At 37.1% G+C, this 1153433-nt stretch overlaps 2 protein-coding genes and 1 pseudogene across 7 annotated transcripts; 2 read left to right on the top strand and 1 right to left on the bottom strand.

The window, feature by feature from the left end:
• Positions 1–196687: 196687 nt before the first annotated feature.
• HDAC9 (histone deacetylase 9) lies at positions 196688–804815 on the bottom strand. 2 transcript variants are annotated; one of them, XM_054564529.1, is made up of 20 exons: positions 804723–804815; positions 508434–508496; positions 426194–426435; positions 422821–422962; positions 421679–421805; positions 419285–419406; positions 389106–389237; positions 384840–384955; positions 374605–374727; positions 371618–371828; positions 370954–371171; positions 353770–354033; positions 292068–292245; positions 276707–276840; positions 263816–263936; positions 259378–259427; positions 232977–233084; positions 202899–202954; positions 202567–202654; positions 196688–196870 (listed from the first exon to the last, which is right to left on the bottom strand). In XM_054564529.1, exons 1-20 carry the CDS (start codon positions 804745–804747, stop codon positions 196688–196690), a joined length of 2703 nt encoding a protein of 900 aa, XP_054420504.1. In that variant the 5' UTR covers positions 804748–804815. The 2 variants fall into 2 exon arrangements, with proteins under 2 accessions (XP_054420504.1, XP_054420505.1); XM_054564530.1 differs by lacking the exons at positions 196688–196870; positions 202567–202654; positions 202899–202954; ... (5 more) ...; positions 389106–389237; positions 804723–804815 and having other exon boundaries at positions 353401–354033; positions 422821–422971; positions 508434–508513.
• Positions 778565–778675, top strand: LOC129063586 (uncharacterized; annotated as a pseudogene).
• Positions 804816–972727: 167912 nt separating the features above from the next.
• SNX13 (sorting nexin 13) lies at positions 972728–1078365 on the top strand. 5 transcript variants are annotated; one of them, XM_054564158.1, is made up of 27 exons: positions 972942–973477; positions 1004898–1005010; positions 1008870–1008972; positions 1011557–1011646; positions 1012676–1012797; positions 1026598–1026719; positions 1026810–1026911; positions 1028184–1028272; positions 1032291–1032374; positions 1033854–1033992; positions 1034372–1034460; positions 1035478–1035516; positions 1038144–1038243; positions 1039130–1039323; positions 1041291–1041395; positions 1041989–1042121; positions 1046651–1046688; positions 1050990–1051059; positions 1055212–1055384; positions 1058105–1058212; positions 1059852–1059962; positions 1064921–1065082; positions 1066703–1066774; positions 1070080–1070225; positions 1070486–1070554; positions 1072289–1072401; positions 1074858–1078365. In XM_054564158.1, the coding sequence occupies exons 1-27, from the start codon at positions 973466–973468 to the stop codon at positions 1075103–1075105; spliced, it is 2946 nt and encodes a 981-aa protein (XP_054420133.1). In that variant the 5' UTR covers positions 972942–973465; the 3' UTR covers positions 1075106–1078365. The 5 variants fall into 5 exon arrangements, with proteins under 5 accessions (XP_054420135.1, XP_054420133.1, XP_054420134.1 ...); XM_054564159.1 differs by having other exon boundaries at positions 1055245–1055384; XM_054564160.1 differs by lacking the exon at positions 1035478–1035516 and having other exon boundaries at positions 972728–973477.
• The last annotated feature ends 75068 nt before the right edge of the window (positions 1078366–1153433 follow it).

Consider the following 1153433-nt stretch of genomic DNA (forward strand, 5'->3'; position numbering starts at 1 on the left):
GTGTAGGTCTGTGGATGTGTAGTGAGGGTGGGAAGTTGGACCTCTGCTTCTAAATAGCATAGTTCACTGGGATGAATGTCTTCCTCTTCAGTTCTTTTCTCTTCCTCGGTAAATCCTACTCACTTGGCAGTGCCTCAGAAACAAGAGAGGTAGACATGGCTGGTGCCCAGCATCAGGAAGGGCTATAAAACTGTGTTTGACTTAATAATGGGAAGGTTCCTGTTGGGTCAGGGGAGGAGCCAGGCTGAGTCACCTTTCTAACATCTAAAACAAAGTATTACCCAACAAGTCTTTTATGTGAGCAAGTATTACAAACAAAACCAAAAAATCAAAAAACCTTACTGACCAAAGTTTTAAGACAAACTTAATAAAAACCCCTATTTTCTTGGTTACTGACCAAAATGACTAGTTTCTGGATTGATTTAAGAATGGAACACCTTGGCCAGTGTTCACAAAGAGTGTTGGAATTGCTGTCATTGGGCACAGGCGCAGGGATTAGAAAAACAGAAGGATACGCCTGTCACTCTTCGCAAGCTCTGCTAGTCCTTTTGACAATACTCCTGCTACCAATGTGCATTGAAACACAATCAACGACAAGAAAAACCTAGGTAGCAGAGCAAACTGTCCAGGTGGAGGGCCATTCGCATACCTTTTGATGTTGTGAGGATAGTTAGCACGCTTGCTACTCCAGGAAATGACCGGAAAAGCACAGAACACACACCCAGCAAAGGAACCGAGAGGAACTGTTCCATGGAGCATGTGCAGTGCTGTCAGTCTGGGGGCCTGGCAGCTGGGGGCTTCTAAGTACCCCCCAGTCAATGTCTCCGCTTTGCTTCATTCCTACAGTGAAACATCACAGTCATAACATCACCGTTTTTCCCTTTCCCGCTGAGAACCCACATCACTGCCCCTCCTCCACAGTACAGTTTGCTTTTATCATCCTCCCACGAATATAACTCATGTAAAGGGTCTAGCAGAGGGTCACCAACTGAGCGACACTAAGTTAGCAATTGCCGTGACCGTCCCTCTTGCCTTTTCTAGGAAGGACCCATGTGGTAACCCTCGTCCCCGCCACCCAGGGCTCAGCCCCAGGGAACAGAACTCGGGCGAAGCGCGCTTTAGATGCTGTGTTTCACTTCACGCGCGGCTAAAATCGCCAGGCGTTTGAACCTGCTCTCTTTCTTGCTGGTCAGTGTCACATGTAATCGCCTTCATCATTCAAATCAGAGGAAATAGCATGTTCCGCATTTTTTACAAAATGTAGGACTCCCTTGCAATTTTTAAGATCTGAGTTTAGAACTGGAAATGAACCTTTCCAGAACTAAGTTAAAACTAATGTCAAGCATTAACATCACAGTTCAGAGGGAAAAGAGGAAAACATCTAACCAAGGTTCACCAAATAAAAGATTTATCAGTCCCATTAGTTATCAAATGCTAGAAACCATGTTGATGAATTACATGCAAATGAATCATAAATAGAGGTATTATTAATACAAAGCTTCAAGAGGGAAAATATTTGGCCATATGTGCTTTTCAATTTTCTAAATATTGTTCAGTTCTACACCAATATGTTAAAAGTAGATTTTTTTTTTACTGCTTTATTGAACTATAGGTCACATGATATAGAGCTCACCACTTTAAAGTGTATACATCAATGATTTTTTTTGTATATTCACAAACATATGCAAAGACCACCACAGTCATTTTTAGAATGTTTTCATCACTTCAAAAAGAAACCATCTATCATTTAACTGCCACCTTCCGAGGCCCCTAGGCCTCCAAGCCCTAAACAACTACCAATCTACTTTCTGTGTCTAGAGATTTGTCCTCTTCTGGACATTTCATTTAAGTGGAATCACATAATTTGTAGTCTTTTGTGACTGGCTTCTTTCATTTAGCATAATATTTTCAGGGTTCATCAATGTTGTAGCATGGATTAGTATTTCACTCATCTGGATATATCAGCTGATAGAAATTTGGGCTCTTTCAACTTTTTAGCTATTGTCAGTAACGCTGCTATAAACATTCATGTACAAGTCTTTGTTTCTCTGGAGAAAATAGCTAGGAGTTAGATTAAGTCAAAAATGATGCACATTGCCCTGGCTGGTGTGGCTCAGTGGCTTGTGTGCTGGCCTGCAAACTGAAAGGTTGCCAGTTTGATCCCTGATTAGGGGACATGCAAGAGGCAACCAATCAATGTTTCTCTCGCATATTGATGTTTCTCTCCCTCTCCCCTTTTCCCTCTCTAAAAGTAAATACATAAAATCTTTTTAAAAATATTCATGTTTAAACCATTTGAAGAACTGCCAGAGTGTTTTCCAAAACGGCCTTACCATTTTACATTCCCATCAGCAGTGCATGAGGGTTCTGGTTTTTCATATTTGCAATTACTAATACTTGTTACTATCTAACATTTTGATTTTAACCATTCTAGTGGGTATAAACCAGTATCTTATTGTGATTTTGATTTGCATTTCCCTGATGTGGATAACGATGTCAAGCTTTGTTTCTTGAGCTTACTGGCCATTTGTAGTTTATCTTCTTTGCAGAACTGTGTATCCAGATCTTTTGCCCATTTTTAAATGGGGTTGTCTTCCTGTTATTGAGTTCCATGAGTTTTTTGTATGTTGTAGATACAAGTCCCTTAATCACATATATGATTTGCAGTTATTTTCCCCTATTCGGTGAGTTATCTTTTGTTTTTTCTTGGTAGTACCTTGAAGCACAAAAGTTTTAAATTTTGATAAAGTCCAATTTATCTATTTTTTTCTTTTGTTGCTCATGTTTTAATATCGTGTCTAAGAATCCATTGCCAAATCCCATATCATGAAGATTTATCCCTATGTTTTTTTTCTAAGAGTTTTATAGTTTTAGTTCTCATATTTAGGTCTTTGATCCATTTTGAGTTGATATTTTTTGTATGTTGTGAGGTAAGGTCCCAATGTCATTTGTTTTATGTGTGGCTATCATGTAAAACATGTCCCAATATCATCTGCTGAAACAACTATTATTCCCCTACTGGAACCCTTGCTGAAAAATCAATTGACTATAGGCTCATGTGTTTCTTTTTGGACAGTCAATTCTATTCATTAGATCTATATGTCTGTTCTTATGCCAGCAGTACTCTGCTTTGATTAATATAACTTTGTTGTAAGTTTTGAAATGGAAAAATGTGACTCCTCCCACTTGGATCTTTTTTTCAAGGTTGTTTTATATCTTCCAAATTGCTTGAATTCCCATTACATTTTAGAATCAGCTCATTGATATTTACAGAGAAGTTAGTTGGGATGCTGCTAGGGCACACTGAATCTAGACATCAATTTGGGGACCATTGCCACCTTAAAATATTGTCTTCTAATCCATGAACATTTTTTTCACATATGTGGATATTTTAATTTCTTTCAATAATCTCCTATAATTTCAGAATAAAGCATTGTACTTCCTTTGTTAAATTTAATCATACATATTTTATTATTTTTGGTTCTACTATAAATTGAATTTTTCTTAATTTTATTTTAGGTTGTTTATTCAAGTGTATGGTAACACTATTGACTGTTGTATTGTGATCCTGGAAACTTGCAGAACTCATTTATTTGTTCTATTAGTTTTTTTACTTGTTTGTTGTTTTGGTAAATTCCTTGGAACTTTTTATAGTCAACATCTGGGTGATTTTTATGTCTTAGAGTACCTATTTGCCCTGGACCCTGCAGTATAATTTTAAATGAAAGTGGTGAAAGCGGGCATCCTTGTCTTATTCCTGATCTTAGAGGGGAAAGCATTCTGTCTTTAACCATTAAACATTATTTTAGCTGGGGATTTTTCATAGATACCTTTTATCATGTTGAGAAGATTCCCTTCAATTCCTAGTTTGTGGAATGATTTTATCATGAACACATGTTGGATTCTGTCAAATGAGTTTATTGAGATGATAATTTGTTTTTTTTAATTCAGTCATTATGGTGCATTATATTAATTAATTTTCAGATACTAAACTAGCCTTACATTTATGGGAAACATCCCATTTTTGTCATGGTGTATAATTCCTTTTATGTGCTGCTAGATGGCTAGTATTTTGCTGAGGACTTTTGTATTCATGTTCATAAAGGATATTGGTCTGTAGCAGTGATTTTCAAATGGTGTGCCACGAGAATTTTTAAAACATGTCATGCCTGTGTAGTCAGGGGCACCGCCTGCTTTCCCCTTAGGCTGTCAATAAACAAATGACATCAGCCAACACAAGAATAACTGTCCAGTGTGAATGAATCAAAATTATACCAATTTTTTGTCAGAATACACAAAATACCTTTTTTGGTGTTTCATAGGATTTTAGTAATTAGTTTATGTGTGCCATGAGATGAAAAAGGTTGAAAATTGCTGGCCTATGTTGAATGTCTGGTTGTGGTATCAGGTTACTACTGTCCTCATACTGAGTTGGAAAGTGTTCTCTTCCATTTTTTGGAAGAGTTTGTGAAAAATTGGTATCAATTCTTCCTTAGATGTTTGGTGGAAATCAACCTTGGAGCCATCTGAACCTGGCCTTTACACAGTGGGTAAGTTTTTGATCACCAACTCAATCTCTTTTCTTGTTATAGTTCTTTTCAGGTTGCGTATTCTTGAATCAATTTTGGTAGTTTGTGTCTTTCTAGGAATTTGTCCATTTCATCTATGTTATCTAATGTATTGTTCAGAATATTACTTCATAATCATTTTTTCTTCTTGTAGACTCTTATGTTTCAGATTAGAATATCTATCCTGATTGTTAAATAGTATTGACACATGGCATGTCAATGATGTTTACTCATCCTTTTTGGGCCAGTGTGATGGTTACTAGATTTTTTTCCTTGGGGAGATATGAATAAGAATTTATGTATAAAATATTTGGAAAATAATTAATTATAATATCAAGAACAGAATTATCTTTAATATACTATGTTGGAATAAATGAATCTGTCACCTTTCATATGTTGAAATGTTATATAACAAATTACTTTTAGAGATAATTTTAATGTTATTGAAAGTGATTATGAGATAAGTGAAAAAGGAAAGATGTCGAATTGGTAGTATATGTAATCATTTCTTTAAAAAATTGAGGTATAATTGACATATTATATTAGTTTCAGGCTCACCACATAATTCAATATTTGTATAAGTGTGATAAGACCACCAAAATAAGTCTAGTTACCATTGTCTTTGTATATGTGATCTTAACTATGAACTTTAAAAGTATTCATAGGAAAATACTAAAATATGGATATGATTATGGGTATTACTTTTCATAATTGCTTGTGTTCTTCATTCCAATAAAAGTTATTTCATAGCACTGCAAATTAAGATCTATATAAAATTCTTTTGCTATGACCATCAAAATTTGAGTTGTATATTATAAAAATATTTTAGATGATTTGTATAAATTGCTTTGTTTGGGGCTTATAAAAGGATGAATTTCCTGAATATTAACTACCTAGTTAGATGAAGAATTCCAATAATTTTTCATGCTACTTTTTAAAAACTTGGTTTGTATTTAGATGTGGTTGACATTAAAAGCCAAATTCTTGTTTGACTCTCTCCTCCTACAATGAAGTCCTACACAAAGTCCTACAATGTGGAGGAGACAGGAAACTCTGGAATTATCCTCTCAAGATGACAGAATTTATTGTTTAAAATGTTTTCTTAATAAAATAGTTTATTGGGTGGATACTGTTTAAATGCTAACACCTTGCCAACTGTCAATTTTTGACATTGCTTTGTTTCTTGTCTCTCCTTTTTTTTTTGTTTGCTTTATCATTATGTAGTCAGTTTGGAAGCAATTTCTGTTGAGCTTTTATGTCGTAACATGGTTTTGCAGCTTATTGAGCTCTCTAAAATATCCTTAGCATGAGTGATTTCAAATACTATTAAATTTTCTAACTGACGAAAACATTTAGAGTACTGTTAAAAAGGATTTGCAACATTGATGTCTTATAACATCATCTTTAGGTATAATTATAAAAGGCAAAGAAAAATGAGAAGTAGAGAGTTAGAAAGATAGCATGTTACAGTTTCAGATGGTGGAGACTGTTTCCTCTGCCAGAGGACTATAAATACTATTGTTCACATATATACACTTTTGAGATCAATTATTAATCTGCATACTTTTTAATAATCACTATGGATAGTAGATATTTATGATAGTCACATCAGTTCATATGCTTGTTAAATCACTTTGAAGTATCTCTATTACATTCTTCAATATTTTCCTCTTTCTAGGTTCCTTCTCCATTTTATGTTTAAATGGATTTCAGTTCAATGTTCCCTGTGTTCACTGAAACAGAAAATGTCCCTGATGAAAAATACTACCATAATGTTTTTTTCTAGGGATCAAGGCCATTTGTAGTAAAGAGTCAAAAATGCAAAACTAGAAATTGGAAACAAGAAATCTAGACTGGTAATAACTGCTATTTACTTAGCATTTACTATTGAATACTTGATTGTCAATGTGTATCCATTTATTTAATCTTCAAATCAATTCCATGAAACAGAATGTTGACGAAACTGATTATCACAGAAGTTCAAGGTTACGTGACCAGGAAATGCAATACCTAAGCCTGGGACCCAAGTCTGACAGGCGTCAGAGCACACTCTTAATCAGTAATCTATGTAAATGGACTGGGATGTAAACTGAAAGTCTAGAAACTCTTCCTTTTGTCAGAGAGGTTGCACCTATCACAAACAGAATTACTGGTCTCTCAAAAACTATATTTTTGTCACACACTGTGCAGTAAACAGGATCCTTAAAGTGAGATCTTAGAGCACACAAGTTTCCGTGATGAAGAGGAAGTATTTATTATGTAGAAGATGCCTGAGATTAGCCTGCCTCAGGGGCTGTTGAGTAGAGGAATTAAGTGTGTTGATCACAAATTACATGTGCAACAAAGTCACATTAAGGACAGGTAGAAGTGTATGAGTTATATTGGTCCGTGTGCTTGGTAGAATAAGATGGTAGAAAAATTAAGGCCTTTCGAGTACAAATCATAGCTGTTTTTCACTCACATTGTGAGTTTGGACCAGGTACCTTAAAAAGTCCTTAGTATTTTGGCAATGTAACCTCATATGCCTGTTGGGAAGGTTATTATGATGATTAGTGACACTAGTTTGAAAGCACCCAGGTTGGTGTCTGATACACAACACATTTGTGTTATTATTATGTGTACTATAAGTAATAGGTACAATTTAGAATGAAGAGGACCTTCATTTGCTCTGTTTTGTGTTATTATACCAAGAAAAGTGGTTGTGCATTATATAAGGCCAAAAGATACAAATGCAGATGCTGGTCTAAGCATAAAAAGTAGAGAGAGGGGTGTGTGTGTGTGTGTGTGTGTGTGTGTGTACGTACATATGTATATCAATTTAAACATTTTTCTCATTATGGAATGGTGTGCTGATAATGTGCATGTGAAAAATGACAACACTCATTTCATCATTCATTCAATAGACTGTTATCCAAGAGCCTAGTCTATTCTATGTGGTTGAGACAGATTCAATCTCTTTACACATGGGATCTACAGATCAGAGTAATCTTTGAAGAAAGTAATATGGGCTTATTTCAACTGCAAAATGACAAGCAAGACCTGATGGAGAAAAAAAGAAAGACTTTAGGGCTTAAAAAAATAAAGTAAAATATGATATTAGTGAATAAGAAAATGTTTAAAATTAAAATTTAATGTATTAAACCCTGACTTAATTTCTTTGTAAATGAGATAATCAATAAAAAGTAAAGCCAAATTTCTTGCAAAGTGGATTATTTCTGATTGAAGATCTTGACATGTAAACATACTCTATTATGCAATCCAATAGTTAAGGTTACACTACTTGTTATAATAGATGATCCTCACAATTTCAGTGCTTTAATACAGTAGAAATTTATATTCTGTACACATAAAGTCTAGTAGAAGTGCTTATGTGGGCTAACTAAGAGCACCAGGCCCTTTGCCTAACTACATCACCTTCAGCCCCCGGCTCCAATGTCACTGCATGGTGGGGAAGGACGTGGGAGGTTCATATATGCAGCCCTGGAAGTGGTGAACCTCCTTCTCAACCACATGCCAGTGGTCAGAACTTAACTACAAAAGAGACTGTGGTCTAGGTCAACAGTATTCAACCTGTGGCCCTTGGGCTGCCTGCCAGTCTAAAAACTGTTACTGAACTTTGATAAGATAACTTGTTCTGTATATAATCAACTCATATATTAGTAAAGGCACTGTTGGGTGCAGTAAAAATATTGTTTTAATATTTTATTGAATTGATTGGGGTGACATTTCTTAATAAAATTATATAGGTTTCAGGTGTATAATTCTATAATACATCTAGTATATTGTATTGTGTGTTCACCATCCCTAGCCAAGTCTTCTTCCATCACCATTTAGCCCCCTTCACCATCTTCCACCTCCCTCCACACCCCTATCCCTCTGGTAATTGCCATTCTGTTGTCTGTGTCTATGAGTTTTTTATTTTGCTTAATCCCTTCACTTTTATCACCCAGGCTCCTGACTCCCTTTCCTCTGACAGCTGTCAGTCTGCTCTCTGTATCTATGCATCCGTTTCTATTTTATTTGTTATTTTCCTTATTAGATTCCATATATGAGGAAAACCATATGGTACCTGCCTTTCTCTAACTGGCTTATTTCACTTAACATAATACTCTCCAGGTCCATTCATGCTGTTGCAAAATGTAGCATTGCCTTCTTTTCCCTTTGGACACGCCACTTGTGAAACCAATTGGATCTTGCTCTGACACTGTCTGAAGCTGGCCACTGGGTGTGTTGGTTCTGGGAACTCTTGGGAGGGACTTTGGTGCAGACCAGTGTCAGACATTGCTTGTGACAGGCCCTGGGCAATCATTTGGAGCTACAAAGCAATCCAGTTTGTGGCTGCCTCCACTGGTCCTGGGTGTGCATGGGAAGGACAAGCTGCACACCAAGGTTGGCTTTTACCAGCACTGGGTCTGGAGGCAATTCAGCTAAAGTTCCAAGGCACTGCGAGAGCCGCTTCCACCTGCCTCTGCTGGCTGCTCCCTGTTAGTCTCCATCACTGCAAGAGCCTCTGGTGGTACTCAAATTGCATGAGGTAGGTTCTCAGTGAGTCACCAGGTAGGGGCAAGTGGTGTTCATCAGACTGATACAAGTTAAAACTCAGTGCCAGTGCTGGGTCTGAGGCCACTCAGCAAACGCCCACATGTATACCAAGTCTAGCTGCTGCCTGCTGGTTGCTCACACATGAGTGTAGTGGGGCAGTGTCTCAGGGAGTCATCAGGGTGAGGTCATCCAAGTTTATCAGGCCCAAAGAGACCGAGGTTTGGCCCTGTGAAGGGTGGGCTCTGAACCAGTCAGCTGTGCAGGGGAAAAATGGCTCCCTTCCCAGAGCCACACAACTCAGTCTGTCCCAGATTCTGCCCAGACCTTGGTAGGCAGAGCCATCAGGAGTCAGGAGGGTGGGGCCACTGGGAGACTCGAGAGTGGGGCTAGTGAATCTTTCATGAGAGGGAGGTGTCAGTCAGGTTCATGGGTGAGCAACAGCAATAGACCCACCCCAAAGCCACATAACTCTGTCACTGTACCCTCTGAGTCTTCCCAGACTTCTACGCCCTGGTCCAGGCAGCTGAATCCTCAGTAGGGCAAAATCTCCACAGGGTGGGCTGACATAGAGTTCAGAGAGTGGGGCTATTGCACTCCCCCAGGCTGATGCCTTATGGAGGTGAGTCCTCCACCCAAGAAAGATGGAGCCTGTGGTGTGGGAGAGTGAGTCAGCAGAGGGATTCTGGCTGCTGTCCCTTCAGCTCTCTCCCCAGATCCATAAACCCCAGCCTCTCCTCATTCAACTCTAATCTGCTCTGTGCTCCCTCCACCAGAGCCCAGGGTGACTGGCTGTGAATGAGATTTTATGTGTTGGCCCTTTAAGAGGGTGCCTGTGTCTAGAGCAGACTCTTGTCTCTACTTTGCATTTCCCCCTGATGGACAGAATCCCTGTGATTTTCACAGCCAGATGTTACAGGGAAGCCTCTTTCCTGGCTCTGATGCTCTGGGCTGGGGAGCCTGGCTTGGGTTGAGACTCCATGCTACTCCGTGGAAACTTCCGCAGTTGAGCTATCCATCCGGGACCTCTGCTGCTGCCTGTGGGAGTGCAGCCAGCCTTTTTTTGTGTCTCCACCCTTTGTACCAGTCTCAATATGGCTTCTTCTATAAATCCTTGGTTGTAAGATTTCTCTTCACCTGGTTTTCAGTTGGTTATTCAGGTTGATTGTTCATTTTATTGTAATTCTCGTTTGGTTCTGAGAGGAGGTGAGTTTAGCTTCTACCTACTCTGTCACCATCTTGGATCTCAAGGTCCTTTATTATTAAAATGTTATTTAAATGAAAAATAATTTGCAGGAAATCAGTGTGTATAATGCTCTTTGAACATATGAAAGCATAAACAAATTAAGAATAATCTAAGATAAAAATATTAAAATAATAGTCATCTACAGGGTACATTTTTAGAATCACATCTTGTCATTTTAACATGCAGCATGCATACAACTAAAGAATTGAGACTTTTGACACTAAAATATTCTACAAAAAAGCATTATAGATTTGCACTCTAGACTTAACCAAAGGTGCATTATTGGATGAGGAGGGACAGTCATCAGGAAAAGTGTCATTGACTAGATGACGAGTGTCAAATAGGTTTTAACTATTGTGTTAGTTGGACACAGCTGTCTGAGAGCGCTACGCTGAGAAGAATTCTGAAACAAAATGTAGGCCCATAGGTCAAGAGTACCACCATCGGTAAGAGATTATCTGCGAAAGATGAAGGAGAAGAAATAGCTGCATTTGAAGTAAATATCTGCTATATCTCAACTATATAATTTACCAACGTCTTTATATTTCAAAATAAGGGTGCTTCTGAAGGATTTAGACATGGTTATCATGAACTATACCAAAGGAAGGGTATGAGATAGGATATGGATAATTAAACAGCAAAAACAATGAAAAGGGGGACGTTCAGAGAGTGACTTCATTTGTTTGAAGAGAATTTTCAAAACATAATTATGTCCATGTTTAATGTTAGCACAAAACACATTACAAATTTAAATATCTTTTGGATTAGTCACAGGTTTTAATTATCCACACCATTTTCTTTCTTTTAATGTGGGAAATCAAGTGTGTTCTGGATTGCACATTGTACCATTATTGTGACCTATTAACTGGAGCATGGAAATGGGCTAGCACAATAATATTTGAGAGAGAGTACTGCCACACTATAAGCAAGGGTCATACAATACATTTAAGGGGGGAAAAGTGACTTACACTATGTAGGAAAAAGCAAAAGTGGCAGCAGATGGAATTAATGAACTAGGACTTAGGCTGCACATGCAGATGATGTTTGACATTCCCCTTTAAAACATCTCATATGACAAAGCCAGTCTGTTCTGATTAATCTAGCTTTGACATAACCAATGAATTTAAATCTAGATTGCAGTACATTTACATTGGTCAAAGCTATTTGGATGATTTGGGATGAAATGACTCTCTTGGTCTCTGGGATAAAAATTTTAAGGTGTCATTTTTATATTCATAAAAAACTACAGATTCAAGAGCCAGGAAACCCAGATTCTAGTGTTAGCTCTGCCATTGTGTGGGCAAATGATTTCCCCACTCACAATTTTGTTTCTTCATTTGCAAAATAAGTTGATTTAAACAGAGAGTTGCTGATACTCATGCTGTCCTATGTTTCAATCACAGAACACCAAAGGCTTCCTGGTTGGTGCTTTATAGGTAGACACCTTGAACATCACATGAAGGCAGAGAGCTAGAGCTCAACAGTAATATTATAAGTTTTGGAAGGTCCATAAACTTACACAGTACACTTAGATATTAAGCCAGACCCCAGAGTCACCCTTTATACTCCTTCATTTCCTTCAAATGGAAATTCTTTACTCTTCAGCATCTTTCGAGTGCACTCCACCTGGATCAGTAGAAGACCTCTTACTCCCTTTCCTCCCTACACTCCCACTTCCTTTCTACCCCTACTATTAGTGCTTGTTCTTCTCAGCAATTCATATTATGGCTATTTTGCTCCCTATAATAACATAAAGTGAAAAGGTTCATCTTCAGCCACTCTGTCCCCTGAAACACTGAACAGAAGTTTAACAACTCAAGAGGCAGTTATCTGAAGAATGGCCCTCATTGGTTTTCAGCCTTTCTTCTTTTCTAAAATTTCCCAGTGGAAAGTTAAACTCTCTATATGGCCTCTCTTGGGTAGCCAGAATCTCTTGAGATCAGGGTAACTGGTTCTTAGAAATTATTGAGCACCTCAAAGAGGTTTTGCTTATCTGGTTTTGCTATGTATTGATATTTACTTTATTAGAAATGAAAACTTTGAACATATTTTCCTAAAGAATAACTATATTTTCTAAAACTAATAAATTTAGTGGAAAAGGTGACATGATATTACAGATTTGCAACTCTTTTGATATCTGGTTTGAGAAAAGATGGCTAGAATGTGCTTCTGCATTCAGTCTATTGCAATATGTTGATTGACACATATGGCAAAAATCTGGCTTTACAAAGATATGTACGTAGGCAAAGGAGGAATATTTTACGAGCCTTTTAGATGATTGTCAACATTCTTCTTTGCTATTACACCAAAACTCAACAATAGTGGTTTCTTAAACACTAATTTTAATGTAGAGTTTGAAAGCACATCAATGAACTTTACCTTTTTGCTACATGAAAATCTATTCATATCTTCTACTTTGAATACATTGTTTACCAATGTATGATTTTGTCACATTATGCATTGATAATTTGAAAAATACTGGTTCACTAAGTTGTGCAGAATTTCCAAACATTGACATATTTTATTATCCAGTATGAAAACCCCAGATTCATTAACACAGTATTACCAAGCTCATCCAAAATGTCTTAAGTATTGGGAAGCTGTCAAACTCAGAGTGGTTAATACAAGTTTCCAAAATTTGAAATTTTTATTTGAAAGATTAAATTTTATCATTGACAACAAACACTTTAGTTGCTTTGGAGTGACAGGCTCCTTTTGGTAATTTTGAAGAAAACGTCTGCCAAATACCTATGTATGAAGAAGCAGTTTGTCTGGCAGTCACTCTTTCAAGTAAAAAATGACCCCAATTTGTCTTCCCTATCTCTTTTCTTGCCCCATATACTTATCAGGAAAGAAGAGTGTTTGTTTTTACACCCATTATCTTACACAGAACACATGTTCAATATATGTTTTTGAATAAATACTGAGAAATATTGTGATAGTATTTGACATACCAGATCAAGTAACTCACTTGTTCTTTTGTTTAATGCTAATGTTATGTAAGTCAGAAAATCACCTGCCCTGATTCTACATCATTTATATTTATATTATTGATTTTAGGTAACATTTATTTAAAAGAGTCAAAGTGTTCAGAATCATAATATGCTGAAGTTTGCTAAGAGACTAAAACTTAATTATTCCAAACACTAAAAAGAAAAGATAATTAGGTAATGTGATGGAGGAGCTAAATATTGCTGCGACGTTAATCATATAACAATACAGAAATATATCAAATTAATATGTTGTACATTTTATGTTTACATAATCCTATATATCAAATGTAAGTCTGTAAATAAAGCCAGGAAAAAAAACTAGGAGAAACTAATTAGAAATTCTAGTGCTTCCTGTATAAATGTTTGCTATTTTGGATAAAGAGATTTAACACTGTAATATCACTCTAATGATAATTTATACTAGATTTTAAAATTTTCCATTATACAAGTAAATAAATAAACTCAAGAATGACCTGACATAAATGTTTATGTTCAGATAATTACTAGAATTAGTGGGGTGATCACATTATAAGGTATAAAAATGTCAAATTACTATACTGTATACTGAAACTAATATAACTAATACAATATTGTTTATCAACTATATATAAATTAAAAATTATGTTCAACATTACAGAAAAGTTTGCTTCCCATTATTTAAGTCCCACAACTCCAGCAAGATCTTGGGGTTACTTTCATATTTTGTAATTTAAAAAAATCAGAAAAGGATCCCATGGATAATGAGTAACTAAAGTAGCACGTTACTTACGAATTAGGATAATAGAAACATATAATAAATGGAGGCAATTTGTGTCATTTCTTTAGCTTAACTTTACTGAAAACTATGTTGACTTAGTTTCAAAATTTTGTAGACACTATACTGAGTATTATTATTATTGGCTTTATTTTAGATGTGTCTATACAGGTCAAGCAAAATGTAGAACTAAGCACTTAACAGGGAAATTTGATCAATGCAGACAGGCAAACTAATTTTTTTTTCATAAACAGAAGATTTGGAGGCCCAATTTGGAAAATTGCCTCCACTCTTTTTACTTAGTTCTGGTAGATGGACAAATCACAGATGAAAAAACAGCTATTGCTTTGGGGTAATGGGGTGTAGAGTAGCGTGCATCTATGCAGGTGTGTGTATGTGTAAATTCTCCGGAAGCCAACATACAGACCTCCATTAGCCTGGAAGAACTTAGGGTATCATTTCTTAGGCTGGGAGAAAGATTGCTGGCCTCAGTAAATCCTAAAATATGTTATAGGTTAGGACTGCACCTTCAGATCTTTGGTAAATAATATTTTTGACTCTACCATGCCTTTCTAAGAAAATATGCTTATAGTGGGGGTAGCAGTATAATTCTCAACCTAATTGTTATGGTCTTCTAATTTCACATTCACCTACCAAAATTGAGTTGGATGTAGGAAAATGTGAACTGTTTCTACAAATAAATGAATCATCTGATAGACTTCAGTACAAGCCTCTTTGATGACTGAAAGACTATAGAAATAGCATGCAAACTTGTTACACCACTTTATGTATCATGGGTGTATAACACTTGTTAAAATCCAAAGAACCCCTAGTTATAAAGAAAAATGAGGTAGATTAAGGCCTACAATTCACTTGGACTTTTATTTGCTATCTAATCTCAAGTTCCTCAACTTTTTTGAGCTTCAGGTTCTCCATTTTTTTTAATGAATAATAATATTTTGTGAATATCAAAGAAGATATCACGTTTAAATACATAAAATAGCCCCTGGTACAACATAGAAATTTGGTAATTTTCATTCTTGTTCTTTATATTTTCTAAGGTAATAGTCCATATACAAATTGTCTTAATTAAACAAATAAGGCTTATTAAATGGAATTTCAGGACAGCGATGGGGCTAAAATACTAGGAGGTACCCCTAATAACACAGAACTTGAGAGTTTAGAAAAGAAGAATATAATTTCTGAGCCTATAAGAAATCTACCCTTTTACTAGAAAAGCAACACCCTTCAATGGTTTGGTTACTTTCTGATGTAGCAGAATTACTCTCCTAATTAAGTGGCATTTACTGCCATTATACATCATTATGTTTAAATGGAGTATCTGGAAGATGTCTCAATTAGACAGTCTTCCCAATTAAGTGCATTCTATAGGTTAATAGGAATAACTTCCTCTCCCTTGGATAGTGCAGTTTGGGAAAAATACCTAAACTAAAGTCCAATCATGAAAAGGTCAAAATTTTGCTTCTCAACAGTCCATAAAGTGGAACTGGGATAATCTGCTGTGACTGCTGTGCTTTTTGTCAGTCTGGCTGCAAATCAGTCAAGACAAGTACAGACTGAGTTACAGTGTGATGCACACTTTGGGGCAAAGCAATGCACAGGGAGATCAACAAAATTTTAGCAGTTAGAATAATTCACCATATTATTATTATTTGGGTTTGATACATTTCCTAAAACATGTGATTTTAAAAAATTAAATAAGATAGGGTAAAAAGAACAAATGCTGAGGTTGTGAATTCTACAAGTCAGAAAGAACATCTCACAGGAGAAGGGTGAGTTCACAAACAATCATATATGTAAAGCACAAAGCATGTTGCTCTCTGGCATTACACATCAAGACACTGTGAAACATTTTTTGGCCATGGAGCAGAAGATGTGGAACATTCTTTAATGATTACTATTGCCAATAACATCTGCAGATTCTGGGGGCTCTTAAGTCACTGGAAATCTTGGATTTCATGTGAAAAATTTATAGATTACAAATGTCTAGGCTAAAAATTTTAAAAGCACCTAAGAGGTGGCGTTTCACTTGACTTATGCTACTTTAAGCTACTTATAGTCTGGGAAGGAGCCACAGAAGGCAAACACACTTTTTGTTTTTGAGCTATGCTGCATAGAGTCCTTCATTTCTTTGGCTAAAACAATGAAAACTTTTCAAAGACAAAGATTGATAAGAAAGGTTTTAGAAGATGATTCTGCACCCCCACTCCACCCCAGAGATGACTATCTTTAGGGCCTACACAACAAGGAAATATAAAGGGAGAAAAATTATCAAGAACATTCTTTTTTTTAAATTATATTTTATCGATTATGCTATTACAGTTGTCCTGATTTGTTCCCCTTTGCCTCCCTCCAGCCAGTGCCCCCCGCTCCCTCAGGCAGTCCCCCACACCGTGTTCATGTCCATGGGTCATGTGTATAAGTTCTTTGGCTACTCGATTGCCTATATTGTATTTTACATCCCTATGGATATTCTGTAACTACCTATTTGTACTTCTTAATCTCCTCACCTCTTCACCCGTTCCCCCACAGCCACCCCCCCCCCACACTTGGCAACCATCAAAATGTTCTCCATATCCATGATCCTGTCTCTATTCATCTTGTTTGCTTAGTTTGTTTTTTAGATTCAGTTGTTGATAGATATGTATTTTTACCATGTTATTGTTGACAGTTTTGATCTTCTTTGTCTCAAATAAGTCCCTTTAATATTTCATATAATAATGGTTTGGTGATGATGAACTCCTTTAGTTTTTTTCTTGTCTGGGAAGCTCTTTATCTACCCTTCAATTCTAAATGATATCTTTGCTGGGTAGAACAATCTTGGCTGTAGGTCCCTGCTTTTCATGACTTTGAATATTTATGCCAATCTCTTCTAGCCTGTGGTTTCTTTTGAGAAATCAGCTGAGGATCTTAAGGGAACTCCTCTGTAGATAATGAACTTCTTTTCTTTTGTTGCTTTTAAGAGTCTCTCTTTATCTTTAACCTTTGGCATTTTAATTATGATGTGTCTTGGAGGGGGCCTCTTTGCACCCATCTTGCTAGGGACTCTCTGTGCTTCCTGGACTTGCACGTCTATTTCCTTCACCAAATTGGGGAAGTTTTCTTTCCTTATTTTTTCAAATAGATTTCCAATTTCTTGCTCCATTCCTTCTGGCATCCCTATGATGTGAATGTTGGACCTCTTGAAGTTGTCCCTGATGCTGCTTATACTATACTGTTTTGTGGATTCTTTTTTTCTGTTCTTCTGATTGGTTGTTTTTTGCTTCCTTATGTGCCAAATCACTGATTTGATTCTCAGTTTCATCCACTCTACTGTTGTTTCCCTGTAAATCGTTCTCTACTTCAATTAGTGTATCATTAGTTTCTGACTGGATATTTTTTATGCTGCTGAGGTCCTCATTAAGTTCCTTGAGCATACTTATAACTCGTGTTTTGAACTCTGCATCTAATTGATTGCTTATCTATATTCCATTTAGCTCTTTTTTCTGGAGTTTTGATCTGATTTTCCTATTGGGTCATATTTCTTTGTCTTCCTGTGTTTGTTTCTATGTATTAGGTAGAGCTGCTTTTACTCCATGTCTTGGTAGCATGGCCTGATGTAGTAGGTGCCTTGTAGTGTCCAATGGCACAGCCTCTGCTATCACCTAAGCTGTGTACTTGAGGTGTGCCCTTCATGTGGGCTGAGTACACCCTCCTCTTGTAGCTGAGCCTTGGTTGCTGTTGGCAGATCAATGGGAGGGATTTAACCAGGCCAGCCAGCTGCAAGGGTTGGCTGTGACTAGTTACCACCAACCTCCACCCTGTGTGGAAGATCAGCTGTGCAGGGACAGGGTGGTGGTGGTCTGACATGGTCTGTAGCTGCCCACTGGGTGTGCTGGCCCTTGAGTTTCCCAGGTGGTACAGGCTAAGGTCAGTTCCAACTTGTGTTTTGCCCAGGGCTACTCTGCCTGAGCTATAAAGCAATCTGAGATGGCTGCTACTTGTGCTGGGCTTGGGCTCACTGAGGCCAGCTGTTGCTTGTTTGAGAGGATTTAGGAAGTTGTGCAATATGAGCCAAGATCAACCATTCATATGGAAAAGCAGCTTGAGTGAGCCCATAAGTTGGGTGGGGCAGAACCTCTGGAGATGTCCTATGCAGGTCAAACATGATAGCCTGGTTGATGGAGTCTCAGATATAGCACTAGCTTGTTAGCTCTGTAGGGGGAGGGTTTAGAAAATGGACAATGGCCTATGCTCACCATGATGCCAGACACCTCAGTTTCTTCCAGTATGCCACTGGTGCCTTTCAAGCTTCTGCCCTGGTACTGGAGCTCAGAGGGAGGGTGGGTCCCTATTTGGGTGGTTAAAGATGAACTACTTGGGCCTCCAGCAGTTTTTTCCACTGACTCAATACTCACTGGCTTTTGTAGCCAGAAGTTGTGGGGACTTACCTTCCTGGGATTGGAACCCTGGGCCTCCAGTCCTGATAGGGGATTGGGACTCCTTGCTCCTGAGGTATCTGTCCCAAAATTTTATCCACCACACGCATGTGGAACCAGCCTGTTTTGCATCTGCACCCCTCCTCCCAGTCTGGATGAATGTAGTTTCTTTAATTCTGTAGTTGTCAGACTTTCATTCAACTCAATTTCTGATTGTTCTGAGTGACGGTTTTTAGTTATAATTTTGATGTGGTTGTCATGTCTGCCTTGTTGCCATCCTGGGACTGGAAGTCTCTGAGAACATTCTTAATGCAATCTTGCCAAATATTCTAGAAAATCATAAGATATTTGCATCTTTTATCAGCATACAATCAGAAATGGAAAATAGTGTAAAAGTTTTAAAAATATTAATTCATTTATTATGGACTTATAAGTTAGATTTTATATTATAAAGATGTAATATGAGTACATTCTTAACTATCCTCCTTATTTATCTCTCAGCAGCTCAGTCTACTCCTGGGCCTTGTTTATATGCATCCTTGATATGCTTGTGATAAAGCTGCATATATTCCTTATAATTTTCTTTGTTCTCAAAGCAGATGTCATTTTTTAGAGTTAAGGAATGTGAGAAAATCTTTTATTTCTTCATTTGGAAAATATAACCTTTTCTAACTCACCAGGTGGTGGCAATTCTCCCCTGGCATTTTGTTTCAGAACACACACACATGCACACTTAATACGGAGAGCCCAAGTCAGGAACAGCGCGCGAGGCCTGTCAGTGTGACAGGGCCCGTCTCCTGGCGAAGCGGGCATTCCAGTCCCTAGATCGGGCTGAGTCTCGGCGAGCAAGGTGAAGCATTGCGGTGGATGGCTGAATAGGAACCTCCAGGGACAGGAGAGAATGAACAAAAACCTATGTCGCCATCTTAGAATGGCTTTCTAAGAGGCATGTGCGATGGCACCATCCAGAGAGTCTGACACGGTGTCAGGGATCAAGTTGGAGCACTGTGATAGACAAGGACATGTGTCGTGGACCTCATTTCAAGGGAGGACATGTTACCTTGTGAGCTGGCAGCCCCTTCAGGGTTTTCTTCAGTTACAAAGGACTGGCTTGGCTATGGTCACACTTTTGCTGAAAAGCCCACATCCAATTACTGATTAAGGTGTGAATATAAAAGCTTGCCCATTTTAGCTCACTGCTCGATAACTCAGAAGGGCTATTCTAGTTCTGCATCTCCTCGCGGGGCTGGCTGAGGTTTTGCTGGGCCTGTGTCCCAGTCTGAATTCACCACTGGCCTTTGCTGCCTCCTTCCTCTCCTTTCCACAGTATCTACCCCTCCAAGCCATCTCAGTCTTTGTTTCCAGAGACCCTGACCTGCAACAAGCACATAAAAACTTGCATTTCTGGGTTTCCATATCTCTATTTGCTCCTTTTCTTCGCTTGATTGTTTGTTTGTGTTTAATGGCTCCTGTTGGATAGAACTTAATTCTTAGGTATTGTTTTATCTAAAGATTCTCTCTGAATTATGTAGCAAATCATATGTTCTAAAGCAGGACATTTTTTGGTTCTACAGTGCTATTATCAAAACTGAACTCAATAGGATATATGTATATTTGCACTTATGAAAAAAAATCAATGAAGGTACATAAGTTATTTTTAAAGAGATGGACTTAACTACATTTTAAGTGGCTAATTTTTATGTATTAAAAATCAAAAAATAAACTTGTAGAATTCCAGTAAAGCAAAATATTTTAAAATAATATTTTGTTATAAAGAGCAGAAATTAATGAAATAGAACAGAGGAGAGTGAGCTGTAGCCTGTGGGCCTGTTGGCTCTTTTTGTATATAAAGGTTAATTGGAACACATCCTTATCAATTCCTTTAGTATTGACCATGGCTGCATTCATGTCACAATGTCAGGGTCGAGTCATTTTTATAGAGATCATATGGTCTATAGTGTTGAAAGTATTTACTGTCTGGTCTTTACAGAAATAGAAAACAAGTACGATTCAGAGAAATAAAAATCATAAGAGTTTAATATTCAAAAAGACTTATAAATTGACAAACTTTTGGTGAGATGGATTAAGAAAATGAGAAATAAATAAACATTACAATAAATGATAAAGAGGGCATAAATAACACATAGTAAGAAGGAATTATGAAGAAATACGTCATTAAGTTTGAAAACTTAGCAGCAGTGGACAAATTCCTAGAAAGGTGTAACTAACTAAAACTGCTAAAGTATAAGACATATGAATGGTCTTGGTACCCATTAAAAGAAACTGAATTAGCAGTTACAATTTTTCCCAAGTAGAAAACATTAAGTCCAGATGGTTTTCAGGGCAAGTTCTTACAACACTCAAGAAACAAAAAAGCTGACGTATAAATTACCCTAGAGTAAAGAGAAATAGAAAACACTCCCCTATTCATCATCTTAAGTACCTTAAACAACTATATTCCCAGATGTAGATGAGGGTACAAGAAAACAAAATTGCAGGCAAATCTCATTTAGAAAGATATATGCGAAAATTTGATAAACTACTAGCAAAAAGACTCAAGTCATGTATATAAATATAATTCATGAAGTAGGATTTATCATTAGAAAATCAATTACCACTCACCATATTAACACATGACAATAGAAAGTCAAATGATTATCTCAATACATGGATGTGATGGTTAATTTTATGTGTTCACTTGGCTGGGCCATGGGGCGCAAGGATATTTGCACAAACATCATTCTGGGTATTTCTGTGAGGGTGTTTTTAGATGAGATTAACAAATAAATCAGTAGACTGAGTAAAGCAGATTTCCCTTCATAAACTTGGGGAGTCTCATCCAATCAGTTGAAAGTCTGGGGGAAAAAAAAGGCTGACCTTCCCCTGAGTAAGAGCAAATTCTCCTGCCTGATGGCCTTTGAACTGGAACATCAGCTCTCCCTGCCTGACAGCCTTCACACTGAGAAATGGACTTTCCTTGGTGTAATAGCAGGCTGACAACCTCCAGTCTCCGACTTGAACTGGGACACTGACTACAGATTTTGGATTTGCCAGCCTCCATAAGCGTGTGAGCCAATTCTTATTCCCAATTAACCTATAGCTTCAATTCAATTACAATAAAAATTTCAACAAACTTTTTGTGTGAATTGATAAGTTGATATTAAAATTTATGTGAAAGACAAAATGACCAAGGAATGTTAAAATTCAAATGAAGCAGGACAATTTGGTGCAGCTAGCTTCATAAGATAGTATTAGAAATAAACCAATGGAGCAGATACATATACAACAGGAGAAATCTATGGAATATTCATAATAGTATTGTTCACACTAGCAAAAACCCAGAAACCGTGCAAGCGTCCATCAACTGATAATGAATGAATGGTATATGTTCACACAATGGAGTATTATATAGCAGTCAAAATGGAAGTACTATTTAAACATAAAATAATATATATGAATCTCAGCAATGTAATACATGAAAAAGTCTCAAGACATTATGCATCTCCACCTTTTATAAATAAAAAATAACTTACATGAAAATATACTTTTAAAGGAGTGCTAATGGATGCACTAAATCTATTTAAAAAGTAAAGCATTGAAAGAATGATAAAGATCTAAAAAGATAGTATCTTGGGTAGAGGAAGCCAACGGAGTGGAGTGGTAGGCAAACTATATTGCTAAATTATATAATTTTCAAGGTCCTAACTTTTGTTTTGAGTGCTGGATTTTAGGTGGGAGCTATGGGTGATGTATATAAATAGCTATATAAATAAAAGTAGACCATGCAATGCTAAGAGCAAGTTATGAACTAAGGATTATGATTAAATCAATTTTTGTGTGCCCCAAATTTCCAAAAAGTGAAACCTAAATTCTGATTTGATAATGGAATCCTGTGAAAAGAATGCAAATCAAATTAAAATTACTAAAGTAGATACATACTACTTTTGATCATTATTAGGGTAGATGGGTACTATGTCCAGCTAAACATAATTTTATTAGAATGTAAATTCTATAGTTTTAAATCCTAGATGCCACATATTTAGGGTGAGCCAAAAAAAATCATTCTGTAAAAAGAAATGCTCCTCAATAAGAAGAGATACTGACTCCATATTTAACATACTTTCTTTAGGACACTAGAGTGTCTTCTAGGACACTACACTCCCTTAACTTCTGACCACTTTGTTTCTCCTTATCAGTTTCCTCTTTTGAGCCCTTTCGTTCTCTCGAATATGAGATTACTGGTTGAAATGCTCCACAACTCAGTCCTTGGTTTTCATTTATCCATACTTAACTCCCTTGACATTTGCCTCCAAATGTCTGGCTTTAAATAGCATCCATATTTTAGTGACTCCAGATTGTATATCCCTAAACCAGACCTCTCTCTCAAAGTCCAGATTTATGTTTCAGGCTGTCCACTTGATATCTCTGCTTGTTAGTCTGATAGACATCTCAAACGCAAGCTGTTAAAAACTCAGCTCCTCTTTCCCCTGGAACCTCCTCCACCCTTGAGCTTCTCGGCCTAATTCAGAGGTAACTCCACCTTTCCAATTCTCGGCTCCCAAACTTTGGAGTCATCCCGACTCGCCTCTTCTCTTTCTCTTTCACCGTACATCCAACCCATTAGTAAAGTCAGTTCGTTCTGCCTTTAAAAGTGTACATCACCACCTGGATTAATGGTTTAGCTGCCAAATTGGTCTCCCCATTTCCAAATTTGTTCTCTTAAAATCTGATCTTCACAAAGTAGCCAAAGTGATCCTTTGAAAATGTGCTCATTTCGCTCTTTTACTCAGCACTCTGCAGGGGATTCCTGTGCTCAGGAAAAGTCGGTCTTTGCGAAGGCCTACGGGGCCTGACAGATTCTGAGCCCTTCCCCGCCCACCTCTTTCCGCTGCTGCAGCACACAGGCTGACTTCCCGTTCCCAAATCCTCTCGGTACTGCCTTGCTGGAAAGCCGCTTTTCCCAGATGTATGCTTGGCTAACACCTTCAATTTCTTTAAGCCTTTGCTCAAAATTTGTTCTAGAGCCAGCTTTTACCAGTTCATGAGAGCCAATCAGTAAGTATTCAGGAACTTTGCAAGTCACTTTTCAAAGCTTTTGTAGCTTGAAATTGACCATGGTGGAGGCATTTACACCAGGTCTACCTGATGGCTTTATTGAAAATTTCAATTTTCATACTCTCTGCAACTCCTGATTCCCCTTCTCTTGCTATACTTTTTCTTTTTCCCATAGCATATGTCACCTAATAGTTTACTGTTTAATGTATTTATTGAGTTTTACTTTTATTGTTTGTTGACGATCTCTGCAAACCAGAGTACGAGGTTTATTAGAACAATGGTCGTTGATTAGTTTCAAATAGCTCCCAAGATATAATATCTGACATATAGTAGGAATTAAATATTTGTTGATTGAATTAATAAAAGAACATTTTACTGTGAGGCAGGCATATATAAAAATTATAATCAACTCTCAATGTTTTTACAACACCTTTAATTTGAATAAATGGCAAATTGAGGGCAATGACTTTTTGAATTGCTAGAAAAAATCTACCCCAGCTTTGACCATTTCTCAACTGTAGAGAGTATTCGTTGAAAGTCAGTCAATTATTCCTTATTTGTATATTTTTTACATTGCTGGGGTTTTCATAAGCAAATATTGGATTAAGTATAAGGTTAAGTGCCAGCAGTGCCACTCCGTGCGCACGAGAGTGCGCGCACACACACAAGGTCTGTCTACAAGGTATCCATCCATGTAACATGAAAAAGAGAGACATTTATTGAAGAAAATACAAGGAAATTTGTACATAGGACAATGACACCTCAGTCCCCTTCAAAGCAGGCACGTTGGGCCCTCACACAGTTCTTGCAATCACCATCAGCTGCTCCATAGTATTTTCCAGAAGCTCATTGATGGTCTGTCATTTCTTCTCTTTCAAAGGTGATTTTAGATTTGGGAAAAGCCGGAAGACTCAGGGTGCCAAATCTGGGCTCTATGGCAGCTGAGTCACCTGGGTCACTTGGGTCACCTTAGTCACCTGAGTCACCTGGCAGCAAGGTAACTTTTGGTCTTCCAAGATGACATCATTTTCAAAGGTTTCCATCATGTTGACCCAATAAAGAATAGTTGAAGATATAAAAAGATGTAAATAATGTCCTTAGGTAAATGTTTTTTTGATCGTATGTCATTGAGATTCTTAGATGCCAGTGGAAGTGGCTTGTCTTTTCATGTGCTTTTAAATGTTCCTTTATTAGTCTCTCATGGACTCCCTGGCTAAGCTGTAGTCTAAAGTTATTTTCACACTGTAATTTGAGAGGTGCCAAAACATTAAATTCTATGCACTTAAATAATTACATTTCTCTAGCTACAAATGATAAAATAAACTTATTAAATTCATGCACTTTGCTTGTGTTAACACAAATGTGTGTTCTCCAAGGTCAGAAAAACAAATAACATTTTGGATATATTAAGCATTATATTCATATTTTTTATTTTTGGAAAATGGCCTATATAAATTAGAAGTTTTATATAAAAGTATATCAAACGAAATGGGAAGACACCCTTTTAAAAAGACAAAAACCTACATAAATGTAATTTACCCTTATTTCCAGGAATATTGAAATTCAATTAAATACTTAAAATGCATTTCAAGAATCTTGAATATGTTTCTCAGTAATTGTTTTATTTTATTGACTTTTCTAAGCATAGAGACACTCCCCAAACTATTTCATTGGCTTATTATGTTTGTGGGGAAATAATACAAATTAATAAAGTAAAACTTGAAGTAGGAAGGAATTCATGCAAATAGGATTGTATCATAAATAAAATTGAAAATGTTTTGAGATGAAGATAGTGAAGCTCTGAACTCTTCCATAAATATAACACTAACAACAATAATCAGTAATAAGTCTCATGCTTACAGAATTCTGCAACTCCAAGTTCTCTTTCAGATTACTCAGTCATTTCTGCCAACGTTACTATGGACTCTTTTCAAAGTTGTAGGTATTTATTGTTCTAAAGTGTATCATAAATTCTTAAATCAACCTGCTAGCCCAAAGCCTATGATATTTCATGACTTTAACAAATACCCTGAGGTTGCTGAAAATCATTAGTGAGACCCCTCCTTCCTCTGAATGCAAAAGCACAGAGTCTAACTCAGGATTCAGGCTGGATGAGAAAGAGCTTGCTGGTACCGTGTGGTAGGAATAGATTACTTAGAATACAACATAACATTTTGCACTGTTGGAGGTTGCTTTTGTTTCAGAAAGTTCCCCCTACCCATTGTCATATAGCATCAGTCACACTCACTGAAGATGGAGATAATGTTTAAATTTTTTCCCCTACATCTGCCCCACCACCAACTTCCACATAGGTAAGGTATTTCCAACTACTCCTCTTTGGTTTTCTTTTGTGATTTTCTGAACTAAATGTTTGGACACACACTGAATGGTTTCCATTTTTAAATGAAAATATAAGTCACCTGTTCCTGGTACTCTGCGCTAAGGCTGCCAACGCTGGGAAACTATGGCTCTCTTGGTCCCGGGAATGAAGACCTGTAGTTGAACCACATAACCCACATGTGTCAGTGGCAAACATTTTCAATAGAGAAAGGCTAGGGAGGGTGATAAGTGTGTGTTATTCCCACTTTGGGGTGCAGTTTCAGGAAACCAGGGCCAATTGACCTTTTGCCAGTTACGTAAGAAGTCCCACGTGGAAATCAGTGTTAACTGACATCATACTACTATTTTTCCAGGGATCTTTTAGTACCTTTTATAGTTGGCTTCCAAGGCAGCTGCCCAGTTAGACTACCCCTTTGTATGACTCGGCTCACAACCATCATAGTTATCGAATTAACATTCTGGCAGTGCTTCCCTCTAATGGCAGGAAAATCCCACAGTGGCCAGGGCTAAGGGCAGAAGCTCTTCATGGAGAAATCAGCAGCCAATAAGCAGTGGTGTTTTATCTATCACACAGTCATAGGCATAGGCTCCATATTTCTTAGAGTCTTGGAAAGCAAGACCCCTCCTTTTCAGTGTGGGAAACTTCCATAGACCATACGTAGATTTTTCTTCCTACGTAAATAGATGGATATAAGGAAAATTTTTTCTACTAAAAATTCTTGATTCGGTACAGATGAACAGGAAGGCAAGCAATTCCATTTTCTACTAGAACAAAGATTATTAATCATTTTCAAAGGGTTCTATGTAGCTCCTCATTTTGAAGGTTTTTCTACAGGAATGATATAAAGCAGAGGTTTATTCTTAGCTCTTTCAGCTTTACCAAGCATTTTCTGCTCTCCTGGCATTTATCCTTCAAGCGTTTGTAGGTATTTCTATTTTCTAAGTTCTGCTGGCACAAATTACCCTTTGGAGAAGTGAGTTTAAATTTAATGCATGAGCCTGGCCGGTGTGGCTCAGTTGGTTGGAACTTCATCCCATAACCAAAAGGTTGCAGGTTCAATTTCCAGTCAGAGCACGTAATTAGGTTGTGGGTTCAATCCCTGCTGCAGGCACTTATGATTCTCTGGGTCTGGGCACTATGATCCCTGGTCTAGGCACATGGGGTGGGGGTTGGGGGCAACCAATTGCTGCTTCTCTCTTGCATTGATGTTACTCTTTCTCCCTCTCTCTCTAAAAAAAAGCAATGGAATAAATGTCCTAGGGTGAGGATAAAAAAATATTGATGCATGGTTTTTCCTAAGGGTATGTGTATTGTTCCTTATGAAGTTAGTGATCTTCTGTTCAATACATGTCTGCTGTATGACTGGGAGGGAGATAATTCGGGACAGAGGGCTGAAGTGGCCTTGATGATACAGTTTAGGAATTACTTTGGCACAGAGTTTAATATAAGAGTTTATCTGAGCTGCCCAGTAAATTCTCACAGTAGTCTCCCATATGGAAATTAGGTCCAGAGAAATACTGAGGCAAAGCAAAATGGTTTAATATGGTGTTATATTTGAAAACAGAAAGCAAATCTTGGTTCTTCCTACCAGATACACCAATGGCTTGGATTAGGATTGCTGTGTGGGTCCCAGACTATTGATAGTGATGCTACCGGCTAGGAATGCTTGAGGCACTTCCCCTGGCCTCGATGACTTGCAGCGACTCCTCACAGACATTTTCCCCACTGGGGCTAATATTGTGGCTGGCCCAGCCCTTGTGGTTCTCATTATGATTGCAGAATGCAGTTCAGCAAAAACCATCAGGGGACTTTGAAGAATGAGTTTCATTACTCTCATGTCCTGGAGGGTACACCGTGTGCCCAAGGGCCATGGAGCAAGGTCATGGGTAGAGTGTGCGGACCTGGGGATCTGCCTTGATCAGTATCTGAGGCTGGGGTAGCTCAGGTTTTCCAAGTTCACTCTTCATGGTTAATGGAAAGCGTAAGAGTTGGAATTAGGGTGCAGGGAAGCAAAAGTAGGGTCGCTCAAAGGGTGCGGGTTACCCAGAGCTTTCTGCACTAGGTATCTTCATGGGTGGAGGTGGCCTAATTCCTTATCTGGTTGTTTTGTTAGTAGCTGCCTCTTGACCTTGGCAATTGGTTTATTCAAGATGAATGTTTTGGAAATGGATGCCTCAGCAATCAAAAGTTTAATGTCAGGTATTTACACTGCAATCAACAAACTTAATGTCAGGCACTTATACTACAAGGATATTTGCTTTATTTATTCTCACTGCCTTATGTATAAACTTTGTAATGTTTATATGTCTTGGTAATGTTTATATATATTTTGTGTAAAATAATGGTGCAACATTAAAAGTATCTTGTAAATATGGGAAATAAAATATTTTCACTCTCACCCTCAGAACTCTTAGTCCAGCATCCTACATTTACACAATAAATTCACTCAGAAGAGTGAAGTCCAAAGTTAAATGAGAATTAAATTAATGAGCCATTTACTGCCAATGTTCTTTCCAATCTGCCCACCCACGGGTTCTCATTCCCTTTAAGATTTCTCCAACTCCAAATTTTTTCCAGAAGTTTTAGGTAATATTTAGAATATGTTTTTATTGTGGTAAAATATATGGAATATAAAATTTACCACTTTAACAATTTTTAAGTGTACAGTTCTGTGGCATAAAGTACATTCACATTGTTGTGCATCTATCACCACCTGTCTATCTCCAGAACTTTTTTATCTTCTCCAAATGAAACTCTGTACCCATTAAACATTAACTGACCCCCACTCCTTCCAGCCCCTGGCCAACTACCATTTTATTTTCTGGCTAAGAATTTGACCACTCTAGAAATCACATACGGAGTCATATACAACATTTATCTTTTTGTGAATGGCTTATTTTACTTAGCATCTTAGCAGGCCTTCAAAGTTCATCCATATTATAGCATGTGTCAAAGCTTCATTTAAAGGCTGAATTATTGTCCATTACATGTCTGTACTACATTTTGCTTTTTACATGTTATACTATATTAGGTATTATAAGTAATCTAGAGGTTACTTAAAGTATATGGGAGAATGTGCATAGGTTATATGCAAATACTATGTCAGTTATATAAGAGATTTCATTGAGCTCCTGTGGATTTTGGTTTCCAGGGATGGGGGAATGTCCTGGAATTAATTCTCCATGGATATTGAGGGACAACTGTATATCCTACTGATTCTGTTTCTCTAGAGAACCCTTACTAACACAAGCATGATGTTGGCTGTGGTATTTTCATACATGGCCTTTACTAAGTTCATGCATTTTCCTTCTATTTCTAGTTTGTTAAAATTTTACTGTGAATGTGTTGAATTTTTTTTCTGTGATAATGGAGGTAATCATATAGGTTTTTCCCCCCCTTCTTCATTTTCTTAGTGTGGCGTGTTACACAAATTATTTTTTTATATGATGAACCATCCTCAAATTCTAGGAATAAATCCCATTTGGTTATGGTGTATAATCTTTTTAATATTCTGTTGAATTCTGTTTACTAATATTTTATTGAAGATGTTTGCATCAATATTCAGAGGGATATTTGTCTGTAATTTTCTTTTAGTCTTTGTCTGGCTTTAATGTCAGGGTAATGCTAGCTTCATGGAATAGGTTAGGAAGTGCCCCTGCCCCTTTAAATTTTTAGAAGAGATGGAAAAGGATAGGTCTTCTTTGAATGTTTGGTAGAACTCATCAGTTTAGCCATTTGTTCTTTGGTAGAATACCTTTTTATTAGAAAGCTTTGATTATTGATTTACTCTCCTGATGAGTTAGAGGTCTATTCATATTTTCTATTTCTTCATATTCAGTTTTGATACATTATGTGTTTCAGCATCTTGTCCATCACATGTAGGTTACTCAATTTGTTGGAGTACAATTATTTATAATACTGTATTATAATCACTGTTATTGCCATAAAATCTCTAGTAATTTTCCCTCTTTCATTTATGACTTTAGTTATTGGGAGCTTTCTCTCTTTTTTTTCTTCTTTTTAGTCAGTCTGATCTTTTCAAAGAACCAATTATTTATGTTGATTTTACTCGATTGTGTTTCTATCCTCTCTTTTATTTATCTCTGCTCTTATCTTCATAATTTTTTTTCCTTCTGCTGGCTCTAGAATTAGTTTGTCCTTTATTTTTGTTTCTTAAAGTAGAAAGTTAGGTTGTTAACTGGGTGCTGGTGACACCTGGCTGGAGCAGTGTGAGCACACTAAGGACGCTGCCTCCTGGCCTGGGGGCACCCGGCTGCGCCAGGTCATGCAGGAGCTGCTCAAAGGTGAGGAGAAGCACCAGGACATTTCCTACCATTTTGAATGTGGCTTTTTCTTGACTGGGCATTTGCTTAGTTGCTGTAGATCTTTAGCTGGTTTCAGACCTCATATGAAGTTATTTTAGTCAGTCTGTGGTTGATTATTTGATCGTTCTTTAGGGAAATAAGGGCCTGGAGCTGCCTACTCCACCATCTTACTGACATCAACCCTCCTTTACATAATTTATGTTTATTTTGAGAAATAAAGTATACTGTATAATAAATCCAAGTACAATACATCAATTTGAGTATATCCCTTTACCTGGAAGTTTTGAAAGTTGGTTAATCATATTTAGGTAGTATATTTAACTAATATTTAATATTATAAATTTATAAACATGCTTAATTTCTAGCACTTCATGAACTTGATTCCATAGTTCAGTATGTTCACTGTCAAATATCCTGAAGAGTACATGATAAATTGCCAGGTCTCATGCCTAAATATATGATACACACACACACACACACCCCCCCCAAAGACATTCCTGAGTAGTTACAAAATATGGTTCTGAAACAAGCACTATGTTTTTTCATATATAACAAATGCATTATTTCCTTGTGCCCAAAATGCAAATTTGCAAATTGTATCCAGGAACTCATCAGATCTGCTAGATGAATTACGTAATTCAATTTGGCAAAATTTTTGCTCACAGCACAAATAGTTTTCTTTGGTTTTCTTGGATTCTGTTCTAAGAAGGAGGTAGCTGGAAAAAAGTGAAAAATTACAGGATATGATTCATAAAAATCCCACATCTTTTTTTGTGCGTGTGTGCTTGTACATTCTTTTTTGAGGGAAAATGTTTTTGTCCCATAGCAATGATTCCTCCTCCTTCTCAATAAATACTTGTCAGTTGGAAAGAAATCCATGCACAATATATCCAAGGTATTCAAAAAAGGGTAGCCAAAATGAGAGGAAGACATGTGTCATTTAGCATCTAGAAGAACATGTAGCATAGTGCTGAAACCCCTTTTTCACTAGAAAGAAATGTGAAGCCTGAACTTTAACATGGCCGCAGTATGTACTAGAGAGCAAAGAACTGAAACCTCAGCTATGCATGTTCCTGCCAAGCATCAGCCCAATCTTTTGCTCGCTGACATGTGATGGGTATCTGTTTCCCTGTCATGTTTTGAGAGTAAAGAAAATGCTGCCCATGTAACCCTATCCTCACTCCTAAAGTTCAGACAAGTGGCGCTCACTGCTATCCCTTCCTCCTTCCGTTTGCTGCCAGCAGTGAGATTGAGCGCACACACAAATAGAAGACTACCAGCACTGCATCGTCAGAGGCAGTTTTCAGAGGGTGCAGGAAACACCGGATCATTAGTAGCCAAACCACTATAGATGGCCTATGTGCTCCTAACCTTCCTTTCTCTCTTGGAGCAGCCTGAAAACTTTCTCATCATTTTCCATTTCTGAAAAACCCTTATGGCAATAGCTACCCAGTACCCAGAGTGAGGAGCTCTCTTAAGCAATGGAACAACCAGCAGTTCCAGAAACTAAAATATCAATTTCATGCACAGGAGGAATTCACATAATATCAGAGCTAAAGGGAACTACAGAGAATAGATGCTTTCTTTTCATAGACAGAACCTGAGACCACTTCTAATACTGTCAATGTGAAGGAACAGTTAAACTGCAATGCTTCTGCCATAAAGATCAAAAAATGTTGCATGAAATTTTCATTTCAATATATAGATAAATTTACCGAAGCCAGGAAAACCTAGTTCCAGGATGGAGGGAGGCATGGAAATAAGAGGGGCAGGTCGGAGAGGGGATGCTGCCACTGGCTTGGGATGGGGCTGCGGGACGTGGCGAGTGTCAGTAACCCAAGGGCTTATGTTTTAATACTTACGCAGAGACAAGGGATGAACACTTGGGACTTCTTGAGGAAGAGAATTGGAAATGAGAAACCCATCCTGTGCACACATGGTCACAGTTAATTCAAGATCCTTGAAAGGCTGCCCCCTAAGTTGTAGGATGGATTAAAAATATATCTGCCCACTGACAACAGGATAACAACAAGGAAGCTGGTTGTTTCTCCATGTACACCAAGAGGGGAAAAAGTTTCTCCTGAGGCTGCACGTAGATTTGCGATTTAAATTCATATTAGACATATGGTCGAAGGACCCACAAGCAGCAAAATGGGCATGAAAATGGCCTATGTGATCAAACCTTTGGGATTCCTGTCAGAAGAAAATACAAAATGGTCCAAGAGGGATTATATCCTCAATCCAGATATCATGGATTTCTCACCGGTAAAAGCCTCGTGAAAATAAATTCACAATGTAAAATTTTCAGAAGAGAAAATGAACTAATATAAGCAATGCTCAAGTACTTGAGATCATAGAGAATGCTAATACACTATGAAGTAAATGTACAGAAAATGATTAAAGAATAAAGTAAAAAGTTTAAGCAATGAGAAAATAAGACATGAGAATAATGAATATTGAAAAAGAAGCGAGTACATTTCTTTTAAAAATGAATAATATGGTCTTAGAAAGTTAAAATTCATAGGATAGAAATGCACAAAATAAGACATGAAAGATTAGAGAAAAATATGCAGATGGCTGCATAAGGAGACAGGGCAATGGAAAATGGAAAAACCGAAAGTACAGGGTGAGGCCTATCAATATATGTCTAACAGGAGTGGTTATCTAGTAAGAGTTAGGGAAGGTGGGTCTAGAAGTTTAGGGGAGCTATGCTCAACCACAAAAAAATTAGAAGAAAAAATTAATTTACAGATTTAGGAAACATTAAGTGCCTTGCAGGATAAACATAAAGATCATATGTGCTCACAGAGATCTTAAAAGATTTAAAGAAAAAAACACATTACTTTCAAATCAATTACAGATGTTTGGTAGTGAAAACAGAAATAAGAATACGATAAAACAATGTTATCATGGTGCTGAGAAAAAATAATTGACAACCTAAAGTTCAATACCTAGTCAATATATCATTTAGCGAGGAAGCCAAATAAATAAATACATTTCAGAAGGAAAAGTGGGAGAAAATTAATCACTCCAAGCCTGAAAAGAGAAAGAAATGGGGTGCACATAAAGTTATCAAGCAAAGAAATTGGTAAACTTGATAAAACTCAATAATTATTGACTTATTATTACTGTTAAAAATAGAAAAACATTAATAATCACTGATAGGTAGCACTAACTGTTAAAAATAAAATCAAGGTTTAAGAACAAAGTGAAACTAAATAATCGGACAATAATGAGATATAAAATTAAATATAGTATATAGGAATCAATGCAATTTAAGGCTTTTATATTCTGCAAATGAAAAGTAGAGATGTGTGATTAAGAAAACTGACCTTTAGCTGAGTGGGCATTTTATTTTTATTTTTAAAATTTTTTGGCTTTAAATAATTTTTATTTTTCAATTACAGTTGACATTCAATACTATATTAGTTTCAGGTGTACCTCCCCGTGATTGGATGTTATATAACTTAGTAAGTGGTCACCTCAGTAAATCCAGTGCCCATCTGACACCATACATAGTTCTCACAATATTATTGATTATATTCCCTAAGCTGTACTTTACATCCCTGTGACTATTCTGTAACTACCAATTTGTACATCTTAATCCCTTCACCTTTTTCCCCCATGCCCCCAACCTCCTTCCCATCTGGCAACCGTCAAAGTGCTCTCTGTATCTATGACTCTGTTTCTGTTCTGTTTGTTTATTTTGTTTTTTGAGTCCACATATAAGTGAAATCATATGGCACTTGCCTTCTCGGAGTTATTTCACTCAGCACAGCACCCTCTAGCTCCATCCGTGTTGTTGCACATGGCAAGATTTCATCATTTCAAATAATTGTTGATAGATGTGTATTTATTGCCATTTTATTATTCATGTTTTTGATCTTTTATATTTTTTTCTTCTTTTTCTTAAAGAAAACCCTTTAACAATTTTTGAATACTGGTTTGGTGGTGATGAACTCCTCTAGCTTTTTCTTCTTGGGGTAGCGCTTTATCTGTCTTTTGATTCTAAATGGTAGCTTAATTAATTAAAATGGGCTGAAATTTTAAACTGGGGAAAGTAAAACTTCAAAATGGCATCAAGACTATTTATCAATGCATTCTGTCTGATGAGGATATTATGGTCTACCAGGGTTGGGGGTCTGACAAAATTACCGAAAGTACTGCTTATCTAGATCAGTATTTTGAATGTAAAAATTGTTTGAAAATTATGTTTCATTAAAAGGCAAATGAAATAAAGCAGAAATTGTAATTAAAGAACTTGATTATTTTCACTTAATTATACAGGAAATTATAATTAACTAATTTAAAAAAAGAAATAATAAGAGAAATGATTACAATTTAGAAAGCAATTTGTAAGGTGATTTATTTGATCTCTATAAATTTTATTTCCTATCTTTCTAGTTCTCAGCATTATATACTTTCAATTAAATGCTGACATAAAGAAGGTAGACATTAGAAATGAAATGGACATTAACAAACACACTAAATCCTATGTACTCTCTTGACAGGACTTTGCACAAATCTTCCTATGAAGGTAATTATATGTAACACGGTTGGGTGGCCAGGTGAAAAAGGTAAAGAGGTGAAGAATTATGATTGGTAGTCACCAAATAGTCCTGGGGATGTAAAGTACAGCATAGGGAATATAGTCAATGATATTGTAATAGTTACGTATGGTACCAGGTGGGTGCTTGAAATATCAAGGGGACCAATTTGTAAAGTATATGATTGTCTAACCAATATGCGGTACTCCTGAAACTAATACATAATAATACTGAATATAAACTATAATAGAAAAATAAAGTAAAATAATAATTACATGTAAGTTAGAGAATGAATATTTCTTGAATGTATTCTATGTCTGTTATAATTCTATGGAGGAAGAAGACAGGTCACACCTTTTTTAAAGCCTTAGTATCACACAGTTCTAAATCCAAATCTATTCTGTGGTATTATTCCTTTTGCAGTTATATAAAAGGGAGCTTTAATGAAATTTTCATTTCTTTTATATAGTTATATTGCCATTTTTTTCCTAGGTTCCATGCTAGTATGAGAATAATACTGAATACATGTGACATATAGTAGGCATTCAGTGAGTATTCATTACATTGAATAAGATAGTTTGGATAGCAGTAAAGAGGAATTTTTTTTTTTTTATTCTTGGCATTTAAGGTTCAATTTCCTCTTCTATTAAATTACTCCCCTCACAGGAGTGTTTTGAGATTTAAATGTGAGCACAGGGTTTGGGCTTAGTAACTATTAATATTTTTTATTTTTAGAATAAATAAAATAACTATAATAACCAAATGTTTGGCAAAAGAGAAAAATTAGAAATAGTGCACTAAAAATATACATTCGTACAAGAGACAAGTTCATTTAACATGGATATAAAGTATTAGTATCCAATTTAAAATAATAGATGATTAACTGTTTTTCAAAATTTATTTTTATTATATTACTAAATTCATTTATTTTATCACATCTTAAGTTTTTATATATTATTCTTTTGGAAAAATTACTTTGGAAGAAAAAGCAAAATTATATGTGGGATTACATCAGATTTTAATGTACTGTATATGCTTTCAGTAAAGTGAATAGTGTCTTTTGAAGATATACTAAGAACTTTAAAGTTGACTTGATCTAATGTAAATACAATCTCCATTTCATTTTATTTATTATACCTTCAGTATTTTAAAGATTAAAAAAGGAATCCATGCACCTCTTTCCCTGAATCTTATTTCTCTATTCTTATGACATTTGAAAGAGTAGCTGTAAGTTTTCCAAAGTTCCTATTAGGATACATGGGCAATGATCCATTTATGGTAATCTGGGATGACCATAAAAATTGATATTGCTATTACAAAGCTAAGGAGTAATTACAATATTTGGAAGACGCTGAGTAACACAAACTATTAAGTAGTGAAAAAAATCTGTACAATTCTATTTTTAACTGCAAACTACTTTTTCTTTTTTCTTTTTTAAAAGATTTTATTTATTTTTTAGAGAGAGGAGAAGGAAGGGAGAAAAAGGGGGAGAGAAACATCGATGTGCAAGCAATCAGAAGCCTCTCTCACATCCTCCACTAGGGACGTGGCCTGCAAACCAGGCATGTGCCCTGACTGGGAATTGAACCAATGACCTTTTGGTTTGTAGGCTGGTGCTCAACCCAATGAACCGCACCAGCTAGAGCTGCAAAATACTTTTTAAAAATAACAATAACACACTAATTCTTATTTTTTACTCATACTCCACTTTTTCAATTGCTCCTTTTCACCAGAAAAACTTAAAAGAAACAAAGAACCACGAAGTAACATTTCCCATTTAACAAGTCTGATTAAACTAAGGGTGTTCACCGTTAAAACTGACTTTACCTACCCACTCTATGACCATTTACTTTTTGTTAGACAAAATATTACTATCTTTTCCCAGAAGAAATGCAAGCCATTGTCCACTGGAAACGGTTACATTTTAGAATGCTAAACATTGCAGGGGGGTATTAAATAGAAAAATACATATTGAGCTTGGAATAGATTTCAAGAATTTTTGGAATATGTATTCCACAGACATCTTGGGGTTCTTGGCTACATTAAAGAAAGACATTGAAATGGGAAAAAAAAAAACCTGTTTTGTAACTTGTGCTTACTATACAAACCTAGCCACAATTACCAGATCCATTTAAAATGATAATTTCATAAAATCATAAGATTAGCAGAGATTGAACATATAGTCTATACTGAAGGTTAGTCATAGTTCTTATAGTTTAAGAATACCTCTAGTATACCATCTTTGACATATCATGTATTTCATTTGCAGTGAAAACAGACATTAGAACTAGACATAGATAAGGACTTAATTTTATCTCTTTCTATCTGTAATGATAAATAAATGAGTTAACATTTTCCATGCTCCATGTTCTCATCTGTAGATGGGAATAATAATACATAATGTGGGGTTCATGTAGAGAACAACCTAATTTTAGTAACAGGCATAAGTTTGGTGCTTTATCAGTGTTAGCTATTCTTCTTTTTTTTCTTTTTTAAATCTTCATCCCAGGTAATGTTTTTATTGATTTTAGAGAAAGAAGTAGGGGTTGCGGGTGGGGGGATAGGGGAACAGAGAGAGAGAGAGAGAGAGAGAGAGAGAGAGAGAGAGAGAAAGAGAAGCATCTGGTTGCCTCTCATCCTTGCCCCGAATGGAGACTGAACCCACAACCCAGGCATATGCCCTGATGGGGAACAGAACCTGTGCCCTCCCGGTGTACGGGATGATGCTCCAACCAACAGAGCCACCCAGCCAGGGCATCTATTATTATTTGTTTATCCTGACCAACAAATTACATTCATATAACAACTCTGTTTTCATTTACTTTTTCTTTTGTCAATTCTTGCATCATTAAAATGGAGATTTACTAGCAAGTAACCCTTTCGTATTTTGCAAGTGGAATAGTATATGTCACAGTAATTTATTATTAGTAGTATTTTATTTACTCAACGAATATTTGTCAAACATCTAGTATTCAGAGTCTAATGGTAGACACTGAGAGTAGAAAAATAAGAACACTTTTATTTCAAATAGCTTTTATTCACACTAATACTAGAAGAAAATCTAATTCAGTAGAAAACACAAGACAGAAGGGAATCTTTCATCCTCTTCGAAGGAGAGTCATGTTAACAACATCAACGACAATCTGGAACACACCATTGAATTTTCCATTGAATATATTCAAATACAAAAAAAAGGAATCAGAAAGAAGGTGAACATTACATGAAAATGTTTAATAATGGTACTGTTATTAAGTATTAATCCTTTATTGGATAATTATTTTTCACATCTGGGAAAACACCACTGGCAGCACAATTTTAAGAAAAGAGGTTTGGCAACACGTATTTTTCTCAGCAGCACTGGATGACAGATTTTGGTGAAGGCTAGCCAAAAAATTAAGGGCAAAACCACTGGTGCACAGAGGACAACACACTGATCTTATTACAGAAACAGATATAAGACCACGATAGAAAAGACATTTAAATTTTACACTAAGCCAGAAACTCCGGATTATTGGCGTATATATCAAGCCTGGCCTAGAGGGTTTAATCACAAGAGTAATAAATATTGGATTCCTGCCTGCCCTGCCCATCTTACTTAAAAATATCAGGGTATTTGCTTTCAAATGGCATAAACTGCCTATGCTATAATCTACTAAACAGTCGCTCATTTTTAATAGCATGCTCGTTATGCCCAGCAACCACCGAAAGGGCAATTTCATGTGACTCAGTTGTTGTGAAGACAGGCACTGACATAGCTGATCTGCAAAGAGTTCGAACATCTTCCCATTTAGGAAGAGCATCTGGAGATTTTTTTAATCTAAAAACAATGTTTGCATACCCAAGGAAATTGCCAGTCCTCCTCCGATTTTAGAATTCTTAATCCTAAGGTTTTTTTTTTTTAATTACTCCATTTTTACTCAATTTTAAGTTAATAAAAGCAATAGCCAGAAATTTATGCAAGACCTCTATCAATTGTCCTAAGATGCCAACTCCCAAAAAGGGCACCACAATGAAGCCTAAAGGATGTGACCGCAAGGTCTCACAAAACATCATTTGACCCTCCTTATTTTATTTGATGTTGCAACATGTGCCTCCAGTGTATGCCTAAGGCCCTAACAGGAACACAAAAGGACTTGATTTCCTTTGAATAGCCTGGAAATATCTTACTGCCAAATTATATTAATTTAAAAATTCTTTTTTGCTATTTTTTTCTTCAGTTTGGAGTTCGTGCTTGTGGGTTTGACTCTTAAAGACATTATCCAAAGGGCAAGAATATTCTATGTACAATCTGCTCTGTGTGATAGCCAGCAGAACACAATGGATAGTCACAAAGATGGTGGAAAATCTATTTGAGACAGAAAGAGAAATTTGGCATTAACAAAACAGTGTGCCCAGCCCAAAAGTGTATACCAAAAACACAATAACTTCATCTACCTTTTAAGAACAGTAAAAAAAGCCAAGTGGTTCTTAAAAAGGAAGAGATAAAAAGGAAGATAAAAAGTAGCTACTAGAGTGTTTATATAAAATGGCAGGAAAGAAAATATACTTAGTGGTATCTCAAAAAATAAATAGCCAAGGTTGTTTCCACTCAGGAAACATAAAGTAGAGATTTAGACAATTATTCTGATAGATTAGATATGGCAATTTGGTATTGGCAGTTGAACAGGGGAAGGCGAGAAGGGTGGAAAGGGAATTATTCGTTAGAATGATTGGCACTGTAAGGTGAATTCACCATATTATTTGCTAAATGTTACAGGTTGAGAATTAAGACGGTTTGAGAAATTGTTACAACCCTATTTATTCTGTCATCGGCATCAAGTCCAAACAGAAGAACATCAATAGTCGCAAGTTTAATTGTCTGACCCAGCTCTGTCCAGCATATTAATAACTGACTCAGTTGCTGCATAAACCATGTAAAACTTGTCAATATACATCATAGAAAAAATCTGGACTGCAGTTGGTTTGGAGAAGCCAAACTGTAGAATCTTTGAGTATACCATGTTCATCTACAAAATTTATACTCTGGCCATGCGACAATCATGCTGCGCTTCAGGAAACATTTGATGGAGTACAAGAAAGCTGTTAGGAGGCAAGGGTACATATGATTTCCAATGTAAATATGACCAGGAAAAGAAGCCCCGCCTAGGCACTTCCGTATTTTAGCGATGGTGTGATGAAGGTGATGTCACACTCATGATGCTTCATTGAAAAGGCAGTGAATAGGACAAAACACTGCTGGAGCCCAAAATGTAATTGTGTCCTTTGAGAACACAAGAAATATTTGATGATGATCATGACCACGGTGATGATCAGTTTTGAAGAGCACAATAAAATGCCTTCATTTCTTAGCAGAGATCATCTGGTTTTCATTTCTTTTGGAGCTGTAAGGGCCCTCTTTATGGAAAAGTCCAACAGGTATGTTGTTTTCTCCTTTTTTTTTTCTTTTTTTCTCAGCACATCAAGTGACTTCATTTCTGAAGCAGGGAAAGAATGTTAAGAAAGATGCTGCCAGCAACGACAATGTCACACTCTGACAGAGTGTGTGTTTCAAGCTCAGAATGAATCACTTTTAAGACAGAAACCTTTGGCTTGTTTGTTTAGTGACTGTTAGACATTTAATAGATTCATTGAGACAGAGAATAAACTTTCAAAAGATAAATAGGAAGAAATATTTAAATACATTGTCCTAAACATAAATGCTGGGATAAAAAAAATAAGTATAAAGTGCTGATTGACAAGAAATAGTCTCCTAAGAGACTTTCCACATGATTGTTCTATTTTATTCCCATATGGAGTCTGTAAAGAAACCCAGTGAATGACCTTGAGAAATAGAACAGCACTGAGTTCTTCACAGAGTCCAGCCTCATAGTTTCTGAAACCTTTGTATGACATGGGTTGTTTTCAAATCTGCCATGTTGTCATGGAGACATGTGGAAGAGCTTTGCAAAGGGTTATAGTCAAAAGTGAAGGTAAGGTGTCAGTTCCTAGGATTGGTAATAGAAATGCGATTGTTAGCAGTTTTTCATAAGTATCTCTGTTTTTTCCAAAAGAGGATTTCTATCTCCACTATTGATGACGTAAATGTGTTAAAATCTTTTAAAACATTTTATCTCAAAATATTCTTCCCACTTACAAAGCCTGGATAAATAGCCTCTATTACATTTGAGGTCACTTGCTTATCTAATAAAACTGTTTTTCTATTTAGTATACAAACACAGATTATACTATATAATTGAGAAAATTAATTTTCTTTTGTACCTATAATCAAATCTTCTTAAACTCCTACCATTGTTTACTCAATAGATATCTCAAAAAATATTATTTTTATTCATCATGTATGAGTTATTATGAGATTGTGAGAAAGTCTGTGTGATTATCCTTCAAAGTATGGATCGGAAAGATATACTATTGATAAAGCTTTGGGAAAAATTGTTCTACTAGCCTTTTACTGGGAACTATTATGAACAATAAAAATTAAAGGTGTATGACAAGAAAACGATACCAACTGAAACTACCCTTTGCAAAGTGCCGGCTATTTCAAGACACGTTGCTGTTCCCCCAAAGCCTGTCCTGCCCTGTAGGGCTGCACTCCGCCTTGCATGGGGATAATCAGAAAGCACTGCCTTCTGTTCTTACAGCTACATTCAGCTGTGATTCTTCCTCTCCATAGTTTATCTGCCTCTCCGAGTGTCCTAGAGACTTTCAGTGCAACCAATTGGGTACAGTATCACATGGAAGGATGCATAATTAACTCATTAATGCATCATGTTTGAAATCTAAATAACCATGGAGATGTCCCAGGGATTTGGCTCTATCCGGCTGATGGCTGTGCATAAGGATGTGGCAAAATTATTGTAGGAAACAGCAGTAAATTAATATGTTTGCACTATACTGTTTCATTTTTTTATTCAACATCTAAAAATGTCTGGGAGGATTGAGAGCGATAATGGAGATTGGTAATTATCAACTTATTTTAAATAGTCACAATTAAGGTTCTGATTAAAATGATATAACTTTCCATTTTAAAGCCTTTAAAAAAATCCCTTTGGGTCCAGTATTTGGTTTTCTTTAAGTAAATTTCAAGGAATTACAGAAAAATAGCAAGAGCTAACAAATGATTGGCATGAATTTCTCTGAAAATATCGTGATTTTTTTATAAAAAAAAATCATTTCTATTGTGAATCAAGATTGACCTCACTCTGATTCAATGAAAGTAATTTTTACCTAATACTGAGTTACATTCCACTTCAGATTTTCTATTTCAAAGGGCGGCTCAAATTTCTAAGATGTTAAACCAAGTATTGAGCCATTTTTGTGTATGCAATAAAAGTCTTTAAAATTAAAACGGTAATCCTAAAAAAACCATATGAATGAAAAATATGGTCTGACTGTATAACAAAAGGGAGTTATATAATTCTACTTGAGTGAAATCTTTCATCTTTGATTTACAGGTTAGAGTCCTCTTTAACTAAAACCACATTGTTCCATATCTTTCATATCATGGCCTTCCTTAAAACCTTGTTTTAATTAAGGTTTCTTTCAGATTTCTGAATAAAAGCATGACAATCTTCACTTATGGCTTTAATATATCCTTTGAGTTAGGAAAATATATAAAAAGAAACATCAACTCTTTCAAAAGCATTGTCAGATATTAAATACTGCAAAGTATTCTATAGCAATGTATTTATGTGTTCGAGTTATACATTGAAGTAGAATTTGGAATGGTAGGGAGATAACCTACTTATATTTAGTAAGTTACTTTTAATCTCAGAATTAAATGTCCATTATGTCTAGCCTTCGAAACTAAGGCAACATGTGTAAAGGTTAAGTTTGTGATTTTTTTTCACATAAAGGTACAACTTCAAGGTTAACTCAATTCAAGGTGACTTCGAATAGGCAATGCCTTCATTAACACATTTCAAAGATCTAGAAAATTCAGTAACATTGCTTAAGCCATATTCACCTCCATGATTTCACAGCTGTAAGAACACTTAGACCCAGCACTGTGTTAACCTGGAAAAGTGTAGAAAAAATCAATACTCAAAACTCCTGAGAAATTGGGGAGATTATGGGTAATCGTTAGCTTTTCTATAGGAAGGATGGATGAAAGGTAAGAAAAGAAGAAGTGATGGAGGGTAGAAAAAGAAAAGTGAGAGAATAAGTTCTTGATAGATTTGGAACAGATTAAGACCACCTTTGAAAAGTTTTCAAAGATGCTGGAAATCCTCCACTGAACATACGCCAGAGCTACTGTCATCAGAGCAACGGATCGGGGGGGAGGGAGATCTCACCCCCAAATACACTCGCAAGTCTCCTCTGCGTGTAAGAATGCAGAAAGGGATGTTAGGGAAATAAGGTGATTTTTTTTTCCAAAAAAGAAAAAAATGACATGAAGCATTGCACCATTATAGACAGTGTTTGAGGTTCCTTTGGCATTCAGACTTTGAGATGTAGTGCGTTTATGCCACTGAAAAAGCCTCAGCCCAGTTCCTCCATCTTGAACTCTTAACTAGCAAGAGTTGAACCATGTGTCAAAACCAAGGCCAAAAGAGAAACAAAACAAAACAAAACAAAATCCCTGCGATCTGTCGGGAATTGCTATCCGTTCATAGCTGAAAGCAAATCCCGTAAACAATTTGAGACTGTTTGATGAAAAGTTACCCAATAAAAAACTGATCAGAATGTCAGGAATGAGTATTTCCTAGGTTTTGCCCCAAATTTCACTGGCTGTGATAGCATTTGTAATTAACAGTATCTAATGCTGTATTGGATGTTTCTAGTTCATACTCTCGGCCTGGGAGTGGGTCACCCAGCATATTAAATGCATGCTGGAAGCAGTTTCTTCCAATCGTGGTTTACTGTAACTTTAGAATCACAGTGGTTACATTTAAGGAATCTTTAATGCCCTTTAAAGTCCATCCAAAGAACAAGTGAAGCTGCTGTTCAGAATTTTGTGCCCAGTGTTTATGTTCCATCGAATCTGTGCCACCCAGGCAGCCGACACGGCATGTCTGAGGGTGCTGGGGTGGGGGGATACACAATGATGTCACACACAGGAAATATCGGTGGGGGGGAGATGGGGGGACTTGGCACTTCACAAGGCTGGCTCCTCTTCCATAGGCTCACCAGCGATTCTGTAAAAATAAACAGGCAATCAGAATACGGCATAAGAGTACACAATGACATTGTAGATTTTCATGCATAATCAAAGCTGATTTTTCAGCTCTTTCTAATGTTTATTTGTGTTATTCAGTTATCCATAAATAGAGTTTCTTTCCTAGGAAGTATAAACAAATGTCAAGTGGAAAAACATTTTAGATCCAAGCAATCATTGGAAATGTTCCTGTTTATATTAAAACATGTCAGAATATTTTATAACTCTCGATTCCAAAATGTACATGTTTTGTGTCTAGTACAGTCCAATAATTTATTGAAAAAATTAACTATGATATTTTATTTTAGGAGCAATTGCAGTGATTTCCTATGGAACCAGTTTGCTAACTAGAGCAAAGGACCCAGCTAACTTCTGGAGGAAACTCACCAGGGCTCTGGTTTTTGCTTCTGTTCTTTCATAACTGGATTGGCTGCCTGCCGGAGGCACTTCAAATCGCATTCTGAATTTGATTAGCAAGTCGCTGCTACAGACCCAACGCTTTTACAAGAAACGCACTATGGTAGTGTGTAAATAGTTTTTATTCGGCATCATCTGCGGGGTGTTCTGCTCGGGTAAAACCAAAACTAATTGCTTGAAAATTTATACTTGAGATTTACCCTTAATTTAGTAACACTCTGAGGGTGTTTTAAGGCAAACTTTTAGAATGATTTTTTTTTTAATTTAGCTGAAAGGACAAGTGGTAGTAGGAATCCACATACTTGAGGTGGCTGGATTGTCGAGGGGACAATACTGGAATTTCGGGTGCTGGGAGAGCTGCGTTTGGGTCTGAGTTCTGCAGTTTGCTAATGTTGCAACTGTTAAAGTTGTGACTGCACTTTTGTGAGGCTGTGGTTTCAGGTTTAAGGCCACGAGGAAAAAGGTGTTTCTCACAGAACTGGTACAGGTTAGAAAAATGAAGGAGGTAAAACTGACTTGTAAACAACAAACACTAATACTTTGGATCTGTCCCTTCACCATCTAGCATATGCATAAAATTGTGTTGAATGGCATCAGATACAGGGATATGACTATGCCACTATAAGGAAATACCACATAGACATGGATGATGGTTTTCTTTGGGTTATAATAATTTACACAATAAACAGCAGAAATAATTTAACTTGAGATAAGATATAGCATAAAATTAAATTCTTAATTTTCCCTTAAGTGGGTATTCCATATCCTATGACTTTTAAAACACTATTTGTTAATTAATATTAATAATGTTATTTAGTAAGACACATCTCTTATTTTATCGATTTAATTTAATCCTTATATCTTACGTGCTCTTCCTTTTCCAAGGCAAGCAATCTAGTGCTTGCCTTGTACACGATTTTGTTCACGGGGCACTCTCCAAAGCTAAGTATTACTCTCTCATGAGCATATATTTTTATTTTATGTAAACTTGATTTTTAAATACACAGGCATAATTTATCTTGCTTAATTTTCTCACCCAGTACTGTATTTATGCCTTCTTGTCTGTTTGTGTATATTCACCACCTTTTAACTATTCACGCTCCCACCGCTGGGCTCCGGGTTTGACTCCTCCTATCCACCCGTCATTAATAAGGCTGCAGTGAGCTTCTTAGCCCATGTACTCTAATGATCTCAGGGGAAAATGTCTTCAGTAGACATTGCCAGGAGCAGGATTACTACGTCATATGTTTTGCGAGTACAAACTGGTAGCATATTGCCTTTCAGCATGGCTGATATAGTTTACCTTCCCACAGCTGTGTGAGCTTGTTTCAAAGCCCCATCTCCATAAATGTTGGTATGCCTCAGTTTACTGAATTTTCCATGGATTCAAGAAATAATGACTGAGCACATATTATGCATCCTGGCTCTGCTCTAGGCCATTAGAACTACAGGGGAAGCACAAAAAGAATAACAGGGGGACCTGACCTAATTTTGGGACTGATGGTCAGTGAACCTTTTCCAAGAAGAGACAGAAACACTGGAGCTGAGCTCTAAAGTCTAAGTGGAAGAGAATGGAGAAGCTAGTATAGGGTTAGTGGGAGGATAAGGAAGACAGGAAAGGTAATCCAAACAGAGGAAGGGGTAGGTGCCAAAAAGGCCTGATGGGAACATGAATATGGCTCTTTGGAGAAAATCTGAGACCACAATGAGATACCATTGAATACCCGCTAGAAAGGCTTAATTATAAAGACTGATTACACAAAGTGTAGGTGAGGATATGAAGCAATTGGAACTGTCATTCATTGCTGGTAGGAATGAAAAATGGCACAGCCCTTTGGAAAGTACTTTGGAAGTTTCTTGCAAAGTAAAACATATGGCTCCCTTACAACTTGGCAATTCTACTTCTAGGTATGCATCAAAGCAATGGAGTGCTTGTGTTCACAAAGTAAAAACTTGAACAAAAATTTCATAAAGACTTAAGGTTCCTCAAAAAATTAAAAATATAATTACCATATGATTCAGCAATTCCACTTCTGGGTATATATCCAAAAGAATTGGAAACAGGATCTTGAAGAGATAATTGCACGCTCATTCACTGAAGTATTCAGCCATAAGAAAGCTAGGAGTCTTGTCTGATGCTACCATATGGATGGACCTTGAGGATATTATGCTAAGTAAAGTAAGCCAAGTCACAAAAAGGCATTTACTGCATGATTCCACTTATATGAGGTATCTAAAGCAGTCAAATACTTAAAAACAGAAAGTAGAATAGTGGCTGCCAGGAGCTGGGGACAGGGAGAAAAGGGAAGCTATTGTTTAATAAGCACAGAGTTTTCAGTTTTGCAAGATGAAGAAGTTCCAGGGATATGTGGCACGAGGACACACACGTAGTTAACAATAGTATTACTGTACAATCAGAAATAGTTTGGATGATAAACGCTATGTGCTTCTTACCACAATCAAAAAAATCACAGCAGTTTTATTCATAATAGTCCCCAAAAAGCAGAAGACCTCAACATTTTTCCAAAGAAGACAAACAAGCTGAACATCACTAATCATCAGGAAAATGCAAATCAAACCCACAATGAGATATCACTTCATACCTGTTATAATGGTTATTATAAAAAAAAAGACAAGAAATAACAAGTGTTGGTAAGGATGAGGAGAAAAGGAAAGCTTGTGCACTGCTGGTGGCAGTGTTAACCGGGACAATGACTAGGAAGAAAGGTGTGGAGGTTCCTCAAAAAATTAAAAATAGAACTACCATGTTATTCATCAATTCTACTTCTGGGTATTTACCTGAAGGAAATACAAACACTAATTCAAAAAGATACACACACTCCCATGTTCACTGCAGCATAATTTACAATATGCTAAGACATGAAGTAATCAAAGTGTTCATCCATAGATAAATTAATAAAGAAAATGTGAGATATATATATATATATATACACTTCAGCCCTAAAAAAGAAGGAAATGTTGCCATTTGCAAAAACATGGATGGATATTGAGGGCGCTATATTGAGTAAAGTAAGTCACACAAAGAAAGACAGATGCTATATGGCTCACTTATATGTGGAGGCTAAAAATCTCCCTAAACTTATAGATTCAGTGAATAGATTGGTGGCTGCCAGAGGTGGGGCCAAATGGGTGAAGGTAGTCAAAACGTACAAACTTCCAGTTATAAAATGAATCAAGTCCTGGGAATCTAACGTAGCACGGTGACTATAGTGAATAATACTGTGCTGTACACTTGGAAGTTGCTATGATGGTAAATCTTAAAACTTTTCATCAAAAGAAAAAAACTGTATCTATGTGTGGTGATGAATGTTAACTAGACTTATTGCAGTGTTCATTTCACAGTATACACAAATATCAGGTACAGAAAGTAATATAATGTTACATGTCAATTGTATCTCAATTAAAAGAATCAGAAAAAAAAAGAATAGCTCCAAATGGGAAACAAGTCAAACGCCCATCCACAGGTACATGAATAAAAAAATTAGGGTTTGTTTACACACTGTAATAATGCACAATAAAAAATGAACAAACTGCTGATTAGGTGGATCTCAAAAACATTAGGCTTACTGAAGTAAAAGACAGATAAAAAGTAATATATATTACATTTTCCCCTTTTGATTAAATTCAGGAACTAGTGAAACTAATCTACAGTGTTAAAACTAAAAAAAAAAAAAAAAAAAGAGTGGTTAATTCTGGGGAGCGGTATTGACTAATAAGAGGCTCAAGTGACTTTGTGGGTGACGAAACTGTTCCTGATCCTGTTCTGAGTGGTATGTATATGTCTATGGAATGGATAAAAATAAATATTTTGATCTGTGCATGTTATTATATATAAGGCATATCTCAGTTTAAAAAAATAAAACAAGGCCATTGTTGGAAAGCAGATCACGAAACAAGAGGAATGATGTCAGAGATAAGGCACACAAGGAAGGTGAGGGTCTCATCAGGCCTGACTAATGGGTCCTGTTAAGACTGATGGTCTTTTTGCTACTGGAATGGAAAGGCATGGAAGGGTGTCAAGCAGAGACATGGCAAGATTTGCTCTCTCGTTGTTTTTTGTATTGTTTTGAAGAGCTCCCTGATTGCTGTGTAGAAAACAGATTCGAAAGGAGGCAAAGTGGATACGGGAATGAGTAAAGAAACTACTGTGAATTTTGAGGAAAGATGAAGGTATTTTGGATGAGTGTTGGCAACAGAAGTTTAAAAAAAAGAGCTGATTTGCTCAAGGTACTGTCTCTCTCTTGCATGCCTGCCTTCTTATTTACTAGGTAAAATCACCCCTAGCTCAGTTGTCCCGGCCCTGTGATTTGTTCCCCAGTTCTTGGCCTCTGTTAGGTCTTCTTTCAACATGCAGCTCAATCTATTACATGACTCGTCACTTACTATAGTTGGTTGTTCATGTCTGATTCTGGGCTAGAAAGGATAATAGCCCCAAAGATATCTACATCCTAATTTCTGGAGGCCATGAATATGTTGCCTTGCAAGGCAAAATCATCTTTGTAGATGTGATGCAAGGTAAGGACCTTAAGATAGAGAATTATTCTAGATTGTCCTGGTGGGTCTAATCATATGAGTCTTTAAAAATAGGAATTGTTCCTAGCTTTTTTCCTTTAGTTTAAGACAGATGTGGTGAGTGAAGAAAGATCAGAGAGATAGAAAGTTGTTGACTTTGAAGAAAGAGGAAGGCGCTCATGAGCCAAGGAATGTAGGCCTCTCCTAGACGCTAGATAAGGCCAGGGAACAGATTCTCCCCCGCAGTTTCCAGAAAGGAACCAGGCCCGTCCAACCTTTTCATTTTAGTCCAAGAGACCTGTGTCAGCTCTCTGACCTTTTTGTCATCTTAAGCCACTAAGTTTGTAGTAACTTTTAAAAATAGCAATTGAAAACTAATATAATCCCCAAGTATGTGAATGTTTTGAGGACTGCAAGGAAGCTTCGTGACCCTGGCTCCCAACATTTGTCTTGCAGACAGGAAATAATCAGGAAGTGTCTAAAGAATGCATAAAATGGATCTTCTCCCTCCTCATCCTGCAAATTAGAGGATAATCCTGTAATCTGCCAGCAGCACTCCTGCATTTTCCTCTCTCCATAAAGATAATCCCTTTTTCCATTCAGACACTTTACCTCCCTCTCCTTCCTTTATGTTCCCTCAGTCAATCCATGTTTATGATATGAGTACTATAGCTTTTGATTAGTCAACATATTTGAAAATGAACATTGTCAATTAGTACTACGAAAGAAAGTAAATGTAAAATACACATTTGAAAAGTCATAAAAATATAAAAGCACCGGTTTCCCCAGAAAGCATAAATAGAGATAAGAAGAGCTCAGGTATCATTACAAAATGTCATGTTACCATTTTCACAATGTTTTACCTGTCTTTGGATTCATTCATTCATTCATTCAATCAGTAAGTAAGTATTTGTTTATTACCTACAATGTATTTGGCATTATGAAAGTTCTTAAATCAACTAACCAACTAATTGAATCAATTTATTGCTTAGCAATGATTTGTCAAACTCCTGTTTTTAATGACTATATTATTGATTTAGCTGATGAACAGTTAAACATATAGATGCCCAGGTACAGCCTTTATATTCTAATATTATAGATCAATGGAGGATGAGCAATATATTAAAGGAAGGGGGAAAATAGGGGGAATTGAGGAAGAAGAAATACGATAGAAAACAATAATAAAAATCACCCTTTATTGAGTGCTTACTATGTGTTGCTGTTCTGTTAAGGTCTTAAGATGTATTTGTGTCATTTCATCCTCAAAACCCTATGAAATTTTCCCTTACTTTTAAAGACAAAGAAAATAAAGCCCAGAGAAATAAGTAACTTGCCCCTGACCGCACAATCATTAAGCTGGAGGTTATTGTTATTATCGAGACCAGCTGATTCTAGAGTCGCATTCTGCTCTTCCTCTGTAATTGTAAGGAGATGGCTGTGAAACAATGCAGACTAAGAGGATATGATGGGAAGCTCAAATTAGCATGCCTCTCATTTTAGTTATGGTTCACCTTAATTTTGCTTCTATTTCCAAATTAAACACTTCTTAATAAAGAAATCAGAATGGAGCTCTGAAATCCATAACTGGGCACTGGATTTAATCCCTGCACACAAAGGCAGGCCTCATATGTGCTGCTAGACTACATGTTTGGCACTCAAAATGGAGATAAAAAGTCCCAGGAAGAGTAAGAGGACGACATGGGACAGGGTGCTTTTCCTTTTACCAGGAGTCTCCAAATCTCAGTCCACCTTTTACCTAAGGATTTGCTGACACTGGATGAAAATTAAGAATAAAATTTATCTTGGTATGCTTGCCCAGTTAGATAGACAAGGGTTTAAAATAATGGTGTTATAGAGAAAAAAATCAGAAACCTGTATAATCTGTCCAACAGTTTAGCTCCCAGAAGCCTTGGAGGCACACTCCCAGTGGATGAAAAACAAAGTTGATTTTCTAAGTACATTACACATAAATGTATATTTTTAAAAATATTTATTTATTTTCAGAGAGAGGGGAAGGGAGGGAGAAAGAGAGGGAGAGAAACATCAATGTGTGAGAAAACCATCAGTCGGTTGCCTCTCGCACACCCCCAACTGGGGGCCTGGCCTGTAACCCAGGCATCTGCCCTGACAGAGAATCGAACTGGCGACCTTTCAGTTTGCAGGCCAGTGTTCAAACCACTGAGCCACACCAGCCAGGGAAGAATTTATCCTTTTAATAGTGGTCTATATTTCTATATAAATCTTCAGATATAGGAAAATGGGGTTATCAATGTCCTTGGCAGATAGGACATTCAAAGCTAAGGCAGATGACACGGGATTTTCCAGTTTATTGTTACACCTTTTTTCATACTCATGAATAAAATAATTACTCAAAAAACAAGATGGCCAGACACAAAATCATATATTTTCTCATGCTTCTATATTATATAATGACTTGAAACCATCTCATTCATGATAAAAGTTGCCTGAATTTGAAGGTGGAATGATTAAATAAACAATCAGATTGGATTGTATTAAAAAATATATAACGTGACCCTGACCCATACTATAATCAATAGGTAAAACTCACATTTGGAAACCTAACTTTCAGCTGTGTTCCCAATAACTTACTTATTGATCATCCTGAAGTCTTAGTTCACAGAGATCTTTTTCTTGACTTTCAGCAGATCCTAAACTAGTCTCCAAGAATAAACCTGGATACTGCACTGATTTCTTCAAAGTACAAGCATTTGAAACATACATCCAAGCAATGCAAATCACAATCTTTCAAAGGTACAGTCTCCTGGCAAACAAATCCCTAAGATCATAGTTCTTTTTAAAAACAGTGTGCTGTATAAAACCAAGCCTAGCTACTTAATATTCTTTGAACATATAACTTGGCCCCACTTAGTCTTTTTCGTGTTTTGTTTTTGTTTTTGTTTCTGCTGGTCCACCAAATCATTTTTTCCCACTCAAATCCTTTGCCACCTGAAACTTAGGTCTTGAAAACTATATTTCAGTCAATCATCCCCAAAATGAATGTCCACATATTGTTTTCTAATAATTTATTCTTCATGGTCCATTAATGAGTTATAAAACTGAAATGACTGTTTGCACTGTGTTGTCATCTCCACCCCCCAACCCCCCATCCAAGAAAAATGAACAAAAAATACTTACAATGGTTCTTAGCCAGGAGCATTTTATCCCTTATTCACTAGTGGTAAATGAGTCAGATATGAGTTGGCCAGGAAAAGAGCTGCTTTACCCAAAATCTCAGTACAAAATGAGTCATCTCACTCCAAACACCAATATATCCTCCAAAATAACTGGCAAGAATATCCTATAAAAAGAATCTTGCCTTCACCCTTTTCCATCCATTTAGCTCTCTGATTTTTCTGATTTCTCAATTTCCTGTGCAGTTATAATATCATATTTATAACAAAGGCCCCAGAATATTTCCACCTTTTTATCTCATTCTGAAAGTCACCTTTCCTTTATTGAGTCGGGGGACAATTCTGAGAGCATCCCCCTGAAGAGAACAGACGCTCTGCGGCTTTCAAGGTTTCTCTCCGTCCCACTCTCTCTGATGAAATTCATGCATGGTTCAATAGAGACGCAAAAGCCAGTTCTAAAATAATTTTTCTTTCCCTCTGCTGAAAAAAGAGTTCAAAGCCATAGAAAATATTTCAAGGAAAACTATTCTCCTTCCCACAAGAAAAATCAATCGAAATTGATACAATCTGTCTAAAACCGATAAACAAATATGAATGGAGGCCACAAACTTCAGCTCTGCTTCCCCAGACGTCAAAACAGTCCCACTCCCGTTCTCTCTGCCATGAGATGAAGTTTGAAAACCACTGTGAACTGAAGCCAGGGTCAAGTCCCTCCGGATCAGCGGGAGTCAAGCACACTGGTTACCTGGATAAACAAGCACGCTACACAGCTAATGCCTGCCAAAGTGCTGGGATTTTACGTTACTTAGGGCTCATAATGTGACTTATTAGTCTTAATTATTCTAAGCTCTGCAATTTAATGGGCAAAATCACTTACAATTCATTTCACCCAGGTTGGGATTTAGCTTCATTTCTCTATATTAAATGAAGTTTCAAGAATAGCTATTCTCCTTTTATATCCAACACTAACAGATGCTAGGTTCCTCAGTTTTATAGCCCTCAAATGACAGAAACTAACCGTATTTGGCCTTGGGAATAATTGCAACACCTTTGGATTATGAACTTGGTTCAGTTCTTAGCTGGGAGCGGCAGGGGGTTAGTTCATATTATCAAAGACGTAAAATAAGTTTTCCCTTATATTCCAGATGCCCGTATGATGATGCCTTCTAATACAACACTGTACAACTTTTTTTTTCCCCTTCTGGTAATCTGCTATTTAAGTGGTTATGGTAAGAAAAAATAATTGCTTAAAAGTGAAATATCTTATTCAACGTATCTCCTGCTCTTGGCCAAAACAAGATGTTAAATCCATTACACTCTGAATATTCAGTAAAAGCAAGAAATCTAAAACTGTTCAAATTTGTGCATTCTTGGGAAAATTGCCAATCTATGTGCTGGTAGCAGGATCTGTGTAATTAATGGTGATGTTATGTACAGAGGGAGTCCGATTTCATTCTCAGAAGCAATTTTAAAGTGCAAGCTGGCAGAGCTTTAGCAAAGCCTCACCTGAGTCGTTTTTAAATTGAGAAAATGTGACTTTGAAGTCAGCTGTAGAAAGCCCCAATATTAATGTATGTACATTTGTGGTGGCTTTGGTCATAGTAGACTTAAAAGAAATTCAGCATATAGCATCATCTGTAGGATAGGATGATGAATACCAAAATGCATAAACCAATGAGCATTCCTTAAAGGGAGAATAAGCAAACCCAATCTTAGATTAAACTTATTTTTTCCCCCTGAAAACTATACTCATCCATACGAAGACTAGTTGAAATCAACCCATTCTTGTCATCATGTAAGATAAAATCAGACTCAAGCCCACACTTTCCTGTCTCCTTTGAAGGCAAATTCCATCTTTATCTAGTTGTACCTCAAGGACAGTCATATAAGGAGCCTGTATATACTTAGACTATGCAACTGGCTAGCAGTGCTTCCAGCTTCCGCTCTCCCTTTTTCCTTTTGTTACATCAGCACTTTCAAAATGATGAGAGAAAGAAAAGAACATCTGGAAAGATAGAGATGACTAGGGAGAGAAGGCAAGCCCATAAGCAGCTCTTTCCATAATAATCTGCACTAAATTATCCACCAAGAAGTGATTTTTCTCACATCTATCTCATCCCTTCCATTTCTCTGTGAACTGCAACCACATGCTCCAGCTCTGTGTTTCCCATGAAGAATGAAACAAATGAATGAATTCCTGACAGCCGACAGCATGTGCTGTGGCATCTGTGGCTTTGGAGAAGACAGGTGGTGGAAGTGGAGGAGGCACGTGAAGGGAAGTCTGGAGAGAGCTTCCTGAACATTAACAATGAGCCTGGATGTTACTGACCTGCCTGATGCGCGCACGCTCGACCCATACCTGCTGTCTTCTTGAGCAAAGGGCTGCTCCACATCCACCGTCAGGGAGGCCAGGGCAGAAACGGTCTCTGTCTCCTCTTGCAGCTGAGCCCCTGCTGGAGCACAGCTCCTTGGCATAGCTGCCATCCTTACTGACTTCCAGTACTTGCCTGGAGCGGGGGGAAATAACACGCATCATACTTTATTGGAATTTTAGTTAGAGCAGTATTAATCAGAACACTCATATAGGTCCAACTCAGAGTAGTTGTTAGGTTAAAATTCACCATGTTATACCCAGTTGTAATTTGGTTTCTTGACCGTTATGATTGTCTTTTTTCTCAGTCTAAGGATGCCAAGTCGTGAAGTGCTCACAAACCCAACTCTGAGTCCCTCCCAGGCTCGGAAGGTAATAAGCGAGGAATAGTCAGACTGACAGCTGTCCCTGCAACTAAGTCAGCAAATTCTGGGCACCGTGCCCCTGGGAAAGCCTCAAGAGACTGGGAGGTAGAAGTCTCCTGGAGAAACTGAATGAAATAGTAATGTTAAAAATTGCTACTTGAGCCATTAACTTTTTTTTTTTTAAATGAGGCTGGAATATTAAAGAAAAAGAAAAGGCCAGAAATGCCAGCATGAATCGAATGGCGACTTTGCCAGAACCATCAGGTTTGTTAGTCCTGGATGTTCTTTCTTTCTTTCTTAACCCCAGGGTGTGTACTAGAACAATAATTGATTTAAAACTTTAATATACACACTGGCTGATGTTGGAACCCTTCCATACGTCACAGGGATGTTTCTTTTTCTGAGGCAGGGAAGGAGAGTGAGAGGAAAATAGGAGGTCATTTCATGAGAACATGCCAGTGGGATACATATGAAAGAGCAGAGTTAAAGCCTTCTTGCAGCCCCCAAGCTCTTTCTTGTGAAGTGTTTTGTAGCCCCAAGTCAAAGCAGGAGAATCTCCCTATGTGCTAACATGACTCACCAGGTTAGAACTATCTTTGTAGCTTGACCAATTACGCAGGGAGTTGGCATGCATTGTTTGCTTACTTCAAAAAAAAAAAAAAGAAAAGAAAAAAAAAAGTTCCACTAGCAAAGGAAAGGCAAGTGGATAGAAAGAAAGATAAGTGGGTTCTGGACTCAGCTCTGCCACATGCTGGCAATCCTTTCTGGCACTTTATTTCTGCTTCTCAAAGCAAGGGGAGGGCTTCAAACTGTTCCAGCTCCAACTAATATTTCATGACTGGCTTTTCCTTATCTTACTGCTTCACAAAGGAATGAATGTCGCGTTGGGGGAGGAGCCCCAGTCTCCCCGTCCAATCCCATGCCAACAGAACCTTCTGACACAACTGTCTACTACTGTTAATACTTTACTTGCTGTGATCACCTGTTCTGACCAAAGACTGAGAATCACGAGGCTTTTAATGTGGACCACCTAATAGCAATTTTAACTGTAAATGAACCCATGAACTACTCGTTTTTGTAGGCTAAGCCTGTGCCAGATGCGGAGGACACAAGGATGCTTCCCTGGCATCAAGAAACTCATGGTCTGGTTGAGACAGCACTTTTAGTTCACAAACAACGACAACTCTGTGTAGAGAAGGCTCACGTGTTCCTGAGAGGAAACAAGTAGAACACATACTTATGGTGACAGCAGGGTGAGAGAAGGCTTGCCAGAAAAAATAACACTTGACCAAGTACTTGAAAGACCATTGGAAATTAGTGAAGCTGAAATAGAGGGAGGTGCTGACAATGAGGTATCCTTGGCAAAGGAAGTGGTATATACACATGTGCAGGAACTTGTGCTTCTGTAGTTTATTGGGGACAACGTCCACTGCTAGGCACAACTAGAGCATAGGAAATGTCTGGATGTGATGAATGATACTGCTGGGATAGGCCTGGGCTAATTAACACACCGTTTTCAGGAACATGCTAATGCTATTGGACTTCGGCGTGTGGGTGTGAGGGTCCTGTTAAGCAGAACATGCAGGGCATCAGGTTTAAGTTTGTACAAGATCCCTCTGGTGCAGTTATGGACGGTGGATGGGAAGGTGAGGAGAATGGTGGCAGAAAGGCAGTTTCTAATCTTGGCCAATGTCCAGGGGGAAAGGATCATTTCTCAATTAAAAGGAAGTGACAGAATAGAAATGAGGAGATGAGGTTTGGGAGGTAGGCAATGGAAATGTATCTTGGCTTATTATTTCTTTGTTAAAGATAGAATCTTTATTCTATTTTTTCCATTACCATTTAGTGCCCTTATGCCCCCTTCCCCCTAGCAATCACCACGCTGTGGTCCATGCATGCCCCCCAACCTCTCTCAACTTTGAACAATGACCCTGAATTGACAGTTCCATTACAATGCCCTAAGTTCTCCAGATCCCTATGTCATCTTGCCCTAGTTGGAGATGCTCTGTTCTATCTGTAAGTGCAATTGTAATGAGTTCCAGAAAATATTATTATTAAACATTATTTTAGCTCATGATATTCACAAAGCTGGTGATGCTGGATGACACGCTTTCCTTGTTCTCTGGAATGCCTAATATGGAGCCTCTGAAACAATAGGTAGCTGGTGGCTGACAGGTTAAATTATGTTATAAACACTAGTGGGAAGGGAAACTACTGTTATCGAGCTTCATATATACCTGCATATATGCACGCTAAGGACTGTGCTGGGTGTTTGCACATTTATAATTTACAATTTCATTTAATCCTCATGGCTATGCAGGGAATGTTAGGTAATTATTTCTAAGGTCACATGGCTAGCAGGCACAGGGGCCAAAATGCTCAATTAGGACTGCTTGCTTCCAAAATGTCTCTTTCTCTGTACTCTGTGGTCCTCCTTTATTTACTCCTTCTCTTTCCTCCTCCTAATAGACTTTGCAAAAGAATTATATATATTCTTTACAAAGACATCATCTTCAGTAATGACACATTACCCTTGTTCCTTAGATATATGACTCAGTCGATCCACCTTTTACTGGCTTAGTAGCATGAGTTTATTGCACCAACTGAGACAAGCATGTTGAGACTAATTTTTGTCTACTCTTCCTTTCTCATAGCTTTATACTTTTGAAGCCCTGGTTACCAGGTATAAGTCATTGACAAAGCTAGTATAAAACTGGATACAAGTGCTTATTCATTTAAGAGTACGAATAAGAAGTCCATCGAAAATGGAGACCTGAGCTAAAAGTCCTGATTTCCAGATTGAAGACACTGCACTAGTTCCAGAGAAATCATTTTGATCACTCCTGGGCACAGTTTCCACATTTATAAGGTATGGGTGTGGTGATAATGAAAGGTCTCTTTCTGTTCTATTCTCAGTGGTTGTAATTCTTCTGCTCTCATATTATGTATCACTTTTGGTTATTAGAATACATTTATTATGGCAGAAAATCTTACTTTTCTGTGAGCCTATGAACCCTTGAAGAGGTCAGGAGACACTTCAGATAATATGGCACCCCTAGAATAATCAAGGGCTTTAATTCTCAAGTAGTGTACTTTTTCTTCAAGAAGAGAGCTCCTGGTTATAGAGAAAACAAACATCTTTATCCTAAAATACAACAGAAGGTGTGAATCATTAATAACAGTCCTTCAGCAGAACGACTGACAATGAACCATCAAAGTCTATTCTTTACGTATATAAGTACTAAGAAAAATTTTAAGTGGCTGTGACCTTTCTGAATAATGTGTATAAAGTATTATGCCGTTAGAATAAATGTTAGAAGTTTGGCTTTCATCCAAATGTATATGAGGTTCCTGACTCAGAAATAACCCAAAACTTAAAATTCAGTATGGCCTCCGGCAAAGCCTATAAAAACAAGGGAAATGCTGTACATTATTAATGCATTTATAGACCACTATCTCTCTTTGTAAAGGAGAATAATTAAAGTGTGTATAGCACTGTCTGAAATATGCAGCCAATTCAAATCCTATGGGTTATATTTTCATATGATGGGTAGGGTCTTTTATTCTTTTAGAAACATGTGAAAGAAAATCATATCTGTTGGCATGGGAGTAATATGCCCATTCGTACATAAGAGAAATGAACCAAGGTTTATTAATAGAGTTTTCTGGAGCTGTTGTTCATAAAGTAAGATATTAGTAACAAGCTACCACTGGGCTGCTCTCCGAAGGCAATTAAGCTGGCCAAATAGAGTTTTCCAGTAAAACCGGACATGCAAACTCCCTCTATGGCCATATTCTCTATCCTTATTCATTTTTCCCACTATGTAAATCTTCCCACTTTTCAGCACTTTTTTCCTCTTTTGGACTACTCAGCCTTCATTAATGTGCATTTTTGTTTTGTCTGGTAAAGGTAAAGCAAAGAATGAATCTAAAACAAAGGTGAAAGCTAGCTAATGGAATGCAGAAAGTCAAGGGTTAGAGGTGGAGGCCATAGATGGGGTGTCACTGAGCCAGAGAGGAGTTACGATAGGATATCTTGCAGGTACCGTATAACCAGACTTCTGTGTAAACTAGATTGTCCTTGGTAATGGGCAATCTGGAAAAGAAGGTGGTTACTGACATAAGAAGGTCTGTGTTAGAAATAATCCATCTACCAAAAGCTTTTTCATCCCAAGCCCTTTGACACTTTCAAAACCTCCTGACCCCAGCACAGTCCCCCGCCTTCAATAATTATTTTGGGATCCTTAGGGTCCCTTCTCAGATTTGTTCTTCCCATTTGGATGATGTTGCTTTTTGTCATTACACACTATGTTCTTCTAGGAAAAGAAGCTGACGCTGACCGAACCTTCTTCCTATCCCCTTCCACTTTAAAAAATTATTAACACCTGGGATTTACAAGCGGCAACAATTCACGAATTTTCCAGAACTCAGAGCTTCTTAATACTTTTTAAAGATACATTTTATGGAGCCCCATGAAGAATTTTGTTGGGATCCAAAGTATTGTATATATGAAAAAATAAAGGTGCATTGAAAATGGGAGTATATATAGAGAATATATATACTCTCTCTCTCTATATATATACCTACATATATATACATAGATATATACAAATACAAATACAAATAATTTTCAATTTTTCAATTTATTAGAATTAATAAATTACCTATATATATATACCTACATATATATATAGAGAGAGAGAGAGAATATATATATAGAGAGAGAATACATAGAGAGAGTATATATAGAGAAAAATATACAGGTTATTTTTCATCCGAGTTGAGGGAATTTTGAGGTTAAAATGTGGCTAAAAACAAAAGTGGTATGTTACAGAATTTTTCACTGATTGGTCAACTAATTATTATCTGTGGATTAGTCCTATTCAGAAATTATTTTTACAACTAAAATTAATTCTAATAAATTGAAAAATAGCATAATGCATGTATAAGCACAGTAAGCATCTTCTTTATATTATCTTAACATTAGAAAATAACATAAGCAGAATTATGATTGTTGGTAAATAGTCACATATGTTAATCAGTTTTGTGGCCATCTCTCTCACTGTTAGAAAATTATTTGTATTTTTATGAAGAATGTATTTTTGGCTCTTAAGTGCTCTAAATATTTAAGACTTTTTCATAAATTTGCCTTCAATCTTCTTCATAGGGGAATTTAACCATTAAGCAATTTGAAATTGTGGCATCTTTAATTTACTCTTCTCAAGAGACTATACTATTTTGTTTGACACATGCTGCCTCTGCAAGTACAGTGCTACTTGTAAGTTCAGGGCAATTTCTGCTAAATGCCAAATATTTTCACTTTAATTGTTAAAATATTGAAATGAGTAACTATTTCATAGCAAACATTTTCATGACAACTGTCTTTTCTGTCCTTTCAGAGTACCTTTCTTTGGCAAATATATAGGCCAAACGTTTCAAAACAATTTTGTTCATTTATGACTCTTCAATATTTTATTTACTGAATTTAGATGCTGCAAAAAAATCATATGACTTCTCAATTTCATTCCATTCCAGAACAGAATATAAATTTCCCAAGCTAGAGAACTGTTTTATCAAAGATTCTATTAACAAATAGACATTTTTGAAAGTCCAATTACAGATTCTTAAAATCAAACCTGGTGCATCATTTGTCGGCTTAGCCTTCCATTTACTCATTTATTACTGTGCTTTCTTAGGGATCAACTTAAATGTCTTCCTTTTGGAAACACTGTTCATTGTAATTATAAAAGCTTCAAAAGCTGATATTTTGGTTCATTTCATTTCTATTTCTTCTCAGCTTCATTGAGGTATACTTTATGGCCAGTAAAATTTACCAATTTTAAGGGCAGGTTATGATGCATGTGGACAAATGTGTACAGTCAGAAAACTACTACAACAATGAAAATACATAATATATTTTTCACCACAAAGAGTTCCTTTTGGCCTTTGGAGTCAACTTCTTACTTCCCTGCTTGGCCCCTAACAATCACTGAAATTCTTCCTCTGTACTTTTGCCTTTTCTAGAATTTCATGTAAATGGAACCATGTAGTCTTTAATATCTGGCTTCTTTCATGTAACATGATACTTTTGAGATTCAAAAGATTTCTTATCTTTATGTTATCATATCTATCTTTGTTTTCTCGTATGTAATATGATTTTCTTTTCCCTCTGGTTTCTTTTAGATTTCATTATGATGTTCCTCAGTGTGATTTTATTCATATTTATTCTGCTTGACATTCACTGAGTTTCATGGATATTTGGATTTGTAACTTTCCATTAAATTTATAAACCCTTTTTCATTATTTCTTCAAATATTCTTTTATATTTTTTAGAAATTAAAAAATAAAATATTATTAAATTTTTAATTTTTATTGCTTATAAAATTTACAAGTTTCATATACAGTTAATGCCAAACACATTTCTGTTCTTTATGATTAAGCTGTGCTCCTCAAAAGCTTAAATTTGCATATTAATATAAAATAGTTATTTTACTGTCTGTTAAATTTTCACAATTATTTACAACAGGATTCACAACAGTGCCCTTTTTTGGCAGATTTATTTACAAAGCTTTCCTTTGATTCCATGAATAAAAAAATATAAAAACCATTATTAGAATTGATTTTTCTATTTGAAGTATCTGAGGACACTGCATCATTTAACCAAAATATTCTTCTAGAGAAATTAACAATAACAACTAGCAATGCACTTTGGAGCTTGAAAAAGAAAACTTGAAAGTGATTATTTATTTAAAAATTTAGAAGCATAGAGATTTTATCCAAATAGAAAGTCATGCTTCATAGAATGATACTCAAATGCACTTTATGCAATTGCAGTTGTTAAATTATCTCCTTTGGCTTTAGTTTCTCTTTTTATTTTGTTCTGAATAATTAATAAAGTAAATACTGTCACTGAATCAGTAGCTTCTGTCTTCAGTGTTCACATCACTCATGGTATCACAATGTCCCCAAGATGAATGACGAGTATTGACAAACATTTTGTGCAAGTTACATATTAATTACCAACTTATCTTGAGAAATAACAATTGAGCACTACATTTTTTAACATGCACATTTGTTTTTGAGCACATTTCCATCAATAGTGTTGATGGCAAAATTAAAATACATAACTAACCATTAAAATAAATAGTTGTGAAGTTGCAATGTAAAATAATTGACAAAACTTCTGTAGAAAAATATTGAGAGTATAAGCACTGCATGTAGGACTGCTCCCCCTACTTCCTGAACATATTTTATCTGTACCTAACCTCTGATTCCCTATGTTCCCCACAACCCCACCTTCTGGCAGCTTGGTGGCTTCATGCATGTCACAGCTATAGCTACAGCACACCTGTCTGATGCACCAAGTGGCATCAATGTTGAATATTTTTTCCTCTACTTCTCAGACCAGAAAGTTAGCTGTCTTTTTAAAAAAAATTTAACCTTTATTGTATTATTTTCCATTACCATTTAGTCCCCTTATATCCTCTCCAGCCAGCAATACAATCAATGTCTTGGCTGATGTCTGTTATTTCAACATTTCATCCAGATACCACTTATTTCAGACTTTTCATTTTCAGAAACCAAATTGTTCTCACACCCTGTTTTTGTAAATAAAGTTTTACTGAAACACAATTATGCTCATTACACACTGGCTATGGCTGCCTCCTTGGTACAACGGAATAGTTAAGCCGTTGAAACACAATGCCATATATATTTACTATCTAATGTTGTACAGAAAAAAACCTTGCAAACTCCTGGTTTAAAGCAAGCAAGTGTACAGACTAGTGTGCCTTATTTAGTAAAAGATTGCTCTGGCATCAATTAAGAGAATAAATTGGAGAATACTAGCATGGATGTGAGTAGACCACTTTGCAGGATACAGAAGTGGTCCAGGAGAAAGATGACAGAAGCCTGATTTGGAACAGTGGTCATGGGAATGGAAATAAGTAGACAGATAAATGAAATGTTTAAGGAGTACAAAAAAAAACAACAAAACCCAAAACCTCAGATAATGGACTGCATGTAGACAGCACTGTCAATGACAACATGAAGAATAATGACTACATTCCTGTCTAGTCAAACCAGAAGGATGGGGTGCCGACTACCTGAATCAAAACACCCTAAAGAGTTTGGGGCAAAAATAATGGCAATGGCTTTGGACATGTTGACTAGATGTGCCTTTGTGATACCAAGGCAAAGATATTGAGCTAGAACTCGAATAATCATTTGGAATTTAGATCTGATTTCTGAGCTGACCTCAGATATACGTTTTTGGAGTTGTCATGTATAGATGACTATGAAGCTATGTCCTGGGTCAGAAACAGCAATAAGTAAAATGATAAGAAAGGGTTCTTAAGTGCCTGTGGTAATGTGTGTTAACAAGCAATTTCATATAATTTTAGAACTACCTCTGAAATCAAGTCTTTCGTTTTCTTTATTTTACAGATAACAAAACTGAAGAGGGTTGGAATAAATTAGGAAGAGAACATACGGTGTGAAAAGGACTGAGGTAGAGGATGGTAAGCTCAGCTCACTTAGCAGGATACTGAATTTAATGCTGCAGCTAGTGGAGCTATGAGGGGCTCTAACAGCTCATTTGTTTGATTGGCTAAAACATGGGCTAAAAGGTGGCCAGCAGTGAGTGATTTAGAAATATCAGACATGCCTTGGTTTAATGAAGGGGAAGGGCTTCAAAGACTTAGGAAGATTGGAATGTTAAAGTGGACTCATCATTAAGACTGACTCACTCATTCTGGGAGGGCCCAGAAGACATGTCTTTCACTATGGCTATGAGAAATAACTCCGTGAGCAGAGTCCTGGCGTTCCTGAAGAGCCCTGTGTTTTCTGTAGACCATAGCCTATCGTGGGACTGTGCTTACTGAATTGGGGAACCTAAATGCAATGGGAGTGACTGGGTCCCAGGGTGGCTGGAGCCAAGTGGCAGCACCCAAATGCCTAAGGCAAGGTGGAGTACCTAATGGACAGCAGAGTTGAAGCAGCTGGTTTGACAGAATTGTTGAAAGGCCTTTAGAAGACTGGGTTTCAGTGCAAGCTAGGTGATAACATCTTGCAGGACTGGGGCAAGGTTCTCCAGAAGGATGGGTATGCTCTAGATCAGCATCCACTACATGGTGCTGTTTCACCCATATCCATGATTTATATATCCAGGAGTCAAGGGGTGGAAATGAGAGAGGCATCTATTATACTTAGTGATCAATGGGAAAACATTTTTGCTTACTGTTCCAGTGACATTATGTTCTGCTAGCCTAAATGTCTTAGTTCCAAAGGGAGGGAAGCATCCACCAGGAGACACAGCAACGACTCCATTGAACTGGAAGTTAAGATGGTCACCTTACCACTTTGCATCCCTTATGACTATGAATCAAAAGGCAAAGGAAGGCATCTTCTTCTTCACAATGGAGGTAAGGAAGAGTATGTGTGGAATACAGGTGATCCCTTGGGATATCTCTTAGTACTACCATGCCCTGGCATTAAGGTCAATGAAAAACTACAACATCCCAATCCAGGCAGCACTGCTAATGGCCCTCACCCTTTAGGAATGACGGTTTGAGTCACTCCATCAGATAAAGAACATAGGTAACATGAGTAGCTGAGGTCCTTGTTGAAGGCAAAAGGAATACAGAATGTATTGAAGTGGGTGGCAGTTACACATACCAACTGCAATCACATGACTAGTTACAGTAACAAGGACTCTAATTGTCATGAGTATTGCCTCCTTATTTTGTCATGAATATATTGGTATGCAAATATTTGTTTTCCTCCATCCCTTCCTCCCTTATCATGAAACATAAAATGCATTGACTTTATATCATAATATTGAAGTATTGTTCATTTTACATCATAGTATTTAAGTTATGGGGTATTGAGGAGAAGGATAAACATCACTCCAATCTTTACCTCCTCTTCTGGGGAAGGGCTTAGGTTTGTTTGTTTTTTTTAGTTGTACTCAGGATAGTTATAACATGTTAGGCAGAACTATTACCTTGTTATTGTCTTTAATTGAAGATTAAGTATGGTTTAAGGAAACGTATATGATGTTAAGTTGACAAGAAGTAGACTTGTATTGGCTAATTTTATGTGTCAACCTAGCTGAGTTACAGAGTGCCCAGGTATTTGGTTAAATAGTGTGTTGGCGACGGTGTTCTGAATGAGATTGAAGACTTGAATAGGTACACTGAGAAAAGCAGATCACCCTCCCCAATGTAGGTGGGCCTCCTCCAACCAGTTGAAGGTCCTGATAGAATAAGAACGTGAATAAAAATAATTCTCTCTCTCTGACTGTCTGTCTTCAAGCTGGGACATTGATCTTCTGTGGCCTTTGGACTTTTTTGTGGTTGGAACTTTGACCACTGGTTCTTCTAGTTCGCAGTTCTTTGGACTTGGACTAGAACTATACTATCCACTTTTCTGAGTCTCTGACTTGCTGACTGCAGATCTTATAATTCTTAGCCTTGATAACTGCCAAACTACTGCTTTACAGTATATATATTCTTTTTCTCTGGAGAACCCAGATGAATACAGGCAGAGCATGCTGCGAACTTGAAGCTTTCTGTGGTACCAGACAGTAAATGCTTGCAGAAAGATGGAGCCATGTGTAAAGAATGCAGGTGTCTGCCTGAAAGAGCTCTGAAGGGCCAGAGCTGGAACAATCTGAGCAACGAAACAATGATAGTACTGGATTTGAACCCATAGAATAAATAGCTAGGAGTACATAATGCTGTTACCATATAATGAATAAATTAATGAATGAAAGAGAACAGTTCTACACTGTAGATTATTTCTAAGTAATAAATGTAGAAGGAGTGAGGAAAATAGAACATCTGCATAACACTTTTGGCAGGCAAGATCCACCAATGGCTGCTGAAATCAGTGAGCAAAAGTTTGAGGGCAAATAGGATATTTGCATGATCTCAAAGTATCTTCCCAAGATGTAGATTAATTCCAAAGGGAAACATTATAACATAACACTGGCAATCTCCTTAAGTGATCAAGGCTAACTGCACCAATAATAAGATATGTTTACATTATATAATACAGATCTGATGTGCTAAGAAGGGGACTGTATCCCTGTTGTGATAATCTTGTAAAAGATGGAGTCATGAATGAACATCAGTTAAAACCAAAGATGGGAGAAGGCAGAGACATGGCAACTAAATGCAATGTGTCAGTCCTAGACTGAATTCTGGAACAGAATAAGGAAATCAGTGAAAATACTGGTAGAATCCAAAGAAAGTCTACATTTAGTTAAGAGTATTAGTTGAGAACCAGACTAGAGTGGTTCTGACAGGGATTTGAAGGTGAGGGAATTGAGATAGCTAGATAGAAACATTTTTCAAGAATTTGTTCCTAAAGAGTCAAAGAACAAGATGGTAAACTGGAAAAAGGGAGAGGTTACCGGAGTTTGTTTTTAAGGTGGGCAAGATTTTGGAGTGTTTCAATGTGGATAGGAATAAACACTCACAGAAAGCAGTGTGGCGGCTACACTTGCAAGGTTTGTTGCTGAGACTAAGGAGGGAGGTGAGCCTGGTCGAGGTCCGAGGAGAGTGAAGTTCGAAACAGGAGTTGGATAGAGGCAGAGTTAATCGTCTAAGAAACACAGAAGGATTGCAATGGGCCCATTTGAGTTTGGTGGTCATAAATTTATAGGAGGCCAAATTGCCACGATTCCTGACAGCCTTGGCAGACCTGTTTATGTAGGTCCAGTGCCGGAGAAAGCTCTTTGTAGAATACACTGAGGGTTGAGGTTTTATTGGTAAAGCAGAAGAGCAAGGTTTTGAAGGCACATTGAATGGTAGAAGGATATATCAATTTCAATGTTAGTTGTTTTAAGCTGGATCATAGTAAAAAATCAAGAGAGGAAGGGAATAATGAAGTAGAAGAAATGGTAAGTTAAAATAAACAAAATAATATAAAAAGCCTTAGGTGTGTGGATAATCGATTAGATGGCATATGGGTCTGCTGCTTCTCTTTCTGGCAGAGATATGCCTGCCAGTACTGTCTTAGGATTCACTTTTTTCACATCTGCTGAGACAGTGACAGATGGTCATCTGCTCTCCAGGTTCCTATTCTTTCCTTTTTCATGCCTTATCTCTATAAGTGTATGTCGTAAAAACAAAACAAAACAAAACAAAACAATCTCTCTTTATCATTATTGTGTTTTCTTGGAGTTTCCTGGAAGAGTGAAAGTAAGTGACTATTTTTAGTCTATTATCATTACTTAAAAATAGTGCCCTTCCTCTATTTTAACTCCACATTTAAAGCTTATTATTTCTTGTTTCTCCTTTCTGCTGACTTTCCCTGTTGGCTTGTGTTCTTGTGTATTTGATCTGATTCATTTACTTAAATATGTATATATTTATTTATCAGAGCTCATACTACTGAGCTTGATCTCTGTGTATATTGAGGGTCTAAATCAGGGATATCTCCTCCAGAGGGGAATTGCATCTGCTTCCTCCAGAATCTGAGTGTGGACCAATTTATTCATCTTTAGAAGCTTTCAAACTCATATCCCCAATGTTGATGCAGACCTAGGCTTTCTTGTGCCTTAATAGTTCTGATATCAATATCTGTCCCAGGCATATTCAACTTTTTTATGTTACTGACTGCTCATTGCCCCCTCTTAAATTTCAGCGTATGTTTTCTTTTTCTCTCCCATTCCCTTATATTGTAGCAAGTCCAGTAATGTATTAAAAAAGTCTGGTTTAATACATGCAGAAATCGATCACATTTTAGAAATGGTCTATTCTAGTGTCTATCCTGGGATACTTGGGAATAGGAAGGCTGGCGGAGCTATGTTTTTGCATGTGAAATAAGGTGGTAACAAGAACGTCACATGCCTTAACAGAAAGTTGGCTTTGGCAGAACAGCCAGATCAGGGTTCAAATCTTGGTTTTATTGCTTACTAGCTGAAAGACCTTCAACGAGCAACCTAAACTTTTTAAGCCTCAATTTATTCATGGTCAAGATGAAGAAACTAATTATGCATTGTTAGTTGTGTGAGAATTACAGAATATATGTATAACCTAGCAAATGATCTTTCACCAAACCTGACCCTCTAACATGCGCTGTCTCAGTAAATGGTATTACATGTGTGTGTGAAGCTCATATGGGTATTTAGTATGTAATTGCAAAGCATTCCTTGAAGAGTTTTAAGTCCTGGAAACGTGCATAGTTTTACTTATTCTCTTGGTTTGATTAGCTTTGCCTTAGTAGAAATGTGAGTGAAAGAAAATTCATAGTTACAGATGCAGTTGGAATTTTTTTAAAAATCCACACAAGTTAAGTTTCTAAGCAGATTGCAGATTTCCCTTTTTATTCTGGTACATTCTAGTATTAGGGCTCCACCAAACAATAATCAGAGTTTCAACATTTCAAGAGAATGGTTAATTAGAAGTTCAAAATCAACTTTTGAAAAGCCATGTGTACAAGTTTGACCTGGCTCTGGTACAAGAAGGGTTGGCGGGGTTAATAGTGGGAAAATGTCTAACGCTGCTTTTCTTCAATGAAGACCTGCCTGGCCCAGGACTGCAACGTCAAGGCCTCTGTCTAAAGCCAAAGAATCTATGACAAATAGCAGCTCACACCTGACAACAGTCAGGGTTTTAAACTCAACAGGGCAGGGATTTGAAATCCTGCCAATCCTTGCATTTTTGTGTGATTAGATGTATTTTGCAAGTTTATAAGGAGCTCCAAAGTGGATTCATGGCTCCATGGCTCCTTGTAATTTGGCGCTGCCCCTCTGAAACCAACTGTGGCTAACCCTCAATTAACCAGAACTTCCAAAACTCCCAATCTTCAGTAAAAATTGATTTTTAAAAAATAAACATATCCCTTTGGGAAGAAATGGGGAAAAGTATATACAGTAATTTCAAAAATAAGGGATTTATTTGTAAGGTATTATAACATAATGGCTAAGACTGCTGCTAGACTGCTCAATGTCTGCTCTTGCTTTTGTCCACTGTGCAAGCTTGGGGGAGTCAATTAATGTAGATGTGCCTCAGTTTTCTTTCTGAGGAATAGGAATAAATATAGAATCTACAGCATAGCGTTGCTAAGAAAATTAAATGAGTTAATTTTATATTAACAAGAGTGCTCAGAACAGTGCCTAACACATTGAAAGCATTCAATAATTGTTATTATTGGCTAACAGCTTACCGGGTTTGCATTGTGTATATTATTTCATCCACTGTCCTTCTATAACTTCACTATACTGAAAAACAGATATTTAGGATGATGTCTTCTCCCCTTCTTACCAAGCTTTCAAGTCTTTCAATCAGGGGAGTTCCTTTTTCGTAAGTCTAATATTCATCAATTTCCCTTCCAAACCTTTTCTTCCTCCACTGTTCCTTCTCACAGCAGGTGATACCGCCATCTATCCAGCTGTCCAAGCCTGAAACCTAGAAATCACTAATGATTTCCGTGCCTGTTAATTACGATACCATGCCACTTCTTCTGAGTTAAACTGTTCACATCTGAAAATAAGCCCTGATAAATCTCCCGTCCTTACTGCAGGCACAGAGATCTTTTAAATGCACTTTAATCATGTTCTTCCCTGCTGGAACTGAAACCTCAAATCCTTACGAGTTAAAAGCCTCTTTCCTACATTGTGGGCATCTCTTGCTCTTCTCAACAGACTGGAGAGGGGGGAAAGAGGGGGGAAATAGATTAGAAAAAGATCAAAATGAAATAGGACGCGACAAAAAAGGAGAGGAAAAGTTGAGTGTGGATCAGTATTGGGGCGAGGAATCAAGAAGCTAGTAAAGTTTGTGAGATGGTTTGTGCAGTGCATGTTGCAATCTGGGGAAATGATCCTTTGAACTGTGTGCACAGTCCCGTGAGGTCAAAATATTGGACAACTGCCCCACAAGAGATGTATACAAATTCCTTTCAGCTGAGAAACAATCTGGATTTTTGCCTTTATTGTGTGACGTGAATGCCCCTTCTCCCTAGGAAGGGAGTAGGTAGAGAGTAGTATAGTAATGACTGGAGGCGGCTGAGAATGGCATTTTACATAAAAAGACAGTTGTCATCTAGCAAGTCTTATCTTACTTTAAGACCTTTTTTCCATTAATTACCATCCAGATCTCTTCATTACCAAGAGAACTGAATAGCACCTTCTAATTAGCATCCACTCTAATACAGCATCAACATTGTTTTTATTTAATGTTATCAATGGGTTTTCTTTCATTGAACTAAAGTAGAAATGAACTCAACAATATTTACATTTCTTTACTCTTTTCTAATATCCATGGTCAATTCTAAGGATAATTTCCAGAACAGAAGATATGATCATATTACATTAATGAGATGCAGAGAACAAGAAAAAAAATGAGAAGCAGGAGGAGGTGGGGGAAAAGGAAGAAGAGAAAAGAGAAGAAAGAATAACAATAACAAAAGAAGGAGGAAGAAGTCATTCCCTCAATAACACATATGCAAAGCAAATTAAGCACCGTTTTGATAAGGACTAGGTGTCATGCTTGCCTCTGATCTCCCAGAGAAAATTTGATCTCATTTACATTTCTCTAGAATGCATGAAAGGGTGGGCTCTGCACACTGTGGATAACTCACAGTCACAAGCTACATTCACCTGCAGTGAGAAAATCATATCCCTTTTCCTCCTGGCTTCAAAAGCTGGATAACAGAGGACATAAATTCACTTCTCACTGACCTAAATAATACTGTATGTATGGGCTTTAAAGAAATAGACAACAGGCACAATGAGAAATTTCATATATAGGTGACATCAATGTTGTTCCTCAATTTATGCAGAACAAGTCTGACATGAGTGTACGGTGACATTGTAAAGACTGTCCCTTTCTCATTCTAGACTGGGTCACTACTTTGTCACAGTTGGCATAATAAGGGATTCTACGAAGACCCAATCCACTGAACAAGAGAAGGGTCCCCAGAGTGGGAAAAATATAAAAGTGGGAGTAAAGGGAGAAAATTCTAATTGTTCTTTTCTAATTCGGTTTCTAGTTTGCCATTTTGTTGCCACAGTAGCACCAACTTAGAAAATGAATGGTGATAAGCCCCGTCATTCCTTTCGAAATTCCTTGGAAAATGTTATGTGGCTTGCTCACTGTCATGGGGTTGATGACTGGAGAACAGAATTATACTGGAATTCCCATCATTTTAAAATCTTCTACACTAGTGTTTTTCAACTTACCAGATGCAAACCACTGGAGGCTTGCAGTAAAATTTTAAAAGAGTCCTTATATCCTTGTGTACATACATTTTCTTGATCCACAAATCAAAAGATACCATGATTATCACTATTATCATGCAGGAAATCTACAAAAATTGGTTAACACTTAAAAGAAGTAGGCTTCCTCCTAAAAAATTTAAATAAATAAAAGAAAACCATGGCTCCATACTTGTGGTTTTTGCATTTTGGGGTTTCACAGATTGATATCAATATCATTCATTATATGTTTATAAGACTTAAAATTATAGTATTTCAAACGAAGTAAGTTAAGTTTTATAGAAAACTTACTTCATGATTCCTCCCCTCCAAAACTCAGTGAACATGTTATCATGGGCCAGCACGGCAATAAAAAAAATGGCATTTGGGAACCAAGTGTCTCCCTGTGTCATGGCACAAAAGGAAACAGTTCCATGGACTCTGCACAGCATTACAGTGGGTATCAGGAAAGGACACTTGTACCTGGGGGCCCCTTCCGAACTCTGGGCTGACGCCTGCCTAGCATCGCCTGTGTGTGACTACAGCCAGCCCACCGACTGCCAGGTTCAGCTCCGAGCATCACCACCTCCAGGCTCAGCCATGGAAAGGGACCTCACAAATCATTTATGTTCTTCCTAACTTAGAGTGGATTCCTCCGTGTGGGTTGTGAAGGAAAGAGAAGAAATGGGCTCTCACAGTTTTGCCTGCTCTTTTTAATCTCTCATTCTGCATGGGCTCGCCAAGGAGTTTAAGTGCCTTAGGTTCGTTAAAATATCAGTCTGGGCTTTAGGAAAAAAGTGTGGCAAATATTGACAGACTGACTGATTCATTCATTCAATTTGCAGAGCACCCACCATGTGCCGGACACCATACAAAGGATATGGCAACGAAAAACACAGTGTCTGGAAACTAACACCAAATAACATTGAATGTAAACTGTAATTAAAAACAAACAAACAAACAAACAAAACCAAGAAACAAAGAATCACTACCATGAAAACACACAGGAACTGTACCTAATCTAGAACAGAGATGAATAGGGATTCAGAGATGGGTTCATAATAGATAATGTCTGAGTTAAGTCTTGAGAACTTAATAGGGACAAGGCAGAAAACTGTGTCATCTTCACTACGGCTGATCTTTGTATACACCCACCATCTTGAGATGAAACCAGACACGGATCTGTCAGATAGGGTCTTTACCTGTCAGGAGAAATGTTTGCCTTGCTGTTTGTGCCTTGTAAGATCTTTTCTTCTCAGCTAAATGAGTAACATAAACAAGGACAGGACAACAGGGATGATCCTGCCGCAAAAGACTCACGTACATGTGGCCAGGCAGAGGGCCAATGCTAATCACGGCCTCCAGCACCTGCATACCCTCAGCTGGGGGGCTCGGCTCTCAAAGAGAAATTCCCATACGGCCTGTCAGCACCTTGCTGTCTGCCTTGGGACAAGGCTATCTAGGAACTTGCCTGAATGTTTCCCACATGCTGCAAGGCCGGCTTCTCTGCATTGACATAGTTTTCTGAGACTGTAGCCCCAACTGTAGCACAAAAGAATCCTTCAGAACCTGGGCTAGGAGGTGGGCTGAAATTCAAACACCTCCTCAAGTTAAAAGGAGGCACCTGTGTGATACTCAGAGACATATGGGAAGAGAAGGGTCTCCTGTTGAACAAAGGCTACCTTTAAGGCTGACTTCATGAACAGGCTACCTATACAGTCCCAAAGCATCCCATGCTCCAAAGGGCCCCCATGCTTGGTTCAGTGCTCTGCTGACACCTTCATGACATTATTACCTATGTTTTTTTTAACAAAGAGGCACTAACACATTTTCATTTTGCACTGGGAAACACAAATTATATAGCCAGTCGTGGCCACTTTTTCCACCAAAGGAGGACGCGGGAGCCCAATCAACATCCTGGCGTCCTACAGGAACACTTGAAATGGAAGAGTGGTTATAAACTAGAGAACATAAAAGTAGAAGTGTAATTTTTTATTCTGTAAAGAAATCCAGCATTGTTTTGCTTACCCAAGGGCCCATTGTTCTAATCTCTCAAGCCATTATGAAGTTTGCAACGCTAAAATACTGACTACTGTATTGCTCTATGGACCTTACACAGCCCTTTTCTGTTTCTTTAGTCTGGAAGAGAAGCCCCAAAGAGACACAATTCAGTAGAACCACATAAAAATGTATCACACAGTGGTCAAAGCCACAGCATCAAACCACTTCCTTGGTACTGATTTTCACCCCATATTCTAAATGGCAAGATATCACTGTCATCTTGTGTTTGTTTTTCACTTTACAACCTCACCCTACCATTCAGTTCTTTCTCAGTCACAATTTGAGTTTGCCTTGTGGTGATGCTATCAGTCTTTCTTGGAAGTAAATTTTTTTTTTTATCACCAGAGCCTTGATTTTCATCAGCATTGGCTACATAATTTGTGGGGCCTGTTGCAAAATGAAAATGCAGTCCCTGTGTTCAAAACTTAGTAAGAATTTCAAGGCAGCAGCAACAGCAATAGCATTAAACCATGCATATAACCCTCGTAAGTGTGGAGCTCATGTGACTGGATAGGTTGACCAACCATGAAGCCGGCCCTGATTCTTACTGGCCACAGCTGGGTCATGTACCCACTCCTTAATGAATTACTGTTAAGCTTTTGCTTAATCTGCCTGGTAACTGTTAATCATGGACTAGTTTGGCCTTAGACTAAGAACAGCTGCCCTGGAGCTGGGCATAAGTTCATCTTCCCCTGAGCTGCATGGTATCTGGTGTCAGGATTCATGAGTAAAACCAGGCTTCTTTTGGGTGGAGGTGAGGAAGGTGTGCTGAGTAGCCAGCTACAGCACCCACCTACATATATCCATGACTCCCCACTACATCATATATCCACAAAAGGTGGAGTTCTTCAAAAGCTCCCTTTGATGCAAGCTGAGGTTCTTTAGAGCCTGAAGGAGTTCTTCAAATCCTTCCTACTAAAATCTGCCTACTCTCAATTCCTAGGTTCCCTTGCCCTTCAAACCTCCCTGTTGCCAACCTGTCTTACAAGTACACATGGGGGTGAGAAGATTCGATTCCTATTCTCCTAACAATCATCTAATTAAGGAGCCACAATGAAAGAGACTGAAAAATATACAAGAACTCAAATGGTAGAAAAATTTACAATAAAAATACACAAATTAACATCCTCATGGTAGTGCTGACAGTTTGTGAAAGTATTCAATTAGCAAGCAGAGGGTAGAACCCTCAATAGGAGTTGAGGAGAAAATGGAGTATGGCATGGGGAAGGGGTCGGTGTTTGGTGGTATGAAATTTTGGAGCAGAAGACAGAGATTCAGACTCCAGAGTGGCAGAATTCTCATGCAGTGAGTTTTGATAGCCTATTGAATTCTTTTTAAGAGTCCAACAGTGTTTGTTGGGCTAGTGTGGACTGCACAAGACACTCAAAAATATCAGTGGTGAAAGGAAACAAATTGTGCAGTGGTGAAAAGAAAAAAATCGTACTAGGAAATTATATCCAATACAAAAAGCAAGAGTACAGGCTCTAAAGATATATGATGATTCATTTTGATTTATCATACCTAGATGAAAATGAAGTCCTTGGCTTCTGTTATTCCTTTCAAAACATTCACTCTGTCTTTCATCTGACCCAAATCCTGTTCAGTCTTTAAGATCAAGCTCTGGCCCTATCACTGCCAAGAAGTCTTCCTTGAACCTTTCTTGAACCTTCTTCACTCTCCAGTACCTCTCATCCCAGCTCAAAGAGGCTTAAGAAAGGGGCTGCTCCTCCTTCATGGCCTCAGTGCACCTTGTAGCCCTGCATTAGAATCATCTATTGCTGTGTCTCTCATTTGCTGGGCTGCAAACTCCTTGATGCCAGGAACTCCGCCTGAATCCTTCTCATAAACTCCGTGCCTTGATGACTTGATCGAGTTATCATGTATCAACATCTAAGAAGTTCTCGAGAATGCCCATCGAAAGTGATATGATGAGACTATGCAGAGGAACAGTAACTTTTAATAACCTGTGTCTGTAATAGCAAAAGAATGCTCAGAATAAATGAGAATAGTATGTATAAAAACTAGATATTTCTATATTATTTGATGGATGACCTGAAGGGAGCACTGGATTGGATGTGGATGAATATGAGAAGGCTGTCATGTGAAGATTCCTCTCCTTGCGATCTGGAATACCATATAACAGAGCCTCTAAATCCACTCTCAGGGGTACTGAGACATACAGTGACAGGGTTTATGCAAGCTTTTGAAAACTCCTTTCAGCTTTTTCTTTTCTATCTTTGTCAGTTTCGTTATCTGGGCCTTTTCTGAGAGGCTTTGGTTCCTATCGTGAATTTTTATTATTCTGTACTCTGAAAAACCTTCTTTTTAATTAAAAATTGATTGATTTTAGGGAGAAAGGAGGGGAGAGAGAGAGAAAAAATATGAATGTGAGCATGAAACATCGATTGGTTGCTACCCACACATGCCCTAATTGGGGATCAAACCGACAACCTAAGCATGTGCCCTGACCGGGAATCAAACCAGCAATCTTTCAGTTCACAGAACAACTTCCAACCAGTTGAGCCACACAGCCAGAGCTGTACTCTGAAAAATCTTTGAAATTCATAGTTTTTTCCAGATAAGATATATAGTCAATAAATATTTATTGGGTATGTATGGTCCTCAATCCAGGCATGAGTGAAATTAAGTAAGGTGGGAAATTACTTCCACTTTCTGTCTGGCATGATTTATAAGTAGTCACGGCATTACATAAATGGATAATACAGAAGCCCAATCACACTCATATCTCCAAATTACTACTGAGCAAGCAAAGGACACAGAGATGGCTGGAAAGTGACTTCTTCAGTGGTGTTTAAAAAGTGATTTAACAGGACAGTAGCAAAGCCAAGGGTTTCCCTGATCCTCCTTCACACTTAATTTTGCCCTTTGGTTTTCTTCTTCATGCTAAGTTTTGTGTTGACTTATGCTTGATTTCAACCTGTGTGTGTGTGAGCACATGCATACTTATGCGTGTTATCATCTAAAAAGTATAACTCTTGACAGGAAACAGCACAGTGAAGGGAACCGGAGAGTAATAAAGTCTCTGACTTTTCCTGCTTTGTTTGGTTGGATTTTCTCCTAGCGGGGCTTTCTCGTTAACTGTTTCTCTTCTGCCAGACTTAAAGCCGGTAAGTGACTGCTGGATTCCAATGTCATTAGGAAACAACTTACCTTAGTTAAGACTGGACGGTAATTGCAGTTTCTGTACTAATTTGAACGTTCTGGGTAGATGCTTAGTGGTAGCGATGGGAAAAAAATCCAAGTACTTAGAAAATATGAGAAAGAGCAGGATTCTAAATCTAGAGTCTTGGAGTTACACAGTATCAATAGAAGATAAGGCTGCCCTGTTAAGAGCGAGGCAAGAACACACTGAAGCATGAATATATAGTATGTGCAAGTTATAATACCTCTAAATATAGTTCTCATATTTGAGAAACTCAAATATACTGTTCATATGCTCACATTCTCAATATAAACTTACTTGATTATATCTGATTACAAATTAAAAGAGAAACCTTTAAGACATACTTTGAATTTCGATGGTCTTCTGTAAAGAAATAATGGCATTCATGTTCGGGGCTTGGTGGAGAGTATCTTCTGCAAGCGGCTCCAGCTGCAAGAATAGCAGGTAATAACATGAGCAGAATATTATGATTTTACAGTAAGTCTGACAGAAGCAAAGCAAATTGAAACACATTTAAAAAAAAATAAAACTTGCTCCAAGAACTAGTTAACATTTTGCTGATTTCAGTTCTGAAAGTGTAGCCAGTTTTATTTTCTCTTTTGCAGCCTTGTAATCGAATTCCAAAAGGCTTTTCTATTGGTCACCAGCCTAATCTATGAAGTCCCTGAAGCAGGTGCATGTCTGTGTGTTGTTCATTAAGATCGGAGTTATTTGTGTAATTTTTGTAGGTTCCTCACAAACCAAATTCCATCATGTCTGTATATGCAGCTGGGCTCTGCAAAGGAAACCTTAGGGAAGGGGTGGCAGACAGACAGTGGTCAGTCTATTGTCCAGTTTTGCAGTGTTTTTCCATCTAACCACCTTATACTTTTGGGCACTTCGCAGTAGAAAACCATGAGACACAGCTGCTCTTATTCAAATGCTAGCAAATACTCATAAGCGGCAGCATAAATGGTCAAATAAAATGAAATGTAAAATAACTGTACATTTTAACTTCCCCTGGAAAAATTCCTTTCTTGCAAATCTATCATGATCTTATGGAATTACACTGATTTTTCATGGAGAGGCTCAGCACACACTGGTTTACAAGAAATGAAGAGGAGCTTTAAATAATTTATGGAGTGTTTTGGCAGAACTGATTCTGCTGATACATCCTTGGGAATACCTTTGTGATGTAGCTTGGTGTGCAGCAGCAGAAACTGCTTCATCAGAGTGCTTGCACACAGAATAGCCATCTAGCTTCAGGGACCCAGGTAGCAAGGAAAGTAATAACAGCAAAGAGATTAACAAAAAAAGGAGTTTTCTTAGAAAATGTAAAGGTAGTAGTCTCACATACAAAAGGATGGTCAAACTATCACATGGCATGAATGGGAACCAATGTCACTAGACGTTGTACCAAAGCATGAACTCATCTACGTCTCTTGGTCTGTAGAAACAACTAAAACCCTCAGGGATTCCAAGTTTCCACAGCATCTGTGAGTGAATCTTCCCCCCAGGGTTTTTCTGAATTGATTATTCTATACTTCAATCATGGCATCCAAGACAATAGCACCTTTCTTCCAGATGCATAGGATAACAGACTAGCTCAGGGATATTTATACAGGGGGAAATTCTCTAAATATAACTTTCCAGAGTGTTTTTCTTAGTTGACAAAGAAAAACCTTTACAACATCAAAAGGTTTATTTGCAATACAGTTTGGCGAGAGGAAAAGAAAACAGCACAGTGTTCAGTGAAAGGTTCTGCAATCTTAAACCCTTAAAACTTGTTAAAATCATTTTTTAAAAAATCTGGTATTTCAGGCAGTGTCTTCCAGAATATGTTATCCTCATAATAACCTCTTAACTCAGAGAAACTACTGAATCACGATGGAAGGTTACTTGGAAAACTCTTACTCAAGAATTAGACAGGGTTGAGCTACCTTCCACATAAATAATCTTTCCTTTCACTTCTGTCTCAGATCGTAGAGAATATTTTTAATAGAAAACAGGTGGATTTTATTAATAAAATGTTTTGAAACCTCACTCTATGTTCAAATATTGAAGGACAGACCCACAACGTGCTATCAGCCTACTTGGTTCTTCACAAGCCTTTCCTGTGACTTTAGAGTAGAAAGACTGACAAATTCAAAGATGCTGGCTACCAGAAAGAAAGCTACAGACAGATCATTAATGCAAAAACCTCACTTCTGGAACTCTTTCACTAAAACCTGTGGGCTATTTATAAGACTTGGGTTATGTAGAAAGTAAACGTGATTCAGGGTGTTGAAAGTAAAAATACAAACAAGCCTAAACCCCCAATTTGGAATCGTCAGTTAGATTCGATAAAGTTGTGTCTGCTTATAAAAGCAACCTGGAGAATTAAGGCAATTACATTGATAATTTGTCTCCCAAACCATTTCCTAGCATGTTTTAGGTAAATGTCATTTAGAGGATTTAACCTTCAGTAAATTGCCCCAATTTGTTTCATTTTGAGGATATACACACAGACAGAGCTGAATTCAGAAAATTCTCAATGTAGGTTCTTTATTTTCTCTCGGGTAGCTCTGTAGAGAAGGCAATGGGGTAATAGCTCAGTTGGCAAGATGGCGAGCAGAATTTCGAGTCCGTTTTCATAAATTAAAACCTTTATAGAGGGGCCACAAAATTCAGGTGTCTCTTCTAGAGTTTGTCAATTTAATCATTCACAATTATAAGCACTAAAAACATCTGATGGAAGCATCTATTTATACATTTAATAAATATATGAGTGCTGGTCATTATTAGTAATCTAATAATTAACTGTAATGAAATACTAAATAGTCTTTTTATAAATTTGGAACAAAAATAAGAATATTCAATAAAACTATGTTATGTATTTAGTTTGGCCATAAAATGTAGCAAAAAAATTGACTACTGAGGCTAATCAATGTCAGTAAGAATTTGTTGAGCAATTCCATCATGTAATAATAATTATCATGGAGTTGTAAGACACACAAGATAATTTTAAGACAACCTCTTGACACATAAAGTGCTTATTCAGCTTTACTGTGTCTTAAGCTTAATTTTAACCATTAGTTACAGCAATTCTTTATACAAATTTTTGGGCTGTGTCAGGGAAGTTTATTTTTCTACATCTTTTACAGAAAGTTGCAGTAACTTATTGATGAATCTCGGATGTTTGTAAAGTTGTACATACCATGTAATTTCTAATATTACAGCTATTTTAAAACACCATAAAATGTGACCATTACCGTGTTGTGAATAAGTAATTTTCATATTATTTAGAATCAGATCATTTAAATTAAAATCATTTTAGTTGGCTAAGATGCATTTAGGGAAATAGAGGATATCCTTGGAGAAGCTCTTGAGTAAGAGTTTTAAAACTCACTCTGTACTTCTGAGACATTAAAGTCAACTCTATTATTTTCATGACTCATAACAGAACAAAAAAGAAGCTAAACAGAGATTTTGAAAATATAATAGGTACATGATAGTAGAAGTATACATCAACCAAGCAAAAGATCTACTAACTACTCTTGTTAATTTTTATATCATGTTTCCCAAATATGCCAAGTATTTCACATTTCCATACCTTCATTTATTCTGTTCTCTCTGATTTCTATTTTTTACACCCTTCTTTGAATTGGTGATACCTTACTACATCATTCAAGTACTAGCACAAATATTGCCTGCTTTGTAAAATCTTTCCTGAAGTTCTTTGTGGAGCAAATTGCTTCCACTTGTGTCTCAAACACTCTTTTTTTCACTCTGCTAAACACATTATATTGTAATCAGCCATGTCTGCCACTCTCTACTTCTTTGTGAGCCATTTAAAGGCAAATATAGAGCCTGGTATACAATAGGAATTTTTTAAAAATGTTGTATGAAGGAAGGATTAACTGAAAAAAAACATGGAGAGGTAGCCTTTATTCTGTACTCCGTAGCTAACAAATCTAAATGGAATAGGTTCTTCCTCTTGGTTGCCTGCTGTAATCAGGACATGGTTTTATAGTGAAAGACTAGAAAGAATGACAGTAATAATTCATTTTTAAAATATAGTTGATTTTTTAATTAATATTTTAATTGATTTTTAAGTTTTAATTAATTTTTAAATTGCCCATCAATTGTATTAAACTTATTAATTCTGATGTATATACAAATACTTTTGTATGGATTTTCTACATACTCAATTACATAATCTGTGAATAATAAAAGGTGTGTTTAATTCCTCACCAATCTTCATGTTTTTATTTTCTTTTTCTTGCCCTATTGCACTGTTAGGACCAACAGTGTAATTTTGAAATGAAGCAGTAAGAGTGAGCACCTTTGTCTTGTTTTTGATTTCAAAGGAAAATTTCACCTTTAAATCTAATGCACACTATAGAATTGTAGATAGGCTTTATCAGGTTAATAAATTTTCTTATTATTCCTAGTTTTCCAAAAACTGTTCATCATAAGTGAATGTTTAACTTATCAACTGGTATTTAAATATCTATTGAAATGGTTTTTATTTCTTCTTGATTATCTTTATGTGGTGAATTATAATGACTGAATTCACAATGTTAATATGTTACATTCTGTTTTGGGCTTTTTAAGATACTGATGAACTGCTATTAATTTGTTTAGAGTTTTAGCTACTATTCTTATGATCAAGATTTTCCTGTTATATTCCTTCCTTATAACATGTTTTTGTCTTGTTTTGTTTTGTTTTAGTTTTAAATATCAGTATTATACTGGTCTCAGAAAAAATAATCCATTGCAAGCTGTTCTCTCCCCTCCTCTTTACCCTAAAACAGTATAAGATTGGTTATTTTTTATTCCTTAAACTAACAGTAGAATTCCCTGGTGCAGCTATATGGGAGTCTGGTATTTTCTCTTGGTAAATTTGGTATTAAAGATTCAGTTTGGTTTATAACTACATTACCATTCAAGTATTCTGATTTAGTTTTTGCAAGGTTGTATTTTTGTAATAATTTTTCTGTTTCAAATAAAATTATAACATTTTTTATATAAAGTTCTTTTTAAGATAGTCTCTTGTAATTATTCTCTTGTAATCTTTTTAACACATTAAAATCCATAGTGAAGTCCCTTTTTTCATTCTGAGTGCTAGTAATACATGACTTTTCTTTGTTGATCAGTCTTGTTAGAGTTCTAATGTATTTGTCTTTCACTCCCTGGTGTATTTTACTTAGCATAATGCTCTCCAGTTCCATCCATGCTGTCACGAAGGGTAGAAGTTCCTTCTTTCTTTCTGCTGCATAATACTAGAGTTCTATTTATTTTGTTAATATTGTATATTAATAACTAAACTTTGACCTTTTAAAATCTTATATATTGTGTTTTTGTTTTCTATTTCTTTATTTTTTCTTTATGTTTCCTTTGCTTACTTCATGTTTAATTTGTAGCTGTGGTGCTGTGGTTTTCTAATTTCTTGATATGTATGCTACTATCTTTAATATTAAACTTTCTTCTATTCTAATATATACATTTAAAGCTTTATATTTTTTTCCTAAATTCAGCTTTATACACATACAAGTTTTGATATTTCATATTTTCATAATCATGCAGCTTAAAATATTTTCTAATTTTCATTGTAATTTCTATTTTGAAATCTCCAGCTATATGTGATTTTTCAGTTGTCTCTTTCCAGTAGATGTATTTCAAATTAAACACCTACTTTATGTTTTTTCAGTTTTGCTTTTATAGCTCATCATTTCATTTTACATCATTGGTATTTTAACTTCATTTAATTTTAATTTTATTTTATTGTACTATGAACACAACATGAGATTCAACCATGTAACAAATTTTTACGTGTAAAATACATTACTGATGACTGCAGGTGCAATGTTGTAGAGCAGATCTCTAGAAATTATTCATCCTGTTTGACTGAAACTTTAGGGCCATTAATTATTAACTCCCCATTCCTCCTTCCCCAGCCTCTGACAACTGCCTTCCCACTCTTTTATTCTATGAATTTTATTATTTTATTCCATATAAGTGGAATCATCCAGTACTTGTCTTTCTGCAGTTGAATTATTTCACTTAGCATAACATCTTTAAGGTTCATCCATGTCGTCACATACTGCAGAAGATCCTTCTTTTTAAATGCTGAATAGTATTGCATTATATATATACACTATATTTTCTTATCCATTTGTCTGTCAATGGACATTTAGCTTCCTTCCACATATTGGTTATGGTGAGTAGTGCTGGAAAGATCACAGGAATTTCAACATGTCTTCAAGATGTTGATTCTGAGTCTTGGATAAATCTCAAAAGTAGAATTGCTGGATCAATATGGTAGCCCTATATTTAATGTTTTGAGTACTCTCTGTTCTCTTTTCCCTAGTGGTTGCAACATTTTGCATCCCCACAAACAGCGTGCAAGGGTTCCAACTTCTCCACATTCTTGTTAACACTTGTTTGTGTTTTTGATAATAGCCATCCTGACAGATGTGAGGCGATAACTTTCTTTTTTTTTATTTCTATTTCCCCGATGATTAATGACATTAAGCATTTTTTCATATACCTGTTGGCCATTTCGTATGTCTTCTTTGGAGATATGTCTATTCAAGGCCTTATCCTTGATTATTAGGTGTGTTTGTTTGTTTTATTACTGAGTTGTAAGAGTTTCTTACGTATTTTGGAGATGGAACCCCTATCATATACAAATATTTTCACCCATTCCATAGATTGCCTTTGATTCTACTGATTGTTTCCTAGGCTGTACATAAGCTATTTGGTCTGAAGTATTCCATTTGTTCTAGATTTTGTTGCCAGTACTTCTGTTGTCATACCCATAAAATCTTTGCCAGTACCAATGTCATAAAACTTTCCCCCTATTTTCTTCTAGGCATTTTGTAATTTTGGGTCTTATGTTTAAGCCTTTAATCCATTTTGAATTAATTTTTGCACATGGTGTGAGATAAGAGTCCAGTTTCATTCTTTTATAAGTAGACATCCACTTTTCCCAATACCTTTTGTGCAAGAGACTATCTTTTCTCCATTATGTGTTCTTGGCACCCTTGTTGAAAATCAGTTGACCACATATGTGTAAACTTATTTCTGTGCTTCCTATTCTGCTCCATGGTCTTTATGTCTGTATTTATGGCAATGCCATGCTGATTTGATTACTATATCTTTATAATATATTTTGAAATCAGTAAGTGTGAGGACTCCAGTTTTGTTCCTCTTTCTCAATATTGATTAATTTATTTGTGGTATTTTGTGGTTCCATATACCTTTTAAAATTGCTTTTCTATTTTTGTAAAAAAATGCTATTTGGATAAAAAAATTTCTTTTTAAAAATTTTTTATTTTTAAATCATGTTTATTCTATTACAGTTGTCTCAATTTTTTCCCCTTTGCCCTCCTCCACCCATCCCACCCCACCCCCCTCTCCCACAGTCAATTCCCAGTCTGTTGTCCATGTCCATGGGTCATTCATACATGTTTTTTGTTTAGTCCCTTCTCCCTATTTGGATTTTAATAGGAAGTGCATTCAATCTGTTGATCACTTTGGGTAGTACAGGCACTTTAATAACATTAAGTTTTTCAGTCCATGAACAGGAGATGTCTTTCCATTCATCTGTGTTATGTAATAGTGATTCTAATTAAATTTTACTGTGGTAAGAGATTTTACTCTGCATGAATTCAATTAGCTGAAATTTTTTGAAACTTGCTTTATGCCTCAAATATGCTCTATTTTTGAAATATTACAACTTTCCTTGAAGAGAATAATATTATGCAGTTATTCAGTGTGTTTTATTATATAGTTCAATCAGGGGAAGTTTATTAAGGTATTAAATCTACATATCCCCCCTTTATTGTCTCCTTTTCCTATAAGTTACTGAGACAGGTGTATTAAAATCTGTCACTAAGATTGTGGTTTTGCCTAGTTTTCCATTTGTTTCTTTCAATTTTTACTTGATATGTTTTGAAGCTTTGTTATTAGACACACAAAATTTGAATTGTTTTACCTTCTCAGTTATGTAAAAGATTTACTGTGAAGTGTCTCTCTTCTTCTCTAGCTCCTTCCATGTCTTCTAGTCTACTTTATCTGATATTAATATAACCATATGGGCTTTCTTATAGTTATTTTTGCAGTTTAATTTTTGCTTCATTTTTGTATTCAAACTTTATCATTTTAATACAGAAATTGTCCCTTAAACAAAATATTTTATCACCATGTGTTAATCCTTGCTTTTATTAGTGAGCTAAATCCACTTTAGAATCAGAACAAGCTGATTCTAAAATTTTATATGAAAATGCAGAAGGGACAAATTTAGCAAAGGCTGACTTGAAGAAAAACAAACTGGAAGGTTTGTTCTACAAGATATCAAGACTTCTTATAAAGATACGGTAGTTATGATGGCACAAGGATAGACAAAAAACCTATGGAACAGAAGAGAGTTTCCATGTACATATGGACAAAGACACTGCTGCTGATCCATAAAGAATAAATGGGTCTTTTCAGTACATGGTACTGGATCCACTGCATATTCACATAAAAAAAGACTTAACTTTTATATCATGCTAAATACTTGTTCATAATTGACTCCTAATGAACTGAGCATCTCAATGTTGAAATAAAAAAGAAAGCTTTAAGGGAAGAACAAGAAGATTTTCATGACTTTAGTGTACAGAATGAATACTTAAACAGAATACAAAATGAACTGATTGGAAAGGAAACTACCGATAAATTGTACTGCATTTAAAAATTAAATTAAAGACACAAATTAAGAGGGTAAAAGACAGAAAAGATATTTTAACACATGGAGCCAACAGAGTTTGTAAGGAACTGCTCAAATCAGTAAAAAGAAATTGACAATCTGAAAGTGGACAAAAGGATGGGTGTTTCAAAAATAATATGCAAATAATAAACAGGAAAAGGCTGTTACTTCATTAGTATTCTCGCAAGTCAATACCATAATGATATACTACTATACATTACACAGAATGTTTAAAATTGTACAAGACTGACAATACCAGTTTTGGGAGGATATGGAAAAATGGAAACAGTCATACGCTTCTGACAGGAGTATGAACTGACTGAGACAGCCACCATGGAAAACAGTTTGGTATTACCTACAGCGATTAAACACATGCCTATACCCTGATCCAGCAATACTACTTTTAGATGTATACTAAACAGAAATGTATGCGCAAATGTACCAAGAAACATATGAATATAAAATGTCAATCACAGCATTGACATTTGGCCCCCAAACTGGAAAAATTCCCTAAAACTATTCAATGTAGAGTAGATATATAAACTGTGACATCTTCCTAGAATTTCATTCTATGAAATGGAATGCCATATCAACAATGAAAATGAATAAACTATAGCTAGCTACAACAACATGGGCGAATCTCAAAAACATAATGTTGAGCAAGGAAGTCAGGTGGAAAGGGATATATATTTTGTGATTTATTGCCTATAAAGTTCTAGAACAGGTAAGTTAATCTTTTGTTAGAAATCAGAAAATTGGTTACTTTAGAAATGAGAAATGGAGTACTGATTAGGAAAGGTATAATACAGGGTCTGTTGAGGTACAGGCATTGTTCTATTTCTTGATCTGGTTGATGGTTGTATATGAGTTCTGTTTGTGATATTTAATTGCATTGTACATCTGTCTTATACAGTTTTCCATATAAATATTACATTTTAAAACTAAAAGCAATTTAAAAAGCGAATAAATTTTCTGACATAAGGGAATAGCGAAACTAATTCTGGTTCTTAAGCCCATGTTCTTTCCACTGTTTTATGGTGAGTAAGATTACAGGTTTTGCAGCAAGAACCAAAATATATTTGATACAGGATACACATTCATTTACAATAGGAACTGAAAGTCTCCCTATGACATGCAAAGCAACTCAGAAAAAATGCAGAAAAGGTTCAGTTGTCAGGATCAAAGTTATTGTGGGACTTTGGAAGAATACGATGAACTAGACCGAGAGGATAAGGGAAGCAGATTACAATATAGTCCTGACCCTCAATGCTAATGAACTATTATAAATTCCCTAGTGAGGAGGGATTGGTGGTTAAAACTCAACTTTCATTTAAATAATTGTCTTAGAGATGTCTGTAATTAGTTGTATATGTTTAATTTGATTGCTTAAGTAGATCTGGTTATAATTTTATCCATATTGTGGTTCATGAGTCATTCTCAAAATAACTTCTTTTGTTCATTTACAGTAACTAAAATCCTCGACCAAGTAGACTGAAAAAAAAAAAAAGAAGTAAATCAGGGTAGATTCTATTCACAATACAGTGACTACACGGACAGACTACTGAGATTATTCATATTGAAGTCTGCCTGTAGCCTATGTACATGTGGATGACGAAGGCTTACATCACATAGCACTAAAGAAACATCCCTAGCCAAGAGGAGCGACATAAACCTAACGAGCCTTATGAGAGTATCGGGAGGAACAAGGGACAAAGTTATGGCCATTCAGCTCACTTAAGATCTTGAACGAATTCCTTGAATAAATTAAGTGAGACAAGTGGGCTAGACTCTGAGATTACTATTGTGGTTCTTATTCTATTAAGTTTTATCCAAAGCTACCACATCGTGGAGAAATGTAGGTTACACAATACATCAATCATTGAATAAGCAGGGAAGAACTATGAGGAATGCCTCCATTCACTATCATATCCAAATAGTATCCCATGGTTTCCATGACACTTACCTGTGGAAAGTTTGGATGACATGGCATATTTAAATACTATGGCAATAATTAGCCAAACAATAAAAGCTGATTTTAAAGGTAAAAAGAAATAGGCATAATGGTCTACTGGAAAGAAGATAATGAATGTAATTAGTTGAGTAATTCAGACTATCAATGTTTTTGTTTAAGCAATGAGATACGATTGTAGAAACACATTATAACAAGAAGATATTTCAAACCTCATAGTTGAGTTAGGGAAATATTATATATAAATATTGAAAGGTGCATGTTAAATTTAAGTTTCAGTAACATTGAAGGGAAGTTTATTTAGTGCTACATGTATAGTTTCCTAACATAATGTCCACAGTTTCAACATCAACTGTTACAAAGGAGGTTTCTTCATTTTATATGCCTCAAAACTTGTTTCCTTGTCCCTATTTTTGCAAATAAGTTTAAATGTAATGGCTATACTTGGTAAGTCCTCATATTTCATTTTCTTTGATCCCTGGTTTTCTTACCCTCATTTGCTTTTTTAATTTTCTCTTCTTTAATCTGCTAATTTGCATGTTTTAAAACTGTTTTTCCTTAATTTTTTGTTTAGTAAAAAATTTGTACTCATTTCCAAATGTTGATTTTTCTTCTAAGAAGAGCTGTTTCACATCATGTAGCAGTGGTGTGCTGGTAAATGTTTAACAGCTGGCTGCCTAAAAAATAACTGCAATTTGTAGTATTTGCTGATTTCTGTGGTGTAAATATTCCTACCATGGCCTATTTCAAGCTACCAAAGTGATATCACTGAATTCAGATTTGGGTAGTGATACACAGACTTAGCTCTCATAAGCTATCAAGAAAGAGCCAGGTCCAGAATATCACTGATAGACTATTATTTTGTTCATTGATAATCTAGGGAAAACTATTCCTAATGATAGTTTTCTTAATACATTTTTGTTTTCTTGATTATGAGATTCTGCTGTCTCCTAAAATCATAACACTATTTGGTTATTATAGTGCCTCAAAGCATGGGACTCATTTGTTCAATGCGACTATATTTTTCACAGAAATTCTCCTTCCTTGTGATATTCAATTCCACTGATCCAGCCTCATTATTTATTTTTATTCCACTTAAAGTAGCCTCTCTTCTGCCAAAAACAAAGCAAACAAATCCAAAAGGGAGCCATCCACTATTTCAAGAAGTCTTAAGGTCTTTATCTATGCATTTCCACAACAAGAGATAACTCCTTTCCTTGTTCTTTAGCTTATCAAAATCTCATTTTTATTCAAGACCAATATTAAATGTTACTTCCTCTCTTAGAATACCCCTCCATCCAAACATAGCTAAAAACAAAGGGTCATACATTCCCAAAATACTTTGTTAACGTTTCTTTTATTTTTACTTGTATTTAGAACTTTTAGGCACAAAATAGATGCTTAATAATAGACTACTGAATGAATGTACATTCCTAGCAACACTTTCTGAAAAGCCTAAAAATAGTACAAGAAGATCTGCATAATGGACTTTGAATTATTGAGGTAACTTCTACTTCATTTAGCATTTGCTAAAACACATAAACAAACAAAAAAATCCACAATTACTTTGCTTTTGCTTCTCATAAACTTTGTTGACTATAACAAATGCAACAAGACCATATCTACAATGGAAAATATCTTCAAATGATATTTTCTAAATATTTTAATCTCTTTAAACTATCCATACATTCTCTTTCAGAGTGTGGATAGGTCTCAAAGCTTAAGAGAAGATCATGGAAAAACATTATTTCAGATTATCACACATTTTCCCTGTATTGAGTTCCCCTTCCCCTACTCATGAATTACAAGCTCCAAAATAGGAGCTTGTAAGCTTTCCCAGATTCACACCAATTCCCCAATGGAGTCAGCCATACATAATCTAAAGGATGAAAAAGATGACAAGACTGCTTCCCTATTCAAAGTCTAATGAAAACAAACCCCTGATGAGCAACTTGGACAACAACATCTTAAGGGTTCACCGCAGGGGTGGTTGTCAAAACTTACTAGAGTCAATTCAAGAGACTTTTTCAGCAGCTTTAGAGCAAAAAGTCATCTTGGAAAGATTATCAACATACACAATCACTAAGTTTAGCCACTGTTGCTGAAATCCAAGTCAAATGAAAGCAGCTGAGCCTACTCAACAGGAGACAGCAGTTATTACAAAGAAAAGGAGGAAAAAGGGAGTGGGAGGAAGGAAGGGAGGGGGGAAGGTAGGGAGGGAAGAAGGAAGGAAGAAAGGAAGGAAGGAAGGAAAGATCTAGTAACCAAACCTCACAAAGAATGGGGAGATTGAGAGAAAATATGCTATAGACTCAAATATGTGCTGAACCTTCAGTACCATAGCCTGTCGCATCATCTCAACAGCTTCCATCTATGGCGATTTGTTTTTTTCTCTAACAAGCTTAAAACTGTCATTTATTCTGTTTTGACAGGTGGTCTTTTAATGGCTATGTTCTCAACTCACTACACAAGGCTCTTACCTACAATATGTCCTCTCCTTTTACCTGCCTGAAGTTTTTCAATGTTTTCCTTTCAGATTCCATAGGAATGCCAAATGCTTAAGCTCTTCTCACCTCTTGAAAAAGTTTCTTTTTCCGGGGAAGCAACCCAGGGTGTTGCTAATTGGCTTTGCACAACAGTAGGCAAATTTGTCCTTAAAGCAACTCTGACTTTGTTTGCCGGCCAGCACAAACCCAGATTACCAAAATCGGTTTCTCTGAGAACCTCAGGGATGTTTCTATAACTAATTCTGAAAAAGATGTGACTATTCACATTAGAACCTCTGAAGCCATTCCAAGCAACCTAATGAGTCTTCTCATTTGGGCAGTCACTTCAGTTTCTTGCAAACTCCAAGCTGGTGTTTCTAAGTGCTTCACTGAAGAAGTTCAAAAATATTCATCATACACTGATTGGACTGATAAACCTAAGTTCTAAACTTTGCCAAGAAAAAGAAAAAAAATGGACTTCTGGTATGTCTTCAAAATCAGTTGCCTCTAGGAATTTCCTGTACCATGCTCAAATTAGTTTTAATCCAACAGTATATTATTTTGACTGACCTTGTGCATATTTTTTTAAAAAATAGTTAAAAGATATTTTGCTAACTAGATCGCTTTCATGATAAAAAATATTTAAAAATAAGAAATGCCTACTTTGGGTGCAACACCCAGATCACTTAATTTTTAAAAAATAAAGCTTTTTGGTACCCATCTACGTATCTACACCAAGCTGCAGTGCCAAGAGTTCCTGCTGATTTTACAATTCCTTTGGGTTATGTAGTTCTTATTATTCTGCTGATAATAAGCCATATGAAGCAGCATTTTTGCTGTATTGACATGGCCTGGCCAAGAACAACAAGGAAAAGAAATAGCATTAAAAAAACTGGCAAAATGTTTATAAATTCTAATCCTCTGCACATGAATAAATACATCTGACAAAGTGCAGAGTCCCTCAAAAAGGCCCTTCTTGACCTTCCTAATTTGAGTTCAATTGCATGTTCAGTGTTGAGAAGCCAAAGTAGGTTCTGCCAATGTTTTAAGCTCAACCTTTACTACATTTTGTTATTTGTGAAAGTGAAATCCCAGATAATAAGTTATAATTGCCCTATTAATCACTTGAAAAGGGAGTTTGAAGGAAAATTAGGATTTGAAATTTCACAACTGGTATCTGAAAAAGTCCCTTTTGTTTTCTTACCTATAGCTTACCACATAAGCTACTATAAAAACTACATGTATGCAGTTTTTGAAATGGTGAGGTATTAAGACCTCATGTATAAGACATGAATATGCCTTATACATTATTTTTCTAAAGGAATGAAATTTAAAACTTCAATGTTGTCATGGCTGTTAGTCATGATGACCTTTGAACTAGAAAAAAAATACAGAAAACCAGGCCTTGGATTATAAATTATATTGTCAATGAAAGTGAGAAGAACTCTTTGTTCCTTAAGTTGTTTCAAATATTACATTTTCATTTCCTTTTCTCAAATGAATTATAATGTACAACACACACGTATTTTTCTTCCATTTTTCATTTTTAAAAATCCTTCTTTCTCTTAGGTTTTTTTTTTTTTTTTTTTTTTTTTTTTACTGCGTATACTGTTAGACCTGACACACCGAGATTTACCTCTCACAGTTCAGTATACCAAATCCATCCATTATCCTTAAAGTATCTTGTGGGAAATCCATAGCCTCATTACTATCCCTAAGAAATCTCAATGGAAAAAATACAGAAAGACATAGATTCTTTAAACCTCTTTTTTCTTTAGTTCATGATGAACAAATTTTAGATTGTGTTTATATAATTGAAGATAGCCAATGAAAAGGGACAAGATGGTATTTAGGGTATTACAATAACTAAGTCAAATTTACCTAAGACATGTAGATAACTAAAGCTGATTAAACAGTCAGTATAGCCAATAAGCATCTCAGTTATTACTTATTGGAATTTTTAGCATTTATACACTCACATGGCCTTGTTTAAGATTGGCCAATGATACCTTTATCCCTCCCTCTATCTTAAGCACGGTCTTTCTAAAAATGTAGAGAAAAAGCATAGATTTCAAACTTTAAATTAGGTGACATTCTTTCAATGTCACTAATTGTTCTATGAAAACATTCTACTTTATCTCTAGGATTAGGTCATATAATAAAATGACCACAGAGACCTCAGTCCAAAGAGCATACAGAGAAAGGAAGATAGAAAATATACCCATTTTGTTTTTTAGTGAACTCAGATAAATTAAGAATACCACAGAATTCTACACAACTGATTTGAATGTGTTCTGAAATATGGTCATTTCTAAAAGAAAGAGACTACAGGGAAAATGACATCATCCTCACTGGAAATATTCCCTTGGAAGAACAGAGTGGACAAAGTGTAGAGGTTATAAGAGTACTGTGCTCAAAGAGAACCGGTGACAACCATAATTTCCTTTCACAAAGTTGGGAAAGTAGCTGGCTCTTGTAAGTGGGTAACACTTCCTTCTGCACAGGTCAATCATCCCTGGAGCCAGAGTCCACAACCTATAGTTAGATTTTCTGCACATCTGGCATATGCCTTCATAATACAAATGTTAAAACCAGTTGGCTTCCTTAAAATGTTTCTATATTTAAAATCAAATAAATAACTTGAGAATATGGGTGAATATGTAAAATACATTATCTGGTAGGCAAAAAGAACAGCCAACATTAACTGATAAGGAGAAATACCATGTATATTTCACACTCCTTAATCAGCACAGAAACTCCCCCAAATTCTGTTTGACATTATTTGTTCTTAGGAATCTTAGACTCTAATATTTAGAAAATCTTAGACACCTTGAATTGTGTGATCTGAAATAGCACACATAACAATAACAATAACAATAATAATTAGACAGTTACATCCTTCGGGTTATTGAGCTATCTAAAATTATACATCAAAACAAGTTTTCCCTCTCATATTTTCCTTCAAATTAAAAATGTACACATTTACTTTAGTTAATATGGCACAATAATCATGTCAAAATACTATATTTCATAAGATAATGATGACAATAAAACTTCTATGTTCAGTGTGCAAAAGATACTGTTTTCCCTCCGTAAATAGTATAGGCATAAGCACAAGCTACTGTTAAAAACATTACGAATCACAGATTTTAAAAATGATTATATATGCCTATTTAATTAAAAAGTGGAGTTTCAAATTCATAAAAAATGAAAAATATATTTAAAAGTCATAATATCTCTACACATTCACTATAAAAAGAAATTAATTGATAACATGAATATACACAAACTTGGAAATACATATGGAATTATAATCAATTGGTACAAAAGTTTGATCTAGAAGTGAACCTCATGATAATTTGATGTGAAATCCACAGAGAAGTTAGAAAAAATATATATGATATGAAAGAAAAAAGAATGATCTTTGGCAACAGATTCAAGTTCAAATCTTGGATCTAATGCACTCTGGTCACATGCTTTTGAATGAATTCCTTAAACCTCTTTGACTCATTATCAAGGTCTGTAAGATGGAAATAATATCTATCTTTTATCCCAGAGAATTAATAAATGGAAACAGGAAAAAAGAGTTTACCAATATTTTTAAGACTTCACCAATATGGTGACATAGGAGGCTCCTGAATTTTCCTCTTCCTGCAGATGCACCGAATGTACAGCAACACATAAAGCAATTCCCTCTGAGAGAATCCAGAAATTAGCTGAATCACTCCTACACACTGAGTGAATGAGAAAATACCCACATCGGATGGGTAGAAAAGGCTGAGACACACTTTCACCATAAACTCACCCTTGGCACATAACCATACAATTGGAAGGGAACCCCAAGCTTCCAGTTTTCCCCTGAGAAGTGAAGGGTTTGGACCATACATCTAGCATCCCATCTTTTAAGTTTCCCACCCAAGAATGGTCTCCCAAAATACCTAGCTATGAAAGCTAGTCCTCATGAGTCCCATAGGACTTTACCAAACAAAGAAGCAGTTCTTAACAGGTGTGAGAGCGCTTGCCAAGTCTATTCCCCCAGGGCTCAGTGCAGAGGGAGTGAGGGGAAAAGCCCATCTCCCCATCTTTCCCTGGAAGGGGAAGTACATATTTTACAAGCTGCTGCCGGGGGAGTCTGGCTTCTAATTAGCACGCATCAAGGTGCTGGCTGTGATTTTCCCCAGAGCCTAAAAGAGCTGGTAGGCACTTCTCCTGCCTTCTCTTTCTGGTTTACTTCAACAATAAAACCAACTCACCAATATCTACCTGGAAGGAGCTTTTTCACATATCTAGCACCCCAACTTTTATGGCTGCTACCCAAAGGATAAGCCCTCAAATTACCTAGCTCTGATAGCCAACATAGCAAGCATTCAAGAGTCCCACAGACTGTGGCAAACAACAAAGTTTTTAAATTTAAACTTGTGCAGGAGCAACCCACACCCCCCGGGCTATACGTCCAGGCCCAGTGCAGAAGAAACAGGCAAATAGTCCCATGTCACAGTTTCTTTATGGAGGGGGGCCAGCTTTTAGTGAGCCCACATCTAGGGCCTGACTGTAATCCTCACTTTAGGGACACTGACAGGTCTTGGCACACACTCAGCCACTGGGAGCCACTAACAACAAAGCCTGTAGCTTGTGCAATCACAAAGGTTTGAGTGGTAAACAGGAGCTTGCACCAGGCTGTTCGATGAAGTTCATCTTCCACATAAAACCAATCTGTCAAGACTGAGAGTGGTGGCTGTTACATCCAATGTGCACAAACCAACAAAGCGAGTCAAGAAAAATGAAAAACAAAACAAGCAAAAACCCCCAGGGGAATATATTATAAATGAAAGAAGACATATCCTCAGAAATTAATGAAATTAGTCTTAATGAAATGAAGATAAGTGATTTACCCGAAAGTATTCAAAATAGAAGTCATAAACATGATCGCTGAGGTAAGGAGAGATATACATAAACAGAATACTTAACCCAAGAGATAGTAAGTATTAAAAGGTACCAAACAGAGATTGTAGAGGTGAAGAATACAATAACTGAACTGAAAATTTCAACAGAGGTCAACAGTAAACTAGATCAAATGGAAGAATAGTGTACTCTCAGATTTGACATTGAAACTCATCCAATCGGAGTAACAAAAAAAAAAAAGAAATATGAAAAACAGTGAAGATGGCTTAAAGGATTTATCAGACACAACAAAGCCAACCAAAACACACATTATAGGGGTCCCAGAAGAAGAGAGAAGGAAAAAGCCCAAATGTTTGTTTGAAGAAATAATGGCTGACAATTATCCTAATTTGGGAAAAGAAACAGACATCCAAATCCAGGAAACCCAAAGACAACAATTAAGATGGTACTAAAGAGTGTCACAGCAGGCACATTATAATTTAATTCTAAAAAGTTAAAGATGAAGAGAGGGTCTTTAAAGCAGCAAAAGAAAAGCAATTTGTTATATAACAGGGAAACATTAAGATTATGGATAAATTTTTCAGCAGATTGCATACCAGTAGGAAGTGGTATGATGTATTTATAGTGCAGTAGGAAAAAAAACTCCAGACCAAGAATACTCTACCCAGTAAAGCTGTCCTTAAGAATAGTTTTGTAGACAAACAGAAGCTGAAGAATTCCTTACCAGTAGTTTGGCCTTAAATATCAAGGAGAATCCTTCAAGCTGAAATGAAAGGATAGTAACTAGTAATATGAAAACTTATAAAAATATAAAACTCACTGGTGAAGGTAGATATGTATTTAAATTTGGAATACTCTAATATTGTAATTGTGGTAGGTAAATAACTCTAGTGTAAAGGTTAAAAGATAAAAGTATTAAAATAACTATAACTACAATAATGGGTACACAATATAAAAAAGATTTTATTCGTGACTTCAAAAACATAAATTGAGGGAGGGTACTGTAAAAATGTAGAGCTTTTGTATGTATTAGAAGTTAAGATATTATGAGTTTAAAATACACTATAATAACTACAACATGCTTTATGCAAGCCTCATGGTAACCACAAAGCAAAAACTAACAGTAGATAGGCAAAAGGTAAAAAGAAGAGAATCAAACATACCAATATCGAAAATCATCAATTCACCAAGAAAGGAAGTAAAAAAACTACAAAACAGCCAGAAAACAACAAGTCCACAAGAGTTAGCCCACATATATAAATAACTACTTTACATGTAAACGGACTAAATTTTCCAATCAAAAGACACAGAGTGGCTGCATAGATAAAACAAATGAGACCTAACTATATGCTGCCCTACAAGAAAATCACTTCAGTTTTAAGGACACACAGACTAAAAGTAAAGGGATGGAAAAGATATTCCATGCCAATGGAAACCAAAGGACAACAGAGTGATGTATATGCGAAAAAATGATATTTAAAACAGAAACTATAATTACAGGCAAAGAAAGTCATTATATAATGATAAAATTGATTCATCAAGAAAATGTAACAATTGTAAATCTGTGTCCAACATAAGAGTACTTAAATTTATAAAGCAAATATTAACGCATCTAAAGGAAGAAATAGAAAAAAATTACAGTAGTAGTAGGGGACTTTAATAACCCATTTTCAACAACTGATAGGCATAAAATCTATAAGGAAACACTAGACTTTATACATTAGACCATATGAAGCTAACAGACACATACAGAGCATTCCATCCAACAGCAACAGAATATATACATTCTTCTCAAGTACACATAGGGTATTCTCCAGGATAGATCATATATGAGGCCACAAGACCAGTTCTGGCAAATTTAGAAAGTTTATTAATATCACCTCAGGCATTTTTTCTGACTACAATGGCATGGAACTAGAAATCGATTACAAGAAGAAAACTTTAAAATTTACAAATAGATAATTTAACAATATGCTCCTCAACAACCAACAGGCCAAAGAAGAGGTCAAAACAGAAAATCAAAAATACTGAGATAATGAAAATGGAAACACAGCATAACACAATTTATGGGATGCAGTAAAAGCAGTTTATAGAGGGAAGTTTATGGTGATAAATGCTTACATTAGGAAATAACACTCATAGAGACAAAACTGATGGCCACCAGATGGAAGGTGGTTTGGGAGGTTGAATGAAAAAGGTGATAGGGATTAGAAGTACAAATTGTCAGTTATAAACATCATCATGGGGATGTAAAGTACAGCAAAGGAGTATAGTCAATAATATTGTAATAACTATGTATGGTATCGGATGGGTACTAAAAGGTAAACAGTGTGATCATTTTCTAAGCTACATAATTGTCTAATCACTACATCGTACATCTGAAACTAATATAATACTGCATGTCAACTGTAATTGGAAAACAAATTAATTAAAAAGTGAAAGGTCTTATATAAACAACCTAACTTTATGCCTCAAGAAATTAGGCAAAGGAGAGTAAACTAAGCCCAAGGTAGTAGAAGGAAATAAAGTTCAGAGTAGAAAAAGTAAAATAGAAACTAAAAACACAATAAAAAAATCAATGACATTGAGAAGTGGTTTTCTAAAAAGAAAAAAAAAAATTGACAAGCCTTACTGAGACCAGGAAAAAAAGGAGAAGCCTCAATTTTCTTAATTGATTTTATTAATCAAAAAATGAAAGAGGGCATGGCAACTGATAACATAGGATTACCAATGATATTAAAACTACAATGAAGAATTAAATGCTAACACGTTAGTTAGCCTAGAAGAAGTGGATAAATTCTTAGAAACATCAAATCTACCAAGCTGAATCATGAAATTTAAAAAATTTGAACAGAGCAATTACTAGTAAGGAAACAGAATCAGTAATTACAGGTCTCCCAACAAAGTTCAGAATCATATGGCTTCATTGGTGAATTCTACCAACTTTAAATGGAAAATATCCCATGTTCTTGGCTCAGAAGGCTTAATATTTTAAAACATTCATCTTCTCCAAAGTGATCTATATATTCAATGCAATCCTTATCAAAAGGAATTTTTCACAGAAATAGAAAAAAATCCTGAAACTAATGTGAAACCAGAAAAGACCCCAAATAGCCAAAGCAGTCTTGGGAAAGAAGAATAATGCTGGAGGCATCACACTTCCTGATTTCAAACCACACTACCATAATCAACACAGTGTGGATGTGGGCATTAAAAACAGACACACAGATTAATGGAACAGAAAAGAGAACCCAGAAATAAATCCATGCTTATATGGCCAATTACTCTTCAACAAAGGAATCAGGAACATACAGTGGGGAAAGAACAGTCTTTTCAGTAAATCGTGTTGGTGAAACTAGTTTGCCATATGCAAAGAATGAAAGCAGACCTCTATGTTATATTACACAGGTGTAAATGTAAGATTTGAAATCATAAGACTCTTAGAAAAAACATAGTGGGTAAGCTCCTTGACATTGGTCTTGGCCAATGACTTTTTGGATTTGATACCAAAAGCAAAGGCAACAAAAGCAAGAATAAATTAAGTGGGGCCACATCAAACTAAAAAGATTCTGCACAGTAAAAAAAATCCTCAAAATGAAAAGACAACTATGGAATGGAGGAAATATTTGTAAACCACGTATCCAATAAGGGGTTAATATCTAAACATATCAGGAACTCATACGACTTAATAGCCTAAATAAATAAATAAACCAGTTAAAAGTGGGAAAAAACCTGAATCCAAAATCCAATTAGATGTTTTTCTAAAGAAGACTTACAAATGTCCAAGAGCACACGAAAAGATATTCAATGTCAGTTATCATCAGGAAATGCAAATCAAAACCCAATCAGCCATTCTCTCGCACGTTGTTAGGATATGCATTATCAAAAAGAAAAGAAAGAAATGTTGGTGAGGATGTGGAAAAAAGAAACTGTGGAAAAACTTGTGTGCTGTTGGTGGGATGATAAAACAGAAGGAGGTTCTGAAAAAAATTAAAACTAGAACTCCCATATGACCCAGCAATCCTCCTTCTGGGTAATATTGAAAGGAAGCAAATCACTAAAACATAAGTGTCCACTAATAAATGAATGGATAAAGAAAATGCGGTATAGCTATGTATCAACACACAGATGTGCTCAGCATTAAAAAATAAGGAAATCTCATCATTCACAATATGGATGAAATCTTGTCATTTGCAGCATCATTGAGGGCATTAAGCTAAGTGAAGTAAGCCAGACAGAGAAAGAAAAAAATACTGCATGGTGTCACTTACGTGAAGCCCCCTCATCTCTGCCCCCCCCCCCCCAAAAGTAGTCAAACTCATAGAAACAAAAAATAGAATGGTAGTCACCAGCGGAACGGGGGAGAGGGAAAGGTGTGGGATGTGGTGGCAGTAGTACGTGAAGATATGGAAAAGTTGGTAAAAAATGTTTTAAATGTTTAATTGTAAGATAAAGAAGGTTTGAGGATCTAATGTATAACATGGTGACTATAGTTTATGATACTGTACTGTATAATGGAAATTTGCTAAGAGAGTAGAACTTAAGTGTTCTCACCAAAAAACCCCAAAAAGTAAGTAGGTGAGGTAATGAATGTATTAAATTAACGTAATGGTGAAAATCATTTCATAATGTATATTGTACACTTTAAATATATTACAATTTTATTTGTCAATTATACTTTAATAAAGCTAAACTATTTTTAAAAACTTCCCCCCCATGAAGTAACATAATCCTACCGAAAATGTCAAGAGATTTTCTTTGAGTTATCTCTTTTTCAATATTCATTACATCAGTATGCAAAGCATTTCTCTTCCCGAGGGTTATCTTATTTATTGAGTTCTGCCACTAACTTGATTGAAGAAGGTGCAATGTAGATTCTGTAATGGGGCAAAAGTTACTGCATATCGCATGAGAATATGTTAACTTCTCTTACCTAGGACTTACCTTCTTAGAATTGAAAGAGCAACACTGCTTTCTGAGTACATGGAATTTTTTTTTAAAGACTTAAAAATATGCATGCATACATTTCTTATCCTTGACCCCTGTTCTTTTGTACTTTTAGTTTTGTTTTTTTTACCTCATTTCCAAGAAGGGCATTTACACAAGCTTCTGATGCATCACAGATGGCTGTGAGATCATGTCCTCCTTCTAGAGCCAACACCACGTGTCCGTCAGCCAATGTCATCAATTGCTTCGTCAAATGACCAAAGCCTACCATAATACAAACAAAACATTTCAAAGTATTAAATCAAAAGAGAACATCCTCTAGAATTTAATATTAATTGAGCATTTATTTTGTGCATGTCCTTTCTCTGTACTTTCCATGTACTAACTCATTTAATACAATAACTTGAAAAAGCGGATCCTATTATCTTTATTTATAAGTAAGGGAACTAAAACTCAAGACCCTAATAGATTTGCACCGGTCAATATGGCTCTAACCATGGCACAGAACATTCACAAATCATTCTATATGTACCTGGGTGAAAAAATTAGTCTATGGCCAATGTTAACAAGGTAAATAATGCCATTTCCTTGACATTTGTTTCCTGTCTCCATCATCTGCCTTTATCTTTATTATAAAGGAAGTTTCCTATGTATCACCTCAAATTATTATCACATTAGACTTTTACAAATATATAAGAATTCCAGTTTAGGCACAACCTTCACAATATTTGGTGTGATTTGCCAAGTGGGTAGGTGAATAATGGCATGTCACTGGGTTCTCATTTAGTGTGAGTAGGGACCTTTCTACTTCTAGACTTTGAATTAGATTTTATTATGAATAGATGTTCAATTTAATTAAATTGTTTCTTTACGCCAAAAAGATGGCTTTTCTCCTATAATTCTGTAGTGTGAGTTGCATTATGATTTCTAATATTAACCCACGTTGAATTTATGGATTAAAATGTTTATTTGTGATGTATAACCCTTTTTATACACAGCTGGATTTGTTTCACTTTGCTTTGTTTAGGTTTTTTCCACCTGTGTTCATGAATAGGCTTCATCTATTATCTTCCATTCGTGTACTTATCACGTTGACTTTTGATGTGGTTGAGATCCTCTTTTCCCATTATCTGACTCTAGAGTGTTGTGTAGAAATCTTCTGTAAAACTATTTCAGCCTTGTATTCTCTTTAAAAAAGATTTTAAACTATTGATAGAATTTCTTTAGGGATTTTAGGACCACTCATGCTTTCAATATCTTCCTAAGTTAGTTTCATAGAAATTTCTTTTTTATTTAAGTGTTCAAATTTATTGAAATAAAGTTTTAATTATCTCCATTTTCTTATTTTGGAGCTCTAATTAGACATACATGTTCATTGTCATTATATCCTCAATGGCTCTTAAGTTTTCTTTCATATTTTCTATGTAAGTTTTTGTCCTGCATCGTGTATACTTTTATTCAGATCTGTCATCCAGACTTGTTCTCCAGATGTGTCTAATCAGCTACTTAACACTCTTAATATTTTCATTTCAGTGATTATATTGTTCAGCCCTAGATGTTTTATTTGGTTTTATTTTATATCTTCCTAGTCATTTTTATAGTTTCTTACTCTTTGCTTATGTGTTTGTTTCTTCCTTTAGATATAATTATTTTATATCCTGTATCTGCTATTTGAAGTCTTTATGGTTTAGTTTTAGTGTTTGTTGTTTCTTCTGATTAATCACCATGCTATCTTAATTTTCCTGTATTTCTTGACTTTTTTTTAGCTCATATTGATTGGAACTTAATATGTGGGAAGTATTTAAGGTCTGAGTTGAATGTGATATTTATTTTTGAAATCTAGGATGAGTGTGATTTTGGTTGCTTCTGCTGGATGGCTGGGACACTACCAACTATGATCCATTTTAAATTGTTAGATTGAAGGGCTATTTTTTAATGGCAAATGTAGACCCCAAAACTGATTTAAAAATCTTATGGAAAAGAAATTCAGGGTTTTTTCCTTTTTAAAGTTTCCTTTGAAATTCTATTGATAACCATAGCTGAGATAGATTTGTAGTTTCTCTTCAGTAGCATTTCCTTTTCTCCTGTTCACCCTTTCTCTTAAATTTGCCCATTTGACATCCCTTATTTATTTTGGTCTCCAATCTCCTTCCCTTCATGGACACAAGGCTTTGACTCCCTCTCCAGTATACAATAGTCTATAATATTCAAGCTCGAGTCAGCAGGGCTAGCTTTTGTTCATGTTCCTCCATCTTTCTGGAAGCCATTCATAAACTCAAAAACAGTAGTTTTGATATTTCATGTAGGAGAATTTCAGGCAGGATATGCAGTCTTTCATATTGCCAAATGTAAATGTGTCTCATTTAACATTTTAAAAAGTTAAGATTTCATTCAACCTGCCAAATTTTAGGGGCAATGGCAAATGATAAAAAAAAATCAGTGAAAATTAAAAAAACCATAAATTTAATGTGGCATTTTATTTTCTTAATATGCTTTAAGAACTTGCAGAAAGTAAACATTTAATTTTTAAATCAATTACATTTTAAAATAATTGATAGATTTTATTTTTAAAACAAAAGTAAGTAAGCAAAAAGTACAGAGTTCCAAAATACCATCCCACCCCCTCAATGTCATTTCCCATTATTAACATCTTGCATTAATGTGGTATATTTCTTAGAACTGATGAGTCAATACTGATACATTATTGTTAACAAAAGTCTATGGTTAGGATTCATTATGTTGGATGGTTCTATAGGTTTCGACAAATGCATAATGTCATGACCCCATCATTCTATTATGACTACCCTCAAAGTCCCCTGTGCCTTACTTATTCATCCCTCCTCTCCGCTGCACCAACCCTGCAAACTAATAATCTTTTTTGTGTCTATAGTTCTGTCATTCATTTTTCAATATTTACATTAATTCTGATTTTTAATTTCTTGCATTACTCATTTTAAAGTACAAAAATTATCTTATTTTTTCTTTTTATACAATACTTAATAATATTTAGAATACTTCTATATCTATGAAAATTGAAAGAATAACCTTATAGAAATGCATGTTCTGCATTCTGTAAGTGTACCTGGGCTGTTTGCAAACCCAACCTCCGTTCCTTTCTTAGGCTTGTAGTCTCTTATTTGAAAAAGAAAGAAAATTCTTGGAATAGAGTTAGAAATACTAAATGAAAGTCTATACAATTGGTCAAACAATGAGATCCACGCCCCCCACCCCCAACCAAACTAAGTTGCTTCCACCTTGGGACAATTAAATAATATCATCTTAAACCTTGGAATGTATAGAGATATCTCTCCAATAAGCCAGAAATATCCAGAAGTTCTAGTTTGGCACTTGAGGCTAGCCATGGACAAGATGTGTTCATTTCCCTACTACCTTGAAACACTTCAATGTGTTGAGTCTATCCACTTAGCCATTATTTTGATGGAAGTCAAAATAGTCACTTTTTAATTATCCTATGTTTCTAAATAGTTGGCAAAAATATTCTAAAAGTGATTTAAAAATTAGGTAAAAACTTCTTTCAAGTATTGAAATATTTCTCATTTCCTATGGCTCTCATTTTGACATTAGCAAGAATCTTTTCCACAAGCCACTTAAGAATGAGGCTGACCACACTTAACTCCACCTTCTTATCTGAATGCTATGAAAAGAATAGTAAGCTTTTAGAAAATGTGTAATGCAAAGATATGATTCCTAAAGCTTAGAAATGTTCTTGGCCTAAGTCAAGGTTAATAGCATATAGTAATCAGTTCCACTCTAGATGATTAAAAAACAAATAAAACTCATAATACTCATAGGCAAATTTTTCTGTTAATCATATTGCTAAATATTCTGAACTTTTCCTATAACCTAAACCAGGCTACAGTGATAACTTAAAAAGATATAATAATGAATCAAGCCAGAACACCGTATCTTTCTTACTGAAGGATCCTAGCAACTGAGAATCCAATGATCTGAAGTCACTAATGAGCAAATCCAATCACATGAATTTAGAAACAAAATGGAGTGAAAAAGTCCCAAATCTGATTTAAATTCACTCTTTCCTCTGGGAATAAAAAAAAAGAAAGTCCCATAAAATACCAAACTTAGATGGGATAGTAAAAAAGAGAAGGAGAGAATGGAATGAAGCTAATCTTTGATCTCTATCCAAATTCCTCTTTCTTTTACCTACAGGGTTTATTTCCATTCACATGTTACCCATGTGATCTCTGGAGCCTCAGAGAGAGGCAGCTGAACTCTGAGTTATGCCTGCATAAGACATTCAAGTGAAGTAAAGAAATTTCTACAACGTTTGTGCCCTCTCTTTTAATCAAAGTAAAGAAGTAAAGAATAATATTTAGTGACCTGAGTTCTACTGTGTCCATGACTGCTGTATGTGTATGTACATACACGATTAGAAAAGCAACATGTGGCTACCAATTTCAAGGGTTTTTTTTTTCAGGACTCGTGAGATAAGAGTTTCAGAAGGGGTATGTTTATTTGTTTAACAGTCATGTAACATATTTTTAATAGACATAATCACAAGCTTCATTTAACAGTTTTTACTTCTAGCTTCACAAAAGGCACAAAAGCTCAGTCTACATGTCACAAGAAACTTAATCAGCACAGCTGAAAAACTATAGCAGAGACCATAACTAGCAATGCTTTTGTCAAAAGGGCTGGAGTATCCTCAGTGTGAGAGCTGATGAAAAAGAAGTAATCAGGTGAGAAAGCATGTCTCTAAACATGACATATCTTGGGCCCAAGAAATGACTAGATATGAGAATTGAACTGGATTCTTGGGTCCAGATATTCCTTAGTGTCTGAATTTTTGTGAGGGGTGTACAGAGCTGAGGGAACAGCCCGAATGCCTGGGGTGACAAAGTGGGCAGCTCAGGTTAGTGACCCAGAACGGGCACATATTCACTGAAAATCTGCCTCAGCCACCTTCCCTACTATGACAGAATTCTCTGAGAAGGGCTCTGTTTCAAAATGAGATTGGGCACCTTAAACTTTGTAAAGAAAATCTAGAACAAGGCATTAACAAAATACTACCGTAACGACCACTATTGCCACTACACTAAAGAATCCTATCTGTTGCCTGGTTGTCTGAAAATGCATTTACTTAACTTAATCTAATTTAATTTAAACAACATTAAATTAAAAGGATGCGCAGGAAGCTATACTGTAACAGATCATTTCTTTTGATGACCATATACAGAAGAACTGGTAACTTGGTAACTACCAAGACCGAGACACCACTGAGAAAGAGAATTAGAAGGGCATTTCAATGAAAAAGCCTCTGATCAGTTCCTTTGATTTACTAGAAGCAAATTTAATATTTTTCTTCTAAAGAGAATATTAAATAAATGGTAAATATGATAGTAGTTTAACAGTTTCAATTTGAATTCCTCATGTTCCATGAAGGCTTGCTTCTGTCTAAGAAGTCATGTTATGTCAGCATCTTTTTTAACTCAGAAACTGTTTGAAATGAAAAGTTGACCTAAGAAGGCTCCAAGAGTAACTTTAGGCTTATTTAATAATTAACACAAAAGTATTCATTCATCAAAATAGCACATCTCAAACCCTTCTCTACAATGCTTCCCAAGTTGTTCCCAGAGAAGAGTGACCCTAAGAAAATGACCCTAGCTAGCTTTACTTTAATTTCCATTTAAAAACAACTATTTAAAAAACCAAAATTAGCATATGTTCCTTTTAGAAAATTTGGAACATAACAGAAAAATAACAATAAAACACTATAATATATAATAAATATATTGTTATATGCTATATAAATATTTGTCTGCTCTTTAATAAATAATAAACAGTAATAAAATAATTATATAAATAAAATAATAAACCTATAGTCCTAACCAACTGGAAGTAGCCAATTCCACCTTTGTGCTACTTTATACTTGTTATTTTTATATATTTTTAAAATAAAGCAGGATCATAGTGGACTCTTTTAAACTTACATTTACAAATATCAATTCAGTGTAAAACAGTTTTTATGCACTCTACAGTATCATTTTAAGTGTATTAATATACCAACCAATTCTCTATTTTTAGGTATTTAAGTTATTACTAGGTTTCCTGTTTTTTATGTAAGGTTGCAGATAACACCCTCCTGTATGGCTGAAGTGTCATTACATACTAGCACTTATCTGATTCTACTGTTACTATGTATTTTTTAGAATGGAAAGAGCCTGCCTGCTCTTTATATTGCTTTTTTTTTTAAAACCAGAGTATGAGCTAGAACATAAATAGGAAAGCACAAATGGGCAAAACTGGAACAGAGTATAGTCAAAACTTCATAAACTTCATTCTTTTACTCAGAAATGGTATTACCTTATTTTCTTACATTACAATGTGTTCTTATTCTAATTGACTGCACTTTTCATTGAATTTATGGGGGTGACACTGGCTAACAAAATCACACAGGTTTCAGGTGCACAATTCCACAGCACATCATCTACACACTCTATTGTGTGTTCACCACCCCAAGCCAAATCTCCTTCCATCACCATTTATCTTGCTTATACCCTAAACGTCATTCTTTTAAAACCTATGTGTTCAGCAATGCTTGCAGGTCACTGAAACATTCTTATAGAAGCTCAGACAAATGAGAGATACTCTGAAAAAATCTGTTTTTATTATGAAATTGCCAGTAGTGTTTTGAAAGTCTCCACGGAGGCCAAAACTGAGTGCATTCTGCTGGAAGCTGAAGAGGGACTTCTCTCCAACCTACAACGAATTCCCATTGCTATTCTGCCGTCCTGTAAAAGATCAGCCTCCGGAATCAGCAGCCGCTTCCCAAAGAAAGGTACCTCAGTCATGATTCATTTGGTTAATATAGAAACAGTGACACAAAGTGACTGATTAGACAAGTCATTTTATTTCTACTTATAAATATCCTAACTTTGCGTATATCAATTTCCTATTTACTACTAGTGTTTTTCCATGAATCTTTTATTTGTTAAGGAAAAGCTTCAAGTGAAAAAAGCAAAACTGGCCTTAGCCAGGTGGCTCAGTTGATTGGAGCATCGTTCCATGCACCTAAAGTTTGCGTGTTCAGTCCCCGGTTTGGGGGGTGCCTGAAAGGCAGCTGATTGGATTTTCTCTTTCCCTCCTCCGACTTCTTCCCTCTCTAAAGTCAATAAATATATCCTTGGGTAATTATTCAAACAAACAAACAAACAAACAAACAAACAAAAACGATAGCAGCAAATCCCTGCCTCCATGCTGCCATTTAGCAGAGGCAATGGAGTGACAGTCAGCACTAGTAATAATCTCTTGAAATATTGACAGCCAATGTTACTAATTTCTATCTTTTTTTTTTAAAGACTTTTTGATATGGCTAAAAAGCCTCAATAGAAATTCATACCTTTTTAAGCAAGTTAGTTTCATTTGAGCCTGAAATGTTTGCAAAGGCTTCATTGCAGGTTTAATGTACTAGGTATCCCATTTTAATTTGAAAATTTCCTTTGCACATCTACTGGCATTTTTCTATAGTCATGTCCAGAAAGGACCATTGCAGAATCCACATACTGTGAAGTATAACTCTAAAACTGTAGCCATTTTCCTCTCTAAACCTCTCTGTCATTAAGTTACCATGTTGCTCTTTAGGAAAATGCAGTCAAACTCAAGTTGAGAGAGGAGTTTGGGTAGCATGTGGCTGTCTCATGTATTGTGAGGCTCTCTAGCAGGACTTCAAAGCAGAATCTGATTGTTGCAGATGGGAAGAAGGCTTTCCACAGAAATACCTTTTTAAGGCCCATGGTGCTGTAATTCATATGGTAGGCACTTGTGATTCATTCCTGATGATGTTGGGATCATTTAACTCACAAACCCATTGTCGCTACCATAAAATCCTTTCATCTGTAGCCAAAAAGGTTTATTTCATGCAAATGAAAAATTTTCATTAAAGTATCACCTTAATAATGGGCAAAGATATATATTTTCTGGTCATGTTTAAAATGTAAATTTATGAACATATTCTGAAGATTCATTTCATGTTATGATCTTTATTTATTTGATGTCCCAGGACTCTTTCCAAGTTCATTGAAGCCGGAAATCAATTTTAGAAGAAATATGGAGATTATTATCATTAAATCTTTCAGTTGGCTTATTCCAAGCAGCCCTGTAAATACTGCATATGTTTCAAAGAAGGCACTTTCAACCATAGTAAAAATCCTTTTACTGTTGTCGTCAGTAATACTCTAGGAGGTAAGTTTATATTCTCAGCGCTCTGAAAAACAGATGAATAGTAGGTTTGTATCCTAAACAAAGCCTGAGACAACAGAAGATTCTAATACCATTACTTCTGAAAAATGATATTTTAAAATATTTATCCTTAGGAATTTCCAAGGGTAAAATGACAAGAAAGGCTGACTCTTACTTTGACCATCCCACCCACCCTTCTATATAACCACCTTCTACATATCATTGATTGTTTACTAAATACTTAATATGTGCCACAGATTTATATATAAATTTGACACTTAAAAAAGATATGTGAACCTAGTTTTCTCACTTGTATATAGAACTAAAGATTATTTATTCAACTTCACAGATTTGAAATGAATATCTAATCATAAAAAGCCACCTCAAAAAAAAAAAGAGGTAAGCACTGTACATTGCACTGTGCTTGACACAAAACAGGTACTTAGTTTTTATGTTTTTTAAAGATTTTTAAAATTTATTTTTAGCGAGAGGGGGAGGGAGGGAGAAAGAGAGGGAAAGAAACATCGATGTAGGGGAGAAAGATTGATCGGTCGCTTCTTGTGCGCCTTCAGCCAGGGTCGTGGTCCAAAACCCAGGCATGTGCCCTGGACGGTTTGTGGGACAACCACCAATCCACTGAGCCACACCAGTCAGGGCAGTTTTTATATTTTTTTAAAAAGAAGATTTTACTCATAGAATTTTAAATCTAGAAATAAATTTCAATTTATGTATTCCAACATTTCATTGGAAGAATGAGGAAATTAAGACCCAGGATGTGAATTATCAAAGCAAACAGTTAACAACAAAAATTGAGGTGAGAACCCAAAGCTTGCAGTGGAGTGCATTTGCCCCCAGTCAGTGAACTCATAGATATTCATATTACCCATATTTTCAGAAGTGATTTCCAGTTCAAAAGGAACTTTAGAAAGAATTCCTAGACACCAAATAGCTTTTACAAATCATTGCTCTGGTGTGTTAAGTGTAAACAAACCAGAAACACTTGAATTCAAATTTTCCTTAAAAAACACAAATATAAAACCAGTGAGAAAATAAATCCCTAGAAAATTCTTTTGGACACTATAGGAACATTCCTTCCCAGCCTTCAACAAAATTGTTTTTGCCAAACCCCAACTGCAATTTGATTTGCCAATCACTAGTTTCTGCTGCTGTTTTCAATAATGCATCAAACACATGGGATCTATTCTCTCATCGATGCTCATGCATAATTGGCCAAGTGGGATGGAACAAGAGCAGGACAGACTCACGCTAAGCAATGATGATCCCATTACAGTAGTTTGCACTGCTCAAATTCAACCAATACTTAGTGGGCACATACACTAATAATAGCTAGGGAAATTCAATGATGAATAAGATATAGTTCCTGCTTCCAGTGAACTAAAATATAAGAAACAAGTACACAGATGACTATAATTTAATATAAAGATAATTGTTGTAAACTAAACACATTTTATAAAGCTTTTATAAGGCTTCATAGAGGAATGTTTACTTGATTCCATTTCAATTGAACAGTATGGTAGGTAGAATTCTAAGAACAACCCTAAATGACTCTTGACCTTGTAAAATCTCCTCCCTTTTGAAGGTGGATGGAATCTGTGAACATTATATACTCCTGTGGTATATAGCAAAGGGATTTTGCAGTGGACTTTGACTAAAACAAAAGAGAGATTTGGGGCAGTGCGGGAGGGGAAATAATATAATCACATGAGACCTTTAAAAGCAAAGAGTGTTCTTCAGCAGGTCATATAAAAAGAATTAGAGAGGTTTGAAGTATAAGATGATTTGATGCACCATTGATGGTTTCAAACTGAAAGACCTACATGAGAAGGAATTCTTGTGGCTTCCGGCCAGCAAAGAAAAGGGGATCTCAGTCCTGAAACTGCAAGGTGCAGACCTTTGGCCAGCAACCTGAATGAGCTCAAATGATAGTCTTCCTTGGAACCTCCAGATTAAGAATCCACCCTAGCTGATATCTTGATATCGGCCTTGTGAGACCCGAAAGCAGAGAACACAATTATTAAATCTGCCGAGAGTTGTGACGCGTTGAACTGTGAGGTGGTAAATGAGCAATGTTTTAGGTTACAAGTTTTCCCACATCTCTGAATATACTACAGATCTATCATAATTCCGCTTTATGAAGTAAATTGAGAGGCAAGGAATAACAATGGTAATTACAACAATTAGTGACTCTAAAATATTTGTTCTGTGCCAGGTCCTACGTTTTCTATGGAGTTTTCATTCAATCCTCACACCAACTTCTTGAAGTAGCTACAGGGAATAGCCAACTTTTTGTAGAGGAGCAAACTACTAGAAATTAGGACCGTCAGGACTCACCTCAGGCTGTCTGAATTTATAGTAGGAGGTCTTAACCACTGAGCATAATGTCTGTTTAAAATAAATGAAAAGAGCCCACATAATAGTTTGAAAACGGCACACATAAAGTATGTTTACTTTTCATTTAGAATGAGATGATGTAATCAATGCTTGTCACCATGTGCCCAAAGAGTTCATCTGTTCTCACTATTATCTACCCATTTCCCCCACGAAGCTCCAAATGCCAATATGCTGAGGAATAAGACAATGCCTCAAAAAATAGTGTGTACAATCTGGGGGAGGCGGGTTGTTGGAAGAAAATGAGGTTGTGATGAGTTTTCAGTTGTGATGAGATACTTCAAATAGAATCAGTGCTGCTGGCTTCTCTATTTCCCTGAAACAAAGCCAAACTCTGTGGGTCACTTTGCTTAAAACAACAGAACTCCACTCCTGGATGAACTTGAGTTCATGTAGATTAGGTGAGCTTTCTCAAGCAGAGATTTCCTGAACTATGAACTCTTCCAAAGAAATACAATAAAAAATGAACTATTAAAAATAAATAAAATATATTTTTTTAAAAGAACCGAGGGCTCCATTAAAGATATATGATCACTGGGCACATCAGGTTGAACCCTGCAAAGCTTTTCTAACTAGTATATCTTGTGCTCACAGAATTCTAGGAGTTTTTATGCGGCTGAAAGACTGTAAGTTAGGAGACCGTGGCCTGTTGATGGGCAAGCCCGCTAGTAAAACTCTAAACGCACTAGTGCTTAGGACAGTGAGCTCCACACGCCAGCCACGAAACCACTTGTCATTGGCTTTTTCACATTTTTCATGATTAAATTCGAAGTCTTCAAGCCACAGTCTGTCTCTCCAGCCCCATCGTTTGACATGCCCACACACTCACACTTCCCTTGCCACAGATTTAACTATTTACACAGTCTGATGAATGCTGTAATTAAATAGGACCCATAACTCTGAACTTCTGCCGATGGAATGTGCTGTTCACATCCAGTCCTTGTCATCCTCTCAATTCAGCATAATCAACCTCCTGAACCCCCCGGGCAATGTAGAATTGTATATGTGTGACCCCTTCCTATCTATTTCTCTCTCTCTAGTCCTTAATTTGTGAGTTCACCCTATCAGGCTGCAAACTGCTAGCAAAGAGGGACTACATCTTGCCTGACTTTGTATAGCCACTGCCTAGTACAGTGCTGGGAATTTTCAATATGTTAATAAAATAACTGATACATACATAATAGATTTGAAGCTGACTTTATGGACCTGGCTGAATGTGTGACGACAACTAAAGTTTATATGGAACTTAATGAAGGGCAGGCTCTGTGCTGAACACTTTATATCTTATTTCATGCACACACACACACACGAGGTATTCCCATTATTCTTATTTTAGAGATGAGAAAACAAATGCAGAAAGGTTAAGTACATTCTCCAAGATAAAAGAGCAAAAGCGTGATTTAAACCCTCTCACTCTGGAGCCTATGCTCTTAAACCGTGGTACTCAACTTTTATGATTTGGGGCCCATAGGGGCACTGGCAGGAGAGCAAGTTTTGGAGAAAAGTAAAACAGAGCAAGGCCCTGAAAAGTGTTATACTCTCAGGATATATCCATAGAAATATCAATCTTCCTTTCTTAAAGAATGTTTTAAAAAGATACTGTGACCATTACAAGTAGAAAATCTTTTTCAAAGACTGGCTAGGACAAATGTCCAGGGAAGAAATTCAGGTCCAAAGAAATATAAAGGCCAAAGAGAAAAGTCAAGTCCTTGTCAAAGACTGTTTCTTACACAGTTCTGTAAAATTTATAAGAAATTTCCTTTAGTTTTACATAAAGTGAAACAAGAATACCTTGTCTTCAAGAGGACTCAATAAAACAATTGTGGTTGATCCATTCAAAAGATATTGTTGAATTCAAGTGTACATTTCTATGAAAAATGATCTATAAATTGCATTGTGTGCCCACCACCCAAAGTAAAATCACCTTATGAATGAATGTCACCCCAATAAATTTAATGAAAAAGATTATTTTTTGAGAAGCTACTAGGTGACAAGGACTGTGATGGCCAATGAGGTATAGTTTTGGGAACTAAGATAATACCTACCCTTAACCCTTATATCACTTATAAACTAATGATAGAGGGAGCTAACTTCACCAGACACCATTGTATGTGTTTGAAATGCATTCTCTCATTTAATCATCACACAACTGCAAAGTGGGAGACAGAGTTATAAAGAAATTGACTTGCCCAAGCCACACAGTCAATGGTAAACTGTGCTAAGAAGTTGGTTGGTTGGCTCCAGGACCTGTCCCTGAATCCACTATTCTGCTTACAAATTCAAATAATGTTGAAGCTCTAGTCTAATGTATTAGTGTTATATTTACAGTACCCATTGTGTCTGAGTAATAATCATCAAATGTCAATGAATGTAATCTATTCTTCTTATTCAAGCTGTAACTTAATTCATCAAAACCAATTTTCAGAAAAAAAAATTTACTTCGATTTTTCAGATATTGTCAGTTGAAAGGGAATATATTCCCGCCCCCAAGACTCACCCCCCCAAAAAAACCCTCCTCGTTCCTTTTCAAACTAACCCTTGAAACTACATTTTCACTTCAACTTCAGTATGACGATTCATGACAGCACCCCCCAATTAAACTCAGACAATGACAGTCACGGCGATACTTGTAGTACCACTTTTCCCCCCACTTTTGATTGACTGTATTGGGGTTAACAAAATTATACAAGGTTCAGGTGCATAATTCCATTTTCAAAAAGTTCATCCACTAGTTTGTACTACCTGTCCTTGTGGTTACTTGATGACTTACAGCTTTTCAAAGAATTGATAGTTCTAACTACCTGACACATAATGCCCAAAGTTATTTGGCCTTTTCTTTAAAAGCAAACAATAAAAACCCCTACTGCTGAATTTCAATGTATATACTCCTCACAACAAATAGATGCCTATAAACAACACAGAATAATTTATTTGCAAAGTACTGATAAGTATCAGCTAAATTTTAAAGGTTTGTTGAGTGGTAGAAAAACAAATTAGTCTTTTCTAAGTAAAATAATGACATATGTCTCTTTGCCAAAACATTCCTTAGAATTTCATTTCCCAAATGACCTAGGTTTTTAATTTCAAGACAAAATACCTGATTTTAAAAGATAAGTATCTACCCTCTGGGAAAAACTGATGATTTTTTATTTTTCTCTGCCATAAAAGGAGGTTAAGGAACCCTCTAAATTAAAAGGTTGCAAGCAACCATTTAATTTAGATTAAATTAGACAGCAATTGTATGTTAAATAAATATGAAATATCTCTGAATATATTTGTTAAAGATTAAGAATTCTGTAATACTTGACTTCTATTACACATTTGTTATTGCTGATTTTAAAAATAAATTACCATTTAATTGAAATACTTAAAGAACATTTACAAAGGAAAGTATAGCATTTAGCAAAACCCATGAGAGCCTAATAAACCTAATAGGGTAGCTCTTTTCAAAAGTATCCCGTTTTCCAACATCGTGGTAGAAAACCTGCGGTGCAAACATGGTCAGGATCTGATACAATCTTTACAAACGCCATAATTAAACTTGCCAATATGGACCCAGAAAGGGTTTCATTTTAAATATTTGTCATCAAAGTGGTTTTGGTCTATTATATGCTATTCCTATTTGCCATTAAAAAAAGTGGAATGAATTAAAGGTAGATGAAAACAGGAACTCCTTCACATATCCATCAAACACTTGGAATATAACTCTCATTCTTTTGGGAAAAAAATTAAATTATTTCAGAGTAAATTTCACTGTGATTTTTATCTTGCATTTTTCTTCCTTGCTTTTCCCGGTTGAAGACCTGTGACACGAAAAAGAAGCGTTCCCTTGATCATGCGTCAGGTCTTGCATCTTAAGCACAGTTCCTCTGTGAAGGAGGCCCTCTATGTCCTCTAAAATACTCTAAAACCTTCAACATGGCAAAAACGGTATTTCAGGGAGGGCAGTGGCATTTTAAGTCAAATATGTCCAGGCACTTAAGGATCGGAAAGAGGACAAGACTGTGGAGCTGAATGTTGAGAGAGCAAAGTATGGAGAGGCCAGATTCAGGACGGGCACATAGACCAAAGATAAAGAGGAGTGGCCACAACTTTTGGGTCTAGCTGGGTACGTATCGGTGTAAATGAGGATGCATTCATAATCTGCTGGTAATTCGAGAATCATTAGGACTTAGAGGCCATGGACATCTTTGAATGATAGTCTAAAAGGAGATTAGGCAACCAGTTTTCAAGCTAAAGATGATCACAGATTCACTTGTCTAGAAGTCAAGCTGCAATACATTTGGGATATGCAGCTGTTGATCCTCCCTTAGAGTGTCAGTTCTGATTTACGAAAAATAGTTAAACGAACTATTTTTCAAACATTCCCTTAGAGTGTCAGTTCTGATTTACAAAAAAATAGTTAAAATTTCAGGATCTGCATGTTAATGGGCAGATCCATAGCTGGAAAATGTGGTAATTTTATTAAGATGTGACCATCAGCATTTTTCTTATCCCAATTACAAGTGTCATAACTTCAGGGGAAAAAAAGCAACTAGGTGCCCAAAATCACCAAATTAAGAATGTAGGGCAAAAGAAATTCAAAGTGACTATTAAAAGAATATGGCTTTTATCATAACCAACATGTATCAAAAGAGTTGTGTCACTCATAACTACTTGCAACCTCCTATTCACTAGAGAAATTACTTCTCTTAAGAGATAACCAGATGTTGTCTGCTAGCTGCTTAAATTTTCCCAAGGCATTTGTCAATTATTACTTAACGAACGTTAGTTTCCAGAAAAAAAATTATCTAGTTTGCTGTGGGAGGCATCAGTGACATAACCAGTGTGGCACCACCGATTCTGAATTTGAATCACATTGGATGACGTTAGATCAACAGTTACAATGGATACTGCCAACTAAATTCTAGTTCAAGTTCTATGACCTGGTGGATAAAACCAATTCCCATCTCTAGGTTTTTATTTCTCTGTGGGTCAAATAAAGTATTTGCACTAAGTCAGTATCTCTTAAAGCGCTATGAACCACTGTCTTATCAGAATCATATGGGTGTTTATTGAATGCAGATTCCTGAGCTTCATTCACAACCAAGTCAGAATCCAGATTTCTGGGGTGAGACCCAGACTCTGCATTAAAGTCAGTCCCTCATCTGAGGACAGAGAAACAACTGACTACAAAATCTTAAAGGATCCTTTCAATTCTGTCACTGGGGTTGATCCGTTGATATCCTTTATAACTTCATAGCACTCTACCACTTAAGCTTTACCAAAAAACAAGCAAAATTGAAACAGTTTTATTTTATCAACAGGACAGATAGGCATTAAAATCAAAATAATAGAGTGCATTATTACTGCAGGTTTGGGCTTCCATGAAACTGCATAGACGGTAGCATTTCAACCTGCCCTCTCACTGTTTTCCTGGCCTGGGCAACATCCCCACCTCCCTTTCAAGTGCTCTCCCCCTCTCCCCTTGGGTCCCTGGGCAATACACCACTTCCATGAAGAGCGCCCCCACAACTTTATGTCAATGGCCTATCTTTGCCAGAAAGCTCCAGATAGGGAGGCCTCATCTCAATATTTAAATGTTAATATTTATAAAACTCATAAAAAATGGCCTCACTCATTGTAAGAAGAGTTATATAGCTGTATGCTAATTCTGGAATAGGAAAGCTTTTTTCTATTATTAGGAAGATCTCTCCAGTGGAACTATGTCCTTCCTAGTTTTCCCCACATATAGTCTTAAAGGAAACTACTTACATTTAAGATAAAACCTTGTTAACCTCATGTTTGGTTACTCTTATGATGAATTATAAAGAGTAAAATGCCAGCATGAAGAAAACTTTCTACTAAGCAAATAGTTTAAGTTAGAATGATAATAGGGAAGCTCTGAAAACAGTAATTTGCAAAATGATACATAAGTGCCCTACTGACTTCATGTTTCTAAAGATAATAAAATATTCCCTCAGCACATTCAATTTTCTTTACGAGTAGGCCTTTAAATTTATTTTATTATTTATTAATTCAATAATTAAGTATTTATTGAAAAGAGTTTTCTATGCTGTGTGTGTATTTTTATTACCTACTACTTCAAAGTGCAATGCTTGATTTGAATAGAGAATGGGAGATGCGGAGACATGTGGTATGTTAAACAAAACAAGACTTGGCTTATGTTCAACCAACCAGAAAACTAGATGTGGGCCATGATTCTCAATGGAAAACAATTTCGCAGAACCCTGGGATTAAAACAAATTATAATAAATAGGAGAACTCTGATGAATACCAACTGCTATCACTGAAGATACAAGGAAATGCAGGCTCTGAGGATACTTCGCCATTTCAATTGGTTGAGTCAGTCAAATATTGGATCTACTAGTTTTGTTTCTGGCTGAAACAACTGAGGTAGTGGCACTTGTAAAAACATATGATCAAACTGGATCTGTGTGAACACACTACTCAAGAATATACTAGCTTGTTCATGGAGAGAGATACAATAAACAAGAAAAGGTAATAAAGCATGGTTATTTTAGTGGTTTAATTTAGGGGCATTTTTTAATGATCGCTTAAAAAGCCTGCAATTCTTGTCTACTGTCAGCATAAATAAGGGAGAGCATGGTAATAATGTATAAAATATCTCACTTAAATGTATTAACCTATAGACAATCTCTTGAATAAACTCTGACTTTCTGTATCATTAACATTTCTTCCGGTTTTAAGGAGCCCTCTCTCCTGGCCCTGCACCATCACACTGCCAGGTTTCCTTCCTTCCTCTCCTTCTCTCCTGTGTCTGCTCGCTGGCTCCTCTGCCTGCTTGCACATGAGACACGTGGGTGCACCCAAGCTTCTGACCTCAGTACTCTGCTCTCCCTCTGCAAACCCTGTCTGTCGGGGAATCTTTTCCTTATCACAGCTACATCCATTATCACTAAGTCAGAGACTCTACGTAGCATTCTTTTCTAGATCTGATTCTCAATCACAAATTTCCAGTAGGACATTTCTTTGCATATCCATACTTAACTCTAATGGAATATGTCTAACTATTACCCATTATCCATCTTCCATAGCGTCTCCTCCTAAACTCCCCTTCGCATCTGCCACTGATAATGCACACACTACCTGGCTTGATAATCCAGGTCCCAAGATGCCATATTGCCAAATGGACATTCCTAAATAGGTTTCCTTCTGGATAGAGAATTGCACAGATTTGGGGGGCTGAATTCCATTTCTCTGTCATCAGTGTTATCTCAGGCATGTTCTTTAATTTCACTGTGTCTCCATTTCTTCTTCTGTAAACTGGGGTTATGGTGACTCCATGGAAGAACGGCCACTATCTATAATACTTTGGCCTGGATACAGTGGCATGGACGAGGATACAGTAAAGCCCCTCAAATGGTTGCTGACATTGGCTTGTGCCTGCCTTTCATCTACTTTCCCTCCTCTTCTCATCCATGTCGAATTCATCATTCAAGAGCCAGCTCTGCTGCCCCCCCCCCATCACTACATTCCAGAAATTTCCCTGATCACTACATGTATTGTCTGCAGAATTCACTTAACCAGATAGTCTTGTTTCTCATGTATATGTCTTTTTTACTTCCAATTTCATTGTATGATTCTGAAACAGTGACTCAACATCTCAATTTTCGACATGACTGCCAGTAAACCAAAACGGTAGTATTTAGTGAATAAAGAAAATGTCAGTGTTCCTCACACTCGTATATACCCAAGGGGACATCCCAACAGAACAGTGCCCACGTGCGTATCTGAGTTCTTAGCCATGCCTGACTGCAAACCGTGGGACGCTTGAGTCATCGGGGAGATCAGTGCTTTGGCATTCTCTTTGCTGTTCCCCCAGGGATGAAGAAAGATTTCTTATTTGTGAACTTTGAAGGCACTTCAACTCATCTTTAACTGGGTTCTTTCCCTCCATTACACGTATGCACAGAACTTTTAAGATAATGTGACAACCGAAGTGTCTCGTGTCCTTTACTTGGGCACTACATACTCTCCAAATGTAACTTAACAGGAACAAAATGTGGAGTCTACTCAAGCCAGGCTTAGGAAAGCTGCTCAGGGTCCGGAAATAAACATTCTGGGATACTCTGCAGGCCAGATGTGCAGACTATGAAATGACATGTGGGAGAGGAGAGAAAGAACCCAAGTCCACGAAATCTAGCATATTCCCAGGGTGGCTTACTTTCTTCGTAAAGATGTGGCAGGGAAACCCTATTTCTCCCGGCTGCTGTTTGCCCAGACTTCCTGGAAATTTGCTAGTATCAGATAAAAGAGGAAGGCAGGGGCAGGTTTGAGAGTGATAGCTCTGCTAGGCAGGTGGAAAGCGGTGCCTGAACCCTGAGCATTCATGTGCCTGTTTCTCTCTGGAGCCCAATAGCTTCTATATCCACTTCACTGGCCGCATGATAGAACTCACCAAAACTCTGCATGTCTTTATTCTATTATTTTGAGCAAACCACGTTGCCACTCTGAGATGCAATGTCTTCACTTCCTCATTCGTAAAACTGAGAAATTTTAGATGATGTGGAACTTCTTTTGCATCTGTGATTCTACCTAGTAAGGTACTCATCTTTACCCCCATAACAGCTCACCCGGTCAAACTCAGAATATTCTCTTCGGCATTCCGCGAGATGACTGCCAAATTTCTGGCTAGTGACTGACGGTTCACTGGTGCACTTTTAAACACAAACCATCCCGGGCCTTTCTTTGTTCTTTGGAGACGTCTGTTTCCATCATCCCAAGAAAATGCAAGAACAGTCAAACACAGGTGTTTGGGCATGGCCTAACAACTATGGTTGTCTTTCTTTGTGGGGGGGGGGAGGCGGGGGATCTGTTTTAATGTACAGAAAAAGTCACAAAGCAGACCCTGCAGTCTGGACATCCCCTCTGGTTGCCCGGATTCCCTCTGAAGTCCATGGGAACGCTGTCCTCCGTAGGCCAGGCCCATGCTGGTAAATGAGGAAATAGCCGAGGGAACAGAATTTTAAAGTTAATAACAACAATTTAAAAAACGCTTAATACAGAAGAAGTGATTTTTGTTGTTGTTGTTTTTGGGGAAAAAAAAATGGGAGTTTAAACAGCACATTTATTTCGTTTTAATTTCTGGGCTGTCAGACATCAGCTCTGAAGCCTGATTCGGAACACATGCGAGGTCCCTTTGAAGTTCTGGCTGCCTTTTTTTTTTTTTCTTTTTTTCTTTTTTTTTTTTTAACAATGGCAGAAAGATATAAAGAAATTAAACTGCAACATAATCATGAAACAGAACTTCTGGGCTCCTGATTTACAAATTGTCATTCTTTCATTATCCAAGGGCTTCATTTTCAAAGCTTCATTGTGGCACATACCTTTTTGTAATTTTTTCCCCCCTTTCAGCTATTTCTTTCCTCTCCAAAATGAAGCGTTCTACTTTTATTTTAATCAACTAAAAAATAGTTTATTGTGGTTTTCGGAAGACAAGAAAGGAAGTGGAAAATCCACAGCAATATACTAAATGAAACCTTTTTGATAAAAGCCATAGCTATATAGGGTTTAGCTCTTAAAGTACCCAATTCTCTTGGCATAAAGACAAAAATGTACCTTACAGTTTCAGGCAGTCCAGAGAAAATGTCTACTTCATTTTCATGCTCTAATAACAAAAGATCCTTACCGAAGACTTCAAGGATCCTTAATAAAAGCTGCATTTCAAATTTAGTCTGGTGGATGCCACATTTGAAAATACACAGACATATACACATACACATAAACAAACACACTCAAATTGATTTAATGTTGTCATCCACTGGTCATACATATTTACTTGAACAAGATACCTAGGAATATTGTAATCCAACAGTCCCTTTTAAATCTATATGCAAATATGAACAGGCTTAAAAATCCTTGGTCCTAAAATCATTTTTCTTATTCTATATTTTTTCTGTAATTTCTTATCGGTTTTCTCATATGAAGTATTCTAATACTTACACTCTTTCAAAATATTGCTACACTTTATTCTATCTCTTTCCACTTTTATAGTGAAACTTCTACTCCAGAGTTTCTTCTCTGTATAGTCTTAATGGTCAACATTTCAAAAATTAGGATTTTCATTCAATATATTGCCCTTGTCATCTTTTACATCAAGTTCCAAATCCAGCCCTGGCCTGGTGTGGCTCAGTGGATGGAATGCGAGTCTGTGAAGCAAAGGGTCTCTGGTTTGATTCCCAGTCAGGTTAACATGCCTGGGTTGCAGGCCAGGTCCCCAGTAGGAGGCATGAGAGAGGCAACCACACACTGATGTTTCTCTCCCTTTCTTTCTCCTTTCCTTCCCCTCTCTAAAAATAAATAAATAAATAAAATCTTTAAAAATAAATAAAAAGGAAAACATTCACAACCATACTTCCTTATTATTTTAGTATATTGCTATTGTTCACACACCTGGGGTTGTTCACATCAACTATATTGATACAGTGGGCATATTACAGACTTTGCCATTGACCATCTCTTCTCAACTTGTGTTAGTGATTACTCAGTGATAGCTGAAATTGGCCACGTGGGAGTGTTACATGAAAGGCTTATTTATTCTTCTTTGTTTATGTTGGAGAAATAGTTTTAAAACACTTACCTGCATGCCACTAATTGCCTACTGTACCTGAATTACTCAAAAGAGCTAGTTTACAATTTATACCTGAATGGTACCTAAAATACCTAAATCTCAGGCCTTTCTAGGTTCAATAATTTATAATGATCACTTTGTATTTTATCTTGAGTATTTCAAGTAAGACTTGAAAACTGGAATTTATTTTTCTTAGTTTTCCTTTTGGGGGAAGGATGGGAGGGGAGAAGTAGAGTATGTGGTCCTATGTCTACTATCCCTACTTTCCTACAGCCCAAAACTCCTCCTTCCTTAACTGCATACTAGTCTGTAACCTTCCCTGTTATTCATTGTATTGATTTTCTTTTCACATCCCTAGAAATTTTAACTTCTCTTCTGCCTAGAATAAAATTACACTTTCATATCTACTGAACCACCTCTTAAAGCCTTAATGAAATCTTACATACTCTGTGATGTCCATACTAATTAGGAAGGTTAGTGTACGATTCCTCTTATCTTCTGGCACAGGATCTGGCACATGTGGTCCAAATGAAACAAAAAGAAAATTGTGTGTGTGTGTATATTTTTTTTTTTAAAGACTGGGGACAAAAGTGTGTGTTGCTAAGTCATTACCTTTGAATCTTGGACTATAAGTGTCTGAAAGGGAGGTGCCAAGTATGTCAAGTAGCCTAATTCCTTATATATTAAGTAATCATCAGATGGGTTGCCAAGCTTCCTCCCATGCTACCTTGACAACAACCTCCATCTACAAATGAAAAACATTCCTGTGTCAAGTAGTTTAAATTCTATTATTCTGATATGAATGATTGTCTTGAATACAAACAGATTTTAGACATAGAAAATTAAGATATCTTTGTCCAGAAGGTATGTGAAAGAGATTTGGACAAGAACTGGAGAAAGTTTGGCCATGGAAATTAGCCATGTGTTGAAAAAATTGGATAATTTAAATAATCCAGTTTGAAAAGAAAATAATTTCCCAAAGATTACTCAGTTATTGTGCTAGATCTAAACATATTTAATTCTAAAGTTCATATCTATATATTCAATAAAAAAATTAAGTAAAAACAGTGTAATTGATGCAGCTCTTAGTTCTCATATTACACTTATTCCCAGAACATTAATCTGTTTAAGCATATACATACATTTGTGAGATACTAAATATTCATGGGACATTTAAAAATGGGCTCCATTTATTTTGTATGTTAAGAGGCAGTATAAAAAACTGTATCTTTTCCTTTGGAATAAAATACATTATATCTAAAATATGCTACATGTACATACTAGGTACACAGAGTAAAATATACTATGACTATGGCATATATTATAGGTATAAATTTGTTTAGAACGAATTCTATGGAAGTCACCTTTAACCTTCACTTTAGAGGTTCTTTTGCATCTGGATGACGCTGAAAATGACCCTACATTCTTATACCTACTCTTAACATATCACTATTCTACTAAAATGTCACTACACAGCCAGGAGTGAGCTAAGCTGTAAGAATGCCTCATATGCTATGCATGCTGCTCTTTGGTGTATTTTGTTTTCTTTCAAGGATTATCTCATTCCACATCACTGGGTTGTATGACACTGAGGATCATTAGTTCACCCTTCTTCTAGCCATGTCTCCAAAAGTTTGCAGCCCTTCTCATAAGGATGAGCCACAATGACATCATTTCTGGATTCTGCTTTGCTCTTTGAGGTTGTGGTATTACCCACCTGTAGCCAAATTTTGCCTGTCAAATAATATGACATCACAAAATCTGTTGGGAACTCTTACACTAGCAGTAAGACTGAACTGGGAATAACATGAGTGATGTGCATCAAAGAACCTTATGATGTGGCCCCTCTTTGAAAACCTGCTTAGAGAAAAACCTTATAACTTAAGAATTACATAATTTAGAATTCCTATTATACCTAATCTAGTGATAAATGATTTTAATAGAAAGTTATTCTGGGCATTATCTATTTTACCTGGGAAATATTTTCCAAATTAGAGTATTCTAGTGATTTGTGTGAAAACTTCCTTCCTCCTCCTCTTCCTTCAAAACATTTTTTTTTCCATTCAAATAAAATTATAAGAAAATTTACCTATTCATGTTCTGAATGGTACCCTGTCCTACAGGTTGGGTTCCCTACCACTGGGATCATTTGTTTTTTATTGGAGCTTGTTTTCCTAGCACCTGCTTGTGCTTTCTAAGCTTTTGGATGCACGTGGGGATGGTTTCTTCTTTTCATGTGAGCATGCTCCTGATGTGAAGAGAGAGATCTTCCCCCCATTCCACGCTCTCTCTTTTGCCAGTTTTACACTCAAACTGTCTCATCTCTGAGACAAGTTCTGGTATTCACTGATCCAAATAAGAGCTTTCAGAGCTTAAAAACTTTAAGACATCCGCGAGACTGTAAATGTCCCAGCATTATCACCATCTCAACCCTGGATACTTCATAATCTTGGGGAGAAAAATGGGCTTCCCAAAGTCATTGGAAAGGAGCTTTGAATACATCTTATGTGGCTTGGAAGGGCTAAGGTAACCTTACTGTACCTCCACCTACTCTAAGATGCTACCAGCTCCCAAGTGTCTACAGGCCAATAAGAGGCATAAGGCAAAATCACAGATGACAGGAGTGCAGAGACAGAGGAACGATCAAGAGAAGGGAGTCCAACAGCATCATGAGCGGTCCACAGGAGCACTTCCGGCTGGGAGATCAGGAGGCTGGATCTCCGGGAGGACACAACATTTACTCTGGAGCTCTAGGGCTGGCCGGCGAAAGGGGGTCAAAGGGCTTTGAGGGCAGAGAGCACACTGAGCAAGTTGTAGAAAAAAGAAAAGGCAGAGGATTTGGGGTTGTGCCACTAGACATAAAGAAGAGCTTTATGTAAAAGAGGGCAAACCTCACAGTAAGGGGAGTGTGCAAAGCACCCATGGAGTCCCTTGCCTGTCATTTCTTTATAACACCTGCCCTAGCCCTGACCATCCTGACTGGAAGAGATCTTCTGAAAGCTTAGAGCACTTCCTTTTGTCACTCATATATCACCAGAAAACCATAAATTCATGGAATCTGAGCACTGAAATAAATCCAAATATACATGATAAAAATGAAAGTAAGGTTTAAGTTATCTTGTATAGGTATATGGAAAACAATCTACTGAGATGCCAATTAGTGCCTCTTCTTCTTTCTGGGAAAATGGAGAGATTTTCTTTTCAACCATCTCCACTCCCCACAGTGCACTCTTCTAGTCACAGAGAAATCCCAGGACTCCGTGTTCTGCGTGCTAGGTTCTCTGCTCTGCAGAGACTATTCATAGCTTTTGTGGGTTAGAGGAGAGAAGCTGCCAGGTAACAGGAGACAATCCAGACTTTTGTTTGGAAGACCAGCCCTGTTAAGACCATTTAATATAGAGCATTACAGACAGGGAGGGCGATGAAGACTGGAGCTTGTGTTAAAGGGAAAGAACCTGGCCGGGTGGCTCCCAGGTGTGGTTTCACAGAGATGGGGAGGAAAACCCTAAACCTAAAGTTACCATCATGTCACCTTATTTTAAGTCCCCTTTAACACTTGAGGCTACTACTATTATCCAGATTTGTTTGCTAATTGTCTGACTCCCACACCCTCATTACTTCCAGAAAATAAGTTTGATGAGGACGGTGAATTTCCTTTCTCATTCTCACAACTGCATCCCTAGCAACGTTACTTAAGGGTTCCAGCAGGAAACAGATGGTACCTCAAAGGGTGTAAGAAGACAGTTTATCCATACAGGGAATTCTCCCCTGTTCCAACTATTGGGAACAATACTTGCTACAGTGGGAGGTCATTGCAACCTGTAGGCTTGAGGGGCTCAGAGAAGGAGAGGGACCATCTGTAGCTGTGGGGAAAAGGCCCCGCGAGAGCAGCTGTGATCTTAGGTAGAAGGATGTAGCCCTTGGCCAAGGCCAGGTAGCAGCATCAGGAGGTACTGGAGAAGAAACACTCTAGGCTCTCTCCCTCTCCTAGCCCTCTGAGCTCCTGCCAGGACACCTGTCGGCCACACTCACCTAGAACCACAGGAGCCTGGTGCCACAGACTGTAGAGGCTGGTCTCCTAGGGCACGGAGCAGGGTGGGGAGCTGATGCAGAGGGGCAGGCAGAGAATGCAGCACACGTTTAAAACTCCCTATGTGAAAGACCAGGTTCTCGAAACAACAGCAAGGGCTACCTTCGCTTAATGTTTTGTCAGAAAGTGAAAGGAGTGTTGACGGGGAAGCATATGCATTTTGACAGCGATGGAACACCAAGGGCTTTGGAAATTGGGAGCCAAAGGGAAACAAACTACATCTCTGTGCTCCTGCCCGGCAGAGAATGAGTCACAGCACTGCTGCGGAATGGATCCCATGAGCCTGGACAGTGGACAAACAGCAGCTGGGATGGTCTAAAGGCTGCAGCCTCCTTTGAAACTTTTTAACTCTGCAACCCTCCTTGACTCTGCCACTCAGGTCTCAGCATGACTTTGGGGATGGTTCGCAGACTCCCTAGTGACTGACGTTGAAGTGGGAAATTCAAAGCCAGGTCAAATTTGGTTTAGAAAAAATAAACCAGTACAATATTTTATATACCCAAGGGTTTTAGCACAAATTCATTCTCACTCTAAAGAAAAACCTAAGATATAGATCTTTTTCTTCCAAATAGACCTTAATCTCCATGAGGGTTACTATGCGCTGAATAGTGTTCTCCCAAATTCAAATATGGAATGTAATCATGTTTGGAGACAAGCTCACTCTATAAAAAGGTGATTATATTAAAATGGTGCTATTAGGTGGGGCTTTAATCTAAGATGGCTGGTATCCTCATGAGAGATATCGACATGCCAAAGAGAGAGGTGTCAGGAGAAAGCAAACCTGGTGACACCTCAGTCTTGGACTTTCAGTTCCCAGAAGTAGCAGAAAAGAAATTTCTGTTCGTTAAGCCCGTGGCACTTTGCCATGGCAGCGCCTGCAAACTAACATAACGCCTAAGACCACATCGTATGTTAGTGACACTTTATTGTCCCAGTGGCAGCCTGATGTTCTGACCGCCATAGCTACACTCTGAATTCTGTGACTTGTTAGCTGCACTGGCTGGGTCTCCTTTTCTAATATATTGGGAGTGTGAAGAACAGTGTGTCTTTCATAATTATCTTTTACTTCCATTGCATGGATATGTGATATAGAAAATCAACCTTACCATTTAAGTAATTTCTACTTCTCACTAAAGTTAAAAAAAATAATAATAAATCTTTATCTATTTAAAAGACATAGGAGAAAATCATGTTTTTAATCTACGGTATTTTAAAGCTTGTACTTGTTCCAATGGTTGGGTGTTTTTGGAAAGATAGGAATTGTGCCTATTGTAATTAAGAGTATTGCAGCTTCAGACAGTCAGCAGAATCGTGTAGCCAGCATTATTCTTAGTCTAGATCCTTTGCCAGTTGTGTAAAGGTCATGCAGAGGTGAGCAGAATATGAGGTATCTGGCTCCAATTCCACGTGAAACATTAAAGTGACTCCAGATTTATAAAATAAAAAGAGGGAACAGCATGCTGAACTACAAAGATCCCAAGCCAGAGTGAGCCAAACGGTACATTCTTGACTAATGGTGACTGACAATGAAAAGGAGAAGAGACCTTCGGAACAGAATAGATGCTCCATTTTAGTATGAGATGTAGGAAGACATATGAGAATATTTGGCAGAAAGATGACTGAAGACATGAGAGTAAATAGCTGGCAAGAAAGACAAGAAAACTGTTAACATTTTTTGCAAGGAGGAAAACTCACCCTTTCATGGTCAAATGGTGGCACTCAGTGAGATCATGGTAAAAGAGAATATTAAGAAAGTTAAAAACAGACAACCTGTGGATGTCCTCAATAGAAGAGAGGAAATTCTACTGAAGGTCTGTTTCAAAGAGTGTCAAGAGTTAGAGTATGTAACAAGGAAGTCAAGAAAGATGAAAACGGATTAAAGCTTGAGACAATTACTGCTAATGAACTAATCTTGGTGTAACACTATTGCTTAGGCATCAAGAGAGCATTTTATATGAACTATGAGTATACTTGTTATTTCTGCCTTATAAATGAGGAAACTTAATTTTAGGGAGATTGACAACTAGCCGAAGATCAAGTAGCTTACAAAAAGCTGAGTCAGAACCAAAATCCAGGTTTCCCTAGTTCCACAGCCCTTGCTATATTTAAGCACCAGGCTGAAATTTGCATCAATTTTCAAAACATCCCCTTTCTCCTACTGTGATTAATAAATTTATACTCTGGCCTGAGTAAGTAAATTGTTTGCAAATAGTTGTTGCAAGCACATGGCTGAATATATTTAATTTCCCCCTGAGTAACAGTGTATAATGCTTCATTATATCAGACTTTCCTTTCCTACAAGGCAGGGGGTATCTCTGCACAATTTGTTTTGTTCAACCCTTTGCAATGTAATACGATGTCCAAATAAGTGCTCTTCCTGTAGATAGTTATACTTGTTAGAAAACACTCCAAGGAATGAAGTCAGTGAGCATCCTGGATTCAGAAAACTTACACATTTAGGGTAGAGAAATGTCTCACTCATAAATAGTATGAAACTTCTTTCTCCTACATTCTCTGTTCTTTGGGTACTAAAGTAAAAAATGTTCCTCTTTTGCTTGTGTGCTAATCTGATTCTTTAGTAAAAATAATTATATTCTGGGAAATCCAACAAGATGTCTAACGGAGGTAAATATATTTTTATTTATCTCAGTGATACAACTTATTCAATCAAGTATTTTCCCCTGCCTCCTTCAATTGCTTCAGTTGCTCTCAGGCAATTCTATTAGGAATGAAATATTGTTAGAGGGGGTTCTCAAAAAGTGCTTTGTCTTCATTATATTGAAAATTCTATTCTAAACGAATCTTTGGGGAAATCTTTTTTACTGACATACTTTTCTTTCATAGTTTTGTTTCAAACACAGGGAGATTTTCCTGCCAAAGCCTCATTTTTCTCTTTCTTTTTGGCTTAAAGCTGTTTTCTGGAGGCTGTTCATTCCCCCCACCCCTCTGTGGATCGCACAATGATGACTCTCCTAAGGACACATTAGAAGGCTTTGCACTAATCCACATTTTACTAAGGGGCCCCGGGAGTGAGAAGGACCTTCACTAGGATTTGATTAAACAAATTCTTAAAGCCAATAAGACCTTTTCGAGTTGCAAGAGGGAGCAGCGTTATTTCCCATTCTCAAGGAGGTCAGACTGTTTGGGATGGGGTGTATTCTCCCCGAGATTAGGTCAGAGGCTTCAGACTCCCTCGGCAGTTGTCCACGAGGGAGAACAGTGCCACACGGTTGTGACTTAGCTATTTCTGCACTTTCAGAGCAATTTCGTATGTAACTTTCCTCTGCCACTTTACAGGATTATTGAAAAGGTAGAAGAAAATAAAAAAGATAAAACCAAGCAAAGCTTCTGATTAAGTTGAATCCAAGGTAAAATGATAGGATTTATCCCTGGAAGAGCTGAAAAAGAAATCTACTTGTTAAATATTGTAGATTGAAAATATCTATATATTTGAAGGTCTGATGATAAAATGATTAGATTAAATGTAGTACATTGATATATGGAGCCCATTTTTATAATTAAACAGGCTTGATTAGGAAAACAATCCTACTGAGTATTTAGAAACTGGTTAAAATGCACCAAGCTGGTTGAAATATAGTAGTTAACGGTCATACTTATATATGCTAAAATACTCATATTATCAAATGAGACGTCTAGCAAAAAGAGTGGTTAATTTGATCACTATCTATAATCACAGAGATTCATTTATTTGAGGGGGTGAAATCTCCCACAGGCACGGCATCTCCCAGTTGTCTGATAATAACAAACAGGCTCCCTAGAAACAAATGGTTGTAGAATCTCCGCTAGATGATGTGTTCAATAGACATAGTTTAAATATCAAATCTAGCTTTTCTTGCTCCAAACATTAGCAATGCAGACAAATAACAGGCCTTTGGAGGATTTTTAAACTTTGAGATGTTTCAATTTTCCCCCAGCAGAGAATCAAAGAATCACAGGAGAAAATATATTATTTTCACACACACACACACACACACACACACACACACACACACACACACACACTAATGAGCGTCTGATTTGTTGCAGTATGGGAGCCCTGGGAATAAAGCATCTTTTTGGGAATCTCTGTAGTATTTTATTAGACAATCATGATTAATGTCATAGAATTTAAGCAATCTTTGAAAAGAAGTCAAAATGTGCCACAAAAATTCACTTGATTGTGCCAGTGGGAATATTTCCTAACATAGTCTCAAACTTCAAAAATAGTTAAAGCGTGCAAATGGAGGAAGGGGCAGGGCCCATCCCCATCTTCCCAAGTATATTTAATTTATTTAACAGAAAAATGTTGGGAAAATTGTGACTCTCATTAGCATGAGAAAGGAGTGTCCAGTGATATCTATATGCTGGGTTGCACACATGTTGTTTTTCCCAGGGTGAGGGAGGTATTTGAATTTCTTACTGCTTCATGTCACCAGTCTGTAACCCAGATTGTAACTTTAAGATGTTATCTCCTGGCTGCTCAGATAAACAGCCCATTATGTTTTTATGGTGGGCAGTTCTGAATCCTCAGGGGATTAGAAGATCTTGGCTAGAGTTTGTGGTTCCCTGCCAGACGATCAAGGGGTCCATGGGATCTTGTTCAGACTCTATCTTTAAGCAAACACCTCTCTCATAATGGTGTCTCACACTGCCTTCTTGGCCATGGACTTCAAAAGCTGATTGCAGGGTGGGCCAAGAAGGCAATAACCCTTGATATAACAGAACCAGCCTAGAAGGGACAGACAGGGCAAAGGTAAGGCGTCTCTGGGGTTGGCATTTGTGTGTTTAGCCACATGGGGTGAATAGGGGCCATCTGTTCTTGAATCTGTTCATAGTTTTCACACTAACCCAGGATCAAGTGCATTTCATGCTCATTGGTGTCAGCACTGTAAAGGTTTCTCAATCCTAATGATACATAGTTTAAGCTTACTTACCTTAACCTCTCTAAAGAATGATAGTACATGTAGGTGCAAGCGTGCCTTTATGTGTCAGTGTGTGTGTGCTTGGGGGACTTAAGTTGTTCTTTGTAGACTTAAGACTATCCCAAATAAAATAAAAGTGAAGTATGCATTTATAAGACTCACACATCCTTTGGGCAGGGAAAACAACTCTGGAATGTTGTGCTCTGCTGCTGGAATTCTTTGTTTCCTGTGAGTGTGTTGTGTGACCATATATTTTTTTAATTAGAGAAACTCTGTTTTAGACCCATTGACAGAGGAATCCCTCTTCTGTAATCTTTTGAATAGTTCTATGTACTATCTATCAACTATTTCAAAGAATACTTCATTTCAGGAAACATACAAAACATTCTCAATTTTGATATGAGATATGGAAATAAAGCATAGAAACTTGAATTTTTCTGTTAATATTTTCAAACCCAACATAAATTTTTTTGTATGCCAAGTCATGGAAAGTGTCTAGTTTAAAATAAGATACTGTTAATGTGAATATTTGCCTTTAACCACACTACTTGATAGTTGACAATAATTATATTGAATATAATTATTCAAAACTAATACATCAATTTAAGTATTAACCCATTGTAATCATATTACTTTGTAAATTAAGTTAGCCACTGTGTCTTCTAAAAGAATACTTGAAATACTACTGATTTTAATTTTGGACTGAAACAATTAAAACTTGTAATCTTCTGGAGCCTATAAAATTTTAAAACCACTCTTCCCTTATCAATATCTTTAACATAACATAGCCTAGGCTGCCAGATTCTTCATGAATCTCAGTAAGGATAATGAAAAAGAAGAGATCAAGTTTATGCTCAGCTATAGGAAGAGTGCTTTTCAGAAAAAATGGTGCTGGTGCTAACAAAGGTGCAGAGTTAACTCAATCATGCTGATTGCTATTTACCACGTAAGAGCTCAGTTCAAATCTAAACACAACAAAGCAAGTGCCCTCTATTGATGGGACATTGAATTAGCATTTTGATTCTGAGAGAGAACAGTCTGTAACTCATCCCAAAGTTATGTTTTCAATTAGTGAAACCAGAGCAAATATATCCTAAGATTAAAACATGATTTCTCATTAATAACAGTTAACTTCATGGAGATTCCAAAACCAAAGTCCATACTTTGGAAGCATTCCCTATGCAATAACTTTCTAATTCAGCAATCTTCATACTTTTTTGATAGTATAATTTTAATAGAATTTGAAAAACTATATAGTCTCTTGCATATTTTAAAGGGATGTCTAACATTTTTATGGGTTAGTATTTTTAAAAGGATGTATTTTAAGCATACTGTATAAGTACTCTAAAAACAGTTCCTTAAAATAGTGGACCTCCCGATGCAGCTCATTCAGTTTTTGGAAAATGTCTACCAAACAATGGAATTAGAAATACAGGTCCTCTTTGTCACACCAATCATCAACTAAATCAGACTTCTTTTTTTGTTTGTTTGTTTTTGGCCAGGAAAAAGTATTAGTCCTTTTTTACATTTAAATATTGTGAAAGTGAATGCCACATAGGTAGAATGATAACGGATGGATGGATGGATGGAAGAGCGGACGAACAGACAAGATAGGCATGTAGGTACACACATAAATACATACGTACATACATACATACCTAGAAGCACACGGCCTTCTTGTGAGTCTGTAACCTAAATGAAAGGAGAGCTGCCTCCCTCAGTACTGCTCACTAAAATTCACTTTGTTTTGTGTTCACAGGAAACTCCCTTAGAGATAATGCCTTCTCTTAATCACATTCCTTCACATACTCTACTATCTACATGAGGCCACTTATCATTTCCATGAAAATACAATGTGCTTTTAGAATTTTTTTCATTTACAGGAAATTTCTTTAGCTGTGTATTCCATTTGGCCAAATGCCACTTAACATTTCATGTCATACTAAGTTACCTTGTCGGCAAGGTCTTCCCTCAGCCAGGTAAACTGATCGACTTCCTCATCCGTGTTCCCACAGACTATGTAAATATTTTACATCTCTATTGCCATAGTTGTATGCATATCTCTCTTAATAGACCATGAATACTTACTGTATTTTAAAGACTCAATAAATGTTTTAAAATAAAACAAATGAGTCAACAAATGATATAATAATTAAGAACCAGTTTCACTGAGAAATACCTAAAACGGTGTTTTGTAAGTACTGTAACCATGTATATAGATTCATGCTCCAGAAGAGGTGATTTCTTTAAATGCACAAAATACGTCTGCTTATTTCTGTATATACAAAAATTTACATGGTAATATAATCCTTCTTTATTCTTGAGGAGATTGAGATATTCATAGGAGACATTTTAAGATGCACAGTACAAAGCAGCGATCTAGAAAGACCAGATGCGGACACAGATTTTTAATAACATTAGATCCAAGCCATTGTGCAGTTGTGGCAATAGGGGACAATGTGAAAAAGAAAACAAATTTTAAAGGACATTTGGATGGTGAAAAATAACATTTGTTTTATGATCACTACTAATGCTTAATTATAACCATTTAACATATGTAACAAATCACAAATAAAATTCTTAAAGAAAAATAATTTTTAAACTATTATACGTAGTATTCTATTCCAGCATTCATTCTTTTTGGTTGCCAAATCAGGCAGCTTAAGCAGACCTCCTCCAGTAGAACATGGTCAAATTGAACACGACCTACAACTTTGATCATTTGATACTCTGCAGATGAAGGCAGTAGAAACCGCTATGCAGCTTCCTTTAAACAATTTGTGGTAATTGTAACACTGGATTAAAGGAGTCATGTAACATTTATCTATTCATATATTTCCCCCTACAAAACAAAGGGGAATGTGTAGAGCCTGAGAGTTTTGACAAACCATGAATTCTCATTTTGAGAATTGTTTAGGTTTCAGAAATTATTCAATAAATTAATCATTTGAGAGACCTTATTAATTTTTCCCCAAATGGCAGCCACGCTTCAATATGCATGCTATATACAGGACTTTTATTTTGGTATTTATTTATCACTCTCTGTTACAAATTAGTATGTAGAAAGTATCACTAAGTCATTTCTGAAAACTTCAGTAAGACCAGATTTTGTTCAGCCAGCATTTTTTTCATAATTTAAATTTAAAAAATAGTAAATGTTAATGGAAATACGCTTTGAGACATTCAAGAAAGTTACCGATCGTGATTTTGTATTAGAAAAAAATTAGTGTGTGACATTTCTGGATTGAATGAACACATTACTAAATCTTTTAGAATGTTATTAGATGCAGAGGTAGTTTAAAACACCTTATTTTACTTTTTTCATGTTTACGGTCTTAGGAATTGAGAATCAATTTTCCTAATTGGACAACTTAGAGCTTACTTTATCTACCGTCATTGTTTCTCAATAGACTTCCTTTGTCCTAAAGTTTCAATAACATAATCTGCACTTTTAAGGTGTTGGATCAAAACTGGTAATTTTAAAGCAATGTTCTTTCTTTTCTAACAAGACACAGGTCCTCAGGAGTGCCACGTGACCCGTTTTTAGCATCATTAAAAAATGATTTTTTTTGTATAAAAGGAAAGAAGACTTTTATACCTAAAAATAAAATCTTGTGACACTTTATGAAAATTATTTGTTCTGACATTGGGTTTTATTATGCTTTGTGTTATTCTCAAGGAACAAAGAAGATCATGCTCAAGAATGAAAAAGAAAACATTTAAGGGGGTCTGGGCAGTTTTAACAGCATGAGTGAAATACAACACCAAACAGGATGTCTCTATTCCCTTTGAACTTGAGGCATCCCATGGACCCTAAGCTACCAATTCTCTGGTTAGTTATGTGGTGCCAGACATTCAGTGGCACTTAATGAAGATAAGGTTATACCTTGTACTTTTAAAGGTAATGGTGAAAGAATCCTGCCAGACAAAATTGAGTGTTTTATCAAAGTCTTTTTAAAGTTGAAGAAAATGCATACATTCTTCTTAGGTCTTAAATATAGCAATTGTCCACTTTCTATTTGTTTTCCCATTGACTGCCAATATATCTTCAAATCAGTAGGCAGAAATATTCCCATATTTATGTTTTAAGAATATAAATATTTGTTCTTTTTCAGAAATATAAATAAGACTAATGGAAAATAAAATTTAAACTTAAGCATCAACTGTATCTCATCAAATATTTCCTTTTTTCACAAATAAAACTTGGAATTTCCTACATATTAGGAAATGTATCTTCCTGATTTTTCCCCCTTTGCATTAACAAAACTTGTACCTGCTCTTTTTTGAGCTTTCCCTGATTATACAAATGGATCAATCATGTCTTCATGGTTGTGGAGTCAAATAGTCCAGAATTTACACCCAGGACACTGATATTCCACTTCTAGAAATACATTCATAAAGAAAGGGACTAAACAAAATTAAATAAGGCTTATTGTTACTGGACCTGTATTGAAGTCCCCATACAAGGAACTTGGAAATTGGGTGGAACAAGAGGCTTAAGCTTCTGATCAAATGCAAATCCCAACATTCCACTGTCTAGCTTCACAGAGATAAGCCAAAGAGATCTACCTGATGCTTTCCGAGGGGAATGTGCTACCCTCTTTTTAAATTTAAGCATCAATGGATTGAGTCTATTACAAATTCTGTTCTTTCATAAAGATATGGCACTGCAAGTCAGACAGAATGTCCACTGACCAAATAGAAATTTAAAGTAAACCTCTTTGTGAATTGATGCTTACAATAGGATTTGGGGACTCACTCCTAGGACCACGGCTTGGTCCCTTTAATCAGCCTTCCATAATACCAATTCCAAGCATTTGCCTCTCATACCATTATCACTCGTCTTTTCAGTTTACTCCACTACTACAGCAACTGCAATAATTTGGGGATCTGCAATTCATTGTTCCTATCAATTTTTTATTTCCCTTACACTCCTCATTTTCTCCCTTCCTGTCTTTAACAAGTTTAAAATTCATGAAATTGCTTCTTTGCCTCGCTGTCTCTAATTCAGCCCTGTGTAAACTAGTGTGCAATGTGGCTGGTGAAAATGAATTGTCTTACTTTGAATTGATGTCCACGAAACTTGTGTGGGTCTTTAAAGTTGCTTCATGCCATCTTCTCTTCCTAAGAGATCCCCTTTTCCTTTCTCTCACCTAATTGTCGTATCTTCTCTTTGGTTTTCAAACCTCCAAAATTTCCTTCCGATTTTCATTCTCAGTGATGACCTGGGTTCTTATTTCACTGAGGAAGAAGTCGATCAGAAGCACACTTCATAAATCTCCTACCACTGCACTCACACACCTGCCAGCATCTGGACCCCTGTGCTCTGCTTCTCTCACTGTTGCTATGGATAAACTCTCCACACATTTGAGTCCAAACTTTCCATTTATGCAACAGGTCACACCCTCTTCATCAAGTCAAGGTCATTTTCCCCGAATTAATTACTTCTCTTCTCACTCTTAAAGAACATCACTTTTTGGCTTTGTACTAGATATGCTCTGGTTTTCCTAATATTAATTGTTTAAATACTCACTCTCTTCCCTCCACCTACTGCTCCATTCATATGATTCCCATCAGAACACAGCTCCTCACAAGATGACTAGTCTACACAGAAAGCCTTCAATTCCCCTCCTGCCACTCTCTCCCCTAATCAGGCTTTTAACTCATCAGACCCTTCATTGCCGAAGTCAGCTGTGGCCTCCGTGTTGCTGAATTTAGCAGCCAGTTCTTCTCTAACTTAACCCATCCACAACATTTGATACAGCTGACTACGCTGTCCTCTTAACCACCGGCTCCAGTCGGGTTCCAAGATCCACGCTCTGCTAATGAAAATCAGCAGCTCCTCATCTGGCTCCTCCTCCTGGCTCTGATGTCATCACGTTGGAGCATCCCAAGCTCCAAGTCATTAGATCTCTCCTCTAACTACACTGGCCCCATAGGGGATCTCACCTGAAGTCATGACTTTAAATACCATCTACATGCTCATAACAACTATATTTATACCTTGCGCTCTGACTTCTGTCCCAAACTAAAAGCACATATATCCCCTTGCGTTCTGGAAAGCTCCTCTCAAATGTCTAAGAAACATTTCTGTCCAACATGCTGAACCCCTGATAATTGTCTCCAAGTGGCTTCCACAACTTCCATCCCATTTTAGGGAACATCACCTCTTTCCTAGCTGGGGTCCAGACTCAAGACTTTGGAGTTACTCTTTACCCTCCACCCCAGCCCCCGCTTACTCCAGATCTAGTGTGGCAGCAAATCCAATGCACTTAATTTTACAATAAACCAGAATAGAACTGCCACTCCCCACTTGCACCTTTCCTCGTCCTTGATCACTCCATCTCAGTCACACTTGCCTCCTTGTTCCTAGAGTGCCCCAAGGAACCTCTGCCTCATGGCCTGGGCCCTGTCTGTTCTCAAGCCGAGCATGCTCATCCCTGTGCTGGTCTCACAGCTTGTTCTCTTGTCACCTTCTGGTCTCTATACAGATGCCATTTGTGAGTGAGGCCACTTCCGATCATTGCCTCTATATCTGCAACTCTCACTTCTCCTATTTTATTATTATTATTTTTTAATTTTAATTGATTTTTAGAGAGAGAGGAGAAGGCAGGGAGGGGGTGCAGGGAGAGAGAGAAACAGCAATTTGTTTTTCCACTCATTTATGCCTTCACTGGACGATTCTTGTATGTGCCCTGACTGGGGATCAAACCTGCAACCTTGGTGTGTCTGATGACACTCGAACCAACTGACCTACCCAGCCAGGGCTCCCTACTTTAACTTGACTCATAGCATATCAACTCCTACTGTACTATATGCTACTTATTTATTTTGTTTCATTTTTAACCACTAGAAAATGCTCTCCAAAAGAACTTTCTGCCATGATGCAAATGTTGTATATCAGCTCTGTCCAGTGTCACAGTTGCCAGCTATGCATAACTATTGAGCACTTGAAATATATAGTTTGATGAATTCAAATTTAAATGATCACATGTAGCCACTGGGCAATCTTTTACACAGCATAGCTTAGATATATAAGCAGCCTGAGAACAGGGAGTTTTGACTTTTTCAGACTTATGCAACCCCAGGACCTACAACATCATCAGGCACATAGTAGGTGGCCGATGTTTATATGTTGAATGAATTAAACACTTTTTTTTCCTGGTTTCATTTTCCTGGTTAAACATTGACCCAGGCCATGGGGTATGGCTGAGGCATAGAGCACAGGTTACGTGTTAGCCCCCGGCCCGTTCCCCGCTTCACCCTGCAGCTCTTAGTATGGAGCACAAACTATAGGTTGTCACACTGAGTGGCTTGGTTTTGCTGATAACTGGCAGCTGTTTAGAGCCTGCAATTTTCTGTCCTTTAGACACCACTATCACTATCAATATAAAAAGAAAAGCAAGGACACAGTGAGAGAGCCCTGGATGTGGAGGTGTTTGCATATCTCTGTCTAGCATCGCTGCCTTCATGACAAAAGTACTTAGGCCTCTCTTTGGTTTTTTTTTCCCTTTAATCCCTTTGCCTACTTGAAACCCTGTGTAGGCTCTCAACACTCACTTCAGAAGAAAGGCCAAATATGAGAGGAATCAAGTATTAAAAAAAAAGTGACTGAACATAAAGTCAAGCTCCTTCAACTCAATAGTAATTATCCTTACAATATAAATCTCATCTCTTTACCAAGAAAGCAGTTTCATCAGTTTTACATGAGGAAGATTTAATACCATTGTACATTTGGGACAACATCAAATACGCTTTCCTGAGCCCTCTGGATTTTTTTTTTCAAGTGCAATCAGGCTCCCCACACTCTGCATTGCCTCTTTACTTTTCTTTTAAGAAGGATCACGAAAGAAAAGGTCCACAGGGCCCAAGTTTGCTTCTTTCTGTCTTCATAGGGCAGGGCCTGAGTTCTTCATGGTAGAGGATTTTATGCTCTCAATATACAAAATAACCTTACAGGAAAGGAGAAAAAAAAGAGTGGAAATAGCAGAAAGGGAGAGAGGTGTAGCTCTTGTATCCAAAAGTATAAACTTAATAAACCTGGATCCGAGTGGTACGCAAATCTTAAATGTGTCATGGTCCTTGCCTCTTCTTATTTTCAATTGTCCAAGGTCAATTTCTGATATAAATATAGACAGAAGAATGCATTTTTACCAGTTTTGAAGCCACCACTTGGGAATTACCAGCTGTAGCTCTTTCATAAATCAGGCCATTTCTAATATTTTCTTTTATGTTTTAGTTTCCTCATCTGTAAAATGGAGATCATAGCAATATTATTTTTATCTTACAGTGTGGTTATAAACATTTAAAAAGTAAATGAAATGTGCTTCTATAGATTATAAGCACTTATTAAATGCCTGTAGCTCTTGCAACTCTAGGTAGAGGATTTTAAACCACCCTATTAGTTGGTCCAAATACTTCGTTTTACAGATGAGGATTGGAGAACATCAATTTTTTAAACAGATATTTTGTGTGTGAATGAGGATTAGAACAAACGGCGAAAAGAAGGGGAAGGGCCAAATCAAGGAACATGTATAAAGGACCCATGGACAAAGCCCAAGTGGGGAAGGACTGAGGGAGGGGGTGGGGAAGGGGGGCAGGGGAAAGAGGTGGCGGGCAGGTGGAGACAAATGCATTTGAACAAATTGAAAAAAAGAACAAAAGTCGCTTTCTTCCTAGTGTCATTTCCAATACACCACTCTACACTCACCACATCCCCTTGTACCTCTCCCTTCTTTTCTTGATTGTTGCCTGGAAGTAAAAGGAATAATCACACCTGGGACAATTGGAGGGCGATATCACGGCTTTGCTTGCAAGTAAGAAGTTACTTAACATTCTGCCCTCGAGTTTGTTCCTTCCCCGACGTGGGAGTCAGCAAACAGGGGAGCACGACGTGCTCTCCTCCCTGCCACCAGAGGGAAGAGATTCATCCGCGCACACACCTGCCGGGCTGTTAGAAAGCCAATGGCTCTGTCCCACACAGAGGGTGGCTCCAAGGCGGCCCGGAGAGACAGCTGTGGCCCATGTCAGGGATCTCAGTTTCTAGATAATGAAACGTCTAACCCTTTGGGTGATCTATTCCATTGGGATCAAGAAGTGATTGCGATCGACTTTCCTCTTGCCCAACACCTGAACAGCACCCCTGGGCACAGTCATGCGATGAGCTGCAGCAGCAGGCACACTGGGAAAATGAAGAGGCTGGACTCTCACACCAGCCTGTGCTAGTACTTTGGCCTGGCACTTAGTAGTTGTTAAGTCTGGTTCTCAATGGTTTACCCTAAAGTGCCCGCCGTGGTGTCTCTTCCTAATTGCTGATCTCATTTTGCACCCTAGTGCCAAACAGTCCCCCTGAGATTACTGAGTAAAACAACAGGAAAAGTTTCAACGACCATCGCGATCCTTAATAAAACAAGGCTCTTAACGTAGACGACCTTCCTGGAACAGTCCCAAGTAGCCTGACGCTCCTCTGTTTTCTTTAGGCCCTTCATGTGCCTGTCAGTTACTGAAAGTAGCTGCCTCTAATAAATGATTCCCTCTGCTGACGACTTGGACAACACAATGATTTTCGGGACTCTGATGTGTGTCTTATTTAGATAATTATCCTAAAACAGAAAGGAACTATTGTGCATAAGGGCAGTGCTGTGGGAAGAAATCTTTGACTAGAAATAACAACATCTGAGGAAACTGTTTACAGTAGGTCTAGAAAACTGCAAAGAAATGAACAGAACTGGCAACTGTTTTTGAATGGGATAAGCGATGCTGAATGAGATGATGGAATTTATACAGTGCACAATACATTGTCCTCTGTTGGGCACATCGCAAGAAGGCAGGGTTCTTTGGAAAAGACAATAATTCTAGCGATAACAGAAGGCAGCAGGAAAAGAGGAAGACCAGATATGAGATGGATTAACTTCTTTAAAATAGCCACAGGCATGAGTCTACAGGAGCTGCGCAGGGCTGCGGAAGACAGGACAGAGTGGACATTGCTCATTCATAGGGTCGCCGGGGGTGGGAGCTGACTCAACAGCATGTGACACACACAGAAATGCGTGCTGTGCCACCCAGATTGGACAGACTTGTCAAAATACCCTACATTGTTTGAGTTAAGTAAGGTTTGGCCAAATAAATTAAATCCTGAGTATGCTACCTTGGCCTGTCTGGTCTCTCTGGGGTTCCTATGTGTTCATCACTAGCTCCAAGTATCCATTTATCTTTCTAATTTCCATTTTATTTAAAATTGTATATCAGAGTATTGATACTATCAAAGGCAAATTTCCATAAGTTGTTCAAAAATAACCACTGTCTGGTATTTTATATTACAATAAATTTCTTTAGAGTGTTACAAAATCTGCTTTTGAGAACATAATGAGTAGCAATAGATGCCATGCATTCCCAATTACCAATAGAAATGCTCCCTTACTTGTATTCCTTGTTTTTATCTTAAGCAACATGAACAGTCTTTTTTTTTTCCTGTATATGAAAATCTTTTAGATGTTTATGGGAATGGTCACTAAATGAATTCTGCTCTCTCTCCCCAAAATTATTGGCCTGTACTACTATGTTATTAGCCTGTATAAGAGCTTGGCTAGATAGACTGATTCCCAGTGAGCAGAACTCAGGGTGATTCCATGCATTGACATAAGTGATCTCCCAAACTCGATGGACTCATGTATTTTGTTAACAATGCTCATTGGTTTAACTTTCGTTGGTAAATTACTTTGAAACAGTAAAAAGCCAGACAGTTATATGTTATTATCAAGATACAGATCTAGAGCTGTTCAACTCCAATAAGAGTAATATGCTATGCATACATTAAACTTGTTATAATCCAGAGCACTTTCAGGGCGCAGGAAAAATTTAAGACTATTTAATATTCGCTGACTTTTGTTGAGTGCTTACTAAATGTCATTCTTTAGGTTGAAAAATAGGCTGTCGTATTTAATCTTCACAAACCTATGAAACAGACAGTCCCATTTGTGTTTGAGAAAATTCAGTCCCACTAAGGTAAAGTAAGTTGCCCAAGGTCACAAACACACACATGCAAAAGTGGCAGAGCCAAGTGCTGAACCTAGAAAGGTTCATTCCAGAGCCTGATTTTTTGAACTACGACCTAAAACTGCTTGGCAGAATGAATAATTTTCTCTTCCTTTTTTCCCCATAGCAATACACATAGCACAATGTGGACACTTACAAAAATATCTTGAACATACACCCAGGCACCAAACTTTTCAAATTAAAAAATAGATTGATTTTATGGAACTTAAACACATTTTAAATTAGGTCACTTGATTTTTTTCTAAAGAGAATAATCATTCAATAATTGAAGGTCAGTAAGTAACGTTTTGAGCCTGGACAATGAGTGAGGTGATGTTTTAGCCCCTGTGGATATGAGAATTAACAACACCCAATAGCCCCAAATAACATAGTTTTGGCAAAGAGAAGTTAGGAAAAGGGACGGAGGATGATCGGGTGGGGTACAGAGCGGGGTGGGCACAGTGCGCAGGGATCTCTCTGAGGTGAGGCCTAGGCTGAGAAGACAGCCAGGGAATGCTGAAGGGGAGTGGGTTCCAGACAGAAGGAATATCCTTTGCAAAGACCCTGACAGGAGTCTGGCAGGTGGAAAGATCTTCAAGGCTGGAGCTTTGCGAACACAGAGGGACACCAGGGAGGACAAGGATGAGGTGAGGGGTAGAGAGAGGTCACGTGTGGTACTAAGGGCAAAGTGTACTAGAGTTGCAAGAAGAGAATATTAAGCAAAGGGGTCATATGCCAGAGATGGTCACTGATTTGGTAAAATAATTTTTGAAGTAGGTATATTTTTCCAGTTTAGGGAAAAATTCTACCAAGTCAGAGAAAGGAGAAAAACTGCAGGGAATGAAGACCTTACCTATAGACCACATTATTATGTGACTAAACATAAGTCATTCTGAAAAAATGCGAACAGTTGAAAATACGCAGCAATCAAAGGGGAGTTTCACAAACTGCATTTTCATAACCCTAGGCATTTGTTTCACTTCCTTCATTAAAATAAATATTCTTTTATACAGGTGACTCATTTAGATCGAAAAACTCCACGCTAAAAATTTGAAGAGAAGAGAAGAAGAGATGAATTAGCGTTTAGAATCTGGTTAGTTCCATACAACTTCTTCTAGAACAAACTGGCACTGAGGTGGTGATTGGATGGAGGTGAGAGTCACAATGAGGAAACTTCCTCAGGAGAAGTATTGCACTTTAGAAACAAGTTGGAAGAAAACTATACGTCTGTCTTGTCATTTTGCATATTGTTTGATTGCAAATGCATCGCATTCTGAGACCAAAAGAAAGCTCATTTCTACGGTTTTTCTACGAAGGAATGTGGCAGAGTTCATGGTGCTCTGCCAAGTAACAATAAGGTTGCTTGGGTGAAGAGATAAGGGGAGGCTCTTGGAAATGGCGCTGGGTCTGAAACTACCTGAGGGAAATATTGGGCAAAAATGTCTAATCCCTGGAATCATTACAGCTGGTGGTAAAACAATCAAGGAAATTCCTGGTGACTTATCTATGACCAAGAGCCCCAGCGTCACATGGGACAAATCTGGAGGTTCTGTTGGAAAGAAGTCAGGGAGAGGAAGAGATATGTGAGATTCTAGCCACCTCCATATAAAAACAACAACAATAGCAAATAAATTCATAGATACAGAGAACAGATTGGTGGGTACTAGGGGCATGGGTGGATGGTAGTTGAAATGGGTAAAGGTGGTCAAAAGGTATGAACTTCCAATTATAAAATAAATGTCATGGGGATGTAATGTATTCCATGGTGACTACTGTTAATATTGTATTGTACATTTGAAAGTTGCTATCAGAGTAGATCTTAAAGGTTCTGAACTCAAGGAAAAAATCTATAACTGTGTGTGGTGATGAATGTTAACTAGACCTATTGTGGGAATCATTTCAAACTATGTACAAATATTAAATCATTATGTTTCATGCCTAAAATTAATATGATGTTATACCTCAATTATATCTCCATAAAAATAATTTGGATATTTTAAAATATCTTTATATATGCTAAATACTTCAAAATGATGATAAATATTTTAACATTTATTTTCATGTAAGAGTGCAAAAGTGTTTTGACATATGAATTCTGACTTACATGTAAGTCTTTCACAGAAAAAACAAATGAATCTGAACCCAGCTTGAGTGTATGAAAAACAACAGCATCCCTAAATTTAATAGATACAATATAATTGATATCTTGTTATATCTACAATGGCATATATTGGAAACTATTTTTTCAAGTCTATTACAACTCATTTGATTCTCATAATATCCCTAAGTTAGTTAAAACAGATCAATTTATATTATTTCTCTTTGAGAAACAAGTACATTAAAACACAGATAAGTAAGGGTATAGCCAATTAGACCACCCAAACTGCAGACTAGTTAACTCAAAGTCCTGTATCTTCTCTCTCTATAACTAGCCCAGCGGTTCTCAAAATGTGGTCCCTACACCAGGGGGAACAGCATCACCTGGGACCTTGGAAATGCAAAATACAGGCCCAACTCCAGACCTCAGGTATGAGAAATTCCCAGGGTGGGGTCCAGCAAGCCTAGCAAGGCTACCAGATGATGCCAATGCCTGATGGGTTGAAAACCACTGTACTAGCCCATAATGACTCTGTAGCCCATGAGAACAGGAAGAGGAAAGCATCCTGTAAGTGGAAAGTGCACATTCACTCCCCATAATTTCCTTGACAACGTCATCAGCTACTCATATGCTAGAAGGTGATTCTCAGCTATGGCCTAGACACTTATTATTGCATTGACCTACGACTTAATCAATTATTTGACTGACTCTCCTTTGTATTGATTTGATTTATGAAAGTAGAAACAAATTATTTCAGTTAGAAGGATCATCAAAATAAAGTCAGAAACTATGGTCATGGAGATTTCAGGCCAAGGAAGGACAATTTTTATCTAACAGCAAACTCACTTAAGAGAACCCACTATCTAAAATCTCTTCCTGATAAGGTTTTTTGCTTCTTGCTACTGTTCTTTTAATTTTTTACTTTCTTGGGATTCTATTAAATCATTGGAAGCCTGGGGAAAAATATAAAATGGAAATCTAAGCTATAATTTTAGTTACGGCCGTTGACTGGTATTTTTAAAACAACATTTCAAAAAGTAAAATACTATATTTCCTTAAATCTAAGATGTCATCAATTATAGCACAAAATAATTGTGACCAGTTTTTAATAGACCACTATAAAAATAAAAAAGAACATTGCTAATCCAATAACGAAATGTCATCAAATGGAAGAGGCATCCCGATTCAGACTTGTTAAAATAAGAAAATGTGCGTTTTAGCATCAGTGAAATTCGGCACACATCTTGCTCCACAGTTGCAGCTGGCATCCTCCCTCAGGGCAAACTCTGCTTATGTATTTTCTTTTCAAAAGCGATGTTGATCTGGCCCCAGTTATGGTACAGTTATAGCAATTTTGCTCTTCAAAGTTAAGTAGTAGTCACCCTAGCCTAAGGATTGCTTCATGACATCAGTAACTAAGCATGGCAGATGGAAAATATTCTTCTACAATTTGGTATCTGAGTTGTCAGGTGGTGTAAGGAAACAGGCAATTGAGAGAGAAAATGAAGGCCGGGTTAGAGGAAAACATGGAGCACTCATTGAACAAATCTTTTGGCTGTCGTTTCAAAATCAAATCATTCCCAAATCTAAGCTTTGTTATTTTTTTATACACGGACATTTTTCTTCCTTAATTAGCTATGTTGCTTCTTTATGTTGGCAGTAAGATATACACAAGGAAATTATGTTGCATAAATATATTTATAAATGTAAATGTCTTGCAAATCCACTTCCTCCTGTCTTTGCAGGGTACCTCATACTTGCTTATAAGTACAATGAAGAGACCACATGTATGTCAAAAATTTTGAGCCAAAGACAAAAATTTTGAGTCAAAGACTAAGTCCCTGACTGGGTCTTCTGCAGGATCCTCCATGACAAATAGAAAATATGACCGGCAAACTGGTGAGTTCCCATGTATATCTGAAAAACTCTGCTTACTTTTTTTTGACTTGAAGAACTTTACTCAGATAAGTAATTTATTACTGGGAGAACTTCCTTTTATTTTCCATACTTTCACAATTCAGAATACACTTCCACAGTAATTAAAAACTCTACTCATTTATTTGGAATATTTTTAATAACTTGTTGAACCAAATGGAAACTATTATAAACTGGAAGTCAAAAGACCTGCGATTGAGTTGTGGTTTTGTTATTCTTCAGCTCTGTGACGGAGTCACTTAATTTTCCTGTCACTTTTTAAAATGACTGCTAAATCCTCTTTAGTGTAGGAGATAAAAAAATCATAATAATAAAAACATACATGAAAAGCATGTCTTTATATATATTAGCTCATTTAATCATAAAATACAAAATGAGTTAATGCAGAAAAGTACTGTGTACTGTGTCTAGCACAGAGAAAATAGCCAATGATTGTCCGCAGGTGTTATTACTCCATTATCAATATCAACAATACTGCCAGGATGAAATTAGTGTTCCCTGAAGGGTGGAGAAAACAACCTTCAAGAGGCTGAGTGACATTCCTGTGGTCATTCTAAGAGCCCACGCCAGGATTATCGCTGGCCTTCGGGAGGACCCGGCTGCACTCCCGCCTCAGGGCCCTGGTGCCCGCCTGTCGCTGAGAGGACAGCCAATCCAACTGGCTTTGAGTAGAAAGGCATCTTTTCGATTTAAAATGAATTCCCAAAGTATTGCGTGAAAACATCTTAAAATAATATTTTTTAATCTATCTATCAGATGACTTCTAGCCCACTTTCCCTCCTTACTGTTTGGATTAGACTTGAAGAATATTAGCACACGGCAAAATGCTCTCTGACAATTTTAACGGCAAATGAAGGGGCGTGATATATGGAGCACAAAACGGTAAGGAGAAGAGGAAAGATTTCATCGAGTCGGTGTAGGTGCTTGCGGAAGCCAAGAGAGAGGGGCTGTGGCCTGAGGAGTGGCTGAGGAAGGGACAGGCATTCCTTCCTTCTTTAGCTGCCTCCCTCATGTTTCCAAGTGCTACGTACTGAAAAAGAAACAGAAACCCACCCGGACTACCACAGTCTGTGGAAGGTAACACGTAGGCAAGAGAAAACGTGGGAGATGATGTTCACTTCAACGTTGTTTACAATAGCGAAAACCCAGAAACAACTTAGCGGTCCATTCATAAGAAGATAGATAAAATACATAATAGTATAGGTCCATAATTGCCTAATATATAGAAAGTAAAAGGATATATAAATATTTATGAGTACATGTCAAAACAAAGATATTAAAAGCAAAGCAAGCAAGTTCCATAAACTGTATGTACAGAACAATAATTTAATACTTACCTTTGGCTATATATGGTAAACTTAAAACCATACTCACTAAAATATTGTAGCGGGTATGTCTGTATGTGTACCAGAAAAAAATACAAATTATGACATTGTTTAGCAGGGAAAGGGGAATAGGACTTAGGGGCAGTGATTTTTATTTCTTTTATAAACAAAAGACTTGGAGTAAATATAATAAAAGTATTTAGCTCTTGCCAATTCTAAATGGCAGAAATAATGAAGTTTGTTAGCACATACATCCATCATTAGCAGATGAAGTAGACCAACATAGCCTCATCTGTTTAACAAAGTTTATTTCTTGGCACTTATTTGTTGACTGGTTTAGCACTTAAACTTCTTAGAGATTTATTTTTGGAGGATTGACTAATCAAGGGATTTTTGTGCTTTCCCAGGAGTACCTCACAGTTAAGTACTAATTCATTTATGCAGGCGTTGGCCCCATGGCAGTGCCCCGTCCCCGCCAGACAGACGTTTATCGGGGGAAAGGAATAAGGCTCGCCACAAAGGAGAAAACACGGTCCCAAGGAGAAGCTGGCAATTCAAGACCCTAAGATACGTTATTTGATATTTTCCCCGACTATTAGCTATTCTTTACTTGTCAAAATCCCACTTATGTATTTGCTGAGGGAAATGGTTTCTATCACAAGAACTGTAAAACTACTTCATGTTTATTAAAGAAACATTTTTAAATCAGATGTGGCTATCATCTTACAATGACTTTTGCATTATTTCAAAGAAAAGGAAAATTTTTATACACATAATGAAAGCAGTTGGCACATGTGAATTTACTACCTAAAGCCAATGAAAGTAGAGAATATGTAAATGTGTTTAATATGAAAAAATATGTACTTTTTGTAAGATGAATTTGAACTAAAGAAACTTCATTATATTTTTTAATGATAACAATACAGTAAAAGCCAGGGAGTGCTGCAATATGGTGAACAAATTTTATTGTTTGAACATGGCACTTAGTTGTCATGCCAACCCTCTTAAGCTGAATCCTGAAGAAAATCAGATAAAAATGAGAGTATTTTGAAAGATAAACTGGTAGCTTCAAGGAAAAGTTTGAGGTAGGGCTTCGGGTAGGACACAGAGGTACTTACTCCTTTTAGCTTAATCCTTGTGGTTCATTGAAAGAACAGCATTGAGTTCAAGTAACTAATTTAGATAATTTATTTAAAACTTTCATACAAACAAATCTGAATTTTTTTTGTTGCAGTTTCCCAGCACAGAACACTTAATATGTAAAGAAATGAGAGAAGAGAAAAAAACAGACTAGCAAAGAACCAACTTTAATTTTAAATCATCTCTGTATTTGGACTGAAACTTTTATCATAGTATTAACCAATTCTTTAAAAAAATTGTGTACCTAATTAAATGTTTAGAAACAAAAATACTATTGGCTTCGACTTTATTTGTCCTTTCCTTTCTGAAGTATCAAACAAAATTATTTTAAAATATTCATTCCATGTGTTCAGAAAACAAAATATTAGCATCTCTGACAGGATCACAAAACCACTCTGGGAAGTCCTTGAATGTTCTACTTGGGGCAACAGTGAGTTTTTTCAGAATAGGAAAACAATAGGATACAAATATGTTTCTAGAATTTCCACCTACTTTTAGATTAAGCCCACTTCAGCCTCATTTTGGGATTCCCCTCACACGAAGGGTGACTTCTGGCACAGGACAGTGAGGCCTGATACAGGTGGCCTGAGCAGGACTTTGAGACCAAAGCAACATAAAGGCATCTGCCAGGTATTAGAGAGCAAAGAGACCCCGGGTGAGCTATGTGCTGAATAACTACACAGCTGTCTACTAACGCTAACCTCTGCCCAGCTAAGGTGGCAGCATCTCAGCTGGCAAACTCAGGCCTGCAGGCAATGATACATATAGACACTTGCCCAGATGTGACGCCCCATTGTTTTTCATTTAAGTATCAGGGCGGTAGTCAGTGTCTATCACAGACTATGCTTGGAAAGTTAAGGGTCCTAGGCACTAAAATGGCCTCTGTAGTAGGCATCTGAGCTCTTTGTCCTCATGTGTTGTACGAAACATTCTTCTCTTTAGTGAAAAAAACCAGCAGAAGCCTCATGCAATTTCATCTAATGACAAGTTCAGGATAAGCACTTTGGTTTTAACCCCAATTATTTCAGAGCATAATATAAATTAGTTTTCTCATCTATAAAATATGTAAACTGCTTTAGATAACCTATGATACAATCTCCTTGGGTTATAAGACTTCCTCTTATTGTGTATCTTTTCCTTATTAACTGCAAGTACTCAAGAAAGGTCCAGTTATTAAATCACTTACAATTTATATGTGTTTTTCTTCGTAAACAAATCAACTAGTAAGGAAGCCTATGGCCTGCTGAGTAGAAAAAGCATAGAAAGGAATAAAAAATAAGAAAGGGTGGGGGGCTGGAGATACTGTAGACAGATATTCTGGCATAGAAAGCAATGAAGAATGTCCCCCCAAAATGGATAAAGAAACACAAGGGAGGATGTGACACATTGTACTGAAGCTACAAGGGGTAGGAACCATGTTTCTTATGGCTATGACCAAAATAAACCATGCTGCTGCTATTACTTTCTATTCTACCTTCCAAGATGACATTTGATATCTGAACTTGGCAAAAAGAAAATGAATAAACAAACAAGCAAACAACAAGATTAATTCCTTCTAGCTAATTCTGAGAAGTGAACTTGCTACAAGTTGCCTCCTGGGCAGGGAAAAAGACCCAAATATATTCCTGTGATATTTCTCCCTCCTGAGGGGGGGTTCTTGGATTTAATGACAAGGAACACCTTTTCTGGGTTTCCATCTTTGTTTCATGTGTTTTCCATTGTTTGTGTTTATCTCCATTTGGGGTATAAGCTCTTTTTTTTTTCTTTATTTTGACTAAACTACTAACCAATCTTGACTCAAATGAGGTTTATCTCTGATGGAAAGACTGACTTCCATTTGAGTGGCATTCACAAAGAAAGTAAAAAGGTTACAAAGACATTTGCTATAACCAAATATACCTTTCTACTCTATTGTACAAAAATTGTGAGTTATGTTTTGTTTGTGTTTGTGGAGTCGCTTCTTCTAATATGTTTTCAATAGGCAACAAGGCATTAAGAACCCTGGGTAAATAACAGAGGTTAAAAATAGCTGCTACCTAACAATGTTACTGGAATAATTAGAGAGCAGAAAATTCTCTCACATGAGATGCCAACCAAGACAAAGGTTGGCATGATGCTGGTCCTTTGGTTCTATTCAAATTAATAAAACACACTTGACCCAAATTCATCTCTCTCACTTAAAACTATTTGGGTCGGTTTTGATTTGTTTGTTTCTGTATCCTCCCCCACGCCCCCCCCCCACCCACTAAAAAACATGAAGGATCCTATTCTTTGTGCATAGCAAACATTTGTATCCATGGACTATGCATATGCCTTGTTTTCACATTCAGATCACATGGAAAGTATTCTTAAAGAAAGCCTCTTTCTAGTCAAATTGCATTAAGTCACATCAATCAAATTAAAATATAATATAAAATTAATTTGGTCATTTGGTGTCCGGTTGCTAAGTAACACAACCAAAAAATTCATCCTCGCAAAAAAACACAACAGAAGAAGACCCTGAACATTGCCTGTAGGCATGCACAGAGCCTATGAGCACACAACAATTTTGTATTCAAACCCAAAGATCACAGTGTTATTGGGAAATAGTGGGATTTATTTTTGTTTTTGTTTTGTTTTGTTTTTTACTCCAAGTACAATGGAGTAAAAACAGCAACTTCTATTCTCCTTGTAAAATGTCCAGTAGCTTTTTTAGACTCATGATCTTTCCAGTCATTCACCATATTTTAAACAGAAGCCTTATCACATCTGCCTTTAAATAGCAACACGGGACTCCTGAAAACATAAAGGTTCTGAATTGTCCCCCAAGTCCACCTAAGGAAACAAATTAACTTTGTTTTTCTTAAAGGCCAATTTCTACAAAGAGGCAAATCTGACAGAGCAGTAAACACCATCTGAAACATTTTCAAAAGTCTCACCTAACATGCTGTCTATTTTAAAGATCTAAAGATGTTATTATGTCATAGTATTTCATAAAGCCCTAAAGGATATACTCACATTTTGCTGTCACTTTGTATCCCCCCAGAGGAGGGGCGTGGCCTTCTAATGCATCAAATCCGGCGGAAACTAGGACCATGTCTGGATTAAACTCTTTGGCCACAGGCGTCACTACAGTCCTGCACAGTAAAAAGGCAACCAGTTACACATGGGAATGGCAAATACCTTTAAAAATTGTGCAGTGAAAAGACTTGGCACACTCTCAAGAACTTCCCAAGAATAAAGAAAAGGGGAAAAGAAACCGCTGTTTGAAACGGATCAAAAACTTATCATTTCCTTAATACGGAATCACTGTTATTTTAGCATCCCAATTTAGTCTTTTATCTTTCATCTTTTCCCCCCTCCAAATTAAAAAAAAAAAATGCTTTGCAGGTACATTCTTAAGCCCATCATTTCCCATGCACATCTGTGGCTGTTTTATCCCACTGCCTATAAAAAACTGCCTCTTCCAAGGGAGTGACTAATGTTTTACAGAGGAAAGCTGAAGCTGTAGTGAAAACCCGGCTTGCTCCAGTTAGTGAGAACTTGGTGTAAATTTGAACTATAAATTTCTTTGGGGAAAAAGTTGCTTTTCCAACTTTAAAAAAAACCCCATTTTTAAATATTTGTCATGGTAGGGGGTGACTCTTGCGAAGAAAAAAACAAGCAATTCCTTTAATAGAATCCAGACTATAATGGGAAGCGAGTCCAAGGTCAGAGACACCAGGAAGGTGGTGGCCTCATCCATGACAGCTGCCCCTGCTGGCCCCACGCACACCCTTCAGGGCTTACGTCCTCCGCCTCCTCAGGCCTCCCTCCTCAGTGCCAGATCTGACAGAGAATGACCAGTGGGTGCTACTTGGCTTCATAATTCTAAAATGCTTTCTGAATGCAGGCTTCAAGACCAGTGTGCCATCATTAGAATTCAAATTCTCAAAGGCAATTTAATGAAATGGGAAGACAGGACAACAGAGGACATTTAAAAAGTAGTAGTGTCTCTACTGTGTGTTTGGGAGAAATGACTAAACCAAATATTAAAATAATTATTCTTGAGGAGTGCAGAATTATTTTAAACTTTTTCATTTATATATTTCCCGTAATAGTATGTTTGATAGGTTAAAAAACTTTTTTGCATGTAAACAAGAAGTTGAAGTTACAAAGTAAAAATTAGTTATTTGAAACTTACCTGGATGGAGACATAAAAATAAAATAGTTTTCTTAATTCCACTACTATAATAAAAGTTTAAAAGCTCAATTCTTCATGCTCATAAATGTACACGTAAATGACTTCTGTGGAAATCTGTCCAGCAACTGGAGAGCCACTTATATCTGAACTGGCTCATCAGTGAAACTAAGTCAAAACATTATTTTGTTTCCAATGCACAATTTCATTATTTTATTCTTCCATAACATAAAAAATCTCTAAGAGAGCTACATTATAGGGAGCAGTCCCGCTAATTCTTTTCCTTCCTAATAATACCACTCTTACATTACAATTTTCATTACAGTGTCACATATTATCAATTTACTACTTTTCATATCGGTGAAATAGCCATATGATATATGCTGGGACATTAGATATTGGAATAAGTTGTCTCAAAGAATCAAGAATGTTTTATCAAGGTACTCTAATTTGATTAATCCTATGTATTCACTTACAGAAAAAACAATACTCTTAAAAAAATAGGAGTAGATGAATGAACAAATCTGTCCATCCAATCCTTTGCCTCCCAGTAACTCATTTTCTATTTCCTTTCCCTCTGTTTGGAAGGTTGCCCCCCCCCACCCCGCTTCTTGCCTCCCCAATCCATCTACACTTGCAAGACTGACTGAAGGGTAAACATCCTTCCAGGTACAGCTCTCTTACCACCTTCTCCAGAAGACTATAGGAGACCTCATTTTAGAACATTGAAAACACAGCACTGATCTGCAGAAGGGAACACGAAAGCATAAATGTGTCTATAGAGGCAAAGCCACAAAAACCCGGCTGACTCCTTTGTCTTCCTGGGGAGACAAAGTGAACAAAAAGAGAACACCTAGATAGACTGACACTTGGGACTCCTCAGACCAACAGTCAGGTATTTCCTTCAAGCTCCCAACAGTGAATTCACCAGTCAAAAAGCCCCACTCAGGCACAGAGAGCTCCCACTTATCTTTTCAGTCCCCCTTTCTCAAACATGATCAACTGTCTGAAGAAAGTTTCTTGCATGAGCGACAAAAACTAACATGCAAATAAACAAATGAAAGAGAGGGAACTCCGGAAACCTGAGAAAATGCAGTCAAGAGACTGTAATTACAAACACCAGTATTATCCCCAAGACACAAAATAGTACAGTTGGCCCTTCATACCTCTGGGTTCTGCATCCACGGATTCAACCAACCGCGGATTGAAAAACACTCAAAAAGAATTGTTGTGGTTGATGCATACTGTGTAGTTAGGCATCATTATTCCCTAAATGATAGAATGTAAAAACTACACACATAGCACTTACATAGTATTAGTTATTATAAATAACTAGAGATGATTTACAGTACATGGGGGTGGACAGGGACAACGGTTCAGGGATTGCCTGAGCGAGTGAGGGGGGACCTGTGTGGAGGGGTAGCAGGGGGGGAAAATTGGGACAGCTGTAACAGGATAAATAATAAAATATTTAAAATGAAACAAAAAATAAAATAAAAAATATGGGGTGTGGACATAGGTTATATGTCACACAATGACACTTTATTTAAATGACTTGAACATCCATGGATTTTGGTATCCACAGTGATCCTGGAACCAATGCCCAATGGATACTAAGGGATGATGGTACCTCTAAGAATGAAAAGTGGATGCTATTAAAATAAAGGAGAAACAGCAAACGAAACGTATAGTAGATTCTTTAGGAGATAAAGCCAAGTTTTCTCAGAAAGTTCAGCACAAAACAAAGACACACACAATTGACAGGCATAGATCAGAAACTTAAAGGACTCAGGAAATCAACATATGAAGGAAAGTCTCAGGGAAATATTTTTAAAATTTAGAAATCTCATATCCATTCAAATTGTCAATCAAAATTGAGAACAGAATAATAGAGTTTAACTTCGAAATCTCAAAAAAAAAAAAAAAACCAACAAAAAAAATAGTATCTCCCACAAACATTTCCAAAGGAAGCTATTAGATAATATACTCCATGGAAATGAAGGCATAAAGTAAAAGAGAATGAAATGCAAACCATTCCTCCCATGGAAATAGTTTTATAAATATCCATTTGTGCCAAAGTTTTTAAAAAATTTACTTTAAAGTTTAAAGCAAAATAGTAGAAATTTGATCTGCAATTATAATGGAGTCAGGTTTCATTCCAATGAAACTATTTTGTTAATAAAGACATCATACCCACTTACAGGAGAAATCTATCTATTTGTGCCACAATTCCCAAATATACAGATTCTACTAGTTTCTGTTTGAAGCAGATGCCACATTTGTTATGTATATCATTCTTGAATTCTCAAGCAATATGGATTTTACAGTTTCACACAGCCTTTCAAAATGTCCTATTAACTAATCCTACATATTTGAAGTCATTCCAAAAACTTTTTAAAAGATAGGAAATGGGAAAAATACATATCACTTGATAATGTACTTCTGTGTAAAGATATACATGCTTATAACTGTGTCAGAGTGGTATTTGTTGAGTAAATTAGCAAGGCATGGTTATATGAGTTGTGTGATGCTTATGGAGTGGTGATACCAGTAAGATTCATTCATTCATTTCAACTGGTATTAAAGGTCTGCCCGGAAAAAATCCAGCCACTGTTAATATAATGAGAATGGTGTGCACGACATCAATGTACTCTGGCAGCCAAGGAGAGTTGATTGGAATGAGCATGCCTAAACAATGATGACTTCACTGTACTAGTCAGTGGGGCCAGCAGACACACCACTGAGTGAGCATGTATGTACATTATGTGGCAGACACATTCAAAATGACATCAAGTAGAGCAAGCACTCTGCATCAAATTTTGTGTTAAACTTGAACATTCCTCTACAGAAACTATTCAGATGATTCAGAAGTCCACAGCTATGGGCAACTAGTGACTGGCAGCTTCATCACAGCAGCGTGCCTGCTCACGCATTACGTCTTGTGTAGAGTTTTTGGTGAAATATAAAATCACCCAGGTGACTCAGCCCCCTATAGCCCAGATATGGCACTCTGCGACTTCTGGCTTTTTCCAAAACTAAAATCCCTTTTGAAAGGGGAGGAATTTCGAACCATCAATGAGATTCAGGAAAATACAAAGCTGATGGCAATTGGGAGAACTATGTGAGATCCCACAGTGCCTACTTTGAAGGGGACTGAGGCGTTATTGTCCTAAGTACAATGTTTCTTGTATCTTGTATTTTCTTCAATAAATGCCTCTATTTTTCATATTATGTGGCTAGTTACTTCCTGGACAGATGGTGCATGTATTAAGTGTCTACCATGTTGTTAAACACTGTTTTGGCTTAAAGGTGGGCTAAATTTTGAACTGAATCTTATTTATTTTCCTATTGTTGATGTTAAACTCTTAAACTGCCAGGTCTCTGATAAATGGATGAAACTAAGTCTCCACATATTCTTTATTGGGGCTACTGCCACTGTTGTATTTATGCCAGTCTAGATTGATTTTTATTCAAAAGATCTTTCATGCCTGAAAGATTGAGAAACACATTTGAGAGTGTTAAGTGGGAAAAACAAAGTAATTTTTCTTATATAAAATAAATCCTCAAAGGCATTCATTTAAAATTTCTACCTGAACAACTGGGTTTTCTGGTTCAAGAGAGCAAACAATGTATGTATTTTTCCTTCATCTTATATCCCACTGAAAGGAAAGTATATGAATATGCATATGAACTCATGGTTTTAAATACAGCACTGTCCAAAGAAGGTTTACAGGTGATACATTAAATATTATAACTAATAAATAACAAGCATAAATTTAGTGTTTTGCCTACTCACAACTATAAACCTACTCTTGCCCGCACCTGTATATATCAGGTAAGTAGACACAGACACAACTTTAGGTGGGTGTGTGCATGCGTTAGTGTGTACTTCCTAACAGCAGGGACAGCCCAGCCACAGAGAGAACAGCTAGTGCCCAGATCTTGTTTTCGAATATCAACCTCCAATAAAAGGATCCAGGAATCCTTGGAGAAGTGGTTGATTCCAGGACTGCATCAGGGAAATATAAGCTATTTCTGGAAGGTCTTGTGATGACAGAAAACAATGAAATGCTCTAAAAGGGATGGGGGCAGGTCAGTAGAGAAAACGAACCAATGTGAAAGAGCTCCAATGGCTGAAGTTGGGACGATTTGAGGAACAAACTAAATAATGACAGTATTGGATTATAATCCAAGAAGTCAAGTTAGTATCCATGGGTCCCCAGAGATACTAAGAAAATAACAAAATAGAGAGAATAGCTCTGTTACAAAAAATTTCAACTGATAACTAAAAAAACTAAAGGAAATAGTAAATCACCAAACAAACAAGACAGATATAACTAATGCAGGGAAGAGCCATGGAAGGTTGCTGAGATCAGTGGGCAAAAGTTGAGAAGAAACACGATATTTACATAATCCCAAAGTATTTTCCCCATGATATAATAAAGCAAAAAAAAAAAAAAAGGGGAAAGAAAGAAACATTACAATGCAGAAACCAGCAGATACAGTGATTCTTAATACAGTGATTCCGGTTAACATCTCTAATGATAACACATGTCGACATCAATATTCCTTGATATGATAAACTGAGAAAGGCAGATGAGTTCTATGGTATTCTTGCTAAAACTATGTAACCTCAAATCTAATAATGAGAAAACACCAGGCAAATCTAAATTGAGGCACATCTGACAAAATAACTGACCAGTACAATTTGAAAGTTGTGGAAAGGAAAGATGAAGACATTTATACATTGGAGGGGACTAAGCAGACATGACATTTGACTGCAGTGTGAGACTCTGCATTGGATTCTGGAACAGAAAACTAGTGGAAGAATTGCTATCCCATATACAATCTGCAGTGAAGCTAACAGCATTGTATACATATTAATTTCTTAACTTTGATAACTGCACTATGTGTAAGTTTTTAACATCAGGGGAAGCTGAGGGTAGGGCGTACAGGATCTCTGTGCTCTTCTTACAGCTTTTCTGTAAGTCCAACAGTATTTCAAAATAAAATGTCAACAAGTATCAGGACACAAAACAGAATCAATGTATAACAAAAAAAGTGGATGAGGGAGTTGTCAACAAACAATGAGTTTTTAAAGAGACTCCCAGAAGAAGAAAATAGACTGGGTGCATATTTTAAAAATGAAACAAAAAAGAAAGCTACCACCCTGAACATGCTCTTCTGGGGCCACTGGAGAGAAAAGTCACTCCACCCAATGGAACCTCTCTGAAAAACAAGGGTAGCGAAGGAAAAGAGAGGCAGGACTGAATACAAGAAACTGAAGAAATGCTGGTTGGTTAAGGAGACCAGAACTGGGTCCCAACACCTTAATTATCTTTCCTCTATGCCAGTAACCACTGTTCAAGGCTAGGCAGATTATTCAGATGACTCTCTCTTAAGAAAAGAATGTGTCTGGAGAAAGTCAAGGCTTCAAGTGCCTTCCTTATTGTATCATTTAAGGAGATTCAGAGACCATGAGCCATCTGCTGGAATGCTTGCTCCAGAGTGGGGTTTGGCTGTCCACACACTCTGTCCCCTTCCAGCTGACGCAGAGCTCCCGACCAACCCATTTACACAACCACAGGGAAAATGACACCAGTTTCTGCTTTCACAAATATCAATGTCAAAGCAGGAGCTTCCCGGCATGTAAGGAGAGCCAGCAGTATGAAGAAAAAGCAAAGATTAAAATGTACACAAATGCAAACAACTCTGGGAAAACAGACATAATTCAGGCAACAGAAACAATAATCTCGAAGAGATTCAAGAAAATATTTAAACACAGATATGCTGTCATGAAAAAGAAAAAAGAACAGAAGCACTTTAAGAGAAAAATCACAACTGCATAAATTAATAGAGGGTCTAAAAAATCAAATTGAAGCAATCCCTCATAAAAAAGGAGGCAAATGGATAAAATATATAAGTGGGAAAATATGAAACTTAGAGGATCAATGCGCAAGTCCCATATTTGATTAATGGGATCCCTGAGAATACTGAGAAAGAAATGATAAAAAGTTTTTAAGTAATAATAGAAAATAATTTTTAGGAACTGAGAAATAATTCAGGTCTACAGATTTGATTAGTCCAACCAATGCAAAGCTCTGTATACAAAAACATATATGCACTTAGGCATTTTCTAATACTTCAAATCCCCAGAGATCCTTTAGAAAGGAAAAAGTCATCCTCAAAAGAGACAAAGAAGGAGATTGACTTCGAAGTCCGATCAGCGACACTGAATGTTTGTTCATAGATTGAGAGGAAAAATTATTTTTAAACTTTAGTTCTACTTCCAGCCATTACATATTAGCAATCAAATGTGTTCCTTAAATAGAAATACTGTAAGACATTTAAGGACTCAGAAATTTAATTCCAAAGCACCCTTTCTGTGTAATTTACTTGAGAATGTACTCTGCCAAGCAAAGAAGTAAACCAAAGAGATAGCTCTCTTTGCACAGGACTGAAGTAGTGGATATATCATAGGAGAACAATAAAGAGGGTCCACTGGTGGTTCTCATATGAATTTATTTGCAAGAAAACAGATGACTGAAGCAAGGACAATGGCATATATGCCTTTTCATCTTCATCTGCCCTCTGGAAATTCTGTCATGCTCTTTTTGAAAAAAAAAAGTTTTTAAGATTATTTATTTATTTATTTTTAGGCATAGGGGAAGAAGGGAGGGAGAAAGAAAGGGAGGGAAACATCAGTGCGTGGTTGCTTCTTGTGCATTTCCCACTGGGGACCTGGCTCACAACCCAGGCATGTGCCCTGACTGAGAATCAAACCAGCAACCCTTTGGTTTGCAGGCCAGCACTCAGTCCACTGAGCCATGCCAGCCAGGGCTGTTCATGCTCTTCTTGAAGGGCAAACCTCCTCCTCCATCCCTGCATGTCCTCTCTCCAGGTAAGACTCACGCTAGAGAGAACATCATGAGCTTGTAAAAATAAAGGGAAACAAAACTACTACTCCTAATAAATACATCACATAACCAGACACTAAAGACAGTAAGGAGAAAAGGGCCCCATTCTGGATCTCTTTCCCAGGAATGTGACTCTGATTCGGAACCTCCTCAGTTAGACTCAGATTCTGGATTTACTTCATCTTGAGTCAATGGCCAAAGAACTGGTCACACTGAGTCATGTGCTGTGCTTCGGCAGAACCGCACTAGCGCTTTCCCATGACTCACCCCTGTGTGTGCTGAGTGCAGTATGTGATGTTACTCACCCATTTGGTATGCTCAGTGCAGGGGAGGACTGCACTGGCTTTAAGGGAAACACGAGCCATTTTGAAGTATGCAAAAGCATTATAACCCATAGAATTACTCAATAATATTTTTGTTTTCATTTGAAAGTCACTCACAGAGCTCCTATTACATGAGAGACATTGGGATTATGCCAGCATTCAAATACATGAATTAAGTTGTAAGTCTGCCCTAAAGGAGTCCATAACCCAGAAGGCAATGCAGGTGGAAAACATTTGTCTTTAAAGTACAGCAGGATACAAACTCAGGCACAAATGATGTACCAACAGTCAGAAGGGACCAGGTAGCCAAGAGGGCTGAAGACAGTGTGAAGAAAAGTCCATCCGAAGAGGGAACACAAAGAGCAGACTTGGACATTAATGCAAGACATTCCCAGGGAGAAAAAGTCGGGAAGGCAGTTCAGGCAGATGGACTAGCAAGGGCAAAGCCACGAACATATGAAAGGGCATGGCGGCTATGATAAACAGTTTGAAGTGGCATGGAGTGTGTTGGGGTAGCAATAGCAGAGAAGGCTTGCAGATCCCAAGCCCTATGTGTCTGAACTAGAACCAGGAGAGCCCGTTGTTGAGGAAGCCAGGGACTGGGGATGGTGGCAGCAAGGATTTCGAGAACTGGAGAGGGTACTGTCGTATAAATGCATCACAAGGGTCATGCCGTTCACGTTCTCCACTCAACACATTTCCACCGGCCACCCATGATATTCCAGACACTGTGGCCAGGGTTCACAGCAAGCAAAGTCCTTGATCTTTTGCCTTCATGGAACTTACATTCTAACAGAGGGGAAATGTATAAACAAGCAAGCAAACCTGCAGGAAGGACGAAGGTGAGAAATCAACAGAACGTTGTAGGAGGTGGCGCACATTTAGAGAGGGGTGTGCAGATGAGGCAGCTCTCAGGTGGGGACAGTGGAACATAAAACTGCCTTATGCAACATGAGAAGGGTGGTCACATGAATTCTGGGGAAGGAGCACGGCCTGTGGGAACAGTAAGTGCATGCAACCTGATGTGGCAGGGTCTTCGGTGTATTTATGGCAGCGCAAGAGGTTACTGTGGCTGACGCACAGCGAATGACAGGAAATATGGTTGGAAATGGGGCCAGAAAGGTGGCATGAAGCCAGTTCGTTAGATTATTGTAAAGACTTTGGATTTCATTCTGAACGAGAAGAGAGACTGGAAGGTTTGAGGAAGGCAGTGACGTGATCTGATATATATCATTTCTGTCCTCATCAATTAAGCTATGTATTTAAAAGTGTCCTTTAGAATTATGAGGTCTTTTTGACCTCGGAGATAGCAGATTCTGAGCCCCTGTGTAATTTATAATGACATATTATAATCATGCAAATATGGATTATAGGTGAAAAGCCAAGCCTATATTTTTCTTTATAGTTTAATTGTAGGTCATTGCTTAAAAGCATCAAATTATAAAATTACACACTTGCAAATCGTACAAGGACTTCTCTTCTTTTTAGATGTTTCTAATGAAAACAAAAGCACACATTACAGTGGGCACGCTTCCCCACCCATCGGCCCATGTTTGTGCGTGACACTCAGGAGAAGGACGCTCCCAAGGAAAACTCCTCACGACAGTTCCTGCTCGGACAAGTGCTGGAGGCAGCACATCGAAGAGCTGCTGCAAAAGAAACTCCAGGCAACGGCTGCGGCTGCTGGTGCTTCGGGATGTCCCTCAGAACCTCACTCACCACCAGACGGTTCCCTTTTGGAGAAGAACCAAAGGAAGGCACGGCAGGGGCATTTGTGGAAAAGAGCCAGCACCGAGAGCCCTAAGCATACCGAGTATCACCGGTGTTTACCAAACTTACCAGCCCAGACCTGAGTGGGTCCTGTTCTTCCTTACTCTTCAGTCTCCATTTCCTCACACACCCAACACACATACGCTACCCTTTTCTCCCCTTCACCCTCATCCTTTTTCTTTATTGCCTCGATTTTGCATCTTCACCAGGCCCCTCTCTTTCTCTCACGCCCATGTCCAATCCACCAGGAAATTCTGTTGTCTACACGTTCCAACTACATCCAGAAGTCACGACTCAACACCTCCTTTGTCATCGCCCTGGCTTGTGCCAACACCTCTTACCTGGATTACAGCTACAAGCTTCCTAAAAGGTACCCCTATTACTTCCCGGATCTGCACTCTATTCTCAACACGGCAGCCAGGCTGATGTTTAATCAGAACCCCATCACTTTTCTCAGGGTTAAAGTCAGAGTATTTTTAAATGACCCACAAGTCTCTATGCAACGAGGCTGCCCCACATCTCTGTGGCCCCATTTCTTACCACTCTCTGCCAGGACTTGATTCACAAATAGGCCATATACACTCTGGCCATTGGGATCTTACTATTTCCTCTGTCTGGAGTGGTCTTTCCCAAATATTTGCTCTTGTTGTTATGATCCTAGTAAGACCATTCTCTGAAATCCTTTCCCACACCTACCCCCACTTTTATCATTCCTAGCTGCTTCCCCTCATAACGCTTATTTTTCAAAGCAATACATGATTATTGATTTATCGTGGACATTTTTTTCTTGTATTGTCCTGTTCTCCCCACTAGATGCAAGCTCCCCAGGGGAAGAAACTGTTTGTCTCTTTGTTCACAGAGGTATCCCAGGGACCCAGAAGTGCGTCTCCCTCATGAAGATGATCAATAAACGGTTGCTGAACAGAGTGTCAAATCATTACCTCTCTGATTTTTCAATTTTCAGCTCAGGTCTTCTTGGTCCCTCACTCTTCCTCAGCCTGTGCACATTTCACAGATATATTTGAAATGCCTCTTTTGGTAAAAGGTTATTCACATTTCTATTGCCACTTCATTAGATACGGCTTTTTGCTTTGAGTACAATCATCAGATAATCCTACTTTCCCCTCTTGGTCTGCTGACTATAAAATTCTCCCAGCACAAAAACAGAGTGGCGGGGCGGTGGGGAGGAGAATACGATGATAAATATGAGAATATGCAAGTGCTCATTTAACTGATTTTTAATTTAGAAATTATACTAATGAGAAAAAAAGGAAAAAGTGGAATAAAAAGTCTTCACAGCTCCAGAAGATGTGGCTTCTATTTCTTTATATAATGTGTCTACATACATTTTCTTTGTCTCTGTAATTCTGCTCAATACGAATTTTCTCTTATCCTGACCTACTTTTGTTAACTGATTTAGACAAGTTCTCAGTGTCCAGTTATTTTGTATTTGTGAAAATCAAGCATTAAAATAGAAACTCTGTCCGCACTGAGGACATTGTTCTCTAGTCACCTTACCTGATGAGCACTGGAACACTGCAGGAATGGGAGGGGGGTGTGAGGTTTCTCCAAAAGCCTGAAAAAAAGGGAACCCAATTCTGCAACATTTTCCACTAGTGCCATCTCAAAATTGAAGTCTCTGGCTTCAGTGCACAATTGTCACAATTGTAGAAAAATCAATGGACTCTCAACTCAAAACATCTGGTTTTGGTTCACTGCTCCTAAATGTGAGACCTTGGTAAATTGTCTCTCCTCAACTATTCGTTCCCTCAACTGTAAAATCAGGGAGGGGGTTCATCTAGATGGTCTCTAAAGTCATACGCAGCTCCCACAAAGTGATTCTGGATGTCTCAGAGCTCCTACATTAAAGGGACATTGTTCCCCCTCCTTAGACTGATTCTCCTTCATTTGATGAGAAAAACTATTGCCTGGGTTGGGGTTGGAGCTATTGGGTAAAGGTGGTCTAAAGGTACAAGCTCCCAGGTATAAGATAAATAAGTCCTGGGGGTGTGATGTACAACATGATCACTACAGTTAGCAATACTCTATTGTATATTTGAAATTTGCTAAGATAAATCTTAAAAGTTCTCACCACAAGGACAACAAAATTGGTCATCTTGTGAGGTGACTGATATTAAGTAATCTTATTGTAGTAATCCTTTTGCAATACAGGGTGGGGCAAAAGTGGGTTTATAGTTGTGAGTACTTGAAACACAGAGTGTATTCTTGTATTATTAATTATTGTATTATTTTCAATATGAAAAACTGTAAACCTACTTTTGCCTCATTCTGTGTATACTTATATCAAATCGTTATGTTATGCCCTGGCTGGCATGGCTCAGTAGCTGGAGCATTGTCCCGTAACCAAAGGGTTGCGGATTTGATTCCCACTTGGATCATGTGCCTAAGCTGCAGATTCATACTCAGTCTAGACGCGTACAGTCCCTGTCCCAACATGGATCTCCCGTCTGGGAGTGTACAAAGGCAACCAATCAATGCTTCTCTCGCATCGATGTGTTTCTCTCTCTCCCTTCCACTCTCTTTCTAAAAAAGCAAATGAAAATGTCCTTAGATGAGGATAAAAAAAAAATCATATGTTGTGTACTTTAAAAGGTTATATAGCAATTATATCTCAATAAGACTAAAAAAAAAAAACCCATTGCCTGGGCTCAACATTTCTAATCAAAATCTTTGTTACATACAATTTACTGATTTGACCTTATCTTTTCTGATTTCAATTCTGAAGTATGTCTTTCCTTTGATGACTCTGGGCTTTAGACACAAATACAAACCATTTCATTCCAAGAACAAAGTATTCCTAGAGCAGAATAATTTTTAATGAGAATGGAGTTCTAAATACGACTTTCAGTGAGTTTATATTATTATTTTGCTACATTAAAATGCTGATTATAGTACTCAGCATTTTCGAAAGAATAAACTCTTGATGAGGATAGGAAAACTATGTACAAACTGCATATTTTAAAAGTTGGCATAATAATAGGTCTGAGATCTCATTAGATTACATTTAAATGTGTGTGCATATATCATAATACCACACAATATATTCTAACTAGGAACATATATAGTCTAACCATATATCTATGTATATATACATATATGTATATAATATCTAATAATACATATTCCTAGTCCATAAATTTCATTCTTTTAATTAGAGTTTTACATATGACATTCAGTAAATTTATTGTGCTTTAATACATTAAAATGGCATTGCTAACTTTAGTACTGTCACTTGAGAATGAACGCTTGAAGGGACAAAGGGACTTTCCTTCCCTAAGATGTGTCATATGGACCAGTAACAATTCTGAGTAATTCAAAGTTATTACTCAATGTGTCTGTGAGCTGAGAGTTGGGTGAAAAAACTTTCTCAACAATAACTCTTCCTGGCTTTTGGGACGTTGTCAATGACATCATAATTTATTTATATTATTCTATTTGATGTTCCTCAAAATGTGGAATGATGCTGGCTTTCTATGCAAAATCTTACACACAAGTAGAGCAAGCTGAGAAAAATGGTGAGATTGCTAGCCTATCAAAATGAACAAAATGATCTTATGTAATTAAAATATACAGATACACTGGTCATTAACAGATTTTTGCTTTTGTTGAACTCTATTTTGAAATGTGGTCTAGAAAAATTAACAAAGCAAAATCAGGAAACTCTGAGACATACTTAATTTGGAGTTTACAGAAGTAACTTAAGAGTTAATATTAAGATTTTATTGAAATGAACATTTTTTACTTTGAAATACAGAATGAAATGTATACATGATTACATATATCCCTTCCCAATCATTATTTTATGAAAGTATATAAATGCCATGCATTTTAATATGCCAAAAATGTGGCTATAATTTTGCAACAGTGGTTTTCAAAAATATTTTATTATGATTCCAAATGTGGGCCCAGTAACTTACAGATGGTCTTAGGTCTTTAGTTTCAAAAGTCTTGCTAAATCATTTCTTTCAAATTTGCAAAAAACTAGAGCTGGAAAGGAACAATTGCTCAGCCACTATCCAATTAACAAAGGACTGAGTCATAGGTAACGAACACCAAGCCAAAAGAGAAAAGACTAAGATCTTCTACAGGGCAATGCCCTGGAAGCACTGGTTCCTTCTTGAACCCCTTCAAAACTGTCTGTAACTGCCCGAGGAGAATGAATTTTTCTTTATGGTCATAGTGGACAGCTATGGAAATGCTAGCTGGCTTTATAGCACTTTAAACTTTAACTTCTCTTACACCTAACTTATCACTCCTCCCTTCTTTCCTTCCTCCCTTCTTTTTCCGTTTCTTTCCTTTACTAATTTTCTAATTCTCTCTCTCTTTTTTAGACCAATATGTTCCTAAAAGACATGACAATACCTTGAGAAAATTTTGGAAAAATTTTACACAAGTCAGATCACAAAATTTTCAAATTTGTTTCCTTAGGTGAAGACCAGCTGGATAACCAAGGAAGAAAGTACATTCAAAGAACAGCAAGATCCACATATTCAGGAAGAGAGGCAAAACAAGCCCCTGCAACACATATCTTTCCAAAGCTGTGTTTATTTTCATTTCTATAGCAACCCTGTGATTGTAAAACATTGCCAAAATGAGTAGAAAATAGAACACCAATGACAGTAAAATGCTCTTATAATTCAAATAGCAGAGAATTGTTTAGAGAATTCACAGAGGCTGATTTTTTAAAAATGGGCTCATAGCAGGAAAATGTCTACCTAAGTCAACAGTAAATTTCGCCTCCAGAGGGACAATAAGATGCTTATGACACGTGCACTTTGGAAACTTAATTATGTGCCCATTTCTTGTTATTACTTTCCTTATCCAAAAAATCCCTGAAGAGATTTTACTACCATCAAATCAGTCATACGGATTTCTTTACTTTCGGTGGGGTGCAATGCAGAGCTTAGTACACATATTGCATTTCCCATCACCCTATGAGCACAAAATATTCTTTCTGTAAAGTTTCAATTGGGCCTCGCTTTGGTCTTTGCACAAGTGATTGCATTCCATAAAATATTACTGCATAAAGCCAAAGGACCCTGGTTAAAAATTAAACTCAGTATTCCAATAAAATCCAATCTAATATATACACACACACACACACACACACACACACACACACACACACACACACTATTCACACACACAAACACACACTTTAAAGAGAATGTTAGCCTTTGTATTTCTTCTCAAAAGAAGAAAAGATAGAGCTTTGTAGGCATAAAAAGGAGAAGGAAAGGTCAAACTTTACTGTAAGTAAATGTTCTGTGGTTTATAGAATTCACAAAACAAATTACAGCATGACATCCTTTTCAAGGAACTGTTTGTGTCTTCGGAAAAAGTGTGTATTATTTTTGGTGAACTCTACCTTTTGATGTGGCCTTTCTGAGGGAGGCGGCATCATCAAGATTTTTTTTTCCCTTTTAATTGCGTAAAAATATGAGACAAACAAGACAAAAGGCAAGCTCATTTAGTAATTTAAATCCCCGAGACTAGCCAGAAAGAAACTGAGAAGGAAGGAAGAACTTGGGACTGAATGGAGTTCTGAGAAGGGTGTCTTCTCGGTCAGGACTAGTCCAAAATCAAGAGCTTTGATTTTATTCTATCTAAAATGGCAGGAGAGTATGATTAGTCCCAAAGCTAAAGAAATAACTCATTTAAGTTGGAGGCAAGCTAACTCCTTTCTTATAGCAACAACAATAAAATTACCAGCCACTTTGAAAAGGTACCACATGCCAAGCACAGAGTTAAGACAGTTTATACTCTATCTTTAATGCTGTAATGCCTACAACATATCTGAAGTTATGTATTTTGATTCCCCACTTTATGGATAAACTGAGACTCAATTAAGTTAAAAGATGTTGTCAAGTTGATTCAGCAAGCAACTGGCATATATTGGCATTCAACCCCAGATTTATCTGAATCCAAAGACCCCGTTTTCAAAACCTGACAATTTCACTGCCTTTTAGTTTTTTCCAATCCTCACCCAAGGATATGTTTATTGATTTTTAGACAGAGAAGAAAGGAAAGAGAGGGGGAGAAACATCTATGTGAGAGAGAAATATCGATCGGTTGACCAAACCCACAACCCCGGCATGTGCCCTGACTGGAAATCAAACTCATGACCTTTTGGTACACGGGACAATGCTCCAACTGAGCCACCTGGCCAGCGCTCACTGTCTTTTAACTGCATTATTATGGATGGCACATTAATGTTCTAAATGTTTTGACTCTAAGAGGAAATGATGGCATATCATGTGTGTCAAACTAATCACTTCAGCATCACTGTGAGTTACAAAGGAAGCAGATATGTTGTGCCCCGCTTTATCAAAGGGGGTAGAAAGGAGACTGGTATAAACTATTATTCTGCAGTAACTTATTCACAGGCATAATTCCAACCGCAGTGTTCATTCCGCCAATGAGCATGGGCTTTCCATGGTGCCCTGATCGAGTAATTAATATTTACTCTTTAATTCATTATGACAAAAATTAACCACAAATGACTTAGTTAGAGTATAGACTGTCAGTGGAATTAGCATAATAACAATTTCTAAGTACATTCAAACATTCCACAGACAAAGTATAAAAAGGTGTTGATCACCCATTTTCCCAAATGTCTGGCTCCACATACACAAATAGCTAGTAGCTATCTGATGCTTTCCATTTTTAAAAACTTGGATGTTATGGCAGCGCATGGATGCTGCCGTACTGATACAGCCACATGCTAAATGAGCTGCTGAACATTTGGCAGAAACTGAGATTCCTGAGGATAAAAAGCTTGGACACTAATCTTCCTTTGTGCATGCATATTTGTCTTACAACCAAATAATCCTCTACAGTCATCTGTCCAGCAGTTCTGCACCTCATATCAAAAAGATTTAAGCTGATTTTAAAAACCTTTCCAAGGAGTAGCTAGTCTATAAATAGTTTCAAATTGGTTTGTGTATATCACATTCCTGTCTAAAAACAAAGCTGAAGCTAACTTTGACAAGGTTTTCTTATGCATAGACTTGTTCATTTGTTCATTCATTCATTTACCCAGCAAGTATTCATTCAGTGTCTACACTGTATTCTTTGCCAGCTGGATTTCATACTAAAGGAGCTCACACGGAATATGTGAAATAGATCTGTAAATAAATTTTCCCGAGTTCAAAGTAACACGTTGTATAATACAGATATAGATTTTTCCCCCATTTCAAAATGATAAGTACCTTAAAAATATAGATCTACCTGTATACATAGAAAAGGAAGTTATTAATTGTTCCAAAGGAACAGAGGAAAGCATTATAGAGAAAATTATTTGAGTAGGATGCTTAGACAGTAGCTCAGGGGGCTTCAAAATTCTCAAAATACAAGCAGCACCAAAAAAAAATTCACTTTGTAAACCAATACTCACACACACTCACTCACTCAAACTAAAGCATAAGTTTCATGAAATAATATTTAAACACCCTTACATTTTCTATTATATTCCACTCTTTTTTATTCCAAAAGAGCCAGTCTTGACTGAGTCGATTTTACAACATTTTAATGAAGGGCAACTCACAGTCAAAAAACTACTAGTTTAAAGGAAGAGCAGTAATTATTCACTTGAAGAAGAATAATTCCAGATGAAGGGAGCATCAATGTGCCAACCATGGCATTACTGAAACCAGAAAATGGTGAAAATGTCAATGGAGTTGAATCATGACAGACAGGAGTGAAGAACTGAGAACTGGGATGGAAGGATCAAAGAGAGACAGAAGATAAGGCTGAAGTAGGAGAAGAATGGAGGACCAGACTCTTATTACTTCTAAGGAATACAGGCTTTAGGGTATGACGACAGTGATCCAGCAGAAATTGTTAATGTAGAAAAAGGCACGCTACCTTTCTTTTAGGTAAAGACAACTCTGTGGTGAAAAGCCCACAATGCAATGCGACAGATGTCCTGAAGAGTACCCTTTGGACACAGCCCCTTTCAGGCAGTCCTTTTTGAGAACTTATTAGCCCCAAACATTGTTCTTTGCCACCTTATTTCCAGAAAAATTTCCTTCTTATGAGACTGAGAACTGTGATACTCGAATGCAGTAATTTTCAACTGGTCTACCACAAGAATTTTTAAAACATGCAACACCTGACTATTTAGTCAGGGGTACAGGCTTCTTTTCCCTTAGGTTGTCAAATAAAAAAATGGCAACAGCCAACACAACAGTAGCCGTCTGGTGTGAATGAATCAAAATTATATCTATTTTTTTTTTTTTTTGTCAGATAGGCAAAACATATAACATTTTTTGGTGTGCCACAGAATTTTAGTAATTAGTTTATGGGTGCCATGAGATGAAAATTATTGAAAATTTCTGTACTAATGTGAGGTATAAATCTTAGAATATATTATACTGCATGATATACAGGCATAGCTTTCAGAAATGTTTTTGCGGCAACTTCTATTAAAAGTTGGAGAGCAAGTATTTTTGATCTATTTGCATATTCCTCCTTGAGGAAAAAATCTCTCTTTAGAATCCTTTTCTAATAACAAAAAATTCTGAAAATCAGGAACAGGACAGAAAATCTGTATTTGGCTACTGGTGTGATTAAAAAGAATCGTACTTTTTATACAGTTGGGAAGCTCTTAGTTGAATAGATCATTAAATATATGTTGATACTTATGATTGAAAATCAAAAGCAATACAAAAGCAGAGTGCACAGTAGAGATATACAATCTAAACTTACCTGTAGGTATCTGTTGTAACTGGGATGGCCTTACCACTTCCAGAAGCCTATTTCATAATACTAATAATAATAGCAAATGGCACTTAGTTTGTGTCACTCTCAGTACATTACTTAAATAAACTCATATATTCCACACAGGATCCTGGAAGTCCTCCTAGCAACATTTCCCACTTTGCATGTGTGAACAACTGAGGCACAGGCGGCTCATCTGACTTGCCAGCATTACACAGGCAGTGAGTAGAGAAGCCGAGGTTTGAAACCAGGCAATATGGCTCCCGAGCTCAGGCTCTCAAAACTTTAAGTAACTGGGCAACCTGCTTTACAATAAACACTGTGGCAAACTGCAAACCTGGTTTCTGCAAAAGAATTGAGGTTTCACCTGATAGTACTGTTAACATTGACTACAAACATGTTACTAGAAAATGATTAAACCACTGTGGTATTTCCAAAGGAAAATACACATGAAATTCTGTGTCCTGCCATTTATCTCACAAATGAATAGCCCAAAATTAAGGGAAGATGCTAATACACTTGTAGAAAACAGTCTTCTTTTTGCCTACTCCAAGTTCCGTTGTAGAAAATGAGGTTGTATCTACACAGTTTCTGAAATCAATCTCATTGACGCCCCTTGGAGGCCATTTTTAAGGAGTGGCCACGAGTCGCGAGGAGACTGCCATTGTCAACGGTCTGCTCGTGGCAATGATCAAAACAGAAAATGGAAAAATGCAATCTGACTTTTAGGGTTGGTTTAGGAAACAGATTTTGAGTTTTAAGGTTAATTTAAGGGTTAGATTCCAAATCTAACCAGTTGCCCATAGTTTCTTGGGGGCTGTAAGCCTTTAGCCTCAATGTATGATGCAATATATCTCAGGACCAAAACATTGTAATAGCACCTTCTTTCCAAAACATGCATTTTAAGAGAACAGCAGGATTCAGTTCCCCCAACCAACACACCCACTGCAAAGACGCAGCATATGTTGGTCTGTGTGCAAAGGAAACTTCAGCCCTCCTAATGTGGTCTGTGCTACATTCTTCATAATTAGACATTTATTTCCAGTGCAGAGTCAAGGTCATTAGAGTGAAAGGCTGTAATGCTTACAATTATTCTGCCCCTCATGTTTCTCTGCATGAAGTCAAGGAAGGCGGCGGTGCACAGGACTAAATAAAGGAATGTTTCCATTACTGCAAAGGTCTCCTGGTACTACAGAGGTTGGGAAACAGAGACTGAGTCAGTAGTAGAATCAGCTACTGTTTGGTCAAACGGCTTGACCTGGTTTTGGCTAAAGATCCCCTTCCCCTCGTCTCTCCTCCCCTGTGCCTTCTGACCTCTGCAAGGGAAACATTAACTGAAGAATAGTGAGCAAAAAAGTGAGAGACTAGCAACCACAGCCTAATTAAATTTAACGTATTAAGAAGTGGTGAAACCGCAGGCAGCTGAAAGGAGCGCTGAAGTTCAGGACGGCCACCATTTCTGAGCGCAGTGGGTGCAATGAACAACATGCAGGGCATCTGCAGAGCAGAGGCAGGAAAGGAGAGCTCACAGTGAAGTCTTAAAGCACAACAATCTGTAACAGCGATAGGAAGGAAGAGGCTAGGGCAGCTGACAATGGTCCAGGTAAAACATAAGTTATTGCAACCTTTTCTCTAAGTAGAATGTATTTATGTCAGGTTCACAGAGAAGAGCCACTAATCAGTTAGTCAAGCTTTCAGCCTCCTTTTCTACAATAATGTGGTGCTGGGGCAAGATAGATCTTTGGCACATGCATATTTAGAAAATTTGCTGTATGTAATCTAGTTTAGAGTGTCCTGGGCTTGAAGTCAATCTGTGTTAGAAGCCAGGCTCTGCCAGTCACTGGCTGCATGATGGAGGTGCGGCCTTTGTTTCTCTGGTTTCAGACTCTGCCTTGGAGAGTAGTGTGTGGTAGGATTAAAGGATCCCTTCTAGTTAATTCCATCTGCATCTGAAACCGGACACCAATCACTTTAGCAACCAATTGTATCAGTTTTCCCAGTATGTTATAAAAGCTTTATTTTTAAACTTCTGTGATATTCAAACTATTTCACAATCACAACACAAGGCCCGACCATTTGAACAGACACTGGACACATTGCCTTCACCGGGGGTTCAGGTATAGTGACAAAATATACAGACCATAAAAGATATAATGCCAATGACCATGGCAAAGCCCCATTTTTATAAATTATTGCAGGAACTGGAAATAATGGCATTTACTATTTTTGCTCTTTTCTTGCTGTAATGGCTCCTTACATTTAAAAAAAGTACCGCTGATTTCATTATTTACTCCTCTACTCGACTTTTTATTTTCCTCCATTATTTTTTTCTTTTAGCACTTTTACCCAAGACTTTCTACCCTGTCCTCCCTTCCTCTCACCTATTTCCTTTTATCCAGCCTCATTTAGCTATTTCAATACTTTCTTTACACACATACTGGCCCTTTTTCTGGACCCCTTTTCTGTCTAATAGATAATGCTCTGAAAGTGTTACAGACTTATTTCCTCTGCTATAAGATGCAATAACAATCTCAGTGCTCACAACGTCACGTGCCTCACAATATCATTTACTTAATTTCTATATCCCAGATAGCAAAAAAAAAAATAAAAAGGTAAGTTTTCAATTGCTAATAATTAATTGACAGAGTAATACTGTCAACCAGCAGATAGAGCGATGCATTTCCTAGGAATGTGTTGTAAAATCCCTTCTCATTTTCTTTTCTTGTCCTGCATAATGGCAGGTGGCTGTCACCTGACATGCCTGCCAAATACCCATCATTCCATCGTGTTAGGCAAATTCTGGTACATACTTGATGAAATCTGCCTACAGCAATGGACAGAAAGATTTTTAAAAAGACAAATTTTGTTCAGTTTTACCTTCTTAAATCTTGCTTTTATTTTTAAAGCTCTCCAGAAATATATATTAGTGTTGTGTATTATATTAAATGCTGAATTTATTCTCCTGACTCCTGGATTTGTATATTACTAGTTTCTCTTATTTAGTTTCTTCCTCTTCCAAACTATTCTTGTACATGAGAATCCACCTTATTTCTATTCAATAACATCTTTTATTCTTATTTATTCTATTACATTTGTTCCAATTTTTCCCACTTTGCCTTCCACCACCCAGCCCACCCCCCATTCCCACAGTCAAACCCCACATGGTTGTCCAGGTCCATGAGTCATTTGTACATGCTCTTTGACTAATGCTTCCCCTTCTTTCCACCATTCCTCCCCGCTCACCTCCCCTCTGGCAGCTGTCAGTCTCTTCCATGTTTCCACCTCTGTGGTTCTGTTTTTCTCATTAGTTTATTTTGTTCATTAGATTCTTCTCATAAATGAGATCATATGGTATTTGTCCTTCAATGACTCGCATATATCACTTAACATTATAGTCTCCAGTTCCATCCATGCTGTCACAAAACGTAGGAACTCCTTCTTCTTTCTACTGCATAGTATTCCATTGTATAAATGTATCACAGTTTTTTAATCCATTCATCTACTGATGGGATAGACCCTGAAGAGCCTCAGCAATCTTGAGAAAGAAGAATCAAGGAGAAGGGATCACAATACCTGATATCAAACTATAAGGCCACTGTAATCAAAACAGTCTCATGCTGGCATAAGAACACACACATAGATCAGTGGAACAGAACAGAGAGCCCAGAAATAAATCCATGTCCCTATGGTCAATTAATATTTGACAAAGGGGACATGAACATGCAATGGAGTAAAAATGTCCTCTTCAATAAAATGAAACTAGACAACCAACTTATACCATATACCAGAATACTCTAAAAATGGATCAAAGATTTAAATAGAAGTCGTGATACCATACAAGTCCTAGCAGAAAAAGTTGGCAGTAAAATTTCAGATATCCCACAAAGCAATATTTTTGCCTATTTATCTACTAGGGCAAGGGAAATATAAAGGAAAAAATAAACAAATGGAATTATATCAAATTAAAAAGCTTCTGCATGGCTAAAGATACCAACATCAAAAGGGAACCAAGTATATGGAAGAAAAAAATTTGCCACTGATACATTGGATAAGGTATTTTAATCTCTAAAATATATAAAGAACTCACATGACTCAACATCAGGAAGACAAACAGTCCAATTAAAAAAATGGAGAAAGGACCTGAATAGACACTTCTTCAAGGACATACAGATGGCCTATAGACATATGAAAAAATGCTCAACATCACTAGCCATCAGAGAGATGCAAATTAAAACCACAATGAGATATCACCTCACACCTGCCAGAATGACCATCATTAATAAATCAACAAACAAGTGCTGGCGAGGACGTGGAGAAAAGGAAACCCTAGTACACTGTTGGTGGGAATGCAACCTGGTGTAGCCACTGTGGGAAACAGTATGGAGTTTTCTCAAAAAATTAAGAATGGAACTGCCTTTTGACCCAGTGATTCCATTGCTGGGAATATACCCTAAGAATCCCAAAACACCAATTCAAAAGAACTTATGCACCCCTATATTCATTGCAATGCTATTTATAATAGCCAGGTATTAATCTTGATTTTAAATAGTCTTCCAAAACTAGGTTACTGTTTATTTGTACTAGTGAAATTAAAACTATATTGATGTTTTCCTAGCAAGTAAACTTTTTTCTTGGCTAACTCTGATTTTTTTTAAATGTCACAATTAGTTGGATAAATTACAATCCAATCAGCAGTTAAGATAACAAGACATTATCTAATATTTTTTCAGGTAGGTAACTTCTGAGAAAAATTCCAATCAACTGATATTTTTTAAATCTATCCATTTGACTAATTCAATTTCCATAGTATTTAATTACATGATTGCATGGTATAGGGATAGGAATTGCATACTAATAAAATATAAGAGTTGAAAATAATCTGCTTATTTGTAAGTTCTGTTTAATTAACTAGTTCTATAATTAGTAGAAACAATTAAACAGTAGAACCTAAACTCTTAAATTATAACATTTTAAAAGATATACTTTACAGGTAAAAATGACACATATTTAATTTCTAATCAGGTAATAAGGAGGCCTAGTATCAGATTTATAAAGATGTTTTGGATATATCTCTGAATCATGATTCGGGGATCACATTTTTAGAAGCCAGACAAAAAAAATTCTAAATCATAGAATAAATTACCTTAGAGTTGATGCACATTATCTGATCTTAATGGCTGTTTAGAAATTTGGAAATTGGTTAGGAATGCCACAACCCATTTTTTCCCCTAATGGACTTAACCCTACTCAGGGTCACCTACAAATTTATTCTGGAATGTATTGAAGTCTTCCATTTGTTTTAATAAATATAATCATACAAAAGTCCTGGACATATTTATTTAATATTTGTTAAAGGAGAGTAGGATGTCAAGGGTATTTTCTGTTTCATTTCATTAACATAAATCACTCTGGTTAAGATGAAACACCCTACATGTGAACTGCATTAAAGCAACTCTACCCCTTAGGAGGGAAGTCAGAGCCAGGCCAGCTCAGGGGATCGCCCTGGTCCAGATTTTGAACATGTTCACAAACAGGTGCAGACTCTTCACACCGAAGTCAATAGAACAGGGTGTCCTCCCCATGCAAATACTCGTTGCTCTCCCCATCCCCACTTTGATTTGTTTTATTTTGTTTGAAGTGACTTTATTATTTTCCCCCGATCCATCCTTTTTTGGGGGGAGGGAGGCAGTTGTTTGTTTGTTTGTTTTAAATCTACCTTAACATACACTGGAAAGACAGAAAAAAAAAATCTTCTACTTTGATCTTATTGGCATGTGCCCTAGGATGAAAAAGGTATATCCCCAGTTAAATTTTTATGTCAAGACCATTCTCTGTCAGCGCAATTTTTCTAAGAAATCTTCCTCCTGGGTATAATTCCTCTACTTCCCATCACTAGTTAGCATAGCCACTAATTTTATCGAAATCTCATTACATGATACGTTGTAGTTTCATTCCAAAGGACAGCAATGTGAGGCATTCAGGTTATATGAACCAAGGCATATTTACCATAAAGCTAGTGAAGGTTATTTTTAGAGTCCCTCACTTACATGGACCCTTTCCAAGGCACTGTGCCTCTTTTTTTTTCCTTTGTAGTGTTTCCCTGAAAGAGAGTCCCTGTAATTGTGCAAGATGGAGACCTGCGCCTCTGAGTGGGAGCACCAGCACACTTGTGTTGTGTGAAATCACCTTCCCCTGGATGCCGGCAGCAGGTTGGAGGCCTGCACATAAGGCGTGGATTAGCATCCCTTTCTTTATCAGTGCTCTCCTACTGCAAGGTCAACATTTCATGCTTTGTTCATTCTCTAATTGTCTCAGATTAATTTTCACTTCTTAAAATTAAGAAGCTTAATTTTCATATTAAGCTTCTCCAGGGAAGCTGCTGAATACTTCTGCATTTTACTCCACAGCAACTAGCTCTGCACAGAGTCCGCAGGGGGTCAGTAGGTGTCAGGAAGGCTCAGGCAGCCTCAGGCACATTGGTACTCATGGGAGATGCCGGGATCACCCAAGGCTGAATGAAGACTCGAATCAGGGAGTCAGAACAGAGCTGGGCCATTTCTGCACCCCTCAGCAGCCACGTCAGGACAGCTTTATCTGGGAACAAGTGTCCAATGAACATCAGTTTCTTTGGTCTTTCTCCCATAGGCACACCTGCCTCCCAGAGAGGAAGGAGGCTTTGCCGAGCAGCTGGTCTTGCATTATAAAAGGGGAAGAAAGTCTACTGAAATCGAAGCATTCAGGAAACCAACTTTAAACTGGCATTTTTGTAAAAGAAAGCAAATGGAAAATGGTTTGCTTTCATAAATGTATTTTAAAAGGCAGCACTAATTACAGACATTCGATGTTAATGGAATTTTAAAAAGTTGATTGGATGATGTAATATAAATCAATATGCCAACTACCATTTCAGAAAAATCACATTATATAAATCCAGGTCTTAACCTTTCACATGTCCCCTTTGAAAATTAAAGATGCAGTTTCATGGGAAGGCAAATTAAGGATGATAATTACTGGGAGATAATAATAAAGCAAAGCACCACAGAACTTGTGGCAGACACAGCAGCCAGATCCTCCTGGCAGGAACGCGGCGAGCCACCGCTGGGCAGATGGAAGCACAGCATCTCCGAGAACTGGTTTCTTCTTGACCTATTTCAAATCCATTCACATCCGTCCTTGGAAGGCACTCAGCTTCCCACTTTAAATTACTGGTGAGGGAATGTCCGAGCTTCTTCTGTTCTAGTCCTGACACTAATTTCCCATCTGATCTTGGTAAGTACCTTTCCAATTTATAAGGATATTCGAGGACAAATAAAATATTCCAATAGATGCAGGGCTTTTGAGCTTTGGTAAGAAGGAGGCTCCATTATCTTGGACCTGGGAAAAATCTATTGATGATTCATGGGAGGAAACATTCTGTGAGTTTATGCCAGGGAAGAATTCCTCCCTCAACTGTCACTGTGGGAAGAGAATTGTCACACTTCTTCATTTCCAGGAACAAGAAGTACCAGTCTGTATCACAAGGAACACTATGCCTCCCAGCCACACCATGATTGCTCTAGCACTCTCCCTACCTGGCACATTGGAACGGGGGCAAATTTAGCAAAGGAAGGCTGCATTCTTCTGTGTTAAAGAAAAGTATTTTTTCTCTTTTGGGGGGAGGGGAATCTAGAAAATGTCATAAGGCTTACATCATAGTGACATCTGAATGCTTTGATATACGTTTTTGCTCATTCATGTGCTTTTATTAGGCTTTTTTCCTTGTACTTATATAATTCGGCTTACATGAACATCTTAAAGACACTGGTTGAGTACTTATGCATGGAGTAAAATGAAAGAACATTTTAGGCAATGAAGAACTTTGATGATTTATTGCTTTGAGAGCTGTAATATCTTTTGAACAAATACGCGATATCCACGGTTGTAGTTTAATAAAGATCAGTACATCTGAACATCTAGAACTACTATCTTTGCAAACAAAGTGACATTGGCACACCATGATACCATGCTCCCAAAGTCACTTTTTTTTTAAACCAGGAAAAGTAATATATTTTATTATTTACTGTCTTATTTCAGAGTGTGGTTTCTTATCATGAAGGGTATTCACTTAATTGAAACTCTCCTACTGACATTAAGACAAACTAAGTTCACTTTCTTCCCCCAGCAAAACATAGTCATGAATAACAAATGAGGCCTTAAAACTTTCTAAGTCCATAAATGGATTTACCCATAAAACCAATTATATGTTCACACTGCAATTAGTTGCTAATTGTAAGAGTTAGAAAAACAAATCCATGTTTTTAATATGTCATATCTGATCTAAAATAAGTTTGGTGATATATGCACATATTTAAGCTGAAACAAAATATACACAGTGACTGTAAAATATCACCAATTTGCTATAATTTTGAATGGCAGTAACTTTACCCTAAGAAAATTCACTGGATGATTTAATAGTGGTATCAAAGGAAATTGACCCTTTTCTCCTTTCCCCTCTCGTATTGGTTCTGTGTTTCTCCTTCTTTGTCTTTATGATTCTGTTATCTAAGAACAACTAGATACAACCAGTGGAAAATGGAAGAGAAAATCTGTAGAATATTGGTTACCCAAGTGCTCAGTTTATCTGATATTAAAATACTATTTGATGCATTATAGAATATATCGCTTTTTATTAGATTAACTGTGAGACTCCTAAAGGTAGATTAGTTTTACTTCTATACTATCACATTTATTTATTAATCATGAACTGTCTAAAACACCCACTAAGCTTGTTCTCTATATATCAGAATTTTCTAAACTGTGTTCTATGGAATGCTAGTTTCCATGATATTTATAATTATTTTTGGGGAAAAAACTGGGGGAGTGGGGAGTTCTATGTTCAAGGAATTTGAGGAAACAAGTAAATAATGTAAGGTTTCCCTACTACTGGAATTCTTAAAGTCTTAAATATGCTTTTTGCAAATTATCTTCAAGACATTTGTTCACCATAGCATTTTTTGTATTGCTCAGAAACACTTATTAATATCCCCTATATCCAGTATTTAGCAAAATGTAGTTTGGGAAATACTTCTATTGGTATCTCAATTTCAGAGCCATTGTGGGTTGCTGTTTGGTCTCCGGAAGATCTGGGCGCCGGCTGCCTTACTCTGGTCAGGCTGCCCTAACAAATACCGCATAGTGGGTGGCTTCTGCAGCAGCAATTTGTTTTCTCATGATTCTGGAGCCTGGAAGCTAGAGATCAGGGTGCCAGCATGGTGGAGTTCTGGTGAGGGCCCTCTTTGTGGCTTGCAGACATCCACCAGCATGCCTGCCATGTGCTCAAATGGCCTTTGCACAGTGCATGCACATGGTGGAAGACGGGGTGGGGGTGGGGGGTGGGGGTGGGGAGTGGACGAGGTCGGGGAGAGAGAGAGAAGAAAAAGAGGACAAACTCTTTGGTCCCTCTTCCTATAAAGACAGTAATCCCTAGATCGGGGCTCACAACTCCATCTAACACTACTTCCCACAGGCCACATTTACAAACACTGTCACGTTGGGAGTTTGGGCATCAAGAAACGAATTCTGGGGCAACACAGTCAGCGCAGAACAGTGCCAAATGAAAAGAAAGACACGGTTGGAACGAGCTGCCTACTCTGACTTCTTTCTGCTGGTGTGAGCTGACAGCATGTTTATCACCAGCAAAAGCCCGCCAGGGCCTTCTCACCTTCCCTTAGGAGGTTGCGGAGCGGAGGTGAGGTTGGGTCTTCCCCAGGGCTGACCTCCCTGGGCTCTCCACTTGGCTGCTTAGGCCCAGACACATCCTCGTGAAGGGCCAGCATCCAGTCCAGCCAGTGACTAAGAACGTTCAGAAAGGAGGACCGGATGAAGGGTCACCAGGATCCAGCATAGACAACAGTAATGTCAAGTTTACTTAAAGAATGCAAAAATAATTAACTTTTTATTTCAAAGAGAGCCGAGTCAGCTGCTGTCCCTCATGACTTTGCTCCCCAACAGGTGATCAACAGGGCAGGAAACAGGCCTGGACTCCACGCCCCTTGGCTCCCACAGCATGACCAGGTCTCCTCATCTGAGAGGGCCAAGGGCTGAAAAATTTCTAATTCATTAAAACACATAAACCAAATTGACCAATTGGCCCAAAAAAGGAGCGGCAGCAAGCTTCAGGAGGATGAAGTCCCTGGTGACACAAGAGCCAGTCTCGAAGAGGGACACTTCCTCATTTTTGCCTCTTGGCTTTGGACCGAATCGGGAGCACTTCTGTGTAACCCCTTTGTGAGAGACTCTGGAAGCTGGGATTTAATTTTGTGGCGTCTCCTGAGGGGTCTTTATTCCTCAGGGTGTCAGGACAACTCTAACACCACAGGAGGGTTCCTCACTTATTTCCACTTCAAAGGGGCATTAATAATAATCCTCCTTATTACAGAACCCGACCAGACCTTTCTGGTGTGATGATTAATTGGGAAGTGTTGGATTTTCCTCCCCCCCCCAATATATCAGGTGCAAGCGTTTTAGCCCCTAAAAAATAAATGTTCTCTCTGCAAAAAACAGGCACAAACAAAAATGTTTTGAAAAGTAATCACTTGTTTAAAAAATGGAAATTGGGCTTCTGTGTTGCAAGGAATGTATGTGCATAACGGTGAAATTCAACACTGGTAAATGATCTGACTACCTCAAAGTGAAGTTTTTGCCTTCCTACAGTGGCCTTTAACCCTGCCCTTTCCTCCAATCTGAGAAGAGCTGATGTTGATGGAACATATAATGGCCCCTTTCCTGTGTAGTAAAGTCAGCAATAAAGCTTAGTAATTAAGGGTACCAGGGAGGCCCAGCCCAGCAGGCTAGTGGTGTGGCGAACACTTTTAGAACTTCAAACAATATCAAAGTCACTGAGAAACGGGCCTAGCTCAGTTCTGGTTTGAATTAAGCCTCACTTCCACACGCACTTTTCAAATCCAAGCTCAAACAAGAAAGCCAAGGCCTTCTGGATTTCATTAGAGCCAATTATCTTATCTGTTTCATCTCAGGCCTGACCCTAAGGCTGGCAAACAGCTATTCAGTGCATTTGTGGGGTTGTTTGAGAAAGCCTCCAGTCAGCCAATGGCCCGAGGACCTGCTAATTAAAACACCGTTGCCCCCCTGCCTCTAGTGATTAAATATTTTCAAGCTTTTGTAAATAATTTTTCCATTCTTTGCCCCAAGCCTCAAAGGTCCAATATATGCAGTAATTTATTTAGTTTGTCAGAGAATACTGTTGGAAATAGGGCCATAATGGAGCCTTTGGAAACTTTTATACGTCTTCATACTTCTGAAAGTGACAGTTTATAAACCAGCCAAATGTGTATACTGTTTCTGATGTAATTACGGCCTAATGGCCTTTCTCCTTTTGAAGTGATATAGTATATAACAGGCTTACATTTTGTCAATAATCATATTTCCTCAAATGTCAATGATATCTAGCATCGGAATTTAATGAGATCATTTAAGTCCTAGAAACTGTATCAAGGTATATTGCCTTCAGGTTTTTTGCTGGAGGGCGGGTCACAGTCACAAAGCCTAGCTTGGGAAGAAGACTAATCTAATTCTTGCTTGCTCTCCGCGGCAAGGACCCGCTAGAGGACACTGGGGATTCTTTCCAGAGACAAATTCTGAGAAATCCATGGATATGATGATGCCACTTCAGGAAAGAAAATATTCAGGAAGAAGAGAGGACATTTAGAATAAAAATTATTAAATTAAAAAACGTTTCCCAGACCTAAATTTTATTCAGAGTGACCTTAGAATGTCAGAATGATACTCGTCTTGCAGTTGCACCGTGGAGAGGGGAGGACATTAAAAACGGGCTCTGCAGCTCTGACCTACGCTGGAGCGGACTTGGGCTTGGTTAACCCCCGGGAATGCCCACCAGGGCCTTCCTGACACGTGGACTACCCTGCCCCCCACGCTCCCGGGATTGCTGTAGGGCCACGTGTACCCAAGTGCCTGGGACTCAAGACCAGCTCCCCCTGGACCAAAACATAGTCAGAACAGCACACAGACACCTCCCTTTCCTCCTGCCCTGGGCGCTGCCACGCAGGCTCGCAGCTCTTCTAGCCAATCCAGTCATGTTTTATCGGAGGGGGGGAAAAAAAAAGCAGGGTTTTGTTTGTTGTTGTTGTTGCTTTTTGAAGTAACACGAGAACAAAATGTCGGCAGTCTCGTTAGCCGCATCCAGGGTTCACTAACACACCTATGAAAAAGAACTATGGACCGAACAGCTCTGCTTCTGCTGTTCTTAAAATGACACTTCGGTCTTATCCTAAATAATAGGCTTTTAATAAAAACATCCACCAAAGGCAAACAATTAAACAATACATAAAGCACCAGGGGGCAACCTTGTGGTTCAGTTACAGTCTGGAGCCATTCCAAAGGAGAACATGTGGGTATTTTACAAGGAACAATACACTTTTCCAAAGTTATTATAAAACAACAAAATTTTAAATTGGACCTCATAAGCTCTTCAAACTTGGTACAGGATTTTACACTCAGTTCTGACAATGGGATGATCTCTTTACATTTCTCAAAAGCATGTTTAGAGAACTGTGTCAAACACAAATTTAATTGCAATGACATAAATCTTTTCCATTTTAAAAGACATGTAATATTAATATGTTATCTTCTTCAAAATTGATACTAGTAAACCTACAGGTAACTGATCCTTCTTTTATATGAAATTTTCATTTGGATTCTACATATAATTATTTGATTTTTATCAACTGTCATATCCTCAAAAAAACTAGATAGAATGGAATAAATTAACAAACTTTTGGCAAACTTGAGTTCTCTGAATAACTTAAAATTTAACCAGATGATTTTAATTAAATCAGTAAAATATGACATACACCAGATTTTATTATCTCTGTCCCTGACTCTTTCACCTGCTGGGGACTTTGGTGTAATTATATTTACTGAAGAGAAAAGCCTCACTGAATAATTTCTGTGGTGATATTTTCAGGTTAGAAATCCCAGAATAGAAAAGTGAATCCTAGTATCAGAAACGTCTACAGGGGAGAGGATTTGGGTACACACAGTCCAGGCGGGGGCCCAGTTTGGCAACTTAAATATCTAAGAGACGTCATATGAAGCTGAATGCACAGAGGATCAAATGACCAATCTTTCTTTGGGCTCAAAATTTTTAAATTCCGTATCTGTGTCTGCCCCATTTTTGCTCTGGATCGAAAGTAAACTCTTTATTTCTTTGCCTTTAACTATTGTTTGAATAAAACTGCTCATTTGTTTCTTAAATTCAATCCATTTAAGTAACTCCAATATTGCTTTAACTTAAGGAAGTTATGAACTAACAAGAAAAAAATACATAGGTGAACTGCTGTTTTGTTTCAAGTACAATGATATGTATGATTCTCTAACTGGTAAGATAATATAGAGTTGCTATTTTCTTGATGGACTTCCCCACAATTGTTTTGGGATGCAAACTATTCCCAAATTGAGCTGCAGACGGATTTAAAATTCTGCTGAGATTGAAAGGTGACTAAATCATCCATTGCCCCCTCTCTTCCTACCCACTTTTTAAATTGTGAAATATAAACTGTAATGGCAAGAAGGTTATTTTCCTAAGCCTCTTCCCTTAGAAGTTATGCAATTCATAAGCCTGCTGCCCTCCGTTGGCTTTGTGACAGCGATGCTGCTCTTTGGAAGAGAAGTTTAGACAAGCAATACCCAGAACTGCGGTGCCCACAAGAAAGATGGGCAGATTCCTAACGGATAGAAGGGCAAGTCCTCACCCTTCTAGAAGAGTGCCAGGGGAGTTTAAATGTCTGCATAAATGAGAACAGATGTTGATACACAAGTTTCATCTCATGACATCAAATCATTGGGATGAAATATGGAAAACTGAGTCTATCATCCAGATGTTTGAACTAGTCTCTGAAAGTCCTGCCTACCAGGAAATGGTGTCAACTTCAGCCCTGCACCTCAGGAGTGACATCTGACCAGGCTTGCTGTTGAATGGGACTTTCCCAAAGATGATTCCTCTCTGAAAAGGTTAATAAGTAAATTCTTATTAATAAACATTGTATTCATCTAGTTCTCAAAAAAAGAAACACAAATTTATGTTAATCATATATTAAAACAAAAATTCTCTATTTTTTCACGTAATGTGACATCTCAATAAATTTATTTATAGTAAACTTTATGTGTGAAATCATGAAAATGCAAAGGAACCACTCAGTCTCAAGAAAACACATCTAAGACCCAAGGCACTAAAATTTAGTTAATAGCTATTTAATAAGACAGAGGATAAGTGATTTTTGCTTGGCTTTATCATACCAGTAAATGGAGCACACTTTTAAAATCCTCACTAAAACGGTGGAAAAGAAGGGTGATTCCACAGTTCTTAGTTATATTTATTTTCCGTTCTGGCTACATCATATCATAATTAACTGCACAACAATTTTATTATTACTAGATGAGATGATTTAAGTGGATGAATTGATCTGAGCTGCCTGACAGTCCAAAAAATCTGCTATTTCTGGCCTCAAAAGCTTCACAATAAGATTTTGAGGAAAGCTTTCATTTCCTGGTATCTTTGAGTATTCCACATATGTTGGGAGGATATTGTACAAAGCAAGGGTTTTATAATCCATTGTTCCATCTTGACAATAAAAACAAATCATTTCTAGTCACGCAAATTGCTTGCTTTCTTAGAGAGAACTGCTAGGAAAAAAGAATTCATTGAACATAGCCACTCTTTTAATTAGTCCTTATTATTTGGAAAACTGTATAATTGCTACACAAAATCCTGGAAATATTTGGCTTTAAAACTGTTCTAAGTCAGAAGGCAAAAATGTCTTAAAATTTTTATAGTTGATCTGACCTTTTAAAATAATATTAAAAACAATGTTGTAGCATTTGAACTATTTTAAATAGTTCTTCACCGAAAATATCATTCACCTTTCAAAGCTTCAAGCACTTCAAGATACTTCCTGGACTTTTTACCTGAGCTCTATACTGTCTAATAATATCATATCTCTTTGATGCTCAGCTCAAAAATGAAGTTTGCAAGTTTCCCAAGGAAGACAGGTGTGCATAAGATCAATTTACTCGCAGGGTCAAAGAGCAGAATTCTAAGGGTATCTAGAGACACACACCTATAGAAATTGTAATTTTTTGATGAAAATTGGTACAATATGTTGCACAGATGAAAGAGAAAAAAAGTGTTCTTAAAGTATACTTATTGGTGAAACCAAAGAGCAGATAGAGCTGACAGCCTTCTAAAAATTCATCCCTATAGATCTTTTTCTTCTGACATGTTCTGGTAAAACTTTTAAAAACATCTCTACATGCTGAATATAAAGAATAGAATCTGGACAATGAATAAGACTGTAGATCACACCAGCAGTAAATTCATATGTATTGCTCTTCATTGAAATAAAATATCAATAGATGAAAATCATTACTGCTTTGTTCCCAAGATTGATTGACAAGTTCAAATTTGAAGCCCACATCTTCTTTATTAGCCAAGTCTCTCAGAAAGAGAAAATGTGGGCTTGATTTGTGAGCTATGATAAATGGTCTGGGAAAGATGGTAGTAGGGCCAATTTGATATGTACAGTATTTCATATTGGCAAATTGTTTCAAGAAATTCCACCCTTTCCCAAAATGTCTTCGACATCCTTGGGAAAATGCATACTATCATGAGCATAATATATTTGGTTGTCACTAACAATTGAGAACCCATTTCAAAGTGGGAAGCATCAACCACAGCTCTTGTAGACAAAATAAGACCCCAAATCATTTTGCAGTATTGAGTATGATTTTTAGATGACAACAAATCATTCTTTACTTCAAAATTGGATCTCAAACCTCATTTATCACTCTATGTTCTATTAAAATTTAATTTGGTATTTCTCAAGTTCAATTACATATGCATTCCAAAAAATCTAAATGTATACATGAGAAGAAAATAGTTCTTTTAACAAAGAATGAAAATGTATTTCCCACTGTAAATAGTCTAAGTTACCAAAAGGAAGAAAAATTATAGAGGTTTCATTTGATAGGCTTAGTATTCAGATGAGAGAAAGGCACAAAAAGAAGTGGTTGCAAGTTATTATATGCTATGGGGTAAGTGAAAATCTAGGCATTATTTTCAATTTTAAAATAGTGTTACCAATTTAGATGTCCCAGCCAAATGCTAGATCAACTGAAATACATTTGCAAAGAATTTCTCACTAAATTAGTGTTTTATCAGCCCTACTTTTGACAGAGGAACTATACTTTTTAGCTGGCGGCTGAAGGCACACTCTCTATACACTCATGCTTGTTGCCGCCAAGTTCCTGATCACTATATACCAACTGCGTGACATCAGGAAACCTACTGAAACACAAAAGGGCTTGATAATCACATCTGGAAACTGGGAGTACTTAGCTCAACAAATGGTAAAGGTGAAAATAAAGGAGCAACTACCAGATATTAAGTCTTCAATGGATGTTCTATATTACTATGTAATTATCATTATATTACTATTTTTACAGTGGCATTACTTGCCATTCTCTTAGCATGACATTACATTAAAATATGATGTAAATAAGAATAATAACCATAAAAATTTTACTTAGTTGTCATTTCCACAGGAGACGACATAAATATTTACAATGGTCCAATTTCATTTCTCAGACAGAATTTAGCAGCCTCTTTTTTAGTCTATGTATATGACAAGAATATTTAGGAGACACTGCTCTAAAATTAATGAGAATAGTGATGATATATTTGATAAAATAAAAAGGAGAGAAAAATAAAATAATTCACTTATTTATGTGCCCTACCCCCAATTACCTGCCATGATGCCACAGCAAAGCCAACCACACCGAGAAAACTCCAGGCTGACCATTACTAACTAGCCATCTGAAGAACACTTGCTCTGTGGACATGACAATAGGGCTCTATTCTCTGCTCTTAACTTAGATTCATTTTTTTTCTTTCTTGCCACAAGCAGGGAAGAATTCATAGAAAGCTATGGTTCCCTTCCTATTTTAAAGATGTCGCCTTTAGAAGAGAATTGACCACTTGACTTACACCCTAAGAATAGACATGCCATCTAGTCAAGTTCCAGTCACCATTTTCTATTAATGGCTTTTAAATTTGCTTCCATCATTAAAGCAAACAGGTCTGAACCAAAGACAGGGGAGGAGAAAGAGATATAGGTGCTCTGGGCTGTTTTTACGTGCTCAACTCATTCAACTGCTTTGAATATGTAACAAATATACTAATTTTTAAATCTTCCAGCTAGTTCTGTGGTCAAAGTATTTTAGCAAAGGCTATATTTGTAAGCACAAAACATGTTAGTTACATAGAAATACTTCATAAGTAAATGAAAAGAAAAAAATAGTTCGTGATAAAAATAATAACAAAGATTTGGCTACATATTTATTTTCTCAGTAGGATAACTCACTCAAATCCCCTTTTTTAGTTGGCAGATTGACAGTCTCAGTGAAACAGAATCATTCTGGATCAGAGTTTTCTGCTGAGGTGAATACCCCTGAAGAGCTGGTATTTATGTGTCATTTTTCTTTTGGAAATCATTATCGTTAAGAAATATTAATTATGGCAGGTACAGATAACACAATGGCTTGATGAGTTGTGACATTTTAATTCACAATTTGTTTGCATCAAAGGAACCCAGATCAACAGTTCTATGCTGCTCTCTTAGTCAGTCCTCATTGTGTGCCAAGCGAGTCATTTAATTTCATCAAAACCTTCTGAATTTAAGGGGTTTGTATTTTTTCATACTAAAAAGTCATACAAGGATTGTCATTCATTCACTCATTTAGTTCATCAGTAAAATAGGCATAATTTCAAGGACTACTAATATCTTTTACATTGAAAAATGTTTTTCCTTTTTATTAAATTTATTGAGATGACACTGGTTACAAATTATAGAGGTTTCAGGGGCACAATTCTACAGCACATCATCTGTACACGATATTGTGTGTTTACCACCCAAGGTCAAGTCTCTGTTCACCACCATTTATCCCTGCTACACCCTCCTCCACCTCTTTGTACTCCTCCTCCTCCAGGCAACCACCACATTGTTGTCCACGTCCATGAGTTATCTCTCTCTTTTTTTTCTTTTTAGCTCTACCCTCCACACGCCCCAGCCCCTCCAAGCACCAGACAACTGTCAGCCTGTTTTCTATCTATGAGTCTCCCTGTTTTGCCCATTAGTTCATTTTCATTAGATTCCACATATGAGTAAAATCATATGGTATTTGTCTTTCTCTGACTGGTTTATTTCACTTAAAATAATGCTCTCCAGGTCCATCCATGCTGTTGCAAAGGGTAAGATTCCCTTCTTTTTTATGGCCCAGTAATAGGCCATTCTATAAATGTATCACAGCCTTTTATCCACTCATCTATTGATGGGCACTTGGGCTGCTTCCAAATCTTGGTTGTTGTAAATGAGGCTGCAATGAACACAGCAGTGCGTATACTCTTTTGAATTAATGTTTTGGGTTTTTTTCATATAAAATCTCAGAAGTAGAATCACTGTGTCATAAGGCAGTTCTATTTTTAATTTTTTGAGAGAACTTTATACATCTTCCCACAGTGGCTGTACCAGTCTGCATTCCCACCAACAGTGCAAAAGGGCTCCCTGTTCTCCACATCCTTGCCAGCACTTGTTTGTTGATTTATTGATTTATTTATTGTGAGCCATTCTCACAAGTATGAGGTAATATCTCATTGTGGTTTTAATTTGCATTTCTCTGATGATTAGTGACATTGAGATTATTTTCATATGTCTATTGACCACTTGTATGTCCCCTTTGGAGAAGTGTCTCTTCAGGTCCTTTGCTTATTTTTTAACTGGCCTATTTGTTTCTTGGTGTTGAGTCTTCTAAGTTCTTTATAAATTTTGGATATTAGCCCCTTGTCAGATGTATCAGATGTATCAGCAAATACGTTGGATTCCATTTAGTGGATTCCCTTTTCATTTTGTTGTGGTTATCTTTTCTGTGTAAAAACTTTTTAGTTTGATGTAATCCCATTTATTTATTTTTTCTTTTGTCTCCCTTGACTGAGGAGATGTATCAGAGAGATTGTTACTATGAGAAATGTCTGAGATTTTACTGCCTATGTTTTCTTCTAGGATTTTTATGGTTTTGAATTTAATATTTAAGTCCTTTAATCCATTTTGAGTTTATCCATTTGTGTGGCATAAGAAGGTAGTCCAGTTTCATTTTATTGCATGTATCTATCCAATTTTCCCAACACCATTTATTGAGTAAACTATATTTAACCCATTGTATGCTTTTGCCTCCTTTGTCAAATATTGACTACAATGGTGTGTGTGCTTATTTCTGTGTTCTCTGTTCTGTTTCATTGATCTATATGTATGTTTTTATGCCAGTACCATGCTGTTTTGATTACTATGGCCTCATAGCACAGTTTGGTATTAGGTAGCATGATTCCTCCATCTTTGTTCTTCTTTCTCAAAATTGCTGTTGCTATTTGGGGTCTTTTGTGATTCCACATAAATTTTTTGAGTATTTTTCCTAGTTTTGTGGAATAGCCATTGCTATTTTGATAGAAATTGTGTTTAATCTACAGATTGCTTTGGGTAGTAAGGACATTTTAATGCTGTTAGTTCTTCATATCCATGAACACGGTATGTGCTTCCACTTACTGGTATCTTCTTCAATTTCTTTCTTAGGTGTCATAATTTTCTAAGTACAGGTTGTTTGCATCCTTGGTTAAATTTATTCCTAGGTCTTTATTCTCTTTTGAGGCAATTGTGAATGGGACTTTTTTCTTAGTTTCTCTTTCTAATAGTTCATTATTAGTATATAAAAATGCGACTAATTTCTAGGTATTTATTTTGTATCCTGCTACTTTACTGAATTCATTTATCAGTTGTAGTAGTTTTTTGGAGTAATCCTCAGGGTTTGCCCTATATTGTATCGTGTCATCTGTAACTAATGTAAACTATAATATAAGACTATAGTTTTACTTCTCCCTTTCCAATTTGGATGCCTTTTATTTCCTCCCCTTGTCTGATTGCTATAGCTACGGCTTCCAGTACTATATTGTATAAGGGAGGTGAAAGTGGCACTCCTGTTTGCTCCCGATCTTAAGGAAAAATGCTTGTAGTTTTTGCCCATTGAGTATGATGTTGGCTGTTGGTTTACCATACATGGCATTTATTATGTTAAGGTCTGTTCCCTCTATTCCCATTTTGTTGAGAGTTTTTATCATAAATGGTGCTGAATTTTATCAAATGCTTTTCCTGCATCTATTAATATGACCATGTGGTTTTATCCTTCATTTCATTTCTGTGGTGTATCACATTTATTGATGTGCAGATACTGTACCTACTTTGCATCCCTGAAATAAATCCAACTTGATCATGATGTGCGATCTTTTTCATGTATTGCTGAATCCAGTTTGCTAATATTTTGTTGAGGATTTTAGCTTCTATGTTCATCAAGGATATTAGCCTATATATTTTTTTCTTTGTAGTGTCTTTATCTGGTTTGAAATTTGGATTATTCTGGTCTTTCTAAATGAGTTTGGGAGGCTTCCCTCCTCTTTAAATTTTGGAATAGTTTGAAAAGGTGTTAACTCTTCAAATGTTTGGTAAAATTCACCTGTAAAGCCACCCCATCCAGGACTTAGTTTTTGTGGGGTTTTAGAATTACTGTTTTAATTTCACTAGTTGCAATCTGTCTGTTCAGATTCTCTAATTCTTCTTGATTCAGTTTTGGAAGATTGTATGTTTCCAACAATTTATCCATTTCATCTAGATTGTCCTGCTTGTTGGCATGTAGTTGTTTGTAACATTTTCTTACAATACCTCGTACAATATTTCCGTGGAGTTAGTGGTTACTTATCCTCTTTCATTTCTGATTTTATTTATTTGAGTCCTCTCTCTTTTTTTCTTGATGTGTCTGGTTAAAGGTTTCTCAATCTTATTTACCTTTTCAATGAACGAGCTCTTGATTTCATCAATCTATTATATTGGGGGTTTTTTAGACTTGATTTCATTTATTTCTGCTCTGATCTTTATTATTTCCTTACTTTTACTCACTTAGGACTTTGTTGTTTTTTTCAAGTTCCTTTTAGTGTAAAGTTAGAGTGTTTATTTGAGATTTTTCTTGTTTCTTGAAATAGGCCTGAAATGCTATGAATTTCCCTCTTAGGGCTATTTTCACCATGTCCCACAAATTTTGAGTTGTTGTGTTGTCATTTTCATTTATTTCAAGGTATCTTTCCATTTCTTCCTTGACCTCATTGTTAACCCATTCATTATTTGATAACATGGTACTTAGTTTCCATGTCTTTTTATGTTTTTCAGTTTTTTCTTATTATTAATTTCTAGTTTCATAGCATTAAGGTCAGAGAAGATGCTGCATATGATTTCATTCTTCTTAAATTACTGAGACTTGTTTTGTTACCTAACATGTGATCTTTCCTAGAAAATGTTCCACGTGCACTTGAGAAGAATGTCTGTTCTGTTGCTTTGGTGTGAAATGCTCTGTAGATTTCCATTAAATACATCTGATTTAGTGTGTTATTTAAGGCTGCCATTTCTTTGTTGATTTTCTCTCTGGAAGATCTAGCCATTGATAACAATGTGGTGTTAAAATCCCCTACTCTGACTTTATTTCTGTCAATCTCTCTCTTTATATCAAGATTTACTTTAACTCTTTAGGTGCTCCCATGTAGGGTGCATAAATGTTTACAAGGTTTATATACTCTTGTTGAATTGTTCCCTTTATCATTACGTTACGTCCTTCTTTGTCTCTTACTAGGGCCTTTGTTTTAAAGTCAATATTGTCAGATATTAAGTATTGCTACTCCAGCTTTCTTTCCATTTCCATTTTCATGAAATATCTCCATCTGTCCCTTTACTTTTTGTCTTTGTGTTGAGCCCAAGGTGAGTGGCTGCAAGTGAAATTTTGTGTGTTGGCTGTTTGAGAGTGCCTTTTTCTCCAGCGGACTCCAGCTCTTTCTGGGGTACAGAATCCCCGTTACATTGCACAGCCAGATGTTATGTGGGCTTCCTGGTTCTAGTGCTCTGGACTGGGGAGACCAGCTTGGGATTTACTCCCCATGTTTCTCAAACAGAACTCCCTGCAGCTAAGCTATCCCTTCAGAACCTCAGCTGTCCCCCCCAAAAAGAGGGGTCAGCCCTTTTTGTGTCTCTGCCCTTCCTACCAGTCTCAGTGTGACTTCTGTAAATCCTTGGTTGTAAGATTTCTCCTCAGCTATTCTTCAGTTGGTAATTCAGGATAATTCATCTATAATTTAGTTGTAATTCCAGTGTGGTCCTGGGAGAAGGTAGGTGTATCTTCCACCTATTAGCCACCACTGTGGATCCCTACATTGGAAATTGCTACTCAATTTTTTTAAACACTTGAAAATGTTTACCTCTTTAGATTCAATAAGGAGCATGAGATACATACAGTTTCTTGTCCACTGTAAACAAACTATTTAAGTGTTCTTACATAAACAATCACTTTAACATTTGCAGGACTCTTAAAGAGGTAATCTTTAAAAAATAATCTATCTAGTGCTCATTTTGGGGTTATGGATAAGACAGAACCATTGGAACAATCAGAACAGAGAGTGCTTAGCAGGCATTAAGTAAAATTATCTGTTGAATGAAAAGAAGACATTTGACATTGTTATAAGCAAATGAATGGGTATTCAAAGTAAACCATACTCTTTCAGGGACCAAGAACTAGGAAGGTTTCAAGTAGCTCCTTCAGACTTTTGCTAAGCTCACCTAATTCCCAGGGTTTCCAGTCCTTCTTTCATAGTCATCATAATTTCTATTCTCTCCTCTGATTCAGTCATTAAGTCACTGATTCATTCAGCCAATATTAAATAGCCCTTCTTTGCCATGATGTACACTAGGCATCTGTGACTTAGGTCAGGTGGGGAGAAGGGCTTATGTTCCAGTAAAAGTTCACTGTGCTTTATTACTCCTTACTCTTTTGAATCATGAACAGCAGAAGAGTAGCAGTGTGGCATGAGAAAAGCTAACATTTTAGAGCCATAACCTGGGTTCATATCATGGCCCTTCTAATTAGTAGTTCTGTGGTTCATACAAACCACTTAAGAATTAGCCATAATGTCTATAAAATTTCTAATCTAGGACTTGGCATGTAAGACCTCAATAAAAATAGCCATAATTATTTTGTAAAATGGTAACCTTGAAAATATATTTTAGTTGAACATAAGAGATATTTGATATTACTGAATATTTTGAAAACTCTTCTGAAAAATCTTAAGTATATCCTTTCTTTATTTCAGGGATGAATGATTAACTGCAAGGAAGAAATAACTAGTTATCTGAACTAATTTAGGCATTCCATTATATTTTTAAAATTATCTTTAAAACTAATAACATGAAAATGTTTGGTTTTTCTGATATTTTCTTTTGCTACAGACATAATAGAACCCACAGGGCAATATATCTGTAACAAATTTTGGCTGGAAAAATAAGCAACCCTCTTATATCTCTCTGTAAATGCAGTTTCAGAGAGAGAGGCTTTCTCTCCAAACATATTCATCACAGTCCAAAAACAATTAAAATTAAGAAAAAAGAAAAGGCACTGTTCCTCCCTCCCCCATATCTTGCTCTCGTAAACAGATGCCAGAAAGATCTTCAGTTTCAATACTGGGAAACGAAGGTTGTGTTCAGAAGGGTAAATAATACAACATTAAAATTATTTGGGATTCTATCTCATTAAAACTCTGAATTAGACTTTATATATTTAGATAGGCAATTATTTGCCTGCAAAAGAGTTTATGAGGCATTATGTGTATTGCTGCCACACAGTTCCACCCTAATGGCCTTGATCCAACAGAGCAAGACCATTTCATGACTTGATGCTTTTCAGTCTACTCTCCCTGCCCTGTATGAATCCCCCTACCCCGATCCCTTGGAAATTCCCACTCAGCTTTGAAAGCACTAGTCAAACAGTACTTGATGAAGCCTTTCCTGAAACCCTTCAAGAAGAGTTCATGATTTTACCCTCTCTATGTCAAAGGACATCTGTTGTCTAGAACAGAAATATCAGTCTAGTACGTTCCCTAAGGGCAAGTCACTTCTGAATCACAAGTGCTTTCACTGTGTCTCGCATATAATATGTGATATATCTATTTATATATACTTATATATATAAAATATTATTTATATATAATCTCCTCACCAGGGACACATTTCCATTGATTTTCAAATGATTTTTTAGAGACAGAGGAAGAGGGCAAGCGAGGGAGCAAGGAAGGGTGAGGGACAGAGAGAAACATCAGTGTGAGAGAGAAACATCGATGGGTTGCCTCCCATAAGTGTTCCAACTGGGGATCAAACCTGCAACCCAGGCATGTGCCCTGACCAGGAACAGAACGGCAACCTTTTGGTGCATGGAACCATGCTCCAGCCAGCTGGGCCAAGCGGCCAGGGCTGCTCAGTCAATGTTTTTGAACGAATGATTTACTTTCTTGATTCTTCCACAACAAGTTCATGAGTTTTTCTAAGTCATTCATGTTAAATAGCAAGCAGACATTGTATAATTCAAAATCAACAGAATTATTACGGTTTAAATCTTGTTCTTAAATAACTACAAATATTAAAAGCCACAATTTTACATTTCTGCAGCCTAGCTAAATAATGGTGCTTCTCTTCTAATTAAACTTAGTTATGGGACCATACCGGAAGTTTAGAATAGGTTGCTAATATATGTGCACATTCCAGGCAAAGAAAAACTTTCAGTCTTGAGGACATTCAGCAAATTTCAGGAACTTGATTTACTTACCATTTCAATCAAAAAACAATAATGTGTACTTACTATCTGTTTCCACATTATTTAATGAAATTGTTGTGTTCAAAGGGGATCTTTAGAAAAAAGAATCTCATTGACCATTCACTTTGCCATGTGAGGACGATAGGAACAAAATATAAATTATCACTCCCTACTGTGAATTCATGATCCATTTTTATGCAAAGCTGTGGTGCTACTAATAGTATTATAATGAAAACCCCCCCGAAGAATTCTGTATTGTACATCTATGGGTAAAATAGTATGCTATAGTAAGGCTGAGAACTTAATGTGTGTGTCATGCAAGTTAATGGTTAACTTGGTAAACAGACAAATTCATATGTGTTATAGTAGTAAAGTCTATTATCCCATTAATGTTTCTTTAAGATAGTAGTAATGCTTGTTAAGTTGCAAATATGGGCAAATGGGATTCTTAACAGTGAAACTACTATAGTTTCTTAGTTGTTTCTTTTTTTAGTTTTATTGCTAATACAAAATATCTTCATGACAACCCAAATTTTAAAATAAATAAACGTATTTCTGTTTCTTTCTATAAATAGCATAGGTAGATGAGTGTATATTTTTTATTTCCAAAGTACAAATCTGGAATGTACTTTGTTGAATAGAATTCAACATTGAATAGAATTTTCCTTTGTATTTCAAACATATTGATTTTTAATGTATTTTCTTGAAAATAGAAATTTTCCATCATTTTTCCTGGGCCCGTTTTCAAATAAGAAATGACTCTCAAATGAGAAATTGAAGTGTGCATGATACTCAGGACAGCAGAAACCCACCAAAACTTCGCTTAATGAAAAACCGCCCTATTATTTCCTTCAGTTTTAAATACCTAAACAGGATTTCGTCCTTGGGAGTTTGTAACTATAAATCTCACAAAAAATACTGCTTCTAAAATTTCTTATTATGTAGTTGTTCGCTTTTACATTTTACTAAGCAAAATGTCCAAAAAATCATATATTACCGAAAGGTTAAAATCTAAAATCTTGCAAATGAGGCACAAATTGGCACACTCTGATTTCTCCTTAAAACAGAGACCCTTCCAAGGACCAACTTTTTTTTTTTTTTAATTTCAGAGATAATTTTTAAAAACTTATATCCAAAAGAAAGCTTTGAATTTGTTTTATTTCTTGCTTAAATTAATTTTAAAAGATCTTCGCTTAGGAAAAAAAAAGTAGCAGAATGCAATATGTATATATAAATCTATATTTCAATTACTGCCTAAATTTTGTAGACAAACTGGAAACAACCAATTATTTAGTTGATGTTTTAATGTGAGAGGGAAACTGTTCATATTACGAGAGGGACAAGTCATTCACTCTACCATGGAATGAGATTGCCTAGGCCAATGTTCCAAAAGTGAGCTACCTCTACAGAACTAAGAATGTTAAGTGGTGCTATGTGCCAAAGGTAGTCTACTGTCTATTGAAGTTCGGAATATGTCTGTTCAATGAAGTTAAATAGGCAGTGAAGGACTTCTCAGAGTGTTTACCTGACTAATTATAATTAGATCTTTTTCTTTTTCTTTTATATTTTTAATTAATAATAATACAATACCTAGGAATATATTTAACCAAGGAAGTAAAAGACGTACACTTGGAAAAGTATAAGAAATTGAAGTTACAAGTAAATGGAAGGATATATACTGTGCTCATAGATAGGAAAAATTAACATCGTGAAAACGTCCATACCACCCAAAGCAATCTACAGATTCAATGAAATCTCTGCCAAAATACCAATGGCATTTTTCACAGAACTGGAACAAATAATTCTAAAATTTATATGGAACCACCAAAGACCCTGAATAGCCAAAGCAACCTTGACAAAAAACAAACTTGGAGGCATCGCACTACCTGATATCAAACTACACCGCAATGGTATAATAATCAAAATAACATGGTACTGCCATACAAACGGACACATAGATCAATATAACAGAATAGAGAACCCAGAAATAGTCCCACATCTATATGGTCAATTAATATACTACAAAGGAGGCAATAATATGCAACGTGGTAAAGACAGTCTCTTCAATAAATGGTGTGGGGAAACTGGACACTGTAAAAAAAATGAAATTGGATCACTTTCTTACACCATGTACAAGAATAAACTCAAATAGGTTAAAAGACTTAACTGTAAGACCCAAACCCATACAATTCCTAGAAGAAAACATAGGCAGTAAAGTCTTTGACACACTCTTAGTAATATTTTTGGATATATATCCTCCGTCAAGGAAAACAAAAGAAAAAAATAAACAAATGGGAGATTACATCAAACAAAAGAGGTTTCGCACAGCAAAGGAATCCACCAACAAAATAAAAGACAACTGATTGAATGGGGGAAAATAATCGCCCGTGATGCAATTGCGTCTTGATGTGCCTTTTTTCTTACATATATTCCTTACTGGCTTTGTAGCAATATCCATGTCCTCAAACCACAACAACATTTTTGGAGCGTTGATGGAAGGCTCCTTTAGCTACTTTACCTTGGTCAGAAATTTACATTTCTGTTTTTGGTGTTGCTTCCATTGACATTTGTTTTCTAATTTGCCACTTTCATAGAAAGAAGTACCAACCTGAATGCTTCAAGGTACTCAATGTCTCCCATGGGGGGATCAAGGCCACCTGTCCAGGCGATATTTATATTATATCCTTCTCCACGGCCTGTTCCAACCTGGGAAGAGAAAAACCACACCACAGTGGGTAGAGGAGGGCACAAGGAAGAGAGCAAGAAGAGAGGAAAACAAACACATGTGAGCTCTTGAAATAAACATCAAACAACATGTCAAATCAGCCCACCCTTGCTTGACAACCAGTGCTCTGGGTTATGCACTTGTTCTGCACTGGTTCTTGCTCCCGTGGGACAATTCAGTAATCTCGTGTAATTTAAAACACCAGCAAAGGACAAGAAAATTATGGGTAATCATGCAATGCAATTACCTGAAAGATACAAATAAAAGTAGGGCTCTAAAGAAATAAACCGAACCTCATTTGGGGCTCCACTGCCAGGGAAAAAGTTCCCTTCATCATAGCGATGGAGTGAAATATACAGGATGCTGGGGTCAGCATAAAAGGCCTGCTGTGTCCCATTTCCATGGTGAACATCCTACAGGGAAAAGAAAACAGATGACAAATACAGTCAGGTCTAACTCTGTGTGGAGACAACTGTTCTGATTTTGAGTTCCCTGTCTTTTGGTCCCAGCCTCCTTCTCATTTTCTGTCCTCTCCCTGTGTCCTCTTTCTCTCCCCTTCAGTTTGCTTCCACACCACCCCCTTTACTTCCTGAACTTTCAGGCAAATTACCCTTTAATGCACTCATTTTTTAAACTGGCTTCTAAAAATCAGGAAACCACAGCGAACATGCCCTGGAGACTCCAGATGAGCAGTCATTGAGAAAGCCCAGTCCTTTGGTACAATTAGATATTTATACACCGGCCCTTTGTACTCTTTGCTTCGGTGATGGAATCTCGCATCCTGTTTTATGGAGGAATTTTATGACTTATTAACTGCCAACAGTTCATAACCCCTCAGGCTTAATTAACTAGCCTCATTGGCCTCTGAAGAAAGACTAATGTTTAAACTACAAACTAGTATTTTGCAGAAGGATCTATGGCTTACAGAGCATTTTCGCATTTCTTGACAGAACACTAAACATACGTGTATGCATTGATTTGCCAAGTCCCACCATTAAGGTCAAAGGCTTTGCAACCAGCTGAGTAAATTGGCTTTCTTGAAGCGTTCAGTTCAGTTAGTAATCCCTCAGCAGTTAGAATCACTTCAAAAGAGATGCCAGATGCAAAAAGGACTTCATACTTTATTTTGGTAAAATCGTGACGGCAAGTCAAAGACACAGGAGCATGAGCTCATTAGCTATTAAATCATTTGGTCTAAAGCAGAAAGATGGCATGGGGCTTTATGCAATCTTGTCCAATCTGCCTAATTTTAATATTATATCATGGCTCTCTTCCCAGCCTCTTTCCTTCCTCCTCTTTTTTCTTTCCCCACACCACTCCCTTTTCCTTTTAAAAAAATACCCTTGTCATTTTAGTGAATGAAAAAATTCATCAGACATGTAAATGATAATGATTCAAAACTTAACAGATCTTTTTTTCTAATTGTTTTAAATGATATAGATATATGCTGGAATTGTAAAAGAAATGGGAAAAAAATAAAACTAGGAGCAGTTTTTAAAATGTCTTCACTACAAGTCCTCAATTAACACACCCTAATAACTTCTGAACAAAAATAAAATAGATGACTCACAAGTGAACAGTCTATATATTTGTACTCAATACAATGTTGCTGGTATATATGTAACATGTATAGCTTCAGGTTCTCTTATTTAAAAAACTTTGGTGGCTTGTAACTCTATCCTTATATAGTACTTTATTTTGTATCGGTAAGAATCACACTATTTTCAACAATGATTCCTACAATTTTTGGTTCAGAACTACATTAAATCCTTGCACGGCTTACTTAGCAATCATGTGATGTATATGGCATTATCCCTAGGTTATTTTAAATTAGTAAATTAAAAATTCATTAATTTAAACTCAGTTTAAATTAGTTTAAAAGTAAACTCAGAGAGTTTCAATAATTTACTAAGGCGATATAGAGAATAATTTGCAAGACTGCAACTTGAATATACTTCTTACTCCAAAGGCCAAACTCATAATCATTATATTGTTAACTTACATTCATTATCTCTTTGATCCTCTTAGCAAACCTGTGAAGTAAGATTGGTGGTCATTATTGCTCCTTATTGAAATGTATATAGCTTGTCTCCACTGCAAACTCCAGCCCAGAACTCCCTCACTAGATACCACCAAAGCCTCCCTTTGGCGGGTTCTGAAAGCCTACACTGCGTTTGCTATCCATAGTGTAGACATACACTAACCCTCTCTCCCTTTTACATAGTACATGAATCCAAAATCAATTAAGGAATCGTAAAATATTGAGGAAGATGTGCATCATTCCAGAAACTTGTTCTGGTTCAAGAAATACTCATCAGGAAAAAAAAAAAAAGCTGACTGAAAAATATATCAATTCCTGGATTTCTGAATGTGCAAAGGAAAGGAAAGAGAGATAGTAAAATTATTTTTCTTTACTTGAACAAAATGAAACAGTTTAAGCCACAGTATCCTTTGAGATAGCTACTGGGTACCTAGAGAAAGAACAAATAAAATTCTTTGAAAAACAACAGTAAAGGAATGTTTGCATATCTACTACATGACAGAATTTTTAGCCAGCATTATAAGAAAAAATGTTTCTCTGGGCGAAATGCACCCATACTTTGAAAACCAAAAATATGTACTGCCTTGATTACTTTTGTTTCTTTAGTGATACTGTAAAAGTTTATTTAAGAATGTTAAATAAAAGATGATCGTTTGTGTTAAATAAAAAAATCATTTGTTAATGAAAAATGTGTTGGGAGCTCATTAACTGAATATATTTCTGAATAAGAAATATAATCATGCCCACAGCACAATGAAGCTTTGACTGATATTTTTCACTGAAATATACAAATCCATTCTAAAAATACTTAGCAAAGTCTTGATTCCATATTCATATTCACAAAGTATTTAGAGATAAAGGTAAAGTCAAATGTGCCTTTTTTTGGTCAGTGACTTATACAACCTTGAAAATAGAAATACATATTTTTTCAGCTTTCTTTGCTCTAAAATATTTATACAAAGTACTAAATGTTCAGGCATGACCTGAGAATTTTTTTCTCAGTGGCAACAACATATACTGAACTGATATAAGAAAATCTTGGTGATTATGAGAAAGTACTATAATAGTGAAATTAATTGAATCATTAAATGCCTCAAAATAGACCTTGTATATAAGATTTTCTTGAAAGGCTGAAAAATCATTTCAATATTTTTACTGTTCAAAAATATACTGTATAAGAATTGTGTATAAGAGTTTAGAACCAGTATGTTTTTATTAAAATGTTAAAATAGCTTTGAATAAATCATGTCTTCTACCAGCTCCAGTTATCACTATAATAATTTAGTGACAGTTCTTTGGTCAAGTTTGGTGCTTGATCAAAAATGGAAATGCCCAAAATCTGACGTTTAGAGTGACCTTTCTTTTATGAAGAAAGCCCAAAACATAGTATTTTCAATTGAAAAGTCACATTATATAAAAGCTACCCGAGTCATGTAGGCAAGTCATACTTCTAGAACAGCTTCACACCCTGAACACAATGACCAGTCCCTTGCAAATTGAAAAGCAAGTGCACCTGCTCCCTCTCCTCGCCAATCTCAGTGTCTTTGGAATGTTCCCCAGAAGGAGAATTGGAATGAATAAGCTCCACAGATCAACTAGAATCACTTCTGCCTAAAATACTCAATGCCTCTGAATTTGGCTGTGGCCCCCAAAAGAGGGGAACTAGAGCTTTGGCTCTCTATGTGCTAGGCATGTAAAACTGCTGATACACCGCTGGACAATAGGGGAGCTTTGTCTTCCCTTGGCCCAAGACTGTGGGGAGCTAGTTTACACGAATTAGCTAAAATTAGTGACTTCGGATATTCAGGAATGAAGTTCTTTTGCCATTGAAGAACCTTCAGTTCTCCTTTGCTAACTTGCAGGATAGACCTGTCAGCCAGGGAGAACGGATGTCTCCGAGCCACGTGGCACTTTAAAACTTCCTTCTCGGCAGCTGGAAGGAACAGGGGAATTTCCTCAAAGTCTCCCTGCAGCTGCAGAATTTGGACGACTTGAAAGTAAGAATACGCAGGCTGGTGGTGATCTCAGAGGCAACCCTTTGGACAGAAGTTCATATATTTAGAAAATCTGAAACAAATACTACTCCTCTACTAGAGCCTGCTGGGAAATCAGTACTCTTTATGATTGGATAATGGAGCAAATTCATAATCAAAGGCCAGTAATCTTACAGGACACTCCTTGGAGCTTATTTTATAAATCTTATTTATAAAGCAACTTATTTTATAAATCATCCTGACTTATCTCCAGCAGTCTTTTATTCTTATATTAATGTACGAAAACAAAACTTCACAGACAAATCCTCCCAGGTGAAAAATATCCATCTATTATAATAAGCTAGGCATTTTAGCATTCAAGTCTATTATACAACTCATTACTTTAGAGTTTGCATGTCACAAGTGTTTTCGTAGAGACTCAATGGCTACTGATTATTTTTGTAGAACCATAAAATGGTAGCAGAGGAGATTCTTTCAAAAGTAATAATAAAAGATTCTTAAGGATACGATGAACAGTTTACCAATCTTCTTCCCCCATAATTTTGACAAATTTAGAAAGCTTAGAAAAAATGTTCCCCATTCCTTGGTCTTTATCTGCTCTCCTTTCTTCAAGGTTTTGGCTAATCTTCCTAACTTAATAGTACTAAAAGCATATTGAATTATTTTTAATTTACTCTCTTATAAGCATATAAACCAATAATTATTAATTATTTAAAATGTCATTTTGTCTGTACATGGGAAAGTGGGTACTACTTTTTTGTTGTTTTTTTGGTTAAGTTTTAAGACCTTGCCGCTGTAGTATATCTGGGCCTTCAACACATTTCTTTAATGGTGAACTATGACCTACATTGAAACTTAAGCATGGTTGCAAAATACATGGAAAGTTGGGTTTCAATATCTCAGCTCCGAAATGCCTGCAGTAAGGCTACACCACTGTATGTGAAAAACATCCATTCCTATCAAGCACTCGAAATGCTTATCAGTTTTTCATTCCTTTTATCTTCATTTTAACTTCACTGAGCATTTCTTCACATGGCTTTGTTTGCGCTCTCAACCCTTGCGGTGTGCCTGCTTAAGTGAATCCAAGGGCTGGATGCTGAGGCCGCGACTTACCAATAAGATTTAATTACGAGTGCAGATATGAACAAGATTTAGACTATTAAGCCTTGCACTTCAAAAAAAACTTTTAACATATTTTGCCTTTAAATCTTTTATCACCTGCAAAAATTAATTAAGTGCAGATGTAGCAGGTTCGCTTTGGATGCCAGGGTTCATTTCCTGTCTATGCTTTGTCAGACAACCTATTACACCTCCTCGTGAACTGGAGGCAAACCGAAAACGGGGCTCATAAATCACCAGTCAGCTCTCTTTCGCCCTTTCCTGGGTTGGTCCTTTTGTATGGGGCAGATCTCCAGCTCATTATTCCTGAATATACTATAGACAACATGCCAAGTGTCATCTGCATTTAAACAAACCATTTGTTAAACAAATTATAACTCTATTGTGTAAGAATGCATCATGTTAAAATGCAAGACTAATCTAATGCCTCTGACTTTAATCACTCAGGGTCCCTGCCGGGAGACATCCCAAACTGGCATACATGATCTGAAATCTTTTCAGAAAGAATGACATGCTGACTTGTTTTAATAATACCACTGTTGCACAACAAGCAACATGATTGCTAACCAAGGGAAGTGGCCAATTGGTTACCAAAGCAACAGCATTCTTTCCAGCACATCTGACTGTTTAAAGTCTATATTCTGTAGGGAAAAGTAAATTCAGGTTCTGTTGGGTTATTTTAACTGTGGAAGTATCAATTCATTTAAGGATCATAAAAGTTGCCCTGATCTGCGCCTTCTTCTCATTAAATTGCAGTTAACACCATGAAAGTGAAACGTGAATGTTTATGGTTTCAGAACTGCAATCCTGAATTTAATGAGTTTCCACATTCAAAGGAAACACACCCTTCAGTTGTTTGCAAGTGCTAAAAGCAAGACAACCTAACAGAGAAATACAAATTCACTCCCTTTTATCTAGAGTCACTGAAAATGCAGCTCTGGCCAGGAATACATACCAGATCTACAATCAATATCTTGCTTATATTTAGTTGGTCTCTCAAGTATTTGGCGGTAATTGCAACTGAATTAAAAAAGCAGAACCCCCTGCGGAATAGAGAAGAACAGAGAAATAAGAAAGCAAATCAGCCGGGAAAACCATTATAAATAATGTTCAGAGCATTTTAAAAAATGCTATATGATCTCTGAAGCCATAAATCTGCTTCTGGGAGTACCTCGCAAGATTTTTCATTCCATCTGCTAACAATTAGAGGCTTCAGAGACATGCACGGGGCAGGTGACTGCCAGGAACCGTGGCGCTTGGAGATGGGCAACCTTCCCTGGTACTTACATGGCTGTGGATTCTTCGGCATGATGGCCAGGGGGCCTCACAACAGCAAATCCATTCTGTAAGAACAAGATATGTTTCCAGTGGTCAGATACGGGAGGATGGCTTGAATTTCCTTGTGCTACAGAGCATCAGGCACACACGAGACTGAAGTATATAGAAGCTTCAGAGCGTGTTTCATTGCCCCATCAGCATTTCACAGAATAAATAGAAACAACATTTGGGATCCCATTTTCTCAGGTTGTGCCTCAGAAAAAGGCTCCCCCCAGAGCCAAGGGAAGAACAGGGATTTGAGGGGTTGTACCTAGCTGGCAAATGTGCATGTCAGCTGTTACACTAGCATAATTCATTTTCAAGAACAACTTCTTATTTTATGACACCAACATCCTACAGAGGGGGAAGAAATTCACTCCTGGTGCAGGCCTGGGTCAAAGTTCGGAAAAACCGGGGAAGATCCAAAGTGAAAATTCTTTAGCTGGATTCCCTCAATGGTTATTTCCACTCCAGTGTCAGCAAAATGATAAATTTACACTCACACACCCACATGCACACAAAAGAAACCCCAGAAAGGTGAAAAAGAGAACAATGGAAAGCCCATATTTCTTCCAGCCTATAAATTTAGCTTGGATGACTGCCAAGACTTGCAACTTTATTGGATTCCCTAAGTCAATTTCTAGCCCGCGTTCTGGAATTTTATAAAGAATTCCAGGGCTGAGTAGCAATCAGATCTATCCATGATCAAGGAATGCCTTAACCTCCAGATTAGCTGGAATGCCTCATGGAAAGCTGAAGTAACTCCAGCATGAAGGCAGGGAACTATAAATCCTTGCAAAGCCAGAATGCTCAGAAACATTGGGTTTCTTCACACGAAAAAAAAAAAAATCATTTATCAGATGGTTTACACCACCTTTCACTGAACTATGATTCAAGTAATATGCTCCAAAGACAATGTTTCTTTAATATACAGTCCTAAAACTTTTGAAGTAATTTTAACATGCCCCAGGGATATGTTTTCCAAATCTTGCAACAAACACAAAGATAATATCAGGAAAAGTCATCTATTCCTCAGGGCTTTACGTATACATGAATTTTTCTAGAATGTTACGGTAATTAACACACAATGAGTTAATTTGTTATATATTTGGATAAACATATACATAATGATTAACTCATAAGCAAATTAGAAGCCAAATAACATAGTATCAATTACAAATCTACGAATGGTGATACACTACTTATTCTTGTTATTAAGGTACTTACTATCTTTCTCATATATATGTATGATAAATACGAAAGAAACTACAGGACTTCTGACAATGGAGAATTCAGTAAAGATTGAGATAGGTGCGATGCATTTTATTGGGAAAACAACAGGGTGAAAATAACAACTATAATATAAGACAATATAATTAGCATGCAATAGCCTTTATAATTAGATTAATATTAATCATGACCTTTTACAATTCAATTGAAAATACTGTTTTATGGGGAAAGGGACTGGCTAGACAATACAAAGAATCAATCCAGTGATCAATAAATACAAGGAAAGTACTCACCCTGTGTTAGTAATCAAATAAAAGCAGATGAAAAGGCCAATGGAAAGGCCTTTTCCCAACCAAGAAACTGAAATTTTTAAAAATACTTTAGGTTGACAATGGAGTTGCTCCTTATACTCTCATAAACGCTGCTTGCAGGAGGATAATTTAGTATTGGGTTTTTTGAAAATAATCCACTCTCTGTATCAAGAGCCTTTAAAAATATTTATATACTCTTTGAATATATAAGTAATATAAGAATAAGTAATCTACTTAAAGGATTTTTGCCCTAAAGGTGTTATTCATTGTGCAGACAAGTATTTATGTAAAAGATAATGTCTCATTTACAGTAGGAAAAACTGGAACTATCAAAGTTAACTAAAAATAGGAGAATGCTTATATGAGTTATGGTACGTCTATACTACAGAATATTAGACTGTGGTTAAAATTTTGTTATAAATAATTAGTGGAACAGAAATATTTATAAATTTTAGAAGTATTAGTGTTAAAAATAATATAGCCGGTATGATATATCAAAATGATGGTATTACGTAAGTTATTTTTAATTTATAATTCCATGTCTTTTTTACAACAGACATTATTTCATAATGAAAAAATTATAAAAAGAGAAAGTGGAGAGGTAGACTTTAATGAGTTGAGTTCAAAAAGGCAGAAAAATGATTTAAAGGGTATTCTGGGCAGGAGGAAAAGCATGAACAATGGCTTAGAAGAAGGGATTTGGGAAAATATGCACAGGAAATCAGTCTAACTAGAGATCATATTAAGGAACAAACTGGAAATGAAACCACATAGGTAATTAGCTAGATTATAGAGGACAAAACAGTCAAATAGAATTTGAATTCTATCTTCCTTTTTTCTCTTATAGCCAAATTCCTTGAACAAAGAAAGGGTCTGCCTTTCACTTTAAAATCTTCCACAGTAACCTCCGTCATTCTACCAAACTGCTTCTGAAAACTGCTTGATTTGGGGTTGAAAAGTATCTTCTTGCCACTAACAAACTTTCTCTTCAGTCATCATGATCCACCCAGACCTTCCGTGGTGCTCTCAGAAATGGCGAACTCCCCTACATTCTCCACGTCTTTTCGGAACGCCCCCTTTCCTTGGCTGAACCCTGGCAGGGCTGCTTCTCCTGAAATCTCTCTGCTCAGGCGGGCTCCTTCCTGGCAACCCACAAACCTGCCTGCGGCAGAAGATGGAGCTGGTGTTCTTGTTCCTCACTGCTGCTCTGGCAGCATATATCCCACTGCACCACCTCCCCGCCACTAACCCCATAAAACTCTCTTGAAAAAAAAAAAAAGGATTAGGTCATCCAGAAAGGGAGAAGATAGAGCACAATAAGGTGACAAACTGAGTTTCAGGCCAGTCCACTCCCTTTCCCGCCTGTTACATGGGGGGAATTAATTACTCCTCCTGCTAGCCATCCTACCACCTGCAGTTAGGATCCCATCCCCTCCTAAGTTTCTACTGTCATTTGCTTTCTCACTAACATATTAAATGCATATGAAAATTCCCAGTTATGTATATTTCATTGAGTTTTAAATAGGCTTAAGTTTCTGCTATCTTGAAAATAAAAGTATATGTTAATCAAGGTAATACAAATATATACATATACAAGGGGGACCCTTAAAAAACAGAATTTATTTATAAAAAAGAGTGTATTTATTCTTACATGTTTAAACTTCAGTCACCTACAAAGTACTCTCTATATGATGCAGTACACCATTCAGGACAGTTTTGCTGCTGCTCAAAACAGTTTTTGAACCTGTCAATTTTAGTGCCTTTTAGTGCTTCTGCCATTTTTTTGTTTCACCTCTTCCATATCAGCAAAATGTTTCCCTTTGAAAGATTTTTCATCCAGGGAAACAAAAAGAAGTTATTTGGGGCAAGATCAGGTAAATAGAGAGGGTGGGGCATGGAGGCCATGCCATTTTGGTCAAAAACTGCTGAACACGCACAGCAGTGTGCACAGGTGTGCTAATAAATCCCCCATCATGAAATGGGCAAACACATTCAAAGAGTCTTCCAAAAAATTCACCAAAGCCGAATGCAGCCTCTCACAACAACGCCAGTTGATACATGGATACACATGGGTTCCTAGAACCCTCATCTAGTGGGGGAAGCCTGCACTACAAGGGGTCCGCCCTCCAGAAGACAATTTCCTTTTTTTGGAGATCCACCCCCTCGTATATACAAAAGTGATATATCTATCCTTAGTCCCATTGATCCCTCCAGCTACCTCACTTTTTTCCTTCCCTTTAGCAACCAAAATTCTTGAAAGGGTGATCTACCTTGCTTTCTCATTTTTCCTTTTTCTCACCTCTGCCTCCATCACCAAACTCTATTTTCTCTTCCACATCCATTAATCCACTAAGGAGGTTTTACTAAGGTCACCAATGGCTTCCATGTCACTGAATCCAAAGACATTTTAATGGTCTCAGACTATTTGGTTCTTCATTAGCTTTCAACAGTATTAGCTACACCTTCTGTTTTAAAACTCTTCTCATGGCTTCTGTGATTTCATACTCTCCTGGTCTTCTTACCTGTCTTTCCACTTCCTCGTCAGTCTCCCTTGAAGGCTCATGCTCCTCGGCTGGCTCATTAAATACTGAAGTTACTCAAGGCATCGTCTTCGACTTCCCTTCTTCTCTTCCCTCCCTTACTTCCTAGGCTATGCCACCACTCTCATGTGTTCAATTACCACCTCCCGTCAGATACTTTCCAGATTTCTATTTCCAGGATGAACCCTCCACTGGGCTCCAGACCGAAATATCAGCCCAGTATTCAGTATCTTCACTTGGCTATCCCAAGGTCACTTCAAATTCAATGCATCCAAGATCGAACTCTTCATCTTCTCCCAGCCTTGTCTAACTCCCCAATGTTACCATGGCTCATCCAACATCAGTGGTCAAGAGCCCGCTATCCCGAACTATCCGTAATATCTCCCTCTGTCTCATTTTAATTCATGACCAATTCCTGTTGATTCTGCTTCCAAATACTACTCAAATCTATGTAGTTATATCTCTATCCATGCCTTGAATATTCAGCCTTCTGAATTTCTGCCTTTCTCTCCATCATTCCTCTGATGGAATTATTCTTAGTGCTTTCAAGAGCCACACAGACACCCCATTCAATACCCTGAATTCTCAGTACTCTGCTTGTCACCTTCAATAAATTTGTCTTCTGTTTACACTCATACTCCTAGATCTTACCACTAATGGTAAGACATCTCCTCCATAACCCCAATGTCAAACATCCAAACATCATACTCTCCTAGTATCCTATTTTCCAGTTAATGTCTCAGGTACATTGAGACTTCCAATCGATTGACCTTACTCAACTTTTGCTCCTTTTTATCCCACCACCGTGTTCCCTACCCTCCTTATCTGGGCTTTAGGGTCCATTATACTCAGTTCTGGTATGTACTTTCAGACACCTTATCCCTGTTTCCCTTCAACATCCTACCCTGATCTTTCAGTCAGCTCAGGCCACTGTAATGAAATACCAAAGTCCTGGGTGGCTTCAACAACAGAAGTTTATTTCTCTAGTTCTGGAGGCAGGAAGTTGAGATCGAGGTCTGACAGGGTTCAGTTTCTCTTGCGAGTGCTCTTCCTGGCCTGCCTTTTCCCTAGAGTCCTCACATGGCCTTTCCTCAGATGCACACGCGCAATTGGCAGAGAGAAAAAGAGAGAGAGAGAGACACGGTGAAAGGTGGGAAGGAGGGGAAGACACTATGGTGTCTCTTCCTCTTCTTGTAAAAACGCTGGCCCTATCAGATTAGGGCCCCACCCTTATGACCTTGTGTAACCTTTATCACTCCTCACAGGCACTTTCTCTACACACAGTCACATTGGGAGTGAGGGCTTCTACGCATACATTTGGGTGGGCACACACCTCCAGTGCATAACAGACTTTCAGTCACTTTGTTCCTTACTTTCTTCAACATATTCATTCCCCTGGTAAAATCACAACACTGATTAAATACAACTCACATCTGCTCTGTTCCTGCCCCTGGGAATATATAAAAGGAACAAAACTGGTCTTCCTTTAAATTCATGACAAACCTCAGGTAGGCCCTTCATGACACCCAGCAATTCTTCCATATCCTTAAGTCAATTAACTCTCCAAGTCTTTCAGAAGAGTGTTTCTAGCTTCTCTTTCTTCAAACTTCTATTAACCCCTGCTCATTCTTTACTCCTTGCCGATGACTTTGCTTCTTGTGCCACTTAGAAAATAGAAGCAATTAGAATAACATTTCCTCATCCTTCCGTAACAAAACCTACCTATCTTTCCCTGCTCCTGCCTGACGCTGTCTAAGAGCTACAGATTCCCCTGCTTGTCTTACCTTACCCCTCTGACCTATTCAAGGACATCTCATCTACGGTCGTCTTCTCTCTCTCTCTCTGGTGTCATCAGTTTTTTTCCTAGATGATTGTTGCGACCAAACTCAAAACATGTTTAAGTATCTCCTGTTAATAAAAGCAAATCAAAATAACAAGTACCAGTATTATATAGGGTAGGGGAAAAGTAGGTTTACAGTTGTTCATACAGAAAATAACACAATAATTAACAAATAATAGTATAAAAATAAACTGTTTCATGTACTCACAACTGTAAACCTGCTTTTGCCCCATCCTGTGTTTAAATCTATAATGTAACATATAAAACATAGAAATCATGTTTGCAAATAACAACATGATAAATAATAAGCTCTTAAATTTTGTACTCACTTAATCCTAAAACCATTTGAGGGCAGACGTTATGCACATTTCATAAATGAAAAAATTTAGCCATAGAAAGATTAAAGAACTTGCTGAAGGTTCTTAAGGTTCATAAGTAGCAAGTGACAGTGCTGGGATTCTATCCAAGACAGCCTGGCACCCCTGGGCAGATACATTTAAAAATAACAAGCATTTAAGACCAGCCACACTGTGCAACCTGGCCCTTGCCCCTCTTCAGCCTCATCTCGTACCACTGTGTTTCCTCCACTCCAGCCACAGGCCTTTGCACACGCCCCTAGTTCAGTGTAGAATGTCTTCCACCTACCCGCGCCCTCCCTTTCCCTGGATGAGACCTCCTCCTCTGCCCATTTCAGCTCCAACATTGCTTCCACAGGGAAACCATCCCTGAGCGTAGGCAGGTCACAGTGAGGTCTTCCGCACTCTTAAAGGTCTGCAACCCTTGTTTCTGAGAACGTGTCTAGTTTGTAATGATATCTCACTTAGTTTTATTGTTTTATTACTATTGATTATTGCAACTTATGATTAATATCCACTAGCCTACTCCCCACTGTGGAGTCCCCACTTTAGGACTTGGTTCCCCATTTTATCATCTCTGCTCACACAGTGCCAGGCACATAGTCAGTGATCGGTAAAGAATGATAAAATAAATTTGTGAATGGATCCTACTGGGGCTCTTATTCCTGTGGCCATTCTTGGGCTCTGATCTTGGCCACCTTCCTACTCTCAAGGGTTCCAACTCTGCAGGTCTGCTTTTTGTGGGAGGTTGCCTATTAGACTTGGTAGCATCTTTCTTAGAAAGACATAAAATATTCTAGTCTTACAGTTAATAGAGTCTTTGATTCAATAAACTATTGTGGAAAATGCCTTAAAATAAGGTTAGTAGTAGTAGTAGTATAGAAACATCTGATTTGCACACTAGATTCTGGACCTCTTGACAGGAATTTGTTTTGTAATTTCCTGTATCCTTCAATGGCATGCACAAAGATTTATTGTATATGATATCACTCGAACCAAAATTTTCCTTGGCTCAAGAACGTATGTGTCTTCAAGGAATATTTTTTAATAGATAATTTATTGTATTTTAAAAGAAATTAATAATCTCCTAGTCTCACAAAATATAAGAAAACTTGTATATAAGTTTCAGTGGCTCAGTTTATTATTTTCTCATCTCATGCTAATAATAATCATTTTAATTTTGTGCAAAAGTATTCTATGCCCTCAAACTTTAGTGTGTGATGTCCTACTAAATCTCTTTTAATTTATGACCATATTAGACTTTAGTAGTTAAACCTACAAATGATTCCATATAATTTTAACTTTTTTCTACACCACTCCATGCAAAATGTCTGCTTTATATTTTATTCAAAGTTATGAAGATGAAGCAGTTAATCTAAACAAATGGATGCTAAAGTACTTTTCTGTGAATTTATATTAATTTAAGGAGGATGTAATTTTTATCTTAATATTCTGATTTTTTGAAAAGTCTTTTCAAATTTAGGTTCACCTCAGTCATGAACATCACTAATCATAGGGCTTTGGCAGTATTTTAACATCACTCAGAGTAACAATGTTTCAGGTACTGAGTGTGCTCAAATCCCATGTTTTCCTGCTGTTGCTTAGTGTTGTGGATGTTTCTCTCCAAGAAGAAGGGTGTGTTCTCTGATGTCATCATAAGAGGAAATGCAGGAGACTATCTGTTCCCCATCTACAGCCATGTGACCTCCAGGAAAGGGAATGTAGGACTTTGTCTCTACATAAAAGTTGATTTGAATTAGAAGGAAAGGAGTATGACTGTTTTCATTACTGATTAAATTTCCATTTTCTGGTCAACTTTATCAAAATGTCAAACTTATTTGTATGTTCCTTACATAGAGTCAAACCCTCCCCACAAAAGTAAAGGGTAGTCAGTGAGCACATCATTAGAACTACTTTAAAGGTTCACTTTTTCATGCCACCTTACCAAAGTTCAAATTCTTCCATATAAACTCAGTTTACTACAATGGCATTAATGGGAAGTGAAAATTTGAAAAGTACAAAAAAATCTGATTATTTTAGTTGTTGCATTCATTAAGATAGTCTCATGGGCAGCAGAAATGTATATTTTCATTTTTCTAACATCCCTATGTTCAAGTGGGTATTTGATGGATAATAAGAACCATTATGAATTTCAACTTTCTACATAGAAATTTGGGTTTCAGAAATCATGATAAATATGGCCTAATCACCACTGAGGAGAGTGGCGTAGAACATCAAGAACATAGTGTATGACAGAATCAGCCAATACATAGAGAATCCAGAAAGAGAAAAGCAAAGATCACATATAAACTCTGAAAAATATTAAGTGATAAACTAGAGCTTAAACTGTTTATAATACCCAGTAGACCCATTAGCCACTTACTAGGTTTGATTTATTTATTCTTTATAAAAGTATAAATGCAGTGCATAGTATAGAAAGTCTATGTGATATTTACAAACTGATGAGATTGTGCTTCTTTGTTAGAAGTAGTTGATCAACTATTAGCTTTTTACATATTTTTTTAAAAAATGTAACTCTAGTTTGGGAAGCTACAAGAATAAAATAATTCTGTCCTGTTGAAAAGGTTTTATATATAATATAACTTCCTACAGTCCAAAGAGCAATTGAGCATGTCAGGCCAGTTGATTGGAATTCTGTTTTTAAAATTTCTCTTTTAGCACATTGCTAATTTAGACCTCAGTAATTACCTACCAATGCCCAAGCATTCCCACTAAAGGATTTCTAAATGTACTAAAGTATCAATCTTCAATGAAATAATATGTATCAAAACCAAGCGCAGCCTGGAAAAACTCTACAGCTTGTATTTCCAAGTAAAGATGTGATGGTTGAATTATTACTTCCAATACATTTGCTGAATTGAAATGTCATATGCAATGACTTAAGTGCTTCAAATATTTCACTAGAAGCCAAAATCCTAGGCACCTCTGATTCATACAGATGCATTATCAACTTTGGAAATAACTGAAGAAACACTCCTTTACCTACACACATATAGGTTGATTTTTAAAAGAATAATTGGGACTACTTTAATCTACTCTGATGTTCAATGATAACTATAATTATCAAATATATTGGTATGTAAGCTATTTGATGCTGGTATAAGGAAGTGCTGCAAACAGCCAGAACCTACAATTTATGTGACTGTGCTAGGAAAGCGCATCTTGTGTCCTCTAACAAATCAGTATGCTCCTACTGCCCTTTCTAACATCTCAATACATGTGGTTGCTAAGTATTCAAATCTTTCACCTGCTGGTATTTGGAAAGAGTAAGGAAAATAAACCCCACATTAGCTGATTTGATACATTTAAAAAATTATTTATAGTAATAACCTTCTGGTTCTTTATATGAAGTTGAACAGTGTTGAAGTCAGAAATGTGGTAAAGGCAATGCTTTTGAAATATTTAATTAGACAGAAGAGCCTAATGTTCTCTTTTTATACTAAAAATTTTTGTTTCGAAAACTCATTGCTGGAAATAATAATGTTGTCTTCTATTGAATCTTGTTTTGGTTTTTGAATTGTTATATGGAGTTTTTCTTTGTTTTGTGTTTTTTTTTTTTGGTTGAGTGGGGGTAATGATATTTGTTGTAACAAGATTTAAAATACAAATACTACCACTCATCTTGCTACATTAAGTACTTCATTAATAAGCATTCCCTTTCTCCCATTCAGGTAAAGTGAACTAAAACAAAAATGCCCATCAAAATTCTCCAGCATCTTGTGAAACACCTATGATGGTTCACTTGAACTTGACTGAACTTTGCTTCGCCCTCCAAAATGGTGTTGAGTACATTCAACAAAGTGGTATCAGAGTCCTTTCTTTTTGCTAAAAAAACTGAAAATTCTTCAATGGCAGTTAAATGAAAGTTGGGTGAATGCTACCTTCCCTTCCTATCACTCTCTGCTAATGGATTTGGGGATTTAGATGATTGGAAACCAAATCCACTGGGGATTTAGGTGATCAGGATAAAGAAAAACAGCTACTGACTCATTCTGCCTTGCTTTCCCTACTTCTGTTGACCTTGTAGGAGCTTGTACAACAATTGTCTCAGCTTTCATTTTTCAGGAATGGCTCAGGAATATCAGTATTGTTAATGACCAGTTAAATAACCTGCAATCTAGAGTTGACCATTATGGATATGATACAGCTATTCATTTTCTCAATATGTCTTATGCGGTAGTTTTCCCTTATCCATCAGGGCCACATTCCAAGAACCCTGTGGATGTCTAAAACTGCAGATAGTACCAAACCCTCTATATAGTATGTTCTTTCCTATGCATACATACTTATGATAAAGTTTATAAATATACATCAGACATAGTAAGAGGTTAACAATAACTAATAAAAATAGAACAATTATAACAATATACTGTAGTAGTAAAAGTTATGTTAGTGTCCTCTCTTGCTTAAAATACCTTTTAAATAAAAAGCGCTCACCTTTTTACTTAAAGGAAGCACTTTACAGCTTCTCTTTGGCAAACCCCAATTGTCAGCATTGCTACACTTGCACTTTGAAGGCATTATTAGGTAAAATAAGAGTCACTTGAACAAAAGTTCTGTGACACTAGGACAGTTGATCTGATGCCCCAGATGGTCACTAAGTGACTAACGGGCAGGGAGCGAACACAGCATGGGTATGTGTGCTGGACAAAAGGATGCTTCACATCCCATGCAGGAAGGAGAGGGACTGCAGGAGATACCAGCATGCTACTCAAACAGGGCATGACTTAAAATCTCTAAATTATTTATTTTCAGAATTTTCCATTTCATATTTTTGGACCGCAGTTAACTGTAAGTCACTGAAATCACAGACAGCGAAACTGCGTTCAAAGTTCCTGTGAAAGAGTAACTGCAGATCTTCGCTGTATTTGGAAGTCTTCCTCTTCAGCTACACTAATACCTGTGATGAAAATGGTTCCACTTGATGTCCCAGCTTTAATTTCTTGCAATAAAATCTTATTTAGAAATAAAATAAATTCATTATGTCCATTCAACATCACAAGGAGTTGGTTTGCCCTATTGTGACAGTCTTTGAGAGAGACAGAGAGAAAGAATGAAATTATATTATCTTAAGGGCCTACTACTGACATATGCTAGACCTCATCTACTTGGGCTCAATTGCACAAGTCTATAAAAAATATTATATAGTATCTTTGTTAATTCTCTATACAAAAATATGAAATCTAGTTTTGTGATCTTTTCTGAAATGAGGGAATTGACTTGGAATATGAGGATAAAAAAATACTGTATTGCAGAATACTTGAACACTCGGTTAATGGGTATCTCCTCATGACATTGGAAACATTTCTATTGGGATAGAAGTTGACATTCAAATTAGTAAATCAAGTCTTTTGGATTCCCTAAAGCTGCAATTCACTGGGATGCATCATATTTTGGAATATGCTAATGTACTCCTTAAAACCAGTTAAACTTTAGTCTTTAAAAGGGGCTTTCTAAACAGACAGTTTGCTTTAGAATCAATGTTATTAATCTACTGCCTCTAAGGGAAAAAACTTTCACAAAGAAAGTTTGTCTCTCACATGCTAAAATCTGGGAGGTTAAAGGAAGTAGGGAGATTTGCCAAGAAAACAATAAGGGACATATGGGAATACCATTTTGTTTCTTTGAGTGAGCTCAAGGGAGCCAGGAAAACAGGAGCCCAGCATTAGCAGTTTAACTGAATGGTGGACCTCAAAGCACACGCACAGCTGCCAGCCCTTCTCCCTGAAGAATCCAGAAGGAAGGAGCCTGATGACAGCACTGGAAAACAGTTCTTAGGGAGCCTGGCATTTGTGGCCCATAATGCTTCGAGCCTTGAGCTTGGCAAAGATGTGGCTACAGATAGGAATAAACACATTCACGAAGAACCAGTCTCCGGGTGGAAGGGAGACAGGGCATTTGATGGTGCTTATATTACACATAATTTAAGTTGAGCCCTGAATGAAAATAATAACAATGGATTCACTATGAAGAAGTTTTTGTTGTGTGTGTGGTGGGGGGAAGACATCAGGATGTGGGTCTTGGTAAGGCAATAATAACCCACTGAAAGCAATTTGCTTAGTTTATCAACCAGTGGTTTCAGTTGACAAAATGCCCAACAATTTAATTCCCTTAACTTTTTGAAACATGACTGGTTTTTGGACCACACTGACCGAAAAAAATCAGGTATTTTTCATCACGTAAAAAGAGCCTCAGTATGAAAACTTTCTGAAAACAAGAAAGTAGAGCAAAGAGTTTTTGCTTTTGCTTTTGTTTTTCTTTAAGAACCAGAAAAGAAAACATTTTTAAGGAAGATGATCAGAGCCTTCTGTGAACATAACAGCATAAAATAATAGCATGGCATTATAATAGTAGTAATTATAATAGTATGATATTATAATAATAGGAAGATAATAGTAATGACTGAGACCTAAGCATAGATAATATTGAGGGGGAAAGACTGTACCAACATATGCCCCATAGTAAGATCACTGTTGTCATTGAACTCCCATCTCTCTACAATAGATTTGCATTCAATCAATGGTCATTTCTCAGTATCTTTTGGTGCATACATATGTTTATTCAATTAGATACATGAAATTTCAAAAATTTTAAGACTAGCAATGTGCATTTTATAATTATTATCAAAATGTCTAGGGTTTATGTATATAATTTTTAACTTTGGCCATATTATTCTTACTGTAATTGTGAATTTTTTTCTTGCATTAAATTCTAATTTTCCATGACCATAGACTTTAACAAGAATAGCTACCAACAATTAAATTGGCTGATTTAGTCAAAAGTAGGCAACTGAACAAAAATATCAAGTAAAGGAATTAAATTATGTACCATTATATACATAACAGTAGCACGTAGAAAGAACACTAAATCAATTGACCGGACTTTCCATTTTAGACGTTTATGGTGTTTGTGTATGAAACTTACTGCCATATAAAATTACAAAGGCGTAAAATACATTCTCCAAGTGTGTATGATATGTACAATTTAGACACTGGTTTCAGAAAGCAAAACTCTTTTGCAGAGATTAAAACAAAAAAGTAAGGTAACATCTGCATTATACATAAAGCAGCAGGTATCAAATTTGATACTATCAAAGATAAAAAATAAACATAAATTAGTTGGGAGGTTTTTCCCCATTATGTAATGTTTGTTCTATACTTTAAATATAAAAAAAAATAACAGTAGAAAATCTTGTAAGTACATGTGAAATTTGAGAATGGAATTTATATCAGGAAGCCCTCTTTCCCTTCTAAGTTATTTTACAAATATCATCAGGACTCAGACTCAATGTGTAAAGTAGGTGTCAGGGACTGAGGAAAGCTCAGCGAGGCTGGGAGGGAAGAGAGATGTAGGCAGAGTCTGAGGGGCGATGCAGCCACTTTTAGTCAGTATGAGCTAAACCACATAGAAGTAATGAAATCTGGACAGTCCGAAGCCAAGAACCAGATGAAGAGGCTAGAATAGGCAGATTCAGTTACCAAGGAGCAGGCAGTTAAAATTACAAACCAGAAAGTGAAATATTAGCCATTAGAAAAGCAGATGGGCAGAATAGAAATCTAAAAGGAAGCAGACTGTGCAGTAGGATCATCACGGACAGGCCAACTGGGCAACAGATCTTGGTTTCTGAGCAAAAAATTTGAGTATTAGGCAGCCTCGCCTTTTAATCTAAGAGTTGCAAAGTATTTGCATATCTGTCATTTTTCTGAGGTGTAAGTAATTTCTTAAGTAGACTAGGTGAAAACTTTCCATAAAAAGTTGGAGCACTCAACAGGAGGTGAGAAGGCCAAGAGCAAGGCAGTTTCCCACAAGAGTAAATATGTGACTAACTGCCAAGGTTTCTCCCTTTTTTCTGATGTTTGGGTAACCATTCACAATGGATGTGCAAAGAGTATATAGGCAACACAGTTGTTCTTTCTTTCATTTAAAGTGAATAGTCAAGCAAAGTAATAAGTCAATGTGCCCCCATTATAATCATGGGCATGTGCTCCCTGTAAGTGTGAGAGAGAAAATGTAAAACCAGAGACAACTTCAACATCCTCTCAGAAATAGATTTGTTTTAGAGATCTACACTTAATTTAGAAGAAAAATGTATCTACAAAACTTCAGTTGTGCAATAGGAACACTATAATATGAAATGAAATAAAAAGCACATTTTTCTTTAAATCACTCAAGAGCTTTGGATACAAAGAAATTTTTAAAAGAATTAAACTCCAAAGCAGGGGAAGAGGGGAGGAGAACCTATGCTAGCTTCTACTGGTTTTTAAATACAATGCTTAGTGTATTGTCAAATATTATAAGACATGTGAAGAAGCAAAATAATGAGATGTATAATCAAGTAAAAAATAAGGCAATAGAAATATACAAGTGACTAAGATGCTAGAATTACCAGATAAAGATTTTTAAGTAATTATGACAGACATCTTAAAGACCCTGTAGGAAAAGATGGTGAAGATAACTATAATGGTGAAGAGAAGGGGACTTTCAAAAGCGAGCTGGAAGCAGTAAAAAAGAATTAACCAGGAATATTAAAAGTGGGTAGTGCATTGTGTGAAATAAAACATTATTTGAATATGATTAATGGCAGCTTGGGTATAAGACAAGACAAAAACAATAGATTTGATTATAGGTGAAGAGAAATTAATCCAAATAAAAGAACACAGAAGAAAAAAAGACTGAGGTAAATAAATAGACCCTCAGGGTACACTGGGATAGTGTGAAGTGATCTAATGAACGTAGAATCAGACTCTAAAAATTAGAGGTTATACAAAATTAGAATGGGGTAAAATAAAGTATTTGGAGAAATATTAGCTACAGGTTGTCCAAATTTTATCAAAACCAGCCAGTACTTACATAGACAATCCAGGGAACTTCAAGCAGGATAACAGAGAAAACCACACCCAATCACAAAACTACTAAAAATTAATAAATAAAAAGTCTTAGAGAGAGAAAAGATGCACTAACTCGTTACATAAAGAGGGCAATGCTAAGAATGATAGCTGATTTCTCACCATCTAAAAGAAAGGAAAAAGGTAACACCGGAAGGGTATCTTGAAAGTGTGAAATAATGGCCTACACAAAATTCTGTATCAAGTGATAATGTCATTCGAAGATTAATGGAAAAGAAAAACATTTTCTTATAAATAAAAGATGAATTGGTTGCCGGTAGGCCGGCAATACAAAGAACATTGAAGGAAATTCTTCTGACTGAAAGGAAACGATACCAGATGCAAGCCTGGATCTGCCCCCACAGGAATACAGAAGACTAAAAAGATTAAATACGGGGACAAATATAAAAGACCTTTTACAGATTATCTCTCTCACCCACACGTGTACACACAAACGCATGAATACACACAAACACTTCAAACTTTTTTCAAAACTTTCAACTATTCCAGTAAAAATAATAATAACTTACTGTGGCGATATGTGTGAAAGTAAAATGTGTTATAAAATTAATACAGACAGTAGGAGGAGATAGAGAGAATTACACTGTTACCAGTCTCCATAAAGTAATTCAAGTCATGCAAAGGATATTTTACAACTGATTATGGAAGGATTATGTGGAAAAATCCCCAAATAGACATTAAGTAACATACTTCTAAATAAGTCAAGTGTCAAAGAAGTCAAATGGGAAACTACAAAGTATTTTGAACATAATGAAAATAAATATGTAATATACCAGAATTTATAGGATACAGCTAAAGCAGTAGTTAGAGAGAAATTTACACTTGTTAATAATATTTTATTGATTTTTTTAGAGAAAGAAAAAAGGAGGAGAGGGAGGGAGGGAGAAACATTGATTTGTTGTTCCACTTATTTATGCCTTCATTGGTTCCTTCTTGTATGTGCCCTGACCAGGGACTGAACAGGCAAGCTTAGTGCACCAGGATGATGTTCTCAGCGACTTAGCTATCCAGTCAGGGCCTGTAATAGTTACTAATGCTGTCTTGAATACCATAAATTTGCTTAGAAAGTAGATCCCAGGTGTTCTTACCATTAAAAAAGGCAACTTTTGAGGAAATAGATACGCTAATTAGCTTGACTGTAATAACCATTTCACTACGTATCAAATCATCCATGCTATACCTTAAATGCACATCATTTTATTTAAAATAATGAAGAAATTCATAGCATTAAATGCTTACATTGGAAAAGAAGAAAAGTCTCATCTATAACTTCAATTTCCACGGTAAAAAAATACTAGAAAAATGCCAATTAAATGGAAAAAAAAAGAAATACACAACAAAGGTTAAATCAGTAAAACAGAAGACAGAAGAAAATAAAGACAGTGAAACCCAAAGCTCGTTCTTCAAGAAGATTAATAAAATTGATCAACTTTTAGCTAGGCTGATCATAAGAAAAGAATGAAGGCACAAATTACCATTATCAGGAATGAGAGATGTGACAAAACAGCAGATAAAATATTATTTACTTTGCAGAACAGTTTGTTGTCTTCTTATAAACTACATATACACCTAACCTATAACACAGTTATTTCTCTCCTAGTCGTTTACCCCTGAGGAATAAAAACAAATGTCCACAGACTTGGAAAAGCATCCTTACGGCACTTGGTATCCATAGCAGTCCCAAACTTCATTGTACTAATCCAACGACTGCATGACATTCATAAAACAGACCACGAGTCAGCTATAAAATTTAACAAGCTAAATGATACATGCAATAGCATGGATGCAACTCAAAAAACATTATATTAAATGAAAAAAAAAAGCCACACAGAGAGTCTACATACTGTATCTCATATAATAGGAAAATGTAGGTGACTGAAAAATATCAGATCAGTGTTTGCCTGGGCCGGAGAGCAACTACCAAGGGGGCATGAAAGAAGTTTTTGGAGGGATTAAATGTTTTATAACTTTTAGTGGTAGCCAGGTAGAGACATTTGTGAAAAGACATCGTACCCTTGTAAATCTGTATATTCTATTCAATGTACATAACATCTTGATTAAAGAATAAATTATGTTACCTACTTTTGAAAAATCTCAAGTGATGACCCAACAGCTTACGGCCATAAGCAGTGAGAATATTTACGGAAGGAATTTACTCTGAATTTTGAGTAACTGTTTAAGGTAAGCGGAAGTTTCCCAAAAAATGCCCCATGTCCAGAATCGGTAAATGTTACTTTAAATGGCAAAAGAGGCTTTGCGGGTATGATGAATTAAGATCAAAGAGCTTGACATAGAAAGGGTACCCAGATTCAGACAGGTTTACCCATTCAAATCATGTGCATTGTAAAAAGCAGAGAAACTTTCCTGGCTGTGGTCAAGAGGGATGTAATGACAGAAAACTGTCAGAAAAATGGCAGCTGGAGAAGGGTTGGGTGCCCTCCCGCCGGCTCTGTACAGCAGCGGCTGTGCGCAAAGACCGGGGAGGGGCTCCCTGGAGTTGGGAGCAGCCCCCCGCTGTCAGCGTCCGGACGTAGAGTCCTCGGACATGCAGCCACATGGAGACGGCTTCTGTCTGCACCTGACTCAGCAAGGTAACCAGACAGGTGTCGCTGGGCTAAAATCAAGGTGACAGCAGGGCTGCGGTAAGACCCGTACAGTTCTTCTGACTTCCAGGACTGAAAGTAATAAACTCATGTTGTCTTAAGCCATTAAACTTGTGGTAATTAGTTATGGAAGCAATGGGGAAGCTAATACATTGGTAAAATGAATGAGCTGAATTAGGAATGGTGTAAGAAGGAAATATTATTTTTCTCCTAGCGCTAACCTATCTTTAGTCTTTATCTGATATATCATGCAGCTTTGCCGATAGCTTTCAGCTATAGGAATGGTATCATCTTTACATGTGAAAAAGTTCAATTCAGTGTATTTAAACTTTTCGGTGTCACATCTGCTTTAAAGCTTTCCCTCAATGACCTGATGACCAGCAGTGAGCAAACGTGATGTCTATGTGTGTAGGGGCGAAAGCTCCGCAGCTGAGACTTTCTACGTTGTCCTTCCTTGCTCCACCACCTTCGTGCTTAATTCATGGAGGCTTCAGCTCTGAAAAGTAAATGAATAACAAAGAATCCTGGCCAGGTGGCTCAGTCAGTTAGAGTGTCGTCCTGTACATCGAGGTTGCGGGCTCAATCCTGGGTCAGGGAACATACGTAGGTTGCTGGCTAGATCCCTGGTTGGGGCACATACAAGAGACAATCAATCAATGTTTCTCTCTCACACTGATGTTGCTTTCTCACATTAATGTTTCTCTCTCTCTCTTCTCTCCGCCTTCCTCTTTCTCAAATCAATACAAGTATCCTCAGGTAAGGATTTTGAAAAGGAAAAGGATCAGGTCTTTGTTTTAGCAGTGCAATTTGGAGCCCTCTTTTGGTTCTTCAAAGGACCTCTGTTGTGGCAAACACTGTCCCTCTTCTATTGGGAACACTTGCAGGTTCCTCAGAAACACAGCAATCCCCCTACAATCGACCAACCTTGCAAGCCTCCATCAGTTTTTTCATAATCTCCAGTCTCATTCTACCGGGGAGTGGCAGAAGAATGTTTTTTGCCTTGGAAGGTAGACTTCGTTTGTGAGATCCTTTCAAAATAATTCAATTCCAGCTTCCATTCAAAGTGACCATTGGCCCACAAGGGGAGGCAAACCCTCGCCTCACCCACAGAGGCCGATTCAGTGGAGCGGCTCAGCCCCCGCTCCACCGCCGCCCCCGGCCTCCCCGTGAGGAGAGCATGGCGGTTTCAGCCAGCTCTCCACTTTGCATTCTCCAGGTGACAAGCTCAGGGACTCTCCTATCTATACGCAGCTCTCAAACCCCTGATAGCTATGCCGGGCCTTCCAGTGAACTCCTTCGTGCCCTACCCTGGTAGTAGTCGAGGGGAGCGATTTTCAACAGGTGTGCTGCAAGAATTTTTAAAACATGCCCCACCTGACTACTTAGTCAGGGGCATTGACCTCTTTTCCCTTAGATTATCAAATTTAAAAAAAATGACAACAGCTATCACAGCAATAGTCATTTCGTGTGACTGAATAAAAAATTATACTATTTTTTGTCATATTGGCAAAAATGTATTTTGGTGTGCTACAGAACTTTAGTAATTAGTTTATATATGCCATGAGATGAAAAAGGTTGAATATCACTGGTCTAGAGTGATCCTACAAATTTATGTAGCTCAACACATGCCAAGCTAAGGACTAAAAAGCCACTCCTCCCATTTGCAGACATAAGGGATTTCCTTGGACACCTTCTCCACCTCCTACACATTTAGCTTAGGTTGGGGGAAAAACACAGAAATAGAAAATACCTAAAATATATAAAGTATGTTTAAAGAATCTTCCATCAAGCACATAAGTATTACCTAGTTTTTTAGGTAAGATAATCACAGGCTTTTTGGACTATCTTTAATGAATTCCTCCAAGTGGTGTCCACCAGACATTATTAACACCCATTGTCCTCATCTTGAAAGCTTGATCAAAATTGGAATCAGAACAAATTTTCCATCCCATGCCTTATTGTTGTACCGTTTTAGGATAAATGGTATAACATTTTAAGAAAGGCCAAGTTGGTGGTAAAATGTCTTTGAAATGACAATGCTGTGTAACGTGTACATCCCTCTTTCCAGCACTCTCTCTCTAAGTTCAACCCCTACTAGGCCCTCTGCAGATAACCAAGATCCACACACACAAACCTTCTTGCAGGTCCTTCAACATGTCAAGACTTACTCACTCTGCCCTACAAGGAAGATTACATATTCATTGTTTCTCTTGTACGGAATATTCTTTTCCTACTTCTCTACATGATTCTTAACTTACACCATTCAGCTCAAATCTCTCCCTATCATTAATGTCTTCCAGAGTTAGCAGAGCTAGTCCTCTTCCTAAATCTCCCTCTAATTCTCTTGCGTGCTTTTTAAAATCCATAACATGTATTTTTACCTGAATTTATATCATATGTATGTTTGTTTATCTATTTATCCTTCTCCACGAGAGCACCTAATTCCCATGTCTTGGTGTTTTCAGTATTTATAGTAGTTCCTGGTATATAATAGGCACGTAATATATGTTTGTTCTGTAAATAAATAATGATTGAAATCAGCAAGGTTAATTTTAGCCTGATGCAAGTGACATCACAAAGTATCGACATAGGTTTGCATTAAAGCATTAAATTTTAGTTTTGCTAATATATATTTTAAATAATTTTGAATCAGTAAAATCCACTATTAGACACACGGTAAGAAAAATATACAATATCAAAGCCAAACAGGCAGTAAAAACAATCAGAAAGAAAAAACACAGTATCTAAAAGAAATGATAGTTATGTTGCCAACTGATATTTTCCTTGTCAAAACTGGAAGCAAGAGAAAATATTGAGAATCTCCAAAGTACTGAGAGAAACTGTCAACCTTGAGCTGTGTACTTAACAGAACTATCTTTCAAGAATGAGGGCAAAAAAGATATGAGATAAACAAAAACTGAGAAACCATTACCATAGTAACTTTTAAAAAATGTACTGGAAGAAAGAAAACAATCCCAGAATGCAGGTTCCAGATACAAAGATAAATGGTAAAGAAGGAAAATGATAAATATGTAGGAAAGTATAAAGTAACAGTCATAGTTTAAAATAGTATTATAATATTATAATGTCTCATCAGTGACTTTATTTTTTTTAAATAGAAAACTAAAATACTGAATCATAATAGCATATCAGGACAGCAAAACTGTCTTTAAAGCATTCTAAGTTTCTTTAATTGTTGGTGAGAATAGGGAGTGATTAAATTTAAGATTTATTAAATAGTTGGGTTAAATTTTAAGAAGCGATTACTAAAACAATAGAAATAATGTGTGTATTTTTTTAAAAGCTAGACACAACATCGAATGAGAAAAAATTTCAATTGAAAACAAAGCAAGTGGTGAGTGAAGGAATGAAGACACACAAACAGTAGGACAAGATGAAAAAATAATATATGGTAGATGTGATAGATATGGTGATAGAAATACATTTGTGTATACTACCAATCATAATAAATAGAAACGAATTTAACTCCTCAGTTAAAATATAAAGTCAAATTAGAGAACAAAACCCAGATATGAGCTATTTATAAGAAATAGATGTTACACATAATAAAGAGAAAGCATGCAAGTAAACAGATGGTAAACGAACCAGGCAAATACTAGAAAAGGGAAAAAAAATCTGGTAATGCTATACACAAAGATTAACTTGAGATAATTATTAAATATTAAGAAAAGGTTTAAGGAGAATATAACAAATTTAATTGACCTATATCTGACAACAGATTGTCCATTGTAAGATGGCATTTTACACCCACAAGACTGGCAAACATTTTGAAATCTAAAAATGGTAACTACAGGAAAGAATGAGGAGCACTGGGAATTTTTCTGTGCCGCTAGTAGGGTCTGACATTGGCACAATGACTTTGGTATTTCTTTTTATGTATTTTTTTTTTTTTTGCAGTTGTGGTTTCTTGATTCTTCACTACTGCCTTCTTTTAAGTTAAATAGGTATTCTCTATGTGCCATTTTAATTTCCTTGTCTTTTAATACATTTTTTAGTTATTTTCTTACTGGCTGTTCGGTGGATTATAATTAACACCCTAGCTTTTCACAATCTACTTCAGACATGAAGAAAACTCAAAAACTTTTTCTTTTGTTTTTGGTTTTAATTTTATTGATTTTAAAAGGAAAAAGGAAGGGAGAAAGAGAAACATCAATTCTCCCTTTTTTGATCTGTTTATGCATTCATTGGTTGATTCTTGTGTGTGCCCCAACTGAGGATTGAACCTCCAACTTTGGTGTATCAGGACAATGCCCTAACCAACTAAGCTACTCAGCCAGGGCCAAATCACTCTGTTTTGTTGTTACATAGCTCCATTGCTAATGCCCTCAATTGTGCTGCTATTGTCCTAAATATTATATCTCTGGGCACCTTGTGTCCCTCAACACAGATTTATGATTATTGGTTTATCCAGCTGTGTTTTAACCTGAGAGGAGAAAAAAAATTACAAACAAAAAATACAATTATACTATCATTTATATTTATTTATTTATGTAGTTACATTTTATTGGTGCTTTTAATTTTTTCATGTGGATTAATGTGTTTCTTTGCATGCCTCATAATTTTATGTTGAAAACTGGGCATTTCAAACAACATACCATGGCAATTTGGAAATCAGATTCTCACCTCTTCCCAGGGTTTGTTGTTGTTTGGTTTGTTTATTAATTTTATGAACTAATTTTATAAAATCTTCATTGTATGTTGAATGTGGTACAGAGGTCTTTGCTTGGTGAACTGAGTGGTAACTTAATGACTGGACAGAGATTTCCTCAAATGCCTGGAACCAGTAGCAACTAGTCTTTTTCAAGGGGTCCTATGTGTGTGCATAGGCCTCCCTTTTAATATTTAGCCAGGTAGCTGGAAGCTCCGTCTTGGCCTTCACTTCCTATTTGAGCAGAGCCTCAAAGCCAGTTTGAGATGAGAACGTAGGGCCTTCTCCAATCTTTCCTGAGTGTGATCACAGCTTTATCACACATGGGGCCTTCTAGATTCTTAGAAATCTGATGGGGCATTTCACAGCCCTTATACAAATCTCATCCCTCAGATTTTCTCTTTGAAACTTTTGGTGAATCTACTGTTTTCTCCACTGTGCTCACCACTGCAGGCAGCCGTGAAGTTAATCAATTGTCCTATTTTTTTTTTCAAGAAATGCTTCTGGGAGACAGGATTTTATGTCTGATGAAGTCCAAATCAGGTCAAATAAAAACAGCCTTTCAAGTGGAGTCTTGTATTGAAGCACTAAAAGGGAAAATAATGACAATTCTCTGCGAGTGAGTCTTTGAAGAAGCTCCAACCTCACTGTGTCCCCTCTGGAGATGGCTAAGTCAGTGGTTTTCAATGCAAACAGAGGCTGCTATTTGTTAAGGCTACGGTGGAACTGGAAAGGGTAAGATAAGAACAGGGTGAATTAAAACACCACAGCTTTTTTAAACCAAGATTCAGCCACTTTTGTTTGGAATACATGCTTCCTGAGTTGTTGCAAGCTTTTGCTTAATTTCCAGAGTTAAAAAAAAAAATTGATCCTGACAGATTTTTTGCCACTTTTGTCATTGATTTTATGAAGAAAAAAATTTCAGAAGTTTAAACTGCCATTTTAACTGAAGTGATTGTGGCAAAATAACTTTGGATTTCTACTTTGCATTACTTATTGGAATTTATTACATTTCTAGCCTAGAAGTTTGCTTGCCAGGTTACTCAAGAGTTATGCCATAGCAAAACAGCAGGCGTATTACAGAGTGTTCATAACAGCATTGTTCAATACAGCAAAAGCCTAAAAACAACTAAAATGTCCAACTGAAGAATGCATAATCAAATTATGATGTACAAGGGAATACCTTATAGCAATGAAAATGAATGAATTATAGCTATATAAACCCATATGGATAAATCCTTATAACATGATTTTAAGCAGTGAAAAACAAATCTGAGAAATGATACATTCAATGAGATTCGATTTATATAAAGGTCTAAAACATATAATTGAAACTATTAACGAAAGAGAAAGGAATAATTTTAAAAATACAACAGATTAATGATTATTCCTGAGTCAAAAGATAAAAATAGATAAATAATGACAGAACTTTAATAGTGTTAGCAAAGTACTATTTCATAAGTTAGATGAACTCAAATGTGTTTATTTTATTATGCTTTATAAGTTGTTAATGTAACTTCTTGTATTTCTGTATGTATTAAATATTTCACGGTGATAAAAAGGAGAGCATATAAAACATCTGAAAGAGGTTGCTTTCACCCTTTCTTTTTCCTCACATATTTGTGCTACCTCTGTAAGAAATTACTTCTAGAGTAGTTGAAAGAGAGCAGAGGATTGATAAATTTACAGGCTGTGCCATTTATCCAACTGTGTACAAAGTCTAAAAAAAGTAAAGATGTCTCTGAGCTTGTATACAACTGGCGGTACATGTCTTGTACTTCAAAGGCCATTGTGAGAATAATGGCAAATGGCATGTAAACTGTCTAGTCTATAGGAGGTACTCAATGAAAAGCAGATAGTATTAGCAACATGAGATCGCAATATCCATTTAAACTTAAAAAAAAAAAACATGTTCAGATAATAAGGTGTTTTGTGATAAAAATTTCCAGAGAGCTAAAGCAATTTTTACTTTTTTTATGAGGACATTATTTTCAGCAATGTGGCCAAAAATAGCATCAAATGAATCCTTAAAAAGACCCTGAATATCCTTAGCAATCTTGAGAAAGAAGAACATTGGAGAAATCACACTACCTTATATCAAACTATACTACAAGGCCACAATAATCAAAACAGCATGATACTGGCATAAAAATATACATAAAAATCAATGGAACAGTATAGAGAGCTTGAAAATAAATTCATACCTATATGGTCAACTAATATTTGATAAAGGAGGCAATAACTTACAATGGGGTAGAAACAGTCTACTGAATAAATGGCATTGGGAAAATTACACAGATACATGGAAAAAATATGAAATGAGGCCATTTTCTTACATCGCATACAAGAATAACCTCAAAATGAATTGAAGACTTAAATATAAGACTGGAAACTTTAAAACTACAAGAATACATAGGGAGTTAAATCTGACATTTCTCTTATAAACATTTTTCCTATATATATCCTTGTGCAAGGGAAACAAAAGAAAAATAAACAAATGAGACTACATCAAACTAAAAATGTTTTGCACCTACTGAAAAGACAACCTACTAAACGGGAGAAGATAGTTGCCAATGGTACATCTGATAGGACTTAATATGCAAAATTTATTTAAAAAACTCATGTTATTCAACCAAAAAAAATCCAATGAAAAAATTGGCAGAGGACCTGAATAGAGACACTTCTCCAAAGAAGATGGCCAATATGCTCCATGTCACTAATGCCGAAATGCCAATTAAAACCATAATGGGATATCACCTCACACCTGACAGAATGGCTATCACCAATAAATCAACAAGCAACAAGTGCTGTGGAGGATGTGGAGAAAAGGGATCATTCACACACTATTGGTGGGACTACAGACTGGTGCAGCCACTATAAAAAACAGTATGGAATTTCCTCAAAAAATTAAAAATGGGACTCCTTTAGACCCAGTGATTCTACTTCTGGGTTTCATCTGAAGAAACTCAAAACACTAATTAAAAAAAACATATACACGTCTATGTCCACTGCAGCATTATTTACAATATCCAAGATATGGAAGCAACCCATCAATGTATAAGTGGATAAAAAATGGTGGTGTGTGTGTGTGTGTGTGTGTGTGTGTGTGTGTTTCAGCCATAATAAAGAGTGAATTCCTACCATTTGTGACAGCATTGTGACAGATGGACCTAGAGGATATTATACTCAGGGAAATAAGTCAGAGAAAGACAAATACCATATGATTTCACTTATATGTGGAATCTAAAGAACAAAATACACAAACAAAATTGAAATAGACTTGTAGATAGAGACAGCAAACTAGCTGGCCAGAGCCGAGGGGCACTGGGGGACTGGGTGAAGAAAGTAAAGAGATTAAGAAGTACAAATTGGCAGTTACAAAATAGTCATGGGGATGTAAAGTACAGCATAGGGAATGTAGTCAATAATATTGCAATTGGTATATATGGTGCCAGGTGGGGTACTGGAAATATCAGAACACTTTGTAAAGTATGTGACTGTCTAAGCACTATGCTATACACCTGAAACTAATACAAAATAATATTGAAAGTAAACTGTAATTAGAAAATTTTTACAAATAAATCTTTAGAGTAAAGCTTGATAAGTGTTAAACCATTTTTTCCAGCTTTATTGAGGTATAATTGATCAATAGAAATTGTATGTATTTAAGGTGTACTTGATATTTTGTAATATCTTTTGAATCAAGGATTGAGTCATTTATAAGTTCTAAAATGTTCAGATTTTAAAGATATTTCTATTTCTAGACATACTTTAAAAAATGTTCCAGAGAGCCCTGGCCAGATGGGTCAGGTGTGCGGAGCACTGTCGTTTACATCAAAAGGTTAGAGGTTTGACTCCCAGTCAGTGCACGTACTTAGGTTTTGGGTTTGATTCCTGGTCATCTACGGGAAGCAACTAATCAATCTCTCTCTCTCTGTCAAATAAAAAAAAAAATCCTTCCCTGACTCATGTGGATCAGTTTTTTGGGCATAATCCTGCAAACTGAAAGGTCACTAGTTTGATTACTGGTCAGGGCACATGCATGGGTTGTGGGTTCAGTTCCTGGTTGGGGCATGTAGGAGAGGCAATTAATCAATGTTTCTCTCTCACATCAATGTTTCTTTCCCTCTCTTTCTTCCTCCCTCCCCCTCTCTCTAAAAAAATAAGTAAATAAAATCTTTGAATATATATCTGTGTATATATATACTTGAGTGAGGATTAAAAAATGTCCTATAGAATAAAATCATTTTGATATAATTATTCTTCCAATTATAGTTTCCAATACATTAAACATTTCAGCATTTTAAGAATATTTGGGTTCCTTGGTATTAGAATATGAAAAATAGCCAATTTGGGCATCTGTAGATTTGAGAAATTTCTCTGTGTGTGTGTGTGTGTGTGTGTGTGTGTGTGTGTGTGTGTGTGTGTGTGTGTGTGTTTAATATCTTTTTAAAACCTAGAAAATGAAAGCCTCCATAATTTTTACTAAACTCCACTGAGCATGTTTATTCTGTACCAAAAGTGCACCAATTCACAGCCGGTTTGCTGCACGCAGTCTAGTTAAGCATCAGCATTAGACCCTCTCCCTGTGCCTGTTCATTCTAATTCTTTCAGCCTATCCGTACTCCCAAATGAAGAAAGGTTGAAATTAGGGTAGTGGTCATGATAAATTCAACAACAAGCAAAAATCACAGGTAATTAAATGTGTATTTGGCATTTTCCCTTTTTGTACATATTTGTCATCTCCTGGATCCCCCTCCTCTGTGAGCTCAGTGACCTCCATCCAGCTATCTCTCACCCCGCAGTTCAGCACTCCATCCAGGCCCACCCTACTGGAAGTAAGTCTCTTAATTCTATACCTTCTAAGCAAAATTAGTGCAGTCTTGCAAAATGCAGTATTATAATATGCCAATGTTGTTTCAATCAATTATTGATTTTTCTGGGAGAATGTGGTAGGGCATGTGAAAACTGAATGCAGGTGCAGAAAAGGAAAAATAAAACCCAAAGTATTTTCTTTTTACATCTCTGATGAGCAGGTAACTTACCAATGTCCTCAAAAAGCCTCTTTATCTTCTTCGTACATGTGAATAAAGTGACTACACAAAGAACCATTATTGCTCTTGGCCAGCAAGTCACATTGGAGTTTGGGACAGGTAGATGCTGAGTGACATTCTTGCTTAGCTCTATACCTCAGTTCTCCACTCTGGCAGCAAATCATCTGTAACTGCTACCTTTCCCAAATGGCATTCCCACAGGTCTCTTGGCCTGTCAGCACCGGTGCCTTTGTTATGATCCTGCCTGTCTTGGACTAAAGAAAAACCAGCTGCAAAATCTGGAATACTCACCAAATGGAGCTGAATTTAGTTTTGGAATATCTACTCTTTGGTGTGCCATAGTATCATTGAGAATCAGAGCCACTTTTCATTTCCTAATAGCTCAGAATGTCAGCACCATGAACTACCTTCAACATGCCGAGTCCACCCTGCTGATCCGGCACAAGAACTGGGGGCCCAGAGAAGTTAAGTGATTTGTCCCAAATGACATGGCATTTAAGTGGCTGAGCCTGGACTAAGATTTCTTGCTTCTTAGGCTGGCTCCTTTGTTCTATTCTTCTCTTTTCTTTTTCAGCTGCATCTACTAATTTCTCAACCAAGGGTTGGGGTGGAGAGCATTTGTATGAAACCTTGTTCTTAACATAAATAGTCCATGTTAGTACAGCTGGTGGTCAGCATGTCCATACTATGTTGCTGACACTTTGTTTGTAATTGGCTATTTTAAATGACTACCTCCAAAAAGTAGAATCAGGTTTTTGTTCAACAGTCTTCACACATACATTTGGCACTTCTGCATTTTGTGAGGCTAATAGTGATGATGATTTTGAGTGTAATATGTGGGCATTCTGCTTGAGATGGTTTCTGAATCACTGATTAAACTTCCACAAAATCAAAACAGTTAGAAATTGTGGATGCTAATATAATCATTTTTCTTTGCAATGAGGTAGGTCAATGCCAGCACAATCATTTAAAAACTAATACTGTGGCCTGGCTATTGCCTGTCATTTGACTTCTTTTGAAACTAAGACCCTCAAATGCTATTCTTTTAAAAAGTCAACTTATTCCAGTGCTACAAGTCACATACTCCAACAAAAAAAAAAATTATTTCTAACTTGCTACTGGGAGACAGCCAAAAACTCTCCATAAGGCTGAGTCCTCTTCTCTTTTCAGTAACTCATTACCAAAGATAAAGACTGAATAGTAAGCAACTTATTAATGGCCCCATAAATACCCTGTGATGCGCAATTAATGTCCTGGTGCTGATCATGTCAACTCTATGGAAGATATCTCTATCTATCTATCTATCTATCTATCTATCTATCTATCTATATCTTCTTTATCAAAATTATATTTCTGTAGATTCTGGCTTCTTAAAGAGTTACAACTAAGACTTGTGGGAGATACAATTCATTATAAAGTATACATTCCTAACCTGACTTTTTAATCACAAGTGGAATAGTCAGGTGAAACAGAGTAATAATTCATTAGACATAAAGAAAAATAATCCTTGGTCAACACACAATACAATATACAGATGATGTATTATAGACTTGTACACCTGAAACCTATATAATTTTATTGACCAATGTCACCCCATTAAATTCAATAAAAAAAGAAAAGAAAAATAATCCAATTAGACTTTATTTTAAATTAACAAAACTCACAGTGCCTATGTTGTTGATCACAATATATTTCCCTTAAGCCTCACAATTGCTAAAAATATCAAATCAATCACTGCCCAGATTTCATTATGAAGTGTGTAAAGTAGTGCATTAAAAAGCCATGTTAGCACCGACAAAGTTTACTGGGCAACTGCATTCAAGATGCACAGCGTACCTTTAAATAGCCCTGTTAAAATACCAAATAAAATGTCAACGTCTGTCAGGTCTCTGGCTTTTATAAATTGTTTAGACTGGGAAAGGTTGGGTTTGGACATTGTTCTTTTCATATGATGTAGAAAAGAAGAGACCGTAAAAAGAAAAGAACAATAAAGCGTAGCTCATTTTTGAAGTTCTTTCGTGGAAAAACATACTTTGGATCATTACCCTTCTAATCAACAATTTCCTTCTTCCTCCCAATCCTTCCCGTCTGGTATTTACCTTTCTCCCCCACCGCCCCCTTCACTCTGGGTGGTATTCTGAGCTTATACATAGTACTCAGTAATCGTATTTTTTAAATCACTTCAAAAGAGAACCCCAGGAGGGCATGACAGATATGTATATACTGGGTATTTTTAACCTGGACCATAGCTTTACTCACCATTTCTATGCTCTTAAAAACACACCAGTGTGCCCTGACCACAGAGCCTCCCCAAGGGGAGGAAGACCCTGGGAGCAGGCTCAGCTGCTCCCGACCTGCAGACCAGTTATCATCACACCTCAGCGGCCATCCCCTGCCCTCTTCCCTCTGCCCCGCTCTTTTTATGACCACACCACACTCCCCACAATTCCCAAACAACAACATGTCTGTTTCAGCTTCTCCTCTGGATTTCCCACACTTAATGCAACCCAGACCTCACCTTCAGCTCTCCCGAGGCCACTTTGGAAGCCAGCTCGATGACACAGCCAACAGCCATGCGTGCAGCCCCGGACGAGTGCAGCTCATTCCAAATGGTGTCACTGTCCACCTGAGCAAACAGTCAGCAGAGCCCACAGAAAGAGAGGGAGAAGGGGAAGGGATACATGAAAGAGGAAAGGAGGGGGAGGGGAGTTGAGGAGCCGGGAAGAGAGAGAGAAAGCAAATTTGTGAGGAAGGGCTGGCAGAGTAACGGCCTATGTACAATAACATTAGTCTTCCGTCTTGGCCAGCTGAAAAGGCCTTCTGGACACAGCTTTGCTTATATTTTTTTCTCTACACTGACTTCTCCAATGGAAACACATTCCTGCCATGCCTCACTGCCATTCCCTGTTTAGATTTCTCGTTACAAACAGCATTACATAGGCTAGATCTGGCGTAGTTACAGGCCTGCTAGACACCAGGCCCCAGTAGTAGATAGAGTAAAAGCTAAGAGCACTTAGCTCTACGTAAAAATCGGATTTGCAAGTGCTCCGGGGGCAAAATTCAAATACCTTTCTGACTGCAGGTTTACAAAGAGCCAAAGACAATTACTAGGCAGGTAACAGTAGCAGCCAGTGAGCAGGAAGTAGCAACTGCACTGCAGGTTCTCCAACTAAACGGAAGGAGTGTGTGGTCCTCACACTTAAAGCATTCACAACATTCAACCGCAAGGAGCCGATTTTATTTTTGAAGTGTCAGGTTAAAATTTCTAGCATTTAGTACAGTTTGGCAGCTGGTCTTCGTGCAAACTGGCGTTGTTAAAATTGAAGAGGCCATTAGAATACATGGTTGCTTCTCTACTAGAGAACGTTACTATCAAAACAAAGCATGAGCCAGTATTTTGGATTTACCTTTATAAAATGCAATGCAGAAGAGAACACTCACAACAAGGACAAGAGAAGTGTAATAGTCGTGGTTTGTAATCATCATATACGTTACATATTTTTATGTACAAAATATTTCATAATGTAAGAAATAACAGTATAAAATGATAAAAGTCTCTTATTTTAGGACACAAATGACTTGAAACACTAAGTAATACAATAAAATTCTTGTGACTGTGCAAATATTAAGACTTCTCACATGGGTTAAAGATGGGAAATTCTACTCAAAATGAAGACATTTTAAAATAATTAAAGAGGACTAATGACATAGACAAATACGGTAAATAATAATGAACACATATTCACAACATACGAAGCAGTTTCCGAGGCACGAGACACTTAACCAAACTTCTATCAAGAACAGTAAATAAATAAATAATAAATGAGAACAATGACTACATAAATAAATAGAAAATTAACATCCTCTCCACAGTAGAATGGTGAAGGCAGAAGTTTCTGGAGTTAAACTGTCTGGGTGATATTATGGCTGACATAAACATGAATGACATCGGGCAATTAATTAATTAATGACTGTCTCTGTGCCTTGGCTCCCTTACCTGTGAAATGGCCACTTTTTAAAGCACCATCAGCACATAATTTTGATGAGGATTAAATGAGTATGCAAATGAGTAAGCAAATATTAGCCACTACAATTTGGGCTACTTTGACGCCCATTTGGTACTGCCTTGCACACGGCAGAGGCCTAACAAGTGTTCATTGAATGAACACATCGTGGCTTAGAGAGGGTACCAGCTCACCCAAGGACTCAGACACACACCTCTAACCCTAACAGCCTCTGTTGGTTCTACCACGCTCCTGAAATAACCCTTGCTGTCTAAGAGCATTCAGCCCATGTCCTGGTCATAACCATAAGCTAAAAAGTGAACGAATCATGAAACGGACATTGGAACCTAATCATTTGCCCTCTAAAATGAAAGTTTTATTTTATTTTATTATTTTATTTTTTACTGAACCAATATAAGTAGTTATTTGAGCTTCACATGAATATATCCTTGAGGAAGATGATTAAGTTGAAAATAAAAACCAACACTTACATTGCATTGCACAGTTTTTAACCAAGTTTTCAACCATTTCAGAGCTGTAGGTGTCATAAAAAAGTCCTTATTAATCAGATTTAAAATTATTTGGAAGGCAAGCCAGCATAAAACAAATACATTAAGTCCCAAAAAGACTTAATGGGTGACTCAAAAACCACATATAATTCCCAAACCCTTTTTACTTGATATCAGAATACAATGAAAGTTGGTTGTTTTTTTTTTAAACAGTGGAAAATTTCCTTCCAAATAGTTATAAACACCACACTTGATTAGAAAAATACTGTAACAGTTGAGAACAATGTGTGTTTAACCATAACAACAAGGGGCACTAGATAGCCACATGTAGCTTTATCTGCCATCCACCTTCCTGTCTCCACCTTTCTCTCTTCCTGAAAGTATTCCTATAGAGATGATGCCCTGCACCATCAATTTTGGTGTCTAAACCTTTACCAATCAAAATATTGACTTTTTAAAATTCAGCTAACATTTGTTGATTATCTACTATATAATGGGTGCTAAGTGTTACATACAATATGATAAGAATGTATTTGTTGATTGAAAAAGTGTTGGGCACTCAATGGATGCTTGAGGTTTTGACATCCTAATTTTAGGCTTATCCCTAAGAGGCTTCCCTTTCAGATTCTGTGGGATTTATCATACATTTATTTACATATATTTAAATTTAAAAGCATTTATGTAAATACCCCTATGTTTTATGCGCATTTAGCTTATGACAATAGTAATGATCAAGTTTTGTGGATGCAATCTATTCATAAATGGGTAATTGTATTTAATTCCGAATTTAGGAATTAGTTTGCCTTAGCTCGTTAGCATTACCAAATACCATAGAATGGGTGGCTTACACAACAGAACTTGATTCCTCACAGTTTTGGATGCTAGGAAGTCCAAGGTCAGATTGCCAGCCAATTCAGTTTCTCTTTGAAATTCCGACTCAATTCTCCTCCTGGCTTGCACATGGCTGCCTCCTCACTATGTCCTCACACGGCCTTTCCTGGGTGAGTGCATTTGAAGACAGATCTGTCTCTCTTCTCCTCCTTAGTAGGCCACCAATCCTCTCAAATTAGGATCCTACCCCCATTGCCTTATTTAAACTTAATTACCTTCAAAAAGCCCTATCCAATTCAATCATGGAGCTTCAATGGATGAATTTTGGGAGGACACAATTTAGTTCACAGCAAGGTTATATCCCAAGAGCTTGTTTATGTGTCAATTTACAAGCATAGTTTCCCAAGACACTGTATTCCAAATGGTTTCAGGGCCATTAGCTACCAAAAGCTATCCACATGTTTTTTCCACCTTTCAATTTAATAATAGCTCCAAAAGTTAAAAACAGGGGGTCATGAATTCTCCCTAGAATGATCTATGTCACTAGAAGATATTCCCCAATCCACTTTCTGCCATTTTCAATGGCAAAAAGTATTTCTCCTGCCCTTACATCTCTCTTAGTGGTGGGAGAGACTGCCGAAAACCTTTCCCCATATTAGCGACAGGCATCAAGGAGGAAACGAAATGAAAGCTCTGATTTCAACTGTTGCAAGACTTCTTGACAGTAGGAAAAACTCTAGGTAAGAAAGGTTGGTTGCCTCCATCCACTGACAGTGGTTCCTGACATGGAATCGGATACAGGGAGGTTGGACAGGAAGGGAAAAGAGCAAAAAGGACACCACAGGATTAAGAAGTTGAGGCTAAAACGACTTAGACTGTAGGAAGACAGGTGCTCTAACATTTGGAAGTTGAGAGTAGAGAGATTAAGGGAGTTGCACAGAGTGGGCTGTGGATATGGAAAATAATGTCATTTGCAATAAATTAGGCCAAAAAAGGGGCAAGATATGGCAGTGCAGTATAAAGCAATCCTGCTGACTACATTAGCTGGTTACTAAGACCTTGCTGGTTGTCAAGACGTGCAAGGCAAATTGTTAAAAATTAGAATTATCGTGATCTGAAAAAACATTAGTGTGCTTTTATTTTTTTTCCCCCATGCACCACACTTAGCTCTTGATCTGTCCGCCAGTTGGTTCTCCTGCTGGATAACTGTGTGTATGTGTGGGCACATGCTCCCACATGTAAGCATGCACGGGGGCAGAGGTACATGAGCTGGAAGGGAGATTAGGATTGATAAAAGAAATGTAAAGAAATTGACATTTCAAATAGGATTTTGCATCAATGCACTAAATATTCAGATTTTGTGGTGAAAGAGATTTTTTTTAATCTCAAAGTTCTTTGTGCATCATGAACTAAGCCTAGAAGCCTCTGATTTAGTCCTATGTTAGTAACAGCATCAAGACAATGCCATCCCTGCTTCTCTGAATGGTCATTCAGGAAAAGAGTCTCTTTCTGTCTATGACAACCAGGCAGAAGGCTTGCTGACCTACCTATAGGTAGAGTATGACGAGAGGAAGAAAAAGCCGAAAGCCATCCCTCTGGTCCTAGAGACTGGAGAAAGGCAAACCAAAGAGGTGCCACGAAGGCAGGGGAAGCAGAGAGTGATAAATGAGCAAATCCCAGAAAGAGGAAAATGTGTTAGGTTAACTAAGTAATGAAGCAAGTCTTTGATCTTATTTACACCTGGGACTTCCAGCCCAAGTGTACCCTAAACTTCAAGCACAACATAGAAAAATCTATGGGGTAGTGTGAAAAGTAGATGGAAGGCCAGACTGAGGCATTCCTAAGATGCTCTCATGTCCTGTGTGGTACAAATGGAAGCCTCTAGTTCCCATAATCCTCCAAGGGCATGCTAGGAGAGGCCTTTGATGGGGTAACTATGGTTGGGGCCACATGGAATCCACAGGGAAAGCTCAGGGGGACCCCAGTGCCAAGGTGGAGCCAAGGTGAGGCTGCTGTAGCCTGGGAACCCCACCAAGCTCCATCTTGCAGTGAAATTAGAAATCAGGAGACAATCAGCTGCTGACCTCTGCTTCTCATGCTGGGAGATCAGGGCCAATTAGGTAGGCCAGGGAGGATGTTATGGAAACCTGAATATGCAGCAGACAGCCTGAGTATCCAACAATACCATCAGGACTCGATCCCTCCCTCAGATACCCAAATACCATCTTGGGAGAAGAAGCTGAGAGACTGAGCAATTATTTAAACAAGACTCTCCAACAGTAAGCTGATCTGGAAGACAGAATTTTAAAACTGAAAGGTGATTCAAACTCAAAGACACATATATTATTAATTGGAGAGATTAGTGTAATTAGGAAAAAAAGGAGAGCACATTTATCACACATATGAGTGAGCATGGGCAATTTTGTGTCTCGTTTCCAAGGTCAGAAAGTGACTCTGCTGGATGACAGGAAAAAAGCTCCAGCCGGGAGCCTGGGCAGAGAAGCACATGAGGCTATGCTTCACACAGGGCTAGCGATGCATCGCTGCATTTTAGAATTAACTTGGCAATATACAACTTACTGCCTCAGAATTCATCTGGAATGTTTACCAAGCTTTTGCTTATATACTACTCTAAAAAAATAAAAAACAGTATGCTTTCAACTTGCAAACATTTCTGACAAGTAACTAATGTACAGAACATGAAGGCAGTTTTGATACTCTGCTGAGGACCTGTCCACAGAGACCTTATTTTACTGCCAGAATTAAAATCAATTAATCTTGAAATAATCCCTCAAATGTTCAACTCATTTTATAAATATGTAGATGTGTCTGGACACAGCTTTGTGTCCAGATCTGGGGTCCAGAAATATTAGGTGAGGCTGTTCCACAAAGAGCCTTTCTCTGCAAGGCAACACAGGGGTAGAACTGAGAATTATACAAGCTGGCCCAGAAGGGAGGCTCGGTCATCAAGCGGGAGGCACCAGAGCCTGGCGACCATTGGAGCCCGGCACTGGCGTCTTGTAGCCTGCACTCCCTGGGCTCATGTCTGTTCAGCAGGGCAGGAAGGGGTGAAGAGACAGAGAACGCTGTAATTAAAACTGAAGTAGGCAATCCATTTTAAAACCTGTAAAAAAATGAGATTGAAGTAGAACTCTTTCATATCACCTTAAAAGTTATAATGCAAGAAATGGGAGAGGGAGAGAGGCACATCTTTCCACTTCATGGTGGACCTCAGAGAACCCAGAGTGACCGGCAACGGGAAAGCCCCACAAGAATCAGCGGGGCCAGCAGGACTCACTGATTAAAAAAAAAAAAAAAGGAAAGAACAGGAGATGGGGAAAAAATAGTCCAGCAATTCAGTAGAATATAGCAATTATTCATATTCGTTATTATCCAAGTCTCCTAAAATCATTAGGAAGATGCTCTCTCTATGGAAACACGGAGGAACTGTAATAATGGAGAATAAGAGCCATTAAGCAAGCACTCTTTACACAAAACTTAGCCACCAGATAATACTATCCACATCTGAACAAAAAAGAACATCACTTTGCAATCTTTCTTACAAGTGGGGAAAGAGAACAAGGTGCAATAAGTAAAACTGCTGAATCAAATGTGATGCATGGAATATGAATGGTAGAAATGTGATCTCATTTACTCGAAGTCACAGTAGAATGAATTTCAGGACAGTAAAAGGAAACCCTGGACATTACAGGTTTTTAGTTTTATTATTACATATTCTTCTACTCTATAAAGTTATGGTTTATTATTAATAACAGGTAATAATGAAAATAATTGTAGTTATCATCTTGTAATCATAGAGCACTTATTAAGATCCAAGCACAGTGCAAAGCTCTTTGCCTGTATCAACCCACACAATTCTTACAACCAGTGATATAGATGCTATCATTACGCAGTTTTGTATATGAAATTCAGAGAGGTAATTCAGCTAGTAATTAGTGGAGTTGGAATACAAACTAGGAAAAAAAGGAGCATGACCTCTTAACCCACACTGATTTTTATGCTAGTATAATCATAATCTAATGACTAAGTAAATAACAAAGTGATTTTAAAAGATTCTAGCCATATTTGTAGAATCAAAGGTTTACCTAACAAAATTAATCAGCTAAGATTTACATGAATATTTTGTCTTAAAGGTACTAAACCTTTACCATGTAAATTTTCTAAAATACAAAACATTCAAATGCCACCAGCTGGATCTCAACTAGTTGGGCTTTCCTGGAGTGCTGTCATTTGTTCGTGTTCTCCTACTGTGGTGGCTCTCAGTGGGGGTGGGTTTTGCCCCAGGGGCTAGTTGGCAATCTCAGGAGATTTTTTTAGTTGTCTAGACTGAGAGGTAGGTGTGCTCCTGGCTCCTGCTGGGTAGAAGCCAGGAATTGCTGCTAAACATCTTGCAGTGCAACAGGACTGCAAAACAGAAAAAGCTGACCCAAAATGTCAATGATGCCAAGGTGGAGAAATCCTGCCCTGGAAACACTGAGAACCATGTAAGTAACAGCGCTGCCTTCTTCACGTTGCCTGCTAGAAATTTCAAAGCCAAATGTGTGGTGGTTCTCTAGTAAATGTAGTAGTGACCATAGCACACACTTCTGTACTGATTGCATCCCTGAGTCCTTGTATTTTCACTCGTGAGTGATTACCACACCTACTTTATAAACACACATCCACACTTCATATTTATTTGTTTCGAAAGCTGCTTCAAATCATTTATGGAGTATGGCAAAACTAAAAAGAAAATAGAAAAAAAGGATGGGAAGCAGAAAGAGAAAGCAGGGGCACAGCCCAGAGTGTATGGAGGAGAGGAAAAGAAGGAACAAAGAAAACAATGCTTTACACTTTCATTGTAACTTTTTAAAGTTGTGCTCCCTCTTGCTTTTTACTTGGAATACAACCAAGAATAATTTTTTTCAATATTGTTCTTTTCCTGAATTTGGCCAAATAATTTTGTCTATTGAACAGAATCAACACTAATATAAACTTATTTTTAAGAATTGTTTTGCCCTTTGGAGTGTCTGAAGTTTCACCAATGTTAGTGACAGAGCCAGGAAAAACCTCTCACAGTTCTTCTCGTTCGTTTGCTCCAATCTCCACTTATCTTTCTTTAATACATCAAAGAAAGAGGCTGCGCTTCCTTTTAATGGCTTTAGAAAGGAAATAATTACATAATATCAGTGGCAAAAGAGAAGACCAAGGACATCATGAGATTATTGGCATTTATACCAAGAAGAAAAAAACCAAAGACACACTTTCTACCTATTGAAAGCTGGGTCCTTGAGCAATAAGTATTCACGAGGATGTTGGGTCTGTCCCTGCGCACATGGAAGTTCATGGGTCGCCTGACACCTTTGAGCAGCCATGGTTTATTTGGTTGAGTGGAAAAATATAAACACCATTTATGAGTATACCCACCCTCCCAAAATGTTCACCTCCTTAGAAAAGACTCTGAGCATCTGAGAGCTACGTATAATATATCAAAAACCATTGTTTTCAGTTTATTTATTCCACCATGGATGAGGAGCACGAATGTAAATGATCAACAATTCATGACATGTATTTTGTAGGAAATGAAGACGTTCCCTGAGTGGCCCGACCCCCACCCCCATGTCTTATTCAAAAGCCTCTCTGTTCTTTTGGGTATTCACCTAATGGTCTTCAATTTTTTTTTAATTCTTTATTCTGAGAATGGTTACACAAAAATGGACAGCAAAATACAAGTGTGACATACAGTACACAGAATAATCCTAATTCCAAGTAAGTCAATTGTCCAAGGCTAGTTCTATCACTGGATAATATACATTAGCATCTAATTTATGGTTTGAAAAACAGCAGTAACAACAGCAATTCTTTCCCTAAATATTTCCTCAGATCTGCAGCGGGTATAATTTAATGTTAACTAGAATATAAGGAATATTTTGGTGTTAAAGGGACTGATGACTGATGTAGACAGAAAGACTCCATGAACAGGGACAAAGTATGACAAAAAAACCTGGAGAGACTCATAGAAGTGGCCGAGATTAGGGCTAAAACAGTAGCAACACGTTCCAATAACTCCGGAGGTCTCACTGGCAATGCAGAAGTGATGCGATGTAGGGAAAAGGAGGTGGGGGCCTAGGTGCAATTTTTCAATTGTAAATATTGAGAATTCACTTTAAAATCTTCAGCCAGGCTAAAAAAAAGGAAAAAAATCTGTTTTTTGAATACGGATCCTGGGCTGCTAGTGCATAACTTCTACTCTCCACACTGACTTATTTTTGCACTAAGTTTAAAAAGTCTCAAGCAGGAAAGGGAAAACAGTGTCTCACAGGAACGAGCTGGGCTGGTTCCTTGTGCACAATGATCACAGCTTCACTCAAGGAGATTTCTTAGGGCGGGACACTTGGCGTGTGTAATTTACACAGTGTGTAATTTTAAAGGGTTCTGGCCTTGGTCTGAGGATACAACTGGAGGACTGGAGCAAGGATGGTCGGGTTAACATTTCAAGAAAATGCTGAAAATATTCACAGCATTACAGAGTCTTATTGCACTATTAAAGTTTGTTATTTGAGAAAATATATAGTGGTGAAAAGTATAATTAACTCAGCAATGATTTTAAATTCATTTGAAGCCTACTAATTGCAGCAACATCTACATGTGTGTGAAAATGTAGCTTCATATTTTTAACACGTAATGTTTACTCAGTCCATGGACAATGTTGGGTGTGTGAACGAGTTCACGGGCTTCTTGTCATTAATAATTTTGTGGCCTTCAACATAGTGAACACGGTTTCAGAATAATTGGTCTAAATTTTCTCTATTGTTTAGGGTTAAAAAGCTGCGAAGAATGACACACTCATCCCCATAATTTAAAAAAGGCTGAATAAATTTTTACTTGAGAGGCATTTGGGAGCTGAGGTTCCACGTAACCAAGAAACCTGAATTGTCTAATACTTTAACTGGATTCTTGAGAGGAGGAAGAGAAAAAAAATGACGCAAAAGAAATATTTAAGAGATGACTGAGATATTAAATAATGAAACCACAGACCTAAACTATTCAAAGCATAACTGGAAAACAAAATAGCAAAAGAAATCAATCACACAAACATACGAGAAAACCATACCAAGACATATCAAAGTGCTGAAACTCAACAACAAAAAAAAATCTTGAAGATGGCCAGAGGAAAGAGACACATTACATAGAAACGAACAAAGGTAAGAAGATAGCAGATTTCTTAGTAGGAAAAAAATCAAGCTAGAAGGCAATGGAATGACATTTTCAACAGGAAAAAAGGCAATCCAGAATTCTATATTACCAAAAAATATCTTTTAAAAATAACTTTATGAGATAAAGATTTTTCAGAAAAATAAAAGACATGCCACTGTATTGCCATCAGACCTGAGTTATGAAAAATGGTAAAAAAAATCATAATAATACCAGGAAAAACAGTATAATAATATCAGATGGAACTTGGATTGATAAAAAGAAGCAAACACTGATGAAAACGACAATAATGAAGGCACATATAACAGAGACATTTCCTTATTTTCATTCCCTTAAAAAAGATATCTATCTAAAGAAAAACTATCTGTGGCATTTATGGCATACGTAACAGTCAGATGTACAACAACAAAAGCACATAGCAGCCTGCAAATAAACCGCTGCAGGAAGCTTACACTGTACATGCGGTAGAGTAATATTGTTTGAAAGCAGACTGTGATGAGTATTAATAAGTATTATTATTTAATGAGCATTAAAATGCTAGAGAAACTACAGCAAAAAATAAAGAGGTACAACAAATAAGCCAACAGTGGAATTAAAATGAAACATTCTTAAAAAAATATTTTACCAAAAGGCAAGCAGAAAAAGATATAAAGGAAAAACCAACCCGTCAAACACTAACAGCAGCAACAAAACCCAGATGGGACAAATATAAAACTAACAAGATGACAGATTTAAATTTGACCCTATTCAGAACCACCGGCCTGGAATATTGCTCTTCAATGTGTGACAAGGGAAGCACAGCGGTCCCCAGGCTATTCCCAGTCCACAATATGATCAACACAAGCGAGCACTTAGAAGCTTTTATAGCAGTCTGTTCAGAATAATTTTATACTGATAGATGTGGAATCTAATAAAAATAATTGAGCTTTTAATCTTGTATGTTTTTTATATCTCATTTTTAGTAATTCTTTCTAATGCATTTTATGAAAGTATACCTTCATGACAGATAAGAAATAAAACATAAGCGAGCAAAATATTGTGCTTCACACACCACTATTTGAGGAGCACTAAGTTCACAGAGAAAGGTCTTTTTCTTCCAAATTGCCCAAAGAAAGAACTCTATTTGGGTAATAGAGGAAGACAGAAAAGGTGAAGCTAGAGGTAAAATTAGGATATGTAATGACTTTTATTAATAAATTAGCCCTATCAAGGTAAGTTGAACCATGAGACACAGACTAGCAATAATTCGTCCAAGTGTTACACCAATAGTTGGTACTTGGAGGCTTCTGTCACCCCAGGATTCAGAGAAGTCGTTAGGCTTTCTAATAAGCTTCATAACAGAAATCCAAAGGAACCAATCTTTGGATAAAGTTTCCTTTATCCCATTCTTTTGGATGGTGGCTTTGGCAAGGGTATTGCCAATGTTTGTAGTTCAATAATACCATATTTATATTTAAATTTAGAGTTAGAGACCTTGAAACCAATCTCTTCCGTTTACAATCTGTTCAAACTTGGGCATGCTCATTAACAACTCCAAGCCTTAAGAAAAATGGAGAGAAACTACCTTCCTCATAATGTTATTATACAATTGCATTGTATTAGTGAATGTATGTAAAGTACTTAACACAGTACAACATAATGGTGAAAGTAGCAAGCTCTCAGTAAATATTAAGTGTGAAAAAAAATCCCAGAATTTTGGTTCCAACATTAGTTTCTATTCCACAGCACATCAAAAACAAAATCATATGTGGTAATGCTGGAAGCCAGAAACTACCTCCAATCAGAATGCTACACTTTTTTTTAGCTACATATGGATCTAGTTCAACTAGAGTTTCCTGAATGAACGTGGACCTTTTCCAAGCACATCCAGCATAGCTCAATCACTGGCACCTGAAACAAAGCTAATGCTCTGAAAAGCTGCACATGATAGAAATTAAGCTACCTGTACTGAAAGTGGACGTGAAAGTATTTAAAAGGGAAATCGAATGACTTAAAAGAAAAGGAATTTAGGCACAGTCTCCTTGGTATAATCTAAATGTAGCTTGTTGATTCCTTTCGGAAATATTCCAGCGTTAAATGTAATACTATTGTGCCCATTAACGAAACAGGTTTCACATGCACTGTGCATGGTTAATGTGGTACATGATTCTTCCTAGGATGCCTTGAATATTTCACCCTGAAAAACGGGAACCGAAACTCCTCAGCCAATACCAAGCAGTTTAATGAGTTCTTACTTCTATGCTGTTGGTAGGGCCATGGGGCATTTCTGAATAATTGAGTTTAAGCTTGAATGATGATCAGATGCCCCTAGAAAGCTCCTGACAGACATCAGACTCAACAAAGAAACAGGTTTCTCATCGTAGTCCTGATTCTGCGCCCCTTTAGCCATGCTGTATAAAGGCTTAACTATAAAAGAAATTAAATGTCTTTTCAACTTCTGTATTGCATCAGGTAAAATGTATTTTTAAATGAATCATCTCTTGTGGACCAGATATTTATTCATACAGCATCTTGATTTTGTAACTTAGAAATTATCTAATATTTTTTAAATCACTAAGATCATTTTAGCTTGATTTGATTTCTAAGGCTCAATTTTTCTCCATAGTTTATTCAGCTTTAAGCTCAATATAGTATGTATAATGGCATCTGTAAGCCGTATTTCTTATTTGTTTGTTTTCGGAAATAAAATAATTCTTTTTCACTTAAGAGGTATTTGAAAAGTTCAACCCTGTTCTACCAATAAGGCTCCATTCTTACTGCTTGAAGATTCCAGTAGATATTTTCTTTCCAGTAATAGTGATAGTGGGAGTGGCGGCAGGAAAGATTCAGAGAGAGAACAGCCTGACTTTTTAGTAGATTCAGTGCAAGTTGTAGTAAAGTCAAATGTACTACTCAAAGGAAGCAAGCAGTAAATATCTCTGCTCAGCATCTAAAGAAAGACACAGGGGAAAGAGTGAGGAACCTGGTATGTGCTGGACACTGTTAAACACTTTACAAACATCACCCAATGTATTTCCCATGGTAGCTTAATAAACTCATTGCTTCGGTCACTTTTACAAAGAGGAAACTGAGCTTTAGAGATATTAAGTAACTTGACCAAAAAGTTCCACAGCTGATAAGGCACAGAGCTGGCATCTCAATCAAAGTCAACCCGAGGCCTGGGTGTTGTTACATGCTGAATTGTATTCCTCCCAAATTCCAATGCTGAAGCCCAATGTGACTGTATTTGAAGACAGGACCTTTAAAAAGGTCATTACGTTAAATGTAGTCATAAGGGTAGGATCCTAAGCCAATATCATTAGTGTCCCTGTAAGAAGAAAAGACACCAGATATGCATACACACACACACACACACAGAAGGCCATGTGAGGATACAGTAGCAAGGTTGCCATCTGCAAGCCAAAGAGAGAGGCCCCATGAGAACCCAATCCGTCAGCACCTTGATCTTAGACTTCCAGTTTCCAGAACTTTGAGAGCATCAATTTGTTTGAGTTATCCAGTCTGTGGTATACTTTATGGATACTAGAGCAAACTGATATAGATAGGAACTTTGAGAAGATTTTTCTATATTGCCTGTTCTATAGACCTCTTTTTAATGATATACCACGAACGTCAGTGTTAAGTATCATGAGTGCAGGGTCTGACATGTAATAGATGCTTAATAAGTTTCTGTCAAGGAAATTAATGAATGAGAACAAATTCATTCTATAATGATATGTGAGGTCTGTCCAGAAAAAGTCCAGCCATTGTTAATATAATGAGAATGGTTTGCACAACATCGATGTAACCTGGCAGCCAGGGAGAGTGGACTGGAATGTGTGTGCGTGAACAATGAAGACTTCACTGTACTAATCAGTGGGGGTGGTAGATGTCATTGAGTGAGCACATTTACTGTGTCGCTGTCACATTCAAAATGACTGAGTGAGTAGGCCAACAAATCTGCATCAAATTTTACATTAAGCTTGAACATTCCTCCATGGAAACTATTCAGATGATTCAGAAGGCCACAGCTATGGGCAACTGATGATTGGCAGCTTCATCATGACAACATGCTGCTCATGTATCATGTCTAGTGCAGTTTTGGGGTGAAACATCAAATGACACAGGTGACTCAAGCCCCCTACAGCCCAGATTTGGTGCCCTGAGACTTCTGGCTTTTCCCAAAACTAAAATCACCTTTGAAAGGGAAGAGATTTCAGACCATTAATGAAATTCACAAAAATTTGACAGGCAGCTGATGGTGACTGGGAGAACTGTGTGAGGTTGTGATGTGCCTACTTTGAAGGGGTCTGAGGTGTTATTGTCCTATATACCATGTTTCTTGTATCTTCTTCAATAAATGTCTCTATTTTTCATATTGCATGGCTGGATACCTTCTGGACAGATCTCATAAAGGGGTGGACAAAAGTAGGTTTACAGTTGTTCAAACAGAAAAAGACATGTGGGTTATGATTATTACAATAGCTTTATTAATTCAAAAGAATGTTACCCACGACTGTAAACCTACTTATGCCCACCCCTGTATTTTTTGGCAGCGTTTTAATGTGACTAAAAAATCTAAAATGTGATATAAAAATCTCTATCCAGTTCAGGTCCCGTAATACATACATAATTTAGTGAAGAATGCTTCTCTCTTCTTCAGTTAGGGCATGCCTAGACTTAGCTCTCATTTGCCAGTACTAGGTTCCTCCTTTTCCTTGCTTTGTGTTCAAAAAATTTCTTGAGTGCCCCTTACACCTGGAGTTGGGTTGTCTTGGTTCACCCCTGCCTCTCAGAGAGGCTTTCCTATCCTGTAACTATTTGCCCAAAGGAAACAGACTGCATTCTAAGTCTTAGTCAACCAAATCCGCAAGTATGCCACAGTTGATCCCCAAAGAGAATAACCAAGCACATTTCATTAATCACCTCTACTTTACAGAAGTAAAGAAACTGAAGCCTATAAATATTAAATGATTTGCTTATTCATGGTCATATAGGATCTTGTCACTCAAAGTGTGGTCCATGGATAAGTAGGTAGCACTGATATCACATGGGTGTTTGTGAGACACACAGAAATTCAGGCCCCATCAGTTCTGTTGAATCAGAACCTACACTTCAGCCCTGGCTGGTGTGGCTCGGTGATTGAGTGCCAGCCTGTGAACCAAAGGGTTCCCAGTACAGGGCACATGCCTGGGTTGCGGGCCAAGTCCCTAGCAGGGGATGCATGAGAGGCAACCACACATTGATGTTTCTCTCCCTTCCCCTCTCTCAAAATAAATAAATAAAACCTTAAAGAAAAGAACCTACACTTCAGAGCTGCAGAGCAGGAAGAACGCTTCTGAAGCAATGACAGTGTGGAGATGTGAATCCATATGCTCTAATTTCTCAGTCAAGGTTCTTTGCCCATATGCACCAGCACAGTGACTTCTGAAAATAAGTGCCCCTCCCCCATTACTAGTCTCCCTAAAGTACCACGATTCTAATGGTAGATCATCATTGTGTAGGTATATCAGATGAGACTTGAGGGTTTCAGAGCTTTGAAGAGTGTTTAAATCATACCCTTGAGACAGCAGCCTATTTATTTTCTGCAAAACCAGACTTAATTAGGGCCACCTGACAGAGTGAGGAAGTGTCCGGTGACCATCACTTTTTCCCTCCTGTAGGATAATAATGAAAGTCATGTTTCTGAGCTGAGGACCTTTGTTGTTCTTCAGTGCATCCTTCTTCAGTTGGCTCTGCAGCCTGTAACAATGGGTGTTCTCCCTCCTCCTATGTGATACAACGTGCCAGCTCTTTGAATGTATATATTCATTTCATGTTAGATGTTCTGCTAAAACCCTGCGACCTTTGAAATGGAGCTGGGATGGATTTATGATGACAATGGGTGGGTAAAGCCACATGCTTTCTCTCTTTTGTTCAGCACTGGGAGGAACACATAAATGACAGCCCATTCCACTGGGACCACTTGTAGGGCATAATGCCCACACCTTAGCTTCTTTAGTCATGGTGAGATGAAAAAGAAACAGAGCAGCTACAGGGAGGACCTCCGGATTCCAAGTAAAACCATGGATATGATGAATGAACACTGTGACCAATATTCCATATGGAAAGAAGGCGTTAACTATTAATGCAGCAGCTGGAAGAGACAAGGGGCACGTCATGTATGTTAATGTTCTACTATGAAGTGCCTTGCAGTATGATCGACTGCTTTCTGGGAGCTCTACTGACCTTGCATGTACAATTTCTCATTACTCTCTATCTTCAAAAAAATATCCTTTACTATTTATGTGCTAGTAACAAGAAGAACACGGTTTTTTTTTTTTTTGTGGCAAAGTATTACACTTTGGGACTTGAAGAATCCTTACTTAAGATTCTGGCGAACCGAAGAATTTGCCAAATAATATATGGACTCCTGGGGGTTACGTGGTGAGCCAAGGAATTTAAGAGTCACCATTGTTGTTACTCACAGTTTCAGTGACCTGCTGCTTAGTCCCCCCAAGGCTGAGTTAAGAGAGAAAACCAAGTAATCCCATTTCAGTATTTTCCCACTGTTTCTTCATTAATCTGATGTATATAGTGTATAAATGGCATTTCATAATATGCTAACCTTTGTACTCTCTAGAGTGCATGTGAGAGCCCCCTGTTCCTACCAAGATCAGCTTAATAAAATTAACTTGGTGTGTAAGAAGATCTTTCAGTGTTCTAGTTAGGGCTGAAATGCAGCGTAGAGCTGCATAATTTTTTACCCTGAATTAATGATGTCTGAGTACATGGATTTAATACTTTACAGGAATTTCAATAAAGAAGAGAATGCGTTTGGCGAAATAAGCAACTTTGCTTTCTTATGGTTAGGGTTATTCTCATTTGGGGAAGGGGTGCTGACAATCATCGAGGTTGAAATTATGGTGAGTTGTATAATATTGTGGTCAAGAGCTAGGGAATCAAGAGATTTCTACTTCACCACCTACTACTTGTGTGACTTGAACAACTTACTCCCCTCCCTGAGCCTCAGTTTCCTTTTCTATAGAATAGGAAGCCTCAGTCACACCTTTTGTACTAAGACTCCTGGAGCTGTTGCAAGGATTAGAACAGATAAGGTAGGTTATCACTGGAAGCTGCATGTAGAGGATAGTCAACCTCTCAGGCGAGGCTGTGAGTCAGTCCAGTTATGCAAGAACCATCAGGGTAAAGAGTTCTCTAGGCCCCTGACTAAGTCAGGGCATTTCACCTGTCCTTCTACCCAGTAGATAATTCCATCATTAAAGTCAATCCTCTGAACCCCATTAGGGCCAAAGTTAAGAGTTATCATTTTACTTATACGTTTACAGTCCTAAGTAACTTAGTTGACATTGCTTATCGGTTTCTTTCATATAATATTGAAAATTCTGAGATTCAAAAACTGAGTTATTAGTAAGAAATGCCCCTGGAGTTCATATTCCAAAGTTTGAGTTCCTTGCATTATATACATGCAACTTATGACTGACCATGAAGAAATTGAGAGGTTGCCATCCGTTGGTCCATGCACTAACCTAGTGCGATCAACAAATCAGTTATCCTGAATTTTTCAACTTGTATATAAATTAGCAGGGACCAGACAGAGACAACTGAGGCCATAATATAACAGCGTCATTCAAAAGCCACTAAAATGAACATGAAAAGGCGCTAGGAAGTGTCGTGCAAATTTCAGGGCATTTTCATTACACTTGGATATGGGCAGGTGTTAGAGTACTGTATCTAATTTGCAGCTGCACAATGTGTTCAGGAAACTGTCTGAATAACATCCCCGGGGACTGTGAACCCCAGAGCACATAATGCTGCTAAGATGTGGAGCCACCCAGGTGTCTCACAGCTCAGGACCTTCTGTTGAGTCCCAGATCTCTGAATCCTTTTTAACTGTGCCCCCAGCCTCAGGCTCCTCTGGATCTCCAAGGTCAGATCTTAAGGGAGTTCTCAGGATCTCAGGCCATGCCCTTAAATCCAACTTGCCTGCCCCCCACGTCATCACACCTCCACCCACAAGTCAAGGAGGCCCAGAGCTCTGCATGTTTTGGATAGGACGGCCCTGCCCCCAGCTCTTCACTTCTTCTTGGGCAGGAGTGAAGATGGGGACTCGGAACTCCTAGCAGTCCTGACAGGGCCCCCTCAGACTCCCTGCACTTTGTTTCCCCATCATTGCCTTGGGCCCTCGGTACAGATCTCATTATTTCCTGTATCCCTCTTTAAGCAGTCACCACAAGAAGCCAAGAATCCCAGGCGATCCCTCACTCATCAGTTCTAATCTTCAAAAGGCAACACTTCCCATCAACCACCAGGTCTGTCCCCAGCCCCACCAGACTCCACACCCCGTTCTTCGTTTTCTTTTCTCCGTAACACTCATCATGACACACACATACAGGGTCGGGCAAAGTAGGCTTAGAATTGTGAGTACACGAAACACAGAGTTTATTCTTGTGTTATTATTTATTAATAATTTCCAAACCCACAACTGTAAACCTACTTTTGTTCTCTATTAACTCCCAGGGCTTTCTCACTAAAATTGATGAATAGAAATAGAGGATTAACATAAGAGAAAAAGTGATAAAAAATAGTAAAAGATATAAACAGGAATCAAAAAGGGAAAAAGCTTCAAAATGTAAGGGAAAATCATGAGGCTAGAGATTGTTCTGTATTTGACACATGGTAGTCTCTCAATACATGTTTACTTTATAAATGAGGGGTGGATGGATATCGAAGTATCTAAAGGAAAGATAACAGGTTAACTAAAAAAAGTGATCTCTTTAGTAGTGAAGAGTTTTAGTACTTGCAGGTCTTTTTTTTTTTTATTTGTTTGAATGATCACATTTCAAACCATTGTAGGATTATTTTGAGAAGGCTTTACAGATTGTTATAAAGGATAGACTGTGTCCATAGTAAGTATTAATTAGATACCACATAAATCATGTTATTTATAATATAACAGAATAAATCAACCAAATGATTTGGGTATCATTCTAAATGTGTTAGTCTTTTAACAGTCTCACTAATTTTCATAAAGGCAACGACTCAATGTATGCTTTGTTTCTAAGATAAGTGAGTCATTGTTTAGTATTTAAAGTCCTTTGTTTTGCTTACTATTTTACATTTAAAATTAAGACTTTGCACAGTAACAATAATGTTGTTGACCTAGAAGTCAGACGCCATGGGATGTGATTGGGGGTTTGGAACGACTGAGTCCCAGGAACTCTGTTGTGAACTGCCCTCTATGTCTCAAGCATTCAGTCAACTAACATATTGTAGTTTTGGATTTTGAAAGAAAAGAAGAATGATTTGAAAATTTAGTCATTATGTTTCACTGATCTTTCTGTCAAAATACTTCACGAGGACAAATCCAATAATGATATGCCAATAGTATGTATTAAATATTAGTTTGTTACAAGGATGAATACCTGGATCTGGAACTATCCCCAGTGGAAATATGACAAAGGCAAAAATTTCTTTTCACATCAAAATGAAAGGCTGAAGTGGGACTGGATTTAGCTGCATTTCAGGCTGTACTACACAGAAGCTGTCTCAAGATTTCTTTTTTGAGGTGGTCCCATTTCCTTGTATCCTCTAGATTTTTGTTTGACCTTGGGCTTTATGTTTTCTTGACAGTCAAAAGTGGCAATCAGTAGATGACTGTATATTCCAATTTATTCAAGTCTGTTTTAGTATTTCAGAGTTTCTGTTTCATAGAACCATAGACTTCCTAAGTTAGGTAGAAGCTTAAAGTTCATCAAATCCATTTACCTTCAGCAACAGCGGAATCTAAGATGTAATTTCTTCTCATTTCAGTGCTTATAATCAAGACACATAGAGGAGTGGGGGAAATCATTATAGATAATCGATAGAACAAGTAATTTCAGAAAAGAATGCTTTTTCTTCCCTGCTATTGAATCACTTCCGTTGATACTGATGCACATATAATTGTTTATAGATATTGAAGTCCAAGAATGTAAAAATACAAATGTGCAAAGCTTTGATAATGATTTCATTTTAACAACAGAAGAATTTAAATACCTTTGCCAAATTCATGTTTATTTTAAAAAAGAAGATGACGATGAAATTTCAAAATGCATCCTGTTGTCTTAAGTTATAACGTCAAAACAAAGGAATCTAAGCACAGATGAGGTGCTACAGCTAAGTGAATTAAGGAGGAAGTTAAGGTTTTCATTTCTAATTTTCCTCTTTTCTGCAATGGACACCCGACACTTAAAAGATTCTACAAAATTGTACATGTTAGAGCAAACAGAGTTATGTACATATGTGTTTCTCTGTGGAAGTGTTGCCTACAACCCTACAAATATTATTGAGTATACACAATTAGCATAACCTATGCAATACTGGAAATTTCCTTTGTCACTTCGAAGATATTCCGTGTCTTGTATAATATTTTGTACTATATTGGCCAAATCTGGGGCAACATGATCTTTTTGTGGAATCCAGAGCATAAAACAAAATTTTCCAACAATTTCATTAAGGTGGTTTACGTGTTTTACTTTTTCCAGGTTCCGCGGAGGGCTCCTGCTAGTATCATTTACATCAAGTTTGAAACTAATGAAAATCCAAGTACAATTAGGAAGGGGAGATGAGGAAAAGAGAGATTCTAAAATCAGGGTGGATCCTCTTATTGTGCTGGAGGGAAGAAGATTGTGATGTAACTCCGATAACAGCAGTGGAGGAAATGAAGCACTGATTGCAAGCCAGGTTTGAGCTGAACGTTAATACGAGGCAAATCAACATTATCCTGATTACTGCATGTGAGGAACAGATGTGACCCCCTCCTCTTCCCGGGGACGTAACACAGGCATTGTGCGGGCTCCACGTAACTGGGAGGGAATAACGCACGATAAGGAAAGGGCTCCTGAGTCATTATCAAAACTTTAGGAACCTCCTCCCCCCGCATTTTGGCATAAGCATTAGGTTTTGTTTTAGGTTTTTATGAAGGGAAAAAATCACTATTAATCAGCAACTTCTTGGCACAAATGTCAAAAATGTGGTGTGTTATTATAGACTAAACAGTTAATACCTGGATGCTCAAACTCACACAAACACACTCGTTCCTGGTTGTTGTTGAAGACTGAGCTTGTGGCAGCCTGAGTAACCCCACATGACCTCTTCCTTCTTTTCTGTTCTGAAGTCCCCTCCACTCCACCCCCGGAGCACAGCGTGTATCCAAGTCAGCCCAATGAGAAGGCTCTGAGCAACTGAGGAAAAGGGTCTTATCTCATTCACCTTATTCCTCCCCTCACTGCTGCACATTGTTGAACCACGGGCAACATGTCTTACCTTACTGTTCCTGCTCTTCACCCCTCTCGTGTTGGCACATGGTATGCCTTCCAAAATGCTAATTTTGTTTCAAAGAAAACCACTCTAAATAGCTGGAGAGACATGTATTGTAACCAACCCGCTCTGTTACATTGATTTTTAACTATATAACTAAAGAGTTGGTGATAAATCATTTCCTGATGTTATAACACAATAGAGAAAGCCGAAGCAGTCCTTAGAAATGCTGGGCACAGGAACCCTTTCTTACTGTTATTGGAGAGATTAAATATGGAGGACCAATGTGGTATATTAAATGAAAAAATAATATGACGGTATAAATGCAGTGTAAAATAACAGGATTTTCTTCTGAATATGTATGTACATATATAACATTTATACATATGCAAATTTTATATATCAGATGGGAGAGATTGTATTTTAAACCTGACAGAATGAAAAAACTTTGGACACTTCATCCAAACCTGCCTCCTGTACAGTGACTGTAGTTAGTATGTAACTGAAATGTCTGATGAAAACCTCAGAGCAATTGAAATGAGCCTTAAATTACCTCCCCACAATCACCTAATTCTTCTCCCCATCTCCCCTTCCCCAAATCACAAAAAATGACATCCCTTACCCCCACAGTGTGTCAGAGCTAGGTGCAATCAAATAGAATACGGACACAGTAAAAGTTTGTAATGGAAAGCTGGCTTCCTGAGCACAGGCTGACCGAGTCGCTGCCGGAGAAAGTGCCTTGATTAAACTCACGGAGCCTCATTTTTGGCACATCTTTGACCAGTTAGGCTGGCCCAGATTCTGCCCGGGCTCTGCAATTCCTCATTCCTCCCAGGGAATTGTTCTGCCTCTTCCACAGTTCCTCCTCCTCCAATCAAGGCTCTGATGCTGCCCATTGACCACGTTTCTTTCTCTGCCTTTTGGCACTGGGAGCTTGCCTGTTGTAGGATAAAAGTGGAATTCTCTGCTGTCTGCAAGGCTTTCCCCAGGGACCGGAGCCTGAAACCCAAACTTATATATAAAATCATATCCTGTTTGCAAACATCATATTCCCTTCGCTTCTCACTAATCTGGGCCTGTAAACCCCAGCACAGCTTGAGAGCCCATTCCTCATCTAAACAAATGCCATAAGCCCCTTTATACTTTTACAACCATGTCAAAAAATAATATTGCCTGCCAATAGTGATGTGATTGGAGTTGCCTCCTCCGAGCCATAAAAGAAGTGCAGAGTCTGTTATCAATTTCTCTAAGTGTATCAGGGGAATTATGGGTCGATTCAGTTCCAAGTTATAAATGACAACTCAAAAGCCGCAGAAGCGTTTGAAGCTGGGAGCTGATGACGACATTATCATAAAAGCCTGCTCGTCCTTGCTTTTGTGGGTTTTTATTCTTTTTTTTCTTTTTTTTTTTTTTGTGGCCTATCAAGTGAAGAGGGAAAAATAATGCTGAGAAATGACTTCAAGATTTCTTCACACAGCAGCAGGTCAGATGGCCAGGAAAATGATCGCTATTTTTAGTGCTATACCCTGAGGAGTGAGAACTAAAGTGGTCCTGCACTGGCTCTTGTTTCCAGAGTCCCTTAATTATCTGTTTCAATATACGATGACCAAGTCCTGGGATTTGGTAAAATGCTCTTTCTACTGGTGCATTTTCTTGTAGTGCAATCACATAGTAATCAGAAATGAGTCATGCCATAGTAACTAAACAAAATGAAAACCAAACAAAGGAATTCAGGAACCTTGAGATTGTTGCTCAAAATGCAACTCAGGAGAGCATGCTTTATAGAGCACCTTAAATACCACTCACCCACTGAGTTACCTGAACAACACTGTTGAATTATCACATGGAATTGTAGGGGGAGATTTCTGATTTCATAATGTCCCAGGTAGTCTCCTCAAAAGCCAATTAATCACCAGCATTCAGCAGATATATAATAAACCCATCTAGTAGGAAGGTAAATGAGGTCTGTCCAGAAGGTATCCAGCCATGTACTATGAAAAATAGAGACATTTACTGAAGAAGATACAAGATACAGGAAACATTGTACATAGGACAATGGTGCTTCAGTCCCCTTCAAAGTAGGCTCCTCGGGACCTCACAGAGTTCTCCCAATTGCATCAGCTGCCCACCATACTTTCCTGAACTTTACTGATAGTCTGAAATTTCTTCCTTTTCAAAGGTGATTTTTAGTGCTGGGAAAAGCCTGAAGTCACAGAGCACCAAATCTGGGCTGTAGGGGGGCTGAGTCACCTGGGTGATCTGATGTTTTGCCCTAAAAGCTCTGCACAAGATGTGATGTGTAGGCGGGTGCATTGTTGTGATGAAGCTGCCAATCATCAGTTGCCCATAGATGTGGCCTTCTGAATCATCCAAATAGTTTCCTCGGAGGAATGTTCAAGGTTAACACAAAATTGGATGCAGATTTGTTGCTCTACTCAGTCAGTGTGAATGCAACAGCCACACAGTACACATGCTCGCTCAATGGTGTCTACTGCCCCCACTGACCAGTACAGGAATGTTGTCACTGTTCGCACATTTACATTCCAGTCCACTCTCCTTGGATACCAGGTTACATCCATGCCATGCAAACTGTTCTTGTTATATAAACAATGGCTGGACATTTTCCAGACAGACCTCGTATATTCTAGGTAACTCGAATTTACTTTAACAATTGGAGATGGTTAAGTATTTTAGAATTTAAACCAGTATGTCTATCTCAGATAATTTGAACCAGAAGAGTGCCCTAAGACAAAAGCAACTTCAATGGTTTCCAAGCTCACTAGGGTGCCCCTATGTTGCCAGGTTGGGCCACTGTAAGTTCATACTGGGTATCTTTCATATACGTAGTATGTCTAGAACTGTCCTGGAGGTAAAAATTGAGACTAGTACAAATCCAAAGGACCCAGAGTTTCTCTTAGGGCTTATATCAAAACCAAAGATCTTAGAGGGCAAAATGGTACCTTGATGCCTAAGAACACAGCTTGATTCCTGAAATCAACGAAAAGACTGAATCAACTTCAGTTCTCTAAAGCATCAATAGCCCAAGCTTGTGTGTACACACAAACACACACACACACACACACACACAGCCACCTAGACCCACAAAAATACCACTTAAGACCTATAGGCCTATTTGAGAAATAGAGGTGCCTCTCTCCAGCTTTTTCCAATATTAATGCAGCCAAGCTACTCAATCTTCCACCTCCTGCCTCTGCTTGCCCCTGCTAGATGTGTCCACCGCCAACGCCACCATCTGAATTAGCTCATTGTCTGGGGACATTACTAAGGACACCCACTGTTTCTGAAGTAGCAGACAGCATTCATTCATTGGGTATGTCTAAGAGTTTACTAGAGCAGTTCTGGACAAAGAAAGAAATGACCTTGTTATGGTTTTAGAGCAGTTGAGTGGAGGTGCTTTGTGTTCAAGGGACAGACTTGGGAGGTGGGTCCTAGGGAGCTGTCCTCATTTCAGCTCTGGGTCGTGAAATAAATGTACTTGTAAATGAGCGGGGCTTTCATGGCCACCACTCCTTCGACAGTTTTCATTTCCTCCCCATGACCTTACCCACTGAGTTGTTCTTAGCTTTGTTTCATTCTTTGCCGCATTTGCCCGTAATCAGCCATTCTCTTAAAATGGCCATTTGGGATGTCAGAAAACAACAACAAAGCCAGTGAAACTCATTTTAAAAATCAGTTTGTCTTCTGCTTCCTAGAGTAATCTTGCAAGCTCCTGGCTTCACAAGAGGTTTGCTAAAAATTAACAAGGATCAATACAAGGTGGTGATCGCCCTGTGCTGGGGATCAAAAAGCAAGCTCCCTGGTGAGCTTCCACAAAGCGGGCCACGCACAGGGGCCACACGGCGGCACGGGCTCCAGGGGCTGCGGCTCGCCTGTGAACGCTGAAATCCGTAGAAGGACGGAAAACGCTCTTTCCGAACTTGTCCCCATGGACATGCCCATCCACTTCAAACTTTCAGCCTTTTACCCTTTACTGTGTGTGTCCTCAGGAAAATAACCCTGCTTCTCTGAGACTTCAGGTTCTCATCTGCAAAATGGTGTTAATAACAATGACTATTTTCACCAAGTTGTTATGAACCTCTGTTGTGTGTTGGTAAAGTCCAAACGGATGTTAGTGGTAGTTGTCATTCTTATTTCCAGAGGGCAGAATCACAGGTAAAGGAATAGAAAAGTTATCCTTTATAAACCTAGCATCATTAAAGTGAAAGAATTTGCTGAAAACATATGAGGATCCCCTGTATAAAATTTAGTTATAGCAAAATATTGCCTAATACATGGCGCACACAGGACTAGTTTTGTTTTTTTCCTTCAATATCTAAAACACCTAAATGACTTAAATTTCTTAGTCCTTGGAAACCTGATCTAGAATTATGTTGTCCTAACATGACTTAGCACTTAGTTCTATGGGATGATGGTTTATTATTGGTAAGGGTTAACTTTAAATAGATTGCAGGCTATAGGGTGTATTCTAATCACCCACAAAAACGTAGACATTTTCCCTCATATGTTGCTGGATTCGAACAAATTTGTCCTTGTGGTATAAATATCCTGGGTCAAAAAGACTTTGTTAATTATTGAAGACAAAAATAGCCCCAAGAGGTTCACAAACAAAATGTCCCACAATGCAAAGCCCTTTGTGAAGTTTATGCTATTTTCATCAGGAATATGACGTATGTACATACTCAGTGTGACTATATTGCAGATTGAATTCAGCGACAAAACTGCATTAAATCCTCTCATATTACCTCCTCTCCAGGTGTATAAAGATCTAGCAGAGCCAACTTTGTGAACCTGTGTCCTACAGGTTCACACTGGGCCCTACAGTTAGAGCGGCCCCACACTTGGTTTAATTCACTATTGCTGCCATCTTGGAATTCTTAGTTTTTGAACAAGGAAATCTGTATTTTCGTTTGGCATTGAGCCTTACAAATTATGCGGCCAGTCCTGAAGTCTAGTATAAGTTTTACTGAGAAACAGCCTTGTACAGAATTACCTAAATAAATAAAAGGAGATAGTTTTTGGAAGTTTGTTATTTAAGAACAGTAAACAAATTCATACTTACCCCAAGTCCACCACAAGGTAATGAAGAAAAAAACTTTTGAGAGGTGTCACCTACACAGTAAGAAGACATGAAAAAATATATAAATTGAAATATAGTTTTTAAAATTTTAAAATTCCTAAAAACTAATTTACAGCTTTTTGTTAAATGTTTAACAGATATTATGTTACATGGTATTTATCATTTAACTCAGGAGGAAACTGATCTAATTTTAGATAGGTAAAAGCTCATAGCAAATGAATAAAAATATTATACATGTAGACTCTATTGCCCCATATGAACAAGTATCTATGGAACTTGAGTTTCAAGATCTGCTTTAACTGCCCTACACACTGTATAGTACATAGCAACATTTTAAAAATTTATACTTTATCATGAGTAACTCAGCTATTCACTGATTATATCCTTCTAATGCAGTTTTGAAAGACAATATTTATGAAATGCATTGTCATTTTCTAAACGTTTCAAATATTAAAACATCTTTTCAAATATACACATTTATTTTTAATTTGTTTCTGATACACCTAAGACTAAGTATCCTTGGCTGCTCCAATACTTACAATGTTTTAAACAAACAAATCAAAAAAACACTACAAAGAGGATAACACTATTTAGGGATCTGTATAATATGAATGTATCTTTTAAAAATATATGTCAAAATCTTACTTGTGATTGTCTCATTTTTAATCATTCTGGAATTTTAATCATTTTGTTTATCTGCACCTTTATTTCGAGTAGAGAAAACAAACTACTCCTATACCTCTTAGGCCAAAGTCTGCCTTGTAAAGTAATTAAAAAGAAAGGCAGTGGGTGTTTCTTTATCACAGTCAAATGGCTCTGAAATAACTCCCATGGGTCACTCAGGAGGTTACTGGTAGAGGCATGTACAAACTTCCATTTCACCTATCCCAGTCCATTTATTCTACTGGTGATCAATGAATGAAATGATAATGAAAATCGAAAACAGGTTTGCGGTGGAATTCACATGCCACGTCAATAACAGTATCTAATTAGATTTTAATGTCACAGAAAATATTTCAGTTTTGAAAACAATAAATTTTATGAGTTGATTTTTCAAATGCAATTGCTAACAGATGGAAAGTGATAAAAAAATCTAAGTACAAATTAAAAATAATGTATTATATATAAGATCTTCATGAAAAAAGAAAGAAATAACAAAAAGCAAGTCATGAAAAAACATTAAACCTGAAACACTGACATCAGTAAAAGACACACAAAAAAAATTTATGGATAGCTTGGGGAAGGGTAGTTTTCTTAAGTTGTTGCTCATAACAGATATTTCGACATTACTGAATATTTTGCAGGGATGTATTCATATGTCACATGGGAAATTACAATATATGATATTGTATATTTTAATGTCTGAACTCTTCATTCCATAGTGAAAAGGAGTGAAGTTAGTATTACAATTCAATAAAGTAATTTTCACAAATTTTTTGAACTTTGAGAATAAGGAAAATGATATGCTGCATAAGACAAATTGTATTTAGTAGTATTTATATAATACAAAAAAGACAAATAATCATTTAAATTTCGCAGTGTGTAAAATATTTTAATTTACTGAATTGACTGCAATTTTTAAAAATAATGCTATATTGCCTTGCCCGTGAACTGAGATCTGGCTAGCCATGTGACAATGAAAACTGGTAATAAGAACGACGGGAATATTAATGTCAAGGAAAACTTTGTGCCAGAAATGACTGAAGAGAATGTTTTTAAAGTGTCACCTTACAGATTCTAGAGTATTTAAAGAGATGAATGGTGTACATTTTCAAAACTAATTATTTTATAAACGATAGCTATCTTTCAAGACACAAAGACTTATAGGTCTGGTCACAATGAACTCCTACTTAAATCCTTCCTCCAAACTCCAGAACCTAACTATCAGGAGCAGTACCAACAATTCAACTTAGAAATTTCATAAAATGAATGGATTTAAATTGAAAATGTGAGCACATTGACAAACCACCGCACACCAACCACTAATCTGTACTGGGAGGGACCAGGGAAAGAATTAATATAGAAAGAGAAATATCTTGATGTTTATAAATTTCTATACATTTACACATGGCAGCTTCAATCTTATTTTTTTTTAGATATTAATAAAAAGCTACAAGAATTCAAATTACATAAAGAACAAAAAATAGTTTGCAAAGTTAAACTTTAAAAAGGATGGCATTATTCACTTAGAACTGGAATTAAGGAAACTTTGCTGTTTCTGGATTCACTTGAGAAAGTGCAGTAGTTAGAAGTGGTTATCAAAGTTGAATTCTGAACTTGACATCAAAAATGAACAATGCAATATCCTTGTTCACGTTTACTCGTGTAGCCTGCACATGACATTGAAATTATTGCACTGATCCCTGAGAGGTGCCTTTGAAACCTCTAAAATCATCCATTGCATAAATATTATCCCACATTAAATACTCAAAACTGAGATAAGGCCAATTTATTTGGATTTAAACTTTAACAATTAAATTATTGGTACTTGGTGTTTTCATTGCATACATACATACAAAGAATTGTCCAAGGTCTAAATTATACATTGAAGTTGATTTTAAGTCATCAAGGTTTTAAATGATATTTATGTTGACTATTCTGAGAAAATTGGTTGTATCCAAGTGTCAAATTTCATTTTTAAAAATGGTGGTACTGCCATGTTTCTTAAGTAAACAGTTCCAAGTTGTCAAAGTTTAAATTTCATTTCTTTTACGAACATGTCTTAAAATGCAGAAAATGGTTGTCTTGTAATATCTCTCAAAAACCTACACTTAAGTTCTTCCCAGTTAAATCCTAGGCTAATTTGTATCTAGGCTGATTTACAGTTTAAGACCATAGTAAAAAAAATAAATAAAATGCATTGGGGAAAGTTGCTACTTGTCTTCTTTTAATTAAATTAAAAAATAATCAAAATGAACATGGCTTCCTATCCTCAAATGTGTGCATATTTTGACCTCATAAAACCATGAAAGTTAAGTTTACTTTATCTTTGGGTAAATTATGTGAGATTATTAATCCATGTAAAAATAAGGACATTTATTGCATAGTATCCACAGTAAATAAATTACTTTCTGTAAAGAATCTGTATGTGTAGAGATTCCTTCTTTCAACAAAAAGAAAAATAATAGGGAGTATATATATTTAGATTGACTTATTTGCCTTTATACTAATATATTGCTTTAATTCTACACCAATTGTTTTTCATCTTCTAATTTTAATAATGTTTTCTAAAAACTGAATAATCTTCGTGTGCTGCCCTTTCTGTCAATTTCCTCTCACACTACCACTACCTTCTCTGCACGCACGTATATATACACCCACATGCCTTTATCTCATAAATTTAGGGATGCCTGCCACTCCTTTTAAAAAGGCAGAGTGTAAGTGTTACAATGGGTAACTGTTAATTTCCCATTATTGTTTTCTAAGATGTGTGCCTACTACATGTCATATACTTGCTTTGAATTGCGTAGAACCAAATAACAAAATCATTTTGAAAAAATAAATTAGGTGAGAGTCCAATGATTTGGAACGGACACAATAGGTTTTGTTGAAAGAAGGAAACCAGAAAAAAGCCCTAAAAAGTCTTTTTTAAGTTAAAATAGTTAAAAAAAATCCTTTCAGTATATATTGCCATGTTATGTATTGTTATTCTATTATAAAAGGTTATTAATACACTTAATAGAATTGTTTCAACTAAAATAAGGTTTTGGAATGAACTTTTTCCAACTCTGTTATTTCCATCTCTCATATAAAGTTTACATAAACCTGTGTGACATTCATTTTATTTTAAAATCTGATGGCAAAGCTTTGAAAAACATTACATTAACTAAAAATTATGTTTATTAGTTTTCTGCTTCTGCCATCTATCTACTTTACTGATTAATTCCACAGTTAAAACATCAAGAAGATTACATTAAGGTTTAAAATGCAATCAAACTATAAAATGCAGTATTCTAGGCATAGCTATATGGAGTTTTCACTTAAAATAAGTCGTACTTTGCCATCTGTCTGTTAGGGTCATAGAAAAAAAGAACTGAATGACACAAAACAAGTGAAAAAGGTGAAGGTAAATCTGCATAAAGCATGCAAAAAACCTTTCTTCTTTTAGTTGAAAAATGTAAGCAAACAAACTCAGCAATGCATTTATTCCTGTATGCCAAAACACAGGGAAGAAATGCTATTAGAATAAAGATGAATTCAAAAGTAAACATCACGGTACTTGCATGGCCATTTTTCTAATGCAAGATTTTCTTAATCTACATTGGCTTCTATTGTAAACTACTCATTCCACAGAGCGATGCTGATGGAAAAGCTGATTTTTTTGTCACACTGCTTGCCAAGTATTTTGAACTGACACCAGCTTTGACTAATGACAGTGCTGGAATGTGCTGTTCTCAGTAGAATGGAGGCCCATACAGACCTAGGAGTGTCCTGGGGTCCAGCTTCTGTCCGTCCAGGGGGTTGGTGCCATACAATAGTGAGTGATGTTCAGAATGAACAAGCTGTATTTCCTCCAGGCTGGCTTTTCGACCTTGAATCCGCTGAAAGAAAACAGCAGAAGCCTGCAGTACTCCACTGACAACATTCAGAAGAAAATAAGGTCCCAAGTCACATTTAAGATGATTAATAATGGGCTGAGTTTCATCATATAGGAATGTGACACTGATGTGCTGAGTAAAGTACCATAGTAATATTTGAAAAATGAGAGTATGCAAGGTTCAGAACCAATGGATTGCTTATGCCTCAATGGGCAATTGACATAAAGTATATTCTTCTTTGGCATAAAAAAAGTCTGTAACAAAAAAATTAATAGTTAACTCCTTTGTGAAAGTTTCAGCTTAAAAACAAATAGGGCCTACTGTTTAGCTGAGAAGTAAGTTCATCAACATCTTATTTTACACTCACCTAAAAAAGTTATTGAAACAAATTCCGTGTTGTTTCTTCAAGGACTTAAGTAAAACAATACATTTTAATGTATTTGATTATAACAAATACGCTAACTACTCCATGTACGTGCACCTCACAGAGTGTTAATGTGACTGGCGTCTCCCAGAGTGTGTCCTATGGGATCTGTAACGGCTCAGAACTGGTGATGAATAATCTGTGATGAGATATGCATAGAATTCAAAGTGAATATTTAGAAACTTTTACAGTAACTTGACAGACTATTTGTATGTCTGTTGACTCTAATATAATTTTATATATCTTTGATTATATTTTTCTTTTGCAATATGTCATTTTAATGTATTTCATAAAAGCACTAGTTTGTGAGAAAATGGAAATTAAACAAAACTGATAACCAATGCTTAACCAGAGATAGCCTGAGACATTCTAGACTTTCTAGACATTCTAGTCAATATTTTTACACGCATGCTAGGCAGAGACTTTCTCTTCAATTAAGAAAGATTGGTCATTCAATACAGACAAATCCATGTGTTAAGTTAAAGCTCAGTTAACCAATATGCACAGTGTATTTCCTGGCCACATTTCTCAGTTGGCGTATCTGCCAGCCCAACAAGGATCATGTTGGTGTATGAAGTGAATTAGCCTAACTTCTGAAAATCACCGCGTTTCTTAAAATTACCCAGACAGAATTAATATTTCACTTAAAAATATGCACCACAATAAGGGACTTGTAGGGCAATATATTAGAAGAGACCTATGTACAGTGAAATTCAAAGAAAACCTGTTCGGAGAATGCTGCCCTTTCATGTTCCTGACCATGGAATCAGCCGTTGACATAGAAACATCAGGTGGCAACAATAACTCTCTTGGGACCAGGACAATTCCATATTCTATCTCCCTAATTTAAGGTGACGTGGCTGCTGCTCTCTGAGGCGTCAGGCCAGGAAACCTCAATTTACTGACACTTCTTAGGGGTTTACTGGGGAAAGGGCAGAGCTGTGCTTGTCATTGAAAATAAGCCATGTAACAGTGAGAGAGGAACGGTGGGAGACCCATGGCGAGACAGGAAGATAACATGAATGGGAGAAAACAAATTTCTTGACACCGTGCCACTATGGGCCAAAGAAACAAACAAATGCTCATGGAATTTTCTTTGCCATAGCATTAAAGTTCCCTCTTTTTGACACCCAACTTACATTTCTAGAAAAATAAAATTATGTGTCAGAGAAATTATTCCCTGATAGGTGTTGAATATTGAAATTAAACTGGATAACTGAAGACCAAGGCAAACTTAATCATGGCCAACTGGTCGGTCATTGTTCTGATCAATAAATGCACATATCTGCCTTGATGGTAAACATTAATTGTGGAAATGTTTATGGAAGACCCGAACAACCAAAGCAACAGAATGACAAGAAATGAGATAAAATTAGGAACCGAAAGTTCAAAGTCAGTATTAAAGGAAAACATTTTAGCTGTGAGATTTCAGCTTGTGGAAAATCCAAGAAAAATAGTCGTAAATCTATGGTCTGAGTCACCTAAAACTGGAATGAGCAGAGCACTGGAAACCAGACTGTGGCAACGAGTCCTATCTGGCCGAATAACGAACACCATGAAATAATACGGCTTCTTGCTCTGAATTCTATGATACTAAGAAATCCTAATGAGCAAAACAAACAAGCAAGCAAATTGTAACCAGAGACACTGAAATAAAGGACAAACTGACATTAATCGGCGGGGGATGGGGGGGTCGGGGGTGATGGGAGAATGGGGGAGGGTCATCAAGGAACATGTATAAAGGACCCATGGACAAGGCCAAAGAGGGGAAGGATTGAGGGTGGGAGGTGGGGGTGGGTGGGGTGGCAGAAAGTGGTGGTGGGAAAATGGAGATAACTGTCCTTGAACAACAATAAAAGAAAAAGAAGAATTAAAGTTATGCAAATAAAAAAAGAAATCTATAGCCACTAATATTTTGTACACTGATACAATGAAACATCTATGTCTTAACTTAAATAATGTGAGTTCTATAGCTAATAATCAGACCCACATTTTGACTGATATCATAAGGCTTCATTGATTTTTTTTTCCTTTTTCCTTTTCTTTAAATATATTTTCAGCTCTAAATTGAATGTCTGCCTCTGGTATGACATTAAATACCATTAATCAGAAATATATCTTTATATTTTCATTAACTAGTCATATATATTTGCAACCACATACTCCATGCTTGCCCCAACTCCTTTTTCATTCTCTCAGTCACATATTTGAAAAATAATCTGCTAACAAGATTCAGTTATTGACAGTAGCTCAAGTGCTGATAAATCATAATAGTACACCTGCTGAACTGAACATCGGTCCTTCCCTTATGTAATGTCAGCTAACCAACAGCAAGGATAGAGCATTTAGCCCAGCCTATTGGACATTTACTTATTCTAAGGGTCTGCTGTTCTAGTTTACCGTCTTGTCCTCCTTGTCACTATTAAAATGTAACAGTTTATTTTCCTGTTTTGATATCACTTTTTCCCCTTCTTTACTTCTTTTTGACTCCCAGGAAGTATTTTACATGGGCTCTTTTTATTATTATAAAGTATATTTCTTTTAAAAATAATTATACTAAATAAAAGGAATACTTATTCTTAACAAGCACCTTCTGCTTCTATGGCTGCTGGAGAATAAGACCCACAAACAGGATGTACATGTTTCTACATAAAGAGCTGTGGGAAAAAAATTCAATATGAAAATGTTTCTACCTAGAGAAAGGATCTGGAGAAAGCATGCTTTGAGATTAGTATCTCACAGGGGCCCTGCTATGGCCACCTGAAGGAGGACTAAGCTAAAAATTCTGAAATGGCCACAGCTCTCCTTCCTCCTTAACTGGTGGGGTCTCCTGGGGTCCTCCCACATTGCCTCACTTTTATCAGATGTCTCAGATGTGTCAACTTCACTTTTCCTCTCGATGTGAGGTCTCCAACAGTTTTCATTTTCTGGTATCATCATGAGTTGTGTGCTATGTTACTGTGTCTATGTTTAAATATAGATACTTTCATTTAATCCCTTCCCATATTTCTATTTCCGGTGCACCCTTTTTCCCTTCATTTCTCTCTCATGATGCTCTCTTAGGTCAAAGGTCAACAGCAAAATGAGTCACAAAATAGGATAAAGTGCTCTCTGATCATTGCAATTTAGGGAGATAGTGATTTCTGTTCTCAGAGACATTTAGTCTGTAGGATGTCTCTCTACAGTCATCCATGAGTCTCACCAGAAGGCTTTTTGAGAATTCTGAGTACATTCAGATACACAATGCATTGAAGAGGTGGCACTCATTTGAGTATTTCCTGAGATCTGACTTGGGGTCCCAATGCAGGTGCTGACTACCTTACTAACACAGGCCTGGGGATAAAAGCTTATAGCTCTTCTTTCACAATCTTAATAGAGAAACCCCGCAAGGCAGGGTGGGTGCATTATTGCATTTTCACTCTCTGTGACTCGCACTTGGGCAGTTTCTTCCCTGACACTCGGAAAGGAACTCGGGCTAAGTACCTGGGGAGCTTATTCAGGTTCAGAACCCCAGTCTACAGTCTGGTTTGAAGTTTGACTGAAGCAGTTTCAAACCACCATATCAATGAGTCTCACAACTTTCCTAAAGAACTAGTCTTCCTGAAAGAAAGCCCATTAATGCAACCTGATTACAGAAGGCATTTTCTGAGCGTGGTCTACAAAGTCACATTGTGACAGGATGAGACGCAGCTTGCCCACACCCACCCACACACAGAGCACACACACGGTATAGATTCATGTTTTCTTCCTGCCAAGGAGCAGGGAAAAAAGGAAACAGTTCTATTCCTTCCCCCCTGTGTTCAAAGCCTGGATCGGGGCCAGCGTCCTAATCAGTTCTCATTGGCCCTGGAGGAATCAGAACCTTTTGTAAAATATAATAAAGGGCATAAAATCATGATAAAATGCATGAAAAAGCAGTGCCTTTGGTTAGGGAACTAGAAATAATTTAGCAGAACAGACGGGTTGCATTGGTTTGGTATTACTGAGGACATGAAAGAGCTCATTTTGCGGCAGTTCCAAACTAAGAGAAAATGTCCAACTTAAATTTGACAAGTCAAAGTACCTGCCTCTGCTGGGGGAGACCCCATTTTCTTTAATCATTTTCAAAGTGGTGACATATTAGGCAAGAATTTCCACTGAAATCTCTCATTTTCTGAAAATATTTCATCCAGTGTCCCTAAAGAGAGAGACACTTTTTTTTCCCCTACAAAAATCCACAGGGCTGCAAATTTACAGAATGAAAGTATCATAAATGACTTACGAGTGTCAAAGTTATCCTTGGTTACAAATTCCATACTTAACATTTCATGAGTCAGTTCATGGCCTGTTCATTAGTCTTGATACACTTTGTCTTAAAAAAAATAAAAAATCCGCTCTCATGCATATGCCCAGGTATACCTAGTGGAGTTTCCAAATACGACAACTGATTGCTTCTTTAAATATTACAATAAGAGATAGTTTTTATCCTTTCCCCAACTGCATTCCCTCCTTCTGTATATCTTTCATCGTCCAATAACCTGTGCTCCTCAGAATTTTCTGATAAAGAAAAGGTAGTGAAAACCGGAAGGGGACAGACACCCCGCAGGCTTCAGACCTTTCTGTTGGTCACATGGAAAGAAAGTGCATTGTAAGTCAGGAGTCCTGAGTTCTGGGTTCTGACTCTCATGTGTCTTTAATGTGCCCATAGCCAGCGGGGCCATTGTTTCTTCATATATAACTATAAGGAGGTTTGACCAAGTTATTTCAAAGCCCACTTTTAGCCCTAAACTAACAAGATTCTATGTGTAATAACCTTAAACACAATAAAAACTCAATAAAATAGCCTTGATTTTGATTTATAGGTTTGCTTTAGGCAAGCAAATATAATAATGAAAGTGACACATTGCAATGGTTGAGGCAAGAGAGAAGATCTGACTATGAGTATTTTCAAAAGGACTCTATTCTTTGAAGCTCATTTGTATATACTTAATTATAATTGAAAAATAAGAGTAATTTTTAAACACATATTCTTAGATTGTGGCAACTAAAATAATGAACAATTTTCCGAATTAAAAAAATGTATGTATGTAACTTTGGAGTTAGTACCACTATTGTTTCTCAGGTAAATGCGAACTTCAGTAAGGCTCCATCTCCAAATATTGGACTCCCTTTATCTTCTTGTCTCTACTTCATTTAGCTGACGATGTTGCAACTTCATATACTTGAGTTGACTTTCTGTGGCAGTGATTTTTAACACCAGCCATAATTTGGAGTCAGCTGCAGAAACTTAAAAAGTATGGATTCCTAGGTCCCACCTCCAGAGCTTCTGATCAACTCTGGGTACAGCTTGGGCATTCAGGTACTTAGAACCACCCCGTGGATTTTATTGAGAAGCCTAGGTTGAGAAACACATGTTAGAGGGACCTGCCCAGTTTTCGTGTTTGCACATGAACTCAACATACTGACTCAGTACTGACTGACCAACATTTGGGACTAAAGAGCAGTTAATATAAACGGTTGGCACAGAGAAGCCTGGGAGGTAAAAAAAAGATCTGTCTGATCTTTAAAATGATAAGTGCTTTCTACTTTCCTGTAACACTGCTTGACTCAGTCATTACAGCTTAATTTAAAAATATTTCAGGGCATAGAGCAATTTCAAAAGCTCTTCACAAAAGCAGCTAATCCTTTTCGGTAATAAAAGTCTGAGTGCTAAAAAGCATTTGTACTATATATTTTTTAAAATTTTATTTCCACACATTTCAAATCATTATGCACATCAAAAAAATTTTTTAAAAGTTTTACCTTAGTGTAATTGCTCAATTTTCACAATTTTTATCCAGCTGAATCTCCTTCATTGTAGTTCTTTTTTAAACATCACTGTTAGTGAGCATTTTAAATGGTTTGAGTCAAAGCATTGCTCTTTAAATATAATACTCATTTATAAAACAAATTGTCACAATAAACATTTTGTGTTACTTTAACACTACAATTTTCAGATAGTTGAAAGCATAACTCCTTTTGTTAATAAATATTTGGTTAATAAGTTGCAGTTTAAAAAAAAACCCTGTATCACTTTCCAAATGGACTCAGAAGGGTAGTATGTCTTATTTCCTTTAATTACTCATTGTCCATATTAATTCTTCCTTTTTTGAAGAAATAAAAATAAGAAATTCCAAATCATCTTAATTCTGATTATAGGCTGCACAAGCATTTTTAACATATTTATCTGCCTGGGTCCACTCTACTGTGATATTCAAATATCTTTCAGAATAATGACAATGTACTGTGGTTTAATCATCTGACCTAGATCATTTGTACTGCTTCCTAAGTCTGCCATGTCTTTACAGACAATTCACAAGACTCCCTGTTTGAGTTCTTTTTACTGCTTTGTGGTTAGATTCTAAAACATAAAAACACTTTTTTTTTTTTTGCAAACTAAACAAAACAGTAAGCTGTTATGTGCTGCCATCTAGTTAGATTATGCTATAAAACAAATGTTTAATTGAATTTCCATTAACCTGCAGTATTCAGTGCTCTGTAGCATTGATGTCAGAAAACCTGCACATTCCAAAAAGTGTCTTCCCAAAGGGCATTGTATTTCTTTATTTAGATTTGCAAGAGGTATTTTAAAATCACCTATGTGTGTGCAGGAAAGTGCACGGGATACTCCAGCCCTGAGCTCCTTGGCATCCTAAGATTCCACACTAAACCTTCTCTCCACTTTTCTTTTTGGAACTGTTGAGAAGTCCCAGAGAGGCTGCAGTAGCTTGGTTTTGTGTCCCAGGATTGTTTTGTAATTACTTTGTGTTGGCACTTGAATACAAGAGTTAAAACATTGCAGCATAGTATGTTGCTTATGCTTTTAACTTAGGAATTAAGCAAAACAAAGTTATTCAGTGCTAGTCACAAAGAAGCAATGCAAATTCCACATAATGTGTAATCCAACAAAAGCATTATACAATGTTATTATTCTCAAAACAAATGTGAGAGCAAGCGAATGTCTGTGGGTGGCTTGGTGGGGCTGAGAGTCATGAGCACTTCTGGAAAAACAACTGCAAGTGCATTTCTAACAGATGATGGGTCCGTCTGCAATGTTTTAAGCATAGAGGACTACATTCTTTTTTAGGGGCACACACACTTGAGAAAGCGGGTACCCAATCAAAGAGCTTGCTCCTGAAAGGAGAGCAAATGACCCCTCCAGATCTATTTCTTACGGTGACAAGAAAGCTGCTGGCTTTGCTTTTCCTCCCAACCAAATCACTAAACTAAGTATGGATGATTCAACAGGGAAAAAATTAAACGATACTGGCATGAAGAACTACTAAGCATCTCAATTTTTTAAAAACAGTGCCACGTCATGCCAAAGGAAGTTAACCCTTGCAACCACAGTAACCTAAAATAATGAGGACTAATGTTTTCTCTGGAAGCTAATCAGGACTAATAAACACAGCCAATTTCCACGATAACTTACAAATGAAAAGCAACATGTTTACTGAAACAGCTTAAAAATTTTGTCTATACTTAACCAAAGAAAGTGTTATTTTTCTAAATGAACTCCTTAGCCATCTAATTTCATACAATACTGAGCTGGAGGAGATCCTAGAAAATATCCTGCTTAACACCCTCATCTTACACTTGGGAAAATCAAAGATCAGTGGGGTTAAGTGATTTGACAAAAGTGCAGATAATTAATGGCAGGACGAAGGTCAACTGTAATGTGAAACAATAACCATTGAAGAATCGTTAATTTTCTACACTGCTAAATGAAACGACACAATACATAAGTTTGATTTGTGGGTAAGGCTATTGTTCAGAAACAACTGAGCCCTTTCAAAGTTTTCAAATTGCTGTCTTTTCCATCATATCATTTGCTTAACTGCAAAGCTGACTGCTCTTATTGATTTAGGAACGCTGACTTTTTTCTGCATACTGGCAGAAATGAAACTCCTTACATGTTGTTCTAGGGGAACAGTAATCCAAACAGACAGAGGCACACAGACAAAGAGAGGAGGGCAAGGTCTTCGCCACATGGCCTGGGATACTTCTTCCTTCTCACTGTGATACACGATGTCTCTTCCTCTAGCTCTAGCTCAGAGGGACCCTCTGCTGCTATTAAGACTATGGAGGCTGCTGACCACAGTCTTTCTCATTTTATTTATTCCTGCAGCTCAATGAGTCTTCATTTTTTCTTAAATTTTCTTTTTCTTCTTTTTTCTTTTTTATTGTTCAAATACATTTGTCTCCATTTTCTCACCAGCACTTTCCCCTCAATGAGTCTTTAGAAACTGCAATATAAAACTAAAGACTCAAAACCCCTTAGGAGTTTGTAATTATCTATCTATGTGATCATTTGATTGTCTGCTGATCCCACCAGATGATAAAACCGCCTTGAAGGTGGGGGATGCACCTTTGCAGAATTGTATCTACAGCTCCTAACACAGAAGCCTGGAAAACTCAAATTCTTTATAAATAGTGTTGAGTGGATATACCACTGTCTCAAAGTGTGATGCCCAGATCAGGATTATGCAGACACATGTCAGGAATAAAAATTCCTGAACCCCACTCCCACTGAATCTGAAACTCTAGGGTTGGAGCCTAGCAATCTGTGTTTTAAAGCCCCCCAAAGTGATTCCGATATATACTAACATTTGAGCACCACTATAACCAAGGTTGCTGCTTGCTGGCCAGGTATGCCCCCAGAGCTCTGTCAGCTCCTTATGTCAAGGCATAGTTGGATCCCTAATTATGGCTGACTGCACAGACAAGGGCAGGAAAACGGTGTTCGAAGATGGCAAATTGCTGTCTGGACATTGGGAAGCAATGCATTACCCAACCGGTGTGTGTTATATCCTATTTGATTATATCCCTTTCTATAAAATCTAATAGAACAATTGAGTTGAGTTCTCATTTTCACAACCGAGAGGGGAATTTGTCTGTATCAGTGGAGAGAGAGCGATAACCTGGACAACAGGGCGAGGACTCAAATCCCTGGGGTCCCACATACACATAGACTTTACCTTCTCGGGAATGCATGCTATAGACGGAACCAAGGAACAGAGCTGGACTTTAACCTCCTGGTAGTCTTCCCTAGACAATTTAGAAAGTCAGACCAGATTTTCTTTGAGACCTTGGGCCATAATGGTAAATATTCATTCACATCCAAGCTGGAACGTAACTTCTTCTCTTGGACTGAAAAAGTCAAACTCAATCAGAAGATACCATCATTGGCCTTGGTTCTTTTCAAAGGCTCATAAACACCAACCAGGAAGCTCTTAAGCATAGGAACCTTCTTTGCTCTTCAACCAGATAATGCACCCCTGTGCACCTGATCACTTGCTACTTATGGTGCGTGTCTCCCATGGCTTTTCAGCAACTGACTGTAATGAGTTTTGGTGAACTGCTCAAAGGTTTGTTGTATCTTTCTGGGTTTGTTCCCCCGCACCCCGCACAGCACTGAAATTTTCAAAATAATTTGGCTTGAGATAGGAAGGTTAGCATCCTTGTAGGAAGGTTTAATACTATATTAATAAATGTGTATATTAGAATTAAAGTGTCAAGTCAAAAATCACAAGAAAATCCACAATGAACATGTATCAATTGTAATAATTGTGTTTACTGGAAAGAGTACAGGCTAAGGAAATAGACTCACTACTTCTGAATGGGTTGATCTGGCTTGCAACAATCTTTGTATGTTCCCATTTTATTTCATTTCCTCTCCCACTTTCTGGTAGAAACAATCAGGACGAGGAAAAAAGTCATGTTTATTTTGGTTCCATGTTTTATACCTTTTGGTACTGTTTTATCTTACATAGAACCTAAAAGTATCTAGAAAAGGATATTGTTTGTTTAGCTAATGATCATTTCCAAAAATGCCACTTTATGTTTCTGAAATCATTCACACAGAGGTAACATGACATTACATTCCTAGATGCCTTAAAGTTAATTGCTTTTTAATGGTTTTAGAAATTCCATTTTATGTTTTGGATTAGGTCAGCATAAAGTCACAGAAAATGTATAATATAGGAGCAAACAAATATATATGGCCAACAATTTCATCACTTAAGAAAGCAAACATTTAGTGAAGTGCTCCCAAACTATTGAGAAAAATCATGTCCTGTTTGTATTATGAAAAGTTTTGGATCAGACTCTTGTGCTTGGTCTCCATGAAGATCTGACCCGTGGACATGGACAACGATGTGGGGATGGATTGTGGGAATGCGGGGCCAGGGGAAAAATTGGGACAACTGTTACCAGAATAAAGAGGAATAAAAAAAGATTAAATCTGCTGATCTGGGCTTCCAAGTGCATTATTTGTTAATTGCGCCATTGTTTGCCAGAGCAACTCTGATTTCGCTCTCTGGTCCGGGGCTAGACTCAGGCATTCTTGCCAGCCCCACAGAGCTTCTGATGGCTCGCCCTGGGCATGCTATCACATCTGTCAGTGTGACGTATAAATTAACTTTGGAGGTTTCAAATTATACATGAGTAAAATAATGTGATGTATGAGGAATTGAAAAGGAAGACTGGTCAGAAAGGGATGGTAACAGATTTTTATGACCAGTGTGGACCCCATTACATTCCATGTATTTCTGCGCTTCGCTCTGTTCACAAACAGTGTTCCTTCAGGCAAAAGATGTAAGTAATACCACAATCTAACAATGCACTTGAATGCTGTGATCAGCCACTGCTAATTTGGAGTGGTTGGGGTAAGGTTCCAGGATGTACCGAAAACCTGAAAGTGAAAATATGTCAGCAGCAATGCCTCAGCTCACAAAAGCACAGAAAGATTGCCAAGCTGGAAAATATTTACAGTTGGTGCAAAAGTGAGACAGGAATGGCCACATGAATAAATGTCCATTGAGACCGGTCGACCCCAAACAGGTCCCCTTGCTGGTTTGTGTACTCCAAAAGAGGTTGTGCAGACAACAGAGAGGTGCGGCCTCCAAACTGCATTATCGAAACCACGAAAACTTTAACAATAAATCTAAAATATACCAAGGACTATGAAAATCTTCTGTGATATAATATGGATGCTACCAATAGAAAATGAATACTACACTTTTGCTCAGGAACAACCAGAGAAATGAATCTAGCTCAATTCCTTTACATTGTGGTTTTGAGGTAAAGAATACATTTAGTCAAAAGCAAAACTTCAAATATAAAAACCATTTGCTAATTCTATTAGAAATATATAATAAAATTTGCAAAACTAAATCTATACACTGCTCTGGTGCATTCATTCATAATCCCAATTGCTGAATGACCCTAGATACTATCAGTTGATATAAATAACCATTCACTTCCCCCTTTCTAATCTCCAAATGAGAAAAACAATAAAGAAAATATAATTTATCACTAGAAATGAATGCACTGAATGAATGACTGCATCGTCAAAAGTCGGTTATTTTTACTATTTTGCAGAGAAGGATCAGATTGATATAATTCACCCAATCAAATACAGGCAAGTGCACCTAACCCTGAAAAACATTCTGTCCATTTTGGCATTTCTATTTCAACTGAAATGTTCTACAGTTTCACATTAAATTAAATTGGTTTTGATCAGAAATTTTCTTGACTGCATTTTGGTTTCCAAAAATTAATTAATTCAAAAATAGTCAAAAAGATTGTGCCTTTATTGCAGCATAGTGAACTTAATATGGTCTCAATGTATCAATTTCCTCATAACTATAATCAAAATGTTATCTATTTAATTTCTCCCCAAACTTGAAAATGGTAGCTTTTTAGAACTGTTATCATTTTTACTTTTAACCTTTGAAAGCCTAAATAAACAGGTTTTTCTAAATACAAATGGAACTCATCAGCAATCCATTGAAATGAGTCTAAAGAAGTACTCATAAAAGTATTCAAATATCTACCATAAATATATGAAAACATCAGTGACTTCACTAAAAAGAAGTGACTTTTCTTGGTAAGAAGACAGTTAATCTTTTAAATATACTCATTTCCATGATGCAAAACTGGCCTATATCTGAGTTTAGTATAACTTATAACAAGAAATAACAACTAATTTAGCATTTAACAGCTTTTGAAGAGTTTCTCACAATTAACTCAATAAATGATACCTATTTGGAAATAAGAATGCTATTGTGTATACAAAAAAAAATGCTGCAATAATAGCACACACACACATCAGGCGGCGGCTCAGTTCCTCAACACTGACTGAGAACCTACTGTGTGCTCAGCCCAGTTAGGCCTTGAGTTCTACACTACCAGTGCTGATGACGATGGTTCCTCAATCATGGTGTTCAGGCTACAGAGTTAATGTTTTTCTCCTACTACCCAAGTGAATACTGGCCTCTTTACATGATTTATTTAAGTAAGGAAAAGAGTGTGGCCAATTCAGGATTACCTCACATTTATTTAGCAGCCCCGTTTCTTGCAGCCGTGACCAGATGCTCTGTATTCGCCCGGCATGCTCAGGGTGGGTGGTGGAATTGCCACAAACGCACTGGTGTTTCAGCATCAGAGGGTCATAGGCGATTCCTTCAGGACAAAGAAAACACAGCACAGGACTGAGTAATGATACAGGTTAGATGACAAGATGATTATTCAACAAGGCATTCCTTTTAAAATAAGTTTACAAATAGAGAGATAATACATATCCACAAACTCCCAGGAGCAAAGAGGAGCTATTTCATCCTGCATATCTGGGCACATAGGCAAAAAAAGCCAAGCCCTGGATCAATCAGCACTCAGACCCTAGCTTAGTAAATCTGTAAAGTGCACGAAGATGGTAGTATTTTTTAAAAAATATTTTAAAATTTTAGATTTAAAAAAACTAATTTTACCAGTACCTTAAATCATTATGAAGTATTTTTAGACAGATAATTCAATTCAGTAGAAGTTTAAATTGTATCATTGAAGCCACAAAATGAGCTGACTCTTTAAACTGTATATTTATTTCATGACTAATTCTAGCCTCACTTTAGATCTGGTTACTTCTTTGTAATAAATAGGAAGGTTTTCCAACTGCTTGCCTGTTCTGCTTAGCAATTCCTTCAACAGTGGGCAGAAGGAGTTTCTCCTTTGCTTTTCTCATAACTCATGCCAGTCTGTAAGCAACATGAATATTGTAGGTCTTAAAATGTCATATGACAATTGAAGTGTTTCTTTTAAAAAATGAGTAAGTCTATTGCAATCCCTTGAGTAGAAATTAGAGGTACTTAATGAATAATATCTGCTTTTAAATTACCACAAATTAACATATTTCATATTTTAGTTAGACTATATAATGCAAAAGATATAAAAATTTGATGAACTACTAGAGATTCAAAATATGACTTATTAAAGCAACAAATTACATGATAATTATGACTGGTTAATTTTGAAAAGATTTGCACCCTTAAACCAATTTCTTGGGGGAACACATGTTACTTACAAAATTGCTTAACATAAGAAATTATTTAACCAATATTCCAATAAATTACCATCAAAATACATTTCTGGGGACATGAAATGAGGGGAGAATCCATGTTAATGAATTAAAAAGCAAAAATAAGTATCTATTCAAGAACAGACAAGTACCAACTATTTTTGTTAAAAGTTTAATTATTTAGTGCATTTTTATTCTCCCTTTAACTTAGAGTATTCCAAGTTAGAATACCCTAACTTATTAGAATAATTCATATTAGAATAATGTTACTCAAAAATGGAAAGTACTTGTCCCAGAATATACTAATATCATGCAGAAGACTGACATATGTTTTGAAACCATGTGGTAAAAATTATGTCTAAAAAATATATTGGGTTGGCCAAAAAGTCCACTACGTTTTTTCCAAATAATGGCTGTAGTAGTGCTTAGTTGTCTTTAACTTCATTTGAAACAATTTTGTTAGATTGTGTTGTGACAGCTGTCATATCAGCGTGCGTTTAAAAAAAATTATCAAAATTGGTGAATTTTTGTGCAGTCAGTTTAATATTGAAGATGGATGAAGATACACAACATTTTTTGGCATATTATGCTTTATTATTTCAAGAAAGGTAAAAATGCAACTGAAACACAAAAAAAGATTTGTTCAGTGTATGTAGATGATGTGACTGATCAAATGTGTCAACAGTGATTTGCAAAGTTTCTTGGTACTATTGACATTTTGGTTAAATAATTCTTTGCTGTGAGGCTGGCTGTCTTATGCCTTGGAAATGTTTAGCAGCACCCCTGGCCTCTACCCACTAGAAGCCAATAGCAGGAGATAGGCAACATACTCAAATATATAAGTCAATCAAGTTATTGGTGAAAATGAAAAATGTGTCTTTTATTTTACAGAAAAAATAAAATAGACTTTTTGGCCAACCCAAGATATCATTTTGCTGGTCCAAATAATATTCATTCTTAAGACTTAACTGAGTCTTAACCTGTTCCTAGACCCCTGACTCTCAAATTTTCATCCTCTGTGCTAATCTCTCTTCTGAAGAGTACACTTGCAAAGTTGCCTATTGAATTGCCTATTCAAAATCTCCACTTGGATGTCTTAGATTTGAGTTGATGATCTTAAACTGCACAGTGTTCCTCATTTCAGGAACGGACATCATGATCCACCATTGCTCCTGCAAGAAGTCTTAACAACCTCGTGACACTCCCTATCCAGTGAAACAACACATAGTGTCTATTTTCCCTGCAAAATACATCTTGAATTACTTCTTATCTCCAATGCCAAAACCATACATAATCCAAGGTACTATTATCTCTAATCTGAACTCCTGAAATAGCTCTGTAATAAGCTACCTGACTTTCACTCTATTCCATTTGCCACTTAACTGTAGCTACTTCTGAAATCCTTTGATGACTTCACTGATGGGATTTCTCAAGGTGAGCATATACAAAGGCCCCTTCCCTTCTCTCCAACTTCATCTCATTAACACCTCCTGCTGCTCTTGATCTGTTTCTCTCACAAAAGCCTGCCATCCATTCACAAAAGGACCAAAATCATACCAGCCTTGAGATCTTCGTACACGCTGTTCAACCTATGCCAAAAGTCTTCCTTCCAGGCCTAATTTGGCTAATTCCTATTTATTTTTCAAGGCTGTTTTAAGGTCACTTCCTCGACAAAGCTTTCCCTGAGATCTCTAAATTAGGTCTCCTACTACATACACTCATAGAATCTTCAAGGTCTTCAGAGTATTTATCACAAGTATTTAATTGTTGTATAAACTCGTTAGTTGCATATTTCTTCATCTGGTAAGATCTAGGAAAATACAGACTAAAGTTGTATTATTTACCTCCAAACTCCTAGTATCTGTAAACATGCCTGAAATATAGTAGGTCCTCAAAAACAGTTTTAATGAATAAATGAAAAACAAATACAGGGTGGGCAAAGGAGGCTTAAAGTTGTGAGTATGCAAACCACAGAGTTTATTCTTGTACTATTTTATATTAGTTATTGTATTATTTTCCATATGAGTATGCAAACCACAGAGTTTATTCTTGTACTATTTTATATTAGTTATTGTATTATTTTCCATATGGACAACTGTATTCCTTTTTCCCCCCACCCTGTAAATACAAGAACTAGGTCAGACATCTCCCTTACCAAGCCCCCCTTGATGAGCCTAACTACTAGGTCTCCTTGGACTCCTGAAGGTCTTGTAGCCTTATTTCTTTAGTATACTACCTTTCATTTTATGTCTTATCTTTCTATAGGCAAGTATCTCCAATATGGGCATTGATTTTTCTCAGCTTTATATTTCTACATGAAATTTTGCATAAAAAGGAGGTGAGTAAATATTTTAAAATAAAGTCCAGATGAAGACATGAAGACAGGCAGTCATAAAAAGTAATATTCCAAAATGTAAAGATATAAAGGACATGTCTTCGCAATTCAGATATACCAAGTATTTATCAGTCACTATTACATAACAGAAATGGTTTCACATTTTATCAACCACAGTTTCATAATACACAAAGAAAAAATATTTAATGATATATGGAAATGAAAAAATATAGTATCTCCATCATTTTAAAAACATACTCTTCAAGAGTAAAGATTCTAATCACTAAGTTGTTTAATTTTTTTTCACTATTTCATTTCTTGACATATCTAACTTCACCTCCATAGTAATTGTTCCTCTTTTAACATATTCTCTATAAACCACTGCCAAAAAAATTATGAAACAGGTTATGGTAGCTGGAAGTTATTGCCAAGTATCTGGAGATTATAAAACAAAGTCCAGGAGCTCTTGGAAAGACATTTGAATTTAAGGGGAAATAAATAAAGTCTGGAACCCTAAACCTCCACTTATTCATCTTAATGATGTACCAATGAGGTGTGAACAGGTAGACTGCAAGGTGAGACTTAAACCTCATCCTTCATTTCCATTCTTTTCCTCTTTTCTTCCTTTTTTTTTTCTTTTCAGAAACAAAGACTTATAGGGTGAGACACAATCCCGCTCTTCTCTTGGGGACTCATATGGAATTCTACTTTTCTTTGGCCCTTTCTGCCCCCCAGTTACCTCTTGCAACATAAACCCATGGATCCATCTCTCTCTCGATCAATTGGCTAAGTTAAATTAGGATTTGGGCCATCCAAAAGAGTCTTAAAGTCTTTACCTGCATTTTAAACCCTAGAGGTTTATTTTCTACCAAAAAAAAAAAAAAAAGAAAAAGAAAAAGAAAAAACACCTCAAAAACTTCTGATATGTATTTTAGACTTTGTGCTTTTTCTGGCTTTTAGTTTTATTGAAAGAGATAAGTATATGAAGTACCTAAATTGTTCTAATGGCTTTCACAAAAGTTGGTTTAGTTGAGCACCATGGTTCTATTTTGCATTAGACTCTGATTAAAGAGATAATATTACAAAAAAATAATTTAACTCACAGATTACATAAAGTAATCCAGTGTTGGAGTAAAAGAAGGCCTTAAGTTGTACAGGGCGATAGGGAAGATAAAGTCAATCAAGATTATTGCTATTAAGTTCTTGTTTCAATGAATCCCATTTGTTATAAACAAGCACAATTACATCATCTACTGCCAACGTCCTATTGTGAAGCCAAGGCCAAGCCTCATCAGATGACTAAGACAGAATACATTGCCCTTCCCTTAGTTATAAGACCACTTCAAAACACCATACCTTAGCTTCAAACAGAATGAATAAAGCACCTCTTAAGTTGACTATTACTATCCAAATTCCAATACAACATAAAATTCATTTGAAAATGTGGCAGCCTGACTCCACAGCACACAGTCTTCATTGTCACTCCAGCAGCTGCAGGATCATGTGCTCTTCTCATTCATCCTGGAAAAATCTTCATCCAGAATCTCTGCAGGGCCACCAGGCAGTAGCTACATCTCAGTCTTTGTTTCCTGGTCCATTCAAGTCCCCGCAGGAAATGAACTAAAGACTTCATCTTTCAACAAATGGCTGAACTCAGATAGTTTCCCCTTGAAACACTGCTTTGTTCTTTACAAAGAGGGGTTGGTGTGGCCACTAGAGTGGGCTCCTTAGAATCCACATAGGGGGTCAATGTTTGAATGGTGTGTCTTGAAAATTATGTGACTTTAGTATTAAATAACTCTTCAGTCATATCAAAAAGTATGGCTCTTACAGGATGGATTTAAGCAAATACCTTTATGCCGCTTTGTTTTCTCTTCCTGTTTTCTTACTTTTTAGTGTAACAACTATTGAGTGTGTGAGATTGTATCACTTTCTTCTGATAAAAAATATTCTAAATATTCCCAGTGAATATAATTGAATGTGAATGTCAGTTCTGATTTTTTAAATGTACCTACAACAAATAGATATCAAAGAGTGAAAAAAAAAAAAGAAAGGAGCTTAATGCTGAAAAACATTTGTTTTCAAAAGCACTACAAATAAAAGCTGTAAGAATTCATCTCTAAAATCAAAATCATTAGAAAAACAGAAATGAATTTTGAGATCATGTGGATTATAAGGGTGTGCAGGCAACAGGGGAAGTTTTAAAGTTTGGATTAAAGCCAGAACAATATGTGGGGGAGTAGAGTCAAAACTGTGCATTCCATTTCCTTTGGATTTGGAAAAGTACTAAATAAAAGTTTGTTCATATATATATATATACATATATATACACATATATATATATGTATATATTCTATCCAGAAAAACTCAAGCCATTGTTAGTATAACAAGAACAGTCTACACAACACCTATGTAACCTGTGAGCCAAGGAGAGTAGACTGGAATGTGCATGTGTAAACAATGACTACTTCACTGTACTAGTTAGTGGGGGCAGTAAATTCCATTGAATGAGCAAGTATACTGTGTGGCTGTCACATTCAAAATGACTGAGCAGATCACTCTTCCCCTAACTGCAGCTGGAGCAAAACTGGGAAAGTCAGCTGGCAATGCTGTTTGCCTAAAGAGAGCAGGAAGAGCACAGCCCTCTAAGGAGTGCTCCTCTAATCTCTGAGGAGAATTCTCTGAAGAATCAAAGGGCACATACTTGAAAGACATCTACTCCTGGATAGACAGAATGCAAACACACTCTGAACAACAACAGCACAATCTCCATGAAGTGCCAGAGGAAGAAGTTTCAAATCAGCCTGAAATTCCAGGTACCCTGGAAAATTCTGTCCACCTAATACACTGATGGGGTTCTGAATATACACTGCCTAGAGAATTCACTTAAATACATAGAGGCAGTCCCCATTTGGCGACGGCAAGCAACGCACCCAAAGAGCCAAAAAGTGGGGAAAACACACAATAGAAGACCCTAAACTGACCAGTGCCAGGGAGCTTGCCGGCCAGGGGGGCCAGATGAGTACGCAAGGTCAGGAATAAGCCCCCTGGTCTGGGGCAAGCACATGCGAGCCCTGGCAGGTGGGGGATTCTGCCGCGCCAGGAGCACGCTCAAGGAGCTGGCGTGAGAGTGCAGAGCGATCCCAAAAAATAGCCCAGCCCTGACCGAAGGGGTCACAGAGCTTCCCCAAGCAGGAGTCAGACACAGACAGTAGACCCCTGGAAGGCTCAAACAAACAACCCAAAGTCCTATAGGGTCAACAACTGACATCATCAGAGGCAGGCCCAGAAAGAAAAGTAAAGGACAAAAATACTTAACAGACTCTCACAAAAATGGGAAGAAAAAGAAGTTCCCCCCAAATGAGTGGAAAACGGGACTCCCCACAGAAAGGGCTAAATGAAATAGAGGCAAGGGAACTATCAGATACTGAATTCAAAACAATGGTTCTAAGGAAGCTCAATGAGCTCAGCCAGCTCAAAGATAACTATGAGAAACTGCAGAGAAACTATCAGGATCTTACAGCAAACTATATCAGCCTGGAAAAGGACATAGAAACTATCAAGAAGACACAAGAGGATATGAAGAATGACATTTCTGAATTGAAGAACACAGTAGAAGGAATCCAAAGCAGGCTGGATGAAGAGGATCGAATCAGTGAGATGGAGGATAAGGTAGAAAGAAGCTCCCAGAAAGAACAAGAAATGGAAAAACGGCTCAAAAAGAATGAAGAGGCATTTAGGGAAATGCAGGACAACCTGAAACACAATAATATCCGTATAATAGGGATACCAGAAGGAGAAGAAGAGGAGCAAGGGATAGAGAACCTCCTCGAAAAAGTAATGATGGAAAATCTCCCTAATTTGAGGAGAGAAAGGCTCTCATGGATCCAGGAGGCACAGAGGACCTCACTCAAGAGGGACTCAAAGAGGTCCACTCCAAGACACACCATCATTAAAATGGCAACTATCAAAGACAAAGAGAGAATCCTCAAGGCAGCAAGGGAGAAGGAGAAAGTAACATACAAGGGGACCCCGATATGCCTAGGAGCTGACTTCTCAACAGAAACACTACAAGCCAGAAGGGAATAGCAAGAAATATTCCAAGTCATGAAAAGCAAGGGCCTACAGCCAAGGCTGCTCTACTTAGCTAGGCTCTCAATTAAAATAGAAGGGGAAATACGGAGTTTCCCATACAAGAGAAGGCTAAAAGAATACATCTCTACCAAACCAGCACTCCAAGATATGCTAAGGGGACTGGTAAGGAAAGGAACGAGAGAGAGAGGAACACAGGTACAAAGAGAAAAGATGAGTAAGTTTCTATCAGTAATAACTCTCAATGTGAATGGACTAAATGCCCCAATCAAGAGACACAGGGTAGCTGAATGGATAAGAAAACATGACCCACACATACGCCGCCTACAAGAGACCCACCTCAGAGCAAGAGACCTCCACAGATTGAAAGTAAAGGGATGGAAAACAATATTCCAAGCAAATGGGCATGAGAAAAAGGCCGGATTGCCATACTTGTATCAGACAAAGTAGATTTCAAAACAAAGGCCGTAAAAAGAGACCCAGAGGGAAACTTTATAATATTAAAGGAAGAATCTATCAAGAAGACATCAACATTGTAAACTTATATGCTCCCAATATAGCAGCCCCCAAGTTTATAAGGAAATTGTTGGATGACTTCAAAAAAGATATAGACAGCAACACACTGACAGTAGGGGATTTCAACACCCCACTGTCAAAAATGGACAGATCTTCCAAACAAAACATTAATAAACATATCGTGGCGCTGAATGACACACTGAATCCAAGAGACTTAACTGACATATATAGAACCTTACATCCCAAAGAAGAAAAATACACATTCTTTTCAAATGCTCATGGCAGTTTTTCAAAGATAGACCACATGATAGGACACAAAGCAAACCTCAGTAAATTCAGGAAAACTGAAATAATACCAAACTTTTTCTTGGACCACAAGGGCTTGAAACTGGAAATCAACCTCAAAGAGAAACTTCAAAAACTTGCAAACTCATGGAGACTGAACAGTAGACTATTAAACAATGAATGGGTCAATAATGAGATAAGAGAAGAAATCAAAATATTTCTGGAAACAAATGAAAATGAACAGACAATAGTCCAAAACCTATGGGACACAGCAAAGGCGATCCTGAGAGGGAAGTTCATAGCAATACAGGCTTACCTAAAAAAGACAGAAACATTTCAAATAAAAGACCTAACACTACAACTTCAAGAACTGAAGAAACAACAACAAACAAATCCCAGAGCAAGTGGAAGGAAGGAAATAGTCAAGATTGGAGCAGAACTGAATGACATAGAGATGAAAAGAACAATTCAGAGGATCAACCAATCCAGAAGCTGGTTCTTTGAAAAGATAAATAAAATTGACAAGCCTTTAAGCAGACTCATCAAGAATAAAAGGGAGAGGATCCAAATTAATAATATCAGAAATGAAAGAGGAGAAATAACAACTGATACCACAGAAATACAAAGGATCGTCAGAAACTACTATGAACAATTATATGCCAATAAATTTGAAAATCTTGATGAAATGGGCAAATTTTTAGAAAAGTATAATCTTCCAACACTGAAGGAGGAAGAAACAGAAAGCTTGAACAGACCAATAACAGCTGGGGAAATTGAAGCAGTAAATCAAGAAACTCCCGGCACACAAAAGCCCTGGGCCGGACGGTTTCACAGGAGAATTTTACAAAACATTTAAGGAAGAGCTAATCCCTGTCCTTCTCAGACTATTCCAAAAAATCCAAGAGGAGGGAAGACTCCCGGACTCCTTCTATGAGGCCAACATCACCCTGATCCCAAAACCAGATAAAGACCCTACAAAGAAAGAAAACTACAGGCCAATTTTGCTGATGAACATAGATGCTAAAATCCTCAACAAAATATTGGCAAATCGCATCCAGCAATACATTAAAAAGATTATCCACCACGATCAAGTGGGATTCATCCCAGGCATGCAGGGATGGTTCAATATAAGCAAATCAGTAAACGAGATACATCACATAAATAAAAGAAAAGACAAAAACCACATGATCATCTCGATAGATGCAGAAAAAACATTCGATAAGGTACAGCACCCATTTATGATCAAAACACTCAGCAAAATGGGAATAAATGGGGCATTCCTCAACGTAATAAAGGCCATATATGAAAAACCTACAGCCAATATCATACTCAACGGGCCAAAACTGAAAGCTTTCCCACTAAGATCGGGAACACAACAAGGATGTCCGCTCTCACCACATCTTTTCAACATCGTGTTGGAAGTCCTAGCCACAGCGGTCAGATAAGAGAAAGAGATAAAAGGCATCCAAATAGGAAAGGAGGAAGTAAAGCTATCATTGTTTGCAAATGACATGATAGTGTACATAGAGAACCCTGTAGACTCTACCAAAAAACTCCTCAACCTAATAAGTGAATTTGGCAAAACAGCAGGATACAAAGTCAACATTCAGAAATCAAAGGCATTTTTGTACACCAGCAATGAAATAGAAGAAGAAGAAATCAGAAAAAAATACCATTCAATATAGCAAGAAGAAAAATAAAGTACCTAGGCATAAATTTAACCAAAGATGTAAAAGACCTGTACACAGAAAACTATACAACACTGACAAAAGAAATTAAGGAAGACACAAATAAATGGAAGCATATACTGTGCTCATGGATTGGAAGAATTAATATCATCAAAATGTCCATACTACCCAAAGCAATTTTTAGATTCAACGCAATCCCTATTAAGATACCAATGACATATTTCACAGAAATAGACCAGACATTTCAAAAATTTGTATGGAACCATAAACGACCCCGAATAGCCTCAGCAATTTTGAGAAAAACAAAGTAGGAGGGATCACAATACCGGACATCAAACTCTACTACAAAGCCACTATACTCAAAACAATCTGGTACTGGCACAAGAACAGACCCATAGACCAGTGGAACAGAATAGAAAGCCCAGAAATAAGCCCAGGTCTATATTGGCAACTAATATTTGACAAAGAGGGTAGAAGCATAAAATGGAGCAATAATAGCTTCTTCAACAAATGGTGTTGGGAGAGCTGGACAGCTACATGCAAAAAATTGAAATTGGATCATCAGCTGACACCATGCACAAAGATAAACTCAAGATGGATAAAAGACTCAAATATAAGTAGCAACACCATAAAAGTCCTAGGGGAGAACATTGGCAGGAAACTCTCAGATATCCCATGCAGCAATTTTTTCACTGATATGTCTCCTAAAGCAAGGGACATAAAGGAAAGAATAAACAAATGGGACCTCATCAAAATAAGAAGCTTCTGCACGGTAAAAGAAAATATCAGCAAAATGAAAAGGGAGCCAACCATATGGGAAAATATATTTGCTAATGATACATCAGATAGAGGTTTCAGGTTTGATCTCCAAGATATATGAAGAACTCACTCGACTCCACTCCAAGAAGACAAACGATCCAATTCAAAAATAGGCAAAGGACCTGGGCAGACACTTTTCCAAGGAGGAGATACAGAGGGCCCAGAGGCATTTGAAAGGATGCTCAGCATCACTAGCCATCAGAGAAATGCAGATCAAAACCACCATGGGGTACCACCTCACACCAGTCAGAATGGCCATCATAAACAGATCAACAAACAACAGGTGCTGGCGAGGCTGTGGAGAAAAGGGAACCCTAGTCCACTGTTGGTGGGAATGCAGACTGGTGCAGCCACTATGGAAAGCAGTGTGGAATTTCCTCAGAAAGCTGAAAATGGAACTGCCTTTTGATCCAGGGATTCCCCTGCTGGGACTATACCCTAAGAATCCCAAAACACCAATTCAAAAGAACCTATGCACCCCAATGTTCATAGCAACACAATTTACAATAGCCAAGTGTTGGAAGCAACCTAAATGCCCATCAGTAGATGATTGGATCAAAAATTAATGGTACATATACACAATGGAATACTACGCAGTAGAAAGAAAAAAAGAACTAATATACTTCGCAACAACATGGATGGAACTGGAGAGCATTATGCTAAGCGAAATAAGCCAGGGGGCGAAAGACAAATACCATATGATCTCACCTATAAGTGGAACCTAACCAACAATACAAAGATGCAAGGAAAATAAGACCAGCAACACTGAAAGGAAAAGAAATCAACAGAGACAAGAGGGAAGCGGGGGGCAGAGAAAGGGAAGGGAAGGGGAAAGTCAAGGAACATATAGCAAGGACTCATGGACAGAACCAAAGGGGAAGAGCTGATGGAGAGAAGGAGGGAGGGGGCAAGGGAAAGTGGTGGGGGGTAGGCAGAGACAAATATATTTGAAAAAATAAATTAAAATAAAATTTTAAAAAAAATAAATAAATAAATACATAGAGGCAGGAGAGATTTCTCCTGACCTCAACCATCTCCAATTAACTAGATTTTAACCTGGTGGCAGGGGTCTGTGTTTCTGCCAAGTAGTGATACCTTCTTTGAATACAAAGATGAGGCCACTGACACTAAATACAAATAGTGGTGAAATGGCAAAACTAGTCTATACTGTTAAAAGTCAGGATAGTGATTTCCCTTATTGAGGGGAAAGAGGTACAATGGAGGCTCCTAGGGTGCAGATAACATCCTGGGTGCTATTTACATAGGTGTGTTCATTATGTAAATGTACAATGTACTGTACACCCCTAAGTGTACTTTGTACACATGTTGTACTTTAATAAAAATTGTAATTAATAAACTGGATTAAACACAGAAAAAAAAACAAAAAAAAAGAACAAAATGACTGAGCAGGTACAAAAACAAATCTGCATCAAATTTTGCATTAAGCTTAAACATTCCTCCTCAGAAACTATTGGGATGAAGAGCCACATACTGTAAGGCCACATCTATGGGCAACTGGTGGTTGACAGCTCATCACAACAACATGCCCACTCATGCATCATGCCTTGTGCAGAGATTTCTGGCAAAACATCAAATCACCCTCAGACCTCCTACAGCCCAGATTTGGCACTGTGCAACTTCTGGCTTTTCCCAAAACTAAAAGCATCTTTGAAAGGGGGGAGATTTCAGACCCTTGATGATTAAAAAAAATATGACGGGGCAGCTGATGGTGCCTAGGAGAACTATGTGACGTCCCAAAGTGCCTACTTTGAAGAAGACTGAGGTGTCATTGTCCTATGTACAATAATTCTTGGATCTTGTGTCTTCTTCCATAAATGCCTCTATTTTTCATAATACATGACCGGATGCCTTCTGGACTATATATATACACATATATATATATATATGTATGTGTGTGTGTGTATATGTGTGTGTGTGTGTATATATATATATAGTCTTCATCCCAATGACAGTGGAGGGGCTATTAATGTATATATAAATTATATACTTTACATATCTATCTATCTATCTATCTATTTATTTATATCCTCACCGAAAGACATTCCATTTGCTTTCTGAGAGAGAAGGAGGGAGAGCACAGGCACGGATGCGGGAGAAGCATGGACTGGTTGCCTCCGTACACTCCCAGAACTGAGTACCTGCTTGGGGACCAGGGATTACACACGTCTGGACCAGGAGTTGCATGTGCTCAGACCAGGGATGAACCCACAAACAAGGAACGTGCCCTCACTGGGAATCCAACGCGCAACCCTTCAGTTCCGGGGAAATGCTCCAACCACTGTGCCGCACCAGCCAGGGCTGCATGATTTTTCTTTTTTTAACTACTGAGCCTTTTTATTTTTAGAATTCATGTGTTAGTAAGCAACATTTTTAAGGTCAAATAAGACAATAAGCAGATTTTCCTCTATTAAATTAAATAACTTTGAAATCAGTTATTCTCTAACCAGAACAATAGTTAAAGAGTAACTTCTACTTTCCGAGTTTTTAGAGTGGAACTATTAAATCTGTAAGTGTTTGACTATATCTATATATACTATAGATATGCTATATAGATTATTATTTGTTGATTTGACTGAAATTTATTGCATGCCTATTAAATACAAAATCCTGTGTTTTTAAAGTATAAATTTATAAAATATCTTATTAAGCAAGAAATATGCCTCAACAAGTTACTTCCCTGCTTGTATTTAGAGTATAAATGCTGACAAATACTAGGATGTTGGCATTAGGAAAAATAAACTAATCATCTGAAATAACTGATCATTACGCTGAGTGATTAGGCTATGTTTATGTCATGGTTATATTAGTAGTACACCCTTTCACCTTGACTCCTCCAAGGCCTACAAAGCCTGTCCATTTGGCAACACTGTTTTCCCAAACATCTAGGATCGTTCTAGTATACAGAGATCTTGCTTCATTCATATTGAAGGAACATATAAAAGTAAAGGAAACCAAAGCATGTCGGAAAAGGACCGATACTCTTAACCAAGAAAAGAAACTCGGTCAGCAGTTATAAGAGTAGATAGCAGCACACGATGAGTACATGGGAACAGCACCACAAAAATTTATTGTTAAGCTCACTTTTGAAACAATGAAATTATTCTGAGTGAATGGAATTGCCATTATGATAGGATGGTTGTGCCTCTGTGTTCTCTGAAAGCATAGGGCTAAATAAAAACCACTTTCAGGAAGAGAAATGAGAAGTACCAGTATGTAATTCTTAAAGCCTATACTCAAAAGTGTTCCTACAAAAACCACTCCTCTACATCACGTATCTGGCTTTGAACAAAGACTCTCTGAAGACCAGGGATAGAACCAGGCATGACTGATCCAAGTCGCTTCCACTCATACTGCGCTGCCATCCTGGGTTGTCTGGGATACTGGGTCAGGTCTGCTCTGCTCCAAGTAATAAAACGATCAGAGGCAGTGGCTGATGTGGTGAAATAAATATATCCAAATATACCCAGCCTGTGCTCCTACTATGGAATGTTGGCTTGTGGTCTAACACATTATAAAAAGTAGCTCCTATACATAGTTTTTAAAGATGTCTGTCAAAGTTGAATAACTCACCCATTTCATTCATTGATTTTTTAAATAAGAGATGATATCAAGACTTCGGAATGTGATTTCAGAAAAAAGTATTTTAACTTTTCCAAGCACAAAGGGTTGCATGAGGTCACCGAAGCCATTAAAAAGAAACTTTGAATCCTGAAAAAGGATTCAAAAATAAATCAGATAACCTGTGAGAGCCTCTGGGGGGAAGGTGCATATGAATTCTCCTCTTGCTGCATCCAAATTATGAGTCCCTCAGGGCTGCGATATCTTTCATTTGATCAGCCACAGTCTGAGAGCCTGGAACAAGAATGGGGTCCAACGAATAGAAAGGGATACCGCACAATTCCTTTGTAGAGGGAATAGCACCCCTTTTGGTGTGTGTGTTCCTGCCTTGACCTTCCTCTGACATTGGAGTTATCTGGTTTGTTTTCCCCTGTAGCCAGATTCTGAAATATCAAACACAGCTGTAGGCAAAGGAATAGGTTGGTTAAATGGCCCACCTAGAGGTGCAATAAGACATGGAAATGGAACTAGGTATACAGCATTCAGTTTGATTTGCCTGGCACCATTGTCTGTTGTGAATCATTTGTATGCATAAGCAAAAGGAAACAGAAAAAAAAGGGGAGGGAGAAAGAAAAACAAACTGGGGGAGGGACACTATTTATATTCAAATATAGCTGAGCATCATAAATTTCCTAGGGGCCAGGACTACTAGCAGGAAGAGGTTGAGGAACTCTGCTAAAAATATGTGGTAGGGATTTTTGTTTCCAAAAGGGACCCATGCACCTGTTGATGTGTTTTCCAGGCCCTTGAATGATAACAATTTATGAGGCTATTAATACTAAGCCCAAGATTTATCAGATGTGCTATTTGTCTTGTGGCCAATATAACCTCATAAAATTTAGGTTGCATTGGGTTAAAATAGAGTGTTCTGCTGTTGGAGTTATTCGGAGCATTTAAATCGGCTAATCCTACAAGAACGGTACATTTAGCGTGCTTATTAGGGAGAGTCTTTAGGGATTCCTACCAGTTGCAGAGCCAGGCTGAAGGGGGCGGTCCATTGCCGGGTGAGGTAAAACGGAGGCAGCTGGGGAGGAATGAGTCCTGGAGACAAGATGATGTTTCTCTAATCCATCCACGCCAACCCCAGCCAGCTGAGCTTGGCGCACCGAGAGCGCATGTGCGTGCTGGGCTTCCAGGAAGGGCTGTTGCCAAGAAAAAAGCACAGTAGAAAGAAACGTGAGATAAGCATTGAGGGAGACACTGAGAGCGACATGTCAACAAATTAAGTTCATCAGGTCAGCGACATAATAAACGGTGTGAAGGAAAAAGAAAAAAAAAATAGAGAAAGGGAGAGGAAAAAACAAGATCTAGTCAATAAATCCATTCAACAGATGTTTTCACACTGACAGCCAGGACCTGTCTGCCTGGCTAAGGAGGAGTAATGGCAGGAGGCCTGTCAGTTTGAACTGATTGAAAGAAATAGACCTTTAACCTCAAGAGGGACAGCAACTTCGACTCATTTCCTATCTTGACACCAACATTTTCAATACAGCCCCAGAGCTGTGGCAACACAACGCGGAAGGGTGACCCAACCCCTTTCAAACAGCCAATGAGCTGGATTCTGAAAATTCTATCTTCATCTTATTTCAGTGATATTGTTAATGAAATCTATGAGATCCTAAAAGTACCAAATAAAGGGCTTTATTTGGAAACCCTTTAGTGTTCTTATAGTGATAGAGGACAAAGAAATTGTTGTAGGTTGTCTGGTGTAACTTCACTACTACAAAAATCATCAAATTCTTTTATAGAGTATGAAATAGCATCTCAATGACTTAACAATGCTGTCACTTTCCATACTTCTCAAGTTATCAAAACAAAGAACCAGAGTTTGGAATCTTCAGGAAGACTCATTCCATCTATTCCTCTGTAGCCAAAAGAAGATAATCACTAAAACACAGATAAACAATTAATTTAACTTCAAATACTACACAGTTAATATTTCCTTTCTTTTCAACATCAGGGAATTCATAAACTTTGAGTTACTTTTCACGTATCTTTCATTTTTAACATGGAAAATCGTTGAACAGTGATACAAAAGATGACCATCACATGCCTTGGATAAGGAAACTGATACTCTGAAAGTTTAACAAAGACTTTTAATGCAAGTCTAATTCCTATAATTTAAAACTTGTATATGCCTTTCTGCTTTGATCTACCTGGCTATATTTACTTTTTCAATGCTTGATATAAACATCACCTCTCCTTAATGAGGACTCGCTTTAAACTTTGTTAGGTTAGGTATTCCTCTACCACCCACCCTAACCACGGTATGTTAGACTCTTCCTGTATTTCTAGCACCAGACTTTGTACATCCTAAGTGCACCAATTACTAAGTGAGAATGCTAACAAATCTACATAGAACACAACTGTACTCAATGCATATTATCTGGTTTTATGTCATTATGTCTGGTTTTATGTACTGTTCTTCATATATGAGTTAATGCTATGTATAAACAAGAGTTATAGATGTATATTTAGTTATAGATCATAGGCAGAGGTTTTCCAATTTAGACACATATTAAGGATCATTTAAGAGTAACTGTAAAACAGGTGATGATTAATGTATATGTTATGTAATGTATTACATAATTATGTATTACATAAATTAATGTATATGTAATGTAATCAGAACAGGATTAACTCCTGTTCTGATGCACAGTATAACTGAACCATCAATCATTTCAAACACATTTGTTACATGCTCAGGCTCTGGGCATTTGCTTCAATGATTCGGATGGTTGATCAAGATCTAGTTCTAGCCTTGACCAGCATGGTTCAGGAGGTTGAGTGTTGTCCTGCAAGTGAAAGGTTACTAGTTCAATTCCCAGTCAGGGCACATGCCCAGGCTACGGACCGGATCGCTGTTTGGGATATGTGTTGAGAGGCAACCTATGAATGTTTCTCTCCCTCTCTTTCTCTTCCCTTCCCATCTCTCTAAAAAAAAAAAAAAAATCAATGAATAAAAATAAATAAAAAGATCTAGTTCTGGTTAAAATAGTTTTGACACTTTTGTGAGAGTCTAACTCTCTTTTTCTTGATTATCTCTATGGTTACAAGGTCTTTCCAGAAATATCCATCCATGTAATATGAAAAATAAATAGAGACATTTATTGAAGAGGATACAAGATACAAGAAACATTGTACATAGGACAATGACGCCTCAGTCCCCTTCAAAGTAGGCACCTCTGGACCTCAAGCAGTTCTCCCAGTCACCGTCAGCTGCCCCACTGTATTTTCCTGAATCTCATCAATGGTCTGAAATCTCTTCCCTTTCAAAGGTGATTTTAGTGTTGAGAAAAGCCAGAAGTAACATTGCGCCAAATCTGGACTGTAGGAGAGCTGAGTAACCTGGGTGATTTTATGTTTTGCCAAAAATCTCTGCCCAAGACATGATGTGTAAGTGGGCTCACTGTCATGATGAAGCTGTCAATCACCACTTGCCCATGGCTGTGACCTTCTGAATCATCTGAATAGTTTCTGTGGAGGAATGTTCAAGCTTAACACAAAATTGGATGCAGATTTATTGCTCTTCTCCCTCAGTCATTTTGAATGTGACAACTACACAGTACACATGCTCACTCAGCTGTGTCTACCACCTCCACTCACTAGTACAGTGAAGTCATCACTGTTCACACACGCACATTCTAGTCCACTCTCCTTGGCTGCCAGGTTACGTTGATGTCACACAAACTGTTTTCATCATATTAACAATGGTTGGACTTTTTCCAGACAGACCTCGTTATCAGCAAGAGTGACATAGTTGCTCCTCTCAAGGACCTTACAATCAAAGGGAATGCAAATACATAATTATAACTTTGTGAGTTTTCTTTCAGGAAAAGGCAGCATCTCTGCATATGATCTAAAACTCTTGGGTAAATATATCCTTGAATGATTGTAATATCCACCCCTCTGTCTCTTCCTACTGTAATCTTCTCTTTACTCATTAAAATAAATGCAAAAGGCCCCTAATTAATCACCCTACTCCTAAAATCAATCCACCCTATTCTTTCCTGCAAGAATTCTCTTCCTAGAGCCCTTCTGTGAGGAAAAGTTGACACACAATTTCCTGAAGGTAAACCAAAGTCTGAAGAAGCTCCCCAGCCTGTCCTTTGGTCTCCCCTCGACCCGAGGCAAGCTTGCTCTGCAGCCTTAGCTTGCTCTGCAGCCTTAGCTCTATTCCTGTTCTGCCGTCTAGCCAAGTACGATCTACTGCATAACAGATTTCATCCCAGGGCTGCCTCATGGCTTTCACAGGCCCTGGGCACCTTTGCCTTCCTGGGACCTCTCCTCTATAAAAAAATAAAAATAAAAATTACATGTTATGCTTACACCGGCATACACTGGCTTCATTATTATATATTCATTTTATGGTATTCCTTTTTCTGATCAAAAATTAAAATGTAAAATATTTTGTGGACCCTTGAAAGCACTACAGGCTCTAGGCACAGTGTTTACTGTGCCTGGTGGTTATGTTGGCCCTGGTCATCCGTGCTCCCATCAATCTGTCTTTTCGGTACCATCCCCTTGAGGTGTGTCTTTGAAGCTTCCTGTTCGGCACTCATATTCATCCTCAACGGTCCACTTCGAAGTTTACATAGAACCTTTTATGAGGTCCCACCTTCAATCTGTTTTCACTTCCCACTAAATTCCCATTGCACTGTGTTTTCTTTCTCCTTTTCCCTGTCATCGTCTTTTCTATATTAGACTTATTACATGCAATAACCACTTACTGCTCATAACCTGTACCAGACACTTGGTTGGTGCCTGGAGCCTTTTTTATGTTTGTTGTCTCTAGTGAGAAGACAGATACTAAATATTTCTAAGTTTAATGTAATTATAAATATAATGAGTGCTACATAGGAAAAATGCAGAATGCCATAAAAAACTACAAAGAAAAACATGATAGGGGAAAAAAGTGCCTGCTAGAGAGGTTAAGGGAACTTCTATCTTAGAAAGTGATGTTTAATTTGAGATGTGACGGGGAAAACTGAATTAGTCAGGTGATGAGTGAAAGGAAGCTCTAGATACATTTTACACGTGTGTGTGTGTAATTATCTTTCCATGTGTAATATTGAAAGATTTTTTAACCAGGGACCATATCTAACATCTGTGAACTTATTTTCTGCTGCATTTTATATCTTTTCTTATGCTTTCTTGAAGCTATATAATTATTTCTGCATTAAGAATATTCAGCAGATACTTGGAAATTAAAGGCCTTTTTTTTTTCCCCCAATAACATAGCCATGTTTTAAATATCTGGGTTACTAAATGTTTTTAATCTCTCAATGAGCAACTCAACACTGTAAGAACACCATGTAAATAACACCAATATCTTCCTTCTTTTTAAATGTGCATATTTATTGCTTTACTTAGGCTTCACTGGAAGACTTTGGGATAACTGAATAACAGTTGCTAATTGATAAGCATGATACATGTGTTACAGTTCAATATAGAACTTGATCATGAGGCAAGCAAAACCCTAATTATCCAGCCTCTATTATTAGAAATATGACAGTGTAGATAAGAGAAAAATAACAACTTATTCAGTAGTCATTATTTATTCATGACATATAAGTGTCCATCCAGCATCTGTTGTGTATGCAGAAGGAAATAGATCCTATGCTGTGCTGTGTAGACAGAAAAATGAATTAATCATGGCTCCTGATCCTGTGTGTTGAAACCCAAAATTCAAGCACTTTATCCTTACTAATTTTCATAAGTATATGAGCTTTCCTCATTGACTCATTTATTTCCACAGTGTCTCACACATAGTAGGTGTTAACAGATATATGCTGAATAGTGAATAGAAAGAAGATACAGTCATCCTTAAGATCTCACTGTAAAGATAAGATAAACCATGAAAGTATATTATAAGCGATCATAATGTAAAAGAACCAAGGAATGGCTATTGGCAAATATAAGAAAATAGATACCAGACCAAAAAATTATCACAGGACGACAATACTCTGAAATTACTTAATGTTGGAGCCAAGAGATAATGAGAGAAATGAGTGGTTTGAGGATTATTTCTCCTTTGTACTTTTATGCAGTTTCTAAATTTTCTTCATATCACCTACATTAAAACTTTAATGAAGAAAAATGGTAAATGTGATTTAAAATAAACAGTTGAATCTTTCAAACTATTCATTAGGAAAGATTCATAATCTTTGGTCCTAAGAACAGACATGGGCCAAATACTTTTGAACCTTCTGCCAGAAAAAAGATTATAAAAGAGAGGATTTATTCACTTTCAAAGAGTTGACTGCCATTACATGCTTTCACAAATTAAGTATGACTTTTCATGAATAGGGCAGATCTTGACACTTCAGTAAGGCACTCATAATTATTGTGCACATTAGTCACCAAAGTATCACAAAATGGTACAACGCTTTTATTTCTGATGGATATGATTCCTCACCAAGAAAAAACATCCTTCTTGAGGTTTAAAATTGAGACAATATTTTTTCAGTTGTAACTGGAATTGACTGAAGTATCTCACTAAACCTTTTTTCTACTAGCAATTTTAATGAGAGAATTTTGTCCCTGGTTATTTTCCATACTTCTATGTAAGTATGAAAGCACATGATTCTGTCTGCATTGTCAAAAAAATAAAATGTCAGACTGTTCAGAACCTATTGTTATTAAAAGTTAGATGGATACCAAAATTAACCTTTTATCTGTTGAATGCCATTGCAAAATGTATTATCCCGTGAAATGAATAAAAAACATCCCTGCTCTCCAAAAAAGCATTTTTGATGAAAATAGCTTTTAAATATGCAATATTGAATATGTTTCTTATGCATACATTGGTTTTTCTTTTCTTGGGTGATGTAGTTGGAGACTTTGGTTTGATTTGTTACTTTGTCAGACTGTTACTCAGGTAAATCTTTCAGGTTATTGTGATTTATTCAATATAAGACAACGTTTCATTATATGAAGTGGTCTAAGGTTACGAGTCCTGAAAAGCATCTGTCTCCTCCCACTGATAAAAACTGTGAATTCCTTTCACAGAAGAGTTAGTATACACCTATTTTATAAATTCTTCAATGATGCCTAGTAAGACATCAATGTCACTGGAACCCAAATCCACCTAAATTATGGGGGATAGACATTGCCATCTATATGGAAAGTCGGTAGGAATAGCCTTAAAGTTCTCTATAGGACGAGCACAGTGTCCTTGCATAGAGTAAAATATGTATTTGAGGGTGACTTACTAATGGTTATTCTGAGTTCATCAAGCCTCTGGGCCAGAGAGACTTCAAGGTTCTTTTTAAATTTTTTTTCATAATAGCAGTCATTTTTTGTTTTGTTTCTGTTTGGTTTTGTTTTGCTTTCTTGTTGCCACTATTTAGGAACCTATTTTATGGCCTTTGGGTTTTCACTTTGTTCTGGATGGTTACATGTGCTTCCCGACATGTGGGTGGTTACTCATTGTCTGCTGTAATCAGTATCATCATGCTATTTCAGCAAGATCAAATACACAAATCATCAATTATGGTTTTTAATCTTTGAAATAATCAGAACTATTTGAAGTAGTTTAATAAAAGGATATGAGCTCAAATTAAAAGAAAGATCATGAAAAATAATTAGAAAAAAATGAAATTCTATGTCTAAAGCCATTTCTTTAAAGTATATGTTCCTCCTTGTTTGTAGTTAAGAGCAAATTTAATTTTCTTTTTTGTTTGCAGTGTTTTGAATTTCAGAAGTCTTGCTTTCATAAAAAATTAGAATCATAAATATGCCTAAGGCTATCTTGTAAGACGCCAAGGGCTAGTGGGAATTTATATGTTCTAAAAATCTTTGTATTGTTCAGGATGAGTGTAGCAGTACCAGTTAATTTTAGGCTTTTTAAAGCTAAATATGCATGTTACTCATTTAAAAGTAACTATTAAATACATAGAAAGAATGTGCATGACTTTCCCATAGACAAAAGATTTTGAAAGAGAAGCAAACCAAGAAGTACTCTATCTAAAAATAAATGGAGAAAAAATACAGCATTTTCTGAAAAAGCTGAATATAATTCACAAATAAAATGCTAAAAACAAATCTCCATATATCACTAAACACAGTGAATGTACTCAACTTACTAGTTAAAAGATGAAGACAGTAAAATTGAATTAAAAAAAAATAGTCTATATTCTTTGACAGAGCAAGATTAAAAGGTTCTATGAAGACATATAAGGAAAATACTACCACCTCCAAAAAAAGAAGTAAGAGCCTTGTGTAGTCATGGTAAAAAGAGACAAAATAAAATTCAGCTGAAAAACATTAGAGACCATACACAGGTACATATAAAAATAAGTGCCACAAAAATTCAGTTAACTAAGAATTTTTTTTCCTAAACCTAATAACATAGGCTCAGAATGTAAAAAGCATAAACAGGCAGAACTCTTAAAAAAAGCTGAAAAATCCACATCATGGAAGGGAGTTATAACAAATCTATAACAAAACTATTGAGATCACAGAAAATTTAAATAACACAATTTTCTAGTTTAGAGAGCCACTGAAATTTACAACCAATAAACATGTATTCTTTCACGCACACATGTAACAAAAAAAAAAGACCAATACCATAAAGCACTGTCAACAAACTTAAAAAATTAATATTTACAAATTTAAGAAAGGCAAACATATATATAAATGGAACTGAACTGAAAACCCAGAAATAAACCCTTACAATTATAGTCAACTGATTTTTACCAAAGGTGCCAAGTCTTTCAACAAATGGAGCTGGGACAACTGCAAAACCACCTGCAAAATAATAAAATTGTACCCCTTCCTCACACCATACACAAACATTACCATCAAATGGATCATATAACTAAATGTAAGAGCTAAAACTATAAAATTTTTAGAGGAAATATAAGAGCAAACCTACTTAGGTACAAGACTGAAAGAAAACTTGGAAAAAAACCAGATAAATTAAATATAATCACGGTTAAAAAATTTTGTGTTTCAATGAACATCTAGTAAATTAAAAGCTAACCCACCAACTAGAGAAAATATTTGCAAACCGTGTATCTGGTAAGAGACTAATCAGTACCCAAAGTATATAAAGAATTCTTATGACTCAATAACCAAAAGAAAACCCAATTTAAAAATGAGTGAATTTTCTGAATAAACATTCTAAAACAGATGTATAGGGGGCCAATAAGCACATGAAAAGATGCTCAGTATCATTAATCAATAGGAACTTGCAAATCAAAACCACAGTGAGACAGCCCTGGTGTTGAGGCTCAGTTAGAGTATCATCCACATACACAAGCGTGTGCCTCAATCTCAGGCGAGGGCACACACAAGAAGTAACCAATAAATGCATAAATAAGTGGAACAACAAACCAATGTTTCCGTCTCACTTTCTCTCTCTCATCAATACACAATTTTTTTTAAACCACAGTAAGATACAACTTGACACCAACTAGAAGGGTTTATAAGCAAAAAGAAAGATCAAGAATAGCAAGTGTTGGTGAGGATGTAGAGAAACTGGAACTTTCACACATTGTAGGCGAGAAGGGAAAATGGTGCAGACACTAGAAAACAATTTAGCCATTCCTCAGAAAATTCAACATATAGCAACCATATGACATAGCAATTTCAATAACATGTATACAAGAAACAAAAATATGTCCCACAAAAACTTATACATGACATAGCAACACTATTCTGATAGTCTAAAGTAGAAACAACACAAATGCACATTAACTGATGGATGGATAAAGTATAATTTATCTATATAAGGAAACACTACCCAATTTATAAAAAGTTTTGTTTTGTTTTGCTCATTTATAAATATATATTCTTATTTGCTACCTTCAGGGGAATCTTAGGCATTAAATTGTAAGCTGATAAAACACGGATACCTAAAAAGTCTAAATACCTTCTTAGAATAAATTTTAGTGAATTCAGTCTTAGTATCTTTAAATTTAAAAAACACCCCAAACCTAGTTATTACGTCAAGGCTGTAAATCCAACAACACTAAGCAGCCAACAGTCCCACACAAAGCACCCCAGGAGGCCAATTTGGGGTGCCCTCCTCCCAGGTTCAACTAGTGGCTAAATGTGTCCTATGGTACGGTGATTGTAAAAAGTTGAAGCCAAACATTTAACATACAACAGATCTGACAAAAACTAGAAGGGTAAGACTTAGGTACTGGAGAAGTTGGTTAATCAGGTTACTGGAAAGAAAAAAAATGCACAGGCAAAAGCTTCCAGAAGCAAACGCAGTTTAGATGTGTTGAACCTCTGACCTACCTGTGGGCAGCCCACGTGGTCAGTGTATCCTGCGTTTGGAGGCTGGAGGTCAAGAAGCAAAGAGCTGCAGGTCCCAGGCAGGTCCCCCAGACCCTGACAGTCCCCAAAACCTGCTAAGGCAGGTCTGCCTTTAGAGCACGCGGGCCAAAGGTTTTAAGGGAATCCTAATTGCTCCATTGTCATATGAGGTGCACAGGGTGAGTGTGAACTCTCAAGCCTCCCAGAAATATTACAGAAAACTACACAGGTACACAACACGAAAGGGTGGCCAGAAAGGAGACATTTGCGGTGTCCTGGGAACATGCTGTTTTCAACGTGACCCGATTTGGGGGCTCCAAAAGCCTGCTGGACAGGCCTCCCGAAGCGACCTCCTTCCCAGACGCCACCAGCTGGTTTCTACCACCCTTTGAACGACTTCACAGATGAATCCATTTTAGTCAATTTCAGGAAAGTACAAACAAGGGGTAGTCTATCCACATTGGAAAAGAAGGGCTGCAAAGCCCTCGCCTGCAAACGAAAACAAACTGAGACGACCATTCCAGGCCAGGGTCAGGCCAGGCTCGGCGCAGAGGCCCGGGAAGTAGTGAGCACGTGGAGGGCGCCGAGGCAGCGGGAAACCCCAGAGCCATTCACACCTGGAGGCTGTGGTGTCCTGACCCGCGGACACAGGGGCCTGTGCTCCAGCAGGTGACAACGGCACCCAGCAGATACCTGGCCCCCAGGGCCACTGTGCTGCACCCACTTCCACCAGGTAGGCCAGGTCTTCATTACAGGCTATTTATGTAATATCAGGTATGCTGCTGCCCACTGATCATTTCCAGTGATTAAAGGGGAAGGTCTGGTGCAGGTACCTCTGGCCAGCATCCCACGGAAAATCCGAGCAGAGGCCCCACAGGCTCGCCCACCAGCCAGCAGCCTCCTCCACGTGGGGATGCCAGCCTCCCACGGTGGCTCTCTTGTCTCGCCACCACCCACCTCGAAAGAAGAAGAAGAAGAAAAAAAAGACGCGCACCCAGCTCTCCAGAGAAATGGACAAAAGCAGGTTTCCTCTCCAGGCCAAGCTTCCTGAACACGGCAGTGCGTTGCGTCTTGAGAAAAGGTGAACTGTTTCTTCTGCTGTCAGCACCGTCCTCCCATCCTGGAACCAGGTCCTCGCAAAATGTTGGCGTTCTCGCCAGGCTTATGGGTCGTGCCCTCCAAGAAGTTGTGCAGCTCCTTGGAAATCACGCAGAGGAACTCCGCCTGGCCTTCACCCACCGCCCGACCCCTCCACTAGTTGTAGGAGGAGCCAGTGCCGATCAGCTGATCAAACTTTCAGCCCTGGAGGATGCCGTTCTTGAATTTCGTCCTAATTTTCCTAGTTAGGCGATATTGTAAAGTTCTGCCTCCTCCAACACTCCTTGCTTTGCAGGGTCTTTGTTGGCCAACTTTTTTGAGACAAAGTGTGAACAGCCCTAGTCCCCCAACACGTGGGGACCCTGTTGATTAAAGTGGCACCTGTTGCATCCTTGTCCGAGTCCCGGTGCGGGTCCACCGGTCGCAAGGGTTATAGGAAAAATTTCCGTTCCTGGCACAGAATGTGCCCCATGGGGAGGAGGGCGGAGAGGAAGTGCCAGCGCAGAGCATCCAGGGCCCGGGATTGGCCTGGAGGCCACCTCCAGCCCCACCCAGCGGCAGACGCGGGAACTGCAGACACTGCTCACAGTTACTCTGCCTTGATCCCGTCAAGCCCCAGGGCCCGCAGAGAACAGGTTGATGGTTGGGAGGGTGGGGTGCAAAATGGATAAAAGTACTCAAACGGTACAGATTTCCAGTTACAGAATAAGTAAGTCCTGGGGGTGTAATGTACAGTATGTTAACTATAGTTAATAAAGCTCTATTGCACACCGGAAAGAAAGAAAGTAACAAAGTAGTGACGCATGCTACAGCACGGTGAATCCTGGAAAACATTATGCTAAGTGAAAGGTGACAGTCACAAAACAGCACATATTATACAATTCCATTTACATAAAATGTCCAGAATAGACTAATTTATGGAGACAGGAAATACATTAGTGGTTCCCTAGAGTCAAGGCGGGGCAGTGGAGAATTACTGCGGATGGATGCAGAGTTTCTTTTGGTGGGAGATGAAAATGTTCTAAAATTGACTGTGTTGATGGCTTCCCAACTGTGTGATGATACTACAAACCATTGAATTGTATGCTGAAATGGGTCAACTGTGTGGTATGTGAATTCTATCTCAATAAAGTTGTTAAAAATAACACTTCTTTCATCATAGTACAAAAGGTTTCTACCCCATTAACTCATAAGATAAAATTTATTTTAAAATGTTTATTTCACTTCTATCTCACCTTTGTTAGTTTATATTTTTGAGCATGTTTTATAACATAATACACTGATAATAATGTATTATATGTTACAATCAGTACAATTATATAATTTGTAAATATATATTATATGTTTATATGTCTATATAATGATTATAGACATAAGTATATGCTAAAATATTTTTATCACTTGTGATTTAAAAAATTGTAGATTAAATGGAATATTACTTCGTCATAAAAAGAATGAAAGTTTACCATTTACAACAGTATGGATGGACCTAGAAGGTATTATGCCAAGTGAAATAAGTCAGTCAGATAAAGACAATTACCATATGATTTAACTAATATGTGAATCTAAAAAACAAAATAAATAAACACACAGAACAAAAACAGACTCATAGAGAACAGACTGATGGTCACCAGAGAGGTGGCAAGTTAGGGGACTGTGTGAAAAAGGTGAAGGAATTAAGAAGACAAATGAGTAGTTATAAAGTAGTCACAGGGATGCAAGGTGCAGCAGAGGGGATAGAGTCAATAACGTTGCTAGAACCAGGCTGTTCCTGGAAGTATTGGGGGCGGGGTGCTATGTGAAGTACAGGATTGCCTAAGCATTATGCTGTCCTCCTGAAACTTATACAAAATAATATTTGAATGTGAACTGTAATTTAAAAATGAAAACAATTATAAATCAATGCATGAGAGTTAGAAGGTGAAGTGCGTTTTTTGAAAGTAAATATTTGGTAAGATGGAAGGTGCCTTTAACAAATCTCTAAGACTGCTGATTATGCCCCCTCTTTCCTATCGAAGGGCAGTATTTCTCGGTTCTAGAGTGCGAGAGGCACACAGCCTAGGAAAAGCTGAACTAACAGGTTGTGCTCACCAACAACACAAAGCACACACCATTTCTCTGCCAGCCCTCTTCCCAGAGTGAGGTGGCGGCCTCGCCTAACAGGCTGGGCTCAAGGCAGATGACTGTTACCCCGCAGCACTCGCTGGCTGCTTCCAGTGCAGTCAGAACAGTTCCACTCTCTTCTCCTCAAGCTCCTCTCTTTCCAAACAACAGTCTTTGTCTAGCATAGTTTTCATGCCCACAAACAATAGGCAAAAACACATGAAGGATAGGTAAAATTTTATATATCAAAAATTATCCTCATTTTTAGATCATGAGGAATCTATAAACAACAATACAGCTCACAAGGCAGGGCTGTCGGTGGGTGAATACTACAAAGCTTTCAGCTACATCATCACCAGCAGAATCAGAGGTAATTGGTTTCAAATATAACCAGTATTTGCCTATGAATACAGTGGGAGTGTGTGTGGTGTGTAGTTAACCTGTGATTATGAATTGAAGTTTAGAGGTTTATTTTAATACTCTAAAACTGAGCTTATTTAGCAACGTTGTTCTTTAATTGTGTACAATATTGGTAAAAGTTACTACCTATATACAAACTATGTAAATAGCTTCCAATGCATTTATAGATATCCTCAGATAGAAGAGTTCCAGGGAAAAATAAATGACTAATTTAGTTACACTATACATTTATAATTGTGAAAGGGTGGCAGGTTTAGAAATGTTTAAGAGCCAACCACTTTGGAACAGGCTTGAAAAAAAATGACAATTTTAAACAGAAATTTTACTCCTTTACAGATTACAAAAGAAACCACATTCATTTTTTTTGATTAAATAACTAGTCCATAATGAGTAATTTTTTCAATAAAAATACTAAAGAAAACAAATTATATTTTATTCCTTTATTTGCTTTTTAGCTTCTACAATTTTACAATTGCCTGTAGAAAAAAGTTGTTAAGAGAGTGGGTTGAAATTATTTTAATTACACAGCAGCCCAGAGGAAGATGAAATTGTGCAAAGGCCTAGACTAGCGCCCTCGGCCTGGTTGGTGGCCAAGGTGCAGTACAGCATGAACAATAGAGCTCCGGTCTAGAAATAGCAGCCTGAAGATAAAGTGGGGGAAAGAGGTTGTTTTTTTTTTACTATGATGAATCTCTTGAATATTTCCTTTATTCCTCCCCTTTGATAATTAAAGTCCAGATATAAAACAAATCATAATGAGAGAAATGACAAGCAATATAAATCATTGCTATTTAATGCACATGAATTAAATGGACTTATCTTGAATAGGTGTTCCTAGTCTAGGATCTCTGGAAGAATTCGAATAGATATAAAACATTCGAAATCGTGTGCAAAGTTGTATGAGTATGTGCATCTGTGAAATTTCTGGAGACATAGTCCATAACTTTCATCAAAGAGGCCCTTAAGTGATTTTAAGTGTTATATCCCTGGCCAGTGTGGCTCAGTTGGGTGGAGTATTGTCCTGTAAACCAAAAGGTCACAAGTTCGATTCCTGTTCAGGATACATGCCTATGTTGTAGATTCAAATGCAGGGTTGGGAAGCCCACAAGAGGCAACCTTTCGATGTTTCTTTCTTGCATCACATACCTCCGCCTCTTCCTTTCCCTCCCTTTCTCTCTCTCAAAATGAATAAGCATGTTCTTGGGTGGAGATTAAATAAATAAAAATGTTAAAAAGTGTTATGAATCACCACTCTAAGACAAAAATGCAGTTCCTGGCCAAAATAACATCCTACTAATTACAACCTTTAGGTTTCTCTATTAATAAACCAATTTTAACAATGCAAATACATTGTGAGTGACTTTTTGAACCCCACAGTTTCAATCATATCACAAGCTGAATCAAGTGAGTAGAATCAGAACTCTTGCAGAATCAGGCATAAAGTTTTACACCTTCGCCACTCAGCCCAAGAAAGCATCTTAGTAAACTCAGCATGAAGAGAACCACCATAATTCCCCACCAGTGTACAGGTCCAATTGCTTATGTGCACATCACCAAGCATGTCAAATTCCAGAAAATGTGTGACTTTATGTCCATTTCCCCCTTGGACCCAAAGCATGCATGGGTCAAAGGCAAGATATTCAAAGTCTCTTTTGTCACTGAACTTGAAGCCAATTACTGATAGTTCCCTGCTAAAATATTTGGCTAACGAAATAGAAAAAGAAAGAATATTGTTTAACCTTTCTTCTTTTTGACATTTAACCACAAGCATCCTCTTAAAAAATAAATGTTCCCCTTAAAATAGACAAGTGTTTGAGAAAGCACACAGCCCAGCCCGTAGCATGGAGGAAAACATCCTAAATAGAATAAACACTTGTCACTGATTTTTCAAATTGAAAATTGCTGTTTCCTCCACAACCAAACCTTTAACAATAATCCTAGGGTACATTTGCTAACATGAGTGTAACATAATATACCTCAAAAGACTATGTTTAATTTTTTAAAGGAATGTCTTTGTAAGTATTTCTTCAAACCTAAAAATAAATATCACAAAAAGGCATTGTACTTTAAAACAACTCTAATTATTTCTTGACTTTGGTGAGATCGAAATAATTATCTTGTTCATTCATTTACTGTAAGAAGAATCTATGAAGTGTTAGACACTGTGCTAGAAACTAGAAGATACAATGGTAAACAAAAGTGGAATGTATAGCCCAGTGAGGGAGACAAGTATTCATCAAAGTTCTGCACAAAGAAATAGAGCAACTGTGGTAAGAGCTATGAAGGGGTGGGATGAGGTCCTAAGTTAAGAGTTGAGAAAAGCTTCACCAAGGAAGGGGTATTTGAGCCAAAAGATGAAGGATGAGAAGAGTTTAATTTGACTAAGAGGGGAAGAAGAATGTCCCATGTGGAGGGAACAGTACGCTCAGAGCGGCTGTAGCAGTAGGACACCTAGTAAGTACCGTATCATACGTACAGGTCTACATGGCTATTAATCCTCATTAGAGAGGAGGCTGTGGAGACTGAATTCAAGGTGAAACTGAAGGGGTAGGAAGGGTGAGACCTTGCAGAATTTGCATCCTATCCGAAGAAACTGAATCTTAATCCTAAGAGCAATGGAAACTCAATGAATAGTTTTAAGCCCCCAAGAGTTAGGCCTGGGGGTTGGACATTTAGTAAGGATGAGAAGAAGAGATTTGTATTTTGAAATAATCGTTCCAGTAGAATAATAACCCGTATTTAAAAAAAATTTGATACTCATCCAAGAACATGTTCACTGATTTGAGAGAGAGACAGAGAGAGAGGGAGGGGGAAAGGGAGGGAGAGAGACTCCATGTGGGTTTGATATGCCCCAACCAGGGATCAAACCCACAACCTTTTTGTGTATAGAATGATACTCCAACCAGCTGAGGCACCCAGCCAGGGCAATAACCTATATTCTATGTAAGGTAGGTAACTTTAATTTTCAAGCACCTTCCTAAGCACACTAGAGAAAGGTATTAACAAGAGCATGAGATTCAGAGTATGTATAAAATTATATGATACTTCGCATGTATATTGAACACTATGTAATGTTAGTTGTAGTTATAATTGTTTGGTTAGTTTCACCAGAGCATAGCAATATCAGACATCATTTGGAATTACTTTTTTAACCTTGTAATGTGAAATCAATAAGCAAGGCAATGTTAATTGCACTTTTGTTGAAATTCTTGGTTTCCCCAGTTATATCCTACACTAGATCTTCAGTGATTCTATACCCCCTGGGATTGTCCTATTTGTCACACTGTATTCAAAACGTTTTGATCTGCATTTACCCATACCTAGGCCTCCATGACCATAGACCAACAGATATCTTTTAATAATTCAAAATTAAAAATTCAGCTGAAACTTAGTATTAGCAAAAAAATCTTAAAATATCTACAAAGACTAAATGAATAATATAACATTATTAGAAAATACTTAACAATTTAAGATCTTGTCTGGTATTATTTGGTTTTAGTATAAAAGATTCAGTTCTAAATAGAATGAGCAGAGTCCAAGTAAATTTCACAAAAATAAATTCCTGGCTTACATGAATAAACTCTTCAATTTATAAGTTATTATATCTCTCTAAAAATATAAAATAATATGATTATACATTTTGCACATATTATGTATTCATAGATTATCAAAAATTAATATTAAAAATTATATTTATAATATAAGCTTGAAAATATGCAATAAATATAAGATATAAAAATGGCTTTATGCAAATATCACGAAACTGTTATGTTATGTTATAACATATCAATAAACCTGCAATACCTAGTGTTTACTGGTGTTATTTTTCTTCTGTTTGGTTCTTCATCAAAAAGATAAGTAATAATAACATTAGTTAACAAGGCTCAAAAAATTCTCATCATTATTAGCTGGTAAGTTCATTATTAGTTTACCTGGAGATTTTAAACCTTGCTTTTAGTAAATACTAGTTATTTTTTAATTGACAAAAAAAGAGGCATTATTGTTAGCCTGCAGAATAGGTAAATATGGCATTCTACAATAGCTCAATGGACAACTATTGGCTTCTCCTACAATGATTCCACATGCAATAGCCCAATTCTTCTCTAGAAGATAGAGTTTCAAATAAGACTGTTGGATGAGGTTGCAAAAAATGAGGGGAGAGAAGAAAACTGAAAGTACTGATTAATGAAAGACCTTGTTAACCATCAGAATGATAATAGGTACTCATTGATATATTTTAAGGAGTTGAAAAGCATGATCATATTTGCATTTAAGGAGGACTTAATGCTTCAGTTTAGTTGGCTGGGGATTCAAAGACTGGCTCTTGGCAGAGCTGATGAACCATGACCAGTGGGCCATTGGGTGAGCCATATATCCTTTAGGTGGCCCACTTGTCCCCTGTCTCCACAGGACATTTGCATGGTTTGATACGACTCCCTGTGGCTTTAGTTTGGTGTAGAAAAAGGAAGAATTTTGGTGTGATACGAGGGAAGAGATTTGAAAATGTGAGGCATGGAAAAGACGAGCAAGCCTGCCCCCTCTTTGGCTCCAAGAGTGGTTATTCAAGCTCCAGGAGGCCAGGCCTTTAGGTAAAAAGTAAAAGAGCTATTTTTAAAATGAGAGTTAGGGTACAAACTCTGTTCTTTTGTGCCTCTTGTGGCAAAATGCATCCTAGAGCCGGAAGGGCACTCTGCTCATTCCTGGCAGAGGGTACCACGGCAGACTACAGGCAATGAGGGGCCCGTTGGTACTGTGAGGAGTAGAAAGCTGTGAGAGCCTGAGAGGCAACAACCGAAGTGTGGACAATGGTAGGCATGGCGGCTCATGGCAGGTGTCGGTGGCTCTCAAGCCTGATTCCTGAATACAGGCGAGATCCTTTGAGGCATATCCAGAAGTACTTGACATGCAGTAACTCAACCTCTTTTTTCAACATTATGTCATTGAGGACTATCATGACAGAGAAAGGTGGGTAATCGATGCTGATGTGACCTATTTTGTAACAACTACCCATCACAAGAGTTACTAATGAACCCATGGAGACAGAATACCAGGGACAGGCGGGGGACACTGCATTATTCCTGTTGACAGTAGTCAGAACCAAGATCTCGGCAGTGGGTTGAAGAGAGGAGGATGGGCCCACGAGAGATCTCGAAGACAGGATCGACATACTTGGATGCATTGGGAAGGTGTTTTCTACCTGGGGGCCATGGGGGCGGTAAGGAACAGCACAGGCTCTGAAATCAGATTGTTTTGGGTTTATCACTCACCAGTTGTGCAATGACAGGAAAATCACTTAGCTTTTTGAAACCTCCGTTGTCCCATCTTTTTTGAATTTGTAAATTTTGAATAATAACTATCTAATGCATACAGATAAATGAGATGGCCCACTACATATATCTAACACAGTGCTAGGCACATTCTAAACACTCAGAACATATTAACAACTATTACTCTACTTGCAGAGAATTTAGTTACAAGTAAGTTAAATTGTTCATTTTAAAAAGTCTTAGTTGTAGGCAAACTGGAAATGTATGTTATTTATGATTGTTAGTAAAAATTCATATTTGTTTATATGTACATATATACACATGTATATACATATTTACAATTGGCTAATCTTTACCACTGAATAGTAAAGCAATAAAATGTGCTACATGGACTTTATTCTCCATCCCATGTACTCTTTGTTGTTATTTAAACTCAGTGGCTTTCCTTGTTAAAGGCATAGCACATGATTTTTTATTTATTTAGCTTGTCAAAGAGCATTTGACATACATTCAACTCCTAGGTATGAATACTAGTAATCTCTTAGATGAACAGATGTATCAACATAGATACTATCTCCAATATGCTGACTGTTGATAGGCTAATATTCTGAATAGGTCATCATTTTTTAGGATTTAATTATGCTTGAATTTTTTCCTACTGGAGTATATGCGTATGTGTGCGCACGTGCGTACATATATGTGCATCTGTGTGTGCATTTGTGTTAATTTGTACATGTGCATGCATCAGCATGTGAAAATAAAAGTTTGGAAGTCAGATTATAAAGTTACATTCGAGTTTTTAAATAATTAGGTATAAAAATAACATAAAACAAAACATTAACAAATTGTGATCACAAATATTGAACATCCTTTTCCTGATATTTCTCAGGGAGCATATCTGTGTTAGGAGGGCCCGGTGAGAACCCTGACATAAGTATTCAAATCATAGGGCAAGGAAAGTTCCCTATGATTTGCATGATAAATGCTTGTTTCCCCATTCGCTTCTAAACCCATGAGGGAGAAGAGTACCTCAGTTTTGTTCACTACTAGATTCACTGATCACAGATACAAACATATTACAGAACTCAATAAATATCGGTTGGGTGAGTGAATTAAACTACAGTATTTGGGGTTTTCAAAACTCTAAGATCTATTTTACAATTTTAATATAGTTTTTTTTAAAAAAACTTGTTAAATAGATTTAATGTAACCCATCTATTACTGAGGCAATTCTTTTCTAATTTGAAAGTGACTTATTCATGAAATAGAGCAATTGAGCATCCAGCATTGAAACAAGGTCCAAGATTCCTTTCACTTGATTGATAGTCTGTTTTAACATCTCTGTTATTTTCTTAATAATATTTCTAATTAAATCCATGTAGGTATGTGTGGAAAGAGAGCGTACTTTAATAACAAGGGCCTTTTGTTTAATTTGTGTTAATTTGTACATGTGCATGCATCAGCATGTGAAAATAAAAGTTTGGAAGTCAGATTATAAAGTTACCACATTTGGTTCCACATTTGACTACAGGCTGTGTTCTCACTGTCCCGTGACCATTCTAGCTCAGAGAGTCTGTGGAGGCATCAGGCGACTTACACCTCTCACCTCCAACTAGTAATCTTTCATCCCTAGAAGCTTACCTCCCAGTACTCCATTCTTTGCAGAAACCTCTGAGTACCCAGGTTCTCTCACTCCCTTGTCCCATTCCCTCGGCTTGTGGACCTCGCTGTGACTGCCGTTCCTTCGGCTTTCTTCTGGTTTTAGTCCTGCCACTTCCCAGCGCAAACTCCCTTCTTTACTACTTCCAGTACTTAAAAGACTGGTATTTCTGCAGGGCCTCCCCCAAAGCCTGCAACCTCCTGATCAGTCCCAGTATTTGCCTTCTTCATTTTTAAATTAATGCTGCAGAGGGCTGCAAGAGAAAGCTATGGGAACACAGAAATCGGTGCCCTTCATTAAAAATTCAGACAACTGTAATGAAACAACAATAAAAATTATTTTAAAAAATTCAGTCTTCGGCCTCAGCTGGCCTCTCAAGTCAGCTGGACAATCCGTCTATGTGTCCCAAGTCCCCTTCCTCCCTCTTTCCCCTTAGCAGCCCTTCCAAATCCCCATCATTCTCCTTAAACCCTTGACCCCAATCAGCAAATGACCTCACCTTCTACTTCACAAAGGAAATAGAGGCCAACAGACAGCAACTCCCTCAATTTCCTGCCCCCTCCTCTACATTCTTATCAGCACCCACATCCATCCTTACCTCTTTCCCTCATTTTTCAGTTGAAGCAATGTCTCTCCTGTTAGCCAAGACTAATCCCACCACCTGTGATCTGGATCCCACCCCCTCCCGCTCCCTCAGGACCTGTTCCATCAATCATCCTTGCTCCTGTATCTTCAACCTCCCCCCCCCCGCCCCCACTCGGTGTACTTGCTCTCTCCCCTCAACAGACAAAAATGCTCTTATTGCTTCCAACTCAAACACACACACACACACACACACACACACACACACACACACACACACACACCGCCTTTACCCTCCTTCTATTCTCTTCAAGTTACTGCCAAAAGTTTCTCTTTTCTTTCTCAGCCAAGCTTCTTTAAAAAAAAAAAAGTATACTCTGATTTTTAAAGTAATAGATACTCATTTTAGGACATTTGGAGAATAAAGATTTTCAAAGAAGAAAATAATAATTTCCCATAAGATACGCCACCCAAGGATGACAACTGTTTATTTCCTGGTTTTGTTTGTTTGTTTTTCTTTTGTTCTGCTTATAAAAAAAATTGGGCATTATATTGCATAAAGGTTTGCATCCTGTTTTTTTACACTTACTGTGACCATTTTTCAAACGTTTTATATGCCTCATCAACATGTCTGTTACTGATTGTACATTATTAATTTCTATTTGTTCTAATTTAAGTATATCCTTTATTAGACCATTTTCAATTTTTCTCTTCTATAATCATAAACACGTTTCCTGAAGATAAATCCATATGTTTTCTCTCCTCCCATTCACTTCTGTGCCTAAGACATTCTACTTCTACCTCTTCCACTTGAGATGTCTCCTATTAAAGTTACCAGTAATTCTTGCGCAATATTAAGAGAGGCCTTTCTGGTTTATCTCACTCAGCTTCTCTGAGGTACTTGACATTGTTAGCGATTCTCTCTTTGAAACTATCTTGACTCTGGTTTCCATTTCCCTTAGAAAGAACCCATCTCCTTGGTTTCTACCCTCTAGGGTCTCCCTATTACCTCCTTTGCACACTCTTCTTCCTGGTTCTGCCTTTGAAAGTTGGCTCCCCTGGAGCTCCATCCCTAGTTCTTGGCTCTATTTCTACAGCTTCTTCCTGGGGGTAACTCATTCTTCACTCACATGCCTCTGGTTTCCAACCCGCACACCCAGCCTAGCTTATCCCTTCTGGGGAGCCTTTCTTATCTCTCAGTCACGCACTCTCAATTATTATTCCTTTTCTTGATCTCATATGGCATACTATACCTAACTCTTAGCATGATATACATCACTTTTAATTTAAACCACCAGCAACTTGTCCTCTTGCCAGCGTTTCTCATCTTCAGCACTGTTGACATTTTGGGCCAGATAGTTCTTTGTTGTGGGGCTCTGTCCTGTGTATTGAAGGATGTTTAGCAGCATCTTTCATCTCTACCAACTATGTGTCAGTAGCAGCACACCCCAATTGTGGTCACCAAGAATGCTTGAGGACATTGTCAAATTCCCCTACATGTACCCCCCCACACCCCAGGTGGAGAACAACTGTGCTAAACTATGAGCTTTTTGTCCAGCATGCAGCCCAGCATCCAGCATATAAATGAAGTCAAATAAAGAAATGGGCCCAATTATAAGGTAAAACTAGGAAAAATTAAAATTAGTAAGAAAAGGTTATTGTTTTATAAAAACATTCAATTTTTATTGTCAACCATCAAGCAAATATCACTAACAAGTTTCCTTGATCCATGATAGTTATTAAAAATCAACAAAATTTTGAAGCTCCCAGAACTTACAATTGTCGAGGAAAGAAATGAGTCAGGCATGCAATCAGCATACAAATGGAAATAAACTACATAAAGGTAATGTTTAAGTTTCCTGTGGTAATTTGGAAATTTTATTACTACCCAGGGAGAGGAAAGGAAGAAAGGATACCTTTTTGAGAAGCCAGACCTTTAATTACATGCGAACAAAAGTCCTGGTTGGCACAAAGGCAAGAGAAATAAGGTGTTTCCCAATAACCTGGGAAAAACTGGGAAAGGTTTCATTCAAACAGATGGGTCAGTATCTAGGTCTTCAACGATGTAAGTCTGGCCAGAGATCAATGAGATTATTCCTTTCAATTTAGCTACTGAGCATAGGTTCCTATTATGCTCCAGTGAAATACATATAATGCCTGGAAGTCTTAAATGTTTTAGATTACAGTTGACCCTTGAACAACATGAGTTCGAACTGTGTAGGTCAACTTGTACTTTTTTTTCAATAAATACACAGCCGACTTACCCTATCCCCTGGTTTCACATCCGTGAATTCAGCCGAGGATCAAAAACAGTACTTTTTTGATCTATGGCTGGGAATTCAGGGATATGGAGGGCTGACTGTATGCATATGTGTTGTTCTACACCATTTTATATAAGGAACTTGAGCATCTGCAGGTTTTGGAACCAATCCCCTAAGAACACGGAAGGACTGGAGTTGAGTTTTGGGGGAATCAAAAGTCATATGCAGATTTTCTACTGAGCAGGGGTCACAAGTGCCCGCCATTCCCCATTTTTCAAGAGTCAACTGTAATTCAATTCAACTAATAAGCATGGATATATGTGTTCAGCTGCAATACAAGTTCCAGGCCCAATGAGATAAGTAGATGTGAGCAAATGAGAGGAATCACGCTTCACACAGCATCCCTGTTATGCTCAGAGGGGGTGAATTTTGCACACAGGGCATTTGACAATGTCTAGAGATGTTTCTGTAGGTAGGGAAGGGGTGCTACTGGCAACTAGCAGGCGGAGGTGAGAGAGGCTGCTAAAATACTAAAGTGCACAGGCGAGTCCCCCACAATGAAGAATTATGGTGCTGTCATTTTGGAATGTTGATAGTGCTGAGGTTGGAACACCCTGCTCCATCCCATGCTTATGGATCCACAGCACCAGTTAGCATGTTAAAGAAACTGGACTCCTGAAATAAAATTAATTAATTGGCTGATTAATTAATATTTATTTAGTATCTTTAAACACAGGATCTCTCCGGATTACTTTATCATGAATCCTGACAATATATTAGATATATTGGGTGAAGCATACTGAGTAAAATAAAAATGTTATTAAAAATAATTTTGCCTGTTTCTTGTTATTTATAAGGTGACTACTAGAAAATATAAAATCACATATGTGGACCACACTATACTTCTATTGGACATTGCTTCATATTAATATAAAAGGATTTCATTTCCTGTAAAATGTTGAAAACCTTTTTTAACCAATGGAAATTGATATTTTATTCTTCTTTCCCCTTCTGTCTTAATTTATTATATTGTAGTTTAGTATTTAACTGATGCTATGGATTTTTTAAAAAAATTATTATCCAATTTACTATGTTGTAGGTTGATACTGTTTTTCTCCTGGCCACCCTCCTCTCCTGGCCCAGGCGTGGCAGGGATGCCACATTAGTCAAGCAGGACAAGGGCAGGGCGTAGCCTAGGATCCGGTTGTGGAAATATGCAAAGGGAAGTGGCTGGAAGTAGTAATGGACTGAATGTCTGCCTGTGTTGTGGAGGAAGGGGAGGCATGGAGGACTGACTGCTGGTCACACCTGTTCTGTCCTGTCTGCAGGAAGAAGCAGGGATATAACACTGCCCCGGAGGGGAAAGGCTCTGGGGAGTAAGGAGCAGTTGACTTCCCCTTGGTTTTCGGACCTGTCTCATCACCTCGTTTTCTCCCCAACCCCTTCCATTTGGAATCCTTTGTAAATACGCTATAATATTTCATGCATTAGCTCACTGTGTCTTAAAAACCGGATGATACTAAAAAGATGGAATTAGGAACACAGTTTGTACTTCTATGTAGAAGACTGGGCAAGAGATTCAGGGAAATATAAACATAGATTTGCTCTAACATATCTTTGTCTTCTTAAAGTTATTGATTTGCATAATTGGCCATCTGACAATGGATTTTTACCTTTACTGTGACTCTTGATTATCTTTTTAATGTAAAATATTAATTATTTGGGGAAACTATATGTCCTGATATATGAATATCCATAACAATGTGATTGAAATAGGAAGTCAGGGATATAATTACATTACTGCTTACAAAATACCATAATGTTTTTAATTTTTTAATTTCCTCTGAGCTCCTATTCAGAAATAAAAATTTTAAAGTATTGTTTTATATTGAATGAACATTAGAAAATCAGAATTGTGGGATTTTATTAGGGAAAAAAATATATGATATACTCAGAGTATCTGGTGGTTTTCTTTGATTCAATTTAGAGAGTTTTAGGGAAGAGTAAAATGAAACAGGTTTTGAAGAAGAGGTCATTGAAACAGATGTTATCTAACATAAAATGTTTCATATTTTCTTGAATTCTTCAAACAGTTGTTGTTCAAATGAAATAAGCTAGGATTCATAGAGTATGTGTGGATTTCAAAATATGTAACTGTCATTCGACTGAATAAGTTTAGGATCAATACGGGATGTGAGGATTTCAAAAGCTATAACCCTCCTTTGGTCTCTAGCAGGAAGTGCATACCTCACAAATGAATGTTTCAAGTTAGGCGGCAGCTCAGTATGTTAGGCTAAAGCCACAGCTTTTGTTGCAGAGAGTAAAACGTGGGCAGAGATTTTTGATAAATGTCAGAGGAAAATGTTAATTCTAATTGTTCCGTCGAGTTGTCCTTGATTTGTGACAGGTTTGTTACTATGCAGATATCCGAGCTGCCACCACCTATGTGGGGATTTCACCCGGTGAAGTTACCCAGATACACCCTCTTCTCCATCTCACCTCTTTATTCCTAATTAGCTTGTCCCTGGGTTCTCTCAGGGCAGCCTTATGGTTGTCCTGAAGTGCTTTTGATTCCGACCCACTGGCAAATTAAGCCATCTAATGTTCAGCGAAAACACACATTTAAGACAGAAATGGCCCGGCCTTCCAGGCAGCGCCCAGTCATCGGCTTTCATCCCGCTCACCCAGATATTTCTGGAGGTGCTGCGGGCACCGGTGTATCCACGATCTCTCTTAAGGTTTGGCTTTTGTGTTTTAAGTTCTCGTCCAAAGCGCCTTTCTCCTTAAGTAATAATAGCGCTAGGTGCAGGCAGAGCGACCTGGTGGTCAGTATGCAACGAAAAGAGGAGGAAAGACCGACCTGGCTCCGGCGTCAGCCCCGTTCCGTTGCTTGGGCAGCAACAATCAGACTAACCGAGAATCACACCTTCTGTCTCCTTCGTTGTTCCCAAACTGCCTAACATGCCACTTATCAGGAAGGTTTCAATTGCTTTTAGTAGTTGAAGGAAGTAGTAAGAAAACGAGTGAAAAAAGAGGGGGTGGGGAAAGGCACCTAATACTGAGGCTTTTTTTCTATGTACCCTCTGGATGTTTAACTCCACTTCATCCCCCAAGAAACACAGAAAATTGGAGGGTTTTGCACAAGGTTTCACAGTAATTGACAGAGCCGGAATTGTAACCCAAGTCTGCCTCCCGGATGCAGGTTTCTACCTCCACGGAGTCTACAGATGGATTTATGGGAAACCATACCTACAGGGTATCACAGTTCTGCTGGAATCTGGAATGTCTTTGGAATCTCATAGATGTTCCCTATCTATTTCATATACGAACTAGGCACGTTACTGAGAGATGCCTTTATCCATAGATTACCTAAGATTCTGTCTTCCCAAGATGGGAACATATTTGTAATTGATTCCAATTTTTTTTTTTAAATTAAAAATTTGAAAGAGCATTGCATTTTCTCTTAGGCAAAACATGCAATAAGTGTGTGTGTGTGTGTGTGTGTGTGTGTGCGCGCGCGCGCGCGCGCTCTCGTGCGAGCATAACACACGCGTATGTTATCTAAGAGCTGCTAATAAAAAGATTTATCCTTAAGAAACTGCCTTCATCTAAAACTACATCTAAGTATTGACCAGTTGAGTCTCATAGCATTAGTAAATAGTACATTGTTATTTTTTAAGCAGATGGCATAACAGAATAAATTTTATGATAAACTGGAGAAGTAAAAATATTTTTGGGGCCTGCTAGATCAAAATTGTGTTAAAATACATGTATTCATTATTTCCCTAATGAATCACAAATGACTAGAATGATAGGACAAAGAAATTCTAATTCTCTTACAGCGTTGGGTTTTTTGTTTGTTTTGTTTTGCTTTGTTTTATTTTTGCTTAGGAGAAAAAAAAGCTGTCATGTTTCTTTTGAAGAACAAGTTTCTGATTTTCAATATATTAAGGTTTATTGATCCTAATATGAACTTAGCAGAAATATAAATGTAACAATTATTTAAATTTTTAAAAGTTCGGCCCTGTATGTGTCTGACTGAAATGGATATCAGGAGTCAGAGAGACAATGAAAGCAGCAGCGAGGGCCTCCATAACTCACTCCTCCCTGTATCCACGACTTTAAGCATCTCCTCCCATGGTAACCCTGAGCTTGGCCATGTGATGTGCTTTGACCAATGAGATGATATGTACCAAGTGTGACAGAAGCAGCCACTTAAAAAGTGCTTGCCCACTGGGGCATGTCCCTTCTGGTTACGGAGAACCCTTGTACCACAGTGCATGCGCCCGCTGGGGTAGCCCCCAGAAGATGAGAGAGCACACGGAGCGAGGCCGCAGCACTCCCAGCCAGGCCCGCCTTCCCACACATGCGACAGAGGCCATCCTAGACCACTCATCCCTTGTCGAGCTTGCTTAGAACAGAAGAACCACAAGCTGATCAGCAGATGTGTGAGAAATGATCACATTTACTGTTTGCAGCCACTGTGTTGAGAGTCTGTTACAGAGCACAAGGTAACCAACTCAATACCATTCCTCCAAAACTATAAATATAAATCCACCTAACTCTTAGAGTGACTGAAAAATGTTACTAACACAGAACTAAAAGATAGTTTCACTCCTGATCTTAACATTGATCAACAGTGAGCTATTTCAGTTACTTTCAGGAAACTAAATTCTAGAAATGCAATTCCACTGTTACCAATCTTTATGCAAAAGGCTGCAGGGGACAATGAGGAATTTCAGGGGGTGTCAACATTGATAAAGACAAGGCAGCTCATTCATAAGACTCCTGTGTTTCACAAATATCCAAAGACTTCAAAAATTTTCTCTCTCACACACACACACATACAACACAGGGCTGTGCAAGTAGAGGAACCATTCAAATTCCCTCATTCCACTAAGATGTCAAAACTTTCAGAAATGCTACCTCTCTGAAAAAGAGGACATTTTTCTTCTTCTTGAAGTCTCCAATGTCAGGAGAAGCTTACCCGTTACTCTGTCACCATCATCCACAAGACTTACTGTCTTAAGTAACCATTCCTTTTTAAGATATATATACACTTTTGTAATATATACCTATTTTCTCAAATAGGTATGCATTTTGAGGTATTCTGGCTATTCCAGTAAAACAGTATTTTGAAGAATATTCAGCAACATGAAGCAATGCTAAAATATATACAGTAAACAAACCACTGTACAAGATTATTCATTTAATGTGAATTCTATTTTGTTAGAATTCTATGTATCTTATATATAAAATAAAGACTTTAAAGAAAATGTACACAAATAGTAAAGGACATTATGGAATTATGGAAGAATTTTATTTTCAAGTTTTAATCCTCGGTAGTAGTTATATAAACATATATAAAAATAAATTAGTGTAAACTGGAAATCAGTGGGGGAAATAACTAATATATAAAATAACATCTAAGCACCACATAGAGGGGGAAATAAAGAAATTTGGATTAAATTACAGATGGTAAACATTCCCAGGAGTGGGTGGGTATTCATCACAGTAGTAAAAGCGTGTAAATATTTTCTATAAATAAGTAAATAGATTGATAGATGAAATTGCATTCCTTACAAGTACTTCTAAATTTTGTAATCATGTACTTCTAAAGTGACTTTTTTTAAAACACACACTTCTTCTCTGCATTAGTAATCTCTCATGGAGAACACATTAAATTGCTTCACAGTTGTCTCTAGCATTCTACGTTCTTCCTGTCCCCTTCCCACCCCATCTCTCTCTCTCTCTCTCTCTCTCTCTCTCTCCTTTTTAAGATTTCAATGCAAAGAGAATGTATGAAATTATTTAAAAGCAACTCAATCATTGGAATGTTTGGAAATGATATCCATTATCCAGACTTCCAGTCTAAGCCAGTAGCCTAGAAATACATCCATGTAGCCCCCCTTCTATTAACTATGCTGAATACTTAAAAGATAGTATTGAGAAATGCAATTTTAAAATAAGGCATGTGTCCCAAGTCCAGGATCTCAATAGTTGCCCTGGCTGACCACAGTTTCAGGACAGAATCTTTAGGTTTCAGACTCCTAACACAGCCCAGGGCCAAGTATTTGTGCATGCTTTTTAGGTCTCTCAGAGTAATGGATGAATTCATGGGCACTGTCAAAAACTAATCCCCCCAAAGGTGTAAATGGGAAGTTTACTTTTTCCCAACAGATAGGATGATTTTATGAAGCTCGTTGGCTAACCTCTTCAGCTTTACTGCATAACAGAGTGTACCCTTCCTTGATGAAGTACGTTTTGCAAGCAGAATGTGATTTGGATTTTTAACAACTAATGTGATGCAAGAACAATGAATGTGGTAACAGAAAGACTAGAGAAATCAGAGTTTCCTCCTCCCTGAATGCAATATCCACCTATTACTGACCACTGTGACCTTTCTGGGAAAAGTCACTTCCATTGGATGGGGCAGTGGCCGCAAGGCAGCGAAACACCACTCGGGGTAATTCTTTACAGATGCCAGGAACCGGAAGTTTCAAGGGGAAAAATGAAAGCCATTCACTCTTCCAATGACATAGGCCTTTGATAGCACAAAGCCATTTGGGCTGAGAGCTCCAAGGTCAGGAAGGCACATAAAGATTGGTGATTAGAGAAATACTATATCAGCAAAGTGTGGCAAGCTATTAAAAGAAACTATAGCTTTTATGATTGTGTTGCTGAAGCTCCCCAGGGCTATTTGTATTAGATATTGAGTTAAGCATAACTTATTTAGTCCCAGCGTTCCAGAAAACATTTTGATGTCAGCTACTGCAGGAAAGTAAACACAAAGCAAAGGAGGAAACAGAGCTGATCTCAAACAGATAAAAATGGTGTAATTTAATTTTCAGAACCAGGGCGTTTTAGAGCATTAAGAATGAGGAATTTCAGAAAGGTCCTTTTAACTTGAAAATAAAGTTTATTTAGGCATTCAGTGGAGGGGGAGGGAAGGAACAAAGGGCTTACTTATATTACTAACAACTTGTTGAGCATATATTAACATCTGATCAAAATATATTTTTAATGTATTTAGTGGAATGTTCCCAGGGTTATAGTCTGCATTTATGATAATGGGTAAGTTTCCCTCCTGCTTCCATGACTTAATAATCCTGCATTTTTGTTCATGCCTCTTTTCCTAGTGGGTCTAATCGCAGCAGTATTCATGATATCATTGGTTCATGAACACTTCTAGGACTACTACCAAAATTCTTTTTTTAAGACTTACACACCGACCACACTCGCCATGTGATATCCAACCCTAAAATGAAAATGTTGGCAGTGAGGAGCATACCAAAAAATCTGTTTACTTCCATTTTGAACCAGAGACAGCAACGCTTGAACTCTGAACTGCTGGCTCATGCCAGGATCCCATAGAAGAATTTCCTCACAGAAACTAGGAAGACTGAGCGAAACATGGTCACTCAAGGAGCAGAGAGTTGCGATCGGAACACATTAGCAAGATTAGTGTTTCAAAGCGTAACCACTTCAAGCAGTACCCACGAATGAAGCATTGCAATGGAAAGGAGTGGAAGGGGGACAGTATTTTTCTCTAAAATTTTAGATGTTTCCAAAGGAAGAAATATTTGCCACCTCTGCAAAACAGCAAGGTAATTTTAGAGACAGAATCTAAAAGGAAGCTTGTGAAAATGCTAACTGTGTTACTTCAGGTGGGGAGATAATGGGTGATTTTTCACCTGCTTTTTATACTGGTCCATTTCTGCCAATTTTCTGCAAAGATTACACATTCCTGAGTAGAAAATTAAAGAGGGGGAAGTGCATAAATGCATAGCAAAGCACACAGGCCTTTGTAACATGGAAGTCACACCAAGGACCCAGCTCCCGTAGGCAACGCCTTGCTGTGGTTGATATCAGCCCGGACATAATCTCACAGAAACCGCTCCAGGATTTGCTGGCTGCTGAAGGGGAACTGCTGGACTGTTTTTGGAAGGAGATACACCCACGTTTAGTATTTGGGACCTTAAATGCACTCCTCAGCCAGTCTTTTATTCTTAGCCCAACTCTCAAAAACTAGCATTTGCTTCTTCACTAGCAAAGAAACTCTCCTGTTTTCTTTTGTTCCTTTCTTCTCCAAAAGTTGTTTCTGTTTGTGAAAAGAATGATAACTCCAATATTTGGAACTCATATCTGTTGCTCAAGGCTGGTGATATTCAAGGGGCACACGATGATTGTTACTGCCGCTATCTGTTCTGTTTGATCATTGCCTGTGCCAAATGGTGGTTCCATGCTGTGAATACCACGTCTAACTGAACAGCAATTCAGTTCCTCATTTCCGCAATAATCAGAATGACCTCAGGTTAATCATAGTGGTTATAGGACTATACTTATAACTATGTGATATATAATATGTTCGATTAGCCTGGGTAATAATTACAACATGATTATAATAGAGTTTATAATTATGGGACTGTAATAGAATTTTACATTTTGTGGTGAAGTTTAAGATAACTTAATTATAATTTCACAGCCAGTCTATTTTAGTGAGTAGTTTGAAGTAAAAGTCTGTTTGATTTAAAGAAGTTAATATGTTGGAATGCTGTGTAAATGTATCCAGTGAATGGTTACTATCTGATTGAAAATACCAAGGAAAAGACAAAAAACATGGTATTAAAAGAAAAAGTGTCCTATCACACTTTAACTATATGTTTCATAAAATGGTATAGTATTATGACAAAAGATATTACAGATTCTCCTTTCCAAAAAATAAAGTAACAGTTTCAGTGCACTCAGAAAAGTAGTCATATGTGAAATATTCACAGAAATAGCTTACCATTTAGATATGGTACATTCAAGACACTAGCAAGAAAACAAACATGCAAGAGAAAACTAAGACCCTTTAGACACTGGTTTATCTCAAGAAAAGGAACAATTCCTAAGGTTGTATGCTTTCTTTCTTTCTTTTTCTTTTTCTCTTTCTCTTTTTCTGTGGTTGTTGTTAAAGAAAGTTCAGGTGAGGATAAGCTCCAGTTGGACAGTCACAAACCACCCGTTCATTCTGGATTCAGGATACTAAGGAACACAAACCTGACATCAAGGTCAAAATAAATCCTGTATCTCTAACATCGGTAACACTTTCAAAACACCAGAGAGCTTACGGAGCAAACCTTCCATTCGGTCTTTCACCATTGCTCTCTACATCGCGTTCTGGTCATTGAAAGTGGCAGAAGGCTGTACCACAGGCCCCTTCCCTGTGTCTCAAGGGAAGCATACGCTCTCAAAAATCAGTCTACTAAAATGTCAAGTAAACATGGACTGTGTCCTGTAATCACAACCCTCATGTGTTGTTGCGATTTTTATGTAGCTCTGACTTGAGAAGTAGCATGGCAGAAAAGAGAGGGAAACGTAGAACCCCCCCAGGATTCCAAAATTTCCTCCACGTGCATTGGCTTGTGTGCCCTCCTCCCAAAAGGGCACGTATGGACAGAACATGATGCTTCTCTCGTTTGAGTGGTAGCCCAAGGAACATCTGCACATGCAACTGCTAATGGTGCCATCATTTTGGCCCCGTCACCCTAAGGGACACCTGTTCGGTTGCAAGTTGGAATTTCTCCCAATTATCTCGCTTCACGAAATCCAGTTATGTGTGTGACTTCATTTGTTTAGAATAATGTTTATGCCTCGCTGATGTCCTTACTAATTCCATACAAAGACCTCCAAACTAAATACAATGACATTTTCTTACCTAAAGCACTAAGAAAGCTTAGGTTTTTAATAAAATGAAAGCAAAATGTCACCCTTGTGGCTATGTAAATTAGAGAAAAGAAGGAAAAGAAGGGAGGAAATATCTAACACATTTTCTTTTATTAATACTTTTTAAAGAGCGAAGAAACTCTCCCAAGGATATTGCCTCTTTGAAGATAAAGTACCATTTGCATAAACTGGAGGGGCCTCTTTAATGTCCTTTTCATTATCTTGACTCCAAAGTGACTGATGTCAAGATCAAGGGAGTCAGCCAGGGCAGATACACTCCAGGACACCAGAGAGAAATAAATCAGCCCATCCTCTTCATCCAGGAGAGTCCCGCTCCATGAAGGGGATTGGTGGGCGTCCTTTCTGAGGCAGGAGGCCAAGTTCCATTATTGTGAGGGCTGACTCTCCTCCCTTAGAAGTCTCCCATTCTTTACGTTAATTGGGGCCCCTGTATCGGTTATCTAATAGGCTAATGAAGTTTGGAGATAAACCAGCTCTGGGCCCTTTCTTGCCCTCTGAACACTCCCAGGACACTAACTCCATTCAGCCTTTTATCTCGTTCTGTTAAAGAGAAAATTAACTCTGAAGAAACCGAGATAACTGCCCCTTGGGTGCTGGGTGAATGTGGTATGGGTCCTGGGGGCGGGGGGCGGCGGGGGCAGCCACATTCATTAGATTCTGTGTGACAATTAACTCCTTGCCTGCCTCACCTGCTTTCTTCTAACTCCAGTTGCATTTTGTCCATGAAGGGTCTGTTTGTTGCCTTTCTTTTGACAACCTCAGTTATCCAATTTGTTGAATGATGCAGCAAATGGACTGGGTCATCATAGGTGTGGGTGAATTAGAAATGTCATCATTTGGTCTGCATTTCACAAGCTCGAATGAGTGCTATTTTCACTTGCAAAATACAAATGTGAAAACTATAATTTATTATGGTACTAGCAATTCAAGATGTTTTGCTTGGACCTTGTGTGTACAATCGGTTACCAACATTCCAGCTGGTTTTGCTTTAGTTGGCTACTAGTTTACTACCCTCAATTTCATTCTCTAAATCTGTGTTTAAAAACAATTTAACAACACTTTGATTCTGTTTGGAAATGCAGTTATGAGTTCTCCTCACTATTGCACAGCAACATTTTAAATGTGGTTTGGAAAATGTCATTTTAAGGCAGATGACAAGATGCAAATGACTTACTTAGTCATTCTTTAATTTTACCCATTCTATTTTATTAGAGGCGATATCTGGGTCCCTTTAGGAATACATGGCGAGGTGTTTTCAACTACAGACATTGGCGTGGCCTTGAAATCCCAGTCTCCTTGAAGTCATGAAACCTGTAGCCGGAAAAAAATCAGCCTTTATGCTCTGTGAGCAACCCCTACTGGAGAGCCGATCAGTTTATGCGGCTGTTAGTCTGAAAGCATCTGTTCTCTTTCCTTTTTCTCCTCCTCTTTCCTTCCTGGGGAGGTAGGGGGTTTGGGATTTTTTTTTTTTTTTACTTTTCTCTTTAAAAATTGTCACCCTCTTTTTTAACACTGAATATTTTGCTAAAATGATTCAATTAAAAGTCTTACATTTAATTTATTCTCCCATTCAAGTGTTTTTTTCCTACTCTCCCCCTCAATGTTTTTTTCTGTACATTATAATCAAAGAGTGATGTTAGTTTTAAGATTTATAATTAGGGAAATGTTGCGGTAAACTAAGTTAAAAAATAGAAATAAAATATTTTTGTTTGAATTGATGGTCTCTCCTTTTAACAAATAAGTTTGATATGTCCTTCATTGCAAATTATTATTTCTTCTGCATCCCAGAACTTTAATAATATCTAAGTTGATACAGTTTTTATTCTCAGCTACTATTCAAAAGTAGTCTATACATTATGTATACTTTACTACAATAAAAATTAAAACATTCCCATCAAAATTAGTATACAAAATATCATGTTGAAAAATGTATTTATCACCAGCTAGTGAATATGGCTATTTTCTTTCACTGCAAACATCTAATAATAATATAGGATATTTTTTCTACAAAAAAATGGTAGACAAATAAAAATTCATTATTTGCCAGTATCCAAATAATGCACTTTTCTTTTCAAGATAAAGTATAAAAAGGTATTTTTATAAATTGCTTGCAAAAGATACTAACTAGATGGTCAGTTCTGGATGCTTTAAGTCCCCCTTTTATATATGAGACCAGCAAATAACCAAATGTGACATATCATGCTGAGAAAGCATTATATACTAACCAGCTCTCTATGAGGTTTTTTTGTTTTGTTTTGTTTTTTGTTTTGGTAGTCCACAAAGTCTCTTTAAAGAGAAGATTAGCCAGGAATGCCAACTTGGTCTAAGATAAATGGACTTAGACTCAAATCTTCCTTTTTCTACATTCCACAAAAAAAAAGTGTAGGAGAGATGGTTTGTTAAGGGTTACATTTCACTTCAGTTATATGTTGTTATGTTACCTTCAGTTATATGTTCACTTCAGTTATATATTATTAGGATGAGGGGAGCTTAATGTCTTAGGTCAGTGTTTCCAAAAGTATGTGCAGTAGAACAGCAGCATTAGAAAAATGTCATGGTATTATTTTTTAATATCAGGTTAAACAACATAAATTGCTTTGTTGCAGGGCTTATCAGAGCCATTGATTTCCTAAAGCACATTGGATGTTCCTAAAAACCTTACATAGAATGCAGAGTTTCCAACATTTATCAGACCAGAGAACATCTCTTTGGAGTGATGCTTCAAAACCATAGTTTGGACAATTCCCTCTGAAATCATCCAGTCTTGCTACTTCTGTGTGCTCTTAAGGAAAGGGAAACTTCATTGACTTCCAGTCTGTAGGTATCACACTGAGCACCAGGTCTGTGAATAGACTTGAAATACACTCTCATCTAAAGCTCACCATCGACCTCGGGAGATCAATGTTCTCAACTCCATCTCATAGAGGAGGAACTTGAGGCAGAGTTTAGGAGGTCTCAGGACAAATAAGTGACCAAACCAGGACTCAAACACAAGATGTGCTCTCTGCAAAGTTTCAGATCTTTCCCTGATGCTGTGTTATACAAACTGCTCTCTTTCGGTGACACCCTTCAGTGGCTTCTTTGGAGTGTGCAGTTCATTCTTCTTCATTGGAATCAAGACGGTCTCCTCTGCAATGGCAATCCTGATCGTTTGATCTAGTACCATGGTGAACCACATTCACTAGATTTCTCTCTAGCATAGAAAGATTAGCACATTTGATGATAATTTTATTCAGAACACTCTCCTTTCTGAAGGACACCCATTTATAACACATAGAGTAAGATGGGGGAGGCATGCATATTAAAATACTAATCAAAGACTTATTTGAAAACAAGCAAAAGAAATTTATGTTAAAAAAGCAGTTGGAGATTAGCACTCATGTCAGAGGTAGTCTGTGTTTTCTTCCTCTTTACCTACAAGCCAAATACTATCAAGCCAAAATTCACAGAGCTCCTCCTTCCATCTCAAGTAATAAGATATTAATAGCCCAGGGAAACACCAATGTGTAGTTTTGTCTCTATTCTTTTCAGTCCCTCTCCTCTTTGGTACTAAAATGAATATAAGAATATCAGAAAGAGCAATACAAAGTGACTAACAAAACCCTTCAGAGAAGTTCTGGGAAAACAAATCAAACTTCTGGATCATCTTCTATTAGCGTATATTGAGACATATTAAATTCTTATGTTGTGGATTTTTTTTTTCCTATCAGGTAACAAAAACCCTCACATGCATAAAATCAGTTTGAGTTCACAAATTGATCTGAATGGTTTGCCATTTCTCAAATCTCCTAAAAGTCCTTTCTCAGACACGTTTCCTCCTTCATTAATTATATTGGTCCCATTCACAGGTAAGACCTTCTACACATGTGTAAGTATTGCAAACCCAGTAAGATTAGCATTTTCTTTCTCAGAATTCTCCAAGATAGAAGAATTACACAAGAATAATTCTGATGTAAATAATCATTAAACAAATGTTTATAATATTAGTAATTTTTTGTTTTCCCTGTAACTCCTTAGTGGAAAACTATAATCACATGGTACAACAGCACATGGAAAGGTGCCATTTTTATGAGCGAGGACAGGAAAATTCTACAAAGACACGGAACCACTCTACTATCAAACCTGATACATCTTTTAATAGGGAAAAAAGGCACAATGCCAAAATGTACTAGTTATGTACTCTATGTATTATTTGCCAGATTATTTCATTACTGTCTTTGTTCAACTTTGTTCAATTTGTATCTAAATAATTACAATTTCCCCTTCTCTAGGAAGAAATCAATGCACAATATATATTATAGCAAGCTTTCTGCATGCATGGTACTTTAGCAATTTGACCGTGGTGAAAATTGAAAGTTCTCCCTCTCTTTCCAAACATCAGCAGGAACACCAAAAGGGAACTAAGCAAGGAAGCAGATGGGTAGGTACACCTCTCCTAACATTAGAGAAATGCCTGAGGAAATTTTGCTCCACACGAGATGGACTGGCTAAAAACTTATGCTCACAGCTCTTTCCAGCCTCAATCTGCAAAGGAGACTCAAAGTTTAAAGATACCACTTTCCAGTAAAAAAAAAAACTAAAATGCCTTAATATCTATTTTTATCATACAATCTGGGGACAGTTGTAGAAGATATGATTTGCAAGTATCTGAGTTTCATAAATGTACATTGCAGCCTCTGCATTTTAATTTCCTCCCCTCACCTGAGAACATACTTACTGATTTTTAAAGAGAAGGGAAGGATGGGAGAGAGCAGGAGAGAATCAACATGGTGAGAAAGAAACATCAATTGTTTGCCTCTCCCACGTGCCCTGACCAGGCACCGAACCCACAACCCAGGCATGTGCTCTGCCCAGGAATCAAACTCACGACCTTTGGGTTGACAGGATGGTGCTCCAGCCAACTGAGTCATACTGGCCAGGGCGGCATCCTCACATCTTATTGCCAGTAACGTCTCCTTCCTATGTATACTCAAAAACTAAAATGCAGGTCAGCTCACATCTAGCCTTCTTGAACATATAGAGTGAATAAAAAGTCAGTCACCGTCAGTAAGGGAGCCCTTGCAGAAAGAATTGAAGAACAGGCAGCAATGTGCTGGCTGGAACTGAGCTGGCAGGGCTGCCCGTGGAGCCTCGCCCTCCTCCTTCCAGGCAATGCCTCTGTGCCTTTCCCAAGGATGCTCAGGCCATTCGATGAAATACTACTGTTTGATGTCAATAAATCATTGATTTAAGGTGATAAAATTACCCCTGGAAGAATGCCTTGAACATAATATATTGGAATTTATGTCTTCCCTTAGAGGATATATGCAAACATTGATTCCTTTTCTTAAAATTTAGACAATGTGGATTATTCCTCCTCCCTAGATGGAGCTGGCAAAGACATTAAAAATTCTTATTTTAAGTTTACCATAGCCACAGAAAAATATACCACCAACCAAACCAAAGATAGCCCATTTAAATCAAAGGAAACTAGGACTGCATGATCCTAATGGTCGTAAGCAAAACATGGACCATAAATCCATCATGCTAAGCACTAGCCTTTATTGCTACCCTGGTTGCACAAAATTGGCTAGAATCAACATTGCTGTAAAACCATAAACCAACAGAAGCTATATCCTTGGTGTGAAAATCTCTCCAAGAATATCAGGCACTGCCCTTCGGTTAGAGCACTTTCAATACATTTCTAAAACTTTTTTTATGGGATTCTTTGGTTACGATTATTTTCCTTCCTCTCTGAATTTAAACATTCCACTGTGACCATTTTGATCCTTTGCCGCAGTTGCCATTGACCCTTAGAAAATTCAAAATTTGTGAATTTAGAAAACTGTAATGGAGGCCACGGTACCTGAAATCGCTCTGCAGCCTCCTGTGTCTTAGCTAAAACTCACTGTTTATTCCATAGTGAGAGAGGAAAACGTACTCCCTGAGAGCTTTTAACCCTGTTTAGAAGACAAAATTCCTGAAATCCAAATTAAGTATTTTTTTTCCCCTGAAGCTAGGACAAGCTCTAGCAACAGAATCTTAAATATTAATGGTACTTGCATTTATAAGTATTTTTCAATGTAAGTCTTTTGTGAACTGAATTTTTAATTTAGCTGCTCCTACATATTAGTTTTAATTTATGTGAAGGAATGCAGGTTTAAAAGCAATAAAATTGAAATCACTTTTAAAGTAGACTGTAATTGAGACTTCCATTAAGTTAGACTACCTTCTCCTTACTTTTACTAAGTCGGAGATGTTTTAATTTATTTCAGTGGAAAAACAGTCTGAGCCAGGTAGCCAATAACAGTCCAAGTGTCTCATGGAAAGACATTACTTGTCTTAACCTTTCTTTGCAACTGTTAAGGCCCTCATCATTTTGACTTCCTTTCAGCTAGTGACCTCTGCCCTGCTCCAATTTAAAGATAAACTAAAAGACATTCCCCCTGAATATGTGCTTCTTCTAGATTTTCTGTGGAAGCAGAAGGATCTACTTGTCATCTACCAATTACATCCTATTTGAAGAGCTTGTGGAATATGTAGTTGTGCATGGGAAGAAGGAAGTTCAGAAAGAAGAAAACAGGAAAATATGATGTGCTAACTCTAAGTGAGCTGAGAATTCAACATCAAAATGGGAAAAGAAAAATTCTGAGAAATAATAAACAAAAAACCTTTCATGAGGAAGCAGTTATCAGCAATATATATGGTCATACATGATAATATTTCTAAAACAGTTGATTTAAATATGGAACTGAAATTGGCATTAACCAAATCATCATTTTCTCATTTGCATATTATTAATAAAATTTTTATATAAATATTCTAGAACTGGAACATTCATTATTTAGAAGTTTTCAGAAAGGCATTTCCTGTATCCTGGTAGCTTTATACAATAGCATTTTCTCCCCAACTTTTTTTATTTTCTGAGAATATGGCACTTCTTGATATTGCTTTTGGAATACTATTGTTTTTTCTCCTTGTTGATAATAAACTAAGATAATTAAAAATAGAGTATTATCAAAATGACTACAAAAGAACATTAAATAATATACACACATTGTGTGTGTCTATGTATATATACATAAGCTCAGACAATATATAGTCATTCAATTTTCAAGTTATATAGGCTGTTTTGGGGTTTTCATGTTTTTAGTTAGCTTATGAAGGGAAATTTGAGGCACCTCACTCCTTCACACATTACATTATGGAAAAACTCTATAATATAAAGAGAGTATTTAGCAAAACTTTATAGTAGATAATGAGGGAAATTTATTAGGTAAAAACTAAAACATTCTTTATTACCAGAGACCACACCTCAACATACAATGGAGGAAAATGTTTCCCTTGTGGGAAAAACAATAAAATACGTCCATCTCACATGCTGTGAAACCCTGAAGAAATACACAGCTTCCTCCCTCCCTCCCTTTCTGAATTCTTATTTATTTTGAGTCAGGCTATCTTAGGCCATTAATTAACCTTCAAGCCCTTGAGGTCACCTCCATGGATCTGTTCCTCATATACTGAAAAGTTTTCTTTTTCAGTGAATAATAAAGATACCTAAATACTGAGCACTTTGGCAAAATAGTAATATATTATATATACTAAAATGCCTTGAATGGCAAAAAAAGAAAGAATACAAAAGTCACTCAGATTAAGTTTGAATAGCATGGGTGTTATTTACCCCAATGTAGAAATTTCTGTCTTACCAATAGGAGTTCTATGACAGTATCAGTCATTAAAAAAAATTAATGTAAATTTAGTCTTACACATTTAAATATCTGTTGTTTTTAGAATCTTGAAGTCATCTGTGGTTTTGCATGCAAATATACATAAAGGGAACCAGCATGACCAGTGAGTTGAATGGAATAGTTATTTAAATTATATCTACTTACAACAATTGAGTTAGTGCTACTTACTAGCTCCTATATTAAACAGTGTACTGCCTGTGCTAGAAAATGTGTTGACCTAGGAAATGCTTACACATAAAAATAACATTTTTAAATGGTAGGTTAAGGATTAGATGGGATTAGAAAGCATAAATATTCATTAACTATATTTGTCTTAAGTCATAGGGCATTTGGAAAATTCCATCTTTAGCAGTTACGTTATAAACAGATAAACCCCTTAAATACTATATCTATACAATCATGTGGTACCTAACATCTTTTACCTAATACTTATTGTATATGTCATATATCCTTTTACCAGATTTTAATCTTATTGGAGCCAAGGAGGAATGTACCTAAGACTCAAAACAATGTCCTGTATGTTATGAATATGTGATAAACAGTTAATGGGTAAAGAAATGAAGATATAAACTACCTTAGTTAAATTATTTTATAGGCATTTTTATACATCAAGAAGAGAAGATTCCAACCTTTCTTTTAAACCTAGTATTCAGTGTATGAATAGGAGAGAGGAAAAGGCTTTGTATAAATGTTGGTGCTCAGAGTTAAAAGTGGGTAGATTTATTCGGTAGATTAAGGATAGTCCATTCAGGCTTCTGCCAGTGTAACTAACCAAATTTGTGTTTTTTATGTATAGTATAGGAACCAAAGGAATTTAATATATATTGTAAATCAAATACAAATTTAGTAAATAAAGTAAATCTCACATTGAGTATAAAAAGTAAGCATTGAAGAGTTGAGGATCTTATAAATGACATTTTGCAGTGTCTTCTAGACCATGACCACTACCACTAAGTTTTATGAATTAGAATTAACGTAATTAAAGGAAGGTAGTGATGTATTTCACACGCAGAGGAAAAGCAGGGGCCACAACTGCGAAGCCATTCATAGAATGACTTCTGACTCTTAATAATTTTTGTCTTTCATGACTTTTCCTTCTACAAGTACTAGCACATTCTCTTCAAGATAATTGGTAGGAGTGAGAAAGACATGTTGAAAATTTAATGTAGTAGTAAATGGCTTTCTGATTTGGAGATGAAGGATGTATATTTTGAATTCACTCAATGGTCTGTGAGTCAGATCTGAGCCTGTTACATTACCACAAACTGGCTGTGAGCTCAAAGCCATCCCTCAACCTTTCTGAATTTGGACTGCAGTTGGAATCTGCATGCCACTCATTTTTAGATCTATTCAACTGTTTCACTGTTCTGAAGCTTCCCTCTCTTCACCTCTAAGAGATAATGATTAAATGATATGCATAAATTGCTGGGCATGGTGTTTGGCATTTAATTAACTTTCAATACAGATTTTTTTATTGCTGTCATTATGTAACATTCCTGCCAATAATAAAATGTTATCATTCTGTACTTTCTTTTTAATTTATTGATTTTAAAGAGAGAGAGGAAGGGAAAGAGAAACATCGGTATGTTGTTCCACTTATTTATGCATTCACAGTTGATTCCTGTATGTGCCCTGACTGAGGACGGAACCCACAACCTTGGTGTATTGGGGTGACACTCTAACCAACTAATCTACCTAGCCAGGGCTTGTACTGTTGTTAATATTGCTTTCTATAAAACTTCAAATAGTGGCACTCACTATTTTTGCATTTATTTTATGATTCACTTAGTTGGATTATTTTCAGTCATGAGGAATATCAAAAATTTTGTCAGCATAGAATGGGTTTCTCCTATTTTTTCCCCACCCCTGTAGGTGAAAGTCTATTTGTCCATTTTGGTTCAAAATAGTAAATAAGCATTCATTTTTAAAACATCCTATAAAACATTCTCTTTTTTAAACCAATTAGAATTTTGAAGGAAACTATATAAAAGTAAAAGAAAAGAAATTTAAAAAGTAAGATGGTCAATATTGGTCTACTTGCCTGACAGCTGCCAACAAAAGTGTAAAAATTCATCATCTTCCCATGTCAGGTTGGGTTGCATAAATATACAAACATATATAGACACACATACATACATTCCTAGATAGGTTAATGTATATCTATCTATATCTATGTATGTGATCACTTGATAAAACAACATTTTTTGGGGTAGGAAATAAGATTCCCAAACTATTGGAAAACAATCAGTCCATATCAGCTTTTAGGACTTTGATTTTATGTTTAAAATTAAGAGATGTATCATTGAAAAAATGGATATAAAGGGAATAATTCATAGAATGAAAAGACAATCTACATACAGATTGGGAGAAAATACTTGCCAATCATGTATTCAATAAGGGATTAACATCCAAAATACATAAATAACTCTTATAACTCAACATCAATAGCAACAACAATAAGTAACCTGATTAAAAATGGGCAAAAAACTTAAATAGATGTTCCCTCACAGACATATACAAATGGCTAGGAAGCATACGTAAAAATGCTTAATATCACTAAGTATCAGGAAAATGCAAATCAAAGCCACAGGATATATCACCTCATTCCTGATAAATGACCACTATCAAATAACCAGGCAAACAAAAAGTAACAAATGCTGGCAAGGATGTAGAGAAATGAGAACTCTTGTGCATTGTTAGTAGATACGTAAAATAGTGCATCTACTCTGGAAAACAATATGGAGAGTCTATGATCGAACAGTCCCACCTTTTGGTATATCTAAAACTCGAAACAGGATTTCAAAGAGATAATTGCACTCTTCTGTCCATGGTAGCATTATTCTCAGTAGTCAAGAGATGGAAGCAACCTAAATGTCCATCAATGGATAAACAGATAAAGAAAATATGTGTGTGTATCTCAATTATTTATATATAAATATATATACCTACTTTATTATATATTACACATAATTTATATATAACATATATATTTTATATATTTTAATTATTGAATAATGGAATATTAATCACTCATTTAAAAAGACAAGAATCTTAACATATACTATGGACAAACCTTGAGGACATTATGCTAGGTGAAATAAGCCAATAATGAAAGATAAATATTGCATGATTCCATGTATATGAGGTATCTAAAATAATCAAACTCATACAAACAGAAAGTAGAAGGTGGTTACCAGGAGCTTGCTGCGGGGGTTGGGGGGGCGGTGGTAAATCGGGTCTTGTTCAATGGGTATAAAGCTTCAGTTTTGCAAGATGAAAAAACCCCTATAGGTCTGTTGTATAACAATGTGCATGTAGTTAACGCTCTTGTACTGTACACTTAAAAATGGTTAAGATGTTAAATTTAATGTTGTTTTTCACCACAATAAAAACGTTCCATAAACAGGGGCATATTAATATAAACTGTACTTAGGAAATTCAACCTATATATCTTGACTCAAATGTTGATAACTGCAGTTTATAATAAGTAGAGTCAAAAGTGAAAAATTAAAAATTTCATTCTGCCTGCAATATCCTACCATTTTATTTAAAAAATATGAAAGCCCGCTCTTTTTTAAAAAAGGCAATCTCTTTGATAAATCTTTCTTATTGTCATGAAACAAATAAAAATGTCAACTATTATAATTATCAATGGAATCGATTTCTGAGAGTAACTCAGGGTATATCAGAGGCCATGCCACTGCCGTGCAGAGACTTAGAGATCCTGTCTACTTCCAGTCTTTTCTGCTCACAGGTAGCCATGGTTATTGGAAAGAACCTGAACAGTTGATGAGGTTTTGATCTAAGTTCACCAACTTAGAAGCTGTAAGATTTTGGTCAAGACCTACAAAGATTTTGTGCGGTATATATATTTTTACCATGGTGGCATAAATGATACTTTGTTTTCTTCATTTGCTTTCCCGTCCATTTTTCTAAGAGACTGTAAATTTAGAAGTCCATGCGGCTACCTCATTTAGGTTGGTATTCTCTGGTCACCTTCTCAGTCCCTGGCAAAAGTCCCAGGCACATGTAGTTGATCAGTACACATTTAGTAAATTGGCCTGAACTACTACTGTTTATTAGGCTAAGCTGTAATTAAAACAAACAAACAAAAAAAGAGTAGATGAGGGACACTGGCCAATTTACACACATAGTTACTAATAAGAGTACATTAAATAAAATGTATCTGACATATAAAAAAAATTGGATTGTTTGCTACAAGCCCAGTTAATTCATAAGTTTAATTACAAATACTCATTTGCCCCAGCTTTTTTTTTTAAAAAAATCTATTTGAAATTGCATAAGTACCTTCACCATAGGTCATTTTTTTTGTTAAAAAAAAGATTTTACAAGGGTTACATTTTCTGTAAGAAATCAAGTTGTACCATTTTTATACCTATATTCAAGGGTCTCCCTTTAAGTTAATAATGAATATGCTTTCCTTAAAAAACCTTACACAGGTCTCTATTTCTGAATTAACTGTCACCTTATTATAATTTCATTTCAACCTCAGTCATGTTATAGTTTATAACATTTTCAATAAAACTTCAATAATGAAAAGCAGGGTTTTATGAAGAGTTACCGTATTTCTGGCCTAAGTTTATTTTCTGTAGAGGGTGTGTCTAAATATTAAAAATATATTTACACTTAAAAAGTTAGCAGCAAAGTGACTTTTCTTAAATGAGTACTACTTTATTCAAAAGTCAATGTGTGATGTTGTATGTGTGCCTTCAGAAAAATCACACATTGAAAACATGCGTAAGAGTAAATAAAATGAAAGTTAATCATATGTAAAACTAATTAATCATATGTAAAACTATAGAATACAAAAATAAATCTGAAAATAGACAATGATTGAAGACTGAAGTACAATTACACTGAGGAACTGATGATGAAAACCATCAGAAGATAAAATGCACAGCTTTCATTTAGTTGATCTTTGCTTGCCCTGAAACAAAACACAAAATCCATGCAGCCCAGGGGTCCCTGGTAAGACATGCTTTGCATGGGTGCTGGTAACCATACGTACAAGCAGGTCTGTAGGAATCTCTGCATTATGAATATAAATTATGTTTAAGAATTCTGTTGCTTAAGAAGATTTACATTTTCTTTTACCTCTTAGCTTTTTTAAAATTAAAAATTTATCAAAGGTAAGGATCTAATTTGCAAATTCTATCAGAGTCAAATCTGCAGTTATTTCTTAAAAATTGCGAATCTATGGAAAAGTAATAGATCTATTAGCTTTAGGACAAGGATATTTTCTTTGAGGCTGACTGTCATTATTCAGTAAGGTCCTGTGAGCTGCTCCCAAGGCCAAGAGATGTCAGAGGGTAGGGCTCTGTCTTGGCACCTAACACAGTAGCATGCAATGACTAGATGCTCTGTGTGATTTAATTTAACTCTCTCAGTGCCTTATTAAGTCCACATGCAAATCCTCTTGAAATTCTAAACTGTGCATGTGTTGAAACTATTTAAGAATCTCAAATCTGGAACATCTAATTTTAAATGTGCATATTCAAATAAGTTTATTAACTTGGACAAGTCACTTTGATGCAGGGAAGTTGTTAATTCAGCTGGAAATTTAGGCAAAAGTCCTTATTGCAAATCAGATTCCAAAATTGCAGAATATATTTTTTAATCTTCTGTTTCTTTTCAAATATTCTTAACTAATTTTAAATCCTAAAATGTATTAGAAATGTAATCATAACTTATATGATTAAAGATAATTTTTAAAATTTGAACATATCAGTTAAAAAATTTAAATATCTTTGACCTTCTAATATAGATGAAAATATTGAGAACAATTCTTGAAGTGACTAAATGTGTTAACCACTATCCTTTCAATGAAAACAAAATGAAACAAAAATGTTTTTATCCAAAATATCAAAAGAAATACTTTCTTCTTCAACAATAAATTTACTGAAAGATTTAGAGATTTGCTAAGGTGAACAAATCACATTAAATATATACATGAACCACAAAAGGAGGCTTGATTTAAAGTGACAGTTTGTCAGCTAAGTCAGGGTTAGAATGATTCCATGATGATTGTCTTGAGTTTCTACTAACAAAGTAGTAACAAAAATTTGAGTTTCTACTAACAAAGTAGTAACAAAAATTTCTGATCAGAAGATGATAATATTCTCAACACTATATTAAACCATAAGAGCAACAATTCTTCAGATTCTCAATATTTATTTTTCACCTTCCCAAGGCCAAAATGTCTTTTTTTTTTTTTTTTGTGAAAGAAAATCAAAGCCAAATGGTAAAAATGCAAAGATTTGGTTAAACAAACAGTCAGAATTTCAGTGGTTTTATCTGCAGCATGCCCAGCAACCAAACAAAGCCAAGATATTGTCCATCTCTTTGACAGACAAAGAGCCTCAGAGGTCCAGCGTGACATGCCCGAAGGCTGGCACGTGATTGGGCTAATTAAATTAAATAGCAGGAAACAGCTTTTCTATGTGCCACGGCCTGGCCACACACAAACTGTAACAGTAAATCTTTTATTCTAGTCAAGGAGAAATGTAACCATTAAAAAATATACAATATCAACACACCATCCAAGAATCAGAAGGGGCATACCCACATGAACTCCCCGGGTCTGGGCTTCAATGCCAAGTGTCTAAGGACTTCCCAGTTCACTTTAGGAGCCATCCAAAAGGCCGTGGTAATTCAAGAGCATGAAAAAGAAAGCCCCCCTACCAGCACTTTAACTTAAGCCAATATTCGGATTGCTTTGAGGACACATTTCTATATCAAATGAACTCAAAACCTCAATACTTCTGAATCGAAGTTAAAATTTATTGCTTACTTTCCACCAGTTTTATGACTCATCTCCCCATTACCTAACTAAAAATTAAGAGATAAATTTGAAAAAGGCATGGAGCCTTAAGAATCCACTGAGAAAACTCTTCTACTAGGTCCCCCACAATTTCTTAGCGAATAACATAACTTTCTCTCTCATTGTAGTTTTAGGCTTGAGTTGAAGTCAGTATTATTTTTTAAAAATCCATACCTTGGTACACCTAGAAGAACTTCTGAAGGTTGGTAGGTGCTACTCATCTTATCAGTGATGGTTTTCATCAGCATTGATTTCTAACGTAAAGAATGGGGACTATGAAATAGTAATCGTCATTTTAGAAGCATTATGGTGGGAAAAAAGACAAGGAAACTGCTTTCATAGGGATCCTAAATTAGAAGATTGCAAGGGAATTTTAACTTAGAGGCATGGCAAATTCAGAATCAGTGCAGACAATGGCTTATCTGCTTAAACAGAATTATGTAATATACATTAAACATGTAATATAATATATAAAATATAAGTGTTACTTGTTATATTTTTTGGTAAAAATTACATTTATGGTAGCCAGTATTCAGATAGTATAAAGCACCATTATTCATGCTTTTCTAACTTGAACTTAAGAATTTTCACTATATTAATTATTTCTTGCTATGTGAGTTGACTAAATTAGTGGATCATGACTTAATAAAATTATAGTTACATAATCTTCAACTACAAAAACACACCCAGTTCAGTGGCATTCACTGAGAAAGAGGGAGAGAGAATCTGGTTTTAAACTGAGATTTGAAAGACTTCTGAAAACTCTCTCAGTTTATTTCATATAATTATAGCTGACAAAGTGTCATCCAATACATATGGATTAGCAAGTCCCCTTCAGTCTATTTGTATACCATGCTGGAAGTCAACAAGCAATTTTTAATGTTTCCCATATCTGTCTTCAAAATTAATATTTGAATGTAAAATAACCAAATATCCAAGAAAGTGGATAAAGTGGGTAAGCCACAGAAAGGAAGTGATGTGGTAGGAGTGAGTAAGTGGTCAGCTTCGAAAGTGAAGCCAGGCCTAAGGGTGAGCTGAACGTCCCTCTCCACCCCACACCCACCCCCGCCCACAAATGCATTTATCTCTTCACACCTTTACTGAATCCCTTCTTCCTTCTTTGCCCTTATGCCTGCCCCAGGGCCCTAGGCTAACACGGATAAATCCCTGGGGTCATTCATCTCTGCAATTACACAGGACATTTAATAGAGGCTAAGAGAACTTACAGATCATAGAGAAACGAGTTCAGAGTCAAGGCTATTGTAGACAGGCCTTAACAAAACTTAAGGTCTTGAAGAGTGACCAATAATCTTTAAAGGAAGACAACAAATTTAAATTGCCTGGTATCTAATAAAACTTTACTAGGCATTACAAGGAGCAGGAAACCAAGAATGATATTCAAGAGAAAAGTAAGCAGTAGTAGCAGACACAGAATGACATGACAGCAGAATCAGCTAAAAAGGTCTTTAAAATGAATGTTATAAATATATTCAAGGATTTAAAGGAAAGCATGAATGTAAGGAGGGTATAAGTGAAAATATATGAAAGAACCAAATGAAACCCCAAATCTGAAAAGTACAATATCTTAAATGAAGAATTTATTGAATGTGAATAAAAGTTTATCCACTAGAAGAAAAGATGAGTATGACAATAAAAAGTATATAAACTGAAATACAGAGAAAAAAGAATAAGAGAAAATATATGGAGACTTACAGACTGGGGAGACAACATCCAGCAATCTCCCCTAGGTATAATTGGAGTCCCAAAAGAAAAGGAGAAAAACTAACATTAGAAAAAAACGCTGTCTTACATTGTGCAAAAATTTAAAAGTGCAAACCCACAGATACAAGCAGCTCAGTGATCCAAAGCAGAATGAAGAAAATTGCATTACAGCATTTCATAATCCAGTTACTGAAAACGAGTAACAACAAGAAACTTAAAAACAGACAAATGAAAAATACATCACCTGGTTTTAAGGTTTGTTACAAAGCAATGGTCATCCAGATTCTGTGGTCCTGTTGCAAAGTTAGACATATAGATAATGGAATAAAAGAAAGAGTTCAGAAATTTGCTCATATATGTATGTTCAATTGATTTCTAAAAACAGCACCAGAAACAAGGATAATCTTTTCAAACACTGGTGCTGACAATTTGGGTACCTATGTAAGATAACCTCAGCCTTTCTTCACATCATAGACAAAATTACCTGGCTCAAAATGACTTTGCCTTAAATGTAAAAACTGAACTAGAAGAAGAAAACATAGAAGCAAATCTTTCTTAGATAGGACACTAAAGCCCTAACCATAGAAGGAAAAATGATAGAATGGGGCCCATCAACATTAAAACATTCTGTTCTTCATAATAAAACACAAACTATGGGCTAGGGGGAAAATATTTACAACATATGTATCGAGAAATGGGGGAAAATATTTACAATATATGTACCGAGAAATGGATTGAATGCAGAATATGCTACTCCTGTAATTAATAATAAAAAGACACTCTGATCAAAAAACGTGCAACATAGCTGGATCAACAATTTGCCAAGGCAGATATACAAATGCCAATGAGCACATGCAAAGATGGCATCAGGGAAACCCACCATAAAACCACAATGAGATCCTACTACACAGCTACTAGAATGCATAAAGCTTAATTATCATCCAACAATATCAAGCATTGGAAACAGGAAATCTAAACACAATGTTAATGAGAATGTAAAATAATAAGCAATCCAAAGTAACTTGGCAGTTTCTTACATTATTAAACAAAGAGCATACAACTCAACAATTCCACTTCTAGGGATATACCCAAAAGAAATAAATGTCTATCTACCAAGACTGGTATAGAAAGTTCATAGCAGCTGCGCTCATAACCACCCACACCTGGAAATAACCCAGTTCCCCATTGCTGGATGAACGCATAGACACATTGTGGCACATCCATATAATGAAACACTGCCCGGCAATGAAAGAGACCATATTACTGACAGACACATGAATGGCTCTAGAAGCATTTTCTGAGTGAAAAAAAATCTAGACAGATAACATCACAGACTCTTTTTATATGATTTATGTATATGAAATGCTAGAGCAATTGAAACTAATGCCTAGGAACAACAACGACAACAGAAAAAACCAGACAAATGACTGTCCGGGGCTTATTGGAGACCGGGGAGCTTGATTAAAAAGAAGCAGGAAGGTAACCCTTTGGAGCAATATAAATATTCTATATCTAGATTGTGATGTATACATTTGTTAAAACCCACCAACTCTACATATACAGGGTGGGGTAACAGTAGGTTTACAGTGGTGAGTATGCAAAAACAGTTTATTCTTGTTATTGTTTATTAATTATTGTATTATTTTCCACATGAACAACTATACACCTACTTTTGCCTCACCCTATATATTGAGTGAATATTTGTATGTGAATTATACTTCAAAAAAGTAGATTAAAATTAATGTGATTTAAAGAGCTAACATAATCAAAATGAAAATCTCATTTCAAAATTTTAATTCAAATTATTATGGGAAAAAACTACCCAGGCCATTAGAAATTAGACATTTTTGAATCACTGGAAGAGCCTCTTTCTGGGAAATTTTTTTTTTACCCATTTCCATATCTAGAAAAATACTATAATGAGAAATAACTAACTATTGTGCATATATAAAGGTATAAAATATATAGAGATACTTAAAATTTGTATGAGGTAAATAAAGTTAAAAAAAATACCGGGATCAAGTTGAATATACCAGAAAACTGAATGTTAAATTTACTTTAATTTGATAAAGAGGGATTTCATATCACCTCCATAAAGACCAAAACATATATAAGATGCTAAACATATAAAGTAAACTTACTCCTTATCGTGTTAAATGAAAATAATCAAAGAAAAATTAATGACTATTCCAAATCAGGGAGTGATTTACTCAAGAAGAAATCTCAGGATTTCTTGTTCCCAGATGGAACTAGTTTAACATTTACCAAACTGAACATAGCAGAAAAAAATAGTAGAAAAAACTGCTCCCTGCCCTTCCTTCACTTCCCGCAAAAAAGATTCTCAGGGCATTTGTTAAAAAGAAAAATAGAGAAAAGTTTGGTACAGACAGTCCTTGATTTACGATGGTTTGACTTACGACTTTATGATGGTGTGAAAGCAATCAGTGCTCATTCAGGAGAAGCCCTACTTTGAATTTTGATCTTTTCCTGGACTAGGGACGCAGAATAGGATACTCTCTCGCGATGCTGATGCTGGGCAACAGAGAGCAGTGATCATGAAGGTAAAAAAGCCAATACCCTAGAATGTAGTATTGAATGCATTTTCAACTTACAATATTTTGACTTTACAATATTTAACTACTTACACTTCCAATAGTTTACAATATTAAATACTTACAATATTTAAACTTACAATGAGTTTATTGGGACATAACCCCACTGAAAGTCAAGAAGCATCTGCACTTTTGTTTATTTCATGCTGACTCCAAAGACAGACAGATCCCGAGGCAAAGAGGAGAATCCCTTGCAGGCTAGAGGCAAGGCCGACTGTCTGAGTTCTGCTCTCTGACTTACGGCTTTGCTGCTGATAATGGGGTGGGAAGTAAATGGAGGACAGCTGGGCATGGAACGTATCCCAAGCCCCTCTCCCTGATCCATGTATTTTCTCAATACATGCTTTGGAATAAAGATCACATTGATCATTTGTACCCAGAGTCATCTTAAATTTGATGAATCTTTAGTTGAAATCTGGTTTTTAAAAAATTCTGAAGTTCTTTTTATAGGAGGTAAAAGGAGATGGAAGGAAAGGAGTGGAGAGGAAGAAAAGTGAGGCAGTCCTAGGATCTCCCAGAGAACATGCCGACCTGGCTGTTACCCAGAAGTCATGACAGGTTTGCAGATGAATCAGTTTTACAGCCTCCTGCAGTGGCCTTGGTTGTATATATACTGGCATTTTCCATGTGCGTTGGGACATGTGAAGGTGGGGAGGCATGTTCTAGGGATATTTACTGAAGAGCAAGTTATTTATAATTAAAAAGTGCAATCAAGTGTGAGATAGGTTCCTACCAAGGAGAAGTTACTAAAGTTCCAAGAAGTTATTAGTAATGTTATTAATAATGATATTAATAGCAATTGCTGAATTTTACTCTGTACCAATTCTTCTACCGTATATATTATTTACAGGAACTTATCCATTTAAAACCTCACAGTACCCCAATGAAGAAATTATTAATCACATTTAACAAATAAGTAAACTGAAGCCTGGCAGAATTAGTAATTTGCTCCAGGTGGAGTTGCTAATAGAGGATGATGTTGGAACTCCCGGAATCCTACAGAATCAGCATTGTAACCACTAGGCAGGTACATGAACCCCAAAGAAAGCAAGAAATGCCACTCTTCAAGTTCAATTCACATGTAGTCAAAATAACACATTAATTTCCATGTTCAGTAATAATTTTCTTTATTTGAATCTGCATAAAGATGAGGATGATGATTTACTTTCTAAGATTAATATGAATCATTCTGTCTTAGTTTCAAGCTCCAACTTCCAAAAGTTATCTATAGACTACATAGATGTAGAAAAATTATTATGCTAAAGAGACCATGAAAATTATTTGATGTACTGGATAAGTGTATTTTTATCTAAAAATGTGTCAGATATTACAATATAAGTACAAAATCAATGATTCATGTAGAATATAAATTATGAAAAATTCAGTTTTGTAATATCAAATAATAATTTCATCAAGTAAACAATTTCCTTGTGCTAAGTAAAATAAGCCAGTTGGTGAAAGATAAATACCATATGATCTCACCTATAAGAGGAATCTAATAAACAAAATAAACTGAGGAACAAAAGAGAACCACAGGCATGAAAACATGGAACAGACAGGAAGTGACCTGCGGGAAGGGGGGCAGGGACAATGGTGGAAAGAAGGGCAAGGGACCAGACAAAGAACATGTATGAATGACCTACAGACACGGACAACAGTGTGGGAACTGACTGAGGAAGCGGGGGCGGGGGCTGGGATGTGCGGAGGAGAGCAAAGGGGGGAAAAGTAGAACAACTGCAATAGAATAACAATTAAAAAGGATTTAATTAAAAATGAAATTTCCCTCATTTTCCCATGGCTGAAAATGAAAATTCAATAGCAACTATTATTACTAGAGACAGCTTAAAGATAATATTACTAATGTGGACATTCGGCACAATAATCCAACAAATAAAAAATGATTCTGTATTTCACATAGAAAACAAAAGTGAGCTTGTCATCATAATATGGAAGAGAATGTCTGTTTGACATTAAGAAATCTGAATAGGAGAAATGTAAAAGAAAAATCATTCTGAATTGAGCACTTCACGAGTTCCTAGTGTGGTGCGAGGCACACTGCTTCATATATTTTCCCTGACTACAAAAGTCAAAAAGACATAAGGATGCATAGGGAATGATTACAAAAGACTTACATGGTAAATTGCATGGAACTGATGCCAGGTTGACTGAAGAGTTTGGGTAGGTTGGAGAAATCAGAGAAGGCATGGATGGGAAAAGCAGACTAGGGTTGGAAAAGGAAGTGAAAGTCTTTTCAGATACAGGAAAAAGCTTGGTGAAACCCATGAGATTGGAGCCCCCAGTTGAAAATTTCCTGCACATGGAAAGTGACTAAGTGAGATTGGGAAGGAGTATGAAGGCTGAATTATGAGGGCTGAAGCTCCATGCCAGCGTGCAAATGAAACCATTAGGAAGATATTACTGTAGGTTCTGCCATACAAGATGGTAAAATGGTAGTGGTATTCTACACTAAGTTAATTGAATTAGTATAAAGATCATCCTATTGCATAAAGAGGCTAGAGCAAAGATATAAGAATTTGCTTTAGTGTTAATTTAAGTAGTGACTAGGGAAAGCACAGCTGAAGAGAAAGTGAATAGATAGGATAGCCTGAAATCAGAAACAGGAGTACTAAGTACTGATAAGAAAAAAAGAAGAGGTGATAATCAGAGATGATTTCCTGAAAATAATTTATCTAGAGTCTAAATGGTGGTTCCATTGACAGAAATGGACAGCTAGAAGAAAAATAGCACGTTTTACAGATGATGAATTTATTAACTTGGAAATGAGAGTGCAGCAATAAGTGAATTATCCTTACCACTGAAAGTGTTAATAAAACATCTGATAGACTTTGAGTTGCCTTTAAGATAAAGAAGACATTTTTAAATCATTAAGATGCCTCAGATTTCCAATACTAACATTTTATGGCTCTGTCTATGTTAGATTAAGTAAGAGCAATGGAAAGACACTGGCAAGAGAAAATATTCTTTTGTTCAGGTTTTATAGCCCATATATTTCAAAGGGATGTAGGAGAGATCTACTAACAATATAAAACGAGAGGAAGAGATCTAAAGCAACATTCCACAATAAAAAATGTGAGCTATACATTTTCTAATAGCCATACTGAAAATGTAAGAGAAAGCAGGTAAGATTAATTTTAATCATGTTCTATAACCTAATATATTTAAAATATTATCATTTTACTATGTGATCAATATATATCTTTGTTCCTCAGATATGAATAAATGTTTTATACTATGCCTTTGAAATCCGGTGTGTATTTTACTCTTAAACCATATATTATTCGTACCACTCACATTTTAGCTTCTCGATAGATACATGTGGCTACTAGTTTGGACGGTAGAAACACAGAGGTCTTTGCAGAAATCCTGTCAACAGAGGCACAAAGTTCAGAACAAAGACACAAACATTAGTTCAACATAAAACTTAAGTACATTGTAGACAGAAAAGAAGGGGGAAACCAGTGTAGAATTTTAAAGACACATAAATGAAAAATAACTCTGATTTAGTTTCGGAAGTTCATCAGAATAAAAGTCATTTCTTAAAGAAAAAATACGTTTAATGTTTTCTTTGGTTAATGTTAGATAAATAAACATCAAGACTGTAGAATTTAAACGATTCCTTAGGGAGAAAAAAAAGAGAATATCAAAAGCTAGGAAGCCAGAAGAAGCAGCAACAGGAAAGGCAGAAAAGCAGAACCAAAATCAACGAGAAATAAGGAAAACAGAGCTCCCACATGAAGAAATGGAGTCCAACAGTTACTAAGTTCTTTACAAATAACTCAAATACCTGACATGGAAGAGTATTTTTAAAAGACAACGCAGATAACTCAAAATGGATCAAAGACCTAAAAGTAAATGCTAAAATTTTAAAACTCTTAGAAGGGAACATAGGTGTGAATCTTTGTGACATTGGATTAGGTGACAGTTTCTTAAATATAACATCAAAAGCGTAAGCAACAAAAGAAAATCATATTAGATAAATTAGACTTCAGCAAAACTAAAAATGTGTGGGCATTGAAGGACACTATCAATAAAATGATGACAACCCACACAACGGAGAAAATATTTGCAATTCGTATTTCTGATAATGGCCTTGTACATAGAATATATTTAAAAACCTTGCAACTCAACAACAAAAAGAAAAGCAAGCCAATTTGAAAATGGGCAAAGGACTTCAATATATATTTCTTCAAAGGAGATATACAAACATCCAATAAGTAAATGAAAAGATGTTCAACATCATTAATCATTAGTGAAACAGAAATCAAAATGACAATAAATTAGTACTTTGCATCTACTAGCAGAGCTACCAAAAAAAAATATAATAATAATAGGGAAAATTACAAGTGTTGGAGAGGATGTGGAGAAATTGGAATCCTTTGTAACATTGCTAAAGAGAATGTAAAATAATTATGCCACTGGACAAAATAATTTGGGGGTCCCTCACAAGTTAAAATAGAGTTACCATACAACCCAGCAATTTCACTCCTAGGTATATACCCAAGAGAACTGAAACCATATGTTAACACAAAAACTTGTTCACTGATGTTCATAGCAGCACTGCTGATAATAGCCCCCAAGGGCAAACAATTAAGTGTCCACCAACTGATCAATGGAAAAACAAGATGTAGTATATTTATAGAATGGAATATTACTCAGTCATAAGAAAGAATGAAGTACTGATACATGCTATAATGTGGATGAACCTTGAAAATGTAATGCAAAGTAAAAGAAGCCAGACACACAATAGGCCACATAACGTATGATTTCATTTATATGAAATGTGCACAATAGGCTGATCCACAGAGACATAAAGAAAATTAGTAGTAACCAAGGGTTGGGGGAGAAGGGAATTGGGAGTGACTGCTTAATTGATACAGGATTTCTTTGACTTGATAAAAATGTTGTGGAATTAGGTAGAAGCGATGACATCAGAGCATCATGAATATACTAAAACCACTGAACTGCACATTTTAAAAAGACTAAAATGGGGACTTTTATGTTATATAAATTTTTATCTCAAAAAGAAAAAACAACATATTTACAACAAATAGCTCAGAACTTGTGAAGAGAAATATTTGCTAATTTTGGCAAATTAACACCCTGCAAATAGGGTATGGAATTATTTAAATTAGAAGAGAAAAATTAAGAGGAGAAATACTATCAAAGAAGAAACAGCAGTGAATATAGTGAGAATAACCTATATTGAGGTCAAATTGCAGGCAGAGTAGAGCAACATACAAGAAATAGGAGATCTATTTTTAAAACTATGAATCAGAAAATTCACGAATCTTAGGTAAAAGCTATGAAAAACCAGGCTGTCCTTCAGGAAGTGGTCTGGGGCTCCACGCCACCTCCAGAACCCAGCTTCTGACTCAGACTCTCCCACAGGGTTTGAAAAATGTAGATTCTTGAGCTCCCTGTCAGAACAACAGAATCGGAACCTCTAGGGGGGGTTTTATCAGAATCTGAACTGTCAACAGCTTCCCATCAAGAGGATTTTTATGTACCTTTCAATTAGATCACCACCCAGGAGGTCTAGAAACAAATGTCTCTATTTTTCTGCCTCACAACATTTTATACATACTATTTTAGGTCAAAATGATTATCAAGTGCATCCTCAATAGTTCAAAAAGTTTTTAAAAGGCAGAATCCTATCAGCTTAGAAACTGAAGTTTCTTAGCCGTGGCTGCAGAATGAAGGTAGAAAGTGGCGAAGAAAAGCTGAGTGAGCTGGCTGAAATCTTTTCTCCTTCCTTCCCTCAAAGAGTTAATTCCAAGAGCAGTCCATTTTTTCACATCATCCCTGACCTGCCTTTGGTCAGAAAAATAAACTCACACATTTTCATGATTCAAAAAGATCAAACATAAATGTGTACAAGAAGTGGGTCTCTCATCTGTGAATTTAAAGGAGGTCCTAAACTCCTAATTTACAGCAATGATTAAAAGAGGAAATTGATTTAAAACTGTTTGGAAATGCTGATGGGCAAAGAGAGAGAGAGAGAATGATGATTCAGTAAACTTGGGTGTGTGAAAAGAATTGTTCCACAATACACTGCGGAGGTAGAGTTTGAGAACAAGGACTCAGGTGCCAGAGTTCCCAGGTTCCAATGAGAGTTAGAGCATCACTAACTGGGTGGCCTTGGCCTTGTTTGACTTCTCTGTGCCCCAGTGCCCTCATCTCTACAATGGAACAATAAAACCTTCCTCATAAGGTTGTTGTGAGGACTAAGTTAATTAGCAGACGTAAAATGCTGAAAACAATACATGGTACATTGCACATAGTTAAAAGCACAAGTCCTTTTGTAAATCAAGATCATCTCCCAAAGTTGCATTGTCTAAAACCCACAGTTTATAAGCTTTAAAGAACTTCTTATATGAGAATAGAAACCTGTTTAAATCAGTAAGTTCTGCAAAGTCATATTCCCAATATCTTGTTTTATTTGCTTGACTGACCTCCCAAACTTTTCCTTTACAATTATTGATTATAAAGGGAATATGGTAATCTACCTCTCAGACTCTTTCTCTTGCATCTCTGAGTTCTGATTATAATTGGTTTTAATTTGAAGACCTTGATTATTTATCACCATCAACCTACAATTACAATACCCACAATTGCATGTTTCCATTGTTGAAAAAAAATCACGAAGAAGTGCCAAATTAAAAAACCAACCTGTTGTCTATATATCTGTTGTGAACTAGTTTTCAAAAAATGGTTAGTGTCTGAATTCCTTTTCATAACATCTTTTAGAAGAAAATAAATGTGAAACAAAAATATCTTAAAGGCTGACTTTCTCAGATCTATGAAAAGTAATAATCTCCATTTCAGCAGCTAACTCTGTGAAGAAGGCCACCTTTTGTTGCTGGAAGAGGAAATCTCATGGATATTAAAGTCCAGGCAAAAACCATTTTTCTGAAGAAAAACTTTCTAACATGAGATTGATGTTTTTTAGTCAAACAGCTACTTTACACTTTGGACATCAAATAAATATACAATATAAAACCATAATCTAATTGACTCCTCCAACTCTTTTTTTGAGGCTGTCTCATACCTAGTTCATCTTGTAATTTTATAGTCCAAAGGCAATCTTCAGGATATTATGCTTAATATCAAAGGTATCTCCACAATTCTGACAAAATTATCAAATTTATAGCATTATGGAATGATAACATATTTTATAATAGTCAATGATATTAGCTCCATATTCTTAACAATCTTGGGCAACATTGTTGTGACTTCGGGTAACTTTAATTTGTATGACACTATTTAATTTTAGATTAAGGCAATCAAAGAACATAAAACACATATTTTTAACCTCTTGAACCAAATACGCAGTGACATATTATGAGGTATTGGCTAATAAGTTTTGCCAGCAACTGACCAGAAGAGGAACAAAGTATGTCATGGCCGATGGGATGTGTTCAGTCCAGTTCTCTTTACCTGAGTCAGGCTCCTCGTTTTTCACAGTAGTATTAAGTAATTATTTCCATATAAGGGGAGGCCATTTAATTATGCTTTTCTCTTTAAATTTATGTACTGACACTTTATACTTGTAGGTCAGGCTCTCGCTGTACTATATATAACTTAGGATACCCTGAAAATTATTTATTTTACTATTTATCAAGTGCTTGTTATAGTCAAGGGATTATATTAACCTGTTTAAAAAATAATTTTTTAAGTGGAGAAGAGTTAGGAATTGACATCTATTTACATAAAATTTTATATTGACATCAAAGATGTTAACATATCATGAAAAAGGCCGCACTGGGGAAATGAAAATGCAACAAATTTTACATGTTTGCTATTTGATAATGGCTGATGTAAATACTTTAAAATCAATATTGTTGGATTTATTATTTTTAATGGCATAGAAGTAACTGCTCAAAATATCTTTATTTTCTTGCTTCAACAAAGAATGGCAATATATTTTGGTATATGAGACCTAGTGCATGAGTTTCGAATTCGATTATATATCAAGTTTACACAAAGCCATATGTATGAAAGGGGATCTTTTAAAAAAAACTTTATTTGAGAAAGGAAGAGACTTATAACAGAAGGCAAGAAGAGAAACATACAAACAATATATTTACAACACAAAACAAGAGATCACCATCAAGGGTGTAAATTATAATAAATACAGTAGATTTTAAAAGAGACAATTATCAATTAGCTCTAAGATTATTTAAGTCCAGCTTTTCTTTTCACTGGTTCCAGGTAGTTTCTTGATTAAATTCAAATACTATCAAATTCAAACAATTAACGTCCACCAACTGTACTGATGAAGCTCTCTCAAATGACATTATAAAAAATAGGTTTATTTTTGTTTGTGATTACATATTTTTGAAGTAATATTATACAAAAGTCTGCTCAGCCACATGTTCCTCCCCAAATAAAATGTATTTTAAAAGATGCACTATCCCTTTTTTATGAGATTGAAAAAAAGACTTTAAAGAAATGTATATTTATGAGATGGAAAAAATATACAATTTTATCTTAGGAATGCCATGTTTTTAATTCAGAAAAACTGACAAAATTCATTTTAATCTGAAGGAATATACTAACCAAAATATGTTGGTAATAGGAAGTGTTATAGCTATTTGTCAAATTATCAGAAGGACTTTCGTTATATGGAAAAGTTTTAAACTTTCTAACTTCTAGTTATATTAATTTAATTTGAATGGAGACTTTTTAAAAAAGGATAATGTATCTTTAGCAGTAACCTTTTTTAAGAAATATTTTTAAAGGTCACAGCAAAATGTAAACAACACGTGCCAGTAACATACAATTGTACAATGTCTACATTTGGCAAAACTGCTAAATCTCCTTTGAAACAGGATACTACACCTTAAAATACCTCGGATTTAGAAATATAAATATTTTAATAGAAAAAAACTTTACAAAGATTCTAGGTCAATTTGGATTATTCATATTAAAGGGGTCTTAATACAACGAATCTTTAACTAGCTTAACAAAAGTAAACCTATAAAACAAGGTAAACATATCAAAAGGGAGTATTGAAGGAAATGTTCCAGTGAAAAGCTTCCTTAACAATTTCCCTACTTGTGGTGTTATTTTCTTAGACAATAAATCAATTCATAGAGTGCCCTTTAAAAACAGAAAGCGTAAAACACTATCCTCCGTTTTTTTCCCCTACATTCCCCAGTACATGAATCACTTGGACTTCCTGTTTCCACAAGGCATTTCCTCTTCAGCCTCATAGAATCGGTTTTTTGTAGAACAGCAGGAACCTGACAAAGAACTGACTTAAATAAACAGTCTTCTGTTGCTTTCAAAGTTGTTTGTATTTTAAAGCATCAAAGGACACAGACCTTCTGAAGGTGCATTATGTACAAGTAGGTTCTTTTGTTAAGCTTCACTTTCCTAATTTTTTATTTGCCCAAATGGTATGCTATATGCTGTGTCATTATGGAATCATACTTAAGAGATCCTATGGATAATGATTATAAAATGATACACGTTCTTCTTTTAAACATGATTTTGACTTCATATGAAATACTAATCATACTGTCACTGTTTTCTATGATTGTAGATACAATAGAGTATCTGATTGGACCATAAGGCTGCACATCACTTCTTGCCAACATCTGCATCTGTTTCATTTGATCTTTTCTTTGATAGACAATGTCATCAAATAACACAAGATAAAAGTAGAATGAGCAGTGCTAGGTGAGACATAATGATATTTAAAATAGTGCTGTACTTTGCATCTATATATTTAAAACCACCTCTATTCCTAATATTTTCAATTGCAATCTATACAGTAACCTAAAACTACTGGTATGGGAACCAGAACATTTCACTTAACAAAAATGAGAGAGGAAGGAAGGGGCAGTCTACCTTTAACAGTGTTCAAGACTGTAGTATGATACATTATGTACAACAATGTGAAAATTGAATTCTATATATCAAAAAAAAATTCAAGAACTAATAGAATGTTTCACTGATCAGACTGGGAAACTCTATCCAGCAGTTACTGATCTCAACAGATGAACTAAAACAACAGTGAGTTCGTTTTCCTTAGAAGTAATTGATGTGGCAGGCTTTGGGGTGAATTTAAAGCCTATTAATTACTACTTGGATACTTATGTAGTATAGCATTAGTGTACCAGGTATTTCCTTACCAGTGAAGTTTCAGTAAAACCTTAATATCTATATAGAGATCAGTACATAGAGAGATCTATATATAGATATATGTACATTAGTTAGAGTCCTTAAACACTAAAATCAAATTATTCAGAAACAGGAAATAATATCCATTTATCAAAACCTGCAGTGCATTTCATGTTCAGATAATGACTTTAATTACAAATCCTGGAGCTAAATCTTTGCCTATTACCTGTTGCATAAAAGCAGCCTGCTCCCCAGATTCCATTTCCTGGATCTGAGCATCTTCATCACTGTCCACTGGTTCCTCCTTGACCTTCACAGCCCCAACTTGTCCCAGGGTGTCCTCCACACACGCACTGCTGTCGCTCCTAGTGCTGTTGCCACTAGAGGGCGCTCTGTCTTCCTGCATCGCCTGGTCCCCCTGAAGCTCTTCCTCTGCTTCCTCCAGGTGACTGCCTGGTTGCTTCAGTTGTTCGATGGATTTCGAGAGCAGCTAGAAGAGAGTGTTGAGGGGTTCAAAATTCAATAGTTTTTGGTGGTAACAGAGCAGCATAATACTTTGATTTCTAAATAACTCTTTAACACACTTAGAAAATGGTGGATAAGAGGTAAATAGTAAACTTTTTTCCTATGGAAACCATAACATTTTCTCAAGGATAAGTTGTACTGAGTCAATTTAATCCAAATACACATGTAAGTTATTTCTCAAAATAGGAAATGTAATGGAAATAATGGAAAGGTAATCAAAAATTTCCAAAAATCTCACTTTTTCAACAATGTCAACTGCTACGAAAGAGCACAGATGCTAACAGCTCTTCCTGCCCATCTAATTTTCCTTTATCTTAATGGTCAAATGATAAAACACCTTCTTGTAAAACACAGAAATATTTTGAAATTCTTCACTTTAAAAATATGTAGGAATTAAAAATTTTTGACAGCATTAAAACACACCCAAAGGTAAATTAAAAACAAGAAATTAATTCAAATTTGAGAATTATTATTTAGGCTTTTTATTTATCTTGTAAATTAAATCACACTTAATTTTCAGAAATGTGGGAATTAACTGCTCACTGATTTAAAAAGATAATTAACAACACACTTAATTTAAAACAACAGCAAAATACCATAGTTTAAAAGTTTGAAATATAGTTTAGTAGCTAGAAAATTCTCAAGATGATTTCATCTCACACAGGCCTTTTGTTTTATTTGACAATGACTCTATTGACTGATCATCTGCAGATCTTGAACTGTGTTTTCAAAAGCGGTTAGAGTTTTCCGCTGAGTCAGTGCCCTCGTAAGCAACATGCCAATTATGTAATAAGCAGCACTCAGAAAGCCACCACTAAAATCACGAATACAGACTTTTCCATGTAAAATCCAAGCTTACCTCCCACTCATACTTACCTATATTTTTAAAACTACACGTTTTAGAATTAGAATATACAAGTATTCAGACTTTGAAGGCTGCCGTAGCCTCTTTAGGTATAAACCTCAATTGGCTCTGCACACACTGATCATGCCCTTGAATTTCACTGTAGGTAGAACTCTGGGGAGTTTTCATTCATTTTTCAACAAATATTTATAGAGTGCCAACTATGTTCAAGGTACCATTCTAAGCATTGAGGAAACAGCCATTGCCCTGCCCTCATGGAGCCTATGGGTTAGTGTGTTGGAAAGACACCAAACTGGTAAACAAACTCATTCTTGTTTTCAGGTATGGAAATGAAAAAGAAAGAAACACAGAGTGACATAGAAGACATGTCAGTTGGAATAGAGTGGGATGTGGGTTGTTAAGGAAGGTTTCACTGAGAAAGTGCTGTGTTTAGCCTGAGAAGTGAAAGATGAAGGATGGAAAGGAAGAGCTAGTGGCCTGTGTGTAAGGCGTGGAAATAACTGTAAAGAGCGTATCTGGCAGAAGGCACAGTGTGTGGATTGAAAGGGAGTCCAGTGCATCTGTGCCACTGAAATGCCAGTGGGGTGTGGACACAGGGAGACAGAGGGAGGCTGATGGAAGATGAGAGTGACACAATGTATAGTATGTTTGGGTTGAGAATAAGATTCAAACAGAAGAAAATATAACTTAGGCTAAACCATATGTAAGACCTACACATCACCAATCATAAGACACGATCAAGCTAAGAGAATATATACCAATCAAAATTTATATCAGAATGAAGAGGCAAATTTAAATATTAATTTCCTTTGTGTCTACAGTCTAACTTTTATTGTCCTTGGGCAGTCAGCATAAGGAAAACATGCATCCCATCATGCTTTAAATGCCTATAAGTACTTTTTGGGAAACCATTTGCAGGAATTTTGTACCAATTCTAAATGTTAATCAGCAATTCATCTTTATGTATGTATGTATATGTATGTATTTATTTATAGAGAAACATCAATCTGCTCTTCCACTATTTATACATTCATTGGTTGACTCCTGTACATGCCCCGACCTGGGATTGAACTCACAACCCTGGCACATTGGGACAACGGTTTAACCAAATGACCTATCTGGTCATGGCTCTTCAAGTCTCATGTACAAAATTCCTGGCACACTTCTCAGACTCTGGAGAAAAGAGGCAATGTAATATTGCTGAACTCTGACTACACAATTGCAGAATCCCATTGAATTGGCTGTTTATAAAAGAACATGTAACACCAGAGAAATCAAGCAGGATTTTAACAGAAAAGTCTGAGTTTTGGCTGGGACACCAGGGATAAGGACCTTGGGTAAAAAACACCCACTCATTTTCAGAGACAGAGAGCTCATAATTCAGTCCTATAGCCCTATTTCATCGCTCACCGCAGACAACACACAAGAGCAGGTTAGAGAATCTCATGGGAAAGAGATTTATCTAAGAAAAGGTATTAGACAGGTGATGAAAGCTGCAGGCGCCCCTCAGAAAGACTGTCTTCAAGAAGTCCGATGCTATTCATCTGGATGGTTGCTTACTAAGCTGGAGAAAACGCTCCCTTTCACTACTGAAGCTTAGCGGGACCAGTCCATGGGAGTTAGATCAACAGAGCTGGTGGGCCAAGGACAACTGTGAGTCAGACAGACACCACCGAGAGGTGTTCAAAAGGTCCCGCCCAGAAGAACCACTATGAGGACAAGAGAAAAAGAAAACACAATGATATGGTATGTGTGGTCATAGCCCAAGAACTGAGGGCCATTCATGAAAAGTTAGCCAGAGAGCACATGACCAGTACCTAGGAAACGCCATGTTAAAAGTCCCTGCTTACTGAAGGGGGACTCTGCATCTCATCCAGCTTCTGGGTGCTTGACTACAGGAGTATTTAATAATCAAGAGGAAGCTACAAATACCACCTGCTAAGTAAAAAGACTTTTCGGTGGTTGTTCTCTTTCCCAGTTCCCACATGGCCTCTCAGTGCCTTCTCTTCCTAACCTCCAGGGGTCTTGTCCTCTGCTGTATCTCAGCCCCCAAGTTCATGATCACACTCTACACTTGGTCTTTATCCCTAAGTGCCCACTCACCTAACTCTCAGTTTCAAACACTATTCCTTTCTTCCGGCTAATCCTCAGAATATTCTGACCGCAACCATACTTCATCTCTGGAGGGTCCTAAAAGCTATTGAGCCAACCACATTTTCACTGTCCATCACCGCCTGCTCTCTTCCCTTATTTCCCTCCTTGCTGGACACGGTTCCATGCTCCATTATTACAGCTCCCACCCTTACGTTATCTTCAACTCTCCTGCCTTTTCAAAATTAAGACTCCTAACTGTGGTAGCTAATAAATCTCTGCCAAACCCAAGCAGGCAAATAAGCTAGGAAATGAACAAACAAAATTGCAATCATGCTGACTGTTGGTCCGCAAATTCATAATCATAATCCTCCAGTGCGTCCTTAGGTTACCTGGCAATCCTACATTTCTCTAGTTCGTTTACTCTCACTCTTTCAATGACCATTTCAAACTACCTCCTCTCTCCTCAATCTTCGAACATCTAGACCTTTTCCTCACTCCCTCCTGATACCTTTGCTTCTTATTTCACCAAGAAAATAGAAGTATCAGCAGAGAAATTCAACTGTCCCGTTCGCCCTCCTCCTGTTACAATGAAAGCAATGTCTGCACTCCTATCTCAGTCAATCCTTCCACTTAATGCTCTGGATCTCTCCACTCCCGCAGTAGCCTGCTCTTCCTCCATTGCGCATGCTCCGCTCTGCTGGAGTATTCTCATTTGTACGCTTCCAGTATATTTATTCCTCTTAAATAAAACCCCCCTTGACCACCCGTTCCAAAACCATCATGCACCTTCCTTCACAGTAAAACTCCCTGCGTTATTTCTCTTTATTGTCTTTGATTTTTCCTTTCCCATTCGCTTTAGAATTCACAATAAAAAGGCTTTGGCCCACACTATTTGACTGAAATCACTCTTGTTACAAAAGTCAATCACTGCATACATGCCAAAACCATTGGCAATTTAAACAGCATATTAATATGTGTCAGTGAGGGTGATACATTTTAGAAAGGAAAACAAGACACCATCATAGCATCTTTGAAAGTAAGAGGCTGATATTACTAGTGTTGGTACAGCCAGAGGTTCAGTAAACTGGGTGAATTTACTGGAATATAATTTCCCATAGAAAGCAAGTATGTCCAAGAAAATCTCTAATACTGACAAAATGCTGAGTGTTCACAGAATATATAATTTGTTCATTTTAACAGAACACCCTCTAAAATTTGACCTGTTAATATATTTCTGAGGTCACAGAAGTATCCAGAAATCCCATCATTTCATCGATAAATCAAACTGGGTCAGTATTTACAACCTCACTGACAAACAATGTTTAGTGTGCAATGTAGAAACAATGCCATTTATTCTAGCAGATTCCTTGGCTTCACCTTCACCTCTGATGTACTAAAGGAACCATGAGGGAGAAAAAAAAGACTGAATAATGTTGTGATACCTGGGCAAGAAGTCCAAATGGCAAACTGATCTTTTTCCAAGGGCAGAATTCCTTAATGATTTGTAAAAAGAAACATTGCTTGACATAAAACAGTAACTTATGAATGGAGATCATATAGGTATAAAATGTTGGTGTTGAAAAATTTATAACATTCTTCAAATCTGTATTTTATAAAGAAGGAACTTCATGCCCAAGAAAAACCGAATCATCTCCAAAATAGAGACCTAGACGTTTTTATACCCTTCCTCTCCGCATTCTCCTCTTAAGTAGCTATTTCTGATGACAACTGAATTAATATAAACAATTCCAATGCCTCCCTTGAGCTCTAAACTTGCATATTCAGCTGCTTGCTTAATGTCTTTGCTCAGATCTAGGATATCTAATAGGTACCATAAACTTTAAGTAGCTCAGAAATAATCTTTATTCCCATCCCACTCAAATGTATTGATCACCTATTTTCTCATCTGAGTGGACAGTAGTATCCAATTTCATAAGTCAAAAATCTAGGATTTAACCTCATTTCTTCCTCACCCATCTTTTTTCATAAATATCTGACAACTTAGTGTTTGGTAGCAATGCTTTGACACTTTTCTTCCCAGGTCATGAAACAAATGCCACTGTCAATTTGAACAATAACTACCACTTTTTCATCATCTCTGGAGCAAAATGTGCTCTTTGTTAAGTTTCACAAAATGTAAGAGATAAATGGGACCTCCTGGAGCCAATACTGCAAGCCATAAATGCATAGAGGGAGTTAACCTACACTTCTTATTTTATTTTAGGTATTTGACAAAAGCTGTTTTTGTTTAAACAGTCAAATTGGCCAGAGTGGAAAAATTAGCAATTAACATCAGCAAGGAAAATCTACAAACAAAAGTCACAGACAATCCGCCTGCCACATTTGATTTAATTTCAGATATTTAAAATAAAAAAGTTAGTTGATATTATCTGTAAGTTTGTGACTATTTACTAAGAACGTCAGGGTACAAACAATGTTGTGTTCTACGTGTCTTTGAGCTACGAATATGACCATTACAAAGATGGAACAGGCTAACCCTTTTCCAATTTGTACTGTCGCTGAGTGGCCCCAGATGCAGGGAGGAGCTGTCTGCTTACGCTCAGTGGGGTAGCAGGGTCTCTCTTTGGTTGAACATCTGGAGGTGATCCCCCAGCAAAGCTGGGCTGTTGCCTTGCTGGCTAGAAAACACAAGACGAAACATCTGTGTGACAGATAAATGTGCAAGCCCGTGTGAATCTCGGCCGAGGCCCCACTGGTAAAACACTCCGTGTGCCCTTCGTCTGACACCAGGTGAGTTACTTTGGTGGGGAACCCAGCTGAGATGAAGATGATGGCTGTACAGCTTCTCCTGACCTTTTTATCTGGGGTCTTACTCATGTGTCAGTGGGTCGCTGTGTTCTCCATGCTACTGTCCTGCAATTGTATGGATGCTAAGGATGCTATCGGCAATCTATAACCATTCTGGGTTTGTAACACACGTTTACACACACTCACACAGACAGTCTACAGGCCAGATAGCATTATTTATCCAAATTTTTACACTTCACGTTTTACAACTCAACCTTTCAATTCTTACCAATCCCTATAAGGGTCATATTTATAGCAACTCCATAATTTCAATGTATTATATTCCATGTTAAACATCTTTTATTGACAAATGCTGTAAAATTCATTAAATATTTAAAGGCTGTGCTGCTAATCTTTATACAGTAACCTATTAAGCTCATCTTCATGTAAGTTACATTGTTTGGTAAAAATCTAGAAGTCACCAAGCATAAGTGTTTTTGAATAAAATATCTTTAAATTCTAATTTATAACCTTTGCCCCAGAAATCCTTCATGTGCCCACAAATATCTTCAGATTTGGAATGGAAAATAAGAACAGGAGTGTATAAGGAATAAATCTGTTTCTGACAGACATCTGATTTTCTGAAATTATCAACAAATCATTAAGCACAAGTATTTGAGTGTGATTATTTAAACTATGCAAAATGACCTTCCACCCAACTCACTGCTTTCTTCTTTAGCCTCAGATTTTAAGGCAGATTTTACTTGGAGCATGGCAATAGCACACTTTCTTTCTTTTAAATAATGTAAAATTCTTCTCTTGGAAAATAAAACCTTTTCCTTAAGCTCCAAGGAAACTAGATTTAAAAATAATGATAAAATTCTGTCTCAATTCACAAACAGATTAGGTATGTACCAAATGTTCTCAAAAACAACACGCAGAGCTTGGAGGGCTTTCAAATCGAGAGGTCTTACTTAGAGAAGAACTCCGCCTCAAGCCAAAATGCTCCATGCTATTTCACTTCTGTGCATTTTAAGAAAATAACCAGAAGAACCAAAATTAAATAACAAGAGAGAAAGATTTTCCATATATTGGTTCATTATTCATATAAATTAAAAGTCTAAAGTGTAAAACATCCTCTCTTACCAATACTGGAGATATACAAAATTAATCTAGGGACCAAGTAAATTCTTAATAAAAAAACTTGTTTATCTTTATAGCTCTAAATGATTGTGTAAAGTAATACCTGAAATTTAAATATCCTTTCTCTGGCTCTCAAAACATTCTGGCATTTCAATAACTTAAATGAGTGTTTACTTCTGAGAAGGAGACTGAAAATTTCCTCTTCTCAGCTAGTTTGAGAAAGTTGCCAACTCACTCTTGTCAATCATTCAACAATTTTTATTGAGCACTTATCATATGCCAAGCCCTGGGAAGGGAGAGGTCAGTTAGGCAAGCTCTCAGTGGGGTAAACAGAAAATAAGCAACTGAAGTTGGAACTTAACGTGATAGAGAATGATCTGGGAAGTGTTATCTGTCTAACTTGTCTGGGCAGGGAAAGCTTCTCTGAAGATGTGAGGTTTGAGCTGAGAGACTCCAACACCAAGATGGAGTCACGAGAAGGCCTGGAGGTTGATCATTCCATACAGAACTGTGGCTAGCACAACTCCCAGAGGTGGACTGAGATTCCCCACAGACAGGAGAGGAGGCCAATGTGGCTGGAGATCAGGAAGGAAGTGAAGAGACTACGATATGAGGTCACTTGGGGAACAAGAGCCGGATCAGGACAGCCTGGTAGGTTCAAAGATGTTTCAATTTCATCCTAGAAGCAATAAGGAGCAACTGGGGAGTTTTAAGCAAGCCTTTGACATCATTTGACTTGCATTTGTAAATGACCACTCCGGTCACTACAGAAGATTGATTTAGGTGGCAAAAGTGAAAACAGGAAGATGGCCCTTTCAGAACATAAAATCCTCAGCAAGAGAACAAGAACTATCAGGGGTTTCTCTTAACTGGAGCACAAAGGACTTATTTTTAGGTATTTAACAATACCTCACTGTGCAATTTTATGTCCTTTTATATTACATAATAGGATTTTCCTGATAATCCCCTTTCCGATTTTCAGCTGAAAGTATGCTGTCTTCCAAAGTTTTCTTCAAAGTTGGCTCTTCAAGTGTAATGAGTAGAGGCACAGTGAGGAAAGGAATCCTTACTTATTTACGTATTTTTGCTAACCCTTGGTGATTTTAAACTGCCTCAGAATAGATAAGATCCCAAAGCCGATTATCTTCCAATCACTTAATGCGTGAACATCTGCCTTTCCACCACCAATGATCAATCCCTTTCTTTGGTAACCTGGACAGTGGGGCAAACCCTGTTTAAGATGGACAGGAAGAGGAAACCTCAGCTTAGGATGCCTGCCATGTGGGAATGCAGGCCCACTGTGGCAAGACTTCATAAATTTTCTGATAATGCCAGAAATCCAGAATTGTATTTGAAATCTTTCTATTTTTAAAGACTTGCCAATAATTCAAATGCTTTTTAATACACCAGGCAGGCCAAAGAGAGCAGCTCAGTGGAACAGATCCTGTCCATGGCTGTCAACTTGGGACCTTTGGAAATAATCCCATGTATCCCTTCTTGATTGAACATTCTGCAGTTTAGACCATTTAGGGCAGATGTCTGCATGCTCTTAACATACACCATCCTTCACAATTGTGACTTCTACGTTCCTTGCATGGTGAAAAATGGGAACTACTTTGCCAGGGGTTGGAACTACAGGTAGGGACTGACTACAAAGGAGAGCAGAGGGAATTTTGGAAGCTGAAGGACCTGTTCTATATCTTGATTGTGGTAATTACATGGCAATATGCATTTGTCAAAACTCACTGAACTGTTGAGAAAAAGGAATACATTTTGCTGTGTGTAAATTATACCTCAATAAAAATTCAATATCTAACCATAATATTGTTCCAAAGAGAAAACAAGGTCAGCTACATGATGAATGCAAATACGTAAGAGAAAACTTCAACAAAATTTAGTGGTTTGGTTGACAACAAAATAGCTTGATGTAATATTGAAACAAGTGGGGAATGTGTGTCTTGGAAAGAGTCTAGCACTTTCCGACAACCATCTTCATTAACAAATAAGGAAAACAGAAATATTACTAGGTAAGAATATAAATCCTGAGTCAGATGTCACTCCTGCTTACCATGTTTAATAACAAAGGCACTTTCAGTGCATTTTCTCAGGGAAGCCTTGCTAGTAACCCTCTAAAATGTGCAGATTAGAGAGTTAAAGGACAAAGAGGTGTGACATTTCGACCAAAGACGCAAAACTAACAAATAATGGTGCAGGTCCCCAGAAACTTCTCTTGGAAAGAACATCATGCATTCTTGACTTCGCAATTCAAATGAGCTATATATTATGTAGAACGATTTTTGAATAGAATGATCTGTTTGCAGGTCTGTGAGCCCATTCAAGGGAAAGAACATGCTTTCTTTATTTTCATTTCTAGTATGCAGCACAGTGGTTGCTAATAAATCTCTGCGGAACATCATAAATTATTCCATGCCAGGAATTCTTTTGTAGAAGTGAGTTTTTATTGCTGGTTGATACAACTAATTCGATAGCAAGAGAGTAACGATACATTCAGGATATGAGAGCGTGGCCTTGGATGCAATTCTGCCTGAAGGAATGGGACTACTCTAGGCCACATGACATCTCAGGGTCACCATAATCCCTCCGATTTCATAAGTATTTAGAGAAAGAGCAGAAAGATAGAGGGAGAAAAAAAAAATCTACAGTTAAGAATTTATAAGCCACCAAATCTAAAACAAAGAGACAGCTACACATTGGTGGTTTTCATGTCCACAAATCACTTAGCTATATTAAAAATTCCTTAGTAAGACTTAATTATTTCATCCTGTCAAGTGAAACTATTTGTCAAGGTTGGGAAACAACCAAATTATTTAGCTTCCCTCTCCCTTTGAACTGCCTGAAATCAACATCAGTCAAACCACTCACATGGTTTAATTCCCCAGATATTTTTCTTTCCCTTATTTTCTTACCTCATAGTCATGTCCAACTATTGTTTTTCTCATTCCGTAAAAGCGTCTCTGATTAGATTAACAGTGCGGAGTGATACGGGAAGGTCGAGGTCCTTCCCTTCATCTTCAAGTTATGAACGCAGGAACGTTTACGAACGCTACACATTAATCCACTGAAATGGTCATTTAGTTTCTTTTACAAACACAGGATTTCATCACATCTAATAATAAAGCAGCAAGCCATTTTCTGTATATTATAAACCACCAACCTGTAATTATATAGCGGAATGCTTCAATATATATCCTCTGCGCTGGTGTAAGCTGGCATTGCAGCGTAAGTGCGTTTTTTTGAAGCTGGCTACATACCTACACAGATCTATTTACATTGAGCTAATCATGTCAAAATAGCATCTATTTAAGGGTAAAGTCAAAGTTTCTTTTATAAACCTTTATAGATAGATAAATAATCTAGGAACCTTTTTACTGTTATAAAATTAAGACTGCCTTTCAGGGGTAGCTAAAGTTTTTGGACATACTATCCATCTAATGGGCAGAATGTAATCCGAAATTGGTGATTAAAGACTCTGCATGGAAACAAGCTGTCAAACGGATAGAGAGAAATTAAACCTGACAACAGTAATGCCTACTTTCCTAAATGAGAGCACAGTTCAAGTTTCTACTCATCCATTTTTCAAAACTTAAACCACGGCGTTTTCCAACCACCCATAGATGAGATGCCAACATTTGCATTTCAGTTGAACTTGATGAAGTCAGCAGGCTTTCAGCTTCGGGCTTGCTCGGAACTGCCGCGAGACGTTTGCCCAGCCTTAAAACAATGGCAACCTTACAACACGCGAGAGAGGAATGAAATGCGGCCTGGCCAGAGTGCGCTCTCTGCTGCACTTGCATCACGCTGCTGGAAAGCCTTATGACCCAACAGGATGGCTAAGTGTCCCGCCATCGCGTCCGATGGAAAAAAATAAAAACCCTTGCAAGCCTTGGCCATAGTAGCTCAGTTGGTTGCAGTGCAGTCCTGTATGCAAAAGGGTTGGGGGTTTGATTCTGGGTCAGGGCAGTATCTAGGTTGTGGGTTTGATCCCCAGTGTGGGCATATATGGTAGGCAACCAATCAATGTCTCTCTCTCTCTCTCTCTCTCTCTCTCATTATCTCTCTCTCTCCCCCCCCCTACCCCACCCCACACTCCTCTGAATCAATAAACATATTTAAGGGAAAAAAAAAACCTTCCAAGATAGAGGACAATGCATGGAAATTGGGAAGTAGGGCCAGGAACTGGGATTTCTTCATCCTGGCGAATCCAAACTAACACCAAAAAAAAAAGATGATCATCCTTGTTTTGTTTGCTTTGTTTTAAAAGGTAAGTTTTCTCTTTTTGGCAAAAATAAAATTAGGAAACTCTTGTCTCCTGCTTGGTGATAAAAACAACACTAAAATCATATGCACAAACTTAGATGAAGGACGGGCTTTTGGGCTATACACCCTCTGTCCAATGCCAGCTCTGTCACCTTCGCCAACGGACTGAAGCCTGTTCAATTTAAGTTTCTGGATGTTAAAAAAAAAAAAGTGAGTTGTTAAGTTTGAGGCGATAATACCCCTAAGAATGTAAGCATGGTGTCCCAGGCAAACAGTAGATCCTACAAATAAAACGGAGCCATATTATTTAAATGACTCTATCCCTTAAGGTACCAACAGAGAAGGTTCTGGGAAAACAGCACAGAAAAGAAAGGGAAGAAAAGACATGCTAGGAGAAGTAGGTGCACCAGCAAAGCAAAAATTGCTCCATGGTCCTCATCTATTTATATTTAAAATGTTGATGTTCCCACAGGTAAGCCACAGGTAGAATTACCTTTGTTAAAATAAAGCTAATATGAAGTGTTTGTTTGTTTGATACTATGAGGTGTGACTCAAAAAATATAAACATTTTGGAATGTATACACCTATTAGTTCTTCACATTAACCTTGGGAAAATAAGCACTTTGTACAAAATAGCTTCCTTGCAGGACTGCCTTCAGGGACACTTTGTAAGGACAAAGGCAGCACCCACACATATGCACGCCATGCTTATATGTGACCACTGGCATGAAAGAAGGCACTCCCTTGGGCTGCTGTGGAGAGAGGACTGGGGACAAGGAGTGGGTATGAGTCATGAGAACTTGGGGAGAACATGTAACACTCATGTTAGAGATTGTGTCAAGAAAAGGAAGATAACAAGTACTACTCACATAAAGGGTCAAATTCTCTTCTAAAACTTAATGAAAGCTCCCCGTCTGCTCTGTTGCAGTATTTGAGCAAAATTATATCCATGCCTTGCTTGTCAGGCATAATATCTACCTGTTCGAATAAGGGCAACATAGGACATCTGCTTGGCCTGCCCTTTACTGGTCTTGTCTTAAATATATTTTTATTATGATAAAATAGCTCTCATGTCAAAATACCTAAGCATCATCATAATATATATACAATAAATACTTATATCTAAAGTGAACCTTGACATATATAAGATATCATCTCATGATTTATGAGTTTTTTAAAAGTGTTGGCTGATACCCAGTCATAGGAATGCCTAAGATATTTATCACCAAGCATATATAAGAAACAAAGAAAGAAAAAGAAAAAAAGAAAAGATGTAAAATGAACAAGAATATCCAGAGAAGTAACCAAACAAGTCTCAAGTCTTATTTCCTCAAAGATAATTTCCTTCCCTCCCGCCCTCTATCCTAACGCTTAACACACCGTATTACTGTTGACTTGAATACTGCTCTGCCCCGCTCCCCACACTGTAAGCTCCCTGAGAACACTGAATGGTGTTTCCTTAGTGCCCAGAATAGTGTCTGGCACAAAGTAAGAGTTCAGTATGGTTTGCTAAATGGATACAAGCACAGGCCAGCATTTAATTCAAGTAAGTATTGAATGAAAAAAAAAAGGTTTCTTTAAATTTCTGCTCTTAGGGATTTGGTAGAACGAGTATGAAAAAACAGGTATTAGAAAAGATATTGTGATTCTAGTTAAAAGAGAAACTATTAGGTATGAATCAATGCTATTCTATTAATACTGTAACACTAAAATAATTCAAAGAAAATATTGGGCAGGGGGCAGAGAGCTATGTCTAAGTATCTCATCATAAGAATGTCTGAAGATATTTTGGAAAATTTCTATATATTGTTTAGGTAATAATGTGACTAAAGATGTGTCCTTCATTTAAATATGCAGTGGTTGCTGTGGTCAGCAGAGCTCAGCTGACGAGAGCCTCATGCTTTATATAAAAAACTCGGAGGTTTGATTCCCTGTCAGGGCACATGCCTAGGTTGCCAGTTTCATCCTGGGCCAGGGCACGTAGGGGAGGCAACTAATCGACATTTCTCTTTCTCGGTCTCTTTCCTTCTCTCTCTAACATCAATAAACATATTTTAAGTAAATAAATATGCAGTGGTCGTAATACTTAAAGATCATAAAAATGTATAAGTAACTGAATTGTATTTTGTTTTCATTTATCATAGTTTATTTTACCAGAAAGTCTGTGCCAATATTTAAAGTTGAAATGGTCTTAGAAGAAAACTACCAATACCTCTTACTTTTTTTGTTTGCCCTTCTGTATTTGTGAAGAAAATTCTACTTTAGAAACTATTTTTTCTTCCAATAAAATAGAGCAAAAGATATTGGCAAAAGCAACGGTCTTAATTGGATGCTATTATAAAGAAACCCTTGGTTTTTTGAAAAGGCTCACAAGTCATCATTGCATGAATGATGCATTGCTATACATTAGCAATAAATATGGCTAAATGTGTTTCTGAATTTTTTCAATGTCTCAAAAAGAGAAAAGAACAAATGTCCTAAGCCATGAATTTCTTATGGTTAAGCTTCTCAAAATGCTCTCAGTGCAAGCTGAATATTCATACTGATTAGCAGAGATAAATCATCCTGACAGGGTTTCCACTCACCTTTCTAGCTCACCCTATTGTGTAGATATAAAATTACAAACATTATATAAACTCATCCCAGGGACATTTCTGCTAATCTACTGAGTACTTACACCACAATTATATGAGGCAAATAATTCTTTCAACACACAAATTCTCCACGTAAATGTCACAGTAAATCAGCCAACAAGCAGGTACATTATTTAGTATAATTAACAACATTTACATGGAATAGTCATAACAAGCATGAATGACTGCTTTCATAAATGCATTCAAGATTAAGAAAGTCTTCAAAATGTAATAAGTAGCTCAATGTATAAACTATGCTCACAAAAGTATAGTTTTGCTTCTAATTTTTCTAAAGTTTATTAGCAATTAGAATATATTGTTAAAAATTTCATACCACGAAGGCCAATCATATTTAATATAATATAGGTTTAGAAATAAACCTATTTTTCTTCCTTATTTTTCTTCCTTGCCACTTCATTTTTGCTTCCCTCAATTCCTTTAAAAACAAAAACAAAAAATTTGAGGAAGTAAAAGGCAGAGACATTTTAAAATGTCACTGCACATCTATGTCTTCATGTGTGCCTCTATTTCCTGCTTTAACAAGTTCTCAAGAACAGGATTCATGTTTTTATGACGCCAACTATTAGGCCCCAGTTTGAATGGATTCAGTACAGGTGCATCCAAGATAACAGGAAACAAACAACATAAATTAAAGTGCCTGTGTTTATTGCTCATTAGTGGGTAGTCTAAATAGTTATAGTACACATAAATGTATTATTATACAGAAACTTGGTAGCTTTGACATCTAAGTTATGGCCCTCACCTAATGTGAAATAAATGTTTTCATCACCTCACGGGGAAGAGTGAACTGTAACAATTTGTTTCTTGATGGTTCTGTTTTGAATACTTGATAATAGGATAGAGGTTTAATATTTTCTTAAGCAAAACTTTCCTCTGCTCCCTTTGACAATTGAAGGCACGTGAAATATTTTCAAAATCTGGAGAATACTCAACATGCATATGCCACCTTGATTAAACATATGGAATACATACTTGGAGAAGAGCCAACTGGAGACCTGCTTGAGTAATCTAAACACCCGAGCTGAGAGGGGTTAATACATAAAGATCAGCTTCATACTTTGAAGTTTTCTGGACTTCATTTTGCCTAATTAAGACAAGATTTCATAATCAAACCACTGTACAAACATGTACCTAAAAGTATAGGTTTGTTTCTAATTTTGGAAAGAATTCTTGACAGACTCCAAGGAATCGGCTCCACATGGGAGAGGTCTCTGATAAGATTTGCCTTTCTCTTCCCTAAAATGCAAATACCTGCTCTCCATCTTTGTTTCTGCCGCGTGACTGAGATTAGCATCACCTACCAAAATCTCAAGTGCGATACTAAAATAGAAAGATTCTGATACTGGAGTACTATCTGAGTCTGAAACAGTGGCAACTCTAGGTCATAAAACACGCATTCCAAAATATTCTTCAAAGTATTCATAGGAATCTAACAAACCTACTTCCAGATCAGAATATAATCAGGCAGAAAGTAGGATTCCCATTCTTTCCTTTTACATAGATTTTTTCTCACCAGACGTGGGACAATTTTTCAAGAATTCCTGACAGTTTTAAGTAGTGCTGAGAGACCACAAAACAAACTTAACTCTACCATCATATAGCAAACATATGCAGAAGTACACTCAAGTCAACGAGTATTATGCCATTACACCAGAAGGAAAGAGACTGATTTGATAATTTAGAGAAAAGCTAAAGCAGTAAAATAGGCATTAATCTGATGATATGTAAGGAGTCTGAACTACCCTGACATTTAGTTTGTAGTAGACGGAAAGTTGGCAGGAGATGTGGTGGCCACTGCCTGCGATCTTCCCCCGACGCCCATCCACGTGCACACACGTCATCCTTGAAAGCATCAGAGGGCTAGGCTGGAAGAAATTCTCTTCTGTAGTGTGGTCCTCAGCCCATGTGCCCTTCATGGTTCTGCCTTGTAAGGTGGGGGCCAAAGAGAGGAGACACACTCTCCGCCCACTTGCAAACAGGTAAGCGAGATTAGACCTTTGCCCATGAAGTTTTGCTCTGTTTACACTACAGTAAAACATTGTAATACTAAGCCAATTTTTAGCTATCTAACAGTAAACAGGAAATCATTTCTCAACATAATACCTCTCTAAGATACCTGCAGGTTGTACAGTAACAAAGGTAAGTGGATAGGACCTTAATGTTCAGGACCTTAACATTTTCCAGGAATGAGGTTTTATAAGCCAACCCTAGCAGAAAGCAGTGGCAAAACTGTGCAGACCGGTTCTGCTTACAAGTTCATTGAAAATGCTTCACCAGCCTGTCTGCTATTGTTAGATTGTAATCACTGTTTCTTTGTGGTCGCCTCAGCAGGAGAGCATCTAAGGATGTGGTGCTGTACGATACACACACTCGCTCTCCATTTCAGCCACAACGAGGCTGCCAGGGAGAAATTACCACAAGGTTCTCAGAAACTGTTTTAAACACTGTTTGGAACAAAGTGGGAAATGCTGGAAAATAACTATAACATGGAAACATACAAGTTGCTGAAAAATCCCTTGTTGGCTAACCTTGGCATTTCTGTCCACATCTGTGCAAGCTTCTGAGACGTCAAAACTTACCATTCAACTCTGCCCCAAGCCTTTCCTGCAAACCCGAAAAACGAGGCCAGCACACATGTGCCTGTGTGCCCTTATGTATTAATGTATTAAAATAGGTGCTCAGCCATGGCTGGGTGGCTCAGTTGGTTGGAGTGTTGTTCGTACACCAAAGGTTGCGGGTCTGAACCGCAGTCTGGGCACAGACAGAGACAACCAATTGATATTTTTCTCTCTTTTTGTTTTTTTCTTACTGTCCCTTCCTTTCTCTCTAAAATCAATAAACATATTCTCAGGTGAGGATTAAAAAAAAATTGGTGCTCAGGCACAAAAGACCTTGCTAATCTATAATATCAAAATTGCTACGCATGTCCCACGGATGTAATAATGGAGAAAACTTTATGTTGCAATGGTGTCCTTGAGCCCTGATGGCAGTCTCCTTGTGGCATTGACATGTACCGGTGCTCCCCCTTGAATGCCCAGGTCAGTGAAGAGAACCCCGGTTTCCTCTGGTGGTGATGGCATAATGCTGTGGCTTGGGGACTTACTTTATTCATGTGGATCTGTTGCTGGTATTGCTTCTGCTTCTCCAAGAACTGCTGGTGTTGCTGTTGAATGACCAGCTGAGCCAATGTGCTCTGAGGCAAAGGTGCAGACTGGGTTCGATTCAGGGGTCTGTGACGGGGTAATTTGTGGGGACCTCTAATGCCAGGTGAAATTCTCTCCTTTGTTGCCAAGGGAGACTGGGGATGTAAGGGAACCCCACCTGAAAAGAAAAAAATATATATATTCATGTACACACACACAATTATGCGTAAGAAAGATGAGAAGCCACAAGAAGAAAACAAATATAGAGGATGAAGTTTATGAAAAGGAGCGATTCTATCAGGCAAACACCAAAGGAAGGCTAGGTTGGACGGGGTGAAGGCAGAAGTACCAAAGCATTGGACAGGCATGTGTCTGACGGATGAATGCCTCACCATTAGTCCACCCTGCCATGTGAAGGCTAAATAAGGTGAGATTTTTTTTTTTTAAACTATTGTATGGATCTAGGGAAATGGCTAAGGATAACAGCCTTCCCCACAGTACCAGGTAACCGCGAGACCTTGGGAAATAGCAAATCTTTACCAGTGTCTTGAATTAAAAAGACATTACATTGGATCACTGACAAAAGCCCCCACATGATCTACAAATGGTGCCCTTATTAATTACCAGCCACAAGAAGCTTTTGCTGTCGCATCTGTTCTTTCAGTAATAAATGCTGCAGGAGAGCTTGGTGGCTGCTATTGGGCTTCCCCTCTAAGGCGACATGGGGGTGGCTCGAAGACGCCGGGAGGGCGCCCCCATACTGCCCGGGCAGAGGCACGCCTTGCCTAAGCGGCTGGGTCTCACACTTCTGTTTTTCTTTGAGTGAATTCGAAGCCTGTGTCAAGAAATAATAAAGACATGAATCTTCTTTCAGCCATGTGGGCCATTAGGTCTGTACGTCATTAGATTAGTTTTTTATTCCATATCCCTCCCACTCACCCTCCCCTCAAAAAGGCCCATCTTACCTATGCCTGAGTAGGGAAATGGATAACAGCATGTCTTTTAAACTAACTGAACTAACAAAGGAGACATAAAAGTAGAGTTGAAGCATTGGAGACAATTGAGTATTGGGTATCATGGTACTTAAAAAAGATCTTTTAACATTAAAAATGATGTTAATTTCAGGTTTAACAACTAGGAAATGTATTTCTTATTTTAATATACTGATTAAGTAAAAGGTATATTGGAAAAGTAAAATTTACTCAAATTGCTAAACTAAGGATACATCATAGCAATTAAGAAGTTAGAGATAAAGTGGTCTGTAATTTTGGAGTCTTGAGCAGAAGGAATAACTTGTCCTTTCTCTTCACATCCTCTAATAAGTGCACAGAGCTGTAAGTTTCCAATATTTAATTTTTAAAATAAAATTATTCAGATAACTCATTGAGAGGTTGTACAAAATATGCAGGAATTGGATTTAAACATGTATTTGATATTAATTCATAACAGATCCCCAAATCTCTAAAATATTGAAAATGACACTCCAGATACTTTTGTTTAATAAAATAAACTACAAGTGGAATTATATCAAATAAAAATGCTATTAAGAACTTGAAATGTATGATAACAGTAATAAAGCAATAATAATTACACCATCAATAGTAATAATGAATTATCCTATTCAAAGGATTTAATGAATGGTGGTCATTTTGGTATTACAAAAGCAGAAGTCTAATACCTCAAAATTATGTGGCATGTTTCTTTTCAAAACTCATGTTTCATCTTTCAAAATTGCTGTGCACCAGGGAAGCAAAGCAATTTTCAGTGATGGAGAAATTAAAGGACAAAGAAGTAAATGGTCTGTCTTAGTCACACAGCAAGTCAACACAATGTTTCATCTAGCAGTGATTCCTTCTCCTGGCCTCTTTTCCTTAAAATTTCCCACTACTCAGTGGGGAAATGGAATATTGGAGGTCCCTTTGCCAAAGCAATGCTAAGCTTGAAAAATTAATTGTGATGGCCTCATCCACACCAAAATGGAAGCAAAGAAAAATGAAACTTCGATCCAAACCACATTGGTTTATTCATCCAACGGCACCAAATTGTATTACCATCAAAACATTAAATGGTCTGGCTTTAGTACTTGGTCCTTTGAGAGAAAAATTCTCCCTGACCACATTAAAAGCAGTGCATGTTTGTGTTAGCTGGTAGGAGGGACTTAGAGCTTGCAAAAAGGAGTGAATATAAAATGCCTATTCATGTGTCAGGGGAAGTTTTTGTGTCAGTATCTGCTTATCATTGGAAGAGATAGATAGGAAAAACAGGAAGAGAAAGCAATTTTCAATAAGTGAAGATCTGAATATATCATCCATGAATATTTATGTTTAGTTTCATCCCTAATTCCTTATTAATTTTTGCTAGAACCAATTGTTTACAAAGGTTTCATGTGGAATTTCAAGAACATGGTTGAATTTGGTATTTTTAAGTCTTTTTTCTTCAATCCCCAGATATATAACATCATCCAAATTTTGCTTTCTCCTCACTAGTATAAGATTGCTGTATCACATAAAACAACATTCCGCTCTATTAAAACCCCCAAATATATAAGATATCTCTAGTACTTATTTTATAATATGTATTGAACCCAACCATCAAATGTATCATTTAAAAATGTCTCTATAGGTGTGCTTGTACATAAATTAGTATACCATATACAGGTCTTATATTCTGAAAATAAATTAGTCAAAAAATAGCCCACTTTTTACAATTTCCTGATCTGAAAATGTTGTAAAAAATGTGAATTTGACAGGTTGCACTCAGTGAAAAGCTCACATCTAAAGACTGGCAAAACTGGTGCCAAGGGTTAGAACAAATTTCTCTTTAAATCTCATGTATCACATGACCTTTACATAAATGCAATAAATTTAATTTTCACACATTTCATAGATGACTTATTCTATGTAAAGCTTACAGATCTGTTACAATGACAAAAATTTGTATTATTTTAGGGACTATGTATAAAATAATTATTTCTGTCTTCTGTTAGTTGGACAATTACCTCCAAAAGATCCTATTTCAGTTGTTAGGGCTTTTAAAGTAATTTCTTCACTTTGAGTCTCCTGGGAGGAGTTTAATATTGTTCTTAAAGATGTTTTCCAGATACGTATTCTTCAGTACAATTGAGTAAGTTACTTAAATTCTTGAAATAAATTCATTCAGAAAATAAGTTCTGTAAACATATACCACTCTGCTTCAAATAGAAGCTACACCTCTCAGCACCGGCCTGGGTGGACTCCCGGGTCTGCTACCCAGTGGCTCTGTGACCTCGGACTCTGAAAACACCACTAGTCTCAGTGTCTTCTTTCGTAAAAACGTGGCTCATAATCCCTGTTTCCCGGGATGGTCATGTTGAGCTAATAAAATATCTGGAAAGTACATTCTTTTTTAAAAGCTATGAAGCATTTACAAATGTTTGTTATTATTTTCATATATTACTGTATGAACTAGTATAATTCTGTCATTTGAAATTAGACTGAACATCTTTGAACAACTCAGTAAAGAGCAAAGGAGACTCTCCCAAGTTTCCCTGAAGTCTAACTATATAAGAACAAGAGTCTCCAGTGAAAACATCACTCGGGCTGCTTTGGGCTGCTGCTGGTGTGACAACTTACACTGAGCTGGGCGGGCACTGCCGGGAGCCCCAAGGTGATGTTGGGTAAAGAGGGGGAGGTATAAAGGCTTAGCAGGTTCATGGAATCTTCGTGAATCAGAATGCGTTGCTGTGAAACCATTTGCTGTAAAAAAGAGAAAAAGGGGGGAAAAAAAAACAATGAAAGGGGAATCACAAAAGATTAGAATACCACAACTTATACTGTGAAATATCCAGATTGCAGACAATAGGTTTTATAATATCACACTCAGTCAAAATAATGTTAAATATTTTGATGATTTATTTTATGATTCCTGTATCCAGATGTGATATGTAAAAATTAAGTTGAAATTTTCTTCCTCAGGCATCATTATAAAATCTAAAAAAAGGGCTTCCATGTTCACTGTGCAAAATTCATTTTTGTAATTCTGGCTTTATGGACAAAATCAGTGTGTGTGTCATCAGCTGACAAAGCACAAAAATCAAGTTGAGTAATTTTTATGAATATATATACTTTTTATATATATTCATCACTCACATAATTTCATCACTCATATACATATATTCATCACTCGATAGATATATGAGTTAAACATCATTTCACTGATGGGAAAACTCACACAAGGAAATCTTCGATTAAATATCATGATATAAGACTTCTATGATAATTAATCATATGTTTTTACTATAAAATTTGTGACTAGACAACTCTTTGTGGTGCTTTTAGATCATTCACAGTGAGAAACTAAAGTGAATGTTAAAGTGTTATGAGCTCCCTGTGCCACGACAGCCTTCATTTTCACAGAAATCCACGGAGTGTTTTGGCATCACAGTTCTTTTTACAACAAATACCTTTTTTTAAAACACAATACTAAGAGTCATGTTTTCCCACATGTGGTCTAATATGGTTGCTTGAGTTACATTTTCTGTTTAATTCTTGCTTCCCTCCCAGAACTCTTATACAAAAAGAGTTACAAAGGTCTTATTAGACTAAGGAACTCTGGCCCGATATGGTCCCCAAGGGAACAACATCCCTGAAAAAGAATACTCCATGTAACAGTATGACACAGTGACTGCTTTCTTCCCAAACAAAAAGCATATGGGACTCCAATAATAGACCACCTCCAAGAGGGATATTGCACACACGGGCTTTGACTAAAGTAAATATAATAACTTGTCAAGCATGTTTGGGGGAGCTGTAGATTTTCCCCTGGACAAACCTGGGATATCAATTAACTGGGGAAAATATCATGTGCTAATACAATGCAACCTCAGAATGTCACTGAAGAGTGATGCGCCACCAAAACACAGGATGTTATTCCAAAACATCACCTCAATCATACGTTTGTTTGGAGATGAGTCATATAGCCTTAAGATAATAAAGGCAGAAGGTTAAATGTGGATTTTTCTCATTGCACCTCGAAATTCCAAGCTAACTCAGATTTGGGCTTTTTTTTTTCTCTAAAGAACAGGTCAGATTATTTATGCATGAAAAACAAGAGGTATACTGAAACTTGTAACACCATGTTGACTTTATACGTAACCTTTTACAAAGTTGTCTAAAATGCTATAGCATGAAGATAGCTGAAAAGAGTTCCATCATTACAGTATGTGAGATAGCAATTTTATATTATGGGTTATCAGCAGCAGTTACATATTTGATTGAATTAAAAAGATAAGCTACTTTTTGGCTTATACTAATATTCTTTTAACATAAATTTTAAGTATAAAATATATACCTGACAAAGAACAGAAAGAACGTATGACGAATTAAAAATTTTAACTAGCTCATTGACAGCAAGAGGTAATTTATAATAAAGGGATTATTTCATTCATTTATCTGTATTCATAGAAGAGAAATAAATGTGGAAAAATAAAAACTGTAAATGATGTCTAATATTCACTCCAGGATGTGTATCTGCTTCGTACAGCACTGACGCTTGATGTGCATTGTGGGAATGACAGCAAGAGATATCACAGACCTCACAAAAGAGGCCATCTTTGTTTCCCAGACAGAACTTCCATGATATCCTTCCAGGCCATCACAGGATGCACACATATACTAAAGTGAGAGAAAGTTGTTTTCCTCAGATGGAATAAGGCAGTGGCACACTGGCTACTCACACAACCTTTGACCAAAGTGAAAGAATTTGGAAACTTACTGCGGGATTTCAGACCTCTGTCATCTCACATCCACATTGAGTGCCTCCATGTTCTGCGGCAGTGTACGGATTTTCAGCACCTAGCATGTGCCAAGCCCTGCGCCAGGCAGTTGTTGGGCGATAAGCTCTATTTCAGAGGTCCTCTCCATCTACCCCTACGCTCACGCGATGGATGAAGAACCCGAGTGACTTCCCAGTTCTGGTTCCCAGTGGGATCAGCAATGAAACTTTAAAACGGATCAAGGCAGTATGATACCTTGTCGGTTTCTGCTGCAAAAGCTACACACACACACACCACTCTGTGCCATTATTGACTGATAGGGAATCATTTAAAAAGTATGGAAAAGAAGGAAGCGTTAGAGAAGAAAAGGAAGCAAAATCCAGCCCTGAGGCTTTTGGAAAAGAAAGAGAGCACCCAGCTGATCTGGGCATGAGAAGAAAGCAAAAGACCCGGTGACATTATAGACAGGAGCTTCTTTAAGTCTTGGAGTCAACTCCTAAGAAAGCTGGGCTAGTCCTGAGCCTCCCAAGTTCACTAGGTATAATTGGCCCATCCTGGTCCTTCCCATAGAGACTGTGACCTTCAAGGGCTAGGATGTTATGTAGTTTATTTCCTGTGATTACAGATGAGGAAACATGCAGCATTTATGCAGAGTTCCAACAGCTAGAATGGGAGCAGTCTATCAGCTCCACATTAATACTTCCTAAGAAGAACCTGGAGCTGTGTCCTACACAGCTAAAAGAGTGGGGACACACTTGAAAGCCAGAAAATCTGGCGGCGGGAGGTACCATTTCATTCAAACAATGAAGGATCTGGACCAGTATTCATGTGAGGCTGGACGGTTACCCCACCTGAGCACTGCGGTGAGAGCTCACATGTATTTTCAGACAAAACCAGGATTTTTCCAGGAAGCAGTTTTGAAACGGATCCAGCCCCTAAATCAACGCTGTGCTAAGATGCCAATGTTTTACATCTTAGTGAAGAAGATGGTTTAAATCTAAAAAATGTTCAGAACCACAAACTATTGCTGCAGTTAGATAAAATGAAAAATTTAATTATATCAATAGGTAACATTTACCATTCACAAAGCAACTAATGAATAACAGTTAAGTTAGATGAACAGTATAATATTAGGTGGTGGGTGTATAAAGATACCTTATACCCCATAAGTTCACATGCTATTCAGGTGCACAGACAGGGAGAGAACTCTCTATAGTAATCATGACTATAGAGTAGGGCTAAAAACTTAAACGGCACAGAGCAGGGTGTCAATTTTAAACCAGGCTTTGAGGGGTAACTCGCATTTCACCAGAAAGAGCATGCTCTTGAGAAGAAGGGTATGATTGAGGCAGGCATTGTGCAGGTAAGGTCTCCTCACATTTTAATCATGATCTTCAAAATTTCATTACTTTTCTCACCATGGTAATTGGAAGCTTATCTTATGGATACTATCTGTAATTCACATCAATAAAATACACATAAACTGAACAATTCTATGGCTCTCAATAGAGCTATTTATTTTGCCAATGAAATCAACAAATGATTAGTTTGAAACAAAAGACTTAACATCTCTTACAAAATGGACACTGGCAAAAAAAAAATTAGAAAAATGTACAATGTCAACTGTTACAGGGATTTGGAAAGTTAAAAAGCATCATGTATCACTGGTGGGACAGTAGGCTGCTGTAGCACCCCTGGAGAACAACTCAGCACTATAAACCAAAATAACAACACCTTACACCTTGGCTGGGTGATTTTCCTGCTGGGTATTACATCTTCGAGATATCACCTCACTAAAGTTGCAGGGTGGTGTCTGTGGGTATATATTAAAGCACATTTTGGTGGTGGGCGAGCATTGGAGGCCATGGGGTATCCAACTAGAAAATGGGTAGGAGTGCCCACCATGGACTTTTATGGTGACTAAACCCAAACTATTAGGTATATGGATCCATAATGACATGCTGGATCTAAAAACACATGCTTAGTGATAAAAATAAGAAATGGAGTAAGGTATATAACACCGGCCATTGATAGCCACTAAAATTCATGAGCACAAAGCAAAAAATACATATGATGCAAGAACCCACACAAACAGAAATACAGGAGAGAATGACTGCTTTTGGGGGCAGGGAAAATAGAAGTGGGTGAGGGAGGATAGCTGGATTGAGGTACCACTCCCTCCTCCCTCCCCCTCTCCAGGGAAAAATATAGAGGCAAACAAGAATCATTTCTGTCCAGCTGGGCCAGGTTGCCTGACCGAAAAGTGGTGAATAGCCAATTATAATGCCACTATAATATCGTTAGTATTGCAGATAGAGCAGAACCCATCATGCACCAGTGTCATGACAGTTCCAGAAAGGGCAAAATAAGGACAAAAACTTCCCTTCCCCTGTCCCTCCCCCTCTTTTTGTGTCGCTTACCCTTAACCCTAAATATAAAACCTAGCACCTGGACCCTTTGGCGGGACTCACTTCTTGTGCACTCCTGCACTCTCTGAGTGTGTACTTTCACTTTAATAAAACCTCCGTGATTTAATGTATCTTTCTGTCTTGTTATTGAATTCTTTCTTGTGTGGAGACAAGAACCTGGGTTGAAGCCTCCCTTGGCCTCCCTGTGGGCCTCTGATATTGTGGGGATAAAAAAAGAAAGAAGGGGGGAAAGGAAGGAGGGAGGGAGGGAGGGGGGAAAGAAGGAAGGACACCTTTCTCTCTCAAGAAGACAAGTCAAGAGATGACCCTTGACAATACTAGTTCTGTAAATAACCACCTACTTTTTAAGAAGCTCATAGAAAAAGTGGATGTAGAATTTTCAATTTATTGCATGTACAAAATTACCTACAATATGCATGAGCATTAGAAAAAGAATGCAAGTATCTACAATTTGGTGGAGAGGCAGTCAGGGCTAGTGCAAAGGACTAGCCCTTAGTGGTCTAAGCGTTTTGCATTTGAGCTCTACCACTCATTGGCTTTTAACTCTGGGCAGCTGCCACCTTCCCGGACATCAGCCTGAGACTAAAGAATCTCTGACTAGCTCTATCAGATAATGTCTGTGTCTATTAGAACAGCATCCAGGGAGACGTGTTTGTAAACCACAGTTTTGGCTTTAAAAGGTCCCTTTCCCCAAATCCAGACCATCTAAAAAGAGAGCCAAACAAACCTCCTAATCTTTTAATGTTTGCCTGTGGTTTTCACACTATTTTCAAGATAGCATTTATTTTCTACTCTCAGACGGCTCATAGCAAATTAAAATATCCATGCGATGAAGAAATTTTTTTAGGCAGTAAAAATCTAAGTTTTTATTTTTATCGGACACACACAAGAATGTATTACTATAAAATGGTTTGGAGACAAAAATAATTATCATTAAACAAGACCTTCTTTGCATTTAAAAGGCATTGATGTTTTGTTAAAGGTCTTGCTTTACAATATTGACTCATGTTATTCCTAGTAAATGATTCTTTTGTCATAGCAACCTCTTTTCCCTTAGGGGAGGAAAGCGTTTTATTTGCTGCCATCGAAAACCAAGGCCTTACACCCACTCAGAAGAGAGCATAACATTTACAGCAAATGTCACAACAACTATTATGAAACAATAGGCAGATGAGTCATGTGAAACTGGGGCAAAACAGCGACATTTCAGATGATTTTAGAGCACTTAACCTTATTATTAGAGTCCTTTTTAAGAGTTGTTTCTATCTGCTGGAAAAAATTATTTAAAAAATAGCATAGCAGAGCCAGCCACTAATGTTCAACTAGAAATAAACCAGCTGCTTGGCTACTGTTAAAATAGCTATCAAATAAATCTAGGAATCTGAAATAATGGTGTTGATATTCATGGAAACACATTTGAACCCACAAGCCCACAGTATTAACAATAAAGTAACTAGATAGGTAAAGACATCTCTGACTGGAGTTGGAAAGAGAAACTCCTTACGTTTCAGCTCCCCAACCATGTTTTCAAATGAGTAAAGGAAGTGGCTCCAGCAATCTGAGTTTGGGACTGAGCATATGTAAGAAATAGAAGAAATGGAACAGAAGTGGTCAGAGCAGATGGAGGCTCATTCTCACATGAGATTTGCTGGCTTGAAGACAAACATGCTAATGAGTCTTCCCTATTAGGAGTCACTACTGATAACTACAACAAAAATTGAACTTGCTTCACACTTCCAATTTACCACCTGCCTTACAAACACTGATTCCTCCCAAGATGGCTGTTGGGGTAGGTATCACTACCTTTCACTAGATCTGAGGGCCAGGGCAAGTTTAAGGACTTAAGCAAAGACAACACAGTGCTTACTTTTGGGACCAGGTTCCCATGAAGCCTTCTGAATAGAAGACCCACATATTTGAATTCACTGTGCTGCTTCCTTCTTCTGGACTTATGAGTAAATTCCCCTCCTACTTATGACTTAACCCTTATCTGAATTATGCAGGACATGTGAATTACAAGATAGAAAATTTTCTTTTTTGCCTAAGCCTCAAGATCAGCCTGATATACAGACTTAGTGTCCTGTTTCCTAAGGAGCAGGCGAGGGTAGAACCTCATTCATTTACATGGGCTCTTAAAGAATTAGGTGACAGGCTTTTCTACTCGCAGGTCACAGAATAAAGGATTCATTTAAATGTGCTCTGTTACACTATTTTTAAACCTCACCCCTGGTACTTAAGCAAAGATGGTAGAATAAGCCAATTTTGTAAATGGCGACGCAGGCAACTAGCTCGGTTTTTGAAAGTGTAGTTCACAGTGTAAATTTTTCATACCCGCCAAATATTTGTTCGTATGAAATCCCATGTTATTATTAACCTGCGATGTCTTTTAAAATCACACTCAATTCAAAATGACTGTTAATCAAGAATTTACTAAAAATATTTTCTCATCTTTTTCTCCAGGCTCAGTGGGAGCATTTAGTGTCGCCAAGCTGAGACATTGTTTGCCGAGAGTTTCCGTTTGACTTGTGCTGTCTCCTCACCTCTCCAGCATGAATTACACTGCAGGCCTCCGCAAACGCAACGCAGCAGAAAACCACATGTTAGCCATCAGGGCTGAATTTCTTGTTCTGGGCCACGGAGAGGCTACCCATCAGTGCAGAAAGGTCTGCCCACCTGGCCTTTCGGTTCATAGTTCAGGCACACAATTAATTCATTATGAGGTCACTGCGTGCTTTTGAACTAGTCTTTCCAGCTTTGGAGGTGAATGTCCTGTCACTGACCTGAAGAAATAAATACCTCTGCTCTTTCAAACTCCATTAAATCACATTTCCTTCTGGTTTTTTGGTTTTGTATTGTTTTGTTTTATTTTTAATGGTGGGGGTAGAAGGGAAGTCAGTTACAGGCTATGTCCAACAATGAGCTGAAAGTCTTGGGCATCTCAACAAGTATTTGTGGCAGTAAACCTTTTAGGAATAGAAAACAGATTAAAATAAGATAAGCAAATCCCTTTAACGTGCATTCCCTTCTGTATGTATTTTGAAATTTAAAGATAGAATCTTTGAAGTTACAGCCTGGGACAATGCATTTAATTGAACAAGTCCTGAAAAGCTTGAGGTAAAGAGAAAAATCTCGCCTTTTCCATTTATTTCCAATCTCATGAATATGTAATACTGCTTGGTTGTTCCTTTATGTGGTACTAAGTACTGTATGCATAGGTGCGTGTGCTTAAAATGAACAAATACATGTATCTTCCTCTTTAGCAACCAACCCTGTCACTAATCACCCTTCCTTCCCCCTGAGAGGTGACCGCCATGCTGAATTTTGTGTTCATCACTCCCTTGCCTTTTAAAAATATACTTTTACTACATATGGTTTCCAGATCAAAATAGCACGCTGCTGTTTCTAAATCTATAAAACACTATCATGCTGTAAAGTGGCCTTCTGCACCTTTTTGCATGAACAATGAATTTTCAAGAATCATACATGCTGTCCAATGTAGTTGAGTGTGTCATTTTCATTTGCCAAGGATACAAAATTCATCTAGAGCCGAACCCTTTAGAACCTTCCAGCATTCCTGCTATCATATTCTTTAAAAGGAGCACAAATGGAAACCTAAAGTTTTTAAGAAATAATTGTTACCAAGTTATTCTTTTCCTGTAAATTGACTAAAGAGTTGCAGAAAACTGACCAACGTTGGAGATACAATTGCACTAATAAATACAATACCTATAACCAAAAGTCCAGTGGTCCCACTTCCATCTATTGCCACAAATGTAAGTGATGCATTCCTTTCATCGGTTTTTATCTTTTAGAAAAGGTAACAAAAAAGAGAAAGAGGAAGAATAGTACGGTAAAAAAAAAAAGAAATAGATGAAGGACCCAGAGATAATGTAGAGGTCGGAATTGCTATTCTTCAAATAAAAAGATAGTTATGAGCAAGAGAACATTTACCTGCTCTGCTCATTTTCCTTGAAAAATTGAGGGAAATTTTTGACATCTAGAAAAAAGTATATTTCCCTAGAGAGGGTTTATATTTGCTTTCTCCAGAAACTCAGGGGAACTACAAATCTGGGGTGCTTTAAACCAAATGAACAGTCTGAGGTTATGGAAATTTTGGCTACAACTCCATGCAAAGGTTAGCTTCAGGTTACCACTCTACGGGAAAGATTCAGCCTCACTGTGGTTCCCATCAGGACACTTTTGAGGCTGGGGGTGTCCATGTAGCATAGACCTGGGCCTTTGGGCTCCCAGCTTAAGGCCTGGAGGGTCTCCTATGAGATTGGTCTCCTTGGTCAGTATCAGCCTTTACTTTCTATCTCTTGAGTTTTGTGCAGCCCTGAAAACTAAAACTCAAGGACACACATGTCCTCAGAGTAAAAGTGACTTCCCTGGCTTCAATTTTTTGCTTATCATGGCTAAGTTCTGGGTTTATGCTTTCAATTTTGTTTTGGTCTCATAATTTTATAATTTATAAATAATTTATTATAAATGGAAGTGCATATGTGCATAAAATTATAGAGACACAGATTGTGGCATAAGGTACAGAAGACATTTCTATCAGTCACGCTCACTGTCCCAAACCAACAGCGTTGCCTTGGGAGACAGGGAAGCAAGCTTCCTGTTCAGCAGGAGCGTTCTAGTAGAAGTCTGATCATCCTTATACATATCAGGGAAGCTACGCAGGTGATCCAAGAGTCAGAGGTTTGATCAGCCTGGTCCAGCCCAAGGTACCATGACTCTCTAAAATACAAGGGAAGAAGCATGTCACAGTTACAAACGAGAAGCCACTGTACAGCTTTCCTCGCAAGGAGCAATGCGTGGTACGGAGGCATAATAATGACAGAAAGGAAAAGTTGAGAATTTCAGTCAATCGATGGTGACTTCAAAACAGCTGATTACATAAGAGTAGCTATTTCCAGACTGTAGCCATTGCTTAGCCTCACTTAGAAGCTACATAGACAAATTCTCGCTGACTTCTAACTTACTTTCCTCTATTTTTCTACCACTGGTTTCAATAAATCATGCATTGAAAAACAAATGTTAATAAACATGACTGCATAAAATCAGAAAAAAAATGATCATGTGTTCTTTTAGACCAATTTCCTTTAATATTTCATTCTTGAAGGACACAGTTCATGTCTTATTCATTTTTATATCCCAATTGTCAGGCAAAATGACTGGCACATAGTAGGTCTTCAGTAAATATTTGCTCAGTGGAGCACACTGTTCCTCAACTATAATATTCCAGTACTTTTTTTCATTACTCTTTGAGTCAAGCGAATAAAATGCACCTCTCTACACTTTTCTTCTTTGAGGTTTGCATGAGGTTGTTTTTATACTTACTGATGGGCTTACTCCCATCAGAATAACCAAGAACCGAGCACAAGGACTACTGAGCTACACGACTGGGCAGTATATACTCAGCATTATTGAATGTGTGTGTGTGTGTGTATTTGAGGACTACATTTCAATATTTTCAAACCTGATTGTCATCTAAACATTGTAAATAAGATCAAGTTTACTCAATTCCACACATTAGAAATTTATAAAAAAAATCACTAAGAACAGGTGGCTCTAAACTTCAGTTCAGAAACATCACTTTGTTTTAGGGAGCTAATTGAGGAAGATCTAATTTTTAGAAGAACCAAAATAATAAGAGTCTTACCTCAGCATGAGGAGTTGGTGGCAAAACCGAAGTGTCACTTTCAGTAACATTTCCAGTTGGCCCATTGTTTGGTGAACTAGGACCAGACCCTGGAGAACCACTACTGACGGAGGACTCTGAAAAACATTGGGAAGTATAAATATATATATGAAACACATAAAAGTTGAATTTTAGTTATACTCTAAGAAATACACAGCATCGAACATTGTTTTTACCACCCCTTCCCCCAAGGGAATGACAAATTCCATTCCAGTTAATATAAAGAATGGTGAAAAATTTGGGAATATTTCACCTGAGTTTGTGGTCTTTTCCCTTTTCTCCTTCCTTTGTCAAAATCATTCAATATTGGGACATTCACTATGGTCTTTAGGCAGAACACTCTCATGAAAGTTACATTTCTTGCCTTTACCTCTCATAAACTCCAGCCTGAATCCCTTTGAGATGCTGGACATTTTTAATCTCTCTTTATATGTGAACCAAATTCATTGTATTCCAATATTATATATACCCTGCTTATCTCTGTTTATCACTAACCTTAGAGTCATTTGCACTCCCTTCTTGACCCCACATCTATCAGTTACTAGGTCAGTTAACTTCATTCTTTACATTCTCTCCCATCTACCTCTGACAACAATCATTTCAGTTTAAGCCCTTGACCCCCATTAGTCTCTCAGGGGTTCTAGCAAAAGTCTCCTCATATTTCTGAGTTGGGACAACTGTCTCTCAAAACTTTCCTCTTGACTGTTACCAGTGTGATAGATCATAGTGAGGCAAGTTTCACCATGTTCCTACCCACCAATAAGGGTCTGAAGCCATAAAACAGTTTTGGAGTTTATCTGGCATCTAAAAAAATGTGAACCTGGGGGACACAATTCAGGGGAAGACCCCAACTGTGCCCCGCGGCAGACAAAGGTAGCCAGAGCTTATGAAGGCAGAAACCACGAGCCGGGGCCAGAGAAATGAGTCCTCTTGGCTACTTCCCATGGTGTGACGGCTGGCTCTGAAAGGTTTGGTTGTGTCCGGCTGATATAACTCTAAGGTCAGAGCGAAGGGGGCAAGTTCCAGAATGTACTTCTATAGCAACACGAAAGTCCCAAAGTCCAAACCTCATCTCGGTGCAGACATGCATAAGTCTGACTTCCCTAATGAGCTTCAGACTCCATTTTAGGGCCCACTCGCATCACGGCTGCATTTTAAATAGTTCCTCTGCTTCCTAAAGGCGCCTCCCATGATTTCCTGTCATAGCCCTTCGTGTGCTCTGCGCTCAAATCCAAATCGCCTGCCCCCCATCAGGTGCCACTTTCCCACTTCATCCTTTTTCGTGCACCTTCTTCTCCACCTCGTTCACAGCAGGTCCGATCCCACCTCTAAGATCAAAGCCCGGCTCCTACACCATCCGTCCCCCAGGGAACAGGAGCTCCCAATGTGCATGTAGCACTTGCTTGCCCTGCCTGGGAACGCCTCTGAATTTCAGCTTTCTGTCACAAAGATATCTCCCACCGGAAGTGCCCTGCCAATGGCAAGAACGTGAGATGGATGAGAGAACTCTGATCCTGCCCCTCCTTACTGTGGATTTCATCTCTTCTTGGGTATCATAAAATTTTTAAACCACCTTGCTCGCTTTCCGTCTATGTATCTTGCATACATTTAGATTAATCTGCTTTTTTACCTTTGCCTCTTTCTTGGTTACTTTTCTTGGAAAGAAGAAAATGCACATTTAAAAAAGAAAATCCTGAGCTTTTCCCCCCCAAGAGTTTGAACTCTTGTCTCTCCTGTATGACTGAGACTGATTTTTCTTTGATGACTCATTTCCATATCCCATCTTTAAAAGACAGCAACAAAAAACTATTGCCTTAAACATTCTGTCTTGCCAATTTAAAATTAAATTATCTCTATTATCTAATGCGATAGCCCGAAGGATTTCCTTATGTAGAAATCACTGTGATAAGCCCTAGAATTCAAGGCAGCAAATGCTGGAACAGGATTCTACAACTTCCCACTACAAAGGGTCTGGGAGGAGAAGGAACAGCTGATTTTCTGGGAACACTGAGGAAAATCTCAGAAAAGAAGATACTGCAGTCGGAGCTTGACTAAGAGTTCGGAAAATCGGGACAATGGGGAAGGGGAGAAGGAAGGAGAGGGCACCCTTGCAAGTGCCAAGGCTTAGAACTCAAAAATAACAACGTCTTGGTAGGGAGAAGGGCAGAAAAAGAGGAAGATGGCAAGTGGTTCCTATGCCAACTACCAGGAGGAAAGAGGTGCCATGGGTGTGCAACAGCAGGCACTGAGCCTACGAAAGGCAGAAGAGAGATACAGAGGTGAGAGCAGGAAAGCAGTAGCAATTTAACTGCTATGATGCTACGATGACTTCTGACTAGTCTGCAAAAATAATTAGCATTACGATCCAAACAGAGCTCATCCAAATGACATGAGAACTGGCAGAGAAAGGACAAGAAGGGCGGGTGAAGGAAGCAGCATGTCCTGTAGTGCAGAGCCTCCAAACACACTGAGAATAAGTACAACAATCCAGTTAAAAATATCCGCTGAAGCTCCACAAGTCCCTACTCATTGGCCAGAAGTGTGTGTCTAATAAATGCATAGGCCTCTCTTTGAATACACATTATTTCCTCAGATGAAAAGTGGAGTCGTTACCTTACAAAATTACGTAGAGAAAAACATGACACTTCAAAAGCAAAGAAGCTTGAGTAAAAAACTCTAGCAAATTGTGACCCTTATAAATGGGGATTAATCATAACTCAGACAGGTATTAAACGAAATTCCACTGCAATTTGTTAAGAAAATGTGACTGTGGAGAAAAAGTAATGATCAAGAAAAGAGATTAACGGGAAAATAGAAGAGAATATTGGGATAAATAAATATGACCTTAGATAATAAGATTCTCAAGTAAAAAAAGAAAAGCAGCATGAGCAGCAGCCTTCTTTGTATTCATTAAAACAGATTCACTCCCCAACTCTGCACCCCAACCAAGGACCTCTATTATGAAAAAACTCTATTAACTCTTAAATTAGAACTCATTTGGCCTGAATCAATTATCGTATTTGATATTGTAAAATAAATATAAACTCTATTAAAATACTTTTTATTTCTTTAATATTTTTATCCCTCAAGGAAAAATTTTCCCACTAACACATTTCTTCAGATAAACATATTAATCTGTCAGGGTAATAGGAGACTAAACTTTCCCCACAAATAACCTGTCAAACTAATAACCTGCACTAGTATTAGTATTGCATTAGTATTCTGCACTTCCACAGTCCCCAGTATATTTATCTCGAAACTAGACACCATCATTGACAAAGGAGATATAAAAAACAAATTAAAAAAAAATCTGCTAAGGATAAGATTTGGTCTTGGAGAAATAATACATCAACTGACTGCATTGGTATAAACACATTTTTTTCCCCTGAGAATGGAGAAAAATGGTTGTAGATCACCACTTTATTGATGCAACCAAAGGAAATGACCAGCCACAAATGCATAGCTTGAACTAGGTACTCAATAAACAGTAGTTGGTATTATTGTTTTGACTAGCCTTTTTGGTTCTTGTATCCCTAGGTCTTCTGTAATTTCAGACCAGGTACAACTGGGACTAGGGGACTTTGTAAGACATCAGGTTGAATTTCCTAACCTGTTCACCCCACTACTAACTGGGCAGCTAAAAAAAATAAGAACTCTTCCATTTGAGACTAGTGAATATGACAGATTCTTTCCCTTCATAAAAGGCAATATATCCCCCTCCTGCCGTAAGTCCCAGTTCACTAGTAAACACATAAAGTCATTTATGAGTTCTGTAAATTTGTTGAAAAGTCAAGGTTTGCTGTTCCATGTAGTTTAATTTTCCCAGATGTATTTTGTACATTCATGTCTGAGTATGGGGGGATGTGTTCCGCTCAGACCTCCCTCTGCTCATTTCTCATCAAATTTCATTAAAAGTTATATTCTCCTGGTTGGCATTCCCCAAATGGACTGCCTGTTTCTGGAAAGATTAAGGTGAGCTTTGGCTTCCCTAGTTATGCCTAGATTGACACATATTTCTGTTTTTCATTCATTTCCTGTTTAACACAGTTGGTGAATGCATGGCAAGGTTTACTGAACTACTTGTGAGTTTTCAATATAATCTTCTTTCACGAAAGATTTCTCCTCAAAATAACTTCTAATATGCAGCAGGCATATTGATTCTAAACTAATTTTTTTCAGTCTTACTACCAGCATTTTTTAGTGTTTATCTGCCCAGTCCTCAATTACCTGTCACCTCAAACATTCGCTTCTTGAATGAAGTGACAACATTTCCATCCTTCCGCCTGAGTAAGGGGCTGCTTCTCCTCTCTGCCACTTTCTGTTTTAACCTGGACCGCACCTTCAAGTTGGGCTCAGAGGCTGGGGATTGAGACAAAGAAAATAGATAAAAATTAAAAATAGAGAGCCAGTTGCTCCTGTATATAAAAAGTGGCTCCCCCTTTTCTTGGTCCCTTCTCATCTCAAATTAAAACCCGAAGCATGTAAATAAGGCATTGACGTTGAATTAAACAGACAAATGTAGTAATTATTGTTATGAAATGTGTGAAATGCCTTTACAATTCTCTAAATGTTAAGTGAAAAAGGAGTTAAAACGTAAGTTTTCTACTTTTATCGAACTGAATTGGATAGTTAATAGGCAATTTAATCACGAAATGTGTTCGGGTCAGAGTAAGATTTATTATACCTTCATTGTCAGTCCTTTTAATTTTCTCAAGGGTGAAACTCAATAGCCACAAAAACAGTATCCTGATGTGATCTTAGAGACTCTGTCCTGACTTTTGGAAATAAGAAGACACCTCGGTAGCATGTAATTTATGTCTAATTCTGACTCCTGGAATATTTCTTTGTCAGAAGTTTCTAATCGGAAATCCTAGGAAAATATACTCACCATAATAACACCAAACCAAGCAGAGTCACTTCGAGTACAACTTTCTGTACATTGAATATACAATGAACCAGAAAGGAAGGGTGGCCACAACTTAGATTTGAAAAAGTTTGAGTTAGGTTATATGTTCCATAATACAAGTGTACATTATTCATATATATGTTGCTAGTTCTTTGATTAAACTATTTTACATAGTGATGCTTTATAGTGAGTCCTTATTTATTAGGTTTCTAAGTAATTACATTTAGAAGAATGGGGACCTGGGATTGAATTTCCACGTAGTGGACGTCAATGACAATGACGGCGGTGGCGGCGGTGGTGAGGAGGATGATGGGAAGGATGGTGGTGCTTCTGATGACAGCTAACATGTAAACCGTGATTCCTATTTTCCACTACTGCTCTAAACACATTGTCAATATTAACTTACTTAACCATAAAAAGTCCAAATGGCATAGACTCTATTTATATCTCGATTACAGTATCTCAATGAGAAACCAAAACACAGAGAGAGGGTAAGTAACTTGCCCAAGGTCACATAGCTAAAATGGGATGAAGCCAGGCTCTGTAACGGGCTTGTTTAGCTCAAGCCCAACCTTCTAAATACTGAAAATACTGCTCCTCCATCTTTACTTATGTCTGAAACCATAAAAATTATAAAACTTTCTATTCAAAGCATTGCTCATTGTCTATGTCAGATATAATGTTATAATTTAGGTAGAACTTTCGACGGGTGAAAATGCTTTCTTGGTAGGAATTTTAGATTTTATCAGACTACAAGAAGTATCAAAAGCAGAGCTGGAAATTTTCTGTGTCTCTTTTATGTTGCTTTTAGACTCCAAATACCTGAAGTTTCTGTCCCCGTTCTCCCCACCTTGCCTCTCTCCAGTTTCTTGTTGCACTGAGAACCCCTGTGTTCGAGGCTTTCATGGAACCGGTGAGGTGAAAGAAAAATTTGGAAGAAAAATTCAGATACAAAAAATAAAACAAGTTAATTTTTTTGTGTTCTACAACTTATTTTATGCCTGAAAATATTTAAAAAAGTAAAAAAAAAAAAAAAAAAATGGGGTCCTGAACATATAGTAAAAGTAGAAAATGAGGGGAAGGCTGAAATCAGGATGGCGAACAGAAAGCTCAGTGACTACACCCTGGAAACGTGTATTTCCGGGGCTCCCGCTTTGAGGCAAAAAAGGTAAACAGCTCGGGGGAAGGATTAAGGCTCCTGACAGACCTTCCAGGAGTTCAACCCACTTCATCTTAGTGGAGAAGCCTGAATATGAATTCACCCAATCCAATTCACCAGGATTAAAGACAGAAAATGGGAGTGTATTTATGTACTTAAACTTTTTTTCTATATACATTTATTTTAAAATTCCCCTAATCACACCAATTTTGTCTCTGGAAAGTTATAACTAATAAATATATGTAAAACCCACATAGAGAGAAATAAAGAATCCTTAACTATACTGGTGTCTGCTGTCACCTTGCTTATAACCTAGGACAAAAATCAGACTCTCAGAATTGGGTCTAGGCATGACTTGCGGATGAACCCTACCAGATTAAACACTATAGACTGACTGTCCAGAGGGAGTAAATCAATTGATTAATCCTTTCAAAAGGTGGAGTTGAACAGGCACTGCGTTTTCATTGGGAACAGGTGGAACTGAGTCCACACGACACCACTTCTCAACTGTAGGGTTTTCTGTGAGACTCTAGTACTTTTTGAGCCTGTCCCTTCATCTAGAAAACATGAAAGGCTAACGCCTTCCTTATGTCACAGGGATCTGACCACCTGATTAGATACCTGGGAGTAACTGTGAAGATCTGGGTGAATGAAAGAGGAAAGGAAAGGTTTGCAGAATTTTTATTATTGCTCCTACTGCCGAAGAATGGAAGCCAGGACCAGGGCCCGGCCTCCTGATTCTCAGTCCAGGCTTCCACCCTCGCCTAACCCATTGCAGGAGCTTCAGCAAAGTCTGCAAAATCAAGACAAAACTGTGCCAATAGCTTGGGAAAACAGCTTAGGCCACTGAAACATTCTACTCAAAACCTAGGCTTCTGTATGCTTTTCAGGTTGGCAGACAGCTTTCATTCCTACATTTGTCTGGTTGAGAATGGGCTGGGTAGACAGACAGCTCTTAAACTTCTTTCCATGGGTCAACATAAAAGACGTGAACACAAGACTAGGAATGAGAACTGGGTTCTTGCATCTGTCAGCTACTAAAAATCAATAACCTTCACTAATTCATAGTCTCAACAGAAAAAGTCAGTTCATTCATGCAAATGAGCTTAATACCTTTGTCATGCACATCAACAGATGTGCATTTAAATGCCTGCTCCATGCATTAGCTGTTTCACTTTGGATGGATTACTTTGTATCTGTGAACCACAGTTTCCCCTGTTATATTGGGGATAGTTATTTTCCCCCCACACTTCTCCCAACAGCTTCCATTTTCTGTCTGTCTCTGAGCCCATGGAGCTGAATCCTAGGGTTGCATCACTCCAGTCCTGGGGGGATTCCATTTGGGCTCAAGCTACTGGCAGGACTGGCTAGGGGTCCAAGGATCAAGGAGACCCCTAGCCAGTGTCACATCACTGGCTGGCTACAGCTTGGTGTCTTCCTCATTCACCTCCTGGAGGCCGGCTGGTCCTGGCTCCAGGGATCTCAGCACTGCAGGAACGCGGTTTCCTCTCCTTGCTTCTTCAGCCCTGGGGGAGGGAATGGCTTCCTGCTGCTGCTATTTTCTGGGCCCCTCAACATCCCTGAGCATGATAAAAACCTATGAGCCATAATGGGTAGGTTCTGTTTTTTGCCAAGGCTCTGATTAACACAGTCCTACATACTTTGCAAAGTTACGAGAGAATCAAATGAAATAATGTGTAGTAGAAGATAAACTAGTGGTTCTCAACCAGGGAAGATTTTGACGTCAAAGGACATTTGGCAATGGCTGGAGTTTTGTTTTGTTTTGGTTTGGTTTGGTTTGGTTTGGTCTGGAGACATTTTTGATTGTCTGTAGGGGGAGTTGCTGCTGGAATCTAGTGCACAGAGGGCCAGGAATTCTTTCTAAATATCCTACAATGGGCAGGAGAGCCCTGACAACAAGGAATTATATAGACTCAAATGCCAATACTGCCAAGTATGAGAAACCGTGGGGTAAGCAATCAGTAAATGGCAGTTGTTAGTAATTGTACTACACTGGGATGATCAAAGGAGATCATATCTGTTAAAGATTCTCAGAGGATGTGGGACTGAGTAAAGGAGGAAAGTGGAGATTATCAGAAATCAGGGAGTGACATACGTTGCCTGAAAATATGAAATATTTCAATACATTTTACCCTTAGAAATTTATTTTAAGACTTTTATAATTTCACTGTTATTTCTAAAGAGAGTAAAGTTAGTCGACTTCTATTCATTATGGAGATATACAGCAAGATGTAATTTCTCAATTTGGAAGGATAATATTTGAGGCATTGTGACATTTTTTTCTCTAGCAAATGAGGACATAGCTCTTTAACATGAGGAATTATTGATATCCCATAAAGTGCAACGTAAATTAATTTTCTTAAAACATGCTATGTATTACTTTTTAAAGTAAAGATCCATATCCATTGGTTTTAACAAAACCTTTTGTCTGTATTTCAGTACTGGTTTTGAGTTACGGGAGGTATCAGAACATCAGTGGTGAGGGTGAAGGTTGGAATGAGAGATAACCATCAGTTGGTCCTTGCAAGGCTTCATAAACTCACTGCTAACATTTCAGAAGCCCACACACCAAAGCTCAGCATGATACATACCCAAGCAGCAGGATTAATGACCGATTGTGCTGACTCAGTTTGCAGTTGAAGTTAATTCCATCTTTTTCTAATGTTCTGGCCTCTCTCAAGTCTGAAGATTTCCATTCCAGTGACTTACTAATGGAATGCAAATCCTCGAGGGCCCAGAAGGAGATCACTAACGGGGGAGACATTCTGCTTGTGTTTGAACGTATTTCATGCCCAGCTGCACTAATTTCATTTCTATTTTTACCCCATACCCATCACTTTCTGCATCTCAGTTAGTCATAGAAACAGAAACTAGCTGTTTAGTGTGTGTACCCACCTAAATGCATTTGTCTGCTGAGATGGAAACCTTGCATGAAAAATTAATTGTCATTATTTAAATAAAACAATCAATGTTAATAAAGAGGACAGAACTAAAAAGTTTTTCTCTTTTTACATAACAGAAAAAGTGAAAAAACAAAACAAAACAAAACAGAAAACATGTGAAGAAGCCCATAAGCTCAATTTACTTCAAATCTTTCTTCACATACTGTGCTCCCTGGTACAGAATTAACTTAGGAGTGACAGGGTATGAAGGTAACAATAGCAAGTAAATAGTAAAGTATATATAGCAGGTTCCAAGGCACAGTAAGTGATAAGGCCCAGACTTGTCATTTCCCTGATTTCACTGAGACTGGTGTGTGTGTGTCATTTTCACACATGTGCACACACATACAGACATGGAAGCTGTTTTTGTAGAAGCAAGGAGGTCTCTCACACAGAAAGACCAGACTCAGATTTCAAGGAAACTTCCTCTTGTACTAACTGCAATGCTGGATGAGTTGCCTGATCTCCATGTGTCATTTCATCGTCTATTACAGAGCAGTAACAACGCCTACCAAGCATCATGATGGAAGATTAGAGGGGAGGAGCAAAGCTGCTAGCTCAACTGGCTATCTGTCAAAAAATTAAGTCATTCAATAGATAGGTGTTGGATAGATGAATGTTTAATGCAGTTCGCATATAAGATTAAGGAACTTATATTAAGACAGAACAACTAAAATGTAAAGATAAGAAGGCTGGAAGGCTACAAGTGGTCTACTCCCTCTGCCTAGTGCAATGTTACTAATAATAACAACAAAAGTGACAATAGTCCTTTTCCAATCTTTTACTCAGATTATTTAAAATACATTTCAGTTAATAATTGACTTTACATATGTAAAGTCCTCACTTTTTTAACTTTCCTGTTCATAGTTTCTATTTAGTCCTATGTTGTAAATACATGACCACCTACTAAGAATGGTTACTTACTGTGTTTATTTTGTCTTTGTTCATTTAATCCTATTATGAATATTTTTATACCAGTGACTTAGATAAAAATTGAATACCACATATCGTGTTATATAGTAGTTCTTCAGCCCTGGCTGGTATGGCTCAGGGGACTGAGCACGGGCTTGTGAACCAGAGGGTCACTGGTTCAATTCCCAGTCAGGGCACATGCTTGGGTTGCAAGCCAGGTCCCTAGTGCGGGGCACACAAGAGGCAACCACACATTGATGTTTCTCTCCTTTTCTCGCTCCCTTCTCATCTGTCTAAAAATAAATAAATAAAATCTTTTTAAAAAAATTCTTCATTCTCATTGGATATGATCTTAAGGAGAAAAGGGATAAGCTTCCACAGAGCCACGGTTAATAACATTATTAACTAAGACCATTGACTACAAATCAAGACGAAGAACTAGACTAATATCTCTTTATATTAATGAATATGTGCAATATTCAACAATCCCACCTGCAGTGCACATTTAGCCCAATAATCATAGGTAAAGCTCATGCTTCCATCACTAGCCTCAGACCCCTCGTCTGGCACTGTCTGTTCTTTCAGGCTATATAGGCATGTGGCACTTTATCTACCCAGCCTCCTTCTCTCCTGGACTGCCCTGCTCCTCCCACCCACAGGGCTACCTTAGGAGCTGCCATAATCCAACAGTCACTTGGGACCAGGCACATAAAACCTATCGCCCATTCTCTCTCTTTGGAATGTCCTTTATAAAGATTAGGTTTCCTGGTATAGTTGCTGTCGATCGCTTCTCTCTTTTAGGCTACCACTGTGGTAGACCAGGCCATGTGTATACTGTTCAATCACATAATCATAACAATTATGAAAAGACACTTGGGGGAGACAGTAAATTCTTTAATCAAACTGACTTGGAGATATAGGTCACTTTAATTTTCAAAGTTCATAATTGAACAAAGGTTATGTATTTTCAGAATTAGCATTCAGAAGGATAAAGTCAATCTAACACAATTTATAGTCTTTCTTGGTTTGGATAATGTGACTCTTACTGTTATAAATCAGATTTTATACATTTTGATATTGAAGAACAAAATTAATTTCTTTGGGAATTTTAGCTTCTAGTAACATACAAATTCAATTTCCTGAAGAAATTATAGTATTATTCTTTTTGATTTAGAAATACTACTGTAGAGACTTATCCATTCTATTATTGAGAATATACCAATTACATCTATTTGTTAAAAGAGAATTATTCTTTTTCATAAAGCACATTGATAAATGTTACCTTTTTCAATTTATATTGTGTTCTTCTGAAGTGTTCATTTTATAATAACATTTATTGCTTTCTTCCGATTATGTACCTCATACATGTTCAAAATTTTTAGAAATGTGACAACTTGAGTATACACTGTTAAAATGGTTTTTTTGTATGTAAAAAGTATTTGAAAATGAGAATCATATTTATAACTGTATCCTATTCATTCACTTAAGAATATATTATTAGTTTTTTCCCAGGTAATTATACATTTTTTAAATTATTCTATTTATTGTTTTTCTCTTATGAATCTTTTCCCAAGCAATTATATATTCTTTTAAAAATACATTATGTGGATATACCATGTATCATTATGCCACATTTTCACATGAGTACACAATATTTTATTTCAGTATCTGATAATGTTAAACATTTAGGTCATCTACAACATTTTGCTTTGAAAGACAGCACAGTGGCACCTATGATTTTGGATCTACATGTGCATTTGTGAGTATTTCCCTCCATCAGTGTAAATGAGAATTTAATTCTTAGGTTCCTCATATAAGAAAATGACAACCACTACCAACTTCATATGACTAGGGAAAAAAACTACCAATGGGCACACAGGGCAAAGAGTATTGTGGAGTCCTGGGAAGCAGCTCAGAGCAGCCTGAGAAAACAATGTGGCTGTCTTGGGTAGCGAGGGTGTGGTCTAGAGAGGGAGGGTTGTTAGCTCTAGGTGGGCACATTCCCTTAGTATGCACGGACGCCTCATCTCAGGAGCCAGAGCAGGGGCTCCAAAGCTCAAAGGCCCATGACTGGGCACCCAGTTTCCTCAATCTGAGAGTGCCGCTGTATGCAAAATCCTGTTTCCTTTTCCTCTCCTGTGTGTCTCCAGAGTTTCTGCAGCCCTGGTTTGGCTTTGCCGGGAGTCAGTAAAAGTTTACTGAATGAATGAATGCACAGATTGCTACTCAATGCTTTTTTTTTTTTTTAACATGAGGACAAATGGAGAGGAAACAACTATTTTCTTAGTATTTTTATGACATATAAAGTACAAATTACTGTTTTTAACAGATAAGGTATTTTAATCGAACACTGATTCTGGACAGAAAGAAATGATAACGGTGACAAAATATTTCATTACTAAAGTTAAGACTAAAGCTTTCTATTTTGTTGGTTCCATTGTTTACTTAAATTCAGTGAAGAGCCGTTAAATAACAATACTGACAACCAAGTTTGCAAGTTCCATGAAGACTGGGAATGTGATTTCATGTCTAGTTATATATTCCCATTGTTTGGCACTTTTACAGGGCCTACTAGATAGAAGAAACCCATAAGTTACTTAGTCAATGAATGAATCAATGACTGAGAGAAGGGTACCATTAATGCTGAGTAGAGAACCTTTTTCTCCTAGCCATTCATGGTATGGCAAAAATGAATAGCATACTATGCCATGTGATAGGTATAAGCAGAGTGTTGTGGCTGTAAGACAGAGATTCGCTGACTTTGAGGGAAGATTCTGGGGGTGCCGTGAGATTCTGACCCACAGAGGTGGGAGGGAAGTGCAGTTCTATGTAGAGGGAACCACTCATCCAGAGGATGGTGCTGGCAAATTCAAGGAATGAAGATGAAATATGCTAGCAGGGTAGGGAAGGGATATTGAAAGGATGTTAAGGTTTCAAAGATATATTGTATATCAAGCAAAATTTAGCTACATTATGCAATACTAACAGGGACTACTGAATCTGTACCTTCAAATGACAGACTTCCTCTCTCTTCAGGCTTTCTCAGCACGTAGACATGATCCGACCTTTCCCACTTAAATAAAAAAAGCCCTCCTGATACACAGATATTATTGGCCACTGTCTGCATTTATATTTTAATTCACAGTCAAGTTTTTTTTTAAATTTTTACATAGCCCTACACTTGCCACCACCACTTCCTAAACTCAAACCACCGCAATACGGCTCTAACCCTCACTGTCTCACTGCAAGCACTTTACCACACATAGTGCTCAAAGCAGTAAATGAAATAATTAATATTCTGTCTATTCTCAGTAGTTACCAACTGCACACACTCATGGTGGGTCTTGATAAACAGTTGTTGAATGAATAAATGCATGCTTGCATGTATCCATCCATGAAAGAACACTTACATCAAAAGGCTGGGTTTCAAATGTTGAGAAGAAAACTGGCTGAACTTCAAATTCTCTAATTTCTAAGAATTTCTTGATGTTGAATGTATGGCAAAAGGTCTTTTACAGCAGATGTGGAATAGAGAAGGAATTTCATTTTTCTGGCAAGTATCAAAATTACCATGTTTGAGAGTCAAGGAAATCCATATCCCATACAGTCTAGAATACATTTATATGTTAATTCCTTTATTTGTTTTAATTTTTCAAATATAAAATATATTTTTTAACTAAGTAAAGATAAATTTGGAAGATCTACATTTTAAAAATATAGCAAAATTTTGAATGAAATGATCACTTCAATAAATCAAACTAGATTAAGAACAAGTTTTAGATTTCTTCAATTCAGTTTCCAAATTTTTTTTTTTTTTTTTTTTTTACCTAAAGCCTAAGGGTTTATAATACAGTGTTACTTCTGAGGTAGTATTTTACAAATTAAATAACATACTACTTTTGGGGAAGTCTGAATTTATAAATATATTTCTATCTTTTTTCTTAATAATTCTCTTTAGTTCTAAAATTCTAAACAAATAAAATTCGGAATTAGTTTTATTAATCTTTTTAGTAATGAACTAATTCCTATCTGCGCATGAAAAAAAAGTACACTGTGTATTTCCCAGTTTTATATTTACCTTCTATTAGATGTATCCTTTCTATACTCTTTTAAGTGGAAATGTCATGAATAGAATTATTTTGGGGTGTAGGTCTTTTTAACACACTTTCTACCCATACACTTCAGAGCGACATGGATAAACACAGGTGTGCACAGATTTCACCTACCTCCTGATAGGTGTGCACCTATCTCCTGAGAACTCCCTGGGTATCAGCAGAAATTTAACCTTCATTGCACTTATTTGTGTTCTCAGCATGAACTTCATCTAGTTATGTTCATGAGAGCCTGGACTCGTTTTTCAGTTTGGATAAACTGTTTTGGGTAAAGTATTATCCATTGTTCCTGTGCCTCAATTTTCTTGCCTGCAAATGTGGACAGTAATGTCCTTTATCCTGATTTTAAAGAGTTTAGAAGTACTGAATGAAATGACATGCACTAAACATAGTAAATCACTGACTAATCTAACTGCCATAAAACTTTTTTTTCAAATGTATGAGTTACAACTTTTTTTGTCTCTAATGTTTATCTGAAATTTTCCAGTTCATTCCCATAAAACTATGAAACCATTCTAGCTTTTTTTTTGTTTGTTTCTTTTGCTTTCTTCTGACTTGCCCCACTTATAGCCATCCCAAAGCAGTCACTCAATCTCTTTCCTGTAAAATATTACTGCATATTATCCAGGTTGGGCCAATATAATCACAGGGATCCTTTAAAAATATGGAAGAGAGGCACAAGAGGGGTAGAGTGATACAGTGTGAGAAAGACTCAACACTGTAGTTGTTGCTGGTTTGGAGGATGGAAGGAACTTACAAGGGAATGTGGGCAGACCCCCAACGCTGGAAAAAACAAGGAAATGGAATTGCCCCTGGAGCCTCCAGAAAGGAATATAGCCCTGCTGACACCTCAATTTTAGCCCATGGAGACCCATTTTGGACTTCTGACCTCCAGTACAGTAAGATAATAAATATGTGTTATTTTAAGCAACTAAGTTTGTGGTGATTTATTACAGGAGCCACAGAAACAGTCTAATGAATTCCAAGGTTGGTGTTGCTTTGGAAATTTAAATATTCTGAAATACTGTTTCTGACAAGATCAAGCTTTAGTATGCTGTATTTTTTTTGTATTATTGTTAGATAAGAAGGTAGGGTGCTGAAGAAAAGTGTTAATGATATATGCCCATCACTTTTTAGCAAAAGTACCACTTTATTTACTACTTACTGTTTTATCAGATATAATTTTCTATAAAAGGCAAAGGAACTATTAATATATTTGCTAACTTGTAGAAAGGTCCAAAAGAGAAAAAAAATATAGCTTTTTTTTTCTTTTAAATTTTTTGGCTTAAGTTCCACAAGGGCATAAGTTAAGGATCAATTATTTTAACCCTAAAATGTTAAGATCTATTAAATAGCCACAATAAGCAAGCAATTTCCAAAACTCATACAAGTGGTACCATTTTACTTTTTCAAAAAAGTAAATTATTAAGCCAAATAAATGTATGATAAGGCCCATATCTAAGAACAATTTCTCCTTTTAGTACAATGTAAGTACAAGAAGGGGAAGAAAGTTTAAACCTCTAATTAGCCATTTTCAAACTGCAGTTAATTAAAATATTTTTGCTTTTACATATGATCTTTATGGTATGAGATACAATTCCAGTCTCCTACAGCTTAATCAGCTAAATATAAAATGTAACCTTCCATCTGGTAAATCAATTTAACAGACATAATTGTGCCCCACCATAACTCAATAAGACACTGAGGAAAACCATTGAAATGCTATTTCCTTTTCTTTAGAAGAGAATTATGTACAATTTCAGCATGCTTTGCATTTCTAAAAGTTAAAGTCAACAGGGAGGTATCACTCTCCTTTACATGAGTTTCCCATGAGAAAATCAACAGCAAAGTATAAAGCGTTTGCTGTTATTCATGAAACACTCCATAATACTAACTTGGCTTTAACCAGAACATATTATTTGGCAGCTAAAACCTTTAATTAGAGTTGTGGTTTGATCAGATTTTCACTGAATTTATGTTCTACAGGGGCTCAAAGAACAACTTTGTTTTTCTAACCAGTCTATTCTATTTCAGGTGGTTTAAATGCCGTGCTTGAGCTAGGAGTGGAAAAAAAGGGAATGCTGCTCTGATTCTCATTTTATCGGCTTTAATTATGATTCAACATTTCTGAACAAGTACTAATAGCAGTTAGATAAAAAGAAGAATGAGACACTCCTTCTAACAAATATTTACTGAGCACTTGCTCTGCGTACTGTTGTATTCTAGGTAGTATGTAAGAAAACACATCTAAAATGATGGTTCCTACTTTAAAAAAGAAAAAAGAGTGGATGGGGAAAAGGTCTTGGTGACAGACTGGACAAGAGGAAAGAGATGGTGATGGAGCAAAAGTGGAATCTGATGATCTAACCTGCATGGATAGGGGAGCTGTACTGACGGAGTTGAGAAAAAGCAAGTCTTGAGGTGGAAGCTGGGAGGGTCAACTTTTAAACCCAGTAAGTTGAAATAATTGCAGGACATCTTGGAAATGGCAGCCTGCATTCTTTGAAATGGTTGAACATTACAGATATGGATTTAGACTACATGTAATAAAGAACTTAAAAAATGAAGATGGTCCTGCTGAGCCTGTTCAGTGTACCCATGAGGAAGTTGGGTTAAACCCAACCGTAAGAGCTACCTACTGATTAGGATGAATAAGAACAAGAATCAAAGCCTGTACACTAGTGATGATCATTAAAACCCAGGAAAATTAATATGATGGAACAACATGCTAAGAAGGGACAAATGAACTTTGAAACGTTACATTTCCTGGGCTGCAGATGTAATGGATACATTAGTGGAAACTAGAGATGGGAAGCAGATAAACGGCAGTGCAGCACACAAAGTTCAAGTTTAAAGGAGGAAGAGTTGGTCAACAGTGTCAAAAGACACGGGGATAAAGAGAAAGGATACCTGAGGAAAAGTCCATTTATTTGGGGTTTGTAAATCATTGGTATCCCTTGAAAAAGACTGTTACAGAGAAAAGAGCTGAGTCAGACAGTGACTATTTCTTTAACATCATAACCTAGCAGAATAACTAATGCAGAATGGACCCGCAATACATGTTATTCTGAACTCCATCACCTCAGTGGTAATGGAATAGACTCAAAGTTTGATAAGAGGATAAAAACTAGAAATTCTTAAATAAACTATTTCTTTTTAATTCTTTTTTTCTTTTTTTAAGGAGAGGGATCATCTTCAAGTTGAAAGCATCATAGAAGGACTTTGGTACATGGGAGATTAGGAGATCTTTGCTTTAAGAGGATAACTGAGCAAAGTCTCTTAAAACAGACACTGAGCTCCTTGAAAGCAAACACGTTTTCCTAATCAGCTCTATGTGCTCAGAAAGAGAGAAGCGGTGAATAAATATTTGCTCAGATTTCCCTTCTTTCCCATCCCATTCAGCAAAATGGAGAGGGGCAACTTTGACATCTATTCCTTTAGAACAGCTTAAATTAGAAGATTGCTCATGAAACTCCGAAAATGACAAACTTAAGAACTGCTCTTCCCAATACCTGCCATCCTTTGCCATCTTTACTCTGTGAAGCAGCCGAAAGGCAGACTGTATTTAGTGTCCTATTGATCACCCGTCTGTACTCCTCCTATTCAGCCCTCACTCATCTTGAATTTAGAATTCAGTATTAGAATTTCCTTCTAATTATAAACTAAGCATATGCAACTTTTTATACTACACATTTTAATGTAATTTCTGCTGACAAATTAAAAAAATATTTCCTTCTAGTCACCCCAAAGTTTCACCTTTAAACATACTGAGACTCTTTTACAATTCCAAAGTTCGCTGTGAACTAATCTTGATCTTTGTCTTTCACATTCTCCTCTTAGAATCTGCATCTTAATGGAGAGAAGAGCCATAGTAGCCACGGCCTTTCCTCACTGCGGGGCATCTCCATTCCCTTTTCTCCCTAAATATTTCCCTGTGTTCGCATGTCAGTCATCTCTGGGATTTACCCAGTACCATCTTTGGCTTATACGACTTATTTTTCATTTATCTTTTACTTTTATGTCTCGCTCCTGTTTCATCAGTATAATCAAAACACAATGCATCAACTTTTTTCTGAAATTGGAAGGAATTACCTTCTGCAACACCTGCACATCCATTGGTTTTATCATTCTGTCTCTAGTGAAATCTACAGGGCTGTGCTAATACCCACACATGTGGTGTCAGAAAAGTTGGAATTAGAGTTCCACCTCCGTTGTTTACTGTGTGAACTTGGATACATTCATAAGCCCTCTGAATGTTAATTTTTCCAAAAACTAGTTAGCTCAACTGCTTTCCATTCTCTCCTTTTGTTCAGGCTGGCACACAATAACCAAGATATAGTTTTCTAAAGCTTTCATTGTTTCATGTTAATCTCACACATAAAAAAAAATGTATTCCACTGACTTCTTTGATCCTCTTTTTATCCCAGATTTCAAGAGGAAGTGAATTTCTGCAAATTGGGTCTTGCATGGGCTTCCGTCATCTAGCATTACCCGAGCTAGCAAAAATTTCTCTCATTGCTGCCCAAAAGAGGTCTTCCGTTTAAGATGCTCACCCTTTATCTCGGCCTTTTTTCCTCTCCCTAACTCTTGACCTAACCATTGCTCAGGATATATCACGAACCACTTCATTTCCATATGACTTCCCTCCATACTCTAGACCTCATTCTTTGTTCATAAAACTAAAGGACTTTAAAAACCTTTGTCCACTCAAGAAATATCATACATGCCCATGATTTCAGGTTCTTTTCTCTGTTCCTAACAAAACTGCAATAGTAATTCTCTAATTTAATTCTTTATCTTATGTTACATTTAAAGGAATTAGAAGATGCTCTCGAGAAGTGGCATAAATTAAAATGGAAACTTTTTAAAAATAAAGATTTATTAAACCCATGATAGGTTAGGCTCCAGGAATATAGACATCTTTTTATTCACTGTAGTTGGGGGTAGAAAGTGAAAAATATTTTGTAGAGCTGATAGAGTTTGAACCAGAAAATATAACACTAGAAATCTCCTGGGGAAATAATAAGCAATTTGCCAGAGATAATAAGGAACTTTTACAATGTTTACTGTAAAATTTTTTAAATAGGAGACACTGGAAATACATTAAATGTCCAAAAATAGAGAACTTATAGTCGAGTTGTATAATAAAGTATTATATACCCATTAAAGTGACATTGGACAGTCATACTTGGTTGAATGTTATACTTAATAGTTCCAATACAGAAATTACTTTTGTTTCTATTTCTTTAATTTATATAAGTTTTACAATTTATGTAGATTCCTTTTCAATAAAAAATGCAATCTATGTTTTTAAATAAAATACAAATTAGGAAAATCTCTGCATAGGCTAAAATTAATTCCTTCAACAGAGCAAATTAAATAACTTAGTTTCTAAAAGAGAAGAAAAAATTTTTTTAAAGAATTGTATAGTTGCAGTAAATAATCACATTAATTCTTCAAGAAAAACAAACAGTATCCTAGTAATGACTCCACAGGGAAATTATTTTATATGTATCTACATGCAATGTTAATGGAAAACATAATAACTGTGTCTTTAGGAAACATTTTTTAAAGCTGGGAAAAAATTCTTCATGTGCTTTTCTTATAACTATATCATTAAAAATAATATGATAAACTTTAAAAGTAAAATTGATTCTAAATGGATTATTTAAGCACATATAAAGGATATCTTAGTTCTTATTTCTTATGTTTCCATAAGTTTATCTATATCCCTAAAGAAATCTAGCATGTTGGGAAAATAACATTTTCTTCTATAGGGACTACAAAGTATCATATTTTTGACACAAATTTTATGTTTACAGCTTCTCAGAATTCTGTCATTGATCAATATATTAGTTTATATTTGTGGCAAACGTATTTTCAACAGCAACTTAAAATGATAATTTTTTACTTTTGGAAAGTTTATTTTAAAAAAATGCTTATATACAGAACATTTTTAAGAATACATCAATTTGTGATTTTGAATAATTTGTTTTCAGTGGAATATGGCTGTTGTAGTAGTAGTTGTTGCACTTAAGAGGAATAATTCAAACTCGTGTAATTTCTAAAATATTTTAACATTATTCATGATTGACTGAAGTTACATTATAATGGGTACAATCAAAATTGTTATAATTCACTACTTTTATTAGGATTGATCAACATTATGCTTTCACTTCAGCAAAATTGTCTTCTTCAGTGATATTAGATACCCCTTATTTATGTACAAAGCATAAGAGTGGAAAGACCAGGTTCTGAAATAAAACTTCCTGTTTTCAAACCTGGCATTCCATTTCCTGCTCATACAAATAAATTGAGACTGAGGGAAATTACTAACTTCTCTTTGTTCCCTTGTCTATGAAACTGGAAAGAAATAATGAGATCTATTTTAAGAGTTGTTATATAGAGTCAATAAGAAATACAGCAAGATGCTTAAAAGAACATTTATCACATAGTTGTTCATGTTCTCTCTTACCACTTGTAAGTCCAATGAGCTATTAACCTCAACGATCTTCAAATGAATATTTAATAAACATATTTAAAATATATACATATTTAAATATTATTCCTGTCGGTGGTAATATCACAATGTATAGATTACCCATTCATTCATGATCAACTATACTATAACAGCAAGGTAACTGGCTGCTCTCTTGTTGACCAGTGTTTTACTGTAGAGCAACAAAGTTTATGAAATAGATAAATACTGTCATCGTTAATGAATTAATCATTATGCATCTCTTGGTATTGTAGTCTCTATTCCCAAAACAGGATTTATATCACAGAGTTCCCAGTGCATTTCTCTGGCAAGCATTCAACTCATGAGATCATTGCATAATAATCTCCAATGATGTTTTACAAAATGAGAAATGCGATATGAATTTATTGTATTGTAACCAGCACATTAAAATAAAATAAATAGAATAGAATAGGAAAGAAGTCATTATCCATGAGAAAGGTATTGTAAATTTTTATTTTTCAGTTGTGTATGTGTTCCACATTGTGCAGTAGTTTGTCACAGCCAAAAAAATTTGAAAGACACATATATTACACAGAAATACTCTGATCTCCAGATCTTGCCACCAACCACAAATCTTGCCACCAAGTAAATTTATTTATTATAGAGAGGCAGCATTTACATGGGAATAACTACAGGTAGTAAGGACAAATTAAGTGAGCTGAATTGTAAACGATTTCAACATCATTGCTTCTGAGTAGGGAAGGTAAAGGACTTAGAAAAGCTTCCCATAAACTGTAGTACCAAAGATGGCTTTTGGAGAATGGGTAGGCAAATGAGACCTGAAGAGCCCACTGAGCAAAGGCCCAGGGCATGTGTGAAGACCCACACAAAATTTTGAACAGGAAAGTTAACAGGATCGATTGGAGCTTCCCCTTGGAAGGATGAATGCTAGTCAGTTTCATTCTCAGTCCAATTCACTTGAGAACCACTGTAAACTCCACTCAAATGCTCAGGCTGGCAGCTGAGGCAGGCCCTTGGCCCCCTCACCCCAGTACAGCCAGTCTCTCTGTGAGTGACTGATCCAGGGTTGATACATGACCCAAGCTGTTTGAGTGAGTTAGTCCTGGGAAATGATGAGAGCTATACTGAGGGGAATGTGCTTAGTTTTGCTGTTCTTGTTAAGAAGTTAAGAGGCAGGCCTAGGGCTGTACTGCATTATCCTAGTCACCATTTGGAGGGAGCATTGCTATATATAAAGTCCAGCAGAACCAGGATAAGGACTCATATTTCTAATGACAACATGGGAACACATTGAACTAACATCATTTAAGCACCTGGACACTTGAAATATTCAGGTAAATGAACCCCTCCAAACCGCCTCCCCACCTTTTCAAAAACTAATTTATATAGGGGTAGGCCAACTAGGTTTATAGCTGTGCATACTCAAAACACAGAGTTTATTCTCGTACTATTTACTTGTATCACAACTGTAAACCTACTTTTACCCACCCCTGTATTGGTTGCTTGCTACTTAAAAAATCAAGAATCCTGAGAAATATAATTCTGCTCATTCTATTTTCTTGGGGTTATGTGATTTAGGAAGTCTCTAAGGCTAACTCAGAGGGAAGAGTTTGCTGTGACATTAGTGATATGTGCCTTGGGCACTGAAGGAATTTTGTAACACATAGGCCACACGTGTGCCTGTCCAAATTTACACCTGTGCTATCGCTGTACGATAGTTTCCAGCTAGCAAGTTGTGCTTTTTTAGATTTAAGTTAATTTGTCAACAAAAATCTGCACACTAGCCACATTTTGTGTTCAATTGCAAGTGACTCTATCCGCCAAGTGAGCATTGAATTGAACAGTGGAGATAGAGAACTTTTCCATCATTACAGAAAATTCTTTTGGGCAGTATTAGTCTATATATTTTTCTCAGAACCCCCTACACACAACTGTAGCAGGCTAAATAAATTCTCTCTGAAAACTTATTGTGCTACCTATTTTAAAGTAATATTATATAATTAAAACAGATAATTCCAATTAAATATACTGAATGCTTATAATGAAAAAATTAATATCCTCAATGTCTTCTCTTATCTACATTCTTCAGGTGGTTTGAATCTTTGCTTTCACTCAAGAATGTTTATAATCTGGGAATGTGAAATAGTAGTTTCTCAAGGAGCAAGGTGGGTCAAATGCTAAATTAAATTAACTTTCAATCAACCTTTTAGGAACCTACTACATGTACCTCACTAACATAGCTGTGAGCTCTTTAATGGCAAAAATCCTTTTTTACTCCTATTGATTTATTTAATACCCACTAATAGGCCCAGCGCAATGTGTGATGTGTCAGATGAGGAATGAAGATGTTACAAACACTGTCTTCAAGGACATTTTTATCATCCAGTTGGGAAGAATAAGATAAAAACAATGGTATAAAATATGACATCTAATAATTGACAAATGATTGTCAGATTTTATAGCAAAAATTACAAGAATATGAGAATATAGATAAGGAAAATGTCAGAATGAACTTTTCATAAAAAATGACTTTTGAATGTATCTCATTATGGGTATAGGTGGTAAAGAATAGAGGAATCAATGTAAATATTGAAACAAAAAAAAAGCTCAATAGCAAAAAGTTTTATAAAAGAGGACACAGGTAGACAAAATAAAGATAAGTCTGCCGTAAATTAAAGCCACTTAATGAAAAATCTAGCATGCCAGTATAAACTGTTACTATGTGCTGCCTTAAATACCAGTAAGGCTTTTGTGCAAATGCTTAATGGTTTCTCCCAGACTTCTTTGCCATAAGTAACACTTTCATTGCAAAGTAGCTCATTGGTTCACTAAAAATTTAAAGGAAAGATAATCACAAATATTTCATCTTTTAATTTATTTCATTAGATATGTCTAGAGATATATATGTACATATATTTGCATGGAATGTTTTTCCAGAGTTTCAAGTTATAATTGTGAATGTTACAAATTAGGAGTCGTTTTTCAATGATTCTCATGATTATAAAACAGATGGCTAAATGCTTTTAAAGTCTTAATTATTATTTTTTGCCAATTTCTCATTCCAATCCTATGTAAAATGTCTTGCCTATTCCTAATTGAGCATTTTATAGGGAGTGAAAAATATGTCATTTGACTTTGCTACAGTTAATTAAAATGAATTTTAGATACAATTTTATAAAAGCACCATCATTTATTTCTTACTTATACAGTCTTCAAATCATTACCATTTTCTTATCTTACTTTTCATAAAACATAATATATTTGCTGTTACACTTGTGCACAATCTTAGGAATTATTTGATCCAAATCTTTCGATTAATTGAGAAATCTAAAATCCCGAGTCATTAGGTGCTATGTTCAAAGTCATATAATAGTGACGAGGTTAAGACCACAAATCTAGATACCTTGTGCCACTCCAATTCTTTTATAAGCATATCATGTGGCTACAACAAGTAATTCCTACTACTACTGCCACAACACTATTCTTAGTAAGTCACACTGGCTATATACACCAAAGTTGTTTTATGTCAGGCATTTTACTATGCACATTCATGCAGTAACTTCATTACTTACAATAACTATGCAAGGTAAATATTCTCCTTACTTGACACCTGAAAACGCTGAGGCTCAGAGAAGTCCTGTAACTTGCCTGTAGTCACACAGCTCTGAGCAGTAGCACAATGGTCCACTTCTCAGTCATACCTAACTCCAAAACAATGTTATTTTTCCATGCTTTGTCTTTCTAGTCTCTATTAGCTTTTTCACACTACATCCCTTCCATCCCTCCACAAGCAAATAACTGGAGTTAGATTTTCAAAGTTTTTATAATGTTGATTAATTATCCCACAAGCCTCAATAAATACTTGCTCTTAGCTCCAAATAGTTTTACATTTCGCATGCACAATCTGTGAGACCAGCTTCTCATTCATTGAATTGTGAAACAAACCATTTTGTTCTTTAACCCTAACTAAATCATACCTAACTTTTGAATAAAAAAATATTAGGAACATGATTTTCTATTATGCTTCTTATAATTTTTAAATAAAAAATCATATATAGCCCTGGCTGATGTGGCTCAGTGGATTGAGCACCAACGTGAAAACCAAAGGGTTGCTGGTTGGACTCTCAGTCTAGGACACATGCCTGGGTTGTGGGCCAGGTCCCCAGTAGGGGGCATGAGAGGCAACCACATACTGATGTTTCTCTCTCTTACTCCTTTCCCCTCTCTAAAACTAAATAAATAAAACATTAAAAAAAAGATAACATGTAAATGTGTTCTTTGTCACAAGGAATCTTACTATGTTAAACCATTTAATTCTTGGGTAAATTCTACAGTAATTTATCAGGTGTAATATGCACAATTAATTACCTGCTAAACTATTTTTTAAAAAAAGCAAAAACACTGCTATTTAAATTACAAAACATCCATTTGACTTTTTCATATTTGAGATATGTTATCTTAAAAACTGAGCATCTTAAAATCAACTAAATATGATAGTTTAAAATGACTAACTTTTAATAATTTAAATGGCTAAATATATCAAAAAGCCTTCTTCAGAAAAGAAAAATTCTGTCAAAAAATTAAATCCTTTTTAAAAAAGGAGCTGAATTTTTTAATTTTGGAGGGTCAAAGAAAGATTGGTTTGATTGTCTTGGCTTATCAAATCTCTGGTATTTGATGTTATGAGAAAAGTAATAAAATATAAATATTCCTTATAATTACCAAGTCTTGCTTATGTAGTAGTTTGTATGCTAGTCCAATCCAGTATTTCATCAAACTTATTTTCAAAGTAGCAAAAATCAATGGAATGTTGATTTCCATTGGAGAAAAGAAAAAGATGGCACACAGGAGAGGGAATAGAATAAAATACCATAGATTGAATCATTAGGCAAAGGCTTTAGTTCAGCACAAGGTATTATATTCCTTTCAAAATGTGATTTAAAATTATTTCAATCTATTCTATCTCTATCACAGTTTTTTTAAAAATCCTCATCTGAGGATATGTTTATTGATGAGGGAGAGATCCATCAGTTGCCTCCTCTATATGCCCTGACTGGGAATCGAACCCACAAGCTTTTTGTGCACAGGAAGACACTCTAACCAAGTAAGCTACTGGCCACGGATCTACCACAGTTGTTAGAACACATATTTGTTAGTCATGATCAAGCTGAGCAGAGAGTCAATCATTAATGTCAACCTTTAAAAAAATATCTATTATAATTAATTGATAGTATTTATATTGCTTAAATATGAATCTGTCACCTCAAACAGTTAAAAAGTCATCTAAATCAATGGAAGACTTCAGGTATCAGCTCCAGCATGTAAAGGACTTAGAAGTCTTTACTGTCATCTTCTTCACAAGGAAAAAGCCAAGCAAATTAAAAATTAGAGCAATTTTCTTAGATCCGTCAGAGACCTGAGGTCTCAGAGCAAATCACTACCCCAAATCTAAAGACACAGGAACATACAGGTAGTCACAGCTGAGATCAGCTTACTAGGCGCAGAAGCCACTGGAGTCAGTAACTGGTAGGAACATTTTTATGTTAATTTTGATGAATTGCCAGAGGCTGAGTGTGGACTAGCTTGAAAGTTAAAAGCTCCAAGGGTCCAGTCTCAGGGAGGACCCTACACACTCATTGGTTTTGCTTACAGAAACCCAACCAGCTTCTCTCAGCGAAGATCAGTGAAAAGTCTGGTCTTGTACATGTGAGGCTAGAAAGTCAGGATGTAGAAGGAGAGAAAAGTAGCCCCTTGGAAAAAGCTCAAGAGAAAAGTCACAATTTTAAAATATACCCAGATCCTTCTACATAACCAAATTTGGCCTCCAAAAGAAAATATTTTACCAGAGATATATTTGACCTGGATGGAAGGGCAATTTATCAACCATAGCTTCTTCTAGCCATTATGTCTCACTTAAGGGGAAGATTGGAAAAAAAAAAAAAAGGTTAAGAAATAGTTCAGTAGCCACAGACCACTGACTCAGGCCCTGCTAAAAAGCTGAGATTTAATCATAACTTATAGAACACTACCCTTCCCTGACATCTTACTGCTACATCATCAGGATCTAGCATAATGGCAGTGAGTTACCACTGCGAGGACTACAACACACTGACTCTATTCCTGAAAATGTCCTTAGGGAACCCCCAGGAAACCAAAAAAAGAAAATACAAACAAACAAAACAAAACAATGAAACTGAAGAAAACTATAGCCTCCAGTACCTACAGCTATACCAAGCATTAAACACAGCCCTTTTCAGCCATATTAACATAAAATCTCACACAAAAGCTTACCCACTCAATTTCTATTTTCTAATATATCATGTCCAGCTTTCAACAATCAACTGCAAAGCACACTAGAAAGCAAGAGAAAGTTTAGTCTGAGGAGCAGCAGACCAGAATCAGATCACATTTGGTTACAACAAAGATTTTGAAAATAACAGATAAAAACAAAGTAACTATGAGTCACACATTAAAAGATTTCATGGAAAGACTTGATATGATGCAGTGATATATGGGTAAATATTAGTAGAGAGATGGAAACTCTAAGCAAGAGTGAAAAGAAAGTGCTTAAAGTCAAAAGCACAGAAACGAAGAATGCCTTTGATGGGCTCATCAATAGACCAGACATAGCTGAATAAAGAAGCAATGATCTTGAAGACTAGTCAACTGAAACTTCCCAAGCTGAAAGGCAAAGAAAAAAAGGACAGAATGTCTCAGAACTCTTGGACAGTCACAAAGATGTAATATATACATGATGGGAATCCCAGAATAACAAGAGGATAAAGGAGCAAGAAAATATCTGAATAATGACTGAAATCCACAGATACAGTAATCTCAGGGAACAAAAAGCAGTATAAATACCAAAATCAAACCACCTAGACATACTATTGTTGACTGCAGAAAACCAAAGTTTAAGAGAATATCCTTAATGAAACCAGAGGAAATTAGAAAGGAACTTGCCTACCGAGTAACAAGGATGATAATTACATCAAATTTCTTGTCAGAAACCATGTAAGCAAGAATAAAATATAGTGAAGTATTTAAAGTGTTGCAAGAAGAAAACCCAGCAACCTAGAATTCTGTATTTGGTGAAGTTATACTTTAAACAAGAAGCAGAAATAACGATTTTTGCAGGTAAACAAAAACTAAGGCAATTAGTTGTCAGTATACCTGCCGTACAAGAAATATTAAAATAAGTTCTTCAATAAGAAAGAAAAGGATGTAGGTTAAAACCGAGACCTATGTAAGGGAAGAGATGAATAAATATAAAATAAAAATAAGAGAAAAATAAAGTAAAATAAATAAAATAAGAAATAAGATACTTTATTTTTCTCTCATTTTTATTTTATCTAATAGATTATTTAAAATTATAACAGTAACACTGTAATGAGTAATTTTAGTTTATGGAACAGCAAAATCAACAGTGGCATTATCAATGAGGAGAGAGAGGAATTGGGAGTACTCTGTTATAAGGTGCCTTTACCCATAAAGCAGTATAACATTATTTGAAAGTGGATGTGAATAAGCCATAAATGTGTACTTTGAACTCTAAGGAAACCATAAAAGAAATTTTTTTTAGAGATACAATTGATATACTAAGATGGTAGAGCACATGGAATCATATAAAGTGTTCCATTAAAACCAGACAAGTCAAAAAGAGAGGGGAAGATGAAAAAGAAAAAAAGTACAATGATTAGAAAACAGTTACAAATTTGTTCTAACTATATCAATAACCACTTTTAATGTGAATGGTCTAAATACACTAACTAAAGAGACTGTCAGAGTGGGTTAAAACAGATCAATGAAACAAAACACAAAAGATCCAACTTTATGTTGCCTGTAGGAAAACAAGTTTAAATACGAAGACAACACAGATTAAAAGTATAAAGGGAGCAAAATATTCCATGGTAACACTAAGAAATTACAAATTAAAATCACAGTGAGAAATCATTATATGGCTATCAGAATAGTTAAAATCTAAACAACTGAAACAGAAAACGCTAAGTGCTGGTGAGCACGTGTAGCAGCAGGGACTTGGACCCGCTGCTGGTGAGTCCTTGTTCCAAAACGGTACTGTCACTTGAGAAGACAGTTGAGCAGTTTCTCTCTAAATTTCAGCTATAACATTTCCAAGTATTTACCTAATTGAGTTGACAACTTGTATCTGCACAAAAACCTACCCAGAAATGTTTCTAGCGGCTTTATAATTGCTAAAAGTTGGAAAGAATCAAGATGTCTTCCAATAGGTAAAGTTACAAACTGGTTCATCCATACAATGCAAGCATTAAAGAGAATGCTTTTTATTCACCATGAAAAAGAAATGAACTTTCAAGCCACAAGAAAGACATGGAGGAATCTTAACTGCACATTGCCAAGTGAAAAAAGCCAGTCTGAAAAGGCTACATACCGTATGATTCCAACAATATGACATTCTGCAGAAGACAAAACTATAGAGACAGGCTAAAGATCGGTGGTTACCGGAGGCTGGTCAGGGGGAGGGCTGAATACATGGAGGAAAGAGAGCCTATAAGGCAGTGACACTGTTATATGGTAATAATGGATAAAAGACATGACAGTAGGAATTTGTCAAAATGTATAGAACTTTACAACCTGAAGAGGAAACCTTAACGTAAATTGTGGACTACATTAATGAAATGTATCGTAGGGGTTCGTTAACTGTATCAAATGTACCACACTGATTCAAGACGTTAATAAGAGCAAAGGCTCTGAGGGAGAGGGAAGAATAACATGGGAACCCTCTGCTCTCCTATCTACTCGTTTTTTGGTAAATCTTATTTACTTAAAAATGAAGTCAATGGCAGAAATGAAGACTCAGTTTGGCCCTACTGAGCACAGCGCATCCATCAGAGCTCCTTCTATGAGGAAGCAGCAAGGCAAGTCTGCGGTTGCCTTTGGACGCCCTCCTGTGCTCTGAGATGCCAGGCTCTATGCCCTTCTTGACATTAGCATTGCAAGTTGCACAGCTTAAATTAAAAATATTTTTCACTTTCTCCTAAATTCCCTTGTTTTATCAATAAAGGTTACAATGTAAGATCTTAAAAAGACTTTCCACAACAATCACAGATTTAGTTTTAACCCGATGAAAATAAATGAAACTCAATTCCTTATCCACTAGAAGGGGGAAGTTAAGATTAAATACTCTCTCAGTCCTAGGTATGATCCTAAATGCATTCCATGCATTACTTAAGTGAATTCTCACAACAGCTGAATGAACCAAGTACAGTAATTATCCCCATGTTACAGATGAGGATTGTGCCCTAACAAGGTCAAGCACATTTCCCAAGATTGGGTCCAGATTTCAAACCGGTATATGGATTCAAAGCCTGTGTTACTGTGCTGTGTTGCTTCTCAATTCTGGGAAAACTGGTGTACATTTATCACGAGGACCATATTTAAATAATTTTAAGCAAGAATCGCCACAACGGTGGAAGTGAGAGTACTAAGATATATAAATGTTTCAGTTTGTGTCAATCTGGAATAAGATTATGAGTGAATGTTTTTCTAAGAAGAAGTGCTATCTCAGTGCTATCTGAGCAGAAATGTGTGTGCATGTATAATGAGAAGAAGAACTGGAGATAGCCCTGGCTGGGCAGTTCACTTGGTGAGAGCACCATCCTCACATGCCAAGGTTGCAGGTTCAACTCGGAGTCAAGGGATGCAGAAGCAGCAACCGATGAATGCGTAAGTGAGTGGAACAACAAAATCGATGTTTCTCTCTCTCTCTCTCTCAAAAATCAATACATTTTAAAAAATTAAATAAAAACTAGACAGAGAGGAAGACAGAAAGACTTTTAAATGTTTTAAAAAAACCTTCTTGTATTCATTCTGGATTGTAATAATTTGAACAGGTTACCAAAGTACCACAACATAAATTCTAACTACTAAGCCGAGGGATATATATTTCATCTGTGCCTTCTTTCCAATTTACTCAGTGTGGAAAATGACATTGGTCTTCCAAAGCCTTAACTTACATTTGGACCCCTTCCATCTTTGAGTCTTATTTTAGTGGTGCTGACCATTAAAATGAATATTTCAGTGGGGCTGGAACGATCCTATTAGCCTAAGCCAAGCTTTATATGACTTGTGCACTTTAAGAGGTTAATCTTGCCAGCCAGCTCACTTTGTTCAGAAGTATTAAATGGAAACACTGTAACATTCAAAGAAAAGCAAAGTTCACTGGGTAAGACCCCAATAATATAATGGAGCATAAAACCTCTAGAACTTTTTACCATAATATTTTATGAAACATATGCACACACTCACTGGAACAGAATCCAATTCAAATGGTTCTGAAGGTCAGTTCAAAGTCACCAAACATGTATTATCATTGTGAGAAATATGTACTCTTTCAAAAGTGCCTGGACCCAGAGGCTTTCTTTCCCTATTTTATGGTCTATTATCTGTCCAGCAGTATACTGTCTTAGGGGGAAAAAGTCACCTACTGTAGCATTATAGAAATTGTAGCCAAACCATAAAGTTCAGTAAAATATTCCAAATTTCAGTATCAACAAATCCTTGTGTTATAGAATGAAAGGAGTCACAGAGTATAATCCTAAAAGGAAGTGCTACTTGATTTAAAGGGAATAAATAAAAATAATTTAAAACCATTATTTTATTCTCAACTTTACAATTAATTATGGAAGTCTTTGATGTTCATTATGGTGAAAGGGGCAAAAGACTGAATTCTTACATTTAAGAGGAAAGTGATTTGGAAATGGGCCTGATTACAGCCAACTATTCCTATTATTCTGATGGCTCCAAAAAGCTCAAATTCTAAGAGCAAAGATGATTCTCCTGAGGGGAAGGAAGTAAAGGTCCACTTTGCATGACAAAGGTCAGATTTCTGCAGGCAAATGAGACTTCCACGGTTGACTGTTCTAGGTTGTCACTGTCTGGCTGGGTCCCAAGAGGTCAAGAGAGGTTCCAAATTGTGTTCACTGCTTAAGGGACACCCCTGGGGCCACTTTTTAAGGTCATTAAGATTTTCTTACTCCGGATCCAGTTTTGCTCCCGTAAATCTTGCTAATAATACACACTAGCAATTCAGTGCTGATGCAGGTTTAAAAGAAATTGAAAGTATTTAGTATTATATCAGATCAAAAGATAGCAACCACTTATTTAACAACTTCCTTTAAGTCTAAGATTCAGTTCCATGAAATTCAAGTAGACCACAGAGGATGATAATCAGGTCCAACAGAAAAGCTTGACTCTGTTATAGCTGTCCCGGCATTTACACTGTAAGATCAAGGCCACTGCTCCACATTTCATTTAATAGGACGGAGCTTTCTGCAGGAATCATCTTATAGTGTGTCCCCAATCACCAGATATGCTTCATCACGGTAACTTTTGATTGATTACTTTCTTTTGTAATAAGTCTTGACTCACTAAAATACAACAAATGCTTAATTAAAATTATTTGACCGTATTTCGATGCTCTTCTATTTAGTACAAGTATGTGTCTAGACTTTCTCACTGGGGATTGAAAACACACCAAATGGATTATATTGATAAAAGTTGGAAGAGTTCTGCCTATTTGTAATTAATGAAGGATATATCTAAGTATTTTAGATAATATGTGGAAAACATCTGTATTTAATTATATCATACTTTTCTCAGACAATGGGAACTGAATTAAGAAATATTTTGAAGCCTCTATAGAGATACAGAAGTATTCATGATCGTTCAAGAACACTGTTGGTACAATTATAGAAAATGTTTGGTTTTACAGATCAATTGCCTGACACTTCTTGAGTATCAGGATGAAACTTAAAATACTGGGGAAACACAAACAATAGAAAAGACACGGGCTATATCTTTTCACTATTATTATGTATTACATAGACATAGACAATGTCTTTCATACTAGTACAGATTTGCATAAAATTCTATAATATATATCTGAACAGGATTTCTCTTTGAATTTTGTTGCAGATGAGAATTTCTGAAAGAATAAATTAACAGCTCGTTATTCATTCTTCACAGAAGAAAAATCCTAAACTGTTCTCATGGAAACAGTGGGGCACAAAGTATGGGTTTTTAGTACTTGTCCTACAGTATTAAACAAAAAAAAAATCACATTTTCTTTCTGGATGCTTACTGGTTCCAAAGGCCACTTCTTCTGCAGTCAGTTTTCAATCTCCCAGTGGTAAGAATACATTCAAAGGCTGTGCACAGCGGGGTAGAAGTCTTTCTCTGTGAATGTAACTGTATCACTCATCAGTAACCTCCTGCCAGAAGGGGACTTGTGTTTTCTTTCCTTTTAGTGACTCCATGGGCTCTTGAATGCCAGTCACTGCCCCGAGACCTGGGGCAATATTCACATAATCTCTGTCAATAGTTCCTCCACATGCATTGGTGCAAGTAAATGTCAAGGCTGCAGATCAAAGACCGCGCGTTCTAAAACTCATGTCCTTTACGGATCAATTTTCATAAACTCTACTCTGTGTTTTAGAAATACGTGGAGGCTCACTCTGTGCTTTCTTCCTTTTATCCCAGAGATGTTTATTTATATAAAAGGAAATCTGATTTGTAGATAATAGTGTGAAGTTCTGATGCAATATATAAAACTCATTCCTCCCTTTGCATGCCCTTCTTGAAGTATTTTACTGTACCTATTGTTATTGTAGTAGAAATGCAAAAATCTTTGGATTATTAAAAGAAAAAGACATGGGTTGCTTTGCAGGTCTGAACATCCTTCCCCAGGGTATGGTACAATGGATATTTTATAATAAATTCTTGCTCATGATTGATTTTATTTTTAAATCTTCATTATGCTACAGGTAAATTATATGAGAGAAAATAACTTCAGTATGTGTTTTTACAATGTATATCCATTTTAATTCAAAATTTCTTTGGAAAATAAGCATAATTATTTAAAATCATTTTCTCTTGGTAGATTTCATATACAGATTACATCGATCTCTACTTCTTCAAGCAAAACCGAGTAAAATACAGTGGACCAAACTATCTTCTCTGAATATCTTTTCAGATCAATTGCGGATATAAAATTTTGTTTGAGTTGCTACTTTATTTAAAGAGCCATATTTGGAAAAAATCATAAGATTTAGATCTAAACAAATACTATTTACACTTATATCTTGCTAAAGTTTTAAAGTATATTTATTATAGGAGTAAGGACATGTAACATGTTAAATATGCACATATCAGAAGGCGGAAAAAAAAAGATGTAAAAATAAACACAGGCCCTAGAGCCACAGGGCAGCTGACTAAAATCCAGATAGATGCTTCATTGTCCCTGTTCCCCTAAGCAAATTTTAATACAATTACATGAAATTATTAGGTACAAAACTTCACTCTGCGTTCTCCTGTAACCTGTAAGACATTAGGCAAGTCACTTACTCAGAAGGTAGCTTTGGCCTTAACTGTTTTGACCACTTAAACAATTAAAATGTAAGATTTTTGAAATGTGTGAGGAACAAAAAACTTACTATTCCCATTTTGGGGGCAAAAGATTGAGGCTTATCAGAAAATCAAATAAATGGGGAAAAATATAGAGGTCCTCATTAATGGAAAAGATCGAAATTTTCTGAGAAATCAATTTTTACTTTCCTTAATTCTACTGTTGACCGCTAGTAAAATAATCTGACCAAAAAATCCAAATATGATAAACTTTTAAATTAGAAAAGGCACTTCAATTATATACTGAATCCACTGATGTAGATAGGGGTGTGTGTGTGTACACGCATGTGCGCACACCCATGATCACACACATACTTGTTAACGCTGAGGGCAGGGGTGCAGAAGGCATAAGAGCTCTGAGTCCAATCCTCTGACTTCCTTCTAGAGGCCAAAGGAAAGTGCAGGTACACTATGGAAGAGCAAACCGACTTACCAGTTTTCCGAAGGGGGAAGTCATCCTTTGCGTCTTGTGCTCCTGGTAACGTGTATTTGTAGGATGGAGATGTCCCACTCAGGGGCGGAGAGCTTTGATCCAATGACGTATGGTGGGCAGCCCTGCAAAAGAAAAGGAAGGCTCACCATTTGCACTGGAGTTCAGACTGCTTGTTGGTCAGCAATAATCAATTGCACATGCTGTACACGTGTCTCAGCTGTGTTTATGTTCTTCCTTTTTTGTGTGTACAAACCACAGCCTCATGTAACCAAGTTCATGATCGCAGTATGTTATGCAGGATTGCATAATGATGCAGGATTCCCAAGAATGCCCCCCATGTGTTAGGGCACAGTCACATACAAAAGTTTGTTTTATTGAAAGAGAGAATTTGCCAACAGCCCGAGTCATGACAATGTGAGAGTACTGTGCTTGTTTTCTTAAGAGCCAAATTAGCGAAAAAGCCATCATCCCAATCCTTTTCAGTCAACAACGTAGAACCACTAAGGTAAAGGTAAACATATACAAGCATTTCCTTTAAAAAATTGCTAGCTAGTACATGGAAGTACACAGGAAGATTTTCTGTTGGAAAGAAAATACTGAGCCGACAGCCTCAGGTCTCCTGACATCCAGCAGACCAAGGTAAGGACTGGGGGTCACATCCTTCTTCAGTACAAAACTGATTTTTCAAAATGTTTTCTCTTTTCTGCATAAATATGGTGAGGGAGAGGCAAGTGAGCTAGTGAGAAATAGTGCACAGGACTGAACATGGACTAGCCAGTGGATAGAAATGTCTAGAAATTACTATATATGACAAAAGCAATGGACAGGGCCTGGCATCACCAACAACGTGATTCTACCACTATTTGTAGAATCACATTCGCAGGAATTAACTGGTTTAAAGATAGTTCATCTAGCTATACTGGCAAAAAATATTAAATTCAGATTCCATAATTTAATGATTTATGGGAATCTGGAGTTGGAGCCTCCTGAAGTTCAATTCAATGCCAAAAAAAAAAATTGCTAAGTAACATTTGAGAGGCATGATTAATAAACCCAAGGGAGTAGCTAAAGAATTTTCAGCTGACAAGTTGTTTACATGTAGCTGTCTCCCATTTAAAAAAGAAAAATCTCTTCTTAAAACAGGCTTTAGCTTAGGAAGAGTATGAATTAGTTATAAATTATGTTTGCAATTTTAGGTAATAAAACTGTGTTTCTTTTTAAAGACTCTGATGTTGATTGAATATATGAACGTTTTCTTTAGGGATTGGTTTCTCAACTGAATTGACCTGCACGAGAGAAATTATGAAAACCATTATAAAGTATGTATATAGTATTTTGGAATCTGCCTCAGTTACCTTTTTGGATGCAAAGAAGGTCAGATACTTATAAAATAGAATTGTAAGTATAATAATGCCTTATATAGAACTCCCAGGATGCTTACAATTTCATTACAACAGAGTAATCGAATATTTACTCCTTTATCCTTATGATGTGAGAGGTTAAAAATACATAAGTATAAAATCCTATGGTCATTCAGCAAACATATTTATAAAATGACAGAAATGAAACTACTATCTATTCGTCTATTATCCAAATATGGTTTGCCTATAAGTTTTGTCCTAATTTTTAAAACCACCTCCCGCTTTGTGTTTGCGGAGAGTTGTGTACTGTACAGCATCTCTTTACAGGATGTGGGGAAACATGGTTCCATAAAAACTGTAACACCACAATGTGTTATGTTGTATGCTTGTGTATCAAAAGCCAATCTACCCTCATTTTACAGGACGGGAAGAAATAGGGTGATATGAGCAGGGGTATAATAGTCACTGAAGACTTAGATTTATTTGGTTACCACCCTTCACTTTCTTTCCTTTCCCTCCCTCATCCTCCTTCCTCTTTTTTTTTTAAATAAAAAATCTCAACTTTCAAAAATAGCTCCGATCTCCATCTTATATCAAGCCAAGTAAAATGAAATCTCAACCTGTCAAATCTTCAGAAATTATTGTAAAGATATCAGATGCACCATCGAGAATAGAAAAATGCAAAGTATGAATTAATTTCTATGCCCCATCCCACAGTTGTCAGTTACTCATTGAGCAAAGAGCATATATTTTTCCTGGCCCTCGAGATGATACCTGCTAACATTTATTAAGCCCTGCCCTCTGTTACACACTTTACCACAGTATTTCTTAGACTCTTCCAACAAGCCAAGAGGGCTGGGGCTACTATTGTCCTTTTTAACAGAGAAGGAAACTGGATGTGAGAGAAGTGCAAAATCTTTACCCACAGCCACATAGCTGAGAACTGGCAGACCCCAGACTTGTGCCAGGTGGGCTGAATATACAACCTGTGTTCTTTACCCCGATAATAAGAACAGCCAAACACTGCACATACGTGTACCAGAGCTTGGGGTGGCGGCTCACGGAATGATTTTTTCCATTAGTTGGAGTGTCTTTCGTTGCTGATTTACTCAACAGGAATTCTTGAAGCTTCTGCTTGACTTCTGTACTTGCCACTGCCCCTGAAACACACACATACAGAAACAGATGTGACTTAGAGTTGCATCCTTTCATGCTTCTAAAGCATTCAGCACAAATTAAGATGTAACACCACTGGTCACAGTACATGAAGTTTTCCTATTAAAAGAAGAAACCAGAGTCTAAACAGCCTTCAGAAAATGGCATATTAAGGTTTTGTAACTACTGATGAAACTGCCAATTTTCAAAAGACCTTCGATGATTTCCTTAATTGATTTTGCAGAAAGGGGATTCCCAGAATTAATTCTAATTTTTTCTAAGCTTTAATAAAACACTGCTGAGAAACCAAACACTGCCTTTTAAAAATCAAGAATCTTGGGAAACCATATAAGTGATTAAACACATGAAATGGTCATTTTTGAATCACTATTTTGAAAAACTAACTTTTAAAAAACCTCTTTAGAGCATTAAACAAAAAAATAACTGCTGACAATTCCAGTTCAAGTAACCCAATTTTAAACCTTGCTACACAACCTCATTTTGAACTGACCTCATACAGGGGAATTATTTGGATATGTCTCCCCCTTGTGGATAGTTTTTTGTTTTTTTTTAAATTTTAATTTTTACAACTACTCTGCCTTAACTCTTGCCAAGGTCTTGGTACTCAAAACCCAAATGCATGTAAGGCCTGAGTTACAGAACAATAATTACTTGAGCCGGAGAAAGGTATAGTGAGGAAATGTGTAAGTAAGTTTATTATTAAACAATATGACATAGCAAGGTTGCTTTACTGTGATGTTATTTTTGAAATTCGAAAAACAGAAATTAGTATCTTTGCCAACCAGTGGCGCCTTTACTTCCTGAGATGCTTTGCAGACTGAATGCAGAGAGCTGACAGGTGAGGTCAAAGCTTTACACTTGGGTCCATAATGTATTCTTTTAGTTAAATGCAGGCAGTTTTGACAGTTTAATTCCACTCTTTCTCAGGCTTCTTTCTGCGTGGCGATGAGCTAAAAGGTGAGGGAAGAGAGTCCATCTTTGACCCCTGGTGCCTCTTACTTTCTCGTCCTCTGTCTTTGCCTCTGAGAGCAGGAAGCTGCTGTTCTCTGCGATGCCTCTCTACTTCCTGTTCTTGCCTCTGCTGCTCCAGTTTCTGCTCTTTTTCTAGGAGTTCTTGCTGCTGTTTTATGGCTAGAAGTTCCTGTTGCAACTTGCGAGAAGAGAAAGACATGAGAGTGTGCAATTTCTTTAAGCTTCATTGTCATCACCGACCAAAATCGAAACGTTACGAGCTTTTGGAACTTGTTTTAGTTTGCATTTTTACCCACTTTTTGGATAAATTATTAAAATCTAAAGACAAGAACCTCATGTCGTAAATGGTCTTAATGTCATCAGTAAGGCAGTTTTTAGGGAGCTTTATTACCTGTTCTGCCCTGTCAAACATCATTACCAAATTCATTTAGGTCTTTAGTTCCCTGAGGAACTTTTCTTTGTAATATGAAATACATAAAACAGGCAAACACCGGAACTGTCCGGAAGTCTATTTTACCACTCTTCTCACATTATAAATATACAATTAAAATCTTCATTTCCTATCCCGGGAAGTGGTACAAAAATAAACTGATTTGAATGATGAGAAATGTGTTAGTTTCAGGGAAGTCTACCTGAAATAGAATAAATGTTAAAAATTTCAAAACTTGACAGAGGAGGTTCTCAATAGATTAATGCAGTCCATTATTCCTAATAGGCTCTTATCTCAGAACAGCAGACTAGTTTGTTCCTCTAACACACAAAAACTGCAGATGTGAGAAACTGGTTAAGAAGAAATCACTTCCAGTAAACTGCACTTTGAAGCAATGTGGTTTGGTCATCTGCAACCCTTGAATTTTCTTCCTAACAATGAATAGCATGAATATAAAGCATTCTTAATAACTGCAGTGAGACGTCAGTTTTCTCTCGGACTGAGAACTGGATATCTATGAATCACAGTCAATGTGCCCCCTGAGGAATAACTAAAGACTTTTGAGTTCTATTGAAATTCTGACATCACTGGATAGGAGAGCGAGACAAGTTACTAAACTACTCAGAGCCTTGGTCCCTCATGTGTAAGACAGAGAAATAATTGCCCTCGCACATCATGTCCACAATGTCATGTCCACAGCGTACATGAAATTAGCTTCTAAGTTTCAACCATACTAATTTTAATTATTATTACTATTTTCAACTCTCAATACCAATAATGTCAGTATAATGTGCTTTTTATATTAGAAAGGCATCTAAAGATATAAAATTTATGCTCAAAAGTAATAGAATAAAAAGAAAAGGTATTGTGGAATGACACGAGAGTTACTTTGGAGCAAGAGGAAACCAGCTCCATCTGTTACCCTGGTAGCCTTACCAGGAGGGGTAGAGTTAGAAGCATTTCTGGGTACTTGCCATATTAAAATCTTCAACATTTTGGCTTTGATATACTTGTCCCTTATTGGGTGTTTTTAGATATTCCATTGTAACAGAAAATTTCCTAACTTTGCCTCAATTGTGACTCAAATGTTACTTCTGTACAGATAGTGGGATTGGCCAAATGGATTCACTGCTTCACCAAAAGCCCCAACAGAATTAAAATTTAATCTGTTTTAGGAACCTAGAAATGTTCAAAATTCGATTTCCACAGCCAGCATTCATTAATGAAGACTGGAAGAATGAGGCTGAAGAAAATAGAAACAGAGCTTCACCCCTCCAGTTTCAGATGTTTTGGTCCAGGAGGTAGGCACAATGTGGAAGTGCTTTGGAGGCAGACAAGGCAAGACTACAAACGCTGGAACTGCCACTCGCTGGCTGTGTGGCCTTGGGCAACTTACCATATTTCTCTCTGTCTCAGCTTACTAGATGGAAAATGGGATAATAGCATCTAACTCAACAGATGTTTATTATAGAAGCCAAAGAGTCAAAATGCTAACATGAGTAAAGCATCGTTAGTTTAAAAAAAAGAAACCCAAAACAATGCCTTGCCCTGGTTGGATGACTCAGTTAGTTGAAGCTTCATCCCGTACACCAAAATGTTGTGGGTTTGATCCCCAGCAATGGCACATATCTAGGCTGTGGGTTCGATGCCTGGTTGGGGCATGTACAGGAAGCAATGGGTCACTGTCTCTCTACACTGATGTTCTTCTTCCTAGGTCCCTAGCTCTCTCTCTCTCTTCCCTCCCCTTTCTCTCTCTCTAAAATCAATAAGCATATTCTCAGGAGAGGATTTTTAAAAATTTGTTATGGTTTATATTAGATGTTGAATAATGCTATTTTGGAAAATAAGATAAAATAAGCATTTCAACTTAAGGGTTTGAGGAAATACCTTGTAAAACAAGGGACACAAGGAAGAAGACAGCAATTTACCTTCTCAGACACTGTGATATTAATGTCATAAATTATAAAATATTAATATAAATTATTATCTATATGAACCTCCTATAAATGTGCTGTTATTTGATATGCAAGTAATAGGTCAAACATCTAACTAAAATATGAGATAACATAAAGGTAATTTATCATATTAATAAGTTAGCATATTTAAGTCATTATGAAGAAGTTGAACATAACATGAATTTTAATTAAAAATATTTGCTGTTTTATAGTATTTTCATAATAAACTCATATTAGATATCTACATAATTAGGCCAAAATAGTTTTGTTTTAAATGTCTTTGTCAAGAAGTTGAAAGACATTTTAGAAACAAAGCTAAAATAGTAATTACTTCCGAATATAAAAGAGAAGAAATAGATACATAGACATCTAACATGATCTGACAAGAAAAGAGATCATTATAAAAATTCCAGGACATGGACATCTTTTTCCTCGTAAAATAATTTTTAAAACTTGAGTCTGAAATTGTCCACTACTCCTGGCATTTTTTTCAATAAATCATCATCTATGACCTATTAGACTCAAAAAATATGTGCAAATGCATACATTATGAGGTCTTTTCCATAAGAAATACTGGGGGAAAATTATGTGCCTAATTTATCCTTTCTGATAATTAACACGAGCAGATTCTTTATGCATATAAAATGAGTCTTCCGAGGCTCATGGTGCTTCTTGGTGGAAAGCAGATAAGGCTAATGAACAAAACCATGCAGATGAGAATCTAAAAAAAGGGTGGGAGTTACTATTCCCTACTATTGACACTGTAAACTAAAGGATAAAAGAGTGGTAGAGACCTCTCCAAGAAGCAAAGCAGATTTTCAGTGAGCATTCCTAGTGCTTACCCAAGGTTTCCACCAATGCCGCCACAATTCCCTTCAAGCCAGACTCCCCTGTGTTGACCACCATGAACCTTTCCCTGCTCCCCGCCTCCCTCCTCCCAGGGCTCCTTGTTATGCCCACGTCACGGTGCGGGCTCTCTCCGTGAAAAGGTCAGGGGCAAGGAAACGTCTGCTACCTTGATGTGCTCCTGAAGCTGAGCCTGGTGCTGCCGTGTCAAGTTCTCATGCTGTTTCTGAAACTCTGCGATCAGGAGCTGCTTCTGGATCTGTTGCTGTTGCTGGATGAGGAGTAACTCCTGCTGCAGTTGCTTCTCGCGGACAACAGGGTCCACCACGGGCATCATCATCCTGAGGTCTGTCCTTAGGTCTAAAGGGGAGATGGGCTCCAGGCCCACAGGAACCTCTGACTTTACATCCACTGGAGAATCAGGAGAAAAAGAAAGGATGATAAGGAATAGGGAATTAGCCCATGATTGGACACAGGCACAAGAGAAAACGCTATGTATACCTGTACAACAAATTTTACATCAATGAGTCTAGTCATTTTTTTACAACGATGATCAAAGGTTTTTTGCATATAAATTCTGATAAAATGTATGATGTGCTAATTTTCTCCCAGTCATTTGTACTCTGCCAAGAATCTTCCATACTTCCCTTTTTCAAAGAGATGACTCCAACTATTTACTGATACCCAAGTCATTCATAAAACTTATTCTACTGGACCAGTCAAGTAGACCTAAGTCAAGTCCACACAGGACTAAAAATGCAACTACTGAGGAAAAGTTACCATGTTCAATAGAGAACTTCTAACAATCTAATTTGTACACTTGCAAACATTTTTGTTTGTAACGACAGTCTGAAGATCCATTCTAAGAAATATTCCTTAAGAAGTTAAAGCTTTGTAGATAATGTATTTGTAAGGCTATTGAACCCAACAAAGAAAAAATAAAAATCCGCACGTTAAAATGGGGGAAATGATGAGCTGATTAATGAACTAGCACAACGATAGCCAGAGCCAATCATAAATGAATGAAAGCCGCCAAGCTTCTGTGTGCTGGTTTTTAAATGGTAATGATCTGCACAGCAATTACCTTATTTCTAAACTAAACAAGCCAGAAAAACCATGAGGAAGTTTAAAACAAGTATTCAATCAAGCCATTGGATGAAGAAAGATTTGATAATCTGAGAATAATCATAGACATTTAAATTTATAAAAATTAAATTAGATAATGTGTATGAAGTTCTTTACACAACTTCTATTAGAGAACTTTCAGAAGTGGGATAAGCACAAAAGCTGGTAGACAGGGGAGACATGCAGGTAGACCTGTTGTTTATGGCTAGCATCCATTCTGATTAGTCAGTCTCTATGCCAAGCTGGTTGTTAAATTCTGTCAATATTACCTTTGTCCATAGGAATCAAGAAAATTATGTAGTTAAAAACAACAAAAAAGTTATATAGTTGAATGAAACAGGTTTAGGTGAAGATAACAGGGATTTTGGAGGGAAAACTGTGGCAAACTGGATTACATGGCTTCTCTGAAGCGGTCAGTCACTATTACTGAGAGCCAAACAACTGCTGGTGGAGGGCGGGGAGAAAAAGAAAAGAAAGACAATACAGATCCATAGTAGAATAGAGAGATGTCATCTCATTTTCAGTTAAAAGTAACAAGAGATTCAAACACTATGGGAACAACAACATAAAAAAGCTTTTGTAAGGAAGCTTTGACATGCAGGCTGCCAACTTTCAACCTCTGCTCTGAAATCTAAATGCCTGTTGCTGTCTTTCTGCCCTTCTAACTGTGCTAGCCTGAATTTGTTATTTAAATTCTCAGGCCTCAGTTTCTCCATATGTAAAATGGAGGTAATTGCAGTAACCAGTAACAACACAGAGTTGTTAGAAAGGTGAAATGGGACAACTCACTGAAAGACTTACAACATTAGCACACCCCTCAATAATGCTTTTGATTTTTTTAGCTATATAAAAATGGATATTTCCTGTATATGAAAACAAATCAGCGATACTGTGTGGCTAACAAAACAAAAATGTTAGGAGCAAGTATGAAAATAAAATCGTATATGATTTCTGTTACCTATCAGAAAATAAAAACACTAAAACTTCTAGAAAATGCAGGAAGAAAATAAACATAGCTAAACAATGCAAAAAATTCACTAGTAAAAAATTTACCTTCACTAGTAAAGAAAAGCAAATTTTAAGTCAAAATAAGGCATCATTTTCTAATTATTACATATTGTATATACAACCCACGTATATGTGTGTGTGTGTGTGTGTGTGTGTGTGTGTACTGCCCCATTGTACAGGATGGGTACATGACCAAGGAGATAATTAAATATTGCAAAAGACACTGCCAATTGGTTTCAAACTTCTGAAAAACAATTTGATGATATTGTTTTTGGGATCAAGAAGCACTAAATATTTCTGCCATTTGATTCAGGTTTGCCAACTATAGGAATACAGCCTAAAGCGATAACACTAATAGAGAAGAAACAGTTCAATGCTATATGTTTATTGAAGTGTTATTATTTTAATTGAAATCATCAGCTACAAGAAATATCTAAGGAAAATATGTCATGTTCATTAAGTGTAGAAACATTCAATCGTGAAAAAATAATGTTTATGAGGACATGAAAAATGCTGTTAAAACATTAAATTTAAAAAAGTTATAAAAATGATGTATAATGTATGATACTTCTTTAAACTAAATAAATAACTTAAATTAGCCAATATACATTTATAGAGAATGTTAAATTCCCAGGCATGATTCTAGATGTCGGGATTTAATACTAAAATGAAGAAAAAAAATTCCAGTTCTTATACAGCATATCACATCTACTGGGGTTTTAATTATATTAGTTTCTGAACTTCAATAACAAAGACTGGTGAGATATTGAGCAGAAAGAAGATGGTTGTATTTAGGGTGGAAATATGAATACTCTCCCCCTTCAACTTTACTGTATTTCTCCAAATTGCATCTAATGCTCTGACTACTACTGTAAGTAACTTAGATTTCCAGATTCCAGGTTGGGAACCACAAAGTTAATATTCCATATGGATTTAAGAGCTATTTTCAGAGAGTCAGAAAGCCAAGCAGAAATCCTGCCTATAGCAGCTAAAGCTGCAAATACTAAAAGAAACAGTAATGCCCTTGCTCATCATTTGAATTGCGTGTGTGCACCTGTGAATGGGGGTAGGGGACTGGCATCAGTCTTGGGGTGCTAACACTGGTTATTTTTCAATGTACTCATCAGACGCTTACGTTGATGGTAATGCCACTTTAATGAAAAGGGTAGCACAACTTATTAATATACCATAGTTTGGTGAACAATGTCTTTTAAGTCATGATATTTGTGAAAGGAAAGCTATTAATTGAGCCAAGTCTGAAACTAACTGAGGATGATGGCCCATAAGCTCTCCAGTTGCAGAGTCCAATGTAGAATTTGCAATCAAGGCACTGCAGTAACATGAGAGTTTGAGCATTAATTTATAGAGCTGGCATAATTCCAATCAAAAGCAAAGGCTGTTAATGATATATTTCATTTTTACATTAAAAAGGCCAAACTGCAGCCTCCAGTTTTTACATGAAAATGCCAATAAACAAAAATCAGAATTTAATCCTATACAGACAAATTTGAAAAATTTCAAGAGATGCTGGGGTCTCTTCTTGCTGGTATTCTTACTATCCACAAACTGTAAACACTGAACCCCTAAAAATCACCCCCCAAAAAAGATAAGGAACAAAAGTCCCAGAACCCTCCAAAGCAGCTATTGTAAACCTCAAAGGGTAATTTGACTTCTTAACCTGCTATCCCAACAGAAATGATTGTGTCTAACTGCTTGCCTTTGTTCAGGGACTAATCACTAAATTGTGAAAAATCACCCTCAACTTACAAAAACTGCTCTTGATTATAAATAATTGCCCAAGACTGAGAGAAAGCGGCAGGCAAGATCCCAGTCTTTCATCCAATTTATTCAGCAGCAATCCACATTCCATTTGTCTAGACTAAATATAGCAGCGTTTATACAAGAAATCAATAGTGCTTGCAGAGAGGAGAGCGAAGGCATGAATATTTCATCAAACTCAGAGAGAAATGGCAATCAGCAAGCTGACGGCTCTGTGTAGGTCATCTTCGGCCTGCTGGATTAGTGCCTGTTACTTGGACAATAGCTCATCTCTACCTAATCATAATCATATCATAGCCATTCTTTCTATTTTTAACGTTAATTGCACTGTGGGTGACAAAGACTCTCCGTATTCCAAAAGGAATGATGGATTTTTCTTACGTCTTCGGTGACAGGCTAATAAGCCTCCCCAGGAGCAATAATAGTAACACAATACCAGGGCTGAGTTCTAACAAGTTACAGTCCCTTTCATATCACAGAATGTGAAAGAAAGGGCACTGTCCACAGCTGCTGTATTATCATAATTAGAAGTAATCAACTTACAAGGAATAATTAACAACTGATTTTAACAGTGGGGAAATGGAATCATCCCTGTTCACAACACTTCTTGTCTAGAAACATGCAAATTCCTTACAAATTACTTGGAACAGGTGGCCAGTGATACATAAATTAGAAAGAAGCTGATGACAACAAATATTAGTGTTAGCATTACTTATAAATGAATCATGTTTTCTTAACAGATCTCAAGACCTCATAGCTTTATTTGAACTTACCCAGTTTGTCTGACATTTCAAATACATGACAACATTATGTTATATGTATGTTATTATCCTAATACCAAATGTCCATTCAGAACATTTCCACACTACATATTAACTTGTCTTAATTACCACTTCACAAAGTCCTGTTCGTTCTTTCTTCTGTGATCATTCTTCCTTTTAGGATTTATCAACTCATGCAATCTTTTTGGAAAAGTCTTGTTTTTAATGACCATGGAAACAAAAAGCTCCCATTTCAAAATAAAAATCTCAGACCATATAGATGCTTCTTTATATTTATTTAAACAACATGCATACCTGTTCAGCTGTAATTAAATGTCTGTGACAGATATTTTTCTTTTAAATATCAAGGCTGTTAAAGATACAGTTTGGAGCACTAAGGGCAATTCAGTAGCTTTGGGGTGTTCCTTAATTCTTCACTTTAGGTGCTCATATTTATAGCACAGGTATATAGGAAGAATTTTCCTGTGTTCCAAACGCAGGGATCTTTGGTTGCTATCGTATCAGCTGACTTACTCAAGAAGCCTTCCATTTTAAGAAGGTTTTAAGTGAACAACTTGCAAACCCCACGAATGAAAAAGTTGTAAAATGCACACTTTTGACCATTTACAACTATGACAATTATGGCTGAAGACTGTTCATATTGCTTCTCTGAAATGAGATCTCAAGTCAGTAGAGTGAAAACTACAGGTTTTCCTACAAAAAACAAAAACAAAAAAATGCCATAGGCACAGCCTCACCATCAATTGTGTTTTTTTATGTGTCAACTTAGTTAAAAAATGAAACCTGAAAAAATGCTTAAAAACTAGAACCACATTTCACTCTCTCGGTTATTCATAGTTACAACTTGGGACATAGCTTCACAAGTGCTGCTCAGAACCGGTTTTGATGGAAATTAAGTTCTTTATACCAAGGAAATGATTGTCCACCCCACTGGCATGAAGACATTGCGCTACAAATTTTGGATCTGGGGATAAACAAGTGTTGCTCTGATCATCCGTCCCCTTCTGCTGCCTCCTGCTTTCATGCACAGAAACCCGTGACTGTTTGGGCCTGCTGACTTGGCCCACTGGAAAAGGCCGCCAGCTGGGCTGTGTTCTGCTTTAACGTGGTCCAATCAACTATGCAGTCCTATTAGGAGTTCAGGGTTCAGATGAGAATGTGGAAGAGCTGCCTCAGAGAAATGTAATCAGGGCTTCCTCAAAGAGTAGCCTATCAGGATAGTTTCTGCTTTCTGGCATATTTTGCAGGACTTTGTAAAACTTCAGCAACTGTTGACATCTTTCACTCATCTTTTCATATCTGTTTATTTTTCTCAGCAGGGGCAGGCTGGTTCTACTAAAATATCGTCATCCTGATGATACTACGGCATCTCTGAAACCTGCTCAATACCAATGTGTGCACCGATGCTAGTTTGTCAGGTAGTGCCAGAGAGAGTACTGCTTCCTCTATGTGGTACATGCTGCCCCACCCTGTGTTTCTGTACCTTCTGGCCAAACCAGAATCAGAAAGGAATAACAAAGAGATGCTGCCAATTTTGACGTGATTGTGTAAGAAACTCTTTGCATGCATATATGCAATTCTATTGATCACCTCGACAGTTACATAAGTACAGTTTTCACTGTGAGGCTTCTTGAACAGAAATTGGAGAGGTCTCAGGGGCTGGGTGGAAGAAGATCCCTCGGTAGCACATTCTACAGTCTTAGGCCTAACCATACCACTAAGTGTGGGATGTCAACCCTGCCTTGAAGAATCTTAAAGTTTGCTCTGGTACAGCGATGGGGGACACGCAGCTTTCCTGACTTGGAGTTGCTAACACCTAACTCCCCAGCATTGGTTATGGCGGTCACTGGAGAGAGTTTTTCAGGTAGAAGCCATGATGGGCTTTGGGAAATAAATAGAGCTTAAGTCTTTTTCCTCCTTCAGCTCCAAGAATTTGCTTTAAATTCATTGAAACCACCTTGACATTTCCTTTTCTGAAATCCTGCTACCTCCTCCCATCTTCTTAACACTGACTTGGATCCAAAAAAATACAATTTTATAATTGTATTTACATTCTTATTCTTTAGATCCTGTTGGTTATATCATAAATCTAACTGAGGACAGGGCTGTACCCGATGCTTGTTTGGATCTTGTTCCTCTCATTCTTTGCCTCATAACCACACTGTAGCATAAATTCTTTTCTATTACCATCTAAAGAATGATTTAAAGAATGTATTGGAGACTGCTTAGCACTGTATGTATCTAAAATAATATTGAAATAATTGTTTTATAGTATTATCAGGATGACCTATTTTTTTATCCACTCCTTTATTCAGCAAATATTCGTAAAACCCTATTAAATGCAAAAACAATTTTCAGTGAACAAGTAGGAAACTGCCTTCAAGGAACTCAAATGCTAATGCAGAAGATCAATCCATGAACCTATGTAGAAAACATGATGCATTAAGGGTGATGCGGATGGTGTTCCAGAACCCCGCCTGGATCCTCTTCTATTTTCTCTCCAGGACTCTCCATGTTGATCTCTTTCATCCCCAGGGCTGTATCTGCTCCTACACAGTGACAACCCTATCTCCTGCCTAACCATCTATTCCAAATGCATGACCCACATGTACGACTACTATTGGTACTCTCCATTGAGCTGTCTCCCACTGCTCTTTCTCCAGTCCCTCTGGTTTCAATTGTTGCTGCCAGAGGAGCATATGGAGTGATATTTGGTTCCTCTTTCTTTTTTACTATCCATATCCACTCAACAGAAATGTTCTCTTCTACTCCTCTTCTTCAAATATTTTTTTGAATGTTATTCGTACTCAGATTTTTTTTTATTTCATCAAGATCGGTCTACTACCACTGCCTGGTTTGCTTAAGCAGTCCTCAGTCTCTTTCCTGGCTAAACCCCTTCAGCAGACCCCATCACTAACTGCTGCCCTGCGCCTCTATGTTGTGCTTCCTGCTTACCTTTCTAGCCTCAACATCAGCTACTGCTGGCCCTTCACTTGAGTCATACTGATCTTCTTTCAGCTCCTTAAACACACCATGCTCTCCAACATCTTGGATATTCCTCATACATGTTATCTCTTCCTAAAATCCAATCCCACCCCATTTTGCTAGACTGCTTCTCACTTATCCTTCATATCTTAGCTAAAAATGACTTGATGGAGGATGTCTTTCTGAGTCCTATTGCATTTTCCCCTTACGCTTTGCAAATCTTTTTATGACATTTGTTTAACTATCTCCCTTCGCCATTATTCTACGTTCCATGACAGGAGGAATTAGAGTTTCAGTACCTAGTTCAGTCTAAAAACATAATAATGCCACAATGCTTGCCTGGAATGAATGAAGGATAAATGAATAAACGATACTCATGAGAATCACATGGAAATACAATTTGAAACAGCTGTGACGTATGCACACACACGTACACACACTCAATTAAAATTCTAAAGTAATTGCTTACTAGCTTTTTGATTATCACAATTTCAGATAAATATTACTTGACTGCTGAAATTATTGGTAAATGAATGCATTTCTGGCAATAGTGAATACTTATTTGAAAAAAGAACTTAAAAAATTTTCCATCTAAAGTGTCACTTCACCTTTCCCAGACCCCAATGTAGCTCTCAAAATTCAGTGTGCTGATAAGTCACAACTACTGAAATGGGGTAAGGGCACTGGGTAGAAGAAAACTTGCCCATCTATGCTGATTGCCTCAGTATGGATCACCAAGGAGGAGCCATGATCCCCCATTAATCTAAACAAAAAGGCCTAATTCATGAATATTTACCCCATGTTAGGTTATTAGAAAATTAGACCAGTGCTAATAAACTGTAAGCTAACAATTTTTTAAACCCCCAATTTGAAAGTGAAGGAATACATTACTAAATGTAAATGGAAAAAAATAAATCCTTGTAAAGTTATTTAAACAAAATTCTTTAATGATGTATGTAAAATAGCCAATAATTGATTTTTAAAAAAATGCGGAAGCACCTTTTATAGAAGGCTCTTCACTGAAGTGTGTTTTATCATTTAAGTCTTGGAAGGTACAACATTTTCTGAAAAAAGTAAATTAATAAATTTAAATGTGCCTAACATCAAAAATGGGAAATGGAAAAACCAGCAATACAACCTCAGTTTGATAACAATACTGACCAAATGTTACTTTAGCAATACTATTCTTAGCTGATTTTCCACTATTAATATTTATGATTGCATCATCGTGAAATAAAAAGAATTAGTAAGTTTTCAAACATGAAAAGCATCATTTTTATAACAAGAATTATTTAAATTGATTAATCCAGAAATATAATTCTCCCTCAAAGTGATTCTGTTCAAGTTATACATGTCTTTAGTTTCTTTAAAGTGCACTAATACATGGCATAAGTGAAAAGAAAATAAATGCAAGAAGCAATCTGGGCTTTGATTTACTATTCTCTTATTTCCCAGGGGTCTGAACAGGAAACAAAAATAACCACAAATGACTAAAATATCAGTAGGCCTTGAAATATCAACATTTAAGTTAAAGCAAGCTAACTTTTTAATCAAAGCCTTACTATTTTGATTTACTTAATTCAAATTCCCTCTCTGCAAATATGCTTTTGAATTAAGCAGTCATAACAAACCATAACACAAACATGAATTGCCAACTCATTTGTAATACCCACTTAGTTCTAAAGTATGGCAGTGTTTGCTAGTTCTCTACCATTTGAGAACCAGGTAAAAGCTTCACTGAGCTTCTTGAAGTATGGAAACAAAATCAAACCAATTTATGTGACTTCTAGGTAATAGGAGCTAAGGACCTAATCCATATTGTTTTGTAATTTGAGATAAAAATTTAATCTGACATAATGATAACTGTAAATGAGACCTTTAGTAGATGCACAATTTTAATGTTTTAATATAGTAAATATAAAAGTAGTTACTTGTTTAGTCACATATAACACTCGTGGTCTACGATCTAGAGCAGAATTATACCTCTATGAACTACACTGAAGGTGAGAAGAACTTTCTCCTTCCCCGTATCTTTTCTACAACTTATAGTTCTTCCAGGTTACAGACAAATACTTAGTGATTACTATTTGTAAATGTCTGGCAAAACTTCCTTCTCATTATGAAAATGGAATATTTGAGTCAGGGGATTCTCTTCTAACTCCAGAACCTTGTCTATCACCTGACATGTAATATAAATTTAATAAATAAGTATAAGTTTAATGAATATTGGTTGAATAAATAAGCTTCTCAGCAGACAGCCCTCTCTAACAACACTCTTTCTGAACGAATCACATTTGCTTATTTGGCAAATAAACTGTTTTCAAAGAATCATTACCGGTCTCCAATGAGGAACCGTCCTTTGCGGGAGTATATAACTACTCTTTTGATAGAAAAAGAAAAAGCTCTTTTTGGTTCTTGTGTCCTGCTAGCAAGATAAAAATTACCTTTAACCAATAAAAAATATTCTAATATCTTCTGAAAGATCTATTCAGGACAATGGCACATGAAAAGGTGCAGCAAAGTAGAAGGAGACAAATGGCAGAAATGTCATGCATGGTGCTCCCCTGTCCTTCTCTCTCTCTAATTCAAACCATGTCTTTTCCTTTGCTGCCCTCAAATCTTAGTCCTGATGAATGAGAACAGGACCTCAAACAATGCACATCTGCCCCCCGCCCCCCCGCCAAAGTTTAGTTGCTTCCTAAGTTCAGAGGAAATCTTCACTGCAAAACAAAAGGTCTTAGAGTCCAACTAAAAGCTCCCAATATGGATTGACTTTTAAAAAGCAAAAACAATTCTTAAAACAGCAGTGCACTTTCTTCAAATAAAACCTATGAACAGTCCAAACATACAAAACCAACACAAGTGACACTGTGAAGAGGGAACTGAGGTTCCATCCTCTCCCTTGCTCTCTGGTCCCTTCCTCTGGGAATCCTGTCTCCATGGGATTCAGTTTGAAAATCACTGTTCTCAATGCAATATGCCTTTATTTGCCAAATTCAAATTCAAGGCAAATACATTATTGCTGTTTCAAAGAACAATGTAATGCCGTTTCATGGAATTATGGAAATTTGGAATTTTTGAAAGGAAGTCATTAATAAAGTTTCACTTCATACATATAATTTGGGCAGGAGGAGAGTAAATGTTAAAAAATAAAAATTCATCTAATGCTACATAACTTCAAACCTAGCCAGACGAACGCACTGGCACCTGTGGTTATGACACTACCACACGGTGGCACCACTTTTGCTCGTAAGTAGAAATACACACTATCCTTGGTCAGGAAGATCATTGGATATACGAGCTTTACAGTAATTATGCAAGCTTGGAAATTATGCAGAGTTTTTGGGGCTTGAGCATTCAAATAAAATGTGACTTCCCTATGCCAATTCTAAATTTGGCTTTCTAAACCTGGGTAAGAACAAAGACTAATACCATAATGTCAGTCTGCCTGGAAAGTTGTTTTCTTTTCATTTAAATTATGAAGCCAACAGCAATATGGCACTTAGGATGGCACTAAACACTGTTCTGGAAGCCCTACAAAATAAATGTCAACTCAGTTATTCTTCTTTACAACACCATGAGTTGGTACTCTCTGGTAACCTATGGGGTAGACACAATGATGATCCTCTTTCACAGGTGAGACAAAATGGAAGGCACAGAGGAATTTGTCAAGGTCATTAAGCTACTAAGTGGCCCAGCAGGCATTGCTGTGAACACACATCGTCCAGCTCCAGAGGCCGTGATCTTGGCCACTCCACTCTCACTCTTCTTGAGTTCTATACAAAAGGTACCTAAGTTAGCATCTATGCCATTCATGTGCAGGGGTGCCCACCCCGCGGCCCGGGGGCCATGAGTGGCCCAGGATGGCTATGAATGTGGCCCAATACAAATTTGTAAATTTACTTAAAACATTATGAGATATTTTTGTGATTACATGTCGCAATGTATTTAATGTGTGGCCCAAGACCCTCTTCTTCTTCCAGTGTGGCCCAGAGACACCAAAATGTTGGACACCCCTGGAGTATAGCTTGATATAAATGAGACTGAAAAGCGCTGTGTTAAAATAATATAACATATTTTTTTTATTTTTGGAGGTAAAGAGAAGTATTACTTGTAACTGCCAATATGAATCAAAGAGAGATGTGCAGTAGAACACATTTCTGTACATTTTGAGATAACTGTCTATTTTCAGGTGAGTTCAAAGCATCTTTTTTAAGATGTATATTTCAATGCTATTTTTAGAAACAACTCTGTTTAGGAATTGAAAATTTTCTCCTTCTCTATTTAGCTATAGAAAATGCTGTAGTGTCTACACAATTCTTTAGATGTGTCTTATTCTCCAATCTGAATCTATTAATTCATGGGAAGGTTGCCTGGTAATAGTGTCGTTGATAGTAGTGTATTAACTAAATCCCGGGAGAGTGAATCAGAGATAGAGAGCCTCAGTCATAATTAACTGTAAACAGTGTTAATGGGGTTTGAATGTATTGTTCATAACGTTTTAGATTACTCTTTAATTGAAGAAAGGAAATAGTAACAAAAAGGAGGAAGCAGCTGTTTTTTGACAATATGAGAAAAGATTTGACAGGATAGACTTTGGTAGTTTAATTTCTTCTTGTTTCAGAGCTTTCTATTTTTGGTTCATAATTCCCTCTGCATTATGAGAGATGATCACTAGCTATTATGGCACAATTTATTAGGTAAGTTACGGGGAGGTGGTTAACTTGAAGAAGACCCTGAGGTTGTCAGAAAAATCTAACTTTTAAAAATATATAAATAAATAGAAATCAATGTGTCTATACCCATGCATTAATTAAAGACATTCATAATTTGGCATAAGAAAATGGAATAATTTTTCTCTGTGGCTTCTCTTTAATTAGACTGTCATTAAAACTTCTATTTCGGGTAGAACTCATAGTATCTGTTTATAGAAGTAGTCTGTATTCAGAGAACTGTCAGCATTACAGAAGGCTTCTCAATATTTTAAGCATAGCTTTGAGATGATCACTCTATAATTTGAAGTGGTACCATTTGTACAAACAAAAGTATGAGAAGTTATTTAAAGTATTAAAAGTGAACTGAACTCCACAGAGCAGAGGTCAGCAAACTATAGCTCAAGGGCCAAATCTAGCCTTGCCTGTTTTTTCTTTTTTTCTGTTTTTTTTCTTCTTTTTTTTGGTTTGTTTTTACTGCCTCTACCTAAGAATGATTTACACATTCTTAAATAGTTATAAAAATAAAAAAAAATATTTTATGACATAAAAATTAGATGAAATTATTCAAATTTCAGTGTTTATAAATAAAGTTTTATTAGAACACAGTATTGCCCAAGATGGCTTTTGCACTACAACGTCATTTTTGAGTGTGATAGAGGCAGGCAGTATGTCCTGCAAAGCCTAATATATTCACTATTGGTCTCTGACAGAAAAAAGTCTCCCAAACTCTGCTGCAGAGACATCTATAGCCAATTTATTATTCTCACATATGGTACTTCCGTGTGATTATCAAATTTCTAAGCCACCTCTCTAATCTCTACCCTATTGTTTTAATGTAAAAGGTTAAAAATTACTGTAGTTTATTTCAGCTAAAAGAAAACATAATAAGGCCCTGGCTGGGTGACTCGGTTGGACTGTTGCCACGTATACCAAAAGGTTGGGGTTTCAATCCTGGTCAGGGCACAAACCTAAGTTGGGGGGTAGATCCCTGGGTCGGGGGCTTACAGGAGGCAACCAATCAATGTTTCTCTCTCTCCCTCCCTTCCCTCTCTCTCTCAAATCAATAAACATATCCTTGGGTGAGGATTAAAAAAAAAAAGAAAGAAAACATAACTAGGAAGCAGATTATGCTGACTAAAAAAAACATAAAAGAAGCTCTAAGTGTTTTTCATTGGATTGATACATTAACTTTAGACTTTGTTGCTGGTACTTTGCATTAAGCAGTAAACTGGAAAACAAAAATATAAATAAGAACTATGACATTTTTAAGTAAGCAAAATGTGCTTTTTTGGCATGACCTTTTTCATTTAATGCAATGCCTTATCATCATTCTCATTTTACAGGTGAGGATAAGGTACACTAGATAGGTTAGTGCTAATTTTTCCAAGGGCACATATACATCCTTTTTTGTGTGCTTTTAATCTTACTTACTTAAAATCATGATAAATATTAATTTTGAATAACAAATAAAAGTCACTGTATCATATTCCATACTAAAAGATTCAGGTGTGTTCTCCTTCTACTTTATCTCTTTTCCATCAGGCAGAGATAACACATCTTGTATGCAGCTAATACAGAACAAATAATTGTTCAATTAAAATTTCTTTAAATAAAATAGAGAAAAAACATAAACTGCTCCCACCTGTATAGTAACTGCTTACAGTTCCATATTTATTATATATAAGTATATTTATATATATATAATGTTTTATATATATATATATATATATATACTCAAAAAGGCAGTACATGTTATGGAAGTCAACATTTGAATGAGTTTAGGAAAGGAATGTTTGGAAATTACAGGATATTGTGTTTATGTGACATTAAGATTTTTGTTAACAATGTGTGGGTTGATTTAGTTCATACTGAATACTTTAAAACCTTGAGGTTTTAAAGAAACATCACATGTACCTCAACGCAGCAATAATACTACTACAAGGTTGGCTATTATACCCTAGTGATAGATCTGTAGCCAAACCACTAAAGAAATTTGGTGCCTCAAACAAAATAGCCCCAGTATTTAGGCATTGTAAGAAAAAAAAAAAAAAAACCTAATGGAAAAAATAGTTACTCAACTGTTCTTCCAGATATTAATGTAATTTTAAATTAATGTAACCCAAGATCATAGGAAATACATGGCTAATCATAGAGCTTAGCAAAGCCATTTTGAATCCAATGGTTTCAATTTTATTTTCCACAGAATTTATAATATAATTTAGATCAGACCAGTAGAGGAGATCCAGCAGCTTGAGAACTCATTTGTTATACAAAATTTTAAGTTCTAGTTTTTATTTAATGCTTTAAATCAATGGTGTGGAATTTATAATATTCAAAATAAAAAATAAAATACTTTAAATCAATGGTTGGGAATTTATGATCTTCAAAATAAAAAAGGAAATATACATTAAAAGAAATTAGAGAATAAAAAATAGATGCAATTTTGCTATATCCTTTGAAAAATGTACTTGTTTAAAGGTTATTCATGTTTCTTCCCCCTCCCTGGGTGGTGGGGGGAAGGAAGGAGGTAGAACCCCCTGTGATTCCTTAAGTCAGTAAGGAAATTCAGCCTGCCACGTTAGGCATGTCTCTGTTAGATTTATATAGGCCGTTTGGTTGGGTTTATTCCTCTCAAGGTAAATTAGGCAGGATGCAGGATTTAGTCAAAGCCAGGGTTCAGAAATTTCTGGGCATGTCTGAAGAGCAGGTGGGGTTGGCCCAGCAGATGTCCATTTGCATAAATGACTAAGGCACCTCCTAAGAAAAACTCATCATCAGCAAAGAGGAAGCTGGGCCTGACACACTTGACCTGATGAGCAAGCCTCAGGGCCTGAGGGATTCCGCATCCTTCCAGTCCACTCTCATCTCCAGGGCCTAGGGCACAAACCTAGTTCCCACCTCCTGTGGTGGGCTGTGAATGCTTTCCGCCAGACTCCTCAGTGACATCTTATTGTTAAAACCCAGTGTTCGTATTACTTTGATTCTCTCAATCATGGGACACAGTTGTTTTAGAGAGTGAGTGAATGAATGAATGAATGAATGAATCTATCTTCTTTCAGTCACAGGCTAAGGCTCAATATCTTGCCATTTGAAAGAAGCAGAACATGGCAGAGAGCAAACTGAGTCTCTTTTTCTAATTTTGATCATTCTACTTCGGTGGGCCTTGGATGCCTCGTGTATAAAACAAGTAAACAATTTGAAGCACTGATTCCCAAGGCTCGCTCCAAGGTCATTCTCTCCCCACCGTTAAATTATACAGAATATATATTAGTCCCTATCAGAGAGTCTCTCTCCTGAAGGCCAAATACTGTTGGCCTCTATGAGTAAGTCAATAATCAGCAGAGCAGGTTCTGACTACAGAGAAAGCAAGAGGTTGTAAGTGGGAAGAGGGGGACTCTTACCAAGAGAATTATCCTAGAGAAGGCTTTACCTGAGATACAGACTCAATTATAGTTACTTTTGTTTTATTCCCTGATTTTATTGTTTGGAAACTCTCCTCAAATCTTCCATTATAAACAGCAAAACAGTACATTCCATTTTCTGTTTCCATGAAAACATACCTTTAAAAAAATGTTATTTATTTATTTTTAGAGAGAGGGGAAGGGAGGGTGAGAGTGTGAGAAACCCTGATGTGAGAGAGAAACATCGAACAGGTTGCCTCCTATACGTGCCCCTACCAGTGACTGAACCTGCAACCCAGACACGTGCCCAGACCTGAAATCAAATTGGTGAGCAATCGCATTGTGGGACAATGCCCAACCAACTGATCCACACGATCGGGGGTGAAAATATACTTTCTGTATAAGAGTTGTTTCTAAGTAGGGTCTAACAAACAAAAATATCTACATTTTGTAATTCATTACTTATGAAAATAAGAATAAACATTTTCCTCACAAAGTGTGATACACAGAGCAATACAATACCCAACTTGAGAAAAATCAGAAATACTATTCTGATCCCATGAAATATGATGGATATTCAAGGAAACCCACATTGCTTAATAAAGTAACAGAAAACTGCCAGAAATTAGAAACAAGAAAACCAACTACAGTTGAAAAGTAAAACACAAATATTTACCCACTATTTAAATATCTTAAAATTCCCTTTATTGGTTAACATAACAAAATAACATTACGTGCAAAGGCTTAAAGGAAAAATTAAAGCCACATTCGGCAATTTATTTTTATTATATCAGTGCATTTAGATATGAACTGAACCTTTCTTTTGGTGGGGGGGAAGCTAAAAATCCCTCCCTTTTTTAACTAAAGAAGCACCCTGTAGGGCCCAAAGCATTTGGTCCTGTTCAATAGCTGAAGAACCCTCCCCCCACCCTACTCTCTGCAGCTTGGCTTCAAGTCAATGCTGTTTTTCTCATTCCAACTGTTTTGGACATATGCTGGCCCAACTAACAATGGTAAACACAGCAAGCTGTCTCTGATATGGTGCTGATTAAGTCATCTTGTGAACAAGCAGAATTTGGATGTTAAGATGCAAAGAAAAAGAAATTACTTTCAGAAATTCTCCCTTTGGAAAATATTTGGATTCTCAATTTTAAACTATATGATAAACAAACCATGGGATACTTAAAAAAATACATTCACTGAGTGTTAGCATAGGCATTTGAGATACAAAGAAAACTGAGATGGTGCTTTATATTCATAGATTTTACAGTTCAAAAGAGGGGGCAACATAGGGAAGAGCAGAGCTCAAAAGCGAGCTTAGAAATAACTTTCTGGAGAATGGCACTTGTTATGTCCTGCAGGGGAAAAAAAAGGTAAAGAATTGAAATTGTGAATACTATGAATTGTGTTTTAATATCCCTTTAGTAAATTATTAGTAAAAATGCATCTTAAACAAAAGAATTAGAAATAGAGACCCAATGAACATCATAAGCATGTGGTAAAAAGTAATTGGAAGAGATATAAATATTGTAGAGCACCTAATTGTTATTCAGAGTGAAAAAATCATTTTTAAAAACTGGCACCTTAGATTCTTGTTTTTGTACATTAGAATTGAGGACTTATTTTTCACTTAGCTTGGATTAGTATATGCCAGCTTCCCCTCATTATGCACATAGAATTGATAAAAACAAATTGTAAAATAAAGCCAGAAATACAATTCTTCTTTAAATATACATATATAGTTGGAAGATTAAGAAGAATAAGCAAGTAAAAAGTAAAGCACCACCTCAAAATTGAGAAAACTGTAATATTTGATTTATCAACAAATTAATACTATACATAATTTGACAGAGAGAAAACAAGAGAGATTACTTTATAATAATGGGCAGTTTTTTCAGTTATATTCTTACAACATAACTCAGTTTTCTTATTTGTAAACTGTGCAGGCCCTGTAAATAAAATATGAGGAGGAATAACTAGGTGTTATCAAAAGATTTACAATCTAAGCAGGATGAGAATCTGAGGGAAGAGATGGTGAGAAAACAGAAGATGATAAAGGCTACATTAATTATTTGAATACATAATTAGCAATGTATTTAATAGGTGCCAATTTTTGAGAGTTTTCTCTATGAAAGCTATTATGCTAAGCACCTTAAGTACATTGAGAAATTACAGAAACATAAAAAGTAATTCTGCCTATAGGGGTTATAAGAAAGCCTTCTGAGTCCAACATATTAAAGGTTGGAGGATGGGGAAACAATTAAAGGGCTAAGAGCAAAGACAAAAAACAAACATACAAAAAAAATCCAAGGAGATCATTATTTAATAATTATGATTAGCAAACACAGAATAGAATACAAAGGGATGAACTTAAGAGATGTCTTCAAGCCATAGTGAGCAAGATTTGAAGGTCAATTGGGTGAAACCAGTAGGAATTCTTTTTTAAAAAATCACTAATATGTTTAGATTATGGTAGCTCTTTCATAGCAACATTGAACTATTTTACTAATTTTAAAATTGGGGCAGAAGAATACACAATTTTTTTTCTTAAATCTTTTTGAGGAAGAGAAAAAATCTTTTGAAAGAGAAAATGGGAGCATACTAATGTCGATTGAGTATTTTCTTAGTCATCACAAAAATTTTCTGATTGTATGAAACTGCATTAGAATTATTTAGAAATCTTTGGAAACTTTTGACCAGTAAATACAATCAAATTAAGTAAAAGATCAAGAAAACATGACCTACATCAAAAATATTAACATTCAGAGGCCCTGCAACACTTGTGCACTGGAATTATAAATCATTTTGGAAAAAAATTAAAGGAGATCTAAATAAGTGGAAATGCATCCTGTATTACCAGATACTCCCCAAATTAATCCACACATTCAATACAATTCCTCTCAAATGCCAATTTTGTTCTGTTTATTTTGCAGAAACTGAAAAGCTGATCTTAAAATTCATATGAAAATGGAAATGGAAGGGACCCAGAAGAGCCCATATAACCCTGACAAGGACAAGCAACATGGATGCAAAATTTCTGATCTCAAAACTTACTACAAAATTACAATGATCAAGACAATGAAGAGCTGGCATAAGGACACATGTATAGCTCAAAGAAATAGAATTAAGTCTAGAAACAAAGCCTCACATTTATCGTCAACTGGTTGTTGAAAAGACATTTAAGACAATTCAATGAGGGAAAGAATAGTCTTTTTAACAAATGATGCTAGGACAACTAGATATCTATATGCAAAAAATGAAGTTGGAATCCTACCTTCCACCATACACACAAAAAAAATTAACTCAAAATGTATCATAGACATAAATGTAGAGCTGAAACTATAAAATTCTTAGAAGACAACATAAAACTAAATCTTTGTGACCTTGGATTTTGCAATAGTTTTTTAGATAAAATCAAAAACACAAGTGATAAAGAAAAATAGATAAACTGGCCAATGTCAAAACTAAAGCTTTTGTGCTGAAAATGATAACATTTATCCACAGAATAAAAAAAATATTTACAAACCATATATCTGATAAGGGTCTAGTATCCAGAATATTTAAAATAAAGTTGTAAGAGTATAAACTCAACAACAAAAATACAAACAGCCCAATTAAAAAATGAGCAAAGGACTTGAAAGGACATTTCTTCAGAGGAGACACAGAAATGACCAATAAGCGGTTGAAAAGATACTCAACGTCATTAGTCTTCTGGGCAATGTAAATCAAAACCACCATGAGATATCACTCACATCCACTAGAATGGCTACAGTCAAAAAGATGTTATAAAATAAGTGTTGACAAGCACTTATGACCCCAGCTATTCTACTCCCAGTTATATTCAACAAAAGTAATGAAAAACACATCCACACAAAACGTGTACATAAATGTTCATATCATGCTATATATTATCTATTTAAGTGAATGAATAATCAATCAAAATAAAAAATAAATATAAGAAGATACAATTTTTGGGTCATCTTAGTCCATCATCAGTATCTAAGCTTATATTTAGATACTGCAGCCAGCATTATTACTCTAACAAGCAAATACAAAGTAAGTAGACATTATCATGTAATATTTGAATGAAAAAGTATCATATAGACTATATAAAAGTTTTTTTAAGTTATATTCCCAAAGTAGTTACTAAATAGTTGTCTCTCTTTTGGCTGAGGTTCCAGGAAAATAGGTTGATGCACAATTCCTTCTGTTATTCCCACATTCTTTCTAGACCTCCCATGCAGGAGCAACAAAAGGGCTCCTGAAAACCCAGTCGGGGAGACTTGGCCCTTCAATGCTGGAAGGTATAAAAGAGCTGTGGTAAAACTGGCCAAGGAGTTGAAGAAAAGACATAGAGAATTTGAGGGACAGTGTCAATGTATTCCCTATCCCCACCCACCCTCCCTTCCTTAGTGATGGAAGGTTCATTTGTCTTTCACCTTAAGATTGATGAGAAGCGCCTTAAAGAATACATATAGAAAACCTGGTAAGTTTTCTGGAGTTTTGGAGACAAGGTGGACTGATTTCTAACAAGTCTGAGAACTCTAAAGGGTGAAAGCCAAGGCTGAGAGGTCATGGAATGCACTTGGGAAATGAGGCGGTGCCTGATGAGCAGGTCTAAGGTGTAGGTGTATTGTGTGGCCCAGATCGAGGTCAGCCAGGAAAAGAAGAAAATGACGACTGATGAGGGACTGTGTTAGAATCCGCCCATGAGGGACGCTTAAATGGTCAAGGACACTTCAGCAGGATTATTCAGAAGTGTACAAGTTGATGCCCAAGGTTTGGAGGAGCAGTTATAATTGGCGAGTTGGGGAGTACTTTACTTAGCTCAGGACTGCAGGTAAGTGAACGCTAATAAGCACCAACAGGAGAAAAAGCCAGCTTCAGTCATCCATCCAGAGCAGGGATGTCAGCTCAAAGGGAACGGCAGCACATTACACCTTTCCTGCCTCCCTACTCTTCACTGCTCCCCCACTTCATACTTTTTTTTTTCAGGCTGGGAGAAGAGGGATAGAAGCTGAAAGCTGGGGAAAAGGGCGAAGCCAATCACACCTTTCTCACCTATTTCATGCAGCTGATCTGAGCTAAGAAATTTTTACTTTGAATAAAGTTTGATTTTTATGTTGTTAATTACTGAACCAAAACAATCTAGGGTTAAAGAGCCTTGGGAACATTTAATTATCTGAGAGTGACCTGAAAAGTCATAGGAATTGGGTCAGACTTCTCCTCCAGTACTAGTTGGAATGCTCAGAGAGAGAGAGATGAGGTGGTTTTCTATTGGTACCCTACAAATACCACATGTTTAATATAACAGTTACATTAGTTGTGAGAAAAATGAAAAACGAATTAGCCCAAAGAGGGACTAAATCTACATATGACTCCGGCATTATCAGAATGGACTATTTGTGTACTCACAAGGCCTGACCTCAGCCGCTACTATAGAGTAAGGTTTAGGGGATTGGTTCTAAAATTTAATCTGGAAATGAACCCTGATGTAAAGCTTTTAGAAGATATTGACAGAATAAAGTTCTCAGCATGTCATTTTTGTCACCTTTTACCCCTCGTTTCATCTGTATTTCTTTAATGATCATGACCTATGGAAAAAATACCAATAATTGGAAATACCCCACATTTAGGAATAAATTGTATATTTTTAGTAGTAGGAAAATGAGTGTGTTTTTGAGAATTCTGAAAATTAAATATGTAAACCATGAGAACAATTAATGATTGGGTAAGCAAAGAGTACTGATTATATAAAGTTCTACATGGCATATATTGTATCCAATAATTTTGGTTTATTATGAAAAGAAACAGTCTCTGTTACTGGAGGCCAAAGCTTCACAAATATTAAGACTATTCTTTAAATAGCTTTACAGAAATTGTGCCTGTTTATTCCAGGTCTCACATTCTGTTAAAGTTTTTGTTAATGCTACATTCTTTCAAGTTCAGCAGGTGGTAGGCACAGTTTTAAAAATAAAAAGAAATGCAGGTAAATGCTGAAATATAATTAAATATTTATTAAGCTCATAATATTCCAAAAGCCTATTATAAACTTAAATGTGTGTGTAAGTAAGTAATTTTTTATCTTTTAGTTTTAAATTATAAAAGCAACAGTCTGTTCATGGGAAACTATTTCAACAGTACAAAGGGTAATGCAGAAGGTAAGAATTTCCCTTTTCACTCCTTCCACCACTACTCCTAGAAGAAACACCTATTAACAGTTTCTGGTATGTTATCCATAGGTCATTCTTTCATGACATGTTGTTCTGTCTCTGTGTATTACAGACAAAACAGATACCATTGCTGAAATGAAGAACATAAGAACTTTGTATTTATTTTTACTTTTAATAAAGAAAATTTAGGAAGAGATGACTGCAAAATATACCAGGAAGGTTTGTTATATATAAAGGAAGCCTCACCATCTTGCCATTGCTTTAAAGTTGTCAGAGCCCCAGGATAAAACATTGAAAGTGTTTTCAGATTCTCCTTTGACCTACATCTGCTTTTTAAATTTTAAGTCAATATCACATGGAGAATAGATCTAGGATGTTGAACTAATAAGACTCCAAAATAGCTTCTACTGGGTTTAAAAATAACCATAATCATACTATTCCTAAAGTAGCTGGGAATTTGAGCACAGAATATTGTCTCTTAACTTTAAAAAGTTAATGAGATCCATTAAAAATTCTTCTTGAATCTATTGGATTCCCTAATTTTCTACTCTTACCTGGTAGATTTTTCTCATTAAAAGATACTCAGAAGCCCTCTGAATAAGTAGTAATGTTAACAGCCTTCTAAATTTACAGCAAAGAAGTAAAGATGGTTAAACAAAAAAGTAATCACACAGTGCTTATTAGATTTATTTAATTATCTCAAAAAATGATTTATCACATTACCCCTAAAACCAATCTATATGAGGTAGAACCCATTCAGTTTTCTGCTGAATTATGTAGCATTACCAACAATTTAACAAACACATGAAAATGTGTGGGAAAACACTGAGAAACAGAAGTTTTATTGAGTTAAATATTAAGATAAGTGACAGTAAATTTTAAAATATTCAATTTACTTCCAGAAGAACATTTTTCCATATGTGGAATTTGGCTGCTGACTTCAACACTGGAATGAGACAGAAATCAGGGAACCAAGTTAAGGAGCTGCGAGAACATATGGAAATTTAGTAAATATCACTTAGAGAAGACGCTTTGGACTTTTGATGACATATGATAATGCTGTTATAGAATTTAACCTTCTTCCAATTTTGGCCAAATGATAAGACAACAGTCAATTTTAGGTATAAACCCGCTTAAAATGTTTACTTCTAAATCCCTAGGCCCCAAGTGTATATTCTATACATAATTGTTAAATGAATGATTTAACGAAAAGTAATATTAAGGAAACTACCTTTATGCTAGATTCATATAAATTTTTATAACCATGTTTTGCCTACAAGATGTTTGTAGGGTCATATCCTATTCCAACAGAAAACATAATAATATAATCTCCTCCTATCACAAAAATGCTGCTTTTACTTAAATACAATCATGATATTCAACTATAACTTTTTTGAATTGCCTGAGAAAATATCCTAAAACTTTTGAAACACATAATAGAGTTCTTCTAACAGAATTCTTAATGATATATATTTTCTCCAAATAAAAACTATTATCTACTCATTATAGAAAAATAAAAAATATAAGAAAATAACTGTAATATCTACACTTGGAGTGCATACATAATGAGACCAAACTATGTAAATAAATTTTTCTCCCTGCTCTTTTCACTGAATATTATAATAGAAGCATTTTATCAGGTTATTAAAACATCTCATAATGCTATCTTTAAGTGTAATGAAATAAGCTAGAGTGTAGAACTGTAATAATTAATTTAACCAAAATGAAATTGTTGCACATTGCTTTCAATTCCTTGTTTTTAAAAAAATACCCTTTATTATTTTATTATTACACCTGTGCAGGGGTGTTGTAGAAAATTAGAAAAAGCAACAACAATCAGAAAATATAAAAATCAATTCCTAACACACAGAGGCTGCCATTGTTAATATCCTAAGGTATGCTGTTGGCTCTTTTATGTATATAGTAGTCCCTCCTTATCTGTGGTTTTGCTTTCTGAGCTTTCAGTTACCTGCAGTCAAATCCAAAAATGTTCAGTGAAAAATTCCAAAAATGAGTTATTTATACATTTTAAATTCTGTGCTGTTCTGAGTAGCGTGATGAAATTTCATGCTTTCTGGTTCCATCCTGCTTGCGATGTGAACCATCTCTCTGTCTAGAGAATCTGCCTTGCATATGCTCCTCAAACTTGGTCACTGAGTAGCCACCTTGGTTATTGAATTGACTGGTGAGGTGTCGCAGTGCTTGCATTTAAGTAATTCTTATTTTACTTCATACTGAGCCCAAAGTGCAGGAGCATTGATGCTGGGAATTCAGATATGCCAAAGAGAAGCCATCAAATGCTTGTTACATATCATCAGGTCAACAGCAGCCTAATGCTATGTCACAATGTCTACGTCATTCACCTCACTTCACCTCATCACATAGGCATCTTATCATCTAATATCATCACAAGAAGAAAGGTGAGTACAGTTAAGTATTTTGAGGGAGGGAGAGAAGGAGGGGAGAGAGAAGGAGGGAGACAGACCACATTCACATAACTTGTAGTACATTGTTATAATTGCTCTATTATTAGTTATTGTTGCAAATGTCTTACTGTGCCTAGTTTATAAATTAAATTTCATCATAGGTATGTATATATAGGAGAAATAGAGTATATATGGGGCTCAGTCCTCTCCTCTGTTTCTGGAACCAACTGGGTGCTCTTAGAAAGTATCCTCCCTGAATGAGTGGGGACTCCCCTATACATACTTGTGAGTATGTATTTGTGTATCTGTGCACTAAAGTGAGATAATATACTTATATTGTTTGTATCTATTTTTCTGGGTTAACAATCTCCACAATTCCATTTCAGAATAAATTCATTTCGTCTAAATGACATCATGTTCACACTCAATTCCCCCAAATTATCCATTAGAATTAGTTTGTTGAAAATTAGCAAAGTCCCATTTTTATTACCCAGACTTGTTGAAGTCTTTCCAATATTTTGCTATTAGTAACGGTGCTGAAATGGAGACTTTTGTGCATAAAGCTTTTTCTATAATTAGAATTGTTTCCTTAGGAGAAGTTCCCAGAAATGGAATTAATGAATCAAATGCCATGAACTTGTAAATCTCTTGATACCTACTGCCAAATGATTTTCCAAAAGCATTGTACCAAATTACATTTCCAACAGCAGGGCACGAGAATTTTCTTCAAATGAGCATAGTTAAAGGAGACTTTTGAACACAATTTAATTTGATGTCAAGAAACAACGAAACTATACAACTTTATGTGCTCCCATCATTTATCTGTCAAGTTCAAGTAAGTTTTTTAAATATGTAATACAAAGGTGGAATTTAACTACATAGAAATAGGTATAGTATAGTTTCTGCCCACAATAATCATACAATCTATTGAGCAACTATAACTTGTTCGTAACAGATGATGTCAATAGAATGCTGCAAGACAAAAGAGGTATGCCTAAGGATTTTGTGAGAACAAAGATAGGAATCATTCGACCCTGCCTAAGATAGGAGAAAGGTAATGAAGTCTTCTTGGATACTATAACAATGTAGTTTAATGATTAAGTAGGAGTTAGCCAGGAGAATAAAATGTAGGAAGAAAAAGAAAGATAGTCATAGCAGAAGGATCTGCATGAGCTTTAGGAAAAATCTGTAATATAACTTGGTGTAAACAGGGAAAACTGTCTCAGCCCTTTTTCCTATTTTTCTCAACATTTATGGTTTGTATCATTCCTTAATATAGCTTCAACAAAAGAGTTCTATAATCTCTTCTATCTGTGTAGAGTATACTTCAGCCCCTCAAGCTGTTCCCAGGATGAAGGGTCCTGCTAACAGCCTCTTTGGGGGACATTTGATAAATATACGAATGCATTTTTCATTGTCACAATAACTAATGGTACTATTAACGTTCAATGGTCAAAGGCTAGAGAAGCCTAACTTCTAGCAATGTGCTAAACATTTCCATACGACAAAGCATAGTCCTGTTTAAAATGTCAATGGTAGCCTGCCTTCCCTTTCTTAAACAATACTGATCTGGACTGTGAGTGCCTTGAAGAAAAGATGGTATTTTACACATGTTACCCTCATCACACCTAGAACACATGGATGGTATATATGAAATAAACATACACTGGATACCCCTTTGATAAATTAAAATGAAATTTAGTAAAATTTCAAAAATAAAATGTTCAAAGCACCTCACCAACTGTCTTATTATTTACATTTTGTAATTCATTACTTATGAAAATAAGGATAAACATTTCCCTCACTTACAAAGTGCTACTATAGGGCAATACAATACCCAACTTGAGAAAAATCAGAAATATTATTCTGATCTCATAAAATGTGATGGATAGTCAAGAACACCCACATTGCTTAATAAAAATCACAAAAACATGGCCAGTGATTAAAAACAAGGAAACCAACTAAAGTTGAAAAGTAAAACTGAAAAGAAAAATTACCCACAATTTAAATATCTTCGAATTCCTTCTCATTTTTTTGTTAACATTATAAGATAGTATTATTTGCAAAGGCTTATATAAGTAAAATTAAAGCCACATCAGCACTTTATCTTTCTTATTTCAGTGCACTTAGATAAGAACTGAATCTCCTTTTTTGCTTAACCTCCCCCTTTTTTTCTATAGAAGTCAACTATATCGTCCAAAGCATTTGGTCCTGTTCAATAGCTAAAGGACTCTTTTTCCCCCTCCCTCTGGCTTCAAATCAATGACAGTTTTCTCATCACCATGAGGGGCATTACCAGAAAATGATGAGAGTGTAATTTACCGGTCTGTGAAATAAAATCAATGGCAGCCACCTATCTAATTGTTTACATTGGCTGAGAAAGCAAATCAGCTTTAATGCCCTCTATCACTTGCCACGGGCGAAAAAATTCCTAGAGACATTCAAGATCTGTGAAAACTTTTTAAATAACCATGGCTCTCACGCCCTACCATTGGCAACCTGGCATTGAAGTATCATCTTCTGAAACTGAAGACTTAACATACTATGGAAAGTGCAGAATAAAATGATAAATTCAGACAAGTACGGTTTGTTCTTAATTGGTTTGTTGGCCTTTTTGGGAATCTCCAGCATGTATTACCTTAACAGTTTTCTTCTTAAAACAAAATGGCCATGATTTATTTTTTACTAAATCTTTACATACCATTAAAACACAGTCATTTAGCCTCTAAGACAATCATACTGATCCTGGGGGAAAAAACACCCTAAAACATAGGGTTCTTAAGATTTTAATTTTACAATAAAACAGGCCACAGGCAAATAAACATAGCTCTGAGTTAAAAGTGGCAGGAGCATTAGGTTTCAGAATTATCGTAAAACAGGAAGGTTGTGAGGGTGTAACATAGGATGAAAGCAGCCTCAACCCTGGAGCCTTCCTGCTGACGTAGGCCATGCCAAAATACACAGTGGTGCGCACACGGCACAGGCACGCACGAGGTGCACACACACACACAGTGCTCAGAGGGCAACTGATCTGTGATAGCTATTATCTTTCAAGAAGTCCCGTTAGAGTAGGAGATAATAAAATAAAAGATTCAAAGAGTAATTCAACTACTCCTGAAAATCATATGCTGCCAGTACATTTGGATTAGAGATGGTTTTCACACATGTGCCCATGAGCCGTTTCTACTGGGGTAATGCCATCTGGGAGAATGATCTTCTCCCCTTGATGATAATTCTGCAAACACACGTACACACACTTCAATGCCTGGAAAAAAGGTTGTACCTCCAGTTCTAGTGTCGAGTTTCTCTCTGAACAATCGCCTCGAGACCACACCTCAGAGAAAAACTAAATATCAGCATTGGTAAATATGGCTCAAAATATACATTGTGGTAAAGAAGATATACATGTGGTATAGAGGGCTGTACCTCCAGTTATAGCCACATTCCAATAAAGGAGTGGGAGACTATGCCAAATGGAGGGAGCAGTTAAATTGCTCACCAGAAAAATAAAGAAAACCGGGTCATTATTTTTCCTTCCCTGAAATAAAGAAGCAGCGTCTGCTTAGTTTGGAACAGTCACTGTGAAAAGGGAAGCTTGTGTTTATTCAGCTCTGTTCCGCTCAGCAGTCCGGTTCATGGGTTTGTAGTTTTTGTTTTCTTTTAGTTTTTTTAAATTGATTTTAGAGAGAGAGGAACAGAGAAAGAGAGAGTGAGAAAGAGAGAGAGAGAAACACTGACTTGTTGTTCCACTCATTTATACATACATTCATTGGTTGCGTCTCAAATGTGCCCTTGACTGGGTATTGAACCCACAACCTCGGTGGATCGGGCAGACTCACTTATCCAACTGAGTTACCTGACCAGGACCTGTTTAGTTTTTTATTATTTTGTTAAAGTAATTTGTGGATACTGTAAGGCCTATTCATAAGGTGGCAAGTAAGAAAAATACAATGCAGATTATAAGCAAAAGGTCACGTAACAACACACAAAAAAGCATGCAAAGTAATTTCAAAATATTCTGAGGGTCAAAAAAAATGTTTTTAACTGAAAATCTAGCCCTTTACCTAGATAGCAAAATTGGATTCCTAAAAGTCTATATTTTCTACCTATAATCCTTCATGTTCTTGGCATATGGATACTTAATATGCTTGAATAAAATATATGGAGAAATGCAGTAAGAAGAGTATAGAGTTTTGTGTATTAGTTACTGCTTGAAATTTTTAATCACAGTTATTATAAAGGATTATTTGATAATTCCAGGTCAAATGCTTAATCTTTTAACATGCACAGGCTGGAGAGAAATGTCACACAAAAAAGTGTTATTTATATAAGATGCTAATAATATCAAGCATGATCATAATGCAGATAAGAAGCTTAATTTCTTTTTCCTCAAGTGATTCCACATAAAATACATTTCAGCTCAGCCTCCTAGAGTAAGTGTAATGCACATGTTACCAAGTGAGACATTGCGCCATTGTCTACCGTAAATAATGGGTCAAATACAGAATCACCATAGAAAAACTATTCTCACCCCAGTTTTTAAAGCAATTAAATCAATGTTGATTCTGCATTTGAAACCTGAGCAATGAAATCTCAAGCATTTGGCATGATTAATTTTCAACAAAAAGCAATCTTGTTTCCCAGCATAAAAATAGAATTTTTAGAAAACACGAGTATAGAAAGATTGACTCAATCACACTCACCTGCACTGATATATTTTAGCTATTGGGTTCAAAAGGAACATTCACAATTTGGACATTCACTGCTTGGTTTAGAGGACACTAGACTCTTAGGTTTCTTCCTGTAGGGCTGGCTGCTTCTCTGTGGTCCCGCTTACTGGTTCCTTTTCTCTTCCCTGATCTCTTAGTTCTGGAGTTGCCAGGGTTTAGTACTTGGTCCTTTTCACAATCTATAGTGGATCCCTTCATGAACTCATCTAACTTCATCGTAAATGTCACTATGTGTTGGCGGCTTGAAAATATTTTTCTCCCTTTCGTGCCTCTTTCCTGTACTCTGGATCCATTTACTCACCCCCTGACGAGCAGTGTCTACCTGTATGTGTAAATGCTATCTCAGAGACCCCATGTTTAAACATGAACTCCCAAGCTCCTCCTTGCACCCACCCCATCTGGATTCATATCTATAGTCATTGTTGGCACCTATCTCCTTCCAGCTGTGCAGGCCCAAACCTTGGGAGGCACCATTTAAGTTTTCCATCCTCTCACACCCTGTACGTCAAGTTCATCAGGAAACCCTTTCGCTCTACCTTCAAAACACTGTATCCTGATTTTTCAAAAAAATTTTGATCATGAATATCTCTGTTTCTGGACCTCCAATGCTAATAGTATGGTACTGCATAAGCCAATGGCTTTCCCAATGAGATCACCACAGTCCAAAACCAGTTCAGATCACACGATCCTCTGCTGACCGCCTGCAGTGCTGGCCATTTTGTTCACAGTAAAAGTTGTGACCCTCACGAGCCCCATGTGATCAGACCTTTCTTTTTCTCTCTGACTCCACCTCCAATTAATCTCCCCTCACTGCCCGTTCTAGAAATAGCAGCCTCCCTGCTGTTGCTATACTCAAATATCCCACATACCTCCCATCTGAGTTCCCAGCAAATTCTTCCCTCAGATCAATTTATGGCTAATTCTTTTCTTCTTCACAGTTTCTCACACCTTCTCGTGTTTGAAAATTATGACTTTCCCTTAATCTCTACCCTGTACCTTCCATCTGCTTAGATTTTTTTTCCTCCATAGCACCTAGTAACTTATATTATAAAATTTATTTACACAGTATGTCTATTTTATTTGATGGCCCTTTCAGAGCTATGAGCTTTAGGAGAGCTCCAGTTTTTATCTGATTTGTTCACTGGTGCATCCTAAGCCACCTAGAATAATACATGGCACATACCAGATACAATATTTATTAAATGAATGGAATAGAATAGGTTGGGAAATCACACAATAAAATGGAATGCAATAGAATGGAATGGAGTGAAATAGGATAGGATAGGATAGGATAGGATAGGATAGGATAGGATAGGATAGGATAGGATAGGATAGGACAGAAAAGCAAGACAACTGGCTGTTCTGTTTTGCTACACACTTATTATCACTGATGGTTTCTGCTTCTAATCTGTTAAAAAAAACTCTGAGTATGAAAAGAACAATGAAATAGCTATGAAATGATTGGGACTTTTCAAAGGAGACATAATAAAGATAAATTAACTAATTGTAAAAATTGTAATTCTACAAACAAAAAAGGCACTAGTAAGAAGGCCAGAAGCAGTGAAGGCATATCCCTAAATGAGAAAAGCAACAATTCTGAAAATCCTACACAGAAAGAGATAATTTTGGCCAGAGTAAATGAAATACCTACTCTCCCAATTTATTTCAAACCCATTCCCAATGATCAATAGCATGTGTGCAAATTATGTCTTAAAAAGCTTTTTATTTTGAAATAATTTTAGAGTTACAGAAAATTGCAAAAATAGTACAGAAAGGTTCCCTGTGTATCCTTTACCCAGTTTTCCCCAATGGTTACATCTTACATAATTATAGTACAATATCAAAACCAGGATGTAGACATTAATACAATGGTAAATAAATGGAATCGTACAGAAGGTATGTGACCTTTCTGGATTGACATTTTTCACTCAGAATAATGTTATTAAATCCATCTAAGCTGTTGCTTGTATCAACAGTTCATTCATTTTTTGTTGCTGTATAATATTCCACAATATGGACAGTTTGTTTAAAAATACATCTGTTGAGGGACATTGTGGAGGTTTACTGTTTCGAGCTATTACCAGTAAAGCTGCAACAAACACTTAAGTGTAGTTTTTTCTGTATGTGGATATAAGTTTTCTTTCCTCTAGGATAAGTTCCCAGAAGTACAATTGTTGGGACATTATTAATTTTTTTTAGGAAAAAAACCAAACTTCTTCAGAGTGTCAGTATCATTTTACATTCTCATCAGCAATGTACAAGTGATCCAATTTCTCTGCATCCTCGTCAGCATTTGGTATTGTCACTATTTTTAATTTTAGCTGTTCTAATAGGTTTATATTGATATCTCATTGTGGTTTTGATTTCATTTCCCTAATGGCTAATGATTTTGAACATCTTTTCATGTGCTTATTTGCTATGTGTCTATTTTCCTCAGTGCTTAATTTCTTTTGCCAGTATTCTAAATAGAGTACTTTTTTTTTTTAACTGTTGAATTTAGAGAGTTACTTAAACATTCTACCTATGAGTCCATTGTTATATACACAGTTGTCAAAGCATTTTGTTTTTATATAGTCAGGGCTTCGCTCATAAACTCATAGTATATGTACTTATTAAAGAAAAAAAAAACTCAAGAGCTCATTACACATCAAATAGAGCTATATTGAAATGACTGATAAAAATTCCTTTTGTTGTTTTTGCCTTTAGTTGTTCAGTTTCCATTCATGTTACTACTTTAAACTTTCTCTGCTTCCTTAGAAAAATGGAAATAAAAAATAAATTTTAAAAGAAAAATATATCTAAATGTACATCAAACATTCATTCATGCGCACGTATTCTGTAGATAGTTGCAGTGTTTATCATTATAAACCCACACCGCCCCTACGCACACATCCCACTCAGGATTCTCAGCTTTTATATGCATGGACCAAAAGCCACAGGGTCAAATCCTTTCGCCACTTGGGAGAATATGGATCAACGAGGTCCCTATTAATATGTTTCTACTCAGTCATTAAAAAAGAATGAAATCTTGCCATTAGCAACAACATGAATGGACCTAGAGAGCATTAGGCTAAGTAAAATAAGTCAGACACAGAAAGGCAAATATCATATAATGTCACTCATATGTGAAATCTAAACAAAACCAAAATAAATGAACAAACAAAAAAACAAAACAAAAGCACTCATAAATACAGGAAAAAAACCCCAAAATTAGTGGTTTCCAGACATGGAATGTGCTACGGAGTGGGAGAATTCGTGAGGGGAGGAAAAGGTGCAACAACTAAGTCACGGGACATACTGTGTAGCATAAGGAATACAGTCAATAATATTGTAATAACTTTGTATGGTGAGAGAGGGTAACTAGATTTATGGGAGTCATTTTGTAATGTACACAAATATTTAATCACTATGATGTACCCTAAAACTCATAGGATATTGTATGTCACATGTCAGTAAAAAATATATATATGTATATCTATCTGTAAGGTTCAACACTTTCTATTTTACTGAAAATTAAACTTACTCTCTTATTGCATGTGACAAATACCTCACATTCTTTTTGATAATTCGAGTTCATTTACATAAATCTTTTGTTGCAAAATTTAAATCTATCTATATTACCAAGTTAAACCTGTGTTTATGAGTGAGGTTCCAGTCACTTTATTTTGCTTAAATTTCTTTTAAATGTTAGGTTTCCTGATCTTTTAGTCATACTGCTCCTTATCAGCTGTTACAGAAATATCATCATCATCATTGTATTAGTGTCCATTCAGGGAAAGAGAATCTATGTAAGGTACTTCAAAGAATAGAAAAATTATGGCAGAATAGCTGGAGGAGTGTTGAAAGAGATGAAAGAGAAAACAGAGGAAGGGGAGGGCACCAGAAATTTAACAAGTACCACCACCACAAGGATCAGAGGGATAAAGAGAAGACTTGAAACACTAGAGCCCAGAAGCAGGGTTGGCAGGATGGAGCCAGAAAGTCAGAAGGCCACCAAGGTACTACCCCTACGGGCAACAAGGCCAAGGCCATGAGATAACATTTGGAACCATGGAAAATGCAGCCGTTTGGACAGTTGTGCAGCCATCACATACACTGTGACTTCCGGAAGAGAAGTGGGCACAGAGTGGGGAAAGAGATGGGAGGTACACCAGTCCTTTCCAGCCACCCTGTGCTTCCCACTGACTGAACCTGTGAAGAAAACGGCTGGCAAAGCAGCCTGGGAAATGATGCTTCCTAGCACCAGCCACGTGCAGAAAAAAGCAAAATGGGGGAAGGGCAGACAGTGACCAGAAGAGTTGTAATCAGGGCTCATACACGATAAACTGAGCTGAAGTTCAGTCAGTCAGATTTCATAGTCATTTCAGCATCTCTTATACAAAGCTCTAGTACAAGTTTGAACTACTATATAAATCTAGCTTTATTGATTATCTTGAAATGTGATTATCCACAAGGTACCAGATCTCGCATTCTTCCAGACTAGCTATGACAACTGAACAAGACCAAGGAATGTACAACTGGGCAGAAGTTCCCCCGTGAACAGGCTCCCGCGAGGGAGCTGGGCCCGGCCCGGCAGACACAGCGATCCTCCAGCTCTGCTCCTGCTGCCGCACTTCCTGCGATGCACTCGCAGTGTAGAACGCACTACAGTTTCACACCATTAAGGGGAAAGTTACCATCATACAACAGGAAATGCCCACAAAAGGAAGATCTTGTTTAGTTTACAATGGTAGTGTGTTCGATCAGCATCATCCCAGGTTGTTCGAGTCAAACAAAAGTATAAGAAAAGGGAGAAGGAAGATGTCAGGGTGAGGTGGCTTGAAAGAGAAGGGCGCTATCCATTCGGCTTCTCCACTGGTGCCAGGCACAGCACTGGGTACTTGCCATCAGCTCAACTAATCTCACACCAACTTTGAGAGGCAAGAATTTTTATGCCAACTTTACAGATGACAAAGGTAAGGATTTGCTGAGGACGGCCCTTCGTGAGGGTGGGACGCAGAGGGATGGTTTTATTCCTTCTGAAAGATAACTTCTTCCTGCTACACCAAGAATGTTTCTGTGAGTTTACACTCTTAATTCCTATTCTTATACTGAAAAGATTCTTTTCTACTTGAAACAAGATAAAATGACTCAGTCTAAGGAGAACATCTCTTTCTAGCATCTCTGCGACAGCTAGGGGAGGGCATATAGTGTTTGGCAAAAGGGACAGGAAGAAAAGCAGCCAAGAATTTATGAGATATTTAAATTGTTCCCTCTTACATATGCCTGCTGAATAAGATCGCAGTTGTGCTGATATGCATAAGTGAGAATAGAAATTTGTATTGTTAAAAAAAAATTATCGTTGTAATTGGAGGAAGTAAACTTGCAAGTACTAAAATCAGGAAATTATAATCTAGAGACTCACAGTCCAAAGAGTAAGAAAGCCAAGCTTCTCCCCCTAAAATATAAATAAAGGGATTTTGACCAAATGTAAACAAAGGGATATTCAGGGATACCTGAGCATACAGTGAACCAGTGTATAGCATTTCTCTAATCACCATAGCATTACCTTGACATCACAGTGCACACTTGCCCCCTTTGTTCATTTATTCCACATCTCCTGTTCTATATTTATTCAATTTCCTACAATACCCACATGGATAGCCACTTGGCACCACACACTTCACACTTGGGCTATGACTGTGCTAGGTACTGGGGGTATAAAAGACTAATACACAGTATCTATTCCCAAGAAACTTCTAATCTAGCAGAGCAGTTCCCAACTTTCCCTTTCATGGTGCCTTTAACATCTCCGTTATTATTTTGCTATACCACTAAGCCAAAGGAGACACCTATTGACTGAATTTACTGAGTTGTCAGATCTAAACAGCACAACAACTATGTATGCCCTCAAAACCTCACACCCTTTAGGCAAAGCACAACTTCTCAAACCTTGGAATCAGATCGGAAACCCTCACTCTCGCCTCCAAATCGATTCTTTCTAAACACTTAATTGTTAGTATAGCAAGCCCCAAACTCCAACTTTTGCAAGGATAAGATGTTATTAAAAGAAATGAAGAGCTGTAATATTCAAACGGTCACCTTCCTTCAGCTGGTGGTTCACATGGTGTTTGACAGACGTCTCCGTGTTTCCATCCAAAATATGAAACGTCCCATAGCACACTCGTGGGTCCCCCGAGAAACTCTAATTTTAGGAACCATAAGTTTGGCGCGGTGTTTCTCAGCTTTGGTGCTGTTGCCATGTGCGGCTGGACTACTGTTTGTTCTGGAGGGCTGGCCTGGGCATTGCGGGGTGTTTAGCAGCAACCCTGCCCTGGCCTCCACCCAACAGATGCCGGGAGCACACACCCCTCACAGTTTTGACAAACCAAAATGTCTCCAGTCATTACCAAACGTCCCTTAAGGCACAAAATTGCTCCTGTGTGTGATGCACAGGTTTACTGGAATGAATAGATAAGTAAATCAACACTTGCCAAGAGATATCAACGCTGCTATGATTGAGGGAGGCCAGTTGGCAATGCCTCCAAGATGCAAATTGAGTGGTAAATTCTTCATGCATTTGACTCAGATGATCACCCTCCAATCCTTAAAACACTGTTTCCGTGAGCTTCTACTATTCCCTCCTTCCCTGTTTGTCTTTCATCTTACTAACCATCCCTTCTCATTACATCCCCTTCCTGCTCTCCGGGTGGTGCCGTGGCCCCGAGCGCAGACCTTGTCTCTTCACAGCCTATCTTCACCCACAGCCCTGTCAGTGGACCTGTGAGTACTGTCATTCCAATTACAACCTACATGCTGATGATGCAAGTTAATGTCTGGATGGCATTTCACACCTAACCCATTTCACAGTCGCAACCCAATAACATGTTCTCACTCGTGAACATACCCTTCGTCTAGTGTTAACTGTGTCCATAAATACCACCCAAACCTATCCAGTTACTCTAGCCTAACATTTCAAGTTATTATCCCCCATGCTTTTTTCTTTCTCTAACAAATCTACTGAATTGTGTCTACTCTACCTTCAAAGTATCTTCTAAATCTCATCGCCTAGGTCCAGCCACAAGTTCAGCTAGGTCCAAGCCACCGTCGTTCCTTAACTCAGCCACTGCGACAGCCTCCAACTGCTTGTCTTGCTTCTACAATCCCTTCTCCACACAGCAGCAAGATCGGTTTTAAAATTTAAATAAGATCATGTCACTCCCATGCTTAAAACCTCACTTAGAATAAAAATCTAAAGATCTTATTACAGCCTTCAGGACACTCTGGAGCTGACATCTGGGTGACCCTCTGGTCTCATTTCTCACTAATCTTCTCTGAACCCCAGTCTCATAAATCCCAATTTCTATTCCTGGAACATGCTAGGCAGGCCTGGGGCTCTTACATGTGCTGTTCCATATGCTTTTCTTTCTGATATTTCTATTGCTTGTGAAGGAGACCAGAATAAGTTACCTCAAATATGCCTCTTTGATATAAAAATTATTTTGAGCTGAAGGCAATTAAGAAGCAACAAATGCAGGAAAAGCTCTCTACCCTCCCCCTTTTCTGCAGAAAGACAGGGTATAAATTCTCCTTTTACTGGAAACAGCCTCTTACAGCCCAAAGACCGCACCAGAGGACTCTGCAAACAAACCATTCCCCATTAGCTTCCCCTCATATATTTACCTTCCCACGATTTGCCACCCTTGGAAGTCTAAAATTACTTTCCTTTGTCTGTCCTTTCTCTACAAATGTATTGCTCTTTGTTGAAGATACTATAGAAGCTGGAGTTCTAAGTCGAAGTTTTGAGTTACTCTCTGTAAAGGGTTTTCCTACATGATCCGTGTGCTGCATTCATTAAACAGCTATTTTCCCTCTGTGACCTTGGTGAAGGAGTCCCAGCTGAACACCCAACATGGGCAGAAGTAAAGTTTTGTCTCCCCTACACTTACGCATTTGCTTCTTCCAGGTCCTTCTCAAAATCACCTCTTAAGGTAAATTTATTTTCTGTGGTTTATTTGTGTACCTTCCATCTTTTCTATCATGGCATAGACCTCCTCAGAGCAGAAATTTTCAGTTTTTTTGCTCGCCAAGACTATAGCCAGTACTTAATAGTCTCTGTAGCTAGTAGTGGCTCAATGTTCTTTGTCGATTACGTGAATAGCAGACTAGAGGACCACATGAATGAATGAACAGGTCTGCATGCCAAGCCTGAAGAGTAAAGAGGGATTAAACATGGAATTCTGAGTGGAGCCGTGGTCAAGGAAAACTTCCTGGAGCAGGTGATGCTTTAGCTTGGCCTGGGGGAGAAGAGATAGGCAGAAGGGGAAAAAGCATACTCCATGATGGGAGAATGGGGCTGGTGAGTCCAAGCTCAGGAGGGGAAAGCAGCGTTCGTTAAGGGAATTCTAGTGTGGCCAGCCATGCCAGGGCACCGGGCAGTACCCTCAGCCACTTTTTGCCTCTACATCATTCAAATCACAATTCAGCTGCGTGTCAGAAAATCTCCCATGTTATTCTCAAATACAGATGCATGGCCTTCTATTTATGGTGTATCAGAATTTCATGAGGTGTAGGGGTTGGGAAACTGGGAAGGAAACCTAAGGAGGACAAATGGCTAGATAAGTAGGCAGGATTTGCCAAAAAAGAAATTTAAAAGGTGAGTGTCGGTGTGTTTATGCTTCTGCCCACCTAAAGATTTTAATTTTATCTTGAAAATCATGGTAGCATATTGAACCAAGAATTACCATGGTTACAGCATTTTCTCTATTTTACAAGTATTATTAAAAATGTGATAGCTACATATTATATGATATAAATACAGCATAAGTTATTTCATCATTCATCTATTCAGTTGCTTCTAATTTTTGCCATCAAAAAACAGAGTAATCAACATACTTCTTTATTAATTATTGAACATAGTACTCTCAGGATTAGTGGACATTTGGTCCTGTCCAAAACATCCACTGAGAGATTTGGTCCATGACAAAAGTCCTTGAAGTTTGGTCCTATAAAAAAATGTCAAGCTCTGGCTAGGCAGTCCGGTTGATTAGAGCATCATCCCAATATACTAAGGTCACGGGTTCAATCCCTGGTCAGGGCACATACAAGAAGCAACCAATGAATGAATAAATAAATGGAACAACAAATTGAATTCTCCCTCCTCTCTCCTCTTTCCCTCTCTGTCTCTCTTCCTCTTTCTTTCCCTCTCTAAAATCAATAAGTTAAAAAAAAAGGAAAAATATATCCATGAACATATTTGGTCCAGCACCGCATGATCCTTTATATTTGGTCCTGTCAAAACATTCATGCTTAGAAAACATCCCTGCATTCAAATAGCCCATAATGTTTATTTATACTTTTGGTTTACAGGATTAATATATAAAATATACTATCATGTTTCATTTAGCCCAATAACTATGTTGTGGCTGTATTGCCAATAATAACCCTTCTTGCTTTGGAAGCCTAGCTGGTAATGGCACCTGACCAAGGACTTTTTTGGCATGGACCAAAGGTCTCCGTGAATGTTTTGGACAGAGTCAAATGTCCTGCAAGCCTCCCTCAGGATAAATTTCTATAACTGAATTTCTTCTTAAAGCTATACTATTTGAAAGCTCTGATACACACTTCCAAATGACCTTCCAAAACGCATGAAGCTCTGCACCTTCTCCCAGCTCAGTGTATTAGCGACTTTTTGCCACACTGTTATCAATTTTGATATTTTAAAAATCTTTCCAAATTTAATAGATTTAAATAGTATATCATAATGCAATTTTGTATTTTATTGATTATTAATGATGCTAAACATTGTTTCATATATTTACTATCACTTGTATATCTCTTTTCAAATTGTCTGCATATGTCCTCTGGAAAGAAAAATCTCAAGAGTTTCCTGTATTGTATGAACATTGCTGACATTAAACAGTATTCCTTTATTATTACAAATATTTATTAACATAGGTAATACTATGTGCCAAGAAGTGTTCTAAATGTTTTATACATATTAGTTCATTCAATCCTCATCACAGGCAAATGAGGAAGCCTTTATTAATATATTTATTTGCGGATGAAACTGAGGTACAGAGCAGTTAGTAACTTGATGAAGAGGGAGGTAAGGTTTGCCTCAGACATGCTCTTAACCTCTCTGGAGGAGAAGATCTGAAGGGAAAAGGAGTTTAATGTTTGCACACGTTGCCTTTCATAAGCCTGCAGAAAATTTAAGTCAGGTTCTCAGCTGAGGGTTGAATTATGTTGCAGGAGACAGTAGGCAATTTCTGGAGACACTGTTGATTATCACAACTGAGGGGAAGGGTGCTACTTGTATCTAGTGGGTAGAGGCCAGGAATGCTGGTAAACATTGTAGAATACAGAGCATAACCCATTACAACAAATTGGCCAGCCCAAAACATCGGTCGTGCCAAGGCTGGAAAACCTCAATCGAAATGGATAGATTTAATACGGAGCTTGGAACTCAGAGAAGTGGCCTAGGTCTGGGAGAAAGATTTTGTACCAACAATGTAGAGGCATGCCGTAAAGGATTAAGTTTCCATGGATCGCTGTGAGCATATGCTCACATATCCATTCCATTATCTGCATATCCATTCACTGGTGGCTTGCATCAAATTATTAAATTTTTCTGAATTAAATAGATGAGAAAAAACTGAACATTTAGCCACATGTAATTCATTTATAGAGCACCCTTATTTTTTAGTAATTGTACATAGAATTAGAATCCCTGTTTTTGTTCCAAAAAGAATTAAAAACAAAATCCCATATAATTAATTATTGTGTTGTCATCAAAATGTTTTCAAGCAAATGGGGTCATTGCTGAGTAACACACACAAAAACATTTTAGGCAAATTAGGCAATCCAACAATAGGAAAACGCGAAATTAAGAAAATAATATATTAGAATTACAAGAGCATTGTAGGCAAAGATATATCACTTTTGTTTTATATTTCTAAATTGACATGCGTAAAACTGACTCTTGGTGTACATATCTATGAATTTTAATACATATATAAATTAATATAACCATAATCAGATTCAGAATACAAAAAAGGTCTCTAACCCCCAAAATTCCATTATGTTCCACTCACCCCCAACCCCTGGCAATCACTGGTCTGTTCTCTGTCACTGTAAGTCTGACTTTTAAACAAAAATAAAAAAAATTAACTTCTCATTTTGCAATAATTTTAGATTTGCATAGAAGTCGTTAAGATAGCCCTGACCGGCATTACTCAGTTGGTTAAGCATCGTCCGACGAAGAGAAAAGGTCGCTGATTTGATTCCCGGTCACGGCACATGCTGGGCCCAGTCCCCAGTTAGGGCACATGCGAGAGGCAACTAATGTTTCTCTCTTACATTGATGTTTCTCTCCCTCTGTTTCTCCCTTCCTTCCCCTCTCTGTAAAAATAAATAAATACAATCTTTTTAAAAAGTTGTCAAGATAATATGCTTCACCTGGCTTCCCATAATCTTAACATCTTATATAACCATATGGCCTTTGTCAAAATGAAGAAATTAACACCGATACAATAGTACAACCTGAACTACAGATTTTTCTTTGGATTTCATCAGTTTCCCATTAGGGTCCTTTTTACTGTCCCAGGATCCAATCATCCTTTTTATTGTTCCCACAAAGCATTTAGTGGCTGTTTCCTTAATCTCTTCCTACATGTTGACAGTATTTTTTCAAGACATTCCCACTACCTGAAGATTATACTACTCAAGTATTTCTGTAGAATGTTCCTCAGTTTTGGTCTGTCTGGTGTACTTGCATTATTACAGTGAGGATGTGGGTTTGGGGGATGAACACAAAGAGGGGAAAGGGCCTCATCACATCCATGTAGGCACAACACTTCCCCATACTTGTCACTGGTAAAGATCACTGTCATCACTTGGTTAAGGAGGTTTCTGAAAGGTTTCTCCCCTGTAAAATTACTGCTGTCTCCTTTCTACACTCCATTCATTGAGTCACTAATTTAAAATTAGGATCATGACACTACTGTTGCAAGCATAACTTATGCATAACCCTATCATGGGAAAGCTATTATGTGAAAGGTGCTTTCTGTTGATTTCTTACCACATACATGAAACAAGTATTAAGATCTTGATTTTCAAAGGGAATTGAGACTCATGGGAATTTAACAGTGCTTAATGAGTACGAGTGAAAGTGAAATTCAACTCCACGAATATCTGATGATTCCGAAACACGTGCTGTCATCTTACCAAACTGCCTGTTCATCTACCCCAAAATAAGTGTCAATGAAAGTGAAACAATAAATCCCTGCCACTGTTCCTAAGTAAGCGACTCACATATTTTACCTATATACCTTAACATTCCAACATACTTGAACTAATGTGTTTATTTCATAAGGCTACGGCTGAGGTGTGTGATAATTTGCAAACTGATAGACAGGACCTGTCATTAGTACAGATACCAGACAACAAAGATAATCATTACCAAATCTGGGGAGAGGAGGACAAAATGGAAAGTGAGATCCCATGGGAGAATGAAAGTGAACGCATGACCAGAAAAAAATTCAGAATGTGAATGACAGAGAAGGAGACACACACACACAAAACTGGAGAAATTATCGGGGAAAAGAGTACCATAGCTCTCCTCTGTCCAAGGCCTTGAGGACATGAGTGACTTCTTGTAAAATAATGCCATGATAAATTGCAGCAAGCACAGAGCAGAGATCATTCTAGGCACTGGGGAAAAACAGTGATGGAAAGTCAGGTAGGGGCTGGATATGTCACTAATCGATGACACCTTAGGAAAGATGCTGGTCTGCCTCTTTGTCTTGTGGCTGACACGGAGATGCTCAATTTCAGGATTTGGGCATTTCTAAGAGATGTAATATCGAGGTACTGAATGGTTAACAACTCAGATACTATCTTCATCTCCTTGGCCCTTAACTTTCTTCCCCCATAACTTTAGGTCAGATTAGGTTGGACTTGTATCGCCTTCTAAGTGCATAGTCTAATGGCTTTTCCCATATGTAAGGTAATTCCCAGGGACTTACAATATTATGGCTACTTCTGGCTTTAACTTCCTGTCTCCACTAAATTACTGTTTTTTTGCTATGCACTTTTCAGTTTTATCCATGCCCTGGCACTGACCCATTGTTAACATAAATTAAAAAAAAAACAAAACTACTTATCCTTTTGATCCCAGTAAAATCAGTCTACTCATTTGTGGCCTTTTTTTGTGGGAGTTTAATATTTTTTTGTAGAGTTGGGGAAGAAGAATACGGCGTAAACACTGTAAAATATGAATATGTGACATGTCTGTTTTTCAAGTTCATTGGCTTCTTTCTCCTTCTCATTACTTTTCCACATGTTCTCTCCCCTGTTCTACCCCTTTTTCCTCAGTTCCATTCCTCTAGGAACAACAACAACAAATCAATTTCTTCCATTGTCTTGGCAGAGAGATTTGGCTCTCTCCTCTACCTGTCCCCAAAATCCATGCCTCAAATCGTTTCCACCCTTTCCAGTTAGAAGATGAGGCAGCAGGAAGGGGGAACACAGAGGCTGACTTAGGTTACACTTAAAATGTTGGCTCTACAAGTTATTCCTGTTGATTAAATTTCTGTAGTAAAGTAAGTTTTGTCCCATATTTCAGATAACCCCGGGAGGGTTGGAAGAATGCGGAAATATGTTAGTAATAAGGATATCCTAGTAAACTCATTTCCAAGAGAAGCTGAGGAAGAATGCACACAAATATAAACACAGTATTACTTTAGGTCAGCATTTATTTCACTACACATGTAGGTTTGTTTGTTTTTTTTTTAATTTCGCAAGCTTCTACAGAGAGTATTAACTATATGATTAACTTTACTAATACTTTCACTAGTAAATTCCCATGAATTTATGGAGACTTAGGTAAGATTTTTATTGAGCACTAGTTAGTTAATGATCTCCCATTTTCTTAAAATACTTTAACACTCACACATAGGCTTTAATTAGCACAATACAGTTTTCGCTATACAGAATTACAATCAAATAAATCATTCAGGATGGTTTAAATTTCTTTATACGTAAAGGTCAAGCACTGTAACTGCAACATATTAGCTATTGAAAATGAGAAATCTCTCTTAATTATATACATAATTCTTCTGTTCTTAAACAGAATATATTGTATATAATTTAATATTTCCTTACTGGCCGCAGGTCTTCCTGAAAATTAAATGTTTTATCTTGTGTACATATAACTCTGTCCTGCTGAGGAATATATAATTGTCCCCCAGATCTTTTAAACAGTGCCTTTTTTAGTTTGCATTCTCCTAAACTAAGGCAAAAATTTTAGTGCAAGCAGTTCATTTGGGAGGTGATCTTACAAAACATCAGTAGGAGAGCAGGAAAATAAGGCAGTAAAGGAAGGTAGCCAAGAAAGACGCAAATTACCACTGTGGACAACTGGAGCTTCATCCCCTTGGGGACCTCTGGTCGCCAGTGCACAACACATTCTTTAGACTTAACTCAACCAAGGGGCAAGGAAGCTGAGATATTTACACATCAACTCCTGTCAGTCATTGGTTACAGGCACTTCCCGGTGGCATTAATTCTTTGGCACCTCTGACCTGTCATGCGCCTGTAATAGGCATTTGGTGTAGGCTTGGGCTACCAGAGAAATCCCTCAGGCAAAGAGAAATCCCTGCTGGCAAGAGCCAGGCCAGGGAACATACACAGGAAGCAGCCCGGGCGATCTGGGTGAGTACCTACAGCATCTGCTACAAGCTCCTCATGGGAATGTGAGTTCCTCTGTTCACTTTTTCAAGTTCTCCTGTGTGCCTTTTTGTGCTAATGCCTTTTGTAAACTGTTTCTTGCCTCTGGTTAGGCTTCCCATTTATTTTCTCATGTTTTGATGTCTAATGTCTGTGTATTTGGAATATACATCTAAAAAGGTATCATAATTGGTTATGAAACAAACGTAAAAGGTGTTTTGCTTAAGATGCTTCTCTGTTATCCTGAAGAAGCATTTGCAGAAGGAAAGGCAACCTTGTGTTGTTTCGAGGATGTTTCTGATATTTCCCCTGTTGTGGAATTGTAACCAATAAAATGAGATTGCTGGAGAGCTGAGTTCAGGACAGAAAAGCTATTACTAAAGAAATGGACATATGTAGGTAAGAATATATTACTGATAGAGATCACAAAGGTGCATCATAAATTTTAATCTTATGACATTCTCATTAAAATTATGGATATTGATCAGGTCCATGGCCATAATGGGCTTCTTCAATATCCTACTTTAGGAAATTTCTTGGGAAGGTTCCAGTATTATTATCTTAAAATACCTCATGTTAAAAATAACAAGAAGATCATCAAAAGTAATATTGAGAATATTAATTTGGGGTGATTTAAAAACTGTATGGCTTCTGAATAAAAGTGATGAACTAAATACATTTATTTCTGCTCTCTCCAGAAATGTCATAGAATGGCAGTAAAATACTCGAAATTCTATAAACCAGCGATGAAAAAGAAAATGGAAGAGATGACAAAAATGAGCATGAGAGTGCAATGAAATTTTAAAGAGGGAACGTGAACTAAACAGGGGTAAACAGGCTCGCTGGATGGAGACAGCAGCACCTGAAGCGACCGCAGCGAGGACACGGCAGCTGCCCAATGCCAGAGTATCTCCAGGAGGCTCAGAACTGGGAGCCAGAGGCTGAAGGAAGTAAGTGGTTAAAAGCAGAAGGACTGGGCCCTGGCTGAAGAGCTCCGCTGGTTAGAGCATCGTCCCAATACACCAAGGCCACAGGTTTCATCCTAGGTCAGGGCACGCACAAGAAGCAACCAATGAAATGCATAAGTAAGTGGAACAACAAATTGATGTCTCTCAAAAAAAATTAATAAATTTTTTAAAAGGCAAAGGGACTGATTAAGACCTGTTTACAGTGCATGTACATCTCCATGTCCTCTCCCCCACAGCCAGGAGCTGTCCTCTCCTGCCCAGGCCCCTTCCTACCCTCCACAGGCACTGCGTCCCCTGCTACCACTGCAAGACTAGAGTTAGTCCCTGGATGAACTGAACCGAGCTGGCCCCCAGTCCTAGCAGAAAACCAGGGACACGTGCAGATCTGCATGGACTATTCACCTGTCTACTCCCTAAGCTCTGGCAGCCATGTGAATTCCCCTCATGTGGAAGCCTGGAAGATTCCTCTCTGAAGACAATGACCAACTCATACATATGCATACGCCAATCAGAGGATGCTAATTACTCAAGTCTCCTGCCCAGGGAGCCCTGTAGTCCATAACTGCCACACAGTGAGTTTCCAATGAGCAAACGTTCACTCTTAAATGTGACATGAAGGAGAGATCAGCACACATGTGGTGGGGGCAGAGAAAAAGCAGAAAGAGCAGGTAAAAAAATAAAAGGCGATTATTTACTATTAATATGTTTCTAATAAAGGAAGTTATCTACTACATTAAAATAAGAACAGTATGCTTTGATAAAGGAAGGTTCGCAAAAAAGTAAAGAACTCTTTGAAGAACTGTGGTTCTGGGAGGTTCAAGGCATTGAGTTCTGCTTCCACAAGGACGCAAAGACAGGATTACATTTGTACAGTTGATGAATCAGGAAGAAAAGTATAAAGGGGGCACAGAACTCCCTCCCCCCCATTTCCTTATTTATAAGAAATTCATCAATTTGTTTATTAAAGACTGTCAAAAAGCACCATATACACCATGCATTAACTTTAGGGTTGGCTTTTTTCTTCAATCATACAAAAAGTTGACTTTCTTTTAAGTTTTTTTAAGAGTCCACTTCTTATTTAGTTCTTAATTACATGCACATCAGAGGAAAGAATTTGAAGAAATTAAATTAAGATAAATCATTTAACAATTTCCTTCAGTTTATGTCTAATGGTTTAAATTTTTATTTTCTTAACTAAAATAGTAATTTGAGTGTAACCACATTTCTTAATAAAGCACATTTATACAGTGGTTACAGTTTGCTAGTCTACTGCATTGTAGAATAGCAACTTACTTTCGGAATCATTTGATTCTGCATATACCTCAACAAACTGGAGACCAGTAAAGAATCCCATTACTCCTCAGTTTATTGAACAGCACTAATAAAAATGTAACATAATGATAATAATAGGTGGAAAAACTAAGAATGCGATGTAACTATACTATGAAGTGGGGGAGGGAAGAGGAAAATGAGTTATTTTCATCACCATGCAATAAGTCAATAGACAATATAGCTTATTGTCTATTTCTTAAAGTAAATAAATCAAGTATTTTAAAGATATAGAGATTGTCACTATAAGCATAAGAGTCAGAAACAGTTAAAACTGACTAATATGGGAAGCAGAACTGATAATAAGATGAAATGAAAGAACAATTTCTTTTCATTGTAAGCTGTTCTATAACGATTGTTTTGTGTTTTAACATAAACTCCCAGTGCTTTCATAGGTGTTGCATATGTGCATTTTCTTTTTTGTATGTATACACATAAAGGTATATTTCATAATTATACATGTATATATAATTATATATCTGTATATATAATGTATGTAAAATAAATATATATCATATAAAGGTACATAAAACCAAACACCCAATGGCTTTATAAACATAAAATACATCTTCAGAAGTTTGTGACATTAGGGGAAATCCCTCAGAGAACTGGGCGGACACAGATGGCGAGTTTACAACGCATGACCGACCACCTATTTCTGACCTTTGAATAAAATAAAACGTTAATGAATGTAAAATAAGAAACTTCATACCCTTTCAGAGACTTCTCAACAAGCGTTTCTTTTTTTTGTTTTTTTTCCTAGAAGATTTTGCATTAGCTGAAAAAATCCTTGCCATCTCACTAAGTGTATAAATCATTTGTTGGAGCCATGCAGCAGAAGTGGCTTTTAGCAAGGGTATCATTTTTTGTTCAACACTCGTATGTAAAACACTGTTTATTTTCTGAAGTGGTTTTGGGGTTGGCTAACTTCACATGAGCAAGTCTCTCCCTCCGTTGTAGATGCAGCTTCCATAGCATGTTAACAGTGTCGTTTTCAGGTAGACTGTACATTATGGTATAATTGTGCCATTGTTAAAACACTAAGTGTTTATTTAAAAACATAATTAGAGTATGAATTAGATAAAATTTTTATAGGTAAGTAATGAGGCAAATGAAGTAAAATGCCAAATCTTATAATTCCTATTAAAAGCATGGATGTCCCGGCAAATCATGCACCACATCAGATCAATGGAAGCCAGGTGAGGATTTTAAACATTGGTGATTCTGACTAGTCCAAGTCTCTTTTCTCAATAACAAAAGAAAGCATGTCTTTCTTACCTAGAAAAACAATTGAAGAAATAACTGATAAAATAAGCCTTTGCAAGAAATGAACTACATAATGGATATAAGCACAAATACACAATCCAGAGAATCGCGAGTTCTTTTTCTTTTAAGTTAAAGGCACCATCGGAAGCTTCTCTAATTCCTAATTTAACAAGCCCTAGGGACAGGTCCACAAACTTTCTCAATGTGCTTTGGTATCTACATTGGAAATCTATAGAGGCTTTACTCACCTGCTAACTACCAATTCCTGCAAACTAAATGTCTGGAGGAATCTTAACTAAAGAAACATATCTCTGTCCTCACTCTGGTCTGTACCATCGTGCCCCCGCTCCCCTCCACACACACTTTTTAATGGTAGATTTCCTACTACCTTCTGACTTGCTTTTATGTCCTATGCCAACGGATAGCCTTAGGATGATGAGGAAGGAAAAGAAAGGGGAAGGAGGTGAAAGGTATCTATTCCCGAAATGTTACCTCAAAGACATTTCTCCATTACTCAAACATTTTATTTTCATGTCTGGCTATTTCCTGTCTCCGATTATTAATTTTCTTCTTGGCTACAGAACATTTTTCTCTCATGTTATTTTATTTAGCTATCTGAAACCTTCTTATATTAAATCATATAAGAAAAAAGATTTTACACCCAGACACATGTTTGGGATTCAAGAGATTCACAGAATGGAAGGAAAAAGACATTAGGCAAGAAAATAGAAATGAAATACTAATACCCTAGAAAAACTCTGATAACTGAAATAGCGATTTTACCTCAGGTTTTTTTTTTTTTTTTTTTTACTTATGTGGTTCCTTTGGCAATATATATCATTCTAAATATACACCCTCCAGACTGGGCAGGAAATTATTGAAACTGAAGGAAAGAGCATTGAAAATGGAGAAGTATTACCTTCTAATGCTTCATACACTGAATGATGACAAGCTACATTTCGTAATAAATTCTTGTTCTCATCAATTCCTATCTTTTTGTATCTATCACTATCATAAACTATATTTCATTATTGATATTACTAGCGTAAAGTTACTTATAAATGGAAACTGTATATTTTAGAATAAAACTCCTACCAAAGAGAATGCTCTTGTATATACTTAGGAGTTTGTTAAGTCCTTTTTTAACACTCTAACAGAAACTACTAAAAAGTATGTAAAATGGCAAAAAAGAATAAACATTAATATTATAGATCATGTGTCAGACTTTAAGTGAAGGACCAGAAAGTCCATTAGGGTCTAAAGATTGAGAAAAGAATTTAGTCCATTTACTTCACCAGGCTTATGACTGTACTGTTGATCCTTGAACAACTCCACGGTTCCAAGCTCTGACACCCTTAATATTAAAAAATTCACATACAGCTGGAGTGGTTCAGTGGATTGAGTGCCGGGCAGCCTGCGAACCAAAGGCTTGCCATTCAGAGTACCAGTCAGGGCACATGCCTGGGTTGCAGGCCAGATCCCCAGTAGGGGGCGCGTGGGAGGCAACCACACATTGATATTTCTTTCCCTCTCTCCCTCCCTTACCCTTTCTCTAAAAATAAATAAAATATTTTTTAAAAATACATCTATAACTTTTAACTCCCCCAAAACTTAGTTGTCCCATGGTATCTGCAGGGAAATGATTCCAGGACCCCCTACAGATACCAAAATCCATGGAAGCTCAAATCTATGAAGCAAAATGGCACAGATCAATGCACACCGTGGACCAAAAATAGTACAGGTATTTATTGGAAAAACATCCATGGTAAGTGGACCCATGCAGTTCAAACATGCTGTTTAGGGTTTAACTATACTGATCTACTTTAATAATGTATTTGTTTCCACTTACGGATAAGATGCTACACTAGTATGTTATAGTACACTTCTATTATGATACACTAGTATTACTATTGCTACTTATCAGTTCCAAAAATACACTTTCTGAAAAATAAATTAATTTGTCTTAAAATTTTTTCAGGGAAAAATTCATGGAAAACTCATGGAAACTACATTTTTGTATAGAAGGAGTTTCCATAGAATGCTTTTAGTATAATTTTTTAGTCACAAATATTGTTTTATCTTCTATGTAAAGACATACATAGGCTAAACATGCCTGTAAGTTCAGAACTCAAAAAAACACCATATTAAAATTTTTCATCATTGAAATTCCACATGAATATATCAATTCAGGAAGCTCATAGATTGGCTTCCTAAAGATATTTATTTTAATTGGATCAAACTTTTTTCCTCTGAAAATTATTTTCCAAAAATCATTAGCAAATTTTGTGCAAAATATCAGAATTTTTATCTTAATTGCAATTCTCAGGATGACTTTTGTATTGGGAATCCTAATTTAGAGAAAGCCAAAATAGAGATTTTTTTTTCAGTATTATCACAAACCTAACTTCCTTGTTGAACTGCAATATTTCTTTCAGAGACTTTCAAATCTAATTTTGCGCCATTACCCAGAGATCCCCAACAATTTTATAAATACTTCAAAAAATTTTTCAACATTAATTTACTTAATTAGACATAGTCCCCATAGCAGAAGGAGGAGGAAGCAAAAAAGGAAAAACAAAAATGGCAAAATTGAGATCACTCGGCTTTAAAATTATGCAAAAGACATGCAAGTTTCACTCTCCAACAAATTTTTTTCTCAAAAATTAGTGTAAGATATAGTTTCAAAGAGTTAAAGAAAATACTAGAAGCATTAGCAGTCTCTAATCCTTTCTCTTTAATGTTCCTCCATGTTTTTCTTAACTATAGCCCTCGAAACAGGGCCAGACTGAGAATCATATGGAAATAATCTTTCACTGTCAAATCCATGTGAATTTCTGATTACAACCTCAATAATTCTTCTACGTACTGTTCTTTTAAAAGATCATCTCTTTCTCTGCTAAATCATTTCATATTAGTGATTTTTATTGTTATAATATCTAGAATGTAGAATGTTGCTCTACATTCTGAATTCCCTTTCTTTCAAAGAAATTTTTGTTGAATTTCTTACTGACTAGACAGAACATTTTTCAAAGCTCCGCCTAAGACCTCTTCGCCTTTGAATTAGTTACTATCCTCCATGCTCCTGCCTGACCCTGTGTATCCTTTTCTCTCAGGTTGCACTTCAGGAGACTGTGAAGATCTAGTTGGGTTTTTTCCTCTTTAAGTTATGTAGGCTATCCTAAGCCACAGATCCTTTGTACTACAAATAGAACTGATACAGTTAATTGAAGGCTTCCTGCTGCTGTTATGTAGTTAGCTACTGAGGGAGTCTGAAATTTCAGTCAGTTCTTGTAACACAGAGCCAAAGGCACCTTTAATTTCCTCTGACACCCTTATGAGATTAACTTTGATAATATGTTTGGTGACACACTGACAAGAATCGGCTTTTCCCACCTTTTAGACCTATTGTATTACAACTACTAGAGTCTGACTCTTCAAATATAGATAGATACTGAGTAGTAATAAAGATAGTGTCAGTTGAAATACCTATGACAAAAATTTCTAGTGCTCATAAAATACCATTCTTTTACTATCTGAATACCTTCATGTGTGATTCCATTGAGTTCTAATGGCTCACGGTGCAGTGTTCACAACATGATCCTTTTGGGTACTGGGAGTAGTCAGTGGAAGGATTTATGCATCAGTCTAGGAAAAAGATGATTCAAGACACAAGAATGTTCAAATATGAACTTAAAATATTGCTGTGTGATGCCAAGAAAATATATCAAGAAGTTCACATAATAATCCATCATATACTTTGTGAACCTTTGCCTATTGTTGAGTGACGTGCAGGACGTTATGCTTTAGGTGATAAGGGAATACGAGGCGCTGGAGAGGCAGTACTGGCAGTTAGGACTTCCCTTCGGGCGAGCCAGGAATCATATACAGAGAGTAAGAGGTCCCCGGAGAACGGCAGTCTGGGAGCTGTGCGTTCTCAAAGCAAGATGGACCCAAGGTCGGAGACTCAAGCTCTAGAAAACGGACGTGGGCAGGCCTCCTATCCTGCTTTGCAAGGCCCGACTTAGTCTGTAGGAATCAACGGCCCTATATCCAAAGAGCAATCCTATCCTCATCAAGCTGTTAATATATTCCATTTCAGTAGCATTTGTAACTTTAAATGACAACATAGATTACCCATGAAAATAGAGGAAGCAGGAGTATATAAACCAGCAGCCTAAAAAAAAGCGAAACAATTCAGTGTTTACAAAAAAACATGAATTGGGCAAAATGGTTTAGAATGAACATTACCTAATACCCACATGAACGATTCTGCTAAAGCCAAAAGATGAATTAGAGTAATGTTGTTTATCAGACAGAATTAGATTTATTTTCTGAACACTCCTAAGATTTCTTGGGTGGTGTATTAAAGGCATTACATTAAATGCAGAAAAGCAACCTTCCTTCTGAATACATAATTTTCTATCTTTATTTCAAACATACTTAAGTTATTTAGTTTCAAGACAATCTTCTTTTACCCAAAATCTTTAATAGAAACTCTCCACGTATATTTTGAACCAGGTATTAGAGTGATAATATTTTATTAAGCAATGTTATAATTCATACCTACTCATTCCAATTCATTCTCTCAATCTTTCTCTCTTTCTGTAGGTCTCTCTCTCTCTGTCCCTGTCTCTCACAATCTGTAGACACACACACGCGCATACACACACACACACACACACACACACACACACTACACAGGGGTGGGCGAAAGTAGGTTTACAGTTGTGATTAAGCAAAACAGGGTTCATTCTTCAATTATTATTCATTCATTAATTATTGTACTATTTATTTGTATTATTTGTCTTATTATTATTATTTTATATCCTTATGATTTATTTTTAAGAATATGTCTTTTTGCATACAAACAACTGTAAACCTACTTTTGTATGTTTACCCTCATAATCCTCCTTCCCCAAGCTTGGACGTTATTTTCAACTGTATTCATGCTTTTATTAACTTTAGGCTAAAATATCATGAAGTCACAATCCATAAAAAGTGGCTATCCTGAATCTAAGCTCTGTGCAAATTTTTTACTTGCTGTAACTTGGACAAAGCACTACCACCAGGAGAAAGTGGGCCCTCCCAAGTATAACTGATAGCAGGCTGCACCACAAAGCAGATGGCTGAAGCAATTTCAGTTCCTTTCAATGAGGAAAGGCAATAGTCTACATCTGAAATTTACAACTGACTAGTAATTCTGGGTTTAAAATCCCTGCACTCCTTAAGACCATCGTTAGCATTTTCTTCTAGTATATAAAAGGAATATAGCCATAAATTATACACATATTATCATTCCCCTATTCACTGTATGTGTAAACATGTGTATACGTGGTGGGGTGGTGTAGGCATAAAGGTCCAATTTCTACCTATCTTTTACCCTTGATTATTCTGAGAACAGCTCACCCAGCCAGATGCTGAAGCTTCCACTGGGCTCTTTCCCCCTCTGCGCTTTTGCTGCTTAAGGTTTTTCTATTCTCATCCTTCCCCTGTTCCTCATCCAGGGAAACTGGTCAATGTTCCCTGCCAGGCTCCGCAAGGGCAAGTGCACATAGCTGTTTGTCCTGTTCCCTCGGCTGTCTTAGGCTCCTACACAATGCCTGGCACGTAAGAGGCACTGAAAAAATACTTGTCACCTGAATGAATAATGGCATCACATCTACCCAGTCATGATAGCTAGACATCTAAGAGATATTCCTACATTTTTTCCTCTACCTTTTGCATTAATTTACAACTTCTCTCTTTTGGGTCCATGCAATTCCCTCTCATTATTTTCTTCCTATTTCTGCCCAGGCACATATAATTAATAGTTAACAGGCTAAATAATAGTTACATAACCTATTTTAAGGAGTGCCCTTTACACCATAGCCAAAGTTACATTTCTAGGAAGTATTTCTGATTATGCAGGTCTACGGCTTAAAATCCTTCAGAGGTCCTCAGTCACCGTCTTCGAATGGAATTAAAGGCCCTTAATTATCTATCTCCTGCCAATGTTATAACTTTACCTGCTATGAGGACAACATTACAGATCAAGCCCTCCGACCTCCCTCAAACACAGGGAACTTTCTTTCAATGATATCCTTTGTAAGGCATTCCAGATCTTTTCAGTCTTGCATCTTCTAGTTTTGGCTGTAGGTTTTCCCATTCGGTTTACTTGGTCTTTTCCTCCACTCTAAACAGTGTGCTTTGGAAGAATCATTTACTTTGGAACAGATTCAGTGGTCACCCACAAATGCTTCTCTTTTTCCAGTGAATGAGAAACAAGTGAAATACATCACTGTATAAGTTTAAGGCATCCAGCATGAGAGCTGGATTTACATTGATTGTGAAATGCATCACAGTAGGTTTAGTTAATCTCCATTATCTCCTATAGATACAATAAAAAGAAAAATTTCTCCTTGTGATGAAAACTCTTAGAACTTATAAACAGCTTTCCTACATATCCTACAGCAGTGTGAATTATCCGTTATGTTGTACAGTACATCCCTAGTACTTATTTCTCTTATAATTGCAAGTTTTATTTTTTAATTATCCCCCTCCAGTTACCACTCCTCCCACCCTATAAATGGCTCTTAATTTAAGCTGCTCACCCTCTATGAGCTGAGTTTCCTCACTTTTTTTTTTTTGCCATATACAAAGAAAGTCCTAGGGAGGGACAAATACAATATATGTTGAAAGTTCATAGCACTTAACTGGTCATCATGGACTATTATTACTTTTTAAAACACATCCTTGTCCCCTTTTAAACTGCCTTACATAGAAGGTCTGAATAAAAATTAGATGGGGCAAGAAGTGAGATATGTATATGTGTTTGTTTATTTGTTCAATTTCCTTTTAGTATTAGCAAAAGAATTTTATGGTATACCTGAGTGAAAGCTAAGATACTAAGATCCCATCTAGGTGTACCCTGGGAAACATGTGAGTAAGAATTGATGATCAATCCTTGGGATAAAAGGAGAAATGAAAATAAAACCAAATAGCTGGAAGTGAGTTCTTAGCATTTTGTTAGAAGGTTCTGGTTTCTCTTCATTTCTCAATGAGGAGCCTTTACCCTGGAGTAATTGAACATCCCTATCATTTCCCTGTTAAAATGTCCATTCCTATATCCATAGATTTATTTATTAATCAGATAATTTGTGAGTTAAAATCTTTTAGTGTATGGTTCTCCCTTCCGAATGTCCCTAAGTGTTTCGTGTGCATGTGTATGTGTGTGTGCGTGTGCGCGCAGGCTTGGAGGAGCCAACTTGGCCATTCACAGAGAGGCAATTTCTCTATAAATGAACAGATTTCCACACGTGGGCTGTAAAATATGCATAACACATTTCACTTGGTGTTAATTTTGGTCTAACATCCTCCTGATGGTCTTCATTACCTTGGAGACTTACATCTTGTCTTCTGTATATATGTAGTTGTTAGTCACTTCTACTAAATTGTCTCACCACTGTTTCTCAAGAATGGTAACAGAAGACACAATATTTCAATAAATGATTTTTCCTTTCAACAAATGTTTATTCAACCTCCTGTTTCAAGGCACTTTGCTAAGGCCTAGTTAAATCTCAATTTCATGTAAAATACAAAAATTCAGCTAACTTTTCAGTATAAATAACTAGAACCGGCCCTGTCTGGGTAACTCAGCTGGTTAGAGCATCATTCCAATATGCCAAGGTTGCGGGTTTGATATCTGGTCACAGCACATATGAGAAACAACCAATGAATGCATACATAAGTGGGAGAGCACATGTTTTTTCCTCTCTCTCCCTTCCTCTTTCTCTCTAAAATCAATAAATAAAATAAAAATAAATAACTGGAAACATTTCAGGATATTAATCAAAAAGTTTTATTAATCAACATTATTAATCAATTTTTTTCTAATTTTTAAGTAAAAAGTATGTATCTTAATATAATTTCATTTTAACATGTTTTGTCATTTTTTTATTTCCCTTAAAATTGGGAATCCTAGACTACTGTTTATGATTAACCATCTTATTGTTACGGCTACAACTTGAACACTATGTAAACCAGATGTATCCTGAGAAAGTAATAGCACACAAATAAACATGGTGAGACAATGTGGCACTAAATGCCATGTAGGGTAGCATAATACAATTGGAAGTAATAGTAATAATTTTCTGATAGAAATTATTAAAGGTTTTATCCATAAAGCTTATTTCATTCATAGTGTGCTAATCAAATAGATGGATGATGGGTATTGATTCCATGTAAACAATCTTGAAATGACAAATCTCAAGGCATCTAGTTAAGTCAAATATCTCCTTTTGGGAATTAAAATGAAACAAGAAGTGTTTTGCTCCTAAAATCTGTGCCCTGTAGATAGGTTCCAACAAAGAATCAAATATCCCATCTAACTTTTCCAATGCCATGTTCCCAAAAGGAAATTACATTAAACTTGTCCATTCAAAATGCAAAAAGTAAGACATCCAAGAATGAGATTTCCAGCAGAATGTAATTTTAAAGACATGATTTTTTCCCCCATTACTGGAGATATCAAACATTTTAAAAAGCCTGTTTTTTCATAATTGGATTCCAGATCATTATTTTTTTGGCCAAAAAGAAAGGTTTTCTGAATTCTTAAAATAATTAGGCAAGATTTCAAATCAAATTATCCAATTTCAAAGCTCTATTTTTCTAACATGCCTGTTAGAGAAGGGCTGATGATGACTAAGCTTTGTGTCATTCTCATGGCTTTATTAGGAGAATGTTCTAAGTCCTTCACTTTCTATGTAATCAGAACTATAATTTCTTCAGGTTATTTTAAGACCCAGCTATGGCTAAAGCAGGAAACTCAATTTTATTCTGAGCTCTAGACATGTCGACACAGCAAAGCAAGGCTCCAGCTATCTGGGCTATCTTCTTTCATAAACCCTCTTGCTCTGTGTCCAAGGCTCTCGGCTTGTTGTGCTCTAGTCTCAGCATATCAGGTAACTCTTTCCAAGACATCGAGGGTAGTAGGGCTGTTATTTTAGAAAATGTGTGTTGACATATCATCACTCTACAAATGAAGAGCTTACTTGCCCAGAGCGTACTACTTACTCTTCCTAACATGAATTTGAAAATCATATTCAACAGAAGGGCAGTTGAGAAACCCAGGTGCCAGAAACATTTGATAAAAAATAAAAAGCAGAACAGAAAGCTCTATATACATATGTCTACTTAGTTCATCATCTCCCTTAGAATTTTGTAACTTAATTAACCAACTCTAAGCAGGCTGGTTGCCTCTAATTATGCTAATTTTTTTTCTGTGCAGCAAAGTGATATTAATAGTGAGTGACATTTCTGCAACTAACAGGTAACCCACTTGTATAATTGTGAGCTTTATCTAAAGTATAAAAGAGAGAATAAGACAGTATAATAAACTTAGTGAAAATTATTTGCAAGAGGTCTAGCATCATATCTTAGTTTTGTTGCTCTATATCAAAAAGTCTCATATTTGTAATTAACCTTATCACTGAATTAAGGTTATTCTTTTAATTTTAAGCTAACACATTGCCAAAACATTATTTCTTTATACACACACACACCCCTGTATATATAATATTCATGGCTTTAACAACTTTCTCTTTAATTGATATGTTTCATTTTATTGTTTTTTTCTTGATATTAAAATACTTGTGTTTATTACTTTTATACAGTTCCTATAACACTAAAATAACTTCCTAGATCTATTTCTTGAGTTTACTATTCTATATGTATATAGTAATACATTTTGAATTTTTTCCCACTCAATAGTATATCTAGCCCATTCTTCCATGCTAATACAGTCAATCATTATTTATTAATTTTAATGACTATAACATTTCAGAGTATGGATTATGGTTATTGATTTTTGTATTGTCCAATACTTAAATCATCTTCAATTTTTCATGACTATAAATAACGCTGCAAATAAATATCCTAGTATACAAATTCTTGTTCATTGGTGCAAGTATTTCAGTATAGCATTAAAGTGGAATTATTGAATCGCAGAGTATGTACTTTTTAAATTTTGACAGTACTGCAACTTATGTTCATCCAAAATTTCACCAGGATGCTCTTCCTTTAATATATAATGTATAAGGTCGTCCTTTTCCTCCAAACTCTAATCAACACTGGGTATTATGAGTCCTTTTAGTTCTACTAAGATAATGGATACAAAAATAACACCTCATTAATGTGTTAACCATGACTGAGACTGATCATCTGCTCATTTACTTGGTCATTTTTGGTCCTTCCTCCGTAACAGTGTTCTTCATACCTTTGATCACTATTCCTCTGAATTAATGTTATTTTACTTACTGACTCACAGTTTGTATTTGCACCTTACAGATATTAACCTCTTGAGTGTTTGATGTATGGTAACTGTTTCCCTTCTGTCTATCATTTAGTGAAAAATAGTGAAATCATTTGTCATGTAATTTGTCTCTGACTCAGGTCATCAAGTCAAACATCACTCTTTTTTAACTCTCTCTAGGTAGGATTTCACCAACAGAGATCTTTCCTAGAATGAGACCTGATGACCTCACCCAGAAGCTCATTAATATAAATAGAAATATTTTTCCATGGCATAATATCTGAAGTATAATCTCTGCTTTTTTATTTCTGTCTGTGAAATAGGGCCTGGAAACCAAGCTTTAGGTTCAATCAACACAAAGTGTTTCTAATCACTTAACACAGCTGACAAATACGTGCAAAACAATTCCACCAGGCTCTGGGCTTATGGGTGCAAAGATTCAGTTTCCATCGTCATATGCTTTAAGGGTCAGGGGAAACATCCCACAACCTCATATCCCTATCTCAATTCACGTAGGAACAAACATTTCAGATGGATCAAGGTTTCTCTTAAAATATCTTTAAATTCCATTTCACTCCTTAAGAGACTCTTTTCAGGCTGGATTAGACATATCCCTGCTTTTAAAGATGCCCACGATAGGAGGATACAGGGCCATCGTGAGGCCCATCACTTACCGCAAGGTGACACAGTGGTTCCCTCAGGGTTTCTTGGCCCTTATGGGATCAGGCTGCTTTTTTTGTTTGTTTGTTTTAGTTCTGCCTCTACTTTTTCAGACTGAGTTGGGAGGGTGCATCTGCTTGAAGCGGTGCGCTGCGGCTGCGGGCAGGCCGAGCTCTAACATTCTCCCCTGATGTTACTCTGTGACGACCGTCCACAGGTTTGAGAATCCAACTATTTATATGTACTGGGGCCACAGATTTCTTTGAGAATTAGACACAGAACAGACAGTGTCCCAAGAAAAATGTGCATGTGCACAAATACACTACTATGAAGGGTTCAGATACTACCCGAAGGCCATTCATGAATCCCTTGGCTCTCCAGGACTTTTATTTTTGCTCACTTCAAACTCTTAATTTTGGTTCATATACAAGGGGTTCCCCATAACAGAAGTCAGCGTAGCTACAGAAGAAGGATCTCCAAACAATTAAACACTGGGGGAGAAAGTAAACCAATAAATTAAAAATTATGTGAAATCATAATGAAAAATGCCCTTTTAAATTCTCAGTTAAAACACAGAAAATAAGTGATTATTTATGGTGAAAACTCTCATGTTATTTCAAAAGGGAAAACAATGAAAACTGTGTGTGAATGCTGTAAATGTGAGCATGTGAATGTGAGAACTGAGAAAAGAAAGTGAAGGGGATCATTTGTGTTTTTAAAACAAACAAAAAAAAAATTGCACTTCAGCCAGCACAGCAGAGCTATCATTCCAATGACAACATTAGAAACACGGTCTGGAGTTCCTTCCCATGTGGAAGAAGATTCTTGTCCTCACTGCCCTGTTTCTTATCAAATCAGTGTGAAAAGCCCACTTTCCACCCTGTTATCATAATCGTGGTAGGAAACTAATGAGTGAAAATTCGGGGGGTGAGAAGAAAGAGGAACAAAGAGCCCCCTCTTCATTTTTTATTTTTATTTTTATCCTCACCCAAGGACTTTTTTTTTTCCATTGCTTTTCAAGAGAGGAAGAGAGAAAGGAAGAGAAAGAGAAGCATCGATTGGCTACCTCCCTTATCTGCCTGGACTGGGGACTGCGGATGGGGATAGGTGCCAGGGCCGGGGATTACTAGCGCCCACTGCAGGCATGTGCCCTGATGGGGAATCAAACCCGCATCCTCTCGGTAAAGGGAAGATGACGCTCCAACCAACTGAGCCACATAGGGCAGGACTAAATGGCGTCTTCTTTACTTAAAGTGCCCAGCTTCACTTGCAGTCCTCTCCCTCCAAGGTCTTGTCCCTAATGGTTGGCAAATGATCAAATCAGCAGTGTGAAAAGCCTAGGTGAAAACAAGAGAACACAAGAGGCAGAATGATGTGTAAGAGCTAACTCCTTCTCTGTGTGTTAGACTCTTGAGAGCAGCAGAGAGGACAACTGGAGAGGAGGAAATGACTCAAGACAGCCTCTGAATCTTCAGTCCATTCATTCCCAATGCTCTGGGTCCTTACCATGTGCAAGTGATCACGCTTACATGACTCTTCAAGTGGGGAACAGAAAGGCAATTAAGCATTCCCAGAACTCATTTTCATAATGCATTCTTTGAACTTTTATCATTCACAGAAACAGAGGCAGGTGACTCATTTTCTAGTCTCTAAAATCAGGTTTCTGTGGGGCCTCCAACTGGACATTGGGAGTTGATACAGGTTGAAATGGTCAGGGGTGAGCCTGGGGCTCGGGTTAGACATGTATGAGTTATCAGCATAGAGCTGGTAACCGAAGCTGAGTAGGAGGGTGCGATTACCCCAGAATGTATCAAAAATCATAAATTTTTTAAAAACTTCCAAGGAAGGCAGAATTGTAAGATGATTCACATGAAGTTCCCCACCTGGTGTTACTCCTATGATACGGAATTTGGCAGTGGAATTTGCATGTAATTAAGATGTGCTACTAATTAAGGTCATGTTAGTAATAATAAGTTGACTTTAAGATGTTACCCAAGGGGGCCCAACCTAATCAGATGGGACTCTTTGAAAAAGAACCTTTCTCTGACTGGTAGAAGAAAGCAGAGAAATTTGAAGCTTAACAGGGATTCCATGAGAGAGCGTTCCTTTATTGCTGAGGTGGAGGGACTATCGAGAAGCACCAGACAGCAGCTTCCGGAAGGAGAGAATGAACCAAGCTGAGAGCCAACAGAAAAACCCGCGGGGGCTTCGATCCCACAACTACAAGAAACCAAACCCTGCCCACACCCTGAGTGGGCGCACAAAGGGCTCAGAGCCCCAGCCGAGAATGCTGACCCAGCCAGCATGCTGATGCCAGACCTCAGACTCTGAAATAAAATAAATGATGCTGTTTAAAAACAAAAATGGAACATTGGGTTAGGGTTAAGGGTTAGAGGTTAGAGGTTAGGGGTTAGGGTTAGAAAAAAAATTAAAAATCAAAAAAAGAAACAAACAAGCAAACTCGGGTGAAAAGCAGTAAATTGAGGAGGCCATGAAGGTGAAGCCTATTTGAGTCACCAGCGCCCATAAACACTTGGAGCTCTTCACGCATGACCTTCCCAGGTATGTGTGCCTTTCAAACAGTGGAAACTGAATTTTTTGATGTGTGGGCTCAGCAGTTTTGAGCCAAAAAATTAGAAATCAGACTAAATATTTATATTTATTGAAAAAGAAATCAGAATTAAAGAGAATGCTGGTTTAATTTAATTTCATTTTTTTTTCATAAATGAAGTCTAAAATCTGATTTTGGTTTCTCAAAATAATCTTTTTACAATAATTTTTTTTACTACTATACCAGAAGATGTTTAATTTTTAAACCTATGCCAGATCATATGCTCAATTTACCATTATCCTAGAATCGGAGCTTGACACGCATAAGAACACCCTCTGGAGCTCTTTTCTGAAGAGGGCGGTGGAGGAAGGTTAAGGTTGAGTGGGGCTTTTCCTGTTAGAGTTTTCAGGTAAACAGCATATTGAGTAGAGTCATAAGGTAACATTCTCTTTTCTAACTAACTATATGCACATAGCATGTAATAAATTAGGAGAACAGAATGTGGCCCACCAGAAAGAGGCCTGCGGGAGGAGGCAGAGTGTACAGCACAGCTGTCGACGCCCTTTGGTCTGAAGGAAACAGCCCCCTGAAACCTAAAGTGTCATTGAAAGATGCCCATATTTGAATTATGACATAGCTCATATTAATAAGTATAATAATGTACCTTTAATAAAAGTATCGTGAAAAACAAAGAGAAGCTCTTCTTTTAATTTAAGAATTAAATAAATTTGGCCATGGCTGGTGTGGTTCAGTGGATTGAGTGCCAGCCTGCAAACAGAAAGGTCACTGGTCTGATTCCCAATCAGGGCTCAGGCCTGGGTTGCAGGCCAGGACCTCGGTTGGGGGCCTGTGAGACACAGCTAATCAGATCAATGTATCTCTCATACAGTGATGTTTCTCTTCCTTTCTTTCTCCCTCCCTCCCTTCCCCTCTCACTAAAAGTAAATAAGTAAAATATTTAAGAAATAAAGAATTGGTTTTTAAAATATTTCTTAATATATCTTTAGGTCTGGATAACCGAATATAATAATGGGTCTAGAAACATATATAAAGGGCAAAGGTAAATGTTTAGTTTAAATATTAGGTGCTATAAATGAAAAATTTTCAATTCATTAATTCACCTACTCATTCCACAAGCATTTATTGAGCAATTACATTATGTCAGGCATTCTTCTAGATCTTATTTTTGTTTATTTGAACTTCCATGTTTTAATTCATTCAGGGATTTTATGTTTATTTTATGGATATTTTCCTTAAATATTAATGAATGTGTTGAGGGATGGAAACTATTTTGTTCTTCAAAATTATAGTATGTTTTTATCTCATCCACAAAAATATAAGGCTGATTAGCATCATTAGCAAAATCAGATTAATTGGCAGGGTCCAGTGTATCTAGAACTCTCTCCCTCTCTCTCTCTATGTGCTGGGTGCTTATACTTAGCCCTAGGTTCCATATAATATATCTAACACTGTGGAGTTAGGAATCTTTGCAAACTGGCTTTCACCAACTACCCAAGTTGCTAAAAAAAATTTCATTCTCAGAGTACTGAATATTTGTGAATGACTGATGTGTTTTTGGCAAAGAAGTGAATAATTCAGTGAGGCACACTATATTCAGCAATGAGATACACTTAACATATGAAAGAAAAATTTCCATGCATTACATTTCAAAAGATTGGAATGAGAAAGAAGGAAAAAATACTGTTGCTATCTTGATTGCAACATGTAGCTTTGGCATCATTTAAATATCACCCACAGTAGGTGTAAAACCCAATAAAATATGACTTTTAGAACCAATAACCAATATAATCTCTCTCTTTAAAATTCTAACCATATAAACTATAAACTGGGGTATAGAAAAAAATATGAATTAAAAAATTCCTAAGGACTCCAGTTCTTATTGCAAAACATGGTTTTTTTTATGAAGAAAATTATTTTGATTTAAATAAAATGTGGGGGAAAATAGCTGGAACTGATGTCTTATTTATTTAGCAGATGACTTGCATTCATTATTTTACTGCAACATTCACTGAAGAATTTGACTAAACTTTCTGGTTATTTATAATAATTTCTGTTATAGTGCTACTTAAATAGAAATTTCTGTTATATTTATTAATCAAAAATAAGACCTAATATGTAAAAATGAATAGCAATTTTAAACGAGATCTAGCAAATTCAGATATAGTCATTGGGCAGAGACAGAAAAAAATGAACAGTGATAATAAAATCTTATATTTCTCATTAACAGTAAAGTGATCATCTTCATTTCTAAAATGGAAACAAAACCAGATATAGCTGGTTCTAAGCTACATCTGAGTTTAGTACATTGTCATATTTGTCCTTCTATTCCTTTTAGAAGACTGTACCCTGGAGGTGTGGCTCAGTGGTCTGAGTTCTGGCCTGTGAACCAAAGGGTTGATGGTTCAATTCCCAGTCCAGGGCACATGACTGGGTTGTAGGCCAGGTCCCCAGTAGGGGGTGTACAAGAGGCAACCACACATTGGTGTTTCCCTCTCTTCCTTCCCTTCTGTCTAAAAATAAATAGATAAAGTCTTTTTTAAAAAAGAAGAATGTGATGACTCTTGCTACAGGGCGCTAAAAATTTTAATTAAATTATAATTGTAATGTATGCATTATATATGTACACACATACATACACAAACACACAATCACTAACAAGTATAGAGAGAGAGAGATTAATTTTGATGATTTTGAAGTATTAAATTAAGCTAGGTAAGTCATAACAATTAGTAAACAGTTTTTTGTAACCAGATCTAACCGTAACACGTGGGAAAATGATAAGACATTCAAACCCAGTCACACAGCAGAAGCTTCAGAATAAAGATAAAATAAACTGGAGGGCAAGGAGTTTCGAAGCCTAGAATATGTACTGTTATAAACTGACAGTATCAAACGGCACCGTTATTGTGGCAAAAGTGCCCACTGAATCAAAATTACATTTGATGTACCAGAAAGTCACAGTGCTGGGACCTGACCTGTTTTAGGTAATCAGGGGAATCCCTGACATTTTTAAGGCTGGTGGGACCCCTAACAGTAATCGAGGCCACTCCTCTCATGGTTCATAGGCGCCCAGGTAAGACAACTAAATTGTCTCCCATTACACAGACAGCGGCAGACCCTGAGCTAACACTCCCATAACGTATAAGCTCTCTGTGGTCAGACTGGTGTTTCTTCATCAATTTCATTATCCCTGAAATCTTTTAGTACCTTTTCTAGGTCCGTAAAAATGTGAATGAACAGGTACACCCAATTTTCCTGATTTCATATCTAGTATGCCATGTAGCACTTGCGTTGTTCTTGCATGCACTGGGATTAGAATTCCATTCCATACCTTTCTGGCATGCATGGAAAAATAAAAAGGTAAAGAACACACTGTGAAATCCTTAGTTAAGAATATGAAAAGTATATCATTTCAAGTTTTTTTGCAAAAGACAGCTTGGATTTCAAGACCTTGGTACATGAAACAATATATCGGCTTTGCAGATGTTTACAACAATGGTATTATAAAAACATATTTCAGTGCAACATCATTTGACTACAAGTTTACAAATTGAATATATTAGTTTTTCTCAAACCATTTAGTTAATAGTCTATCCTATGACCATTGATTTGTAATTCAAACTTCAGCACATACAAAGTTAGTAAAAGCAGCTCATTGTTCTGGTCCTCTGCTGTAGTTGAGTGCGATCCTGCCCAAACCAAAGTACCATCGCGAATATCGCTATGCATGCCTCGGTAGCTCTCCCTCTTCTTGTTTGCTGTTTTATCAACTCACCATCTGTGCACACTTACTCTTACATTTGAAGGTTAGAATCGGTTATTACATGTTGCCTGATAGATCCTGGTAAGATTTTAATGGAGTTTGTACTAATATAGAGTTCATCTCTAAAGTACAGAAGAAGTTGATGTCAGGCTATGTGAAGCAGGGAACTGAATGTGAAGAAGTGAGATTCATGTTTTTATTCTGTAATATCATTAAGTACATTCCACTTTTGTATTATGAATGAATCATCTATTTCAAAGAAAATTAGCTGTTTTAAATAGAGATTTCTAAATTAATTTTGGGATAACTGACTTTTTAAGGATGTAGTTTTCCTATTCATGGGGAATGGATGTCTCACATTGGTTCAAGTTTTCTTACATGCCTTTCAATAATTTTATCGATTTCTCCATAAAAGTTTCAGTTGCTATTATAAATAGTATAATTTTTTAATAATGTTTTGTGTTTGGTTATTTCTGGTATAAGGCAATCCTTTCAATTTTTTATGTTGCACTCACCTTGTACTGAAAAAATCAAACTGAACTGTTCCTATCTTAGAAAACTGACTGGAATCTCCAAAGACAAAGTGTCTAACATTAAAGAGAATGGGTTTTGTCTTTATCATTACATATAAAGTTTCAGGTAGAGTTGTGGTTGATAACACTCTATTTTCTTCTTGTATTCTTAGTTTAATAAGAGTTTCTATCCTTGAAAGGCACTGTATTTTATTGAATGTTTTCCTGCATTTAATGAGATAATTTTTTAAAATTTAATCTGTTAAAAGGCTGACATTCACGGATAGACTGTTTTTCCCTTTAAGCATGTTGGCATTCCTGGAAGTACCTCTCCATAAAACAAAAACCAAAAGGCTAATAACATATAAAAACATTAAAATCCACCAGTAATCAGAGAAAGTCACATAAAAAAGTAATGTTCCATTTTTCATCTCTCAACATGGAAAAAATAACTGAAGTCTGACAATAGCCAATAATGGCATGGGTATAGGAAAAATGGTTTTCACTCATAAGACTGTTTAGGTATAAGGTAACCTCTACAACATATTGGTTCAAGTGCCCAAGGAACTTGACTGGGCAGTAGGCAATGAGGTAGAAAAAAATGTTCTCTTCCCCATCTATAAAGCAATTTAATATACTGCCTAGTTATCTGAAAATGAGCGCATATCAAGTTTTCTAGAGTTAGAGTTATATACATATTCAGGTTTAGGCCTATCTGCTGAAGATATAACGCAGAGAGAGAAAAAGAGAGACAGAGAGAGAGAGATCATTGATCTTTTTCATCTTTTCAGGTCCATGATGTAGGAGAATTTTCATTTAATTATTAGATAATAGACATTGAGAGTTGACTCTTGATTAAAACCTGAATGGTGATTTTAGACTAGGAACACTGTTTTTAATATGTTTAATCATCAGTTGTCTGAGGCCATGTCTATTATATTCCTACTTACGATATACATGTTAGGTTAAGTTGATATCCAGATAATTTTTTTCTAACATTTTCATGTTCAACTTTCAGAAAAGCAGAGCAAATGAGTGACTCCAATTAACTAAGTTTATTGCTCTCACCATTGTTAATTCTCTGGAAATTGGCTTAAACTAATTCTTATTTCTTGGTAATGTTTAATATAAGAATGGTAACTTCTGAACCCTTAGTCAACCAGTCTTGGTTTGTTCCATCTCAGTGTGATGACGGCAGCAGTTAGGAATCTGAGCCCGGACCCACAAAGATGAGAAAACACAATTGGCAGTATTTGCAGTCTCTGGGAGAACACTGGTATGCACTCATTCCCTGCGTTCTCATAAGCTGAGTTCCACAGCTACACTGCAAAATTTACTTTTATTATCCAACTCCTTTCTTGGCTCATATTTATACTATTAACTAGCTCAATTAATTTTCTGTACCTTAATGTCCTTAGTTTGTCCTAACTTGTGCTGATAAACACAACGATAAACAAAACAAAAACTACTTTAAAAAAGTTATGTACCTTTTCCCTACCTATATTACACCATATTCTCTTCACCATTCATCTCCCACTTAGACACAAATGTATTTATTTCGTTCTTCTCCTTGAAGAGCTGTGTATAGGGATTGATTCATTCCTTCCATCTGTTTTTCCCTTAATACCTCACTCTGTGAACTCCCTGTTCTGACATTTATGTTAGATATCTTCTTAAATTATGAATACCCTTGGCATTCAAAATTTGATATCAGTGTTTAACAAAAAATCTTTCATTGCCCCCTTCCCGAAGAATATAGCTGATTAAATAATGCCTGAATAAATGTAGATGAGCTCTAAACAGCATCCTGAAGTACGAAGTATTTCAAATTGATACTATTGTTAACTAGAAAAATCCATCCACTTTTGTCCTTTATGTAAGAAAACTGTCTCTACACAAAAATAGCATGAAGGAAAAAAACAGGATTAAATGTGAAGTGGTGTTTGAATAATATAAAATACACCTGTAATCATTTGCACAAATTTATTCTTCTCCTGGATTAAAGTAGTATGCATTTATATTCACACACTCTTAAATTAGCTATTGACATTATTCATTGGAAAATCAAGGCAAATAAGAATATTCCCAAGTTCCCTTTGTTAAGAATGATTACATTTAAAGAGTCATACACATATTGTCAAAGCACTGGAGGTCATTCCTGACTTACATTCTATACTGAATGGTTTCAATTTTTGAGTCAAAAGCTCTAACATCCCCCTAGTCCGTATTTTTCAAATTTACAATGAAACTGAGGACTTATTTTCTACATAAAAGGAATCATTTCTAAAAAATAAAAATTTTATAAAAACAGACTGTGCAAAGCCACTGTACTCTTTAATCACGCATCCATTTATTTAAAAATAGTGTCAGGGATAAATTATGTGCTAGGCACTGTAGGGAATAAAAATAGAAGTAAAACATGATCCTTTTCCTCTTAGAGCTTATAATATAACTAATTGGGGGGATGGGGAACACAAACATAAATAACCACAGTGTAAGACAGAAAATGGGAATGTTCTAAGAGAGTAATAAAGACCTATTGGAGGGAGGAGGAGGAGGAAGGGAGGGAGGGAAAGATACACAGCTGGGGAAGTGTTGCAGAGAATTGTGGGGAGGGGCAGAATTTGGAGACATTTGAACTGACCTTTGGAAGAGTTAGGATTTGCCCCAGTGAACACTAGCTGGAATGGATCAGATGGTATTTCAGAAAAAGTAAATAGGTAATTATTAGTTCATATATATACACAACAATAACAGATAAACAAGAAATCGAGCTTAAAAGTACCTTGGGGAAAAGAGGTAGTTATTAACTATTTTTCCTCAAGCTACACTGTGAATCCAACTAAGCATGTTGGCCAGGAGTTTGGCTCAGTCTCAGTCTTCTTAAAGCTCTAGAAAAATTGTAGCTGACAGCCTTCCCCTGGCTCCCTCATCTACCTACTGATAAAGGCTTCCCCATCCCCACCACAAGGCAGAAGTCAGCGGAGATTAAAATAGCCCGGAACACTTCCTGCTCTATTCTAGTTGTGCTTTCATTCCATCAGACTTAGACCACTTGGAATGTTGAGGGAAAACCCCATGAGGCATCAAGCATGTGAGATAATGTGTCAGTCCCTCAAAACTGTTTGTCCATCCTACTGTGTGTATCCATCATTGTTCCCTGTCCACGAGAAAGCAGAACATGTGAGGAAGTAGCTCTTAGCTGTCACACTGCTGTTCTCCTTTTCAAATATTTTTTTAAAATGTTATTTATTGATTTCAGGGGGGTGGGGGGAGAGAGAGAGAGACTTACTGATGCATTAATTGGTTGATTCTTTTATATGCCCTGACCTGGGATCAAACCTACAGCCTTGGCATATCAGGATGATGCTCTAACCAACTGAGCTACCCTGCCAAGGTCTCTCTCTCTCTCTCTCTCTCTCTCTCTCTCTCTCTCAATGTATCTATCACCTCCATGAAATACGACCTTATTCAATGATTGGAACAATTTGTCACAAATCTATTCATTATCCCATGCAATGAAGACTGTGCATTCTAAATATCTTGTTAGGAAATTACAGTTCTACAGCCATTTAACAAGTTGCTATTTGACCCATCATACCCCTATGATGGTGCAAAACCCTATTAGTAGGTGCTAAATAAATGCCCATGTACTAAATACTGTATTTTATAGAAGTGTATAATATTGAGTTTATGAGAAAATGGTCTTAGACTTCGAACTTCAGTAAATGAGGATATACTGGTCCCCTTCTCTTTGTCCCCTAAGGGAAGGAGAAGTATTCATTTCAGTAAATAACCAGGATGGTTCATACTGCTTAAATAGTAGATTTCAGCATAGTGGGATAAGGAGCAAAGATGAATCCTTAGGAAGGAACAGTGGTAAGGGATTCTAAAGGGTCCTTGATTTTGGGTAAACAGCATTAATCCTAGGAAGAAGTCACCTGATTCCACAGTCTCTTTGGAAAACAGAAAATCAAGGTTAACAGCCTTCTCCTGGCTTCAATACCTATCCACTGAGACAAGCTCCCCCATCCCTTGCACAAGGCAGCAGTAAGTGGAGACTAAGAAAGTTCCCTAACATTTCTGCTCTAATCATACTTTCATTCCATTTGATGGTGCCCAAATGGACTGTGGATAGAAAACCTATTTTTATTGGGAAGATGTTCTGTATATCTTAGTCTCTTCAGAAGACTTTATATGATAATGCTAACTAACATGGTCCCTGTTCCATCAGTTACTTTCTATCCCATTTTTCTATTTTGTTTTTCCTTATTACCTGTAACTATCTAAAGTAGACTTATCTATCCATCATTCAACTGAATAGTCAAAAGTATGTCTTGTCTGTTTCATAGTTGTATCCTCCATGAAGAAAACAATACCTGGCATATGGTTGGCTCTCAAATATTTGAGTGAAGAAATGAACATATGAATGGTTATTTCACTTCGGCTTCTAGAGCTTTAAACAATTACATCACCTCCCAAAACCTTCAACCTGCTAATTAAGAGTGGTAGGATGCAACTGGTCCTACAACTGCCTCTACTCCCACCCTCTGAATTTATTTACATCTTGGTTTCTTTGAGACTACACTTGAATTGCTGTGTTTCCTGTTTTTGCCTGTCATTTTGCAAATTCCTAATGGGCAGTGATGCCTTATATTGTACACAAGCATAAAAATGTTTAACTTTTTAAAAGGTATGTTTTTTCAGTGTACAATAAAATTATACATATTCTTACAGAGATTTAGGTTATCTACTCTAATGCATTTCAATTAATGTATATATGAAGTACATGAAGTATATTAACATACCACTTTAAAATTTTCATCATCTAACAATGGGTTAATAATCAGGAAATATAAAATACAAATTAAACAGGTTAAATCACAACTCTAATTTTATATTGAAATATCAGTTAGTAAGGTCTAAATTAAGCACACAGTTTAAGTAAGCTAAGAGAATAGTTCTCAAATGTGAAACTACATTTTATTGTACATGAAATTTGTTGGGTTCATTGGCTAATGCCTACTTTTTTATACTGGGTTGACCAAAAAGTTCATTTAGTTTTTCCCATATGATGGCTCTAGTAGTATTTAGTTGTCTTTAACTTCATTTGAAACAATTCTGTTAGACTGTATTGTGACAGTTGTCATATTAGCGTGCATTTAAAAAAATACTTAAGAAAATTGGTGAATTTTTGTACAGTCATTTTAACATTGAGGAGGGAAGAAAATACGCAACATTTTTGGTATATTATGCTTTATTATTTCAAGAAAGGTAAAAATGCAACTGAAATGCAAAAAAAAGGTTTGTGTAGTATATAGAGAAGATGCTGTGACTTGATCAAATGTGTCAAAAGTTGTTTGCATAATAGTACTATTAATATTTTGGCTAAATAATTCTTTGCTGTGGGGCTGCCGTATGCATTGGAAGATGTTTAGCAGCACCCCTGGCCTCTACCCGCTAGAAGCCAATAGCAGGAGATAGCTAACATACTCAAAATATCTAAATCAATGAAGTTATGGATAAAAGCAAAAAACATTTATTTTATTTTATGAAAAAAACTAACCAGACTTTTTGGCCAACCCAATTTATGAAGAATTTTATCTTATCTATTTAAAGCAACAAGTTACATTAATGCATGGTATCTTTTATAGATATATTTTATGTATTGTTACAATAAAAATAGAAGGAAGCATATGTGATAGAATTTTACAGATATTGCAATTATCTGAAGGCATTTATGAGGTACAGTCACCTTTTTTTCCACATCTTATAGCTAACTTGTATATTCTTTGTGCTTAAAATGTTTAATTGTTTTTCATAAACCATCTCTTAAGCCCATTCTTCATGGGATTTAAAAAAAATATGCTATATCCAATGGAAGAATTTGATAGAATTTAGATTTCTTAGCTTTAAAAAGTCCTAATTACTTCCTTAATAATAGAAACATTCTTGCAAATTGAAAAAAAGAAATGTGTGTGTGAGAGAGAGAGTATGTGTGTGTGTGTGTAGTATCGTATAAAATGCCATTTTCACTGGAAAGGTCAACAGCGAGAAGCCCTATTTATGAGCCACATTAACACCAAACAGTGAGCTTAGCAATGTCTGTTTCTAAAAATAAACCCTGTGTGTCTCTTGTTGTCATCATCAACCAGAGTATTCCACACTCTCTGACAGAAAGCGTCAAGGCTGCCTCTCTGCCTTTCCACAGGCGTTATACATCACTACCGAAAGGCCTCCCCCTTCTGTCAAGGTGGCAGAGATGAAATGAATTCTGCAATCAGCCGAAACACACTTTTAAACATTGGTGCCCCTTAAGCAGTTATCATGTTGTTTTGGCAGCAGGAAGGAATCTGTGGTTTCACTTGAATGTTATTCTTCTTTATTTAAACTACTAGAAATAACCAAAAATGACAGAATGCTCTTTCTATAAATAATCATTCCAGTGTAGAGTTATATTAGGAGGTAACTCAGATGGCATGATAACGCCTAACAAGCTAATCTTAGACCTGCAATGCCATAAGAAATACCGAGGCTAAGAATAACTGACCCAAAGGAGTCAGCCTGCTAAAGACAGTCACAGACATGTAGGTATCTGCAGACATTAATGCATTTAATGATCTTCTGAAAGCTTCTTTCCCCTAGGAAGGCAATAAATTATGGTGGTCATTAAAATGGCAATCAATAATGCTCTTACAATGTATTGATTAAAAAAAAATGGCTCAAGATTCTCACAGCAAATGAGTCTAAACAATAGTTGATAGAAACCAGAGTTGGCTCTTAAATAACTGGATTAACATCTGTTTGTGAATTTTATGCATAAGCCACCTGCAGAACATACAATATTCATCCAATGAAATAAGATAAAGTATAATGTAGTATGATGGTATATGAAAATATTGCCATCCAAAATGCCCAGATGGACCCAAATTGGACCAATATATATTCAAGCTAGGTAGAACCTAAATTTTGTGAATAAGATCATTCTTTTGGATCAAGAATTTGATGTCGGATGTTTAAATCTGGATTTGAGTTAGAGACACAGACTTTATAGACCCCCTCCCCACCACACCCCACCCCAGCCCCGCCATTTCTAGCTAAAAACCAAGGTGGGTATGATGCAAACATTTTGGTAAAAAGAAACTGAACCCCGTAGTGCTAACATTCGGGGAAAAAAAAAGCCTTCTGCTGAAATACATTAGTAATAATGTGCTATTTTGAAGTGGTACAAACCTTGCCTTTATGATTAATGAGATGTGATGTGAGCACTGGCAAACATAGGCCAAATGCACTGGGAATGTTGGTTCTGTCTCCAGTGTCTGCTCATTACTCTGTGTGTCATCAGTCTCATGGAACTCTGGAGGCTGCCTTTAGTTTGCCTCAGCCCTGGGAAGTGCTAACTTCAACCAATTTAATTATCAAGCACCGGGGATGTGAATAAAGGCTCTTCCAGAAAGCTGCTCAACATAGATGCCTATTTGTGCCTTAAACCTCCCAGAACTAAGAAGGGTGCCTACATGCTTGTTTATAAATACAGCTGATTCCATATTTTTAGCACCAAACGGATATGAAAAATCTTATCCCACACTAAATATTTTTCTGTTTGAGAAAAAGTGGTAGGGACACGGTAATCAAGAACAAGCTCAAACCAGACCTTGCCAGTTCCTAGCCATGGTGACCCTCAGTAAGTTCTTCTGAATCTATTTCCTCATCTGCAAAACATGAATACTGCTGCAAGGGTAAATATTGCATACCTCTGGAGAGGATTAATAATAAAAGCAATGCCTGGTACAGAAAGAGCTTTTGACACATTAGCTTATTTTATCAATAATAAGAATGGCAGTGATAAGAAATGATAAGCAAACAAACAAACAAACAAACAAAAAGCCTTGGTCCAATCATTAACCTTTTAAATTGAGACTAAACAACTAGATTGGAGCAGAATATGATAGACCGACCATAATAATGATTACTAATGGTCGTATTTTCTCTTCATATTCCAAAATGAGCAGTTATTGATGTAAAAGCACAGATTAAAAATGCACACTTGAATTTCATTTGCAAGATGATGTAAGAAGCACCATGAAAAATAAAAACAAATTGCATTTTCTTCACCAAGAGCTCTTCTAGTTCACCTTACATGGGGTACCCTGAACATATTCTGGGTAAACATGTTTGTACCAAAACAAGAACTCCCAGACCACAGCGTAATTTAATGGAAATTCAGTGAAATTTTCTTGCTTGTTCTTAATTTCAAATTTTGAAAAAACTTTGACTTCTCAATTTTTAACCCAGTTTGTAAATGTCATGCCACCAAAATTTACTTCAAGTAATTAAAAAGGACACCCACTTGGCTACAATTGTGTCAATACTAAATATAAATTATGAATTAAACATTTCTATCAAAAGTGGTAGACCATGAGGGGAAGAAGAAAAAAAATGAAGTTCTGGGGTATTTCCAAACTTATCAACATGCAAAGAGTTTAATCATAAGTAAATGAGTAGTTATACTTTGTGGTTTGGTAAATTTCCTTCTTTCTTAAATGTAGTTTTTATTGGATTTAATTATGGGGTATTTTAAAAGCACTACATATACAAGGCCCATCACTTATTTCACTGTGAATAATTTAACATTAAAATAATGAATGCAACTGATAACCTTATAACACATAAGAATTACTTAGTTTTCTAGTCAAAAACCATAGCACCATAGAGCAACCCTAAAATAAAATGTTCTCTTGATAACACTTAAAAGTGTAGGTCATTTAATACTATCAAAACTTTTGTTTAAATTAAACTGGTTTTGTGTAACTGACTTAGGGGGAAAAGAACGGAACTAGTGGAAACAGGGATTTTCTTTCCTCTTCATGTCCTGGTTGTGAATTTCCCAGGGTTAGAAAAGAGAAAACTGCCCATTGTGGACCTGAGGCCAACCGCTGACAGGCCAAGCTCTCCTTTCAAACCTGAGAGAGACCACAGCACAGCCACACTGATAGGAAGCACATGCCAAACTGTCTTTGAATTTCATCTAGAGAAAGGTTGTTTCTGAAGTTATTTTCATGGACTTTTATTCCAATTAAATTTTTTCAAGTATTCCAATTCAGAAAAGGGCTGTTAAAATGCAGTTACCATTCCAGATTGTTAAAAATGTTCGTTACTGTAAAATGTAATAATTATAAACAACATACGGGCAAAGAAATTGTATTCCGAACATCTTTAAGATAATCCTCCTTTAATGTACTGAAAAGTTTGTACATTAGGCAAATTTCTCAATATTCTCTGTATCATTCAATCCCAACATGAGAAATATTTTACTCAAACATATAATAAATGCTTGCAATGCATCAGTCCACAATGCGGATTTTCCTCCTTAAAAAAAATGCCTTACAGCCTAGACAGACCCAGTTTTTGACCACAATTATGAATTTCAGTCAATTTGTTAGGGTTCCTTCTAACAACGGGTAATACTAAGGAAGTCTTTCCATTCAGTACTAGTAGAAAAAAAAGTTTAAATGGATTTTTATATTCATGAAAATGAAGACCTTTGATTTAATCGAAAGAAAAATTACATAGTCCACACAGTCCACTTCCTTCACTTAATTAATTATATTTTGTCAAAATTACAAGCTAAAGATAATTACAGACAGGTGGGCACTTCAAGTATGGGGAGGGGGAATCATTTTGTAAAGCATATGACTATCTAACCACTATGCTGTATACCTGAAACCAATGTATAATAATACTGAATATCACCTGTAACTGAAAAAAAAAAACTTTAAAAAGAAATGGTGAAATAAACCAATTGCAAAAGTATATTCTAAGAAAAGAATTTAAAAAATTTAAAAAAGAGAAAATTCCAAAGAGACTTCCAACCACTAACAAACATACTATAGCAAATCCTGCCAGTGCCTAGCTAACATCCATTCTTCTTTTTTTTCCTTCTTCGTAATAGAAACTAGATTATTGGTTTCAGTATCAGTCCTCCCCGGCTCCACCATGACCCTAAGGAGCTATCGTTATGGTTGTCCCATTCTTCTCAATGACTGGTGAAGGCACTGGCAGAGGATGCTGCTCTGGCCAATGGATAATGAAGGATGCTTTGCTGGAGAAATTCTGGGTAAAAGGTCCTTCCTTAAGAAAACATCCAAGAAAGCCAAGTTTTTCTTCTATGTCTCTGGAATTTATTAGGCATAAATAGATGCAATGCCTGGAACTGGTAGAGTCAACTGGTGACTACCAGAGGGAACAGCCTTGGGAAGTCACCACCTCTAAGGTAGCGGAGTGGAGCCACCTGAAGGGCCTGCCTGCTGTTGCCAGTACTGACTACCCGACGCTGCCTAATGACCCTGCTGGTTCACTGAATGACACATTCTTTGCCGTTGGTCAGTATGAGTAGCGTTCCCTGTTACTTGCTGTGAAGCACAACCTAACACACACATCTACGACGTACACTAAATCTGTATAGATATTCTGGCACCGCAGCTTTGTGTGTGGACGTGTAAGAGGTGCGTTTTTGGAAAATATGTGCATATTATAAAATTCCAAACCAGGCAAAAAAGTATGACAATAAAAGGAAAAGTTCCCCTACCATGCAGCACTATGGCCACATACACAAAATTTTTTCCTGATTTCTTTCTATCAATACATGAGTTCTTCCGGGAAATGAATAAATAGAGAAAATATACTTTTATAAAAATGAGATAATATCATGTATGTTATTTTGTATTTAAAAATCATTAAATCTAAATTAATTTAACTATAAAAAACTGCACTTGAAGGAACTACAAACATACTGAAGACTTCCCTCTTATAAGGGATGCTATTTCTGGCACTACCTCGTGTGGCTCAATGGATTGAGCGCAGGCCTGTGAACCAAATGGTCGCTCGTTGAATTCCCATCAGGGCACATGCCTGGGTTGCGGGCCAGGTCCCCAGTAGGAGGGCACAAAATGCAACCATGCATTGATGTTTCTCTCCCTCTCTTTCTCCCTCCCACCCCTCTCTAAAAATAATTTTTTTTTAAAAAAAGAGGTACTATTTCCAAAAAGAACTAAGGCTATATAAAGAAACTTTTTAAATTCAGTGTTTGGAATTTGTTTGTTTGTTTGTTTGTTTTGGGGGTGGTTGTTAAATGATCTTTAACTGAAATATTCTCCTTTGCGGTCCTTCACTAGCTGGGCTGACGTCCTCTCTGACGTCATGAGATGCTGTCAACACCGCAGCCCACAGCCTGGGCTGTGCCCAGGATCTCTTTAATGGGTCCAGAGACTTTTGCTTAAGATTGGTGCCGCATCTGTCAGGCAACATTGACGATCCCATCAAAAGTGGTATTTCCACTCTGCTTAATGTTTTTTTGCTTCTTCTGTCTCTTGGCGGTTCATTGAGGGCTTTGATGATCACGGCAGAAGCAGAAGGCACTACTTCAATATGGGTCTGTCCGTTCTGAATGGTCAGTTTCACGGTAATCCTCACACCCTTCCAATCACTGGTTGCTTTGGAGATATCATCACCACCCATTTTTGGAGACAGACCTAGGTGGCTGATCATGGGGTCCCAGGCAGATGTGGCACTAAATTCCCCACAGGTGCACCTCAGGTATACGACTTTAATGTCACTGGGTTCAAATTTTGGCGTCATGCCGAGGGCGGCTGGTGTGGGATGAACGCCGATCTGGGAGACCAGAAGAAGGCTGCACCTAAGCCTTCTCCAAGCCAAAGGCCAAAGCTGGAGTCTTTTTAATTTTTTTAAAGTATGTGGTTCTATTTTAGGCATCAGGGAGTCTGTCCCGGCTCAGGGAGATGATATTAACACTTTCCTACATCCCTCCATTTCATCTCTCCCCAATGCCTCATATTGGTTAGCTTTAGGAATATTTTTACACTGCCCTACTTTACAAAATTCGTTTTCTGTCCTATAACCACAATCTCATATTTGTTTAAATGGATTCAGTGTTGCCTCATTAATCTTACTATGTTTTCTCTACTTCTGAATTTCATTTTTTGTTTTAAATTCATCTCTTCATTGTGTGGGTTTCATTGTCAAGCAGTCTAGCTCGTGTCTGAGAATTTCTAACTTGCCTACCTATTTTCCCTCTATTTTATTAACATCTTGCCTGGGTGGAACATTGGAGTAAACTTCTAGAACTTCAGATTTTTCTTCATTATCTCCTAATAATAGATATTGGATATGTTTGATGTCTTCTTAAGTCTCATACATCCCCTTCCTTCTTACCGTCCCCTACTATGGATCTTTGCTTTATCTAAGTGAACCCCTTAAGAATTATTTATCATTTGAAATTTAATAGCCCAGTTAGTACATAACTCTGTGCTGAGCATTTCCAGCAAAGTTTCTTAAAAGACAGGAGCTCTTTTAATCTGCAGATTTAGTTTCTTCATCTTGCAGTGAAATAATCTTTCTTCATTTTCACAAAATTATCTTCTGTTTAAATGTTTTGAAATATCAACTTCAGAGACATAAATAATCTTTTGTTATATTGCCTTTGTCTTTCTTATTATTGACTTCTATCCAATTGCTTTCCTCTGTTGGTAAAGATTTTCACTGGTGTCCATTCTGTTTCCTGCTAGTTCTAATAAATATTTTTGTTCTATAATTGCCATGCTTTTTGCATTCTCAATTGGTTTCCCTAGATCTAAACTATCCTTTTTCATCTCATTCTATTGTTTCATCATCTAATCTTTGAGTTATTGTTTTACAGAATTTGTGTTTTTATTTAGTTAGGTGCTGTATATCTAAGAAGCAATTATAGACAGTTCCATGGAGTCAACGAGTTGAGGTTTTCTTTTCGGTTAAATTAGTTAAGGATGGGCATTTTATTACAAAGAACTACAGATCATTTTCCCAATTTGGAGTGTTGCTCTGAAGCCTTCATTTCCCCAGAGAAACAGCGTTTGTTCACCTTCCTCCATTTCACTAGTTCCTCTTCCAAAATCCTTTATACTGTTCCTCAGTCACAAGAAACAACAAGAACTTTTTTTTCTTTTTTAAGCGGAAGCTGTCCAGTCAGTTTACCTCTCTCCAGAGTTGGAGAGAATTTTCAGCAAGTTGTCTTCTTGTCAGTAAAACTCTAAGGGGACCCAGGATCCAGGCTCTGTAAGGTCTCTCAGTTTTGATCAAGGATCCCTACTTCCATGTTTTCCTTGACTATGAGTTTCTGAGGTATAGTGCAGTGGGTCACATCATTTTCTTTGCTCAGTTTTTGCTAATATCAAGTGTGTGTGTGGAGGGGAGGGCATTTGCTGGCTTATACTATTTTAGGATCACTACACTATCTATGAGGGGTGGGAAATGATGCACCACATTTCCAAATTTCTCATCTCTAAAATCAAAATAACCTTTTTACATTCACAATTAGGGTTTATTTTTGTCTTCTTTAAAGGATATAACAACAATTATGCCACCTGTGTCTACAGAAATAAAAAATATTCATTTCTATCCCCATTCTCAACGGGCCTATTTGCAACTAGCCTTTTGATTGTTACCTATCAAATATTCAGATTGATAACAGCCTTGTAAGTAAAGATAATCTGAGTTAGAGAAGAGCAAAACAGGAATTACGGGGAAACCAGGAGTGATTATCAACATGAGAGGAGCATTTCACAGACTTAGGTTTTCATAATTAGATTCTGCTTTCCAAGTAGACAAGGGACTACTGAACCTAAAATGTTCCTTTCCCCTTGACAATACACACCAAGCAGGGGAAAGGGATTCTCAGAGGGTGAACATATGTTCTCTACAAAAGAAATTCAGTATTTAAATTTAAATGCTTTTCTTTTATACCTTAAAATAAGAATACATAGTGAAAATAAATAAACAGCAACGAAAGAATACAAAGCAAAATGTTTTCCTTATTGTCAATGTATTTTACATTAATGCTGTGCAAACCCTAGAGAATTCTCTCAAAATAATGGTTCTCATATTGTCTGGACAGCTCTGTTGTCCAGCATGTTAAGCAACATGCCTGGTCACTGAAGAACACCCCTAATCTGCCAGTCACTGCTGAGGGACCTGAGTCAATGTTTGTACCTGCTTTAGTTTCTGCCATAGTTTTCACCTCTTTTTGCCACAAAAGTGGACACTGATATGGCAAAATATGTCACCCGTACTGAATTCCAAGATTCAGTATTATTGAGCTTTCTTTTTTAACTAAAAAGATATTATCAGATAACACTGAAGAACCTAGTTCTCCACTAAAAGTCTAGCCTGGGTGGGTCAATATTAGGAAAAAAATGGAACTGTGTAAAACACAATTTAGTAGCATATAAGGATCTCTGGAGAAAAAAACCTGTATTAATGCATAGTATTCAATATAACTAGAATAATAAGTGGGAACTCAAAGCAATGGCTACCAATAAAACAAAGTTTTTTAAACAATCTCAAGAAATCTGCAGTTGGGGTTTCACTGTTCAATGACATATTCTACAACTTGCTTACCTTTGATTATAATGTAATGAGACATTTCACAGAACGTACTCCTGCACACACCCTAGAAACTCTGATTTGCAGTCACAATTTTCACAAGGAAAGATTTTACTTCTTATTAGACCAGGAAAACATAGCTGATTTATTAGATAACTAAAGAAAACTTACTATCAAAACAAAATATCATTTCCCTGTGTAACATATAATCTAACTCATCTGTCCTGATCAGAGAGAGAGAGCAAGGCATTGAAGAACCAGGAGCTCAGTTTCATTCACTGGAAATAGTAATAATAATAGAGAGTGCATATGTTAATAACATGATGTTACATTTGAACTCACATGAACGCCAAGAGGAAAGCAAGAGGACATCATTATTTCTCAAGCAAGAGATGAGAAATAACCGGTCACAGAATGGGCTAGCAGCGGAGCTCTGAGAACACAGAGCTTTTGACTCTGAGAACAGTGCTCTCTCCACCAGTCTGCACTGTTACCACACATCTTTTGTCTCTTTCAGATCCAAGGACTCCACCCATTTCTAAGCTCATCAGCCACATCCATGCCACTGGTCCAAAGGGAGTGAAGAAAAGATTTGTAAATAAGACAAACACACCCCTAATTCAGAAATGAACTTAAAGGACAAACCCTACTGACATGGATCACCAGCATCACCATCGTGTCCCCTTCCCCTACATCAGCGATACTCAAAGTCTGCACAATAGGATTGCTTGGAAGATTTTAAATATCCCGATACTCTGGCTGTTTCCCGTACCAATTAACTCAGCAGCTCTAGAACTCAGGCGTCGGTATTTTGTCAAATCCTCCTGGTGACTCCAAGTTTGAGGGCCAGTTCCTCAGGGGAACTGGGGTTATTAAATTTAAGGCCATATTATATTAACCAAAATTAAACATTACACAACATGACAGGAAGGATGCAAATGTTTTTATGTTTCAAATTTTTTAAATAAATAGAAATTGGAATTTCTTTATTTAAAACAGACAGATGTGAGCGTTAATGTCAATTTATATCACTTTTCATTCAATTGTTGGTGCTTCAGTGTTGCCTCCTGTGGAACCGACAACAACGTGGACAGTTTGGAGCACTGCCCTGCTTGAAAATATTGCTGCTTTGTATAAAAATCATTACATGTTGGAGAGATGACACTCTCAGCTGAAGTCGGAGGAGAGTTAGGTACAATTATCAAAGAGGCTGAGAAACAGTGAAGCTTGTAAACACCTGTAACGAGAGCCAATGTCAGGAGACAGTTGCTGCTTGAAAGGCACAGCTCTGTGTCTAACGTATGAGAAAAATACCAAACTTGTGGCAGAGACACGAAGACCACAAGGACAAAGTGTAATACTCAAAAGATATCTAAAATTGTTATTTTTACAGGGTTGGTCCATATTTAAAAAATAGAATGTGAAGTTAAGTGGCTGGTTCTGCACAAGCTGACCCCTCCCTAAGCTCATGTCAAATTTACAACCAGGAAAACAACAAACTGTACTGAAATGCTGGCACGTTTGCTTTAGATTAACAGGCACTATTAATTAATACAATCCCCATCACTTAAGTGTAAACAAACCAAATTGTACAAAATTGATATTTTATTCCCATTCCACGAAAAGGCTGAGTCCATGCAAGAATCTTTCAATCATCCTAACTAACCGAGGTTTAAAGGAAACTTGCTTCGAACAGAACCATAGAAGGTAGGTGTTCGACATGAAAACAGACTTCATGCCAACCTGTGGAATATTTCTTCCACATCAAGTAAACACTGCTCTGTGGGGCATTTTTATCATGGAAGTCTAGGTGGTAACCTATAGTTATGAAGGAGCCCACAGAGCAACTTAGAAGATATAAGGGAGAACTTTAAGTCAATATAGATTGAAGAAGCATTCAGGAGAGCAGCAAAACAATCCCCAAGCTTTATGAACTGGCTATAGGAAATAAACACGGACAGCACCAGTGACATTGCCCGGAGATGCTGCCCTTTTCACAGACAGAAACTGATAAAGCTGACAAGCTTCATCTCTCATCAACACACCTCCTCCTCGAAGGCACGAGCACACACGCAGAGAGACTAGAAATTGGAATCTGTGACTGTTGTTCTTTCAAACACCGCACCTGCACACAACACCTCTAGAAGTGTGTTACAGCATCACATCTGACTGGCAATGCTAGACTCCCCACATGGCATGGAAGAAAATTAAAATAACCATCCACTCATACTAATTCTATTTCATCCTAAATAGTTTCATTTAGGGCTGGTGGGGAAAAATCCACATTAAAACTACCTTCACAACTCTGTAGCAAACACAATTCAGAAGGTAGGTCTATAAATAGGTGAGCTTCTGTAGGCACACTGTAAATACAAAATCATCAGGCTAGCAGAGAGGCTGCAGTGGAGGCTGAAGCCCCAATATGAACTTACCTGATTTTTAAAGTCCCGTTAGAACACGCTTCCAATCAGTACTGATCTCCTTTTTCTAGTTGCACAGTAAGGCAAAACACCCCCAACTACATTTGACTGTCTCTCAGTCCCATCCTTCATCAGAAGCTTTGCAATTTCATTCAGAAGCAGCCGGCCCTCAACAGACTGAATATGCACAGGAACAGTAATGAAAGGGATGGAAGATAAACCCTACAGACGCACCAAGAAAACAGCAACATGAACACCAAAAGGCAGCAAACCCTCAGGAAGTGCTTTTCTTAGCTGCATTTCCCAAGCCAGCCCCCTTACATGGGTGGGTACGATGTCTCAGTCAGGAAGGAAGATCTTACCTGAGCTGATCAGACTGTGCATTCTCTGTTGAGCCAAGAGCTGCTCTCGTCCGGCCACCCCATCTGAGGAAAAACACGAGTCACTCTCGTAAATTGTCTGCAGCATATTGCAATCACTCTTACTTCAGCTACATCAAAGATTCATCTCTGCTCCGTTCAGGGGCCCCAGGAGCTGCCCTCGCTGGTCCTCCCTCCTCCCCGAGGAGAAGCAGCAGAGGATCAACTTCGACAATGATTTCCTTTCTGTTCTGATGGACACACACTTTTTCCAAAGACCTGGACACTTTTCCCATGTTACCAACCTGTGTGCAAAGCAGAAAGGATCGGGTGGATGCTATGACTCTCTGGAGTTTAGGTTATCCTGAAAACTAAAAGCAGGTGGGAAATTGGAATGTGCTTCGGGGTTATTGCTTTGTCAGAAAAAAGTAGAAAAAAATATTAACTCTCCCCACGAGAAAAAGAAACCAATTAAACCTGGCTTAAAGTTCTTCAGGCTGCTAGAGTTTCCTTGCAAGAACCGTCAGTCCTGCAAGTGGCTTCAGCTGGTGCCCTTCTCCTCCTATCTGTTTGCGTGTGCGTGTGTGTGTGTGTGTGTGTGTGTGTGTGTGTGTGTGTGTGTGTGTCTTTCCCCCTCTCTGGTCTCTCTCAGCTCAAGTTGGCTAAACCTAGTGATAATCCATTTGCATATGAATCAACAACAGCATGGCCCACAGGCACAGAAATAGAACAATGGTCGGCCTGAGCCAAAAATAGGTCAAGCCTGGCCGAGTGATTGGAGCCTGCATTAATGCATTTAAAAATACCCCAGCAAACCCAGCTGTCCAGCCTCTATCTTTCAAACCATAATTCTCTATTGCAGGGCCTTAGAAGCAATTAACTCCTTCCTCCCTCCAAGCTTGCTTTACACACTGTTTCCACACTGGCGATTCGTATCCAAAGAAAGGAAGGTACAAAAAAAAAATTAAGAAACATAATTCTAAGAGGGCAAATGCACATACATTTCATTTCATTTTATTTTTGTACTATGTGTTTTTGGAAGAGAGAGAAGTGCAGAGCTCTGTATTGGTTCTAAAATAATACTGGAAGCTTTTGCTCATAATGTGGTTTCTGCCTCACCCACGCACAGCAATCCTGGTGTTCTATTTTTGCTGCCTGTTTCTTTGGCTACACTGCAGTTGGCTGTAGCACTAGAAGCTTTTCTGCCTTCTAGTTTCAAGACTGACAGGAGATTTAATAGAGGTAGTTTCGGAAAACAAGCACACTCCAGAATAAAATGTTTATAAAGGACTGGCTTGATTTTTTTACTTGCTATTTACAAAAGGCAACTGCCCATTTCACAAATCTAAATATGATGGCGGGACCCACTATCAATGTTATTGCATCCAGTCGTTATGATTTTTAAATTTTAAAAAATAGCTAAGACCTGAAAATGTTCCCTCTATTTCAGCCTCTCAGGCTAAATTCAATTTACCTGCAAAAGGAAAAGAAAGTGTGGGTGCTTTCCTATGGATGGAGGCAGAATTAGTGAACATACATACCTGTGGCTCAATAAATAAATATGCTGAGTCCCCAACTATGAATGTTTTGCATTTATCTCTACATTGGTTGCCTGAAATACAGACCTCACTTTTCTAAAAGAAATAGCATTTATAACAGTTGACCAACACACATTGGGGAATTCACCTATAAAGAAAATGAACTACAGTATATAGTGCTAAGAAGTCTACAGTCTCCAGTGTACACTTAGAGCGCAATTTCTGTATGAGAAATAATTCTCCATCACAAACTGGGTTGCTAGCATCTAGCCATCCCAGGGCAAACATGAAAGTGATAATCCCCCGGTCATGGGAGCTCCGCGCCCCCTCCCCCGGCCCCCGCCCCACCATCGTCAACTACATCGGCAAGAAAATGTAATTCCTAAGGCATTAGGAGCAATGAAAGTGGAAGAAGAAAAAGCAGAATGTTTCCAGGTTCCCAAAAGAATCAGATGGAGGAAGGATCTTAGTCAAAGACAGAGTCGGGGCAGAGGAAAGAGAGGAGGACAAGGGTTTTGGTGGGAAGGAGGAAACCTGTTAAATCATTAGGCGATAACCCACTGCTAAGAAAATGGCACTGAATTTTCCTTCTTTCATAGATTAACGCCTACTTCTTGCAAAATTATATTTGAACAGATAAATTAAACGATTTATAAAAAGAAGGTATTCCAAACTGCATTTACTTAAGCTACACAAGAAAATCTTATGTTCCCATCAGTGGGGGAAACACACACACACACACACACACACAATTTTTAATTCCATCTGGTTTTATAAGTGAATTTTCACTCAATTAAGAGATGGGTATTTAAGATTCACAGGATGGAAATATGGTGAATCTGGCAATTTACCTCCGAGATGATATAACCAATCATAGCATTTTAGGCTTTGGCAGAAATTCAGAGGTTGTCTACAATGGTGCTCAAACCCTCTGTCCCCCAGGAGGCTAAAGTACCTGGGGACCGCTCACACTGTTCCCCACCCAGAAATGGTTCTTCCCCCAAACAGGACAGCCTCGCTGTTATCTGTCTACATTTGGGTATCTAAGATTTCTTTTGAACAACGACTTCTCATATTTAAAAAAATTAATTGAAAACCATTCATCTAATACTAACAAGTTCCCTATTTTGCACCTGAAGAAAGTGAAAAGACTCACTGAAGGCTGTAAAAGCACTCATTGTTGGTAAGCAAGACTAGAAAGTCTTGGTTAGTGTCTAACAGATCATCTCTAACTAAGTAGGTCCAGTGGTCACTGTCTCCAGTCTGCCATCTTGTCCCTAACTAAAATAATGCAAATAATTATCTGAGATATTCAGAATAATGTTTGATATTGCCTATTGATGAAAAATGGAACCACTGTCTAATTGTTTCAGAGTGGCTTGAACAGAATATGCAAAGTTAGTGATAAACATCTGATGGATAACAAAAATTCCAGTATTGCTATAATATACTCATGTATCTTCTGTCATTTTAAGTTTAAATTGTACCTCTCAAACTACAAAAGTCTCCAAGCTTTTTTAATCATAAGAAAATAAAGTAAAATTCCATAAGAATGACTTAGTAATTACCCTATTTCTCAGAGGTTACAGGAAAGGGCATTCCACATAAAATAGCATAAATAATGTGCCTTCTTCATTTTGACCAAGTTATTTAACTTTATGTTTATTTACATTTCATCCCTGCATTATTTCATCATTTTTCCCTATCAGCAGTCTTGTATTTCAATTCCTGATAATGAAAGCTTAGAGTGAAAAGACTTTGGACAATTATCATGAAATAGGTACTACTTGTTTTTGAAAGGAAAAATACGCCTCACTAAAACCACTATCTAGTTTATGGGTTACCATAGTTTCATTATGCAGAAACTTAAATATTTGTAATTTTGAGTTATTTTTTTCTCATATCATCTTAAAAGTATCAGTAAAGAAATGTGACTAGGTTTCTTTACAGGCATTTACAAAACTAATTTATTCACTTAAGAAAAAAAGATATTAAATTTTATATTACAAGAACCCTGAAAACTAATACAAATGTCAGGCTAGAATAGATTGGCAGTTTTTAATATCTCAATATAATAAATTTTAATTCAGTTTAATAAATATTTTGGAAATTGATCTAACATTATAGTTTACATTTCTTAAAATATAAAGTGCAACAGAATAGGAGGGGAAAAAACAGGTTCCCAGTTTAATAGAAAATGGGAATGGGGATCAAATCCTAATTCAAAATGTCATTTAAGAGTGACTATGATAATTCTGATTCTTCTTATGCAGGTATATAGGCAAAATTAAAAACATATACAATATCTATATGGCATTAAAATATTTCCAGAAATATCTTTACATTCCTTGCTCACAATAACCTTTTCTCACATCAGTCTAAGTTGACGGCTGAAGACTCCATTGGAAAGAAGTTTGCATAATTTAATTTATTTTACCACAATAATAATCCTCTGTTCATCTCTAATCAAGCATAGACTTTTCATGCAGTACCCAATCTTGGGATTGTAGAATCTAAGTGCAGTAAGATTTAAAACTCATTTGCCTAAAATACTGAATTGTGCTTTACTGGAAAGCTACAAATTATTCACCAAAAACTGGAGCTCCTCCATTCACTCTCTCATTCATGTTGTTTCTTCTCTCATCCTCACATTTCTCAAACTGCAGTCACAGAAATAAAATTACATACACTTGCCTGTAGGCACCAGACTTGGTTCCTACAGACTCCAAAGGATAAGAAAGGAGAGCAAAAGTGCAGTGTATTAATTTTCATTTTGAGCTAAATAGCTTATTTACCTGAATTTTCTACCTCTTAAAGGAACATCATCAACTCTTATTAAATAGTAAATACTTAATATACAAGTGATTCCTCTCATGAGAAAAACCTAATTGGTTACGAAATGGTCTTCAGATAAGGAAACATTGCCTGGACCCAAGAACAGGTAAAGGGTTTGATAAAACACATGCACAATGTGTGTTTTATATAAAACTAGTTTACACAAAAACAAAAAACAACATCAACAAAAACTCTATAATTGTTGGCCTTGTTTTGATTGAACATAATTTCTTCTCTATGAATGGAGTGTGTTGATCCATGATCTATTCTATTTTTGGGGGGATTAAAAAGCATCAAGATTACATGGGAACTTCTTAGGAAAGCAATTCATTGGGCCCTACCTCAGAACTACTCATTCAAAATTTCTGAGGAAATCTGTATTTTATTGTACAAGACCTCCCAGTGATTCTTATGCATAATAATATTTGAAAACCAGGAGATAAAATCATCTTTTCCAAAGCAATGATTTGATGGTTAAAAATATACATGGATAAAGGATCTTTTTATGGTCCAATTTCACATTAGCCAGGCTAGAGAACAGTATTTCAAAATGAAAATAATTAAAGGTAGGTAAGAGACTGAAGAAGACCGTTAATATTCAAGGTATGAAAAGACCACAGGGGATCGTCCAGAAAACAATTCTGTCATTTGCAGATGAGACCAGTGTCATACACTGAAGGTGACAGGCATGCGTGCACCACCTCTCCTCCCTAAGCCACTTTGTTTTAGCTTCTACTTTTTAATTTGCCTGTTGTACACCAACCCCTTTACACAAAGCTCAGAACAACTGGCCCAGGAGGAGAAAGTGACATGATCACACAAAGTCCCATAAGTAGAGGGACAGGTAAAACATAATGTTCTTTTGATAGAATCGAGGGAAGTTTGTTTTTTCTCTGAAAGTCAATCAATTATACATCGAGCATTTACTGTTTCCCAACCACAGAGCAAGCCCTGAAGATACAAATACACACAAGAATATCCCAGGCTCTACTTTCATGAACTTTTTAGTTTTAGGAGATATACAGTCAAAGAAATTACTATACAGTTTGATAAGAAACTTTCTAACTCTAGATTTTTATATCAGTAACCCTTGAATTTTTATTTATAACCATAGATTCCAAATAATATATTTGCAAGTCTGTTAAGAATACGGAGTGTCATATCATATCTGTCAAATAAGCATTCAATAAATGGTAGCTATTATTACTATAACAACTAATAATAAATTATCCTACGGACCTTTAATTTGTAATTGTTAAATATTTGAAAACTGTTACTGGCCTATTTTTCCAAGGAACTGTATAAATTCTAAAGAAGATTATGTAATTGACTAAATATTGAGTTCCTTACCCTTAGTTACAGATGCTTGGTTTAGGAAATTAAAAGAGTTTTACTTCCTATAATATCACCAGAGCTTAGTATAATATTCTGCACATAGTATGTCACTAAGTATTTGTGCAATAAATAAGTGATTCCTTCTCCACAGGATCCTATTAAGGAGACTAATGATCTGGATCAAGTCACTAATATAATATTCAACACCTCATACTTCATTGTTTTTCATTTTAGCATATTATCTAATTTAACTCTCAATAATTATCTTCAAATCAATAATAAATCGCAATTTTGAAAAGCTAAGTCAGTCCATCTGAAATGGACCATTTGTTGAGTCATAGTTAATATCAACCTCACTCTTCTGCAAGATTCAAACTTGGACCCATCTACCTAATCCCATGGGCCATTACCGCTAGTCTATGGAGGCGGGAAGGGCTGTTATTGGCATTACAGCCACGATGTCATCATTGGGCCAAGAAAACATGACAGCATATTTTATGCATTAATCCTGTAAACCAGAAGGATAAATGAATATTGTGGTCTATTTGGCCTCAGCGACGTTTTCTAAGTATGGACATTTTAGTCAGGACAAGTATCATGGGCCTTTGGGTGTGAACAAATATGCTCATGGAAGTTTGAGACAAGATTGAATTGCAAGGATGTTTTGGTGTGGACAAAATATCTCCATGGCATTATAGACAGGGTATCAAGTATCAAGTATATCAAGGGGATATCAAGTATCAAGGACCTTTTGGGGTGAACCAAATATCTCCATGGTCGTTTTGGACAGGGCCAAATGACGGCTAATCATTATTTCTGTGACTCTAAAACTACCATTTCACATAGGAAAACTATTTCACATTAGTGTAGGTACTAATTACTTGAATGTGAATATCATTACACATCAACCAAGAAATCTTTGTAATGTTTCACACTGATAGAGAAGCACAAGTTCTCTTTTATACAGCATTGATTTTGAAATACAAAAAAATGTTGACTAACCATCCTATGTTTACTGAACTTTGCATGTACAAGGTATTTATAAGACCAAAGAGCCTTAACAGAAATTTTACTTTCAAGACAAAATACCATTTTTGGCTATAGAGCTATGAAAATAAAAATGCTGAGAGAATCCCAGGTAAGTAAAATTAGCATTCTGATCATAACTATTTGGGAGGACTAAAATGTTTAATTTTATATTATTCCACAAAGTAGCTACACCTTAAATATTTATCACCTTGGAAATAAGTGGGATTCTGATTACCAAAATTAATGATTATATGTAGCATCTGGATGAAGTCTACATTTGAGATGTGTGATAAGAGTAATTTCCACATGCTAACATAAATTATAGCAGACAAAAAAAAAATCAACCCAGAGCTTTTCACGTCATTTCTCAGCATAAAGGTCAAGTTGATATTTACCATACCAAACCATTTCAATCACCAAGTTAAATCAAGAGAATGCCAGAATGCCTGCCTCTGAAAATAGCAACATTTTTAAATGTTGCAATTAAATTCTGACTTCATAATTCCATCTCATTGGCTGCCAGCTACCAAATTTAAGAAATAACAAAACCCAACACATACTTTCCTTATTTTTGACTGATCAAAATATTTATAGTAATGGCGTATAACTAAAGTACAAACCCTTGCGATTGGCCATATAACTCAGTTTATCAGAGATCCCATGGGTATGGAACCTTCCCTATTTCAGCGACAAGAAGGGAGAATCATGACCCCTTAGGCCATTCAGGTTCTCAGGACAACCTGATTTAAGAACTTAATCCTTTACGTTCTTTTTTAAACTTCATGCCACAGACAGTTTCTTGGTATCACCTACACAAACCTCTCCTTCCCTACCTTTGCATATGCTGTTCCTCTGATCCAGAATGTTTTCCACTGTTTTCTACCTGGAAAACTCCTTTTAATTTTAACAGACTATAATATCTTTCTTTTTCCCTTAAAAGGTTCTTAACCTTAAAATTAGTATAACAGACTTTCTTTTAGTTCTCACTTGCCAGGTGGATAGTTTTGTATCCTTTTATTTTAATCCTTTGCTTCCCTTTATTTTAAGTATAGCGTTTATAGACAACATACTTCTTGGACTGTGTGTTCCGCTTATCTCACAGAAAAGTCTTGCATTTGTTAAGTTTACAGAAGAAAATTCACAACCCTGGTTGTTTTACCATCTCCTCGAGAGCAAAAAAGTCATAAATCCATTTCGTCCTTGAAAATTCTGCCCAAACATTATCTCCTATGTGAATTACATGAATGTACATGATGTGTTTGATAACTTTACACTTCCCTCCATGCCTGTTTTCACAAGTAAATGTCAAGCAAATAGTTTCTATCATCTTCTGTATCATACCCTCTCCCCTCAATCCACCAAATCTTCCAAATTCTCCTCCAAATCTAACCTTGGGATTCCATTTTCCTCTCAGAAAAGCTCACCTCACATACTCAACTCAATTACTACTCCCATCAGAGAAATACGATGATTATATTATATACAATACTTTTCAGGAAGATACAGTAACTGCACCTAAGTTTCATATCATCAGTATAAAACACAGAAATCAGCCCTGGCTGGTGTGGCTCAGTGGATTGAGTGCCGGTCTGTGAAACGAGGAGTCGCTGGTTTGATCCCGTCTGGTCTCATGTCCAGCTTGCAGGTCCCCAGCTGGGGGTGTGCGAGAGGCAACCGATGGATGTTTTGCTCCCTCTCCTTCTCCCTCACTTCCCTTCTTTTGAAAAATAAATAAATAAAAATCTTTAAAAAAACTAAATAAAAATGTTTGGGAAAAAAACAAAAATCCACAGGGATTATACACTCTATTTTGGTTTATTTTTCTAGAGTTAAACATGAGAAATTACAGGTTTAATATTCTAGGGAGTTTACTTACAGCATTTCCATATCTACGTTGAAACTATTTGTGCTAAAAATGAATTTCAGAAATTTTAACAATTGTTCTTGTGCTTCCCCAGCTCTCCTTGGCTCTGTCAAATGGGCAACCTGGCTCCTGTTGCAATCCTTCTACAGGACAGTGACGTGACTCTTCTAAACACATCAAAGCTCTTATCAAAAGATGTTCTACTTACATTCTCATTGACGAAGGGTTCCTTTTTCAGTTTTAAAGAGATTCTACGTGGTCTAAGCCTTTTGAAGGAGGGGCAATATGTTTGTATATTTTCTAAATCATAGAAGGATATATTCTGGAAAATGTGGGAACATTAGCTTTAGATATTAATTTATATTTGATTCATGAGCACCATGAAATCTCTTTTATATGAATGCAACTACATAAAATTCTAAATTGTGTGGCAATCTGGAAGGGAAAGAGGCTCTGGATTCAGACAGAATTTGACCCGAATTCTGTCTCTGTCACTTATTAGCCAGATATGAGCTGTGCTTGAATAAGTTGACCTTTCTGAGTCAAAATTTCCTCTTCTTAAAAATGGGGATTTTACCATCTGTCTGGCAGTGTTGTTTTAGTATTTAGAAATAGTGAATATAAAATTTCTACCATTATGACAAGAACATAATAGGTCATCAACTCACTATATTGTTCTTACCTCACATTATTAATACACAAGTCAAGAAGTGAATAGTTGAGAGCCTATTTAGACTTCTGTTTTCTGAACTAAGATAATGCTTTTTTCTCAAGATCAGCTATAACTTTGTAAAGTAGAATATAAAGATCATTAGTTTCCACTAGACAAAAATAAGTATATAAACGTTAGATAAGAAAAATCAGAATGGAAATTCTCATCAGATTTATATCATTCTCCAGGCTGATAAACCATGTGTGTTCAACAACGAACTGATTCCTACTGTGAAATAAGATGTGGAAATAACAAATAAGAGAGTGAATGGTATATGCCAGGAACATAGATTAATAACAACACTCACATGAATTCACAACACTCAGAAAACCTTCACTGGGCACAGTGAATTATATCTGTTTGCCATTTCATTTCAACCTGTGAATATCTCCAATCCACAATGTGTCCCCCAGCTAACATTTTCATTCCAGATCCCAGGGACCCTCTAATTAAAAATCAATAGCTAACATCAGTTATTTCAACTGAAGTTATAACAACATTTTTGAAAAATCAATTGAAGACTATTGTCTTATTTGGCTAAAGCTGAAGGACTGAATGAAATTCTCAACAGTGGTTCTCATAAGTTATAAAAGACACTTAGGAAGCCAAATTCACTTAAATCCCAGATCTTAGTTTGGTAAAAATTTACTACTTTTTGATTACTTGAATTATGCATAACTCTGTATTGACTTGATAGAACCCAATCCTAGTTAAAGGAAACTAAAGTCTAGGAGTAAATGATGGAAATTCTCAAGCATAAGTTAATGTCATCCCCTTTATAAGTAGGGAGAAAACATTAGCAGGAAATAAAATTTAAAACCCTCAGATATTTCATTTCACTTAAAATATGTACTTCTCTCAAAACAGGATCAAAGGATCAACCATACAGATAGCATTCATTGCATGAAAACAATTAAACCAATATGGTGGATGAGGAATAAAAACCCATAATTACTTTCAAGGTCTTTACTAAGGTAACTACCTTTGTATCTCATGGTATAACAACTATAACCATATTTTTATACCCAGTCATTAGGGTAAAACTATAATACTCTTTTCTCTATTTTCAAATGAATCATGGATTATTATAATATCTCGAGAATGTTTGAATTATTAAACAGTACATTGACTTTCAGACTTCAAATTGTATATCATTCAAGTCAGTTGATAAGAAAGAGCAAGTTGATAAGAAAGATGATACTAAAAATTCTGAATCTGTGCTATTAAGTATAATGCATAGGCAGTCGTGCTATCTAATGTTTTTTTAATAATAAAATCTATTAACTCAGAACTTTTACATAATTACCAATGTAGCATCAGTCTTAGAAAGTTTGACAGAAAAGAGAGAAAGAATTTTATTTGTAAAAATTTCAAATACCTATAATTCCTGAGGGGAAAAAAAATCACTATGAATATACAGGAGCAATTCTGACTTCCCAGAATAAAGCTTCTTCACATGGGGGTGAACTGATTAAGACACATTAGACACCATGGCCACTCTTGATTCCAAGCACATTCTGCCAAGGATTTTCTTTTTCTTTCTTTCCTCCCTTCCTTCCTTCCTTCCTTCCTTCCTTCCTTCCTTCCTTCCTTCCTTCCTTCCTTCCTTCCTTCCTTCCTTCTTTCCTCTTTCTTTTTTTTTAATCCTAACCCAAGGATATGTTTATTGATTTTAGAGCAAGAGTGGGGGGCAGGGGGGAGAGAGAGCAAAACATTGATTGGGATATGCTCTGTCCAGGTATCGAACCCACAACCTTTTGGCGTACAGAACGATGTTCCAACCAACTGAGCCACCCTGCTGGACTCCTTCCCAGAATTTTAGTATGATCATGACAACAACAATACTACCACACTTCACAAATCAAAATATTCTGCTATCAAATAGTTTTGGGGGGTTCTTTTTCTTTTTCTTTTTTACCTTGTCTTAGTTTTCATTAGGTTCTTCACAATCCCAACTGTGTATCAGTGCTTTTTCAAATGTCCTTTCTAGTAGCTTAAAATGATCTCTCCCTCAATTTAGCAATAGTTACCTCCTTTTTGAGACATTCATTCACACACTTACCTTCAATTCCTTTGTTTTCTCACACAGAAATCAGGTGTCAATTTTCTTCTTACCCCAAACCTAAACACATGTTTCCTACTGACTAGTGTTCATACCCTTTCCCCTTCTTTTATCTTCCTTTGTAGCATATATCTATGCATAAGTCAGGTTTTTCTCCTTTGCCTAATTTCCTTACTGGGAAAACTGTTGCACCAAAGTAACCCTTTGACAAATACCTTAAAAATATAACAGCCTTTGTTCTGTTTTTAATTTTAAGAGTCTCCTATATTTATACAACCAATATTGTTTCCTTTGACAACTTCTGGTTCTTTCAAAGGCTTCCTGGGAAGACGGGGCTTGGGTGTTCACGTGAAGTCAGCCTGACCAGTAGGGGCCGAGTGGCACACCTGCGTGTTAACGTTCACTCTGTAACACTTTGATCTCATGGCCTGGGAATAGCAGTCATGTCTTTTGAATCCTAACATCGTGTCCTTAAAAATGTTTCATGCTGCTCCAGGAAAAATAATAAATAAATATGGCTCAACATGAATTATGAAGGAATGTGTCATAATTATGAAGGAAAAGTATTCCTTCATAAGGCATTTTTTTTTAGTCCTCTAGTAGACTTTGTATCCTCTGTCACATTAATCTCTCATGCTTAAATAGTGGAATAATGTCTCAAGTATTTATTGCTGGAAGATAGCTGAGATCAAGACAAAAAAACAAACAATATCTACGTAAGGAGGAAATAGTTAAAAACACATGCCTGAAATGGGGCACCCAGGGAGACCCTTCCACAGAAGGGCAGGGCATGCTGGAATTTCTGGCAAAAGATCAGGTCCAGAGTTCTGCCCCTGCCTGGAGTTCAGACCCAGACCCCTTCTCTTCTTGCCAGAAAGAGCAGGATCTGATCTTCTCCATGGCCTCAGCTCTGCAGAGAAAATGCAGAGCCGGGTCAGGAGTCGAGAGGCTCCTGGCTGGGCGATCATGCGTCTGGAATACACAGCTGAAACGGGCATTTGATGAACATATTGGAGAAAAACAAAACCCGTCTTGAAATACTTGGCGCTTAAAATGACTCACAGACTATTACGGACACAGAGCCTAATCATTTTTTCTCCAAATAATAGCCAGGGTCTTGACGTGGGGAAGTAAGAACCAGACAAAAATCATCAAGTCATAATGCGGTTCATCCAAAAGAGAAATTCCAGTGGGCAGACTACGCAAAACAAGAAACTGGACATGTGGGAGGTGCTTTTCTCGGCCGGCCACAGCCACCTTCGAAGACTCCTACAGATCTCGCCCCTGTAGGCCTCTTTCTTCCTACTTGCCCACCCTTCCGAAAACCAGCACACCCTTCAGCACCCTCATGGCGAGCGGAGGGTACCGATCCTACCTCAGCATCAGGCTGGCTGGCTGTAGAATGTTTCAACATGACGTCTCTTATTAAACTTCAATTTTAATATCTTGTTATATATTAGAGGCAAGAAGGTACGGGGGAAAAGCAAAGATTCAGATTCAACCCTGTCTACAGGACATTCCATCTTCATGACCCTGGAGTAAGTTATCTTCAGTTTTACCTACATATTGGCTATTATCAAACATCGCTGTAGGAGTATTGCTGCAGTGACATATATAATCCCTACACCAACACGGGTACGTAGTAATTGATCTATGTTAGTAGCTGATTAATTATGTCTTAAACCCTTACTTGCAACCAATTTACTTTGATTTTAGACAAAATTCTAACAGCTCAATTGGCAACAGATTAGCAGGAAAATTGAAAGAAAAAAAGGGTGCTGTTACAAACAGGCAATCTTCTAGTTTAAAAAAAGTTAGAGATGAATTCATAAAGAATAAGGAATATCTTCATAAATATTATAAAGACATAATAATAAATGAGCAGTTGTAAAACTATTCTAAGGCTTACAATCTAGTATAATTGAGTGTTGACACACATAGAACTATTAACACACCTCAATATTATGTAATACAAAAAACCATTAACATATTATATAATATTAGAATAATGTAAGTAATAATGTTAATGATAGCTCTGGGTGATGTTTAAACTAGATAAAGTGTCCTCCATTTAAGAAGTCATGGATTAAAGACAACACAGAAAAATTGAACATTGAGACAGACTGTCCAATGATAGAAAAATATCAATATTAATTTTAATATGAATCTAATATTAATATTTTGGTTGACAAGCTAATTTTAAAATGTATGTGGAATATCAGAAATTTAAGGAAAACCATGCCAACTTTGAAGGGGATCAAAATGAGAGCATGTGCCTTATCAGCCTTCAAGACTTATCCCTTAAGTTATAAAGACAATGTATTATTGGTTTAAATATAAACGAGTAAGAGAAATAACCAAAGAGACCAACAAATGTTAGGCCGACATATACATATAAAAACTTTACTATGTTAATATTAGCAATATAGATAAGTGAAGATTTTCAATAAATAGTGCTAAGATAATTGGTTCTCTATATTACACTATTAGGTCCCTATATTAAAATACACACATACCCTGTCACAAAATCAAGTCCAAGTAGATGAATAATCTATATTCAAAGAGCAAACTTTACAAATTTTAGAAGAATAAAATATAAAAGAATATGTTTAAATCCTTAGATCAGGGATAGATTGGTTAAGATACAAAAAAACCCCACAAATCATAAAGGAAAAGATTGATTAATGTGACATAAGAATACAATTGTGCAAACACACCATTAAAATAGAAAAAAATAATGACATTGAGAGAAAACATTTACAGTGCATTTAATCAACCAAATATTAGTATTCAGAATATAATATTTACAAATCAGATGAGATATGATCCAGTAATAAAGCAGGAAAAAGATAAAAATAGGCATTCACTGAAAAGGAAACTCCAACATCCAATTTAAGTATGAAATGTTCAAAATTACTAATGATCAGGGAATTAAAAATTAGTCCATAATGAGATACAATTACAAATCCAGCTGCTAGGTTAAAATTGAGTCTAATAATAAATACTAAGTACTGGTAAAAGATCTTGAGTAAGAAGAACTCTTATACATCCATAGCTAAAGTTTATTTGTTACAAGCATCTTATTTAAAAATTGCTAGATTTTTCTGAAAACAATTTCAGTTTGAAGTAGCAAAATTTTGTATTTTCTAAAGCAGCTAAATATTCTAGGTACCTATTAGAATTTTAGGTAAAATCCTAAATTGAATCTTGGTTAAGCTTATTTTTTTTTCTCTTTCTTTCCGTGTGTGTGTGTGTGTGTGTGTGTGCACGCACGCTTAATTTAAATGTATTATTTTCCAGATTTTCTCATTGCCATTCTGCTGTCAACAACAAGAAATTACTATGGCACCTGAAATAAAAGTTGATTCCCAAATTAAGGAATATAACATAGAAGAGAAGAGCTAGTGTGCAGCTCATCATCTCAAGGGTGCAGGGCAGAATTAGTAAATGCATAAATTGCTCTTAAAAGTACAGTTTCTTTTCCAGAGATGATTACTGCTTAAAGGAAAGTTTCATGTCTGTTGATAGCCCTCAAGCAATTAAAGTATTGACTTATTCTTGTCTGTAGTGTAAAAAGCAAGAATCGTTAAAAATAGATATAGTCGTAATAGGCAGACATGTTTTAACTTAACAAAATGAAAACTACTAGAATTCTTATTTAAAAATATCTAAATAAATATGCCACTGGCAGTTGGGTGGAAGAGAGTCATGCTCTATGAAAGGTTATTATAAATCAAAGAAAATGTATACACATTCTACAGTTCTCTTGATTTTCAAAAATATTTGAAATAAATAAAATTTGAGAATAATGACAAATATTAGGAACCAATATAACCATTAAATTCTGGAAATCTCACTTTTAAGTGTCACATATTCATGAATGCTAGAAACCCTGACCAGAAATGAATTTTGAGACCATCTTGAAGCTCTTAAATTATAAAAGTATATTTTACTAATAAAGAAATATTGTCTCTATATGAACAATTTGATCTTAATGAATACACCATCTCAACTATATTTGGTAAATGTAATCTTCTGGTTCCTCACAGAAATGTATGTGTGTGTGTTTGCCTGTTTATATACAAAACTAATTACCTCCTCTGCCATCCTTGGTTGAGAAACCTTGACACAGTGGATATTGGGTTTTCCTTGACAGGCTTGTTAAACTCTCAGTTCATGGGGACCAAGTTAGCTCTCATAGGTTATTATTATTTCCATTACATTCCAGTACTTAGGGAGCTAACTCAAATAAGAGAATACAGAATCTATTTCAGATCAATAGTTGATGGTGATATAATTAATTACTTAAGTCTTTTGAATGAAAGATCTATCAGAATACCATGTTATCTTTGGAGAAAGCATGAAACATAGAGGTGAATACTGTCAGTACTCACCTAAGCACTGTTCTGGGGAGTAGGTGTTAAGTCCCAGAGGTTGGTGAATTCCTATAATTAAAAAGAAGAAGTCCTATTTTTCTTGCTAGCAGAACACTTCCCTAGGAATTGTTCAGTGAAAACCCATTTGGTATGAAAGATGAAGCTCTTCGGGTGGCAAACTTAAATAGCAAAACTTTGATAACAGGAGAAGGGTTTAGCCAACTGTAGGCTTTGATTTTTGGGGTGGGAATACAAAACTGGAATCCGAGTTTAATTGCTCAGGACCACAATAAATTCCAGGGGCTGTGTGGACACAGAATCAGGAAAAGAAACCCACAAAAAATAGAGATAAGATTATTGGCTGCTAGGGAGAAATACTATGAAAAGAACCTAGATATTAAATGAGGATTTTCAAATGAAGTTTCACTTTGTGGTGTTCATTAGACTGTCCTCTGTAGTGGTCTAAAATACTCACTAGTTTTTTAAACCTTAACGTACATGGAGTTAAAGTTGCCTATTGGGATAACGGAACAATGTCCAGAAATGGTCGCACTGGGTTTGGGCCCGATCTGAAGCTCTCCGTGGTGGTCTTGCCAGAGCTGGGTCAAAGAGGCAAACCATCCAGTCATCCCAGCCTCATGTTATTAAACATTCAAACCATATAACTAACAAGCATGGTTTTCAGTCAAAATTCTGCCACCAACCTGCTAATTATAATCCAGTTTCCCAGAATGTGTTGGTCAGAGGTCATGAGGGTACTGTCCCCTGAAGTAATACTTTTCACAAGGACTATTCATTTGACGCTCTGGTTGAATCCACTTGTCTCTGTGGGCACTGCTGATGTGAATTTGTCAAGGTAACACCGCCCTGTGGGGGCACGCGAACAGACCCCTGCAGTTGATAGGGCTGCCTATGGCAAACAATCTTTAATCAGGGTTTTCTGAAAACACTTCCCCAGCAGAGTTGCATAATTTACATAAGATACCCACATCCAAAATCATAATGAAAAAGTTCAAGTTTGAGACTGTAACAGAGGGAATTCTTGATTTCAAAGAAATGGCCCATCGTTTATAATGGTGATGGAAAAATGCAATGGGAGGTTTGCCTTATAAATACATAGTTGGGTTTCAAGACCCAAGACCTAAACTGGGCTATAAAAACTGTGTGTAAAGGGGCTATTGCATATCACTGTACAAAAGAACATTCCTAAGTAGGACATTTTAAGATCATACAGAGATACATGAAGAATAAATGCTGAGACCACATGGGATGCTCTGGAATATTGATCTTAGTGGATTTTGCTAATATTTTGCTGTTTATGACTGACATTCACAGAAGCTAGATCCTACTACAGTCATTCCAGAGAAAATTTCCCTGCAATGAACAAAGCCCTTTTGTACTTCTGGTAAAACATGACTCCACTAAGGCAATTAGCTGTTTTAAAAATAAACTAATTCATTTTGGAGATCTGACATATAATTATGCAGCTGCATGGATGGGGAAGGCATGGTTACTGGCTAGAGTGTTAGTAAAATTAGAAAAAAATGCATCTTCATGCTGACAGCTAAAGCACTGATTTAAAGTCCAATTGGCACCTTTGCCTTGTGTGGAGCTAAAAAATGAAACTCTTTCTAAAATAATACAAGAAAAATTCTGATAATGATAGTAAGATATCTCCAGGGACAGAGGGGATGGTAACTAAAAATATTTATCCAGAGCTTCTAAGAAGTTTGGCATCCTCTGCAAAATTAACTCTTCGATCTCCATGAAAACATGACTCAGAAAATTTAACTCATTCGTACCATAGCCAGAGCTGCTCCGTACCAGTGCCAGAAGCAGGCCACATGGTGAGAGGATATTTGGTGTGGGTTCAAGGGCAGTGGCAGAAGAGCTAGGGGCTCTTGGTCCACTTTCAGAGGTTTGTCACTAAGGCAGCAGTTTCCTTGAGGGGAAAGACAGCCTGGCCATCACCCACTCCAGCTTTGCTGGGCAAAGGGCCCCACCTGGCCTGACACTGCACCTGCTCTTGCTGGCGAACATACAGGGCAAGTTCACACCATAGGATGAACATTATTTTAAAGTTTAATAACACCTATTTGATTCTTTCAATTATATTATGTGCTTCCCACTGAGTGAAGACAATAATATTTGCATGATGTCTTTCTAGATTTCTCTTTCTTTTGGTTATTCCTTCTTCCTTTCCTTCCTCTCTACTCCCTCTTCCTCCCTGCCTCAAACCCTTCTTTTCTCGCTCCCTCCCTCCTTCCCTCCCTCCCTTCCTTCCCTCCCTCCCTCCTTCCAAGCCTCCCCTTTCTTTTCTCCCTTCCATATAGTACTATTTTCATTCATGTTTCTTCCTCTGGGTATTTCAGATCCTTGGTATGAATATTTTAAATCTCATTGTTTTTGCCTCTGACATTCAGATTTCTAGTGTTGTCTTTATTAAGAAGTAGTTCTCTAATATCCTGAAACTAGGTAATATGAATTTCAGCTCAAGATAAACATAAAATAATCATTACCTATTTCAAACTTGCTTTTAAATTATTTGAGAGTGTAAAGACTTTTATAACTTGGTAATGAATCGGCCCAGAGGGGAGGAAATCTGTAGTTCAAAGATAATGAAACATAGACAAATAAAAGAATATATTAAAATTCTGGTATTATAAGATGTTACTTTTTCAGTATCATTTTGATGCATTCTAAACATTAGATGCAAACTTTATTTCTTCAAAGTGTGTTTCCCTAGGTCTCTGATTTCAGCAGCTTCACAGAGTCTTCCCTGGAGAAGACAATGGCGGGAGGGTCCCGGGGAAAGCCAGATGCTGCTGGGGGCTCTCCAGGTAGAGAACTGAGCTAGGAAATCAGTCCTGCTCACCCACATGTGGCTGGGATTCTGTGGAACATTTTACTTATATCATTTAAGATTTACAAAAAAAGGTGCAAGAATAGCACAAAGAACTTAATTGCACCTGATACACAGATTCACCAATATTTGCCACTGTGTCACATTACATTGCTGTTTTAAATTTAATTTAATTTTGCTTCCCAAGAATGTTCTATACATGAATACAAAAAAAAAATCGTTGTGAGATAGTATTAGCAAGGTTCAAGGCTCAAAAGCAGGGTTGGGCAGAAAGACAGAAACAGGCTTCTCCATACAAATACTGGGATGCCGCCCCCTCTCTCTGAGTCCTCTTAGATGGCCTAAGACCATATAGGATAAGAAGCTGAGAAGCACCAGGGCCTGGCGACATCTAGTTGTTTCATTTCTGAATTTTAGGTAATATGTGTGGAACACCATCAACTCAGACAGGAGACTTATTTTTGATTCTACATTATTTACTGCACATTATTTATTGTGGAGCTCATACAGCACAAGGTCCATCGTAGACTCTACCGAAAGAGGTCAAAAAATTTGATTTGTGAACTATTTTAAACCTACTTAAAGCTATTTAAAATAATTTCATCAACAGGTTGATTCATCAGTGTGAAGCTCTAAGGAAAACATAAAGCTTTAGTCAATGAGAAGTAACCAATTGTGTATTATAAAAGCTATGAATAATTATGTATGCTGCCCACACTATTGGGGTGGGTGAGGGAATCAAGGTTGCTAAAGACAACTCAACATATCTTTCATCTTCAGATTTACTTCAAAGTTTTCCAAAATAATTCCTCTTCTAAGGTTGGGGGTCATTTTAGTGGCTGATGCTATGGTTTGGGTTGTGCAACACTTTTCAGAATTGTGGCTGTTGGTCTATATGCACACACATGTGCATTGGGGCTGTGGGGGTACATATGAGTAGAAAAAATATACAGTCCCATACAGACTTGTGAGGCTAATGTATATGTAAGTATTGCCACCTGGGCAGAAATTAGAAATGATTGGGTCTTATAAAAGGATGATCCAAAACTAAGTGCTCTGAGTTAATGTTAAGAGGTATGCCCTGCACTAAGTTTCCATTATACCTGCTACATAGCACTCCTTCCCAGCCTGGTAGAATTCTCTGCTGAGCTGTGCAAACGCAGAGCAAGCACAGGTAATGAGAAGGGTGATCCAAGATCCAGGAGATCAAAGGTGCTTCAAAACCCCAGCACCCTTCTTAAAGGGGTGTGTTCCTGGGACCAGATATTCAGTCAGTACAGTAGTCTCAGCTCCCCACAATCTGAAGTGTACAGATGGCTTAACTTTGTTCTGCCAGCTTTGCAACATACACCAGATAGGTGAGCCTTCTTGGATTACTGTACCTATGGATTGTTGCGCATCAAAGATAATTTGGAAATTGCAAATCGGCATTCATTTGTTCAATGACCACCTAGCATATCGGGCAGTATTCTAAACTCCCAGGAAAGGCTAGAAACAAAGCCCATGTCCTCAAGGGGCTTACTGTCCAGGGGGAGGGTAAGACAATGACAAACAAGAACACAAAGAAGTGGGATTCCAGAAAGTGATCAATGCAGCAATGAAATAAAACTGTGCAATGGGATGCTGAGTGACTTAGGAGGCATGAACCATTTAGAAAGAGGGTCAGTGAAGTCATCTCTCTCTCTCTAGGTAAGACTTGAACTGAGATTGGAAACACATGAAGGAGCCAGCCTTGCAAATATGCAGAAAGGGCACCTTCCAGGCCGAGGGGACAGACCCTCTGTGTCTGCAGTGAAACCAGGCTGGTAGAACTGCAGCAAAGAAAGGAGTGGGGAGAAGTGAAAAAGGTGCCTTTGGAGAGGAAAGCAGTCAGAGGCTTCCAGACTGGGGAGATGAAAACAGAATAAAGGGAGAGTTTGAGAGGCTGGGTACAGGGGAGGTGAGGTCATAAATTGGAAAAGCACTTCATTCTCTCTAAGAGCCGTCACGCTGCAGAGCAGGCCCAGGACCATGTTGTGACACTGCCTGTCTGGGTGGCAGCTAATGCGGAACAGAACCAGAGATGAATAGATTAGAGGGAGTGGTCTAAGTATTACCCGTGCTATTTTTTACCTTGAAATTTGATTTGAAACCTGCCACTAGCAGACTTTTCTTGGAAGTAGGCAGGGATAGGTATTATAAATAAATGTGATCTAAAAGCAAAACCAGGACTGAAAAAAATCAAATCTTCCAGCTAAATGCAGCCAAAGCAGGGTTCCAAATCGAATCTGCAGGTCTGGAGGAAGTGCACAGCAAGTAGAGAGCAACGCCGGCCACCGCACAGCGGCCCTGCAGGGAGAAGCGCTGCACTGGCCCGTAGAATTCTGCGGCCTGTAGCATGTGAGCAGCACAATTTAAAATACGGGAATGGGCATTAGAAAATCAAAGTCCATAATCACGTCTTTTTTTTTTTCTTTAAGGCACCAAATTAGTGTGTCTAAACCAGCTGATTCTTCCTACTATCTTCATCCCGCTTGCACATCCTTTCGGTAAACGTGTCTGATTTTCTCCCTTCCTCGGCACCCAACCCAGGTTCTAAGTAATTAAACAACAGACACACAATGTTAGCGGGACAAGTCCCAATCTCTCTCCAGGAGTTTAAAACCAGCACAGAGCGCGGCATATGCCAAGGCCGGGAGGTGGGAAAGAGCGGGGGCTGAATTGTGTGGGGTGGGATTCCAGAAGACGGTCCCCAAACTCTTGCTAAGCTCTCGCCTAACTCATTTTCCTAATAGATACCTTTTATTTACGTCAGCCATATTGAGTTATATTGATTACAGCCAAAAGATCTTCAGTTAACATAATGATCAGTTCATACCAGTGTCATACTGCCTAGGAACTGGGAATTCTGGGAAACAACAGAGTTGAGGGCAGGATTCATAACCTCAAAGTTACCCAAAAGGGAGCGAACGTTACATAAAAACTAAAAGAGATGGAATAAAAAACAAGAGCACTGAGCCCTGGACTTGATTGCCTGGATATCAGACACAGGGACACTCAGGCCACTTGGATGCAGAGCTTGAGTGTATGTTCAGAGAGGAGAAAGGGAAATGTGCCTTTGGTTCTTCCTGCAAATATTTACCAAAACACTTACCCTATGCCTGGCACCAAACCTATACGCAGATGCTGGAACTATAGCCGTAAACAGGTCCTTGCTCTCTTAGAGTTTCCCTTTTCAGACATTAATGCAACAGGAAGTTTCCCTTGATATTTCCTGGTCAATTTTTTGAAATACAGGTTCCACCCGCTAAGTGTAATGATCCACAAACTTCAAAGTAGCCAAGCTAAATGGACATCCTCCCAGCACACTGGGAAGACAAATTCATGCCTCAGGTATCCCAGTATGTAAAGGAAATGGAAGTTCTCAGACTGAAGTGGAAACAGTAAATAATAAGAATATTGATAACTGAGTAAACATGCAGATTCCAAGGGTTTATCTCTCTGGAATCAGATTCCAGGAGGTGTGAGAATTACTGTCTTTGCATTTTTACTAAATGCCATGTCATGGGTAACATGAACTATAGCAAATATAAACCTTGGTCTGTTCTCTAAGTATTACTGGAAAACAGCCACATCTGTTCCTTTACATATTATTATGTATTACATCTATGATTGTTTTCCTGCTAAAAAGCAGAGCTGAATAGTTGTGACAGAGACTGTATGGACTGCAAAGCACGAAATATTAACCATCTGGTCTTTTCAGAAAAAACTCTGTAACCTGTGCGTTAAGAGATTCTCGAGCAGCCTCCTTAACCACTAGGGAAATATTCTTCTACCTCTGTATCTTAATGATTTCCAAAACAAGTTAGTTTTAATGGAATAGTAAGAAATTGAAGATTCCATAACTGGCTAAGCACTATGAAACTAAATTCAAGGAAACATAGCGATTATCCATGGAAACTACAGTAGCTTCAAATAAGTGATTTGTGTTTTGTTTCTTATTTCTCAAATTTAAAGAAATCTATATTTGTGTCAGAAATCATGGAACATTGATAAAATCACTACTAATTAGCAACACATAGAGACCACCTCCATTACATTTCTGACATATTTCCTCATAGTCCTCTTTGTAAGTGGTTTACTATATGCAAGAGGATATATTTAGATGACATGATTTTATTCTTGAAGTTCATCTTACCGACAATTCATTAGATGTAAAATAAATACTATGGGTGTCATTAAAGCTGAGTTCTCTCTCCATGAAACTGAACTGCATGCAAGAAGGGACTGCAACTCACTTATTTTTTATTTTCACAGCAACTAGGAACCTGCCTGGTACTTAGAAGGGACTCAGAAAATGTTGCTTGAATAATAAAGAAAGCTACCAGACATTTATGTTCTTATATGCAGTCCCGCTCGTGGGAACTCTGTGAATTGCTTCCATTCATGAAATGCAATGTGGTGCCACTAGGTTGTTACTATTGAACACCTACATACTTTCTCGTGCTCTTTTGAGCTCCCTCTTAGATGTGTCACCATTTAAAATATGCTTTTTTTTTCTTGTTAATGGGAGTTTTGCAAGGTCAACCCACAGTTTCCCAAAATAACACTGTATCTGGTGTTTCCCAGAAATAGCATATAAAAATATGACATTTAAAACTGTCCTTTGATTTATGAGATCTGTACTTGATGGTGAATAATAGTGAGAAGTCCCCAAAATTGAACATAAAAATTTACTGCTCTTTTCTGAAGTGAAAGTGGCAGAATATTACAAAGAAGCTAACACTAGTGCTCTGTCAACACACACACACACACACACACACACACACACACACACACACACACACTCACACACAAAGTAGTTCCACAAACAAAAATCTTCTCACCTCCTCCTAGGTTTTGATTTAGTCACACTGGCCAGTGAAGTAAAACTAGACATTACAAAAACCTGGTGGTTTTATTTTCTATGGAAAAATACCAAGTCTGCCACAATTATGTTTGCGTCTGAATTAATATAGAGTAGGTGATTATAAAACTTGAAGGCATGGTAGGATGACTAAGAAGCACACACACACATACACACAAAAGTCTGGAATGAGACAGATAGCTGAGGTAGCATGACTTCATCTTTCTAAACATATACAGCCTGACAACAAAGGGATTTGCTTGTTTTTTTATGCTTATTTTTATATCAACTGCCTTTCATCTATACAGTAGTCTGGAGGTACAGAGGAAATGAAAAATAACCAAGCATTTAAAAAATGATATTACTCAGAAATCACTGCATACTAAATAAGTTTCTCATGTTTTGTAGGTTGATTCATTGCCATTCATAAAATGATTTTGTGAGAAATAAATATTGATTTCTATGAGGTGCCAGGCTCTCTGCTAACCTTCTGTGATAAAACAGACATCATACCCGTCCTCGTGGCATTTATATTCTATAATTGGGAAATGATATTTAAAAATTTGTACTTTCCAATGGCTAAAGCTATGTCAATTTGAATAAGAAAATAAGCAAAGTAGTATTGAAGTATAACAATAAATAAAATAGGAATATAAAAGAAGACCTGGCTAAATAATTCAAATATATTATAAGAGGATTTTGTTTTAAAAAAATGGAAAATTTAAATAAAATGGACAAATTCCTTAAAAAATCAAAACACATAAAACTGACATAAGAATAACTAAGAAAATCTGAAGTCATAAAACCATTAAAAAATTGAACCCATAATTAAAAAATCTTCCCAACAAAGAAAATTCCAGGTTTCACCAGTAAACTCAACCACAAAATTAAGAAAGAAATAACTCTATATTCTTCAGGAAACTGAAAATTTTGGGAATACTGACCAACTAATTATGCAGATATATCCTGATACTAAATCTGACGAAAGGAACCCAAGACAGGGAAATTATAAGGTAGTCTGATTCATGAACATAAAAACAGAAATACTACACAAATGTAGATGTGAAACCCAGACATAAATAAAAAGAATAGATTTAATTTTTTTTCTTTTAAAATTACAGTGAACTTCAGGGAAATTCTAATTACAACCAAAACCACCTACTGGCATGGCTAAAATTACATGACTGATGCACTGAGTGTTGTCAAGGACATGGAACTGCCAGCACTCTCAAACAGGTAAGCAGAACCATAAATTGATAGCAACCACCCTGGAGAACTGATACTGAGTATTACATTTGAATATACTCACATTCTATATCATGGCAACTCAAAGTGCAAATGCATGCTCCAGGTACATGAACAAAAACTTTCTATAACAGCATTATTCAGAATTGGTCAAAACTGGAGACAACCTAAATACCCATCAACAGCAGAATGGTAAATAAATTCTGATCCAGTCATGGAGTGGATACTACATAGCAATGAAAATAACCTAAAGGTATAAACAATACTATGGCTGAATCTCACAAATTTAAGTGGAAAGTCTAGTCACAAAACAATGGACACCATATAATTGCATTTATATGTAGTATATAAAGAGGCAAAATAATATGGCATTGCCAAAAGCAAAGTAGAGGTTAGTTGTGGGGAAGGGGGTTAAACTAGGGATTGGGAGGGGGTCTCATTACCACCTTATTAAGTGCTTGCATATTCTGTTTCTTCATCTGAGGGGTTACAACTAAAATATGTTTATTGAGCACTTTTCTGTATGTGGGTTTTACCTTACTAAAAAAAAGGAAAAAACAAAACAAAAAAACCCCTTAAAACAGCATGTTTTAATAAGAGAGTAATAATGTGAACATGGTATCAGAGTAATATTACTATGCAGTTATGTATAAAGAGTGGAAAAGTACAGGAAACCAAGAAGATAAGAGGCTGTAACAAATCAAATACTGGGAGATGACTGTGTAAGTGGTATTGATAAAACATCATTATTTGAAAGGTTAAGACACATCTTTATACAACAAATTTATAATTTCCAGCCCATTATTTTTTAAATGTTAAGATTGGAAGTTTTAAACTCTGAGGTTTCTGATTCAATAATTGGTGAAAGACATATTAAATTATAATAATAAGTACTCAGTCAAACATAACCACTTACTAATATAGTGACCATGAGCATATTACTCAACTTTCCAGGCCTTGGGTGGAATAAATGAGGTAATTTATGTAAGATTATATAATAAGCTCCTTTATTGTGAACTATCATCATCATCATCACCATCATCATATAAAACTGACTAAAGTCATATTAGTTTAAACATTTTTCGTCTCATAATCTTTTCAATCAAATAATTCAATTTATTCCAGATTTATTATTTTTTCTTAAACAAAATAAAAAAGGCAAATGCATCCGAATCACAGCCCTCATCTGTATTTTATAAGCAATAAATGGGTAAGGACGCCATTGTTTTCCCCTAAAAGATTGTTCTTACTTAAATTGCTTAAACTGCACTTAATCATACAGTTAGTACTGATAAGTCTGCAAAATAAAACAAAACCAATCACAAAAGATTTAGTTTTGGTCAATTGGGGAACAAAAGCCAAACAAGAAAATAAATTTCTTCTAAAAGTTTATGAAAAAATCTAACAGTAATTCCATGAAACTGATCTTAAAATAATTGGGGGATCTGTCTTCAGATACGGCCCCACAGATACAAGTAGGCAATGCAGCTCTTAACAAAGTGACAACTTCAGTCCAAATTTGCCAGGGAAAAATATGATGACAGAAGAAAAGTAGTTGCTTTGCCTAGTACCAATTAAGTATTTTTATCTAATAAAAAAATAGAAATCCTATGATCAAATAGCAGATAGCATAATACCGCTATGAAAAAAAAAATCATGTGCAAATGTTACATAACTAGTCTACAATTTTATAAACATTTGAGGAAAGACTGGATTTAACTAAAACTATTTGAGCTTTCTTGGTGTTTATCTCTATTGTAACCAAACACTTTAAAATCCTTTAATTTTACAAGAAACATTTTCATTAAAAGTCTTCTTTTTAAATCACTTTAACAACTTACCTAAAATTACCATCTATTTCAGCATTGTGTAGCAGACTTTTATTTTTAAATTTTATGAATTTTATAATTTATAATAGGATCAATCTGTGTCAAAAAAGAGTTAATTTACATTCGAGAGATCATTTTATTAGTCGCCCAGTGTTTTACGAAATACTTGGGACTCCAAATATTTTTGACCACAAAATCCATGCATGTGTGTAGAGATACACACATGGATTCTGTACACATATAATATGCACACACTCACTCACACAGAGATGAAGCTTTTTGCTAGAATTTGTCTGACTTTGTTATTCTTTTCCACAGTTAATAGGGTTCCCTACAGAAAGAGCGCCACTAATTTAATTTTCTTTTTGGCTTTTTCACTCTTCTCTAAAAAACATTGTTTATTTTCCAGACTCTATTAAACAGGTTGAGTTGCAACTGTTAGTCATAGTAGAGCATTAGGTTGCTTTTTAAATCTTTCTGCTTAATCCACCTTACAGGAAAACATAGTAGTCTTTCTCTCTAAATATTTGCTATTACAGTTCAAGAAAATCCACTCTTGATACCCTCGAATGATGTCGAAACCACAAAATATAGAAACCTATGACTTTTGCAGCCTCAGATGCAGCTGTTATATACCATAATCCCACACAATTTTATATTATTAAAAAAATAATTGTTGGCCCTGGCTCAGTTGGTTGGAATGTTGGCCCAATATGCCAAGGTTGCGGGTTTGATCCCTGGTCAGGGCACATAGAAGGAGCCACCAGTGCATGCATCAATAAGAGGGACAACAAATTGATGTTTCTTTCTCCTCTCTTTCTCCTCTGTCTCTCTTTCTCCCTCTCCCCTTTCCTCTCTCTCTCTAAAAAACAAAAGTCAAGCAATAAAAATTTTTTAAATTTAAATAATAATTGTTTATTTTGTCCTGAAACCAAGCTTGGCCACTGTCAAAAGCTTTATTTCTCTTTTCTGATTCTATAAAAGTTAAACTAAACACCATGAAGTATCATCTCTATGGTCAGGGGCTAGGGTTATAGACTGTGCTGATGAAGAACTGTGATTATCAAAAGTGAACATACTGTGGGACATTCTCAGTCCTAAGTTTACTTTATCCATAAGCAGTGTCCAAACCGAAAATCTGAAATAGTCTGATACAGGAAAATGTATGAGGTTTGGAGATTCTGTAGGTTAGAGGAATGTTTCTCAAATATGAGGACTGGAAGGCAGATATGCTGTCAGAAAACTAAAAGGCAATTTCCTTTCATTTTAACAAGGAAGTCATCTGAGGGAACCCAAAGGGGCACACCATCTTCAGAGAACTCTAGAAAGCTTCAGTACAATCCCCCTAATTCTACACTGGCAAATGTTAATTTGTAATTTGAACACCATGAAAATTAGATCACCGTCCTAAGCAGGCTGACTCATGGCAAGCCAGTGAACACTGGGGGCCAAGGGCCATTTTCTATGGTTTCCATTAGTCAATTATAGTCAGGAAAATAGAGCTTATCTTGCCTATTTAAAAAAAAATTGACTCTTCAGAAAACAGCCTCCCCCTCATAGAAAATGGAAAAATAAACCATTTGATCATATAACCTACCAAAAGGCAATATTTATTATTTATGTATTTTTTATCCTTTTCTTCTTTCGCTCGTACTATTTCGATATATTGTACTACTATGCTTTCCAACTCAATTCTTATTATGCTACAACAGCTTCTGAAAATCATCTGAGAGAAGAAGAATTAATTCTTAGCATTTTAACCTCTGTCTGACATATATGTTAAAACTTAGTAGGAAGTAAGGGGCTAAGGAGAAGAAGGAATCCAGGGGCCTGATGAAAGAGGTCAAGAAATACATTCAAAGAGTAGGGAGAGGTGAAAAGACCCAAAGATGCACCTGAGTATGAGGGCTTTGCCCAGCTAGCCACCCTGCATCCCTAACTCAAGTCAAGTCCCAAGGGCAATGCCTTGGTCAGTTGCCCCTGTCAGAACTGGGCAGACGCATCCTATCCAAAGCTGATGTGGACAACAGATTTGACCAATAACCTGGGAAAGAAAGTCACCCACTCATACTGGGTTAAACTCTAAGAAAACCAAAGACACAGGGTGAGGTCTGGATCTACATGAAAAATAACTACAGAAGCCAGAGAACAGTACCCAAAGTAGGAGTTTTAAAACCTATTAAGTTTACAGGGAACTCCAGTTTAATGATTGGTCCAAGTATTGATAAACTGACTTTACTGTGTTTGAACTCACATATTTTCAGGCTATAAAAATTTTAAGTTGATTTTCCTTTGTCTGTGGACTGGTCTTATTCTAAGAGGTAGGAGCTAGATCTCTATTTCCTGGAATAATTTGATGTTATTTCTTCCTTAAATTCTTGGTACAGGATACTGGTGAAACCTGGAATTTTCTTTGTGGGAAGATTTTTAATTATGGGTTCAATTTTTAAATGAGTGAGGTCTACTGGAATAGGAAAGTAGGTTTAATAAGGAAAGACCTTCCACGGGAATGGCAAGCAAGAGCCAACATCCTTACTTCTTTGTTATTGCTTTGGGTAGAGTCCAAGGGTATAACATATATTATTTCAAAGTCCTGGCCAACTAAACAATAAACATTCATTTTTATATCAAGTTATTCTCTTGCTACCTTTAACCATCAATCTTGTGAATGAAAGTGGTGACTATATATAAGCTTAAAAGCTAAATGTGGACTAATAATGCAAATCAGTTATTTATGTTACAGAATGAAATTATCTTCACACAACTTATTCCAGTAAAACTATGCTTATTTCACCATTGATACCAACATGAAAATGACATGTGGGAACTATATTTATGTAATATGTTATTACATTTCTGACCCAAAGAAATTTGGGATATAGAAACCCACAAATATTTTATTAAGTTAAACCTCCTTAGCAGGTAAAAAACAAAACAAAAAAATCAACTCTTCATTTAGGAATAACTTTCTTGCTTCTTCATTTTATCCTGTGGTTTCATTTTCTGGTTATAGCTGATTTTTTCAAAGTTGACACTAATTGATGATAAAGGAAAATTCTAAAACGGCAAGGAAAACACTTTCTAAAGATGCTTTATAGCATTCAGTAATCTAATTTGTGGGAAATGGCAAGCAGAGCGCCACAGAGTGCTTTTCAATAATTTATGGTGGAGATTCATCTCCTAAGTTTAGAAACATGATTTGTGATCCAACTGTGCTGTGAACCTATTTGTGTAATTAGATGACTGGCTACATTCCCCAACCTGGCCCCTTCTTCTTGCACTCTCTTTTGGGCCTGCAATAGATTCTGTACTTGGATCCATCCTTTGGAAAATGAGTTAATGAAAACACTTATTTATAATGTATTTTTAAATTCTAATTATTACCAAAGCACAGATCTGGCGGACACATCCTCGTTGTCACAATTTTTCCCCCCTTCTGAGTTTAGAGAAGAAAATATAATCACCAATCCAAATTCCCTTAGTTTGTTTTCATTTAATTTACATGCTTTAATAACACAGGATATTTTTGATCATGTAATGAAATCAATGCCCTGGCTAAAATGTCTCATTAAATGAAAAGGAACCAAGGATACCAAAATGTAAGTATTTCTCATCCAAGTTTTACAGGATTCATTAAGTTAGACTTAATGTTGAAAAAAACTATCTTAAACATCATCTTGAACTTCAAGTGAAAAAGCAGCAGTTTTATCTTTATTTTATTTTATTTTACTTACATGACTATATTAAAGCTACAGAACACTGTTTCTTATGACAAGCAGGAAGCGATCTGGTCTTTTCACTACACTCACTTCATGTCCCTGACTCCATTTTATTATCCAAATATTGGCTTTCAATGAAGCGAATAGACACTCAGCTTTATAAGAAGAAAAAGAAAAGGAAAAAATCCAGACAATAGATAGCTGTGAATTATGCATGGCCTGTGTGCTCAAGGACCACTAATTAGACATCAGTTAAGAAGAAAGTAAATTCTGATGCCATCCTCCTCCCTTTTCAGGTAAAGAAAAGATTTCTTTTGAATATTTTTTCTCAGCAAGTACCAAGATCCACAATGAAATTAATTTATAATCTACTTTATACAGTTACAGAAAAATGATCATATTTAACCTGGCAATGAGATAACAGAATTGCTAAATAAAACTTGTATAATTTGTGAATTACCAAATACCACTTTTTTAGGATAAATGCTGAAAATAACGGTTGCATAATAGGGTAGTAGACAATTCTGTTTAATTCTGTTTAAAGCAAGTTTATGAGAACCACAGGTTCTCAGTTGAGTCATAAGTAAAATAAATGAAAAACAAATTATTTTGTCTTATAGTGACTTATATTTTTAATTGTTTTCTAGAACATATGTTCAACTTGATGTAATAAAGGAAGGATTTGGGAATAAAAGCCCAAATATGAAATTCCATTTGACTTCTAACACAACTGGCTTTGTGAACTTGAATAACTAATTTAGACTTACTGAGCCAAAGTTGCCTAAAATGGAAAGTGGAGGCAATACTTGGCCTATTTATATTACCAAGTAAAATATCTGAAAACATAACACTTTGCAAACTGTAAAGCATTATTCAAATAAAAAATACTGCTATTATAAAATTTCCTAAAGTTTTAATCTCAAAATTGTAGTGACCCACGTACAATCAGAAGGTTAATTACATGGACCAGGAAGAACTGTAATTCATCAAATTATTAATTCAAATGAATTTTTGGGCTCAAAAGTAAAAAAAAAACAAACCTGATTTTGCAAATCTCCAGTATTTTCCTAAGATTAATATATCAAACAAGTCCTATATCTTTTTTTATTGTATCTAAATAGGCTTTTGATAATTCTATAATTAACATTTTAGAAAATTTTAGTAATTCTATAATTTTTAATTTAGGCAATTACAGTTTCTGAGTAATATGTCTGTTTCACATTAGATTATGAGGTTCTCAGTGTATAACCTAATTCTGAGAATATCTTGGCACTTGCTAAATAAATATTTCTGCAATTGAATTGAAGAGGAACAATTCCCTATGTATTCAAGACTTGAGTCCCTTTCCTTTGTAGGCAAATCTAAATGGGACTCAGGTATTTATAGGTTGCTTGGGCAAGTATATTGTTTGAACTAGATCTCACTCATAAGTGGTGATAAATTAGTCCCAGATAGCTGTATACAACCACTGACATTTATTTAAAATATCTGTAGGAAAAAAATTTTTTTGAAAAGTAAATGCAAAAATAATTAGTCTATACAGTGACAGTGAACCAGTTAAACTAATTAATTAGGCAAGCTTTTCCCTCAGGACTGGGAAATGTGGCCACTTACGGCCTCCACAGCCTCAACATTACTGATTTCTTTCCTCCAAGCCTCAGCCTCTTTCTTAACACAGCACGCCGGGCAATTGCTTCCAATTCTGTGGGTTTAACACTCAAGGAGGAAAAAATGTTTACTTATTTGCATCTCAGACCATTACGTGCTTGTGGCAGTCTACTAGGTACGGTCTTGATCTGTTTAACCAGATGGGTTTTACCTCTAAAATTAACACACATTCCCATTGTGTCAATGCTGATGCTGTTCTTAGTGCAGTTACCATTTTTAAAGCTAGAAATACGTTAACATTATTAGGAACAATCCAGTGTGAAAAATGCAAAAGAAACAAGTAGGTCATAATCTCAAATACGTAAACTGTAAACTCCAGTCTCTTGAAACAGTAGACATATTTTTAAATAAACAATTTTTATCCTGACCTTACAAATAGAGACAATCCTAAGGGAAATTCTGACTGGAATATATAAATGTATTCAATGAGTACTTTATAACTTATTTTATGCAAAGTATCACAGTAATGAGAAAAAAGTAAAATCATGTTTAACCTGCACTGTGAAACAAGAATGCCTGTTGGCGTTCCCTGAGGGAGAGTCCCAGTTTATATTATGCATGTCCAGATTTATATTCTATATTGATGCAGTTTATAAATCACCTGGCCATTCACGTGTTCTCTAGGCATAAAAGGAAGAACTACGTCCTGTGGCTTCACACAAAGTTCCCCTGACAAATCAGGCCCAAGCTCTAGCTTTTTGGCCCCAACAGTATAACATGGCCTCTGAGATTCACTTCTTGATATGTACCTGTTTGCTTTCTAAGAGTATCCCTTGTATTTCTGTATTTTTACAGCTCTATCCTGGCCAATGCTCCTATTGCCACTTCTACTTTATGTTGTACTTTGGCCATATTCTTTGTGTTGTTTTTGACCAGCTCATGCTCTGGAGAGATTGTACATGATGCTCAATACTTGACTGCTACCACGGCTCAGCCCGTGACTCACCGCCCCTCACTCCGCTGCGGCCTCTGTCCTGTAACATGATGACCTGCTCCACAGGCACCCGCGCCACCCTAACCGTCACCTCAGGGCTGCTAACCTACAGAGCAGACGCTGACTCCAGACTTCAGATCGATCCCACAGCAAAGGGGCTTGAGACATAGTACCTTCATAAAACATCTCTTTTCGGTTCCACACAGATATTTACACCCCAGGATATGCACCTGCCACAGCATTGCTGCATTGGGGCAGATTCAGTAGAATCACTGCGCTGCTGCCGAATTCACAATTCCCCCAGCACTCGCCTCCCCCCTGAACCCAGGTCACCGGGCCAGATTTCTTCCTTTGAATGAATGAATCCTTTCCCAGGGGCTACAAAGCCCTTCCTAAAACTTGCCTTCTATTCTCTGAGCCACCCTACATTACACAGTTCACCAACTGTGCCAATAGGGCTGAATGGCAAACAGTTTTTCCAAGTTTACCATATCCCGATAAATCAGTGACTATAAATAATGTGGAAAGCAGGGATGCATTGTGTCTAGGAACTTTGCATGTGGGTTGTATGAAATCTGTAATCCTGGTCAGCTGAGATTCTCTAATACTTGTGCATGTCTAAATGTCTATCTACCTGTCTATCTTTCTATCTATCATCTATATGTACGTATATATACACAAACTTACCCAGGCTTATGTTTATGTATATATAATCCCTATATTAACATACATCCACAGGAAGACACTATGTTTAAGCTCTACTGCTTTCTTTCCATGTCTTGATACTTTCCCCATCATTCTCTATGACCTGTTGCATTTCACTGAAAGGGTTAACTGTAAAAGATATATCATTGAAACTCTCTTTTTTATTTAGAAACTGACCAATAAAAATATAATATCTGGAGCTTTGCTTCTTCTCAAAAAATAAGGAAAATAAGCACAAAATAAAAAGGTTTGTATTAAATAATATTAGTTATTGTATCAATATGAAGAAACAGGACAGTACAACTCAATGTCAGACCTCCGTGTTCAGTAAGACAGAAAAGAAGCACCCTCGAAATAAGAAAGCACTTACTTCTTAATCTTATTTAAAAGTTCTAATCAAATTTTTTTACAAATGGCCAAATGAATAATGGTAAAAATGATGGACTCATAGGTTGTACTCACAAGATACTTGAGTTATAGGGCAGACACTTTTAGTGATCTGCCCTATAACCAACACTACACAAGAGTTCAACATTCTTCCACCAGTGAAATAAAGCCATTTTTGGAGATATCTATCACTCCCCAAGAGCAAAGGCTCCCAGCAATATTAGTGGCGCTGATCTTTTGTCTTTAAAACAACAGCAAAGTTGATGAATGGATATCACAGCAATGGAGTTGAATCAAAAATCATAGGTGTGGATGCAACAATTAGAATCAGGCACTATCAATCACACACCAATTAGCCTCAATTAGGGAACATTTCACAATATTCTTACTGACTTTTCTTGCCCACACATCCTAGGCAATCAGAGTTGGAAGGACTTCCAAAAACATAAATTCATTCCACGGACATATTTGAAGAGCCTAATATTAGTCAGACAACTAGAGTGTTGCTCTGAGTCCTCATCTTCAAAAAGTGGCCACTGGCCTCAGCTTGAATGTTTCCAATAAAGGGAAAAAATTCTTTGAGATACTTGTTTCATTTATTAACATCTTTGTTAAAAAAATATTTCCTCAACTGGAAACAGTGATCATCTATAAGAAGTATGATGTGGCATATACAGGAAGTATAAATTGGTGATTTTTATTATCTGATATTTAGTGAAATTAATAAATGAGGGGAGGGGAGAGGAAAAGGACCTTTTCTAAAAATTAAGCAAAAATGGAAAAATAAGTTGGTTTTAGTATATATTTAGTAAAGTTTATGTATATACTTACAACTCTGAGCCCCTTCTTATAATAAACAGTGAATTAAATATTGTGTTTGGGGGAGGGGCGGTAAAGCTTTTTTTAAAATATAAACTTTTTTATTCTAATGCTACATACATTTTTTAAAAAGTAAGCAAACCACAGGTGTATATCTCAGAAAATTAATACAAAGTAAACATACCAAAGATACCAGCCATATCGAGAAATAAAACATTTTGAAAACCACAGTGGCCCTCCTCCAACCCCTCTCTGTCCCAGACCCCCTCTGGGTAACCATTAGCTGGGCTTCTAACACCATAGGTTGGGCTTGCCTGTGTTTTTCTTTAATAAAATTGAATGATATACTAGGTGGGTACTTTTTGTCTCAGTTGTTTCAATATTGCATTTGTTAGGTTCATCAATACTATTGCATGTAATAATAGCTCATTTATTTTCATTACTCTGTGATGTTTCATTATAAGAATATCCTGCAATTTATCCACTCTAATTTTGAAGAACATTGATGTCTTTCCACTTTTTTGGCTATTACTAATCAGGCTGCTATAAGCATTTCTGCACATTTAGTTTTGGTAAACACATCTTGGTGTATACGTTTCTTTGGGGTTTGTTATCTAAAAGTATAATGCTGGGTCATATGGTATGCATATGTTCAGATTTAGTATAAACTGTGTTGAGCTTAATTGTATCAGGAAAAATGTGAGTTCCATAACACAGTCTTCAGTCTTCAGTTTGCCAAAATATCCTAGGGCTTTATCAGTTTTACCCCAAGAGTTTTCTAACTCTTCTGAAGTACAAATTACTCTCCCTGTGCCTCACTTCTTCCTACTTTTCTTTTTAAGTATTTACCATGCCACAAATATTGCAGGTTTCCTCTTACTGGGAAATCAACAGGTTAAATTCTACCAGAATTTCAGGAGGAGTTTTGCTGTTCAAACTGTTTTCCAACATCACTGTCAGCAAGTTAATAAAATCCAGAATCTTTTCCAAAACACATAATGTGACTTTTCACTGCAGTTGTATTATATTTTTAAAAGGCACTCTTTCCAAATTGCATTAAAAAACCAACAGGACATTGAGAAGAAAACTAATTGAATGTGTGAGTTAAAAAAAAAAAAAGTCATGTTCAGTAGGAATATTTGAGTGAAAATAAATTTTGTAACTATTCAATTTCCCATGAAATACTATCTTCCTTTACTTCCCCATGCAACCTAATAATTGTTAGAAGTCTAATAATGAGCACTCAAGTAATCTGAATATAGCTGTACATATATAAAATCTTAAAAGAAAGTATACCAATCTATTTCTTGGTGGCAGGATCAAAAGTGATCCTGTTTTATTTTAGTACTTTCATATTGTACAGAAAATATGTATTATTTCCTTTGTTTAAAGATTTTATTTATTTATTTTTAAAGAGAGGGGAAGGAAGGGAGAAAGAGAGGGAGAGAAACATCCATGTGTGGTTGCCTTTCATGTGCCCCTACTAGGGACCTGGCCTACAACCCAGGCATGTGCCCTGACTGGGATTTGAACCAGTGACCCTTTGATTTGCAGGCTGGCACTCAATCCACTGAGCCATACCAGCCAGAGCTAAGTATATATTATTTATATAAGCAAAAAGTATCCATAAGTATTAGAATGAAAGGAAAATTTGCTCCGAACATCTACTCATTGGTCTTAGTTCTGCTCTGTGTAACTACACAGAATAAATTTAGCTTATTTTCCACATGAGAGCTCTTGAAATAGCTTATAACCATTATGTTTCTTTCTTCTTCACGGGATAAATACCTCTAGATCCTTCTTCAGTTCTTCCTAGGACATGGTTTGAGCACCTGCAATTTGACTACTTTTCTTTGGACACGTTCTAGCTGTATTCTTCCAAATACATGTTATAATTGAAATACGTACACAATAGGTACAAAGGGAGACTTTCCAGCAATCATACATTCTTAAAATCTATGATAGTGTTTAATAATAAAGTTCTTGCTACAATATTGAGTCTGCATAATAAAATATAGTTTATAAGCACTTCAAATATAGACATTCCTACAATTCATAAACATTCTCAAATGTATAATTTAAATATACATAGTTAAGGTCATTGCTCTGATGTTTAATGTATTTCAAATTCTAAGCTACACACGAATAAAAGGAATGGTAGGCATAGCTGTAGTTCTGTTTTTTGCCCTAAATGGGCTAATAACACAAATGGTTCTTCAAAGATTAAATTCAATACATCTTAATCTCTTCTGTTTTATAAATAGTTTACCATTATCAGCATTTATTTTCACCTCGAAAACCAAAAATCCAGTGAAAAAAATAGGGTAATATTATAGACCATGATTTTGATAAGGGGTATAAAGTTATTTCTGTCAAATACAGGAATAATGTTAAACAGTATGCAGTATTTCTTCACAGAGGGGTTAAGCGTCAATGTACTTCAACATAAATCATTTTAAACTCTCTCTTATTTTTATTTCAATACCACTGACTCATAACTAGATTTGGATCTTTTAAAAGGTCAACAATGCCATAGATATACTAAAACCAATAAACATTTTCATTATTTTAACTACATCAATAATCCTATATTATTTTTAGGATTGCAAGAAAGAATCTATTGACATGGGAATTCTACTTTTACCCAAATATTCAGACCTTAAAAAAAAAGTGTAAAGCTTACATGGTCACAAGAATTCATGGATTAATATTAACTAAATATTCATTGGGGCAATTTTTTTTTGTAATAGAGAAAAATTGGAAAGAGACTAAATATCCAGTATTGGGGGATAACGTGCACAAGTTAAAATAAATTGAGAACATTTTGACATAGAAGGCTGCCTTGTTGATATTTCTCTGTTTAAAAAAAAAAGACATCCTGCAGAAAACACACGGGGGGGGGGGGCAGTTGGAGAGAGAAAAGCTCATTTGCATATTTATAAATGTACAGGAAAAAGTTTGAAAGAACCATAACATTAACAGTACTCTCCCCAAGGAAAAAGTAGAGGTGGAAAGGGAGTTTTAGTTTTTTGTTCTGAATTCACTCAATATGATAATGTAAACAATAAACATCTAGGTTTTTGTAATTTAAAACCCAAAATGCTAAAATATCATTTACACGGAGAGCATGATTAGAGCAAAGGAAAAGATGTGACTCCAAAATGTATCCCTAACCCTTTACTTTCTTCAAGGCTTGTCAAATTTATGCTAATCAGATTCTTTTTCATTTCTTTATGAAGCCCAGCCCCCCACCTTGGCCTGTGAGTGAGGGGTGACCCATGTTGATGAATGGCTGGCTTTGGAACAGTGATGTCATCTTCACCAACCTAGAAAACCATGGATAAAATCTGAATATGACAATAAACTATTTTGGGCCATCTTCTGAATTCCAAATTAGATACAGTTCCCTAACTTTAGTGGAAGCTCTGTGTATGTGTCTGAGAGTGTGGGAGCCAACAAAGGGTAGTGTTTGTCCCACTGAATTTAAATGTCTCTGCACATTATCCTCTTGTCTGGCCAGATGACAGAGGCCCTTGCCAGTCCCTACTCTCTTTAAATAGAGACCTACACTTTTTAAATAGAGCTTACTTGTTCCAGAGAAAGGTTTTCTTTCCCTGTGCTCCAATTTTGTTCTTTAAGGAGCAAATGAGCCTCTATGCCATCAGCAACTCATGCACATACACAAGATGTGTCTGGCTTCTATGTAGATTTTTGTTCAAAAGTTAAATAAAAGTTTTCTGTTTATTCACGGCTTTTATTTCCAGCACCTAATGAAAAGGTCAAGCCATTTTCAGGATATTTCCAAATATTGCTGTCAACTCTCCTTTTATCCATTTAACTATCCATGCATAAAAGAAGTATTTGATTCAAGCAAGCAGGCTTTTCAAAACAATGCCTCCATTTCTGACTATCTGTAAACAGCCCTGTCTCAGGGCATTTGGGAACAGATAGGCTTGGTTACAACACACAGAGAAACCATTGCTGGCACCGATGAAATGTATGGGTTTAAACTTTCATTTAAAAAGGCTCAGAAAGCACTGGGTACATCAACTCATGTTATCACAGGTATTTTTTTTTTAATAAGGTCAAGTGCAATCTAAAACACATATAGGGCCACCAAGTCACATATATTTTAGTGTTATTTATTCCCAGAACAACACGGTCAAGGAAATGATGGAGTCAGTGGCAAATTTGCAAACTGTCAATATGTAAAGTTAATTAACATCATTATATAGAATATATTGTACACAGATAAACAAATTACATCCTTAATCCAAAATAGCTTCCAGTGGAAAACAATGAAGTAGCCACCAAAAAAGTTCAAGTAACTCAATGTAATTGGATTTATATTACTATGTAAAGGAAGTTGTGATTTGAGCTAATAGAACTAATTCTACCTTCCACAATTAGTGAAAGCTGATTACAGTTGATTAAGTAGGTAATCTGTTACCATGATATGATTATTGTCTGAAGAAGCAGCATCATTCATTTTTCCGCAGCTGTGAACTCTTGTATCACTGACATGGTGAACCCAACCCCCTGCTTTTCTGTAATACATACATTGAGAACTGGGCATGACCTTCGTAGGTCATAGAATGATTAAGCTTTGAATAATTTGATAAACTGCAAATAGAGCTAACATTTCCAGCCCAGAATCTTATATTGGCTGTATATTCTAGGGAAATTTAATCGTTAAATAAAAGAGATGAGAAAGATAACATTTTCTATTTTTACTACATATGAATAGATGAAAGTCATACTGTGACAAAGACTAGAAATACTATGTGATGCTAATGAGCAAGAGGAAAAGTTAGCCAAACTCCAGTTTTTGAAAAATGACAATAGAATGGTGTTATCATTCACAGCTTATATTTTGGTACCAAACATTTAACACTGCAGTAACACTATTTTACTTAGTCACTAGTGGCTTCTTTGGATATGGCATAGTATGAGGAATTATTAACTTGCACGAAAGAGAGTTTGGCAGGTCAGATTAACCAGAATCTATTGTACCTAGGACAACACCATCTCATTGCATATGCTTAAAAACTGAATATATTTACAAACAGCAATTTAAATGCTAAAATAAGTATGAGATATATAATGTCTGGAGGATAATATATAATGATCTAGTTTTCCCCTTTTATTTACAAGATATGCCACTCCATATGTAAAATACATATATACTCAAATGTCTATTCAGAGACATTTTACTATTGTCATTGAATAGTAAGTCCCATTATCATTAGTAGCTACCATAGTCAATTAAGTTTTTCTCCTCCTGCTAGGATAGACATGTACATACACTTGCATATGTGTGCATATGTATGTGTTGTACAGACCATAACATTTGTATGTGTGTAGAGATTCAAATTGGGTTCTTTTGTCATACAAAGCACTTCTAAGTTTCTAAATTCTATTTTATAAATGAACTGCGGTGTTCTACTAGTTAACACAGGAGTTAAACATCTAGTTTTAAATATATACATAAATCTTAAGATCTTTGCTACTATTCATCTTCAGGGCTACTATTATTAAACAATAACATGTTTTTAGAATGGACCATAACTAACACCTGGAGAGCCAGGACTTTAAAAAAGACATCCTCAACTGTATTACTAGCATTTACTTCCTGTTTATTTAACTCTATTTCTTCCTGTGAGGTGTATGTGTGTGCTCCCTGTAATATAAACAGTTTCCAACCTGGGTTTACCAGAGAGGTGAGACTATTTCCCCACTATCTTCTTTGGTTTAATAATCTGTCAGAGAAAGTATACTTACATTAAATTACTAAATAATTTTCTCTGAGTCATGGCACACAAAATTGATGCTAAAATTTTACTTACCCTTGTGGAAACTGATAATCAAAAACAATGAGAGACGTTTCCTTCAGAAAAATCTGCAGTCAGTCAACTGCTTTAGGCAAAATAAGACTATTTTACTAAGATTCCAACTCAATTCAATGGAAGTAAATTTATATCGATATTAAGGCAGGGACTGCTGTGAATTCTGTGTGTTTCAGTCTGTGGTACCCTAGTGAATCAAGGGCTCTGTTGAGTTGTGTTGATTCAAGAGAATAATTCAGATATGAAGAGTCACTCAGCCATCAGCCTGGTGCCTGGGGCACACACTGTAGCTGAATCCCCGATACGCCCCCTTGTGAACCGTATCAGCCTCACAACAGTCACCTCCCCTGGATGGAAGCTGTACATTAATGGCTGGGCTGGGACTGAATGAACCTCTGGGGATGTGGCCAAACCAGCTGCTCATTAACCAGGCACTGTCATGACTATTGGACCACTGAAAGCCCTAGAGAGAAGAAAAAATACAGATTTCCCATGACACTACAGCATAAGGAATTATAAATAGACATTGCAAAGTAGTACTATGGTGTAAAAGCTTTCCACTCAAAAGAATAAAACCTATTACAGATATAGTTTAGTTTTATTCCTCTGATAACTGTAGTATTTCAAAAATGCACGCTCTTATGCATCCATTGATAATCCAAAGTGTCCTACTGAATGTGGGCCCCAGTGGGGATAAAGAGGAGTAAGATGAACACAGGAATACATTAGGCAAAGCAGGGGTGGGGAGGGCAGAGAGGAGAATGTATCATGGTCACATGGCGTGCAAGTCTCAGCTTTGCAGGAATGTAAGTCTAGCAATTTGTGTGTGTGTGTGTGGAGCGGGGAGGAATGTGTAGTTGGCCTTTTCTATTGTCTCAAATTTCTTATTTCTAAACATTAACGTGAATTTACGGCTGCGTGAAGTAATGTATTTTGTAAGAAGAATGACTGTGACAGAGGGAAAAAAATACAGTTCTTCCCACACAATCCCTACAACTGATAGAGGGGTGGAAAGTGCTAAATTTAGATGGGAAAGAAATCCGGTGGATAATAGCAATGTGCATGAGCAGCCATTGGTGGTCCTATCATCTTTAGTTTGCTCTCACTTATTTGAAAGGCCCCTGCACTGGGAATTGAAAATTTGTGTGAAAATCAATTTTACCTCTGTGTCTCTACAGTCCAACTAACCGTGTAAGTCCCTCCATGTGTGGAAGATGGATGAAGGAGTGAGGCTGTTATATAATGTGCCCTCTTTTGTTTTAGATTTTCTAAAACATAAGTCTCCTGAGAGTCTCACCTCCAAACAGGTGAATACTGAAAAATGTCTTTGGGCGTAAGATAATTTCCAACCTGTATTATGCATGTGTGACTATAAAAGCTGAGATAAATCACAACTTACTATTTCCAAGCAACTGTCATACCACTCTATAGAAAAAAATATATAGATTTTATATGTGCATATATGTGTGCATTTGTATACTTTTAAGCCCTTCAAAACATATTTATTTAAAAATTTAACATTTTGCATTGCCACACTAGTGCTAAAATATTAAAAACTCATAAAAGATAAAGGTAAATCCAAAATGGGGAGAAAGATAAATGACAAATATCCAAGTAAAATATTACAATAAGAGCTGACAGATGATATGGGTGAAGTAATGCAATACTTTTAAAAATAATTGGCCAGATGTCTACATAGCACATGGATATCAAAGAGCTTGTGATGTTGCCATGAGCAATAGAATGACCTGGTCTTAGATGTACAAATGTTAGATTGTTGAAAGGTCTCTGAGTCACAATCTGGGTTACTCCTTCGCATTTTACAAACACTTGATATTATCACATCCATTACATAGATAAAGGAACAAGGTCCAGAGAAGTTGAATGAGTTGCCAAAGTCTCAAAGAGCAAAGTGGTAAAGTTGGGACTAGAAGCAGGATCTTCTTTCCCCTAATGGGAGCTGCCTGTATCATTAACTCATCATGGAGCTGCCCTAGAAAACACTGATAAGGAGGCCCGGTGGTCAAGCAGCTTTCAGAAAGACAGTATTTAAACATAAGATTATCAGAGCTCATAAAAGAGACACATGAGGCTGTGATAAGAAAAAGGTTCAAGTAGATTCCAGAGCTTTACATGTTTTGTCATGTCTGTTTATTATGGCAAACAGAGCTGTCAGCACCTGAGAGAGAGAGAAAAGGGAGACTAAAGTTTTTTAGAAATCGTATTTCTCTTCCTACGTGCTATGTGCACTCTGATACTTTCCATCCTATGTTTAGAATGCTTGTCTCAGCCCACTAACTTGATTGTGCAAACTACCAACAGGTCTCCTTGTCAGTGAGGAGACAGTACTAATAAGGGCTGAGACCTGTCAGGTTGTCAGACCAAGAAACGTTCAGGGTTTCTTAGAGGATTGAAGAGAGAAGGCGGGAGGGGCTGTAATAGCATATTCGGTGCAGAGGCTGTGGGGAACCTGATGAAGCAGAAAGGAGATGAACACTGAGTTTTTATATCAGTGAGAGACTATGATAAGATTGACAGCCAGTCAGGGTTTAGTCAGTGTTTAACTGGTTGCCCTGATTTAACCTGTTCGAAACACTGCAAAACTTAACATTATCATGAGGAAGTCATATTATAATTTGCTTCTAGTATTTATATAAAACTATTTTTTAGAATTTACAAAAAGGAGAGAAGACATGAGGAAAGGGGGAGAAACCTTGAAGATGAGTAAGAGGAATGCACGGAGTCCCAGAGAAAGCGAGGCAGAATGAGAAAGAAAGAGGTAGAGAGATTGACCGAAAACTGCTTTGTGTAGTAACCTTCCCATTTTAATTCTCTGAGATTTACAGAAGAAGAATATTTAACATTATTCAAGCCCACAGATACAATACATAATGAGCTATGCAGAGTAAGTTAATTGCTTATCAAGTGGAATCGATTTGAACTCATCCAAAATTACATACGATGAACATTCTACACACATCCAGATGCTAAGGATGAAGTCATATCATGACACACACACAAGTTATGTCTATTTGGTACCTGCAGTGTTCTAAAAATATTATTAAAAGTTTAGCTCCATAAAGTCAAAGCAATTTAGAAGATTCGGAAATATAAAGAAAAAGTACCTTGCTCCCAGGTTTAACAGCTGTTAACAGTTTGTTGTGTGTCCTTCCAGACCTTCTTTTCTGGGTACTTATGTGCACACAACTGTACACAGGTAACATGAAATATATATAACATATCATTTCTTTTCATTTCTGCAGTATGTCATGGACCTTGGACATTTCTGTATCTAGATATACGTTTCTAACCCATTCTAATGCAGAGATATATCATAATGTAGTCCACCTCCAATTGTTTTGTGTTTGTAAATAAAAAGCCTATATGCATGAGTTTGCACAAGCTGTATAAATATTTCCACATGGTAAGCTGATTCTAAAAAGTTGAATTGCTTGCATGTGTTATATTTTAAAAATTTAATGACAAATTGACCCCAAAAATGTTTCTAATAATATGTCAAGTGTCATTTCCCCAGACTATTGCCAACACTGGGTAATACTGATCATTTAAAAATTTTTACCAATTCTCAGGGTAAATAAAGGTGGATCATACAAATGTGTTTTGTTTTTTTTTTAAATTAAGCATATGTCTCAGGTTTATCGGGCGTTTTCATTCCTTCTTCTATGAATATTATTTCCTTATCCTTTGTGCATGTATGCTCTGAGTTTGACTGATGATCCACAGGAATACTTTATATATTATTTATATGTTTATGGCATATATTTACATATTTACCCAGCATCTAATATATATGCTACATATATTATCTGTCAGCCTGCATGTCAAAGCTGCAATCTTTTTCTTTAAGTCTTTTGAAGTATGTATTTTGATGGTAGAAATTTTTTAAAAACAAATGACAGATGAGCTCACAGAGATTCATGGGTTTAAGTGAATTGTCTACAGACACATAGGTATACACTGGTGATTCAGGGGGTCTGACTTCAGTTGGCAGTGTCCTCTGGCTAGCACTCAAACAAACTATCGTAACAAAAAAGGCATCTGATATTTTTGGCAGCCTTTATCTTAGTGTTCTTGAATATATTATACATATATAAACACACACACATATCCATACACTCTTTTAAAATTCTCCTCTTACGCCCATACATAAAAGACTACTTTGCACAGACTATTATAGCTTCAGATGAAGTGAAATTGAGCCTAAAATCAACTTTAATTAAAATCAGCTTAGAAAACCTGATACTGGATTGCCAGGGTTAGGAGGAGCTTTAGAATTGGAACTAGTTAGTAAAACCTCTGGTCCCATTGGAACAGAGCCTTAAAAAGCTCTCTCACTTTCATTAGCCTCTTCCTAAAGAGAATCATTAGTTAATAATACATATGTAAGTGGTGTTAGTACAGTTAGATTTATTCACCAGTAAATATCTACCAGGGTATGAATTTCAGGAGCAGCAATCCTATTATTTCCATCGCATCAAATCTATTCCTTATCCAGGTACTTTTTCCCTCAATAACAAAACAATGCTAAACCATCATCTACATTTCCTTATCTGGCTACTAACACATGGGTGATTTGAAACTGTAAGTAGTATATTAAGATAAAACCTTGTTTAGCAAATGTAACTTTTCATGAAAACAATCTATTGAATTTACAGTTTACATGGTACAACCATCATTAACAGATGTTAAATGTTTTCTTCCCTTTCTCTTGCAAAGAAATGAAATATTTATGGCATCTGTGAAGCATCAAGCAAACATTTCCTCATGATAATTCCACAATTTAAAATAATTAAGACAGGTAGGTAGATTCCTAGAGAGCTGTTTATCTTGAAATTAACATGAAAACAAAACAACAACATATGTATTTTTGTAATGAAAATGAGTGGAATTAACAATCTCTCTCTTTTCCCATTTACCTTACAATTATTCACAAGAGTTCCAATTTTCAGCAACTGCAAACTTTTTCTATTAAGATTACTACCAAACATCTGAGATTGGTGACCAAAAACTAATCTTTATACAATTTTATTTAGAGTAGAAATCTCCTCAAAAATAGTCTCAATCAAATTTTGACTGAACAACAATACTTAAGACTTTAGCCGTAATAGATTTTATAAAATTTACCGTTCTTCATATATCACTCATACAACTCCAAAGAAAATTTATAAGAGCCATCAAAATAAGTACCATATGTTTATTATTATTGGTAGTGTTACTATTAGTACAGAACAAATATTTCTTATCTAATTGTAGTTGACATAGTCTACACAACCATGTGCTTTTTTATTGATTTTCTTTTTTTAGAGAGAGAGGAAAGGAGAGAGGAAACATCAATTTGTTGTTCCGCTTATTTATGTAATCATTGGTTTATTCTTATATGTACCCTGACCAGGGATTGAATGCAACCTTGGCTTATTGGGACAACACTCTATTCAACTGAGCTACCTGGCCAGGGCTATAACCATAGACTTTGATCCTCTTGTGCAGAATCCTTCCTTTGTGATGCTTATAGCATCACAAATGAACATTCAAATTTCCAGCATAACCCTCAGTGTTCAGTAGGTGGAAAATTGCATTATTCCTGACTCCAGGTGAAGATGCAAACAGAAGTGCAATAGAGCTGAAGTCCCTACCCTTTTTGGCACCAGGGACTGATTTCTTGGAAGACAATTTTTCCATGGACCTGTTCAGGGGGGATGGTTTTGGGATGATTCAAGGCCATTACAGTCAAGCTCACCTCCTCCTGTGTGGCCCCATTCATAACAGGCTTGGACCAGTACAGGTCCATTGCCCAGAGGTTGGGGGCCCCTGCATTACAGTGTCTCAGCAAAGGACCAGGATCTGAGGGGCTGAAGAGAGCTTGCAACACCAGACTCGTGATGAGAAATCTATGTCAATTTTTACAGATGTTTCTCCATTCATAATTCAGCATTTATTAAGTGTCTAGCATGTGCAAGTCTCCGCAGTAGGCTCTAGAAATGCAAAGATAAATTAGTTAAAATACATGCCCTCATGAGAGTCCCAAACCTATCAGAAGAAACAGATATATGTAATGGGTTACAGAACAACAGAGTTCTACTCAATGGAGGAATGGACAGGGGAGCTGCGCAAAGAGCAAGAAGGAGGTGCCTTCGAGAGCAGGGGATCTGGTGTGTTCACTGCTGTAATACCACTGCCCAGATCAGAGCTGGAGCCCACTGGGTCCTCTGCAAGTGTTTGCTGAGAAGATGGAGAGAAGTTTGAGGGTCCCTTGGAGAAAGAAAGCAACACTTGAAAGACATGATTAGGTTTGTCAGACAAATAGGGCTAAAGAGCTAGGCTAAGACACAAAGGCATGCAATAGCACCTGTGCAGGGAGATTATGATGAGGACATCACAGGAGGTGAGGTGAAAAAGGTAAAAATGACACACTGAGAAATTCCTGCTTCGTGATGTAGGAAACGGAGATGGTACTGGGCACAGTGTTCCTTCTCTTCATACCAAGTTCTCAGTAAATGCTTGTTGAATAAGCTGACTGATTTTCTCATAATAGATACAGATATCAGTGCTGAAATATGGAGAAATGGGTTTGTAATTCACAGTCACACTCACTATTGCAAATATTGTACAGTATTAAAACCAGTATATAATTTGCTCATTTACCAACACATCAAGCAGTTATTTTGTTTAGTTTTTAAGGTACCGTGGGGGGTATAAATGATTGATAACAATGTTAGTAACAATTTTAGTAGCAACTATTTGTACATCAGGAGGATGTGTTACATGTATTTAGCCTGTTATCTTCTAAACTCATTCACAGCTACCATCTTTTTGGTCCTTCCTGAATGTGAAGGTTATAGTGTTATTGGGGATATAATGGAGATGATGCATGGTGTTATTGGGGATAGAAAAATACCCACAAAATTAAAGCATTACAATCATTCCCCAATTCCCATGGCCTCACCAGGCTGACATTCTTGAAAACATCTAAGAGGAGGAATCCAAGAAATCTCCCCTACTTTTATGTATGCATGGTAGTAACGAAGTTGACGGCCTTTGACATTTAACATATTATTTTGTATGATCACTGTATCTAATCATTAATTTTCTTCCAGCCTTTTGTAGGTCCCTCAAGCTCTAATTTTGTTGCATCTTGTACCAAGAGTGTTTTATGCATATAGAGTCAGTTTCTAGAACAGTATGCGTCTCATCAAGCCAACTTAGTGGGTTGTGGGACATAGTGGGATGGGATGGGATAGAGTGAGAGGAGAGAGGAGGAGTAGGGATGAGAGAAGAGGAGAGTAGAGGGACGTATTAGAATGTATGACATATGATAAGGGTATTAAATAATAAACTTACATTTCACATATATATATGTGTGTATGTGCAAATACTCGTAATTTAAAATTATCTTATTACTGTAGGTTGTGATCCATAAGTTTGAGAAACACTAAATTAGGAGAATAATTAGTAGCTCTAGTTCACACTAGGTCAATATCCAGCGTTGGCATTCCTGGCTCTGTAGACTTCAACAAACCTTTCAGAAGCCTCAATTTCCTAACATAAAATAAGAATGATATTCTTTACACTATAGAACTGTTATACATTTTTTTATAAATTTGAAATCTTAAACGAACAATATATGATATACCCACAAGAGTCCTTCACACCTGAGAAGCATTAATAAATTAACAATACTACATTATATTATAATCCCTTGGGAAATTTTACTTGAATGTCACTGAAATGATTGTTTAAATATTTTCACTAAATACTGAGAATGCATTCTATTGAGAAGAGTCTATCTTTGATACCAGCTCTCAGACTCGATTAGAAATGTGTCTCAATAGCACAGGAATTCCATGATTCAGTTCAAAGAAATTTTGAATTTCTACCTCTCCAATCTTAAGCTTTATGTTTTGCATTTATTGCAACTAACGTGGGAAATGTATATCAAAAACATGTAATCTACATTCCCCTTTGGTTTTATTGCAAACATTACAGTGTGTAGACAATTTTACACACACACACACACACACACACACACACACACACACACACCCGCCCCACTGGCAGTCACATACGCATCAGTCGTCCAGGAGCCATCTGCACCTGAAAACAGGAAAAGAAGCAGAGTGGAAAGGAACTTTTCTACAAAAGTGAAAGAAGAGATAGCACCTCTGTGGCTAGAAAGAAATAAAGTATCACATTCTTGAAATGTGCGCTTGGCTCAATTGAGGGAGGGGCTGGTGAAAGGAATAAGGTAAGGAAAAGATAAAAAATGAAAAAGTAGACAAATTAATTATTAATTTATTATTATTTTTCATTAAAAAAATACAAAATGTTTATTGAAGCCCTACCTGGTGATGCCAGGCATTATCCTAGGCACTGAGGACACAGCACTTCCAAAACAACATCTTGTCTCTATGAAGTTCATGTCCTAATAAGGGAAATAGGCTATGGACCACTGAACAGAGATAGTCCTTGCTGGTTGGCGATCCGTGCTGTGGAAGGAGCAGGGTAAGGGGAAAGAGGGTGCGAGGAGGGGCGCCATAGGGGTCGGATTGCTATGTTAGGGTGTGTTGTCAGGAAAAGCCTCTCTGGGAAGGTGACAGCTGAACATCAGTCTGAAGACCGACTCAGAGAGCAACACCGGCACCTGGGAGATGAGATCGGTCTCTAACCAGTAGGAACAACAAGGACAAACACACTGAATTAGGGGTATGGTTGGCATGTTGAGGGTACAGCAAGGAGGCCAATGAGGTAGGAAGAATGGCCGGAGCTGAATTAGTAAGGGTAGACTCTTAAAGGCTCTGGGAAATGCGTCTGCTTTCACTCTGACAGAGGTGAGAAGCTACTAGAGGATTCTGGCAGCTGCCAGGCATGGTATGACTTATGAAAGCTCACTGGGACTGCTGGGTTTAGAACAAACTAGGGCCGCCTCAGGGAGCTGGGGCAGGGAATTTAGAGCAGAGGCTAGGAGATCAGTGAGAGGACTATCCCAATAATCCTAGAGCCACGGCAGAGGCCGGGATTGGCAGGATTACAGCAAAGGTGAAGCTCTGGGATTCAGGGATAGATTGGTTGTGGAAGGGGAGAGCAGAGTTAATATGTGCGCTGAGCACAGGACTGCCTGAGTTAAGATAACATAGCTAAGTGGAACTCTAAAAGGAATGAATGGATAGATGAATAAATGAGCAGATAAGTAAGAAGAGGAAGAAGAAAGGAAGGAAGGGGCAGGGGAAGCATGGCGGGAGATTGATCATGCAAATATTTATATTTAGAGAACTCAGAAGAAATCTTACCCCATCACTAGCAGCTGTGGGTGGGTGTCTAGGCAAGGTGCTGCCCCGGAAAGATGGGGGGCTCCAGGCATGAACAAGCACCCACGCTCATTTAAGGTCTTAACTTACCACAACAGGAACTTGGGGATACAACAGAGTCTCTAGTTTGAAATAATTACTCAGTTATCGGAGGCACGAAGCATATGAGGATGGTGTGGTGCCTGCAACAATTGGTTGTTGCTCTCTGGCCAGTTAATACCAGCCGGGCAATGAAGGTAATTGTACTAAGGATCAAAGAGTTGAGCTCCTACAGCGAAGCAAGTGCATACATTGCCAATATTTCATCATTCAAAGTTATTTTCCTTCTTTTCCTACTATGAAAGCTATAAAAGGAGGAAAAAAAAAAACAGCCCCTGAAAGTGCTATTGTTAAGACCGAAAACTAATTAGTCATTGCTTCCCAAAGTGTTATGTGAAATGTCTCCAGAAATAATGGTCTGCTTTCTCAGATTTTATAGGTTTGCTGAGTCTAGTGTTCTCTGGAATTTCCTGTTTCGCTTGCTAGGGAAGATTGAGTAAACTTTACAAGTCATCTTGAATAACACAAACCTTTCAATAAAGGCAATCATTTGTGGATTCATAAAGTATACAACTAGACTTGAAATAAGGATGAGAGTGGTAAATAAAAGCAGTTCCAAGATTGTGTATATGAGTGTGACTAAACTTTTTGGTTATTATATGCCTGAGGTAGTCATTTTATACTCTTTGAAGATACTGAATGAAAAATTCACATTTCCTTTCAGGGTGTACAAATGTCAAATAAATTATGGTTTAAATGTGGTAACCTAATGCCCCTAATGTTTGTAAATAATTTGTGCCAATTCAATTGTAAATTATATAGATATCCCTGGAGAAAAGTTGCTGTTGGATACTAAGTACCACTGTCAGTGTATTTTAGTAAAATATTCAGATTATATGCTTCTCACTATGATTAAAAAACTCTATTAGCATTTGTGGAAATGCTGTGACTAACATGGAAACTCACTGAGCAAATTGGCACTTGGAGGGAGAGAAAGACAAATGACTTTTGCTGAGCAGCTGCCTTCAGAGATTCCCGTGAACAAAAGATAATAAATATAAACCCTGACATTTCTCTTCTAAAGCTCTTGATGTATGCCAATCAATTCCCTGGAACTACTCGACCTTATTCAGTCACATGTGGCCCATAATGATGTCTGACTTATTCAGAAGAGATGTTATACATGGGTTAATATGGAACATCAAATGCAAATAATGAGTCTGTGTGACTGCAATGGTGTATCCACTTATCACTGTGCTAATACATGGGAGCATTTCCCCACTGAATACCCAGTGACTAGTCAGTCACGTCCAAAGTGAAAAAGTCAAAGTGAAAAGTGTCTCTTCCCAAAGTCAAAAAAGTATGGGCTGGCTTGGGAGAAGTGAGTTGACGAGTTCATTACAAGGGGATATAACTACTATAGTATAAAGTGGACCCATTTATCCGATAATTCCACCTTTGTGCATCCATCACCAAGACAGTGTTAAAGAGACTTGCGGTTTATTCTAGAAAGAGCCCAAATCCTGGATGGAGCTTGCCAGGGAGAAACTTCCTCTCAATATTTTCTATAAATGTAATGTATAATGAGCATTTAAATGTGGAATCTCCAGAACCCACATGGCACTTCCTGCTTCCTGCCAACGCACGGTTAAGGTGATAGGCGCTGGCAAGGAAGACTGTCCTCTGGAGCCAGGTGTAAGGCTGCATCAAGTGTTGCAATATGCCTCAGAGGTCACCCGCTCTGATATTTTGAAAACATGAAGTTCAGTGTAGTTGACAAGCTTTACCACAGGAAAATCAGAAGGCAGCTCTCTCCCTCACACGTATCACCTACCCACTCAGCCGTGAATGGGAAAATGTGTCATACCACCTTCAACTCTGTGTTTTTCTCTTTATGGGGAGACAAGTGCTTGCTGAATAATCTCCACTCTTAGCCAACTTTCAGAATAGAGTCCTTGTGATACATCTCAGATGCAAACTGTCATTTTACAACTATTTCTATGTTAGCCTGAACAGAACTTTCTGCAACAACAATTTTTAATAATAACTTTGCATTTTTCTGAAAAAAAATTTTAAACTACTTGACCACAATCCAACAAGCTGTCTACAAATTCCTGCCCAATTAATTTTCTGTAAAACAAAGGTTCAACTTTCTGAACTTTTCTGAAGATTCTCTTATGACAAGAAAATAACGTGTCTTTGACATCTAGAGATCAAAATTCATAATAAAATATTTTCATAAATATTTCTTACAAATATATTTGTCAAATGACAAGAGTGCCATGTTATTTGAATACATAAGAAAACATTCTTAATTATATTATCATAAAATATCATTGCTACTACTTTCTTTAACTATTAAAGGCTAATGATGGATAATATCCCATTAAATTTTTTGATGACCTTGTTGTAAAAGTCATGTAATCATTTAATATCTATAAAGGCAAATTTTTAAAAAATGTTAAATGCCTCCACTTTGCAAGGAATGCCATCATTATAAAGGAATAAGAAAAAGAACTCTTAAAAAAATGAAACCATATAAATGAAACCTCAATAAGCGTAAAATACTAAGCCTCTAGAATTTATATCAAACTTTAAACTTTTCTACTTATTTTGTTTTCCTATTATAAGATGTGACTGACATAATCAAATCTAAAACGAGGAAGGCCTTATTCCCCCCAAAATGTTCAGAAAAGGTTTATATATAAGAAATTTAATTACTACATTGAAAGAAGGCAGGGAAAAGAAAAATGTACTATTTATTTCCCAGTACAGTGTCCCAGTGAATGTATTTTGTGATTTATACAATTATTTAACTGCATGCCAACCTGATAGCAGTATATATAATTATTCTCATAACACAAAGAAGAAAATGAGAACCAAATAATTTAAATAACTTGTCCAATGTACAAACTCAGTAAGAGACAGGATTGCATTTGAAACCAAATCCATCTGCCTACAGATTCTTTTCACTATACCATAGTGAAGGGGATGTTTTAAAAAAAATAAGTCAGTTGATTGCCAAATAACTAACAGTGAACATTTGGAAGTGATGTAACTTGGATGAGAACCATAGCTCTTTATTGTTAGATTGAAGATCAATAATATGAAATGCTGTGACTTCAAATGAAGAAAATACAAGGCCATGCTGCAATATTAAGAGTGAAAACAAAATTACAGTGTAATTATTTATAGGTAATATGTATCAAAAGACCTTCTTAATTAAGATACGGAATTTTCTCATTCTACTCAAGGATGATTTTATTCCATGGCTGTGCTAGAGTAATATCTACATGTAGTGGCCAACATTCCTTTCCTCCTTGTTAAGTGTTTATAATTCCTCCCAACAAGATATGGATTCATTTCTCCCATTTCTCCTCTCCTTAAATCTGGGCTGGCTTTGTGACTTGCTCTGAATCATATGATGTGGTGTAAACAGTGCTATGCCAGTGTTGAGACAAGCCTTTAAACACAAACACTAGCCTTTATGACACTTAGAACCTTCTGCTTTCACTATCTTGAGGTCCAGCTTCCATGTAAGAAGCTTGGGACTATGCATGACAGGGACATATGGAGAAAGGCCCTGGAGGACGAAGAGGTCATCTTGGCCTTGCCATCACCAGCCCCCACTGAGTGCCATGGGAGCAGAGAGGGCCATCCTGCCAAGTCCTGTCCAAAATGTAGAACCACGAGCAAATCAGTGGTTGTATTTCAAGCTAGTACATGTATGGGGTGATTCGTTATACACCAGTAGAAAATTAAAATAGTGGTTAATTGAATCTGTTGTTTTAGGCCACTGAATTATTTTGTACTATTTTATTCACAGCTGTCTCCTGACGCAACGGCTAGTACCTAGAAACAAAACTTTCTCGGAATTGTCAGAGAAGAAATAAATTAGTATTACTGATTTTCTAAAACACTATATATATAAAATCTCTCTGTTGTAAATGAAGCCCAGCAAATACACATCCAAAATGGGGGAAAAAATTAAGAATTATTTCTTGAAGTTTTCACTCTGCAAAAGCTGTTAAGTTTTAAATATTCATAAAAATAATCAATGTATTTCTGAAATAAAAAGAAAAGATACCTGTTCTGAATAAACTTGTAGTGTTGCAGGTAATTGGATTGTAAAAAACAAAAACAAGTATTAATAAAATCTGTTAGTTTAAACCTGTTATAATTTTAGTCTATCTCAATTACCCAATAGCAGTCTCCTATAAAGTGACTTTTGATAGAAAACTGATGTATTTGTAGCTATTAGCACCACCAAAACCTTCCCACATTACACTTTGGGTGCACACTCAGAACTATTAGGCTGAAAGTTTTAAGACCTAGCCCCTTCCTCCTCAAACTGAAGCCTGTGAAGAGGCAGTAAAATTATTAACATAAATTCCAGATAGCAAATGAGTCTAGAGAGGGGAAAAAATAACCTTCAGCCCAATCCATTCCGAGGTTAGTGGCAGTTTTTTGTTTTTTTTTACAAAGCTAACGACAGGTCGGGCTGTAGCCCTGCTGCTACTCCTTTCTGTCTCCGAGCCCAAACCCCAGGGCGATGCCTTCCTTTCCCATGACCTCTTGCCAGACTTCTGCTTTCTTTCCCCACAGGCTTGGTTTCCCCCTCTTTGAAGATTCTGTTTTATAAAATCAATGTCTCATTCTTGCCTATTAAGAGTGCTCTTTGGAGACCACCATTAACAGTCAATTGACAGAAACCAGGCAGAGGGAGTCAATTCAGATTTTCCTCATGTATGTAAGTATTTGTTTATAATCTATTTCTAATTTACATATGCATTCACCAACCAGGCTCTCTCTCATGCCAATGTTGTATCTCTTATTGTTACTGCGGATTATTAGCTGTCGATGGTTTCTTCTGTCCACCCTTTCTCCCCCAACAGTCCCAGTTCCATATTTCCTTTGCTAAAATGGTAGAGGATTGAAAAAAACAACCATTGAGAGGGAAATTGGGGAGAATACAAAGGGTTTACAGACCCTTTCCTCACCATGTTATTGTCCACCAGAAGACCACCATTGGGAAAGAAAAAAAATCTTCAGTGTATTTGGAAGGAGAATCAACTAGAACGAAAGCATGCACTGCCAGATGTGACAATGTGTCCTCTTTCTATCATCAGGGAAAATAAGTGGGGTATAAGCAGATTGATAAGATCTATATTTAGACACAGTGAGAAAACAAAAGGATATGTAGTGGCTTCTAACAATAGATTACAACAGAGAAAGATATTAGGCCAGCCACAGAAAAACAGGGTCAAGGCATTAAAGACAGACTCCAACCAGGAGCCACCGCCACCGTGATCCCTTCTGGGGTTGGTCCAGGGCTTGGCCCAGGACTCAGCCTCCACAAACAATAACAACCAGACTCTCAAGATTTAGTGCTGTCCTTACATGAGACTGTTTTCACTCAGGGCCCTCATTAATCTTGTGCATTCACCCTGGGTCGAATCACGTGGCGAGCTAAGGGTAAGAGTCTGTTCTAGGAGAGCTAACAGCTTACTTGTGAGGTAAACTCACCCATCCATGACACTGAGCTATCAAGAGGGCAGTGAAAGAAATAATTTAGGAAATTGTGCCCTGGAAGTCTCACGTTATGAATGCGCGAATCTGTCTCCCAGCTTCAAAGTTACCTCATTTGGGGGAAAAAAAAGTTCCCTGTATCTTTCCAGACATAAAAAAGAATCGCATTCCTTTCTTTCCTTCTTTCCTTTTTTCCTTCCTTCCTTCCTTCCATCCTCCTTCCCTCCCTCCCTCTCTTCCTTCTTTTTCTCCTTCCTGTTTATAAGAGACCTTATTTTTTCCAATTTTAACGGGAATTTTGAGATAGAAGATTTTAGGTGGAATTGTTTTGAAATTGACTTGTTTCTTAAGTAACTACTTTGAAATGCAATTGTTTTGCACAATTATTCCCAATGTGGGATAATTTCCTGAAAACACTGCAGAATCAATTAGCTAAAATAGTATACCTCTGTTCTCCAAAGAATATAGTTTTCATTAAGCATACACTAATTGGGAGGATAAGGTATGATGAGACAGAGTGCAGAAGGAACATTTTAAACAGTAAAAGTAAAAGCAAACCAGAGTAATAAGTCAAGGTAACGTGATGTGTGCCTAGCCATGACCATATTAGAACTATCTACACCTTTGCATTAGCTCTTTCCTCTGCCTAGGATGCTCCTCCAACAGATCTTTTGCATAGAAGCCTCTTCCTCATTCAGGAATCAGCTTAAATGCTACCTCATAGGGGGCACCATCCTCGATTGTCCTATCTAAAGCAGCTTCCAGGCACATTTGATTACTTCCCTTTGTCTTAATTTCTTCTGAGCAATTTTACTTCCTGAAACCTCCTTATTCATTTTATTCACCTCCACTCTACTTCCCAATTGAAACAGGAGATCTATAAGAGAAGGAATCTTATCCTTCTTTTTCACCACTGAGTCCCCACGAGCCATGAGAATGTCTGACAGAGATTAGGTGTTTTATAAAATAACTTGAGGTCAGTGAATAAACAAATAAATGAAAGCATGCTTTCACAAGACTGCTTATCCTGCAGCATAAATTTTATGAGTTATTAGTATGAAAAACCTAGAGAGAGAAGAAACTGAAGTATGAAGCTGTAGATGAAACCATAAAAAAGCAGGAACTCTGTTTACTGTAGACTGTTATGCCAGTGCCTAAATTTCAAATCCAGCGTGATTCACTGGGATTTTATTAATACAGATGACATGAGGCTAGCTCCAGCCACCAAGAAAAGCCACATGAGCAAAGTCAGTGATTTCTTCAAAATAACTGCAGGAAGTACACCTATTCCTGTGCCTGAATTCAGACGTCATGTCAACAGTCTAGAAGGATAAATAAATCATTCTGGGTAATCAGAGCATGTGCTTGTCCCAAGTGTGGGAAAACTACACTTAGGAAGAGAATGTTTGTTCCTGCCTGGCCTTCCATACAACTCTAGCTATTTACCTCATCTTGGTGGTATATGGGTTTTGTTTATCTCACTGAGGTCTGTTTCTCCGTCCCAAACGTTTCCTTAGAACAGCAGAGCTCACTTTTACAAAACAGGAACTGTTTTCTGGTGCGCGTGCCCGAGGCCGGAATCTGCAGGTGCAGGCCTCCCGGATTCGTGGGCAGCATCGCTGGGAGCCTGCCCTTCCCCAAGCGCAGGAAACAGGCCACAGGGACTTTTCACAGTCATGGTGAATGCCTGTAATTTTTAATGAACCTACCCAGTGACATATCCTTGCAGCTATTTTCACAAAGAAACCAGATGCTTTTATAAAGATGGAAATATTTTTAGGAGATCTCAGCAAAAGAAAAAATGTATTAAAAAATTGTCGTCCTTCTTTGTAATGCCTGTTTCCTTTGGTTTCCAAACCTCTTCAAAACTCTAAAAGGCTCAGTGCAATAACAGAATATAATTTATCATTAGCAATATTCTCCTCATTAAATAAAAAGCACTGTATCTTAAAAAGAGGAATCAACCTCATATGGAATAGAGTCGTTTGCTCCTCTTTTGAGATTCTGTTCCTGAGTAGTGTCTGGAGAGGAACATATTGTCACGATTTGGAAAAACTAAAACTCATCTCATTGGGAGGTAGTGGAGCATAGTCTTTGCCTGACATTGACCTGAAATCTTGCCTGTAGCTTTGCCTTAGCTGTGAAATTTTTACCAGTTACTTAAATTCTTTAAGACTTAATTTCTTAGTTTGTAAAATAAGAACAATGATAACCACCTCACATAGCCATTGTAAGTTTTGAATGACATAATGCATTTCTTAGTACATCAGTAATTAACACTTGTATTTATTATTATTGTCATCATTGAAATATTATTATCAACATCCATGCCATCGGTGAAAGACATTTTTCTTACTGGTTGTGACGGTTAGTTTTGTGTGCCAACTTAACTGAGCTAAGGGATGTCCAGGGGAGAATAGCATTTGAATCAGTAGACTGAACATTTCCTGTTCTTTTGTCACACAATAAAGAGAAACATTGTGGGGAAACGATCAAAATCAATCATCAGTCTCCAAAATACTGTGTTTAAGTACTGGGTAGAAATTGAGTTGCTAGGCTACTTACGAGTAAAGAAAGGGAGGAAATATAGATTCTATGTGTCCTATGAGGCAGAACAAAGTATCCTCAAATAAATGGGTGCTCAAAAAGAGGAAAATTACTTGTTTTCCTGAATAAAGTATTATTGTAATCAATATTTATGTTTTTAAAATAGAGCTAAAGTCTGAGCATAGCCAAACAGCTGGTGCCAGAGCATTGGAGTATCCAGAGCAGTAAACAAAAATTTTATGGGGAATTAACATAGGAAGGATCACTTGTACTCCTGCCATGTAATGACTTAAAAAAGAAACAAAATAAAACTTCCCATCCATCTGCTATTATAATAAACTGAATAAAGCATGTAATTTTATCATTAAAAGTGTAGAAAGAATATAGTCAAAAATAGTATTTAAAAAGGAAATTTTTTTTCTTATGTCTCTATGCTCTGGTGAAAACATCCTTAAAGATAAGTACTTATCCATTGATACGACTTTGGGAACCATTGACATAATATTTTAGACAGCCCATAAGAATATGATTTCATTAATTTATTGAAGAAAACTTTAGATGTTTGTGTCACTATAATTTCTTTGGTTCATATGCTTTTATAATTTTTTTAATGAGCAAGTTTTTATTTTGTAAAGGAAAAAAATAATGTAAAGGTACACTCAACACTCAAAATACTAAGATTTATTCCCTTGAGTTTTACTCTCTAAGGCTGCCACTTCTGTAGCCAGTCTCAAAGTGTTCCCACTTCAGCCTTGCCCCAAAGGTCAAGGCACTTCTGCTTTCAGCTTAGATGAGTGAAAGGAACTGAATTCACCCTTCCCCCTTAGACAACCAAAACCCTGAAACAAAAACCAGAACCAGAAACAATGGTTTTCAAGATCCTGAACTCAAGCAACAAGGGCAGGAATCCTGAGAGATGGGAAGGAAATGATGTGAACCCTACAGCTGGCCCAAGTCTGTTGCCTTGAGAGAGCTGCTAGGCAATGAACCACCAGACCTGAGGAGACAGAGCCGAGATTCTAAGAAGGTAGCTACAGTTTTCAGGGCAGAGTACCAGAGGAAGGAGGGCCACACAAAGACAGAGCTCCGAAAACCTAAAAAGGGTATCCACTAAGTATTCAGCAGAGTGCCAGTGACTACAGTTGCATAAAGAAACAGCCTAAGGCAAGAAAAGAAAACACTTCAAAAGTCTAGAGGTCACAGTGACCAGCACATGCACAGGCGAGCAATAGTGCCCGCTGTCATTGTCCAGGCTGGAAAACCTCCTAATATAGAGAACGTGGGGAGAGGGGCCCAGAATGGTGTGTGTCAGTGCTGGAAAATAATAGTCCAAAATGAAACACTGATCTAGTCCTGCCAGACAAATATTAAAGCAACACCCCCCAAAAATCAAACTGTCTACATGTAACTTTACTGTATCCCAGAATAAAGCAAGTTTTGTCAAAATACAAAAATATCCAGCACCCAACAAGTTAAAATTGACAATGACTAGCTTCAAATAAAAAATTAGCAGGCATACATAAAAAAAAAAAAAGCAAAATATATGGCCCATAGAAAAACCCAACCAATGGAAACTGACACAGCACTGAAACAGATAAAATTAGCAGACAAGAGATGAAGACAGTCATTAAAACTATAAAATAGAAGAGATATAAAAAAGACAGAAATTATTATAGAGGTGAAAATTACAATGTGTGAAATGAAAAATACAGTGGATTGGATAAATGGCAGAGTAGACAATGTACAGAAAAGATTAGTAAATTACAATGCAGAGTAATAGAAATTATCCAAAAGAGGCAAAGAGAGAGAAAGAATAAAATACTACCACTAATAAAACATCAATGAGCTATGGAGTAACTTAAGCAGTCTAATATATGCGTTATTGGAATCCCCAATAACGCAGTCTAGTATATGTGTTATTGGAAGGAGGTAGGAAGGGATAGAATAATATGTAACGGAAACTAACCAAATTTGATAAAATCTGTGAACTCTTAAGTACAAGAAACAGAAAGAAAACTACACTGAAATATATCATAATTAAATTATTCAAAACAAAATATAAGAGAAAATATTTTATAAATCCAGAGTAAAATGACATAATGTAGAGAGTAATGAAGATAAAAATTAAAGCAGACATCTCATTGAAAACAATATGAACAAGAAGACAGTGGACCTTGTTTAAATGTGGAGAAAAGAAGGCACAAAAGTGACATGAGTACAGATTCCACAGACATTACAAAGATAGTAAGGCCATATTATGAACAAATGCACAAATTTATGAAGTGGACAAATTCTATAAAACACCCTCAAAATCCACTCAAGAAGAAATAAGTAACATAACTAATTTCATATCTATTACAGAAATCAAATATTTAGTTTAAAATATTCCCACAAAGAATACTATAGGCCTAACCAGTTTCACTTGAGAACACCATCAAACATTTAAAGAAAATATAATGTCAGCTCTACACAACTCCTCCAGAAAAATGCAGAGGAGGCAATACTATCCAACTCCGTCTATGAAGCCAGGATTATCTTGATACTAGAACTTGACAAAGATGTTACAAGAAAACTATAAATTAATATCCTTTATGAACATAAATATAACAATTCTAAATAATAGTTCAGCAAATTGAATAATAAATAAAAATAGTAACATATCATGACCAAGTAGGGTTGATCCCAAAAATGCTCAGATAGTTTATTTAGCATTTAAAAATCAATTGATATAATTCACCATATTAGCAAAAACAAACAAAAAATAAATAAAAAGACCAATAACACTTCAAAGATGTACCAATAGTACTTTCATGCTGAGAATCTACAAAACAAATATAAATACTTTGAGTAACTTCAGAATCAAAACTTTTAAATGTCTTTGAAGGCAATGTATTTGCAAAACTTTAAGTAGATATAGTTGCTAGAAAAAAACTGATACTGCATAAAAAGTGTCTTGAATATTGCTTTCAGACCTTTCCTGCGACAAGGGATAAAAAAGAAATCAAAACAAACAATACCTGGAACCAGCATTCCTTTAGGAGATTGAATTTCCCCTCTCATCATTATGAGAGTGAAACAAACTTAAAGGATAAGCATATTAGAGAGGGCAGTCCACATAACCCTTTGGAAGTCTCTAACTCATCTGTTTATTGGTCAGCAGCTGAGTGCCTCACTATGATTGCTGCCGGACAAAGCTGTGAGGGGAGTGTGAACTGGGGAACGGTTCCTGAAGGGTGCCCTAGAATTATTGAAGCAGAAGGAGGTACAAATGAGAGGCTCCTACCAGTGGTTAACTATTCACCAGTATGCAAATATTTCACTATTTTAATAACTGGTACAACTGTACTGGTGTGAACTGGCTGAATATTAGCCCTGTGGACATAAGAGTGTAGACAGGAAAACACATACACATTAAGCAATTGAGAACTACACCTCAGTCCGCCATCATCACCTGACCTAAGAAATAACTCCATTACAAAGTCAGGAAGGGCAGTGCACCAGGAGACAGGGAATCAGAGTTCTTGCCTCAGCTTGGACCAAAAAATAAGAGGTAGACAGGTCATAGAATAAAGAGAAAAGGTAGAAAGGTATGGAAAACAGGGAATTAGGACTAAGTATGAAGAGATTCAAATAAGATTATTCTCTAAAACAGGGATGGAGAGAGCAAGAAATTGAGGAAAAAAAGTCATCTTCTACTTTGCCATTCAATATATATTCAAACAGAATAGTCTCCAAAAATAACAAATAGCCTTTCATTTTTTTCCTTTCCTTTTTTTCTATTTAAAATCTAGTTTATTTCACTTAGCATAATGTGTTCAAGGTTCATCCATGTTTTACCAGGAATAGAACTTCATTCTTTTTCATGGCTAAATAATATTCTATGTATATACTACATTTTGTTATCCAGTCATTTCTCCTTTTAAAAAAATGTTATTGATATATAATTTGACATAAAACATTATATTAGTTTCAGGTGTACAACATACAACATGATTCAATATTTGTACATACTGCAAAATGATTACCATAATAAACCTAGTTAGCATTCATTACCACACATAATTATAATTGTTTTTCTTGTGGTATAGCCTTTCTTCATTTCAGTTATATTTGTTCTTAATTTCTTCTAAGGCATGTTTGTATTCACTATGACAATGTTTTTTTTTTACATATAAGAGTAAATGTTGATATTTTTAATATACTGTCCACATGCCTTATTTACTTACTAAAGACCAGACCTTTTAACTTAGAAAATAAGAATGTAAAAGTAAAAATTTGTTATAGCTTAGAGGTTATTTTGTTACTTATCATTTATTTCCTATAAATATAGTTTAGGTAGCCTATACAATCAATTCTAGATAGCTAATACAATCCACTTTTGGTCAAGGCAAAAAAATGAATGGTAGGGATAAAGGAGTTACATCTCCATTATTTTATAAGTACAAAAGCTACTTTTTCCCTTTCTTTTCTTTTTGTTCCTTTAATGGACATATTCTCCCAGTCCTATGTTTAAGATTTATCCAGTGAATCTTACAGAAGTGACATTATGTAATGCAATCATCAATATTTTTGCTACCTCTTTATAAAAATTCAATAAAAGTAATGTTTTTCTTTAGCAAATGAAAGAAATATGAAAGTTCTCCTTAGTGCAAATATTTTTCAAGTTTTTCCTTCAATATATTTAAAAATAAATGTCAAGTAACCATGTTTTTAAAATGCCTAAGTATTTTAATGTTACTAGCAGCATTCTGGTTATGTAACTTAGTTTTTAAACATCATTTATTTACTTTTAATTTCTTCCCGCTGGCCTTCTAATTTCCTTTAGAATAAAGTTTCTCATGTGTGGTTTTAATCTGAAGTGAGTTTATTGTTGGTTTCATTTAAATCCAATCACAATTAGCTTATACAACATTCAAGAAAAAGTACAGCATATGAAAGTATGCTTAGCTTAACACTAAGACATAGCATCTATCATACTTAATCATTATTATTTAATGAACCAAACGCTAAGTATCTTGAATTTTCTGCAGCCTAATCATCTGCCTTAGTTCTACACTGAATTAAAGATGCTATTTCACTGAGCTAAATGTCTAAATATACAGCACAGTGATTTCCCAGCCTTTTCATTATGCCCTTTATTACTCTCTATTCCTCTAAGTACCCATTCATTTCAAAGATTTTCCCCAGCAAGCAAATTTTGTAAAGTAAGGACTAATATGATTGCATATGTTGTATAAACACAGACATGTAACAGCCAATCAGAGCTTCTACTACATGAGAGACGTTATCATATTCTCTTAATGCAGCAATAAAGAGTGAAAAAACTCAACAGTGTAGTCCTCTGTAGCCCCAACTGGAATAAAAGCACCAATGCTGGGACTTTTAAGTATGAGTAAGAATACAAAACATTAAGTTGGTGAACGCTTACGGATCCAGAGATGGACTCCAGGTGGTGATCATTAGTTCAAAGAATTCTGCTTTTATTTTTTTCTTACAGATTTTAAACTGAACCTAGGGAACCAATGCAATATTCCATTGTAGTTAACATAACCTTTTTCTCAAATTAAGTTTGCTATGTTTCCTTCTGCTCTACTTCCATTTGTGTTATCATTGCACGAAATATGAATTTGTAGTGGAAATATTTAGAGAAAATTACTACTTTGAATGTCCTTCAGATTATAGTGATACCTTACCTATTCGGTCAATAGTTAAAACTAACAAATGCTTGAAAGAACAAACATCGTAGTTGATATATGTCACTGATCCAAAAGTTTTACAATTTGCTTCTTAAGGTAAGTCATATTTTTAATTGACATGAAGATGATCATATTTTAAAATTCTGAAGTGACATTTATTACTATGTGCTTTAAATCATTCCATATTATGCTAGTTTCTGAAGTGTTTCAAATCAATATTCTTTTAAATATAAAGAAAAAGAAATGATCATTTCATTATACTATTGTTTTAACTTCAAATTTTTGCTAGATGAATTTTCATTTCATTTGTTAGACTTCCATTTATTCTGAGTTGTATATAATTTCTTAAATATAAAAATTGTTCTCATTTTCTTTTTTATTACATATTTTTTTCCATTACCATTTAATCCCCTTATACCACATCTCGCCCCCACAATCACCACACTGTTGTCTGTGTCCATGAGTCCTTTTCCCTTTTTGCTCCACCCCTCCACCCCCTCACCTGTCCCCTATAGTGGCTGTCAGCCTGCTCTCCATCTACAAGTCTGTCTCTATTTAGTTTGTTCGTTCAGTTTGTTCATTAGATTTCACATATGAGTGAAATCCTACGGTACTTGCCTTTCTCTGATCAGCTTATTTCACTTAGCATAATGTTCTCCAGGTCCATTCACAGTGTTGCAAAGGTAAAATTTTCTTGTTTCACGGCTAAGTAATATTTTATTGTGTAAATGTCCCATAGTTGTTTTATCCATTCATCTATTGATGGACACTTGGGTGGCTCCCATATTTTGGTGATTGTAGATAACACTGGAATGAACATAGGGGTGCACTTATGTTCTTTCAAATTAGTGTTTTGGGTTCCTTTGGATATATTCCCAGTGCACAGCAAAGGAAAACATCAACAAAATAAAAAGACAACCCACAGATTGGGAGAACATATTCGCCAATACATTTGATAAGGGGCTAATATCCAAAATTTATACTGAAAAAACTCAATACCAAAAAAAAAAAATTAAAACAAGTGGGTAAAAGACCCGAACAAATACTTATCCAAAGAGGACATACAGGTGGTCAATAAACATATGAAAAGATGCTCAATGTCACTAATCATCAGAGGAATGCAAATTAAAACCACAATGAGATATCACCTCATACTTGTCAGAACGGCTATCACCAATACATCACCAAACAAGTGCTGGTGAGGATGTGGAGAAAGGGGAACCCTTCTGCACTGTTGGTGGGAATGCAGACTGGCGCAGCCACTGTGGAAAGCAGTATGGAGATATTTTGAAAAATTAAAAATGGATCTGCCTTTTGACCCAGTGACTTGTATATAATTTTTAACTCACAAATTATGAAAACACAGGAATAGGTGCCCCTATTGCACATGGCATATACTTTTTATTTTTAATATCAATCACTTTGTTTACTGTCATGTAGTGAAGAGCTCTGGCCTTGGGGTAAGTCAGACATGGGTACGAAGCTGAGCGATGCAACGTCCAGCAAATTAATTCACTCATCTGAACGTCGGCATCTTCATCCAACAAAGGAATATCGTTTCCCTGCCAGAGGGACTCTGTAAGACTAAATGATGGAAATAAGCCATGAGAAGGCACAGAGCATAAAGCCTGCCAGGGGAGCTGCAAGCAATCACCACCACTATCCATTTCAGTCCCCGGAACGGAAGCCTTTCTTTGCCGAAACAAGGGTCTCAGCCTCCTCCTTCAACTGGAATACTCCATCTGTATTTTTTTTAATGGTTCTTACAGTTTTCCTATTGAGCTACTTCTTGTTAGTTTTTCTGGCTGGGAAATAAAAATATATAAGACAGATCCCTGTTACTTAGTTTTAAATAAATGTTTCTTCTAGACAGGTACCTAAAGAAAGACCTACATGTCCAAAGGAGGCCTGGTAACCCTTGTGGCATGACGGGGACCTTTCCAGAAGGGGAGGTGCCCACCAGCACACTGGGGGTACATACACCACACACCCCAAGCCGAAACCCTTGGCTTATTGACACTACACGCCTACGCTGCCAACTGCTTCTTACTGCGCAGCTTAGCGCTTTTTCACTCTGCAAGCAATGGGGTTTCAAAACCAGGCTTTGATTCTCAAATACTTCTTTGACTAAACTGTAATTCTCTAGAGCTGCCTTTTTAAAAATCTTCCTGACAAAATTAAGATTTTGTATGTTTCCCATACCCCTCACCAAAACAACAAACTTTTGGTAAAGCTTACTTTTACCACATTTTAAAAAGACTGTTTGATGATAAGAATGGGATTTAGAAAATATTTTCAATTTAAGAATAATTTAAGATAGAAGTCTTAATATGCATTCCCATTGCCACACACTTGCATTTCATTGGGTCAAAGAACTTCTGATTCTTCCTTCCTGAAGCAAAATATCTTTAACAGAAAGATAAAAGTAAGGATGAAGAGAACAAATATTTAAAAGAATTATTTTCCTTGCAACCTTATGGTATATTCTATTGCTCTATTATTATACATTTGGAAATGAGAGTTTAAAATTTAAACTAATTTAAAGAAAGACAGAAAATTATGTACGTGTGTGTATGTAATTTTCATGCTCAGAAAACATTCTTTGTCAAAGCAAAATACTATAGGTTCTTGGCACACAGAGTTTTGGAGACCAGGTCTCATAGCTGATATCAGAACTAAAAGCCCCAACAGGGTGGTCCATTTAGTACAATATTCTTTCTTCATTGTTAACATTACCTAATGCTCTCTATTTTTTTTTAAAGAATGAATTTGAAGAAACATTCTGCTTTTCTTTCTCAGCAACAAATGAATGCAGTACCTTTAACTGAAAACATTATACATGTGCAATATTCACCAACAGAGTGAAGAAACTAAACTATAATCCCCTGTTCCAAAAGAACTATTCATAGATTATGTTTTACCACTGAGAGAAATAAACAGAAATCCCACCAAAATGTGTAAAAAAATGTTGAATTAAAAATGAAAATTAAAACAAGGTACTTTCTATTTTTCATTTTTCTACTCTTGTCTTAATTAAAACTAACTCACTTCATTATTTACCTATCTTAAAACAACCTATAATCCTAATTACAAAGAGCTACTTTTAAGATTTGCGGGGAAATGATTAATTTAGCCAATGTGTGGAGGTTTTCCCCTTAAAACCACATATAAAACATAAGAAGGTATAGCGCCCAAAAAGCTACAATCATATCACTTTTTCCAAAATATAGTTTATTGCATGGAATCATATCGCTAACCACATTTTATGTCTTAATATTTCCTGATGAAGAGGTGGACTCAAAAAGGAAACAAGCTAACATTTAAATATAATGCAATGGTAATTAAGCAAACACTGTCTTCTGAAGGGAAAAATGAAAACACCAGATTTATAGCATTTCATGTGGTAGAAGCAACTTCTGAAGCAAGGGCAGTTTCCGAAGGTTGAGAGGTGAAGGCGAAGGGTGTCGCTAAGCTCCTAGTTAGTCTCAAAGAGGTACCACTGTGGCTAATTATTTTCTTCTATGCTTCTGTCTATAAGCATTACACTTTTCACTTTTCTATGAAAAAAGACCCATAGTTAATGAGAACCATAAAGATTCCTTAATCAGCTTATATTGTGAAAGAGTATTAAAGTCTCCACTTTCACAACAGGCACATGAAATACACACTTTTATAATATATTACTAGCACAGGAACTTACATCTCTCTCCCCTTGAACCACCTGCAAATTTTAATAGTCATGTATCGCCAGGGTACCAGAAACTCATAAAAGTTTAACCTGCTAATTAACAAGTAGGTAAAGTTCCAGCCCTGCACCCTAAACCATTTGCTTCCAAGGCATACTCAGCAAAACCCAGGAAATATTCCCTTGATATTTTTTTCCAAGGCAACTATATTCCAGGCCTGATGCCTTACCAGTCACCAAGAAGAAAAAGCACACAGCTACATTTGAAAAGCCACATCCATACGGAGGGCGTAAGTTAGTGAAAATGTGGGAAGTAAAACATTTGGTTATCTAAGAAAAGCTGCTACCTGAAGGATTTTGTTTGGACCACGTTGCTCTCGTTTCAAATTCAATCTGTACCTTTCCTGGCATTGTTACACTATAGGTCTGTGCCAAAGGCTGCAAGAGATATCAGTATATATTTATTAGGACTGTTTGTTCTTATGTAAATATGTGGAGAGTACAAAATACAGATATCTGAAGAAAACACTGCGGGAAAGAAAAGACCTCCCAATTCTTTCCTGTAACAATGCTGATGGCTACTAACCACATTCCAATAAGATGACGTCAGGCTATGTGAGTTTCAAAAAATGACCCATTAATGTCAGGGCCCTTGGTCTCAGTCCCAGCCCAGCTAGTCATACTAGGAATTACTACCATATTAAGAAATTGGTTATTTTTCTGAACTTATAATACCAGGCAGAGCTATTTTCTTTTTCTAGTGTTTTATTTATGTGAACTAGCCTCCTAAGAGGGTAATTAAAAGATTTATGCCAGAAAGCTAGTGGAGGTATTATACGATGTCTGATTTTTTTCCCCCCTGAGGCTGAGAGAATATCTACATATGTAAAGGCCAACAGACAGACACAGGTTAGGAGGTGGTTCATTCATTCACGCTTATTGTATTGAGTGCCTTCTATAACTCAAGATCTAGGTGCTGTAGGTGTAGTGATAAAAAAAAGATAACACATCCCTGCCCTCATGTATTTGATAAACTACTCAGAATAAACCATTAGGATGGTTCTTCAATGTTTCCTGATTTTAGCAGAACTCATTCCTTGCTAGCATCAAATATACAAACTAATAATAATTCATATCTATTGAGTACCAACTTTGTGCCTAGTATAACCTGGCTAAGCATTCTATACACCTCATCTCATTTAACCTTCCCAATAATTCCATGCTACAAGTACTATGCAGGTATGAAGGGAAGTAACTTGACCATGGACACACAATTGAATATGTTCAGAACTCAAACCCACTTCTGTTACATTCCAGAAGCATATGTTCTTGAGATTTCATTATCTCTATCTGAAAAATAATTTAGAATCCAACCTTAGAAAAATCTCAATCTACCCAAATAAGGAAATTTTCTGCCAACCTTGTATATCTCGACAAAAGGATGCACAATGAGATATCCTTTAACGGCTGAGGATAGCAGCAGCCTTTTCCTTAACCTGCTCCAGAGCATGGCCCTAACTGACTTCTAGAACAGTTTTGCCAGATTTACTATTATTCAATGGAGGCAATGTGTCCCGGTGCACTAACTTCTAACTCATAAATGCTCCATAGTTTCCAGAATTTGAACAGCATGCAATTTACTAAGCACCTAGACACATTGTACCAGGGACTGTGTGAGCCATGGGGCCATATTTTTTCTTAGAGATCTTACTCCTTGAACTGACCAATCACAGAAGGCTAGGCACTGACTCTGAACCTCCCTTTCCTGTGGGCCATTCACTGATTTTTTAATTCTTTCTTTGCTTAAATAATGTCACCCTACTTTTTGATTTGTTACCATAGCTTAAGACCTAAGAATGGAATCAACAAAAAAGGAATATTGTAATGTACATTAGTTGTCTCTGGTAAACAAGGCATTTTTGCAGGCGATGTTCAAAGAACACTTTCCTTTGGCAAAGAAGAAATGATTTGGGGGTCATAAAATAAGTGATCTAATAGAACTGAGAGGTTATCCTAGAAATAGAGAAAATAAATCAATAAAACCTGAAAATTAGGAAACTTGAGTCTTCTTCAACACATTGAGTGGGAAGTAAGATTTAGAATGCCAAAAAAAAAAAAAAAGCATCAAATCTTGGAATTGGGGAGATTAAGAAAGAAGTATATATGGTGATCAGAGATGTCAATAAGGCCCTACCTAAGCTGGCCCTACATTTATTGAAGTCCCTTTAATTGCCTAGAGATATAGAGTTTATATAGTTGTAAGACTGTTTTTATGGTAAGCAACCAAGGGGTGTCCTTTGATTCACTTAAGAAAATTTATTTATTATTTCTGGAAATCTATCTTGGGTGAATAGTTCTTTAAAAATCATATTATGTATATGAAAATAGTCATTCATTGTTGTATTTTTAATAGCCAGAGAAAGTGATCAAGGCAGAGATGAGGGAGGAAAGGAGGGAAGAAAAGGGAGGGAAGGAATGGGGGAGTGGGGAGAGAGAACAAAAACAAAGAACTTAAATCTCTAGCCATAAGAAAAATTAGGCATCCAAAAAATATACATAAAGGTGTTTTAGCAACAATATTTGTCTTATAAAAATGTTTGGATGAAAGTAAGATAATATTTTATGTTCACTGTAATCAGAATTATAGAAAGTCATACAATAATCAAAAAAATTAAATTATTTATAAACCCTCTGGTCTGAGAGTAGGTGGATTATCGATATTTGTTAAGAATGTTTATTCTAAAAACTTTAGGTAACACAATCATTTTGCTTCTATATTTAAAACAAGTACATGAGGTCGAAGCAGAATTTTGCCACATGCATTGCCTCACCCTTGTTTTCTGATCACGCTCCACCCTCCTTCTGTTTTCTCTCTTTCTGTTCCTCCAACTTAGGACCTTCCTACAGTCTTCAAGACCTTCAAAAAAGATTCCCCTCTGCCTGGAAGGTCTCTTCCCTCCTCATTTAACCAACATTAACTCTTCCTTCAGGATTTAGCTGGAAGGCTACTTCCCAGAAGCTTACCCTGACCTCTTTAGAATGGGTCAAGTTAAGTACCCTCATAGTAAGCTCTTCTTTTCCTTCACAACACTTATGGCCTACTTTCATCTCATATTTTCTTCCATAACTTTTTGATTAACATATATCTTGGTCTGAAAACAAGAACTCTAAACACAAGAACTGTTTCTGTCCTGTTTAGCAATGGTGCTCCAGCTGAGAGCCTGGGATGAAGTAAGTACTCAATAAATGTTTATGAGTGAGGTCAACCCACCTACAGTCATTTACTTATCCAGGTATTCATATATTCTTCACTTATTTACATTTATTTACTCATTAATTCATTTCACCATTCAACTGTAACAAATATATTATTGTGACGAGGCGCTGTGCCAGACTCTGGGACTGCAACGGGCCCTGCTTTCAAAGGACATACAATCTAGAAGAAACATACAGGAAAAGAGTGAAAGTAATGAGATGCTTAAGTTTTCTGATAGAGAACATGAGGTATGGAAGCACATGGACTGAAGTAGTTAGAAAACACCCGCCTGCCCTTCCTCCAACCACTAATTTATTATTGATCAAATCATAACACCAAATATGCCATTCTAATGTAATGATGATTTAACCATAAGACTAACCGAATTTCATTATTGTTTCTTGAATATGTTTCTATTTGAAATAAAATGGCAAATTAGCAATACCTTACTATGCAAGGATATACCTCACTAAATTTAGACACTTAACCAGGAAACCTAAGTCTGTAGGCACACACAGTCAATATAACTCCCTGTTCCAAATTCATAAATAAGGAAATTTAGTATCCAACTTTCAAGTCATGCAATCAGATGTACAGTAAGAAATTAAATGTAAACATATTTCCCTACACCACTAATTCGCTATCAAGGAAGGGACTTTAAGGACCAAGCCGACTCTGACTCATAGCTGTGCAATTCTATGATTGTGTTTGCTTAAGCCACATGCTAGCATTTTATATAATCACTCTGTTTAGAACATCAGATTTCCCATGGATTTTTTTTAGTCTTGCTATGATGTCCCAAATTTTCTCTCTGATGGTTAATATAATGTACATAGCCCTTCACTGAGTTTGGTCTTCAAAGAGGTGCCTAGCCAATGAGGGAGAACATGAAAGCAACCTTTCATTCAACTGTTTCATGTCTGTTACATAAAATACATACAAAATTCATTCCAACCATCAGCGATCCCAAATACTAACCAGTCCCCTACCTTCAGATTCATTATCCACACTGCCACAAAAGTCAGTTTTCCAAACCAACAATCTCATCATGCCTCTCCCATGTCCAAATCCTTCTGGTGATGGTGCTCCAACACATACAGGATAAAGTCATGTTCCTGGGCTTAGCAAACAGAAGCCTCTGTGAGCTGGCCCCTGTCATCCACCCACGCTCACCCCCCAGGTCTTCCCACCCTTGCATTCTATGCGCTGCTGATACTGAAGTCTTCCAATCACGCTCACTCCCACCTTACCCAACCATGCATTCTATGCGCTGCTGATACTGAAGTCTTCCAATCACGCTCACTCCCACCTTACCCAACCATGCATTCTATGCGCTGCTGATACTGAAGTCTTCCAATCACGCTCACTCCCACCTTACCCAACCATGCATTCTATGCGCTGCTGATACTGAAGTCTTCCAATCACGCTCACTCCCACCTTACCCAACCATGCATTTTATGTGCTGCTGATACTGGAAAGTTCACAGTTCCTCTTACCATGATATCCCATGCCACAGTGACTTTGCTCACACTCTCCTCAGCCCAAAAATTGCTCCGCTCTTGCCTGGTATTCCTAATCACCCTTTAAACTTTACTTCAAGGGTTCTTTCCTCCAGATGCCTTTCTTGAGCTTACTCTGTTCCTCAGGACAATTTAAGGTGCCTATATTGTTATACTTACTACATTATATTGATAATATCTGCTGACCTGTCATATTCTGACTAGACTACAAGATTCTTGATAACTGAAGAACAGGCAAGCATATCTTTTTATTGTATGCTCCAACCTAAGTCAACCACGGTGTTTAACACAAAATTGGTGCTTAATAAATATTAGTCATTTCTTTTCCCAGAAAGATACTTCAGGGATTTACAAAATAGATTGGTGGGAGAGGAATGAGAAAAGTACATATACAGTCATAAATCGAGAAATAAATATAAGGAGTGCCACAAAGGAGTGTATGAATTCAAGCTGGTAGGAGTTGAAAGAGGAAACAATAAATTGAGAAAATCAAGGAAGCCTTCCTAAATGAAAGTTCTATTTGAACCGGGTCTTTCAAAATGAGCAAAAATCTCGATAGGAGAAAATGGAAAGAAGGTCAGAGGAAACACCTGTATAAATAAATCCCAGAAGCAGGTATCGACAGACTTTGAACTATGAGCAGTAATGTTGGCCAAGAGCATTGGTATAGAGCATTGAATAGCATGAAATAAAAATAAAAAGGAGTTTAGAATAGAGCTGTGAGCAGGGGTTCTTTGAAGGATCATGGGCTTAATGAGTTTTAGTCTTTAAGATGCAAGTCAGTCAAAACCACTGAGGCTTTGAGTATGGTTTTGATAAGAGGGAAGCACTGTTCACTGTCTAGCTAATGCTGCTGCGGCATTAGACTTATCTCCTGTCACCATCACCACTCCAGCTCTGCCACTTCCGGTGGCTAAATGCATTCTTATGCAAATTAATAAATTAAAAAAAATAAAAGCATTATTATGCAAAACACAAGGACCTCAGGTGAGAGAAGGCCCAGGAGAGCAAAGGTGTTGTAGGAGAACGCAGCCACGCCAGCCCTCACCATTTCTGGTCCCACTCTTTTCCCCAACTACATCTCCAAATCAGGTGAACAAGTATCGGATTGTGCAAAGTGCAAAAAGGAAAAGGGAAAAGGGATGCTCATGCTCAGTAGATGCGTAAAGAAGAGGGAGGAGCTGTCCTTTCTGAGTGCCAATCCCTTTCACAGAGCACTGGAGCAGATCATCAGGTCACCTGGTTTCCTATCAGCCTGTAAGTTCGCAACTCCCGCCCTTAAATAAATGCACAATACTTCATAAAATTCCAATTCCCTGTAGTTTTTAGAAAGCACCTATTTGATATGCAGCCCCCAAAAGGACTAAAAGTAATGAAAGCTGGGAAAAAATATAGGAAGACTTATTTCCTCTAGAACAGCCACAAACAGCCTAAATATGATTAAGTTTAGATTTAAGAGTTTCCCATCATTTTCATGCCACAACTAAAGTTTCTCAGCCTCGCTTACGCAAATTGGACTGCTGTGTTTATTTAACATCTGATAGTTTAACCTAAACACTCATGCCCCACTCCATTAGGGAAAGAAAAACTAAGAGGAAAGTTACTTTTACAAAATACAGATTTGATTTACGGGACACAATCTCTAGTTCTTGAAGGAGATGATCGTTGAAGGTCACTCTTCCTGTTCCAGGCCGCGGGACTAATTGCTCTCATCACACCTCTAACTTCTTCGTCCCCTGCCTCGCCTATCCCGCAGGGCCCCCGTTCATCTCCTTCCTCCTCTACTCGACTCACTCACGTAAATCCACATATAACTGGAAGCAGGCCTTTTAGTTTTCCTATGTCTCACTTGGTCAGCATCCTCTCTCATTCCAGAAACTGTTCACTAACCTCTTCTCCACGCTCTTCAGGTGCCCAGCCACACCTCTGCGACACCTGCTCAGTGAATGCCCCCTGTCCAACTTCATCGCTGCCTAAAGAGGTCATCGGATGGTAGGGAACACTGGCAGCCCCAGGCTCCCACAACACACTTGTCTGACCCCCATCTTTAATGCTTGTGCCCAGCCTCAGGAGTGGGATGCACACTCTCCCTGTCAATCACTGGCCCAACCACTTCTGCTGAACAGCAGTGTATCGGCCACTTTATGTTTCTCTAACCTGATTGTCCAAAACATCTCCCACAATGGCACACTGTATGTCTTCACTTTGTTGTTGTTAAATGGAATTTAAAAAGGATAATTAAGTTCTTTGGCTACATCTCCCAAAGGCCTTCTAATTGTTTCTCTCTTTCACCTTCATCTGAGACACAGCTCCAAAGCAGCGTGTTACTTTTTCTACCTAATGTCATATCCATACTGAGTATCCATACTGACCATTGAAATAAAAATAATCAAAGACAGACTCACCCATCACCTCTCCAAATCTCTGCAGTTTCGGATTCTTCCTTTGGGCTCTGAGGGCAATAGGCCAGTGTAAATAAGCCAGGGGTGGCTTTACACAAGATGGCAAAGAGGGGATCCGGGACCCCCTAAGCAACATGCCTGCCGTACATCTTTGCAATTCCCCAGTCTGAGGAAGTAGAGAAAGAAGCGTGGTTTCAGGCTGCCCACCACACAGGTGCCTAGATGCCCCCTGCAACCTGGCTCCCAGCTCCTTTCCTGAGAGGTGGCCTGTGAACGTCCTGGAGAGACAGAAGGGGCGTGATGTTCCTCTCCGTCACACTCTGCAAGATTCATAGCAAACACTCTGCTGAACCTCCAGGGAAGAAGCCGGATTCTTCTTCGTTATTATGTTCTCCTGATGCTCCTCTGAGAAAACCCGCTGCTTGGGGAAAGGAGCTTTGTGGACCAGGACTGCGCTACTTGAATGACAATCACTTTCTGGGTTGCTATGATATGCCTTGCCTCACTCACATTTACTACGATGAGGTTCCCTTGTCAACAAAACGACGAATGAAAGCTGAGTTTCATTGTGGTTTAAACAATGAGTGCCACTGGTATCAGATTTTTAAGTCTATATTTAGCTGAAATTTTCCATATGCTTTAGTTTTTCCTTCTGTGCCTTTTATATCTCAGAATTTTGTGTTGTAGTAGAAATGTGGAAGAAAAAAGTGTCACTTTTTTCCCTTTTTGTGACACTGGGGATAGCTCTCACCCTTGTAAATGTGGTACAGAAGGGTGGGTTTTCCAGTTTCTCCATATTGTTTTACTCAGTACCACCTGATAAAAAGCTTATAGAAATTAGCTTTGCCATACACCACTGACCTGCGGAGTCATTTTTCAGCTTCGTGAACAAGTCCAAAGGAGAGGAAATTATTTTTTATTAACCAGGTCCTAAAAACTAAAGCTTTTTATAAGGGTTGCTTGCTTCTTTCCACTGAGACCAGTAGGCAAAGGAAAAGAAATCCAACTGCAATAACTTTGCCCATAGGCAGCTTTATTAAAATCTATAAGGTGAAATTTTTAAATAGATTCAAATCATCATAAAATATGTTAGGTATTTATGGTAAATACAACTATTATTATACACCTTCCTCCTGTGACACCACCCTTGGGAGAAAACGATTTTGTGTTTCAAAAATGCGCTGTTGTAAGGTGCGCTCGGGCTCCTCTGGTGAAGGTCGAGTTGCATTTTCCATTATAAACCTGTTTCTAGGGGTTCATTACTTTGTCATAAAAATCTGCTTGGGGCTGAAATATGGCATATAGAGTCTTAGCTCAGCAGCTTGTTCTTTTAAAAAAATGTATCAGAATTGGCTAACCTCAGTTTAGTCACACTTAAATGATAAAATTATGACTGAAATATATCAAACAATCCAGCGGGCTAACACAGCTCAACCACTGAGCTGCGCTAAGGATCACACCTACAGTCTTTCATCTTTCCACTTGTCACATCTAAGGATCTAGAAAGTCCTCCACAATGCTTCTAGGCCAGGGAGCTAGCAAACGTTTTTAAGTTGGTAAACGACAAAAGGAAAAAAAAGAGAAAAATAAGCAAATTCAACTCTAAGGCAGTGTTTTACTTTCTGAGGTTTAAAGTAACACTTTTCCAAGGACAAAATTTTACTTTGTTCCATTAAAGTGCACACTGAAAATATCTTCTTTCCTACGTGGAAAATAAGAAGACATTAATTGAAATATGAGAAAACACTGATAAAGTTCCTTATTAAATAATGCTCATCTGTTTTGGATAGTGTTCTGAGTTTTTGCCTATTTTAAAATACTGTTTGTTGCAGAAGGTCAGTATTTTGAAACACTGTGGCAACTAGTCATAAGTTAAAGGTGCAAAAGGTATCTTCCAGGATTAAGGTTTAAAAATAAATTTTGCCATCTGTAATTCAAATTTCCTTTGGAAGAAATTTGGAATTTAACCTTTTGTATGAAGACCTTGAACAACCACAATCTCAGTGTGTTTCAGGTTCCTCACCAGGAAAATGATGGAGCGGGATTCACAATTTCTGGAACCTCCTTCAGACCCTTGCTCTAGGGTGAAACACACACAGATTTGATTTGCAGGCTTTCGATTATGTGACATTATTAAAATTACCCCATAGGAAGCTTCCTCTCTGGTCCTCCTGATCAATCTAGTACTATAAATTGTGTCAGAAATAATAATTGGGCACGTGGAATTTTTTTAGTCTATTTGTCTCTGATGTAAACTCACTAGAACTAACATTTTGCCATAAGGTACTGGAGTAGGAATGCCACAGGTCATGTAGTTCTATAGAGCAGAATGTTTAAAGATCACTTATACTTTAATTTTTCTACATACTACATGAATTTTTAGAAGCGTATTGCATCCCTAAATGATGTGTAGCTTGAGGTTAACATTAAAAGAATTCTGCATTGTCAGATGTCCCTTAGCATAGGGAGGAGGCAAAACTAGAAGTGTTCTTAGGAGGTGGTGGTGTTGAACTTTTCCTAATACAGCAAATGAAGTGAAAAATCCCTCTGCCAAAACTTCACCTAGGGAATAACCTCTAGGCCAATCATACCTGATGAAGAGCTTTATAGATTTCAGACTACCACTTCTAGATGCTGTGGCATGGTTTTCTTTCCGTAACAAATGAGCATTTGCTTGCAACTCAGTGCACTCTGAATTCGAAATACACTGGGATTTTACCAACAAATGTCTTAAATAACTTTTCAGATGTCTACATCATCTTCTTTTCTTGGGAAACAGAACTATATGAACATACAATGGCCACTCCTCCTGGCCCCCTCCTCTTTCACACACCTTCACCCATTTATCGCCTGTGCTTCTCATCTACTTCCGCTCATATCCATTATCTCCCGGAATCACCGACTTTCAGCCTTCTCAAATCTATATCCTGTGCTCCCTTCTTGTTCTACCCAAAGAGAGGAAGCAGAAATTGTTTTTTTTCTTCCAACATAGCATCGACTTCTCTCCCTAGAAAGGAGGTGGGGGTGGGGAAGGAGGGAGGGAAGACTTGTAGGACAAGATGGCAGCATCACCCCAAGACTGCTAATTTCACTATCAAAGCACGCAAAACTGAATCGGAACACCTTGTATTTCTAAGAAGGGCATGTTAACGGAAGTAATTTTCTCAAGCAAAAATTCCAATATTTCACTGTGTTCAATGTATTGGCTGACACAATTATCACTACTAGTTAGATACCTAGAATTTTTAAGTCTGGTCTCCATAAAGAAGTGTGAAACTTAGGGGCATCATCTCTTAATAGTGCCAGTCAGGGGTAAAAGCTGACAACCTGACCTCTAGCTTTTAAAACTACTTACAGAGATAGAACTGGGTTCAAATTAAAAGGAAAGAAAAGCCTGAAAGGGAAAAATAACATTACAGAGGAGACTCTATGGGAGAGGATGGGAGTGGGGAATATCAACTCCTCTTCAGTTCTAAGCTGCAGGGGATATTAATGACCTATTTGCACAACCTGAGTTTCATGCAATGAGATGAGCCCACCTGTGCTATCCTTTGTCCCCTCTACAACAGCCAATAACTGCCTGGTCCTTAGCAGTTCTACCATCATCTTATATATTTTAACCTATTTGTTATTTGTCTCCCTTACTGGAATATAAGTTCAATATAAGCAAGGACTTTGTGTTTTTCATTCATACTTACTCCCAGTGCCTCTCACAGGCCTGGCACACGTGTGCCTCAATAAGCATTTACGGGAAGAAGGAGTGAAGGGAGGAAGAGAGGGGAATGAGAGGGAGTTTTTGGAATAATGACAAATAATATCATAATCACTGTCGGGTCAACCTACTTAACTAATAATATTATAAGACTGCATTTTCCTGACAAGGTTGTCAATAGAATAAAATATTTTTGTCCTAATAGAATAAAAAGTGTAATTCAGAATATTATAATTCATCATGTGAGAAAACATACTAAAAAGTAGAATCAGCTACTAGACAAATATATAAATTTTCAGAAGATGGTATCTCCCAAGTTTTTCTCACATAAAAAAATTACTGAATGTTACAGTGTCAGCATGAAATTCTACACATGTAAAATTTTTGAGGCAAAATTAAAAGCTTCAGGCTTTTTCTCTGAAATAATATAATGGCCTTGGGGTAGCGGTGGTTGAAAATTTCATGCTTAAAAAGTCTTAGATGTGTTGGCAATGTTAAGTTTCCAACACACAGAATCTGTCTTTTATGTAATCATAAGTAATACTGAAGAAATCCAAACTCTGGGGAGAACAATCACACCTGAGACTCTCTAACAAAGAACGCACTCCTTCCCAAAAGAGAGCAGAGATATTTACAACAATTCCCTTTTGGAAGGCTTAGGGTGCTAAAATATATAAATGGGAAAATATCAGGAATGATTCATTTCTTCTGCAATTCCACTACCTACATGCACAAATTTAGCACACGATATACTCATATACTCATGTAAATCGTTTTCCAACAGGGAAAGCGTGCAGAGTGAGTCTCAATCCAAATGTTCAATGATACTACTTTATCTTTATGTAGCGCTTCATACAACATCTCATTTAACCCTCAGAATAACCTTGTAGGAAGGTCGGTAAAGCTGGACCTGTTACACGGCTGCATTACTTGCCTAGTCACACTGGCAGGGCCATGATTCAAAGCTTGAACTTACTTCAACTTTTTGGTTTCTCTAACTCCCTCCCTATACCACAGCATTTTAACAAAAACAATCCTCTCTCGGTAGCATGTCAAGCATAGTGGACTTATCCATTTAGATCCACATTATAAAATTATAATCATTTTGATGAAAATTTTCTGTAAATCATGTCAACTATCATGTTAATCAGAATATTGTTAAATTTCCTAACATTAGTGTTTCGAACTTCGTGGAGATTTTTGCTTTATTTTGTTAAAATATGATAAATAAAAATTTAAAAACTAAAATGCCTATTTAACTAATAAGTACATAAACAACTGTGTCCTTGATTGATTTGTAAAGTGCCCTTTGATGTAAGAAATGACACACTCATACATTCAAAAGTTCTACTAAAGCTTTACCTTGCAATCTCTCAAGTAGTAGCCCTGTTAAAACTTGGCATGCACAAGTGTCGCTCTTAAACAATGAATTTCCACAGAGAAGGAATTTAATATATTATAATAGCTCTTAACCCTTGGGTCTGCTTCAGAATAACTTGTGGAACTTTCAACACAAAGATGCACACACATGTGCACACACACATGTGCACACACCCCATCCCTTTGAATTACTACTGAATCAGGATTTCCAAAATGGGGCCCCTAAGTACATACTTTAAAGAAGTCCACAGGTGATGGAGGTTCAGAATGAGATTCAAAAACATCGTTATAAACACTGGGGTGCATAGGTTCGCTGAAAGGAAAAGAAATCAACAGAGACAAGAGGAAAGAAGGGGGGGCAGGGAAAAGGAAAGGAAGGGGAAAGTCAAGGAACATATAGCAAGGACTCATGGACAAAACCAAAGGGGAAGAGCTGAGGGAGGGAAGGAGGGAGGGGGCAAGGGAAAGTGGTGGGGGGGAGGCAGAGACAAATGTATTTGAAAAAAATATATATATATATAAAAATTACCCCAAAACTTAAAGACAATTAAAAATTTCTCAATGTTCAAAAAAAAAAAAAAAACATGGTTGTAAAGTATGACATTCGTTTTCTCTGACAGTTTTTGAAAACTATTTTATGCCATTACAGAAAAACGATGCAGAACAACATCTCTAAGGATTTCAGCCCTTGCTGCCTCTCAGCGTGTCACAATGATACCATTCCCAATGTGCACAGCTTTCTCCGCCTCCATTTTAATTTGTTAAAACCAACAGGACACCTACAGAATTTTAGCAATAAAATTAAGAAGGTCCCCACGTCTTAGCGTCCCTTTAACAAACAAGGTCTGATTGTAAAAGATAGCCTCGTCCTAAATATTTAAGGCCCCTTGTAGAAATGCTAAGTGAAGATTATTTAAAGAAGTTAAGTACACAGAAACCCGACACACTCATTTTTAATGGGGAGGTAGACTGTTGTTTATTTAGCTTTAGAAATCTATCCTAAATTTGGCTTTATGGAAGCAAAAAAGTCTAGCTTTAAATTAACAGACTGCCTTCCACTGTCCAAGGGATAATTTGAACTTCACTGAGACATGTCTATGAATGGAAATAAAAATAACTCACACTGAACTCTAAGTACTTCCCCACACGCATTTCACTTGCCACAAGGCCCATTGTTCCTCCTAGTGCTTTTAAACAACCTGTAGGAAATTTTCACTGAAGCAATTTCCCATAACCAAGAAAAGGAAGGCCAAAATAATTTTACTTAAAATATATATACTTCCCAAGCTCTCAGCATCTAGGGAATTAAAAGCAGCTCTGTCAGGGGGTAGGGGTGGGAAATGCGAGGCTCACATAACACTCTAAAATTTGGTGGCTTTAATTTTAGCTCACTCTCCTCCTGCCCTCCTGAGCAAAAATCGACTCCAGATGAAGTGTTCTGCTCCCCGCTACCACCTCGCCTCATCCATTCTCTTCGAAACGTAATTTTCACCTTAGAAATATTTCAACTATCCAGAGAAGTAGCAAAAATAACATGAGAAGCATGCCCGACTTAAAATGCATTAATATTTTGCCATATTTTCTTCAAATCTCTTTTATCCTTCCTTCTCCTTTACCACCCTGGTCTAGCCATCTTATGGAAATGTCCCTGATCATATCAGGACAAAATGATCTCCAAAACCCCTTTTCCACTTATTCTTATTTTGATCAGTCTTATGTTACGTCTCTCTTATTGGGGATAGGTCTTATACACCTTTCTAGTTCTATTCATTCTGCACCTTGGCCGGAGTCGACTTAGTGACAGCTTGCTGATCAAGTTTTCTGTTCTATCTTCAGTCAAGTTGTGGTTTTATTTTTTAAAAATCCATTTTATTTAAGTTTTAAAAATTATTGGTCCAGTTTTTCACATTTCCTTCTGATTATTACCATATTGAAGCATCATTATGCCCACCCCCATTTCTAACAAAGTTTATATGTATTAACACACTTATTTTTTTAAAGAAATCTTGGCAGAATTTGGTTATTTTATTAATCTTTCCAATTGTTTCTGTCAATCATATTCAAATCTACATTCAGCACCTGCCACCTTTCCTGCCTTTTGAGGTTTCCAATGGAACGTTTACTCTGCTTCTCACAGTCCAGCAAATAGCCCAGGTCAGCAGGAAAGCATTTTCGATTGTATCCCTTAGCCCTCCTCTGTTTTTTTTTTATTTTTATGTTTTTAGCCTAAAGTGCATCCAATTGAGCCCCTTCTGAGTGAAAAGGTAAAATGCCATGACCTCTAAAGAAAGGAAAAGCATAAAATACAGACCCTTCACTTCAAAACCTTTGCTGATAACAAGACAGAACTTTTTTTAAAAAAAAGTCAATAATGAAATGATGTAGCTGAGTGGTACACAGGAGTCAAGCCCTTATAGTTCTGGGGAAAATTGTATTACCTGGACTACAGTGGTCAGCGAAATGACAATGTGAGAATAGGATTGAAGCCAATAATCTAATAATGATAATAGTAACAGTCCTCATTTACCAAATACCTATGCGTGTAGGTAACTGAGATCAGCACCACACACACAGAACGTGCACTTTGTGTATATGAGTGCGTGTGAGTGTGCGTGTGAGTGTGTGTGGATACGTAGCAGAGCATCCACGGCAAACATGCAGATCATGAGAATAAGCCCAACTCGCCAGGGAATCTGCAGCTCAGACAAACTGAGTACCTTGCTCCAGGGACCCTGCTTAGAAATTGTGGTGCTGTTGAGAGAACACAAGTCTAACCACTGCTCTCTTTTCACTTTATCTTGCTCCTCTCATTCAAGCAGGTGTTAGCAAAGTTTTCAAGAAGAGAAAGTCATTTTCTTTAAGGGAAAAACATACATGTCAACATAAAAGTATGGGAAAGGAAAAGGTACATGGAGGAGATCGTGACTAATAATAGAGGCTCTGAGCACCAAAACCGTGTGAGCTCATGGAGGCCTTAAAACAATCTGATTAGGTAAAACGTATTATTGCCTTCGTTTGACAAACAAAAAACTAAGGACCAAAAAAATTACGTAACTCACCCATGGATGCTCCCGTGGTGAGCGAGGGAACTTGGGTTAATAATATTCAGATGTCTCAGTCTGGAGCTGCCACTTTCAATAGTCAAAAAAGGTGAAAAAGTGGTTAAATTTTTGGAAGGTCCTCAGTGCCATCAGATCTAGTTCACTATTTCCAAATGTGTCTTCTGGGGGAACACCTTCACTTGGGATATCAATAGTGATGTGTGAATAAAAGGATTTGACAGTCAATAAGTGAGAGGTATGCAGGCTGAAACGCAGGTAAACAGGTCATTTTGTGGCAGAACTTCTCAGAACCTTTAAAAGGCATCACTACGCAATTTTACACTACCGAGACAAGGATATAGCGAACAACCTTTTCTAATCTTGTATGACCAAGAAATAGTTATTGTTTTATAGAGCAGCTGGTGACACTGGTGTCTCCCAAGTAACTTCTCCATAGCGATGTAGCAGAAGTGGTGAGCCAGGAGCCAGAGCTGGAGACCTCTGGCTCCTGGGCCCAGCCTTGTCTAGGCACCAATAATGACTGGTCTTGAGATGCATCCTCTGGAAAGTGCACACCATTTAAAGTTTTTATGAGCAGTAAAAATCAGGGTACAGAATATACTGAAGTGGAATGACAGTAGCAGACATTACAAACTACTGAAGAAATTCAGAAGTGCCATGCATAGCGGGCTAGCCTCGCCCTGGGCAGGTGGCTGAGTTAGTTGGAGGGGCCTTCTGTAAACCAAAAGGTCATGGGTTTGATTCCTCATCAGGAGGCATATCTAGGTTCCAAGTTCAGTCCCAAGTCAGGGCATGTGCAAGAGGCAACTGACCAATGTTTCTCTCTCACAACGATGTTTCCTTCTCTCTCTTCCTGCCTTCCCCTTACTCTAAAATCAATATCCATGTCCTCTGGTGATGATTTAAAAAAAGTGTGCTAGTCTAAGAGGTGGCAGAAAGAAAAAACAGGAAGCCAGAAATCAAACATTCAAGAATAGAAGTAACCCTTGAGAGCTGCTATGTACCGGTAGTTCCTGTGAGGGGCAGAACTTGCTGACCTACTAGGATCTTAGCTGTAACTGTGAAGAAGCCTAAGGGCTGGCACCCAAGCCTCCTCTCCTGTCCCAGGGAGTAGCCAGCTGCCAAGAATCGGGCACACCTACTCTCATTGTAATCTAATAATTATAAACGTAGCTTTCCCAACAAAAGCCAAGAAAATCGCCATCAGATCTTTAAACAAATGTTTGGTTCCCATGCCTGTGTCCCCCTCCATTGCCTGCCTTTCTCCATCGTCTGTGAGTGTGCTTGTGCATGAGTGTGCGTGGCCTTTCTTCCTCCAGGGGCAGGCACAACGGACATCTAAAAATATCTTATTTTTTCAAAGCAACGACACTAATTGATATGGGTAGAGAACATGTTAGTCATGTTCACAAAATGCCAAAATAAATTTTAAAAACTACATCCTTAGGCAGTCACATGCTCTTTAAAGCATACAACCACAAAGAACAGCTTTTATTAACTCATACTGTCCTGTGCTGCATTCACAACAATCAGAAGAGTTACACCTTTCAGAATATCACCTGATATTAATCATTAGTTCCTCTTGTGCATTTTGGACGTTTCTCATCTAGTCATTAGGCCCAATTGTCTCTCAGGTGCTCCTTCCCTTTTTCCTTTCACATAGCCATGACACTCATAAATTCCTTCCCACTGTCTTGTGTCAGAGACCACTAGCCAGGTGCTGACTGCGTCTCTCCTCCTACCACACACACTCCAGTCTCCCCTGCAGTTCCGTAAGAAAACGACGCTCTCTCCCGTGGAATGGGAGCAGGAGTGCCATGGGCCACTCCAGGGCCAGCCTCTACGAATGGCCATGAACGTGCCTCCACAGTGCCCAGCTAACACGGGAAGCGGTATGTGCAAAATTTCAAAACTACTATCTGCATGGGTCCATGAAAGACATAGGCGAGGAAAGCTGTCGTGCTGCGTTAAACTCCTACAACCAAGGACTCTTACGTAAATGAGAAACACAATTTTATTGTGACCATCCACTGACATTTTGTGGTCTTTCTGTTACCATGCCTCCCCTAGCCAAAGAGAGAGGATGAATTGACACCTGAAACAGAATGGAACATGACACAGGCCCCAAACTCCAATGTTGGCTTAGTGGTCAGAATAAGGGAGCAAGAAAACAGATAGAACAACGGGGAGGCCGGTGACCTGGGTCACTAACAAACAGTCAGTAAAACGGAAGCCTACAGTTACTCAAAAGGCAATCCAAGTGCTTAGCAAGCTTATGGCTCCAGGGGAGGAAGCTGCAAAAGGCCATGGCAGCGGGTGTGGTAGCTGTTCCTTGATGCTTGTTGCAAAGGATGACAAGAAAGATGAGCTCAGGCAAAAAACAACTAGTTTGGAGACAGAAATGAAAGGGAGTACAGAGTCCAGAAATTTTGGGCTTTGCAAAACTATAAAAGCAGACTGTTTCTGATCCCTAAACAGCAGAAGTAAATATAATTGTAAAAGGCTTTGAACAAAAAAATCCATTCAACATTCCCAGTTAAAGGGGAAGATTTAACTCTGTGACACAAGTAAGTATTGCTGCCACCACCTCCTCCCCAAGCCTTTGTTTCAGGTGGATTCAAGACAGTCACCACTGAGGAATGCTACTGGGGAGTGAAAAAGGAAATCTCACCTTTTACAACAGCATGGATGGACCTGGAGAGTATTATGCTAAGTGAGATAAGCCATAGGATTTCACTTCTATGTGGAATCTAATGAACAAAATACACAAACAAACTAAATAGAAACAGACCTGTAGATGCAGAGAAGAGACTGACGGAGGGGAGGGGAGTTGGTAGGCTGGGTGAAAAAGATGAATGAATTAAGGAAAGAAACTGACAGACACAGACAACAGTGTGGTGATTATCAGTGTGGGTGGGGGGAGGGAGAAGGGGGCAAAGGGGCAGATGAATGATTATGAAGGAGACTTGACTACAGGTAGTGAACATACAATATAATATACAGATGATGTATTATAGACTTGTACACCTGAAACCTGTGTAAATTATTAACCAACATCACCCTAATAAATTCAATAACACTTTTTTATAAAAAGATGGCCACCACTGAGTTGAGGAAAAAAAAAAGCATAACAGAGGAAAGAAAAAGAACCGAGTTAAGAACTATGTTAAGAAAAACATGGAGTGTGGGCATGGAACTCACTGAAAGCCATGTATCAGAAGCTCCTAAATTCAGGAGAAAACTGCTGAAGAACCTAAGAGCCTTTGGTAAAAAAGTTAAGTAATCTCATTAGAATTTCCTGAATGTGCTCTGAAGCTATCAAAATTTTGATTTCCTTCATTTCTCTTCTAGGAGCTGAAAAAACAATACCGTAGCTCCAAACTACTGCTAGTGGGCGGCGGGCTGGGAAAGCCATGGGCGCCCCCGACCCCAGTCATTCCTTCTCTTTCCCACCACCCACTTCCGATGTATTCATGGGGAGTCAGGAACAGTGGAGAACTTTCCAGAGGGTTGTGGCAGAAGCCACTGAGAACATATATAAAACACTCTGGGAATAATTTTGGGAGGAGTATCATTTGATTATCTTAGCCATATATTCAAACACATCAAAGTTCTTTGGGTCAGAATATTTATATTATTTTCCTAAAGCAACTGTCATAGTTAAGTGATATATATATATTTTTCTCTCCTGGACAAGATGATGCTCTACATCTCCTATGTATAACCTAAAATATCATTACTAGAATTTAAAACATTTCAGGAACCTTTTAACTATAAAGGGAATCAGTGAGTTGCTGCAATCTAATGTGTAACCTACGTTAAAACATACAAAAAGAGTTTGGGTGTTTCTCAAACGGTGACGATATAATTTGTTGTTTTACTCAAATACACATGGTCCCTAACAAAGTTTATCACCATGTAATACTATTGGAATTCATATTAAAAAATGTCAAGAAAGAATTTTTTTTCTAACAGATTATCCATATACCAACTACCATTGTTGTTTATCATTTACTTTGCTACTGATAGGAGAGATTTTTAAGAATTCACACTGCCTTACTTATTTCTAAAATTCCAAAGATAAGCAATGTTCTTACCCCACTGGCTTGGCTAGGAGTACTATTTCAGTTGGACTTTCTCTCTGTTCAGCCTACCTCCTTCCTCATTTTCTCTGAGTAGTCAAAATAGCAGAGTATCACTTTTGGAGTGACATGGCATTTCAGGAAAAGCCCACACGACAACTGTTTAAAATATTTTTTGCAAGCTTCTGACTGAGAAATAAAACACAGGCAATCTGGAGGAGGTTTTAATCGTACTCTGGTTGTGCAATAGCAGAAAAGAATAAGATGTGAGGAGTCCAAAAAATGGACAGAATTATGAATCCAGCATTTAACTGAGCACCTTCTACATGCAGTTCTTCTCACTGGGTACTGGCTGGCAATATAAACATGACAACGGCAAGAACAGTTAGGAATGGAAACAGTTTTCCCTTGACCCATCTAATCCTGAAGCATACAAAAGGTTACAGTTATGAAAAAAGGACGCTTTTAAAGCAAAGATAGAGACAGGCACCCTTTTGAGCAGCAGATGCCCTCTTCTTCCTTAGGTCCACCACTCCTTACCTATCAGCAGAAATAGATCTGAAACTAACAATCTCCACATAAGACCAGGCACAAGAGGGGTCCAAAGACATAGAAAGACCGATGACTGCAGGACTGGGGCGAGGGGGGAGGAAAGAAACTGGTGAGAGAGAATTAAATAGTAGAGGGCCCATGAGGCACGTCTCTGCCAAAAGCAGAGAATGGGTTTGGCCACATGGTGTGTCCCTAAAGACTAGGACTTAAATTTCCTGCATAGAAATCAGTAAAAGAGCTGAAAAGACTAAAGGAGACAGTCTAGAATCCTCTTTACTCTAGGCACTTAGTGGGATTGGAAACAGATTATTTGAAGCTGAAGAGACTGAATACCCTTCTTTTCAGCTATGCCTTCATCAGTATAGGTCACTCTGCCACCCTAACTAGGCATCACAAGAGGGACTGGGGAAGAACCACCTCATAAACTGCAATTTTAACTGGAATATTCTTGTAGATGTTTGATTCTCTTCCTCTGAGAGGAGGGGCCAAAAGGAGGGCAGGTTCAAGGTGAGAGTTACCTGAGTATCAAGTTGGTCTCAAGGTCCTTCTGGCCTCAAAATGTATAAGTGGCATGCCCAAGGCCAAAGACTTGTCCTTGAAAGGCCATTTCAAAGTCAAAATTACACAATGAGATTTCCAATGCAAGGGGTTCAATGAAAATAAGGCCCCCCTTCAAGATGTAAAACTGGAATCAATGGAAAATAGAAACCAAATGAAGTGAAGAACAAGGAATTATCTGAGGGAATGAAAAAGGTATAAAACACAGGTGTCCTGGGTGCATGTTACGGGGCTGCCACAGGCTGAGCTGGGCTTGCAAGAGGACTTACAAAGAGTCTACACAAGGTATATGGTATCAGGTCCTCACCTGAGTCTGAGATGCGGGAAAACTCCATGGGTGAGCTAAGGCAGGTAAGATCTCGCCTGACAGAGATGGAAGAAGATACACTAGGAAATCAAAGTGGTGATGACCAAAGAAAGTGGAAAATGAGTATGATCAGCAGCATATTGAGAGGTACAATTCTGCTGGTTTAACAAAGGGTATATTAAATAATAAAAGTCCCTTGAAAGGTAGCCTTATGCAATATAAAGTGTGGACCCAACTAAAATTTTGGAAGGACAAGCAGAACTTAGTGAAAGACCCTGTGCTAGGGAATCTTTTCCTCTGGTTCTTCCAGAATATCAGTATCAGCTGCAATCTTACAAACTATCCTTAAAAATAAAAGGATCAAGGATGGGAGGAGGCTTCACTGCAGGTTGGGAGGCTTGAAACAAAGTGATCACAATCATGCTGTGTAGAAGGATTTTTCTAAAGCCTACTTGAAGAAAAATTGCCATCACCAAACAGATTTAGAGAAACAATATCCTCAATCTATCTATGGTCCTTATTGTAGTCAATTTAAAATTTATTATATTTAGTTTGATGTTTTTAAATAATGATCTACTGTTAACTGAGAAAAGAAAGAGAAATAGTCCCAAACTCAGGCCAGAGAATGATACAACATATCAATCATGATATACACAAAATACATTTCCAAAACATAGACAAGTTTCTTTTAGTAGACTAACATACCCCAGACCCAAACTGTAAGCTGGCTACATTCACTAACATACTAACGTAAATGTATTCATTTACTAGGGTGCTGTCATCCAAAAGGAAAATGGTTAGGCTTGAGAAGCATGCATGCTGAAAGAAGATAGATTTATTGAACATACCCCTATCTAAGTAACAGCCTCAACATACTTCTGCACTGCATATGCTGGATTCCATCATTTTGCAGAAAGGTGCCTATCGTACATAGAATTAAAGGCTCCAGAATGTCTGTAATAAAGCAATAAACTTTAAAAAAATATTGACACTCTTGGCAACCACAAGAACTCAAATACAAGATTTATAAAGCAGTGGGCCAGAAAAAGGATCGAAGGATTACCTTCAAGCATAGACTCACATCTGCAAATGGTAAATAAGAAACAGAAAGCGCTCACTTTTTACCCAGCTCTGGTGCTTCACCTCTGGAAGCCTAACAGCCGAGGAAATAATGCATTTGTCTTACCATCCTCTTGAAGGACCGAACAGGAGGAACTAGGGAATGGCAGAGAGTAGGATACAATAAACTCCTTTTTGCTGTTGAAAGTTCAAGCCTGAATATAACCCTCCTCCCACCCCTGTGCTCCCTCCTTTCTCTCCAATTCTGCCTTAAGCAGAACAGAGATCCAGAACTGAGGCCGGGGAGCGGCCTATGGGGTCCCACAAACCTTCACCTCCAGTCACACCGCTACCGCCTCCCGCCTCACTTATCTCGGGGCATTTACTTAATCTCACTGAATCTCAGGCGCTTCATATTTGAAAGTGGAATGTTATCACATACTTCAAGAGGTTGTTCAGAGAATTCAGATAAAGTGTCTGAAAAAATACTGAATATTAGATTTTTTTTAAATACTAGTTCCGTGCGTATCCCTTCATAAATCTGAATACACATTCCTTTTTGGAATACCATATTTATTGTAAAACATTTTCAAGAATAAAATTATCCTGAATCTCCCCACCTTAAATGAATGGATAAAGTATTTTTTGGATGTTTCAATCTAATCTCTTTAGTATATATGCGTGTACAGATATATACATGTATTTTCAAATAACATTTTATGAAATATTATAAAGCATGCCCAGTTTGTTTTGTAAATAGTACTTTTAAGACTTACAGAAATGAAAAATTTCGGAGTAGTTTAATCTATCCTTTTTTTAAAAAATTGATTTCTTCCTTAGCTTTCCGACTAAAAGACCCCCTTTACTTTGATATTAGATAAGTATATTATCTCCAAGCTCTTTCCTGCTTTCTTTTTTTACATTCAATCCTTTGATCCATCTGAAATTTATTTTGGTATATAATGTAAAGGATGACTCTATTTTTTCCCAAAGACTTAGCCAGGTTTTCCAGGATCATTTCTGGAAGAATCTTTCCTTTCTTTACTAACTTAAATGCCACTTTTATCACATCCCTGAATAGAGGGCCTAAACGTGTTCATCCACGTGCCGCCCCGGACGGCCTACCCGCTCCTGACCGGGGCACTCTCAGACCAGGTCCAGGCCCCGCGGGACGGGGTGCTGGGCGTTGGCCGCTAGCGTCCGCCCTGGCGAGCGAGGGGGCGAAGGTGGCGGCTGCAGCGAATGTGCCATCCCGGTGCTCGTTAATTGGTTCCTACATTTTCCAGCTCAATTCCATTGCAGCTTTATGATATATTTTAATATCTTGTAGCCCAGGTGCTCTTTTATTTCCCTTCTTAATCAAATTATTTATGGCTGTTCTTTAATGTTTATTGTTCCAAATGAATATTATATTCTCTTTAAAAGTGTCCCAAAGAATTTTGTTAGAATTATAGTAGCAGTAAATGTATTTAAAATATGAAGATAAATGGCATTTTTACAATGAGTCTTTCCAGCCAGAAACAAGTTGCTCCACTTATATAGTCATGTGTTATTTCAATTTATATATGTGTGTGTTAATACAATATTAATAGTAATATATGACACATTCATATCTCTACTTTTTAAATTATATGTCCAGTACTTTCTTGTTAAGTTTGTTCCTGTATTTGTTGCCATTTGTGAATGGAGAGATGTATCCATTGCATTTTATACATGATTATTTTAAAACGACTACTTTTTTTTAATCCTCACCCAAGGACATATTTAGTTTTTTTCATTGTTTTTAGAAAGAGAGAATGGGAGAGAGGGAAACATCAACGTGAGAGAGAGAAGCATCGACTGGTCGCTTGCCATACGTTCCAGGACAGGGGATGGTACACAGCAGGACCCAGGACTGGGGACCTGTGCACCCTGCCTAGGGATCAAACCCGCAACCTTTCAGTTACGAAATGACACCCCAACCAAGGGAGCCACACCAGCCAAGGCTCAACTACTACTTTCATATGTATTTTACGTCCTTCTGAATTACCATTCCCTCATGTTGTTTATAATAATTTTTCTGTTAACACATTTTAACTTTTTTAGGTAGCCAATGACATCAAATCTGAAGTCACTAGAATTCTACCTTAAATCATGTTCACTTGTTCCCTTCCTCACTGTCTTCTCCCACTTCCCCATCGGAATGACTCCCTTCCTGGATCGTGGTCTTTCCAGGCCTGGGCCCAGCCTGGTCGTCAGTGTCTAGAACAGTGCTGGCCACATGGTGGATGTTCAGTAAATGCTTGGTAAATGGTGCTGTGGCTTGAAATGAAATAATCTTCCAAAAGTAAGAAATGTCCTCTTCATATTTTTAAGAGGCATAACTAAAAATGTTGGTTCCTGACTCAGAACCTCAAGAATACCATGGTGGGGGTAAATATTTTTCTTGTTCTTTACTGAGAATGTCAATATTAGTTCTCTATTACATATGAAGAATGCTTAAATATTAAGTTAGGGATAATGTGTTACTGTTAAGAAATCATCTTACTACAACTTATTTGTTTCTTAGGGGGTTTTTTGTTTGTTTTTTGTTTTTTTTTAAATTTAAATATTTAATGCATATGGACTCCATTTTGGAAATTTCCTAAAAAGATTACCATGTAGGTTTTACTCCTTTAGTCTACCAAAGTGATTTAGTGTTTCAGTAAAAATAATAATTTTGGAGGGTGGGGTGTGTTCAGACCTCCTTGAGATACTAATATTGATACGATCCAGAGAGACATCATTCATGGAGAGTTTGCATTTAACCTCCGAAACCCACAGGCCCATATAAAATTTGTGTAAAAACAAGTTTGTATTTAATTGCCTTTTAATGGAAAGGAAATACATTTTTTCACGAACTATTCAAGAGCCCATATACCTGAGGTGAAACCATGAAACAAGCAACCAAAAAACATACAAAACATTAAAACATTTTCTAATATTAAACATACTATCAAATCCTGAAATAAGATTCATATTATCAAAACATATTTTTCATACAATGGACTCTTCAACTTATTTGTATAGTGTACTAAGTTTACCTCTAATCGATATTCTATTTTGAAAATTATTTCCTTCATATTCTTCTTTTAGCATTTTATGTCCAAATTTTAACATTAAGTGGATAGTTTATTTTCATTGCATACCTAATAACAAAGCACACATCTGAAACTCGCCTATTAACTTCAGTTCTGTCTTATCTCACACGTTTTAACACATGACCTCAGCATTGCTATTTTTTTCTTAACTGATTTCCTCTAAGATCCAAAAATTTAGAAAAGTGGTTTTTGTTTTATGTTTCTAGTATTTTTATTTAAATCTTCCTTATTAATTTCAACTTTATTATTCCTTTGTGTTGAGATAATGTAAACTGTGCTCTTTCTAGTTTGAAATATTTATTCTTTCACATTAATTATATCCTCCAAGCTTTTTCCCAAACCATTTATCAAAGACCCAGAATAATCATGTTTGCAACACAATTAATCTTCTTTTTCAAAAGTTTTGCTCTATAAATATGACAATAGAGCTTTCTAGACTTCCAGAGAGCCGGAAGTGAAGGTATTTGGTGGGACCCCCGCACATTAAGTAATCTTTCCCCCCGGATGAACATGCGGCTTTGCAAATAATGAACTTGTCTAAAGAACCAAAAAAGTTTTCATAAGATAAGCCTACAGAGCATGAGGATAAGTTCTTCTGGAATGGTGCTGGAAGCTGATGTGTAAACAGATTCCAACGAAGCAAGAATTCAGCCTCCCTTGCTAACATGTCAGGACCATAAAAATCTAATCTGGCATCAGCATTAAGGGCAAAGGAAAAGCCTCATAGTAATGTGTTGGATACTTCCTCTCTGGTCAACCGACTCTCTTCTGTTTAGTCATGAACCTTTGGCAAATTTTATGACAAACTTTAGACAACGTTTTGCTCTCTTTCTTGCTAATCTTAACTGTCAAACTGCCAATGAGATTAAAGTTGCTGCTCTTTTTTGTTTTGTGTTTTTTATTTGTATTTTTTCCATTACCATTTATCCCCTTTACATCCTCTTTACAAAGTATCACAACTGTATTTTCACTGTGGATATTTCTTTGGATTATATTAAATAAGTCCATTTTGCTCTTTTAATGTTTTTAAAAATTATATCTTATGAGCTGTTACATCAATTTGCCTATTTGCACTCAGCTATTTTAAACCATTACTTGATTTTAAACTTATTATTATTGGAAGTGATATTTTAAGCCTAATCTGAAAGAACCTCTTTGTCTTCTAAAGTGGAAATTTGATGCATTTGTATTAATTGATATAATTAAATATCTCATTTTACTTAAGGATCAAAGGCTTTATTTTAGGAACTCAATTGGTTTTAGAGCAACACTCAAATGAGTTACTTCACTCATTCCACCCAGGTAAGGAAAAAAGCACACAGGATATATCATTCCCGCTTTTGGGTGACTTTCTTGAATAAGAGTCATAAGATGCAAATCCAAGGGTAGTACAGATGGTTCAGACAATTCATTAGGAATTCTGTAGCGTCTGTATGGAATAAAGATCCCTTAGATCTGCTCAAATGCCACAGGTAGGAGTCAGGAAAGAGAGTCAACATAACTAGTTACCAAGAACGTTCTGTGGGCCCCAGAGAAATGGCTACACAATAAAAAAGACAACAATCCTCTCAGTAAAATAGAAAAATCAATATTGAAAGAAGAATTCAGTAAACTTATGACAGGTTCTGAAACTAAGATGGAAAAGGGCGCCATAATTATGGTGAATCTTAAAACTTAAAAACTGATGATAAAGTTAGATTTTTGTGTGCATGTGTGTCAATAAAACATAATAGGTGTTCTACCCAGTTCCTTACCTAACTCAGTTCAATTTCTCATACAGAATAGAATGTCCTGTAGAGATATAATTGTGCAATATTTTCAAGGATCCATGAAAAAATAACATTGACTTCCCTAAGAAAGATGTTCACGAAATAAACAAATTTATTGTGGCAAGACAGAAAACTTGTTTCTGCAGTCTATAGGAATTTGGGGCCTGTTTGCTATACTGGCAAACTTAATTGTTTTCTCCACTGAAAGAAATAATAGAAAATAAACAGCAACCACTAATCTAAGATAACATAGTTACAATTTCAATCTATACTTCTCTAAGAATCAATAAAAGCTGTTCTACAACACACTAAAAACAATGCAGCTCTTATATTCATTCTCTTAAGTGCATCTTCTATTGCTCAGGGAACCAAATTTTTGAGTGGTGATTTTCAAAATTATTACTAAAGGAGAAATCATTTCTGAGGTATGAAGTTATAAATTTCAATAACTGCACCTCAAATAAAAACATAGATTCCTATGTGTAGTAAAAGTAATGATTTATAGATATAAATCTTTCAAAAAACAAATTTTGGTTTTATTTCAGTATTTGAATAAAACTGATGTGCCCATAGATCAAATAACCAATTACAGCTGTAGATAAAATTGAATTACGAGAGGCTTTCCATATTTAGTTCTAGTAAAAACAACACAGATGTCATTTAATAAAAAACAAGCTCCCTCTGCTATCTGCTTTATTGCTTCAATTGTCAGACACATTGAAGTGAAGGCACTTTGTTTTGTTTTGGTATGAGCTCTGCTTTTATAATATGCATATGCTGATTCCAAAATACAGACTATGCATACACATAAACATGTTAATATGCATATATAGGTGAATATATATCTATATTAGATATGGGTGTATATAAAATTCACTACATTCTGGTCAACATCCACAGGAAAAATATTAGATTACTAAAATTTGATTATCTATGGTTAGGTTTCTATTCCCCCTAATTATTCCTAATGTGAATTTAATCCACTCCTAGTTATTTTTATCAGGCTTTATTATGAAAATGCTGTATTGTAACAACAGGATCAACAATGAAGTAAAATAAAATAAATATATTTTCCAAATATATACAGTTTTTTAAATATAATATGTTTATAAATATAACAATATATAATGTATTTATGTGTGTATATATACACACTTCAGGGTGGGGGTACAGTAAGTTTACAGTTGTGAGTACATAAAACAGTTTATTCTTATATTATTATCTATTAATTATTGCAGTATTTTCTATACAAACAACTGTAAACCTACTTTTGCCACATCCTATATACATATATTCAGAAATTCTGCAGTGGCATTTGTTTATTCTTGAAGGAACATTTATATTTACTTTAATAATTTTTTTCTCTTTTCCTAAATCTGAACTACAGCAGTCACATCTGCTAGTCCCTGGGTGCACCAGACAAAGAGTGGCACCCAGTTTAGCTATTATCTCCTCATGTTAGTTCAAGTCTCTAGATTTGCCAGTTTTGTTCCCACCTACTGAGGAATCTGGCACCTTCATTAGGTTTTCTGGAATGAAAGTTAAGTATTTCTCAATGTGTACAATGAAAACACCTACATGTTCCCTGGTCTATTTAAAGGACAAAGTTTCTACTCTAAATCTGGAGAAATAATAAAATAAATCCTTATCTTTATATGAATAGCCGCAATTCTCATATGCTTAAATGTAAGGACATCCTTAACAATGGATCATTATTACATTATTATTATCCTTGGAAGACAAAGCACAAAAGATTGATCAAAAGAGCTACTTAGTATATACCCATAGCCTGCTTGATATACTGAAAGAATAAAATGCACCTAAACTCTGTAGGCTGATATTTAAATTTCAAATCATACTAAACACCTTTATCACATTCACTCTGATAAGAGAACAAGACTTACATTGAAATCATTATCTTTACCATACTTAAGCTTCATCTAAAACACGTATCATGCATATATGTGGATACTGAATATATTTTCCAATCTTAAAGGGAAAATAGAAGAAATTTTACTAAGTAAATAAGGAATTAATGCACTGTAATTAATAAATATTACCAACTAGTAAAACACCTATAGCATTTTGTAGGTAAAGCTAATGCTCATTTTTAAAGAAAATCTCCAGAAAACTAAGGAGCCAATTTTTTTTAAGAGAAAATGCATTATTTATTAATTAAAGTGACTGTCAAGTAGAAGTTCTAGCCTAGAACTGAGTAAAGTGTTGGCCCATAATAAGTTTCTGGGCTATTAACTGAGTCTTAGCCTCAGCATCTCTGGCAACTCTTTCTTAATTTTAGCAAAGGTAAGCAACCATATTAGCATTCAAGTTAGTAGCCAGAAGCTAGTGTCAATATGGCATCAGAATTATTTCATGATTTCCAGGATCCCACAGCAATAGGAATATACAATAATTCACTCAATAATTTAAGAGTAAAAATGGAGATATGTATCAGTTTACGGTGCCAAAGCAGGCAGTAGGTCAAAGACGACGAAGCAAAGCCTTCTGCATGTGAAGCATGAGAAGAGTGTGCATTCATTCTGGGATGGGAACTATGGCCTGAGAGCAAGTTTAGTAACATTTTAAAAACATTTCTGTATCAAATAAGAATTACTACAAACGTACATATTTCAAGTCATATTTAGAAGAGAGACTGTAATTCTACATTTAGAGTAAATTTATTTTGAAAATTTTGTAACTGAGCAGAGTACTTCTTCCTTCAGTCTTTTGGTCCAAAGACAATGTCATTCTCTCATCGTTGCTTTTCCTAATGACCTCTCATGTCTCAGACCACTTCTTCCTTAGACTCATTCCCAATCCTTGTCTGTTCTTCACACACACACACAGCAGCTCTGGCTCAGAAGAGTCACAAAGACCTCTTGGCTCTTTTTAAAAAGCCATCCTGCTAACTGAACAGTAACTCTCACTGTTGCCAATCAAAGCATTTTAATGATCTTGTCTATCCTGCATAAAAAATAATCTGTTACACAGAAATTGGCTTAATACATCATTTAAAAAATTATTTGTAATAGACATTGTATTTCATCTTCAAAAAATGGCATTAACATTAGAGGACAGTTACCGCGCCTTCTCTTCATATAAAGGAGTAGATGAGAAGTTGTTATATGTCATGGCTAGGGTCCTGGCGCTGACTTGGGCCAGGCAGGGTTCAGTCCTGGACTCCAGTTTCTCAGGTCAGGGCTCTAAGGCCCAGGCTAGTGTAAACATAGTTACACACCAGGGCTGGAGGCTGACTGCAAGGAGGACAGGCTGGACCTATCATCCCCACACCCCTCAGCCAGGTGCCAAAGTGCAGGGTGCAATCTGCCCCCCACCACGTACGGTGGCCAGGCTACGGGGAAAGGAAAGGGACATCCATGATGTAAATTATCTGCTTTATTCTTACAAGGTAGGTAGTTTCATACTCATTTTATAGGAGAGAAAAAAATTAGCCCTTTAAGAAGCCTGACTGTCTAACTTCGATGCTCGTACTCTGTTTCTTGGAACATTGCAGCCTCCTATTACACATGCTACAGGGGCAAGAAATATGTAGAGACAGATTTAGGGCATAAGAGATGTGTATGTGTGTATGTATAGAGAGAGAGTGAGGGAATAGTTTAATGAATAAACATTCACCCAAATTAAAAGAAACACATCTAACAGAGAACAAGTCACATTTTAATTCCACTTTATGATTTTAATAATTTTTATATTCTAAACTTTTTATAGCACCAATAAATTATAATAAAATAATATATGCCGTTATTTATGGAAGTACTCAGTTTAAATATATAATTACAGAGTGTTTTCTGTATTTCTAAAAATATCAAGTATCAACCAAAAAAAATGAAAGGGTCACAAGTGTAAGTCTACTATTTCTTTTTAGAAGTTAGCATGTCTTTAATGCCAGGAATAATACATTATAATTTTTTTTTCCAAAACAAATGAAATTTCAAGGCAAAGCTGGAAAACGTCAATGATTAGTAAGGAAGGGTTACCTCAAGAGTTCAGGTTTTGGTATGTTCCCTTCAAAGCTCCTTCAGTTTCACCTGGATTTCAAGGGAAGTAGCATTGCAAGTGTGGCACTTAAACACCTCATTTCTTGGCATGGAATCTCTAACCTACTATGAAATCCCATTAAAGTAGAAAAATGTCTTCTATATTCAAATGAAAGAAAGTTCATAAGGATTTCTGAATTTCTTGGACACAAACTCAACACAATGATTGCTAATATCACTGTTAAAATCCTCCAAATACACATAGTTAGGCACCATAGTAACCCCATAAGGTGGGCACTATTATTCCCATTTTAGAGAAGAACAAACTGAGACAGAGACAAACTAAAATAGTCCTTGTTTCCTTTTATCTTTGTTATAAAAAATATACTGTAGATCCTCATTAAATTTTTTTTCTGAAACAAGATGGACTCTGCATAAATAATGACTTTAAGTAAAAGGCGAAAGATTTATACGATCTGAAGAGAAACCAGAGTATAGGAAAAGAAATCAACAGAGACAAGAGGGAAAGAGGGGGCAGGGAAAGGGAAGGGAAGGGGAAAGTCAAGGAACATATAGCAAGGACTCATGGACAAAACCAAAGGGGAAGAGCTGAGGGAGGGAAGGAGGTAGGGGGCAAGGGAAAGAGGTGGGGGGGGAGGCAGAGACAAATGTATTTAAAAAGTCAATAAATTAAAAAAAAAAAAGAAAGAAGGAGAAGGAACTAAACAAAGAGCATGTATGAAAGATCCATAGATATGGACAACAGAGTGAGAATAGACTGTAGGAGAGGGGGGCAGGTTGGGATGGGTGGAGGGGGGCAAAGGGGGGAAAAATTGAGACAACTGTAATAGAATAAACATGATTTAAAAATAAAATTAAAAAAATAATAACTTTAAGTAAACAAACACACACCTTTTCTTACTGTATTATAAAAGTAACATGCTCATTTCATTTGAGCTCAGCTGGAAAGTACTACAACTACAGATATAAAACTCAAGTCTTTTGGCTCCAATTAATTATGTTTTGAACCAAAATTAAACAAATGATTACATAGATGTGACATTTCTAGTTTATTAAAATCCACTGCTTTAGATAGAGAAATCATTTATATAACCATGGTGCCTGCACAAATTGCCTTGTCCTTCTTATAGTCTCAATACCTAGCCACTGTCATAGCATTGCCAATATGATCGCCAAAGCCACCCAACACCACTAAGTCAGCCAAGCTGTTTGGCTGGTCAAGAAAGCTTTTTCTACTCACGCTGGTAGATCATGAATTAGACCAGGTCTGGTCTGAGCCCACTTCGGTCTCATGTTTTAAAGCTTTGCAGAAAATTGTTACTGCTCTGTCCCTCTTATTCTTCTATAAAAATGTTTTCAACCATTCAAAAATGATCCCAGGAGTGGGAAAGGATGTCTCTGCTAACAATGTCAAAACCTATAAAAAACCAAAAATTTTATTTAACTTCGGAAGTGAGCTTGAGTTAGAGGGAATCCAAACTTGGTAATCCGATCATTCTTGCCTCAAAAGCTTTCTGCTGCAGATTCAGCCATTGCTCAGTCATGTCTGTCCTTGTTCTCAGGACTCAAAAGCCTTCTAAAGACTAGCGAGGCAAGCTACTACTCTACGTGGTGCACCAGTTTCCATGTAATTCATTATACTTGGACAGTCTGATAGTCCCAGTGTGTTGCAATCATTGAGTTCAATCATTGAGAGCCCAATGGTTCTCAAATCTGCCTGCATGTTGAGATCACAAGGACAGCTTTCAGAAATACTAATGCCTGGGCCTCATTGAAGATCAAATCAGAAATTTTTAGGTGTGAGTAACCTCATTGGGCTGACTAAGCTCATTCAGATTCCATGAACACCTCATTTGTAATGAGAAAATAACTGATTCAAGATCATCAGTGTTATTGAGGAGTATGAGTCAATTTCCATTCAAAAGGGTCACAATCTTGGCACAAGATCTGCCCCTACCTAGACAATCTGATAACAGGAATAAAGGGCACCAATACTTCAGTGTCCAGATGAAGCAAGGACGCATGACCAATGTCAAAAGATTTCTGAATTGTTTTTGCTCATCCTAAGGTAAATTAGTCTGATAAATGGAACCAGACTAATGCCCGTAGCATCACATCAGTGGAAACTGATTCAGAGTTCTTAAACCATCTGAGATACTCTATGTAGAAAAAAGCCCTTTATTCCATAGTTATTAAAATGAAATGAGAAAGAGCATCGGTGACAGCAATTGATTATGCGCATATTTTTTCTGCTTTTGTATCTGTATAGTACTTTTGGTGTAATCAGCTCCTAATTTTGTTTTTGGCTTTGTTCTACTACATATGATAGACATAATAGATACTGAAATAGACTTACTACCTTATAAAAATCAGTGAGCTACAGTGTACACACAAATGATACTTCATCTCAAGTACTCATTTACTTAATCCCCTTCATCAGAATTTGAGGAGAAACATTTCATTAAGAAATTCATTCATCTTCCTTCTCAACATTAGCTTTAACTATTAACAATAAAAGTGGTGGAAGCATTCCTCGGAATAAATAAATAAAATAAAATCTCTTGCCCCTAAACATCTACATTAAAGTTGTTTTGAGGGGGGAAATGTATATCTACATATTGTTAACCTGAAATCCATACTTTGATTATTGCTGCGGAGGGACTGGCAAGGTTTATTTAGCAAATTTCATGCCAAGCTTCTGAAGTATGCACCCTACCCTTTTCCACACATAATTCAACATAAACACTTTTTCTCCTGACAGACATTTTGAAAGATCAAAGTGCAGAACAAAGGCAAAGAGTGACATGAAGCGCGAGTTCTGGACCATTGAGATGAATGGATGGATTAGCCAGAAAATTCACGATGACACCTTGGACCTGGAAAAGTGGTTCTGTTTATGTGATTACAGTTTCAATGCTTAGGAGACCCAAAGCTCTAAACAGCAATTTTCCTCTATGCCCCAACAGGAAACCCTGCAATATTTCAAAAAGCTCATCCATCACTGCCAATCAGTGCAATTCACCTGACATCTCATTATAGGTTTTAAGCAACTGGATGTCATCTAGAAGAGGACAAATAGTTCATTACACAAACCATTATGGACCAAATAGAACCCTTATGCAAAATGCATCAAACAAAATCCGGGATATTGCCAGCAAGGGCTAGATAAAAGTCAAATAAAATAAACTAACTATTGTGGAATATGTCTTGCAGAGCACAATGATCCAATTGCCTCACACTTATGATTTACAGAGTTATATTACAAGAAGCAGTGTTGAGCTTGCTAAACAAAAAAATATGGTTTTATGCATATATACGTGAAATACAGCATTAGATTAGGAGTGAAGTTTTAACTACATGGACTCTCTGATGTAGGAGTAGAAAAAAAAGGAGAATGTTTGGGTTCACTAGCTGGAGTTCAATATTTTCAGCAATTTCCAGCCACCCTCTAAATTAATGTTTTCAGCAGTGTCGTATACCATCATGTTGATTTCAGAATATGGCAAAACATCAAAATCCTGGCCAGTGTTACTCCTTTCACTGCTAGCTTGAAAGGATATGCAATTAATTATATTGCAGATTTATGGGATTCTAACTAGAACCACACTGACCAGCTTGCTAGTGAGTACAGGAAGAAGGTAACCCACTTGGGACTTGAAGAGCCTACAGGACTACATGCACAATGGTTTGCAGGAATAAATTACTCTCTTAATAGCTTGTGCTCCAGTCTATTAAAATTCATACTTCTTTTCCTTTTTAGTATCATCATCTCTATGGACAAGTTATATTGTGGTCAGAAAAAAAAAAAGAATAAAGAAAGCAAGTCTTAAAAGATTGTTAAAAAAAAAAAAAAAAGAAACCCGCTTCTTGAATACGCTTTGAACCTACCAAAAATATTATTGCATTGGCAGGTGTTGGGAAAGTTGACCTTATAATTCCTTTATACTCTAGAATGATTTAAAGATTCCCTATAAACCCTTTTTCCCCTCAGAGCAGTGGTCACGCTGATGCAAACAATCCCATCTCGGGTTGATGGCAGGGACAGACTTGGAGTGGCACACTTCCCCGGTCATACCTCTGGGTCTCCCTTTAATAAACTTGCTCTGCAAAATTCTTAAAAAAAATTTTTTTTAGAATAACAATGCTAGCTATCTTGATTTAATCGGCCTAGTATACAGCCTCCTTTAGTGCACAGCCCACAGCATTTGGGGGAAATATGTTCCACACATGATTAGAAATGCCATTGAAAGGGTCATTAATCCATAATGACTGGAAATGAAGCTAGATAAAGTATTCTCAAGATTTCAATGTAAGGATATGAACAGATATTTAACAAAGAAAACCTACAAGGAATGAGAAAAGGAAAAGAAAAAAAGAAGAAAAGAGATCTATAATTTAACCCTTTTAGAACAACACAATAAGCATATTATTACAATAGTCTAAATATTGCTACATAAAGTAGTGACATAAGTTGTTAGCTACCTTTTCTTGAATTTGAATTCACAAAAAGGAAATTTTAAGTGTAAAAAAGTGGTTTACTGAAGCACCTCAAAATACTATTGTTCAATGAGACAAATGGACTCAAAAGTTTTTCATTCCAAAAAACTGAGGGTTTCATTTCATTTCTAATTTTAAAAAAATAGAGGAACACATAGCATGATCAAGTCAATTTGGTGTAGTCTGATATATGGAAAATGTGGGAGTACTTTCCATTTTAAATACATGAAGGATACTGAAGTAGAACAAAGGTAAAAAAATAATAAAACCTTAAATGTTCTATATATAGATGGTATGAAAGCATTTAGCCAGGTGGTAGGTTTTCAGGGGCTGAAAAATGGGTTTACTGGACTTCCAAACCAGTAACAGATGGGGGGAAAGGATAATTTATAATCCCTGTGTTTAGATATCTATAAAGATTTTCATGAGCAGTATATCCAAGCATAAGAGGCTGCGCCCACGGAGTAAGTTTAACAATTCTAACCCCTATTCCTGATCAGAGGCACCACAAAGAGGCACGCCCCTCTTTGACTTGGCCACTGGTCCTATGAGGGCTTCCATGTCCAGTTTTCCTTCCTTGAATATATGTCTGAAACCTGGATATGTTCTTTCTTCTTCAGCATAAATCAACTGAACCATCATGAGCTTGAGACAGTGGAAAGAGTAAATCCTTACAACCAGCAAAAAGGGGACGGAAGAGGAAAGGCATGAAATTGAACTGAAGGTCTTTTCCCCCCCTTAAAATTAATTTAAATCTTTTTTCCCAGAAAATAAAGCATGTTTTAACAAAACAATACAGTTTGCTTTATAAACAAATAGTTTATGTAAGAAGCAAAGTTATCAATGGAACCAAATTGAGTCCAGAAACAGAACAGTGGAGATATATATATGATGAATTTGATATATGGCAATGGTAGCACTGCAGATCACTAATTAGTCTGGGACACTTGGTTAAGCATATGGAAAACAAGAATGAAACGGGATCCCTACCTTATACTGTGCATGCACGCGCGCGCGAGCACACACACACAAAATCCCAAGTGGATTTAAAGGTAAAATTTGATAGGTAACTTTCACTTTAGAATAAACACAGGAAGAGAGCTTTATGACCTTTCTCATAAGAAAGAAATTTCAAACAAGATATAAAGGAGTATAACTGTTAAAGAAAAAAATTAAATTGAATCCATTAAAGTTAAAATATTCTGTTTATCAAGGAACACTATAAATAAAGTAAAAAGACAATTTACAATCTGGGAAGAGGGGAAGAGATATTGGCAACATAAAATTGACACAGAATTAGTATCAGATTATCCCCACAAACTCTGTAAGTCAGTAAGATCTTGTAGAAACAACTCGAAAGGTAAATAGACAAAGGGGCCTTTCCCACTAAAAAAACCCACTATGTTGTACATTCAAAGATGTTCAACCTCATGCTAATTAGGTAAGTGCAAGTTAAGATCACATTAATATCCTCCAGATGACAAAATTTAGGAATTCTGAATACACAGTGTTGGAGAAAACATACAGCAACAGGAACTCTCAGACACTAATGATGAGTGTATAAACTGATGCCAATAATTTTAAAAAATAATTTGGAATTGTAAAATTTTACATACTCACATTATGACTCAGAAATTCTACCTCCAGATATACACCAAAAAAAGTTACACATGGACCAACATGTGTAAAAAAAGCTAAACATGCATAAGCAGCAAAAACCTAAAACATAAATGTCTATTAAGAGGAAAATAGAAAAGCAAATGTGATTCAGTCAAGTAATGAAATATTAAAGTACAGTGAAAATGTATAAATCCCAGCTATACATAATAATCTTGCAATGAATTTTAAAACAAAATATTCAGTGAAAAAAACAAATTGTAGAAGACTGCATATATTATCATGCAATGTTTACAAAGCTCAAAAACAAAATAAAAACTAAACAAAAGGTTGTTTTAGAGATTATACAGATTGAGTACATTTTTTACAAAAACAAACAAATCAGAATGAGAAATATAAACTTGGTAGGTAGCAACTACCATGGAGCTGAATTGGTGTAAAACACAGAGTTCCGCACATCCTGGTGATGTTCTTAAGTGGGGTGGTAGGTTCACAAGCACTCTTTTATTTAAATTTCATAATAAATTTTATAATATAATAAATTTCAGTATATTCTTCTGTATGTATAAGCCCTTACCCTAAAAAAAATTACAAATACAATTGACATTTCTAATGTTAGATTTTTATGTGTATAAAAGAAAAAAAAGAATGAAAAATGTCGGCATACCCATTCTATTTGATTTGTGTATGGTCTTTACTAATTTTTATGTCAGTCAAATTTCAGAATGAGATATTTCATATAAAAAAAACTGGTACCATTTTCTTCAACCGTAGGAAGACTGGTGACCGTAGGCCTACATTCTTGCATGGTGCAAAAAATCAGTGAAGCTAAGCATCAACGGCTCCCTCTCATCCCAGTGGCCCTACCCAGCTTGGTCCATTCATTCGTTACCATCCTGATCCCCCTAAATTATCCGAGTTGGCAATACTTTAGAATGAACTGGAATTAACAACGGCTCTCTCAGAAAGGTGAAATTAAATACGGTTTTATTTCTTCTCTGTGCTTACCTGTGCTTCTTATCCTTCTTAGTGAGTATTACTAACGAAAAAAGAAACACACACATTATTTTGATGGCTATTCCAAGAGAAAAAGAAATCTCACACAGAAGAGAAGAGAACGAGAAACAAGTTATCTAGGAAGGCAGTAAATACTACATGTTAAGAATTCCATTTTAATAAAACTAACCTAATTCATAACACTTCCATAAATATGTTGACTCAAAAACATTTCATATAGCTGTTTTCTTATTAGATTAAATGGAGTAAAAACAGAAGATAGAAGTATTGAATTAAAAGCATCACTTTTACATAAAAATAAAAGATTCAATTCATTGGAATTTCAAACTGAGAATGAAATACGAACTAGGTGAATAGCTATGAGCATTTCTTTTAGAAACCAAGTTATAACTTTGCAATTGCAAAGATGGAAAGCTGCCTTGTAGCAAAGGCCTAACCTCCCTGCCAAAAAATATTATCATCTGTCAGCGTCATATGTTCTTAAATTTTCTTGAAGAATAAAAAGGAAAAGGTGGTTATGAAATTTATGCAGCCCACCCTTTGGCTCTCAGCCCTGCTCCTTTGGAGTGTAGTCATTCATGTGAAAGTTCGTCAGCCAAGGAAGTTCTTGGCCAAGTACGACTGAAAGGCCAGAGCCAATGGAAGAATAAGCATAAGTCTTCACTGGCATTGCAGCAAGTTATGTGGGGGCAGAGATCTTCGATTGGAGCAAATCCTAGGTCCCACATCAAGGCCAGTTGCTGTTATCTGGAAACCTTTATCCCCACAGTCCGAGGCTATGTCAGCCATTATTTTTTTCTCAACATTTACAGGCTGCTGCCCCCTCATAACTGACCGTATGTTCTGTGATGGAACCTCTACTTCCAAGAGCCGCTTAGCAAAGAATTTGTCATTTTTTTAAGAATCTTTGTTCACAACTACTCTGCAGAGCAACGTTACCCATGATCGACTTTCCTCCGGTTTCTCTCCATACAGCACATAAAGCGATGGAAGTTAAGGACATAAATAATTAAATTACAGTAGTGGGAATGAGCATGGGAATACAAGTCTGCAATTTTATTATTCTGTCTTCATTCATGATTCTTGGTTGCTTTGGGAGCTCATGGAAAATTAAAATAAATGGAGGATCAATAGACAAAAAAAATGCACACACAAAAGGAGAAAAAGAAGTAACATGAAATAGTGCATCAGGCAATATGTTACAATGATTTAACTTTTCATGAATTCTACTTGGAAATTACTATTGTTATTCTTATGTTAAAGAGGAAGAAACTGGCTTTTTCATTTTAGGAAAAGGTTAACTATTATGTATCCAATGACACAGCTAATAAGTAGTAGATCTAGTGTTTTAATTCCATAGCATGTGTTTTTCTCCCATTAGATCACACTTTCTAGAATATGGAATTGTGCAAATTCAGGCTTTATTTGCCTATGTGTGAAATATGGATTGCATAGTCAGGCATTTCAAAAATAAACTCATTATTGCTTTATTCCTTTGATGATATTGCCTATTCCTACACTAAGTATGATCAAAGAAAGATCAAATAATATTACAAAATTATTTACCATGAATTCATGTTAATGTTATTCTTTTCTACTCAATAATTTGCATGCGATGCCAGGAGATTCTCTCTACCAGGATAGCAAATGTGTGGCGCATGCAGCACTACTTCTCCCCGATTACCAATGCCAGGGACTTATCCTCAGGCTTAGCTTTGTTCTTCACGCTATGTTGGCCTGAGAATCCTTAACACAATATTCTGTGCAGCCCCTACCAATCAATCAGAGTTAACGCTGAATGAAGAATTCATACACCACGCTCCTCTGATCTCGCTCACCACAGCGGTTCCAACCCTGCAAATCACCAATCATATCCCCGCCCTGCTTACTCCCAGCAAATAGCCTTGCAGCCTAGGAAACATCTAGGTTTTACAAACTAACCTTCCCTCTTCTTGACCCCAGACTCCTTCCATCTTTGTGCCTGTATAAGTGGAAAAAAGGGTTTGTCTCAAATTTCCAGTCATCAGTGCTCTTCCGCTCTCTGTCCCATCTCTTATTCATCAAGCCTTCATTTACTTGTTACTTTTTAATCTTCTACCCACTATGGGGCGCGCTACCTGTGTGTAAACACATGCTCGACTTTTTCTTGCTCATAAAAATAAACAATTTCCCCTCAGTTCTGCAACATTTTAAAAGTATCATCTAACTTTTTCACAACCCAGCTTAATTTTTAAGCTCCCTGAAAGAACTAACAATAATTCTTTCTCCATTTCATTTCTCCCCTATTTCTTTCTTCTTCTCTACTAAAGGCCTAGCAGTCAAATTCAATGGTTTGTTTAGCCTTTTTTAAAATAGTTTTTCAATGATTTAATTTTTTAAATTTTTCAATCACAGTGGACATTCAACATTGTTTTGTATTAGTTTCAAGAGCATAGCAGAGTGGCGAGACAATCTGACACTTTACAAAGCATTCCCCTAATATTTCCATCACCCACCTGGCACAGTACAGTTCGTACAATATTGTTGACTATATCCTTTACGCTGTACTTTACATCCCCTTGGCTATTTTGTAAATACCAGTTCGTAATTCTTAATCCCTTCACCTTTTTCACCCAGCCCCTGCACAACACCCCTGCTTTCTGACAACCAGTAGTCTTTTCTCTGTATCTATGAGTGTTTCTTTAGTGTTACTCCTACTTATTTACTCTGCTGCTCTTTCAGTGAAATTGCTGGGGGTCTTGTCAAAATGCAGGTTTAGATTCCTTAGGCCTTGCCAGGATCTGAGATTCTGAATGTTAGCAGGCTTTCAGGCAAAGCCCGTGGTATTAGTCCATGGACCACACTTTGAGTGACAGGCTCTATACAACTCTCTCATTTTTGAATCACTCTTCTTTTACTCCCAAGGTATACCCATGCTAGTTCTCTACACTTTCTTTCTCTCTTTCTTTTTTTTTGTTATTGTTTTTCAATTTCAGTTGTCCCCATTTTGCGCCCCATTATTCTCCTCTACCCTACCCACCTCCACCTCCCCCATTCAATTCCCCCCACCCCCGTTGTCTTTGTCTTTGGGCCCTTATTTTCTTGCCCTTTTCCTGTCTCCTTAAGATCTCTTTTCTTCTTTGGGCCTAGACATATTTTAAATATTTCTGATATTAATAAAAATATTACTTTGAGTATTTATTCTGTGCCAATCGTTAAGCTACACACCTTAATTAATTATCTTAATCCTCAGAGAAATCCATGAGAAGTTTTTCATTTTGCAGATGATAAATTGAGGCACCATCACCACCTGCGCATAGCCAGCTCGGAGCAGGGATTCAGCTCCAAGCAGTTTAATTCCAAAGCCTGGGATCTTCACCTTGGCAATCCTGTCTCATGTCAGTGTTGTCCAAGAAGCCATGAGCAAGCCAGTGAAGCCAACCTTGCGTCTTGAAAGTAAGCGTGCAAAAAATGTGATAAATAAGGGGAAATGGCTGCCAAAAGGGAGACTGTGAACTATTGCAGGAACTCTCAGAGATGGAACACGAAAGAAAGGGTGAGCGGATGGCCATCGCAAAGCCGATACTGCCCGTGCGCTCCAAATTAAATGCTGAACCTGAAGAATCTTCAAGAAAAGTTAGACTCAAAAAAATATTCATGGGGGTGGGGAGGGAAAAAGGACTCATGGACACGGGCAACAGTGTGGCGACTGCAGCGGGGGAGGGTATAAGGGGACTACATGGGAATGCAAAAAATACAATAATGTTTGTTTGTTTGTTTTTAATTCAGGGTAGGGCATTTTACCAGGGGGCAAAAGAATCAAACTCTGGGGCAGTTCATTTCCTTACCAACTGATACAATGTGATGTCCTTTATGTAAAAATGTAAAAGCAAAGCTTTCAGAATGGAGAGCAACCACATGCAGAAAGAGGAGACACCTGGCTATGTGGTTTTTGTCTGTATTTATGCCTTCCTCAGTGCTCGGGCTATTGGCCTTCTCTAATTAATCCTTATAACACTGCACTTCTGAGGGGCAAATTAGAAACAGAAAACATCTCCGTTTTGCAAATAGGAAGCAGATGCAGTGACTTGGTGGTTCTTAGGGAATCAGTAACAGAACTTCACGATCCAGCCTGAATTAGATTCCACTGATTTATCTACACAGCACAGTACCAAGAATAAACCTTAAAAAACAGAAACAAAAAAGGTCCTTTTTTTCATAAGAAATTGAACAACCAAGAGTCTCAAAAAATTATCTCTCTTTTTTTTTTTTTGCTAATTTAGGCCGAATTCTGCTAAACATGCAAAAATGTTCCAGTTCTTTCTCTAGGATTAATATATTTCTTTTAATACACAAATCACTAGACAGAAGTCTTGCCCATTAATCCTTGCAATTAGCTTTAGAAGTATCTGAGATCAGACACCAGGAAGTTAACAAAAGATATACACCTCATTTGACATTAAGAAAAAGTAAAGAAGGAAATTGTATGAAAATCCACTGTGGCTAAAATGAAAGTCATGGATTAAAGGCTCTATGAAAAACCACCTTATTAAATCCTACCCTTCCTTAAAAGAGATAAATAGAATTAGTATAATTAATGGTTGTAATTACTTTTACAATGTGCTTTTCCTAATATAAACACTCTTTAATCAATCCAAAATGCAAAAATGCTTATTAGTGAGTTTACTATTTTAATAAGCTTTATTGACACAGGCCTAAAATTAGCACCTTTAGATAACTGAATCAGTCTAGGATAAATTTTTCCCCCATAGATTCAATACTTTTGGTAATTGTCAGGCATAGGTTTTTACTAGAAGACAGACATAAACTAAACAACAATATATATTTTTTGACCTTTAAAAACATAAGCCAGGGCTATCATTATTCTGGATTGCTCTACCTTCAAAATCTGAGACTCATGAAAAATTCTTGTTAAGAAATACATGCAGCTTGAGAGCTGGTATATGAAATTGAAAATCACCAGCATGAAAAGTTGGTGTATGATGGGAATAATGGTTGTGAACATAAAAATTTCATAACTCCTAGTTCATTTCTTGCTAATTTTCTGAAGAAAATTACTAGTTTTAAACTTAATACTTGTACTCATGATAATTCTAAGCTATTTATTTCTAAATATAGATATAAATGATATATAGATTGCTTTTCCATGCCTTTATGAATCATAACTTTCTAAGTTCCTCAATGTTTAGAATCTGTATCATGATTTAGATGACTGGGCTATAATGTTTCCAGTTACTAAGATTCATATTTTTATTAAAAACCAAGGTTTTTCTGCAAACACAGTATAAACACGTAACACTTTCCTTTTACTCAGACATATAGGGAAAATAGGATTGCAACACATAACCATCACAGATTTCTATTCTGTGCCAACAGAATTCTTTAATTTTTGCAACTCTGCAATAAAACTGAAAATGAAGCCTGGAAGATCGTGGATGCCGTAAGTCCACATGGCCGAGTTTGAAAGTTTAGGTCATTTGCAGCCTAACAGCTCATTCGGTTCTCCCAGAAACAATTCATAATCAGTGAGGAGCGCTATGACTCCTACGAGAATTGGGAAATTCGCTGGGGCTCCACTTGCTTCCCCTAAAGCGACTCCCCAAAAGCAGCAAAAGTACTAAGCTAGCTCAAGACAGTGGCCCATGCTGAGTCAGCACTTGTCCTTGAACCAAGAAATTCCAGAAGGGTGGGGAGCTGGCAAGGAGAGAAGCTTAGAAAAAAGGAGGACTTGGAGGAAAGAGCGTATCATGTACTGACAGTGGGTCTCCCGAGTGTATCAGTAATATGGCTTTCTGCCAAAATGTTTCTCTCTCTCTCTCTCCAGTAAAGGAAATACTACATTAAAGTATTTCGTGGACAATGGACAATTTGGAAAACTACACATTTGCAACAGTGTTGCTCTGTGAATTAAAGATCTTTCCGTTAAACAGAAGTAGTATTAACTATATATTCAACAGGAATCTAACCCTCAGTAAAATTTTATGTGTACTGGGTCAGTTAAAGTGTTTCCAAAATAAGAGAAATGAAAGTTTCATTTCATTCCCCTGGTGTAATATAACTGATTATAATTATTTACCAAAAAAAAAAAAAAAGAGAGAGAGAGAGAATTGTTTAAATTAAAATTTAATCAAAGGTTTAAGTTCTTCCTGGAGGCTGGGGGAGGGGATTAGTACTCAAACAAGAAATTAACACCCAACAGACTAGATGGTTTAAAGGGATAGAAAGCACTGGTCTAAATAACTTCAAGGAGTGTGTGGGGTAAAGGAGATCAATCATCATCTATTTTTGCTTACCTGTGTATTGTTTAAGATTTTCAATAGGTACCCTATAATTTTAGTAATTTACTCTTTTAGAAGAAAACCTACTTTCTCTCTTTGCTATTCTTGACCAGAGAAAAGAATAAAACCTTTCAGCTTTTAGAAACTTCGTTATAGTCTTTAAAATACATTATTGATAATAGTTACCAGCCACAGATACAAAGAATCAGCAAGGAAAAGAAAAACAACTTTGCTAACACTCCCTTATAATTCTTAGAAGAGGAGAAATACTGTTTTGCTCCTACAACCAGATTATTTTGGAATGAGCCTAATGAACTGAAAAATTGCTTACAACTGTGATTGCTTACATCTTACAGGACCAATACCAAGGTAGGAAAATTCTTCTTCCATATTTTAGATATGAGTTAATCAATCAAGAATTATGTACCAAAAAAGTGCTATAGACACTGTGGGAACAAATAAGTAGAAAAAAAATACCATCTTAGCCCTTGGAAGTTAATATGCTTTTACTAGCAGAGTAAGACAAATCAGTAAGAATTGTCAGTAATGTATTGAGTAATAGCTTTGAAATGAAGTGGATCAAGGTTGCTTTACTAACTAAAAACAAGGAAGAGATAATTCTTTGATGGAAAAACATGACAGTCTTCAAGAAAGAGATGAACCCTTCTTGAAAGTGGATCTTGGGAAAAATGCAGAATATATTAGAGCGAAGTGGGAGCAAGGGGGAGGGCACTGGAGGGAGAGGCATAGAGGGAGAAAGGATGATTCTGAAGTTTTCCTTTGTCCATAGCTAATTGGTCACCTCTAGAAAGTTTTGGCAGAAGAGATGTTTCAGAAAGTATAGGGGAACTATTAAAGTATGGATAAAATTGGGAGGTCAACATTGAAGAGTCTAGTCATGAAATACATATATGTTTTTGGGGCAAGAAAATAAAGAGAAGATGCTAAAATGATTACCAGTAAATATGGGGACTGAATGTGTGACAGAATATAAAAATAGAAATAACTTTTTCAAGTTTTCAGTTGTGTAAAATGAGGAAAATATAACAGAAAGTAGGTCCTCTTGGTGAGAAATGTGATGAACTTGTTCAGAAATGTGTAAAAGTAGTTGAAAATGTGTATGTTTAGGGTACAAGGTCAGGACTAGGTATTGGAATAGTCCCATCTCAGTTAGAATTACAGTTGAGTCCAAGGAAGGTAAAACATGTCTTGAAACAGTCTACGAAGAGAGGAGAGAGGACCAAGAAGTAAGGAGTTGAGAGAAGAAGGTCTAGAAGACTGAAGATGGTGGCGGTGTAGTGCAGTGATGCTTCAGTGGGAGGAGGGAGAGCTGGTTAGCACAAAAGGATGTCGTGGAAATGCTCTTGGGTTTGTTTAGAAAATAACCAAAGTTACTGGCAGATCACTGGACACAGAAAGCAGATACTGGAGGCTATGGCTACATGGAGGGTCATTGTACTATTCTCTCTCTTGTGTGACTTAGAAATTTCCCTGCCTAAGTTTTAGAAAATGGGAATGAAAATGGAGGAAATGAAAGTGAAAGAATGAAGGAAAGTAAAATGGTAGTTTCGGGACAACAGCAAATATCTCTTCTTCCATTCCCCGCCCCACCCCAACTGAAGTAAGAAGTACAGCATAGTTATCACAAGTACAGGCTTGTGGGTTCAAATATTATCCTTGCTATTTCTTAGCTGGTGTCCTGGGACAAATCACTTGATCTTAAAGTTGACTATGAGATAAGTACTTTATTTCTTGAATACTGATCATTCACATATACTCTTTTATTTAATCTTTACATTCTATAACATGGTTCTCAGCCCAGTTTTCTAGTTCAGGGGGTCAGCGAGAATACATGTGTCTAAAGTTATAGCTAGTAAGGGTAAAGCCAGGAATCAAACCTAGCTCTGTAGATGCTAGAGCCTTTGTTCTTAGTAGTTCTTTGTTCTTAACTACTAAATGGTATATAGAAAAATATAAATGAAGGTACAATGTTCTCCATGGTACTCTGTGTTGGGTTCCTGAGCATAGTTAAATACCGTACCCAAGACATGAGTACCTTCTCAATGTTTGCACCTACTGCTCTTTAACAAACACTCCACCTACAGCTGTCTCAAAGTCAAAATGAATGCCTACAAGAGGCAGTTAAGTAAAACATGATTTTAGGGGGCTGGAGAGTTCACCTCAACTGTGAAATGAAGTTCAGAAAGTAGTTAACACTCAGTACCAGGTGAACAGTTGCGATGTTTCCCTATGGCAGTGGGTCCATGTGTACAGATCTTTAATTTTTCAAAAGTGTATGAAGGTTTTTGCACTGAAAACTAATCCAAAGTGTTCTAAAACCACTATAGGGCAAACAATATATGAAAATCCTTTGGTTGAGTCAGACCGAAACACACTTTTATTCTAGTAGTCTCTAACAGACAGTGTTATTCATGTCCCTTGCAGTATCTGACAAAGGAATAAAGGTGCCCAGAAAATGGCATGTCTGGTGCCTAAAACAGCAAATTGATGTTCCTAAGAAATACCCTAATGTACATGATGACACAGTTTGCAACATATTCCACTTAACAAATAGCTTTGAGTAACTACTGATGCTACCGGGAAAACAAACCGTGTTGCTTTAGAAGTGCCAGATACTGTTGTCTTGTGTGCTTTTCATGTAACAACTCCTTTAGTCATTTAAAGAACTATATGAGTTAGATGAATTTAGTATTCCCATTACATAGAGAAGCAAAGAGAGGCACAGATTAAATAAGAGATTCAAGGCCAGAAAGCTAGGAAGGTTCAGAAGTGAGATTAAAATGCACGTAGCCCACCTCCAGGATCTGAGACCTTCATTCCCAGTGGCATGACCTTCCTAAATTTGAACATGGATAGGAAGGCACTGATGCTGATGAGGGGGGTTGGCTGTCATCTGGTCCCTCAGGGGTGCTGCAGTGGAGATACGTGATACTTTTATTTTTAGTCTTACACGTCACATTAACTACCTCAGCAGAATGGGATCTTTTGTGGTAGGTATAAAATATCCCAAATGTTGTTTTCCACATCATGTCTGCTCATACCAAGCCACCAATATATATACTTACACAGCAGCTAAGCAGTTTTCACAAATTTTGTATGATTTTAATGCATTACTGAAAAATATTTTAGGCATTCATGAATGTAAGTATATATGTATTGGTAGATACACAAGTATAAAATCTTCCTGGAGGTTTTAATATTATTTCATAGGTTTTTTTTTTTTTTTACATTTTACCTCTCAGTTTATTACTGTAGCTGATTGAGAAGTTCCAAACAAAATAATATTAAGGGATATGTAAACATACTTACCAAGTTCTTAGTGTTCTCATCTACTCCCATATTTCATCAGCAATTTTTAAAATTCAAGCCTTCAGAAAAACACTTGTCTGAAGATGCCTGGACTGTCTCGGCTTTTTAAAATCAATGTCAGTTTGCATAAAACTAGAAATACAAGATATTAATGTTTCCAAAAGTACTTTTCAATATCCCACTAACCATTAACTCTCTCAATGTAGCCACATCGAACCAAGCTGAAAACTCTTTATACTTTTAAAGAAATAAAAAAAGAGTCTTTTCCCCTGCTCCCATCATTCAGGGGAAAGTCAATTACAAAATTGTTCTTGTCTAGAGTTCTCCAAGTGCCTCCTGACTTCTCCCACATTCCCCGGAGCACCTCTCCAGTCCTTTATAGAGAAGCTAGAATGACCCCCTCCAAAAGCTAAATTGGATGATGATGTCCCCGTTTTTGTTTTGTTCTTTAACGCCACCCCTGTGCTGAGAAACAAATCCAAGGTCTTCACAAAGACCTTTCGGACTGGCAGGACTGGTCCATTCCACTTCCAGCAGCGTCTTAGCCCATTTCCTCATTCAGAGTGAGATATCTACACACCTGTTCAGTTCCTAGAATAAGCCAAGCTCCTTCCTGACTCGGGGCTTCTCATATTCTGTCCCCTGCCTAGGAAGCTCTTCCCCCAGTCTTTTTGGTGTCTGGGGCCACCTAAAGTCACCTCCTCAAAAACATCTTTCCTAACTACCTAGCCTAGACTTGATTCCAAAGATACTCTCCCCGTTCACTTTCCTTTTCAGAAATGATTTGGACTTGTACTGGTGCATTTACTTTAAGTTTATATGTCATTTTCTCTCTCTTTTCCACTAGCTGTATTCCACCCAGGCAGAAATGATGCTTATGTTTTCACTATTATACAGGCGGCTCCTCACAGAACTCCCCACACACACCTAGCGTGCGGTCAGAATTTACGGAGAGAAGTAAAGAAAGAAGGAAGAGGAGGAGAGAGGAAGGAGGAAAGAAGGTATGAGAAAAGGAAACTTAATTTAACTGCTAGGTTCACTCAAGTTCAATTTTTTTATTATTGGACTTGAGGTCTGTTCAGACAATGGGAATGTCTGTTCAAACAATTCTCAAATTACTTTTGACCTTTTTCTGGGGGTGTGTGTGTGTGTGTGTGTGTGTGTGTGCATTTTTTCACATGTAACCTGGGTTGGATATGTAGGAAGAATTTCAGAACCAAAATAAGGATAAGAGAGAATGAGGTAGACATTAATATTTGTTTCAGATTGCTACACCAAAATCAATGCTCATAAATTCTGTGTGTTGATTAGATCCTAAAATGGTGTAAGTTTGTAGAGCTCTTTTTTTAAAATTAAATGATCATAGGGAAAATGCCATCAATTTTGGGCTAAGAGGAAGCTAGTCACTTCTTAAAATGACCTGAAGTTATAAAACTTAATGATAATTAATTTACCCTTTTAACCATTATTTGGTGGTTTCTACTTCACAAAAGACTAATAATAGTCACATGTAAACCACTTTGCTTACATCTCACAATTCAAAAAATTCTTAGGCTTTTAAAGTCCTATATTTCTAATTATTCATACATTAAAGAGAACAGTATCATTACATGTGCATTTATTTCCTGATTTTTCCAATGTAACTTTATAAATTTATGAGGATATTAAAACATTTGAGGATTCATGTCACAGTTTCCTTGGACCGTCTCTCTTCCCCTATGTGCAAATAGTGATTGTGTTCTTTGTTACCTTTACCTAAAAACCAAGCCTTCTAAAGGCAGAATGTTGTAAAGTCTCAAGTGAAATTACTCCTACATCCCCCAGTAGATTGGGTGAAAAGATGATTCTAGGGCATAAATATCTGGATGTGGAAAGGAGAGTTGAAAAGGTGGACTGGGCAATTCATTCCAATGAGTCACAGAAGGCAGGCCCTCAACTACGCAGGTCCTCGGGATGATTCCTTAAACTCAGAAGGTTTACTTAAAGCAACTTGGCACTGCTGATGCTTGAAGGTTACTGCAGTTTGTCTGAGGAAGTTAAGACTTCTGAGAAGACATTCGTATTTCAAACGAAACAAAACAAAACACAAAAACAAAACAAAACAAAACAAAAAAAAACACATGTGCTGCCCTCTAGAGGCTACAAGAAAAAATGACTCAACCTGAAAATAACTGAAGGGGAAAAAGTAAAGGGAAGGAGGGCAGAACTTTTACCTTTCTTTATTCTCACTCTTTTTTAGATCAAACATATTGCATTTAGTGTCAGCCTTTAAATTGAGGAGTAAGTCATATGCAGGAAATTCTGAATCTGCCGCAAATAATAGTCTCTAAAGACAATTCTGGATCTTCCTTTTTTCTTTTTTTAACTTTTTTACATGCATTTTTAAAGAACTTTATTGAATGCTATATACCATAAATTTACTCATTTCAAGAGTATGATTAAATGATTCTTTTTTAGTATATTTAAACTGGGTTGTGCAACTATCAGCATACTCCCGTTCCAGAACATTTCCATCACACCCACTAAGATCCCTCCTGCCAATTTACAACTAATCCCCCGTCCCTCCCAAGTCCCTGGAAACCGCTAATCTACTTTGTATCTCGACAGATTGGCCTCTTATTTCATTTTTGAAATATGAAAGTCGCAATGAAACACCCATAACAAAATTATTAAGACAGGCTTCCTTTTCATAATGCTTTTCCTTCAAAATGTCCTGCTTTGATCAATGTCATGAAATCAAATCAAACTTTTGGGAAAGAACCTGTAAATATCTACTTCTCAATGTCTCCCATGGTGTATGTTTCACGCTCTGTCTCCAATGTCTGTAAAAATTGGCCATGGATACACTTTTAGCGTACAAGTCAACAGTCTATTTCAAAATAAAGTTTTACATCCCAAGGTCTTACAAAGGATTAATGGCTTTTCTATTTGCTTCCACTGGGTATGAGAAATCCATTTTTAATTAACTATCAAAAACAATCCTAACTTACCCTCTTTGCTAACAAGCTTTTTTAAAAAATCTCCATTTTGGATCGGTTGAGAAGGTTTTAATTCTAGCAGCATGACACAGACCCCGCTGATGGAAGCAAAGAGTCCCTCAAGAATCCAGATTCTCGAAAGGTTAAGACCTGGAGCCCCATCCAGACTGTCCTTTGGGGCAGAAATCCTGCTCTGGAGTTCACCGTATTAATTAAAATTAAGCACAGGGCACTTAATTTTTTGTGCCTCAGTTTCCCCATCCATACAACAAAGATAATAAGAGTTTATCTGGGTTGTAAAAGTGCCGAGATGCGTGTCTGGAACAGAGCCCATGGTGACTATTTACAATCACTATTATTTGGGTGGTATTTTACCAAGCATAATTATCATCATTTCTGTTTGGGTAAAGAACAGATTTGTGATTACTGATAGAAAAATGACCAATGATAGGCAGACTGAGGATTTTTAATGATCAACTTATAATTACTTATGTCACATGCTTTGTGGATGTTCAAAGCCAGGCTGTGGTTGCAATTCATTTCTAAGCCTACAGAACAAACCAAGAGAAAATCAGAGCTGTTCTCAAAGAAGGTAACAGTTAACTTCAGGGCTTATGTGCCAAGACTGTGCTGACCCCCATCTCACACTTTTAGTATTTCCTGTTTTTCATTGCCTCCTTAAAGTCAATTTCCTTCACCTATCCACATAGTAATTGCCTACTTCACAAAGGCCAGATTATGGAATCCCAGCAAGGTGGAAGTGGAATAAATTTGGGTCTGGATAAGTAAAATAACACAAATCAAACCAAACACAATATCAAAGTTCAGTACTAATGGTTTGATTTTTAGGTTCATTTTTTTCCTAAGCAATGTATGCTTTAAAGCATTATTAAGTTAGGAACAATATGTATCTTTGTGAATCAAAACCAGTAGAGAATCAAACCACTATAATTAATGTAACAAAGCCTGCTGACTCACCTCCACTAAACACAGGTCTCTAAAAGCCCGAATCCACACATTAATTGCGATTAATGCTTCTCTCCTCTTTCAAGCACCATGGAGCAGAGTTTTATAAACAGCAAAGAGTGTTAATTTAAACAAAATATAAAAAGCCAATTCTTTCTAGGTGGTAAAGCTGGGTCTGCATATTTTCATTATTACATAATGGTTACCTTTAGCCCATAAACTACAAGGTCATAGTAAGGTCACAATGAAGTGGCAAATGTAATAACTGAGAAGAAAAGTAACTAGGGACCATATTTAAGGCGACTTTTCCCTGGCTTGGTAAATGAATGTTCTTTCAGTGTAGCTCATTCAGTAGTGCCGATTTAAAATAGGTTTTCTATTTAAACCATTCATCTATACTCTGTATTATAATAAAATTTCTTTTTTTAGTGCTTTCCCCCTCCCTCTTTGAAATGCAGAACCCAGAATTTGCTATGGCCAAATGATGGGAGTTAAAGGTTAAAGCCATTCTTGGCTTAGAATGTACACATTCTAATCGAAGAATAGGAAACAGGTCACTGTCAGACTCTTTGTGTTGCTAAAAAACTTACCCCTATACCAGGCAATGATAAACTAATACCAAGAATTAATCACTTGAAAAGTTGTGTTCTTCACTTTAGACAGAAGTGCACAAATCTGCTTAGGCAGAGCATAGCTTGAGCACGTTCTATCCAAATGTGTTGGTCAGTGTGATAGCTGTGTTTTTCATTTATATGCTGTTGATACCCAAGATACAGCAAATAATGTCATCAATTTCCTTCAATTACCTCCTAAAGGATTCATTTGCACTCGGGGAATAAAAAGGTTGCGACAGTAGCTTCAGGATCACTCAGCAGCAGGAATCGACATTAATAACTATCCTCAGAGGCACAGAGGGAGGGAAAAAAGTCATTTACTTAACATTCTTCAATTCTTTGTGGTATAACAAGACTATGTCATGATTTAGGGTTAAAAAGTACCGTTGTTTTGCTCATGAGAAAAGTCTTTCATAATCTACACATTTCTGTGACACTTGGAGTTATGAGATCTTAGGCAACCTTTAAATGTGGTATTCCCCCCACCCCCGCCAAAAGCCCTCCAACAGCCTTCCGAGGAAAAAGAAAATCCGGATTTTACTTGACTCCTGAGACTTCAAATAGCACAGGCCTTCACGGATAGAGATGTTTCTTTATACCACAGTTAGACAGTGCTGAAGAAAATAACTTGTGTGTGCCTATATTGTAACATAGGGTCATGGAGAGCTAATTAAGCATTCTTCCTTTGGTTTGATTGCATAAAGAGTTGGTTTTGTAATATAATAGCACGTGAAGGTCAGTGTGATTATGAGAGAAACCTTAGATGCTGTGACAAATCCAATAACTATCAGGGTATTTTGTTCATAAAAGTAAAGCATTTCTCAAAATATTTTGCTGATTTGTTAAGGCACTGGGAAATATTTTGCCGGCTGCAGGGCTGACCTGCCGCGCAACACTTACAGAGTCAACAGATCTGACAACGATATAGTGTCAACTGTCTAGGCTGTCCACAGATTTTCTTAGAAGATACAGATCTGTATTTTGGAGTAAGGTAGGGACCAAAACAAGGATAATTAAGTTGAGGTACACAGGAATCTGACCCCAGGGGATAAAAAGGACAAATATCAGCCAGCTCTTTATTTATATACCCAGCTTCACCAATTCGGTGTAGGCAACACTGACATTTTCTTATGGGATTTTAAAGTCCTCTTTTGATAATCCTGCCCTCTGCGCCCCCCCCCCCCCCCCCCCCCCAATCTAAGAAGCTAACCGTCTTAGTAGAAAATACTTTACTTTCAGGTTTATGTCTCCTCTGAGTATTTAAAACACAGGGTGATTCGCATCTTACAAGGCCATGAATCTTTGAAATGAACTTGAGGAAAAGTTGAAAGCTGCTGACACTCCTGCAACAAATATGAGACTGCACTGCCCTCCAGAGGTTACTCCTTGGCAAGTACTTTTGTGTGTTAATGTGGGGACCAGGGGCCTGCTTAGGCTGCGGCAATTCTCGTTATAAGTTTACCCCCGCCATCTCAAATATTTTTTCAAATATTTTTAAAAAATGCACATCTAAAAAATCAGTAGCAAACTACTGTTTTCCCCTAAACAGACTATATATTTTCCTGGTTCTTTCAGCTTGCCTCATTTTTCTGTGTCCTGTTCAAAAGTATTATTTGCTCCAGCTTTTGCAAAATGTTTTGTTTTGTTTTGGTTTGGTTTTGGTTTAGGTGGGCCTATTGATTCATGTGTGCTTGTCAGAGAAATCAGGTTAAACAGGTGGCCTAAGAAAACCTTCACAAAACTAATGAGCTCACGGATGGCTGGAGAGTGTACAAAGGAGCACTTCAGGAAAATGAATATTGTACAGTCTACTGATACGGTAAATATCAGTCAGTATCAAAAACTATTTTGTAACTATCAAGCAACTGTGGACGTTTCACACCGAAATCATTGTGATGCTTTTTATGCAATCACATAAGAAGGAAATTTTAAAACTACTATTTATAGGTTAATGTTAAACTCATTTTTGAAAGAGGGAGTTACTAGAAGACTCCCGAGGCAATCACGGAGGCACCTTCGCAGACCGACAGAGCTTTCACTCAGACAGGGATTATAAAACGCGCTTCAGGTGGCACCGGAGAACAAGGTCCTTGCGCCCAGCCGGCGGCCGCTCCCCGGCCTGGGCTCGCAAACACGAGGACCCCTGGGAAAGCAGCTCGGTAACAACAAAGCAAACGCGGTCAATGCCCGGTGTCGTTATGGGGCTTAGACGGGGTCAGGGCTCCCCGGCAGCACCTGCGCGGCTATGACATAAGCTTATACCCTCCATAAATCATACCCCTTCTGTTTTGAGAGCAAATAATAAAAAAAGTTGTTCCATGTCTTTGACCTTTATTTCTGGGAAACTTGGATTTCTCCCTGAGAGCTATGGAATGTACTAACCATCCCCAGTGGGACGCGCTCAGAAAGCCCTGTCACAGAACGTGTATAAATATCCACCTTCTCACTTCCAAAGTGATCTGCATCTGAAACATCACTAAATTATTATTTCTTTTTAAAGTAGCTGCAAGTGCGGAGGAAAGGGGGTGTGAGAAGGAAAGAACAACGGAAGGACACCAGAAAGAGGAAATTAAAACACTAGCCCCGACAGAGAGATGAACGGACCGGCTAGTGGTAGAGGGAGATCCACGGCTGTCGCTGCTGCCTGGCGCTCACCGCTGCTCTGCACGCATGACAATGAATCTGGGGCACAATTAGTGTCCCCGAATTGTTTTTCTTTCTTCTTTCTTTCTTCCTTTCTTCCTTTCTTCCTTTCTTCCTTTCTTCCTTTCTTTCTTTCTTTCTTTCTTTCTTTCTTTCTTTCTTTCTTTCTTTCTTTCTTTCTTTCTTTCTTTCTTTCTTTCATGGAATCCAAATACTCAAAACTACAGCCTCACCCAGATGAACTGCCTTTTAAAACTTTGCATTAACATTACTTGAGATGTGAATGAAATGATGTTCCTCCAACTTAAGACAAGGTGACTATACACTTAAATCATTAAATTGCACACACGTGCAATAACAGTGGCCCTATAAATCCAGTTCGCCATAGGGCAAACTTCGGGGCAAAAAAATACAATTTAACAACAGTTAAATAAGTTTCAATAAACTTATTGAATTAGTGTAGCACATTTATATGATACTACTACTATGGCTAATCATAATGAATGGTGACCAGAGATGACACCCAGGAAGTTTCCCTGAGCAGGTGGAGTACGTCCTAATACTCAGGTAACGCTTAATACTCACACACATTCTAATGCTCTGGCTTCTAAAGAAAAGAGCAAGGGAAGTGTCCTGAGTATTAATAGTGAATAGCGACTAAGTTGCTTGAGCAAGGGGTCTCTTCAGAGGTTCTTTCATTCTAGATATCCTTTCTAGAGAGATACATTTTATTTTCCTCATAGTGATATTCCTGTTGGTTCAAAGAGTGAAATCCAACCACTCAGTTTTCAGTCAGGAACTCTGTAATGAAAGGGAAAGCTAATACAGACAATATTAGGATGATCACCAAGACATAACCTATGAGGCTATAATTGTTTTGAAAATTATAATTTTACTAAATAAAGAGTATCAAATATGGCCTCTAATTCAATGTTCAATATTTTCATTGAGTCCCTGCTCCATGCTAGGCACTGAGGATAAGCCACTGTTCTTATCCCCATTTACTGGGGAGAAAAAAATAAATAAAAAATTAAAACCCATAGTAAAAGTGAACTATGAATCCCTGCTACAGAGAAAACATCAGCCAGCAAAGAGGAGGAGCCATTTCCGTGTGTGTGTGTGTGCAGAGTCTCGCCTAGGTAATTGTGTAAGACGTCTCCAGTGAGGTGGGGTTGCTGTGGGGTACGTCTAGGGACCATAGAGGAAAATAGAGACAAGTCCCAGGCACGGGTGCAGGAAGTGAAAGGCTCGTGAACATGGAAGGCACAGCAGGCAGTCCTCTGCGGGCCTTGGGGAGGACTGACTCTCACTGTGAGTGAGAAGACAGTCACTGAGAAACCGACGTGAAAACTGCGTTTTTCAATCTCAGGGGCAAAAAGACTTTTCGAGTTATAGGGATAATTCAAGTTACAGGGATGTTACGTGGTGGCCAGAACTTGGGCATGAAAACCAACATTTCTAGAATAAAACAATTCCTATCCTTCAAGATCATGGCTGTAAGACTGGCTTGATTACTGCATTTCTCAGCCTCCATTTAAATGGTCATAAAACCTACATTGCAGTACCATAGTGAAGATGAAATAATACAAATAGCACCTAAGATTGTTCCTGGATCATAGCAAGTGCTTAATAAATAGTAGTTGTCATCTTAATAGTGTTGTAAGAAGCTGAAAAATGTGTTTGATGTGAACTTCGGCAGGAAACACGAATTTTAAAAGGGCTGAAGAGAAGTAGAGGGAGGAAGTCGGTATTAGGACAGGCTTTGAATCCTGAAGATGTTAAGGAGCTCTTGATGTCTAAATAAATCTCCAAAAGTTGCCAGTTCAGAAAACAGATGTGAGAGTTCATAAGAAGAACCTTATGAACAGATGTGAGATTTCATAAGGTATACAATAAGAACTCCTAACTGTGATAATTAAATTATTACCCTATAGTGTAACTGATGAAAAAATTGGTATTGCTCAATAAAAATTAATGATTTCTTAGGGTATATGTAACTGAATGTTCCCAATAACCTGAGTAAGATATTAAACTGGTAATCAAAATGAGAAACCAAGGTTCAAAGAAAGTAAAAAACAAAAAATGTCCAAAATCCACATCTAGTAAGTGTGCTCAAATCCAATTCATGGTAAGTGTTCAACAAATATTTCTTAAGTGAATATATAGAGTTTTACTCCAAATTTCGTGTCTAAATTGCTGTTATCACCTCCATAGTTCATTAAACCAGATAAATGTTTCCCCATTTCTTCTGATTATAAGAGTCAACTAGGATGCTTGTGATTTCTTTCTGTGCCCCACTGCAGAACCCTGAATCCTTTGTGGAACAGTCTAGACATTGATCTTTTTAATAAGTACACCAGGAGAATTCTTATGATTAGGGAATTTTGAGAAACACTGGATAGTTACTGCAAATTCTCTTTTCAACTCTGTAACTGCTACCTAGCTCTTCTATCTCTTAAAAGGGGAAGGAATACAGGCCCCTTCAAGCCTCTACCTATCTCAAAACCCAATATTTCATCTTCCTACTTTGCAGAGACACTGGGCCCTGAAATAAAGATTTTAAAAATGTTGCAATGTATCACCTTTGTCAAAGGTCCCTTTGTTGCTTTTACCCAAATGGAAATAAACACAATGTATGTGAGAGTTCTTGCTTTTAGTGTTGTTTCCCATTACTGGCTAACAAATCCCAGCAAATCCCTAAGGAAGGATTTTCTAATATTGGAAGTTTTTACATAGACTTTCTGATAAAAAGCATGTCCTCCTAACCCCCTACAGAGGGTTGTGATCAAGGTCTCATAATATCTAGAAACTTTTCTTCATGTTTTATTTCTTGGTGACATAATTGAGAGTGTCACTGATGAAGTATTGATTTTCCTTTACTTTCTGATAAAAGTGGGAAAACAGATTTCATTTGGAAAGCTTTAAAAATACACACTCTTGTATATTCTGGCAACTGCTGAGTGGTACGTACTTTGCAGGACTGGTAGCTAGGACTGGATGGCGTTACACAGAAATGGTGAATAATTCTATTTTTCACAAGGGTTTGTGTTCTTAAAAAAAGTACCGTAAAATAGGGGTTCTCAACCTCTGGGCCATGGACTGGTCAGTACCAGTCCGGGCCTGTTAGGAACGCAGCTGCACAGCAGGAGGCGAGCTTGCACATAAGGCGCTTGAATCATCCTGAAACCATGCTGTCCACCCACGTGGAAAAGTTGTCTCCCACAAAACTGATCCCTGGTGCCAAATAGGTTGGGGGCCGCTGCTATAAGATGTTCATCTGATGAGATGCCCAGAACAAGCAAGAGCAATTTTTTAAACTCCCATCCCATAGTAAGATGTAAAGAAATTGACTGATAGGTGTATCATCTCTGTACCACCAGATCCTCCTATAAATGCCACGCCCATGAATTAAAAACTAGGGAGAGGGTTTTAGACCTAGGAAACAAAGTGAAGTGGCAAACTGCCCATTCTACTGTCCTTGGACTAAGGATGATGATCTTAACTCATCTGCTGGCTCCTAACAAACAATGGGAAATTCCAAGCTTCTCTTCCTTTAAGATCTCAGTGAATACTAATGATTAACATTACTAATCACATATGCTGGTGTCTGTTTTTTTTTTTTTTTAAGATTTTATTTATTTTTAGAGAGAGGAGAAGGGAGGAAGAGAGGGAGAGAAACAGCAATGTGCGAGAGACACATTCATCGGTGGCCTCTTGCACGCCTCCAGCAGGGGACTGAGCCTGCAACCCAGGCCTGTGCCGTGACCGGAAATCAAACTGGCAACATTCAGTTCACAGGCTGGCATTTAATCCACTGAGGCACACCAGCCAGGGCTGGTGTCTATTTTTAAATGTACAAGATAAAAGTGTCTTTCAGTCCTACTGATCATTAGCTACCAAAAAAGCAGAAACACTCTACAGAAGTCAAGTTGAGAAGAAGATTTGAGAGTATGTTTTGAAAAAAATGTTATTTCCTGATTAGATGACTAGTTTCCATTTAAAGACTACAAAAGAACAATGTGAAAACTGCAATACTTCTCTTCAACCTAAAACAAATAGCTCTCAGGAAATATTCATGTTCACCATTTAGTCCAACATAAATAAAAGGGAAAATGTTGTATAATGGAGGTTGAGCCATCCAAAGAAAAAGCAAACCTACTGGAGCTAAAAATAGCATGGAGCAATTTTTTGAGATTTAAAATTATACAAATCATCTCATAAGCAATAGTCATAAAGATTTAATGACCTTGGAGGATGCGTGTGTTTCAAAGCATTGTCAAAGTAAGTACGCTTTGAAATCATATATTTCCTTTTATTTGCAATATCAAGCTATCAATTGCAAGAGTTTTATGAATTCTTTAAAAATGCAAACAGCCTTCTGTTTCCTAGCACATTACTGTATGTTAAGAAGAAGAGATAAACTTTCTTCATTAGGAAGAAGAACATAACTTTTCTTTAGCAAATCATTTTTAATTAAACCAATTACATTTAGCATTCATATACAGGGGTGGGTAAAAGCTGGGTTACAGTTGTGAGCTCATGAGTTTATACCTGTATTATTATTTATTAATTATTGTATTATTTATTTGTATTTCAATTGTAAACATACTTTTGCCCACCCATGTATTTAGAATGCCTTTTCTATATTTTTAAAATTAAAAATTTCATTTCTTCCTTTTTTTATTGAATTCATTGGTTAATAAAACTATATATGTTTCAGGCATATAATTCTATAATATATCATGTGAATATTGTACTGTGTGTTCACTGCCCCACATCTCCTTCCATCATCATTTATCCCCCCATACCCTCTTCTACTTCCTCTCTCTTTTCTATACTTTTAAAATTAGCCTCAGTTTACTCTAGTCTTTCTAGGAAATTTTTGAGAAAAACTAGTTCCTAAAAATTAAAAATATCTACCTTTAAACGTATGGGGTGCTCCTGCGTCTGGAACATAAATATTACTATACCTGAGGCTCACAGAGGAACAGACAGGAACAATCAACTAGAGTCAGACTTGTGTCCTTGGAAAAGATTCAACTCTAATGTGTGCCAGGATCCAGCAGGGGGAGTAAAATCCCCAAAATATAGGTAAAATAAAGGAAAAACACTGAGTGGAAGTATAACATGGACCAACCGGAAAAGAATCAGTCTTCCAATCAACAAGAATGATAAACAGATGCTTTAGGGCCTTAGACTAGGATAAAATGAATTTTAATTACTCCTCATTCATTTTGTGAAAAAATACTTACCTCTTTTTATATATATTCTGGAGAGCAAAATAAACTAACAGGGAATGTCTTCATCAGTCCACTAGTACCTTGAAAAATTGTCTTCCTTTTCTCATCTCCTGTTGTCTAATAAAGAGAATAAACTGCCCCTACTGGAAGACAATTACGTACTTTTGAAAAATTAAGACTACAGAGCAGTTTCAGGTTCATAGATCGTTTATTTTTATGAAACAAGAATTTATTAAATTCACAATTTCTTTTTTAAAATCCTCACCTGATGATATTTTTAAATTGATAAGAGAGAGAGAGAGAGACTAATGTAAAAGGGAAATATTGATAGATTGCCTCCTGGATGCATTCCAACCAGGGATCAAAGCTGCAACCTTGGTATGTGCCCTAACCAGGAATTGAACCTGCAACCTTTTGGTGTATAGGACACACTCCAATCAGCTGAGCCATCCGGTCAGGGGAAATGAATAATTGTTTTGAATTGTACCTGTGGTCAGCTAGGAGAATCAGGATTTGGAATGTCCATGGCCTCTTAGGCATGGCATATATGAGAGAATGACATGACCTGGCCTGCATGAGTGCAAACTCCTGAAGCACAGAAGACGGGGACATTTCTGAAGGTAATGAAGAAGTAAGCCAGGAAAACACATTCGACAATAGGTTAAAATATATTCATATTCATAATGTTTCATTTGAAGACGTTTTATACATAGGGACACAAATTACCTAGAGGAAAGGAAATTCTGGTCTTTGGAAACATAATAACCATTTCAAGTCCACAGAATGTCCAATGCACCTGATTAAAATATTTCCTGTCAAACCTCTCAGGAGCACCTGTTACCACCTGACAGGTGTTTGCTGCCTGGTTATTTTACTAACTAATGAAGGCAATGAAGAGCTAGAAACACCGTCCTCTCTCACTTCCATTAAGATACGAGGCCATGAGGTTTTAGCACACATGCCGAATTATCCAGATTCCGATTACACGACCTCTCTGTGCAATGGCCCCACTGATTACTCTTTAATAAAAGACTTACTGTTCAGAGACCTTATCTCCTCCTGTATTTTACTGATCGCCCCTTAGAAGTTGGTGAAAGAATTTTTTAAGTTAAAAAGAGAAAGAGTTTTGCTAGAAAATCTTAACTGTGCAGTTAACACTGAATTTGATAAACAGTACATGCCTAGTAACAGCCACCAAAATTCCAAGTTAAATCTGTGCCCTTGGAACAATGCCAAAATGCCACAGCATATTTGCACTTTGAACAAATTGCACATTTTTAACTATTTTTTTTTCTGCCAAAACAAAGGCTCAAAATAAGCAGATTGTATCTTCCCTGAAAACTTTACAATGGTAATTTAGATGCAAAGAGGGAAAAAAAATGCTTTTGAGACCAGCAGAATGATAGATTGATTTGATTTGGTATTTTAGTACTGCTACCACCTCAACTATTTCTGGAGGTCATGCGTAAACACAGACATCCTGAAAGGGCCACTGCCATCATCAGACTTGGAGTCAGATGGCTTCGTTCGGATGCTTTGCTACATGGCCTATATCATTAACCTCCCCACTTTGATTTTTCTGTCTGTCAGATGGGGATAGTAACACCTCATAGGTTGTTGGGAGGAGTCAATGAGAAAATACATGCCAAGTGCCTGACCTAGTTCCTACCACCTGGTAGCTAATCAATACATGATGTCCCTCCTATGAAATCCTATTAGACACGTGAACATACAGGATACAAGATACTAATCATGAATTTGCCAAAGGAAAATAATAATTTTTTGAAAAACGTTTTTAGCTTTTACTTATAATCTGAAATGTCCTGATTCTGGACATTATATTAATGACAAAATTCTGTAAGGAACGGAATAGTTTCTGTCAAATATACTATTCTCCCTACCCCAGTGATTACTCATTAAGAGTCTTCCTGTTGAATTGCCCACTGCAAGGGAAAAAAATCTAGTAATAACAGATATAATTTGGTCACAACCCAAAAGAGTTGAGTTACTGACAAAAATGAAGTTTCCCCCCAAAATTATTTCTAGATTATATGAGACTATTATCTTAGTGATAAATAGCATCTGTTCTTACTTTTCAGATAAAAGAATACTATGATTCCTTTTGGTAAAGATAAGTTTACCAAAATGGAAATAATTTTCCTTGAGAAAATGCAGATTAGTATAGATAAAATCTGTTACAATGGTTGCTCTTTTTTAAAAAAATGTTTATCCTCACCAGAGGATGTTCATTCATTCCTTTTAGAGAGAGAGGAAGGGAGAGAGAAACATCAACGTGAGAGAGAAAGTTGCCTTCCTTAGGCTCCCCGACAAAGGCTCAAAACTGCCCTGACCTGGAATCAAATCCATAACCTTTTGTTCTATAGATGATGCTCCAACCAACTCAGCCACACCAGCCAGGGCACAATGGTTGTTCTTTTACTGAATCCAAATGAAGTTGAGAAGGCAGCAGTGTTCTAGCCAGGGTCAAGGTGAAATTTACTCCTTATACTTTATATTCTGCTGTCTTTTAACATAATATATTTTAACCATATTCAAATAAAAATATGAATTTTGATTTTAGTTTCAATTTTGATGTGAGGAATGATTCCTTCTCACTGTCAATATTCTGCCAAGAGACATGGTTGAGCCACGCCCACCATATAAATAGACAAGTTTTTCTGTAAGTGACCTCAATGCTATGATAATTTCAAATGTGTCTAATATTGTTTCCATAATATTAATATTATTACTAATGTATTCTAATATTGCACTAAGAGTTTATAGACCATAAATTCCTTTGGAGATTTTAAACAGCAAGTTACTAATTACCTCCCTTGCCAAAAGTTCATAAGACATGAAGTAGTTACCATTAAATAGCTCCTATATTTCACATAGGGAATGCCAAAATGTTTCCAAATGGGTGACTTTAGTGACCTAAACATTTTAAAAAAACTGATAAGTAAAATACTATAGAAGGAACTCATACAACTCAATAGCAGACAAACAAAAAATTGAATTTAAAATGGGCAAAGAATTGTAATAGACATTTTTCCAAAGAAGACATACAATTAATTGCCCAACAGGTAAACGAAAAGTTGCTCCGCACAGCTAATCATCAGGGAGATGCAAATCAAAACCAGGATCTCATCTCATACCTGTTACAATAGTCATGATAAAAAAGATGAGCTAGCAAATGCTGGTGAGGAGGTGGATAAAAGGCAACCCTTGTAAACTGCTGATGGGAATGTAAACTGATTCAATCACTATGGAAATTATTATGGAAGTTCATCAAGAAATTAAAAATAGAACTACCATATGATCCAGCAACCTCACTTCTGGGTGCACATCCAAAAGAAACAAAACCATTATTTCAAAGAGATATCTGTCCTCCCGTGTTCACTGAAGCATTATTCATAACAGCCAAGGTTTGGAAACCGCCTAAGTGTCTGTCAAAGAATGACTGGAATAAGAAAATGTGATATAGCTATACAGATATATACACACACATGAGTAGCCTTAAAAAAGAAGAAAATCTTGTCAGTTGTGACAATATGGATGAACCTGGAGGGTGTTATGCTGAGTGAAATAAGCCAGGCAGACATGGCATCACTTCGATGTGGAATCTAAAGAACATGCCATAGGAACCAAGAGTAGGAAAGTGGTTGTCAAGGCCCGTGGGACAGGAAAAACAGGGTGGGGCAAAAGTAAGGACAGAATATCACAACTACTTTATGCCTACGCATTTGAAAACTTGAATGAAATGGACAAATTCCTTGAAAAACACAAACTACCATATTCAAGAAGCAATGGGTAGTGTGAATACTACTACATCTATTAAATAATTTGCATCGGTTATTAGAAATTCCCCACGAAGAAAGCTCCAGGCCCGGGTGGAGTTCATTGTTGAATTGTGCCAAATACTTAAGGAAAAAATAATGCCAAATTCAAATCCTTCCACAAAATTGAAGACAAGTGACTCCTTCTCAAGGCATTACATGAGACCAGCATTGCCCTGATACCAAAATCTGACAAACACATTAAAAGAAAAGGAAATTGGAGACCAATATTCCTCAAACGGAATCCATCAATATATTAAAAGTATTATATACCTTAACCAAGTAAGATTTATATTCGTAATGCAAGATTAACTTATCATCAGATAATCAATTAATGAAAGACACCATGTGAATGGAATAAATGACAAAAACCACACAATCATCTCAAGAGAAGCAGAAAAATTCAAAATAAAATTTTGATGAGCTACAATGAAACAGGTGCAAATTTTAAATGTAGCCAAAATAAATGTTATTTTTAATAGTATCATCAAAATTATATGAAGTGCCTACTATGTAACTAAGCCTAACTCTTGGTTCAGAAAACATTAGGGGAAAAGGGAAAACCTTTGCCTCAGTAGAGCTTATATCGTCTTAATTGTTGTCATTATCATCACAACAGCATTGTTCCTTTTATTCTGTTTATATCTTTCTTTGAACGGTGTGGCACTCAACAGCCCACTTCCACTTGCCAACACAGTTAAGTTGCTACGACATATACAAGTGATTATATGCAGATTACCTATCTCGTCACAGGCCAGTACACATTCTATTCCTAATTTCATAGATCTGACTTACTTTAAATACAATATTTCTCCATCTCCCTTGTTTAGCAGGATAAAATAAAGGCACTTAGCTCTATTGTAGTTCTAGATAACAAAACAATAATGAAAAGAATAATCCCTTTTACTTGCATAATGATTTACACAGTATTTTCATATGGACTATATTATGATCTAATTTAAATCCATGGGCTCACTAGAGAAGGTTGCAATATCTTTATCTTACCAGTGAAAAACCTGAAGTCTGGAAACTTGAAGTGATTGCTTCATGCATCATGCACAGATATGCAATTTCTCTACAAACATAGATGGCGTTTTTCCATCTCCTTCAAGTTTCAGAAAGAAAGATGGTTTCATAAATACGTATCGTCTTTCTTGAATATAGTGGTACATGCCCAATTATTTCCTAAACAGACTCCTTCAAATACACCCACAATAATGAAACCTTTCCAGTACAGCTAGGAAGATTTCTGCCCGTTAGTAATGAAGTCCACTATAGAATACTCATAGTTCTGAAGTGTTACTTTGTTACAAGATGATCAGATTGGCTGAAGAGTGAACAAGTAAATGTACATGTAAGGAAAACTCTAGGTCAAGGGACTAAGAACTTATATTATTATAATATTAGATTCCAAAATACAAATAATGTTCACTACACTTCTATAAACTCAATCTATAAAAATAAATTCTTCTCACTGAGAGAGCATTTTGAAGTTTTACATAGGAGTGCTATAAAAACAAATTGCTTTTTAGTTCCCTATCAACTTAGCTAGAAAAATAATTATCTTAATATAACAGAGACTAACCCAAAGTGCTCAAAAGTATTTTGGATATTCTTTTTACTCAATTTCAGTAGCACTGCCTCTCTCTGCACAGCTGACAGGAAGAAATGAAGAAAGGTTTTCCTCTGCTATAAATAAAATACAGAAGTTTGAGTAGAAATGGGCATTTGAAGTTGGTTAATTCGCTGTTCCTCTTTTTAAAAGTCACTAAATTGAATGTGAAAATAATTCAACGTAGTAAGTTGTTCATGGATTTCTCCAAATGATTGCAAATCTCTGGAAAACAACCTTACTTCTGTCACTATTTCTGAAATAAATCATATATATTCCAAAATAATGTCATTGGAGAAAAACTAACAAAAGCATTAAGAGATTATGTTTCTAGGCACACGCAAAGCTCATTTTACTTTAATTATACAGTTCTTTAATTTGGTAATTATAAAATATTCCCTGACAAAATTAGTTTTAGTTACAAACTTAGGCATGTAAATTTCAAACAGCCACCACTTTTTCTGACATACTGTCAGAATGTCACAGTTTTTAAATAATGACAGTATGTGGTATGGCACCACTACTTTTTAAAGAAATACATCCACAAGAACTTAACGTTCAGTTGGCTTCCTCAAAAAAAAAAAAGAGAGAGAGAGAGAGAGAGAGAGATGAGGAATAAACAGTGGCAATAGATTCGCTGGCTTATGAAACGTAGAATTAAAATGATAAAATTTCAGCTTTCACTCATCAGCAGCTGTGACATTTATATCTCTACTCACCTCAACTTGGAGAGACGCTTTTTTAAACCATTCCACATGAGATGAAAGTAGCAATAATAATTCATTTTCTTCCAAATGGCTAGGATTGCAACCAAATTTCTACCAGTTTTATTCATTAAAAAAAAATAGAGAAAAGGAAGGGACATATATTCATAATCCTAAGCGCCTATGTAAGTATGAAAATACTGTTATTTCCATTACGGAGGACAATACGGTAACAGTCCTCTGCTCTCAGAATCCCTGGCACGGTGCCTGTCCCCTGGGCTGTCCTTACACACCTGGGCTGCATTTGCATCCCTGTTTGAATGAGAGGACATAAGATGCAAGGGAGTGTAAGGTATAGCAAATGGACAATCAGAGTTCGGCAACCTCTCATGGGGAAGGTAAAAGGAAGCTAGCCCAGAATGTTTATAGTTACAATAACAATAATACTAATAATAGTTATTTGGTCCTGACACAATGTGTGCTGTGGGCCATTATTATTTCCACTTTAAGGGTGGGAGAACGGAAGCACAGGTAAAACTGTGTCCAAGGTCCTACAACGAGCAAGCAGTTGAGTGAAAATCTGATCCTGGATGTTCTGACTAGAGAGGGTGATTTCCTTATTTTCCTAAGGGAAAACTTTAAACTGTTGTGTGAACTTTATATGATTATGAAAATTATATAATTTATAACAGTATGATAGCATGAATAATAAAAGTGAAAAAATTGCAAACTATCAAAAGCGTTTTTATGAAAAGCTTTTTGGATTATGCTAATTCATGCCTTATACTGGCACCTTACATATAGATTAACCTCTGGAACATAAAAGTATGACCCTTGCCCACTCATCACGTTCACCGATAGACTGAGAAAGTGCTTTGGAGTCAACCCATGTACAGCATGGCTCTGCGTCCTGCCGTTTACTTTTTGACTTCCTTCTATGAGAACATTCTAAGCATCCTTAGAAAGAGTTCAGCATTTATCCCCACCGCTCATCTGAGAATGAGTCTACTTTCCCTATGAATCTGTTTTGTAATGCTCTTCCTACGTTTTTGAAATTAAAAATGTCTCATTCACCCTTTTCCTTTCCCAGTCTCCAGTAGAATCTTGGAGGCTAAGGCCTGCGTGGACTATGGTTAGCAGCAAATCAGTCTATAGCAAGACTGTCATGAGCCTGGTCTAACCTTAGCCTTTCCCAAGAGCACTCTGGGAGGGATCTCTCAGTCTCAGCCCTCCCAGCTGAAGAAGCCACAAACAGGTACCAGGATTGCTGGTGGCATAAAGACGATATAGGACTAAGAAGTGGGGAGTTAAAGTGAACAGAGCCAAAGAAAGAAAGAATGAGAGAAGACTGATAAGCCTAAGGCAGAGAAAAGGATCTATGATAAAACAAACACAGTATCCTCTTCTAAGACGTAGTGTATTTCTTTTTTAATTTTTATTGAAGTTATTGGGGTGACATAGGTTAATAAAACTATATAGCTTTCAGGTGTACAATTCTATAATATGTCATCTATATATAATATTGTGTGTTCACCACCCCAGGTTTCCTTCCATCACTACTTACCCCCTCTTTATCCTCTTCTACATCCCTTATTCCCCTTTCCCTCTGGTAATCACTGTACTGTTGTCTGTGTCTATGAGTTTGTTTGTTTGTTTGTTTGTCTGTTTGTTTTGCTTAGTCTCTGCACCTTTTCCACCCAGCCCTCCGAACATCTCCCCTCTGACAGCTGTCAGTATGTTCTCGGTACCTATGAGTTTGTTTCTATTTTGCTTGTTAGTTTATTTTGTTCATTAGATTCCATATACAAGTGAAATCACATGGTTCTTGTCTTTCTCTGTCTCATTTCACTTAGCAGGTCCATCCATGAAGTCTCAAAAGGTAAGATTTCCTTCTTTTTCACAGCTGAGTAGTATTCCATTGTGTAAATGTACCACAGCATTTTTATCCACTCATCTACTGACGGACACTTGGCCCGCTTAGAAATCTCAGCTGTTATAAATAATACTGCAATGAATATAGGGGTAATATATTCTTCCATATTAGTGTTTCATGTTTCTTCGGCTATATTCCCCAAAGTGGAATCTCTGGGGCATAGGGCACTTGCAATTATCATTTTTTGAGGTAACTGCATATTGTTTTCCACAATGGATGCACCAGTCTGCGTTTCCACCAATCGTGCATAAGGGTTCCCTTTTCTCCACATCCTCACCAGCAGTTGTTTGTTGATTTATTGATGATAGCCATTCTGACAGGTGTGATTTCCTATCTCTCTGAGACTATTTTTAATTGTTTTAGAGTTTCTTCTGTTTCCTGCATTGAATGTATTTCTTCTGGGATGTTTTTTGTTTGTTTTTATTGTTGTAGTTTCACTTTTCTGTTTGACAGATCTTATTTCTCTTTCAAAGTTCTTCTGGAAGACCAGGCCTTCTGGCCGGCGGGTGGGAAGTAGGTTGGCAATTTTCACATTCAATGTGTAGACTTTCACTTAATCGCCTATTTATCAGTCTCATGCCTCACCTCCTGCTTCCCATATCCCTGGTTTCCCAAAGTCTCAAAACTCTATAGATGAATTTTTTTCTGACAATCATCTTCCCAGATCCTGCTCAGCAAGAAGGACAGTCTCCTAACTGCATAGGATGGCGGGGCAAGAAAGGGGATGGAGTGATCTGTGGCCTAACCGCTACTTAAATGAACTGTCAATCAGCCCTTAGCCTCATCCTCACCCAGAATCCCTGGTTGGTAGAATTTGGGGAACAAAACATGTTGTCCCTCAATGCCAGGCTCTCTGTAGACACTGAGTTTGCATTTCCTCCACCAGGCACCACATACCTTCTTCCCACCTTCAAAAAATTTATCGGTATCCCTTCTCCACAACTATCTCTTCTATTCTCTCTGTCCTGTAGGTTTCAACTTTTCAACTTTTATTGTTACTTTAATGAAGTTTCTGAAAATAATAAAAATAAACATGTTTTCATTAATATGCTAGAAAACTATTAGATATTTAGAAAAACTAACCATCGCCAATCATCTTTAATATGTCATCCTATATGAAAATACCCTGATTTTTGGCAAGAATGCCTTTGGTATTTCACTGTATGATACTGGCTGACTGAGATACATTTTCTTACATAATTAAGGTTATTTTATTCTAATTTATTAATATTTCCCCTGAGAAATAAGTGTTAACTTTTTAATGCTTTTTATTCATATCTAGTGAATTTATTTTGCTATATGTCTATAATAATTATTAATGAATTCCTTACACTAAGCCACCCCTGGTTGAAGTGAATTATTCTTTCAAGATATTACTAAACTCGATTTGCTATATTTTACTTAGTTTTTTTTTGCCTATATATTAATACAAGGGATTGGTCCATAGGTATATTTTTGTGATATTTTCTGTTAGGTTTTAATTCTAATTTATGTGGCCTTAAAAATTTTGGGGGGATACTTTTATTCATTTTCATTTATGCAAACAAGAATTTACTCCTTAAAAAGTTTAAAAGCTTAAATGTTTTAATAAGTAATTCATAAATAATTTTTTTCAACTTCTTCCATTTCAGACACTGCATTTTTTTCCTCCAGAATTATAGTCAGCTACTGAATTTTTCCTGCTATGTAGTTTCAGGGAGAATCAGCTTATAATTTCTATTTTTATTGAAATTTGTATTTTATTTCAACATTTTGATTCATTTTTAAAATAAGCACATATTACATTTTTTCTTGTTACATATCCAAAGGATTTTAAATTATTACTTTTAAGAACCAGCTCTTAGAGCTACAACCTCCACCTTTCACTGTTTCTTTAAATTGTTTCTTTTTTATCTCATCCAACTCGCCTTCTACTGTTATGTTTAAATTTTCTATTTTTAAAAAATTCCTTAAGCCTTGAGTTTTATTTTTTGTAGTTTAAAGTGAAAGTATTTAATGTTTTATGAGTCTATTTGCTAGTAAGTATAACGTTGCTACATTTCAGGTTCCCCCTCCCACCCCCTCCCGCCAAGAGAGCTATTTTCTAAATGACTCAGAATTGAAGTTTTAGTTGATTCTGGCTGAATAGTTTTTAGTGCCCTATTTCTTCCAAGAACTTGTTTATCTGGTGTTATAATATCTAGTTTTATTACATTTTGTTCAGAGAATACGGTATATATATTATCTTCGGGCACATAACTTGATACCTAACAATATAAGCAACTAAATTTGGAGTGATAAAAGGACTTCACACTCTGCAGTAAATACTTTGCATCAGGATCTCTGTGTAAGTGCATCTTCTCACAATGGATGTTTTGTCAAAGTGTCCTCCTCCACTTATGAAATGAAAGCAGGTCTCTATTTTCTCACTGGTGTAAGGTATACACTGAGCCCTCCAGCCTTAACAAAACTTTTAGGTCACAGTATATTATACATGAAAAGAGGCACCTTCTTTTAGCTTCAACACAAAAAGTCAGGTCAAAATGAGAAGCGGTGTTTTTCAACCACTTAAGCACTATCTTAAATTATTAAAAACAACTTTTCACATGCATTAATTGAAATTGACAGGGGCTCGATGACTTGCTCACAGTCTCACGTCTAGTACAGAGAATCCAGAGCAGGGCAATTTTTTTTTTTTAGATTCTGCTGCCATAGTCCCCTTCCAATGTGCTCCCTGTTTTTTAATTGCTTTAATTATAAAATGAACTCACTAATTTAAAGTATTTTTCACTGATTTGATTAGAAAATTATATGCTAGAAGAGAAGCAACAATCAAGTTTAATTGACTAGGAAGGGGATTTTTAGAAAAATCACGCACATACACGTACACACGAGCACAGCTATAAATTGCAGACTTCTGAAAAAAATGAAAAATGGCCTTTGAGGTGGGGTGAGGAAGCCTCTTAGAGGAACTCCGGTCTCAACACGTTATATTTACTGGTTAAACTTGTTCCCACCAGACTATTTTGGTTTTAGTTTAGAAATATTTATGTGAGGAAATCATCAGAAAAAATTATTTAGTATCTTTTTCTAGAAAGAAATTTAATGAGTACTCAAAAAAAAAAATGGCACTGTTTTAAAACAAGCTTAATCTTTTCAATGCCTGACAAATATGGTCACACTAGGCATCCTGAGCCTGATGAAGTCTATTAGGCATGTGTCCCCGCCCTGGCTCTGTGACTCAGTGTCTAACTCTAGATGTTTCTCTGGACCTCCCTTTCCTGAGAGGCTGTGCACAGAAGTTCCCCACCATGCCTTTGAACTCAATTTTTGTGAGCACGTGTTTATAAATGATATTGTTCTTTAGTTCGGGTAATATTAAGAATCTGTCAAGTGCCAGACAATAGGGCTAGGTCAGTATGGTGTCAGAAGTTGTGGCTTCTGTCTCCAACAAATTTAAAGTAGTCCACTATTTCTTTACCTCAAGTAGGATGATTAATTTATTTTATTTCCAAATAATCATTTATTCCAATATGTTTTTCTTATGCACCCAAGGGTCATGTTGTACTTCTTTGGGAGTTACTTAAAGATAATAGAAACCAACAGAAAAAAGTTGAACATTTATATCATATCTTGCAAGCTATAGATTCAAAAAGTTACATTTTACCACACAGCTGAGAAAAGGTGGTACTAAATGACTCAGTTCCATTTTTCTTCTATGCTTATTTGAGCTATTTTAAGTTTTAATTGAAAATTTCTATTTCCTAAACATAAGTTAACTGAATATATTGACTTTTCTTTTCATTTAAAATAAAATAAACTTTCCATTTGCTAATAGTATCAGAGTTTAATAAAAAAAATGTAAGAGGTAATTAAGCAGGGACATTTTAAATAAATGGAATTCAAAATGTAATACATGCTTGATTGTTTGATTAGAATTAAACAACTAATCTGACTGATGGGAATGATACTGAAGAAACAGTTAAAGCAATTCTGGTATTTTCACTCGGGTTAGTTCTCTTTATTTTCCATTTGCCTTTTGTCATGTATACCTGAAATGTAAAACCTTATGATCAGTTTCTCATTTCTGATTATTGCTGTGGGAATAAGAAAATCAGTTGTTAATTGGTCAGCCTGAATAGTGTTCATTTTATGTCTGTCTCCTCCATATTCTTTTTTTTTTATTCCTCTTCCAGGACATTTTTTCATTACTTACTTTTTTTTCTTTTTTCTTTTTTAGAGAGAGAGAGAGAAAGAGAATAAGGGAGAGAGAAGCATTGATTGGTTGCTTCCCATACCTGCTCAGACCAATGATCAAACCTGCAACCTAGGTATGTGCTCTGGCCAGAAATTGAACCCACAATCCTTCGGTTACCGGCCTATGCTCAACGAACTGAGCCACACTGACCAGGACACCCTCTGTAATCTTAAATTTCCCTCTGATTCCCCTCAGTGCTATTTGCCTTATGTTAGTAAAACCAGGATGCCACAGCGCTAAACTTACCGCTTTGCCATTTGTTTCTGATTATTCTTCCTACATGCTCCAGTTTGCATAACTTTATTGTTTTGTGAATTCTAAGCTTGTGAATTTATTACCAAGGCACCTGCCAGTGTTACTGTACTTAAGGAACTGTCAGCAGTTTCTATTTCGGGGTTCTAAGCTGGCTACAAAAATTCACTCTGGGCTGATTTTTGGCATGTGTTATAGGGTAACAAACCAAGAGTGAATTATTTTTAGAAAAGGGGGAGAGAATGAAGGGGAAGTAGTTTTTTTTTGGTTGGTTTTTTTTTTCAGGTATAGAAATATAAAACAGAAAACAGAAGTTCATGGTTTCAGAAGTATTCTGAAAGATTGCTCTTAGGTTTTTCTGAAAATATCTTCAACCCATTAGTCTACATTGCAGACTCATACTTTGAGGGATTATAGCAAAATATTAAAATTATGTTTTATTTACAGGCAAAATATTTTATGTATGCAATAATTTTAATAATGGAATAGCCATTTTAGGAGGGAAAAAAATCAATTTGGTAAAGATTATGCTAAAACCAAGAACAGATTTCAGGTTTCTGGCAAATGACTAAGCATCTGAGTATACCCTTCAAGTGTCTCAAAAGGAGATTCTCCCCACCCAAGCACCGACCCAGATACACACTCACTATCATCAGAAGAGCTTCATTAAACTGGGAGGAATTAGGGATACTCTGAGTTTCACTGAGTTTGAAGCTTCATCTCTGGAGTCTTCACCATTTAAATCTTTATTGGCAAACAAATAAAAAAATTCATTAGCATATCTAGAACTTTTGCAAAATAGTATGTCATCAGAAAATGTTGATTATCCCAAAGCATCAAGGCATGAGAGATAGGTATCATGCCCTTCCCATTACACAGGCACACACACAGGCCTTACAATGAAGCAATATACTCTACACAAAGTGTCTCAGAAGGTAAGAATGCTGTAGCTAGCTAAGTGATAGTGTCTATTGAGCAAACCTTTTCTTGAACACATTTGGGGCAAGGCATTAAGCTAGAAAGTTGGATTAGCAAACTTACATAAAATACTGGGCCAAGGAGAACAGCGTAATGTGAAACTGAGGGGAAAAAAAAAGGAGTATCTTCAAAACAATGTAATCTGCATCCAAGCACTGTCTACAGGGGGCACAGGTTTATCATCTTTAGCAGTATGGTCCCTCTGGAGTTGCATCATGATTGTGGAATGGGAGACATCAGGGTTGCAGAGATCAATGTGAACATGGAATCATGCAACTCATTACATTTCCTCTTAAGACCATCTCGCCAAGCGGTCTTCTAGTTATAATTTCATTTTCCCTATAAAGTAATGTCCAGTGAGACAGCACTGATTCAGATGTGTATTCTAAATCATCAGGAGCAAAGAATTCTTTTGTTTGTTTTTTGTTTTTTTTTTTAAAGATTTTATTTATTTATTTTTAGACAGAGGGGAAGAGAAGGAGAAAGGGATAGAGAAACATCAATCTGTGGTTGCCTCTTGCACACCCCCTACTGGGGACCTGGCTCACAACCCAGGCATGTGCCCTGACTGGGAATCGAACCGGGGACCCTTTGGTTTGCAGGCCAGCGCTCAATCCATAGAGCCACACCAGCCAGGGTGGAGCAAAGAATTCTTATTGTAAACCAATATATTGCATATTTGCCTTGGGTTTGTACATTAACATCTTCTGAGTTTGGTTGATGCAAGCACATCCCAGCTCTAGTCTCAGTGTGCTCACCAGACAGGTGTCTGGCTCAGTGTGCTCACCAGACAGGTGTCTCCGCTGCCGGGGTCCACACCCTAGAACGCATGAGTGCTGCCCTGACACACAACAGGCCCTTCATGAATGAATGACTAAGGGCAAGGCCACTCTGTGATAGCCCCTAGAAGGTAGCTGACTTCTCATGGTAGCGTGCAGAAGCTGCTATGCAATTTTCTTTCCAATTTCAACAGGAACTAAAGTTCAAAGAGAAAAATAGTCATGGCTTAAATTTTTACAATTTCTTTTTATTTTCATGAATTCAAAAAAAATGAGCTAAATCACAGAGCTCTCTAAAACATACCTCATTTCCACTCTGATGTTTTCCCATCATAATTACTGCTTAAATAAATATTCTTTAAAGCATGTTAGGGTGTTTTTCCTCCTATTTGTAAGGTGGCCTATTACGAAAGACACCTTAGAACACTTGTAACACAACTCTTTTACAGAGAAGCAAACTCATGTTATTATTTCATCTATGCCCGTAACAATAAAAAAAAGGAAATAAGTACCAAAAGTAGATTAAAATAACCATGAAGTTGTTCCTCACTAATTAAAATCAGGAAGTTTGGTTAGTCTCATGTTAGTTAGGAAACACAAAATTATTTCAGAGCAATCCATATGTATTTTTTGCTGTGTATCCAACTTAAGTTGTTGTAAGCTTTTCGACTTTACCTTCAATTTTCTGGTTATTAATAGTTTTAATTAGCTTTTTCACATTTATGTGATGATAATAAAAATAGCAAGTCCCTCAGATATATGTTTTTCTTTTAATGTTTGTTTTTTTAGCACAAAAATTTGCACCACTAGGCTGAGGTGTTACCCATTCCACAGTCTGTGTTGTTATTGTTTTAATTAGTGCAACACTCCACGTTTTGGCTTTTAGTATTAGGTAGAACCAAATGCAACTGCCATATGTGTAGGTCAAAAATGGTCAAATAACAATTTCATATGGCTCCAACTAATATTTACTGAAAAACATTGTTTTTACTGCAAATTGGCTAAATTATAGCATTATATTTGCTGGCCAATTATACCTAGGTTCTGACATGTAAACCAAAAACATAACATTTTAGTTATTTCATAAAATTTATTTATTTTTTATGTACCTACTTGGGTGCATTTATTCTTTTTTTTTCCTTTTTATTGACTCTATTGGGGTGATGCTAGTTAACAAAATAATATAGGTTTCACATACACAATTCAACAACACATCACCTGTACACTGTGTTGCGTGTTCACCACCCCAAGTCTCTGTCCACCACCACTTATCCCCCCTTTACCTGCCTCCACCTCGCCCCACCCATCCCCCTCCCCTGCCAATCACCACACTATGGTTCATGTCCATGAGTTTCTTTTTCTATTTTATTCAATCCCTTCACCTCCCCTGCCCAGCACTCCTACACCCCAATTTATAGCAAATAACTCTGCTTAAGAAATAAGTTTATTTCCTAAACACAACCAGTTGTAATCATATAAGCCCTCCATGCACTAATTAAAAGTGAAAAAGAGATGTTCCCTTACTAAATGAAGTCCAACAAATAATAAATGAAATTTAAATGAGCTCAAATAAAAATCAATGGAGGAATTCATGCATAGATGCCACATATCAACATGGATTTTCATGGGTCATCAACACATGTGAAAGGTGGGACTTGGGGGAAGTCCCTCAGCTCTTAATTGTTTTAATAGATTACCCAAGGTGTCCAAAATCATAATAAAATGGTGAACTTATGGAAAATAGGGCCTTCCGGGGAAAGACGTATGTTTACCTGAATATACTGCAAAACTTAAAATCATTCAAATCACTATCTAACATCAGCTCTCCCAGGATTTCAGCTACGCATAGCTCAGATTTCTTAAAAAAAAAAATTCATACTCTACAAAAGGACCTATAACTAGAAATAAATGGCTTACAAAGATAAGTTTGCATTACAAGAACATAGCCCACACACTATACAACTCTTAACTAGCTCTTTGAATAAAGTTTTTAAAAATCTAAACAATTTAAAAGGGCTGAAAAATCCAAAATATGTATTTATTTTGGTGACAGATGGACCACATGAATTGTGAACGTGTTTATCTTCCTTATCAGACCCTTTGTTCCAGGTACTGAAAACATGTTGGCATTTTTTATTACTTGGGACCAAACCAGAAATATAGTAAGTGGTGAAGAGGAACTGAGAACTGCTAATTCCTAAAGAGAAAGTAAGGCACCTGTTTCATTTGCATAAAAAGCCAACAAAGTCATGTAAGTAGTTCTCAGTATCTGTTACCCAATTTGTACTCTTTCTTCAAGCTTCCCTTGTCCAAAACAATTTGTAAAAAATCCTAAGAATATTATTTGTAAAATCAATACATTATTTTAATTAATTTTGTTGAATATGCATTATTTGAAGAATAGAGGTAGGAAATTTCCCTTGGAAGTCAGTTCTGAAACATAAAAACTAAAGCCATTGCTAGACAAAATTGCAATTTGAAATAAGACAATAACAGACCTTTAAGTTTATTAATAACAAACAATATTAAATAAAATTAACCTTGAACAAGATCACACCTGCAGTGTCAGAGTCACATTGGTCCAATCTGTCACCGGAAAATCACTTTCACTATTTACAATATCTGCATGTTGAGAGCAAAACCCAGCTGAATTTATTCACTTTCATCACATACCATTAATTACAGTCGGTGACAAAAAGTTAAACACTTATTTCAAATTATTATTTTTGCCTATATTATACTAGGCCTTGTGATTTTACTATAACTTGAATATCCCCAAACTTGAAATTACCTGCTTATTTAAAAAAATAAATAAAAATAAAAAAGCAAAATACTCGTGCTGTAAACTTAAATAAAATGCAATGATATCTTTAATACTATTGAAACAACCTTCAAATTCAAAGCTATCTGTTTCTGTATAAACCTGAAAATTTCCCATTTCATCAGGGGAAGGGACTAAATTTTTGCATCTCATGAAAATTATTTTATCATCTTAACTTATCTGTATCTCCCTTAGAAGATTTTCTTTTCCAAGTATAGAATAGTGGATATAGTTTCTCTTAAATCTAACAACATACACTTCTTTGTCTCAGACACACTAAACAATGCCAGTCTCTTTCTATATTTTCATAATCATTTAAATTCATTTTGCTAACACTTCCAAAAATAATAAGTATATTGCAGTGATTATAAGGGGGTTAATCATGTCCTTTGGTTAAAATGTTTCACTTCTGGCTGTTCTGGTAACTTGTAGTGGTAAACTTAGCAAGATAAAATCAGGAGAAAATTAGCCAACAGTATTTTATTCTCAATGTCAATAGGGGAAACTCTAGGCCAGTTTGTGTGTGTGTGTGTGTATTATTCATTGCTTTTTGTTTTTTCAAAACAAATATAAAGATTGTTTTTATTCTATTCCCTCCCTTTTTCATTGTTGTTCAAGTAGAGTTGTCTCCATTTCCTCCCCACCACCCCGCTACTCTCCCCTGCCCACCCACCCTCACCTCCCCCTCTCAATCCTACCCCCCTTTGTATTCATTGCTTTTGAATTAAAAGTAGTCCCCCCCCCCCAAAAAAAATGCTGGCAATAAAAAATTAAGGTAACTGCAATATTTCCATTCACATACTTTGTCTTAAACCTGACCTTTCTCTGTGTAGTCTGTTTCATAGACATAACATTATTGGGTCAGTTTTGCTACAGTTTGATGCTTCTTTCCTTTTCTTTCAAGCAATGATTCATCTTGTACTTGCAGGTCAACCGCCCCTAATAGGCATGAACGAATTTAGCTCTCCACTTACACACACGTTCAGCTCTGCAGCGGACAGCATTTGGAGGATGGCAGAACAGGAAAAGGGCTCACTGTAACTTTAAGAACTTCCAGAATTTATCTGTCAGAAAAGAAACTTTATACCCTTCTCAATTTTAGCTTGAAACAATCTGTGGTATTTTAGCATTCGGCGTGGCTGTCTCATGTCACTTATCACATTATAATTATTTCTGTAAACACTAAAGTTCTTTCAGGGACCTCTAAGCTCCATAAGGGCAGGAGCTCTTTCTCAGTCATCTTTTTATGCTTTACGAAAATGCTCCTCAAATTCAATGTGCGCGTGAATCACCTGGAGACCCTGCTAGAATGCAGATTCAGTTCAGTGGTTCTGGGACGGGCCCAGAGCGCTGCAGCCCTGGCCAGGGCTGATGCTGCTGGTCTGAAAACCACCCACGCAAGCCGCAAGGACACACGGCACCCGCTACAAGCCATGAAGCAAGCACTCCTTTCGATTCTCTGAAAGCAACACCTAGTTAGCTTTGTTAACGCTGAATGCCTGTAATGTGCCAGACACAGCTGATAGTTCTCACATCCCCGCAAGGCAGGTACTATTATTATCTCCATTTTATGGACAGGCAAATTGAGGCCGGGGATAAAGTGATTTGCCTAAGTAACTGAGCCCGGGTTTGCTCAATTCAAAGGCCTCAGCTGTTAGTCTCATCAACATGCTTCCTCTTAGCATCGCACAGACATAATAAATGACGTGGTCCTGTGTCCACTTTCTCTTTTTTCCACTTTCTCCAGGAAAACTCGTTCGACCTTCAAAGCCCGGCAGGACACTACTTCTTTGCCTTTCCTCCACTCTGTGTAATTTCTTCTGTGTAATTTCCCCTGAGTCTCCCCGCAAATGTGTTCTTCCTGCTGGTGTAGCAACTTGCCCAAAAGTATGAGAATGACTTGAGTGGGGTCCCTGGCCTTCCTTGCCTGCTATCAAAGGCTTCAGAGGAGGTACTTGGTCTCACTCATTGTTGAAACCTCCAAATTGAGGGTGTGGAGCTTTTAAAAGATATACTGCCCAGGCCTCATTCCCAGGGGTTCAAGTGCGTCTGGTCTGGGTTGGAGTCAAGGCATCCGCATGCCTGTAACATGCTGCCAGGTGGGAATCCCTGACGGTGAGTCTCAGAGGACACAGTGAGGGCCTGGAGGTTACTGTGAGGGGGTCGGGTATCCCTTGGAGGGTTTTGACAAGGTCCCTGGGGTTGATGTGTTGAGCATAGTCTACAAAAGAACAAGAGCCAAACTCCAGAGCAGGGCCATCAAGTGAGAAACCATGTAATGATCTGGCTAAGTGAGAACAGCAGTCTGGACCAGGGGTGCAATAGCAATAGAGATGATGAGCCATAGCTGTGGGTCTAGGCGTATTTTCCACGGTGGAGTCAATGGGAATTAGAGACAATTGGATGTGAGGTTCAGGAGATAGAAAGGGGTTGAGGTTCACTGCAAGGGTTTTGGCCTGTGTAACTGGGAGCCCTGGCTTGCTGCTTAAAAAGACAACAAAGACCAGAAGAGGTGAGTAGCATGCAAACATTTGACATTACTCATTGCAGAAGGCGGCCAATCCACCTCAAGGTGGGTGTTACTTAAAATAAAGCCTTCCCTTCAATAATGAAATTTGTTTCTTATCATTACTCTCCCTCCCGAAACTCTTCCCTAAACCAGGCCCTTCTCATCCTTGGACGGTGGCCCAGTTCTTCCCAGAGCCCTCCTGTTCCTCCCAGGTTCTTCCCCAAGTTTTTCCTTATGCTTATTAGATGATTTTTCTCCAGCTGGGACATTATTTTTTGTTTCTTTCTCCATCCTGACACTAGCTGTAATTTTCCTCTCCCACGGTGGCTGCACATTTGGCCCTCGGTCCTATTCTTAAATCACTGCTTACTATTATCGATCTCAGACCATTTTCTCATCCTGTGTCCCCAACTAGGAGGACTCCTTGGGTACCCTGGCTGAATCTGCACACTCCACACCAACCCACCGATAAGGTAATGACATACAATCTGCCTATGGAATAAAACCTTTTCAATAAGAAAATATAAACTCTTGGTAAATAGGTGATAAGAGCTGCAGTGTATCAACAATGATAAGCTCATCTCAAGAAACACCTGGAAATTATTTTCCTTGACAACCGAAGATATATCTAACTCTACTCCTGGAGGAAAACTGGACTCTGATCTCTAATCAAATCCTCAAAAATTAGCTACACTGTGAGAGTCGATAATCATGAAAATTACACTCCATATCCCTTCCTCAATCTCTAAAAACACTTTTCTCCTACGCCCAAAATCTGTGATTATGAGAAAAGGAACAAGCTGAGTAATCCAAATTGCGACGCTCGCATTTAAATCTTGAAGTACCGAACTGGAAAAAGTAATTTTCTGATCATGCCACCGTTTGACAGATAAACAGTGTTCGATGCTGCTTACAGGGTGAGTTTAATGTTAGCTTCACCCACAGGTGAGATTTCCTCTGTGCCATTGTCAGAAGCTATTTCAATAAAAGAGAAAGGGCCGTGGGAGGACTAGTGACGTGGGAGTTCTACACATCTTCTGCTAGAAATCCCAAAGGAATTCCCATCTACAGGAAGAACACAACACATTTAACTAGTTCGAGATATTGAATATCTCTTTGGAATTCAGGCTAACCCATAATGGAAAGCAGAAATAGAGATCTGGCACTACTTTTTATATAAATACTAAATGAAATGCCCAACGTTACAGAAACAGCACAGCTCTCCAAATTTAAAAGGAATGGATGCCAACACTTAATATGGTTCTGTCTGCCATCAGGTTGCATCTCATCTGGGGCTCACTATACAATCTGATAGGAACTTGTCTTAGTTCAAGAAATAAAAGTTAATACAATTATGCGTGTGCTACCTAAAACAGACACGAATTTGATCCTTCAAAAAGACACAGTATGTAATGGTACTCTCAAAAGGACTAACCTTTGTAGAACTCACCACTAGAATAGCTTCAAGAGTGTTTTCTGAACCAAATTAAGCAACCACTACCCCATTTATTTTTATTTTCCCTGTAGTTCCATGATCACCCACACCTTTAAAAAAAAAAGAAAAGCTTACAAATGATCATCTGGTTAAAATGGAATTATCTTTAACAACATTAAGCCACGGTACCTCTTTTAAATAGACTGGTTATTGAGTTTATCGTCAAGTGCGAGCTCTTCTTCTCCATTGGCCCTCTTTTGTTTTGTCTCCCATGGTGCATGGAACATGATGTGCTGAAATCACACATTTGACAGGTATGGAGATGGATGAGGTAGATAGACTGATGATGGATGGGTAGTATGAGAAGAACAAGAAGGTTCCGAAGGCCTGGATTTAAGCAGGGCGGTGGTCAGATGAGGGTGGGGGAGAATGATATGAAAGGGAAGACAGGAAAAAATACTTGTGGACGTTAAGAGCGATTTCCAGCTGCTCCATTATTTAGACTCAAATCAAATATGACCGTAAGAGTCAGAAAATCTGTAGAACTTGCCATATATATGCCTAGATATTGATAGAGATACAGATACAGAAATAGACAGCCATTCCTGTGTCTTGAGGTCTAGATAGAGAATTCTGTTAGTCTGAACCATATCAAATGGCCTGACCTACCAAATGGCCATGGTATATGATTCACCCCCAGATACATATTTTTATAGTAAATGCTAATTATCTCCTGACTATTTCTGCTCTCTCCTCCTCCCAATCATGACTGCGATAAATATGCTGGAAATGGGCAATTGGAAAGTTCCCTTAAAGAACCATGAGACCGCTCTGAGGTCACACAGCTGGGCACAGGCAGATCAGGGGCCAGCCGTCAGGGTTCACTCCCTCTCTGCCCAGGGCTCCTTCCACAGCACCGCGGCGGCAGGGGGTGGGCCCAAAGAGAGAAACAAAGTGGAAGAGGAAATGTCGGCCTTATTATACACTAAGAATTTCACTGAGGGACAAAACTCTACCAAAATAGAGCTTCCTTCCTCCTCATGTACCAGAGAACAATGAAGGAATAAAAAAAATGAATCAGCAGAAAGAATGACAGTTCCTGAAGTTCCATGAGTTCGTGGTGTTTTTTAGAGTGAATTCCAAGTTTGCCAAATGCAAGGGTCCTCTGCTGATAATTAGTCAATGTGATTGACAATAAGGGATACTTTAAAGAGCTGCTTGTACTGCTGTGACACTTATTTCAGAGCTGGACGGGAGAGCCAGTGTGAAGGATTTTATACCTTCACTCATTATTGCTGACCTGAAACATAAGAGCTCATACCTTTCATAGCACAGTTCCTACTTTAGCTGGAAGTAAAAGACAGGTTTCCAAGTCTGATGGAAGTGTCACTAGTGGATATAATGAGAGATGAACTATGGAGCACGTGGAGGACAGAAGACAAAGAATATAGTCAAGAATCTGATCAACCCAAATTACATATGCAGATAATATGGGTGAATGCTCAAAGCTCATGTGAAAGATATTCAGAGATCTCTTAATAGCCTCAAACTTGTTGGAATTTAATAGGCTGTGACTATAAGCGTCCTTGATGATCACTGCAGGCACCTCAATGTGGGTGAACGTCCTCAAGACTTTTCTCCCACAGATTTGCTGATGAGCCTTTTAAAAGTAGGCTGCCTATGGTGAGCAGCAGGTGCTGAAATAACTTGGGCTGTAGACTCAGAGAAAATCTTTTGTTCCCACCATCATGAATTGTTAAAGGTCATAAAACGTGGAACTGAAAATCGGTTGACAACAACAGCAACCTGCTACATTAACTAAAATAGATTGTACACATGAAAAAAAAAATTACTTTTCTCACTCAGTTTGTGCTCCAAGGGGGAAAATATTAGGTGAATGTTTTGATTGTCTGCTGTTAAAAGCAATGCTCTTATTTTAAATAATTACTTTCAATAATGGTTTCAGTAATATCTAAGTCTCGCTGTGGATTAGCAACTATGTCTTTACCTTCCTTTCGAAGTTGGATGGCTAAAAACTTTTCTGAGGAACACAACAAAGGTGTCTCTTAAATCTAGTCTTTTCTGTATTTCTGCCAGGGCAAAATTACAAGCAATATACTGGTGAGTTGTAAAAGTCAAATAAAAAAATTAAGTTTATCACAGTGTTTACAATAATGATTTCTCATCCCAATAACAAGGGAGAACTCATAAAATATGGGCATTACAAGAAGAGCAAATTTGATAGACTTAATTTTAGATTTATGGGAGCCAACAAATAGCATAGTTTCCTAATATTCTGATTTTTTAAAAATCTGGCTAGCATTTGCTTAAACACATTCACAAGTTTCCATTTATTGGTTGTTAGGTTGAGCTCTTACTTGTAAATACATTGTGCCTACTTTTAAACTGTTTCTTTGGCTTTAAAAGTTAATGTGTAAATGCATAAACATAAAAGGAGATAACCAAAAGCTATTTTAGTATCTGAAAAGCCACTTTGAAAGTTGTACTGAACCCCAAAATAATCCTCACCAGCAACAGAAACTAGTCTTGTCAGTAATGAATAATAAAGGAGAATGTACAACAGAATAGGTACCCAAAAATGTTTTTGTTTCAACCATCAGATGTTTTCTGGCTTTTAAGCTTAGACCTGTAAAGCACCCAACAATGATGACAAGCATTACTAACTAACCAACATGTAAGCTTTGTCTATATTAGCACTTGTCACACTTTAATGGAAAAAGGAATCTCCGCCTTCCCCACCTCCTCAGATTCAGATTGAGGGGGCTCTGGGAGGGCCTGGGACCCTCACATCTCCCTGGTGAGTTGCTGACTGCAGCTGACACGACATCCAGACTTTGAGTAGCAAAGGTCTAGCACGGTAGTAGGTATATATTTACACTTAACCTTCCCAGCCACTCTGGGTGTTATAGGTAGCAGTGTATCCACCTATCAAATGAGGGAAGTACAGAAAAGAGAGATTTCATACAACTAGTAAGTGATAGACCCAAAATATGAACCCTGGCCTGCTTAAAGCCAAAGCCCCTTCTCTACAATATTTCACTGCCGACATCTCTGAAGGAAATGATTTCTCATTGTTGATGGTTAGTGCTATTTACTTACAACACGCTAACCTGAGATGGATCGATTTAAATCAAAGTAGAGAAGTTTAAAAATCCAATTGCTTAGTCCCATCCCAGTAAATTTACCTTTTTTCAATAAATATGCTAGAAATTGAGAATTCTGAATATTTTCACTGTCTCCACAGGTGACTCTGGAATCACTAGAGTCACTCGCTTGTCATTTTCTCTGCAGAGAAAACCCACTAGGATAAAGGCCACCCACCATCCACTCGTTACTGAAAATGGCCAGTGTGAGGTGTGGATGTGGAGCCAGCATGTGGGCTCTGGGGAAAACATGGCATCCTTAAAAAAATGTTGGACGCTTATTTAGCATTTTCTATTGAATGACAACATACAAAATGTAATCTTTCAATTAATGCCTAGGCCTGAATTATAGTCCTTTTGTAATTCTGCCTCATTTCATGAAAGGCTCTGATCCAAAGTTGCTGGCATAACCCAGCAGCTGCATGTAGAAACCTCTTCCATCCTAAAGTTCCCCTCGACACCAGGACACTGTGACAGAGTTGGTTCTGATGCGGTTCATCTCCTCTCTCCGTCCGTGCTGTGTTGACAGGGAACACACGTTATCAGACAATATATGCTTAGTCAGACTTCGAGTCGCATAATAATCCTGATGATTATTATCCTATTTTCTGGAGCATAACTAGAGGAGGCCTCTCTCCCTATTTTCATTTTTATAGGCAAATTTTTCAGAAGAACCACCCACTCTCAAGGACCTTTATACTGGGGAATGTGTGCAAGACAGAACAATAAAATTGATGAGGAAATCTCAGCAGCACAGAAGTAGTTTAATGAAAAGAAATGAGACAGAGAGCGGGGCCCTATACCATCAGTTTTCCCCAAAGGAGAGAGTTCTATCAGCCTTAACAACAATGCCACAGGTTGCCACAGGCGTTGTACCTGCCTCACCATTACTTTTAGTCAGCAGCTGATTCAGTAGCTGTCAGAGAAAACATATTCGGCACCAAGGCAGTGTGTCATCAGTGACAAACTGGGACCGGTTACTCAGCCCATGCTTGGGAAAGATCCATGTATGTCAGAGACTCTTCCTTTTTTTGTAAACTTGAGGTGTGACTAGACATTCATGCATAGTTTGTCTTCTCATGTCTTCCAAAGTCCACTTTAAGATTCCAGTTTATCAGACAGAAGTCTAGCATATTTAATTTCAGCCATTCCTGAGTCAAAGTATATCAAGCGCAATGCTCTTAAAAGAAGATAATAGTTGCTTTGGGGATAATTAGAAATCCATGGCCCATTATTGCTTTCAACAAGAAAATCTGCCTGTCAGAAGGAAAAACAATGCTATGTAACCACATCTTTCATTCACTATCTCATACACAGGAACATTTGAATACAGGTAATTTTTTTAATGGAGTGTTATTCCACACAGGACTCCACACTGATTTGGGGGGTACAATGTAGCACAAAACCAGTATGCAATGTATTACTTCCCAGTAAGATGATTCTAAATGCCACACTTCTCAGAACTTATGGTATTGTATGTGCATTTTTGAGCCAATCACCCCATGGAGTACAACATTCTCAATGAAAATATTCTGTTAATCTGTGATTTAAGAGGGCTTAATAATAGAAACATCTCTTCTATGCATATTCTGCAGCACCTGCTATTCAAAGTGTGGTCCTTGGGCTGGCATCACCCAAGAGCTTGTTAGAAATGAAAAAATTCATTTCAGACCTGCTGAATCTATGTCTGCATTTTACCAAAATCTCCAGATGCCTCAAAGCACTTAAAAGTTTGAGAAGCACTGGTGTGGTAGACGCCGAGCTAGGCACTTTGTTTTTAAATTTAATCTTCACAACAACCCTATTTGCTAGAGATTATTCTTTTCATCATTACCATTTATGGGGGAAAATATAAGACCTTCCAAAGGGCACATGAACAGGAAAAAACAAATGCAAGCCCAAGGCCATCAGATACAATAGCCCAAGTTGCTACTCCCTGCTCTTCTGTCTTTAGGGCAGAATGTCTTTATCCAGAGCCCACAGATTGGTGTTGGGTAGTATATAAAGTCTAGTGCACATTTCCCATGAGAAGGTTTGTAGTTTTCAATGAGTCTACATCCTATAAAAATTTGATAATAACTTCGTGAATTCCACATAGTAAGTAGGCACAGGAGCAACAACAACAAAAAAATTGCAAAGCAATCCACAAAAAATTATTTTCTTATCATTAACACTTTAACCCTTGAAATTTGACGAAGACCACTACACATGAAAACGTCACATTCCAACCAGGAATTTACAGTTAAATATTTTTCCTGAAAAATCTGTAGTCACACAGTTTTTCTCCCCTGCCGACTTTAGGATGCTTAAGAACTTAGAAAAAGGAGAAATGAAAATGAAGGACCCTTCATGCTAAAACTTGAAGTCTAACTAAAATTCAGCTCATCACTATAGATTTTTAAAACTGCGGCGGTCAAGAGCAAAGCGATTAGAATTTATCCATTATCTAGGTTTGAATTTTAGCTCTACTTTGTGTTGTATATGTAATTTTGAGAAAGCATATGGTTCTCTAAATCTTAGTTTCCCAGTGCAAGATGAAGATAAGAATAACACTGATCACTATGCTTGTTGTTTTGTTACATAACAGAATATAGGCGGTGGGCCTAGTGAAATGCCTGGCATTGCAGTAAGCTCTCAAGAAATGCGGTCAATTTTTTTTTTTTTTTTTTTTTTGGTAGTAAGCGCTCAAGAAATGCAGTCGATTCTTATTAAAAGTGCAGTATCTTATCAGTGATTATATTATTAAGAGACTTACTGGAATCTTCTCAGGGTCCAAGAAAGCTGTTCTGATTTTTTAATCTTTGTAAACAAAATGAGGGCATTTAAGGAGTGTGTACTGACCTAAAAGCAAAGGGAAGGACGGGGAAGGGCGCCCTGAACTCTTTCAGTTAATTTTTAGGATAAATCAGCGCTTCTCAAAGTGATGTCCTCAGACCAGCTGCATCGCCTTCATTAGATACTTGTTAGCAAAGTCAATTCTCAGGCCCTCCCCAAACTTACTATACCAAAGCCTCTGGGGGTGGGGCCAGCAATCCGTGTTACGTACAGTCTTCCAGTTCATTCTGATGCACGCTCAAGCTTGAGATCTGCTGGTAGTCAGGCAAAGGGGCACTGGGCAAGGACTGTCCCTGATGACCAACACACCTCCACCCTCTCTCAAGGTCTCCCTGCAGGGTGTGGACAACTGCAGCTGTGATTAAATCTCTTGTGATCTGTGACATGTTATCCTAAGGATCTGATTGGGAAGAAAGCACCATATGAGTTCACTCATATGTGGAATCTAATGAACAAAATAAACAGACAAAAGAGAAACAGACTCACAGCTGTCAGAGGGGCATGGCATTGAGGGGCTGGGCGAAGCAGGGGCAGAGATTAAGGGAAAAAACACAAACTTATAGACACACACAACAGTATGGTGATGACCAGAGGGAAAGTGGGGTGGTGGAGAGGTAGAGAGCGTAAACGGGGGAGAAGTGGTGACGGAAAGAGACTTGACACGGGGTGGTGAACGCACGATGCAACATACAGATGATGTACGATAGACTTGTTCACCTGAAGCCTATATAATTTTATTCACCAGTGTCACCCTAATAAACTCAAGAAAAACGTTTTAAAAAATAATATAAAAAAGAAAGTCGTTTGAGACTGAGGAGGCATCGGAAACACATATCTGCATAAATAAGCAGTTCTCACCTTCCTAAAGTTAGGGTGTTATCCTCCTAGAAACTCCCCCATCTCACCAAAGGGGATTAATTTAATCACTAAATTATGTAGTGCTGTGAACATTTGCATCAAAATGACATATCATCATTTTCTACAGGGATAAATTTCAAGTGTCTGACCCTACCTTACAGCGTGTATTTTATGAGGGCAAACTGGAGGACATCTATTGAGCTTTAAAACAGAGATGAGTTAACTAGCGAGAAAAATGACAGAGCGTACAGCATAGAGGATAGAAGTGTTGACTGAGAAGTCCTGCGGTCTGTTCCCCTAACCCAGCTCCCTCAGGGATGAGCTCTGTGACCTTGAACAACTCAGGAGTCATCCTTTGCCCTGTTCCTTTACCTACTCCAAGGGAAAAACAATCACAGTGCCCATCTCGTAAGATGTCAAGGATTAAAGGAAGTCATACATGTAGAACACAGAGAACAGTGCCTAGTCGCTAGTAAGTGCCCAATTCTCATTTTTTAAAAAGGTACATGAAATAGGACCCCCCCCCCCACCAAAAGCTGGTTTCTTTTATCTTTGTTATTCTTATAAAAAGGAATTCATTTTCTTTAACATGGGGGTTTAGACAAGTGCTTATGTGTTGATGGTCTGCGTAACTCCTCTAATAAGACCACAACCCTTATGGGGTTATGGTTACTTTTATTCCCTCTACTTTTACCAGGTTTTTTTTTTCAACCAGGTTCCTGAGAACCATTGAGGACAGAGAGTTTTCTAGTATTTCCTGTCAGTGCCCACTGTGCCTTCTCTATACTAGCTGCTAATAAACACACACTTATCTGTGATGATACAAAATGAAGAATTAAAACCTGAATTATAAAATACAAATTTCAGAATTTATTTTTAAAAAGACAGGCATGAAATTAGAAATAATTCATGTATCTCAAATATTACTAAACTTATTTTGAATTATTCCTAAAAATGCATCTGCCCATCAAGTAATTTCTATAGTGTCAACCCGAACAATTCAACCTCGCTGTTTCACTAAGCTAGAGCCAAATCACTTCCTCAAAACATTGTGAACAACCCACTCCTCAATAACATCAAAACCTGTTTATGGCACTGAACTCCAAGACCGATGGCTGTACGATCCAGCCCTTCCAAAACTCCTTTACGTTGCTTTACCGGTGCTCCAAGAGACATAAAAAAGAAAGTTATTACCGCAAATAAAATATCAGCTTCAGTTTATTGCCACATTTCCTGGCATCCCATATCAAATGTAACTATAAACAGTAGGATCCCGAAACTGCAAGTCCAGCCTAACTTCTAATGTCTTTCCCCACGTTCGACCCTCTGTCCTGGAGCACTTCAGCCTGAAACACGGCCTTCTTTTCAAGTCTGGTTTAGAAACAGGCACTGCAGACCCACTGCAAATGGGACAGTGTCTCCTTGGCTGGGCTGTGATGTGGAGATAGGGCAGGCATGTCACTCCCTCCAAAATACAATGGCTCCCTTGCCCACGTCCACCCCCCTCTCGAGCGTTGCTAACGGCACAGCTGCCGGTTGCTATAGAACCCGTCACCAGAGAACTGTCCGACAGACTTTGGCAAAGGAATTATTTCACCCTGTGAGAAAAGAGCAAAGGAGTATACTAAAAAGAATAGTCGCTTGCTTGGATGCTGGCCATCTAATTAAATTTAGAAGAGTATTGATTCTGTCCACTCAGATTAACTTTAATTTTATATATAACCAAATTATAGATATAAATTAACTGATATAGATCCCTAAAACTCCTCCAAAAATGTATCAAATATCTCTAAATGAAATTTCCCAAGTGAATGTGATTGCAGTCTAATTTGGATGGTTGATTATTTTTTTATTGTAACATAAAATTCCTAGCACAAAAGAATAAATTGAGGCAGTGTATTAAGTATCGTGGAGGCCACATGATTTAGCAAAATAAGAAAGCATAACTTTCTAATGCCCAGTAAGGACATGTTCTTATATCAGGGTTTCATAAATTATACAGGAAAAGCATTTTAAATTAAATTGATGGCATGTGTAATAATTTTTCACCTAACACATCAAACATTAGAAAAGCATTTGCATACATTAAAATCCAAATATCCCAAAGCTCACACATGGTGGCAAGGATATCAAATCTTGAATCCTGGGCTTGGCTAACAGAGATCTGGTTAGTGTGTTCCACATTTTTACAAAATGCTGAGCAAGAGGAAATGAACAAAGTATTTGGATCTGAGCCTTAATAATTTTCAATGTCAGGTCATAAATCTCCTGACAGGAAAATATTAAATTCTAAAATCACTTCTCAAAGGATTTGCAGCATTGTTTTCTTCAGATTATGGGCTACACAGCACCAATTTTGTTATCTCTGAGTTAGTGTGGATATAATTGAGTCAAAAAAACATAGATGGACCAAATCACTTATCCATACACTTCTACCAACTTTCCACTTGATTGCCTCGCTGCTCAATTTCTCATATAATTATCACACATGGATATTGAGGGTTTTTTTTCCCTGAAATTGGCTAAAATGGTTTTAAAATGCATAAACAACAGAAAATGAAGATGGTAAATGAACGTTTTCTTTGTAAAACTGAACAGTTCCCAGAATTGTCTTCAAATAGTAGCACAAAGAAATAGGTACCTATGCATTTAAAAAAAATACACACTTTCCATTTAAATTTCCCAATCCCCATGAATTACAGAAAAATAAATCTGAAAAAGTTAACAGCTATGAAGAATAAAGCAGATAGAACTTTCAGAGAACAAATATTTCATCCTTCTAAAAATAAATGCTTAATGTCCCCAACCAGCTTACTAAGCTGTTCACAAATTGGGTTTCTTGAACACTTTCAAGGGGACCACTTCAATCACCTAAGAGATGGTTGTCTAGGGCAAGATACAAAGATTTCTTACTGTGATTACTGTTCAGAAGCTAAAAATAGGCATCGAAGAAAATTGAGATCAAGCAACTTCCTGACGTAATATAACAGTCTGATCTTTATCAGTTCCTGCTGAGGACTCGGGGCTATGAAGCCTCTGCTAAGAATAAAAAGACCACACAGAGGTCTCAGAGCTCTAAGGGCAATTTGCTTATAAAATAATCAGACTTGAAAAGGTTAGAAATTACATAATGTCTGTTCATAGAAACCCTGTTAAATGAATTTTAGAAAACCCACACAATGAAATACGATGTAGCTGTGAAAAAGGAGGCAGGAAGGCACTTAAATACACATGGGACAAACTCCAAGAAGTTCTGCGAGCGGAACAAAACTAAGGCACGGAAAAAGCATTAGAATGCATTAATGTTGAATACACCTACACCCAGAGCGCAACATTTTGGAGGATTACACAAGAAACAGGCAGCGGCAGTTGATTCTAGAAAGAGGAGAGGAGCAACTAAGGAAAAAGTGGGAGAAAGAGAGACTTTTCACTATTTATTCTGTCTTTGAGTTTTATACCTGTATATTTCATCCATATTTGAAAATCGTATTAAATAGCACTGGGGAGAGAATAATGCCTGTGTCCAAAAACATCCAGCCAAGTTAGCAGTTCTCCACATCTAACTATGAGGTCTGTTCAGAAAGTATCCATCCAGGCACTATGAAAAATAGAGACATTTATAGAAGAAGATACATGATACAAGAAACATTGTACATAGGACAATGATGCCTCAGTCCCTTCAAAGTGGGCAACTTCGGACCTCATATAATTCTCCCAATTGCCATCAGCTGCCCCATCGTATTTTCCTGAATCTCATCAATGGTCTGAAATCTCTTCCCTTTCAAAGGTGATTTTAGTTTTGGGAAAAGGCAGAAGTAGCAGAGCACCAAATCTGGGCTGTAGGGGGGCTGAGTCACCTGGGCGACTTGATGTTTCAGCAAAAATCTCTGCGGGAGATATGATATGTGAGTGGGCACACTGTCAGTGAGGAAGTTGCCAATCACCAGTTGCCCTTAGCTGTGGCCTTCTGAATCATCTGAATAGTTTCCGCAGAGGAATCTTCAAGCTTACTGCAAAATTTGATGCAGATTTGTTGCTGTACTTGCTCAGTCATTTTGAACGCAAGAGCCACACAGCACACATGCTCACTCAACAGCATCTACCACCCCCACTGCCTAGTAAGGTGAAGTCATCGTTGTTCACACATGAGCCTTCCAGCCCGCTCTCCTTGGCTGCCAGGTTAAATCAATATCATGCAAACCGTTCTCATGATATTAACAATCTGGCTGGACTTTTTCCAGGCAGACCTCTCTATGTCTTACAAGGAGTCAGGATAAAAAGCCCTATAGTATCACCCGGATTTCCATCTCTTCATGAAACTCCACATAAGAGTGGCTGTTTTCACTTTAGGTAAACATATTTTCCACCTACTATTCTTCCGATTGTTTAAAGTAAATTTCCCATGGTAGTGCACAAAAGGTAGTTTGGCGGCAATAGTCAATCTCTATCACTCTTCTTACGAAAGCTTCCTCAAACCAGCACACGTTCTGAGTTTAAAAAGGAAAAAGAGGTGCTATTCTCCTCAGCCGGTCAACTCTTCATCTCTAAACCCTTTTACTTAAGAATTCTGGCAACACTACACTGTCCCCATAGTTGAGGGAAAAATGCCCCATTTGGTACAATACTCCTTGAGAGGAGGTAAAGATCAGAAGGTTCTGAGCACGCAAGACAGACTGCAATGCTATGAGTGAGGGTGTTGGAGAGAGACTGCCTACATTTGAACCCTGGATTTGTCACTTGCTAAGTAAACCTGTGCAGTTTACATAATCTCTGGAGACCTCTTCCCGTATCTGTAAAATATGCATAGTGATAATACTACCTAACCTGATAGCACAACCTTTCATTCTGCAGGCTGCAACCCATTAGTGTGAGTAATAGAGTCAATTTATTGAGTCACAATGGGCATTTCTTTAATTGAATGAATAAAATGGAATACAATAGAAAAAATATTACCAGTTTTAAGTATAGTAAAAGTTGATCATAAAATTTTTCCACTCACAGAGGGAATAGATACTAAGTCTCAACTTCTCACTGGGTGTCACATGCAACAGCTTAAAAGTCTCTATCATAGGCTGACTATATGGGAAAAATGTGTCTTAATAATACCATGTATTTAGTACACCTCCCACCACTTAGTAAACACTCTCACTGTTACCTTCTGTGATCTCTGGCCTAACAGTACCTATTTTTGTCATCATCATCATCTGCAGAATTCAGAGAAGCAAACAAGAAAAATCACATATAATTAATGGCAGCAAAAAGATACATAAAATGCATACCTTATTGAAGTTTAATGATGTTAAAATATCTACAGAAATAATTGTCATTGATTACTTGGAAAATTTTTAAAAGCAGAAAATGAAAAGAAAGACCGTAGTAGGTCTGTGTAACATGCTTCACATAAGAGGAACACTGAATACAGGGGCCCTCAGCAACCTGGTCCACAATCAGCTCAGGGAGTAAGGGGGCGGGCTGTGTGTGTGTGTGTGTGTGTGTGTGTGTGTACATATGTACGTACAGGATTCATACAGGTTCATGGTGATCTGGAGAAAATATCAACTCTTTCCCCTGATTCTATGTCTGCAAAAGGACAATTCATCATTGATTCTACATCTCCCCTGCAGCAGCAAGGAGAAGGTGAGGGACTGAATGAGTTTCACCAGTGACCCAGCCACTGGACAAGAATGTCCCCAATGCTGGATGTTAGTCGTGCACAGTAGGAAGAAATGGGAGAAGTTAAACATGAGTATTTTTAACTTTTATGTTCCTCATTGTAATTTGAAAATAAAACTAGCATTCTGACTTGCATATGTTCCCCAGCAGTCTGGTGAGTATGACACTCTTGAGACACAGACCAATTCCTCCCTTACTGGCCAGTTTCAGAGCCACATGGCTAGAATAATATGAACAGTAAGTGACACTGTCACTCTATGAAGCCCTTCTGAGCCACCAAATATAGACCTCCAAAGAAAGACATATCCCAATGGTTTTCAAAGCTTTGTTTAGTGGTAGAACCCAATCTTAAATGCTGTGATATGTAAAATAGAAAATCAAGGCTCCCCTGGCTGCACAGGTGAGGGGAGTGGCCTTGGGGACACTTTCCTGATCATTCCCCACCAATTCCTCCTCCTTCGACGTGGCAGACCTCGAAGGAGCTCTGTGGGATAGTCAGAAAGCCTCTGTTCTATCTGTGTAGTTATCAAACTATAGTGTGATCAGAATGCTCTGGAAGGCTTGTTAGAGTCCAGAAGGCTGATCTCTACCAGCGTCTGATTCAGGAGGCCTGGTGTGAAGCCTGAGCGTGTGACTTTGTCATGAGCCTTCCAAGTGATGCAGACATGCTGGTCCAGCAACTACACTGAGGACCACGGCCCGACTATCTCTTCGACGTATTTGCTCAATGTAATGAAAGCAAGAATCACCTGCATTTTATTCCTTTGCAATTAATTTAAAAGATTTAAATATTTTTACGGCAATAGCATTCTACTAATCAAGGTATAAAAGTAACCGGTTTGAGGGTTTCTTTTTCAATGGAGCAGTTTTGAAATCCTAGTGATTGAGCAATTTTAATTCACCAGAGTAAGAGAAAACTCTGATAAGGCACTATAGCAATGAACATTCCTAAAAGTTCTTTAGGTTCTATTTGCTTACAGAACAGTAAGTGTTCCCTGTTTGGAAATAATCCGAAATGCTCCTTCTTGTTTAAATTGCATAAATTCTTAACATATGAGGTACACATATTGTAATCTATGACTGAATGGACGCCTTTCTGTTCTCGGGGAGAATGGAAGGATGTTATTTTGGGAACAGGGAGGCTACCTTTATCATTTTTTTTTCCTAAGCAGCAAAATACTGTAATAAAGTATTGCTTAACTGAGACTGAAACAATTTTCCCATCTGTCAAAATATTTTAAATAGTATCAAGCTGGTATTACTTTGTCAAAACACTTCATCAGAAACAGTATCTAAATTTAAACAAGCAGTTCCTCGAACTATGTAAGGAAGGTGAGGAAACTGTCACTGACACTATATTTTTTGGCAAATCTTCAGTCTCATTAGAAAGACCTGGAAAGAAATGGGTGGTTCAACCAAGGGTAAGTGTATGCGAGGTGGAGGAACAATGAATACTGCATGAAGGGATGGACATTTCATTGTGCTGGAAATGGCATACTTCAACTTTTCCCACACAGCCTAACACAACCCCAGCTTTACAGATATGTAATCCCGGCCAGTCTCAGTAAACTTGCAAGTGTGCGGTACAATAGAGGCAAATGCAGACCGACATAGAGACATCGACATGCATAAGCAGGAGCTTGGGGTTTGGCGTTGATGCTCATTCTCTCCTCACCAGCCGCGTGACTTTGTTCAGGTTTCCCGATGTTTCTGGACATCAGTTTCTACATACACACCCACAGGTAACGCCTGTCCTATAGAGTGGACTGAAGATATGGCACTGAGAAGGCACCTGATGGACTCTGCTTCCCTGGCTCTGTGTTCATCCATAAAAACTCCTATTACTGCCCAGAATTTGAGTTTCAATTGAAAGACAGTATGAATAAGAGGTGAATAGTGGCTGGCAATCTTTTGTATCAACAATATACATAACATATTCTGGCTTTATGTATACTCTACTACTTTTTGTTATAAATCTAGCACAATAAAAAGATTAACAGGATATTTTCTCCCAGTCAGACCCACCTAATACTTTTTCCCAATAAAGTAGAATATCTTCAATCATCTCCACAGCCTGCCAAAACTTTTACATCTTCAAAATTTAAAATCCGCTATCATGTGTTGAATACTAAATGAAGGTTAAATATCACTTAGGAGGGAGTATGGTGTAGTTGCAGCAAATGATAAGGCTGTGAACTCTCCAAAGAGTAGATAATTACAGATCAAAGTTCAAGTTTAACTTTTTCTGCACAGGAAAAGTTTTCCTTTCTTGTACATGACTGAATAAAAAGGGGCTAAAATAGTGACAATTTTTCTTCTTTGATGTTTACGGTATTTTGTGTAGGCTTGGTTTCACCAAGGTTCACATTTTAAGTAATCTAGATAGCTAGAACTCAGTTCATTAAATTAATTAAAAAACCTTAACAATCAAACTTGGTTTGCAATAGAGTTATATTTAAACTAGTTGGAATGTAAACATAATCTAAGACAAAATACTAAAATAATTATTTACTTATTATTTTTTTCCTCCCCTAAGGACATGCCTGTTGACTTTAGAGAGAGGGGAAGGGAGGGACAGAGAGAGAGGGAGAGAAACATCGATGTGAGAGAGAAACATTGATCGGCTGCCTCTCGTGTACGCCCAAACCAGAGACCAAGCCTGCAGCCTAGGTACGTGCCCTCACAGGGAATTGAACCTACAGCCCCTTAGTCCATGGGATGATGTTCCAACCAACTAAGGCAAAGTGGCCAAGGCTAAAATTTTTATTTGAACTGAAGAAATTTTATGTGCATACACAAGGAATTTTTCACCACGCTTCAGAATCCTAGCATAAATTTTAATAAAGAATCTAACTCATTTTTAACATTTTCATACATATTTTTTCTACTCTTAGAAATACTTCTCTTCTACCTTTTGCATGACTTCGCGTATTTTCATTACCTAGAAGGTACACGTGGCCAGATGGGGAACCATAGATGCACGGCTTCCCTTTTCCACAATGGTATCTGGTGTTAATGACACATGTTGTTTTTATGAATGTGATTACTATTTTTAACTATCACTATGATTGTGATTGTTATGATTTTACATTGTTAGAAACTACTTTTAGAATGTAAGGATGATTTCATTTGAGAAAAATGACAAGATGTAACAAGAACAACTTTGGCTTTTTAATGGCCTTAAAAAATACCATTATTTTCACAAAAGTCAATGTTCAAGGCGATTCTCACATTAAGAGCCTTTCTAATATGCATCAGGCAGACTTTTAATTTGTATTTCTTTTTGTATTCTTGGATTGATCAGTGTAAATGTCCATGCAGATTGCGGCATCGATTACACCTACACAAAATTCAGAAATGGTGGAGCCAGGATTTGAATCCAGGAAGTATGGCTTCAAAACAGGCAGCCTTGCCAACCCTCCACCACTCCCCCCAAAAAAGGGTAGAAATGTCCCTCTCAAAGAGTATGCAGTCTAACTGGTGGGCCAAGATATAAGCACAAAACAAATTTAATAATTAAAGTGAGAAATGCAATTTAGGTTAATAAATGGAAGTCGTGGCATCACGTGAACTGTGCAGGGAGCATAAGGAGAGAGGCTTCAACGACCATGACGGATGTCAGCGTAAGCGGTCTGCTGAGGTGGACGGGGACAACGGGAGGAGTCCAGGAGGGGGTGTTTCACGCGTCCAGAACGACAGGAGAAATGTGAGTAAACCCTCTGATTGGAGTAAATGATTTATATCCAAAAATATTGATGGAGCTAGAAAAACAGTTGAAAAAATTATGACAGTTTTGAATTAAAGTCTGGAGTTAAGATTTAATCCTGCCAACCCTTGGCATCCATCCAAGGGCTGTGAGCAAGAAAACACCTTGATCCAAGGATGTTTGAAAGACAGGGAAGCGGTCGCAAGGAGAACAGTGTGTGAGGAGAGGCCGAAGCAGTGTGGGAGGCTTTGGAATCTCCTGGGCCACTTTAAACTGCTACTACATGACTCCTTGTTAAACGTACCTTATGATCATCTTTTCTTTTCTCACAGATGTGGCTACTACAGAACCACATAAAAACAATTTTGGCACATGTCTAAAGCTCTTTCACTAGATTTGCTTTTGAAAACATGCCATAGCAAATGCTGCTGATGGACCCTCCATATCTACTTCTCCACTGCAGTACACGCTGGACAGACTGATTTCCAACTGCCAGCATCTGTGTTTCTTTTCCAGTGGCCAGAAGTGCTGGAGACATAGCATCCCCATGCCTCGCCCCCCGAGTCCTGCCCAGCAAACCTCAACCAATGACTCAGATCAATAGCTCGTATGCAAATATCTCAGCTCCCTCAGCAGGGGCAGAATATCTCCCATGCACATGTTGTTCACTTTCCCTCCACACCCCAGTAGAATTAAGCTGTAGTTAGCCAGCATAGCAACTTACTTGATATTGTATTATTTTTGGATGGTTTTTCATTCTTATTCTCATTTCTACCATTAGAGTCTCCTGGAATCTCCTCCCACATAAATGACTTAAACTTGAGTCCTTGCCTCAGAGCCTGTTTGGGATTAAGGTGGGCCCCAAACTAAAAATAGTCATGATGGTTGAGCCCACTCACTGTGGCACAAGTTACGTTTTGGTTCCTCAAGCCTCAGAAGTAATTGATTGTCTAACCACCGTGCTGTACACCTGAAACTGATACAGAATAATACTGAATGTCAACTGTAATTTAAAAAATGAAAAAAAAAATGAATATAACTGAGCACATTAGCAGAATAAAGGGGAAAGTCTAATTTTTTTTTAAAAAAAGAGTAAATATCCCTTCACCCCTACTACAAACTTTCCTGGTCAGCCCAGCCCACTGTGCCAGCTCCCGGTCCTGAATATCTAAACACTTTTTGCCTTCACTTTTTATTGGTTCTATATTGCACGGTATGTGTGCGCACATCTTATCTTGTCATCTATTAGGTCGTCACTTAGGGAATAGAAAGTTTGTTTCTCTGAATCCTCCACAAGGGGAGAGCACTGTTTTGTGTTCCTCAAATGGCTATTGATTACGACCTCTCTCCATTGACTCAGAGGCCCGAAAACCTGCTGATAAAAAGGGGGTCATATTTCATTTAGCTTCGAGTGTAGTTATGGTTCTTTAGACACACTGTTTGTCAGAGTGAGAGGAGGTAAAAGGACCAGCAAATGTAATCCAGCTTTCTAACCCTGAAGTGGAAGTGCACCGTTCCAAAACACATTTTCAGTTTCCTACTTTTTCAGAGTTGGTAGAAAGTGTAGAGGAAATAAAGAAAATTCATTTGTCTTTTACTAAAACCAAGAATAATGCGTCCATTTTCTTAGTTAACAATTGTCTATCAAGCACCTGCCATGTGTCTGGCACTGCCTAGGAGGCCTGTACGCATCAGTTGGAGGGAAAATATGATTCTTACTGTTTTGACACTTAGAGTTGGGGATGAAGATGGAAGAAGATGGACAACATGCAAGTAGAAATAAACACACAGGAAAATAGAATTATAAAAAGCGGGGCTATAAAGAAAGATAGGGTCCAAAAAAAGAGATTACTTGGGAGGGAATGGGGCTACTAACAAGGGGCTGGTTAGGGAAGGTGCTCCAGCACTCATGGATGAGCAGAGGAGCAAAAACTCAGTCTGTTGCCTGTCAAGAACATCATTTAAAAATTCAGGCTCTTAAATATGTTACCATATTCTAGTAACATGGAGGACTCTGACACACTGTTTTATAAAAGCAAATTTCTTAGCAGGGGAATGTGAAGGAAGGAGTGAGACCATATATGAATATCCGAGACAACCTGATTGGTTGTGAAACCTCTTCCATTATGGGCACTGCCCTTTCATCCTGCTTGAGAATTCCCCAATTCCCCTTAAGGAAATCACAAGACCCTCTCAGATAAATAGAAACAGATTGCCACTCTGCCTCCATTGATATCAGGATATGTACAAATTACTAAGTGGGAATTTAATATAAACAGCATAGCAAGTGATATATTCTATGATGTCATGGTAGATGGTCTCAGTTGTAGGATTCAATCTTCCTCCCTCCCTCCCTCCCTGCCTCCTTTCTTTCTTTCCCTTCCTTCCTTCTTCCTTGTCACAGTGTAGCCACTTCTTCAACACCCATGCAGCATCTGCACTGTAATGGCTTGTCTTTGTATCTGCATCTCTAATACTATTAACTTGCTAGACCTGAAGAAAAGGATCGCAATGGGGCCCCCACAGCAGGATCCGTATTATGTTACCTGTAATAGGTTCTCAGTTAGTGTTTGCCAAATGAACCAATAGCACCATTAGTATTTATTGAATGCTTACTGTTTTCTGGCACTGTGCCAATTGCTGCTGGTATTGGTTAAGATTGGGAACCCTGGAGTCAGATGGCCTGAGCTTAAAAGCTGACACCATCATTACTGGTTCTAGACCTTTGGGAGAATAATTAGCAATCATCATTCCTGGGAGTTCCCATCCACAAAATCCAGGTAATAATTCCTAACCCATAAGTTGCTCATGAACATTAAATGACAGTCTATAGAAGGCACTCAGCACAATGCCTGCTGTATCACAGATGCTGAATTTCTAAACTCCATTGATTCCATAATGGTAGCATGTGACCCAGGAGGGCACTCAGACTTGGAGACTCAGACCTCCCTGCTCATGATAGGGAGAGCCCAGATCAACCCCAATCTATGGGACTCTGTATCAGTTTGGGTTTAAATTAAGCTGCTACAACAAAAAAGTCAAATAATACAGTGGTTTAAACAACAGAGTTTATTTCTCTCTTGCATGTCATTCCAGCTTAGCAGTGCCTTCTGCGACCAATGTTCTTTACATCTTTTGCCCTGATGTTTCCTTGAGCATTTTTGTCAGGTTATAGTTGAAGCTGGATCCAAATCATTTGCGGTTCCAGCCGACAGAAAGGGAAGGAGTTTGGAGAGTAAGAATCTAATGTCTCAAAGCACAGATCCAAGAGTGGCATATTACTCATACTTTGTTGACAAGAACTCAGTCACATGCCCATACCCTTCTCAAATGGGGACTGAGAACTGTAGTGCCCAGCTGCTTGGCCATGGGCCTCAGCTACAGTTTTATTTCCATGGCACGAGGGGGAATGGGTTTTGGTGGACAACGTACAATCTCTGCCATGGACTCCAACACCTCGGCTTTTTCACATAAAGAATCTAAGGTTTCATTCCATAACAACTCTTTTACCATCTCTGAAAACTTAACAGCTTATTATGTTATTACTCGACTATGTCATAGTGAGATAAATTTACCACACACAGTAATTGCATTAACTCATGTTCTGCTCTTTTTATGACAAACCATCAATTTCTCAGTGGCTGATTTATAGCTATTGCATCCAATGAAATCATATACTCTTAGGAAAATCCATGAAAAGATCAACTGACAGAAATCACACAGTAATATATATGTGGTAAATTAGAAACTGGAAAAAAAGTTACTTGAACTGATCTTCACTTGTTAGCTGTGAAGCTACATTGTTAGCTGGTAAATCAGCTATATATAGAACCCTGAAAACTGAAAAGCATGGAACTAATACTCGTGGAACACCTACCAGTATTCTAAGTGTCTTAATTCATTCAAAAAATAAATACTAAGCACTCATTATGCCCCAAACACTGTACTAGAGACCAGACATGGTATACCTTCCAGAAGGCTAGTTTCTAGTTATACATTATTATTTAATTATACTTTTATTACTACCTTACAGAGTAAATATTACAGATGAGGAAACTGAAACTCAAGAAAGCCTATTTGTCTATGTCATCTAGAGGGTGAGTTTCAAGCTTTATATGAAGTATTTCGTTTTAACTTCATTGCTACCTTACAGAGTAGAGATTACAGATGAGGAAACAAAATCAAAAATGTAAAATCATCTTGCAAATATCTCTCAGCTAATCAGTAATACTGTTTAAGTTAAAACCCAGATCATCTTGGCTTCAGGACCAAAGTCTTTTCTATGATGTCCTGACCCCTTATCTAAACATACCACAAAGGTTAGCAGGTTAGCAGATATATATCTTTATATTTTTTTCTCACATTTAATAGTATCATCTAGATTTTCTCTCATCTTCCTACTGAAATGATGCATAAAAACTACATATGCCAAGTGAGTTCCCATGAGAACCATGATTACAGAACTATACACATGGACATACGTCACAAGTGGCAATTAAGTGCATAAAATCAGCAGCACTGACCCAAGAGTGTAAACAAACAGGCAGGCTGGGGAGTAGTACTGATCACATGCACAGTGTCTACTTAATTGCTATTTGGGCTCTTGAAGTTAGAACAGAAATTTCCAGTTAAGGAAACTACTAACTGATAGGGAGGCCTCTGTACTTAGTATCTATTTTAGATCTTGGAAAACTACCCATATGACTTCAGAGTTCCCATTTAAGTGAACTACTTAGTCAAATACATATGCACAAAAGCAACTAAGAAGATTTATACAAAATTGATTTTCCTAAATATTCCATGGTAGTTGACAGAGAATAGGAAAACATAAGTGTAAAGTAAGACCTTGTCATCTCTGAACTTCTAATTAACAAGACAGACCTTTTCCTGTTGCATCATTCATTAAATATGATATTCATTAAGCTGATGGAGAAATGAGAGAAGAGGCTGAAACTCCTCACTTGAGGGCAGATTCATTTTGATCTCTTGGTCTCTGTAATATGTTATAAATAAAGATAATATGGTGATGCATTCTATAGATGTTTATTGTACATTTTTATATATGTAAATCCATATATTCAAATACAGTAGGAGTCAAAGTCTTGGTCTCTATTTCTACACTTAAATGAATAGACAGCAATATGAAAGAAAGTATTAAGCTATTTACTATCTCAGTGGGATACTAAATGAAAACTGAGTCTCTCAAATAAAATAGATTAACTCATTTCATGCAAAAAATCTATAATGTGCCTAGATTGATTTTGGCTATAATTATATTCAGTAGAAGGTTAAAATAAAGACAACTTCATGTTCTATCATAAAATGCAACTTCAACTACCAAACTTAATTTAACTTTCTCCATCTGAGAATATAGACAATGTGCATCTTCAAAATCACTTAGACAAGAGCTTGTGATCTCATTACCTTAAAATATAATTCTGATTCTCATATTGACAAGCTGGAAAATTCAAATTGAACATTTAACTTGAAGGGATATTCTTTAAAGCAACGTCACACAAAATAAGTATGACATGGTCTTCCAAGTACATATGCAATTAAGTGTTCTTTTTTTTAATTGCATTGCAGAAAAAGTGTTTTCCTTTAAAGGACAAAAAGGTTTGCATTTCATAACTTCGGTTTTAAAGAAACAAATTAATTCCTTTCACTCTACTTAATTCTTTTTTTTTTAAGATTTTATTTATTTATTTTTTAGAGAGAGGGGAACGAAGGGAGAAAGAGAGGGGGAGAAACATCAATGTATGGTTGCTTCTCGCATGCCCCCAACTGAGGGACATGGCCCACAACCCAGGCACGTGCCCTGACTGGGGATCAAACCAGTGACCCTTTGGTTCACAGGCCAGCTCTCAATCCACTGAGCCACACCAACCAGGGTTAATTCTTTACTTGGCAGTGTTTTTCTCAGCATGGTTCCTGAAGAATTATGTAAGTGCTTCTTTATTACATTAACTCGACTCATGATTTCAGAGTTTTCAACTGTTGTTTCATGATCATCAGTAAAACAATTGCTTTTCCTAAAAGTATTTTTTCTCAGTTACATTTATGAAATCATCTTTGCCTTCTAAAATGTGTTTTTTCTAGCAAGCATAGACAAGATAAAGCTCTGCCTAGCACTAATATAACCTACATGTTTATTTAGAACAGTTTGTGTGGTATATAGTTCAAGAACTTTAAAATTTATGTTTATTGAGATATTCACTTATGTTTACTTAAGATATTTATCTACTGAAAACTGAATCAACGTGTTCTGAATTTTATTTTGATTAAAAAATCAGCATATAATTATATATCCAAATATATATCAGCATATAATATTGATTTTACTCCTTTTTCCACTTAGTATAGATAAAATGCTTTAAATATATCTTAAATTGCTTATGCAACCTGCTTTTAATAGGTCCTTCTATTCATTGTGTTTATTTATTAAGGTATGGTAAGTCAAAGCAAACATGATTTTACAAAAGGGAGCCGTCCACCTGCTATAATCAGATTTTACCCTTGACGCTACTTGGAAAAGTCAGTACATCTGGAGAGACACCGTCCCAGGAGGGGGACATCCTGAATTTTAAGGTGATATCTGAGTTTCTAGGAAAGTTACTTAAAGTCTCCTGAGACTTCAAACATTTTAAAATCTAGATAATATTGATATCTTACATGTCAAAAGTCTCTTGAGAAGGCTTCAATTTTTGACATGCATGACTAAAGCCTGCAGCTCACGGGACTCAACAAGGTAAGGTGCTCAGGTGAAGGTCACCCGGCTCCCTCTCCCCAGCACAGGGTCACTGTCACGGTAGAGCCTGGAAGGCTGGATCCTGGAGGTTCCCTTTACTACCAGGCCACTCCTACTTTTCCACCAGGCAAGAGTTTGTCCTGCTTGCTCAAGCTGGCACCAACCCATTTTCCAAATTATGTCAAGCCACGCATTTTATTCAGTGACAACCTTTCCTTCTCTAACCTCTCAAGCCTCTTAAGATGAACACTTCTTTTCCCCCCCGACTATAAAAAATCAAATTATGTCACCTCATTTCAAGGAAAAAAATCTGCAATGGCAACCAGACCCAAACACCATTTGTATGCAAAGAGAGTTAAACTACTGGAAAAGTACCCTTGCCAGTAAAGTGTGGTATCATTAAACACAGAACTAAATTTGAAGCAGAAGTAATAGAAAAAAACATATCTTGAAATGTGATAGGGTCCATTACGCTTCTTGATGAGATTACTCGCCTCTCCACATTACCCAAAGGCGCTTACAAACTGAGGGAATATATTACATTGGAATTATCAGAACTTTTCTAAGTAGGTCAAATTTTGAAGCAAACAAGGCTTGAAATTTTATGCAGTGTTACAAAAAAAATCTTAGAAGCTGTACAACCAAGGTGCTAATAACTTTTTAAAATAAATTTTTTTAAAAGTCTTACTCTTGCATAAACATTAAATACCACTTTAAAATGCAGAGTGATGCACCTGAGGCTGTTCTTTCACTATCATCTTTATTCAATTTTTATTAATAAACTGAATTTTAATTATAGAAATATCTGTATTCACTTGAAAACTGGAAAAAAGTTGGACTCCAAAAAAGTTTAAAATCTAACTCTTATTATCCTGAATTGAACAGATGGGATCTTACCTGTAAATATAAAATGCTTTTTCTACCACCTACTGGGTTTTCTTTCATGATGTTCTCATAGGGTGTTTTTAATGAAATTTTAGTCTTCTTTTGGGTAAACCTAAAAGAGCAGGGTCACTGTTTGTTTTTGTAATTTTTCATATGGAATACTGAAAATATCTAACAGCTGTAGCATATGCCTAAGAGTGTCCTATATAGCAACATGATCACATCAACACTGAATGAAGAATGTAGCCAGTCAATCCAAGTTGAATAAAAGAATGTTCATCACTAGAAAAGTAAAAATTTCTTTTGAAAATCATCTCAAATAATAAAATTTAGGTCTTTCATAAATTTCTAATGTTATGTTGATAAAGGTGAAATAAATATAGACCAAAAAAGTACTTGTAAAATTAAATAATACTAATATAGACCTGTCTGGCTTGCATGTGCCATGGTGCCTGAACAGTCCACCGTTAAGCGTCACTTTAGGTGCAGGCAATGAAGCCCCCAGTGAAGATGCCATCTGGGAGGGAATACATTAGGCCAATAATAGCTTTTGTGAACTACTGTGAAAAATACAGACTTAACACACTGGCAGTGCTAACTAGCAGGTCTCTGAGAAAAGAGAATGTAGAGCTGTAACATTGAACTTTGGTGTGAGGGAGGAAAAAGCAAGTGAAATCCCTCAGGCTTCAGCCCTAACACGCAGGTAAGAGGCTCATGAGCTTAAAAGGAGAGATGCTCAAAAGGCAGAGAAAATGCTTTTGAATGATCTTACACATTATCTGGTGCAACTTCGTAATTTAAAGAGGGGAAAACAGGGCCAAAGAAACCAACACTAAAGGGGCTGGTACTGTAGAAACAAGCTTTGCTGATGTCACAATTCCACCTAGCACGTATGTAACTTCTGGTACTTCTGATAATTACACACCTTCTGATTATGACTAAAAACTTGTTCCAAGTCATATAAAAATTCCAAATCAAACCATATCACCTTTTTTCATACCATATCATCTTTACTGTCCCAAGAATCCAACCTTTTTAATGTTCATCTACTACAATAACATATGTTATAAAGACAGAAAAGCAGAAGAAGCATATGTAATCAAAATCCATTGATGGAGAATATTAAAGTAAAAATAAGTAAAAACCAATATTAAAAGGTTATAATGTTTCTTTTTAAATCCTGCTATTAACCATGCCATTCCCCAAACTTAATATCCCTTTTACTTTTCTTCCTTTGCATGGCTTCAACTTGAACCCCACACAAAGACTCTCAAATATCCATCTGTTCTGCCATCTCGAGAATGACTATATCCTTAACTGGATATCTAGAATTGCACCAGAGAGCAAACTCTTAGTTGTCCTGCGGACATGGCAAGGTCAAGTCCAGATAATGAACATGGTACTTCAACCTTCTTGCAGGAAGACATAGCATTCAACTCAACCTCACTCTGTGTGCTTCTTGTCCCCTGATCCCTTCTGTGCTTCTGTTAATAAAGCTTCCGCTCTACCCCCATGTTTAAAACACTGTCATCTTGATCTTAGGATCCTCCTTTACCCACAGATACAGACAGTCATGGTCTCAGAAAATGTCCACTTCTAATGATATTACTCTTCCCACCCTTAGTGCGAAGCTTTACAGTCAGCTACTACACGTCTCAAATCGTCATTGAGCTCCTTTGATTCTTTCCACCCTTCCCCTTGCTAGTTCATGCTAGAGTCATAAACAATATTTTAAACTATGGTAAAAAAACACAAAGCAAAAAACATTACATGAGATCTACTGTCAACAAATATAAGAGCACAGTATTGTTAACTATATGCATAATGTTATACATCAGATTTCTAGGTCTCTTTTGTCTTGAGTCAAACTCTATACCCACTGAACAACCCCTTCCACTTCCCCCTCTCTTTAGTCCCTGGCAACCACCATTCTACTTTATTTTTGTGAGTCCAACTACTTTACATACCCCATAGAGGTGGAGTCAGGCAGTACTCATCCTTTAGTGACGGGCTTATTCCACTTAGCATAATGCATTTAAGGCAAATCCCTGCTGTAGCACATGACAGGATTTCCTTCTCTTTTATGACTAAATAATTTCCCAATGTATATATACCACATTTTCTTTTTGGGTGTGTACGTGTCAAATATTTCTTTTTTATTTTTAAATTAGAGTTAACATAAAATATTATATTAGTTTCAGATATACAACCCCACGATCAGACATTTATATAATTTATGAGTGATCATCCCGACAGCACATGTAGTTATTACAACGCTATTGACTATATTCCCTATGCTGTACTTAGCACCCCTGTGGCCATTCTGTAACTACCAGTTTGTATTTCTAAATCTCTTCACCTTTTTCACTCATCTCCCCAGCCCATCTCCCATCTCGCATCTGGTAACCATCAAAATGTTCTCTTATAACACATTTCTGTTACTCATTCATCTGTTGATGAACAAGCAGGTTGTTTCGACCTCTTGGCTAATAAACAATATAACTAACATGGAAATGCTAATATTTTTTAAAAATCCTGACTACAATTCTTTTGGAAAAATACCCAGAAGTGGGATTGCTGGAACATATGATAGCACTACTTTTTAATTTCTTGAGGAATCTCTATTCTGTTTTCCATAGCAGCTACACCATTTCAAATTCCTACCAATAGTTCATAAGCATTTTGATTTTTGCACTTCCTTGCCAATACCTGTAATTTCTGTTTTTATCTTTTTTAAAAAATAACTATGTAACAAATGTGAGGTGATACATCATGATTTTGATTTGTATCTCCCTGATAATTAGCAATCTTGAGCATCTTTTTATATACCTATTAGTCACATGTATGTCTTTTTGGAGACATATCTATTAAAGTTTTTTGCCCCTTTTAATCAATTATTATTATAATTATTATCACTATTTTGCTATTGAGTTGTAGGAGTTCCTATATATTTTGGATATTAACCCCTTACGAGATATGATTTGCAAATATTTTCTCCATTCTGCAGATTCCCTTTTCACTCTGTTGATTAATTTCTTTGCTGTGCAGAAGCTGTTTATTCTGATGTAGATTCACTTGTCTATTTTTGCTTTTGTTGCCTGTGTCTTTAGTGTTATATCCACAAACTCATTGCCAACACTAATATTATGAAGTTTTCCCCTAGGAGTTTTGTAGTTTCAGGCATTCTGTGTAAGTCTTGAATCCATTTTGGATTGATTTTTGTGTATGGTGTAAGAAAATGGTTTAATTTCAAAGACAGACATCTTCAAAACTCTAATTTAATACTTTGCTTAGATGTAGTAAAACTTTAACGCAACTTAACGAAACAACCAAAAGTTCAGAACTGTGTTTCCTGGTGGGGGACGGGTGGGGGGTGGGCGGGGAAGGGGCAGTGAGTCCACACATGAGACTTCACTGGTAATAGTTCATTCAATTTCTAAGGCAGTTATGAGGACCTCAGAATTTGTTATATCCACACATACACACAATTTTAGGTATATGGACTACTTTATAATAAAGTGAAAATAAAATACTCATTTTTAAAGGAAGAGTTGGGTCCTTATAGGTTTTTTTCAACCAACCCAATACATTTTTGAATTATTCTTTTAATAGTAAACTTCCCTAATATACACTTCAGCAGAACTAATCCTACTTAAAGTTTCCAGCACTGCTGTAAAAAGTCGAACATCCATTGGGTGGAGCACTGCCCTCTTTTCTAACCATGTAGTTGAATTCTGGTGAAAATTACTTCTGCTGAGGCAGTTTACAGAGATGCGCTTTACTTGCATTTATTCACTTCTTTCTACTAAGTCTCAAGATGAAAACAAAATCCAAAGAGTTTTACTATGGAAACTATTGGTGGACAATGAAAAGCACAGTGAAGAGATCCCCACCGCCTTGCAGAGAAACTCTCGGGAATAACCACTGTTGCTAATGCCTCATAGCGGGCGCTGAGCAGGTCTGCATCAAAGTCTCTTGTCAGGCTCCGTGCTGTTGACATTTTAGGTCAGATGATTCTGTTATGTGAAGTGGTTCTGTGCACTGCAGCCTATTTACCAGCATTCCTGTCCCCTTCCCACTAGAACACAGTAGCATACCTTGCCTCTAGTTGTGACATTCAAAATATCTCCAGACATTGCCCTATGTCCCCTAGAGGACAAAAATGCCCCCAGTTGAGAACCACTGTGTGAATGGCACTCCCAAGAGACGCCCCCAGGAACCGTGCCCAGAGGCCTTGACATTGGGAATATAAATGTGAGGAAAGTGATTAGTTCAAGCAGTTTACAATGTAAGACACTAAATTGAGACCAGCGCGAATATTTTATCATTATTTCCTTGAATATTATACAGTTACACGAAAATAAAGTAAGGACATTTATAAATATGCTCCCACTAGGAAACAAACATGACTCTTAAATAGTGTTAGTTTCTGTGCATTTATTCAATTAGTCAACAGTAAAATTTTCAATATGTCAAAATGCAATAACATCTTAAAGAAATTGAATTTCCTGTCTAATTATTGTAAGCCAATGAACTTCATGTTACCAAAACCCATAAAGTTTTTTTTGATAATTTATTAGCTTTTGATTCACATTAGATATAGGAAATAACTCTTTTCTCCTGAATACTCTGTTTTCTGGTTTCCCCGAGTCTCTGGCCACTACTTACCTACCTTCTTCACTGACTACTTCTCCGGTACCTGTCTTCCCAAATTTGCAGCTTCCCACAGTTGAGTCCTGGGCCTTCAGCTTTTCTTACTTCATATCCTCTCCCTAGGTGACCACATCTAATTCCAGGACTTCACGTACCGTCTGCATGACATCCGCTGCCTACTGGGCACATTCCCTTGAATGTTCCTAAAGCATTTCAAGGGAGGTGTCCACCCCTGCTCCTCTTCCCATTTCGCCGTCATCATACGTGAAACCGCCTTGGACCCAGTTGCTCATGTCAGGACCATGACTGACACTTTCCTCAGTCGCCCTTCTTATCAATTCTTTACTGAGGGCACTGACGCTCCCGGGTCTCTCAACTCCGCCCACTGCTCTCATCGCCACAGGCGCTATTTAGTTGGGGGGCCCCCATCATTTCTGGGCTATCTACCTCAAGAGTTTTCTAATCTGTTTCTGTGTGTCTACTCTTGTTCCTTGAGGATCTGGCTTCCACTGTGCAACTAATTTAAAAAGAGAGTTCAGATCATACAGCTGCCTGTGCAAACTTTCTATCACTTCTGATTGCACGTAGAACAATATGCAACCTGCCTTCCATGACCTACTGGGCCCTGCGCAGTCCGCACTCTGCTGCTGACACCTCCCTTTTTCACATGTTCTAGCCATGCTGGCCTTTATTTACTCTCTTTCTCAGACAAGCCAAACTCTTTACCACTTTGGCACATGCAGCTCCTTGGGACTAAAAGGATTTTTCTGTGTCATTCTGGCTCATCTTCGCCTGAACTTCTTTTGAGAGAGATTTTCCCTGATCCCTCCAATTTATATACGTCATGCTATATTAGTATTTAACATAGATCAATCCTATCATACAATTCATGCAACACCCCTATGAGCTCAGTATTACTTTATAGGTAAAGAAATCAAAGCTTAGGGAGGTTAGTAAAATACCGCAAATCTCAGAGTAACAGAATTGAACCATGGCTCTCTAATCTCAGAATTTGGGCCCTTATCCACACACACATTGCCTTTCCCATTGTAGTCAGTCCAGTGAAACTAGAATGTATTTTATGAACTACAGCTTCACTGACTTCATATAATTTTGTTTCACGCACTAGTCTAGTCTGTAATCTTTTGGAGGGTAGGGGCTATGATTATTGATCTCTGAATCTCTAGGGCAGATGGTACTAAAAAATGGTGACTAAATAGTAAAAAGAAAAAAAAGAGAGAGAGAAAACTCACCTCGAGGAAAAATAATGCTCTACTTATTCAAGACTTTTAATAAAGCATTTAATACCCGAACAGTAATGACATTAAAGCAGTGAGAAAGCTAAAGACTAGAACAGAAAAGGCGGATTTGAAGCCTGAGAGCATGGTATTCAGTCATGGGGGTGGGGGGGGACCCAATCCCATCAGCAGTAACAACAGTGTTCAAAGAGGGGACCCTGACAAGCTAAATGGCACTTCTGAACCTGTCTCTAACCATAGACCAAGATGGACATTTCCAACCTTAAATCCCGCTTTACAAGCTGTGAATTATTTGTTCTTCTGAAATAAAGACATTAGAGATAAAACAAAACAAACAAACAAAACAGAAAACCGAAATCCGGGGTGGTAGAAGAATTCTAGGAAAAATGGCTGGTAATCACCAACACTAAATAGCCCCTTTTCTTTCTCGGAGATCTGAGGACACAAGGATGCTCGATGACAAAGCCCTGTCCCACTGCACTCACCTCCTGCCCCCGCCAGCTTGCCCCTGCCAGTCTCAACCTCATTTACCCCCTCTCTTCTTTGCAAAAGGATAGCAGTATTTCAAAGCTCTTCCAACGTCTTTATAAGTGAACTTGGCGGATCCTATCAAGAGGACAAAACTACCGTCATCAGTGAAGGAATGATAACAGACTGCTGATGGTATCAGACTGCACGATAAGGGAAGTCAATCATCTTATATCTGATGTTTTCATTTTCAGCGGGTTATTCCAGATGGTGTCCCTTTTAGTGAAAGAAAAACTTTTGAAAGCACCATTACTCCACTGGAGGGGGAAAAATTCTCCAAAGTTGTGAAATTAACCTCTCCCTTCATTCACACATTTGATTCTATTTTTACAGTTGTACCAGTAATCTAAAAGAAAAAAAAGCACTGAAAGTCAATTCCAGGTTTCTAAAACGTCTGACTGTGCATGTCCCAGTTCTTTCCAGCGCCTCCCAGAAGATGCAGCCAATTTTTATTTCTGCAGCGCATCAGTGTTTATCATTTGTTTTACAACAGCACTGCATGTTCTTGAAAATTGACTTAGATGAATTTCACCCATCGTTTACAAAAACTCAAAAGAGACAAATGGCCTAAAAAACAAAATCCACCACTGAGGCATAGTTAATTTACTAAAAAAGCATTCCTTTTTCTACCCTCTCAGTTCAATATTTGCTTCATTACAGTGGTAACTCTATCCCTGGCCCCACCAGCCTTTGTATTTGTCAAGATTTATGACAAATTCATAATTTATAATTAACCATTATGAAAATTTACTGTGGGAAAGCTATTGCTAGACAAAAGCTTTTCCATTCAGCTTGCTTTAAAGGAATATTGATGATGTTCACCTTCAGGAAGGCTAAGAGCAAAATCATGGATGCATCTGTGATTGCACATTTATGGATAAACTGATTTGCTATTGACAAATGCTCTAAACAGTGGTTAAGTTAAAAAGACATGAAAAAAAAAATCCTGGCTGTCTCTTATTAGCTGCGCAAAGTGAATTGCTTAATCTCTCCATGCCTCAGCTTTCCTATCTATAAAATGATGATATTAAAAGTAAGTGTCACATAGGGCCATTAGGATGATTAAATGAGAACATCACCCAATGCAGCACGAGGCACGTAGTACATGCTCAATAAATAGCATCCATTAGTATTTTTATTAATGTGGTAGAGAAGTAATAAACTAGGAAAGGTCCTCACCTCCCCATTTGCCATCTTCAGAATTGCACCATCTTCATTCCTAATGAAAAACAAAACAAAACAAAAAAACAACAACAACAACAAAAAACTCCATCTGGGCAGCCTGCAACCCTGGAAGGTGGAGGCGAGCCTGGGGACTTGTGTCTCAGAGAGGAAAGGACAGGGCCCAGATGTGGGCAGCCTCCCGGGCCCCGCTGGTTTGCCTGAAGCCAACAACAGCAGCGCCCCCACCCAGGGACTGGAGGGACTCATGACTCTTCCCTCCTGACTCTTCCCTCCAATCAACTAAGCTTGTGAGCTTAGACAAGTTTCTACTCCCTTAGGCTCAAAGCGAGAGGAGAGACAGACAGGCTCTGACAGTTTGCTTTCAGAGAGAGTTAACTCAGAGCTGGGGGGGGGGGGGGGAGAACAGGAACAGGGGGTTTCCAGGGTCCAACTAGCAAGTAAGACATTTCAGGGGAGACTTCTCCGGGCCTCACAAGACCAAATAAATAATCAGGAGAAAAACGATGGTCAGAAGACAACCAAGTGTGTCCCAGCACAGGTTTGGCTTTCTGTTTAACCATATCCCACCTTCACTGTCACTCAAATAATTTCAGCAAACAGTTCTGTGGATGACCTACAGCGAGCAGCCCTCTGTTCTTGGCAATTTGTGAAGTCTTTAGAGGCACAGTCTCATTGTTGCCTACCCTTGAGAGATCAGTACTATTATAATTTTCATTTTCGAGTGAGGAATCCAAGGCATAGAAAGGTTAGGAAACTTCCACATGGTCGCTGGATTACAAGGGAAACAAAATTGGATCCCAAACAGCATTCATGATTTTAACTGCTTTCCTCTCATCCCACTCACACCGGTAACACAACCATTGGAATCTTGATCTTGCTTTCTCGGACTCCTAACTGAATTTTCTGTAATAGTATCACTCTAAAACTTTTGTGACTGAACTGGTATGAGCCTTTAGGAGATTCTAGGCCTCTTTCACTCAGTTTTGAAATGGGTGCATTTCAAATACTGCCTTGTGATTCAGCAAGGCTCACTAGAGCGAGGGAGCATGCCACGGCAGTGTGGATGAAATATGTGAGCCCTGGGTCCACAACTCTGGGAGCTATGTGATAGATGCATGAAAAATCTGTACACTGTTCACCCTTCTTTTTCTTGTGTTTGAGATGTTCTGCAATAAAAAGTTAAAAGCAATAAAAACTTCAGCCGCAACGAAGAACACTGATGCTCTTAAGCTGTTTCAAGATCCAGAGGGACACTCTGGTTCAGCGAGTCGGTGCTTCTACAGACAATTCCAGTCTAGATTTCGAGAACTGAGAAGGTAGAAACATTTATCAAAAATTTCCCTAGTACAAGAACCCTGCCCCTAGAATGTCTCAATCTTGTCTCTCTGGACCAAAAAAGACATTCCCAGAGTCACTCTAATGGGTCTGTTGTTGAAGCTACTGCTGTTGACTGTAAAACCTTTTGCTTCCCTCTTCCTTATACATTTACTTTTTCACAGCCTACAACTTACTAAAGACTATTTGCATAGTCAAACTTTAAAATTTCCACCCCCATACCCTTTTCACGGTGCTCTTAAAAAAATCAAACGAGAGAAACTTACCCGTCCTGTTGTGCATTCCTTCCTTGCCAGAGTGTGGTGTGGTTTCGAAAACTAGCCCAGTCCTTCTGAACTTTTCTGTATCCGTTATAATATTAAAGAGCCACCAGGAAAGGAAGTGGTTAGTCAACTTGCTAATTTTATCAGTCCCTCCCTCTGGTTAAATAGTACCTGATGCTACAGACACAAAATCAGTTTTCCAGCTCACTTTCCTGCTACAGTACAACTTCATAAAAACAGCATGACTTGAGGGGAAAGACAGTGACGGTATCTAGTTCTTAAGCATGAGACAGTTAATGAATGAACATTTTATTACTATTAATAACAAGCCTGATAGACTACAGAAACCAGCATTCAACAAAATGAGGAGGAGGAGGAGAGAATGTCTGTCAGCTGCATACTCTAAGCAAACTCATTCAGCGAGGTGGGAAGGGGAGTAATTTTAATGTAATCAGAAGACGAGTGGGAAGTAGCTGGTGTTTCATTTGTTGATAAATTATTCTGCTCTGGAATGGAGCCAGCTTGCCAGATATAGAACTTCCACAACTTGGGGCCCTGGCTCAGACCATTGCCTTCCTCTGAAGGTTAGCAATTAAAACCTAGGACAATGCAGCAGATCTAGGCCTCTAGGCAGCGGGGGTGGGGATAAATGTCCTCTGAAGAAGCTGTGAACTGGTTTTCCCCCCTAGGTGTAAAGATCTGCAATAAAGGAGAAGAAAATACAGAGCCTAAGACAGATTGCAATGATAAAGTACTTTTGATACGTTGATAGGACTGCAGGAGATTGCCAACACTGTCACCCGAGCCCCCTACAACATGCAATTTTCTTAGCTACTATATGGTGGCATTTGAATTACATCTGGAGCAATCACTTGGAAGCGCATTTTGCGCTATATCTAAGGATCATGGCATTAGGAAAAAGAATGTCTGACCAAATTGCCATTAACCCTTCCCTCTGATTGGCTGAGAAGATGTTCCTTCCGAGCAGTTTTCATATATTCACATATGATGATGGTGTTGCCAAAAGGCTTATATTTGGTAAACTGAGGCAGGTTAAGGAAACTAGCAATTCACGACTGTCACCTTTCCCTTTTTAGTAATACCCCCCATTCAATATCTAATAATAGGTGAAGGAAAACTTTGGAGAGCTATTGCATGTATTTTCTATCTCCGTAAGTTTGTTTCCTAATTAGAGCTAAGAAAATGTGAGATAATGAAGTGAAATACAAGTGATGCTTAACTCTAAAATCCCACCTATGATCTCTTGAAGAGCAAAAGCTACATAGCTCTGAGCCCTCAAGATCACATCTTTATATTTGTCTGGGTTTAAAGTGAGACCAAACACCTAAAATCAACACTTCACACGCATGACCAAGTTGCTTTAGTCCTTCCCCTGCACATCTGTAGCATCTGTATCTTCAAAGAAGGAAAAGAAAAAGATACAGAGTTCCAGAACAGAAAGAAGAGAAAAAAAATGAAAAAGAACAAGAACCACCCTCATTCTCCCCTTCTCTAAAACTGCCACTGGTTTCCTATCCCATCAAAAATACCCACTTGCCTATCTCTGAAATCCTTCAGCATATTTCTTAATCTTCTAAGTCTAGGCACAAATTAGTTCTATGTAATGTCTTTCTAGAAACCTCTTTAGGACTTACATGCATCCTCCACGCTCACTTAGAACATTAAGCTTATCAAGCACAAAGCCCCAGTTTTAAATAAATTATTCTGTGCCTCTTTTGCTAACCTGAAATGAAACTCATAGATTTTAAATCCAACCTATATACAGTATTTTTAAATAAATCATAAAGTGCTCTCAGGCATGAGTCTTCACACATTTAAGAAGTTCTCCAATGTTTGCCTTCCTACCAATGAGTAAACATGGATTGGAGAGAAGTAATAAGAAGCTAGTCCTTACAAGGAGGGTAGGGAAGTGAAAGACTAGAGAGCTGAGTAGACATCAGAATAAAATCTAGTACTGAAATAAGAAACAATAAACCAGATTTACAGGCACAGGATAAAATTTTAAAAAATAAGATTAACTGAAGTCCAGTTAACATTCTAAGGCAAACTACATGTGTGCATCCCCCACCGACATGAACAATGGTGTGGGGATTGACTCTAGGAAGGCGGGGGCTGGGCGAAAGGGGACAGAGGGGGAAATATTCTGACAGCTGTAATGGTGAAAGAAAGGAAAGAAAAGAAAAGAGGGAAGGGAGGGAGGGAGGGAGGGAGGGAGAGGGGGAAGGAAGGAAGGAAGGAAGGAAGGAGGGAGGGAGAGGGGAAGGAAGGAAGGAAGGAAGGAGGGAGGGAGGGAGGGAGGGAGGGAGGGAGGAAGGAAGGAAGGAAGGAAGGAAGGAAGGAAGGAAGGAAGGAAGGAAGGAAGGAAGGAAGGAAGGAAGGAAGGAAGGAAGGAAGGAAGGAAGGAAGGAAGGGGCATTGTAGCATCCAGAAAACATGCCCACAAATGTCCAACCCTTGCCTTAGGAGGCCGTGCAGCGTGACCGACCCCTAGCCCGGCAGCTCAGTTGGCTTCAGGAGTCAGGCGGGACCGGGACCACGGAGGAGCGAAGGAGGCGCGGGAGCACTGCGCTGAGTGCCGAGTGCAGGCTCAGGCAGGGCCGGCCACCGCCCACGGCCACCGCCCACGGCCACCACAGGCTCTGTCTGACCAGCTGTGCCTAGCGGATTAGCAGCAGCGCAGAGCTTCTCGGCTTCCAAGAAAAAGTAGACATCTGGATTTTTTTACTGTGAAATCTCCTTTTTTCAAAAGATCAGCCTTCATTTTTTTGGATCATAAAAATTTGTCTGCAGGCTAACATGATCTAGGTATTAGTTGCTAAAAAAATGTACTGACATTTATAAAGTGCGTAATGTCAAAGACATGATACTTGGTGTAACAGGCAAATGACCAAGTACTTTGATCCCATTTTGTAAAAACAAGTCTATATAAATTATCTAGAATAGACTTTGGGGTACCAGCTAACATGTTAACTAGAATTCTCTATTGATAGGTACATTTTTTAATTTTACTTTTCAGTATTTTCTAATTTTGCTAAAGTGAACAATTAAGGTTTTACAGTAAGAAATAAGCAACAGAAAGTATTTCATATATTTAGGTCTTGAAAATTAGAAGACAGTGGCGATAAAAACGTCTGCGAGCACATTTGGAGAGAATCACAATTAACACAGACAAATGAAATTCCTCTCAAATAGTCAATTCTGTTCCGTGTCAAGCACTGGCGAAAGACCAGATATAAAAATCAAGCTGTCCGAAAATCAGAATACGGACTGTGCTCAAGTAATCGGATGTGTTACCTTGTGTTCAGGATACACAGGGCATTATTTTATCCCCTTTATGAAGCAGTCAGGCCCAGAGGCAGGGTCTCAGACTGACTCCATGATGCAGGCACCCCTGTAATTGGGCGTCGATTAGATAAGATCTAGGCTTCAAAAGATGTGAAAAGTAAATTTCTCTAGGAGCTAAATAATAATACAGCTAACCTTTAAAATGAAGATGCTTTAAAATTTAATTACCTCTTTCCTATTTACAAAATTAATATTAGAAGCTGAGTCATGTTTGAATTCAGTAAAATTATTTTATTACCTTCCTCTAAGGTTTAAGAAATACTTGATGAAACCTCTCTTCATATAATCCAGTTTTATTCTTCAATCTCCTGAAGAATTGGACTGCATTTCACTCCTATAAAAACTTAATGTCATCCAAATTAGAAATATTTAATTAGAAATGTTTCAAAGCTGATCCCTCTAGGCACCAAACATGACATCCTGGGAAAATCAGCTACATCTTTTTACAAAATCCCACAGAATAAAGCCACTGAAAACACACATCGTATCTGCACTAAAAATTCTGTAATTACTATTGATTTTTTAGAATTTATAAAAATGTTCCAACAGGCTGTGTAGAAAGGAACTTTTAGAATTACAATAAAACTAGTGTGGAAACTATGGTATACTTTTTGGAGACAGTATCTTTCTTGTTCGGACGTACTGTCATGCTAGCGTTTACTTTGAAGGGAAACTCTTCTCCCATCTTACCCTCCATGCCAACCGGAGCTTGAGTCCTCAAATATGTCTTCAAATTTATCCATTTCAGTTCTGTGGAATCAGGCAATCATGCAGTTTATGAACTAAATCCTTCCTTTCAGTTATAGTTTTCAATTTTGATGACAAAAGCAGATGTTTGCATGTTTGAAAGTTGCTAGTTTGACACCTTTGGGGAACCCAAGGTAAACAACAAAACTACCACTTGCCCAGCACAAAAGGAGGTGTGAAAATCTTATAATCATAGTATCCTATAGCACATCTTTCAAAGGAAAGAATCTCATATGTGGTCTCTTTACATTGTTTTAAGCATTTGATGAAGCTTGCTGTTAAAGTGATTATTTTTAGTCAAGATCTTGCTTATTGACATATATCCAAACACATTTTTAAAAATTGAGATTGGAACACAACATATCCAGTACTTGCTAAAAAAGAAATGATACCAATCGGGGTGTGTGTGTGTGTGTGTGTTCCTCAATAAACATAATAACACAGTATTCAACTTCATAAGTAATCAAATAAATGCAAATTATAAAAGATTAACATTTTTTCTATCAATTGATGCTAATATATGATGATGACAAGCATAATAATGTGAAAAGCACTCTCATATACTACTGATAGGAGTGTAAGTTGGTACACATTCCCTGGAAAAAAATTGTCACAGTATATCAAGAAACCTTTATACAATTCACACTCCTTGAGACAGACTCTATTCCTCAGCCTAATAAATGAAAAATCATTAAAGGCATTTGGATGGTGATTTACGTAAATGAATGGCCATCACACTGTCACTTAAAACTGTTGCTGCACACCTGCAAATTACGTATGTGCCCAAAATGATGGGAACAATAGAAGAAATTACAGTATGATTATATGATGAGTTACAATATAACTTCCACCAATCATGACGTTGAAAATATTTAGTGACAATAAAATGTTTATAATACAATGTTAAGGTAAAAAGATACAAAAATATATATGCATTATTAACCATATCTTGAAACATGAACACACTCCACTCATTCCCTCACATCTTATACACGGAATGTATCCACAAACACCAAATCCTCACTTAACGTAGTCAATAGGCTCTTGGAAACTGCGACTCGAAGCCAATTTTACCATTGTCTAACTAACATAAACAAGACTTAAGTCCCTACCGCATACTTTTGGTCACAAAAACATCACCAAACATCTAAATTCAAAACACCCAAGCACTGCTAATAGTAAATATTGAAATAAATCTGAGTTATACATACATTTAAGAAAGGTGAATGAAAACAAGAGTATTCTTTTCTACCCTGATTATTTCAGTTCTAAGTCAAGGTTCCTGGAGCCTCTCCTGGCAGCTCAGGGGACCAGGTGGGACCCACCCTGGACAGGACCCATCACATACCCACACGCACACCCACTCAGACTGGGACCATAGAGACATCCGATTCCCCTCACGTGCACAGCTTTGGGACGTGGGTGGAAACCGGAGTCCCGGGAAACAACTCACACAGACATGGCGGCAAGATGCAACCTTCACACAGACCATGGTTCCAGCTGAGAATCGATTTTTTAATTTCTCATCAACTTAGAAAAAAACGACTTTAAACAAAATGACATTATTTGAGGACCTGCCACATTCGGTAGAAAACAGACTGAAATAAGAGCCTGGAATGTGAGGAGTGGTTACCCCTGAATGGTATGAGTATAGAGCAATTTCACAGTCTTCTTTTTACCTTCTTTTTTTTTTTTTTACCAAGTTTTCTACTTTGAACAGCAAGACAAAAAATACTTCATAAAACTGAAGACATCGAAAAATTGTGCAGCACCTTCCATGGGGGGCAGAGTCTTCTCACACGTCCCAGTGCCCTTTACTTGGTCCTTTTTGACTTTAGAAATTTTATTTTACTGCTACTTTGGCTTTGTAGGTTTTTTATTTTACTCCTTGATAAAGTGAAGCCTCCCTGGCAAACAGATGATTTAGAGTGAAATCAACCTTGTGTTCATGTAGAAAAGACTGGTATGGTCATCTTAGTTATTCCACGAAGGGATTCAGTTACAGTCGTCTCCTCTTACATACAGGGCATTTGTTCCAAGACCCTGAAGGATGCCTAAAAGTATGGATAGACCCCAACTTTATATGCAATGCTTTTTTTCTATACATACAAACTTTTATGATAAAGTTTTTAACTTAAAAATTAGGTACAATAAGGGATTAACAAATAGCAATAAAATAAAACAATTATAGCAAAATACTGTAACATAACTTATGTGAATGTTGTGACTCTTTCTTAAAATATTTTATTGTATTGTGCTTACCTTTCCTCTGATGAAGTGAGATGATAAAATGTCCTATTAAGAAAAGAACTTTCACCTTTTCACTTAAAGGAATCACTTTATGGCTTCTCTTTGGCCTACATGCATTGCCAGTATCACTACTCTTGTGCTTTGGGGCCATTATTAAAAAATAAGGTGACTTGACCGCAAGGAGTTCCACACCACGACAGTTAATCTGGTAACTAAGATGGCTACTCGGTGACTAATGGGTAAGCAATGTACACAGCGTGGATATGCAGGACAAAGGGTGACTCATGTCCAAGGGGGACACAGCGTAGAAGCTTGAGATGTCATTGTGATACTTGAATGGTGTACAATTTGAAACTTATGAATTGTTTATTTCTGGATTGTTTTTATTGAACAGTTTTCAAACCACAGTTCATTGTCTATAACTGAAACTTTGGATAAGGGGGAACTACTGTACACTTAAAAACAGATTTTTGAAATCCACATCTAATTTACTTAAAATAGATAAGCAATTTTTTTTTTTTTTTTTTACCTAGGACAACAGTTACAGTGAGTGTTGGATTTAAATCAAGTGAAGGAGAAAGGAATTTATCTTTGTACACTGTCTATAATATCAGACACTTGAAAATAGTCATTAAATTTTCACAGAAATCCTGAGGGTTAAGTTTTCTCACACCTATTTTATAGGTGAGGAAACTAATTTACCATAATATTAGGTTAAAGTGACCAAGATTCCATATTTGGTAAGTGGAGAACCAGAATTTACTACAAAACCAATGTCTAGGATGAAGAAATTTCTTTTGGAATCCAGACAGTTCACCTGTGGTAGTCTTGAAATTACAAATGAAGAATAAATCTTTGAGAATTATGAAATAAATGAGATTAAGAAGGAGAATAAAACATGTTTGTCTCCTCTGTAGTTACCAGGGTAGAGAATGAAATAAGAGCTAATAGAGAATTGGAAACAAGTACACAATTGAATACAAAACTGAGGTCATGTTTTCTGAACTGAAGGTCATAACACATAATATGACTATATAAGATAAAAGTGGTTCCAGAGTTTCATGTTTTCAGCAGCCATCATATGGACACTGTTTAATTAAAAACACATATGTACATATGTGTGTGCATTTAAATTGGTCATGTACATATTATTTGTAAGGGCTAAATAACATTCATAATGATTCTATTGGCTTTAAAGGAAAAATTTTAATTATTAAAAAATATATGATCATAAAATGCAATAATAGAAAAATATATGAAGACAATAGTAAAAACTGTCTCAGAATCCTACCTTACAAAAATAGCCATCATTAATGTGGTATGTTCCAGGTTTCTTTCTATTCACATACATAAAATCATAGTAGCACTTAAGAAAATGAAGGTTTGGTACGTTGACCAAGTTGTATAGTTAATGACATGACACAGGTTTTGAATAGACTTCTGCCTAACTTCCACAGGAATGTTTTTTTCTACCTCCTCACTTTAGCTGGGGTGGAGGGATGGACAGAATACTCTACAAACACAGAAATAAAGGGGAGAGAGTTTTTGTTTGTTTTTAATATTTTTCTAAAATTCAAAATATTAGATAGCTGATTCTGTCACTTACTACTGTTTCCCTTTGAGCAAATTACTTAATTTCCCCAGGCCGAATGTTCCTGTCTATAAACAATAGTGATAACTTCCAAGAGTTTTGAAAAAGTCAGTGACTAGATAGAATTATATCATAGTATTTTTAATGTCTGTTTTAAAGACATGAGTACTGACAACACAGTCTGCAAAGAGGAATTAAAATCAGTTTACCAAATAATAGTCAGCCCACTGTTATATTTTCTGCTACATGAACCTGGTATTTCACCAAGTTTAAAAATAAATCTCCAAACTCATCTTTGATTTCCTCTCTTCTTACATTATATCCTATGCCCTACAATGGAATGTCCCCTTGTGGTCTTTAAGCATTAGGACGCCAGCAATCAGAAGAGGGTCAAAGGGTTTCACATGTTCTTTATTCCTTTCTAGATGTAGTGCCTAAAAATTATCCAGAATTGCCAGTATTTCTTTCAGCCCCAGTTCCAAGAATGAGAACCTGTGATCACTCAAACGTACCTGGGTTCTAACTGGTACTGTTCACGTAGCGATCGGGCTGTGCTGAGTAAAGACTACCCCCTCCGCCAGACAGCAAAGAGGAGGGAATGCCCAGACACAGCAATTCATGGCCCCCTTGTGAAATGCAGTTACAATATCCTTGTGCCTCCTGGGGTCCAAAGGGGTAAGTTCTTCACCAAGTCTCACCCAATCCAAGTGAGCTGAAGTCTTAAAGAAGTTTCACCAATTGATGATCACTTTCCCTCAGTGCAATTACATGCCTTCCCTTTCTGGAAAGGCTCCTGGGACCTTGCTATACCTTGTTTAAGGATAATAATCATGATGTAGCACTCTCATCTATTCCCCTGAGTAGTGAAATATTTTTATTTTTAAATACCAGGATGCCTTGGGCCCCATTTTGGGATTTTCATGAGCAGTATCTACAATACATTACTACTCGCTAACTATATAGTCCTAGGAGTGTTATTAAATGTTCTGGCTTTTATTTTCTCATTTATAAAATGTGGCTGACAAGGGCCATTTCATAGAATTATTATAAACATTAAATAAGGTCAAGTATACCAAGGGCCTTCACACAATATCTAGAACATTGTAAATAATCAAAAATTGATAATTACAATTACCTCAATTAATCATAAACAGTATTTAAACAGTCCTCTCTGCATTCTGAGAGGAATATTATAATGACTTTGTATGTGTTCTTTCAATACTTCTTAAACTGGCTGTAGGCCCACTTTTGGCTTTTTTTTCCTAAAAGCTTTACTATATATATTTTTTTTAATCCTTTTAAGATCCATAATCCTCTTGAATGAGGAATAAAACGTGTATTTAATTTCAGGCAAACAATTGTTCAACAGAAGCCCCTTCAATTTTTAATTACTCCCTCTTCCTTCTCCAAGTTCATGGTTATTCACTGACTTTTTAATCTTGAAAGCCCATCAGGGTACATTATTTATGTTATATTCAATAGGGTGAAAGAGAAGAAAAGGAATTTTATTCAGGACACTAACTCTAACCTTGAAATGTTATTTTCTGAACATTTGTTCTGCTCACTGAGCAAATTTTAGTCTTCGAGTTAGATGTCTAAATACAGTGCTTGAGCTCTGCTTAACGGCTAAAAATACAGACTTCTGTGCAAGGTGATGGTTACAAAAGAAGGTGTTTAGAATATGGTTCAATAGAAGCTAAGGTAATTGAGCATTAGCTATATAGTTCAGCCACAAGGATTTCTCATCTACACTGAAGCCATGGAGTCAAATCTTAGGCTATTATCCTCTGAAATACATTTTCCTTGAAAAGAGAGTCAATTAAGTGGTTTCCTGAAATCCTTCACCAGATCCTCAATTTTCATCACTTGAAGACTGCTAGTCATAGAAGGCTTTGTCAGACCCTCTCTCGTGCAGGACCTATGAAAGCACATTTCACAAAGCACACGAAGTCTGAGCAGTTAAGACTAGGCATCCAATATTTCTCCTCCTAAGAAAAATCTATTACTAGAAATCAATGAGTAGTCATCATGCTCACTAACACCACAGAAAACATGGCCATCGTATAGAAAGTTTATTACCCTCCCGCATACATTTTGCCTGATCCTGTTTCGAACTCACAGACAAAGCGCTGTTCTTAAATCTCACACTTACTCTTCCCCGCACACACCTTCCCAAAAGTAAAGTATCAAGGTTGGGACAGAAATAGCAAAATAAAACAAGGGCCTGAAATGTATACACCTGACTCTGTTTTCAGGTGACATGTGATGTCATTTAATTTCTAAGATTGTATCTTTTTTAAGTAGTTGGAAATCATAACTTTGGATCAAGACAGTGAAGTTAGGATACATAATAAAAATTTTGATGTGCTCACAAGCAAATATTGCCTGAAGAGTGAGTGAATGGAAGGACTCATAACAATATTGGAAAATCTCAGTAGGTTATTGTATTATCCCAATCCTCTCTTTAAATATGTATTACATGTAAGTCTCATGAGGTTATCCTGTCTTCTTCAACACTATCTCCAATGCCTAGAAACATACCAGACAGAGGTAGTTTCTTAACAAATATTTGCTGAATGAATAAATACATTTTTATTTTCTGTTTATTTCCTTTTTAGCTTTACAGTCATTTTTATGGTAATGCAAATATTATTTTCTTAAACCTCTGAGAATTTCCCTTTCAACACTTAAACTTCCCCTTTAAACACAAGACAGAGGAGACAAGTGAAAAATGGAATCATAATTCCTTAATGAAATTTTCATGTAAAAATATTTGGCCAATATACGCAGAGTACATGAATTAAGCCTTTGAGTAAATTAGTTTCTAGGCAGCACGTGTCCTTATTAAATGGATAAAATGCAAGCGCTCATACTGGATCTACAGTTGACCAGTTTTTTTGGCATCATCGTCATCACGATGTCTCTAGCTAGGAAAGATCACAACATGAAAATCTCCCTAATCACTTCATTTGTTCTTATCCCATAACAATCAGAATTGCCTACACATTTACTTTTTAGTAAAAAACAGGGTAAAAATTGGTGGTTTGAAAGCCAAGTAGGCAGGCAGAGAGATAAAGTAGCTAACATAGGAACCAAATAATTTTAAAGGTTAAAGGAGGCTTCTATCTAGACTATGATGAGTCAAGTACATTTAATAAAAAGTAGTTCGCTACACTCAAAAATTTCTTTGTAAATAAGCTTTTATTGTGCATCAAAATTTCTTTTTTTGCAGTAGTTCTAAATTTTATACATGCCTGAAATTGCAGTTCAATATCTTTCCAATATTTTTAAAATGACATAAAGTGTACTTACAAATTCCAAACAGCTACTTCCAGACTTTTGAGTTTCTAGATACAGACTTTCAGAATAGAATACCGCCTTCCATAGAAAAGGCAGCTCTTGTTATGGGGTTAAATGTTCAATAGAAAAAAAAAATCATTTTTCTTTCTCAAATTACCAAACACTTCTTCATACATCTTTCAAAGTGACCTTTTAAAATGGAATGTGAAATGCATAAAAAATTATGTCTCTCTCTATATGCACAAATTCACCGTATCCTGAGGCCATTACTTCGGCTGGAAAATTCCTGATGGTTTAAGGTCAATTTAAAACAAACAAAAAAATGCTTAAGAAATAACTGCATCTTATAGAATTTTAAGTACTTCTCTTTTACCATGTTACATAAAAGGCATATCTAAATTTAGACATCTGTAGATAAACATACTATCCCCAAAAAACCCTAGACCACAGAAGTTCTAGGGAAAAGTCTGTATTATATTAAACGCGAGACTCCATTTCCTTGTTTTGAATTATTGGTGCTGCTGTGGCAACAGCACAATAGGGAACTTTGTTGCACTCTCAGCAGAGCTATTTATAATCTTTAACCTCTTCCCCGGGAGTTCTTCCTCTATGAAGTTCTTCCATTATTTTAATAAAGCAGTCCATTCAAAGTTTTTAAAATATCATTGCTAAAATGTGAACAAACAAGTGTTACCTTTGAACTGTTTAGAGAAAACATTCTGGATGTGAAACTAATCTCTTAAAGTGTGTTAAGTAACTGAAAACCCATTTCACAGATCATGGGATTCTGAAATTAAAAGATAATTTTCTGCAGCTGAAAGGAGTGTCATATGATTTCTAAATGCTCTGAAAATTCACCAAAGCATCCAGAAATGGGAAATGGCTAGTCAAGAAAATATTAAAATATTCAAGGGAGATGAGATTTCTACAAAAGAAACGTTTAAGATGGCGTTTCTTCCTGATTGTGGGATGAAGCAAAGAGCAGGGACACAGGCCTGGAAAAAGAACTCATTAGTCGCATAAGGAAAAGTACACGTCATTAAAAAGTTTATTTAATACTTACCCCTGACACAGGTAAATTAACCAAGTATGTTAAACTATAGCTATACACATTTATTTTAATTAGTATATTGGCTAACCATTTAGTTGGATCCAAGGTAGGATCTTTTAATAAAATCTTTTGAACACAGTAACTAAAATTAATCCCCACATATGGAAATTAACCAAGGTAGTTGAAAGAAGTTGTTAGAAAAATGGGGAAATAAGAGAGAGAAAATAACGACCAGTGAGTCTTTTCAAATGACCAAGAAACGTTTGGGGTTGGGAGTAGTACAAGACAAGGTATTAGAGACAGGCAGAAACTATCAACATAGGAGAAAAGGACTATACATTCGACGCATAAGTGAAAGTTCCACTTCTCCAGTTTCATCTGCCATTTTCCCCAAACACCTTCCACTGCTCTACAAGGAATTTTGCATTTTGCATTACACTGGCCGGGACTTCGCACTCTCCTCCTGCCCATCAGCACTTGCTGACACGCCCACCTGTCCCTCCCCCCCTCCCTTTTGTTGCTGGCACACTCGCTTTCACATTTTAGACTGGAATCAATTGTATCTCTGTCAGCTTGTCCAGCGTCCCTCACTCAAGCAGAGCTTGTCACTGAGTCTGCAATGTCGTTGGCCAGCACCCTACTTCTGTCTGAATGTTCATATCTTGCCATTATGAAGGTGTTTTTCTCTAGTCCTCACATGACACTGGGCATCTTCTAGGGCAGAGCCCACAGAACACTCATTCATTCATCCTTGAACCTCCATTATTGTTTTTAAGAATCGTGCCATGATTCCTGACTCTCTGGTAATAATACTATCAGCCCAAGGGTCTATCCATAGATGAGTGGATAAAACAACTATGGGACATTTACACAATGGAATACTACTGGGCTGTAAAAAAGAAAATGTTACCCTTTGTGACAGCATGGGTGGACTTGGAAAACATTACGCTAAGTATAATAAGCCAGTCAGAGAAAGACAAATACCACATGTAGATTCATATGAGTTGTAGATTCACATCTGGAATCCAATGAACAAACTGAATTAACACGGGAAATGGGGACAGGCTCATAGATGGATAGCTGGCTGGCAGCTAGTGAGTCGGGGGCAGGTTAAGAGGTGGAGGGATTGAGCAAAAAATAAAAAGGACTTATGGACAACAGTGTGGTGATTGCTGGGGGGAGGGGGTATATCGGGACTAAAGGGAAATGGAAAAAATACAATAAAGATTAAATAAAACATACAAAAAAAGGAAAAAGAGTATCAAAATAAATTCAGAATAAATAATGAAAACTACAACATTTCAAAAATTAGTGTCTCAGCATGTTTCAAAATGTTAAGTTTGCTCATATAATAGAATGCAAGAAGAAATTTAGGGTATAGAATAAAAGTGATAAGAATACAAAAAGAAAAAATTAGATGAAAAAGACAAAGAAGTCATTTTTGTCACTGTCTACTATAATTACAAGCAAACTTATTTAGGCAATATTCTTGTACTAAAATTTTTTCACAGTGAATATTATAAAGGCTACAATGAATAAGCATTATTTCTAGTTTTATATTTGGGTCATGAATAAAAGTATATTGGATAAGCTGTCAATCCAACTATTAATTATTTCATTATAAAATGTAACACCACCCACTTTCTATATTAGAAGAAAATCACATTCTCTCTTATTAAACCTATGCCCTCTAGAGGTGCTCTGTCAAGCTGAGAAATGGCATGTCAGGAGACATAATACGCTGCAGAGACAGATGTCCCTATTCAAAATGCATGTACAATGATTAATCAGAACTCGGAACGTTCCTGAAAACTCAAGAGCCACACTTAAAAAACAATTACAGAAAGATATGTTAAAATAATATCAAGAAGCTGATACATGCTGAATGTATTACCCAAGAAATTCAAGAGTATTTGTAGAACAGGAGAAGGTAAGAGTTTAAAATGTACTGCTAGAGGAAATATTGTGCCAAGACCCACACTGGCTCTTGGGTGAGCCTCCCTTGCCTTTTCCTCCTTCAATGTGAGCCATCTATTCAATACACATGCCTACACTATTCTTAATTCTATTTCTAGTTTCATAAAGAATGTAGTGTTTATCATTCTTAAGCATGTCTTTGATCTTGTTTCGTATGTATGTAACCCTAAATAACACAGTGGTGTAAACATATTTTTGAGATTTATTCATGATTTCATATATCTATCTATGTCTACATCTGCCTCGTTCATTCATTATCAAAGCCACATAATCCATTCATGAATATACCTCAAATCTTCTATTGCTGGATATTTCATTTGATTACAGTTTTTCAGTATTATGAGCTATGCTGAAACTTTAAACATTCCTTTACAAGTCTCTTTGTGCACACATGAGAGAGTATCTCTATGAGATTATATCTTCCAGTGGAATTGCTGGGCCCTTATAAGATACACAACTTGACGATGTATATATGAATAAATTGCTTTCCTAAGTGGTACTAATTTACACTCCCTACTATCGTGAAATTTCCAACTGCTCTATATCCTCTCCAACACTTTCTTGGTATTGTTGAACTTTACATTTTGTCAAGTCTGATGGGTGTATGAAATTCTATGGCAGAGCAGTTTTATTTTGCATTTATTTCACCATCACATTTTGGCTGGTGAGTGGCCATTTGGATTTCATTTTATCAGACTTGACTATTCTTTTTTTTAATTTATTTACTTTTAGAGAGAGGGGAAGGGAGGCAAAGAGAGGGACAGAAATATTGATATGTGAGAGATACATCAATCAGTTGCTTCTCACACATCCCCAACCGGGGACTTGGCCTGCAATCCAGGCGTGCACCCTGACTGGGAATCGAACCAGCAACATTTTGAGCCACAGGCTGGCTCAAAATGTCCTGTTTTCCTCTGGGTCATTTGCCTATCTTTTTGATATCCTGAATATTAAACTTTTGTCATGCTTATGTCATATGTATCTTCCCCTGGCCTTTGACTTGTTTCTTTTCTCTTTCATTGCACAAATTTTAAATTTAACTTTAACATTCAGAATTATTGTTTATAATTAGAATTTCATTGAATCCATAGCTCAATTTGGGGAGAAGTAACAATTTAAAATTGAGTATTATGATCTGTGAGAATAATATTTTTCGACTTACAGCTTCTCAAATTACTTTTTGTTAAAGATCACATTTGCACACAATGATATTGTGTCTTTTATTAGATTTATTCCTAGGTTCCTTTTATTTTTGTGGCTAATGTTAGAGATGTTTTCAATTATATTTTCTACCTATGGAAATATATCTTGGATACATCCTTGTAATCCAACCTCACTATACATTTAGTGCTCCTTATGTGTATGTTGATTATAAATTAGTGAATGGCAAATTAATCCTCTTCTCTCTAAAATGTTGTGACATTTAAATGAGAAACAAAATTCTGTAATTATGGTAAACTATATACATACTATTGGATATTATTTTGTTTTAATATCAATTGAGCTAAGGTTAATATATGAGAAAAATTTAGGCAAGAATTACCCAAAATTTTACAGTCAAATTTCAAAAGAAACTGTGCAAGGAGGGGGAAAATGTTCAGAATGTTCCCTTTCAAACAACATCAAGAAGAGAAAGAGAAAAGCAAATCATAAAATTTATTTATTATAAAAAAAATGATCCCTACATCCCACTGACTCCTAGAAGGGTTTACTACTACTATACACACTGTATGTGCGTGTGGGTGTGTGTGTGTGTAAATCTTAACTACCTATGCCCCCATCAAGAGAGAATTAATATAGTCATGAGGTTAAAATATAATCAGGAGACCATAAGGGTTATATATTCCAGATGAGAAAAGCACCCCTACAACGCTAAGATTTTAAAAGAAATCTTTTAACTGAAATTGTTTGATCCAAGTGTGAAAACTACAATTGTTAGTACAGGTAGTGCTCATCCTGCAAATAAAAACAAACAAACACACATTTGGAATATTGTTATTCTGTGATAATCTATTGTGTCAACTAAAATTTGCGTTTCCAAAATTCCACATAATGTAAATTACAACTTCTGATGGTGAAAGAAGAACTGAGCTTTGATGCCCTATCATCTTTCAGCAAATGTCGTACAACTCCACCTTACTTAAGGATTGTTTCTGATACATCTTACTCTTTCCTCCTAAAGAGATTGGAATTATGACTTCTTCCTTCATTCAGGCATGCACTGATTCATCAAACATTTATTAAATTCTATCTATGTGTTGGGCACTTTGTTAGATGGTAGAGGTAGAGAGGTGAACAGATCGTGCCTGTTTCTGCCCTCACGGAAGCTTACAGGCTCCTGGAGAAGAAAGACATTAAAGGATGGCTCACCATTCTATACTAAAGTGCCGTGTCAAGGGAAGTACAGGGCGCCGTGAACACTGTCAGGGATCCGAGGAACAGGGCATCATGAAATGCCCACCTTGAGGAAGTGCTGTTAAAGGAAACAGGAATTCAGGTGGAAAAGCAAGTGTTCAAGCTGAGGGAAAGGCAAGGGGTGCATGAACTGTGAGATCGCAGCATCTCTGGGTTCCAAAGTTGGTCTCCATAGCTGGATCTAAACAACCAGGAGACCAGGGCCAAGTATTTGATCTTTGACTTCTTACTCAAACATATGGCAGCCTGAAAAACATGGACTCTCAGGTCCAACATGACGGGGAGAGACAGAAATGGGAATTCCTAATGTTCTAAGCTGTGGATCTTTCTAAGAATGTATGTAAGCACCTGAAATGTACTTGGGCAACAGAGCTGGGACTAACTCACAAAGAGTTCCTATACAATCTCACTTCAGTATTCACATGTATACATGGAGTACATGTGTATGTATATAGCCAGATATATGAATCTCTCTAATAATGGAGAATGTGTAATTTTTTAAAAATCACACATTTTACACCTACAGAATCTATATTTCCTCCTCTAATTATAGTTTCTACAAAAAGACTTTACTATAAGATAATAATATGTAATAATGGTATGTGATAATCAAAATTACACAGGCATATTTGCAATTCAGACAAACTTTGTAGGAATTATTTCTTCTACATTTCAAAGAATTTCCATATAATTGTTATTAAATAAACTGAATATTCTTTCCAGGTTATGTTTAGCATGCTGAACCAATTTTAATGCTACATTTGTTCTTGCAGGTAAGATTGTTAAAATAGAAATCAAATCATTTAACTATAAGAAAATATGGGTAACTTAATTCCAGAAATAGTAAGAAGAGCTAGTAATTTATTTTTGTCTTTTCATTAAAAGAATGAACAAAACACCCTTTCAAATGACAACATAAAATCCATGCGGACTTAGATGGTTTTCTATTCATTTTGTTTGGCTTTTCTAAACACCAAAGGACAAGAAGGTATCTGGTCAATAATGATTCAAGGGTACAGATAAAATTAATCATAATTATGAAGGAACCATGACTAATAATTTAGCATTTTCCCTTGCGTTCTTTTTTGGATATATACACTCAAAAACAATTCTTCCTTTACATTTATAACCTACTTTTTTTAAAAAAAACAGAATCATTTAAAAGACTCGGTAGATGGCCTATTTTTATAAATGTGTAATATTCCACAGAAGCAACGTCTCATATTAACTTGGCCATTTTCTGCATTAGGAGGCAGTTGAATGTTTTTTTCTGATTTTTTTGCTCTTTATAAATAATGCAGCCTTGAGGCTTTCTATTCTATTAATACTAATAATGTGGGGGATAATTGGCAGAAAAGGTGATAGTAAAATAAATCACTTTTCTTCTCTAAATCATCTTATAAAAAATTTAAACAAACATTGACTGAGGTCTAACTCTATGCCAGGCCTTTTGACAAGTAATGAGAATATGGGGATGAATGAGAAGCAGTATCAGTTTGCCAGGCGCTTGCTGTCTATAGCTGTGGTTCTCAACTGAAATGATTTTCCCTCACAGGGGATATCTGGCAATGTCTGGAGACACTTCTGCTTGATACAACGTGGGGACGGCTCCTACTGGTATTTAGAGGGCAGAGGCCAGAGACACTGCTAAACATCCTGCAACACGCAGAACACGTCCATGACAAAGAATTATCCAGCCCCAAAAGTCAAAAAAAAAAGGGAGGGCCTAAGAAACCCTGTTCTGGCCCTTGCCTGTGGTCTGACTCACTCAATCAAATTCAACAGATCATCTCATTCCAATGACAATAATGAATAAATTCTATATTAAAAATTACACCAGTAATCTCCATGAAATGAAATATTTATGTCAACAGAATGGTCCTGTTCCCATATTCATATTTCAAACACAATGACTCCATCTCGACTCTAGGGACTCTACAGGCTGGCACGTGTGGGGATTTACATCCGGGGCACATCCTTCAGGCTCTGTTCAGGGCAGCTTCTGCTCTCTTTAAACCTTTAGACTTCAGGATTTTCTCAGGCAAGGAAAGGAAAACAAGGTATTTTTAACTACCTGCTCAATTGCTTGGAAAATTACCTCTTAAAACATTTGAACACCCACTTCTCATTTTTTCCAAAGCCCTAGAGTAGCCAAATGATATTAATCACTGGAACTCCTTGATGAGGAAATGTAATTTTTCAGTTTAGACAGCTTGTTTTATTTTTCATACTGTTTATTTTGGAATCTACAAATATTCCATATATTCCATATATATACTATGTACCAGTATATAACCATAGAGTATATGTAGATACATATGTACATTTGCAGGACACATAACTGTAAATTTGCTACAAACCCTGCAGCAGCACCTTCTCTGAAATTCTAAAAGACAATTTTGATAGACCAAGACGAGTCTTCATAGGGCAGCAGACTCATCATAGCAATAAAAATCTAAGCAACTGTAAGTTCTTCAACTACAAATGCAATATTTATTAGGCAAGAGAATGCTGATTTTGTGTAATGCTCTATGTAATGGCATTGTACAATTTCTTTAGCCTTCCATTTGTTCGAACAACCATAACACAGCTGGTGGCAATAAAAGCTACTCAATTGTTTTCTCACTGTCTCAACCTGGAATAAATGGTCCAGCTCTTGAAAAGAAAATGTTCTTTTGCCTGATAAGTTCCTTTCAAGTGGTTATCAATTTAACTTAGAAGTCAAAGCATCCCATCAGTAAATACCTCATCACATAAAACATCAAATCCACCCCCCGCACACCATTATTGAAAACACTGGTTTGGAAAATAAACAGGGCAAAATGGCTCACTGCTTTTAATCAGTGTAATGAATGCCATTAACTCAAACTGCAAACTCCCTATTCACCAGAAGTGAATTATTTAGTTCCAATATCCTTCCAATGGGTTCCTTTTCTCTTTAAACTTTAATTAAAATCAACCAGTCACAAAAAGACAAATACCATATGATCTCACTTATATGTGGACTCTAATGAACAAAATAAACTGAAAAACAAACTAGAAACAGAGGCATGGATACACGGAACAGGCTGGCAGCTGTAAGAGGGGAGGGGCTTGGGGTACTGGATGAAAGAAGGTGAAGGCATTAAGCAAACAAACAAAAAAATATATGTGTATATATACATATCTATGTATGTGTGTATGTATGTGTGTATAGACACAGCCAACTATGTGGCGATAGCCAGAGGAAAAAGGGGGTGGGGGAGCAGGTGGAGGTGGGCAAAGTGGGGGAAAAATGGGGACAGGAACGAAAAGAGATTTTACTTGTGATGATGGGTGCACAGTGCAGCGTGCAGAGGATGTTTTATTGAGTTATACGTTCGAAACCTGAATGGTTTTGTGAACCAATGTCGCCCCAATAAATTAAATTTTAAAAAGAGAAAAAATCAACCACATTTGAAAACTGAGGGGCCTAAGGAAGATTTTTAAAAATAATTTTGTTTAAGCTTTGGTTCTGGCAACCTCTTTGAAAGTTGAAAGTTCTTTAACTCCCTTGGAAATGCAGTTCATATAACTCAAACATCCATAGATAAAGGAGGGATGAAATTCAAGCTTTTCAATAAACTTTTATGGAGAAAATTCAATGTGTAGAATACTATACAGTTCATGACAAAAGCACATACTTACCAAAGAAAGTATCAGCTCAAGCAATTTATATATCAATTGTATGTCAACAAAACATGTAAATTAATAAGAAATATGAAAATAGTTGTGAAATATACAATGTAATTGGTATTTTGGAAGAAACTTTTAAAAGATTTTCTACTGTTCTCTTGGATTTCTGAATAACCTAATAGGTTTAAAATTTTTATTATCTCTATTAAATAACCAAGTTCTCATGAAAATATTAATTGATCAACAAATGTACATTTTAAATCACTCCAACAACTCTGGAGTGGGGGTTGAGGGTGTTGGAGGGATTGAACAAAAAAGAAAAAAAAGAGAAAAAACTCATGGTCAAGAACAACAGTGGATTTCAGGGGGCAGGGATGGGTGGAGGTGGAAGAGAGTATCGGGGTAAAAAAGATAATGGAAAAATACAATAAAATACATAAATAAATAGATAAATATTACTCCAATATCTGTAAGTAGTACCAACATCAATTAAAATGGATTTGTGTTCATTCATGATGCTCAGCATTCTACTAATACAAAGCAGAAGGCTAGTAGAATTGGAAATATACTATAAATATGGCTTCAAGGGTTTTTTGGTATGATTTTCATAGTATTTATGTATCTACCTAGTATCTGTTGTCTACCATGTACATAAGTATGTAAAAGAACCAGGAGCACCCAACATTTCTAACTGAGGAAATAAATTACAGAAGAGTCCTTTATAGGAATATATACTAGATATCGCAGGAGACACAAGCTTCCAAGCTAAACAAACATGCATAGACTCTCTTTTGGACCCAAGCCTTAATTTCTGGACGTTTACCAGCCACACACACAACAGAAACCAAAACTATTTGTGAACTGATAACAATATTCCTCATTAGTAGGTCTTTTGTTTTTTTAAAAAATAATGTCTGCTCTCCAAACCTAAAATCCTGTTAAACAAAATAGCATAAGGAGATAGCTCATAAGAGATTATTCCCAAGAATATTTGTGTATAACATGATTTTTGCTTTGGTCTCCCATTTCAAAAATCATGGAGATTATTTTAATTCAAAGTTAAATCTCATTCAATTGAAACACTCAATATTGATTCCACCTTGTTCTGGGGGCAGGGGGCGGGGAAGGAAGTTGTGTTTTGTTTTGTTTTTTAATATTTGCAGGATCTTTTTTTTTTTTAACAACTAATAGACTGAAATCAAATCAAGTGTACTATGTATAATAAAAGTCCTTTCTATTCTTCAATAAGCAGGAAGACTCTGAAACACATGTGCTCTGAACTTAACAATGCATCATGACGGACATACACAGACACTTCTAGGCACAATGTTTAAATATCCCTAGAGTAAGTAAATAGTTTTCTCTTAATGGCACTCAAGTATATAGCAAAAGTAAATAAAAAAGATGTGGTCTAACACCATTAAATGTAGTCAACATTTTTAAAAGATACTTGGCTAAATTTCTAAATTTACTTATCTTACAGTTTAAATTTTGTGGATTTGAAACCTAAATTTGAAGCAAGGGTTTTGAGTTGTTGAGACAGTAAATTATTCTTCCCCATAAGAACGAAGTCATAGAGCAGGCATACTTGGGTAAGACTGTCTTAACATGGATCATCCTTTCTAAAATAGAAGCGTGTTAATCCTTCAAAATGAATTCCTGGCCTCTATATCTATGTCCCTCTTACATAATGAATATATATGTACAGCCATATTTAGCAAGCTAAAATCTCCCATACCTAATTTTACCAGGGTTGTAAAGAGAGTACTTTCCTTGTACAATAGCTCAATAAAACTTTTTAAAAACTATGATGTGTCTACAATTTATTTAAATTAATTGATGTATGTATGTTTACCCTGTTTTATTCTTCCACCCATTGGTTTCTTAGGAATATGTTGCTTACTTCTCACATACTTGTAAATGTACCAAGTTTCCTTCTTTTTTTCATTTCATTTCATTGTGGTTATAGAACATACTTTGCATGTCCATTCTCTTAAATGTATAGGCACTTGTTTTATGGCCTAGCACGTCCTATCCTAGAGACTAGCCCAAGAGAACAGTCATTGTGCACTTGGGAATGATGTGTATTATGTTGCTATTACGTGGAGTGCTTTATAGGTTTTTGGTAGGCTCAGTTGGTTATAGTGTTATTGATATCTTCTTCATAGTTGAGTATTTTTTGTCCCTTTAATTATGTCAGTTTTTACTTCATATATTTTGGAGCTTTATTATTAAGTACATAAATCTTTGTAATTACTACGTTTGCCACTTCAGGTCCCTTTTGCTTATTGTTTGCATTGTATAACATTTTCATCCTTCTACATTTAACCTATATTTATGGTTGGTAACACATTGTTCTCACATTTTTCTTTAGTTATTTAGACATAGTTTCCTTACTTTAAAAATATATTTATAATAGCTGATTAATTTTAGCAAGCCCAGTGCCTGAGCTTCCTCAGGAACCGTTTATATTGACTTTCTTTTTTTCCTATTTATGGGCCATACTTTTCTACTTTTTTAATGCCTTGTACTTTTTTGTTGAAAACTAGACACGTTAAATAATATAATGTGGCGACTCTGGAAATCAGATTTCTGTCTCATCCCCAGGGTTTGCTGTTTCAGCTGTTTGTAGTGATTATTGTTGTCACTACCTCTGTCCTTGCTGTTGCTTACTTAGTGACTTTTCTGAATTCTCTAACATTTGTATCTTGATATGTGTGGCCACTAAAATCACTGCTGAGTTAGATTTGTGATCAGCCAATGATTAGGCAAAGATTTCCTTAAATTCCTTGAACCAGCATGTCTCCCAGCTTTGCCAAGGGCTCTGTATGCATGTTGGGGCATGGAGTCAATGGTCTGGTGGCGCGTTTACAACTCTACCTTAGCGCTCACTTCCTGCTGTGCAAACATTCAGTGTCTGACAGAGGTGAAAGCTTGGGACCTTATCAGGTCTTTCCTGGGCATGTGCAAATCTATACACATTCCCCTAAAGTAGGCCCTGACAAAAGTTACATTTGTATATGAAGCAAGACATTGAAGTATCGTCAATAGGAACTCTTACTACATGGTACAGAACTCAATTCATTGTAGATCTGTCCTTTTCTATTAGCTAATATTTTTCTGCCTGGCTCTGAATGAAATCATGGTGCTATGCTTGTCAGAATGAATTTCTCTCTGCATATTTTATAGATGATTAAAAAAATGTAGAACCTGATCCAAGCATTAAAAGTCAAAATGTTACAATGGTTGCATATTTCAATAAAACTTTGAAGATGATAGTGTCCAGAAAATGCCAAAATGCTTCTCTCTTCAGATTAAAATTCTAAACAGTTGTATGAAAAGCTCCTGGGGTCAGCGTCTTCTCCCACAGCTCACTGCTCAGCCAGAGTTTTTGTGATTTTTCACATATAGCACATATAGCTCATTTAGAGAAGGGTTTATATAACCAAAGGCTTTGACTTCACAGGCTTGTTCAAGGAGCTCCTTGTGAAGTGATAATTGAATCTTTCCACTTATGGTCCCTTGTTCAGAGACCATCTCATGAGTGCTCTCCAGGAGGAAGAGAAAGAGTGCACCATTATGTCAAACACTCCCAATTCTTTTACCGGAAGTCACCAGAGACTGTAGAACCTTTCTGGGATCAATCACCCATCTTTCCATTTTGTCCCCAGATATAGCAAGGTAAGAAGGGATTAGTCAAGTTAGAAAGTTGCTTGAAACTTGACATATCAAAATCAATCCATGCATTTTAACGGTTCCACCTGGCTAAATTCCTACAAAATAAGAATCTGCTTTTAAGATGAGTCATTGGATGTCATGTTATGCTGATGAAAATTAATGTGTTGATATTTTGCATATGAAAGCTTTTAGTTAATAAATAATATCTGGCTTAAAATTAGCTGACTGATGACCATGGTTGGATACAATAGGTATTTCTAAAAGATTTTATTAAACCTGGCAACAGGTTTAATTTCCTGAAATAAGTAAATTGATTTTTATCAAATGATATATGGATGTGATAAAAGATAATTACAAAGTTACTCTATTTTTAACTCTTTGGAAAGGAAATTGGTATCATAAGTGGGAAAATGTATTAGTGAAATATAAAGTGTAAATTTAAGCACAAAAAAGAGCCAAGAAAGGCAAAAGTTAAGATTCTAAGGTTAACAACCATTTAGTTATGTTAAGCTTACTATGTGTTTAATTAGGCTATTAAGTGTGTATTTTAATGTATCACAGGTGAAGCAAAGGAATTAATGTGTCTTTGAGAATGTAATGTCTACATCTCCTTACTCCCTCATGTTTAAATATGCAGTCTTTGAGTTGGGCTGCTATAGCACTTTGCAGTTAATTGATTTGTTTAATTTTATATTAAAAATAAAAGAACAAAGCAATGTACAGTATTTACTATAATTCATGTTTAAATGGTCCTCATTGGTTTTAAAAATAATACCTTAGAAAGGGGACTACATTAAAGGGTATGTTTATATCTTTGCTAGGGCCAACCTGCTTGAGTAGAGGTCATTTTTTGCCAGATTGTGTTAATGAGTAGTAAGTCAGTATGTTAAAATGAAGCAAAATAAATAATCATTTAGTTGCATTATTTCATTTTTTAGAAAAAGTAGTCACAATGCACACATGAAATCCTTACATTGTCCCTACTTTGCTTCAGCAGTAAGAACAAAAACACTGAGGGAGTACGGCCATGCACCACAGAAGGCTGTTTGGTCAATGACTAACCACATGTACCATGTTGGTCCCATAAAACTATAATGGATTTTAAGGAAAAGTTTGTTTGCAATGTTGAAAGAAAAGGCTGGAGCCAACTAAGATGTTGAATCTTCTGCTGGCTCTGGGTGGTTTAAACAGGGGGCTCAGCATGCTGTTCACCTGCCCCGTGCCTGACTGGGGATGAGGCGGGGAGTTAGCGAGGGAGTGAAAGGAATGCGCTGGGGTGCAGGCGAGCGTAGAAGCCCACCCACTCCTGCCCACATGTGCCCCTATGTGCATTCTCCACCCCCCCACACACACTCAAACTCATTTCCATTGCTTGCCCTCCTCTTTCTTTGATTATTTCTCATTACATGCCTCAACTCTCTGGGTCTCTTCTGATCTCTCCTCTCCCTTTCTCTCCCATTTTATTCTTTCTCTCTCCTCTTTCCTCCCTCCCTCCTCATGATGTCTATTCTCCTTCCTTACTCTGGCACCTCCTGTCACGAATGTGTACACACAGGGGCACACACACACTTTATCTTTTATATTGTATTTTTACTGTACCTTTTCTATGTTTAGATACCCAAATATTTACCATTGTGTTCATATTCAGTATTCAATTCAATATTACGCTCTACTGTAATATTCAGTAGAGTGACATGTTGTACAGGTTGGTACCCTAGGAGCAGTAGGTTATACCAGATAGCCTAGGAGTATAGTACACTCTGTGATGTTCATAAAATGGCAAAATTGCTTAAGGACTCATCATTTCTCAGGACGCATCCCTGTCATTAAGCTACATGTAACTGTATGTCTTTGATTTCAACAACTCCACTCCAAAAACGCTATGCAATGTTGTTCCTATAATAGCAAGATTTTATATTTTTGTGCATCTTCCTCTTCTCCTCACACCCTACTTTCCATGTAGTCAGGACCATTATTACTTTCTGCTAATTAAGTAACAGTGTTACTGTTTTTATGTAGCAACCCTACAGTAGGGGGTATTGCATAATAAACACTAGACACAGGGGTAAGATATAAAAATATAAAAATCTGGGACAAACAGAATTAGCCCTTCAAGTGATTAAGAGAAGAAAAGCCCTGTATCAGGATGGAAAGGTTTCTGCTAAGAGCCAATGATAGTGGTGAAATCACCTCAGTAATTAAAATCTTTTATATTTTTTAAAAGATTTTATTTATTTATTTTTATAGTAAGGGGAAGGGAAGGAGAAAGAAGAGGGAAACATCAATGTGTGGTTGCCTCTCGCGTGTCCTGAACTCGGGACCTGGCCTGCAACCCAGGCATGTGTCCTGATTGGAAATTGAACTGATGACCCCTTGGTTCACAGTCTGGCACTCAATCCACTGAGCCACACCAGCCAGGGCAAGATTTTTCAAAGATAATGCTTCACTGATGAGTTTCTACAATGGAGTAAGTTTCTACAATGGAGTAGAATGATAATCATTCCACTCCATTGTAGAAACTCATCAATATCTCACCAAAGCTTTCTGTAAAGTTGCCTGTCTTCAAAGGCTATCAAGGGTATGGCCACACCTATGTTTCCAAGTCCAAAGATTTCCCATTATTTTCATGTATCTAATTTTCCAACGAAACCAATTTTTTACTCATCTCAAATGGCCCTCCTATCATCCCCACATCTTGCTCTGCCCATGCTTCCTGCCAAAAGTCCTAGTCCTGCCTGTCACATAGCTGAATCCTACCCAACCTCTAAGAACCAATGAAAACTTTCCTTATTGACAATATCTTTCTCCATTTTCCAGCCTGAAAGGAATCTGACTGCCACATTTATACTACTTATAATCTTCTTCTAACTCCTTCCTCTTTATGGTCTTTGACTACATTTTGTTTTTACTCTATATGATATCAGCTAACCAGTTAGTTCCCTGAATGAAGTCATGGCTACTTTTCATTAATATCCTGAAAATATGTACCTTGCTCACTACAACCTAATATTCACATGTCTGTTGAATGAACCCAGGGACACATTCCTGGTAGACATGACTCAGCAGGTCATTATAAAGCAAAGAAGAACTGGGTTGCTTGTTTATTTGTTTGACTTATGAAACAAGCCTCTTTTAATTGCACCTACCATTTCTATGTGTGTGTATGAGAAAACATTCATGATTTTGCAAAGCACATGTTAAATATATAAAATGTTTAGTTTGTGTATTCCAATTTTGATTATTCATGACATCGTTTTCCCTCACAGAGGCTGATAAGAGCTATGCCTAAAATGCAATTCCATATAATAGTATTTGGCTTGGTACTACTGCATTTAATAAAACACTCAAAATTTTTATCAAAGTACTACAAAGGGCTTGAAATTACAGGAATCAAAGTATTTTAAATGTGTGATTAAATACGCTATAAAATTATTCTTTAGAATACTTATTTTGTTAAAGAACATATGTTCTTCCTCAAAATAACTTGCTATTTTTGAGCTATTACTCAGCTACATACTTCCTACAAGCAGCAAAGGTTACCTCAGATAAACTTGATTTTACAATATTTGAAAGACTTTCCTCTGCTACTCTATGCCAACTGAAAATTCATGAGTCATAGGTGAATGGCAGAGACAGGCTTGGATGTAATTTTTCCCTAATGCAATTAGCCTGAAATAAAATGTTTTGCAATTAACATTTTAAAAACTCCCTCAAATACATAATTTTACGTGCTTCACAGCAAAGATAAAAACAAATATCAGTATTACCCCCATTTTTCAGAGGGTGTAATCAAGTATGAGAGAAGTTAAGTGAACGCTGATGCGAGGACGCGTGACCGGTTAACGGCACTGCCCAGATAGCTAACTCTTCACACGATCACATTTAGTTTAAGATTTGAGGCACTAAATTAGTCACCCCTCATTTCAGATGGAACTGTCTTTGGATAGCTATTTCTTTAAAAACAACTGCTTCCAGCTTGGCCAAATAACTTGATAGGTCTTCCTTCTTGTGATGTTTTTGGTCATTCATCTTTCATTTGATCCACTGACTTTGAGTTAATTTGGACACTTTTGAAGTCTCTTGAAAGTTAGGAAAATGTTAAATCAATGCATCATGTTTCAACACTGTCACAGAGACAGTGCTGTATGTTTCCAAACCCTGTTTCCTTTCCTCCCAGAGCAGGGGACTGGCTCACATTGCCCAGGCTCCCTGAAGTTAAGTGGGACGCAGAGATTAAATTATAGAGTAGGGAAGGTGGTCAGAAGGGAAGGCTAGCACCTCCAGCCCTACACTGCAATCCTCCATCCACACTTTCCCTCTTGTTTATAGGCCAGAGGCAGAGAATTCCCTGGGGCTCCTAGGCATTCATTGGCAATGATGCCATTTGGTGGGAGGGGCCAGAACTCCTAAATGACTGAGGAGAGCAAAGGCTCCCAACACCTGCTCCACTACCACCAACACTAACTTGACCTGGATGACAACGAGGTGAGAAACAATCCTTTACTCTATTAAGCCAGCACAAGTTGGGGCTTGTTAGTTATAGTCACCTACTCTAAACATGAATGAATAACAATTTCTCTTTTTACTTATTTTTTGATTTTAGATAAAGGAAGAGGGCGGGGGAGGGTGGAAGGAGAGAGAAACATCAATTTGTTGTTCCACTTAACCATGCATTTATTGCTTGATTTTTGTATGTGTCCTGACCAGGGATTGTTGAAAGCACAACTTTGGCGTATGGAGAAAACAGTGCTACACAGCCAAGACAACACTTTCTCTTTTAATAAACATTTTATAGCCCTGGCTGGTGTGGCTCAGTACATTGAGTGCCGGCCTGTGAACCAACGGGTCATCGGTTTGATTCTCAGTGAGGGCACATCCCTGGGTTGCGGGCCAGGTGCCCAGGAGGGGATGTGAGAGAGGCAACCACACATTGACATTTCTTTCCCTCTTTCACTCCCTTCCCCTCTCTTTAAAAATAAATAAATAAAATCTTTAAAAAAATTTTATTAAAAATTATGTGATTTCAGATACAGGTTCCCCAGCTATTGTTACCTTTCATAATTAATTGCTTTTATAAGTGTGCTTTGGAGCTAAGTTGGCTTGACACAAACAAAAAAATAAATTCAAGGTGTTAGGTAGGGATGATAGATTGCTCATTTGAAACATGGCAATAATATTCTTAATTTGTGTATTTTTAATGTTATTCTTGACTATGTTTCATGAACCTTAGAATATATATATATGAGATATGTATGTGTATGTGTATACATACACACAATAGGTTCATTATATAGCGTATATAATTAAAATACCCTTGTATAGTTATAAAATATTAAATATCTAAGATTTATATGTGTAACATTAACATTTTAATGACAGAAAGTGCTACATGTCACATGTGCAGACTGGAGAGGGCAGGCGTACTCCCCAGTCTTCAGACGGTGTCTCTGCAGGTGTCCAGACCAGTCCTAGAATCAGAGAGAGCAATAACGCAAGCCGACCCGCTGGATGCGAGCGTCACTGGAGCAATCATAGTTACAGTCTTTGGTGGCTTCAGATATTTCACAAGTTTTCGGTTCAACTTCTCCATTACAATGTTAACTTCATGAAGGCAGAAGGTTTTCATCTTTTATTTATTTTATGTTGCTCTGTGCTGATAAATGCTGAATGTTCTCAAGACCAGCTAATTGGCACGTAAAACTATGTGTAGATTTTTTTTGTGATAGTAATAGAAGTGAAAATCTAGAGGAATATAAAACTGCAAAGCATCATTTCTGCAGAGCATACTCTCAAGGAACATAAGCATATTCTGCACACACAATTTCCTTCCTTTAACTCATATCTCAACTATAACAAAATAAGTTTCTGATGTTAACTTCACGGTAGTTGCAAAATGGGAAAATATCTCAATCTGAAAACCACATACACATATGTACAAAGCCACTCACCTGTTACCACTCAGATAGTTAAAGCACATACATTAAAGGAAAACTTGTAAATGAGGTGAAAGCATTGACTATACACAATATTAAAAGTTATACGTCATTTTTTTAAATTGCAGGTAAAGTCTTACCTGAAAAGGCTCAAAGGATCAATTGCTAGTGTTGCTTTCATTTGTTTTTATTTGTATAACAAAAATTTGTTCTTAAAGCCTCCCTGCCCTCTACCTGCCCCAAATTCCACCCTAGAGCGTAATATAGTAAAGGCTTTGATATCTGGATGGTGACTCATTCACTAAAAATATGTATTGAGCACTGACACTGTGCCAGGCCCCCACCTAAGTGCTCAACATAGAGAGTGGTCTATTAGTCATGTCCTCAGGTCGGGATTATCAAGAAATGCGCACATTCAACCCGGAATTATGGGTGAGAAAAATGAGATGGTGGAAAGGCAAGTGTTAACAGCCACCAATGGCAACTGCAGAGTCCAGGAACATAAAAGTTGGGAGGTTGCCCAGTGAGAGGCATCCTCTTTGCTTTTGCTTAGGATTCAGATTTAACTGGAAGAACATGCAAGGGATGTTTTTGGTCACCCAGGATGTATATTGTATTTTACCAAGACACTAGTTTCTGTAAAAGTACCCACTTAAAAAACAGATACTGTAGAAAGATTTTATGAAAATATTCAACACTCCAGATGCTGCCTCTAAACTCAATGCTGTTTGCTCTTCTGATTTATCTTACACAGGCCCATTCCAACTTCAATAATGCAGTAATTCAGAGAGATAAAAGCATTTCACAATCTTTACACAAATATATCTAAGTGTGGTATGGTTTTCCTTCTGATGTCAATAGTCCACTACTGCTCCCATTTTATTTTATTTTATTTATTGGCAGGGGATTTTTAGTGCAATTACACCTAAATAACGTGTGGTTCCGTTTTGTGCTCTCACTAGATGGTTGTTTCAGAACTGGAAAAACGTTAATTTTGTTTTTATTTCTTCAGCTTCTGGGGCAGAATTTTGTCTAAAATTAGCAGGCATATTTGTAATGGATTAAATCCTTGTTCGAAAACTATTTACTTAGTTTTCTACCTGCCGGAAGGTATAACCTATTCATTTTGAGTAAATTAACAGGTATTAAAAAGAAATGTCAAAGACACTAGGTACCTAATTACATAATTATTTAATTGATGCTTTCCCAGAAACGCAGAAAGATCAATCACTGATAAGGAAGAGTTAATTTGGGGGTAGGAGGGTAGACGGCTGTAGGCAGCAGCAAACGCTGACAGGTTTGCCCACTGGAAGGAAATTTAAGATATAATTCCTCACGTGTAAAACCACCCACTTTAAAGAAAATCAATATTTTAGAAAGATTTTTGGAAAATATTTAATTTTCTATTTAAAACATTAAATGTTTGCCAGTTTTAAAAAATGTATCCTGAAATAGAGAAATATAAAAAAATAAAATATTGGGGGGAAGCAGAAGAAGACACAGCAAGGATCAGTGACAATGGAAGGAGATGTAGCTGGGAGCCATGAGCACGTAATACAACATGCAAAGGATGTATTGTTGAATCTTACACCTACCTATATAATCGTATTAACCAATGTCACCCCAATACATTCAATTAAAAACACAAAAGGTAAAAATGTTTTCTTGTGAGCTTTGTAATAACAAATGCAATAGCTTTCCCACAACTGTATCTCTAAGGTTCCAGCTGCAGAAAGTTTAAATCCTAGATTCAAAACTAGAAATGTAAGTGGTATCAGGTAGCATAGTACTTCATAAAATAAAATTATAAAGCAAAAATTAATTCCATTTTTTCTATTTCAATTGCTGCAGAATGACTGCCTTTATATATTTATTTGAATAACTCAACCAATGCTGACTAAATACATAAGTTAATTCTTGAATGAATTAATCTAAGTCTCATCTTTGCATCACAGCATTTAACACAATGCTTGGCACACAGTAGATGCTCAAAAAATGTTCAGTGAAATCAACTCTCTCTCCCACAGCCTGGTGAGAGACCTTTGCAGAATCAATTCTCTAAGACTTCTCTTGCTCCTATTTTTGCCTCCTCCATCTCATATATGCATGAAAGAAACAGACATTTATTGGAAAATATTTAGGTCGTAAAGCAACTATCAAATGAAAAAGTAGAATAGCATGCCTCAATCCAGTAAAATCCTCAGTTTTCAAGCATCCACAAAATCATCTGTTGGCATTTATAAACATTCATTCATCTCTTATTTTGGCAAAGAAACAAGCTAGGCATGATAGAATGCACCAGAAGTCACTGTGAAAGGTGATGGCTCAAAACTGCGAACAATTCAACTAAGTTCCATGTCAAAATAACATGTCCAATGAATGCAAGGGTTCCCTCCTGGTTATCATGTAGCTACTTTTCAGAAAACCCTCCCCTAAGACTTTTTAATGTCTCAGAGCACAAAACTAGTTAAAACATAATCTATTTATTTGTAATATCAGTACTGATGGTTGTCCAGTGTTTATCTGCTTCTCAATTCACTGGAACATGTAGGAAAAGTTAAATTCTTTTCACTTCAGCATCTTTAGAACCCTTTGTGATTTAAAAAATTAAAAACATCAAATAGCAAATTCAATTAGTAAATTTGCAATTGCTTTCTTAATCTACCATATTTTAAAAATTTAATTATCCCAGACAAAACTTTATTAGTAAAGTTATACATAATGCATTTTTATGTACCTAAATAAATTAAGCATCGTAAAGGCCTTAAAATAAGCACTGCATATAATTTCCTGTTTTTTTTTCAAGGGGCTAGGAGGAAAGACTACTCAGATTCTCTTCATGACTTTTAAATTTTCCAAATTTTCTTAGTTTTTGTGGAAATACTTATACACTAACCTATAAGTACGACATGAACACAACCTTTAAGGGATAGTTTATAAAGGAATTTTAGTTTGTAGAACATTAGGTTTATTATTTGTAATTCAGAATCTTCCCTTGTATCTATTTCTTAATCTCTCACTCTCTTGCTAATAAATGTTTTTCTTTTTAAATGACAGGGATTGTCCTTAGAATCTATGGCAAAGAAAATGGAAGAACAGTTTGCAAAGAAAGGTATCATCCACATGAATTAACTATATAATTATGGTATAAAACACGAGGTAAAATTTCTAGCCGAACTGAGGAGCTGAAGAGAGGGGCATGATCCTCATTTCTTTCCACCCTCTTCCAAGAAAATTCTCCACTTATTTGTCTCTACTCACTATCCCCAGTCTCTCTTTCCCCAGTTCCCCTTAAACCTATTCCAATCTGATTTACAACCTAATCGCACCACTGAACCCGCCCCACAAAATGCTAGATCCAAAAGCCAACCAATTCAGTAACATTTCATTGAGTTGACAACTATCTCCTCCGTGGCTCAGTTTCTTCACTTGGCTTCCAAAACACTACTCACCCATGACCTTCTTCCTGCTGTGGCTCCTGCTTCTCTGGTCCACTCTGTACCCCGGCACCCAGCACATGACCTCTTCCCATTCACATTCAGTTCAGTGACTGCCCCCATTCTCATGCCTTTAAACACATCTCTATGCTAATGACTCTCCAAATTTTATCTTCACACCAGGCCATTTTCTGGAATCTAGACACACACATCTAACTATCGACTTGACATTTTCATTTGGGTGAACATACATCTCAAACTCTATCTGCCCAAACTGAATTCCTGATATTCCCTCAAAACCTGCTGCAATTTCCTCATCTCAGTTGATGGGAAATTTATCTTTCTAGTCCCTAAGGTCAGAATCATTGGAATGACCCTTGCTTTTGTGTTTTTATCACACCTGAAGTCCAGTTCACTAGCCATCCTGTTGGCCCTCGTTACTAATTATTTCTAGACCTCAACCCCTTCCAAGCACTGGCACGCCCGCCAACCTAGCCTGAGCCATCCTCTTCTCTTACCTCTTGATCCATCTTCCTCCTTCCACATTGTCACACACACTCCCCCCACTGACTCTCTCAAGGAGCATTTCATCTCTCAGTTGAACATTCTGGAACAGTTCTCCATGTCAATCAGAGTAAAAGCCATAGTCCTTACACTAGCTTAAAAGTGATTCGGCTCTCTGTTACTCCAGTGCCTTTCTCCCCTGGGAACCCCCCTTTTGCTTACTATGCTCCAGCCCACACCAGCTTCTTGGTCTTCACTGAAATGCCAAGCACACTCATAGAGGCAGCCCGCAGATTAGTGGTCGTCAGGGCCTGGGGGGAGAAGGGCATGGGATGAGTGGTTTATTATGTGGGTCTCCTTTTAATATAATGAAGATGTCCTAGAACTAGAGAGTAGGGGTGGCTGAACAACATGGTTGAATGTATTAAACATCACTGAAGTATACATGTTTAAATGGTTAAAACGGTGCATTTTATCTGTATTACACCACAAATCAAAAAATGCCAAGCACACTTCCTGCCTTTGTTGTCACTGTTTCCTCTGCCCAGAGAGCGCTATAGCCACAAATATCCACTCGCCTAAAAAATCTGTACATTTTTGTTCAATATCACAATCTCAGTGAGGCAAATCCTGGCCACCCCATTTACCACCACAAACTGCTCCTTACTCTCGATATCCCTTACCCCATTCTAGCCTTCCTTTCTAACATGTTTGGATAACTTACTTATTGAACATATGTACTGTTTCTTGCCTCCTTTTCTAGATGGAAAGCACCATGAAGACAGAGCTCTTTGTCTATTATGTTCAGTGATGGAGCCCAAGGTCCAAGTGTCCAGGGAAGCACTCGGTGCCCACAAACACTCTGTAAATAATGTCTGAGAAGAAATGCTCTTCAGTGTTCCCCAAGACAGGCAATGGCTGAACCAGTCATAGTAAGTAATTTCTATAAACTGTTAAATAGCCAGATTCATGTGAAAATATATTAGGTCTTCTATGAATCAGGCAATTTGTAAGTTTTTAGAAATTCAAAGGTGAACCAACAGTCCTCTCAAGTGTCACAGGTACTTTATGGAGAATTCAGTCTGGCAGAATAACCTCCTGAGAATGTAAGTTAGTCTTATTTTGTTTTTTTTTTTTTTCCCCTCCCTAATTTAGCTTCACTCAGAAAAAAATAAAAGCTCTTTTTTTTCCCCCATCACCACATTCCCCAGAAGATAATCTTAAAAGTAACCTCAGTATCCTTGCAGTTGGCCTTTTTTGAGTGATTAGTCTGAAAAAAGGTGCCCCCAAGACAAATCCTTCCTGGGCCTTCACATCGGGAGGCTAAAGCCCACAAGGCTGCTGAGCTTGAATTGTAGTTTGAAAATGGAAGAGCAGATGAGGTCTCAGTGTTGGAAGTGGCCCCATCCCTTGGGAGAGCTAATAGTTTGAAGATACTTAGAAAAGATAAGGATTGCAATTCTACGGGGGGTGAGATAGATGAGCCCATTTGATAGTGAAGCTTCTGAGCTGATGCCTGCTGGCGGCCGGGAGGGAGGAAGAATTAGTACTAAGCTCTAAAGCTTCTGGAGCTGAAGCAAAATTTTCCCAGCTGTCCCAGAGCGAAACCAGCTGCCAGTGGAGCTACCCAAATTGAATCAACACCGCATGCCTAAGCCAGGAGCCCAGGAGAAGTGACTAACATGGACTGAGTATCAAGTCCCATCCATCCTCTATTTTCTGCAACCGAACAGGCCTTGAGATGCTCATATATCCAGAGGAAGAAGAAATCTCTAAGAATGAGTGACATTTGCTCTCTGGTCAACGTTGGTTACAAAAGCAACACTGAAAATTGAGCTCTTGCAACGTCTTATTAAGCAACACTGATCTGTAAGCTCATAGAAGGCAAGAACATTATGCCATTTGTCTGTAACTGCTGTTGTAACTAACGCAGCCCCTTTCACATATGAACTTGTCAAGAAATGAACAGAGGCTGCAAATGAGATGAATGAAAATCTGTTTGCATTTTGCAGTAGTTTAATACTTTTCTTTAAAAAAAATACCACTTTATTTCAGCTGCCAGTGTGTACGGTAGTGGGGTTTTGTTTTGGGTTCTAGAAATCTTGTCTCCTGTTGCTAGAACTCTGGTTCCTATTGCATAGAAAGAATCTCGCCCCTACCCCACTAGTCCCCCACTCTCCTATACAATTTGGTTTTCTTTTACTCCTGCTCAGCTGTTCACTTGGGAAGAGCTCATGGGAAATTACTCATTTTATTTTAAAACTTACATTTAAGCTCCTGCTTCAAAAAAAAAAAAATACCCTTACTGTCATGCTGGGTTATTCAGCAACAATCTATTCCCCTCCATGGGATAAACTCTGCCTTCACCCCCATAGTTTATCTGCTTTGGGAGCTGGGTTACTGCCTCATAAAACAGCACAACAGTACCATTATCACATAATCATTATCATTACCTCACTTTCAGCCATAGAGATCCTTCCAATCCTGAACATCTTGCCTACTAATCTTGCTGTATCTATCTTCTCCTGCTGTGAAACGACTGTGTTCCATTTTCACGGAAGCTTAATGCAATCACAAATGGAAAAATAAAATATATTTTTCTAACTAGGCTGCATTTTATTGATACCATTGTGTTATGCAGGAATTTGGAATAGCTCTCTATCTCGCTCAAGTAAGCAAAACAAATGGGTGGGTTGCAGTGGAGGGTTGGTCTTAGCCTAGGTCCATGTTTTCTTCCCCAGCCTTACCTTTCTGGCTTTGCTCATATTGTTCAGGACAAACTCAATAGGACACTTCTGAGTAGGAGCTCCTCGCCAGCCCCAGGACTGTCTCCACTCTGAGTGGAATTTGGAAGTCCTGCCATTCTACCGCGATTCACCCAGAGGCTAGAAATCATCACTACTTAGTTGGGATACCCAAATTGAATTCCTTCCTTGATAACTTTGACAAAAAAATAAGCCATTCTAACTCTACAAGGAAGACATGATTCATATCTTCCAACACTTGAAAGAAGTAGGCATTGGACTCCAGTTTTCACAACCACAGAAAAAATGTTAAGAAAAAGTTTATAGCATGATCAATTTGATGTGATTTGAAATCAAATCATCAAATTCATCATTTCTTTATGTCCACAGAGCTTTTCTTTTTTGTGTTTTTCCACTTAGTGTTTGCTCTGAACGCTAATAATATAAAAATATTAGGAAATAAAAATATACATTAAAAGAAGAAATGAATGAAAGAGTGAAGAGAAAAAAACTATAATCATCAAAATTCCAACCACTCTCAAATAATCACAGTTAATGTTCTGCTATCTGACCTTCCACATCTTGTTATACATAAATGGCTAAAACAAAGCATTTGTTTTACAAAAAAATTGAATCACACAAAATGCATCGTTGTGCGCTCTCTTTTCCTTTCTGAAGGTACATAACAGGCCAAGAGATTCACAGAAACTGAATTGTAGACTTGAGAGCCAACAGGAACATTTAAGGAAAATGTGAGAAAAGCATCTGAAGTGAGGATATAGGGGGAAAGAAGAAGCAGAAAAACATAAAAAGTTATAATTAGCATACACATTTAGTAAAATTTTAATCTATTATTATTATGAAACAAAGATTAAAGAGAAAATAATTAATATTGACACTAATCCTTAAGAACATAGATGTTATAAATTCCTCTCTAAAGATGAAAATGAGGAAGAACACCAGAAAAAAAACTGAGGAAATATTATAGGTTGATTGTGATACATTATCAGATTAGATCAGCTCAAGGGTTCAAATTCAACTCTATATCCCTCACTTTCCTATCCAAACATTTTTTTTCCTCAAAACAAGTCCATCAGACTTGTGCTTCTTCCTTTGATTTCATCTGGTAAAAAATTCTTCCCATGCAAAAATAATATAAAAATGATAAGAAAATAAAACTAAATCCCACAATTTCAATTCTCCATCAAGAGGTACCAAATGCCTGCATACGGCAGAGAGTAGGTGATATGTTTAGAAACCCCCTCAAAGAGCCATGCGCTAGTGGGGGAAAACAATGATCAGGAAATTCTGAGTCAGAGAATGAGACAGAGCACTGTGTATCCAGGGACGCCTAGCAGAGATCCCAAAGGCTCCCTTACCGTAGACAAGATTCAGAAGGGTCTGAAACAGGGAGGGTGCCGTCCCCAGTCGTTGCGAGCCAGCTCTTTCGAGGCCAGGACCTAAAACACAACCTGTGCTACTGCCAAAGGTTTGCTAAAACTCTAGAACTGAGTTGGCCTTGTATAACAGAAGGTAGGTGATTAATAGAAGGAGCCCTGTCTCCCGCTAGATTCGTACTCTGCTTTGCCCCATCCATATCATAGCACCTCCTTATGGTATATATTTAAAAGTGGTTGTATTTCTTGGCCCAAGAAGTGAGGCCCACTATTTTATTAGCTATGGCTTATTGAGACTTATACTATAACTAGCAACAGCATCCAGTCAGCGGTTTAACCAGTCTGGTGCTTGGGCAATTCAGTGTCAGGGAACCCAAAATTCACATGTAATCATGGGCGAGCCAAGTGACCAGTAAACTTCTAGCTAAATTATACTAAAATATCATTGACTTGGGCATTTAACTGAATGGTGGTATTGCCTTTTCCATTATTATTAAAATAAAAAACAAATTTTCTTTATTCTTTCATCTGACTGTGGCACAGGTGGACTACCTACAGTGGAAAATACACAGAGGCAGCAATGGGCCACCGTTTACTTCATATGTACCGCTGTTAATAACTCCTGAAACAGCTAAGGGCAGAAGCAATGCAGACAGTTAAAAATATCTTTATGGAAGGGAAAGGTATCTTTTCTCTGTTAAACACCAGGGAAGGCTATAAGCCCATCCACGGCAATAATGGGGCGTTTCTCAGAAAGAATTTGCCCCTAAAAAAACATTAGCAGATCACGTTTTCATTTGAGAAGAGATGTGCTCTCTCAAGTTTTCCATACACACTTAATTTTGTGGAGTAGCAACTGACAACCTAAATAGCTAAAGCAACATAGTTGGTAAACAGCATAGTTGAGCAGAACATACTTGTACTTTGAAATTACCCAAATTTAGCCCAGCTGAGGGTCTCCTTGACTCATATGACCCAGACAGGACCACCTCCTCAATTCTAGGAAGCCCTGGGAAGCTCTATGTCTCCTGAGAACATCTCCTAATTCCTGGAGTAAAGCTTTCATGTTCTGGACCCTGTATCCACCCCAGGTAGTGGTGCTATTTAATTTCAGATGGCCACGGAAAGTCTCAAAAATAAGGCACAGCACGAGCCAAGACCTGAAGGAAAAGAAGAGCAGCAAATGTTGCAAATATCTTGGGGAAGAGGGACAGGGAAATGCAAAGGCTCTGATGCAGGTCTGTGTTTGCTGTATGAGAGGACCAGCAAGAAGGCCAGCAAGGGATGGAACGTAGGGGATGAAGTGAGGAATGTGTCTATGGGGTGCATACTCGTATCGCTTACAGCCCTGGGGAAGTCAGTGGTGAAGAACCGCTGAGATGTGCTGTCCTTGATGAAGTCCAAGTCACCCACAGAAAATACACAGCACAAGTCATAGGCAAGGCAAGCTGAACAAGAACTACTCTTCCTAAATATGCCACCTCTTATATTTCATGCAATATTCCTTTAAATGTTATTTGTCTTTTTCTTTTCTTTTTTTTCTTTTTGCGCCTTGGAAATTTTATCCTGTATTATGATAAAAGGAGAATAAAATTCCAGGAACTATTAACTCTTCCCCAAAGGCACTCCCATTCTCCTGTGGCAACTTAATACATTTGAAGCTGAGCCCATTTTTTATTAAACTATAGGAAAACTCTGCCAGGTCTCTGCTCAGATTTATCACTGTATTTCTCTTTCCTATCATCCGAAATGTTTTCTGAAGAAAATCAAAGGTACATCTGAAATAGAACTTTATTTTTAAACTTCTTTTACCACTTGAAAAGAACAGGGTTGTCAATGATGCTGATCTATGGGTGAAGGAAAGAAACCAAGGCGGTCAGGAAGGCAGCTCAAAGTTTTCACAAAGTCCTCGGTCAGCTTTTATGTACATCAAAACGAACCCTATGGCCCTGGTGAGGGAAAGCCTTCATCCACTCAGAGCCTCTCTCTGAGCTCCCCTTCATGCCGTGTGGTTACCAGGGCCCCTCCTTTCCCGGTCAGAATACATATTCCCCCTTTGTGAGAGTCGGTCTGTTCAAAGCCACCCAGATGAAATGGGGTTCCTTCTATTTCAAATGGCAGTTTAAACTGTTTTAAAAGGATGCTGCCTTCTGTTCTTCACACACTATCTTAGTTTTTCTCCAGTGTGCTGGTGGGGGTGGGAGGTATTCTCTCACCTTTTATTGTGGGCTCTGTCTTTCAGGGGAAAAGAAGTTAGTGTCAAATTTGACACTTGGAAGTAGTGTCATAAACTAGGCAATTTCCCACCGTAAGTGAAAGGCCAGTGAAAAATCTTTAAGATACACTCAAAATACCCCTTAGTACAAGTGGACTGTGCTCAGGGCTCAAAACCATGGGAAAGCCACTTGCAGGCATTATATTATCACCATCATGAAGATCAGTGCCTAAGGCAGCGTTCCTGACCGCCCAGAAGCCGGAGAATTGCCTCTGGAGCCAATTCTTCCCTAATAGGCCTAGAAGCTACAGACAATTAATTATTACATTATGTAACTCCCACTGCTAAAAGTTAGCAGAACAGTCTATGGTTTCACTGTGAGTGTGCTGCTTTGCAGCTAGGGGTACAATTCCATCAGCCCACTCATCTGCATCTTCCTGCTCCTTAATCCTGGCTTCCCAGGGTTTTTCTTTAATCGGCTCAGCCGTCTTCTGCCCTCAATCAGCCTGGCTTTTATTTGTGGGCTTCCAGAGAAATGACTGAATCTGAAAATAGTGGTGCCAACGTCTCTGAGCAGAATCAGATATATGCGTCCACCTAAAACTTCTCTGTTGAGAGGGTCTGTCTTTCTCTGATTAACGAGGGCACATCTTTGCAAGCTTTTGAATCTACACTGTGCTGGGGAGATATTGGAGGAACCAATCAATAGGCCAGAGTGGAGGTCTGGCCGCTGGCTGTAGGAAGCGTGCCGGTAAAGGCAGCAAAAGACCTGACTTGCCTGTCATTGATTTTACCATATAACTGCAGGCCGCGCCATCATTCTGGGCCTCAGTTTACTCATCTACAGATTGGAGATTAAACCACCTGTCTCAAAGGGGTTTCGTCAGGTAGAGATGACATAATAAATGGTAAAATGCTTTACAAATTATAAATGCTAGAGAAATTAAGGGATTTGACTTTATTGGTATTCTCAAACCTTAATTTGCTAATCATTGTGGCGGTAAATAACTCTTGAGAACTTGATAATGTTTTTATTATTAAAAAGTTAATTAAGAAGTCTCTTATTAGCATGTGCAATCAAGCTCACTGTTCTAATTGGTTCACTGAAATTCCTACTGCTAAAATATCATGGAAGGTACCACAATAAAATCTTGAATAAATTTAATTACCTAGCCTCAAAATGTATTAAGGAATAACCAAAAGATTCCTGGTCACTGACACTCCTCAACCCAGCTGTCTGTTCCAGACAGTCACCTGTGACGCTGATGTAAGGGTACTGTGCCACCGTTGAGCTTTCAAACCCTCACCTTTAATAAGACACCTCAAACAGTCAAACACGGCCCACTCCTTCCTCCTAGGCCTGAACCAAACTCCCAAACTATGTAGAGTCATTTGAGTTCCTGACACTTACTAGTCCTAAAATTGAGTTCAACTGTCTAAATTTTGACTTGCCCCATTTTTCATCAATAGCACCATTAATCTCTCAATGACCTAGGTTAGTACTTCATTTGTTCTTCCCTCAAAGTGTCTTTCAAGAATTATTTTCTTTTTTTTCTGACCGTTAGCTCCCTAGTGCGCCTTTATTATCTCTGTCCTAGACTAACAGATGTGTTTCCTCACGTGCCTTCTATACCTCGGAACCCCTGTACTCTCTTCTACAAGTGGCACAATTAATTTTCTTAAAATCCCACTTTCAGGGGTGACACAAATAATCCATATCCAGTGTCATATTCAGCTTTAAAATTTTAAGCCTACCCTGAGTGATTTTTCTTAAATGAAGTTATTCAACAGCAAGATATTTCCAAACTTTAATAAATTACGGTTAGTAATCTGGCTGTGTTAGCAATATGTGACTAGACATTTCCGCACCAGTAAGAAAGACTTAGCGTGGTGCTAAAAATAACTACTCATCATGCCTTGTACAAATATTAGTTATGTGTACAAGGACTAAGTGACTGTTTCACAGGAACTCTCAGGAGCCTGTTGCCCTGGAGTTCTCCAGCCTGTCATAGATGTGAGGTCAGTCTGCACCAGGGATAGAAACAAAGGAAATGCCCAGTCGTGGTCGTAAGTGGGCTGAGGTCAGGGTGACCAGCTGTGCTGGTTTGCTGGGACTAGAAAGTTCCCAAGATATGGGACTTTCAATTTTAAAACTGGGGAAAAAATCTCACGCAAACTGGAATGAGTTGCTCACCCTAGTTAAGACCATGGTGAGTGACCCCAAGTTGAGGAGAACAAAGTACCGTCAGTCAGGTTAGGAAAGCCACGAGGTGCGGGCCGTAGTTCACGCTGGCGAAGGCCAAGGAACTGTCACCTGAAACATGTTTTAGCACAGCTTACTCTTTCAAGTGCTTTATCGGCCCACCCCATAGCTGTACATAAAGAATCTTAATTCAGTCAAGTGTGTGAACTGCCATCTCACACAACATGCGGTACCAAGGTCTGCACCTTCAATTCATCCGTTTGCTTCATCCCAGGACAGAATTCCGAGTGCATCCGAAGTGTACAGGGAACATTCAGCTTTATAAGCCATGAACCTGGGTGTGCATGCAGTGTAACTATTTTAATTTCCTTTAAACTGAATTTAATATCTACCTTAAATCCCCGATTCCAACGAATAGCAGACAACTTAATTGAGTCATTTCAAGTAAATACAATCAAATCAGTGATGACTCAGTTATTTTTTTTCTTATTAATTCTGGTACTTTTTTTATCTTAGCTTTCTTTTTTAATTTAATCTTCATTGTATCTTTGCCCCACTTAGTTATTTCTGATTTAAATTCTGTCAGCCTGGAATGAGACACCCAGATCTTTTCATTTAAGATGAACCAACGTCTCTAGGGTTTTCGGTTCTAGAAAGGGGAGGACCTCGAGCTCTTCTCAAATACCAGCCATCATCAGAACTGCAACCATACATATCACTAGCAAAAGCCTCACAGTTTCAGATTCAGTAGGTCTGGGTGGGAGGCCCAAGGCTTTTCCTCTGCAACGAGTTCCTAGGGGATGCTGATGCTGTTGGTCTCTGGGACCACGCTTGGTTTTTGTTGTTGTTGTTCCAGCCCTTATAATGCTGTTTAAAATTTGTCTTTTTAAAATTTTTGTTAAATTTATTGGGAATACATTAGTTAATAAAGTTATATAGGTTTGAAGTGTATGATTCTATAATATAATATCTGTGTATTGTATTGTGTGTTCGCTACCCAAAGTCAAGTCTGCTTCTATCACCATTTTATCCTTTCCTACCTCCCATTCTCCTCCTTCCCCTCTGGTAATCACCACACTGTGTCTATGAGTTCTTTTTTCTTAATCCCTTCACCTATTTCATTTAGCTCCTCGAACCTCTCCCCTCTGACAGCTGTCAGGCTGTTCTTTGTATCTATGATTCTGTTTCTATTTTGTTTATTTTGTTCATTAGCTTTTGCATATAAGTGAAATCATATGGTGTTTGTCATTCTCTGACTGGCTTATTTCACCGAGCGTAATACTCTCCAGGTCCATCCATGCCATGGCAGGAGATAAGATTTCCTTTTTTTTCACAGCTGAGTAGTATTCCACTGTGTAGTGACATAAATTTAGAGCTATTCTAGGTGACTCTAGCTTCTCATTAGTTTACTTCCACTCTCTGAATTGTCTCCCTCAAGCTTTTGATCTCTCTAAGTGGCAAGAAAGGACGCAGTGAGGGCGGAATGAACGCCATACCTGTGTACGCTTAGAGATGGGGTCAAGTAGTATAACACGAGGAAACATGAGGTTGTAGAAGCCCTTCACCTAGTATCTCAGAATAACCATTTCTCTAAAGCCATAGAGGCATTCTTTCAGCGTTGTACACATAGCTCCCCTTGGATGCATCTTGTAGCTTGTTAAGTAGTAGTGCAGAGTAAAAGAAGAAGACTTGACAAGTAGACTACAAACTTCTAAGTCAGGTTTTGCTTTTTAATGGTCATGTGACCTTGTAGAAATTCCACCAGGTCTCAATTGTCTTGTCTATTAAAAAAAAAAAAAGGCTGATATTTTCTTCCCTGCTATTGCAATTTCACAGAATACTTAACATTAATATTTCAGAACATGCTTTGAAAATATTTAATGGTTATATTCAAGGTAAGTGTCCATTATCGTGACATAAGTTCCCATCAGCCTAAATCGTTAACTTTACAAAAACTGGATATATATGACAAAACTATGTATATGCAATATAACAATTGCGTACATCGCTTCCCAATTCCACATAATGAAGTTGGTAGCTTGAAATCAACAAATGATAGAAATCAAGACTTGTGTGTGGTTTGTTTATTTTCAGAGTTCTAGTTGTTAAACATTTACCAGCATAACGCTGTTTATATGACATATTGGGTTTCTGAGAGGTACATTTCCAGTGTCAGTTTTTGATAAAAGTAATAAATATATATATTTCTTTTCTCTTTGATACCACACAAAAATGTTGTCATTTAAACAAAACATACCTAAATGCATATAAATATGGTATTTTAACAAATTCTTTCCTTTATCTGTAGCAGTGATTTCAATCTAAAGCAGGATAACAATCACCTGGGACACTGGTTTCAAGTGCAAATTTCAAAGCTGCACCCCCAAGAATCCAAACAAGAGTCCAAAGGAGGGTCCTGAAAAGGCACTTTTTTAAACAAGCTCTGGGGATATCTCAGACTGGTGGGCCGAAGGTGACATGCAGTGTTATGGATAAAATGCGAAGTCCTCTGCCACCTGGTCACACAATACCTTCCCCCCATCTCCAACCGCTCCACAGAGTGTGTCTGTCCTGAAAGGAGAAGCTACCATCATCCTCTGCAACAGAATCCTTGAAATTTTGTTTTACCCTCTTTAACAAGTTTCCTACATTATGGCTTGAGCGCTCTCCAGTGTGGATCCTGAGTTGACAAAATAAAGGAGATGTCATAGCCTTTTATAAAAATAAACTTAGTAACCATTTCAAGGGCGCACACTAGCAATGAGCTGGGATAAACTGAAGTCTTGGAAAAAGTGGCAAGGAAGGGGGTAAAGAGGGAGAGATGAAGGTCTCTGTATGCCTTGTTCCCCCACAGACTACAAAAGAACACTGAGCACTTGGCCAAAGCAATTTTACTTTAGTCACAAAAGTCTTTCTTACTCTATAAAAATAACTTGTTTTATAAATTAGCTGTCAGATCCTTAGAGAAACCAACCATGAACAGTTTGTTGCTGGTTATATTTCCATTATTGTCACTATTTAATCCATAGGTTAGTGATTAATGGTTTTCAAAGAAAAGTTGTTTCAAGTATAGAGAATGAAATCTGTTAAACCAAGTAAGACCCGACAAGATTCATTTCTCTGGGGGTCTCATCAGTACTGAACTCACCATGCCATAATTAATGGTCCAAGAGATGAAACGGGACAACTGTTTTGTCACGTCTCCTCCACTTAAGTCTTCAAAAATGAAAAATAATGAGTGAAGGTGTAAAACAAATTGCTCAATAAGCCAAGGAGCAAAATAATCCCATTAAAATAATGAGAATTTTGTGTCGAATTACTAGGTACTGTTGTTTCATTGGAGGAGAAGCCCTCTCAGGGTTGGGTCCCCAAAACATATGAGCATCATGTATGACATGGTCATGAAAAACGTTTGAGGGGGTGGGCTTCCTGAAGCATGGCAAGGAGCCTCTAGCCACGCCTCTCAAAATTAAAAGCTGCCTCAGGGCAACAATCTTTGAAAAGTTGTATACTTTTCAATAAAATTGCTTGTTTCTTTAGTTTAATGAGAGCCTCCTACACATCTGGACAAATAGCACAGAATACAAAACTGAATCTATATTACAAGGCTATGCTCAGAGATTCATAGGAATTATATTTTCAAATATACTGGACTAGAAAGAGATCCGAAAAGATGATAATAGTTGATCTGTTCAGGGATAGGAGACTGGGCATTCATTAAGTTTCCCATTGCACAATAAATACAAATTAAGAACGTTGACAGTAACTCAATTTGGCTCTACATACAGCAGCATACTGGGTCAACAACCTGTGTCCCTGAATGCTTAGCAGGTAAACAATTACTTTAACTCAACTGATTTAATGCAACTGTTTTTGAGCACCAACTATGAGAAAAACATTTAGCTAATATCCTGAGGAACAGAGAGAGTCTGGGATTCATTAGAACCCATGTCATCAGGAAACTTGAGTCCAATGGGAAATAAAGATGTGAATAAAACTATGATAAAAAAAAAGTAAAATATGAAGTGCTTTGGGAAACACTAGGGAGGCAGTCATTAGCTTCAGATAGGGGAATAGGCAAAGGTTTTGCAGAAAAGATAGCAATAGAGAGAAGCCTATAATTTTCCTACAACGTGGAGGCTTGGAACAATGGTTAAAGGTACACATTTGGAGGTGTTGGCGACTCGAGTAACAGGGGGCAAAACAATGGACAGAGGCTATAATCACACTTTTACTGCAACACTAGGATTTTGGGTTTCATATCCACGAACTGCATGCCTCCCACATAGCAGGCATTCAGGCATGTTTCTGAAGAAGGCAGTCAAGCCCAGGGGTATCAAGGAGGAAGAATACTGCAGACAGCACAGCTGTGCAAGTGTAAGAGCCTACCCAGAAGCTAACCAGTGTTTCAGGGCGAAAGTGCAGGCTAAGTCTCATTCTACCTGTGTGTGCTTAAATGGCGTGTCTCATAATTGTAACGGGCAGGCAGCGCAAATCACAATTGTGCTCACTATTTTATCTGCAGTGAAAATTAACCTCCTCTCATTTTGCTATTACAAAAAAAATGGGGTCTCATTTATCAGTGTGCATCTTTCCATGTGTTCATACATGATTTTACATGATTTCATCAGTCAGAACAAAGGAATGCAAATATGATTTCTTTGCTACCTAAAGGATAGAAAAAACTTAGAGAATATTACACTCAAATCAAATAGTACTTTAATTAACACATGCAAGTAATAGTTCAGTTAACAAATACCCTTGGAAGAGGGAACATAAGCCAAAGCCAATGTAGTGGAAACTGCTGTATCTGTCTTCTCCTGGACCCATGTTTCCTGTTTCCCAGCCAGCAACTCATCTATAGTGGGTTTGTCTCTTCACATAATATAGTCTTCAAAAATATAAAGAAATTCTACTCTTACCATTCCACTTTAACCAGTACTTATTCATAGTGAAATTACCTCATTTTTTTTTATTTTTAGAGCTCTCTACTTGTAAATAATTTTCTTTATTCTTAGTAAGAAAAAGCATTACGGCTTCTGCATTTTTAGACTGTTAAGCCTACTTAGCTGATTCTAAGGTTGCCCTAAACACTAGCTCACATGTTGTACCCTCTTGAGAGGGTACAGCCCCAGGTAAGGAGATACGGCTTGATCATCCAAAGTGGGGAACTCAGATGTCACTTGCCTGTCACCCAATAGATCTGGGCAGTGAAAAACCTTAACAGCTGAACACAGCAGCCATGTTGGAAGGAAAATACAATTTATTTCTTGTGGGATGACTTGGAGAGGGAGGCGCAAAACAAGGTCTCCGTAAGCCAGACCGGCTCCCTGCTCTTCTGGGATGCAGGGAGGGCTGCTAGAAACCTGAGGGCACAGAAGAGCCTGTGTTACATCTGAGTGAGCCTCCATCACCCCAGTGAAGAGCTGTCTGTCAGCAGGTCCCTCCCTCTAAGCTGGTCCCCAATGGAGTTTCCTTTCCCAAGTAGAAGCCAAGCTCCAGCCTTCATCTCCTTTAACCTTAACTTTTGCTTTTGTTTAAGACTAAAATTTCTGTCATGCATTCTTGCTTATCTGGAATGTATCCATCGGCTGCCCAGATTATTTCTGCCTGAGGTTATGAAGTCTCTAACAAATAATTATGTCATTGGAATGCTTTACTTTCATTAATAAAGCTATCACTGCACCCAGTAAATACTGTTAATAATGATAGGCTTTAAAAATCAACTTTTAAAGCCACTTTTTAGAGTTTTGTTTGTTTATCTACTTTACCTACTTCCAAGAGAGGATTTGAGGTGGCTTAAAACATAAAAGACAAAACCCATTAACAATGCACACAAAAACCAATCATAAAGTCAAATTAAAAAAACAACAAGTAAAATAATAGAGAAGAAATGACATCAGAAAACCTGGACTGAGGAACCTTATGGGTCATTTAGGGTGATAAACAAAGAGAATTTTATCACATGGATCTTTCTTTATAATTCACCATGCCACAGAGTAAGGTCTTTTAAAAGCAGCTTTCATAAACTACGGCCAGCTCCGAGGTAGTGGCACAGTGCCCAAGCTTAGAAGAACCCCACCCTCAGATTAATGCTCTGCTGTTGTCTTGAAATTTTAAATTTTTTTAAAACAATGGTTCTCAAATTTTCATTTTGCACTGGGCACTGCAAATTACATAGCTGGTCTTGTCAAACATCTCATTCTTATATCAGCCTCTAAATGTCTTCTTTTAGCATGTTCCTCCTTTGGCACCATCAAGTATAGTATTTGTAAAATGTGTTCTGCATTTTTTTCCTAAGCATTAAAAATAATTCACTATAGATACATAAATACCCTCTGCCAAACCACCAATCTTAAATCTTACAAACCATAAACATCAGGATAGAATTCTTTTATTTGAGAGAAAGAAAAAATGCCATCATTTTTCTCCCTTCATGTACTTAAGCTCATGACACATTTCATCAGAAAGAACATATTTATTATGATGTTTTATTAAATATAGTTAGGTGTCTATAGTTAAGTGTAAAATCTGTAAATAGACTTCTGGTTTAAAATCAATTACCCAGTCTGATGAAGTAAGAACTTCATCAAAATGAAGAATTTGGTCTCTGAATTATGCCTTCCATGAGTTTTTCCCTTGATTTTTTTGTCTTAAGAAATAAATTTTTCTACGTATTCAAAGAGAAGTAAAATTCCTCAGAGGGCATTTTATAGCTTAGCTTGCCTTCAGATCTGTTGTAATTACTTCTCTTACCAGAGGGATAAGAGAAGTAGCCTGTTCCTAGCCTGTTCTTCATGAATTTTTGTGCACAGTTGAAAGACATCTTTCCCATACATAACACACCAGGTAGAATAGAACTTGGCAGCTGCTGTCCACATGATTGATGAAGACCGTTTCTGCATATAATAACGGCAGAGGCTTCCCTTAGCACATCAAGTCCCACACCAGAGCTACTGTTAGAAGGTGTCTAAGGTACCCTGATCTCAGCATCTCTCCATTCTCATTTAAACTACAATCTTCCAAGCACAGAGCTAGGCACACCAGATACGCCACAGGACAAGACTTCTCAACCTGCCTGTAGTCTAGAATCTAGTGTGCAATACAGACAAGTAAGCAGATAATTACCACATGGTGGAATTACAAAGGAAGAACCTAGGGAAAGTTTCTCCAAGAATGTGACATTCAAAGTTATTTTAAAATATTTAGCTTTACTATCAATTCAGTTTTTTTTGTTTTTGTTTTTTTGTTTGTTTGTTTTTTATCCTCACCCCAGGACATTTTCATTTGCCTTTTTTTAGAGAGAGGAAGGGAGAGAAACATTGATGTGAGAAAAGTATCAACTGGTTGTTGCTGAGTGTTGCCTTCCTAGGCCCTCAGACCCAGGACCTGTGCCTGGACCAGGGACGAACCCCCAACCTTTGCATGTGCCCTGACCATTAATCAAACCCTCAACCTTTCAGTTACGGGACAATGCTCCAACCACTGAGCCATGCCGGCCAGGGCCAATTCAGTTTTTAACTTAATGAGGCTAGAGGTAGGCTTACTCTAAATCAATGAACCTTAAGTTCGGGGTTCTGTGCTTGCATAGGTACCTTTTAAGACCTTTTCACTAGTTTTGTATCTGTCATTCTATATCCTTTTATTTTACTTTATTTTTCAATTACAGTTTACATTCAATATTATTTTGTATTAGTTTCAGGTGTACAGCATAGCGGTTATACAATCATATAATTTACAAAGTGATTCCCTTGATATTTCAAGTACCCAACTGGCACGTACATAGTTATTACAGTATTTTTTACTATATTCCCTGTGCTGTACTTTACATCCCCAGGACTGTTTTGTGACTACCAATTCGTAGTTCTTAATCCCCTTACCTTTTACACCCAGCTCCCCAAAACCCCTCCCGTCTGACAACCATTAGTCTGTTCTCTCTATGAATCTGTTTTATTTATTCATTTATTTTCCTCTTTAGATTCCACATATAAGTGAAACCATACGGTATCTGTCTTTCTCTGTTTGACTTCATAATACCCTCTAGGTCCATCCATGCTGTTTCAAATGGTAAGATTTCATTTCTTTTTAACTTGGCTATACAAAAAGAATGTATCTCTTTCCTTAAAGAGGACCCCTAAACTGTGTTAGATCCATAACCCACAGAACCTGGTCCTGCTCTGATGAGTCATATCAACTTTTGACTTTTCCCCAGAGTCTCTTTCAGAATGACAGGCTCACATAGCCATACGCTGTTGGCTAATATTAGGTCCGTTTTACTACCTCATGGGCTTGGAAAGATAACAGGACTACTCTAGAAGGCTGCAAACTTTACGCCCTTCTGCCTAATTTTCTCAGACTACACTCTCTTCCCGAGCTCAAAGTCACAGTGCTTTTTCCAGCCTTCCTCCTACTAAAGGCATAGGGACAAGAGGAGGAGGACACATGCATTTTCATGTTGATCCTGGAACCAGAGAGGAAAGAGAAAAAGAAAAGAACAGAGATGTGCTGGGACTTCTCACTTCCCGGTCACAGCGCTCAGCCTGTTTGAGCTTTCTAGGCAACCTCTCTGGAAGGAAGGAAGCACCATTTGCCTATTCTCTAGAAATATTTCCCTCTAATGTCACGGGTTTCCTTTATAACAGTGACAGAAAAAAATCAGAATTGCTGTATGGGTGAAACTGTGTTTTGAGAGTTGAGATGCTATAAGACTGTTTTTAATCAGAGAAGCGTGAGCCAATCACAAAAATGGCATTTTAACCTTCACTTTCAGTAAGTTCATCTGCTTTATTCAACAATGAAGTTATCTGCAAATAAAAATGAACGTTATAAAGATAATTTTTCTTTAGAAAAACACTTGGCACTAATACAAATAACAAAATCAGAATAGGAAGAGTGAATTCTTGGAGCATTAAGCAACCACCTTTATTCTATGAAAGTACATGTGACCAAAAGGGTTTAAAAGTATCTGCAAACCTTTTGCCACCAAACATTGACACTTGCACCAGATAAAACACAGTCATTAGGAATTGCAAGCTGAAGAAATTCAATTCACATGGTGCCCTTTCCAGTTAAATGTATTCTGATTTATTCTATAGAAATGCAAAGAAATCTTTTGAGCATATATATAAACTAAAGAAGATTGCCATGAGACAAATATAATTATTATAACATAAGAAAAAGTGAATTAAACATGTATTAGCACAGTGGCCTGGAAAAAAGAGACATTCAAAAACTAGAATTCACCTGGTCAGCGCTAACAGGTCACACTCTTTCAGCTGAACAGAGCAAACGGAAGTTCTCAAAATATTAGAAAAATTCTTTGGAAGTTAATGTTACACAAAAGCTCTAAAAATAATATGATAAAATATTTCTAACACAGGAAAAATGACAACATGCCGTAGGCTGCACTTTTAATTGATGCTGGGGGACTGTCAACTAAATAGCACAAAATGATCTTTGCAAAGGACTTTCTCCTATAAATTTGGAAGTTTTATCAGATGTGGTCCCAGGCTCTTTATATGCAGCAATGAATGTTGTTAACAAATTGTTATCTTCTCAAATAGTGCAACCTGTAAATGGTTGTATTTTGGTAGCATCTTAAAAAAACAAAACAAAACAAAACAAAACCCTGACTGTACAATGAATGCATTTTGGGTATGATAATGCACTTTTAGCAAGGTCAGTTTCAATGGAAATGTGCCTTACCAGAAATGAACTTAAACTTTCCTTTGTTCTCTCATAAACTGAACACTTACAAGAGATCAAGTGCATCTGGTGGCAAACAGCAGAGGTAAACAGTGAATTTTTATATGTTCATTCAAATTTTTGTTAAGTAATTTTATTCAAATAATTGGATTCACCAGAACTAAAGAAAATATTCGCAAGTATTAGAAAGTTTCTATCAGAAGGTAGAAGTCTAATTAGATTTATGGCTGCCCTAGATTAATATCCATTCACTGATCAATATTTCAAATATAAGGCATTAATAGATTTTTATATGTGCACTCAATCTTCTAAACACCTCTACTTGTCGTTCAAGGGCAAAATGTACAAACTAATTCTAGTCTCCTGCACATTCCCTGCTATACACCTCCTTCCCTTCCATACCACTAGTGGGTCTCCCTCTCTCCAGCTCTGCTTCCTTCCAAGCTAGACCTAGAATGACCTTCCCCCGAAACACAAAACTGATTATGTCATTGCTCTATTTGAAACTCTCCAAACGTTTCCAATTTCCCTTGATTCACTTGAATTTGGCTCACAATGCTCTCTGAGATTTGGTCACAGCTGGCCTAACTCTGCTGTATCACTCTCCACTCTGCCTCACAGTTTATTTAGGCTGCGACCAACCATGCTGAACTTCTCTGGATGCCATAGATGTATCAAATTGTCTCTCAACTTGCTGCAAAAAATCTTTCCCTAACTCCATTCCCTAGTCCTTCAGCTTAACTCCCATTTCCACTGAGGCCCTAGACGAGCTTATGTTCCTATAGCATTCCCTTCTGCCTCTCTCATAATCCCTAACTTACCACACATTATTATCTTTCAGAGATTGGAGGGAAATGCTTCTTCCCCATTCTTGAAGTTTCTCTTATGAGAGAGGAGTGCTCTTAGCACAACACTCTTCCTCTTCCTCCAAGGACTGGCTGACCGGGTGGATTTTTAAAGGGCAACTCAGAGTCCCTCACCTTTCTCTTCCTGGAAGCCAGTTCACCCACAGGAACATGAGCTTTGCTTTAGATGCCCGCTGTCTCCCAGGGCCTGGTCCTCCTCTCTGCAGAGGAGCCTGCATTTGTCCTGCCCACACTCCAGGTCAGCCCAGCAAGTCTCTCATAGGATCAGAAAGTCTTTAGTATTAGAAAGTCCACTCGCCCCTTGATACGAGCTACACATTCTAATACCAGCTACATCAGTATAAGGGCCATGCTGTTTATTGAATAAATGAATAAAGAACTAGATGCCATCCAGCCAGCTTGCCCACTATTCTGGCTCTGCTATTACCACCAGGAAAGTTGTAGCTACTTTTCATATATTTCTTACTTCCAACCCCCTTCCAACATTTTCTATCTAATACATTTTAGACTCTCGGCATAAATCTGATATACTTTTAAAATTCCTATTAATAGCAGTCTATTTAAATAAGCCTTAAATTGGAAACAGATGAGCTAGCACATTAAGAATTCACTAATTTGCAGATCATTTTCATCTATTAGTTCACTGCAGAAAAAGCACACACTTAGAAAAATGTTCAAACAGCAATTTCACCAACATTTCTGCCTTAAACTTCACATATTCTAAATTTATCTTACACAATAAAGTACAGACATGTTATGGTTAAGTAGAGTTCAAGATAGCCAAAAAGAGGCAAGTTAGGATTTTGGAAAAAACTAATAGGTTAATGAATTACATTATGAGTCAAGTTAGGAGAGATGGATTACTTATTATATTTTGACAGTTTCTGGAACAGTCATCTTTAGTTTAAAAGATTTTATTGTCCATAAGAACATATGTTAATATTCTGAATGCTTGCTAATAAATTTTATAAAGTTATTACTTTACATTTAAATACATTATTTTAAAAGAACACATTCTTAAATATATTTTCTGATTTATTTAAAATCAAGAAACACATTTTTCCCTTTGATAAAACAAATCTATAATTTTAAGATAAGGTCTAACAGGAAAATATAAATCATGTAATAGAAATATCTGTCAGAGAATGTTTTTTTTCTTGTAAAGTATCTGTTATTTTAAGTGAAAAATGCCTGCATAAACTATTTTGTGGCAACTTCATTTTTATTCATTCAATTATATTTAAAAGTCCATGTATATGCATGAATACATAATTAAACATTCTTGTAAAATGTGTTTCTAGACTTGAAGAAAAACATATATATTCTCAAAATTTGAGAATTATGATGTTACTGCATGAAACACAATGAAGGATATGTCAATGTCTTCCTTTTGTATTTACTGACAAAAGGAAAAACACTCCAAAAAGAATTATAAATGAAGATCTAAGTTGTACAGGACAGGGAAAAAAATGTGCAATAAGCAGAAGTCTTTGGGGATGTATTTTTAAACAGGAGGTTTTGAAAACTCCAAGTTTAGCTTCATAAAAAGAGGTAGTGCAAGTGTGAAGCATGTGGTCATTTTGGCATCTCTGTGTATAACTTCTCCCTTTACCTATATAAGGATATACAAAAGCTTCAGAAATGTGCACAGCAGAGTCCTCTCGTGCTATTTATTCACTTCAAGTAGTAAAATATCCTAATGTTCCATGAAGAAATCTTCAAAATGCACCTACCAAAACAGCCCACTAAAGAGAAATCAATTATGTCTTTATTTAGATACTGAGCAGTTTAAGGAAACATTGGTTGAGTTTTTTTTTGTTTTTGTTTTTGTTTTGTCAACTACATCTGCAAGGATCAGTCAGTTTGACTAAATTTTCATTATCTTCACTTGGTTGCATTTTTTTCATACTGTCATTCCCCCTTCTTCCTCTTCTATCTCCATATTCTCCAACTTCCTCTCAAGCGTTTTTTTATTAGTATTATTTTTGGTCTCAATGTCCTTCATCTTTTCCCATCTTTATTATCCTTTCTCCTTTTTTTTTTTTTTTTTTTTTTGGCTCCCTCTGGCCTTCTTTCACTAGTGTAATTACTTTCCTGCCTCATATTTCTTTAGAAATTCAATTTCTAAGACACTCTATTCACTTCTAATTCTACAGCCCTTGATCATGTTTTGTAAAGAAAATGTAAACTAAGGCCTTCTTTCCCTCCGTTACCTGAGACACAGCAGTAGTTAAAGAGACAGTAAAATGTTTCTGTGTGTGATGTCACTGTTGCCCTCAATTTCAAGGGCATTCCAAACTCTTCCTATACCCTACACCTATGGCAAAAGCACCCATAACTGGGGGAAAAACTCAAACCTGTTCACACAGAACTATTTTTGTTAACAATTTAAACATGACATACCACCTATTTCGAAGGTGCCATATGACTTTTAGTTAAGCTTTTAAGAATTTGGGCCCCTAAAGTCCATTAACATTTCAAATATGATTTTAAATAAATATCTGGAATTAAAATCAACTAACAATGATGAGCACATGAACAAATCATGTCATCAAAGAAGCTGTATTTTCAGATACTAATACCTCATTAAATAGAGTCTTTAGCCATCAAGGCACTGAAACCATTTCTTACTCTCTGATCCTGAGTATAAAAAAAAGGGGCCATAAACTGGCATCATAATCATAAAATGGAAATTGAGTTGGTAAATATTATTAACAGTTCACATATACCCACTATCAAAGTGGCATTCCATTATGAATTTGAACAGCAATCAGCACAATCAAGATTTCACCCAGGAATATGTGTATACTTAAGACGTCCAAAACCTAAAGTTAATTGTACAATTTTACTAACACTGTTAATTTAGAGACATACTATCTTTCTAAATAAAATGATCAATATTGTAAAGATGTTAATTGTGCAACTACAATTAGTGCAATTACAAACTATTTTGAAGGGGGAATTTGCAAATTGAATTTAACATACTGATTCTGGAAGAAAAAATGTATAAGAATAGTTAAAAGGAGTTTTAAATAAAAAAAAACAATGGAAACCTTCCTGTAGGTATTAAAACTACTCTAAAACTAGGATAATTTAAACAGTATGACACTAGCAAACAAATATTATGATTACTATTTTAAAAAGTCTACAGATGACACAGATATGTATACTAATATATACAAATTCAATAGAGGATGAAAATGAAATTAAACATTGCAACTCTTACACTGTTAAAAAGATAAATTCTACAGGAAATATTATATTTAAAAATTTTTAAGAAAAATGTAGAAACAATGTAAGAGATTTTGTTATATGTATCAGTAGTCTTGGGGTTATACAAGTATTTAACTGCCTGTATTTGAACAGTGATACTATCTTTTAAAACTAACCTTGGCTAAGTATGTTACATATATACAATGGAATACTACTCAGCCATAAGAAAAGATGAAATACTGCCATTTGTGACAACATAAATGGACATTGAGAATATCATGCTAAACAAAATAAGTTAGTCAGAAAAAGCTAAGAACTATGGTGTCAGTTACATGTGGGATATAAAACTGAAACTCAGACACAGACAACAGTATGGAAGTTAGTAAAGGGTAAACGGGGTCAAATATGGTGACAGAAGATGACTTGACTTAGAGCGGTGGGCACACAATGCAGGATACAGGTCATTTATCATAGAAACGTACACTTGAAACCTACATGATCTTATCAATCAATGTCTCCCCAATAAATTTAATAAAAAATAAATAAAGCTAACCTTGGATAAGTTACTTACCCATCATCTATAACAGAAAAATGAATAGTGTCCTATTCATAGGGTTGTTGTGAGATTCACTGAGAGCACACATGTAAGATGCTTATCAGGTGCCCAAGAAATGTTGGCTGTGGTTATTCTTAGTGTGGAAACAAAATCCAGAACCACAAGCAAAAAGAATGACATGTGAGTACGTCAAATTTTAAGTTATTTTTGCAGAAAATATAATCACAATAAAGTTAAAAGAAAAAAGTATAAATATTTGTAACATATATCAAGGATATATGTAATGAATATGAAAAATAAGCTTAAAAAGTGAGGCAAATGTCATAAACAAGTTATTCCCAAAAGATAAAGACCCGCAAATATATGACGTTTTTAAACCTCACTAATAACCAAAGAAAGACACTTCTTTTTTCATTTCCGATTAGCAGAAATTGATTATTCACAGTATTGTAAAGGCAAAAAAAAATTAATACTTTTTTTCTTTCTTTTACTTCCTTTTTATTGAATTTGTTGGGGTGACACTGGTTAACAAAATTATACAGGTTTCAGGTGCACAGTCCTATAGGCCATCTTCAGGGCCCTGTATTGTGTGTTCACCACTCCCAGTCAATCTCTCTCCATCACCTCTTATCCCCCCGACACCCTCCCCCATCTCTCCTCACACCCTCTTCCCAATCACCACACTGTTGTCCGTGCCTACGAGTTTTCTTTCTTGCTCAATCCATCTACCCGCCTCACCCCAACCTCCCACCCCTACTCCTGGACAGCTGTTAGCCTGCGCTCTGTCCACGAGTCTGTCTCTATTTTCCTTATTAGTTCATTTCGTTCATTAGATTCCACATATGATTAGGATCATATGGTATTTACCTTTCTCTGACTGGCTTATTTCACTTAGCATAATGTTCTCCAGATCCATCCATGCTGTAGCAAAGGGTAAGGTTACTTTCTTTTTTAGAGCCAAGTATTGATAGTATCCCATTGTGTAAATGTACCACAGTTCTTTATCTGCTCATCCACTGATGGATACTTGGGGTGCTTCCAAATTCTGGCTTTTGTAAATCATGCTGCAATGAACGTAAGGGTGCATATAGTCTTTCCAACTACTGTTTTGGGTTGCTTCAGATAAATTCCCAGAAGTGGAATCAGTGAGTCAAAACACAGTTGCATTTTTAATTTTTTGAGGTAACTCCCGACTGCTTTCCACAGTGGCTACATCAGTCTGCATTCCCACCAATGGTGCACGAGGGGCCCCCTTTCCTCCACATCCTCACCAACACTTTTGTTTGTTGATTTATTGATGATAGCTATTCTAACATTCATTGTGGTTTTAATTTGCATTTCTCTGATGATTAGTGACATTGTGCATCTTTTCATATGTCTATGGGCCATCTGTGTGTCCTCATTGGAGAAGTTTCTATTTGGCTTCTTTGCCCATTTTTTAATTGGGTTGTTCTTTTGGTATTGAGTTTTATAAGTTTGTTTTAAATTTTGGATATCAATTCCTTATCAGATGTATTGGTCAACATGTTCACTACTAAATGGGTTGTCTTTTTATTTTGTTGATTGTTCCCTTTGCTGTGCAAAAAATTTTTAGTTTGATATAGTCCCAGTTGTTTATCTTTCTTTTGTTTCCCTTGCTGAGGAGATATATCAGAAAAAATATTGCTACGAGCAATATCTTAGATTTTACTGCCTATGTTTCCTTCTAGGATTTTTAATGGTTTCAGGTCTAACATTTAAATCTTTAATCCACTTTGAATTTATTCTTGTGTGTGGCATAAGAAGGTGGTTTAGTTTCATTTTTTTGCATGTATCTAATTTTCCCAACACCATTTATTGAATAAACTATCTTTAGCCCACTGAATGTGCTTGCTTCCTCTGTTGAATATTAATTTGCTGTAAAGGAGTGGGTTTATTTCTGGGCTCTCTATTCTGTTCCATTGATCTATACGTCTGTTTTTAATGCCAGTACCATTCTGTTTTAATTACTAAGGCTTTGTAGTATAGTTTGATATCAGGTAGTGTGATTCCTCCAACTTTGTTCTTCTTTCTCAAGATCACTGTTCCTATTTGGGGTCTTCTTTGGTTCCATATAAGTTTTTGGAATATTTGTTCTAGGTCTGTGAAATACGCCCTTAGTGTCTTGATAGGAATTTGTTTAATCTATAGATTGCTTTGGGTAGTGTGGATATTTTAATGATGTTAAACACGGTATATGTTTCTACTTATTTGTATTTTCTTCAATTTCTTTCTTCAGTGTCTTATAATTTTCTGAGTACAAGTCTTTTCCATCCCTGATTGAATATATTCCTAGGTATTTTATTCTTTTTGAAGCAATTGTGAATGAGATTGTTTTCCTAGTTTCCTTTTCTGATAGTTGGTATGTTAAAATGCAACTGATTTCTGGATATTTATTTTGTACATGCTACTTTACTGACTTCATTTATCATTTGTAGTAGTAGCAGTAGTAGCAGTAGTAGCGGGGGGTAGGTGTGTGTGTGTGTGTGTGTGTGTGTGTGTGTGAGAGAGAGAGAGAGAGAAAGAGAGAGAGAGAGAGAGAGAGATCTTTAGGGTTCTCTATATGCAGTATCATGTCATCTGCAAATGATGACAGTTTTACTTCTTCCTCTCCAATTTGGGCTCCTTTAATTTCTTCTTGTCTGATTGCTGTGTCTAGGACTGCCAGTATTATGTTGAATAAGGGTGGTGAAAGTGGACATCCCTGTCTTCTTCCTGACCTTAAAGGAAATCCTTGGAGTTATGTAACACTGATGAGAGGATAAGTTGCTAAAACCTTTAGAGAGAAGTTTATAAAGATGTATGCAAATTTAAATATGTATTACTTTTCTCTGAGCAATTCTAATAGTATGAATTTAGCCTAAAGAAATAGAAAATTGTGTAAAAACATATAAAATAGGTATTTCTATACACTGTTGTTAAAATAGCAAAAGAAACAAATCCATAACCTAAGAAGTATGTCTGTAATTACTGAAGCAGAAACAGATCAATAAACAAATATTCAATAAGAAAAAAATTAAAGAATAGTAAATGTAGTATAATCAGCCCTACTTAAAACATATGTGGATAGCAATATAGGTTTATATTAGCACAGAAAATCCTGGAAGAATATATATTTAATTAATGGGTGGCCATCTTGATGAGGTAAGATTATAGAAAGCTTTCACTTTTTAATTTATACCGTTCAGTATTGTTTGAATACTTTTTAACATTAAAAATCGCTTTTATAATAAGAAAAAAGAAATATTTCCATTTTGGAAAAAAAGATTACAAAACTCATAATAATTACTCTTCTAGTTTCATATACTCATATAATGCTAACAGCTACATGCCTTTTTAAAACACCTTTTTCAATAAGGTTTTATCAAGAATTAATATATACTTAAGTGTTAACTTCCTTTTTAAAAGAGCTGCAATTAAAAGAGCCACTTTAAAGGAATTCACAAACATGACTCTCAATTCAAAATTTAACTTTCAAGTAACAGCTCCATTAATACTTGAAGCCTAGAATTATAACTCATAGCAGGAAGAACATTAAAAGAAATCTTAATAACTAGAATGGGTCCAATTTAATTTGACTTTCAAAGTGTTTTTATACTTTAACAACTAAGAGGTTCCCTACATCCTGTAAAACCTGAAACTTTCATCCTAATTTTTAGAAGGAGAAAAAGTTATTTCTTATCATTAATGATAAACTAATTCATTTCTTCATGAAACTATAGTTATGTGGAAAATTCATGTTGATTACAGTAGAAAGAAAACATGATATTCTTTTTCATCAAAGAAGAGTATTAGAATCTTCTTGAGGTCAAATATTTTGCATTTTCATGGTTTTTAACATTTTTACCAAAGCAAGCTCTAACTATATTTAAATATGGAAAGCCACCACCCAATTGAGTGAAGAATTTCACTTCCTCAGGAAGCAGGGGAACAGTCCCCTGACTATATGTTATATCCTTCAGAAAGAATTAAGTTGGATGCCATCGAGGGAGAGTAACTTCCCTATCTCTACAGCATGAACATAGCTGCTCTTAGTTTAGTCTTCATTCCACCTGCCAAAAGTTGTGTGTCCCCTTTGAGCACTCACCAGAGGTCTAATTTTGAGAAAGGGGAATGTACACAGCTGGAAAATGGGAGTTATATCACCTGCTTTATGAGATGCGTAGAGACTTAATGGGATGCCTAATACAACAAAGGAGCTCAAAAAATGTTACGTCCTTTCCAGCTTCTCTATAGTCAGGATAATTCACAGTGAGTGTATCAAGACAGAACAAAACTGGGAAATATTACAGTCATTATAATTGTAAAATTGTAATTATGTGATTTTCAAAGCATGTGTTTCTTGGTGTACTTGAAAATAAAGTGCTAAAGTAAAAAAATAAAATAAAATAAAGCAAAGTCAACCAAAGGTAAGTGACCACTAACCAATCATCTCACATTTAATTTCCCTTTTCTTTTTTTCCAATATATTCATACGAGAACAAGGACAAGAGCACAATGTTAGAAGCTTCTTGTGCAGGACAGAAGTGAAGCAGTGTTTGGAACTGGATCCCCTCAATCCCAGGTTACTGAGCTGACTTTCGGCGAGCACCTTCAAGTCAGGAGAACGACTGAGGCAAAGGCTTCCTTCTCTTACACTAAAGCCCCTCAAACACTAGAATCACGACTGGTCTCTTGCTCTAAAATCTTCATGTGATTGTCTACTGCCTGCTTAATATCTTCTGCCTGATCATCAGTCAACCTTCCTTGTTCATACTGAATTCCAAACACAGATTCTCTACTCTAGGTTAAGGTCTGTGTACTCACGGCAAAGCCCCACAAGGATCTCAGTCTCCAGGCAAGTGCTCACACCGTCCCTAGTCCAAGACACTCCTTCCCTTGCTCTTGTGCAAGTCGATCCATCCCTTGACTCCAGTTTGAGACCTACCTCTCCCTCACTGAAATAATGAATATATATGTATTTGTACATATAGAGTTTCTTCCACAGAATTTTTCATATCTCCCAGTTTCATTTTTATGTTCATACTATCAGTTTATGGCTTTCTTTTCCTGGCATGGTCCTCAGTTCAGAACAGAGTCATGACTAATATAATCCTACTTTTTAATCCTTTAGAAAACTTCTATATAAGTATAATAATAAAATTCTTCACAGGTGCAAAAATAAGTATTTGCCTGTGCCCTCCCCCATGACAAAAATTCTTGGTCAGAGTTATGGCATAAATTTAACATTCACCTAACACATCACTGAATTTTTTATTTTGTTTAGGTCTTGAGAAGATACCACTTTCTGAGGATAGTATACACTTCTGTAATCATTTTTGTTGCTTTGTACAGATGTAATGCACTTGTGTGGGTCAAAAGCCATGTGTATATACTTAATGTAGCAAAGTAGGCATGTTTACCTTTATTACACAAGTGAGATAACAGAGACCGAAAGGGCCAAGGTCACACGGCTAGTAAGCAAGGGCTGAGTATCAAATAAGGGCTTTCAGGCTTCAAGGTCTCACTGCTGGGCTCCGCTCCTGCCTCACCAGAATGTGTGATCACATATTCTCCCTCTGCTCCAATTCTCAGCCTCTTGCTGACATGTAAAGTGCGTTCTGAGATCCAGAAAACTGCTCATCAGGTTATCATTATTTTTTGTACTACACTGGAAGACCAGTGATATGAAAATGCTGGGCAGGAAAATTTTTCAAGTAATTATAGTCATTCTATCACATGGGAACACTGAGATTGGATTTTTTTTTTTTTTTTAGACTAGACAACTCTCAATTATGCTTTTTTAGCCCTGGACAAATGTTCTTCAACACTCACCAAATTTTGGCAGATGGTTGACAACAACAAAAAAAAGCATCTTCTCAATTTTTATCCACAAGTCTAGCAAATGTTCGAACAATAAAATATAAGTTATGGAAACTTATATTGATGAGCATTTTGAAAATGCTTCACTTATCCAATTATTTTCCAGTATTCTCAGATTCACTACAGAACATTCTGTAACCTTAAAGGAAAATTCCAAAGAAAACAAAACATAATATTTTCGAAGAGAACTACGTATTCTTTTAACAGTAATTAGGAGGGAGATATACCTTTAAAAATCAAGAAGAAAAATAGTATATATATTCCGGAAGAACACTTTGAAAATAATTCCCCTACCTTACTAATAATCCAAAAATAAAACTACAATTAGATACCATGTCCCTATCATGTTTTTATTTTTCAAATATAGTACCTAGTATTGATAAGCATATAGGGAACCAGACACTCTTTAATTATATCAATGGGACCATAAATTCGATACAAATGTCCAGAGAGTATTTTGGCAATGTGTGTATAAACCTTAAAATGTTTATATGCCTTGACCCAGCAATAACTTCTAAGAATTTATTATAGGCAGGCGTGCTCTCCCTCTCCAGAGCGTGCCTGCGCCTTTCCCTTCCCCTCCTTTCCCCCAGGCTCGTGACCTTTGCCTTTCTCTCTCCTCGGCTGCCAGGGCCCTTCTTCTGCCTCTGTAACTTGTTTCCTGAGCCTATGCGGCCCATCTGGTTCACTTCTAATACCTCTGTAACTTTATAAATAAACTTTCTATTATTAAAAAAAAAAGAATTTATTATGCATAAATGGTAGATGTGCTCAAGAATTTATGGGCAAAAAAAAATTTAATAAATAATTTATAATAGTCAAAGACTCAAAACAACATAATTATAAAACAACATTAGTAAATTGGTAAAAAAATAAATAAATTATGGCATGCCCACACAATGGATGCTAACATACAAAAATCCTATTTAGAACACTATTTCATGACATGAAAACTGTGCTCTTTTGTCTTATCAGAAAAAGCTGAAAACAATGTATGCCCTGGTTTGTTTTTCCAAAAATGTTCAAGGTCATATCTGCAGGAGAATGGAAAAATGGAGACGCAAACAAATAAAAACACCCTGGAAGTCCCACTATGGGCGGACTGTGTGGGAAACCCATTCTATCCTTAGGGCTGAGCAGCGGCTAACTCGCAAGGCGACCCACGTTTCCCACCTTCCAGCATTCACCCGCTTGTGTCATAACTGCCCGCACTGTATCCAGGTTGGTAGACGGGATTAACAGGATACAGCAGAAAAGGCAGTAGGTCACTTCTGAGGGTAGTTCCTACAAAACCTTACATCTTCTGCCTTACTCTTCCTGGATCACTCACTCTGGGAGAAACAAGAAGCCCTGCGGAGAAGCCTACATGGCAGGAACTATGAGCCTCTGCCAGCAGCCAGTGAGGAACCGAGGCATGTACCCCGAAACCATGCGAGGGAACTATGTTGGAAGTGGGTCCTCCAGATGACAACAGCCCCGGCCAACAGCCGGGCTGCAACTTCATGAGAGGCTCTTAGCCTGAAGAGCCCAGCTAAGCTGCCCCCACATTCCTGACTCTCAGAAACTGTGTAAGAAAATAAATGTCAGCAGTAATTTAAGAATAAAATTTAAAAACCAAAGAAAGAAAAAGAAAATATTCTTTCCAAATAAAAATAGGTGCTTATTGTTTTAAGTTATTAAATTTCAGAGTAATTGCTATACAGCAGTGGTAACTAATGAGGTATGTTTCGCTATATATTCCCAATTTTTATGGATTACATGTACTGCTCTTTCAAATTAGAGAGGAGAAAGAGCCATTTTAAAACACTAGACATTGTGTGTCAGTGTAATCTTAATACATATTGTTAAGATTAAATCCAGCATCAATTTTTCAAGCTAAGGTTTCCAAAGAATTCTTACCATGGAACATGCATGTGCTAGTTCAGCTGCAGAGAGGTCCAAGTCAACTATAAACTGAATTTTCCAGTTACAATAAATTAGAAAGCTGAAAAAAATACCTATAAAGGTATTTCTAGGCATTTGCAAATAAGAAAAAATAAATTAACTAAATAGTCAATGCAAATAGTCTTAAAAAGAGAACAAACTATATCTAAGGGAAATGGGAAAAAAATACCAAAGACAAAAACAATTTTTCAATTTTTTTAAATAGTAAAACATGTAAAACTGGTAAATAAAGCCAAAGGTATTTGGAGAGGAAAAGAAGAAGAAAGAGAAAAAGGAAGAGGAGGAGGAGAAAGGCAAACCTCTGTGCTCAAGAAAAGGGCCAAAAAGTAAAATAAGAGAGATAAAACCACTATAATATACAGGAAAGGCTAAAAGAATTATAAAGTGCTATGTATAGTTAATTGGTAAAAAAAAATTAATATTTCAATGAAATTAAAAAATTCTCCCAGAAGAATATAGAGTATATTCTATACTCTATAGAATCAACAGCCCGAGAGTTCACAAAGAAACTTAACAACTATTGCCAAATAAAGTTTCTAGACCATGATGATTTTATGCGTTAGTTCTTTTAATCATTGAAGGAACAGAAAAATTTGGAAATATTTTTAAAAATCTATTTTAGGATGTTAAAGTAACACTTACCTTTCTGCTAGCAGATATGGGTAAGTCTATTAGAAAAAAGTCTCCTCCTCAAGTACGTTACTACACTCCTCTGTAAAGCTGGAATAGCTATACAAATTATAACACAGTAGGTAACAATGTACAAGCCGTACAATCGCAAGTGATAGACCTAGTAACCCTTACACTAAAACCTGAAAAAAGCTGATAAAACCACAGAAAACTACAGGTCAGTGTCATTTATGAACACAAAGGCAAAAATGTTAGATGAAATATACATTAAACCCAGAAGCATATTAAAATAATAATAAAACATGTCTAGATCAGTTTGCTTCAGGATCCCCCAAATGATTTAATATTGGGAAACCTACTAATAAACATCAATGGGACAAAAGCAATTAAAACAGAACCACTCCTCAAAAAACAAACAAGCAAATATGTATTCATATGGATACATGTCCATAGTAAACCAGGTTAGAAAATATTATGATAAAGACTATCTTCATCCTAGAGTTGGTACCTTACTAAACATTTAGCAAATCATTTTGAATAATGGCAGATATATGCCCTTCATGAACATTAAGAAGAAACTGTGACATTCTTACCAAAAGAAAAAGAACTAAGATTTATAAATTTTGGAATGGCAGATGATATGTCCATATAATCTTGCTGCTTATCTTTAAAAGAACAAGAGATTTAACTGAAACCCATAAGTAAAGAGATTTTGGTACTTTTCAACATGCCACCAACAGCTGGAAAGTTTTCAGGAAAAAGCCTCAATCACAGAAAACCAACCAATATTTCAATCTCCCTTCTTTCGCTTTTCTCAATGTGCAGGACAAGAGAAGCCATAAGGAAAAAAATGACATTGATTCTCAAAAGCCATCTTATATCTTAATCTGATATACCAAGATGACTTTTCCTTTTCAAGGAATGATACGTATTTCATAAGTTGTATAAATATGTATTTATCTGATCGAAAGGAACAGCTTGGTATGTGCCAGTGGAGCCCAAGGGTACAAAATGTACATTTGTCAGGCCAGTATTTGTCTTTTCTTCAGGAAGACAAAGGCAATAAAGTCCCCCATGGGTGAAGAGAATAAAATGCTTCCTTCATTTACCTTATTTTCTTTGGACTCGCTGAACTCCAAAAGTGACAATGTTCTGGTATCACACTTTAAATCACACAAGAACAATGGCCCTTTTTGGTGCCAAGTGGCAAAAACTCTTTGAGGACAAGGACAGTTACTTCTTTAGATGTTCAGTATTTCCTGATTAAATCATATAAACAACTCTAACTAATTATTAAGTTACCAAACCTTAACACAGTGAAAAAAGGAACAATTCTCTGATATTAGCATAAATATGAATAAATTTGGCAGAGACTGATTTTCACGTATCCTTTTTCTTTCCATGGCATGAACGAAAACACCTCACATATTAACAGTAAACCAATAGATACTGACTAAATCAGTCTTTTGGGTCATTTCAAGTTATATCTCTCCACCTAAACAAAAGACTGAGCTTCTCTCTAGGCCACTGATAATGTCTCTCATATAATGACATAAAAGTGCTTTTTTCAATTAGGCCAAGCAGGTTTCAGATTTCATATTTGAATCTGTATCCTGAGTACAACTACATGAGATATAAAAAGGGGGTTAAGTAATTATTTAAATATAATGTTGTGAAACAGTTTTTGAGCAAAAATCAGTTTTTTAGAAAGTAATGGTTTCTATCTATTTCTCTCTTTCATTTCCAGGAAACAACAAATAACATTATTTGCTCACTGATAGCGTAAGTCCATTATTAAACAATAGTAGTTAAGTACAAGTTTTTCTATTATTTTATATTACCTTTCAAGAAGTAGCATTTTATGGTTCCAGATGTAAATAATCACAACACTCTCATCTTCTGAAATGATGCATCTGTTTGCTTTGGGTGGACAGGATCCCAGCTGAGGCATCTAGGATAATTCTCTGCTTCATTTCCCGCTCTCTGGGAAGCAATGTGCATGTATGGCCTGTTGCATTCATTACTGAATTTATCTTATTACTTAGTTTGTTAAATAAAGGCATAAAAATAAGATTTAGATTTTGGTAAATTTTGTAAATACCAGCTTCCTATGCTGTTTTGTATCACGCAAGCGCTTACCAGTTTCTCCAAGCACTACGTTTCAGTATAATTTTTATCTACATATTGGAAAAGCACCAAAATGAGATGTTCCCCATCGGCAGGATGTTCCCTTTTAAAGCAGTTATGTTGTATCTAATGAAGTGGAGAGAGAGAGGTTAGACCCTTTCCCATATTAACCTGAGAGCTTAAATTCCAAGAAGCATCACTGTTATCCCAGGATGAACAGCGGCATGTGTTTATCTCTGAAAAAAAACACCTCTGGCTAAGTCAAATGCCACTTTTCATAGCTTAATGGGGGGGAATTAAAGAGCAGGAGTCAGACAGGCGACTAAAACAACAGCAGCTTCCCATTGTGACTCTGACACTTTCTGTATGATATTGAATAATTATCCTCCAAGTCCACTGCTTCTTTATCTGTGAAACAGGATAAAAATACATAGTTATGTTGGCATGAGGCTCAGATGCAGTAATGTATAGAGTGATTAGCAGAGTTCCTGGCACCACAGGAAGAGTAGATAAACCTATAGCTATTATCAAAGTGATGTTTAAGTTCTAGAATCACTAATGCTGTAGATGAAATATCCTCTCCTCTTTCAGCTGGGTAAGGAAAAAAAAAACTGATGGCAGACTGCTGAACTTACAATGCTAGAAGGCTTGGAACTGTGGAAAAATTATGACACAAGAGATCCTTCAGAGGCACTTAGCAATCTATTATTTGCTGCCTGGGAGATTTCTCGAGAAATAAAGTAGAGAATACTTCATCACATGGAATGGGAGGCTAGGGCTTCAGGGTGCTCTTCCAGGAAGTGGTTCCACTATTGCAATTCGGACCTCTGGAAGGCAGGCTGTGCCTGAACTTAGGCCTTCCAGTGTGAAGGGCCCAAACAGTCAGCTTTGCAGTTTTAGCTGAGTCAATCGAGAATAGGATGAAAGTAAAATTCTGCCATTACCTGTGACTATGTTTGCTGTCACCTTCAGTCGGTGATCATGTGTCACGGTCACATCAGGCAAATAGAGAAAATTCCTTTTCAAAGAACATGGTCTTAAAGTAAAATGCCCAGAAATACCACATGAATAATGGTTTGTGGACAAATAAGAATTCAATAACTACTATCAGAGTTTATAGTAATCAGATCTGTGGAGAAGAAAGTGAAAACAAGCCAAATCACCTTTCTGCAGGTAAAGCAAACATAATTACAAAATATGGGAAAGCGTGGTCCCTCATAAACACACTAGATTTTAAGAAAGAAAAAGGAGGAGTTGGTCATGAAGACTCCTCATCATTATTTAAACGCCAAGCCTAAAAATTTACCACTGGCATACAATAGCCCATGAACAGATATTTCTGTACCCTGTTAAAAGTATTCTTTGTCTTCCCTAGAGGGAAAAAATTATTAAAATAAATTAACATTTTACTGGGTTTCTAATTGGAAGTGGCTGCTCTCAACAAATATGTTTATCAAACAGTGTGACTGGCAAAATGTATTACTGTAGCTGTAGTTATCCAAATTACATGCTGTCTAAAGCAAAAAGGGCAAAAGCCATCTGGCTCATATAACTTGCATTTTCTAGACAGCTTGCAGCTGGCTCTGATTAAGCAGCATCTCAGAACTCTGAGATCTATTTTTATCCCTGGAAGGGTATTTTTAGGGCTCACACATCCAAGGCACAAGGCACTGGCATTAATAAGTGAAGGATTATCTTCGATTACGAAAAGGTTTATGGAAAACTGCGGTTTGGTCTTCGGCTGTACAACATAGACCGCGGGTTGCACACAACAGCCTGAAACCTAGTTTTGAGAACCTGCTCCTCTCTGGATGTGTTCCAAAGGAGAAAAAGACACCTCCTCTGTCTTATGCATACTTAAAAAAAAGATAGCTCAACAAGAAGCATTATTTTATCTGTACTAGAAGCTTGGTTCAATTATTATCCCATTGCACAGATGAGGAAACAACAGTTTAGAGAGGCTAAATAGCACGCTCAATGTGTATAAAGGCAGCAAATGATGTAAACAGGAATGACACCTGTACCTTCTGGCTTCAGAGCCTGAGCTATTAATCATAAGATTATATTGCCTCACCATGGGTAGAATTAATAATTAATTTTAATAATTCACTTTATCATAATAAAATTTAATAGTATTGTATAAAGAAGTAATAAATTTGGATAGAAGAAACCTACTTGGACACTCTAGAATGGAATCTTATAATAAGAAAGATGAACTTACAATAATAATAAGGAAACATTTCTTCTAATTTAGAACTCGATAGTGGTATCACCTACTAACCTAGTTATCATCAGTATAATCATCAAATTAGGATGAAGTTAGACGTGGGTGCTAGATAGAAGCATGCAAAATTATTTAGATTACTAAAAAGACATGAGTATTCCCTCCTCATTACATGAGGTCTGTCTGGAAAAAGTCCAGGTACTGTTAATACAACAAGAGTTTGTGCAACATAGATGTAACCTGGCAGCCAAGGAGAGTGGACTAGAATGTGCACGCATGAACAGTGATGACTTCACTGTACTAGTCAATGGGGGTCACATTCAAAATGACTGAGCGAGTTGAGCAACAAATCTGCATCAGATTTTGCATTACACTTGAACATTCCCCCACAGAAACTATTTGGATGTTTCAGAAGGCTGCAGCTATGGGCAACTGGTGATTGGCAACTTCATCAGGACAATATGCCCACCCATGCACCCTGTCTCATGCAGAGTGTTTTGGCAAAACATCAAATTACCCAGGTGACTCAGGTCCCCTACAGCCCAGATTTCGCACCCTGAGACTTCTGCCTTTTCCCAAAACTAAAATCACCTTTGAAAAGAAAGAGATGTCAGACGATCGATAAGGTTCAAAAAAATATGGCAGGGCAGCTGATGGCAACTGGGAGAAATGTGTGAAGTCTCAAGGGGCCTACTTTGAAGGGGACTAAGGCATCATTGTCCTATGTACAATGTTTCTTGTTATCTTGTATCTTCTCCAATAAATGTCTCCATTTTTCATATTACATTGCTGGATACCTTCTGGACAGGCCTCATCATGTACTCTCCCAACACCCTGTATTCGCCATAATAAAAAAGTAATCACAATGGCCATGCTTATAAATCTACACTATATATTACTTTAAACATTACTTATTTATGTCTTTCCAGCTAGAATGCAATGTCCAGGTCTTTGCTGCACATTTTTTTTAATTAAATTAATTTATTTACTTTTTAAATACGTTTGTCTCTGCCTTCCCCCCACCTCTTTCCCTTTTTCATCCTCAGAGCTCAGCACCATCACCAACCCTCAGAAGTGCCTGCTGAATTCATGACCATAAAAGTCACTCTTTACAGGTACAGACTTACAAAACCCACTGCCCCCAGTTTCCTCCAGATTAGAGCTTTCTTCCTGTTCATCATCAATTAGGTAGACACCAGTTAACCCCTATGTAATTTTGTCATAAGGACCAAGTCAAATAAGAGCCATAGAGTACTCTGACTGTATCAGAGGGAAACCATGAAGATATCGGCATTTTCATAGACATTCTTCATTCTCACACGCGTGGGGAGAAGTCAAATCATTTCAGATGTCCTTGACATTGAATTTCCCTCAACATACCCCAGCACTGTTGGGCTCAAAATTTTATAAGCTGCTTTCAAATGTAAATGAAATATTGTTGTATATAGATCACCACCGATGAGAATACCAAATCACTAACCCAAGACTGACGTTTTCTCCTTTGATTATTAGACATCCTCCTTCCACAGCTATAATTACATGCTTTTGTGTTTCCAGGGGACCAGGCATGCATTTTAAGTAACTATGGTCATATTTAACATCGTGACACTGAAGGAAGGGCCACCCTCTATAAAAATGTTAGGGAGTATTTCATTCCTGTCCTTGACGTCACGGCCATGCTCCCCTTACAAATAAATACCTTCTGATGGTAAAAACAGATAATAATGAGTGGTTGCCAAGTTTCCTCTCCTCCAGACTGTCATGGAGGATTAAGTGTTAAGATGATGAGCTTGGCTATAAATAAAAGGGATTATTTCATTTTGCATAAATAAAAATTGTCAATTTATAACATGAGAAACTACCTCATGCCCAAATTAGGGGAAAGAAGAAATTTTCAATTTATTTTACTACCTTGAGCAGAACAGTATTCATATTAATTTAGTTTTGGTTCCACATAATATAGCAACTCCCTAAAAGCAAAAACAATACTTTCCTGATTCTGGAAATCTATGTGTCACAGCGTACAAAGAAAGAAAAGGAAGTGACTGGTTTAAAATAGGCCTGGTAAATGACTCAATTACATTATAATGAACTCTTTTCAGCATCCTTTAGTTCTAAAGTTCAAATTTGGGTTATATTTGAAAAGGATTTTAAATCATGGTACAAGCTTACTTACCTTACATTATCTGAAATAAAAAAAAACAAAACATTTAGCTGGAACTCATACTCTTTATTACATAAGCAATAAATGCCCAAAGCTGATGCTTCTAATAAGAAATTTACTGAATTTGAATTCTTTGAGAATTAGTAATCACATTATAAATTCAAATTTATATTATTCAACTTTTTTTCCTTTTTCATTGACAGCTAAATCAAAGTTTTCACTAAATTTTCTTCCTATACTCTATACCAGTGATTTTCAACCTTTTTCATTTCATGGCACATATAAGGTAATTACTAAAATTCTGTGGCTCACCAAAAAATATATCATATATTTTGCTAATTTGATTTTTAAAAATTAACTATAATTTTGATTTATTCACACTGGACAGTATTGTTGTGTTCATTGTTGTCATTTTTTCTTAAATTTGACAACTTACGGAAAAAGAGGTCAGTGCCCCTGACTAAATAGTCAGGTATCACGTATTTTTAAAAATTTTTGTGGCGCACCAGGGTGCCGTGGCACACAAGGTTGAGAATTGCTTCTCTCTGCTATCGGTGGTTACTTTGCTACCATTGGAATGAATACACTTGGACTCTGGTTACAAATGACTCAACCCACTCCACAAAATGAAAATGGTTTCAGGTTGCGGGAGTTTATTTTTGTTTCGTTTGTTGCAGGTGATGTTAGAGGAGAAGAGGGAGCTGGATGTTGAGATAAAAACTGTGAAAGGCTGTGATCTTGGTAACTAATAAAAAACATTTTACGTGGTACACATATACAATGGACTACTATTCAATCATATGAAAAGATGAAACACTGCTCTTTGCGACAAGGATGGACCTTGAGATTATCATGCTAAACGAAATTGAGTCAGACAGAAGAAGCCAAGAGCCCTATGATTTTGCTGATATACGGGATACAAAACAGAAAGCAACAAATGAACAAAGAAGAAAAACAAAAACTTATAGACACAGACAACAGTACAGTGGTGACCAGATGGAAGTGGGTAGAGGGTAATAAAGGATAAATAAAGAGGGTCAAACCTATGGTGGCAGAGAAGATTTGGCTTGTGGGGACACAATGCAATATACAGATGCTATAGCATAGTGTTATACACTTGAAATCTATATAATTTTATTAACCAAAGTCACCTTAATAGATTTAATTTAAAAATAGTATTTGAGGAAGAGAGGATGAGGGCTGGGTCAAAAAGGTAAAGGAATTAAGCTGGGGAAAAAAAGACACAGGCAACAATATGGTGATTACCAGAGGAAAAAGCGGGTAGGGGAGTTAGAAGTGAGTAAAGGGAGGCTAAACAGTGACGGAAAGAGACTTCATTTGGGGTGGTGAACACAGAATATAATATACAGATGATGTGTCGTAGGATTGTACACCTGAATTCTAGATCATTTTATTAAGTAATGTCACCCTAATGAAATCAATAAAAATTTTCAAAAAACATTTGCAGTTTCTTTCAAAGGCAGGTTTCAGTAACTTTTCTATATCTCATTTATCATGCTTCCACCTCTATCCCAAACAATTCTTATCCCTGCAGTCTTAAATTAGGTACTGAATAGGTTGATCTAAAGTCACCCAGGCAAACCAGTTCTTTTAAATAGAATCATTTTACAGTAAACACAGCACTTGGTGTATGCTTTATAAAGGTATGTATAAGAATTTCTTTTAGAACTTAGAGATTCAAATAGCTGTGCTTTTCCTAAGAAACATGAGTATAATTTGCTTTTTGTAAAAATAACAACACAAATATAGATTTAATGAATCTAAAACATATAATTGTAATAAATAAATGTATGTAAATAATAAGGAATATGACACGTAAAATAAAAAAAATACTTGTATTCTTTTTTATAGTTGACTTCCTACTTACTTATATTCTCCTAATAATGAAACTTTGCTTCTTCATACTTTTCCTCTTTATTAAGTAAAATATGTTCTTATAAGATGTCTGAAATAATTCTTTGAACAAGGAAGGGCATATATTAAATAAAATAAACACTTGGACTGAATTTATTATCACGTGACTGCCTCTCCTCTTTCTGCACTTGAACTTACTCTGAAGTCACAGAACTTCGGTCACTAAAACAATTTTAGTGTGCCCTCCAAAATCACTGTGCTTCCCCCAAAAGGAATTTGCAAAACTCTATTTATTCAAGTCAATGGCTCTGTGTGTACCCATATTATTTTTATGATTCATATAGGAAATGAACTCCTCATTATTCTTTCATCTCCTGTAGCCACACGAATAAACGAGTAATTGAAAGGCTAACATTCAAGAAGTCTCTCTGGGACCATTTATCCCCCTACACCTCCACTTTTTCTTTTTTTAATAATGGGATCCCAGCCAAGAGAAGTGTTCTTGTATATAAAAAGAATTATACAAAAGAAAAAGTCCAAAGACAACCTTCCACCGGGATTTGTTTATTTACATCACTGAGGTCCCGCTTATTCCTGACCTAATTTGTAAATACACAAATATTTTTTAAATAGAAATAATTATTTAGAACACTAAAATAATGAAATAAACTTTATTCTGCATTTAAAAAGTAAGGTTTACACAAGTGATGTAAGTGAAATTCCAGAAACGATTACTACTTAATATATTTATGTTGTATTTTTCAAAACTCCTTAGCACCTTTTATCCCCTTCTTTCCACAGTTAGCTGCCATGACAGAAGCCATAATTCACATGCCAAAGACGATCAGCTTAAAGTTTCCGTGGTTATGGAACATATTGCTTTCCACAATTTCAATTAGATTTCAAAAATATAAAGTTTTCGCCCTGGCCAGGTGGCTCAGTTGGTTGGAGCATGGTCCCATATACCAATAGGTTGTAGGTTTCAGGTTCAGTCTCCAGCTAAGGCATAAACCTAGGCTGTGATTCAGTTCCTGGTTAGAGCACCTACAGGAGGTGGGCAATCAATCAATGTTTCTCTCTATCTTTCCTCTCTCTCTCTCTCTCTCTCTCTTTCTACTCCCCCTTTTTCTCTCTCCCTTCCCTACTTCCTCTAGCTCTAAAAATCAGTAAACATATCCTCAGGTGAGGATTTAAAAGAAAAGAAGTATATAGTTTTCTCTGCATAAGAATTTCACATTGGCCTATTGTTGGTTTCCGAATTTAACTACTAGTAAACACCAATGGCCTCTGTGTTTGTGTCTTAGATACCTAAGTCCTATCCAGTCCCAGAAGGATTATCCATGAATGTTTGCACATCTTCCAATGAAAAAAGATGAAGGAATATGTGTTCCAATTTCTCTGTAAGTATTCAACCTAATATAAAGGCTTTTTTAAAGAAATACATCAAATATAGAATTACCTGAGCATTGTCACAAATAATATTCCTAACATGTACATGTTTAACTTGAAATTTTTCTAACAAGTATTTAATATTAAAGAAAACTACAGAACTTAATTGTTAAGTGAAAATGATGACACCAACGATAACCATGAGTGAGGTTATAAGATTGAAAAATCAAATGTTCTCATTTTATTTTGTGGACACAATAAAATAGTAATCATAGGAATAGAAGTATATTCTAGAAGGATAAACAGATGAAAATATACTATTCCCTGTACTACCACATATCAGTATTCATCTCTTTTATGGTTTTTATCACATTTGTTTTCCTAGCAAAACTTTGACTATCAGGGATAGGAAAACGGGGTAATTCTAATTTCTATATCTGCTTTTTTGGCACTTTGTAGAAGTTCAATGGTTTTTGAAAAGAAGAGCTGAAAATGCTAGATTTTTAAACATATCATTAAGAATTAATTATTTATATAATGTAGTTTTGATATCTAGTTAGAAGTAGATTAATAAATAAAAATAAAATGTCCAGTAAAATATCTAATTATATGAAGAAGATAATAATACAATTAAAACGTGGCAGGAATACAAGGGACGAAAGCTATTTAAAAAATGATATTGAGATAACTAGTTGATAATTTGAGAGAAATGTAACTAACTTAATGCCATACTTTATAATTAGAATGCTAATATCTCCTCTCTCTATACTTGTATATATGTATCACTGCATTAATAAGTATGTATAGTATATATAATTTAGCTCATAAAAAGTAGCATAAAGTAGAACTGAATATTTTTAAAAGAATAATCACTTTTTAAACCTTGAGTCAATAAAATAAACAAAAAGTATACATTTTATGTAACATTAATCTTTAATACTGATAAAAGTAATAGTCACTGTAGAAATAAAACAACTGTTGCATAAATATATTTATCAAATACAAGAGATAAAAGGTTAATGTCTGCATTTCAAAGACAGGATAAACAATTTGACAGAAAAACATAAAATCCAGAAGAAACATAAATCATAACAAGGACATGTGCAAGGAGAAATCAAATTATTAAGCACACAAAGGAAAAAAAGAACATTCAAGCATTTTATTTATCAAAGCAATGCAAATTAAAGAATACTGAATACAATGCAAAGTAAAGAATACTTTTAGCCAATAAAAAAATTCTAGAAAACAATATCCGACACTGTCCGGCTTCTTGGAAAAATAAAACTGATATAGCCATGCACTATTTTTGGTCATTTACATTAGAAAGTAATTTGACAACATACTCCAAAAGATCTTTTAAAATACATTGTTTGACCTATAATAATATTGAAAATCTTTAACCTGAATTTAAAGACAGAAAGTTTAAACTGAGTAAATGACTGCCAAAAAAAAAAAAGAAAAAGGAAGAAAACACAGACCTATTCAAACAGATTTTTGTGGTGATATAATTTACAATAGCAAAGCATTATAAATCTAGCTCTTTAACATCAGAGGAATAATTAAGTAAATTACCAATTATTCAACCACTGCTCTTGAGAAACACTGATTAAAGCGTATAACACATGTAAAGGACAATATAAATTGAAACGGAATATGATCTGAAACTGAAAGAAAACAGACAAATTGCACAAGTTGGTATATTGAGGCACAGTTCCTTTCTGATTATACTGTTGTTTATTGCCTAATTAAAAATTGAGAGGAAAAAACTATATAAATTATTACATGTTCGAAATTAGGGACACACAGAAGGACAAACATATGAGGCCAAAGCTAAAAACAGAATTAATTCCTTTGAAAGAAATTACAATTTTGGGGATATACTATTATGTAGTATTTACCCTGACATTTAAATTGAGAAAAGGCTAAAGATAATGGGAAAATTAGTATAGTAAATAAATGAAAGACAAAAGAAAAATGCAGATGGAAAGTTGTTTCTCTATGGAAATCAATAATTAAAGCTGGTTTTAAGCTAGAGAGAGAGAGAGAGAGAGAGAGAGAGAGAGAGAGAAAAGAACAGCAATTAATTAACTGGCCCAAAAAAAGCTGGGAAATAGAAGAGGAATATTATTTTTAAAAACTTCCTCAGTGACTACTTTTTCTTTTTTACATTTTCCCCTGTCATTTGTCTTCATGCCTGTGGCCATTGATGTTGGACTATGAATAGCAAGAAGGTTATGATAAGCATTCGTTTGTGTACATTTGCCACTTCAACACAAACTTTAGTAGAAGAACATGGATGCAGAGGTTAGAGGAAAGAGCAGGCTGTGCCCTAAATCTGTATAACATTATCTGCAAAATGTAGCGCTCCTTCTACTTTTAGTTGATTAATGTAACTAAAATGAGAAAATTTGTTATTCATTGGTATTCACACAACTCTACCCAGATCAGCCACTGTGTTGGGGCACAGCTGATGTGCCAGAAACAAACTAGGAAGTGGTGTGTGGGAGGAAAAAAATTAAAAGTTGTCAAACATATTTCTTTAGGCATTCAACATAATCTGTTATTCTAATTATTTTCCTGGTATTGATGTAGCCAAGTTAATTATTATGCAAACTGAAGTGAAACTTTTAGGTTTCCCCCAAACTTTTCCTTCACTATTCCTTACATGACAAAATTGACATAAGCCCATAACACCCTGTACACATAAACACATATATATTATGAAATTTTCTATTTGGGATATTATGCCCCTTGGTGGTACATTTTCTTACATTTCTCCAAAATACCCAGCTATTTCATGCTTATTGAGATCTGTCAAAATAATTGGAGGACTACTTCCTCAATGTGTCCCTTCTAATCTGAGCAACTGTGAACAGAGGACAACTGTGGTGCCAAAGCCAGGGTCAATGGTGAAGATGATATACAGCTTGGCAGTGGGAAATAAATTGCCTGGAATCATTATATAATTTCACACAGGCAACCAAAGAGCCCAGGTTATTTATTGATATCATATTATACAAAATTAAGGTTCACAATTTTTTGATGCAAGTTCACCTCTAAAATTAGGAGCCAGGAGCACCTCAGAAAAAATGCTTCCAGTGCAGGTTTTCTTCAATAATAGCATTCTGAGAGGTGAGAGCAACAGGGGAAAAATGGAGACAACTATAATAGAACAACAGTAAAAAAATAATAATAATAATTTGGGAAAGTGCCCATGATATGACATTACATAAAACGAGTACTATCAAAAAAATGGTAGATAAGACACAATCCAAACTGTGCTTATAGGTGTGTATTTTCTTCTTGGCAATGGAAGACATTGATGGCTGCCCAGACCACTGTCTTTAAAAAAGCTACTTAACTTGGAGTGGTGAACACACAATACAATATTCAAGTGATGTATTATAGAATTGTACACTTGAAACCTATATAATTATGTTAACTAATGTCACCCCAATAAATTCAACTTAAAAAATAGCATCCTGAGAAAAAATCTTGCAAATATGATGATCCTTGATTCATTGACCCAATCAGGAATGCAAAGACTGTTGAACAGCTGACATTTATAAAGCACATATGATATTTCAGACACTGCTGGAAGTGCTTTACGTGTTCTTCCTCAGAACATATTCTTTCTCAAAGGAACTTTTTAAGGTACATACCATTAATTACTCTGCCCATTGTACAGATGAGCAAACTGAGAGAGGTTATGAAAGTCAGTGTTGGCACCTAGCTCTGGAGCCCACGGTATTCACAGTTACTTTCTACTGCCCAGGTGCCAACCGCTGTGGCCTGTGACTTCCTCTGTGCTGTTTCCTATGTGCCACCTCTTAGTTTCTACTGTAACAGATTCTTGACATGGCCACTAAGCAAAAACATTATGATGGTTGAATAGATGTCAGCTAAACTACTTCTTCAGAAACAATTCATCTTAAAGATGAGGATTTCACTTCCAAAAATGGTATTGGAACATCTTAAATCTTAACAGCTCAAAACGTAAAGTCTTAAAGCTACTCATCAGCAATTCTGTATCTTTTTATCTAAACAGGCTTGAATCTACTTTAGAAAAAAAAACCAAAGGCCTAGGAAGCATAAGAATAATAATGGGGGAGAAGGCATGACTGCCCAGAACATTCAAATATTAAGTTACTTTTAATTACCTCAGAATTAAGTACAAGTGTCTGCACACAGGTACAACATGCTCCACAAGGCAAAAAATCCTAAGGAAAACAATCAATTAATAGGAAGAAAACTGTTAAATGTTTTCTGGGCTGCCATAGTTAGCTATCTTAAAGACATTAAATGTTGAAGGTAAAGAAATAAGATAACCATTTAAAACTACCTGGGGAAAAAATCTAGCAGAAAACTACCTACATAATACTAAGTATCAACTAAAAATTCCAAGAGAGTTCTGTGATCTGAAATTTTACTTAGTTCCTCCAGCCCAGAGGAAAACAAATGCAAAACAAACAGAAGATCACTTGAATCTGCCTATAGATAGCTGGGAATACATGCGCTAAATTACAATGAAGGGTGCTGGTAGGCGTCTGGGGTTTAAACTAAGATGGTGAACACAGAGATGAACGTCTTTCCCCAGCGTCCTCTTAAAAACGTCAGAAGAGGAGGGACTGGTGTAGAAAAGTTACTCATTTTCCATTACTGAGAAGTAGTCTGAGCGTACATAAAAAGTGTCCTGCAAAATTCTCATTCATTTTCCTCAATTGTAAATAATCGCTTCTCTAGGCTGCCTTCACTATCTTCCTCTTTTTATTCTATTCAATGTAAATTACACTGGGGTCAGAATGCACGTGGGAAAAGTAAGAAAAAAGGAAGAAAAGGCAAAGGATATTCACCAAAAAGTGAGCTACTCGAAAGGAAGTGCTTGCTGTGGGTGGGGCAGGACTCCCCTGATTGGCCAGAGCCCTGGCAGCGGCCCTGGGCTCCCAGAAGCACTGGGCTGACAGCGTTCTCGGAGGCTCACCCTGCGTGGAGGTTGAGTGGAAACCCGCAGTTCCACACTTCTCCACTTACCACAGGCTGGTGACAAGAGAAAACTTCTGAGATACGCTAAAATAAAATACAGAGGGCCAGAGAGTGGGAGAAAGAGACAAGAGTAGTTACCCAGTTCATAGCTGTGGGCCAAATAATAGCAGACCGCTCACATTCTGAGTGTAAGTTGCAGCTTTGAATCAATTTCTTTAGTGCCTACCCGATGCCGATGCATCCTGCGTGTCCATGAACTGGCAGGAGCATTGCCTTGTAATCAATCAACAGTAGTAAATATTTCTTCCTTATGGGTTGCGCACCTATCGCAGAACTGCCCCCACTTCAGCTTCCTGCCCCCCTTATCTGTAGCCAATGTAAATTCTTACAAATCAGCTTATATCTCTCTTCCCTAAAATGCAATGTAGAAAGGGCCTGTGAGCTCCAGGATGGTGGACTTGTGGCCTTCTCCATCTGGCCCTGCTGCTGCTGGTGCAGCTGCATGTCCCAGGACCTGCTCCTTCTCTGGCTGGCATCTGCCTCAATAAGCCCTTTCTGTGACAAAAGGTTGGGGCCATGGAAGTTTTTCTAATGGTGGCTAAGTTCAACAGAGGGTTGGGGGTGGCACAGAAAGCCAAATTCAGCCTTCTGTCCACTACGTGTTCTAAAGCCCAGCATTATTTGTAATAAAGCAGTTACATAGTTATGTTGATCTTTTACTATTTCCTTTATTATTTCCTTGCTGCTTAGAACATGAGGAGAATGGAGTAGAACATGAAACTCTGCAGTCCCAACCAAATATAAAGCAAAAATGGTTGTTTTTCCAAGTTAAGATGAAGGATGGAAAGCTAAATTTAAAAAGGATTAAGGAAACAAGATCTGATACAGAGAATGGGGGCAGAACTTTAAGCAGGCCTGGGAGATTCTCTAGACAAGCTCTCTGGCAAGGTGCCTGGGACTTCTAGCCTCGCAGCCTCGCTTGACAACAAAGCACTGGGCCTGGTCCCCCTATGAGGACAATGAGAGGACTGAACCACACCATCGGCAGAGCACCTACAGGCACCAACACTCCATGATGTTAGAACTAAAATTAACTTGCTTTGGCAGCACCTTTAAAGTGAAAAATGAAAACCCACATCAGTCCCACATCACAAGACAAGTCGGCCAAGAGCCAGAGCAATCTCCCTCTAATAAAGAAAAAAAAAAAAAAAAGCTTGTTGACCTGCAGTAGCTTTAGAAACTGCTGAGGAGGGGGAAAATTATAATAAGGAATTAAAATAGAACATTGACCTCTGTGAACGATCGGATACAAGAAGAAGTAGCACTGAGCAAAAGGAAAAGTAGTTTCTTCTTGTATTATTTTTAAAGTAGGTATGTCCTTGGATATATTTAAAAAATACCGAATCTTCAATTGCCCAATGGTGTTAGCTCAGTACAAAACCCAATAAAATCCCAAATTAGCTTGCAGATGAATTATGGCACTTAGGGTTTATACAGAATCCAATGAGATCCTATAGACAGGATGAGCCAAAGTCCTCAGAAAATGCCAAGAAACATTTGAGCCAGGCCAGAAAGTGCTGAAACGTTCCACTGACATAGAACCCACAAGTCAACATGAAGTTTTCACTGGAAGATATAGCTTTTGAGTGCAGTTTTCCAGGGATCCAGCCAAAACTCAGAGATTATTGAAAAAAGCTCTCAAACCCAAAATGGTTCCAAACAGAAGTTTGTATCAGAAGGGGATTTCGCATGGAAATGTATCATTCACAACCAATGGATTCAACCGCTCATCCCATTATCTCAGAGGATCTTAGTTTTTCCTGGAAAGCCTTTACAAATTACAGGTAACCACAGTCTGAGCAGAACTAGAACTTCTGTGTATTTTTAAACAAGTCGATTGTTTCAATGAGATAAGTACATTACTTCCACCAGACAGATAATTGTTTTCTTGTTCAATTGCATTACATTTGTGTACCCAGGTATAAAATGTTACAAATGGAAAATTACTGAGGAGCAAAGCAGTCATTAGTGTGACTTATAAATGGAGCAAAGTTGTCACAGAAGTTTTGCTAATGTTCTTTTATATTCCTGTATACATAGACCTTATTTTTAAGTCTATTATATGTCTGGTTGCAAAGCAAATGGTAAAAGCAGATCCCCGTGCCTCTACACAATATAACATAACTAAGATGTTAGCTGACCAACATGAATGGCTAAATGACTTGGATGTAAATATACACACACAAAAAAATGAATTCAAGGATAAATTACTTGCCTTTACAAGAAATGCATACCTTTGAGGTCTGTGGGAAGTAAAAATAAATAATTTTAAAGTATCACTCTTGAAAATAAATATTTCTAGATTTTACTTTGTACATGGAGGAATTGATATGGCGACAATGTTTATTCCCTGAGAGAATTCTTAGCTGTTAATCGTGCTCGATTAAGGAGCCCCAAGGCAAATACAGGAGACACCGAATGACACAAAAAGCAACATTAGCACTTTGTCAGTTCAAGGCAAAAGATTATTTCCCGATGGAAGGGAGCACATCGTAGACGGTCAGTGAGTGAGATGACCAGTGTTCTTACGTGCCCCAAAAGGAGAAGGCAGACAGTTAGAATGATAAACAATATCTAACACATCATGCATGTTCTGGGGGCACAGTTAAGTTCCATTTAATTTTAAAAAATGTTCGATTTTAATGCTAGTACTTTAATACCTTTGGATTAAATGTTACAGTAACTATTCCCCAAATTTTGAAAAGTTTCTGTATCAAATATATCAAACATACATGTTGTGCATTCTAAAAAGAGAGCTGTCATATTTCTTCCAAACTATCTTTATAAATTCACAATATTTTAAATTGTATAGTTAGAAAAAGATTGTTAAAGGGTATAGACTACAAGTTCTTTTTTTTTGTTTTAAATTTTATTTTTCAATTACAGTTGATACTGAATATTATTTTCATTAGTTTCAGATGTACAGCATAGTGGCGAGACGATCATACACCTTCACAGGGCGGTCTCCCGATATCCCAAGTCCCCACCTGGCACCGTACACAGTCATTACAATGTTATTGGCTGCATTCCCTGTGCTGCACCTTACAGCCCTGAGACTCTTCTGTATCTACTAATTTGAAGACTACAATTTGAACGTCACATATTGATCAAATACCCAAAACTGATATTAGACATGCCTTAGAGAAATGTGCTTTTCAGAACAAAAAGTATTCTTTCAAAGTAAATAAAAAATGGCACTGTGAGATTATATGATGTAAATAGAGATCTAAAAACATATAGAGAGGGACAGTATAATTATCAATAAAGTATGGTAAACACATATGATCATTTTAAACCAATGATTTCTCCCTTTCTAAAAAGTTACATAAGTTGAGTCTATGCAATTTAAAGAGTTAGAACACTTTGCAAAACAACAAAAATTACATAAGAACCAAAGTTCTTTTATAGTATTAGAATATAAGAAAAAAATGCTGCTTGTTTTTTTTTTTTTCTGGGTTTGTTTGTTTCACTGCTCTATTAAATTAAAGCTATATAAAGTAGGGTCAGGCCCCCTGTAATTAAATTTTTAATCACACTTTTAATATTTAGGAAGAATTTTTTTGGCCAAAGCTGCTTTTAGACAAAGTTATATAAAAGCTTTTATTAGTTAATGTTACAATATTTTTATTCATAATTAATTGATAAAAACTTCTAAAAAAAAGAGGTGAGGAAGAAGATTTGCTGTAAACTTTCATTTATTTTTTTAATTTACCCAAGGCCACTTTTACAGCTTAGAGTCAACTTTCGGCATACAGGTATTTTTCCCAATATTATTTCTGCTGTGAGGAACCCTAAAAATTCTTAATCCAACCTGCACATTTTTGGGAAAGGAAATGAAAGTCCTAGGAATTAGTATGTCAAACCTGATAACCTGATTCTATACACCTACTCAAACGCTAAGTCACAGAGCAAAGGAACTTGAGCTCCTGTTTCAGCTTTCATTTAAAGTAAGAAATAAAGGGGGGGGGCATTGTTTAGAGTCCTTGAGCACCCGCCGCACAGCACGAAAAGCTGGAGCCACGGGGACGGGTAAGTGGTTGCCGTCAAGGGGTTTACATTCTAGCTCAGGAGACAGACAAACCCACGTCAAGAGTGAACTCTGCCACAGCTGCTTTCTGTATGCTGACTCATCTTTCTCCTCTAGTCCCAAAATTCCCACCTGGAGAGCCTCAATCGCAGTGCTATTCTCTCTCGCTCCCCTGAGAACTTTGTTCTGCCGTGAGACACATGTTTCCCCTGCTTCCATATGACTCCAAGATGCCACACTCAGCCTAACCCACACAGGCCATCCGCCTTCCTCCACGGCTTCTAATAATTTTACGTGAATCTCCAATATCACTTGAGAGTCAACAGAACCAAAACCAACATACTCTCCCTCAAAACTGACTGCCTCTTTCAACTTCCACATTCCTCTGACTACCGTTATTATTCTCCAGACTGTTTTTATGGTATTTTTCTGGCATCGCCATTTAGTCTCCTTATGCTCCCCTCCCCCCGCAATCACCACACCGTTGTCCACGTGCATGAGTCCTTTTTCCTTTTTGCTCCATCCCCCCACTCCCTCACCTCCCCCGCTTAGTTGTCTCCAGACTTCTCAGTCCCAAATATTAAGCCATCTTTAATTCCTCCTTTTCTGATGGCTCCCATATCTAGTCAGTCTCCATATCCTACATATATTAGCTGAGATTCTCCAGAGAAAGAGAAATTTGGTATGAGGAATTGGCTCATGCAATAGGGGGGCTAGCGATTCCAAAACCTGAAGAGTGGATGATCCAGTTTGAGCCTGAAGGCCAGCAGCCTGCCGTAGAACCAGCAGGGACCAGTGCTCCAGTTCAAGGCTATCAGGCAGAAATCTCCCTTATATTTGGGGGAACTCAGTCTTTTGTTCAATGTAGGCCTTCCGCTGGTTGGATAAGGCCCACCTGTGTTAAGGTGTTCACTCTGCGTTCCTCCAGCTATAGGTTTAAATGTTAATCGCATCCAAAAACGCACTCACAGAAATAATTTCTGACCAAATATCTTGGCACTTGGTGGTCTAGACAAACTGACAGGCAAAAAAAAAAAACTCACCATGCCATTGTGGTTTTACTTTTCAAAAGTTTCACACTCTTTTCCACACTTATTCCCACTACCATTATCTCAGTTTAGGTCCTTACAAACTCCAGCTGATTTTCAGCAAAAGAATGAAAACCAACCCATGCCCCATTCTTTAGCTCAGGCGTTGCTGGATATGCTGTGGATAAATTTATTTTCAGAAATGTTTTCTGTCACATCACTTGTGGTCTATTCCTCAATGCAGAATGGCATCTCACTTTAAATAGACCCAATTCTTTTTCTTATAATATATTGTTCTACATAATCCAGCCCTCCTTGGCCTACAGACCTTTTTCTTTCATGACTCTCCTAATTCAGAGCTCACACTATAACTGGCCAAGAGCTTAAATATCTTCCTCACTCATCAACATCCACTCTCTCCCCAACATGCCTCCCTTCTCTGGAAGGTACTGCGCACTCACTCTTGCCTACCCTGATCCCATCTACCTGCCAAGGTTTATCTCTACTTTCAAATCTTTTTGGAAGTTTGCCTACTGCTCCAAACAATATAAATCTTTTAATTTTCTAACCCTCAAGTTCTGTTCCTCTAAACCACTCTGCCTTGTTCTCTAATTTAGTTCTATTGCACATCCCTCTACCCTGGTTCCCAATCTCGCCCTATTGCCTCCAAATACACACTTTCTATTGATCTTGGGCTGAAAATCTTTTACTCTGTGATATTCCAAGCACTGTGTAAAGCAATGGATATACGAAGAGGTACTACACTCAAGAACCTCACAGTGTGATAAGGTAGGTAATTATTCAAATTATGCCACAATGAACTGCATGCTATAACAAATCTCTAAGAAGACAGTGCCTTTAACAAAGGGAGAAATTAAATTGCCCTAACAGAACAAGGTGTAGGGGATAAATTTATCAGGAGGAGGAGAGGAAAAGACATTTCAAGTACTGAGAATAACAGTGCAAAAGAGACAGAGACAATGAAGAATATAAACAGAAAGAAGCAATAAAGAATATCTATATATACAGTATGATGAGACATTTACCACAATGGCAAACATACTGGGCTTAAAGGATCAGAACTCAGACACAGAATGGCTAAAAAATAAGAGGTTTAATTCAGCCAAAGAATCACTGAGTAATAAGAACAGAGTGCCAGAAGCAAAAATATGTGTAATACAAAGAAAGCTAAGTCACAACGGAGTGGGGCTGAGCAGAGTAAGGTATGGCTGGAGGATGGAGCCAAGCCAAGGGACTTCTGACCAAGGTGGTTGGAAGCCCCTAAAGTATAGTTAAATTTTGTTTGTCCTTTATTCATGATCATAAAGAACAAAGACTTTTTGTAAATTATTTGGTGACAGATCTAAGCTCATCTGTTAATAAAACCTGGCTCAAACAGACTGGAGGCTATTTATTCTTTCTCTCCTTTAGTATTAATATCAATGACTTCCACAGCAGAAATATTAATTTTTGTTCTTATATCCCCTGCCTTACATAACAGCTGTCTCAGATCCCATTAAAGGTGACATGACATGTAACTCAGGGTCCAAGCTCTATACTATCTTTGAAAATATGAGAAATTCTCAACTATAGAACACACTTGGCCTTCAGAGTTTGGGGTACGATTCTGTGAACCTTAGATTTTTTGTTTGTTTATTGCTGTTCAGTTACAGTTGCACAGCCATTTTCCCCATCGCTCACCCCGACCCGGGCCCCCCACTCCCACCGTCAATCCCCCCACTGTCCGTGCCCAGGAGGCCTCTGTTCTTATTTCCGTGCCTGCCCCTTCCCCTTCTTTCCCCGTTATCCCCTCCCCTCCCCTCTGGTCCCTGTCAGTTTGTTCTTTATTTCCGAGTATCTGGTTCTACTTTGCTCCTTGTTTTGTTTTGTAGATTAGGAGCCACTTACAGGTGAGATCATATGGTATTTGTCCTTCACGGCCTGACTTATTTCACTTAGCATGACGTTCTCCAGTTCCACCCATGTTGTCACGAGGGGTAGGAGTTCCTTCTTTCTTTCTGCTGCATAATATTCCATTGCATAAAAGTACCAGTTTCTTGATCCACTCATTTACTGATGGACACTTAGGCTGTTTCCAGCACTTGGCTATTATAAATAGTGCTGCTATGAACACAGGGGTGCATAGGTTTTTTTGAATTGGTGATTCAGGATTTTTAGTGTATAGTCCCAGTACTGGGATCGCTGGATCGAAAGGCAGTTCTGTCTTTAGTTTTTTCAGGAAATTCCATACTGTTTTGCACAGAGGCTGCACCAGTCTGCATTCCCACCAACAGTGCACTAGGGTTTGCTTTCCTCCACAATCTCGCCAGCACTTGTTGTTTGTTGATTTATTAATGATGGCCAATCTGACCTGTGTGAAGTGGTATCTCATTGTGGTTTTAATTTGTATCTCTCTAATGGCTAGTGATGTTGAACATTTTTTTATGTGTCTATGGGCCCTCTGTATGTCCTCCTTGGAGAAGTGTCTGGTTAGGCCCTTTGCCCATTTTTTAATTGGATTGCCTGTCTTCCTGGTGTGGAGTCCTGTTGAGCTCTTTATGTATTTTGGAGATCAAACTCTTGTCCAATATATCATTGGCAAACATGTTTTCCCATACAGTAGGTTCCCTTTCCATTTGGTTGATTTTTTTTTATTTTTTAGCCATGCAGAAGCTTTTTTGTTTGATGCAGTCCTATTTGTTTATTCTTTCCTTTACAGCCCTTGCCCTAGGGGATGTATCTGTGAAAATGGTTTTGAGGTTCCACAGAATCAGTCAGATATACTACTGTACTAAAAAGGGGCCTACTGACCAGAAAGGTTTCACAGTCCATGTAAGATCCACTTAGAATTGTTTTGTTAAATGGAAAGTTTTCAGTACCATGCACTTTTGATTATTAACCACATTTGTCATCAAAGGCAAAGTGTATTTTACATAAGTAATATTAGATAGGGACAAAACAATAGATTGCCAATCACAAACTCTAAAGTCAACCCCTTTCCTCCCCCTATAATGCCAAGAGTACCAAGGAAAAAAATTGTGAAACAACATTCTCTTTGCCTCCTATAACCTTAATAGATAGTTTCCTGGAATTATCTATCAAAATAAAAAATTAATTTCCATGCACAGCTGGAAATACCACATTAGCAAGTGAGGAAAGCATCAAACACCAGAAGATTAAATAAAAAGTATGGAAACAATGAAGACTCAACAAAATAGGACTTGCTCAGTAAGATGGTCAAATGAAAACAGCTTCGCATGGATTTAATGTATGAATCTATCTTTTAAAGTGAAATAGCCATAATCAAGGAAGATCTGGATCCAGAAAAACAATTAGGGGATTATATCACTCAAGAAGTTTTTTCCAGTGTTGTATGAAAGAAAGTTAGCTTTCCCCTTAACAAAAGAGGTCCTTGGGCCTACACAACACATGCATTGTTAAGGCATTGCTACCTGCTGCATGGCATCTAACCAAGGTGGGTGGTTGGTTGGTTGTTTTTTACCACTTTAGCATGAGAGAAAGGTTCTGGAGAGAAATATTGGTGATAGTTGCAAAATAATGTGCATGTACTTAGTGCCATTAAAGTGTATACTCAAAAAGAATTAAAATGATAATGTTTGAGGTTAGATATATTTTCCCATGATAAAAAAATAATTTCAGTAATATACAAAAAGCTCTTATAAATCAGTCACAGAAGAGAGATGTCTAAAAGAAATACAGGCAAAGGGCACGAACAGAAATTTAAAATGGGAATAAAATTTAATAAATATATGGGGAAAATATTCAAAACCACTAATCATTAAAAATGAAAGTAAAAATTACTAAACTATTTTGTTTAATCGTTCAAATTAGCAAAGATTAAAAAGGCTGAGAATTTTTAACTAGTTATTAAAAAATAGTCACAGGTGTATACAGTACAGCATAGGAAATATAGTCAGTTAATATGTGATGACTATATCTAGTGCCAGGTGGGTACTGGAAATATCGAGGGGACACTTTGTAAAGTATATGACTGTCTAACCGCTATGCTGTACACCTGAAACTAATACAAAATAATGTTGGATGTCAACTGCAACTGAAATGTAAAATTTTTTAAATGAGAATTTTTTTTAAAAAAATAGCACTTGGCCCACTGCCAAGGCCAAGCCCTTCATCTACATCGCCCGCCACGGGCTTAGACCTGACGGTGTCCCCACTCTGCGCCAACAGCCACCAAGGAAAAGCAGACTCGTGGTGCCATCTGGGGACTGCGTCTTGGTGCCGTGACTGCCTCAGGCGATGACTTGTGTGGCCACCAGTCAGCGAATAACCAACTGAAGGGAATTAATACTCCCTTTATTAAAAGGGGACAAACACTCTAAAAGCAAAAGGAGACAGACAACAGACACGCCTTCAGGAACTGCCACACAGAGAGGCAAACGAGAAGCAGTACCAGTGTGCGAAGGACCATACCCCACAGGGCACCCAGACGGCCAGCCACAGGGGTCCTGCTGAGGGGATTCTCAGCTTGTCGGAGAAAAGTGAAAAACTCCATCAGCTCTTAGTACAGAACTGACACTGTGTACACAGGGACAGGGAGAAAGTCCAATGAAAATCAAAGCGTTATGAAAACAAAGATAAAGAAAAACATTTTACATGGATTTGATCATTGCAGGACTTCCTAACAAGTGAAAGCCTGAGTTCAGGATACCAGGAACATTTCTAGGTAAAGCACAGCAGAGTTCCAAAGTGGCATGCTGTGTTATAAAACGCAGAGCTCCATCCCTCCGATCTTTGACAAACAACTCCCAGTGCCTTGTGCTTTGGTACACCCTCAGGGATACCTTGCAAGCAAAGTGAGGGATTACTTTAATTACCTGCATATTCATTCCCCATTCAGAAGGAAGTAAGTGGCTGGCAAGATACCTGGCACCAGAGCAGGAGCTGAATAAATATTTGTTCAACTGGACTGAAACAAGTAGTAGAAGCTAATAAAGATGACAGGTATCTAGTAAAGAAACTGACTATGGTTCCAATCTTCCACCTGCCTTAACCTACGAAAAATACCTGGCCTTTTCTATAGGGAGAGCTGTGAAGTTGCTGTTCTTTTCCAGTTGGTATCAGAAGGGCCAACTACCCGCCGGGCATAGTGCTCAGAAGATTGGTGAAGGTTCAGTTCCCCGAAGTCAATATCTTTGACTCAATTTCTTGTGACAAAAATATAAAAATATTAAAGCATGGGAGTGGGGAATGTAGAAGATGCATAGGTGATCAAAATGAAGCTCCTAACAGGAAAGAGCTGATGACAGCTAAGCCACCTCCTGGAGACCCACTCACATAAACTGGGTCAGCCTCTTTCAATGTCCTCTTCTTAAAAGGATGCTACGACTCAATCAGTGGCTTGCAAGCTTCTTCAACTTACACATACGAAATACGTTTCATATTAAAGGCATTATATTTATACATACAGAAAAACCTGCTTATCTGTATAACACTCAAACATTGGTTTCATATATTAACTTTACAACGTGTGTGTATCCTGGTATGTTGTGATGTGGTTTATTCCATTCTAGTGTTTAACTACCACCTACTAAACTGATTTCATGGATAACTAACAGTTCATGATATACAGTTTGGAAAACACTGGACTAGAAGATTTCTTTCCAGTTCATTTTAAAAAGTTATGATTTTGCTTAGGAGCAACCTAAAAATATCTACCACTCCCAAATACCAGTGTCTCAATGACCTTTCCAAAGCTAATTCCTGAGTGAAATGATATAACCCCTATGACATCTTTGCCTTCTCTTCTTCCTCACAGTAAATACCCATGATCCTTTCCACTCAGCAGGCTTTAAAAATGATTTTCCCAGGGCACATGACTAAGCCAAACCCAACAGCAGAAGTGAGCACAAGGAATTTCACAATAAAAAGTTAAACATCTACCAAAGGAACTCCCCTTTACCCACAATCAAGTCCATTTGAATCTCTGTAAACGGTATCAGGCCCTGATAGTTTAGCAAAAGTCAACATGCCACGCATGCAGTGGCAGCACACCGCATAAACCTTGATTTTAATTAAACAAGAGCTATTTCCAAGTAGAAGCGCTCTGCCTTCCAAACTATACAATTGTTCCCTGAAATGAAAATATCCTCACTTTGCAGGGTAGCACCTATTGTTACTTTTGTAGGTTTTCTTAATTGTCTGCCCTCTACCCCCTACCTGGTAGGTGCGACACCCCCTACCTGATCTATTTCATTTCCTCGATCTTTAGGAATGGCCCCCAACTTGTGGATGTGCAGGAATCGCAGGTGGAAGATGAGCTGGCTTTGAGTCAGACAATACTTCCCAATCACAACTGGGCTTTTTCAGCACAGAGCTGGGAAAAGGGCTTTCTCACTTCTTCCCATTACAGCTTAGAAACCGCCTACATCTCAGTCTCCTCGAAGGCATTACAACCTTCACAGGGAACCCTAACAGTATCATCGGTGTTTGTCAGTGATTTCAAAATGCATTGCTCCACTAAACTTTTAAGTCTACAGGGTGAAGAAGAAAGAAATTCCACAGGTGTTGAATGGCATTTGGATTTTTAATCCTTACAGTTTATAAAATAAAACATAAAGCCTCAATTTTAAAAAGCACTTCAATTCATACTTATGAAAGGAACACTAATTTCAAAAAAAATTAGGTCCACTGTAATCTCGCATTCAAAGCATTCTGTGTATTTCCCACACTTGGCAAGACATATTTTTATTTTTAATTTTTGGACTACTAATTCTGGGGGAAAAACAAACACCATTAACTTCCTCTTTAGTCACTAGCTGTCTGCGCCAGGTGTTTTTATCACTTCCTGCCACAAGGAAACATGGTTGAAACAAAGAATGATATTCAAAAGAGAGCTCTGCAGCTGACTCGAAAATCATTCTTCCAGGACTTGAGGCACAGTGTAAACATATTTAAATAATAGTAGAGAGTGATAAAACTACTCAGAAAAACCTTCATTTTTTATTAGATGATATCATCTAATGCTATGAAACAGGTCTGCCAAGATTACTTGATGAATAAATGGAGTTGGTCAAGTTAAATAACTTCCTCAGCCACACGGCTAATATATGGGAATGTTAGAATTTAAATCCATTCTGTCTCCTACACAACCTCATGGTGGAAACTATATCACACTTTTTCCTATGAACCTTTCGATCAAATTGTTTTTATGTTAGCCTATGTGTCTAAACCATGTAAACCAAGATGGTTTTTTGTGTTTGAGTGGTGGAGAGAGTGACTAATGAAGACTGCAGGTGATAAGAACATGAGGGCTGATTGATCATTCTACACCCTAAATTGTACAACAGTTATTCATAAAATTTTGTGTACTAGGTAATACACTATATTCTGGGGATCTTAAACAGAGATGCAAATTATAACTCTTACATGAAGGAGTAAGAAATTTAGAAAGGGAACCATGTTTATCTCCATGGGCTGCTATAACAAAGTATCATGGGCTGAGTGATTTAACAATAGAACTTTATTTCTCACAGTTCTAGAAGCTGGGAAGCCCAAAGTCAAGGTATTGGTGGATTCAGCATCTGGCAAGGACCCTCTTCCTGGTCTGCAGATGGCTACGTCCTTGCTGTGGGCCCATATGATCTTTCTTGGGTACATGCTCATGGGGAGACAGATCCCTCTCTCCCTCTTATAAGTGCACCGATCCCATCATGAGGATTCTACCCTTATGACCTAACCTAAACTAATGATCCCTCACAGGTCCCTACCACCAAACACTGGGGGCTGGGGTTTCAACATATGTATTTTGTGGTGACATCAACATTCAACTCATAACAGAAAACCAACAGATAAAACAAATGAGCTAGCTTGAGACACGTAATTCTAAAAACATTATCATTTAATTACATTAAACAAATATTGAAAGTGAAATGAAAATAAAGTTGTTTTCAAACATTTATTAATTTTTAAATTTTTTATTGTTGTTCAATTACAGTTGTCCCTACTTTTCCCCCAATACTCTCCCCCCCCGTCCACTCCGCCTCTCCCACACTCAACCCTCCTCCCGCACTGTCCTTGTCCAAGGGTCCTTTATACTTGTTCCTTGATGCGACCCTTCCACTTCTTTCCCATTATTTTTCAATTACATAGTGTACTGATTTTCCACATTATTCTGTATTGCTTTCAGGTGCACAGCACTGTGGTGAGACAATCATGTACTTTAACCAAGTGTCCCCCCAATATTTCCGGTACCCCTGGCACCATACATAGTTATCACAATACTATTGACCTTATGGAAGTTAAATTTTGACAGTGGATAAAACCCAAAACATAGACAATATTCTCTACATTTTACATATGAGGAAACTGAGGCTCGGAGATGATAATTTGACCAAGAAGCAAAGAGTGAGAAAGTGAGAGAGATTTAAACCCGTCTTTACCTAGCTGCAAGGCCCAGCCTCTTTCCACGACAACAGGAGAGCTGTAACCAAGAGCAACAATTGGTTCCCTCCTGCCTCTTCTAGGGTGTGCAGAGCGTGACTCTCCCTAGGAAAAGAGTAGCCCCAAGAGCCAGGTGCAAACACCTAGAACACATAGGCTCCCTCTGCGTAAGAGCTAACCAAGGCCTGAATGCTGGTACAATGAAAGCTGGTCAGGGAACTAATTAAAAGCACATTTCCTAGACTAGCCTGTCCCACCTGGAAAGGAGAGCATTCCATCCAGTAGGAGAGCAGAACCATTGACTTCATGGCCAAATACAGAATGACCGTAATTCTTATAAAAATATTTCATAAGCTCAGTAACAGCAGAATAAAGATGCATACATATTTGAAATATTAAATGAATGTTTTAAAAATATTGTAATGCTGAAGCAAACAACCTGGGATGGTGACTCAGATCACATGTATCTCTCTTCTGCTCTGAGAGAGTTAATGTTACTCAGTGACTGATAGGCTGTAGCAAAATTTTAAGGGTTTGTAGCTGTTCTGCCACTTGGTATGCTGGCTCCCAAATATATATGCTGTGGATGAACGGGTGGGTGAAGGGTGGGGCCAGAAAAAATGAAATTCCTAGTCACGCTAATTGGTCACATTCTGAAATGTATAATTAACTATCTCATTTTACTCAGGATTTTAAAATTATTTTCTTACCTTCCAATTAAACATCTATCCGTATGTACTTCAAAGCCTAACTTGTATTGTGCCATAGCCAAAGGTCTAGGATTTTTGTTTTCAGAAAAAAAAAAAAATTACATGCCACTACTTCACTTACAATTTTTCAAATTTGGGGTCCATAAAGATATTACACTTAAAAGGAATTTTGGGAAAATAGAAATTACTGAGAATAAAAAAATGTATGTATGTAGGGGATAAAATATAAGATATAAGATAATTTTGCTTTTTAGTGGCACAAATTAAAAAAGATAGGGAAAAAAGAAAAGCAATGATTTTTATTTCAATGAAATATTACTTTATCATTTCAATGATAATGTAGAAAGTTTTACAGAAAAAAAATGCCTTTCCTTCACCTTGTTTTCTATCGTTTTTCTTGTTTCACAATCTTATTGTTAATGGCTTTTATCTTGCATTATCAGGGTTTTTTTTTACAAGCCAGTTCATATCATTTTGGAAAAGGGCAAGCCATATATTCATACACATATATGCATATACCTATAGCTATTTATGCACATATTTAATACATATAATTATATATGTATACATTGCTCTATATATAATTTAGAAATGAGACAATTTATGTGTTAGCTAAACATTTACTTACAAGTTAAACTCCTCTATATATTGCATGTGCACTCACATAAAAATACCTCATGCTCACACAAATGTGAGAAAAGCACTCTTTCGAGAATTCACCTGAATTAATGTGTCTGGGTTTTTCAGCACTTGGCTTGCACCTCAGTGATGTGTGTGAAAGGGTGGCCAGGAGAACTCAGGTTTGACTAAGTGTCCTGATGCCTGGCCATACTGGCTGCTTTGCTCAAAACACACGGGCGAGGGGAGTTCCCCAGAGGCCACACCCGCACACCTGTGCTCTGAGCCTATCAGAGGCCCACCAGGCCTTCGCATGCCCCATAAAGCCTTGTGACCCCTGAGGATTCGGGCTCGGGGGGCTCACGTGGGGCCTGGGAACTTGTGTATCCAGAAGTCCCATGTGATTCCTGTCAGACAAGCCTGAGGAACACTGATACCGTGTATGGGACAGACTATGCTGATGGAGAAGTCTGCAAATGTGGTTCCCCCTGCACCCTGGACACTAGGAGTATCTCATGAGTATTGGAATTTTTGTAGACTGTAGCAAACCATGGAAGGTTTTTGAAAAAGGAAATAACTACATTTGTACTTTAGTAGGAGTCACCAGGCAGCCTTCTACAATTAGGCTGAATGGAGGAGAGACTAAAAATAGAAAGACTAGTTGGGAGCCTACTACAATAGCCGTGGCAAGAAATGACGAGGGCTAAAGGTTAGCAACACATATGGAAGGGAGAGTCACTCACGTCTCAAGCCAACCTGATGCGGAGGGGATCAGAGTTAAGAGTTTCAAAAATGGCACCATTGTTTTAAGCAGAGGTGGCTAAAAAGATATATGTCATGTTCATAGAAAGAAAGAAGGTCAAAAAGATATAGACTAGATGAAATATGAGTAAATAAATTAATAAATGAGTGGTCCAAAGAAAGGCCATTTGCTGAGAGCGGAAATAGGGTTTTACTCTCTGTCCTACCATTTCCTTGCTGGGGGTGCTGGACAGGTCCCTTCAGCACTCTGCACCTCAATGTCCTCATTTATAAATAGCGCTAGTAAAACCTATTTTGCAGGACTTCCATGAATATTAAATGAGATTAAAGCATAGTACTTGATCCATAGTAGGTGCTTCATAGGCAATAATCATTTATGTCTATTTTTACTTTCCCTTTTGAGGACTTAAAACCATTCCAGACCCATAGTAGGCGCTCAGTATACACTTGTTGAATGAATGAATTACTATGGCTATTACAATTCTATTGAAGACAGAGAAAAGATCATGGGATTTGCCCATTAGACAGTAATTGGTACACTTAGAGATTGCTTAAATGCCTAGGGGTTTTGAACATTTGAATGAAGAATAAGTCCAACTGTTTTGGGTGAGGACATTACAAATACAGTAGTTTTGCTGAGCAAATGTTTTCTTGAGTTGTATTGGTTTGTTTTTTTTATACTGCATGTTAAAGAAATAAGAGCTTCCAGCTAGAAAACAAAAATCTGCTTTATTAACATTAACATTTTTAAAAACACCTTATGCTTTAGAGTTTACACAGTATATTATCTCATTTGATCTTCAACCCCTGGAGTTAAGGAATTTGGTTACTATTATTGTTCTTTCTATTTAAAGATGAGAAAACTGAGATTCAGTAAATTTGAGTGACTTTTAGGGCATGAGTATAAGAGCCAGGAATTTGATTGAGGTCTTTTAACCACAAGTGTTCTGGGCTTCCCGCTACCACTACCCACACTCCTCGAGCCCATTCATGTTACTCCAGATGGGCTCTCTTCTACGCTTCCCACTGCCCTAAGACCTTCCTCCTACAACCTGGAAATGAGGGGTGAGGCAGAGTCTTGTGGGTTCCAGAAAGTGCTGAGAGTACGGTTCCTTTCTTGAAACCCAGCCAGCACCAAAGAGCTCCTACCCTCCTCCACGAGTCCCTGTAGGATGTTCAGCTGATCCTTGTTAGCTCCAACAGAAAAACACACTCTTCTCATGGGAAATAGCAGGACTTTCTTTTGGAAAGCCTCCCTAAAAAGAAGGTACAAACTTCGCCCGGCCCAGTGGCTCAGTTGGTTGGTTCATCATCCCTTACACCAAAAGGCTGCAGGTTCTACCCCTGGTCAGGGCACACACTTAGACTGAGGGTTCAATCCCTGGAAGGGACACATGCAGGAGGTGGCTGATCAATGTTTTTCTCTCACAATGATGTTTCTCTCTCCCTCTCCCTTCCCTTCACTCTCTAGAATCAATTAATATATCCTCGGGTGAGGATTAAAAATTGTTTTCTAAGGTACAAGCTTTAATTTTCTTATCTTAATTAACTGACTAAATAGAAAAATTTGTCTTCATATTGGCTGATTGCTATTACCTTGTACCGCTCACAGCACTGGACTGCAATAGTGCACATCCCAGCCCGATGCCTAACTAGATGTGCTGCCTGGGGCATGCCATGTTTTTCGGACTGGTTTTTCATCTTTAAAATGGGGGGGGGGGGTTAGGTAATAGCACTTCTTCCATAGAGTTTTCACTCTGATTCAATGATCTACCACATACAAAGCACTTGGCACATTTAGAACTTGAAATACAATGAGAACTCAATGCATAGTCATTGCTATTCAAAAATGTGTGATATCCCAGGCTTACAGAAAAGGCAACCCAGGTTCAAAATGATGAAGAAACTTTGGACAAAGTGACCACACATCACTCTGTAATAGAAACCATGTTTTCTTTATGGAAAATAAAAAGAAAGAAACTCTAAGATAATCACTGAAGTTTTCATTGACTGAAAGTGTCACATCCACTCCAATGATTTTAAATCATTTGCGTGTAAATTAATGTACATTTTCAGTTCATAAATTGGAATAATGGGTGTGGGAGACTAAACCCATGTTTGAGATTCAATGATCTTAAACATAACAAGTGAGTTTAAAAGGATGCAGGAAAAGGGCTTTTTAAACACATAAATATGCAATCTCACACATCCTTATAATAAAATTAATTTGTCTCCTTTGAAAACAGAACTAAGAGTTTAGCTTTCATAACCAATTAGACAATATTTCCTTTTTTAGAAAGTATTTTTTCCTAAATGGCAAGAATTCTATACTTAACTTTCTCCAGCTCTCTTGTACTTCCCTGGTGTTTCTTTTAATAGTGGATCTCAACATTGGTTGCATAGTATAACCCCTTTGGAGGTTTAATGAATATTCATGCCCAGGCCTCACAAAGGTCCAAGTCAGTCTGAATCACTGAGACTGGGGGCCCCAGTTCAGGGCTTTTTAAAAAGCTCCACAGATGGGCTGTGCACTTTTAATGCATAGACCGAGTTGAGAATCATTGACTTATCCAAAGTCTTTCAAACAGCAGAATGATTGATTTTTTTGCCTTCTTGGCTAATGTCTGTAGAGAAAGTTGTTTTACTTCAAACCATGAAATTGCATACTCTGAAAGCCAACCTTGACCTTTATACAAGTTAATTTGATTTCCCTTGATTCTAATCAAACACTTTTGTGAGAGTCCCATTACAGTAATTTTTCTAAGTTAGGTGGGATGAGTTATGCAAGAAGACCACATTAGACATAGCACCCAATTACAGTTCTGGACAAAAACAGGGCATGCAGGATACAGATTAGAGCTCTGCAGAGGTTAGGTTTGATGTCAATTTTGTAATACCTGAAATTATAAATCATTGAGAAAAATATGATTCTAAGAAAACCTGCATGAGAAACAAAGCGTTGTAACATTAAAATATTTGACACAACCATATAGCTATTCTGAAATCCCTTTTACTCAGTACCTGAAACCCTCCTAATGAATATGCTGGATTCGGACGGTGGAACAATGGGGCTTAAAAGAACAAGACAAGCCTAGGAAATTTGATCTGGTTGTACTGACAGGTAACATAAAAGAATATAACATATTACAAAGGCAATAATTTTATTTTCCTGGGTTATTTAATAATGCCATTTTATGCATACGCTGTGATAATGGTGGAGTGAATTTCAGGCACTCGGAGGGGGGAAGGGGGAGAACGACACTCAACAGCCAAGACGCCTCACCCTTTGTGTGTTATTTGTTTTGAACTGACAAAAATACTGAACTACTCTGCCAATCCTCTTACACTAGCATCACCTCTCTATAGAGTGGCCCTTTCCTCTGGTGAAAACATGGAGTAAAGCAGAAAAATGGAATCCAACAAAAGCCTCAAGGGTTTGAAACTGAATCGTGTTCGCAAACACAGGTAACAGGAGTTAAAGAAAATGTTCAGGTTCATCGCCTTTGAGCCACTGAAGTTAGTAAGATCTTAAGCATAGATAGAAAAATTCAGGATTGAAAAATTGGTTTATTTGCTTATTTCAATATTCAAGAACGTTTTTTTTAAATGAATCATGTATCAAGTGACTGGCATCTTTAACATGGAACAAGATACTGTCCCTAAAAGTCTCACTGGTCCTTGACCCTTCCATCTTTTCACTGATAAGGCGATGCTTGCTGATTTGAAGCTACCCATGCTTTCAAGTGTGACCATTATTCAGATGATTCTTAAACTCCTATCTTTGGGTTGAACTTCTCTTCATCAACTTTACCCTTAAACTAGCCTCCTGACTAGCAGAAGGATGGTGAACAATACAAACTCTAGAATCCAGGTAACTAGATCTAAATTCTAGATGTTCCACTCAATTTCCTGTGAGAGCTCCCTAGAGCAAGGTAACTTGACTTCTCTCAATTTCTTTATCAGTAAAATAGGACAAAGAATTTTGTCTACCTCCAGAGTTAAGAAAAGAATTTTGTGACAATAAGAAAATATAGTAGTAAAGCCCCTGGCTTGTGGAAAGAACTTAGCAAAGGTGAGCTCTCTTTCCTCTCATTATCCCTCACTCTCATAGATTCTAGCATCACTCTTGAACTTCACAATCACTTTTGTCACTTCCTACTGCATTTGTCTATCTTCTAGTTAGTCACCACATCCTGGTTATTATTCTTTTGAAACATTTTAAAGGAAACTTTCCTCTTCATTTTTATTTCTCTCAATGAAATCTACTTCTAATATCTACAGAACCTACAGTGAGAGTACAAAGAGAGGCAGTTTATTATGTTTCTAATGTTTTTTAAGTATAAATCAGTCTATCAGCTGCTAAATAACCCATGTTCCAAATTCCTACCCTGGAAAAATATACCTTCAAAATGTCCTAGAAGACAAGGTTTAAATTTAGACTTTCAGCCTCCTCTGGTCCCAGGCCAGAAAGTCCGGGCCGAAGGAGAACTAGCGCCTGGTCACTGTCCCCAGCCAGGCCCTGGGCCCTTCCCCTACCTCCTCACCTCTGTGGGTTCTCTTCCCACCAACCACCCTTCCCTAAAGCCCTTTGAAGCCTTACCCAGCTGTCAAGGACATTTCAAATACTTCCTTCTCTCAGTTTCCTTGAGCCAAGTATGATCGCATCCTCCTCTAGGTATCCAAATTATTTTGTTTCTGTATATCTTAATGAGACTTATAGTATTTTATCTTGCATTTTGATCAGTACCTGTGTATTTGTTTTTCTAATTACAGGTAGCTTCTACCCAGATCAGATTCTCTGTGCTGAATCCTAGCAGCACATAAGAACCTCCTAATGAGCTAAAAAAAAAAAAAAAAAAAAAAAAAAAAAAAAAGGAAGAAAGAAAGAAAGAAAGAAAGAAAGAAAGAAAGAAAGAAAGAAAGAAAGAAAGAAAGAAAGAAAGACAAAGAAACAAAAAGAAAAAGATGCTCAGGCTCCACCCAGAACCAAGCACAATGTGGGGAGGGGGAAAAGGCATGTATATTAAAGCTCTACTATTTATGTTGATGTGCAGCCAGGGTTGATAAGAATTGTATAAGATTATAAATTCTTCGAGGGTCAGTGTCCATATTTGACTTTGTACTAAATACATTCTGTTGAATTGAATTTAGGCTGATACATACTCTTCCCCCTGCAAAAACACCTTCTGGTCCACCCGCTGCACGTAACCCCTGTAGTTACTGAAATAATTCACAAGCACTGAGGAATGATGGGGGTCGTTCTCTAACATGATGCAAAAGGGGATCTACAAAGAATTAATCTTATAGTCTAAACCAAGTTGTCTATCTTACCCGGATCTCTGCATTTATTCTGTACGGTACATCTTATCAACAACTTAATGAAATAATTAGAGGCGTGGTCAGTGTGTTACTCCTAATACCTAGCACAGTGTCTGGTATATGGCAGGCATGACATAAAAGTCTGGTGAATGGGTGAATGAAGGAGCAATTGCAATAATAGAAATTACAAGCCAGTAGGACTTCAGAAATTATTTCTGGACTAATGACATCTCTCCCAAAGATACCCACATCCTTATCCATGGAATCTGTAAATGTTATCCTAAATGGCAAAAATATAAAAAGGGGGGCACTTCGCTGACGTGATTAAAGATCTGGAGAGGCAGAGATGATTCTGTACTATCCCGGTGAGCCCTGAGTGCCATCACATGCGTGCTTACAGCAGGGAGGCAGAGGCAGATTTGACAGCACAGAAGAAGACAACGTGCCCACAGAGGCAGAGACTGGAGCGATGCAGCCACAACGACAGGATGCTGGCAGCCACCAGGACCTGGAAGAGGCAAGGAACAGATTCTGCCCCAGAACCTCTGGGAGGAACACAGCCCTGCGGACACCCAGAGTTCTGCCCAGTGACACTGACTTTGGACTTCTGGCTTCCAGACTGTGAGAGGATACATTTCTGTTATTTTAAGCCATCAAGCTTACTGTCATTTGGTTACAGCAGCCACCGGAAACTAACGCAAGATGGGATCCAGAGAGGTAAAGTAACTTGTCCAAAGCCCCAAGTTAGGCAGGGCAGAGCGGTGTTTTTAATTCAGATTCCCTGACCCTTCCTGGCACCTTTGCTCTCTCTTTCCTTGCTCAGCTGTCCGCTGCAGATTCTAAACCCCACAGAGTTCGGCGACTCTTTAATCTAAACCTGGGCACCAAATACAACTTCTTCTGTGGATGAAAACTGCAAAATGGTAAGTCCCTTACACTCACCTGTGCTTCCTGATTTGACCAAAAAAAAGAAATCCCTTGACAAAAAATGACAATACGACATTGCTAGTAAAAGATCCAGGAGGACACTCGTGGCCAATATTTTCATTAAACCACATGTAATTAATGTACAACAGCAAATGTGCAGAGGGCAAGGGAAGGAGGGCGCACTCACAAAAAAAGCTGGCATGGCGAACAGTATAAAAACACACCGAAAAGGTGAAGCAAGGCAGGTGCGATAAAGTAGAGCGCTGGTGTATAAAATCAAAGAGGGAGGGACTGATTCCATCTGCTCAGATGAGAGCAAATCTGAGACAGAGACAAAACTAGCAATTGTGAAAGAGCCTGGAAGGCCGGTCTTTCTCATCCGTGTAGAAGGACCTACAGCATCGGAGTTTGCGATGACATTTACAACAGGGCGACCACGGGTTGCAACTGAGGGGGAAAAAAGAAACACAAATGTGTGTGTAATAGTTCTATACCCATACTAGGTCCTTTACTACCTTTTTATTTTTTACCATTGTACCTTTTATGTACCAATGCAACACATTCATGACATATTTTCTAAATAAGGAAACCAGGACAAAGGGAGATTTAGGGAGTAACAGATTGACGGCAGGTCACACTCATTTCCAGAGCTTCTGTTTAAATCCTTGGGCTTTATTAATAACTCCAAATATGCATTTGTATAGCTTGTCATTAATAGACAAATAAGGTAACAAAGTGTTCAAAGCAAGAGATACGGGTTTAGTCAGACCTCATGTGTATGAAGACTTTTTTTCATAGCGGTGGGGAATAGAGGATAATAAGGAATACAGACATGAAGAACACATGGCCACAATAAGATATAAACATTTCCTTAATAATCCTGCAATTATAACAAGCAAAATAAACAATCTAACCTTAACAAGTGCCTACTCCCCAAGGACCTCAGGTTTATCTCATTGTTTGAGATGTAGTCACTCATTTAGACTGGGGCAAATCCCCACGGATTCGGGGAGTCTGCGATCAAACTAATGGGTTATGGCTTTATTGTCGGTGGATGTTACCCCACAGGAGGCTGGGCCATTGCATCATTCAGGGTAAAGACATACTTGTTATATGCGTGACAAACAAAAGCCTCCCCAAAGGGGTTCCCCAGAGAGCTCTGTGTGAAAGGCATGCAGTGCTTGCCTGTTCCACATCTGTTCTTCCCATGATCTTTAGTAAAATGAACTTCCTGGGCAGATGGGGAAGGGACCTCAGTTGACTAGAAATATAAGGTAACAGATCACTTTGTCTATCAGATACTTATGTTCCAACACTGTTGAATAATACCAAAAGCGCATCTCTAATGCAAACACACAGGAAGATTAAGACTCATTTAATCTTTCTTAAGACTTCAACTATTACATTAAAGTGCTTATAAGCTCATTACTTATCTCCTCATATCGGAAACGAATTTTATTAATTTTATTGGGGTGACATTGGTTAATAAAATTATTTTAAATGAGAGGGACTGAAAACATATAAAGATAGAAAAATCATACCTTTTGTATACATATTTTATTGAAGGTCCTTAGAAACACCATATATAAAAAAGTAACTTAATAATACAGTATGTAAAACTGAAATTTTAAAAGTTTAAAGGCTGTTGGACTAATGAGTTCTAAACTAACTTAAAAACAATTTCCTGATTAAGCATTCAAGACCCTTCTATTCTTTTCTCTGTTCTTAACTACAAAGTGTATTTTTTATGGGGAGGCAGGTTGCTTGTAAGTGTTAGAACAGGGACAAGTCCAAGCGACTAAAAGGAAAAAGGCTGGCAGGGCTGCTCCTACACCACTGTGCTAGCTAAAGCGTTTCCAAATGTAGAGGCTTCTCCACATTTAGGGAACTCAGTCTGCAGCCACAAAGCCTAGCAAACAATAACCGCCCCATTGCAATGTTAATTGTTCAGGGAAAGGCAAGACACCCTAGAAAGAGAAGAAAAAACACTTCTGTGGGTAGCACTAAGTAGAGGTAAAAGAATGTCTCAAAACTGTCACTCGGAAAAAGTGAAAAGAAAAGAAAGTTAACAAATGAGAAAAAAAAAAAACCCCACAGAGGAAGGGACATGATTTACCAGAGATCAAGCAGCTTGGTTCTGCTCAGATATTTTCAATCTCCTCCCCACCCTCCAATGATAGCACCACTATCATCAGCCTCCTCACAAACTGTCCTTTTTTTCCCCTCACTTATTTGGCTCCTTTTATGTGCTAGGCAGTGTATTACTTAACTAAGCGAGCAACTGTGAGTAAAATAAATAGCACTGCTTTAGTTTATACCAAAAAAAAAAAAAAAAGAAAGAAATCTTAGAAAGATGTCCCTAGCTCTCAAAAAGCTTAGTCTATTACTAAGGCAACTCCCGGCACTAAGAGTTCTACAATCAACAGAGGGAACAGATGTCAGAGAAGCCCGCGGCCACCCAGGGCTGCTGCACAGGAAAATGGAACTGAAGGCAAGGCTTGAGGATAAGTAAAGAAATCGCTCAAGAACTAGGGGAAGGGGGTGGTAGTGTCGGGGGGGGCTAATAGTGCGGGGAGTGGGCAGGGACACTACCAGCAGTGAGAAAGCAGGAAAGCGGTACCTGGGGAAGGAACAGGGTGCAGGGTTCACAGAGAAAACAAAGGAAGACAAACCTGAACAGGGTGCAGGGTCCTTGGGTACCTCTGGTGGAGGTGATGGAAAGCCGCTGGTGTTTGTTAAAGGCAGACGTGACTTGATCAGATTTAGGCCGAAAGGAGATTAATCTCCTAATTGTAAACAGACTTGCGACCAGGAAACTAAGAGCCTAGTCCTCTTCTAGAAACTTTATAGAACTTTAGTTATGGAGTGAAGGTATCTACTTTATCCAATTTTCCTTCCTTCATTTCCTTTCCTCCTCGTGTATTTTATTTTTTTTAAAACTTCTTATATAGATCCCAAACCCTTTTTGGAGTTAGGCAGGATAAAAGTAAAAGGAAGAAAGAAAATTGAGGAAGGTAGAAAGGCAAATGGGTAGGTGAATTATCTGTCCTCCCAACATATGGGAAAATGAACTCTACTTTGACATATTTTATTGAAATTTAAAGATTCAGTAGCACATACTGCCTAACACAAGTTATGGTATATATTATTTTTCCTCTTTCTATAATTAGCTTTCTGAATTTTTCTACTAATTTGTAGGCCCTTTCACTAATATACTATTTCCTTTAAAGTGTAGTTTCTAATTTATTATTTCATTTTCAACATAAAGCCAAAATAAGATATCAATACAGTCAATTTTCCATCATTAAAAAAGGAAGTGCCATAATACAGGCACAAAGTTTCAGATACATTAAAAATAACATAAAAACCACCCCAAATGAATTTTTCATAGCTACGTGCTTTTATTTTCTTAAATTTTTAATTGCAATCCTTCTTTTAATACAACATATGATAAGAGGAGATAGGACTTTGGGAAGAATTACTCCATAATCACTGGGTTAATAGTTTATTTCAACAGATAGTACACCCTAAATGATAGTAAAAGTCCCAAAACATCCATGTCCATGAACACATTTGGAATCCCAGTGATAAACCAAATAAGTACAATAAGTTGTCATTTCTTTTATCTATCAGAGAGAGATTTTAAAAAGAGGAGTTGAGGATAAAGTTCCAGCTTTGCCCATCTATAGAGTGGTCTCAGGTCTCCAGAAACCATTTGAAATCTCAAGATCAGAAAACACAGATAAGGACACCAAGCAGCCTTTCCAGTAAAAGTAGACCCAGAAAGTGTCACTAGTTTTTACTAAATATGCATATATTCTCAGAGTCCAAACCTCGTAACTAGCTTTTCTTATTAATAATTTGCTCATACGTCATTTCAGCATTTCTTTCTGAAGAGCAGTTTCCTCCAAGAGTGAAAAATAAAAGACGGATGCCTACGTACGTGCCGCTATGATTATCTGCCCTCTCTCAGGACTCGCCTAATTCCAAAGAGGGTGCAATTATTAGGGCAAATTTCAACACCAAAGGAAATTCCCCAGCTCGGCCAGCTGCCAGTGGAACGATAATGTCAATATGAAGAGAAAGTCTTCTTGGAAGCTAAGAAGAGTCTGGGGAGAAAAGGTTCATTATGCTGTACTACCTAAGGAGCAACCATCTATCACAAGAGGAAAGTGGCTTATATAATCAAATGTTAGAAAATGATCATGAAAAAAAGACTTAAAACAATTTCACAGACTATCTCAGTTTCTCCATTCTCTGTAACTCAACATGAGATTTTAAAGAAAAACTCAACAATAATTTAGTTGAGTGTCTTTCATTTTTAATAGTAAAGTAACTCCAAAATAACATACAAATCAACACACGGATATGCAGTGATACAACGTATTGAATATAATTTGTAAGACATGCATGATGAAGTCAAAACCATAACAATGTCTCACCTGTTACAAAAACTCAGAATTTTGTAAATCTATATAGCAAAGACAGAGAGAACCAAGAAGATAAGTGGTGTCAGAAGACAGTTAAAATATAATTATTATAGGTAAGAAAAAAACCAAACATGTATTTAGCTCATAAAAGAGACCTGGTGCATCTCCTTAGAACCTATAAAACTTGCCCTAATCTTACTAACAAGTTTACTTAACATAGTTCTTTGCTTTCTAAACCTACAATAAATTAGAGGCAATAAATTACAAATGGAGAAGAGTGCTATATATTGACATTCTCAAAAGATGACAAAAATTAAGAAATAAACAGAAAACCATATTAAAAAAAAAGCTTTTGAGTATCATTTGGTGGGAGGAATATGGACCTACATACCTCTGTATTGCTCAGAGTTATTATAATATTGCAACACAAACACAAAAATGCACACACACTACACAACCTATACCTACACAAAGTTTTGGTACTCTTAAGAGCAAACCCTAAAGTATACAGAGAAAAAAAATTTTCTACAGGTCCCACAGAATGCTATAAACAAAGTGCTGTCCCTGTGTACTTTGCAGAATTACCCAAATTTTACTCGTGGCCTAGCATAGTTTTATAATTTCACTCATGTAAAGATCAGTGCAAAACAAGTATGTATCAATTGTCCTAGATTTTCACAGTAATATTTAAAACTATGAAGGTGTTTAAAAATGTGACAGCAATATGCCATAAAAAGCAACCATAGAATTGTGAATATTAAGGAAATTCTTCCTGAGCATATATGAAACCATAATTTCAGGGAAGTTGACATGACCTTTTTCTTTTTCAGTCTCTGGCTGTCACTGACATGATTTTTATATAGTAATTAAGGATGCAGTGATCTACATTACACATGTTATTCCCATTTTCTGAAGAGCTCCCACTAAAAACACGAACTTGAATTTTCTAACAGTTATTCTGCTTCACTATTTGACATGATTCATAAAGGAAGGCTTAGTTAAACAGCTTTTACAAAATGTTTGTAAGTTGATTTGTCCTGATTTTAAAGTACTTCTATCTCTTTAAAGGAACCTTACTTGACTCTTTAATAACTGGTTTATTCAAAAACAATGCCGTGTTTGCACTCCCAGGCGTAAATGGTCAGGACAAATATGGTAGAGACTGGCCAGCTATTCACCAAAACTGTTTCTGTCTCTCCCTGGGCTATTACTAGATTACATTTCCCAAACTCCTTTGTAATTAGGTATGACCATCTGTCTAAATTCTACCCCATAAGCTGTGAACAGAAGCGATACACCTGGGGAAACTTACACACAATCCACTTCTCCCATTTCCCTTCCATCAGCCTGATGTGGAGATGTACATGCATGTTAGAATCCATTAGCTGTGGAGGTGTGCACCACCTGTTCTAAGCTGTCTGGGGCCCTGAACAGTCACAAGAAAAAGAACAGCCCACCACTCAGGGAAACGCGTTTAGTCTTTATGTGAAATAAGAAACAGCCTTCCTTCCTGACTGAACTGCATTATGGGGTGTTGGGCAGTGCTTCAACAATGAACACAATAAGAAATACATAAATTAAATTACCCACCAAAATTTAATATGGAAAGTAAAGGTGGGAACAAATAAATGTGCAGAATAAATTTAAACTGAACACTTTGGGAAAAGGTTGGTGCCTAACTTTTAAAGCACTGTCCCTCGGGAACTGGAGAATGAGTAAAATGAAATGCTCACTCTGATTGTTTCAGACGTGAACATCAGATTGAGAGGTTTAGACTTATAAAGAGCAAAAGAGCTCTAACCAGTGTGGCTCAGTTGGTTGGGTGTCATCTTGCAAAGCGAAAGGTCGACTGTTCGATTCCCAGTCAGGGCACATACCTGGGTTGTGGGTTCAGTCCCCTGATCACGGCTCATGAGAGAGACAACCGTTCGATTGACGTTTCTCTCCCTCCCTTTCCCTCTCTCTAAAAATTAATGAAAATATTTACAAAGGACAAATAGCAAAAGAATAACTATAAAGTTATATTAGTAAAAAAAATTCAAAACAATATTTAATAAATTTAATATTCAGTGTTTCCCACCAATACTCTACTCTGTGATCAAATTCTATTACAACAAAAACATCAAGGGACTAATTTATTTGATTATCTTAGAATATTTTTATTGAATACCACCTGAAATAAATAATTCACCAGGAACCTGAAAATATTTTAGTTACATACAGCTTATTGCAATGAAGTTTGACCTGTATTTCATTAAAAAGCCAACTGACCACTCGTCTGGGGAAGCCATTACCACTTGATCTGTCCTATGACTCTATTTCATTTACTATTCTTTTTTTATTTTTATTGAATTTATTGGGTGTACCATTCATTTTTTATGGTAACATTGTGAACAAGCTGAAGAAAAAGTCCCCACGTGGACATTATGATATTTGTTTGGAGCTTTGTCCTGGTTTTAGTTTCCTGCTTAATGACTAAACGGCACCACGGTGGGTAATGCGCTGGAGTAAAAGTGGTGAATCATTAAAGAGTTTGTAAATTTTAAAAACAGGGGCAGGCCTTCTGGGCCCCATATGCTTCTGGAAAACCCAACGTTGTGCTGTATTAATTGAACTGTGAAGCTTTTATTGGCCCTCTTAAAAAATGCTTGCAGTGAAGATTTCATTAATGCTTGCCCTCAAATTGTTTATACTACTTAGCATTTCCATAACAAAGTTAGATTTCAAAGAACTTTTTGATTATTAGCTAAACCTAATCTACATTTTTATAAGATAATTCGGCTCTTTTTTTAAAACAAAGGCATGTAGGGGAAACTCAACAAATTTTTGTCTAAGACTTGCCAATGAAAAGCAGAATAGAGTATAAGATCTTGCCACAAACATTTAGCTTATATGAATTGCCTGGTCCTCTCACTCTGTATGGGTGGAGTAGTTATTATGTGTTCCCACAATGGTGAAGAAAAGAAAACTCAGCTGCCTTTATGCAATGGGCTTTGAAAACTAAAGTTACTGAACTTTACAATTACTGCTATGGAAACTCCACCATCCAAGGTCATCTAGAAGCCCACAAGGCCACATCAGTGCATAATTCTGGGAGCATCATGCACCTTCTGGTCGATGTTTGGAAAATTCCTTTGGGCGTGTTTTCATCAAAATTACTTTACATAAATTAAATCCATCATCTTAAAAGTCATACTGGAATCATTCTAGGGTTGATGCAGCCTAATTTGTTTACTCTTAAAAATGTTCAGGCTCAAATCATGTTTTCTAAAATATCATACTAAAAATCTGATCTCTGCTAAAATAGGTAGAAATATGTTTTGAGGTGGTAGGGAAGGGAGGGAAACGTACTCTATCTACAAGGAACTCTTTGGTTCATCTTGACATGAAACAGTATGGCCCAGGTAGCAAAGAATGTAAACCACCGGAATACCCCCACACATTATCCCCTCCTGTAGTTTTCCACAGCACTAGTGTTTTATTTATCAGAAAGCAGAACAACTGAATTATACCTCAGCTCACAAGAGAATACACCTATACTGAGGTCGGAATTTAATGAAGTATTTTTTTGTTTTTCTGGAGTCCCAAAATAAGAAACACTAGAGTTTGTTAAGCAGATTAAAGAATATTTCTGCACTTGACCCAGTCACAGTGAAGAGCAGGGTGTTCTATGTTATTTAGTACCTACTCCAGGTCTCCTACGTCAGTCTCCTTTGGGGAGGGGTCTGCGAACATTAACTGTGAATAAGAGTCCCAGGTGATTCTTATTATCTGACATGTTTGGGAAACTCTAGATTACGTGAGCCCTAAAGTCTTGCCTTCTGATATTTGGCACTTCTGATAAAAATTAAATGACTAGAAATGGCATCTTTACTGCTGTAGAGGAGAAATTAATTTCTGCTTATATATATCTTAAAGTACTCAGCACCTTGAATGAACCAAAACTATTTTCACTTCTGTCTCCCACACTATCAGGTGCTGTCCATAAGGTCCATGATTTAGTGCCACTGAATAATGCACTACCTGGCACAAAATAGATGCTTCATGAGTTTTGAATGAATGACTATCTCAATTGCAGCAAATAGCTGCCAATCTCATCCACATAGTCTTCCCTCCGTTCAAGCTCCTCAGTGCCACAAAGCAGTACCCAGTACCCTAAGAACAGTATTGGGGCAGTAAAATCAGAATAAGAACCAGTGATTCTATATTCAAAACTCAGCACTTACTGTTTGACTGAATGAATGATCAAGACAGTAATATTTAGTACTTGATATCAACTGTACTTGAATATGGATGGAGAACTTGTATGAGATGGGGAAAAGAATGCACACCACCCCAGAACCAATTTTCAAGACAAACAGAAATATTGTACTCTGTCTGCGAAACTGATTATTAAAGAACTTCTGTAATAACCAGAGTATGTCTCTTTTCCTGGTGCATGGAATTCCTCAGAGCCCTTTGTGGGACAAAAGCAAAAGAAATGGATGGTGAATGCATAAAACCAATTTAATTCTCTTTTTGCATAGTTAGAAAAAGGAGATGGAAGGAAAAAACACTTCTAAGTCAACTGATTAAGTTATTTCTCACCAGTGGAATCGTTATGATGCCATAAGATACAGACTAAGAGCAGAATAACATATTCACCTTTGTGGCCAAACATTGTCCAGGTGCATTTCAGGTCTCTAATCATGGTTTGTACTTATTCACAGTAAACAGAAAAGACTTCCCCTAACCTTGCCCATTTGCTATGACTTTCCTCAACTGAGATTTCATTCATAAAAAGTTCCCAAATAGAATTAAGACCTCTGTCTAAGGAAGACAAGGGACAGTACAAGGGTACTTTCTGGTGAGAAAGTACACAAGGAAATTTTAAGGACTCTACAGTCAAAAACTTCACTCAGTAGTTGTCTCATTTATCTCCTACTTCTTCCCTTCTCCTAACTGAACTATTATCATCCTGGCAAGAACCTTCTCTTTGCAATAGCAGCCCCCAAGGAGATTTTCATGTTATGAAGTCACCATTCGTGAGGACAGGGTAAGCTGAATGCAACTGTCAAAGATTACCGACTGTAAGCTAGCGTCAGGTAAGTGTGAAATTTATCAATGCATTTGGTATTATTTTACTTTTTTTAAAAAAAGAGGGCCTAATATATTTGACCATCTTATGTCTTAACTTAGAGTTCTTATAAATAAAAACATATTTACTTATAAGAACTCCAAGGTTTTTCTAAAATGCTATAAGTGGTTACTGTCTTCAGTATAAGCAGCTGAGCTATGCATCATAGTCCCTCCTTCTCCATACGCACCTTGACGCATTGGTTCACAGGCACTTTCTACACAACCAACCACCTACAGCAGGTGGACAGTATGACTTACATTAAATCTCAAATCCCCTTTCATTGTGTTTGTTTCTTCTCCCTCAGGAGGTGTTAACTGCATCGCCCAACTGTTTTCCTTCTCTCTTTTACCTCACAAAGTTCAGTAAATGTTACTTCTGACCATCTGTTCCATATATATAAATATATATATATATATACAGCATTTCTATAGCTTTGCTGCGCAATATACTCATACTTTATGTCTTAAGCAGTTAACTTAATAACGACATTAATAACAAAAATCTCACCCTACTCTGTTTCACACATAAGATGAGAAAACCAACAGTCATATCACCCTCACACAGACCTCTCCGAAAATATTACTTTTAGAATGAAATTAGATGTAATACAAACCTGACTGAGAAATTCTCTAGGGTGCTCATAGCTCACACTAATAATCACCATAAAATCTCTCACCTGTTTAACTTTCTGGCATTTGATCCACTTTTCTTTAAGCATGTTAAATTTAAAAATATTTCTTATTACACTGTATTGATTCTCTTTCTCAACTAAGTTTATCAAAATATTTCTGCATCCACTCATTGCAATGTAGTTACCTTTCAACAGGCCTTAATGGACTCAAAGGCAAATTTAACCACTTAAAATAGTGTTCTAAGTGGACTGTGTGCTTCTCATTAAACAGGTGGGTCCAGGTCTACACATTAGAAACATGGTAAATAAAGACCATAGAGACACTGAAATTCAACACTTGAACTATTTGAAAGTCAGTAAATTGTATAGATTGAGTTCCATTATAATTTAGATTCAAATTTTTCCTGTGTAGTTGCATCTTTCACTGGCCTTGATGGTATCTGCACGTTGTGTCCATTTCAAGATTACTTATCCAGGTAGAAATGCCATTTCCAATGTTGCCTTTGCATATAGTTATTGTCACTGCCATAAACCCTATTCTCCCATCACACAATCTGCCCTGTCCCTCTCCTGTACAGTGAAGGCAGGTGATAGCAAACAATGTGGGGAGGGTGCACGTGTGTGTTGAGGGGGCAGAGAAAAAAGGGACGGGGGCAAGTTCATTAAATATATAAAATGTCTAGTTTCTGGTCTTGGGAAATAAAGGCAAGCCCCATATAAATTATAAATAATAACTTCTGGAAATGGAGGAGGTGTTCTGCCACTTCTGTACTTAGCCAATTTGTTCCTATTGCTTTTAGTATGTTTTTTAATGATTCCAACACATTCTACCACAAGAAGAAGAAAAAAAAGTTTGACTGTGGTGGTTCTAAATTAAATGCCTCTGTTAAATTATGCAATTTTGAAACATTAAGTTTATATATAAATGAATATAAAATATATATTTAAAATGCAATATATACACATATGAAATGCAAACATGGATTTAAGTTCATCTTAATAGAAAGGATAAGAAGACTAGACTATAACTGTGATGAGCAATGCAGTTCACACAGGGCTATTTACGAGAGCAAGGTGGAGAGCAGGTGGGGCAGGGGAAGGAACAGGAACAGCAAGTTAGAGCAGTGGTTACTGAAGTGTAGTTCCCAGGCAGCCATAGCAACAACCGGCAAAAATCGCAATTATTGGGCCCGCTCTACATCTACTGAGTCAAAAACTATGGGCATGGGGCTTGTTTGAGTTTTAGAGAAGGGAAGGGAGAGAAAAAGAGGTGGGGACAAACATTGATCAGTGAGAGAGAAACATCAATCGGTTGCCTTCCGTACATGCCCCGACTGGGGATCGAACCTGCAACCCAGGCATGTCCCCTGACCAACCAGCAACCCTTCAGTTTGCCGGACGATGCCCATCCAACCGAGCCACACCAGCCAGGGCCATGGGGCTTATTTTTAACAATCCCTCCCAATGATGCTAATGCATGGTAAGTCTGAGGGAATACAGGGATTCAGAGATAAGAGGCCCAGGTAACCCTTCACCTGCTTATCCAGATGACAATGCCAAGTACAAATCATGACTGTGCTGAAACACTCTGGAAGAGCTCTGCTATGTCATTCTAGAATCAACAATCACAGTTCTACTCTCCAATAATATCCAGTTCCAAATTCAACATGCAAGCGACGGGCCTCCAGCGGGGGGGTGGGGCACGACTCATGAGGCCGTGACATTTCAGAGCAGCTAACCCGGGTGTGGCACTCCGCAGAGGGAAAATCTTGGCAAGACATCCCTTTATAAACTCTGAACATAACATTACATTAGCTTCAGTCTTGGAAGCTGCATAACTCAAGGATATCTATCAATACGCTGAAACAGTGTTTTAATTAATACACAGAAGTGAATGCCCCTATAGTAATCCAAACAGAAAATTCTTTTTAAATGTGTTCATGCGGTTTTTGACCCTATTCCATCATTCTTAAGACTTGGATTGTGTTTGTTCCAAAAGCGACGCCCTGTTCCCGTAGGAATGGGTGTGGGCAGTGCTGGTCACAGCGCTACACGAGCCACACAGTACACGGCATTCGGAGGAAGCAGGTGCTGCGATTGTAATTAAGTATGTATATAGGAAACAGGAGTGACAGCAAAGAAGGGTGGGGAGGAAAAATATCCTTCCTGTGTGTCAAGAGATGAAGGAGGAGTGATTCCACAAGCTGACTTCCAAAGTCCACAGAACAATTTAAAAGCATACAGACACGTACTAGGTCAGAAAGAGTATGGGCGTAATTTAGATGCCTACGGGATTTGTAATTAACATTTATAACTTCATAAAATTCAACCCAAATGTTACATTAGAACTGGAAGAATGAAAGCCCAGTGCTCAGGTAACAAAACAAATGAATCGCCTGAAAAGCCAACTGGGTTACATAATAGGTGACTCGCTATAGAATAAATATTCAAAATTCATTATAGCAACCAACCTTCATCAGAAAAAAATAAAAGGTCCTTCCATGACTTCAACGTTTGGTTTGAAGCAACACAAAGTAACATCTTTCCTATAAAGTCTGTTAGTGGTTTAGAAAGCAATGAGACCTACCGGGCTGCACTGGTGAGCTCATCATGGGAGTCGGTAGGACTGACAGGTAGGGTGTGGATTCGCAGCCGTCCTTCAGCCGGCAATGTCTGTCCACGAGGGGCTGGTAGAGGGGAAACCTAGGATGCAAGAGAAATGCATGTGGATGATATGTGTTATGTCAAACCACAAAGGAGAAGACACGGAGTGTCAGCTCAGCCACAGGTCAACCGTGGGTCTTTGAAGAAGTCACGCCAACATCCCAAGTGTCTTAAATCTTCATCAATAATGATCTGTATCAATATATGTTATCTATTATAGATATATAGGTATTACATTTACATGTAGATATACAATTAATGATTTCTACATCCATTATAATTTTATCTATAAAGGAGCAAATTTCCCAATTATGCTTCAAACACAGAAATATTGTGAACAACAAAATAAAATTTGTGAATGGGAAACCACTTCACATAGTTATAATTAGTTTCCTATTTACTAGTCACTATAATTTGGGTTTTTTTGTTATCATTATTACAGGAATTTACAATACTTTTTGGAATTTTGCATATAAGTATCTCATTACAATAGTATTTTTATCATTGTCAAAGATTTCCTTCTAGAGATAAGACTTCTTGGTGAAGGAATTTTAATGGACTAAAAAAAGGAATAAATAAACCATAAAGTGTAAGAGTGACAGGAAATTCCCCATACAATTTCCATTTCTTCTTGAAGACTTTTGCAATCTTGTTCCAGCCAAAAGCAGCAACACCCATAGTCTTTCTAGGAGTGGCACTTAACAGGGTGGACTTCTTGAAAGGAATTTAAGGGGCTTTCTGCTTTTAATTTGGATGTACTCTCACTGCTAGACATTGCAGCAAAGAAAAAGCAATTGGAAAGACAGTTTCCTCACAGTTTACTGGAATTTCTCAAAGTTTAAAAATAGAAGAGGAAGAAGAAGAAGCTCTTAATGCTGTACTTAATGAGTTTCTTGCAAAAAATAATATAGCCCAACTGCACTATTTTTATACACAGAATGCCATAACTCTGAGAATTATACATCTCCTTACCTTGAGAATACAACATATTTATTGTGATTCGTTTTCCCATCAGTATTTTGAAAGTGTTATTACTATATTTTTCCCAAATGTATAAAGCAGGATATAAATATGTATTCCCTTTGAAGAACTATATAACCTCACCAAGAATACCTATAATACTTTAAATGGTCTCTAAATAGAAATATGCTCATTATTAGCACAGTTAAATAGAGTCATTGATTATAGCAGACTACTTCTCATCACATCTTTAATGCTGGATATATATTAAGGTTTAGTAACAATAAAATGCATATTTTTATAAATCTTCAAAATTATACACTGTGCTTATTTTATTAACATTATTTAAAGAATCTTAATTTCCATGTTGATGAGAAAGCAATACTCCTTAAAAAGTGGAAAAGGAAGAACAGAAAACTCTTTTTATTTCTGTATCAGCAAACAGACATTCTGATTTTGGCTTCTAAATAAAAAATGGCAATGTCATATTTTAAAGAAAAAAATCATTTGCATAGTTTTAAATGGTTACAAAGTATTGTAGAAAGACCATACTGATGTCATTTTTACATCAACCGTGCCAACAGATACTTGCCACTCTCCCCATACCTCCCTCATAGATGAGAAAAATAAGCGGGATGTCATCTGCTTCATAATTAAAGGTAACGAAACAAAATCAAAACAAAAACTTGTGTTAGATTTAAGTTTACAGGACACCTAAAATTAATGAGTGTGGGCTTTGATATTTTTGGCATTTTTACCATTTTACATTGTACCCTGGAACATTTCATAAATGCTCTTGCTGCATTCTTGATTCTCAATGGCATGATTTGATTTTAAATTAAGAATAATGAAAAGAAGGGGCAGGAAACCTTACAAGAATGTAAGTAAAGGGGCACTGAAAGAGCCTTCCATCAGGGCACAGTTACTCTGTGTTCAAAAAAACAAACAAACAAAAAGTTAATCTATAGTGCCACTTTCTACAATTGATGCTTGTATATTTACAAATACAAGTCAATTTAACCAGTAATATCCACTACTTAGCAGTAGTAATACTAAAGCAAAGTTTTTCTATTTGCCCCCAAATCTAAAATTAAAAAAGATGCTTCTATTTGTACCACCTCTACCTCTTACTTCCACAAACATAAATAATGATGGCCCAGGACATGCCAATTTATGGCCAGTGACCTAATTGTTGGGTTTTGCCTTCACAGCCCTAGATGTGAGTTGCAGTTAATCTCAAATGGAAATACAAATTCCATTTCTAAAATATCATCATTAAATACCTTTTTAAAGTTTAAACCACTCTCCTTGCCATTCAATCTTTTTAATAACTTCCTAATCATGGCATATTCTTCTAACGTTAAGAAAGTCTTGTTACATGAACAATTATAAAGAAAATTAATATACATTTCTATGTTGGTATGTGCTAGCTTCCAGTTATTGTACCTCCATTCATCATGAGCCGCAATGAACCACAGTATCACAACTATAGCTGCACAGCTGGAATATGATTCTTTTTTTATTGTTGTTTAATTACAGTCATTCCCATTTTTCCTTCATTACTCTCCCCTGCCCCACCCACCCCCACCTCCCACATTCAATCCTCCTCCCTGTTGTCCAAGTCCATGTGTCTTTTATGCATGTTGTTTGACTTGCCCTTCCCCTTCTTTCCCCCATTACCCCCTCCTCCCTCTCCACAATATGATTCTTTAAAGAGCTCTCCTAACAAGTTTCAGAGGTCCAGATCCTCTAAACATACATACATATCATGTGTGTGTCTCTCTGTGTGTGAGAGAGAGACAGACAGACAGATAGACAGAGAGAACCATCAACTACCTAAGCTTCCCTTTTTCCCTTTCCTGGTGGCTGATAAATCAAGAGATTAAGACTTCCTATTCACACCATTTAGGGACCAAATGGATATGAAATTTTACAAATGAAGCCCTTTTTATCTGCTTGAAAAAGAAAGAGAGGTCAGTGAGAAACATCTGTCAACAAGAATAGGCAATTTATTCTTAAATCTTCCCACACTTCTTTATCCAAATGGACTTACGAGAAACACTATTTTCTGAGAATGGGGAAGGTTTCCCCTAGTCATCCTTAAAATAAGTCTAAACTAGAAATAATAGGAAACTGGTCTTCAAGTGGGTAGATAAATGAAAACAAAATTTTTTTAAAAGTACTGTTTATTGAGAGTACAGGTGATCAAAGCAGATATAGGAATATATTTGGTTTCAATTAATTTGCATATTAATTTGCCTATGCTGTAAAATGTGTGCACATTTAAGGACATAAAGAGAAGAACAGCAAGAGGAAAATTATTGCTATGACTCTTTTACCTAATGAGATGCAAGAATTGTTATTTTGGCTTTTGACCATCCTTGAGTTACCTGGATTCACAGTAAGAAATGAAGAGTCTTTGCTTCCAAATGATCATCTCTGCCTACAAGTTAATCAGCTGCCTGCAAGCAAGTTACTGCTTCAATACCCGGGGATACAGCACAAGGCAGCAGCCCAAGCGGCGACATCCTGCAATGCCCTGGCTTGCCTGTGCAGCCAGCCCACACTGCTCGTATTACCGCCGTGGTGGTGCTTCCATAGGTCCCCTGTCCATTCCACCTACATGGCCTGTTCCAGAGTCATGAATGGCAAATCAGCAGAGCTTTACGAATCATGAAGAATTTGCCCAAGGATTATCTCCTCTCCATAGGGACATGAACAACAGCGCTTTGGAGTATACTGAGTAAGCCACTATTATCCCCATTTTACAGACGAGGAGGTGGAGGCTTAGAAAGTTTCAGGAACATGCTCCCAGACATCCAGGTAGTAAGCAAAGGGCTGGTCTTCTGACTCCTAGCTCAGAGCTCTCCTGTGTCGTATCACGCGGAATTACAGGCTTTTCTAGTACAGCTGCTTCAGTATCAGGACTGTTTGCTGAGTTCTCACAATTTTAGGAACAACTCATTGAGCTACAGGTCTTCTTTACTAAAGAACCTATCTAGCCAGTGAATAGACTGAACTCAGGCACAAAAGTTGATAAAATAAATAAAAAATATGGAATTCTGTCTGCAAGAATTCTCACAGCGTAAGTTTTCAAATTTGACTTAAACATTAAGTTCTTACCACAATGTTTCTATTGTTTTTTTTAAACTATAGCCTGAACTTCTTATTACAATTTTCTTTTTCTTTTTTTCCTTCTAGGCAATTGGTATTATTTTGGATAGTGTGCCACTAAGAAAGCAGAATGCTTTTGTAATTTATGTAGCCAGCAAAAACTATGTGTCTCTAATGTATCTTCCCAGATTTAGGGCAGTTGTCATGCACAGTTCAGTCTGCAGGTCCTTTTCTTCTCTGATGGAGCCATTAGCTCCAATTCCTCTGAAGAGTAGGATTCACAAGCTGACTCGATTCATAGCATCCACTGTAGAGATAGTTTATTAGTGGAATAAGCCTACTGTGCCAGTTTATTGAGTATCAGGAGGTTCTTCAGATCCAGAGTCTCTCTTATGCTTCAGAACCTAAAATTCTGCCATAATCTCACCTTTAGAGAAACATACTAGAAAATTGTTCTTCACATTTTATTCATTTCAACAAACTTTTATCAGACACTCCATTACTCATTAGAAAAACCTTAGTTTCTATTTCATTTTCTGCTTCTTGCATTTCACATGTATAATCATCAAAGCCAGTCTACTGATATCTTATTTTTTAATTATACTTTATTAATTTTGCTATTACAGTGGTCCTTATTTTTCCACCTTTGCCCCTCCTCCACCCAGCAGCCCCCACTCTCTCAGGCAATCCTCACACCACAGTTCATGTCCATGGGTCAAGTGTATAATTGTTTTGGCTACTCCATTTCCTATACTGTACTTTACATCCTCGTGGCTATTCTGTAACTACCTATTTACACTCTTCAATCCCCTCACCTCTTCACCCATTCCCCCACACCCCATTCCCACCTGGCAACCATCAAAATGCTCTCTGTATCCATGATTCTGTCTCTGTGCTCCTTGTTTGCTTAGTTTGGTTTTTTGAGATTCAATTGTGGATAGATTTGTATTTTTTTGCCATTTTTGTTGTTCATAGTTTTGATCCTCTTTTTCTTAAATAAGTCCATTTAACATTTCATATAATAACAGTGTGGTGATGATGAACTCCTTTAGTTTTTTCTTGTCTGGGAAGATCTTTATCTGCCCTTTCATTCTAAGTGATAGCTGTGCTGAGTAGAGCAATCTTGGCTGTAGGTCCCTGCTTTTCCTGACTTTGAATACTTCTTGCCAATCCCTTCTAGCCTGCGAAATTTCTTTTGAAAAATCAGCTGACAGTCTTACGGGAACTCCCTTATCAGTAACTAACCTATTTCATTTTGCTGCATTTATGATTCTCACTTTACCTTTAACCTTCAGCATTTTCATTAGGATGTGTCTTGGAGTGGGCCTCTTTGCATCCATCTTGCTAGGGACTCTCTGTGCTTCCTGGATTTGCGTGTCTATTTCCTTCACCAAATTCGGGAATTTTTCTTTCATTATTTCTTCAAACAGATTTCCATACTCTTGCTCTTTCTTTTCTCCTTCTTGCACCCCTATGATGTAAATACTAGACTGCAAGAAGCTGTCCCAGAGGCTGCTTATACTTTCCTCATTTTTTAAATTTTTTTCTTCTTGTTCTGATTGGTTGTTTTTGCTTCTCTGTGTCCCAAATCATTGACTTGATTCTTGGCTTCATCCACTCTCCTATTGTTTCCCTGTAAATTATTCTATATTTCAATTAGTGTATACTTCGTTTCTGACTGGATCCTTTTGATGCTGTTGAGGTCCTCACTAAGTTCCTTGAGTATCCTTGTAACCAGTGCTTTGAACTCTGCATCTGATAGATTGCTTATCTCCATTTTGTTTAGCTCTTTACCTAGACTTTTGATCTGTTCTTTCATTTGGGCCATATTTCTTTGTTTTAGCAGACTTCCTATGTTTGTTCCTATGTTTCTTCCTATGTTGGGAGAGCACCTTTGACTCTGTGTCTTGGTAGTGTGGCCTAATGTAGTAGATGTCCTGGGGAGGCTGTGCCACGGGACCCTTCCCCAAGGTGGGTATTCAAGGTGCGTCCTTGTGTGTGCTGAGCATACCCTCCTCTTGTAGTTGAGACTTGGTTGTTGCTGGGAGATCAATGGGAGAGATTTACCCAGGCCACTCCACTGCAAGGATTGGCTGTGACCACTTATCACCAACCTCCACCCTCTGTGGAGGAGCGGCTGTACGGGGTCAGAGTGGCGGTGCTCTGAAGCAGTCTGTGGCTGTCCACTGGGCATGCTGGCCCTGGGCTTTCCCGGATGGTGCAGGCCAAGGTCAGCCCCCACCTGTATTTTGCCCCAGGCTACCCTGCCTGAGCTATTAACTAATCTGAGCTGGCGGCTGCTTGTGCTGGGCTTGGAGATTCCCAGGGAAAGCCAAGCTGTGAATCTAAGCTGGCTGCTGCTATTGCTGGGCCTGGGGCTCACTGAGACCCACTGTTGCTGGGTTGATAGGGTTTAGTAAGTTGTATAGCAAGAGCCAAGACTAGCCATTCATATGGAAAAGCAGCTTGGGTGAGCTATAAATTGGGTGGGGCAGAGTGACTAGGGACCAGAGTGAAGGCCAAGGCTATCAAATGATGTTAGCCATATTGATGGAGTCTCAGATATGGTACCAGCTTGCCAGCTCTGGCGGGTGGAGGATTTAGAAAAGGGTCAATGGCCTCTGTTTTCTTTGATGCCAGACACTTCATTTTCTCTCTGTATGCCACTGGTGCCTTTTAAGACGCTACCTTGGCGCTGGTGCTCAGAGGGAGTAAGTCTGAGTAGGTTAGTCTGTGTGCGGGTTCTTTCAGGGGAAGTGCTTGAAGCTCCAGCAGTTTCTTCTACCAAATAAATCCCTGCTTGTTTTTGCAGTCCGGAATTGTGGGGACTTACCTTCCTGGCACTGGAACCCTGGGCTGGGGACCTGGGGTGGGCCTGGAACTCCTCACTCCTGAGATATCCCTCTTGAATTTTTATCCACCACACATAGAATTTTTATCCGCCACACATAGGTCCGCCACACATAGCCCACTCCACATCTGCGCATCTCCTACCAGTCTGGATGCATGCAGTTTCTTTAATCCCATACTTGTCAGACTTCCATTCAACTCAAATTCTGATGGTTCTGAGTGATGGCTGTTTGTTTTTTCATTGTAATTTTGATATGGTTGTGTGAAGAAGTGAGCCATGCCTGCCTACACCACCATCTTAACTGAAAGTCCTCCACTGATATCCTAAAGATATCTTTTATATCTGGGTTATCCTCCCATTTTAATGAATGCTGCCATAGCTCAAATAATCATTTGTTCTCAATTAGATTTTTCATCTAGCCTCCTGTCTGGTATCCCTGTCTCTAGGGGATGTATGAATGAATAAATGGATGAGTAAGTCAAATCTGGTGTCTGCAACCACCTTAGCTGGCATTCCAGTTTCCCTCCCACCCCATTTTCTGTTCTTCCTTTTTCCCCCTCACATGGAACTTCTATGATTCCAGACCATCTGTAATATTCAACATCATGAACTACTGCTGAGGCACAAGCACCAATAAATCAGAACACTAAATATATCAGCTGAGTGTAAGTCCTGACTTTTCCTCTATCGTATCATTCACATTCTCATGTTTTTGTGCCATTTTCTGCAAAGGATACTATCACCTCTTCTCTACCTCCCAGCTCAAATTCTTTTTATTTTCTTTTTAATCCATACCTGAGGATATGCTTATTGACTTCAGAGAGAAAAGTGGGGAGAAGGAGAGGAAGAGAGAGAGAAACATTGATGCAAGACAGAAACATCAATCAGCCACCTCTCATATGTACCCTGACCAGGTATCAAACCAATAACCCAGGCATGTGCCCTGACAGGGAACTGAACCTGCAACCTTTTGGGGTACGGGATGATACTCCTACCAACAGAGCCACCTGGCCAGGCCCCAGCTCAAATTCTTTAAGGCTATGTTCAGTCAGAATTCTTAACCAACCACTCCAAGGTAAAGGTCAGCTTCCTCCTCTATGGTCCCACTGTGTCTTGTACTATACCTACACTAACACCTGTTGTCAGCAAAGTACTTTTATCCACCGTTAGACTATGTTCCTTGGTTTAGGGATTACACTACATTCATTTCAGTAATTCCTACACCTAGTACAGTGCTTGGTACACGTAGGTGTGTGATAAATTCTTGATGGATGAATGAGTTAACAAAGGGAAAGGGCTAAACCAGTTACTCTGCAGTTGCCTGACTTTGGGGCAGAATAATTTATCCAACCTGTTAGTAAAACATTTTGAAGGACTAACGCACAGTCCTTTGATTTGGATCGAAGGAAGAAAGAAACATACTCTAGAGTTTGGACTACCAACTAGAAAGAACAGACCCAGGTGGGGTGGGTGTCTTCTGCATCAGTGGAAGACACCAGACACCCCAAAATCCCCCCAAATTACGTTGTTCAAGGTACTGTCATTTCCCAGACCATTGGAAGGGTTCAGCTTCTCACCTTCTTATTAGCTTCAGTTTTTTTCTTCTCCAAAGGAAATTCATTTCTTTATTAGATGAGCTCTACAACCTCACAATTACATCAAAATAATTGAACCACTCTTCATCGAGACACCAGAGAATGGGATACAGAGATTTAAGAATTTAAAGATTCAGCAGGACTATGCAAATAATGCTCCTGACAATATTAAGGCCCAGGACCCTGGAGGCTTTGGGGACTGGAAAACTGACGGTCACAGAGGGGGCCACACCAACGATACAGTAAGCGAACCTCCCCTAATACCACAGCAGACACCCGCAGCTCAGAGTCAGTGAACAATATTAGAGAAACGCGTGCATCTACTCCTTTGGTCTCACCTGGTCTCTTGACAGTTACCTATGAAAGACAATTGGTTTCAAAACCAGTCTGCTTGCCAGATATTTGGTGGCTTCACCCTTAGAGCACAGCCAAGAGTAGAACATGTCACGCTGAGGTCCACACATCTACCCGCCATGTATACTCTGTGCTTAGATTTTAAAAGCAAATAAGCTCCATACTAAGACTTTTGGAAGAACCATTTAAGCACAGGCTACATTGTAGAATGTAATATAGAGCAGGAACGCAGCTTGGGAGGTTAGTTATGCATATATTTTGCATATTTAAGATAGGATTCAGTAGTCTATACTATAAATATAACTCAATGGTAACATCTAAAAATACATAACATAATCAGAAATGGTCTGCAAGATATTTTATTTCATAAGAAGAAAGTCTGCCAACTACAGTACCTGCACTAATAAAAACACACCTTATCTCAGGAAGCCTTGATTTTTAAAACACTGTAATTAGCCCCGGAGTCTCCAGTACCCAAGTCATACCCCAAACAGTTTTTATATAACAAAGCCCATTTTATCAAAAAGCCTTCCTTCATTGATCTTTATTGGATCATCTTTGAAGTTCCCTACCTGCACCTTCCCCCCTTGGGCAACAGGGAACAGGGCGACACCGCCACTATAATCCTCGGTCTGTGTGTAAAACGAGACTCACAATGCCCAGAAACCGCAGGACATACAAGGCTCCTTTTCAGTCATGGCAAAGGAAAAAAAAGAAAAAGAAAAAAAAAGCATTGTCTACCTGTAAATACACACGAGACAGAAGTCCAAAATAGAATTGGGAAAAGGAAGTAATAGTCGAAGTAAAGGAACTTGTAACAGACAACCTCTGACACCTGTGCAGTAGGAGGGCTTTGTAACTCTTCCGCCAGAACCTTCCCTGCAGAACACTGCCCGGTCAGGCATGCTTAAAAGAACTGGCTCCAGGTCTACTACCCTACCAGGGTGGAGGCCAGGTTATGATCAGCTGGTGAAATACAAAAGATCTTTATTCATCACTGCAATTTAGGTTGACTTGGTTCTCTTTTTCACACTTCAATATTGAATATATATATATTTTTTTTCTGTGATTTCTTCAATGCTGTAACCTAACCCTTGAAGATCTGGTCATCCCTTCACATGGGAAAGTGCCCTTGTGAAACGGCTCACTAGCTGGGGTCTAGAAGTCAATTAACCTCTCTGAGCCTCAGTTGCTTAAACGTGAATTATTTCACTTACTGGGTCATTGTGAGGCTTGGAGAAAAGGAATGCAATCAGTAAGGAGAAAGAGCTCAAAACTGTTGGTTGATTATCATTATTAGTAAAGAAATCTTGTTCTACTGCAGGCCCGCTTCTATCCCAGGAGAACACAGTGGCGCGCGGTGCCTCTCGCCCCAGAAGAGAGTTCCGCTGCAAAGCCATTCATCTTGCTCACTCCACTAGGGTTACAACAGGGATCCAATTACTGAAGCTTTTTTTCGCTTTCTTTGCTTCGTTCTTTTAGAACGCAACATGTACCCTAAGGAAATTTACTGTGTTATCATTTGCTTGTGAATATACCACATTTACCCATTTCTTTCACTGATGTTACTAATATTTTAAAAAATCACTTGGGCATTGATGAAAAGAAAACAGAAGTATCAAAAACAGTAAGTTAGGAACAACTATCATTTTGCAGAAACTTGAAGAGAAACATGAAACGTATTCCCTGAGCGCTGTATAAATCCTTCTATAAAGGACTTATCTATCGTTTTTAACAGATCACCTTGGGCATTTCAATAGAGTCTAAGGCCTCTCTTTCTACTTCAAGGAGGATTTCACTGATCCTTTTACTCACTGCTCTGTCTCTTGCTAGTGGTCAGTTCAATTTTAAGCGAGCTAACATACATCACCACACGTGGACAGGTATGCACCTCAGGTGAAGAAATGACAAAGCAGAATACCCACATGATCAAGGAAACAGGGTAAGTCTGAGCCACCGGGTCCGCTGCCAAAAGACGAGATGTGCATGGGACCCCTCCCCAACACTACCCACATTATCACGAACTCCTTTTACTCCTCATCCCTTTACCTTTGACCCTATTCTCCATTAGTCTTCTCCAGTATCTCTTCCAACTGAATAGGTCATTAACTTCTTTGATCCCTTTTCAAAGTATCTTTTTCCACTAACAAGTTGAACCAACCTCCCATCTCTATCTTCTTCTCATCTCCCTCTCAAAGAACTCTATTCCAAAAATCTACCTCAATTTCATCCCAGTTCTTTGTTCCCCTGTGCTCTTCTTTTTTCTACAAAGGCATCCATTGAACACACACCAATATCATAGCCTACGCCTACATTTCCAGAACACACTGACATGTAAGAAATGAACCTTTAAACTTCACCCTACCAATTAGTATTGAATTTTTCTAACTTGCACAAACTTTACATGCAAGTTAAGATCAGCCCAGGTTCATGCTATGGAACTTTGTGGGCTACATTTAGCACGGGAGTGACAGTTTTCACCATGCTCAAATTTAACGTGTACTTAACTGAGTGCTTACTATGAATGTTCAGTACAAAGCTGAGCAGGTAGCTCAGATGGTTCCTGCCTCACAGATTTCACACCAGGGATTACTCAGAATTTAGTCTCCCCTCAAAATGCAGTCTTTTCTAAGACTTCCTGGATCACTGAGCTAGAGTATGAGAAAAAAAATTACAAAACATACAGAGAGAAACAGGAGGGGGAAAAAGTGCGCTGGCTTTGGAGTCTGACGGACCTTTATGCAAATACCACCTCTCTGATTTTCTTGCTTAATTATCACAGGCAAATTATTCTACCCCTCTAATCTTCAGCTTGCTCACCAGTAAGCTGCTGGCTCTAATACTTCTTGCAGGATCACCAGGGGCAAATGACAATGTATTTAAAATACTTAGCCTAGTAGTCAATAAATGTGAGATATCATCATGACAGGACCTCTGCAGAGCAAATACCCTGGAGTTGTGAAACACTGCAGCCCTAATAGGTGCTGTTTCTTAAACAGAACAGCATAGCACACGTGCTACAGGAATTTGGAGAAGAGTTTGTGTTGTCCTTAGGGATATAAGGGAAATTGCCCTCTGTGAGCTAAAGCGGATGGGTGGTCCACATTGGTGCACGTTCCTATTTGGAGCAGTGTGGTTGTGAGGACGGGCGCTACAGCAGATTCAAGGACCCAGCCCTCTTCAGTGATTGATGTTTCCCACCCATCTGTAAGAAGAGTGTTGAAAACTCTGCAGAGAATACCTAAATATTGTATAAGCTTTACAGGACAACACAGAGCATGAATAACCACTGGGTTGTCTCTGGCACTTGTTTTTCAAAAATTCCGTTTTCATGGGCATTCAAGCAGTTGACTTCATAGTCCTAACCCACTGCTGCCAGGAGCTTGCAGCGTGACCTGGCAAGACCATTTCACCCATCATCACCTCAGCACCCCCACCTGAAACCCCGGACTTGAGTTGACTGAGCCCGCAGGAGAGGTTTGCTCTCTAAGTCTCTGAGTCATGTGCCAGCCTGTGCTCAGGATTCGTACATTCCCATTCATTTAACTTTAACAAATTTTCTGGAACACTTTCTATTTTATCGTTCACATACTTGTTAATCTTTAAGAGAGAAATAAAAACATGGAAACATTCTCTAAAAAAGGAATAAATATTTTAAAGAAAAAAAAAAGGGTAGAAGGGGAAGGTACTATGGAAGACAGGATATTGAATTTCATTCAAACATGCATGACTCGCAAAAATGTCCTCCTTTCCCGAAAGTTCCTCAAGTCCCAACCTCAATGAAACGTAAATAGTTTCAAGAAGTCATTTTAAAATTACCTTGCTGTATCCTTCAATTATTTCATGATTAAAATAATCTATTTTTGTATTCCCATATTATAAAATATTTTCAGTGTTAAAATTATCCTTAAAATTATCTCAAGGTCTGTGCGAGACAGCATGTTAGCTGCTGTATGTCGTACATTCCATTCCCAACAAGGTGTAAAATTTTATACGGATGGCTTCTCAGGTATACCAAGTTCTTTATGTACAAAATGATAGCCCTGACCTCCTGCCAGAAGGGGGCACTCTTTTGGTTTTGATACTACTATCACTGATGGGCTGCAGGTTTTCTATCCATGTGAAAGATGTCCACTGAGAATCAGGATGGTTACCATTAGCAAAGATGAAAATTCACCTGCTCCAGGAAGCCAAGTAGCTCACCATGGGATCAAGCCTCTTGATCCCATTAGCAAAACACACTAATCAATTAAGCCTATTAAAGCTCACTATCCCTGTGAAGAACAAAGACTAACAGTCCACTTCAAAAAAATGGAGAGAAATTTCAAATTATAAAACCTGCACAGTAAGATAACAACAATTACTGAGTGTATAAATATAATCTCAGAACTCAAAACAAGCTCAGCATCAATCCACAGGGTGTGTATTCCCTCTGCCTGAAACAGACTCCTTTGAAACTGAGTATCTGTATAAAAACAAAGGGGCTAAAACAGCTAATTTTATTGCAGGCAACTGCTATTAATGTCACATAGGGGAGAAATGCAGCCTTTGCTTTCATATTCCTGTCCTGCAGCAAAAAAATATGCATATATACATATATATTAAAATAGACTGAGACAGATCAGCACATATAAATAGCTCAATGCAACATCTGTAGCAGTCCTTAAGATTGTATTAAAGTTCTTGCTGTTTATCAGGTTGGTAAATCATATCAGCTCCTACTTATTTAAACTGCCAGTTGCTGGGCAACAACATCTTCTGTCAGCTGTCACTCACACTTAAGTTCCTATGCAATACTCCTTTGAGAAAAAAAAAATAGTGGAAAATTATTGAGATGCTTATTTGGGACACAAGAAATGCACTTAAATTTACCCCCGAGCTTAAAGAGTCTGAGAATTGAGTGATATTGAGACAGTAAACATAGTTAGTGAGCTGGAGGAGGGGCAGTGTGGTAGAGGTGGTGATGCGGTGAGCACCCGGAAAGAAAAGTCGAGGGACTTTACTAAGTTTCGCTTCTGGAACATGGTCCACAGCAGAGGTGTGTTTGTGACAGAGCTGTCCGAAAGAAAATGTACACCCTGGGGGAAATAAGTGATTCTCAACAAAACTGATGTCTAGTGTTTTTTTATAGTCATATGCTCACCACTTAAGGATAAGTAACTGGTACAGTCATAGTAATCAACTCTTCCTTGCTTCACAGGCTGTCTTGTTTTCACCTTCAGTTCTTAGAAGGAAAGTGATTTGCTATCATATCATGAAAATCTCTTAATATGTAAATGGTGTCTTATTTTCTTGGACCCATTATTAAATCAGTGTCCATTATTTTACTCAGTCCAAGAGTTATCTACCAGTAGTATAAATCTTCTCTTCAAGGTAAGACAGGCCTCTCAGCCATGAACATAACATAATGTAGTATCTATGCAGTTCCCTTTGTCAATACAAATAGTTCTAGAATTGCTGCTCCCTGTCTCTGTGGGCCTCAGTATTGGACCAGTTTCCTCCAAAGTTCTTTTGAGCAATAACATGTCATAAACCCATCAATCTTTAAATTATATAGTTCTCAGTTGCAGCCTATATAAACCTGAACCAACCCAATAAATAAGACTTGTTTGCGCAGCGACAGCTCACAAATACAGATAGAAAGGTACACATCTAAAGGCAAAGAATATCATTATAATGTAAAATTTGCTCCGTGGCACAAGCCTTTCAAAAAATGAATAGGGGTATCTGTATGACTTCAAGTAGAGTATTATTTCTTACACAAGACAGAATTAATCAACTTTGAAATTAAAACCTTTGTTCAAGAAGAGAAGCCCTTAAATAAAAGTGTAAAGATATATTATGCTGAGGGAAAAAATATTGCAGTGCAGACCAACAAAGAATTAGTAATGGGAATATTTTAAGAACACCCATAAATCAGTAAGAAAACAAAACAAAACACAAAGAACTGTTTAGAAATAGGAAAAGGAATGCCCTGGCTGGGAAGTCTGGTTGGGCATCATCCCACACACCCAAAAGTCTCTGGTTAGATTTCCAGCTGGGGTCCATGCAGGCCAGGTCCGCTGTCGGTGGTGCGCTAAAGGCAAAAGACCAATGTTTATCTTATACATCTATGTTTCTTTCCCACTCTTTCACCCTCCCTTCCTCTCTCTCTAAAAATAAATCAATAAAATCTTAAAAAAGAAAACAGAAACAGAAAAAGGAATGAACAATGACCTAAAAGGAAGACTTCAAGAGCCAATAATTATCTGAAAAAAATGCTCAGTCAGATACCAATCGCACCCATCAGATTGGACATTATTTTAAAATCTTACAATCTTAGTGTTGGCAAGGATAGGGAACAACTGAAATTCTCATATCCATTCAGAAACAGTGTAAATGCGGGCACCATTTAGAGTAGAAATTTAAAGCTATAACCTGTGATAGGCAGAATAATGCCCTGCCCCCCAAAAATGATATTCAGTATCTTTTTCCAGGAACCTGTGACTATGTCACCTTACGTAGCAAAGGGGATTTAAGATTGCAAATGGAGTTAAATTTGCTAATAAACGATTTTAAAATGGGGAAATTGTCAGGGAGTCTACTCACGAAAGTTCTTAAAAGCGGAAGACAGAGGCAGAGAGAGTCAGACAGAGGTGTGACTGTGGAAACGTAATCAGAGGGATGCAGGGCTGCTGGCTTTGAGAACAGGAATGAGGCTGCAATCCAAAGAATGTGAGAACTCTCTAGAAGCTGTAAAAGGCAAGAAACGAATTCTCCCCTAGAGTTTCCATAAGAAACAGCCCTGCCAACACCTCGGTAGGCTAAAACCCACCAAGAGTCACGTCAGACTTCTAATCTCCATAACTATAAGATAATAAATTTATGTTGTTTTCAGGCAGCAGATTTGGCTAGTTTGTTTCAAAAGCCATAGGAAACCAATTAATGACCCAGCAATTCTACTCCTAGGGAAATTCTCCTATGTGTTTTCTTGGGCAAATTCACAAGAATGTTCACAGCAAGACTATTAAGAACAGAAATTTGGAAACTAATCTTCATCAGCAGGAGAATGGATATATGAACACTTTGGTAATCTATATAATAGAATAGTATATAGTAATTAATATATAGGTCCTAGAGCTATATACCTCAACAAGGATACAGCTCATAACTTATGGTAAATTAATGAAATAAGCTAAAGCATGATTTGCATAACATACCATTTGCATACAGTTCAAAAACATACAAAATAATGTGATGATATTTGTGGATAATTATATTGTAATTTAAAAATAAATAAATAAATAAATAGGAATTATAAACACTCTACTCAGGAGAGTGGCTATCTGAGAGGAGTGAGTGAATTGTACAGAGTACATCATGTATATCTTAAATGTTTCATTTCTTGAAACAAAAATAAAAACTAAAAAATGCTTTATTTCATGAAACAAAAATAAAAACAAAAATAAATAAGACAAAATTTAAAGGTCTATCAAGTCCATAGCAAGTAGATGATGATTAAATTTATTAGTATATATTTCATAATTAAAAAAATAAACAACATATGCCCCCATGATGTATTTACCTTATGTCCACTGGCAAAGAGGCAACGGATACTTCCCAAGTTCACAGAAAATGATCTCACCCAAGGAATTATCCCTATTAACTTGTCAATTACAAGACAAAAATACCAAAAAGCAAATATCAATATTTGACCCAATTTTTATAACCTTCCAAATGTACACTGAAACAAGCAGATTTTTATTTTTGTTTATTTTAAGCAATTTCATCTCCTGTCTGAAAGTCAGGAAGCAATTCACATTGAGAGGATTTTTTCTTCATGTCTCCAAATAGGCACACCGAGCTGTGAAGAAGCTATTTGTAAGTGGGTATTTACGAAATGGACATAGTAAATATGCTGTCACCTTTCAAACAAAAAGTGAGATGGTTCATTTAGGAAAAGAGTGTTTAAATAAGCTGTTAAATAAACAAAAGAACATTCTACTTACATTATCCAAACCCACCATCAATCAGGACTAATAAGCCTATTAGCTATAGACACAAATACTGAGAAAAAAATATAAATCTACTTTGTGGTTTACTATTTTTCCTTTATTATTTATACTTCTATCAACTATGTTTCAGTTCCTATTTCTCTCATTTTAAAGTGGCGATGCCTGTCTAATGTCCCAAGAGCACTGCAAGAACATTAGGAAATGACTATTCTGCTTCTTGAGAAATGTAAAAAATGAGGGGGTTTTCCACTTTGACTGCTTTTCCTCATGAATGGAAAACTTGAACTCTTTCTCTAGGAAGCATTCACAACTTAAAATTTTGGCACTAACTTAAATATGTAACATGGGTAAAAGTAGAAGCATTGTATTGCAACCCATTGTTATTCAAATAAAATTTACCTCATCTCTTAAAAAGCCAAGGTCCCTTTCTTTTAAGCCTTAGAAAACTAAATGGATTATATTTAGTTCTGGGTGGCACACAATTTAATATTTGTGCCTGCTGACATACCAACCACAACTAAACAGCAGTAATAGCAGCTCTAAAGAAAATCCCGTTTCTTTGTTGTTTTCCTGACCAAGCCAAACCTAACTCCAAATAAATGTATGACTCAATCGACAATTCTGAATATCAAAAATAAGGACTGTCATATTACTATGCCTAAAATAAAAGAAAAACATCCTACTCCAGTTTACTTTACATACTACTATTTCGGGTACTAATGGAATATGAACTATTACCTAAGAAATAGTGGCTTAAGAAATATCTTGGCCAGATATGATCTTATAATTCAAGTTTGTCCCTTTAATTAATGCCTTGCATTTATGTAGAACATGATTGCATTTAACGTTCCAGGACCACTTGATAGAGTCCTTCTTATTCAACAAGACCCCTACTCTTTCCTGATCTTTTTCACTTCTTTTCCATTTCCTTTTTCTCCAAACAATTAGCATGAAGACCTTTCTTTTGGTGGATCTACATTCTAACATGTTTTCTATGGGCCTCCTTCTCCAGAGAAATGTCACTTCTGGTCCCATCCACTTCTGAGGGGCCTTCCTTCTCTGGCAAGGATCGTTTCCTCTTCAAGTGCCTGCTCCTACTCCTCCTAGGCTGGGCTTCCGAAACTTAACACAACAGCAGTCCCTGAAACCGTCTTGTCTGCTTTTGCTCTTCAGAGGAATTTCCCCACTAACCACTGACAGGTTACCTGAACACATCCTCATCAAAGACTCACCAAATCCATTCTATCGATGAGTAAATTGCAATCATTTAAAAGACGTTCTCTGCATTAAGTTGAGGTATTCCTCTCTGTAGATTCTATTTATTGGTCTAATTCATTCAGTCTCCTGTGGGTGATCTAGAATCTCCATTATGTTACATAGTCATTCCCTTACTCGAATGCTACTGTTTTATTTGAATTTTAATTAAATACCCTCTCTTCATTCCAATAAGCCATTAATCCTAATACCATTAGCTCCATAAATATGCGCTGTTTTCACTACTAATTGATGTTAACCAAAGAAATGACTGGCATATGCCTGGATAATATATTAGCATATATGAAATAGCACAGCCCTTTCCCGCTCAATCAATTTAAAAGCATACTACCACACCCAATCACATCGCATCGCCGTGGATTTATTACTTCAAATTATTTATCTCCATGAGAAATTACTTTGCTTCTTTGTTGTTTCTGCTGAAGTGTCTGTCTCTACCACCTGACCACAAACTCCATGAAAGCAAAGGGGATATCTGTCTAATTTACAGGAACCAGAAAACAGTGTCTGGCATGTGATAAATAGTCCACATACACTGTTGACTGCTCAAACAAAATCTACTTAAAAATACTGCTTCTCAATATTTTTCATCTGACAAATATTCAGGATCAATTACTGAGATAAATCATACAATGCCTAAGTGCAGGCCATAAATTATAGAAACACAGAATGAAGGAAACTTAAGTCTTTGAGGACAGGGAGTGTTCCCAGGATGACAAACTAAGTTCTATGGGAGGAACAGGGAGATATCATTCAAAATGCATATTTATAACAAACAAGCCGTACTGCAACGTCTTATGTTTCATTTTTTTAGCCTTCAGAAGGCTGAGACTTCAAGGAGATTGGAAGAGAGGTATTATAGGGACAGGGAACAGAATGTGTGAACATCATGGAGACAAGAAAAAGGATAATCTAGGAACTGCTGTTGACTGACGGAGGTGATGACTGAGGAGAAGATGGGAAAAGGAAAGGCAAGGAGGGAGGCTGGGGAGTTGTCAGGGCAGATCAGGAAAAGGGGGGGCCTAGGGAGCCACTAGAAGGATTTAAACCAGAGTAAACATTCACTTCAGCGTTAGGAAGCAAATGTAAAAGCGTAGGAACATGACTCAAGCCTGGCCAATCAGTGTCTTTTTTTTTTTTTGGAAGAATGTTCTTTGCTCTGTGACCATAGTCTCAGAATAATGTATATTTCAGAGAAGGGTATAACTAGGGGCACGAAGATCAGGCATGAAGCTGCAAAAGGGTTCCAAGAGACGGAGGGAGACTGAACAAAGGTCATGAGAGTAGGGTTGGACCAGAGAGAATGGAGCTCAGGAACACTGAAGGAAGTAGGACCCACAGGGTCAGCTGGCGAAGGGGTGAGTGAAAGGGCAAGTCAGGCTACCCACAAGCTTTCCTCGCCTTTTTCTTTAAACATAATTGTTTTCCTTTATTTATTACTTTATTATTCCATTAAAGTTTGCACTCAATATTATTTTGTATTTGTATCAGGTATATAGCATAGTGATTAGATGATCAAATACTTTTCAAAGTGATGTGCCCCCAATATTATTTTAATATGTTTATTGATTTTAGAGGGGGTGAGGGGGAGAGAGAGAAAGAAACATCAATTGGTTGCCTCCCGTATGTTCCCTGACCGGGGATCAAACCCACAACCTTTTGTTGTATGAGACAATGCTCCAACCAACTGAGCCACAGTGGCCAGGGCCCTCCAGGTTTTGAGTCACAGAAATCAAAAATAAGGAATGAAGAACAGGCAGCTCAGAAGCCTTCACTTCCCCTGAACTGAAGAAAGGAAATAAATACATCAATATATCAATAGGTCTCTCTGAGAACTGGTATTTAAGGTGATTTTATCATCTTCAGACTTTTTTTTTAATTTTCAAGTTTTCTTTAAAAATATATTATTCATAATTAACATTTTTTCCAAAAATCTTCAGTTTTATTGTTTGATTTCCTTCCCATGAAAGAGTATAAAAGTCACTAAAATCAAAACCAGGAGTGACATGTAGATAGATTTAGGTGTTTGGAGGTTTAATTTTTTTTTGCATAAACATAGCCAGCAATATAAGACTGACAGTATCAGACAATCCATGTCAACTTGGGCTTCTTTTACTCTTGTAAAGAGGTTATCTGCCACATGCCACAGAATTTTTGTGTAATGCCTCCTGTTAGGGTATGTCATGCACAACCATAGTCCACACCAAACTAATACGTCAAACAAATATGTAAATGTGTTGCTTTCAATTTTTGCTGAGTTATAGCAACAACTCATCTTACTTACACACTTAACATCTTGACATGGTAATTTAAGCAGGGTCTACCATTCTGCCGATAATAAACAGACCTCCTTACATAGCACGCCATCTTTGTAAACACACTGACCACAAGCATTATATAGAGTTTTTCTCAAAAGTGTCTTACTGTAGTCAGTTGTGTGGTTAACAAGTATTATAACCCCATCTCCTGATTTCTTTGAACTTGTCTTCCAGGTTTTGAAAAGAATCACTAGTAGTATTTGCTACAAAATGCAAATATGCCACTGCTGAGGCTTGAGCCATTCAACAGTAGGTCTGAGGAAAACACCATTTACAAAAGAGGGGGTAGAAATAACTCCCTGCTCAGGAAGCTTACATTTGGGTGAGAAAACAGCAGGGGTCAGGGTTTTGGAAGTCTCTCCACCAGGTTGCCATAAACCTATGAGACCAAAAGGGTGGATTTAAAGATCATTGGTGGGACTGAGTACACCTAACAATGAAACCCGGTGCTTCTGTGGATGCTGCTGATATAGTGGAAGATTTTTACAGGAAGAGGCCCCCTCAGCTTGGTGCAATGTTTGCTGCTATAAGTACACTCCATGGACTTGGGGGCAGGAAGAGCTGGAATCCCAAGATGTAAACATAAAGCTGAATACTTTTGACCTGCCAAACCCTGCTGGAATGAGAGTTGACTGTTCTGCATCAAGGGAAGGAAAATTCTGCAACCCTATGGGCCACCAGAGATAAGGGTCCTGGGAGAGGGCAAGTTGGGAGGCTATCAGACTGGCCTCAGATGAGCTGGTCCCAGAAAGGAAAACAAAACAAAACGAAAACCAACTATATGGCTAGTTGCCCCTTCTGCTAGAAACAGAGACATGGCTAGGGAATTAACAGAGCTCTGACTAATTCTCTTGCATGATGAAGACAACAAAAGTCTAAACTGTGTTACCGATCTCATCCCAGCAACAGAACTGACATCTTTAGAGTAAGCCAGGGCAAGGGTAAGCCTCCAAAGTACTAACCTTTAAACATGTTTTCTTTCCCCAACAGGGAGAATAACCTCAGGTATAAGAAGGAGAACAGCCAGTATAGTAGGAAGGGTGCCTAAGATCGAGGGGTGCCTTCAAGAGATGACCCTGCTGTAGTTGATTCTTTTGGAAGCACCTTTCTTTTAAAATAGTGTCATTGGCTCAAATTAAGTTACTTCTTTGGGACAAATTAAAATTCTTTTAATCCCATCCCTATCCCCTAAAATATCCTTGCAGGAGATGGAGAAATGGGGGTCCCTTAGAGATATGAATTCTTTGTGACTTAGCCCCACCTTCTCTAAGCGAGGGAAGAATAATTCCTACACAGACAGCAGGTGGGAGGCAAGAATTCTTCAGGTAGGACTTTTACTCAGTTAGGCTTTAGGAAAAAATGTCCCGAAACAATGGAGGACTAAGGTCAATTCAACAACTTAAGAACCCAAAGATTTGTGTGGGAAAATCGTGATACAATGAACTGACAGGGTGTTCTAGACTCCACCCTGCACTTGCCCCCTGTACTCTAAATGCTGCTTACACTAGTAAGGTCTACAGAGCAAACATTTTAATAAATAACATCTTAGACCAGGACCAAGACTGTGGTTATTTCAACTTATTAATAGTGAAATGACATAAGAAACTAAGAAGAAAAGATATATGAAAATCCAGAAAGGTGAAAGTTGAGCCCCCACACCGCCACACACCTCCCGTCTGAGAACCTCATAACACTCCATCAGAAAACACAAATGAGCTCCAAATGGACCATTTTATATGATGAACAAGGCTGCCTAAATATCCACACCACAAGTATTTTGGGGTCCTGAAAATTTGCTCTATTTATTCAGGGATGGAAGGCCTCCCCTGGACTTTCTGAATACTAAAGTTTTTGAGTATTTACTATGCAAAATTTCCTGCCCCACTAGCAACTCAGGAAGCAGAGCCCTGCCTGTGGGCTCTGATGGGTTTTCAGACTCTGCACCTGGGATCAAAGGCAGGATCTTTAGATAATTTGAAAGCCCTGCTTGGGTGCTCAGGAAATGTTCAAGGTTTTTAAATTTATTACCAGACATGGAGGAAAAAAAAAACCTTTTTTTCAAATAGATCTTTTTTTTTTTTTTTTGCAGTCCTGAAAATGCTTTTCAGGAAACCATAATCACCTCACTCAGATGTACTGTAACTGGCGAGGGAACAATACAGTTTACTTTTGAAAGGGCTCTGCAAATACTCATTACCAAACAATAGAGGCTGTGCTGCAGCAGGGCCCTCGGCTGGATTTGAAATGCCTGAAGCCCAGTGTGGCTTGCTTGCTAATCAGGGCACACAACTTCTCACCAGCTGAAGAAGCTAGTTTTCACAGTGGCTGGTTTCTTCTAAAGAAAAATGCTGCTCATTGAGAATTGTAGTTTTATGAAGGGACAGGAAGTCGAATTCTATTGTAGCCATTTGATTAAAAAAAAAAAAAGCTTACAATTTGATTTTCCATTCAAAATATCAGTGACCTCCAAATCAAGTGCTGTATCAACAGAGCAGCTTTGTTCTTAATTTGATATTTATGACCAGAGAAATTTAAAGAACAGGATATATATATGCAATGTAATAGGCATATAGATTAAAATCTTTGGTACTGAAAAGAAAAAAATAATTTTTATTTTTCAAAGTATTGCATACCAAGCAATAACTTCCAAAACAATTCTAAGTTACTAAAATTAGATGGGTATATTTAATCTGCACAGCTCAGTAAAAGGAAAATCTTGAATAATCAATTGTCTGAGCATAACTACTACTAATTCCTCCTAAATAATACAAAGTTCTGAGGCAGTAAGAGATGAGATGAAATCTGGATCAAGTTAAAGAGTGGCACACAATTTTTTCTAAGTTCTGAGGAAGATGACTTTTTTTTTATTTGGGTGTGCCCGAAAAGAGAAACCTGTAAAATAAGTTGTATCCTCATATCCCAATTTAAAAGAAAATACAACAGAATACATAATATTTACTCTCTCCTTTAGACCATTTCTGCCTTTGAGGATACAGAGGCAATTTCCCTGTTGCAAGGTTCCCTAAGCAGGGGACTATCCTGCCACTGCCAGTTTCTTATGAAAGCCTACTTTTTGAAAGCCTACTTTTTACAGGTGGAAGGGCCTCTGTAAATTTGGAGGTTTCACTTTGGCCAGATGTGACTTTCACCTGGGCAATGGGTGCCCTGGCCTTGTGGAGAAAAGCCTGCATCCTGCCCTTGTTTTTTTCATGGACTGAGGTTAGTGGAGGGGCCTGGACTTCTCTGTGGTGGTGTATTCATTTTCTAGGGCTGCCATAACAAATTAACACAAACCAGTGCCTTAAAACAACAGATGGATTCTCTCACAATAGTCCTGGAGGCCAGGAGCCAGTCCAACATCAATCTCACTGGGTGAAATCAAGGTATCAGCAGGGCCACAATCCTGCCAACAGCTCTAGGCGAGAATGTTCCTTAGTGTTTCCAGCTTCTGGTAACTGCTGGCATTCCTTGGCTTGTGGCAGCATCACTCCAATCTGCCTCCATGGTCGCATTGCCTTCTCTTCTTCTGCATGCATCCAAATATCCCTCTGCCTCGCTCTTACATGGATATATGTGACTGTCTTTTGGGCCCACCCAGAGAGTACAGACTAATCAGGATAATCTCAAATTCCTTAATTTAATCGTATCTGCCGAGTCCTTTCTTTGCCATTTAAGGTGATGTTCACAGGTTCCAAGGATTGGGACATGAATATCTTATGGGGCACCATTATTAAGCCTATTACAGGTGTCCTGAACTGTGCAATATATTATAAAAACCATTTGTAAAACCTGCCAATTTACTTCTCCACGACTCTCAGAAAACAAAAGAATAGCCAAACATGGTATGTGTAGATTACAAGTAAAGTGTCATGTGTTCCTCAATTTCTTGTTACTCGGGATAAAACAAAGCATCATAAAAAGTCTAGATTATAATGGTATGATGATGATAGCCAACGAAATTAAATATTTACTATATCGAAGCATTCTTTTTAATCTCTAAAACATGTCATTTAAACATTTTTTCAGACATATCTGATTAGCAAGTTTAGAAATGGAAGATTATTAGAAATGCTAAAACAGATATAACCATAATATTTATTTGTTGGGACACATCTCATGCTGGAGATCCTTATTCCAGCGGGCCAGGAAAAGTAGAAGAAAGGGAGTCAAGCACTCTGAACTGAGAGAGCCTCGCACTGGTACCCCAAGGCTTGCCCCTGACAGGTGAGTGACTTCAGGGAAGCACTTATGCTCAATTTGCCCATCTGTGAAGAGAGAGATATCCCTGGGCATTTCACTGCCATTTGAGATCCATAATTAAATAAGACTTAAGCCTCTAATTCTTTGGCTGGTGCAAGTCCAAAGCAATCCTAAGTCTTGTGCTGCCAGTTCTTGGGGAGGCTGCAGCCTGTCGCCCTCTCTGCTGCTTGGGCTTCCTCCAGCACTCTGGCTGCTTGAGCCAAGAACCCAAATTCGCATACACAAAAACAACATTAATAATTTTGTTAAACTCTAGCAAAAGCTTCCCACCATCTTTCTGTTTTTTCTCCTCCTCTCATCTCTATTCCACATTCCCTGTATCTCAGGTAAACCCAGGAGCCCCTAACCCTTCTCATGTGACTCGCATCCTGTTCTCACTCTGAAGTCCTGGAACCAGTGACCAGAAGGGAAGCCCTTGGAAGGAGAGAGGGAGAGAAAGGCATTGTGGGTAGGTCAGAAACTCAAGGTCTGCCCAGAACCCTTATCAAGACTGCAGAATAACACATTTCTCTACCTAAAAGAAATTTTTAGTTTTGTCAAACTGATAAGATTTTTTTCCACCTTGTTACATTTTGAATGGGGCTAGTATTACCCCCTTGGAAAGGTACTGGTGAGGATAAAATGAGATAATATATGTAAATAAATTTAGCACATTGTCAGGCACAGAGAATGAACTCAGTAAGTATTATTGCTATCATCAGTATTAACATTACTAGTATGCTACAGGGATTTAAGTTAGATCTCTTCAGATATAAACCATGTAAGGAAATCTATAGTCAATGCTCTTAAATGACTATAAAAATCGTTGATGTTGGAATCATAGTTTGATTCAATGCTATATTCTAAAGGGTTGTCATGCATAAAAACAAATGCCAATGAATTCCATTCTGAAAACAATTTTGCATATTTTGTTTTATTTTTAGTTTCACAGAACTAGCTTGATTTTTTTTTCCCCTGGGTGAACAGAATTCCCTCTGAAATCCCTAATGTAGCAAATAAAGAGAGAGGTATATTTCTGGTTTCAGTTAAATATTATTTGGGTTGAGGATGGAGATGGGCATGCAGATGAGGCTGAGAATGAGAAACAAATCTGATTCGGAATCACTCAGTGTTTAAGAATGAGTAATAAGGTTGCTCACTAATGTTGAAAAGTTACAATTGATCCTCTTTTCCCTTTTATGCAGACCGTGTAACTAATTTCTGCCTTTAAGGAGTCATATTCAATTTCTACTGCTTCAAATAGGGCCAGGCATGAGACTCTCTAAGCTATATTCAATCCATGAATTTTGGTAATGACAGGTATACATTCGGCTAATGGTGGAAATGAACCACTAGTTTCATTGGTTTCGATCCATCAGAGTTATAAAGGAATTTATACGGTCACCGAAAGGCTCATTTCTTTCCCTAGCAGTCCTTTAATAACACTTCTTAATTAATATATACGATGACATTAGTGAAAAATAATATGCTATCCAGTAGAATTAGGAATAAAGCGGGTCAATTTCGTATTGCTCAGCCACAAGAGAATTCAGTCTCTGAAATACCAAGCCTCTCAGTAAGGAGGCTTGAACTTCTAAGCAGGCCCGCTGCATGACACAGAGCACGCTCCGGTGCCAAGGAAGCAGCACAGTTACAGGAAACTTCCACAAGGTTATTCACACAATGGCTGTCATGGACCCATTCCAGGAGGGTGAACATTATAATCAAAGCTGCATTTTACTCTGTTGGCTCTCCCAGAGAAGGGGCACTCGGGCATTTAAAAAATAAAAATAAATATGGGTACATATATCTGTGTACGGTATGAATGCATAAATATGCATAGATATATCCACGTGAACTTGAATGTGTTTATATATACAAATATATAGAACTTTTAAAAAATAACTTCAAACAAGTAAACAAGGAAATAAAGTATGATGCCATTAAAATGTTGCATGCTTCCCATAGCAGCTTCCTATAGTCAAAGGGTTCTCTCTGAGTAAACGCCATGAAAGCATTTACAGAAATGAGCTGCTTTCCCTTTTTCTACAATAATTATTTTTTCCATTTTGATGCTTTTGTTATCTGACTCGAGTGCCTCTTTAAATGCAAAATAACCAACAAACACTGAGCCCACTAACTTATTAAAAAGGTGTTCATATATACAGAATACACAGAAAGTGAAAATGTTCATATCTGCAGAATAACGTGTATATTCTATAATTGCAAAATTAAGCCCAGGGATAATAACCAGGAAAAACAGACATCGCACCTGCTAAAAATAAGCTGATGCCAAAGCTAGCAGACTTAGCTCCTAAGTCTCCCTAAAATGACAAGAAGTCATGCTGTTTCTAGTTTCCAGTCATGGATATTTGACAAGTCTTCTCATATGTCATTTAGAATATCACCACCACTTAACTAAAAGCCCAGTGGATCTTTTTTTTTTGTTAAGACAGTGATATGAGGAATGAACAGCTCTAAATATATTATGAGATTCTGACATGTCCAAAGACTACAATTATTTTCTGTGATGAATCCTGTTTTTTACTGACATGCCATGGGTAATTTGGGAGGAATTTGTTCTGCTTTGAACCAGAGTACACATCTCTGTGGGGCTTTTTTTTTGTTATTCATTTCTAATGCAATTTAAGACAGAAGCTAAGGAGGGTGAGGGAGGGCTTGGTGAGCAGAAGTACAAATCAAGATTTGCTTTCTTTGAGAAACAGACCCCTGACATCAACTGTTTCCATGGTGAGCAATTTCATCTGTATTAATGGCCGGAGGACCCAGTTAGGCCAGGGCCCAAAGTTCACAGCCGGCTGATTTAATTCTGAGAGTTATTTTAAAAAGACTGTTAACCTTAGGATGTTTTACAAAACTAAAATCAAATAAAAAATAAAGTCATCTTATTCAGGGGAGTCAGGGCAGGGCCCATGGGGATTCTGAAAGGAAGACACAATATCACTTAAAAGAGCTGTTCCTCACTGTCAGCCTTCTGGGACCCACCTCGCTAAGGGCCAGTTTAGGCCAGCTACATTTAACAGGTAATAAAACTAAGGCCTCACAAGTCCAAAGACTTCGGCCAAGGTCACTTAATGATTTTATACCATTTTCTGAATGATCTTACCTGAAGGAACATACTGTCTCTTTAGAAATTATTAATTTCTTCCATTTAACTCAAAGGTAATAAGTTTTTTAATGCCACAAAGAATAGGCTACAGACTTCAATAACAACTTTTGAGTATACTCGGCTATGACAAAGCATTTTACCTATTCTTCCTCATACTACCACAATCTTACGAGTTTCTAAACACCTTGGATATGGTTAAATTTTACTTTCGTCATTAGCAACTTAAAGGCCATTGTGGATTTTGGAAACTACTAATTGTCTAAAGAGAAATAATGTCACTGGGACACGTTGGCACACTGAAGGCAAGAAAAAGCCCTAATTGCTGTAACTCAGGAGCAAAGAGAAGGATGCAAAGGAACATGCAATAGAGAATTTTTAAAATGAGGCATGTTAAGGTGTTAGAGAATGGAACACATTCAGCTCATTTCTCTAAGTCTGTAATTACCTCCTGGCCCCAAGAACAAGCAGTGACTCTATAATCTACCCATTGCCACTAGCTGAAATAGCTCCTAAATACCTGATGTCCGCCTCTTCTTCGATTTACCTAGAACAAATTGCGAAAGCTCTGTCTCAAATTTTGACTTCAATTATCTCTCATTATACCATAATTTTTAAATTTTGCATTGCTCAGATTGCAAAGACCAAAGATAAGTAAGCACTGAGGAGCAGGCCTAGAGCCCCTTATTAGGACCAAGCTACTCACTGCCTTCCAAGGGCAGTGCTCACTTACGCTCTCCTCTCTTGCTTATAACATGAGAGATTCTTTTCTTCTCTGTTCTGGGTTGAGGATGACAATGGCCAAAGCTTTGGCCCAGGAAAGACATTGACTCTTCCTTTTCTACCTTCAAAGGGTATTATCTATAACTGGCTTTAATAGTGCACATTATACCACCCACATCACCCCACAGATGGTCCGGTCAAAAATAAATGAAGACTAATACTTCTTAGTTTCTTTTCCTAAGTAGAAAAGAAGCAACCTCCTAATTTCACAGAAACCACAGAATTATGATTAGTGCTACAAAACTAGTTCTTCGACCATAACATTCTGATTTTCAGCCGATTATGGCTATCTAACCAGCAATCAAATAGTGGTTTAACAATCAATCAATCAAGATCACATTAACAAGTATTGAGCACAGAGTTATCACTGTTTTATCTTCAAAACAGATGGCAATATACTTTGTTTAAGGATTTTTTTCCTTACACAAAACACCCAAAACTCCAAACACACATTCCCCAAGTTTGCATCTTATTTAGAGGGGCAAGGAAGCTTTATGTGATGCATCTACTACATTACAAAAGTTCAGTCCAGATTCCTAACACTGTTAAGTGAACGAGATCAGATTTATGTAACACACACACACACACACACACACACACACACACATACACACACACACACACACACACAAAAGACCAATTGATCATCTATAAAGGTTCCTAAATATTGAAAAATAGTGAAACAAGAAAGACAAATCTTCACCAGTGCAAATGTTATTATTGCTCTTAGAAATCTGGCAATTGTTCTAAACGTGGAAGTTGCTGATGGTCAAAGAAAAATCACATTGCTAGAACAAGTTGGCACACTGAATGCACACACACACACACAGAAAAGGAAAACAACAATGAAAACCCTGTAATTGTGGTGACTTGAAGGTAGAAAGAAGCAATGAACATGCAATAGCAAATCAGAAAGCGGCATGACTCAGGTGACCACATATAATGATTCCATGTATAAAGACCCAGAATAGATACAACTATAAAAGCAAAATTGGATTACTGGCTGCCTAGGGCCAGGGGACTGGAGGGATTGAGGGGTGTTAACTGAAGAGTTTGGTACTTCTTCCAGAGTGATAAAAATGTTCTAAAATGGACTGTGGTGATCACTGAAAAGCTCTGTGAATGTATACTGCAACCACTGAATTGCACGCTTTAGATGGGTGAACTGTAGAGCATATAAACTATATCTCAATAATGCTGTTATGAACAAAAGAGGCCTCTGAGGGTGTTGGAAAATGGAACACCAAGAGCAGCACCTGCAGGGGAGTAACTTAGTGAGGGGATAAAACATTTAGGAAACAGGGCACGATGCACAGCATCACCGCTCCTCACGCCACTAATCCCCACGCGTACCTTGCAGCTCCTCAGTCCACACATACCCGGTAATACGTCTGACGTGCTCCTCATCAGTTGTTTCGTTTTCTGTTTGTCTAGCCAAGAATTAGTCATCGACGAGAGCAGATATCTCTTAGCTTAAATGGCACTGCCTCAAAGAGTTTTAATAGCTCCAGTCAAGAGAGGATGACACTGTTACTCTCCCTCATTCGAACGCTGAATCCTTCTTACCATTTATTTCATTTGGCAATTATATATTCACATATGTGTAGATTTTTTTACCTTCTCCTCCACTGACTAGAAGCTTCATGTTGACAGAGACCATGTCTGCTTTTGCCTAGCACAGCTCAGAGGACAGTTTATGGAGAAAGTACATATTTAAGTAAATGAATAGATTAAGAATGGGTGAGTGCGCACTGCAACCAATGCCTTACAGGACTTCACAAGTTACAGATAACTGAATATACAAAAATGGATAAACAACAGTAAAACAGTTAATGAACTATAATAACAATACATTTAAATATTCTATTTCCTCATATTTGAATATTATATTTAACAACTGAACAGAACCATAAGTCAAATAAAAACTAGCTCCATTAATGTCTACCACTCTATGTTTTGTATACCAGTACAATAAAACCTACTAAATACCTACCCATATTATAGGTACTATAGGCCCATTAACTGGGGTTAAAATACTATAGGCCCATTAACTGGGGTTAAAGTGATACATCAAACAAGGTCCTCCCCTCAACAAACTTAAAATCTAGCACGAGAGAAACGCCCATCAAAAGCCCTCATGAGTGGGATTAGCACCCTTACAACAGAGGCCCCTGGAGACCCCCAGCCCCGTCCACCGCGGCAGGCCCTCGCCAGACACCGGATGTGCTGGCGTTCTGGTCCTGCGCTACCCAGGCTCCGGAACGCTGAGAAATAACGTTGTTGTTTATAAGCCCCCCAGCCCATGGTATTTTGTTATAGCGGCCTGGAGGGACTGCGACAGAGTTAATAAACCAAAGCCAGCAGCACAGTGGGGGGCCCTGGACAGCTTGAATGCCCAGAGACCGGCAGAGGAGAAAGAGACATTGCTAGAGTTGCCAGATTTAGCAAATAGCGATAATACAGGGTGCCCAATTAAATTTAAATTTTAGATAAACAATAAATATTTGCAGTAAAAATAAGTCCTGCACAGTATTTGGGACATACTCATACTAAAAAAAAAAAAAAAAAAAGTATTTGTCGGTAGGATAAAATTCTAATTTAATTGGGCATCCTGCATTTTATCTGGCAAGCTAGACACTGGTGAAGAGGAAAATAAACTCACAAGCCATATGACTTTGGTTCATATCCCAGATCCACTGCTGACCTTATGTTATCTCCCTAAATTCTCTGAGAATCACTTGGAACCTGAAAGGATTTTTGTAATGCCAAAATTAAAAAATATTAAAATGCCAATGCGTCGATACTATTCATTTACCCTCTAACCCTCCTGTACTTTGTAATTCTGTATCAGGCTGACTTGGAAGACATTTTTTATGCAGGTTACTAATGTTATTCCCAATTGCTCTTCCTTGAAACCACACAGAACATAAAGTACTTGAAGGCTTGGTTTATAATTGACCTACTAATATCTTTAATCCAAACCAAAACAAAAGTATAACTTGGGAAAAATGTTTATAACAAATTGATAGCCAGCATTAATAAATCCCTCACCCTCAGAAATTGGTAGTTTCCACAGAAGGATTGGACTTTCTGTGGCTAATAAACTACATCTCCAGCCAACTGTAATAAACACAGAATTGAAAGCTAATAAAACACCACAGGGCATTTCAAGGTAACTCAGCAGGAGCGAGCTCACCAATATAGACGTGTTTACAGATGGTGACTAAAGATATAATAATTAATCTGCTTTTGAACTAATCAACAAATCACATGCTTCCTTCAAATACAAAGCACAAAGCTCTTAGCTGCTAATGAAGTTCAGGAATGGAATAAACACTTGATTTGCAGTAAAGGATAAGGCTCATAAATGGTAATATACAGCCATCCAAGTCTTGCCGGTGTGACTCAGGAAAAACAAGTGCCCTATTCAGGATGTAAAAACTGACATGACATTCTCATGCACCTGTGGGTTTCAAGTCTTAACAAGGTCCAACATCATTTATTATTAGCTGTAATGCACTTCCCCAATGATCTTTTACAAAGAAATTATTCCAAATTGGTTAAAAGAATGCTAAAAGGTAGTATTTTGAAACCATAATGATAATATTTAAAGCTTATACAAGTTCTACCTCAGAAAACAGAAGTGAATCAATACTAGAGATACAGTAGGTTAGGTATTCTCTATCTCCTTTCTAAGTGTTTAGGGCAGTTGACTATATGAATATGTAAGAAATCTTTGTATAGACTTTAGTGAAATCAGATTCTTGCTCACAGATGAAAGAGGAAAGAAGGAAGATAGGTAGACAGACAAACAGATGATAGTCAGACCAGGCTGGACAAACTACAGCCCAGGGCCAAACCTGGCCTTTGCCCTTTCTTAGCACTGCCCACATGGTAAGAGTGTTTTTTATTTACATTTTTAAATGATTTTTAAAAAATCAAAAGAAGAAAAATATGTCATGACATGTGAAAATTACATGAAATTGAAGGCAACACAAGGAAATTGCCCATAAATTATCACTGGAACACAGCCACATCCATTTGTTTACCTATCATCTGTGGCTCTTCTGTGGCACAGCAGTGTGTCCCCAGGGACGGGGGATGGGACGGATAGGCTGAGAAAAAGGGTGGGGGATCTCCTCCAGAACACTTTTCTCCTTTCTCGCCAAATCTGGATATTTCTCCGAAGTACAAGTAGACCTTCCTTCACTACTTTGGATTCAAAGAAGCACCACTATTTTCTTTATGTCCTTGGGTAACTTCACAGGTCTAAGAAGGTGAAGACACTCCCTCCATACCACCACTACCCTCTATTTCCTCTACTGCTGACAGTGTATCTAAAAAACAAACAAAACTTTAAAAATATCAATCAAGTTATCTGGGGGCAGACGGATAAGAAAAATGCAGTGAGATTGTGTCTTGTTTGAGAATGGGCACTAAAACTCCCTTGAGAGTTTACATTATCAGGCAGCCTTATGTGTCTACACCATCCTAGCCCGATCCCCAAAGCTTTACCAACAGCTATGACACAGTATCAAAGAGAAACATAGGAGAGCTGGAGAGGACTGTTGAAGGTTCACTGGTAGATTCTCTGTGCTAAAATACTGGTTGTAACAAAGAAGGTGCTTAATGGATGTTTGTTGAATGAATAAATGAATCTATTCTTATTTTACAAAAAATGGAGTCTGGGAGGGAAATCACATGGCTCCTCCACTATCGCACAGCTGGCCGGAGAGAGCTAAGATAAAAACTCAGATTGCCTGACCTTCCCCTTGCCCCAGGCCTTTGCTCGCTAGTGGCAGACAGCATAGAAGTCATGGATGACTCACCCACAGGCTGCACCTTCTTCCTTGTCTACAGATCTTCAAATGAATGTGGCAATTGGCTCAGAGAAGGTGGGCATCTCCCACACCACCAGAAGGTAAAAGACAATTTGTATAAGGCTTAGGCTCTAAGCCAGTTCTAGTGAGCTAATTTATGGAGGCCAGTGATTAGTTTGGGAACTGTACAACTTTGGCTTCTGAACAATTGTATGTAAAGAAAAAAGTCTGCTGAAAGGGAGGGCCTTCTGGGAGATACTTTCCTACTTACTAAGAGACCACTCCTCATTCTTTCACCTTGTAGAGTTTGTTATGCAAGGGCAAGATATTTGTGCCTCAGTGGACACCTTACAACCATGGGGTTATAAAGATTTCAAAGAACCTAACCTAACCTAGGACTTGAACTTCACCGAGCTGTTGAATTAACCAATGCTGAAACTGACTGTTCTGGGCTTCGTATGAGACAATAAGCCTTGTTACTTTAGTGGTCTCTTGCTTGCAGCAAAAAGCATGTTGGATCACATATCCACTCTTAGAAGATGCCCTGTTCCCTGCCTTAGCCTTCCTCCTGCTGGAGTCTTCACCAAAGGTCATGGGAACCATAGATATTATCATACCAAAAAAATGCTAATGTTCATTGCTGCGATGTCAAGAGGACTCCAGTACCCAGCTATATCTCAGTGAAGCTCTAGTCTATTCTAAGCCAAACTCCAATTGCATTTTTTCCAGGGAAATATTATTATATATGTTGTGTGGGCCCCATGATGATTTTAGAGCAGAAACTGTACAATATGGTTTAAGTAGGTTTTTGTGGGTTGGCCTGGAAACCTAACATTGTTTCTATGGAAAAATGTTTTAAACTCCAAACTACTCTGTTCCAAATGAACTTTTGAATGCAACCTGTTTTAAATTGAGAGGTTGCATATTTATTTATAGTTAAAATACACAGGCATGAAATTGAGCTATCAGCTACAAAAATGGACTTGTGGCTTTATATTAATCGGTGTCCCTTTTCCATATTGGACAAAACAGCTCTGAATAAAAAGGAGTTGTGACATCTTGCACTACCATATAATGTGAAATCAGAACTAAGATAACCCACCAGATTCCATTTGAAGTAATTTTCCATTGGAGGAGGGGGTTACCTTATAAATTAAATAGTGCCCATGGTGCCAAAATCTGTCACTGTAGCTAGTGTACCTTGAGGAACATTGTGAAATATTTCAAGCAGTAATTTGAGTGACTGTTAAAAACCTTCCCTGCAAACAGCAGAGATCTTCGTATTTAATCTTCAGAGGTTTGTGTTCAAGTTAACCAAGTATCATTTGAACATCCATCTTCCCCACCAGAAAAATATTAATTTCAACTGGGTCCAGGTACTGGAGCTGGATTAGGGTACAGTAGAAAAGGTGAAAGCAACAAAAGAACAAACAAGAAAAACAAATAGAAACTCGTAGGTACAAACAACAACATGGTGGTTACCAGAGGAAATCGGGGTGGAGGAGGTCGTAAAGTATACAGGGGATCAAATATATGGTGACAGAAGAAGATTTGACTTTGGTTGGTGGGCACACAATGCAATATACTGATGATATATCGTAGAATTGTGCTCCTAAAGCCTATATAATCTTATTAACCAGTGTCACTCCAATATATTTAATAAAAAATAAAAAACGAAGAAAAAGTACTTCCTAATTACTGTAGCTGTTTTCTCTACTTCTTCATAAATAACACCATCTAGACCCAGGGCTCTTGTGGCAGCGACAGGACACAGCTGCGCCTGAAGCCCAGCGAGCACTCAATGTCAGCGCCATTGCCTCCTGTCCTCCACACATAACACACCAAAGCCTCACCAACGGACGCACGTAACTGGGAACCAGAGGTTATTCCACTGGTACCTGTCTACATGGTCTCTCAAGAAAATCAAGTCTAACATAATCTTTTAACTGTATGTGCAAATGAATTGACATTTCTCTCTGCCTTGTATAAAACATTATGATGGAATGCTATGGGGACTTTTTGATACTGTAATTACTGTAACATTTAAATTCAGATGAAACCATGGGTCTTGGTGTTGGCTTCTGGGAAATTGGCATGATGAAGAAACACAGGCATAGCTTTGTTTCATAAAAGAGTAAAAAGGAAACAAATTAACAAGTGTAATTCAAATCAAGGTTTGATATGCTAGAGAATCTCATTTTTTCCTCAAGATTTCATCTTTTTTTTTTTTTTTGGTGAACTATTAAGTTCCAGTGTTCAAAGCTATTCTCAATAAGTAAAGTGACATTGTTTTTATATTTTATTTATCTGTCTTTTAGAGAAAGGGGAAGGGAAGGAGAAAGAGAGAAACATTGATATGCGAGAAATACATCGATCAGTTGCCTCTTAACACTCCCCAAACTGGGGTCCTGGCCCACAACCCAAGCATATGCCCTGACTGGGAATCAAACCAGCGACCTTTCGGTTAACAGGCCTGCACTCAATCCACTGAGCCACATCAGCTAGGGCAACTTTTTTTTTTTTTTAACTTAAAAATAAATGTCAATGATCAGAGGATGCCTGTGAAAATAATGATGTCTATAGTACATATAAGGCAGTAAAGATTACGCCTCAGTTCATAAAGCTTTGAAATGAACATTGAAAAGCTGGAATTCATTCTTTCAGTTAACTTGACTGCCACACTGAGCATATCTCTGTGTATTGCTCCCTTAAAATGTTCAATTTTCAAATGCTGATTAGAAGCTGCCTCTTTTCAACTCCCCTATAGATAATTCCAAAGTGTTATTTGCATGTTGTTAGGGAGCTCGCCTTACCTTGGCTGCATGTTCTGTTCCTTCTCTGATTATTAAGTCAACCAATTGACAGAATGAACACCAGATAGCTTAAAGAGGCACCTTTGTTCTGTGTGATTATCAAGCAAAGCACTGAAGTTGCTGCCACAAGACTCCACAACAAAACTCAACTCTCTGCCCAGGTATAAAACTCTAGGGGCACATACAATCCTACCCAGGGCAGCTGTCCAGAAATGTCAGGTACAAGTCCCCATATACACTATGCAAAAGGCAACTTAATATTTTGGCAAAAACTAATACTAGAGAGGGATGAGTCTTGTCAATCTCCTAAGCTACACTTCCTACTCATAAAATGTAAGTTTTCAAATAAATAATTTAACTTTCCCCTACATCATACTCCAGTAACCTTACCTATCTGTCAGGTATTATCCAGAAAGTAAGATTTATCAGTGACCAGAGAAGTAAATAAAACATAGCTTCCCCGTGGGACTCTCTACAGTTCTCCCCACAAGGTACAAATTGTTTGGCCTTTCTCACACCTCTACATCTTCCTTTATGCTTTCCATCCCAAATACCCCCAGTCCACCTTCCTGCCTACAGGGAGGTAAACTCTCTTCCTCACGGCCCCACAACCAGCATGCAATTCCTCAACAACCAGCAAGCTCTACAAATCACCATCACATCCAAGAGAAGAGCAAATCAAATTGCTTTTGAAAGATACAAGGAGAAGCAGAAACTAAAAGCTCTCATTCTTAATCTAAAAACAATGCATATGTATGAGCAACACTAAACTCTAAATATATATTTTGTATTTCACCCACACTGCTTATGACTACAGATTTTTGCCAAAAATATTACATTTAAGTATAATACCTCAACTTTTTGAAAATCTCCAAACCCCCCATTTTTCCTCCTCACTACCTACCCCCAACCAAAAAACATTACTACAAACTTCTAGGTAAAGGACAAAAAAAAAATCCTCTCATAATAGAGATGAAGAAAGCAAGGTGAAGGACACTTCCCAGTTCCTTAGTTTAAGAGGAATGAGCTTCACAGAGGGAGACAGAGTGCTGACTCTGTGAGTAATGGACTCTTTAACATCGAGAAATTGACTTAACCTTTCTGAACCCAGCTTAACACCTTCTACGGTCATCATGCATGTAAATTAAATTCAACACTGGCTATAAAGCAGGGTTGCTCAGCCTTGGCACTACTGGCACTTGGGTCCAGAACATTTTTGTTGTGAGGGCTGTTTTGAGCACTTAAGGATGTTTAGCAGCGTCCGGGGACTCCCCTACCCACCAGATGTTAGGAGCTGCCTCCCTTCCGTTGTGATAATCCATGAGGTCTCCAGACACTGCCACGGTCCCTGGAGCAAAGCCCTCCCCTGGAGCGTATCAGTGAGTTATCTGGCCCATGATAAATGCTCACTGACTTCATAGTAGTACTCGTCATTATCGTTATCCATCAGATATTGGTTTCCAGGTAAAAACTGTGGTTTCATCCGCATTTCAAACTTCGGATACGTTACCCATGAACATGATTGTTGGTTGCAAAAATGGCAAGGTCATGGCAAACACCCACGGGGATGATTGACACTTGATGACACCCATGACACCTATGATCGTCCTATAAATAGAGAAGGAATTTCAGGGACGTTAAAGAAAATGTAAAAACTCAAGCTTTGACACAAGAAGAAAGTTACTGCCACAAAGCGTCACTTCCCGGTCCTAATGTTAACTTGCAGCAAACCGGGGACCAAAATACTGACACACTTACTCCCAGTCCAACAGATATATCACTTCACCGTGACAGGTAGAAAGGAAAAATCCAAATGAGACACTCAGACTGTTTAGTGTCTATTCACTGTCCTAGTGCGTTTTCCCAGAAAATCCTTCTGGTAAACTGGCTAAGCTCCTCAAACTCTCTTCCTGTTTCCTACACTACCCTGCCCAGTTCTTCAGGAGACTGACAGTTCTCCAGGGTCTAGAAGACAGAAGACAAATTTAACCAAGGCGAGTCTGGGTAGCAAGAAACCGGTAGCTTCAGTCTCTCTCCTGTGCCATCACAAACATTTTCTATGGCAGACATCCTCAGCTGAGATAGAACAGGCAGTCATTCATATTTCACTTCGCCAATGTGCATTGCTTGGCCAGATCAGTTTTGCCTCTAAGACCTACTCAAATACTATTGCTCGCTCTATTTTCTAAGAATGTTTAGTATTAGAGGCACGTGACAAAGTGTGTATGACAGAAACAGCAAGAAATGGTTTTATTTTGCCCTCTGATTTCAAATATAACATCTTTTCTATTACAGGGCTGTAACCTACCTACCATATACTAAAAGGCCCGTGTTAGGGATAGAATGTAGAGCTTATTACCACATTCCTGAATGGAACAGTAGAAGCAACCAGGAAGTTCAGCAGGAAACATTCCATTTTTGCTTGGCCCTAATTATGGTAATTAAGGGCAATTAGTCTAGTTCTTGGATAGCTTTAGATTAAGTATTCTTAAAGAAGCCAAGTCCATCTTTGACATCCAATGCTAACATACCTAGGGTATTCATGATGTGCCCCCCATCCCCAGGCATAAGCTACCCCATCCAACACACCATTTTTCAGGTGTTTCCAGATTCCCATACTCACCTATTCTTGGCCAGCGATATGCTCGTAGAGCCCATACACCGAGCTTCCAAGGTAATCATTAATCTGATAAATTAATCCATGTCACTGTGTCAATGGTCTTCTCTAAGAAGTGTATATCAAAATAAACATTGGAAGCAAAATAGACACGGATTTGAAGCCTAGTAATTTTGACCAAATTACTTTTCTAAAACTCAATCTATAAGCCGTGGAATAATACCAACTCTCTCACAGGCTGCCGTGTGTAATGCAGTCTAGCACACAGTGATTATCAAAATGTCAGTTATATCATTAAATTCCCCTACTATATCCTAACTTGAAGTAGCTCCAATAATGAAATTTTCAAGCAAGCTAGAAAATACAAAAATTGTATTAAAAGTTTTTCACACTAAAACAAGGGGGAAAGTATAAGAAAAGGAGGGGAGCTCTAAAAATGAAAATACGAACCCTCTGATCTGCACATGAGGACACTATGACTTGGCCACAGTGAGAGAACCATGCTGACGTAGCGTCCCTTTCTGATGGCTCTCACCCCCTTTTTACTCAGATTCAGTCAAGTTGGGTGCCTGCTGTTACCTGTCCCATCAAGGAGACATAAATGTACTATTTCAGCTCTGACTCCCATGTTCAAGTCACTAAAGGGACAAGAAAAAGTGAGAGGTCACAGACAGATGTCATTATTTGGCTTATTTGTAAAGTAGGGATAATGATAATACATTCCTCATAGGGTTCTTCTGAGAAGTAAATGAACTAATGCGTATTAAGCACTGAGCCCTAGGTCTGAATGGGGAAAAGCCTCGTAAACATTGGCCACTATTATTACTCGGAGGAGTGAGAGACCCTCACTCCAACCAGGAAGCAAATTAGGCCCAGAGAGACCAAGTCATGTTGCACAGGTATAAATGACGGAGGGGGAATCAGAACCCAGTTTCCCGACTTTATGATAATAGCATGGGGAGGAGGAGGAAGCTTCGGAAATAGAGGAGAAAGAGCAAACCCACAGAGCACTAGCCTGCACTCTATTCCATCACCGCTCCACTCTTTGCTCTTGAATTAGTTTCCAAGGACCGCCATCGCTGCTATAGACTAAATGGCTAGAAGCCTGACATCAAGGTGTCCGCACAGCCATGCTCCCTCTTAGACTCTGGGAGGACTCCCTCCTGGCCCCTTCCTATTTTCCAGTGGTGTCTGGCAATCCTCAGCGTTCCCTGGCTTGCTGCTGCCACGACAGCAGTCTCTACCCGTTGTCACTGCCATTCTCCCTGAGTGTCTCTGTTTCTTCTCCTCTTCTTATAAGGACACCAGTCACACTGGAACTGGCCCGCCCTGCTCCAGTATGATCTCATCTTAGCTTGATTATACCTACAAAGACCCCTTTTCCAAATAAAGTCCCTCTCACGGGTACCAGAGGTTAGAACTTAAACATACCTTTTGGGGGAACACCATTCAACCTACAACAGCTCTCTCATTTTGCTTTTGTTTGGTTTGGTTTTTTGGTCAGTGCTAAAGCTACAAATGTGAAGTTCACTGAATGATATTCATGCTAATAGGCCAATTCAGAATTATTGTAACAAAAAGGCAACTATCTCTACTTAACCATGTTTACTTCCCAAGCTCATTAGTGGTTCCGTGTGGTGAGAAAAATTTCCCACTCACTGTATCAAATTTAGCACATTTATTTAGTCTAAGTCAATGCTTGAAATATCCTTTCATACTTTTAAGTCAATTTCCCCAAGGTCATGCAGCAAGATAGAAGTCACAGATCTTTCTCCGGTGAGTCAATCACTACAAAATATGGCACTGAATACGGATAAAAGGGGCTTAGGTGATGAAATGCACCTGGAATAATACAGTGTTGATTTTTTTTATGTAACAATTTTTTAAAATTTTATATACATTTGAACAAGCACCACTGGTCTAGAATCAACTATAATTTCATATGAATGTTCCTGTAATATAGATTTTTTTGAGACTGAATAGCAATCACATTTTCTTTCCAATCACAATTCACAGTACAAAGAAGTACATATTACATTCTATTAATATCCTTTAAGCAAAATGGTATTTGAAGAATAAAAATGATCACCTTCCCCTCATCATAAAATATCAGCAATTAATACAAAACATAACTTTTCCAGTCAGGCATAATCTTGCACCACTGCTGAATTTTGATGTCACATTTTCTCAGCCTGGAATTTCTCTAATATAATTAAGTTACGTTTGATAAAGAAAAATTCACTCAGTCACCTAAGAAGTTAAACTAATCTAGGCTCTGATCATATGTAGGATACAAAGCAATCCATATCAAATTTTTGTTAATATACACAAGAAAAATAGCTGCCAAATTTGGTCTGAGCAGAGTAAAGTTGTCTCAGCATGAAACCACTGATAAACATGAGAAGGTTTTTTTCTGAAATTTTACAACGTGGATGAAATTTTCTCTTTAGAAATAAACATTGCATGTTATAGTAAACTATAGAGATGCAAGTGAAATGTGTGACTAACTACACAAGCAATGTAGTAAAGTGGTTAGGGTCCACATGGAGTGAGGTCAGTCTGCAGGAGTTGGAAGCCATGCCTTGGAGTTTATGAAAAATTTAGACAGCTACTTGGTGTACTCAGCTATAAACCAGGGATGATGAGAATAGTAGTAGAGGCTAGGATTTGAATGAATAATAGATGAAATGGATATAAAATATTTGGCATAGTGACTAACTGTCTTTATTATTAAAAGCACAGGTCCACACCTGGCAGGTATGGCCAACTGCCTGGTTTCAAACCACAGCTGCTAGGAATTACTGGCACTGAAACCTTGGACAAGTAACTTAACCTCTATGAGCTTCAGATTCTTCAAAAGGGGGAAAGAATACTAACTACTGTGAGGGCATAACATAATATATCTGAATTGCTTAGCTCAATACTGCAATACAATATGATCTCTGAAATAATATATCTCCTTATATTTTAGGAGGAAATTTAATTTTATAAATAATTTGTAATTGGCTTTTCATTTGCATTCACTGCATATTTTTTGTCATTTAAAATTATTCTCATAAATTCAAAACAAGGAATTATTCTATGCTTGAGGGTCAGAAATATGTTATTTATGCAGGTGTGATAGTGCAAGATCTAGATAATCTAGGCATGAATTTTAGAAGTATAGTCACTTCATATCTATTCTCAGTGCTCCCAAGTAGTTCAGTATCAGACACTTTGCTTCCATTTCACTCTTTTCTAATATTTTTTTAGCAGCAAAGAAAGAAACTAACATATTGCAAACAAGGAGTCTTGTTATTCGGTCCCGCACCAACCAAAAAACCACCTGTGAAACACGTAGCTACACTTGTGTACATCATTCCGATAGAATGCGAAGTATCTGGCAGCCTCTCAGATTACTTTCTTCTTGCTGATATTTTTCACAGGAGCTTTCCCAGCGGCCATGCCTGGTACTTGGAGGCTGTTACCAGTGGTTCCTTTCAATTTCACGGTTGTGCCTTAATTCCTGGGCGGCTCTGCCTAGACTGATATTTAAGAATGGATCCTGCCTCCAGAACAGACTGTCTCATGGCTTTGCAAACCAATTAAAAGTGAAGTCTAGAGGGGAGCCAATAGCATTTCTCCTAGGCCTGCAGGTAGGGACACTAGAAAGTCTGCTTTGCAGCCTTAAATTGATGTTACAGAAATGCAAAGGTTGGAGCTAAACTGGACTTGAGATCCTCACCTTTGGCAAACGCTGCCAACTAGCTAACCAAAGCCATTCTCTACCACCATCCCCTTTGCTGTCTCCCCCTTTAGATGTTGGGGAGCTAAATATTCACTTTCCCAACTCTCCTGTGCCCATGGGTGGCCAATCAGGTCTAAGCAGAACTCTGCTGAGGAAGGATTTCCAAAGCTTTTTAAACTGGACACACATGCCTGGTACTGTCCCTTCCCTGCCTCCCACCCTTCATTTCTACCTTGAAAATGAATGTGATGGTTGGACTTGCAATAGCATCTTTTAACCATGAATCAATCAGCAAACATAAGGATCAGCTTCCTGAGCAGGACCACAACTCTAACTCACTGTTCTAACAAAGAGCAGCAGTCCAGAGTGAGGGATTATTCTTCCAAAGGTCAAGGCTAAGACCTTGAGATTCTCAGCCAGCAGGATGAGCTAACCATAATGTCAAAAAATAATAGCTATAATGGTAACTAAGGGCCAGTTACATGTAATATTTAATACTGATACCCATGTTTAGCATAATTAGTGCCAGCACCTCTGAATATTTAGGATTATTATTTAATATACTTTGAGAAAATAGACCTGAAAAGACTTGAAATGTTAAAGTACTGTGAAACTAAGAAATAGTTCTTTATTTTACTATATTTCAATTGAGAGAAAAATAAGAATTGTAAATTTCAAGAGGAGAAAACTAATAGAACTGAGATAGTGTAAGCAAAATGTTATGCATTTCTTTGATTGAAGCATATATATAAATATGAGTGTGTTAAAAGCAAGAATCCAAGTGAAAAGTCATAAATTATAATGCTGAAGAAAGTCATGTTCCAAAATAAGACTTGTTTTCTTCAGCAGTCTGGATAACATTTTACCTTGTGTTCAAACTATCCATGCATGCAGTGAATGCTTTTTAGTCAACCTCAAATTATACCCCATTTCTGATTTCCTTGTAGAAACGCAACTTGTGTCCATGGAAATTTATCAGGTAAAGGAAATAATACTTGATATTTAAATGTATACGGTGCCTTTAATTTTCTCTTTTTTATTTAAAAATATCTCCACGTAGAAAAAGAGACAAAATACTACACAATCTTTCAGAGATTAAATCATCATGCAGACTTGCCCTGGTCAATCACAGTAGTCACCTCTTATGCTATAATTTATTTGCAAATTAACAGATATCTTTCTTGAGTTATTTTCTGGAATTCACCCTGCCCATTTCTTAAATTACAGTTCACTGATGGAAGTGACTGTAATGTACATGTAGTTAAACTTACCACATCTGATGTTATCATCCTTCCTCATCGTCGCAGGAATAGGCTTGCTCCCTGTGTTCAAGGTTAATTTTCCCACCATGCTCCGAGTTCTTATTTCCTTGCGCTTCTTTGTCACCTTTCCCCAACATTTATTTACATCTTTCTCTTTTTCTGAAGTTGAGTTATATGAGTTCTTCATGTATTTTGGATATTAACCCCTTACTGTATATATCATTTGCCAATATCTTTTCCCAGTAAGTAGGCTGCCTTTTTTGTTTTGGTGATGGTTTTCTCTGCAATACAAAGTAATTTAACTTTAAATTATGGCTCCATTTAATAGCCAGCTTGCAATCTGGGTCTCACAAGTCAGTGTAAACCTGCTTCAGCAAACCAGTGCCTTGTACATCTATCTCCCTCTTCTATCTGCTCTTGCTAGAGCCAATGTGCTTGCAGTGCTGAAGTCATAGAACTTCTATATACCTGTCTTTTTTTACCTTTCCCAACCCTTTCCACATGCCTTTCAATTACTCTGCCATTCTTTTCCAGATTCATCATAGGGCTTTATCCATCCACCGTTCTCCTTAAACCGGTCACGTTATTCTAACCTCAGTTCCGTTCCTGCCCTTGTTTTGCCAACCCAGTCTAGACAATCCCCCTCATGGCCTCTGTTTGCAACCATTTACCAATGACTTCCAAATCTCTATCATTTAGCCGACCAAGCTGTTCTGCTGAGCTGCAGAGTGGATTGCAAACTGCTGTATGAGTTAGGTCCCCTTTTTATTTACTTAGTAATTAAGTAGTTATTTTGGTAATTATTTGTTTATGCCTGCCTCTCCCACAAAGCTGGAAGCTTCACAGGCACATGGAACATTGTGACTTTGGTCTTGCCATATCCTTGGAGTCTAGCACATGATCTAGCCCAGAGTAGATATTCTAGGAATCAATGAAGGTACAAACGGATACAATAAGCATTTTTAATTCAACAAGTACGACTACCTTCTCATCTTCTAAATACCCTTCAAAGCTGTTCCCTCTTCCCCATCACCCCTCCTCCTACCCTAGTTCAGGCTCCCTCTTGCCTGGACCCCTGCAGGAAGTAGCCTCCCGAGCTCCGTGCTTCCTGTCTCTTCCTGCTCTAAAACAACTGCAGACTGTTACCAAAACGACCTTTTCAAAATTACAACAATGGCCATCTCTGTTTGATAACCTATCAGCGGTGTTCTACCACCTCAGGGATAATACTCCAAACTCTACCTCAGCACTTACGCAGCCCTCGCGCTCAGTGCTCCGCGGGGTGTCCCAGCCTCATCACCTCCCGCTTTCCTGGGAGGAGCCTACACTCTCCCGGCACTCAGGCGGGTGCAGCCCCCCACCCTCTTTCACACCCCTGGGCCTCCTTCCATTCATCTCTCTGGACCTGGGATACCCTTTCTCTATTGCTCACATGGTAGTCCGCCTAAGTACCCCTGCTGTTGAGAAGCTTTTATTGAGCCCCAAGGCAGACCCCCTCCTCCATACTTTCATAGCTCTCCGATCCTTCTATGGCTGTATTTATGCCCTTCTATCGTGATTGCTTCTGAACACTTATTCCTCCACCACTAGGCTATGAACATCTGCCCCAAATCAATAATATTTACCACAGGGACAAGGCAATATAGTAGGAATGCAGCACTCCTTGTATGAAAATAAAATGACAAACTATCTAATCTGCAGAGAAAATATGCATCCAAGTAGGTGCTGTCCCTTTGCAAACCATTCACCTTGAAAGTTATCCGCTTAGTTTAATGACAATGGCACTACTCCAAGAATTTTTGGAAGTCAACTCTCAGAATTGTCTAGGGAGTGTTCTTTAAATTATCTCAAGTGAGGCCAAAAAAACCATCATTCTGAACAGACCTGAGACCCAGAAAGAATCATAGGGCAAGTGATATAATTCTGTAGAATATGAGGAGTGAAGTAGGTAAAAGATTGGGTAACAGCTGATGTGGGGACTGCCATAAATTGGCTCAGAGGCACAGCTGAAGAAAAGATCTTAAAAAGTATTTTGGGCAAAGGCCGTATTAGTGATGAACACTTACAAGTCCTTCAGGTGATTACTTTGAGAGACCATATTAATGTCAATGTGTAAGTATTAGTAACTTGCTTGATCCAATCCACAAAGCTCTTCAAATTAGTATGTCCTAAGAAGTATCCAATGAGAATAGGTTGATTACATTGTGGGGTGGGAGGGAGAAACCGATGACTAAAGAAATTTAAAACACAGTATTAAACGAAGTCAAAAATGTTTCTCAGACACCTCAGTGCTATCAACGTCTTAATGTGGCTCTCCATAAAGTCCATCTATGGTACACAGGGTTTCTCGGATTCTTTTAACTTCATGATCCCTTTTTCTTGCAGATGCTGTGGGTTTAACGTGCCATACATTTTGGGAAACCTTGCGTGGCGTGGGGCTGGATGCATCTTAGGGCAATGTGATGTGTGATCTGAAATTACAGTGATACCAAAAGCTACAGATGAGGCTACTAAGAATTTTCTGTATTCTAACTGCCTTATATAACGTATCCCATATCCTTACAACAATCTTATAGTACAGGTAGTACTAGTATCCCTAAATTATAGTTAAGGAAAGAAAGGCTAGGAAAACTGAAGTAACTAGTCAGATACTTCATAGCCAGTTAGCAAGAGAGACAGACTGTCACCCTGCCCTGGCCAACCCAGGGGCTCAAAGCCTACCTGGGGCACTGAGTGCACTCTGACCTGCCCTGCCTCTTGGACTGAATAAAAGCTCTGCTGGAGTGCGCCACTCCTTCACAAATTCCCTGTTTCCACGTGGCCTATTCCTTCATTACTTTAGGGTTCATTTTATCTACTTTGCCTGGGATCCCTTCACTGCCAACTGGCTAAAAATATCCATCCCCATGGTACCTTACTCCTTTCATAGGACTTATAAATTTGCTGTTTTATACAAACTGCACAGAGGCCAGATTCACAAAGCCCAAATAAAAAAAGCTTTTCACTGTCTAACTTGTCCCTGATAAGAGACAAGTTTATGGCCTAACCACATTTCTACAGCTTTCTTAGGGCAAAATTGGGTAAGCACCATGATAATGAATTTGAAATACTATTTTAAACATTTCAAAGTATTTTTGGAAACATCATGTCTTTTATGTCTCAACTTTGAAAGGAAAAAAAAAAAATAAGTTGTCTTTATAAATGAAGAACCTGAGTTTTATTTAAAAAGCTAAGCGCCTCGACAAGCAAATAGGTTTATCTCATCACTTAGCACAGTATTCAGAACATAGTAGATAACTTCTCTGAAGGTTGAGTAAATGTTTGAGTAAGGCTAACTTAAAGTGTGATATTGTTCACACTTCAGTGCTTCTTCCACTATGGCGCACTGTCTGCAGATATGGTGTATGAGGTTGATGCGTGCCCACAGACTTCCCACTGCCACCACTTCTATTTCCTTGCCTGAGGATTTTCTCTGGACCTGCACAGCCCTCAGCTAAGCACTAATGGCTCTATGGTATAACATCCCAGTTCCCTTGCTCTCAGGGAGACAATTCTAAGAGCTGCCTTTTATAGCCCCTGAAGAATTAAGCTTCAGTTGCCCAAAATAGTAGCTGGCTTAATACACACCCTTTAATGACTGTCTTCCCTACTCCTACTCATGGGTTCTCTGCCTCCTAAATAGATTACCTGCTCTCAAACCTTTGTCTCAGGGTCTGACTCTGGGATCCTGAACAAGACGCTACAGGAGAAGAAGGAAATTTCTAGTTTTAAAAAGCAACGGTAAAAAAAAAAGCGAGAGATGACATAAATAAGTATAATTACAATTTTCAAAGAAAAAACATTAACTAGCCCCTATTTGCCTCTGCATAGTGAAAAGAACCAAACTGGGAGATAATGTTAGTTTGTGAATTTTAACTTATGCCTTTTCTGCCATGAAGAGGAAAGACTGTTTTGAAAAGTACAGAAAACACTTTTAAAAATCTGTTGGGGAAAGTGTCATTTTAATACCCACTTTAGGCCTTAAATTTAACACCTTCCTCAGGTGCATAAGTTGTGAGAAAAGTGAAAATGCTCATTTTTTTATTATACTCTTTTTGAAATAGCTTTTTAAAAGGAGTGTGTGTGTGTAGAGGAAGTCACGGGGAGGGGAAAGAGGGAGGAAAGGGGGAGAGAGAGAGAAAAGGAGAGATCAGGTTGTATTTTAATGAAGACATCTAAAATTACACAGCATTTCTTTTTCTTTTTTTTAATCTTCACTGGAGGATATGCTTATTGATTTTAAAGAGAGAGGAAGGGAGAAAGAGAGACAGAAACATCAATGTGAGACAGAAACATTAATCAGTTGCCTCCTGTACGTGCTCTGGCCAGGGATCAAACCCGCCACCTAGGTATGTGCCCTGACCAGGAATCAAACCCACAGCCTTTTGGTGTACAGGACGATGGTCCAACCATCTGGGCCACCTGACCCGGGCCCAGGACATTTTAATCACCCCAGCAGAGAAACCGATATCCATTGGCAGCCACATCCCATTTCCCCGCCCCTCCCCGCTAGCAACAAGTACTCTATTTTTCTACCCAGATATTTCATATAAATGGAATTATATAATAACGGTGACCATGCAGAAGGCCTTACAAGTGAGGCTTCTCTTACTTAGCATAAAGTTTTCAAGGTTCATCACATGGTGTAAATGAATCAGTATTTCATTCTCTTTTTATGACCGAGTTATAATCAAATGTACGAATATACCACATTTCATTTATTCATCAGGTGGTGTACATGTGTGTTGTTTCCAGTTTGGGGCTGTTATAAATTGTATGAACATTCATGCACACATTTCTGTCTAGAAATATGTTTTCAGCTCCTTTGGGCATATACCTAAGAGTGGAACTGCTGGTTCTTTTTGAGGCACTGCCCAACTGTTTTCCAAAGTGGCTGCACCATTTTACATTGACACCAAGGCCGAGGAGTCTGATGCCATCTAGAAGGCTGGGGAGCTATTCAGATTCTTCAGGCTGGATAGAGTCATATGAAAATGTTAATTTTAGAAAGGTCATTCTAGAAGCAGCGAGGATCAGGATAATACAAGAGACATAAAACTCAATTAAGATCCTGCTCAAGCAAGCTAGGTGAGAAAATAAGGTAGTCTAACTAGGGTAGTAGTAGTAGTAGGGATGAGGAGGAGAAATTAGAAATGAAGAGGGGGAAAAAAGGAAAATCACTTTTAGAAAAGATTAATTAAAAACTTCAAATAGCCAGGAATAGGAGTATCATAAATGTAAATGTCTAAATGATCAGGCAAGTAATACAAATAAATGAATAAAACAAGACATAAGCAATAGAGCATGATGGGAATGCTAAGAAAAAAGAGAGAACATGTCCCATCGAAAGGAGGCGGCAATAACTCAGCTCCAAACACCTAATACTGAGAATGTAGGTGGGTATTGTCAGATCTTCTCCTTGGTCAAGAAAACCCAAAATCTGAGTTGCATGTTAAATATCCTGATTTTTAAACACTGACACAATACAATATTTTTTTAAATTCTGTGCAATAGCAACAAAACACGCCTACAAGCTGTCGATTTTGGATCTCCCCAATACAAAAGAAAAGGAACAGTAAGCTAAGAATGAGGGTACGCTCCCAAAGAAGGGGTAGAGGAAAGGAGGTTCTGTGAAGGAGAGCACGGAAGGAGCAGAGGCAGAGCAGGAAACGGCAAGGGAGAGACACCGCAGGGGCTCAGAGGCAGGTTTCCAGAAGGGGGAACGGTCAGCGCGGTATGATGGCAACGGGAGCCTCTTCTCACTGAGACCTGAAAAGTGGACTTCGGGACTCAACAACTATGAAATACGAAATATGGGGCAACTGAAAAAATATTGGCTGACTAGAGGCAAAGTAGAAAGATGAATAACTGAGCTTTCTCTCTTTTCCCAAACCTTGGTTTCTTCAAAAGTCAGCAGAAGGATTAGGTGTCTCAGATCTTTAGCTTTCTCAGATAAGAGCCAGATGGGATTAACTGCGTTGTCCTCTTCAGCTGATAATAAAGGACTAGCTCAATTTAAAACAAAACAGGTGCTTTAAAGAAGTTTAGGTATCTATGAGGCTTAGTCACTTTGCCTTTCAAGCTTGCAGTTATAAAAAGCAACTACTAACATATCTTATAAACAAAAATGTGGGGACAGTGTACATAGGTTTGTCTGTGGGGCAGAGGCTTACACAAGAGAGAAGTTTCTTACTCACTCACATGAAACCCCAAGCCATAATGGCAGCTCTGTCCCAGGGTATTTTCATCATTGACCCTTTTTCAAAGGTCTTGTTCCAACATCCAGAGTCCACCACCATCCCACACCATGCCCTGTCCCTAACGGCCCATTGGGAAGTTGCGCGAATCTCTTCTGCTTACATCCTATGGCCAGAACTTTGTCCCATGACATACTGCCTCCTGCAAGGGAGGCTGAGAAATGTCATCTGTATTCTTAGGGGTCTGTCCCCAGGGAACATTCAGGGGCTTTAAGTCTAAGGATGATGGGGAAAGGGGATATCGAGAGGCAACTAGAAGTTTTCACCACAGAGTGGTATTCAATTTTTTAAGGTTCTGTTCTTAACATTCCACAAATAATTTATATTTTGGTTCAATTTTACAAGAGAATATAAATCTGGCCTAATCTTTATGCTTAAATATTGGAAACATAGCAATGTAATACCGCTGCAATTTTGGCTTCAGCATGCTAGTATTTATGACAGTGCTGAAGAATGTTAAAGTTAATTTTAATTTGTTCTCACAAAATTATTTTCCTAAGAATTCTAAAGCAACTCTAGCCTCTTGCCACGCTTAACAGCTAGCTTTCAAAAGACTGCATTAAGAGCTCGAATTATAAAATTAAAAAAAAAATCATTGACATATTCCTGCAGCATATGGAACTATACCACCTCAAGGAGTCTTTTAAATTAACAGTCAATTGTGCCCTTACTGCCAGAAAACTCTTGAAGCAACACGACATGTGTACTATAGCAAGATGTGCTCCTGAATTTTGACACTTTATTCTCATATTAGCTCACAGTGCTATATTTTATCGTACAAATACTAGAGAAACTAAAATAAAATAGTTTACCAGTACATAGTTCACTACTTCTTGATATGTGAACATTCTAAAGGTCTACCCATGAACTACAGAAACTTCTCAATGAATATAAAAAGGAACTCCATAAAAAGTGATACAATTTAAAAGATAATAAATTAATAGGTTTTTTACAAATCTATCTTAAAGTATATTATTTCAAAGCTACTTGGCTCAACCCTTCCAAAAAATAAGCCAATAGGAACACAGTACTTCACTATAGCAGAATCTTTATCCACTTGAAAGTATGTAGAGTATTATGTTTAACAAATTTAACTTCTTGATTTATGACTGGCTTGCCTTAAAAAATGGTTTTGAATTGCTAGGGTGAAGATTAAAATCATCAAGCATTTTATAAGACATGGCTGCATATAACTATAAATTAATTTTTGAAAATATGTTTGTAGTACAAAGTATTCATTATAGAAAGCTAGGAAACTACTGAAAAATAGAAAGACTATCACAATGAACTATATTACATTGAGTATTAAATATGTTAAATAGTTTCCAAAATTATCTTAGGCAACAAGATTTTACATGGACTAGAAAATGAATGAAGAACACCCACTTCCAATTAAGATAGAGCAACAGGGATGGGAATTGCCCTCCTGCCTGAAAATATGAATGTGCTGTATAAAACAAATGAAACTACAATTTTCAAGACACTGGACACTAGGCAATAATCCTTGAGAAATGGGAAACATAAGGCAAACCCTAAGAAATGGGAAACTGATGACATGAGCCCTATGACTGTCCCAGTTTGCAGGGCATGGCTCTGGGAAAGAGGGGCAGCTCTCAGCACAACCCCTGAACTGCAGAGATGGACCTGAAAAACGAGGGAGATCAAAGCAGCTAGAACTCTCAGGGCAGAGCCCCAGATGGAGGAGGGCTAAACAAGAAAGATCTCCAGAGACCTACAAATACCCCTCAGGTAGTCAACTGAGTAGGGCTCAACACACATATATGAGGAAACAACCCACCACCAGGGAAGGCACCATCTGGAAGGATCAGCGGGAACGGTACCTCGCACTCACACGGAGCTGAGAATTGTGCTTATTTCCATCAGCCAAACTGGAAAACTTATAATTCATGGGGTTTTGAGCAGAGTACTCAGAAACTAATCTTACAAATAAGATCAGAAAGGATCAAACTGTTTCCAAGTATCTGGCTGCATCCCATTAAAAAAATGGTCAGAAAGATTTATAAGGATGTAAAAATATCCAATACCATACAAGGTAAAGTTCACAATGTCTGGCATCCATCAAAAATTACCAGGCACACAAAGTAGTAGGAAAGTATAAGCCATAATGAAGAGAAAAATCAAACAAACAAAATTGACCAAGAACTAAAATATGTTAGAATTTGCAGAGAGGGTCATTGAAAATAGTTACCAATTTATTCCGTATCTTAAAAAAGTTTAATAGAAACAGAATATTTTAAAACACCCAAACTAAACTAAAAGAGGTAAAAACTATAATGTATGAAATAAAAAAGAGACTAAATGTGATTACTGATAGTGAGTTTGACACAATAGAAACTACCCAAAACTACAGAGGGAAAAAAAAAGCATAAATAACCAGGTTATCAGTGATCCTAACATACATATGATTGGAGAACATAAAAGAGAGCAGGGGGATGAGGAAAATCAAAATAATTTCAAGAAATAATTACTAATTTTTTAAAAATTTTATGGAAGTTATAATTCCACAGGTCCAAGAAGCTCAGTAAACCCAAAGCACAAGAAAAATAAAGACCACTATACCAAGACACATCATAACCAAATTGTTCACAACCACTGAAAAGGAGACTATCTTTAAAGTTATCTTATATATAAATAGGAACAAAAATTAAAATGACAGCAGATTTCCCATAAAAAAAATGCAAGTGAGAAAATAGTCAAGCAACATCTTACTGGCGTGTCCAACCTGCGGCCCATGGGTTGCATGCAGCCCAGGATGGCTGTGAATGCAGCCCAACACAAAATCGTAAATTTACGTAAAACATGAGGTTTGTGTGTGTGTGTGTGTTTACGTATTGCAATGTACTTAACATGTGGCCCAAGACAACTCTTCTTCTTCCAATGTGTTGCAGAGATGCCGAAAGGTGGTGCACTCCTGTAAGAAAAGGTCAATCTAGAATTCTAAATCCAACAAAAATCTTATAAAATGAAGGAAAAATAAAGGTGTTTTCAGACACACAAAAGCTGAAAGGGTTCACCATCAGCAGGCCAATGCAACCAGAAAGGTCAAAGGAAGTTCTTCAGGTAGAACAAAGACGATACCAGGTGGAAATGGTATGAAAAGCACTAACGGCAATGAAGGAATGAATGAAAAGCACTGAAAATGTGAACTACATGAGTACAGTGGTACCCCCTTATCCATGGTTTCTCCTCCCATGGTTCCAGTTACCCATGGTCTATCATAGTCCAAAAATATTAAATGGAAAATTCCAGACGCCGTATATACTCCGCACCCATTAACTACTTAGTAGTCATCTTGGTCATCATTTGGACTGTCAAAGTATCACAGTGCTTGTGTACAAGCAACCCTTACTTTTCCTCAGTAATGGCCCCAAAGCTCAAGAGTAGTTATGCTGGCAATTCAGACATGACAAAGAAAAACCATAAAGTACTTTCTTTAAATCAGTGATTTTCACACTTTTTCATCTCATGGCACACATAAACTACTATAATTCTGTGCAGACCAAAAAGTATATTATATTTATTATATGTTTTGCTGATCTGACAAAATAAATAGGTACAGTGTTGATTCACCCACACTGGTCGGCCACTGTTGTGCTGGCTGCTGTCATTTTTTTTATTTGACAGCCTAAGGGAAAAGAGGCCAGTGCCCCTGACTAAATTGTTGGGTATTGCATGTTTTAAAAATTCTTGCCGCACGCCAGTTGAAAATCACTGCTTTAAATAAAAAGGTGAAAGTTCCTGACTTAATAAGCTATTTTAACGTCTCTCATCATCACAAGAAGGGTGAGTACAATACAAAGATAGGTTGAGAAAGACCATATTCAAATTATTTTTATTACAGTACAATACAGTACATTGTTATAATTCTATTTTTTATTTTTATTATTATTGTTGTTAATCCCTTATTGTGCCTTATTTCTAAATAAAACTTTAAGAAAAGTATGGATGTATAGGAAAAGGTGGTATATGTAGGGTTTGGTACCACTGGCAGTTGCAAGCATTCACTACAGGGCTTGGCATGTATCCCCCAGAGAAAAGGAGAGACTACTGTAAATACAAAAAATTTGTTTTTACTATAAATATCTCTTTAAAAGATAATTTGATGTTGATGCAAAGATCATAATGTAGCATGGGGATCATAAGATATGTAAGAAAAACAGAAGAGGGTATGAAATAAGTTTTAATGTGCTTTCAATAGTTACTTGAAAATTATAAATTCACACAAGAATATGTCAGATTTGCTATTCTAAGGGAGTTAAAACTATAACCATTATTCTGAAATCCAATTCCATTTGGCCTACACTTTTCCATTTGGCTTGAATAGTCTTAGCATTATACTTTCAAAAATATAACAAGCTGAATTTATTAAATTTGTTTTTTTTACAGAAAAAGTAGTAAGTGACTCCAAAAGGGTGTTCTTGTTAGTAAACAAGTTAGCTCACAAAGTTTGGCAATGGCTTTGCTGAACTTTATAAATAAAAGCAAACAGCTATTGTTTCACTACAGTGCTACACTCATGAAATATTTATTTAATGTAGGTAACTTTTAAAAATTGGGTCAAATAGATAAGTAGGAGATTTAAAAATATATTTAGAGCACAAGTCACAAAAGAAAGTTCCTTCTTTGCTCCCCGAACCTGCCTAAAATGAACATAACACATAATACACATCATTAGGGATTTTTAGGAGAATGTTTCTTGGGAAGGTTAAAGGAAGATAACAAAGTGGGACTAGCCTCTCGCCACTAAGAGGCAGCTGAAAGCAATCAGGAGACCAAAGCACAACTGGCTATTTATGAGTGCAAATTCTATATACTGCTACTGAGTTCTTCTATTTTGTGGAATCTATTAAAAAGCATATCTACAAGTTCTCTCGATGAATAGTCCTGTGCTGGCATGAGAGTGGAAATAAGGAAATACAGAGGAAGGAGTTGCACCTTTTGGGTAGTGAGGGAAAAGTAGTTCCCGAGATAAAAACCTAGTAATGACAAAAGTGCCTTGGAAAAGGAGTTAACTCAGCCATAAAGAAGTTTACAGTCTTTTGTGCGGCTAGCCCTGCAGAGAAATTCTGCACACTCAAGTTTGGGAACTACGACACTAGATTAAAAGAATGGACAAAAGGCAAGTCACCATGCTGAAGCCTGTGCTTTCAAATTCTGCCATTTAAGACAACTATTAAATCTTTGGCAGTAGAGAAAATGCTGAAGTGTTTCTGCTTGACAGTAGAGTTTATTTCAATTTATTTGAATATTTAGTTTCTATAACCATTATGTACGACTAGGATTCAGCATTCTTGAAAGAAACAAGACAATATATGTGATATAGCCAATACTGGCACTTAATAAATGTATGATGGATTTTAATCTAAGCCTTGCTCTGAAAGTGCCACAAGTTACATAGAAGACTTTACCACTTGTGGGAAGCAATTCTTGCCTTTTTAAGTGGTAAGTCCTACTGTACTGATTTCACTCATTTTGATACCAGCTATGAAACATACGATGATTGCATTATAGTATATTTAGATGTGAATGATTTTTCTTCATTCTTTTCCTGTAGCATAAAGAGTAAAAGGACAGGAGAAGCAACGAAATGAATCAAAGAGAAGGGATATAAAGGCGTCTTTAAGAACATAGTAAATCTGAGATCTGTTCACAATCTCAGCAGACATTAGCGCATCAAACACAGGCTAGAAGGGCATAAACACCATTTTATACGATGGCAATGAGGATGATCCTAACGATGACAATGACCACATGGATAATCCAAGTTTAAATGTTTTATTAGGAAAGAAAAGGATGAAAACAAAATAAGAAACATAAAGAAACCGAGGCTATTAAAAAACATGTATGTAAAATGTATCTGGTGAAGTGGTTCATGTCAGGTCTCTAGAATAATAAGGAAATGATAAAAAAAATCAGATGATGGGGTGAGTGGAGACATGGCATGCAAAGTTGTGGGTCATCTGGGAGAAGAATGAAACCAATTCGATGAAATATCTTGCTCTGTGTATAACAGGGCACGCCTCACTTTAGCCACCCAATAATAATGTCCAGTAACAACATCCGATTACAACCAAAAATGCAGAGATGTAGGCAAGTAAGTATGAGAATAGAGCATTATATCTGGACCTGGGCTGCCTACTAGCCACGTGACACTATTTTATAATTAAAATTGAATTAAAAACAAATTCAGGCTCTTGGCCTGACCATACTACACATGCTCAAAGGTCACATGTGCCTAGTGACTATGGTACTAAGGGAAACAGAGTACAGAATATTTCCATCATGACAGAAAATTCCATTGGACAGCACAGATGTATACAACTGGTAGAAGTGTCTTGTATATGAAAGATGAGATCTAAAAGACACATGTACACATACATGCCCACACACATACAAAGCTTATAACATGCCCATTTTTTTCTTTCAGAACATTTTTTATTTCTCGTGTAAGAGTTACTGGGCTAGGCATTTGGAGTCCAGAGATTAAAATGACATAGTCCTTGCTCTCAAGGAGCTCTCAGTGTAGGAGGAAATGACATATCAACAGTTGGTCACCCAGCAAATGCTTGTTGGGCAGCAGCTATCTCACTTACTGCTGTGGAAGAATAGAAAAAACAGTCAGCAAGTTCTCTCTGCCCTCAAAGGGCTTACAATCTGGTTCATGACATATTCCACAGATTTAGATGCAAAAGGTTTTAAGTAGCAATTAATATTTGGCAATATGTACTGCACACTAAGATCCGGAAGTTTGATGTGGACCTTTTTTATTCCACTTTCAGTTTGCACTGAGATAATCTAAAAGATAAAATAAATATAAATGTATCCTAATTAAATTTTGAATAATCATTGTAAAACTAAATATGGCCACCAAATATTCATTTTGGCATTTGCTGTGGGTGTTCTCAGCTATATACTAGGGGAAGGCCAAATCACATGCAATTCGCTAAATAAATACTGATTAGAGAAAAGGTGAAGATGAATCGAGTCATTACAGAACACATGGTAGCACAGGCATCTGAAAGCACCTGCATTATATGGTTAAAATCATCATCATTGGAAGATGATGCATGCAACCTATCTCTGTGCAGTTTCTACACAATCTGTTCTCTATTCCTGCAATTACGGCTAAAACATTTGATTCAGAATTCAATAACTTCACAATGCTAATTACATCTTTAAGAGAGTAAAGAGATGTTATAGAGTTCTCAGGGGATGTATCACTAAAACTGACATTTGGTGATAATTTACTGATAGAGTTTTGGTCATGTATGAAGTATGATTAAACAGAACCAGCAAACAAAGACTTGGAAGTTAATATTGTTTTCTTTTAATTTACTTTTTTAAAGAATACTTTCTGCATTTCTATTAATATAAAACATACAAACAGATTAAATAAGAACAGGATCTGAAGCTACATCTTTATACTCTTAAATCCTACACTGGGGATACAATTTCAACAGGAGAATATCATTTGCAACATAATTCAATCTTTTAATTTCATCAGTTCTGCTGTTCACATTTAATATTTGTTCCTTGGTTTTGGTTTTATAATTTGTGAGATATACAAGTAAAACCATCTGTATTTATTTTATGTTCCTACATACTTAAGTAAAATGCATAAGAATAAGTTAGGTTCATACTGTATAGAGGAGTAGTGTTAGCTCAAAGCAGACCACTCTTCTATGGCACTTTACTTGGGGAGGGGGCTGAACCTTCTCTGCTCTGCCTCCCATCTAGGCAGGGAAGGCCATGGATCTCTACTGGGCCATAGAGATATTGGAAGGAAACCACAAATCCATATGTAAATCATTCTATATAGTAAATATACTACTATATGCCAAAATTATAAAGATGTTCTTCTGGGTAATACAATGCAAATTCCTTTAAAAGCTTTAACCATACAGCAGCCATTTTATTATGGATTTTTTGCAATCAATTAATACTAAAGGTCAATTTGTAAACCTGTGTGAACTGCTGCCATGGTCCTAAATTACTGCGGGAACTGAGGGAAGAGTCAGATCACGGTCAGGTGCAGAAACAGGGGAAGCACCGCAGAAGAGGAGGAACGTAAGTTGGGCCTAGAGCAAGAAGAGCAGAGAGGGTGCAGCCTCCTCATGGGCACACCTTCCAAATAAAATGCCAGAGGAACAGACATCTTATTTTGGGGAGGAGATGGCCACTAATAGTTCTGGAGGTAGCAGGTTCAGAAAAAGCACTGAGAATGCTAGGCTCAAAGAAACCTGGGCCATTGAGTACCCTCACTTACAAGGGGCAGAAATTCAATTTGTGGGTAATTTATTGTTTACCCAGCATAATCCCAGAATAATCAGTGCTAGAATGACCTCAAGAATGACTAGAGGCAGGAATTGAAAAGCTGAAATGCCATTATCATTTGTTCCCTTCCTGCCAAACACACACACCCCACACATGTACATCCACGTACACGCATGCACCTGCACACTCACACACATTCACACATACACACATCTTGACTTTATTTTTCATAATGACGTATTCTGTCAGGCTGGCTGTTCCTATTATCTCAAACTCTAAGCCATTTGCTAGCTTAAAACTTAGGGCTGAAGTCCTTAAATCTATAAGGGAGGGAGCATCAAGAATTAAAAAATGTAAAAGTCGTAAAGGTAGACAAGATCCGGTCTATGACAGAATCTGGGTGCCATGCTAAGGAGATTGGGCTTTTGGGGTCAAATCTGGCCTACACTAAATTAAAAAATCTAAAACCTGTATGAAACAATACGTTTACTTCAAGAATTCTGAGTTACATCTTGCTCAGGATTAGGTTACCATAGTTGAACTTTATCAGGTAGAGGGTGGTCCACAAATCCCCTCTGGGGGAACGGTCTGCTGGAGAAGGGCAGACACCTGAGCCCAGATGCAGCCATCCCAATGCTCTGTCAACCTGGCCACTGTGGAGTGGTCCTTAGGTATGCACCTGACCTAACACAATCCAATCCGAGTACTGCTTTGGGGTATTCAGTTTTAAATGTCTATGTTTTGACTCAAATACCAAGGGAAATCTTAGTCTTCCTCAGCTGTGCTGGGACACAGGGTACAACTCAGTAAAATTCACAGAACACAGGTGAGTCCACACTGAGCTTGTATGTTACAGTAGAGCAGCAAGGGGATCTGGGCCAAGAATTCCGATCAATGGAACTAGATCCATTTAAAGAAGAGATTTAATACATAAAACAGAAGAGGAAAAAAGGTAGAATATCTATGAATAGAATTCAGAGGCACCACAGAGTAGAAACGAGGACTGAGTAATAGAAGAAAAAAGGAGGAATGTCTGAATAGACTTTTCAAGTAGATCAAAAACGGAAAAGGCTATAGAAAGAACCCAATGGCCAAAAAGGCAATGCGAATTCATAATGTTCCCTGATTGAATTTAATAATGGAAATCTACATATAGGAGAGAAAGGAGACAGTGCTTTTGATTGCAGCCAAGATGATAAGTAGAAATAAAAATACATAGCACTCCACATTCTTACTTTTAGATGGAAGAGACCTATAATCTGTACTTCCTGCTGGGAAAATAAAAGAAGGCACGATACAGCACACTTTCTCACTCCTCTCTGGACCTGTCCTCTTCTGGTATCCAGCTCGCCCATGATGAATGAAAGAACCCAAGGGCAATTATAATGCTGACAGTCTCTTCAATAGGGAAAAAAAAGCTCTTCCCTGGAAACTTCACTTACTGCCAATGAGTCTGGGATGCATACTACAAGACTAAATAAGGGCTCTGAAATCAGACCTAGATTTTGTATTCCAGCTGAATGACCCTTAGCAAACAATTTAACCTTTCAAAGTCTCCATTTACTAGGGGGTGGGGGGAAAGGGGAGGTAGAACTAGGAAATTTGAACTCATTTGCCAAAGATGAGATGCCGATTAGATAAAAATCATTCCTGCAAAGTGCTTGGAGCAACAGGCTGTGCTCAATGGACCCCCATGTCCTTACATGACACCCCAGAGTCATTGGGCCAAAGACAAACGTGGATCAGAGGTGGTCGCTGGCTCTGCTCCCTCTTGTTAAACAAGGGCAGGCCACGCTGATGGCCTCCATATCACAGTGCCCATTCCCTGCAAGGATCAGTGGCACCAGTTCCTTAAAAACCTTTCACATATGGAATACATCAGGGAACTAATTAAGTCAAATCCTAGACTAACATATGCGCCAGTGATTCCTCTTTTTAAATGCCCCCACACCTTTCTAACACCACCATTCCTAAATGGGCCTCACTGCCACCATTCTCCTAAGTCCTAGAAGAGTTTTCTTTCAGAGGAGTCACATGACTCCAGCTACTCTTCACCAATCCAATCTCACCTCTAAACGGTTACCATGCCTATCCCGGTCAAAAACATCAACATTTCATTCATCATTTGCTCACATTTTTTTTTCCTCCTTTCCTTCAGCAGGAGACATTGGTCATTCTTTTTGGCCATGAATAACTGAGCCTCATTATTCTATATGGAGAATCCTCTTTCTTATGATCCAGCACCTACCTTCCACCGTAGAAGCTGGTGTGACAACAGTGACAGCAACACTATCTCACAAAATTGGTTCTTCAAAGGGATTGAGAGCATTGTTTCCCACTGAGTGGCTTCTAAGCCACATCTGCTGAGTATTTAAGAGATTCTGAGAGCTAGTCAATGTGGCGGACATATCTGAAGGTGACCTCCAATGAGTCATGCCCTTGCATAGTCCCCATCCCCCTTAAATTTGGACGGAATATGTTACTTGCTTCTAACCAATAGGATGTAGTGGAGGTGATGGATGTTACTTCCTTAATTAGATTACGTGGTAGGACACAGGTGATGTCATAACACTCCTACACATTACAGAAGAAGGAGATAGATGTGGAGTAGCCTAGTTTGAATGAAACAGTGGTGACTGTCTTTTTATATTGGAACAAGAGATTCTTCCTTGCTGGCTTTGAAAAGTAGGGTGAAATACTGTAAGAGCGCGTAAGAGAGGGGACACATGACAAAAAAACAGCAGGCACTTCTAAGAGCTGTGATAGCCAGGAAGAAAATGGAGACCCCGGTCCTATAGCCACAAGGAGAAGAATTCTCGCAACAACCTAAGGAAGCTTGGAAGCAGATCTATCCCCAGTTAAGTCTCTGAAAATACTGCAGCCCTAACCAGAACCAGGTGAGATCCCTGAGCAGAGGCCCAGCTGAGCCATGTGTGGACTTCTGAGCAATGAAACTAAATCTATGAAAATGTGTTACAAAACAATAGAAAACAAATAGCATAAATATCCTCTAGTACATTTATTTAACACTTAGGTTAACTAATGTTAGTTTTGATGACTTGCTAACAAATTTTTTGAGTGATATTTGAATGATCCAAACCTTATCCTTCCTTCAGTGGCCATTTCAAATTCCACTCATCACTTCTATTTCATTCAAACTAGACTAATTTACATCCATGTCCTTCTGTAGAGAGAAGAAGAAAGTACCATTTCCAGCAACCTCTACTCTTCTCAACCTCACTAGTAGTGTGCTATACTCTCTCTGGTACAGAAAAAATATACAGAATAGGAGTTTTCCTCTCTTTGGGACTCTAAACAGATAGTAAATAGCAAATGACACTCCTCTAAACTATACACTTAGGGAAAAGAAAAGTAACACACACACACACACACACACACACACACACACACACGCACACACCACCCCCCTCCCCGTATCACCTGCTTATTCAAAAATGCTGAAACTCCTTTCATCAAATACATGTGAGCTTTCATAAGATTATATATTTCTATGAAATTACAATGTTTTCTTCTGCATCCAGGACAGTATGGATAATATATTCCACTTTTGAATCTAACAATACAGTATCAGAGGACTATCACCTTGGCTGTTACAAATCATGCAGGCAACTACCCTGAAAGATTCTGGGGAGAACTGAAGGAGAAGGAATTTTGGAGAATGAAGAAAAAGTCATCAGAGCATCTTCTCAAGAGACGAACAAACTGCTCTTTTCCTTTCCTTTTTTTTTTTTAACTCTGATTTATTCAGATACCAGAGCTATGTGGACAAAAATGACTATATAATTGCATAAACCCTCTGTTCACTTTGATTTCTCTAAGTTTGGCTGAAGAAGCAGAGCTAGTAAGAGGTGGTGGGTGTCCTGACACCTGGAACAACATGATTCCCTAATCAATATTGGTTTGCTCTAGAACGGGCGGCCCACTACTGTCCTCTGTCCATACCCCCTCTTCTAAAAAATCATGTTCTGAACTCTCTCACCAGTGAGCCCAATGACCCTCAAGCTTGACAACTGTGCTAATAAACTTCAAATCAGTTTAGCGCAGTCCAATGAAAGGGCAGTACGCAGTTGATAAGGTGGGGCCAGTGTGAACAGAGGGTTGTGCAAGAATGGGTGCCCCTCAGAGGTGTGCATATTTGTTTCAATACTAGCTACAGAAGTCACAGCTCCTCCCCATCGGCAGGCAACAGGAAGGACTTCTTCCCTTATGGCTATATTGACTGATAGAAAAGCTGATCTGCACATCTCCAAAATTAAACAATCTGAAAATCTAGGACTGTATGCATCTATGAGAATGTCATAATATAGCCACCAGAGCCATTGGCCATAGCGAAGAGAATACAGGAAATATAGATGTTATCCTCAGCTTCGCCCTCAATCTGCAGTGTGTGACCTTAGGCATGTCAATGTGCCCACTGCCTCCTTCCGACAGTGAGAAAAATATGTCTCCCTATCTGTCTCTCAAATGAAAGGTAAGAGTTACAATAACAAGCTAGGAAACAACCCTAGGTGTCAGCGGATGTGAGCAATAAAAATTAAGTACGATGTTCTTATTCAAAGGGAAGGGCTTTAAACAATAAAAGCCCCTGCCAACTTAAACAGTAACATAAGTTACATTTTAAAACAAACAAAAAATCCATTGAAGCAAAAATTAAAAGCTACATTTGGATGTAATAACAAAAAATGTCCATAAGTACAATATTTCACTAATGAGAAGGTACAGATGCTCCATACAGAAGGATTTTATGGTGTCCATATGTTCCTCCAATGACCCTCCTTGTTAGCTACTTCTCCATACCTCAATTTAAGAATCACCTACCTTCCCCACTGAACGGGTGTAAGTTACAGCATGATGTGTTGTAATATTTAAACAAATTCAAAATAGAGGTAATTCTAATAAAAAGAAATGACAGCAACATAACCATAAAACATCCTTAGATGCATATGTTAATACAAACCTGAATTATGTGTATCATCTAAACTAGTTAAATAAACAGGCTATATAGCCAATTGGCTTTATTATTTAAAACTCCTTAAACCCTTAATCATTAGAGAAATGCAAATTAAAACCACAATGAGATAGCATCTCATACCTGTCAGAATGCTATTGTCAATAAATGAACAAACAACCAGTGCTGGTGAGGCTGTGGAGAAAGGGGAACCCCAGCACACTGCTGGTGGGGATGCAGACTGGTGCAGCCACTGTGGAAAGCAGTATGGAGATGCCTCAAAAAATTAAAAATAGATCTACCTTTTGACCCAGCGATCCCACTTCTGGAAATATATCTGAAGGAACCCAAAACACTAATTTGAAAGAACATAAGCAATTATGAAAGAACATAAAGAAAGAACCTATGTTCATCTCAGCATTGTTTACAATCGCCAAGATATGGATGCAACCCAACTACCTGTCCATCAACAGATGAGTGGATAAAACAACTATGGGGCATTTACACAACGGAATCCTACTCAGCTGTAAAAAAAGAAGAAAGTTTTACCCTTTGCAACAGTATGGATGAACCTGGAGAATATCATGCTAAGTGAAATAAGCCAGTCAGAGAAAGACAAATACCATATGATTTCACTCATATGTGGAAACTCATGAACAAACTGAACTAACAAGCAGAACAGAGACAGACTCATAGATGGAGAGCACATGACAGCTAGTTCGGGGAGGGGGGGTAGGGTAGAGGTGTTTAGGGGGTGGAGGGATTGAGCAAATGGGAAAAAGGACTCATGGACTGGACAACAATGTGGTGATTGCTGGGGGGAGGAGGGTATAAGGGGACTAAATGGTAATGGCAAAAGTACAATAAAGATTAAAGAAAAATTCCTTAAATTCAAATATATTCCAAATATACCCCAAATATATATATATATGTATATATATAAAGTAATTACATATGTATAGTGGTAATAACTTCAAAAAGTGATACTGTCTACTATAGTATTGGACATAATAGACATAATAATGCTCCCAAAACATTCAATCATAAAAGTCTGACAATGTATAAAGTTATCTTTTTAATTTCAGAGGGGGATCATTATTTTTAGAGAAGATGATGATTTAATATGGCCAAACACTCTCTGGCCAAACACTCTCTAGCCAAACAGTGTTTGTTCTTACTTTATAATAAAGGCCAGCTCACTAGGCTCAGTTGCAGAGGGAAAGAAACAGGAAGACTAAAGTTAAAAACAAAACAGCAACAACTACAAAAAAACCTTCCCTTCTAACCATAAACTGGTACTTCACTTGAAACTCTTAACTTCCTTCTGCACAACCTCCTGTGCATCCAGCAGCGTCCATTCTGCAGCGAAGGTAATCAGTTCAGGAGCGGGGCTGGGAAGGCGTCTCTGCCTCCAGCTGGCAGCCTGATACCGCAGGCCAGACTCAGGAGTCCGCCCTGCGTGCACCTGTTTGGGATGGAGAGGTGCATGCAAACAACTGCTTCTTCCCACACCGAAAAGGACATTCCAAGAAACTGCTTCTCTCTCCAAGATGTGTCTCATTCAAATAAATGGATGAAAATAAATTACAAGGAAGTTTTATAACTAACTAAATTATTTGTTCTTTTGGAAATACAATACCCTTATTAAGCATTTTAAATGCAAATGCTTTCCAGAAGGCACATCAGTGATTGGGTGTTTAGGTAATTAAATTGGTCCAAACTGGAACAGTGGTTTAAAAGGAAAAGGAGGACTAATGATCTGTGGTAAAAAGCAAGTATGTTAAACAAGAAATGTTCAGTCAAAATAATTTCCATAGTAAACATCCAAAGTACCAAAGAGTAGTTCAAAAGATATCCTTTTCCAAGCATGATATTTTAATTGTCCTCATTTACTAACTACAACTTATTCTGTGCTGTTATTAATTACGGGATTAAAAAGATTTCTAAAGCATCAGAAAATAACATTCAGACCTTTTCAAATGTCAAATGTTTTTCTTTCCAAGTAATTTAAATTATTTTTCTTTAATATAGTTTCTCTATATACTTATCCTTTTTCCTAGATTTCAATAATACTTGCAAGATTTGAAAATATCGATTACACTCCAAATACCTGTAATTCCTAAATCTCATCCTTTATGAGAAATCTCAGTATACCAAAGACATTTTGTGTAAGCATTGTTACACCCTTTGGGGGAAAAAAAAAATTAACTCTTCACTTTCTTTTCCAGTTGCATTTAAACTTTTTAAGCCTTTCTTATGCCACTCCCACATTTTGTACACACACACACACATACACATTCTACTCGTATTGTGGGATGTATGTAGATTTCTCACATATTTCAAATGAAGTTACCTAATCTAAAAGTTCCTTTTCGGAGATCACACACGCCTCCCTGGCAGGGAAAACAAACGCGACTGATCTTCCTGAAATTAGAGCAGACTCACTAGAGATTTTCCAATTCCATATCACATGAACCGCGTCCTCAGCTCCCCGCCGCAGGCCACCTCTCCCTGACAACCGCGCCTCGGATCTGGAGAGCAGCTGGGTCCCATTCGATCACACCACGGACGCACAGGCCTCCGACACCAGCACCTCTCGCTGCGGACAAGTGGGCGAAGGAAGGCTTCAAAGCCAAACAAACGCTGCCCGCTAGGCGCTCAGGGAACGCCCCCGTCCTCTCCTCCCTCAAGTCCCCACTGTGACAGTCTCGGGTGGCGTTTAATTCGCCAGTTTATATTAATAAGCTTACGATTCATCACTCTCCCTCCACTAGCCAAGAAACAGCTTTACCCCCTCCCCCCTACATCCCCCAGGCTCCGGAACTTTTCTTAAAACCCGGTATTCTGATGTATAGACTTGGAACTGAAGTCCCCCACGAAATATCAAAGGTACCCCCACTAAGTATTGCTCCTCTCAAGCAACACGTTGGCAGCACAACTTTCCATTCATAACTGGGCTCCAATATAAACTGGGGCCCGGGGGTAAGGGGTCTGCCGGGGGAGGGGGGCGGGTCAAGCAACCGACCCCTCGCCTAGGGTGCCTAGCAAATGACAGGGTCTACACCAAAAGATCACCTGGCACCTAACTTCTGACAAAGGTTCCCCTAAACCCCCCAACCTCTGGGTTGCAAGATGCAAGGCAAGCGGCGTCGGGGTCCGGACGGGGATGCTGTTAACCTGGGGAACACGGGCAGGTAATTCAGCGGCGCATCGGGAGAACGCTTGGCCCCCAATTCCTAGCTTCTCCAGAGCGCGAGCAGGGGACCAGGCTATGGTGCCACTCACCTCCGCCCGCTCCTGCTGAGGCTGTCGCGCCCTCCTTCGCCCCGCGCCGGCGACCCCCTAACTTCTCCCCCTTCTCCAAACAGCCATCTTTCGAGGAGATGAGAATGGCGAGGCAGAAGCCAAGGGGGGACTGAAAGTTGACTCAGGGACCGCCGCCGCTCCGCCAGCGGGGACTTAGCGGCCGCGACAGACGCCGGAGGAGGAGACGGCGGCGAGCGCGGCGGGAGCGGGGGACCACGTCCGTGAGCGCTGCTCGGTATTCGGGACGCGCCGAGGTTGGAGCTCGGGAGGGCGGCAGCGAGCGGCTGCGAACTGTGAGCTGCGAGCTGAACCGGTGGCGGCGCACGGAGGATTTGCTAAAAATAGCAACTCTTGGGGAGGAGAGTGGGGGGGCGGAGGTGGGAGGGAGACCGAGAGGCCGGGCAGAGAGCCCCAGCGCGGCGGAGGCTGGGCGGGGCCGGGTGGGAAGCGAGGCAGGATCCGCGGCGGGAACGCGGGCCCAGGCGCTGGAGACCCGCAGGCCCGGGTGGCGCGGGCTGGTGTTGGGGCCACCTGGGCGCGCGGCCGAGACTAGGGAAGGAGGCACGGGGGGCAGGAGGACCTAGAGAGCCGCCTCGGGTGGAGCGGCTGGGAGCTTGGGGCTGCACCCGCGATTCCTCCCACGGGAAGGACGGGGCATCTGTGACTTGGGATATCTGAAGCGAAGCACGCCCACACCAGGCGCAAGGTGATGGCCAGGCTGCCGGCGCGCACGCTCCTCCTGCCGGACCTCTTGACAGCCGCAGGCCTTCACCGAGGACTGTGCGGAAAGGAGCCCGGGCGGTCGTGGCGCCCGCTTTGGCTCAGCGAGCCTGGCCACTCAGGTGCGCGCCACGCGGCGCCCACGGGGCCACAGCTCCGCGACTTCTTTCGAAAGGCGAAGGGAGGGTTACGGGTCGGTATCTGGAGGGTACCCACATATGCTTGGATCGTAAAGAATCTTCAAGGGAATTTTAAAAAGAAAATCCTACGTTTGGGTTTTTAGAAAGGACCAAATGGGAAACGCCAGGAAATATGGTGACTGCTACTGGAAACATGATTTAGGTTTGTCTCGTTTGAAGGCCAAAAGGAGAGCCCCATCCGCTATGAAACCAACCCTTCTAGGTGGGGAGGCAGAGTGGGTAGATCTGCGAATTGATCCCTTTCAGTGGTTACTATTTGTACTTCGTGACTTTAAAAACAAACAAACAAAAATCCAAGAACAACAATGCTATAACTTAGTTTATACTGGTATCACTAATTACTATAGGATTCTTTATAAAGCGAAGATGACTGAAAGATGTATTTTTAAAAAAACGTAATCCTAAACATACTTGTCCGATACTAGTATATGATTACCCAAAGAGGCTAACGTTGATGTTGTGTACAATTTGACACTCAAAAGAATTAAACCTAGTGTCTCTGCCTGTACATTTATGTTTTCCTTTATTTCAGCTAAAATATAACAGGTTCGTAAGTTAGAAGGGTGGAAAGAACAAGAGAGACCTAACCCAGTGCCCTGGTTTTCAGAGGAAGGAACCGAGATCCACAGGCGCTAGGCGGTTTGCCGGAGGTCTCCCAGCTGGTGGCAGGGTTCAGATTAAAACAAGGATAAACTTGGAGAATAGCATAGACACCGTGGAGGTGTGGTCTGTAATTTAATTTAAAATACTTCCACAGTCATTGTAAAATGAAGACATGTAATGGTTAGATTTAACCCTCACTTTGCTCTAATCAGGAATTCATACCACAGGGATGGCCAGATGGCTTTAAGTAGAAAAGATCACACTCCTCAGGCTTTGGTGCTAGAGCTTCAGCTGGTTTAACTTTCTGTGTACACTAGGGATTCTGTTAATTAGCCTGATAAATCTCAGTAATGGGTTCTCAGTGGAAAAATCTGGTGCCGACTAAAATATTTTGAGGAGACTTCTCATTCAGATATAAACAGTATAAGCAGATGTAAACATCTAATGACTTTTTACCCTTTACCTTCCAAAAATGGAGTCCTTTCTGAAATGGTCAAGTGTCCAGCCAGAGGGAGGGAGGGAGAGAGAGAGAGAGAGATTCTGTTTGCCTACTACTGACTCAAAGTAAAACAGTTTTCTCTATTGTTTCTCAAGAAAATCTTTCATGTGAAGAAGTCGAGGCATGAAAAAGGACAAACTGCTGGGATCTCACTAGATGCTTGTGTAATAAAAGTGGTATGGCGGAATTTGAACTGAAAATTGTGGTCGCCATTTAGGGAAGTGGTGCAGGAGGTAGTGTAGCTTCACTTGTCTCTGTCTATGCCTACCACCTCTAGGCAATTTTTACAAAAGGAAGCCGCCTTCCTCAGCATTCTTTGAGATGTTTGAGAGCTGACTTTGAGCAAGCCACGTGCTGGGTGCTACTAAAGATTCAAATACTTTAAGATAAGGTTTCATAGAAAAGATTCTAATTTCTCTTAAAAATCCCGATGCAACTCCCACAGCTCTTTGTTCAAACCTATGTTACAAATTGATGGTACCGTGTGATTTTATTATTTTTTTTTCTGATTTTATTTTCTCAACTGAGCTCTGGGAGAACAGAGATAACTCACTCACACTTTTTGTAGTTTTTTCTTTAAGTTTTAGATTTACAGAGAAATTTACAAGATACTATAGGTAGTTCCCATATATCCTCCCCGTGGGCATACACAATTTCCCGTTAGTAACATCTTACATTAGTATCATACATTTGTTACAATAGTGAACCGAATAGTTACACATTGTTATTAACTGAAGCCCATAGTTCATTCAGATTTCCTTAGGTTTTTACCTAATGTCCTTTTCCCATTCCAGGATCCCATCCAAGATACATTATATTTAGTGGTCATGTCTCCTTAGATGACTCTTGTCTGTGACATTTTCTCAGGCTTTCCGTGTTTTTGAAGATCGTGACAATTTTGGGAAGTAATGATCAGGTCTGTCGTTGGAGGCCCCTCTGTTGGAATTTGTCTGATGTTTTTCTCATGATGAGACTGAACTTGTGGGTTTGGGGAGGAGGATCAAAGGAGTGTGGTTTTTTTAGCACATCATGTCAAGGGTACATATTAGTGACATGATCTACCACTGTTGATGCTCACCTGGCTGAGGTAGTGTTTGCCAGGTTTATCCACTGAAAACTTACTCTTTTGTCCCCTTTCTATGCTGTAGTCTTTGAAAGAAAGTCACTTTGCACAGCCCACTATTAAGGAGTGGGAGTTAGTCCAGCCTCCTCTAGGGCAGAGTAATTGACATAATTTACTTGGAATTCTTATGTACTCATTTATACTTTTTTTCTCCAGGGAGAATCATAATGCCTTCATATTCGGCGCTTATGGATCACAAGATTAGATTTAAACAGAAGTTTTCCCTCTAAGAAAACTGATAGTATTCTGTATTTTAGCAAGGAAAAAAAAAAGTCTCATGCTAAATCTCCATTATTTATTTATTTATTTTTTTAAAGATTTTATTTCTTTCTTTTTAGAGAGAAGGGAAAGGAGGGAGAAAGAGAGGGAGAGAAACACTGATTGGCTCTTGCACGCACCCCAACCAGGAGGACAGGACCTGCAACCCAAGCATGTGCCTTGACCCGGAACCAAATCAGCGACCTTTCACCTTGCAGGATGAGATGCAGCCAACCGAGTCACACAGGTCACAGCTCCATTTTTTTTTTAATGTTAGGCGTAGGAGGGAGGATAAATGAGGTGTCCATGCTGATGGCGATGGTAGGTTTTGTCGCTTCCTTCATAACGAGCAGTGCTGTGTAAATTTTATTCTGAATTTTAGGGCAATGCCATTTAAAAAGTAAAAATATAACATTTAGAAGTAATAGGTTAAAAAATTTTAGCTAGAGTAATGTACTACCAGAGGTGGATTTTGCCAGGAAGTTAACAAAGCTTAGGCCTCAGGAACTCTTGTTTGCACAGGTGCCTTCCAAAGCTCAGGATTCACAATTTAGGATTATTTTACCTAAAAAGGCCCCAAATATCATCAAGCTTCAGATGTCACCAAACCTGGCTCTCTCCTGGTACACTAACAAATATGAACGGATGAAAGCAGAGGACATAAAATCCCTGACGTTAACAGACAACACTCCCCCAATCTGTGCGCCTGACTTCCCAGAAAGGGTGCTGTAGGCTTGCCAGTCAGATTTAAAACTAGTCACCAATCCTTAGTTTCTACCTCAAATTTGCTTTTAGGCCCATCCAGCAAAATTGATGCTATTGTACATTTCTTAGTTTTGGAATTTCCATTTGATTTTTTTATTGTAATTTTTATTTCTCTGCTGATTTTCTGTTTTTTCACTCATTTAGATTATCTTTTCCTTTAAGTCCTTAAACAAAATCTATAGCAGCTGATTAAATGTCCTTATCTGCCAATGTATACCTGATTTATCTTAGAAGGTATGTGAAGATGCCAATTTTCTAGTGCCTGAAAAGAGTTGCCTTATATATTTTGTTCAGTTACTCGTAGCAAGAAGGCAAGTCTTAGTACCACTTTTGTCGTGTTTGGATTTCTTCATTGCTTTTGTTTTTCCATTAAGTTTGCCTCAAAATCTCAAAAAGAAAGGGGTTCATCATTTCCATTCATAATTTATCTTCTGATTTTGATAACCATTTAGATTATTGAAAAAATAATTATCTGGAAAGACAGTAAGATATAGATACATAGTTCTGTTAGTCTGTTACTACACATTATTTTAAGTAAAAACATTAACTGGGGTGTTTGAATTTTTGGTCAATGAAATGATTAGCAGCCTATTTTTGGTGTAATCCTTTTTTTTTTTTTAATCCTCACCTTAGAATATATTTCTTGAATTTTAGAAAGAGAGAGGAAGGGAGAGAGAGAAACATCAATTGGTTGGCTCCTGTATACGCCCCACCTGAGGATTGAACCCACAACCTACATATATTCTCTGATCAGAAATCAAACACACAACCTTTGGTGGGCAGGATGGCACTCCAAACAACTGAGCCCCCTTGGCCGGGGCAGTTTGATCTTGTCTAGGAATCTTTTAAAATGTTTTAAGAGAAGGAAAATGGCCATGGGGCTAAAAAGACCTGCACTCTTCTATGTTGCATATTTTGTGACCTGGGTCAAAAAAAGTAGTCTGATTATCAGTTCAAAAAAAGAAACAAACTAGTCAGCAAGTGCAGCTCCAATAAGAGGGGAGGATATATCCAGAATTAGGCAGAGCCCCTGAACCCAGAAATGACCCAACCTGCTAGGAAAATGTCTATATACCCACTGGAGCCTTTTCCAGTCATGTAGCTTTCTTCTTCCTTTTTTTTTTTTTTTTTTTTTTTTTTGTCACTGAGAAATATCTTTGAGCACATTATTAGTCCTCTCCATAATACTTCCCGTTATCACTGAGCTCATTTTTACCTAGAGGTCATTTCATTTTGAAAATAATTTTTTCTCATAGTTGTTGATAATATTTCCTTGGGAGGTTTAAATAACTATTTTTTTCCTCATTTAATGTGATCTGTTTCTAGGTGTACAGCAATAGGTACTATATTGTTCACCATCTGTTCAGGAAATCCCCATCGAAGGGGGAGGCTTGTGCAGTAACAGAGGTTGTACTGTGACCCATTAAGGATTTCTTCTAAACTCTGAATGGAAACTGGATGAATATTCTGCTCCTATTTTTAATAATTCCCCATATGTAAAAATGTGTGGGTCATAGTAAGGTTTAATCACAGCCCATTGCTCATTTATGAAATACTCTGAACCGCAATTAGTTGCATGCAAATGTGAAGTGCTGTTAAGCGCATGTTAGCAGGCTGTCAAACCAAGTTTTTGAATTATGAAACAATCAAAAGACTTTGCTTTTTATACTTTCACGGTGCTTTTTCAAATAATTTTCGTATTCCTTTTTATAAATATTTCCCATAAATGTGGTCTGTGTACCTCAGATCTATGACTGGTAATCAGCTTACATTGAAATAAAATATTTCCAAATATACATTTAAATATGAGTGCCTATATTTATACATAATATTGGCAGGCAAATTAAAGTCCTTGTTGGGAAATTCTAATAAATAACTTTTATGCCTATTAAGTTAGAGGAAGAACAGGAACAAATTAATGCTATTTTGGAGTTGTTTCTCATTGTGCTTGAATTTAAGTTATATTTCAGCACTAATATTCCCTTGTGATGTGAAAGTATAAATTTAATGTTACCTTTTAAACTTAAGGTGTTCAACCAGCTGCATAATATTGTTTGCTAAATGAACAAACATAAACAAGTTTTAGGATGCCTTTGTAAAGGAACCTATTTTCAGTCTAAGAGGTAAGGTTTGCTTTTCAGCTCTGAAAAACGTAAATAAGCAGCTGCTTGAGCTAACGCAAAGTTTTATTTATTTTTTAAGACAATAAGAGGTAGGAAACTACTAATACTGGTTTGGTCGCTCAAGAAGAGAAGGGCAAGGTTTTGTGACTTTTCAAGGCCTTCTTCTTCTTGTTACAAAACAGCTGTTGCAGCTCTTGCCATCAAGTCTACTTTCTAGAGGATGAGAAAAGGCAAAGGTGAGGGGGAAGACAAAAAGAATAACACCTGTATCAAGGAAAACAGATGTTTCCAGAAGTCACAAACAGACTTCTACCTAGTTTTTGCTGGCCGCAGCTGCCTCAAGTCATCGACCCTGTCTGCAAGGGAGGAGAGAGCATATTTTATGTCACGTGTCTTTTTTCCAACCTCTGTACTGGAAGAGTTTAAGTAGGCGAGTGAACCAAATTATAATATCTGCCATAGCCCCCAAAGGTAATTTTTTTAAAAAAAATTGATATTGACTGTATTAGAAAAATTTTGTTACTTAGTATTTTTTAAAAGAATGTGCTTTGTGAGAGAATTTTATAGTTTCAGAGGTTCATTACCCTGATTTTAGTGATCGCATCTAACTGACTCAATTTTACAAATGAAGAATCTGAGACCCAGAAGCTTTAAGTAACTTGCTCAAAACCACAATCAAGCCTTAATTATTCCAAAACTTAGAGCCCCCTCTGCTCTACCGCATGCCTGCGTCCTCGCTGCCCACCCTGCTGTTCCTGTCTCAGTACTGACAAAAAGAAAGTATGCCTCCCATCCCCCTCTGACCTGTTCTCTTCTTCTGAGTCAAAATTCGAAATATATGGTAAAAAGTTTTCCAGTACATTTGGTGTTACTTAGATGCATATTTCAAGACAGTTTTACATTATGACCCTCCTTCTCAGCTGCCCCATGCTAATTTTCTGCTAACTTTAAAGTCGTTATTTCTGAACATTAGGAACGTAACCATGCGCCTTCCTTCTCTAGAGGTAATTATAATTGCCTATAAAGGAGTACATTATTTTCTTTTGTTCCATGTGGCTGCCTAAGAAGACAGGATACAGTCACAAAATAGATGTAAGAAAATTATGATTGGTTTATTTGTTTTAATAGTTTTGTTTTTAATTAGTTTTAATTATTATTTTTTATAATAGTTTTGCCCATTGAAATCTGTAATTGCGTATTGTTATAATTGGAAAATGTGTGAGAATTTTTCTTAAAATATGTGAAGTGTTTAAAAATGTTAATATCTGGATTTTATTATCCAAGGAGCTCTTCTAGTGATTTCTAAATTCCCAATTTTTATTTTCACACAATTCAGGAACATATAGAAAGCATTAAATAAATTAATTCCCATTACACACACACACACACACACACATACACACATACTACTTCTTCTAAGCAAATGAATAACAATAAATAGCTTTTACATTACCTGAGTGTCATCACAGATAATTCTTTAAAAGAGAACAATAAATTTTATTCCTAAATTTTCAAAAATTGCCATGGTTCTCTGAACAGGGGATCAATATACATGACAAGGATGGAGCGGAGCAGCAGGTAATGTGGACTTGTCTTAAATGTGGCACTGCATAGAGGTCAAGTCTTTAGTAGCCAAATGATCAACTTCTACAAGGCCATAGAACATATATTTTACTCTATAAGAAAGAAACATAAACGAAGACCTCCATATATACAGACAGTGAACAAGTAGTCTGACACTGAATTCTGATGGTATGAAGAATGTATTGGCTTTCATTAAATTATGCACAATTACAAACAATGCCCCCGATCTCAAAGGTTTATTTTGTGCTCCTGAAGCTGGTCCTTGGTTGGTCAGCTGCTGACCTGCTCCGCGCGGTGTCTGTGCCAGGGCCCCAACATCCAGAGCACCCACTGTTACCTCAAAAGTACATTATAATGGCAGAGAGAGCGAAGCTCTATGGTGGACAGGCATGCTGGCTCTAAAAGCTTCCCTTGGAAAGCTGCATACTTTAATTCCCCTCATATTTCATTAGCAAAAGCAAGTTATTTAGCCAAGCTGAACTTCATTATAGCAGGAAGTATGAGCCCCTCAAAAGAAGGAACCTCAAGTAGCACTGATAACAATATATTAACAATAATCATGTTTATCAAGGATTTTCTATATACCAGGCACTAAGCTAGGTGCTAGTAAACAGGTTACCCCATTTAAGTTTTACAATAACCCTACAATTTGGGTACTTGTAATTGTTACCTTTGAAGAAGAGGAAATTGAGACAGAGAAGTTAATTAATGCTAAAATCCCACTGCTAACAAGTGAATATTGGAGCCTAAATTGAGATACAGTCAGGTCGACTGCAGAGCCCAGCTCCTCACCAATGTACTGAAGTAGCACACAAAGTCTCACTCCAGTTTACTGAATACGGAATGCAGAGGACAAGAGATGCACTGTTCAGAATTATGAGATAAACAAAGGGGGCTCATAAGTCTTCAGCACTAAGTCAGCAAGTCCTAATAATACACATATTTAGTCAACTTGATTACTTGCAAAACCAATCCATGCATCTCTTGCAATATGCACAACAGTATGGAGAGAGACATGCCTAGGGATTGAGGATTCGAAGATTAATAAGGACAATGTGAGAGAAATAACATGTATTTAAAAAGGCCTAAGATCAAGACCAACAGGATCTCAGAAATGAACTGAGGGGTGGATCCTTGTCTTTTCAGACTCATGAACTACGTCTCCTGGTTTAGAGGGATTTGTGGTCAAAACTAAACTGACACCTCACTTGTAGCTAATAATATTAAAGCGTTATCTTAAATCTTAATTTAGTAATAGTTTAGTCTGTAATACATACCTGTGACTCATTCTCAAATGACGCCATCTTACTAAATCTGAAAGTTGGTAGATATTGCTCTAGTGATAATAACCCTCAGCAACAACCATTCTGACATTGCCATTGATGTCATCATCATCATCACAGCCGCAATCAGACATTCAGGGAGATTTCCTAAACGTCAGGCATTTTACTCTGCAGGCATGACCTCAAGCAATTCAAATGATAACCTTTTGAAAAATGCACCAGTATTTCCTCAGGGGCAGAGAATGGTGCATCTAGTTGAGGAAATTGAGGTTGAAGGGTGTTATGTCACTTGCTTAAGGTCACAGAGCTGGCAAGTGCAGGGCCGGGATTAGATGCCACATCCCTCTGACTCTGCAGCCCAGCTTCTCCGTTAGTGCCTAGGTGGTCACTTCAGTTGTCCCACTGGTACCGTTCCAGAGAGTTAAGAAAAGTAGGCAGGAGTGTATAGAATTAAAGCCCTGATTTACACAATTACATGAAAGGCATGCAGGATCAATCAGTAAATTTCTTTTCCAAACCTGCAATTTTGCTCTCCTCCCTTTTCGCCCCATTGGCTCTTTCACAATTCCCACACCATCAGAATAAGAAAGATCTGATATTGATTATATTCTAGTGCAAATAAATTCCTTTTAATTTTCTCACTGCGGGGAGGATAAGCTCACTGCTGTTGCTATAGAATTGTTTCTGGGAGCTAATAAACGTGAACAAATGAGTAAATAATGCTGCTACTTGCTTTTTCAGGTTACTGGTTCCACTCTTTCCCTACTGACCTCAACTGACCAAGTCCTCTCTCTGTTGCCCCAACAAGCCCAGTTGCTTCTCCCTCTTCTTTAGTTCTTCAGCATACAATTGTCCGGGTATGTCTGTATATACACTTAAAACTTAATTATCACATAAACTTCAGCACGTAAAATGGAGCATGTAGCATAAATATTTGTTTCATTCCTCTTTTCCTGGGCTCTAATCCTGATCCTCTGATATACAAACAAACAAACAAAAAAAAGTTTGGTTTTGAAAATTAGAAACTAAGTTAGGCTTCGAATATAAATCACTGTCTATGGTAAACTACTTACCTCGAATAGATGACTGAATGGTTAAACAAATGAACACCATATCGACTAGGTACGTTATTGAATGTGTCAGTTCATTTTGGGTTCCAACCTTAACTGTTTGCTTATGCAATATTCTTCATCATTTGCGCCTTTTGTGTAATTGGTAGTCAGCAGCGAGGTTTAACTGAGTCATAGCTTCAGTTTAATTCCAATGTAATTTTAGTTTCCTCGTAATCGGGCCACATTTTCACTTTCAAAGGACTATTTCATCTATTGCCTCCAGATCCACTCTCTTCTCAGTCTGGCTCTGTGCCCAGACAGACTGTATTGCCTGCACTGGGTTTGGCCAGTGGTAGGCTCCCGGAGAGAGGTCATAGTGCATTTAGCCCCTCCACACTCCAGCTCTGCCTGCCGGGCCATAGTTTGGCAGTGATTGTGTTCTTTTTCAGCCTACTGCTCCCACAGACACAGCTTTCGTGGGGTCCTGTGTAATTGCTCCCACCCTTTAGCACCTCAGGCTGTGGGGCATTAGGGACTGACTGGCTGCTATCGCTGGGCCTTAGGCACTTCTCTGTTACCTGTCGACTCCTCTAACACTGCCCATCCCCCTAGGGGTCACTCAAACCTTCTGTACCCCTTTGATTGTGCTGCTTTCCTGCTTGGACTTAAAACCGCCTGAATAAGAATGAGGTTTTAAATCAGTCAACCACAAAATGCCCTGGTATCAGCTACCATATATCATCACCATCAGCAGAGTAAGATTGTGTAACTTTTAAGGCGCAACAGGGAACTCAACCTAAACCTAGAATTTCAAGGTTTCCCATGAGCACTAGATTTTCCCATCTACCACAATTCAAGGTACTGAGGACGCGTGGCTATTCCTCTGAGCTGTAGTCTTACCAATGAATGAGGGTAGAATAATTATTTCTCTGTGTGTGTGTGTTTCAACTTAAGAGGTACATGTATGTCTTCAGTGGGTTATATCTAACACAATACTAGCAGTACTGATATAGCAAGTTGCATGGAAGTGAATCATCCATATAAAATATGTAAACCATGGACCAAAGAGAAATATATTTTTCAAATACTTCATGCAGAAAAGCATTTTTTCCATTATAATGTTTTCTATGGGGCATGACTGAAGTAAGTAGTGTTCCCATCAGTCTTCAAAAGAGGTGTTAAATACCTCCAACCAGGCAAATTTAGAATAGGTGGTCTAACACCATAATGAGGTGTTAAGAGAACAGGAAACTTCAGATTTGAGGTTAACCATTATATATAAAGAAAAGGAAAAATGTTTATACCCCATTCAGCTGTTTCATTAGCATAATGGTCCATATCAAAACTACCAAAAAGCTGAAACAATGGAGTTGTTAGAAAAATCAAAGTAATAAATAGAAAAAGTTTTTAATGTAGGTGAAATAATCAGCAAAATAGAGTTAACTCAATGAATGGGGGTCAGTCCCCTAGCACAGGAAATTTTTAAACTAACTCTACTGGTTTGGACCTGCAAGTTTTCTTATTAGTTCTCCAGTCTCAGTATTTGTTTGTATTGTTTAAAGGTAATGTCAGCATTGTACATCTGATGAATGCTTTTCTCTTTGTACCTTAAAGAAGTGGACTTTCTCTGAATGAAGTCAGAATGTTGTAAAATCCTAGTCCTGACAAGAACATCTTTCTTCTCTTCAGAAAAAGACTCTGATTTTTTGTTCTTGAACAAAAAATTTATAGTGTCAGTTGAAAACCCTTAAAAGATAGAATTCAGCAACGATATTTTATAGGTATTACTCAACTCATAACAGATGCATACGCCAGTGCTTTAAAAAGACATTTTATATTTGTAATATATTTCTTAAACATGTATTATTGGCTCTCCACCGCCTGTGCATTGTTCAGACTTACCCATGTAATACTCAGAAACAAAGTGCTATTGTCCCTCCTTAGCTTGCCAGTAAAAAAGGCATATTTTGGGCCCTGGCCAGGTGTCTTGGCTGATCAGAGCATTGCCCCAGTACACCAAAGTTGCGGCTTCAATCCCGAGTCAGGGCACATACAAGGATCAACCAATGGATGCATAAATAAGTGGAACAACAAACTGATGTTTCTCTCTCTCTCTCTGCCTCTCTCCCTCTAAAAATCAATAAATAAAAAGAAAGGCATATTTTGTCATCTTTTAATATGAATGTATTCATGATTTTAAAAATATATTGCTTTATAGCCTGACAAAGATGGAGGTAAAATATAGGACATGAAGGACATAAATTAATATTAAGAAAAATCTTACTGAGGAAATGGTCTTTCCTTCTTGCTTTTCTTGCTTTGAAGTTTTAAAAGGATGAAGAAGCCTTCCCCAGAAAGGACTGGAGAATTTTAGAACTAATAGGCTACCTTTATAAATCCTTATATCGAAATGCTATTTTAATATATTGCATATAGAATTACAGGAAATCTTTTTTACTCCTATTTCAATATCACTTAACCTCAATAGTAGCCAAAATACTTATGCTGTAACAAATTATTTTGGAAACTAATTGCCATATAGTATAGCAATGACTTTCTACAATATTATTATAAACTACGGTCTCTGAGGAAAAAGTTTAACTGTTTGAAAATAGCCTGGAACTTTGAGTTAAATATAATGGATTGAACAACTATTTCTCTGTGGTCCTCCTAAAACCCCATTAAAATGATAATAGATATTTTTAAGCATAAACCATGAAAACAAAAAGAGTAGGAAAGAAGATAACAATAGCACAATTTTAGATGTTGAAAAACAAGACAGATAGAAGCCAAGATAAAACTAAAACTAGAAATAAGCCCTCTCCCAACTCAGGAACTGGAAGTAACAGGTACCTCTGCTGGTGGCGCTGACTAATGGGAACAGTATTAGAGTGCAGAGTTGATAACAATTGCTCAGAAAGTTTTAATTTGCCCTTAGGAGACAATTTAATAGTGAACCAGTAGGTGACCAGGGAAACAGAAGAGTCTCATCTGTACACAACATTGCTGACCAGAGCACATGACGGACTGACTTGAAATGCCAGCGCCCACGAGGTACTGGCCACTTGCTGTCCGGATTTTAGGAATTGGGTTAATGCTCCCTGGAATTGACTAGGGGAGATGAACCTAGAACTCTTGCGGGTTGAGGGTGGGATTTTCCTAAAAGAGAAGGAAGTATACTGAGGATGCTTGAAAAAGGATATGCTTATTATCTTCATGTGTGTTTGGTGGGGGGAGCAAGGATTTGAAAACTGAGAACATAACAGAGACCTGGGATGTGTCCGTGAGGGTCCCCCAGTGATGGGTTTAACATTTTGTATTTCTCTCCTCTGTACTGTGGGGTCAGCCATATTTAGCTGTGATAGCTTTCAGTTGCCTGCCATGCTTCAGTAATTCAGATATATCCTTGTAGCCTGGCGTGGGTGATGTGGTAGGGAATAGACACATAGAACAGTAAAGGGAATGGTTCCTGCCCCACACAGAGTCCTCTAGGGGGGCTCCTGCTGGGAGATGGCACAGCAGTTCCAGGAACTGGCCAGCAGTGAAGTGAGTGGTGACAGATGAATGAGCACAGGACCAGAAGCAGCTGAGGGCAGGCAACTCAGAAACGGGGGTGGAAAAGACTCTCCATTTCAAATATTCTGGAAGAGGTAGAAGAAAGCAGACCCTGAGATGGAGATGAGTGTACAGAAGGCTCCTTAAGCAGAGCTCTGGGGCCCAGCCCCTGCAGGGAAGGGCATGCAGCGGTCTGGGCAGAGGGAGACGCTGGGCTGCAGTGTAACCACAGCGTGGCCTTGGCTGGCGTCCCAGCGGGCTCTGAGCTCCTGAAGGGACTACCCTTCCAAGTTGTCCTAAATTGGAGTGAGGAGGCTGAGCCTTTTATACTCTTAGTTCAAAGGCATGAATTGGGCAAGGAGGCTGTGTTCAGCAGGGGACAATTCTTCCCATCAGCTGAGGGAGTAAGTCCCTCAGTTCTGTACAGGAGAAACCTGTTTCTTGGGGTAGATATTTGGGTACGTACTTTGGCATAGGTGGCTGGTCACCTAAAAATGAAACTTGAGTTAACAGTAGAAGCTTGTGAAAAAAGTTGATTTGGTTAAATGTGGGGGAAAGTTTTGTTTTGTGGAACGTAGAGAGTAAGCAAGCCTAAAACTAGACATGACTTGTTTTGGTAGCAAGGTGAGTTCTGAGAGGTAGTGGAGGGGTGGAGAAGGGAATGAAGGTGAGCTATCTGGTAGCCTAAGGAAAAGTTTGAGGGGGGAGAACAAAAAAGGAGGACATGCTTATTACATTTTATTTATATAGTGTGCAGGGTCAACTTCCTTCTGTCAAACTGTGGAATCTGCAATATGTTTCTTATTATTCACCAATATACTGCAGAGTTGGATGTTTCTTTCTCTGTTTTATTTCATTTTGTCTCGAACTACAACCAAATGTGAGCACTGTCTCCTAGTGGCCTTGAGGGAAGAAGGCCTCTACTGCTCACTCATGGTCAGCCTCATATGGCAATCCATGCACTCACAGTGAAGTTGATAGTAGAGTTGGAAGTCAAAAGCAGAGAAAAGACCTGTGTTCAACATTACCATCAGATGAATTCCAAATATGTCAAAGTACCATTACCATCAGAAAAGACAACAACATAGGAACTGGGAACTTGATCTCGTGAGCAAATCCAGTCTTATCGCTTTAAACACCACCCATGTATGGAGGTTTACAAATGTGTATCTCAGCCCATAGCTCTCCCCTCATTCCAGGCTCCATGCCTGTTGCTCAAAGAGTCTATTTAGATGTTCACACCCAGGCATCAGATCTTCCCTTTACAATCCAGCATCACTAACAGTTTTTCCTATCTGTTAATAGCTCCAAACTTCCAACAACTCAAGCCAACAATTCAGATTCATATTTGATTCTCCCTTTTACCCATGAATGACATCAAATCCATTAGCAAATCCTGTTAGATTTACCTTTAAAATAAATCCAGAATCTGACCACGTCCCAGCACCTCCGCCGTTCCCTCCCACGCTATCACAGTGCTCGCCTGATCACTGCAGGGGCCTCTTAATGAGCCCCTCTGCTTCCATCCTTGTCACACCACAACTTGTTCTCAAGACAGAAACCAACACGAACAACAGCCACAGCCTTGATGATGGCCTGCAGCTTCCCTGGATGATCTACTGCCCACTGACTTTTCCTGACCTTATGTCTTCTCGCTCTCCATCTCTCGTTTTCCACTGGTCTCCGCGCTGCCCCTCGAGCACACCAGACACACCCCTGCCCAAGCCCTGTGCCCTTGCTGTTTCCACTGCAGCAATGCTTTCTCCCAAATATTTGTGCAGCACATCCCCTTGCTGACACTGTAGTGTTTACTCACAAATCATCTACTTAAAGTTGAATGCCCCTCATTCTGTCATTCCTTGTCCCCCTTCCTTTCATTTTTTTTGTACTTATCTCTATTTGATGTGCTTTATTATTTATTGATTTGGACACTGTATGCCTTTCCCCACTTCCACTAGGTGCCTACTTCACAAGGTTAGAGATTTTGACCTATTGAGTATTGTATCCTTAGCTACCTAGAGCAGTAGACAAGTAATAAAATTGAATGAATTTAATAAATTAGTATTTGAGAATGTTAATGACTACATCTTGACCTTTATTTTGAGAATTGTTTCATGTTGGAATACTGTAGATCTCCTAATTGATCCTCTGGAAATAGGAGAGTTTCATTTAGCTAGTCCACGTTCTAGTATTCCAAAATGCTCAGGCTTGCTGTTAAGGCAGGTTACCTGCTGAAGATAATCTTACTGTGAATTATATACAGGTGACAATGTAAGAGATACTTGTGGTCTAAATCCCAAAACCCAGCCCACCTCCTACAATTCATTCCTATGTAAACACACAGTTACAAATAACATTTCTAACAGAATGAAATTATTTGGGGAAAGGTAGAACGGAAAATCGAGTGGGTAGCTTGAGAGAAAAACACTGGAAGTCATAATTTACCTTTTATAAATTTACACAAGTGAGAAATTTGTCTAAAAATGGAAATTCCAAAACAACCAGAAAAAAATATGATGCTATGAACCAAATCTTTGTTTTTCTTTCTCCTCTTTTGTAAAAGTGGCTTCCGTTTCCTGTGATTCTGTTACTCAGAAGGAACATTGGTAAATGCACTACTGGAGCACATCTGTTCTTTTGTCCCCATCAATCGGCAACATTAGTGAGTGTCCACTGTTGATACCAGGCACTGTGATGTGTTTAAAAAGAATTAGAGCTTTTCTTACTCTCTGTAGCTTTTCCAGTTGCAGTGAGGAGCATTGAAAAGGCAACAATACCTCTTTAATTCACACTCCCCTACAGCTGAGCTTGTAATTATTTAGAAGGCCAGGCTAATGTTTATATTATCTCTAAAGAAAGTCTTTCTTGAGTAAGAATTTTCCATAAAATTTCGTGAAATCCACTTACACTCTTTTAGGCCACTATTTTCAAGTACCTTTAAGCATTTAAAAACACTCATTTACACATAGCTCATTGTTAGGCTGTTTAGAAATAATTTTGATCTATTTACTATGGACGAGTCAGCAAAGGACATCTAAGCCAACATTTCTTGTGAATCTAGTTACAATACTTTCCTTAAAAGAGGAAAAAAACTGTAATTCTTTGAAAATATCTTCTCCAGACTTCACAAATGTAGGATAAACAACTAACTGTTATTAAAATCATTTGAGCCCATATTCATTGCTTGGGTAGGGCAAGCTAATGATAAACGATTCCCCAAATAAGATGGGTTTTTAGCACGGATGCGAAAACCTGTTCAGTTGGTTGGGTGTTGTAACTCAAAGCAAAAGGTCACTGGTTTGATTCCCAGTTGGGACACATGTCTAGGTTGCTGGTGAGGCCCGTAGTTGGAACAAGTACAAAGGCCAACCCACTGATGTTTCTCTCCCCCTCCTTTTCCCTCCCTTCTCCTCTTTCTAAAAATAAATAAATAATATCTTTAAAAAACAGATTTTCAGCAGTCTGGTATAGGTTTCAATATAGGTTTCTCCTACAGATTCCTATGTATGCTTTCAGAGACTTGGGGTAAAGGAAATAAATTATACCTTCATTAGTAGAGTCATAGCCTTACATATTTATTCCCCAAAATAAAAACAAATCCATAGGCACTCTAGTAGCCTTCCTTCCTTATGTTAGAACTAAGGTCTTGCCTTTATGATAAGCAAGCAAAAGGGTCTACATCACTTTATCTTCTGATGAAAAAAGTTAAATTTACTATAAAGCCACATACAAAAAAGGAAATTTATGGTACTCATGGATCAGCAGCTATTTCCTTTAGGACAGCAGAGGTGTGTGTATATCATTCTCTTTTGAAGTGAATTCTTAAATTTAAAAAGTACCTCTACAGCTTATGTGCTTGCACATGGTATTTCACATGATATTTATAACAACAAAGTAAGGAATAACTATCATTATCATGAAAAGTAGATATTAATATTTTTAAAAACTCTCTTAGAGAGCCTAAGGGACTAAGCCACGGTCAAATGGCCAGCAAGTAGGTGAACCGGATTCAGATTCTAAGTCAAATTCATTCAGTAACTTTTTATTAAGTGTATATATGTGCTAAATATTATGCTAAGCTCTAGGACGATGATTATTCTTTGCTTTTTAATGGTTTTCATTCCTGAGGTAACAGAGCAGTAACAAAATCGTTACAATACAATGCTAAAGGAATTTTCATTCATTCATTCAGATTTACTGAGTGTCTGTTGTATCAGTCAGGGTTCTAGCAAGGCATACTGAAAGTATTTTATCAAAGGCCTTTTTTTACAAAGTCATAGTTATGATTAAGGAACCAATAAAGAATGGGAAAGCACCCAGGAACCAGCAAAGAGAAGAAAGGCTTCCTTAAAAGGGCTGTGTCCGGAAAGAATCACAGCCCTTGATTTAGGGAGGGTCCCAACAGAAAACAGATGGAACTCTCAAATTAGAATAATTTAACTAAGGTTTAACAAAGGCATGATTTATAAAGGTGGAATAATGCGGTTCCCAAGGACTGATTAACAGTGGAGCTGGTACCATCTTGAGGCCTAACGAACCAAAGACAAAACGCAGTTGCTGGAATCCAGAAACAGAGTCTTGTAGAGTGGGTCGCATTTAAAGGAGCTATATCCTTTGATTGTGGAACATTGTCACTAGGATGACACCCCAAGGAGGGGGCAGAGAAATAAATATGCTAAACTCACACTCCTCTGACTCCTGACAAGATTCTCATTGGTTAAAACCAACTGGAAGCAAAGGTCAAGGGATGTTGTCCATACAGAGCAGCCTCACCAGGCATAGAAGATGATGGAGAAAGGTAGAATGTGCATATGGAGAGGCCAACAGTTCAAGGTGGGGAAAAAGGCTGAAACTATTTTCACTGGGCTAAAGTGGCAGGGCCATGTACCCTCCAGAGATCCTAGGGGGCTTGCTCCTTGCCTTTTCCAGCTTCTGGTGGCTGCTGGCATTTCTTGGCTTATTGCCACATCACTGCAACCTATGTTTCCACAGTCTTAGTGCACCCACTTCTTCTGTGGGTGTAATTACCCTCAGTCTCCCCTTTCTAAATATGTTTGTGATAGCATTAAGGGCCCACCCAGAAAATCCAAGATAAACTCTGTGTCTCAAAAACCTTAACTTAATCACTTATGCAAAGACTCATTTTCCAATTAAGTAATATTTGTAGGTTATAAAGATTAGGGTGTGATATCTTCAGGGGGAAGCATTTTTCTGCCCACCATAGTCTACCTTTTCCTCCACAAGAAAACAATATATTATACCTAACTCTGAAAAATCAAGCAGTAACAATAGAAACATTTTTTAGTGACACGTAGGTAAATACGCAAAGTATCAGCTAAAAAGGGTGAAAGTGGTTGTTTCTATGGAGGGGAAAACAAATTGTGGGAAGGTAGGTCATTGGTTTACTATGACCTCCACCAATGGTTTTACTAGAGTTTTAAGCCTAATGACCAAAAGCATCCATTGTGTGTTATTAATTAAACTCCTATATGTTATGAAGGGTACTGTTGCTCTACTACTATTCATGGGACATGTTTTCTGTGTGAGATTAAAAGTTTTGCCTAATTCTACTTCATTCTCCACTCTATTATGACTGTCACCTATAAAATGCAGCCATTAGGATACAACAACTTGAGAAGATCACTTAAACTTTTTTAAACAAGAAACTCAACTTCAGTTCGGTATTTGAGTTGACATCAGCTTATCATCATTCTCTGAATTTACATCTCTCGCCTCGTAGAAGGAAGAATGTTAGTGATGAGGAAAGCTGTCAAGTTTCTGATTACTGCCTACAAATATTATCACTTACTACTGTTAACAGAGTTCTGATGAATATATTACTACTAATGGAACAACATGCATATGTTTTTAGGATAGAAATAGTATTACTACATTCTGTTTGCTGACAAGTAAAGTAAATTAGCATTGAACTGAGGTGAAAAGTAATTCCTTGAGTGAAGTTCTCATGAAATTTTAACTCTGAATGTACACATTTCATAGAAGATTTCAAGAGACCTCAGACTTGAAAACTTTTCTAAATAAAACCTCATCTTTCAGTAGATGAGATCTCAAATCTCATCTTCCACCTTGTCATCTCATTATTGCAGAATGAAAGCTATTAATGCAGTTCCTGGTGGCCAATTTCATATTTCTGGGTACATTATATTGTGTTTAGTGTTATAAACTTTCCCCATGGAACTGACAAAGGACAAAAGATAGAGCTAGCTAGTTGCACACACATCAGTCATCTACCCAGTTGTCTTTCCTAAATTCAAACTAAATTTTATAAAAGTGTGGCCAGTATCTTTAGTGACAGCGACAGAACTGCAAATCGAAATGTAAAAGACTTTTAGAATGTAGTGCAAGGAAAGAGTAAGTACACACAAGAATTTTTACATTAAATAAGGAATAGCAAAGAAATTTTTCAATTATAACCATAGAAAATTTATGGTATTTGTCAAGAGTCTTAAACTTTTTTACATTTTTGAATCAATAATTCCAAGAGTGAGCCACTATTCTAAAGAAATAATTGTATTTGTGGACACTATTTATAAGTAAAGATGTTAATCACAGCATTATTTTTAGTATAGAATTAATTTTAAAAGCTGTAAAACAGACTAAATCTATACAAATGGGAGAGTGAAAGTGAGCAGTAAGGAAAGGTAAGTACACTATAAGACGTCTATTCAATGGAATTTTATGTAATCATCAAATTTTTTTATAATTTAAAAAGATGCATCTGTTTAATGGGGTAAACAATGATAGATAGTAAGATATTCAAAATGTATTAAGTGATAAATGTAAGCTGTCAAACTGTATGCAAAATGTGATAGCCATGTTGCATGTTTATATATATTCACACATATATACACACACACATATATATGTTTATCTGTATATATACATACAAGTTTGTGTTTAAACACATGGACAAACATTTGGGATGATGTATGCTAAATTTTACTGCATTTATTCATTTGTGGTGGGATTACTGTTGCTATATACACTTGTGTATTATTTAAAATTTCTACAACCAACATGAATTATTCATATAATGAGAATAGGAATCAAAGAAATATCTATTTTTGCTTTAAAAATTATGTGTAGTGAAATCTCAAATATATAACAAAAAAATACAAGAAATATGCCTAAATGAGTAGTAGGATTTTAAGTGACTTTTTTCTATTCATTTAGACTTTTCCATACTTTTCAAAATTTAAACAATAAATGTTTATTGATTTAAAAATTAAGAATTAGATAAACATAAATCTTTGCAAAAATGTAGAATTACATGCAAAAAAAACCACCAACAACTAAGAACTAATGTTAACCATTGAAAAATTCCCACTGATACGCACTCAGTATGGTATTTGTGACAGGCACTTCCTTCCAAGTGCTCATTTATTTCCTTTTAAAATGATCTTGATGCTTTTTGTAGAAAAGAACTCCCAAATTTTTATCCTCTGGGCTACAGTTTGGCTAACCCCATCTAGTATAAACAAACAGTGGCTAAGGTGACTAAATTTTTATATAAAATACTAATTATATGTCCTTGAACCATTGTCAAATGGAGAGATACAATATCTAGAAAACAATGCTTTAAATTCAGAGGTTAAAAAAGAGTGTGCTACTATGATAAACTAGGAGTAAGGGAATATAGGAAGGTAAATATGCCTAGGACTTAAATTGGGTTTTAAAGGATGGGCAACATTAGACTAAAATAAGTTGAAGTATTTAATATAATGTGGACAGCAGGCCCAATAAAATGGCATTGGTCCAGTCAAGATAGCATAAAGTATATAAAACAAAATGAAGTCACTCATGTCAACCAAGATGGCTGCCAGTCAGCCATGACACTTTGATTCAAAAGGGAAACTACCTAAGTCACACTAGACACCTCTGGCAAAGAGACACAACTAAGATATCTGCTCATGTGATCTGAACAGCCATGTCTGCAGAGCAGGACCATCCACAGACAGGCTCCGAGGGAAATTTCCTGCTTGCCATCACTGGTGCCAAGACACTTATCAAGTGGGAGGGGGAAGTACATCACTGTTCAGGTATAACTGAGGCAGGCTCCAGATCACTGCTGAGACCGCTGAGCTTCACACACAGAGTGCTGCCCCGTAACACACTGATCTCCCTTGGCATCAACTGCCAGAGGCTCTGCCCTACTGGACTGAGGACTTCATCCACCCTGCAGCCCACCTGGCTCCAGCGATCCTTCCTTGCAAGACGCTGACAACTCCCTCGCCACTGTGTTGTCTCCCGGACCTGCAGACTGAGACTCTGGGATCCGGGTTCATTATTCCCCATTGATTGGTGTGTGTGTGTGCACAAGCTATATTTCTCTTAGATTGTTAGAATGTGAGTAGGATATTAATGTATGTTGACGTCTACTTTGAGTGAAGCTGCATTCAATAAAAGCTGAGTGAATAACATAGTTGCCTTGCATCACTCTTGTCTGTTCTTGGTGCCTGGTTGCTCAGTAGGCAACTAGCCAAGCAGTTGTATGGCTGACTTATAGGAAAGACTATATCGCAAACATACATTTGTGACATGTAGTCATCATTTACATATAACTGGGTTGAAAATCAACACTTTAGGGACCAAATGTGCAAAGAAAATATTTTGTATGTGTGTGTATTTTATAATGCTCACAGTTTATCTTAAGCCCAATATCACAGGATGTTGATGGGGTGAATGAGCACTATACATGAGGCATGTAAACTTACCAAATGTTGATCTCTCAGTCTCTTAAACTCTTATTGGTGACTTAGTATTTTTAAGACAAATGCTCAACCTTTCTGATTTCCTTCTGGAAGCAATGGAGGAATAAATTACTCCATGTCAAAGGAACAGCTGGTGTCCTCAGAAGCATGTGGAAACTCCTGATCATACCTCCTCCTCTGCAGACCTACCAAGGTGAAACAGAGGCATGTGTATCCTTTAGATAATGGACTCGGTGGATTTAGTCATGCTCCCTTTACCAAGAACAGATGTTTCTTTGCTATAGTCTAACTCTCACTCTCAACTCCGTGAATAGAGATGTTTTCTCAGTCAGTGAGGAGCCTCCCCCTTCCCACATTGTGAAATGTCGCGTTTGGTTTCTTCCATCTGAGGGACCCGACCCAGACATAATCTCTTCAAAGCCATTACACGGCACTTTAAATGCTGTTCTCTTGTTTCTCTAAGAGAGAGCCCAGATTAGAGACATTTCTTTAGTGTGGAAGTGTGGAGAATCAGAGAGCTGAGGAAGCCAATCCTTTCTTTTTTTTAAGCATCCAATGCTTCCAACTTTCCAACTTTGCTGCCCTTCTGTATTGCTGACTAAAGCAACTAATTACCCACCGCTCACTTGGGGTCTCTCAGTTGTGTGTCTTCTTACTTAAAAGACCTCTCCCTGGACTCTGCCACAAATCCTGGGGAAGGAAGGAGTTGAGAAGGTCTGGGCTGAAGATCTAGCTATGCATTATGCCTTGTGATTCGTTCAAAATGCCTTTTCCCTCCTGACCTTCATCCACTGTCTCAGGGTTGAGTCTGTGAACCTTAGCTCTCCGCCACTGGGGATGCATTCATTCCCCACCAGGCGTACTGCCAGGGAATTTGAGCATAGCTTTTATCATCAGCCTGGGCAGACCAGTGATGAACTCCAACAACTCTAGCCATTGGCCTTCCCATGAGGCCTCAGTCCATTTCAAAAAGGACTGGGTGTGTCTGAGTTCTCCACTCCCCAGCTTAGACCTCTCTTTGAGTCGGCCCTCACTAATCCAATGTGTTCTGAGCACCTGCCAGGCCCTGAGTTTCAGCTCGTGTCGGAATAAAAATATGGGGAAGACATGTTTTTACACTAAACTCTATCCACAGCTAAGGAGGAATTTAAGGCAGATGTGGAAAATTTCCATCCTAACACTGGACTATAGAGGATCTGGGAAGGGGGTGGGTGCTGTGGTTGTCAGGAAGTTAAACTGGGGCTAGATTATGGAGAACCTTTCATTCTGAGAGAAAATGATGAAATGTGACAAGTCTTATTTCTTAAGCAGTGATATTTCTGCGATTTATGTCAACAGTTTATTTTTGAATCTTAAAAAAAAGTTATTTTGGTCACTTTAAATATACCACAGCACATTTTTAAACTCTTAGATTTTGTTAACACCTGCAGCTTTGTCATTGTACAAAATAAGTCACATTAAATGCTAAGGGAAAAAGCTTAAATTAAGTCTTTCAAGAATAGCCTCATCTGGAAACCAGTGCCTATGCTGAGGTTTTGGAACACTTCTGCTCTAATATCTTGCTTATCATCCTTAAATCTGACTCTGTGATAGAACCTTAAGGAGACTGAAGAAAGGAAGCATTTGCTTGTTGGTCATTGATCAAAATCATTAGTGAGTGTCTATTAACACATGATGCTGTGCTAAGTGCTATTTAGGAGGAAGTTAAAAACGTGGTTCTCCCATTTTCACATTTGCAATCCTAAAATAATTAAATTATAAGAACTCTAATGCTTTAAATCAAAATTCATATTGATTTTTAACCTGTCACCATAAATCTGTTACACGATCTTCACTTTTTCGAGAATCTCCCAATAATGCTAAATAAATTTAGTTATTGAGTGCCTGCTTCGTTATCTACTGAGCACCAATTTAGTGCTTGACCTTTACATATATTACCTGATTTAATCTTTAAAACAACCTCGTGAGGCAGTCTTTAGTATCCTCACCTCAAAACAAGTAGCCTGCCTTTCAGCAAAGATGAGTAACAGGGCTTGGTTACACAGCTAAAAAGGATCCAACCCAGTTCTGCCTTTTTGCACAACCTGTGTTCTTTCTCTATCACATGTCTGCCTGAGCATCGAGTTAAGAAAATATAAGCTATGGACTAGTGATTTTTAACTTGTGTGCCATGGTACACTGGTGTGCCACAAAAATTTTTAAAACATGCTCTAGGTGACTATTTAGTCAGAGGCACTGACCTCTTTTCCCGTAAATTGTCAAATAAAAAATAATGACAACAGCCAACGTGATAGCCGACCGGTGTGAATGAATTAAAAGTATACCTACCTTTTGGTCAGGTCAGCAAAAAGTATTCTTTTTTTGATGTGCCACAGAATTGTAGTAATTAGTTTATATGTGCCATGGGATGAAAAAAGTTGAAAATTTCTGGTATGGAAGATTCCAATGAGGATCTCTACCAGTTATGGAGGAGTCATAAATGTTGGCGTGTCTGGTTCTGACTAATGGACTCTCCCCATGGACAGGCAGAGACCTAGGTCCAGGTTAAAAGGACAAGTACTTTACTAGAAAGAAGGGTCAGCAGGTTCAAACACAAATGTGGGTGTAAGCATATGTTGGTTTCAGAAACCTTCCCATGATTTGATGGTTAGAATGCATAGTGTGGAAAAGTGGTGTGAAGTGAATTGGGCAGGGAATAAATCATAAGAAGCGTCCTAGTGTTTTGCTTAATAGGAAAGGCTTATTACCAAGAAATAGAAGTTTCATTTAAGGGAATTCTGTGGTTATAACTGAGGTTCCTGTGCTCAAATTGCCAAACTGAAAATGTGGCACCCACGCAAAAATGACTTGTTTATTTGCCATTCATTTATTGAGTACTGTAATTCGCTAGAAGTTGTGCTAGGCGCTGGTGATACAAAGATGGGTAAGATACTTCCTATTTAAGATACTCTACTGTCATTGATATTGTGGTTGACTCTCCATCTTCCATCCCAGCAACTGCACTGGTGTAGTAACAACGTGACTTTGAAGACTAATCTCAGTCACAAGAATGTAATGATTTCCCAAGTCAAGTATAGCAATTCCATCTCCCTTTCAAGTGATTGGTTCAGGAAACCAGACTTAAGCCAATCAGAGTTTCAGATGTCCTTGAGATAATTGTTGCCCTTAGGTGGATTCCTAATTCGGGTTTCAAGAGGCTGATAGACGGATTGATATAGCAATTTATTTTTTTCATAAAAAGATTTAAGGCAGCCTGCAGGAATGAATGCAAAATAGAAGGATAAAGAATAAAGTGATGAAAAATTGAGAATAAAGGAAATAAAAGAATAACAAATAATAACTAGAAGTAGCAAATTTGATCCTAATGGTTCTAGGAGAAAAAGCAAGAAAGAAAGCATGAATAGTTATAAGAACCACCAATTCCATGATAACAAAACAACAATAATAATAAAGCATATACTTATTAAGTATTTGTATTCCAAACATTATTCTAAGCACCTTGATACATTGATTCATTTAATCTGCAGAACAACCCTATAAAGCGGGTCAAATTTTTATCCCCACCTTAGAAACTAGACAAAGTACAGCCCATAAAGGTTAAATAAATTATTCAAGTCTTAGATCTAATAGTGACAGAGCTACGAAAAAAGATAAAAACAGATGAGTAACTTACAGGAAGTATAGTATTCTTAATATATTGCAGAAAGAAATGTGTCTCATGGTTCCTTAAAAGGTAGATTTTCCATTATAATAGTTGACTTGGTTGTATAATAATGTAGACAATTCTGTGGGGGATAAATAAGATTTTTTTTAATGTAGGGAACTGTCCACGAAAGATAAGATTTGGAAGTAAATTCTGGGTGCTCGGAAAGATCTTTGTATTTCCTCTCAGCAGTTATGATCCTTTCTTTCTGCCAGATGAGTAAGGTCTCCAGTTTCAAAAGTGTGGGCTTAAAGTGATTGTGAAATGAATCCTTCACTGGGGACTGGAAAATTCTACTCACCTAGCAACAATCTTTCAAGCAAGTGTGTGTGTGTGTGTGTGTGTGTGTGTGTGTGTCTAATTTGCTTTTTGAAGTTTCCAGTAGGATTACTGTTTTGAGAAATAGTAATTTTTGTATTTTTGTTACACTAAATATAATGGGGAAAATTACCTTAAAGCCTCATAGTTTCACAATGCAATCATTTTACATGTATTTCCTTCATCACCGACCATTTGGATTCTTTTCCCCGTGGACAATGACTCTGATGATCAGATCATGGGAAAATCTTGGGCGCTCTGTTACCAAGCGCGCGGCTCTGACACAGCCCATTTTGGCAGGTTCCCCTCTCCGCACCTGAGTCATTCGGTTCCCCCCGGGCTCTCCTCTTCCCCTTTTAATTAAAAGCCATTATCAAGAAAGGATCTGAACAACTCATTCCCACTAAGGTTAAATATAGGTGAGGCTTAATATCTACTTAACTTTAACCATGAAAAGACCCTGAAGGATCCAGTCCCTAAATGTAAGGATTGTGTGAAGCTGCTGAGATCTAGCCTGTTGAAGAAGTACTACGAATTGAGATGGGGGAGTAAGGAAGGGAGAAACAAAGAGATTAATGTTCATTACAGTTGATATTTCAGTCTTACTCAATAAGAAGACCTTTTCTATAGATGAAGAGGTGAATATTTTCACTGTAATATCACAGCATGGTAGATGTTGTAATATATTTATTTTTGCTTAACAATGTCAAACCTACAGAAACAAAGTCAAACTTGCGAGACTAATGCAACTCAATGTCTTAGCCAGAGATCAGTATAGTCCTGCAAATTCTTTGCTGTCAGTTTATGACAATTATAGACATTGAGGATAAAAATTTGAGAGATGTTTTTAGAGCAGTTTGATAAAATAGTGTGTATTGAAACAAATATTTTAAGAATTATAATTGTATGTTTACTCTTTTTAATGTTATCCTTTTTCTGATAAGTCATTATTTCTGTATTTTACAAAAGAAGTGGTATGCGATGAATGGGACATTAAAAAAAAAAAAAAAGAACTATCTCTTCACCAAAGTTAGAGAAGCACTATATTATAACAAATAATTTTGTGTTAAATGGAACACCGTCGTATTTTGTTCTAATATAAACAAATGGTACCCGCTTGCAGAGGTTTAAAAACATTTTATGGGCAAAGTCTTCTATCCATTAATTCAACTTTTATGTCTGTGTGTACGTATGTGAATTAGGAAAATATTTTCATTATCTGTGAAACCAAATGGAGATCCAGGAATCAATATTTGAGAAACACTAGAACCAGGTGATAAAAATACTAGATGATAGAGGATACAGCAATTTTGCAAAAGTTGTTAGAAAGCAATGAAGGGAGGAATCTTGAGGTACTAGGGCTGTTGCATTTTTGGCAAATGACTGATACTGGAGAAAAGATTAATAGAATCATAAAGAGTTAGAAATCACAGAATCCTACTTCTTTGTTTTGACAGATGAGCTGAGAATAAGGAAGGAATTGTTGGAACTAAAAAGATGAGCTCGTGGGTGAAAGCTGCAGTTCCCATTATACATACATTTTACATGTATAAATATATCCTGGTTGCTATTTTGTAATGTCCAAAATCACATATTAGTCAGAAGAAACCATCACTGTCATATCGTACAGCTTCTAAATTTTACGTAGAAGATAATCAAAGGTTTAAGAGGCCTAGAACTGCCTAGTACTTAAAGAAAGAAGCCTGGGAAGATAGAATTCAAGTGTTCTGAAACCCATTTCAGTAATTTTATGTGGCACCACATTATGGAAGACTTTTAAATGAACTACCATATTAATTCCTCAGGAAAACTCTTCTGCTCTATACCTAAAGCAGTACATTTCATAAAAATGAAGCTTGGCTTATGTAAATCAATGAAAAAAATAAGATTTATTTAACAAGTTAAATTATTAGCCATAATGATAGGACCAGAAGAATTTTGCCAGCTAATGATAATGTATCTGAGTGAATTATACAATTTATCAAAATCAGAGAATTTCAGGGTAAGAATAAACCTTATCTGATCAATGTACACTGACTGGAACTACCATCTAATCTATGCACAGGAAGAATGCAATGAACCCAAACACAAATTTTCTATGTTTTTGTACTCATGAACTTTGCTGACTTATAAAAACAGCAGTCATTTCCTGAGTGCTGAGTAAACCGCATTTACAGATAGGATAATTGAAGCTGGAAGAAGTCAAATTGTCCATGTTAACATTGCCCATAGGAGATCAGACTTCAATCAGTTTACATACCTCCTCATTCACATTTGTCATATCATACTGCGGTCTAGCTAGTCAGGCAAGGTGGCATGATAGGCAGCCACGAGGGCCCTGGAGTCAGACTGCCTGGGTGAGATCCAGCCTTTACTCCCTACTAACTGTGTGAGTCTGGGAAAATTATTTAACCTCTCTGTGCCTGCCATTTCCTTTCCTGTAAAATGGAGGTGGAGCTATGGTGAAGAATTCTAAGTACTTGGCATACAGTAAGTACTCAATCAGTGTTAGCTATTATTACCAAGGACCAATTCAAACTGAAGTAGGCCTCCTGGTTGTGCTGGGAACAGCACAGTCAATTAATTAACTCTACCACTCTTAATTTTCCTGTCTGAAGGCTCTCCATCGGGCGGGAGAAGACAACTCAGCCTCTGCAGGACTTCTCAAAGAAGCCACGTATTTCCCCCACTGAGGTAAACAGACCCAGACGTCTCTCCATGCCAGGACGTGCCAGCACCAGGGGCTCCCAGGGGTTATCAGTATAACTTTATAAACAAAAAAGGAGGAATATTTGAAGATAGAAATAAAATTTTAAAACAAATCTATATGCACTGTAAGAAACTCTAATCAAGAAATGTGCTGTGTAAAGCAGTGGTTCTCAAAAGCCACCGGGCATTAGCCTGAGAAGCTCTCAGGGCTCAGGTTAGGGATAGGGTGGCTCAGAGCCAATTACACCAGGATCTCCAGGGATGGGATGGAGATGAGGCATTAGGGTTTTCTTTTTGATGGATGTTTGTTCGTTTTATTCACTGGTTTAATGCTACCAAGTGAAAAAATGTGTCCTGGGGTTCAGTCTGGAAATCTGTATTTTCAGAAAACAACCCAGATGATACTGATGATTAGCCACACTGGGAATCACTGGTTTAACCATGTAACACCCCAAAAAAGTAGCTGAGGGCCTATTTTTACAGTTACGAAATCTGAGAATTTGCCAATGGAGCATTCAGGCAGATACATACTTGTGATAGTTTGAATTCCAGATAATGAAATTGGAAATAAATTCTTAAGATCTCTCCATTTACTAACCTATAAACAACATATAAGAGTTGGAGGTTTAAGGTGAAATTTAAATGTGCATTTCCCACTTCCATTATACCTGAATCATAACTTGTAACATTGAACCAAAATAATGTCTTTTACTTACCAGGAACTCTTTTCATATGCAAATTTATGAAACTCAGCCCTTATAATACAGAAGAGACAGCACAAAAGTCACCGCTATGTAGCAACGAAGCAAAAACAGTGCTGATTTATGGAAACAAAGCACTAAATATTCATGAAATCTTATACAGTGCTTACCCATAAGTTACATCTCAGTGATTTATAACTTTATACAGAAAAAATATTAATTTGAGCACATCCAAACATATGGAATCTTTCAAGTGTTAAGTTCACTAATTTTTGGTCTTTATTTTGAGTCATAAATTAATTATGAAAATGCTGTGAATGGTTGGCCATAATCTAAACCTTTCAGAAAAAAAGGAAACAAAGTTTTCATCAGCAAAATAAAAGAGTAACTATGGAAAGAAGGATTTAATGAAAATCTCTGATTGCAATGTTTTTAAAAAAGTGGCAAAGCTCTTTAAAGACACAAAGACAAATGAAAGAAACAAATAAATGTCATTAAACAAAGCAACATCATAACCTATCATGCAAACAGGGTTAAAATAAGAAAAAATATGGGCCATGTAGTTTGTATTAATCATAAACTTCAGCAATAATCTGATAGCTAATATAATAATCAAGGGAATCTTAAATGTCACTGAGTTACCTTGCCAATTTTGGTTCCAGTTTCATAACATAATTATCCCAATTTTATTTAATAATACTAATGAGAAATTAAAACTTCAACTGCAAACACTAGGTCTACAATCCATGTTTAAAATGGAAAGATTAAAACCATATCACTGGTGAAATCTAACAATTCAATGCAGGATCTAGTTATTTATTTCAGACACATTGGTTTTTTTTTAAAAAATTATATAATTCAATTAATTGCTAAAAAGCCATTCTTTATCTTCTTTATGCCCTGTTTTTTTCCCCCTTCAATGTATAATAAACCATAATTAACCCCAAGTAGCTCTGGAATATAGTGCTGTTCTTTAACAATTGTTAGAGAAATTGTTTAATTAGAAAAAATTTTACAATCAAGACATACTCTTTTGTGTGAAGGGAGGATACTTGTTTTCAAATGGCCTTAGTGTACCTGTGACACAAAAAATGCTCAAAGATAATGTATCACCTCCACTGAAATGTTTTTACTGTTCTTAAAAAAGCAAGTGTGATACTGGGATGTATAAATAGTAGCTGAGCATTGGGACTGTGAGGTGACACAGCCGCATAGTTCTGCACTGGTCAGGCCCTCAGGAGCGCAAATCGTTTAGATTCGAGATTTAAGGGAGAGATATGGAGAAGAGTAAAAAAGATCAAAGGATTTAAAAATAGAAGCTATAATAAAGGCCTTGACAAAATGAGATTTTTCAGCAAAGGTGCTTTTGAATAATGGTTCTGGAGTATATGAAGAGGATAGTAGCAGCTGCTCTCCATCTTTACTGAGGAATAAATAAGCAAGAATGAGATTAAACTTCAGAAGAGTAGACTTAAGAAAATTTCCCAAATAAGCTATATATATATATATTTTTAAGAACAAATCATCAAAAGGATCTGTAGGATTTCCCTGGAGGAAAATAAGGCATATATTTCCTTGTTCAAAATGTTTTGACAATGTCTTGCTGGAAGATACGACCTACTATCATAGAATCTCAGGACAGGAAGGTGGTGTTTTCCAATCACCATTTATTGCTATAAAATATACTACAAATAGAGGTAATATATAGTTGTAAGAATTAAACATGGAAATATTCAAAAGATTTTATGAAATGTAGTTAAAATCTGCTTAATGCCTGTAAGATAAACGAAGAAAAATGAGAAACCATCCTCTTTTGGTTAAGTGACAATTTCCCACACAGCCTTATGGCTAAGCCTTTTTAGAGGGGCCTCATTTTATACTTACACGTGGAGGGAGCCTGCTGTCTTAAGGATGCATCAAGACATCAGTCCCTTCCCAACTCTCACCTGAACGGAGGCAGGAGTCTGTGGGTGAAGGCCCACTCTGCTTCCAGGAGTCAGAGGGAGCCATGCCCTCTGTGGAACGGGCACACCTACAGCCTGGGACCCTGTCATCCCAGTTCGCTCCAACCGCACGGGAGAGAAGCGGACACAGCAATAATTTTCCATTCTACTGCACTCTTATTGCTGTTCAGAAGGAAATATATGGCAAATAATGAAGAATATGGGGCAGGTCTCTTTGCAGACAAGATTCCGCTACCACTTTCCAAAAATTTCAACACCTACCTGTATCATATATATATGAATAGCTAACATTTATCCAGTACCTGGGCTATACATATACTATATAAAGTAGTGTTACTAATAGTTTATATCTGTTCTACTTATTAAATCCTTACAGTCGTCAGAGATTGGTAGTACAGTGGTACCTCAGTACTCGCCGTCAATTCGTTCAGGAACTCATAACAAGTGCCGAAACCCATGAGCACCAAATAAAGCATTTTTCTCTTGCGGGACGGCGTTGTGGCTCATGAAAGTTCTCGCAAGTGCCCAACGACAAGCGCCAAGTGCTGAAACATTTTTTCTCACCAAGATGTGACTAGTCCGGGGTTTGACGAGTTTGGAAGCCGACGAGAAGTGAGGCGTGACTGCTATTATTGTCATCCACTTTGCGGATAAGGAAACACTGGCAAAGATATGTTAAGGTATTTGCTCCAAATCACTCAGATGGTAAGCCATTGAGCCAGGATTCAAACACAGGCTGTCTGGTGTCAAAGTCTTTGGGCAAATTCATAACTTCAAACTGCCCCTCTGCAGCTGGATTAACCTTGCAGAAAATAAGAAACTACTTCCTTGCATTCTTCATGCTTGGAAGCACCATTAATCACTACTTTTCTAGGCCCCAAACACAGAGCAGAGCTCTCCTGAGTTAGTGAAAATAAAATATTGCTTTAAAAATATATAATTTTCAAGAAATACCATAATAGCTTATTGTCATATTTAGCCACTTGGCAAAACCTCTTATGTCTACAAAAGGAAGAAAACAGATTGACACTAATCAGCTGTTTCTTGTTTTTCATTGTAGTTTATTTGAAATGAGAGCTCATGAATTGAATTGATAAGAAGTAAATTAACATATAAAAATATGAAGCAGAATGTATTTACATAAAAAGTGACTGTTGGCAAAGTAAACTGCTAAAGTGAATATAACAATCACAAGTAACATTTTTTAAGACAAATTACTAGAAGGTAGTATGTAGAATATACCCTCGTTATATATACTTAGTCTCTCTTATCACTGACCTTCAGTTTGTCATAAATATAAGTAAAACCTTGATTTTCAAGGTCCTAGCTGACAAGGTAAGTATGGCTGTAATGGCACCAGCTTACACTAGCTAATTCAAAAAATAAGCCCTGTCTCAAAATGTCAAACTACTGGTTTCTGTTACTTATACAAGATTCTGAAGATTCACCCAACTCTAGGCCGCTCACCATGCCCAGCTTCTTCTACCACTCATCCTCCTGAGATGACTTCTCCCCAGAGACAGTTGTTCTCTTCCCATGGCAGTTGCTGCTTACGGCATCCACCATTCTGCCCTCAGGGGGAGATCTAAACTCATGCTAGATTCTTGATACCAGAGCTAAGATTAGCTAAGATTCTTGATACCATGATGTCTGTGTTACAGATGTCATGGGTCAAGGGCAATGGAAGTTAAGGCCCAGGGCCTGCCCAAGGTGAAGAGTCTCATAGGAGACCTTCTACTCAATAAATTGGGACCCTAATTTAGTCCCAAACTCTCCTCAAAATACTAATGGGGAACCCAAAGCAAACCTGCCTGTACAGTGCATAATAGGGAGGGATGACTTACTGGTGAGCACAGCAGATAGCAGAGAAAAATTGTGTGAGAAAGAGGGATGGAAGGGTTGGAGGATGGATCCCTGAGTTGCAACCTTAAGCTGCCCTTGCATAGTTCTGCCGTCTGGGGTTGCATCGCCTGGATGGTTTAGGGAAGTTTAAACACTGTACATGGTTTAAGGACTAACAGCAATTCCATGTAGAGTCAGAAGCAAATTCTCTCTGGAAGAAAAAAACATACATTCTAGGCTTCAAAGAATTTCCTCAAATAAAATTTCATATGCCATGAGGGTACATAAACAAGCAAACACAAAAGAAAAACTCAGCATGAGCAAGAAAACTAGACAACAGATACAGATTCCAAAAACTTCAGACACTGGAATTATCAGATATATCTTATAGAACAGCTATTATACTATGTTTTAAGAAATAGTTTGAAAAAGGAACACATTTGAAGCTATCTTCAGAGAACAATGAACTCCAAATATGGCCTCATAAGATTTGAAAAGGGACTAAAGAAAATGTCTTCAAATGAAAAATTCAAGAACTAAAATTAAAAACAGTAGATATGCACGCCTATGAGAATGGCCTAAATCTGGGTCCCTGACAGCACCAAATGCAGTGAGGATGTGGAGCAACCATAACTTTCATGCATTGCTGGTGGGAATACAGAGCGGTCCAATCACTTTGGAAGACCGTTTGGAGGTTTCTTACAAAACTAAACACATTCTTACCACATGATCCAGACATCATACTCCTTGGTACTCACACAAAAATGAAAATTTATGTCCACACAAAAAAACCTGCATACAGATATTTATAGCAGCTTTATTTACAATTGCCAAAGCTTAGAAGCAACCAAAATGTCCTTCAGTAGATGAATAGACACATAAACTGTGATATATCTAGACAATGGAATATTATTAAATGCCAAAATTAAATGAGCCATCAAGCCATGAAAAGATATGAAGGAACCTTAAATGCATATTATGAAGTGAAAAAAGTCCATCTGTAAAGCTATAAGCTGTATGATTCCAACAATATGATATTCCGGAAAAGGCAAACCGATAGAGACTCTAAAAATTTCAGTGGTTGTCAGGGGTGAGAGAGGGGAGGAGAGGTGCAAAGGCAGAGCACAGAGGATTTATAGAGTAGTGAAAATACTCTGTATGATATTAAAATGATGCATACATGTCATTGTCCATTTGTCCAAATTCATGGAATGTACCAAATCCATAGACTATAAGGTTCACAACAGTGAACCTTAATGTCAACTATGGACTTTGGATAATTATGACACCAATGTAGTTAATCTCTGATTTTTTAAAAAACCCCACAAACTATATGTATATATGCTGTTGTGGTGAGTGATGTTGCTAGTAAGGGAGGCTATACATGCGGAGGTCAGGGGCTATACAGGAAATCTCCGTGCCTTCCTCTCAATTTTGTTGTAAACCTAATAATGCTCTTAAAGAAAAGCTATTTAAAAACCCTCAGTTGACTGCTTTTATGATACAATAGATCCAGATGAAAAGAGAGTCAAGGAAGCTGGGAGATAGGTCAGAAAAATGCAACAAAACATAATTTTTTTAAAGGAAACTATGAAACAGAGTTTCGTGGAAAATAGAATGAGAAGTGTATTTTAAGTTTCATGAGAGTTCTGCTCGAAGGAGAATTTGACAGAGGCACTATTTGAAGAGATAATTAATGAGAATTGTTTTCCTCAGCTGAAGAAAAACACCAGTCTACAGATTGAAGAAGCCAAATGAATCTCAAGCTTGTAATTTAAACAATTCCAGACCTTGGTATATAACACTGACTCAATCAGAAGGAAGGAAAGAAGGAAGAAAGGCAGGGAGGGAGAGAGAGAGAGAGAGAGGAAAGGAGGGAAAGAAGAGGAGAAGGAAGGAAAGAAAGAAGGAAGGTCTTAAAAAGCAGCCAAAGGAAGAAAATGTATTATCTTCAAAGGAATAGCTTCAAAAGAGGCTGAGTTCTAAACAGCAACAATGAAATCCAAAGAGAAAGAAAATGATGGCCTCAATGAGTCAAAGGAGTATAATTGACCACCTGGAACTGCATACCTAGTAAAAATAGCTTTCAAGAATGAAATGAAGATATCAGACCAGAAGAAAAAAAGACATTTTTCACAAGCAGTATCTTGAAAATTTTTAACGATATACTTTAGGCAGAAGGCAAGGGATCCCACATGGAAGTTTTAAGGTGCAAGAATAAGAGAGCAGCAAAGAGATATAGCTAAATAAACAATGAATCTATAAAAGAACAATGATAATGTGATTGTGGAAGTGAAAAACAGGAAGAAAGGAAAGAGGGAAGGAAGGGGGAAAATGAAGGAAGGGAAAAAATGATAATACCTGGCTAGTCCATGTCAGGAGGGGTTATAAAAAGTAAAATGCCATGAAGTTAAATGGCATAAATTGACATAAGCTAAATAATATTTATAAGCAATGCATCTAATACATCTGGTATAGTTGAAACTAAAAGACAGAAAAATAAATCAAATATTATTTAAAAGATAGCTCATATAACTATATTATTATCAGGTAAAATAGGACTTAAGGCAAAAGGCATTACAGCCATCCCTCCATATCCACAGAATATTAGCTTCAGAACTCTCCCCACCAACACACACACACACACACACACACACACACACACACACACGCTCCTGCAAGTACTGAAATCCAGAGATGCTAAAGTCCCATATATAAAATAATGTAATATTTGCATAGAACCCAAAAAATCTCAAAATATAGAGAAATATGAAGGATAGACTTATAATGAGAGAGAGATAGACACATACCAACAATCACTGGAAATGTTAACATATTTCTCTTAGCATTTGATAAAACAGGAAAAATATCAGTAAAGATAAAGAATATATAAATGGCATTACAAAATATACAGATCTAATATATTTATGTATATAGTGCCTAACCACTCCAGAGTACATATTTTTTTCTGGAATACATGGAATATTCATGAAAGGTGACCACTTAGGACCATAAAAAAACATTTCAGCAAATTTCAAAGGTCTTCAATCACACAGAGCTTGTTTTCTGACTATAGTATGATTAAACTAGAAACCCAAAACAACAAGGTATCTAAAAATTCCTTATATATTTGTTAATTAATAAATAAGCAAAATAACCCCCCAAGCAAAGCGAAATCACCGTCAACTTGGAAATCTGAACACCAACAGAAATATTATAAAAATATTATGCATAACTGTTCAAACAGTAATTAGAAGAAATGGTATAGCTTCAGATATTAATAAATAGTAACTAAGCACACATTTTAAGTTAAAGAACAGCAAAACAAACACAAAGAAGGGATGAAAGGGAAAATGAGTAGTAAAAATAATTTTACAGTCAACAAAGTTTAAAACAAGCAACTAGTATGGGAGAGGTGGCACATCAGCAATTTCAAACATTAAGTTTTGGAAAAGAGTGATAAAATTAGTAGATTCTTATAAAATTGATTTAAAAAAATAGTTATAAAAATTTAATACCAGAAATGACAAAGGGAATCATTTTAAAGGTGCTGGAGATACTAAAATTCAAAAATACAATGAAAAGCATCTAGTCAGTAAATTTGAAAATTTAGATGACATACGAAATGTGATAAAAAAATAAAACTGACAAAAAATTAGAAATTCGGAATTTAACCAATAATCTATAATCTGAATGCAACTGATAAACATTAGAAAAAGTGAATAAGTAGTCAAAATCTTCTGACCAAATTCTACTTAATGTCCTACCTTATCCAACTTGTCCATAGGATAAAAAAAGATAAAATGGTAAAATGCCCTTCAGCTGATACATAGCTAGCATAATCTTGTTTTCTTAACTTACTAAGACAAGAGAAATATTGGCCAAAATTCTTTCATAAAGATACATGAAAAAATTCTAAATAAATTATTAGCTAACTGAATCAAGTAATATATAGATAAGGTATCATGATTAAATTGGGCTTATCCCATGAATGTAAGGTCTGTTTAATATTAGAAAAGAAATTTATTGTAATGTATCTTATTAAGAGGTTAAATAAGAAAAAGCATATTATAATTTCTAAAGACACAAAGAAAAACCCACTTTAAATCAAGTCCCTTAATTGATTTAAGAAAAAGAACTTTCAGGAAACTAATAATAGAAAAAACTTTTAAAATCAAATAGAATAGTTCCTGAAATAATTCAAAACACAAATATCCCACATAATGGTAAAGTAATTGAGTTTTCCCTTTTGAGGTGAAGAGTAAGGCAAGAACGCCCACCATCTCCCCTTCTGGCCAAGGTGACTTCAGAGGCCCTAACCGCCCGGCGTGGCCTGGGGGCGGGGGAGTACAAGAAACAAAAAGAAGGACCATGATTGCCGTTGTTTTCCAGGAGGCGCGATGGCTTATATAGAAACTTTGAAAATTCACAAATTTTAAGAATGGAATAATATTTAAAATATCCAATATATTCCTAGGTAACAGATAATGCAACTTTCACTAGGCACCATTCACACCATAAAAAATAAAGTACCTGAAAATATAAAAATTATATATACAATATATCTAAGAAAAGATTTCTACAAAAAAAATTATAAAAGTTTATTGCCATTTTAAACAGTAACAAAATAGAAATAACATGTTCATGGATTAGAAAACTCAATAGTATTATAAGTTCAATTTTCACTGAATTGATTTATAGATATTATGCAATTTCAATCCAAAGCTCAACAAGACTTTTTGTAGAACTTGAAAGCTGATTCTAAAATTTATGTGGAAGTACAAAGGGACAAGAATAGCTAAGATACCTTTGAGGAAGAACAACATGGAAGTCTTAAGATTCTATTCATTCTAACATACATTTGAATAGAGAAATTCTTTTGTTTTTGCTTATTTTCTTTAATAAACTGATATGTGCTATGGTTCCTTCCCAAAGGGCAACATCAAATCAGACTAGCAAATATTTATTCAGTACAATGATTACTATCATCACAATTAGCTGAATGGTTTTCAGAGTATGATGAGATCTTTTTATCAGTGCTGAATGCTGTAAGTTATTTGAAGAAAGGGAATCAATAATAAACAGGACAATCTCTTCTTGTTGTTCTGGTAGGTAGAAATTGGTTTTTAGATGTTCAAATGTCTAAATGGACTTTTAAAACTCCTGAAATAACAAGAGTTCATAATACATGTACTCGTCAAAATACTCCTGGAAGATAACACAGGTATACTAAGTTGAAATGTGTATGTGTATAGATCCTAAAGGATGATGTGAGATTTGAAAGTAATATTAATACATAGAAAAGAAAAATATGAGGAAAAAAACCTAGGAGCAAAATAAAATATGCCACATTATAAAGGACAGTAAAGTGTATAGAAGCAAAATAAATCAACTATAGATTTATCTTCCCAAATGGCAAAATAAATATTGCTATAAACCAGGATTTCCCAAAGATGTGGTCTCCCGAACAGCAGTATCAACCCTGTGTCCTGTTACAAACACAAAGTCTGGGGCTCCACCACCGAGCTACTGATCAGTAACCCTGCGCACAAGGCTCAGGAATCTATATTCTAACACTCCCTCACGGTGGTTCTGATGTCCTTAAAGCTTGAGAACCACTGAACCACCCCATACCACACTACACTCAGATTTTACTTATGTGACTGGACAATGGGTCTTAATGTTTATCAAGTGGATTAAATAAATAGTCACAACTGATGAGAAAAAAATGAAAGTCCTTAAAATAGGTTCGAATAGCATAAATGGTGCTTGCATTTTTAATTGACGTATCTTTTCTGTAATTTCATAAACTAATATTCTACAGGAGAAGGGAAAGATCTGTGATCAAAAAGTGCTTTAAAATATTACACATAAATATTAGAGGGATGTTTTCTTATTTGTAATCTACTAGTTATAGAACCTCTCCATATATTGATTCATCTTTCATTTTAATGATATATTATTCAGCACATGTAACCTCATTGTTATTCTGAGATTATTATTTCATACTAAGATTTTTAAGTTCACCAGAAAATTTTTAAAAAATTATGGTGTGCTTCAAAAATACCCTTGAGAGTCCAACATAATACTCAGACTTAAAATCACATTTCTGAACCACAAAATTTTCTCCTACTTGTTTCACTCAGTTTTATTTACCTAATCACTATCTTCACATCTATTGTATAAAATGACAGGCTTCCAATGAAAAGCTCAATAAAAACACACAGTAGTCAACTTTAATTGTAAACAATCGCAAAACAAGCTTTAAAGTATTTTTCCCAATGTAAAGCTCTGTGGGAAATTGTTTTCTCAAAGTATTGGAGATGATTATTATGAACAATAAATGAGGGAAGGTAATGTTACAATAATGATCTGGAACTCTGAGTCGAATGAGTAAAGATTAAAGGCACAAAGAAACTCTTCCTAATAAACAGGCAGATAACTGCTGGAAAGAAAAATATGTTCCTTGTTTGAAATTAACTGCCAAACATTCTCAACCTACACAAAGCTGTCATAAAGGACATCTAAATCTGTCCTTGTTTGTAACATGTGTTGTGACAAGATTTGACAGTTTATCAAAGAACTATAATTGCCACCTAAACATGTAGCATTTTGTCAACTGCAAGTATGTTTAATGAAAGCATTTATTTTACTTAAAATACAACTGTTTTTCTCCATTTTCTCCACTTTCTGAAAGGATTGACTGAATGTCTTTTCTCCTTAGCTGATCAAGCTGCATCAAGGCTGTCTTTGAATTATTTATGCAAGAATTGTGAAGGATAAAAGAATAATCAGGAAAGTAAGAAACTATTACCAAGGTTATATATATTCTGGGCATTGACTCAAAAGACCTTCAAAATACAATTCTCACAGATGGGTAGAAAATACATTTAAATATGCTTGCTGTGGGAAAGAGAAAGATAAGACATTTTCTGCATACCACAAGTTTGTTTTCAGAATAATTTATTAAGAAACAATGTCTTCAATAGAGGGACTGTGTTGTTCAGTAGGCATCATTTCTACCTATAACTTTCATCAGAAACAGCCAACAATAAGATAGATGTTTCTCTCAACCTCCAGAGACTTAAGTAGACAGGAACTAAACGCCCTTGAGATAGATCCATGTAACAGAAATGTCAGAGTACAGCGATATTTCCAACACCCTACTAATGCTTTACCTCTTTCCAGAAATAACTTTTTAAATTAAGAGAATTTTCCAGTTTCAGGATTGGGGTTTTGTTCTTTTTGTAGTTGTTTGATAAAAGAGTAAAATTTTTCTGCCAAAATTTCCACACAATTTTTAAAAAATTTTTCTTCATCTGATAAACCTCAAAGAAGAGGCCTAGAAGTGGGACAGGGAGAAAACCCCTTGTTGAAAATTCAGAAATCCCATATCCTTGTCCATATTCTGCCTCCAATTAGCTCTTAGATCCCAGGCCAGTTGCTTCATTTCTCTGGGCCTCGGTTACCTGTCTGTGAATTGGAATGTTTGATTGGGTGGTCTCTAAGGCCATTCCATCTTTAACATTTTATGATTCTAGACAAATCCTTGAAGCTAGGAGGTGTTGCAACAGCCACCGATTGGAGCAAAAATAGAAGCAAGACAAAAATTTCTCCTACTTAACACCTCAAGGAAAATGCAAACAACTATGGGTTTTTAATGTTTACATTAGCATTCAGTCCTATTTAGGTAATATTAAGTCTATTTAAAAACGTGTTTTGTTTTTCTTTAAAACTTGAAAAATGTGTGACACATTGAGAACACTAAGAGAAAAATCATTTTAATTGAAGCTGCAAGTACTTTTTAGTGCTGCTAAATTAAGCCACAGAATTCTTTAGAAATCACTGTATGTCGTCTGGCTGAGGATGAGCGTTACACGGTATAGCTGGGCCTGTTGATTTTACGATAGGCAAGAACATGAATGAAGGACTGTGGACAGAAATGGGCCAGCAGGCACCGTCAGCCATGAAGAGTGTGAAATGAAGAGAGAGACAAGCATGTTAATGTTGAGGAAAGATGTGAGTGGATCAGCTGCAGGACATTTTGATGTAGTTGTTGATATAGCTGTTTGTTTGGCTTTATAACAAAAGCGCATTCAATGTATAAAACTCCTTTCTGTCCCCTGCAAAGCAGTGTGTTTCACAGACATCGCCATCGTACCACCTCTGTTGCCCCCGCCACCCCTTATCCCAGTCAGGGGCTTGTCCTCTCCAGGAACCCAACCCCGTGGGGAAGCGTAAAAAGAGGGCGAAAAATATATGCAAAAATTATATAATAATTTAAATTTAATAATTTCAAAATATGAAAATATGGTGTTAGGCTAATTCAAAATATTGTAGAAACAAATGTCAGTCATCCAATTAGCAAGATAAAAATATATGATCTATATCTAAATGCCCCCATTATTTTTATGACAGTTTGTTGCTGAAATCCCTGGTCTCTATGGTCCCTTTCAATTCTTGTCCCCTTACTCCCAATGCACTTTAGAAGCTGCGTGCTTAAAATTGGCCAACGAATACTATCATCATATATATTTTGTTGTTCTTTTTAAAATTATGTAAGTTCAAATACTGCCCCAGTAGATTGTAGTGTGGCAGTCTTCCTTCATCTCTAACTCCCACCAACTTACTTCCCTCTCCAAAGATAATTATAATAAAAAGAACTTCCATAATTATTTGATGCTTTGACTATTATTTAATTTTAAATACATAAATATACTATACATATTTTTGTGACTAGTGTTTTTACATTTAATAATATTTTAGAGTCATTTCCACATGACTACACATAAATTAGTCTCTTTAACGGCTGCCTGTGTATGTGCAATACATTATTGGACAACTTACCTATCGATGGACATTTGTTAGTTTCTAGACTTTGATTTTATGAACAGTTGTAGAGAGGTTACTATTTGTCATTCCATCTTATACCTGTAAGTGACACAACACCAGACACACACCACCTCAGGGAATATTGAATAAATTAATACAGCAACAAATGCAATTATCAATATATTTTTGAGGTGCTTCTGAATGTTTTTATTAAGTAGATTCATGGAAGTAGACACATTGGATCAAAGATTAGGTGCAAGATTTCCTTTGTAAAATCTACACATTAATACATTCTATTAATATACAAGGACTTATCTATCTTATAATTTTGGCTTGCTTGATGTGTGAAAATAATTTAGCATTTTCTTGATACTAGCATTTTTCATATTTATTGCTACTTATTTTTTCCTGTGAATTGCCTATTTATACCATTTTCAAACTTCAGTTACCTTTTTCTCCCTTGATTGGAAGAACACTGTCTAAAATATATTTTAGACACTTTCTCTGGTCTGTAACTTTCCTTTTAAACTTATAATTTTTTGTTTTGTAGAAGTTCTATATTTTTATGCATTTGAGTTTAAGAAGCCCTAGGAAACTAATACAGGCATTAGTAGCGGTGCGGGGGGTGGGGAATCCATGAACTGAAGAAAGACTTGATTCTTTTCTTTTTTTTTTAATCGTTGTCTGAGTATATGTTTTTATGTGCCCTAACTGGAATCAAACCCACAGTATTTTGGGATATGGGATAACACTCCAACCAGCTGAACAACCCAACCAGGGAGAGGATCTTATCTAACTTGGGAGGAAGCTTACTGACACTAATGTTTGGCATTATCAAAAAACTTGAGTTAAAATGAAGACAAGCAAGAAAAAGAAAAGAATGGGATAAATTATTATCAAACTGCTAGACAGAAAAAAAAAAACCCAAAACATGGCACAAGCAAAGCTAAACAGATCCAGCTGAAGAGAGGAAATAAATGAGGAAGAAAACATAGCAAATAGAAAATACCAGATGTATAATATTGAAACTAAAGTCAGTAAGTTAATCTTATGAAAGATTATTACATTGGGTAGCAAAAATATCTAATGATATGCTGTTTATAGAAGATACATCTAAAACAAAAATTTGTATATAAAGGATGATGAAAATATACCAAGTAAATGCTGACAAAGAGAAACTAAGAGCAATACTTAGAGTAAAATGGAATGTGTTTTGTTGATTAAATCCCCAATAAGGTGCAACCATCATGAATCTTTATGTACCTAACAACTGAACATTGAAATATAAAAAGAAAAACAAAACAGTGAAAATGTAGGGACAAGTGTATAATCTATATTAACAGAGAGAAATTTGAACAAAATTTTCTCATAAATCAAATAATAAAAGATATAGGGTTAAATAATTCCCTAATCATAATTTAATAACTATATATGAAAATTAACATATATATCACCGTTTCCCAGCATGAATTAAAACATTTATAAATATAGTAAGTCAAAACAGCATTATTAAATGTTTAAAAAGATTTATATAGACAATATATGGTAAACTAGAATTACTACAATCATCTTGACAATATTGTGAAAAAATAAAGCTCAGTAAAATAGGAATAGAATGAAGCTTGCTTGACCTGATAAGGAAAATTTACTAGAGACACACAAAGCTATACCTCATGATAAAATACTGAAAACATTTTTATTAAAATCAGGCACATTTCTAAGCCAGTGAAATAAGGCAAGAAAAAAAAGAAAGGTAGCAACTGTGACAGGGGAAAAAAAAGAAGCAAAACTGCCGTTTGCAGATGTCACAATTGAGAACACCAACAACAAAAAATCCAACAATCAAAAGAAAAAACTACCTATTCCTATCAGAGATCTGTAAGATGACTGCACATAAGATAAATAAAATAATTGTCTTTCCTAAATGCCAAAGAAACATAATTTAAAAATATAATTTTAAAAAGTTTCCAAAACTAGAGCATTAAAATTTACAAAAAAAAAAAAAAAAAAAAAAAAAACAACCAACAATAAACCCCTAAACTGTAGGACTTGTATGAAAAAATTTACTAAATGACATAAAAACTACCTGAATAAATATATCATGACCCTTGAGAGGAAAAACAATTTGAGAGTTTTACAAGATTATCTAATTTGTATAATCCCAATAAAAACTCCCATAGAATTTTTGTTTTTAAGAGAATTTGTCAAGCTTAAAGTTCACGTGAGAAAATAAGTGATAAAAAATATTCAAGCTCTTTCTGAAAATGTTCTTGTGCTATAATATGTTAAAACATTCTAAAGCTACAGTAATTAAAACTGTTATATTGATGCAGGAGTGGACACAAATTAATACTGCAGAATTTAGATTCCTGAAACAGAACTATGTATACTTACGGGAATCTAGTGCACACATACCCTTTTTAATGGAGGGACTGTGTTACTGGAAAAAGGAGCCTAACTGAATCAATTCTATAGAAGAATCACTATTACAACGTCCCTATGGAGATGCTTTCCTGATATCTTGCCTTGGCAACCACGCCTGCAATCTACTCAGATTCTCTGAACTGAGGATGAGACTCCTGCCATAGCTTTTTTCTAAGTATCTTCATGCAGTTGTATGGTCAATCCAGATCGTCGTGATGCTTATCATGGGCTTCTTGATATTAGTTGTCACTTATCAATATATCTAGCTTCTTGACGATCTTAACTTCCTGCTTTCTTGACTATATCCTGGAAAGCAACTCCAGCCTCTAAGAAATGTCCACAGCAAGGCCCATTATAACACTATTACTTTGTTTATATGAAGTATATCTGATAATGTTATTTCCACTCATTTAACCAGCCGTTATTGGACAAACTGTTCTCCAGTATATAAAACAAGTGAAAAAGAGGTCAGAGCATCTTTTAAATAACACATGCTGCAGAAAATATTCACCCCATAGTTAGCTAAGTAGCAGATTCCCCTGCTGAAATCTATAGTATACTTCGCGCTTATTAACTGAGAACTGTTTTATACAGTTGACCACAGAACATACCAGCTCCCACTAGCAGAGAGTTCACAACGTACTTAAAGGTTGAAGAGAGGGAAGTATACATAGAGAGAGAATTAATTCTGCCAAAGTGGCATTAAATTAAGCCTGCATATATTTGATAAAACGGATATGTCTCCTCTATATAAATAATGCTCTGATCAATCAATGAAGCTAGACAACTACTGATTGGGAGACTAGTGTTTTCTTATCCTTAAATGGTGCCCAAAACTACTTTTGAGAAGTAATGGTTACAAAGAACAGAACTCTATAACACTGAATGAAAATGTGAAATAACTTTTATACTCTTGTAACAGATAAGGCCTTTTTAAGATGGATGTAAAACTCAGAGTTTGTAAAAAATAAGATTGAAACATGGTTTCTGGGATTCTGCAGGCAGGGAATGGGCTGATGGAGCTTCTCAACTGCAAACGTGCACGACCCTCTTCAAGAAAAAAGGAAGTGACTCCAAGGACAGAGTTGCCCTTGGTGCAGACAGAGGTGGGGCCACCGGGGTCACTATGTGAGTGAGCCCAGAAGCTGAAGGAGCCGCTGCTGCAGGACCGGAGGTGAGAGCCCGTGGACACAGATGGTGAAGTATCAACCATGGAGGACTATTCTCAGCCTTAAAATCTAGTGAAATTTGTCCTGCTAGATGTCAAATTCGCTAGGGAAGGACAGCCCTTTTATTCCTTCCAATGTCTTCTTTTTAGAATGGAAGTGCATATCCCATACCTGCCCCACCATTGCATTTTTGAAAGCAGATAATTCATTTCTATGTTCACAAGTCCATAGATGGAGATGAGTTTTGCCTCAGGACAGTTCAGACCGAGTCCCGTTCAGACCTAATTTAGATGATGAGATTTAGGACTTTGAACTGATGATACTTAGATGAGATTTGTGGATTTAGAATTGATGAGGTAATGGGCTGAGATCCTTGAGGGTACCGGGGTGAGGTGAGCCTGTTTTGTGTGTGGGCCAGGTGTGCGCTTTTGGGAGAGGTTAGAGGAAAGACTGTAGTGGGTTGATTAGAAACCCCTCAAAGATATTTCCATGTCATAACCCCCAGAACCAGTGAAGGTGAGCTTATTTAGACAAAGGATATTTACAGATATAATTAAATTTAGGATTTCTGAGTGCAATCGTGCTAGATTTAGGATGGGCCTTAAGTACAATAACAGGTGCTTTTCTAAGTGGAAAGCAGAGGGAGATTTGAGAGCTACACAGAGGAAAAGGTGATATGAAGATGGAGGCAGAGCTATGAAGATGGAAGAGTGTGTCTACAAGCCAAGGAATGCCAGCACCCACCAGACCCTAGGACAGAAGCATGGAACAGATGCTTCCACAGAGCCAGGTGGAGCCAACTTTGCGGACACTTTGATTTTGCACTTTTGGCTTCCAGAGCTGTGAAAGGATAAATTTCTGTTGTTTTAAGCCACCAGTTTGTGGTGATTTATTACTGGATCCCTAAGAAACAAATACAAGTTTTAGTACCAGGAAATGGGATGCTGTTGTAACAAACATCTAAAAATGTGGAAGTGGCTTTGGAGTTAGGTAATGAGCAGAGGCAGAATTTAGAGATGCATGATAGCAAAAGCCTGAATACTTTGGAGAGGCTGTTGGTAGAAATACAGATATTAAAACAGATTGTAGTGAGAGCTGAGAAAGAAGTAAAGAGGATGGTAGGGAATGCTTCTCTCGTTTTAGAAAATGCATTATCATCATGAACAAATTGTTAATGGAATATGAATATTAAATGTGCTTCTGGTATCAAAAGGAAACAAGAAGATCTTATTAGAAACTGGAGGAAAGGCTACTCTTGTTATAAAATGGCACAAAAGTTGGCTGAATTGTGTTCTGTTGGGTGGAAAGCAGAAATTGTAAGTGATGAACTTGGATATTTAACTGAGGAGATTTCCAAGCCCAGTGATGAAGGAATGGAGCTGGTTCATCCCTATGCTTGTAGTAAAATACAGGCAGAAAGAGATACACTATGGAGAGAACAGATCAGTAAAAGGAGCCAGCACTTGATGATTCAGGAGGGTCTCAGGTTATCCAGATTGTAAAGGATACTAGAATTAGGACATTTATTGTTGGGAAAGTATGTTCTGAAAATAAGATCACAGATGTGGCTCTGCAACCTTTTATTGAAGAGATTAGGCACGCAATTCGTGCTGCTAATGTACTATCTTAGCAGAAGGCAGGAATAGAGACAGCATTATCCAGAAGGATCAGTAAGGAACCCTCTTGTCTAATGGCGAGAACCCTCGTGACATACACAAAAGCAAAGGGAACAGAGACAGGATAAATTAATGAATGCTGTCATATTTTTTTAGGGGGCCACTATTCAACTCATTACACTGCTTCTTTCCCTCCTCTATCTTTTTTGGGGATCTCTTAATAGACGGTATTTCATCTTGTGGATATTACTTACATAATACTTTTTCTCATATTTTTCATCTTTTTTATTCTTTGTCACCAGGTTCTTGGAGAATTCTTTAACTTGAACTTCCAGCCTAATTTAGTCTTTGGTTGTATTAATTCTATTATTCATCCCATCTATTGACTTTCCTTTCAGTATCTGCTACCACGCTTTCAATCTCCAAATACTCCATTTCTTTTTCATAGCAGTCTCTTTTTTTATGTAATTGATATTACTGATCTTATTTTTCACGTTATGGGATATAATACCTCAGTTCTCTGTGTGGATATTAATTATATTTAAGTTTTAATTCTATTTCCCAGTATTAATTGAGGATACACAATAACAGAGAAAAAGAAATAGAGCAGGTAGACTTTCCTCTATGGCTTGTGAATATTTTGACTCCTAGTGAAAGTATTCCTTAGATGTTGGATACTTACTTTCAAACCCAAAAGTCCATCTTAAAATTCTCTCACTTCACTTCTAAGAACTGTACTCACAAATTGTATCTTGTGGCAAAATTCTGAAGTCCACTGGTCAAAAAGTGGGAGACATCCAAAACTATTTCACTGCTTTTTAACACAGTCATTAAATTAATTCAGTTCAACACATTGCTCATAGACCATTCTCTTTCTCAATATCCAATGCTTCTTTAATGAATTTTCTGCAAATCGACTGCAAAACTTCCTTATTTGAAGGTCCTATCATTTATCTTTATGAATTTCCATTTCTTGAGCCCTATAAGGACTTACCAGCTTTGGTTTCATATACTTTGTATCACCTAGAAATTGTGTACTTATCTCATATTTTGATGGTTTCCTTTCAAAGACAGACATTTATCTATTGAAAACTATTTTCTTATCATAATGCCCTCTTCACTTGACTTTTTATAACACTATAACACAGGAGCTTTTCTCTCAACTCAATATCCAATCTCTTCCTCTCTCTTATTGTCTACAACATTCTTTATAATGTTGCCTTCTCTTATGGAATTAGTTTGGGTGGTCCTTAAGGATTATGAATATTTCATTTATTTTTTGTATCTTTAAGATGCCTTATATAATACTTAATATATACTAAGCAGTCAGTTGTTATGCTTTGGTTGATTTTTAAAAATTGATATAAACCTTTTCTGATGATGGGTAAGCCTAGCGATAGCTAAGTATGTATGGGTTTTAATAGCAACCTAAGGATTTAAAAATTGTTTAGAAAAACAGTGAGGAGCTATGGTAGCATTTTTAGCATATGTTCAGTAGGTGCCTGATGCAATAAAAGTAATAGTTTCTGAAGAGACTGCAGCAGGGAGAGCAGATGTGTCTAGGTGAGTTCCATTTTGAGAAATTAAGCCTGCATAATTTTTTTTTAGATTTCTAGTAAACAAAGTAGCATTCATTGTCCTAATCCCTAATGCACACAAGGGATGTTTACTGGAATTTAGTCTGAGTATAAATGTCTAAATGTAACACTGACAATATCTCTGATCAGATGACATGATTAATGATGTTTTCTTCAGAGCTGCTCCAGTTAGTGTTTATTAAGATGCTTCCCAACTCCTACTGCTATTTCAAAGATACAGTCAGATGATTACACTTATGAGCACCCTGTAAGAATCAGAAAAGATAAGGCCATGATTGAATGGCTTTAAAGAACACATTTTACCCAGATTTAATTATTATGCAACCAGTGACTTTCTTCTTCTTTGTTTTTATACTCGACATCCTGTTTCTTTTCTAGGAAAACCACTATTTTCTTTACCCTGATTTCATTGCAGATGCTGAGTGCTGACTGGCATAACTCATTGCTTATAGCTAGGAAAGGGAGCCTCCCTTTCACACCATTGAAGAGTCTGTGGTTGTCTGATAGGCAATAAGTAGTGTCTGCTTCATAGACTTAAATTGTGTCTTCTTCTTCCCACTTGCTTAACAACCAGCTCTTTCATTTGATAGCCTACAACTTAAGAGACGAAGAGAAACGCCAGCCCTGTGAAGGCCTCCAGGAATGACAGCTCATGCAGGAGGACAAGAGCAAAGGCTTTGGGGTGGGAACATGTACTTGTTAGAGCAACAAGAAGACTAGTGTGGCTGGAGTAGAGTGAATGAGAGGAAAGGCAGAATGAAATCGTCAGCAGTTTGGGGGAAATCAGATGAGGTAGGTAGGCTATCACATGCTGTAAATTTCTCTGATCATCAATCACCATCAAACTGATCTGTTGTTTGCCCTTGGCCTATATGTACTCAAATCTCTACTACAAAGATTATGTCTTAAAGTACGACTGCTTAATAAGTTAATATTCGTCTTTCGCAGGGACTTTTTGAATACAAAGGCAACTCAAATATCCCCAAACTTGCCAGATCATAAAATTCCTAGCCTCCATCTTTCTTAACATCTGGAATCTCCAGATAGGAGGTCCTGAAAACAATATTTCAAAACAATTAACCTAGCTGATTCTTATGATCAGACCAGCTTAGGAAACACTAAGGCCCAAAAGTGAAATTAATAGAAAGAATTTTGAGTGTAGAAGGCAGTTTTTCATGCTACTTTATTAATATTTGTGGTAGCTCTAGTCAATACATTGTAAATGTGCTGCCATTTTCCTCTCCTGTGACCATGGACTTGGTCGCTAATGGATCCCAAGGCTACTTCCTGCTAACTCTAGACATGGCCTCAGATTTCTTCTCCAAGTAGAGATCCAGGCAACCACTACCAATTGATAAGACACAGGAGATGAAATTATATGCCATCTCTCTAGTAGTGTTATCCTTAAACCAGGGGGCTTCTCAGCTGATTTTTATTTTGAGCAATATTGAATTATTACATAGGAAAATATATTTGTGTTTGGGGGTTGGTGTGTAGGATTTACCTTGCTTTATTGAGTCAGCAATATACAGGATAAGGCAAAAGCAGGTTTACAGTTGCTCATATTAAAAATAACATAATGAATAATAAATGATAATGATGAATACAAGAATAAACTGTGTTTTGTGTACTCACAACTATAAACCTACTTTTGCCCTACATGTATATTGATATAGACTTCAGAGCGGCACTATTATCTGAAAAAAATGGATTTTAAAATTTCTTTTATAAGAGCTTATGCTTACAGACATTTCTAAAGTATGGGACAGTGGAAACATGAACTGTAGAATTAGAAATATCTTAATTTTAATGCTGGCTGGACTGCTTACAAGTTATATTACTACCTAGTTAATATATATCTTTGAATCTCTGATTACTCATTTCCATAATGGAGATAAATATCTCATGCAATTGCTATGATTCAATAGGAACATGTGTGAAAAACTAGTGTATATGAAATAAAGCCTAGATCTCCTCCTTTCCTATGCTTGAAACAGAAATCTCCCTCCATTAATAGATCTGCTTATAAGACTTTTTCCTGTGTTCCTTTACTTGGTGACACAATTTGAATAGTATAATGTGGAAATTTGAAGAAATGCTCTAAAATGTTATTTATTCAAAGTTTTGATCACTAGTATATAGTCAAACAAGCAAAATCCTCAGTTAACCTTCTTTCCTTGTTTGAGGGTATGCCCTAGACTTACAAGGACACCATGGAGTTATAGTTAAGTGGGAATTAAATGGGACCCTCAACATAGCTAGTACAATATACTGCATTCCTACAACCAAATGATGAGAAAATAAGTTCAAATTGGGGACTCATTTATAAAAATGTATGTCCTAGAGTTAATAAAGACTTGTCCAAAACTATGCTTTATACTTCTTTAGTAAAGAGTAATGACTGTGAGTCATGCACCATCTTTAATTATTGAAGTAATTTATGCTATGTGCATTACACTACCATGACAAGTCAGGAAAGTTAAGCTAACCTAAGAGAAATAAATTTAAGAAGAGTTTATACCCAAGAAATTTTCTGTGAATAATTAGAAACCTAAATGAATCGGAACAATTCAATCCCTGAACAAGTCAGTTATTCAACATTTCATTGAAGTTGAATACAAATGCCTCTCAAGTTTCCCCAGCTTCTCTGTTTCTTCTGCCCCTTGAGTCTAGGTACGTCTTCAAAACATATATCAGCAGGCTAAAGTTTCAAAAAGTTAAATTGTAGGTTCTTACGATCTGTATTATCACATCAGTTCCAAGGGTCAGTCATTATTTTATGTCTCTCCTCTGTCCTTCCTCTGCTACTCTCACAGGGATTTGCTAGTTTCTGAACCAGTCCTAACAATATCAGGATCAAAAGCTTTGACTCTGCAGTCTGGTGTTGGTTTAGAATTAAGTGCAGCAATGCAACAGCTACGCACAGTGGTTGGGCTCCCACATGTTCTGTTTTTTCCTTCTCCATCAACATAGCACAGTCCAAGGTCTACGCTACGTGAAGACCAAGCCTCAGGCCTTCTTGGCCATTCCTTGGGTTGGGACGCTCTGACACTCCTCATGTTAGCCATTAGACCAGGATTTTCCTTTGATTATCTTTCTCCTTTATGTTCTAGCACTCTATGCCCTGACCCCTGTTTGAACTGGGACCCTGCACTGGGCCCCAGGTGATGTCAAGGCCCTAGGAGCTTGCTGGCTGGCTATAGTGTCTGCCTTCTTTTGTGAGAAGAAGCCAAGAATGGTTTCTCCCACATCTGCTGTGTTGTCACATGCGATGAGCTCTCTCACACCATCACCCAGATCTGTTACCACTTTCCCGCCCTGAGAATCCACCCTGCTGATTCCGGCAGTTGCCATTATGATGCTCGAGCATGTCTTTTGGATGCTGTGCTTTCGGAGCACTCATCTGACCTCACTGGGGCTGCTCTCCCACTTCCCATCTTCTTTTCTCTCCCACAGTGAGTGAGCTTAACAACCACACCTGCCTTGACCTAGTCTCAGCTGGGTTCCGTATGCTTTCTAACAAGCCCCACCTGAATTACTCCTGCTTGTTCTCCTGCCACTGGTTTTCACCTATACAATCTCTCCTTCATAATGCTGGCAGGTTACTCTTCAAAGGCATCCCTTAATGTTATCACCCTGTTGCTCAAAAGCCCTGTAGTAGCTTCCTAATCCCTATTGCATTCAACTAATTACTCTTTTTTGGCTTTTAGGGACCTCCCAGGATCCATCCAAATATCCCAATAGTTCCCAGGAGTCAGGTATGACTTGCTCACTGGCCAAGCTGTTTGTTCCATGAAAACAGCCTTCCATCCCCTTTTCTGCAGGTCCCAGTTCTAGTTACAGCTCAAGGGCAAGCTCAAGTAGAAATCCCAACATACAGTCTTTCCTGACCCCTCCAGTTCTATGGTACGTTGACCCAGTTTGTCACAATTTAGGACTTAATTCTTTCCTAGTTGCTTTATAGATTTCATTAGGCCTGAGCTTACTAAGACATTTTGAAGAATTTCATAAGAAATGATCATTTTTTTCTCCTCCTTTATCTCTTATCGTGCTCAAGACAGTAACAGGAAGCATGAAGTAGACTGGTAAAACAAAGTCATTTGGTTTAAAAAGTGCCCAGTAAGCAAATCTTTTATTTCCCTTGAAAATACAGTGGTTGCTAAGCTGAGTTGGGATTCGGTTATGTGTGCTTTCCTCTGTCAAAGCTGCCAAAGGATCGGAGAAGACCACAGATGACCCACCTGTGTAAAGCAGAAGCCGGTGTTATAAATGTGGAAATGTGCCTGCAGCAGTAACTGGGAGGATGGCCTCTGACTCGGCTGAGTTCAAACGCCTGGGAATAACTGTTTCCTGATCATTTCACCTGGAGAGAATTTCTAGATTATTTATTTCAAACAGGGCGGAAGACTGAGGAAAGGTAAAGATGATGAACTACGCTCCCAGAAAGAAGGAGAGAGAGAGAGAGGAGGATAGTGGACAAGAAGTGGGGGAGAATGAATATAAAGGTTCTTTTTCCATGAACAAGCTAAGAATGTAATTAGAAAAGGCATTACAGAAAAGTGATGCCAGAGACATTTACCTTGCACGTAAACAGTGGGGTGCCAGTAAGTACTTGACAAACTGTTCTCTGAAAACAAAAGTCCTGGCTTGTACTGTTTGCATATTCCCATAAAATAAATATTCCCATTGCCAAATTCAAGCTACGTGGCTGGACAGGGAGTTGGGAAGAGTGTTCACGATCCAGGCCAGTGAGCTGGTGGAAGCCTGCTCCCGCACACACTGGCATGGCAATTTAGGACAGTCCCTAGGAGAACTTTCTGAAATTAACTTGAGGACTTGTAAGTTCTCTCATATTATGCAGTCTCCAAGGGCATCAGGCAGTGAACCCTTTACTGGAAAGAGTGTTCCGGAAAGACTAGTCCTATTATTCAAATAGTCTTTGGAGGCAAGCAACCCAATGCTGCAAAATATATAAACACATTACCCATCCATTTTTTCTGTTCCTGAAATAACCTGCGTTGTAACTAATAATACTATCTTTCATACAGCAATCTTGAGCTGACTTTTAAAGTTTACTGTGAACCTGCTTGGTCCTTACTACTATTCTAGGTGAAAGCATTAAAATATCAGGTTGCCTATCTCAGTATCTTAATAAGCCTTTCCTTTTGATAGAATCCCCCAGAAGATCCCTTTGAGAAGAATTTGCTTCTTCACAACAGTAACCTGTCTTAGTCAATGTGCGTGCTATACTATGATACCATAGACTGGGAGGCTTACACAACAAACATTTACTTTTCATAGTTTTAGAGACTGAGGAGTCCAAGATCAAGGTGCTGGTGAGAGCATGCTTCCGGGTTTGCAGTGTCTGTGCTGTATTCTCACAATGTGTCTCCTCTTCTATGTATAAGGACATTAGTCCCATCATGAGGTCCCCACCCTTATGACCTAATCTAAGTCTAATTAGCTCACAATGTTACCTCCTAATTACCTTCAGTATATGAATTTGAGGGAGGCACAAACATTCAGCCCATAGCATAACCATTTTCATAGAACCAATAGAAAAAGAGGATGATGTTCTGTGGCCAAGGCTGGGAGTAGGAAGGGGCTGAGGTGGGGTGAGCTACAGCAGAGAGCTCAGTTTAACTGAGAAAAACTTTCGTTTGGGCCAACAGGGACAACAACCTTGCTCTAACAGTTTTAGGAAAGTGGAGGTAAGAAACCATTTAAGAACTAGTTGACTAAAAATTAAGTAAACTGACGTAGCTAAAAGGTTACAAAAATACATTGATGTTAGAGCGATCTATACAAAATAAGTTTAGACAACTTTGATTTATTTAAATGAATAAAAACAAAATGTTAATTTATGGACATAATTTGGTAGGCTAATTAGTCATGCAGTACAGCATTGCCCTTCGACAGTTTATTTCCATCAGCAGAATTAATCACAGCAGAGCAGATGTAGTAGGGACAATCCAAGGTTAAAACAAATGATACAAAATAATGAACTAGAGTACAAGATGATAACCTGGAGAAAGTAATGATTTATTATTCTGCCAGAGCCTTCTGTGGATTGTGCAGCCCCTTTATGCAAGCCTGTCTCCCTTTTAACCAGATATCTCTGATTGTAGCGATCTTTTACTTTGCATTAATTTTATCTGCCTTTGAAGGTAATGTAACGGTGATAAGAGCCAATTAGTTTTGCGCCATCGAGAAGCACAATGAAATGTGACTTAAGAAAACAAAGATAAAATTAACTGTCTAAATGAGACTACAAGGCAATCTCATCTTTGCTATTTCCTTATAGGGCTAGAGCGCCATAGGTTCAGCATCATAAACTGAAGGACAACTATAAGGATATTTGAGTTGGTTCAAAGACATGCTGTAATGAACACGATTCTTCCAGAGGAACATTAACCGGTAATTTAATGCTAACTTTCCACAGGACTAGAGATCTATATGTACCGATTACATTACAGACAAACACAAATGTCAGAGTAGCACTATGGGGAACCAAATCCCTTTTAAATGTTATGTTTGGGATTTTGATTATGAAATAAAATGAGCAGGAGGGTCTTTGGTTGAACATCATCTGGCTTTATTATGCCATCCTCGTTATTTCCCTGTTGCTTCAGTATACCCAGGAAAATTACAGTGCTTGAATTGCAGATGTGTTGCAAAAAGGAAAAACTTTAGTGGAGTTAAACTTTTGCATGTTTTTGTGTTTTCTAGCTTATGCTTCTGCTAACAAGTGGATGCAAATAATCGTTAAATAACACAAACTCATTACATTGTTCTAGGTCTCATGTATTTATCATAAAAACAACAAATCATTTTATTCTTGACAAAGGTTATTTTTGGAGGATTAGAAAATTAATAAAGAAAGTGGTTTTGTTTAAGCCAAGAAACTGGCACACGTAGATTAATGAAACAGAACAGAGAACCCAGAAATAAATCCACACATATAATGGTCAATTAATAAACAGCAAAGGAGGCAATAATATGAGGTTTGTTCAGAGGGTATCCAGCAGTGTAATATGAAAAAATAGAGGCATTTATTTAGGAAGATACAGGATACAAGTAGCATTGTACATAGGACAATGACACCTCGGTCCCCTTTAAAATAGGCACCTTGGGACCTCACACAGTTCTCCCAATCACCATCTGCTTTCCCATTGTATTTTCCTGAATCTTACTGATGGTCTGAAATATCTTCCTTTTCAAAGGTGATTTTAGTTTTGGGAAAAGCCAGAAGTTGCAGGGCACCAAATCTGGGCTATAGTGGGGCTGGGTGATTTGACATTTCACTAAATAACTCTGCGCAAGACATGATGCTTGAGTGGGCACATTGTTGTGGTGAAGCTGCCAGTCACCAGTTGCCCATAGCCTTGTCCTTCTGCATTATCCAAATAGTTTCCGCAAAGGAATGTTCAAGCTTAATGCAAAATTTGAAGCAGATTCCTTGCTCTACTCTCTCAGTCATTTTGAATGCAATGGCCATACAGTACATATGCTCACTCAAGGGCATCTACTGCCCCCACTGACTAGTACAGTGAAGTCACAATTGTTCATACATGCACAGTCCTGTCCACTCTCCTTGGCTGCCAGATTACATCCATGTTGCACAAATCATTCTTGTTGTATTAATAATGACTGGGCTTTTTCCAGACAGAACTTGTATGCAATGGGGAAAAGATACACTCTCCAATAAAAAACATTGGGTAACTCTGAACAGCCACATGCTTAAGAATGAAAGTAGACTACTGTCTTGCACCATAATCAAAAATTACTCACAAAGGATTAAAGACTTGAATGTAAAACCTGAAACCATAAAAGTCCTAGAAGTAAACATAGGCAGTAATTTCCTTGATGTTGGTCTTAGCAATGATTTTTTGCATCACGTCTGACTCTAAAAGCAAAGGCAACAAAAGCAAAAATAAATAAGTGGGACTACATCAAACTAAAAATCTGAACAGCAAAGGAAACCATCAACAAAATGAAAAGGCAACCTATTGAACGGGAGAAAATATCTGCTAGTCATATACCTGAAAAGGAGTTAATATCCAAAAATACATAAAAACTCATACAACTTGGTAGGAAAAAACCCAATTAAAACTTTTTTCTAGTATTGTTTAAAATAGTGAAAATTTAACATCCTTAAAATATGTCCACTGAGAAAACACAAAATGTGGCAAATGTAGGTAAAAGTTATAAGGACATTAAACACAGAGTTTATTCTTGCATTTTTATTTATTAATTATTGTATTATTTTCCATACAAACAACTGTAAAACAACTTTCTCCCCACCCCATATTCATTAAATAAGTTATAATGCATCCATTCAAGGACACTTTACAACCACTAAAGCCATGGTTCCCAAACTTGTCTGCAATTTAGAATAATCTGGAGATCTTTTAAAACTTCCAAAGCCCAGGTCACATTCCACACCAATTAAATCATAATTTCTGGGAACGAAGCATAGGCATTATTGTTTTTTAAGCTCCCCAATTGCAATGTGCAATGTCATTTGGAAGCTGTTGCATTAAGGTGATATTTATTAACATCTATAAAAATTTATTATCATGAAAGAATGTTCACAATATATTGCTTTGTAAAAAAGAATCAAGATGCAAAATAGCATTACTGAGGACATAGCAGTGTTCTACAGAATACCGGTAACTTGTATTCTACTTGCAAGGCTGACCATCTTACTGAAAGGACAACCTCAAGCTTCTGGTGACATGCTCCACCATGACCAAATCTGACTGGGCCAAAACGAAGCTGCCAACCTAGAGGCTGCCAGTCTATGAGCTGGCCAGAAGCTCAGGGTTGCTTGGCATCAAAACCTCTGACCAAGCAGAAAGAAGCTGGGCCAATCAGAATCCTGCCCTAAAGAAAGTACAAAATTGTGGATTTTGAAGGAATCAGGCAGCAAGTTTGAAGCTGAAGGGATATACAGAGAAAGGTCTTGAGGCTGAGAAGTGACCAAGAGAAAGCTAAAACAATGGAAAAACTGAAGAGAAACTGATAGGTCAGCCACAGGTGGTAGGAGAGATAGTTTGAAAAGACATACAGAATCAGGGAGGACCAAGAGAGTACCTCATATGTGGCATCAGCGAAGCTCCACGAACACCAGCTGAGTGTCTTGTCTTTGGGTAGGTCCCCTGCCCAGCATCACATTCCTGGGACTTAAAAGACTCATTTGGGCCAGTGTCCATGAGACCCATGGAGTCCCGAAGGCAATCATCAAGATCAGTGCTACGCATGGTAAGGAAAGTCTCTGGGAAGTTCCTATGAGAGTAGAAGCTAAAGCCAAAGACCAAGAAGGCAAATACTGCAGCAGAAACCAAGGAGCCAGACATTGGCTAAAACCATGAAGAACAAAAAGATAGGGTGACAGCTCTAGAATGCAGGCCATGAAGTTCAGATCAATTTCCTGGCAAGAGGCTCCTTTGCAGAGAAGTCCCCTCATCAGGGGCTCTGCACTTGGCACTTGGAAATTTTTGCATTTTAGTTTGAAACTATTTTAAAGCTGGACTTTAAAGAATAAATGTCAAAAAATTTCTTCCCTGAGCACTATGGTTCATAAAAGAGGGCGCTTGAGTTCTACTCCCTGTTCCTCTGGTACCACCAACTATGCAGAGTCCTTCCCCCTGTGGGCATCTCAGCTCTCTATCTATAATCAGGCAATTGAGCTAGTCTCCACCAGCCATAAACTGTGATGATTTCATTATTATGTAACTGAATCTAGGACTGTTGCAATTCCCTCTCTCTGAGCAACCATCATTTTTCTTCCAATAAATCTTTAAAAAAAAATCTTTATTGTATTTTTACCATTACCATTTAGTCCCCTTACACCCCCTCCCCCTCCGCAATCACCACATTGTTATCCACATCCATGAGTCCTGTTTCCTTTTTGCTCAATCCCTCCACCTCCTTACCTTCCCCCTCCACTACCTGTCATCCTGCTCTCCATCTATGAATCTGTCCTCATTTTCCTTGTTAGTTCAATTTATTCATTAGATTCCACACATGAGTGAAATCACATAATATTAATCTTATATTAATATTAATATTTAATAGTAATCACTGAAGTCAGTGTATTTAGGCAAATGTTTTACTGTTAAAGGCCTAGTGCACCCAAGCACATCACTGGGGGAATATTTGAAGATACTCCACATGGAACAGCAGCGTTGACAGCTTTAAGAAAGTCAGTTCCCAGGTCTTTATATTTTAAATGATTATTTTTCCAAAACTTGAGAACGCGACTGTGGTCAAAGCATCATGCCTGTTTCCCTTTTCCACCTTCACTTTCCCTGATGTCGTCTTCCATTGTATCCAAGGCAGACACACCTCTCGTCCATTATGAAGTTAGGAAGGTTGCATTTCCGCAGACTTAAAGACTATGGGGTGCCCAAAAAACAGCAATTCAAAATGTTGATGTCGGTGAAGCTTCCTTTAATCAAGACACTGTCTGGGTTTCTGTTAATTATTTTTATGATTTCAAGGAGGAGTTAGGGAAATATCCCATTTTTACTTCCTGTGAGTGTCTCAAGGTTGAGTGAAAGGAACAACAGTGGACATAAGTTAGTGAATTTCTTGTTTGTTTGTTTGTTTTTAGCAGACACTCAGACTCACAGAGGAACTATTCTCATTGACATTTGCTGATATGTTATTGATACTGTACATTCACATGTGTCTTGTCTTTGGGTAGGTCCCCTGCCCAGCATCACATGTCAACAGCTTCTATGCTTGTTTTTTCATTCTTGCTACATGTTTATTCTATTTAGAAAAACTTAAAAGGGATTTGTTGTTGTAGATTTTTCAGCAAATAATGTACTTAGAAACAATCATGAGAAAACATGTAATAATTATTTATAAAAAGCATAATGTATTTAGGTTTTTTTGACCAATCATTTAACATTAAATATAATCACAACAGAAACCAAAAGAAATATACTTAACACTTAGAGCTTTATGGTAAAAGACAATAAATGAGTTTTAAAATATCATTTTATGTATATATTTTATTTCAGAAAGGTAGAAAGGTATAATCACATCCTTTCAAACCATAAATACTTTGAAAAAACATCAGTGGGGTAGGTATAAGGGAATTATGAGTATAAGGAAGAAAAGAAACAATATATACTTTCTGACAAAAAATGCTCATTGATGTGTCTTTTAAATGTACAACTGTGGGCATCAAATCACTATAATATTAGATCCTGTTACCTATATTTAACAGCACTGTAAAAGTTTTAATTTAAAATTCTAACATTTTAATATCATAGAAACGGCATATTTGGTAACTATTAAATCCATGATTAAGAAAATTTCAATGTTGACTTAAAATGAGTGATTAAGTATCTAAATTTTTCAAAATATTTGTATAGAGTAATAAAATAAAAGCTTGAAGAGTTATAAATGTGGCACTGTATATTTAGTCTTTAATATTTCGTGCCACTACAAATTATCTTATTGAAGATGTAAAAACTTTCAAAATATATTGCTTACTAGATGACTGTCATAACCTAATACATTGCAATTTTTTAAACCCAGGAGATATTAGAATTTTAACAGTATCATCAATTTTAGCATATGTTAATTATTTGAAATATATCATTAGATTGTAATATTAATATTAAACACTAAGATATTAATAATGGTTATATCTGGGTGATGGGATTATGAGTGACTTTATTTTTATTCTAATATATCTACTATACCCTGAGCACATATTATTTATATTGTAAGAAAAAAATAATTTAAAAAAGTAAAGTTTATTCTTTGATCTGGACATTAACAGCTTTTCTAAGAAAGCAAAAACAATAACAAAAATCACTGCAGAATTAGATTCCTTGACAGTAATTCTGAAGCTTTCGCTATGACAAATATGGAAATAAAACCTTGCTTCTTGATCCTAAATTCAGCTGTCTTTATCCAGGATTCTCAGGACATTAATTCTGAGCAAGGAGTGCAGAATCAGGCCCCCGAATAGCAACGGTACTACATCACTAAAATATGCTGCATAAGTCTTTGTAAAAAAGGCCTATCAGCAGAAAACATATTCTATAAAGTCACCTCCTGCGTGGTCATGAATTATACTTACCTTAACTGAAAAATATAGCAACGAAAGAACACAGAAATAGTAGTCAACTTACATTCTACATTAAGTTTGAATTATTATTCTTCAAGGAGTTCTGAGGCTATTCAGTGTGTATTAAATCTCAAACAAGTTACAGGTTTTTGGAACCAAACAGTAATTGGTTTGTAAAAACTGGCTTAAGCATTTCCATCTGCACACATAAAATTTTGATTAATTTTCTTTCTAGCTATGTGGTGAAGCATAGCAATGCATTTTGACATTGCGCTCTTACTTTCACTCTCTGTGAAGACATTTCTTGATAATAATGGACTACACAAAAATAGTACCAGGTGATACTTGGCTTGTAGTCAAGTGGAGTTCTGCTTTATCTATAAATACAATTTTCAAAGGACTGGATTCTACAAACACTTGAATGAATATTTCAGTTATGTTAGTTTCAACTTGCATATTTTAGAAATATTCTAACCAGAGGATACTCTGATAACCCTATGTCAATACACAGCTCTTTCCTCAACTCCAAATTTTTCTTTAGACATAGAAAGCAAAGTTTTGCAGGGAGTATAAATAAGAAAATTCTAATAAGCAAAGATGGAATTATGCATAATTTAGCTTAGTTGGTTAATAAAATAGGACTTTAAATGTCAAATGGGATATTAAAGCAAAACTATCATGCCTTGAATCTACATTTATTTCAAATGTACAAATATGGCAATTCTATAGGTTTTATTGAAATACTTAGGGAAGAGAATATTTAAGTTTCATGTAGAGATAGAAAATATTACTCCCTAGAAGTAGGGCTTTAGTTGAAATAGAAACAGCTTAAAATAAACAGTGTAAACAATTCTAATGCACTTGGATTTGAAATGAGGACTCATGGAGAGGAGAGACCATACTAAAGTTAGACCTGCCCACCAAACCAACCCTGAGCTACAGAAAAATCTATATTTCATTTTAGTATGTAATTTATTTGTCCAAGATATGGCTTTTATTTATAAAATATAAAATTCTTCATAAAATCAGGTTTTTGTATTAGACTGTGCTACCTCTTCTATGCTTCGCTATCATGCTCCCAGCCCGTAACTGTTCACACAGCTCCCCCTCCAAAAAAAGAACTTTTCGCAGTTTATTTAGAAACTGGACTACCATAATTCCACAATTACTTTCAATGAGGTGTTAAGAACAGAAGACTTGACCACCAGAATTTGAACTCCAGGGCTGATACTGAGTGGATGTATGACATTTGACAAATTACTTCAGCATCTAAAAACCCATTTTTTTCAACATCATTTATGTGGAAATAATAATAATATTTATCTTGCCTTGGTGCAAGGAATAAACGAGGTAATATAGAAAAAAATTTTCCACCATTTCTAATACATACTAATTCCTTTCTCAAGAAGTATTCTGTTACATTGTATCTTACTACACCACCTGTTGGGCTACATTTATTGAAAATCAGCCATAGCAGCCCTGGTCGGTGTGGCTTGGTTGTTTGAAGCACTATCCCGAAAGTCCGTGCGTTCATTTCCTGGTCAGTGCACATACCCAGATTGAGAGTGTGATCCCGGGAGGGCAGGGGCATGTACGAGAAGGCAACAGATTGATGTTTCTCTCTCCGTCTCTCTCCCTCCCTGCCTCTCTCTCTCAAATCAATAAACACTAAGATATTAGTAAAAATATAAAAACATTATTCTTCCGATCATAAAGTCCATTGGATCAGTTCAGGGATAAATCTCTATTAAACTGAATTGCATGTCATAACTGGCTTGATCATGTTCTGTATTAATCATCATGTGCTCAAATGTACTTACTTTATTGGTACAGTTATTTAAGAGATGTCCTTAATAATTCGGTCAATGTCAATGCTGTTTGCTCTAAACTTTTTAATTGCCTTTGGACTTCAGTGAGCACATTGTCGTTACATTAAATTAAGAATATAACACATAAGGACTTCAGTGTTAAACAAATGCATTTTGATTTGGCTAAAAGTCCAAAAACAAATGATGGAATGATAGAAAAAGAACTCACTGCTATGGATAGGTTTACGTTTAGTGAATGTCAAATTATTGAAGGCTTACTGCAAGGGGAACTGTATTAATAAAAATCTTCCTGCAAATGAAGGATAACTTCAAAGCAATTAATTAAAAGTGAATGCCACTCATTCACATGGAAGAAAGTATTAAGTGAGTCATTTAACACTGTTCTGACCTTTGTCTCCCCAGACAATGACAACTTGGAAGCAATCAAAGCTTAGGCAATAATCACATTAATAATTGGGTCCAGTTGCCGTATAGAATTTTTCCTGGGACTCCAAATTCTTTTTTCCTGGTGGAGCTATTAAAAAAATATTAATAATGCCAGTCAATTACTGGATGTAATGCTACTCTGAAAACTTTCATGGATATTTTAACAGGGCAAGTCAATTAGAATAAAAAGAAAATACAACTACTGGTTTTCTTCATCAGCTCCCATCTGTTGAAAATTCATAATTACATCATCCTTTCACTGATAAAAAGCACAGACAGATAATGGGAAACAGAAGGGCGATTTACAATCCCTTTTCCTACTGGGAAGGTTCTAGCTCAATTCCCCTCTAAGTGGAACACTGAGTAGCTGAAAGCTCAGTGTAGTAAAATTGCTACTTACACAATTCAGCATCACCATGGAAACATCTCCCCCTCAGTGAAATAATGAGATGGTAATGAAAACAGCTGCCACATACTGAACCTAGGCACCAGTAGAGGCCGAGTTACTCATGCCAAAAAGTGAGTGACAGGAGAGTCCATAGGCAAGGCGTGAGGCGTGGTAGGCGCAGGAGGAAGAAGAAAGCCGTCAGTGGGCCTTAGGAGAAAAGTGGGGAAAAACTACATAAAATCCTAACACTCAAATTCAGAATTTGATTACTGCAAATTTTGGTACTGAATGTGTAGCATTCCCATTGCAGAGACTATGGGATATATAGCTTGAGTTTTGATCATCTGTGTTCAACCTGAAATCTTACGTGTAACAAATCAATCTCAAAATATGTGGCTTGACCACGAAGGGTTCAATATTCTGTGGGATCCTAAGGCACACGTATAAAACAGAAACAATATCAGGGCGCCAGGGGAACAACTTACATGTTGAGGGTGCGAAAGGACATGATGCCTTCCATTAAACCACTCCCAAGTGATAACTGATTAGAAATGATATTTTTCTCTTCAAGATGATGTGGGGTCCCCAGGTTCAAGATTCAGAGCAGAAATAGGTTGGAACTGGTTAATCAAGCTGGATCCATAGAGCAAAAGACACACATGAGAAACTGTGTTTTGTGAAAAAGCTCACATGAAAAGGCATGAATTCAAAAGGTTTGGGCCGAAGATAAACAAAAAATGTAACAACGTGGAAAAAATATACTCATATATAATTTATATTATGTTTATTACTAAAAGTGACCAGAAAAATCATGGATCTTGTCCTAGATTTCGTTCAGAGATAGAGTGAAAACTAGTCCCAGAAAAAAATATTTTAAAGGAGACTGGGAGACAAATAGAAATGTTCTTATTACTATACTGCATAAGCTATACTTGTTTGATGTAATAGTTTGACCTGGTAACTTGCTGCATTTATGGGATAAGGGGGAGGAAGCTGTTATAAAGGGAGAAATAGGCATGATGGGGGAAAATCATGAGTTTAATTTCAAATGCAACAAGACTATCAAAGTTTTCAAACACTTCTTGGAGGTGAAAATCTCCTTTTTTCATGCATCCACACATTAATTTATTAATTGAATAAAACCTCAGCAAATGCCTAGTAGTACTCCACTGTGCTAAGCATGAGGGTAAGTGGGTAAAGCAACAAACAAGACAGATTGGTCTCTGGCCTCATGGGTCTCCTGATCACAAGAGCTGGTACCAAAGATGCAGACTGTCCTTTTGTGAAGCTTGGCTGTGAAAGTGAAAAATGCTGGTACCTAGAAGGAATGATAAAATTATGATTTTTTTTTCTGAAGATGAGAAAGATCTGACCATGTTTATACCCTGTGAGGGAAGAGCTAGTAGGGAGAGGTTAAAATACAAAAGAAGGAATAAAGGATAAAGTATGACATAGCAGAAGACCAGAGGATCTGGACTTGATAGTCTCACATAAACAGTTAGGGAAAGAGGGTGGTAGATAGAGGAGTCAAGGGAAGGAGTTATAATAGCTAGCACGATATAAAAAGTAAGGACAGTCACTGAAAAGAACGGGAGGGCAGGAGTCCTATGGGTCTGTAGGAGAACACAGTAGAACTTGAGAATAGCCTGTTGAGAAGTATGCAGAGCCGCCTAGTGGTTAAAATGCGTTGCTCTGGAATCACAGGAATTGACTTGAACTCTAGCTCCTTCATCTGCTGACTGACAGCAAATGGCTTAATGTCTCTAATCCTAAATTTCTTCAGCTGTGTATGAGGTCAATCATACTACTGGTCACGGTGTGATTTTGAGGATTAAATAATATCCTTGTAAAATGTCTATCACAAGGAGTATTCAATGAATATAAACTCTTATTTATATTAATACAAGTTAAAGAGGAGGTGAAAGATTATAAGAGATTTGGAGAGAATATATATTGACACATGACATTTTTAAAAGGATTTTCACATAGTATTAAGGGCTCAGCTGAAATTAACAAAAAAAAAAAAAAAAGAAAGAAAAGGTAAAAATGCAATTGAAACACACACCAAAAAAGATTTGTGCAGTGTATGGAGAAAGTGCTGTGACTGATCAAACATATTAAAAATATTTTGTGACCTTGCATGCTGGAGATTTCTTGCCAGACAATGCTCTACAGTCGGGTAGGACAGTTGAAGTTGATAGCAATCAAATAGAGACATTAATTGAGAACAATCAATGTTATAACATGTGGGAGACAGCCGACATGCTCAACATATCCCAATCAATAAAGTTATTGGTGAAAATGAAAAATGTGTCTCTTATTTTACAGAAAAAAAAAGAAACTAAAGGGACTTCTTGGCCAACGCAGTATTTTTAAAAAAGTATGTCTTTCGGGCAGTAGTAAAATTGATAATAATAGTTTCACTTACGTTCTTTCTCCTCTTCAGTCTTCTCTTTTCTCCTCTGAGTGAATTAAGTTACCTGGGGACTTATGTACGTATTACCCTGTTGTATCTGTGCGTGAGCATGAGGATAGGTACTCTTTGTTTTAAAACTGTGCTCTAGTCAGCAGTCTCTTGTCCCACCTGGTCTTCAGGCACCATAACATGACATTTGCTGTGGTTTAACTGCCTGTACTTGGCCTTGGAGTATCCTGAGTTGGCGTGTGCTGTGGATGTCTGTGATGCCTGTCGTGGTGGCTGGTTACAAGATCCTGTGCATTTGGAGGTTTTCTCATCTCAATTTTAGGCCTTTTTCACCTCCTACTCCAGGCCTCTGAGCAATTCCATGCACTTCGTGAGAACTCAAGGACACTGAGCTGTTTCCCCTCGCACGCTGGGGTAGGGGGGTCACTGTGAGTGTGCCCTCAGGCTCTGTTGCCCGGACACCTCTCCAGCTCAGTCCTCAAAGTCCTACAGCACCAAGACTCCTGCAAAACTTCTCCAAGGGGTAATCCCTACTCAACCTATTCAAGTTTTCTAGCCAAAGCAAGATCTAAACCTTAGTCAAGTCCTTTTCACCTTCTTCTTGACAGCTCGTTGAAATTTTCTCTCTTTTCATAGTGGTGAGAAAGACGCCCTGACGCTCAGTGGTAAACTCTTCCCATTTTACAGTTTACGGTGTAAACCATAGATTTTCAAACAATAAACTGTGACTTATTAATAGGTTATAAATCAACTTATTTTTATTAGAATTAAACAGAATGAAACAGAATAGAAAAGCAGTAAGGGTAACTATTACTTTGTAAAATTTCTGGTTTAGGTATGTGTGTTTGTGTGCATGGGTGTGTTGTATATTGGATTAAGATGCAATACACACGTATTTCTGTGAATTGCTGTCAAAAGAAAGGTTAGAAAATCTCTGGTATAAACTCTCCTCAGTTCTTCAAATTCTGATTTTTGGGGACTTAAAATATTTTACCTCTTCAAATTTTTTGGCTCTTGCAAATCAAAGTGCTTTGACCTATTACTGGTCTTGGCCATAAAATTTCAGAATAAGTATCAGCTCTTTATTCCAGATTCTATTATACCTTCCTCTGAGGCAATGAATAGCACCAGATGATTGGCTAATGATGCTTGTGAAAAGAAGAACAGGGAGAGAAAAAGAAACCTGGGTCTGAAATCTAAAATTTTCCTAATAAATGGTCTCATATGCATGCCAGTTTCCCAAGTGGGTAGAAATAAAAGAATTCATACAGTTCCCTGTAAATGAAATAATAATCCTTTTACACAATAACTACCTAACATGTGCTGGGGATGGGAACACAGAACTGAATAAGAAATTTCTGCTCACATCCTAACTGGGTAGACAGACAAAAATAATTAATAATTCAATGCAAAGTACTAATGATCCAGAGAGGAAGAATGTCAAGTTTCAGAATTTTAGAATGGCTACTCCATTTAAACTCTGAAGATAAAAAGATGTTTCCCAGGCAAAGCCAGACAGAACAGCAAACGTGGCAAAAGTACACCAATGCCCAACGCAGGTTCTGCGTGACTAGAGAGAACATACAAGGCAGAAGTGTAACGAGGTCAGGCTGAACACAAAGACTGAGGACAGAATGAAAACCTGACGTTCTTAAACATAGTCCTGGAATAGCACCCATTGTTAATTGCATTGTTATGAGCCATGCTTCGGAATTTGTATTTACTTTTGTACACAGATGGGAGCCAGAAAGTTGTAAGCAAGTATGTGATGTTTCAATGTATTTTAGAAAGATAACTGCAGTGGAGAAATGTTGCAATGTGAAGGTAGAACCAAGAAGAAGATGGTGACCGCGACTGAGGGAGTGAAGGGCATTCTAACGTTCCCTAGTTTAGGTAAGTGTGCAGATGGCTGTCTTGGCGCCTGAGACACAGCTCATGACAGAAGGGGCATCTCAGACTTGAGAAGCACACGATCACAAATGTAGTGACATAAAAGTAGGACTCAGGAGAGAAACTCTGAATGTCAACCATGTAAAATAACTTACCTTATGCTGACAATAAAATGCCTGTCAGCATAAACACACTCTTCCTCGTGGGTTTGAAGAGAGGTCTGGCTGCATCTGAATGGGCAGACTGGGAGAATAAGCAACCCGGATACGCTGGGGTGGGGCATGAGCTGAGGTGAGAAACCAGGTGAAGGCTGAAGAAGCCTGTGGCGCCTGGAGTGGATAGGGAGAGGTAGCAGGTGGTAGGAGAAGCAAACCTTTGGTAACGGACTGTCTTTTGTGATCTGAGGAAAGTGTCCAATCAGCAACCAAGCCTACTGATAAAGAATTCGGGAGAGGGTAATATTAGGTAATCCCAGGAGAGAGACAAATATTAGGGGGAATGTTTGTCAAAAGGGGACCCATTCACTGGGTGAGGTCTTGGGAGAGAAATCCAGTGCCTGAGACAGAAACTAACAAGGCAAGAGGCTACAGACCCATGGGAAATGAAATACTACATGGGTACTAAGTAGGAACTCGAGTAGAGAAACAAAAACCAGGTTCAAGTACAAGGCTCTGAGTAGAGTTTCGCAAGCAGGTTTTGGAAACAAGATAGAAGCCTGTTACCAGCTGACCAGGAAGATCATAAAGTTGCTGACAGACTACTAAGTTCAAAAGTGTCAGCCGATGTTTCTCCACTAGGCTTGTACATTTTAATCAGTAGGAGGAAGCAGACACAAATCTCTTTGCTTAGTTCCCAATCTAAATCCATTAAAATCAGAATCACTGGAGTGGAGAATGGGCATTGCTATTTAAGACAAAAACTATCCAAGTGTTCTAAGCCAAAGTTAAGAAACAATGTCCTAGAGGGTTCCCAAACTTAGCTGCCCCTTACAATTACCTGGTAAAATTTTTTAAAATCCTGAAGCCAAGTTCTACCCCTATAGTCTAAGTTCATGACTCTGGGGTGTGGCTTGGACATCAGGGCTCTTAAAAAGGTCTCTAGATGATTCTAATGTGCATCCAAGATGGATATTTGGATATTCATGGTCTAGAACTACACTCTCCAATATGGTAACCCCTACCCACATGTGGCTATCTACAAAGCACATGCAACGTCATTAGTCTGAATTGAGATGTGCTATAAGTACAAAATACACACTGGATTTCAAAGACTTACTATGACAATAACATTGTAAAATATGTAATAATTTTTATATTGATTACATGTTGAAATGTCAATTTGTATATATTGAGGTAAATAAACTTACTTTTATTTATTTTAATGTGGCCCTTAGAACTCAAAAATATAATGATTTGCATTATATTTCTATTGGACAGTGCTGGCCTAGAACTTCTTACACATTTCCAGCCTAAAGTCCAAGTGATCCAAGAACGGTAATTGAGCTGAGCCTAGAGTAGACCAGAGATGGGATACAAAGGGCCTGCGACCAAAAATACCTTTCCCTTATATAGCCTTTATTTAGTCATAAAACACAGTAACATCAGGGCTAAAAGGAATATTACAAGTCATTCAGTTTAACTCCATTTTCTTTGGATTAAAAACATTAAGACAAAAGGAACTATTACTCACTGGCAGAAGAACTCAAACTAATTCAATCAGATTGCTTTCTTTATAAGACCTAAAGAAAGGCTAGGAGGGAGGACATTTGATGTTGGACTCCAGTAGGTGAGCTAAGATAATGGAGAGCAGTGAAAACCCTGGAGGACAGGGCGGGCCTCCGAGAGGTCCTAGAGAGGCCACACAGGGCAGGACGGAGGCCACACAGGGCAGTAAATCTGAATGGACAAGGAGGAGACCGTGAAAAATAAGACACTAAAAGGGAAGTGGGAAGCTCTTTACTTCAAAAATTTGCCTATTTCCAAGGAAACGAGGAAAGAAAATGAGACTTCCTGTTTTGCAGTTCCTGTAAGTATGACTAATACTACAATATTGAAGTTTAGTGATGCTGAAAGTTAAACAGGCTTTTAAAATTTAAGAATGTCCATGTATAACACTGAGTGCTAACTGGAAAATTCCTCACAAAACTTAGCTATACACAGCACCTGGGTTTTCTAAATTGTAGCACATGGAATAAATCTGGACAAAATTAAGTATATAATATACTCAGATGGTGGTAGCTTTATAGCTTGGAGTCTTTGCAACTTTAATGACTAACATTCTGAAGTTGGATAGTTTGGACAAGAAGGAAAGTGTTCATTTCCCCTTCATATACCAGAGTCTGCCCTGACAGGCAGTTTAGAGACTCAAGAGAGTAAAATGGGCCTAGGAGTCTAAAGCTGATTGGTAACTTTTGACAGTCAATGATTTTTTAAATACATTCTGTTACATGTACTGTGAGAAAAGTTTCTATTTCTCTAGCACTTCCTCATATGAGATTGTGGATTATTTAAAACCAGTTTTCTGCATGCAATATGTAGCAAATGCTAGATTCTTCTTTAAGATAAACCATTCTACTTTGGGATAGAAAAATAGAACCTTGATAGTCTCATAAAAAAGAAACTCTAGCCAAGCAAAGGGGGACATATGAAGAAATATTTTGAATTGATATCCCACCCTAAATGTATTCTTGGCTCACAAACACACACACTCAAATAATCTTTTCAAGAAGACCCAAATTTGACTGAAAATTTTAACAATAAGAGTCTAAGATTACAAGATCAATGTGCTCAGCCATTAGGTTTGTGGATGTTTAGGTCCTCACTTATATCTTGGGAGCTTTATTCTTCCCAGCTTTATAAACCAAGATCCACTGCCCAGAACAAATATTAAGCTGTTTTCAACTGAGTCCCAGAAATATTTCTTCATGTAGTACAGTTCATTAAAAACCTTCAGGCTTGATATATCTACCTTTTCAACTCTGTAGCAATGACTCCATCTGATTCAACTGAGTATATGTATAGTCAATTGCCTCTTTAAAAATTAAAAACAATAAAAACAAAAACATTTTATAACTCCCAAATTATAGGTCTGTGAGCTTAACAGTTTTTTTTCTTCTCAAGTGTAAACTGATTTCTCTCCTGATTAAAAAAACAAGTCTGTGATTCTCAGAATTTATTAGAAACTAGAGTTGGGGCATAGAGAAGCAACTGGAAGAGGAACTGAAGAGACTCCTAGAACCAAGTGTCACTAGAGCTCACAGACACCCTTGGAAGATGTGGTTGTTGTGGGATTTGTTGTGTACCAAATTTTTGGCAGGGATTTTATAGTTCTGGCTTCATAAGAAGTTATTAGTTTTTTAAGTTTTTTATAATTCATACAAGACATTAAAATAATTGGCTCAAATGGGCAGTATGTTATAATAACATTTCAAAGTGATTCTTTAGGAAAATGTTATCACTTTTGCTTGATTTGGTAAAACAATATCACTTTTATTGTGATTATTAATGGAACTCCTGTTTTTCTAAATTTATTTTTTATTGAATTCATTGGGGTGACATTGATTAATAAAATTATATAGGTTTCAGGTGTACACTTCTACAATATATCAACTGTATATTGCATTGTGTGTTTACCATCCTAAGTCAAGTCTCCTTCTATCACCATTTGTGGAACTCCTGGTTTTTAACTGAATACCTGGTCTTCCAAAATAAAGACTACATTTCTCAGCTGCCCACATAACTAGGCATGGACATGAAATAAGCTATATTCAATGGGATAAAAGTGGAAGTGACAAGCACAGTTTTTCGGAAGCATCACTAAAGTGAGAGACTATAATTATTAAATTGTTACTCCCCAAAATGTATGTTCACTTGGAAACTGTAAATGTGACCTTATTTGGGGAAAAGGTCTTTGCAGATATAATCCAGTGAAGGATTCAGACAAAATCAGCCTGGATTGATGGTGGGCTCTAAATCCAATATCAAACATCCTTATGAGAGAAAGCCAAAGGGCTTTCGAGACCCAGAGACACACGGGGGAGAGGGCAGTCAGAAGCAGAGCAGAGATTGGAGTTATGCTGCCCCGACCCAAGGAATCCTGGGAGCCCTCAAAAGCCAGAAGAGGCGAGGAAGGATTCCCCACATTCTTGGAAGGGAGCATTGCTTCATCCAAACCTTGATGTCAGATTTCTGGCCTCCAAAACTATAAGCAAATACATTTCTGTTGTTTTAAACCACCAATTTTGTGGCCACTTGTTAAAGCAGTCTTAGGAAATTAATAGAGTGTCTGCAATCCTTCTTTCCCTTCCCCTTTTCTGCTTACTCCTTTCCACTCCCCTCTTCTTATTTTGCATATGAAAGGCCCTTTCCTCACAATAGTGTGCCTGTGTGTTTTTAAGGACTTGCTTTGAACCTTTATGAGACCCGTAATAAAAAGTTCTAGAGGTCTAAATAATGACCCGTAGAAAGAGAACTAGAAAGTAAAATTCAATAATCTTCTACAATCACTCTCTAATAATGGAGCTACAAAAATCAAATTATAAATTATAGGGTGCAGGGCCTTTAGAAGCTGTGTCTCAGCTCCCCCAAACTAACATCCACCATTGGTGGCGGTAAAGAGTGGAAGGTATATTTTAGGAAGCTTCTTCAAATCCAAGTAGCTGTCGAAGACAAATTGACACAACCTGCCACTGACCTCAGGGAGAGAGGAACAAGAAGGAGAGTGACCCACATTTCTTCTTCTTTTAATTTATAATTGACAACTGCCAATGTTTCCAATAATTAGATAGGGTCAGATTTATAAATTTCTAACCTATGCCCATGCAGGTAGTTGGAGTGAAGCAATGACAATAAGTTTTCCAATAAGGAAATTTAAATTTGGTATTAACACAAGTCTAATACACATGATTTCCAGATTCCCATTGCTCAAAATATTTAAAGTAATTGCTTTTCATTTCCCTTCCGTATATTTAAATATCACTTTGGTTCTCAATGTCTTGTGGTCAAGTGTGCATAAAATAAAACAACTCCAGATAAAGCCAAGCTCAATATTAAATGTTACTCGAAGTAACAGTGTCAATAAAAGAGCAGATGACTAATATTCTCATACTTTACTTACTCTTATGCATGTATTCATTTATTTGATATTTATATATGTCACTCTTCTTCATTCTAGGATTACAAAGTTAACTCAAATATGGATCTGTCTTTCAAAAAGTTTATACTTTCAGGGGTGAAAGGAACAGAGATGTATAGTTGTTCCCTATATTACCCTCTTTCTCCTCTAATAACGTAACACATACCTTTTAAAATTAGGCACGTGGCCATGTAGAATAAACGTTGCATTTTCAGCTGACCTGGTCACTAGATGTGGACAAGTAATTCAAACTCGGCTAATGGAATGTAAGCACAGGTGGTGTTTATAACTTTCAGAAAAGGTCTTCAAAGTGCAAAGGTGGTGCTCTTCTTCTCCCCTTCTTCATTCAGCTGGTTAATCATCTTGAGCAACCAACTTGGACCATGAGGTTGTAGTCAGGTGCTAAGGAAGGCAGAACAACAACATAGAAGAATCCAGGTGGGTGACACTATGAAGCTCTGAAGTAGCTCTTCTGGAATTTATTTGGGTAAATGAGAAAACAAAATCATTTGTTCAAACTCTTATTATTTTGAGTAATTTAGTAATTTTCAGTTACATGGAGCTGAGCTGAATCCTAGTTAATTCTGGAATATAAGATGCTTATGGAACATGGAAACAGCCATGCAGAGAGAAAAATAAAATGGTGAAGTTACTTAGGAAAGGGAGGGATTAGTTGAAGGAATCAAAGGGCTATAGAGAGACAGATGCACTTGCATAGCATTTGGTATGTGGAAATGAGGAGGGGAAGTACATTCCAATTTGCGGTGACAAAGGATATTGGGATATAGACCTGGGAGGGTAGCCTGGAGCCAGAGAGTGTATAGGCTCGAAGACCACCATAAGACATTTGGGCTTTGTTTAATAGGCAATAGGGAGTCATCACCAGTTTTTGTATATGACAGTACTTTTCTTTGGGAAGTTTATTGGCAGGTCATGTAATTATGGAACATATTCAGCCCTTGAGAATGAGAATATCTGGTAATGCTAGAATAGTTCTTTTCAAACTTTTTCACATAAGAGTATACACAGAAGTAGTAATGTTTGTATAGCGCCCCATGTTAAATGGATAAGGCCGTCGACTGCAGAGGACTTTGTGCACAGATGTTCTAGGTCCCACCTGGCAACCCTGACATCTTCAAGGATCAATATGTCAACATACCTATTGTCTATACACTTTCCATGTGGCATTCCAATTAGGAAGCTCTGCTATAGGGGTGTTTTATTTAGACACATTTATGTGAATAATTTAGAAATGGAACTTGAGCAAAATAAAAAATTGCATTCTATTATTAGGGTTGGCACATTTGATTTCTACATAAACCCTGAAGATCATTAATAAAACAAGAGTGGAGATGGTGATGACATTACAGTACATATTTATCTCTCCATCCACACATGCTATACATAAATAAATATATATATATTCCCACATATACAGTATATATTAAGGAGAAATGCAGAAATCATTTCAGTTTTGCCAAATATACTTTTATATTCATTTTTATAAACAATTAGATACATTTTGGAAATTGTTCATTTTCCCGCTTTAGTGACTAATATCCTCTCTCCCTAGGCCCATGCCATGTGGCTTTTTCCATCTTTCTTTTACAGGTAGGAAAGTATGGCAACAGGGCTAGGTCCAGGAGAGCCAAAGGCATGTAATTCCACAGGCAAAAGCTCTGCATGAGTTTGTCATGTTCTAGTTGGTACCCTTTATTAATAAAAAATAGGAATAGGAAGAATAAGAATAATTAATATATACAGAACACCAGGTGCCAGTTACTTCGTACAAGCATTATTTTCTTTCATGCTCACAACAACACAAGGAAGCAGGTACTGTTTTTATCTTTATTTTAAAGAAGATTGAATTTTAGGACAAAGTTTAAATCTTTATCCCTTTTCTCTTGCTAGGACTAAAAAATGAGAGAACAATGAAGTGTAGCAAGTTATCTGGGTGGGAAGTGGTGAGAGCCATTCTGAATATCCCATTGTTCGGGCCCTTACAAACATAAAACAAAACAAAACTCATACAGGTGTGGTTTTTAGGTGAATGTGTTGGTGGAAGCACGATTTTTTTTATCAGGCAGACCAAGTATTTTGGTCTTTGATGACCCAACTGAACTTTGGCTTTGGCTATTTCCATCACTGAGATGCAAAGAAACATGGATATGAGTCATTTTTCATCTTTGGAGGATATTTTTCCCTCAATAAATCAATATCATTAAACAACTTCAGAAAATACAGAGTCTTGAACATCCCTGATATTTCTGAAAATTATGCAAGAAAAAATTATTCATACCAAATTCTATTCTGTATGATAGAAATACAACCTTGTCATAGAACTGTAGCATGATTTGAGGGTTATATTCCAAAAAAAAACTTGCTTAAAATGTTCATCTTTATTTCTTTTTGCTTTATCCGATCAACTTAATGAAACGAAGAATGACAAGATACATGGAAAATCTCTTGCTAAAATTAAATCTATTTTTAACAGCTATTGAGAGCCAGGGACTAATTTTTACACAAAATTATGCATCCATGGAAAAACTGAATGAATCTACTGCTTATTAAATGAACATAAGTAAGTGATGGAGTAAACTGCCACCTAGAGTTGAGATTTTAATTCAGTTCAAAATATAATATAAAAATGATTCTATCAACTTCAGATCCTTTAATGTCTCAACATTTAGATGTATGCAGAAGTCCTTTACTTCTGGAAGTTAATGTTTTTATATATTTGAGAGTTGTGCCCAAGAAAAGGGATAATAATATTTTTATGAGGAAGTTATAAGACTACTAGAAGTAAAATATGTTGAGATTCATTGGTTATAGTTATTTAAAAATGAATCTTTGGGACAATATATTTAATATATTAGCCTATGTTAGTGCTCCAAAAACCAAAAACCAAATTACTTAGAATGTCTTATGTTATTAATTCCTGGAACAAAAGTACACTCAGCCCAACTCTTCCTCCATAACCTATTTGATTTCCTGCTTCACTAACAGCCACATTGGGAGCCCAGGCTTCCACTGCTCCCCAGGATCAATGTCAAAATCGTCAAAACTGTAATGAACTGTTCAGATTTAAATATGTCAGTTATTTGTTCTGAGGTCTATAAAGCTGGTATTTCACTTTCTTAAGTAGGTTGCTCTAAAATCATACCCTTGTCAGAACCCGAGAAGCCATCACAGAACCTATGGGCCTTCATAAATTGTGAACAGCACATTCTCATCCTAAATTTGCACCTGCCTACAAGTATGAAAAAGATTTCTACATCCTAACCACTCATGTGTAGCATGGCTCAAGCTGCAACTGTGTGTATGTCTTACTGCGAATATGTTTTCTGGGTGAAGCAGAGAGTGTCTATGAGTGTTTAGAAATAAGGTATATAACTTTGTCAGCATAATTCTATGTTTGTAGGTCTGTCACCAGACTACTCTCATTTTTTAACCCTGGCTACATAACTGATTTATCTTGAAGTCTCTTGGTGCATGGAAAAACAGGTTGTTGACTCTTTTCTGCCCCATATAATGTCCTATTTCTTTTTCCTACTCAAGTACTTCCTCAGCCTTACTTTCCCCACCCACTTTCCCAGCACACATTTTTTATCCTCATGTTTATCCATAAAATTTTCTTTTGGCACTCCTTTCCCCTCATTTCCATTATTTTCTTTGCGACCTCCATAGCCCAGTACCCCGAAGGCAAGTCCATGTTTGATCCTGTCCATTTCTTATAGCTTCCCTCCAACTCCTCTTAGCTTTCTGCAGAGGTCTTTGCATCGTTGCTTCCCTTGAGAAGCTCTTGCCTTTGCTGTTTCTACAATTAGCTATAGAGGAGGCAAGATAAGTTTCCTCCCCACCCCCTAGCAATTTCTGTATTGTTAAATTGAAATTCTTTTCTTATGACTTGTTGTTTCCACTGTATTCCTTCAGTTCAACTTGCCTACAAATTCCTATGCACCTTCTCTTTTCTCTTTTTCCTTTTTCTTTTATTAAGCAGGTATCTACTTTAAAGGATTTCAGTGCTTGATCTTCATTGCCCTTATGTCCAATCTTAAAATTTCATTGTCCCCATGTATAACCATATGGCATTTTCCCATTTATGTTGAAATATCTTACATGAATTGAACACTCCCTGTGTGAAAGGCATTTTTCTGTGTGCTTCACAGTATTTATTACTTCATATTTTCAAAAAGCTCCATAAACGTAGGTATTCTTATTGCCCCAATTTTGCAGATAAGGAAACTCATGCACAAAAGTAGAAGTGACTTGCCCAGGGGAACACAGGCAACACATTGTAAAGCTGGAATTTGAACTTCAAAAGGTTAGGCTGTAGAGTCCACAGACTTAGGCCCTAGGCTCTAGTGCTTCCATGCCTTAGCACTTAACTTTCCTTCCTATATCCACTGCTCACTGGCTATGAATTTCAAAAGACATCTGAAAATGTAGGTTTAGGTTGCTTTGAGAAGAGGCTGAGAAAGTCAGCTCACCTGAGACTACAGTGATAAAAAAAGCATCATGGACCAAACAGCAAGGATTTGTAATCAGATTGCAATTTGACTTCAGGCTCTACCACCTCTGTGATTTTGTACAGTTATTTGACCATTTAACTTTATCTTGTATGAAATGAAATAGGTAACTGTCTTTAGCGTAGGTTATTATTCTAACACATGAGTTAAGTCTCTTTCTTTTTCCTCTTTCTAGTCCTGATCATGTCTCTTCCACGCTACAGCTCTTTTGGCGGGCTGCTATCAAATTGATGAAGATCCGGGGTCCCACCCCTGTCTTTTCCCCTCTAATCCCTTTTAATTGTTCATTCTTATTATTTTTGACTCTCTTCATCAACTTTTAAATGCCAGGCTTAAAAAAAAATAAAACTCACTAGAAGTACTAAGCAAATCCCTAGAGAAGAAAGAATATTTTCTATAGAAATAAGTGACAAGTGGGAAAACTGCTTGTCAATGGAGAATAGAAGAATTTTCATAGCTCTCATAAAATCACATCAATGAGACAATTATTCAGTCTGCACAATGGAAATTTTAGGCAATACACACAAAAATTCTAGCATCTATCAATTAGTGTATCAATTAGCATACACAGTGTATACATGGGTCATAGATTTGTAAAATGTTAGCTGAGATAATGCAAGTCAAATGATTACATAGGGCCAGGCACATAAGTGCTCAATAAATATTAGCTATTGTTGTCATTACCGTCCTGAACATGAATCTATCACTTGACTATTTAAAGCCTAATACTCTCTGCAAATCAAAAGAACAGGACACACCCACCTTGCTTTCATAGTTGTCTTTTCAGATTGATGCAATTGATTATACTACTCACACATCACCAATTGTAATTTACTTGAAGTTTGATCTGTATTGGCTTTTTTATTCTGTAGTCTGAATGAGACTCTCAGAATACATGCTATAAAGGGAAGCTTAAAGCAATAATCATACTGCTGTAAAAATGTAGATTAGTGCCAAAAGACTTCTAGTTTCCTATCTTTTCTCCTGGATTTTGGTGGGGCAAGATATCCTGTGACACAGCCTTCATGGCCTCAGGGAAAAATTTTAACTATGTGTGATGGTATCTAACCTTGATTAATGGGCATAGAAATTCAGGATGTAAAATCAGAAGCAAGAGGTTTATTAAAATGGGATACCTCAGACTCTGTATTTTCTCTTTGAGAAGGAGTTATTGCATACCAAATAAATACAGACTGGCTTATAAAAATAAATAAAAATGTAGATCAGAACATTTCCATACATTAATACATCTGAGAACACTGAAAATATGCTATAACAGGGTACAAGTTCACTGTGTTCAAAAGACAAAAAATGCTTTCCTACGGGAATATTTTGCTGTCTGCTATTGCTGAATGTCACATGCTAGCATGGGCAAAGAAGCAACCGGGGACGGGGGCTGGCCAATAAAATGGGCAGTTTCTGGTTCTGAATTCTGGGAAGTGGTGTCAAATATTGGCAAGTGGAAATTTCAGGGGCAGTTGTATATCAAAAAAATTGATGTACAATTGTTCAGGAGGAAAAGAATCTGAAATCCCTCATGATCTTGATTGAAGCTGAATTGGAAAATAGATGGGGCAACTGTCAGCAAAAGTGATCAGGAAAAAATGAATTCAGGTTAAATTTTCCATATAACTTGCCTTTTACAGTTAACTGTTTTTATTCACCCAGTAATATAAAAAGTTTTGGTGACACCTTAACTGCATTTTTCTGCCCATGAGACCTACAGGGAAATTGTAGGGATCACAAAAACACATAGAGAAACAGAGTTCAAAGCCACGTGAGTATTCAGGAACACTCCTAGACCCATAAGCCACCAAGGTTACTGAGTGACTGGCCACATTAGTAAACTCCACGTGACTGCATTTCCTTATCTGTAAGACAGGGATAGTAGTAATAAACCTATTGCATAAGATTGCCCAAAGAATTTACAAGGGACAAGGGGACTGGATGAAAGAAGAAGAAGGGACTGGCTGAAGAACATATATATGTGACCCCATGGACACGGAGAACAATATAGGGATTGGCTGGGGGTGGGGGGTGGGGAGTGGACAAAGGGAGAAAAACAGGAACAACTGTAAGAGCATGCAAGACAATGTAAGGTAAGATAAATAAAATAATAAAATAAAATAAAATGAAAAGCTAATACATGGAAAAGCACTTTGAACAGTTCCAGAACATAGTCTTTGCTCATTGGATCTTATCATCAATATCGTTTGCATTTAAATTTTAAAATGGGCCATCTCAACACTCGTTCCCTGGAATCCCCTTCCAGTTATGATCACTTTGAAAAATGTCCCATCTGCTGTGAAGTGTTTCAGCCTTTTCATGGAATGATCATAACTGTACCATTTTCTTTAGTGTGATATCATTAAATGCACAGCAGTGGAGAGTCTCTTACTAGTAGTGAAAGGGAGCCAACAATTATTTTCTTTTTCACATTTATTTCAGTCTAAAGATTTAAAAATCATGCTGCCTTTGTCAACACATCTCCCAAGGAAGTTACACGAGTTCTTCGTGTTTGCTAAAGGCTTGGTATTTTCAAAGCAACTTCAAATATTAATTAAACAACATCCCTAGGAAGCAAGTAAGTACTGTCATCTTTCAGAGTAGGTAAACAGGACACAGTGAAATAAAACAATAATTTGCCTTCAGCCTTGAACCAACTCATAATTTGAATTGACTTCCTGTCGGTTAACGAGTCTGTGGTTCAATCTGATAGGCCATGTTATAACAAAATATTAAAATACTAATTTGTATATTGTTATGTTTAGTGAGTCATCAGTATATCCTGTGCCTCATGAACCTGAGCTTTGTATCTCATGTTCTCACTGCCTACAATGACCTTCCTTATTTTTCTAGCCAATTTCTACTCGTGTTTTATAATTTGACTCATATACAACCTCATCTAAGAAGACTTCCTGACCTTCTTTCTGATTTAGAGACTCCTATTCATTGTTCACATAGCACTCTGGATCCCACAGCGTGTCTCTATTATGGTACTAACTATATTCTATCGTGACAATGGACTCTACAATGAAAAAAAATTTTTCTCCTTTTGTTTTTATATTCTTAAGAACAAAACCTAACATATGGTATTAACTCAACAAACACTTTTGAATGAACAACGTATAAATGATATACATGTGTGTTAGGAAAGGAGATATGCCACAATAACAAACACAGCCTAAGCTTATGTCTCAGTTAGTAGAAATGACCAAGACAGATCAGAAAGAGGTTCTGCCCCAGTAACTGAAAGATACAAGACCCCACCATCTTGTGAGGCTGGATTATTTAAGGCCAGTAGATTTCTAGATTGTGAGGACAGGAGAAGAAAATGCTGGAGGATCACACACTGTAAATTAGTAATTTCCATCTAAAAATCATTGGTTGTACCTACTTACACAGCACCTGAGGCAGACAGTGTCTTTCCTTGACTTTGCCCTTACATCCTGAGTCTGCACCTGGGTCTCTTCTCAGGAGCCTACCTGTGCCCTACAGGGAGCCCTTTGCACAGGCTTTCAGAAATGCTGGGCATTCATGGGAATAGACCCTCAAGGGGCTCTTGATGAATGGATGTACTGTGCAGAATATGAGCCCAACACCCTTTCCTCCGCTGGGGTTAACGAGGAGGCATCGCTTAGCCTCCAGAACCCTCGTGCGGGGCCACGCTAAAGCCCACTCTTGGTGGGATTTTTGCCTGAGCTTCTACTCTTGCTTGAGTTCATTTCATTTTTGGTTTTGCTTCTCTCATTCCTTACCAGCCTCACTTGAGAACATTTCTTATGACATCACTTGCAAACACATTCTTGTCTTAGAGGCTGCATTTGGAGAAGTTGACCTAAGATAATGCTGCCCAGGTAGGCAGAGAAGTGTAATGTGTGACGTTTCAAGAAAGAGGAGGCCTGATATAGGTGAACACTGTAATGTCTACCACAGGATAATGGAAAGCACTTTGGTGATTAAGCTAAAGGCTAAAAGAGGTGGGTTTAGCTGTGAAACTCCATCGAGAAGGACTGGACATAGAGAAAGAAGACATCTTTGCACAGGGGTAGGGTCTCTGTCGGGTAAGATGCTGAGGAAGCCAGGCCAGTAGTCCAAAATACAAAGTTGAAAGAAATCCTGGGCATGGTCCTAACAGAAGTCATTATGTGGAGAGAGCCAACTGTGCAATAGTAAGAGAGATGACAAGCAAAACAAGGGGTTCACACTGCATCAGAACATAAACAGTATACCAGGTAGGTTTACAGTTGTGAGTATGTGAAACACAGTATTTATTCTTATATTATTATCTATTAATTATTGTATTATTTTCTATACAAACGACTGTAAACCTACTTTTGCCCCAGCCTGTATATAGGAAAATGTAAATACTGAAGACGTCAGTTTGATGACATCCTGGTTCTGGGTTATTATTTCACAGCAATCAAGAGTCAATGACTAATGGGGTGGAGATTTAAGGGAGAGGATGTAGTATCTTGATGAGAAGATGTTGGTGAGCTCTATGCAGAGTCTCTGAATATTAGAGAGGCAGGCTAGAGGTTCTAGTTTTAGTGGACTGTCAGGCAGGGGAACAAAGGCAGATCCTAGTTGTAGGAAATGAGCAACACTGTGAAGGGTGAGGATAGGCTGTACGTGATGGGCGCATGTCTGCCCAGGGTGCAAAGGTACTCTAGGCTACTCATTCTGTAGCTGCACGACTCACTCCAGACTCCTTCCAGCGGATTGCTCCAAGCAGGCTATGTTCAACAGGAGGCTTCCTGTTGAATAAAGATTCTTTCAACAATAAAGGCTGGGAAGTCAAATATTTTTTATTAATGCTTCTGGATCTTGAGGCATAGTTAGAAAAGCTTTCCATAGTCCCATATTTTAAATGAATTTAGCCATGTTTTCCTCTAATACTTATGTGATTTAATATTTTGCATTTAGATATCTGATGCATACTGAATTTTCTCTGTTGTATGGGTGAAGTATGCATCCCATTTTTGTCTTTTTAAAAAATTCTATATAATATTCTAATGTAATTTTTTAAATATTTTATTTATTTATTTTAGAGAGGGGAGGGGAGGGAGAAAGAGAGGGAGAGAAGCATCGATTGGTTGCCCTTTATGTATCCTCTGCTGGGGGCCTGGCCTGCAACCCAGACATGTACGCTGACTGGGAATCGAACCAGTGACACTTTGGTTTGCAGGCCAGGATTCAATCCGCTGAGCCACACCAGCTAGGTCTAATGCAGTTTTTAAAAGTCCACTATTCCCTCCCTCCCCCAACACACACATAGACACACAGTAATTTAAACTGCCACCTTTATTACTTACTAAATTCCCTATGTAGTTGGATCTATTTCTGCGCTCAGTATTCTGTTGCATTAGTCTTTCTTTTCATACATCTACTCCCTCTTTTTTAAATTATAAAAGCTTTTTAGTATGTTTTATATCATATAGGGCGAGTCCCCAGTAATTAAGTTTTCTTTAGAGTTTTTCTAACTATTTTTACATGTCTATATTTCCATATGAACTTGAGAATCAATCTATCTTCCTCAAAAGACAAAAATAAAAAATAAAACAACTTTGGGGTATTTTTACAAGAGATGTCTTTCTATATCTTCAGGTCTACTTTCTAAATTTAAGTATTTAAACATTTTATTTATATAGGCTTAACACATTTTTGTTAAGATTTTTTCTAAGTATTTTTCTGTTATAAATATTTCTCTTCAATTACATATTTTAAGTGCTTATATTTCTATCCATTAAAGCTATTTTTATATATTACTTAAATATCTGCTACTTTATTAAATATTTTTATTTGTGTTAGTCTTAGCATTGACTCTCTTTTGTGTTCTAGATATACCAACATATCATATGTCATTAGAAATAGTTTAACTCCTTTTTCAGTACTTATACTTCTGCTTATTCTCACCTCTAGTTCAAGTTTAATAGTAGTAGAGCTAATAGGCACCTTTGCCTTGTTCCTGACTTTGGTAGGAATGCTTTTAGTGGTTCTCTCTCTATTCATCATGTTATTAAAAGATGTGTCAACTTACAGAACTTTTTAAATGTATCTAGACCTGAATATGGATTGGGGCATGAGCATCTTTTTGTATAAAAGCTTTAAAATGATTCTAATATAGACTTTCACTTAAGAACTTGCTCCATAACAATATAAGGTATAAGTAATTAAACTACCACTTGCACGAACATTAGAGTCACATTTTGTGTAGGACCTCTTGATACAAAGACAAGCTTCTTTCCTTCAAGGACTCAATTTAATAAAGAAGAATGATCTACAAACTAATGGTTACGTACAATAAAATTAATATATTATGGAAACTGTTTCTTTACTAGTAACTTTGTTGAAAGTTGACTCAGCCAAGAGTCAACATTCTAGAGAGTTCATAAAATATTTACTCTTAAGTTTTACAAAATTGCATCCAATAATACAATAAATCTGCTTTTAAAAATAATTCTAAATTGGACTTTATCAAAAGCCACTGGCTGAAAAAAAAATTATGGTGCCTTACAGAAATTCTAAATTTCCCGCACTGCTTTCCCTTTACCTTTACCCCACGTGTTATTTTCAAAGTGTAGCTGTATTGATTACAGCAAGTAATCTCAATCACTTGTCAGTTCCTGGTATTTACAAAATTATTTTATCATCAAAGACCAATCCGCTGTCTGTTAAACAATGTTATACAAATAAATGTTTTGGAAAGCACAGGGATTCTCTTATTTAAGTGTTTACACTAATATTTTAAACATTCTGTATTTACCCCAAACCAACTCTGGGAACTATGTGTCTCCTACTTATTGAATACATTCTTTTTCAATTTCTCAGCTAATTTCAAATTTAAAGGGTGATAGGAAAGATGGTCCAATGCTTAGGGTGGGGAGTAGGAGTGAAACTTTTGGAAAAAGAAGAGATAAAATTTTAAACCTAAAATGGTCTGTAGGATTTTACTTTATTTACTTAGGGGGAGGCTGTAGAATTTAAAAAATTAGACATATTGAGGTAAACTTTTGACCTGTATGTATTTGATCTTGAAGCGGTGCAACATTTGGATGTCTTTCTACCCCTTGCAGGCTCTCTGTCTGTTTTGTCTGGGGTACCTTCCGTTTGGGAGATACTCCTGAATCAGAAAAGATAGAGAGATCAGAATACAGTATGAGAAGAGAAAACACAAAGGTGCCTGCTTAGGACTAATTCTAGATGCTATATTTTAGGAGAGACTAGTAAAGAAGATTTTAAGATTTTTTTTTTTTTAGCTTTCTGATCTCTGTTGATTAAAATGGAATAAGAATGAGAGACCCAGGACAGCGATTCTTTCCAGAAACAAAGGCTGTTAATTTAGTTAGGCCATTAACTTGCAGGAACAAGCTTGCAAATAAGAAACAGGAGGAAGAAACCCAGTCGAGGACACTCCAACAAGCATCCAGCAGAAGTGCTATCAGCTGTGGAAGTTGCCACATTATTGGCCCTTCTTCTAGATATGACAATGCTAGTGGCATCATTGATAAGTTTTTGCCCTTTGTTTTCGGCTTTTTATATGTGGGGGGAACCTTAAGTAGTTATCTAAGTAACTCATATGAGATAGAAAGATCATTACTCTTCTGAAATAAAATATTAGCTTCCTGGACATTTGAAACTCTTCATAATTTCTTTTTTGATAGTTTCTCTATATTTCATGGAGTAAGTATATTAAGCATATCAATGAACCATGTGTATCATCTGCTTGTAATTTCCTGTCTGACAGTATAAAGGTGAAAATATCCTAATTCTTTATCAGTGCTATGTAAGGGTGGGTGCTTGGGGTTTTATATTCTCCTTAGTGTCTGTAAAGTCTTTGGTGAATGGAGTAGCCACATGGATCTGTTGGTTATTTATTTTGACTTTTCAAACTCCATTTCCATGTCACTTGGAATAACTACCTAAATAGGTGCTTTGCTCAGTTTTACAGTGTTTTGTTGAGTTTGTGTTAAGTTTCTACTTTTGACATAAGGATAAGACATCTTATGGAAGAAATGAATGGTATCAATAAGTACATGCGAAAGAATAATAAGTCACATAATTCTTGTCCCAAAGCATATTTCTGTGCATCTAACTTTTTCTTCTTGAAGCTGAACCTTTTCTTCTTGAACCTACAGCCAGGTTAATTTGCACTTCTATTATAATGAATGAACTATAATCATGAAAATCTCAGTTCTGTGGTCTTTAACATCCAGGGGCTGGTTTCTAAATTGTACTGTACACGAATCTTTCTTTTAGATATACTACGAGGTCTGTGTGGAAAAAGTCCAGCCAATAATATAATGAGAATGATTTGCACCACATCCACGTAACCTGGCAGCCAAGGAGAGTGTACTGGATTGTGCATGTGTGAACAATGATGACTTCACTGTACTAGTCAGTGGGGGCAGTAAATGCCCTTGAGTGAGCATGTGTACTGTGTGGCTGTCACATTCAAAATGACTGAGCGAGTAGAGCAACAAATCTGCATCAAATTTTTTGTTAAGCTTGAATATCCCTCTGCAGGAATTATTCAGATAACTCAGAAGGCCACAGCTATGGGCAACTGGTGATTGGCAGCTTCATCACAACAATGTGCCCACTCATGCATCGTGTCTTGGGCAGTTTTATGACAAAGCATCAAATTACCCAGATGATTCAGCCCCTCTAGAGGCCAGATTTGGCACCCTGAAACTTCTGGCTTTTCCCCAAACTAAAATCTCCTTTTCAGACCATCAGTGAAACCCCAGGAAAATATGATGGGCCAGCTGAAGGTGATTCAGACAACTGTGTAAAGTCCCAAGGTGCCTACTTTAAAGGGGACTGAAGTGTCATTGTCCTATGTACAAGTTTCTTGTATTTTATATCTTCTTCAATAAATGCCCCTATTTTTCATATTACATAGCTGGATACCTTCTGGACAGACCTTGTGTATTAAAGAATGGCAAAATATCAGTTCCATTTAGTGACCAGGGTTTTCATAGCTTTCCGTGTCATGCTTATCTTTCAATCTATTTGTACATGTTTGGATAAACATTATAGCCAATAGCATAAGAAGTATTTGGGAAGACAGTATACAGAAAAAAAATAGGGATTCCAAGAATGTGAGCTAGCCTTGAAGGTCACACTAGCTCAACTACCCTTTAAAAGGTTATAACCTCCTGCAGCCTTAATACTAAGAATATAATTTCTTTTTGTGCCTCATTCTCAATCAGTAACTTGATGGTTTATATAATTTAGAGAAGCAACACTAAATTTCAACTAAGAGTAAAGATTAACTGTTCTAAATTTGATCTGTTTAGCTCCTGAACTCCCATTACTAGTCTTAAGAATTAACCTGGTATCTTAGTCTAATTGTATTCAGTGTAAGCCTTAAACATTGTTTATTCACTTCAGCCTTGACAGGATATTTATAGTGTTGCCTATTGACTCTGATTACAGAGTACTTTTTCTTTTCTTTAGAAACTTAAATATACCACATTAAAAGAAAAGATTTTATTTATTTTTAGAGAGAGGAGAAGGGAGGGGGAAAGAGAAGGAGAGAAACATCCATGTGCAGGAGAAACATGGATCAGTTGCTTCTCACACACCCCCAACTGGGGAACCTGGTCGGCAACCCATGCATGCGCCCTGACTGGGAACTGAACCAGTGACCCTTTGCTTTATGGGATGACACCCAACCTACTGAGCCACATTAGTTGGGGAAAATATACCACATTTTAAGTTTCATACAAATTTATTTTCAAAGAAATCTTGAATGTATTGCTTTACTGTGTCCGTTATATTTTAAATGGGATTTAAATAATTTATTTTCGGTGCAATAGGTACAATCAATCAAAACTTTCACAAAGCCTAACAGAATATTGCTTCAGTTAGGTGAGCAGAACCTGCGCAGCCTTCTGTTCCATGCTTATCCAAGCAATAAATTACTTTTTTAGACAAAAATCATCCTCTGAAATTGCTTTAGCTTTTTCTAAAGTAAAAAGTATTGAATGCATAGTATTGGGAACACTTTACATTGCTTTTTATCAAATACAATTATTTTTCATGTGATAGCTAACATCACAAGAGAATATGGTGAGTTTCCTGTATTTTAGTATTTTCTCATTCAAACTGACTTTAGTTTTAATTTCTCCCAATAAAGATTCTTCCTTCTATACTTAATGCATTGTTGTCAGAGTCATTTTGAATCTTAATCTTAAAATATCTGAGATATATTTATCAAGTTGAAATATAATGCCTGATGTTAGTTCCTTGAAAGTTATTCATAAAGATAGATAAAAGTCATTTTTTAAAAGTTCTCATAGAATATAGACACTTGCTTCCTATTAGATGTTCATCTTCCTTGAAGTTTCCTAAGTCAAGTGAAAAACAAGTGTTTCCCGTTTTAGCCTTTCTTGAGAAATATGCTAACAATATCACACATATACAAATAGGCTAGGTTGTGAAAAAAGTAACAAGAAGAATGGAATTAAATGAAAATTAACTGCCTTTGGTATTCAAAATTCTTAGGAAACCTTAAAATCTAGGTTAAAAATATTAGGCATAAACAGACTCAGATTCCTACCTGGGTGACTGCAACCACCTCTAGGTTGGTGTGGGATGTGCTCATTAAATTCTGACATAGAAAGTTATCTGTTCAGTTTATTTTTTTTTCACATTAAGTCAGCTTTTGTGAGTTTATAGCTCTTTTTGTGACTGAGGGAAGCAATGAACCTTATTTTGGAGTGGGTGAATGCACTTAAACACAAACACAGAAAAACTTACATACAACTTCAGGCAGTTTGCAGACTTGTTGAAGCCTGTCCTTAAAGTGCACAGGGAGTTGTATTAGTTAGGAATCTAATATTGCAAATATGAGAAAAATAAGTCATATTATCTTAGGGCAAAGATAAATATAGTGGTCCATGTGCCTGGGAAGATGTTAGAGTAACTCACAGAAATGAAGCAATGGTTATAGGGAGCAATGCCTATGGGAAGAACTGGATCTGGGAATTTAACATATTCTATCTGTGGCTCATTTCTTGTTGTCTATACATCTCTTGTCATATTAATTTCATTCTCTCCTGCTGCAGAGATGCCTTCTTCATGTGACAGAGAACATACGTGCCAGCAGATCTTGCTTAACAAACCCAGGAAAACCAGTATTCTTGGGTATCCAGATACCAAAGTCAGAGAAAGGCTCTATCTCTGCTTAGGTTTCTTGTCAATCCACCAATCACTGTTGCTGAAATTAATCAAGTCTAAAGTCCAAGGACACCTCTGTGGCAAGGGAGGTAAAGTCTATAACCAGAAAAAAAGAGGATAGATCACCTTAAATACTATAGCCGATATTCATGAGTCACTGCATCAAGAATCTAAGGCAATAGAGTTAGAGGTAAAGGAATTACCTTTTTCAACCTTTGTCTGAGAACTCTGTTTCAAGTTTTTACCAATCAAATGTGAGACTGGAGGAGAGGGGAACAAGCTGACAACCAATGGGTAAACTGAGGCTATGCGAAAGGGGTCAGAGTCCATGGTAGACAGTGGTGAACTATTAAACTGGCTCTCTGGAAAAATAGTGCATGCAACTATTCATAGATGCATACAAATTTATTACATATTTTACTGAAAGAATGAGTGGCACACAATTTAGTAAAATGATACACTGTTCAATACTTGTATTATTTGCATACAGCTAATTGATTCTCTTCTAATGCTTTTGTTGAGTTTTGCTGAATTCTTATATCCTAGCTAAACTATGGTTGCAATTAACAAGAATATTGGCTGATATTTTCTTTTTTTTTCTGTCCTCACCCAAGTACATTTTTGTATTGCTATTTTAGGTAGAGAGAAATGGAGAGAGAGAGAAAGAAAGGAGAGAGAAACACAGATGTGAGAGACACATCGAATGGTTGCCTTGTATATGCCCTGATCAGGGATTAAACCTGCAATCTAAGCATGTGCGCCCTGAGCAGGAATTGAACCTATGACCTTTTGATCTATGGGACGATGTTCCACCAAATGAGCAATAACGGCCAGGGTAATACTTTCTTTTTTATAAACAAGTGAGATGCCAGGACTTCATTCATTTGTTAATGGTGTAAGCAACTTCTTTGCTGAATTGGATATTAGATTTTTTTAATACTCAAAGAATATAATTCCTAAATATTTTTGTTATTCACAATGTAACAGTCATGATACATTTTTAGTTTAATATGAATTATAAATATATTCTTGATCACTTATTTAACTCTAGAAAATCAACAAGAGAATAATTCAAGCCTTGATTTGTAATAGTTGCCAATTTCCATGGTGTAAATACTGCCACAACTGGCTGAAGCTACCAATACCACATCACTGAACAGAGTTTGGAAGAGATGTGAACTAGCACACTATTCTATGGTATTTGTACTATAAAAATAAATAATCTCAAAAACATAGATAATAATAAGCAGTAAAATAATTAGGAAGTGAAGATTTTTGAATATTTTAGTTTTATATATGGTTTAATTATAAATTTGTATACTTTAATTTTTAATAATGACTATATATAAAAATTGACTAGTAAAATTCCAAGAATTTTAATTATTTCTCTAACTCATGAGCCAGTGCAAACCAGCTCCAGCATACCAGTAGTGATGGTTTTCATGATTCCTATGAAGAATAAGGTAGTTAAGAAATAATAACTTGAAGTTATTGTAAAATACAGAGCTAACATTGAAATCAAGATTCTGCCAGGATATCACCATACTTTATCTAAAATGATATACTCAATAAATATTGCTAGGGATATCCAATATTAGATACACTCAAATTTGAATGGCTTTACTTTATAGTTTGACAAGTTTTAGATTATTCACCACTTAAGATTTTTCAAATCTATATTCTCTTTTATTAGTGCAAGTGATTGAGAGGTTATTTTATCACATTTACAAAAAAGTGTAATTTCCATAAGCTTTATATTTTAGAAAAGGAAGCAAATGCAGAATCTCTGAAAGTCTTTTCTGCTCCTTCATTCATGTGTGTGATTAAAATCTGACTTCCATTTCTTCACATTATAAACTCTATCAGAATCTCTTTCACGCTTCAATAATCTTCTTTAAAAAAGCTATACTAGACAAAGTGAGACAATGAACACTAGGAATATGCTGTTTATCTCAGATATACTGTTGTCTTTCAGTGACTATTGAATATGATTTGGCTAAGAAACGGGAATAAAGGAGAAATAACAGTGAAAAAACACTTGATATTTTTACTTTACGCATTTGGCATTGAATGCAGTAGTGTCTGCTTGTTGGCTTTTTGGTGATTCAAATTCGTATGCGCTTTCAGCAATAAAAGAAATGGATAAATGAAAGGAATTGCTGAATAAATTAAGTTGAAAACTGCATAATAATAATGCCATTTAGTAATTATTTTGTCTCTATTGTTACGGTGACTACAGACTTGTTGCTTTTAAACATTGTGGTTGTAAAAACCTATCAGTTTTCTCAGTATAAGCTTTAAATTGTAGTGTCTTTCTTTTTTAAAATGAGCAAAGAAAAACATATAATTATGTGAGAAACAGTACACCAAATATGTTTCTAAGGGACTGGTTCAATAGAAAAGGAATAATTAATGAGACAATAAACAAGGAAAAGATAGTCTGGCGCTTAGAAGGAAAATCATCAGAAATGACTGAAAACAATGAAATAATGAAAACAAATTTGCATTAGTTGACTGCGATGCCAAAAATGGAAGACTTAACTTCCATCTTTGGAAGTTAATGTTTCATAAATGTCCATGTGCTACAGCACAATAGGCCTGCTGTTGAAGTTAATGTATCATTTACACTTTGTCATTCGTTCTTTTTGAGGGTGACAGAACACAAGGTCATCCCTTTCTGCTCTAGTGGGACTCAGAGACAACCTATAACCATGGTCACAAAGGACACTTTAGAGGCTAGGGATTAGCCTAAGGAGGAAGAGGAAGTCTGATTAATGGTAGACTTACCAATGTCACAAGCAGATGAGGAGTGGGATATGCAATTGGTCTAGAATAAGAAAAGCTTAATATTCTGAGGGTGGAAAGTGAAGGAGAACAGACTGATAAAGCTAGCAGCTCACTTTGAAAGGGAGGCAGAACGAAAGAAATGGACCAGAGACCTTTAACTTACAGGTATAACCATGGCCTGAGGCAGGGGCCAGTAGACACCAGGCAAACACATAAGGCCGTATTGATGTCAATGATAAAGCAGTCACAAGTAGGCTCTGTGAGATTAGCTGAATGTATAAAGCATGTCAAATGAGAAAATTAAGTAAATATGTGACAGTGACATTTTACAATTAGGACAAGTAAAGTGCATTCACATTAGAGTAGAAATATAAATTAACAGAAGAAATCAGATGAAACTCTATTGGACTCATAATCTTGTCTTTTCTTATATGAAGTAGGGTTGGGGGAAGCAGGCAAGCTGGAAAAACCAAGTCATCCTGGTAGTTTATTTCAAGGGACCCTCTTGAGATCTGGACTGTGTAAAAAGCAGGAAATGCTTGGAGAAAAGAGATAAGCTTTTATTGGCTATTCAAAGAGTAGATTAACTCCTAGATTTCAGTCTGAGCTTGTGGGGGTAATAGCAGAAAAAAAAAAAACCAGTTAAGTTTCAAGCCAGAAAAGTCTAAATTCAAACTGATTTGCTATTTATTAGTAGAGAACTCCTAGGAAAATTAAGTAATCTTCTGAGCATCGATTTCTTTATTTTAAAAATGGGGCTATCAGTACTTACCACAAGGATTAAAGGCAGCCAGAGACACAATGCACCTTAATAGACAGAAGTTCACTTGCTCCTGAGTGAACTGTTCAGAGGTGAGGAGCACCTGTAACACATCCTCAGGGCAAAACCTACCCTGAGTCCAGGTGACCAGAAAGTCATCTTTGACACAATTCCTAAGCCAAACACCTTACTGTACTCCCTTCTTACTTCCCAATTTGTCCACATCCTTTGCTAATGGCTATTAAATTCTAGGAGGGCTCTCAGAATTTTCAGAGCAACTGGTCCTTGATTCTGGTTCATGCCTGTCTCTTATTCACTCTTTTCCACACTTCATTACCTTCCCTAGTTTTCTTCTCTTAGTTGACTGGATGGAGAAGGGTCTTGAGCCCATCCCCTACCCCAGGAATCTTTAGGTGCTCTGCATGTGTGCGTGTGTGTGTCTAGTCTGTAACATCCAGGCCATGGCTTATCAAAGTGGTTCTCCTTTTAGAAAATTGTGTAACTTTGAAGGATATACTAAGTAAAACCACTTAAGGGAGAGGGGGCAGAGAAGGTGAGGATTTCTCAGGTTAGGTAGGCACTTTCTCTTCACAGTACGGAGAGTTACAGAGTGTTTTGTTCAGCCTATGTATTGCTAATTACCATAACAACAACCCACAGCAAAAGAATTTACCACTCAGGCATATCCCAAAGATCTGTTTTTGATTTAGCTGACAGGCTCTCCTGTGTGGCTCCTTCCATCTTGAAGTTTCTATTATCTCAACCGGTAGCGTCCACGTCACCTTGGAAGGTGGAGAGAGGGGAGGATTGCCGTGTTCCATCGGTCTCAGATAGTTGCACTACTTCACCTCTTAGATAGGCAGGGTTTGTAATCTCCCTCAGTGCCCTGGAGGAAATTGAAATGAAAGGTCCACACAGTATAATCATGCCACAAAATGATTCAGAGAAATATTCTGAAATATTCCCTCTTTCCCTAAAGCCAATGGCCCAGAGAATAACAGCTTCCTTCTAAATAAATGAAATTTGGAAGACAGAAACTCAATTATATTTTCACAGCAGCGAGTTTCAGTGTCCCCTAAATTTCTGGCATAACCAGGAAATAAAAATTTGATGTGTTACCCAGAGACACAGCTTCCAATAAGATAAAAGCTCTTGTTTAAGAAATCAACAGTGTTTCACAGAGTACTTTGACACAATTAAGATGTGAGAATATTAGAACTTAATTTCAGGTTAACAAAATTACATTAAAAACGATTCTGCAATTCTTATTTTAAGCTTAGGATAGCCAGAATGGCCATTTCTTTTTCATGCAGTTTTAGGTACAGTAATATTTCATACAGATTTGCTTGCCTGTGATATTTCTCCCATCATTTTTCTGGCTTAGACAGTGCAAACAATAATATATAAAGATGAAGAGCAAGATGGCTTGTATTGATCATAAGGTTTGAAGGGAAAGCCAGATCTCATCTATTTCTACCTCCACCTCCCAGCCTTTTTGAGGTTAAATTATATTGACCAAAAATGTAAAGATGATAAATATCCTTTCTGTACCTTCTAACCACTAGAGGTTGAGTGATAATAGATGTTTCAACATGAATCTTATTTCCCCGTCATCTTTAAAATTTGAATAGTTAGCCCATTTAAGATTTAGTGAATAAAATATTGTGTAAACAAATGAGCAAATTTCATGAAACTATTAAAGGATTCTTGGGTAAATAGTCAATCATATCCCTTTAGTCAGAAGGCAAGCATCTGACTTATAGAAACACAGTTTAAAAAATGGATTTTTTCATTCATCCTTCTACCACACCTACCTATAAAAACAAACATGACCCATTCAAGGCCAAACAGTTAGCTCTCAGTTAGCAACAGAAAAGAACACTTCCCCAGCAACAGGAAAACCCAAAAAGGACATCTATAAATAAAATGTGAAGCCCTCAGCATTTTGCTGATTAAGTGAACAAGATAAATCTTATCCATTCAAATTCGGTGAATGCCCTATAGATTTCAAGAATAAGTAGCCTGATTTTACATGTCTTGTACTTGATTATTTACTTTGGTTTTTACACACTAGACCTTTTCTTGACATTTCTGCTGATTTCTCTGTGGGCATTTATACACATGACCATGATTAGGTAGGAGGTGTCTTATTTTAAGAGGAAATGTGGTAATTCAGGTTCATTTCCATACGCAAAAACAGTTCACAGCAGTGCGTATCTCTGCTTGGTAGCAAGGTTTTTTAAAAAGGTGATGATGAATACACTTGTTGAAGTAAAGTGATAGGAAAATGAACGGCAATTTACTTTCTATCATAATACCACAGTTTTAAAATTTAAAGAAATCTTAAAGATTATTTGAGCTTGAGCCACAAGGATCCATTGATGCTTCAAATAACCAACTCTATTACTGTACAGAATATATTAGTGTTCATCTCATTGTAGATTTCAACCTCTTAGCTTTACAAAAAAAGACACTGAAGCTTAACAAATGATGAACTTTCACTAGAAGATTTAATCATATTTAATTGCAAAGACAGAACCACAGTGCAAATCTTCTCAGGCTTTTATTCTTTCCGTTCCACAGCCATATATCTAATAGTGCTTCCATGTAATCGTACATCTATTACAAATAGTTTTAAATTTAATTTTTTTTTTGAAAATAGAAAGATCATATATTCAAAGATGAACACAGGTCAAAGTAACTTTGTGCCAATTAATTTAATATATCACCATTTAAAAACAATAGTGATTCTTAGGATAATCATATTTTTTGAATTAATTGTTATGCTAGTAAAGTAGAAAGCAATATAATAACAGTCTTTGATTTCACCCTTACTGTGCAGAAATGGAACTAGCTGAGGTAAGCCTTAAATATGGGGACATATTAGGTTTTGTCTTTGAGCACTGATTCCTTTTCTCATTTCCTCCTTTGGCTAAAGGCAAAAACAGGAGGTCAAAAGCTCATCACAAGTCTTATGATTTATATAAAAAACTGGGGACAAGATCATTGCAAATTTTTAGTTTTTAAAGTTACCTGATTCAATATACTTAAAGACAGTATATATACATATACTAAATTCTAAATTATGTAACTATACAGCATACATATACATATACAATGTATGTATATATTTTACTTTTTCACTCAATATTCATTCTACTAATAGTTGTGTTAACTTGGGCAAAAAAGAATCCCTTAACTTTCTGAGCCTTGGGTTGTTGTGCAGCACTTAAAACAGAGCCTGGCACATGGTGAGAACTTAATATTAGGTATTCTAGAGAATTATATATCTGATATTACACATGAGTATATATATCTTTATTGGTATCTGTTTATATACAAGTGAAGTTTTTTTCTTTTTTTTAAATCCTCACCTGTGGATATGTTTATTAAATTTAGAGAGGGAGGGTATGTAGGAGGGAGGGAGAGAGAGAGAGAGAGAGAGACGGAGAGATAGAGAAACATCCATTAGATCCCGTAGATGCTTTGATTGAGGATCAAATCTAAAACCCACGTACGTGACCTGACTGGAATTGAACCGATTCTGTGTACAGGACAACCTCCAACCAACAGAGCCACCCAGTCTGAGCAAGTGAAGTTTCTTCTATAATATCATTATTTGTTTGGTCCTATAGACAAAAATAATTTTGTAAAAGTAATTTTGCTGTGCATTTCCCTTTCTTTTTATGTTGTAGGGCTGTGAAACTATTCTGTTTAATATAATATACATTTTTTTCAAAAGTCAGCACAGAGAGTGACAATTTTTAAAAATCAAATCATTTAGAAGGTTGGGGAATCTCAAGAAAGAGAGTGGACTGCAAGAGAATCTAACAATATTACAAATTTATGAAACAATCTTATAAAGGGGGTGTTGGAAAGGTGCTGAACTAAGCAATCTTGGGAATACGTGAAGTTTGTAACACAAAACAAAAGGAACTATGTCTAGACATTTACTCTAGTTCATAAAGTTGTTTTTGCAAGGGGGTATTGGTGAACAATATTGCTATACATGTATACTGAAACTGAGCAATTAAGTACATGGATGGCAGATGGTAGTAACCCTGTTAGAGTGGAATTTCACAAATTAGCAAAGGGGAGATAATCCGTCCTGGAGTGATCCCGCTGGTAATGAGTTAGAGTTGGATACATTAGTAGATACATGTTTAGCTTAATATACAGATAGTTCCATACAGAAATATTTATAGGTAGGTATTATATATGGATTAGTGTATACCCATATATTTCCTTGTTTTGTCAACTGCAGGGCTGAAAAAAAGGGCACTCTGAGTAGTAAAGAACACAGCTAGTCCCTCCATCTTGATTACCAATATCATTCTTCAATAAAAGAACCAAAGTTCCCTAGAGAAATGACTGATTCTAGGACTGTGGTACGATGTAGTACCAGGAAGTAAAAAAGTGCTCAAAAACAAAAACAAAAAACCACCTTACACTGATGGATATTTAAAAAATATAGGACAACTGAAAGAGCTCCCAATCACCAAAGCTGGGACAATGTAAAAAATAAAATAGTAATGGATTTAACCCAAAGTATAAAATAAATATCTGTGAGTTCATACTCACATAAACAAATGATTGATTCAGTAAAATGCAGAAAACTTCCTATGCAAAATCAATCAAAATAATTTATGTAGATTACGCCCCCCTCGAGGAGGAGGAGCATAAATCACTGATCATTAAAAGTAGGCTGCACATAGTAACTTCTTTTCAAGGAGTATAGTGTGAAAAGGTGGGAAAAAGAGTAAGTTTGCAGCGGAGAAACCTGGCAAACACCACCTCAGCCAGGTGGTCAAGATCAATGTCAAGGGTGATAAATCATGTCAAATAGTATGTATTTTTGAGAGGTGATCTCGGGCAAGTTACTAAACCTGTCATCACCTCTGAGGGTAATAAGATCTACTGTGATGATCTTTTTCAATCGTTAAATATATGTAAAATGTTGAATATATGTAAAATGTCTTCTGCAGCACCCGGCCCATAATAGGTCTGAAATATAATATTCATTGAGAATTAAATGTTTGAAAGTGCTCTGGGTCTAATTTTTGTGATGTAAAAATATTTATTTTATAAAATATTGGCTGAGATTGCTAGTGACTTAATAATACTTCTGAAATATAATAAAGACATATATATAATATTATGTGTGTATACATAACATGGTCCTTTCATTTTAGGGCTTGGTTTCATGGCACTATTATTGAAGAGACATGTGGACATTACTGGGACTGTATCTGCTGTTAGCAAAGCTTCCTATTATTTCCATGTGTCTCTTAGGCTTAAATTGCCTCAGTATTTCCTCCAAAAATACCATGCAAGAAAAAAGTGTATGCTGGGCTATTTGAAGGTAGATATCACATCATGAAGAAATGCTGCGAGATTTCTGCTTGCTCTTACCCTATACTAAAGCTATACAAAGAATAGGATATCCTGCAGTTGTCTCTTTTTAGAAAGTGTCTCCACTGTTGTCATTGTGTTACTTCAATATGGATTCACTGGCTTTAAACTGGACCTTGTTAATGAATGCATAATACTATTTAATGTTCTGTGGAGATGGTGACACTGGTGACATTGCATTATGAAGAAACTGAAGTTGATAGCATGGTTTAAGAAATCAGAAGATTAAATGTGACAATTGTTTGACAGATGCAACTTGCTTGGGAGGTTGATTCTATACTTTGCCAGTTTCTCAAAAGGAATTACAGCAAATTTGTGCTAACCTGAACATGTAGCAGGTTTTTGGTTCGCAGACCAATGCTCAATCCACTGGCTAAACCAGCCAGAGCTCTTAAATATGTAGCTGATTTTTTTTTAAAATACTAAAAAATAAGCAAACTGGACATTGAGAATTGTCATTTGGAGGTTTAGAAATCACTGGCAGTGGCCTGTTTGAAAGCATCAGACACTTGATTTCTGCCTCTGACCTCTTTTTGTCATCCTTTCTTGTTAATCAGACAGATTGGATCTGCTATTGGAGAATCAAACATCTGGGAATGATAGACACAGATGCATCCTTATCATGTGTTTCTTAAGATCGATTGCTTTGTTTGTTTTAAATTTCTGATTGATAGCCAAAGAACCCAGCATCTCAGATAAGCCTGTCCCAGGTTTCCTCTATAACAAGTGATAGGATGTTTTTAAGATCACATGGAATAAAACTGCAATCTGTGTCAAATTAGGTGCTTACTTTTTTAAAGAACCTAGTTGCTCCTGTATGCATTCTTTCTCAACTATCTAACTCCTAAATTTCCATAACTCTAAAACAACATCTTATTCTTTGTTGATTCCCTTGCTAGCAAAATGACTTTGATGGATGCTTAAAATATTAGTTTGTTTTTAATGTATTTTATCTTTATTATATCCCCTCCTGTTACCACCATTGAAAATATTTGCCATGTACATGTGAAGGGATAATAGGTATAGCTAACAATTGCCATAAACTTCTCTCCGGCATTCTTAGTGACAATAAAAGTTATTCCCCATAACTGCAAGATAGGAACACCAAATGGCCAATTAAAAAAAGTCTTTCAACATCAAGGATTTTGTTTATCAAGTTTAATTAGGACTATTCCTTTTGGGGTCTTTTAGGAAGTGATTCGCCCATTCATTTAAGAAATATTTGTCTATTACGTGCCATGCACTATCCTTGAATTCTAGAATAGGTGCTGAGAAGGTATCATTGAACAAAACAGAAAAAAATCCTGACCTCATGGAGCTTACATTCTAGTAGAAGGAAGAGAGACAATAAGAAAAATAGTATTTATGTTAGAAGGTGTAAGTTCTATGAAGAAAAGGGAAGCAAGGAAAGGATGCTTGGCGAGAGGCAACATTTTAAATGAGATGGTCAGAGCAGGCTTCTTTGGAAAGGGTGACATTTGAGCAAAGATGGGACAGAGAAGTGAGGGGGTTAGCCATGCAAGTATCTCAAGGAAAGATCTTTCCAGATAAAGGGAACAGTCAGTGCAAAGGCCCCAGGGCAAGAGGATGCCCTGTTGTTACAGGAACATGGTGCTAGAACAAAGTGCTTAGTAGAAATGAGGTCAGAGAGGTGACTGCAGGGACTTGGTAGGCTAGCTAGCATAAGGTTTTTTAGGTCACAGAAAGACTGGTTGAGAAAGCTGGGAGCTAATGGTTTTGGCTTGTTCTGAGGTCTACAGTCACATCTGAATGTTCAAAGCATATCCATGTCATACTTCAGGCGGTATAAACCTTGTGTCGATACGTAACATTAAAGTAAGTGAAAATGTCTTGCTTGTGGAATTGGAAAAATATAGAAAATTAAATACTCATGCCAGACACTTTAAGTACAGTTTTAATTCACTAGCTGGAATCTTAAATATTAATGAGATTCCTTCTCTGTTTTCTTATTTACAGGTTGGAACAGTATCTTTTTCCAGGTTCCTTGTAGTTTCTAGTATCTCTTGGTTTCCCTTAATATCTTAGTCCAGATAGTATTTTCCAATCTTATTTTCCTATTCATGGCTTAATCTGTCAACACCAGTAACACATTTTATTGTGTTGCAGAGGTCAGCATTTTGCTGGCCCAGAAATACAGATGTATCAGATATAAACTAAAGCAACAAAACCTACCTGGCCTCAATTAGTTGCAGGGAGTTAAATCAGAATTTTTCTTTAATTCCAATCTAAATGAACCATTTTGTTTCCTTGTTAAGGACACAATAGCATAGAGATAGCACAAGATCCGTAGTATCTTCACTAAATGCTTTGAGATGAGAATAAGTAAATTTCATTTTCTTCATAGTACTATTATGAAGGAACAGGATGGAGGGAGGGGGGCGACTCTGACAAAGGAAAAGGAACTACTACTAGTTTTAATTTTCCAAAATGCCTTTGTACCCCTTGTTTAAAAAATAAAACAAAACAAAACAAACCAGAAGGAAAGGGGTTCTGTATGTCAAATGTGAACATTTACTTCTCAATTTTGGGGGGCACTGTTTCTACAATTGGGTAACACAGCAGGTTCCGGTAAACGGCGATGGAGGTAAAAGTAGCGGCCTCGAATTCCACACACTGTACCCAGCGGCAGGCTCAGAGCTATCTCAGGGGCTTCCAGGCACATTGCGTTCTCGAGTTCTAGCCCAGCGAAGTTGGGACTCTTTACAATGACACCTGCTAAAATTCGCTGACCCTGATAGTCAAACACCTCGGGTCAAGAAGCCAGTAAAGCTGCAGAGGTGGCTGTTAGAAAACATAAGTGACTTTAATTTTGGGGGCGGGGGGGACCTCTAAGCCCTCGTTGTTATGCAGAAGCTGGCCAATCAACTCATCAGCGACAGTCCTAACTGCTGGGATCTGGGTAAAGCTGATATGCCCCGTATCACTTCCACAACCTGTCGCGTACCCCAGTAAAGAACTCGCCGAGGATTGGTACAGACGTAGGAAAGTTTCCGTCAAAGTTTAGGAGAGAACGACAGGGCTGGGAGCACTTTCGGATCTTATTTAAAGCCCAGACGTACAGGCACCCGAACCTCCCGCGCGCACTTCAGCTGCTGCCGGGGCCAGAGCAATGAGAGGGGGAAGCTTTTCTACAGGACATCTGCCACCTTGTCCCCGAGACGCGCGAGCTCCGCAGCGCCATCCGTCAAAGGCTCGGCTTCCGTCGGTCTCGCTCCACCCCAGGGCCGGCCGACCCCGGCGAGCGGCGGAGGACAAGCGGGTCTCGCTGGCGTGCGCGCCGGCTCCTTCGCTAGCCTGGCGCCGGGACCTCTCTCCATTCCCCGCGACCCCTTTTCGACATGAGCACCGAACTCCAAGTGCCCAGGGACCGGTTCCGAGTGGGCTACCGGACGCCGCTCTCCACACCCTGACGCGCCGGCGCTTTGGCGACACTCACGAGACGCCGGCGGCTCCGGCGTCCGCCAATGGGAGCGCACGTCGCGGGGAGACGCGGACGTCGCTCTTCCAAGATGGCGGCGCGTCCGTCGCGAGCAGCCGGGCCGGGGGGAAGCCAGCGAAGCCGAGTAAAGCTGCCGCCCGGGAAAGGACTGAAGGATCTGTTGCCGCCGTTGGCGGCGGCTCGGGCAGTTTTCGGTGCTGCTACGGCTGCTGCCATGCGGCGAGGCTAGGGAGGAGCTCACTTCCCTGGGGTGTAATAATGTTAACAGAGGTAAGCGGAGACGGCGGCCAGTGTTTACCTGTGAAATGGGGAAGGGGTCTGTGCCAGCCCGCCAGAGAACATCATTTCTCGCGCCCGCGGGCCCGACCCTCGGCAGCGGGCCGCGGGGCCCGAGGAGCAGCGGGGATCCTACAAGTGCCCCCTGAATAGGATCTGTGCTGACTCAACAGAGTCTCGCTACCTCCTGCTGCCTGTGCTCTTCTTTCGCAGTTGTCACTTGCCCGTCGTCCCTGGCACTGCTCTCCCTCCTGCGGTCGTTACCTGTTAACTTGCCTCTCCCTTCGTGGTGTCCACTTACGTGCTGCTGTGTGGTAGCGAGGGTCTTTGCGTTGCCGCTGGTTCCCATTTCCCCACGGTGTGCCCGAACTGTCCCTTCTCCAGCCTCCGGCCTCCACGGCCCTCCACCTCCACGCTCGGTCAGCATCCTGGGTTTGTCACTTGGCCAGACCGGCTTGTGTCCCACCCCCACCTTTGACTACTTCGTGGACCTTCTCTTTCCTCCGCGACCCTTGGGTAAGCTCCACTCCCACACCCAGTCACCTTTCGCTTAAATCGTGGGAAGAAGAAAGTTCTGTTTGGCATCCACCCTCTTGATTGCTTAACGTTCCCTTGGTACTCTCTCTCGGAAACAGGTTTTTTCCCTTGGACCTGAAATGGAAATAGGGCAGCTATGACTAGCCGGTCAATTTCTAGTGCCTAATGTCCATTGCAAAAAGCAGACTTTGAAGAAGACTTTGCCTTTACTTTAAGAACCAAATTGATGTAACTAAGTATTTGACACAGTGAATACAGTTGGATATAGTGGTATAGGTTGGTGCAGGCATCAATGAAGATAAATTCCGAAGTTTGTAGATTTAAGGAAGTATCTTAAAAACTGTTCGAAGTCCTGTGAGGATTCCGGTGTCAGCTGTCAGGGACTGGCTTGGGCATCTTTGGGGCCGAACTCAGGATGGGAATCAGTTTTAATGGGCAGTGGGAGGTATTCTTATTTGGGCCAAAAAGAAAATAAGAACGTTTGTGGTAATAAAGGACTTACTTGCCTTTCCAACTTGGTTAACTCTGAGGAACTTCCTACTTTGGTATTTGTGCTTAATAATCTATACACAGAGCCTGGCATATGACGTGTTTATTAAATACTTACTGATTGACTTTAATTCATGAACTACTTATTTTTAGTAGTTTGTAGTTCGCTGTGTATTTCCAGATTCCACAGATTTTTTTCTTTCATTTCTGGAGTTTATTTCATTCCTGTAGATTATGGTATACCATAAGTTTCTGTTGTCATTAGCAGTATTAGTTTAAAAAAAGATCTTAGAAGTAGCAGAAGTTCTATTTTTACCATCAGTGTGAAATTTTGTTAAGAATAACTAGCCTTATAATAAGTTTTCAGTGGTGTCTCTAATGTACGATATTATAAGAGAACCTTTTTATTAAACTTGGCTTAGGTTAGCACATTTTAAAACAATTGTAATGCTTTCACATGAACTCGTTATGTCTGCTAGTACAGTAAAATGATAGTCTTGATTTGGAAAGATTGAACTTCTAAGCTTTTGTATTTTATAATAATTTTGTGTTTCAGTGACATATTTTAAACAGTAAGTCAGTGAGAGTAATAAGATGCACTTTAGTGCTTGGTGTGTACCATGCACAGCTCGTAAGTGGCAGAGCCAGCGTTCCAGCTTTGGCAGTCTCCGCCAAGTCTGCTAACCACTACACTGGATTGCCTCTCTAAAGTAAGGTCCAGATTAAGTGGTACGTGGATCTGATCTGTGTTCTTTGGCACTCATTTTATAGATTAGAAAACTGAAGTCCAGAGACTTGTCCAAGGTCAAACACTAGTGGCAAAGGTGAAACTAGAATCCCATCTCCTGACTCTCAGTACCGAGCTCTGACCATTTTGCTCTCAATGAATAGTTTTCAGCTCTTTTGATAGATTTTAAAATAGGCTACTTTCTTGTCTGAATATGGTCAAGATACACTGAAAGTTATCATTACCTGAGACTTCTTTACTTTTAGCTTTTTTGTTTTTTTAAACAAAGCTCAGAAAAAGCCCTGTTTTGAAATATTTTAGATAAGAGAATTTGACTCGGCCTGGCTGAGTGACTCAGTTGTTTGGAGTCCTTTTTCTCTCTTTCTCTCTCTGCCAGCCCACCCCTCTACAATCAATAGACATATCCTTGGGTGAGGGTTTAAATTTTTTTTTTTACTCAGTGTTAGTTACTAAAAAGTGAGTAGTATGGAACTCCTTTTTACTGCTTCTTGTAGTGCTAACATTAGATAAACAAGGAATAGGATTTAATTTATGTTAGATATTAAAATGCATAATGAAGACCTGTGTTTTGAAAGATTCTCACGTTCAGCAAGCATAGCCTATGCTCAGAAGAAAGTGGTGCCTGTACTCTCTGCATGATTCTTTTACATTTTGACATTGAAGTAGATGACAGGCTCTCCATTAGCCTGATAAGAAGGCTGAGGTTGAGTTGAAGTGGCTCGCTTGTAGTGAGTAGCAGAGCCAGCAGTCACATCAAAGTCCTCTTATTCCAAATTGTGTGTTGTTTTTGTGGTTTGGAATGGAATGCATCATTAACTTTTTGTACCTGACGATAAACATTATACCATTTTTAGTTTGTTTTTTTTTTTTAATCGAGGTGAGGATTCCAGATAGGTATACACACAATAACATAACAATGATAAACATTCATATGAATGTTTTGCTTTTTGTCAGAATAGATCTTTGAAACCTTGTCAGAAATGAGAAACTATACAAGTGATCAACAAAGGGCTATATTAAATTACGCTAAAAGAGAAAATGACTCAATTGAGCAGATATGTGCAGTGAACTTTGAAACTTGTGAAATACGATAGATTAGTGTGAATTGAAAATACAGCTCCAGGAGGTCATCTTGTTTTTATTTTTTTTATATGTCCAGTTTTGTTTTGTTTTTTTTCCTTGTACTGTCTTTGCTCCTGTTAGGACTTCTTCGTCTTAATGTTACTCCTGCAACATTTGGCAAAAAATTTGTCGTAATATACTTAAAAATTATTTGTTTAATACCCACTCACCTTCTAACCCCAAATTCCCATTTTTAAAATAAGAGTTAACTTTTATATATCAAAATTAATTACAGATGATAATTTGTGTCACTTAATCTGAATTTTCACAACATTGAATATGAAGAAATATTTATTAGTTTTCATTTAACACACTTTTAAACTATTCTTTGATGTTTCAAAGCTATTAGGGTTATTATTCTGGGCATTTATTATTATTGAAAACTAAAGGTATAGAAGATAAAGAAAAACATGCTAATTTTGTACCATTGTTTTGGTATATTCTGGAGGTTGTTTCATGTGAAAACCAATTACCAGCCTATTGACACTTGTGTTTTTAAAAATAGCAAATGCAAATTTTACTTATTTAAACTTAATAGTTGTTTGGGTTGTGTGTAAATGTGGGATATTAGTTAATGTTAAGTAAAAGTGGTTTATTTTATATTTGTGTTGTTACTTCCATCCAGATTTATTGATTTTTTTTATATATTAGCGCTAACTCTTGATTTTTTGGTTAATAAATATGATACAGATGGAAAAAGGTATAAAATGTAGCACTTTTAGAAGTCCTCGGTTAATAGTTGTTAAGGGAGTAAAATTTTGTGGTTCAAATAAATTTGGTAGATATGTGCATGAAGGAATTTAGGTCTCTTCTCTGGAGGACTGCTCATAGCTTTTGATAGGTGATTTACCCTCAAAGCAGGTGGTAGAATTTGCATTATATTTCAAAGTTGTTTAATCTCTTGGTTTTGTTTCTCTGGCGAACTCGGTCTAATGTGGAGACTTACAGAATTTCTTGTATCTCATTTTAGGAAATCCTGAGGTGTGATGAGTTGTGCATCAAGGAAGGAGCTCTGGACTGGCAGGGCTCTATTTGCACACGCACGTGCACACACACACTCTCACAGTGAGACACTCTTGCTCATAATAAATGATTAGTAAAAAATTATGACTTGATTTTGTTGATATATTTGTTAATAGAAATACTCTTATGATGGGTTAATTCTTAAACGACATAAGCTATTTCTTTAATTATTCATTAATGATACTGTAAAGGCAACTAACCAGAGAAAGAACCTTAGGTCCATTGGCCTTGAAAGGACTTTAAGAGCTAGAAAATGCTGTTAAGAGAGTGAACTTGGAATTAAAGCAAGTAGACAGCTCTTAACATACCGTTTAAAAAAACGTGGTTGAAATTGAGTGAAAAAAGGCTGGAGTCATGGTAATACATACTTGTGTCTGTCAGCAATACCTACCACAGTAGTGAGGTAGCACGCAAGTGACCTGTATGTTAAGCATTATAAGGATGAGTCCCAACTTCACTACTTATTTCTGATGTGACATTGGGGCAGTTGTTTGAACTTTCTGAGCCTTAGTTTCCTTCTATGTAAAATTGGGATAATAATAGCACCTTCCTAAGCTGCTCTCTCATTATTGTGAAGATCAAATAAAATTAAAGAGGATATGTAACTCTTTGTAAACTGTCAATCATTATACAAATATCAGTGGTTAGTATCAGGTTGTTTTTTTTTTCTGTATGTACTAATATGAATTGAGGTCCTAGATTCCATCTAGCTTTATGGCTCCCTAGCTTTTCAGTGGGTGGGGGGTGGATCCCAGGAAAAAGAAAGTGGTCCCTGGCCATTGGTATGGTTACAGAGGAGGCAGAGAATAGACTCAAAAGAAGTGAAAGGAAAAAAATAGACTCAACGCATGTCCTGCAACCTAGTAATGAGGGTTCTTTATTATGTGGTTAGTAAACTGATGCCAAAGAATTTCTGAAAGGGAAGTTCCACAAAATATTTTGTGAAAGCTTACTTATTTGAAGGTTAGCAGTCATTTGTGTGTCGAAATATTAGTAAGAAATCTTTTATTTTTAATCAACCCTGGTAAATTCTAAAAATCCTGGTACCATTCTTAAAAGGAAAAGCTGTTGTATAGGATGATTTTTAGAGGGCTTTGGTTATGACTTGTACTGGACATTATTTTTAGTGGATTGGTTTGTTTACCAAACACAAATACACCTACTGTGTGGTAGGCACTTGCTATGTTCTGGTGCTTCAGTGGTGAGTCAGACCTAAAACCTGCCCTCAGAAAATTAACTGTCAGAATTAAATTGTGCCAGTCGGGCCATCATTCAGCCAAAGCCTTGAGGTCTTTTGTCAGAATCAAACAAGTAATATAATTAAAGGGTGAAAAATGAAGAGGAGGAAAAGGTAATTACTTGTATTAGCTTTAAACCCCAGGTAAAGCTACCACTTTAGATGAGATGGCAGCTTTAAAATGAGCTCCTTGCAACTGTAGTCAGCCCATCTCTACTGTCTATTTTTGCTCCAAGCTAATTCACAATGTGAAGTGAAAGAAAACAATGAGAAAAGAAAAATCTGTGAATTTTTCTGTCATTATATTTTTTCTTGAAAAGACTTTTTAAATCTCCTTAAGAGGTCTACCAAATTTTACCATAAGGCCAGGCTGAATTCCATTACTCTGGTGAAAGTAATATTTGGTCCCCATCCACCTTTCATTTATCTGCTTATTTTACACTTCTTCCCTACGTGAATGTAAACTCCTGAAGATGGGGCTCACAGTTGTATTCCCAGTGCCTGGAACAGAGCTGGATGCTTAGTAGTCCTCACTAAATATCTGTTGAATGAATGTTGAATATTCCTGGCAGTAAAATTAAGGTAAAAGTGAAAAATTACTAAGACAAACATTGTCTATGGTAAATTTAAACTATCACGTTAATTACCCTTCATGGATTGTTTACTATCTATGTCCATTAGACATTTTTTTTAAACAGTGCACTGTAGTTTAATACTGTGTTTTGGGTCACAAAACAAAAAAATTTTTGACAAAAAAAGGTGAACATCAAGCTTTTAGTTAGAATGTAAGTCTCTGTTAATTTTTCCTGCAGGAAAAATCTGATTAAATTGATGTTATATTCATGTAGCCAATTATAAATGCAGGAACAGCTTGGATTTTATCTTGTACTTTGTACTGTTTAAATTTTATTATGATTTCATGTGTGCCACTTAAAAACATATTCCTGAACCAGATAAACTGAAAGTTTTGTTTATAATAGTACAATAATGCTGATTTTTTTGTAACACTTTGTTGAATGTTTCATAATTTGTATGACATTTAATGCTATCTTGAAAGTTTGCAAGTAAAAATCCAGTCATGGATCTCAACAAGTTGGAAAATTTAGGGGCCTATTTTCAAGGAGTGCAGCTGCTACCACAGTCTCGACTGAAGTGCCTCTCTGTGTCACATCGTTAGAGGGTTTCATCCACCTACAATTCCATTGCATATTTAGAAATAGTATGTGCCAGAAAAGTTCAATAGTGATTCTGTGTTCCACTGTGAAAATTAAACTGGTCTAATGATCTTGAAGTTAGTAGAGGGGACTCATATACATCAAGTGGAGTAATTCACAGTTGTGGGCTTATTGCTCTGTTTTCTTCAGTTTCCTGAATCCTCTATGAAATTCGTAAGTTGACATCCTGCTTTGCTTTTGACCTTAGCCCTGCATTGTTGGAGAGTCCTTGAATGTTACTCTATTTAAACCTGAATTCCTTTTGCTTCTGGAACCCTGGGGCTATTTTTAGCCTGGGCCTGGTTTGGCACATGAGAGAGTATGTGATTCTTTGTATTGTGACTCTTATTTTCAGGCTAGTTGTGTGACAACAAGTATGTGTGGAGAATGGCTTTTGGATTTTACTCAAAGGTGGGGTGTTCATGTTATGACATTTTACTTATCTGGAGATTATGCCAGCAAAGTCTTTTGTGGGTGGAGCTATGGCTATCTCTATTTTTCTTTCCATTCTCATTTTTCCTTCTGTGCCCTGTCACTCAGAGGATGTGCTGATTTTCCCCGACCCCTGCTCTGTCTTTCATTATTCTCCTCTATGCCCGTGGGTCTGCAGTTGGCTATCTCAGTTGTTCCCCACCCTTTACCTTTTTCTCCCATCTCAAATATGTCAAACAGGCCAAAATGGAGAATTTAACTTAGTTTTTTAAGTTATACTTCACTTATGGGCTTAAAAATATTTTCCATCGTTAATTTAAAAGGCAAATAAATAAGAAAATTTGTATACATTTAAAAAATACAGTTCAGCATATTTTATGATTGTATGCCTCTTGTCTGAAGTTATCTTGATTAAAAGGCTCATAATCTCTGAGTTAATGAACACTGTTGTGCTTTTTTTAGTGTGAATTAAGAGGTCTGGTTGTACTTTCAGGATCATTGTTCTGATGTTGAGTTACTGTATAGCCTTCAGGAATGTGAAAGAAATTTATTTGAGTCTGTACTAACTCTAGAACATGCCCTAAAAGTTATCTAAATGCTAATACCTACAAATTCTACATCATATTGAAAAGTACCAAGGACTTTAAGCATTAGTGTCAGTTTAGTTACTTAAGGTTTTTCTGAGAAGTTGAATTTTTAAAACTTAATAAATTACTGTTATTTGATTAATCAGATACAGTTTGCAGAATTTTGCCCATCTCCCTACCTCCTTTTTAAAATCCTTCTTGAGAGTCAGTGTAAAACAATGGTTCAGAACTTGCTTGAATTTTAAAGCAAGCTCAGTTCATGGTCCAATTCTATGACCTAGCTGTTTCCTCATTTATAGAGCAGTTAGTAATTTAATTTATGTCAGAGTTGTGAGAATTAGATATATGATAAATGTATATTTATAATCTATGTATTGTGTACATATATACTATACAGAGTTGTTAACAAAGGCCCAGTGCTGAGCGCTCTATAAAGGACAGCCCCTGTTGTGGTGGTGAGGATGCCCTTTTTCGTAGGAAAGGAAAGGTTGGAGACTGGTGACGGTTCGGGTATGTTGAGAATGGAAGATCCAGCTCTCTCTGCTGTGATAGGCTGTGTTGTTTGAGTTCCCCTTGAATTATGTATTATGTGGAAAAGCAGAAGTTGTGTAGTGCCTGTTGGGACTTTTATTCTCGCATTGGTGTAGTCCTGTATGAACGAGGGACAAAGGGACCCCTTATTCACATGGCTTGTTTAACTTTGCGTTTGCACCAGTGAACTGCTGTGGTAAAAGTTGGGTGTAGTTCAGTAGAGGAACTTTCGTCGCTGGAAGTCTTCTGATATATAAAGTAAATCCGTTCTTTCTATTTTTTCCCTACCTCACTTTTGTTAGAGGAGCTTAAGATGAATTGCCATGCATCAGCTTAATTTTCATGAGGTAATGATAGAGAATGGCCTTGATGTGTGAGGATCTTCCTGTACTGTAATGTGGCCCAAACAGAATGGTAGGGATTGTTGGGCCAGGAATGACAAGTGCAATACTGTATTATATCAAAATAATACATTTTGTTTTAGTTTAGTGTCATAGTGACAGGATCTAAAGAGAACAAAGAATCCATGGGATACTAGGAGAATTAGTGAGGAACCTGGGTAGTCAAGATTTTAATTTCCTTTTGATGTTTCCTTTCTGGCATTGAAATATAATGCGGAATAACATCCCCTTCCCTATTAAAACATTTCCATGGTTGTTTCGTGAAAAATAATGCATTAAAACTCCATTATTCAGAGAGAGCTTTTTAAAGAAATAATTTAAATATAATTTAAACTTCTGTTTTGTTCTTAGATGTTTTATAAGAAATGGAATTTTAAATACGTTTATTTCTAAGAATATGATTGAAATTTGTAGCAACATGATTTTCAACCTTTTAAAATTCCAACAAAACTGTTGGTGGAAATCGAGGTTTCTTTTTCTTTGTTCACATACAGTGAGCCTTCTAGATGTAGGAATAGTATCACCTGTTAGAGATGGTATCATTTTAACGCAAAGACTTAATGTCTGTTGTTGGAGCTTCAAGTAGGTTTTACAGGGGTCTCCTTTTCTTTATGCAGACATTCACAACAAGTTATTTTTCTTTTTCAAAGGAAGATAGCTATTTTGGAAGTATTCAATATAAATTTTATGCTTATAAAATTTGAAACATAAAGTTAAGTGTAAAGAAGAAACATTAATTGCTTGTACTTTCATCACCTATTTCCTATTTTCAGTATTCTGCTATATTTGTATACTACTTAAAGTGGGGTCATATGTACAAATTTGTACAGCCTCCTGTCTTCACTAAATATAAATTAATAGAACAATTTCATTTAGGATTATAAATGTAAAAATTGTAAGTGAACTAGATTAATGTCAGATTTTACATTAAAAGAAGACTATGCTACAATTAAGCAGGAGTCATTGCAGATATGCAAAAATGGCTCACTTTTTAGATATATTTTTGTAACTGATAACTTTATTGCTTGGTCAATGCAGAAAAAAATACTGATATTATAGGAAATACCAAGAAGGCATTTGATGAAATTCAGCTTCTATTTCTGATTAAATATATTTAATAAAATAGAAATAGATGAATACTGTATTAAAAATTATATGTTAACCAATGTCAACAGCATAACTTTACATTTTTTAATCTTATATTTAGCTTTTTAAAATTATGAACAAATTTGACTTACAATTTTTCAACTTTGCCTATCACATATGTGAAAATTAGTTTGGATTTTTTTGATTACTGGTGGGGTTGATAATTTTTCATACGCTTATAGGCCATTTGTATTTTCTGTTTTGAATTGCTTGCTCCTATTCTGTTTTTCTTTTTGAGTATTTTTTCTGTTTCTTAATGACTTATAACATCTCTCATGGCTTTTAACCTTTTGTTGTTATTGGTGTATATATTTTTACAAGTGTATATGGGGTTGGCCAAAAATTTCATTTGTTTTTTTTTTGTAAATGGCTCTAGTAGCACTTAGTTGTCTTGAACTTCATTTGAAACAAATTTGTTAGACTGTATTGTGATAGCTCTGATATCAACATGCATTAAAAAAAAATACATCAAAATTGGTGAATTTTTGTGTAGCCATTTCAATATTGAAAATGGAAGAAAATACACATTTTCAGCATATTATGTATGCTTTATTATTTCAAGAAAGGTAATGCAACTGAAACACAAAAAAGATGCTGTGACTGCGTGTGTCAAAAGCGGTTTGTGAAGTTTTGTGCTGTAGACTTCTCACTTGACGATGCTCCATGTTTGGGTAGACCAGTTGAAGTTCATAGCGATCAAATTGAGACATTAGTTGAGAGGAATCAATGTTCTACCAAGCAAGAGATAGCTGGCACAATCAAAAAATCCAAATCAATAAAGTTATTGTTGAAAATGAAAACTGTGTCTTTTACTTTATGGAAAAAAACTAAATGGACATTTTGGCCGAACTAATATAGGTTTATGGATTTTTTTCCTATAATATGAATTTATTTCATGTTCAATATGAATCTTTTCCTACATATTTACCATGTAAAAATGTATAATTCTGGCCCTAGATTATACAATAGTTTATAATTTTTTTAGTCAAAATCTAAGCTGCTTTCTACATATTTTTAGTATTTTTATAAGGTATTTTGGGGAAAATACTCATAATTACTGATTTTTATAATGCAAAATTGCAGACATACAGAAACCTTTAGAAATATTGCCATCAGAACCCACATACCAACTACTTAGATTTCTTCACATTTTGTCATGTTTGCTTTAGACCTCATTCTCTTTGTGTCATTTTTGTTGTTACTGTAGCTGAACCATTTTAAAGTAAATTGCAGGTGTTTTGTCACTTTTCAAAATACTCCCCTAAATATCCCAAGAATAAGGGTGTTTTTTGATAGAACTATAGCATTATTCTCACACTGAATAAAGTTACTAGCAATGCCCTATTATCATCTAATATTCAGTGTATACAAGTTTCCCCAGTTTGAACCAGGATCTAATCTAGCAACATCATTATTATGTCTCATTAATCCAAAATACGTAATTTCTCCGTCTTTCTTTCTCTTTCTTCTCCTCCCTCTTTTCTTTCTCCTCTTTATTGTTGTGAGTGGTTGTCTTGCGTATTAGGATGCTGTGTAGGATGCACACAGCAACATCTTTGGCTGCTATGGTAGCCCCCACCCTCCCATTTTGATAACCAAAAATGTTTTCATACATTGTTAAATGTCTCTTGGAGGGGCAAAACTGCCCTTAATTGAGAACCACTGCATTGAAGGTAGTACCTTTTCTGCCCTGTATTTTTTTAGATACTTATTTCTTAAAATTGTTTTTATCTTGAATCTATTCCATGTGTCTGTTGTTTAGCCTATTTTGCTAATTTATTTTACTTTCCTTTGTTGTTCAACTAGTAAGTAGTAATTTTAAAAATAGGTTTATTGAGATATAATTCACATATGATGCAATTCATCTAATTAAAATGTACAATTCAGTACAATTCAGTGGCTTTTAGTATATTCACAGAGCTGTGTATTTATTGTCACAATAAGTTTTAGACTCTGTTACTCCAAACAGGAAAGCCCTTAATCTTTGTGCTCATTTTAAAACTGGGGGTTTTGTCTTTTTTTGTTAATTTAGTTTTAAGTTTTTTGTCTATTCCAGGTAGAATCAGGTATAAGATTTACAAATATTTTCTCCCATTCTGTGCGTTGACTTTTCATTTTCTTCATGGTATCATATGCAGGACAAAATTTTCTAATCTTGACATAGTCCAGTTTATCTACTTTTGTTTTGTGGATTGTGCTTAGGTTTCAAAAGATATTTAAGTGTTGCAGTGCATTTTTTTTTAGTTAGCTTCAGGATTTGGTATCAAGTATCGCACATGCAAGACAAAATAAATAGATGAAGGTAGGGCTGAAATTAAGCCATTATAGTTTTTCCTAACTTGAATTTTGAAAATAGAATTTTTTCATGAGTTTTATTATATCTAGATGGCTCGTGCGCATGTGCACGCATGTGTTTGTAGAAGACTTTACTGAGAATTTGAGGGAGAAGAGGGGCTGGGGTTTGCATTGTTGCAATGCTGGATAATTAACAACCACTATTCTCTGTGGTGGGGATGGTAACTGCCATAACCTAAAATTCCCCAGTGTTCCTGTCTTCAACTGCCCTGCTGCGAATGTTCTTTATGGTGTGCCACACCCTTGAGGGGAGGAAGAATCCTCCAAAAGCAGAGACCATATTATTGTAACCCTGTCCTCGTCTGCCCGTGTAACCTGCTCACTCCTTGCTGAATTCCTGTCTGCATTATTTCATGATTATTGGGGTGCTTATTCATGGTTTTTTCTCTCAGCACATTCTGAGTCTCTGGGTCTTAACTTCGGAGATTTCTTACTAGGCTGCCTTGTTATTTCAGCAGCGCTCAGCTTCAGCAATCATAGCTCAGATCATGATATTCTTAAAGACATCTTTGTCTGTAGTCTACCTGCCTCTTCACAGACCCTCGTAGCAGTGTGTTTTCCCTTATCACCTCCACCTTCTCAGTGCCATACTTCTTATTAAATGTTTAAACGTTTTTATTTACTACTTAAATAGTTAAACCTAGACATTATACAAATAGGTATTTTTTCTTTTTAAGATTTTCCATATACAAATTTGTTTTAAAGGTTGTGTCTGTTCTAAGCCTTTTTCTTATCATTACCATAATTTGACCAACTATTTTGTTTTGCCTTCTTAAACAGGATGTTGGTTTCATGTGTTTTATTTGGTGGAGTAGTTTTATGGCAGCCTTTATAATCATTGCTTGGTAGAATAAATAGTAATAATGTATTCACTTAAGTGTTTTAAATGGCTGTTAATTCAGTGTTTAAAAAATGAGGTAAGGATATGGTGTGTCTTATAGGAAAATGGTATGTGCAATCTAAAAATAAGTTTTTAATATAGTTTTTTGTTTAAAAATTACATGCCTATTGAAAAGTAAATCAGTGTAGAAGTGTACTTCGTGAAAAGTAAAAGTATTATTTGCTTTTTCCATTTTAAAAACAGTCTGGGTACTTCTATACCTTTCTTGTTTAAACATACGTGAGGGAGAATTTTCATTAAATTTTTAAAAATCAGTCTTAAAGATAGTGATGTGAATTATCTTCTTCCACTTTGATGAGTTTCTGAAGTATTTAATTTTTCCAATAGGTTTTGTTTATTCTTACATTTTATACTCTCCTCCCCTTTCCTCTGTTCTATGGATAATAGTTGCTCAATGAATTGATTTGGCATAGAAACCAAAAGCAAGTGAAACCTAAATGTTAAGATGCCAATTAATTAATGATCAGAAGGGAAGATAAACTATTGAAGATTATTATGGGGGAAAATCTTGTTTTATTGATTTAAGTGATTAGTCAGAAAATCTGTGTATTTAATAGTATTGACAGTATACTATTGTATGTACCAAATGTTATACTTGGCACTAAGAATAGACCGTTGACAAAACATACACAATTTATGTCCTCACGTGAATTATAGCATATGGTATATGAAGAAAAATAAACAGACAATTACAACATAATGTGATAAATGAGGATATTGGCAAAAGGGTGGTTGAAATAGTGAACCGTGGTGTCTTAGTCTCAATAGGGAAGTGAATACAGAAGTGGGCTAAGTAAGGAGACAGTAGAAGAATCTAGTGCCTGCACTTCAGAATGCAAATGAAAAATAAGTGAAGTTGGTGTAGCTGATTTAGAATTGGAAGATTGTGGTCAGAGAAAAAGATAGTTAATTTTTTCATTTTTCTATTCAGAGAAGACAACAAGGTGATGATGAAGTTAGAGTGTGGTCTTTAGTGGCTGAAGTAGAGTTGCATGAACGTTGGTGGAGGTGAAATGCTTATGATATTAAAAATAGATATCTGCTGTTGGATCTACTGTTCTTACATATGTTGAAATAATTCAAGGTTATGTATTACTTGGGATAGAGAAGAATGTTGTGTGCCACATGTCAAGAGTTTTGAGTCCCTTGGAGATCAGTGGTTATCACTGTGACTGCATATTGGAATTACCTGGAGAACTTTACAAACTACTAGTGTTCTATTCTAACTTTGCTGCCCGTTGGAAATTCCATTGGTTAGCTCCCACCCCCAACTATTCTGTTTTAATTTGCATGGGGTGTAACCTGGGCTGTGCAATTCTAAAATGCCCCCAGCTAATTCTAATGTACAGGAATTGTGCAGGGAGGGGTATTTCACGGGAAACTGGGTGGGAGTTAGGTTGCTACTGTGACCCTGCATCATTAAGTTGGGGTACATAATGAATCAAGGAATATGCAGCCCTTGAGAGCTGCATTGAGAGAGAATCAGCTTTTACTTAAATAGTGAAGATTTTTGAGGATACTGAAGTGTTGGTTTTCCATGGACAGAGTAAAACTAGAAGGAAGCTATAGTAGGGAGGGAGGCAGTGGGAAGTTGGATGGAGGATGAAAAAGCAAGGACAGTACAGTGGATAGAGTATAGGAGAGAACTGATAACTGAATAAATTTAGCTCTTGGAGGTGACCAAAGATATCAGTGGGTAGCAGGTTCAGAATTGGTCTGAAAATACATTCAGCAATCCCCATAGTGGATGACGGACCTTGATGGGTTGGACTTCATCAAAAGCCCAAGTCTTCTATCCTCTTTGTTAAAGGGTTTGGATTGATTGTGAAGGGGATTAGATCTTCAAGGCCTATGGAGAGGCCCTGAGTTCCAGGCTGACGTTCCCCAGGTTCGCAGGGAAGTGGTTAGAGGCCTGTCTGTTCTGACTCTGGCAGGCAGAGGCTCTGAAGTGTTGAGGCTTGGTCAGTTTTGCGTAACATAGCTTTGCTCACTCTTACATGCAACTTTACTGTTTCTTTACTTTTACGTTCTGTGCTTTTCAGGCACAATTGTAATTGCCCAGTTCCAGATTTGTGAGCAAGATTTATACGTATCTTTTTGTTTGTTTGTTTGTTTGTGTGTGTGTTTTTTAGCCTAGAGGAAATGCTATAGACTTAGAAAAAGTGAAAACAAACTTCTCTTTATTGTGACGTTAGACTTTTATGCATAGAACATCAAAATATTTTACAAAGAAACCACTCAGTCTAGATTAACTGAAGTATAAACTGTATATGGGACTAGAAATTAATAATTGTTAAACTGATTCAAATTTGTTTAAGTATAAATTGGTTTACTCATTTTATTAATTTGACATGTAACTCAATTTTTTTTGTACTGTTAAACTTGGAAAATGAGAACATCAAACATCACTGTCAATGGAGTACAGCAAATTTAATTTTCTTTTAAAATTAAAGAAAGCTTTTACAGTATAATACTTATAGCCTTCAAGAGATAACCTAGCTATGCAAATAAGCTTTGAAATTACCTTTGAATGAAGAATTCATTCAAAACATAAGAAATTTTCAGTATATTTTTGGCCAGAATAAGGTAAATAGTAAACTAATAAATTTGGTAACAGCTTGATGTAGAAATAAGAAAATTGTATGTTAAGTGGAAAATAAGACTTTTGCATGATTATAGTATATCATGCTAACTAGTAATTAAAACCCGCTGCTTTTACTAAGCAAATATATGTGATGATTAAAGCTTTTATACTTTTTAAAATTTAATGATTTTTGTATACAGTGGCCTTATTTTATATGTGTTTGACTTATGAAACCAAATAATTCTTCTAGGCTGTGACACCAAGTAGGTGAAGTCTATGATGGGTCACAGGAATTTAGGCTACAACAAAAGGATGCTTTTAAAAAATATATATTTTTTTTAATTGATTTCAGAGAGAGAGCAAACGGAAGGGAGAGAGGGATGGAGGGAGGGAAACATTGATGTGTTGTTCTAGCCATTTATGCATTCATTGGTTGATTCCGATATACCCTGACCAGGGATCAAACCTGCAACCTTAGCGCATTGGGATGATGCTCTAACCAGCTGAGGGCCAGGATGCTTTTAACAGCTGGGTTGTGACATGCAGTTGTATATGTATCTTTTGTATATGTAGTTTTTGGATATGCCTTTTAGCAAGATGAAAACTGAGGAGCAATTTAAATGTTTCTTTTCTCATTTTGGGTTATACTCATTGATATTTAGGTAGATGTGAATGATGTCCATTTTTCAAAACTGAATTGGTATTTATTTTTAAAAAATTCTGCACAGCCTGATTGTCTCAGTCATCTGTGGTACTTTTCACAGTTTCATTTTACAGATTCAGACTATTTATAGCACTGTTAATAAAGTTTTTTTTTATGTGTGTGTTTTTTTTGGCTGTGGCAGCTAACATTACTTGGCTTAAATTTTCTCCTATACTGTATTGTGGGAAATGCTGATAACTCAGATTGACATTTATATTGAAATATATCCAAAGCTGTATCTTCAGGAAAAGTTTGATTTCGCTTATTCAGTCAGTCAGCTTTGCTATAGTCCGTCACCCTGAAAAAGTAGCGTGGCGAGGACACTTGCTAGGAGTTTCTTTAGTTTTTATGCCTTACCTGATTTTTAGGTTATATGTGTATTAATTCTAGAACAAAAGTATAGACTGCCAGCGCTCAGTAACCTCAGACTTTATGACCCCCCAAAGCCCAGAAGAATTGATACTGGAGAAAAAAATCCCAAGAGTTAATTAACCTTTCTAGGTTCTCTAATTTCATCTATTTATTTATTTGTTTATTTGTAATTGCAGTTAGATTATCTAATTTCTGTCCTTGGATACTAGAAAACAATACTATTAGAACACATTAGTTTTACTCCATACAGAATTGCCTTCATTGAATTGCCTTTTAATGTTTAAGGCCACTTTTATTTAAAGTCATTATGTGAAGCAATTTTGTTAAATTTTCTGATGACTTTCCTGTAAAACTTTTGCTGGTATCAACCCAGTACTTCATGCTTTGTTTTTTAGATAAGTTCCTATGTGATATAATCCTTTAAAAATTCAGAGCGGCAGATACAAAGCACCATTTAATGAGAGGGATGGTGGATATCATCTGTTCACAGTCTTGTTTATAGATGAGGAAATTGAGGCTCAGAGGGGTCACCTATAAGCAGCTAGCCTAGAACCCAGGTCTAGAAATTGTCTTAAAACAACTGATCCAGTTTTGTTTTGTTTTTTGTTTTTGTTATTAAAACAATGGAGATGAAATTGAAATTGACATAAAGTTAAGTATTTTAAAGGAAAAAATTCATTGGCACTTAATACAATCATGTTATATAACCTCTGTCTAGTTTCAAAACATTTTCATTATTACAAAACCAAGACTTATCTATTACATTTGCTCCTCATTTTCTTCCTCCTCTAGCAGTTGACAACCACTATTACCATCATTCTGCATTCTGTCTCTATTGATTTATCTATTCTGACATTTCATATAAATGGAATCTCACAATATTTGACCTTTGACCTTTCTTGTCCAGTTTCTTTCACTTAGCATAATGTGTCCATTTAGTAGTATGTATCAGTATTATTTTATTCCTTTTTATGGCCAAATAACACTCGATTGTATATAGCTACCACAATTTGTTCATGCATCCATTCATTCATTGATGGCTACTTGGGCCATTTCCACTTTTTGCCTATTGTGAATAATGCCACTGTGAACATGAATGTACATATATTGGGTTGACCAAAAGTGTGTTTAGTTTTTTCTTCAAAATAAAAAACACATTTTTCATTTTCATCAGTAACTATTGATTTAGATACTTTGAGTATGGTGGCTATTTCCTGCTCTTGACTTCTAGTGGGTAGAGGCCAGGGATGCTGCTAAACATCTTCCAATGCATAAGACAGCCCCACAGCAAAGAATTATTTGGTCAAATGTCAATTGTACCAAGACATTTTACAAACCGATTTTGACGTTGTTCGATCAGTCACAGCACCTTCTCCATACACTGCACAAATCATTTTTTGCGTTTCAGTTGCGTTTTTACCTGTCTTGAAATAATAAAGCATAATATGCCAAAAAACGTTGCATATTTTCTTCCATCTTCAATATTAAAGTGGCTACACAAAAATTTACCAATTTTGATAAGGTTTTTAAAAAATGCACACTGATCTGATAGCTGTCACAATACAATCTAACAAAATTATTTCGAATGAAGTTCAAGACAGCGAAGTGCTACTAGAGCCATGTATGGAAAAAACCAAATAACCTTTTTGGCTAATCCAATACTGTAATTGCCCTTCCTAGGTTTTCCTGTCTCCAGGTTTCTCTATTTCAAATCTTGCAGGTAGTTGAGAATGGCTTAAATTTGCATGTCCCACGTGCTCCTCACAATCTGCCTTTTAAAAACAATCTTGAGTGACTTCCCATGGAACACTGTTTTTTGCTTCAGTGCTTGCTCTTGTTGCCTTTTCTTTATCAGGTGCTCTATTCCTCACCTGGCTATGTCCTGCTGTCCGCTGAGACTACTCTTAGGCATCCCCTTTTTCAGGATGCTTCCTTTGATTTGCCATCCCAACCTGCCCTTCAGACTGGGTCAGATCACATGCTCCTTCTTCGTACTTTGTAATAGGTGATGCATGTCTGTCATTTTACTTACTGTATTGGGTGTGTGTGTGGAGATTTTATATATATATTAGCTTCTTGAGGCCAAGAATCATTGCTTTATCTGTCTTCGAAATTGCAGAGCCTGGCACTAGTGGGCACATAATAGACCTCACTAAATGTTTGGTCAATGAACAAAAGAAAGTCCCAGTCTAGAAAAGGCAGATATACATCAATAACTACTGTAGAACTTTAGTGCAGCAGAGGTAGAGAATGCAAGGACTGAACATTCATTCTATCTGGGAAAAAGGAGAGGTGCTTATGGAGGAAGGCTTGCTTCATGAAATACAAATTTGAGCTGCTTCTTGAAGGGAACTTGGTAGTGGTCTTGCTAGGGAGGAAAAGTAATCCATCCTAGATAGTAACACCAAAAGAACAGGGCCTACTCATGAAAAAGTGAGGTATCACAGAAACTGTTTTTCAAAGGTCATTTTGGCAGCAAGGCCGGTAGAATAGGGGGAGGCAGGAGTTTGTCTTGCAGGCTATATTGCAGGCTATGTTGTCTTGTCTAAAGCTTCGGTGGTGAGGAGGAGAGGGCTGCAAGAGATATTTGGGATGCCAAATATAATTAATTAATTAGATATGAGAGTTGTAAGAGGGCAGTCCAAGATAACTCTCTTTTCAGTAATTGGATAGGCACTGATGTTTTGTTTTAAATAAGGGAATGTAGGAGATATTTGGAGTTTGTAATAAATTTAATTTTATGCATGCCAAGTTTGAGGTACCCATGAGAAATTCAGGCAGAAGTGTTCCGTATGCAGTTGTACGTAAGTTTTAGAAACTCAGAAGGCATATCTGGGCAGGAGGTACAGTTTTAGAAGTCACAGTATATACGAGGTAGTTAAAAGTGGTAGATTAGAAAACACGATTACTCAGGGATTGTATATATAGTAAGGCTGTAGGGGAGTGAAGACAGAATCCTGGGAATTGTAGGTTTTCTTCTGCTGAAAAATAATCAAGGATATACTTTCAAAGCAGTATTAATTTTCCCTGATTGTTTTCATTTCCTTTTATTTTTTTCCGTACTTCAACAGAGTTCAGAAATTTCCCCTTTATGGCCTTTACTATTTGTGATTTCCTAATTTTTTCCTTCTTCACTCCACTGGATTTTTCTTGAGGCCATTAATTTATTCCTCTTTGAAGTGTTTGTTGTCAGACTAAATTAGGGAAAATGCTTAAATTTAAAATAAAAAAGGAAATGCTTAAATCAGATATGTAAATTCACGTACCCTCATGAAATGGGTATGTGTATTTTTACCTTCACTTCCACTATGAAATAGGCTGTCTGTCATTTTTTAAAACATATTGCTCTATTGGTTTATCTTTTGTTTTCCACTTTTGATAGGTATAGATAAATATTTTGCTTCTTTCAGTAAAACGGCTGTAAGATTATGATGATAATCTTTGAGTTCAGCATCTGGTAAACCATTTAGCTAGTGTTGGTACCTGGCTCATTTTCATGGGGGTTGTGGCCACTCAGCCCTATCTCATCATTGCCTTGCAGGGATGTGATTCCACAAGAAAAGCCAGGATTCTGAATGTTTATTCAGAATTTTAAAAAAACCCTCAACTATTTGGCCAAATGAAACACTCCAGTTTTCGTTCCCTTTGGAACAAAGACCAGCTAGTATTACCTGCTCAGATATTTGAGATGTGTTTAGGAAATTTGCCTGGAAGCCACAGAAGACTGGAGTGGAAGAGGAAAAACATTCAGTCCCTGGGGTTGGAAGATTGAATAGTAATGGGGTCATGAAGTCAGATGGCTGAGGTCTGTGCACTCTGCAATAAGTTTTCTGGCAGTGAATCTTGCCACCTTCAGCTTCTTATTTGTTGAGGTCTTGGTTCTGGGCATCGTGATTAGTGACTTGAAATTGGAGTGATTGGTTAGGGAGGATATTTTTCTGTTATTTTATCCTGCATATATAAGTACAAAAGTAAAACACACATACACACACACTACTTTAATGTTTTCTTCCAAGAATGTCAGCCAGATGAATTATGTTTCTCTCAGTCAGTGGGTTTCTGAGCACCTGATTTACTAAATGAACTCGGAATAAAATTTGTTAGGACTTAGTGTATTATCTTTATTTAATTATTTTTATTGAGTCAAAGTAAATCTCATGTCATAGGAAGTCTACTCATGTCATAGGAAAATCAGAGAAATATGTTGGAACTGACCTTTGGCTTTTCTATTTGCTTTCCTTGGGAGGGAAGAGTAATGATTCTTGCAAGTGGAACTTCTGTAGTTTTGATTATGTGTGTTCCCTTTTAGCAAGAGCGTGCCCTTGTGAATAAATTCCATTTGTATAAAAATTAGATCTTACAATTAAAAAGTATGTTTTTAAAATGTACCACAGAACATTAGAATTCGATTGCTAATTCTTGATCTAACTGGCTTTGGCCCCATCAGATTAGTTTATGAGAGGAATTTATATTCTCTGTCCTGCTTTTGAATTGGTGTGAGTGCTTTCCCTTGGCACACTTTTGAATAGCCTTAGCATTTTGCGTGGAATTTCTGTTTTTTCCTTAATTTTTAATTATTTTTTAACTCCTCACTCAAGGAGGTGTTTATTGATTTCAGAGAAGAGAAGAAGCAGGGTGGGGGGAGAAAAATCATCGTGAAAGAGAAACATCGATTGGTTGTTTCCCCGTCTTCCCACACACACCCTGACCAGGAATTGAACCCTACAACCTAGGTGTGTCCCCTGACTGAGGATTGAACCTGTAACCTAGGTATGTGCTCTGACCAGGGATGAACCCATAACCCTTTGGTATGCAGGATGATGTTCCAACCAACGGAGCCACCAGCCAGGGCTGGGGTTTTTGGTTTTGAAAATTACCAAAACTTTGGTACATAACGTTAGTAATCAGTTTTAAGGAATACTATTTTGATGGAAAGAAGTGGGTAACTGTAAAGAGATTGATTTTTCTTGTTTCAAAGCAAAACAGTCTTTGAAGATAATTTAAAAGGAACCGCAGTACTATTTAAACTCTGGAGGCTTTATCTTTTCTGTATTCCCACTTTGTAAATCTTTTTATTATGACATTTATCGCATTTATATTATTGTTCTATGTGTATTTTACCTTTTTGGTTTGTGGGCCTATTGAAGGCAGAAATTTTCTGGTTCATCTTTGTGTAATTAAGGCCTAACCCATAGTTAACTAATTGTTATAGAATCCCTATGAAACCCCCCAAAATTATTATTGTGAAGGACAGTAGTTCTTAAATAAAATGTACACATACCCATACACAAAATAGGATATTAAAACTAATTACTTTGTTCTAGTTTAAAAGAACCTTTTTCTTAATTGAATAGGCAAGTGTTCATTGCTCTACTATTAGCTCATCATAGAAAACTTCTATTCCCAAGTTAATTCCATGGGCTGAAAACACGTGGCATTTTGTGGCCTGTTTATTTCCTGTGGTGGTTACTTAAGAAATGCAAGTGCATTTACTATATAAGTGAATTTTGTGATTATTGTGTGTTTAAAAAATTTTAATGAAAAATTTTAAACATTAAATACAGAAAGATTATTATAATGAACTCCCTGTCCTCATGCCCAGCTTAGACATTATCAACTCACAACCAATTATATTTCATTTCTATTCTTTTTCATTTTTTTCCCACTCACTACTTTGAAGATCATTTTGAAGAATATTCTAGATATATGATTTCATCTGTAAATACTTCATCATGAATCTCTAAAACATATTCTTTTTATTAAAACAAAGCATAATGTCATTACACCAGCATTTAATAAAAAGGAGGCAGTTACTTAATATCATTAAATAGCAGAATACATGTACAGTTACCCAGTTTTCTTTTTCTCCTTTTCCTTCTCATTCCTCTCCTTTTTGTCCTTTTCCACTGTATTTAAAAAAAAAAAATCAAGCTAAATAAGCTCTACATATTGCAGCTTTAACCTGCAGAGTCTCTCCTCCCCTTCTCTCTTTCCTTTGTCTTTGATTTGTTGAGGGAGCTGGGTTTTTTGCCCTTTAATGTTTCCCACAGTATGAATTTTGCTTAGTTCATCTCCATCTTTCATTGTAACATTTTCTCAGTCCTCTGCATTTCCTAAATCAGAATCAGGTTTGATTTTTTTCCCCCAACAAGCCTCATTTATAGATGGCGGTGTGTCTACTTCTTTTGAGAGGCATGTAATTTCTGGTTTATATTCTCATATTCTCTCTCTCCCTCTCTCCCCCCTCCTACCCCTCATAACTTCATGACTGCCAGACTCCGAATATATTAGGTATTGCAATATGGTGATACTCTAATTTTATAATTTTTCATCATTGCATTGAATATTTTAGTAAAGAGAAACTTATTTTTCATCGGCTCTCTGCTGTAATAAATGCTTAATTCTCTATCACTTTTTAAAAAGCGTTCTTTAGTGCTCTTCAAAGGTGATCAATGGAATTTAAAAAGATCTCTACAGTTTCATGAACTATTTGAAGTGCTCTAATTCATTGCAGTAATGATTCATAGTGATTTTATATTTAGCCACTTAAAGCCTTTTCAGTTTATCTTGTGAGTTCTTTTGACATATCCTCAATAGTCTTTGTTGCAGGGCAAGGTGTTCTAGGCCCATCTTAAAACCCATTTCATGCTCCAGACTTGGAATCAACCATTTTTCTAACAGCCCTGGTTTGTTTTAGTGGAACTATCAACACTATTCTTTTTCTTTTTTTTTTTTTAAATTTATTTTTTCAAATACATTTGTCTCTGCCTACCCCCCACCACTTTACCTTGCCTCCTCCCTTCTATCCTCCCTCAGCTCTTCCCCTTTGGTTTTGTCCATGAGTCCTTGCTGTATGTTCCTTGACTTTCCCCTTCCCTTCCTTGTCCCCGCCCCTGCTCCCTCCTTCCCTCTTGTCTCTGTTGATTTCTTTTCCTTTCAGTGTTGCTGGTCTTATTTTCCTTGCATCTTTGTATTGTTGGTTAGGTTCCACTTATAGGTGAGATCATATGGTATTTGTCTTTCGCCCCCTGGCTTATTTCGCTTAGCATGATGCTCTCCAGTTCCATCCATGCTGTCGCGAAGTTTAGTAGTTCTTTTTTTCTTTCTGCTCCGTAGTATTCCATTGTCAACACTATTTTTTTACTGACACAATTTAAGATTTTTTGAAGTTTGTTTTTTATTCTTACAGTACAAACCACTAATGATTTACAAATAATTATATTGTAAAATCACTTGAAATAGTTTATGTGGTTAGTCTACATTTTCTGTATACAGCATAGAGTTAGATTTGTTTTTGCTTTGCTTTTGATTTGGAGATTGCTTTTTATGTGTCAAATATTTATACTATTACAAAATCAGATCTATGGAAATAGGTAATAGAAATTTCTTGTTCTTGTCCCTATCTCCTCTATCCCATTTTCTCCATTCCTTATAGATCAGTACTTTTAATGTTTCTTTATAGTACGTTTAAAAAAATAAGCAAATGTTTGTATATTAATAACACCCTCCCTTTCTTAGATTATTGATAGCAATAATACGTTTCTTTACTAGTATTTAATTGAATTTTAAAATATAATCAGGATAACATGATGATACAAAAAAATAGCATTTGTTCAAAATGCGTAGAATTGGTGTTTTCTGGTATCTTGATGGATTTATTAGCTCACGTAACTACAAATTTCACCATCTTATTCTTTGATAAGTTAATGATTTTTGCTTTTTTCCTGACAGCACTTTTTTATATGTCTCATATATATATATATTGTTTAGGAATGAAATTGATGTGTATCTGTACAGGGTGAGACAAAAGTAGATATAGTTATTCGTATAGAAAACAGTACAACAATTAAAATTTGTACAATTGTGCAATTACAATTAATTACAGTCTTCTACAATTAATAAAAGAATAAACTGTGTTTTGCATACTCACATCTGTAAACCTACTTCTGCCCCACCCTGTGTATATCTTTATGTTAAATGGGAACATTTTTAAGAAAAATAGTTTTCTTTTTGATGAAGATTGAAAGTTTTTTATGTATTTAAAAAATATTTTACTATTTACTGAAAGTTATTATTAAGGCACAAAAACCATATGTATAGCTGTAAGGATATAGTTTCTAAAAAGCTCTTTTGATTTATTTATTTCAACCTGTAAATATACACTAGACTGTTCATCAGAAATTCATGAAACCTTGAAAAAGTTGTTTTGCAATTTGGGGCTGTATTTGCGTGAAGCCTGCCAGGAGTATGCTTTGTTGTCCCATCCACATTTTAAATACTTTGTTGTTCTTCCTGTATAAGGGAAAATATTCAGTAAATAGAATCTTTCTTTCTTTTTTTTTTTTTTTTTATAACTGTAGTTACTTCTAGTCCCTAATTCAGTGATTCCCCAAGTATGGGCTGTGGGGGTGGGAAGGGGGAGCTACAGCCTTAGTTTGTATCCAGAATAAACAAATATATATTACAAATGTATTTACTATTATTTCAAACTGTACAAATATTTTGTAATTTTTAGAATCTAGTTTTAAAAACACTGAATTTGTAGCCTTTTTTTCATTTGTTTTCTTATATTATCTTTGTCATTTGGATGCTAGGAGTCCTAATTATGTGGTAATAGTCTATGACCTTTTATAATTTCTGCTGTCATTGACAAAATGAAGTTTGTTCAGGTAGTCACCTATATGTATGTACATAATTCATTCTTGAAAGTGTATAAAAGTTGAACAATAGACTTGTGTTATAAGGGAGAATGTTCTATTAACAAAGAGCTAAAAGTACAAAGGAAGTAGTATGTATGTAGGTATATAAGTGACCTAATTATCATGGGCACTGCCAGTTGGGAGAGGGAGGGAAAACTCCACAGGCATCCAGTAGCCTTCAGTTTTGCCAGCTGGACAGTTTACCAGCGTGTTTAAAAGGGTAGTTAATCGAGGTATCTACCATTTCCACTGTCCCTCCATCTCTCCTGGCTTAACAGCTGGATTGAAAATTTGCACCATATTACTAGTCTTTAATCCTCCTCAGAAGGATATAGTAAGTACCTTAAATAGGGGTGAGTGGGAGAGGGTCTTTATTCCCTTAGCCCTGGAGCATGAAACGAGAGGTTTGGGACCAGCTGACCCAACAAATGTACTGATGATCACTGTGTGGCCGCCTCTCTGTCTTCTTACCTGAAAAGTATGTAATGATGTGGGTTGGTGTCAGGGTATGCTGAGACAGTGGAAGAATACTGTTCCAGTACATCAGTCCTGTGGGGGGAAAAGGACCAAGTTCTTGGATGATTTTTTTAAAGGTGGGTGCTTGGTTTGGGTTGCGCTGGTAGGAGTGTATAGCTCTGCCAAAGGCCGTGAAGTGGGGGTGGGGAGGAGCACTTCAGTTTACAGTCCTTTTCTTTTTCATTTTCCATTCACCTTTCCCATTTCTTGTCCTTTTCCCATGTCCTCCTCTTTTCTCTTCCTTCTCTTCCCATTCCTCCCTCATTTCACTTATATAGTAGATTAGTTAGTTTCATATTTAGTGAGCTGCTGCTTTGCACCAGGCCTTGGTTAAATTACTGTATAATGTTAAATGAGACAAGGTTCTATGTCAGGAATACATTCTACTGAAATTTGTTGCCAAAGAACGTTCAAATTATTGAAGAGGGAGGAAGTTAATCTATAGTTTTGATAAGACCACTCTTATGGTTACTTTTTTTTGCTGTTGAATTCATATATACAATTTCTGTGATCCAGGTTGCACTGAAGTGTTGTCAGCTTCAAGATTCTCAGCTCTCCCTGGCTGTCCAGTGCTGTATAATATGTTAAGATATATATACCAGGAGAATGTAACTCAAAGTGGTTGACCCACTCTAGTGAGATTCGTATCAGAGTCCAAGGTCTGTTCTGTGGGAGCTCTGGCAGTCTGTTCATGTGATCCAATAGAGCTGTTTCCACTTAGCCCCACTCTTCACATGTAGCCAGGAGAGTTTAGTCATGGCTCTGTATTGAACTACCTATGTCATTATGAGCAGAATTATTTAACCAATCTGTTATGGCAAGACTTGATTTGAGAGATGACCTTACAACTTAGCCCCTTCATTGTGCTAATGGGAATTCTGGATCAAAGAGAGGTTTAGTAATTTTGCAGAGGTTATACAGAAGTTCAGTGGCAAACTGGAACCTGTCATTTCTGACTCCGTGTTCTTAGTACCCTGATATGCTACCTTTCCTGTTATAAAAGTCAGTGGTGAGGATCAGATGACATAAATGTCACTATGACTTGATAGGCACAAAATACCAGGAAGTAAATTATTTCCACTTGCTTTATATTGTCAGGAGGTATAGATCAACCTTGCATTGTCATTTATGCATCTTGGCAACGAGGGTCATTTTTTATATCTTTGTGTGTCCCTGTGCTTAAAGCCAAATCAATAAATGTAGTTATATAGTCACATTCATATATTGATACTTTTTTTTTTGAAGATTTTATTTATTTATTTTTAGGGAGGGGAAGGGAGGAAGAAAGAGAGGGAGGGAAACATCAATGTGTGGTTGTATTTCATGCGCCCCCTGCTGAGGACCTGACCTGCCACCCAGGTTTGTGCCCTACACTGGGAATCGAACCAGCAACCCTTTGATTTTCAGGTCAGCCCTCCATCCACTGAGCCACACCAGCTAGGGCAATACTCTTTGAAACCGAAATTCATTCTTTTATTTATGTAGTGTATATATGGATAAACTAATAACAAAAATTGTATACTTTAATTTCAGACCAGGGATTTGTTACATTCTTTACAAGTAGTTTTCTGGTTTCTTGGGAGGCATATTAAACTGATTAATATTTAGATAAAAGAGTACTCATTTATGGTTTCAGTACGTTATTTCTTATTGTGACTTTTAAGGCATTCATCAGCTGACAAATTTTAAGGTTCATTAGGGAATTGAGATTTGCCTAGGATCAAATCTCACTCCTATACTTATTAGTTGTGTGACTTTAGGCATTTTTGAAAATGTCTCTGTGGCTTAGTTTCTCTGTTAAACTGGACATAATAATAGTGATTAATCTAAAATTGACGTTGGACCATGGACTTATGTTCTCCCCACAGCAACCACATGACATAAGTGAGGAAGTGAAGGCATGTAGTGGTTACAGAGCCAATGAATAAATAGCAAAGGTGAGATTTGCACTCTGTTATGTTTAATTCCAGAGTCCATACTTTTTGGGCACTATGCTCTTTGTACAACCATCTTAATTTCTTCACAAGTTCTGAGAGGTTAATGAGAATAGGGTCTGTAGAATATTTGGTATGGTTTTAGTGTTTACAGCTTTTGGGGTTACAGAATTTTGATTCAAATTTAGTGGACCTAGAGATCAATATTGGGGGAGTTTAAATACATAATTTTCCTTAGTTCTAAATAGTACTGGTAGCTTGTTAGAGTGAAAGAATCATAGACCCTACTCTAGATATCCTGTAACAAAATATGCATTTTAATAATCTTCATTCAAGAACCCTAAAGCTTGAGAACTGCTCCCTTAAATGATCTTGAAGGTTTCTTCCAACTCCACCAATAGTTGGTGAGTCAGGGGTTCTGCAGCATTTGCCAGGGTCGATATTTCAGTGTTAATTATTATATTTAGAAAAGAAAATGGTAATGTGTGTATATTAAGGGTTACTTTAATGTAAATCACTGTAACTTACATTTATTTCTATTTTTTTCTTGGCTTTCACTTTAGGTCAGCTCTTGAAGTAATATCTGTTTGGATTTGTGAAAGATTTCTATCATAGTATCAAATTGTCCTAAATTTTATCATCCTGTGTTATCCAAGAAAATAATTTGAACTCAAGATTTTTAAATGGTATTAGGGAAAATGTTTTTCTTAATTAACTTCACCAAATAAGATTGTGATATCAGCCAATTTATATATGGAAACACTAAAAATAACATAAAACTTGCTTATTTTTGAACAGTTCAGTGTTTTGATGTTTCAGTGAACAAATTACTTACAAAGCCAGTGAGCACTAAACCTGTTTGATTGGAAATGGTTCATTTTATTGGTCTCTAGAATATAAAAATTCTCTTAATCTTAATTAAGAAAGGATCTTCTCCAGATTTTTTTAAAAAGATATGACCGTAATGCCTCTTATTCACCATTAAATCACTACCACCTGGCACTTCATAGGTATTCACAAATAGTTGTTAAATGAATGAATAACATACTTGTAAGATTCTGAAAAGGAGCTTATAGATAGTTGAGCATCTCTCCCATGTTAACTAATTGCTGCATTAAATAACTTTCCCCATGTTAACTTCATTGTGATTCTTTTTTGAAAATTTCTTTTATTGTAGAAGACGTGATTCAGACAGAGGAACAAATAAAACAGTTATGCAGTTTTAAAAGCCAACACCTGGTTAAGAAACAGAACACTACTGAGTATTTGAGAAGCCTCCCCACGGGTTGTCCTCCAACTGCAAGCTCTCTTCCTTTATCCCAGAGATAGTCTCTTTGCTTGCCTTTATTTTTAAAACCTTTGAATATATCTGAATGTATCCTTAATAAGTTATTTAACTTTGGAAAATTTGACTAGCAAGTATAAATCTAACTGTGTAAAGAAAGAGTAATATTGCTTATATTAGATCAAATTTCACTGGAGGAGGTAGGTTGACTAAAGTATCTGGGTCATAGTCTGGTTTCAGCTTTCCTGAGAGTTTACGAGAACTCTTTTCAGGGAAGTCCACGGATAAGACTTTGAGTGAATAGCGTGTTTCCCACAGTTGGGCATCTGGCAGTACTGTATGTGTATCGGGTACTGGATGTCCAGCGGAGTATTGTTAGAGGGACTGGACTGCTCTGTACTTCATTCTCTATTGCCATGGCCTCCTTTCAGCTCTTAGAAATACGTCAGGAGACCACTTCTGCAGGTGAAATAGAATCCCCACCTGATTCATGGGGGAGATCGTGAGGGCCAAGCTGAAACTTCAGCAGTCATTCTGGCTGCTGGTAAAAAAGATGATAGTGGCCGGGGGGGAAAAGGATAACGAAAATACAAATGAAAGGCTTATGCCAACCTCACACAGAAGACATCAAAACACTCCACTGAGTACATAAAGGAAGATAAAAATAAATGGGAAAGTGTTATTTTAAGATTAGGAAGACTTGATTATTATAAGTTCTCCTTAAATCTTGTCTAAAATTTCTGTGTGTCATCTAACCATTGAGAGCCTCTTAGACCAACCAGATACATCCAGTTGCTTTATTTTTCACCATAATGCTCATCCCCATCTTACCTCACTATATACTTACTTATTTGTTTCTTTCCCATTCTGGAATGTAAACTTAAAAAGATATGTATATATCCCATAGCCAGAGCAGAGGCGAGCAGAGGCTAGCAGAGCACTAAATGTCCCACCCACTTCTGCCTCCATTCCCTTCCCAGAAGACTGAAAAAAAGTCAAACTGACATGCCTGTGAAGAAAGCGCAACATATTTAAAGATACTGGTAAGAAGCTTTGCCAACTTGTACTACAAGTGGGAGGGAAAAAAGCCATCAAAGGGATCCCACTACAAGGTGAACAGACTCCCCTCTTCTGGAGCTCTGGCAGCACAGAGGAGGTCACTTTCAGTTTCCCTTTCAACAGACCAGGACTCCTGGATTAGGTATTTTGGCTACCTATGGACTAATAACTGCAAGGCCACAATCCAGGGAAATTTCACATTTTCCCCATCCTAATCCCAGAAGTGGAGGAAGTAGGTCTACATCATCTCCAGACTCAGACCAAACAGTAGTGCTTGGGCTGTAACCAAGCAATCACTGCAAGGTAGTTCCAAGCAGCAAGAAATCACATCCAGATTCGCATGGAGACTATTGTAGGGTACAGAGTAAGGGTGTGAAAGCAGTCAGACCTGGCATAAATAATGTTCCTTTGCCTTTTTTTTTTTTTTTTTAATTAATGAGGGTATGCACTTCTTTTCTCTGTTATTGAATGTAGACTTATGAGGGCATGTTATATTCATTACGGCTTCCTCAGCACCTTGAGCTTATATAGCACATAGAAAGCAGTCAATGACTGTGAGTGAATGAATGAATGAATGAATACAACTGTCCTTTGTCTCATAATCCACAGCACTTACTGTCCATCCCATAGGTTTTTGGTCATTAATTTTGTTCAGTTTAGCATCTTATAACGCTTTCTATTACTTTCTTTTGGTTCAGTGTCTAATTGTTTCATTCCCATAGGACAGTCTTCTCTGTGCTCCTTGATGGCAAGTGTGACAGATGCTTCCTTGTATACCTCACAGCACAAGCCAGATGGATACAGGAACTTGTTGAATTAAAAACATTTATTTATTCATAATGACTTAAATTGTTAAGATCCAGGTTGCCTTCAACAAAAGGAGTCTTTTTATTGGATAATACAGTATAATTCTAAACTGCGTAGGGTATTTTTGTTTGTTTTTTAAGTATGGAGAGTTTTTGGAGATATTCTGTTGAACTTGGAACTTTTGCTAAGTGGAATTTGGAAGTTTTGTAATTATAATTTTATAAGTTTCTATATGCAATTTGAAGTAAAATCACAATTTTTAGTGAGATATGGATTTCTTACCTTAAAATTTTAATTTTTTAAAAAAGTTGTCATGCTATAGTTATGTATAAACTTAGTTTTGAAATGAAACATTCTAAATAAGCACAATTTTAGTCTACATTTTATGTATATTATTGTATATATAAATATACAAATGTCTTTATAAATACTTTAGCATTTCACATTCCAGCATATTATTCAACAATGTATGTAACTTCTTGTTGTACCCTTACATTGTCACTAGATTCTTAAAAAATCATTGCTGATGTTCTATAAATCTCTTTCTCTGTATAGATTTCATATATCATTTCTTGGAGATAAATTTCCAAAAGAGTGCTTAGCATTTTTGAAAGTAAATATTTTAACAGTAATTGAAACAATGCCATAAATGTACGAAAGGAGAAATGTAAAAGTTTTGTTGGTTCTTTTCTAATTCATAATTATTTAACTTTTTCTTTTGCTTTATTTCAGATCAGTCTATCCATATGGGGATGGGGAGGCCTTGTCATTGTCCTTTCTCTAATAACCTTTGGACCTTTTGTAATACTTTATTTGGCATTTTATATCCTCTGCTTTGTGGGTGGGTAAGTATGCTTTTGTGATAATTTTGCACTCTTACGTCATGTTCTGTTGTTCAGAATTGAAACAAATGACCAAAAGAAATGAAAGTATGATTTATTGTGAGTGCTATTTTTACAAATTGTTTTTATCAAAGTTTTAAAATAAAAAAAAACACTTAATAGAAATAGAAATGATAATGTTTAGTATTGGTACCAGAAATATGATGTCATCTTCAAAATTAACATAAAATTTTTAATGATACAAACTTTTAGTGTGATAAACAAAAAATTTTTAAGATTTTTAAATTGCTTTTGGTGTTATTACTTCTTTAAGGTTGAAATTACCTTATCTATTATAATGGTAACAAAGTAATAAGTAATTTATATTGAGATGATGCATCACATTTTACATAGAGAGATTGTGTTTGATTAGACTTCAAACAATAACATTAATTATTTTCCTTAGTGAATGCTGTCATTTTATTTAAGGAAATTCAAACACCTGATTTTGCAGTTTTCTCTTCATGGTTATTTATTTGGTTTACAATGTTTATGCTTTTCACTTCACCTTGGTAAACCTTTACAAGAGATTTTAGTCATGATTTTGTATAGCTTCATATGCAGAGCATTTGTTATCAGATATGAATATATATAGACAAGAGAGATGCTTGTTTTAGATACTCTAACCAGCTTAGCTGAAATGAGTATTTTGTTGTCAATATGTGCATGTGTCTGTATTGTAGATACATATATGAGATACATTTATGTAATTATTTGTGGAATGAATACCTATGAGATCTTTTAAAAATACCTTTTGAGAACCCCCAAATTTGGAGGAGTTATTTGATCTTATAGTTTTAGAGGACTTAATTGAATAGCATATATAAACTATGACCTGAAAGACTATGTGAGACACTAGAGGGGTAGCTTCTGAATATATCTACTATCTGTTATCTCTATCAGGATATGGGCTTGTAAGTCATGTGTCTCCATTTTTATAGGAGTGTACCCACTGATTGTTGAACAAGTGAGAATTAAAGGACTGTTTATAAAACTACTGTTCATTTTAGTTTTAGTATTTTTATTAGAATTACTTAGATACAACTATATTGAAATAATTAAAAAATAAGTGGTAGGAATCAGATAGAGTTCTGAATATCTTTATTGATTATAAAGATGATTGAAGACTGTAGATCTGCAGCCATTTGGCTTCTAAATTGCACGCCTTCGTCCTAAATTAAGGCCACAGCTGCATGATTGCACCTCTCCCGCATTGGATCATGGCTGCTTTTACTTACTGGAAAGGAAGTTGTCTTGAGATGTTTATTTGAAAGGAGAGATTTCTTCCACTTCACTCATTAGAAAAGCCCTCGGAAAAAGTGAAGGAGACGAATTTCCCAATACTTCAAAAAGGGAGGAAATTGCAGCTTTATAGAGGAAGGTAGGAGCCCTAGGAATCCTTGGAAGATGGAGAGATGGAGAATTATTTCTTTTAGACTAAACTGCTTTATGTGAAATTTGGGAGAGAAAAGAAAGGTGATGAGTGCGTTCATTTTAAAGTCGTGGGAATCCCTGTTTTCCCTTTTTGCATCTGCTAATTTATTAAGAAATAATTTTCAAAAAAATTTTTGGATATTTGTAAAGTATGTAAAAATTTTTAGATAAGATGGGCCATTGGAGAGTGTGAGAGAGCCACTAAAAACTCTTTAGATAACATTAAGTCACATGGTAGGGTCTGAAATTCCAAGTTCATGCTGGCTCATAAATTGATGTTGTGTTCCAGACTGTTGATCTCAGTAAAACTCAATGTCACAGTAAGGGACTTCTACTTTTATACTAGCAAGCCTCTCAAAAGGAGCTAATTAACTAATCTGAACTCTGAAGTTATGGGTACCATAATTCCTGAGTCAAATCTTTCTTATTTTGGGTCTCATTGCAAGGAATGATTGCCCCTCTTTAACCTAGTATAGTTGAATGCATTATGAATTTTAAAAGCAAAAATAGGCTTTTAAATATAAATCTCAGTAAAACACATTTCATATAATTAAAATAATTTCTTAGTCTTAATGTATTTATCATGTCAGTTTTTAAAGATATGATTGTGTTCTTACTTAAAATACAAGCTTGAGAGGAATTAATACATTTTTCTGTGGAAATCACCTTTTTATTTTTTACAAATAAAACTTAAGTTTTTAAGTTATGTAGTTTATTTACAATGTTGAAAATGTATATATTTTTCTTATAATCAAAACATGCCATTTCAATGGTATTATGCATTATTTAATGGCATTCGGTTATGTTTGTTTGGTTATCCCATCATTTGTAACACCTGTTTTTTCTTAAACCTCAACGCTAAAGCTTTTATAAGATTAGACTGTTCCATAGCCTACTCCATGCTGTCATTGTTTTTTCAAAGGTTTTTGTTTTATCAGTCTGTTTCAAGATGATGGTTTTAGAAGTACAGTTTTTTTTTTTTAATGTAAGCATTTTATTATGCCTGTAAATGTGCTTATAACCAGGTAAAACTGAAATACAAAGCCAACTTAATTCTCAGTAATAGCAGCAGATATAACACAGGTGAAATCTACTGGTAATTCTGAAGCCAGCCTTTTTTAAGAAACAAAAACGGAATTGATGACATAGGCTGATTTGATGTTGTGTTTTCGCCTCTTCTCCCTGCTTTCGTGAGGCCTATACTGAAGAGCCGCAGAGAACTGAGACTCTTCAGTAGTTGATGCTGACCACATATAATTTTTCACTGTTCCTTTCTTGTCACTACGGTCTTTGAATCTCTCAAATTACTATACGAGAGTTATAAAATTAAAATTTAGATTTTTTCATTTTATTTTTGAATCATATTTATTGTTATTCTATTACAGTTGTCCCAGTTTTTCCCTTCTCCCCTTTGCCCTCCTCTGCCCATCCTTCCCACTCCCCCACCGCACTCTGTTGTCCATGCCCATGGGTCATTCAAACGTGTTCTTTGTCTAGTACCTTCCCCTTCTTTCCACCATTATCCCCTACACCCACCCCTCTGGTCACTTTCAGTCTGTTCCATGTTTCCATGCTTATGGTTCTATTTTTTTTGTTAGTTTATTTTGTTCATTAGACTGCTCTCACAGGTGAGATCATATGGTATTTGTCTTTTACCACCAGGCTTTTTTCACTCAGCATCATATTCTCCAACGCCATATTGCCCTGAATGGGCCAATTTCCCCACATCTGGAAATTTAGATTTTTTTTCTTTATGGAATTCCTGTCTACTTAGTAGGGCTTAGATTTAATTGGTAAATTTTAAATATAGATAGGAAATATTGATAGCATTTAGTCAATATTTAAAGGAGTACTAAACCAGTATTTCTCTTACCTTGACTCTATAATTTTATTAATTCCAGGCTTATTTAAATAAATCACAAATTAGATCATGTTTTCTTTTCTATATATAGCCTTTGTTCTATATTCATAGTGGCAAGTTATATTAATATCTCATGTTAATTAGTTAACAGTAGAAAGTGTGTGATTTAGCTATAGATTTAGATCTCATTTCTTTTTGTTTTTTGTTATTAGCTAGCTTACTTATTTAATGAGGACTTATTTTCTGAAAGTTTTAAAATGTTCCCTGAGATTTGTTTATGAAATATACTGGATAAAAACTTCAAAAACCATTATTGTATAAATTCATAAATGTTTACAGTTGATTTAAACTTCAGAACATAGCAAATTTCTTTTCAAAAATCTGTCGGTTTTTTGCCTTGCTGAAGTCACAAACTGATGTTTTAGTGAACTATAAGCCATCTGTTGAATCTGAAAAACTTATTTTGTAATGGATGTATTGGATTATAGTAAAATTTTGTTTTTGTATTTGTAATTGAATTTTTCTTAGGGGTATTGTGGTTACTCTCCTGTTTGGAAAAACAAACTCAGAGAAGTACCTAGAGCAGTGTGAACACTTGTTTCTTCCTCCAACATCAACTGGAATTCCTAAGGTAAATAGGCCAAAGGAATGTGAAACCTCAAAGTCCTGTTCTATTCAATGATGAAAATGTGATCATTTGTATATGGCTTGGCAGGTTTTTCTATAATTCATTAATGCTCATTATAATTTTATGGAGACTGTCTGATTATACTTAGATAAATGCATTTTAAAAAGTTACCTTGTATACTTTCTTAGATGTTAAAAGTAGGAATGCAAATTTGAGGAAAAGACAGAAAATTGGAAGTTTTTCCCTGTTATCTTAATCTAGAATGTCAAAGTATCAAATGTATGATTCAAGTGAATATACTGTTTTGAATGAAATAAATAGCATAGGAACCAGAGGGAGAAAGGGGGTACTTTTTTTCTTGACTCACTTGAAACCTAGCTTGCATTTAGGCCATGCATTATTTATAATTTTAATAAGTTAGGGCTCATTTTATATCATCTTGAATGTTGCTTTTTTCTCTTTTTCAATATATATCTTATAAATAAATTTGGAATTGAGTGCTATAGATAGGCCTCAAATTTGCATTGCTCCAGTTCTTATTGTGGGGTTGGGATGGTTTTATCTTTTATAAAGAGAGACAAATGGTCTGGAGTTGATGCTAAGAATTTAACTTTATAAGTTAACTTGTTCATTTTGTGCTAAGATTTAGGAGATGCAGAGAAAGTAATATATAAAGTATTACTTTGCATTGTTGAAATTAAAATCCTATCCCATTGATTTTCATATAAATAAATAACTTTTTTCTAATGCTATAACTTTAAAAATATCTGAGACTTTGTCTTCCTTTATGACTTCCATTAATCTGTATTTTTTGAGTTTGCTCACAAATCTAAGGAAATGAACCTTTTTTTTTTTTAAATTCATCTCTTAGCCATTTGACTGGTAAATATAGAAGATGGGAAATACTTTTTTTAAAGATTTTATTTATTTATTTTTAGAGAGAGGGGAAGGGAGGAGAAAGAGAGGGAGAGAAACATCCATCAAGCTGCCTTTTGCATGTACCCTAACCAGGGACCTGGCCTGCAACACAAGAATTGAACCAACTTGTGACCTTTCACTTTGCAGGATGATGCTTGGCCAACTGAACCTCACTGGTCAGGGCAAGATAGCAAATATTTTTAAAACAAAGATCTCAAACAGTAGTAAATCATAGTCAAGACTTGTTAAGTCTTTATAACCTATATTTTAGTAGATAGCTTAAAAAATGGTGATTTGGATTTGCTTTTTCTAAAATGATTTATGAAAAAAAGACTTAGAGGTTGTATAAACTTGAAGCATATGTTATATATGTATATCTATCTATATATATAATATAAATATGCTTTGGATTATATTTTTAATTGAAGAGTGTCTTTTTTTTTTATTTTTTACTTTACACTCTTTTTCCAGACCACTGGTCTTTCTGAAGACTACAGAGAAATAGAAAAGTTAACTTTGATTAGTTGCTAAAAATCATTTATAAATAGAACCAATTTAAAATACATTCCTTGGACTGGGAGGGGAAAAAAGGAAGAGGAAAATATTAAACTCACTTGAAACACTAACATATGGTTTTAAGGGATGTCCAACCCACATCCCACGGGCTCATGCAGCCCAGGATGGCTATGAATGCAGCCCAACACAAAATCATAAGTTTATTTAAAACATTAGGAGATTTGTTTTTGTGATTATGTGTGTTGGCAGTGTACTTAATGTGTGGCCCAAGACAACTCTTCTTTTTCCATTGTGGCCTAGAATTGCCAAAAGGTTGGACACCCCTGTTTCATTGAAATATGGCAACAACATAGATACAGATTTTCAGTTTTCGTATACTCTAAATAATGCTTACTGATTTTATTAAATTTTTGAAGAATGGATTTTATTTTGGTTGTATGTTTGTTAACTTGAGAAATAGTGTTTATTTTATATTGGGTTGGCTAAAAATCTGTTAGGTTTTTCCTGTAAAATAAAAGGCACATTTTTCATTTTCACCCATAACTTTGTTGATTTGGATATTTGAGTATGTCGGTTATCTCCTACTAGTTAGTAGAAGACAGGGGTGCTGCTAAACATCTTCCAATGTATAAGATAGCCCTGCCTTCAAGAATTATTTGGCCAGAATGTCAGTAGTACCAAGGAACTTTACAAACCACTTTTGACACATTTGATCAGTCACAGCACCTTCTCCATACACTGCACAAACCTTCTTTTGTGTTTCAGTTGCATTTTTACCTGTCTTGAAATTATAAAGCATAATACGTCACAAATGCTGCATATTTTCTTCCATCTTCAATATTAAAATAGCTGCACAAAAATTCACCAATTTTGACAAGGTTTTTTAAATACACACTGATGACAACTGTCACAATATAGTCTAACAGAATTGTTTCAAATGAAGTTAAAGACAACTAAGTGTTACTAGAGCCATCGTACAGAAAAAAATGTAATAGACTTTTTGGCCAACCCAATACTAGAGTCTCCAGAAATAAGGTTATTTATTTACATAAAGATAATGAGAGGAAAGTTGCAATGAATATTCAGTTAGAAGTAAACTAGAGAGATCTTTAATTAAGAAACTATGCAGTAAGATGTGATGGTTTCCTTTAAGTGTTTAGAAGAAATGAAACAGGAAGCCAGGACTATAAAGATTGATCGAAGATTGACGGGTGCCAATATAATTGATGAACCTCTCCAGCAAGTGAGTTTCAGTATGTGGTATTTGAATTCCATATATGTGTGTTAGGTCTATTACTTTTGAAGACATTAAGATACAATTTTGCTGTTTATGTAATATGCTAGAAATGTATTCTAATGCTATTTTGGATTCTGTATCTAACGATGCTGCCTTATTCATGAACTAATTTATATTAAGGTAGTTTACTTAATACTTAAAACCTTTTGATTGAGTTTGCATTTAGAAAATATTGTTTTTACTGACATACTTGATAATGTTTCTAGTCATGTAATAGTTAAAGTGTTATCTTTTAAAAAATGAACACAACTTTGTGCTTTAGTAAATCAGATATTATTCCCTACTAGTTTTATTACTTTGATTCAACAACATTAAAATTTTAGAATTAAAAACTTAATTATCCCCAAAATATTTTTCACTGATTTTTTAAATTATAAGATCATTATAAATAATAATGTGTACTTTGAAATTCTAACATTCATTTTATAGATGAGCCCATACTTAGTTTAATAAAAACATTATACATTAAGTTGTATTATTTGCTTTTTATTGGCTAACAATACTGTTGGCAGTAACAAAGGTATTAGAATTGAGTGAACAATTTAATTTTTGTAATTTTACTCAAAGGAATCTGATGATATAACCTTGGAAAAATTATTTCCTTTTTGAGAATTCGGGTCCATTGACATTACTGCATCTCATTCCACCAAACCAGTTAAAACTCTATTATATTTGTAGCATTGGAAGTTTACTTTTTCTGCAGCATCTGTCTTTATGAATTTAGGGTGGGGTTGGACATAGATAACTAATTTTTAAAACATTTGGGCAGTGTATGAGTGAGGATACCAAAACAAAATTTTTTTAAATGGTTTTTGATATATTGATGCTTTTTAAATGAAAGTAGCTCTTTACCACCACAATTTAGTGTGTAGGGAGTAAATATCAATTGGAAAAGAATCCTTTTAGGTGTTAGTTTGCCACTGTTACTTTTAAAACCCTAAATAGTTGTATTTTTCCCCAATATTCTTGTTTTAGGTTATCCAGTTTTCCTTGAGGGATTATGTCCAGTATTGGTATTACACACTAAGTGATGATGAATCTTTTCTTCTTGAAATTAGGCAGACTCTTCAAAACGCACTCATCCAGTTTGCTACTAGGTAAGGTTACTTATACTTAAAAGTTTAAATATATTGTTTGTACCAATAGGGAAAATAACTTAAATGGGAGGGGGATATTAATTACATGTCACCCTTGAATAACCCGGGGGTTAGCGGGGCCAACCCCTGCACAGTTGAAAATATGCATGTAACTTGATTCCCCCAAATTTTAAACCTTACTAATTCAAGCAGTCAGTTAACACATACTTTGTCTGCTCTATGTATTATATGCTATATTTTTACAATAAAACTAGAGAAAAGAAATGTTATTAAGAAAATCATAAGGTGGAGAAAATACATTTACAGTACTGTACAAATTTATTTTTAAAAATCTCTGTTAGTGGGCTTGTGCAGTTCAAACCCATGTTGTTCAAGAGTCTATGGTGTTAAAAGGTAAGTAGAACAGTAGATTATGGATAATTTAGATTATAGAATTAGAGTCCTAAAAAACTTTAATTTACTCCTTTAAATTTAACCTTTATATTTACAGTGTTTATTTTGATTAAGTTCTGTTCTCTCAGTCTCTGTGCCAGTTTCTTCCTCAAGGTCCAATCATGTGACTTCTCAAAGTCTTTCACCCCATATTATTGATAATTTCCTCTCTTACCCTTATTTTATTTTATTTCAGTGCTAAGGAAATTAGTTTCTCTTACTTTTGGCATATACCTAGTGGAAGTCCTTTTAATGGAAGAAACCAAAGGATCATAAGTCAGTGGAGACTATTCAGTTTGTTAATTTATTCATAGAAGCGTATTTTGATGATTTTGCTTTAAAAAACACCCACTCTTCCATTTAACAAAATATTTTGGCCTATATCCTTCTACTTTAAAATACTTGATTTTTTGAGGGGGCTATTTCATATCTAGGGATTGATTATTTTTGAAAGAAAGGATGTATGTTTGTATGAGTTTGCAGTTTCTGTACTTTTGGTTTTTTTTAAAAAATCCTCACCTGAGGATAGGAAGATATGTTTATTGCTTTTAGAGATAGAGGATGGTAGGGGGAGAAGCCAGGGGAGGAAAGAAAGAAGAGAGAGAAAGAAACATCGATGTGGTGGAGAAACAGCAATTGGTCGGCTCCCGCAGGCACCCTGGCTGGCGATGGCACCCGCAGCCTAGGTGTGCGCCCTGACCAGGGATCAAACCGGCAGCCTCTTGGTGTATGGGGTGACGCTCCAACCGACTGGGCCATCGGCCAGGGGTGCAGTCTTCTTCCTTTTTTTTTTTAATTAAAGGTTTTTCTTCCAGATACACATAAAGATTTTCCTCCTAACCTGTGTCTTCAAAGCCCTAATTTATAGAGCAAATTAAGGCCTTGTCCATGTGTACGCTCCAATCCGAGTGTGTTATTTTCTAGCCAACGCCTCTTCTTTCTCATAGGTTTTTGAAATACGTTCTTGTCCTTTTGAGAGTCTTGGAGCTAGGTCCTTTCTCTAGGGCTCTTTTTGGGTTTTTTTGTTTGTTTGTTTTTGTTTTAAATCTCTTTTATGTGTGTGTTAACTGCCTTCCTTTGAGAGGGTTCTGACTTCTAAGGTCTCTGTGATGAGCGATGTCCACAATGTCCTGTCCCCAGCTGCCCTGCTCAGCCACTGTACCAACGGCTTCTTTTAGGGAATCAATCCATCTTATATTTGGACTTCCATTTCTTCCTGCTGCCTTCTGTTTTTCCAAGCATTATAGTCTCTTCCAAAGAGCTCTGCCTTCTCATGATGTGCCCAAAGTAGGACAGCTTCAGTTTTGTCATTTTTTTGCCTCCAGCCAAGTTTCAGGCTTAATTTGCTCTATAGCCTACTCTGTGCACATAGATATTTCCAGCGTCTCTGCTCTGTCAAGACTTTTCCTCTGTAACTCAGTTGATTCTCAGCTTTAGAGTAGGAGGGTAATTCCTCAACCTCAGGTCATTGGGGAAGCCTGCAGTATGATTTATGGTTTGAACCTTGCTTGCTGGAATAGATTTGAGCTTCTTCTCCTTTATGATTAACAGCAAACATTTGCAAAGTAACCAGCCATAGACTCACTGTGGAACACAGAAAATACAATAAAGAATAACCAAACAAGGTCAGAAATTGGGTTTTATTCTCCTTTATTTCATATATGTAACATTATTGAATATTAGGTATTCTTTCAGATAACTTCTGATTCAGCCATTTACTGCTTATAGTAACACTACCCTAATGACTTTTCTTTGAAGGAATGGGAATAAGAAAAGTTCATTATTCTTGTGTCTGACTGCCTAAGAGTATATTAAAGTATAACAAATTTTAGACCTGGAAAGAACTTTGAACTAGTACCTAATTGGAAGTCTTGAGTTTGCATCCTGTCCTACCACTTTGCTGTGGAACTATGAGCAAGGATTTTAAACTCTTTAAACTTTGGTTTTTCTCATATTTAAAATAAACATAACATCTAACTTGTTGTGGATGCCTAACAGGGTTTTTGTCAGGATCAAACTCATCTATTCAGGTAATATTTTGTGCCTACTTTGTATCAGCCAGGTGCTATGAATACAGTAGTGAATAAAACAAAATTCCTGCTCCGTGAAATATAATGGAAATAGTACTTGTGAAATGTTTTCAGAGTGGTTATGCCATCTGGCACCCCCAGTTTCACGAGTCAGGAAGCTAAGGTCCAGAAAGATAAGTGGTTAGTCCATGGAGTTGGGGGCAGAGTAAGAGTTAGGATCAGATTGCTCTTAACAGTCCAGTGTTCTTGCTTTTCCCCCATTCCTTATCCGATGTCTTATTATCTAGAGTATTCATCTTAGTCTCCCCACCTTCCTTTCCTCTCTTTGTGATGCAGTTCCTGCTTTTGATTCCCAGTCCCCTTTTCTTTGAACTTCATGTCATTTTTCTTCTGTCTTCTGTCACAGTCTGTTACCAAGCTAAATATTTGGGTGATTATAGGCTGAGAGCCAGGTTTCTTCCGTCCTAGACTGACCTGAATTTATATCTTTTCTTTGCCATTGGCCTTAAGCTATGGGTAAATTAATCAGCTCCTCTTGAGCCTTGCTTACATCTTCTAAAAAACTGATAATAATTGCTTTAGGAGCTGCTTTCAGGCTAAAAACGATAAGAAGTAAAGCCCCTAGAATACAATAAGGAGCAACGGTTGTTTGCTTGTGCCTTCTCTGTGAATGACTTCATTTTTGCCCCCACTGGGGCTTTTTTTTATTACTGCTAAAATGTATATCTTAATAGAGACCCAATAATCAAGACTGTTTTCAGTGCCAGTAATCAAGAAAATTAGGTCTGTTTATAATCATTCACATATTTCTTAATCCTTGTTCTGTGCTCTCTGCTGTGTACCCTGAATCATATGACAAGAACATGAGTTATTCCTCCTATTCTTCAAGTTACAGTCTTGTACAGGGTTCTTAATCAGGGGGCCCATGGAGCACTGAAAATGTATGCAAAACTCTGTTGTGGTTTTTTTTTTTTTTCCTATTGAGTGGTTTCCATAGATTTCATCTATAAAAAGGGCTTATGAAACTAGAAAAAATTTAGGACCACTAAATTCTAGTTTTTATATTTATTTGTCACCTTAGAGAAATAATTACAGAATGTCAGCATAACATGAAATGCTAATTTTGAGACAACAGGAGGAAAAGGTCATACTTAGGGTATAAAGTCTTGATTTTGAGTTCAGCTCTATTGTTTATAATGCTCTATAGCCTTGAATAGACAAGTGGATTCTGTGAATCTGGTGGTCACCCATATGTACTTATCAGGTTGTTGTTAGAATTAAATGATACCACATTTAAGAGAGTACTTTGTAATGATAACACCTTAGACTAACATTAGTACAGCACCTGTTACTTTAGTAGCAGTTTGGAGAAGAAAACCTTCAGAGAGCACTCTTGAATTTTCTGGAACCTAGGCTTGAATTAGGCTGGAGCCTTAGCTGATGAATACTTAATAACCTATCTATTTTTATTCCCCCTTCAAATAAGATATTACGACATAGGACAGAAAACCCTGAGGCATCTGTATTATAATTCTACCTATACCATTAAATTACAGTGTATTTAAAAAGAAAATTTCTTAACATCTCTTAGTAAAATAGTAATACTAATACAGCAAACTTGTAAGGGACAAATGAGATGAAGTGTACGAGATATTTCATAAAGTATTAGTTAACCAATAAATGACATTTTGAGCAACTTACTTGACTTTCTGTTTCTCAGTCTCTGCATTAGTAGAATAAAATAATGATCCCATAGAGTCGTTATAATGATTATGTGGGGGAAATGTACATACAAGATACCACAGGATCTGGCATGTTATATCTTTAATAAAGGTTAATTTGGTTATTATTTCTGTTATTTATTATGTTCCTAGGGTATGTATACAAACTTTTTGACCTTGTCTTAGCTTCGTTTCTTTTATTATTATTATTTGGGGGGGGCGGTTAGGAAACAAAATTAAAGCATGCGAAATGGAGAGAAGTAAAGTCATCATTTGTGTGGTACTGAAAGCAAATTTAATCTGGGGCTAGAGTGGGCCAGAGTAACTGAGAAAGATCCCATGTGGGTTGAGGCCAAAACTGGTCTTTAAGAATGGGTATATTGGGATAAAGAAAGAGGGATAAAGGACATGTTAGAAAAGAGAAATAGTATGAACAAAGTTCTATGAAAGGAGATCAGGTTAGGTGGTAGAAACTATAAGGAAATACAAATGAACAGGGAAACTTGTTGCTCTCCAAAGTGAAGAGTGGTTACTAACTCCCTCCATTTTTATTCCCCTAAACCTCAAGATTAACCGAAAAGAGATTCTAATGCCACCATGCTCTATCCTAAAGGGTTTTCCCCTAGGGGAAGAAGTATTGCTATGATAGAGACCCCAAAATTCAGTAGTTATGATGGTAATCGTGTCAGTGTTTCTGAAATGACAAGGGGTGTGTTCTGAAGGTTTTGCCATTTTTCTCACTATATTTTGCCTAAAAATAATAAGTTGTATGTTCCTAAACTTGTTCAAAAGGCAAGCACAATTTAAATAATGGACATTTGCAACAGTAAAGCTTTATACTTTTTTGTCATTTATATTCTCTGTCATTTGAAAACAGCTCAAAACTAACGTTAAATGGACAGGTGATTACTGTCATATTTAATAAATAGAGCAAAAATTATCAGGAACCATCTAAGTATTTAAAATAAGGGGAAATAAGTTAATGGTTTTATATCTACAGAATAAATGGATTGTTAATTATGCAGTTGACACTTGAACAATGTAGGGGTTAGGAGTGCTGATCTGCTGCACGGTCAAATATCTGCATGTAACTTTTGGCTCCCTCAAAGTTTAACCTGTGGTCCTTCCTTGGTACCCATTGGGGATTGTTTCCGGGACCCCCAGAGATGTCCAAGTCCTTTATATGAAATGGTGTGGAACAATGCATATATTTGGACCTCTGAATCCTTGAATGTGAAACCCAGGGATATGGAGTGCCAACTGTGTATTTACTGGGAAGAAAGAAAAAGCTGGGTATAAGTGGACCCAGTCAGTTCTAACCTCTGTTCCAGGATCAGCTGTATGTTTATGTAATTCACACCATACAATTCACCCACTTCAAGTCAGTGCCTTTTTATATATTCACAGAGTTGTGCAACCTTTATCACAATCAATTTAAGAACATTGTAATGACTTGTACACACTAGCAGTTGCTCCCCCATTCCTCCAAAACTTTTAGCTCTAGGCAACAACTTACCATATTTTGCCATGTATAATGTACTCCTGTGTATAATGCACAACCACATTTTTGGCCCAAACTTTCAGGAAAAATATATTTCATTTTTGTTTTTCAATTCAATTTTTTAATTTATTTATATTTAGAAACAAAACCAATTATTGTATTCCAGGGTATTATTTTGCATATGGTTATCATTATTGCTTTGTAGAGTTACACTTCTAATGCATAAGCATAAATAAAAGAATTAAAAGCATTTATATAGACATGAAATTAGTACAACCCATATATAATGAGCACCCTTATTTTTCCCTCAAAAATTTGGGTAAAAATGTGCACATTATATATGGCAAAATATGGGTACCTACTTTTTATCAATGTGAATTTGCCTGTACAATATATGGGCTTTTGTAACTGTTCTTTCACTTAGCATGTTTTCAAGGTTCATCCATGTTCTAGCCTACTGTAGTAGTGATTCATAGGAATAACAGTTGATTCTATGGGTACATCACATCTTATTTATTCATCAATCGAGGGGCATTTGGATTGTTTCCACCTTTTGGATATTTTGAAGAATGCTACTATGAGCATTGATGTACAAATTTTTGTGCTTATGTGGTAACTCTGTTTAACTTTTTGGGAAACTGCAAACTGTTTTTCAAAGTGTGTTGTATTCTCACCAGCTATGTATGAGGAGGGTTTCAATATATCCGTTCTCATCTACACTTGATTCTGTCTTTTTTTTCCCCTGTTAATCCTTACCAGAGGACATGCTTAGAGAGAGGAAGAGGAGGAGGGAGGGAGGTAGGCAGAAGGAAGAGAAGAGAGAGAGATAAAAAGACAGGAAGAGAGAAACATCAGTGTGAGAGAGAAGCATTGATCATTGATCGATTGCCTCCACGCTCACCTTTGCTGGGGATGGAACCCGCAACCTAGGCATGTGCCCTTAGTGGGAATCAAACCCACAACCTTCTCGTGTATGCGACGACGCTCCAACCAGTGGCCATCGGGTCAGGGCTTGCCTGCCTGTCTTATATTAGCCCTCCTAGTGGGTGTAAAGTGGAAATTCATTATGGTTTTTATTTGTATTTCCCTGGTAGCAAATGGTATTGAGTATCTTTTCATGTACTTAAGTCATTTGTATTTATCTTCTTTAGGGACTATCTGTTCACATCTTTTGCCCATTTTTAAATTATTTGCGATTTTATTACTGAGTATACTGCTTATTTTTGTAAATAGTTTTACTGGACAGTCATTCATATTTGTTTGCATTTTGTCCATGGCTGTACTACAGTGGCAGACAGATTTGTAACCATGAAGTAATGAGACTTGTTTCCTGGTGTGGTTGCTCCAATAAAACAGGAATTCTCCATATGTTTTTGAGGATTATGTTAGAGGATAATACTGATAGTAAATTTAATGTAAGTTCAAGAGTGTTATGGGAAAAGATCAGTTTATTTTATATTCAATCCTTAAAACTAAATCCTTACACATTTTTAAAAAAGATTTTATTTATTTTCGGAGAAAGGGGAAAAGAGGGAGAAAGAAAGGGAGAGAAACATCAGTGTGCAGTTGCCTCTCACGTGCCCCCCACTGGGGCTCTGGCCTGCAACCCAGGCACGTGCCCTGACTGGGAATCAGGCAGCCCTTTGGTTCGCAGGCAGATGCGCAATCCACGGAGCCACAGCAGCCAGGGCTAAATCCTTATACATTTTAATAGGGAAAAAAGGGTGCTCTAAAGACATGTAACGTAGTATTTATGAATGAATGGACATTGGAACAAGGGGAATTCTTTTAATGGATTTAGGAGCAAGCTTATAATTCTGTGCCTGTAAAATTTGACTCAAATTCAATTTCAGGTTGATGCTTTTGACAGTGTAACAAAGTAGTTTCTCAAGAACTCTAGAAGGATGGAAACAAGTAAAGGTTTATTTTACTATGAAAAAATAATGTTGTGTCTGGAACATACATTTCTTATAGGATTGTTTCTGTGGGAAAATCAGTTTCTACTTTTATCATATTGATATAAAGGACCTTTTCCAGGAAAGTATTCTGCCAAGAATATGAAGATTGCCTTTACTGCCAAATGGTCACCCACTTTAGTCAGGCAAGTCCACACGATGACTCTTGCACATACCATGTTCATTCCATCCCTTTTGCTCATTCCTGTATCGTTCTTTCTACATTTAGATAGTACTTATTCTTTTATTCTATTTAAATTATAACGTATTACTTAATTAACCTTTACTTATTCAGTGCATGGTTATTGTCAACAAAATTTTAAGCTATTTTTGGAATGGTACCAATTCTGTACTACTACAGTGGAAGTTCTCTTAACTTACATTTAGTTCCTCTTTCCCTTTGCAAAACATACAGACTTAAGCCCCTAGCAATACAGCTAGGCTAATAGACCACTTTCTAGTACTTCTGCCTACTTCTGATTTCGTCTCTTGAGTTTTAAGCTTATGAAAAGTCAGATGTATGATGCCTGGGCCCTGCCCCCAGAAAATATGATACATTTGGTCTGTGGTGTGAGCTGAACATTTGTGATTAAGAGGAGAAAGATAATTAAGCATGTTAAAAAAGAAAATTGTATTGGGTTGGCCAAAAAGTCAGTTTAGTTTTTTTCCATAAAATAAAAGACACATTTTTCATTTTCACCAATAACTTTTTATTGATCCGGATATTTGAGTATGTCGGCTGTCTCCCACTATTGACTTCTAGTGGGTAGAGGCCAGACGTGCTGCTCAACACTTTCCAATGTAAAAGACAGCCCCACAGCAAAGAATTATTTGACCAAAATGTCAGTAGTATCAAGAAACTTCGCAAACCATTTTTGACACGTTTGATCAGTCACATCACCTTCTCCATACAATGCATAAAACTTTTTTTTGCGTTTCAGTTGCATTTTTACCTTTCTTGAAATAATAAAGCATAATACACCAAAAATGTTGCATATCTTCTTCCATCTTCAATATTAAACTGGTGGCACAAAAATTCACTAATTTTGATAAGTTTTTTTTAAATGCACATTTGTATGACAGTTGTCACAATACAAGCTAACAAAATTGTTTCAAACAAAATTAAAGACAACTAAGCACTACTAGAAACATGATACGGAGGGAACTAAATGACTGTTTTGGCCAGCCCAGTATTTGTTTCTGAACCTGTGTATCTCAGGTATACTTTTATCTTTTTTCTTTACTTTTATTACTGGCACTATTACAGATGTCCCCATTTCACCCCTTTGCCCACCTTCACACAGCTTTCATCCCCTCTTTCCTCTGGCCAGTGCCACACTGTTGTCTGTATCTTTGGGTCATACACACACACACACATACATACATACATGTTCTTTGGCTAATCCCTTCCCCTTCATTCATCCAGTCTCCCCCTCTTCCCCAGTTATACTTTTAAATATAATCATATAATTTGATTCATTCCTGCGCCGATTGAAGAAATATGAGTATGACAAGGTAGTTCCTATGAAAACTAAGTTACTTGCTTTGGAATGTTACTCATAGCCATTTGCTAGATAGATTGTAGTTGGATTAGGTGTGCAAAAGACATCTGTGAAATATTGGTGAAAAGTTTGAAGGACTCCTCATTCAGATTTGTTGACAAATGTCTTTAGTTGGCATGCCATTTAAAAGAAACTGGAAACAACTTTCGCAGTGGGAATGATTTATTCATGACAAAGGCTATATTAATATCTCTAAGCAAAACATTAGTCAAATAAAACATAACCTTATGTTGAAAGATTTATATGATTTAAGTTAAAATGAAATATATTCATAATTCCCTCTTTTGATCAAATATTTTGATTTACAAGTACTTAACCAGTTAACCAGTTTTTCATGTACTCTGTTCGTGTGTGTGTCTATAGGTATTTAGTTAATATAATCATAAATTTTTAAAATACTGTAAGTGTCCTTAGAGAAAACAAACCCTGGAAAGTGATGTGACTTGATGAATTTTACAACTAATGAAATGGTGAATCTTACTTAAATTTAGGGCATATGTATATATGCTAGTCCAGTGCTTTTTTACAGAAACAGTGGGTTGATTTTAGTGGTATTTTTGTGATGGTAAGCTGTACACTGCTTAAAATAGATAGCCATTTATATCATTTCAATATCAGCTCACATGTTTGGGACATTCATTGCCCTTTTTAGGTGTAGCATTAAGTGGCTTTGGGTTTAGAGAGGCCAAAAAAAAAGATTCTCAGTTTATGTTCTTTTTTGTAAGTTTAAGGAGTAAAGAAGCAACTGTTGTGTGTGTCTTGTGGCCATTTTCCAAGACCTGTTAGCAATGCTCTGACCCTGAAAGAGGAATCAATACATCAATATGCATTGAGTGCCTCCCAATGTTCAATGCATTATTTAGCCACTGTGAATAAAATGAACACAGAATAAAACAAAGTCCCTGACTTCCTGAGATTTTTATCTCAGTAATTGAATTTATTTCTAGCAATTGAGTTATTTAACTGCATATTATAAGTGCTGTAAAAAGTGAAAAATTTGGTGCTCTGAGAATGCATAACCAGAGATCCAGATCTGAAGGAATAAGGCAGACGGAGAGGGCCAACAAAGGCTGACATGCGCATCTGCTGTTTCAGTTGAACTCTAAAGTGTAGGTGGGAATTGTCAAATGAATGTGGTGGAGTGAAGGGACATTTGTGGAGAGTGGGCAGGGGTGAGCAAAATTGGCAGAGGGAATAGTCTGTCCAGAGGCGCTGACGTAAGAAAAGGCATGTTCAAGTCTGAGAAATGGAAAGGAAGCTCCTGAGTATGCAGAATAGAAGGGAAGGAAGAGGGTGGAACAGATGACAATGAGGAAGTAAGCATTGTCCAGGGTATGCAAGATTTTACAGGAAGTATTTGTGCTTAGGCCTAAGATCAGTGGAGAATTATTGAGAGGTTTTTAAAGCTTTTATTTGTACTATCACATTTGTATTTAAAAAGATCATCCTGGCTGGTCTCTGGAAAATAGAAGGAGCGAGACAAGGTTGGATGTGGGCGACCAATTAAAAGGCAAGGAATAGGATCCTGGCATTACAGGTGATGAAAAGGCGTGCAAAAATAGGCAGTCAGAGAGGTACACATTATAATTTGTTTGTACTTTTATGCTTAAAACTTTATTGCCTCTTTACAGTCCTAATTAACCTGTGGAATTCTTGTACCCATTCCGTCAAGCATGTAATAAGCCTCAGGGGCCTACTATAAATTTTATATTTTCAGAGTGGGCTTGACTGCGCCTCTTATATTTCCTATATGTGCAAGAGAATGTGCTCTTATTTTTAAGTTCACATATGAAAGCTTATAAGTAATAATAAAATAGAAGTGTAGGTAACAATTGTGTTTTTATTGGAATAGGAATTGTGGGAGAATATTTTAAACAAAGTGAAAAAGAGCTTTGACTGTAGGCATAACTTAAAAATAATTGACATTAAGAGCTCTACTAGAGGGCTATTTGTGCATCATAGAAGGAAGTATGGCAATAACATAAATCGAATGATGTTTTTGAATTATATTCACGTTTCATTTATTACGTATTTCTCATATACCATAATTTTAGAAGGTATTTCACTTTCATCAATATTTTCAAATTTTGTTAGTGCAAATACTACTAGAAATTGGTAGTAGGTATTTTCCTATTTTATAAATGGGAAGAAATGTGTTACTGTTCTTATCTTTCTAACCTAGAAAAGTTCCTTTTAGTTGAGATTTACATTAGGTTTGTATGTATTCGGCGGAAATGAGTCAAGAACAGAAAATAATGACCTTGGATAGAGATAAAGAATATTGTGTTCCATGTTTTCCCCACCCCGAGTATATTTGTATATTGAAAGTAGAAATCTATATTTAAAAGAATTTTATATATTTTCATTGGTCTTTAATTTTCATTAATTTTAAGTGTCAATACCTTCTCTCTAGTGATGGGTTATGGAATTAAGCTGGGCTTAAAATGTCTTATAAAATTAATGTTTTATTTTGTCTGAAAATTTCAATGAGAGGTGTGTGTGTGTGTGTGTGTGTGTGTGTGTGTCATTGTACCATGAAATGCAACAGGTCTAACATGAAAGAGTATTCTAATTTCTTCTAAATTTGTTAAAAGGAGCTTTTTATGGATTAAATGAGCTAAGGTAATGGCTTATATCAAGTAAACTGTTTTTATAAAATTTTCCGTATACGTTATTTGGCAAAAATATTCATAATAAAGTTTTTTGAAAGGTTCTTATTTAGAGTGTGACTTTTTAAAATAGACTCTAGAGATTGCTAGGTTTAAGTTCTTAATATTGATGTTGAGGCTGAATATTGTTACCAAGTTTAGTACATGCTTATATATGTGCTCTTTTTTCTAAACAATGTTAACCCTCCTCAGATCCCTGAGTTCAGGTTACCCATTACTGTTAATTTACTTTCTTTCCATATATATAACAAAATCAGAGTTGTGTGTGTGTGTATATATATATTTAAATTAGTATATGAATGTTAACTTTCTTTTAATTGAAAACAGTTCTCTGGTATATTCCTCTATGCCATTACCTTTTAAAGGCTTTCTCTCAAAAAGTGACAGTTTAATCAAATCAGTTTCTTCACTAGCTTCTTTATTGTACATTTGTGGGTAATTAACATAATGAATTATGGCGTACTTTTTTTTGGTTTCCTCTTTGCCCATCATCTTCACAAATAGACTCTTTCTCTTCTATCTGCTTAGTTTGTTCCTAAAAGAGTAAGTTAATTTTAGTGTTAATTTAAGGTAAACAACATTAAAAATATTTGTTTAAAAATATCACTTAATCCGAGGAGAGGTGCAAACTGTTTTTGGCTTATCTGTTGCATTTGTTATCTGTTTCACTGTTGTATTAAGTTAGCAGTGCCTCTCTCTTTCGTTTTCTTTAATCTTCACATGAGGATATGTTAACTGACTTAGAGAGAGAGCAAAAGAGAGAAAAAAACATAGATGTGAGAGAGAAACATCGATTGGTTACCTCCCATACACTCTGGGACCGGTCGGTGATGGAACCCACAACCTAGGTATGTGCCCTGACTGGGAATCAAGCCTGTGACCTTGTGGTGTAAGGGACAGTGCTCCAACAAATTGAGCCACCTGGCCAGGGCAAATTAGCAGTGTCTCTTGAGATCTCTTACTTTTAAGATGGAGTACTATATGTACTTCTTTATGGCTAAGTGTGGCCACATTCTTTAATGGCTAAGTGTAGCCATTTCTGTGTTGTTTTGAATACACAAGTTTTTAAGTGCTGGACTATGTAAGCAGAAACCAATCAGGCTCATGACAAAGGTATTTAGTTTAGAATTTGCCTGTATAACTAAAAAGAAGAATGTGGAAAATTCATAAAGGGTTGAAAAAGAACCAAGAAATATTTCAAATGCTCTTTTATTTTTCATTGAATTTTTTGGGGGTGACATTGGTTAATAAAGCCATGCAGATTTCAAGTATGCAACTCAATAAAACATCTGCGTGCTGCATTGCACCCTCACCACCTAAAGTCAAGTCTCTCTTCCTCCCCGTTTACCCTCCCTTTGCCCTCTTCCACCTCCCCCTACATCCCTTTTCACCTGGCTGTTGCCATACTTTTGTTTTTGTCCGTGTATTTATACATGTATAAGTATTTATATTTTTATGCTTATACATATATATATATATATTTATGCTTGATCTCTTCACCTTTTTTCACCCCGTTCCCCACCCCGCCTCCCCTCTGACAGCTGTCAGCCTACTCTTTTAAAAGCAAGCAGAAACATTATGAATTTCTAATGTATTCTTACAGCTGGGCGGAGAAATTGCATGATATACCAACAGGTAGAGACTCATTTCAGACTTAACTGGAAATAATTATTTTTTTCTATGTATTTTAACCTTTAAGCTTTGGCACATGAAATACTTAATATTGCTTGAAGTCTTAGTCAAATAGATTTGATACACCTTGGATCTTGTGAAAGGAAGTCCTAAGATATAATAGGAATTAAATGAACAAAACCTTGGTATAAATAAGTTTAGTCTCCGATAATGTTTTCTTTTATAAGTCATTAAAAATGAATTTATATTTTTTGAAAGGCATTTATATAATGTTTTTATATAATATGCTTTTTATAAGGTCAAAAGAAATAGACTGGCAACCTTATTTTACTACACGCATCGTAGATGATTTTGGCACACACCTACGAGTATTTAGAAAGGCTCAACAGAAGATAACGGAAAAAGATGATCAAGTAACAGGTAATATCATTATTCCTGAAAAACCACGATTTTCACACCTGTTCTTCCTGACCATTCTTTACATCTGGAAGTGTTCCTTTCTTTGTGCAGGAACAGCAGAAGATCTCGTAGATACCTTCTTCGAAGTTGAAGTTGAAATGGAGAAGGACGTTTGCCGTGATCTAGTGTGCACTTCTCCCAAAGATGAAGAAGGTTTCATTTTCAGTTTTACTCTTGAGAAAAGTGGCTGTTCAAATTGGTCAAACAAGTTAGCAGAACCAGTGAACAAATATAAGGGTGAAATTATTCTTACAGGACAGATAGCATAATGAAGATACCGTGGCTATTCACTTTATTTTATTTTTTAATTCTTAAAAATAGTTTCCAAAAAAAAAAAAAAAGTAGTTTCTAATTTTTTTTGTTTTAGAAGTTGTCTTTAAATGTTAAAGATGGTACTTAAAGATTACCTTCTTGTCTTGTAAAATGTAACGAACATAAACATTTTATAATTGTAAATTTTATTTTTTGATCTATACTAATTTATCTTGACCCTGAATTTATTTTTTTCTACTTAAAGACTATATCCGTTACCCTAAAATATCTTGTAAGGGAATGTGTATAATGGTTCCAAGTAAAATTTATAGAGTTGGACGAACTTGTTTTTGTGGGAAGTTAGAACAACTAAGCTTTAGCTGAGGATGTTCTTTTCCTGAGTCTTTCCTACTTGGCACATTTTTTTTTTTTTTTTTTGATTAACAGTTATCAGCTAATAATTATATTTCCATGAAGTGTCTGCAATTGAACAACTACAGAAAAGCATTTCTAACTGTGGAGATTTTCTTTGATTTTCCTAATTTGTTTAATATTTTATTTCTTTACTTTGCCTTTTCTTTCCTCTCTTTTTATTTCTTCTTTCCTATATTTATTGTGCAATTTAATTTTTAATCACCATTTTGTTATCACTGATATAAAATAACTAAATGTAAGAAATAGATATAATGAGTTGCAGTATTTTTATGTAAACTGAGCCCCTCTAAATCAGTAAATTTGAAGAGCATACTCTTTTTTTCTTTTGTTATTACTGGCCAAGATAGAAGAGATTCTTCCTTGAAAGAAGAATTAGATGTGTTTTAAATATGCAAGTAATTTTAAGTATACAAACATAATTAATGTGGTAGAGTACAGAATACATGGTACAACTGAAGTTCTTTTGGGGGCACTTTTGTAATTGAAGTTTCCTAATGATTAAAAAAAGTAGGATGAAACTGAGCAGATTTAAAAATATCATTTTGATTAGTGAGTAGTTACTATTTGGAGAAGAATGAAGGAATCTTTAATGAATACTGATATGTACTAATTACTAAAATAATAAGCCAGTATAATCAGGAAACTGCTTATTTCTACTTTTAAATGTTTGTTTTATATTAAGAGTAGGTGGAGATTCATATTTTCTAATGTTATTATAGCAACCTTTTTTATTTCTAGGATTCCTAAGGGATTTGTGTGAGGTCTTACTATATTTATTGCTACCTCCTGGAGATTTCCAGAACAAGATCATGCGGTACTTTGTCAGGGTAAGCTTAAACTCATACAGAGTAGTATTTCTCAAAAGTTTTGGTTTTTGGACCCCTTTACACTCTTTTAAAAATTATTGAGGATCCCAAAGAGTTTTATTTATGTAGTTTTATCTATCAATTTTGCCAGATTATAAATTAAAACTAACAAATTTTGAAATAGAAGAATATACAAACTTACATTCCGTTAGTTGAATGCTACCATCACATCTTGGTTGTTTTTTTTAAAAGAAATATTACTGTAAGTTTGTCTCCCTCAACCTCCCAGAGGTCCATGGACAACACTTTGAGAACTGTTTGACTTACAGTTAGGTACTTGGATTTTTGGTTATGCCAAGGTATTTTAAATTTTCTTTAATATTTCTTTACCTATAAATTTAGGCTAATTAAATTAGGCTAATTCAAATAATACTTCTGATAGAAACTTAAAAAAAAACTGGGTATCTGAGATTTGGTTTTTGCAATTGGAAAATTAATAAGAAAGATGAGAAGGTAGTCTTGGACTTTTAATTCCCTGGCTATAATATAAACCTCTGGAGTAAGTATGAAAATGCATAGGAATAATATTTTGGCTTTGGCTGCTGCTCATGATTGAGAAATGCTAGCTACATAAGACCTTACATGGTTGTAAATGGATAAAATGAAAGTTTCCAGTTTTTCTAAAAGTAAAACTTATGATCTCTCCAGTCTGACATTCTGCAAAACAAAATATCAGTTCCTAAGGTGTGCTTTTATGCTTGTATGCTATCATTTAAGCAATATCATACAATTTCCTACTGCCTACCTATCATGAGTTCAGTGTGCTCCTCAGGCAGAGTAATGGCACTTTGAAGTGAGTAGAAGATACTTGATTCTGATGAGAAGGGTCTAATAGATTAAATATTGTTAAGACCAGTTATTTGGGTTAGTCAGTTTTCAAGTAAATACCTGGAATGTGTATCACTCGATTCACCTCTGCCACTAAAGGTAGATGTTTCCTAGTCCATTGTAGCACTCATTTATGCTGAGCGTCCATTTGACATTAGGCTATTTGTCTACCTGATAACTCAGGCAGACACTGTTGGTTTCTTAGCAGCATTTGACACAGCTGGCTAGCTTTTCCTTCTTGAAACTGTCTTGGGTTCCATGTCATTGCTGTTTTCTAATTTTTTTCTCCTCATTTCATCTCCTTTTTAGTCACCCTTACATGTTTTAACTCATCTTCTACATAACTTAAATATCCAAGTTCTTTAAGCACCTAGGCTTTAAACACCATCCAAATGCTAATGTTTTCCAAATTGATATTGTTAGGCCAGACTTCCCTTTCCAGGCTGTTCTGACCAGCTGACCACTAAAATCACCATTTCATTGATTTACAGCTCTTTTAAATTTCAAATGTCCAAAATGGAAATCTTATTCTTGCTTCCATATCCTGTCTACCTTTTAGTAGTTTCTCAATCCCAGTAAATGGGAAGGCCTACCATCCAGCAAATTTTTCACACACCAAGTTCCATCAGGGGCTAGCAGGGCCTGTGTGATGCAACTTTGTTTACCTTTCTGCCTGCGAAGTCACTGTATTGTCAGCCACACTGGCTTTTTCATCCGTAAGTGCCATTTTGTCCCCACCATAGGGCTGTCTCATCCTCTTTTCTTCCCCCTGCTCCCCCTGAAAAAAGTAATGATTTTCTTTATTCTGTTGGATAAATCGTATTTATTCCTCATATCTCACTTCCTCAGAAGTGCCTCCCCTGGCCACCGAATCTAAAGCCCCCTCGTAATTCCCTGTTACTATAGGCCATTACACAGTTGATTTCCTTTATAACACCATATTTTAAAATGAGAATCTGGTGGTTGTGTTTACTCACTTGATGTCTCTTTCCCCCACAAAGATAGGGGCCCCATATTTGTGTTTATCATTATTATGTAGTTGGTGGTCATCACAGTAGTTGCCACTTAGAGATACCCAGTCAGAAAATCAGTTTTAGTGTAAGAGGAAGCCTATTTGCCCTCCTTGCTGGCTGTGGTGCACATGTTACTGCAGCTTCCTAAAGATTAAGCTGACCCTTAGGATCTGTGACTGAAGATCTGCCTTGTTACATGAGGTTATGGTTTAAAGTAGGTAGAATTGTTTAAAGAGCAAATATGTTTTGCTATAGATTGTTCTTTTAAACCAGTAATTCATTTATTTTTGGTAAAATCTAATTGAGTATAATTGTAGAGCACTGCATTCAACAAATTTGTTTTTTGCTTTTAATTCAATAGGTCTTTATCAGTTTTCTTTTGTTCGTAATTCATGTTTACCCCAAAGACTTTTTTTTAAGATTAACACATGACTACTACTTCTTCCTTTTTTTTTTTTCTTTTGATATAGATCCTTTGCCTCACTAGAGACCCCTATAGGATTGTTGAGTTATATGGTTACATCTTGACTAACCAAATCCTTTTTGAGGCAAATTAAAAGATCAAAGTAATTTTCTAAACCAGATTGATGAATTGCATTAATTAACAAGAAGCACTAAATTTATTTAAAATTTTATCCCATATTTTTTTTAATCATTTTGAAAAGCAACTTAAAAAATTTTTTTTTTATTTATGTGTTTTCTTCTTACAGAGAACATTTCAAGATTTGAGCATATGGGCCAGGGACATAATTTGAAGAAAGGAATTATATAAACACTAAAAACAATTTTTAAGCATTGAAAGAATAAGCAAATCCTTCTAATTTGAGACTGGAGGATGTCTCAAAAGACACTTCAGAAAGTTACTTGAGCCTTTATTGGTGCCTTTTGGAATTATTAATGCATCATGGTGAAATACTTGTCAGAGTCTTGTACAACTTACAAAATTAGAATTTATAACTTTTCTCTAGAGGAAAATAAAGTGAAGGCCACCTTCTATGAACTTGTATCACAAAATGGTCCAGATAAATTAGAGATCTGTAAAGAATAATACTTCAGTCTTTTGCTTGGGAAAGTGAAACATCTTGTTAAGCTTGTAGTTATTTAGCTTCTCCAGTAATCTTAAGAAATAGTGTTCCATAAATTTAGATATTATAGGCATAAAGTTGTACAGATTCATAGCACCAGCACTAAATACTTAGTTTCTTTATCTCGTCATTTCATGTTTATAAATGCCTGTCATGTTTAAGACAATGACATTGAGAAGATGAAGGGTAAATACTTTTTAAGATACATAAATCAATAGAACAACTGACTAGTCTCACTCATATGCAAAGGATTCATAGAAAGTTGTAGTATATTAGAAAAGTGGAAGATACAGAATTACATAGAGAAGGGTAAGTGTTAAATGCCATAAATACAGCATATAAGTGTATTTTAAACATAGAAGTAAAAAAAAGTGTTTAGCTGAAATGGTCAGGGTTTATTTAGTTGGCGAATTGATTCTGTAGTTAGTCCTTGAAGGAAGGGAAGCATTTTAACAGGAGCATAAACAGCTGGAAACAATGGGAGAGTATATTCGATAGAACAGTGAACAGTTATATTAATATATTATTTTATATAAATTATTTTAGGAAATATTTCAAACAGAGAAGTATAGAAAATATAATAGACAATTATGTACCAACTATCCACATTTAACCAACGTTAATATTTACCTATTGTTGCTCTGTTTCTCCCTTGAAGGTAACCACTATTCTAAAATTGATGTATAGCTTTTTCTTTTCTTCTTTGTTTTTGTACTTGAATATGGCTATAGGACTCTATAAACACACTGCCATGTTTTGTTCTTTTAAAAATTTACAGAAATACCAATATACTAAAGGTATCTTTTGCTTTTCTCCATTCAACTCTGGGTGTCTTTGTGGAGATGTATCCACCTTGATATAGGTAGCTTCATCTCAATTTATTTAACTGTGGTAGACTAGCTCACCTATTTATAAGCTCATGTTGGTTTTCAGGTTTTACTTTCACATGTATTATGCTTAAGTAACAGCATTGTGTTAGGGAATTTATATTATGCCATTGATTTGAGAACTATTAGATTAAATTTATTTTTGTTTTTAAAAATTTTTTTCCAGGAAATCCTTGCACGAGGAATTCTTCTTCCATTAATAAATCAACTCAGTGATCCTGATTATATTAATCAATATATCATATGGATGGTATGTACTTTCTAAATTACAACTCTTTAAAACAGTTTTTTTAAATGTAAAAATAGTATTTGGAGATTAGGGTGATTAAGCAACAATTTATTAAAGAAATTAAATGAAATGTATCTAAAATAGTCTTTATATTTCCAATATTTCTGTTTGCTAATATGTTGAATGTACTAGCCAGATTCTCTTTTTTTAAAATTTTTTTAATCTTCATCTCAGGATATGTTTATTGACTTTAGAGAGAGGGGAAGGGGGACAGAGAGAGAAATATTGATGTGAGAGAGAAACATCAATTCATTGCTTCCTGTTTGTACCCAAACCTGGGATTGAACCTGCAACCTAGGTAGGTACCCTGACGGGAAATCGAACCCGCATCCTTTTGGTGTACGGGGACGATGCTCCAACCATCTGGGCCACCCGGCCAGGGCCAGCCAAATTCTCTTTAAAATGTTGATAAGATAAACTTTACACTTTTGGTGCTGTTACTACTTGTTTAAATTTACAAAAGGATATTTTACTGTCCATGTATATAGATGATGAATATTTTTTAAATTAGAGCCTTTCATGGAGATCACAGATTCTTCTTTGTCTGCTTTTATGGAGTTCCACAAGGCTCTACCAAGAGTTTTAAAAATATGTATATCCACATATTAAAATTTTTTAAATGTATATCTCTTGGTTAGGAATTCTCCTGAAATTTATTCTAAAGTAATCAAATTTGAAACATTTAAGGCCATTAATGGAAACATTGCTTATGATACTAAAAAATTGAAGGCACAGATGATTAATTTAATAAATTATGCATATTGATATAATAGAATACTATGCGCCCATTAAAAAAATGAAAAATGATGGTAGTATATCCCAAAGTATATTTTCATAGCTCTCTTTACTGTTTTTACTTGGTTTAAATTTCATTGGCAGTCATAATGATTGGTTCCTTCACAACATCCTCAACTACCTTTTCTCTCTGTCTCTCACTGTACTTGCTTGGTGAAACCACATTCTGGTTAAATCCAACCAAACCATTCATCTACTCCATTCCTGTTCTTAAACAGCAAGTGACTGGAGAAAAAGACAAAACTTATTCTTATTATCATAGTGATTCCACTCTTCTGTTTAAAACCCTCCAGTAACTTTCCTTCCACTCAGAATGAAAGTCAGAACATTTACTGTACTGTACTGTACTGATTGGCCCTCCATCACCACTGATCTTGTTGTCTACTCCTCCACTTTTCTTTTATATAGCTCCACCATTATGGCTTCCTTGCTATCATCAAACATTCTGAGCATACTTTTCTACTTTCTAGCATGCTGTATATTTTACTTACTTTGTTTACAGTTTGTGACCCACGAGAATTTTAAGTACAGTGAGTACAGGGATTTTCATTTTCTTTTGTTATAAGCATTGGGGATATGGCAAGTTCTGTTTTCCCTTAATAAGTGAGTTCCCCTCCAACCTGTTTTTTAAACTTTATTTTTCAGATCCGTGATTCTAATTGCAACTATGAGGCCTTTATGAACATTATTAAATTGAGTGACAATATTGGAGAGCTAGAAGCAGTCAGAGATAAGGCAGCAGAAGAATTACAGTATCTTCGATCTCTAGATACAGCTGGTGATGGTAAGTAATTTGTTTAAGTAGAAGAATGTTTTACTTCTTTATCGATTACTTTAATTCAAACAAAACTAATTTACCTAAGTGTTATCTTACCCTATTGGTTGTTTTTCCCTTAACTAAATTGAAATCTGGCTCATTGTGTTAACATGTGCTAAGAATAAGATATAATTTCTGAACATGAGACTATTTTTGCAGTTATCTCTAAAATAAAGAGCATGGTGTAATATTAATTAAATAATTTCACTATAAAATTTTTGGTTATTCAGTAAAGTAATTGATCTATGCATTGGTTTTTATGTTAAATTACAGTAAGTGAATGTTTAAAGTGTTTCACATATAGCATTACCACTTTCTGGTTCACATTCAATTTGTTTGTTTTTAGATATCAACACTATCAAAAATCAAATAAATAGCTTATTATTTGTAAAGAAAGTATGCGACTCAAGAATACAGAGGTTGCAGTCAGGCAAAGTAAGTAAAGTGCTTTTTCATTAACATTTAGTTGTAAATACTTTCTGTTTTTTAAAATGTCTCGCAGGGTGGGGAGATGCATGAGAAAGGTGAAGGAGATTGAGAAGTACAAACTGCCAATTATAAAATAAATGTTGGAGAAGTAATGAACAGCATGGTTATATAGTCAGTAATATAACTGTGTATGGGGGCAGATGATTACTAGACTTAGGTGATCACATCATAAGGTATATAGGTGTGTAGTCACTATATTATACACCTGAAACTAATATTGTATGTCAAATATAATAGAAAAATAAAATGTTTAAATGTCTTGCATATAACAAAAAGTAGGATATTAACCAGTACAGTATTCTACAAAATAACTTTTAGGAAAAAACTCCTCTTATACAATGTAGCCTAAGTATTTGTGAAACTAAGCTTAAGAGATTGAAACACTGCCTGAGAAATACTGAAGTAATTAAAGGTTGTATTTTATTTCATGATTTATTTATTCATCTACCCACTTCTGCTCAAAATGCAGCATTTATTGAATTTCGTATGTGGGACACCATTGTAGATTGACCTAATAGACAAAATCTCTCTTCATGAAGCTTTCATTTTAATTTCAGAGTCAGAAAATAATGTTTTTTCTGATATATAATTGATATATAATGTTTTAAAAAATGTAAAAAGTAAGTAAAATGTGAAAAAAAAATTAGGTAAAACAAAGTAGAGGGATAGAGAACACCTAGGAGTGTTTTCTATAGGTGTTGAGAGATTTGGTCACATTTGAGCATAGGGAGGCTTAATAACATGAGAGAGTCCTGTGATTTTTTTTTTTTAATAGAATCTTTCAGGCAAGGTAAGAGGAGAGGCAAATGTCCTGAGACAAGTGGTTGATGAGGTAGAGAAGGTCAGTGTGGCTGCTATGGAATGAATGAGAGGGATTGTTAGTAGGAATGAAGTTGGAGAGGAACCTTGGGGATAGATTATATATATGGTTTTACCTGCCATAATAAGATTTTTTTTTTAAAGATTCTAATTGTGATGGGAATCCATTGGAGATTTTCCTTGGTGAGTGATGTGTTCTGATTTGTGAATTAAAATGATTACTTTGGCTTCTTGTGATGAATAAATTATGGTGGAGTGGTGGGGGCAAGATTGGAAACTAAGAGATCATTTATAAGACTATTGATTTAGTCTAGTAAGAGATGTTAGTAGAAGTTATGAGAAGTATTGAATAAGTTAGAGGCTGAATATAGTGCTAACAGGATTTGCTAATGGTTTAAATAGACTAATTGTTAAACTCAGGTTCATTTAGTGATGGAAATACACTTTGAGAATGCTTAGGATTATCGATGTTTATTTAAAGTTAAGAGACTGGGCAAGGTACCTAAAATGTGAATGTAAGTAAGAAGATAGAACTCAGTCCTGAGGCACTTCAGTTACTCTAGTTTAAGACAAAGCAGGAGATCTACCCAGAGGTAGAGTAAGTGGCTCAAGGGCTTAAAGGAAGATCTGAGAGTGTGATATCCTAGAACCCAAGTAGAAAGTGTTTAAAGAAGTGATAAGTCTGGTATGTCAAAGACTTAAATGCACAGTGGGTGTGCTGTCAAGGGGACCCTTGTGATCTGATGATAGCGTTTTGGTGGAGAAGTAGGGAGAAGCCCTGATGGCTTCAGTCCAGGAGGAGGAGATGAATTAGAAACAGTAGTTATTGCTAGATGTTTGGAGTTTTACTATAAAGTAGAGCAGAGATTTGGGGCTCTAAAACAGGAAAAAACATTTAAAGTAAGTTTTGCTTTTAGTGTAGCCACCTTTTTGTGCTGGTTTTCTAATTTGGAAATTTATTTGTAACTCTCTTGTCTTGTGATTTTGCAATTTTCCTTCAGGAATAAAAGACATTTTTTAAGAAGTTTAGTTTGCTAGGTTAATTTTAACTGACATTACTTGCGGCCCACATTTGTCATATACATGTATGTGCACTTGTATATATGTCTGTGCTTAAGTTAACTATTTTCAAATTATATACCCATACAAATCCAGAATAGAAAAATGATACAGTTTTACTAGTGCTTATTGTGTCTTTAAGTCAATCTTAGAGTTAGTAATCCTCCAGCATCATTACTTAAAGTCTATATGTCTACTCTTTGATAATTGAACCCTTCTAAAATTTAGATGCATTGTTTGGAAACCTGTCAATTCTATTTTGAATATCAACTATTACCTCTTTAATACCTTAGATCATGCATTTTTCCTTTGGAAGTAACCTCAGAATCTCCACAGAGATTTTTTTTTTTTTTTTACCATGTTACTTATCTTGCAATCTTACAAGACCCTTTATCCTTTTTGTTACTAATAAAGTTACAGTAAATACTGTTCCCCATCCCGTTGTCTGTGGAGCTGCTGCTGCGTAGGAGAAATAAAAGAGAGGCCATGTGCTAGCACTGGGTTGCATTATGCCAGATGTTTTAAGTGAGTTACCTGTTATTATTCAGTACTTCTATGAGGGGATAATAATTACACAAGAATTTTTTTTTCTTCCTACTTCAAATTATCTTTTTTCTCCTTTATGTATCACCTTTGCTTAATTTCGTATCTTGTCCCTGAATAAGGCAGCCTATTTAACTTTCAGAGAACCTGCCTATCTTTTCTTTTTAAATCAGGGTTGTGAGGTAAGGATTTGGGAATAGGCACAGAGAAGCTGGTGAAAATAGTTCACAGAAATATCATGGGTTTCAGAGGAAAGGACAGCAATCTTTGAAAACAAACTCATTCTTACTGGCTTTGTGATCATAGGCAGCCTTTCTGATCTTCAGTTTTCTTGTATGTTAGATGGAATTGGCAGTACTTATCCAATAGGAATGTTGTGGAGATTAAAATGAAGTAATGTGTGTAATGTGCCTAGCATAGTGCTTGACAGGTAGATTCTGTAAATTTTGAATCTTTTAAAATTTGTGTTATATATAGGTAGTTACTGTGCTTTATAACTTCAAAAGACATATGTAATTTATTGTTTACATACTCTGAGAAGAAGTACATTTCTACATTTACATTTCTGTAAAATACATTCTAGAGTTTTTATCCTCTTAGGAGCAAAATCACTCTTTGGGAATATTTTCTGTTTTCCCAGTAGACAGACTTCAGCCTCTACTTTAAAATGTTGGGATTCGCTTATTCTTGGACATATTAAGCATTCTGAACATCCCCTTGAACTTCTGAAATACTCATTTTTATTTGGAGTATATAGAGGTAGAGGGATAATTGAAAATACAGTAATTTAGATTTATTTTGCATTGGAAGAAGTGAATGCTTATTGTACTTAATATACATGGTCCAGCACAAATAGCATCCTTTTTTACTACAGAATCATGAGGATGTAATTCTGTAACAACAATATCACACTTAAGCACACCATATGACATTTTAGGTGAAATGTTCAAATTAAAACTATAAATTACTACACCTATATTATTACCCTACCAACCACACTCAAGGCCTTTACTTCTGCTGGACCCTGTATATTTACTAAGCAACTCTGAAAATAACATTCACTGAGCTGAGACGATTTTATTGGGCACCCCATTTATAGAAGGAAAAAACTTTATTTTTGTTCCATTTTGATTTTTTTACACCTATTTAAAGATCTTTAACCTAATGAATGAATAGATGAAATAACCTACATTTGATTTTATTTATAGGAAATAAATACTGTGAAACTGGCAGCAAACTTTGGGAAACTTTGCACAGTCCCTCTGGACAGCATCCTTGTAGACAATGTTGCACTACAATTTTTTATGGGTAGGTAAATCCATTTTATGAAAATAATATAACCCTTGAAATTTTTAATAATTGTAAATGTTATTATATTTTAAATACTTAATGTTGGACATGCCAAATCTGTCTCTCCTCTACTCCCCATTCTCTGAATGTTCCTTTTTCACTGGAAAACATAGAAGTAGAGAATTATTTTGTTTTTGAAGAGATAAATGCTCATTATAAGTCTAATGTACATTTGCTAAACTACTTTTAAAATAAACCCTAGCAGAGTCTACTATGAGTTTAAATTATTTGAGGAAGAGTACTTTGTGAGTAATACACAATATATAGATCTTATTTGTATCATTTTTGTGTATGATTGGGAAGGGATTTGTTTTCATACATTTTGATACATAAACTTATAGTTACATATTCATTCATTTTGTTACTATTACATCAAAATCACTTTTATTTGGAGGAAATTTTCAGCAACATTTCCTGATTCTTAATTTTCATGATCAAAAAATAAATGCATGATTTGCTGTAGGGTTCCTTCCTTATTTTAATATTTAAGGAAATATTAATATATTATGATTAGTAATCTTTATTGAGAACAAAGGCTGAATGTTAATGAAATAGTTTATTTCTGATGAAGCCTTGTGTAGCAATTTTATCCCCTAGAAATTTTATCATGAAAAATGATTTTTTTTAAAGAGTGTACTTTTATTTGTGTTTCCTACATAACTGCTCTTCTTAGCTTTACTAATTCATAATATATTTTCAGCTCCAATATTTGTTAAACATTTTCAAAATGCAGAATTTTAAGTATTTGAAACTTTATTCCTTCTTAACTTACTTGTATTACCGCTACATGTGCCCCAAAATGTGTGACATTATTACCTATGTTGTTACGGATTTTGTTCGGTAGATTACATGCAGCAAACTGGAGGTCAGGCACATCTCTTTTTCTGGATGACAGTGGAAGGGTACCGGGTTACCGCCCAACAGCAACTAGAAGTTTTATTAAGCTGTCAGAAAGATGGAAAACATCAAACCAACCAAACCAAAGGTCTTTTAAGAGCAGCTGCTGTTGGAATTTATGAACAATATTTATCAGAAAAGGTGAGGATATGTTTTGGTTCCTATGTTCTTGCTCTCTTTGGCAGTATCATTAATAATTTTTATAGTTCTTGTAAATATTACTCACACCAGGCACAACTACTTCACAAGCATTTTCTTATTTAATCCTGGTAACAGTCTTATTGTGTATTATTATGTTAATTTTGTAGGTGAAGAAACTAATGCTTAGAAAATTGTATTAATTTGTCCAAGGTCATGAAAATACTAATGACATCAAGATTCAAAGTCATGCATACTTATATTCAAAGACAACAGTAGTTGAAAGTAAATGGACGGAACAGATAAATCATGGAACCAGTAAGCAAAGAACTGGATTGGCTATATTAATATTATACAATAGTCTTTAAGACAAAAGTTGTTTCTAGAGAAAAGAGGAACATTTTATAATAATAAAAGGATTAATTGATCAGGATGATTAAAACAGAAGCATAAAAATCCTCCACATACATGGAACAAAAAACTGACAAAATTGAAGGAAGAAATCAGCAATAATAGTTTAAAACTTCAGTACCCACTTTCATTAACTGACAGAACATTTAGGAGATCACCAAGGATGTTCAGGAATTAAAGAACACTATACATCAATTAGACCTTATATGTATAGAATATTTTATGCAACAATAGCAGAATACACATTATTTTTAGGCACACATGAAACATTCTCCAAAATAAACCGTGTGCCAGTCCATAAAAGAACTCTTAAAAGTATTGAAAATCATTCAAACTATGTCCTTTTCTCATAATACAACAACAATAGGATTAATTAGAAATCAGTTAGGAATTAATTAGTTACAAATCAACACTAGAAGGATTTTTAGAAAATTGTACATATTTGAACATTAAAGAATACATTTCTAAATAGCGTCTAGGTCCAAAAGAGTTTCAGGTTTACCTGTTTCCTTACTTCCCGGTGAAGCCAGTTTGCTGTACTTACTCACTTGTTTCCTCATACAGTTTTGCTATATATTTGTGTTCTAAACAATATTGCTTAGTTTTGGTTTTAAACTTTATATCAATGGAATGGTACTATAACTATTGCTTTTCTCCCCACTACCACCATTATATTTGAAACCATAATGTTGATGAATACAGGAATAGTCATTTTCACTAAAGTATGTCCTTTCACAGGTATACAATAATTTATTTACCTTTGATAATGTTTATGAACATTTTGTTTCTGTTTTGCACTGCTGCTCTCAATATTGTAGTTCATGTTTCTTTGTGCACAAATTCAAGTTTCTGCTGTCTGAAAACATTGCTTTTGAGTATATAAGTCTTTTCCTTGTCAATTCTTAAAGTAAGTTATAGAGTAAATTCTATTGTAGTCCAATAGTATAAATTACAACTATAATGGAAAAATCAGGAGATTTAGTTACTTAGGTCAGTTTCATATTTTGGAAATTGCTGGAACAGATGAACTTTTCAGGTATTTTTTTTTCTCTCATGTCACAGTGGAACTTTGCTGCAGTGTTATAAAACCAAGCCTTGGATAAGAGTAGTCCTTTCTAAAGACCATTCAGAAGGATCATTTCTAGTGTTAAATGATAAGTAACAAATAGCTTATTATTTTGCCAGTTGTATTAATTACACATCCAGGACTACTGAATGCTAAAAACTAACTCCTAGTGACATAGCATTTCCAATGTGCCAGACATTGTGCTTGTATGGTTTACATAAATCTCTTTTAATCCTTAAAATAACCTTGTGTAGTGATGTCTACATTTTGCAGTCTGAGTACCATGTTTGTCTACCAGGCTATGTTACGCAGTGATAAGGAGATTCTAGCTCTTATTTCAGTCCTCTTAAACATCAAGTTGTCACTTACAAACCAAGCATTTTGTGCCAATTACTTTCAATAGTATGATTCTATTATTTAATTCTTCTACTCTCAAGGCTTAATTTGTATTAGAAACTCCAAAGATAATTACTATTATTTTTTTGTTTGTTAGGCATCTCCAAGAGTTACTGTTGATGATTATTTGGTAGCAAAATTAGCAGACACTTTGAATCATGAAGATCCAACTCCTGAAATCTTTGATGATATTCAAAGAAAGGTATTATACAACATTTTTTATTAGCTCTTTCTTGAAAGAAAATGTGTATTTCTATTGCGTGTATTTGTTTATTAAAAGGTTATTGAAAATTATAAAAGAGAGGTAACTAAACAGAAGAGTTATGGTAATAATACTTCCTAACTGCAAAAATGGTAGGCCAGTTGTGTTTGTTTAACAAATGAGGAAAATGCTTATTTTAGGCTGTTTTATTTGAATCTGATTGCAGAGCCAGGTAAACAGTTTTAGAATTTCGTGAATTGATGATGTATATAAATAACATCTCTCACATTTATTTTAATGTGCCTTGAGACTTTATTTGGACTTGTTTCTTAGACAGCATTACTTCCTAGAACATTATTATAACCTGCTGTCGTGTGACTTGTGTTGTAGTAGGACCCTTTTCAATGCAATTTAGGTACCAATGGACCAGAAGAAATCATTAGTTGTGACATGGTCTTATTGCTAACGTCTTAAAAATGCGGAGCCTGTGATTCATTATAGCAAGTCCTCAGTCTAGCTTTTGGTAAAATCTTATTAGTGAAAATCAGTACATTATCCATATTAATAATTGAATATCTTCATTTATTCAATAGGTATATGAACTGATGCTACGAGATGAAAGATTTTATCCTTCCTTCAGACAGAATGCACTTTATGTGCGCATGTTAGCTGAGCTGGATATGTTAAAAGATCCTAGTTTCAGAGGGTCGGATGACGGCGATGGAGGTAGGTGGCACACATTGTCGGTGGGGGGGGAGGTGTGTTCTGCTTACCGATTAAATGCCCTTTCAGACAAGATAAAAAATGTTCTTGAAGTCCAAATATAAATTGTAATATATTTAAAAATTTATGAATGAGTGACAAAGTTTAGTTATGATACTAAATTAAAATGTTGAAAATTTAATAACAGAACATATAACTTCAAAGCTTTGAATTCTTAAAGAAGAATTCTTTCTTGAGTTTTGTCATGCAATATTTTTATGGTAAATAAGTTCATGACTAACAAAAAATTATTGAGAAGATTAAATGAGAATAACAAGTAATGATTCTGAGAGTGTACCATAAACTATAAAGCTTTATATTTTAAAAAAGTACAGTTTTCCTCTTTAATTATATCGTTTTCCAAATCTTGTCTAGGATAAGATGGAAGAAGCTACAACAGTCATTTATTCCAGTCTTTTAGTTTTTTCAAATGAGATTACGATCAGCTTGGTATAGAGAGAAAAGCAGATCCTAAGAGTCAGAATATTTATATTTTATTCCTGTTACGCTACCCATTAGCTGTGCAGTATTGGCCAGTTTCTTTAAGCCTCATTTTTCTCAGATGTGAATCTGGATTCATATTCTTCTCCTCATAATAAATATTTTACCTGTGAGTCATTGTCAGATTTAAATGGGATTATATACAGAGTCCAGTACAAATAACACCCCTTTTTTATCATGAAATTTTTTGTTACTAAATTGTGAGCATGTAATTCTGTAACAACAATATGACAATCACACCATATGACAATTTAGGTGAAATGTTCAAATTAAAACTATAAATTATTACATCCATATTATTACCCTACCAACCTTCTGCCGGACCCTGTATGTAGAAATGATTTATAAACTAAAACACAAATTAAGTTTTTATTGGCAGTAAATAATCAGTGTTTTAGACCAGTAGTAGAGGCAGCCCTTAGAGCACACGGTTCCAGAATCTTAGGGCCAGTGACCATTTTACTTGTGAACCAATTCAAAAACACATGCTAAACTCTGATTAAATATCTAAGGTTTGATAAACTTTCTGGTATGTTCTACTAAGCAAATAAGCAATGTAAATAAAAAGTAAATGGAAAAAATTTGACTAAGTAATAGTTTAAGAGAGTGCTTTAATTATAATCATTTACTTATGAATAGGTTTATGAAGAGAACCACTTGGGGTTAGTGATATTAACAGATCTTTTAGGCAGTAAGCACTGCTTTAGAAAATACCTCTGTTATGGAAGTTTCCTAGCCTACCTCCTCTGCCACCCAACCCCCCTTGCAGTCTGCATTAGGGAGATTTTACTTTTCAAATAATCTAGGAAATCTAGTTATAGATGTTTCCATTTGAGTTTTAGTAACTTCTGAATTGATTATTGATCTAATACCTTGAGTTTTTAAATCTCCGTCTTATTTTGAAAATTAGATATATATTTTTACTGGCTTTGACTGCATGATTAAGGAAGTTTTATTTTTAAGGTTACTTCTATGGGAGCTGAATAGTAAAATTCAGTGTACCTCAAGTTTACTATGTAATATATCCATATTTAGTGTCTGCTGAAAAGTCTTTTATAGCACCACTATGAAATTTGCAGTAACAGCTGTAGTTCTAGAAACAATTGCTGTAAATACTTTTGTTTATTTTAATTTTATTTACTTAAGAAATTCCTTAGTATCGTGAAATGTATTTGCTGTATTATACAGAATGAAAGAAGGTAACCTGAATCATAATCGTATCCTCCAAAATGCTGGAACAATGTGTTCGGTGGGAGTAGTTTCGGATGCTGTAGTGGAGGAACGCTCCCAAATTCTTCTAAATTGGCTTTTAGCTTCCATATATACCTTTCTGACCAGACTAGCTTATCTTTTTATATGCAACTAATAGAAATAAATTATTTATAAGCCTTTTCAAGTTTTCCAAAATCTCATATTAAAGTAGATTTTAAAGGTTTTCTGCAGCTGGTTTTGATCTGAAGTAAGCGTTCTTCCCTTATCCATCAGTCACTGAGTGATCCCTCACATTGGAATCACTGATGGATTGTAGTTTAGAATCACATATGTATGTATCTTTTGTCTTTCTAGGGCATTGCTTTTCAACATTGAGTGCTAATTGATGAGCTTTTATGTACTTTATCACTAAGAAATTGCCTATCCTTTTTGTTTAACGTCATTTGAAAAAAATATGTGGAATGATGAATATGAAATATTATTAAAAATAGTTGTTAGGTGCTAGCTGGCATGGCTCAGTGGATTGAGCACCAGCCTGCAAACCAAAGGGTCACTGGTTCGATTCCCAGTGTAGGGCACATGCCTGGGTTGCAGGCCGGGTCCCAGCAGGGGGCATGCAATATGCAACCACACATTGATGTGTCTTTCCCTTTCTTTCTCTGTCCCTTTTCCTCTCTAAAAATAAATAAATTTTTAAAAAATCTTTAAAAAATAAAAATAGTTGTTAGGTTTATTGTCAGTGTCTGGGTTGTAGGCTACTACAACTTTTTCAAATGGTAATGCTTATGATTTTCTCATCTTTATAAGATTGTGTAACTAAAATAGGTCTTCCCAACATCTTTTTGTTATAAAATCATTTTCTGACTTCTAAATTTAAGCTTTATGACACTTTGTGTATATTTTAGACATTCTGAAATTTTTACTACTTTTCAGATATTTTGAAGTAATTGTCTAGCCCAGTGTTTAGTGTGTAGCTGATTTTTCGAAAATGCAGGCTACAGGTGAACCTAAAATTAATGGGCCAAATCTTAGCAAGTATAATAGTATCCACTGGTGGTTTTTCTCTGCTGGGGAAGAAATGTCATTCCTATTTAATCAAACTCCAGTATGTAGGTGGGAAGCTGATGGCCTGCTCATGCATGCTCTCTCTCTCTCTCTCTCTCTCTCTCTCTCTCTCTCCTCTCTCTACTTCCCTCCTCTTCCTTTCTTTCCTTCTTTCTCTCTTTTTCTTTTTCTCTTTCTTCCTTCCTTTCTTTCTTTCTTTCTCTCTCTCTCTCTTTCTCTCTTTGTGATTGCTTTCTTTAGTAGTTCAGCCTTAGGTTATTTTAAAAATAGATGTTTTCTTTTTTATTAAAACACACAGCCTTTTAAAAATATTTGCTATGATTTGTTTTAAATTTTAATTTTAATCACACTATTTTTCTTACCATGTCAAAGTAAAGTACACTTTCTTTTGTTTTCTAATATTTATAGGCAGTTAACAAATTCTTAAGTGTGGACCTAGGTTGATTTTAAATTCTATTTCTGCATCTTATTATGGTTGGTCAAGAAATTAAACTAGCCTGCTTTGCTTCTGATTTCTCTTTTAACTTGATTTGCTCTTGGTGGGAAGATTTAAGACATGGGAAAATCACAGAAGTAAGAGCTATATAATTGAAGGAGAATAGAGAACAATTTATTTATTCATTTTAATTATCATCTTACTGTTAACCAAGAGATAATCTTAGGTGAAATTTCCTGTTTACCTTTTGTGACCACGGGTCTGAGGAACTAGAAATTGTTCTGGGCATTTAGAATTGTTGAAGTTGGAAAGTAACACCAACTACCTTTTTTTGAAAGTAATAGAAATTTCTTTTAAGATCTCTTTAGAGATCCAAATTCATTAATAATCTCTTAAATGCTAGAAACCATACATAATAATTTTAACATATGTATGAAGGGGCATCTTAATTGTTAATTTGCTGAGTTGTAGATAAAAGCCTGAGGGAGAAGACACTAATTTTCATACAGCATAATTGACTTACTCTCTAACATTAATTGTTAAAAATAATTTTAGTTGCTTTTTAATGGCATTGCATATGGAGTTTTACATATATTTTGTTCTATTAGTTATATATTAAGGATCTAGACTTCTAATGTTTTTGGCCTGAATCTACCAAGAATAAGTAGACTTAAAGATATATTAAGAATCAATCCATTCTTCACACTAAAGAATAATTTTATTTGTAATATTTCTCAATACAGCAAGACAGAAATAACAGAATACCTCTAACATATCCAAACACTCGTTTGCAGTGTTTTTTTCTCATGTTTATATTATATTAGATAATTTAATATGGTACTATGAGGATAAAATATTTAATAGCTGCTCTCTTTATACATGAGTACGTGCGCGCGCGCGCGCGCGTGTGTGTGTGTGTGTGTGTAGAGGCAACTTAGGTACATATGAGATGGGGAATGTAGGTTTACAGTTGTGAGTACACAAAGCACAGTTTATTCTTGTATTATTACTTATTAATTATTGTATTGTTTTCCATATGAACAGCTGTTTGTAAACCTACATTTTCCCCACCTTGTATGTATTTTTTCACTGAAGTCCCTGGGTTGGAAAACCATAAGACCTAAGGGACCAGGTGTTTAGAGTACTGTATGACAATTTTCTTTACTGTCCTGTTATGTCTTGGTTTGGCTGACTTTCATTCTTGGTGTTTGAATCTTAGGTAAAGCAACTGTTTCAAAAGTTTTTTACTGTATACTAAGTTGAATTTCCCTTCCCACAGAATCTTTCAATGGGTCTCCTACAGGAAGCATAAATTTGGTAAGTATTTTTATGTGTACTTTAATTATTAAAGTGGCTTGAAAAGCATATGAAAGGCTGAGCCTTCACATATGAAAAGGAATGCTGCATTAGAAGTCCCAGTAGCATCCTTTAGTGTGATAAGAAGTTGTGCTTTTAAAGACATGTTAAATTCACATGTAAGGCATCTGCGACTTAAAATTTGAAAATGAAACTTATTTTCATTTTAAAAAATGGGCCTGGGTCACTGCTGCATAAGTCACTTGCATTTGATTAAAAATGATTTAGTTATTTCTAATCTGAATATTTAGTATTTTTAAATGACTGATTAATACAATCATAGAGAGTACATTTGTCACATATACACAACTAAATGTTTACATCGGAGTTTTTTTTTTCTCTTGTAGTTAGAAAAATATAAAACTAGTTGGCATATCTGAACACTTATAGATACTTCTTAAAGTCTACACTATAACAGATTCAGGTGGTTGTAAATTTTATTGTTTTTCTAAGATGAACAAAATTGTACCTACTTTAATTTTTAGGCATAGAGTTTTTTATAGTGAAATAAGGAACATGATTATAGGTTTAAGAATGACATGTTTTTAGCATATAAACTATCATTGATGTTTCATGTATGCAAGGTTAAGTGTGAAATGATGAACATTTCCGCTCTTTTTAGTATATACATTCTTGCCATTAAATAACTTATTTCATAAAATGCTTGTATATTAGTGTTCTATAAAAGCTTCAGTCAGAGTTTGCAGTATGTCAGGGGAGATTGTTCGCTTTGTTTTTCCTGCTACATACATTTCTTTCTGGCTTTCTGTAATAGCTAAGTGGTTTAGAGGTCCACTAGCTTACGTTATCTTCTGGACTATTCACTTATTCTTAAAATAACCTTACTGAGTAAATGTTGTATTACTTTACAAAGTATAACCTTTAACAAAATACTACAGCAGATCAGCCCTAGTGTTATATCAGATATTTTGCAGTATTTAAAATGTTTTCCTAAATCATTTGATATCATTGCTATTTACTTGTTATATTCTATAGCCTTATAACCACAAGGAATAGCTCCTACAGCATGAAGAAAACGTTAGCAATAATTTTCATCACACAGAAAAGTTTCCAATGTGACAAAACCTTTGATTGGTTTGACATTTTCTAGTATTTACATTTGTAGTGCTTATACAGGTGTTTGAACACTAGTAAAAAGTAATTTTTTTTCTTTATTCCATATCTGGAATAAAGGCTTTTTCAAATAAGAGTGATCCCTTTTGTCAAATAGTGATATAAGCCAGAACAGTCTCTGAATCTAAGAAGTTAGGTTAGTGAATTGCAACATTTTGTTGTTCACATAAATCAATTAAATTTAAGCTTTTAAGTAGCTGGAGTTTTTTGGATTCTTTTGTTATTCTATAGACAAATTTTAGTGGATAGCTGCATTTTTAAATTAGTTTAAGATTATAAACTAGATCATGATAGTTTATTCCTATATACTAAGCCATAAAATTTTTAATGTGTGATGTTTTACTCATTTTGGCATTAAGATTGGCAGGTAGATTATAAGCATTTGTAGCATTGTCTTGTGGTTGTGTTTGCTGAGCTCATTATCAGTAAATTTGAATTTTTGGTTTTTGTCTTGGCATAATGTTAAAATAACACTTATTTATTTTTTCTTTCTCTTTATTCTTTTTGGCAAGTTCAAGAGCTCTTAATCTTCAAGGATTACTTTACACATTGTATTTTAGAACAGCATTAATGTGCTTGTTTTGAAATCACAATTTTTTACTTTTACTAATCAACACTTAAAGTTCTATATCAGAATGTAGTTCTGTAGTTAATATTTTTTCACCAGTAGTAACTCTGTATACTCTACTTGATATTACACATGCATTATAACTGTGACTAATGTTTAAGAGATGTGTCATCACATTTTCTCATAATATTTAATGAAAATATTTATTATATGTTATCATAAATGTGCTAAAAAGACATTTATATACAGAGTTTTCTAACAACTTCAGGTTTGCGTAGTATGAGATGTTGACATATTTAAAATAATAAGTAGCAGTTAGCTTTTTAAATGCTACCTACAAGGGAAGGTTCCCACTGATAATATAATGCTTTTTTGAAAATTCAATTGTTTTACGAACCCTATGCTGGCTTGTAATTTGAAGCTAAGAGGAAATAATCTAAATTTTGTAGGAAGTCCATTTCCTCTGAATCTTCTATCTTTCATATAAAAATAATATTAAAGCAAAGGTTGTTGCAATGTTTTATTATAGGTCATTATGAATACTTAAAAATAAATTCTTTGTTTCTTTTCAAAGTACTTTTTTTCACATTATATCCTAACAGAATTGTGGAGCAGGCCTTTTATTATTGGGAAGACTGAAATACAGGACTAGTTGATATGGCTAAAGTCTCTTATGGTATCAATAATTAATCCTAGACTAGACCTAATTTAATGTAATGATTATCCCACTTGACCAGGGAAGTACAGTGGATATCTGTACGGAATTACCACGTTTGCCTCTCTTAATGAGCAGTTGTTAGTAGATAGGCTTTTGGCTTTCTTCTTGAATGTAGTTGCCTTAATTTAAAGGACTATGTCATTAAATGTGGCTGCATTCAAGTCACTTAGATGACTCTTTCAGTAATAATTGGTAGTATCACATTAGGACTTTAAAGTTCATTCAGATCATATGGTTTTTAAAGTGTAAAATATGTCTGAATTATATAATATTTATATGTCAGAGGTCCCCAACACCACTCCTATGTTCATTGATTTATTGAGAGGAATCACATACCTTGGCATAGTCATACTCACGGGCTAGGATTTATTAGAGCAAAAGGATATGAAGGAAAATCAGCAAAGGGAAAGGTGCATGGGGCAAAGCCCAGAGGAAGTCAGGCACCGCTTTCTAAGAATCCTTTCCCATGGCAGCCCCACGGGACAAACTAAATTCCCCCAGCAATGAATGTGACATCATATGCAACACATTGCCACTAGGAAAGCTCACCAAAGTAAGTTCCCAGGGTTTTTAATGGAGGCAGGTCCCATGTGTACCCTCTGCCTAGTATATGCCAAAATTCCAGACTTCTAAAACGAAGGTGTTCAGGAAAAACCACATTGTACAAATAGTTTAAGTATTGCAGGCACTCTTAGCAGTTAGGGAATGGTGGGGACCCTTTCCAAAATCTAAAATTCCCAGGTCACATCCAAAGGCCAACGTTGCAAGTAGTCTCAAGCAGTTTCAAGCCCCTGTAGTAACTCTTTTCTGTATAGTCTGTACTTATCATATGATTATGTTCTTTTCTCTGTATGTGTTGGTGTATGTGTAGTGGCAGATTTTTAAAATTTAGGCCCAAAAGACATTGTTATAAAAGATTCATTCTGGGTCAATCAGTAATAATTTTTGTTTGTGAAATTAATTTTGAAAATTAATTATTTAAAATCTGTCTTAGGCTATGGATTCACTTCATTTAATAAGCAAGCATAATAAGTTAACATTTTTTGTGTTAAGCCTTCTTCTAAATGTTTTACACATCTTCTAATTTAATCCGCACATACACTATGACATAAGTGCTGTTATTCTCATTTTATTGATAGGAAATCTAAATTAATTAGAGTTATTTATAAATTAACAAAAGTGTTAAATAATACAGTGTTGGCTTTAGTATATTTCAACATTTTAAAAAATTAAAACATTAACTTAAGAATCTGTCCACTGCCCTGGTTGGGTGGCCCAGTGAGTTGGAGTGTTGTTCCGTGCACCAAAAGATTAAAGGTTTGATTCCCAGTCAGGGCACATACCTAGGTTGTGGGTTTGATCCAGTGTCAGAACACGTATAGGAGAGAACTGATAGATATTTCTCTCTCACATCGATATTCCTCTCTTCCTCTCTCCCTTCCTCTCTCTAAAATCAATAAACATATCCTTGGGTGAGGACTTATAAAAAAGAGAATGTCTAGTTGTTTTTATCCACATTTTTTTCTTGCCATGTATTAAATATAACTGAGAAGTAGCAAACTTTAGTATATGGACAGGCAATGAAGGAAGAAATAATTTATTAAGTTGATTTTTAAATTACTTTGTTTTATAGTTTCTTAATCTTGGCTTTTCTTTCTCATGTTGGTGTAAATAGTGAGGATAATTGTTGAGGCATGAGGATACAAATGAAAAGCTTACATGGGGCAAAGATGAGTAATGCATATATAATGTTTTTTAAACTATTATATGCATTTTATAACTATTTTAACACTTTTTTCCTATAAAATTAAAAAAATCTTGGTTTTTTATTTTTTTCCCCAGTCTTTAGATGACCTTTCAAATGTATCCTCTGATGACTTAGTACAACTTCATGCTTACATTTCAGACACCGGTAAGAGACTTTGTGGTATATTTCTTAAAAATTTTGATTATTATTATTCTTACATTGTTTTCCACATTTATTTTTACAAACCATTCTTCTGTACTCGTATTTTTAAGTTATTTTTTTTCCTGCAGCATGTTCTTTATTAAATTCTATGATGTTTACTTATGTATGTAGGTACTTCTTTTCTCTAAAGTTGTCACTATTAACATTTTATAAAGCTCAAATTCTAAGCATTTTGTCATTGCTAATAAATTCTGAAGCCAGTCTTTCTTTTTGTTTATGTCTAATTGGTAATTGTCTGCATATTATTATTAAATCATTTGAGGGCAGACTTTAGTTCAGAACTTGTTTTCGTGCATGCAAAGTCAGATTAGATAACAAGGTACTGAACCTTTTAGGTATAGGAGTTTACGGAAGTTCAAGACATGCTTGGATTAGGTGAGACCCCTAAGATTTTGTGTCTTAGTCAACAATATGGTTAGTGAACTGAGGGAAAAAGAATCCATTTTCATCATTGCCATTAGATTATTTGATAACATCAGTAAATAATAGATAATGATGTTTCCTTATCTGGTGTCTCCTTTGTCCTAGAATACAGGAGTGTTGTGTCAGATTACATACTGAAGTGTAAACATACTGAAATACATGTCTCAGTTCAATTTAATGCTTACATGCTTACATGTTAGATACTGAGATGAGATCTAGAGTGTAAGTGCAGTTTAAAAGATAATTTGCATGTATTTTTTAAATCTCTGTTTTCTTTTGCTTCTCACTGGCGCTGGAATCTCATTTTGCACTCTGTTCTCAGCCAAATTTCTGGAATAAGTTATCTGTAATTGCTGTCTCAGTTGTTCTTCTATCTTTTACAAATAGTTGCTATACATACTACTCTGCTCTTAAGAGCATTAGATAAAATCCTTGTCAATAAAACCACAGGTCTTGTTTCTTGTTGTTTTTCTTTCTAGCTTTTGATACAGTCATCCTGCTTTTTCCTTCATTAAAATTTTAAAATCTTGTATAAACCTCTATATTCTTTGTTGGCTTGTCTTCCAAATATGATAGCCTTTGTTAAAGTGCAAATGTTGATATTTGCCCCTTTACTTCTTTCATGAAGATCTTAAACTTTTATGTTTACAGGGAGACACTCATGTCTGTATTTCTTATGTGGACTTTTCTCTGATTTTCTAGCTGCTTTGTCCATTTATTCAAGAAATATATATTAGCTTCTTAAAATGTGTGGAAGCACAATGCTAAATGTTTTTTAATAAATTGTTATTTCTGTCAGACAAACATATTTAAATACTAAATAAGCAGCATATATAGTGGTTAAGAGGACAACTTTTTGTCCAAATTGCTTGGGTTCAAACCCCAGTTCTGCCACTTAATGCTTGGGTAAACTTGGGTGAATCCCTTAACTTCTGTACTTCAATTTCCTCATCTGTAAAATGGGGTAATAATAAATAATACCTCATAGAATTGTTGTGGGATTAATGAACTCATAACAGTAATTACGTGATGGGCATTTTATATTAGTGCTTGTTCTGTAAATGTTTATTCTACCGATTGGACTCCTGATTCTCTTTGAGTCTAGATCTCCATGCCCATAACATCTTAATTACAGGAGATAGGACTGATAGTCTAATGCATTGCTACTCCTTCATTGAGAAGTCTTGCTTTAAAAAATATTTTTGTAATATTAAGCAATGTGCTTAGTGATGATACTGACTTATCTTATGGTCCTACTTTCTTAATCCGGTTATGGATTAGTAACGGATAGTTTGCGCTTTGCCTCTCTGACTGATATTGTCCTAATGAAACCAACCCTACTGTGCCCGCTGTCACCACCATCTCGGAATCAACGTGCAGGGTCTGGCAGAAGTAACGCCTGCTTGAGTGTGGTCAGTAGGGTAATAATACAGGTGTAATAATTTATATTTTTAGTTTGAACACTTCACCTAAAATGTCATGTGGTGTGCTTGAGTGTGATATCGTTATGTTACAGAGTTACATGCTTATGCTTTCATAATAAAAGATTTTGTAATAAAAGGGGGGCGTTATTTTTGCCGGACCCTGTATGTAAGTAGCCTCATTTATCTTTGCTTAACACCAAATTACCTTTTATCGTGTGTGCTGCTTTTATAATAATCTCATTACTTTTCCTATTGTGCATGCATCCTGGTCATGATCTCCCTGCCTATTAATTTGTGACAAATCCAATCATTCTTTTTTAGAATGCTTTTTACATTTTTCTTTTCTTTCCTTTTCTATTCCTAGCTATTCTCCTTGTTCTCGTTAACTCCAAACTGGTTATGATTTGCTGCCTAATTGATTTCTGCTTTCTTTTTTCCTTTCCCAAACCTGTCTTAAACACAACAGATAAAGCCATTCCCTTGTTTCCGTGCTAACTCTGTTGAGTGATGGTGCTTCTCTAACACGATGAGAAGGTGTATTGCAGTTTGTTATGCCCAGGTCTCCGAGAGAACGATGATTGGAAGAGGTGAACAGTGAAAAATAGTGTTACTATAGTTAAGGCCTCTGAGAGTAACATAACCAGAGTCTTTCCCTAATTTTATGTTTTGCCAGATCAAGAACACAGATATTAGATGGAAAGGGAATGAAGGGCAATTTTGAGTAAAAAAGTGCAAATCTTAGAAAAATTTTGTTGAAAGCCTGTATAGATTTCTAGCTTTTATGTGAGTAAAATAGTTTACTAAGAAGCTACACAGACTGCTTTGCATAATTATATACAAAATAATAAATATTTAGCTCCAAACTTGGTCACTTTTTATTTACAATATGGATCAATATAATCTATTAGAAGAGCAATTTTGGTCAATATGGTAGTCTAAACTGCTACGGTAAGTGTTACCTCCCATACACAGAAAGGCTGAAAACAATAAAATACAAATAGCTAAAGGGTGAAAGCTACAGGTGCCATAGAGCAGGAGGAAAAACAAATTAGAAGAAGTCAAGAGTTGTTGAAGCCAAGGAGCTCATAGGAGCATAAAGACTGCTATCTTGGCTTTGACGGCATTTTTACGTCCTCAAGTTTAGAAGAGGCAGAATGGGCTAATGCCATGGGAAGCTAGAACCCTGACCTTTGCGTGAAGGGTAGCTTGATGTGAAAAGAGATAACTAGAAATATCAGCTTACTGTCAAGGAAAAGAACAAAGGATGTAAAGATCATGGTTAGAAATACAGTATCTATCACCCAAAAGAAATTGAAAGTCTATCTTGGGTCCCCCAACATAGGTGTGTCTAGATTCATCTATCCTCAAGTGACTGTATACCACAGCAGCTCCTAGCCTGAGAATGTTTTTAAAATATTCACAGTGATAAGAATATAACAGTATGAAAAAAGAACCAAGTAAAATTATAGAAATAAAAAAACATAGTGATGGAATTAAGGTCAGTGGATGGAATAAACCAAATACCGATGAGTGGAGAGTAAACTGTCAGAGACCTTAAGAAATGACCTAGAATAGAATAGATACAGAGAGATTAGAAAATGGAAAATATGAAAGTCAAATTAAAGGATTCAAAAGGCAAGCAACTCTTTCCTTAAGATTAGTACAAAATATGAGCAGGTAGATGGTTTGTGGAAAATTAGTAGGAAAATGCCTTTTAAAAATCTTCAGAATAAACTATACTTGTAAACAATTGAATATTAGAAATGAGAAAGAGTTGCCAATAGAGCAGATAAATCTTATCCCATGGTTTTTGCTTTCTGCTCAGGTGAGGATGTTTTAGTAGAACTATAACTAAATAGTTAAGGCTAGACAAAAGGTTATTACTTTATTTCTGTTATTTTTCCTATATTAACTTTAAGACTAATGCTGTACTGTGAGGTGGTATTGTGGTATCATAACTAATAATATAGGTGAAAACTTGTTGGGAAAATAGTCCAAAGTAGACATCACTGAGTGGTTAGTAGTGTCATTATAAACTTGTAGTTTATTTTGCATTGTAGCCCTCATATATAATACCTTATGGATGTGAGTACAGCAGATGAGAATCTATTTTATCCGTTGGTGACATCCTTTAGTCTCAGTCTGTCATTTCAGATCTTTCATTTCATGTCGTCCTTTTTGTTTTTGTTCTTCATCTTCCTCCTTTTTGTGTCTTTTTGTTCCTCTTCATTTTGTTTTAAATGACTAGTATATGCTGACTATGACCCATATGCTGTGGCAGGCGTTTGTAATGATCATGGCAAAACATACGCATTGTATGCCATCACTGTACACCGGCGCAATGTGAACAGTGAGGAGATGTGGAAAACCTATCGGCGTTACAGTGACTTCCATGACTTCCACATGAGAATCACTGAACAGGTAATGAAGGTTTTTAAAGTTTGTGTACTTTAAATTGTTTCCTGAGTCAATGTTTGATTCTAAGTAGTTCTGAGGATGCTAACATATTGACAAAGCTAATGAAAGAAAATAATGTAAGAATTTTTGTATAATCAGCATAAATGCTAGAATGATTTTGGAGCATTTAACCAACAAATCAACTTTAAGTACACATAACCATTGTGAACTAGACAAAATATCAGTGGTAGACCTTGGGAAATTAAAATGAATGTTACCCTGGCTGGGTGGCTCAGTTGGTTAGAGCATCATCCCATACACCAAACAGTTGCAGGTTCTATCCCTTATCAGGGTGTATAGGGCAAGCAACTAACCGATGTTTCTCTCTCACATTGATTGTTTCTGTCTCTCTATCCCCAACTCACTCTCTCCCTCTTCCCTTCCTTTCCCCTCTCTCTAAAATCAAAAAACATATCTTTTGATTGGGATTAAAAAAATAAATGAGTGTATATTTCTTATTTCAAGAGTGGGGGAGGTGGTGTGTGTGTGTGGTGCTTTGCAGAGACATCCGGGTTTGGTTTAAAGTGAGGCTGGGGATCACTGTAGTACATTTTCTGGCTTTGTTTTCAGCAGTGTCATGCAGAGCTATAGTCATTTTAAAGGACATTTTATTTAATAGTGTGACATTTGTCACACTACTACAAATCTTTGATCGATTACATTAAGAACCACTACCTAAATTATACTTTACATTAACCAAATAATGTTTTTAATTTTTATTAAGTACTAAATAATGTTTTATTATATAAGGACTCTTAAAGATAACAAATATAAACAAACAAATTATTTCTGTTCTATTTTTAGTAAATATTTTATTAAATATTTTCTTTGTATTAAATATTTTATTAAGTGCTTAAAAATATATTTTGTTAAATATTTTTAAATATTTTATTAAATATATTTCTGTTCTATTTTTTATTAAATAAATAAATATTCTCAACTTAGAAGAAAATAAACCAGCAGCGGATGAATTGGAGTAGGTTCAGTGATCTATGAAATTTATTTTAATTTCTTGAAGGTCTTTGATTTCATTAAAGTTTTAAAATATGCAACTGTCACAAAACCAATAAAAATTATAATAATGGTGACATTTGATTGGGTGGACTAAAGCTTTGAAATAACATTGTACTGCCTTAGTAATTAGAAAATGCCTTTTTTTATTTAAGATAATGGGGAAAAATGGTTGGCACTCTTAATCTCATTGAAATATTTTTTGAATGAGAATAAGATAAACTATTAATAGCTGAAAAATGATTAAAAATAGATTAGCGTTGAGTCCTAAAACCCATATTAAAAGGACTATTTCGAATTACCTTATTTGGCTGTATATAATGCAGACTTTTTTGCCCAAATTCTTGAGGGAAAAATAAGGATGCACATTATACATGGGTAGTACTAATTCCATAGCTATATGAATGTTTTTAAATCTTTTATTTATGTTTATGCATAAAAAGTCTAACTCTACAAAGCAATAATTATACCCATATGCAAATAATACCCTTTATAATACAAAAAGCAAGCATCCAAGCAACCATCTGATTTGGCATTCCATTTAATAATTTATCAGAAAGAATCTTCCAGTTTGGGGATGAAAATTATCCTATACCTTTTCATTTCCTCTTTAATCTCTGTACCAGGAATAATAGAGTTTTTGAATATAGAATGGTTTTAGAAAGTTGTGTTACTTCAGAATATGGATCATGTAGGAAAAGCAATGAGGCTGCTGGAAGTTTCAGCTGGTAGGCTGTTAGGCAGGCACAATCACTAACCTTTGTAAATAATGGTATTCTTGAATGTTAGCGGCTAGCATGTTTAAAATGGTGCTTCAGCAAGGCACTGCAGATTACCATATACCTGGAGCTTTGAAGGTGCATGCAAACTCAGGCATGTGCCCTGACTGGGAGTCAAACCAGTGACCTTTCACTTTGCAGTATGATACCCGACCTGCTGAGCTATACCAGTCAGGGCTGTAAGCTGTATTTTTAAATTTCCTTTTCTACTTGTAATAATTAGCCATTACAAGAATTAGTTTATTTGAATTTATCAATATAAAAATATTTCTTTAGAAGATTTTTTAAAAAGCCAGGAACTCATAAATTTGATCATTAACAATTTATTTGCTAATACTTTCTTCACAAGTCAAAGGATTAAGGACAGTGTTTTTAAAAACCTTTTATTATAAAAATTTTGAACAATCTCAAAATTAGAAAAAGTACTAAAATGACACCCTCTGTGAATATCACCCATCTTCAAAAGTTATCCATGTTTGTCATTCTTAATTGAAATGGCTTTATGATAAATAACATTAGAACTGTGGTATGGACATATTTGGAAAATGTTTTTGTTTTTTTTATTTTTAGTTAATAAAATATATTGCAGAATGATCTGTTTAAGATGCTTTTTTTGAGAAATTGTTACTATGAAAATACTTTATCTTTTAAAAATTTTTTCAAATTCGTTTTAGAGAGGGAGGGAGAGACACAGAGAGAGAGGGAGAGAAAGAGAGACATCAATTTGTTGTTCTTATCTGTGCATTCATTGGTTGGTTCTTATATGTTCCGTGACCAGAGATTGAACCCACAACCTTGGTCTGTCAGTACGATGTTCTTGCAAACTGAGCTACCCAGCCAGAGCCTACTTTTCTTGTAAAAAATTAACATTATTGAATGTATTTTGTCTTCTAGTTTGAAAATCTGTCAAGTATACTGAAGCTTCCTGGTAAAAAGACTTTCAATAATATGGATAGAGATTTTTTAGAAAAGAGAAAAAAGGATCTTAATGCATATTTGCAGGTAAGTTCATGTTTATTATTTCCCATAGATTTTCGTTTTCACATAGCACACTGATTTCTTTATTAGGGAATGATGTTCTATAATAGCAATCACTTTTAAGTAGCATGTCATGTGATATGCAATCTGCTCAGTAATTTAGACATTCTGTTTATTAATTAACTAAGAAGTTTCTTGATGCTGAGTGCTAGGGGTTTTGCTTCTCCAGATTTAGATGAATGCAAACACTCAGGCACTCATGTCCATTCTACACTACTATAAAGGCCAAGTGTCTTATAGTAGACTAAACAGTTAAATTTTCCAATTCAGCAGATAATAGTTCTTCATGTTATATCCGGAGCTAGCAGATTTTATTTCTCAGATAAATGTGTGTAGCTGCCTCCCATGGTCCAAGATGAGTCAAATGCTTGTAAAATTACAAGATAATTCAAGAGGAATAGATCTGAGGGACTGTTTCTAACGTGTAGCATCTTGGGCACACAGATTTCTCTTGTGACATAAGAAAATATATCTCACAAGTTACTGTGTAAGCTGTTTGGACTTCCAGACATAAGATTATTTTAGACATGAGTACCCAGATGCTAGATTTAATAGTATTATTTTTATAGTTTTTTATACTAATGAATGGTTTACAAAGTGTTCTCAGCTGAAGCCAAAGGCAAGGCTTCAGCTGAGGTACATATATATTGTTTCATTATTCAGTGCCCCGCTCCATCCTCTACAGCAGGGGTCAGCAAATGAGAGCCTGCAGACCAAACGTAGCCCACCGCCTGTTTTATTAAGAGTAGTTTCAGCAGAAGCTCTAGGGACCACAAAACTTAAAGTAATTACTACATGGACCTTCACAGAAAAAGCTTGCTGACCCTGCTTTAAGTATTTAGTTTAAGTTAGCTAGTACTATACTGGATAATTTGCTTTTAAGGTTTCTTTCTGTCTCTTAAGTATTTATGTTTGATTGAGTTTGTTGATAACCATAATTGTAATTTCCATGCATTACTATTTACTGAAAGGAAAGCAAAAAAAATGTCAATTTCTGCCCTTATTCATCTTTATCTTCTCCTGGCTTAAAATCTGATACCAATTTTATGACGCTTGTCAAATGTTTTTACTTTTTTAATACACTAACTTTAGTTGCATTAAAATCTGTGTCAGTTACTTCGCCTTTTCCCAAATTAGGAGCTATAAATGTATCTGTTAAATGTGGTTGTACTGCATGCTTCTTAACTAATGAACTGGGTGTGTCAAACATGTTTCATTGAAGAAACTAAGCTAGAATGTTAGGTTATATCATTAACAGTCCTATCATAATAGTTGTTAAAACAAAAAAGCAATATTTTGTTTTATAACACTTAAAAGTTTTTGGAGTATTTTATGTACTTTCTGTTAATGTTAAATTTGAAATTAGTATGTGAATAACATAGCAGTTTATTAATGTAGATCTTAGTATTAGCTATAAAACCTGAAAATTGAATAGTAAATATATTTGGACAATTTTCACATTAGATATGCTGAAAGTCAGAGTAACAGATGGGAAGATTATACACCAAACTGTTAATGGCAATACAATTATTGATGACTTTAACTGTATAATTATTTTTCTAATGTAAAATTAAAATCCTTTACTCTCCTTTTCTCCCTTTAGTTGCTCTTGACTCCTGACCTGATGAAAGCGTCCCCAGCTCTGGCTCACTACGTGCACGATTTCCTGGAGAACAAGGCGTACAGTAAAGGGAAAGGGGATTTTGCTCGCAAGGCAAGCAGGCCATTGCATCCTTTCACAGATCTATTTTCATACTTTGTTTTTGATAGTAGAGAATAAATGTATATTTATGTATGTTTGAAAACTAGACAATTTCTTAAAATGTTTCTTGGCATGTTTATCTTCTATGCCTTATTAAAACTATTTATAGGTGTCTCTAGTAAGTCTAAACTCCTGTCTTTATGTGTAGATCGAATCAGCAGTCACTTCAAAGAAAGGAAAAAAAAAAAAACTTTGAAATGATGCATGAAGGAAGGTTTGCCTAAGACAGAGCATAGCTTTCATTAGTCCTAGAAGGGATTGTTTCTTACTGGGAGGAAATGTCTTACTTGGAGTAAGGATGAGAAAAGTGTTATATAGGATATGTTTTTCATGCCTCTTAAGTGAAATCTTTATTATTTACAATTCCTTTTTGTTTGCAAGACCTGTACTTGGATAAGATACCAAATTAAGTCAATTAAGTTCTCAAATTGGGCAAGATAGCTTAGTGGGTAAGAATACAAAATTTGGGGTCAGCTTTTGGTTCAAATCCCTGCACTTCCATATACCAGCTGTGACCTGCAACATATTACTTAGCCTTTTTGATCCTTTAGTTTTCCCAACAAATGAAGATGTTAATCCTTATTTTAAAGCATCATGTGAATCAGAAGAGATAATCTGTATATTGCAGTGGCTGGCTCATAACATGAATAAATGTTGGATTTTAGTAGTAGCCACAGCGGTAGTAGCATGAACAATAACAGTAGTTGGGGAAGCTGGACAAGGGAACTCTGCATATTATTTTTGCAACTTTTTAAAAGTCTGAAATTATTTTAGAATGAAAATTAAAAAGAAAAAATGACCCCCTCGCCTCCCTCCATCTAAAAAGACTTAAAAAAACATTAAGGAATTACCTCAAAAAATTAAAGATGGAACTACCTTATGACCCAGTGATTCCACTTCTGGAACTATATCCAAAGAAACCCAAAACACTAATTTGAAAGAATATATTCACCCCTGTGTTCATTGCAGTATTATTTACAATAGCCAAGATTTGAAAGCAGCCTGAGTTCCCATCAGTAGATGAGAAGATGAAAAAAGCTGTGGTGCACTCACACAGTGGGACACCACTCGTAAAAAAGGAAATCATACCTTCTGTGACAGCGCGGATGGACCTGGAGCGCACTACACTCAGTGAAATAAGCCAGTCAGAGAAAGACGAGTACCATATGATTTCACTTACATGTGGAATCTAATGAACAAAAACTAACAAACAGAATAGAAACAGACTCACAAATACATACAGAGAAGAGACAGCTATTGGGGGGGCAGAGGGAGGGGCTTGGCCAGCTGGATGAGAAAGGGAAGGGATTAAGGAAAGAAAAAAACCTCATAGGCACAGACAATTGTATGGCGATTACTAGAGGGTACGGGGCTGGGGAGGTAGAAGAGGGTCAAGGGGAAATAAGTGATGATGGAAAGAGACTTGACTTGTGGTGAACACACAACGCAATACAATATACAGATGATGTATTATAGAATTGAAACCTATATAATTTTATTAACCAATGTCACCCAATAAATTCAATGAAAATTTTTTAACAATTTAAAAACATTCCCTGGCTAGTATGGCTCAGTGGACGCCAGCCTGCAAACCAAAGGGTCGCTGGTTCAGTTCCCAGTCAGGACACATGTCTGGGTTGTGGGCCAGGTCCCCAGTAGGGGGCGCATGAGAGGCAACCACACATTGTCATTTCTCTTCCTTTCTCCCTCCTTTTTCCTCTGTCTAAATAAATAAAATCTTTTTAAAAATTTTATAAAAATTGAGAAAGTGTTAGGGAATTGGTACAATTTAAGTAATTAACAGCTCTAAGCAAAAGAACTTCATGTGATTAGGATATTGGGTTTTAATATCCAAGTGAATGTTGACATTTTTAAGTGGAATGTTTTGTTTTAATAACAGCTTCCAGGTCAAGTACCTTATGGTAGGAAAAAAATGTGGTGGTCTTAATCTTTGTATTTCATAAATGAAGTGATTGAGTTTAAATTCGAACTATAAATGGTTTTATTGTCAATAGAGATGTATTCATGTATTTCATCTTTTTATGTTTACCTTAGTTTCTCTCAAGGTTGCATCAATTTTAAGATAAGCTAATAAATTAATAACAGCTTTTTGTAATAAAAGAAGCATTATGTTAAATGTACACAGTTTCTTTTTACTAGCAATCACTAGCTTTTATATATCCAAACAGTTATATATCACTTAAAAAAAAAATATTGCTGGAGTCCTAAGATCCTTCTGAATAATTTCTGGAAATCTACAACAACATACATTTAAAAGCAATAAATCTTCTCTGTAATTATCAGGGTCATATTGATGTTTTCTAGATTGTCAGAATAATTTTTATGTATAACAAGAATTACGGCTTTTCAGGTACATTTTCTTTTTGGCTAAATTATAGTTTAATATTTTTCTTAATTATAATTTACTGGAACTTAAGTAGCTACTAGAGAAAACTATCTGTAAACATTTTATCAGCTATTTAGAGCTTGAGAAATAATACTTTATAATACATTAACTTGATCACATGATTTGTCTAGCTTTGCAAAATCACTGGGCCAATTCCTAGAGAAAGTAACTGACAACCAGTCCCTCTGTGCACATATAGTACGTTTCTGTCTAGTTTTATATCATGGTGTGAAGGTATTTTAAGCTGTAGTTAGCTGCTTAAACTTAAGTTAAAATTCCTTTGTTTGTATTGTTACCAATACAAGTAACTAAACTGAGGTGGTAATTGAAGGAATAGACACTTTTGTAACTGAGGCTAAGTGTACACTTGTGCCAGCAATCCGTAATTTACTCCTCTGCTTCGTAATTTGCACATTTCTTCCTTTTTTTGTTTTAAACATCTGTTTTAAGATAAATCCTGTTTTTAGAAATGTGGTCATATGGTGATGGACTTGGCTTTTATGGTTCTAAAGTTAGGCATTACCATCTCCTGTGGCTTTTCTATTCTTGGCTCCCCCAGTCCCCATCCCAATACAGATGCTTGGGCTTTACCCTCAGAAATTGGGGAAAGGAAAAGGAAAGAAAGAAAAGAAGAAAGAAAGGGATTCTGTAGGTCTGGGATGGTACACAAGCAACCGTATTAAATAACAGTCTAATTCATGATACAGGTTTAGCTTCTATCAGTGGTAGTTTATCCTGTGCAGAGAGAGCATGTGAGGTGGTATTCGTTTAACCAGCTCTAAAGGTTCTATTAGTTGAACCCACATTTCTACTATACCTACATATCTTAAATGTAACATATATAAAATTCTAAAATGTTTTTGAGGATATTCAAGTAGTTTTTAATGCAGGTTGTAGGTTAAAGTGAAATGTATGCCCTCTGTGCTCCTGAAATTCTGCCTCTTCTATGAATATTATGACTTAGTAGACAGGGGGCAGTTTTCCCTCAGGCTGTGCATTTTAAATGTGGTCTTCTCACGTTTATCTCTCTGAAGAATTCTGCTTGTAATCTTTTGACTCACTTCATTTATAATGCCATTACAGTTAAAAAAAAACAACAACAAAAAACTCTTGGCAGTAATGTCAGTGTTGGAAATAATATTCTGATTGATTTGAGTATTGTCCCGGATAACAATTTTTATATATAGCATTAGAATTACACACACAGACACACACATATGTAATTTTACACAGTGCATGTGCACACATAAGAGTTAGCTTCATCTCCTTATTCTTTTTATTTCCATATCTCTCTTTACCAGAGGTAGTGTTTTTCAAACCCTTCTGCATCCTCATCTCTGTCCTTTGGTCCTTCTCTAAAGTGTCGCACTGTGAGAATGACCCCCCTGTAAGGCTGCATATTCTGTCAAGCATGTCATATCTTTATTGTCTCAGCTTGAGCTGGCGAGTAACCAGAGCTCCAGGCCTTTTATGGTTTTCTTAAAATTCAGCTTTTGTTGTTATTGTTATTCTACCTTTTCAGAGTATTTCTATTAATGAAAACCCTGAAAGCATATTAGGGTAAAGGAGTGTTTTCTTCTTGATTGTATTAATATTGTGCTCTGTTCCTTAAATAATGGGGTTTGGTATGTTTACTATTTTTTTCTTTATGCATGGCACATAAATTATTTCTGTGGTAGATTTTATGAGATGCAACACTTTCTGGAACTTTTTCTCGTAGTTCTGTATGACTGGTTTTGTGCCCTTCTCTTTTTAAATAAATCTCAGGAAGTTTCATATTCAGCTACTCTGCCTTCTTTAGATGTCTCTCCCTTTCATAATTGAAATAAACATTTGTACAGTCACCTGTCTATTTTAATGCTTCCAAATCCTCTGGAGATTATTCCTTTTATATCACTGATCATATTTTCTTTTACTATTTTTGTGTTCTCCCTTACTAAAATACGGTTTACATGACGGGTTGGCAACTTCTCTTTTTCTTTATAATGTATTTCAAATACCCTTCATAGATTCTTCATTGAGAATGTATGTATCCTAAAAATTATTTTTTTAAATTAATTTTGGTTATTTAAGTCACTTTGGGTTATTTTGGCTTTCAATTTATTTTATCAGCTAATTTAATATCTCCTTAAAATGTCCATACATTGTTGCCTTAAATTGTGGCAGAAGGATACTGTAGCTAATTTCAAGGGCATAAGTTTCTGTTTTGGAAGGCTTTTTTTTTTTTTTAAGATTTTTTTTAAATAAAAAAGGCAGCCAAAACATTTATTTTCTAGCAATAACCTGATATCACTAAAAAATTTTAGTTATATATTCGTGTGTGAAAATACATTTTTAAGACACATTGAAGACAATAGTTATATACTTTTAAAAGGAAATGAGCTGTTATAGACTGGAAAATTATTGTATCTTTCATATGTTGTTACCATATGCTCCCAGGCTTCTCAGTTGAGTAACAAATCTGATATAATAAAGTCATGGTATAATATCTTTTTTTCTTTAGATGGACACTTTTGTAAATCCACTTCGAAATTCAATGAGGAATGTTTCAAATGCAGTCAAATCCCTTCCTGATAGCTTGGCAGAGGGAATGACTAAAATGTCAGACAACATGGGCAAAATGTCAGAAAGATTGGGTCAAGACATTAAGCAGTCATTTTTCAAGGTAAGTTATTTTCAGTAATCTCTGAAGCAAACTATTTTTAAGTCAACTATGATATATTGAGCTCCTTAGATTTACCTATTTCTTTCAGAAATCCAAAGTCTTCTAACAGTCTCATAAAGAATTTTTAAAAACTGAAGAGCACACATTCTTACCAGAAATGGATGCTATAAATCCAGTCACTCCTCAGTTTCCTCTGTTGTAGAATTTTATTTCTGTCGTTGACATTGTTGCAGGTGGCCTCCTCTCCGCCTACCTGCCCCGTCGCCACTCCCTGCCCCGGCCCTCACTGTGGTCGTGGGCTGTGCGTACACGCGTGTGTTTGCGCAGGCTGATCTCTTCTGGCCCCGACTCCCTCCCCTCTGCATTATGTCGGTCTGTTCCTGGTCTCCCTTCTGCTATGGTGGCATTTTTAAATCTGTTCAAAACCAATATTTAAAATTGGTAAAGTTAACATTCTTTGTACTGTTTTATTCTGTGATGCCATTTTTCTCCTGTAATGCTATTAAATTTTATAACAAAACAAGTAAATGCTATTGTGTAAATTCGTTGTGCTAATAATAGTCATCAGAAAACATAAAGTCTGATTTCTCCTGTTGTACGTGATCAAGGTGAGGAAACGTCTTGCACCATCATCAGCCTCTGGGGCCACACTCGCGAGTCTATACCTCTGAGTGGTATAGAAGAGTTTCCTGGGAATCTTTTTCATTACATTATCAGATACAGATGTGCGCCAAGTAGTTTGTTGCTTCATAATTTGCACCTTTTCGTGATTTTGATCTAGTTGTTTAAGGTTATATTCAAGGTTATAAAAGAAAACATATAGCTATTAGTTTTCTCTATTTGTTAGGTCAGTTTCAATGAAGATGAAATATGTAGAAACACAATATTTTTTTTTCTGTAAAAGACAACCAAAACAGTGTTCGTGAGTCATACTTTTCTGTTAATTCTCATACTTTCTCTGATGCTTCATATTTGTGTCTAATTATGGGAAGTATACTAACACTGAAACGAGGATTTTTCCAGTGCCACTTCTGCTACTAGTCACCCATGTGACTTCATACAAAAGCCACTGAATTTTGCCAGGCTTCTTTTTCCCTAATAACATGAAGGGTTATAATAGGTGATTTTGATGATTCTTCCTGTGTGCTGATCAATAATTGTCAGCAAACACTGTTTTTTCTGTTCTTTTTTCCCATAATTTACATTATCCTACAATTGATTAATAAGTTATTTTACCCTGTTAACATACTGTCAAGCTCTCTCTGGTAGAAGAAAGAAGATTGGAGTTCTATTCCCTGGCTATGTTAAATAATTTAATCTTTCTTTAAATTTTTCTAAAACGTATGGGAGTTTGACTAAGTAATCTCCCCTTTCAACTAAAAAGTTGAGCATTTTTTAAAGGAAAAAGAAACTGGTAATGAAATAATTGCCCTTTGTATTTGGTTTCTAGTTTTAGATTATTAATAATTTTTAAATAAAATATATAAAAACTTCATATATTGTACCACATGTCAAATCAAATGCCATTTATTATGTTTGATAATCATTTTGGTTTATTATTATATTTTATTGTCTGTGTGTTTTTACTTTTCTTCATTTTTTTTTTTTTTTTCATGTTAGATGCCTCCCTTAATTCCGAAGGCTGATTCAGATCCTGAACATTGTCGAGTCTCTGCTCAGCTTGATGATACTGTGAGTTAATTTTATTTTTGGTAGTTTTCAGTTGTAATTCAAATCATAGGTAACAGATTTTTAAGTTCTTGATGAAGTATAGGAATGTATATCCATCATTCATGTGCATTATAAGTGTTAAATTTGATAAATTCTTACAAACTGAGCATGCCCGTGTAATCAGCACTATAAATACAAAACAGATTGTTGTCGGTACCCTAGAAAGCCCCTAATGCTCTCCCCTGACACTGTCCTCTCCCCCTACCAAGGGTAATCACTCTCCTGGCTTCTACCCTGCTTTTATACTTTATATAAATGAGACTCTAAGGTATGTATGTATTCCTTTAAGTCTGGCTAATTTTGCTCAACATTGTGATACTCGTTCATGTTGTTTTATATGATTGTAGTTTCTCATAGTTACTGTGACCTAAGTACTCCATTTTGTAAATATAGTACAATTTTTTGTGGTATTCTGAATAGGACTCTTTTTTTATTTATTGTTGTTCCCTTGCACTTGTCCCGCCTTTTTCCCCATTGCTCACCCTTACCCCATCCCCTGCCGCTCCCCGTCGGTCCCACCCCATTCATTATCTGCGCCCAGGAGTCCTCTGTTCCCGTTCCTGTGCCTGCCCCTTCTCCTTCTTTCCCTCATTATCCCCCTCCCTTCTGCCCTCTGGGCACTGTCAGTTTGTTCTTTATTTCCATGTCTCTGGTTCTGTTTTGCTTGCTTGTTTGTTTTGTTGATTAGGCTCCACTTATAGCTGAGATCATACCGTATTGGTCTTTCATCACCTGGCTTACTTCACTTAGTATAATACTCTTTTGTATTATGAATAGTAGTCTTAGGAACATTCTGGTACATATCTTTTGATTAAAAAAACAAGTACATGTTTCTGTTGGGTCTATACCTAGGAATGGAATTGCTTAGTCAGAGGGTGTGCAAAAGTTCCGTTTTAATAGATACTCTCCAGTAGTTTTCCAAAGAGTTTGTTCCACTTACATTGCCACCGGCAACGCATAAGAATTCCAGTAGTCCACAGCCTGCCACTGTTGTGCCTTTTTAACTGTAGCTGTCCTGGGTTTGTCTCTCATTTGGATTTTTATTTCTCTGATGATTGTGTGAAATGTTGGACACCTTCTCATATGTTCATTGGCCATTTGGGTGTCTTGTCTTCTGTGTCTAGTGCTTCCCCACATTTGTCTGTTGGCTTGGTTGTCTTTGCCTTTTGATTAGTAAGAGTGTTTTTATAATCTGAATAATGCTTCTTTGTCAGATGTAAGTATTTGTGTATTGCAAATAACTCCTTTGTGTGCTTTTGTTCACTCTATGTACCATTTGTGCCTATTGCAAGGTCACAAAGGTGTGTGATTTACTTTCTTTATTTTTTTTACCATGCTAAAATTTAGATTTTTGCATTTGTCTAGGATTGATTTTAGTGTATGGAATGCGTTAGGGGTCCAGTTGACTCAGGCATCACTTACTGAGAAGGCCCTTTTTTTCCTAGTTACTGCGTTTCTCTTTTCTCAGAGATCAGATTATTGTATCGGGTTGGCCAAAATGTCCATTTAGTTTTTTCTGTAAAATAAAAGACACATTTTTCATTTTCACCAATAACTTTATTGATTTAAATATTTGAGTATGTGGGCTATCTCCCGCTGTTGGCTTCTAGTGAGTAGAGGCCAGCGGTGCTGCTACATTTTCCAATGCATAAGACAGCCCCACAGCAAAGAATTATTTGGCCAAAATGTCAGTAGTACCAAGACACTTTGGAAAGTACTTTTGACATGTTCAGTCAGTCACAGCATGTTCTGCATATACTGCACAAATCCTTTTTGTGTTTCAGTTGCATTTTTACCTTTCTTGAAATAAATTTTAATACGCCAAAAAATGTTGCATGTTTTCTTCTATCTTCAGTATTAAAATGGCCTCACAAAAATTCACCAATTTTGATTTTTTTTTAAATGCATGCTAATATGACAGCTGTCACAGTACAATCTAACAAAATTGTTTCGGATGGAGTTAAAGACAGCTGAGCACTATTACTGCCATTGTAGAGAAAAAACTAAACGAACTTTTTGGCCAGACCAGTATATGTTTGGATCTGGGCTCAGTATTATGTTCTACTATGCATAAAGTTGTAATTATCTCTCTTCAGTTTCTCATTAAATTTCTTTATGATAAACTGTCTTAAAAATATATTTGTTTTTCAGAAATACTTCAGAATGTATTATTATGAGTTGTGCTGGTATAATATCCGTAACATCATACCCTTTGTGAAGAGTTTTACAGTTTAACCTTTTACTAGAATTGTCATGTGACACCACACTTGAATATACTTGATCAGAGAGTAGAACTGTATTTAGCCTCAGTAAATGAATGTGTCCCTCCTCGTCCCTCTGCCATGTTCCCCTCCCCTCGGTTAAGCTCTGAGCTTTCAGTATGTGAAAGGGGAGGGTGCACTAAGAAAATGTTTACAGCATGACAGTGAAAAATAAGTAACTCATGCTGTTTTCTCAGTATTCAAATTACAACACTGATGAAGAAGTAATTGGAAAAAGTACCTTAGTGGTGAAAAAGTTATAAACTTTCTGATAATTATGTGCAGTTTGTTGTGGTTCTAAATCTGTACCTGTTTTGGCTTTATATGTATTTTTTCACACCAAAGCATTCTACTTGTCCTCTATTACTTTTATATTGCTATTCATATATCCCCATTATAAAAGTGTTCAAATTTTTACTTGTTAAATGTTAAAAGAAAATTCCAGTTTAGTGAAATACGTCTTATGTAATGTTAACTTAGCCATGTACTAGATTTTATTCAGGTTTTTTTCCTGAAAATATCTAAAAACATACAACTTACTGACCAAGCAAAACACATTATTCTGTGTAGATTGTGTTTTGTTGCATTAAATATGGAGACTTGAGAATATTTTGTTCATTTGAAAAAGATGCCTCAGGAAATAGGCAGAGGGGTTCATATTTGCTTTATCAAACTAGTACAGACCCTACTGAAAGCAAAAGAACCCAATCATCTTTCCCCAAGATCATCATGAGTCTATTGGGGGTGGGGGGGCAGGCAGGAAAGAAATTTCATTATATTTGTGGGATTCGCTCATCAATATAGGGCTGTAAAATGCTGTGTTCTGTCAAAATAACTGTTAAAAAGGTCTTTTCTAAATTAGAATGTAATGTCAGGTTATGAAAGCTATAGTATAACTTGTTCTCTGACCTGTGAAATAATAGCAGTCATTTTGAAAAAGTATCCATTTATGGTGGATAGGTAGCTCAAATAAACATATGCTTATTTCTTCTTATACTTTGTCAGGTGGATGACAATATTCCACTAAGGGTAATGCTGCTTCTCATGGATGAAGTATTCGACTTAAAAGAGAGAAATCAGTGGTTGCGAAGAAATATAAAAAACCTACTTCAGCAGCTTATTAGAGCCACATATGGTGATACTATTAATAGGTATTACATTTTTTTTATTCCTTTTTTTCCACTTAGAGCTGATGGTACTTAGCTTTTAAACTTTTCCTCCTGGAAGTAGATTGTTCAACCTTTACAAGAGAATTTCCTTCTCTGGGCCTTTTAAGAACATTATTAAAGCAGTCTGTTTCTCTCAGAGATAATTTACATACAAATTAAGTTGCTTACTCCATAAAAGTAGTGATTTTTTTATTTTCCTTCTAAAATTTTGGCCTTACTTATTTAAATGTCTTTACTTTCAGAAAAATAGTCGACCATGTTGATTGGATGACCTCACCTGAGCAAGTAGCAGACTTAGTGAAACGTTTCAGGTATATCTTGAGACACAGTCGCTTCTTTCATGTAGTACAGAGTTCAGCACCACAGTCACTCATTAACTTTGCTTTGCTTTTCTTCTGTGCGAGAAAGTTAGTTTTAGTTATCACTGACGAGCAAAAAGACTTGTAAGAATTATAATAAACATTTTGTATGTGAGCCTATTGATCTTTGTCTTCTTTAAAACCAGAATAAAAAATAAGTGTAAAAGAAAAAAATGGTAAGAGGTTACATTTTATCACAGTAAAGTGGCTTTAGAATAGTTGAAATATTAGTGTACATAAGGCATGGTCATATAATCAAATACCTAGTGTTAGAGGTTAATTTTTCTCAGTTGTATTTGCTAACCTTGATTTTTAAATGCAAAATTCAAAAAATATGTATGTCTCTGGCCAAAGTTTAAGTTTTCACTATTTGAACCTCTGAAAAGAATACAGATTAAGGGCAGTGATATTCCAGTTTATCTGTTCATCCTGCAAAAATATTCTGCGTTCCCCCTCTGTGCCTAGCGCTTTGCCAATCACCAGTTATGGCTCCTTCTAGGAGAGCACTGCACAGCAGAGAAATAGACTGCTTTTCTAGAAGTGAAAGATAAGCCGGGCATAAATATTCACAGCATCGTGTTGTTTCAAACTAACAGAAGCAAGAGGGGGCTGTTGGTATCGAGCACTGTGTACTTGGTACTGTGCCAGCTACTTTAGGTGTACTTCCTGATTTTATCATGTTGCACAAGATAGGGATTTTCATCTGCATTCTGTTATGAGGAAATTGAGGAATAGTCAAGTTAAGCTGCTTGCCCAAAAGCTTGTGTGCTGTAAATAGGGAACCGGGTTTCTCTGGTCTGAAGCTACGTTTTTCCTCACCATACCATATCTTTCCAAAAGTCGGACCACCTCCCCTGGCACGTTGATTCTTTCAGGGTAGGTAAACGATGCTCCTCAAGGGCAGTGATTCTCAACGTCGGCTGCACGCTGAAATCACCTGGAGAGCTTTAGAAAGTCCTGGTGCTTGGGCCCAGCTCCAGAGAGTCTGACTTAATTAATCTGTTGGAAGGCGTGCACATTAAGATTTTTTAAAGCTCTCAGGTGTATCCAGTGTATAAGGTTAAGAATAACTGTTCTAGGTTTTCTCTTTCCCTCAGACCCAATCCCCAGATGGAAGCTTAGTTACTTTGTGCTTAAATTTCTGCTTTTGACCTCATAAATAAGGAACAAAAATTAAGCATGCTGTGAAAGTGAAGGAGAATGGGTTATATATGTGAGGAGAACATTGTAATCAACCCAGCTTTAATGTGTGGGTACAGAGTTTGTTTTCTGTTGACTTAGTTATAAGGGAACTGAGGGAGATTAAATTACCTAAATTCAGGATATTGTGGGGTTGTATTTAGATGAGATGCCTAATCTCACTGAGATGAGAAGCCTACTTTGAATTTAAATGGATGTGACGTAGTCATTTATATATTCAGTTTTGCTATCTTTATCATTTGTTAGTGTTTATAAGTTAGTCCAGGGCACAATGCATCTGTTAACTTTATTGTGTATATCTTTTTACACCTAAAATTGAACCTTGTACTTGGTTACTATTTATTGAATGTCATAATTATATAAAATTTCAGAAAGATTTCCTTTTTATTCGTATTTGTGTTTTCTGTACAGAATTAGAATAATTTCACCAACTTGTATCATTAGAAAATGAAAATGGTTACAAAATGTTTTAATCTTTTTAAATAGAGATGCCTTTTGGCCAAATGGCATTTTAGCTGAGACTATTCCATGCAGAGATAAAGCCATTCGAATGAGAACAAGGGTTGCAGGAAAAACTAAACTACTTTCAATTATGCCAGGTGAGTGAACATGTTTGGTTAAAAGTCTCATTAATTTGTAGTTCTTAATTTTTGGCACTGAGCATGCTGGTTTGACCTGTAATAATTACCATTTTTTTGCTTACTGTGTATGAGGCAATGATCTAGTCATTTCTCATTTTTTGTTAATTGATTCTCATGACAATATTATGAAGCTGGACACTGTTAGTTTTGCAGCTTTATATGTGAGGAAATAGAAACTCAAAAAGGTTAAGTAAGCCACCCACTGTTACAGCTAGTGACTGTCGGGGTTCTGACTTGGCTTGAATGACTTAACAGCCACTGCTTTCAGCCACGTGAAAAAATGGTGCCTTTAACCACTTCACTTGAAACATTTCAAGAAAAAATTGATGATAAATATGTAACAAATGAAAGGCCTAATAAAGGAATCTGAAGTTGGAGGTTTTCGGGAAGAGTATTTGTTCTACTTAAGAGAACAAACCAGTTCTTTCAGCATCCCTTTACTTAGGAACAACTGATGGATCCATTATTATTCTTCATGAAAACACGATCCAAAGAAAGTACACATAGTGGCATTCTCTCGGTCTAATTTGAGTTACTACTTTAGCGCACTGACATCTCACTAATTTGAATTCACTTTGTCCCTTTTGTCTATCAGAGAGGCTGTATAGTATAACAAATAGCTTTGCGTGACTGGGTGGTTATTTGATCCCTTCTTTGGGATCAATATACCTAGATATCGTCTCTCCACATTTAAATCATGGATGTAGAAAATCTAAAAGATATATATTTAAGTTCTTTAATATCATATAATACCTATTTTTCTGCAATATAAAATTGTATTTTCATCATAGATTTTAATAATAAATTTTCTCCTCTATTAGTTAAATTGGAAATATGCCACATGGCTATTAATTCTGCCCTATAGACTACACTGTTGCATTTGGAGATAAAAAAAGTATGGAAATAATATTTTAGAAATATAAAAAGAATGACAGGATATGATATAATAAACTATGAAAGTAAACTGTCATGCTGTAGACTGACTTAGTTTTCAGCTGGAAGAAACCTAACACATCTATTCATTGAATAGTTTTTGAGAGCATGTCGTGTGCCAGGCACTACTTTTTGCACTAACCTTTGCCTTCTTGGGTCTTACGTTCTAGTAGGGGACACAGAAAACAGACAAAACAAATACAGAAAGCAGGCAGGAATGTGAGGGCGCGTGCCGAGGTGACAGGCAGTGCAGGACAAGGGGAGGGCCAGCTGAGCGGCAGGTGTAGATTGAGTCATCTGGCAAGGCCGCCCTGAGAAGACGACACTTGTGTAAAGACTTGAAGGAAGTGAAGGTAGATACAAAAGTATATATACATAACTCCTTACTTGTTTTCAGTAAAGTCACGAGTTATTTGCTTTAAAGTATATTGTACCCCTAGTCAGAAACATACCTTTTGATACCTTTTGGAGGTTGCATGTTTCTTTTGAAAGCACTAAAAAAAAAAAAAAAAAAAAAAGCCTGCTGTTGCAGTCCTGGCTATGAATAAGAGTAGTCATACGCGTTGTTCCCCTGCCCAGATCTCTCTGGTGGCTTCGCGTTGCCTACGCGGGAACCCCACACGCGTTCGGCCTGACTGTCACAGCGCTGTCAGTTCTCCATTCTTTTCTGCAGTTTCTCAACGGGAATCCTAAAGTTTAGCTACATGGTACCTCCCCCATTTCTTGAATCTGCCTTGTTTTTTTCCTTTAGTGCTCGTTTGCTCACTGATGTTTTTTCCACAAAAGCCAATCCTTCATCTGTTGGTACCTATCAAAATCCTGCCCATGTAGCAAAGGCTACTTCAGTTGTTTCTCCTTTGAAGGGAACCTTGTCTTATATTCTCATGTAGAATCCCCCCGTATACATCTTTTTGCTTTTCATATTTTAATGGCACTGTCACTGTGTCACAGGTTTTTGAAATCATAGATCAGCTGTCACACGTCATTTCCTGATAGCATATTTCTCACTGTGCATTACACATAGTAAGAGTATTTGTGTGATGTTTGAGGGTTTACAGATCACTTTTTACATTATCTTATTAAAGCCTTGGAAATCCTTACAGTTACAGGGATATTGGTTATTATAAATCCCCATTTTACAGATGAAGAAACAAAGTCAGGGTAGGTAAATGTCATATAGGTGTTAAGGGACAGGACGGTAATTCTACTGCGGGGTTTCTGAGCCTGGATCTTACTACTTTTTCTTGCGCTGCCTTGTCTCTCAGTGTCTATTGTGTAAGTGATGGATGCACACATGCGCACATCTAAATTTTAAGTCTCGGTTACAATACACAGCTGGAACACCTTAGCTCAATATCTACTGTTTATCAGTTCTCCACGGTGTACTTTACGTAATTGATTTAACTTAGAGCATAGTTTACACCTTGTGTTTCCTTTATTTGAGTAATGAGTTATGTTTGTGTCCCCCCCCCCCCATTTAGATGAACTGAAGCACATTATTGGGGCTGAGACAACACGGAAAGGTATTCTTCGTGTTTTTGAAATGTTTCAGCACAACCAATTAAATAGAAGAATGGTTTATGTCTTTTTGGAAGGCTTTTTGGAAACCCTATTTCCACAGTATAAATTCCGTGAACTTTTCAACAAACTGCATTCACGGTCAAAGCAGATGCAAAAATATAAACAGAAACTTCAAACAACTCAAGCGCCTTCTTTACAGAAAAGGTGACACTCCAATCTATGAAGCTGGTGTTCATTTTGTCCAGAACTAGTGTGTGGACAGATCTTCTGGGGCTTAACTCATATACTGTTGTGTCTGCACCAGTCTCTTAGTGTCTCCAGTAGATTATCAGTACATCACCAGAACGTGGTTCTTCTCGCCCTCTTCCGTCATCAGCCACTACCAAGAGAGTTGCCGTGTCTTAAATGATGTGGTGCATATTTTTGCAACATTGAGAGGATACCGCCCCCATCTCAAGCAAGAATGATGTTGGCCTCTTTTGTTTCAAACTAATCAGCATTCTCCAGCAATGACAAAGTGCCAGAGTGTGTGTATGAGAGCTAAGGAAAGCACAAAACGACGGTTCACTGATAAATTGGCGAATTTGTTTAACCGTGGGAGACTGTGCAATGTACGATTTGGAGGGATTTGTTTTGCATAATGGCATTATAGGTTTCTGCCAGCATTTTGCTATGTCGTGGATTAGCGAGGTGAATGGTCTTTGGAACATCTATTTTGGGTCTGGGGAAAGCGACAGAATGCCCTTAAAGTATGAAGTAACCCTAAACCCAAATTACAGTTTTGTGACACAAAATAAAACCAATCAAAAACAGAATGAGATTGGATTTGTTTATTGGTATAAAACAATTTTTAATTGATTTTTATGTGCTTTAAGGGCTCAATTTTGCTCTTATGGTACTCATTCTACATTTTTTGTTTTGGTTTTTTGTTTTGTTTTGGTTTTTTGGCATTCTGTGTGCAAAAGGAAGCATATGGTGGCTGTCATTTAAGTTTCAAAATTATTGCAGTTTTCTTTACCTTTAGGAGATTACTGTTTATATGGTAGGGGTATAATTTGTTGAAAGAATTGCCAAATAAATTCTGTGCTTCTAAAAATACAAAAATTTAAAAGAAAACAGTACTCTATTGAAAGTTACCATATGATAATTTTAAATTGTGTGATCTAGACATACCGTAGGTGATTGCAAAAATAGCGAATTAAAGGATTAAATGAGCTTATTAGTTATATATAAACATACAAATTCCTAATTCTATTATAGTGTACATATATGAAAATAATGAAAACAGAACTATAATATTTTTAAAAATATGCTCTTATTTATATTTTGCATAATGTAAACTTCTACTAAATAAAGCAGGTTGGCAAAACCCCTCAGTGTATACATATAAGTCCCTAAAATAATTTTGTACCAACAACAAAATACCTTTTCCAGTTTTGGAGCCTCTGCATTTCCTATAGTTTTCTCATTCTCCATGTGTCTGTCTTGGAAGTCTTTATATCCCTTGTATGCATAGTTTTAAATACTTCCACTGATTAAGGGTTTGGATGTGTCAGTATTTTTTGTTTTAGAAATATTTAACACTAAAACCTTAAAATAGTGAAACTACTTATCAGACCACTGAGCCAAGATCCTGGTATTAAAAGAACGTCTGGGTGCTTTAGATAAAGGGACAAAGAATTGGTATCCCAATTATTTGGGAACTTTAAGTTTGGAACAAGATATTATTGTCTTGTTTTCACTTAGATCCTACTTAAAGAGTGAGCCTAATAACAGAATAAAGCCTTCCTTTAAAGCTTTATAATAATCATATTTATTAATAATGCTGGTGTGCATACTTGTAGTATGCATATATTCAGCATGTGTTGCATGTCTTCAGAATTACATAAATGAAACCCCTTTCACTGCAACTTGCAAAAGAGCAAAGTTCCTCATCAACTCTGGTGGAAGAAATGCCATTTCTTCCCCTCAGTGTCTCCCTGTCTGGTCCCTCTCCGTGCCCAGGCTTTACACGTGAGGCTGTGTGGGATGTGTCTGTACAAAGCAGCAGCATGGCCGTAAGTGCAATGAGTTTCCGATACACCCCTGCCCGGTTCAAGTATATTTTTGACATAAATAGCCTAAGGGTAGACAGAAGAATTCACGAAAGAGTCTAGTGTGTACAGGTGAAAAAACATTTCTGGATAATGTGAGGAACCCTGGCCATCAGCCAGGCAAAGAAATGTGATGTAAGATTGCAAATTTTCATAACAGAGCCCTGCAACATAACTGCATCATACCAAAAAATATTTGAGTAAATGGGTTTTTAAAATAATTTTTGTTTAAAAGAGTTTATATTTCAAAAACACAAATGTCAAATGGTAGTCTGTGTAAGCGGTTGTGCATCTTCTCTATGCACATCTATGTTTTACATTAGAGAGAGCTTTGGTCATGCTGAAATCAGATTTTTGAATGACTTGGTCAAGCTGTGTTTAAAATATTTAACCCATAAGTCAAGTACAGTGTACTATGTTTAATAAAGTTATTACAATCTAATGCATTTATTATTACATATATGAATATATGTGAAGAGGTTTTATGTCTTCTAATATTTGATTTTTGAATGTGTTTTTTAAGTCAGTGGTGCCTTTAGGCAAAAAAAACTTCAAAATTAATCATTCTTTGGGTTTTATGATTTTTCAGGTAACAAACTATTTAGAAACCATCACTACTAACTTTTAATTCTTCATTCACCTAAAAAATTTGATTGTATGATTTGAATATAGCACCTAGATGGGCATTTCCTATAATTAGGGTGTTCTGAATAGTTGTGGAAATAATTGTGCCATTGAACAATGGATGCACTTGGTTAGCCTTAATTTTTTTTAAAAAGAAAAAACATTAAAAACTTTTTTGACTATTTCAGTTTGCTCATTTTAAGTTTGTGCTGCTGGCGTTTGGGGGGGAAAAAATCAAACAGTTAAGTGCTACCAGAAAGTGTACCAATTTTTTAAAAATTAAGATCAACATAAATTTCACAACCTAAAATTTTAGTTTTGTGCAATATTTTCATTTAATGCATGTGTATTTGAGTACTTGTAAAATAAATGAATTTTAATGTTTTGAGATCTAGTTTAAACTGTCTTCTTAACAACCTACATTCCGTTGTTGCTGCATTCTTTTATTTAAGGACTTGTTTTAAAAGTCTTTCTTGTCACTCCTTGTAAAATTCTTTTGTTATTATTAAATTTTGCTTATAGGAGCATGACTCCTGTATGACAAGGGAAAAATATAAAGAGCACATTTTAGGATTATAATTGTTAAAAGATAACTTGTGCATATCATTGTACAGTAAGTGTCAACTGTGTGCCTAATTATTCTACCAATACTTTCCTTCTTTAACAAAAAAGAAACAACAATCAGAATGTCAGCTATTTTTATTGAACTAAAAAGAAGAGTAAAAATTTTATTTGGTTTATGGTATGTTCTGTCCATTAGAAAATACTAATAAAGTATTAACAAACCTTTTTGTTCAATTTATTTTGTAGTAATGTATTTTTATTACTTTAAGACATACATGCTCAGTGGTGTTATTTTTAGTATCTCTGTGTATTTTCCTTTCTTTTCATTTTAGGAATCAAGCAGTGCGAGTTCCAGGTGATAGATGAGTTACTGAGTTATTGAGTGATTACTGACCTACAACTAACTGAATTAATTTTCCTTATCTGGGCCAAGTAATTTATTACCATAATGTTAAACTTCATACTTCCCTGTCACTCAGAATTATAATTTCCTCACAGAAAGATCTATTATAATCCATTAACGATTTTTACCTGATCTCATTTTTAACTTATAGTCTGCCTAATATTTTAGACATTTCAGTTCTAAAAGCGGTTACTCAGCAATGTAGCTGTATCTGGTTGGCCATATGTTTGCAGTTTTCTTGGCCCTATATCCACAGGCTTCTCAGACATCAGATGTGATTACAGCTACCCTACCAGAGGCAGGCATTGTTATTTCCCAAAATGCATTCTATAAATTATTCACCACACGAAGATGTTCTTGGGAGGATAAGTTTATACTTTTATGTAACTTACACAAATCTACCTGCTACCCAAAACCCTAAAACGTTCACAATTCAGGTGATTATATCAAAGGTTCAGAAAAGTTTTATAATAAATCTGTTTAACTTGGTTTACCTAACTTCCTTAACTTAATTAACCATGACATCTTTTGTCATAAAATAATAGCTTGAGGATAATGTTCCCAAGGAGCATGCTTTGAAAAGAGTCTTAGTATGGGAGAAATAAAAGGTGCAGTATCTTTAGGGAATATAAACTCTCAACAGAAAAACAAATGAATTTGGGACACAAAGACTTATTTTATTATATTTTATTTATTGATTATCTTTCCAATGAAAAGTTCAGGTTTTGGAAGAAAAAATATGAAAAATTAATGACTGATAATATAGAAGATACTAGAACTGAATTCATATCTTGGTATCAGAATAATGAACTTGGGGATAATAGAGTATGTCTTACTAGAAGTGGAAAAGATACTTGCTAAGGACCTTCCACATGGGGTCAAAAGAAATAACTAGGAAATGCAGTGGGTAGAGAGAAATGTAATACTGTACAGTTCAGTTTTAAAAATGTGTGTCAGACATTGACATACATAATAGCAGACACTATGTTTGAACAAGGAAAAATTGCAGCAGCTGAGAATTTAGTACTTTGCAAGAAAAATAATAGAATGGAAATCACACAACTTATATCTACCAATACACAGCGTGTAAGAAATGTATGAACCATTTTTTTAAATCGGTAAACATGACCTTCCACATACCATCAAGTGGAATAAAACAGGACTATGTTTTGGAAATCCCCAAGCCCACTCCTGGGGTCTTCGCCAGGAGGGCTCACAGGACTCAGCCCATAGTCGCACTCACAGCTAAAATCTGTTAACAGCAGAAGGATGTAGAACATCAAAGGGAAAGGGTGCACAGGGCAAAGTCTATGGGCACCAAGCTTGAGCTTCCACAACTCTTTTCCCTGAAGAATCTCTAAGGCTACACCTAATGACCCCCAACAGTGAGTTGTGGCAATGTGTGAAGTGTTGCCAACCAAGGAAGCTCATTCAAGACTGCCTATAATTTTTGCAGGGGCAGGTCGTGTAGAACCCCTCTGCCTGACACGTACCGACATTCCGGCCTCTCAGAAGGTAAGCACACGTTCTGCATAAACCATACGTATTCGTACACACAGTTTTGGCACAGTGAACTGCTTTTATCATTTTGAGGAATTTTAGGAATACTCCTGAAACCTAAGTTCTCAGATACCTGAGAACTAGGCCCAACCTTGTATGCAAACCCTTTATAGAACAGCAGTCATACCTGCTGTGTTAACTGCTCTGCACAACTCTGTACCTTGATGCAAAGAAATGGCTAATAGAAAGTGCTGAGTTGCACTGAAGGCCAATAAGATTTATCCCTTTGCAGAAGCCTCTGTACCTAGGAGTGGAAACTCAGCAGAAAGAATTTAGGTGTAGATAAAAGAGAAAAAAAGATAAAAAGTGATATTGATACGGATATATATGAAGCTGGAGGAACAGATTCTCATGTTTCCAGTAAAGGTTCCCAAAGCAAACAATATTTTGAGGGGCGGATACTATTATCTTTAGATGGGAAAGCTCAGGCATAAAGGGGTTGAGTCAGTTATCCAAAGTTTCAGAATGGGTGGGTCATCAGGCTGAAATCTCAACCCAGGTGGTCTGACTCGAGTCTATGCCAGTATCTCAACAGCAGCACTATTGACAGTCGGAGCTGCATAATTTGTTGTGGGAACCATCCTGTGTGTTATATCATATCTTTAGCAGCATCCTCAGGCTCTGTCTACTAGATAATACCAGTAGCACCACCCTCCACGCCCAATTGCAGCAACTAAATATGTCTTCAGACATGGCCAAATGATGTCTATGGCAAAATTGTCTCAGTTGACAACCACTAATCTCTGCTCTCAATCACAAAAGCAAGATAAAGTAGGGACTGAAGATTTTAATTTTGGATACGTGTGTCTTCTCTGTAAGCAGACACCTGACAACTTTGTGGCTTGCCTTGTATGGGAGAATGTCAGTGGGGTGTCTGCTCTGTCTTAGATGGGGGAAGGTATAAAACCAAGTATTTTACCTTGTCTTTGTTTAAGTGAGCATCTCGAGGAGTGGGTGGGGGAAGAGAAGGACTTTGCAACATGAGAGAAATAAGAAAAACAGTTTCTTTCTTGGAAGACGGAACATAAATGGTTAAATGAAAAAGTTACTGCTTTACTCTCATGAGTAGGCTATTAACTCAGTAATATCGATATTTACGGTACATTTTCCTTTCAAATAACTGTTGTCCTTTTTAGTTTGTGGGCCAGTCATGTTAAAGCCTGAAAGTTCCCTTTCAGTCTTCTCTGCAAGTGAACACCCTTCCTGCATGCTCTTGCTTCTGCGTTTTCCTTTGACAGGTGGGCGATCCACTGGGATGGCCAGGTGACTCACCTGCACTGACTTGGCCTCCAGGAATGAACCTTATTCAACAATTAGAGCTTTAATCCTTGCTGACTCTTCTCTTCCCCCCTGCCTCGTTCCTTTTGTGGGTCTTGGGCAAATCGCATTCTGCTTTTGATTAGTGCACAGCTGCTTTATAACTCCACTGGTGGAAGCAATGCTGGGATGCTGATTTTTGTGGTCTGACCTTCTGATTTTCTATCAACCAGGCATTTGTCTTTCTGTTCGCCTGTCCTGAGGATTCTTGGTACCTACTGACGTTTCAGATGCAGGCTCAGTCAGGCCAGTAGTTGGTCCCACCGCGATTATGAAGGCGGTCATGTTGCAACCTACTCCTGTGATGGGTTTCTTCTGCCACAGGTAAAAGGCTCTGTGTCATTTGTCAGATTTACACAGTACTACATGCTAAAAAAAAAAAAAAAAAAATCAAGGAAAAATGTTTTTGCCTGCTGGACAGAGAGCGGCTCCCTGCAATCTGTGTCTCTGGCCCCCCTCTTCTCAAAGCTGCTACAACTAATTGGTGAGTTTTGTTCTTTATTTTTGATTCATGGATGAAGTTGTAAAAGTGAGCCTGTTACCTCTTTCTCTGTGTACATTTCTTTGTATGTATAAATACAAAAAAAAAAAAAAATAAGCCTTTTCTCTCCTTGTAACAGAAAAGGAATTAGCCTTTTACAAATGATCTGCTTATGACTATTAACTGTGTGTGTGGCTGGCACTCACCTACTGTATTGTCTCTCAACTTCTGAAAATTGAGCATAGAAACTGATTACTGATATGCACTACTGTGGATATCTAATTCAAATATACAGATTTACCAACAAATATGAAAAAGATGCAGTTAGTTTCTTGTGGTTTTAGAGTAAGAGTTGAGACTCAACGCGTTGCTGGTTTTTAGCGGTTCTATCAGTGAGGGTGTATGTGGTGCGCGACTATAGATTGAATGGGGAAGGTGACTTCCAGCTTGTCGGGAGCTTCGGGACTTCTTCTGCAACCTGATTTTTGTTTCTCAACCCTTTAAAAGCAAACAAAACCTCACAAGGAACCAGATGAAGATATGAAAAAGAGCTTTGTGTTAAAAGCAAAACAACACACCACACACATATATAATAGGAAGAAATCCAGCACTAAATTCCTCCAGAGTTTCCTCACTTGCTCAGGAATTGGATAAAATGATTTTATTACATGGGTATGAAATACTTTATAAATGTGTTTGTTGATGGGTATGGATGATGCCTCTGCTTATCTCCTAATTTATAATAAACTGGGTTATAATGTCTCTTAAATTTAATGAGGCTTCTATTTTGACTGCATAAATAGACTAAGTGGGAGATACAAATTTAAAATGGAAGAACTGAACAATTTTCAAAGAGAAAGTAAAAAAAAAAAAAAAAAGTCCAATGAGCAAGTTTGCGGGCTCTTTAAGGAAACCCAAATACTTACTGAAGGAGGTTGGTGAGAAAAGTTAGCCATTCCTTAAATGTCTTGATTGTGAGGATATGAGATAAGAAACAAAGGCTTCCATGTGTTATCAATTAACAAGAAGAAAAATGCTAAGACCTCGTTAGGTATGTAATGAGACATGTAAATACAGAAAATATTTAGATATTACTAAAGGAAGGGAATACTTGGACAAATTAGTTCTAGTAATTTTGGTTTAAAACAACTAAATGTCTTGGCCCTAGTGTGAGAAGTAATAATACTCTAAAGTTTCTAATTTATACAAAACAGATATATTTCCTCATGGAAAGCCAAATTCGAATGCCATCAATTTCCTACACTGATTTAATGGATCAAGTGTGGAGATCTTTATCTCCACAAAACATTTAAGATTATGAATATGTAAAACTGTGTTTGATTAAATTAGTCATTTTCAAAATGGGGTGACTTTACCCCCCCCATGAAACATTTAGGAATTTCTAGACATTTTTGATTGTCAAGATTGGAGAAGTTGCTACTTGCATCTTAATGAGCAGAGGCCAGGGATGCCGCTAAGCATCCCATAGCCCCCACAGCAAAGAACTGTCTGGTCCAACATGCCAATAGTACTGAAGTTGCAAAATCCCAAACTAAGTGAAATTATTAAGGTTTTATAAAAAAAAAAAAAAAGGATTTATCCTGCAGCTACAAAGCATAAGACAATACTACATAGTCATTGCATTTACAATGCCTATGTAAAAAAATTGTCATATTTTTGAACTTCATCTATGTTGTTGCATGTGTCAATAACTCACTCTTTTTCTTGTTAATAATATTGCATAGTATGGGTACACCCAATTGTTTCACCTGCTCACCGGGTGAAGGACTTTGGGGCTATGTTAGGATTTTGGTAATTATGAATATTCATTTGTTGTATAATGAAGAATTTAGTCTCCATTCCTGGTTCCTGGGAGGTAGACTCTAAATCCATGGTCTTTCCTGAGTAATAGGAGTGTCTTAGCTATTTATTCGTGAGCCCCTGCACTTGTTAATGAGATGAGTTGACTTAGGGTACCAGTGCCAGCTGGTCAGCCCATCCACCTTCTGATTAAAAGTTTGGGACTTTGGGCAAGCCAGCCTTGGAGGAGGGGAGGAGCCCTGGAGATTGAGTTCAAGCACATGCCCTGCCAATGATCCAGTCAATCCTGTCTCTCTGCAGTGAAACCCCACTAAGAACTCTGGGCATCAAAGCTCAGGAGAGCTTCCTGGTGGAAGAACGCATTGCTGTACCAGTAGCATTGTTTCTCTTCAGTTGACTGGTCCTGATTTGCATTCTCTATAGTAAAACTATAATCATAATTATAATGCTTTCCTGAATCTGCGAGTGGTTCTAGTGACCTATTAAACCTAAGGAGACAGTTGCGGGAACCCCTAGATCTGAAGCCAGTTAATCAAATATACACGTGGCCTGAGGACTCCCACATGTGCCCGTCATCAAGAGTAAGGGCATTCGTACTGGGGACTGTGTCCTTAAACCTGTGCAATGTGAAGATGACTGCCGGCGGCCAGCATTAGAACTGCATTGCAGCACACCGGTGGGTGTCAGAGGAAGCATTCACGTTCAAATCTGTGCGAACATGTGCTTTCACTTTCTTTGCATGGACAAATTTATAAGAGAGATTGCTAGGTTGTATGATAAGTATATATTTAATTTTAGTGGAAGCCGCCAAACTGTTTTCCAAAGTGGTTGTAGCATTTTCTGTACCCACGAATAAATTATGAGATTTGCAGCTGCTGTGCATTTTTGCCAGCACTTGGTGTTAGAAGATTTTTTTTTTTAATTTATCAATTCTAATGGGTGTATGGTTGTCTCTTATTGTGGCTTTAATTTGTGTTTTTCTGATGAATAATGTGTTGTGCATTTTGATATGCTTATTTGCTATCCTATTTCTTCTTTGGCAAAGTATGTTCTCAAATATTTTGCTCACTTCTTGAGTTGTTTGTTTTCTTATTAATGAGCTCTGAGAATTCTTTATATACTCTGGAAACAGATTCTTTAGCAGATGTGTGTTTTGCAAAGGTTTTCGCCCAGTCTGCAGCTTATCTTTAATTTCCTTAGCAGTGTCTTTCAAAGAATGTGAGTTTTAAATTTTGATGAAGTGTAAGTGATCCATTTTTCCTTTTTGATTCTTCTGTCTTGTTTAAGAAAGTTTTATTCCCTCATGTTTTCTTTCAGAAGTTTTAGTTTTGGGTTTTATCTTTAGGTCTGTAGTCCATTTCAAATTATATAAAGCATGAGGTATGAATTCTGGTTCCCTTTTTTTGTTTGTTTTGCATGTTAATGAACAGTTATTCTTGAACCATTGTTGCAAAGGCTGTCCTGGTCCCAACTCTCGAAATTTGGTTCTATGAGTCCTTTAACTTTTTTTAAATTATATTTCATTAATTATGCCATTATAGTCATCCCAATTTTTTTGCCTTTACCCATCTCCACCCAGAACCCCCCATTCCCTCAGGCACATCCATGGGTCGTGTGTGTAAGTTCTTTGGCTACTCCCTTTCCTAAAAGGTACTTTACATCCCCATGGCGATTCTGGAACTACCTATTTGCCCTTCCTAATCCCCTCACCTCTTCCCCCGTTCCCCCACAGCCCCCTCATATCTGAGAAACATCAACACCCTCCCCATAATTCTGTCGCTGCTCTTCTGATTTGCTCAGTTTGTTTTTTAGATTCAATTGTTGGTAGATATGTATTACCATTTTGTCATTCATAGTTGTGATCTTCTTTTCCTTAAAAAAGTCCCTTTAACATTTCATATAATAACAATGTGGTGATGATGAACTCCTCTAGTTTTTTCTCGTCTGAGAAGCTCTTTATCTGCCCTTCAATTCTAAATGATATTTGCTGGGTAGAAAAATCTTGGCTGTAGGTCCCTGCTTTTTATCACTTAATATTTCTTGCCAATCCCTTCTAGCCTTCAAAGTTTCTTTTGAGAAATAAGATGAAAGTCTTATGGGAACGCCCCTGTAGGTAACTATCTGCTTTTCTGTTGCTACTTTTAAGGTTCTCTCTTTATCTTTAACCTTTGACATTTTAATTATGATATGTCTTGGAGGGGGCCTCTTTGCATCTATCTTGCTTAGAACTCTCTGTGCTTCCTGGACTTGCATGTCTATTTCCTTCACCAAATTAGGGAAGGAAATCTTTGTCCCAATTGTTTTGCTTTTACCCATCTCCACTCAGAACCCCCCAATCCCTCAGGCATTCTGGTTGGATGAGTTTAGCTTCCTTATGTTCCAGATCATTGATTTGAGTCTTGGCTTTATCCACTCTGCTGTTGTTTCCCTGTAAATTGTTTTTTATTTCAATTAGCGTATAATTCATTTCTGATTGGATTTTTTTATGCTCTTGAGGTCCTCACTAAGTTCTTGAACATCCTAATAATCAGTGTTTTGAACTCTGCATTTGATAGATTGCTTATCTCCATTTTGTTTAGTTCTTTTTCTGGAGTTTTGATCTGTTCTTTCATTTGAGCCTTATTTCTCTGTCTTCTCATTTTGGCAGCCTCCTTGTGTTTGTTTCTATGTATTAGGTAGAACTGCTATGACCCCTGTCTTGGTAGCATGACCTAAATATAGTAAGTGTTCTGTAGGGTCCAGTGGCACTGCCTGCCCTATCAGTCAAGCTGGGTACTCAGGGTATGCCTTTCCTATGGGCTGAGTACACCCTGTTCTTGTAGTTGAGCCTTGATTGTTGTTGGCAGGTCAGTGGGAGGCATTTACCAAGGCGGATTGGATGCAAGGACTGGGTGTGCCCACTGGCCACCAAACTTCCCTCCGTGGAGGATCAGCTGTGCAAGGGCAGCATGGTTGTGCTCCAGCGTGGTCTACAGCTGTCTACTGGGTACATAGGCCAGAGGTTTCCTGGATGGTGGAGGCCAAGGTCAGCTCCCACCTGTGTTTTGCCCTTGGGTGCCCTGCCTGAGCTATAAAGCAATCTGAAATGGCTGTTCCTTAAGCTGGGCTTGGAGATTCCCAGGTGAAGACAAGCTGTTAATTTAGGCTGGCTCCTGCTAGTGATGGGCCTGGGGACACTAGGCAAGATGTACAGAGGCTGGGGGCTCACTGAGGCAGTCTGTTGCTTGTTTGAGAGGATTTAGTAAATTGTGAAGCATGAGCTGAGACTAGCCATTCATATTGAAAAGCAACTTGGGTTGACCCGTAAGTTGAGTGGGGCAGAGTCTCTCTGGTGATCTCCAGGCTGGGATAAACAGTGTTAGTCAGGTTGAGGGAGTCTCAGATATGGCACCAGCTCTGCGGCTCTGCGTGGGAAGGGTTCAGAAAAGGGACAGTGGACTCTACCCGCCTTTCTTTCTGGGAGAAAGCTGCCACTCTGTTCTTACCTGAAGGCAGATACTTCAGTTTCTCCCTGTATGCCACTGGTGCCTTTCACGCTACTGCCCCAGTGCTGGAGATCAGAGGAAGTGAGTCTGAATGAGTCCATGTGTGGGTTCTTTAAGAGGAACTGCTTGGGCTCCAGAATTTTCTTCCACCAACTCAATCCCTGCTGATTTTTGCAGCCAGAAGTTGTGGGGACTTACCTTCCTGGCACTAGAACCCTGGGTTGAGGGGGTCTTGTGTGGGCCTGGGACTCCTCGGTTTTGAGATATCCCTCCCAAATTTTATCCACCACAAGCAGATGTGGGACCATCCTGTTCCATGTCTCCACCCCTCCTCCCAATCCTCTGCCTCTCCTACCAATCTAGATAAGTATGGTTTCCTTTTTTATTTTTAATAAGATTTTATTTATTTATTTTTAGAGAGGGGAAAGGAGGGACGAAGATAGGGAGAGAAACATCAGTGTGTGATCAATATGTGGTTGCCTCTCACACATCCCCTACTGGGGACCTGGCCTGCAGCCCAGGCATGTGCCCTGACCGGGAATCAAACCAGCGACCCTTTGGTTCACAGGCCAGCACTCAGTCCACTGAGCCTCACCAGCCAGGGTGAATGTGGTTTCTTTAATTCCATAGTTGGCAGACTTCCTTTCAACTCAATTTCTGATGGTTCTGAGTGATGGTTGTTTTGTAGTTTAGTTGTAATTTTTATGTGGGTTTGTGAGGAGGTGAGCCATGTTTACCTACAGGACCATCTTGACCAGAAGCCCGGAAATCTCCTCCAACTTGGTTTTGTTTTTTTCAAAATACATTTAGATATTTGAGCCCCTTCACTTCCTTATACAAATTTCAGAATTATCTTCTCTGCAAAACAAAACAAAAACAAAAAAAATGCAATTTGATTGAATTGCATTTAATCTATAGCTCCATTTAATGAGAACTGACATCTTAATACTGAACCTTCAAATCCACGACTAGGGTATGATTTCTCTCCTCAGTGCTTTATAATCTCATTGAACAAATTTTACATATTTTGTTAGATTTAATCGGTTTCAAGTTTTTCTTTTTGATTTTGTTGCAAAAAGTACTATATTTTCATTTCAACTTCCAATATCATTGCTGGCATATAGATATACAATATTTTATATCAACAAAGTCTGTGACATTGCTAAAGTCACTTAAAGATTTCTTTAGGATTTTTTGTGTAAACACCTGTATCATCTTTTGAGAATGACAGTTTTAAGTCCTTATTTCCAACCTGTATGCTCCCTCCCCCATCTCTCACTTTATTTCACTGGCGAGGAATGCCAGTATATATTGCTGAGTAGGAGCAAGAAGAGTAGATATCTTTGCCTTGTTCTTTAACCATTAAGTTTGGAGGTTAGCTGTAGGCTTTTTGTAGATGTTATTAGACTAAGGGAGTTGCCTTTTATTCCTATTTTCTGACAGCTTTGATTACAAATGCGTATTGAGGTTTTTAAATGTTTTCTTGCATCATTTTCAGTGCTCATCTAGTTATTTTTAGTCTGTTGATATGGTGAATTACATTGCTGATTTTCTGATGTTAAATAAACCTTGCATACCTGGGATTAATCTCAATTGGTCATGATTTATTGTCCTTTTCATTTATTGTTGGATTTCAACCACTATCTATTAAAAATTTTTATGGCTGTGATCAGGAAGGATATTAGTCACTGGTTTTCTTTTAATGTCTTGTTTTTGTAACAGAGTAACAGTTTCTAAAGTGAATTGACAAGTGTTTTCTCTTTTTCTTTAATATATTCTGAAAGAATGTGTGTAAAATTTGTATTATTTCTTCCTAATTGTTGAAACTCATCCATGAGATCATAGGAGCCTGGAGTTTTCTTTTGTGGAAAGCTTTGGATATGAATTCAGTGTCTTTCATAAATATAGAACTATTAGTTTATTTTTTTCTTCTTGAAAAACCTTTGGTAGCTGAGGTCTTTCAAGGAATTTGTCCATTTCATCTAAGTCAGGCTTTCTCAGCCAAAGTGGCATTTGGGCAGGATGATTATTTGTTAGGGGAGAGTTCTGTGCATGATAGGATGTTTAGCTGCCTCCCAGGACATGTCCCTTGTTGGCTGAGAACCACTGATTTAACTTATCAAATTCATTGGCATGGTTTCTTGTAATTCTCCTCCTATTTTTTAATGTCTATACAATTTAGAGGAATTTTTCTTTGTTTATTGCTAACTTGGGTCTTGTTCTCTCTCTCTCCCTCCTCTCTCATCCATCAGGTTGGCTAGAGTTTAATCAATTTGATTAATCTTTGCAAAGGACTACTTTGGGTTTTATTGATTTTCTCTTTTGTTTTTCTGTTTTATTTATTTCTGTTCTCAACTTTACTACTCTGTCCTTCTGCTTGATTTAGGTTTAATCTGTTCTTCCTCTTTTAGTTTTAAGGTGGAAGCTTAAATTGATTTTTGCAACCTTTGCTGTTTTCTAACATAATCTTTTATTACCATAAATTTACTGGTAACTATGCTTCAGTGGCATCCCACTAATTTGGAATTATTTTTTATTCATTGTCATTGTGTTCAAAAAATGTTTCATTTCTATTTGACTTTGCCTTTGGCTCATAGGTTATTTAGAAGTGTGTTTAATGTCTAAACATTTTGGGATTTTCCATATATCTGCTATTAATTTCTAGTTTAATTTCATTTTGGTTAGAGAACATACTTTATATATATATAAAACATTTTAAATTTAGTGAGGTTTGTTTTGTAGCCCAGAATACGGTCTATCTTGGTTAACCTTTCACACTTACTTGCAAGAATGTATGTTCTGTTGTTTTTTGGTGGAGTGTTCAATGATTGCTGATTAGGACCCATTGATTGTTTGTGGTATTCAGGCCTATATCTTTACCAATTTTATTTTTCTGCTTTGTCTTTCAATTACTGAGAGGGAAATGTGAAAATTTCCATTTACAATTGTGATCCTATGTTTCCTTTTAGTTCTCTTAGGTTTTGCTTCGTGTTTTGAAGCTTTGTTTAAATATGTATTTAAGATTTTTATCTCTATATAATGCATTGAACCATTTATTATTGCCTGATGTTTCACTTTATCCCTGCTAATATTCTTTGTGGCACTTTGTCTGATACTAATAAAGTTCTTTAAAAAATATACTGCAGGCTGAATTTAGCCCATGGGCTATATATAGTATGTTGACCCTGTTTAAAATGTTTCTTGTTGACAGGACCTAGTTGACTGTTATTGTTAATTACTTAGTTTTTAATCTCTGTATTTTAATTTGGGGTATTTAAATCGTTTATATTTACTAATTAATATAGCTGAATTTAAATTTTTCATCTTGCCAATTGTTTTCTATTTTTCTCATCTGTTCTTTATTCCCTTTTCCTTCCTCTTTTGGATTAAGCATTATTAATGATTCCATTTTATCTTCTAGTAGCTTTCAGCTTTACCTCTTAAAAAAAAATTAATGATTCTTCTAAGATTTCATGAATGCCTTAAAGTAATATTATGCTGCTTTACAGGGTAAGAATAGTACAATATATTTCCAATTCCTCCTATTGTTTTATTATTGTTGTACATTTTATTTTACACATAAGCTCTACAGTAAACTGTTAATTATTTTATGTTAGTCAAATTATCTCATAAGGCGATTAAAAACAAGAAAAATATCTTTTGTATTTATGTTCATTTTTACCATCTATAATACTTCTTACTTCTTTATGCATCCAAGTCTCCATCTGGCAATAACGCTCCTGCCTGAAAAACTAATTTAACATTCCTTGTGGTGCACATGTGTTGCCATTGTGTTCTCTCAGTTTTTGTTGTCTACGCAAGTCTTCATGTCACCTCCATTTTCGAACCATATTTTCATTGTGCGTAGAATCATGGGTTGCCTGCTTTTTCCCATAGTACTTATGCTGCTCCATGGCTGTAAGAAGATCAGGTGTTGCCAGGGGTTCGGGAGGACTGAAGGGAGGGGTGAGTGGATAAAGACAGGGGGGTGTTAGAGTGGGGAAACTATTCTTTATTAAATAAATAGTAGATGCATGTCATTAGGCCTGTGTCAAAACCCATAAACTGTACAATACAAAGAGTAAACGTTAATATAAACCACGGACTATAGTTAATTATGTAATTATTAATATATTAATTATTAATGAAATAGGTATAAGGAATTCTTTATTACCTTTCAATTTTGTAATTCAAAAATTACTAACAAAAACGAAGTCTACTAATGATTTTTTCAAATGTCACTGTTGTCGGTCTTGTGTGGTTTTCTGTGAGAAGTCTGATGTAATTCTTTGTTTCTTTATACACACTGCATGTTTAGTTTTTCTAGCTGTCTTCAAGATTATTTCCTTTATCTGTGCTTTACAGTATTTTGACTATGATATGTATAAATTTGTTTGTGTATGTTATCTTTATCTTGGTTGGAACACTTACCTGAACTTCTTGGAACTCTGATTTTATGTATTTTATTTTTATTGGAAAACTATCTTCATATATGTCTTATTTCTTGTTCTCTCACTCTTCCTGGGACTCCACTTACCCCTGAGTTTGTTTGATTGATGGTGTCTTACATCTTTAGGGATTTGTTTCTGGGTTGTTTTTTTTTCCTTGTGTTTAATTCAGGAGAGAGGGTTTGATTGATATAGCCAGCATTCAGTTCAGGGTACTTCTGTTCGGAGTGGGGCAGGACGTGGATTTCAGGACAGACCCGCTTAGAAGTCGGCCGTGGTTCAGGAGCCTGGTCGCCCGTGGCAGTGCTTCCGGGTGTGGAGTATGGACGCCTGCAGCTGGCTCTGCCAGCAGAGCATCAGGCAGGGAGAGGGGTCACAGGCTGGGCCCGCATCCCAGGGTGACAGGCTCCTGTCCAACACAAGGCAGGGCGAAGTGGGAAAAGCGGACTCATCCTTTGGGAAGGGAAAACCAAGATAATTTTCACATTCCTTTCCTAAATCACAGAAATGCTGGATAGAAGCTTATCTCTGATTGTATAGAAGAACATCATTTGGGTGCCCATATGAGTTTGTAGGAGATAGTTATCTCCATTTTTCCTAGAATTTATATGAGGCAGGAGTAGGAGAGAGTTACCTCTGAGGAGGCAGAGGAAAGCCTGAATGATATCTACAATCACGGAGTTAATAACATACTGAAGATTAGACCCCAGGTCTGGGTTCGTATTACTACAGTATCACATAGCCCTACAAAAGCACACTTGTTTGAAGTTGGTACATCAAAAACAGCTTTTAAGAATTTGCTGATTAATCCCCTCTGCTGCATGGTAATTGTGGGGACAAATAATTCTTTCCTAGCTGTAGTGAGTCTTGTCCTTCCCTGATGATAGTTTCTGCTTGTCATTGGCTCGCACTGTATCATGGAGGGAGGCAGTATGTAGTGAGAAAAAGAAAAGAATGAAAAAGGACCTTGGAATCAAACTCTTGAGGTGAAAGCAGTTGTTGTGTGACCCGTTGACCCTGTGACCCTGGTCACTGACAAAATCACTATGGGGGAGGGGCCAGCATGAACCTCAGCTGGGCTCATTCACCTGCTTTCAGGCGGACAGGCTCTGAGAACCCTCTGCAAGATAGCCTGTCCTTAGGGAAGTGAGATGGGATCTGAATATAGAGGCTTGGTCAAAAACATTGACCAAGTGACCCAAAAGGAGGAACAATACCGAGGGCAGCATTTCAAAGATGGGTCTTCCCAAAATCTCTGCAAAACTTGGGAGTCATGTGCAACCAAGAGCGTGGCCCAGAGAAGGAGCAGAAACGAAGCCTCTTCACTTTGGTGCACGGGGGGCTCTGAAGACCCGCACCATCTCGGGCACCTGTGGCCCGTGGGCAAGCGCAGCGCTGACGGACCTGAGACGCAGCAGAGCCCTGGCCCTGGCGCTTCCCCATGCAGTCCTCTGGGAGCTGTGCTCCTGCTCGCCTTAAGCCGGTCATTTGTTTTGCCTGTGAGCTTTCCACCTGTCAGGAGTTAGGCTTCAAAAATGATGCCCGCACATTCCTTTGCAGGACCATTTCTATGTCTTGAATTATTGCTGAACCCTCACAGCTTCCTCTGGGGGATTTTCTTACATGGACAGAACAGCATCAAATATTAAGAGCTAAAGGAATGGATGGCGCTGTTCTCTCAGGCCCTCCGCCGGCTGGAACGCAGGGCCACCCTCTCGTCCCGGGGCTTGGAAGGAGGTGTGGACAGAGCCTTCAACTTACAGACTCACTGAATTTATCTCTGCTGAACTGTAGTCATGGAGATAAATTTACCAAGAGCCAGGTTAGAAAGAAATAACCAGGTACTTTCACATTACATCCTCTAACTCTGCTTCAGAGCTAATGGAGGTAGAATAGCAGGCCTTTTCCTTAATAATTATAATCCTGGCTAACATTCAAAGAATGCTTAACATCTGAAGTTTTTTACATACTTTGCTTCATGTCATCCTTGAAAAATTCCCATGAGGTATTACTATTATTATTAATTATCTGCATTCTGGAGCTGCAGAGCCTTACGGGGGGAAGGTGCATAATCCGTGGAAGGTCACAAAGCGAAGGTGTGTGGAGCCAGAATTCCACGCTGCTCTCCCTCGCTATGCCATCTGGCCTCCAAACAGTCAGGGAAATGCCACTGGCTGCAAAGCCAAGCCTGAAAGCAAAGAGACTGGGTTCAGAACTGTAATGGGGATAAGTGGCCAGGACAAGAACACCTACGGCCTGTGAGGAGGAAGCATACGATGTTGGCTAGTTCATGGACTTGGAAGCCCTAATATATAACACTGTGAAATGGATGACTCCTCGAAAACTGGGCTTGACGTTGGAAATGTAGGACCTTATTAACGCTGCGTACCAATCAGTGGGCCTGTTTCTCTGAAGTGACGGTAACACATGTAGACCATTTCCTTTGAATGATCAATTCTTGCTCCCCTCCAGTGATTTAGAAGGAAACTCAGGTGACTTTCCACGTGTGCCAGAGACAGAGCTATTGTACTCTATGCACTCATCAGGATTACACATTCAGAATGCCAATTTCAAGAAGAAATGAGATTTTCGGAGGGTTTTTTTTGTCAGTGTTTCTTTTAATCTCACAGCGGAAGGCCTGTATAAGCTTGTCCTAGGACTTAGACATGCCAAAAGGACTGGTGGAGCAGGCCGGCCAGGGCTGCATTGGCATGAAGGCCCGAGGAGCAGGGTGAGAGTGTCACATTTTTGAGATGGAAGAGGATTCTTAGGACCCCTCCTAAGGGCAGAAGATGAAAGAACGGTAGGCTTCAAGGGAAGATGCCTTGTTTAGGTGGTTCTTAAGTCCTATTTTCACTTTGTGTATTGAGGCAAAGGCTATTATGAAAGATCAGGCCAAAAATGAATCCAGCCCGGATCCTGAGAACACCGGGTGTCAGGAACTTTGGTGTCAACAGCGAGACAATCCCTCAGCATGGAGCTCTGGTGTTGGCAATCTAGACATGGAGATGTGACAACGACCCCCCAGCGGCCGTGGTCGGACCCTCTACAGGCATGAATCACACAGCACAGGGAGCCAGAGCAGCAGGAAGAAAAGGCTGAAAACTCAGGGCTGGCCAAGGAGACCAAGCCAAGGGCCACTGGAGCTTCCTCCTCGGATAATTTAGGGGGTATATGTGGGTCCCCCAGCAAGAGCGAATGGGGCCAGAGAACTGGTCACTAGCAGCTTTCCGGTAACCCAGTGTTTACCTGCAGGCTGTGCTGGCAAAGCTCGCTGTGCAATGGTATGTGTGGCTGTTCTCTAGACACATTGCCCTTTTGGGCTCTTACTTAAAACTCACAAATCATGAGGAGCAGGTGAGAGATGCTTTGGACTATGACTAACCAAGCACTACTGTGATGCAAGCTTGCAACTCCCTAAGATCTTTTTAATAAAAAGTTCAGACTTAACAAGAGATAATCCTCCGACAATAAATTGTAAAAGACGGGGTCTTTCAATCCACACACAGTGTGGGATAGTTGAGCATGTGCCAAAACTGTTTCGGTGACAGGTGTTGTTTTCTTCTCTCTTCAGGACATCCAAAGGTTAAAGGGGCATGAAATTGTCCCTAATGCGGCTTAGCTGCTCATTATACACAAAGACATGAAATTGTGCTGGAGTTGTGAACAAACACCCTTTGGCATCTGTTTTAGCTGCTGTAGTCTGTCTTCTTCCCATGGCATTTTACACGTCTAAATTCATTCTGCGACTCGCCCCCTCGCCCCCAGCTGCCCAGGCCTGCAGAGCACACACAACACAATCTGACCGTGGTTGTCAGAGCTTATCACAGGGCAGGGATTGAGCCAAGAGCGTTGGCCAGATCACACGCAGGTCAAAGTTCATCACTCCTGCTCCGTCCCACTGTGTGCTGGTAACTTAAGGCGGGAGTCTTATATGGAGTTCGCAATGTTTGAAAACTGTCAGAAAATGCATCCTATTCAAACAGGCCTTTCTAGAAGTTTCAAGGGAGTTTGGGTCAGAGCGGGTCACGCAGGAGTTTTGTGATATGAAAAATGGGATACTCTTACGCTCCTCCTGAGGCAAGCTGCTATTTTGTTGTGGTTTCTGGCAAATACGGGCAGATCTTGGGAGCGAACAGCAGACACACACACTCCCAGAAGTTGGGAAATTGGAACGTGTGATTTTGATTTTGCCTTTTCACACAATGTCCAGGAGATGTGAATGGCTAGAGGTAGTGTATTTTCTCTTTTGGGTGCAGACGATGTGAATGTAAGCCAATCCTCAAGGCTCTTATTTCCAAAGGGTGCCTGTAGGGTGGAGCGCACAGAGTGATGTGACTGAAAATCTCACCAGATGAGTCGCAGAATGTCTTCATCAACAGGGGAAGTGTTTCTGTAAGTCTGCTGGCTTTGCCATCACTGTAAAACCAGTGTGCACTGCGCCTGTAACTTCCCAGGATAATGAGGGATGTTGGCAATAACATGGTACATTAAAAAGGCCATAAATTTAACTCTGGGACTGAAATAATATTTAAACACAAACATAAAGGCCTCTGGCTGTGTCATAAATCAAAAAAATGGTCCCCAAAGGGACATAGCAAGTTCAGATATAATCCAAAATACATAAGAGAATTCACTTTATGATAAAGAGGGCGTCTTGCAGCAGGAGGGCAAAGGGAACAATTTAATAGTGGGTATTGTAAGGGAAGAATTATAATGTTCAAGAGCTTATGAAGTCCAGTTGCCTGTGGATTCATATTTTGCTATTATCCATTTCAAGCTGCCCGACGTTCACCTTGGGCCTCTGTTTCCTCATCTGTGTAATGGGTTTGAAGGTAATAGTATCAACGACATGAAATTGTTGTGAGGCTTCAATGCATTCATATGTTGGTCAAGGGCTTAGAATAGTACATGGCCCATGATAAATGTTACGGAAATGTTAGTTATTATTATCACCACTATCGGCCAAACAATATAAATTTTATTCGGCTTTATAGATTTTTTAAATAAAATTTAGGCTTCACAATAAGAGAGTAAGGACTTACGTGGAAGACGTTGTTTGCCTAAAGGCAAAACCTGGGATCCAAGGATGAGGGAGGAACTCTGCTACTTGCTGCTTCTTGCACTAAAAGTGGTGCAGAGCTGCTTCGAAATGCAGCAGGGCAGGCACTAGGCCTAGATGTCAGCGAAGGTGGGGGCAGTGGCGGGGTCTGCGGTTCAGTAAGCAGCCCGGGGGGTTCTGCTGCAGGAGTCCCGGCCAACCTTTAGAGGACACATTGCTGCCCCCTGGGAAGACACTCAAAGTGTAAGCATAGTGACTTAGAGGCATTGGTGAGGTTCAAGTTCCTTAAAAATAAAGTCAGTGTGTAACAATAACAAGGATCGTAAGCCAGTCCAGAAGAGAAAATGTTGACTTTATTGAGATATTATTAGTTCATAACTCTTCGCAGGGTATGGTACTTGTTTGTGGGTCCCCGAGGTGAGGAAACTTGATTTCCAGTTTTGCCAGTGTCCTCCACGTCCAGCACATGTTCTCTTTGAGTATTCTTGTTAACAATTTAATGCTGTTTACAGCTACTAAAGAACAAGAGAAGTTCTATGCTACTTCAAGAGTCTGTTACCCTGTAGGATTGAGACTAGGTGGCATAAAAGAAAGACCACAGGCTTCATAGTTTAGTCATATCTCAGTTCATCAATTACGAAAGTACGAAATACTGAAAAAACTACTATACTTCCCTGGACTCAGTTGGCTTGTTTATAATGCCAGGATGGCAATATTTTTGCCCACAGTTATTCCAGTGACTGCAGAGAATATAAACAGGGCATCCACAGCAGGTGCTCAGTGAGCTGTGGATGTTACTTGATTGAGGCTGATTTTTCCAGGGGCTTCTCTTCTGGTTATCTGATGCCCCCTCCTGGACAGTCCTGAACCTGGATTAAGCAAGGGTCAGTGCACTTGCTTCAAACTAAAGGTCATGTGGTTGGTTTCCTGATGCAGGGTATCAGGAGGAGTCTGAAATCAAAGCCCGGTAGCCATTCCAGCCAAGAAGAAAGCCCAGGACACAGGACCTGGGGTGCAAACCAAAGAAACCAGAAAAGGGTGGAAGACAGAGCGCAGAACTTTCTGAATGATAATATTCATAATGATCATTACTTTGCTCTTATTTACATGTCCAGGCCTTGCATACATTATCTCAGTTATTCTTTACCAAAATTCTATAGGATACAGAAGTAAATCTTCATGATTTTGGAATAGGCAACAGTACCAAAAAACACAAGGAACCAGAGGAAAACAACAGGTAAATTCTACCTCATCAAAATTAGAAGTGTCTTGTTTCAAAGAGCACTATCAAGAAAGTGAAAAGAGAACCCATGGGGAGAAAATATTTGAAAATCTATATCTGATAAGACATTTGTATCAAGACAATATAAGGAACTTGTAAACTCACTAATAAAAGGACAAATTATTCAATTAAAAAAGGGGCAGAGGATCTTAACATTCATCTGAAGAAAACATACAAGTAGCACCTTTTTGAGAAAACATGCTCAAAGTCATTGGTCATTAGGGAAATTCAATCAAAACCATAATGAGATACCACTGCATATTTACTAGAATGGCTTTAATCAGAAAAACAGACCCCAAGGAGGTGCAGAAATTAGAACACACACACACTGCTGGTGGGCATATAAAATGGTGCAACTGCTTTGGAAAACAGCCTGGCAGTTCCTCAAAATGCTACACATAGAACTACCATATGATCCTGCAACTCCTGCGTTTATGCCCAAGAGAAATGGACATGTATGTCCACACAGAAACTTGTACTCGAATGCTAATCATGGCACTGTTCATCATAAATAGCCCAAAGCTGGCAACAACAGAAATGTCTACCAGCTGACAAATGGATAAACAAAATGTGACATATTCATTCAATGGAATATTATTTGTCAATAACAATGAATAAATACTGGTAGTGCCATAAACCTTGGAAACATGCTAAATGAAAGAAAGTAGTTACAAAAGGCCACATACTGTGTGATTCCACCTATATAAATTGTTCCAAATAGGGAAATCTATCAACACTGGGGGCAGGAAGAGAGATGTGGATTGGCTGTTCATGGGAATGCGGTTCCTTTTGGGGAGATGGAATGTTCTGAAATTAGATAGTGGTCTTGGTAGCACAACCCTGTGAGTAAGCTAAAGAACACTGAAACTGTGTCCTTTATATGTATGAATTATATGTGAATTATGTCTCAATAAAGCCATTCATAAATGAAAATTCAAAAAATACGATGAGGTAGAAATTCTATTTAATAAAGTAACTGAAGCTAGCTGAAGGCCAGATGGGCCAATGACTAGGCCAGAATTCAAAAGCGATCTGTCACTTCCGAAACCTGGATGCTTGAGCAGAAAGTTCTAGTGCTATTAGCCCTTCCTGAGTCGGAGCGAGAGCCTGAAGTAACGTCTACAGGGGCCTGTGGCCTTGGACCTGTGAGAGAGGGAGCCATTTCCCATAGGCCGGGCCAGGTTTCTAAGACACGCTGTTCTGAGCTGGTCTGGCTTAGCTCCTCAGTGGGGAGTGATCTCAGGATGCCAAAGCCCCTCTTGGCTGTTAGAGACCTATAGGGCATCACCTGATAATCTCGTTCAAAATGCAAACACCCAGGCCTTACCCCAGACGTATGTAATTAAAAACTGAACATGGCCACTAGGTGAGAGTTATCAGCTGGGTGGGAAAAAGGCGGAGACCCTGGTGATAACTGATAGGGTCTTGCAAATAGACTTTGGAAACTAAAAGCTCCATGGGATATTGTTCCAGTTCCTGGCCTAGGGGCGATCTTAGGAGCCGGGCTGTTTGAGCAAGAAGCTGCACCATAATCGTTGTCTGAGATGCTCAGGGGGGCTTACTTCAAGTTCAGAACCCCAATAGTGGCCCAAGCAGCAACATTTTGATTTTGGGAGATCCATTCTGTGACTGTATTGATAAAAAGAATTTGTCTTTCTTGGAAAGCTACTCAAACAATCAAGAAAAATATGAAGTTTTGAGGAGAATTCAACCTACATCTTTCCACCAGAGAAAACCATTGTTTTGTGCTTTGATGAACACAATCTCAGACATGATGTGACTTGAGCCTACGTACGCGTGGCGACAGTCTCACACATTTTAACATATGTGGGCTAACACAATCAATACATGTCTTGTAAACTTGTTCTCACTATCTTTGGGACTCTCCCCCGCCCCTCCCCCCCGCTCAATGTTTCAGAAGGAAAATACTTCATTTTAAATTTAAAAAAAAAAAACACAACTTGGGCTTTATTTTTTAGTGTCCTAACAGTCACCATTTTAGTTTTGAAGTACATATCCCAAATCAACAGATCACAAAATATTCATTGACATTTATATCATTACCTTTTTTCCTCTGTGTATTACAAAGCTAATAAAAAAGTAGATTAAAATAAACAGTTCATTTCTACCATAAATCCTTAGCAGTGCTGGGAATATTGTGGTTGTCAAAAATTTTTATGAGTGTTTTCTAGGTACATGGATGTGTACCTAGAAATGAAATTGTGGTGTTTGAGAGTTTATAAATTATTTAAAATTTCATAATTTTTTATATGCAGAAGGACAGATTATTAGTTTTTTGTCACTCTGAGTTTCTCTATAATTCTGTAATTCTACTGGGGCATGAATCAACTCACACGTTATTCCATAAACCTCACGGTACTTTATAATAAACATGCACTGAAAAACGTCTCATTTATTCACTGTCAGAAGTGCAAGAATTTTTCAAAATCAAACTTTATGTCTGGATAACCATTCTGCCTATATTCAGGGAATTCAACAGAATATTTTCTGCTTTTGCCTGGGGGGATATCTACATGAGACTGGAATTCTGGAGTCTAACTGAGAACAAGGGTAAATTAATCTAAAAAAAGAAATTAGGTGAAAGAAATTTTGTTTTGAAACATGTTTTTAATTTCCCATGACACGAGAGTGGGTCCTGAAGACATCAGTTGTTTCTCAAGAGAAATGCTCAACTTGATCTGCACGAATAATGAGAAAGAAGCAAATCTTTTTTATTCACAGTTAAGTGGACTATTAGCCAATATTAAGGAAACATCTGGAACTAATGGACAGAAATCTCTTACACTAAATGATATCACATTTAAGTAGAAAGAAAAGCATTTGACACTTTTTTCCTTCACATAAAACTGCTTTTGCCCTCTGTTGGTATGAATCCACATTCTTTTTTGTAGAGGTGGATTCTTCCTTGAAAGAAAATACTAATATTATCTTGGGATATCCATAAATAAGTCATTTTTTAATTGAAAGGATTTTGCACATAATAGAATTTTATGCTTGCAATCACTTCCATCCTTGTAATTCGACAGCTTGATAAAAGTGAAAATTAAAATTTCTCTAAAAAGCATGGACATACCAGCCCCTTATTAAAACCTTTCCCTTTTGCATGCCTCAGGGACCGCACTGGCTCACTAGGGGGCTTCGCCGTAGCACACAGGGTCTTTCTTCCCTGAGCCTGATGGTGATGCCTGGGGCTGGGGGGTGGGGGTCACGTTTCTGGCTTTTGAAGGGCTGATGTTGGGAGTCCAACTATATCTCTCATCATTTGCTGTTAGCACTTTTAGTTACTGACCAACCAATTGTCACGTGTAGGTAGTGACACAAAGAAACTACAGAGAGAAAACTTTGAAAACTAAGTGTCAATTAGGAGTGCTGGGCATGCCCAAACTTGCTTCTGTAAAACAATGTCAGAGTGAAGTAAAGAGGGCTGTTTCACGGGGGCGTGTGTGTGGACACCCCAGTGGGACAGACTCCTGCTTATGCAGGAAGGGTTGTTGAGGTTTCTCTTTGAGTGTCACACCTCTGGGCCACCAAACACAAATGAAGAACCTGAAGAGGTGAGAATTCGCAGCTCCGATATCACTCCAGTGCAGACATGAGTGTTGGCATAACTGAATTAGAAGCCCAAATAGGGGATTTCGGTCTTTATTGGATGCCACTTATTTAGAGATTCTGACTTTTCAAGAAAATGTCAGGCTCAGGTTATACAAGGGGGGACCCCCCCCCAATAAAATGGAATTTATTTATAAAAAATTGTGTATTCTTACATGTTGAAACTTCAGTCACCTTCAAAGTACTCTCCGTTAAATGCAATACACCTATCAAGACTTTTTTTCCCACTATTCAAAACAGTTTTTAATCCTTCGGTTTTGATGCCTTTTATTGCTTCTGCCTTTTTTTCCCCCCACCTCTTCCACATCTGCAAAATGTTTCCATTTGAGGACTTTTTTCATCTTGGGAAACAAAAAGAAGTGAGATTGGGTCAATAGGGAGCATGGGGCATAGGGGTCATGCTGTTTTTGGTCAAAAACTGCTGAACACTCAGCCTGGTGTGGGCAGTTGTGCTCGTAAATCACCCAGCATAAAATAGGCAGACACATTGAAAGAGTCTTCAAACAAAATTCACTGAAGCTGAACGCAGCCTCTCACAACAATGCCAGCTGGTACACTGATGCAGATACGTTCCTAGAACCTAGTAGGGGAAGCCTGTACTACAAGAAGCCTGTCCTCCAGAAGGTAATTCTACGTTTTGGGGGGGGGGGGGTTTGGTCTCCACTCATGATCCTCAGAATGAGGTAAATGCATTTGCATAAGCCACTGAATTGCATTCAAAATGTGTAGGGAGCACCAATACAGGCTTATATTGCCCCACTGGGGTTTTTACTTCCATACTGAGATAATGGCTAGAGGCAGTTAAGTCACTTAAGGAAGTGCAGGGCCCTACTGAGAGAATCAGAAAACCTTCAGAAACAGCATTGGGAGAGTGAAGCTAGGAGAATGAATTCCAGTTCCTGGAACAACAGTTTTCCACAGGCATTAATCACTTAAGCCTATTAACTGTAACTAAACTTAAAATCTTTAACTCTTGAGTTCCCCTATCACAAAGAACAGGAGTGCTAAAAAAAACCCAAACTTCCAGTAAGGATGTCCGAAGGAGCTATATCCCAGGAGTACAGGGAAATTGGAAAAATAAACTAAACCCATAGTGTAACAGTATTTAAATAACAAAATTACCAAGTTTGGCCAAATAACATATTATCATAGTGTTAGCTGTGATCATGGAGCATTGGTTATACTTTTTAAATATGTGTTTATTGGTTAGAGAAACGTACTAGAGTATTTGCAGGTGAAAAAGGGAAAGGCCCCAAAGACCATAAGTGATGAGGAAGAGAGGATGGATTGGAGAAGAAATGAAGCCCAGCAGAGAGCAGTATGGTGGGACTTCTGGCCACAGACTCAGAGTAAGACTGAAAACAGCAGACAACAGGAAGACAAAGGATACAAAGGACTTCAAAACAGGATTTTCACAGCGTAGGTTGCTTATCCTTATGCTTCAAAACATTAAGAGTATGACAATAATATAAAATATTTTAAAAACAATGTTATCACTAAAACTGAGATGCCAGTATTTCATGTATATCTAATAATTTAATAAGGTTCTGCTGTAAATATATAAAAATAGTCTCCAGTCTCTCCTGTCACAGTGCAATGCTGCTTGATATTTTGCAACATCTTCACTTTTTCATTGAACCCTTTCCAACCAGATATGTAATTGGAAATGCTATGAATAAGTAATTTAGTTCCTTCCAAAGAAATAAGTAAAAAGTCTTAATGGATCCAATTCTTTTGTAGTTACCCTAATTAAATGCTTTACTCTCCAAGTCAATTTTTAGCTCAGTTAATTTCTTCCTAAAATGCTGGCCAACATGTTTCATTTCATTTTGAAAATGAATAAATCCCAGAAAATGCTATTGTAAAGATCATATACATCTTTAAATGTCATCATCAAATCTTTTTAATAGCTTCCAATTGGGATTAGTTTATTTTCAAATCTATAGTTTAAGCCAATCATTTTTTAATCAGTGTAAAAACAGAAGCTCTGTTTCTGTGGACAAGCTTACTTTAAAATTATGTAAAATTGCCCATTATTCTCATGAAGCTTTCTTTTACTTTAATGATTCCATTTTCTTCCAGCTTAAGAAAGATTTCATTTAAGCTTTTAAATGTATTTTAGAAAGGTTAATGTAATTTCATTATATTTTAGTTTTATTGCTTAATTTTTCATTTGGTAGAATAAAAATAAATAATAGTATCCAACAATAGTATCAAATATTAAACCAGAAACACTCAAATGATTTCCTTTGGAAGATCAACTTACTTACTTTTGTAAGATAAGATATACAAACTCTTCTTCACATTATTAAGCATTTTATAAAATAAGCTATCATTTAAGGGATTACTCATTTTCATACAGCTAGTAGCATCTATTGATTTGCTGAGTCTTTCACTACAATTCTTAAGAATTGATTGTCAAGGAGTATCATGAATTCCAAAAATATTAGGCGCTACGTTTTAAAAACTATAAATCTATTTTAAAAAAAAGACACAGGATCAAAATGGAATCACATGTGACCAAAACAAGACTTACAGTTTTCAATGTTCTGGGAAATGAAATCCTAAACCAGTCAATGAGGAATCTCCTGATCAGTGCCAGTGGGCAGCTGCTTTCAAACGCTTTCCCTCCTGGCCCACATAAACTCATTACTAAAATTCTGTGGTACACCAAAAATACATATTTTTTCCCAAACTGACCAAAAAAAATTTAGGTATGATTTTGATTCAGTCACACTGGACAGCTATTGTTGTGTTGTGTCATTTTTTATTTGACAATCTAAGGGAAAAGGGGTCAGGACTCTGATTAAATAGTTGGGTATTGTATGTTTTAAAAGTTCTTGTGGCACACCGGTTGAAAATCGCTGTCCTAGAGGAAAGTGACCTTGGCAATAAGCAACCCAAATTTTTTTAAAGATTTATTTATTTATTTACTTATTTATTTTTAGACAGAGGGGAAGGAAGGAGAAAGAGAGGGAGAGAAATGTCAATTTGTGTTTGCCTCTCACACGCCCCCTATTGGGGAGCTGGCCCGCAACCCAGGCATGTGCCCTGACTGGGAATCGAACCAGACATGCTTTGGTTTGCAGGCTGGTGCTCAATCCACTGAACCACACCAGCCAGTGCTGGATTTTTTTTTCTTTCCCTAATATAACTTCCTTGTCCCTGGACCCTTCTACCTAGAAAAGCCTCATTTTGTATCACTCCTTGGAGCTTATTATCTGCTAGATTTAATGTTGCCCAATTTGAATAAAATTTTGTTCAAATCAAAAAATTTTAATTTGTCTCATTACTTTTAATACTGTGTTGCTAATCAGTTACAGTTGCAATTTTACCTTTTGCATAAGTAACAACATTGACAAGGGTAATACTTTCCCTAATTGTAAAGGTTTCAAACATTGACAACTCTTTTATGTTTATTACCTGTAATTAAAAAAAAAAAAATGTATCCTCACTGGAGGACATATTTGTTGGTTTTAGAGGGAGGAGAAGGGAAGGAGCAACCCAGGGAAACATGGATGTGAGAAATGTGAGTGGATTATCTCTCACCTGTGCTTTGACCAGGGGCCAAACCTGCAACCCAGGCATATGCTCTGACCAGGGATCGAACCTGTGACTCTCAGTTCACATTATCATGCTGCAACCAACTGAGCCACATTGGCCAGGGCCATCATCTGTAATTTTTAAAAAAATCATTGTCTTGATTACTTTTTCTCCTTAAACCTGTTACATAAGTAAAAAGTCCCATCATCATGCAGAATACACGTTCATTTGACTGCTATTTATTATACAGCTGAATTTTGCCATCTTTTACCATTTTATTGATTATTCTTAAAACAGTAATCATTCTTCAGTAGAGGGCAATACATTATTTTGGTTAGTTTTTTCTCTTTGTCAGGCTAGAAAACCTGTCATATACCCAGTGAGGTCACTTTCCCCAACATTGAGTGCCTTATCCCATCTGTGGTCATTCATACTATGTGATGATCTTTCCAATTAAAAGATTTTTTAAAACTTCCAATGGCAATATTAATAGCTTACATACTTTTCTTTGAACTCTTACAAAGATGATAATTCTATTTTGACAACTCTATTAATGTGTTTCTTGTAAATTGTTCAGTTAATCTTGACAATTAATTGTAGCATCAATTTAAAAAAGAAAGAACACAGGTACATTTCCAGGGCTGATAGATGATTTGTTCGAATATGGATATATTAGTTGCTAAAATAACAAAATATTCCCATTCCAGTTGGTAAATAATTTCTGTTCTGTATCTCTGAATTTTTAAAGCAATATGTTCATATATATTTTGTATTTATACAAATTTACAATTGGGTCTTGGCTCAGATGGTTGTGAGCAGGTATAATGTATGTATTTTTTTAATCCATGTGAATGTCTAGAGAAGTATTTGAACATTCAGAGGAATATGGAGCATTGTTTTTTTCTAATTCTGGACTGTCTAGTGTCTCTGGTCCCACATTAAATACCAATAGAATTCCTCAGTCATTGGCACAACCAAAAATGTGCCCACAAGTTTCCAGAATTTTTCCATGCAGGGCAATGCTGTCATTGAGAAATATTGGATTAATATATGTTGTTAAATACTAGTGTAGCTCCTGCTTTGGCTCATCAAGATGACTTGAGGCAAAACATTTAGCTCTAGGTGCTCTCTTTAAAGAAAACAGAATAGAATAATCTGTCTTATTTCCATATAAACAGGGAAAGTGAGGCAAATGAGCCTAAACTCCATAGTGAGGGGCAGGGTAGAGTACTTGGCAATAAGGACTTGGCAATTATCTGAAATCAAAACATTGTGAACACATGTGATTTTTCTCCAACAATACTGATAAGAAAATAATTATAGTGTATTGAAGAATTACTTTGTACCAGCTCTATTATCATTGTTTTACAGTTTTAAATTTTATTTAATCTTCCCAATTTCCAAATCTGGAATAGGTATCACTACCTACCTTAGAGGAAAGTTATATTCTCAGAAGATCTGCCTGCCATGTATTCTTAGCCTGATGGCTGATTTCCAAGGCAGCAGGCTCTCTGAGGATGGGGGTTTGGAGGTTTGGGCTGGTGTCTTAAAAAAGACACTTTCTCAGACCCAGAAAATAAGCCACTGAGAGCACAGCTAACATCATCCTGGTGATTTTCTGTCACGCTATCTCCTAGGACCTAGATTTTACATGCAGCCTCTATTTTATAAAAGTCTCTTCTTCTCAGTTTTTGAAATTGAGCTATTAACTTGAGCCAACCATTTTTTTTGTTTGTTTTATTTTGTTTTTGGATCTTTGGTTTCTTTTAGTATTTTGTCATTCTACTCCTTGAATTCTTGGACTGATTACTAGAGTTTTGTTTTCATATAGGAGTGATTAAACTCTTTCTGAATCTGATTATTTCTGTAAATAGGCCAAAATTGCTATGTAGAGATAAATAATTTCTAGCAGAAACTTGGCGTATCATCATAGTGGATAGAAAGAAGCCATTTAGTCCAAATATTTGTTGGAGAAAACAATGTCTTTGTTAATCCCTATCATTTGGAAATGAGATGTTGACTCTTCCCTTAAGTTCAGATCTGTTGCTATATCATTAACAGTGATATTTAGACACAGGAATGTGTGAGATAAGGCAGAAAGTGTGTGTTATTGGAACTTCCATCAAATGCATTCTGTGATGGTATGAGAAAATAACTGTGAAACAGCAGAAGTCCTGTTAGAGCCTTGATACAGGAAGTTTCAGCATGGTCGTCTCGCCCACTTTAACTGATATGCTTCCGGTATGAAAATTTCTTTCCACTGTAGGCAGTTTTTTTTAACTTTAACTCTAACTTTACCTCTCCTATGACAGGAGGGACCTACATAAACACACACACACACACACACACACACACACAAGCAATAACAACCTTTCGTCACTATTTTTCATCAATACTCTTGGAAAAATAGAAATGACAAGAGAGAACGTGGTAGTTGGTACACTTATTTACAGATTTGTTATCTGATTTATTAGAAAAGATTAAGAAGCTCTAACACAGTGTCTTCTGGTGATATCTGTCATCAGCTCAATTCAGACTAATATTTAATGAATAAAGACAAGATCGTCAAGATGTGGTTTCCAACGTCTCATGTAATTGCAAAGGTTGGAGTCTCTCTCTGGGATGGAGGATGGAGGGGCCTCAGGAACTCTGAGAGAAATTAGTCAAAGTACACATGTGTGCAGAACTAGAATAGAGGATCTATAAATAGTAAAGGTCTTACCAAGAATTGGGAACACACAAACAAAATCTTCGTGTAGGCTGACCATGGGGAAAAATTTATCCAGGCTGACGTGAGGAGTGGTGGCGAAGTGGCCTCTTTTGGGTCCTGGACCCAAACAGATATCATTTTGGTTCCCAGAACTGCCCCTAAATTATTTGCTCTATGTACACCTACAATATGAAGCTGACAGTACAACAGGGGCCAAGACTGAAATTTAAGAGGATGATTAGAAATAAGTGATCTATTTGTAAATATCGGATGTGGGCATTTTAGCTCAGATTCTGTAGAGAACAGGGCCAGAAAAGGCTGGAATTCAAATGCATTATTAAGGCTCGCAATCCCACAGAAGCAGGAATGAGGGAGATAGAAAACAAGCCTGAGGAGGGAGGCCAAGTACAAGCACATGCATCACAGACGGGAGTGGCCACACTCGCTATCGAGAGTGAATCACTGTTCTCCCCCACAGAGCCGCTTCTGAGAGGCTGTACGAACGACTGCATTTTAAAAATGTTCTTCTGAGAAGAGAAAGGAGCGGAATCTATCTGGCAAGCGCCGTTACGTCCTATTGGTCAAAGACTTACCCCACAGGATGTTCACTGTTCACAGGATATTAACTCCATAGGTCCAGGGGGCGCACACTTGGCCACGAAGATGGCCCCTGGCTTCTCTCGTGACAATAGCCATAGCTGGAGAGGAGAGCGGGGACAGAGCAGGGCACTTGTGGGCTTGTGCCATGGAAGCGGAGGCAAAAGTAAGTGTCCCACGGCCTTGGAGGTCAGTGCTGCCAAGAGGACCCGAGGCAGAAAGCCTGAGTCCTGATGAGGTGGTGGCTTGTGCCTGGGCAGTCCAGCCCTTGAATGCCTCGCCCTCAGCCTGAGTCAAGACAAAATTCACTTAACACTGTGTATAGAGAAGACCTGTGATAAGAGGGGCAGGCTTGTCTGTGGTCCCACTTTGAGCAACGGAACACCTCGCAGGTCTTCATTCTTCTCCTTAATGGCCCAAATTTTTGGTATGCCATTAAGATGGATTTGGTGGAAACTAATAGCATCTCAAAGCAGGATAACATTAGGGAAGCACATTAACTCAGAGCAGAGGAAATCCAGAAGTTGGTGGATTGAGCAGATGAATCATGTTCAAGCTCTCTGCTTTCAAATAGGCTACCATCTGCTCAGAATTTCTTCCTTTTTTTTGAAGAAATAAACAGTCATATGTTCCAGCATCATAAATTTTTCTTATTTCACTTTATACCACAGCTTCAGCACCCTACGCCACAGAATTCAACTGTTTTATCAGCCCCATCACAATTTCCGAAGAACCCTTGTCAGCTGGGTTAATGAGTTGGGGTCTACTTTATTTCTTCCCTCTCTTTTCCAGTCAAACAAATCTACACCTGCCTTCCTTTATTTGCCATACCTCCTTTGTCTATTTTGTACTTGTGTATTCTATTTTGAACTTTCAGGTTTCTTGGTTGCAAACAACGGTGAAAATGTGGCTAATTTAAGCTGAACTTGAATCTATTAAAAGTTTACCTCAACTGACAGAATCTATGGAAAAGCCGGAAAAGAACCTGGGCAGAAAGCAGAACAGGTCAAACAGCACAAAAATTCTGCCGTGGCACGGGCTGCTTGGGACATCGCTGCTGGTGGCATCGCTGCCTTATGCCTGCCCCCGTGCAGCCAGACCCCTGCCTCTGCCGCGCCCCTCTCCACGGTGAGGCACCCCATCCATCTGGCGCAGAAAGGTTTCCCATCATTATTCTCTGCTGAAAATCATAAAAATGTTAATACTTGCATTTCAGAAGTAAAGACCTTTATAATTGATTTTTTTTCAGTCCCTGTTTTCACTAAAGACCTGGTTTTGCAAGTTATGAGTCTTAAACGTTATCCAATAGCCAAACTTAATTATTATGTGAGCTGTTCACCTATTGGGACTTTACTACAAACAATTGCTGTTTTCTCCCTTATTGGTTTCATTTCATTTTAATCAAATATAATCAAATAATTTGAATTTTCTGCCAGAGTATTTGGCATGTTTTCTGGCAACTAAATGAATAATTTTATTGGGAGTACATAGCTTGGAATTTTCTGGTGATAGTGTTTGATTGATTTGCTTTTTTGTAATTAAATCAAATAAGCGAACATTTCCAGGTGCCCAGGCAGAGAGAACATCACTTAAACATTGATGGGACCAGATTTGTTATTTTGTGGCACTGTGTTGGTGGGCACACTGAACCATACAAGATGAGATAGGAAATGTAATAAATCCCACATAATCTCCACAAAGCAAAACCTACTTTTATCTAAGCTCTCCAGATTTTTTAGCACCAGCTGAGGAGGAAAAAGCCTGACTTATATTACCTGCACAAGTGTGATTACAGCAGGAAAAAATATATTCTTATCAGCCCAGAGAGCCTTCCCTCCAAGGCACCTCAAAATTATAACTACATTTTGCAGGTGTTTTCAATGTATTTCGTTAAAGAAAAACAGTAGAAGTCAATCAAAAAATTTAGTTTTGGGAATGGGATCTATAAGATACACAGGAACAAAACATTTGACTGACTTTCTAACCCCTAACCAGCATTTTTAAGATGTTGTCTTGAACTAGTCAAATTTTTTTTATAGATACTATAAACCTCCACTGAGGCTGGATTAGAGGCTTTCAAAAGGAACAAACCAGAACACAAAGGCCCCTAAACAACTGATTATATTCACAAAGTTAATTAACAAAATCAATGCCTAGATGATTGTGCCTTTCCCAGTGTGTAAGGAAACAATCCCCACCCGGCCCTTTGCCGTAACCAGAGAGTTGCATAAGATAGTCTGTTCACTGGCTTGATTCTGCTAAAATTCCATATGGGAAATTCAATCTAAATAAACCTAGACGCATAGTTTCTTTTTTTCTAACCAAGAAAAAAAGACCAGGGCTTAAAGAGTGATGTCTTGAAACCCGATGTCATTGATACATGAAATATTTGTAAGTGGTATCATTGCATGATTGGCAACCTTGTCCAAGGGCAAAATGGCAGGTTGTCCTCTTTCTACCTGGGTGTTAGCGTTGGAGGAATAACATGGGACTCATTTGGAGGTTGTCCATCGTTCTTTATGAGTGTTGCTAAATGAGCCCTTCTGGAAAGGCTGTTTTAGCTCCTGGAGATACTTCAAAAGAGCCCGTGGAAGCCTGTGGAATGCAGGTTTCTTCCACAAACTTTAAAGGGCTTCGGGAACTACCTGAGTTTCTTGGGCTGGAATGTGTTCTGTACATGGCAGTAATGAAACTGGCTGAATCAGATCCATTACAGACTCACCGGAGTCTGCGGCTCTTGACCTTGTAAAGATCAGGCGCTCCCTTTCAAATGCCTGACGTTGTAATCCTAGTTGAGAGGTACAGATTGGGGGTGACCTGTGATTTTCAGGTTTTCTTTTGATCTTCCAGCCCCCCTCATTCGCTGCTCTGCCACATGTGTGTTCCAGCACAGCAACCGTCCCTGCACCTTCCCTAGAGAGCCGCCCACCTGCTCCACCAGCCGCGCCTTTGAAGTGAAGGGCTTCATTTCAGGCTCCCCCGCCCCCCAACTCCCACTCCCGCAGCCCCTCCCTGTCCTATGAAACACACATACACAGGCTGGGCTCCTCGTTCAGAGTGGACAAGCTGATGCGATCTCTTTACGTTGGGAAAAGTATGCCATGGTTTTTAATGATTTTGTAACCAATAGGAATGATACCATCAGCAAATATTACTCAGCGGTGTTATTAAATTGGGCCTCTGTTCTATGTGATGATGAAGGTAATTTATCATCAGAGATGGCTGCCGCATTATGATTAAGCACAGGATATTTCTTGGCACTTTTTTGTTAAGTTTTAAGTTATAAGAACACTTGTAAAGTTCATATGACCTCACTTGTAATTTTCAAATTATTTTAATACTTTTTCAAATCATTTAATCGCTTATCAAATAGCAGTATACCTATAGTTCTGAGTGTGTCTTTTTAGAACAATGATTAATTACTTGATCTACATGTTATGTATTAACAATTATTTAATAGCAAAACAAAATCCTGGTTTTTCCACTTCTTAATGACAACTGGAAAACAAAAGCACAGATCAGTTTTTTTAAGAGGCCCATCTCCTTCACTCAGTCAATATCATTACTGATGGCAGGGCCTAGAATTATGCTGAAGATCTTTTTCCTGCAAGGCCTCCAACTTTACAGTTTACAACATGTTCCAGTTAAGGGGATAACAGGATGGGATCTTGCTTTATTTTGTTAGCGTGGGGCAGTGTCTTACATTCTAAGAGCCTCACTTTCCTCATCTATACAGTGAAGATAATGGTTATCCCTTCTCAGGGCTGAATGAGAATCAGTTAGGAGCCTGGAAGTACCGGAACCTGCCTCTCAGGCAAGAATCCTGAAACTGCTTGTGTAGAAGCCTGGGGAGCAGCCAACCCACGCTGGCTTCCTCTTCCTTGGGGATCAAGTGAAGGTCTACAAATGAGGTCTTTTTCTGGTACCATCTGGTAGGCCACACCCTCTAGGCTCCCGTGTTCCTCCTCCCAAGTCGATTTCTTACTAGTTGCCTAGTCATAGCCCCCTGGCTTAACAACTCCCATGTCCCAAGGCACAAGTTTCTAAAAGACAGTATTTGCCACATTCTCAGGACAAGTTGATAATATTTTTTTCCCACCAGCTATTTTCACGTAGTGAACACATTTGTGTTTGGAGACATGCCCTCCAAACCCCCCACCCTCACTCACCCTAGTTTAATAATGAAGATATCTGAACAAAAGATTGATGCCTAGAACATTTTCATGGAACTGAACCAACACTGAGTAACTTTTCACAAATTTCTTTAATTCATTTTAATTACGTAATCAAAAATATTTGTATAGCATACTTAAAACTCCTATTTTTCTTACTATTCTTCTATTAAATTACTTTCACCAATCAGTTCTCTTCTGTGGAAAGTTAACAACAAAATTTTGATTTTTGATAATCCTGTTTTTCCCCACATCCATTTTTTTAACCCATTGCCAGTACGGGGGCTTTGGGTGGCCTTTCTTTCTTTCTTTCTTTGAACCTATTCTAACCCTCAGAAAAGTTGAAGGAAGAGTAAATCTAATGCTCATATAGGCCTTTCATAAATTCATTAAATCTTACCACAGTTGGTCTAGCTTTTTAAGACATTTCCCTTTCCCAAAATCATTAATAGGACACCATTATAGTACTTCACCCTTAAATACTTCAGCATGTCTATCCCAAGAACAAGAAAACTATTCTACAAAAACCAACTCCTTAGCTGATGGTTTCATAGTTAAGGGGAAAATGATTTTATGAACATTAATTTAATAGGATCAACTAACATAGAGTCCATGTTGCATTTTCCCAAATTATCTTCAAACATTCCTTGTAGTTTTTTAAATTTGTTTTATTTTTTAACTGAAGGTCCAATTAGCTGCATACCTTACACAGGGTTGTTATTTTTCTTGTGGAAGCAAAACTGATACTTTACATTATAATTCACATAAGCCGTAACAGTCACGAGAAAAAGTCCTTTGTCTTCTGAGGTAAACAAAAGGAACTGGGTCCCCCTGCATGTATCCGACCCTAGCAAGCAAAGTAAAATGTAAACATTTACCATAAAACAAAAGTCCTTATCTTTTATAGAGCTAATATTAGAGCATATTTTATGACCTTTGTTAGTGTGTTAATCCTAACAGAAAATTGCTGTATTTCCACAGTGAGCAGATGAATGTAAACTTGGTAAACTTGATAAGTTTTGCATCTTTTCCTTTAAGTGCATTTGTGATCGTTTATGGTGGGCTGATTCCCTTGGGCCTCTTTGCATGTCTTTTCAATTACTTGCATCTTCATGTCTTCTCTGGGCCCTCCTGAGTCTCTCTCAGTCTAGACCAATCCCACCACCTCCCTCTGTTCTTCAAGACACTGAGTCCATTCAAGAATCCGAGCATGTTGTCCTGAGAGCATCCCACATTCAGGATTGCCCTGTTCAGGGTGACAATATCCATGACCATCATTGCTCTTTTTAATGCCAGTATTGTTCCCAATCTAGCCAGCGTGTGGCACTTCAAAAGCGAATTCCTGTGTCCTATTAATGTTTGACAGCTCCTTGCTTTGGGGTGCAATGAGTTGTTCCATGCTCATCCCAACCCTGAATTCAGTTATTTCTCCAAACAGTCCTGGTCCCCTTTTAATGGAGAAGGGTAATTAGAAATAGAGACCTAGGCCCCTTCAATAAATAGAGCTGGGATAATTTTCAAAAATAAGTTGATACTGATATTTCCAATGAAATTCAACAACACACGAGTTTTCATTTTTCTCCCATTCCATTTTACATACCTTTTCTCCCACAGTAAAACCACTGGTTCCTAAAAACATCACTATATTTGCTCATTAATTCCAAACTGCAATATACAACACTTTCAGAATTACAACACCAATAGCAACAAATCTACTAAGTAGTTTAAGGCTGATTTGCAATTCTTTTTGTTTTCAGAACATATCCCACAGTACTGTATTCAAATTATACATATTAGTTATTTTCTCCATGTAATGATGAGTTAGGATAATTACTTGCTGGTTATATTTAATTTTAGGATTTACTGTTTCTATCATTTCTGTATTAATTTTATTATTGGAAATGTAAAACATCTGGTATAAAAGTCAAGACTAAAATATAAGTTACAATCAGAAAAATTTTATTTCCATTTCAATTTCCTCTACCTTGAAGAATTCTGAGTATACTGTTTTGAACTTTACTTTTTTTACTTAGTAATATTATAACCTAGAAGTGACTACTGACTGGTTCATGGAGCTTCCTTCTTTCTGACCATTGTCTCTGTAAAATTCAGGTCTCTTGGCCTAACTGGATTTTTCCATCAATTTTAAGTTAGTAAATTTACTGTTCACAATCAGTGTCAATTACATTTTTATGTTTTTCACAGGTTTAAAACAATTATTGTCACCAAGATATTATTATTCTGTCACTATTTCTTCACACACAAAATTTTCTGTTAGTTTTTACATTTTTATTATAATAATAAATTCAGCATTTTTGAAATGATGGGATTATTCTTAGAAATATTTATTGTTAATTTGATGATTAATATGTGATTTATATTTATTTTTAATCTCACCTAGGAGAAGATTTTAAACAATACCCTCCAGGATTAGTCTGCTGTTCAGGAGGCAGTGACAGATCAATTTCACATTCTTTACATCGCTCTGGTGAGGTGGGGTCGCTGACTCCATGGCTGGCTACACAAAGAGTAAGTGTCAGGGTGAACACCGGCAGAAGTTCCGTGGTTTACAGTGGCCACATTAAAGAGTGAGTTCAGACTGTCCGGCTTATCTTTGGACAGCTGTAGGGACAGTTCATGCTGCTCCATTGCACAGATCATTCTCTTCTGACCTGCGACATGGATGGCTTGTCCCAGGTGGCATTCGGCATTTTATCAGAAGGCAAGAGCCTCAGTGGTCACTACAAGTTGGAGCTGTCAAGTAAATTATGAGCAAGAAGAATTTGGTGACTTAGTAGCTCTATTGCCCAAGGCTGGAAACCTCAAAAACAAATCCCAACGACTCTGTTTGCTTGTCTTTGTGCCAGTTACAACAGGAGCTTTCACCTGGTGGTTAAAGTCTGAAAAATGCATTTCTTTGGCAATGAGGAGCAGGTCCCAAAGGATCCCAGAGGAAAGCCCAAACTCATACCTTTGTTGCGATTCTTCCCCTGAAGTATTTCTCTGTGACACTCATAAATCTACCTCAGGTCTCTCCTCTATAAATAATAGTTGGTGCAAACTGGGAACGTTGGAAGTGAGCCCGCGAGGGCGGGTGGGACAATGGGGAGGAGTGAAATAATCCAGGATTGATTTTCCTCTCTTCCAGTTCATGGTGAGGCGTTACCATATTTTTACAGAGTTCAGCCCTTTTATCTCAGGCACTTCTGTGTAACAGCTTTTTATCTGTAAAATGGAGTTAATAATATTTATGCTAACATCTTGACAAGGGTTGCTGTAAACATCTAAATTAAGCTATGCCTCGCTATAGAAAAATGATAGGTCTACCTGAAAGACCCATATAAATAAAGGTAAGGCATATTTATTCTTACCAGAGCCACAGAGCAATATGATACCATTGCACCTTTCCTATATCTAGCTCCCTCACAGCATTTTTACTTTTGTGGCCATTGGAGTTTGCCAAGCAGCAATACTTGAGACGTGAGTATGGTCTTCAGAGTTTGATATGCTGTAATATGGTGACTCTTGTTGAGTCATTGTTTATTTAAAAACTAAGAAGTGTCTAAGGAATCACTCCCTTTCTTTCATGGCCAGCAAGTAGGTCATTATGAATATCAAGCCCAGCTGTGCTGACAGTGCGCTTTTCATTTTGGGGGGGAAAGGGACTGCTAGAAGCACATATTTTTGGATCCAAGACCACCAGCCTATGGTAGGCAAAGGCGGGTAGAATGGAAATCCAAGTTTCAGCCTTCGCATCTCCCCTGGGCTTTTAAACTTGCCTGACAATGCGTGCATTGTGGCCTCAGGCTCCTGAAGCGAATGTTTTCTGGCGATAAAAGGTACTCATTCTAAGTAAGGAGATAGGAGACACAGATCTGATTAAATAACAAGGTTCTGGCTTTGGAGTGGAGGTGGAACTAAGGATAACATGACGGCGGTCATTTGGGGCCTCCTCCAGCTCAGCTCACAGACTGATGTCGCGGGAAGGACACTGAGCAGAGCAGAAAGAAACGTATACCAAGCGTCTCCCTGAGAGCTTAGGGACTCAAGCCCGTTGTACTATGGGACCTGTGTAACAGAAAGATGTAATCTTGTAGCCTCGCCTTGGTGGGTTGGGAACTCTGGTGCCAGCAGTTCTGGGACTCCAGAAATCATTAGGAAGTGGAGAGAGTGTATGTGTGTGTTACATGCGTATTGCGGGGGGTATATGGGAGGAGACCCTTAAATGGCTCTAATAGTCCTAAGACTACAGGTAGAGATAGAGCCAGAGACACTATTGTTTGCTGTTATTGTGACTTTCTGTTTTGTCCTAGGTTAGGGCAGTAGTTTGCTTAATAATTTACAAATAAATGGGGCAGGAGGAGGCAAAAATGTGACTGTTCTTAATGCCCGTGAACTGCACACTTAACCATCATTACGAAGGTAAAATTTGTCATACGCATTTTACCATAATTTAAAAAAAATGTGTGTGTGTGGGAGGGAGTGAGGAAATACAGGTGACTTAACCTTTTAAGGAAAAAAGTTACTTAATTTAATAAACAGAACAATGTGAGACAAAGGATAGCCTCAAAGGGATTTCTGCCAGCCAGGCTGAATAATAATCCGCTCTGGTTGGGCCATTAGCTCTCCTATCTGGTCATTAATCCCTGTACCTTGAAAAAGACAAGCGCCAACTGTGCCCCTTTCCAATAGGATGTCTGCATTACACTCACTCCACTGAACCCTTTCCAGACCAGATGTTGGAAGACTTTTCAGTCCTGTGGATAAAAACCGTCCTTTATCTTCTTGATTTATGACAGCCTTTCATTTGATGATCAAACGGAGCCACTAATAATTCTGCTATGGATGTCTCAGAAGGTCCTCAGAGAATATTTATACCCCTTAGGCTTTTGGCCCTCAGTCCGCTTTATTCTGTCAGCCACGCAGGTCTAACTGCTCTATGCATCTTCTTCCATGTTGGAATATTATTTACAATGGTGCTCTTTTCCTTTGATTCTTTTTAGATTGGGGCTCTGTAGGGTGATGCTTGAAATGGCAGTCACTTGGGGCGAAATGCCTCAGGAACTATCCCAAGCCATTTATGTAATTCGACCTGATCAAGTCGTGCTATTCTTCTATTGTAACACTCACTGTGATGTTATGAAAGGTTTTCTGTTTTACTTACTTGATGCAGTCAGGACGTTTGGGAAATGTAAGTCATGTGTGGTGAGAAAAAACTACATAATTATTTTTAAATCTGTATTTTCTTTTAGAAAAAAGGTAATAAAAGGACATCTTGTCTTTAGATGAGAAAAATTGTTATAGGACTCAAAAGTCAGATTAAAATGGTTGGAGCATTCAGAGAAATGCACATTTAGAAATATAATTTGCTATTTCTCCTTGACCTTTCCCCACCCCCAGCTATAAGAACAGTACCTCACAAACAATGGAGCGATCTACTCATTTTAGTCTTTTTTTAGACGCTGAATCTCAGCCCATGTAGCAACTGATTGGAAAACACTTGGTTTGTTTTAGGATACGGCCACAGACTAGTGACTATTCATTCTGAAAGGCGGTTTCAGGACTGGTAACTATGGGGATAAAGGAGCCTGTACTCCTTCAGAATAACTTTATTATCTGTGGTCTGGTGTCTGAAATAGCGTTATCACTCTTTCTTCTCTTCACTTTAACACCTTATGCACAAATGTCTCTGGAAGGAGTAAAGCCGCTTTTTCTCAGTGTGGGGACTAGCTGTTTTAAAATCACCTAGGGTACTTGTTAAACTGGAGATTTGGCATCAAAACTCCCTGAACCAGAAATTTAGAGAGTTACATCTTCATATGCCCCCAAGTTATTTTTTCCTAACAAAGACTGATGTCAACATTGTAATATTATTAGTTATTTTGACATAACTGAGCTGTTGTCCTGAGCACACCTGTTGGTAGAGAGGACACTTAGGGCAGACATGGGAGAGGATGGGGACAAAGACTGACAGGATATAGAGAGGCCGGTAGGAGAGATGCTTGTTCAATAGTTGACCCTTGGAATTAGACATTTGGAAGGGTCTTGAGGGTGTTTTAGAGCAACATGGAAGAGTTAAAGAAGAAAATCTAAATTCACGCCATAGACAAACTGGAAGAAACAGAGTGGGCATCCTACTCCACCATGGAGAAATAGTAGCTTGAAACTCTGGGAAAGAATACAAGAAATCACAAATTGAAAGGTGACTTGAAACACCACAACAAAATGAGAATTTTACATCGCTGAACAGAAGAACATGAAGGCGAATGACAAATATATATAAACACACATTTATCACAAATGTGAAGGAAAAATTATGACAGGAATCTAATATGTATTGTAAACCTACTCTATGGCAGGAACTTGTGTGCTATTTATTTAATCTAATCCTTAGACTGACCTACAAGTCTCTTATTTTTATGGTCAGGTTAAAAATATGAATAAAAATACCTAAGGACTAGGAAGTTTAGGTAATTTGCTTGCTACGATAGTGAGACGGACGTCTGAGTCTTACCACTGAGCACAGCAGCTTCTCGCTGTGGAGGAGACTGGTAGCCTCTCACCCAACCATTGTTGACCGCTCCTTCCTCAGTACGCAGTGGGGTGCCTTTCTCAGAGTGTCTGTCCTGAGCCAGCCATGTGGCTGAGTTTACTGAATACACTGACGGTGGAATAAGTGTTCCACTTCCAGGGCTGGCCTAAAAATTCCTCCTCTTCTCTCTCTTTTCCTTCTTTTTAATGACTGGAATGGAGATGCATAGCAAGGCAATGGTGGAGCTTACAGGCTAAAGAAGACACAGCTTCCACAGCCGGGAGTCCCAGCAGGTGTCCAGAGGTTGACCTGCATCATCAATGAACAGATTCCTCATGCAGTCAAACCGTGACACATTTAGACTCATTGTTTACCATGATGATCCTGTCATGACTAATGTGCATGTGAAGAAATCATGTAACACCTCTAAAACTCCAGGGACAAGTGACCAAATGACATAAAGAAAGAGTTTGTGTAACAGGAAAAATACTCAATAGTAAGTGTACACAGCTGTATTCCACCTGGAGAATAAGGAATTGTAAATTAAAATGTACAATCTGCTGACAAGACTGTGGGGCTAACAAGCAGTCACACAACTCTGAGGCATTGTATGTTGGTATAATCTTTTCTGGAGGGAACTTGGGCAATATGAAGAGGCATCATAATGACTATCCTTTTTGAATTGAAACCTAGTCCTTGATATTAATCAACAGCATGGTGATTGCCAGAGGGAAAGGGGGGTGGGGAGGAGGTGGAAGAGGGTAAAGGGGGCATAAATGGTGGCGGAAAGAGATTTGACTTTGGGTGGTGAGCCTAAGATGCAGTATGCAGGTGACGTAGTACTGAATTGTATACTTGAAAGCTGCATGATTTCATTAATCCATGTCACCCCAATAAATTGTAAAAACCCCAGATTCCTAATGTACTTTCTGTCCCTATAGATCTGCCTGTTCTAGAAAGTTCATATAAAGGGAATAAAATATATGGACTTTTGTGATGCTTTCTTTCATTTGCCTCAATGCTTCATCCAGGTTGTAGCATGTATCAGTACTTTATTTCTCTTTGTAAATGAAAACGTCTCCATTGTAGTGATATACCACATCGTATTTAGCCTTTTGTCAGTTGGTGGGCATTGGGGCTGTTTTCACTTTCTTATTATTATAAATAATGCTTCCATGGACATTTGTTTACAAGTATTTGCATGGACCTATGTTTTTAGTTGTCTTGGGTAGACACCAAGGCATAGAATTGCTGGGTTCAATTTTTTGAGGAACTGCCAGACTGTTTTCTAAAGGGGTTGTACCATTTCACATTGACATAGGGTGGTAAACCTAAGATGCAGTAGGCAGTTGACCATCAGCAGCACCCGAGGGTTCCATTTTCACTACATCTTCATCAACACATCATCGTCTTTTTAGAAGTTATTATAGCCTTCTGAGTGGGCGTGAATTAGTATCTCATCATGGTTTTCATGTTCGTTTTCCTAATGACTAATGATGTTGGCTGTCTTTTCATGTGCTTGTTGGTTATTTGTATATCATTTTTGGAGGAATCTCTTTTCTAATCTTTGCCCATTTAAAAATTGTGTTGCTTGTCTTTTAATTGTTGAGTTCTAAGAGTGCTTTATATACTCTGGACACTAGATCCTTATCAGATATGTAATTTCTGATTATTTTCTCGAATTCTGTGGGTTGTCTTCTTACTTTCCTGATAGTGCCCTTTGAAAACAAACTTTTTAAAATTTTGTTAAAGTCAAATTAGGTACTTAAAAAATATTTTTGTGGCTTATGCTTTGATGCCATATCTTAAAAACTATTGCCTAATTCAAGGTCACAAGAACTTACACCTATGTTTTCTCCTAAGAGTTTTATAGTTCTAGCTCTTATATTTAGGTCTTACATTTTCATCAATTTTGAGTTAATTTTTGTATACGGTGTGAAATAGGTGTCCAAGTTTGTTCTTTTGTATGTGGGTAAGTTTTCCTAGCACCATTTGTTAAAAACATTCTTCTTCCCTCATTGAATTGTCTTGGCATCCTTGTCAAAATCAACTATCATAAGTGTTAGGGTTTATTTTAGATTCTCAGTTATAGTCCATTAATCCATGTGTCTCTTCTTATGCCAGTACCACATTCTTGATTACTGTAACTTTGAGAAATTGAGAAGGACAAGCCCTCCAACTTTGTTCTTCATTTTCTAGATTGCTTTGACTATTCTGGATCCCTCGCATGTTTATATGAATTTTAGGATTAGCTTGTCAATTTCTGCAAAAGATCTAACTGAGATTTTTATAAAAATTGTGTTGAATCTGTATCTCAACAATTAATTTGTTAATTACCATCTTAACAAGTTTGGAAGGTCTTCCAACAATTCTTCTGATCCGTGTAGCAATAACTTACTGCATCTTTGTATTACGTTATTAGTGAGATATTTGTGAATAGTTCATATTAAGAGATCCACAGAAAAGCATTCATTTCCAAAAGGAGGACTTTGGAAAATATTCTTCAGACATCAGTTACTGTAATTTGGACGTCTGAGTAATACATTTCCTTTTGTCCATATAGTCAGAATGCTTTTAAGTTTTAACTGCTTCTGTAAAATATATCTTAGTATCCCCTGAGGATAGGGTCACATCACAGATACTGTACTTAGCACTTACATGTCTCTCAAGAATTTTTACAGTCTCCAATATTGCCAATAAAGTATATTAGATCACCAAAAAGGATTTCACTAATTCAATTTTTTGTCACTAACCAAATGATACTTTCAATTACTTCATTTCCGGGGCTATTTCTGTAGCAAGAGAATTGGTGACCATCGTCTCAAAATCATTCAGTCACCTTCTGAGAAGACCAAAGGTAACTTTTGCTACAAAATAAAATTCTTCCGCCTTTCCTCTGCTGGGAGGAACAGCTGGGGCAGCAGCCGCTGTCCCTGCCGCCCACGCAAAGGCTGCACCTGTGAGGCAGCACTGCCCTCTGGTGGGGAGACTTGAGAAGTGACTGGCTCGAAAAAGTCCCATCAGGGCCGCTGCCGCCGTCTGTTTGCAATAAACTGCCGCCTAATTGAAACCTAAATTTTGCAAACTACCGATTTTTACCAGAGATTTCTGTCACAGGCTCGCAGAGTCCCCATAGTCCATTTTCGTCCTAGAAGACCATTTTCAGAGTTCTAATAACCACGGTCGGCCTCGTCCCACCGCTCCCACCCCCACATTATGTAATGTTTCTTAGATTTCGAAAACCTCAACGTGTTTCACCAAATGAATGCAAGGAAACAACATCAGGTGTGGCTTTTCCTCAGTAACGATGGTAGGAAGTTGACCATACGGACGAAAGCAGGAAAATCGACGCAGACGGTCAGTTTCTTCCCCAGATGCTGCCGCTCCTTTTCGTGGCCGAGGAACCCGGCGGCGTCCGGAGAAATGTGGGAATTACCAAAGCCCGTGACTCTGGATCGCAGGCTCCTGGGTCTCGGGGTAGCCCCGCTATGGCTACAGGACGTGACGCCGTGTGATTCCTTAAGGCAGCAGCTGTCAGCCTGAGAGATTGGAGGTGTAACAAACGTGGACCACGGAGATCCACTTACCCACCCAATTTGACTCTCATTCGCTTTTTTTTTTTTTACCCGAATATATGTTTATTGATTTGAGAGAAAGAGGAAGGGGGGAGGGTAGAGAGAAAGACATGGTCCGTTGTCTCCCCTACACGCCCCAACGCGGGGTTGACCAGCATGGAACCCGCAGCCTAGGCATGTGCCCTGACCGGGGAAGGCTCGCTCAGCCTTTTGGTGGCCTCGCGATGCTCCAACCAGCGGAGCCACCAGGCCAGGCTTGACTCCCATGTTTAACCTCGTTTACTTAGACCTTATTTCTCTCTCCTCCCCTTGAAAACACTGATATTTTGAAAGGAAGGAGGTCTAAGAAGATAGGAAGAGAGTTAAGGAGCTAGTGAAAGGTGCATTCGGCAGGGACCTGTACCTCACTCAGAGCTGAAAAGGGGAATCGAATCCACAGAACGGGGAGAAGGGTTTCTGTCTCTTTTGATCTCTTGCTTTCCTGCTTTGTCTCTTTCCTTCTCTTCCCCTCTTCATCTATTTTTAAGGGGCTGACTGAAATGTGGTTTTAAAATCAGCAGGTGACATAATCATGTCATCTTTGACATAATTACATCATCTTCTCTCCCAATTGACTGTATTTGTGTCCTTTACCCCATTTTCCTACTCGTATCTCCCTCTGCTGAGTCTGGTGAGAAGGCACACCCTTCATAAGCCTCAGCTGAATTTACATAGAAATTGGGGTTGGTTCAGTGATCTTCTATGATGAGTGAGTGATTAAAGTGTTAATGCCAAATGCTCCCAAGCTTCATTTTATTTTTTATTTATTCACTCCGTGGTATGTACTGAAAGTCATTTCTAGGCCTGGTTCTCCTAGCTGTGTGGATTGTGTACTACACAACACTGCTTGGCAACCAAGAATAAAACACCGTCCTTGTTCACACTGAGCTTACAGTGTAGTTGAAGATCATATCTGGTGGCCTATATGGATAACTCAAGGCCTTGTTCACACGTTGCTTCGACTCTAGCGTTAATTGTCCTTGTCATGCAGTTGGCTTCCTTCGTCCTCTTTGGAACATCATAGGTGCTCAAGAAATGATTATTAAATGAATACACTGACTCTATGTTTACAATATTCAAAAAATCTACTCCCGCTTCTTCAGAGCTCCTTTCAGAGAGAGAAGGTCACAGTGAGAGTGATGGTTCCAATGGAAACACTTGTGGTCCAAACAGCCATACCGATCAACTGAAAGACATTTGGTGGATGTGTGCAGGTGGGAGGAGCCAGAGGCAGACTCCCCAGGAGACAGGCTGAGCGTGTGCTCAGGTCCCCAGTAGATAGGGACACACAAACAAAGAGAAACCTTTTTTGGAAAGAAATTAGAAGAAAATTTTGATATTTCAGAAAATGCATTGCATTATTATCATGGGAAGAGTTTGAATTTTGTTGAAATGTCTTTGCTTCAGGGTTTAGATCTTTAAAAAAATATGATATCACATATGGTAGGTAGTGGAGGAAGGCGGTAGCATCATCTCTAACACGCAGGCCTTCTGAAGATTACCATCCACCCTTGGGAGGGTGTCGCATCAAATCTTGGTCAGAGTTTAATGTCTTGACCTTCAACAGATCTTCTGTCAGTTTCTGAGCTCCCATGGTGGGGCAAGAGTTCATGATTCTGGAATGAAACGCCAAGGAGTTGGAGCTTGACAGGACAGGCAGGATGTGCCCTTAAATCAGGCAGAACATTTGCCTCGGGCACTCGGCTTTCCTGGTGACCGATGAGCGCTCAGAGATGAAGTCCCAGTGGACAGGAGGGCAAGGCCTCCCCAGCGGGTGATGTCCTTTCAGCTTCTGCTGCTGCTCTGGAGGCCAATGTGCCTGGCTTTCCTCCCTGAGACACCCCTTGGCCAACAGGTTGCCCTTCCTTTTTAATGTCTTCGTTCAAGGCTGCTCTGGAGGTACCTTCTAAATGGATTTTACCTTTGTAAAGAATTTATGAGTGACCCTACTGTAAGCTTTATTACTCCCAGAAATCTCTAAAGATGCCCTTCATTGAAAGGATTTCTTTTTCTTGAAAGAAAATAAAGAGGACCAAATTAAGGCAAGTAGTGAGATGTGAGATCGAAGATCAGAGGAAAATAACAGGAAGAGTTAATAGACTCAATCATGACATCAAAGATGGAGATGTTTGAGAACAGAGGGTGAATTCAACCATCTGGAAAGAAAAAAAACACGGAAAGAAGAGAGTGTATTAAATTAATTTTCTACTGTTTATCCCCTTGAATATCTTCATGTTCCCTCTTAATGACAGAAGACTTCTCTCCAGTGAGATCATTCCAGTGACTAAGAAAGGCTCCATCCGCGGGCTGTGTCTAGGCTGAGGGCCCTCGGGGACACTAGTCATTGTTTGCATGGCTTCACTTGTGTGACGTAAGACCCAGGCAGCAAACCTGCCGCAGTGCTGGCCTCTCTGAATGCCTTGGGCCTTGTTCTAGACAATATTTCTTTTAAGGCTAAGGGGTGGCAGGCTGCCCACACTGCTTTATTTCCAGTACCAAATGAAACCTTCCTTAAGTGTTACTACATGTTAATAAACATAGTCAGTGAACCCCACTTAAAAAGAATGACCTGTTTATGAAAGAAACCTTTTGAAAGGCAGAATATTTTTCCCTGTGGGCCAACGCTTAGGCAGAAAAACAAAGAGCTCTTTCAAAGCCTTAAAACATGATGGAGGATGGATTCTGACTTTCTAACTACAAAAATAATGATACTTTTAGCTGCAACCTGCTCCGGGGAGTTGTAAATACACTTTACAGGCACAGGTTGAACGTTTCCCACTTTCTACCTCACGTGCTATTCGAACTTGTTAAGGGCGAGAGATGTTAGCCCGGATTTATATATCAAGAAACTGAGGCAATGGACGCTGAAGGGAATTGTCCACTGTCACCAGATAACTAACTTAGAGGTGAAGGCAAAGAAAAGGACAAGCTGAGACTGAATGCTTCTGTGACACAGGAACACCTCCTGACCTCCGGACTAGCTGCCTTCTTTTTCCCTCATGGCCTTCTTTTCTCTTTCAGCTTTGTCTTCCACTTGTTTCCTTGACTCTTAGCCCTGCCAATGAGCTGGGCACAACGCGACTGCTGCTACTTTCGTTAGAAAGTGGGTGTTGGTCCTGGAGGCAAAGGACCTCAGGCTTGTGATACTGATGAGCTTGTTCAATTTGTTGTTATTCTTATGAACAATAAAATAAAATATTATTAGCAAAACTGATCTTGAAAATAATGTTCTTTTATCCTAAAACACTTTGTAGCTCTAGAACTACTACTCTAGAGTATAATACTTTATATATATATAATTTCCAGTGTTTGATTGGTGTTTTTCTTAAAAAATTAGATTTGAAGAGGTCTTAATTTCCCCTTATGATTTGCCTGCCAGCTAGCAAATGCACATTTACGCGCTCATTCATTAATGTTTTTATTTGACAGTTATATTTTTTGAACTTACTTTTGGCACAGTACCGGCCTTTGTAATGAATATTGCAGAGCAGATCTAAAGGAATTCTCCTTTCTTAGGTTTTCTTAAGAAGACTGCTTGAGGAATGGGAGCTTGTGTCTGGTTAGTTCATTTTCCCCAATTAGAAAATTGCAAATTGGCTCAATAGAAATAAGTGTCACTTTGAGGGACCATGCAATATTGATGCATAGCCTAATACTATTTCGAAATAGATTAACATGCTTTCCCTTGTGCATACTTAGGTAGGAAACCTTCCTCAATTCAATGAAGTACTCCATAGCCTTAGGAAGTTCAGGTTGCTAGAGATGCTTAAGAATAAGGAAGAATCCATGCTCAGCCATGACACAACAGGGTCAAAATAAATCTCAGAGACAATAAGTATTAATCCTTTCTATTTGAAGTAATTTTTTGAGTACATTTAAAAAAGGTTGTGCAAACAAAAACCAAACCAGAAAACAAAAACCTAGACATGGATGTTTAGCAGCAATATTCATCGTAGCCAAAAGGTGACCGAAGCCCCCAGGCAGAGTACCCTTGGCTGTTAGCACACTCATCTGGGTGGCCTCAGGGGCACACCTGGCCGAGTGAGGTCCACAGTATCCCAGGAGGTGAGCTCAGCCAGCTGCATCAGCAGTCACGGCTCCCGTGTCCACACTCTGGGCACAGCACATAGGCGCTCTGCCCTCAGGTCGTCTTCAGCAGAGAGGGACAGGCAGAACCATGTCCATTATGGGTAAGTGACCCATGGCCTGTGGGCGGGGGACAGTTCATGTCCCAGTGTATACAGAACTCAGTCTACAGTGTGCACGGTCAGTGGGGATTAGGGGCTGCGGTGGGCGTTCTGAGCAGGCCTGCGAGGGCCTGGGACCCATGTGAAGTCCCTGATTACTCCATTCATTTGTGTGATTCTTCTGTACCATTTTGGCTGATGGGCCATTTTAATAGGACTCAAGCTCACTGCGAGATGACTCTCCTAGCAACGCTCATTCATACCTTTTACAAAGTAGAGCTTTATCTGGCAACACATGCTATAAAAAGATCTATTGAATTTAGTTTGCATTAGTATGGAAAAAGTTAATATTACTCTGTCGATAGAAGAAAGGACAAACTGTACCAAAATGACCAATTTCTGTGTATCCCCTGATGTGAAGAGAGATGTGAGGAAAAAGGAAGTTCTCACCTCTCAAAGCCTTAGTTTTCTCATCTACGAAATAAATATAATAGCTCATAACTAATTTAGGCTGACGCTCAAGCATGACTCTTTTCTTGCCATGCCTTAAATTAATTAATAGTTTCTTTTTATAAGACATGAATTAAAAGTTCAGAATTCCCAGAGACAGACATCAGGTAGGAGGGTTTATTTTTTCTAACAAAGTGTCTATTATTTTATACTCAAAACATTAATTAACATCAGACATCGCCCATACTGTTCTCTCAGTCTTCTATTGGCAAGGTTTCCCCCACCGTGTTTAACGTGTCGGAATAGTGAAGTTCTTCACTCCACCCACCAATCCTGGGCAGCAGACATGGTGAGGGACAGCCTCAGACCAGGGCCTGGACCAGGGCCTGGGACAGGGCCCCTTCAGTGCTCCCTCTGAGAGTAAGTGACTGCCTCTTTTTTTTTGTACTCAAGTAAGTTGACCTACAGGAATGGAACCTGTTATAAATGCTTTCCTTTCTCACTTGGGTCTCTGGGACATGGCCTTGGAAAACCTCTCATGGCACAAGGCAAAACAAAGACTACAGCAGTCACAAACTTTGCACTCCTCCCTTTTTTATTGCATATAAATTATCTCTTAGCAGTGGACTGGCCCAAGCCTTGGGGTGTTTTACATTCTGGTGATGTCAAGTGCATCCTTTGTCCTCACAAAGGGAGAATTGTCACAAGGCAAATAGCCAGGGAACCCTGGCCTACAAGTTCACATACATAGAAGAATTTTGTCATAGACAATCTTTAGGGGAACAACATTGTAGGGTTTTGTGAGGATTGAATGTAGTTATATGTCTGGGAGCACTTTGTGTAATCAAGCCCTAGGTATGTGTGCATGCTTTATTATCATCTTGGACACTTAGATGACTTCTGACATCTTCCTTCTTCTTTTGAGATATTAGAATGGTCTAGAATGAGAATACTTGGGGGCATGACTGGAGGTCAGGTAATCAAGGGTGATGGGCCAGGGCTGGGGGAAGTGGAAGAGACCCACCCTTCCCTTGGATACCATGACTTCCCCCCACTGAACCCAGATGAGAGAATTGGTTTTGGATGACAGCAAGGATCTTGCTTTTATGCTTCAGAATGGTCCCCCTTTCTGAGGACCGCTGGCGCAGGATGACTGCTGTAGTGAGGAGGAATGTTATCACGATGCAGTGTTAGTGGCCTAGGTTCTCATCCCAGACTTGGATGAGTGCACAGCTTGAGGGGAACCAGGCGCATTCGGACACGCACACCCACCATACCACTGGTGCTGCACCAAGGATCATTCTAGAAACGACTTTCTAAACCACATGCCCTGTGCCGCTCTTTCCGCCCTACGGGTGCTATCAACTCTAAAAACTCACAGCAGTCCCAAGGCAGACAGGGGTGGGCGAGGGGGGAATGCCTTTCAGTGGAGCCAAAGGAGAGTTTTCCATAACAGAAGTATGCCAGGTGAAGGTTTGGGAATCATGTACCAAGAGGCATCATCTTAAAATGCATCAGTACGTCTTAATGTCTCAAGGATTTATTCTAACTTGCACACATTTCTTCAAAGGAGGAAATTCTTTTTTGTATGTTGCCATTGTTTCCAATTAGCCAGAAGCTGAGTCTGTAATCACCATTTTATCAAGATAAAACATATGATGATAGTCTCATTGATCAACCGAATCAAGACTTCTGGATTTTAATGGACAGAAATCTTGTGATATATGTAAATGCTGTTACACAGTAGGTAAGGAGTATGTGAGCTAACTGTATTATAATGCACATAGCAGCAACCCTGATCATCCCTTGAACTAGTGTAAGCAATAAATTAAATCTGTCCTACATGAACTCAGAATTTTTCCCCTTTCCTGATGGATGACCTCAGTATGTGGCTGTCCCAGGTACTAGTTCATCTATACCTGTTTCTTGAGTCCTCACAGGCTAAAAGAGCATTGTATTACACTTCCTTCAGGCATAAAACAAAGGAGGTGTTAATTTTACTCCACCAAATAAGGTGTAAGAAATGTCATGATTCTTTTACTTGTTTAAATCGAATTGAACCTATGTTCTAATTCTGTAAAGTGGGCGAGAACTTCCATCCCTGTCATTTGGAGTCTTTTTTTAACATCGACCCCACGGTCGTGTGAAGATGCCATATCCACTCATTGTCCAGAGCATTGAAAGAAGGCCTATGGCCCCTTGAGTTTCTAGTATTCTCTACCAATCTTTTAATTATCTTGGCCCATTTGGTTCCTTGAAGGCGAGTAGCTTGACTGCCCCCGGGCCCAACCTGAACACGGGCTTTGGCAAGACTAAGCTATATCTTGAAGAGCAGCAAAGCCTTCACCCCCTCCCTGTCTTCTGAGGAAGCCATCAAAATCTTATGTCTCCTCCTGACATGCCCACATTTGAACTCCAAGCTCTTTCAGACTATCTGACATAGTTCTCCTGGGGGAGACAAGTGTTCCATGAATAAATGCCCGAGGCCGGGGGCGGTGAGGTCGAGTAGTGATCAACAGTGGTATTCCCCAGAATCACCTAGAATAGTTCCTGGAATATAGTATCATTAAAGCAATATTTTTTGAGTAAATAAAAAAGAATCTAAGGCCAGGTTTGATTTGGGGGGCAACAGGAAAGAGGCCAGCAGAATCTCAGGCACTGGTCCTAATACAGTTAAAGTCTGTTGAAAGAATTTCAGACCCTGCCTCCAGACTTGGGTTATATGAGATAATTTATTGTTTTGCTTAAGCCATTATTTGTTGGGTATTATGTGTCTTAGAGCTAAAAACAGTGCACTGTTTTCCTGATACACTTCTCAAGGTCATAGAAATAAAGGCAGAGTTATTTGACTCTAACAGCCAGCCTGCCACACAAATAGCACAATTAAGTGCGTAAACTTTCAGGCAGTACTGGACTACTTATAAGCAGGCAGAGACTATCTATATTCTGCAAAAGGCTGGAGAATAAATCAAGTAGGTATTAAGATATTATGAGAGAAAGGATGAAGTCCCCAGCATAGCACCAATCAGAGCGTAGCATGAATACAATGGAAAATGTGGCTTTATCTTGCTTCAACAGGAAAGTGATTTCAATTTATCAAAATATGGGGGGTGTGGGGGAACAGGGCAGCGTGGTCACTTGAGAACTGGCTGAGGTGACTGCCATTTTCAAAAAGATCTCTCTGAGTTTGCGTGGCGCGTTTGTAGCCCAGATGGAGGTGGAGAATCTCAGTGTATCACGTGAATATCTGTGGCCATTCCTGACATAGAAGGGTGGGGGAAACTGCCAATTAACTCACATCTGCAAGCCACTGAGAATTCCTGCCAATTTGTAGCTCTCCAGAGAGCATTTTGAGACCTACCGTGCCAAGTACAGTAGTTCTTGCCATTTAAATTCATTTTATCAAAGTGGATGAAAAGCAAACTGGACAATGTCCTCCCAGATTCATTTGGGGCAGGTGGGGAATGTTTGGGTGTGTGCCTCTGCAATTTTGTATCCCTTCAACCAGGCTCAAAAAAGAAAACTGTAAGAACTTTAAGGCTGTTTCCCCTTCCCAGCTGCGTTCAGTGGGCTACGTGTTGGCATGAAATAAAATGACCACCCCCAACACTCGCTTTAAGATGTAGCTGATTTTCCCAGAGACGTCAAAGATCTGATAAAGCAGACGTCTTGAACAGCAGGAATCTGATAGCATGGCTATATACTTAATATAGTTTTCAAATTGGCTCATTTTTTATGATTATAGATATTTATAAAAAATAATATCTATGAATTAGTGGGTCTGGAGACAAGTTATATATATTCATTGTATGTGAAAATAAATCTGTGGCTATTAAAATAAAAATATAGTTAATCCTTCTCCCCAAAACTTATTTCATATTCTACCAGAGATACTTGGGAAACTACTCTAGAAGCCCTGTGAAATTTTAGCTGAAAACCTATATACACTGCTGCTTACAGATGACATTTCTGGTTCACTCTAATATCACCAAAAGGAAGCCTCAACTAACTCATTTGACTTGTTCTAAAGAAAAAAGGGCATTACGTACATGATTTTTTTTTCTCTGAAATTCTAGGAGGTTTTAACTACCGATATCCTGTCTTTTTATGCTACAGTGGCCTGATTAAATGCTTTTTGTGGTAAGGGAAATTTCAGGCTAGGTTTTGTTTTTGTTTTTGTTTTTTGCTTGTATGGATGGGCCAGTTACAGAACTTTTGGCATTTATTTTTCCATCTAAAAATAAATATAATGTATTGAATGACTTCCTAACTATCCCAAGGGAATTCTCAGCTGACTCTTTTTTTAAATTTAAACTTATATCTCCATTATTTCTTAAAGGAACCTCACTCCCAACTCACTCCAAAGCCCTCCCCTTGAACGACACACCCTTCCCACTGCACAGCTGGACTTCAGTTCCCTTTTTCAAATCTTTCGGTCACTCCCTTATCCTGGTATTTAAAAGCTTTTCCAACACGTTCTCTATTTAGTTTATCTTCAGGCATTTTCACCCTAGTAATATTGAGCTACCTATTTTTCTCACACATGTAATGCTTTTTACTGTTCTTGGATTCAACGTCTACACTTTGAAACGGCCTTGGCCCCGGTCCCTGCATCTCACTTCTCTCCACTATGGAAAAGTCCGGCTTAGCTATCACGTGTCTTGTCTTGAAATCTTTTATTCTCCTGAGTTTAAAACGTAGTTTCACCTCCCACAGCTCCTTCTCACTGTGTACCCCCCTCACGCCTGTCACGCAGGCTTGCACTGCGGTTACCTGTGTGAACATTCTGCGCTTCTCTCATGTCAGGTAAGGCCTTTTGGGAAGGACCTATGTGCATGTTCATTTCCTCTAGAAAACCCTCACACAGTGTGTGGAACAGCACTTGGGAAACATTTTATTTAATTAATAAGTAAACAAATACCTGAGCACACAAAGCCAACTTGCACGTGACTGTGTGTGTGCTCGTGTGTATGTGTATGTGTGTGTGTGTGTGTGAGAGTGTGTGTGGTTGTGTGTTTGCATGTGTATGTGTGTGTGAGAAGAGTACCTCTTTATAGAGGTTTAGGGTCCTCTCTATGCAGACATAGATGTTTAGGACACACCTTTGAAACACAGAAATCAAATCAACTTTGTGTGAGTGAGGTAGGTCTCACGGCAGCCTTTGGGACTTAGAACGTTTCAACCACAATCGCGGTTACAGCCAAGGCTGTAGCAGTTCTGGGCTCCATGAACAGCCCCTCAGACTTGTCTAGAGCTGTGGTCCTCCAAGTGTGGTCTCTGGACAGGCAGCCCCAGCATCTCCTGGAGCTTGTTAGAAATGCACATTCTGGACCCCATCTGGGTCCCACCACATCAGAAACTCCGAGGGCAGCAGCCAGCCCTCCTGGTGCTTCCGGTGCATGTCCGAGAGTGAGGACCACTGGCTTAGAAGAAGTTCGAGGAGGCGTGCTGCCCAGTCCTGACTCATCTCGGCTTAGCTAAAAAAGTTAGGGCTTTTGCAATTACATGCAGATGGTATGTAAATTTGTAAGTGAGCGTGCAATAATGCTTGCTTAATCTCAGTGTATGAATCCATGGATGACAAGTTAGGGGCCTACCTTTGACTGCTCCCCCTCATTCGTTTATTGTGAAAAACTGCTGCTCACAGTAGCTTGATGAGGGAGCAGTGACACGTAGATCTGAGCACGGTATGCGAATTGATGGGAAAAGTGGCAGGGACTGTCAGCTTCCTATCAGCCAACTAGTGAAGGTCATGGTGGGACTAATGTCCTCTGCTGGAGGAATTTCCTTTGACCCTGAGTTGCCTGGTTGTCCCGTCTTCTGATCTCTCCCACTCCTCAAGCACGCCAATACCCTAGGGCCTGGTCACAGTGCCAGAGGCTGCGGTCAGTGCCGGTCGACTTGCCCCAGACGCATGCTCTCCCTCCAGTCTGCTGGCAGGACCTCAGTCGGTTTTCCAGGGTCCACCCTTGCTCTCTGTGAGACAGGTTCTGATTTGTCAAAGCCAGTTATGGTGGTTCCATTCCTTCAACAGTGACTCATGGAGGATTGGCAGGCGACCCAGTTCTGGCCAACAAATTGTGAAGACAGGACTGCTGGTAGTCTGTAAAACTCTGGTTCATTTTCAGTAAGAGATGCACAGGGGGAAAATGGCCCAGGTCTTGGACTTTGTTGTGAGGATGTGGTGCTTGGGGCCAACACAGCTTTCTTGGCACCAGAAAGGCATCTGAGCCAGCAATCTGGGGAGAGTAGAACAGGGAGGACCAGGCTGCTGACAGTGTTGCTGAGCCCACAGCCGGACTTTTGTTATAGGGGATGACAAGTCCCCTCTGCCTGACATTTTCATTATTAAGTATTACTGCTACTATCCTTTACCTTTCTCTTGAAAAATAAAAGGGATTGACGTAATGACACCTTTCGATTACTTCCAAATGTAACAATTGAGGATTTTTGCTCAAAACATCTGTGTGTGGGGTTCCAAGGTGAAACACGATTTAGCAGGAGTGGGATCTGAAGAGGGTGCAAGTATCCTCTGAACTAGGGTCAAGTTGGTCTGAGATGCAGGACAAAGCATCAAAGAGAAGAAGTGGGCACAGTTGCGTGAGTGCCTAGGGCTGGCATATGTCCTTAGCCCTAGAGTATAGTAAAGCCAGGACTCCCTTGGAATTAGGTACAGGACAAGTCAGGGACATTCTAACGAACAACTGGCTTGTCTGCAATGAGAGCCTCTCTCCAACCCTCTCAGGGTACCAAGCAGGGGTGGTATATTAGCACTGAGCACTCCAGGGCATGTAGACTCCTTGCAGGTAGTGCTGGGATCAGGAATCCTTTGCCTGTCCGGACCCACTGAATTTCCCCCCTGGCCAACCATCCTGAACGCCTCGTCCTGACCTGGCTCTGTTATTCCCTGCGGGGTCTTTTCTTTCTTCTTTACTGATGGTTTTCTAAAGCCACACATTTCAATCTTCAATCTTCGCAGCACAGTAGTGCAATCTCTAGCCTTTTCGGAAGTCTTAATCTTTGAAAGACAAAACAAGCCACAAAATACATCTGAAGTGAATGTTTACCTTGGTTTCTAGCATTTTTGGGTCAACATTGCCACCTAGTGGTAAAATAATCCTTAATAGTGTGTGACTGGAAACTATTCTGATTCGATTTCAAGAAGCTTCAGATGATGCAGTTTTGAGCAAGAGGAGACCGTTATTAGTATTCAACTTAAATGTATAATTTGGAACAAGAGAAAATAGGGGCAGTGAAAATCATGTGGTAGCCAGTGTCCTTTAGATTCACTAAGTTAATTATTGGGCTAACAGCCGAAATTCTTAATTATTTGCTTTTAAGATTTTGGTTGCTTCTTCAGTTCTTCTCCCTAAAGTTTTAATAAATCCTTATCAAATTTAGCCACTTTCTGGTGGCAACCATAAAACCAAACCAAACCAAACCACAATTTCAATGACTGATGCTTCTACAACTTTCCCCTCTCTGACAAATTTGTTTTTCTTTCCCCACGTCTCTCTCAGTTGTCAGTTGAACAATTCTTCCTCTCCTGTGCCTGTTCCAATATACTAAAGATATTTTAATACCTCTGTGCCTTTCAGAAAGATCTGTTATTTGGGGCAGGTCTGGGGTAGGGCCTGAGATTCTGCATTTGCACCAAATTTTCCCATACAAGTCCAGACTGCTGCTGGGCTTCTTAGAACAATGACTACATCCCAAAATCTTTCTTTGTGATGAATCAGAAAAGGAATGAGGGACAGAAGGAAAAACTGTTTTGCCCTAAGCAGTATCTCATAAGAAGTGGCTAATTCCCTTTCTTTCTGGCAGACGTCCGGGTGGGGATTATGCAGCTGCCTGAAAGGGCCACGGTGGCCCTCCCCAGCAACACAGAGTTGTGGGCACCCCTCCCTGCTCCCTCTGCAATGACCACTCACCTCTGTGGGGGATCTGGGCAACTGAGTCTGGCAGATGGCCTCCCAGCAGCGGTCTGAGGCTACCCAGTCCCCTTGAAGTTATAAATTTGGCTGCATACTGGAATCACCTGGGAAGCTTAAACTGGACTGATGTTGGGGTCCTCTACCTGGAGGCCAGGATTTCAAGGCTCCCCAAGTGATTGTAATGTGCCGCAAGCCTGAGAACCACTGTGAACCTAAAGGCCACCAGCTTGTCCTTCCTCTCCTTTCCCCCCATCACCAGTTCAGTCTGTGACAAAGACTTGGGGAAACCTCTGCTGGAGAGGGAATCCAGCTCTGGGAATCATTCTCTCTGGCCTGAACTCCCTACCTGCACCCTAAAAGGATGGGGGTGCTTTAAAACAAGTCTGATTTCTCCCCAACACCTCTAGGGCTTGGGGAACTTGTATCACATTTTAGTGCCATACCCACTTGCTCTCCCACCAGGCAGATGGATATATGAGGTCTGTCTGGAAAAAGCCCCACCATTGTAAACATAATGAGAACCATTTGTGTCCATCCATGTAACCTGGCAGCCAAGGAGAGTGGACTGGAATGTACATGTGTGAACAATGGCAACTTCATGGTACTAGTCAGTGGGGGCTGTAGACGCCATTGAGCGAGCATGTGTGCTATGTGGCTGGTGCATTCAAAATGACTGAGCAAGTAGAGGAATGAATCTGCACAGAATTTTGTGTTAAGCTTGAATATTCACCCGCAGAAATTTTTGCGATGATTCAGAAGGCTGCAGCTATGGGTACCTTGTAATTGGCAACTTCATCGGGACAACGTGTCTGCTTACGCATCACATCTCCTGCAGAGTATTTTGGCAAAACATCAAATCACCCAGGTGACTCAACCCCCTCAAGCCCAGATTTGGAACCCTGTGACTTCTGGCTTTTCTCAAAACAAAAACCAGCTTTGAAAGGGAAGAGATTTCAGACCATCGATGAGATTCAGGAAAATATGACAAGGCAGGTGATGGCCATTGGGAGAACTGTGTGAGGTCCCAGGGTGCCTGCTTTGAAGAGGACCGTGGTGTCCCTGTTCTTTGCACAATGGCTGGATACTTTTTGGACAGACCTTGTATATTTCTAAAAGTCAGTAGACATAGGCTGGAAACTTTAATGAGTAGTAATACAAATTTCCAGGCAAGGAATCATTGGTTCTATGGAATTATGGTTAAAGATCAAAAGAAAAATGCCCTGGTTCTTTAATCTCCTCTTTTTCCATTAGATATTTATGGTGGGGGTTGGGCAGGGGAAGAGGACCAGAGAGAGACAAAGAGAGAGAGAGAGAGAGAGAATGATATGTGTATAAACAGCAGAGCATTTTTCGGTCCATATCCTCTGAGCCCTTCTGCATTTTTGACACTGGGGGTCCCATCCTCTTGACACTCTTTCCGCTCTGGCTTTCACGGCGTCATTGCCTCCTGGTTCGCCTTCCAGTGCTCTAGATACTCTTTGGTCTCCTAGTCTTCTTCCTGAAAAGTAGACCTATTGTTTTTGTGGCCTTAACATTTCTCAGAGTTGCCCTCTTTTCTTTAGCTCCATTGCCACTTCTCCGATTTAGTTCTTCATTTCTGCGCATTCTGACGGCTGCGACGGCCTCCCGTGAAGTGACCCCGCGCCTGTCTCCATCCTGCACGCGGTCCTCCATCTCCCGCTGGGACCCCGCTGTGGCCCGCACTGAATGCTCTTGCTGCTCTTCAACAGCGCCCTCTGGCTCCAGGATGAAGTTCCAGCACCTTCACTGGGCATATGGGGGCTCTGAGGATTTGGCCCTTAACTTGTCTTGAACCCTATTTTTCTCTAAAACATCAATATTGCTCAGTCTCTTAGTCTTGCTTAGCAATTCTCCAATTACAGCTGTATTCCTTTTTTAGTTCCAGCCTTTAAGTGCTGTAACTTCTTCGAAGAGTTTTTCTCTACTCTTTGCCCAATAAACTCAGTCTCATTCCTCTAGAAGTCCCTCATGCCTGTCTCCCAGGATGGCTAAAGGACCCTTAACCTCTCACTCATCCTGTGCTTACCTCTCTCAAAGGACTGACTCCACCATCCTGGCTTCTCTAACTCAACACTCCCCACTTACTTATGAGAGAGCCTTCAGCATAGGTCTAACAATAGTCCTTCATTGAATGTATGAAGAGTCAATGTGTAACACACGGTTTAACATCTAATTTTCAATGTTTTAGAAATAAAAATTGTAATATAGTTACAGTACCTATAAAATGGTAGATAATGTTCTGAATCTTTTTTATAGCCTGTTAACCCAGTTAAACCTCTGACCAGCGCCTTGGAGATGGTGTATTTTCCCCATTTCACAGATGAAGAAATTGAGGTACTGACAGGTTAAGTAAATTTCCCACGGTCACACCCTAAAGCCAGGCAAACTGGCTCCAGAGTTCCCCCACATGACCTGATGCTTCACTGCCTTTCTGTAGCACTAGAAACAATTCTTTTAGCAAGCTGCACAAGTACATGCAAATTATACAGAAAGTAAGAAAGCTTTTTATTTAGTTACCTTTTGTTTGACTACCAACAATAATTATTCTCCCCACATAAAAAAAGCTTTCCATGTGCTGGGAGAGAGACTAGGAAAGAAAATTACTAGAAAAATAACTTGGAGATGGGGGGAAGTTTGTGGGTAGATGACCGGTGACCAGAAGGCTCCTTCTACTCTAAAGGTATCTTGGAACTACGTGGGGTCCTGGAACCAAGTCATGAACTCATGTTGCTTTTGGCTGGAGAGGAATTTAACCCAGTGACCGAGTTAAATTTTCCTACCTGCATGGACTCATGGGAGCTTATCTCAAAATTAAATTACTTTTTAGTATATAAATAGTTGCAAAAGTTCTTCCACACATAGCTGAGTTTGTAAAGTGATGTGTATATTCTCCCCACATCCTGTAGAAAGTTGTTTTCTCTAGAGAGAACCAAAGCTTTTTTTAATCCCCCAGAAACTGTAATTATTTTTCAATTTTACATATATTTTCACTTAACAGGTGTGCCTCTATCGGCAGAGCCTTTAGGAACTATCTAACATGGGAACTACTATGTGTGTAAAGAAAGGCAGGCTTTTTTTTATCTGACTCAAATCTTTCTTGAAAGCAGTCAGCCAGCATACAAATAAATGTAAAAATAAAATAGAAGACAGTGTCATGGGGAAATTATTTGAATCGCTTATCTGCTATGAGTTCCTGTGCAAAGCTGTTTGAACCTTGGCTATTCCTAAAACATCTAGAAATACTGACATTTCCCTGCTTTCTATATTTTTGAGATTTAATTCCTATTGACATCATAGGGAAAGACGGTGGTGTGCACATCAAATTTTGTTTTGAGGAGGGTTTCAGAGGCTTGATTGCCTTTTTAGAGAAAATAGGAGTCTATTTCCTTACTTGCTCTCAGAAACAGCTACTGTCGTAAATGCAGACTCAGATTAGTCACAGTTTTGTATTTTCACTTAGGAACACAGTATCAGAGGTATACTTGTGCTTTTTCTGTGTTCTTTAACTTTTTCAAGTAGGTAACCCCAAAACACTTGAGTTGAAATCAAGAGAAGTAAAGTTTATTCTGGTCATTGAACAACTAATTCTTCTCCGTGTTTGCAGTCTCAGCTCTGGGACTAGGTGTGGGAGCCTTTTGCTCAGTTGCTCCCCAGAATTCCTGTCCACAGCTATTGCTGTGGGGGCGCTCACAGCCTACCTCTCCCCCAGCTCGGGATCAAGTGGTGGGAGTAAGCTAATCTTTCCATGCGGCCACAGCCTTATTTCCCTTATTTCTTTTGCCCTATTAGCTTCAGTTCATTCTTTCTGGGCAGTCTGTAAGCTCTATGATACTTATTCGCAAATGCTTTCTGTCTGCAGATCTCAATAGGATGGAGTGAAAAATCCCACCCTCTTATTTGGCTTTGCTTATATTCTAGAACATTAATAAATGGGATGCCTTTTTGGTTCTCCATGTTGCAATACATTTTTTTATTGCTATGGGATCCTCATCAGGTTTTTTTCCTGTCTGTGCATCAATGGCTCTTAGTAGGGAGAGGTAGTTCCCCATCTTTGCCAGATGATGAGTTGTTTCTAATTGCACGTGACTAAGCTGTCAACCACAGAAGGAAAAGGGGAAATAGGGCTCTTGTTCTTAGGATGTGCTGCTTGGCTAGTGGGAACACACGTGAGATTATTCACAATGATATCGATGTGATAGTTGTGGCTGTGGTTTAGATAAGGGGTTCTCAACCTATCTTTCCGCTGCAACACACATGAAAATTGAAGTCCATGGTTGTGATACATGCTCCTGAGTATAGTTGTGGCTAAATACAATTTTTGAGGAGGCAGCTATTAACTCCCTTCTCTTCTGTTCCAGGAAGCTGCCGAATGCTAGTGTTTAAAGAGTAGCCTTACACTTATTGGCATTTATTTATTTATGTATTTTTAGTGTATGATATCATGTACTTATATACAACAAAAATAAACCCACGGAAACATTTATTTAATATAGCTACTTTTATATTTACATAATATATATGTTTTTTGATTTCTGTAATTTTACCCAAGACACTGGTAACCCTGTTTACCTCTCATGAGTGAATGGGATGTCTGAAGGAAAGATGCGGGAAGGAAGCTTACTTCTCACTCTATACTTTTGTCTTAATGTCGGGTTCCCAAGACTCAGAAGCTGAGACAGGGGTTCTTGAGTGTGTGCCTTCAGGAAAAGGGGGGATGAGGTGACAATGATAGGGCAGGGGGTCGGAAGCCTAGCAAGAATACCCCTTGGCTGGAGTCTAGCTTCTGCCTGACACCTTGAAGAGCTCTGGAGTGCAGACTGTGCCATAGAGTTGGTCCTTCCATGAGACGAAGGGCCAGGCTTTTGTATCCTTATCAGTCAGCAGTTGGCTGTGAGCTGTCCTCAGGAGGAGGGGAAGGTCTTCCTAGGACAGGTGGCTCCTATTGGCCCAAAGCAAATCTCTAGAAAAGGGCTCAGCTCTGAGTAATTAATAATCAGTCTTTACAGCCACTGAGAAACCAGATGAGGAAAAGGGATCTGGGCCCCATAGATGTCTACTAAACCTCATTGTATTTCTTGAAATCCAATTACTTAAAAACTTTGGTACTTTATCACTAGTGATGATCACTTTGCAACTGATTTCCCACACAGTTGAGAAGTTGAAAGGTACTGATTTACACAGTAATTGTTACTGGGGTTCACAGTGCTTCCTGTAGGCTGGGCCCCACGAATATAAAATTATCAGAGATCCTGTGAGTACCTTTCTCCCAGGCGGTTGGCAGACCCCAAACCTGGACTTATCCTCTTGAGATCAACACTGTTGTTGATCTCAAGGGACAGATGTCTGTTTCCCATATCTCTTGTCCTATATACGCTTGATATCCTGCGTCTGAATGCCATGAACACTTATAGCTGGCGTGCCTGCTGACGTCAGAGAATGACACTACCCCAGAGCTCAGAAAAAATTTCAGCTGCAGGGGTACTTAGATATGCCATGTCCATTCTCTCTGAAAGGAACTATCACTTCTCAGTAGCACCTGGACAGCAGCCTGGCCACGTGACTTGCTTTGTCCATTTAAAGAGTAAGCAGTAATATATATATATGTCACTTCCGACTGGGGGCTTTGAGAGCCATTGCATGAGCAATTGTTTTTCCCATTTTGCCAAGGGCAACACTCACTCCTTTGGTGACGGCTGCCCTGGAAGGAAGAAGATGTGGAGTTCAACTGAAAGTCACCTGCAGCTGAAATCGGCGAGCAAGGACTAAACCTTTGTTTCTATAGAGCATGAAAATTGCCAGGTCATTTCTTTTTTTCAACAAAGCATAACTTAAATGACTCATTATATATGGGGTCATGGAAGTCGCATCCATTTTAGAGAGTCTTGGTTTCAAGTTTGATCTTCCATGTTTCACGGGTGTGTTAATCAGCCTCTAAGAATCTCCGATTTTTCATCAGCAAAATAGGAATGAAAACTAATTCTCCTATTGTGGCAATGAGAATCAATAGAACGATGTATTTTTTTAATAGTCTAGTATTTATTTTAGACTTGACTTTCAAAAATTTGAAACATACAAGAAGCGATCAGGGGCTAACATTTGTATCATCAGTTGATACATGTCTACGACTATTTATTATACAGCAGAGCAGGTGGCAGTGCCAATGCCAACATGACGCGCTGAGAGTTAGTCTGAAAGTTATCACCAGGCTTTATACAAGCAACAGCATATGCTGCTGTTTTAGAGTTTTAGGACATAGAACACTAGAGTGTAAAATACATTATAAACTCAAGAAAATGTGTAAATACAAGGAGCGACTTCTCGCAGGAAAACAGTTTTTACAGGCTGTAAACCCTAGGTCCATAGTCCGCCTCTGCTCCTTACTCATGTTGAGATGTCACGCTATGTTACTTAAATACCTCTGAGCCAGTGTCTGAATATGGAAAAAGTGGATGTGAAAGCCTGCGATGGAAGTTTGTGGGAAGTATCTGTTGGAAAAGTGTCTCTGTCTCGGTACCTAGCATATGGCAGGAAATCAATATATGGTAGTTACTAGTATTGTAAGAACTTGGGTTGTTCTACTGTGTTTGTTGTAGATTCCTGGTATATAATCAACAACATTATTCAAGATTTTAAGGGGTTACACATTTAAGTGATCCTTTTTAAGCATGTGGCAGCTGTCCCTTACTTGGCTGCTTTTCCTTCCCAAATTCTGATCTCCTTCAGGAAAGGTTCAATTCTCCTTCTCATCTCTACTCCTGGCACATAGTTAGCTGGTAAAAGATTTGAAGTTTATTTGTGGCTGTTCTAAAACACTAAAAGCTAAGAATTTTGCTCTTTATGTTTTTGTTAGTGTTTTTCAACGTAGGGTCTGACCCCCACCTGCATCAGAAGTTTGGGGGGTGGGGTAGGATGGGGGTGGATCCAGCTGTTTGTTAACATGCAGTTGCCAGACCTACTGAATCAGAATCTCTGGGGAGTTTGGTGTCCAGGGAACCTGGATTTTTAATAAGGACTCCCACTGAGAATTGTGGTTCCAGACAATAGAAAGCTCATGCAAGAATGACCTCCACCTAGTGGTGTGAAAACCAGCCTGTAGAGAGCTGGTAAAAATGCAGATTCAGCGACCTCCCGCAGGCTCGAGGACTCATTGGGTCTGTGGTGGACGCCAGGGATCTGAATGTTTTACGAATATCCTTTCCTGTGACCCCTGACCCCCATCCCAAGTAAAGTGATGCAGATGCCTGAACATCAAGATGTGAGACATAGAAAACTAACTTTGATTTAAAAACTGTTATTTTTCCCCTTTGTTGTGTTATTCACAGGGACTCCCTTGTTGATTTCAGCCTGTTGCATTAGAACTGTTTGAGGAACATTTAGAGTTCTCCGGGGCCGGATTTTGCCGAAAGCAGGTTGTAAGAGGGAGTGAGAGGTAAGCTGCACGCCGTTCTCCTGGCTGCGGCCTGTCGGGGAGGGTCTGTGAGATGCTTGTAGGTGACTCCACAGCTGACCTGCCTCAACCCTGTCGGGGCCCAGATGCATTTAAGGACTAATAAACACGTCCTCACTTGAGATGGATCCATAGCGCACCTGCCCCAGCAATTTGCCCAGCGATAAAAATCGAGGTAACCACGCCCTTCAGTGCGTCTCCAGTCCCAGCCACTCGTGAGTCCTTTCAGTTACCGGGCTCTAAAGGAAGATAGTCGAGGGGTGGTGACAGCACCTGGGGCTTTCCGTTCAGGAACTGGTGGTGGGGAACGGGGAAGGGGAGCAGTGAAGTCCTGGGAGAGAGTGAGCGTTGCACCGCAGTGGGGCGGGGGACCCCCAAGCACCCTGCAGCCTACGCACTGAGGCGCGCAGATGGGTCCCTGAGGGCCTGAGGCTGGCCCTCGCAGTCACCTGCTCAAAGCACACGGTGCTACCAGCCACGTGGGGAAGGAGGAGGAGGATGTTGGGACAGTCGGTGCACCTGCCCCCGACCTTCCCAGTACCCAGGTGTCTCCCAGGACAAAGCTCAATGGACGTGGCTCCTATCCCAGGGCAGAGAAGTAGACACAAGACAGAGAGCGAGGAGGGAGGAAGCAGATGGGGTCCAGGTGTTTGGAGTCTGGTCAGCTGACTCAGACACCATCTGGGAAAAATGGGAGGCTCCAAATCCCCGATGCAAATTCAAAGCTAAATTTATTAAGAAATTCAAGACAGTGATCCAATACCATTAAAATACCAATGTTCAGTCCTTTTAAGCAAGGGACAGTGAGCGATCACACTGGTCACAGGCCCCCGAAGCCTGCCCTGGTCTAAGGGTGAGTCCTTTGGCTTCCGTCCCAGTGATGCAAAGTGAACTTTGGGTCTCTCAGTTTTTAACTGATGTTGAGGATTTCTTGGTCTTGCATGGATAAAGAAAAACAGCTCCTTGGACCAAAATAATATTGCCAAAATATTGCCAATCGCTACATGTTTATTTTCTTTTGTTCTTTAAATTTTGTTTGTTTGTTTGCTGTTTTCAGTGATGATCAATGATTACAAAATGCTATTGAAGGTCTAAGTAACTCTTCCCTCCCTATGGGTTCTTTAAAGTTCTTTTTTTTTTTTTAAATTGCAGACTCCCTGTAGACTTAAATCGCATATGCTCACAGGGTCAGCATGGTCTAAATCTAGGCAGATGACATCGTTCTTTACTAAAGAAGACCACATTCACATTTGATGTGGATATATAATATTTTCCACATGTGACCACAAAGCAACACAAATCCTCCATCACAGGAGACATGGTTATGACTTTAAATAAACCCAGCCAAACAGCAGGTGATGAGGGTAAATAAGACTGACTGGTAGGTTCTTCTTGCCCCTGAGGCTTCCATTTAATAATTAATACAATTTTAGAAGATACCGTCTGGGGATAATATTGATAAGAGCAATGAGATGGACTATGTATCTTTGTGTTTCTTGTCAACTTGAATTCCTTTTGCATGCTGTTACTTGCAAAGTCAGTGTGGCATTAGGGTCTCAAGTCTTTTCAAGGGTGTGTAACTAAGTGGTGTACATGACATGTGTTGGTTCTAGTGTTTTCAGACCTTCTATCATGAGTGAAGTCAAAGGAAAAAATTGTTCCATGTCATACTTTTTAAACTGGAGTGTCTTGAAATTGCTAGGATACCAAATAGATTTACTGTTGGAGATGCCAAAAGGCAGAATAATGGCAATCTTCTAAGAGGAAATAAATAAGAACAATACCCTTAATTCTCAGAAACCTCTAGGATTTAGCAGAGATTACTTCCAAGGAAGTTATTTTCTTCTGCATGAAAAAAGAAGGCAGGATGGGGGCGCCTCTGTTCCGCTTTCTGAGGTTGGCGGTCTGGGGTGACAGAGAAGAGTAAATGCTTTGTATTGATCATGTTTCCCTTCTTCTGTTGTCTGTGTGGATTCATTTCATTATTTCTTATGTTTCTTCATTCCTTTATTTTTTCCATATTACTTGCTATCATCTGACCTACTACACATTTGTTTGATTGTCTGTTGTCTGTCACCCCAGGAAAATATGAGCTTCATGATGACAGGGACCATGTGCTTCATTCTCTTCTGTGTATGAAGCACAATAATAATTGACAATAGCTAATGTTTACTGAATGTGCCTGACAATGTTCTAAAGCACTCAACATTTATATTACTTGTTTCACACAATAACCCTGGGAGATAAGTAATAGTTTAATCTCCACTTTATAGATGAGAAAGCTGAAGCTTAGAACAATTAAGCGCATTTCTCCAAATTCACACTGTTGGTGAGTGGGTGAGCCATGATTCAAACCAGAGACTGAGCGGCTCCAGCGTTTGCATTTACTGCTTCGTGGGGCCAAGGTGGGCAGGAAGCTTGACTGCCTTGTGTTCCACTGTGTCCTTCGCCCCCGACACTTCCTAGGCTCTCAATACATATCTTTTTAATGGATGAATGTTCAGCCTGAAGAGTGATGCTCCTGCCCTTTTCAGGTCAGTGGCCACCAAAGACTGAGATGAGGCTGAGGTTAGTGGGACTGGCTTCTTCTCAGGCACTCAGGAGCGATGCTGTGCTCTAGGATGATAAGGGGGCTGCTCTCATCCTTCATCCTATGTCTCCCGCTACTTTGCCTTCTGCCCGCTTTCCCTTCACCTGCGCGTGGGTTGCCAGTGCCAAGGACTGCGCTGGATTCAAAGGGATCAGCTCTGGGGGAGTTCTGCGTACACATCCCAATAACTCATGCCTCTGATGCGCAACTGAGTTGGTGGTGTCAGCAGGACAAGCATGTTCCCAGATCAGTGGCCTGGGTGGCATCACAGAGCCCACAAGTTGTTTAGCACAAGAGATGTGTGGACTCCATTGACTCATGTTGTACTTATTTGATGTCCTTCATTAATAGCTCTGTCTGCGGACAAGGCTTTGACTTCTTCTTCTTTTGTCAAACTAAAAAATGCTTTGATGTGTGTATGTGTGTGTGTCAAATTACTGGGGCTAGGCCAGAAGTCATTTGCATGAGATCTTAAAAATAGTTAGATATAAAGCATTCAATGTCCCTGTTCTCTGTTATTACCACACAGCTGTTGAGTTGTAAGAGTTCAACAGCAGCTTTGGAAAAAGCATTACTTTGGTGTGTGTGTGCACGCATGTGCACCTAGGTGGGAGAGAAAGGGCACGAGGTGGAGGTGTAGCTACATGGCAGCCAGGTTTTAAGTACCAAAACACAAAGGCGTTGCTTCACTTGGGACTGTTAAGCTTTGCAGCCTATTAACACACCCAGCAGGGGGTCAGCGCACTTGGAGTACGTGAAGTAGCACACAGCACCCCTACTTGGACAAAGGCTACCTTGGGAATCAGGTTGCTTGCACATTTCCCTCTTTCGACTAAGAAGGACATGAGCAGAATGCAAGAGGCCTTTATTTGTGGGTACCTGACAAGCTGAATCCTGCCTCTGTTATCAGGAGAATTGGTCTTCGGATCAAGATATGATATAAACCCATAGAAACCAAGCAAAGGAATTGAATTACTGTTTAACAATCAAGTTTCTGATAAATGTAAAGAATGCCTTGGGACTGTTTTGTGCTTCCAAAAAAAAGAGGGAAGGATGTCATAGTGTAAAACTCATTTGGCAGCCAAATACCTTTTTTTCATATCTCATATTCTCATAGGTGCGTTTGTGAGCTTTTATTTTGCTTTATACGTCTAATAAGGAAACGCCATCCAAGCTTTTAGTGTCTATCAGTGGTTTTGGTTTTAGAGCTGTCTTCATCCTTTTAACTCTAACATGCTGGTGTGTTGCTAAAAGCCCTTGGAATGGTAGTGACAATGGGCACAGTCACCATAGACTCTATAGACCTTGGCCCATAGCATCTCATCAGCACTTCAAAAATCTTCAAAACTCTGATGTTAAATGAAGAGTAATTGTAAAGACTGATGGAGCTGACCTGAGTCCAGGTTAACAATTTTTTACATGCTAAAAGAAGACAGGAATAAGCTCTTTCTAGGTTATTATAACCGCAGGGTAGTTCAGTAGTCACTTGCTAAAAATGAGAACAAAAAATGTTTCCCTTCTCTCTTGGAGTCCACATTTTTGCAGGGGAAAGATCTAATAAACAATAGAAACAATAAACAAGCAAAGCATGTTCTTAGGTAGAAGGGGATGAGAGCTGTGGATAGAGAAAAGTAGTGTAGGGAGAGATTAGGAATGGAGGTGGGAGGTATACAGCATACAGTGCTATGGGCAGATTTGGCCTCCTCCAGAAGGCGACATTTAGTCACATATATGAAGGAGGCAAGGGAGCAAGTTATCTGGATATCTGGGAGAAGAGCATTCCTAGAAAAGGCAAGAGCCAATGCAAGGGCGGCATGTGAGCACACCCAGCAGAGTGAGAAGCAGCTAAGATGCCTTCGGGGCTGGGTGCCAGCAGGTGAGTGGTAGGATCTGCTGCCAGAGCAGAGGTGTAGGATCTTTCAGGTCTTGTAAGGGCTTTGAGTTTTACTCCGAAAGAAAAGGGAGCTATTGTAGGCTTTCTAGCTGAGAAATGACTTTATCAGACTGGTTTAAAAGAATTCTGAGTGCACTCTGGATGGTCAAGAATAAAAGTAAGGATACCAGTTAGAAGGCTGTTGCCCTAATCCAGGTGTCTTTGTTATCTATTGTTGTGTAACAAGTTACTGCCAAACTTGGAAGCTGAAAATAACAAGTATTTGCTATGTCACAGTTTCTGTGGGTTAAGAACTTGGGTGTAGCTTAGCTGGGCACTTGGGCTGAGGGTCTCTCATAAGGATGCAATTAAGGTACCAGCTCGAGGCTCCATTAGGAGAGGGTTCACTTCTGAGCTTACTCACCTGAAATTTAGCACCTTGTGGGTTATTGGATTGTGGCCTTTGGTTCTTCCCTGGATATTGGTCAGAGAATATTCTCTGTTCTTTGTGAGGTGATCCTCTCCATAGGGGAGTTTACAACATGGCAGCTTATTTCAGGAGAGCAAATAAGAGAGGGAGAAAGAGAGACAGAAAGTCATAGTATTTTAACCTAATATCTGAAGTGATATCCTATTAGTTTTGTTTATTGTTTTTAAGAAATAATTCATTAAATCCAGCATACACTCAAGGTGAAAAGATTGTACAAGGGTGTGAAAACCAGGAGGTGAGGACCATTGCCAACTAGTTCAAAATATGCCTAACAAACTTGGCAAGAGATGGTGCTAGAGTTGTAGCGGTTGAGGGAGTGAGAAGTGGTAAAATACACAGAAAGTCTTGGAGCTGGCATTTATGGTCTATCACTTTGTTGGTGACCTTAAATAATACCTCTGAGATTCATTTTTCTACTTTTAATTGAAAGTCTATTGATCTACTACTATGCAAGTAGTTGAAACATGATGAGTTTAAGTTACTACTCGAAGTTCACAGAGCTAATGCATGATAGACCCTGTATTTAAACCTTGGCAATCTATCTCTACAACGTTAATCTGAGGAAGACACAAGAAAGGATAAAGTAGCTGAAACTATTCTACAAAATGCAAAGTGCCATACAGATACAAGTAAATCATGGTCACCAATATTAGCATAATAATAGAAATAGCTTAGTTTTAAAGAATGTTTATTCCAAAATATGATGCTGGGTGGAGAATTTTCCTGGGTGGAGAATTTCGACAGTGCTGGGCAAAGGATGGAGTCCTTTTGTCTTTCCATGTGTCTCTCATGTGTTTCCAGAGGGGGTGGAAGCAGAAACTAGTTCCTGTTGCCACCCGTTTTTACACAGTATGGCAACACTTACTGCTACCCAGGATAAAGCCACATTAATTTGGACCTTGCATTCAATAATTGGGACGAGAGAAGAAAGGATTGTTGGAAACAGATGGAGAATTTGACTTAAGGTGGGGCTGGTTCTGTTTTTAACCAAGAAGGCATGTGGCCCTGACAAAGCAGAACGGCCTCACAGGACCCTGCAGTGGCATGAGGTCTGTTTCAAAGGGAATCCCATCAAGGGTAGAAAGTTCAGGGGAGAAGCATAGGGGCTGAGCCAGGATGTATAGTTGTAGCGTGAGTACAAGAAGGTAGGTCTACAAAGTCATACCAATAAGACAGAGTGAAGCAAAGCCCGGGTACCACTTGGCTAATAGAACCAATGACAGCTACTCTAATATCAATATAAACATTTTGGCCTTCTCATGAGTAGTTTTTGCATGGTGGCTCTATTTTCCTCTTTGTTTTATACTATTCGTATCTTTATATTTTGAAGAAATTTCTTGGTACCATATAGTTGAGTGTTGCTTTTTAAAAATCTGCTCTGACAATCTCTGCCTTTGCACTAGTGTTTAGATTATTTACAGCTAATGTAAATGGTAATTGATTGGTTTTAAATTTACCATTTTGTTACACCATAAGCAAAAATAAACTGAAAATGGACTAAAGACTTAAGTGTTAGACCTGAAATCATAAAACTCATAGAAGAAAACATAGTTCATCGAAGGAAACATATTTCTAAGACCAGTCTATTTTTGGATGTGCCTCCTTGGGCAAGGGTAACAAAATTTAAAAATAACAAATGTGACTACGTTTTACCAAAAAGCTTTGCACAGTAAAGGAAACCATCAACAAAATGAAAAGGCAGCCTATTGACTGAGAGAAGATATTTGCTAATGATATATTTGATAAGGGGTTAGTATTTAAAGTATATGAAGAACTTATAAAACTCAGCATAAAAACACTCTCAAAATTCCAATTAAAAAATAGTCAGAAGACTGGAGTAGACATTTCACTAAAGGAGATATGCATATGACAAACTGACACATGAAAAGATGTTCAACATCACTGATTATCAGGGAAATGCAAGCAAAAATCACAATAAGATCACCTCACACCTGTCAGAATGGCTATCATGAAAAAGAGAAGACACAGCAAGTGTTGGCAAAGATGCGGAGAAAAGGGAACCTTTGTGCACTGTTAAAGGGACTGTAAGTTGGCGCAGCCACTATGGAAAACAGTATAGAGGTTCCACAAAAAATTGTAAATTAGTAGAGCTACCATACAATTCAGCAATTTCAGTTCTGGGTATTTATCTGAAAACAAAAGCACTATGAAAAGATATGTACATCCCTAGGTTCACTGCAGCATTATTTAAAGTAGCCATGATATGAAGCAACCTAGGTGTCCATCGATAAATGAGTGGATAAAGAAGATGTGGTACCTATACACAATGGAATATTACTCAGCCATTAAAAAAGAATGAAGTCTTGCCATTTGTAACAACACAGATGGACCTAGGGGGCAGTATCGTAAGTGAAATAAGTCAAAAAAGGACAAGTACTGTGTCAGTTCATTTATATATGGAATATAAAAAAAACTAAACAAATGAACAAACAAAACAAAGCAAACAGACTCATAAATACAGAGAACAAACTGATAGTTGCCAGAGGATTGGGCAGCGGGACACAGGCAAAATGGTGAAGGGGATTAAGAGGTACAAACCTACAGTTGTAACATAAATAAGTCATGGGGATGTAAATACAGCATAGGGAATACAGTGACTAATATCACAATAACTTTATACGGTGACAGATGGTTGCTAGATTCTCATAGTGATCACTCGGTAAGATGTCCTATCACAATGTTGCGCACCTGAAACAAATATAATATTGTATGTCAACTATACTTTAGTTAAAAAGAGCTTTACCTTCCAAATTAAAAATTCAAAAAAATACCATTTTGCTATTTGTTTTTTATTTGTGCCATTTATTTATTTCTTCTCTTTTTTGCCTTTTTTTGATTAATTGAACACATTTCAGTATGTAATTTTATCTCCACTATTGACTTTTTAGCTATATTGCTTTTATATTTTCAGAAATTACTTTAGAACTTACACTATAAATTTTTAACTTATCACTGTCAACCTTCAACCTTCAAATAATATTATATTACTTGAACATACGAATCTTGTAATAGATTCATTACTCTTTCTCATCCTTGATGCTATTGTTGTGACAAACTTTATTTCTACATATGGTAAAACACCTACAATTCACTGTTATTGCTTTTGCTTTAAATAGTCAATTATATTTTAAAGAAACTGACAAGTGAGAAACAAGTTTTTTATTTATCCACACATTTTCTACTTCTGGCACTCTTCCTTTCTTTGTGTGGATCCAAATTTCCATCTGGTGTCATTTTTCTTTTGTCTGAAAAACATTCTTTAATGTTTCTTATAGTTCAGGTTAGGAGGTGATTCTCTCAGCTTTTGTTTTTCTAAAAAAACCTTTATCTTGCCTTCACTTTTAAAAATATTTTCACAGGATATAGAATTCTAGGTTAACATGTATTAATTTTTTATTGTTGTAAAAATACATCTCATAACATTTGCTGCCTTTACCATTTTTTAGTGCCCAGTTCAGTGGTGTTAAGTATATTTACATTATGGTGAAAGAGATACTCAGAACCTTCTTATCTTGCAAATCTGAAACTCCATGCCCATGAAAAACAGTTCCCTCTGTCCCCCTCCCCTCCCCCAAGCCCCAAGCCCATTTTTCTTCCCATTTCTAGGGATTTGACTACTTTAGATATCTCATATAAATTGAATGTTAACCCCTTATCAGATATGTGATTTGAAAATATTTCTTCTCTTTCATAGCTTGCCTTCTTACTCTGTTGCATCCCATAATGAACAAACGTTTTTAAGTTTGATGTAATCCCATTTGTCTATTTTTCCTTTTGTTTCCTGTAGACATTTGTTTATTCTTTTAGAATTTTAAGATGTTCTTTTGTTATAGTTTTTGATGAAAAGTTTGTGATATTCTTATCTTCTCTTTTCTCAGTTAATGTGTTTTTTTCCTTAGGCTGTTTTTAAAGATTTTCTCTTTATTACTGGTTTTAAGCAATTTGGTTCCATTGTCTTTTAGTATAATTATCTTTGTATTTTACTTCTTGGCTAGGGTTCATTAAGCCCCTAAAATTTGTGAATTTGTAGTTTTCATCAATTTTAGAATATTTTCAACCATTATTTCTTCAAATATTATTTCCATTCTCCTTCTTCCTCCTTTTGGAATTCCAATTACATTTATACTAAAGCTCTTGATATTGTCCAATAGATCACTGCGGCTCTGTGAATTTTTTTCAGTATTTTTTTCTCTCTAGGCTTCTTATTGAATAGTTTCCACTACTGTCTTCAATTCACTCATCTTTGCTTCAGCAGCGTCTGTTACTGATTCCATTCAGTAAAATTTTTATTTCAGATGTTATATTTTTTATCTCTGTTTCTACTGACTGATTTTTTGGTTATAGTGCATATTTTCCTGCTTCTCTTCATGTCTAATAATTTTTGTACAGATCAAGTTTGTAGACCAACTTTACCTGTTTGAGTCTTTAAAAGTTTTTTTTAACGGGCAGATACAGAATAGTCTTTATGCTTGAGCTAATTTAAACTCACTTCTAGGGTGTGGCCTTTCTGTGGCCTCTATTGCATTCCTCATGTACTTCATGAGATCTCTGTACTCTTGCTGGTAGGAACTCAAACCATTTCTGGCCATGTATGCTCTCTAGGAATTGTTTGGCTTATAACTCCCCAGCACCCTTTCTTTCCAGAAGTTAGTCCTTGCCCTGCCTCATGACTTTTCATGATCTGCAAGTGCAGGCTGTTATTCAGTTACAGATTTTAGTGTTCTCCTATGCACTAAACTATGGACCTTTTCTTAGCTTTTCTGGCATGCAAATTATAGCCACCTTGGCCTCTTTGACCCAATTCTTTGTCTCCTTCACTCAGTGAGACTGCAATTGGGATTTCTTCTTCTTGCTCAGTAGTTGAAAAATTGCCTTTCAGAAGAAAATCTGGGCAACGATAAGCTTCATTTATTTTCTTCGCGGGAGCACAGTTTTCTGTTGCCTATTGTCCGCTGTCTAAAAACGTTATTTACTATGTTTTGTTCTACTTTTTAGTTGTTAACAGGGGAAGGATAATTCTAGGCCCTGTTACTTCCCTGTTGCCAGAAGCAGTGTTTCTGTTACATGGATTGAAAACTCTCCTCCTTTAGACTTTATGCACTTCTATGACTGGACCCTGGTAATGGATGCTATTTAATAAAGAATTCTTGAAAGAGTTGAATTAAACAGTGAGGGCTGGAATTAGGTTGAACCGCGTGAAACTGAACCACATTTTAACATGTATGATTCAGATTGTTCAACTTTATACATTTCTAATTTGGATTAGCCAAGGAGAGCAGACTCAAGTGCAGGTGTCAGTGTGAGATCTTAGCCAAGGATCCATCCTCTGTGTTTTCAGTGATGTCTGGGACTGTGCATCTGGAAATCTTAGGACAGTTTCATTGACCTCATTCTTCACACAGAATATTCAAGGGCTCTGAGCTTTGGATTATTAAGTTAACTTGGGTTGTCTTTGGAGAGGAGGACTCTTTCTCTGATTGGGTTAATAGTTTATTCAAGAGTATATCCATGTTCTTCATAGGTGCAACTGAGTTATGTCCCAAGACAAGACCTTACTTTTGTCGGAGTAATCAAGCATGGTAATC

This window comes from Pteronotus mesoamericanus, unplaced genomic scaffold (genome assembly GCF_021234165.1).
Source record: "Pteronotus mesoamericanus isolate MK-2021 breed Mesoamerican mustached bat unplaced genomic scaffold, CSHL_Meso_final scaffold_85, whole genome shotgun sequence".
NCBI lineage: Eukaryota > Metazoa > Chordata > Mammalia > Chiroptera > Mormoopidae > Pteronotus > Pteronotus mesoamericanus.

Bases quoted from the DNA above. Each gene is read 5' to 3' on its own strand.
- HDAC9 (XM_054564529.1), bottom strand. From the start codon at position 804,747: ATGATGAGCTCACCAGTGCAGCCCG. The intron at 292,246-353,769 runs GTAATAGGCAAA...TCTTGGCAACAG, and splicing joins AGGCTGCTTTTATGCAACAG to CCCTTCCTGGAAGCCCAGCA. The intron at 259,428-263,815 runs GTCTGTATGGGC...CTTACTGTGTAG, and splicing joins GGACCCCAGGACACTCCTAG to GTGACACCTCTCAAAAGTTT.
- SNX13 (XM_054564160.1), top strand. From the start codon at position 972,878: ATGAGAGGGGGAAGCTTTTCTACAGGACATCTGCCACCTTGTCCCCGA. The intron at 973,478-1,004,897 runs GTAAGCGGAGAC...GCTTTATTTCAG, and splicing joins GTGTAATAATGTTAACAGAG to ATCAGTCTATCCATATGGGG. The intron at 1,005,011-1,008,869 runs GTAAGTATGCTT...AATTTTTCTTAG, and splicing joins ATCCTCTGCTTTGTGGGTGG to GGGTATTGTGGTTACTCTCC.